Source organism: Trichomonas vaginalis, chromosome III (genome assembly GCF_026262505.1).
Source record: "Trichomonas vaginalis G3 chromosome III, whole genome shotgun sequence".
Classification (NCBI taxonomy): domain Eukaryota; phylum Parabasalia; order Trichomonadida; family Trichomonadidae; genus Trichomonas; species Trichomonas vaginalis.
In genome coordinates this window covers 19815161-20668747 of record NC_067205.1, presented here as the reverse complement: position 1 = coordinate 20668747, position 853587 = coordinate 19815161, and the positions used below count along the sequence as shown (strand labels likewise).

Below are 853587 nucleotides of genomic sequence, written 5' to 3'. Positions count from 1 at the left end.
GAGTCGATGAACTCTTCCTCCACCAGTAGTTCTTCCGTATGGCGTCCTATGGAATGTATGAAACCCTTACGAATAGACCATTTGACCCATTGACTGGTTGGAAGTAACTGGTATCTTACGGAACGAAGAAGAAAGACAGTCAAGTTGGAGACAGACGTGAAGAAAGCAACTAAAAAGAAACCAAGGAAGAGAGTTATAAGCAATGAATTCATGAGGTGGAAAAAAGAGGTGAAAAAAGAGGTGAGATTTCACCACTTCACCTAAATTATAATGGATGTTTTCATACATGTGAGGGTGGTGATATCATTAATTTTTAAGTTTATTTTTAAGTTTAGTTTTATTTTTATTTGGATGTAAATGACAGAACAAAAAGCAACTCATTCGAATTCCACATATAACAAACATACATTTAACATTTTATCTCCTTCCTGAGCATTAACATGTTCTTTCAAATACATCCGAGACCAGTTGACTTTTCATTGACTGTGTATAAAGATAGAAATAGTTATATCATTAAACCATACGATGACGAAGGTAAGTTATGTAAATTGTACGTTAAGAAGTTGAGAAGAAAGTTTATGGGCTTCAAGTATGACTACAATAGGGTTAACACTGATGATGAAGATATTGAGGAAAATTTATGAGAACATTAGTGAAGTCGTTAGTGAGAACGATAGTGAGAACGTATTATTTTTTACATTAGTGAGTCGTTAGTGAAAACGTTAGTGAAGTGAAGTGGTTGGCGGCTTTGGTAAATATTTAATGTTAAGTTGTTGTTGTCGTTTGTGTTGTAAAATATACGTTAACGGTTTTGTAAAGAATGTCAAACCATTATCTTGGGTAAGGTGGAACGCAGTGCACCATAACCAAACATAACCATATAACTAAAGTTTAGAAGAATTTTCTTATTCTTTCTGGCATATTTTTGTCTTTCCCAGTACTCCCGCTCTAATGGTCCCAGATGTGTTGGCTTTGACTCTCTCAAGTTCTTAGATGCGTATACATCTTCAACACCTCCTTCATATCTTACTTTATAAGTGTCATCGTTTATTTTGTAGCCAAGTATTTCAATAACCATCCTCCTTGCTTCGCTTGTCGTCAATGGTTTCAGCAAGTTTGCCATTTACTACTTTCAACTAACTTATGTCGAGGGTAAAATGCAATAGAGTCCGTCAGCAGCTTTTATAAGATATCCATTACCTTGTGAGAGTCTACGATATAATAGTTTCTACTTAACCTTAAACGTTTCTTTGTCAAACGGTTTGTCGTCAAGAACTACACGAACTTTTGTACCAGGAATGAGGGTAAATTGTGTGAATTTCTGATATTTTGTGTTTGGCTTCGTTTCTTTTGTATACTATTTTCTTCTTGTTGTTGTGTCATTGAATTTGGTGTATGTCCTGTTGTAGAATGTGTTGAGGAATGTAAACTTCGATGAAATGTTTCATTGTTTCTTCGGTAAAGTCTCGCTCTTGATTTAAATCTCTGAGAGTCCTTATGAAGCGGTTAATGATACCGAGTATGTTATGGTTATGGTCTTCAGTAGTGTAGTGAGTTATGTTATGCTTAATGAGAAATTCTGTGATTTCGTTGCTGAGGTATGCACCGTCTTGGTCTGATGTTAAAATACTTGGGCTATGTTCTGCTACAAACTTTTGTAAAACTCTTAACACTTCATGAGTTCCTTTATTTCTCATTATATACGCAAAAGCTTTGCGAGTGTTAACATTTATGAAGATGAGGAATGGTTTATGTCCTCCTTTTCTGCTTTGAATGAGAGTGTCAAATGGTATGCGTCAGGAGTGTTGGAGTAAATTGGTAAAAAGTAGTCGTAAGGATTTATTTTTGTTTGATGTACAACATTTTTGTCAAAGAACCTTTTCACTTCAGCTCTTGTTAGTAAATCCCCAACTTTTTGCTGCTTCATTGAACTTCTTAAATGACCTCCATGGATGTTGTTCGAATACTTCTTTCAAGCTCATTTATGTAAAGTTAAGATTTTAACCAACTCGTATCCAAGCGTGCATTGTTATATAAGGAGGCATATAATCTTTTCCATTACCTGCTGGGTCTGTAATACCAGCTACAACATGTGTATGATTTCCTGCAGTTCCACAGAAAATACCTGTGCTAACATCTTTGGGTCATCTGAGATATCATATCTATTCATTCCCTGTCTATTCGAACCCGCTGCAAGATTTATATAACCTCTTTTTGTTATTGAATGTGAATGGTTCCTTCCACAGATGTTCTTCACTGAACCTATGCATATGTGAAGGAAGGTTTTCAATACCTATTTTCTTTGAACCTCCCATCTTCATTGACTGCGTATTAGTGTAGAATGGAAAACTGTCAACTATTTCATACCATCTACCACCAAATAAAGTGTTTGGATTTATTGGATTCATAGACGTATAAACAGCTCCTATAGGATATATTAAATCATATATGCTCATAACTCTATAAACATATTCTAAAGAACTTATGTCATTAAATACCATTTGGAATGTATCTCCCGGATGAAATGTTGCATTTGTTCCACTTTTATAATGTAATGTTAGTTCAATAGAATTATCCAAGAAAAATTCAAAAGTATCTGGTTGAAGACCTCTAACAAATTCAAATGGAGTTGCTGGTTCACCATTTATAATTTCTGTTGTAAATGTCATTGTATCTGGTTCGAAAATTTCTTGATAGTTCTGTATCCACATAAGTTTTTGTCGGCTTTACTGTCTAACATTGCTGGTAGTTCATATGCTTCAAAGTTTCTGGCATGACTTTCAATGTTCCTGCAACTCTTATCTAAACTGTTAAGAGTATCTTTTACGCTTGTACTTGGATTTTCTAATGGTGCACTTGAACCAAGGTCAAAGTTCAATATTATGTCGTCTGCTCTAACAGTAGTGAAGGATTTATGTGTATGGTTCTTGTCAGCTTTACTGTCTAATGTAGCTTGAAGTTCATTTATATCGGAGAGGTGTTGTGTTTATGAGATTTCAAAACTTTGTTCGTTGCTTCGAGTTCAACTTTGTCAGCTTTACTTTTAATAGCATCTTCAAACGTTATTTTTTGCCTTAACTCTTAACATAAATCTTGGTTCAACTAATACACCGTTAACATTGAAAGTAGAGGCATAAATTTCACCGGTATAAACAAATCTTCTGGTGCTTTAGCTACATCATACTGTACAGTACAGCTTATGTCATAACCTTTAGCACGAATGTATTTATATCTTCTTTCATTAACATTTTTTGTCTTCGCTTCATCACTTCGTGTTAAATATCCATGGTAGTCCGTTATAATCTGTTCGTCTGAAGTTATATAATGAACATGTCTTGTCCGCTTTACTATTTAATGTAGCTTGAAGTTCATTTATATCGGAGATGTGTGTTTATGAGATTTCAAAACTTTGTTCATTGCGTCAAGTTCATTTTTGTCCGCTTTACTATTTAATGTAGCTTGAAGTTCATTTATATCGGAGATATTGTGTTTATGTTCTTTATCTGCTTTTTCGGCTAATTTCTCTTCTATCTCATTTATTTCAAGTTCATGCCTACCACCACCTCCCGAAGAAGTATTTTTCTTCAGCTCTTGAAGAACGTCCACTTCGCCATCTTTTGTGTTCAATAATGAGACTTTGAGTTAAAACCTTTCCTGTCTTAATGGATGTTTGTAAAACTTCTTCTTCACCATGTTCGGGGTCATGGTCGTCATCATATCTTGTGAAATCAGAGATGTTGTCATACATTAAGCATATCTGTCTCAAAAGTTCTGCTATTTGAAACTGGAACGAAAGATATACAGAACTTTCATCATCTCCTAAAGTCAAGTCTGCTTTCTTAAGTATTTCTTGAATGTATGCAATGAGAACAGAGTACCTTGGAAAATATTCGAACAATATTTCATTAGCTGTTGGTTTTGGTGGTTTCTTTGGAGTTTCTGTTGTTTCAGTTCCTTTCTGTAGGTTCTGTTGGAGTTTCTGCATCTCTTGACTTCAATGCTCTTGCTCTCAAAGACCTAAATGTTAGAGCACCGGTTTTACAAAGGACTTTATAAATGCTTTAATAGTTCCTGGTAAGTTATTGTTAGCATTAAGTAAGTTCCTTATGCTTCCATCATGTACGTCCATAGCACTATGTAAAAAATCTATACTTTCTTGTAGTCAGCAATAGACTGACTGTGATTTTTTAAAGATTTGTCAATACCTTTAAGCCAATCTTCATGCATGTCTGATACTGAGCCAAGAATATCATTTGCTTCCTTTAGTGTATTTTGTGCTTGTCGTAAAGTATCCAATCCCGTACGTGCATTGTTTGCTCATACGTCTTTACAGTATCTATTTGACTCCTTGTTTCTTGCATCCAACCAGATAAAGTTTTAATAGTATCCGAACCATTTGAAATGAAGTTCAAAGCATTTTTAACGTCATTTAAAACTTCTTCACCAAGTACCGCCCATATCTTTCCGATTTGGTATTGAAGAACTCCATATGAAGCAGCTGTTAAACCAGTATTTATAAGGTCCCATATCCATGATTTAGCAGTTTTTCCATCCTTTCCATCCTTTCCATCCAAACCGTTTTCGCCTTGAGGTCCTTGTATTCCTTGTATTCCTTGTATTCCTTGTTATTCCTTGTGGTCCTTGTGGTCCTTGAGGTCCGGTGTCACCCTTCTCTCCTTTCAGTTCATCTTTATGTTCGTTATAATATTCTAATGTCATAAGGTGTACATCATTACTGCTACCAGCACGCCGAGAATTTGTTTCTCATTCATGACTAAATTCTTTAGGCATTTAATGTTGTCGTCAAATCGAAAGCTCTTTAACAATTCAATGAGAACATTTAATACTTTCACTAATGAGGCATCTACTGTAGAATTTATATATTGCACCGTTCCATCATTTATGATGGGAACCTTGCTTGTTGTAATGAATGGTCATAAGTGTTAAAAGTATCGAAATCAATGACTTTTTTAGTTTTTCCATCGTCAATGACTAAATCATTGCCTTCAATGGTTAAAGTTGAGTTTTCGTTTACTAGTTCATGTGCTCTTCTTGCTTCATTTGTTTCATACGCATATGCAGCAATAGTCATATTTTAATGAGAATAAAATGTTGTTCTATTTGCAAAGTACAGACCCAAACGAATACGGGACAGTAAAGCTACAAACAAACTTAGGTCTTCAGAATGAAGCGCTTGCTTTCAGAGTTGTTGACTTCAATACTATCGCAACTTTTGTCATAACAGATGAAACAGATTTCATGGAGTTTGAAATAGATGACAAAAGAAGTGTTGTAACATTTCCTAACAGAGCCGAGTACAGAATAGATAAAATTGCTGGAGTCATAGGTACTCTCATAAATGAAGAAACTATTGACAACATAGATGTCGAACTCTCTTCTGAGGGAACATTGAAGTTCAGTAGCAAGAAAGAGTTCAAGATACCAAGAATGAGTCATAGAGTACAACTTCTTCTGGGTGCATACCATATGACATTTCCTTTGAAAAGTGTTGACAAAACGATTGAGATGAAATCTGTTCCATACGTATGTTATGGTAATTGTTTATACATTGAGTCTAAAATAGCTAATGTCACAGGCATTTCAGGAGTTAATAGTAAAGGTTCAGTAGAATATAAATCCTTCTGTTATGCAGTCAATTCAATGTTCATTCCAAACGTTCCTGTCATAGCAACTCATTTAGTAAATGGGTTCGCATTAGTCCTCATAATTTGAAAGACATGCAATTCAGACTTGTTGACTTTCAAGGAGAGCCTGTAGAACTGAAGGCACCAGTGCGAATGACTGTTGAAGTTGACTTTTTAGAAAATATTAAATGCAACAGCTTACAAGAGAACTCAGAGCTAAAAATATAAAGTATGAATGTTATGTATTAGGTCATGAACTTTGGTTGTTGCTGTTTGATGAAACAAATGAGTTAGTTATGTCAGTCAAGAGAACAGAAAAAGGCGTCAAAGGCGCCGAGCGCAAAGCGCTATATTGTGTTAGTGAAAACTGCACCAAGTCAATAATTAGGTTTGCATTATGAAGATGAGTTCGATACTGTTGAAGAAGTTTTTGGATAGATATTACAAATTGCTTTAATTTACTAAAACATATTTCAAGCAAAGTTTATATTCTGTTGAAAGTTTTGTATACTCGTTCGAATATTTATACTTAAACTCAACTCCTGTAGTTCCTGGTGTTTCAATGATGCGGATGTTACCTATTTTCATGAATGGTGGCGTTTGACCACAGCATTCGATTTCAGGGTCGAGATAGTCAATGACACATTGTTTCCCTGTTATTCGTGAGATAACATTTTCAAGGTCCTCCTTTGTTAGAATTATTTGGTTCTTGCTTATAAGATTTGTCAAAAGCTTCTTATCGTCTTTGAGTAAAATTGTTTGGTATAACTGAAGAAGGTAATGGTCTACGTTATCTGAAGGATTTGTTTGAACATTTGTGTAAGGGTTGTCGTTGGCTTCTCTTGAAAGAATTTGTGCCAGTGGTGGATACTCTAACTTAACATCTGATGTAGCGTTAGCGTTTGAAGCTGAGTTTAAATTCACGGCGCATGCGCCAAGATGGGCTCTTTGAGCCCTCCCGACTTAAGTTCTGGTTCTTTTTCTTTCAAACACTCTGAACTATAGTTCTTTATGACAATATTGTTTGTCGTTCGTGAGTCAACATTTGATGTTGGTTCAATTGGAACATTAACGGCACCAGCTAAGATGGATTTGCTTCTCATTTCATATAGAATAAAAACCTTTTATATGTATGAATGAACAATATACTCGACAAGGGTTTGAATGTAAAGCTAACGAATGAAAATATTGTTGAATTCACCGAGACAGGTGTTGTGTATAAAGATGTAGAACTACTGAACAAAAGAGCAAAGGGAAGAAGCAGGAATATGAACAAAGGGTGGAAACCTATAAAAATTTATGTCAATGATGGCTCAGGAGGTTCAAACATAAAGTATGCAGAAAGTATTATAGAGTTTATGCTCTCAAAGGTGAAAAGCCTTCATTTAAGAACAGCTATTCTAACGCATATCCTCAAAAGTTAACGGATGGGGAAGTGGATGATATGAATGACAGCAAAAATATTAACAGAAATGGCGACAGAGATGCATGGAATTTGTTTACCATCAGTCATTTGAAGGTTAAGCTTTAAAACAATGTTGGTCGTTCCCATGGAATATTTTTGACTTTAATGGTATTAGTCATGATATGAATCTCAAGGTATGAACGAGGCGAGATGAGAGACTTATATGCTTCCCCAAATTTCTTCAAAAGTAATGTTATACCTGACTGTTTCCAAATGAGTTCAATATCATAACGTGAGAAACCTTGAAAGATAACGAAGTCAGTTATGAGACGTTTTATGTTTAAAGCAAGGAAACGCCATGTTTGCATAATATTGCTACAGTTAAATGGTAATGTCTGACTTTAGTTATGATGTTAGCTAATGGTGAGTCAGGCTTTGACACTAAACCTTTTCCGGCGAAGTCGTCACAAACGAGCAGAGTATTTGAAGGATACTTTTTGAAGGGGTATTTTGAAAGTTTTGATAGAATGTAGTTTGTCAGTCGTTTCATATCGTAAACTCCTGAGTATTGACGTAAGTGGTGTTTGTCAATAATTCTTTCCATCTCTTCTGAAGTCTTTTGCATTCCTGACTGTATGAACTCTACAATAGCATAATATTTTCTCTTACGTCGAATGTAACGTTGAAGAAATTCAATGAGTTCGCTATCTGGAACTTTAACGACAGAGGCTTGAACTTTTGACATAAATGTTTTCGCTGTTGAATCCATAGAGTCTGAAGTTGCTGATATAATGATTTGGTCATAGTAAGAGTCGTTTCCTAAACGCTCTGTTATGAGTATATGACGAATGAGGTTAAATGTCTTACCTGAACCCATCTTTCCACAATAGAAATACACACCATTTGAACAGAACTCATAGTCCTTACTGAAAGGAAGAATGAGAGAACTGTTGAGCTTTTCACTGCTTTCATTCATGTCTTCATCTACGTCATGTATTAAATGCTTCATTTTATCTTCATTAAAAATGCAAGTCAGAAATATTCAGAACATAGCACCGAGTCTAACTGACAAGAGTATAAAGATATACTATGAACACGTTATGATGAAACCTACCAAAATTCAAGAAAGTCAGTATACTTATGAATATCCAAGACACTGGGTAGAGTATGTAGGAGGTGAGAAAGCTATTGAAATAAGACAAGTTAGAAGTATTCCAGCAGGGAAGAACAATATTATTGAAGAACTTTAATGTTTTGAGGTATAATGATGAAACAAAGAAGCAAGATAGTTTTCCTGTTGCTGTGTATGTGAACCTAGACACAGGAGATGACATGAAAGTTTTTAACACAAAGCTTCAAACGGTAGTGAGAGAACAACTGACTGCGGAAGGACATCCATTACCTTCAGAAGTTACCATAGTATATAATTTTGAAACAAATGCAATAGATTTTAAAGTCGTCTCTGCAAAGAAGTCAGGTTTTACATTTAATGAAGCAGATGTATATTCGAATGAAAACTTCAAAGCTATTGCATGGTTAGATAATGACGATTGCTTTAAGAAAATATTTAAATTCAGTGACTCAAAGATGTCAATAGATGACCTTCGTGGAATGTTACCATCGACGTTTACAGTAGAAGGTTCAGCAGGATTGCTTACAAGATTGTCAATTGTGGTATTTGTCTCGTGAGAACATTGTTATAAAATCCAGTATAAGTGAATTTGCTGAAGAATCTATATTATGTCTTTCAAACTACATGTATTCGCCACCGAAGCATTATAGTATAACAAACTTTGTCAGTAAGTTTAACATAAGACTTGTCGAACCTTCTTCAATGAAAGATGTTGTGCTACCTAAAGATGGAAAGGATGGACTCATTATTGAGATGATTTTAATAGCATATTAAATGAGCTTGTTCTTAAAGTCGTTCATGATGAAATAACTGTTGTAGAAGATGTTAGCAATTGTTCAGACATTTTGAAGCGTATAGATGAGATAAGAAAGAAGTTTATGAATGAGAATGTTTATGTTTCATTGACTTTCTCCAGTAACGAGAACTTTTATGAGATAATATTGAAGAGAGATGATTTTAATATGGTGTAAATGGTAGCTTGGACAGCTTTAGGCGCAATGGGAACAAAAGCATTAGCATTTGGAGCAAAAGCACCTGGGGCTTATGACGCAGTAAATAAAATGAGTGGAGGAAGGGTTTCGAAGACATTAGATGCAAATAAAGGGAAGATTGGAGGCTGGGTTGCAAAGAAGTTAAGATTAAATAAAATAGGGCTCATAAATAAAGCATCCAATTTGGTTGCGACTGAGTCAGAAAATGCTTTAGGAAAGGACGATGAGTTTGCAAAACACGCAAAAGACTTTAATGACCAGATGAAAGGTGAAACAATGCATTTAAATAGATTCGATGGAACTAAGAAAATGTTTCTTCTCCACCAGTAGTTCTTCCGTATGGTCCCTATGGAATGTATGGAAATCCTTACGAAAGACCATTTGACCCATTGACTGGTGGAAGTAACTGTATCATTACGGACGAAGAAGAAAGACAGTCAAGTTGGAGACAGACGTGAAGAAAGCAACTAAAAGAAGAAACCAAGGAAGAGAGTTATAAAGCAATGAATTCAACAGGTTAGAAATGAGGTTAGAAAACGTGTTAGATCTAACATTCTAACATAAACATTATTTTTGTGCTATGTTTTCATACGTGTGAGGGTGGTGATATCATTAATTTTAAGTTTATTTTTTATTTTTACTGAAAATTTTTATTTGGATGTAAATGACACAGACAAAAGCAACTCATTCGAATTCCACAGTATAACAACATACATTTAAACATTTATTCTTCCTTCCTGAGCATAACATGTTCTTTCAAATACATCCGAGACCAGTTGACTTTTCATTGACTGTGTATAAAGATGAAATAGTTATATCATTAAACCATACGATGACGAAGGTAAGTTATGTAAATTGTACGTTAAGAAGTTAGAGAAAGTTTATGGCTTCAAGTATGACTACAATAGGGTTAACACTGATGATGAAGATATTAGGAAAAATTTATGAGAACATTAGTGAAGTTGTTAGTGAGAACGATAGTGAGAACGTTTATTTTTTACATTAGTGAGTTCGTTAGTGAAGTGGTTGGCGGCTTTGTAAATATTTAAGGTTAAATTAGTTTTTGCGTTCATGTTGTAAAATATACGTTAACGGTTTTGTAAAGTGTCAAATTCACAAGTATTGGGTAAGGTGGAACGCAGTGCCACAATACCCAAGACTTGTATACTAACTCCTCTCTCACAATATTTTTGTTATCTAATGGTATACGTTCCATCTTACCTATAGGTATCTTTTCTTTTAACTCTTTCAATATATTGTTTGTGTCTGGAATATGTTTGAGACGGTCCATATAGTTGTCGAAGTCATTGCATATAATCTTTGAGTCTGGGAATATTGTATGCACAAATGGGATATATAGAAACTTCCACCGAACAATCTACAAATGTTAGACCATTCGGTAGTTTCTTAAGTTCTCTCAATATAATATCTTTACATCTACTCTTATTTCCAAAGAATGGTAACGGTGGTTTTGTAAAATTCATTTATATATAATAATAAAAATGTTTTTACCCGAAAAGTGACAGAAAAGTGACAAAACATGAAAACATATATAATTTGTGAAAAGCGACACATTATATAATGTTTTCGACCCAGAAGAAGGCTTCTTCCCAGAAGCAATGGAGGAAGAAGAAGAGTCCTCCGAATTCACACCAGAAGACTAACAATTTTCCGAATAAAAACTTCATTTATACTAAACATCTTCGGGGCTAGAGGGCACGAAGTGCCTGGAAGCCCCACTACCTTTTTTTTTTCAGATAACATTCATATTTTAATTAGTACACCTATTGACCACAGATTACATAACATGTCATTTTATTACCTAGAAACAAGTTATCTCAAAAGTAACCGTTTTTTTTTTATTTGTCAAATTTATTTTTCATTTATTATTTTCATTTTCTAGAAGTTCTGCTCATTCGGAAGAGTGATTAAGATATGTATTTATAGCCTCAATTATATAAGCATGAATCGATACTTAGTAATGCATATTCGCACAAAGAAATCAATCAATTTTTTCATAAACTTCAAAAAAGTTTCTCAAATTACTATAATTCAGTCGATTTTGATGAAAGGACTCATAATGAAACTATATCAGAAAATGGTAATTTTTACATTAATCATGCAGTATTTACCTGCCATTATCAAAAGACAGCAGTATACATTCATTCTCATAGCAAAGTATTATTTGATACATGCACATTTTACAACAATAGTTCCACAGAAAATGGTGGATCAATCAATATCAATAATTCCGAATGCGTTTTAGTTCATATTTGTTTTTCCAAATCATCAGTTGATTCAACTGATAAATATGGATGTGCATATTCCATTGTAACGATTGAAGAGAGTGAACAAAAAAGTTATGCATTTGAATGCTCAGTATCAAAATGCAGTGGATATTTAGCTCCTTTTTGTCATAATTACGGCGATGTCCAGATAAGTAATATGAATACTTCTTATCACAAAATTATAAATACAGCCGCATTTGCAACTCAATATCCATCAAGAAAAGGAATTTTGAATTTCACAACAGCATTCAATACTTCATCTACAGATCAGTCCGGAGTTACATACATTGGGTACTATATTAATACAAAATGTAATTTTATAAAAAATGAATGTACTGAGAGTGCTCAATTTGTAATTTATCCATATGGTGTATGTACATTTTTAAACAGTTCATTTATTGAAAATGTTGGAAAATATTTGTTTGCGATCTTACCTACTATTGAAAATTGCTACTTTGGTGAAAATGATGTTGAAGAACCTGTGAGTAATGATCAAACACTCAATACCGATCATAATGAACCATTAGACTCATATATTTCTCATTATTCAACTTTTTATTGCCCAGGTGATACTATACCAGCATCAAATAAAAAATATAAAAGAGCTATCGCTCATATTTGTTATGCAAAAGTATCAGAACTATTAGTTTGTTCAGCATTTTCATTATTGGCTGTCAATCTAAATTTCTTTTAATTTTACATAATATCTCTTTCCTAAAATGGAATAATAATAGTATGATGCTAGCAAAAATATATTCTCTTTCATTATGCATTCCTAAGATTGATATTCTAATAACTTTCATTGCTGTTATTGAGTGTTTATATGAAATATTCGAGCAAATTAATCAAATAATTAATCAGCATCGTGTTTTGAACTGAATTTATAAACTCACCTTGCTATGTGAAGTCTCCTAATCGTGAGTTTGCTGCAATATTGAGTGAAACTCTTTCAAAAATTTGAATAAGAGACTTTACTAAGGAATATGAATTTAATATTTTTTTCTTTTTGAAGTTTTTCGGTGAATGTGATTGAAACTTTTCTAATTTTCGTCGAAAAATTCGATAAGTCGTCATTTTGAATCTCAATTTATTAAATTTTGTTAATTTTTTTACAATTACATAAAAAATCAGTTTTTCAACCACAAATACACACAATTTCCGATTTTATGACTCAACATCAAATTGTTACTAGGAATTGTATACAAATGCATGACCTTTATTAAAAGGCAATAAATTTTGTAAAAAGAAGTCCGAAATTGAGTTGAAATATTAATCTTTATGCAATTCATAATACTTAAATTAAGGGTTTCGTTTTGCTAAAATTGTCACTTTTATAGCATATTTGTTTTTGGATGTTTTGCGAAACCAAAAAGAAACTATGATATACAATGTGTGTGTAAAGAAAATACTTTATTTACTAGTTAAAAAATCATTTGGTATTGATCAAGTTATTTTTTCTGGATAAGATATTATATGGATAATTGGATAGAAAATACAATTATATAATCTTGTACCTGGTTTAATTAAGCTAATTGTCATCAGAAACTTGTAATTTTTATGAATTTTCAGATTTTCTTTTCATTACTGCTTTTCTTAATAGGTCAAGTTCTTATTTACGTTATAAAGTATGATATTTACAAATATCAAGTTATCATGTTTTTTGAGAAATTATGAGAAACAAACAAAAATGAAAAAGATAGGAATAGCAATGAATAGTGATGTGGGTATAGAAAATGTAAGAGATATGAATGCAAAGCAATCAGTATTTAGGATATTGACCATAGATTTCGAAAAAAAATACTGCATATTGAGCGAAAACTATGATTATATTATAAGGCTGTCATTTAAAGCATAATGAAACTATTCCCTTTTCATTTTAATCGAATAAGATAGTAAAGATTTTTGAATTAGCTAGAAACTGATGAGATGTTTTCACAAATCAGATTTTTAATCTCTATAATGCATAATTCACTCAATATCTCAATTTTGATATTGCGAGATATTTTTGCTATCGGTTTCGCAATTTTGACACAATAGCAAGAGGGTTCTATAAGCATTATTATCAACGTAGAATCTGAATATCATATCAGAAAATGTCACAAATCTGACATTTACCCGACCAAATAGCAAAAATAATTGAATACTTTTCGCAAAAACTTTAAAAATCGATAAAAATATGAAATATAGATATTAAAGAGACTTTTTATATAATATTCATAAAGATTTTCCAAAAATATGATACCGCAAAATTAAAAAAGTGACGTCTTGAGTGGAGTCAAAGGTCGAAATTGCTAGCTAAATGTTTTTTAGCGAAATTGCGTATTGTACGTTTTTTTCGCAAAACGAAACCCTTACTTAAATAAAATATTTATTTTTCTGGGAATTTGGATCATTTTTTCCTTGCTACAAGAAATGTGGAAGTTTTTTGAAGTTACCTACTCAATTTTATACAGAAGATTAATAATTTATTGGCGCCATATAATTTACTTAATTACTTCGACCATCGCTCTTGTCTTTTTCTCAAATTTGATTGATCTTATCTTAGCTTTGACGAGCCACAATAATTCAGTTACCGGATATTCACAGTTTCAACTATTGAACACAAAATCCATCAACTTCGGCGTTATTTTTACAAAAGATCCCGAAATTCAAAATTATACAAAAGAGATTTTAGAAAATGTCAAAAATATTATTAAATACGATACAGGGATAACACCAAATTCAGTAAATTTAAGCGATGATGAGTCTTTTTTAAACTATAATGATAAAAATCCCGAACATCCTCTTTTCTTTGCGTTCAATTTCTCTAAAAATGGAGCCGGATATCCGAAAGCTTATATGCATGAAGATTCAGTTTACCAAGAAAAATTTTATCCAAAATCTTCAGCTTCATTGATATTACAGAAGGCTATCTACATGTACGAGACAAACAGTACTTATTGGGACACCCATATTTTCTATCATAAAGTCAGTGCTGAAGATTCCGATTATAATCAAAATAAATTGGTTATTTTAATTGTCTGCTTAATCATTATTGGCATCTTCCCATTATTCTACACAATGGACGACCTTTATACGATGAGAAGAACTTATCTAGAGTTATATCAATTAAATTTACTGGCTTATTGGACCGGAACATACATTGCTGACCTTATTGCAACTACTCCATGTGTAATAATTGCATGGGCGATGTTTATGTTCATGAAATTCGAACTTTTTTGTGATCATCCTTATTTATCATTATTATCTATAATAATAGCCAATTCATTATACGTAGAAGTATCATATTTCTTTGCCTACATGGTTTCTTCCAAGTTTGTGGCCTTTGTTGGCTATGCTGTAGCTGGAGTATCAATTTCTGTAGTTTATAGTATGCTTTTGATGAACGAACAAGGTGTATTGTTTAAGGACTACTTCGATATACCATGTTTATACCCTTTTTCAGCTCCTTCTGCCATATTAACTCATTTATATTATTTCGGATACACAAGGAAGGAACAATACATGTATACATTTGTTTGCTTTGTGCTATGGTTTGTTCTTTTGGCACCTATGGAGCTCATGAACAAGAGAATTAAGAGAATGAGTATTAAATTGTCACAAAGTATCAGTGAAAACATGATACAAGTTAAGGAGAGTCAAAAGATATCAGAAGAAGCAATCGCCATGGAAGAAGAAGTGAGAAATTCACATCCAGGTGATTACAAGATCAGATTAGTTGATGTTTGTAAAGTTTACAAAGATACAAAACGCAAAAACATCAATGCAGTTAACAATGTATCACTTGGCATCAAGGATGGTTGTTTGTTTGGTTTGTTGGGTTCAAATGGTGCAGGAAAAACAACATTGATGAATATCCTTCTGAACCAAATACCTTTGATGAGTGGATCGATTGATATCTCCAGTGATGAAATGATTGGATATTGTCCACAGTTCGTCACACATTTGGCAGAAGAATTGACAATTATTCAAACAATGAAATTCTTCTGTCATTTCTTTTGTATTCGAAACAGTGAACGCGAACGTGTCATTGATCTTTTATTGAACAGTTTGGACATGACAAGACACAAGAACCGTGTTGTTAGTGAGTTATCAGCAGGTTTGAAACAGAAATTATCAGTTGCAATCGCGTTCATGTTAGAATCAAAAATCATTGTTTTGGATGAACCTACATCAGTTCTCGATCCAATCAGTCGTCGAAAAGTTCATCATCTTATCAACATGTACAAAGGATCGAAAACATTTATCTTGTGCACACATATCATTGAAGAAGCAGAGAGTCTTTGTGATGAGATCACAATCATGATTGATGGCTGTATCCACACTATTGGATCACCAACATATTTGTCTAACAAATTCGGTAAAGAGTGGAAGTTTGATTTGATCTTGACAAATGGAGATTCAACAACAATCAATATTGTTGAAGAATACATCAATAATAACATCAAAACAGCTAAACAACTCATTAAACATCACAGCTCTATCATTTACACAGTTCCTTCGAATGATATCAGTATTGCAGATTTATTCACAAAGTTGAATGTTTTGAAGAACGAAGAACACGTTTTGAAGTATTACACATGCACATCTTCAACTATTGAGAATGTTTTCACTAAACTTATTGATGAAGCACACTCAAATAATTCTAACAATGAAACACGCGAATCTGACGAAATGGCTTCATTAAACATCTAAATTTTTTTTGTTATATAATATTAATAGGGTATTATTATTGTCGTCTGGCGGTTTTAGACGACAATGCGAATTTTCAAATAATAGGATTTTTAGCCAGATAAAGAACTACTCCATATATCATGCGTGTTTGCATACTATATACATAGATGGAATTGATGTTCTTCCTCTCGTAAACGAAAAAGAGGATTTGACGCAGTCAAATCCTCTCTCTCAAAAAGTGGACTTTACATGGCAAATTTCAAATGCATGTAAGGTCCACTTTGATCAGTTTCAGGATGGAATTGGAGGCCATGAGGTACTGACATTGCATCAGTATCTCATAGCCTCCAATCCCTTCAAAAAATGGGAAAACTTTGGTCGAATAATTTAACATTCGGCCAAAGTTTCTCCCATAATTAATGAGAATGAAAGGGTAAGAGGCATATAGGGTCACTATATACCTCTTACCCTTTCATTTTCATTTGGAGGTCAACAAACCCGGAGTTAATTGCAAACAATTAACTCCAAATTTGTTTATGTTAAGGAAGGAATTGGAGGGTAAGAGGTACATAGTATGAATATGTACCTCTTACCCTGCAATTCCTTCTAGAAAGTTCCAAAACTTTGGGTTAATAGTTTGCAATTAACCCAAAGTTTTGGAACTTTCAAGTGGAGATGGAAGGCTTTGGGGTATACATTAATATAATATACCTCAAAGCCTTCCATCTCCACTACAAATGGGAGAAACTTTGTCCGAATAGTTTAACATTCGGACAAAGTTTCTCCATCTTTCAATGTAATTGCTACCTGTGAGGTACTGACTTGAAGTCAGTGCTTCACAGGTAGCAATATCCAAAAATTTAAAAACATTTTATCAGTTCGTTAGAGAACTAGAGCTCCTAGGTACTGAACCAGAATCAGTGCCTAGGGGACTCTAGTGATCTATATAAATCTGAGAAACTTTGAGGAAATTGTTCGACATTTCCTCAAAGTTTCTCAGCAATTTAGCGAGGAATGTTCGTTATCGTGTAGATATTTATAATAATACATGATAACAAACATTCCCCGCTAAAAGATGTAAAATCTTATAAGAAATAATTGCAAAAGAATAACAAATTGCAACAAATTTTATATGAAACTGAACCTTATGAGGTAGTGATTCAAGATCACCGCCTCATAAGATTCAGTTTCAATCTCAAGTATCTCAAAAGTAAGGCTCTATTTTTTGCCATGTAAAGTGTCACTTTTTCTGACAAACCGTTTTTATCGTTTTCGTTTACAACACTTCCTTTATTTAGGTACCGAAACATGCTTGAAAAATCTATTTTTTAGACGACAATGATAATTTTGTCACTTTTCCAGACGACAATAATAATTTGTCACCTTTTTAGACGACAATAATAATTTTGTCACTTTTTCCAGACGACAATAAAACATCCTCAATATTAATTAATAAAAAGTTTAGTAATTGTAAAGTGTCAGATTTCATTTTTTTGACATTTTATAAATAAAAAAAGCCCTTTTTGTAATCACAATATAGATTATAAGTTTAGGACTTCACTAAATGATGTTCTATAAACATTGATAGCAATTTTAATTTTAATTTTTATGTTAACTTTCTTTGGTACTTTATCTGAAATATCTTTATTATAAAAATAAAAAGCATGACAATTATCTGTAGAATAATGAGATATAAAAGAATCAAATGACGGAGGCTTTTTAATAGATAATATTTCATCTCTTACAATGTTATCGACTTTGTTTTTACTAATGTAACAATTATCCATAGTTGGTCCTGTTGAAAATAATTGCCTGTATTTTCTATGAATGAACAATTTAAATATATACATGTACTCTGACATTAATTAATGCATTTTCACTTCCTTCATATTCGTTATTTATAAAATTATATTTTGTAATATTAAATTTACCATCATTACTGATTGTAGATTGTTCTGAAGATGATGTATTAAATGATGTTGTGAAATTATGAGAGTGTAGATGGATTTGATTCTTATTTTGTTCGCTTGAATATTCATTTTGAATATTTTTTTCATACTGGATTTTCTTCTATTTCTGTTAATATTTATTAGTTTGTGATTAGGAAATCATTCAGTATAGATTTCGGATCTAAGGGATTTGGCCGGCCAATTAAATACTCAAAATATTTTGAGAATTAAATTCATGCTTAAGGCTTCATGAACATGACAAAAATTATTCAAAATTTTTAAATCATTCAACTTGTAAGTTATTTCTTTTTCATCTTTGATCTTCTGTGCAAGATCATTCTCGAATGTGTATTTTCGACCTTTGAAAAGCGTTTCAAGAATGATTCTGTATGATTTAACATCATTAGCTCTTTGAACCCCTAACATTTTATTAATATATAAACTATAAAATAGAGGATAAATATAGAGCTACACCGAATGATGCTCTATATACATTAATGACAAGTTTATTTCTTATTTTTATTTTCTCTTTTTTAATTTTTTTATCTGATATATCTTTATTGTGATAATATGCACCTGGACATCCTTCAACTGCATAATGATATAAATGAATCAAATGATTCAATTGATTCCGCACGAAATGAATTATATGGGTCAAATTGCACAGTTCGTATGAGCGTGTTTTCATGAAGGAAACAATTTAAAATAGTTGGTCTGTCTGGAAATAAATAGTTTCCTTTATTTCCCATGAATGAACAATTTGAAAATGGACATGAAAAAGGACATGAAATTACTGATGATGATGAATCTACTGATTCATCTCCTGAAAACTCATTGTTTAAATAATTGCAGTTTGTAACATTATTTGTCAAAGACCCGACCATAACAATACAGAATTCTGAAGATGAACAATTTGATACTGTTGTGAAATTTAAAATGCTATTGGATAAACTTTGAAAAGAACATCCAGCACATGTAGTTATTATGTTATAAGATGTATTCATATTACTTATTTGGATATCTCCGAGTGAATGAACAAATGCATATTGTTTCCCGATGCATTTTGAAACCGAGCACTCAAATGCATAGCTTTTTTGGGATTCCTTAGAGAAGAATCCTCTATATAAGATGCACATCCATCTTCAGTGGATGATGAATTAGAAAAACAAATGTGAACTAAAACACAATCAGAATATTGGATATTTATCGATCCACCTTTTTCGGTGGAATTATTGTTGTAAAATGCGCACATTTCAAGTAATACTTTGCTGCTAGAATTAAGGGAAATGGCTGTTTTTTGATAATGGTAAGAAAATACTGCATCATGAATGTAATAATTGCCATTCCCTGATATAGTTTCGTTCTCTGTTTTATTAACATAATCAGTTGTATTGTAATAATCAGAAAAACTTTGTTGAAATTGCAAATGGAATTGAGGATTATTTTGTTCTCTTGAATATATGCTTTTAATAAATGTTTCATCTCGAATTTCCTTTGAATGTTAATTTTGATCACCTTGTTATTATTGAATCAGTCGATTTCGATTTCGGATCTTTGGGATTTGGCTGACATATATAGGGTGTCCAAAGGTGCGTTTAGCACAGCGCTCTATATGAGACTATTAAAGGAGATATATGCTGATTATATAATAATAAAATATGAATATATGTATATGATGAGTATGTTGTATTTTGGCGCCATGCCGGGATATAAAATGAATTTTGAGACAAGAGGCGGTTTCGCGGAAAATTTTGGCGGGATTTTTTTCATTTTTTTAATGAATCATAAAGAAAACATCCTCGCTCTTGCAAAAAAATGCAAAGACTGTAAAAAAATCTACGAGACATTGGTAAAATGCTTCGGTATGGATGCTCCTAGCTATTCCACTGTAATGTATCATGTTAGGATGTATCACTTCATGAACAAAAAGGCCCATCATAAAAATTGACAAAGATCGCCGGATCAAAGAAAAATCAAAGCAATTCTTCAAGCGCTAGATGAAGACCCAAGAGCATCACTCAGAAGGATAGAGGAGATGACAACGATACCACGTACAACAGTCAGTTATTATCTGCACAATTATTTGAACTACAAACTAGCGTATACACGTTGGGTTCCGCACAACCTTAATTCAGTTCAAAAAAATCTAGAGTCCAATCTTCGAAAGAGCTCCTCTCTATATTGGGTGCGTATCAATCCAAGAAGTTTCGCTTTTTAGTAACAGGGGACGAGTCTTGGTTTCAATATGCAACAGAAGCCAAAATCATGTGGATCCCGAAGGATGAAAATCCGCAAACATTCCCGAAGAAAAAAATTGACACACCAATGATGATGTTGTCGGTTTTTTGGGGCGTGAATGGCATCATCGCAATTGATATTCTTCAAAAACCTAATACGATGAATGCTCAGTATCTAATTGACAATGTTCTTACTCAAATTATCAATTCTGATGAGTTTGAGAAATCCAAACAACAAAAACAAAAGTTTGCAATTCATTTTGATAATTCAACAGTTCACAAAAGTCATAAGGTAATGAATTACTTGTTGGAAAACAATGTCAAAGTTGTTCCAAACCCAATTTATTCACCTGATATTGCACCCTCTGACTTTTATTTATTCGGCACGCTAAAAAAGAGAGCTGAAGGACGCGAATTCGCGAGTCCAGATGATCTTGAAAATTTTGTAAGAGAGCAATTTGAGCAATTTTCTCATGATGATTTAAAGCGTGTCTTTCAAGCCTGGATCGATCAGCAGATGTGATGTCATCAATTTATTTCATAAGTACACGTTTTTCGTTTTATTATTATAATCATTGTTGAAGTTGAAAATTTATTAGTTTCCTATTTTCTTCCATAAAACTTGCAGTTTTAAACATTATTTCATCCGTGTTTTCTTCTTTTTCTATTAATATTGGTTGCTTGTTTGGTTTGTTGGGTTCAAATGGTGCAGGAAAAACAACATTGATGAATATCCTTCTCAACCAAATACCTTTGATGAGTGGATCGATTGATATCTCCGGTGATGAAATGATTGGATATTGTCCACAGTTCGTCACACATTTGGCAGAAGAATTGACAATTATTCAAACAATGAAATTCTTCTGTCATTTCTTTTGTATTCGAAACAGTGAACGCGAACGTGTCATTGATCTTTTATTGAACAGTTTGGACATGACAAGACACAAGAACCGTGTTGTTAGTGAGTTATCAGCAGGTTTGAAACAGAAATTATCAGTTGCAATCGCGTTCATGTTAGAATCAAAAATCATTGTTTTGGATGAACCTACATCAGTTCTCGATCCAATCAGTCGTCGAAAAGTTCATCATCTTATCAACATGTACAAAGGATCGAAAACATTTATCTTGTGCACACATATCATTGAAGAAGCAGAGAGTCTTTGTGATGAGATCACAATCATGATTGATGGCTGTATCCACACTATTGGATCACCAACATATTTGTCTAACAAATTCGGTAAAGAGTGGAAGTTTGATTTGATCTTGACAAATGGAGATTCAACAACAATCAATATTGTTGAAGAATACATCAATAATAACATCAAAACAGCTAAACAACTCATTAAACATCACAGCTCTATCATTTACACAGTTCCTTCGAATGATATCAGTATTGCAGATTTATTCACAAAGTTGAATGTTTTGAAGAATGAAGAACACGTTTTGAAGTATTACACATGCACATCTTCAACTATTGAGAATGTTTTCACTAAACTTATTGATGAAGCACACTCAAATAATTCTAACAATGAAACACGCGAATCTGACGAAATGGCTTCATTAAACATCTAAAATTTTTTTTTGTTATATAATCTATATTAATAGGGTATTATTATTGTCGTCTGGCTGTTTTAGACGACAATGCGAATTTTCAAATAATAGGATTTTTAGCCAGATAAAGAGCTACTCCATATATCATGCGTGTTTGCATACTATATACATAGATGGAATTGATGTTCTTCCTTTATTTAGGTACCGAAACATGCTTGAAAAATCTATTTTTTAGACGACAATGATAATTTTGTCACTTTTCCAGACGACAATAATAATTTGTCACCTTTTTAGACGACAATAATAATTTTGTCACTTTTTCCAGACGACAATAAAACATCCTCAATATTAATTAATAAAAAGTTTAGTAATTGTAAAGTGTCAGATTTCATTTTTTTGACATTTTATAAATAAAAAAAGCCCTTTTTGTAATCACAATATAGATTATAAGTTTAGGACTTCACTAAATGATGTTCTATAAACATTGATAGCAATTTTAATTTTTATGTTAACTTTCTTTGGTACTTTATCTGAAATATCTTTATTATAAAAATAAAAAGCATGACAATTATCTGTAGAATAATGAGATATAAAAGAATCAAATGATGGAGGCTTTTTAATAGATAATATTTCATCTCTTACAATGTTATCGACTTTGTTTTTACTAATGTAACAATTATCCATAGTTGGTCCTGTTGAAAATAATTGCCTGTATTTTCTATGAATGAACAATTTAAATATATACATGTACTCTGACATTAATTAATGCATTTTCACTTCCTTCATATTCGTTATTTATAAAATTATATTTTGTAATATTAAATTTACCATCATTACTGATTGTAGATTGTTCTGAAGATGATGTATTAAATGATGTTGTGAAATTATGAGAGTGTAGATGGATTTGATTCTTATTTTGTTCGCTTGAATATTCATTTTGAATAATTTTTTCATACTGGATTTTCTTCTATTTCTGTTAATATTTATTAGTTTGTGATTAGGAAATCATTCAGTATAGATTTCGGATCTAAGGGATTTGGCCGGCCAATTAAATACTCAAAATATTTTGAGAATTAAATTCATGCTTAAGGCTTCATGAACATGACAAAAATTATTCAAAATTTTTAAATCATTCAACTTGTAAGTTATTTCTTTTTCATCTTTGATCTTCTGTGCAAGATCATTCTCGAATGTGTATTTTCGACCTTTGAAAAGCGTTTCAAGAATGATTCTGTATGATTTAACATCATTAGCTCTTTGAACCCCTAACATTTTATTAATATATAAACTATAAAATAGAGGATAAATATAGAGCTACACCGAATGATGCTCTATATACATTAATGACAAGTTTATTTCTTATTTTTATTTTCTCTTTTTTAATTTTTTTATCTGATATATCTTTATTGTGATAATATGCACCTGGACATCCTTCAACTGCATAATGTGATATAAATGAATCAAATGATTCAATTGATTCCGCACGAAATGAATTATATGGGTCAAATTGCACAGTTCGTATGAGCGTGTTTTCATGAAAGAAACAATTTAAAATAGTTGGTCTGTCTGGAAATAAATAGTTTCCTTTATTTCCCATGAATGAACAATTTGAAAATGGACATGAAAAAGGACATGAAATTACTGATGATGATGAATCTACTGATTCATCTCCTGAAAACTCATTGTTTAAATAATTGCAGTTTGTAACATTATTTGTCAAAGACCCGACCATAACAATACAGAATTCTGAAGATGAACAATTTGATACTGTTGTGAAATTTAAAATGCTATTGGATAAACTTTGAAAAGAACATCCAGCACATGTAGTTATTATGTTATAAGATGTATTCATATTACTTATTTGGATATCTCCGAGTGAATGAACAAATGCATATTGTTTCCCGATGCATTTTGAAACCGAGCACTCAAATGCATAGCTTTTTTTGGGATTCCTTAGAGAAGAATCCTCTATATAAGATGCACATCCATCTTCAGTGGATGATGAATTAGAAAAACAAATGTGAACTAAAACACAATCAGAATATTGGATATTTATCGATCCACCTTTTTCGGTGGAATTATTGTTGTAAAATGCGCACATTTCAAGTAATACTTTGCTGCTAGAATTAAGGGAAATGGCTGTTTTTTGATAATGGTAAGAAAATACTGCATCATGAATGTAATAATTGCCATTCCCTGATATAGTTTCGTTCTCTGTTTTATTAACATAATCAGTTGTATTGTAATAATCAGAAAAACTTTGTTGAAATTGCAAATGGAATTGAGGATTATTTTGTTCTCTTGAATATATGCTTTTAATAAATGTTTCATCTCGAATTTCCTTTGAATGTTAATTTTGATCACCTTGTTATTATTGAATCAGTCGATTTCGATTTCGGATCTTTGGGATTTGGCTGACATATATAGGGTGTCCAAAGGTGCGTTTAGCACAGCGCTCTATATGAGACTATTAAAGGAGATATATGCTGATTATAAATATATAATAAAAAATATGAATATATGTATATGATGAGTATGTTGTATTTTGGCGCCATGCCGGGATATAAAATGAATTTTGAGACAAGAGGCGGTTTCGCGGGAAATTTTGGCGGGATTTTTTTCATTTTTTTAATGAATCATAAAGAAAACATCCTTGCTCTTGCAAAAAAATGCAAAGACTGTAAAAAAATCTACGAGACATTGGTAAAATGCTTCGGTATGGATGCTCCTAGCTATTCCACTGTAACGTATCATGTTAGGATGTATCACTTCATGAACAAAAAGGCGCCCATCATAAAAATTGACAAAAGATCGCCGGATCAAAGAAAAATCAAAGCAATTCTTCAAGCGCTAGATGAAGACCCAAGAGCATCACTCAGAAGGATAGAGGAGATGACAACGATACCACGTACAACAGTCAGTTATTATCTGCACAATTATTTGAACTACAAACTAGCGTATACACGTTGGGTTCCGCACAACCTTAATTCAGTTCAAAAAAAATCTAGAGTCCAATCTTCGAAAGAGCTCCTCTCTATATTGGGTGCGTATCAATCCAAGAAGTTTCGCTTTTTAGTAACAGGGGACGAGTCTTGGTTTCAATATGCAACAGAAGCCAAAATCATGTGGATCCCGAAGGATGAAAATCCGCAAACATTCCCGAAGAAAAAAATTGACACACCAATGATGATGTTGTCGGTTTTTTGGGGCGTGAATGGCATCATCGCAATTGATATTCTTCAAAAACCTAATACGATGAATGCTCAGTATCTAATTGACAATGTTCTTACTCAAATTATCAATTCTGATGAGTTTGAGAAATCCAAACAACAAAAACAAAAGTTTGCAATTCATTTTGATAATTCAACAGTTCACAAAAGTCATAAGGTAATGAATTACTTGGTGGAAAACAATGTCAAAGTTGTTCCAAACCCAATTTATTCACCTGATATTGCACCCTCTGACTTTTATTTATTCGGCACGCTAAAAAAGAGAGCTGAAGGACGCGAATTCGCGAGTCCAGATGATCTTGAAAATTTTGTAAGAGAGCAATTTGAGCAATTTTCTCATGATGATTTAAAGCGTGTCTTTCAAGCCTGGATCGATCAGCAGATGTGATGTCATCAATTTATTTCATAAGTACACGTTTTTCGTTTTATTATTATAATCATTGTTGAAGTTGAAAATTTATTAGTTTCCTATTTTCTTCCATAAAACTTGCAGTTTTAAACATTATTTCATCCGTGTTTTCTTCTTTTTCTATTAATATTGGTTGCTTGTTTGGTTTGTTGGGTTCAAATGGTGCAGGAAAAACAACATTGATGAATATCCTTCTCAACCAAATACCTTTGATGAGTGGATCGATTGATATCTCCGGTGATGAAATGATTGGATATTGTCCACAGTTCGTCACACATTTGGCAGAAGAATTGACAATTATTCAAACAATGAAATTCTTCTGTCATTTCTTTTGTATTCGAAACAGTGAACGCGAACGTGTCATTGATCTTTTATTGAACAGTTTGGACATGACAAGACACAAGAACCGTGTTGTTAGTGAGTTATCAGCAGGTTTGAAACAGAAATTATCAGTTGCAATCGCGTTCATGTTAGAATCAAAAATCATTGTTTTGGATGAACCTACATCAGTTCTCGATCCAATCAGTCGTCGAAAAGTTCATCATCTTATCAACATGTACAAAGGATCGAAAACATTTATCTTGTGCACACATATCATTGAAGAAGCAGAGAGTCTTTGTGATGAGATCACAATCATGATTGATGGCTGTATCCACACTATTGGATCACCAACATATTTGTCTAACAAATTCGGTAAAGAGTGGAAGTTTGATTTGATCTTGACAAATGGAGATTCAACAACAATCAATATTGTTGAAGAATACATCAATAATAACATCAAAACAGCTAAACAACTCATTAAACATCACAGCTCTATCATTTACACAGTTCCTTCGAATGATATCAGTATTGCAGATTTATTCACAAAGTTGAATGTTTTGAAGAATGAAGAACACGTTTTGAAGTATTACACATGCACATCTTCAACTATTGAGAATGTTTTCACTAAACTTATTGATGAAGCACACTCAAATAATTCTAACAATGAAACACGCGAATCTGACGAAATGGCTTCATTAAACATCTAAAATTTTTTTTTGTTATATAATCTATATTAATAGGGTATTATTATTGTCGTCTGGCTGTTTTAGACGACAATGCGAATTTTCAAATAATAGGATTTTTAGCCAGATAAAGAGCTACTCCATATATCATGCGTGTTTGCATACTATATACATAGATGGAATTGATGTTCTTCCTTTATTTAGGTACCGAAACATGCTTGAAAAATCTATTTTTTAGACGACAATGATAATTTTGTCACTTTTCCAGACGACAATAATAATTTGTCACCTTTTTAGACGACAATAATAATTTTGTCACTTTTTCCAGACGACAATAAAACATCCTCAATATTAATTAATAAAAAGTTTAGTAATTGTAAAGTGTCAGATTTCATTTTTTTGACATTTTATAAATAAAAAAAGCCCTTTTTGTAATCACAATATAGATTATAAGTTTAGGACTTCACTAAATGATGTTCTATAAACATTGATAGCAATTTTAATTTTTATGTTAACTTTCTTTGGTACTTTATCTGAAATATCTTTATTATAAAAATAAAAAGCATGACAATTATCTGTAGAATAATGAGATATAAAAGAATCAAATGATGGAGGCTTTTTAATAGATAATATTTCATCTCTTACAATGTTATCGACTTTGTTTTTACTAATGTAACAATTATCCATAGTTGGTCCTGTTGAAAATAATTGCCTGTATTTTCTATGAATGAACAATTTAAATATATACATGTACTCTGACATTAATTAATGCATTTTCACTTCCTTCATATTCGTTATTTATAAAATTATATTTTGTAATATTAAATTTACCATCATTACTGATTGTAGATTGTTCTGAAGATGATGTATTAAATGATGTTGTGAAATTATGAGAGTGTAGATGGATTTGATTCTTATTTTGTTCGCTTGAATATTCATTTTGAATAATTTTTTCATACTGGATTTTCTTCTATTTCTGTTAATATTTATTAGTTTGTGATTAGGAAATCATTCAGTATAGATTTCGGATCTAAGGGATTTGGCCGGCCAATTAAATACTCAAAATATTTTGAGAATTAAATTCATGCTTAAGGCTTCATGAACATGACAAAAATTATTCAAAATTTTTAAATCATTCAACTTGTAAGTTATTTCTTTTTCATCTTTGATCTTCTGTGCAAGATCATTCTCGAATGTGTATTTTCGACCTTTGAAAAGCGTTTCAAGAATGATTCTGTATGATTTAACATCATTAGCTCTTTGAACCCCTAACATTTTATTAATATATAAACTATAAAATAGAGGATAAATATAGAGCTACACCGAATGATGCTCTATATACATTAATGACAAGTTTATTTCTTATTTTTATTTTCTCTTTTTTAATTTTTTTATCTGATATATCTTTATTGTGATAATATGCACCTGGACATCCTTCAACTGCATAATGTGATATAAATGAATCAAATGATTCAATTGATTCCGCACGAAATGAATTATATGGGTCAAATTGCACAGTTCGTATGAGCGTGTTTTCATGAAAGAAACAATTTAAAATAGTTGGTCTGTCTGGAAATAAATAGTTTCCTTTATTTCCCATGAATGAACAATTTGAAAATGGACATGAAAAAGGACATGAAATTACTGATGATGATGAATCTACTGATTCATCTCCTGAAAACTCATTGTTTAAATAATTGCAGTTTGTAACATTATTTGTCAAAGACCCGACCATAACAATACAGAATTCTGAAGATGAACAATTTGATACTGTTGTGAAATTTAAAATGCTATTGGATAAACTTTGAAAAGAACATCCAGCACATGTAGTTATTATGTTATAAGATGTATTCATATTACTTATTTGGATATCTCCGAGTGAATGAACAAATGCATATTGTTTCCCAATGCATTTTGAAACCGAGCACTCAAATGCATAGCTTTTTTTGGGATTCCTTAGAGAAGAATCCTCTATATAATATGCACATCCATCTTCATTGGAAGATGAATTAGAAAAACAAATGTGAACTAAAACACAATTAGATTCCTTGATAAATATCGATCCACCTTTTTCGGTGGAATTATTATTGTAAAATGCGCACATTTCAAGTAATACTTTGCTGCTAGAATTAAGGGAAATGGCTGTTTTTTGATAATGGTAAGAAAATACTGCATCATGAATGTAATAATTGCCATTCCCTGATATAGTTTCGTTCTCTGTTTTATTAACATAATCAGTTGTATTGGATCACCAACATATTTGTCTAACAAATTCGGTAAAGAGTGGAAGTTTGATTTGATCTTGACAAATGGAGATTCAACAACAATCAATATTGTTGAAGAATACATCAATAATAACATCAAAACAGCTAAACAACTCATTAAACATCACAGCTCTATCATTTACACAGTTCCTTCGAATGATATCAGTATTGCAGATTTATTCACAAAGTTGAATGTTTTGAAGAACGAAGAACACGTTTTGAAGTATTACACATGCACATCTTCAACTATTGAGAATGTTTTCACTAAACTTATTGATGAAGCACACTCAAATAATTCTAACAATGAAACACGCGAATCTGACGAAATGGCTTCATTAAACATCTAAAATTTTTTTTTTGTTATATAATCTATATTAATAAAAAGTTTAGTTAGTGGATTTCTTAGCATTTTAGAAAGTGTCAAATTTCAATTTTCATCCTCAAAATAAAAGATAAGCTTAGGATATCACTAAATGATGGTATACAAACTTCGATTAAATTTTATTCGAATTCATGATAACTGGCTTGAAATGTCATTGAAAATTAACATTAAAAGTTTGATCTGATTTATCCTTATTACAGAAATTAAAAATATATTCGGAACTTTTTCTGAGCACAGCTCATAAAAATGTTCAGAGTATATTGGAATACCAATCACTTCAAATTGTTTTGGGTATTACAAATTCATGAAAAAATTCGAATTGATGGGTATTAATTTTTCACCTACCAGTGAGGGGCTGATTTTTTCAATTATACATGTATATACGATTTTATAATTCATAACAAATAAAATATGAATTTATAAAGAAATGTAATAGAAATTTTGTTAAATTACGGGCTAATGCGGCTATAATTTGTAAAGATTGCATTACATTTGTAATGCAATAATACTTATTATTTTATTCTATAATATAGTAAATACATATATCTATTTTTCATATTTCTATATCTTCATTTATTATGAATTTTGATATTTTTCCATTTATAATATAAGATGGATATATAAGCAATCTATTTGTATAATTTTACTCCTTATTAGCTACTTATCCTGTCTGTATGTAGCAATAGCATAGGGTTGGATTTGTAATTTGATCTTTTTAATTTTTTTATTTGATTTATTGATTTTGTCCAATTTATCTTGATATGAAAAATTTGAAGCTGGACAATAAAAGGTTGAATAATGAGATATAAATAAATCTAATGGATCATTTGATTCAAATGTAAATGATATATATTCATAATTTGCAGGTTGACTGACATTGTTTTCATTAAAGTAACAATTTTTAATAATTTCTGGTACTTCACGCAATAAATAGTTTCCTTTATTACCTATGAAGGAACATTTTTCAAAAAAATTTCTATTATCATTATAAATTATTGCATTATTTCAAGCCAGTTATTTAAATAGTTGCATTTTGTATGTTCAAATGGGCCATTAACAATATACATTCCACCACTTTCTGAAGAAGTTGTATTTGATGCTGTCGTGAATTTAAATTTTGCAAATTCCAAAGGAGATGATAAATAAAATGCGGCATATGAAATAATTTTTTATGATTAGATGTATTCAGATTACTTACTTGGATATATCCAAATAAGTGAAATAATGCAGCAGATGCTCCACCGCATTGTGATACTGAGCATCCAAAAGCATAACTTTTGCCTCTATCATTCATGATGAAATATGCACATCCCCATTTAATTGACGATGAATCAAAACAACAGATATGTACTAAAACACTACTAGATATTTCGATATGGATTGACCCACCTTCTTGTGTAGAACTATTGTTATGAAATGTGCATGATTCAATTAATACTTGATATCCAGAACCAATGCCGATTGCTGAGCTTTGATAATGGTTAGAAAATACTGTACGATGAATGTATAAATTGCCATCTTCTCGTATAGTTTCATTTTCTGTTTTATTAATATAATCGGTGGAATCGAAATAATCTGAAAAACTATGTTGAAATTGCAAATGGATATGCGTCTCCTTCTCTTTGTTTGAAAATGCATTTTTATTAATTCTTTCATGTTGGGTCTCTTTCTATATTAACCGTTAATTTTAATTTGCTTTTTGACAGGGAATCTGATTTCTATTTTGGATCAAAGGTATATTTGGCTGACCACTTATAACTCTCAAAAATTTTATGATCATTATTTAGGTCAAATATATTACGTTTGTTCAATACACACGATACTGAGAAACATATCAGACATCATGAAGGTGTTTAATCCCAGTATTGCTTTCCTGTTGCATGATAAAGTGTATTCAGATTACTTTGATATATAAATTCAATATCCCTGCAAAGTAGTACTGAACATCTATAGGTGTTATAAACTATAAAATAGAGGATAAATTTAGGACTTCACTGATTGATGTTCTATATACATTAATGGCAATTTTATTTCTCATTTTTATTTTCTCTCTTTTCATTTTTTTATCTGATATATCGTTATTGTGATAATATGCACCTGGACATCCTTCAACTGCATAATGAGATATAAATGAATCTAATGGTTCAATTGATTCAACACCAAATGTATTAAATATATCATCACGTTGAACAGTTCGTATGAGCGTGTTTTCATGAAAGAAACAATTAAGCAAAGTTGGTTTGTCATAAAATAAATAGTTTCCTTTATTTCTTACAAATGAACAATTTGAAAATGTACATGAATTCGAACATAAAATTACTGATGATGATGATGAATCTACTGATTCACCTCCTGAAAACTCGTTGTTTAAATAATTACAATTTGTAACATTCCGTGTCATAGGCCCGACATTAACAACACCAATTTCTGAAGATGAACAATTTGATACTGTTGTGAAATTTAAAATAATTGTATTGGTTATACTTGAAATAGAATATGCAGCATTTGTAGTAATTATGTTATAAGATGTATTCATATTACTTATTTGGATATCTCCTTCCCAATAAACAAACGCACTTTGTTTCCCGCTGCATTTTGATACTGAGCACTCAATTGCATAACTTTTTTGGGATTCCTTAGAGAAGAATCCTCTATATAATATGCACATCCATCTTCATTGGAAGATGAATTAGAAAAACAAATGTGAACTAAAACACAATTAGATTCCTTGATAAATATCGATCCACCTTTTTCGGTGGAATTATTGTTGTAAAATGCGCACATTTCAAGTAATACTTTGCTGCTAGAATTAAGGGAAATGGCTGTTTTTTGATAATGGTAAGAAAATACTGCATCATGAATGTAATAATTGCCATTCCCTGATATAGTTTCGTTCTCTGTTTTATTAACATAATCAGTTGTATTGTAATAATCGAAAAAACTTTGTTGAAATTGCAAATGGAATTGATTATTATTTTTTTCGTTTGAATATATGCTTTTAACAAATGTTTCATCTCAAATTTTCTTCTATGAATGTTAATTTTGATTAGTTTGTGATTAGGAAATCAGTCGATTTCGATTTCGGATCTTTGGGATTTGGCCGACCACATAGTAGTTCTCAAATTTTCAATATATTTTATTTCATATTACAGAGTTATTTCATACATATGAAATGTATTGACGCTATTCTGAAACACATTAAGATCTCTCAAAGGATTCTAAATTTCTGCTTATCAATCTTCTCAATTATTGTGTAAAAGATTGCACTCACCACTTTCTGATATACTTACATAACGTCAACATATCTATATTTAATAACAAAAAGTATAGCAGCCATATGAGGTACTAGATAATGATTTATAATAACTTTTCTATCATAGGTATTAAAAAATATTAATAAATCACTTCAATTCTATAAAAATATAATCAAAGAGATTAAATTAATTAAATTTAATAAAATAACTGATTATTTATTAAAATGGTTTGCTGAGAAGACAAACCAAACTGCGAAGAAGGAGGCCTGTCATGCCGTCAATTTGTTTAAGAAGTGCACGTTTTTCGTTTGGACCAGCAACATCGTGTGGACTTCTTCCCAGGATGTCTTTCGATGAACGATCACAATAATTTCGAAGAACTCGGATTGATTCGATGTTTCCTCTCAAGACTGCTGCATGAAGTGCTGTTGAGCCATCGACTGCTGTTGCGTTTGGATTTGCACCACTTTTGATAAGTCTCTTGATGTCACGGACGTTGTTGTTCATGGCTGCAATGTAAAGAGGAGGACAGACATCGATACCGCTTTCTTTGATTTCTGGAAGAAGAGGAACATCTCCATTGGATGTCAATTTCATGTGTGTCTTGATATCTTCAATAGCAAATCGGTCACCAGAGATAGCACGTTGTCGTCTGCTCTCAAACTGTGAAAGCATGTGGCAGTAGTCATCTGAAATCTGTGAAACTGATAAACGATCGAATACTGTTTTCATAGTCATAGACTTGTTTTTAATGCATTCTTCGAAGAGAGATTTGACTTCTGGTGAACAGTCCTTGTATAACTGTAAGCCTAATTGGCCAAACGAATAAACATCATCGTAATCTGTGACTTTGTGACCAAATGATTCTGAAACACCGACTAATGACAAATGGACGAAGTCTTTAACCTTTGTGATGCAGTCAGGACGAAGTTGACCGTGATGGATTCCGACTGAATGGCAGTAAGAGAGAGCGGCTGCTGTGGCTAATAATGATTCACCAATCAAATTAGATGGGATTTCGCTGCCGTAATCTTCGACAATGAAGAATGGATGGTCTTTGTCGGAAAGAATGATACCACAGACATTTGATAATGCTGGATGTAATAAGTCAAAGCGTTTCTTGAACTGGATGTTGTATGGAACTGTAGAAAGAAGATATTGCTTTCCTTTCTTCTCACAAACATATGATATTCCAAATCCAAGTTTAAGTTCTCTAACGATTTTGAAATCTTTGAAGTTGCAAATCAACTTCTGGAGGTCGTTGTCTGAATGGATTCCAATAACAGATGGATTGACAGGAGGAACAGGAACTGGATCTTTGCCGCATAACAATAAGTATGCATTAGAAATTGCAACAGCTGGTGATGTTCCGATGTTTCGAATTGCAAGAAAAAGGAAGTCACATTTGCTGAAGAACTGTGTTCCATCGGAGATGTTGCGTGCATTGTCGAAATGCGTAAGCTTAGAAATGTAATTGCTGCTGTAATTTTGGTATAATAAATCACAAATTTCGGTGAATGTGTTTACTATGCCATCTTTGATCTTCTGTGCAAGATCATTCTCGAATGTGTAGTTTCCACCTTTGAAAAGTGTTTCAAGAATGATTCCGTACGATTTAACATCATTAGCTCGTTGAAGACCGTACAATTTAGCAAGTCCGACACTGTGGATAAGTGGTGTGAAGTCTTCTGATATGTAGATGTTATCTGTTGTCAAATCGCCATGGAAATATCCTTCCTCATTTGCATACTTCATTCCTGATGCAATTCCAAATGCAATGTTATGCAATTTAGCATCCTTTGCTGGATCAGATGGATCTAGTGTCTTAATGAACTCTGTTAAAGTCAAATTTGTGGCAGCTTCGACAAGAGCGAATTGTGTCGTATCTGTTTGAAGAATTACTCCTTGGTAAGGAAGAAAAGCAAGATGAACCATCCGTCCGAGTTTAAGGACATTCATACTGAAAGGAACGTGGTTAATAATTGAAAGTTGGCCTGTAAGGACGTTTTCTGCAAGAGTTGCTGATCCAAACTTGCAGTTTCTAAGTTCTTTGACGATTTTAAGTTGCGATTGATCGACACGAAACTGGGTAATGTCAATCTTGATATTCATTTCTAAAGTTCAAGAAAAAAAATATTGTGTTTTCATTGTTTTCCCTTTTCAATTCAATAATGTTATATATGGATTTAACATCATATATTTAAAATATCTTCGATAAATTAAAAATTGACCGATAAAAATTTCAAAACAATTGGCAAAGGGTTTGGATTTGCAAACATATAGATCATAAAGCAAAAATGAGAATATCCAATTTTTTTGAGCAATTTGAATTTCACTTTTCTAAAAATCGATCCCATATGTAATTTAATTCACTCTTGATTTCCGAGATATACTTTAATTTCGGTTTGATGGGAAATATCGATTCAATTTTTTATAACGCACAAACAATGGAATAACTCTAATATTTTAGAAGCATGAATAAATGTCTAACAAATAACAGTAGAGACACAGCATTCGCATGATATAGATATTACGTAATTGCATTCTTCTTCTATTTCTCAATGAAAATACCATTATAATCACTGTAAAATTCAATAAATACTTTAAACATATATTTATAAACACTTGTGATAGGTACTTTTTAAACAGGGTTACATAAATGCAGCAAAATTACCATCAATGAATACAAATAGTTTTAAAGCAATCTTTCTTTCAAATTTCCGATCTTGATGAAACAGATTGTAATGTGTTCCCTCCTTTTGAAATTGTTCCTGAGCCGAAAGATGAGATATTTGAAACGTTTGCTAAAATCATTACTAACTATCAAACAGAAATGTCTTTATATTAAATTTTCTTATACAAATGAACTTGTATCAATATACTATCTTTTCTATTTTATTCATTCAGAATATTCTATATATGATCTGTTTACATGATAATTAGCTATGCATTTGTTAGGCATATAAATGACTGGAACTATTGTTTATGTAAACATACTTCAATTGCACATAATTGCATATTGATATCGTAAATTAAACTACCAGATAATAAATAGATTATGAAATTTCAAATTTAAGTGTGAACGATAGTATTAATGATATTAATTATTTAAGATTGGGTAAATTTTATTGGTCGGCATCATGACCTAAATAATTGAAAATTGAATGGCTTACATCATGATACCGACCAATAAAACACGAATTTTCATAGAATTTTTTTTTCGAAAATCTAATCTTTTAATAAATACATTGTACCAATATATTTAAATTCGAAACAATTTTACAATCTCTCAGAAAAACAATTACCTCAAATTTTTGCACCTCATAATTATCGGCTCTTACATCGATATCTGGAATATTTAAGCTCTTATTAATAAATTTTTCAAGTCTAAACTTTTTGCTGTAAGCCACAAAAAAAATTTTTTCAGAATTTTTTTTATAACACGTTTTTTTAGAAAAAAATTTCAAGTGTTTTGTCGAATCAAGGCAGAGTCAATCCTTCACCATCATTCAGGTTGAATGGTTCGGTTTTGCTGCTTCCGAAAATTGATATAAAAGATAAACATTCGGAAGAATTTGAAGCTTTAAATCAGAAAATAGGCGAATTAGATCGACAAACTCAAGATTTGATGAAAAGGTTAACAAAGATGCATAAAAGGCGTACAAAATATGCACAATTAATTACAAACCTTGTCAACAAAACTCGTGAAATTAAACAAAATACAAGTGAAAGTCACATGATGTTAAAACAGAAAGGAAGAATTGACAGACTTACAGTATGTACACAACTATTAGAAAGCAAAGGAAGAATGTCATCCTTAGTCAAATCTCAGCCATTGCCAAATCTTTTACCACCAGTTGTACAAGAGCAAAATTACGATAACGCAAATCAAGATCAGTCCGATTCATTTGCAAATATTATGAGAAACTCACATCCAGAAATGTTACATAATTATTTCAACGAAAATGGTGTTCCACGCTTGTTAAATTACTGTGGAGAGCCATACTTTCGTAATAAGTTCTTTGATATTAACATTGATGGTCTTGTTCAAGCACTTCCAAACATCTTAGCAACAATTCCACCAGCGAATCGTATGGTTTTCATGCAACGCGTCATTGAAATCCATCGAGAATCTTCAATGTTCACACAACTCTTCGAAAACTCAGCATTAATTACAGATCCATTCGAAATTGTTTTTGAAATCGAATATGTCTGTGCACAAATCCTCAAATGCAAACGTGTTAAACTTTTAGTATCATCACCACTATCTGATGAGCTTACTTACGTTCACTCCGATGTCCGACGTACAATCTCTATGTCAACAGGTCTTATTGCTAGTGTCATTCACCGTGGCGACTTCGAGTTTATTAAAGATCCATGCAATTCAGAGGAAATCGACATCGCAGTCGAATCATATATTTTCGAAGGCAGCAAAAACTGTTTCATTACACCACTACTTCATCCAGATTACCCATATCCATTTGTTTTTGTTGCTATTGACAAGTTAAGAGATGATTTTGTTCCATCAGATTTTGTTTCATTATTTTATTTCTTCAGACATATCACATCATTACTTAAACTTGTTGTTCGGGAATTAACAAGTATCACGGAACGTGACATGACTAAATTGGTTGAAGGTTTGAGTGAAATTGCCGATGTCAACAACGCACATGACATGATTTCTAAAATCATTAGTGTTTCAAACAAGTTAACAGAAAGTTCATGCACAAGGTTATTTACCGTTGTTGGTGATGGTTTCTGTGAAGAGACAACAGGTATCAAACTTGGTGGTAAAGTTTTACAAATCGATCGCGGCTTAGTTTGTCGTGCCGCTATTGCTAATGAATTGATGAATTATTTTTTGCCGAGGAGAGCTAAAGAATTTTCAGTTTTAATTGATGACATCACAGAACCACGTATCTGGTCTATGGTTGCATCACCAACTACATATAAAGGCGAAGTGAAAGGTGCATTTGTTTTATATAACCGACAAAATGGCACATTTTTTAGTTCTAAAGAAACATTTTTAGTTTCTAATTTGTCTAAATGCATTTTACCATTATTGCATACATGTTGTGAATCATCGAAACTTCATGAATCATTAGACAGAAACAATGTTAATATCATCCGAGCATATAACTTGACCGTTTTCAGTATATTTAAATCAATCCAAGCAGCAGGGACATCTAATTTGTTTTTCGCTATGACAAATTTTTGTCAAAAATTAAAACCATCAGTTGACTTTCGGTTTTTAATTTATGAAGGTGAGAATTTGTATGAAGCCGAGACAAATAAATCCGTTCCAACAGAACCACAACTTTTAGATGCAATTTGTGACATGAAACCAACCGCTGCAGTTAATGATAATTTTGGCATATTAGTTTTGCCTATTTTAGACAAAGAAAACAAAATTTATTTATTCGAATTCAAAGCACAACTTATGCGTCTTAAGACAGAAGAAGAGTCTAATGGCATTTTACAGTGCACGAGGATCTTATCTAGTTTGGAAGAACAAACACCTAAACTTCGAATTCCAGAGAATGTTTACAAGATCACCAAAAAATCACGGAATTCATCTAATAAAAGTGTTAAATTGTCTAAGAACTCATTATCAAGTTCATTCTACAACTTGGATGTTAATATTAACACAGAGGACCCTAAGATGCCATTCATCCCATTAAGCCTTAAAAACATTCATGACGAAGATGGCATTACTTCTACATCTGTCTTCGATTTGAGTTCCGCCCATTCTAAGAGTGACAAATTTATTATTGTCTCATCATCACGTCCGAACATCAATCCACAATCATTCGAGATGCAACTTGAGAAAGACAAACTTCAGATTTATCCATTTGATCCATTTTTGACATCTATTTTGATGAGTTTTTCCAAACTTTCTACTCGTCAACTTGATTTGCATCACAAGATCGTCAACATGAAAGAAATCAAACCAGTTGTTCGTTCATTGCATTTACTTGGTAATGTTCTTGCATGTCCTATGCCATTCACCGATTTATTGCGGATTTTGATGGTTTCATTCACTAATTTATTTGGCAAATGTGTTAAATTAGAGATTTTCGATCCTCCTCTTCACGATGAACAAGAGACAGATCCAAATGCGTTGAATCTAGAACGAGACCGTAAGATCTATGCTTCTATCAAGATATCAAGTCCAATGACACCCGATAAATCTATGGCTCTTTCATATTTCGCCGATTTAGTTTTAGCTCTTTTGGCATCTCGAGACGAACAGAAACCAGATAGTCCTATGGAAGTCTTATCAATACCAGTATTAAGTCCCGAATTAGGATACAATTTCTTCAACATGAATGTGCATGAAAATGTTAGTATTTGTGCTGAAATCTTCTCACAATTCAAAGTCAATGATGTTTTGAATGTTTCTAAAGAGCGTGTTTCTATTTGGTTGTGGCGTTTAGCTAATAATCCAGAAGAAGACCGATTCTTTTTAACCAGTTTAGATTCATTACAACTTGCATATTCCATCTTCACAACATATGATTTGTTTTCATATTTTACGGACAGCGAATTATGTGCAGCATGTATTTCATTCTTCGTTCGAAGTGGCTTTCCTCATATGCGCCCAGACTTCAAATATTCCAGTTATCTTAAACACTTCTCCAAGCTGTCCAACAAAGTATTAGTTCGTATTACAACAGCTATGATCATTCTTGCTGATCCATATTGTGATTTGCTTGAAATGTCTAGTGAAGAAACAGTTTGTGGTGTTTTGGAATACATGATTCATAGCAGCAGTATTTCAGTTCCTCTTTTGATTTCTAAGATGACATTTGTTGGACGACGAGGGATTGATTTCGAAAACATCAATCACCGTTTGTTGTTTACTATGTTAGTTACAGAGTTGTCACAATCATCATATTTCTTTCGCTCCATTGACGTTTTTAATCAATACTGTTTGTTGTCTATGGAATCACAAAAGATGCTTCTTTACAAAGCACAAAAGATTGTTCATCCATACATTAAAGTTCTTGATTTAATTACACAACAACAATCTATCTTTTACCGTGCATTCTCGGACAAAGTCTCATGGCTGAACCTTAAAGGCAAAACATATTTCCAACAACAACATCAAGAAGAAGAACTTGGCAACATGTCTCTTTTTGATGCTAGATAATTTAATTTGTTTTATTTTTATTTTTTAATTTTATTTGTTTTGTATTTATATATATTATCATAAAGATATTAGTTTCTTAAGAATATAAATTGCACTATGATACTCATTTAAACAGTTCATTACATTCTGGGATAATGAACATTAAATATTTGTTCAATATTGACAATTCATAGCAAATTTTCCACATGACTCAAGTTTTTTATGGTTTATATATGAGTAATGTGTTATTTAAAAATATATATATATATATATCGCTATAATAAGATTGATTCTTAAAATATTATGTAAGTTTGATTTTACAGTTTAGATTTTGAAAAATATAAGGAAATTTCAATTTCAGCATACAACGAATTTGATTCTGGGCATTTCTTTTGTAAATGGCTGGATATTTTAATTTACATGATGAAAAACATTCTATAGCTTTGATTTCTATTTCAATCGATATGTTTCTAGGTGAGTAAGTTGGTAAATTTTTTACTAATTCATTGTTTGCCCATTGATTGCTCTCAGGAATATAGCATTTTGAAACAAAGAAACTTCCACGTTCATATCCCATATCTGTTGGTTGATAATATACGTTGTCACCAATCTTATGAATTATATTGCATTTAGAAATTTTGAGTTCAATAAAACTAATTCTAATGACTGCATTTTTTTGATTATTATTGATAGAATTATTCAAAATATTGCAATAACTCATATTTGAATTTGTATAAATTTCTAGGATAGAGCTATAACCAAAATTTATGTTAAAATGACAATATAAAATATTAGAACTCCTAGCATCTTTGAGAAAAAGGCAAGTTCCTGATCTGGCTTTTGAATTAGATTGATTAACATATTTTATTTCTATTGAATTACATGATTTACTAAATATATCTCCACTTGAACCATATTGATCATATTTTATGCCATCATTACTTGTCGAAAGATAGAGCATTTTTACAGCCGATTCATATATTTTCCCAACAAAATAAACAAATAAACCATATTGTAAATTAGGAATGCTACTATTTGAACATATTGATTTTGAAATTACAAGATTTCCTTGAGAAAAAAGTATAGATCCTCAACTTGAAGATTTTGAACAATTATCAAAGGTAGAGCAATCTATCAAACAGTTACAATCCGAATTATTTATCGAAATTTCTGAATTTTGTTTAAATAAGCATTTTGAAATATAAATATCAGGTGAATTTTCTTTAGAAATTCCATCACTTGGAGCTGTAATAATTGGATTTGGCATTGTAACTGTAGGATAATATTTTTTCCATAGATATTCATTTGTTTTTGAACAACTAAAGTGTAATTTAACTATGCTTGTTAATTAAAATAGAATTACGTTGATTTTATTTAGTGTAATATTTAAATCAAATTTTGATTTTTGTATGTTTGATCCAGATAAAATTCGTATCAAACATTGATTTTAAAAAACGATGTGAATATATGCTTGACACGAAAATCAAAATTAAATGATGGAATAGATAATAAAATTTAATATTCAATTTGTATGTAAAGTCAAAGACAAGGTTTGCATTTGATTCATCAATTGTAATCAGTCCGTTGAATTGAAAGCATGAGATAATGGAATGTTAAAATTTTATTGATTGAAAAGCAAGAGATGACAGTTATTTATCTGAATGTAGCAAAGATCACGTATCTAGATAACATGCAATTCAGCTATCTATTGCATTCTGTCATTCTGCCAGCTGTTTAGGACAATTTTTGTTTGAAATGAACATAAAAAAATAATAATAAAATTACAGTTAAAGATTACTTCAATGTGATTAATTTTTATAAAATTTAATTTAAATTAAATTTTATTGAAATAACTTCTGATAATTTTTATTTTTCATCTCACAAATGTTACACTTCAGTGTTGTGAACTGCAGAGGTCTTCCTGATAAGAACTCCGATGGAAAACTCAACACATATGTTCAAGTAGAGGTTAGGGATGGTGATAATAAACTCAGACTAAACAAAGACACACAAGTTGTTGAAAAATCCTTAAATCCTGAGTATCCGACTGAATATTTCTCAGTATTGAAGAATGAATGTTCTTCTATTAAGTTCAGTGTTATGGAAGAAGATGGGATTGAGCCAGTTTGCTTCTTAAAACTGAAACTTTTTTCATTATTACCAAAAATGGGCAAAATTTTAACAAGAGAAATGTTAGTTAGCAATCCATAATCATTCCCAAAGTGTCAGCCAACAATTACATTCTTATTCACCGATAAAGATCCTTATGAAAATACTAAAGGCTTGGCTAAATCCAAAACTCTTAATACTGAAGTTCCAATCAAAAAGAAAGTCGTTGTTGATACTAAACACATTAATAATACAATGGAATCCATTAAAACTCGTGATCTTCCAAAAGATTTCGAAGAAAGCCTCATCAAAGAAGAAGAACCAAAGCCAACAGAACCAGAGAAACCACAAGAAACGCCTAAAGAAACAAAGGAAGTTGCTACGGAAGTAAAAACACAAGAAGTCAAAGAACAATCGAGCCTTGCTAAAAAACAAAACCAATCAGCAGATTTGGGCAATATTTCACCATTATGCGTGATTATTGCCATTTTGATTTTAATATTGGCAGCTCTCTACATGTTTTAAACTATTTGAAGTATTTATTTAGTAAGTATCGATCTTTTTATTTAATTTTACTACATTAGAGTCTATTTCAAGAAGGTTTTTTATAATTCTGCCTTTTCGATTCAAGAGAATTGATTTTAAAAATCACGAAAATAAAAAATTTGTAAGGGGTGAATGGTATAATGGTTAGTATTGTTGATTGTGGCTCAATAGATCTGTGTTCGATTCACGGTTCACCCACTTTTTTATTTTTTGAACCTAAAAACAATTATTATCTGGCTATAATTAATTTAAAATTGTACTTTCAAATCCATTCTATCTATACTTTTTATAAAATCTTTATATTATAATCATTTTTTTCTCCTTCAATGGAGATTGAATCTGAAATTACTGTCCCTAGAGATAAGCCTGAGGAAAAGTTTGGGCCATTTTCTTTCGAAAATTATCAATTTAACATTGTTTCTACGAGATCTTCCCTTACAGAGAAAAAATTTTATTTGATTGTTGAATTTGTTAGACCTATCCACGCAATGAAGTTAAAATTTACATGCAAGATTCGAACAAGTAAAAAAGTTACCTGTAATACTACGCAAGACGTAAATAATAACATGACTCGAGTAATTTGCAAATTTTCTTCATCATTTTCAGAATTTCAACAGGCTAAAGTCATTACTTCCGATACATTTGGCTTAATTCTTAAAATACAACATCCAGAACAAATAGCTACGAAAACAAATCGTAAAAAACAAGAAAAAGTTCCAAAATCTCAGACAACAATCAACCAATTTACCGACATTAAAGACAGTAATAATATATTGATCACAAATCCTTATTGCGGTCTTCAAAATCAATCATGTACTTGTTATTTAAACACAGCATTACAAATGCTATTTCACATAGCTCAATTACGTAATACTATATTGAAATCTACAATCCAAAACAACGAAATCAATGCTTTACAAAGATTATTTTTTCGAATGAAGTATTTAGACAAAGTTGCAATAACAACCAACTTAACATTATGTTTAGGCTGGTCAGAAGACGATATCTACGAAATGAGAGATGTTGAAGAAACACTTCATATTTTTTTCGATTTATTATCATTAAATATTCCAGAGTCAGTTAAACCAATCGAAGGCAAATGTTACATCAATGGAAATGACACTCCTTTCTTCGATGTACAAATCGGTGTCCAAAATTTAGATAATATTGAAAATTCTCTTGAAGCTTTGAAGATAACTGGATATTATTTCCTGAAACTACCCGATGTCATGATCTTTCATCTAAGAAGAACAGTTTACAACCAAGAACAGAAGAAAAATTGGAAAGTTTTGGATTATTTCGAATATCACAATGAAATCGAAATAAATCACGTGAAATACAGGTTATTCCAAGTAATTGTCCATGCAGGATCAGTAAATAGAGGACACTACTTCGCGTACATCAAGCCGAAACCTGATTCTTCTTTTTATTTGTTCAATGACTCGAAAGTTTCGATTTCTGATGATTTGTCAGTTTTTGACAAAAATTTTGGAGGAAGACATGAAAACGGAAGGATGAAATGGTCATCTGCGTATTTACTTGTTTATGTAAAGGTTGATTCGATACCTATTGTCTTCTCCGAAATTGATGAAAGCGAAATCAACCCAATTTTGTTTGCTGAAGCTGATAGAAAAGAAGAAATTAATCCTTTCGAATTTCAGTTCTTTATTTCAACTGAAGAAGGTTTAATTGAAAATTCTTTGATGTCAAAACCGTCGATTTTGAATACAAATGTCAGAAAATGTTTGTATTTCGAAGGAAATTTGTCAAAAAGAGATTTATATGAAAGAATTTGTTTAGACATGAAAAGTGACATAAGTGAAGTGAGATTATGGACCATTGGATCTGGTGGCAAGATAATGGAATATGTTAAACCAGATGAAAGTTTGATTTCTGAATTACCAAAATCATTGTTTTTGGAAAAAATCAAAGGAAATGAAACAAAAAGTGACATCGAAAATGATGAAATTATTTTGTTTATTCATTTTTATTTCAAAGAAGAGAAATCTCCAATACAATATTTATCATCTGTTGTAACAAAGAAATCAAACAAATTGAGAGATTTGTTTAACACCGTTTCTAAATTATTGAACAATCCAACTGAGAAAAATGAATCAAAGAATTCTTTACTTGATGAAAATGGAAATGATAAAACAAAGAGTTATTTAAGTGATGATTCAGAAAATAATCATGAATCAAAAGAAGAAAACGCAAAGAAAGAAAATCCGATTTTAAATCATCAAGTACTTAATGAAAATGGAAAAGATAATAATTTGAATCTAAAAGCAGAAGAACGTAAGCAATCAAATGAAAATAGATCTGATTTACTTGAAAATGGAAAAGAAAATATTCATTACTTGGATGCAAAAACAGAAGACAATAAAAGAGAAAATGGAACTGATTTACTTGAAAATGGAAATGATAAAGATAAAACAGAATTAGTTAATAAACAATTAAATGAAAATGATAAACATGATTTGAACGGAAAAGCAGAAGAAAATAATCAATCAAAAGGAAACCAAAGTGGAAAAGACAATAATTATTTGAACGGAAAAACACAAGAAAATCAGCAATCAAATGAAAGAGAAAATGGAAATCAAAAATCACTTAATGAACAAGGAAAAGATGATTTGAAACAGAGTTTTTTAAGTGATTCTGATGAAAATGAAAATGATAATAGAAAAGAAGTAAATCAATTCTTGAGTGATGATGATGTTGATGAAGATTATGATGTTTATTCGATTGGATTAACTCAAATTGAAAGATTAAATGTTGATGAAGAAATCGGAAAATTAAATATTTCAAACGGAGAAATTCTTTGTTTTGAAGAGAAAGATTTCATTTCGAAACATTGTTTCCAACCTGTTTCTTCTGATTCTGCATATAGAAGAGTTGGAGGAATCACTGAATTTGATAATGTAATAAATTACATGTCAGATTTCAACAAAAGAATCAAAATTCATATTGATGATTATAAATTTGCTTTTTCAAGTGAATTAAGTTTAGAAGAAATCAAAAACTACTTGCAAAGAGAGATCTATAGGAATGGAAATGATATATATTTGTTTGATTCTAAGGACAATTTAGTCCAAAATGATTTTCTTTTCAAAGAAAATGTAATTTATAATTTTTCTGTTGATTTTTGTCAAAAAAGTGAAAGAATTTCTTTGTTTACGTTTAATCCATCATCTCCTAAATATGGAAAGAAGAAAAGAATAACTATTCCATGCAATGCAACTATATCAGATGTTTTGCAGATGTTTATCAAGGAAAATATAATTAATGATGGTTATATTTACAGATTTTTGGAAATTTCTAATGGAATCATACAGAAAATATGTGATTTCTCTGATGTTTGCGCTAATTATGATATAATTAGATGCGAACAAGTTCCAGAGGTGCAATTTGATTATAATTCAGATGATTTGTTCCCAATTGTTGTCGGAAACGTCATGAAAGATGGAAGTTATTCTGTTAATGGCGAACCATTCCTTGTTCCCTTCAGAAATGGAACTTCAGAGCTACTTTCTCAAAAAATTTCTCAATTTACAGGATATCGATTTCATTTATATAGATATGCAGATAATAAGGCATTGCAGCTCAAAAATAATGATGTTATTAATAGAAATGATCTGATTATCCTGATGAAAATAACAGCTTAACTTATTTTATGCAATATTATTATGTTTGTTTTAATAAACCTATAGAGTATTGAAATCGTCATGTTTATTGTTTCAATTTATATAATTGGATGAAATATCAAAATTTGTCTATGATTATTCAAAATATATGAACAACAATAAGTGAAATAGTTTCACAGCAAGATATTATAAGAAATTTTTACTGTGTTATCTATTTTTAATAAAAGAAAACATGCTTTATAAATTATTTCTCTATGATTTTATGTATTTTTGATAACTTTGTCATCATTAATAATGTTAGAAAAGAACAAGTTTATATGTTGATAGTATGCAGTGCTTGTTAGTTCTCTACCACATTATCATATTCAAACTAGCGTTAAAGTCATCAGTAAATGTTAGTTGTATTTTCATGAATCCTTGGAAGCGTTCTCATTTCTCAGGCAGTAAATCTATGAGAGATGAGAAGTTCTGCTATTTAATCACTGTTTGCTTTTCACAGTCAAATGAAATGGTGTTTTATTGTCATTATTTGAAATATTGCAATATGCAGTATGCTGTACTCCTAGAAAACTATTAGTTTAATATTTGCTCCAAGAGTAACAAGATAAACTAATATATCACAAAATAGAAACAGTAAATATTATAATGGAATAAAAGATAATTTAACGATCTTTATAATTGTTATTAGTAAGTTAGTTTGAGAATAAAATATATTTCATTAAAAATGAGTTTATTAGCTTAAAATACTGGAATGCTATGAACAAGATTTCGAAGTTTGATGACTTCTCGTGGGAAGATCTCTGAGAGAGTAAGTCCGACAATATCATATTCCTTACTGATCTCTTGGAAAATTTTAACAACTGTGTTAACTTTTAGACCATTTGGTTCGGGAGCCATGCAAACACTCAAATCACTAGGATCAAGTGAATCTAAATCAAAATGAATAACAACTTTAGAATTTCCTTTCTTGTGAAGGAAATCCATGATTTCAGTTGTTGATTCATTTGCTTTCTCTGGAGAAATGTAAGGAATGCCCATTGACTTTCTTCTTTCCTCGAGAGATTTCAAGAAGTATCTTAAACCAACAAGCAAAACATTGCTTGGGTCAATGGATCCTGGAAGCATCTTTTTGATTTCTTCTTCGCCAATACCAAGTGTTAATGACATTGGCATTCCGTGGAATCCAATGTTTCCATCGCCTTGAATGAAGAAGTCCATATGAGCATCGATCCAAATTAGAGAGATATCATCTTTATATAATGATGCAAGATATGTAAATGGAGCAATACTTACTGAGCATTCACCTCCAAATGTGACAATTCTCTTTGGCTTCCTGATGTTGAGTATATTAAATGCCGCTTCCAATTGTTTCTTTAAAATTTGGTATGCATAAATCTCTTTTTCTGTTTTTAATATATCTTCATTGAACTCATCAGATACAGGAACGATTTCTGTTGGTGTCTCTGATTTCGATGCAAGGAAGTTTAATAAATAAGATCCAATTGAATATCCTTGAGCTTTGGTTTTGGGATCGAAGTCTTTCACGCATTCATCTATCAACTTTGGCTCACCTCCTTGCCATTGTGGAAAAACAAGTCGAAGGTTTTCACACATTTATGGAAAATGAAATGATATTATCAATTCAATTGAGACAATTACTTTTGAACTTTTTCTGAAGTGAAAAAAAAATTGAAATGAAAAAATCGTAACAATATTTTATAATAAATAATTCAGAATATGTTAACTTTTTCTAATTGATTGTTTAATTTCAAAAATTTCAATATATACAAAATTGAAAATAATAACGATTGTCCGGCTAATCATGAATTTGCCTTCTCCAATAAAACATAACTTAATGTAAAAACACTCATCAATCAGATATAATTGAGATTAAAAAAAATTGAAATTAGTGGATGTTGCAATTATAATTTGATTACATGTTTCATATTGATAACTAAAAAATTCAACCTCTTTTGAGTAATAATCAAACAATTATTACCAAATAGAAATATAGAAATTATTGTAATATAAGTTTATTTATCTTAAGGATACCCTTACATTGCGTAGTTAGAAAGAGAATATGATATTGTCATGATTGCTAAAGTTTTAGGCTCCAGAAATGAATATACATCAAACTGAAACAATTGATAAATTGAATGAACTTTTGAGAGGTTCTCAAATAAAAAAAATTATCTAATTTTTTACAATATTACTATTATTTTATCCACATATGTATATATAGTAATTTGAGAAAACTTTTAGGAAAAAATAAGTTTAATAAAAATCTGAATTTTACTTGTTGTGGGATTGTTATTAATTGACACTCCAGACGTATTACTAATAGTTATGCGTATGCAATTAAAGTATTTCTGATGGACAAAATGTGAGATTTATATCAGATAATTCATTTCTACTATTAAGTTATTCATTTATGAGTTTGCACTTATTCGCACTAAATAAATAACTATTAAAAATTGTTTTAATTAATTGACACCATATAATAGAGTGAATTTTGTTTGATCAAACAACAATAGATGATAGATATAAAGCCAAGAAACTTGCTATTAATATGCTCTACTTGCTATTTCAATGTAAGTATGATATTTTCTAAATGTTTCGTTCAGATAACTTAGATATATTAGTCAAAATTTGAAATTTTAATAGCACATATATTAAAAATAATTATTATTCATAAAAGATTAATGAAATAGTAAAAAAAATCAATCAAATTATAAAAATACAACATTTAGAAGAATTCTTATTATCCTTCAAAAAGTCAGTATTTCTGCTGTAATTTTCTACAACATTGTAGTTATTGCACTTTGTCTATGGATTTGTATATATGTTATATATAAATTATATATCTAAACTGCCCATAAGTGCAATTTTTATATAAATTGTTTATTTCTTTAACAATTTCATATAAAATATGCTTTTTTAAGCGTATCAAAGCTGTGTTCTTAATGTGCATGGATATATCAAGAAAAATGTCGAAAAAAAATGTGAATTCACAAATTCACTGAATTTTCACCGTTTTTTGAATTTTGCTACAGCACTAATATTAAATAATACTAAAATCTTCTGTCTTTGTAAAAGAATAAATTCTGACAAAAAGTGCTCGTTTAAATTTAATGATCATCTGTATGACTAAGTGGTAAAAAGTGTTTATGACCAAAAAAGGGTTACATGCTTAGTCTATTTTTCTGACAGGATACTCTAGATTTACATGATCTCTATTTCATATCTCCGTTTTTAGATTCTTCGACAGATTTTATGATAGAAAACCAAGATTAACAAATTTCCGGCATGTTAATGAAGAAATCTGCAGCTACCCTCAATATTATTTCAATAATCAGTATCGTTTCTCTTACAATTTATTTTTTTCTCAATAATTTAACAAGAAATAACAATACACACTTGGTTTTACGTATAAAAGCTAAGTGTCGAACTTAATCAACTTTACTTACTTAGCAAATGAATATTTTTGTGGTTGCGAGTTCTGAATGCTGAAGTTTTAGATTTCTCTATAAATGATATCATTGCACTTACAATGTTGTTCCAGCCTATCGCATAAATCATAGAAAATCCAAAAAAAAAAATAATATAAAGAAAATTCATGTCATGAAGTTCAAAAAATACCGTGTAACATTAAAATTTGTTATGCATAATACATTTTAGCTATTATTGATTTTTTTTAATTTTCGAGAAATTGAATGGTGAGTCCGATAGAGAAATTTTTAAAAATCCTAGTGCCTCATAGAAGTAATTTCCCTCGTCTCCCATACTTCCAAATGTATGCATATGACATAAACTTTTATGCATTACACAAGTGGCCAATAATATCTATAGAGTAAAAAATTAGAAATTTAATTTTTTTATATGATAGTTATATTTCAGATTTGCGAGCGTAACTTTTTTCTCCATGGCATACTTGTTTTAAGAGCAAATGATCAAAATCGTCCTTCAATTATTGAAGGAGCTGATATCTTTTGAAAATTGAATTGAAAGGGTATTCAATTTTCAAATTTCCTCTCAATTTTGGAAACATATCAACTCTATGAATTAACAATTATGTGCCTTCACAGTTTATCAGTCATATAAGGTGCTTATAAAGAAAAAAGTTACGCTCGCAAAATATGTTTTTATATAGATTTCACATAAAATAATTATGTAATCTCTAAAAAGAATATTTTTGTTCTTGAATATTAAAGTGTATTGTAGTTTAAAAAGTTTTAAATATGTTGCTAAAATTTCAGGTTTATAGCTCATGTCTAGCATGACTTCTTCGTATGCGCAAAAAATCTGACACGTAAGGGTATCCTTAATATGAAAAAGTAAATTAATTTTGATGAAAGTTATAATAAATAAAATTTATCTCCTTCTATTTGATGATACTACTGGAGTAATAGGATGAGTTGGAGGGTAATGGAAAATTTTATGGTATCCTTCACATTGGCCTAGTTCATAGAATTTCAGACCATTCTGAAAAGGATCTGTTGTCATATCATATGTATCAATAACTCCAGAAAAAATACTCTCTGAATATTTATCAATAGAACAATGATATATATAAATTTGTGCAGATGTAGCGGCAAATAGAGCTCCACCAGAATTATTTTCGAAACTACAACTTAAAATTTCAAGATTTTTATTGCTAACTTCAACTATTCCATTGAGTCGTTGTGAATTGTTTATATAATTGCAATTTTCAATTCTTCCGCCACTAGAAGTGAACTGAGTGATAATACCTGAATTTGCTTTTAATCTTTCAAAATTACAAAAAGAAACTTTTGAAGGTGATTTAAAATATTCATATTTAAAAGCAACTCCATAATTTGCAATGCAGTTAGAAATATTTGCATTCGAAAGAGATGAATTACCACTCTGTTGGCAAATCATTCCAGATCTACTGTTAAATCCTCCTGTTGAAATTGAGCCTCGAAGGATAATAGAATTGGGATTTTTAAAGGAACTTCCATAGAAATATGCAAAACTGCCATCTGAGTCAATTCTACTTTCAAATGAACAAAATTTATCAATAACAATATTTCCTGAATTAAATTTTACAAAAATAGTTCCTGGACCATTCGAAAAAACATTCTCTAAAAGTAAAATAGAAACCTCTTTTGAAAGAGAATCAAAATTGATTGCTCTATCTTGTAATCAAATGAATGTGCAGATATATGTGAAACATTTGTTTTCATCTGTTGGAATAGTTTGATTGATTCCTGTAATGACTTCTGGTTGTTCAATGTTTCCAAAATATTTTGACCAAATTCGTGTTAAGTATTCTTTTTTATATGATTTGACTTCCATATATTAAATATTCCATTGTTACTTTGAAAATTAAATTTCTCCTTTGAAAATGAGTTATAATGATCCATTGAATAATCGGAGAGTCCTTTGGTATGTAAAAATAATGTTGACAAAAAGAAAAATTGGAAATCCTGAGCCATTGTTGGAAAGTTAATTATTCCATTATTGCTTCAAAAAAATAATTTATCGTCGTGTAAATATTGAAATATTTGAATGAATTAATGGTCTTGACAAAAAATGATCCATAATAACTATATACTTATATGTAAAATAGAGCAAAATGAAAATAAAAGATAAAATATTCAATATTTTTACAGTTTATTTTTATTGAGAATTATTAATAAACAAATGGTTTACTATCTATTTTAATTATAAAATATTCGAACTTTTTGAATGTTGTTTACAAAATTGAGGGGAATATGTTCCGATATCAATTCAATGAAATTTTATTCGTTTGATAAAAAAAATACAATCAATATTTTTAAGAGTTTTAAATTATAAATAAAAAGAACAAACAAATACAATATATTTTTATTTTATAGAGTCGATAGAAGCAGCTTCAGCAGCACCTGCCAATCTTGACTTTCTTTTTCCTTCCAAAAGCAGCTCAATTGAGTGTTGCCTTTGTTTATTAGTCATTCCGGGTAGAATCTGTGATTTCGATATATTCCGAAATGCGACAGATTCTTCTCTTGTCATTCTTCGAATAATTGTTGCCAAAACAATATATAAATCAAAGAAATGTGAGTTCAAGTTGTTCGCTAGTCCGATAACGAAATAAGCAGCTCCCATTGTCCCCATTTCGGTTAAAAGCTCTTCTGAGAGGTTCGTATGTGGAGGAAGTGAAATTCCCTTCATGAAATAGTTGTTTGCTTTCATCAGAGCTGGTTTGTCAGAAGAATCTTGAATATTTTGTTTTGGATCATCGAATAAATGGAATAACTCCTTCTCTGTTTCGAGTTTCAGGTTATTTCGGAACGTTATGGCCGCTGGTTTGATGTATTGCCCATAAACTTTTGGTGGATTATCAGATGACTCCAAATAAAGCAAAAACTTTGCATATTCTTGAAGGAGAATAATATTTCTTGGAACAAAGTTTTGGATTAATTGGATGGTGGCCCAATAAGTCTGACCAAAAACGTAATTATTAGAAATTGACTTCAAACTCCTCAAAACTGAGATGATTTGGGATGGAATCTGCAGATATAAGTTCCATTTTATCATATCATACGTTGCGGACTCAATTTTAGAGTATCCTTCAACGAAAAGGTTGTTTAAATTTTTATAATTACTTGCGAAGCCTTGCAAGTACTGCTTTGCTGGGAAATATGATATAATACCTCTTACTTCATTTAATTGTGCAGCATTCTTAGCATTCAACAAAGAAGATTCAATTGAATTTAATAATGACTGAGAAAAGGACACAAATGATCTGAAATACCTCAGAACATATAGTACAAGCTTAAAGTCTTCTTCATCATCGTATTCGTACGTCGTGAGCTTGTCTATCACTGAATATTCCTTATCTATTGAATGACCGTATAATTGGTCGAAGAAAATCAGTGACTTCACGTTTTTCGTGGTCGGCTTGAAATTGGCAATGAAAGAATCCAAAGCGCGTTGTGGATTGAAATTAACGACTGCCCTAGCTGTTTTGTTGCGTTTCATGTGTAATAATGGGTTGGAATACTTAACAGCTAAGCTCTTGTAGAAATCTTTGAGGATTTGAGGCTTTTTCGGCAAATTATAATAATAATTTCCGAGATTTATGAGTGTATCGTCGTCCAAACAAGTCAAATCTATTTCACTAAGTATTTCTTTGGGTATTTCACGGTTAAATTTGACAGAATACTCGAATAATAAATTATATAAATTATATTTCACCAAAAGTTGGCAAATAGCATTGTAAATATCATCTTCAACCTTCAAATCTGAGTATAAACAGAATGATTTCAACAAAGAAACATCATCAATAATTTCATTTTGAATTATTGAAGGAGTAATTGAAGATTCCATGGCTAAATCTTCTGTTGATACACCCTTGAATGTCCTTTGGTAGCTAAATTTCTCATCAACCGAAATTTGTTTGAATAATTCGGGAAATTCACCAATAAATCTCAAATGGCAGTCATCTAACTGTTTGTTTATGATTATTGGTGTCTTTGAGTCTATCAATGTCTGTATATTCTGTTGAATATAATTATAAAATTCTTTATCTTCGACTGGCCAGTCCTGGAAGTCAAAGTTCTTCACGTAGTAGATCTTATCAGTGAAATCTGCTCCAGAGAGCTTCGAATCAGAGAGAAATTCAAATAAACAAGTATTTTTCTGGTCTAATTTCGACAAATAGCTAATAATATCCTTATCAACATACAAATAGAAGTTATATAAGTCTCTTGCATCATGTATTTCATAGTTTTGGAGATATTGGTCGATACAATTTTTGGTATTTTCGTCATTTAGCTCAAATTTTTTAGCCGCAGCTGCTGCTTTTGCGGCCAATGATATTGTATTAGCTGTTGTCAGTATATCCTTTATCTTTGCTTTGAGTTCTTCGGTAGTTTTCGGATATTTCATAAAATATTCAAAACAAATTGTCGGAAATAGTCGCGTAAGTATCAAGCAAGGCTGTAGCAATGACGTATCATAGTTGCTTGCACGCGTAACAAGCGTCAATGACTCTCTAAGGCACTCAAAATATAAATTTTCCTCTCCTAATTTATGACTTAAAATGTCAGTATTGAGTAAAGTGTTCAAAGGAGGCAAATCATAGGACAAATTTTCTTGGTCAAGGCCTAGGTCTGTTCCTATATATGATTTGAGGAGTTTCGCAAGTAAATCTTTAGATCTCGAGAAAATTGAAGAATCAAATTTTCCAATTTCTGAGAAAAACTTGAAATAACTTGCAGAAACACTAATGGATGGATTCATAAGAAACGATTCCGTAAAGATTGGCTCTAAACAAACAAATTTTGAAATTCCAAATTTTTCTGAAAGTTTGTTTACAACGTTTAGACAGCAATGGAGCTCATGAGCGTTGATTATATCTGAATGTATGATGAAATCAATCACATCTATAAGATTTTTTGAAGATATCACATTTGACAAAATTTCAACTGCAGATTTTGATAAATTCTTCTGTTTGTTTAATGTCGCTTCCATTAAATAGTAAATTCTCCGTTTCTCAAATCCTTTTATCAACTTTTCGCCAAAATTATTTGGAATTTTACTCAAAAATGAAACAACTTTGTTTTGTTGGACCCAGTTCTTTGTTTTCGTGGTTAGTATGATATCTAAGGCTTTGAAATATCTCAAATTTATGTCTTTGTTGTCAAAAATTTCTGATTTCATTTCAGAATAAAAAGGAATCAATGAATCAACGCAATGTGTGAATGTTTCACTTGATTTGTCAAGATAGTCAATGAAAATGTCAAATCCTTTGATTAAATCTTTGAAATTTTCTGGATTTTTTTGGAGATAAAATGAAATTGCGTCGATTTTTGAGTTTATTGTGGATAATGAGTCATTTTCAATTGGTATCAAGTCATTAAAGTTAGTTGTCAGCTTGAAAGTGAAGATTTTGAGATGTTCTGGAAGAGATTTTTCAAAAATCTTTTCAATTCCAGGAATTTTTATGTTTTTTGATTGGAAAATCGCAATAATGAGACATGATTGCTCAAATTCAATGAATTGGATGTCATCTCTTAATAAAGATAGACTTGAAATTTCAATTAAATAATTTATTTGTTTTTCTGTCAAAATTTTGAATAAAACATCATTTTGGAGGATTTGTGGTGAAATCATAAGCAGTAATTTCGAAAATTCCGGTTTGGAAAATAAATAATAATCTTGTGACAAAATTTCAGGGGAATGTTTGAGTAATTCGTATAAAGACTTGACGAGTTCAGGTGTTGGATCCTTTCCAAAACTCTGAAGTAATGTATTATAGACAGAAAAACAAAATTCATTATTTGGAGTGAGAATAGAGAAAAGAGTCAGGAAATACTTGTGATTTTCAGGTGCATAGAATGAGAAATGTTGAATTATAGGCAGTGATGAATAAAACTCGTTCTCGTGGAGCAAAGAAATGTAAGGAGTCAAGTGGCAATAGCAGGAAATGACTGCAAGTGATGTGTATTGGCTCGGTTGAAGATTTTGGATGGCTTTGAGAAATGAATTGACAATGTATACTGATATAAATGGCCCTAAAAAGAAGATTATTGCGCCCATAGTGTTATATACTGACATTCGAACATTGGAATCTGGATGTTCGACAAGTGTGAATAATATATCCCATACATCTTTCATGATAAGTGAACAATTAAGGTGTGGTTTTAAAAATTGTGAAACATAGCGAAGATTTAATGAGTTTCTGAATGATTGGATTGCTTGGATGAGTTCTCCTGTATCTGTTGATTTATTTATAACATATTTAATCATCTTTGCAAAGTTTGGATCTGTCGAAAAAGAATCATTCATCAGAATAAAAAATAAACATTAATTTATCTTGGTAAATGGTTTTTGAAAAAGAATTTAATGGGAAATATGATTAATTTTGTAGTTTAATATTTTGAATTGAAAATAATCGAGAGATTTTGAAATTTGTGATGCCTGGTAAAAATGGGAAAAAGTGTAATTATCATACTAATGATTATTTTTGATTCTAATGCCGAACAGCATTTGAATCAAAAATAATCGAATATTTGATAATTTTTAAAACTCATTACAACAATATCAAATTAGTAAAATTTGTAAGAAGTATCCATAACGAAGAAGATCTAAAGCATCTACTGTACCAATATTATGGTAGCGTCGGTCCTCCTTCAATTAATCGAATCCAAAACATTCATAACACTTCAAATAACAGTAAACGTATCAAACACATATATAAATTCACAAGTTATTCAAGATAAAACAGTCAAATTTACTAATATTTCGATTTTATTCAATTTTATTTTCCAAAATCTTATTTTCCAAAGCTTTAATCACTCTACATATTAAAAATAATGATGAAAACAATATTTTCAATTGATACTAAAACTCTATTACAAGGAAAATTTACGAAATTAAATTTAAAAGAAAATAGCTTTTTACTCAAGTACATTCTGATCATTCATTTGGCTTGCGTGACTCATATTCAAAGAATATTTTCAATATTAAAGATAGAAACAGAATATTTAAAACATGGCAGATTTATCTAAAGAAAAAGAATACTTAACACGAATTTGGTCAAAATATTTTGGAAACATTGAACAACCAGAAGTCATTACAGGAATCAATCAAACTATTCCAACAGATGAAAACAAATGTTTCACATATATCTGCACATTCATTTGATTACAAGATAGAGCAATCAATTTTGATTCTCTTTCAAAAGAGGTTTCTATTTTACTTTTAGAGAATGTTTTTTCGAATGGTCCAGGAACTATTTTTGTAAAATTTAATTCAGGAAATATTGTTATTGATAAATTTTGTTCATTTGAAAGTAGAATTGACTCAGATGGCAGTTTTGCATATTTCTATGGAAGTTCCTTTAAAAATCCCAATTCTATTATCCTTCGAGGCTCAATTTCAACAGGAGGATTTAACAGTAGATCTGGAATGATTTGCCAACAGAGTGGTAATTCATCTCTTTCGAATGCAAATATTTCTAACTGCATTGCAAATTATGGAGTTGCTTTTACATATTTGGATTTAAAAAAATCAATAACAAAAGTTTCTTTTTGTAATTTTGAAAGATTAAAAGCAAATTCAGGTATTATCACTCAGTTCACTTCTAGTGGCGGAAGAATTGAAAATTGCAATTATATAAACAATTCACAACGACTCAATGGAATAGTTGAAGTTAGCAATAAAAATCTTGAAATTTTAAGTTGTAGTTTCGAAAATAATTCTGGTGGAGCTCTATTTGCCGCTACATCTGCACAAATTTATATATATCATTGTTCTATTGATAAATATTCAGAGAGTATTTTTTCTGGAGTTATTGATACATATGATATGACAACAGATCCTTTTCACAATGGTCTGAAATTCTATGAACTAGGCCAATGTGAAGGGGAATTAACAATCAACCACAATAAACAAACTCCAAAACGAAAATTATCGGACATTCTTCCTTACATTTTTATCCTTGTACGCAAAGGTAGATAAAAAGTTTATTTTATAAAATTATTTTGAAAACCTCTTTTTCAATCCAGATTTTTATAAAATTCATGAATTAGACTCTTGAAAAGTCTAGTCTGTTTTAGAGCGAATAAAGTTCTTGACATTTTCAAGCAATTTATATATGAATTTCCACTAACGCTAAAAGTTAGAAATAAACAATGTTAAAAAATATAAGTCTGATTATTTTATACAAAATCAAGTAATCTAACTGAATTTATAAGTAATTACAAGTATTTCATAAGTTAACTTTGCTAAACAGCAACCAATTGTAATGTCCCACATGGTATTTAGCATCTCAGATTCTGTGCAAACTAGGAAAAAAATTGGCCAAAACTCAATATAAAAAATACATTTTATTCATTTTGCAAACATGCTCTTATATTTGATAAATCGAAATCACAGGCTTGAAGATATTGAAGTATAGTGTACTGTTCAACATTAGGAAATTCATGAATCAGTCGCTTGAAAAGTTCAACTTGTTCTAGATTGAATATATTGTTATTGTTATTGAACTTTTCTATTGCCTGATTAAACACATTTTCCAAGGAAAAGTCTTCTAATCATACTCCTGCATCAAAATTGAGTGATTCTCTTTCAAAAATTTGAATAAGAGGATTTACCAAGGAATATGAGTTTAAATCATTAATGAATTTCTTATAGTATAGAAATTTAGAAATAAACAATGTTTAAAATGCTATTATAATAGTTAAATTTTTAAATACTTATAAAAAAAATTACATTTTATTCATTTTGCAAACATGCCCTTGTATTTGATAAATCGAAATCACAGGCTTGAAGATACTGAAGTATAGTGTACTGTTCAACGTTAGGAAATTCATGAATCAGTTGTTGAAAAAGTTGCATCTGTTCTGGTTGCAAACGTATGACATCTCCCTTGGTGATATTGAGGCCATGTTTATTACAGTAATTAATGAAGTCGTCATAATTGATTTTTGTGAATGTCATTGTTCCATTTGGTAATGTAACAGGACATGTATGGTGTTGAATCACGTATCGTATGAGTTCTGGATTTTGGATGATATGTGCATAAAGTGAGTCGAAATAAGTTCTATATTTCGCTCGATAATCTGCTTCATAATTTTGTAACTTTTCAATTGTATTATATCCTCTAGAAATAACGTCAATTGCTGATTCAACATTGTTATCAAGCAATGTTAAGGCTACACGAGCAACTTCTTTATCATATCCCATTTCTGTCATGGCAGAAATTGCTTTTTCGAGGGAATCTGGCGATTGCTCTTCATACATTTGAACAGTTTCTCTTGAAATTGGTTGCTGAGCCATTGGTTGTTGCTGCATTGGAGTAATCTTCGGTTGCTGAGGCTGAGCAGGAGGAGATTGTACAGGTTTTGGTTGTGGTTTCATTGGTTCTACTGGTGGAGCTGGTTTAGGCTCTTCCCTTACAGGTGCACTCACTGGTTCTGATAGTTTTGTTGGTGATGTGTTGTTCTTTTCTGGTTTGACATATAAAACTATTCTGGATTTTTCGTTTGTTTGAATTGATTTAAGATCAAAGTCGTCGTGGAGAATTTTTGAAGCAAATAATAACTTTATTCCATCAATTGAGCAGTGTTTGTGTTCAGCAATGGCTTGTTTAAGTAGAGGAACGGTGCAATCATCTTGGACATCGATTTCAAAGGAATTATTTCGAACATCACGGATGAAAATGTGCATTTAAAAATGGAAAAAAAAATTTTTCCTCACTTTTCAAAATTGTCAGAATTTTTACATCAATTATTTTTAAATGTGTAATTTAAATATACTGCATGAATAAGATGGATTTAATTTACCAAAAATTTGCCAAAAATTTTTCCAACACAAAATTTCGGAGTGTTCAAGAAGCAAAATCTTGTGGCAACTCATGAGCCTATTAAATTTTGCATTCTCAATTTCCTGAAAATTGAATTCATTCTTATTCATAAAAAAATTCCAACAAAAATGAATGTGGTACGCAGCACACATATTCACCACAAGCAAATGTGATGTTTGTGATACAAATCAAGTATACTAACAGTAAAGATGTGTAATTATTTCTTTATTCATTTAGGAAATACAGCATTTCATAGGCTAGCTTTGGAAATTAACTGCCAATAGTAATGTACCATAATGTGTTTAGATAATAAATAACTATAATCAATTAATTATTCAACAAATTCTGCTTACACACAAATTGTCGAAATCTTAGCTATTCATTTATTTTCATCAATGAAGCTGCAATAAATATCACATAATGAGTTTAATTTTCTCGATTATAAAATCGATTTCGTGACGAAATACGGTTTAGATCAATTTGTAGTGATCATTGTCATACCTAGCAGTTAAAAATCATGTTTAAAAGATTAATATTTTTATTATTTACAAAATAAAGCATATTATTACTTAGAAAACTTTGAAGAAAGGATAGTAATAGCAATTAGTGTGCAATTTGTTTCTCCTACTTGAACTGATTGGATTGCAATACCAAAATTGTTGAATTGGCCGATACTTCCTCTTGTAAATTTATCATCAAAAACTAAATTGATAATATCAGCAAATGATTTGTCGGAAGGAATCAAATATATAAAGCATAACCCTTTGTTGTTTGATTTAAGCGGTTGGACGCTTGTTGGCTTTGAAAGAGTTAATTGAGATTTATCTAAATCATTTATTGTCTCTTCTGAGAAATGATTCAATGTGAATTCTTCTGTAATTGTCAAATTCTTATTTATTCTGATCGTATTGATGTTTGAAAGAATAATATTTGATAATTGTTCAATTGTTGGAGTAAATGAGATATTGCATTCTGGATGATCATCTTTAACCTTTCCTATAATTACTACAGCAGTTGGTTCTCCAATAAAGTCAACATATGAACAAATTATTGTTGTAAATTCTTGGAATTCTTCTTCTTTGAAATTAGAAAGGATTTCCATAGCCATTTCATTGCATTCGTCTTTTGAGTTGAGATCTCTTGCAAATGCTTGATATTTTTCAAAATTATTTGTAATTGGCGTTAAATATTCTAAATCAACACTTGTTTCTTCAATTGCTGCTTTGTAGTGTAAAATTATTAACTGTTTTAGCAAATTTTCGTCAATTTTCAATTCTTTTTCTGTTTTACGCTTCCATTGCGAAATTAACTGATATTGTAGTTCCTCATAGGCAGGACTGACCTCACGATCAAGTATGAAATCTACAACATGAGGAACGAACGAAATTTTTCTTGATGAACTTGGTTTTGGAGGTTCTGAATGTATTGGCTTCTTCGTAACTGGTTGTTCTTTTGGTTTTTGCTCTTTCGTTTCTTTAGCTGGAATTTCTTTGGCTTCTATTGTAATTGGGAATAAATTAATTTGTAATTGGAATCTGGGAGGTAAATTAAGAATGAATAAGCCGGAAATACCCTTTTTGGTAATTTTGAAAGAATATCCAATGGTTTTTGCAGCAGGATTTTGAAGATAAAAATTTTTCCCTGAATGTGAGACAATTTGCTGAAGAACAATCTGTGACACTTTGCCATCAGCATTATTTATGGTTGTGTTTGCAATATGAAACTCGAATTTTTGTTTATCATCAACATAATTTTCCGGAAATGACTTTTTATGTAATTTAACATCAGCAGCATGTGTGAGTTGCTCATCCATTTCAAGAGGATCCATTCCAATTCTATAATTTGCGTTGATCCAGTCTAAAAGATCTTCAACAAAGCTCATTTACCGTTTTTTATTTTTCAAGAGTGAAAGATACCAATGGAATTGCTATTTGAAAATTATTAATCATATATTGATAAGTCAAAAGACTATCCTCATATGTTTCTCAAGAAAAACCACAGAAAAAACATCATTTAAATAAAAATTAGATATAAATTTAAATGAATAATGCAATTCAGAAAATATTTCAAATAAAACATTAAGTTTTATGAAAATACAAGCTTATCTGTCGTTTAGATTTTCAATGATTTTCGTTTTGGGACCTCAAAAAATTCTTGTCTATTAAAAAATCATAAAAAAAAATTATATTTTGACTTAGCTTTGAATTTAAAATTTTAATTATTTTTATAGGGATGCGTTAAACACGCCATTTGACCGGGCGTACATTTTTTTTGTTCGCCCAAAAATTTCGCCATTTGAGAAATTCAAAAATTAAAAATAAAATTTTAATCTTGATTTTTTTATTTTCGTGATTTTTTTGAAACTTACATAAGCGATGAAATACTTTTTTTTAAGTAATCGTTTATTATATATAAATATATCTTAATAAATTTAATTCCTTAAGGTAGAGCGTGTTCAAATTTAAAATCTCATACAATATTTTCTTAATGGCGTATTTTTCTGAGGTCGCCCAAATAAAGGCGAATTCAAAATTGAGAACTCCAAGGCGTATGGCGAGTATTCAAAATGTACGCCACTTACAAAATATTGAATGTGGATTATCAATTTTTTGGCGTGTTCAATTTCAAATTTTGATATTTATGTTTATTTTATTCAGTATAATGCCCAGAATTAAAATATAAAATTCATAGAATTTTTTCTTTGAAAATATTTTACATTTTTATTAGACCACTCCTAGACTAGTCATCAGGTTATCCTCAGATCATCCTCAGACTACTCCTTATCAGATTACTCATCATCCTCAGACTACTCCTTAGACCCCTCCTCATCAGACTACTCCTCAGATCTTCCTCAAACTACTCCTCAGTCTAATCCTCAGACTCCTCCTCAGATTATCCTCAAACTACTCCTCGGTCTAATCCTCAGACTCCTCCTCAGATTATGCTCAGATTATCCTCAAACTCCTCAGATTATCCTCAGACTACTCCTCAAACTCCTCAGTCTAATCCTCAGACTCCTCCTCAGATTATCCTCAAACTCCTCAGATTATCCTCAAACTCCTCAGACTACTCCTCAAACTACTCCTCGGTCTAATCCTCAGACTCCTCCTCAGATTATCCTCAAACTCCTCAGATTATCCTCAAACTCCTCAGATTATCCTCAAACTCCTCAGACTACTCCTCAAACTCCTCAGACTACTCCTCAAACTCCTCAAATTATCCTCAGACAACTCCTGAAACTACTCCTCAGACAACTCCTCAGATTATCCTCAAACACCTCAGACTACTCCTCAAACTACTCCTCAGACTACTCCTCAAACTCCTCAGATTATCATCAAACTCCTCAAACTACTCCTCGGTCTAATCCTCAGACTCCTCCTCAGATTATCCTCAGATTATCACTTTACATATATATATCGATAACTAAATAATTACTTATTATACTTTCTTTCTTTTTTTTTTAATTTTAAAATAATATTAATATATCTTTCTACGTTTAATGATGAAAAGAGAAAGAGGAGTAAAAAGAGGAAAGAGAAAAGAAAGAGAGAGAGAGAGAAAAAAAAAGAGAAAGAAAGAAAGAAAAAAAAAGGACGGCGATAATTTTGTATTGTTTTGTTATTCGGCCGAATGGCGGGTACGAAGTACCCGCCATTCGGCCCCAAAAATGGCGTATTATTCTATTTTTAAACGGTCATGGCGTAAAACCGTCGCATCCCTAATCTTTATTCTTTGAACTGCATATTAGCCTATATTCATGGAGTTACTCAGATCGGTATCGATTATCCATCGAAACTTTTTAGATTCAATTTCGATATTTTTTTTATTGATTATTTTTTAACCTATTGATTATTCTTAAACAACAAGTATGCTCTCAGCTTCTATTTCATTGAAAAAATTTCGGACATTTAACTAAAAAAATAGAAAAAAATAGTTTACTTTTAAACCTGAAGAGGTATTTGTGGTTCTTCATGATCGTGATCATGATCATGGTCGTGGTCATGATCGTGGTCATGACTGTGTTCATGTCCGTGATCATGATGGTCGTGGTCATGATCGTGGTCGTGATCATGATCATGATCATGTTCATGTCCAGGGAGGTTGACGTGTGGGCAGCCGATGGAATGCTGGTAAACAGGAGGTGTCTGGAAAATTCTTTTATCGCTGCCGAAAGAAGTTGCGTAGAAGCAAGATCCGATGTGATCTGTGCCTTGTGGGAAGTCATCGACGAATTCAATTTGAACAGTTGTAGAGAAAACTTTATGGGCAATCATTGTATTATGTGTTTGTTCTTGAACGCGTTTGTTTCTGTCCTTAGAATCAACGACGATATGTAATAATGCAAGGTAACGCTCTTTGCAAAGCTCCCAAACGTGAAGTTCGTGAACTGCAACCATACCTTCGATTTTCATGAGGTCGACTTTGATTTCTTCGACATCTATCTGCTCAGGGCATGTTTCTAAGAGAACACGACCTGTACGACGTAATAATCCTTGAGTACCGTAAACAAGAATTCCGAAAATTAAAATGGAACAAGCAGGATCTAAATAGAATCTTCCACTCCATGTTGTCCATTGGCAAACAGCAGCTGAAATGACGACAACAATTGATCCTAAAAGATCTCCGATGATATGTAAGAAAATACCTTGAATATTTTCTGAATGAGCATGATCGTGGAAGATGAAAATACCAACAACGTTAACAAGGAGACCAAGGACACCGACAATTAAGAAGGCAAGTGGTTCGACAATTTCTTCAACTTTAATGAAACGTTCAATAGCTTCAAAAAGAATTGTCATACATACAGCGAGTAAGAAAACAGCATTTGTAAAGCCACCAATAACTTCAGCACGAGCTAAACCGAAAGTGTAGCGTTTTGTCGGGGGCTTTTTAGCTTTTTCGTGTGCAATAAGACCGATGACGAGTGAAGCTTCATCAGAAAGCATATGCCATGCATCTGATTGTAATGAAAGTGATTTTGTAACAAAGCCTGTAATTAATTCTGCTAAGAAGAAAATGCCTGTTAAAGTTATCATAACAATTAATCGCCAAGTAACACCTTCTGAAGCGTGACTATGATCATGATCATGGTCATGATGGTGATGTCCATGGTCGTGATCATGATCTAAATGTTCCGCGTTTTCTAAGAAATGTTGGCAATCTTCTGGATCAAGAAGTGCAACATTAGTATCATTGCCATGTTCAGAGTGAGAATGATGGTGATGATGATGGCCGCCGTCACTACTGCTCATTTTTTCAATTTAAACTTACGGAATATTTTTTCAGAACATATTGATTATTATTGAATGTATCCGACGGTTAATGCAATTTTGAATTTACAACAATGAAAGTTCAAGATAATAAAAACGATGAAGTTTTCATAGTTTTCTTATTTCTCAGGTATCACAGACATCTGCCAAAATTTCTGTTTGATGAGCGATAATGGTCTTACAGGGATGATAAAAATAGATAATATTTATATGGATTTCCATATTAAAATGAAAAATATTCATTTATCGTGGGAAAATCTTGGATTTTCTGAATTTGGAGGACAAAATCTTTTATATCCATTCTGTGTTACTTAATGATAAAGATAAATATAATCAATATTAACAGAATCTCTAATCAATTTGTTCTAAATGATGAGCTTTTCAAAATTGTATTCTAAACATTTAGGATAATCATTAAACTAGGAGCTAAAAAGAATCCTTTGATTTAAAAGTTAAGCTTTTATTTTGCTTAAAGAAGGAATATACATATATAAAAAAAATCATAAAAACAATTTTGAAATTCTCTGATTGGAAATGAAAATTATAATTCTTCTTTTCTTGTTACTGATCGTGATTGCCTTATAATTTCGTATCTCTTCATTTCATCCGCAATAGTTGTTGTAGCGTAATGTCCAGGATAAACTGTAGCGTTTCCAGGTATGTATGTAAACAAATCATATAATGATTGCATCATATCTGTATAGTTTCCGCCGATAAATGAAGTTGAACCTCTTGCACTCTTAAATAATGTATCTCCGGTAAAAATAAGATTGTGCTTTTGCGAATAAAGGCCTAAACCACCTGGCGTATGTCCAGGTAATGTATGAATGTAAAATAGTTCATCACCGAATTGAATTGTATCATTTTTCTCTACATAGTGTAATTTATCCTTGATGCTTTTAAGAGTGGTAAGTTTTAATACCCAGCAGCCAAGATTCCATCTTGTACTGAATAAATGCTTTTCATCTTTGGAAGAAACATAAACTTCTGTATTAGGATACTGTGAAACAATAGGTTTAACTCCACTTATATGATCAAAGTGTCCATGAGTCAAAAATATGGAGATATTTCCGTGTTGGCAGTTATTTTTAAGCCATTTGTCAACACTTTTGCTTGCTGCACCAGGATCTATAACTAAACATGTGTTATTGAGATTCATTAAGTAGCAATTCGTTCTCATTATTGATAAAACTATTGTTGTAATATTCATTTTTGTCACTTTTATGTCAAAAATTTTCGACCAAAAAATAACAATGACTACAACAACAGAGCCAGAAGATTCTAAAGCAGTAGCAATTCCTCCACCATTAGAGGATTTTGTACCTATTGCACCAACAATTAAGTTCTATAATTACCAAAAATTAAATGCAACGTCAAAAACTATACGTAAACTACAAGAAGATTTAATGAATTTCAAGCAATCAGAACATGTACCTGAAGAAACACCAAAATTTAATAAGAAAGAGACATCAGCTGAAACTCTAACTGAAGAAAGCGAAAATACTCAATCAGAGCAAATCGATACTGTATCATCAGATATATTAGAGACTGTTCCTCCATTTGCTCCATCATTTGAGGAGAAAATAAATACAGATAATGAAGAATTAAAAACTATATTAAGAAATCAAACATTAGATCGATTTAATGCAGCAGAAGAGTTTTCAAAGCAGGAAAGTATGCTGATGTCGAACTATTATGATGCCCAAGTTCGTGAAAATATGCAAAGAAACGAACAAGTTGATAAACGACCAATTTCAGATGCTCTAAGATATGTTTCGAAGCGAATCTCATATCCTTCTGAATATACTGTTCAGCGTTTTTACAAATATAACTTTAGATGTGAAAAGATTACTAAGAAACATAAAAAATCACTTACTAATCTCCATAACGTTCATGATCAGAGGAGCGAATCTCTTTATCAGAGTCAACTTCAAGAAATAATCGCATTTAGCGATTTTAACAAAATTAAATTGCCGGATTACAAAATCCAAAAGCTTCCTTCGAGTTCACCTAATGAATGATATTATGTTTTCCTTTTTATGTTTGTTATTTTATAAATGTTTAAATAATATTTATGAAAATCTTTAATTATGCTAAGTTTTTGCTATAATAAAACTCTTTATCCTGGTGGTTAATTGATAAATAAGAACTGAAATCGAGAAACAAGCTTTTCGAATATGAATTTTACAAATATCTTGTATTTGTGACAAAGACTTAACGTAACGAACTCATATAATTATTCAAGCAGCATGGTGAGTTTAATGCTAAAATGCATATATTAAATAAAAATTATCAAGATATCAATACTATATCAATTAAGGGATTGAAATACTCACCTGCACAAGTTCTTAATATAATTCAAAGAGCACAAATCTATACAAATCATTATTATGGATTATATTCGGTAATAGCTAAACAATTTTTGTTCATTGTGCTTCACAAATGGAGTGTGCACTATTACCTATGTTGTACAAAACTAATTTTCCATCATAAAACGATAAACAATGACATTTTATCAGGTAAAGAATTTTTATGATGGATGAATATGTTATTCGGGCTAAAATCATTCATGGATATTTACTTCCATTCGAAGAAGAGATAATGAAACTCCAAGATATCATGTTTTTTCGAAGGAAAAAAGCTGCTGTTGTTGTTTTAATGGAAATGAATGCATTCTTTCTTTTTCTAAAATTAATCAAAGCAAACGCGTTTGTTCTCATAGAAGTAATTTATCTTGCATACTCAAATCGCAGTCACCTCTTTTATTGGTTTGATAATCATTTTTTTCGGGTTAAATTATATGGAGAGACTTTAGATGCAGGTAAATTTAGATACTCCGTTGCAGAAATATCAGCATTTTTAACAGCTCTTATTTACATGACCAATCAAATTTCAAGATACATTCGCAACATTATTTTCGGAAGAGATTACACTCGGACTTTCTTCACATTTTTTGTTTTAATTGCTATTTCATACATTGTTAATTTACTTGGCGATTTATTAATCTTATGGATATCAGCAAACTTATTTTTCTTCTTTCCACTCATTTTTGCACGAATTAAGCCATTAATATTACCTGCCAAGAAGTACTTATAATTTCAGCAATATTTGTTAAATTTTATTTTACTTTTTCTTTATAATCATGTTCTATCTTTCAATAAAAATGTTTGTTTATAATCATTTTTTATTGCTCCTTCACATTTGACTTTGAAGAACAATATTAAGTTATGAATGCAGATAATAAGCTATTCTGTGGGATTTGCACAAGTATTGTTCTCCACAATGGAATGTAGCTAGCAGCAAAAGAGAATTATGCCATCTTGTCGCTCATAGTACAGGGTTTAAGTTATCTATGCGGAATAGATTGTCACTTTTCAATATATGTCGCACTTTGACGCAGATCATAGACTTCAATTTCCTCCTTCTTTAGCAAACCTTATTGATAATTATGAAAAGCATGATACGCCGTTATTCGAACCGATTTCGTTTCGTCATATTTCAACTCCAACGCATAATTTTGTAAATTCTCCAAGAAAAAAGAATGATTCGCTAAAGAGCAAATCAATTTTACACATTTCAAGCAACAATGCTCCGTTGCCATCACTTCCTTCTGATTCTGAAACAAAGAATTTAAGAGAGTCGATCAGCATGCTTGAGCATCAATTAATCGATTCCGAATCAGAAATTAAAGAGCTAAGGGATGATATTAGTAAATTACAGCAAGAAATCAGTCTTCTTCGCGGTTCTGAAAGAATGTCACGCGATAGTCAACCAAAATTTGTTCATACACCAACATCAAATAGAGCTCGAACAAGGACTCCTCCAGAACTTTCTGGCAACAAATTAGCCGAATATTATAAATCTCAATACGAAGCAATACAAAATAAACTCGATAATCTTCAAAAAGTACTTTCAAACAATAGAAAAACAACCAGTTCTTCAAAATCTAGAAAATAATTTTACAAATCAATATTATCATTGGAATTAGTTGGTATCTATACACTACATGCCATCAACAATTAGATTCATTGAATTTTTCAATGTTTTTGAAAGCAAATTATTTTTTTCTTGATATCATACACAAAAGCTTATAACTTTACCGATCCCAAGCAAACAAATACAATACTACTTCATATTTATATATTTTAGCATGTTTAGTTTTATTTTTTGTTGTTATATTAAACTTATTTTTCGTAATTTCCTAATATTTTATGAATACAAGTCTACGAAGGAACCATATATTTAACTTTGCAGCTATAATGGAAATTGAAAGATTTTCAAATATATCAAATATCAAATTATATCTAATGAATTATGGATGTAAATCTATCAAAAACTGTATGATTGAGTTATACTAACAATTTTTAGGTCTTTGAACGGTGATAAAAAAATTAATATTATAAACAAACAACATCTGAATCGCTAGAGTCATCAGATTGCTGGTAATTATCATTTGGAGCAAAATCGCTACACATTGCTTTAATTCTTTCTAGGCACTGGTGTAAATCGGCAGAAACTTCTCTAACATCTTGTCTATCACCTCTCTGCATCTCGAGGAAATCATTTGCTTCTGTTTGCATCAATTCTTCTGCATAATTTTGATTCACTCCTTTGTTTTGAAATAAATTTACATGTTTCATAATATTTGTCACTTTTTTAGATGTCGCTATTAGGGAAAGAATTTGTTACAGAGTTCGGTGAATTCGTAACATTTACTACAGAAGAACACGGAAATCCAGAATACAAAGAACCATTTCAAGAATTCGTTTCTTTAAGCGAAGTTCCAATCGAACAGACAAGAAACTATCAGCAAATTTCCCAAGCTGTTGAAAATACAAAGACACAACAATAGACATAAACAATGTCAACAATTTCAAAATCAAATTTTACAAAAATAGAAAATATAAATACTACAATTTCTGTTTAATAAACATTTCTCTAATAATATTATCTACTTTTTGAAAATACAATAAAACAACAAAATGATAATATCCAATTATTAATTAGAAATCTATTATATTTTTTGAGCAAATTCGAGAGTTATGCAGTTATATATAATAAATAAAGCGTTTAACATTATAAATATAAAAAAGGAAAAAATATCTTATAAGAAGTATTGAGAAACAGTAATATCTTCAGGAATCTTCCTCTTATCATTCGGGCAAGCATCAAAGAATATCAAACTGAACTCCTTTGGTGCGCTTCTATCGTATTTCAACACTGTTGCCTTATTACCAGCGCGATACATATAATTTGGCGCAGACCAAACAGTAATTAAATGCTCCTCGAAGAACCATTGATATCCATTAGCTGCCAATTGATGAGATCTCGTAATTAAGTCGATTTTATTATTATGGCAAAATTCTTGGACTTGTCTTGCACCAAATATCCATCCAGCACCTCTTTCATTCTCTCTCCAGTTCTCTATATCATTGTCTGGATCACTCCAACATAAATCACAGAGAGCGCCACTTGATAGTAGCTCATCCTGTCTGTCCATTAAATCTATCGTTTCCATTAGAGTAACTTTAGGCGACAATCCTCCGTGGACACTAAAAACTCTATTATCAATTAAGGCAGCCATTGGAAGAAGGTCGAATATTTCATTACATAGTGACCAAATTCCAGAGTGTCCGTAATTCTGTAGTGTTTCGGCATAAAATCCGTATGCTTGGTTAACTTGTCGGCATTCATGATTTCCTCGAAGTAAGAAGAATTGCTTTGGATATTTCAATTTAAGAGCTGCAAGATATGCAAATGTTTCCATTGAGAATCTTCCACGGTCAACGTAGTCTCCCATGAACAAAAATTTTGTTGAGCCAATACCTTTAGGTACTACTGTATCGAATAATTGGAATAAATCGTATAATTGTCCATGAATATCGCCGCAAATGATGATTGGTGAACTTAATTCTAAAACATTATTCTCATTAAAAAGAACTTCTTGAAGTTTCGTCATGATAGATACAACTTCTTGCTCCTGAACTTGGTTTCCTTGTCTGATTGACTGTATAATAGCATCAACATCTAAATCCATTTTTTTCTAAAAAAAATTCACCTTACAAACTTTACAAAGATCCATCACTTTTTTAGAATTTGAAAACGTGCGTCGACACAAATATCCAAGAAAACAATGGCCTATTTATATCTGCCATTTTTATAGCTATTTACTTCCAATTCACAGTGAATTGCAATTATTGATTCCAAACTTCTCAATATTTCATATTTCTATGATATTAGAATATAAAAAAAAAAAAAAAAAAAAAAAAAAAAAAAAAAAAAAGGTAGTGGGGCTTCCAGGCACTTCGTGCCTTCTAGCCCTGAGGATGTTTTAGTATAAATGAAGTTTTTATTCGGAGGGCTTCCAGGCACTTCGTGCCTTCTAGCCCATAAGAAATTTTGCCCAAGACCCAAGAGGAGGACCGGAGCCCCAGCCGACCAGCCGTTGACTTTTTTGTCAAGACTTCTTCATCGTAAATGTTTTGTCAAGACTTCTTCATCGTAAATGTTTTGTCAAGACTTCTTCGTAAAATCAGACAAAAATATATTTTATGTTAGAATGTTAGATCTAACATGTTTTCTAACATGTTTTCTAACATCGTAGAAAACTCATGATTTCATCGTAAATGTTTTGTCAAGACTTCTTCATCGTAAATGTTTTGTCAAGACTTCTTCATCGTAAATGTTTTGTCAAGACTTCTTCATCGTAAAATCAGACAAAAATATATTTTATGTTAGAATGTTAGATCTAACATGTTTTCTAACATGTTTTCTAACATCGTAGAAAACTCATGATTTCATCGTAAATGTTTTGTCAAGACTTCTTCATCGTAAATGTTTTGTCAAGACTTCTTCATCGTAAATGTTTTGTCAAGACTTCTTCATCGTAAATGTTTTGTCAAGACTTCTTCATCGTAAATGTTTTTGTCAAGACTTCTTCATCGTAAATGTTTTGTCAAGACTTCTTCATCGTAAATGTTTTGTCAAGACTTCTTCGTAAAATCAGACAAAAATATATTTTATGTTAGAATGTTAGATCTAACATGTTTTCTAACATGTTTTCTAACATCGTAGAAAACTCATGAACTTTCTTTACAAAGTCTTTACGATGAAGAACTTTACAAAGTCTCAACAAAACATTGACAAGAAAGTTCATGAACTTTCTTTACAAAGTCTTTACGATGAAGAACTTTACAAAGTCTCAACAAAACATTGACAAGAAAGTTCATGAGAAAGACTTTACAAAACATTTACGATGAAGAACTTTACGAAGAAATCTCAACAAAGTCTTTACGAAGAAGTCTTGACAAAACATTTACGATGAAATCATGAGTTTTCTACGATGTTAGAAAACATGTTAGAAAACATGTTAGATCTAACATTCTAACATAAACATTATTTTTGCTGAATTCCGTATGAAATTTCATGAGTTTTGTATGTTTTAGACCATGTTAGAAAACATGTTAGAAAAGAGGTTAGATCTAACATTCTAACATAAACATTATTTTTATTGAATTCCGTATGAAATTTCATGAGTTTTGTATGTTTTAGACCATGTTAGAAAACATGTTAGAAAAGAGGTTAGATCTAACATTCTAACATAAACATTATTTTTGGGTCATTTACACTCATTACGATGAAGAAATCTCAACAAAGTCTTTATGAAGAAGTCTTGACAAAGTCTTTACGAAGAAATCTCAACAAAGTCTTTACGAAGAAGTCTTGACAAAGTCTTTACGAAGAAGTCACAACAAAGTCTTTACGAAGAAGTCACAACAAAACATCTGTCAAATGCCGCTTTTTAACTTCACTTAAAATGCCACGTAAGCTACGTAAGAATATACGTAAGAGGAAGAGAGCATTGAAACATCCAATAGTAAAACTAACACCACAACAACAGTTGCAACAACAAATAATGAATGACCCCACTATGTTGCAACAAATGTCAAGCAATCCTATGCTTTTAAACCGAGTTGTTGGTGCACAGAGTGGAGGTTTAAGAGCGGCACTTTTAGCGAAAATGGCAGGCTATGGTGGAGCTGCAGACGGAACAGCTTATAACCCTCAAAGTCAAATGAATTTGAGTTCACTCAAAAATCAAATAACAGATGTCAAAAAGTCAAACATAGACATACAGAAACAAATAAGTGAAAACGAAAAGAAACTAGAATATGACAGACACACAAAGAAACTCAATGAGTTAAACGTAGAGAAAAAGAAGAAAGAAGAACAACTGAAAGAACTAAGTACAGAGGAATATGCAAAAAAAGTGTCAGAAAAAGCAGCAGAAGTAGCAAAAATGGAACAAGATGTCATAAATTTGAAAAACCATACTACTCAATATAAAATACTGAAAGATGAAGAGATAAAACAAAAAGCCCTGAAGACATATATGGATAGCGATGAGTATAAAAGAAGTTGAAGCAAATGTAAAGGCAGAAAAACTTTTACAGTTGCAAAACCAAACCGTACAGTATGAAAACTTAGCACAAGAAAGTAAAAATAACGACGCGGCTATGCAAAAGGCAATGAAAAGCGCAGAATATATAAAAGCTAACAATGACTGGTTAGATGCCCAAGCCAACGCTAAAGCAGCCCAACTCATAGGGTCAATAAGGACAAAAATACAAGCGGATGAAGACAGTTCAAATGAAGCTTTAACGAATGCTGACTTTAAGAACGCCTTCGAAGCTCTTCATAGTAAGGTGAAACAAGTGAACGACTTCTCATCTGGAAAGAAACTGAAGTCTGAAGGTTTCGACAACGAGTTAAGAGAAGTAGCACAAAATATGACGAAAATAACAGATGCAGCAACGAGACAGGCAGTTCAAAGTGCCTATGACGCCGTTAGAGCAACTGTTGTGGAAAGTCAAGAAAAAGAGTTACAACAGACCAAAACAGACCTAGTAAATGCTTTCTTAAAAACGAAAAGTCAGGTAGGACATTACGCTGCAGATGGAACATATGTGCCAGCTGGTGGAACTTATATACCACCAAACCCTCCAAGAGAAGCACCTGCACCAGGACTACCTAAAACATTTACATCGTCACATGGACACAGACACAGGCATGCACAACAACCAACAGTTCAAAACCCTGCACAACAACCACCTCCACAACCAGCACAACAACCACCTCCACAACCAGAGCAAGGACATAAAAGAAGTAGAGAACAAGGAAACCAAGAATTCTTAAAAATGCTTAAAGAAGAGTGTGGTTTCCCAGATACTGTTGACTTTAGTGACAGATATAAAGAAGCTATTGGAAAGTTCAAGGATGGAAATACTGACCCGAACCTATTTAGCTTTATGGCTCAGCACCAAAACGGATATAATCTCAAACCTGGAAAATACAAGCTCGCTAAGGGATATGATTTAATAGCATATCATCCAAATGACATGGATGAATTTACTCCGAGATATTTGATGTCAGAGCTAAATGACAATTCAACTTTCGTCATGAAACGCGTAAAAAATAGAGACGGAACGAAAGAACAAAAGCTTATGAATGCGGATGACGTAGATAGGGAAATTGTTGAAAACGGTCTCGGAATATATGAAATGCCAGCAGATGAGGTACAAGAAACTCCACAGGAAGAAGTTCAGATACAACCAGACATGGAAGAAATAGTTCAGCAACAACAGCTAGAAGAGCCTGAAGGAAACGAACAAGTCACTCCTTTGGAAACTAACTTCACAGAACTAGATGAAGATTTGGAACAGCCGAAAAATCTTGACCCTCAACAAGAGTATGCGGAGAATATGGAATATTTCCAAGAGTCTAAAAAAAATTCGGCTGACATAGTAGAAGAATATCGAAAAATGTTTGCCGACATACAAAAGACTCCAACACCAGATGAAAATATTCAGCATAGAATGGAAGTACTGAAAGAAAATGTACACAAATACAACAACCCTTTTTACTTACGAGCATTTAACGTTCAATCTTCGGATGAACTCGGTGAAAATAAAAGGTTAAATTTCAAGAAACATATAGAAATGAAACATTGTTTAAAGTTCATTCAGAACCTAACCAAGATGGAAACAAACCTACTTTTGTTTCTGCAGACGATGGAACTACAATGAGATGGGGTCATAAAGCTAATCCGGATAGGTGGTTCATAAACTTACAACCTCAATTCCAAGAAGTTGTAGACGCAATGGAAGCGAATGGTGAACGAGATATAGCTGGTATTTTCAGCGCGGCTTTAATGCCATTGAAAGATATGAAACATGCAGATATTTTGGACCAGTATGAAATGAACATGGCTGATGGAAATATAACACCTGACGTTCTAGAACATTTATCTCAAAGAACTACACAGAACCATAGAGATGGTATATTTGGTGAAGAGTTTAGAAAGAAAGTTAGGGAGAGCGAAGGAAGAGAACCTATTGTACATGACCTTGCAAACGAAAGTTTACAAAATGTCATAAAAACTTACTTTGCAGACAATGAACCGAGAAGGGATGAATATTTAAGAAAACTCAAATGGACAGTACCAAATGAAATGTTAGTATTGAAAAACATGTTCCTTGACAAAATAAAACCAACTACAGAAATAAACGACGCAAGACTGAAAGATTGGGTAGAAGCTTTCCCATTCACAAAAGATATAGTTGGTAACATGGAAAGAAAACCAGAATGGCTACAAAAACATATATTTGGAAACGAGCATATTCCATATGGACAGGCACTGTTTGAAGAGCTTGAACCGGAAACTCAGGAAAGAGTCATGCAAACAATACGCGAAGACTCAAATACAGACTATGACAAACTCTTTCTAGGATATAGGTTACCTGAGATGGGCGACCAGAGCCAAAAGGCAAAAAGGACATGGAAAATTTGCAACATACTAGATGAACATAATGCAAAGATGCAACAACTTCAAGCAGAGGGCAATGAAGGAAAAAGAAGAGTTAAAAACTCAGTCAGGAAGAAAGTAAAGCTTGGTCGGAGTGGGTTCTATTATGACATATAAATCCAACTATTCTATATTTTTACTCATATGAAATGTACGCGCTCAGAATATAACGCCAACAGTTTTGGATGCCATGAATGGAAATGTTTCCGAATGGTATAACGAATGCGACAATGCCATTAGAAGGTCAGAAATAGTTCCTGGAACTTACGAATATACAACTGCTGTTTCTTATGGAAACGTAGGTGAGTTTGGAGAAGGTTCTTCAACAACAGTAGATATTGCTTGCGACAGGTTTCATATAATTTCTATTGACAACTCTTTCTTATACGTGGAACAAGACATTGAAATAAAACCTTCTGCCAAGTTGTCTGACAAGAAAGGTTGCAATGGAATTTTCTATGTCGGATACCAATATGCTCCAGAAGTTTTCATGGGATATAAGATATATTCTAACTCTGACTTAGTTCAAACAGTAACATGGGCAAACTATGAATGGTTCGCTTTGAGAAACTCAGTACAACCACAAGCTAGAGAACAAACAGACCAGTATGCAACTATTGAGAAAATAAGAAGACTTGACCCTAACGTTCCAGGAGTTTATGTTGACCTTTCTGGACAAACTGCAGCAGCAGTAACCAAAGTAAAACTGAAACTTAGAGTTCCTTTGTCATCTTTCCTCATCTTCAGGTTTTTAAGATACTTGCCAAACTGGGCAGGAAAATTTCTATCGAACTTACTCCAAGCAAAAATAACTTAGTCATTGCACCAACACAAGACCCATTCACTCTTACAGACGTAAAGGGAGCAAATCAAACGTCATTCGCCGACTTTTGCAAAGACAAAGTTGACTTAGACTTTGGTTTCTCAACCTCAACACTGAAGTAAACTACTACTTCAATGCTGCTGGAACTGCTTGGGACCCAGTTAAGTTCACATGCGAAAAGTTTGAATGCAAGAGAATAGAAAGCAGACTTGCAGTCTATATGTTGGACCCAGATATTTCAAATGCTTTAGCTGCCAAATATATTGCAGTTCCACTTATGTTCCCTATACACCAAATATCTGTCAAAGACTTTGCAGGTGAAGTTGGAAACCAAAGTGCTGACCCAGGTGCAAGAACAGATATTGCTTTAACAACTGCAATGAAACATGCAGATACTATGTTTGTACTGTTCAGACGAACTATAAATGACTATTCTTGCTTCTACAACCCTGGTATTAAATACCATATAAACATAGATGGCAAATACTATCCAAGAGAAGAATATTCTACAGTTGAGGATATGAGGTCATACAACTTGACATTAGATGCTATGAACTTTAACAACAACTTCACAACAACCATAAACCCTGAAATGCAAAGTTCTATTATGCCATATGTGAAAGTATGGACTCATACAGGAGGTCAAAAAACTCAATATACAAATGGAGACCGTTCAACTTTTGGCTTGGCATTCCATTTGCTGACTCAGAAGACTTTATGGGTGGTATTTCAACTGTTGGTACTGTACAAATACAATATACTGGTGACAGAGACGGTCCAGATGAACTGAGAGCAAAGAAGTTTACAAAACCAATAGCACTTTTCACGGAAGATGCTCTTTTTGAAGATTCGTTCGATGAAACCTGCTGGGGCTCCTCAGATTGGTAAACGACAGCTTCCATCGAGCAGATTTTGGCAGCAGGTCAGTAAGTTGTTCTTGAACTGACTTCTCTCCGTCAAATATTGACAGTACGCCAGTTTTGACATAATATTGTATTATAAACTTACCTTTAGAAATATACGGTCAGTTTTGTTGTTATATTTTGTCAACGTCAAGAACTTTCACCATCTCAGTTATACCAACTCTCCTGCTTTATGAAATATTTTGGTTCAGCAAAGACTGCTATTCTATAACATTTTCCATTGTTTGTGTAAAGAACTACTCTGTCATGTATTTGTACTGTTTGTGTGTATAAACTTTGTTTTGCTTCAATTCGAAGAGATACTCAAATACGTCCATCTTTTTATTCTTAGTAAAATGTCATTTCCGAAAAATAGAAGCGTAGTGTTTCAAAGGTTTAATGGCGGTGGCAGATGTGAAGTTAAATTCACCAACTCAAACAAACAGTCAAAGTGTTGTTGTCAATGTCAAAGAAAGAGATGTTGAAGTGGGAAACCATACGAAGACGAAGATGGTATAACAATAGTTTCCTGTAAAAGAACCAACATACCCTGAAGTTAGCAGAGACTTAAGTTCTGTTGCAGATATTCGAAACGACTACATGCAACTGAAAGACAAACTTCAAACTCAGGAGAAGATTTGTCAAGCTTTAGGTATAATGTTAAACTTGGTCGAACACAACCCTGTAAAAGTGAACTCAATATGTCATTGCACCTCATGAAGTTTTGAAAGAACTATTGAAACTTTTGACAGAGGCAGACGAATAAACATCAAAGAAATAGAACCCGACGTTAGTTGCTGTGGTGTGTTCATATAATGTCATTGACAAGATATACGTTATGAAAGGAGGTGAAACGTTGAACTTAAAATATAGTTTCCCAGACGTTATAAAAAATATTTGACGACCACAACATTTCATTAAAATTTATTTGCTAAGTAAATGGCAGAAGATATAATGGTTTATACTATTACGACTAAAAACCCTGAGTCATATAATTCTATAACAACAAACTTACAAAGTCCTCAAGGACGGTATTGTAAACTAACTTTAAACACAATGACGACTAAAGCCTGTTTTGCTCTTTTGACACCAGAAGACTTTGTTGTTGTGAATGGTAAAAAAATACTTCTTTGAAGATACTTACTCAGATATACCACCAACAGGTTTTTGTTGACTTATTTAATACTTTAAGGACGGATGTAACATGTGCTGCAATAGAGCAGGTTTCATTATGTTTGATGTCCGACTGAGTTTACTATAAACGATATGAGCTATAATACAAAACTTATTTCTGGTTTTTACTACCAACAGTTTCCTATAACAGGAAAAGGTGTCATACAAGGAATGTCTATTCCATTGACATTAAGCACACCAATCTTATATATTGTTTCAAACTTAGGTTCAAAGTGTTATTCGAATGTCGACAGAAACTACTATGACCAAAAAGATACTCATGCGTATAAACAACACTTTCTCTGCTGGTTTGCCATTGTTCATTCGAATGCAGAGTTTTCAGCTTTAGTAAACTCAAACACTTTAGCAAACATAAACTTAACCTTAGTTGACGCAAACTTTGTTCCTGTAAAACTTTTATGTCCTATGTATTGTCAATGACGGCAGAAAGTTTCGAATTGGAAGATGCAACTGGTAAAGTATTGTACTACAAGAACAACTTCAACAACAAATAGCTCAAGAACAACAAATGCAACAAATAGCTCAAGAACAACAAATAGCTCAAGAATAAAAAAATATTTTTTTTATTTTTATAAAAATGTACAGAATAGACGTTTCAGATTTTTATGACTCCAAGCGTTCAGAAATATGTGTCCATTTAGAGACTATAACAAAGCAGTCGAGAATTTGAAACGTTTAGTCATTTATGTTGACTCTGCCCCAGAATGTTATGTCATGAAAGAATGGATGTTGTCTTTAACAAACCAAGAGCAACAATAGTGTCTGAACAAGAATGTAGACAGAAACTTAAGAAAATAAAAGTCGTACAAGTTGGCATGAAGATGTTAGATGCTTGGGATATCTTATTGTCAAAGTTAGAAGATTTTTCAGTTCGAGGTATAAAGTTCTATACACCATCTCCAAACTTCTATTCTATCTTCACTGGATATAAATACGAACAAGTAGAATGGAAAGAAAATATTATAGAAGCTTGGTTAGACCATGTCAAAGAAATTATATGCAATGGAAACGAAAAGGTTTATGAGTATATCTTATGTTGGTTTGCAAACATCTTACAACATCCAAGTGCTAAAAATGAAACTGCTCTCATTATAATTGGAAAACAAGGAACAGGTAAGAACACATTCTTTACAGATATTTTGTGCAAACTGTTAGAAGGTTATTCGAACCCGAATATGACAAACATAGAAAACATCTGTGGCAAGTTTAACTCCTCAATTGAGAATATGAAACTTATAGTTTGCAATGAACTTCAAAGTATAGATACAACAAAGGTTTTAAACTCAGATGCTTTGAAGAGTCTTATAACAGATAAAGTTGGAGTTGTTGAAAGAAAATATAAAGACCAAAGAGTTTGTGAAAATGTTGCAAACTTCATTATGGTTTCAAACAATTCTGTTCCGATGAAGTTAGAAAGTTCTGACAGAAGATATGTAGTTGTCAGAACGTCAGATTCTCATATGCAAGATACAGAATATTTTGACGACTTAGCAGAAACTTTGACATCTGACTTTTACAACCACTTGTTCTCATATTTTATGACATTAGATATTTCTAAGTTCAATCCAAGACAAATTCCATATACCGAAGAAAGACAAACATTGTTAGAAGCAAACAAGAGTGTATATGAACTGTTTATAGAAGAAAGCGACTTTGTGTCATTAGATGAAAGGTCTTTATATGATGAATATAAACAATATTGTCAAGAGTATGGTTATATGGCAGCGTCTAAACGAACATTCTTGGCAAATGTCAAAAGTCTTTTAAATGTTCAGAACGGCGTATATACAAAGAAAAATTTTTCTGAGTAAATTTAAAAAAAACATTTTTTTATCCGATAGAAAAGATGACGAAATATATTTCAGTCAACAAGTACATGACAGGACTTAAAGAAGAACTAGACCCATTCGCTTATTTGAATGTTTACTTCTACCATTTTGAAAAGTCTTCATTCAGCAAAGTTTGGAACATCGAACCAGTTAAGTTTGCTATTGTGACTAAAAATGGTGCGAAATTTGAAGACTTAGACATAGAAGGTTTGTTAGCAGTCAAAGAAAGTTTTGACAGAAGGTTCTCAAACCTTAAAGAAGGCAAAGCATACAAACTTGAACCTTATGAACCAAAGAAAGCAGACGACTATGAATATTAATGAGTCTAAGATAGTTGAAAGTCAAGGTAAATTGGGTAAAAAGATTTTAGAGTCTAAGCCAGTGTTTGCCCCTAAAGAGGAAGAGAACATTGACATTGACCCAGAAATGTTCTAAAAATAAAAATTTTATTTTTACATGTCAAATTTCTTTTTCTCTGGAACTGGTTCAGGTTCTTTCTTCTCTTCTTCTACTTTCTTTTCTTCTTTTCTTTCTTTTCTCTCTTCTTCTTCTTTTCTGGTGGAGTTATGTCAAATTTCTCAGAACCATATTTATGTAAAAGTTCTTTGTCCTTTAATAGCTCTTCTATTCTGTTTTCTATTTCATTTTCAAGAACAGCGCATGTGTCTTCTTTGCATTCTAAGAACTTTTGTTGGACTTCATCTTTCCAATCGGCGTCATCTCTGTCAACAAGTCTGTCATTGACAAACTTAAAGACTTCTCTGCCTAATGTTTTATGGTTCTTGTCATATTCCCAGAAACAGAACTTTAGAACAAATTCACCTTTCTTGTTTACACTATGTAAGATTTTATGGTCGACAGATGTTTTGCTGTCGAAAAGCTTGTCTCGAATATAGATAGCGAAATCGCTAGACAATTTTCAAAAAAGATAAAAATTTAATTTTTCTAAAAATATGTTAGAAAAAAAGTTTGCTGACATTGAAAAAAAAATTTGAGAATGTTTTAAACAAGAACAAGAGGAAGTTAGAAAATGCTCAGATAAAGCCTATACATGACAAGTTCCTATTTGCTCAGAATGGTATAACAGGTCTAATCGCACCACCTGGGTCGGGCAAGACTTTCACTTATCTTAAAATGGCTGCACAACAACAAGAACTAGATGAGAAGAACCCATTCTATGAGTTAGTTGTTATTTGTAGTACTTCTGGTCAATTTGACCAAACCGTCAATTCGTTCAAAGATATTATAAAGAAGTCTAAGTTAGTATGTATAAAGGATACTGAGTTGTTAGATTGGATAAAGAAGTACCAAAGAAGAGTTTTGAAGTACAATGCTATAAATGAGTATATAAATTCGAAGTTTAAAGACCCAAATGAGGAAATGCAGAGAATATTAGAGAAGAAACACTTCAGAAACAAACAGAAAGAGATAGAATACATTTCGAAGAAATTGCAATCTTACGATTGGAAAACGTACCCTCATAGATGTCTTCTTATCTTAGATGACTTTGCTTCTCATCCTTTGTTAAAGAACAGAGAACAAGATATGTGTCGAATTCTTAAGAAGCTCAGACACTTTAACATCTCAGTCGTAATATGTGTACAGACAGCAAAGAGTTTAAGTAAGGATGTAAAGAGAATACTTACTGATATCATACTTTTCCCCGGATTGTCCGAAGACGATTTCATGGAACTTATGAAAGAGTCCATGGCAGGTAAGTTTGACAGACATGAACTATGGGAGAAGTACAAAGTCATACAAGACCCTCATACTTCTTTCAGAATTCATATCTACGCGAACAAAGTTCAAATTGTAAAAAGTCAAGCTTGAAAAATAAAGAGTTTAGTCTTAGTCTGTTGTGGTTCTGCAGCTTTCGGTTCTTCTGGCTTTGGAAGACATTCAGGAAGAGGAATGTCAGTCGTCCGTTTGTGTCCTGTCGGAAGGAAGGACTTTTTCTGTCGGAAGGAAAAACTTTTTCTGTCGGAAGGAAAAATTTTTTCTGTCGTTCGACCAAAAAGTTCTCAATTTTCGAAAATTTGAATGGTTTACGGACGAACAACAGGAAAAATTTTTCCAGTTGTCGGGAAATTTTTTTCCAGTTGTCGGGAAATTTTTTTCCAGTTGTCGGGAAGAACTTGGAATGTCGGAAGGAAGAACTTGGAATGTCAAGCTTGAAAAATAAATGGTTCATCTACTCTGCTTGTTTGAAGTTGTCAAAATACTCTGTTATTTTTTCTTTCAGTAGCGGCAAATCTTCTTTGAATGTAAGTATTGTACAACCTTTCATATCATAGTGTGTTTGAGGTAACGTATCTTGAACTATCTGTTTAACATCTTCATTCGGTGTCATTGAAATCGGTAAGTTTTCGCGATAGAACCAATTTCTGTCAGATTTGTAAATCTTAGCAAGGTCGTAAAAGCTTTTGTTGTTTCTTCTGACTAAATGCAACATAACCATATCTCTGTCTTCTTCATTTTCCATCTCTTCAGTGTAAATCATATACTTATAGTTCTTTTCCTTTCCTTTTGGTACCGAACGTGGTATTCTTTTCTGTATGTTTTTGTCTTTTGCTTCAAGCTTGTTCTCTAGCTCTTCACGTTCTTGTCTATGAATTTCGTCAAGAAGTTTACAAACATACCATGAATAGCGAGCTGAAGCCCATTGTGCCACATTATTTACAAGAAGTCTATGTACATAATATCCTCTCAAACCGTTTGGCAATTTTTCACGATTTTCGAATGGAATCTCTTCCCTCGGTTTTCCGAGGGAAGCAAACATATGAGGAAATTCTTCTAAAAGTTCTTTTGTCTGTTGGTTTTCAAACCAATGATATGCTTGCTTTGTAGAACGAAGAGCATTCAAAATACTTTGCATTTGGTACATATCGTCTTTGACCGAACGAATGAGACGGAGTTGTTTGTTAAACTGTATGTACTCGTATTCTTCATTTATAGCTTCATGGACTATAACTGTTGTTGTGTTCTCTGTTGTTGACATATCTGTCTTTACATACAAAATAAAAAAATATTTTATAAAAAATTAGCGTTATTTTCTGACTTTCACAAAAGACCAAAAATAAACGCTTTACATGTATTTTTCAGCAACTTCGTCAAATAATTTTATAGCTTTATCTATCTCATCTACTTCAAACGTTTCTTTACCTTTCGTGGGAGCACCATACATTTTCTCAAACTTTTCGAGTAGTTCTGTTTCAGCAGCTCTCATATCGTTAACAAACACAACCTTGACTCTATTGACTGTACTGTCATATCTTTGAGTTATATTATATGTTCTTCCTATCTTATATCTCTTTGTATTGAAGTCCTTCGGTTTCTGAACGATGTAAAGTAAGCCTTCACTGCAACGTTCTGAGTCGAACGAACCATATGTTATGAAGTTATATCCAACAACCGGGTCTAACCATAACAAAACTACTGGTATAAGACTTTTGTCTATAAGATATGCTGTAGTTCCATGAAATCTTACCGATATCAAAAGCTCAGGATTTCTTGTCAAAATTTTCTGAGTAGAAGCATTTCTAACCCAGTCCTTTGCTCTCTTTCCGGATGGAGATAAAATGTCTGACAAAGAATATTTGTTGTATTTCTTTGAGTATCTTACGTTTAAATCACCAATTCTAACCACTTTGGTGTCATTGTCTATCTTTTTAACTGTTTCAAACTCAATGTTTAACATTTCCTGTTCTTACATACAAAATAAAAAAAAATATTTTAAAAAAACTAACTTTATTTTTTCTATTTTGTATAAAAGATATGATTTCAGGGATTTTTTTGACGAAGTGTCAAAGTTCACTTCGTAAAAAAATAACAGTTATATAATGAAATTTGGTCATTTTTTCACGATTTTCATGAGTTTTAGGCGACCAGGTTTTTTTCCCTACTCGCAATTTTTTACGATTTTCATGAGTTTTGGGCGAGTAAGATTTTCTATCTTGTATAAAAGATATGATTTCAGGGATTTTTTTGACGAAGTGCAAAAGTTCTCTTCGTAAAAAAATAACAGTTATATAATGATTTTTGGTCATTTTTCAGTAAAAATAATGTTTATGTTAGAATGTTAGATCTAACACGTTTTCTAACACGTTTTCTAACATGGTCTAAAACACACAAAACTCATGAAATTTCATGATTTCATCGTACATGTTTTGTCAAAACTTCTTCGTACATGTTTTGTCAAAACTTCTTCGTACATGTTTTGTCAAAACTTCTTCGTAAATGTTTTGTCAAGACTTCTTCGTAAATGTTTTGTCAAGACTTCTTCGTATATGTTTTGTCAAGACTTCATCGTACATTCTTTGTCATGATTTCATCGAAACTAAACGTATATGTTTTGTCAAGACTTCTTCGTAATGAGCGTAAATCAGACAAAAATAATGTTTAGGTGAAGAGGTGAGATTTCACCTGTTTTTTCACCTCTTTTTTCACCTCATTTCTACCCCAGTTATTTTATAAACGTTTCACATGGTAAACGTTATTTTTTAAATTTTGTGAAAACTCAACGGTTTGACACAAGCCATATGCCATTTTACTCAGAATTTTGTTGCTGAATTCAGCAAAAAATAATGTTTATGTTAGAATGTTAGATCTAACATGTTTTCTAACATGTTTTCTAACATGTTTTCTAACATGTTTTCTAACATGTTTTCTAACATGTTTTCTAACATAACTATTTACAAGCGTTTTACATGGTATATGTTGCGATGGTTCATGACTCTAAACAGTTTCGTAGCTTCTATTTCTTCTGTCAGTACATCGAATGTTTTAACGATACCGAAAGTTTCTTTATACTTCTTCTTGACGTCAGATAATAGGAAATCTTCTGCTGTTGGATAGTTTTTGTTCAGAAATGCTAACATATCCATTTTATTTTCTGCTGGTTTTTCTGCTTCTTTCTTTAAATCTGCATAGTCGTTTCGCATTCTTTCTATCTCTTTGACGGAGTAGTTATATCTCCTCATTGCTGCTTTACATTTAGAACATTGCGGGTTCATTTTTGCGTTATATTCTGAAACCTTACCTGCTAAAACAACCAAGGCGTCAATTGCTCTCTTTAACTCAAAAGTTGCGGGTTTTATCTGTTCATTCCATATCTTACCTCTTCTATCTTTATCTCTTATCTGCCATACACATTTTGCAACTAATGAAACAAAGTTGTCGTAGGTCTTAAACTCCCCGGATTTATATATGTCAGAAACATTCTTATATACCATGTCGCAATCTTTGTCCATAACTTTATGGTTGCAATGAAAACCAAGGAATTCATAATTTACCTTTCGTATGAACTTCTTTATTTCTACTGAGTCAGTTGGTTTCACTTCAATTTCGTCGAATTCAGGAATAGTGAGTTTTTGTTGTTGTATTTCAGGAAGTTTAGGTAAATGGTGTTCATTTGTTTCATCTTTCGCACTACAGTCTAAATTACTTGTTAAAAGTTCTTGCTTTATCTTCTGGATTTCTGTTTCAAAAGTATATGAAGAAGGAATGAAGCTTTTCATTTCTACTAACATTGAAGTTGGGTTCATAACTAAAGAGTTTGGTGCTGTTGTTGCTAACATGTTCTTACAATAAAAATAAAAAATATTTTTTAAATAAAACTAACTTTATTTTTTATTTCGGGAAAATTCATGAGGTGAAAAAACAGGTGAAAAAAGAGGTGAAATCTCACCTCTTCACCTAAACATTATTTTTGGGTCATTTACGCTCATTACGAAGAAGTTTCGACAAAACATTTACGTTCATGTTTGACAAAACATTTACGAAGAAGTTTCGACAAAACATTTACGATGAAATTCATGAAAATTCAAGAGTTTTAGACCATGTTAGAAAACATGTTAGAAAACATGTTAGATCTAACATTCTAACATAAACATTATTTTTTTTGAATTCAATAAAAATAAATGGTTCATTTACTCACAATATTTTTGTACAAAACGACCCCAAACTTTTAACTTCTTTTTCTGCAGCTTCTAATGCTATCTTAGCGAGTTCATATTCTCTAAATTCTCTCTTTAAATCTTCTTGTTCCCATTGGTCTAGTTCGTATGGCGAGTCTCTATAACCAGAACATATCTCACGTTCATGTTCTAATTGTTTTTCGCACATTTTTCCAACTTCTTGTTCAAACAAAGGTTTTGCATTCTCTACTGTATCTTCAAGTTCTTCTTCATCTAATTTCTCATGAACTTTCTTGTCTATGGAGTCCATAATTTTTCCAACTGCTATGCAATATTTTGGAGAAGCCCACATTGCTATATAGTTTACGAGTCTTGGGTCTACATACATTCCTCTAACCTGTTTGATTTCATCCGGAATTCCTGCATGAACTTTGTATAAAAAGCAACCCGCCGTTTTCCGCGGGTTGGTATATTCTTCACAAAATGCCTTAAAATACTCTTCCCAGGACTTATTTTCCAACAACCTTCTAAAGTCTTTCCTAAACTGCTGACACATCTTTGTTGCATTTATATAACCATCCTTGTCTCTACGTAAGACTTCAATACCGTTGTAAGTGCCTTTTGTGAATGTTTCGCCATTAGATTTGTTCGTGAATGTTTTTGCTTCGACTGACATTTCTGTCCTTACATACAAAACTCATGAAATTTGGTCATTTTTTTCAGCAAAAATAATGTTTATGTTAGAATGTTAGATCTAACACGTTTTCTAACACGTTTTCTAACATGGTCTAAAACACACAAAACTCATGAAATTTCATACGGAATTCAGCAAAAATAATGTTTATGTTAGAAAACATGTTAGAAAACATGTTAGATCTAACATTCTAACATAAACATTATATTTTGGTCTGATTTACACTCATTACGATGAAGAAGTCTTGACAAAACATTTACGATGAAGAAGTTTTGACAAAACATATACGATGAAATCTTAACAAAAAATATACGATGAAGAAGTTTCGACAAAACATTTACGATGAAATTCATGAAAATTCATGAAAATTCATGAGTTTTCTACGATGTTAGAAAACATGTTAGAAAACATGTTAGATCTAACATTCTACCCTAAACATTATTTTTCAATACTTTTTCAGCACTTCTCCGTAGTTATATATGAAAGACAATTCGAGATAAAAGTCGTAGTACAATGGAACAATATGTTGCACACCATTTGTTGTGAACCAAACTTGAAAGTCAGAGAAACTGTTACTAGGTGGTTCGTAGAATTTAGAAGCAAAGTCATAAAAGTCCTTACCAATACAAAGAAAACTATTGTTGCTTGAACTGAAACTTGCATGACACATGACATTTTGAGGGTCAAACACGTTTCTATAAACTGTCAAATCTGTTGGTGGGCGTATAAACCAGAACGGACCGTCAGGTGGTAATGGTTCGTTCTGGTTTAGTAACCGAAGAAATTGTGCCCAAGAACGTTTGTCTACTTGCCAAAATAAAAACTGTGTATCTCTTGGAGGGTTATTTTCAATCCTTTGAAATGAAACTGTGGAGTTCATCTTGTCATATTCTAGTTTCAGATAGTATGTTCCATTTAGTAAAGAATCGTATTTTTCTTGAAATTCCCAGTAGTATTTGTTTATTTGAGTTTGAAAGTCATTTAGAGTCTTCTCAAGACTTTCGTCTGAACGAACTGTAAAGATTCTCATTTCATCAAATTGTCTATTAGACCATCAGAACCTCTATACTGACCATGAAAATATACTGCGAACATAAATGCGTTAGTTCTTTTTGAAAACAAAACTCTTCTAAATCCTATTGCCTTTGCATCTGAAGGACTTTGAAGCCAACGAATTGGAAAGTCAAAGCGGTAGGAGCCGGATGAAATTTCTTCATCTGATATAGTCCTACCAGCGTTTGTAAAGATATAGTCTAACGGTTTTGTATCTGCTACTTTTGTTCTTTGTTTTTCAACCTGAAACATTTAATATATGTAAAAATATACTGTTTTAAAAAATGTTTTAAAATGGTATGCCATATAGCTTCTTGAATTTGTTAAGAAGTATTTGAACGTGTTTTCCATCTGTATCTCTAGTGTTTACATAAGCATAGCCTTCCTTAGTAAAACATACTTGTAATTTCCTATAGTTTACGCCGGTATAAAAGTAGAAAGAGTCTTGTTCTTCGCTATAGTAGTAAAACTCAAACGTATGCTTACCATAGTCTGTAATTTCAATTGCTTCATCTTCTAGTTCGTCGACAAATTCGAATACAATATCTCGAAATTTGCCTATGTTCTTATTGTTTTCAGAACGAGTAACCCAACGTAAGTTCTCAAGTCTATTGTCGTTTCTTATACGGTTTATATGGTCTACAAGAGGTAGATTGTTAGGATTCGGTATAAAATGAGTTGCAATGACAACATGTTTAAGATAGTGTTTCCCACCAATCCTCATCCTAGCATATCCGTTATTTTGCTCCCATTCGCTTAAAACTCTCTTTGTCTTTTTGTTTCTGACTTCGAATGACTCACAACAGTGAATTTCATATTTCTCATCTAACAAACAAGTTTTCCAACAGTCTTTTCCAACAAACTCGGCGTACATTTCAAATAAAATAAAAAAATATTTTGTTTTAAAAAAATATTTTGTTTTAAAAAAACATATTTTTTCTTTACTTTACATAACCACCTGCTGCCATAAGTCTTTGACGCCAACCCATACCAGCTAATGAAGGTTGACTTGGTTTAGTTTGGAAACTAAACTTTGGTTTTGGTTTATCTTCAGTTTTTGGTTTCTCTTCTTCTATCGGTTTTTCGTCACTTTTCGGTTCCTCTGACTTTACCTCACCTGCAGGAACAGTTGTGTCGTCAACATCTTCGTAAATATCATATGCCATCTGTTTTTGTTTTCCTTTCAACTTTTTGTGTTTGTTGTAAAGTTTAGAATATTTCGACTCTAAGTCAATGAGATGTTCTATAATGAACTGCTGATCGGTGAAGTAAACTTTTCCATCTGTTGTCTCGAAAGCTCCTTCAGACTTCAATATTTTATTTGTGAGGGTCTGTTTCTTTTTTGAGATACTAGCCGTTCCATTTCTATGAAAAGTGACTTTGTAGTTAGGGTTTGTATTTCCAGACCTGGCACCTTCTATTATTGAATTTTTCTCTTCATCTGTAAGTTCTTTGACAGGTTTTGACAATGGTTCTGAACTTTTTGTTTGTGGTGTCAAATCTACCGTTTCAACTTCTTCGGTCATTTCATCTCAGTAAAAAATTTTAGTTTGGTTTGTTTTCAACTGGTTGTTGTTGTTTTTTAAGTCGGTCTAAAACTTCCTGAGGTATAGGGAGGACTTGACAAACACGTGGTGGTGTAACTGCTGGAAGTCGACAAATCCATCTTGAACCCATTTGTCTCAATGCTGTATTGTTCATTTCATCTCAGTAAAAAACTTTACATTCCCCAAGTTTGAGGCGGTTGAGGTTGGTTATTGTTTACCCATTGTTGTGCATGGTTATATCCTCTGTTAAAGAATCTTTCACCTTGGTCCATATAGTGTCCTGCTTGGTTATAGTAGTCATTTGCTTTGTTATAATAGTTTCCTGCTTGTCTTCCTACATTGTCCATCCATCCTTGAACTTTTCCTCTTGTTTCAGGATTTGGAATAAGATTTGTTGCATCTCGTGCTACATCCCAACCTTTCTGTACAGTTTGTATAATAGGTTGTGCTTTCTCTTTAAGTATACCTAATGTACTCAAAATCTTCCTTCCAACTCCAAATACACCTCTGGCTATTGTTCCCACTGCGGGTAAAAATCTGGATGCAACTCCTGCTAATGCGCCAAATAAACCCATTTCTTATAGGATAAAAATGACGAATCCAAACAAGGACCCCTATGTTTCTAAGGCAACAAAGAAAGCACTCATGGTAAAAATCTTTAGTTCAACACCAAATGCTTGGTTTATGGATATCTTGGAAAACATTCCGAGATATAGAGAAGATGGACCACCATACTGGCTAATATTTGTCGGTCAAAACACAAGATACTGTGAAGCCATACCATTATGGTCCAAAAATATTTTAGATGTGAAAACTGCTTTGACAATATTCGTTGACAAATACCATCCAACAAAACTGACATCTGACTGTGAAAGTTCTTTCAAATCAGACGATATTAAAAACTATCTGCGTTCAAAAAATGTAAACCAATATTTCATTGTCGACCAAAACCATTCTGCTCTTGGTGTCATTGACAGTTGTATAAAAATCTTAAGAGACTTAAACCAACCACAAGGTGGTGAGGTAGATGAAATGTCATATGACGACAAATATAGACACTTCTCCATGGCAAAGATGAGACAAGTTTTAAATATTTACAATACCCGTAAACAAAAAGGTTTGGGAAACCACTCCCCCGAAGAAATGAAAAACAACCCTGACTTAGAGAAAGACTATATATTTAACAATTTAGTCAAAAGAGACAAACAAGAAAGAATGCCGGGCTTCAAACTTAAGAAAGGTGACAAAGTAAAAATAGAAATACCTAAACGCGACCCATATGAAAATACTATTGACTATGACAACAATGGGAACCCGACAGGTACTCACCTTCGTGTTCGTAAAAATAGAAGAAAGTATACAAGAGAATATTATGAAGTTTTAGGCAAACATGGCAAAATGTACAAACTGCAAGCAGAAGATAAAACTACTATTGTCAGACCTCGTTTCAAACTTGTCAAAGTTCAAGGTGGTATACTTTCAAAGACAGTTCCTAACAAATATAAGACAACTCCTGACGAATATGCTAAAGAAGTTGAAAATGACGACTAAGCATTTCTATACCATGCGTAAACTGTCATGTAAGGTGGCATGTAGTCTTTACTTTGTCCCGTTGTTTGCGTATATCCTGAAACGCGATGTGTATGGTTTCCATCTCCCTGAGTGTTACCCCAGAAACAATTTATAGCAAACTGAACGTCGTCTTTAACATCATATCCTTTACCTTTTTTCATTGCTGACCAATCCCAAAATTTATGCTTATGCCAACCTGCTTGAGATGTACTTAAATCTACGTAGTGACTATGCGCAGGTAAGTTTTCACCTGAAATCGTTTTACTTCCACCTGTTTCCTTTGAAGAGTTTGCACAATACAAAAACCTGTCGACTATTTGAGTCCAAGTTCCAAAACCAAGTACTACTTCTGGTCTGGTAGAGTTCATTGACGTGTAAATAGAACCTATAGGATATACTGTTTGAAGTATTTCTGTCTTTAACGTTTGAAGCTCTGTTTTGTCAGCTTTTTTATCATATAAATCTTGAGCAGTGAATTTAACTTTGTTTTCATCCTCCATGACATAGACATTTCTACATCTAATGTATCTCATCGTTGTTATGTCTTCATCCGATGTTAAACCTTGTGGAAAGTTAGGAGGTTTCCAATTTAATACATCCCCACCAGTTTCTTCAACCGTTCCTTCAATATTTTCTATACCAACAGTTGCGAAGAAATCGTGTGTATGTCCAACGTCACTTTTCCTGTTTAAGGTTTCTTGTAAGTTTGTAATATTTGCAATGGTATGTGTATGAGTCTTTTTAGAATATTCTTTGTCAGCTCTTGTCACTTCACTTGACATTTTATTGTCAACATATGTTTTATCCGCTTTGTCATCTAACATTGCTGGTAGTTCATCTACGTCATAGATGTTATGTGTATGATGTTTTTGTGGGTATGTTCTATCTGTCCATGCGAGAATATAGTCTCTTGTTGCATCTACATACTCTTTGTCAGCTTTGTTGTCAATATCTGCCTTCAAAAGAAGTTCATCTATAGGTTTCTCGTTTAAAGTTCTTTTTGTTGGATTTATACAAACAGTATGGTTCTTACTGTCTTGAAACAGAAACTCGTCTGTCAATGGGTTTATCGTCAGTTTTAAGTTTCCTTCTTTCAATGACTCAGATATCTTAGAATAGTTTGAAAAGTTTGTTGTGTTCTTATTTAGAGCTTGTACAATGAGTTGTCGGTTGTGTTGTATTTCTCTCATAGACGCTGTTTCATTCGACATTTTTATTCTAGATAAAATATGCTTTCAATAGAAAAAGAAAATTCAAGAGTTGCTACAACTAAACCATTAGATGAACTTTTTACGAATGTCGGTCAAAAGTTTGAGACAGAGACCGTAAAGCATGAAGGCTATCGTTTTGACTACCCATTGAGATGGCTAAGAGACCCATCCGTCACAAAAGCTGTTGGCTTTCGTAGAATGAAGTTCATTTCAGAAGCCATACATGGTTTCCCATTTACGGTCGCTTTTGAAGTTCGATACTATAACAAAGAAAAACGTACGTATGAGAAATTTGAACAGGGAAAACTTTTACAAGTGAATTTGCTTGTAAACTTAGAAACAACTCTTCAAGCTTTTCAAGAAAAAATAAACGATATCTATCTCGAATATGCAAAGCAGTATAACATTGACGAAGGAGAGTACCATCTCGATATTATATATGACAGGAAAAATGCAACTGTTAAAATCAATAAAATAGAAGACCTTGGAGAAAACGTTTATATTTCTACAAAATATAACAACTTGGCATGGCATAGATTTTTGAGGATGTTAAATCAGCCTGCATGGTATCCAGTACACCCGGACTATTATGAAGTCGAAAACCCTAATGGAACATATGAAAATGTTTTCGACCAAGATGCTATTATAGTTCATGCTTCATTTTCTGGTGCACAAAACTCTTTTTTATGCTTGGCAAATGACTTTTACGAAAAACCTACAAAGCTATATGAACACCAAGTGGAAGTATTTCAGACTTTCAAGTATGGTTTACTACAGATGGAAGAAAGAGAATAATTCCATTATACCACGCGTTTTACTTAGAACTTAGTTTCATATACAACTACTATCGAACGGTAAAAATATAATTTTTAATACGGTTGAGGTGTTGGATTTGGTTGCCAACTAGACTGTGGTGCAGGTTCAGGCTGTTGTATAACAGGAGCTTGCTCTTCTGGTTCAGGGTCTTTAGGTATAATACCAACAAACTGACCTACTCTTTTACCAATATTTTTGACACCGTTCCATACTCCTCTTCCGACAGATTTTATTCCATTCCATATACCTCTTCCAACATTTCGAAAGAAGTTTCCAATACTACTGAAGAAAACCCATTTTACTATATGTAAAAATCTAATGTCCACCTAGTCTCTTACGTTTCCTGTTGAGTTCCATAGCATTCTTTAACTGGAGCTCATACATTCTGTTTCTCCTCTGGTAGAAAACATATTCTGGGTCAACTCCTGTGTTCGCGTCATCTGCATAGAGTTGTTTATATCCCACTTCAGGGTTTGTATAAAACTCTTTCCATCTCATATTTGCATACCATGGTGGCAAACCTAACGCAGCGTCATTTGACATGGCAGTTTGCATTTGTACATCTGTTGGCACCTGACCATAGTTTGCCATTGCAGTTTGTATTCTAACTTCATTTGGAATATTCTCTGGGTTTGGTTGTCCAGGTTGCTGTGCATTCGCTAAGTTCTGTGCGTCCATTTAATATTAGATAAAAATATCTCTTACGAGTACATATACTGGACATTTGCAGGCATTGGTTCATCTTCATATTCTCTATATCTTTCTGCCACGTCAAATAAGTAAATGACACAATGGAAAAAACCTAAAACAAGTAGTCCTATTTCAAACCACATTTACTTACCAATAAAATTTCTTTGTTATGACTTCTTCGTAAAGACTTTGTTGAGATTTCTTCATCGTAATGAGCGTAAATCAGACAAAAATAATGTTTATGTTAGAATGTTAGATCTAACCTCTTTTCTAACATGTTTTCTAACATGGTCTAAAACATACAAAACTCATGAAATTTCATACGGAATTCAATAAAAATAATGTTTATGTTAGAATGTTAGATCTAACATGTTTTCTAACATGTTTTCTAACATGGTCTAAAACATACAAAACTCATGAAATTTCATACGGAATTCAATAAAAATAATGTTTATGTTAGAATGTTAGATCTAACCTCTTTTCTAACATGTTTTCTAACATCGTAGAAAACTCATGATTTCATCGTAAATGTTTTGTCAAGACTTCTTCGTAAAGACTTTGTTGAGATTTCTTCGTAAATTCTTCATCGTAAAGACTTTGTAAAGTCTTTCTCATGAACTTTCTTGTCAATGTTTTGTTGAGACTTTGTAAAGTTCTTCATCGTAAAGACTTTGTAAAGAAAGTTCATGAAAATTCATGAGGTTAGAAAAGAGGTTAGAAAAGAGGTTAGATCTAACATTCTAACATAAACATTATTTTTGTCTGATTTTACGAAGAAGTCTTGACAAAACATTTACGAAGAAGTCTTGACAAAACATTTACGATGAAGAAGTCTTGACAAAACATTTACGATGAAATCATGAGTTTTCTACGATGTTAGAAAACATGTTAGAAAACGTGTTAGATCTAACATTCTAACATAAACATTATTTTTGGGTCATTTACGCTCATTACGAAGAAGTCTTGACAAAACATTTACGATGAAATCATGAGTTTTCTACGATGTTAGAAAACATGTTAGAAAACGTGTTAGATCTAACATTCTAACATAAACATTATTTTTGGGTCATTTACGCTCATTACGAAGAAGTCTTGACAAAACATTTACGATGAAATCATGAGTTTTCTACGATGTTAGAAAACATGTTAGAAAACGTGTTAGATCTAACATTCTAACATAAACATTATTTTTGTCTGATTTTACGAAGAAGTCTTGACAAAACATTTACGATGAAGAAGTCTTGACAAAACATTTACGAAGAAGTCTTGACAAAACATTTACGAAGAAGTCTTGACAAAACATTTACGATGAAGAAGTCTTGACAAAACATTTACGATGAAGAAGTCTTGACAAAACATTTACGAAGAAATCATGAGTTTTCTACGATGTTAGAAAAGAGGTTAGAAAAGAGGTTAGATCTAACATTCTAACATAAACATTATTTTTGTCTGATTTTACGAAGAAGTCTTGACAAAACATTTACGATGAAGAAGTCTTGACAAAACATCCTCAGGGCTAGAAGGCACGAAGTGCCTGGAAGCCCCACTACCTTTTTTTTTTTTTTTTTTTTTTTTTTTTTTAAAAAGCATTGTATATCATCTGACTGGCAGATAATCACAAGTAAACAGCCTAGCTTTAAATATTTTTTTCATCATCTGTATATTCTCTTATCTTTTCCAGATTGAACTTATCTTCTTGGGTACTATTTCATATGGTTCAATATTTATCATGCTTTTCGATTCGTTATAATGTTTCAATAAAGATTAAACTTAAATTCACATTTGGGAATCATATATGGCTTTAAAATTGGAAAATAACATATTCTAACTTTGGTAAATTAAGAAAATCAAATGCTTTTACTCAATAATGAGATATAAAAATTGCTCACATTTGCTCACATTTTGGCACTTTTTTTGTACGTTTGTCAAAAAATTGTGAGGAAGATCTCACAAAAATAGTCAAAATGTGAGCAAATTTTGAGAAGTGCTCACATTTTGACATACGATTATTTTCATACGTTTTTTTGATGAATTCTAATAAAACTTCATTACCACTTTCAGAACGAAGCGTAACTTTTCAGCACGTAACGCTCTATCATGTGTAGTGACATATTATTCAAAAAAACTCAGATTGCTTATCTTATAATAACAATTTCATTAGAAAAAATGCACGATTTCACGCTAAAACTTTGAAGCAATTCTTAAATTCGGATAAAAAATCGATATGTATTACACTTTAAACTTCAAAAAATGGTTCAAAATTTAGACTTAGTTTATCTTAACAATATAGCAGATTTTAAGCCGAACAAGTAGGAGTAATAGAAATAGCTCTTGAAAATAATTACAATTAGTAATATGTAAGTCAAAGTTCGAGTATTCTAATAAATAAACGTTCCGGATTTTCTTTACTACAAGAATCAATACTTAATATATAGAAGCAACAGTAAAAACTTATTAGAGATTCAAAAAGAAAGTTGACTAAAGAGAATCTTTTTATATAAGTAATTTTATTTTTTTGAAATACGAGATCGAATAAACATGTATTTTATTTTATTACTATAATAATACGTTTTTACATAGTAAGAAAGTTTAGAGACTGAAATGAAATTAAAAATTGAGAAAAAAATAAAGCTTTTCTATAAAAATTCATATTAATATATAGTATAATGATATTACAATTTATTGATAGTTGTGTTAGAAAAAAGGTACATTCACTATTTTTGACAAAATTTTAAATTTTCATGGGGTTGTAAATCTTATAATAACTAGATGAATAAGGAATAAATCCCAGTATGATGTGCATCATTATATTAAACACTATATGTAAGGCTGGTGATTCTATTAACACTTATGAAGATCTATAGTATTTGAGCAGATAAATTTGATAATTTCCAAAACTCTTATATTTCAAAATTAAAGTGTGCGAATGCATTTAAATGAGAGCAAAAAGAGATTGATGCTGTTAAAACTATGTGTTAATTTGCAATTATTTCGCATCACAAGAACTACCCAGTAAATTCGGCTATCTTTCTTTGCAATTATTCTCCATTATACATATAATATATATAATGGTTAGGGTTTGAAGAAAAGTTACTAGAGAATTATTGACTTTTGAAATAATGCAGAATTTTACTTGAAGAAATCATTAATTTATGAGTTCCAAATTGCTAAGCATGACGAAGGATCATTAAATTTGCTACAATTAAATACACTTATTGCAGAATTAAGATTTTTGAAATTAAAAGTTTGAAATATTGCCTTTTTGAATAAAAATTTAAATTTTATTATATAATCATGATAATATCTTATAGAAATTAAAAGAAAATATTTTAAACCATTCAAATATTTTGAATGTCTTATCAATTTAAAATATTAAAAGATAGCTTGATTTTATCATCATTAGTTGTTATCAAAGTTTTCTTCTTTTGATGAACAACAGTAAATGATTTGTTAATTACTTGTCTTCCTTTTTCGCAGCAAAATCGAAAGTTATGATGATAATCTTGCTCTCAATTTTGAAACTCTCTGATTTACAAGTAAGCATTCCTTTGGAAAAGCAGTCCTATTCTGTTTTCAAGATATTTTAAAGCCTCAATTTCATACAATGCGCAGATCTATTCGAAATTGCAAGAACTCTCAAGAAAAATGCAGCAGCAAAGAAGATTCCATAGTTTCTAGCATCAAAAATTTACAACCTTAATACAACAGTTAAAGAGAAGCTCGAAAAGAAAATATTTAACCATAAAGCTGGAAACCATTCGATATCTACTATTGGATCTAATAAAAAGTTAATTATAACATATTTAACATGCTATTTGTTGACTTTGTTCCATTATATTACCATATATATCTTTTTGAAATCTAAAATATTTTTACAATTTTAACCATGTGTTGTTGAAACCATATATCAATCTTAGCTAAAGTATAGTTTATGAGTCTGTCACCATCTAACGTATGAATTTTCAAAAATGTCAAATATGTTCATTTTTTCTGTAGATTCAGCCATAATTTCACGTTGTTATACTATTCAACTATTATTTAATATTTTTATCGATTTAAATATATGATGAGATGCTTAGTTCTCCTGGAAATCGATTTTTAATCGCAATTTTAACTTTCCAAAAAAAATTCAAAAATAAAAATCCCTCTCAATTTTCTAAGTTTTATAACTCGCCAAATCTCTAGCCAATTTTTTTGGCCCGTATAAATATTGTTTGGCACTATATAGGGATGCTATTTATCATATTTTCATCCCATTTTACTGTTATCGCCTAGTGAATGTACCTTTGTTAGAAAAAATATACAACTAAAATGTCAGTTTTAAAAAATTTAAAAATTATATTAAAACAATAGTCATTGAGGATGGTTAATTGCAAAAACTCAAGAAACTATCATTATCTCTCTTTGCTTAACACATCTACAACTGGAAACATCATTCCAAATGAAGTTCCTCAGTCTCGTCAAAATTTCTCTCTCATCTACAACAAGCTTAACTCAAAACTCAAGAAACTATCATTATCTCTCTTTGCTTAACACATCTACAACTGGAAACATCATTCCAAATGTTGCATTCAAGAATCCTATTATTATTCTTTCTTTCAATCTTTTATATTTACTCTTTAAATTCTAATATAATATAAATTCTTCATTTCCTTTGTTTAAACTTTTTTCATTTTAATACCATTTTATCAGATAGTAATTTTTGTTTTTCTCTGACCAAAAATCTTCTCAATTTAACTCCACCTTCACAAAAATTCATTGAGTTCTCTCAAAATTCTTGTATTTTTGGTATACTTAAAGTATCATCTTCAAATATTTTTTTGGAGAAAATTGACTTTGCATAATATCGTAATACTTTTTAAGGCAGATAGATTTACCGTAAGTTGAAGAACTTTTAATTTGAACAGAAATTATTCAACAAATATTCTTTTTATTTGATCAATAAATTGTAATATCATTATACTATATATTAATATGAATTTTTATAGAAAAGCTTTATTTTTTTCTCAATTTTTAATTTCATTTCAGTCTCTAAACTTTCTTACTATGTAAAAACGTATTATTATAGTAATAAAATAAAATACATGTTTATTCGATCTCGTATTTCAAAAAAATAAAATTACTTATATAAAAAGATTCTCTTTAGTCAACTTTCTTTTTGAATCTCTAATAAGTTTTTACTGTTGCTTCTATATATTAAGTATTGATTCTTGTAGTAAAGAAAATCCGGAACGTTTATTTATTAGAATACTCGAACTTTGACTTACATATTACTAATTGTAATTATTTTCAAGAGCTATTTCTATTACTCCTACTTGTTCGGCTTAAAATCTGCTATATTGTTAAGATAAACTAAGTCTAAATTTTGAACCATTTTTTGAAGTTTAAAGTGTAATACATATCGATTTTTTATCCGAATTTAAGAATTGCTTCAAAGTTTTAGCGTGAAATCGTGCATTTTTTCTAATGAAATTGTTATTATAAGATAAGCAATCTGAGTTTTTTTGAATAATATGTCACTACACATGATAGAGCGTTACGTGCTGAAAAGTTACGCTTCGTTCTGAAAGTGGTAATGAAGTTTTATTAGAATTCATCAAAAAAACGTATGAAAATAATCGTATGTCAAAATGTGAGCACTTCTCAAAATTTGCTCACATTTTGACTATTTTTGTGAGATCTTCCTCACAATTTTTTGACAAACGTACAAAAAAGTGCCAAAATGTGAGCAAATGTGAGCAATTTTTATATCTCACTTCATCATCATCAGCTCCATCATTATAGACATCATCAACAATTTTGTCATTCTCTGCAAAATCTTTCTGGAAAGGATCATCAATGACTTCTGTATTGGTAGCTGTGAATAGCGGATTATCATGTGTTGTTTCTGTAGTGCTGACTTGTATTGATTGAACTGTTTCGACATTCATATCAACAGCCTCAGGATCTGCTTCTGTTTCTGAGTCAGACTCAGCTTTGTGCTTTGTATATAGAATAAACAAAATAATTGCTGCAGTAATTCCAAGGACAATGACAACAATTAATGGCCAAAGTGCATATTTTCCGAATGGCTTTTCAAAGAATCCTAATTCAACATTTTTAGTTGAATCTTCAACAACAGCAACTTCATACATTATATATGTCGTAGAATAAGTATAATATAATGATCCATTTTCATCATATGTATGTGTGATTGTATATGTTGCTAAAAGCGTCATAGTTGTTGATCCTGTGTAACCTGTTGGGAGTCTTGATGGAATTGGGAAATATGCTGCTGGTGTTCTTGGTGGCGTCCTTTCTTCTTTTCCTCCTGTATTGCCTCCTGGATTTGGTGTTGGCTTAGTTCCATCATCTCCACCATCTCCATCATCTCCTCCATCATCATTGCCATGATCATCATCTTCACAATCGACGTTATAAAGAAATTCATACTCTTTCGAAGTAGAATTTTTCTCGTCATTAACTTGGAAAAAGATCCTATTCAAGCCGCATTGATATCTATCAATCTTAGTTTGAGTCTTAAAATTGAAACAGAAAGGTTTTTCGGTTGATGGACATGTATGAATTATATCATAATTTCTTGTGCCATCAGTTATTTTAGCACTGATATCAATATAGCCATTCCTCATATATTCTGGTTGCAATATACTCATAACTTTCATCAGTGGATTTAAGTTGATAACATTGTATCCATCTCGATAAATAACTGTTTCATCATTTTCAGCAGATGCTTCGACTTCAAATTTTTGATTTCTAACATTCATTGGAATATCAATGAATATTTCAAATGGTTCTGACTTGAAGTTTTCTTGAACGGTATAATTTCCAACTAAATATTTAGACTCTAACAAAGATCTTGAATAACTTGTTGAAGTATATGAGTACTTAACACTGACAACTGTACCCGGAGAATAATCAAGAACATATCCAACAACATGTGCTCTATCACCATATTTGAGATCATAATTCTTAAGTCCTAATGTGATTGCTTTATTTCTCTTTGATGTGAAATAATATTTGTATTCGGATGATGTTCCACCAACTTCATCACGTGCCTGCAAAACTAAGATGTAATTTCCATCTTCATTTGGAACATCAATAAAGAATTTTGCATTCATTGTAGTGGAATCTAAATACTTATATGTCAAATATCTGAATGGTTCTATACGATTGAGTCTGTAATATATAGAAACATTTCTTGCGTATCTTCCATCAATTTCAAATGTACACGGGACTTCAATAACATCTGACCAACGACAAAGTTGACTATCAATAATTCCGTAATATTTGAAACTTGACATTATTGGTGTAGAAATTGTTGCATTCATATAAAATAAGTGAGTATATATATTCGATTTCAAACCATATTCATCTTGTGCAAATATTGAGATATGATAATTTCCTGTTTGATAACCTGAAGGTATTTGAACTTGTCCTCTGTAATCACGAGTAGCACCATTATAAATAGGTTCTTCTTCTACTATCTTCATTCGTTTTGGATTCTCACCACCAAATTGATAATAGACAAATGCAATTGTATCATCCCAAACATTGAAATCGAAGTCAATATGATCATTAAGATAGTATGTATCACGTAATGTTGGTGGATTTGAGTAAACTTCTATCTTCGGCGGATTAGAAACATACAACTTTCCAGCTGCTACTTGGCCGTCAAAGATCCAGATTCCCCATTCAACCATTTTAACTCTATCTGTATTTCTGTATGAAATGTTGAATAGTTCTGATCTATAATTTTCTTGAATTTCAACTCTTGATGCCAAATATTTTGTACCATCAAACATAGCAAATATTTCTATAATAGTTCCAACTGGATAATCTCCAACATATCCCTGCAATTTATATTCTTCTCCTATCGCAATTCCTGTTTCAGGTTCTTTGACGAATTTCAATACAGGTGAGAATTTAACATTAAACTTATAAGTAAATGTTCTGGATTCTGCTCCATTACTATTAATTGCTGCAAGTGTAATTGTATGTAAGCCATTTTCGAATATTGGTTGCATTTTAACATTAAAATAATGAGTTTTAGTATCTGATATGAAAGATGTAGCTTTTCTCCATTCGTTCTCGTTATCAAATTTGTAGCATATATAAACGCGAAGATTATATTGTTTTTCTGTTACTCTTACATCAAAATCCATTTCATCAGAATATCTTAAACTATAAATTTGAACAACTACATTCCATTTATTATAAACACCGAATTCAGGTGCAATTTGATTTGCTACATATGCTAATGAAATAGAATTTATATTCGAAGTCATTCCTAATTCATCTTTTGCATAAACAACAATATTATAAAAATTATCATTATCTTCATTGAGAATAATTGTATTACTAACTTTTTGATAGATACCATAGCTTCGAATATTTGATATGAAAGGAATATCTATAGTTTCATTGATTCTATAAAATACCGTGACATTGCTATTGTCAAATACTCCTAAACTAATTGTAATATATGCAGGTCTATAATAAATAGATTTGACTGGTTGAAGTAAATCAATTTCGGGAGGAATATTGACACGAATATATCTCTGGTAGTAATTGGTTACTCGAGTTCCACCTACATTCTTACCATAAATAAATAAGTTATGATCATAGAAATCATCTGGTAAAATTATTTCAAGTTCAAAAATAGATGAGTTCATATTACTGTTGATATGAACATCAGCTGCAAATGTTTCATTTTCATTATCAAAATTATAATAAACTTTGAGTGTTGTTTCAGGAATATGATCATATGCAATTATATTGAGCTTGATTCTTTCATTTTGACCATATGATTCCTTGATTTTTGTTAATATATCAAAGTTAGGATCTCTCTTCATTTGAAATTCATGTTCAATTGGAGCTGATGTAGCGTTTGTTTGGTCTTTTGCCATTATATATATGTTATGATATCCATTCGTTTGAGGAACACGAATATAGTTGATAAACCTTTGTTCTCCAGAAAGACCTTCAAATGTTCTCAGTGTTTCCCAAACTGTATTATCAAATTTGTAGTACAATGTAACTGTATCACCTTCATCAATATCTTGAATTGTTCCATTTATTTGTAAGTTCTCTGAGAAGTGGTACAATTCTTTTGTCAATTTATCAATATGTAAAATCGGAGCATGTCTATTTAAGATTTCAAATTCTTTCTTCATTTTGACTGATTCAGATCCGAATTGGTCAATTAACTGGATTGCTAGAGAATGTGTTCCAATTTCCAATTCATCAGGAATAAATATATCTGTTTCCAGATGATAAGGTGTTGAATGATTTGTATTCAACCATTCTGTATTCCTGCAGATATTCAATGTATCCTCATCATAACAAAAGTAAATTCGGCTTTTCGTATCATCTGTAACATTTAATTCAAGATGCATATATTCACCATATGAATAGTCATGCTTGAAATTAATCCAATCATTCAATATTATTGGGCGATTAGTAATGATTGTATGCGATCCTCCATAATAAAACAAATATGTTGTTGATGCAGCATACGAAGGTAATGTAATATTATATCGGACATGTTCTGTTCTACATGATTCATTAAAAATCAAAACATTTGTTAGTTGATAGATGTATGATCCCCAGTAATCAAGTTGATATTGTTGCTGAATTTCAGAACCTGGTGGAGATCCAACAAAATATCCTGAGAAATTGACAACAGTTCCAGGGAGATAAGACTTTTGGATTGGTTCATCGAGCACAAACTTGATAATTGCATCAACTCTAAAGCTCATTACAATAACTTTTGCTTCTGCACCCGTACTATCAACTGCTTTTATAGAAACATTTTGATTATATAGAGTACTATTGATAATTAGTGTTGCAATAAAATTATGGTCAACTCCATTAGATTTTTCTTTAAATATTTCTTCATAATCATTATTATTTAACCTTGCGTATACAATTATATCATCATCAACATCAGCATCTTTAACTGTGATATTTATTAGAAGATCATTACCAATAGAGAATTTATTATCTTCATAATAAATTAGTTTAGCGCTAATTTCAGGTGCCCTTCTATTGTCAATTGTAAATGACTGTCTAACTGTTGTAAAAATATTTTTGTAATCCCATCCTTTTTCATACATTCTAATTTCTATGAAATTTTCACCAAATGGCAGGTTGCTTAATGGTAAATCAATTGTAAAAGTAATATTTCCGTCGTCATATGTTCCAAAAAGATATTTATAAACTGTCCAATCCTTATATTTGTATTCAAAGCCAACACGGATACCTGAATGATATGTTATTTTAATGGGAAGGAATGAACCTTGTGAATATATTTGGTCAAGTGGTTCCCATGAAATTATATAAGGCTCTCTGTAAACCCAGATTTTGTCTTCTTTGTATGTAATCGATTGTTTAATATTATGGGGATATACCCTTAGCGTAAATTTGTGAAACTTATCTTCCATTGGAATATCAAGCCCAAATATAAAATGATTGATATAATCATCTTTGGCGACAATTAATTCTGTTGCTTCTACATATGGTTCTTCATTAAATTGATACCAAACGCTCATAATAGTTCCAGGTATTACATCTGTTATATTACCTGAAACATTAACCTTTTCACCTCCATCATATGGCCTAGGCCTTGGTTCTAAAGTAAAGCTTATTTCCGGAGTTCTATCAATATGAAAATAAGTCCACCATGAATTTGATGCTCCAGTATTATCAACAATCTTAATTGTGAGTACTTGAAAACCTAATTCATATTTAGGTGGATTGAAAATAATTACTTTTTCGACCCATTCTCCATCTGAAACGAATTCCCATATAAGTTCTTCTCCGCTTATTTTGATCTAGTAATAATGTGGATCTTTTTTGTCTAACTTCTACATAATCAAAATATTCATTAGATTTTGTACCTTTTGAATCTTGTGCATAAAACTTTAAGTGGTGCATTGCATTTTTCATTGGGAAATAATATTTATATTCAAACGTATGATTCATTCTTTGAGATACATAGCTATTAATCAATATTGGATTTTGATCATCTTCTATAAAATACAAATCAACTGTTTCATTTAAATCATAATCTAATATGTCGAATTTGAACTCCAAAAACTTTTCATAGAATCCACGAGTATAATGTTTGATTTCTTTGAGAGATCTTAATATTGGAGCTTTATTACCTGAATACATGACATCCATTTCTATATGTTGGAAATATGGCCCATTAATCCAGAATCTAATTTTATGATATTGACCAGCAGTATAAAGATAGTTATACTCAAATTCATAAATAAAACTCTTGGTACTGTTATTTGGAACCCATGACTCGCCTATTTGTATGTCATGTCCTGATTCATCAAAAATACCAACTCGATAGTTGATCAGAGAAGGTATAAATTTCATGTGAAAAATTGTGAAATTCACTTTAATTTTTTCAAATAGGGAATATGAATCTTTTAATGGTTTTATTGATACTACCTCTGGTTTGTAATAAATGAATGCAGAATTTGAGAAAGATAACTCGGTAGATCCATCAGAAACCTTGATTGTATATTGATACTCACCTTGCTCAATAAATTCAGTAAAGAAAATCGGAATATTATAATAACTAGACATGTTTTCTGGGAAAGTATATAATAGTTCGTCTGATATCTCAAAATTACTTTGTTTTGCATATTTGTCCTTAAGATTCACTGAAAAATGCAGATTGTTTCCAGGAATGAGACCTTCAACTAGACACGAGAATGAAATTTCGCCTCTATATGTATATTTGTATTTATTTTCCGGGCATTGGAATTTTGGTGATGGTGTTGGCTCAGGTACAGGTGTTGGTTCAGGTACAGGTGTTTCAGTTGGAAATGGTGTTTGAGTTGGCCATGGTGATGGTTCCGGAATCGGAGTTTCTGTTGGCCATGGTGATGGCTCTGGATTTTCTTCATCTTCGCTTACAGTAATTGTAACATATAGAGGAAATACTTCGGAGGAAATACCTTCATTATTGACTGCCCACAAATAAAGTGTGTTATTTCCATCTGACTTTATTGATTCAATTTCTATTAAGTTATAATACATATTGTACTCGGATGCGTCATATTCAAAAAGCATAAATGAATCTCTTTCATTCCATCTTCCATAAACTGTAAAATTGCTATAATCAGGTGACAAAACTTGCAATATTACTGGTAGTTTTCGAGGATATTCTATTGATTCAACTTCATCTAACTCGGCTTCAATTGTAGGAACATTACCTGGATTTGTTATATTGATTGGAAGAACAAACTCATTTGAATTTAAACCTCGCGGTGTTGATAACCTGATAGATAGATTATGAACTCCATATTCAATTCTTGTTAATAAGTATTTATTGGTAAAGATTTCTTTGTTGTTCTCATATTCTTCTTCTGACATCCCAGAAGCTATTAATAATGATTTTGATGTGGTTTTGATAGGGATATATCGATTGTCCGGGGAATCATTTGTTGAACCTAAATCTGAAAGATATTCATATTTTGTATCATCAAATTTATAATATATTTTTGTATATTCACTTGTCTTAACATTCATGTCGATTATAAATAATGTAACATCAGGAATTGGCTCAAGGGTACAATTAATTATTTCTGGTTTACCATGAATCTCTATTTCAGCACATGTGGTGTATATATTTTCCGTTGATTTGAATATTGTTGCCATAAAACAAATATTTTCAATATTCTGAGCTAATTCGGAGTATTCGTAGTTTTCAGTTCTTTCACTTTCTGGTATTGTAATTTCAATTCTTCTAATGGTTATTTTTTCTGCAGTTGTTCTTGGACACCAATAACTTCCTTCCTGATCAATATATTCGTAATTTTCAAGAGAATTTAGATTTCTAACATCATGTAATTTCTTAGATGAATATCGAATCTCATATCTTATCAACTCAAGTGTCAATTTTTCACCAGGTACTCCTTCAACAAAATATGTAACATTAATATAATCACCCTTTAATATTATAAAGGGCATATACTCTGTTATTGATTTTGTTAGAAGTGTTACTGATGGACCCTTAAATTTAATTTCTAATTTTTTTACAATTGAAACTAATTCATGCTGATTCTCACAATAAAAGTTGTATTTTGTAAAATTCCCAACTAATTCAGGATTCATTTCAAAAGATTGTTCAAAAGAATAATTGAGATCACCTCCAATTTCGTTAGTTATTGATCCAAGCAAAATATAATCTTCATTAAGAATAGTTTCATCATCATTATTATAATTACCTACAGAATATTTTTGGTAATAAATTAATATTGTATCACCTATCATTGTATTTTGAATTTTGACATAATTTTGGATTGTCTTAGAAGTTCTCACATCAACATCTGAATAACCTATTGTCAAGTATGGAATTGTTATTTGATCAGTAATATTTACTGACACTGTTATAAAGGCATATAGTGATAAATCGTGAAATGCATAAATTGTCAATTTATTTAGACCCATAGAAAACTTTGATATTGGCTTTTTATAGACATATAAATCTGGACCATAAAAATATGAACTTTCTGATGTATCAAATCCATTGTTATCAATGTATGCATGAACATTTATCTCGAAATTGACATCAAAATTAATATGGACTTTGATTGCCACATCCCTATATGATGAATAGTTGCCTTTGACATCAAATGTAACCAACCCAGAATTTATGGGTTTGTCTGAATAATAAATAAATCCTGGTTCTGAATAATCAGTAATTGATGTACAAACATATATTATAATTCGTGGATTTATAGAATATCTATCTTCTGGCTTGCTTATATTCAAATATACTGTCTCATCATGGTCATTTTGATCATAAAATACACTCAGTAATAATTTCCTGGTTGTATCTTTAGAAAATACATAGTAATTCACATTTTTTGCGGTTGGAGTTATAGTTACAGGAACCATCATACCTTCATAAACTAAAGGATTTTCAATTTTTAATTTTGGCAGAGGACTAAGGTTTGTATCATCCATTATTCTAAACTTTTTAACCATTTTTTCAAACGGTTTTATATACATTGCATACCAGCCAAAAATTTGTTTTCCATAATAAAGTCTTCCACTTACATCATCATCATTTGAAAAAGAATTTTCATTTCCTTCAAGTGAATAAATATTGACAGGATCAGTTTCTGACAATATAAGCATGATGTTTGTTTGACGATCTGGACCAAGGTATTTAAATCCGTTACGATAACCAAGTTGATAAACTCTATCATCATATCTATATATAAATCCTTGGAAATATATGTAAAAATCCATTGTACGAGTTTCTGTGAAGTTATTTTCAATAACGTAAGTAATTTCAAGCTCATTTTCATTATTTGAAGTAATTTTATGAGTAACCGAGATTCCTTTATGAAAGAAATCGCAATTATTTGATTGATTATAGTACATTTTTTCTTTTCCAATTTTAATCATCGTAAAAAATCCATCATTATGTAATATTGAAGCATTATCCATGAATATATTGTATAAACTTAACTGATTTTCTGGTCTTGACCATGTTAAAATATGAGAAAAAGCTAAGTTTAATAAGATAACAAACATTTTATCAATTTGAGAGGAATTTTACGTTTATAGAAATCATTGAACGTATTATCGTAAAACTAATTAAGAATAATACAATGAAGTTGACTTGTTTTTAATTATTGAATTTTAGTAATTTTTCAAAATTCAATTTTTCAAAGCAAAGTTATTTTGAAAGTTTTATTTCTCATATTTAAAGTACTTCAACTTTTCGAATACATTTTCCTATTTATGCAATTCTTTTCCATGGAATTTTATTTTATATGAATTTTTGACGGTTTATTTCAAAAATGTTTTTTATATTGGATAAAAAATTATTATCTGTTACATTTCATCTTATGATTAATAATATTGAGATTCATATTTACCTCAACGTTGTTGTTTGCCTTTATGTGTGGAAATAACACTGCAAGATGCAACATCATTAATGTATTTCGAATGATAATATCTCAATCGAATAAAATTTGAGAGATCATAAGTGGTCGGCCTGGGCCTTAAAATATCTGTGAAAATAAAAATAGCAGTTTGCTATGATTGATCATGTCATATGAGTTATTTCCATCATTATATTAAGTATTGTACAGTTAGATCTAGTAAATTATTGCATTTTTTAGAAATCAAATTAAAAAGACCAAAGATTTGTTGGCTTAAGATAACCAACTCAAAAGAATGAAGTGTGAAAAACCATAACATAGCAAATTTAAATTAATTTATGAAAATTTGTTTTTGAATTATATCTAGTACCTAAACACACCAAAAACAAGTGATGCAGATAAAGACAAGACTTATTCCAAAAATGATTACCAAATTTGAATTTTTAGTTCTGGGAATCTTTCGTTTTCAAAACCATATGTTAAAAAACACCAAACAAAACAAGGTTCTCAGCCGTATTTTAAACTCAAAGGTCTTTTCCAATTGCTCAATTTTAATATTTGGTGCGTGTAAATTATTGAATTAAATTTAATTTTTGATATCAAGACGGAAATATTTTTGTAAATAAATTCCTATAGTCGTTTATTTAAATCATGCCTCGTCCCAATGATAAAATAGATGAGGATGATTCCGATACAACTATTTTGTGTGTTTTTCTACGACGTAAAAAGTCATTTCTTGACTCATTAGAAAAGATTCTAACTTCTACAGGAAATGACAGATTTATCATTCAAATGTTCGAAGATCCGAATTCAGCTATGTATGTTCCAGATAGAGTATGCGAATTAATTGAAAGATATTTAACAAATGAACGTGAATTGCACATTAACGAACTTTACCAAAGAATCAGAACTTACGAAGCTTGCTTTGGACCTAAAAAAGCTAAGAAAATCGAATCTATTGGCACTAAAATTCTCGAACAAATGGAAGTCAAGAACTTAAATCCACCAGTTAACCAAGATGAAATCAAAAGATTGCGTAAAAACTTATACATTTTAAATTCAGATTCGGATACAACTGCTATACCTACCGATAGGCTAAACGAGTTAAAAGAGCAAATTGATTCTTTAAAAATTTTCATTAACGATTCGAAAGCTTCAGTTCATACATTTCATGAAGATATAATACGAAAACTATACCAAACTAAACATTCTTTATCAATTTCGGTTGAATCTTTTCTTCAAGAATCCAATGGAAAAGCTTCAAATGCAATTGCTGGGTATAAATCAATGGAAAAGAAGTTTAAATCAGAAAATTCTAAACTACAAGCAAGGTATCAAAGCGAAATCGATCAACACGTTCAAAATGAAATGAAATACGAAAAAGAAATTTTGAAAATGAGACAGAAGTATGAAATACTTACCCAACAGAGTAACACGCAACAAAAAGAAATAGAAACGTATAAAAATAAGATAATGCAATTACAAAATTCAAATGAAAGCAAAAATCAAATTATTAACGAAAAATCTCAACTCGAGAAAGAAATTTCGCAATTGAAAATTGATATTAAAGCAAAAGATACTCAAATACAAAAGATGCTCGAATCTCAATCGAATAAAAACGAATTAGATAATTCATTACAATCTGCATTGGCAAAATCTCGTTTACTTAATACAAAAAGAGCAGAACAAGTACATAAACTAAAGGAAGCTCTTAAAAGCTTAAGCATGGAATACGAAAACGTTTCTCACGAATTATCTTTAGCAAGAGCAGATTCCGAACTAACAGATGTAAAACTGAACAGAGTTGCTCAATTCGAGAATGAAAAACAGAAGTTTTTAAACAGAATTACAGAATTAGAAACAGAAAAAGATTCATTAGAAAGAAAAGTCAATGAATTTACAAACGAGTCAATTATCTTGAAAGAAGATAACGAAAGGATGAGAAAGATGATGAAGAATTCAAGTTTGGAAAATCTTAAAACAGGAAATTTGATTAATGTAATTGACCAATTGAATTCTAAAATAAATGAGAATGAAGCTAAAATAGCATCCCAACAAAATGATATTGACAACCTTAAGACACAAAATGATACTCTTAAACTTAAATATCAAATTCAAGAACAGAAAAATAAAGAAAGCAATGAAACAATTGATAAACTAAAGAAAGAATTAAATGATGTCAATAATGAAATTACTGAAAACCAAAAATCAATTAGTCAATTAAATTCAAATTCAAGAAAATACGATATTCAAGTCAATGACTTGAAATCTAAGCTTGTTGAAAGCGAGAATAAGTGTAAGGAACTTGATAATGCTCTCAAAGAGAAAGAATTCACAAAAACAGAAACAGATAAAGAATTAGAAAAACTAAAAGACGAGAACGCTCAACTCAAGACGAAGAACAAGATACTCCAAGATGATATTGAAAGTGTTAAAGATGATTTGAACCAAAAGAACTCAGTTTTGAAGGACTTTTTGACAGCAGATGAATCTCAAAAATCCCAAAACTCGAAATTAATGAATGAATATGTTCTTTTACAAAGAACTGCAGGAACAATCAATGCGCAGTTAAGATCTGCACAAAGAGACTTGAAATCCAAGGACCAAGAACTCGAAATTGCCGCAAAAAAGGTTGAAAATCTGAAAGAAAGATTGAAATCAAAGGATGATTTAACGAAACAATTAAAAGTTAATTTGGATGAAACATCAAAACGTTTGAATTCTTTGATTACTCAACAAACTGAGATGCAACAAATGGTTGAAGAAATGAAAGAAGAAAACAATTTATTAAGAGACAAAATAGGCCAAGCAAATACAAATTGTGCAGCTTTACAGGACCAATTAACTCAAGAATCGCTTGAGAAGGACAAAATGAAGAAAAATATCAGAGAAATGAAAGAAAAACAGATGTCAGATTATGCCAAATTTGAGAAGAAAATTGAAAATCTTCAAAACGAAAACACCCAACTTAACAGGAAGAAATCAGAAGATCAGAACACAATAGAGAAACTCCAGTATACAATATCAAAACTAGAAAAAGATAACCAACAGAAAGATGATGAATTACAATTCGAAAAAGAAAAATTCCAACGAGAAATGAAACGAAAAGATGATTTGATAGATTTCGAACGCGAAAAAAGTGACAAATCATTTTCAAGATCACAAGAATTATTAGATATTGAGAAAGCAAGAATGACACAAGAATCATCAAGATTGTTACAAGCTAAAGACAGTCAAATCGCTGCATTGACAAAGCGATTAAGTGATGAAGAGAAACACAATCAAGATTTGGAAGAAGTCATCAGAGATGGAGCAAATATAGTTCAGTTACAACTAACAGAAGTAATTGACAAAAACAATGCTTTGAAGAAAGATAAACAGAAACTATTAAATGAGTTAACAAAAGCAAATACATTGGTTGAAGCCATTGGAGCAATCATGAATACAAAAGAAAAAGAGAAATTACCAATTGTCATTGATGAAGCGAAAAGAAAGTCAAATCAAAATGATGAAGTCAAGAAACTCTTTGGATTCACAGACAATTCAGATCTCGTTGATGATATGAGAGATGTTAAGAAGGCATTAAAAGTTTTGACAGAAAGAAATACAAATCTTTTAAGTCTTTTCCCTAATGCTAATGATACAAATCTTGTTGACGCAGTTAAAATCCATAAAAAAGCTGTTGATGATGTTTCTAAATTGTTCCCAAGTCCTTCTGTTGATGACTTGGCCAATGTTGTTTCTGATGTTGTTTCGAAAGTAAACACTGCAACAAAAATTTTAGGTGTCACAAAAAGTGATGATTTAGGATTAACATTGAAACAATTAATTAAACAAAGCAAGGATTTGCAGAAGACAAATGACAAGCTTCTTGAAGTTGCTGGTTGCAAGAATATTGATGAATATAACACTGCTATAAAGAAATACAAAGCGAATAATGAAGTTTTAAGAAAGTTGTTGCCAGGATCAAAAGATCCAATGGGCGAAATGGCATCAATTAAAGGAAAATATGATAAAATATCTGCTATTCTTGGAGGTGATGAAAATGCAGAAGATAATGCAATGATGTTCAATATAATCAAACCAAGAATTGATGAAATCCAAAAGATATTAGGAGGACCATCAGACAGATTGATCTTCAGAGCTAAAGAACTCGCAGAAGCAGAACCATACAAGAAGAAATTTGTGGACATTGCAAGCAAACTTGGTGGCGAACAGAATGTCAAGAAAGCTGTTGATGAATTGATTGAATTAAAGGAGATGACAGATCAATTAACAGGAGGAAACATCAAGGCAATTGATAAACTCAGAAATTACATTACTGAGCACAGGAAACTTGAAGAACAACATTCACAGATTTTAGATATTGTTTATGATCCATATGGTGATAACATTTCTAAGGCAGTTGAGAATCTCAAAAGCGACTTGAAGAGTGCAGCAGAGTTATTTGAAAAACTTATGGCTGTTTTAAGTGGTTCAGAGAAACCTCTATTCAAGTTCAAATTCCCATTAGATCCTGCTGTTCGAGACAATTTGATTGTTCTTATTGGACAATTCAAAGTTGAAACAGAAGAAACTACGAGAAGAATCAACTCAATCTTAGGTGAAGCTCGAAAAGATGGTTATGTCGGAACAAACATCATCGAAGCAGTCGAATTCATTTCTCATGCAAGAATGGACGAAGCTCGAGATGAAGCAACGAAATCATTCCAAGCCGAAGTATCCTCATTGCGAGAAAACTACGAAGTTATTGTTAAGAAATCCGATGATGAAACCAAACGATATATCAAGAAAATCGAAGATATTTCAGCTACATTAGATGAACAGAAGACAAAAAGTATCGAACATGAAAAAGAAGTCTTATTGAAGGTTGAGAAAGCAAACAAAGCAGCACGCACTGCTACAAGTAACTTGGATAAAGAAAAGAGAATCAAAGAAGAACTTATTCGAATTATCAGTGATAAACCATTCGATATTGAATTCTTGAGAGCTAATTTATCTGCATCTGAATTCAAAATCATTCAAACCACTTCAAAAAGTGGATTCACAAACTAACTTTTATTGATTAATTTCATTTTGTTATAAAATATGTTTGTTTTAAAATTTTATTCTTAAGAAAATTCTGATAAACTCAGGAGAAACAGATCCTTCATCAATTTCGAACCGTTCTAAATTCTGTTTTACATCAGATGTTATAGGTTCTTGTAGAAAATTAAAAAGTGACTAAAAATCGAATAACGTGACGTTTTTATTCCTATAATAACAAAAATCAAGTAAAATTATGTAAAATTAATTTTTTTATAATGATATTTTGAAGATATAGACCATGTCCGTAATGAAAATAGTATTTGGTTAGTAAAGGAAATAGATAGCATTGGTAAGACTATTGACTAAATAGTTAGTTCGGGAAAAATTAGAATTGCAATTTGAGCTAAGTTCGACTTGGAATTAAGGATGCAGAATACACTACATCTCAAAAAATATAAATCCTTCGACAAAAATATTAAATGATTCAATTTCACAAATGAAATTTCTAAAAATCATCAACAATACCACCATTTTATTAGTCTAATATATAAAAACTAAAATGTAGTGGTTTATTTGCTTTTCATTGTTATCAGCGAATTTATACCTTATTATGTAATTTTCCAAATTGACTTCCTTACTCATATTAAAGATATATAGTATACATTATATACCACGGCGTTTTTTTCAGACATTGGTCATCAATGAATTGAAATAAACAGAACAAATAACGGTTTGTTATATTAGCATAAAAGGATCATTGTCATTTAAAAAATAAATTGATTATTTATCATATTATGAGAAAAATTGAATGGTGTGAAACGGCTTTCAAGTTGGCTCATAATATGAAATTCATGAATCAGATTGTGAGCGGAGCAAAATTTATCTCGCAAATTTTGTAAAGAGAAATTGCGATCAAGTTTTTGAATCAACTCATTCAATTAATTATATGAACTAAAATATTAAATTGTTTCGAGCATTAATAATTAATCATATATTCATATTTCAACAGGCATTCCAACATGAATCATTTGGTATAAATATATATTCAACAAAGGAAATCAATAAACAAAGCATTCTGCAATTTCAACAAAGTTTTTCGAAATATTACGATACAGCCGATTATACTGAGAAAACTAAGAACGAAACTATATCAGAAAAAGGAAATTATTACATTCATCATGTATTATTTTCATTCCATCAACAAAATGGTGCAATTAACCTTAGTAATACAAATAATAGTATAATCAACAAAACATTACTTGAAACATGCACATTTTATAACAATAGCTCTACATATTATAGTGGATCACTCTATATCTCTGGATATGAATGTGTTTTAGTACATAATTGTTTTTTAAATTCGTATTCCGCTAAATTAGGATGTGCATATTACATTGGATCTTTTAGTTACAATGCCACCAAAAGTTATGCATTTGAATGTTCAGTTTCACAATGTAGTGGTTCTGCAGCTCCATTTTATCATTCTTATCGAGATATCCAAATAAGTAACATGAATACATCTTATCACAAAAAAATTACAACGCATCCTGCATATGTAATTGAATTATCAAAAGAAACAAAAATTATTAATTTCACAACAGCTTCAAATACATCCTCAGATGCAGGAGTAGTAGTAAACAATGGCGATAACCTTGTAATTACAAGATGTAATTATTTAAATAATGAATATAAAGGATATGATGAAAATTCTGCAATAATTAAAAATCCTAATACAACTACATATTCAAATTGTTCATTCATAAAAAATAATGGAAACTTTTTATTTTCAAATTTATACGATTTACTAATAATCAATATTATATCCTCATAAATAGCAATATATTTTGGTAATCTATGATAATCATATACAATATTTGAAATCAAATTTTCATTAGTTTAGGTTCCTTGTTAATAGTAAACCATTATATTTATTACTAATAATAAAATCTATGTGTCGTATTGAAATTCCATAAAATTACTTATTCGGTCCAAAAAAACAAATTAGATAAAATTTTTCTTTTTTTTATGTAATTTTTGTAGGGATGCGACGGTTTTACGCCATGACCGTTTAAAAATAGAATAATACGCCATTTTTGGGACCGAATGGCGGGTACGAAGTAGCCGCCATTCGGCCGAATAACAAAACAATACAAAATTATTGCCGTCCTTTTTTTTTCTTTCTTTCTTTCTCTTTTTTTCTCTCTCTCTCTCTTTCTTTTCTCTTTCCTCTTTTTACTCCTCTTTCTCTTTTCATCATTAAACGTAGAAAGATATATTAATATTATTTTAAAAAAAGGTGACCAAACTATTTTTTGAAAGTCCGCCATAACTTTAATGGTACTATTTCAGCGTGTACAATGAATACAAAAATTCTAAGAGTGCCACATAAAATAGTACTTTAGACTTGAGTTAATGCTACCAAGCAAATGTTAAAAAGATGACTTTAGTGTTTTGATAATCAAAGATTAAAATCATTATTGTCTAAATCAATAATCATAACGACAGAAGTTAATGTTTTTTCATCAGTGCTTTAAATCCACTTTTAAAAGTATACCTCAAAAATCAAAATATCAAAAAAAATTGGCCGATAGGTTTGGCTTTAATTTTTGTCTGCTTTTATGATTTGATATGGATGTTAGAATTTTAAAAGTTGAGCCAAATTCACCAATAGATTTTTGAGATTTGCAAATACTCAATAATTTTCAACGTGTTATCTTTTATTAAAAGAACTATTTGGTTTCAGTATCATATAAATTGATATTTACTTTCTATTTGAACCTTCATTTAGCTAATGATTTAATAATACAGATTTCATTTAGTCCTTATAAGAGAATTTTGAATTTGTTATAATAAAAAAACAAACAGATATAGCTTACACTTCTATAATAAAGATACCTTTTATAGAAATCAGTATGAAATGTGTTTTGGCTTATTGGAAGCATATCAGACATAATCGCCATAATCAAAAAATCTATATACCCAATAAGTAATAAATTTGTCGATATAGATTTTCTATAAAATTAGTTTTTAGTCTGATCTTAAAATAAATTTAATTTTTTATAAAAAAAATCACATTTAAAAGTACCTTTTTAGTAGCTCGAAATCCTGTTGGTGGATTTCGGGCGTACTTCAAAATTAGCTTTTCTTCTACATATGCAAGCTATATTTTAAATATGGGGCAAATCGGATCGGCGAAAGGAGTTTAGTTACCTTTTTTTAAAATTAAAAAAAAATAAAGAAAGTATAATAAGTAATTATTTAGTTATCGATAAATATATGTAAAATGATAATCTGAGGATAATCTGAGGAGGAGGAGTCTGAGGATTAGACCGAGGAGTAGTTTGAGGAGTTTGATGATAATCTGAGGAGTTTGAGGAGTTTGATGATAATCTGAGGAGTTTGAGGAGTAGTCTGAGGAGTAGTCTGAGGTGTTTGAGGATAATCTGAGGAGTAGTTTCAGGAGTTGTCTGAGGATAATCTGAGGAGTTTGAGGATAATCTGAGGAGTTTGAGGATAATCTGAGGAGTTTGAGGATAATCTGAGGAGTTTGAGGATAATCTGAGGAGGAGTCTGAGGATTAGACCGAGGAGTAGTTTGAGGAGTAGTCTGAGGAGTTTGAGGAGTAGTCTGAGGAGTTTGAGGAGTAGTCTGAGGAGTTTGAGGAGTTGTCTGAGGAGTAGTTTCAGGAGTTTGAGGAGTAGTCTGAGGAGTTTGAGGAGTAGTCTGAGGAGTTTGAGGATAATCTGAGGAGGAGTCTGAGGATTAGACCGAGGAGTAGTCTGAGGAGTTTGAGGATAATCTGAGGAGTTTGAGGATAATCTGAGGAGTTTGAGGAGTAGTCTGAGGAGTTTGAGGATAATCTGAGGAGTTTGAGGAGTAGTTTGAGGAGTAGTCTGAGGAGTTTGAGGATAATCTGAGGAGTTTGAGGATAATCTGAGGAGGAGTCTGAGGATTAGACCGAGGAGTAGTCTGAGGAGTTTGAGGAGTAGTCTGAGGAGTTTGAGGAGTAGTCTGAGGAGTTTGAGGAGTAGTCTGAGGAGTTGTCTGAGGAGTAGTTTCAGGAGTTTGAGGAGTAGTCTGAGGAGTTGTCTGAGGAGTAGTTTCAGGAGTTTGAGGAGTAGTCTGAGGAGTTGTCTGAGGAGTAGTTTCAGGAGTTTGAGGAGTAGTCTGAGGAGTTTGAGGATAATCTGAGGAGGAGTCTGAGGATTAGACCGAGGAGTAGTCTGAGGAGTTTGAGGATAATCTGAGGAGGAGTTTGAGGATTAGACCGAGGAGTTTGAGGATAATCTGAGGAGGAGTCTGAGGATTAGACCGAGGAGTAGTTTGAGGAGTAGTCTGAGGAGTTTGAGGAGTAGTCTGAGGAGTTTGAGGAGTAGTCTGAGGAGTTTGAGGATAATCTGAGGAGGAGTCTGAGGATTAGACCGAGGAGTAGTCTGAGGAGTTTGAGGATAATCTGAGGAGTTTGAGGATAATCTGAGGAGTTTGAGGAGTAGTCTGAGGAGTTTGAGGATAATCTGAGGAGTTTGAGGAGTAGTTTGAGGAGTAGTCTGAGGAGTTTGAGGATAATCTGAGGAGGAGTTTGAGGATTAGACCGAGGAGTTTGAGGATAATCTGAGGAGGAGTCTGAGGATTAGACCGAGGAGTAGTTTGAGGAGTAGTCTGAGGAGTTTGAGGAGTAGTCTGAGGAGTTTGAGGAGTAGTCTGAGGAGTTTGAGGATAATCTGAGGAGGAGTCTGAGGATTAGACCGAGGAGTAGTCTGAGGAGTTTGAGGATAATCTGAGGAGTTTGAGGATAATCTGAGGAGTTTGAGGAGTAGTCTGAGGAGTTTGAGGATAATCTGAGGAGTTGTCTGAGGAGTAGTTTCAGGAGTTTGAGGAGTAGTCTGAGGAGTTTGAGGATAATCTGAGGAGGAGTCTGAGGATTAGACCGAGGAGTAGTCTGAGGAGTTTGAGGATAATCTGAGGAGGAGTTTGAGGATTAGACCGAGGAGTTTGAGGATAATCTGAGGAGGAGTCTGAGGATTAGACCGAGGAGTAGTTTGAGGAGTAGTCTGAGGAGTTTGAGGAGTAGTCTGAGGAGTTTGAGGAGTAGTCTGAGGAGTTTGAGGATAATCTGAGGAGGAGTCTGAGGATTAGACCGAGGAGTAGTCTGAGGAGTTTGAGGATAATCTGAGGAGTTTGAGGATAATCTGAGGAGTTTGAGGAGTAGTCTGAGGAGTTTGAGGATAATCTGAGGAGTTTGAGGAGTAGTTTGAGGAGTAGTCTGAGGAGTTTGAGGATAATCTGAGGAGTTTGAGGATAATCTGAGGAGGAGTCTGAGGATTAGACCGAGGAGTAGTCTGAGGAGTTTGAGGAGTAGTCTGAGGAGTTTGAGGAGTAGTCTGAGGAGTTTGAGGAGTAGTCTGAGGAGTTGTCTGAGGAGTAGTTTCAGGAGTTTGAGGAGTAGTCTGAGGAGTTGTCTGAGGAGTAGTTTCAGGAGTTTGAGGAGTAGTCTGAGGAGTTGTCTGAGGAGTAGTTTCAGGAGTTTGAGGAGTAGTCTGAGGAGTTTGAGGATAATCTGAGGAGGAGTCTGAGGATTAGACCGAGGAGTAGTCTGAGGAGTTTGAGGATAATCTGAGGAGGAGTTTGAGGATTAGACCGAGGAGTTTGAGGATAATCTGAGGAGGAGTTTGAGGATAATCTGAGGAGGAGTTTGAGGAGTAGTTTGAGGAGTAGTTTGAGGATAATCTGAGGAGTAGTTTCAGGAGTAGTCTGAGGAGTTTGAGGATAATCTGAGGAGTTTGAGGATAATCTGAGGAGGAGTCTGAGGATAATCCGAGGAGTTTGAGGAGTAGTTTGAGGATAATCTGAGGAGGAGTCTGAGGATTAGACTGAGGAGTAGTTTGAGGATAATCTGAGGAGGAGTCTGAGGATTAGACTGAGGAGTAGTTTGAGGATAATCTGAGGAGGAATCTGAGGATTAGACTGAGGAGTAGTTTGAGGATAATCTGAGGAGTTTGAGGATAATCTGAGGAGTAGTTTCAGGAGTAGTCTGAGGAGTTTGAGGATAATCTGAGGAGGAGTCTGAGGATAATCTGAGGAGTAGTTTGAGGATAATCTGAGGAGTTTGAGGATAATCTGAGGAGGAGTTTCAGGAGTAGTCTGAGGAGTTTGAGGATAATCTGAGGAGGAGTCTGAGGATTAGACTGAGGAGTAGTTTGAGGATAATCTGAGGAGGAGTCTGAGGTGTTTGAGGATAATCTGAGGAGTAGTTTCAGGAGTTGTCTGAGGATAATCTGAGGAGTTTGAGGATAATCTGAGGAGTTTGAGGATAATCTGAGGAGTTTGAGGATAATCTGAGGAGTTTGAGGATAATCTGAGGAGTTTGAGGATAATCTGAGGAGTTTGAGGATAATCTGAGGAGTTTGAGGAGTAGTTTCAGGAGTTGTCTGAGGATAATCTGAGGAGTTTGAGGAGTAGTCTGAGGAGTTGTCTGAGGAGTTTGAGGATAATCTGAGGAGGAGTCTGAGGATTAGACCGAGGAGTAGTCTGAGGAGTTTGAGGATAAGCTGAGGAGTTTGAGGATAATCTGAGGAGTTTGAGGAGTAGTCTGAGGAGTTTGAGGAGTAGTCTGAGGAGTTTGAGGAGTAGTCTGAGGAGTTTGAGGAGTAGTTTGAGGAGTAGTCTGAGGAGTTTGAGGATAATCTGAGGAGGAGTTTGAGGATTAGACCGAGGAGTTTGAGGATAATCTGAGGAGGAGTTTGAGGATAATCTGAGGAGGAGTTTGAGGAGTAGTTTGAGGATAATCTGAGGAGGAGTCTGAGGATTAGACTGAGGAGTAGTTTGAGGAGTTTGAGGATAATCTGAGGAGGAGTCTGAGGATTAGACTGAGGAGTAGTTTGAGGAGTTTGAGGATAATCTGAGGAGTTTGAGGATAATCTGAGGAGTTTGAGGATAATCTGAGGAGGAGTTTGAGGATAATCTGAGGAGGAGTTTGAGGAGTAGTTTGAGGATAATCTGAGGAGGAGTCTGAGGATTAGACTGAGGAGTAGTTTGAGGAGTTTGAGGATAATCTGAGGAGGAGTCTGAGGATTAGACCGAGGAGTAGTCTGAGGAGTTTGAGGATAATCTGAGGAGTTTGAGGATAATCTGAGGAGTTTGAGGAGTAGTCTGAGGAGTTTGAGGAGTATTCTGAAAAGTTTGAGGATAATCTGAGGAGTTTGAGGATAATCTGAGGAGTTTGAGGAGTAGTCTGAGGAGTTGTCTGAGGAGTAGTTTCAGGAGTTTGAGGAGTAGTCTGAGGAGTTTGAGGATAGTCTGAGGAGTTTGAGGATAATCTGAGGAGTTTGAGGATAATCTGAGGAGGAGTCTGAGGATTAGACCGAGGAGTTGTCTGAGGAGTTTGAGGATAATCTGAGGAGGAGTCTGAGGATTAGACCGAGGAGTAGTTTGAGGAGTAGTCTGAGGAGTTTGAGGATAATCTGAGGAGTTTGAGGATAATCTGAGGAGTTTGAGGAGTAGTCTGAGGAGTTTGAGGAGTAGTCTGAGGAGTTTGAGGAGTAGTCTGAGGAGTTTGAGGAGTAGTTTGAGGAGTAGTCTGAGGAGTTTGAGGAGTAGTCTGAGGAGTTTGAGGATAATCTGAGGAGGAGTCTGAGGATTAGACCGAGGAGTAGTCTGAGGAGTTTGAGGAGTAGTCTGAGGAGTTTGAGGAGTTGTCTGAGGAGTTTGAGGAGTTGTCTGAGGAGTAGTTTCAGGAGTTTGAGGAGTAGTCTGAGGAGTTTGAGGAGTAGTCTGAGGAGTTTGAGGAGTAGTCTGAGGAGTTGTCTGAGGAGTAGTTTCAGGAGTTTGAGGAGTAGTCTGAGGAGTTGTCTGAGGAGTAGTTTCAGGAGTTTGAGGAGTAGTCTGAGGAGTTGTCTGAGGAGTAGTTTCAGGAGTTTGAGGAGTAGTCTGAGGAGTTTGAGGATAATCTGAGGAGGAGTCTGAGGATTAGACCGAGGAGTAGTCTGAGGAGTTTGAGGATAATCTGAGGAGTTTGAGGATAATCTGAGGAGGAGTCTGAGGATAATCCGAGGAGTTTGAGGAGTAGTTTGAGGATAATCTGAGGAGGAGTCTGAGGATTAGACTGAGGAGTAGTTTGAGGATAATCTGAGGAGGAGTCTGAGGATTAGACTGAGGAGTAGTTTGAGGATAATCTGAGGAGGAATCTGAGGATTAGACTGAGGAGTAGTTTGAGGATAATCTGAGGAGTTTGAGGATAATCTGAGGAGTAGTTTCAGGAGTAGTCTGAGGAGTTTGAGGATAATCTGAGGAGGAGTCTGAGGATAATCTGAGGAGTAGTTTCAGGAGTAGTCTGAGGAGTTTGAGGATAATCTGAGGAGGAGTTTCAGGAGTAGTCTGAGGAGTTTGAGGATAATCTGAGGAGGAGTCTGAGGATTAGACTGAGGAGTAGTTTGAGGATAATCTGAGGAGGAATCTGAGGATTAGACTGAGGAGTAGTTTGAGGATAATCTGAGGAGGAGTTTCAGGAGTAGTCTGAGGAGTTTGAGGATAGTCTGAGGAGTTTGAGGATAATCTGAGGAGTTTGAGGATAATCTGAGGAGGAGTCTGAGGATAATCCGAGGAGTTTGAGGAGTAGTTTGAGGATAATCTGAGGAGGAGTCTGAGGATTAGACTGAGGAGTAGTTTGAGGATAATCTGAGGAGGAGTCTGAGGATTAGACTGAGGAGTAGTTTGAGGATAATCTGAGGAGGAATCTGAGGATTAGACTGAGGAGTAGTTTGAGGATAATCTGAGGAGTTTGAGGATAATCTGAGGAGTAGTTTCAGGAGTAGTCTGAGGAGTTTGAGGATAATCTGAGGAGGAGTCTGAGGATAATCTGAGGAGTAGTTTGAGGATAATCTGAGGAGTTTGAGGATAATTTGAGGAGTAGTTTGAGGAGTAGTCTGAGGAGTTTGAAGATAATCTGAGGAGGAGTCTGAGGATTAGACCGAGGAGTAGTCTGAGGAGTTTGAGGATAATCTGAGGAGGAGTTTGAGGATTAGACCGAGGAGTTTGAGGATAATCTGAGGAGGAGTTTGAGGAGTAGTTTGAGGATAATCTGAGGAGGAGTCTGAGGATTAGACTGAGGAGTAGTTTGAGGATAATCTGAGGAGGAGTCTGAGGATTAGACTGAGGAGTAGTTTGAGGATAATCTGAGGAGGAATCTGAGGATTAGACTGAGGAGTAGTTTGAGGATAATCTGAGGAGTTTGAGGATAATCTGAGGAGTAGTTTCAGGAGTAGTCTGAGGAGTTTGAGGATAATCTGAGGAGGAGTCTGAGGATAATCTGAGGAGTAGTTTCAGGAGTAGTCTGAGGAGTTTGAGGATAATCTGAGGAGTAGTTTCAGGAGTAGTCTGAGGAGTTTGAGGATAGTCTGAGGAGTTTGAGGATAATCTGAGGAGTTTGAGGATAATCTGAGGAGGAGTCTGAGGATTAGACTGAGGAGTAGTTTGAGGATAATCTGAGGAGGAGTTTGAGGATAATCTGAGGAGGAGTCTGAGGATAATCTGAGGAGTTTTCAGGAGTAGTCTGAGGACTAGTCTCAGGACTAGTCTGATGAGGAGGACTCTAAGGACTAGTCTGAAGAGTAGTCTCAGGAGGAAGATCTGAGGAGTAGTCTGATGAGGAGGGGTCTAAGGAGTAGTCTGAGGATGATGAGTAATCTGATAAGGAGTAGTCTGAGGATGATCTGAGGATAACCTGATGACTAGTCTAGGAGTGGTCTAATAAAAATGTAAAATATTTTCAAAGAAAAAATTCTATGAATTTTATATTTTAATTCTTAGCATTATACTGAATAAAATAAACATAAATATCAAAATTTGAAATTGAAAACGCCAAAAATTGATAATCCACATTCAATATTTTGTAAGTGGCGTACTTTTTGAATACTCGCCATACGCCTTGGAGTTCTCAATTTTGAATTCGCCTTTATTTGGGCGACCTCAGAAAAATACGCCATTAAGAAAATATTGTATGAGATTTTAAATTTGAACACGCTCTACCTTAAGGAATTAAATTTATTAAGATATATTTATATATAATAAACGAATAATTAAAAAAAGTATTTCATCGCTTATGTAAGTTTCAAAAAAATCACGAAAATAAAAAAATCAAGATTAAAATTTTATTTTTAATTTTTGAATTTCTCAAATGGCGAAATTTTTGGGCGAACAAAAAAATGTACGCCCGGTCAAATGGCGTGTTTAACGCATCCCTAATTTTTGTTTTTCATTTTTCTCAAGATCCTAAGTTATGTTCTAACTTTTGACATCATATCCTATCATGCTAGGCTATATATTATAGCATATCCAAAAGGCAAGGAAATCTATCAGAGAAGCCTTTTTGACCTATCGTTGCCCTACCTCTACAATTGTTACTTTAATGAAAACACTGTAACTCAAAATGTAAAAAGTGACTCAGTCACTTTTGATTCTATTGATCCATTAGATTCATTTATATCTCATTATGCAGTTGAAGGTTGTCCATTGATATATTTTTATAATCAAAAAATATCAAATAATGAAAATATAAATCCATTTACCAATCCAAAATTTAAATATATAAGACGTTTAAACGCAGCATTTTTTTAATTATTATTATCATTTTTTAAGGTTCCTCTCTTGCCAAACAGCTTATTGTCGTTTGAAACACCATAAAATGTTGATTTAGTTAATTTAGTTCCTAAATAACTGAAATCAGATGTATTGACAAAACTACTTTCTGTTGGTGTGATAGGGATATAATTAGTCGGAAGAGATTCACGTGGTGATTCTTCTGCAACATCTGCTTCATCAGGAACAATTCTGTATTGTTGTCTTATGTTTAAATCAAATGGATCTGAATCAAAATATGAATTAAATAAATTGATAGTTCTTCTGAATCTTTCGAAGTCTGGACACTTGTATTTAGTGTATTTCTTAACACCTGCGTTATTTATGTAATTATATTCCTTGAATTCATGTGATGAACTAGAATCACACGTTATATTTTGTAAAGGATATCTGAAATCTTTCGGAAGAGTGAATGTGACAAAAGAATCTGTAAGAACATACTTCAAACATTCACAGATTTTAGATATTGTTTATGATCCATATGGTGATAACATTTCTAAGGCAGTTGAGAATCTCAAAAGCGACTTGAAGAGTGCAGCAGAGTTATTTGAAAAACTTATGGCTGTTTTAAGTGGTTCAGAGAAACCTCTATTCAAGTTCAAATTCCCATTAGATCCTGCTGTTCGAGACAATTTGATTGTTCTTATTGGACAATTCAAAGTTGAAACAGAAGAAACTACGAGAAGAATCAACTCAATCTTAGGTGAAGCTCGAAAAGATGGTTATGTCGGAACAAACATCATCGAAGCAGTCGAATTCATTTCTCATGCAAGAATGGACGAAGCTCGAGATGAAGCAACGAAATCATTCCAAGCCGAAGTATCCTCATTGCGAGAAAACTACGAAGTTGTTGTTAAGAAATCCGATGATGAAACCAAACGATATATCAAGAAAATCGAAGATATTTCAGCTACATTAGATGAACAGAAGACAAAAAGTATCGAACATGAAAAAGAAGTCTTATTGAAGGTTGAGAAAGCAAACAAAGCAGCACGCACTGCTACAAGTAACTTGGATAAAGAAAAGAGAATCAAAGAAGAACTTATTCGAATTATCAGTGATAAACCATTCGATATTGAATTCTTGAGAGCTAATTTATCTGCATCTGAATTCAAAATCATTCAAACCACTTCAAAAAGTGGATTCACAAACTAACTTTTATTGATTAATTTCTTGAAAAATAGATCGTTCATGAAATGTACACATATGTATGATGAGAATAGCTGCCCATTCTGAAATCACACAAGATGCTGGAAACCAAGGAGCATTTTTGACCTAACCAGAATGAATTCCTTTTCTTTGCAATATTATTTATTATGTGTTATCATGGTCCATCCAGAATATCATTTTTTTTATATTAACATTGATTGAATATCTTATTTTCTATAGCTATTTATTAAATATTTCCATGTTTTCATCGCAGAAAGTACAAAATAAAGATCTAATATTGTTCAAATACAATGATACCAATAATTAAAATATCAAAATTTAAATTACTAATAAGTGGATGAATACACTCAATATATCCAAATCAAGGACAAAACAATTCCTTCCTAAAATTGATATCTATCGTTCTTTACTGATGTAGAATTGGAAAATTTTTGTACTATATAAAAATCAGCATACCGCAGCAAATAAAGAGGCGCAAAATTTTTAAATATTGAAAATGGAAATTGTGATCAAGTTTTTGAAATAACTCATACAATTAATTATGTGAGTTAAAGTAATTTTTCAATTGTTGATCACTAACCCTATTTTCATATTTCACAAGATTTCTCAACATGAATCATTTGGTATAAATATATATTCAACAAAAGAAATCAATAAACAAAGCTTTCTGCAATTTCAACAAAGTTTTTCGGATTATTACGATACAGATGTTTATTTTGAGAAAACAGAGAACAAAACCATATCAAAAAAGGAAATTATTACATTCATCATGTAGTATTTTCATTCCATCATCAAAATGGTGCAATTAACCTAAATAAAAATAATAAAAACAAAGTTTTACTTGAAACATGCACATTTTATAACAATAGTTCTACAAATGATGGTGGATCATTCAATATCATTAATTCTGATTGCGTTTTAGTTCATAATTGTTTTTTAAATTCGTATTCCGCTAAATGGGGATGTGCATATTACATTGGAAAATCAGATTTAGGAAGCGATAACTATAAAAGTTATGCATTTGGATGTTCAGTTTCACAATGTAGTGGAAATGCAGCTGCACTTTATCATAATAATGGAAACCTCCAAATAAGTAACATGAATACATCTTATCACAAAAAAATTAAAATTGATGCTGCATATGTAATTGAATTTCCAAAAGAAACAAAAATTATTAATTTCATAACAGCTTCAAATACATCCTCAGAATCACAATTAATAGTAAACAATGGCGATAACCTTGTAATTACAAGATGTAATTATTTAAATAATAAATATAAAGGAAGTGATGAAAATTATGCAATAATTAAAAATTTTAATACAGCTACATATTCGAATTGTTCATTCATAGAAAATAAAGGAAACTTTTTATTTTCAGATAAACCAATTATTGACAATTGTTACTTTAATGAAAACAATGTCACTCAAAATGTAAAAAGTGACTCAGTCACTTTTGATTCTATTGGTCCATTAGATTCATTTATATCCCATTATGCAGTTGAAGGTTGTCCATTGATATATTTTTATAATCATCAAAAAATATCAAATAGGGGAAATATAATTCCAATTAATCATCCAAGATTTAGATATATCATCGCGCACAACATCCAGAAATACTCAACAGTCAATAATTCTCAATAATTATCAGTTATCTTGGAATAAAAATGAAATTATTGCATCATAAAATAAAGATGGAGAAATCCATCAATAAAGACTTATAAAAACATATTCCTTTAGTATATTATTTAACTTCTCAAATTCTATATAAAGTATAAACAACGTAAGAAAAAAAAGTCCAAACTGCGAAAAAAAGTCTATACCATGGAGAACTTTTGAATGTAAGGTGGGAAAGTTTGAGAGCAAGCTTGTTCTATATCTCCCACTATATCATCCCTAAAAGTTTCGCCTTCATCTGTTCATTATATCCTTCAAATTGATATGTTATACCAAAACTCTTTTTCATGGAAATAACGTATTTTTTTCGCATTTAATTAGCAATGGGGTATTATTATTGTCGTCTGGCGGTTTTTTCAAATAATATGATTTTTAGACAGATAAAGAGCTACTCCATATTTCATGCGTGTATGCACACTATATACATAGATGGAATTGATGTTCACTTTTCCAGACTACAAAGGTAAGATGTCACTTTTTAGATGACAATGATAATTTTGTCACTTTCCCAGACGACAATAAAACATCCTCATTAGCAATCTATAAAAATTTTAATAAAATTAATAAACAAAAATGAAAATATATAAAATAAATATAATAAATAAATTATTCTTTCCTTCTTCGTTTTCTGTGTTTCCGCTTATTTTCATCTGATGATTTATTATTGTTATTATTAGTTTTGTTTTCATCAGAAGGAACAGTTTTTACTTCATGATCTGATTTGAAATCATCTGATTTGAGGTCAATTTCTTTTTCATCATTATTCTTGTGGTGTTTCTTTGTTCTCTTCTTTCTCTTCTTCTTGTGTTCACCATCTTCCGATTCTTCTGCATCCATGTCTTCAACTCTTGTCTTGAATGCATTTCTTCCAATGAAACAAAGTAACATACAAACAACAACAACTAAAACAGCTGTGATTGAAACACCATAAAATGTTGATTTTGTTAGTTTAGTTCCTAAATAACTGAAATCAGATGTATTGACAAAACTACTTTCTGTTGGTGTGATAGGGATATAATTAGTCGGAAGAGATTCACGTGGTGATTCTTCTGCAACATCTGCTTCATCAGGAACAATTCTGTATTGTTGTCTTGTGTTTAAATCAAATGGATCTGAATCAAAATATGAATTAAATAAATTGATAGTTCTTCTGAATCTTTCGAAGTCTGGACACTTGTATTTAGTGTATTTCTTAACACCTGCGTTATTTATGTAATTATATTCCTTGAATTCATGTGATGAACTAGAATCACACGTTATATTTTGTAAAGGATATCTGAAATCTTTCGGAAGAGTGAATGTGACAAAAGAATCTGTAAGAACATACTTCAAACACTCTAAATTACCTGGAATTGTCGCATATCCATCAAAACATGTGTGTGGATACTTGATAAGTTGGAAATCAAAGATAGAATCATCTGCAATTTGTGATCTGTTCTTTGGATTATAGAATGATTTGCCAGAACAGTATTCTGATGTAGTTTTACTGCAATCTGGTGATTTCGTTGACATAATGTTATTTCCATAGGATTTGAAATCAAAATTACATACATCGTAGTTAGTTGTTGGATCTACAACGATGTATCCTTCTGGAAATACTTCTTGTGGTGGTAAAATATGGAAATTATCAACTTCAGTTGAACCAGGAGGGAAACCATCTTTGTTACCCCAAACTAATGGTCGCATGTAATGATAGTCGAGATCGTAGTTGCCTGTATCAAGTAAAACTGCTAATGTTGCATCTGTAAAACGATGGAATGGTTCTGTATCTGTTTGGATGAGAACTGCGAGCATGTAATCTGAATAAAACATACGTGCTTCAAGATGTGAGAGCTGCTGTGCTTCTGTTCCTGAATTTTCTAATTCGATTCCGCTTGGACAAACAGTTCCGTCATCGCCTATGATCGTACCAGCATTGTAATGACGTTTAGCATAAGTATGTGCCTTTGGAGTGACCAAATACGTTCGTTTGATGCCATATAAAGTTAAATTACAAAGAGGAGCTGCATATGGAGTATTGGAGTCTCTCGGGTGATAGTACTCGTAAAATGTAGATATAAAACCTAAGCAATGTGTGATTTCGTGCAAACAAGCAAAGAAATAATTACTTGTACGCATTGTTTCGTTTTCTGCTTTAGAAGAAATAAGTGTAGGATTAATGCATATAACAGCCTCTATTGGCCGTTTCGTAGTTTCGAGAGAAGATACAATTGTCGAAATCGAATAATAAGCATCGGCAAAAGGCCTTGAAACAACGTGTATAACTAAGTCTGTGTTTGTATATGTTTTGGATGGCATTGTATAAAAATTTTTGAGATTTGTACTTTCAATATTTTGTTCTAAGCGTTCAACGGATAGAAATTTCTCTAAATATGTTTTAACGTTGTTTAATGTGTTCGTAATTACATCTCTTCCAGCTGCATTTAATATCATTTCCTTTGTACATTGCAAAGAATATTGAGGATCTTCACTCCACGTAATATTCTGACCGACTTCATCACACCTCAATGGATCTGGGTTCGAGGGATTTAGTAAGTCAAAATCGAAGGTTATTCGAATCGGCTGACGATTCGTGGAATGAAGTCTTCTTTTGTTTGAATTGAGTTCCGGAACACTTCGAGGCTTAGTTTTCAATGAAAACTTTTCGGATGCACAGTGATAGTGTTCCAACGTAAAACAAAAGAAGAGTAAGAAAATCATTTAAATTCTTGCTGACGATAAATTTTGAAAGACGTTATGTTTTAGTCAGTTTTTGTTAAATTTGAAAGATATTTCAATTTTCCTGTAAACAACTTATTTGTAGAGTAAAAATAAAGAAGTAAAATATGAAAATTTGAAATTAAATTTACAGTCAATTCTTATAAAAATTAAAATGAAAAATTGCCATATAAAATGGAATAGCAAAATAGAAATTAGTAAAATTAATTTTGTGGCACATAAAAATTTTAAGTTTTGAAGGGTTCGAAAAAAAGTTATCAAAAAAACGAAACTTAACTGATTTAATATTTGCAGATTGAAGCATTAATTTTCGGATTTAAACTATCATCTACGTTATCATCCTCCTTTTGTATCGTTTCGTAATTAAAATTATTCGAAAATTTGAATAGGGTGTGTGGCTCAGTGGTAGAGTGCGACTTTAGCATAGTTGAGGCCGGGGGTTCGATTCCCCCCATCTCCATTTTTTTTGAAAATTTCTTTGCTCAAAACTTAATAACATTCATTTCATTTATATGTAATCAAATCAAGAAGGAATTATCTTATTCTTCAAATTTAGTTTTGATTTGAGAATTGAAAATAGTATCATTTAGGGATCTTGGATTTAACTACCAATGAGATTCGATATATAATATTCCAATGCTTATTTAAATGTTAGGTTCTCTATATTCGTGTTTTTTATAAAAACAACAAGTGTCACTTAAAGATATGAGCTCTCAATTTTCGACCCCCAATATACGTTTATTTTAGTTTCGGCATATTAACATGAAGCACGAGCCAAACCCTTAAAGACGTGTCCTCTAGTTTTGCCAACTCTTTCATATATTGTAACTATTTTCAGGAAAAAACGCAAATTCAAAATTAGAAATTCACATTTAATCGAGTATAGTATTAAATTACTATCTTTCGTACACGGACCAAACAACAACTCAAGGTGCATGCTCATTACAGACAAAATCCCCTCTAGTGCACTTAAATTGGGTGAGTTAGCACCAAACAAGCCATAAGTTAAAGATCTGAACTTGCTCCAGACAATGTATCACTTTAGTTATGAATGCACCAGAAATTCGTCCCAAACTCATACATTTCTACGCTAATCACGATAATAAATATACTATTTTGTACTTTTTACAATAAATCTCTCTTTGTTACACTACAAAATCAATGTGCATTTCGTTGCACCAGTTTTGAATCTTGTTAAATAATGATTTTTGTTACTTTCATGATACAGTCCCATTTAGTAAACAGATTATTTACAAAATAAAAATAAAAAATATATTTTTTATTTACGATTTTTTATATTTGGATTTTTAAGGCATAATTAGGGTTGTACAAACTGGCACGCCTGCTGGCACACCTTTTTTGGCCAGCTGGCACGATTTTTTTAAAAAACACATTAAAAAAGTCACTTTTTGCCCCATCTAATGAGATTTTTTTTACAATTTTTTTCCCCTTATTTTTCAATTTAGATATGATTTTAAGCTCTCCAAATTGAAGTTTACCTGATGTTTCTTAGTTTTTATGATAATAAAATGTTGCAAAGTTGAGTTTGGATTCAATAAATTTAAGAAAATTTTATTTTACAATGAAATTATAAGAAAGGATGTTTTTATCCTATGTCAAAGAGAATACATTTGTAGACCCCGACTTTTGACATGGTTGAAAATTCCAAAAAAAATTAAAAAATATAAATTTCATGTTAAAAAATGATTTTTGAAATTTTTTTGGAAAAATAGAATGTCATATTTTTATGTTTTATTGCTATTTTTTACGAAATCAATAAAATATTTGTTAATTTGGCTGAGATTATAAATAAAATCTTTCTAAATCTTGCAATTAGTTGCTAAAATCTGTTTTATGTATTAATTGGCATTGAGATTCGTTATAAAAGAATGCGAATTATTTTGTATGAGTAAACGTATTTTGTAAAATTTCAAATTCTCTTCTCTCATTACTTACCTTAGATCTCTCGGCTTTTAGCTCTCAGATTTCGCTCATAGAACTCAGGTTTTAGTTATGTACTCATAGATGTATCATTACTGCCCGCAGATCTCTCATTACTACCTTACTAACTAGATCTTAACTCTCATTACTACCTTACTCATCAGATCTTAACTCTCATTACTACCTTACTAACCAGATCTTAACTCTCATTACTACCTTACTAACCAGATCTTAACTCTCATTACTACCTTACTAACCAGATCTTAACTCTTTACTACCTTACTAACCAGATCTTAACTCTCATTACTACCTTACTAACCAGATCTTAACTCTCATTACTACCTTACTAACCAGATCTTAACTCTCATTACTACCTTACTCATCAGATATCTAATTATTTACATATGATTTCTCACATCTCACTCAAGTCTCATTACTTACCCTATCTTTTTAACCTTTTCTGATAATTACTGAAATAACTAAATCCTTTTTTTAGTTTAATTCTGATATTAAATTTTTAAAATCTCTTTAATTTTTTGAACTACGCCTTTAATTTGTAATTGCCGATTTCACAGATTTGAACCATTTAATAAAATAACATTATTCAACTTAATCATATCAAACATGGTAGTTTGATTTTCAGATCTACATTTTAAAAACCTCTTTATTATCTTGAGTTATACTTTTATTATATAATACCTGAGTTCATAACTGAAAACTCTTAATTAGAGTACAATATTCAACTTAATCATAACAAGATTTGTTGAATTTCAAATTTGATTTATATCTTCCATCACTTAAAACTCTCACAGCTTACAATATAAGCTAAAAAGTATATTTTCATAGTAATAAAATTAATTATTAAATTTTTTACTTTTTCCTTTCCAAAACTAGAAAAAAAGGAAGGGAAAAGGGAAAAAGAAGAAAGAAAAGAGAAAAAGAAAAAAAGAAGAGAAAAGTAGAAAAAATAATAATAGTAGTATATGTGGAAGGGTTTAGTGACTTTTTTTGTTACATCTATATATAGACGATGCATTAAAATATATTTATTTATAAATCATTAAAAAAATTAACATTAATTTTAAAATAATTTATTTTTTTATCTTTTATAAAAGAAGCTATATATAGATGATGTCAGATATTCCGCGATTAATTAAACATCATTTAAATCCTGAATGGGTTAAACTTCAATTTAAAAATGAAGATTGTGAATTATTAAATGAATATGAAAGCCAAAATAAGCTAATGAGGTATAAATATAATGATAAAGAATATTTAATTTCATGGAATCAATGGAGTCATAATCAAAGACCTCATAAACGAGAAGAAGAAATTGAAAATAATGAAATGGAAATCATTGATGACATTAAAGAGGATGGAATTCCTAAATTTTGTAGAAAAACCTTTAGAACTAAGTTAGGAGCATATAAACGTAGAGTATTAAATCCTGAATACATAAAACATTTATTTAAAAAGGAAGACTGTGAATTATTAAACGTTAATGAATATGAAAATGCTAAATCAAAACTGAAATATAAATATATTGGAAGTGATGAAAGGTGTAAAGATAAAGATAAAGTTTATTCAGTTTCATATAATAACTGGCACACGTTAGGGATAAGAAAACATTTAGGAGATTATGGTAAAAGTTCTGAATTCTTTAAATCTAGTATGTACGAGAGAGTAAAAGAAATTAGAAATAATTATTTTCATGAATGAAAAATAAACTTTAAAAATTCATGTCTTACATTTTTGAATAATTTATTTTTTTATTTAATGATAAATGAGTGTCACAACTAACAATGTTAAAAAAATGGGATTCACAAATGAGGAAATAAAGGATATATTAGAGGAGGCGGGTTATGAAGTTGATAAATATTATTTAAGAAATTGTAAAAAATTCGCAGAGTTTTTAAATGAGTTTGATTATGATGGAAAAATGAATAAAGATGATGTTATAAATTTCTTATATCCCACATCTGAAGAAGAAAAACCAAAGAACCTGATGTTTTCCCTGAATATTATGAAGAACGGATTAAAGATGATGAATATGATGAAATTGAAAGACTGGAAAAAATAAGAGATGAAATAGATGAAAAAATTAAGGAATTAAGAGAAGTTGAAAAATATAATGAGAATGAAGTAGAGGGTTTAATGAATATCCCAGCTTCAGAATCAGAAGTTCAGAAATCTCATGAAGAAAGATATAAAAATTACTTTTTGGAATCTACTAAAAATTTATTAGATGGTGATATTGACGAAACACTTTCAGAAGAAGGCACAAAATTTATTCATAAACATAAGCTTCAGTTTATTGACGATGAAGAATACCCTGTATATTACTTTCACCTCCTCTTGATTCTGAAAAATTCAAAAAAGCATTGAAAAATGTAACATATGCAACAAATACGATTAAGAAAGAAGACCATGATATTTACACAAATTATTATTTAAATAAATGCACGGGTGTTGATAAAGTTTTTGATTTGTTAGATAAAATATCAAAAGAAACAATTGGTACATATAAAATTTTATGTGATTGTGGTTTCATTATTGAAGATACCAATAATGTTTTATGAAAGAACAGCACCGAAGGAAGACGAAGTGGAAAGGTCTATACCATTCGTTATTAAGAATATAAAAGATATGAAAACTTATAAGCATTATATTTATTCATTTATTTCAGAAAAAATGGAAGCAACCCATAAAACATCATCTCATCATTTTATAGCTATTCATACATTCCTTTTCAAAGTTGTGAAATTAAATAAGACAGGAATTAGATTTAATGTATCAGGGTACGCATTCTTGAGTAAATTAAAATGTATTCGTCACGTCGCAGATGATAAAAATTTATGTGTTCTTAATTCATTTTATGGACTTTAGCCCTGGACTTTAAAAAATAAACTTTATTTTTATTTATTTTTTAATTTTTTATTCTTACATAAATGAACAAAAATGGAACAGCTAAAATGAATGATAATCAAATAGAGCCGAAGGTAGAAGGTTATTTAAACGCTTCTATAACATTCCTGATGGTGTTAATCCTAAAACTCGTAGAAGTTATTTAAACGAAGCAATAGATGCATATGAAGGGTTTGACATTTCATCAGAAAGTGAGAGGTTAGCAAGAATGTTAAACATTAATATTGATTTTTATTATTGTGACCCTCAACCAGAAGACGTAGACATTAACAAGGTAGACTTTCCATTAGTGGATTCAATAATGATAGATCCAGAATTTGAAACAGTAAATATTTTATTAACACAGAGTCCATGTGGAAAACTTCACGCTGACAGAATAACAGACGTTGAAGCACTCACCGGCTATAAGTTTGCCCCTTTTGCAAAGAAGAAGTATATTCTATCCGTGATGATCCAGAAAGGAAAAACCAAAGAAGATTTTTAAAGCATTGTGAGAAATGTAAAGAAAATAATGGAAGATTAATTCAAGACGTTCAATTGCAAAACACACAACAACCATATGCACCACATATCACGAAACAGAAGATATATCAATGGCTATTAGCACATAATTTGCAGGAATATTATAAACCAACAAGATATTATATTACTTTTGACTTCGAAACATTAGAGACTAAAGAAGAACCTCAACTTTCTGAATGTGCAACTTTGAACGCTTACTTAAAACCATTCATGGTATCATCAACGGTTAAATTAAAGCCGCAAAGCGGCGAGGTCGTAGACCGTGATAAAACATATACGAGGAATTTTTGCTTAACTTCAAGTGATTCTTTTATTTCTGATTGGATTGAGTTTTTATTTTCAACCTGTTCATTAGTTGCTAAATCAAATATTGAACAATATGAAGAATTAATGAAGTTGCAAACGGACCAAACGGCGGGGACTTTGTCCCATACATTAAATGAGAAACAAAAGGAAGCATTTAAAGAACTTCTAGATGAGGAATTCAATAAAGTGAATATCATAGGTTTTAATTCGGGAAAGTTTGATTTAAATTTAATTCTTCGTGATTTAAACACTGCAAAATGGAAAATAAAATCAATGCTGGGTTCATCTTCTCAATTTAAGCAAATCATTGTAAAGAAAACAAACGTTCCATATGAATTGAGATTTATTGACATCAGAAATTATATAGCGGGTGGGACATTAGACCAATTCACTCAGATTTCGGAAACAATAAATCACGTGTTAAATCCTTTTTCCCTTATCAATTCATCACATGGGAAAATTACGAAGAAGAATTATATAAAGAGGAACCATTCACGAAAGATTCATTTTATTCAGCATTAACTCAAGAAACTATATCAGATAGTGATTATCAAATATATCTCAATGATGCTAAAAATTTTAAGAATAGATTAGAATATTTTATTCATTATTGCAATAAAGATGTTGAAATTATGATTGACCCAATTGATAAAATTATTGAAGAAACATTTGTTTATAAAATTGACATGCTTCATAATCTTTCTTTATCATCGAATGCATCAATGATTCGTTACGCTTTAGCATATAAAGACTTTAATCCTAACGAAAAATATCCAGAAGAAGAAAATGTGGAATCAAGTTTTGAATTAACGAAAAAGTATTGGAAATATAAAATTGAATCATATAAGAAACAAGATGAAAAAGCAGAAAGAGATACTAAAAATAATGTTTCAATGGATGATTTTCAATACTATCACGATTTAATCCTTTCATCTAAATGCAAAATGTGTGGTAAAGCGTTTACATATGCAAATAAACCAACATTAGATAGAATCGATAATGAAAAACCACATACCAAAGAAAATTGTCAGTTAATGTGTTGTTATTGCAATGTCGTAAAATCAAATAAAGATGAAGATGTTCAACGTTTAAGAATCAATTTAAGAAATTATACATTAAAAAATAATTTACCAATGACTTTAGATTCAGTTGAAGCTTATCACATTCTCCGTAATGGAATTACTGGTGGTCTATCAAATGTTCAACATCGTGTTAATCTTAAAGGAATCACGCACATTAATAAACTTTCATATAATCCAGAAACTAAAACTGTATCAAATGAGGACACCACCAACATCATGACTCATTTTGTTGGAGTTGACTTTAATTCATTATATCCTTCATCATTTTCATCTAATCCTCATGATTTCATTCAATATACTGACCATAAAATGTATATGCCGGGAAGATTGAATGGTGTTATCATTTGTGATACAGCAACAAAGAAAGCAAAAGCATTGGGAATAATTAGAAAGAAAAATACTTTATTCGTGGCTGAAGTAAAGGGTCACATTGATGAAAAATACATTAATGATTACATAAACTTTTTACCGATAATAAGAAACTTAGATATTATCACAGATGAAAAAACAATTGGCAGTTTTATGTATAATTACATGAAATCAAACAATCTACCAGTTGACCAGAAACAGAGAAAATTAACTCAGTTAGCATCAACACACAACCAATATCAACCATTTTCTTCTTATTATCTTTGGTATCTAATAGACAGATTTCATTTTATCATTGATGACATTCAATCAATTTTAACATTTACGAAAAATACTTGTTTTAATGAATTTGCGAACGAATTTATGAACGAAAGACAAAAGGCTGAATTAGAAGGAAATAAAGGAAAAAGTTTATTTTGCAAGATTTCACTTAATGGATCATATGGTTACGATGCAATGAATACACAAAATTACGCAAAGACTAAAATAATGAATGCACAGAAGGCACGCGTTGCATGTATGTCAAATAAGTTTAAAAACATAAGAGAAATAGGTGAAGATACGTATCAAGTGATGCTTAAAGATAGATTTTATAGATGTGATACATGTTTACAAGAGGCATTCTTCACTTTAGATAATGCTAAATACTGGTATTTGGTTTTCATTTATGATTTTATGTATAAATGCATGATGTTAATCGTTTTCATTTCATTGAAGGTGATACTGATTCATCTTATTGGGCTATTGCTGGCGATCCAAGTCTTCCTAACACTCAAGCATTTCAAGCAATTGTAACCGATAAACAATTTTATGATAAAAACATTTACAAATTCGCACCTTTTGATTTCTTCTGTTTTGATGAGAAATTTAAACCTAAATTAAAGAATAAAGCTGAAGAAAAAGCACATGAGAAGAAGTTATTGGGTTTAGCAATTGAGAAACAAGGTGATAACATGGTTGCTTTATGCCCTAAGTGTTATACTTCATTCAACGGTTCAATTGATGGAAGTGATTTTAAAAAGATTGCACAAAAAATGAAAGGTGTTAGTTTACGACAAAATAAACAATTAACACCTAAAAATTATTTGGATATAATAAATGATAAAGTGATATTTGATGGTCAGAATATTAATTTACAACTTAAAAACGGGTCAATGACTCGCTTAACAATTGGTAAGACTGCATTAACAGGAGCACACACTAAGGCTGTATGTTGTGAAAATGGATGTTGTATGCCATTTATTTAATGAAATGCCACAGAAGAGACAAAAGGAACCGTTAATAATGGTTTTGTACTATGATTCAAAGAGGTGGGCACCCTTAAAACATTTATTTTATTTTTATATAAATGGATAACACAGATTTAAAAATTTTAATTGATGATTTAGTATTTAATCAAAATTTTCTTGATTATTATGATTTAAAAGCATATCTCCAAAAATATAATAAAAATATAACGGGTGATGATATGGATTATTATTATTCGTATTATAAAAATGAAATTTTGAAATATCATGATAAAATAATTTCTAAAATTAAAGACAAAATTAAAAATAATGAATATACAAAGGGAAAAACTAAATCACAGCTTAAACAGTTGAAAGATTTCAAAAATAAAGTATTAACAGAAGAAGATATTGATGAATTATATAAATTATATAATCCCGAGCCGCAAAAGCCAAAGGAACAAAAACAAATGGTACAAAACGCCCAGGTCCTTCAGACCATAAATGATGCACAAGCTTTAATTTATGATTCATTAGTTAAACCATATTCAGCCCGACTTTTAAATGAAGATCAACTTTTGGAATTCATCCTTCAACATAAACTCGAAGCGGGAAAGTATATCAAACCTTTATATACAGCATATTTAAAACAAATGAATAGAATACATCCAGAATTAATGAAAGGAGGAATGAAATCCAAAATCAAAGCAGATAAAATTAAACCACTTACAACACCAAAACCTCCAACGACAGTAGTACCTCCTCCTTCAGTTAATCCTTCATCATTCACTTTATTATATCCATTTCAAACATTAAAGAAGCAAAAAGATTTTAAAAAGGATTTCAAGATATTAAATAAACCAATTGACCCAAAAATTCAACCGTTAAAGGAAAAATTTAGTCGCCCTTCATTTGCACTATATCCATATTCATACGAAATCGATCATCTGGAATATTCAAAAGGAAACGTTACTTATTTATTTGCCATTAACATTAACACCAGATATTTATATTGCATTCCGGTGAAAGGGAAAACAGAACAGGAAACAAGAAGAGCTATACAATACTTACTAGATCATGAAAGAGTAGATAATATAAGGGGTGATGGTGATAAAGGATTTCAGGCAGCTATGGCTCATTATTTCCCACAAATTAATTTTTACTTTTCATCCTCTCCATATACGTTTCATAATAAAATAGTTGATGCGGTAATGAGAACTCTTAGAGATGCGTTAGGGGTTAATGGTCAGATATACTGGGATGGAAATCATGACTCCATCATACAGCAGTTAGTATATTATTACAATAATACATGGCATAGAACTATAAACATGAAACCAGTGGAAATGAAAAATGATATTTCAAAAGAATGGGAATATATTAGAAAGCAAATGGAAAGGTTAAATGATGTTAAACGTGAACAAATTAATTCGGGGCTCATGAATTTTAAACAAGGAAATAAAGTTTTAATTCATCTCGATTATGGAAAAACTGATAAATCAATGACAAAAAGAAGACGAAGATTTGACACAATAGCTGAATTTGTTAGATATATTAACGGCAATGCATTAGTTGAAGTTGAACAATAAATTAATAGAAATTCCGATTTATTTTATTACTCCATTATATTTAAATAATATTTAATTTTTTTATTTCGTAAGAAATGAGTGACAACAAAGCAGTCAAGAGTCCAGACAATGAATATAAAAAGAAACTAAACAGAATTAAATCAAAAATATGCTATTACAAAAAGAAGTCGCAATGCAGTGGGGTTGAAAATGATAAAGAAATAATCGAAAAATTAGAAACTTATCGTTCAATCCTTAAACTGAGTGAAGCAAAAATAAAAGAATTTAATAGAATAAATAAATTGATTGGAAGAGATGAATTTAATAAAGATGAATTTTTAAACTCAATCCAAATTTAATTTTTATTCCTCTTCGACAACATCTCTCTTTCCATCATTACTGCATAACCACATTTTCTCAATTTTAGTGGTTTGTTATTTTTAACATGTTCTTGCATCATTTTTATCATTTCCTCCCTTGTTATGATTCGTGGTAAATTTTGAGCTTGTGGGGTATTCATTTATGATAAAAATAAAAATTTGTTATCACTTATTTTATCGTTAATGTTTTTAGGTTATTCAAAAATAATTAATTATTGAATAACCGAAGGTGCTACCATGTTACCATGTGCTACCAGGTCATTTAACTTCTATGAAAAAATGTGACAACATGACATTTTGACAACAACATAGGAGGAAGGCAGTTATGACTTATTTTTGAATAACCGAAGGTGCTACCATGTTACCATGTGCTACCAGGTCATTTAACTTCTCTGAAAAAATGTGACAACATGACATTTTGACAACAACATAGGAAATATGATGCAGTCCAAAAATAAAGTTAGTTTTAAAATTGTTTTTATTTTTTTATTCCTATATAAATGACAGCAACAAACAACAGCAACAACTATATCGTTTCTGATGAAAATATCATTGATTCATTAGCTGAGGAATTAGTTGTGGCAGAAACTAAAACCCTCAACGAAAGAATTGGTGAAAACAAGATTGATTTACATAACTACCTCAAACACGATGGAGGAAGAGGAAGGAAAACTGGTATGGCTTTATTAGTAAATAAAATTTCAAATTTAACGATTATAGATGTTGATATCAATAAATCATACAATGATGAACTTAAAGAAACAGTTAGAAAAGACATTTTATCAAAACTTTCGGATAAAGATGTTATCGTTAAAACCGCTTCAGGAGGTCTTCACATTTATTGCAACACTAATTTCTTCTATTCAACCTCGAACAGAATGATTAAATGTTATTCCTGCAATGATTATGATATTGATATAATGACTTCAATGGATGATTCAAAGCGTTCTTTAGTAGTTATGGCTGATTCAAGAGTTCGCAAGAATGCAACAGAACCAATCAATACATACTCATTCATTCGTGGAAGTTATGATTCAACATTAACCAGAACAGTGAATGATATATTAAATGATTTGAATATTAAGGTAAGAGTTGAACAGAAGAACGAAGAAATAAAGACTATCATGAATGAAAACAAAGATGTAAACATTGACGATAAACTTGCCCAGAGCATAGTTGATGGCATCTGTGATTTTGAAGTACATAATGACGGTGGAAACATGAATTTAGAAAAAGAAGTTACATTATTCACACTGTTTCAAGCTATTAATTCGTTACCTAATCATTTAATTAATGAAGCATACGATAACGTTTATAACTTCTGCAATTTAACTGAAAATGCAAAAAGTAATTTTGAAAAAGCACGTAATAGATATGCACATTTAATGACTTCTCCATTTGTTTTGGTGAAGATTCTAAAACTATATCAAAAGGAATATTATGATGAATATGTTTTACCTTTATTACGTAAGCCAAAAATAACATTTGATATCAAACTTGACGACTCGTTTTTGATAACAGATATTAGACGCAAGGCTGAAAATCATCAGTATAAAAACAGTTCTGAAGTAATTGAGGATTTATCACGTGTAATCCGTTTTGTAGATTGTGGAAATAAATATTTCATTCAGAAAGATTACAACATACACGACAAAATGAATCAAATATCATTTGTTCTTCAATCAAACATGAAAGAGTCACTCAAAATGATTAAATTATTTAAAGAAGAAGGTAAAACAATAACAGCATGGGATGTACTACTAAATCAATTATCCTCATTAACCGTTAAGGGTGTTTGCTTTAAATCTGATTCCCCCGATGTTTTCTCAACGTTTCATGGTTATAAATACAACATTCTTGAAAAGCCTGATTACTCAAAAATTGAGATGTTTATGAATTTCATTAAAGAAGCCATTTGTGATAATAAATGTATTTGAAATTGCCATAATATTTCATTCATGAATTCTAAATCACAATCAAATAGGTCAGTTATTCTAAATTTAATATTTGATAAATCTTTTGAATGAAGAATAAATGAATTCCCGGATAATTGAAACGGATATGATAAAGAAAATATGTTTAAGTTGATGGATAAAATGTTTTGTATTGATGGGTAAGAGTTAGGGTCTAATGTTTGATGTGAAAATCTCATTGGGGTATTAACTTTATCACATTTGATTAAAATGAAATTGGAACCAGTGTCAGAATACAACACATCCCCAACATCTTTTTCAAAATTTAATATCCCCAACAATGAACGAAGATGAGGAGTACAAAATTTAATTTTCAGCGGAAATTTAATAAGGTTATTTATTTATCAAGTTCAAAAAGTTTATCAGGTTTTGATTAAAATTTTCTTCATACCATACGATAAATGATCATTTAAATAACTTAAAATCATGTTAATATCCCATTTCGTTATCACATTATTTATATACATATCATACGTTTTTTCAAGGTCATCTTTAATAAATGATATATAATCTGAAGGGTCTAAAAGAATGGGATTAAATTTACCACTCACAGAAACGAGAGTAACATTATAAATTCCGCTAACTGTTAAATTTAATTCACAGCTATTATTCGAAATAATATTGATAATTGACATTTTTTATTACGATTAAAAATATGGTAAAGCGTTATTTTCCAGTGATAAATAAAACTAGAATAAGATTACCTCAAGAATTCATAAATTCAACGAATAAGAAATTCATTCATGTTATAAATTTTAGTGTTTTCAGAAATATGAGTCAATGTCATATTCATCATCGGGTTATATTTCACTTCATTCAAATTTAGTTCAATCAAACCCATATAATGACCATTTCATAAGATTTTCAGATGGTATTAAAAATGTAATTGATAGATTAAAATATGAACAGATTGACAATATCGAATTTTTGGAATTTTGGTTTAAATATCCTGATGGAAAAAAGATTGAAGTTAAAGATAAAGCTGATACTATAACAAAAACAATTACAATGACCGATCCAGATAGTGGGAAACAAAAAGAAATAAAACAAACGATAGAAACTGGTGAAAGGTCAATTATTATTGATTATGATTCAAAGGATTATTATTCAATAATGTTAATGCTTGAATATTAAATGGCCTTAACAAAGAATTTTTCAAGTGATATTTTATATTCATCAACTATTTTATTATAAATATCATTATAAGTTAAATGAAGTTCAGTTGTTGTTCCGTTCTTTGATATCTTAATTGTGCTAATATCCTTTATAGGATTTATTTTTGCAACAGTTCCGCAGCATGAAACCTCATCATCTATGAAAAATTGAATCTTAACGTCTGAATCCTGAACATCACAAAGAATGGCGATAATGTGAATTAATGATTCATAAGGTAAAATAATTAAACCGGATTGATCAATTAAATTTATTATTGAATCATAATTATTAGTTATTATATCACGGTAAATTTTCATTAATTCTGAATTAATGTCTATTTTATATGGCGCATTGCGACTGTAATCGTAGATTCCTGAGTTCTCGATGTTTGATGAAAGAGGTGGGGGGTATGTTGGATATGTGGGGATTTCAACAGGTTCTTTACCGGGTTCAGATAAAATGATTGGGTCTCCATTCTCATGGTTTTCTTCATTCTCCTCATTCTTTGGTAAGTCACGAGTTAATAAATTTGGTTGAGTTGCTGACCTTGTTAATTCAGGGCTAACATTAACTTTAACATTTTGAATAATTCGTGATTTATCATCATTTACGTTATAACCAACCGTAATCTCTGCTTTTGCGTTTGTGTTCTTTTGACTTGTGAAACGTCTTCTCATTTATATTCGAATAAAAAAATATATTTAAACTTTTATTTTGCTGGAACTTTTGAATCTATTATTCCCTGTATTTGTTCATGAAGTTGATTTTTAGCATTTTCATCGAAATTAATAGACCTAATATATTCATTAATTGCATTCTTATAATCAACTGATTTCTCAAATTTTCTTTTATCTGATTCCTTAACTAAATCATAAGTTAAACCTCGTTGCTGATATAATGGTTTCTTAATTAAATCTTTGAATGCTTGAGATAAAGCACCTGATGCAATTCTTGCTACTATAATTGGTTGGAATTGCTGTTTAAGTTCATCTTTAACATTTGCGAAAACTGGATCGAATAAAGCAACTTTAAAGAATTTCTTAGCTGGAATTTCAGGTCTCAAATTTGTATATTGACCATCAAACTGATTAACATATCGTGGTAATCCATCCGGTCCCTCTTCAATAGCGTTTAATTCTTCATTGAAATAAGAATATGGATTATGACGGTATGAATTAATTGGACCATTTTCGCCTTCTCCAATGTATTGTTTAACAGCTTTTCCATTTTCATCAAATTGCATAGGATAATGTTCATTATATGCTTTACGTTTAGGATAATCAGATACAGTTAATTTGTAACCATTTATGACTTTAATATTACCTTGACCATCAGTAACGAAAACTTCATTTATACCATCAGGTTTTCCATTTGGACCCGTAATGTCTGCTTCGTGTGCTTCCCAATTTGGACCATGACGTTTGGCATATGCTTGAGCTTCTGGTAATGTTAAAACATTTCTCATTTGTTTAACATCTTTTTGAAGACCAGCAACAATGTGAACTAATTCTTTCATTCCGTCTGGAACTTTCATGGTTCTATTATATGCACCCCTTTTGTTTGTTCCTTGTTTTAATGGAACCTGTAGAAGATTTGCTATTTCTGTCATGTTTAATTATAAATAAAAAATAAAAATTAATTATAAAAAGTTAATCAAATTTAACACTTCCTTTATTTAAATCAACTATTATTTTTCCATGTTCACCTAATTGCTGATATTGTGTGTAAAGTTCATTAATGCTCATTGGTAAATTCACTTGATAAAGCATTTCAACTGTTGACGACTAAACCCACTGAAAATGAAAAGTGTTGATAGATTTGATTTAATGTTTGTGCTTAATGCTTTGAAATATTGAACAGCCATAAAGAATGAACATTGAATATGTCGACATTGAGTTAATAACTGATTAAAATATGATTTCTCATTTGTTATTAGTTTTGATTTCACTGCATCATCTAGAAAAATGATGAATGCAAAAATTCTTTATCAAAATTTGAAATAGAAAGTGTTTCAAATAATTCATCCCGTTGTTTATCAATAATTTTATCCTCTAATCCTTGCTTCTTGATTGTATTATATAATTCTTTTTATACATTAAAAAGTTTTTTAAATAATCTTCTGCTTCTTCTTGTGATAAATAAATAATTGGAATTTTGATTAAATGCTTTAAAGATTCAAATGTATTATCTGAAGGTGAACCTGAACGGTTGATATAAATTAACACATGTGAATGGGGTGAAGTGTTAGCAATAATGATAATTTGTTTTAATATTGTTAATGTTTTACCTTTATTTTGTTTACCAATTGCTGCAGTGATTGAATTTAAGTAACATTCAGAATATGGAATTTTCATTAATTTTTCCTTAGATAGAGCATTTCTATTATCACTCAATGCTTCATTAATCATATCATCTACGTATGTATTATATACATCTGTTAATTCTTCATAAGGAGTGGATGAATTTAAATCCATTTAATCAAAAATAAATTTATAATTTTAAACATTTCTATTCATCAATATTTCATCATATGAACTTCTATACTGTGGTGGTGTACCTGTTGGATGATATTTCAAACCTTCATCCGGTGTCCATGTCCAATATGTAGTCCTAGTAAACCAAACCTGAGGAGGATTTGTCACCTTTGAACAGTAAGTGTCATTTTCACCCTGAATGATTGGATAAGCTTTCACTTGTACTGTAACTTGTGAGTTGAAAGTTTCTAATCCATCAAAGAATATACCCGCTCCATCACGTTGAACTGGAATAGTGCATAAGAATGAAGTTTGGTCTTTCCATGTTCTAGCTAATGGCGTGCCATCATCTGCATTCAGTGGTCTAGTTAATGAGTCCTCGTATTCTTCCGTGCATTCATTCACCCATCTAAATCAGAAGCTTGAAGCATACGTGTAAAGAATATGTCACCCACTGTGGTCATCGCTTGATCGGGGAAGTTTCTGGAATCTATAGTGACCTGAAGACCTCGAAGCATTGGATTTTCTAAAACTGTTCTTTGCATTGCATTCTTCGGAAATGTTAACACAACATCTGTAACATTATGAAGAGCGTATGAGAAATCTGAGCTGATACCTTCAGGAGTGATGCAACCTCCATTTAGTGAACGAACGTCAATATGTTGAGCTGGAATCATGAATGGATCTTCCTTACTAAATAAACGTGGTATTGCTTTAACTGATTCTTCAATTAAACCGTATCCTGGTGTAATGCATTTATCCTCTAAAACTTCCATCTTTGTGCATGAAATAATAACGTCTTCAACTGTTGCGTCAGCAGATGTAGCGGCTAAGCTTGTAATTAATTTTGGCAGGAAGTCCGATTTGTTGGAATTTGCGATCATATTTATAAACATGATTCATAATCTTTTCATAATTTTCATCAGTTATCTTTTCATAAACATAATTTTGTAAATCAGCAACTCTTAACGGGTCAACCTGACAAAATACTAAAGTATCCCTGAAAACATAATATTTAAGAATGATTTCACCAAATGATTTAGGATAATCATCGAACGCCTGAAATGCTAACAAATCATTTACCGGAATAATCATATCAAAAGTGATATCAACTTCTTCATTTGCTTTCTTGAAAACTTCTGAAGGGTCAATATATTTACCACATACTGAGTTATCATATTTTTGAACATTATTATATAACGAATGAACAAACTTTTTAACTTTCCTTTCTGATTTTGGTTTATATGTTGCAAATGCGAAAGATTCACGGGCACAATCCATTGAAGATAACCAGCATCACCTCTTTCAGTTTCTACTTCTAATTGTTTAAAGCTTTGATTTGATGATTTGTAACCAACGAATAAACGCATGCATTTAAAAGCGGCATCACATGTGAAAGCTTTATTTGAAACTAGAGTTGCTCTTAACTTTGCGTTTAATATATGTGTCACCTAATTGGTTCACATCATGAGCCGGATTTGTAATTCTTAAATGAGTTTGTTTATCATCAAAATATGGAGCATCAGAGTCATAGCATGAACTTTCAAGTTCTCTATAATATCTTCTTCCATCATTCTTTGCGAATATTTCATTTATCTTTTCGAATGAATGAAACACATTTCCATTAATCGGTTTGGTGTTTGGCACTAAATAGTTAGTCGTCATTTATTATTAAATAAAAAATCAAAATTAAAAGATGAAAATGAATTTTTTAATTTTAATGAAATAATCAACTATGGCTGCAGGATTCTTTAAGAAACTGTGGGATAGAGTAAAAAGAGGAGCGCATAAAGTTTGGGAAACAATGAAGAAAGGAGCAAATTGGATATTTAAGAATAAAGAAGCAATTAGTGACGTTGCTGAATCAATAACACCAAAAGCTGCCCCAATAAGAGAAATTTTAAATAAAGGAGAAAAAGTTTATCAAAGACTTCAACCAATACTAAGATAAAAATAATATTTATTTATTTTTCCACTAACCACCTCCTATTTTATTAAGTATTCCTTCAGCAATTCCACCAACTGCGTTACCTGCTTGTGCTCCCATCGCCGGATTACCTGCTTTAGTACCTAATACGCCACCTATGATAGTTCCTGCCGTTTTCGCTACTGGTGCCAAAAAGTTTGCAACAGGTTTAATAACCTTTTTATAAACCCAACCTGCAGCTTTCTTAATTCCATCCCATAATTTTTAAAGAATCCTGCCGCCATTTCTGATTTAATATTAATTAAAAAATATATTCATCACTTATATTCTAATTTTTATTTAATGATAAATGAAACCGATTTTAAAAATAAATGAAACAAAGGAGGAAGAAATAAATGAAAGTGAAAATGTTCAACAAAAAATAAACGTTGTTAAACCAATTACTGAAATAAAATTTTTTCATCTGTTGAAGAATTTAATGACTATTATGCTAACAATAAAAAATTATTTGAAGAATTGACACATGTAAATTGAATAAAATGTTTAAAGTTGATGGATTCAAAATTTCAAAAATAAAAGGAGTGGTTAGTTTGAAATCTATTCCTCAATCAAGAATCACCTCATTAATGAAAATAGATGATTTAACAAAAAGAATAGAAATTATTGAAGAGCGAATGAATCAAATAATTGATATCATAAATCATGACTCGTTGAGCCCGGGTCCTTAAAGCCCAAGGCACAAAGTGCCCAGGACTTAAAGTCCATCACTGAGTTCAAGGTTATATTCATCAAATATTTCATTATTAAATGCAACTTCTGTTAGTTTATTTATTTTTTCAATACGATCATTTGAAAGTCTATCGTTTAATTTTTTCTGAAGTTTTTCATTTTCTAGTTCTGAAACTTTATTTGGATGATATTTAAACCCGTTAAATTCTTTTTCCTCAGTTTTGATCATTAATTTACAAAGAACTTTTGTGGTTGGAATTCGTTTAAACCATTTATCATTAATATTTGTTATAAATTCAATATTCGGAATTAATTCCCAAATTTTTGCATTTTCAATTAATTTATTATCAAATGCAAAAGCAATAGGTTTAATATTAAACTTACCTTTATAATATATACTTTCTACATAATCATCGAAATAAACATCTACTTGTTTAACATTTTCAAGAATTGGTGAAAGAGCATCCATTAATTGATTGACGGTTACGAATCTTGATCCACTCATTTTCTTACGAATTAAAAAAATAAATTATTCAAAAAATGTAAGACATGAATTTTTAAAGTTTATTTTTCATTCATGAAAATAATTATTTCTAATTTCTTTTACTCTCTCGTACATACTAGATTTAAAGAATTCAGAACTTTTACCATAATCTCCTAAATGTTTTCTTATCCCTAACGTGTGCCAGTTATTATATGAAACTGAATAAACTTTATCTTTATCTTTACACCTTTCATCACTTCCAATATATTATATTCAATTTTGATTTAGCATTTTCATATTCATTAACGTTTAATAATTCACAGTCTTCCTTTTTAAATAAATGTTTTATGTATTCAGGATTTAATACTCTACGTTTATATGCTCCTAACTTAGTTCTAAAGGTTTTTCTACAAAATTTAGGAATTCCATCCTCTTTAATGTCATCAATGATTTCCATTTCATTATTTTCAATTTCTTCTTCTCGTTTATGAGGTCTTTGATTATGACTCCATTGATTCCATGAAATTAAATATTCTTTATCATTATATTTATACCTCATTAGCTTATTTTGGCTTTCATATTCATTTAATAATTCACAATCTTCATTTTTAAATTGAAGTTTAACCCATTCAGGATTTAAATGATGTTTAATTAATCGCGGAATATCTGACATCATCTATATATAGCTTCTTTTATAAAAGATAAAAAAATAAATTATTTTAAAATTAATGTTAATTTTTTTAATGATTTATAAATAAATATATTTTAATGCATCGTCTATATATAGATGTAACAAAAAAAGTCACTAAACCCTTCCACATATACTACTAATAATGAGCATATTATATAATTGTGGTCATAGGCCGAGTGGCGTGGAAAGGATGTCGCCCTTCGGGCTCCACCCTTTCCACGCCACGAGGCCCGATTTTTGGCCACTTTTTTGATTTTGGCCGCGTGCCAGCTCCTGGCAGGCGGCCCGCAAAATTGTGCCAGTTTGTACAACCCTAAGGGTTATTAAAATATTTTAGCTAAATCATTTATTTTTATGCAAGTTATGTCTTTTAATTCAGTATATATTCTAATAAATTTTCTTAATTAATTCCTTTAAACTCATATTCATTTCAATTTCTCATCACATAAGTTATACATTCATTATAGTTAAAACTTTTCAAATCCTTCCAATGGAATTTTTATCAAATAATTTCGCCCAATTCCAAGTTTGAAATCATCGATATTGGAGAATAATACTTGTCCTAATCTTTATTGAGTTTTCCACTAAGCTATTTAAGTCTTATGGCTAATATATCCTCAAAATTATTATTTATTATATGCTTGCATAAATAGACACCATTTCCTAATATAAAATCGTTTAAAATTCATTTCCACTCAAATCTAGTTAAATTTATTATAATATAGTCATCTCAAAATCGCAGTTGAATAGCAATTCAATTTTTTGAGAGAAAAAACGTAGTCTTTTCTCATAATGCTGCATGTCTTTCTCATAAATTTATAACAGTATGCATCATGGATTGCTTGGTTTTATTAAAAATTTGCAATTTGGTTCACATTTTTAATCATGAATATTTAGAAGTCACTCAACTCAGGGTTCCACATGTAGATTTATTCAAGGAGTAATAATGAAAAATTTAGATAATACTAGCTGAGCTTATATCATATGTGTGAGATAATGAGTGATTTATGAGTAAGGAATTATATTGATAATAATATTATAATAAATTTAACTAGATTTGAGTGGAAATGAATTGTAAACGATTTTATACTAGGAAGATATTTAAGGTAGCTTGAAAATACGTGAGTTACAAAATAAATTTCGATTATATACAATGCATAGATGAATTAGACAAACATGATAATATGTCTATTTTTGTCTTGCTATCACCTCCTTTTTTTGTGTAATATTCATAATAAATTTCATAATCTTTTTATTTGCCACAAATGAATATATCGAGATGTTACCATTGATGTTCCTAGTCAAGCACGCATATTAAAGTGGAAAATTGTGAAAGTTTTCAACTTAATAATTTAATTAATTTTGTATTTAACATTTGAGAGAGTTTTAATATTTGGTACAAGTATGTTTAAGGTAGCTTAATTTAAATAAGTATAGCGAACAAAAATGCGAGCGGTGTTAACGAAATCCTACATTTTCAAAATAATTTTGTAAGAAACAATTCTAATTCAAATTTCATATTAGAAAGTATATCAGAAGAAGCCGAAGATCAATTATTTAACGAATCACCAATTAAAAAATCTATTAATAATAAAATTTCTGAAATAATTCCATCACAAGACCAATTACAGCTTGACGACATTACAGAAGAAAAATCCGAAATAAATACATCAATAATTTCCACAAATACAAAAAATTCATATTCATATTTTGAAGAAGAAGAAAAAGAAGATAATTTCGAGTTTTATCCAGAATATGACTATTACAAACCTCGTCAACCTTACGAAAAACCTAAGAAAGGCTCAAAAAGAGTCAAAAGAAAACCAAATGCTGCATTTATTGAAGAACAACAAGAATTAAACACAGGAATTGATATTGATATTGAATATGAATATTCATATGAAGAAGAAAACAACGAAGAAGTTTTGTTTCTTGGAATTCCAAAAGACGGAGTTTATGCTAGTGATGACGATCATCGTGGCTTTCGTGTTAGTAAATATCCTAAACTGAACAGATACGAAACAGATCCAGATAAATATCAGGTCATTTCGACAATGAATTATCGATCTCGACTTTCAGAGTCAGTTTTGTCTAATGAAACATATCTATTTGAGTTCAACCATATATTCGATAGTGACCCAGATAAAATATCCCCTTTAACTCTTAAAAACGGATCAAGATTTATATTCTCTTCATCAAGTGATGATGAATCCGGACTCAAACAAGACAAATTCAATACACCAAAGAAGTATAATTACAATACACCTAAAATTAGCAAATCAACAACAAAAATTTCACAAAAAGAAAATTATCAACAATCAACTCCAAAAACAACAACAAATAAAGAAACCCATTCAAAAACCTCGCCTTTTAAACGAAAATTCCTTGATAATTCTAGTTCAGATGATGATAATTATAAATCTACTCCCAGAATCAAAAGAGACAATGCCAAATCAGCCTATAATATAATAATAAGTTCCTTAAAGGAATTGATTAATTGTTTTATTTGTATTTATAAATTGTTATATTATTCATCTTTTTATATTTTTCTTTGAATACAATGCTTGGATTATCTTTATCTTCTCGAGTTAAAAATAAATCATCATCAACAGGATCTGTTATAAAAGTACCTTACAAATAATTTATTTGTTTCATCATTTATGGAGTTTGGAGTTACCCAGAGAAATGTATTATCATTACATTGAATACAATAATATAATTTGTTATTATCAGCTCGATGAGATGTAACACGTACAATAGATTTCCCAGACATTATAAAAAATGAATAATTCTGAACAGCTATACTTTTGATTTAACCAAACTAACAGATAAATAATAAATATTTGATGAATATTCCAGTGAATTTCATTTTTTTATGAAGGAAGTTCACTTTTGGTGTCACCCCCATCCTTTTTATTACTTTTGCAATGTGTCTAAAAACTCATTGTTTAAGTGCAATTAATTGTACTCGAGAAGTATCCCCATAGCGATGCTAATCAAGATAGCATTTGGAACCTTTACTATGAAGGAATTAGTCCTCCTTCCGAAGTTTTTACCGGTGAAGTTGAAAAAGTCACAGCAACATCTAGCAAATGCTTTGCATACATCTGCAAGTTTATCAATCTTCAAGATAGAGCAGTTAATTTCGAATATACAAAAGATTGCTCGATTTTACTTTGCGAAAACGTTTTTTCAAAAGGTTCAGGTACAGTTTATATTCAAAGTTATAGTAAAAATAACATTATTATTGATAAATTCTGTTCATTTGAAAGTCAAACTCCTACAGAAGGCCAATTTACTTATTTATGTGGCGAAATTAACAGTACAATTCTCCAGGGATCAATTTGTAATGGAGGAAATAGTTCAGTAAATTTTATGATTTTCCAAAATCAAGGTTTTGCATCACTTTCAAAAACAAACATTTCTAACTGTATTTCAGCAAGTTCTACAGGTTTTAGTTATCAAAATTTTGAATATGATTATGAATCAACAGTAAATGTTTCATTTTGTAATTTTGAGAATTTAAAAGTAACTCAATGGATTATTACTTCGTTTTTTCATTGTTCAGGAAGAATTGACCGATGTAATTATATAAATAATTCTCAAGAGCAATATTTTGTATTAGTTTTTGTTTATAAGTGTAATCTTGATATTTTCAATTCATCTTTCCAAAACAATCGACCGAATGGATTTTTATTTAAAGCAAGTGGTAGACAGATTTATATACATCAATGTAGTATTGATTCTTATTCATCTTATGGAGATGTTGATACATCAGAAAAAGGAACAGAATCATTTAAAATTATTTTTTACTACATTGATTTTAGTATATGTGCAAGAGATTTTGAATATGAAGTATTATTTGTACCAAAGAAAGAAAATAAAATTTGTTCTTCTTTTAAACTTATAAATTTTCTTTTTGGTAAATTTTATGTTTCACTTGTTTTATTGATTAAACGATAAAAATTTCAATTACACATGCTTTCCACTTCCTGACATACTCATCACACATACGTGTATAGTAATCCTTGAACTGTTTAATGTTTTGTCCTTTATTTCTATAGGTTGCAGCCTTAATCGCCTGATTTTTTTTTGACAAATATATAATAAGAATCTTCGGACAACTGTCAAAAAAAAAGTTATTTGCCAAGTTTCAGAAGCATTTCCATACATGAGGGTTAAGACAAAACTTAAGAATCCACGATCAACATTAGGTAAATCTATCAAAGAAATTTTAAATCGAGCAGGCAAGCGACAAATTTCACATCCAAAGCAAAACCAAACTTACGAAAACGATGATTCTGCATCTGAGAGTCGGCGAAGTAGTACAAGAATTAACGAAATCTTACATTTTCAAAATAACTTTGTTAAAAACAATTCTAATTCAAATTTAATATTAGAAAGTATATCAGAAGAAGTCGAAGATCAATTATTTAACGAATCACCAATTAAAAAATCTATTAATAATAAAATTTCTGAAATAATTCCATCACAAGACCAATTACAGCTTGACGACATTACAGAAGAAAAATCCGAAATAAATACATCAATAATTTCCACAAATACAAAAAATTCATATTCATATTTTGAAGAAGAAGAAAAAGAAGATAATTTCGAGTTTTATCCAGAATATGACTATTACAAACCTCGTCAACCTTACGAAAAACCTAAGAAAGGCTCAAAAAGAGTCAAAAGAAAACCAAATGCCGCATTTATTGAAGAACAACAAGAATTAAACACAGGAATTGATATTGAATCTTCCCAATTAAAATCAACAATTATTCAAAAAGATTTCAATACTTTGTATTTATATAAAAATATCCTCATTTATTCAGCGAATGCACATACATTGTACTATAATTTAGTTTATTCCACTTATCATTTACTAAGACTGAAGAACAATTTTATTTAAAGTTGATTTATTCTTAAAGGTGGAAAATGTTTATTTAGTTTTATTCTTTTTCATACCAGAAAGCAAGATAAAGAGCGAAAGCAAGTACAATTACTTGAATTACAATAACAAAGATACCAACACCTAGAAGAATCTTCTTCCATGCTTTGATAAGATCATCTACTTGTTGGGTGCAATTTCAATTGTTGTTGCAGTTGTGTTGTGATAACCACAGTTCTTCATATCTTCTTCGCTATATGGTGTCTTGTAACCACAGCATTCTAAGCCTTCTTTGATACTTTTGATTGTATCTTTGCCTTTGTTTTCATCCCACCAAGCTTGAACAGTAGTGTTAATCTTCTTTACAATACCAATTGCTACGGCAATGATAACAATTTCAATAACAACAACTACAATGAACAGGATTGCGTATGTGACTCTGTAGCATTTAATGTTACCAAAGCAAATAATAAGGAAGCCAAGAATGCATACAATTGCAACAAATACGAAAACAACAATCATCATAATTACACCTGTTTTTGCTTTGCCTAAAGTATCAAGGTTATTCTTTTTGATTGCAGCCCAACCAATGAAGACACATAGGCCAAGAATGAGAAGAACAATGAAGTTGACAATTCCAATAACTGTTCTAGCGCAGCAGGAGCAGCAAGTCATACTTGTGTGAAAATGAAGTTCTCTTTCAAACGTCATACTCTTTTCAATTTTTGATAAATCTTTCAATTACTGAATTATCGACATTCAAATGATATTTTAAGCGACTTGCAAAATATATACAATCATTTATTAATACTTTCTAAACCTATAAATTATGATCTTAAATTTTTTTTGGCAAAAAAATTCTGATCTTAAAAATTTATCAAGTTCGCATTAAACTATTATACTATCAGAAATAATTAATATTATCAACTTTATAATTTCAATTGGTTTTCAATTCAATAAAATCTATTCGATAATTCACAGGGCTCCATTCGGCACTTAATCTTCATAAACACTCCTCTCAATTGATTCATTTGTAATTGATATATAAAATAAATGTTTACTAATAAGATCTAATAACTCAAAAGACGAGTTGTGATATGAAAATATATAAGATTATTTGAGTAATTTCATGATCTTGATACAATATCTAGTCAATTTATGCCTTCAACATTTTTGGGACTCTATGATTTGGTAATTTGTGATATGAAAACTTTGTTTATTGTTACGCTGAATTTTGAAATGAGTTCTGTGAATAAGGAGATAATTGAATTAGATTAGGAATATAGGAATAATAAGCATTGGAACTTTGCTGGTAAGGCATGGGTAGAGGTTGACTTTGTTGATTTCCTTGCATGGAAACACGAATTAATGGTTGAAAGAAATTTTGTTGGTTGATTTGTGGGGGTTTTATCTGGATTTTTTCTGGACAATTCTTATATAGATCATTCAATAAAAATGTTCGATTATCACCTTCAAAAGTTCGATAATTAAATATGTTAAAATGCAATGTAAATTTTGCACGTAAATCTTCATCCATGAACCATTCCCGAAGTTTGATATTTTTAAGTAAGTTACAAAGAGATGGAAAGTCAGATTCAAGCGAAGAACCTATTGGAGTATGAACAATCATATGATTCAAATACTGAATTTTCCTTGTGGTAACATCTCCCGTTATCAAATATTGTTCAAGAGTCGTTGGCCAAAGATGTAAAATCCGTAAAAAAATCAATAACCAGAGAAAGGAAAAAATGGCAATCGTTGTGGTTCTAATGATTGGAGTTTCATCGAAATATGAGATAACTAAACTGACAATTGAGGCTATATATGCGGTCAATAGTGGAAGTTCATTGAAAGTATTGAATATGTTGCCAATCAAAATTATAATACATGCGAAAATTCTGCCAATTCCGCAAGTGGGAGTGCATGATATGCAATTAAGAAACCTATGTGGTATGTAACAGCATTCACAGCATTTGGGCGGATGAAAACAACAGCTACAACAAAAATAAGTTTCACAGTCAAAATCTACAGTCAGGTTTCCAAGATATGCTTCCATATCATAATCATCCCATATATAATCACTATTGAATGACTGAGAAACCCCATTAACACCATTTCAATTAAATCATCATCCGATTGATCATTTTGTAAGATAGAACTAATTTTCATCTGAAAAATGAAGTGAATGATTGGTTTGTCAAAAATTTTCACTCCCATATTATTTGTATTTAGGGATAAATCGATATAACATTTTTTAAAGATGTAAAAAATGCGGAAAAAGATGTTGTAAAAGATGTTGTAAAATTATTGAGAACAAAATTGTCACCTAAAAATAAAAGTCAAAAGGTTCAAGAAACACCATTTTTATAAAGAGATACCCCAACAAAAATTGAGGGAGATTGAAAGAAATTGAGATGGAAATAACGCAAACTTTTTAATAAAATGTGCCTTAAAAAGGATGAAAATACTTTATAATTCTGTATATTCTTGAACATTATAAATTCGTCGAATAAAATTTTAAAGATTTTTAAAAATTTAAAAAATGAAATCTAGAATATATTAGGAATACCAGAATATGGTCTTTTATGAAATGTTTCAAATTGAAGTGACTTAAGATAAGATCGATTCTCCAGGTATTTAAATTCTTCCTTTGGATTATCTTGATCATTGTAAGTTTGAAAGATTTGTTGCTTTCGATTTTCTTTGACAATTGAAATCAATTTCTTTACACTGGAAATTGTTTTAAGAACTGATACACCAAAATCGAGTAAATCACAATAGACCTCATCAACACCATTAGAAAACTCATTAAAATCAACTCTTAGTTCACGACAAAATTTTTTTATTATTGGATATATTTCTTTCGATTTGTATGAAAATCTTTGTATGAAATTTAGGTTGAGATAAGTTCGATACTTGATTGCAATAGAATCTAACGATTTAAGTAAACCAGGCCATTCTTTATTAATCCAATATAAGTACTTATTTAGATATTGTATAAAATTTCCAAATTGGAATTCAGTTTGATCTTTCAATTGATAATACATTGAAAGAGACTCTTCTGGTAATTCGTCTACATTAATTGAATAAATTAAGTTTAAAAGTTCCATAACTTTTTCATTAACTTTATAAACAGTTGGAGATAGTTCAAAAAAATCAAACCTCTGTTGACAAGATGTAAGTGGCACTATAAATAATTTTGTAGATGGCGCGAATGCATTGAAGAATCTGCATACTTGAGTGAAAGCTATCAGGTAATCATTGTAATCTGCCATTAAATTTTTTGAAAAATTTATGTCAAGAGTGAAGAAATATAGGCAAGCAGATAGATAGTAAAATAGAAATGAACATTTAAGTTCTTAATTTTTATTAAAGAAATTGTAATTCAGTGACCTTAAAAAACCGATAACCAAAAAGTGACAGTTCTCACTAATTCCTAGTTCGTAAGCATTCATAACTCATTATTTCTCGGTGCATTATAATTATAGACATCTATAATCTTCAAAAAGAGCTAGCTAGAGTTAAATATATATAAAATTACGAAATGTTAAAAAAAACGACCTTTATATATGAAAGACATCTGTTGTCTTAAATTGTTTTTCCTACAATCATATTCGTAATTCATCGACAACAAAGTGTCAGGAGAAAAGAAGGAATAGTAGGGAAAAAAAGCATATTCATGTATTAATGCTTAAACAGAATTCGCATCAATTTAAAGTACTTTCATTTCCAAACTAATTTTATATCGAATAAATCCTAAAGAAAAATTGGAACACCAAAAAATGAATGGTATAACTTAATTGAGATTTGAAGGTTCATGCATATCATACCATTACAATACATTTATTAAATAAAGTCTGGGATTATGAAAAAATTATTAAAGATTTTGTTTAAGATAATGCTTATGAAAAAGAAAGAGGAAAGAAATATATAAGGGTTTCGTTTTGCGAAAAAAACGTACAATACGCAATTTCGCTAAAAAAACATTTAGCTAGCAATTTCGACCTTTGACTCCACTCAAGACGTCACTTTTTTAATTTTGCGGTATCATATTTTTGGAAAATCTTTATGAATATTATATAAGAAGTCTCTTTAATATCTATATTTCATATTTTTATCGATTTTTAAAGTTTTTGCGAAAAGTATTCAATTATTTTTGCTATTTGGTCGGGTAAATGTCAGATTTGCGACATTTTCTGATATGATATTCAGATTCTACGTTGATAATAATGCTTATAGAACCCTCTTGCTATTGTGTCAAAATTGCGAAACCGATAGCAAAAATATCTCGCAATATCAAAATTGAGATATTGAGTGAATTATGCATTATAGAGATTAAAAATCTGATTTGTGAAAACATCTCATCAGTTTCTAGCTAATTCAAAAATCTTTACTATCTTATTTGATTAAAATGAAAAGGGAATAGTTTCATTATGCTTTAAATGACAGCCTTATAATATAATCATAGTTTTCGCTCAATATGCAGCATTTTTTTTTCGAAATCTATGGTCAATGTCCTAAATACTGATTGCTTTGCATTCATATCTCTTACATTTTCTATACCCACATCACTATTCATTGCTATTCCTATCTTTTTCATTTTTGTTTGTTTCTCATAATTTCTCAAAAAACACGATAACTTGATATTTGTAAATATCATACTTTATAACGTAAATAAGAACTTGACCTATTAAGAAAAGCAGTAATGAAAAGAAAATCTGAAATTCATAAAAATTACAAGTTTCTGATGACAATTAGCTTAATTAAACCAGGTACAAGATTATATAATTGTATTTTCTATCCAATTATCCATATAATATCTTATCCAGAAAAAATAACTTGATCAATACCAAATGATTTTTTAACTAGTAAATAAAGTATTTTCTTTACACACACATTGTATATCATAGTTTTTTTTTGGTTTCGCAAAACATCCAAAAACAAATATGCTATAAAAGTGACAATTTTAGCAAAACGAAACCCTTAAAATATATGAATAGCTTATTTAATATTTTTCAAACATTTATTCTTTCCTCTTCTTCTGTTACGAAGTCTTCAATAGCGAAACTGTTTTCTTGCTGATCATAATCAGTTTCAAATGGATTTGATTCATATGAAAATCTAGGGTTGTACAAACTGGCACGCCTGCTGGCACACCTTTTTTGGCCAGCTGGCACGATTTTTTAAAAAAACACATTAAAAAAGTCACTTTTTGCCCCATCTAATGAGATTTTTTTTACAATTTTTTTCCCCTTATTTTTCAATTTAGATATGATTTTAAGCTCTCCAAATTGAAGTTTACCTGATGTTTCTTAGTTTTTATGATAATAAAATGTTGCAAAGTTGAGTTTGGATTCAATAAATTTAAGAAAATTTTATTTTACAATGAAATTATAAGAAAGGATGTTTTTATCCTATGTCAAAGAGAATACATTTGTAGATCCCGACTTTTGACATGGTTGAAAATTCCAAAAAAAAAATTAAAAAATATAAATTTCATGTTAAAAAATGATTTTTGAAATTTTTTTGGAAAAATAGAATGTCATATTTTTATGTTTTATTGCTATTTTTGACGAAATCAATAAAATATTTGTTAATTTGGCTGAGATTATAATTAAAATCTTTCTAAATCTTGCAATTGATTGCTAAAATCTGTTTTATGTATTAATTGGCATTGAGATTCGTTATAAAAGAATGCAAATTATTTTGTATGAGTAAACGTATTTTGTAAAATTTCAAATTCTCTTCTCTCATTACTTACCTTAGATCTCTCGGCTTTTAGCTCTCAGATTTCGCTCATAGAACTCAGGTTTTAGTTATGTACTCATAGATGTATCATTACTGCCCGCAGATCTCTCATTACTACCTTACTAACCAGATCTTAACTCTCATTACTACCTTACTAACCAGATCTTAACTCTCATTACTACCTTACTAACCAGATCTTAACTCTCATTACTACCTTACTAACCAGATCTTAACTCTCATTACTACCTTACTAACCAGATCTTAACTCTCATTACTACCTTACTAACTAGATCTTAACTCTCATTACTACCTTACTAACCAGATCTTAACTCTCATTACTACCTTACTCATCAGATATCTAATTATTTACATATGATTTCTCACATCTCACTCAAGTCTCATTACTTACCCTATCTTTTTAGCCTTTTCTGATAATTACTGAAATAACTAAATCCTTTTTTTAGTTTAATTCTGATATTAAATTTTTAAAATCTCTTTAATTTTTTGAACTACGCCTTTAATTTGTAATTGCCGATTTCACAGATTTGAACCATTTAATAAAATAACATTATTCAACTTAATCATATCAAACATGGTAGTTTGATTTTCAGATCTACATTTTAAAAACCTCTTTATTATCTTGAGTTATACTTTTATTATATAATACCTGAGTTCATAACTGAAAACTCTTAATTAGAGTACAATATTCAACTTAATCATAACAAGATTTGTTGAATTTCAAATTTGATTTATATCTTCCATCACTTAAAACTCTCACAGCTTACAATATAAGCTAAAAAGTATATTTTCATAGTAATAAAATTAATTATTAAATTTTTTACTTTTTCCTTTCCAAAACTAGAAAAAAAGGAAGTGAAAAGGGAAAAAGAAGAAAGAAAAGAGAAAAAGAAAAAAAAAGAAGAGAAAAGAAGAAAAAATAATAATGAGCATATTATATAATTGTGGTCATAGGCCGAGTGGCGTGGAAAGGGTGGAGCCCGAAGGGCGACATCCTTTCCACGCCATGAGGCCCGATTTTTGGCCCTTTTTTGATTTTGGCCGCGTGCCAGCTCCTGGCAGGCGGCCCGCAAAATTGTGCCAGTTTGTACAACCCTAGGCATAATTTAGAAAATATTAATAATTTAATCGATTTGATATTAAGAAAGACATTTAAAATTCATAAAAGATCCAAATAATTTCATATCCAAAGTTATTAATATTTGAAGATTTGAGGAAAGAAAAGGAGAAATATTGCATATGAAATGTTTTCAAAAAATACATCAGAAATTGTAAAAGAATTTTAATAATTAATAAGATTTGGATGGGTTAAAATTTGTGATGAAACCACCCGATGCTAACTCACGCCACACATACACAGAAGCATTCTATCACGAATCCACCCAATTTGACATTAATTTTTATTAATCTTATTTTCATTACTATATGCAACCAACCAATTTGACATTAATTTTTATTAATATATTTTTCATTACTATATGCAACCACCCAATTTGACATTAATATTCATAAATATATTTATCAAACTTATATGCACCCAACGAATTTTCAAATTCCTATCAACCACTTCTTTATTTTTATATTTTACAATTCTTTTATATACAAATTTAATACAAAGTTTTTATTCACTCATCATCTCTACTTCTTTATTATCTTCAATCTCATTCTAGCAGCTCTCGCATCTTTTACTTCCTTCATTAATTCAGGCAAGTATTTTTCCAACCAAATTTCTGGTTTATTTTGTAATGCAGATTCATAATTTTTTGATTGTTTTTCCAGAGAATTGATTAAATCTTTGGCATCTTGGAACGTTTCAAGATTATAAAGCAGTTTTACGACTAAAACTGCTTTATTTTTATCGTCAATATCAATAAATTCTGCGTATTTTGATATTTCGATCGGCGAACTCTTTTCTTTGTGATCCACGAGTTCATCCTGATCACCTACATTTTTATCGATTGGGAATTCTATGATTTCACCTACGTTTTCTCCTATTTTCATAACATGTATGCCTGCAGAGGGAACATGACTCTTATTCATAAAGAAATCCTTGCAATATTTACAAGGATTCTTATCAGTATTAATATCATTATAGGAGAATCCGCAATGTATGCATTTTTCGTTTAACAAGTCATTCTTCTCGCGTTTTTGCTTATTAATGGGATCAATTGATTCATTAATCCTAATGATAGTATCATTCAGAATGAATTTGATGAAAGTAGAAAAGTTTCTTGCTTTTTTTGCAAGTTCGTTAATGTGTCTATGCTTACCCTCTGCACTATTATTAGTGCTTATAGGTGGAATGCGGTGGTATGCTGCTAAATGCTCTTGATCTTTATATATCTGCTTCCATTTTTCCAGCTGCTCATCTGATATATTCTTTGTAGCATACATTTTCTGAACCGATGGATCAAAACATTTGTAATTGTCCTCAAAATCTTGGGCCGATTTTGATAATAATACTATCAGAGCAAAAACATGTAGTAAAGTATTATTGCCCATGGTTCCGAGATAGTGCCTAATACAGATATAATTTTGGAAATGATTCGTATTCAAAAATTTTAAAACTCCAGTACCTAAATCGCTCATCCATTTGATTCTTGAAAAGTGCTCCATAATGTTTAATGATTTAAATTCAATATTCATGGCTGTAAGCCACCGTTGATAAGCAGCGGATGATTCGCTGCGCCCTATGTATATCCCTAGAGGGTAACCTCGCATATAGTAATTACCACGAGGAAAAATAAATATATATTTCGGCCATGAAAAAGTAGCATCTAAGTGAATTAAATTACACTCCAACGCCAAATTTCCTGATTCGCTTGGAATATATATAAGAAATTCTATAGGATTTCCATTGACGAATAAACTATCACTTCTTATCGTTGTGCTATAATTTACATAAAATTTCCCGGGATATGAAGTTAAGATATCACCAATCTCATTATCATGCTTTATTTTTTCCTGTATTTCATCTTGCAGAGGATGTCCTGGGAGATCAACTTTCGTTATTTGAATGTACCATTTTAACCTCCCTGAAAACTCTTTGGGTAATTTTATGTTTTTCATGTTTTTTGGTACAGTAATCATCCACAACGTATCTGATACTTTTGAATATTCAAAGGATACGATTTTGTCATACAATGTGATCTTAAAGTAATAATAATTATCTGTAGAAATTTTTAAAGGGGAATAATCTTCGTTTTGAAGTAGAAAATAATTTAAGTTTACAGATCGATCAGAACTTATATTGGAAAGGCCCAAATGAATAAATGCTGGCATTTGTTCCAAAAACTTCAATGTTTGTTCATAAGTTAACACATTGATATGAATACCAGGGCTTATTAGAATTAATTGCATTGATTTGAGTTTTTCAATATCAGTATTTTTAGAGCATTCAAAACAAATATGGCAACCATCTATTGTAATTGGAGACCGATCAACTGGAATTTTTTCTATGGATTCATGAAATTGTTTGATCGCTGTAAATTTAATACCCATGATTTGTTCAAAATCTGCTTGAATTTTTTTGTCAGCTTTCAAACAAGCTTTTGCTAAAATTTCCAGAAGGTCATTGTTTTTTATTTGATTCAAAACATTAAAGTTCTTGTACATAAAATCATTATTTTGAATTAGGGCCTCATGGAAGATTAAATGAATCTTTAAACGAATAACTTTGCTTTCATTCAAATTCATTACTGATATAATATTATTTGTTGAAACAATCGAAGAGAGTAATGGATTTCTAAATGTAGAAAATAACTCTGAGATATTGTATGCAAAAGATAAAACATACTTGATTTGGTTTGTAAATTGATAAGTCTGCAAATTGAATTTATCATTCATTTTGAAAATTGTTTCGTTTGGGCTTGACATTATCAATGCTTTCATGATTGGTGTAACATTATCTATATTACACGAATTTAAAATATTAATTGATTCAAATTTAACTGCTAGTTCATAGAAAGAATATTTACTATTATCCAATATAGATCTGATACGTATTTGATAATATTCTTCACCATTTTGATTTGTTTGATCTGAAATTAAAACATTAATAAAATCTTCGATTGTTAAATCACACGATTTTCCTGAAAAAGCAAAAATATTCGAATATCTTTTATCGCCATTAATTATTGCTTGTATTAATGGTTTAGAAATTCCTGCTTTTGAGTATAATTCCTGGTCAAATGAAAAATTTTGTAAGAAACCTATAACCTGTGCATAAAATTTGGGGCGGGCAATTATAAATGCTTCTAAAAATTTAAGAATATATTGTTCCCCTAGACGATGGATTTTGATTTTAATTTGACTGAGATCTGTTTGCAAATATTTTTCACTTATAATCATATTTACCATTTCTGTAAAAGCTTCAGCGGATTTCTGAAATTTAGGTGTTGTTTCATATGTTTGAAGATACTTTACTTCATCGCTATTCGAGATAAAACGCTCTTTGAGTTCCTCCAAATAACAAATGATAGATTTATTTTCAAATCCAAATAATTTATGTCCAAAATTATATACATTCTTAATATTTCTGTTTAATTCTTTGATTTTTGAAACGATTTGTCCCCAAGGATATGATGGTGAATCTCCGACATATGCATTTGATAATGAATCCAAAACAGTGAATTTAGGTTTACCATCTTGATAAGTTATTTTATTTGTATACCATTCTTTTTGATAGGGTTTATTGGAAGAATATAAAAATTAAATATCTGGATAAATTGTTGAATCAGAATTTACACTATTACATCTAATAGAACCCAACTGAATTAAAATCAAATCATCCGAAACATTTAATGGTAGATGAAGATGGTTTAGCATTAAAAAAATTGTCACTTTTTAAAATTTCGGATTTTTAAGAGTATGTTGAAAATTAAACATACTCTTAATATATGTTAATAATTATCATTTGATAAAATTATTTAAATAGTAATCAAAATATTGTTATAAATATTAATGGAGTTGAAAAATTATGATCATAAAAGTAAGATGTTAGCATCTAGCCTCAGTAGATACTAAGTCATATCAGAATAGACACATATTCATCCTCAATTGACTCTTACTCATCTTCAATTGATTCTCACAAATAATCAATTGATCACTACTGATCAATTGATTCTCACAAATAATCAATTGATTCGCATTAATTATCAATAGATTCTCACTAAGAATCAATTGATTCTCAGTCACCCTAAATTGATTCTCACTACTTATTAATTGATTCTTACTCATCCTTAATTGATTCTCGCTAAGAATCAAGTGATTCTCACTCTTCCTCAATTTCTTCTTAGTATTATTCAATTGATTCTCACTGATGTTCAGTTGAATCTCACTAATAATCAAATGATTCTCACTCATCCTCAATTGATTGTCACTTATTCACAATTTATTCTTAAACAACCTTAATTAACTCCCAGTATTCTTCAATTGATTCTCACTAATTATAATTTGATTCTCAGTCATCCTCAATTTATTCTAACTCAATAAGAATATGAATATGAAAATGGATTGGAATAGGTGATAATTAAAATATATTGATATGAATTTGTGAGAGTGTCTTTAATAAAGAAAAATTTGTCAAAGAACAATAATGTCAAATTGGGTGGGAGCATATAGTAATGAAATATTTATTGATAAATATTAATGTCATAATAATTGAGAGCATGTAGTAATGAAAAATTAATTGATAAATAATAATATTAAATAGGGTGATTGCATTGATCAATACATATATATGAATGAATTTCGATGTCAAACCGTCAGTCATATTGTTAGTCAAAACGTCAGTTATATTCTCATTCATACACTCACTCAAACCGTCAGTCATATTGTCAGTCAAACTCTCAGTCATATTGTCACTCAAACTGTCAGCCAATTGTCAGCTAAACTCTAAGTCATATTCTAACTAAAGCCGTCACTCATATTGTCAGTCAAAACGTCAGTCATGTTGTCACTCAAACTATCAGTCTTATTCTCACTAAAACCATCAGTCATACACTCTCTTAAACTATGAGTCATATTGTCACCCAAACTCTCAGTCATATTCTAAATAAAACCGTAAGTCATAGAGGCTGTCAAACCGTCAGTCATATTGTCGGTCAAACTGTCAGTCTTACTCTCAATAAAAAGCTAATTCATAGTGTCTGTCAAACCACAGTCATATTGTCACTCAAACTGTCAGTAATATTCTAATTAAAGCCGTCAGTCATATTGTCAGTCAAACTGTAAGTCATACACTCACTCAAATCAACAATCATATTGTCACCCAAACTATCAGTCTTATTCTCACTAAAACTGTCAGTCAAATCGTCAGTCATATTGTCACTCAAACTATCAGTCTTATTCTCACTAAAACCGTCAGTCATATTGTCAGTCAAACTGTCAGTCATACACTCACTCAAATCAACAGTCATATTGTCACCAAAACTGTCAGTCTTATTCTCACTAAAACCATCAGTCATACACTCTCTTAAACTATGAGTCATATTGTCACCCAAACTCTCAGTTATATTCTAAATAAAACCTTAAGTCATAGAGGCTGTCAAACCGTCAGTCATATTCTAACTAAAAAGCTAATTCATAGTGTGTGTCAAACCGTCAGTCATATTGTCACTCAAATTGTCAGTCATACACTCACTCAAATCAACAGTCATATTGTCACCCACACTCTCAGTCATATTCTAAATAAAACCTTAAGTCATAGAGGCTGTCAAACCGTCAGTCATATTGTCACTCAAACTGTCAGTCTTATTCTAACTAAAAAGCTAATTCATAGTGTGTCAAACCGAAGTCATATTGTCAGTCAAACTATCAGTCTTATCTTAACTAAAAAGCTAATTCATAGTGTCTGTCAAACCGAAGTCATATTGTCAGTCAAACTATCAGTCTTATTCTAACTAAAAAGCTAATTCATAGTGTCTGTCAAACCGAAGTCATATTGTCAGTCAAACTATCAGTCTTATTCTAACTAAAAGCTAATTCATAGTGTGTCAAACCGAAGTCATATTGTCAGTCAAACTATCGTCTTATTCTAACTAAAAAGCTAATTCATAGTGTGTGTCAAACCGAAGTCATATTGTCAGTCAAACTATCAGTCTTATTCTAACTAAAAAGCTAATTCATAGTGTCTGTCAAACCGAAGTCATATTGTCAGTCAAACTATCAGTCTTATTCTAACTAAAAAGCTAATTCATAGTGTGTCAAACCGAAGTCATATTGTCAGTCAAACTATCAGTCTTACTCTCAATAAAAAGCTAATTCATAGTGTGTGTCAAACCGAAGTCATATTGTCAGTCAAACTATCAGTCTTATCTTAACTAAAAAGCTAATTCATAGTGTCTGTCAAACCGAAGTCATATTGTCAGTCAAACTATCAGTCTTATCTTAACTAAAAAGCTAATTCATAGTGTGTCAAACCGAAGTCATATTGTCAGTCAAACTATCAGTCTTATCTTAACTAAAAAGCTAATTCATAGTGTGTGTCAAACCGAAGTCATATTGTCAGTCAAACTATCAGTCTTATCTTAACTAAAAAGCTAATTCATAGTGTCTGTCAAACCGAAGTCATATTGTCAGTCAAACTATCAGTCTTATCTTAACTAAAAAGCTAATTCATAGTGTGTCAAACCGAAGTCATATTGTCAGTCAAACTATCAGTCTTATCTTAACTAAAAAGCTAATTCATAGTGTGTCAAACCGAAGTCATATTGTCAGTCAAACTATCAGTCTTATCTTAACTAAAAAGCTAATTCATAGTGTCTGTCAAACCGAAGTCATATTGTCAGTCAAACTATCAGTCTTATTCTAACTAAAAAGCTAATTCATAGTGTGTCAAACCGAAGTCATATTGTCAGTCAAACTATCGTCTTATTCTAACTAAAAAGCTAATTCATAGTGTGTGTCAAACCGAAGTCATATTGTCAGTCAAACTATCAGTCTTACTCTCAATAAAAAGCTAATTCATAGTGTCTGTCAAACCGAAGTCATATTGTCAGTCAAACTATCAGTCTTATTCTAACTAAAAAGCTAATTCATAGTGTGTGTCAAACCGAAGTCATATTGTCAGTCAAACTATCAGTCTTATTCTAACTAAAAAGCTAATTCATAGTGTCTGTCAAACCGAAGTCATATTGTCAGTCAAACTATCAGTCTTATTCTAACTAAAAAGCTAATTCATAGTGTGTGTCAAACCGAAGTCATATTGTCAGTCAAACTATCAGTCTTACTCTCAATAAAAAGCTAATTCATAGTGTCTGTCAAACCGAAGTCATATTGTCAGTCAAACTATCAGTCTTATCTTAACTAAAAAGCTAATTCATAGTGTCTGTCAAACCGAAGTCATATTGTCAGTCAAACTATCAGTCTTATCTTAACTAAAAAGCTAATTCATAGTGTGTGTCAAACCGAAGTCATATTGTCAGTCAAACTATCAGTCTTATTCTAACTAAAAAGCTAATTCATAGTGTGTCAAACCGAAGTCATATTGTCAGTCAAACTATCGTCTTATTCTAACTAAAAAGCTAATTCATAGTGTGTGTCAAACCGAAGTCATATTGTCAGTCAAACTATCAGTCTTACTCTCAATAAAAAGCTAATTCATAGTGTCTGTCAAACCGAAGTCATATTGTCAGTCAAACTATCAGTCTTACTCTCAATAAAAATCTAATTCATAGTGTCTGTCAAACCGAAGTCATATTGTCAGTCAAACTATCAGTCTTATTCTAACTAAAAAGCTAATTCATAGTGTCTGTCAAACCGAAGTCATATTGTCAGTCAAACTATCAGTCTTATTCTAACTAAAAAGCTAATTCATAGTGTGTCAAACCGAAGTCATATTGTCAGTCAAACTATCAGTCTTACTCTCAATAAAAAGCTAATTCATAGTGTCTGTCAAACCGAAGTCATATTGTCAGTCAAACTATCAGTCTTATCTTAACTAAAAAGCTAATTCATAGTGTCTGTCAAACCGAAGTCATATTGTCAGTCAAACTATCAGTCTTACTCTCAATAAAAAGCTAATTCATAGTGTCTGTCAAACCGAAGTCATATTGTCAGTCAAACTATCAGTCTTATTCTAACTAAAAAGCTAATTCATAGTGTCTGTCAAACCGAAGTCATATTGTCAGTCAAACTATCAGTCTTATTCTAACTAAAAAGCTAATTCATAGTGTGTCAAACCGAAGTCATATTGTCAGTCAAACTATCAGTCTTACTCTCAATAAAAAGCTAATTCATAGTGTCTGTCAAACCGAAGTCATATTGTCAGTCAAACTATCAGTCTTATTCTAACTAAAAAGCTAATTCATAGTGTGTGTCAAACCGAAGTCATATTGTCAGTCAAACTATCAGTCTTACTCTCAATAAAAAGCTAATTCATAGTGTCTGTCAAACCGAAGTCATATTGTCAGTCAAACTATCAGTCTTATCTTAACTAAAAAGCTAATTCATAGTGTCTGTCAAACCGAAGTCATATTGTCAGTCAAACTATCAGTCTTACTCTCAATAAAAAGCTAATTCATAGTGTCTGTCAAACCGAAGTCATATTGTCAGTCAAACTATCAGTCTTATTCTAACTAAAAAGCTAATTCATAGTGTCTGTCAAACCGAAGTCATATTGTCAGTCAAACTATCAGTCTCTATTCTAACTAAAAAGCTAATTCATAGTGTGTGTCAAACCGAAGTCATATTGTCAGTCAAACTATCAGTCTTATTCTAACTAAAAAGCTAATTCATAGTGTGTGTCAAACCGAAGTCATATTGTCAGTCAAACTATCAGTCTTATTCTAACTAAAAAGCTAATTCATAGTGTGTCAAACCGAAGTCATATTGTCAGTCAAACTATCAGTCTTACTCTCAATAAAAAGCTAATTCATAGTGTCTGTCAAACCGAAGTCATATTGTCAGTCAAACTATCAGTCTTATCTTAACTAAAAAGCTAATTCATAGTGTGTCAAACCGAAGTCATATTGTCAGTCAAACTATCAGTCTTATCTTAACTAAAAAGCTAATTCATAGTGTGTCAAACCGAAGTCATATTGTCAGTCAAACTATCAGTCTTATCTTAACTAAAAAGCTAATTCATAGTGTCTGTCAAACCGAAGTCATATTGTCAGTCAAACTATCAGTCTTATTCTAACTAAAAAGCTAATTCATAGTGTGTCAAACCGAAGTCATATTGTCAGTCAAACTATCGGTCTTATTCTAACTAAAAAGCTAATTCATAGTGTGTGTCAAACCGAAGTCATATTGTCAGTCAAACTATCAGTCTTACTCTCAATAAAAAGCTAATTCATAGTGTCTGTCAAACCGAAGTCATATTGTCAGTCAAACTATCAGTCTTATTCTAACTAAAAAGCTAATTCATAGTGTGTGTCAAACCGAAGTCATATTGTCAGTCAAACTATCAGTCTTATTCTAACTAAAAAGCTAATTCATAGTGTCTGTCAAACCGAAGTCATATTGTCAGTCAAACTATCAGTCTTATTCTAACTAAAAAGCTAATTCATAGTGTGTGTCAAACCGAAGTCATATTGTCAGTCAAACTATCAGTCTTACTCTCAATAAAAAGCTAATTCATAGTGTCTGTCAAACCGAAGTCATATTGTCAGTCAAACTATCAGTCTTATCTTAACTAAAAAGCTAATTCATAGTGTCTGTCAAACCGAAGTCATATTGTCAGTCAAACTATCAGTCTTATCTTAACTAAAAAGCTAATTCATAGTGTGTGTCAAACCGAAGTCATATTGTCAGTCAAACTATCAGTCTTATTCTAACTAAAAAGCTAATTCATAGTGTGTCAAACCGAAGTCATATTGTCAGTCAAACTATCGGTCTTATTCTAACTAAAAAGCTAATTCATAGTGTGTGTCAAACCGAAGTCATATTGTCAGTCAAACTATCAGTCTTACTCTCAATAAAAAGCTAATTCATAGTGTCTGTCAAACCGAAGTCATATTGTCAGTCAAACTATCAGTCTTACTCTCAATAAAAATCTAATTCATAGTGTCTGTCAAACCGAAGTCATATTGTCAGTCAAACTATCAGTCTTATTCTAACTAAAAAGCTAATTCATAGTGTCTGTCAAACCGAAGTCATATTGTCAGTCAAACTATCAGTCTTATTCTAACTAAAAAGCTAATTCATAGTGTGTGTCAAACCGAAGTCATATTGTCAGTCAAACTATCAGTCTTACTCTCAATAAAAAGCTAATTCATAGTGTCTGTCAAACCGAAGTCATATTGTCAGTCAAACTATCAGTCTTATTCTAACTAAAAAGCTAATTCATAGTGTCTGTCAAACCGAAGTCATATTGTCAGTCAAACTATCAGTCTTATTCTAACTAAAAAGCTAATTCATAGTGTGTGTCAAACCGAAGTCATATTGTCAGTCAAACTATCAGTCTTACTCTCAATAAAAAGCTAATTCATAGTGTCTGTCAAACCGAAGTCATATTGTCAGTCAAACTATCAGTCTTATTCTAACTAAAAAGCTAATTCATAGTGTGTGTCAAACCGAAGTCATATTGTCACTCACACTATCAGTCTTACTCTCAATAAAAGCTAATTCATAGTGTCTGTCAAACCGAAGTCATATTGTCAGTCAAACTATCAGTCTTATCTTAACTAAAAAGCTAATTCATAGTGTCTGTCAAACCGAAGTCATATTGTCAGTCAAACTATCAGTCTTACTCTCAATAAAAGCTAATTCATAGTGTCTGTCAAACCGAAGTCATATTGTCAGTCAAACTATCAGTCTTATTCTAACTAAAAAGCTAATTCATACATGTCAACCGAAGTCATATTGTCAGTACAACTATCGTCATTAATTCTAACTAAAAAGCTAAATTCAATAGTGTGTCAAACCGAAGTCATATTGTCAGCTCAAACTATCAGTCCTTACTCTCAATAAAGCTAATTCAATGTGGTCTGTCAAAAACCGAAGTCATATTGTCAGTCAAACTATCAAGTCTTATTCTAACTAAAAGCTAATTCATAGTGTGTGTCAAACCCGAAGTCATATTGTCAGTCAAACTATCAGTCTTACTCTCATAAAAAAGCTAATTCATAGTGTCTGTCAAACCGAAGTCATATTGTCAGTCAAACTATCAGTCTTATCTTAACTAAAAAGCTAATTCATAGTGTGTCAAACCGAAGTCATATTGTCAGTCAAACTATCAGTCTTATTTTAACTAAAAAAGCTAATTCATAGTGTGTCAAACCGAAGTCATATTGTCAGTCAAACTATCAGTCTTATTTACTAAAAGCTAATTCATAGTGTGTCGTCAAACCGAAGTCATATTGTCAGTCAAACTATCAGTCTTATTCTAACTAAAAAGCTAATTCATAGTGTCGTCAAACCGAAGTCATATTGTCAGTCAAACTATCGGTCTTATTCTAACTAAAAAGCTAATTCATAGTGTGTGTCAAACCGAAGTCATATTGTCAGTCAAACTATCAGTCTTACTCTCAATAAAAGCTAATTCATAGTGTCTGTCAAACCGAAGTCATATTGTCAGTCAACTATCAGTCTTATTCTAACTAAAAAAGCTAATTCATAGTGTGTGTCAAACCGAAGTCATATTGTCAGTCCAAACTATCAGTCTTCTTCTAACTAAAAGCTAATTCATAGTGTCTGTCAAACCGAGTCATATTGTCAGTCAAACTATCAGTCTTATTCTAACTAAAAAGCTAATTCATAGTGTGTGTCAAACCGAAGTCATATTGTCAGTCAACTATCAGTCTTACTCTCATAAAAAGCTAATTCATAGTGTCTGTCAAACGAAGTCATATTGTCAGTCAAACTATCAGTCTTATCTTAACTAAAAAGCTAATTCATAGTGTTGTCAAACCGAAGTCATATTGTCAGTCAAACTATCAGTCTTATCTAACTAAAAAGCTAATTCATAGTGTTGTCAAACCGAAGTCATATTGTCAGTCAAACTATCAGTCTTATTCTAACTAAAAAGCTAATTCATAGTGTCTGTCAACCGAAGTCATATTGTCAGTCAAACTATAGTCTTATCTAAATAAAAAGCTAATTCATAGTGTTGTCAAACCGAAGTCATATTGTCAGTCAAACTATCAGTCTTATTCTAACTAAAAAGCTAATTCATAGTGTGTGTCAAACCGAAGTCATATTGTCAGTCAAACTATCAGTCTTACTCTCAATAAAAAGCTAATTCATAGTGTCTGTCAAACCGAAGTCATATTGTCAGTCAAACTATCAGTCTTATTCTAACTAAAAAGCTAATTCATAGTGTGTGTCAAACCGAAGTCATATTTTCAGTCAAACTATCAGTCTTATTCTACTAAAAAGCTAATTCATAGTGTCTGTCAAACCGAAGTCATATTGTCAGTCAAACTATCGGTCTTATTCTAACTAAAAAGCTAATTCATAGGTGTGTCAAACGAAGTCATATTGTCAGTCAAACTATCAGTCTTACTCTCAATAAAAAGCTAATTCATAGTGTCTGTCAAACCGAAGTCATATTGTCAGTCAAACTATCAGTCTTATTCTAACTAAAAAGCTAATTCATAGTGTCTGTCAAACCGAAGTCATATTGTCAGTCAAACTATCAGTCTTATCTTAACTAAAAAGCTAATTCATAGTGTCTGTCAAACCGAAGTCATATTGTCAGTCAAACTATCAGTCTTATTCTAACTAAAAAGCTAATTCATAGTGTGTCAAACCGAAGTCATATTGTCAGTCAAACTATCAGTCTTATCTTAACTAAAAAGCTAATTCATAGGTCTGTCAAACCGAAGTCATATTGTCAGTCAAACTATCAGTCTTATTCTAACTAAAAAGCTAATTCATAGTGTCTGTCAAACCGAAGTCATATTGTCAGTCAAACTATCAGTCTTATCTTAACTAAAAAGCTAATTCATAGTGTCTGTCAAACCGAAGTCATATTGTCAGTCAAACTATCAGTCTTATTCTAACTAAAAAGCTAATTCATAGTGTGTGTCAAACCGAAGTCATATGTCAGTCAAACTATCAGTCTTTCTCAATAAAAAGCTAATTCATAGTGTCTGTCAAACCGAAGTCATATTGTCAGTCAAACTATCAGTCTTACTCTCAATAAAAAGCTAATTCATAGTGTCTGTCAAACCGAAGTCATATTGTCAGTCAAACTATCAGTCTATTCTAACTAAAAAGCTAATTCATAGTGTCTGTCAAACCGAAGTCATATTGTCAGTCAAACTATCAGTCTTATTCTAACTAAAAAGCTAATTCATAGTGTGTCAAACCGAAGTCATATTGTCAGTCAAACTATCAGTCTTACTCTCAATAAAAAGCTAATTCATAGTGTCTGTCAACCGAAGTCATATTGTCAGTCAAACTATCAGTCTTATCTAACAAAAAAGCTAATCATAGTGTCTGTCAAACCGAAGTCATATTGTCAGTCAAACTATCAGTCTTATTTAACTAAAAAGCTATTCATAGTGTTGTCAAACCGAAGTCATATTGTCAGTCAAACTATCGGTCTTATTCTAACTAAAAAGCTAATTCATAGTGTGTGTCAAACCGAAGTCATATTGTCAGTCAAACTATCAGTCTTATCTTAACTAAAAAGCTAATTCATAGTGTCTGTCAAACCGAAGTCATATTGTCAGTCAAACTATCAGTCTTATTCTAACTAAAAAGCTAATTCATAGTGTGTGTCAAACCGAAGTCATATTGTCAGTCAAACTATCAGTCTTACTCTCAATAAAAAGCTAATTCATAGTGTCTGTCAAACCGAAGTCATATTGTCAGTCAAACTATCAGTCTTATTCTAACTAAAAAGCTAATTCATAGTGTGTGTCAAACCGAAGTCATATTGTCAGTCAAACTATCAGTCTTATCTTAACTAAAAAGCTAATTCATAGTGTCTGTCAAACCGAAGTCATATTGTCAGTCAAACTATCGGTCTTATTCTAACTAAAAGCTAATTCATAGTGTGGTCAAACCGAAGTCATATTGTCAGTCAAACTATCAGTCTTACTCTCATAAAAAAGCTAATTCATAGTGTCTGTCAAACCGAAGTCATATTGTCAGTCAAACTATCAGTCTTATTCTAACTAAAAAGCTAATTCATAGTGTCTGTCAAACCGAAGTCATATTGTCAGTCAAACTATCAGTCTTATCTTAACTAAAAAGCTAATTCATAGTGTCTGTCAACCGAAGTCATATTGTCAGTCAAACTATCAGTCTTATTCTAACTAAAAAGCTAATTCATAGTGTGTCAAACCGAAGTCATATTGTAGTCAAACATCAGTCTTACTTAATAAAAAGCTAATTCATAGTGTCTGTCAACCGAGCTATATTGTCAGTCAACTATCAGTCTTATTCTAACTAAAAAGCTAATTCATAGTGTCTGTCAAACCGAAGTCATATTGTCAGTCAAACTATCAGTCTTATCTTAACTAAAAGCTAATTCATAGTGTCTGTCAAACCGAAGTCATATTGTCAGTCAAACTATCAGTCTTATTCTAACTAAAAAGCTAATTCATAGTGTGTGTCAAAACCGAAGTCATATTGTCAGTCAAACTATCAGTCTTACTCTCAAAAAAAAGCTAATTCATAGTGTCTGTCAAACCGAAGTCATATTGTCAGTCAAACTATCAGTCTTACTCTCAATAAAAAGCTAATTCATAGTGTCTGTCAAACCGAAGTCATATTGTCAGTCAAACTATCAGTCTTATTCTAACTAAAAAGCTAATTCATAGTGTCTGTCAAACCGAGACATATTGTCAGTCAAACTATCAGTCTTATTTCTAACTAAAAAGCTAATTCATAGTGTGTCAAACCGAAGTCATATGTTCAGTCAAACTATCAGTCTTACTCTCAATAAAACTAATTCATAGTGTCTGTCAAACCGAAGTCATATTGTCAGTCAAACTATCAGTCTTATCTAACTAAGCTAATTCATAGTGTCTGTCAAACCGAAGTCATATTGTCAGTCAAACTATCAGTCTTATTCTAATAAAAAGCTAATTCATAGTGTGTCAAACGAAGTCATATTGTCAGTCAAACTATCAGTCTTATTCTAACTAAAAAGCTAATTCATAGTGTCTGTCAAACCGAAGTCATATTGTCAGTCAAACTATCAGTCTTATCTTAACTAAAAAGCTAATTCATAGTGTCTGTCAAACCGAAGTCATATTGTCAGTCAAACTATCAGTCTTATTCTAACTAAAAAGCTAATTCATAGTGTGTGTCAAACCGAAGTCATATTGTCAGTCAAACTATCAGTCTTATCTTAACTAAAAAGCTAATTCATAGTGTCTGTCAAACCGAAGTCATATTGTCAGTCAAACTATCGGTCTTATTCTAACTAAAAAGCTAATTCATAGTGTGTGTCAAACCGAAGTCATATTGTCAGTCAAACTATCAGTCTTATCTTAACTAAAAAGCTAATTCATAGTGTCTGTCAAACGAAGTCATATTGTCAGTCAAACTATCAGTCTTATTCTAACTAAAAAGCTAATTCATAGTGTGTCAACCGAAGTCATATTGTCAGTCAAACTATCAGTCTTATCTCAATAAAAAGCTAATTCATAGTGTCGTCAACCGAAGTCATATTGTCAGTCAAACTATCAGTCTTATTCTAACTAAAAAGCTAATTCATAGTGTGTGTCAAACCGAAGTCATATTGTCAGTCAAACTATCAGTCTTACTCTCAATAAAAAGCTAATTCATAGTGTGTGTCAAACCGAAGTCATATTGTCAGTCAAACTATCAGTCTTATCTTAACTAAAAAGCTAATTCATAGTGTCTGTCAAACCGAAGTCATATTGTCAGTCAAACTATCAGTCTTATTCTAACTAAAAAGCTAATTCATAGTGTGTGTCAAACCGAAGTCATATTGTCAGTCAAACTATCAGTCTTACTCTCAATAAAAAGCTAATTCATAGTGTGTGTCAAACCGAAGTCATATTGTCAGTCAAACTATCAGTCTTATCTTAACTAAAAAGCTAATTCATAGTGTCTGTCAAACCGAAGTCATATTGTCAGTCAAACTATCAGTCTTATTCTAACTAAAAAGCTAATTCATAGTGTGTGTCAAACCGAAGTCATATTGTCAGTCAAACTATCAGTCTTACTCTCAATAAAAAGCTAATTCATAGTGTCTGTCAAACCGAAGTCATATTGTCAGTCAAACTATCAGTCTTCTTCAATAAAAATCTAATTCATAGTGTCTGTCAAACCGAAGTCATATTGTCAGTCAAACTATCAGTCTTATCTTAACTAAAAAGCTAATTCATAGTGTCTGTCAAACCGAAGTCATATTGTCAGTCAAACTATCAGTCTTATTCTAACTAAAAAGCTAATTCATAGTGTGTCAAACAAGTCATATTGTCAGTCAAACTATCAGTCTTACTCTCAATAAAAAGCTAATTCATAGTGTCTGTCAAACCGAAGTCATATTGTCAGTCAAACTATCAGTCTTATCTTAACTAAAAAGCTAATTCATAGTGTCTGTCAAACCGAAGTCATATTGTCAGTCAAAAATCAGTCTTATTCTAACTAAAAAGCTAATTCATAGTGTGTCAAACCGAAGTCATATTGTCAGTCAAACTATCAGTCTTACTCTCAATAAAAAGCTAATTCATAGTGTCTGTCAAACTGAAGTCATATTGTCAGTCAAACTATCAGTCTTACTCTCAATAAAAAGCTAATTCATAGTGTCTGTCAAACCGAAGTCATATTGTCAGTCAAACTATCAGTCTTATCTTAACTAAAAAGCTAATTCATAGTGTCTGTCAAACCGAAGTCATATTGTCAGTCAAACTATCAGTCTTATCTTAACTAAAAAGCTAATTCATAGTGTGTCAAACCGAAGTCATATTGTCACTCAAATTGTCAGTCATACACTCACTCAAATCAACAGTCATATTGTCACCAAAACTGTCAGTCTTATTCTCACTAAAACCATCAGTCATACACTCTCTTAAACTATGAGTCATATTGTCACCCAAACTCTCAATCATACACTCACTCAAATCAACAGTCATATTGTCAGTCAAACCGTCAGTCATATTGTCACCCACACTCTCAGTCATATTCTAACTAAAAACGTAAGTCAAAGTGTCTGTCAAACCGTCAGTCATATTCTCAGTCATACTGTAGTTCATACTATCACCCAAACTGTTGTTCATACTGTCACTCAAACTCTAAGTCATTTTATCAGTCAAACTGTGAGTCATATTCTCTCTCAAACCTTGAGTTATACTGACAACCAAACCCTCATTCAAAATGTCACTCAAACTGTCAGTTATATTCCTAGACACATTCAAACTTTCAGGCATATTGTCAGCCAGATACTCAGTTATAGAGTCACTTTTTTGTCATTAATGAATTCAGTTATAGATTCAAACATACATTCGGTCCAATATTGGATCATGCAGTTAATTCTACATTTTTTTAACTTGTAAGTCATTATTTATGAAAATATTTAAAATAGTGTAATTGCACAATGATGTGCAGTATTATCTTTAATATTAATATTGTAATATGATATTAGATTTTATCATATGAGATATTAATATTGATTTATGGATCACTGCACAATGATATGCAGTATTATCTTTATAATTAATATTGTAATATGCAATGTTATATTCTAATTTGAATGTTCCTTTTTAACCTCATGATTTCTTCTCACTGATCTGCCTTTTTATGCAGCATTTGTATTTAATCTCTCTTATCCTTTAGATTCTCTATGCTTTCCATCTTTCTAAACCAGATTCCATTGTTAATTCTTAAATTAACACAAATCTTAAATTTCATATTAGTCATTGATCTGAAGTTATTGAAACATCTGACGTCTTTAGATTATCTTATCTAATATTAAAATGATTGATCTATTTACATTTTTAAAATAGTCCTAAAAAGTCTCAATATTTATAAAAGCATAATAAAATTCAATTTTATAATATCATTTTGTAAATTATTCGTTTACTTTATGGCATAGTCTTGAAAAAGTATCAAAAAACATTATCTTAATGGTCTCTAAAGAGGTTAAGTAGCATACACACAGATATGCTAATGTGGTAAAAAGAGATTTATTGCAAAAAGTCCAAAATAGTATATTTATTATCAAGATTCGCGTGGAAACGTACAAGTTTGGGACGAATAACTAACATTCTTAAACATTTAGTAATACTCTGATAAGTACAAGTCCTTAGATGCGACATATGGCTTCTTTTGTTCTAACTTACCAAATTCAAGAACTCAAGTTGGCAGTAACTCTGTACTAAACATACTCTAAGAGCTTGTCATTATTCCGTGTATGACAAATCATACTTTAATGTTTTACTTGTTGAATAAAGAATGCTTGATTTTGAAATCGAATGTTTTTGCTTAAATAGTTCCAGATTCTTGAACTAGGGACGGAATTAGAGGACACGTCTTTGCTGGTTAGTCGCGTGCTTGATGACAATATGCTACAATTATAATAAACGTACAAAAGGGACGAAAATTGAGAGCTTGTAACTTTCAACCCAACAAGTGTTTAAGTTCGAATGAGTTTGTTGATCTGCCACTACAACTCTAAATTCTATCAAAATGTATTTTATTGGAATTCTGTGAACTAAATATTTATTGCAACTACATGCACAAGATGATTTTTGTTTGCATCTCAATTTAGGAAATAAGATTCTTGAAATTTTAGTACTTTCTGGCATACCATCAAAATGATGAATACACGAGCGAAGAGGTAGAGAGAGGGTCAAAGTTGCTATTTGTCACTTTTCCACAAGAATATAATGGGGAAAAAGTTATCATATAGTTGATCTCATTCACTGAGGTGAGAGATGCATGTAGTGTAAATGGATAAACAGTGGGATTGCTGTTCTAAGTCCTAGGCTCGAGACACATTGGCTTCATTTTTCTCTTTTTTATTGACGTAAACTATTCAATTTTTGTGTTCTCCATTCAAATTTCAGAATTTTTTTTGCAGATTTCACGCTACATTCGAAGTTACCTTTTGTAACAACCACCACTGCCTACGAAAGACGAAAGTGTGTCACGATTTCACCCGAAAATCCGACGGTTGTTTAAGAGTAAGCACTTTTGGCACCTACTCCGAAGAGGTACAGAAATCTGACATAAAAGGGAAAAGTGACACCTTTTTGGGTGTATTGGTGAGTCTTTTGGTAAATTAATATCAAAAAATGAGCTCGCAAGAAGTATTCACTGTAATGATGATCCAACAAATATTTGGTCTCAATATTATGGAAATGCCAGTCCACCTCCTTTTATCAGTGGTGATAACATTAAAGTCACTGCAAACAATCATAAATGCTTCACATATATCTGTAAGTTCGTTGAATTACAAGATAGGGCAATTAAATTCCAAGAAATTTCAGAATATTCTATTTTACTTTGGGATAACGTTTTTTGTAAAGGTCTGGGCACAATATATATTAATAGTTCAAGTAATAGTTACATTATTATCGATAAATTTTGTTCATCGGAAAATCATTTTCCAGATCTCAGCCATTTTGTATATTTTGAAGGCAGCATCAATAGTTCAATACTCCAAGGGTCTATTGTAAATGGAGGAGATGAATACGTTGAAAAAGGAATGATTTACCAGAAACAAGGTTATTCATCTCTATCAAACACGAATATTTCAAAATGCAAATCAGAACAAGCTCCATCGTTTCATTATTGGGAAGTTCAGTCAACACCCACAGTTTCATTTTGCAATTTTGAAAATTTAGAAGCAAAAAGTTATATGATTTCCTGCTTTTCTTTTAGCAATGGGAAAATAGAAAGATGCAATTATATAAATAACATCCAAACATCTGGGATGCATGGAATCATTTTTGCTGTTTCAGGTAAACTTGAAATTACTGATTCAGTTTTCGATAAAAATACACTTGATCCCTTGTTTTATGCATATTCAGGTGAAATCACAATCATTCATTGTCATATTGACAAGCCTTCAACATATGCAGAATATGCAGCTATTGATACTTCAAGAATGACAACTGAATCTTTTTCTAATAAATTAAAGTTCATTGGATTAAACCCATGCGAAAGAGATATCGAGATTTTATATATACGTATTTCACAAAAGCTTATCTGCTCATTAAATAACTGTCGATATTTCTTTTTTGGAAAGAGCTTTGTATCATTTCTGCTAATAAGTAAAAAGCGAAATTAATCTATTCATGGCAATAAATGAGATTTGATGTCTCTAAAGGATTAACATTCACTAATAGTATCATTATCATTAAATAGCATAACAAATAAAAAGAATGCAAGAGACATGTATAAAAAAGTTTTTCACTGCTAAATGAGAACCTAATATCTGAGATGAAGTTTATGAAATAAGAATTTAGAGAATGATTATCTTGTCTTGGCACAGTTGATAACTTAATTGGTAATAATTTAAAGTACATTTGAATATTCAGTGTTGTAGAAAAGAAAATCTGTCCTATAAATAATTGCAGATATTCTTTTACGTTAATAAGAAAAATGTTAAAACATCTTTTTCCCGGTGTATGAGTTAATTTTTGTGTTCATTATTATCAGCACAAAAGAAAGTCTATTCAATAAATAATAGCTGATGTTTCTTTTCGGAAATGAGCTTGAATCAAAATGACAATAACTCGGAGGAATTTACATAATGCAATAGTTTCATTGTTAAATTTCTTTAAATTTTGGTTTGTCACATTCCCTGAAACTGAAATTATATGAACTGCGATTATTTTTGCTTCTAATGTATATTTACATTTGAATCAAAAATAATCGTGGTTCCCAAAATTTTAAATTTTAGGAATTTGCTCTTGGAATTTTTCGTGATGAAATGAGAAAATTTGTAGAGAAAAGCCAGGAAATGTAGATTTGTGTTCAAATTTATCGGTTGAGAAATTTTTTGTGATGGTATATTAAGAGTAGAGTTGCATTCAAATTTATCGGTTGAAAAATTTTTGTTGTGCTGCAATGAGTCTTTGTACTCATTGCCAACATAATTAATTCCAAATACCATAGAGGTTTTGATAGTGATGAAGATACAACAAGTATTTGGTCCAGTTATTTTGGTGATCCTAGTCCTCCTCTATTCCTCAGTGGCGATAACATACAAGTCACTGCAGATAATAAAAGATGTTTCACATACATCTGTAGATTCATTGAAACTCAAGATAATGCAGTTAATTTCGAAAATATTTCAGAATATTCTATATTACTTTACGAAAGCATTTTTTCAAATGTACAACAGCAGTTTATATTATAGGCCTTGCCAGTAATGATGTAGTTATTGATAAATTTTGCTCACTTGAGATTCATTATCGATTTGTACCTGAAGGTTTATTTGCTTATTTCTCAGGCAATATTAACAGTACAGTTCTCCATGGATCAGTTACAAATGTAAGAGAACATGGTGGTCTAAGGGGAATTACATGTCCACGCCGTGGCTATTTATTTTTTTCAAAAATAAACAATACCGATTCTGTTTTATCATTAGCGACAGCTTTGTATTGTGAAAACACTCGATTTAATGTTTCATTTTGTAATTTTGAAAATTTAGAAGCAAGCGGTTGCATGATTACTGGCTTTAATAGCGGTTTAGGAAAAATTGAGAGATGTAATTATATAAACAATTCCCAACGTAGTTCAGAATATGGAATAGTTACAGCATTTTCTGATGAAGCTGTCATATTGAATTCTGTTTTCCAAAAAATCTACAGAGTCAAAAAAAATATTTATTTGCAGGAAGAATTGATATAATTAATTGCAGTGTTGATGAATATTCTATTTATGAATTTGGAGCATTTATTGATAACTCAAGTATGACAACAGAATCATTTTCTAATGATATAAGGTTTATTGGATTAAGTCCATGTGAAGGAAGTATCGTAATACAATATGTCCGAATAAAAGAAATGAAAGCCTGTTCAACATATTACAATAAAAATATATATTTATCTAAATATTCCATCCCTTTTTTGCTATCAAGTAAAAGATAGAAATTTTATCAGCCTAAATATTTCATTTTCCATGATATGATATTACTTCCATTAATTGTATGGAAAATGTATTAAGAATATCATTTGGAGGACAGTACATTTATATATTTATATCTTATAGGAAATAAGAATGACATAAAACGTGACACCGCTTCTTTTTTTTCGATTCCAGTTCATTCATTGCAATTGATTTGGTTCAAATTTGCCGGTTCCATAATAAAATTAATTCAAATATGTATTGAAATTTGCTTAACAATCCGATTTAAGGAAATGCGACATTCATATATGCTGAAATTTCTCTTTGTGAAATTATCTTCTGGATATTTAAATGCAAAAGTGACGGTTATTCACAGTTGGATAATTTCAAAAGATGCATTGTGAGCACAGATAAATTTATTTTGGACATACCATTTAAAAATATAAACAAGTTTTTTAAGGCAACTAATAATATTTTTCATAATCGCTAAACAAAATGTTTCGGATTATTACAACATAGATAATTATATTAACAAAACAAAGAATAAAACTATATCAGGAAGCGGAAATTGCATTCATCATGCAGTATTTTCTTTCCACGTTCAAACATTAATGGCATAAGCCCAGAACAAATATTCAAGTAATAATTGCATTATGTTTTGATAAATTTGTTCATATTGCAGGCATATTTATTCAGTACAATTCTTCATGTTGTGTTTATTCATTAAATAACGTTATATTTTGCCTTTTTAAAACATTGTTATAATGATCCAGACAATTGTTTTTAAAAGTTCACTTAATAATTGTAATATTGTAGATAAATTTTGACCTCAGTCATTTGTAATACCTCAATACTTTCATCCAAGGTTCTATGTTCATTAAGCTGCTGCAAAAGATGAATTTTGAACAGAGTTAAACTCGTTTTGGACTGGAAAATATTAGATTAAAATATAATTAAGTTTTTAAGCAACTCATACAATTAGTTCTATATGTTTATAAATTGAGAAGGCATTGAAATTCTTTAAAGCGTGTTCCACCAAAATATCCATACGAGATCCTTAGAATGACATTATTCTCGCACTTTTGAAGTGAATTCAAAAAGTGTAAAAATTATAAATTTTTTGGCATTTTATATAATTTATCCGATTTCCATTAAGTTTTTAGGGTCAATTATCAGATGTTATCTAATATATCAACATGACTCAGTTTTCATAGATGAACGTTCAACAAAAGAAATCAATAAACAAAGTTTTCCTCAAATTCATCAAAGTTTTTCGGATTATTACAACACAAATGATTACATAAACAAAACAGAGAATGAAACTATATCAGGAAGCGGAAATTATTACATCCATAATACAGTATTTTCTTTCCATCATCAAAGTCGTGCAATTTACCTTAATACTCCAGGTAAGCAAATATTACTTGAAACATGCACATTTTATAACAATAGCTTCTTATTGAATGGTGGATCCTTCAAAATCGATGAATCTGAATCTGTTTTAGTTCATGTTTGTTGTTTTCATTCTTCAGTAACGTCAGAAAATGGATGGGGATGTGCATATGACATTGAATCAAAACCTAATTCTAACTACAAAAATTATGCATTTGGATGTTCAGTTTCCCAATGCAAAGGATATGGAGCCGCATTTTATCATTCTCGTGGGTTTATCCAAGTAAGTAATATGAATACATCTTATCATAACGAAATTAAAGCTAATGCTGCTTACACAATTAAAAATCCAACGGGAGTTATTAATTTCATAACAGCATCAAATTCATCATCTTCAATAGAATCTGCAATCAATAATGATGGTAAATTTAATATTTCAAGATGTAATTTTTTAAATAACAATTATTCAGGAAGAGATAATGCAATAATTAAATGTTCAAGTACATGTACATATTCAAATTGTTCATTCATAGAAAATAAAGGAAACTATTTATTTGATTTATCACCAACAATTGATAATTGTTACTTTAATAATAAAGATGTCAACGACTTTGCAAGAGTTGGTAACTTTTCTTATAAAAAGCCTTCATCATTTGATTCTTTTATTTCTCATTATTCTACAGATTTTTGTGTCGTCAGGATTTATAATAGACAAGAGATGTTCAAAAGCGACAAAATAAGGCCATTTATGAATTCAAGACTCATATATGCAAGACGTTAAAATTAATAATAAAATAAGTGATTATCACGCTAAAAAAATTCAGGTAACTCATACAATAATTTCTAATAATATAGAATACTCATCCGGATTTTTGCCATTTTTATAATTATTTCTATTTTCATTGAATTCTTAAGCTTGATTATCCGACATAATCTAATTTATCAACATGAATTAGTTTTCATAAATGATAACATAATTCATCAAAGTTTTTCGGATTATTACAGCACAAATGATTACATAAACAAAACAGAGAACGAAACTATATCAGGAAGCGGAAATTATTACATTCATAATACAGTATTTTCTTTTCTTCATCAAAGTCAAGCAATTAATCTTAATTATCCAAGTAAAGTATTACTAGAAGCATGCACATTTTCCAATAATTGCTACTCTTCAAATGGTGGATCCTTCAAAATCGATGAATCTGAATCTGTTTTAGTTCATGTTTGCTGTTTTAATTCATCAATATCTTCAGGAATTGGGTGGGGATGTGCATATTACATTCAAACAATTTCTAATGCTAACTCCAAAAGTTATGCAATTGGATGTTCAGTCTTACAATGCAAGGGATATGGAGCTGCATTTGAACATAAATATGAAGATATCCAAGTAAGTAATATGAATACATCTTATCACACTGAAATTCAAACTGATGCTGCATGCATAATTCAAAGTCCAAAAGAAACAGGAATTATTAATTTCACAACAGCATCAAATACATCATCTAGAGATCAATCTACAATCAATAATGATGGTAAATTTAAAATTTTAAGATGTAATTTTTTAAATAACAAATATACAGGAGGAGATTATGCAATAATTAGATGTAGGAGTACAACTACATATTCAAATTGTTCATTCATAGAAAATAAAGGAAACTATTTATTTAATTTATCACCAAATATTGACAATTGTTACTTGAAAAATAACGTTGTCACTAACAATGTCAGAGAGGGTTCATTTTCTATTAAAAAGCATTCACCATTTGATTCAAATATATCTCATTATACAACAGATAATTGTGTCTTCAAGACTAATAATAGACAAGAGATATCAAACAGTAACAAAATAAGATCATTTAAGAATCCAAGATTTAGATCACGAAGGCGTTAACGCTCCTATGGATGAAGAGAAAGAGTACACCAATAGATTTCTTTTATATCCATCCTATGTGAAATTTAAATCATATCTGTTTTCAGATTGATCCGATTTAAGGCTGCACTTACGCCCATTTGACATTAATTCAAATTTTTGACAACTGGCGTGAAAGCCGTGTCATAGGGGCGTAAGTGTACCCTTAACATGTTAAATAAAAGTTGATAAATGATATTCTAAAAATTGCTAAATTGTATTTTTAAAATTATAGTAAATGAATAAAACGTGTTTAGATACAAATATTTTCTATCATTCTATAAGAATATTGTTTCAACTTTTTATTTAGCAATTCGATTTTAACATAGTAATGATTATCCAAATTCTTAAAAGAATCCATTTTTACAAATTTCGATCAAGACTATATGCAAAGCATTTTCTTTGAAATTACACCATTATAATCCAACAACTTTCCAATTCTTTTGAATGTTTGGTTTTACAATGAAGTTGGCATAGTGTTACATTATATCATAAATATGTACAAAACACAAATAATAAAAGTAATAATTTAATCTAATTTCTAAGAAATCTGATTAATGAGCTTTTAAGATATATTCGTTTACTGGGATATAAACCAAAAACCTACATTTCAAGCATCAAATCATTGTTTTCCTGAATTGCGAAGACGCAGATATAATTCAAAAGAAATTTAGCTGCGAAATCCAGATTCAAACATCTTTATAAAAAATCAGATCACGAAGGAAGATTAAAGAACTGAAATCTTTGAAAAGAATTTTTTTCCCAAAAAAATGAATCAATTGCGAGATCTTTCTGACTCAGATGCAAACAAACTATTATCAGATTTAATATCTCAAAATGGTGATCTGCAGCCTGATCATCTTATTCTCGCTCTTTCTAGAAGATTTTTCAGAATTGCAGCTCAAATTTTATTAAAAGGCGTGAGATCAAACCAAATTGACCAGTGCATTTCCGTCCTTTTACATGCACCAATAGAATTCGATGAGTCATTTAATACATTTCTTGCTGCTTTGGCCTTAGAAAATATTTATTTACCAGAAGTTATCAGTTCCATTCCATCAGTATCAGAAAAGAACAAACAAATGCTCTTACCAATACTTGCATACCATTTAATTTCATTCGAAGATAAACCAAATGTTGAATATTCCGAAAACTGGTTTGTGAATGAAAATATTTTATTAAACGCTTACCAGAACAGAGACACATCATGCTTAGCGTACCAATTAATTGAATATATTCTTAGTTCTAATTTGGATAAATTACGACCGAAACTTCGCTTATTTAATGCAAATGTAGAAAGTATTAACATCCCTATCATACCACGCAGAATTACAGAACTCACAAAAGCAGTTTCTTCCTACACAAAAAAGTTGACCAACAAATGTTTTCTAGAATCGTCAGCGAGCTTCAATTATACATATCTAGGGAAGTTGTTCCTATTGCAAACGATTTATCGTCTACAGCTGCTTCTTTGCGTTTATTTAACAATTTAATACCGAATATTCATCATTCCTTTACATCCATGGTTACTGATATGTCAGGAAACCTTTCAGAGAAAGCCAGAGAGTATCTAAACAGAAGTATTGAAGAGAAATACTCAAATAGATTACAAACTTCACTTCCCCATGTAATTACTTTCTGTTATTTAGCCGCAATATCAAGATTAGATAATTGTGATTCTTTGTTTAACAAATTCAAAGAAATTGCATCAAAAATTCCAGATGTTATTCCGAATTCTCTCAAAAACTACCAGGAAATCATTGTTAACCCTCTCAAGCAATATGATGCAATATTTGATAAAGAAAGCGAGCTCGCGAAAGTGATTAACAACGCTTGTATCGAAATCCGAAATATTGTCGCTGTTGGAGAGTATATGTTGCTTGAAGCTGTTATTCATGATGAAGTTGCACAGATTACAAGCCATACAATGTTCTATCCAACGAAATATTCCCAAATTTCCATGATTTCAACAAAAATTCCGAAATTTACAAGAAAAATGTTGAATCAAGAAGAAAATTGCTCGAGCAATTGAATGATATGGTCACAGAATTCCTTAATTCCGTGAAAACATGTCCTGGAGCTATAATCGGAGTCAACATTGAAGAATTAAAACCTCCACGCGACTGGAAGTGGTCAAACGTTAGTTTTCCATTACCAGAAACACCTATTGAGGTCCATAAGATGCTTTGCGATCGCCAAGATCTCATTATGAAGTCAATAAAAGTGAGATCTTTCAAAAATTCTCCGAAATGTCGACATCAAGGCTGCAACGAAGTGGCGAACATGGTTTGTGCTAAATGTAGGAAGCTTGTATTATGCAAGAATCATTGCCATGATGGCGAAAAATGTCCAATTTGTGGAAATCCAATCAAAGTTATTTAATTCTGAAATTTAGTTATGAATTCTGTTGTTAAAAATTATATTGTTATATAAATAAACATAATTTTGAATCATTTTATTAAACAAAATTTGGATTTTTTAAAAAAATTCTTTTTATGGTCATCGATTTCAATTAGAATACGACCAAAATTGTTAAATAAGACAGAGATGTACTTCCCATGTATGAATTATCAGTAGTCAGATTTATTTTCGAAGTGGATGAATGGCGAAAGAAAACGAGGCCGCCATAAAAAACACCCCCATAATACAGATAGTAGTGATGATGCCAGCCTCGAACTAAAATACTCGAAACAGCTTAAATTACGAGAATTAAGATTTCAAGAAAAGATCAAATCAAAAACAGATAGAAATAATCGGGAAGAAGAATCATCCAAAACAAATGAAAATGCCAATGAGCCACCTCCTAAAGCTCAAGAAGAAAATTTCACACCACAATTTTTTAATCCAATGAACATCCAATTCCCAATTTCTGATATTGATGAAATAATTGCTGAGAAAGATGGTAATTATTTAGTAAAATTGCGAAATGTTTCGTATTTAAACTTACAATGGATATCATCTGAAGAAATCCTTTCTCACATGAATGGAACACAAGTGTTACAGTGTTTTAAAGACATTTTACCTACTAGAGATCCACCATTTTACAATTTAATCTTTAATAAGCCAGAATTAGTTGTAAAAATCATTGATGACATGTGCTTAGTGAAATGGAAGTCACTGGGATTTAAATACTGCACGTGGGAATCGCTTTCTTCATTTACAAATTACGTTATTTCAAATAAAACAGAATTGGACAGTTCAATTACTAAACCAATATGGTTTTTCAACTTAGATAAGAAATACCAACCTGCTGTTCTTTCAATAGCCCAAGAATTTGGAAAAACAAAAAATATAATTTTATCTGGAACAGTTGGCTCAATTATGAGGTTACAACTATATTCTGTAATGTTTTATATATCTCGCTGTCTAAGTAACAATCCATTTTTAATAGCCGTTGAAGATAGAATTTTACAAGTTGTTGAAGCAGAGATAAAATCGAGATTTAATATGAATATACTTGTTTTGTCTAATACTGATGATTTCGATGAGATCCAATCGACAAAAGAAAACGCTTTTGTTGATAATCCTTTTGATATCATTTTAATTTCGATAGAAGCATTGCAAACTTATAAAGAAAGCCTTGATGCAATACAATTTTCTATTGCCGCTATTGATATGACTGAAATTTATGGAAGAATCGTAAATCCTTCAAATCAAATTGAATTTGGTATTGAAATCAACGCAGAAATGAAAATTTGCTTGTCTCCTTTGTTTGCTAGACAGAATGGAAAGATAATTAACTCACAAACGCCGCAAAATATTGAAGAATTTTCTTGGATTATTTCTCCTAATTATGAAATGGTCAAGAGATACACGGAATTACCAACAAATGATTTTTTCGATTGTAAAAATGAAGCGGATTTCGTTAGTTGGGCTTCAAAATTTCATGAAATTACAAATTTTACAAATGTTGAACTTTTTAAGAACTGGGATATGATATTACGTAAGATTTTGGATATAACTAATCGTTCTGGACAGATATCAACGCTTACGCAATTAGTTTCCCAGTCAAATTCAAAATTAGGTTCAATATTAAACGTAATTCCTTTAATTCCTGAAAGATCAGGGGTATTATTAATCACTTCATCAACAGAGATATCTACATTCCTTCAATCTTATTTTTTGGTTAAGAAAATTCCAATTTTATTTATTAATTCTTTAAATGACTTCAACGAGACGATTCATAACTTCCATGAGATCAATGTTGACACAAATTATATAATTATGCCGCCTGGAGACAAAAATTTGGATTTGAAAGAAAATTATTTTGATTATATTTTAATTTTGGATCCGCAATATTGTCCTGACATTTCTATTAAGAGTAATTTGATAACTACTGTTGTTAGAATGGTTATACAATCATCAGAAGAAGTAATTTTGTTTGGAGCTCGTCAATCACTCAAACCACAACAAATTGTATCGTATACATCACAGTTTTTGTGGAAACCAATAAGAGAAAGGCCTTTACAAGATTATTCTGAATATAATTTTTTATTATATGAAAGATTTGGAAAACACGAGCAAATTCCAGCACAAACAGCATCTGTTATTGATAATTATTATGTTCATGGCCAGCCAACAAAAGTTATTTTGAAAATTTTTGAAAATCCTCAAAATATTAACTTTAAAAAGGTTTCAAGAGAGCAGTTAACAGCTGAATTTCTATTGCATATCCTCAGAACTTTGAATATTTATTGTCTTGGCCAATGGTTTAAATTTGGTTTCAACGGATATGATACAAGAACTGTAAAAACAGCTATTTATTTAGTTGTTATTACACTTATGAACTTGTGCGACATGAATTTCCCTTTGTTATCAAATTTCATCAAAAATTCTAACTTTTTGTACTTGGATGAGTATAAGGAGCCGTTAGAAATGTTCATTAGGGATAACTGCAAGCCAAAAGATATCAGATCCCTCTTGATTCGAATAGAAAAATTATTAATAATTTCTAACTTGGTTTCTTGTTCGAAACAAGCTCCAAATCAGATATACATCAAGGAAACTGATTTATATAAACCAGCTCCTTGGTGGTCCCTCTCTGATGATCAAGAATTAATTTATCGCACTTGGTTCTATGGATATGGAAAGATGCCAGTGTCATTATCCGAAAAATGGTCTGTCAAAGGTATTAGAATTGAGTCAGAATTAATCTCACAGCGTCTCAGAACTTTGACATTTGTTATTAGACGGGAAATCGAAAAATTACCGAACAAATTAGGTAATTATCCGATTTTTGTGCCTCCTGTAACCAATCCGCCAAATATCAGACTGAAATTCAATGTTGCAGAACAATTAGTAATTGCAAAGCAACTTTTGAGTTTTGGAAAGATCAATTCGGAAGAATTGCTTGATGATCCTTTGCTTGCGAACAAAAAGAAAGAAGATATCGAGCATTTTGCCGAAATTTTGATAAATGTTGTCAAAAGTGGTAAGTCAAATCCATATGTCAAGCTTGGAATCAAGACACTGACCAATATTGGAAAGATTATGACCTTGTTTTCCATTGCAGAGAGCTTAGATTTCACAAATATGTTTTGTGAAGACCGAATCCTTGTTGAAACAGTAATGTTGTACGGATTAAATGATGCTTACAAGTCCAACTGTCTTCCCGCTCTTCTAAATACCGAGAATCCTTCTAAAGAACTAATTTTGGAAAATTTCGAACGAGTTGTCAAAAACGCCGCATTTCCTTCATCAGAAGACTTTGTCCAGAAGATCTGTGAGACACCAATACCAGCAGGTGTCGACACATTAGTCTTAAGTTTAGGAAAAATTGACACTCGAAGTTCATTTTCCAACCAATCCTACATTTATCCCATTGGATTTTCAATTACAACAACTTTTTGTGGGGAACCGATTGCTTGTGAGATAAAAGAAGAGAAATCATCCCCTATTTTCGTTGTCAGACGCGAAACTAATGAAGAAGAATTCATTGGAACAAATCCTGATGAAGCAGTAAGAGATTTCGTTGCAGCTGTTGCTCCTCAAAGATTTGATTATATCAGAAGAACTCCTGGTCATGAAGTCTTTGGTTTGTGCAGTTGTGATGTACTAAGAAGTATACAATCAATGAGGAATGCTGATAAATGTCAGAAATACAAAATGCGAGTTTTCGCAGATTCATTGCCAACAAATGATTTTCCAAGAATATTCAGTCGATGGAGATTTGGAGAAAAGAGACAAATGGAATCTCCTAAACCTGAAAATACTGGAACATTAGATTTGAACCATGTTGCTCAAGAATCGGATAAACTTAATCATGATGACTGGTTAAGGATTTTGAATTCTGTTTAATTTTGTTTTATATTTTATAATTTTTTTCATGTGTTATTTTATAAAATTTTAGATTATTTTTTGATTATGTCTAGTGTAATTATGACTCTTGTATATTCACTAAAGTTTTTCACAATGAATTCCTCTCATTGAATTATTATCTCGATTAATTGGGTTCTATATATGAAATTGATTTTAACGAATTGAAATTTCAAAGATTTTCTTCTAACGTAGCATAATATTCGGGTGTCACATTTATAAAAAAACTTTTTTTCATTCAAATTTTCAATGAAAAAGTTCCAAATCTTATTTTAAAATGCCCGCTCATTTCATTGCTTTTATTTGGAGCTAGTAAGCTCTCCCTAAATAAAAACCGTAAAATTGACTAACATTTTACTAAAATCTGACAAGTTGTCCAGCATTTCGAAAATCTTTTCATGTCATACTTTTTATAATTGCTTATAATATCTCTTAGGATTAGAAACAAAACCAACCTCTTGGAATCGAATTTTGAACATGATTTGATTTTGAAATTTAATGGATCAATCGGCACTATAATTTAACCCGAATTGATATATGCTATTAGTTTAAAAATGATTAAAAATTGTAACAAGTAGTAGGATAGGAAGGGTTGTGTGACTTTTTTTGTTACGTCTATATATAGATGAAAGTATATTTTCACATCTTCTATATATAGATGATATAAAAATTTTTTCTTACGTTTTTTAAGTCATGAATTCGTAAGAAAGCGCGACATTATTAAATAAATTAGTAATAAATATTATATACTAAACACATTTTAAAAAATTAACATTAATTTTAAAATAATTTATTTTTTATCTTTTATAAAAGAAGCTATATATAGATGATGTCAGATATTCCGCGATTAATTAAACATTGTTTAAATCCTGAATGGAATCAATGGAGTCATAATCAAAGACCTCATAAACGAGAAGAAGAAATTAGAAATAATTATTTTCATGAATGAAAGATTCACTACCATAATGAAATAAAAAATAAAAAAATAAACTTAAAAAATTCATGTCTCACATTTTTGAATAATTTATTTTTATTTTGTATGAAATGAGCGTCAAAACTAACAACGTTAAAAAATTAGGATTCACAAACGAGGAAATAAAGGATATATTAGATGAGATGTGTTATGAAGTTAGTAAATATTATTTAAGAAATTGTCAAAAATTTGCCGAGTTATTAAATGATTTAGATTATGATGGAAAAATGAATAAAGATGATGTTATAAATTTCTTATATCCCACATCTGAAGAAGAAAAACCTAAAGAACCTGATGTTTTCCCTGAATATTATGAAGAACGGATTAAAGATGATGATGAATACGATGAAATTGAAATTGAAAGACTGGAAAAAATAAGAGATGAAATAGATGAAAAAATTAAGGAATTAAGAGAAGTTGAAAAATATAATGAAAATGAAGTATAGGGTTTAATGAATATCCCAGCTTCAGAATCAGAAGTTCAGAAATCTCATGAAGAAAGATATAAAAATTATGTCTTAGAATCAACACAAAATTTATTAGATGGTGAAATAGATGAAACACTTTCAGAAGAAGGTACTAAATTTATTCGTAAACATAAATTACAATTTATTGATAATGAAAAATACCCTTGTATCTTACTTTCACCCCCTCTCGATTCTGAGAAATTCAAAAAAGCTCTTAAAAACGTGACATATGCAACTAATACGATTAAGAAAGAAGATCATGATATTTACACAAATTATTATTTAAATAAATGCACAGGTGTTGATAAAGTTTTTGATTTATTAGATAAAATATCAAAAGAAACCATTGGAACATATAAAATTTTGTGTGATTGTGGTTTCATTATTGAAGATACCAATAATGTTTCATATGAAAGAACAGCACCGAAGGAAGACGAAGTTGAAAGGTCTATACCATTCGTTATTAAGAACATAAAAGATATGAAAACTTATAAACATTATATTTATTCATTTATTTCAGAAAAAATGGAAGCAACTCATAAAACATCTTCTCATCATTTTATAGCTATTCATACATTCCTTTTCAAAGTTGTGAAATTAAATAAGACAGGAATTAGATTTAATGTATCAGGATATGCATTCTTGAGTAAATTAAAATGTATTCGTCACGTCGCAGATGATAAAAATTTATGTATTCTTAATTCATTTTACGGACTTTAAAAATAAAGTTTATTTTTATTTATTTTTTATTCTTACATAAATGAACAAAAACGGAACAGCTAAAATGAATGATAATCAAATTAGAGCAGAAGGTAGAAGGTTATTTAAACGCTTCTATAACATTCCTGATGGTGTTAATCCTAAAACTCGTAGAAGTTATTTAAATGAAGCAATAGATGCCTATGAAGGGTTTAACATTTCATCAGAAAGTGAGAGATTAGCGAGAATGTTAAACGTTAATATTGATTTTTATTATTGTGATCCTCAACCAGAAGACGTGGACATAAATAAGGTAGACTTTCCATTAGTGGATTCAATAATGATAGATCCAGAATTTGAAACAGTAAATATTTTATTAACACAGAGTCCATGTGGAAAACTTCACGCTGACAGAATAACAGACGTTGAAGCACTCACCGGCTATAGAGTTTGTCCATATTGTAAAGAAGAAGTTTATTCTATCCGTGATGATCCAGAAAGGAAAAACCAAAGAAGATTTTTAAAGCATTGTGAGAAATGTAAAGAAAATAATGGAAGATTAATTCAAGACGTTCAGTTGCAAAAGACACAGCAACCATATGCACCACATATTACGAAACAGAAGATATATCAGTGGTTATTAGCTCATAATTTGCAGGAATATTATCAACCGACAAGATATTATATTACTTTTGACTTCGAAACATTAGAGACTAAAGAAGAATTACAACTTTCTGAGCGTGCAACTTTGAACGCTTACTTAAAACCATTCATGGTATCATCAACGGTTAAATTAAATGATAAAACATATACGAGGAATTTTTGCTTAACTTCGAGTGATTCTTTTATTTCTGATTGGATTGAGTTTTTATTTTCAACCTGTTCATTAGTTGCTAAATCAAATATTGAACAATATGAAGAATTAATGAAGTCGCAAACGGACTCTTTGAGTCCTGAAGGTCTTTCAGACCAAACGGCGGGGACTTTGTCTCATACATTAAATGAAAAACAGAAGGAAGCATTTAAAGAACTTCTAGATGAGGAATTCAATAAAGTGAATATCATAGGTTTTAATTCGGGAAAGTTTGATTTAAATTTAATTCTTCGTGATTTAAACACTGCAAAATGGAAAATAAAATCAATGCTGGGTTCATCTTCACAATTTAAGCAAATCATTGTAAAGAAAACAAACGTTCCATATGAATTGAGATTTATTGACATCGGAAATTATATAGCGGGTGGGACATTAGACCAATTCACTCAAGATTTCGGAAACAATAAATCACGTGTTAAATCCTTTTTCCCTTATCAATTCATCACCTGGGAAAATTACGAAGAAGAATTATATAAAGAGGAACCATTCACGAAAGATTCATTTTATTCAGCATTAACTCAAGAAACTATATCAGATAGTGATTATCAAATATATCTCAATGATGCTAAAAACTTTAAGAATAGATTAGAATATTTTATTCATTATTGCAATAAAGATGTTGAAATTATGATTGACCCAATTGATAAAATTATTGAAGAAACATTTGTTTATAAAATTGACATGCTTCATAATCTTTCTTTATCATCGAATGCTTCAATGATTCGTTACGCTTTAGCATATAAAGACTTTAATCCTAATGAAAAATATCCTGAGGAAGAGATAGAATCAAGTTTTGAATTAACGAAAAAGTATTGGAAATATAAAATTGAATCATATAAGAAACAAGATGAAAAAGCAGAAAGGGATACTAAAAATAATGTTTCAATGGATGATTTTCAATACTATCACGATTTAATCCTTTCATCTAAATGCAAAATGTGTGGTAAAGCGTTTACATATGCAAATAAACCAACATTGGATAGAATCGATAATGAAAAACCACATACCAAAGAAAATTGTCAGTTAATGTGTTGTTATTGCAATGTCGTGAAATCAAATAAAGATGAAGATGTTCAATGTTTAAGAATCAATTTAAGAAATTATGCATTAAAAAATAATTTACCAATGACTTTAGATTCAGTTGAAGCTTATCACATTCTCCGTAATGGAATTACTGGTGGTTTATCAAATGTTCAACATAGAGTAAATCTTAAAGGAATAACGCACATTAATAAACTTGCATATAATCCAGAAACTAAAACTGTATCAAATGAGGACACCACCAACATTATGACTCATTTCGTTGGTGTTGATTTTAATTCATTATATCCTTCATCATTTTCATCTAATCCTCATGATTTCATTCAATATACTGACCATAAAATATATATGCCGGGAAGATTGAATGGTGTTATCATTTGTGATACAGCAACAAAGAAAGCAAAAGCACTGGGAATAATTAAGAAGAAAAATACTTTATTCGTTGCTGAAGTAAAGGGTCACATTGATGAAAAATACATTAATGATTACATAAACTTTTTACCGATAATAAGAAACTTAGATATTATCACAGATGAAAAAACAATTGGTAGTTTTATGTATAATTACATGAAATCAAACAATCTACCAGTTGACCAGAAACAGAGGAAATTAACTCAGTTAGCATCAACACACAACCAATATCAACCATTTTCTTCTTATTATCTATGGTATCTAATAGACAGGTTTAATTTTATCATCGATGATATTCAATCAATTTTAACATTTACGAAAAACACTTGTTTTAATGAATTTGCGAACAAATTTATGAACGAAAGACAAAAGGCTGAATTAGAAGGAAATAAAGGAAAAAGTTTATTTTGCAAAATTTCACTTAATGGATCATATGGTTACGATGCAATGAATACACAAAATTACGCAAAGACTAAAATAATGAATGCACAGAGGGCACGCGTTGCATGTATGTCAAATAAGTTTAAAAACATAAGAGAAATAGGTGAAGATACATATCAAGTGATGCTTAAAGATAGATTTTATAGATGTGATACATGTTTACAAGAGGCATTCTTCACTTTAGATAATGCTAAATACTGGTATTTGGTTTTCATTTATGATTTTATGTATAAATGCATGAATGTTAATCGTTTTCATTTCATTGAAGGTGATACTGATTCATCTTATTGGGCTATTGCTGGCGATCCAAGTCTTCCTAACACTCAAGCATTTCAGGCGATTGTTACCGATAAACAATTTTATGATAAAAACATTTTCAAATTCGCACCATTTGATTTCTTCTGTTTTGATGAAAAATTTAAACCTAAATTAAAGAATAAAGCTGAAGAAAAAGCATATGAGAAAAAATTATTGGGTTTAGCAATTGAGAAACAAGGTGATAACATGGTTGCTTTATGTCCTAAGTGTTATACATCATTCAACGGTTCAATCGATGGAAGTGATTTTAAAAAGATTGCACAAAAAATGAAGGGTGTTAGTTTAAGACAAAATAAGCAATTAACACCTAAAAATATTTGGATATAATAAATGATAAAGTGATATTTGATGGTCAAAATATTAATTTACAACTTAAAAACGGGTCAATGACTCGCTTAACAATCGGTAAGACTGCATTAACAGGAGCATACACTAAGGCTGTATGTTGTGAAAATGGATGTTGTATGCCATTTATTTAATACAATTTAAAAACGTAGGGGTTGAGTCATGAATTTAAAATTTTATTTTTAATAAAATGCCACAGAAGAGACAAAAGGAACCGTTAATGATGTGATTCAATATGTAAATAATGGTTTTGATACTATGATTCAAAGAGGTGGGCACCCTTAAAACATTGATTTTATTTTTATATAAATGGATAACATAGATTTAAAAATTTTAATTGATGATTTAGTATTTAATCAAAATTTTCTTGATTATTACGATTTAAAATCATATCTCCAAAAACATAATAACAATATAATGGGTGATGATATGGAATATTATTATCCATATTATAAAAATGAAATTTTGAAATATCATAATAAAATAATTTCTAAAATTAAAGACAAAATTAAAAATAATGAATATACAAAGGGAAAAACTAAATCACAACTTAAACAGTTGAAAGATTTCAAAAATAAAGTATTAACAGAAGAAGATATTGATGAATTATATAATTTATATAATCCTGAGCCACAAAAACCAAAGCCGAGGTCTAAAGTAGCAAATGTTCAACAGCTAAAGGAACAAAACGCCCAGGTCCTTCAGACCATAAATGATGCACAAGCTTTAATTTATGATTCATTAGTTAAACCATATTCAGCCCGACTTTTAAATGAAGATCAACTTTTGGAATTCATCCTTCAACATAAACTCGAAGCGGGAAAGTATATCAAACCTTTATATACAACATATTTAAAACAAATGAATAGAATACATCCAGAATTAATGAAGGGGGAATGAATTCCAAAATCAAAGCGGATAAAATTAAACCACTTGCAACACCAAAACCTCCAACGACAGTACCTCCTCCTTCAGTTAATCCTTCATCATTCACTTTATTATATCCATTTCAAACATTAAAGAAGCAAAAAGATTTTAAAAAGGATTTCAAGATATTAAATAAACCAACTGACCCAAAAATTCAACCGTTAAAGGAAAAATTTAGTCGCCCTTCATTTGCACCATATCCATATTCATACGAAATCGATCATCTGGAATATTCAAAAGGAAACGTTACTTATTTATTTGCCATTAACATTAACACTAGATATTTATATTGCATTCCTGTGAAAGGGAAAACAGAACAGGAAACAAGAAGAGCTATACAATACTTACTAGATCATGAAAGAGTAGATAATATCAGGGGTGATGGTGATAAAGGATTTCAGGCAACTATGACTCATTATTTCCCACAAATTAATTTTTTCTTTTCATCCTCTCCATATACGTTTCATAATAAAATAGTTGATGCGGTAATGAGAACTCTTAGAGATGCGTTAGGGGTTAACGGTCAGATATACTGGGATGGAAATCATGACTCCATCATACAACAGTTAGTATATTATTACAATAATACATGGCATAGAACTATAAACATGAAACCAGTGGAAATGAAAAATGATATTTCAAAAGAATGGGAATATATTAGAAAGCAAATGGAAAGGTTGAATGATGTTAAACGTGAACAAATTAATTCGGGGCTCATGAATTTTAAACAAGGGGATAAAGTTTTGATTCATCTCGATTATGGAAAAACTAATAAATCAATGACAAAAAGAAGACGAAGATTTGACACAATAGCTGAATTTGTTAGATATATTAACGGCAATGCATTAGTTGAAGTTGACAATAAATTAATAGAAATTCCGATTTATTTTATTACTCCATTATATTTAAATAATATTTAATTTTTTTATTTCGTAAGAAATGAGTGACAACAAAGCAGTCAAGAGTCCAGACGATGAATATAAAAAGAAACTAAACAGAATTAAATCAAAAATATGCTATTACAAAAAGAAGCCACAATGTGATGGGGCTGAAAACGATAAAGAGAAGAAGGAAATAATCGAAAAGTTAGAAACTTACCGTTCAATCCTTAAACTGAGTGAAGCAAAAATAAAAGAATTTAATAGAATAAATAAATTGATTGGAAGAGATGAATTTAATAAAGATGAATTTTTAAACTCAATCCAAATTTAATTTTTATTCCTCTTCCCGAACCCTTCTAGGTTCTTCTCGGTTTTCGTGGTAAATTTTGAGCTTGTGGGGTATCCATTTATATAAAAATAAAATTTTGTTATCAGTTATTTTATCGTTAATGGTTTCAGGTTATTCAAAAATAATTAATTATTGAATAACTGAAGGTGTCACTATGTCACCATGTGTCACTCGGTTAATTAACTTCTCTGAAAAAATGAGACAACATGACATTTTGACAACACAGCAGGATTAATGAGGAAGGCACTTATGAATTATTTTTGAATAACTGAAGGTGTCACTATGTCACCATGTCACCAGGTTATTTAACTTCTCTGAAAAAATGAGACAACATGACATTTTGACAACACAGCAGGATTAATGAGGAAGGCACTTATAATGGTATTGAAGTCTTACGTAGAGACAAGGATGGTTACATTAATGCAACAAAGATGGCAAGAGAAGCGGGAAGGTTAAACCATTTAAACAGATTTCTCAATAGTACTAAAATGCAGGAAATTCTTGAGTTTTGGATGAACGAATACGGTCGAGCCACTTTTGGCTTGACCTCAAAACAAGCATTTTATGAGCTTACAAAGGGTGTCATGAATGAATTCAAAGGTATTTACATACATCCTGACCTCGTTCATTTTGTTGCTGAATGGTGCTCTGTAAAGTATGCATTTTATGTCAAAGATATTATGGACTCCATAGACAAGAAAGTTCATGAGAAATTAGATGAAGAAGAACTCGAAGATACAGTAGAGAATGCTAAACCTTTGTTCGAACAAGAAGTTAGAAAAATGTGCGAAAAACAATTAGAACATGAACGTGAGATATGTTATGGTTATAGAGATTCTCCATACGAACTAGACCAATGGGAACAAGAAGATTTAAAGAGAGAATTTAGAGAATATGAACTCACCAAGATAGCATTAGAAACTGCAGAAAAGAAGTTAAAAGTTTGGGGTCATTTTGTACAAAAATATTGTGAGTAAATGAACCATTTATTTTTGTCATAAACGACCAAAAATATATTTTATCGTTAATGGTTTCCGGTTATTCAATAATTAATTATTTTTGAAGAACTGAAGGTGTCACTACGTCACCATGTGTCACTCGGTTAATTAACTTCTCTGAAAAAATGAGACAACATGACATTTTGACAACACGGCTGGATTAATGCAAAAATAAATTCCAATCATACTTTATAAAGCTTCATTTACAGGTATTTCATCGTCAGTAAATGAATCCTCATTATCGTTTGGTTCAACCTGTTTATATAATCCTTTCATTTCTTCTTTCAAAACATAACACCATGTTTGTTTACCATCTATTCTTCTCTGTTTCTTATCACATTTATCCTTAATACTCATTTGGAAATTCTTGTCTTTCATGTCTGATGGTTTGCAGAATAGAGCATTTTTACATGTCATACCTGCACACAATTCATCATAATGTGTATTTATCCATACATCTAAAGGATTTGTTGATAATTCAATTAAATCTTGTTTGGCTTCAGTCATCGGTATGATTCGTACATTAAATGATGAAAGGTCGTAATTGATAAAATATGTTAGTAAATTATCATAAAATTCCTTTGTGCATGAATCCATTAAATTCTTGAAGTAATCAAATTGACCTTGAATTTACCATTAACTTTAAAACTACGTATCTTCTGTCTCCAACTTCAATTTTGACAGGGTAGACGTTGTTAGTTACGAAAATGAAGTTTGCAACGTTCTGAGCTGTTCTTCTGGGTTGATTCTTTTCATTAATTCTAATCTCATTATCCGTTATAATTGATTTCAAAGCGTTGAAGTTTGCGAGTCTATCTTCACCTACATTCTTGAGTTCATTAAGTACAAGAAACATTTTATTCTCAACTACTGAATTGAAATTACCCGTTAGCTCACTTATTTCAGTAATGTTTTTACATGAATAACCAGTGAGAAGTTCAGAAATAATGTCTGTAAATCTGTTTTTACCTGTTCCCTGAAGTCCTTTCAAAATAATTGCTGTTTCATTCTTGATTCCAGGATGTTGAATCATTGATGCAATCCAGCCGAGAAGGTATTTATACACTTCATCGTTATTATCACAAATGGCTTCTTTAATGAAATCCATAAACATCTTAATTTTTGAGTAATCAGGCTTTTCGAGAACGTTGTATTTATAACCTTGAAACGTTGAGAAAACATCTGGAGAATCAGATTTAAAGCAAACACCCTTAACGGTTAATGAAGACAATTGATTTAGTAGTACATCCCATGCTGTTATTGTTTTACCTTCTTCTTTAAATAATTTAATCATTTTGAGTGACTCTTTCATGTTTGATTGAAGAACGAATGATATTTGATTCATTTTGTCGTGGATATTATAGTCCTTTTGAATGAAATATTTATTTCCACAATCTACAAAACGGATTACACGTGATAAATCCTCAATTACTTCAGAACTGTTTTTATACTGATGATTTTCAGCCTTGCGTCTAATATCCGTTATCAAAAACGAGTCATCAAGTTTGATATCAAATGTTATTTTTGGCTTACGTAATAAAGGTAAAACATATTCATCATAATATTCCTTTTGATAAAGTTTTAGAATCTTCACCAAAACAAATGGAGAAGTCATTAAATGTGCATATCTACTACGTGCTTTTTCAAAATTACTTTTTGCATTTTCAGTTAAATTGCAGAAGTTATAAACGTTATCGTATGCTTCATTAATTAAATGATTAGGTAACGAATTAATTGCTTGAAACAGTGTGAATAATGTAACTTCTTTTTCTAAATTCATGTTTCCACCGTCATTATGTACTTCAAAATCACTAATGCCATCAACTATGCTCTGGGTAAGTTTATCGTCAATGTTTACATCTTTGTTTTCATTCATAATAGTCTTTATTTCTTCGTTCTTCTGTTCAACTCTTACCTTAATATTCAAATCATTTAATATATCATTCACTGTTCTAGTTAATGTTGAATCGTAACTTCCACGAATGAATGAGTATGTTTTGATTGGTTCTGTTGCATTCTTGCGAACTCTTGAATCGACCATAACTACTAAAGAACGCTTTGAATCATCCATAGAAGTCATGATGTCAATATCATAATCATTGCAGGAATAACATTTAATCATTCTGTTCGAAACTGCATAGAAGAAATTAGTGTTGCAATAAATGTGAAGACCTCCTGAAGCGGTTTTAACGATAACATCTTTATCCGAAAGTTTTGATAGAATGTCTTTTCTAACTGTTTCTTTAAGTTCATCATTGTACGATTTATTGATATCAACATCTATAATCGTTAAATTTGATATTTTATTTGCTAATAAAGCTGTACCAGTTTTCCTTCCTCTTCCTCCATCGTGTTTGAGGTAGTTATGTAAATCAATCTTGTTTTCACCAATTCTTTCGTTGAGGGTTTTAGTTTCTGCCACAACTAATTCCTCAGCTAATGAATCAATAACTTTTTCATCAGAAACGATATAGTTGCTGTTGTTGTTTGTTGCTGTCATTTATATAGGAATAAAAAAATAAAAAATAATTTTAAAACTAACTTTATTTTTGGACTGCATCAAATTTCCAGGACTGTTGTCAAAATGTCATGTTGTCTCATTTTTTCAGAGAAGTTAAATAACCTGGTGACATGGTGACATAGTGACACCTTCAGTTCTTCAAAAATAATTAATTATTGAATAACCTGAAAACATTAACGTAAACATTAACGTAATCATTTATTTCCAGGACTGTTGTCAAAATGTCATGTTGTCTCATTTTTTCAGAGAAGTTAAATAACCTGGTGACATGGTGACATAGTGACACCTTCAGTTCTTCAAAAATAATTAATTATTGAATAACCTGAAAACATTAACGTAAACATTAACGTAATCATTTATTTCCAGGACTGTTGTCAAAATGTCATGTTGTCTCATTTTTTCAGAGAAGTTAAATAACCTGGTGACATGGTGACATAGTGACACCTTCAGTTCTTCAAAAATAATTAATTATTGAATAACCTGAAAACATTAACGTAAACATTAACGTAATCATTTATTTCCAGGACTGTTGTCAAAATGTCATGTTGTCTCATTTTTTCAGAGAAGTTAAATAACCTGGTGACATGGTGACATAGTGACACCTTCAGTTCTTCAAAAATAATTAATTATTGAATAACCTGAAAACATGAGACTTTGTCTCCGGACTCTTTGAGTCACTTAACGTAAACATTAACGTAAACATTATTTCTGCAGTTCATCCATTACTTCATTACCTAATTAATTACAGACATAAAATATATTTAGTTCATTCGGTAAGCCTTGACCCAAAAGTCTGGGCTCAAGCACATTCAATGAACGCGGTACCATGCGAATACAGTCACAAATGGTGGCATGTAATCTTTACCCGAGCCTGTTGGATTTGTTGTGAAAGTGTGTGAATGATTTCCTGCGGTTCCACAGAAAATACCTGTGCTTGAATCTACTGGGTCAGTTGTGATATCATATCTATTCATTCCCCATCTATCCGAACCCGCTGCAAGATTTGTATAACCTCTTTTTGTTATTGAATGTGAATGATTTCCTGCTGTGTTTGTCGTTCCTGTATGAGTGTGCGGTGGAAGGTTTGCTTCTTTAATTTTCTTCGAACCCCCTGTTTGCTTTGAATATCTAGCACAGTATAAGAATTTATCTACAATCTGCTTCCACGTACCAAAACCTAAAACTGTTGCTGGATTTGTTGAATTCATTGACGTATAAATAGAACCAACAGGATATAATGTTTGAAGAATTTCATTTTTCATGCTTGTAATCACATCATTTACTTCCGACTTCTTTGCATAATTTTCATCAACATAAGTTTTATCTGCTTTAAGGTCTAAACATCCTGAAACCCATTCTGTATCAGCTTTAACTTTAAGGATGGGCACTCATAGGCTCCTGACAGCATAAAAATGTTATTATCTCACAATATAAAAGGAATCATAGGAATCTACAACTATATCTATATTGTTGGAAGACTTCTTAATGTATCATGCATATAAGTTATATCAATAACTCCATTATGTTATATGATTGTAATCATATTTTCGTTTCATGTTCAAAAACATTAAAATCATACTAACTATATGAGTATTATATTTAGGAAGCTGATATATAGATATGATAAAATGCTAGGTTTTGTGATTAAGAATATATACTTATCTTTTAGAAAATAATACTTTTATAAAAAATTATATCTTATATAATCTAAAAATTTTGGACAATTAAAAAACATTAATTAAAAATAGAAGGTGAAAGTGTTTATTCAAAGAAGGTGCAAGATTATGATGTTTTGAGGGTGAAATAAATTTAATAATTATTTATGTGATTTAAGAGTAATACGATCATCGGTAGCTTGAAGATCTCTCTTTATAGCTCTTAATGCCGCAAACTTTTTTTGAACTTGCTTTGAATTTTTGAATGCTTTGATTAAATCTTTTGTTGTATCATACATTCTGAAATATCTGTTCATCATTTCTGGCATTGTTGGTAAATTTAACCTGTATCTTATTGCTACAATCGTTTCAAACATACTTTCATTGAAATGCAATATTGTGACTGCCATCCTAATTGGCCAAGAAGCATGCCAATTAATATTTTTATTAGCAAGCATTGCTTTGATATGGTTTATCGATTCAACTACTTGAGTTGAATGAATCTTTTTTACCATATCAAAGATTTTTACGGTATCTTCGAGGAATTTTTTAAGTGTTTTTATAGCAGTTTTATTTTTTGCATATTTCCATGGTTTAATCATCTTGCATTTTTCAGGATCTGGACAAAATTTATGATTTCCGGCATAATGTTTAGCGGAATTCAACCATAAAAACTTCTTTGTTTTAATTGACATATGTGTGTCATTGAGAAGTTGCCTAAGCCAACGCAATAAATTCTTTGAAATGCTAGATAAGATTCTGAATTCTGGCAGTTTGAGCTTTTTCTGTATATTGTTAAGAAAATGTCCAGGATCTCTGTATTCTCTGATACCTTTGAACGTATTTTTGATTGTAGAAACAATTTTGACATCGCCATCATGCACAAAAAAATTTACACGTTTTTCATTATTCCAACGCTTCAGCATTCTTTTTAAGCCTTCAAATTCCATTTCATTTGATTTTCCGTTGAAATTACCTTTGAAATTTTTAAAAGATTTAGATATCACTTCCCAATCTACAATTTTTTTGAGTTTCTCTTCTACAAATTGTACATAGCAAAACATTGCATTTCTTCTCTGACTCCAAGAACCGTCAAACAAAAGTCCCGAACATTTTCTCATTCGAGATTTCCAATAATTAACAGATTCTCTGGCAACTTCTATGATAACACGACCAACCTTTTCTTGGACTCGATGAAATGTAGCTTCTGACGGAACTTTGATGTTATTCAGCATGAACTGAAATTCTGATTGGCAAAATGTAGCGCCGCTCAATAATACAGATAGCACAAATTCAACAGTGTTGACGACATATGGCTCTACCCTATTTTTCGCGCTTTGAACTAAGTTCTTTATACGCTTTGCAACTGCTTTTGTTCGCCGCGGCATGAAAAATGAAGAATAACTTGACGGTTTCTTGAACAAATGGTCGCACATTCAAATATTGTGATGTACGATCAGGATAAAAGAATGTTGTTGCCGTGAATTTAGAAAATAGCAAAATTTCAATTTACGCAATCGAGATATAACTTGATCGTTTGAGCGATAACCATGGCACACATAGTATTAATGAATGTACTCATACTTACAATTATTTTCTCCCATAGGAATATTGTTCAATATACTTCACCTATAGAGGAAATCTCGAAATAAAATCGAATTTTTTCAAAAATTACAAAAATCAATTTTTTACAAAGGTGTTCGAAAAATAACATTATATACGCATCAAATCAAAGCATTATATGGAGCATTATAATTCTATATATGATTGTCCATCTTGCTGTTGTGCTATTTTTTTTTAAACAATAATTTCATTGTTGAAATTAAATTTGCAATTTCAGTAAAAATTGCGACCCATCATTTTGAATATAATTGAATTAATACATTTATTGTAAGAATATTATATACCAAATATTAGACTTCAACATGAATCCTGGTATGATATTATAAGTATTGCAAAATTAGAAAAAAATATGCTCATGATATACTAAAATTCATGTTTCAAGGTTAACTTATAAATAAAATAAGTTCGAGAAATGCATCACTAAATATTTGAGCTTGTGCACTATAATGCTATATAATAGTCTTCGCTGTTTTTAGTATATTGACTTTGCTAGACTTGATTTTTTTCATCACCCTAATGAGTGCCCATCCTTAAAAGTCTCCAATGTCCATTCATGATACCATTCAACCTTTTCTTTAATTTCATTATCTTTTTCATCAACATAAACCAAATTTGCTTTCTTCATTAACTCATCGTTAACATATTCCTTATCCACCTTCTTCATTATGTCATTTAGGAAACCTTCTATGAATTCCTCATTTAAATTAAATCTTCCAATCTTCAAAACTTTAGGAAATGCATTTAATGCGTAATATCTCTGTTCTTCTGGTGGAATTGATGTTATATCATCCGTTATTCCTTTAATTTTAGAATTCATAAATAAAATTTCTTTTATATTTGATATCACTGCACCTCCTTTGCAAACGAATTCGAAATGGTCATTTTTCAATACTATCTCCAAATCTCCATATTTCAACCTTTGCATTTGTTCTGCCGTCTTTGAATTATATGCATATATGGCGTATGTAATGGTCTGTGGGACCTGGGTGTTTTGTGCCTTAAGTTGCTGTGGTTGCTGTTGTTTAATCATTTATTATGATTTAAAAATAAATATTTAATCTGTTATCTCATCAGCTATTTTCTCTATTTGAAATTGCCATAATATTTCATTCATAAATTCTAAATCACAATCAAATAGGTCAGTTATTCTAAATTTAATATTTGATAAATCTTTTGAATGAAGAATAAATGAATTCCCAGATAATTGAAATGGATATGATAAAGAAAATGTGTTTAAGTTGATGGATAAAATGTTTTGTATTGATGGGTAAGAGTTAGGGTCTAATGTTTGATGTGAAAATCTCATTGGGGTATTAACTTTATCACATTTGATTAAAATGAAATTGGAACCGGTGTCAGAATACAAAACATCCCCAACATCTTTTCAAAATTTAATATCCCCAACAATGAACGAAGATGAGGAGTACAAAATTTAATTTTCAGCGGAAATTTAATAAGGTTATTTATTTCATCAAGTTCAAAAAGTTTATCAGGTTTTGATTTAAAATTTTCTTCATACCATACGATAAATGATTCATTTAAATAACTTAAAATCATGTTAATATCCCATTTCGCTATCACATTATTTATATACATATCATACGTTTTTTCAAGGTCATCTTTAATAAATGATATATAATCTGAAGGGTCTAAAAGAATGGGATTAAATTTACCACTCACAGAAACGAGAGTAACATTATAAATTCCGCTAACTGTTAAATTTAATTCACAGTTATTATTCGAAATAATATTGATAATTGACATTTTTATTACGATTAAAAATATGGTAAAGCGTTATTTTCCAGTGATAAATAAAACTAGAATAAGATTACCTCAAGAATTCATAAATTCAACGAATAAGAAATTCATTCATGTTATAAATTTAGTGTTTTCAGAAAATATGAGTCAATGTCATATCATCAACAGGTTATATTTCACTTCATTCAAATTTAGTTCAATCAAACCCATATAATGACCATTTCATAAGATTTTCAGATGGTATTAAAAATGTAATTGATAGATTAAAATATGAACAGATTGACAATATCGAATTTTTTGGAATTTTGGTTTAAATATCCGATGGAAAAAAGATTGAAGTTAAAGATAAAGCTGATACTATAACAAAAACAATTACAATGACCGATCCGGATAGTGGGGAACAAAAAGAAATAAAACAAACGATAGAAACTGGTGAAAGGTCAATTATTATTGATTATGATTCAAAGGATTATTATTCAATAATGTTAATTGCTTGAATATTAAATAGCCTTAACAAAGAATTTTTCAAGTGATATTTTATATTCATCAACTATTTTATTATAAATATCATTATATGTTAAATGAAGTTCAGTTGTTGTTCCGTTCTTTGATATCTTAATTGTGCTAATATCCTTTATAGGATTTATTTTTGCAACTGTTCCGCAGCATGAAACCTCATCATCTATGAAAAATTGAATCTTAACGTCTGAATCTTGAACATCACAAAGAATGGCGATAATGTGAATTAATGATTCATAAGGTAAAATAATTAAACAGGATTGGTCAATTAAATTTATTATTGAATCATAATTATTAATTATTATATCACGGTAAATTTTCATTAATTCTGAATTAATGTCTATTTTATATGGGTTCTCGATGTTTGATGAAAGAGGTGGGGGTATGTTGGATAAGTGGGAATTTCAACAGGTTCTTTACCAGGTTCAGATAAAATGATTGGGTCTCCATTCTCATGGTTTTCTTCATTCTCCTCATTCTTCGGTAAGTCACGAGTTAATAAATTTGGTTGAGTTGCTGACCTTGTTAATTCAGGGCTAACATTAACTTTAACATTTTGAATAATTCGTGATTTATCATCATTTACGTTATAACCAACCGTAATCTCTGCTTTTGCGTTTGTGTTCTTTTGACTAGTGAAACGTCTTCTCATTTATAATCGAATAAAAAAAAATATATTTAAACTTTTATTTTGCTGGAACTTTTGAATCTATTATTCCCTGTATTTGTTCATGAAGTTGATTTTTAGCTGTTTCATCGTAATTAATAGACCTAATATATTCATTAATTGCATTCTTATAATCATCTGATTTCTCAAATTTTCTTTTATCTGATTCCTTAACTAAATCATAAGTTAAACCACGTTGCTGATATAATGGTTTCTTAATTAAATCTTTGAATGCTTGAGATAAAGCACCTGATGCAATTCTTGCTACTATAATTGGTTGGAATTGCTGTTTAAGTTCATCTTTAACATTTGCGAAAACCGGATCGAATAAAGCAACTTTAAAGAATTTCTTAGCTGAAATTTCAGGTCTAATATTTGCATATTGACCATCAAACTGGTTAGAATATCGTGGTAATCCATCCGGTCCCTCTTCAACAGCATTTAATTCTTCATTGAAATAAGAATATGGATTACGACGGTATGAATTAATTGGACCATTTTCACCTTCTCCAATGTATTGTTTAACAGCTTTTCCATTTTCATCAATATGCATAGGATAACGTTCATTATATGCTTTACGTTTAGGATAATCAGATATAGTTAATTTATAACCATTTATGACTTTAATATTACCTTGACCATCAGTAACGAAAACTTCATTTATACCATCAGGTTTTCCATTTGGACCCGTAATGTCTGCTTCGTGTGCTTCCCAATTTGGACCATGACGTTTGGCATATGCTTGAGCTTCTGGTAATGTTAAAACATTTCTCATTTGTTTAACATCTTTTTGAAGACCAGCAACAATATGAACTAATTCTTTCATTCCATCAGGAACTTTCATAGTTCTATTATATGCACCCCTTTTGTTTGTCCCTTGTTTTAATGGAACCTGTAGAAGATTTACCATTTCTGTCATGTTTAATTATAAATAAAAAATAAAAAATAATTATAAAAAAGTTAATCAGATTTAACACTTCCTTTATTTAAATCAAATATTATTTTTCCATGTTCACCTAATTGCTGATATTGTGTGTAAAGTTCATTAATGCTCATTGGTAAATTCACTTGATAAAGCATAACGTTCAACTGTTGACGACTAAACCCACTGAAAATGAAAAGTGTTGATAGATTTGATTTAATGTTTGTGCTTAATGCTTTGAAATATTGAACAGCCATGAAGAATGAACACTGAATGTGTCGACATTGAGTTAATAACTGATTAAAATATGATTTCTCATTTGTTATTAGTTTTGATTTCACCGCATCATCTAGAAAAATGAGTGAATGCAAAAATTCTCTATCAAAATTTGAAATAGAAAGTGTTTCAAATAATTCATCCCGTTGTTTATCAATAATTTTATCCTCTAATCCTTGCTTCTTGATTGTATTATATAATTCTTTATACATTAAAAAGTTTTTTAAATAATCTTCTGCTTCTTCTTGTGATAAATAAATAATTGGAATTTTGATTAAATGCTTTAAAGATTCAAATGTATCATCTGAAGGTGACCTGAACGGTTGATATAAATTAACACATGTGAATGGGGTGAAGTGTTAGCAATAATGATAATTTGTTTTAATATCGTTAATGTTTTACCTTTATTCTGTTTACCAATTGCTGCAGTGATTGAATTTAAGTAACATTCAGAATATGGAATTTTCATTAATTTTTCCTTAGATAGAGCATTTCTATTATCACTCAATGCTTCATTAATCATATCATCTACGTATGTATTATATACTCCCGCTAATTCTTCATAAGGGGTGGATGAATTAAATCCATTTAATCAAAAATAAATTTATAATTTTAAACATTTCTATTCATCAATATTTCATCATATGAACTTCTATACTGCGGTGGTGTACCTGTTGGATGATATTTCAAACCTTCATCCGGTGTCCATGTCCAATATGTAGTCCTAGAACCAAAACCTGAGGAGGATTTGTCACCTTTGAACAGTAAGTGTCATTTTCACCCTGAATGATTGGATAAGCTTTCACTTGTACTGTAACTTGTGAGTTGAAAGTTTCTAATCCATCAAAGAATATACCCGCTCCATCACGTTGAACTGGAATAGTGCATAAGAATGAAGTTTGGTCTTTCCATGTTCTAGCTAATGGCGTGCCATTATCATCATTCAGTGGTCTAGTTAATGAGTCCTCGTATTCTTCTGTGCATTCATTCACTCCATCTAAATCAGAAGCTTGAAGCATACGTGTAAAGAATATGTCGCCCACTGTGGTCATCGCTTGATCGGGGAAGTTTCTGGAATCTATAGTGACCTGAAGACCTCGAAGCATTGGATTTTCTAAAACCGTTCTTTGCATTGCATTTTCGGAAATGCTAACACAACATCTGTAACATTATGAAGAGCGTATGAGAAATCTGAGCTAATACCTTCAGGAGTGATGCAACCTCCATTTAGTGAACGAACGTCAATATGTTGAGCTGGAATCATGAATGGATCTTCCTTACTGAATAAACGTGGTATTGCTTTAACTGATTCTTCAATTAAACCGTATCCTGGTGTAATGCATTTATCCTCTAAAACTTCCATCTTTGTGCATGAAATAATAAACATCATCAACTGTTGCGTCAGCAGATGTAGCGGCTAAGCTTGTAATTAATTTGGCAGGAAGTCCGATTTGTTGGAATTTGCGATCATATTTATAAACATGATTCATAATCTTTTCATAATTTTCATCAGTTATCTTTTCATAAACGTAATTTTGTAAATCAGCAACTCTTAACGGGTCAACCTGACAAAATACTAAAGTATCCCTGAAAACATAATATTTAAGAATGATATCACCAAATGATTTAGGATAATCATCGAACGCCTGAAATGCTAACAAATCATTTACCGGAATAATCATATCAAAAGTGACATCAACTTCTTCATTTGCATTCTTGAAAACTTCTGAAGGGTTAATATATTTACCACATACTGAGTTATCATATTTTGGAACATTATTATATAACGAATGAACAAACTTTTTAACTTTCCTTTCTGATTTTGGTTTATATGTTGCAAATGCGAAAGATTCACGCAATCCATCTGAAGATAACCGGCATCACCTCTTTCGGTTTCTACTTCTAATTGTTTAAAGCTTTGATTGATGATTTGTAACCAACGAATAAACGCATGCATTTAAAAGCGGCATCACATGTGAAAGCTTTATTTGAAACTAGAGTTGCTTTAACTTTGCGTTTAATATATGTGTCACCTAATTGATTCACATCATGAGCCGGATTTGTAATTCTTAAATGAGTTTGTTTATCATCAAAATATGGAGCATCAGAGTCATAGCATGAACTTTCAAGTTCTCTATAATATCTTCTACCGTCATTCTTTGCGAATATTTCATTTATCTTTTCGAATGAATGAAACACATTTCCATTAATCAGTTTAGTGTTTGGCACCAAATAGTTAGTCGTCATTTATTATTAAATAAAAAATCAAAATTAAAAGATGAAAATGAATTTTTAATTTTAATGAAATAATCAACTATGGCTGCAGGTATATTTAAGAAACTGTGGGATAAAGTAAAAAGAGGAGCGCATAAAGTTTGGGAAACATTGAAGAAGGGAGCAAATTGGATATTTAAGAATAAAGAAGCAATTAGTGACGTTGCTGAATCAATAACACCAAAAGCTGCCCCAATAAGAGAAATATTAAATAAAGGAGAAAAAGTTTATCAAAGACTTCAACCGATACTAAGATAAAAATAATATTTATTTATTTTTCCACTATCAACCTCCTATTTTATTAAGTATTCCTTCAGCTATTCCACCAATTGCGTTACCTGCTTGTGCTCCCATCGCCGGATTACCTGCTTTAGTACCTAATACTCCACCTATGATAGTTCCTGCCGTTTTCGCTACTGGTGCCAAAAAGTTTGCAATGGGTTTAATAATCTTTTTATGAACCCAACCCGCAGCTTTCTTAATTCCATCCCATAATTTTTTAAAGAATCCTGCCGCCATTTCTGATTTAATATTAATTAAAAAAATATATTTCATCACTTATATTCTAATTTTTATTTAATGATAAATGAAACCGATTTTAAAAATAAATGAAACAGAGGAGGAAGAAATAAATGAAAGTGAAAATGTTCAACAAAAAATAAACGTTGTTAAACCAATTACTGAAATAAAAATTTTTTCATCTGTTGAAGAATTTAATGACTATTATGCTAACAATAAAAAATTATTTGAAGAATTGACAACGTGTAAATTGAATAAAATGTTTAAAGTTGATGGATTCAAAATTTCAAAAATAAAGGGTGGTTAGTTTGAAATCTATTCCTCAATCAAGAATCACCTCATTAATGAAAATAGATGATTTAACAAAAAGAATAGAAGAGATTGAAGAAAGAGTAAATCAGATAATTGATTTTTTCAAATAATCATTAGTTTCTTAAAGTTCTATGTTGAACTCATCAAATTCTTTTTAAAGTTTATTTTTTATTTTTTATTTCATTAGGTAGTGAATCTTTCATTCATGAAAATAATTATTTCTAATTTCTTTTTACTCTCTCATACATACTAGATTTAAAGAATTCAGAACTTTTACCATAATCTCCTAAATGTTTTCTTATCCCTAACGTGTGCCAGTTATTATATGAAACTGAATAAACTTTATTCTTTATCTTTACACCTTTCATCACTTCCAATATATTTATATCTCAGTTTTTGATTTAGCATTTTCATATTCATTAGCGTTTAATAATTCACAGTCTTCCTTTTTAAATATATGTTTTATGTATTCAGGATTTAATACTCTACGTTTATATGCTCCTAACTTAGTTCTAAAGGTTTTTCTACAAAATTTAGGAATTCCATCCTCTTTAATGTCATCAATGATTTCCATTTCATTATTTCTAATTTCTTCTTCTCGTTTATGAGGTCTTTGATTATGACTCCATTGATTCCATGAAATTAAATATTCTTTATCATTATATTTATACCTCATTAGCTTATTTTGGCTTTCATATTCATTTAATAATTCACAGGCTTCCTTTTTAAATTGATGTTTAACCCATTCAGGATTTAAACAATGTTTAATTAATCGCGGAATATCTGACATCATCTATATATAGCTTCTTTTATAAAAGATAAAAAATAAATTATTTTAAAATTAATGTTAATTTTTTAAAATGTGTTTAGTATATAATATTTATTACTAATTTATTTAATAATGTCGCGCTTTCTTACGAATTCATGACTTAAAAAACGTAAGAAAAAATTTTTATATCATCTATATATAGAAGATGTGAAAATATACTTTCATCTATATATAGACGTAACAAAAAAAGTCACACAACCCTTCCTATCCTACTACTGTAACAGAAAATGGCAAAAAAAATCAAGTTGTCAAGTATATAATATAGCGCGCCGATATAAGCTGAAAATATGAAAAGCTGTCAAAATTGTCAAGTGACAGAATAATCAAAATGCTCACACTAATTGCTTTAATATGCAAGAGTTCTATATTTGGTTCCGGTCGACAGGCCCTTACAGTTGAGAAAATGACTAGAGCTAATCTTGAAAGAGACTATTCTACAACAAATCTCGAATCAATCGCATGGCAAGTAGCAAACGATTTTCATCTCGAACAACCTAATGTTGTCAATTATTTCCAACGTTCCAAATGGGCTCAGCTTGCCAAAAATCTCTTTTTCAGAGTTGATTTCAACCAAGTCGATGGACATGAAAAAGCTGTCTATCTTGGTGGCATGGTTATCAAGATTACTAAGTCCAACGGTGTTTACACTGTCAATTGTCGCCAAGCAACTGTCCGTGGAACCGTAAGATATGCAGTTTACATTCCTCGTCGTTCTTTTAATGCCCCATTTGGAGAGAAAGCTGTTCCTAATATAAGAAGGACAGTAACGCCTTCTTATCTGCTCTCAGGCGAAGAAATCACACAAATCTATAACACTTTATACAGCCAAATTAAGGGCCAACTCAACGCTTACAAAGCAATTTAAATTTAAAAATTAATCATTAATAAAGTTATTTTTTAATGCCTTGACTAATAAATTATAAGGTAGGTTAAATCATTCGTAACACCTTTGAAACTTAATACCCTGCAAGAAACTTTTAAAAATACATCATGATACTAAATCATACACAACTTATCAAAACATTTAAAAATTTACAATTGAAAATATATTTTCTTACATAATTGTATATGCTAATACTTGTCCTTTATTGCAGCGCATATTATTATACAGAATTCAATGGTAAGTTGTGCTGCATAAAAAATAATAAAAGTTTAATAAAAATTCAAAATAAACGGCACATTAAAAAAAAGGTAGTGGGGCCTCCAGGCGCGTTGCGCCCTCTAGCCCTGAAGATGTTTAGTATAAATGAAGTTTATATTTGGAGGGCTTCCAGGCGCGTTGCGCCCTCTAGCCCTGAAGATGTTTTTCCCAAGACCCAAGAGGAGGACCGAACCCCAGCCGACCAGCCGTTGACTTTTTTGTGTCGCTTTTCACAATTATATATGTTTTCATGTTTTGTCACTTTTCAGGTAAAAACATTTTTATTATTATATATAAATGAATTTTACAAAACCACCGTTACCGTTCTTTGGAAATAAGAGTAGATGTAAAGATATTATATTGAGAGAACTTAAGAAACTACCGAATGGTCTAACATTTGTAGATTTGTTCGGTGGAAGTTTCTATATATCCCATTTATGTCATACAATATTCCCAGACTCAAAGATTATATGCAATGACTTCGACAACTATATGGACCGTCTCAAACATATTCCAGACACAAACAATATATTGAAAGAGTTAAAGAAAAGATACCTATAGGTAAGATGGAACGTATACCATTAAGATAAGAAAAATATTGTGAGAGAGGTTTTGAAAAAAGCAGTCTATATAGACTGGGATAGTATATCTGCTAGACTATTATATAGTGGTTCTATAAGAGTTCATGACATTGAAACACTTATGTCAAAAGTTTTATATCTTAACTATACAAATGTTTTCAAAGAGAACATAGAAAAATATATTGAGGGTATAGAGTTTGTGAGATGTCATTGGACAGAGTTGTATGAAAAATATAAAGACAAGGAAAATGTTTTCTTTATTAGTGGACCCGCCGTTCTATAACACATGGGATTTTCAATACCAAGTAGACTGGACTTTGAGAGACTCTTTAGAAACTTTAGACGTTATACATAACCATCCATGCTTTTACTTTACATCCGATAAAAGTGGTTTGGAAACCGTTATGAGATGGTTAGAGGACATAGACTATGAGTTTTATTATGGACAAGATAAAATATGAGAGAGGTCCTATAAACCGGAGAAAGTGTCACAATAAAGAAATTTTATTAGTAAGTAAATGTTGTGGTTTGAAATAGGACTACTTGTTTTAGGTTTTTTCCATTGTGTCATTTATTTATTTGACGTGGCAGAAAAGTACAGAGAATATGAAGATGAACCAATGCCTGCAAATGTTCAGTATATGTACTCGTAAGAGATATTTTTATCTAATATTAAATGGACGCACAGAACTTAGCGAATGCACAGCAACCTGGACAACCAAACCCAGAGAATATTCCAAATGAAGTTAGAATACAAACTGCAATGGCAAACTATGGTCAAGTGCCAACAGATGTACAAATGCAAAACTGCCATGTCAAATGACGCTGCGTTAGGTTTGCCACCATGGTATGCAAATATGAGATGGAAAGAGTTTTATACAAACCCTGAAGTGGGATATAAACAACTTTATGCAGATGACGCGAACACAGGAGTTGACCCAGAATATGTTTTCTACCAGAGGAGAAACAGAATGTATGAGCTCCAGTTAAAGAATGCTATGGAACTCAACAGGAAACGTAAAAGACTTGGCGGACATTAGATTTTTACATATTAGTAAAATGGGTTTCTTCAGTAGTATTGGAAACTTCTTCAGAAGAGTTGAAGAGGTATATGGAATGGAATAAAATCTGTCGGAAGAGGAATTTGGAACGGAGTCAAAAAAATATTGGTAAAAGAGTAGGTCAGTTTGTTGGTATTATACCTAAAGACCCTGAACCAGAAGAACAAGCTCCTGTTATACAACAGCCTGAACCTGCACCACAGTCTAGTTGGCAACCAAATCCAACACCTCAACCGTTATTAAAAAATTATATTTTTACCGTTCGATAGTGGTTGTATATGAAACTAAGTTCTAAGTAAAACGCATGGTATAATGGAATTATTCTTTTTCTTCCATCTGTAGTAAACCATACTTGAAAGTCTGAAATACTTCCACTTGGTGGTTCGTATAACTTTGTAGGTTTTTCGTAAAAGTCATTTGCCAAGCATAAGAAAGAGTTTTGGGCGCCAGAAAATGAAGCATGAACAATAATAGCATCTTGGTCGAAAATATTTTCATATGTTCCATTAGGGTTTTCGACTTCATAATAGTCCGGGTGTACTGGATATGCTGCAGGCTGATTTAACATCCTCATAAATCTATACCATGCCAAGTTGTTATATTTTGTAGAAATATAAACGTTTTCTCCAAGGTCTTCTATTCTATTGATTTTAACAGTTGCATTTTTCCTGTCATAAATAATATCGAGATGGTATTCTCCTTCGTCAATGTTATACTGGTTTGCATATTCAATATAGATATCGTTTATTTTTTCTTGAAAAGCTTGAAGAGTTGTTTCTAAGTTTATAAGCAAATTAACTTGTAAAAGTTTTCCCTGTTCAAATTTCTCATACATACGTTTTTCTTTGTTATAGTATCGAACTTCAAAAACCGACCGTAAATGGGAAACCATGTATGGCTTCTGAAATGAACTTCATTCTACGAAAGCCAATAGCTTTTGTGACGGATGGGTCTCTTAACCATCTTAATGGGTAGTCAAAACGATAGCCTTCATGCTTTACGGTCTCTGTCTCAAACTTTTGACCGACATTAGTAAAAAGTTCATCTAATGGTTTAGTTGTAGCAACTCTAGAATTTGCTTTTTCTATTGGAAGCATATTTTATCTATAATAAAAATGTCAAATGAAACAGCGTCTATGAGAGAAATACAACACAACCGACAACTCATTATGCAAGCTCTAAATAAGAACACAACAAACTTTTCAAACTATTCTAAGATATCTGAGTCATTGAAAGGGGGTGACTTAAAACTGACATTAAACCCTATAACAGATGAGTTTCTGTTTCAAGACAATAAGAACCATACTGTCTGTATAAATCCAACAAAAGGAACTTTAAACGAGAAACCTATAAATGAACTTCTTTTGAAGGCAGATGTTGACAACAAAGCTGACAAAGAATATGTAGACGATGCAATAGCAAAAGAAGAAGAAAGAGCTAACAATGCTTATGCAACAAAAGAACATACTCATCCTGAACTAGCAGACAAAACATATGTTGACAATAAAATGTCAAGTGAAGTGACAAGAGCTGAAAACGAATATTCTAAAAAGACTCATATACATTATATTAACCAAATACCAAGTCTTAAGGAAACATTAGAGACAAAAGCAGATAAGACTCATACACATTCTATATCTGATATTACAAACTTACAAGAAACCTTAAACAGGAAAAGTGACGTTGGACATACACATACCATTGCAAATATTACAAACTTACAAGAAACCTTAAACAGGAAAAGTGACGTTGGACATACACATACCATTGCAAATATTACAAACTTACAAGAAACCTTAAACAGGAAAAGTGACGTTGGACATACACATTCTATATCTGATATTACAAACTTAAACGTTAGCCTTGAAAAGAAAGCAGATAAAACATATGTCAATGAAATATACCAAAGTTTGATAGGAACAAAAAATATTGAAACTATTGTTGGTGACTTTTCTGTCAATGAAGAAAATAAATATTTTAGATGGCAGTTGGTACAGTCCTTAAAAAATGGTACACGGTGTAAACTCATTCCGAAAAATAACAATGAAATGTATGTAAGCTATAAAAAGAATGATGGTACACAAGTTAAAGTTCCATTAGACAACAACTGCTACTTAAACTTATATGGAGACGAACAAAAGAAATATTTAAGAGTTTATGAAATGGTGGATATGACATTGCCTGACCCAGCTCCAGCACCACATTATTATGACTATGGAGATGACGACAGAACACCACATGTAGATGAACAAAAGCTAACATTATATTTAGATTATTATAGATATAAAAGATATAATGCAATAGAAAAAACGAGAATAGTATATTATTATACAGATGACAGAAATAAATATTATAGTCAAGATTTTACCTACCCTGAAAACATAAGATTATATTATAAAAAATATTCTGACACAAACCAGAAGAAACCTGAAATAGTTGCACTATATTTTAAGTTCAAAAGAGACAATCCTATAATATCTCATATGTTTGATTTAATGAACCCAGTAGGTTCTATTTATACATCTATGGAAGCAAGAGGTCCTCAAGTAATGTTTGGTGTTGGTGCATGGGAACAAATAGTCGACAGGTTTTTGTATTGTGCAAACTCTTCAAAGGAAAACAGGTGGAAGTAAAACGATTTCAGTGTGAAATTTACCTGCACACAGTCACTACATAGATTTAAGTACATCTCAAGCAGGTTGGCATAAGCATAGATATATTGGTTGGTCAGGAATGACAAAAGGTAAAGGATATGATGTTAAAGACGACGTTAAGTTTGCTATAAATTGTTACTGGAGTGACACTCAGGGAGAAGGAAACCATACACATTTCGTTTCAGGATATACGCAAACAACGGGACAAAGTAAAGAATACATGCCACCTTACATGACAGTTTTACGCATGGTATAGAATTGCTTAGTCGTCATTTTCAACTTCTTTAGCATATTCGTCAGGAGTTGTCTTATATTTGTTAGGAACTGTCTTTGAAAGTATACCACCTTGAACTTTGACAAGTTTGAAACGAGGTCTGGCAATAGTAGTTTTATCTTCTGCTTGCAGTGTGTACATTTTGCCATGTTTGCCTAAAACTTCATAATATTCTCTTGTATACTTTCTTCTATTTTTACGAACACGAATGTGAGTACCTGTCGGGTTCCCATTGTTGTCATAGTCAATAGTATTTTCATATGGGTCGCGTTTAGGTATTTCTATTTTTACTTTGTCACCTTTCCGAAGTTTGAAGCCCGGCATTCTTTCTTGTTTGTCTCTTTTGACTAAATTATTAAATATATAGTCTTTCTCTAAGTCAGGGTTGTTTTTCATTTCTTCGGGGGAGTGGTTTCCCAAACCTTTTTGTTTACGGTTATTGTAAATATTTAAGACTTGTCTCATCTTTGCCATGGAGAAGTGTCTATACTTGTCGTCATATGACATTTCATTTGCTTCACCACCTTGTGGTTGGTTTAAGTCTCTTAACATTTTTATACAACCGTCAATGACACCAAGAGCAGAATGGTTTTGGTCGACAATGAAATATTGGTTTACATTTTTTGAACGCAGATAGTTCTTTACATCATCTGATTTGAAAGAACTTTCACAGTCAGATGTCAGTTTTGTTGGATGGTATTTGTCAACGAATATTGTCAAAGCAGTTTTCACATCTAAAATATTTTTGGACCATAATGGTATGGCTTCACAGTATCTTGTGTTTTGACCAACAAATATTAACCAGTATGGAGGTCCATCTGTTCTAACTCTCGGAATGTTTTCCAAGATATCCATAAACCAAGCATTTGGTGTTGAACTAAAGATTTTTATCATGAGTGCTTTCTTTGTCGCTTTAGAAACATAGGGGTCCTTGTTCGGATTCGTCATTTTTTACCCTATAAGAAATGGGTTTATTTGGCGCATTAGCAGGAGTTGCATCCAGATTTTTGCCCGCAGTGGGAACAATAGCCAGAGGTGCATTTGGAATTGGAAAGAAGATTTTGAGTACATTAGGTATACTGAAAGAGAAAGCACAACCTATTATACAAACTGTACAGAAAGGTTGGGATGTAGCCTGAGATGCAACAAATCTTATTCCAAATCCTGAAACAAGAGGAAAAGTTCAAGGATGGATGGACAATGTAGGAAGACAAGCAGGAAACTATTATAACAAAGCAAATGACTACTATAACCAAGCAGGACACTATATGGACCAAGGTGAAAGATTCTTTAACAGAGGATATAACCATGCACAACAGTGGGTAAACAATAACCAACCTCAACCGCCTCAAACGTGGGGAATGTAAATTTTTTACTGAGATGAAATGAACAATACAGCATTGAGACAAATGAGTTCAAGATGGATTTGTCGGCTTCCAGCATTTACACCACGTGTTTGTAAAGTTCTTCCTATACCTCAGGAAGTTTTAGACCGACTTAAAAAAACCTAACAACCAGTTGAAAAAACCAAACTAAAATTTTTACTGAGATGAAATGACCGAAGAAGTTGAAACGGTAGATTTGACACCACAAACAAAAAGTTCAGAATCATTGTCAAAACCTGTCAAAGAACTTACAGATGAAGAGAAAAATTCAATAATAGAAAGTGCCAGGTCTGGAAATACAAACCCTAACTATAAAGTCACTTTTCATAGAAATGGAACGGCTAGTATCTCAAAAAAGAAACAGACTCTCACAAATAAAATATTGAAGTCTGAAGGAGCTTTCGAGACAACAGATGGAAAAGTTTACTTCACTGACCAACAGTTCATTATAGAACATCTCATTGACTTAGAGTCGAAATATTCTAAACTTTACAACAACACAAAAAGTTGAAAGGAAAACAAAAAACAAATGGCATATGATATTTATGAAGATGTTGACGACACATCTGTTCCTGCAAGTGAAGTAAAGTCAGAGGAACCGAAAAGTGACGAAAAACCGATAGAAAGAAGAAGAAACCAAAAAACTGAAGATAAACCAAAACCAAAGTTTAGTTTCCAAACTAAACCAAGTCAACCTTCATTAGCTGGTATGGGTTGCGTCAAAGACTTATGGCAGCAGGCGGTTATGTAAAGTAAAGAAAAAAAACATTTTTTTATTTTTATAAAAATGCCCCCATATAGAATGGATAGAAAGTCTGCTAGAATAAAAGCAGAGTTACAAAAATATGGTTGGAGAGTTTCGAAGAAGTTTAAATATAGGAAGGGAAGACCCATAAAAGTCTATGACAAATTGTCTGGTCTTCGCTACGAAATGGATTTGGAAACAGCACGTGCCAATTATCCAAACAGACTAGAGAGGTTAGAAGAAGAACGTCTTATGGACATGCCTTTCGATGTTAGTGAACCTCAAGTTGAAGGACACGACGGCTTTGCCAGATTCTACTGGAAACATGACGAACAATTGCATCCTTTGAGAAGGAAAAAAGGAAAAGGTGAAGACGCACATGCTCCCATGGAAAGAACAAGATATGCATATGAAAAGTATCGTGAAGTTAGAAGTCAAATTACATCTGGTCGAACCTTTACAGTAACTTTGACGAAGGAAAGAACAAAGAAGGCTTCATGGGAGTACTTGCTGGCAATTCAAGACGGAAATAAGAAAGGACACAATTCAGATTGACCATAACAGATTTGGATGGTCACATTTACTATGCACATGGCAATGAACAAACAACCGCAAAACTTCTTGACGCTTTCAAGACTACAAAGAGAGAACAAATGGTTGACTCCGACTCAGACATTTTGAATGCAATTGAAGGAATTGCAAGTGTCAAGTTCGAATGGTACCAACCTAACCCTCAAGCAGTCAGACAACATGCTGGATACTTCCCCTTCATAAATAAGTCTGACATTGACTTGACAAGGTATGGAATTTACAATTCAATTGAAACAATTGTCAATGAACCTTGTATTCTTACATGTCTCAGGAACTCTGGTCTTGTTACAGATGAGAAGATGAAGTATCTTGAGTCATGTGTGAAGATAAGGTACATTCTCAGAGGTCAATTGGCAAAAATTGCACCGTTGGCAAATGTCAATATCCGAGTCAACATACCTACAGCTAAAGGTTCTTCACATGACGACTATGTTGTTGACAAAGACTTACCATGGTTGAAGATTGTAATTGTCCACAACCACTTCATGTTGAACGAAAGTCTTACAAACCCATTCTTTGGTAAAAGTAAGTGCAACATTGTCAGAGCTGTAAACATTCTTTTCGAGAAAGGTTTGTTGGAATCAATTCCAGATGACAAGCTGACAGAAACTTTTGTACCAAAAGACGAAACAAACTTTTCATTGTTAGCAAGACCAAAAGTTGTTCCAGACAAAGTTCTAGTACAAAAGAAGTACACAGTTCCACAAGGGTTGGTATGTTCGGATACCAACCTGAACCAGAAGAACTTCCAATGAGGTTGCAAGAACTTCAAGATGCTATAAACAAACTTCCATTGAGACATCCAATTGACGTCAAATTGTATTGGAGAGCATCTGAGTTAGGTCAGAAGGTTTTATATGAAACAGGTTGCTTCGACGATGTTTATGAGATAACAGGAGAAGTTTCTCAGAAGATAAGAGACTCACTTGAATTTCCACAAACTGGACCAATTGGTTGCGACAAGTTCGACTCAGATGAAAAGATATACTATGTCGACCTTAACGCTGCATACATGAGGTTTGTCCAATATATTCCGACTGGAATTCCAAACGAAGATGGTGAGTTCCCGGGAAGGAACTATACAGTTGGAAAAGTCATACAACAACTGTATGATATTAGGAAAGCTTCAAACCCCAAACTTGCAATGACACTCAAATTGCTTATGAATTCGACATGGGGATATTCCATTAAGAAACCTCAAGAGATGAAGAGTAAACATTATGAGAAGGTCGACAACTTTGTTGAAAGGTTTTCTCCTTTTGTTTTGAGGTACGAATTCACTCAAGGTCAAAGTGGCTTAGTAACCACATTAAAACCTATTGTCGAACATTGGTCTTACCCTCAGTTCGCAAAGGCAGTCCTTGACAACTACAACAAATTCTTCTCCGAAGTCAAATCCAAAGTGAAGGTTTACTATGAGAACATTGACGCACTCATGACGAACGAAGAAGGATACAACAAACTCATTGAAATGGGAATGGTCGGTGAAAAGATGGGCTGTTTTAAGCTAGATAAGGTATTTTCCGAAGTTCATGTCCTCTCCAAGCGTAAGTACTGGGGTATACTTGAAGACGGCACAGAAATAAAACATTGCATGAAATAAAAAATTTATTTTTTAAAAAGTGACGTTTTTTTTTTAATTTTATTTGAAATGTACGCTGAGTTTGTTGGAGAAGACCGTTGGGAAACTTGTTTGTTAGATGAGAAATATGAAATGGCATACCATTTTAAAACAATATATTTTTACATATATTAAATGCTTCAGGTTGAAAAACAAAGAACAAAAGTAGCAGATACAAAACCGTTAGACTATATCTTTACAAATGCTGGTAGGACTATTTCAGATGAAGAAATTTCATCCCGAGCATACAGGTTTGACTATCCAATTCGTTGGCTTCAAAGTCCTTCAGATGCAAAGGCAATAGGATTTAGAAGAGTTTTGTTTTCAAATAGAACTAACGCATTTATGTTCGCAGTATATTTTCATGGGCAGTATAAAGGTTCTGATGGTCTAATAGACAAATTTGACGAAATGAGAATCTTTACAGTTCGTTCAGACGAAAGTCTTGAGAAAACTCTAGATGACTTTCAAACTCAAATGAACAAATATTATTGGGAATTTCAAAAAAATACGACTCTTTACTAAATGGAACATTCTATCTGAAACTAGAATATGACAAGATGAACTCCACCGTTTCATTTCAAAAGATTGAAATTAACCCTCCAAGAGATACAGAGTTTTTATTTTGGGAAGTAGACAAACGTTCTTGGGCACAATTTCTTCGGTTACTAAACCAGAACGAACCATTACCACCAGATGGTCCATTTAAATTTATACTTCCACCAGCAGATTTGATGGTTTATAGAAACGTGTTTGACCCTCAAAATGTTATGTGTCATGCAAGTTTCAGTTCAAGCAACAATAGTTTTCTATGTATTGGTAAGGACTTTTATGACTTTGCTTCTAAATTCTACGAACCACATAGTAACAGTTTCTCTGACTTTCAAGTTTGGTTCACAACAAATGGTGTGCAACATATTATTCCATTGTACTATGACTTTTATCTCGAATTGTCTTTCATATATAACTACGGAAAAGTGCTGAAAAAGTATTGAATGTGAAGATATTAGAAAATAACATTTTTCTAACATCGTAGAAAACTCATGAAAACAATTTATTTTTGACACTTTCACAAAAAACATAAAAAAAGTGAAGTTAAAATGAGATGTTTACTGAACTGGTTGGATGTCGCCTTCTGAGGTTATGTAGAACGGCTGACCCGAGAAGTGGAACAGTGCTCTGAGAATTTGTATAATTCGTGGAATTGGACTCTCTCTGTTTGGAAGTTGTATCCATGGGCGCTTTGCAAAGAACTTGAGAAGAGCTTCTTTCTTCATCTCCTTTATGTCGTCTACAGGAGTGTTTTCTGGTATTTGAATTGGAATTCCGGTTTCAATTTCGATTTTCAGCGCACCTCTTCCAGACAACCAGAAGCCGAGGGACTTGTTGGCTTTGTCCTTGCCCAAGTACTGCTTAACAACTTCATTTATCTCTATAAGGTAAATTGCCTCATCTAATGGCTCGATGTTGTCCATTGTTCTGTTTCAGAACTAGTCTTGTACTTTTTCAGAACAATACTTGTACTGTTTCAGAACTAGTCTTGTACTTTTTCAGAACAATACTTGTACTGTTTCAGAACTAGTCTTGTACTTTTTCAGAACAATACTTGTACTGTTTCAGAACAATACTTGTACTTTTTCAGAACAAGACTTGAACTTTTTCAGAACAAATTTCCCGTAAAAGCTCTCAATTTGTGAGAAAAATTTTCTATTTCAGAACAATACTTGTACTGTTTCAGAACAATACTTGTACTGTTTCAGAACAATACTTGTACTGTTTCAGAACAATACTTGTACTGTTTCAGAACAATACTTGTACTGCTTCAGAACAATACTTGTACTGCTTCAGAACAATACTTGTACTGTTTCAGAACAATACTTGTACTGCTTCAGAACAATACTTGTACTGTTTCAGAACAATACTTGTACTGTTTCAGAACAATGTCCGACGTACCACCAACCGAGTCCATTCCCAAACCAGAGGAACCTAAAGAACCACAACAACGAGCATTTTCTAACTTCCTCTTGTTCTTGTTTAAAACATTCTCAAATTTCTTGTCAATGTCAGCAAACTTTTTTTCTAACATATTTTTAGAAAAATTAAAATTTTTATCTTTTAGAAAATGTCTAGCGATTTCGCTATCTATATTCGAGACAAACTTTTTGACAGCAAAACATCTGTCGACCATAAAATCTTACATAGTGTAAACAAGAAAGGTGAATTTGTTCTAAAGTTCTGTTTCTGGGAATATGACAAGAACCATAAAACATTACAAAGAGCAGTCTTAAAATTTGTCAATGACAGACTTGTTGACAGAGATGACGCCGATTGGAAAGATGAAGTCCAACAAAAGTTCTTAGAATGCAAAGAAGACACATGCGCTGTTCTTGAAGATGAAATAGAAAACAGAATAGATGAGCTATTAAAGGACAAAGAACTTTTACATAAATATGGTTCTGAGAAATTTGACGTCTCACCACCAGAAAAGAAGAAGAGAGAAAAGAAAGAAAAGAAAGTAGAAGAAGAGAAGAAAGAACCTGAACCAGTTCCAGAGGAAAAGAAATTTGACATGTAAAAATAAAATTTTATTTTTAGAACATTTCTGGGTCAATGCCAATGTTCTCTTCCTCTTTAGGAGTAAACACTGGCTTAGACTCTAATAGCTTTTTACCCAATTTACCTTGAACTTCTACAACTTTAGACTCATAATATTCATAGTCGTCTGTCTTCTTTGGTTCATAAGGTATAACAAATTTGTATGCTTTGCCTTCTTTAAGGTTTGAGAACCTTCTGTCAAAACTTTCTTTGACTGTTAACAAACCTTCTATGTCTAAGTCTTCAAATTTCGCACCATTTTTAGTCACAATAGCAAACTTAACTGGTTCAATGTTCCAAACTTTGCTGAATGAAGACTTTTCAAAATGGTAGAAGTAAACATTCAAATATGTGAATGGGTCTAGTTCTTCTTTAAGTCCTGACATGTACTTGTTTACTGAAATATATTTCGTCATCTTTTCTATCGGATAAAAAAATATTTTTTTTTAAAATTTACTCAGAAAAATTTTTCTTTGTATATACACCATTCTGTACGTCTAAAAGACTTTTGACATTTGCCAAGAATGTTCGTTTAGACGCTGGCATATAACCATACTCTTGACAATATTGTTTATATTCATCATATAAAGACCTTTCATCTAATGACACAAAGTCGCTTTCTTCTATGAACAGTTCATATACACTCTTGTTTGCTTCTAACGATGTTTGTCTCTCTTCGGTATGTGGAATTTGTCTTGGATTGAACTTAGAAATATCTAATGTCATGAAATATGAGAACAAGTGGTTGTAAAAGTCAGATGTCAAAGTTTCTGCTAAGTCGTCAAAATATTCTGTATCTTGCATATGAGAATCTGACGTTCTGACAACTACATATCTTCTGTCAGAACTTTCTAACTTCATCGGAACAGCATTGTTTGAAACCATAATGAAGTTTGCAACATTCTCACAAACTCTTGAGTCTTTATACTTTCTTTCAACAACTCCAACTTTATCTGTTATAGGACTCTTCAAAGCATCTGAGTTTAAAACTTTTGTTGTATCTATACTTTGAAGTTCATTGCAAACTATAAGTTTCATATTCTCTATTGAGGAGTTAAACTTGCCACAGATGTTTTCTAAGTTTGTCATATTAGGGTTCGAATAACCTTCTAACAGTTTGCACAAAATATCTGTAAAGAAAGTATTCTTACCAGTTCCTTGTTTTCCAATTATAATGAGAGCAGTTTCATTTTTAGCACTTGGATGTTGTAAGATGTTTGCAAACCAACATAAGATATACTCATAAACCTTTTCGTTTCCATTGCATATAATTTCTTTGACATGGTCTAACCAAGCTTCTATAACATTTTCGTTCCATTCTACTTGTTCGTATTTATATCCAGTGAAGATAGAATAGAAGTTTGGAGATGGTGTATAGAACTTTATACCTCGAACTGAAAAATCTTCTAACTTTGACAATAAGATATCCCAAGCATCTAACATCTTCATTCCAACTTGTACAACTTTTATTTTCTTAAGTTTCTGTCTACATTCTTGTTCTGAAACTATTGTGGCTCTTGGTTTGTTAAAGACAACATCCCATTCTTTCATGACATAACATTCTGGGGCAGAGTCAACATAAATGACTAAACGTTTCAAATTCTCGACTGCTTTGTTATAGTCTCTAAATGGACACATATTTCTGAATGCTTGGAAGTCATAAAAATCTGAAACATCTATTCTGTACATTTTTATAAAAATAAAAAAATAATATTTTTTTATTCTTGACTTTGTTGTTCCATTTGTTGCATTTGTTGTTCTTGAGCTATTTGTTGTTGAAGTTGTTCTTGTAATACAATACTTTCACCAGTTGCATCTTCCAATTCGAAACTTTCTGCCGTCATTGACAAATACATAGGACATAAAAGTTTTACAGGAACAAAGTTTGCGTCAACTAATGTCAACGTTATACTTGCCAAAGTGTTTGAGTTCACTAAGGTTGAAAATTCTGCATTCGAATGAACAATAGGCAAACCAGCAGCGAAAGTATTGTTTATACGCATAAGTATCTTTTGGTCATAATAGTTTCTGTCGACATTCGAATAACACTTTGAACCTAAGTTTGAAACAATATATAAGATTGGTGTGCTTAATGTCAATGGAATAGACATTCCTTGTATGACACCTTTTCCTGTTATAGGAAACTGTTGGTAGTAAAAACCAGAAATAAGTTTTGTATTATAGCTCATATCGTTTATAGTAAACTCAGTCGGACATCCAAACATAATGAAACCTGCTCTAGTTGCAGCACATGTTACACCCGTACTTAAAGTATTAAATAAGTCAACAAAACCTGTTGGTGGTATATCTGAGTAAGTATCTTCAAAGGAGTATTTTTTACCATTCACAACAATAAAGTCTTCTGGTGTCAAAAGAGCAAAACAGGCTTTAGTCGTCATTGTGTTTAAGGTTAGTTTACAATATCGTCCTTGAGGACTTTGTAAGTTTGTTGTTATAGAATTATATGACTCAGGGTTTTTGGTCGTAATAGTATAAACCATTATGTCTTCTGCCATTTACTTAGCAAATAAATTTTAATGAAATGTTGTGGTCGTCAAATATTTTTATAACGTCTGGGAAACTATATTTTAAGTTCAACGTTTCACCTCCTTGCATAACGTATATCTTGTCAATGGCATTATATGAAACACCACAGCAACTAATGTCGGGTTCTATTTCTTTGATGTTTATATCGTCTGCCTCTGTCAAAAGTTTCAATAGTTCTTTCAAAACTTCATGAGGTGCAATGACATATGAGTTCACTTTTACAGGGTTGTGTTCGACCAAGTTTAACATTATACTTAAAGCTTGACAAATCTTCTCCTGAGTTTGAAGTTTGTCTTTCAGTTGTTGGTAGTCGTTTCGAATATCTGCAACAGAACTTAAGTCTCTGCTAACTTCAGGATATGTTGGTTCTTTTACAGGAACAATTGTTATACCATCTTCGTCTTCGTATGGTTTCCCCACTTCAACATCTCTGTCTTTGACATTGACAACAACACTTTGACTGTTTGTTTGAGTTGGTGAATTTAACTTCACATCTGCCACCGCCATTAAACCTTTTGAAACACTTACGCTTCTATTTTTCGGAAATGACATTTTACTTAGAATAAAAAGATGGACGTATTCGGATATCTTATTGAATTGAAGCAGAACAAAGTTTATACTCACAAACAATACAAATACATTGACAGAATAGTTCTTTACACAAACAATGGAAAATGTTATAGAATAGCAGTCTTTGCTGAACCTAAATATTTTCATAAAACAAAGAAAGTTGGTATAACTGAAATGGTGAAAGTTCTTGAAGCAGACAAAAATATAACTTCAAAACTTACAGATATTACTAAAGGAAAGTTTATAATACAATATTATGTCAAAACTGGCGTACTGTCAATATTTGACGGAGAGAAGTCAGTTCAAGAACAACTTACTGACCTGCTGCCAAAATCTGCTCGATGGAAGCTGTCGTTATGCCAATCTGAGGAGCCCCAGCAGGTTTCATCGAACGAATCTTCAAAAGAGCATCTTCCGTGAAAAGTGCTATTGGTTTTGTAAACTTCTTTGCTCTCAATTCATCTGGACCGTCTCTGTCACCAGTATATTGTATTTGAACTGTACCAACAGTTGAAATACCACCCATAAAGTCTTCTGAGTCAGCAAATGGAATGCCAAGCCAAAAGTTTGAACGGTCTCCATTTGTATATTGAGTTTTTTGACCTCCTGTATGAGTCCATACTTTCACATATGGCATAATAGAACTTTGCATTTCAGGGTTAATGGTTGTTGTGAAGTTGTTGTTAAAGTTCATAGCATCTAATGTCAAGTTGTATGACCTCATATCCTCAACTGTAGAATATTCTTCTCTTGGGTAATATTTGCCATCTATGTTTATATGATATTTAATACCAGGGTTGTAGAAACAAGAATAGTCATTTATAGTTCGTCTGAACAGTACAAACATAGTATCTGCATGTTTCATTGCAGTTGTTAAAGCAATATCTGTTCTTGCACCTGCGGCTCCTGGATTTTGGTTTCCAACTTCACCTGCAAAGTCTTTGACAGATATTTGGTGTATAGGGAACATAAGTGGAACTGCAATATATTTGGCAGCTAAAGCATTTGAAATATCTGGGTCCAACATATAGACTGCAAGTCTGCTTTCTATTCTCTTGCATTCAAACTGTTCGCATGTGAACTTAACTGGGTCCCAAGCAGTTCCAGCAGCATTGAAATAATAGTTTACTTCATTGTTGAAGTTTGAGAAACCAAAGTCTAAGTCAACTTTGTCTTTGCAAAATTCGGCGAATGACGTTTTATTTGTTCCCTTTACGTCTGTAAGAGTGAATTGGTCTTGTGTTGGTGCAATGACTAAGTTATTTTTGCTTGGAGTAAGTTCGATAGAAATTTTTCCTGCCCAGTTTGGCAAGTATCTTAAGAACCTAAAGATGAGGAAAGATGACAAAGGAACTCTAAGTTTCAGTTTTACTTTGGTTACTGCTGCTGCAGTTTGTCCAGAAAGGTTAACATAAACTCCTGGAACGTTAGGGTCAAGTCTTCTTATTTTCTCAATGGTGGCATACTGGTCTGTTTGTTCTCTAGCTTGTGGTTGTACTGAGTTTCTCAAAGCGAACCATTCATAGTTTGCCCATGTTACTGTTTGAACTAAGTCAGAGTTAGAATATATCTTATATCCCATGAAAACTTCTGGAGCATATTGGTATCCGACATAGAAAATTCCATTGCAACCTTTCTTGTCAGACAACTTGGCAGAAGGTTTTATTTCAATGTCTTGTTCCACGTATAAGAATGAGTTGTCAATAGAAATAATATGAAACCTGTCGCAAGCAATATCTACTGTTGTTGAAGAACCTTCTCCAAACTCACCTACGTTTCCATAAGAAACAGCAGTTGTATATTCGTAAGTTCCAGGAACTATTTCTGACCTTCTAATGGCATTGTCGCATTCGTTATACCATTCGGAAACATTTCCGTTCATGGCATCCAAAACTGTTGGCGTTATATTCTGAGCGGCGTACATTTCATATGGGTAAAAATATAGAATAGTTGGATTTATATATCATAATAAACCCACTCGTACCAAGCTTTACTTTCTTCCTGACTGAGTTTTTAACTCTTCTTTTTCCTTCATTGCCACTACTTTCACTAGATGAAGTTACTTCTTCACTATTTTCACTTTGTTCTACTCTTCTTCTTTGGTGTCGCTTTTGGTAACTTGCCCTCTGCTTCAAGTTGTTGCATCTTTGCCTCATGTTCACCTAGTATGTTGTAAATTTCACGTGTCCTTTTTGCCTTTGGGCTCTGGTCGCCCATCTCAGGTAACCTATATCCTAGAAAGATTTTGTCATAGTTTGTATTTGAGTCTTCGCGTATTGTTTGCATGACTCTTTCCTGAGTTTCCGGTTCAAGCTCTTCAAACAGAGCTTGTCCATATGGAATAAGCTCGTTTCCAAATATATGTTTTTGTAGCCATTCTGGTTTTCTTTCCATGTTACCAATAATATCTTTTGTGAATGGGAAAGCTTTTACCCAACGTTTCAGGCTTGCGTCATTTATTTCTGTAGTTTCCAAAGGAGGGACTTGTTCGTTTCCTTCAGGCTCTTCTAGCTGTTGTTGCTGAACTATTTCTTCCATGTCTGGTTGTATCTGAACTTCTTCCTGTTGAGTTTCTTGTACCTCATCTGGTGGTATATAAGTTCCACCAGCTGGCACATATGTTCCATCTGCAGCATAATGTCCTACCTGACTTTTCGTTCTTAAGAAAGCATTTACTAGGTCTGTTTTGGTCTGTTGTAACTCTTTTTCTTGACTTTCCACAACAGTTGCTCTAACGGCGTCATAGGCACTTTGAACTGCCTGTCTTGTTGCTGCATCTGTTATTTTCGTCATATTTTGTGCTACTTCTCTTAACTCTTTGTCGAAACCTTCAGACTTCAGTTTCTTTCCAGATGAGAAGTCGTTCACTAGTTTCACCTTACTATGAAGAGCTTCGAAGGCATTCTTAAAGTCAGCATTCATTAAAGCTTCATTTGAACTGTCTTCATCCGCTTGTATTTTTGTCCTTATTGACCCTATAAGTTGGGCTGCTTTAGCGTTGGCTTGGCATCTAACCAGTCATTATTAGCTTTTATAATATCTGCGCTTTTCATTGCCTTTTGCATGGCTGCGTCGTTATTTTTACTTTCTTGTGCTAAGTTTTCATACTGTACGGTTTGGTTTTGCAACTGTAAAAGTTTTTCTGCCTTTACATTTGCTTCAACTTCTTTTTTATACTCATCGCTATCCATATATGTCTTCAGGGCTTTTTGTTTTATTTCTTCATCTTTCAGTACTTTATATTGAGTAGTATGGTTTTCAAATTTATAACATCTTGTTCCAGTTTTGCTACTTCTGCTGCTTTTTCTGACACTTTTTTCGCATATTCCTCTGTACTTAGTTCTTTCAGTTGTTCTTCTTTCTTCTTTTTCTCTACGTTTAACTCATTGAGTTTCTTTGTGTGTCTGTCATATTCTAGTTTCTTTTCGTTTTCACTTATTTGTTTCTTGTATGTCTATGTTTGACTTTTTGACATCTGCTATTTGATTTTTGAGTGAACTCAAATTCATTTGACTTTGAGGGTTATAAGCTGTTCCGTCTGCAGCTCCACCATAGCCTGCCATTTTCGCTAAAAGTGCCGCTCTTAAACCTCCACTCTGTGCACCAATAACTCGGTTTAAAAGCATAGGGTTGCTTGACATTTGTTGCAACATAGTGGGGTCATTCATCATTTGTTGTTGCAACTGTTGTTGTGGTGTCAGTTTTACTATTGGATGTTTCAATGCTCCCTTCCTCTTACGTATATTCTTACGTAGCTTACGTGGCATTTTAAGTGAAGTTAAAAAACGGTTTTTGACAGATGTTTATATGACACTTTTTGTTCAGCTCAAAAAACTACTCGGTCAAAGTGTTGTCAGTTTTGTAAAATAACCGTCCTATCTCATTCTATAAGGGGGAAAGTCTTCTCAAAGTATACTTCCTTGGAACGCCTGTAACTTTTCCTGTAGCGACAATAGACCCTTACTTGTCCGGACAAAGTTATACTATTTTGAGCGCTCTACAAAAAAGTCAACGGCTGGTCGGCTGGGGTTCGGTCCTCCTCTTGGGTCTTGGGAAAAATTTCTTATGGGCTAGAGGGCGCAACGCGCCTGGAAGCCCTCCAAATATAAACTTCATTTATACTAAACATCTTCAGGGCTAGAGGGCGCAACGCGCCTGGAGGCCCCACTACCTTTTTTTTACATTTTGCATCCATGATATATGATAAAACTATTTTCTTTTATAAATTTCGAAAACCCAGCATTCAAATCTTATTCATTCAAATTTTGAAATCGTTGAAAAACTGTCAAAATTGTCAAATGACAAAATTTACAAAATGCTCACGCTATTGAGTTTATTATGTATTGGGATTTCAATTGATTCCGTTCGACCGGCCCTTACAGTTGAGAAAATGAATACTGCTAATCTTGAAAGGGACGATACAACCACTGACCTCAATTCACTTGCATGGCAAGTAGCAAACGATTTTCATCTCGAGATATCTAATGTTACTAATCATTTCAGACTTGCCAAGTATTCTAGGATTCCATGCAAGGGACTCTTATTCAGAATTGATTTCAACTAAGTCGACGGAAATGAAAAGGCTGTCTATCTTGGTGGCAGTGTTGTCAAAATTACTAATAACAATGGTGTATACACTGTCAATTGCCGCCAAGCAACTGTCCGTGGAAATGTAAGAACTTTTCTTTACCGTCCCAAACGTAGTAGTTCTCAAGGTGGTTATGCGATTAATACAGAATTTCCTCACATATTTGGGGAGAGGGCTGTACCTAATTATAGACCGGTAATAGATCCTTCTTATCGACTTACAGGCCAGGACATCACAGAAATCTATAACACTTTATACCGCCAAATTGAAGGCCAACTCAACGCTTACAAAACAATTTAAATTTATAAATTTTTTTATAAATTTATTATTTGCAATATTGGATTCTCCCTATGAGCTATAATTATATTTATTATTATTCAAAATTATAATCACAGGTATAATTTCTGTAATACCCTATGTATAATATATATTATAGAGAGGTTATCGATTTTGTAATTTAATCGTCGTCGTTATCGATTTTGTAATTTAATTGTTATCGTCTTTTTCTAAACGTGCATTTTTACATTAAAAGCAATGCAACTCCAAAATTAATTGGTATTTAGACTTTAATTAGGTGCAGACAAACGAAATGCAGTCCAAATATTTTGGTGATATATGAATTACATAAATTTAAGGAAATTGAAATTATATCTTTTTAAATTTTTAGGAAAACAGATTTATAGAATTGTTTAAGTCATCAAAATAATGCAGACTTAGGTCAAATTTTCCAAATTTAATCATTTGCAAGACTTTCAAGCGACTTCAAAATGTCGAAATATAAGTCCAAAAATAAAATTACGATTACAGTCTATCCTCAATTATTATCACGCTAATTATTGAGTGACCCATGCGTTCGTATGTATGTAATACCTTTTACAAAGGAGATGAGAGAGATAAACTACATTTACAATTTAAATCTGATGTATTTACTTGTGACATTTACAAATGTAAATGTTTCTCGTAATGTTTACATTTTGTAAGTATAACGAATAAAAATGACGCACTTTTTTTACAAAGTCAAATTATTGTTCGATTTTTGCAGCTTGTAAACGATTAATTGTATAAAGCAATTGATATTAGCACGACATAACTGAATAATTCTAATATTGAAATCAAAAGCCCTTAAAATATCATGATATTTTAATTTCATAACAAATCTAGGAGACTATTTGATGAAAACATATCCGATGTGGTTTTTGTTGTATTATATAACTTGTTATTGACTTCTTAGCTTTCCAAATTTTTTTCGATAATGAGAAAACGAATGAAAAATCAACATTTGGTCCATTTAAAATTTGATTTGTTTACATTTTTTTACTTTTTGAATTTCAATTTATATTTTCCTCAAGAAATACTTTAGATTTTAAGAAACTAAATCATATAATCTACTAAGAAAATATATTAAATCCTATAATACTCAAAGTTTTGTGATAAATCCGATCTTTTTTATTTTACTTTTATTATGTTTTTGCAAACTTAAGGTCCTCACTAGGTAAAACATAATACTCTTTGAAGTTAAGTTATTTATTACAAAATTGAAGAAATATGTGTAAAATATAACACATAATTTAGTTATTTGACTCAATTATTAGTTATGCAATATCAGTTGTGTTTATATCTGCGTTATATCACGAGATGCATTGAATTGTCATAATTAGATCACCGTAAATCTTATCAATTTTTGATACACTTCCGGTGAAAAATTTAGCCTTGACAATAGGATGAAATATATTGTAAAAAATAAATTTTAGATTTTGAAGTTTATCATTTCGAATAATGAAATATAAACAATACAAATTTTCTGTCGTTTCGAGATTCATAAATGATCGGAATCTTCCAGCTCCGACTGAAATAGAACTTTCGGAAGCTAATTTTCAAGACGAATCTTCTTTATTAAGATTTATTTTGGATATCCCTAAGGATTTAAGCTTTTCCATTGACTCATATTCAATGAATCTTTTGATACATTTCATTATCGAGCAATCTACACAAAATGAAACAATATTAAAATTCATAATTCAAAATTTCACTTCTTCGAATATCTTTCAAATAGATTTGATACTACTGGAAAATTTATTCGAATATTTATCGCATTATATTAACCAGATTTTTTTCATTTTTTCATTAAAATTAATTCATTTTAAAGCTTTAGATAACATACAATACCTTTATTTATCAACATTTTCCGATCAATATGATGAGATATTACGTTTCATAAGCAGCAGTGACAATTCTCTCTATATCATCGATACATTTATTGCTTTGATTAAAAACAATATTCTTGACGTTGAATTCTTCCAAAACGCAGTTTTACTCAAGAAAGAAATTTTTTCTAGTATTATTGAGTACGAAAATCAATATTTAACTTATGCAATTGCAAATTTCTTTACAAAATTATTAAAATATTACCAGATATGCAACTGCTCTTCCATGTTCGGATATACTAATATCAAATTATTTCAACTTTTTTAATGACGTGAATTCAATTATAAATAACGAAGATTTTGTTTATCTTCTCAAATTTATAGTTTTATTTTATAAAGCAGTCGATATAACATCTGAGATGGCTTTAGAATTCATAAAAACACTTGAAATTCTGCGAAGTCTTTCTCCTCACTATTCATTTACAGAGTATGTAGTTCAGGGGTATTATTGTGTACTTCCTCTTATACCCATGCAAATTTCATCTACCGATTTTTTAAATTCACATGAATTTTTAATTAATTATGCAATTGAGAATTCAAATCTTCACAAATATTTGAAATTATATTCCAGATGTTTCCGCAGATTTGATAGCGATGAAATATTCAAAAATGTTTTTCATATCTTAAACCTTGTAGAAGTTACAACAGAATATTTATCAGAAAATCAGGATCTTTCTGAGAAACAGATCTTTATTTGCAACGATATCCTAACGAGGGTTAATTTAATTTAATTTTTATTTTTTATTTCAAGTTTGAGTAAACTTTCAAGATAATCTATATAAGCCTTTTGATGTTCTTCATCTAGATTCTTGTTTAATATGTGATGAATTTGATTTTTTTTTGAAAATTCAAGATAAAATTCTTTTTTATCTTGATCAACAACATGAACAATTCGAGTACAGCGTAACATTTCATCAATATTTTCTGTTTTCTTCGTTTCTAGATATTTTTCAAATATTTCTTGCGGAATCTCATTTTGATATACCCATTTATTTTTTTCCGGATGCTGATCTTTGTACTTAACGAAATATTGCTTGACTATTCGCTCAGAAACAACATATTCGATCTCTTTTCTCTTTCTCATTGAATATTTGTGACACTTTTGAATTCAATCAAATCAAAAATATTTGAAATTGCTAGAATTTTTTTCTTTCTCATGAATATTTGAAATGACTCAAAAGGAAAACTCGTTCGATTCAATTCAATTTTGAATCAGAATTTTTTAAGGACCAATAAATCAAATTATGTTAAGAAAATCTTTTTTTAACTCAGAGTATCAAAAGTACGTTAAACCTTCAATTTTATCTCATGTCGGAAAGCGAACCGACAATAGTGGAAGAGAATCAAACTATATCAGTATCCATCCAAGCTATTGTTGATGAAGAAAAAGGAGATGGAGCTGATATGCTGGATTTAATTCAAAATGAATTGAATTCCCGTAAAAAATTGAAATATAGAATGGAAATACCTGAAAATCCCCAATTCCAATTCTCAAGGAAAGATATAGCAAATTAAAATTTACAGATCCTACAGAAGCTGCTATATTTATTGCAAAAGATTCATATAATTCTTTTTATCCATTAAATTTTGAGCAAGGAAAAAAGTTTCGTTGTCCTAACTGCCAATTTTGCATGGAGCTTGTAAAGACTCATGAAAATGGTCAACTTTTCTTCATTCCAGTAATTAAACACGAGCATAGAGCAAAGCAATGCAAGCCGAGTAACAATATACCAAAAATTCTTAAGTTGCAAGCAGGAAAAAAAGTCTATGAATTAGCAAATTCTGATAATGTTCCTCAATGCAAAGAAATTTTTGCAAAAGAATTGAATATTCCCAATGCAACTTATACGATGTTCCATAATATAGTAAATAAACTTAAAGGAACCACAAAAGGGGATAGAATTCAATCTTACAATTATTTCTCAACAATTTTTTCAATCATAAACAAAATCGAACAAGGATTCTGCGAAATGATTTTAGTTAAAGAAGTTAACAATGAAATTGAATTGCATACATTTAAGAAAGGTGATGAATTACCTGAAAATTCAAAAGACTTTCAAATTTATTCATTTATTGTAATTCCTCCAATAACTCATTTTTACATGCAAACACAAGCTTTTTGCGGAATAATTCAAATTGATGGAACGTTTTTATTTTGTATTAAAAAAGGAAACTTACTCATTATTGGTACACCTGCACCAAATAATAGACTTATCCCTATTGCATTTGCATGGTCTGTTAGTGAAAATACGATAACAATTAAGGATATGCTCACTAAATTGAAATCTTTTATTCCACCAAGCAGATTCAAGAATATTTATTCCGATCAAGGTCCGGCAATTATAGCTGCTGTTAGAGAATCAGGCTTTTCTTGCGATCATAAATTTTGCTTACGTCATTTTGCAACAAAAAGAGAATACATCAATGTCTATTCCGAAATTGTTGAAGTCGCTTACGCAGACCATCCTCAAAAACGAATTGACTTGATTAAAAAGTTAGAAACTCGTTTACAAGAGGAATATCCAAACTGCGAAAATAATCAGGATCTCTTTAAGTACTTAGATAGTATTAACCCATTTGAAGGATTCGCTGACTACACCGCTGGCATACTCACAACATCTCTTATTGAATCCCTTAATGCCGAAATTAAAGATAAATGGGATACATATGAGTTAGTATGGGTAAGTCGTGTACTGAGGCACTGCGCGCCTTCGTACACCACTTAGCGGGTTTGACACTTTACAAAACCGTTAACGTATATTTTACAACACAAACGACAACACTAACTTAACCTTAAATATTTACAAAGCCACCACCCACTTCACCTCACTAACGTTTTCACAAACGACTTCACTAATGTAAAAAATAAACGTTCTCATTTACAAAAGTATTGCAACTCTTCCCATTGCTGTGCTTCACACAATAGTTCATATTCTTCAGTATCGCTGCTGTCGCTCCAATCGTCAGAGTCAAAGTCACTGTCAAAATAAATGTTAGTAAGTTTTGACAAAGCTAATGAAACACGTTTACCGTTTGTATCGTATGCTTGTATAAACTTTCCATTCTTCATTCCTTCATAAACGCTCAAACTAACTTTACCCTTTCTCCCTCGTATCTGATAGAATGTATTTTCACGAGGAACGAAGAACAAATTCTTGAACTCATGACCGTTGTAGTTTGTTATCTCAATAGTTTCATCATTTACATCCAAATAAAAATTTTCAGTAAAAATAAAATAAACTTAAAAATTAATGATATCACCACCCTCACACGTATGAAAACATCCATTTAAATTTAGGTGAAGTGGTGAGATCTCACCTCTTTTTTCACCTGTTTTTTCACCCTGTTGAATTCATTGCTTTATAACTCTCTTCCTTGGTTTCTTTTTAGTTGCTTTCTTCACGTCTGTCTCCAACTTGACTGTCTTTCTTCTTCGTCCATAATGATACCAGTTACTTCCACCAGTCAATGGGTCAAATGGTCGTTCATAAGGGTTTCCATACATTCCATAGGGACCATACGGAAGAACTACTAGTGGAGAAGAAACATTTTCTTTAGTTCCATCGACTCTATTTAAATGCATTGTTTCACCTTTCATCTGGTCATTAAAGTCTTTTGCGTGTTTTGCAAACTCATCGTCCTTTCCTAAAGCATTTTCTGACTCAGTCGCAACCAAATTGGATGCTTTATTTATGAGCCCTATTTTTTTAATCTTAACTTCTTTGCAACCCAGCTCCAATCTTTCCTTTATTTGCATCTAATGTCTTTGAAACCCTTCCTCCACTCATTTTATTTACTGCGTCATAAGCTCCAAGTGCTTTTGCTCCAAATGCTAATGCTTTTGTTCCCATTGCGCTAAAGCTGCCCAAGCTACCATTTACACCATATTAAAATCATCTCTCTTCAATATTATCTCATAAAAGTTCTCGTTACTGGAGAAAGTCAATGAAACATAAGCGTTCTCACGGCTTCGCCCTCACCGCTTTGCGGTCTATCTAACTTCTTTCTTATATCATCTATACGCTTCAAAATGTCTGAACAATTGCTAACATCTTCTACAACAGTTATTTCATCATGAATGACCTTCAAGAACAAGCTCATTTAATATGCAATTAAAATCATTTCAATAATGAGTCCATCCTTTCCATCTTTAGTAGCACAACATTTTTCATTAAAGAAGGTTCGACAAGTCTTATGTTAAACTTACTGACAAAGTTTGTTATCTATAATGCTTCGGCGGCGAATACATGTAGTTTGAAAGACATAATATAGATTCTTCAGCAAATTCACTTATACTGGATTTTATAACAATGTTCTCACGAGACCAAATACACACAATTGACAATCTTGTAAGCAATCCTGCTGAACCTTCTACTGTAAATGTCGATGGTAACATTCCACGAAGGTCATCTATTGACATCGTTGAGTCACTGTATTTAAATATTTCTTAAAGCAATCGTCATTATCTAACCACGTAATAGCTTTGAAGTTTTCATTCGAAATATACATCTGCTTCATTAAATGTAAAACCTGACTTCTTTGCAGAGATGACTTTAAAATCTATTGAGTTTGTTTCAAAATTATATGCTATGGTAACTTCTGAAGGTAATGGATGTCCTTCCGCAGTCAGTTGTTCTCTCACTACCGTTTGAAGCTTTGTGTTAAAAACTTTCATGTCATCTCCTGTGTCTAGGTTCACATACACAGCAACAGGGAAACTATCTTGCTTCTTTGTTTCATTATTATATCTCAAAACATTAAAGTTCTTCAATAATATTGTTCTTCCTGCTGGAATACTTCGAACCTGTCTGATTTCAATAGCTTTCTCACCTCCTACATACTCTACCCAGTGTCTTGGATATTCATAAGTATACTGACTTTCTTGAATTTTGGTAGGTTTCATCATAACGTGTTCATAGTATATCTTTATACTCTTGTCAGTTAGACTCGGTGCTATGTTCTGAATATTTCTGACTTGCATTTTTAATGGAGATAAAATGAAGCATTTAATAAATGACGTAGATGAAGACATGAATGAAACTACAGACAAACTTAACTCTTCTCTTATTCTTCCTTTCAGTAAAGATTATGAGTTCTGTTCAAATGGCGTTTATTTCTATTGTGGAAAGATGGGTTCAGGTAAGACATTTAATTTAATTCGTCATATACTCATAACAGAACGTTTAGGAAATGACTCTTACTATGACCAAATCATTATATCAGCAACTTCAGACTCTATGGACTCAACAGCGAAAACATTTATGTCAAAAGTTCAAGCCTCTGTCGTTAAAGTTCCAGACAGTGAACTCATTGAATTTCTTCAACGTTACATTCGACGTAAGAGGAAATATTATGCCATCGTTGAATTTATACAGTCAGGAATGCAAAAGACTTCTGAGGAGATGGAAAGAATTATTGACAAACACCACTTACGTCAGTACTCAGGAGTTTACGATATGAAACGACTTACAAACTACATTCTGTCAAAACTTTCAAAATACCCCTTCAAAAAGTATCCTTCAAACACTCTGCTCGTTTGTGACGACTTCGCTGGTAAAGGTTTAGTGTCAAAACCAGACTCACCATTAGCTAACATCATTACTAAAGTCAGACATTACCACTTAACTGTAGCAATACTTATGCAAACATGGAGGTTTTTAGCTTTAAACATAAAACGTCTCATAACTGACTTCGTTATCTTTCAAGGTTTCTCACGCTATGATATTGAACTCATATGGAAACAGTCAGGTATAACATTACCTTTTGAAGAAATTTGGGAAGCATATAAGTCTCTCATCTCTCCTCGTTCATACCTGAGATTCATATCATGACTAATACCATTAAAGTCAAAAATATTCCATGGGAACGACCAACATTGTTTTAAAGTTTAACCTTCAATTGACTGATGGTAAACAAATTCCATGCATCTCTGTCGCCATTTCTGTTAATATTTTTGCTGTCATTCATATCATCCACTTCCCCATCCGTTAGCTTTGAGGATATGCGTTAGAATAGCTGTTCTTAAATGAAGGCTTTTCACCTTTGAGAGCATAAACTCTATAACTTTCTGCATACTTTTATGTTTTGAACCTCCCGAGCCATCATTGACATAAATTTTTATAGGCTTCCACCATTTGTTCATGTTCCTGCTTCTTCCCTTAGCTCTTTTGTTCAGTAGTTCTACATCTTTATACACAGCACCTGTCTCAGTGAATTCAACAATATTTTCATTCGTTAGCTTTACATTCAAACCCTTGTCGAGTATATTGTTCATTTCATACATATAAAAGGTTTTTATTCTATATGAAATGAGAAGCAAATCCATCTTAGCTGGTGCCGTTAATGTTCCAATTGAACCAACATCAAATGTTGACTCACGAACGACAAACAATATTGTCATAAAGAACTATAGTTTCGGAGTGTTTGAAAGAAAAAGAACCAGATCTTAAGTCGGTGAATTTAAACACAACTTCAAACGCTAACGCTACATCAGATGTTAAGTTAGAGTATCCACCACTGGACCAAGTTCTTTCAAGAGAAGCCAACGACAACCCTTACACAAATGTTCAAACAAATCCTTCAGATAACGTAGACCATTACCTTCTTCAGTTATACCAAACAATTTTACTCAAAGACGATAAGAAGCTTTTGACAAATCTTATAAGCAAGAACCAAATAATTCTAACAAAGGAGGACCTTGAAAATGTTATATCACGAATAACAGGAAAGCAATGTGTCATTGACTATCTCGACCTGAAATCGAATGCTGTGGTCAAAACGCCACTATTCATGAAAATAGGTAACATCCGCATCATTGAAACACCAGGTACTCCAGGAGTTGAGTTTAAGTATAAATATTCAAACGAGTATACAAAACTATCTACTTACTATAAGCTTTGTTTGAAATATGTTTTAGTAAATTAAAGCAACTTATAGTATCTATTCAAAACTTCTTCAACAGTATCGAACTCATCTTCATAATGCAAACCTAATCTTATTGACTTGGTGCAGTTTTCACTAACACAATATTTTTCTGTTCTCTTGACTGACATAACTAACTCATTTGTTTCATCAAACAGCAACAACCAAAGTTCATGACCTAATACATAACATTCATACTTTATATTTTTAGCTCTGAGTTCTCTTGTAAGCTGTTGCATTTAATATTTTCTAAAAAGTCAACTTCAACAGTCATTCGCACTGGTGCCTTCAGTTCTACAGGCTCTCCTTGAAAGTCAACAAGTCTGAATTGCATGTCTTTCAAATTGTGAGGGCTAATGCGAACCCATTTACCTAAATGAGTTACTATGACAGGAACGTTTGGAATGAACATTGAATTTACTTCATAACAGAAAGACTTATATTCTACTGAACCTTTACTATTAACTCCTGAAATACCTGTGACATTAGCTATTTTTGACTCAACGTACAAACAATTACCATAACATACGTATGGAACAGATTTCATCTCAATCGTTTTGTCAACACTTTTCAAAGGAAATGTCATATGGTATGCACCCAAAAGAAGTTGTACTCTATGACTCATTCGTGTTATCTTGAACTCTTTTCTTGCTACTGAACTTCAATGTTCCCTCAGAAGAGAGTTCGACATCTATGTTGTCAATAGTTTCTTCATTTATGAGAGTATCTATGACTCCAGCAATTTTATCTATTCTGTACTCGGCTCTGTTAGGAAATGTTATAACACTTCTTTTGTCATCTATTTCAATCTCTATGAAATCTGTTTCATCTGTTATGACAAAAGTTGCGATAGTATTGAAGTCAACAACTCTGAAAGCAAGCGCTTCATTCTGAAGACCTAAGTTTGTTTGTAGCTTTACTGTCCCGTATTCGTTTGGGTCTGTACTTTGCAAATAGAACAACATTTTATTCTCATTAAAATATGACTATTGCTGCATATGCGTATGAACACAAATGAAGCAAGAAGAGCACATGAACTAGTAAACGAAAACTCAACTTTAACCATTGAAGGCAATGATTTAGTTCATTGACGATGGAAACTAAAAAAAGTCATTGATTTCGATACTTTTAACACTTAACCCATTCATTACAACAAGCAAGGTTCCCATCATAAATGATGGAACGGTGCAATATATAAATTCTACAGTAGATGCCTCATTAGTGAAAGTACTGAATATTCTCATTGAATTGTTAAAGAGCTTTCGATTTGACGACAACATTAAATGCCTAAAGAATTTAGTCATGAATGAGAAACAAATTCTTGGCGTTGCTGGTAGCAGTAATGATGTACACCTTATGACATTAGAATATTATAACGAACATAAAGATGAACTGAAAGGAGAAGAGGTGACCATGGACCTCAAGGACCACAAGGAATACAAGGAATTCAAGGAATTCAAGGAATACAAGGAATACAAGGACCTCAAGGCGAAAACGGTTTGGATGGAAAGGATGGAAAGGATGGAAAAACTGCTAAATCATGGATATGGGACCTTATAAATACTGGTTTAACAGCTGCTTCATATGGAGTTCTTCAATACCAAATCGGAAAGATATGGGCGGTACTTGGTGAAGAAGCTTTAAATGACGTTAAAAATGCTTTGAACTTCATTTCAAATGGTTCTGATACTATTAAAACTTTATCTGGTTGGATGCAAGAAACAAGGAGTCAAATAGATACTGTAAGACGTATAGCAAACAATGCACGTACGGGATTGGATACTTTACGAGAAGCACAAAATACACTAAAGGAAGCAAATGATATTCTTGGCTCAGTATCAGACATGCATGAAGATTGGCTTAAAGGTATTGACAAATCTTTAAAAAATCACAGTCAGTCTATTGCTGACTACAAGAAAAGTATAGATTTTTTACATAGTGCTATGGACGTACATGATGGAAGCATAAGGAACTTACTTAATGCTAACAATAACTTACCAGGAACTATTAAAGCATTTATAAAGTCCTTTGTAAAACCTGGTGCTCTAACATTTAGGTCTTTGAGAGCAAGAGCATTGAAGTCAAGAGATGCAGAAACTCCAACAGAACCTACAGAAGGAACTGAAACAACAGAAACTCCAGAAGAACCACCAAAACCAACAGCTAATGAAATATTGTTCGAATATTTTCCAAGGTACTCTGTTCTCATTGCATACATTCAAGAAATACTTAAGAAAGCAGACTTGACTTTAGGAGATGATGAAAGTTCTGTATATCTTTCGTTCCAGTTTCAAATAGCAGAACTTTTGAGACAGATATGCTTAATGTATGACAACATCTCTGATTTCACAAGATATGATGACGACCATGACCCGAACACGGTGAAGAAGAAGTTTTACAAACATCCATTAAGACAGGAAAGGTTTTAACACAAAGTCTCATTATTGACACCAAAGATGGCGAAGTGGACGTTCTTCAAGAGCTGAAGAAAAATACTTCTTCGGGAGGTGGTGGTAGGCATGAACTTGAAATAAATGAGATAGAAGAGAAATTAGCCGAAAAAGCAGATAAGGAAATAAACACAATATCTCCGATATAAATGAACTTCAAGCTACATTAAATAGTAAAGCGGACAAAAATGAACTTGACGCAATGAACAAAGTTTTGAAATCTCATAAACACAATATCTCCGATATAAATGAACTTCAAGCTACATTAAATAGTAAAGCGGACAAGAACCATGTTCATTATATAAGTTTCAGATGAACAGATTATAACGGACTATCATGGATATTTAACACGAAGTGATGAAGCGAAGACAAAAAATGTTAATGAAAGAAGATATATAAATACATTCGTGCTAAAGATTATGACATAAGCTGTACTGTACAGTATGATGTAGCTAAAGCACCAGAAGCATTTGGTTATACCGGTGAAATTTATGCCTCTACTTTCAATGTTAACGGTGTATTAGTTGAACCAAGATTTACTTTGAGAGTTAAGTCAAAAATAACGTTTGAAGATGCTATTAAAAGTAAAGCTGACAAAGATGAACTCGAAGCAATGAACAAAGTTTTGAAATCTCATAAACACAACATCTCCGATATAAATGAACTTCAAGCTACATTAGACAGTAAAGCCGACAAGAACCATACACATAAATCCTTCACTACTGTTAGAGCAGACGACATAATATTGAACTTTGACCTTGGTTCAAGTGCACCATTAGAAAATCCAAGTACAAGCGTAAAAGATACTCTTAACAATTTAGATAAGAGTTGCAGGAATATCGAAGATCATGCCAGAAACTTTGAAGCATATGAACTACCAGCAATGTTAGATAAGAAAGCTGACAAAACAGAGCTTCAAACATTAAAGACAGAAATACTTCAAACATTATATCCTATAGGTTCTATTTATACGTCAATGAATTCAACAAATCCAGCAAGTGTTTTAGGTTTTGGTACATGGCAGCAGATTGTAGACAAATTCTTATACTGTGCTAACTCTTCAAAGCAAACAGGAGGTTCGAAGAAAATTACTGAAGCAAACTTACCCGCGCACACTCATACAGGAACTACAAACACAACAGGTAGTCATTCACATTCAATAACAAAAAGAGGTTATACAAATCTTGCAGCAGGTTCGGATAGACAGGGAATGTATAGATATGATATTTCAAGTGACCCAGTAGATTCAAGCACAGGTATTTTCTGTGGAACCACAGGAAATCATGCCCACACTTTCACAACAAATCCAACAGGCTCGGGTGCAGATTATATGCCACCATTTATGACTGTATTTGCATGGTACCGCGTTCAATGAACGCGCTTGAGCCTAGAATAAAATCTTTAACTTTACATAAATGAGCTTGAAAGAAGTATTCGAACAACATCCATGGAGGTCATTTAAGAAGTTCAATGAAGCAGCAAAAAGTTGGGGATTTACTAACAGAGCTGAAGTGAAAAGGTTCTTTGACAAAAATGTTGTACATCAAACAAAAATAAACCCTTACGACTACTTTTTACCAATTTACTCCAACACTCCTGACGCATACCAATTTGACACTCTCATTCAAAGCAGAAAAGGAGGACATAAACCATTCCTCATCTTCATTAATGTTAACACTCGCAAAGCATATGCATATCCAATGAAAAATAAAGGAACTCGTGAAGTGTTAAGAGTTTTACAAAAGTTTGTAGCAGAACATAGCCCAAGTACTTTAACATCAGACCAAGACAGTGCATACCTCAGCAATGAAATCACAGATTTTCTCATTAAGCATAACATAACTCACTACACTACTGAAGACCATAACCATAACATACTCGGCATCATAAACCGCTTCATAAAGAACGCTCAGAGATTTAAATCAAGAGCGAGACTTTACCGAAGAAACAATGAAACATTTTCTCGAAGTATATAATTCCTCAACACATTCTACAACAGGACATACACCAAATTCAATGACACAACAACAAGAAGAAAAGTATATACAAAAGAAACGAAGCCAAACACAAAATATCAGAAATTCAACACAATTTACCCCTCATTCCTGGTACAAAAGTTCGTGTAGTTCTTGACGACAAGCCGTTGACAAAGAAACGTTTAAGGTTAAGTAGAAATTATTATATCGTAGACTCTACGCAAGGTAATGGATATCTTATAAAAGCTGCCGACGACTCTATTGCATTTTATCCTCGTCATAAATTAGTCGAAAGTAGTAATGGCAAACTTGCTGAAACCATTGACGAAGCAAAGCGAGGAGTGGTTATTGAAATACTTGGCTATAACATAAACGATGACACTTATAAAGTAAGATATGAAGGAGGTGTTGAAGATGTTATACCATCTAAGAACTTGAGAGAGTCAAAGCCAACACATCTGGGACCATTAGAGCGGGAGTACTGGAAAGACAAAAATAAGCCAGAAAGAATAAGAAAATTCTTCTAAACTTTTTCATTAGATGTAAATCAGACATGAATGAGAACAGTCATGATATCATTAATGGTACCATTTATTTTTGTCATAAATTTACACCAAAAATAATGTTTAGGGTAGATGGTTAGATCTAACCTCATTTCTACCCTCATTTCTACCCTCATGAATTTTCATGAATTCCTTAAGATAGAAAAAATAACGCTAATTTTTTTCTAACAAATTTTTTTATTTTGTATGTAAAGACAATAATGTCAGTCGAAGCAAAAACATTCACGAACAAATCTAATGGTGAAACATTCACAAAAGGCACTTATAACGGTATTGAAGTCTTACGTAGAGACAAGGATGGTTACATTAATGCAACAAATATGTGCCAACAGTTTAGGAAAGACTTTAGAAAGTTGTTGGAAAATAAGTCCTGGGAAGAGTATTATAAGGCATTTTGTGAAGAATATAGCAACAGTCTGAATTCCGGCGGTTGCTTTTTATACAAAATTCATGCAGGAATTCCTGATGAAATCAAACAGGTTAGAGGAACGTATGTAGACCCAAGACTTATAAACTATATAGCAATGTGGGCTTCTCCAAAATATTGCATAGCAGTTGGAAAAATTATGGACTCCATAGACAAGAAAGTTCATGAGAAATTAGATGAAGAAGAACTCGAAGATACAGTGGAGAATGCTAAACCTTTGTTCGAAGAAGAAGTTGGAAAAATGTGTGAAAAACGATTAGAACATGAACGTGAGATATATTATGGTTATAGAGATTCTCCATACGAACTAGACCAATGGGAACAAGAAGATTTAAAGAGAGAATTTAGAGAATATGAACTCGCTAAGATAGCATTTGAAGCTGCAGAAAAGAAGTTAAAAGTTTGGGGTCGTTTTGTAAAAAAATATTGTGAGTAAATGAACCATTTATTTTTATTGAATTCACCAAAAATAATGTTTAGGGTAGAAGGTTAGATCTAACCTGTTTTCTAACCTCATTTCTACCCTCTTGAATTTTCATGAATTTTATATATTAATGTTTTCGTTATGCCACTTTGTGCCGTCAGTCAGTCAGTCAGTCAGTCAGTTTAGGAAATTTACACCAAAAATAATGTTTAGGGTAGATGGTTAGATCTAACCTCTTTTCTACCCTCATTTCTACCCTCTTGAATTTTCATGAATTTTCCCGAAATAAAAAATAAAACTAACTTTATTTTTTATTTATTTTTTTATTTTGTATAAAAGGTATGATTTCAACAATCGGCACAACAGCAATACAAACAACTACAGCACCAAACTCGTTAGTTATGAATCCTACGTCAATGTTGGTAGAGATGAAAAACTTCATTCCTTCTTCATATACTTTCGAAACAAAAATCCAGAAGATAAAGCAAGAACTGTTAACAAGTAATTTAGACTGTAGTGCGAAAGATGAAGAAAATGAACAGTATCTTTATGAAATGCAGGACATTATTGACCATTTACATAAACTACCTGAAATTCAGCAACAAAAACTAACCATTCCCGAATTTGACGAAATTGAAGTCAAACCAACTGACTCAGTAGAAATAAAGAAGTTCATACGAAAGGTAAATTATGAATTCCTTGGTTTTCATTGCAACCATAAGGTTATGGACAAAGATTGCGATATGGTATATAAGAATGTTTCTGACATATATAAATCTGAAGAATTTAAGACCTACGACAACTTTGTTTCGTTAGTTGCAGAATGTGTATGGCAGATAAGAGATAAAGATAGAAGAGGTAAAGTATGGAATAAACAGATAAAACCAGCAGCTTTTGAGTTAAAGAAAACCATTGACGCCTTAGTTGTTTTAGCAGGTAAGGTTTCAGAATATAACGCAAAAATGAACCCGCAATGTTCTAAATGTAAAGCAGCAATTAGGAAATATAACTACTCCGTCAAAGAGATAGAACGTATGAGAAACGACTATGCAGACTTAAAGAAAGAAGCAGAGAAGCCGGTAGAAAATAAAATGGACATGTTAGAATTTCTGAACAAAAACTATCCAACAGCAGAAGATTTCCTATTATCTGACGTCAAGAAGAAGTATAAAGAAACTTTCGGTATCGTTAAAACATTCGATGTACTAAAAGAAGAAATAGAAGCTACGAAACTGTTTAGAGTCTCACGAATTCATAACGTTTACCATGTGAAACGCTTATAAAATAACTGGGGTAGAAAAGAGGTTAGAAAACAGGTTAGATCTAACCTTCTACCCTAAACATTATTTTTGCTGAATTCAGCAACAAAATTCTGAGTAAAATAATTTTTAGGGCATGTGTCAAACCGTTGAGTTTTCACAAAATTTTAATAATAACGTTTACCATGTAAAACGTTTATAAAATAACTGGGGTAGAAAAGAGGTTAGAAAACAGGTTAGATCTAACCTTCTACCCTAAACATTATTTTTGCTGAATTCAGCAACAAAATTCTTGATTTCAGGGATTTTTTTGACGAAGTGAAGATTTACACTTCGTCAAAAAATGGCATAAGATTGCTTCCCTCGGAAAACCGAGAGAAGAACAGCGAGTAAGTAAAAAAACCCAGTCGCCAAAACTCTATGAAATTCATGAATTTCCTTAAGATAGAAAAAATAAAGTTAGTTTTATTTTTATTTATTTTTTTATTTTGTATGTAAAGACATATATGTCAAACATTGAGTTTGAAACAGTTAGAAAGATAGACAATGACACCAAAGTGGTTAGAATAGGTGATTTAAACGTAAGATACTCAAAGAAATACAACAAATATTCTTTGTCAGACATTATATTTCCATCTGGAAAGAAAACAAAGGACTGGGTTAGAATTGCTTCTACTCAGAAAATTTTGACAAGAAATCCTGAGCTTATGATATCGGTAAGATTCTATGGAACTGCAGCATATCTTATAGACAAAAGTCTTATACCAATAGTTTTGTTATGGTTAGACCCAGTTGTTGGATATAACTTCATAACATATGGTTCATTCGATACGGAACGTTGCAGTGAAGGCTTACTTTACATCGTTCAGAAACCGAAGGACTTCAATACAAAGAGATATAAGATAGGAAGGACATATAATATAACTCTAAGATATGACTCTACAGTCAATAGAGTCAAGGTTGTGTTCGTTAATGATATGAGAGCTGCTGAAACAGAACTACTCGAAAAGTTTGAGAAAATGTATGGTGCTCCCACGAAAGGTAAAGAAACGTTTAAAGTAGATGAGATAGATAAAGCTATAAAATTATTTGACGAAGTTGCTGAAAAATACATGTAAAAAAAAGGCTAATTTTTAATAAAATTTGACGAAGTGCAAATCTTCACTTCGTGTCATAATGTAAAAAAAAGGCTAATTTTTAATAAAATTTGACGAAGTGCAAATCTTCACTTCGTGTCATAATGTAAAAAAAGGCTAATTTTTAATAAAATTTGACGAAGTGCAAATCTTCACTTCGTGTCATAATGTAAAAAAAAGGCTAATTTTTATAAAATTTGACGAAGTGCAAATCTTCACTTCGTGTCATAATGTAAAAAAAAGGCTAATTTTTAATAAAATTTGACGAAGTGCAAATCTTCACTTCGTGTCATAATGTAAAAAAAAAGCTAATTTTTAATAAAATTTGACGAAGTGCAAATCTTCACTTCGTGTCATAATGTAAAAAAAAGGCTAATTTTATTTTTATTTATTTTTTTATCTTGTATGTAAAGACGGTAATGTCAACATCAGAGAACACAACAACTGCTATCGTTCATGAAGCCATAAATGAAGAATACGAGTACATACAGTATAACAAACAGTTACGTCTCATTCGTTCAGTCAAAGATGACATGTACCAAATGCAAAGTATTTTGACAGCATGTTATGCTCCAGATACTAAGCTTCCTAAAGACTGGTTTAGGAACCAAAGCACTATTGAACTATTAAATGAAGCACAGCGAGACATACTTTTTTCTGAAAACAGTGAAGAACAGCGAGTAGGTAAAAAACCCCAGTCGCCAAAACTCTATGAAAATCGTGAAAAATTGCCAAACAGTTTGAGAGGATATTATGTTCATAGACTTCTCGTAAATGCTGTAGCAATGTGGGCTTCACCTCGTTATGCTTGGAATATTTACAGACTTCTTGACGAAATTCACAGACAAGAACGTGAAGAGATGGAAAATAAACTTCAAGCAAAAGACAAAAGCATACAGAAAAGAATACCACGTTCAGTACCAAAAGGAAAGGAAAAGAACTATAAGTATATGATATATACTGAAGAGATGGAAAATGAAGAAGACAGAGATATGGTTATGTTGCATTTAGTCAGAAGAAACAACAAAAGCTTTTACGACCTTGCTAAGATTTACAAATCTGACAGAAACTGGTTCTATCGTGAAAACTTACCGATTTCAATGACACCGAATGAGCAAATAAAGGAAATTGTCAAAAATACTCTTCCTCAAACACACTATGACATCAAAGGTTGCACAATACTTACATTCAAAGAAGACTTAACATTACTGAAGGAAAAAATAACAGAATATTTCGATAACTTCAAAGAGGAAGAATAAAAAAATCTAAGCTAATTTTATTTTTTTATAAAATTTTATCTCATATGAAAGAACATGAATTTAGAATATTCGGAACTCATGACAGAAGAAGAGAACGAACAACATGTAAAAGATTATGCAAAATTTCTGAAGACATACAAAGCATTTAAACAATATCTAAATGCTTCTAAAGATTATGCAAAATTTCTGAAGGTATATAAAGCTTATGAAAAAGCGTATGAAAAATTTATACATTGGGGAATTGTTGTAAAATATCGATATGAAGACTAACCAAAAATATATTTTTGCTTAAATGACGTCAGGGTCAATTTCTTCAACCATTTCACTTCCTTCGTCAATGTCAATAGAAGCTTCTTCAACCTTTGGTAAGAATTTTTGTATAACATCTTTGTTCGTTATTGTCTTCAGAGATGAAGGATAATATTTCACATTTGTTTCACCTTTCTTATATTCTTTCTGTTCGGAAAGATTCATAGCAATACTGAAGAAGTCAATATTAGAGTTCTTTATAACAGTATAATGAGTATCTTTGACATTCACGAAGAAACTCTTTTGTTTCAAAACTACTGCTAACTCTTGTGAAGTATAACGTTTGCGGTCAATGACGATAGCTAATGGTCTGACATACTGACCAAACTTAGATTCTTTCACAAACTTCTTGTTAAAGATAACATTAACATTTGAAGCATTATTGAACTCATTCTTGATGGCATTAGCGAGAGCATTGTATGAAAAGAACTTGCAATCTTGCATGTGTTTCATTAAAATAAAAATATTAAATTATTTTGAAAAATAACTTAAAAAAATCTAATCTAATTTTTTCAAAAAATATTTTTTTATTTCCTACTAAAGATTATCGGAAGTTGTCTAAGTTAGAACACTCGGAAATAAAAAACTTCTTACAGAAGCTAATATAGATGTTGCAAAGCATTACGCAAAACAAAAAAGCACTCGCTGACATCCTCATTGACTATAATGGTGCAATAAGTTATGATAGAATTCATGAGTTCATAAAGCCGCAACGCGGCGAGGACGAAGTCCATGCAATAGCATTTCCTTTAAATGACATTGCTATTGACTTATATCATAGACGTTCAGTACCTCATGAAGTAAGAAGAGAAATGTTTGACATAACAAATGCAAACGTTGGTGAAACAAGAAGAAGAGACGACACACTGAAACAACAGAGAAGAGAGATGTTTAAGAGCGCTATAGAACAAGTTCGCAAAGCTAACGATGTCATTCGTTCCATTGACGACAAACCAAAAGAAGGTGAGAGATGGTTAAAGAAAGATGAAGAGAATAGGAAGAGAAATGTGAAGTCAGGCAATAGACTCATTGACTTTAACATCGAAGCTTTAGATGAACCAAACAGAGACTACTTACACAAACATTTCGGTAAGGTTTTCATGAGACTCTTAGAGAAAATTAAAATAAACTCACAACAGAGATGGATGGTATGTTATAAACTTGGTGGAAAGTATGAATGTTCTACGTTAAACCTCAATAATATTGGAACATTACTACATCAGCTCTTGAAGGAGAACTTTATATCAGAGATAGAAGCAAATGCTGCAGGTATTGTTGAAATGCACTATGACTTCTTCTTGACAAACATAAAGAATCTTACCGAAATAAAGATGTATGATTTAACAGAATATGAAGGCTTAACGATGTCAGATGTAAAGAAAGGCAAACCAAAAAAGACCATATAGAGATGAAAGCACACTGACAAATGACCAGAAAGCCATTTTGGAAGCTCTTAAGCAAACAGGAAACCCAGCACTTATAGAAAGCTTTTGGAAAGATAATGGTGAAAAGAAGTTTTATAAGAAGAGAAGCGGTCAGTTCTGGAAGTATCTTTGCACATTACCTATAAATCTTGAACGCTACCAAATCTTCAATGAACTGAACAAAAGAACTGCAACACTTATGACAGAAGACAATTGTTTCGTTTATGCTTGCATTCAGGCTGGAGTAGATGAGAGACTATTGACCACATGAGAGAAGTCATTCGTGTTAGAGACTTTCCTCAAAGTAAAGTACAAGAAATTTCTGACGCAACAGGTATAGCATTTAATGTTACCATTGGTTATTTCAATGACTCAAGACATAATGAAATAAAGAGATATATACCAAAAGAATGTGAAACTGTTAGAACTATTGACTTACTTCTTGTTGAAGACCACTACATGCTAAATGAAAGATTACCAATGACAACATATTTCATCGAAATTACAGAAATTCAAAGCTTGTGGTGGAATGAACATTGAGAAACAAATGAAGATTTATACAAAGAGAGAAGATAAATATGTAGTTCGTTATGATAGAACAACACCGTTATGGGATGTTATGAAAACATTGTGGGAGTGCAAATATTTCGAACCTATTTCTTATGGAGAACTTTTCACATATACGACTGACTTATATAAACAGAACCTTGCACCATTTAAAGATTTGACATATGCTCCAAAGTATTGTGTACAACTGAAGAAGAAAGCCGAGTCAAAAGAAGTAAATAAAATAAGTGCAAGTTCATTCCTGAGCACGTTTTCTTTGCTGACTTTGAGTGCAGTACCGATGGCTTTCATAAAGCTTTTAACATATGTTACGACAGTGAAGATGGTTCAGTGAGTGAAAGCATTTGGGGTCAGAACTGTGCAACAGAATTTTTGGAACGACTTCCTGACAAGAGTTTAATATATTTCCATAACCTCAGTATGATATAAACTTCATCTTAAGACACATGACAGAAGTGAAAGGAACTCCCATCATTAAAGGTTCACGAACAATGCAAATAACTGGCTTATATAAAGGAAGGGCAATTATTATAAAAGACTCTTACAGTGTTATAAATAAGAAGCTTAAACTATTTCCTGCTATGTTTAACTTACAAACAGGACCGAAAGAAGTATTTCCATACAACTACTACAGCAGTGTTTTGTTAGCAAATGACAACAGAACTGGTGTCATTTCTGAAGCATGTAAGTTTATCCGGGATGCAGATACATTCATGAAAAACATAGATTCCATCAAAGGTTGCAGAATAGATGAGAACCACTTCGACTTAGAAAAATATAGCACATTTTATTGCAAACAAGATGTAAGAATTTTAAGAGAAGGTTTTGTTAAGTTCCGCAATGACATATTGAAAGAATTTGATTTAAACGTTTATGACTACGTTAGTATTTGTTCTATTGCTAACAAATTGTTTGAGAACAGAGTGTACTTCCCGAATGGAAATTTATATGACCTCTCAAATAAACCAAGAGAATTTATTTCACGCTGTATTCAAGGTGGAAGATGTATGCTGTCAGATAACATGAAACAAAAGAGCGAAAAGAAACTCATTGCTGATTCGACGCTGTTTCATTATATCCATCAGCTATAGCAAGACTTTATACTTTAGAAGGAATTCCAAAGTATTGAAGATGAGATGTTAAGCACAGAGTATCTCATGAGACATTTATTCGATGACGACCAAAAGGAACCCATTGGTGAAAAGTTTATGTCTGGCTTCTTTGTTCTCATTAAGATAACAGAGATTGGAATACATAGACACTTTCCTTTAATAGTTTGTGACCCTGAACTAAATCCAGAACTTAACGTTCCCAGAAGTTCAAACACTTGCTGTTTAATGTATGTTGACCATATAACATTACAAGACCTCATAAAATATCAAGGTGTCAAATGTGAAGTGTTGCAAGGATACTATTACGATGGAAACAGAGATATTAGAATAAGAGATGAAGTAAAGAAGTTGTTTGAGTTAAGGTTAAAGTATAAGAAAGAAGGAAATCCTTTGCAAGAAAATATAAAGCTCATTCTGAACAGTATTTATGGCAAAACTATTCTATCTCCTATTGAGTCAAAAATAACCATAGTATGACAAAGATGCTATAAGATATGCCATCAGAAACTACAACCATATAGTGAAGTTCGAAGGTTTGGATGGTTCAGATAAAACTATTTTCAAGCTAACGAAAAGCATTTGCAGACACTTTAACTTCTGTCCACTTGGTGTTAACATTCTGTCTATGTCGAAGAGAATAATGTGTGAAGTATTCTGTACTGCTGAGGACTTAGGAATGGACATCTTTTATAGCGATACGACAGTATGCATCTCTACAATGAAGATATCCCTCGTTTAGCTGAAGAGTTTGAGAAACGTTATGGAAGAGTTCTCATTGGTAAAAACCTTGGTCAATTTCATAGCGACTTTGCAGAAATCACAACTGGAAAACAAAGTTTAGCATACAAGTCAATATTTTGTGGAAAGAAGACTTACATAGACTTACTCACGAATGATTTAAATGAAGTTGCATTTCACTGCAGAATGAAAGGCGTGAAGCAAGATGTTATTGCTTTAACCGCTAATGAAATGTTTCCTGACTCTGTTCAGTGTTTCTATGATGAAGATAAAGGTTTAATGGTTCCGCAAGGAAATTGACAAAGACTCTGAGTTCAGTTTAATGAAACTTTACAAAGCACTTTATGACGGTCAAGAGATTGGATTTGACTTATGTAAGTCTTCTAGTCCTTGCTTTGCTGAAAAGTTTAACTTTTCTATTCAGACTAAGACTTCATTCATAAGAAAGCTTAAGTTCTGAGGTCATGAATGAGAAAAATAATGAGGTCATTTATTTTTGTCAGCAGTGAGACCATTCATGATAAAAATAAGCCGCTAGCGGCAAGGGCGAAGCCCATGTGGTCATTTACAATACTGCGATGGTAGAGTTTAAGAGTTGTGCTTCAATGTAGAGACAGTCCTTATGGTCTGGAGGTAAGAACACTGGGCAGTTATGGTCATGAGTGGAGAACATGTCTATCCAAAACTCACGATTGAAGCCAGTTAATTTATAGTATTTAGGGTTAGGAAGTGGTGAATTTCTTGTATGACCAATGAACTCATTTTCAACTCCCTTACTTAAGTTTGAATATAATATAGCTTGCTTTCTATCCCAAATGCCAGGTGTTACAATCTTTGAAAATTCATTTTTCCTCGGAAGCATTGCATAATAATTGAAAACATTTTGAAGTCATCATTGGTTCAGAGATTTGAAATCTTATACGTAATGGATTTTTTTTTCTTTTAGCTACTTCATTGAATGGTGAATATATAACAAACTGACAGTCATGAGTTCCATCTTCATTTTCATTAAATTCATAATGAAAGTCTATAAGTTGTGGCTGACTACCTTCTTCTTTCAGTTGTGCAAGAAACTCACGTAAAGGCTGTAAAGTTTGTACTTCAATGTTGAACTTTTTCTCGAACATCTCATTAAATGAAATCATACATTGCAACAATGTTGTATCGTCTTTAAAGTATTTGTATATGTGAATGTTTTGGGCGCTTAAAGACTGTTCGTCATTTTCTATCTCGACTTGAAGTATAAAGTCAACCTTTCTGAAAGCACGTGTTATATACATAGATGTTATGCCAATGTACTTCTCTTCATTTATGTTCACAATCCAGTCTGTTGGAAACTTAAACGTTACTCTGTTCCCCTTTATTTTGACGTCAGGGTTTTCACTACTGAACGCAACAGTAAAGGTATTTGTCTATACATTTAATTCGGATAAAAATAAACCATTTACTCTTTCTTTGCTTCAGCTTCTTTAGCTTTTGCTTCAGCTTCTTCTCTAGCTTTCTTCGCCAGCAAACGTGGGTTCTTTTGTCTTCCAGCAGCTAATGCAGCAAGTTGTTTTTCACTAAGTTTTCTCTTTGGTCTCTCTGGCTTTTGTTCCTTCAGTTCGGATAAAATTTGCTCACGAATTTCTTTCTTCAATGCTTCAACATCTATGACCCCTTGGGTCTTGTCCGTAGGGCTTGTCTGAGTCATTTGACTGCAGATAAAAAAAAAATTAAAACTTTAACCGATGTAAAATGAGCTTGTCAAAATCAGAGCGAGAGTCTATTATATTAAATGACGCAAGAGGAATACAACATCCTTTCTATTACGTAAGTCAGAGTAAAGATGGTAAAATATACGTAAGAAAAAGAAAGGTTCCATTAGCGAATGCAGAAAGCGACAACATTAAGGTGTATGGCAAGGGTGAAGTCCACGAAGCCCATATAAAACCTTCTGTTCAAACTGAAAAGTCAATAGAACCAGAAGAAAAGAAGCCAGATGTACTTTCAATAACGAACCAAGAGCTTATTGCAAAGTTCGTGAATTTCATTGAAAAACAAACCGAGTCAAAGAACCTGACCCCAGTGAAAGAAGTTGAGACAAAAGAGAATGTACAGTTCATTGAAAATGTCAAGAAACAACTTCCACCACGAATGCCAAGAAGAAGAGTGAGAATAATGAAGTAAATAGATATTTTTATCTGAAGTAAATACATGCAGAACGAACAGTTAAACGAATTTACTCCAGCAGAGCATATTCATCAGATTCGCTCATATTTCGATATCATAGACAATGCAGTTCAAATTGGTGACACTAATAGAAAATATTCTGACGCAAAGATTCCATCACAACCTGGAACTGCTAAAGATAACACATGGGTAACATTCAATCTCTCACCTCCTGGTGAAAATATGTTGGACCTTTACAATACATTCATTACGTATAAAATGGAAGGTCAATTTATTGTAGATAAAGAAATTGGTTCAGGTTCCAATAAAACAAACCCACCAGGATTTTGGATTGGTTTCGATGACGCTTTCTATGCAGTTGCTGGATATCAAATCCTTGCAAATGGTCGTATCGTATATTCTCAAGACAACGCAAGAGAAGAAGCATATATAACTTCAAACTCACAAACTACCGAACAAATAAAGAAAGTAGATGTTTTCTCAAAGACTCGACATGAAGATGTATGGAGTCATTCGGGAACATGCAGAACAGGACAAATTGTTAGTGGTCCAATTACAGCAGGAAAATCATTTGATTTTAAGCTTCGTTTAAGAATTCCTGTTAGAAGATTCCTTCCATTAGAAGCTATTCGATTTATTCCAGCTTTTGCAGGAAACATTCAGCTTAAAGTAAAGTTCAGTAGCGACGCCTTACAATGCACATCTATATCTGTAAATGATATCATTGCTTTCAATCCAACTCTTAAAGTTGCATTTGCTTCAGATTCAAATCCACCGACAAATAAATTTGTTCCATGGAATGAACCATTCACTATGATAACGAAGGCAGTAGAAGCTAGTGGAACAGTTACTATTACAACTGTAACCCAGCAACTATTTCGAACAAAGATGGATTTTAATGAATGTTTCATTCATCCAAAGTCATTCTCTTTAGACCCTAACATTTATACAGAACTTGTAGAACATTATACAAACGAGGCTTTATGTTTTCCTGTTAAAGTTATGGATTGGATTCCTATGGACGGTTCATTCTCAAAGAATACAGATAGTTCAAGTGCAACATTTACAGCAGCTTATACGCCTATTAATGTTAAAAGTATTTGGGCACTATTTAGAAAGAAAGACAACTATTATGTTAATTTTGAGAACCCTAAGTTTAAATATCTTCAGCTTTCCATGGGAGCTTATGGAAATATGCCTGCAGAACCTGAAAAATCATATGGACCTGTATTTTATGAAATGGTTGCGAACGCTTGCAATACAAACAATGATATGATAGGATTTAATGAAGATGTTATGAGGTCATTGGTGGATGATGGTAGTGTGGAACATAAATGGGATAGCTATGACAACACACATTTCTTATGTGGTTTTCCAACAGAAGTGGACTTTTGCTTCCAGCAAGGTCAAACATCTACTGCTCCAATAACATACAAATTGTCTGTTAAAGGACCTATTGAACTAGCAACTGAAAATGTACCAAAGCCACTTATTGGATTTATGAGGGATTGTTGCTTTGCCATTCAGGTGCGTGCTAATGGAATCCCAATAATAAGATTAGATGACTATAACTTAGCTACGGACGACGTGAGGAATAAAGGATGAACGTTTATTTTTAAAGCTTATAAATGAGTTCTTCATCAAGCTCTCGTGAACCTTCACCATCTATGAAACAAACTTTACCAAACGATTATGGAGCACCTATTGAATATTTCTTACGAGCTGCACAATGGCAAAGAGCAGTCTCACCAAGGTTAGGTGTTCCACCAGCTCCTGTCAAAAATAGCATTTGGTCAAGTCCTTATATAAATATGGTCTCCCACTAGGTTTGCTAGCTACAGCAGGAGCAGTTATGATGTTGAAAAGAAAAAAGCAAATGTTGTAAATAATACTGAAGTAGCTGAAGTTAAACAAACTCCAACACCTTCACAAACAACAACCTTCAATGACTCCTGAACCTATGGAAGTACAAACTCCTGTTCAAAAGTCAACTCCTAAACCGACTCCAACATTTAAACCAGAACCTACTCCTCAAATAAATCGTAAAACTCCTGCGTTTCCTTACTGAAAAAATAACGTTATTTTTATTTAATATTAAAATTTTTATTTGATTGAAATGACAAATAAAGTCACTGAAGCAATGAAACAAAAGTTTTTGGTAGAATACATTAAATCAGGAACTATTCCAGAAGGTTTTTACATTCATACTATGAAGGATGGTAGAGTTCAGTTTAGAAAGATAAAGCAACCATTAGATAAAGAAGGAATTTTGAGAAAGATTAAACCTCATGAGGACAACATTGCTGAACTTAAGAAGAAGCTAGAAGAGTTGGAGAAAGGAAGAGAGTTATAAAGCAATGAATTCAACAGGGTGAAAAAACAGGTGAAAAAAGAGGTGAGATTTCACCACTTCACCTAAATTTAAATGGATGTTTTCATACGTGTGAGGGTGGTGATATCATTAATTTTTAAGTTTATTTTTTATTTTATTTTTATTTTATTTTTATATAAATGACGAAAACTATTGAGATAACAAACTACAACGGTCATGAGTTCAAGAATTTGTTCTTCGTTCCTCGTGAAAATACATTCTATCAGATACGAGGGAGAAAGGGTAAAGTTAGTTTGAGCATTTATGAAGGAATGAAGAATGGAAAGTTTATACAAGCATACGATACAAACGGTAAACGTGTTTCATTAGCTTTGTCAAAACTTACTAACATTTATTTTGACAGTGACTTTGACCTATATGAAGAAGAAAGTGAGTCAGAAGATTATGAGCTGTTATGTGAAGCACAGCAATGGGAGGAGTTGCAATACTTTTGTAAGTGAGAACGTTTATTTTTTACATTAGTGAAGTCGTTTGTGAAAACGTTAGTGAGGTGAAGTGGTTGGTGGTTTTGTAAATATTTAAGGTTAAGTTAGTGTTGTCGTTTGTGTTGTAAAATATACGTTAACGGTTTTGTAAAGTGTCAAACCCGCTAAGTGGTGTACGAAGGCGCGCAGTGCCTCAGTACACGACTTACCCATACTAACTATATGAACCCGCCGAACTAATTATCCGTCTCATTGAACATGAATTCAATCTTGTTAAAAATGTTTTAACAGGTGATTTTAAATCAGATAATATTATCAAAAATCTAAATGAAACTTTGAAACATTCAGATATGTTTAGCTCGGTATTATATGATCCAATTCAAGAATTATATTATGCAACTTTTGGTCGCTATACATATTGCGTAAAAATTATGTCAGATTCACAATATTCATGCACATGTAAGCACATCGAATTATACGGATTACCTTGTATTCATGTAATCGCCGTATTGAATCACTTTTCGAACAAAAATCTTCTTAAAAATTTGAATGATGCAGTTCATGCTCGCTTCAAATGTTCAGAGTTTATGACTCCTGTGGAAGATTTAATGAAATTTTATGTTGACCAAGCATCTTTAAAAATTCCCGGAATAAATTTCAACCTGCGAGAGATTGAAAAATTAAGGGGAAAAAGGACTAGGATTAAAGCATTTTACGAAAAGTGATGCTGTGTTGTTAGTTATTTATTTACTTTTTTTAATATTTTTAAAAAAAATAAAAGAAAATTCAAATAATTTTGTATCTCCCATGATATATCGACCCACGAGTACTAATGTGGCTATAATTAGAGTGATTTTGTTCTGTAATTTCTAAATTATCCCAACTTGTAATAAAGTATTTAATCAAGTACTCTGCGGAAAATGAACTTCACTGGATACTGATGATTCACAAAGAAAATCTGTGCATAAAAGATGACAATGTTTCCTTTTTTGAAGTTTATGATGGTTTTCAGCTTGTTCTGGGAAGTTGAAACGTATGAAATATCTGACTTCTTCTAAACAGGGTTTGAAATTCTCATCAATTACGTTCCAAAATCACGTATTTCTTTATTTCAATTATTTTTCATCGTTCGAAAAAAAAATTCTTAACATTTGAATACAAACGCTTTTTAAAAAGCGTTTGTATTCATGTTAAGAATTGAAATTTATGACATTTGAGTTAAAATACTCAAATGTAATAAATTTTAAATTTGAATAAAGACCTAAAAAAATGGGCAATGAACAAGCAATGCCTATTCAAAATTTGCCACCTGGTGTAGTTCAAGGTTCGAAACCTGAACTTAGTCCACGTGGAAACAGTCCGTATAAATTCCAGCCAACACACGAAATTTTAATTGCAGTTCGTGGTCAGAGGTCTTCTGGAAAAACAACTCTTGTCAACAGAATTCTTGCAAAACCATTCAACGAGAGTTATGTTGCGACTCCGTTTCTTCAAGCTTCTGAAGTTCCTTTCTCAGCAGACTTTACAAATGGAGAAGTCATAAACCTGAAAGTTTGGGATGTTGTAGAAAAGGCTCTTATTCCTGTTGATGATACAAGTAAGAGTGATTATCCAGACGCTTCTTCAATAGACACATTAAAACGTGCAGACGGCCTAGTAATTCTAATTGATCCTCGCCACAAAGATACTATAACACTTGCAAACAAGATTATCGGAGAAGCTTCAATCGATCTTCCGATTATGGTTTTTTCAAATTTCCAAGACGAAAATGTTGATCCAGTCATACCAGAACTACTCCAGTCTAAGATCGGCAGATTCGGTTTTATACCAGGATCTCTCAAAACAGGTCAAGGACTGAAAGAATTACATAGCTGGATCTCTGTTCCATATATTTACTCGAATAAGAAGCATCTTGAAGCATTACTCAAACTTACATCCGAAGACTTAATCGAAAAGCTTCAACAAGTTAACGAAAAAGTTGTTGATTTCTTGACAAAAGAAACCGCACTTATTTCGATGCCAAAAGTACCACCACCTCCACCAAAACAAGAAGTACAACAGCAGCCATCGCCAAAACCAAAGCCTGTTGAAGAAGAACCAGAACCATTGGCCGAAATCATTGCTATGGACAAGAACGCGAGGAAACAAGAGGTCAAACAACAAGAACAGAAACCAGAAGAAAAGGAACCACGCAGAAAAGCACGCAGAATCATTCACGTTAAGAGAAGAGATTCATCCGACAAAGATCTTACGAAATCTACAGAAAGTGTTGGAGAAGAAACTAAACCATCATCTCCAAAGACAGTTCCTGAGCATCCAAAGCCAAAACCAAAGCCAATTCCTCAGAAAGATGAAAATGATGATTTCTTTGGCGACGATGATGGAAATGATGATGCTATGAAGCTTCCTAGTGACCATGATGATGAAGATATCAAGCCAAATCCACTCGTTCAAGCAGTTCCTCAAAAGAAAAAGGCTCCTGCTCCAATTCAACCTCCTGTTCAAGTCCAACAGCCAAAGAAAGAAGAGAAACCAAAGGTTGATGATGAAAATGATGATTTCTTCGGTGATGATGATGGAAATAACAATGATGATGACATGAAGTTGCCAAGTGATCATTCTGATGAAGAGGAAGTCAAGCCAAACCTATTGGTTCAAGCTGTTCCACAAAAGAAGACACAGAAACAGGTTATTCCTGAAAAACAAGAAAATGAAAAAATTATTGAAGAGCCAAAGCCAGAAATCAAGGTTGAGAAGCAACCAACACCTGTCAATATCCCTGTCGTCAACCAGAAACCTGCCGATAACGATGATTTCTTTGGAGATGACGATGAAGACGATGATGCCCTGAAATTTGACGAAAATGCTGAAGTTAAGCTGAATAAGCTTCCTCCATTGGAACTCCAGACCGTTTCTTCAGAGGAAAAATTCGAAGAAAAACAAGAACAAAAAGTAGAAGAAAAAATTGAAGAAAAAATCGAAGAAAAAGTTGAAGAACCAAAGCAAGAGACAGCACCACGCAAGGATTTGCCAAAGAGAAAGGCTGTTAAGCTGAGAAGAGGCCATCATTAATGTTCATTTGATGTTTTATTATTAAATTTTAATTTTATTGTAGTTTTTTAAAAATTTGATATATTATTTCATCATATTACTTTCTCTAAGCATATGCACTTAATAATTATCTCATTATAAATAACGTTTTAGGTCAATGAACTATGAATAATTATTATCAAATTTTTTTTTCGCTGACTCTTTCAAAAAAAAAATTTATGAAAAATCTTATTTATCATCCTCTTGAATTCTAATAAAATTTTTTGGTTGGGAGGATAGAAAATTGAAAGGTTTGATTATATTTTATGAGAAAGACACGATTATTTGTACAGACATTTCCCATGTAAATTTAGTAGACACAAACCGACGGTTTTCAAACGTTCGGATTGCTCAAAATTGAATGAAAATTTTTAAGGGGGAAAACCCGCCGTGTTCAGAACCAGATGACTTCTGCTATACCAGGCTTCTTCAAGCTTAGCATAGATGAACGCCAGTCTGCGCTTAAGAATATGTTTGACCTCAGTGATCAAGAGGTAGCCCTTTTGAAGTCTACCGAACATGGTCTTACGTTCAAAACTGCAGATACTATGATAGAAAATTGCATTGCAATGCATAGTACACCAGTAGGAGTAGCGACAAACTTCATTGTTGATGGAAAAGAAATCATGATTCCAATGGCCAATGAAGAACCATCTGTAATTGCTGGAGCTTCATTCGCTGCAAAGCTTTGTAGATCTACAGGAGGCTTCGAAACAGCATCAGGAGCTAACATTTGCTCAGGACAAGTTGTTTTGATAGTCCCACCTGATGAAACTGATCCATTGGCTAAAGTTAATGGATTTCATAATGAAATTATTCAAATTGCAAACGGTACAATGCCTTCAATGCTCGCCAGAAATGGTGGAGTCCATGAGGTAGAGGCAAGGCTCATTCAAACTAAGTCAGCTTTAACAGTTAGTGTTGATATTCATATCAATGTTTGCGATGCAATGGGCGCAAACTGCGTTAACACTGCATGCGAAACAGCTCTTAAACATCTTTCCGAAAAACTCAATTGGGAGCCTCTAATGGCTATAATTACGAACCTACCGACAAAAAGATTAGTCCATGCTCAATGCAAGTGGCCAATCAATATACTAGGACAAGGAGGATTCACAGGCATGCAAGTTGCACAAAGAATTGTAGCCGCAGCTGAATATGCCGCAGTGGATCCATCAAGAGGAGCAACACATAGAAAAGGCATCATGAATGGTGTTACAGCTGTTGTTCTAGCTACAGGAAATGATACTCGTGCTGTCGAAGCAGCCGTTCATTCATATGCAACTCAATCTGACAATCCAGCCCTTACAAAATACAGAATTGACAATGGAACAACATTAGTAGGTGAAATATGGATTCCTATTCCAGTTGGCGTTGTCGGTGGCTCAATCAGAAGAAATCCAGACGTAATGTTAATGAGAAAGATGCTTAAAGTAGAAAATGCAGATGAATTGGCAAGAACAATTGCTGCAGTTGGTCTTGCAAACAATTTTGCTGCAATTAGAGCTCTTGTTACAAATGGAATTTGCGCTGGCCACATGAAACTTCATTCTAGGAATATCGCATGTCAGGCTGGATGCGCAGAGAAACATATTGATACTCTTGCATCAAAACTTATAGAATCTGGAGATATTTCAGTACGAAATGCTATAAGAATTATCCAAACATGTCATTTAGTTTAATTATATTATGTATAGTTTGTTATTAATAAATCCGTTGTATACTAGTGTCTTTTAATCTAAATTTTATTTATATTGGTTTTTTTTTTTAAAAATTGATAGCTTTTTCTTATTAGCTTTTATAGGATTTAGAGTTTATGTTATGCAGGGAACGGTAGACACTTAATTTATATCATTTTCAAAATATTTTTTGTTAATTATAAAAGATGAGCAGCCATAAACCATCAGGATGATTTTTATTTGCTATGGTTTTATCAATTCCCTTAGATTTTAAAATCAAATAGCATATTGAAATTTCGTGACCAATTTCATACCTCAGAATGTCAAGCATAACAAGCTTAAAAGGTCCAAATATAACTTTTAAGCATATCTCATACGAAAATGTCCCGGCAAATACGATTTTCTCTCAATGATTGCAAAAGATTTTGCTGATTTTTTAAGATTATGCCTCTTGATGATAATAGTAGCTATTAATCGCCAAGTCAAGTAAAACGATGAAAACTGAAATCATTCTTAGTTGATAGAATTTACAAATCCATTCAATCTCACTTTTTGGTCGGCCACAGTAATGTCTGCCCAGAACACGTCCATCTTCGTAAACAACATCGCCTTCTCTGCCTCCACACAAAACCTTGGTGATGCCTTCGCTGCTATTGCTCCAGTCAAGAGCGCTCGCATCATCACAATGCGCTACAGAGGCAAGATCATGTCTCGTGGATTCGGTTTCGTCGAATTCACAACAAGAGAAGGTCTCGAGAAGGCTCTCAAGGCTGCCCCAGTCAACATCAACGGCCGTGCAGTCCGTGTTACAGAAGCTCGCCCACAAGTTCGCCGTGCCCGCGATACAGCATTCGCTTCTCTTCTCCCAGCCGGTATCACAGAGGATAACCTTAAGAGCTTCTTCGCCAACTACAAGCCAATCAACTGCAAGATTATCACACCACGTGGTGAAGGCCGTCTTCCATATGCCTTCATCCAGTTCGAGAATGAAGAGTTGCAATCCAAGGCTGTCAAGGAGAATGGCAAGTTCTCTATCAACGGATCTAACAGTGTTCTTAGACTCTCACGCCGCCCATTCAATTTTCCAATCCCAAAGCCAGGAAGAACATTCCGCCGCCTTAATCGTGCTCCAACAGCATAGTAAATTAAAGTTTACTAGTTTGTAGCATCCAAAATTTCAATTTTTTCATAACGATATTTCATTTGAAATTATAAATAATTTATGAGACCTGGTTCTAAATTGTAATTTTTATAGAGAACATCAATGAATTATTGAGTTATTTAATGATTTATCCGATTTCGCATAAAATAATATTCGAAATAGAATAATCTGCTTAATAAATCAATAATTTCTATTGATTTATAGTTATTGTATACTAAAAACACTTTCCCAAAAAGAAATTAAATCAATCAAATAAAAGATTCCAGTTTAATTTTACTTGCTATCCAAATCTTTGATACAGGCCATGATAGCAGTAATAGCAATATCGTAAGCACCTTCTTTAAAGGCTTGTTGGGCTATTTGAGCTAATTTCATACATTTAGGATCATCTGAAGCTGTTGGTTCTGGTTCTGGAGCTGGTTCTGGAGTAGTCTGATAATATTTAGAAGCTCCTGGAGCATCCCATGGATTTGGAGGAACTCCAGCGCCTCCAGGTGTTCCAGAAGGAATATCAATATCACCACCAGCATCTGGATAATCAGCACCTTCCTGGCTTGAAAAATCTGTAAGAATTTGAACACATCTATTTAATCTTGCTTGTGTTGATTGTTTCATTGCGCCATAAGCTGATGTAGCAGAGAAAGCGATATATGCAAGTTTGATGAGATCAATTTTGTTCTGACTTGTTTCTGCTGCAATTAAAATTTTACTTCCGAAGGAATCGAGAGTTTCGGCATCTGCGCATGGCTTGCCGTTAATTTTGCCGCGAATAATATTACGAGCTGCAAGTCCATCTGGATCTTGCACACCAATTGAAATCATATATTCATCAATTAACATGGCACCATAGTTTGCAAAAGCTACAGAAATTGTTGGGCATGTCTTCTCAAGCATTTCTGCAAATTGAAGAACTGATTGCAATCCAGGAACAGTCTGGGCGTAATTTTCGTCAACAGAGAAGTATGTCATTTAATTTTTAAAAGTGACACTTCACCGCGATGGAAAAGTGACATTAATTTTTATAGAGATGAAAAATTTATCACCGTGTACAAGGTTTACTTACAGCTTAAATGAATAAGCTATAGAAAAGTTTTATAAGAAGAAGAATAATAAGCATTAAAAACTACTTGGATATAAAGATAAGATCAGATTTTTATTTTCAAAACAAATCTAGAGAAAACTATATGTCTGGCATACTTGAAGGATATATAGGAGCAATTTATTTTGTAAATTCCTAGTAAAATAATTATTCAAATTTGAAATGAAAAGTTAATCTTAGTTTTTAGCTATTCTGCGTATGCTGCATTATATATTTATTAAAAGAAACTTAACAGTTGGAAACATTTCCAGAAAATTCGTTGTGAATTTGTTCTTCCTTTTTGAGAAATATATTTCTGGTTAGTTTGGCATTCAATTCATGACATTGTAGATAATTCTCTACAATCTCATTCTGTTTGATTTTTGTATAGAGGAAATTTCGATTATCAGTAAATAAGTTTGTATTTTAGACTTCTCATTACACTTTTTGGGAAGCAAATTCGAAGTTATAGTTTTGACTCAATTTCACTGCATTCTGATCTGATTTGAAATTTATCGAGAAAGTCCAATTGGAATTATTCGTTGAATTCTTGGATTTGAAACTTACAGCTTGTATATTTGTAGATGAGATTAAATTTTGAAGATTTTGATCTAATTTAATTTTTTCATTTGCCATTAGCGATGTATTTAAAGATGGTGGTATTGTTAGTCTTATTCTATGATGTACTTTCTTTTCCACTTTCGCTTTCGGTATGTTTTTGACTTTTGCTGAATTTAAATTTTTATTAATTGATAATGGAAGCTTTTTTGGTGGTAAATCATCAATTTTGGTAATTGTATGCTGATTTTCGCTAGGTGTTTCTTTGGTTATAGATGATTCTAATTCTTGCAATATATTTCTGCCTTTTTCTTGTGTTTTGAACAATTGTTGGTAATATTTGTTATCATAGTCTATAATACGTTTATTGTCATCTAGTATTTCTATGTTTTGAGTATCATTATATTTAATTTTCCAATTATTACTTGAACACTCAAGGAGTTTGCCCTTAAATATATCATATCCATTAGTATCAAGAACGAAAATATCGGTTCCCAGCTCCAAATTTTTGATACTGGTTTCCATGCAATCATCGACTAACATCAAATAATGAATTGATTCAAAGTTTAACAAGTCGATGGTAATTCAAAGAATTGAATGAATATAAGTCTGCATTCAAATTGATTTGAATCAAGTATTCATAAAATTATCGAAATTTGGAAAATATTTAAGCATTTCTAGTATGGATTGGTTTACAAATTTCCAAGAATGCTTCATCCATAATGGTTGATCTCCAAATTCATATTCGTTGAGAATTTGAATTTTGAAATTAAAGAATGTTCAAAGATAATTGTATTTTTGTTTTAAATTAGCATGTGTACTATTTAAATTTTTACTCCAATTTGAAGACAATCAACATCGTATCATAAAAAAATTTGAAAACGTTATAATCAATTCAAAACTAAATTCTGATGAAAGCTTATGAGCAAATCAAAGTCCTTGGAGAAGGTGGATTTGCCAAAGCTTTTCTAGTGAAGAGGAAAACTGATAGACTATTGTGTGTTGCAAAATCAGTAAAATTATCAGGTTTATCTGAAAAAGAGAAGAAAGAAGCCATTTCAGAAGTCAATGTTTTGTCAGCACTCAAGCATCCAAACATTGTTCGATATATCGAAAGTTTCAATGAAAGCGGATTTTTGTATATTATCATGGAATACGCCGACGGTGGCGATTTATCACAGAAAATCGAGAAGAATGGACGTAAATCATTTTCAGAAGACGAAGTATTAAGAATATTTACTCAATTAGCACTTGCAATTAAATATATTCACGATAGAAAAATTTTACATCGAGATTTGAAAGGGCAGAATGTATTTCTTATGAAGGACGGCTCTGTTAAACTCGGTGATTTTGGTATTGCTAAAGTATTAGATCATACTATGCAATTTTATAACACACAGATAGGAACTCCTTATTATTTATCACCAGAAATGTGTCAAGGGAAAAACTACAACTCTAAAACAGACATCTGGTCATTCGGATGTATCATGTACGAGATGTGTACTTTGCATCATGCATTTGAAGGTCGAAATATCAACAATTTGTTGTTCAATATAGTTCGAGGTAACATAACACCAATTAGTACCCAATATTCAGCAGACTTACGTAATCTTATCAACTCAATGCTCTCTAAAGATCCAAAATTAAGACCAACAGCTACAGAAATCGTTAAGAAACCAATAATTCGTAACAGACTTACTACATATTTATCAGAGTTCCAAGTTAACAATGAGATGTCACATACAGTTCTTCATGGAATGAATCCATTGAAACAAAATTTAAATTTCGAAGAACCAATGAAAGCAATTCCAGAAACGCCGGTTGATAAACCAGACATAAGACAACAAGAGAAAGAATTGGAACTTCTTAAACAAAAAGAAAAAGAAAGAGAAAGATTAAGAGAAGAAGAAGAAAAGCGAATGAAACAATACAAAGAAATTGAAGAAAAAGAAAGATTAAGGGAAGAACGAAGGAATAAACCAATGACAGAAATAGCTAAAGCCAGACAAGAAGATTCAAGACAAGCAGCTTTAGACAGAGAAGAAAAATATCGACAAAAGATGGCCAAATTCGCAAATAAAAATCAAAATCAGAATCAAAACTATGGAAATCGATATGTCAATGATCCACAACCAAAGTCACCTTACAATGTAAATCCTTCACCTCGATACGATAATCAAACACAAATCAACAAAAACCAACAGAATGTTTATGCAAATAAATATGATAAACCTTCTCCAAGTTATGAAAATCAAAATAACAAAAAAGCATCCCCTGTTTCCGAACAACCTGTAAAATCACCAGCATATAGACAATTTCCTCTTCGATCTCCTGCACAAGAAAAAGTTAATGACAATCAACAACAAAATCGTCATTATTCACCAGAAGCACAAGTTTATAATGCAGTTAATCGACCATTGAATTCAGAAGAACGAAGACGGCTTGAACTTATCAAAGCACAAGAAGAAAACGCTCGAATGGCACAAGAAAAGCGATCACGTGAAGAACAAGAAAAACTTCGAGAACTTGAACTTGAACGCGAAGCAGAAATTCAACGTGAACAGATTTATCAGCGACAACAACGAAAGTATCATCCTGTTGAAAAACCAATTAACAAATACGATCCAATCGAAGAACAAAGAAAGAAACTTGAACAAGAAAAAGCAGAAGAAGAACGAAAAAGGAAAGAAAGAATCGAATACGAAAAAGAAAAAAATCGTATGCGAAAAGATTACGAAAACAAAGAGAGACAGAAACAAATTGAACTTGCGAAAGCACAAGAACAAGCTCGACAAGCATGGATCGAAGCACAAGAAGAAGCTAAACGATTGAAGAAAGAAGCGAACGAAAAGAAGCGTAAAGAAGCAGAAGAATATCAAAAGAAAATTGAACTCGAGAAACAACAAAGGGAAAAAGAGAAATTACTTCGTCAACAATCAGAGAAAGAACAAGAAGCTAAATATTATCAAATGCAACTTCAATACGAAGAAGAGAAAGAAAATAAAGCGCGACAACTTCGTGAACAAAAGCAGAAAGAAATTGCAGAACGACAAGAACAACAAGAACGACTTCGTAAACAACTTGAAGAAAACGAAAGAATTAAACGCGAAGAAGACAACCAAAGATTACTAAGAAAACAAATTGAAGAAAAAGAAAAACTGAAACGAGAAGAAGAAAATCAAAGAATTTTAAGAAAACAAGAAGAAGAAAATGAGCGTATTAAATTATTGCTAAAGAAACAAAAGGAAGAAAATGAGAGATTCGAACGAGAACAAGAAGAAAGAAGACAAATGAAAATCAAACGAAGGAAAGAAGAAATATTAGAAAAAGAAAATCAAATTAATGTCAAATTTTACAATGATAATGAAAATAATAATGAGAATTATAATAAAAATTATAATGAAAGACGTAACAAAATTCAAAGTGATGATAGTGATAGAAAGCGATTATATCAAGATGAACACGAAAGACTAAGGAGGGAAGAAGATGAGAGAATGAAGAGACAAAGGATCGAAGACAGACAACAAGAAGAATCTCATCGAATCATGAATCAAATTCAAAAACTTCAAGATCTGCAAAAGTTACCAATTCAAATGCACAGTGATCCCGACTCCGCTCCAAGCAGATACAGAAAACCACAAATCGCAATTGGTCTTAAACCAAAAGTATCTCAACTATCAGTCGACAAGAATCAACGACATTCTAAGATCAAAGATTCATTTTATGAAGATTTTAATGAACGAAAACCATCATGGGCTAAAGAACGAATTAAAAGCGAAGCAGAGTTGTTGCAGCGACAGATCGAAGAGAAACGAATTCGACAAATTGGCGGCAATGATATCAATATTGAAGATGTTCGACAATTCCAACAACAACGAGCTCAAGAAATTGAACAATCATATTTAGATGGATTGAATGCTGACAAACAAATTGACAATGGTGACTTCAATGATTCAGGTCCATCTAAGTTTTATGATGGTGACCGTGAAGTTGATCTTCCTGTTGCAAATGACAATGATTCTATGCTTCGTAGAGCAGACAGAATCAAACGAATGATTATTAATAAAATCGGTGAAGATAAGTTTGTTAAATTACGAAAAGAGATGCTTGATGAATCACCTCCATCCGTCATTCATCATACCGATATTGTTTCACAAATGCTTATGCAACAACTCATCTGTCTTGAAGACAACATACCACGATAAACTATTTTATAATAAAACTGTTTGTATTTTTATATTAAAAAATCTTTTTGGTGCTTATTTCTTTCCATTTTCTAATTAAGGGTGCCGGAAAGTGAGGTGACGCGAGTATTGCTCATAACTTCATTTGTAGTAAAGATATTAATGATATTGAAACATATATTAGTAGTGTATATACTAATGTTTTTATTTCTATGATATTGAGGTCTTGGATACTTCCAGTATGAAGAAAACTGTTTCGCAATTTTAGAACTTGCGGACCTATATAGTCCCTGGTTATTCCATGGCAGGGGCTGATACTGCAGGAATGATATCTAGGTACAAGATACTAGATATTTTATAGAAAACATTTGGCACTTGTTAAAAAGTGTCGAGATGCAATTAGTGGGTAACTTCAAAACTAAGACCTATTGCACAACCATCTCACTGGATTCTGTATCTTCTCAATTTTTTAAGGGTGCCGGAAAGTGAAGTGAAAGCTATTATAAAAACAACACTTTTCAAACCCATAAAATCATTTTTATTTTGTTTTGTTTATATGTGTATAAACCTTAAGTGATGATGTATCATAGTATCATATTCAAACTAAGTGAAAACGATGTTTATGATTATAAGGTTATCGAAAACATACAAAATCATACAAAATTTTTAAAATCTGGAAGGGAAAAGGTGCATTTATCTCAACATATGAGAATTGAAAATAAAATTTGTTCTGTAAAGCTTTTAGTATAACTATTGAAATTTAGTGTTTAATGTATCTCACTGGCTTAGACACATTATTGGAAGACTAGATACAAATCTAATTAAGCTTTGAATGAGACAATTTCGACTGGAAACCACTACCATTGAGTTTGTTCCCTAAAGGTAATTAGCAGAATAGGATATAAATAATAGTTAAATTCACACAGTCAAGAAAGCAGTAATCTGAAATATTAAAAAAATCTTTTCAGTGTTTTTTTTAACTTAGCATCAATCTATGTGTCTACGTGGTTACATTCAATTTGTTACAGATCAATCTGTGTCGAACCTCTCAATTTTATCATTTTTCATCATATTGAAAGAATATTTAAAAGAAATTCGAGCAAGAAATGATGCCAAATTTGATTTAAATGATTAGAAACAGCATGCAATTGCTCTGTCTAATAGCAATACTTTGTAAACTCATGCAAATTTGGCCCAAATTTATAGTAAACACGGAGACATGCAGGTTGGTCTAGACTGGTCACTTTTTAATAAAATTTAAGGTTCCTATAAAATTTTCAATTCGTAATGAATGTCTGGATTCGTTGGAAATATAAAATGTATTGAAGAGTTAAGAAGATTTCATCGATATGGAGACCCTAATGATATTTGGCTTCATTATTATGCAGGAATTAGTCCTCCTTCTAAAGTTATTCAAGGTGAAAACCAGAACGTTACAGCATCCAATAGAAAATGCTTCACATATATATGTGTGTTCACAAGCATACAAGATATAGCCATCAAATTCCAAGATATTTCAGATTATTCATTTTTACTTTGTGAAAACATTTTCAACAAAGGTCCAGGTACAATACATATAAATAGCTCTAGTAAAAATGACATTATTATTGATAAATTTTGTTCGTTTGAAAGTAAAACTCCAACAGAAGGTCATTTTACTTATTTCGAAGGCAACATCAACAGTACAATCCTCCGATGATCAATTTCTAATGGAGGAGATAGATCTACTTTTGTGGGAATGATTTTTCAATACCAAGGTTTATCAACTCTTTCGAAAACAAACATTTCTAACTGCGTTTCATTCTGGTCAACAGCTTTTCGTTATTCGGAAGCTACATTAACAACAAATGTTTCATTTTGTAATTTTGAGAATTTAGAAGCTGGGAGTATAATCAATTATTTTAGTTTCTGTGATGGAAGAATTGAAAGATGTAATTATGTTAACAACTTCCAAACGCAGTGGAATTATGGATTAATTTTTGCTGATTCAAAAAGACTTGATATTTATGATTCAGTTTTCCAAAATACTCTAACAGTTGAGCGTGTACCAATATTTTATGCTTTTGGCGGACAGATTTATATATATCGATGTAATTTTGATGAATATTTCGCTTCTTCTGAATCTAGTGGATTTGTTGATAATTCAAGTATATCAACAGATCCATTTTCTAATGACTTAGAGTTCAATGAGTTTCATCGTGTGAAGGAGATATATAATATTGTTTGTCCGAATCAAAGAAAATAAAATATGTTCATTATATTCATTCAGAAATTTCTTTTTTGGAAAATATTTTGTACCATTTTTGTATACAAGTTAAAAAGTAAAAAAAAGTACATATAAAAAAATCAACGACATTGGAAGATTAAAGATGCATTTTATTAAAAATGGCAATGATCGAAAACTATCATGGGATAAAGAACGAATTAAAAGCAAATAAATTGCAGGAAATAATATCTATAATAAATATAATATAGTCACTTTTTGAGTAGGGACGACGATTATAAAGTGAATATTTCTAAGCCCGTAAAAAGTGTCAAACTTATTTATGAATATTTTTGATTGTTAAGATTACAAGGCTTAAAGTGATTAGGATTCCATAAATACGAATATAATTTAACTGAATCAAATGCAATCATACTATATTGAAACAGACATACCTTAACGCTATCAATTGATTACATTATTAAATAGGAAAGTTAATTTAGTATATAATTTGCATAAAACCGATTTATAATTAGACTTTGATAAAATATAAGTGAACTATATATAGATAAATGCATGGATATGAATTTGCCTAGATATTTTCCAAAATGAACATATAAACTAAACTGTTAATATAGAGAATGTGCACAATTCTAAATGTATAGTTTTTGACAAACAGAATCTCAGAAACAAAAATATTCAAAACAATTAAAATAATGTAAAAAGAAGTGTAATATAGTATTATTTTTATCATTTACTAAGGTATTTCCAGAAAAGACTGGCAGATGTATTGCATATGGATTTCACTCTTCGAAAATCATATGATTCGTATATTGCGACACATGAAAAAATTATTCTTCGTGGAATTCCTGATTGAGAAAGCATATTAATAAATTTATGCGATATATCCTCAATAATAATAGGACATTGAATGTTTTTACATTCATTAAATGCAAGATATTGAACTGTTTTAATTGACATTGGAAAGTTAATATGTTTGAGATTTTGGCATTTGTTAAATGAAAATGATTCAATCAAAGAAACGCTATTAGAAACAATACTTATGTTTTCAATATTGTTACTATAATTGAATGAATAACTACAGATAACACTACAGTTTATTGAAAGAAATGTATCTTCTGAATTTCTTAAATGAAAGATAAGACTGATATTTGATCCATTTATATAATATATAGTGTTATATGTACAAATATATTTCAATGATAAAAAATCACTAATATTTCTAAGAGAATCACATTCTGAAAATGAATTAATTGATATTTTCTCAAGAGAGTTTGGTGACTCGAATATAATCGAACTGAGATTCTTACAGTTAATGAATGCATATTCTGATATAATTCGAACAGTTGAAGGAATATTGATGATTTCTAATGAATAACAATTCTCAAATGATCGAATTCCAATGAGCTCAGAACCATCTCGGATAGAAACTTTAGTTAAATTCACGCAGTCAAGAAAGCAGCTATCAGAGGTATTATTGATATTACTTATATTAACAAGTTTATTGCAGTTTTCAAACAAATTATCATTCAAATTATCATTCACTTCAAAATTTGTTGTTGCAAAATTGACAAATGCTAATTCACTGCAATTCTTAAATACAGAATATCCTAAATAACTTAATTTGGTAGAAGTAAAGTCAAATGTATTTATCTTTGAACAATTTAGAAATGCATTATCTTCAATCACAGAAAGTTCTGAATCAGCTTCAAAATCAATTTTAGGAATTGTTGAGTTTTCAAATGCATTTTTTCTGATTTTTGTAACTTGTTTAGGAATTGTAACATCATTATAGTTATATCCATAATATTCATAAATTTCTGTTTGAATAGAGTTCATAATCAATGCAATTGGAGTGATTATTAGATTAGGTTCATTCAGATATGAAATCGAAACATTAACATTTCTGGAAATTGCACTCTTATCAAATAGAACTTTGTAATTGAACAAAATATTTGCATTTTTTACATATTCTGATATTAATAGATAAGATTTTGTAATAGTTGCAGAATTATTGAAAATAAAGAGTTCAAGATTATTGCAATTGTCAAATACTCCAATCTCAAAAGAATAAACAGATCCTAAAAATGTAACATTTTTCAAATTGTTACAATTTTTAAAAACATAGTAATCTATTGTTGTTACATTTTCAAGAATTGTAATTGTGACAAGTTTTGATTGATAGAAACTATTCCTTCCTAAAATAGTTACATAATTAGGAATTTCATATGTTTGAAAAGATCTATTGCAAAAAAAGAACAAAGTGCTTTTATCAGCAGAAAAAACAGTATTATTTTCAATAATTAGATAATGATTATCACGATGAATTGTAAGATTTGTTATTGTTAAATCACTAAATAAATCTCCATCGACTTTTTTACAATTTTGTGGAATTTCAAATGATTTAATCGCAGTGAATTTAAAGATTGAATCAAGCTGAGCTAGATTTGAACCTTCTTCAAACGTAACGTTTTCTAATTTTTTACAATTAGTAAATGCTTCATTATCTATCTTATTTACTGAAGCTGGAATTATTATACTGGAAATTTCTTGATCACCAGAAAATGAATTTACTCCTATCTCAAGGAGTCCTTTGGGTAAATACAATTCAACACATTTTGGGCATGAATTAAATGCATGGTTAGATATTTTTGTGAGTTTTGTACACATAGACAAATTAATTTGAATAAGATTTGTGCATGAATAAAATGAATAAGCTTCAATTGTCGCTAAATTAGGATTTTCTTCAAATGTGAATGAAATTAATGAATTTAGTTTGCTAAAGCAATTATCTTTAATAATTTCACATTTTGCAGATATTCTGAGGTACTGCGATGTATCACTAACTTTGTTAAGTGTTCTATAGTCGCTTGAATAGCTACTTTGGTGAATATCGGTGTATTGGATTGTCATTTAGGAAATTACTAAGAATCAAATCTGTTCTCTTAAATTATGTCTGGTATTATTGAGGCAGAAGAGACAAATCAAACATAAAGAATCATCCACTAAGTCAATAAAGCGTTCTGGAAACTTTGAAACTATGGCCAATCCATTTTAGAAAAAAAGACAAAATTATTCATAAATTTTAAGCATGTAATATTTTTTCAGTCAGAAAGTTCGTCAACAATTATTTCCGCTTAAATATGATGATAATAATTTCCAGATAAATTTAACAAAGCAGCCAAGCCTAATCCAAAGATACAAGATCAGTTACTTGTGTACCACATGTGAAATATCAATAACATTCCATCCAAAAAAAATCGTTTATAGGCAACAGTAAAATTTAAGTTAAATCAAAATAAAGCATGTAAAATTGGCCTATCATATTGATCGTAAGATCAAAAATATTATTCAGCAAACGCAATCTCGAGAAATCTAGATATTCTCAAGTGAAGTCTAAAGAAATTGCTATTTTGAATAGAGCATATTTTTAATTCGCCAAATCAAGACAAAATTCTGATTATGTTAGCGATGATTATTTGTTCTTTCCAAAAAATATTTTGAAAAACTGTAAGGATTTTAACAATAAGCTTAAAGCGCATGTTGTTTGTAAGTCTCATTACCAACAATCACACGCGATCGTAGTATTTATCATTTACAACACTCCTTTTGTGAGCAACTTTTGGGAAAATTTTAAAAATTTTCATAATTTTATATGATCGATTATAAAATTATACATCAATTATTATTTGAGAATTTCATTTTTTGAATACTGATTATATCGTCTTATTCTATTAAAATTGTGTCTTGTTCTCCATCGAAATTTTTATTTAAAATTTCAAATAGTGAAGACAATAAATCGACGTTTTATTTTTCTTGGTTTCAAAAATTGAAATAAAAATTTTATTATGTTAATAAAGCCTATTGTTATAACATCCTGTTACGTGGCTTTCCGAATTAATCAGAATGCGAACTATTCTTAAGATAACATTGAGCGTCGATACAGGAAGTTTGGTCAATTCGCAATCCAAAAAGTGTCGGACTTTCTTCAGAAATTTTTCAGGGCCAACGACGAAATCATTTTTATAAGATGGCTTGCAAGTCACCTGAGGGAGCTCCATTTGAGTACAGAATTGCTGATATCAACCTCCACGTCCTTGGCCGCAAGGAACTTACCCTTGCAGAAAAGGAAATGCCAGGTCTCATGGTTCTCCGTGAGCGCTATTCTGCCTCTAAGCCTTTGAAGGGTATCAGGATTTCTGGTTCCCTTCATATGACAGTCCAGACTGCCGTCCTCATCGAGACACTCACAGCTCTCGGTGCTGATGTCAGATGGGCTTCCTGCAATATCTTCTCTACTCAGGATACAGCTGCAGCCGCTATCGTTGTTGGCAAGGAAGGCACACCAGAAAAGCCAGCAGGTATCCCAGTTTTCGCTTGGAAGGGCGAAACCCTCCCAGAATATTGGGAAAATACATACCGCGCCCTCACATGGCCAGATGGCAAGGGCCCACAGCAGATCGTTGATGATGGTGGCGATGCTACACTCCTCATCCAGAAGGGCTTCGAGTTCGAAAACGCCGGAGCAGTTCCAGATCCACAGAAAGGCGACAACTACGAATACACATGCGTCCTCGCTGTCCTCAAGCAGGTCTTCAACCAGGACAAGAACCACTGGCACACAGTCGCTGCCCAGATGAACGGCGTTTCCGAAGAAACAACAACAGGCGTTCATCGTCTTTACCAGCTCGAGAAGGAGGGCAAACTCCTCTTCCCAGCCATCAACGTTAACGATGCTGTTACAAAGTCTAAGTTCGACAACATCTACGGCTGCCGCCATTCTCTTATCGACGGCATCAACCGCGCATCTGACGTCATGATCGGCGGAAAGACAGCTCTCGTCATGGGCTATGGCGATGTCGGCAAGGGCTGCGCTCAATCCCTCCGTGGCCAGGGCGCTCGTGTTATCATCACAGAAGTCGACCCAATCTGCGCTCTCCAGGCTGCCATGGAAGGCTACCAGGTCCGCCGCATCGAGGAAGTCGTCAAGGATGTCGATATCTTCGTTACATGCACAGGAAACTGCGATATCATTACAGTCGATATGATGGCTCAGATGAAGGACAAGGCTATTGTCGGCAACATCGGCCACTTCGATAACGAAATTGATACAGAAGGCCTTAAGAACTGCCCAGGCATCAAGCATATCCCAATCAAGCCAGAATACGACATGTGGGAATTCCCAGATGGCCATGCTATCCTCCTTCTCGCTGAGGGCCGCCTTCTTAACCTTGGCTGCGCTACAGGTCACCCATCTTTCGTTATGTCAATGTCATTCACAAACCAGACACTCGCTCAGCTCGACCTCCTCGAAAAGAAGGGCAAGCTCGAGAAGAAGGTTTACACACTTCCAAAGCATCTCGATGAAGAAGTCGCTCGCCTCCACCTCGGATCTCTCGATGTCCACCTTACAAAGCTTACACAGAAGCAGGCTGACTACATCAACGTTCCAGTTGAGGGTCCATACAAGTCTGATGCCTATCGTTATTAAATTGAATAAAATAAGGTAAAGTTTGAATTAATATTTTTTCTAATATAAGATAACATTAACTCTTATTTGATAATAAGATTGTTTTATCAATCAAGAAGGAATCATGAAAGAATTTGCTAATTTTATATTAATTTGAATCTAGATTTTTAGATGTTAAGTAATGTATTGTGATGAAAACTCTAAGCTGTGATAAAAATACATTGGCAACATGATAGCTCTCAGCTTGCATCCATGATTTGCTAATCGAATTTTGCTGGTCAATCTAATTGAGAAATATCAAAGCATGGAAATAGATTAGATTCTTTCTGTATAAGCATATGTATTATGTTTCTTACATACAAAGGCTAACCTATAAAAGATTTTAATCAAATTTTTGGAGATATATGAATATTTTTGTATGCCTATCCATTAAAGAGCTAAAACATATGATTTATGATATTTTAATTTTTCATAAATAGAGTATTTGAAGTTGAAAACTGCTATTATTTTTGATAATTTTTGAATTTTTTCAAAAATTTGGTTAGAAAAACGCAAAAATTCATGATTTTTAAAACTAGGGCAAACATAATTTAGACAAATTCTTTGTTTTCAATATTATAATGGTCTAAAATTAGACTTATACTGTCATAATTTTTATAATCTTGCTTTAAATTTCTTACAATAGTGAAATATTGAACATTTATATATTTTAACATAATTTGATAGAATACTTACCAAACTAACAATAAGAATAATACTAAATTGAATATTTATTCAAAATATAGCACATTGTCATGAGATCATAATAAGAACACAATCACTCATCCTCATGATATAAACTTTGACGAAGGTAAATAGACTACAATCTTTCTTTAATAATAGATGGTGCTTTCTTGATCGATATAGATCAATAACAGGCGCATGTAAAGAAAGAAGTTACACTAATTTGATTTCACTTGTATATTGGAAGTTTGGCGTTCCAGAATAGTTTAATTCTCGGATACATGAAACCTATTAAAGATGTTTGCAAAAGCAAACGATCACATGGCTTCATAATCCGATATACGCTGCATGAACTAGATATTTAAATGAATTACAGTTAATTATTTTGTATTAATTTTGTATATTTAATGTGGTTGGTTCTTGGTCGAATTTACCTTGATAGATGAAACAACTACATTTCTTTTATGCGTTTTGCTTAAGTGTTTTTCAATATGTTCTTTAATTTCATTGATTGAGTGGACATTTTGAGATAATCTTCTATCTAAATCAGAAACTTCTTCTAGAAATTGTGTATTTAAGCGTTCATCCTCGCTTCTAAGCTTTTCAGTTTCTCTGGCGTATTCTTCTTGTTCTTTTTTGAGCTGAGCCATGTAATCTTTAACTTTTCGTTCCCCTTCAGCTATTACTCGTAATCTTTCTTGCTTAACTTCTTCAATTTGTCGTTTTAAATCTTCAATTCTACTACTATTGTCAGAATTAACTATTTTATATGATTTCGAACCTTTCTTTGAGTATCCTTTGTATGAAGGTACATATTCACCTCTAAGCTTCCTTCTGACATAATCTTCTCTTTGTAATTGTTTTTGCTGCAATTGGAGTAAATATTTTTCGTTAAACAAACCATACTTATCTGTATTAACAGTTCCATATTGTGTTTCACCTACAAAGTCAGGAGTTCTTAATAAAGTATGCGTTTCATGAAACATTTTTTTTTCTTGAGAAAAAATTCAAAACTGACATTGTAAATTATACAACAAAAAATCGTTATCTTCTCAAAATTATTTTTTATTTCCTCTATTTTTTATTTTCGATTTATTCTTAATAACAGAAGGCTATGCATCCACACATATATTGGCAAGTGGAACAGGCTCTTCCTAAAATGCGTGTTAAAACACAATTAAAGCGCGGTAAATCATTATATGGTAAAAATTTGAAAGAAATTATTGTGGCTGCAGGACGTATACCATTATCAAGCGATAAAAAAGAAGAAGAAAGCACTACAGATCAAGAAAGTATTAGTATAAAAGAGAAAGTTCCTAAAATTAATTCGAGTGGAAATATTAGATTAAATTTAAACTTTGATTCGTCGGATTCTGGTCTTTCTTTAAGCTCTTTCCATTCTAGAAGGAGAAATAGGCGAAAAGGGCTCGCAGCTTCTCAACAATTTTTCAATTTAGATCTCAACAATCCAAAAATCACACGTAACAATTCAGATGTATTCAACAATTTAATTCACCAAGATGTTTCTCGAGAGCTTCCTTTACCACCAATTTCAGAAGACCACGAAGAAGAAAGAATTCCATTGAATCACAGCACAATTACAACAGAAGAATTAGATACTAATAGTGGATTGATTCCACTTGGTGCCAGTGGCGATTACAATATAAGTAACACGGAATTAGTATTTCAACTTAACGCAAACGTCTCTGACATATCAGGTGATGAAATGCCTCTAGCAAGCATTATTAAAATTCCATCAGCTGGCATCTTTGCAAGTGATACTTCAGATGATAATACAACATCTCAACAACCTAGTGTTCCTCCATCACCAAAAACACCATCATCATTATCAATGACTTCTGATATGGATGTTTTTATGCGTTTCAAGAGAAATGGAATTGATACAAAACAAAATGAACTTTTAGATCGAGATATGTTTTCAGATGATTCAGATTCCGTCAAAGTAGAGAAGAAACAGAATACTATATCAAGATTTATGCTTGAACCAGAGTTTACTCAAGAAGATACAGAAAGATTGAGATTAAGAAATAAACATCACAAAAGATTTACAGCAATGATGAGCATGTATAAGAAGAAGCATCGCAAACTTAAGAGTTCTGTCGTAAACAATGATGAAGACGAAGAAAACGTAAAAAAGAAAGGAAAAAAGCATCACCATCATGAAGAACCAGAGATTTTCAAGGATGATGAAGATGCTCCACCTAGTCCCAAGCCAAATAAGTTAAGAAGGGATCATAACTACGGCCATCACAAATATTTGAAGAATATATATTAATTTTTTTGTTTGAATTAAATATTATCATTTTAAATATAACAATCTGTGTTTAATTTTTAAGTAATGCTTTTTGAATCATAATTCGGGATCAAAACATAAATTAATAGTTGATTAGCTTATTTACGCGACACTACTCAAATATATTCAAACTTGCAAAGGTATTACATCAGTAAATCTCATATTAAAATCATAAATAAAAAAATTCATTAGGAATATTCAAAATATCGAATAAACAAATTAAGAGATCTCTTAAAATTCTGCAATATAAATGGATCTAAGGGTAAATTTTAGTTATTAATCATGATAATTTTTTTATTTTTTTGATGAAATCAAAAACAAACTTTAACAAACATTAGATATTATTACTTTCGAGATGGACAATCCGATATAATGCAATCATCACATTGAGGCTTCTTTGCTTGACAAATTTGTTGGCCATAGTAATAGAAGGCTTGAGAAGCATCCTTCCAAAGATCTTTATCAATAATTTCACTGAGTTTTTGAGATGTTGCGTTTGGATTATTAGTTTTAACAAAATGAAGTCTATTTGCAAGGCGATGAACGTGAGTATCCACTGTTATTCCTGTGCTTTCATTCCATGCTTCTGACATTATCAAATTAGCGCATTTCTCACCGATTCCAGGTAATTCTAATAACTCTTATTTTGTTTTAGGGATATCACCATCATATTTTTCGAGCATTGTTTTAGATATATCTTTAATATTCTGTGCTTTCCTTTTTCTGAAGCTAACCTTTGTAATACATTCCTCAATAACACTTTTATCTGTTTTCAACATGTTTTCGCATGATAAACCACCTTCTATTTTCAATAGATTGCTTAATGCAGCATCAGCAATAGCATCAGTCGTTCTTGCACTGATCAATGTAGCAACTAATATCTGAAATCTTACTTTTTTCTTATCTTCTGGTGTAATGTTATGGGTCAATTCGGAATAATTACTGTCTTTGATATGTTCTTTTGTCCATTTGATCAACTCTTGAAGTTGTTTTGTTTGATTCGAATCCATTTAGCCAAAATTGAGAAAAAATGTAATTATCTAATGAAGTCTTTTACAAAACAGATTTTAATATTAATTTCAATTTCTGATAGTCTAAAAAATTTCAGAAAAAGAAAAAAATTAATGGAAGCTTTCTATGACGAATATCTCAAGATTTTAGGGGCTATTCGATATACTGCTGGCTCCATCTGGTATAGAGACCTCAAGCGGCAAATAACAGAAGTCGAGCAGTACATTCAGTCAAAACCTCAAAATTTTGATCTGAAAAAAGCCCTTGTTCCAATATGGACGGCCATGGACCAGAACCCAGTATTCCAAAACATTGTTCTTGAAGGTCTAACAACTGTTTGCAAGCTTCAGAAGATTCCAGCTCTCGTTTTCTTAAAAATTATCGATGTTTTAAACAAAATACAGCCAAATCCACAAGACGGATCTATTCCAAAAATGTGCGAACTTGCATTGGCACTGTATAGAAATCACAATGCTCAATACACTCTTCATGGTTTGTATCTTCGTAATTTTTTCGGTGTCTTTTTCAAAATTTTTTCGATAATTGAGCAGCCAGATCTTCTTGCTGGCGTACGCGATGTCATAAAAGAAATAACAAACAATCTTTTCCAATCATATGGTCAACCAGTACCAATTAAGCGATCAGCCAACATGTCAACCTATGCAAAAAATATCGTATACACTCTTTCACAAAATTCCGCTCACATTCGGAAATTCTTACGTCCTGTTATCACTACAGGAGATTATTCAGTTACTATCTACGATTGTGACTTATACGTCTTACTTAGTTTGATTGCCAAATGCATAGAGGCTCGTGTAAACATCAATTCAAGCCGCTATTCCTTAGTTGTTCTGTTATATGCATTTGATGTTCACGGAAACAACGCATTTTTCAAGTCTACCACCTTCAAATATCTTCTACAGAACCAACTTCACGTTGCCTTCCTCTCAATGTTCTTAAAAGGCCAAATTGAGCATCAATTTTCGACAGTTTCGATTCTAAAGACTGTTTGGTCTAAGTTTGCCGATTTCTATCAAGATGGTCTATACGAAATCCTTACTAAAGGATTAGCAACAACAATGAAATCTCCCGACCCAGAAATTGTTGCCCACGCGTTAAAAGTCTACCACGAAATGTCAACATTACCCCAGTTTTTCGTTGATATCTTCGTAAACTACGACTGTGACTGCAATGGAATATATACCAACGCATTTCAAGACTGTTTTGAGAAGATTGTGTCCTTATCGTATCCGGATATGCCTGTTAGACAAGACCAGCTCGACGCTCTTGAGATTGTCGTTGAAATTTTGCAATCAATGTGGACATATTTCTCAAACTTCGAAGTTTCAACCGAAAACGTCGAAGCCCCACAAGACTTTCTTGAAGCCAAGAAGACAAAGGCCAAACTGGACATTGGTCTTGAGATTTTCAAGAAATCATCCAAAAAAGGTGTTGCTTTCTTTATCCAGGAAGGATTTACCAACGACGATCCTGCTTCCATTGCCAAGTTCTTCCACAATACGCACTCCCTTAACCCTACTTCCGTTGGAGAATATCTTGGAACAAAAGATAATATCGAAGTTCTCAAGGAATACGTTGAAATCTTCAACTTCAAGGGCATGTCCTTTGAACAAGCATTTCGAATGTTCCTTCAGAGCTTCACAATTCCAGGAGAAGCCCAAATGATCGACAGATTCATGGAACAGTTCGGTACAAAGTACTACAACGACAATCCCGGCACTTTCTCATGCGCTGACACCTGTTACATGTTGGCTTTTTCAGCTTTGATGTTGAATACAGATTCTCATAACAAAGCCATCAAAAACCACATGACATTTCCACAATTTGTTGCAAATAACAGGAACTTAGACAATGGAAAAGATCTTCATGAAGATTTCCTAAGAGAATTATACAACGGAATCACTTCAAAAGAGATTTGTGTACTTCCAAATTCTGTTCCAAGTTTATCTCTACTAACACTTGAACAGAGATCTGAATTATATAATATGCAATGTGCACAAATGATTGAAGATGCCAAGGATAAATCTAGAATAACAGATCATTCATTCCATCACTCCGAATCACCTCTTTTCATTGGTCCAATGTTCCAATCGATATGGGGAGGAGCTTTGGGAGCATTGACAATGACATTGCAACAAAGTGATGATCCTAGTGTTTATAATCTTTGTTTGAAAGGATTGACATTGGCTGTACACATCGCTTCTCATTGTTTCGTTGAAAATGCATTGGATACATTGGTTGATTCATTCTCTAAATTCACTAATTTGAGAAAGAATTTGTCAGAAGTCCAACCAAAGAATATCCAATGTACGAATGCATTGTTGAGGATAGCTATTGAAGATAAGAATTTCTTACGTGGTGCATGGGAAATTGTTTTAGCAGAGATCTCAGCATTGGACAGAAAGAAAGATGATTTGTCGAGTGCAGATACTACATTGATTGATGAATTGTTTATGGCAACAGATACATTGGACAGAGAATCTATTGCAGACTTCTTGAAATCATTAGTTTCGGTTTCTAAATCAGAATTATCAGAAAAAGAACCACGAAAATTCTCATTACAACAATTAGCAGTTGTTGCACATTTCAACATGAAACGACCACGTTTTATTTGGGTTGCTATTTGGGGCACAATTGGTGAACATTTGTCTAGTGTTGGTACATCAGATAATGAGAACATGGCAGACATCACTATCGACATTTTGCGACAATTGGCTATCAAATTCATGAATGAAGAAGAATTGTCACAATTCCATTTCCAAGAACATTTCATGAAACCATTCCAATACATCTTCGAACGTCAGAAACTTCAAGGCCCAAAGCGATTAGTCATCGACTGCATCACTATGCTTGCAAGAGAGTTAGGTCTTAAACTTAAGTCCGGATGGGCAACAGTTATTTCTATTGTTGCATCTGCTAGTAAAGAGAGCAAAGATGTTAGTGAACCAGCATTGGATTTGCTTAAGTTTATTATCAATGAAAGTTTGAGTTCAGTTGTTGACTACAATGTTTCATTGAACAACGCAATCAATGCATACGAATCAGCATTGACAAAAGAAGTTGCAGATGAATACCGATCTAAAGTCAATTCCGCAGTTCAATCTAAGAAAGAAAAGAATAAGAAATAACTTATTTTTTAAATATTGTATTATTTATAATTTTAGAAAAATAACAAATTGTATGAAATATTACATTTTTATATAAAAAATATTTAATATTAAATCATATTTTTTAGATACTTCTGTACAGAAAAAGAGATATCAAATGTTTATAAACCGATTGAAATCATTCTTATTCTCTATTTGTTTCTGAATGCAATTTTGTTTTAAAACTATAAGTCGAGAGTTTTGGGGCTGGTTTCTGAGTCGAAATTCGAGATTTTGTCTGTTCGAACTGCACAAAATTTCTCAAAATTTGGATCAGTCAAAAGACTTTTTTTCCTCAGAAAAAATATACATAAAAAATTTTCAAGTCGTAATGAATTTCTGGATTTATTGGAAATACAAAATGTATTGTCGAAAGAAGAAAATTACATCGTGAGGAAGGTCATAATAGTGTTTGGAGTCATTATTATGCAGGAATTAGTCCTCCTTCTAAAGTTATTCAAGGTGAAAACCAAAACGTCACAGCAACTGATAACAAATGCTTCACATACATATGTATATTCACAAACATACAAGACAGAGCAATCAAATTCGAATCTATTTCAGATTATTCTTTTTTACTTATCGAAAACGTTTTCAACAAAGGTCCAGGTACAGTTTATATTGATAGTTCTAATAAAAATAACATTATTATTGATAAATTTTGTTCATTTGAAAGTAAATCAAATTATAATGGTATATTTACATATTTCAAAGGCAGCATCAACAGTACAATCCTCCAAGGATCAATTTCTAATGGAGGAGATAGCTCTTCTGGAAGTGGAATGATTTACCAAAATCAAGGTTTTTCATCTCTTTCGAAAACAAACATTTCTAATTGCATTTCAGGGTCTTCAACTGCTTTTTATTATTTCTATGTTAAATCAACAACAAATGTTTCATTTTGTAATTTTGAGAATTTAGAAGCATATCAAACAATCACTGAATTTATGAACAGTGATGGAAGAGTTGAAAGATGTAATTATATAAACAACTTCCAAACAGGTTCATTGAATGGATTAGTTTTTGTTTACGATAATAAAGTTGATATTCTAGATTCAGTTTTCCCAAACAATCGAAAAAATGATAGAGGAAAATTATTTTATTCATTTAATGGACAGATTTATATATATCGATGTAATGTTGATAAATATTCAGCTTATGGTGAATTTGGTGGATTTGTTGATACAGCAAGTATGACAACAGATCCATTTTCTAATGACTTAAAGTTCATTGGATTAAGTCCATGTGAAGGAGAATTATCAATTGTAAAAAAGAAAGATAAAAATGATTCTATTTGCATCGACATTGATATTATTTCATTAACAAATCTATTTAATACATCATCTTCATAAGCATAATCTTTATAATACAATTTTATGAAAAATGGTTTTAAAATTTCTAATCATCCTTTGGCATCACAAGGTAGGGATTGCATCACATTTTTAAGATCTATGGGAGCCACAAATTAAAATTAACGGCACAGATACAACTTTCTGACATTCTCTCACATGCCAACAAATCCCTATTTTATGTACTTTTTGATGATTTATAGTAACTTTTTTTTCAAACCAAATCAAACCAAAAAATCTTTAATTTATTATACAAAATCTGTAGATATGGGTAATGTTGACTCACTGGTTGCATACATCCTCTTTCATCTTCAAGGTATTAATAATCCATATAGTTAAGTCGAAGCATATCTATATATGAAAATTGCTGCTGATAAGAACTCTCAAGTTGCCAATTTCCATTTCGGAAACTTTAATTTATAAGGAATTGGATGCAAATTTATTTCAAAATCGCCGCAGATCTTAGTTATTCCGATGCATCAAATTCATATGCCAATGCCTACAAACAGGTATAAAGATTATTATACAATATTGCTCAATTAGGTCTTAATTTTCTCCAAAGTGATGATCCTAGTGTTTATAATCTTTGTTTGAAAGGATTGACATTGGGCAACAGTTATTTCTATTGTTGCATCTGCTAGTAAAGAGAGCAAAGATGTTAGTGAACCAGCATTGGATTTGCTTAAGTTTATTATCAATGAAAGTTTGAGTTCAGTTGTTGACTACAATGTTTCATTGAACAACGCAATCAATGCATACGAATCAGCATTGACAAAAGAAGTTGCAGATGAATACCGATCTAAAGTCAATTCCGCAGTTCAATCTAAGAAAGAAAAGAATAAGAAATAACTTATTTTTTAAATATTGTATTATTTATAATTTTAGAAAAATAACAAATTGTATGAAATATTACATTTTTATATAAAAAATTTATTTATTTGATAAGTTCATATTTTTTAGATACTTCTTCTGAGATCAGAAGAAGAGATATCAAATCTAGATGAAAACATATAAATCGAGTCAATTTTTTCTAATACACCATTGGTTTATTAAAAAAACGAAACTAAAACTTTTATATACACGGATATCTGACTTTAATTTTTGACAACCGGCCTGAAATATATTGAAAACCAACCTTAAACATTAGAATTGACGGTCTTGACATACGGGCGTAAGTGCACTATTAATTGTGCTTTATCTAACTAATGTTACTAACCAACTAAAAAATTTTCCTTTCAAAACGAATACATTCAATCATCGTAAATATAAAATATATCATCGAATTTAGAAAATTTCATCGTGAAGAAGATCCTAATAGTGTTTGGCTTCATTATTATGCAGGAATTAGTCCTCCTTCTACAGTTATTCAAGGTGAAAACCAAAATGCCACAGCAACAGAAAACAAATGCTTTACATATTTATGCATATTCACCAACTTACAAGATAGAGCCATCAAATTTGAGAATATTTCAGATTTTTCTTTTTTACTTTGCGAAAACTTTTTCAACAAAGGTCCAGGAACAGTACATATATCTAGTTTCAGTAAAAATAGCATTATTATTGATAAATTTTGTTCATTTGATAGTAAATCTCTAACAAGTGGTCATTTTACTTATCTTGTAGGTAAAATCAATGGTTCAATCCTTCAAGGATCAATTACTAATGGAGGAGATAGCTCTGTAGATAGAGGAATGATTTACCAAAAACAAGGTTTTTCATCTCTTTCACAAACAAACATTTCTAATTGCATTTCAAGGTTTTCAACAGCTTTTTATGATGACTATATTGATTCAAAAACAGATGTTTCATTTTGTAATTTTGAGAATTTAGTAGCAAGTGAAATGATCACTCAGTTTGAGAGAAGTGATGGAAGAATTGAAAGATGTAATTATATAAACAACTTCCAAACAAATTCAGGTTGGGGATTAGTTCTTGTTACATCAAAAAGGCTTGATATTTTAGATTCCATTTTCCAAAACAATCTAAAAGATAATAAAGGGAAATTATTTTATTCAAATAATAGAGGGCAGATTTATATCGATATATCGATGTAATGTTGATGAATATTCAGCTACTTATTCTGTTTATACATCAAGTATGCCAACAGATCCATTCTCTAATGACTTAAAGTTCAATGTATTAATTATATGTGAAGAAGTGTTATCAAAAGCTCAAAATAAAGATAAAAATGATTCTATTAACATCAAACTTATATTTCATCGACAATCATTTTTAATACATATGTTTCATAAACATCATCTTTATCATACATTTTTGCAAATTATTATTCACTTTATCGGTTCGAAATTTTGAGGATGCTCCCTTCGGTCACCTTCCCAAAATCTCAAACCGCAAAAAAGCTTATTATCAATTTAGGATAGTATTGTCTACAGAAAAATTTTAAATGTTTGTTAAGAATTTTTTTCTGTCAATACCTTTTCAAAATAAAATAATTTTAAAAGAGAAGTGTTATCAAAAGCTACAATATTGGTTGCTTAGATTATTGGACATGCATATATCTATAAATATTGCTTTTGCTAATAATTAAGAATGTGATCAAAAGGAAGCATTAATGTATATATATGATATAATATATGATAAAATTCAATTAATATAATTTTAAAATTAAGACTTAAGTCTTGTAATCTTAATACATTCATGAAATATATTTTAATATAAAACAAAATCATTCCTATTTCTCAATGACTCAAAGTTTATTGAATTAAGTATATGCGAAGGAAAATTAACATATTTTCAAAATTAAGCTAAAAATGATTCTTTTTGCATCAAAAAGATAAATTGAGATATATTTTTAAGTGGAATTGCTAATAGATCTATTAACGTATACCGTTCAATGACCTTATGAAAAGACATTTTCGAATAGTAAAATTGAATTTCAATGAATATATATATTTTCATTTCTTTAGTTGGCACAAATATATTACAATATATCTTTCACATAGACTTAATCTGAGAAACTCTTAGTAATTATAAAATGATTCTGTAGTCATATTTGTATGATCAACTTTATTATCTCTAAATACTCGGGCCGAATATTATTCAATGGAATATAATATCATCGATATATTGGAAAATGGTCCTTTTATACTATCTATGGATTAACAAAAAAGTCATTAAGTGCTTTCCAAAAATGTAAAATCTGCATTTATCTACTGAACAAATTTTCTTTTCTTTAGCTTGCATAAACAATAACACTTCACACGGATCTAAGCCAATGAACTCTAGGTCATTTGAGAATGTTTCTGTTGCCATACTTGAATTATCAACAATTGCGCCAGTAAATGAACTAGCTGAAAATTGATCAATAATGCATCGTATTATATAGATTCTTCCTAAATAGTTTGCAAAAAATAATGTTCCTTGATTTTTCTGGAAAACTGAATCTAAAACATCAACCTTACTTGAATGTACCATAAACAATCCCAAACCATTTTGAGAGATGTTTAAATAATTACATCTTTCCATTCCTATAATACTTCTAAAAATTTGAATACAACCTGATGAACTTAGTTTCTCAAAATTACAATATGAAATATTTTCTAAATTTGGGCATGACAAAGTACTTTGTGGAGTGAAAGATTATTAAGCATCAGATTTGCAAACGTTATCTGTTAATGGTTGCTTATATATAAAAAGTTCAAGTATTAAAAAATAAATATATTTGAACAGTCTACACGGATTGATTTTTAAACGAACAAATTGAAGCCAAAATAATCATTTTTTAACATATTGGAAAGCTAATGTTAAATGAAAATTCTATATGATATGAGTGCTTGATAGATACATTTTTAACTTTGTTAAGTTAAATTAAAATTAAAAAAAATCTCAATTTAAAATATTTGTTATCTTTTATTATCTTAAATCATTGGTATGCATACGTGAATATTAATAAAAGATTGGTGATCTCATATACAATTAATGTTCTAATCTTTCAAATTTGAAACTTTTCTTGTGTTCATGTCAATTTAGATAGATTCGTCTTAACAATAAATGTAATGGACAAAATCGCCCTGTTGATATGATTGACATAGAAGATCGTTCTTCTCATGTTCAAAATTGTAATTCCGGTAATTCGCAGAAATTGCTATGAATTTTATAAAACTGACACAACGATTGGCCAGCCAATTTTTATAAAAAATATTTTTAAACAAAACAAAACGAATATGAATTGTATTCTTTATGTGATTTTTGAACGAAAGTTCCTTTCTCAAATTCTGTTCTTAAAAAAAATCGAAATCTGACACACACACAAAAAAAAATCTAAAGGTTTGATTCAATTTTGATAGAATATTCATGTGCTTTTGTATAAAATATAGAGAATCTCAATTATTTCAAATTCGAAAGTAAAATATTATTACAAAAATAAAAGATTACTCCCTATTCTGTTTAGATGTGATAAGTATAGTATACACATTTAATATTATTATAACGCTATTATAATAAACTTTAAAATTATGATTTTATAGGAGTTCAAACATGAATAATTTTAAATCTGAAATTAAAATGAAAAATACATTTAAATATGATTTATTATAAAGAGCAATATATTTTTGTACTTTTTGCAATCTTTATTTTCTTTTTAAATTGACACTTTACTATATGTCAAAACTTCTCACAAAAAAATTCAATGTACTATCAAAATTTCGTATTCAGACTCAAATATGTTCTCAATTTATTTGTTACCAGACCATTTGATAAATACAAAGAAGTTTATCTTGTATTATTTAATAATTTAAATATCTTTTACTTTAGAATTAAAAATCAAATTTTGAGAAGAGGAATTGTTGATGGAATTTACAATTTATTTGTCACTTTTACAATTAATTGTGATAAAATTGATCATCGTTATAAATTTCATCATTCCCACATGATATTATCTTATATTATCTAAGACATAGAAAAAAATTTCATAGAGAAATTAGTTTGAATATAATTCATTTTATAGCATTGCATTAACCGAAATATTTTAACATTTGAAAAATAATAATAATATTTTTATCACTGCACAATTTTTTTGTGAATGTATTTTGAAAATCTTTTTGAATAGTTCTAGGAAGTCAGTTCATTTTACTTTAATGAAGTGGCTCTGGACTAACACAACACAAGTTGGATTTGGAGAAAATGCTGTTCTTGAACATCTTAATAAGTTTGTACAGCCGAAATCTAAAGTTGTTGTTATTTTTGGAGGTGGTTCCATTGATAAGAATGGTGCCCGTGCTGATGTCACAAAAGCTTTAAGCGAACTTGAAGTCGAAGCTCGTTGGGAAGGTGGTATCCAACCAAACCCTGATTATTCTCGCTGCATGGAGATCATCAAAGTTGTTTGTGAATTCAAGCCAGATTTACTCCTTGCTGTCGGAGGTGGCTCAACAATCGATGCTACAAAGTTCATTTCAGTTGGTGCCAAACTTGATCCTTCTATTGATCCATGGGAGATACTTTCAAAGAACAACTATCCAAAGACAAACATCCCAGTTGGATCCGTCTTGACACTCCCAGCAACAGGTTCAGAATGGAACTGCAACTTCGTCATCTCGAAGAGAGCAACAGGAGAGAAGCTTGGCAGTGCAAGTCAGATTACTTTTCCTAAGTTTTCTCTCATTGATCCGAAGTACACAATGACGCTTCCACCACGCCAGCTTCGTAATGGCCTCTATGATGCTATGACTCATTGTGTTGATCAGTTGATCACTGGTCAAGTTAACCCAATGATGGATAACTTCTGGATGTCCATCATGCGTGAGCTCGTTGATATATCAGATGATCTCATGAAGCCAAATTCATCTCTCGAGTTGCATGGAAGACTCATCACTGCAGCTACATTCGCTCTCAACTTTATCTTCACACTCGGAAAGGAGACATGCTGGGGCATTCACGTAATCGGCCATCAGCTTACGGCTGAATATGGAATCGATCACGGTGCAACATTGGCAATGGTTGCTCCACGCCTTCTCAGGAAGCTCATCTCAACACGCGGTTACCTGATGGCTCGTTCTGCAGAGCGTGTATTTGATATCCACGAGGGCTCTGACGAAGAGAAAGCAAAGAAGTTCATTGATCTTCTTCAGCAGTGGTCAATCAAGTTAGGCCACGTATTGACTGTCCATGAGTGGGAAGGTGCTTCTGAAGTCAAGCCAGGAGATGTCGATAAAGCTACGAAGATGGTCATGGACACAACAGGTGGCAAGCCATTTGGCTGGAACCATGAAATCACAGAGGCTATCACACGTGATGTCCTTAAGGAAATTATCGTTTGAATTCGTTTATCTTTTGACTAAATCAAACTAATTTTCCCCAAAATAACATTTCTCTATATTTAATATTTTATTCATGTGATTTTATTATCATATTAACTGTATTTATATGCAAATTAACATTTGACAATTCATATAAAATGAAACCATGCTTCAAACTAGTGATATCATGTATCTCTCGAGTAATTGATTTTCGATAACTTAACTTTGATGATGGTTTACAAAAATATGATGGCTGATGGTTTCTCTAACTTTACTTTGCTGTATTTTACATGTGTTGTTGTTTGTTTCTGAACGGGTAACAATTATTAGATTAAATTGATTGAATTAAGCAATAATCTTTAGTATTTTACCTTCATTTTGTTGTTTGAAGTTCTTGAGATATTCCTTTTCTTTATCTAATTTTCGTTGTTTTTGAGCACGTAATCGATACTCTTCTTCTTTTTTTTTACTGAGTATTTTAACTTCTTCAATCTTTCCATGTTCAATACACTCTTCACCTGCCTCTACTAGCTTCTTTATTGCAAGCTTTTTTAGCTGAAAATTTCTAATTCTCTGGATTTGGTCTTTTATCACTCGATTTTGATGCTAAATGCATACAGTTATAAATCCAAATGATGTTACCCATCCGTTAGATAATTTTATTGCATGAGAGATATGTCATATTAACCAGAATAAGTTCTCAAAACATGATCGGCACCATAATTTTATTGCTGGTCATCGTTTATCAAATTTAAAAAAAAAAAAAAAAAAAAAAGGTAGTGGGGCTTCCAGGCACTTCGTGCCTTCTAGCCCTGAAGATGTTTAGTATAAATGAAGTTCTTATATACGGGTCTTCCAGGAGCTTTTCACAAATTATATATGTTTTCATGTTTTGTCAAGACTTCTTCGTAAAATCAGACAAAAATAATGTTTAGGGTAGAAGGTTAGATATAACCTCTTTTCTAACCTCTTTTCTACCCTCTTGAATTTTCAAGACTTCTTCGTACATGTTTTGTCACTTTTCTGTCACTTTTCAGGAAAAAACATTTTTATTGTATATAAAATGAATTTTACAAAACCACCGTTACCCTTCTTTGGAAATAAGAGTAGATGTAAAGATATTCTATTGAGAGAACTTAAGAAACTACCGAATGGTCTAACATTTGTAGATTTGTTCGGTGGAAGTTTCTATATATCCCATTTGTGCCATACAATATTCCCAGACTCAAAGATTATATGCAATGACTTCGACAACTATATGGACCGTCTCAAACATATACCAGACACAAACAAAATATTGAAAGAGTTAAAAGAAAAGATACCTATAGGTAAGATGGAACGTATACCATTAGATAACAAAAATATTGTGAGAGAGGTTTTGAAAAAAGCAGAATATATAGACTGGGATAGTATATCTGCTAGACTATTATATAGTGGTGCTATAAGAGTTCATGACATTGAAACACTTATGTCAAAAGTTTTATATCTTAACTATACAAATGTTTTCAAAGAGGACATAGATAAATATATTGAGGGTATAGAGTTTGTGAGATGTCATTGGACAGATTTGTATGAAAAATATAAAGACAAGGAAAATGTTTTCTTTATAGTGGACCCGCCGTTCTATAACACATGGGATTTTCAATACCAAGTAGACTGGACTTTGAGAGACTCTTTAGAAACTTTAGACGTTTTACATAACCATCCATGCTTTTACTTTACATCCGATAAAAGTGGTTTGGAAACCGTTATGAGATGGTTAGAGGACATACATGACTATGAGTTTATATATATGACAAGATAGAATATGAGAGAGGTCCTATAAACTGGAGAAAGTGTCACAATAAAGAAATTTTATTAGTAAGTAAATGTGGTTTGAAATAGGACTACTTGTTTTAGGTTTTTTCCATTGTGTCATTTATTTATTTGACGTGGCAGAAAGATATAGAGAATATGAAGATGAACCAATGCCTGCAAATGTTCAGCATATGTACTCGTAAGAGATATTTTTATCTAATATTAAATGGACGCACAGAACTTAGCGAATGCACAGCAACCTGGACAACCAAACCCAGAGAATATTCCAAATGAAGTTAGAATACAAACTGCAATGGCAAACTATGGTCAAGTGCCAACAGATGTACAAATGCAAACTGCCATGTCAAATGACGCTGCGTTAGGTTTGCCACCATGGTATGCAAATATGAGATGGAAAGAGTTTTATACAAACCCTGAAGTGGGATATAAACAACTTTATGCAGATGACGCAAACACAGGAGTTGACCCAGAATATGTTTTCTACCAGAGGAGAAACAGAATGTATGAGCTCCAGTTAAAGAATGCTATGGAACTCAACAGGAAACGTAAGAGACTAGGCGGACATTAGATTTTTACATATAGTAAAATGGGTTTCTTCAGTAAGATAGGAAACTTCTTTCGAAATGTTGGAAGAGGTATATGGAATGGAATAAAATCTGTCGGAAAAGGAATTTGGAACGGTGTCAAAAATATTGGTAAAAGAGTAGGTCAGTTTGTTGGTATTATACCTAAAGACCCTGAACCAGAAGAGCAAGCTCCTGTTATACAACAGCCTGAACCTGCACCACAGTCTAGTTGGCAACCAAATCCAACACCTCAACCGTATTAAAAAATTATATTTTTACCGTTCGATAGTAGTTGTATATGAAACTAAGTTCTAAGTAAAACGCATGGTATAATGGAATTATTCTTTTTCTTCCATCTGTAGTAAACCATACTTGAAAGTCTGAAATACTTCCACTTGGTGGTTCGTATAACTTTGTAGGTTTTTCGTAAAAGTCATTTGCCAAGCATAAGAAAGAGTTTTGGGCGCCAGAAAATGAAGCATGAACAATAATAGCAGCTGGGTCGAAAACATCTTTAAATAAATATGGTTCATCTCTTGCATATCGACTGTAAATATTTGCTAAAGGAAGTTCGACTTTCTGATTTAACATTCTTTGCAAATAATACCATGACATTGCAGTGAATTCTGTATATATTTGTTCGTCTTTCTTTGGATTGTCTTCGTAGATTTGAAATGACACTTGTGAATTTTGTTTGTCATATACAATTCTCACATAAAGTGTGCTCTCGGTATTTGCATATTCATCAGCATATTTTGCATAACATGAATTTATTTATCTTCTATATTTTTTAACGCAGTCTGTAGAGAAGATGAAAGGTCAACTTGTATTAGCTCAATTTCTTCCCACATTTTTCGTTTCCCTTCAGATATATAATCTATATGAAACCTTACAATAAATGGAAAACTTTTATCTTCTACAGACACAAACTTCATTCTACGAAAGCCAATAGCTTTTGTGACAGATGGTCTCTTAACCATCTTAATGGGTAGTCAAAACGATAGCCTTCATGCTTTACGGTCTCTGTCTCAAACTTTTGACCGACATTAGTAAAAAGTTCATCTAATGGTTTAGTTGTAGCAACTCTTGAATTTTCTTTTTCTATTGAAAGCATATTTTATCTAGAATAAAAATGTCGAAAGAAACAGCGTCTATGAGAGAAATACAACACAACCGACAACTCATTGTGCAAGCTCTAAATAAGAACACAACAAACTTTTCAAACTATTCTAAGATATCTGAGTCATTGAAAGAAGGAAACTTAAAACTGACGATAAACCCATTGACAGACGAGTTTCTGTTTCAAGACAGTAAGAACCATACTGTTTGTATAAATCCAACAAAAGGAACTTTAAACGAGAAACCTATAAAAGAACTTCTTTTGAAAGCAGATGTTGACAACAAAGCTGACAAAGAGTATGTCATTGAAAAAGTTCAAGAAGAACATGACAGAGCAGATGCAACATATGCAACGAAAGAACATACTCATCCTGAACTAGCAGACAAAACATATGTTGACAATAAAATGTCAAGTGAAGTGACAAGAGCTGAAAACGAATATTCTAAAAAGACTCATACACATACCATTGCAAATATTACAAACTTACAAGAAACCTTAAACAAGAAAAGTGACGTTGGACATACACACGATTTCTTCGCAACTGTTGGTATAGAAAATATTGCAGGAACGGTTGAAGAACCTGATGGAACTGGTGGGGATGTATTAAATTGGAAACCTCCTAACTTTCCACAAGGTTTAACATCGGATGAAGACATAACGACGATGAAATACACTAGATGTAGAAATGTCTATGTCATGGAGGATGAAAACAATGTTAAATTCACTGCTCAAGATTTATATGATAAGAAAGCTGACAAAACATATGTTAACGATGAGTTAGATAAAAAAGCTGACAAAACATATGTTAACGATGAGTTAGATAAAAAAGCTGACAAAAACAGAAACGTTAAAGACAGAAATACTTCAAACACTATATCCTATAGGTTCTATTTACACGTCAATGAACTCTACAGACCAGAAGTAGTACTTGGTCTCGGAACTTGGACTCAAATAGTCGACAGGTTTTTGTATTGTGCAAACTCTTCAAAGGAAACAGGTGGAAGTAAAACAATTTCAGGTGAAAACTTACCTGCGCACAGTCACTACATAGATTTAAGTACATCTCAAGCAGGTTGGCATAAGCATAGATTTTGGGATTGGTCAGCAATGAAAAAAGGTAAAGGATATGATGTTAAAGACAACGTTCAGTTTGCTATAAATTGTTTCTGGGGTAGCACACAGGGAGAAGGAAACCATACACATCGCGTTTCAGGGTATACGCAAACAACGGGACAAAGTAAAGAATACATGCCACCTTACATGACAGTTTACGCATGGTATAGAAATGCTTAGTCGTCATTTTCAACTTCTTTAGCATATTCGTCAGGAGTTGTCTTATATTTGTTAGGAACTGTCTTTGAAAGTATACCACTTGAACCTTAACAAGTTTGAAACGAGGTCTGACAATAGTAGTTTTTATCTTCTGCTTGCAGTGTGTACATTTTGCCATGTTTGCCTAAAACTTCATATATTCTCTTGTATACTTTCTTCTATTTTTACGAACACGAATGTGAGTACCTGTCGAGTTCCCATTGTTGTCATAGTCAATAGTATTTTCATATGGGTCGCGTTTAGGTATTTCTATTTTTACTTTGTCACCTTTCTTAAGTTTGAAGCCCGGCATTCTTTCTTGTTTGTCTCTTTTGACTAAATTATTAAATATATAGTCTTTCTCTAAGTCAGGGTTGTTTTTCATTTCTTCGGGGGAGTGGTTTCCCAAACCTTTTTGTTTACTGTTATTGTAAATATTTAAAACTTGTCTCATCTTTGCCTGGGAGAAGTGTCTATATTCGTCATATACATGCTTTCACCACCTTGTGGTTGGTTTAAGTCTCTTAACATTTTATACAACCGTCAATGACACAAGAGCAGAATGGTTTTGGTCGACAATGAAATATTGGTTTACATTTTTTGAACGCAGATAGTTTTTTACATCATCTGATTTGAAAGAAACTTTCACAGTCAGATGTCAGTTTTGTTGATGGTATTGTGTCAACGAATATTGTCAAAGCAGTTTTCACATCTAAAATATTTTGGACCATAATGGTATGGCTTCACAGTATCTTGTGTTTTGACCGACAAATATTAGCCAGTATGGAGGTCCATCTTCTCTATACCTCGGAATGTTTTCCAAGATATCCATAAACCAAGCATTTGGTGTTGAACTAAAGATTTTTATCATGAGTGCTTTCTTTGTCGCTTTAGAAAACATAGGGGTCCTTGTTTGGATTCGTCATTTTTTAACCCATAAGAAATGGTTTATTTGGCGCATTAGCAGGAGTTTGCATCCAGATTTTTGCCCGCAGTGGGAACAATAGCCAGAGGTGTATTTGGAGTTGGAAGGAAGATTTTGAGTACATTAGGTATACTTAAAGAGAAAGCACAACCTATTATACAAACTGTACAGAAAGGTTGGGATGTAGCACGAGATGCAGCAAATCTTATTCCAAATCCTGAAACAAGAGGAAAGTTCAAGGATGGATGGACAATGTAGGAAGACAAGCAGGAAACTATTTATAACAAAGCAAATGACTACTATAACCAAGCAGGAACACTATATGGACCAAGGTGAAAGATTCTTTAACAGAGGATATAACCATGCACAACAGTGGGTAAACAATAACCAACCTCAACCGCCTAAACGTGGGGAATGTAAAAGTTTTTTACTGAGATGAATAATGAACAATCAGCATTGAGACAAATGGGTTCAAGATGGATTTGTCGGCTTCCAGCAGTTACACCACACACGTGTTTGTCAAGTTCTTCCTATACCTCAGGAAGTTTTAGACCGACTTAAAAAACAACAACAACCAGTTTGAAAACAAACCAAACTAAAATTTTTTACTGAGATGAAATGACCGAAGAAGTTGAAACCGTAGATTTGACACCAAAACAAAAAAGTTCAGAACCATTGTCAAAACCTGTCAAAGACTTACAGATGAAGAGAAAAATTCAATAATAGAAAGTGCCAGGTCTGGAAATACAAACCCTAACTATAAAGTCACTTTTCATAGAAATGGAACGGCTAGTATCTCAAAAAAGAAACAGACTCTCACAAATAAAATATTGAAGTCTGAAGGAGCTTTCGAGACAACAGATGGAAAAGTTTACTTCACTGACCAACAGTTCATTATAGAACATCTCATTGACTTAGAGTCGAAATATTCTAAACTTTACAACAAACACAAAAAGTTGAAAGGAAACAAAAACAAATGGCATATGATATTTATGAAGATGTTGACAACACAACTGTTCCTGCAAGTGAAGTAAAGTCAGAGGAACCGAAAAGTGAAACGAAAAACCGATAGAAGAAGAGAAACCAAAAACGGAAGATAAACCAAAAACCAAAGTTTAGTTTCCAAACTAAACCAAGTCAACCTCATTAGCTGGTATGGGTTGGCGTCAAAGACTTATGGCAGCAGGCGGTTATGTTAAGTAAAGAAAAAAACATTTTTTTATTTTTATAAAAATGCCCCCATATAGAATGGATAGAAAGTCTGCTAGAATAAAAAGCAGAGTTGCAAAAGATATGGTTGGAGAGTTTCGAAGAATTTTAATATAGGAAGGGAAGACCCATAAAAGTCTATGACAAACTGGCTGGTCTGACCTACGAAATGGATTTGGAAACAGCACGTGCAAATTATCCAAACAGACTAGAGAGGTTAGAAGAAGAACGTCTATGAACATGCCTTTCGATGTTAGTGAACCTCAAGTTGAAGGACACGACGGCTTTGCCAGATTTACTGGAAACATGACGAACAATTGCATCCTTTGAGAAGGAAAAAAGGTAGTGCAGAGGATGGTCATGCTCCCATGGAAAGAACAAGATATGCATATGAGAAGTACGTGAAGTTAGAAGTCAAATTACATCTGGTCGAACTTTACAGTAAACTTTGACGAAGGAAAGAACAAAGAGGCTCATGGAGTACTTGCTGCAATTCAAGATGGAAATAAGAAAGGATACAATCTCAGATTGACCATAACAGATTTGGATGGTCACATTTACTATGCAAATGGCAATGAAACAAACAGCTGCAAAACTTCTTGACGCTTTCAAGACTACAAAGAGAGAACAAATGGTTGACTCCGACTCAGACATTTTGAATGCAATTGAAGGAATTGCAAGTGTCAAGTTCGAATGGTACCAACCTAACCCTCAAGCAGTCAGACAACATGTTGTTAGATGAGAAAATGAAGTAAAAAACGTTTTTAAAACAATATATTTTTACATATATTAAATGCTTCAGGTTGAAAAAAACAAAGTCAGCAGATACAAAACGTTAGACTATATCTTTAAATATGCTTGGTAGGACAATATCAGATGAAGAAATTTTCATCCCGAACATACAGGTTTGACTATCCAATTCGTTGGCTTCAAAGTCCTTCAGATGCAAAGGCAATAGGATTTAGAGAGTTTTGTTTCAAATAGAACTAACGCATTTATGTTCGTAGTATATTTTCATGGCAGTATATAAAGGTTGGTGGTCTATAGACAAATTTGACGAAGATGAGAATCTTCAGTTCGTTCAGACGAAAGTCTTGAGAAACTCTAAATGACTTTCAAACTCAAATGAACAATATTATTGGGAATTTCAAGAAAATACGACTCTTTACTAAATGGAACATACTATGTGAACTAGAATTATGACAAGAAACTCCACCGTTTCATTTTCAAGGATTGAAATTAACCCTCCAAGAGGTACAGAGTTTTTATTTTGGGAGTAGACAAACGTTCTTGGGCACATTCTTTCGGTTACTAAACCAGACGAACCATTGCACCTGACGGTCCGTTTAAATTTATACGTCACAGCAATTTGACAGTTTATAGAAACGTGTTCGACCCTCAAAATGTTATGTGTCATGCAAGTTTCAGTTCAAGCAACACAGTTTCTTTGTATCGGTAAGGACTTTTATGACTTTGCTTCTAATTTCTACGAACACCTAGTAACAGTTTCTGACTTTCAATTTGGTTCAAACAAACGGTGTGCAGCATATATACATTGTACTATGACTTTTATCTCGAATTGTCTTTCATATACAATAGCGGAAAGTGCTGAAAAGTATTGAAAAATATATTTTAGGGTAGATGGATTATCTAACCTCTTTTCTAACCTCTTTCTACCCTCTTGAATTTTCATGAATTTCATCGTAAATGTTTTGTCGAAACTTCTTCGTAATGAGCGTAATGACCAAAAATAATGTTAGGGTAGATGGGTATATCTTAACCTCATTTCTAACCTCTTTTCTACCCTCTTTGAATTTTCATGAATTTCATCGTAAATGTTTTGTCGAAACTTCTTCGTTAATGAGCGTAAATGACCCAAAATATATTTTAGGGTAGATGGGTATTCTAACCTTTTTCTAACTCTTTTTCTACCTCTGAATTTGATTTTCAATGATTTTCATGATTTCATCGTAAATGTTTTGTCGAAACTTCTATCGTATATGCTTTGTCGAAACTTCTTCTCGTAAATGTTTGTCAAAATTTCTTCGTAAATGTTTGTCAAGACTTCTTCATCGGAATGAGCGTAAATGACCAAAATAATGTTAGGGTAGATGGGTATATCTAACCTTTTTCTACTCTTTTCTACCTCTTGAATTTTCATGAATTTTCATGATTTCATCGTAAATGTTTTGTCATGAATTTCATCGTAATGTTTTTGTCATGTTTTCATCGTAAATGTTTGTCAAGACTTCTTCGTACATGTTTCTACTCCTCATGAATTTTCCCGAAATAAAATAAAGTTAGTTTTTTTAAAAAAATATTTTTATTTTTATTGTAAGAACATGTTAGCAACAACAGCACCAAACTCGTTAGTCATGAACCCAACTCAATGTTAGTGAAGATGAAAAGCTTCATTCTTTCTTCATATACTTCGAAACAGAAATCCAGAGAATAAAGCAAGAACTTCTCCAAGGAGATTTAGATTGCACTGCAAAAGATGAAAAGATGAAGAATATCTTTATGAAATGCAGGATATTATTGACCATTTACCAAATTGCCTGAAATCAACAACAAAAGCTTACTATTCCAGAATTCGATGAAATAGAAGTCAACAACTGACTCAGTAGAAATAAGAAGTTCATACGAGGTTAACTATGAGTTTCTTGATTTCATTGCAACACAAAGTCATGGACAAAGATTGCGATATGGTATATAAGAACATCTCTGACATTAACAATCTGGGGAGTTTAAGACCTAGACAACTGTGTTCGTTAGTTGCTGAATGTGTATGGCAGATAAGAGATAAAGATAGAAGAGGTAAGATATGGAATGAACAGATAAACCCCGCAACTTTTGAGTTAAAGAGAGCAATTGACGCTTAGTCATACTAGCAGGTAGGTTTCAGAAATACGCAAAAATGAACCACAATGTTCTAAATGTAAAAGCAGCAATGAGGAAATATAACTACTCCGTCAAAGAGATAGAACGTATGCGAAACGACTATGCTGACTTAAAGAGGGAGGCAGAGAAACCAGCAGAGATAAATTGGACATGTTAGAATTTCTGAACAAAACTATCCAACAGCTGACGATTTCCTTCTTCAGAGTCAAGAAGAAATATAAAGAAACCTTCGGCATTGTTAAAACATTCGATGTATGACAGAAGAAATAGAAGCTACGAAATTGTTTAGAATTTCACGAATTCACAATGTTTACCATGTAAAACGCTTATAAAATAACTGGGGTAGAAATGAGGGTAGATATCAGGTTAGATCTACCCATCTACCCTAAACATTATTTTTTGGTCATTTACGCTCATTACGAAGAAGAAGTTTTGACAAAACATATACGAAGAAGTCTTGACAAAACATGTACGAAGAAGTCTTGACAAAACATATACGATGAAATCATGACAAAACATTTACGAAGAAGTTTTGACAAAACATTTACGAAGAAGTCTTGACAAAACATATACGATGAAATCATGACAAAACATATACGATGAAATCATGACAAAACATTTACGATGAAATCATGACAAAACATATACGATGAAATCATGAAAATTCATGAGGGTAGAAATGAGGTTAGATATCGGGTTAGATCTACCCATCTACCCTAAACATTATTTTTTGGTCATTTACGCTCATTACGAAGAAGAAGTCTTGACAAAACATATACGATGAAATCATGACAAAACATATACGATGAAATCATGAAAATTCAAGAGGTGACAAAACATTTACGAAGAAGTCTTGACAAAACATATACGATGAAATCATGAAAATTCAAGAGGTGACAAAACATTTACGAAGAAGTCTTGACAAAACATATACGATGAAATTCGTGAATTTCCTTAAGATAGAAAAAATAAAGTTAGTTTTATTTTTATTTATTTTTTTATTTTGTATGTAAAGACAGATATGTCAACAACAGAGAACACAACAACAGTTATAGTCCATGAAGCTATAAATGAAGAATACGAGTACATACAGTTTAACAAACAACTCCGTCTCATTCGTTCGGTCAAAGACGATATGTACCAAATGCAAAGTATTTTGACAGCATGTTTTGCACCAGATACTAAGAAACCACAAGACTGGTTTGAATTAGATAGCACTCATGAACTCCTCAGTGAGTTTGAACATGTAGAACTTAAAAAGATGTACCAAGACAGACAAAACTTACCATCACATCTAAAAGGTATATATGTTCATAAGTTCCTAGTTAGTTCAATAGCAATGTGGGCTTCACCTCGTTATGCAATCTACATACTTATGCTACTTGACGAACTTTGTACAAAGCAGAGAGAAGATATGATGAAAGAAGACAAAAGCATTCAGAAAAGAATACCACGTTCGGTACCAAAAGGTAAGGAAAAGAACTATAAGTATATGATTTATACTGAAGAGATGGAAAATGAAGAAGATAAAGATATGGTTATGTTGCATTTAGTCAGAAGAAACAACAAAAGCTTTTACGACCTTGCTAAGATTTACAAATCTGACAGAAATTGGTTCTATCGCGAAAACTTACCGATTTCAATGACACGAATGAAGATGTGAAAATAGTTCAAGATACGTTACCTTCAAACACACTATGATAAAAGGTGTACAATACTTACATTCAAAGAAGACTTACCGCTACTGAAGGAAAAAATAACAGAGTATTTTGACACCTTCAAACAAGTAGGGTAGATGAACATTTATTTTTACGCTTGACTTCAGATGGCTCAGGTAGCTCTATAAAGTAAATTGCCTTGTCAAATCTTCTGGCATTCCGAGTCCTTCCATCCGACAAGAAAAGTTCTTCCTTCGACAGAAAAAGTTTTTCCACGACAAGAAAAAATTTTCATCCGACAAGAAAAATTTTCCAGTTTGTCCGTCCGTAAACCATTCAAATTTTCGAAATTAGAACTTTTTGTCGAACTTCAGAAAAAAATTTTCCATCCGACAGAAAAATATTTTCCTTCCGACAGGAAAAGTTTTTCCCGACAACTGGAAAGTCTTCCTTCCGACAGGACACAAACGGATGATGACGTTCCTCTTCTGAATGCCTTCCAAAGCCAGAAAGAACCGACAGCCCCAGCACCACACAGACTTACTAAGACTAAACACTGTAGATTTTTTACGCTTGACTTTTACAATTTGAACTTTGTTTGCGTAGATATGAATTCTGAAGAAGTATGAGGGTCTTGTATGACTTTGTACTTCCTCCATAGTTCATGTCTGTCAAATTACCTGCCATGGACTCTTTCATAAGTTCATGAAATCGTTTCGGACAATCGGGGAAAAGTATAATGTCAGTAAGTATTCTTTTAACATCTTACTTAACTATTTTGCTTGTCTGTACACAAATGACAACTGAGATGTTAAAGTGTCTGAGCTTCTTAAGAATTCGACAATATCTTGTTCTCTATTTCTTTAACAAAGGATGAGAGGCGAAATCATCTAAGATAAGAAGACACCTATGAGGGTATGTCTTCCAATCGTAAGATTGCAATTTCTTCGAAATGTATTCTATCTCTTTCTGTTTGTTTCTGAAGTGTTTCTTCTCTAATATTCTCTGCATTTCCTCATTTGGGTCTTTAAACTTAGAAATTTATATACTCATTTATAGCATTGTATTCAAAACTCTTCTTTGGTACTTCTTTATCCAATCTAACAACTCAGTATCTTTATACATACTATACTTAGACTTCTTTATAATATCTTTGAACGAATTGACGGTTTGGTCAAATTGACCAGAAGTACTACAATAAACAACTAACTCATAGAATGGGTTCTCTCATCTAGTTCTTGTTGTTGTGCAGCCATTTTAAGATAAGTGAAAGTCTTACCCGACCCAGGTGGTGCAATTAGACCTGTTATACCATTCTGAGCAAATAAGACTTGTCATGTATGTTTATCTGAGCATTTTCTAACTTCCTCTTGTTCTTGTTTAAAAATTCTCAAATTTCTTGTCAATGTCAGCAAACTTTTTTTCTAACATATTTTTAGAAAAATTAAAATTTTTATCTTTAGAAAATTGTCTAGCGATTTCGCTATCTATATTCGAGACAAGCTTTTTGACAGCAAAACATCTGTCGACCATAAAATCTTACATAGTGTAAAAAGAAAGGTGAATTTGTTCTAAAGTTCTGTTTCTGGGAATATGACAAGAACCATAAAACATTAGGCAGAGAAGTCTTTAAGTTTGTCAATGACAGACTTGTTGACAGAGATGACGCCTCTTGGAAAGATGAAGTCCAACAAAGTTCTTAGAATGCAAAAACACATGCGCTGTTCTTGAAGATGAAATAGGAAACAGAATAGATGAGCTATTAAGAGGACAAAGAACTTTTACAGAAATATGGTTCGGAGAAATTTGACATAACTACCAAAGAAGAGAAGAGAGAAAAGAAAGAGAAGAAAGTAGAAGAGAAGAAAGAACCTGAACCAGTTCCAGAGAAAAAGAATTTGACATGTAAAAAATAAATTTTATTTTTAGAACATTTCTGGGTCAATGTCAATGTTTCTTCTCCTCTTAGGAGTAAACACTGGCTTAGACTCTAAAATCTTTTTACCAATTTACCTTGAACTTCTACAACTTTAGACTCATAATATTCATAGTCGTCTGCTTTCTTGGTTCATATAGGTATAACAAGTTTGTATGCTTTGCCTTCTTTAAGGTTTGAAAACCTTCTGTCAAAACTTTCTTTGACTGCTAAAAACCTTCTATGTCTAAGTTCTTCAAATTTCGCACCATTTTTAGTCACAGCAAACTTAACTGGTTCGATGTTCCAAAACTTTGGCTGAATGAAGACTTTTCAAAATGGTAGAAGTAAACATTCAAATAAGCGAATGGGTCTAGTTCTTCTTTGACTTCTGTCATGTACTTATTTACTGAGATGAATTTCGTCATCTTTTCTATCGGAATAAAAAATATTTTTTTAAAATTTACTCATAAAAATTTTTCTTTGTATAACTACCATTCTGAACATCTAAAAGACTTTTGACATTGCCAAGAATGTACGTTTAGACGCTGTCATATAACCATATTTCTTGAAATATTGTTTATACGAATCGTACAATGACCTTTCATCTAAACACTCAAAGTTAGTCTCATCTATGAACAGTTCATTACACTTGTTTGCTTCTAACAATGTTTGTTCTCTTCGGTATGTGGAATTTGTCTTGGATTGAACTTTGAAATATCTAATGTCATAAAGTATGAGAACAAGTGGTTGTAAAAGTCAGATGTCAAAGTTTCTGCTAAGTCGTCAAAATATTCTGTATCTTGCATATGAGAATCTGACGTTCTGACAACTACATATCTTCTGTCAGAACTTTCTAACTTCATCGGAACAGCATTGTTTGAAACCATAATGAAGTTTGCAACATTTTCACAAATCTTTGGTCTTTATATTTTCTTTCAACAACTCCAACTTTGTCTGTTATAAGACTCTTCAAAGCATCTGAGTTACAAACTTTTGTTGTATCTATACTTTGAAGTTCGTTACATACTATAAGTTTCATATTCTCCTATTGAGGAGTTAAACTTGCCACAGATGTTTTCTAGTTTGTCATATTGGATTCGAATAACCTTCTAACAGTTTGCACAAGATATCTGTAAAGAATGTGTTCTTACCTGTTCCTTGTTTTCCAATTATAATGAGAGCAGTTTCATCTTAGCATTGGATGTTGTAAGATGTTTGCAAACCAACATAGATATATCAAAACTTTTTCGTTTCCATTGCATATAATTTCTTTGACATGGTCTAACCAGCTTCTATAATATTTTTTCTTTCCATTCTACTTGTTCATATTTATATCCAGTGAAGATAGAATAGAAGTTTGGAGAAGGTGTATATAACTTTATACCACGAACTGAAAAATCTTCTAACTTTGACAATAAGATATCCCAAGCATCTAACATCTTCATGCCAACTTGTACAACTTTTATTTTCTTAAGTTTCTGTCTACATTCTTGTTCTGAAACTATTGTTGCTCTTGGTTTGTTAAAGACAACATCCCATTCTTTCATGACATAACATTCTGGGGCAGAGTCAACATAAATGACTAAACGTTTCAAATTCTCGACTGCTTTGTTATAGTCTCGAAATGGACACATATTTCTGAATGCTTGGAAGTCATAAAAATCTGAAACATCTATTCTGTACATTTTTATAAAAATAAAAAAATTATTTTTTTTATTCTTGACTTTGTTGTTGCATTTGTTGCATTTGTTGCATTTGTTGTTCTTGAGCTATTTGTTGTTGAAGTTGTTCTTGTAATACAATACTTTCACCAGTTGCATCTTCCAATTCGAAACTTTCTGCCGTCATTGACAAATACATAGGACATAAAAGTTTTACAGGAACAAAGTTTGCGTCAACTAATGTCAACGTTATACTTGCCAATGTGTTTGAGTTCACTAAGGTTGAAAATTCTGCATTCGAATGAACAATAGGCAAACCAGCAGAGAAAGTGTTGTTTATACGCATAAGTATCTTTTGGTCATAATAGTTTCTGTCGACATTCGAATAACACTTTGAACCTAAGTTTGAAACAATATATAAGATTGGTGTGCTTAATGTCAATGGAATAGACATTCCTTGTATGACACCTTTTCCTGTTATAGGAAACTGTTGGTAGTAAAAACCAGAAATAAGTTTTGTATTATAGCTCATATTGTTTATAGTAAACTCAGTCGGACATCCAAACATAATGAAACCTGCTCTAGTTGCAGCACATGTTACACTCGTACGTAAAGTATTAAATAAGTCAACAAAACCTGTTGGTGGTATATCTGAGTAAGTATCTTCAAAGGAGTATTTTTTACCATTCACAACAATAAAGTCTTCTGGTGTCAAAAGAGCAAAACAGGCTTTAGTCGTCATTGTGTTTAAAGTTAGTTTACAATATCGTCCTTGAGGACTTTGTAAGTTTGTTGTTATAGAATTATATGACTCAGGGTTTTAGTCGTAATAGTATAAACCACTATGTCTTCTGCCATTTTACTTAGCAAATATTAATGAAATGTTGTGGTCGTCAAATATTTTTATAACGTCTGGGAACTATATTTTAAGTTCAACGTTTCACCTCCTTTCATAACGTATATCTTGTCAATGACATTATATGAAACACCACAGCAAACTAAGTCGGGTTCTATTTCTTTGATGTTTATATCGTCTGCCTCTGTCAAAGTTTCAATAGTTCTTTCAAAACTTCATGAGGTCAATGACAATATGAGTTCACTTTTACAGGGTTGTGTTCGACCAAGTTTAACATTATACTTAAAGCTTGACAAATCTTCTCCTGAGTTTGAAGTTTGTCTTTCAGTTGTTGGTAGTCGTTTCGAATATCTGCAAACAGAACTTAAGTCTCTGCTAACTTCAGGATATGTTGGTTGTTCTTTTACAGGAACAATGTTTTACCATCTTCGTCTTCGTATGGTTTCCCCACTTCAACATCTCTGTCTTTGACATTGACAACAACACTTTGACTGTTTGTTTGAGTTGGTGAATTTAACTTCACATCTGCCACGCCATTAAACCTTTTGAAACACTCACGCTTCTTTTTTTCGGAAATGACATTTTACTTAGAATAAAAAGATGGACGTATTCGAGTATCTCTTCGATTGAAGCAGAACAAAGTTTACACACACAAACTACAATACATTGACAGAATAGTTCTTATACAAACAATGGTAAATGTTATAGAATAGCAATATTTGCTGAACCAAAATATTTCCATAAAGCAAAAGAAAGTTGGTATAACTGAAATGGTGAAAGTTCTTGACTTGACAAAATATAACAACAAAACTTACAGATATTTCTAAAGGTAAGTTTATCTTACAATATTATGTCAAAATCGGCGTACTGTCAATATTTGACGGAGAGAAGTCAGTTCAAGAACAACTTACTGACTGCTGCCAAAATCTGCTCGATGGAAGCTGTCGTTATGCCAATCTATGAGGAGCCAGCAGTTTATCGAACGAATCTTCAAAAGAGCATCTTCCGTGAAAGTGCATTGTTTTGTAAACTTCTTTGCTCTCAGTTTCTTGGACCGTCTCTGTCACCAGTATATTGTATTTGTACAGTACCAACAGTTGAAATACCACCCATAAAGTCTTCTGAGTCAGCAAATGGAATGCCAAGCCAAAAGTTTGAACGGTCTCCATTTGTATATTGAGTTTTTTGACCTCCTGTATGAGTCCATACTTTCACATATGGCATAATAGAACTTTGCATTTCAGGGTTAATGGTGTTTGTGAAGTTGTTGTTAAAGTTCATAGCATCTAATGTCAAGTTGTATGACCTCATATCCTCAACTGTAGAATATTCTTCCTTGGATATATTTGTTGCCATCTATGTTTATATGATATTTATACCAGGGTTGTAGAAACAAGAATAGTCATTTATAGTTCGTCTGAACAGTACAAACATAGTATCTGCATGTTTCATTGCAGTTTGTTAAAGCAATATCCGTTCTTGCACCTGGGTCAGCACTTTGGTTTCCAACTTCACCTGCAAAGTCTTTGACAGATATTTGGTGTATAGGGAACATAAGTGGAACTGCAATATATTTGGCAGCTAAAGCATTTGAATATCTGGGTCCAACATATAGACTGCAAGTCTGCTTTCTATTCTCTTGCATTCAAACTTTTCGCATGTGAACTTAACTGGGTCCAAGATCTCCAGCAGCATTGAAATAATAGTTTACTTCAGTGTTGAGGTTGAGAAACCAAAGTCTAGTCAACTTTGTTTTTGCAAAAGTCGGCGAATGACATTTTATTTGTTCCCACTACTTCTGTAAGAGTGAATGGGTCTTGTGTTGGTGCAATGACTAAGTTATTTTTGCTTGGAGTAAGTTCGATAGAAATTTTTCCTGCCCAGTTGGCAAGTATCTTAAAAACCTGAAGATGAGGAAGATGACAAAGGAACTCTAAGTTTCAATTTTACTTTGGTTACTGCTGCTGCATTTTGTCCAGAAAGGTTAACATAAACTCCTGGAACGTTAGGGTCAATCTTCTTATTTTCTCAATAGTTGCATACTGGTCTGTTTGTTCTCTCGCTTGTGTTTGTACTGAGTTTCTCAAAGCGAACCATTCATAGTTGCCCATGTTACGTTTTGAACTAAGTCAGAGTTAGAATATATCTTATATCCCATGAAAACTTCTGGAGCATATTGGTATCCGACATAGAAAATTCCATTGCAACCTTTCTTGTCAGACAACTTGGCAGAAGGTTTTATTTCAATGTCTTGTTCCACGTATAAGAATGAGTTGTCAATAGAAATTATATGAAACTGTCGCAAGCAATATCTACTGTTGTTGAAGAATCTCCAAACTCACCTACGTTTCCATAAGAAACAGCAGTTGTATATTCGTAAGTTCCAGGAACTATTTCTGACCTTCTAATGGCATTGTCGCATTCGTTATACATTCGGAAACATTTCATTCATGGCATCCAAAACTGTTGGCGTTATATTCTGAGCGGCGTACATTTCATATGGGTAAAAATATAGAATAGTTGGGTTTATGTGTCATAATAGAACCACGTGGACCAAGCTTTACTTTCTTCCTGACTGAGTTTTTACTCTTCTTTTTCCTTCATTGCCACTACTTTCACTAGATGAAGTTACTTCTTCACTACTTTCACTTTGTTCTACTCTTCTTCTTTGGTGTCGCTTTGGTAACTTGCCCTCTGCTTGAAGTGTTGCATCTTTGCCTCATGTCACCTAGTATGTTGTAATTTCCCATGTCTTTTGCCTTTGGGCTCTGGTCGCCCATCTCAGGTAACCAATATCCTAGAAAGAGTTTGTCATAGTTTGTATTTGAGTCTTTGCGTATTGTTTGCATGACTCTTTCCTGATTTTCGGTTCAAGCTCTTCAAACAGTGCCTGTCCATATGGAATAAGCTCGTTTCCAAATATATGTTTTTGTAGCCATTCTGGTTTTCTTTCCATGTTACCAACTATATCTTTTGTGAATGGGAAAGCTTTACCAATCTTTCAGTCTTGCGTCGTTTATTTCTGTAGTTGGTTTTATTTTGTCAAGAAACATGTTTTTCAATACTAACATTTCATTTGGTACTGTCCATTTGAGTTTTCTTAAATATTCATCCCTTCTCAGTTCATTGTCTGCAAAGTAATTTTTATGACATTTTGTAAACTTTCATTTGCAAGGTCATGTACAATAGGTTCTCTTCCTTCTCTCTCCCTAACTTTCTTTCTAAACTCTTCACCAAATATACCATCTTTATGGTTCTGTGTAGTTCTTTGAGATAAATGTTCTAGAACGTAGTGTTATATTTCCATCAGCCATGTTCATTTCATACTGGTCCAAAAAATCTGCATCTTTCATATCTTCAATGGCATTAAAGCCGCGCTGAAAATACCGCTATATTTGGTTCACATTGACTTCCATTGCGTCTACAACTTCTTGGAATTGTGGTTGTAAGTTTATGAACCACCTATCCGGATTAGCTTTATGACCCATCTCATTGTAGTTCCATCGTCTGCAGAAAACAAAGTAGGTTTGTTTCCATCTTGGTTAGGTTCTGAATGAACTTTAAACAATGTTTCATTTCTATATGTTTTCTTGAAATTTAACTTTTATTTTCACCGAGTTCATCGAAGATGAACGTTAAATGCTCGTAAGTAAAAAGGGTTGTTGTATTTGTGTACATTTTTTTTTCAGTTCTTCCATTCTATGCTGGATATTTTCATCTGATGTTGGAGTCTTTTGTATGTCGGCAAACATTTTTCGATATTCTTCTACTTAGTCAGCCGAATTTTTTTTAGACTCTTGGAAATACATATTCTCCGCATACTCTTGTTGAGGGTCAAGATTTTTCGGCTGTTCCAAATCTTCATCTAGTTCTGTGAAGTTAGTTTCCAAAGGAGGGACTTGTTCGTTTCCTTCAGGCTCTTCTAGCTGTTGTTGCTGAACTATTTCTTCCATGTCTGGTTGTATCTGAACTTCTTCCTGTGGAGTTTCTTGTACCTCATCTGGTGGCATTTCATATATTCCGAGACCGTTTTTAACAAGTTCCCTATTTAAGCCATCCGCATTAAACCCTTTCTTCTTTCGTTCCGTCTCTATTTTTTACGCGTTTCATGAAGAAATTGAATTATCATTTATCTCTGACACCAAATATCTTGGAGTAAATTCATCCATGTCATTTGGATGATATGCTATTAAATCATATCCCTTAGCGAGCTTGTATTTTCCAGGTTTGAAATTATATCCCATTTGGTGCTGAACCATAAAGCTAAATAGGTTCGGGTCAGTATTTCCTTCCTTGAACTTTCTAATAGCTTCTTTATATCTGTCACTAAAGTCAACAGTATCTGGGAAACCACACTCTTCTTTAAGCATTTTTAAGAATTCTTGGTTTCCTTGTTCTCTACTTCTTTTATGTCCTTGCTCTGTTTGTGGTTGTTGTGCTGGTTTTGGTTGTGGTGCAGGTGCTGGATTTTGAACTGTTGGTTGCTGTGCAGGGTTTTGAACTGTTGGTTTTGGTTGTTGTTGTGGTGCTGGATTTTGAACTGTTGGTTGTTGTGTTGGTTTTGTTGCATGCCTGTGTCTGTGTCCATGTGACGATGCAAATGTTTTAGGTAGTCCTGGTGCAGGTGCTTCTCTTGGAGGGTTTGGTGGTATATAAGTTCCACCAGCTGGCACATATGTTCCATCTGCAGCATAATGTCCTACCTGACTTTTCGTTCTTAAGAAAGCATTTACTAGGTCTGTTTTGGTCTGTTGTAACTCTTTTTCTTGACTTTCCACAACAGTTGCTCTAACGGCGTCATAGGCACTTTGAACTGCCTGTCTCGTTGCTGCATCTGTTATTTTCGTCATATTTTGTGCTACTTCTCTTAACTCGTTGTCGAAACCTTCAGACTTCAGTTTCTTTCCAGATGAGAAGTCGTTCACTAGTTTCACCTTACTATGAAGAGCTTCGAAGGCGTTCTTAAAGTCAGCATTCATTAAAGCTTCATTTGAACTGTCTTCATCCGCTTGTATTTTTGTCCTTATTGACCTATAAGTTGGGCTGCTTTGGCGTTGGCTTGGGCATCTAACCAGTCATTATTAGCTTTTATATATTCTGCGCTTTTCATTGCCTTTGCATGGCTGCGTCGTTATTTTTACTTTCTTGTGCTAAGTTTTCATACTGTACGGTTTGGTTTTCAACTGTAAAAGTTTTTCTGCCTTTACATTTGCTTCAACTTCTTTTTTATACTCATCGCTATCAATATGTCTTCAGGGCTTTTTGTTTTATCTCTTCATCTTTCAGTACTTTATATTGAGTAGTATGGTTTTTCAAATTATAAACATCTTGTTCCATTTTTGCTACTTCTGCTGCTTTTTCTGACACTTTTTTCGCATATTCCTCTGTACTTAGTTCTTTCAGTTGTTCTTCTTTCTTCTTTTCTCTACGTTTAACTCATTGAGTTTCTTTGTGTGTCTGTCATATTCTAGTTTCTTTTCGTTTTCACTTATTTGTTTCTGTATGTCTATGTTTGACTTTTTGACATCTGTTATGATTTTTGAGTGAACTCAAATTCATTTGACTTTGAGGGTTATAAGCTGTTCCGTCTGCAGCTCCACATAGCCTGCCATTTTCGCTAAAAGTGCCGCTCTTAAACTCCACTCTGTGCACCAATAACTCGGTTTAAAAGCATAGGGTTGCTTGACATTTGTTGCAACATAGTGGGGTCATTCAGCATTTGTTGTTGCAACTGTTGTGTGGTGTTAGTTTTACTATTGGATGTTTCAATGCTCTCTTCCTCTTACGTATATTCTTACGTAGCTTACGTGGCATTTAAGTGAAGTAAAAAACGGTTTTTGACAGATGTTTATATGACACTTTTGTTCAGCACAAAAACTACTCGGTCAAAGTGTTGTATTTTTTGTAAAATAACCGTCCTATCTCCGTGCCTATGACGAAGAAATCTTTGACAAATTCAAGAGGGTAGAAAAGGTTAGAAAGAGGTTATATCTAACCTTCTACCCTAAACATTATTTTTGTCTGATTTTACGAAGAAGTCTTGACAAAACATTTACGAAGAAGTCTTGACAAAACATTTACGAAGAAGTCTTGACAAAACATTTACGAAGAAGTCTTGACAAAACATTTACGAAGAAGTCTTGACAAAACATTTACGAAGAAGTCTTGACAAAACATTTACGAAGAAGTCTTGACAAAACATTTACGAAGAAGTCTTGACAAAACATTTACGATGAAATCTTGACAAAACATGAAAACATATATAATTTGTGAAAAGTGAAACATTATATAATGTTTTCGACCAAGAAGACTAACAATTTTCCGAATAAAAACTTCATTTATACTAAACATCTTCAGGGCGTAACGCGCCTGGAAGCCCTCCGAATAAAAACTTCATTTATACTAAACATCTTCGGGGGCTAGAAGGCACGAAGTGCCTGGAAGCCATCCCCCAAGAAAAAAAAAACTTCATTATACTCATTCATCCTCAGGGCTAGAAGGCACGAAGTGCCTGGAAGCCCCACTACCTTTTTTTTTTTTTTTTTAATTTAGGAAAATAAAATCAGTTACAAAATTAAATGCGCAATATAGACACTGCAATTTATGACTTTTACACTTTTGGTAATTGAAAATTTTGTCATCAAATAATAAAAAGAATTATACATGGCACGATGGGCGCTACTTTTTTGGCGCCAGCGGCGCCGCCCGCGCCTCCGGTGGCTCCCACTGGTGGGGAGGAGACGATAGAAAAAAATATAAATTTTACTAAAAAAATTGAATTTTGGTAGGGTTGTTAAAAATATCAAAAATTAGCGTTTTGAAGACACCATGGTGTCTTATAATTTTCCCTTCCTTATTGGCGTGTAGAAATAAATGCGCCAATAGATTGAAGAAGAAGAATTGTTTTTCTCTTAATGAACTCTAATCCTTTTGATATAAGAATATTAAAAACATTAATATAATTTCGATTTCGGAAATTAAATTTCCAAATTTTTGTCGATTTCTGAAATAACAGGATCCCGCATCCAACACGCAACAACAAAACACAAAACACACTTTTTGGTTCTTTCATCGTTTTAATCGTAATTTATGTAATACATGATTTGGATAAATTTTACAAAAATAGAACCTATATTATATTCTTTTCAAAGATTCTTGCAAATCATCAAAAATAATTGTATTTTAAAAAACGATCAAATTATCCTTTCATTATTTTAAACTTAAATTAGTTTTTATGATTGACTAAAGCAATCATATTTATTCATCATTAAATAAACAAAAAAATAATATTTGAGAGTTATTTCAAAAAAAAACACATTGAATTTATTAATTTGTCTCAATTTCAGTATTATAAATTTTTATAATTTCAATATTTTGAAATACACTTTTTAATATTTCAATATTTATGATATTTCAATGTATTAAGTGGTCTCAAATTGAGCTTTTCAAATATAAGTTGGCCTATTCAAATAATAAAATTAAATAATATTTAAAATAATAAATAAAAGTGATTAAGGTCATAGCAAAACGGCTGTTTCAGTCATTAATTCTTAAAAATAAAAAGGGTAAAAACTAAATAAAATGGGTAAAATTCATTAGTGTCTGTGCTATCGTTCAATTTGAAGGTGTCTTTTGAAACCGCAAGACACATTGAATTTTTGAATAGTGTATTATGGTTTGACAGACACCAATGAAAAAAATAAAATGATATTTATTTTAAATATATAAGATCCTTATTTAAAATATAAATATTTTATCGTTTTATTTTCTTATTTTAGAAATGTTTTTTATTGAAAAATCAATAAAACTAACTCCAAAATAAAATTTTTGATTTAAAGACACTATGATGACACCAGGCAAATCTTCCAAGACACCTATCGTCGGGAATCTAACAACCCTAAATTTTGGAAATTCTTTTGATTTTTTTGAATGATTTACGAAGAGGTTGAACACATTTTGTACTATGAAATATCGTTATTAATAAATTTACTTCTTAAACATCTATTAAAATCGCAATTTTGAATATTTTTATGATTTTTTTTGACCGGATCACTTGCGCCCGCGCCCACTGGGAGGGGCGCTTGTAAAGTATTCAAAAATCAATGTAAACATTTCAATTTTTGCTCACATCTCCCATTGGGAGGGGGGGCATATATCTTGTAGCGTTCAAGTTCAAGTGATGAAAGTGCATAAGAAAGCTCCTTAATCATACCGATAGAAACAGCATTAGGGGCGCCAAATGGCGCTCGGTGATGTTTCCCATAAAAGCTTAATTTCAGGTATCCATAATCATAACCTGTCAGACGCAATAATTCATTAGCACACAATCATCGTTTCTCAATCAAGAAACGAAACGCACGATTGATTATGCTGGCCATTAAATTTTCATATCAAATAATTTACTACTTCAAGAAAAATTAAAGACTATCATCAACCAAAGCTTAAAATTCTCAGTGTTTACAACTCTCATACTTCGAATATGCATATTTCCAAAATAGCATGAAAATTTTTTTCATTTGAGCTCATTTTCTTTTGTTCTATTAACTAATACATGCAATACAAGCTTGTTATACGTATACTTAATAAGTAAGGTCTTAAGGGAAATAATAAAAAAGAATTTTGCTATTAATTATATTAAACAATATTTATTTGTAATTTCGTGATAATTATATTTCTTATTACAAAGTAAAGGTATTTGATATAATGTTTGCCTTACAAAAATGTTTCCTTTGTCTTGCCACCATAGGTATTCTATTTTGTCACTTTTTGCGCCCGCCGTGCCATGTATAAAAAGAATTAATAAGTAGTACAAATTTCCATATGAGTTCAACCAGAGTTCTCAATTTTCTTGCTTTTTCAATTTTCAATTGAAAAGATTCAGTTCCATAAATGCACGATTACGAAGGCGGCCTTTTTGGATGCTTTAAGGACATTGTTGGATGCCTCTTAACATGCATCTGCATTCCATGGGCTAACGCAGAGAACTGGGCCAAGGTTCGTGATGAAGAATGCACACTTTGCCATTACTTCATGATTGTCCACCCTTACTGGGTTCGCAAGTCCGTTCTCAAAAAGAGAGGTGAAGAGGGCTCTAACGTTGCAGACTGCTTAATCACAACATGCTGCATGCATTGCGTCGTCTGCCAAGATCGTCGTGAATTAATTTCAAGCTAAACTAGTAAACAGTTGTTTTAGCACTTATCAATGACATTATACTATCCTTTTTAAGAAATTATTCATCCAATATATTATCTAGTTTTTTATATTGCCAATATTTATTAAGGAAGATACAAAATATATTCTCGTCTATAAAGTTTCATATTCATGATGTCCAATGAGGAAAAATTAGATAATTTTTCAATAATTTTTTTGCTGTTATCATTAAAACTACATAACAATGACTTCTACCTATCAATTATGGAGATTTTGATATGTGGTTACTTAATTTTAAGGATGGAAAATATTGCTATGTTAAATGGCGAATATTAAGCTGGCGAAGGCAAACAAATATGTGAACGCTCATACATTATTCAAAATTTCACTAATTTATGCAAATGCACATTGTTTGCTAGCTTATTGCAACAATATGATCTAATCTATGAGATTAACTCACTATTGATGATATATTATCAAATTAGGTATTTTATAATAAGATGCTCTATAATTATCCGGCTAAATTATATTTCATGAGAGCAGGAATAATCAAAGTCGTAAACCAAAAAAGTTGTCACTTTTGAAAATTTCAATTGCGGTTCAAATCTTAAGAATATATTTTATACTCTAGTTCAAACGAAATGCAAAATTTATGATTTCGAATCTTATCGAAATAAGGTTTTGACAATTACATCAATGTGCTTGTTTTTAAAAGAATTTCGGCATCAAGTGAAGAATCTTCTATCAATCTTTGAGCACGAATATACTCCAGAGACTGATGATGATTCATTTCTGAAATACGCTTCAAATTGGCAACTTCCGCTTTTATCATCTTCTGAAATCAAATCTTTCATTGATAGTTTGCCATCCAAAACGTATATTTCCATCAATGATACACCTTTAAAATCAAAATTCACTTTTTCTGATTCAGAATTACAAATATTTCGAAATTCTTTTGGCACAGAGCAAAAATTTATTGATTTATCATTTCCTGTTATTGTCAAGAACTCATTTGCATACATATTTTCAGACTCTGACCTTGCAAAATTCAATGAAATTTATCAAAGTTTAATTTTATTTGATGAATCTTCGAAAAAATCAGATGCACAGACCTTACTATTATTTGTAATAGAAAATATGATAGATCATTTGAAAGAAACCTCGAATAGAGAAATTATTACGAAAATAGTTGAAAAGCTTTCCAAATTATCAGAAGACAACGACAAATTCTTTTCATGTTTATGCAAGTTATGCCAAAAGTTCTACAATAGCAAGTCAAATTCATACGCAGAGCACATTTTAGAAAAAATTTCAGATATAATTCACATTTACAATCAAAAAAGCTATACATACGATGATACAGTTGTATGTCAGATAGTACAGAACAGATTAAACCTATTTGAAATCTCAATTTACAAATGTTTTTCAGAAATCACATATAGAAAGCAAAATGAGTGCTTATCAGCTCTATTTTTATCATTAGTATCAAGTATACAAGATGTGTCGAACAGTAACCCAGGAAAATTTAAAATTCCTGAATCAACAAATTTAGAATTTTCAGAATTTACTGAGAAACCATCATATTCATCCACAGATTTCCAGCACAATGTAGAATATCAGTCCATATTCGATACAAAAGTCCCTGGAATCAATTCTTGTTTAAATTATTCTTCAATTTTCAATGAAAACTTTTATGAAAAGATCAAACTTGTTCAAATGGTCTTCCAGTCCGCAAAATCCTATTTAACGGACATTTTCTTCTCAAATATGAGCAAATATGGATTTTTGAACGATGATGTACAACCATATCTTTGTTTTCTCCTTCTTTTGCAAGAATCAAAAGGTTTTTCGACCGGTATCTTCGATGCGATCATAAACTATCGAATTTTTGACCCTTCGATTCATATGTTTTGTCCTCCAAAGGATTACGAGTACATTGCGTTCATCAGACAACTTGCATTGCAAACAGTTGTTGCAAAGATGCCTACGATGCTTCCAAAAGTCTTGGAAAAACATGTTAATCATCAATTTCTTTTTTCAGAGCTTTGTTTGAGGATACAATCGATGATAAAGAATGGTGTAGTCTTTGAAGACCGCCATTTCACATTATTCATCGAAGTTGAACACAAATTAAGAAAAATTTACGAAATTTCGGAAGATTACAGAGAAATCGCTATCAAGGCAAGATCTTCCATTTTCGTATTGATATACTCTATAATGAATAGCCCGGCAATAACAGAAGCAAGTTATTCCTCAAAATACTTTTCAACTTGCTTTTTAACAGCATTTTTCGAGCCACACTTTTCGGATCTAGTTTTTGAGAAGCTCCGATCGGTTTTTCAAGTGGCCAGCTCTGAAATTGAACAAACAACAGATTTCGTAGCAAATGCGTTGAAAACGTTAAAGTATAATACAAGTACATCTTATACTTCATCATTGGCTTCAAGATTATTGGCTTCTGTTGGTGATTCTATTCCTTTAAACACATCTTTGGCATTATATTGCGAAAATGTTCTTAAAAACGCAATAGAATACACTGAAGCGTTTCCAAGTCAAAGCTTCTTGACACAAATCATGCAGTTGTCCCTTCAAATGTTCCTTTACCACTTGGATTTCGAATATGATTTAATTACTACAACAAAAGTGTCAAAAATCATACGCCAATTGGAAGGACCTGAGTTATCTGATGCTATTAAACAGAAATTACTCTGTTTTCTTTCAGCATCTCAATCTGTTCATCAAAATTTTTTGTCATTGATCCGAAAACCGTCAGTTTTGACCTTAATGTTCTCTGTCTATTCATGTGGGAAGCATTTTAAGGAGCTTTTCAAGCTCTTAAACGATCTTATTAATTATTCATCGTATAATCTATTGATGATCCACAAAGGAGAGGTAGATTTGATACTTTGTGACATGGTATCGAACTTTCCAAACTCATTCTTCTTCAGAGGATGCGAAATTGACAACTTTTCCGATGAATCAGAGATAATTAACATGATTATGCCTTTGTTCAACAAACTTATTTCGATTAAATCATCTACAATTGTTGCACAAAGGATATTAAATATCATGAACCCGAAAGATGGTAAGTTTAACCCATTAGTTTTTCAATTTTTGAGTCAATTTTTCTTGACAATCAAAACTATCCAAAATTTACCTTCAATTTTGTATCCAATTGCCATGAACAAGACTTTTTGGAGTGTATCCAATCTGAACAAGAAAAATTTCTTCACAGAAAACACTATTTCTTTTTGGATAAAAGTGGATCAAGCGTTGGCAAATCCGTTAAACAAAAAACTGTCAATTTTGAGAGGAAATTATTCAGATGGACGTCACTTTTTCGAAATTTCTATTAGACAAAGTCATGTTTATTTTGAAATTAATTTAGGAGAAAAATCTGCTGAACTACAAATAGCGGAACTTGACAATTCAAATTGGAATTGCATTGCAATTGTTTTTAGAAGAGTTCCTGATAAAAAGAATGTTCGAATTACTGCAAGATTGAATCAGAACAAACCACAGTCATCAACAATAGATAGTTGTTTAGATCAAGATGATTTATTTTCAATAAATTTCGGAAATAATTGTGAAATTAATCAAATTGACACTGAAAAATTAATTTGTTCTTATCAAATATCTGCTGTTAATTGTTATTCCAAAGTTATTTCAAGTGAAGAATCAGATACTGTTGCTTTGAATTCATTGGACTTTGTTTTACCTAATGTTCCTGTTTTGTTTTCTTTCAATATAAAAGAAAAAAATCCAACAGATAAAAAACAAAAAACATCTGTTCAAATCCAAGAATTGTTTGGTTTACAAAATGTACATAAAATCATGCCAAACATTAATGATATTTTCAGTAATTATATACCAATGATTTCTTTTGTCCCTGTATTTGGAAAACTTGAGAATTCACCAAAGGATTATTCTTGTGTTTTGGTTGATTTCATTTTTTATTGTTTTGGAAAACAAATTTTGACAGTAATTGACGAAATTCCATTTTATTTGGCAAAGTCACCGTCAGAAATACTGACTTACCAGTTGTATAGAAGATTTTATAATTTGATTGATTTGTTTACGACTAATGATGAATTGGCGGTTTTTGTAAACAAAATTTTGATGAATGGCGAATTATGGGCAAAAAGTCCACCTTCGACAATACAGAAAGTGCTGAGTCATTGGTCTACTGCATTGATAGAGATAATTAGAGAAAATGACAAAATATTGAATATTGATTTTTATAATAAGATTTTGTCTGTTTACAGGAAATATTTCTTTTTACCTGATGAAAAGAAAACAAAAGTGAAAGAAATAAAAGAAGAAAACAACGATTATGAGAATCCAAATGAAATGTATAATGAAATGAAAGAAATAGAATTTGATAAAAATAATAATCTTCAAAATGAAAAAGTGACAAATGATCAAAAAGTGACAGAAAAACAAAATATTTTAGAAAACAAAAATTCTCAAAATGATAATAATTTAGATCAAAAAGTGACAAATCATCAAAATATTTTAGATGAAAACAAAATAATTCAAAATGAAAAATCTAATTTAGAAGAAAAAGTGATAGAAATTTCCGAAAATCAAGATAATAAAAGTGATCTTGATCAAAAATCTTTAAGTGAAAAAGTAACAGAAAGTGAAAATCTTCAAAATGAAAAGGATTCAAACAACAATGAAAATAATGTACAAAAAGTGACAAATAAAAATGATAATTTCCAGTTGAATGAAAAGACTAAAAGGATTTCACAGTCAAGTGACAAATCGATAGAAATGAAGAAACAAAACATTTCTAAAAATGGATTAGACTTGAACATGATTTTATTCTTCTTTGATAGATTGATTAGTGAATTATCACCAAATTTTTACAATGATGATTTGATCGAATTGTTTATTTCACATGGAATTTTCTGTGAAAACAAAACATTGACAAGTCGAATTCTTGGTTTATTACCAACACTTCTTCATTATCACAGGAAATGTCCAATTGATGTCACACAAATGATGCATTTAGTTAGTCTTCAAAACCAGAAAGAATTTATTTTCATTTTTTTATATTCTATCCAAGTTTTCTATCCATCGGAACTTTACAAACAGAGTATTTTGCTTGGATACCACATTCCTCAAGACATCAAATACGAAGACATCTGTTCATTCGAAGGCGAATTAAATCCATTATCCGCATTTCCAATTATCTTGATTGTTTCATTACGAAGTTCATCAGAAACACAAAAATCTATTTTAGAAAAATATGAACATTTAACAACAAACAAAGATAATTGTAAAGAAATCACATCACATTCACATTGGTACATTTGGTTTATCTTATTTGCATTACAAGTTGATCCAACATTGCATCCACGATCATCAGATGTTTTATCTAACTTGATTTTGTCGGATTTCGATTCCGAAGTTACTGAAAGGATATTTTCACATTTAGATGTCTTGCGAATCACAACAAACTTCCAAGTTATTAAAATCAAAGCATTAATTACTAAGCGTTTGTATGATTGTCTTAAAAGTGATAGCAAATCTATGCCATTTTTGATTTCATTCTGTTTCTCAACATTGTTTATGCGATTGACTCGGTCATTACACAATGATTCATTGATATCTATTGGATTTGATTCTAAGTTTCATGACGATTGGAAGAATTGTAAACTTCCAAACAGATTTCAAAAATTAACAAGTTTCAATCAGATCAAAAATGCATTTTATCTTCCAAATAAATTACATTGCTCATATCGATTACATTTAGCAGATAACACAAACATTCCTAACAGTCAACAATATATATTGAACATTTTGTTAGATTTGTTAGACAAAACACCACTTTTCACACCAATTCTTCATGTTATTCAGTTGATTTCTCGATATCCACGCGGCAACTTTGAGAAGAAATCATTGATTCTTAAGATTGTTTCAGAACGAGAGTTTTTAGTTTTACAAGGCTTTCTTTCAGAACGTTTTGATAAACTGAAAAGTATTTGTTCAATTATTCATTCGTTTTTTGACAACTTTGATTTTGTTTTGAACGAAATTAACAGTCGACTCAATCATTTGACCGATCCATCATTTAAATACTATGATGAAATCAAGGTAATCAATGAACGAATTTCTAATAACATTGTTCAAGATCAAACCGAAATGAAGAAATCATTGAAACATCTTAATAATTTTGATTGTTGTCAAATGAAACGAATCATTTCACATGATCATTTCCATGAAGAATTTCAAGAACCATCTAATTTTGTTCAAGGTCGTCGAATCAAACTTCTTAAAGAATATGAAATTTATGTTTATGTTGAAGACAAGAAACTTATTTTATATTATGATGGAAAGAAAGTTAAAATCGATCCAAGCGATGTTCAAGCTATTCTTTGGCGTTCTCCAATGCATATTCAAACAGGAGTTGAGATTTATCTTAAAACAGGGAAAAGGTATTTTATTGATTTTTCACCACATAAGAACAGTGTTTTCTTCAATTTATTGAAAGATTTTAAGTTTTCTAAGAAATGTATTATCCAAAATGTTCCATACAAAGAATTTGTTAAAGAACAAGATCTTCTTCATCAGTTCCAAAGTAGTCAAATCTCAACATTTGAATTTTTGCTCAAATTAAATTTGTTTTCAGGTCGTACATTTTCAGATTACAAGTTGTATCCTTTCTTCCCTATTCTTGAAATGAATTTCGATGGTCAATATACAAAACGCGATTTCCGACTTCCAATCATTGCACAAACACCAGATAAACAAAAATTCTTCAAGAACCAATTAGAAGACAAAAGTGAAGATCGATTCAATTTAGGAGTTCCTATGTCATCACCCATTTTTGTTGGTAGTTTCTTGTATCGAATCGAACCATTTTTAAGTCTTAACAAAATCTTGCATGAAAACAAAGTTGAAGATGAAGAATTCTTGTTCACAAGTATTTCCAATTATTGTAATCTTATCAAGACAACGAACGAAGACCGAGAAGCAACACCCGAGTTTTTCACACTTCCAGAAGCATTCAAAGGCTTTGAAAACAAATTTAATGATTATATCGAATGGGTCTACAACAATCGAAAAGTCTTGAATTCCAGTGGCATGAAGCTCGAAATCTGCAACTGGGTTGATTCTAATTTTGGCTTTGCACAACGAGGTAAATCCGCAATTGAACGCTACAATGTTTTCTTACCATTTTTGTATGAAGATGCATGGTCTAAAATCAGCGATAACGAGACTAACATGGCAAAAGAACTTATGTCTACATTAGGAATTGTTCCTCCACAGATATTTACCGAAAAGATCAATATTGATCAATTTTCAACACCATTTTCAGATTTAGAAATCTTTCGATCATTATCATTTTCACAATTTTTCTCTCATAATAATAGTAATAATAACAATATTAACAATACTAATAGTAGTAATAATTGTAATTTTGTTACATCAGAGATTTTCTTTGAAAACAACATTCAGAAGATTGTTGTTTTGACAACAGACAACAAACTTTGTATTTTAACATCAGATCTTGTCAACAAACACATTTCAATTGACAAGACTTTTGATGTTGAATCAGCAAAATTTTTAACATCATCATATTTTAGTTTTGTTTACTTAGACAATTCACACACATTGCATTTTCATTACAAACATCAAAACATCGAAATCAAAGAAACAGAAGACATCAAATTTATTGATCACGATTACAAGACTATCACAACAGCCACACTTAACGGCATTGTCAAAGTATACAAATCAGACAAACTCATTCGTCGATTTAATGTTTTCTGCGACGAAATTGTTTTCATCAAGACATCAGACAAATTTGGTATTGTTGTTACAGCTACCGCTGATAGTTTTTTGTCTATTTATTCTATTTTCGACGGCAACATCATCAACACAATCCATGTCGAAGGTTTTGTTAAGTGTATTGATATTACAAGTGAATTTGGATTTATTTTGTGTGCTACATCAACACATTTTTACATCATCACAGTCAACGGCACAGTTGATAAATCTATTCGTATTTTACGTGATATCAGTATGATTTGTTCATGGATTTCACCAATTTCATTTGTTGACTGTGTCTGCACATCAGATTCATCTGGTTCACTTACTATTTTTGAAGCATTCTATCCAGATAAAGTATTACTTACAGCATCATCAGGCTCATGTGTTACATCTATGAAATACGACAACAACCTCATGGGAATTATTACTCTTACTAGTTCTATGAACTTACTTTTCTTTCCTTTTTACTAAAATTTTGTTTTGTATTATTAAATAATATTTTGTCATTCTTTTATGTACATAACATGTGGTTTTATGTTCTACTCAAATTTTCTACAAAAATGAATATCCATGCTATAATTCAAAATTTTCACAAATGATTCTTCTCAAAGTTGCATTATCAACAACAATCACGTGTTACTGTTGTACACACACGTGATTATTGCAAAATAAGATAGTCATACTATGTAAATGACTGTCTTTGATGCAACTTTAAGAAAATCAAAAATGAATCTTCTGAAAGCTGCATTATGAGCAACAATCCCGTGTTATCTGTAATTTAAGAAAAAATTTAATCATAAGTTATCTGAGATAGATAAAATAATGTAGATCTGAGGTATTATGCAGAGTATGAGGTAGTTTGAGGTAGCCTGAGAAGGATAAGTTCGCAAAGATGGGGAAAATTTGAAAAATTATATTATTTAAAAAAAAAAACGAAATAATTAGCATTGTTCAAAGTTTTTATCTATAACAATGAAACACACATTCAATTAAACTACCACGCAATCCATTAATACGTGATTTCTTTTGATATGAATATAGAAATTGTTTCTCAAAATTCCTAAAATTTTGTAAAATTTGGCATTTTTTGACATTTCAAAAATTTCACATTCCATAATCTTAGAAATAAAGAGACCTAAAATGATTAATAATTGCGTCTAATAAATTTTTTCTGAAAACATAGGATACAACAGATATTTAGAATCAATATTAGAACGATATCACTTGAATTTAATTTAATACCTCAATTAACACTAAAATATTCTACATGTAGAAGATGTTTTCATCATGGAGAAGATCCTAATAGTATTTGGAATAATTATTATGAAGGAATTTATCCTCCTTCTCAAGTTTTTACAGGTGAATGCCAGCAAATCACAGCAACTGATAAGAAATGCTTCACATACATATGCACATTTACAAACTTACAAGAAAGAGCCATCAAATTTGAATCTATTTCAGATTTTTCATTTTTACTTTGCGAAAACGTTTTCAACAAAGGTCCAGGTACAGTATATATACTAAGTTCTAGTAAAAGTAACATTATTATTGATAAATTTTGTTCATTTGAAAGTAAATCAACAAGTGGTCAATTTACTTATTTCTATGGCAAAATCAACAGTACAATCCTTCAAGGATCAATTTCTAATGGAGGAAATAGCTCTGTAGATAGAGGAATGATTTACCAATACCAAGGTTTTTCATCACTTTCGAAAACAAACATTTCTAACTGCATTTCAAAAACAGCAACATCTTTTGATTATTGGTATGTTGAATCAACAACAAATGTTTCATTTTGTAATTTTGAGAACTTAGAAGCAAGTCAATATATAATCACTCAGTTTGAGAGAAGTGATGGAAGAATTGAAAGATGTAATTATATGAACAACTCCCAAACAAGTTCAAGTTTTGGATTAGTTTATGTTTATATAAAAAGACTTGATATTTTAGATTCATTTTTCCAAAACAATCTAAAGGATTATAAAGGAAAATTATTTTATTCATATTCAGGACAGATTTATATATATCGATGTAATGTTGATAAATATTCAGCTAATTCTTATTCTGTTTATGCATCAGAAATGATAACAGATCCATTTTCTAATGACTTAAATTTCATTAGATTAAGTTCATGTGAAGGAAAATTATCAATTGTTCATGATAAAGAACTTCATTCAATTCCATTTCGCCCAATGAATATCTTCAATCGACGTAGATAATTTGAAAATCAATTAATGTTGCTCTGATGACAATATAATTTTAATTCAATTTTTTGCAACATGAGTGAAGCATAATTGAAAATTAAGCAATATAATTGAATTATATGAGGACCTTGCAGAACAACTATTTGAAGTATAATATATATTCTGTTATTTTCAATTTTTGAAAAATTTCAAGAGAAAACTAAATTAAAATAAATACTTATTCTATATGTTTGTTTTTCAAGTTGATAAACTCATAAGTCAGAATCTCGGCTTCTAATGATAATTTTTACCTCATAGACTACTATAACATGTAATTCGAACTCTCCCAAATTGGAAACATTAGATTTGTTTGCTTTCAAACATTTGGCGATATTTCTCAAATTTTGAGATAGTTTAGATGCTTGTATCTTGAATGAAAATCAAGTTAAAAATCAAACTTTTTGAAATTGATATTTTTCGGATTCTTTTCGCTTTCTTTATCTAAGTTCGCTAATTTGGGAACAGAAAATATAACACAAATATTAGATAATAATCCAAGTAAGCGAGTAATTTTCCTTTTTTTCCACCCAAATTGTATTCATTGTCAACGAGCCAAACCAAAATGGAATGAATTCACAAATTTAGTTAATGAAAGTGAAGAAATACTTGCTGCAGAAGTGAACTGCCAATCTTTTAGTTCAATTTGCCAAAAATATCGCGTTCAATATTATCCATTCTTTTTATACTATGATATGGGTAACGATGTTCAACAAATATTGAATACACCTCAGTCGGCTGAAGCCTTACAGAAAATAATATCAATTAAAATTAACGCACATTTCAAGAAATTAAACGATTTCAATCAATTTACACACAAATTTTCTAATACATCAAATGAAACAACAAGTTTTATTCTCAGAGCATCAGATTCTAAAGCTTGTAATTATACAAAACTTTATTCGAAATCAATAATCAAACAAGTTTATACAGATTCAAAGTTTTATCTTATGAAAGATGACAAAACAGAATTGTCAGCTTACAGACATGGTTTTAAAACACATAGCATGAATATTTCATGTAATCAAATTAAATTTGATAATTTCATTACAAGACTCTCTTATCCAGTGTTTCCATATTTAAGCAACGAACTAGTAATGATGAATGTCAACCTAAATCGTAAATTAGTTTTAGTTATTTTGAATAATGAAACAGAATTTGAAAAATACAAGAATATTGCAGATGATATTATTGAGAGATGGCAATTATCATACATTTTGTACAACAATAACCAAAACATCATCAAGAATTTAGGAGTTAATCAAAATGATCTCCCTGCGTTTGCAATTCTCGTTGGAAGATCATGGTATCGATATAAAGGAGAACTCAATGATGAATCACTATCTAAATTCGAACCTAGCATGACTGACGAAATTTATCTTATTTTTGGAATTATTTTTGGGTTAGTAATTATATTGTTTATTGTTATTTTTGTTTCTACTATTTATATTTGTTTCTGTGACAAAGAAACACCAAAACAAAATAAGAAGAAATCAAGTTATTCAAGTGATGTTGAACCTCTTATTGCATAACATATTTTTATTAGAAACACATATTATTTTTTTGTTTGTATGAATAAATTTAGATTGATATACAAAATTTCAAAAAAATAATTTCCATATTTTTCAAAAAAGATTAAGATCTACTCATATATTTATTGTTTACATGAAGAAACTGAGATTCTGGTACGAATAAATTTAGATTGCTCAACGAAATTTTAAAAAATTGCAAAATATTCTAAAATAAGAAGGATTATGTGTTTTAATAGAGAGAAAAGTCGCTTGTAAATATAGTAACATGCTCAAGTATGCAAAAAATTATTCTTCATAATTTATTTTTTCATTCAAAAAAGTTTTATATTGGGAAATTTAAAAAATTCACATATGATAATTTCATTTTGATTCATAAAACTTATTAATTAATCCAACATTTTTTATATCAAATTGATAACACATTTTATCAGCTTAACCGATTAACAATTTCATTATCCTTAATATAAAACTTATTATGAAACAGAATTTAATCATTTTAGAATAGAAAAAAACTTAACTTTATAAATTATTTTATGGATCATCGTCTGAAATATCTATTTCATCACTAACTTGAATGACCAACTTCTTACGTCTTCTAAATATAATGACGACGACAACAATTGCTGCAATAACAGCAGCGACTGCAAAAATTGAACCAAAAGCGATTCCAATTGCTTTTCCAGCACCTTTTTCATTCAAATCATCATCCGGTGGTGTTGTGTTTGTTTCATTTGATTTTTCATTTGGCGATATTTGTGTTTGATCATCTGTTTTTGTAGAATCATCAACAATTTCTTTTTCCTCTTCTTCTTCTTCTTCAGTGTCGTCGTCTGGCAAAGATGATGATGAAGGTAATTTTGATCTATCTGGTAATTCTGAAGGAGAATAAACTGGATAATCCTCAGGAATAGGCCTTGGTAATTTAGCGTATTTGTTTGTGCATTTTTCAGAATCAAAATGTGTGATTGATTGGCTTCTAATTTTATTTTTATCTTGTTCTGTATAACCTGTAGTATCAAAATTACAAACTTTGTTTAAATAAAAAGCTCCTTGTCCGAAAAATGGAACTGTCTTTGGTAACTTTAGTCTCTTTAGATTTATGTTGTTAGAAAATGCATAATTGTCTATCTCAGCAACAGAATTTGGAATAGAAATCGATCTTATATCACAATTTTCAAATGAATTTCTTCCAATTGATTTGATTTTTTCTGGAAGAATAACAGTAGTTAGTTGTGGACAGTTATAAGCAATATAATAACTAATGTCAGTCACTCTGTTTGGAAGCTTCAAGTATGTCAATGCAACATTTTCAGCAAATGCAAATTGACCGATAAATTCAACGGTTTCTGGAATTTTCAAAATTCATATGCATGTTCCATATAATGCTCTATCTCCAATCATATAGAGGTTAGAAGGGAACTCTATTCTCTGAAGATAACTGCAATTTTCGAAGCAACTAGATAATAATGAATGATAATTGTCTGGGATTGTCACTTTTGTAATATTTGTGCATCCAAGGAATAAATGTGCAGAGATTTCCCTTAGATTGGTTGGTAAGTTAATTGATTTTATCGATTCGCAAAATGCAAAAGCGCCAATTCCAATAAATTGAAGATTCTGTGGGAAAACGATTGATTCTAATGAAGAACATCTTGAAAATGAATTACTTCCAAGTTGTTGAAGACTTTGAGGTAAAATTAATTCTTTTATATTTTTGCAATTATGAAATGATCTAAATCCGATTTTCTTTAATTGAACTGCGTTTGCGAAGTCGATTGAAGTTATGTCTGAATCAGCAAAGGCTTCAGGTCCGATTTCTGTGCAATCAGATCTGATAACTAGAGATGAGCACTGATTTGCTCCAACTAAAACAGTACCTTCGAATATCTGCTCGCATTGATTCATGGAAATATGCTTATTGAGGATGGAAAAGAAGATATGGTGTCGTATCATTATCAAAAATAAAATCTTTTACAAAATTGGCAAACTGAAAATTTAAATTCAATTTATTTGATTAAAAATAATTTAGTAACTATAGTTGAAATGTAATGTAGATACCCTATATAAAATTAAGTATTGACGGTTCGACTTTGCGTTATTTTTGATAAATTTGTGCAAATATTGTTTATCTTAGTGATTAGTTCTTATTGATATTAATCCTTTTTAATTTTTGAATGCACATTGAATTTGAGTTTATCGTCCTTTTTTAATTCAAATTTGTGTTCAAAAAAATTGAACTCTAAAAAATGTATTCGTTTGTGTTTTTTGTTCATTATTTTCAAATTTTTACATTGAAGTTCTAGGCATTATTCACATGATTGCCTTTTGATATTTTTAATATGTAAAAAATTAAGAAATATTCAATTTCATCTATTTATTTTGATGTTCTTTAGCTTATTTGAACACACTTTACAATCTAGTTTGCCATCATATTGGAGAGAAGGGAGTGGAGTGAAATGTGGGACGAAAATGGTTCCTTCATATGTAATGAACATTGATGATTTTCATAGAGCACTTTTTGCAATAGCAAATGAAGGAACAAAAGCAAGGATTGCACTTCCCAATCATGCTAATATAATAACCGAATATGAAATCGAACAGACACCTTTATTTTCAATGAAAACATTGAAAAAATATAAAAACGAGTTATATTCATTCAAAGGTGTATCCTTAAGTAATTCAGATGACAGAATTGGTATTATTTGGTGCTTCAATATTCTAAAAGTATATTTCATAGATCATTATCAAACTCTTGAACCTGTTACTCGTTTCGGTGAATACTTTATCTTTTATAAAGAAAAATATGTAATAACGAGAAGACTTAAAGAAGAAAAGCAATCAGACATTATAGAAGACTTGCATATCGATTCAATTATAAATGCAGAGTCAATTCCAAAAGATATCTTTACTCCAATTAATAATCCAAAGATATCACATATTGCGGAATATATGTCTAGTGTCAAAATTATCCGATTCCTACCTTTTCCAACATGCACTACTATACAAAAGATGCTTGTAGGAAGAGCTGTTCCAACAGGTGGATTTAGCGACGAAGAAAAGAAGAAGATCATATTTGTTGAAATGGCTGCATCTGTCCATTATATCAACCTAATCTTTCTTCCAGAAGTTTCTATTCGTTTTGAAATGGTATTCGATTTGAACATTGTATTGCTAGAGAATACTATCGAAAACATCAAAAAATACGCTTACAATCCGAACAAAATTGGACAATTTTCCAAGGATGCCTCATTTGTCAATCAATATATTGATGATAAAGATATTGATATTGCTCATCTAGTTCATTCAGGAGTTAATGAAGGATCAACAAATTTGAAGATGTTAAAACCATTTCATCGAGATAAATACACTGGAATTACAACTGACGATTTTATGATTTTTGGTTACTTTGAGCACATTTTTTGTCATGAAATTTCCCATCAGCTTGGAGCACCTCACACTTGGACTTATACAAATCAACAAGAACATCAACAGGAAGGATCAGGATTCAAGGGGATGAAAATATTTTTATTGCGGTTAACACTGCAGATATTACGATCAATTAAATAAAGAATTCATATTATAATTCTCCTAATTATACTAATGACCATCTATTAAAATTAATGAATTCATTGCGAACTTTACACTAATTTTGTTATGTGAAAAATGACTCTTCTAAAAGGGAAATATATTTTTGCAATTTTGTTTTCAAAATGATTTCTATTGAGATTCTCTATCAACATTTTAGAATGTGTTTGTTATGGAGATTTAAGCTAAGAATATAAAATTAGAAATTATTCAGTATTTCGAGATTTTAGGAAAATTGAAATGTGGATTGTGCTATTACATTTTGGTTTGTAGTATGTAAGAAAAGTAAAATTTAAATGGCTTTTAAAATTTTAAATGTAATTTCAAATTTAAGGTCGGCAATCCAAAAGTGGGGAAGTAATCTGAATTTCTGGTATTAAATTTGCTAATACATTGATTGTTGGCTTTATAATACCATAAAAAAGCAGTAAAATTGCATTCTTTACTTTCACATAAAATGAAAAAAGTGACATTTTATAAAACAATGTTCTTGATATCTTAAATTTTTGTGTCAATATTATCTGAATTTCTCTTAAGATCTGACCTTCCTGATGATAATATTGATTGGGAAGAATTTAAACTTGAATTTGATTATTCACAATTGGAATTTGATAACTCAGGTTATACTTGCCAGTCTCCATTTGAAACTAAAAATTGGAATGGCACTGATTATACATGCCCAGGCACATATACTTACACAGAAAACAAAGGAAGAAATCTTAAGATAACATTGGGTGAAATTTCTAAATTCATGAAAACTTTCATTTAGGCGCCCAAGGCTCCTGATTCAATTGATATTCCTAATGTGCCAAGTATTGCTCCAAATATCCAAAAGACAATTACGTCTGGAGCTCATTTAATTATTACTGTTATTATTCGACCTTTTAGGATTCGTAATGAAAACAATGTTAATAGGATGTTTAGTAAAATCACATCTCAAGACCAGGTAACACATCGCCCATTAACAGGCATTCTTGTCCTTGATCAAGAATATTTTGATGATTTCCAGAATGGATTTTCCACACCCACATTTAATAATTATTATTATCAAAAATTTTTAGCTCTTACATTCCGTATTATGGGGATAGATAATACTGTATTTGATCAATATCATCCTTATAATTCCAATGAACCATACGATTCAAATGGAAATACGTGTACAGTTACGAACCAATACAATAAAACATTTAAATACCTTAAAACGCCATTTTCTCAGATTTTCTTCGCAAACCACTACCGGAGTGAACGAGCAAACCATGATCATAGCGACTGTTATGGTATAGAATTAGATGACTTTTCAGAACGTGATGATTTTCTCGATGCAACTCAAAGCTTTTCTTCGCCTGCTTCAAGAGTCTACTATTCAGATATCAATGCATATGCAAACTTCTACATAATAGCATCTGATAGAATTAGAGCGAGTTTAAATAAGCGTATTACAGATGTTACCACTGCAATGCTTAGAGATTCTGGTTTCTATAAAATTAACATCTCAAAAGCATATCCACTTATTTGGGGAAACCCTGAAACAGGAGTTGCATTCGATGATTTCTCGACAGGGTCGCCGAGAAGCTGGCCTCCTGATTTATACTACATCACTAGCAATTCGCAATCACCTTTAGTGCCAAGTTTTGATTTTAAGATGAGACTATTAAGTATAAATCTCCCTTCATCAATCCCAACATGTCCTCGCAACGAGTCAACTTCCTTCTGCTATGCACAGCAATGGTATCAAGGACCATTGAAAGATGGGATGAACATTGATTTATATAATTTGGCTTTCGATTATATAGGGTGTCCAAAGGTGTGTTTAGCACAAACCTGAATACTGCGAATAGAAATAAACAAGTTACATATATATAAAGTTTATTTAAATATAATCACCATTGGATTCAATCACGCGTTCGCAGCGATCGATCCAGGCTTGAAAGACACGCTTTAAATCATCATGAGAAAATTGCTCAAATTGCTCTCTTACAAAATTTTCAAGATCATCTGGACTCGCGAATTCGCGTCCTTCAGCTCTCTTTTTTAGCGTGCCGAATAAATAAAAGTCAGAGGGTGCAATATCAGGTGAATAAATTGGGTTTGGAACAACTTTGACATTGTTTTCCACCAAGTAATTCATTACCTTATGACTTTTGTGAACTCTTGAATTATCAAAATGAATTGCAAACTTTTGTTTTTGTTGTTTGGATTTCTCAAACTCATCAGAATTGATAATTTGAGTAAGAACATTGTCAATTAGATACTGAGCATTCATCGTATTAGGTTTTTGAAGAATATCAATTGCGATGATGCCATTCACGCCCCAAAAAACCGACAACATCATCATTGGTGTGTCAATTTTTTTCTTCGGGAATGTTTGCGGATTTTCATCCTTCGGGATCCACATGATTTTGGCTTCTGTTGCATATTGAAACCAAGACTCGTCCCCTGTTACTAAAAAGCGAAACTTCTTGGATTGATACGCACCCAATATAGAGAGGAGCTCTTTCGAAGATTGGACTCTAGATTTTTTTTGAACTGAATTAAGGTTGTGCGGAACCCAACGTGTATACGCTAGTTTGTAGTTCAAATAATTGTGCAGATAATAACTGACTGTTGTACGTGGTATCTTTGTCATCTCCTCTATCCTTCTGAGTGATGCTCTTGGGTCTTCATCTAGCGCTTGAAGAATTGCTTTGATTTTTCTTTGATCCGGCGATTTTTTGTCAATTTTTATGATGGGCGCCTTTTTGTTCATGAAGTGATACATCCTAACATGATACGTTACAGTGGAATAGCTAGGAGCATCCATACCGAAGCATTTTACCAATGTCTCGTAGATTTTTTTACAGTCTTTGCATTTTTTTGCAAGAGCGAGGATGTTTTCTTTATGATTCATTAAAAAAATGAAAAAAATCCCGCCAAAATTTCCCGCGAAACCGCCTCTTGTCTCAAAATTCATTTTATATCCCGGCATGGCGCCAAAATACAACATACTCATCATATACATATATTCATATTTTTTATTATATATTTATAATCAGCATATATCTCCTTTAATAGTCTCATATAGAGCGCTGTGCTAAACGCACCTTTGGACACCCTATATTTACCAACCAAGATATTATCAAGAAAGTATACCACTTTTAGATAATCAGGCCTTTATTACCATAAATAATGGCTTTATTGATTCAAAACCTTTTAACTTCACTTGCAATGAAAATAATTCGATTACATTTATGCCAACAGGTGCCAAAGCATATACAGAATTCATATGCGAAAATGCTGGCCAAAATTTTGCATACCAATCTGGTCCTATAGATACAACTGTTTCCTGCCCAGATCCCAAGATTTTCTGTAAAACTATGAATCTTGTATTGAATGCCTTCACAGAAGAAACTAGTCCTTTCAAGAAAATAGAAATAATAATTAACAGTTCTTCGCATCCAATTGTTCGTACTTCAGCTTTTCATCCAGCTCAAATGAAACTTGGTTTCTGTCGGTATTCAATGCCATTTATCTACCAAGGAATTAAAAAATAATAACAAATTTTATTAAATTTTTTAATACCTTAAGGTATTAACAGTTCTTTACATCCAAATTGAGAACTTCGAAAATTAATCATGTCAGTTAAAATTAATATGTTTATCCATAATCATGTTGAAGACTTCGTTCTAAATCAAATCTTTTTTCAATAACACTTTGTTTCTTTCTGTAATAGTAAATGGCAAATCCAACTATGGCAACAATTAAAACAAATAATACAACCGAAACAGAATAATATATCAGTAGCTTCCGATCTTTATGATGACTGTCATCATCTGGAATTTTGCATTCTGGTAAAACATAAGATTTCACATTTATTAATTCAGTACCAGAACAATTAATAACTGTAATATTTAGTAGTTCATAGAAATCTTTGAACCAATCTAAAAGGGTGGAATTAATAAATATGCAATTCATTATTATTACATTTAAATCATAATCTTCAACATCCTGCTGTTTTAAAAAGTCGGTATTATCATAACTTATTGTATTGATATAATTGCAATATTCGATGGAAGATTTGTACAATGATATAAAGAATCCTGTTAAAACACTTTCTTCCTGGCAATATCTGATTGATGTATTTTTGGCCATATATACACAATACATCGAAAATATTTTTGTTGTATTTATACCAGTCACATATGATTGCGCTGCAACTCTTACAAAATCATCATCCATTGGTGAATTAATACTATAAACAGCAAGCGACATTCCATTGGCATTTTTGAGTTCTGACCATATTGTACTAGAGTTAAAAGATAAATAATTATAATATCCAGAGTTTTTGATACCGCAAACATGATTAATTTCTATGCGGGCATTCTTGTAATTTATATCAATGCGACCTGTTTTCACCTCTGATTGACAACGGTAGAATAAAATATTTTCAATTTTTATAAATGGACTGGAAAAATCGTTTATATATGATGGTTGTTGGATAGAAATGGCAGAACCTTCATCCCCCATCATACTAACATTTATCAATTTACAGTTTGTTATCTCCATTTTTTCCTTGATGAGAGTATAACGAATTGAAGAAATTTGAACATGATTTGAGTAATTTGTGCCTGTATCAATTTCTGGACACATTATAGGGTCTATTTGAGGATATGGAATAAATGCAGTATATGAAAAATTAGTAAATGAATTATTTGTATCTTCAATGTTATTTTCATTGAATGCTATTTGAATATCATTTATTGTAGTATTTTTAAAATAACAATTTATTAAATGAAATGCATACATCTTCTCAATATTACAATTCATAAAGTATGTATTAGATATATTAACATTGTTACTATTATATCCATCTTTATAGTCTAAAATTGAATTGGCAAAATAATTGAAATTAAAATGAACACCAGATAGAGATGAAAGTATACGAGAATGTGATATATTGGAGTAAGTTAATAATACATTGGAATATCCATTAATAAAATTATTTTCATTTTTGCCAAGTTCAAAGCATAAGTTCGTAAAATTATGAGTTTCTGTCCAAAAGTAAATAACATTTGCAAGTGGAGCATGACAATTGCAAAAGCAAGACCTGTCAACTTTAAAATTTTTTCTCAAAAATGCAAAAATTGCCCCACCGTAATTATTTCCCTTGTATTATTCACTTTTTATAATGCATGAATCGAAGATTGATTCTGATATATTGAGAAATTCTTGTTCTTTTGAAGAAATTGAAATGGCACCACCGCCTGAATATGAAGTAATTGAAACGAAAACGCATTGAAATACAGAGATAGAATTTTCTGTAGGTCTCAACCTACTAAAAAACGTTTGTCTTTGATACTTTTCCATCAAACAAAATTTGAAATAACCTTTGATTGAATATCTGTCATTTTATTGTAAAAAATTCCACTTCGAGATAAATGTATTCATTTCAATAATAAGACACTAATTTGAATTAAAGTCAAATTTGTCATAAAAATTGAATAGTATTTCAAATATTGAATAAATCTCATAAGACATTTTACTACTGTTTTGTGGAATAGCCATTTGACCACATGAAGGCATATAGAGACTTAATAGAAAGAATGGCATAGTCTTATCCATTATGTAAAAAAAATCTTATTGAATAATTTTTTATATTTTTTATTAATGCCTGCTTTTGATAATTTTTCGAATAAATTTATTTAATTTGGTTCACATACATTAATCTCCTTTAATCATTTAAAATTGATAATTATTTTGCTGTATGTTGAATAAATGAATCCACACACCAACCTTTTATCCCAAACATGCAAATAACTGTACCATTTTATAGAATGCATTACGTTGAATCAAATTTGATAGAATTGAAATTCGAGATTCCATTAATGCTTCATCACGAACAATAGAGTATGAAAAATTTGACACAATATAATTGTTCTGACTCTTTTAAACTAATACTATAGGTTGCAATTATTACAATGAAAAAATCTTCTCAAAATAGGGTGAAAAATGATGTAGTAATCAAAATAGCATGAAAATTTATAATATATTTTTACAACAACTAAGCCATTGATTCTAATATAGAAATAGTATGAGAATTTTCTACCTGTTTAGCATATTTTAGAGGAATATCACCTCCGTTATTCTTTATATTCGGATTTGCATTATATTTAATAAGTAAATCAAAGATTTCATTGCAATCTTCTCCAAATTTTTCAACAAAATGCAAGGAAGTCATTCCATTCTTGTTTTTAGCGTTAACATTTGCATTATATTCAAGCAAAGTTCTTGCAGCTTCAAGATGTTTGTTCTTAACACTGATTATTAAAGGAGTATTTTGGAATTGATCTGTTAACTCAATATTTGCGCCATTATCTAATAGAAGTTTAATAATCTTACTATTTTCGCGTTCTGTAGCAATGCAAATTGGCGTTGAATGATCTTCTGACATGTAATTTACATCTGCCTTATTTTCTATAAGTATTTTAACAATATTTCCTCGTTCTGATATGCAAGCGATTAATAAAGGTGTTCTCCCGAACATATCCTTTGCATCTACTTGTGCTCCACGTTTAATTAATAAATCAGCGCATAATTCGCAATTATTAAACACAGAAATAGTCAAAGGAGTATTTCCCATATTATCTTCAAGATTAATGTCACCACCATTATCAATCAAGTACTCAACAATGCTAGAAAAATCAAAAAATGTTGCTGCTTGAAGAGCGTTTAGTTTTGTTGAATCCAGTGTATTTGGATTTGATCCCATGTTAAAATACTTCTTGAAAAAGAAATAAATGTTTCCTGTTGATAAACTGGAACGATAAGAATAATCTAACTGGTATTTATCGATAAAATAGTCTGCAACATCATCAGAATGTGTTAGTATAGCAAGCTCAAGACATTCGTTTGTAATTCCTGTAATGTTTTGTTCAACTGTGTTGATTATAAAGAAATTTCCACCAATTATTGCTGCTTTTAGAGTATGAATAGATGTTTTAGCATTATTGGCAAATAGGTATTTAAAGCATTCTTCTGAACCGAAGAAAGCGGCTGTATCTATCAAAGTCATTTTTTCATAATGAAAATAATTGTAAATTGCATATATTTGATCATTGTAGTTGAAATTATCATCCATGGACGATATTTTGATCAGCTCTTGGACGTTGTCTGTTGCAAGGATTGTTTGAAGAGAATTTTGTTCGTATTCTGGTATATTTGAATGTAGACCTTCTATTATTTCCTTCTCAATTAGGAAATTCTCAAGTGTTTTTGTGAAAATAAAAGCTTTCATCTTGTGAATTTTTAATTTTTCGGCAATTTCTAGAAGAAAGTCGCATATTATTTTAAAATCTTTAGTTTTATATATTGTCATTCTACCTAACAATTCAAAAACCATTTTTACTGAATAAATTTTTGATGAAATTGAATCTAATACCTTTATCACTGTATCATGATAACTATCTTGATTTATGTTAACTAATAAGTCGATCGATGCTTTGAGGTTTTGCGCAAACTGTGGAAGGGCTGGCTCATCACACATTCAATTTGGATAAATGAATTTTATAGGTTGAATAATGACCGTATTCAAAATTATATTTGTTCGTAGTCTTGATTTAATATTAAAAATGAGAGGTAGATATTTTTTTTGGAATCCAACATTTCAAATCATTGTTTGTTAGATCATGTTGCTTAGTCAGTGTTATTTGGGCATATTGTGATATTCCCTTATATGAATAGCTTATAGAAGTTAATTTGCAAGATTAAATTTTTATATCATTCTGAATTTTCAAGAAATAGCTAAAAATTTGTTTCATTCAATTGTTATCCATCCAATTATAATGTTCGTCTTTGAACAATGTCAATATAAAATACACTAAGAGGTACAAAAAAAATTAACTTTTTAATAATATTATCTTGATTTTCAATTATTGAAAAAGTTTTTAATGATTTTTAAATGATGGTTCAGTTCTAATTTTGATTGCTTAGCATATTTACATTTCAGATCCGAAATTTATTGAAATTTCAATATTGAATTTGATCGGAATATCAAATAAAACCATCTTTTATAAGCCCTTTCGTCGCTGATATATCAAACAAGAATTCCTAAGTTTTGGATGGTTTAGAATAATCGGATCAATAAATAAAAAAAATTTTTTTTATAAATGGATAAAATTCAGCAAATTCTAAAAACAAGCACACCATCTGGCAAATTTTTGATATCATTTGGCGAGCATGAGCCAGTAGAGATGGAAATAATATCACGGTTTGTTTTTCTAGAATTTGGATCTGTAATTCAAAAAGGAGTTGCATTTTTATATGACTATGCAGCTGCAGTTAATATCGGAATAGATTCAGATCACTCAATTTACTTCAATTCAAATAATTCTTCCAATCCTTCATTTAAAATTTATTCATCAAATAAACAAAATATAGAAATCATCTCACACCTAGCTTCAATGGCACAAATTTCATATAAGGAATTCCTAAAACTTACACGTACCGTTAAATTTGACGTAAAAGAGCACATGATTTGCCAATTTCCAGATTCCCCCTTTCCACGACCAATTCAACTTCATCTTAAAGATCTGAAAGCGATAGTATACGAAGGTAATGACGTTAAATGTGAATATTTAATAACACAACGAACAAATTTTTTATTTCCTCCTTTCAAAACTCAACCTATGTTCGGACTTACAAACAAACCAGATGACCTGTTATGGTTCATAGTTCCTACTTACGAAAAAGTCGAAGAATGGTTTTTAATCGTTTCTTCGATCCAAGAAGGACTATCATTCCAAAAAGAGAGCCTTCTACGCAATATGTCTGTAGAGAAAATAGTAGTTACGCCTATTAAATCCGAAAAAGATCAACCAACAAAAATTTCTGAAGATCAAACTACAACTCCAAGTACTCCACCTCAAGAAGGTCTAGAAACAAGAACTGTTACTAATAGTAATAAGAAGAAACATAAAAGAATGAGTATTGACGCACCAACACAAGATCCAGTAGTTAGCTCTTTAAATATAGCTTCACAGCGTAGAAAACAACGAATCAACGAGTTAATGGATGAATCAGACAAAATTACAGAAAAATTAAAATTAAAAATTTCAAGATACACGCCAAAAAAGTATGTTAACGAGATTACAGCTCCAACAATTGATTATCCTAGCCAATCTGTTAAAGACAAAATCGATAGCAATTCATTTTTAGCTGAAAATCAAAAACAAGTAAATAATGAACAGCAAATCAGGCAAGAAATATCGAGATTGATATCATCTCCGTCAGTTAATATCAGTAGATACTTCGGTTCTTCATGTAATTATTCTCCTCTTTCTGTAAAATTTGATTACGATCCTTTTGCACCGGAATCATTTGTTGCTTCCTTCATATCAGCAACTCCATCCGATTCTTATATCCTTTTAATGGCTCTTGTTAAAAATGGAGCAACAACAAGCGCATTATCTCCAATTTACAACTGTACAAGCGATGCAAGCGAAGGACCTATAGCCGAACTTGCTTCTATTGTTGATGCCCACATCAAAGATTTATTTGATTTCATTCTTGATGAATTAAATAATTTACATTCGTATTATTCCCCAGCAGCTCTAACAAGAGACTTCGATTTAATTAAATATCTAAGGGAACTTCATAAACCACTTGAAAGGCCTGCCAATTTCCCAGATTCTCTGCCTTTTTCATTTGAACATCGACCAGTTGAAGGAATAAGGCATTGGATATTTAATATTTTATATGAGACACGTATGAAGAATCCAGATACCCGTAAATTCATATTCCAATTATGCCGTTGTCTCTCGAAATTCTTTTCTCACTACCTTATCTCTGGAACTGTCGAACAATTCTTACGCCAACTTGCATCAGAAAGCAACCAAAGCTATCTATGGTCCGCTCTCAAGAAAAATCAGGAATGGAGCCTTTCATGGTATCTTTTCTTGCTGAAATTATACAAAGAAGACACATTAATTCAATGGTTCTCAGAAATATTCAATAACCATAAGGCTACACTACAGAAATCATATGCTCCATGTTCATCAGTTCTTGATTCAACCGCAATTAATACTGCGCTATGGTGCTTATCACTATTTGTTGATCTCAAGTTACCAGCTGACTTTGAAGAAGAAAAATCTTCTATTTCTTTCATTTCATTCTTTTCAAATCTTATTTAGATTTTCTTTTTCTATTATCTTTATTTTGTTTTGTTTATTTTTATGGAGGTTCAATTTGTGTGCCTCAGTTTTATAAATTATGTTAGTTTTGCAATTCAATATTTTTTTTATTTAGTGTTTGATTTTCAATGTATTCTCATTTCTTTTTTGTTAGTTTATACGATATTTATACCTATTTATTATATACCCATTCATGCTTTGCAAGATAAAGTGTAATTTTTTTTTTTGAGTTAGCACGGGCTAAAAGCAATGCATACCATCATTGTACTAGTGAATGTCATAATATTTCATTGTAGAGCTTTCAGATGGCTTTTCGGATTTCAAATTGCCATTCGCTTTTCAGAGATATTCGGTCCTTATTGATAACATCATTAAGCTTAAACCGAATCTATTTATTCACTTGTTAGTCAATATATATTAGTGACCACTTATAAAATGCTGTTTTGATGTGAAATATTACAATAATGATAGACAATGATCTAGATGTCTCGATATATTTTGTTTTGCTATTCAAAATTGATTATAGTATTTTTTTGATAAGAATATATGATTGCATTTTCAATTGAGAACTCTCATTCATTATTTTGAATATATTCAGAATATGATTTTTTTTCCATATTGCATTAGGAAACAACTTTTGATAATTTTTTTCTCATATCGTTAAAAATTATTTTGTATTGAAACCATGACCGATCGAACATTGAATTAATAAATCTCTGGAGAACACATTTATATAACGCAAAATCAAATGTAAGCATCTCACTGAATTTATTATTTTTAAAATTTCGTTGATTTGTAAACTATAAATTTTCGAATCATGATTGGACAATTCTCGGGCATATTAAAGAGAAAAGGAGCCTTTTTCGGAATGTGGACAGCATGCTTTTGTGAGGTTAAGGACAGCGAGTTTATAATCTACAAAAGCAAGGAAAATCCAATCATAGAACGCAAGATCGAAATTTGTTCTCAAACTGTGGCCGTTCCGATCCAAAATCATCCTAAAAAGTTCAAAATAGAATCGCCTGATGAGCAAGCATTGCTTTTGCAAGCAGAATCAGAGGACAATGTTATGGAATGGATTCTTGCAATCAAATCTCAGTCAATCAAGGATCACACAACCACCATGGATGACTTCATAATCTATTCCGTATTAGGAAGAGGCTTCTATGGTAAGGTTATGCTTTGCCAAAAGAAGGGAGGCAAAGAACTATACGCAATTAAGTCGATCCATAAGGCTAGACTTGTTAAGGCCCATAAAGTACATACGGCTTTCAGAGAGAGGAACGTTTTACTTAAGATCAAACACCCATTCATTGTTTCATTATCTTTTGCGTTTCAGTCGTTAACAAAGTTCTATCTCGGATTGGAATATGTACCAGGTGGTGAGTTATTCAGATATCTCCAAAAGCGCGGTCCTCTCACAATTAAGGAAGCAAGATTTTACGCAGGCGAGATCGGACTTGCATTATCACATTTGCATTCCCAAGGAGTTATATATCGCGATTTGAAACCCGAAAACGTCCTACTTGATGAGGAAGGTCACATAAAATTAACAGATTTTGGTCTTGCAAAAGACACGGTCAATGATTCGACTACAAACACATTTTGTGGAACAGCCGAATACCTTGCCCCAGAAATCATCCGTAAGGAAGATTATTCCTTCGCAATCGACTGGTGGTCTTACGGTTGTCTTGTTTACGAAATGTGCTTCGGCCAAACACCATTCTATGATAACAACAAGAGCCGTATCTTTACAAGAATCGAAGTTGAAAGTCCATATTTCCCTCCGAACGCTGATCCAGTCATTATTGACTTTGTTTCACAGTTCTTGATCAAAGATCCAGCCGAAAGAAAGACTTTCGATCAGATAAAGGACCACAGATTCTGGAATCACTTAGATTTCAACGCTTTACTCAACAAACAGATCAAACCAGAGTTTGTTCCAATTGTTGATGATAAGAGAATTCCAGACAACTTTGATACACAGTTTACAATTGAAACTCCTTGCGATTCTCTTGCAACTCCACCAAACTCAATCAAGAGCAATCAATTCTACGGTTTCTCATTCGCTGGAGATCTTGCAAGTATGAATGATACACATCAACCACCAATTTCTCCACTTTTAACTTAATTTTTATATTTTATTTATTTAATTTTTTTCACGGTAAATATATGTTATTAATTTCACTAATACAACAATATACAATCACATTCTCATTACTTTCCAAATTTTATTCTAATTACAAAATATTTTTGAATTTTCACGACAATTTTCAATATTAGATTGAATGCAATTCATTCAAACTGCTTTAGAAAACAATGAATTTCATTTCTTTTACAAATGAAGCTTATTTAGCTTTCAATTTTGTATATCAACGCTTATTAGCATTAAGTATATGACCATTAATGAGCCAACCTAAAATTAACTGAAGTTTAAGCTCGAATTTTGCGCTTAGATGAACTTGAAAAGATATATTAAATTTCTTGTTCAGGAAAACAATGAAATTTCAGCTTTATATCATTTATAACAATAGTTTTATTAATAAACATTTTATAAAATATAATAAAGTTATTCTTCTTCTTCAAGATTCTCCTTCTGCTTCAAATAATTCTCAACAATCGATTTAAGCATATCTAATTGCTTTGGATCTTGAAAATCAGCAAAGCTACCAGAAGGATTGCATTTAATAAGTTCATTCAAGTAATTGAACGTTTGATCTCTTGTTTCAGGAGAAACATTTGATAGTTGTGTAACAAGTGTTGCCTTACATATCTCTTTAATTGCAATTTCTTTGCCTTCTTCGTTATTTGTGCAATTTAATAAGTAATTTATGATAGAATCAATATCTTCACAAGAATATATGAACTGATACTCTAACACTAACTTCAAAACGGTCAAATCATCATTAACATTGCCATTTAGAACAAGTTGGGCAAATGATGATAAGAAATTAGTCAAATTAAGGTAATTATCCTTTGCTTTTGACTTTTCTATACCAATATTGATAATTTCCATTATATTTTCCGGAATGTTTTCGCCTTTCTTGATGCAAGCTGAAATAAAAATTCCAGCTCCTCTAAATGGAGCATTTGGTTGATTCAATAGCTCATATATTGTCTGGAACGCTTGATTTATGACTTCTTGTGGCAACTGGACATAAAAAGAAAGAAAACTTAATAAAAACAAAGCCATATCTCCAACAGCGATGACTTTATAGGATAATAATGATGCCCAGTACTCAATTGCTTGGTTGATGATCTCGGAATTCTGTTCTGTTTCAAACCATTTAATGAAAAAATTCTGAATAATTTGGAAAATATTAAAATCATCAAGATGCTTTTCTCTAAGTAATGTATCAAACGCAATCATTGCCATTTGAAGTGCTTTTTCTGCATCTTCATCGGTAATTCCGGCAATTTCTCGGTTTTGCAGGATTTCTCCCAAAATAAGGAACAAAGAATAACTTATCGGACAAACCTTTGAAAAAGTATCCATAATTAACTTGAAAATATACGGAAAATGTGATTGAAAATCAGCAAATCTGCTAAAAAACTGATGGAAAAGGTCTAGAATAGAACTAGGAGGATTAACGCATTCACAAGAACATAAAATTAAGAAATTATTGAATGCTGTCTGGATATCAAAGTTAATTAAACATTTTGCAATTATTATTTCTGATTCTGACTGACTTTCTGTTACCGATCCTTCAATTTGGAACTTAGGACCTATTGATTGGGCAGTTTCTTGGATAATTTGTAGGAAATTCTCTACTTCTTTTTGATTTTCAATATTTGACAAGGTTATTTGCATATTATATAGAGCAACAATGATATTGACCTTAAGTTCTGGCTCATCTATGTCAATCTTCATCTGTTGTATAATTTTGTCAAAATATTCAAAGAAAATTTGTTGATTTGCGTCAAAACAACGAGAAAAGAAGGAATAAGCATTTTTCTTAAGAGATATATTATCTCCATCAAACCATTGCAAGATAATTGAAGTAATTACTTCAGAATATTGAGAAAATATTTCTGGTGAAAAACCAAGACAAATATTTGTAATAAGTGTGGATACAGCATCCAAAGAAGCCATAAAATCCAATTTGGCGAAAGCATCGTATAAAGTTAGAAAACTTTCAAAATTTTGTAATTTTATCGGGGAATTTGGACCATCTGGTTTAATATTCTTGATAAGTATAGATAGTCTGTTGTCTAGTGCTTCCGATGGCTCATAATTCTCAAGAATTTCTCCAATTGTGGAAATTGCGTCAGAAACAAGTTTAGAGTAATTATCTGGACTTGAATACACCATAAATTTCTTTGTTAGTAATATATTCAGTGCTTCTATCCTGTAAATTCCTTCTGGAGATGATAAATCTAATTTTGAAATTTCGTTGATGATTTCGTAATAATCATCCATGTTTTGCAGTGTTTCAGCAATGGCTTCTAATATAAATATGATTAATTCTATGTTATTCGTTGTCAAAATTTCCTGAACAAAATTCATTTTGTTTTCTAAACTAATGAGCATCAAAACCTTTGAAAACTCATTCTTATCGAAATATTCGATCGCCCCGCTATCTTCATTCATCAAATTCACTCCGAAAAATAAAAATTCAATTATTGTTGATTCTTCGAGCCAATAAGAAACAGGGATGATCGCAAGCATCTCTGATATAAACTTGGACTTCAATTGTGTCGTTGGCAGTAAATTTATGAAATTATTTTCATTTAGTTCTTGAAGACTTGGAATCCATGAAACGAAGTTCGGTAAACTGAGTATATCAAGAAATTGAGGATCAGATATTGAACCTGCAATCTGAAGAAGCTTTTCTAAAATTATATCGTGATAACTTGTAAAATAGTTAGGATCTTGAAACACCATGCATGTAAGATTTATCATTGCACATATTGTTCTAAGAATAATGTCTGGAATCGTTGATGAAAGTCCAATTTCGATAAATTGAATGAAATTAAATATATTGTATAAATCTTTTGCGTAGTTTGGATTGGAATAGATGGAAACACAGTCAAAAAGGTATATTCTGGTTTTAAATGGGATTGATTCATTCATAATTGCATTTTCTAACTCCAACCATGGATTTTCTAATTTATGTAAAACTAAATTGATCAGTTTTTGCGCAGAGTATTGAAATGAAGGAGTCTTATTAGTCAAATAAAATTTTAGTCCTGTATTTCCGAGATTATAGAGGAGTTCAGGATTTATTTCATTTGATGAATTAATGCATTTAGAAAGGATGTTAAGGGAAAGGCCCCTTACCGAATCATTTTTCGTGTTCAAAAATAAATCTAGTAATGCTTGAATATTTTCATTTGTTTTAGGAAGGTTTTCGATTACTGAGACGCAATTTTGCTGGGTTTCAAGATCATTTGAGAAGTATCCCTCAAATGTCTCTTGAAGTTCATTCATAAACTTTATTCAAACGAAACTTTTGACAGATGTCAAATTAATGGTTTTATTCAATAGTTTATGTCAACAGTTTTATTTTTTCTGAATGGTTATCCATATCATCAAAATAAACAACAAATTTATATTTGACTATGATTAACAAATCATTCTTTTCGGTAAATTTTGAATGAAAGCCTTTATTAATTTTTATTCTATTTCTGACTCTTGAATTTAGGGTAAACAATAGTTGCAATCATGAGAAAAACAAGTATATTAAATATTTATGAAACTGAAAATGCTTAATTTTCATACTAAATCTGAAATATCAGATACTTTTAGTAAAATTTGATCTCATCAGGCCGAGCGGTATCACAAATGCATTATGTTGATTCACCACATTATATACTCTATATCATATTTCGCGGATACAAACCGAAATTACTTTGATCGCGATATTGAAATGCTAAAAGAACAACATACACAGTAAAGCCGGGCTCTTCTAGTAAATATTTGTTTTCAACTTAGTATTAGCTTGAACTTATGGTTGGTCCGAAAAATTCATCAAAAACAGTCTTCAGATTTTTAATGGCTCATGTATTTTGAATGTTTTGACTTGTTTGTCCCAGAGTAAAGAGATATCTCAAACATTAACTGTGGTTAGATAATTGAAAGAGAAATGAATTTACATGTCAAATTGCCATTTAATTTTTTTTTCATTTCGTATAAAATGTCACAAGATCATATTATATCAATATTTCACCAGGTAAAAGTGAATATGCAGACATCAGGAGCCTTTATAATCTGCATTAAAAACGGCGAATTGACTTTTATTTGGAAGCCATATCATAAATCTGATAAAGAAACAGAAAGCCAAAAGGAATTAAATCTCCCGTTATCATCAATTATCAGCTTTATGGTAAATTATCAAGAACACGATAAATATTTATTAATTACATCAAAATCTTCAATAATGCACCAATTAACTTTCGAATTGTCATCACAATTTATTCAATTTATGCAAATACTTACGCTTCATCAGCATTCTAGATCGCAAAAGCAAGCACCAATCGAAGATTTACTTTCATATTCGATTGATTCTTATGTCGAAAACGATAAGAAGTACGGTCTATACGTATTTGAAGTTGAGATTCCAAACATTGTCATTACACCTGATTTCTTTATCCCTGGATTCGAAGAAATTTTGATTCCAAACGTTAAACCAGATATTCTCATTATTTCGCAATTCAACATCAAATCAAATGATTACACAGATAACCCCGTATTATTCAAAGAGTTACAATCCTTCTCTCGTTCCCAATTTAAAGAATCAATTTGCCAACGCGGTATCGGAATAGACGATAGACATCTTGTTTGGCCAGTACTCTTTGGAATATTACCAAGCGATCCAGAAGGTTTCAAAACAGTTCTGAAAGCCAGAACAGATGAATACATTTTAATACGAAATCAATGGCAGAACATGCCAAGATGGCATTTCAAATACTGCAGTCTCATTAAAGATGCTTTTAATACCATTAAAGTTGATGTAAAAAGAACTCATCCGATGGATGAAATTTCTAATCTCAAAGATTGGGATTCAATACTTTCTTCCATCCTCAAAACATTTTCTATTTGGAATTTAGATGTCAGATATACTCAGGGACTTAATGATTTGGCTTTGACATTTTTATCTGTTTTTCTTCCTTATTCTGGAACAGAATATACAGCGGATGAATGCGAAGCATTAATTTTCTGGTGTTTCTCCGCATTTGTTGAGTTCATTTCCAGTGGATTAATTGCAGAAAATATGCTTGACAACCAAAGCATCGAACTCAAGGAGATTATGTCGATTATTATGCAATTCCATCCTGCTTGCGCGGAGTGGCTTAACGCAAAAGGCCTTGGAGACCTTTCTTTCTTAATTGCTTCTTTTATTCTTGCTTACGGTCGATCTTTTGAACCATCATCAGTTGCAAGGATATGGGAAGCGTTAGTTAGTGTGGAAGCTCCATGGTTGTTCCTTAGATATTTCTCTGCTTCGTTAATTATTTTATCTTATCAGAGTTTTGCAAAGATTCCTAACTGCTCAAGCGGGAAATTGGTTTCTGTTATGGACCAGATATTCTACCATCAGGATGTTGGCGCAGTTATTGGCGTTTCTTTATCAATGATGAAGAAATCAAAGAATGAAATGCAGACTCAAATGAAATTAAGGAATACAATCAAAAAACAAAGTGAAACGACGGATTATTTCTGTCCGATTTCGCAGTTTTCCGATATATATTCAAAATATCCTTCAATGTTTATGTAGCTTATTTTTATTTTCAAATTATTATTTGATATGATAAAATATAATAGTGATAAAGAATTACGCATTACTTTTTTTCACCTTTTCATTTTCCAGAATGTAAAATACCCAGATTTTCCTTACTTTTACCACTCCCCATGTAATTTCTGGGGAAAACGATAATTCATTTTTTTTATGGATGAATAGATCGTTTTCCTAGAAAGGACCTCATATCTCTGGCTAAAAAGAGTGTCAGATCCTAAATAGATTATTGATCTAGTGTACAAATCCAATAAAAAGCCTATTTTTTGGCTTTTTTGGTGCTCATTTTTTCGAAGATCTACATGAATATGGGGAAACCATCGGATTTTTTTGGTTAACCCACATCTTCATGTAGTCTGGACTATCTTTCCTCGAAGGACCTCTTTACGGGTGTAAAAACTCATAAAGTTCTCAAAAGATTCATTCTCGATCTCCATGCTGAAAGAATTTACAATAAAAAAGAGATCTACGCATCAAACTACAGCCATAAATGAACTGAACCCCTAAAGCTCAGCTCTTAGTTTATCAAAAACGTCGAAATCCTTCTCATTGCAATCAAATTTTCTCAATAACTCATAAGAAAAATCGAATTTTGATTAAGCCGATGTTATAGGTATCACAAATACTACAAACTTGAGCAATATCGAAATTGCCAGCAAAAGTTTGAAATTGCATTGCTCATATTTGTTTTGTAAACTAAAAATCTGCTTATATTATTCATTAATTTTTTATATATTATTCATATACTTTAATAAAAACAATACTATTTCACCTTAAAAATGAATTTCATAAGTCAATATTATTTTTTTGAAAATGTATCAATTTTCGATTAAAACAACATGAGAATAAAATTTACGCAAAATTATTTTAAAAAATGGTTTTAAAAATTTACAATTGATTAAGAATAAGATTGCAAGAAGTTTTGAAGTTTAATTTTAAGAAAAAAAATTCGGATATTATTCATGGATCTAAGTAATCTGATATTTGAGTATCGGCACTATGCATAAAACATATAATTATAGTTTTTTTGGATTTTTATGATTTTAAATATATTCAAATTTGGCAATCCAATAGATTTTTAAAAAATAGGTAAATAAAAATAGATTACATATGCAGCAGATTTAGAACATGAAACAAATCTTATAGTGACCCAAAAAAAATTCATGATCCAAAAAAGAAAAAAATTGGCTAAATGGGAATCAAACCTCGGCATAATGAATCATTATGTCGGATGTTTCCACTACACCGGCAGTTCGAAAAATACCCTTGGTGGTTCTATTTAATAGCTACTCCCAACGATAGGCGGTGTCCCCAGCTTTAGAGAGGTGGTAAAAGTAAGGAAAATCTGGGTATAATTTTCTTGATCGATTGTTCGGATATTTTCAGTTGCTCTTGCTGTCTTGGCTTTCCATAAGTTTTTATGCAGTTTTTCTTTTTCCAAAATTCGAACCCTTGATCGATATACGAAACCAAAAAATTCAACATACCCGCTGAAAATTTAATATGTATTCAATTCGGTTATGTTATTTTTATCAATTCTTTTTATCTGTTTCATCATTACCAACCAACATTACCTCCTAACCCGTGAATTAAATTCAGAAGATTACAATTATTTTAATCCTCCTGGGCAGATTTTTTAAATAAAGATAATCCATAATGACATTTATTTCGTCGGCTATTTCTTAATGAATTCTTGTAAACTCAATATAAATTCAAAATGTTGAACTAAAAAGAAAAAAACCTAAAGCATGCATAGCCATGCTAATAACTACGGTAATTTTAAATCAAGAAATAATGATATAGATGATGATTCCAGCGATGATAATGGAAATGATCAGTGGACACCAGATACTGACGCAGATGGGAAAGATGACTTCGTTAAAGATTACTCATCCGATCCAGACGAAATAAGAATAAAGAAAAAACGCATTAGAAAGAAAGGAAGAAAAGCCAAATTCCTTGTAGAGCAACTTATCTACGATCAACAAATTATGGCTAATCAACAAAGATTAATGCAATATCAGCAGCAGCAACAAATTCAATTACCAATAGCACCACAACCTTCAATTCATTACCCACAACAGACATTTACTTCAAACATCCCTCATTCTTTACCTACTTTAGAATCGGTCGGCGCAAATCATATACCCGGATCATTTGATTTAGTTCCTCGTGGATGATTTTCAATTATTTTAAATTCTTTGTTATATTTTCTTTTATAAAATGTTATTTATAATAATAATAACAATATATTTGCATATTATTTGATAAAGTGATTTTAATTAACGAGTGTACTATACATTCATAAAGGCCATTGTGATTGGAAAAATAATTAAAAAAAAATTGGAATAATGTTAATCAATCGTTAATTCAGCTTTAACAATAGCATTGAAATTAGCAGTTGTTTCATATTAAATATTTCGAATCGAAGAATACTGATTTTTCACTTTATTTACATTTTATTTTGCAAGATCAACCACAATACAATCAAAATTTATTAATGAATATACTAGGCGATACTAATTACACAGTTTTTATGAATATTCTAGAAAAACAATGAAACATGAACTCAACAAAATATAATCAAATTTAATTATTTGAGTAGTTCGGAAGCTATCATTATATAAAATCAAGGTAATTTCGAAAATAAACTCATAAAAGACCGTTAGAAAAAGTGACATATATAAATGACATTTGATTGGATTAATTTTTCAAATAATATAAACATACACATTCATGAGTAAAGATAGGATTGTTTGACGGTTTTTCATTCAAAATATCACTTTTTCAAAGACTTCTATTCTTTACTATCGACAATTATGTTCCCATACTTGTATTATTGATTTCCGACAATGGTCTTGATTATAACAAAATTTTGTACCCTTTTCCTTTACCAACGGCTCTTTTCAATTTTGAATTTACTTTTAACTTAAAGTTGTTTAAGAAGGCAATAGGCTTATTTGATTTTTCTAAGATAAAACTTTCGGTTAGTTCCAATTCAAATTTGAATTTTTGACCATTTTTTTTAAAGATGCTTTTAAACTTCTTGCTCTTTGAAGCTCTTAAATTTGGTAATAATGAATATACTATTACCGAAACTACAACATTCACATTTAATATGTCAATAACAATACTCCCAAGTAATAAACAAGACTTTGTTTTCAAAACATCCAAAGATAGACTCTTAAATCAATTTCCGCAAAATATTTCAGCATCAGATAACCTAGTTATTACTCCAGTTGATCCCTCTAAAGAGACTAAACTTGTAATTTCTGTAGCACCTGCATTTACCGATTGTAGTGAAACAATATATATTACTGAAGGATATATCTTATCACCTTTCGATTCATTTGCATTAAATGAAAAACGCTGCATTGTATTTTTCTCTCCAAATCAACTCTCACTTTTCAAATTCGATGATGATTATCAATCTAATTCATTTGAATACAACTACATGTCTGATTCTCGTCTCACAGAAGGCCCTTTATATGGCTATGGTTTAACATCTTGTCAAACAATTACAATTTCAATTAAAAGAAAAGGAAATGAAAATGTACCTCGATTTTATATGATTGATGTAAATAGGAATTTCTATGGTGATTTTGAAACAACTTTTACTAATGAAATTAAGATTAACATACCAGGAAGTTCCATTTTTGTTGCAAAGAATATTGATGGTTTTAATTTTGATTCTGCCCTAATGAAATTTTTTACAATGATGGTGGATTCAGCGCACTAACTGTAAACACAACTGGTACAAGGACATTATTATATAGTATCAGCTTTATCGATCCATTTAAACTAGTAGATAATTATTTTGTTGAAGTTGTTCGAAATAACACTCCTATCAAATATTCATATGATGGGTCATATTATCGCAGTTCTAAATTTGCATATAAAATAATTTCCATCCTATACTTAGTAGATAATAATGATCTGTTTAATCTAAAGCGCTGTCAAACTAAAGATATTATAGTTGTCGCTCCAAATCATCCAGTTTATATTCAAGCTTCTCATGATTTTGATGATGATTATGACAAAAGAAATCTAACAATGCCTGATAAAGGATATTTTGATTCCACATTTGTATCATTTACATCATCACCACAAACAGTAAAGCTTGGTGGAATATCAAAAATTGGTATGGAAGTAATAACAAAGGAAACTTATCCATATTATAAACAATATAATACAATGTTCGCAGCATATCTTACGGTCTCAACTAGATATGATTTTTCAACAATAAATTCCTCAGAACCTGAAACTGAAGAAATTTATGGTCTTTTTGCCGGAGCTCTTTCATATGTTAATTATTCAGAAGCAGTTTTTGATGAAAAAGATATTCATCAAGTTTACCAATACGGAACAAAATACATCCCACCAGATAATAGTTATTATTGTAAAGCAGGACTTGGCGGAGGAGCAATTGCTGGCATTGTTATTGCAGTAATTGTTGTTATTGCAGTAGTTGTTGCAGTAATTGTATTCTTCCTATTTTTCAAAGGCAAGAAATCAGAGAAATCATCTTCATCTTCATCTTCAGAAAAGAAAGTATAATTAATTAATTTTTAAAATAATTTCAATAAACATAATTTTTAATACAATTTTTAATATTAATTAAGTAATTTGATAAGAAAAACATGATAAAGATGCTGATTAATTCAAAAATAGAGTGATCGAATTTCTAATTTTTAAAATTAATCTTTTATTTTTAGAAAATTTGTTTCTAATATTATATTAGATATCAAATTTAATAACATTTCATGATTTAATTTTGAATGAAAAAAGACCGTTGGACAATCAAACGATCGGAAACGAACTCATTTCTGGTGCATTGTAATAAGCATTGGTCTAAAATAATGTGCTCTACGAATAAGAAGATCTTATCACAAACATAAGAATAATTCTTTTGGATTGTCAACAAATCGGACAAAATTTTAAAAAGGAAAACCGACTCACGAGGTCTGACTTTTATCACAAGCAAATATTTATTCAAATTTGCTAATATCACCATCAATACGAAAAAATCTGTCGCAATTAGAGCATTATTAGTCTATTATGGAACATATTTGCCACAGTGATTTATGTGGAAGTATTATGTGCAAAAATACTCTCAACAAAATGAATTATTTCAACAATTTTACAACTTCAATAAATAATTTCTTCTTGATTAGTAAGCTTTTGCTATAACAGACATGAGTTCTGAAGATGGTAAAGAATAAAGAGCTTCTAAAGAAGGTTCGCAAACCTTAGTGTAAACTTTTCAAAAAAATTATGGGTAGATTTATCAAATTTATATAATAAAACTTACCAGAAAATTTATCTCTTGAACATATTCGATAACTTTACGAGAATTTTTGATCCACTTTTTCAAGCATCCGATCATTTCAAATTCAAAATAACAATTGATATTTTATTTCAAATTGCAAAACAACTTATTGTAAACAAATTTTAAAAATTAAGAAAAAAAAATTCGCCGTTGGGAAAAATTTCATTAATGCTTCTTCACTTCCTTCCATTTATATATTTACGACTTGACAAGTTCTCCTATACCATTGACGAAGCAACAACGTTTAATGTGACTTCAAATGTAGCAGTTTTACCCTATCAAACTGAAGGATTTACATTTCAAGATTCGAATAATCAAGAAATAACAGATTTTCCGCATATATTCTATCAAGGTAGTACGTTTATTGTTACCCCAACGCCAGAAAAAGCAGGCACAAATTTGACAATTACAGCTAACTATCTATTCGAAGACTGTCCAACAGTAGAATATGTTCTAAATGGTTTTTTAATGACAAATGAAACAGCCGGATATTATTCTGATCGAATTTGCTACTTATTTTTCCCACGTGAAGATTCTCTTCTTAAGTTGAACATGAATGTTTCATCTGTTGGTTCTAATACTGTCAGATATTATTATTACCGGAGTGTCACTTCATCAACCCTTTATCAATCTACTCAAATACCAGAATCTCCGACTGCTCTGGTAATTATTGAATCAGACAGAACAAATGAAGTTGTTCGTTTAATGATATTGGATCAGAACATGTACGATTTCGGAGATAACAGAAAAACGATAAGAGATTTGGCATATATTCCAGTACCACCCAGTTCAGTCTTTATTGCCAAGAATACCGAAGGATTTACATTTGAATCAGATATTGCACAAATTGGTGAAGGAATTTTCTTCAATAATTTAACTAATTTTAATGTCAAAGTTACCGGCCCAGGACCAGCCGATCTTTATTACTCCATAGTCTTTGTCAACCCATATATGAACTATACAGACCTTAATGTTGAAATTTTTGGTAAATCTACTCATGTTCTTTTCTCAACTTCAGATTATGACTTCGATGTTCGTCGACCAACAGTTTATTGTCATATATTAACATCACCAAACATAATCAGATACAAATTCTGTCATTCTTCAGCCTATGCCGAAAATTTTGTCATTCATTATCCAAATAACGTATTTTATTCAAATTTGGAGTGTTATTATGGATTTCCTTATATTGGCCAAACAGTTGTTTTATATGCCAGTGCTGCTGCTATATCAGGAGATGTATTTGGTCTCCAAACATCTGATCTTTTAGTTGAAACAAATCCAAAACTCACTTTTAGAAATGAAAGTTTTCATATAATTGGAGACAATCTAAAGAATGAAAATCCTGCGAATGATCATTATGATATTAAATCCACTACTGCTAATATAAACTTTGCAAATGGATTTTATCAAATATATATACCTGCTGAAGGCAGAACTCTTGATTTCCAAGTTAAAACATTAGTTGTTTTTCATAATGGAAAATCATTTTCAGGAACAATCTCTTCAGATAGAATTTTAGAATCAACAGGAAATTATGTCATTAATTTCACTACAAAATGTGATACAATGGAAATCAAACCACTTGATAACAAGCCATTAATTGCAAATATATCAGTTCTTAATTATTATTATCGTTCTTTTGATTCAACAACATTAGATGTTATTGTTGTTTCTCCTAACAAACCACAATATTTCTCTATCTATAATAAGAAGACATATCAAGGTGTTGCAGTCAATTTATCAACAAATAAACATCAAAAAAGTAATTTCTATATTTTCGCATCAGGTCCATTAGAATATGAAGTATTTGGCGAACCTTCAACAGGTGTAACATTATACGATGGATACTCAATGTTGCCATATCCAAACAAAACAATGGCAGCACAACAATATAAAGTAACATTTTCTGATGATGACGCAATGTGGAAATACAAAACATATAGTTATGCTCCGGCAACAGAAGAAATAAGTGGTTTGTTTATTGGTGCTCTTTCTTATACTAATTTGTCTAAATCTAATTACAAACCAGAGAATCCACAATATGTTTATACATATGGTGATAAATATTCTCCAAGTATAATTATTGCAATTGTTCTTGGTTGTGCAGTAGGTTTAGTTTTAATATTAACCATTGTTTCTAAAGTTCTTCATTGTTGGTGTTATAATAAGTATAAGAAGAATTCTTCTTCGTCATCTTCATCATCAAAGAAGAAGAAGAGAAATCATATTAGTGAAGAACAATTAGGTCAACAATACAATCAATACCCACCACAAAATCAACAATATAACCAATATCCTCCACAATACGCTCCACCACAAAATGGGCAGTATCCTCCACCTCCAAATGGACAATATCCACCACCTCCAAATGGACAATATCCTCCACAAAATCCATATTATCAAACTCCTAATTAATATTTAAATATACGTATTCACTTAATTTTTTTTATTTCATAAATTATTTTTTATTTGAAGAGGATTTTAGTTTTTAGTGCATTATGATAGTTTCCGGAGAAAGTTGCCATTCATCAAAGTGAACAACACTTTTCTCAAATGATTCAAGCCATTTTTTCTCATGGACTGGATCTGGAATTTTTCCCATGCCAGCATGATAACAACCTAGTTGTATGTTTACTGTAAATTTGCTGTAATGGAAAGAATTGCATTACGAAAGGATTTGTTGTTCCAGAGATCCGATTTCTGATCTTTAAGAATCATATTGATCATAGTCTTCATTTGTGATGACGAATGATACTTTCTTTCCCTCCGTTGATATCAAACAATACGCGTTCTAAGTATTGAGGCAAACTGGAATGTGTAGAACCACATTAAACCTATAACAAGGATGTTTGTTGCCAACTGGCCTAATTCTTGTTGTCTTATGATTGGATTAATCACTTTACCTTGAACATGATCAACATGGTAGTTGACTTTGATATGATAATCATTTAATGCTTTGTCAAATACCTCTTCACTTAAATAGCTGATTCGATATTCAAAACATTTGCTATTCTATAAGCAGTAGCAACATGTATTTTATCAGCATGAGCAACACGAATGAGAACTCTCATTAATAAAAATTAAGTAAAATATCAATTGATAGTTGCGATTTTAATACTAATCAAATATTTCAAATATCATTCCATTGCGATTTTAATTCTGAGAATGTCAGCATGAATATACAACATTCTATATATGCCAAAACATTTTTTTTAAATCAGTTAATTTTCTATTTTGAATTTTATATATCAGCTTTTAAATGTGTTGAAACTAATGCCTTGTATACTTATTATTCAGGATATCCCAAACAAATGTCACAACAACCTTATGCTCCTACTCAACTTGGACACTATTCTCAACCAAACGGTCAATACATTCCTCCTCAATTTCCACCCCAACAAAATGTTTATCATATACTACAGAATTAGTTATTATTTTTAATTGTTATAAAGAAAATTGAGAGAATTTTGAACATCTTTTTTACTTTTTTTCCTCTCTAGAATGATCCGATATTTGTATTACACGTATTATTTCAGAATGGTTTTTAAGATTTCATTGGTTTAGTTTATAACTATCCAATTTTTAAAACTTGAAAATACTTTTTTTTCCATGATAGAATTGATATTTTTATGAATAAAAATATAAAGCGTGCATTGAGCATACTCTATCTTTTTCGCAATTTCAAAATCTTTAAAAGATATCGGGAAGGCTTAAGGAGTAAATAACGCACATTTTTGAAAAGTATGCAGATCAAGTTTTTTTTATTATTATTTGTCACTTTTTCATTCTATTGTTTCATGTAAAGCAGATCAAGGTTTTTTTATTATTTTTTGCAATCTTATATGGTCGAAAAGGCAATAAATATCCGAAGCTAAATTATATACCTTACAACTAATATATTAAATTTAAAATATTGAAGCTCAATTTGAAAATTCAAAGCATTTCAATCAAATATAAGTGAATGATAACATTTCTATATTATTTTTCACCTGTCACTAATACTGATGGCAAGTTTACTGTAGGGGTTTAGGCTTCAATATCAGGAATTATACAAAATTGGAAAATTTATAGTAATTACCCAAGAGACTTACAATCAATTCCTCTTTCATTTTCAATAAATGATACTATTTCAATTTCAGCTAATGTATCCGATTCAAATAATAATACTTACACTAACTTGAAATATATATGTACTGAGGACGAATGGTTTCGTCCATCTACAGGAGCTAGAGTAATACCATATCGGGATGAAAAAATTGTAACCTTTCATTCATATTATCCATGGGAAGATTTAAATGATATGATTGATTCTCGAATAATGGTTAATTTATCAAATCAATCCAATTTCACAGATGTTTTAAAAAGTGATTCAACAGGAAGTGTATATTTTACTTTCGAACACATTCTATCAAAACTGAGGTTAAGTTTTTCATCGGTTGTTCATTGTGTTATTATTACAAATCAGCCATCAGTTTATTTTAATCCGAACATAACTATCGATGATGAAAACGCTATAGTAAAAGCCAATGAAGGCAATATTACAATGAAAAACGAAAATGGAAATTTTACAGCTTATTTGGCTCCATTTAAAAATGAAAAAAATTCTTTGTTATTAATTAATTCAGCGAAAAAAAAATTTAGTATTGCTTTTCAAGATATAATTCCGGAATTAAAAAGAGGATGTTTTTATGATTATTACATTGATCTTCAAAAATATATCTCAAATCCGAATCCTAAACAACTTCATAATATTGCCTTAAAACTATTAAGAGTCATGTTATTACTTTTAAAATCAAAATAAATCATTCTCTTTAATGAAATGAATTTTGAACATTTACAACCATATTATTTAAATACTGTAGTAAATAGTCATTGATGAACATGCCATCGGAACTAAAACATTATTAAGATTCCACATGCTCTACAATTTTGAGAGAGCATTCAATAATTATGAAAATTTTATTTTCTCATGCTTTCTATTCTAAGAGCTTACAAGGAAACTATCAATAGCAATATGCTCCCACATTGATTTGTGTGCATGAAAAATATATTTTCATTGAATGAAAGCATTGCTGTATCCTTTTTTTTATCTCATCTCATACAATTTCGTGTATTCATGCAGATATTTAGAAAATATAACAAAAGTATAAACAAAAATTTTACATAGGTAAGCTAAACACACCTCCTGATATAGCGGCAGCACTGACATATAAAACAATTATTTGCCAACATATGGAAAACCAACTATATTGATTTAAGGATGCAGACTTGGCAATTCGGATGAACACATTATATTTGTTTTACCAAATTCAATTTTTTATCGACTAATTTTAATAAGAGTTGAAAAGGTTTCAAATAATTCTGAAGTTTATTATTTCGGAACAAAAAAATGTCACGTTTTAATTGTTGTTTGACAGTTATTACTTCAAAATATAATACAAGCTTTTTCTGAGCTTTGCTCAGTATAATGCTTGAAGCATATTGAAATAATAATCACTTCAACTTGTTTCTGGCTTTACAAATTCATTAAAAAAAGGACAAAAAAATTCGAATTGATGGGTATTTTAATATTACTTAAAAATGAATTCATTCGTTTTTGATATCATTGCAATTAACGAATTTGATCAGTTGTTAATAATTTATAAAATATAGTCTAATATATATATTCTACAAATATATAGTGACACTTCTATATCATTAGAATGATAAATGTATTTTCTTCTTTAAATGTTTTGCTTTATAAATTGGGAATTTATAATTTTGAATGAATCAAAATATTGGAACTCCCCAAGATGCGCATATAACGGGAATAATACAAGATTGGAAAATTGATAGTAATTACCGGAATGATTCACAGTCAATTCCTGTTTTTTTCTCCACAAATTTTAATATATCAATTTCTGTTACTTCAGGAGCTGTGGATTATAATAACAAAAAATATACATGCCCTAGCGGAGATGGAAATTTTAGTCCAATTTCGGATTCTGATAGAATATACTATCAAGATGATGAAACCGTTACATTTTATTTGTATTATCCATGGGAAGATTTAGGTGGTATGATGCTTTCTGGTATCAAAGTTAATTTGTCAAATCAGTCCAATTGTACTGATGTTTTAAGAAGTATTCAAACTGGAAGTAAAGCTGCGCCTAATGTAGTATTTACTTTCGAACACATTCTATCGAAACTGAGGTTAAGCTTTTCATCGGTTGTTCATAGTGCTATTATTACAAATCAGCCATCAGTTTATTTTAATCCTAGTTTAAGTGTAGATGACGAAAACGCTTTAACAAAAACGGATAAAGGCAATATTACAATGAAAAACGAAAACCGAAATTTTACAGTTTATTTGGCTCCATTTAAAATAGAAAATAATTCATCATTATTAATTAATGCCGAAAACAAAAACTTTAATATATCTTTTCATGATGTAATACCAGAATTGAAAAGAGGATATTTTTATGATTATTATATTGACCTTAGCAAATACATCTCAAAACCAAATCCAAAACAACGTCGTAATATTGCTTTCAAACTAATAAGAACTCTTCTATTCTTACGATCAAAATAAATAATAACTTACATTGTGAATTAACCGTTAAAGATCGATTAAATTAAGGGTGAACTTACCACTTACTGATATAAATTTTTTGACATCCAATTTTCTAAGGAATCATAAATCTATATATAATGAATAATATGATTGTTATACTTTTTTTGCTATTCTAAGAAATATATATTGAATTTGTAAGAGCATGTCACAAAGTGGTAAGTGCACCCTTAAAAACTTTCAAAACCAATAAATTTTGATTCTATTGACATATGAAATATATAGGTTTTCCTAGAAATGCAAAAAACGCACAAAAACGACTATTTTACATTCAAACTGCGCATTATTTGTGCGTTTAAAAATTTATCCATGAAAAGTAGTCAAAAGGTGAATATATTTTTTTCATTTATATTTTTTGCATATCATAGTTGCTATATTTTCCCTCCTTAAATATATTGCTAGAAGAAATTTGAAAGTTGTAGATGCATCCTAAAAAAAGATTACAATTCATTAATAAATTTTAATATAAGATAAATAATAATATTATTTTGGTCCCCAAAATGATTTCAATGATAAATCTAAACGATTTAGTTGAGGAGTTTTTCTCAAATCCAAAAGATGTTTGTTTGATACTGCGTCACGAATCAAATTCACTAAATACGTTTGAGCACATTCTCTTGTAACTTTGGTACCGGAGAATTTTTCCGGTTCATTGAGTTGATGAGGAATTCCAAATAATTTTCCATCATCCAAATGTTGAAGAAATTGAGCGAAATGGTTGTTTTCGATTAATTCGATTTCAGGATCAATTTTATCCAAAAGAGTCAATGCGAAGTATTTGTATCCATTAAGGTACTCTCGAATTGCGCATTCCATTGGACTCTTAGTAACTCTGTGGACCAAATCACAAACAGGAAGAAGCAAATCAAAACATTCATATGAACGAAATTGAATTGCAGCGTTGATAAGTGTGAAATCATCAGAAGCATAAACTTCATTTGTATTTAATCCATTATCAATGAAAAGTTTCAAGATATCACTCTTGTATTGTCTGATTGCTTCCAAACTAGGACTAAAAAGATTCACATATCCTTCAACTTCATTGATTTTTGCACCTTTTTCGATCATCTTTTTAACAGTTTCGAAACCAGATTTTTTAACTGCGATAAACAACAAATCAGTCAAATCTTCATCTGCTTCAATCATTTCTGGTTTATCATGCAATATAGCGTAGACATTTCTGAATTTAACAGAAGCCTTTGGCAAGAATTTCTCAATTAATTCTTGCATTGTTTTTTGATCGTTCACTTTATTTGCAGGTTTATTAAAACCATTAATATGTAAACAATTAGTGAAATTGATGAAAAACAAAAGAGCATTTTCGGTCTTTTCATTAATATCCAATACAGAAATATCAGATACTTGTTGGTCTGACAAAGTATTTCTACTTTCCAAAAGAGCAACTTTTGTCAAAATGTCACATTTTCCGTTATTTTTCCAATTTCCTATTTTCATAGAAGGATAAATTTTGTTTGAGTTATCATCATACAAATGTTTTGCACAAAATGAAAGAGTATTCATTCTATATGTTTTGTCTAAGTTCAATGTCATCATGTACTCGAAAATCTGCTTTCCTTGTTTTCCACGCATTAATGCTGCCTTTTGAAGTGCAGTATAACCTTCAACAATTGCTTCACAAATTGCACCTTTTTCAATAAGTTTTTTAACAATAGATATTTCTTTACAATGAATTGCAGTATGGAGAGCTTTCGTGAGACCACTCTTATGGCAATTAAATTCCATGAAAACTAACAAAAAGTCTTCTTTGTATTGATTATCTCTGATACAACTTGTCAAGAAATAATCAGAAACATATGTATTTTTGTCTACAATAAATTGTCCTGTTCTTGCAGAATAAAAAGCAAGGATATCTTTATTGAATTTCTCTTTGTTTGCAATAATAAAATCATTGACTTGCATGTCAGTAAAGTTCATATGTGTTGCAATTTTGAACTTTTGTTTATTTGTCAAATCACGTGACAAAATTTCATCCAATAATTCAAGTATAATTGTATGCGGCCAGAATTTTGTGAAATTAAATACTAATTCTTCTAGTTTCATTAGTTTCAAAATAGGATCTTTTCTCAACAAATTTGCACTCAATTTCAAATTCCTACGATAAATTTTGACTGCAATTTCATCATTAATTTCGATGTAATTCAGAGCTTTTCCGATTTGATCACGATCGAAACAGAAAAGCTCATCAATTGGTAAATAAACTGCATTTCTTGGATTAAAAATGAGGCGTTTGTCTAAGTAATTAATGTTTCTTATCATATCAAACTGTTCTTTCGTGAAATCCATGCGTTTGACAATATCTCTGAAACTTGGAAATTGTATCATATGATCTAAATTGATGTAATCTTTGTTGTAATCATTGAAGATGAAATCAGTTATGAATTTGGAACCAGTATGAGTATTTGTGCTGTAATCAATGCATAAATCACAAATTTGGTCAAAGAATGATTTAGGTAATTTGCAATCCATACAAAATGTAAGTAAAACTGGAGATGAAGGGATGATTTGAAGAAGTCTTTCTTTGTTTTCTGGTTTAGAAACGAACTCATGAAATTGAGGAGAATTTAAGATGAAAAACAATTCTTTTGATTCGATTCTGTTCAATGTTCTTAACCATCCTGGTCTGTCTGGGCATTTGACTTCAAATGGTGTTCCATCTTTGTATTTGTAATTTCCAATGGCTTGATTTATATTTGTATTTGTAGGTGGAGGTGGTTTCACTTGATTTGGATTCAAATTCGGTTTTTGTAACATAGATTTTGATTCATCGGAATATCCCCAAGGAACAGCAGAACTGTTCATTATTTTCTCTTTTTTCTTATTGGCTTGGATTCGATCTAACTCAATTTCAATCGGTGATTTCGATCTGTTCTGCCATTGTGAAAAATTATACTGTACTTCACTAAATGAACTTGGAAAACTAGTACGAGCAAATGGCTTAAAACTATTATTTTGAAAACCTTGATTTTGAACGGGTTTGTTTGGAAAATTCTGAGAATTCTCATTTTGAACAGGTTTGGTTGGAAAATTCTGAGAATTCTCATTTTGAACAGGTTTGTTTGGAAAATTCTGAGAATTCTCATTTTGAACAGGTTTGTTTGGATTATTTTGAGAAGTTTGATTTTGAACAGGTTTGTTTGATGAATTTGGGGATTTAGTGGGGATTGTTGGGAAACCATATTTGTAGTTAAATAATGCATGATTTTGAGTGTAAAATGGATTAGTTGGTAGAGGACGGACAGCAGAACTGATTCTCCATCTGCTAGTATTATCTGGAGAATCTCTCCAATATCCATACAATTTTGATTCTGTTTCATTAATATCTTTCGCTGCTTCGCTGTTATCATTTGTATTTTGTTTGTTCTTTTGATGCATTATTTCTGCAATTGTCAATTCTCTTTCTTTTGACGGAATCAAATTTCTTTCTTCTAAATATCGAGTAAATCCATTTTCAATTTTAAGATTTTTGCTCTGACAAAGAGAAATACAGTCAATCACATCCAAATCAGGAATATTTCCTTTCATGAAATAATCATAGAATTCAGTGCATGAATGAGTATCCATATGATTGTAAAAATGTCTCAACAAAAATAATTTTTCATCTCCATTTTTGTCGAGCCTTATAAACTGTCTGTACAAATAAGGAAATACACAACAAGACTTATCAAACAACTTCTTGAGTTGTTCCATTGTCAAAGCAATTGCGAAAACCTGAGCAATTCTATTAAAACTGACAAAATCATGGACATCAATTGTATAATCCAATAATTCGTAAATGAAATTTGTTGGAATATCATATCCATTCAAATACTTCTGATAAATCACTTTGATATCTGTGATCTTATTAAGTTTGTCTGTGATCATATCTAATATTTCTGGTGCATATGTTTTGAGTTGTTCTTTGATGTCAGAAATTTTAATTGTGTCAAATTTTTCATGATGAATCATTATTTCTGCAAATTCTTTATATCCTTTCGTGACACTAAACATAAACAATTTTTGGAAGTTATCTTGATTCATATGATTCATGAAATTAAATACAATTTCTTTGTCACTAAAAGATATGACATTATTAAGTGAAGTGATGCCAAATTTCGTAATATGACGCAAAATCTCGTAATTTCCGTCTTCATAAAGAGAATTGATCAGATCATTTAATGGGAAACAATCATTTCTTTGCGAAATTGCATAGATCGCTTGAATGTCCATTAACTGTGTCAAAGAAAACACAATTGATATGTTTTCACTTTTATCAGAAACAAAATTCGAATGGAACCAATCATAGAGATCATTTCTTCTGTAATAAAGAGAGATGTAGAAGTTTTCAGGGTCAATTTGCTTCCTTTGTGTAATTAACCTGAAAATTTGAAGGTTCCCGCCGGCAATTGCAAATCTTTCTGTATTATTAATGGATGATCTATTGAGTAACATGTATTTGAAGCATTCAACAGATCCAAATAATGCAAAGAGATCTAAAAGAGTGATGTAATGGGATCTGTAAGCGTATACTAAATCAAAATTGAAATTTTGTATGGCACTGATGATTTTAATGAGTTCGGCGAGGTTGTCATCAATTGCAATCTCAATGTATTTGAATTGTAGTTCAGTTGAATTCGCATTTTGGCTGGGAAAAATTAAATCCGAAATATCTGAAGCAGTTGTAGACGAATCTTGTTTGATTTGCTTGCTATCGTAATTGGAAAGTAATTTTGATGTATACAGATATTGAGAAAATTCTGGTGTAAATGAAATTTTCGAATTGATCAATAAACGATAATGTAGAGGTAATTTTGCATAGAGATTTTTATAATGGCGAACTTTTCTTGGATTGATATATAAATTGATTTCAAGTTCTCGCAATCCCATGGAAGGATTTGCTAAAATCCAGTTTATTAATTCTTCTGTCTGCTTCTCGTCCTCTGAATCATAATCCCTAAACAGTTTCTGTACTCTGTGAAGTTTTGATAAGGGTTCTGGCAATTCAATATTGCATAAGTCAATCGGAGGTAAAAGTAATAAACAAAAGTATGGTGTTGGAGGTGAAAATTCATTAACTGTTTCAATAATCTTATAAGTTTCTAGTAGAGTTGAAATTGAACACCTAACTTGTAAATTAGTAATTTGATCTTCAGCTTGACGTGATAATGCTAGATCATCATTATTTACAGGTTGTGGAACATTAATACCCAGCATATTTCGAGATCTCTCTGGAATTCTTGAATTGTGCCTGATTGCCCGAAACATTTGTTGCTAAAAAAATTTATTTTCTAATTATGGCCATTAATGATACATTGTAAATCGGGTCAATAAAACGATAAAGTCCATGCAATAGTGGATCAAAACATTAGAACAGAGGTTTCATTGTAATAATTAACTTATTCATTATAAAAAAGTTATGTTCTCTTTTACCACGTATAGCTTGATCATAAAAATGCATCTGTGAAAAACTCAAAGAGCTCTAAAAGGAAATAGACAGCGTGAAAACAAGGAAATCAGAATTTTTATTATAAATTGCAGTATTAGAAAGAACATTCTCTGAGATCATCTGAATTTCCAATCGTCTGCCATATTTCGTAGATCAATTTAAAAAATAAAATGAGATATTATATCAAACTAAAAGAAAACAGTTTAATAACGGCTAAAGATTAATTCACAATCGAGCAGTTGTTGGTACTGATACTATCTTTGATAGATTATAATAAATATATTAGAAAATTTTATCAAAATGAATCAAAGACATTCTGTTCTTAGAATCAATTTACAATATATGAGCAACTATTTTTACTGATTTTTGGACTTTTAAATCAAATAAAAAATGATTTCATATTTTATTATTCTATTTTAATTCAATAAAACATCAGCTATAAAGAATATATTTCACTCACTATCTCAATATAATTATCATAAAAATACAAAATCTGAATACAACATTCTACAATATATGCAAAAACTTAGTCAATGCTACATTTATATTTAATAGAAACTCAATCAGTAATATTCTAAATTCGTTTTTAATATAGAAACTCGAAGATTCTTTGATTCTAATAAGGATGTAAAACGAAAAAAAATTTAAGCCCTGGGCGGCCCAAAAGTGACATTTTTAGCCCAAGTTTTTTTTTCATTGCTTGGGAGAGGTATATTAATTTTAACACATAGTATATCTATTTATATCTTTTAGCTATTATTGCCATTTGAAGATAAACGATAACGATTATTAGGGATAATCCCAGCCCATATTCAAATTTTGAAAGGAATTGAGAGGTGGGCTGGGATCAATCCCAATCCCCAATAATCGTCGAATGAAATATTGATGAATATTATAAATATATTTCAATAGTAGTATATTTTAATTAAGGATGTCAATTTGGAAGAAAAGTGAGAAAATTCCTAAAATGCTAAAAATGAATTTTCCAAACGGACTTTTTTATCTCATTTTTTTGATTTTGAAAAAAATTTGGAGAGAAGAACTCTTCGTTTTTGAATTTTGTCACGATGGTTTTAAAGTATATTAGACACATGTATTGATATTACTATTTTTGTATATTTTGAGAGAAAATCCCTAAAAAGTGAGAAAATCTAAGACGGTTTGAGAAAATATATAAACTATTGAAAATTTGAATTAAACTTCTAATTTGGAAAAAAGAAATTTGGAAAGAAGAAAATTCAAAAATCGAGATTTAGACTCAGTATCAAATGGAGAACAAAATGTTTCTTCATATGAAGGAAAAAAATTTTCTTGAGAAGAAATAGAGTTTTTAAAATTTTATTGTATGTAATGAAATAAACAAATATTAAAATTATTTTTTGATAACAAGAAAATTCCCAACAGAAAATATTTGAGAGAAAGAAAAAAAAGAAAATTGAAAAATATTACTCTCCTTTACATTTCATGAGATTTTCAATTTATTTTCATAAAATTGACAATTTTATACGTTTAGATGAAAATAAGTGATTTTGCTTGAAATAAAAATTATTGTTTGTTTACAGCTATCAAATAGATTTTTGCTATTTTGATTAAAATTTGTTAATCAAATTAATAAATTTTTTCTAAATATCTTAAATATCTGGATCACTCACTGATACGATGAATTAAACGATAAAAATAATACAAACTCAACTAAGTTTCCTGTCTTTCAACCAAAAAATATTATGCAAATTAAATTAAATTGTTTATTCAAATATAAAACAAAGATGAAGTAATTACAGTTATCATAAACTTTATGAATAACTCTGTAATTGGTTCAGATTTTCGTAAAAATATTCTTATTAATATCGATAAGAATACGTTTACCTACTATCACAACATATCGATAAACAAGAGTAGAGTGATTTTTATCATCGAAACTTTTTAAAAGCTGTAAGCTGGAAGTAAAAATCTTGTTTTTTCTGAGTTAGTTGTAGAACTATTGATGTACGAGTTATCATTGTGATGTAGAAGGATGTCAATGTACTGACTGAAGGATATGAAGTGAATTGAATTTCATTGAATTTCAATTTGATCAAAATTTGTTGAAATGATATGAATGTGTCAACATCTGTATCACTCTCTTTCACTCCTTCCCTATTCTTTCGAGAACGAAGCTAGCTCAGCTTTCGCTGAGCGAATTGACACTTTTCATGCCCTAAACGTACATACTCTCAAATTTATCGAAAAAATTAATACCACCTAAACTAGTATATTCTTATTTTAAATATGATATTATCCTTATATTCCACACTAAAATTCATTTAAATCAACTTTTAAAAAAGTTCGAATCCTGCGCGTCTCACTTTTTAAATTTTCCAAATGGAAAATTATATTCTCCTAAAGTGAAAACAATTTTCCAAATTGACTTCCTTATTTTAATCCAATTGAGAGGCTATTTGGAAACAAAATAAAAGAAATGAAAAAAAAAGTAGCAAGAAATTGCAGATTTTAAGATAGAAGTTGATTTGCTCTGATTAAGATCAATAGATAACATATGATTTGTTTCATGGTTTATGCTCATTTCAAACAAATTTTAAAAATTTTATAATAATACTATTCTAAATATATATCTAATAGTGTCATATATATTATACATGAATGATGAAGAAAAAAAGTCTTGTTATTATAATATATGAATTTGAATAAATTAGAAATTTGAAATTTTGCCTAAAAAAGTTAAATTCTATACTTGCAGTATGAATGTGTTGTAATGGTAGTAAGAATGGGCTAGCTCAAAGCAACTGCTCAAAACTTTCCCGCCAAAGACGCAAAAGTGTCATTTCTGCATGGAAGACCATAGCTGGAGTCACGCTCAACCATCCCCTTGCTGGTATGATGTGCAGCCTTTGTTCTGACCAATCATAGTGCTGCTTTATCCATACCAGCAAGTGGTTTCAGCATCAGACCTCCGCTTGGTCTTCCATAAGAGCCCTGCAAATCAGAAGCACAGTAATTATGCAGCCTAGTTGCTAGGGTATAGTAGCTAGGCCGCATAATTATTGTGCTTCTAGCGATATTAGTTATACGTTATTGCACGCATTCACTTATACTACCACTCTCTCGCTCCTAAAAAGTCAGATACTTCGTAATTACTAGAATAGGACCAAGTTCTTCCGAGGCCTCTCATTGCATGAGAGACTTCGGAAGAGCTTGGCCCTAAAGCATCTCACTACGGCTCCCTGGTCTACAAAAGGCTAAAGAAACTACAATTTTGAGTAGAGTCCTTCCGAAGTCTCCCATTCAATGAGAGGCCTCGGAGGAATTCTACTCCAAGGTAATGCGCTTGTAGTTTCTGACTCTCTATTGAACGAAAAATGTAAATTTACTCGAAAAGAGCAAAAGTTCTTCCGAGGCCTCTCATTGAATGAGAGACTTCGGAAGAACTTTGTTCTAGTGTAATGCGTGTATATTCTTGGGTCCAGGGAGAGCGAGAGAACTGGTTTGTAATTCGTTTTTGCTGAAGTTCTCCGGATTTCTCTCAATTGAGGAAGGAAATCCGGAAAACTTCAGCATGAGTTAATTGTGATGTAACTCTCTGGGTATTTACCGGCCAGAGAGCGAGTAAAATATTAGAGAGCGCATAGTCTCAGCATAGGTATGCGCACTATAAATATACGTTATTTTTTACTTTCGTATGAAGAAATAGCTTCTCATTTTTATGCTTCTATATACTTTGTTACTAAGTAAATCGCCTATTTTCTTATTAAAGCCTAATTTTTCCACGTGATTAAGAATCTCTGCATCCAAAAAATTCGTTTTCTGCTTTCAGAACGCGAAAACATGCAGTATATCTCAAGATAAAGAGGATATCATCATTATTTTGTTAAACAATTTTTGAATTTCTACTAAAAATCAAAAAAGAGATCATCATCAGATAGACATCATAAAATAACATCTATCTACCGTGTTTTGTTTTGCTGAAAATCTCCAAAAAAATCTTGATTTTGCAAATTTGATAAGAAAAACACCAAATTTGATGACAAAAATTCGAAAAACTCAATTTTTTTTGGAAAATATAAGAGAAAGATTTCCCATTATCTTGAGATATACTGCATGTTTTCGCGTTCTGAAAGCAGAAAACGAATTTTTTGGATGCAGAGATTCTTAATCACGTGGAAAAATTAGGCTTTAATAAGAAAATAGGCGATTTACTTAGTAACAAAGTATATAGAAGCATAAAAATGAGAAGCTATTTCTTCATACGAAAGTAAAAAATAACGTATATTTATAGTGCGCATACCTATGCTGAGACTATGCGCTCTCTAATATTTTACTCGCTCTCTGGCCGGTAAATACCCAGAGAGTTACATCACAATTAACTCATGCTGAAGTTTTCCGGATTTCCTTCCTCAATTGAGAGAAATCCGGAGAACTTCAGCAAAAACGAATTACAAACCAGTTCTCTCGCTCTCCCTGGACCCAAGAATATACACGCATTACACTAGAACAAAGTTCTTCCGAAGTCTCTCATTCAATGAGAGGCCTCGGAAGAACTTTTGCTCTTTTCGAGTAAATTTACATTTTTCGTTCAATAGAGAGTCAGAAACTACAAGCGCATTACCTTGGAGTAGAATTCCTCCGAGGCCTCTCATTGAATGGGAGACTTCGGAAGGACTCTACTCAAAATTGTAGTTTCTTTAGCCTTTTGTAGACCAGGGAGCCGTAGTGAGATGCTTTAGGGCCAAGCTCTTCCGAAGTCTCTCATTCAATGAGAGGCCTCGGAAGAACTTTTGCTCTTTTCGAGTAAATTTACATTTTTCGTTCAATAGAGAGTCAGAAACTACAAGCGCATTACCTTGGAGTAGAATTCCTCCGAGGCCTCTCATTGAATGGGAGACTTCGGAAGGACTCTACTCAAAATTGTAGTTTCTTTAGCCTTTTGTAGACCAGGGAGCCGTAGTGAGATGCTTTAGGGCCAAGCTCTTCCGAAGTCTCTCATGCAATGAGAGGCCTCGGAAGAACTTGGTCCTATTCTAGTAATTACGAAGTATCTGACTTTTTAGGAGCGAGAGAGTGGTAGTATAAGTGAATGCGTGCAATAACGTATAACTAATATCGCTAGAAGCACAATAATTATGCGGCCTAGCTACTATACCCTAGCAACTAGGCTGCATAATTACTGTGCTTCTGATTTGCAGGGCTCTTATGGAAGACCAAGCGGAGGTCTGATGCTGAAACCACTTGCTGGTATGGATAAAGCAGCACTATGATTGGTCAGAACAAAGGCTGCACATCATACCAGCAAGGGGATGGTTGAGCGTGACTCCAGCTATGGTCTTCCATGCAGAAATGACACTTTTGCGTCTTTGGCGGGAAAGTTTTGAGCAGTTGCTTTGAGCTAGCCCATTCTTACTACCATTACAACACATTCATACTGCAAGTATAGAATTTAACTTTTTTAGGCAAAATTTCAAATTTCTAATTTATTCAAATTCATATATTTTTAATATAAGCGATATTTTATCTAAAATTACTTTATTTGCACATAATATTATACTTTTATAGATAACCCTTTTTAAATTCTTTTTGCCTTCACCCATTTTTTTTATTTTTTTCTTGAAACTCATTGAAAAATTTCAATTTGGGACAGTGCGAATCCCAAACAGCAAGCAGCCCTAGTGGATTGGGGAAATCCATACATCCTTAATTCTAATTTTCTGAGAAGATCTTCTGTTAAGATTGAATTTTGTGTTTTCTGACTTATATTTATAAACATACATAAGAACAAGATATTGCATTTCATTCTATATTAACAAGACAAAATAAAAAATATGCAAAATGGAAATAGATGCAACGACATGTAAATGTTTGATCAGAATTGATGAAGTCTGTTTTTAGATATGGAATATTTACAAAAGTATAGTCTAACTTAGTTGAGTCGATAATAACATTCTTTGTGGTTAAATATCTCATATCATGATTGATATTTTCCGTAATAAATATGCAATCTTCTATAGTAATTGTTTCACTATTCGTTTTTCTAAATAATCCAACCAAATATCTATATCCCTTAATTCTGAAAAAGCATTTACTCATTTTAGCTGTTATCCCAAATCCTATAACAATAAAGCAATCTCCTGTTGATTCAATATCTATATAATTTGAATAGCTTGCGTCACTGTTATTTGCATAAAATTCGATTGATGCACCTCCTGAATCATTCATGCAATTATAGTAATTGATATACTTTTGAACATACATTTGGCCGAAAAAGGTTCCAGTGCAGCTTTGATGAATACTCTTTGTATTAGAATAATTTGACATCAGTGATTTGCATTCACCAGAAGATTGCATAAAGAATTCTGTATACTGAGTGGTATTTGAAGCACAACAATATTCAATAATTGTTTTCTTTTTTGAACGAAAAATTGAATTTAGATACAAATTGTTAGAAATAAAAGTACAGCCTTGGATAATGCCGTTTTGGAATAGCATGAGACCGTCTTTTTGATTGATACAAAATGCAAATGAACTAACTTGAATTTGGATTTGACTTTCGATATCATGATATATTGGTGTTAAGTTTTGATTGGAATGAATATTAGAAAAAACAGATCCGATCACTCGAGAAGAAGTTGATTTATTTTCAAAAACTAAAGGTTCGATTAGAAATCTTGTTTTCATTTTATAATATTAATTAATATTGGACTTTAAATCAATGGAATTATATTAGCATATAAATAACTTTTGAGATTATTATTCTAATTTAACTTAAATTGAGTTTCTTAAATTAAATTTAATTAAATTCAAAATACACGTTATTATTATTTAAAGAACTATAATACTAAAACTTATTGTTCACACTGTAAACAATTCTCACTCAGGATCTTACCTGAGTCAATAATAACTTTGACATATTAAAGAAAAATAAAAAGTGACACATAAATAAAAAAGTTAAGATGTTTAAAACTTTGGAGCTTTATTATGCAGTAGAATTGAGGAAGTTTGTTTTGAGATCTGAACTATTCAAAATCTTGTTTTATAATCATAATCAATATTTTAATTTTAAAAAATCCAACCGAAAATGATTTTCCTGGTCTATTAAATCAAAGAAAAATGATAAGAGATATTTATAGAAGAGCGTTTACTATATGTTAACCAACTCTATATAATGAGTGCTGTTGATACAAGTTGATATGTCTTGTTGCCTTGTAAACGCTTATCATTTTGAACAATGATAAATCAACAAGCCAAATTTGCAATTTTTGATCTGTGACAATATAATATTTTTTATCTGTGCTTACACCCAAAACAATTGTGTAGTGGGCACAGATATCTTGTCCTCCCATAATAATTAATGAGTAGTTTTTATAATTAGTGCCATCAATGTAATCCCAATTATATTCAACCTGCTCAGCTACTGTTTCATGTCCCCTCCAACCACAGTATTCGAAGTTAGGCTTAATATTTAATTCATAAAAATTTTCCCAACTCCATCCACAGCCTATTGGATTATGTTCATAATCTGATGAATATAATTGTTTTGAGTATCCATGTATTTTTAAACAAATGTTAATTGCATTATTGCCACAACCCCATTTTGTATGAACAATCATATAATCTTTTGCTCTTCTTAAGCAATTTTGTGGGATGATATTTTCAAATCTGTGTCCATCAAGTGTAATACTGCCATCAGAATCATAATTGGCTAAGAATTGTTCCAATGAGCAAGCATAATCCGAAGCTACATTCATGTTAAACCATTTTCTGAAACAACAAGGAGATCCAACTAAATTCCCAGTTCCATAACACCATTTTCCACAATTTGGGCAACGATACTTTGATCTAAGGTCACACATAATATCAAGACGTGTGGTAATACCTGGACTTATATTATCTAAAGTTTTTAATAAACCATGGGCAAAGGTTCCACTACAGTTCTCGCAAATATTTCCTTGATAGACACCATAAGCCCAAACTTCTCTACCACATTTTGGGCATCTATAATATCTTTTATTATCTGTAACAACATCTGTAATTGTTTGTACAATGCCCATTTTCTATTATGAAAAATGAACTGAAGTGCAATTTTTTTATTTAATTTTTTTTCTCAATATTCAATTTATGAGTGGGAACTTTTACAAAAATTTGACCTTTTAACGTTTAATACTTAGTCGCATAATAATTATATAATAAAAAAAAGATGGCAAAATTAAGGAACCACTTCAAAAATTGAGAGACTCAGAAAAATTGAGAGGCGAAATGAGATTTATCGTTTTCGCCTCAATTATAAATACTTATTTTGCTACTCATCAGATTGATATTTTTGAATTCTCATCAATATACACACCTTTTGGTATGATACTTTAGCATCATGTCATTTCGAATTAAAGGAAAATCTTGAAATGGGCGAGTTTTGAGATGATTTGCATTTTTCGATTTTTTTTCTATTTTCGAAGCGTGTTTTAAAAATTCACGATTTTCTGATTTTAAAAGTGGATCGATCAAAAATTTTTATTGGCCAATATTTTTATATTAATTAAAATCTAATATCTGCGAATTTTATTGCAAATTAAATTGAGAGAAAAGTCATTATTATATACAATTTTTTTCAGAAAAGTCTTGTTAGAAGTATTACATGATAACTATGTCAATTCCATATGCAAATCATTAAGTTTTTAGTTGAATTTAATTTCAAATATTTTTTATTTTTAAATATTAGGTCTGATTGAATATGAATAGATATCTGTTCAAATTATATCGATGTAAATCATTATTCATAGAATATGATTCCAAATAGAATTTATCAAAATAATCCCTTTGAATACTTATCATTTTTACGTGTATCAATATTCAAACTTTGTTAATTCATGCTACAGTTCGTTTTTACTCCTATATGTTCTACAATCATAACAAAAATCTCCTACAAAATAAATGAATAACAGAAATTTTGAAGTTCTTTGTGAATCAAATGGTCGTATATGATGAATATAGGCAGTTAACAGCTATTATGAATGATAAATTTCCAATTTTATCGTTAATAATTTTAATATTTAATATGAAAAGAGAATTTGAATGCTGATAATAAGGGAATTTGACAAGCATCTTGTAGGGATTCAAATGACCGTAACTTAATTTTCGTTGAAGATTTTTAAAAGACGATAGGTCTTGTTTGGCCGTGCAGTGGTCCCTTAAGGCTTCACTAACATGATAAAAATTATTCAAAAAAAATGAAAAATATGCTCCACAATACATATAATACCAGTCTATCATTTTCGGAGAAAGCACGTTATAAATCATGTTAGTGAAAGGCATTTTTTATGTGGGTCAATAAAAATTAAAAATAATGTAAATATAGCATTGACCTACATCATAGAATATATATCTCAAAGGACTTTAATTTTTGTCATGTTAGTGTTGCCATAATGCTTCACTAAAATGGAAAAATTCATTTTAAATTGACTAGATAAAAAATATAATATGATGAATATTGGGAAAAGATACAATAGAAAATATCTGTTTCATCAAATTTGATGAAATCTGTTTTTAGATATGGAATATTTACAAAAGAATAGTCTAACTTAGTTGAGTCGATAATAACATTCTTTGTGGTTAAATATCTCATATCATGATTGATATTTTCCGTAATAAATATGCAATCTTCTATAGTAATTGTTTCACTATTCGTTTCTTTAAATAATCCAATCAAATATCTATATCCCTTAATTCTGAAAAAGCATTTACTCATTTTAGCTTTTACACTAGATCCTAAAATTATAAAACTTTCACCTGTTGATTCAACATCAATATAATTTGAATAACTAATGTCCATTATCCCAATATAATATTCAATTGATGCTCCTCCCCAATCTTTTCCACATTTGTAATAATTAATATATCTTTGAATAAATGACTGACTTCCAATAGTTCCTGTGCAACTTTGATGTTCACTTTTTGTTTCAGAAAAATTTGACATCAATAACTTGCTTTCATTTTTTAATTGTAAAAAGAACTCTTTAACTTGAGATGTATTGCTTGCACAACAATACTCAAAAATAGTTTTTTCTTTGGAATAGAATATCGAATCTCTATTCATATTGTTAGAAATAAAAGTACAGCCTTGGATAATGCCGTTTTGGAATAGCATGAGACCGTCTTTTTGATTGATACAAAATGCAAATGAACTAACTTGAATTTGGATTTGACTTTCGATATCATGATATATTGGTGTTAAGTTTTGATTGGAATGAATATTAGAAAAAACAGATCCGATCACTCGAGAAGAAGTTGATTTATTTTCAAAAACTAAAGGTTCGATTAGAAATCTTGTTTTCATTTTATAATATTAATTAATATTGGACTTTAAATCAATGGAATTATATTAGCATATAAATAACTTTTGAGATTATTATTCTAATTTAACTTAAATTGAGTTTCTTAAATTAAATTTAATTAAATTCAAAATACACGTTATTATTATTTAAAGAACTATAATACTAAAACTTATTGTTCACACTGTAAACAATTCTCACTCAGGATCTTACCTGAGTCAATAATAACTTTGACATATGAAAGCAAATAAAAAGTGACATTTGACATAAAATAATAATTTTTATCTGATACAACAAATTTGAATATAAATCAATTTTCATTGAGTTTATATATTAATTTACTAATTATTTGCTGGTAATAAACAGTATATATACAGTAAAGGAAGTGAATTTGAAAAGATAACATCCATTCATGGCAGTTTCATAAAAATAGTTTAAATTTGTTTGAATCAGAGGAATATTAACAAATGTGTAGTCGAATTCATCGGATTTGATAATAACATTATTTGTTGTTAAATTTGCCATGGTATAGTTAATATTTTGAGTAATAATTGTACTATCTTCGATAAAAATAGCCCAACTAAATTCTGATATCCTTTAATTAATTCTAAAAAAGCATTTTCGCATTGTTGCATTTACACCGGTTCCAATAATTATAAAATTAGAATAACTCGTTGATTCAATATCAATATAATTTGAATAACTTATTTCAATTTTTCCTTTGTAAAGCTCAATAGATGCTCCTGCTGAATCATTTCCACATTTGTAGTAATTAATATACTTTTGAATGAATGTTTGACAACCAATAGTTCCTGTACAACTTTGAAATCGGCTTTTTGTTTCTGAAAAATTTGACATCAAAGATTTGCATTCATTTGAATTAGGGTAAATAAATTCTGAATATTGAGATGTATTGCAAGCGCAGCAATATTCGATATTTGCATTCTTTTTTGACTGAAAAATTGATTGTCGATATAATTTATTAGATGCAAAAGAACAACCTTGAATAATACCGTTTTGAAATAAAATCAATCCGCTTTTTTGGTTAATGCAATAAACAAATGTACTAATTTTGATTTGAATCAAATTTTCATTATTAAAATATATTTGGTTAGAATCATTATTTGAATTGATATTTGAGAAAGTTGTTGCTAATACAAGAAAATCATAAGATTCATTTGAAAAAATTAAAGATTCAGTTAAAAATTTTGTTCTCATTTTATCATTTTGATCAGTCTTTATTTTAAAATCCGTACGTCATTAATGTGTTAATAACAAAAAAGAGTTAATATAGATATTTGAAAGAATATGAATTTTGATTAAGTTTTTGGTATATGTTCTTGGTCATCATAGAAAAGTTTATCGGCACAAAATAGGATTTTAACAACTTTTCCTATCTTAACTCAGGTGCTGGCCTGAGTTATAATTCCCATTGATAGCAAACATTTGGAATAAAAAGTGACTACTACAAACTTGATTCTTAAGAACTTCAAAATACTTCTATAACTAGTTTTACATTTGGTAGAAAACAAAATTAATATGAAGAAAATACTTTTAATTCTGATTAATATTAAAAACATCAGAGATTTGAATGTGATTAGCTAGCAAATAATAACAACTAGTTCAATAATTTATAAAATACAAGAAAAATAAACAAAACAAAGTTATAATAATATGCAACCCTTAGATTTTGGAGGTTGCTGTGCTGGAGGTTGTCCAACAACAGGTTGAGTAGTATTAGTATTTTGCTGCGTTGTTTTTGGAGCTGGTGGTGGTTTTGAATTCTGTTGTGGATGCGTTAAAGGTGGTTCAGCTTCTGTATCTTGATATCTACTAGAATCTATCGAATCTGAATCGCTATCATCGGGTCTTGACCCATTTACGATCATTGTTGTGGAATTTTTATCTCCTTTATTACTTCTTGGTGTCGAATTAATATCAATTGTGTCGGAGTATTTTCTATTTTTCGGAGATTTTGGTTTAGGACCATCTGAAGTTCCATCATTCTTTGGTTTTTTCCTATCATTTAGTTCATCACTAAGTGAATCATCTTCTGTCTCGCGGCGTTGCATTGTGGGTTCTAGTACTTTATCATCATTATCAGAATCTCCACTTAAATGAACTGATTTATCATCATCTGAACTCATATAAAAATTTAACAGATTTTGGCACTTTTCGATAGCATTCAATTTTTCAAACATCTTTGAACTTATTTTTAGATGCATATTCATATACCTTTTCTAAATATTCTTTATTTAAGAATTGAAATCAAATATTGAATGAAAAAAGCGATCATCAACTTCTCCATAAAATTTTGTCACCCTTTTCGGGTAAGCAAATTTCAGAATGCTTCGAAGTTTCGCTAAGATTCCAACAGGCAGAGAAATTGCCAAGGTAAACGTTAAATTAATAAAGGATAATAACTGGTTTGGCCAAAATGCTGCTGGAAGAGGCCTTGTTTTAACAACAGGTTCGGGACATGGCAGTGCAGGTCCAACACCCCCAGATCATATCATGTTAGCTTACGGATCATGCTTTGGTGGATCTGTCAAGCATATTCTCGAAGATAATGGTATCAAAGTTAAGGATCTTACAGTTGAAATGGAAGCTGAATGGGAGCTTGTTCCTCACAGAAGAATCAAAGAGTTCCGTTCAAATTGTATAATCGAAGCAGATGGACTTACGCAAGAAATGGCTGATGCTGCTCTTAAGCAAGCATCCGATGAAGTTTGTATGGTTGCCAATACACTCAAGAGGTCTCCAAAGATCACTGTAAAGTGAATGCTTACAATTTACTCTGAAACAATCATACATTTATAATTTTCTCTTGATTATTATCTCATCAAGACAAAAAAACTAAAGAAAGTTCTATTATTACCAAAAACATCTTCCATGCTTTTACAATAGATCTTATATACTGTTATTTTTTATAATTTAAAATATGATAAGATTAATATTTTTTCATATAGACTCAAATAAGGATAACTTTCCGCTATGATGAGTTAAATATAAATAAACGTTTATATTTATCCACGAAAATATAAATACCAATTCAAGATCAATCATCCTGAAAAGATTTGTTAAATTTATTATTTATCCAAATCTTAACCAATATTCGACACAGTTCGAACGTAGAAAATCTTGAATTTCGACGTAGAACTTAACATAAAAAGTACTTGAAAAATTAATGAATGAAATCTATATCTTAAATACTGAATCTTATATCAAAGAAGTTTCATTGTGCCAATGGCTAAGGATTTTCATAGTTATAATTGAGAAATGAGTATTTTATAACATTTGAAGTTATATCTCATGATGTATTGTCCAAGAAAATAAAAAAAGAAGAGTGTAAATTTAGATGTTTTATTGATTACTTATTTCCAAAAAAGAAACAAAGCATTAACCAAAAAGAAAATATCTATATTTGTTAAATAATTTGCTTCCCTTTTCATGCACTAAAATTATTTCTCCCTCGCATGGACTTAATCGAATGAATTTTAGGTTATTAGCAAATGATTGTGTTTTCATATTGGAATTATCAATTATCCCACCGACAGAATTGGTTGTATATCTATCATTATTACATTTAATTATATAAATCTGTCCAGAAACAGTGGAAAATAATTTTCCTTTATTATTATGGTTATTTCCTTGAAAAACCGAATCTAATATTTGGACTTTATTTGACCAATCAATAACTATACCATAACTATCTGTTCTTTGAAGATTGTTAATATAATTACATCTTTCAACTTTACCATCACATGTATCAAAATTAGTAATCCCATTTGAACTCGCTTCCAATTTTTCAAAATTGCAAAATAAAGCATTGGTTGTGGACCCAACATAATTATAATAAAAAGCTGTCTCGAAATCCGAAACGCAATTAGTAATGTTTGTTTTTGAAAGAGATGTATAGCCTTGATATTGGTAAATCATTCCTTTAAATGCAGAGCTATTTCCTCCATTTGAAATTGATCCTTGGAGTATTGTACTATTGATATTGCCGTTTAAATAGGAAAATTGACCTTCGGATGGATAACTATTTTCAAACGAACAAAATTGATCAATAATAATATCATTTTTATCATCACCATTAATATAAATTGTTCCAGGACCTTTGTTGAAAACGTTTTCGCAAAGTAAAAAATAATAATCTGTAATGCCTTCGAATTTAATTGCTTTTTCTTGAATTTCAATGAATGAACATATATATGTAAAGCATCTTTTGTTATTAATGGTTACATCAACATTTTTTCCGCTAAGTGCAGGAGGTGGAAGAATATCTCCATAATACTTGGACCATATACGTGAAGGCGATTCATCCCTATGAAAGCCTGTTGTGCAGCTATATGATTTACATTGTAATAATGAGTCCGAAGACTCAAATATACAACTTAAAACTATAAAATCTATCGATCATTTTCAATTCAAAAAAATTGAATACTCTATTGTTTCTTTGAAATTTTTCAAAATAACAATAAATTCATTTTGAAATTTCGTTGTATATATATACAATAGTTGTCGATGCGAAAATATAGATGGAAAATCTTCCGTTCACTATTCATCAATGAAGTTCTGATAAAATGTTAGCAAGATATATACAAAGATTAAATTTCAATGTTGTTTCATGCCAGAAATTCAAATTTAACAAAACAGGTCATGTAATGCTTTGACTTATAAGCGCATCCATGGTAAATATAAAAAAAATAGACAAACAATTTACTCTAAACTTTGATAGAACAAACAGTTAAGTTCTCTGATTGAGAGTAAGAATAAGCAATATTTCTAAGATCGAATGAAAGATCAGATGGATTTTGAGCATTTGAAGCAATTAATTCAATAACTTCCATTGGAATGTATTTGATAATTGACATTGAACAGAAAATGATCCATTTATCATTTTCTTCAATATTTGTTTCCAAATGAGTGACTTTGTTTTTGTTTCCAAATAAAAATTTATTAGAGATTTCAACAGGGATAGATTTTGGACCAAACTGGGCACTATCTGGTCCTTTCATTATTATTCTAATCTTTCCATCTTTGTTGACAACAAAACTACAAATTTCTCCAAAAAGATCGACAAACAAAATTTTTTTCATGAGAAAAGCAAATCCAATACTTCTTATTTCATAAAACCTGATGTCATCCAATGCTTTAGCAATTTTATTGGATATAGCAGTTAAATGACTTTTGTCTGATATTTGTGAAACATCTTCAAATGTTTTTATTGCTGTTCTCGCGGCAATTGATGCTCCTCTTCCTGAATAAAGTCCAGAAACAATTGTAAGCAGTGTAAAGCCTGGTTTAAGGTCGTGTACAATAGAAGCGTAGTCTTGTGATACGTATTGATCTCCTTTTATCAATGAAATGGATCCGAAATCTTTTGTTGGATTACTTCTCAAAAATTTTTCATTCGAAATTTCACTTGAAACATGAAAACAATGTGGAAGAGGTAATAGATTGATTTTCGTATATACAATGTCAATACTTTTTAGTAATGGTGTCTTGGACTCATCAATTGTTGTATTTAATGATTCATTATAAGATAAATCTAAAAATTCTAATTTTTCTGTTAAAATATCTAAATTTGTGATATAATTGTATGATAAATCTAAGAATTCAAGGTGTTTTGAATGAATTCTTTGTAAATTTTGAAGAATATTATGTGATAAATCTAAATACTTCAGTTTTTCATTAAATTCTGGAATGAATTTAAATAAATTACGTGAAAGAATTACTTTTTCAAACCATGGTAAGAATTTGATCGTTTCTAAACAATTTCCTGGTGCATAAACTTCAATTAGCTCTTCATTGCTTTCATCATAGAAGTTATCGATGGTTTTGAGGTTGCAGTGTGCTAATATTAGTCTTTCAAGTGTTGTTGGCAACTTTGGCAAAATTTCAATATTATTTTGACTCAAATTCAGAGAAACAAGTTTGGAATCAGTTACTGAGTCTGGAAGAGTCTTCAATAAATTCCTTGATGCTGAAAAATAAATCAAACATGGTAATTTGAACAAATCTTCAGGAAGAGTCGACAATCTGTTGTCGGATAAGTCAATTGACCTAACAAAATCAAGATGGTCGAGGTTAACAAGTGAAGTAAGAAGATTTGAAGAGAAATTTAATTCAAATAATCTATTTTCTTTAAATTTCGGAAGTTTTTTGAGTTTGTTTCCTCTAATTAGAAGATAAGAAAGCTTAGAAGTATGCGCTTTCTTAAAATGAGAGACATTATTATCATTTATGATCAAAGATTGGAGATTTTGAGGTAATTTTGGTATAATTTCTATTTGATTGTATGCAAAATTAGCTGTTTTGAGTTTTGGTAAAGAATTAAAGTTAACTGGAAAGTCTGTGAGAAAATTAAAACTTAAATCAATTGATTCTATGAGAGGAGGCATTGATCCGACTTTTGTAATCTTATTATGAGATGCTTCAATAGTTCTAAGAAATGGAAACTGTGAAATCAGATTAGGAAGCTCTGTAATTTGGTTATATGAAATATCTAATGCTTTTAAAGTTCCGAAAAGTACATTTGGATCAAGTAATGAAATATGATTGTTCTTTAATGATAGTCTATGCATGTTGTCGTTTGTTTCGTTGAAAGTTGAGATATTATTAAAATCTAAAGAAAGAGATTTCAAGGAGTGAGGTAGTTTTGGAAAATGTGTGAGCATATTGCACCCTAAATCGGCTACTAGTAAATGTGATTTAGATAAATCTATTTCAGTATAGTTATTATGATAAAGAGATAGTTGTTTAATTGATTTATTTCCTAGTATTACCTTGTCTACATTCTTTAACTTGTTAAAGCCTAAGTCTAATGTTTCTAATTCCGAACAATTTTCTATTAATTTTAAAATACATGAAGGAACATCTGTTAAATTTGCTGAATTATAACATAGTGATGTTAGTGACGGTAGTTCAATCATCTTTTTCAGGTGAGCTTTTTGAATAACAATGCATCTAACTTTTGTTGGATCGGGAATGTTATATGGCATTGAAGTCACGGACTCATCATTGATAATTATCACTGATTCTTCCGTTGGATATGGCGGCAAAGATTCTTCTTGCCCCATTTTTTTTCGATCCGAAAAAAATATTGAAAAAAATTCAATGTCACATTGAAATTTTTGTTAGAAAAAAATTTAAATAAAATATAAAAATAAATTAATGTTTAGAATTTTGATAAAACTAGTACATGGAAAAAATTCTTAAGTCTTGAAAGAGTTGAGTGCGCTCTTAGCAGCCTCAAGCTTTCTTCTTGCCTCAACGACTCTTGCTTCTGCATTGAGTCTGTCGAGTAAGTTGTTTCTTCTTGGTTCTGGTGCAACAAATGAAATCTGAGGAGCAGCTTGTTTAGGTGGTTCCTGGACATCGATCTTCTCCTTGAGCTTCTTAGCAGTTGCAGACATACCTCTTGAAAGGTTCTCCATGGCCTGTGCAATTTCTGGGGTGCCACCAGAATTGCGGACAGCGTTTGCGAGGTTTGTCATGAGCTCTGCGAGTTTGACGGAGACGTTTGTAGCGTTCTTAACAGCATCAATGTCATCGATCGAAGCCATAGTGCGTGTTGACTTGATGAGTGACTGTGATAATGCTGGAATTGGCTTGCACAAGTCATCCAAAACATCGCTCTTGATGTAAGAAACTTGAGAACGAGCGAATTCAACGATTGTCTTGGATGTTGTAGCGATTGGCATGAATGAAAGAACGAGCTGCTTGGCTTCTTCTGATCTCTTCTCTGCCTGTTGTGAAAGAGAATCAAGGGAGTTAGTGGCATCATTGAGTGTGATTGATGCCATTTCTGCGAGTTCTCCTTCGGACATTGCCTTGAATGACAAAGAGTTGAGTGCTTCCTCTGTTGCCTGCTTGAGCTTCTCGAGGTCATCCTGTGCGGATGATGAGCTGTTGAGCTTGGAACGAGCAGCAATGATGGCAATATCACCTGCCTGGATTGATGCAGAGAGATTTGTACGTGTTGTGATGTAATCAAGTGAGTGGTGGAAGTTGTTGAGGTTGGCAACAACTTCTTCTGGATTTCCTTTCTCGATTGAAACAACTAAGTCGTTGAGTGACTCGTGGATAACGTCGCTACACTGTTCTTGTGTTCCTCGTGGGAATTCTGAGATCTTTGGTGTGAATCTGATTGGAATCTTGGCTTCGATCTCTGGTGGAATTCCACTGACAGTGACTGATCTGACCTTGACATAGATGGCACGGATCTTGATGATGTTTGTCATTGTTTCTTGTGCCTTCAGTTCTGTGAACTGTTCTGGAGATTCGACATCGTGGAATGCCTGCTCCAATTCGTTGATCATCTTGCCAAGATCGCTCTGTTCATCCTTGTTGATGGATGCAACGCATGACTTGAGGCCTCTGACGTTTGTGAAGATGCTGTTTTTGATTCTTGTGAATGTTCTCGTTGCGAGTGGCTTTCTCGACTTGGAAATTGCATCTTCATTGGCAGAAGCTGCTGTGTAAGAGCTTGGTGGTAATGCTGCATTGATTCTAACAAGTCTTGCGATATCTCCCATGATGGAAATAGCTGCTTGTGAGAACTGGTCTGGTTGTCCTGATTCCTTCTCTTCTTCTTCCATGAATTCATTGATTTCATCGTACTTGTTGGCAATCTTGTTGACAACGAGTGTGAACTCTCTGTTTGCCTTCTGTACGCCTTTCTGATCGAGTTTCTCGGCTTGTTCGTCGAGCTCCTTGAAGCAAGAGAACAAGTTGTTGAGTTCGTCGTCGACTGTGAATTTGTCTGATGCCTTTGTAGAAGCCATGATTGTGTTGATGGCAACATCGAGAGCGTTTGTCTTCATTCTGTTGATTACGAACTTGCTCTCGTCCTTCTTCTTGGCTCTTGTTGATGCAACAAGTTCTGTTGTGTTGGCTTGGACAGAGTTGGACAAGTTCATGATGTTGTCTGCGATGGCGTTGAAGTCTCCTGTATCGAATGTCAATGGGCCGCAAATCTCGGAGTGGATGATGTCTTCGATTCCTGTGATCAACTGTGACAAATCGTCGCCATCATCTTGTGTGAGCATTGAGCGGGCCTTGACCTTCTCAGCAAGAGAAACCAACTTGACAGTGAATGGCTGTGTGGCTGGTAACTCCTTCATGATCTCGGCAAGTTGTGTATTGGCAGCAAGTAATGGTGCATGCTCTGAAAGCTTCTCGATGTTCTTCTCTTCGATTGAAGCACGAACTTCATCAACTTGGTTGAGTGTTGCGAGGGATGGATCGATTTGATCAAGATTGGCTGCAGCCTGGAGCAAGATAAGTGAATCCTTATCTGTTCCTGCTCTTGCAACAGCCTTGGCGAGAACAACATTGATCTTCTCGAGTCTCTCTTCTGGTAAGTTGAAGGCCAGCATGTTCTTGGAAGCCTTGACAGTGAGAACTGGAAGAGCAGCCTTGACTTCTTCCTTGGAAGCAGAAAGCATGTTCTTGTTGATGTCAACCTTGGCAGCTTCAGCTGTTTCTGGATGAGCAACAGCGATCTTAACATTGTCGAGTGCGTTCATGAGGCTGTTGACTTCCTGTGTGAGTAACTCCTTCTGCTTGAGCTCATCTTTTGTGAGTTCAGCCTTGCCCTTTGCGAGGAGAGGCTTGAGTGCGGCTGCCTTCTCCTGGACTTCTGAGATGAGTTGCTCGACAAATCCAGCTGGAACTGTATCGGAATTGATGACATTCTTGAACTCGTCGATGATGTTTTCTGCTGGGATTCTTGCTGCAACAAAGATTTCATCGTCATCGGATGAAGCTGATTCCTTGCCTGGAGCAGCTTCCTTCTCTGACTCTGAAGTGATGTTCCTTGCCTTTACCTTGACCTTCTTGACTCTCTTTATCTTCTTCTTCTTGCCGCCCTTCTTCTTCTCTGGCTTCTGCTGTTGAGCAAGCTGTGCCTGAGCACTGATCTGGCCTGGAGCGAATCCGTATGGCATGCCGTATGGATTGAACTGTCCTGGCTGGAATGCGCCCGCGGCAAGAGCTGCCATTGCTGACTGGTAGCCTTGTTCGAATCCGCTGCGGTAGTTCATTGGCTTGCGCTGCTTGAGCTGTGATGTCTTTGGTAATTCCTTAGACGTGTTCATGCCGTAGATCTCGCGGCGTTTCTCGTAAGCAATCTTGGCATCATCGAGGTCCAAGTCAGCGAGAGCGGCGTTTTCAACTTGTAACTTAGCGACTTCATCAGCTAATTCGTTGATCAAGTCTTCTAAGCTGCCGTACTTCTCTGGTGGGATGAGGAATTCCAAGACATCGTTTGTTCCACTCTTGAGAGCTCTTGCAGCAACAACTGTGGCAACTTGTCTGGCCTTGAACTCGATTGGTTCGAGTCCCTTGATCTTGCTGAGAACGAACTCTTCTTGTGGTTTGGTCTTGATGATCTTCTTGGCGTCGTCAGAATGAGCATCGTGTCTGGCGATGAGCTTTCTGACAGCGTTGAAGTCGAGTGGCTGGAATCCTTGCTTGGCGAGTTCTTCGTTCTTGATGCCAACGAGGTAAGCGTTGATATCGTTCTGAGCATCCAACAACTGGAGAACTGGTAAGATGAGCTTAGCCTGCTCTCTGTTGAAGATGCCTTCCTTGAGAGCTTCATCGATAACCTTCTGGTTCTCGATGTCTCTCTCCTTGAGGTCTGGCTTGGTACGGTGTGTAGCGATTGCCTCAACAAGGAAGTCATGCTGGTCGTCGTTCAATCCAAGTCCGAATGTTGTTACGTGGCTGACTTCGATTGGAGTGATAGCGACGATGGCAGCAGAGTACTGGTCAGCGATAAGATCGCCAGCTGTGTCGATGAGAGCACGTGTGAATGCATCTGCCTGGCCCTTCTCGAGTTTGTCCTTGGCCTTTCCGTAGACGTTTGTATCCTGAAGGATATCCAAGGCAGCGCCAGAAACAGCGTGCTTGAATTCTGGTGTATGTGCTTCGATGACACGAGCTTCGACGAACTTGTTCTGCTCTGGTGTGAGTCCTTCGCATGCCATGTATGGGATAACCATTGTTGGAAGAGATCTTTCGCCGATTTCGCATGCGACAGCGATGAGTTGTCCATCGAGTGATGCTGGGATTGTCTTTGGATTGATCTCTGTTTCTCTGGTTGCTCTGATCTGAGCCTTTCCGTTTGGCTGTCTCATTGCTAAGACAATCTTGTCCTTTTCTGTAACAGAAAGTGCTTCATCTCCAACTTCATGTGGCATTCCTGGTAATCCATATGTGGATGTTTCGAATGGTCTTGGCTGTGGTCCGCCAATTGGCTGGAGATTTGCGAACAATGGCTGCTGTGCTGGAGCTCCAATTGGAGTTGGCATTGAGCCGATTGGTGCTGGAGCGTTGAGTCCGTACTTAGGATGAGCTGGAACAGCAGAAACTGGTCTTGGGATGGAAGCAAACTGGCCAGGCTGAAGTGGCTGGAATCCAGCACGTCCGCCTGCACGTGGTGCCTTTGGTAATTCTCTGAACTTGCGAGAACGTGTCTTTCTGGAGTTCGGTGGGATGAAAAGCTGTGTGCCTGTTTCGCTTTCTGGTCCAGCAGGTGAAACGAATGATCCACGACGAGATGGGCGTTGAGATGATGGTCTTCTGTGGGAGTTCGTCTTGTGGAGTTTGCGACGCTTGTCCTTTGGAATCTGCTTGTCGTCCATTTCGACATCTGCACCAGCTGCAACTCTGATTTGTTCCTTGGCTGCTTCTTCGGCAACTGGAACAAGTAATTCGTAGTAGTCTGGAAGAGCCTCCTTTGGAATTGATCTTTCGACAACTCCTGCTGTATCGTTCTTGAGGATTCTCTCGACGATTGGGATGAGTGCCTTGACAGCTGGTTCTTCTTGCTTCTTGGCTTCTTCGGACTTGGCCTGGACGAATTCTTGTTGCTCCTTCTTCTTGAGAAGGACCTTGGCCTTGTCTGATTCTGTGTCGTGTTCGGCAATTAACTTTCTGATGTCCTTGATCTCTTCTGGCTTGAATCCGACAGCTTCGAACTCAGCTGCTGGGATGCTCTCGACGAACTTGACAACGTCAGCTTGTGCATCGATAGCTTCTAACAAGTTCTTGAGGATCTTGGCTTGTTCTGGTTCGATCTTGTGTGCATCGACAGCTTCCTTAACTTCTGTTTCGATGTTGTCAGCACGTGGAGTCTTCTCTGGATTGGTCTGGTGCTTGGCGAGGATGTCAACAACATGGTTGTGCTGCTCATCGTTGAATCCAAGGTTGTATGTGAGCTTGCGGGAGTTCTCGATTGGGTTGGTTCCTGTTGGAGCTGCGGAGTGGACTTCAGCGAAGATATCTGCGAGTCCATCAGCAATAGCGCGGAGAAGTTCGTTGACTTTATCTGGTTCGAACTTGTCTGCAGCCTTTGGACGAACTTGTGACTTGCCGAGTACTGTGTAGATTGAGCCAGCAACTTCATCACCGAAGTCTGGAGAGTTAGCCTTCTTGACGCGTTCTTCGACGAAGGTGTTCTGTTCTGGTGTGAGTTCGTCTGATGGTGAGAAGCTCTGGGCAACTGTTGGAAGAGCACGAGTGCCAACTTCGATGGCAATAGAAATGTCTTGTCCACCGAGTTCTGATGGGATGTTGTGAGCATCGATTCTGTCCTTGCGGAGCTGGTTGAGAGCGCTCTTTCCTCCCTTGGCCTTTGCCTTCTTGACCTTCTCCTTCTCTTCGGATGTCATTGTGTCCTTCATCTGTTCGTCTGTCTTGTTCTTGTCGAAGATTTCGCGACGCTTTGGATCTGGAATTTCGACTGTATCGTATTCGAATTCGGCAGCGACGGCGATCTTAGCTTGTTCCTTAGCGACTTCCTTCGCAACTTCTTCAACGATTGGTTCGAATTCTTCTGCCCAATCTGGTGTCAAGCATCTTTCAACAACTGGTTGAGCATTGCGAGAAATTGCCTTCTGGTCGATTGGAACAATGGCCTTGACCATTTCGTCCTGGAGTTTGGCTTGTTCATCCATCTTTCCTTTGACGAAGAGCTTCTGCTGGTGTGTCTTTACAACAGCCTTGGCTTCTGGTGTATCGAATTCACCGGAAACAATGACCTTGCGGACAACCTTGAACTCTGCTGGCTGGAATCCTTGCTTAGCAAGTTCGTCATCCTTAATAGCCTTAGCGTGAGCAGATGCATCACGTAATCCATTGAGGAATTCTAAGATTGACTTGATGAACTTGCCTTGTTCTGGAGTAATCTTGTGATCCTTGATTGCCTGGTCAGCAATTCTGTCGATATCAGCCTGGCGAGATGGCTTGTCAGCCTTAGTTTCATGAGCCTTGACTGTGGCGATGACGAAGTCATGTTGCTCTGACTTGAGGCCGATTGCCTTTGTGATGTGGTGAGAGTTCTCGAATGGTGTGATACCTGTGACAGCGGCAGAATGTTGTTCGTTCATGAGGTCACCGATGATGGCTGCGATGGACTGGCAGAGTGGTGTAGCAGCTTCTGGTCCGAACTTGCGGTTGGAGTTCTCTCTGACCTTGGAATTCTCAAGAGCATCGAGAGTTGATCCGGAAACCTTGTCCTTGTATTCTTGTTTGTGGGAGTCAACAACGTTTCCTTCAGCGAACTTGTTCTGTGGCTCGGAAAGTCCTGAAACTGGTGTGTACTCTTCCTTGACACGTGGGCAAGCCTTCTTTCCTGCTTCGAGAGCAAGAGCGATGTTCTGTCCACTGAGAGATGCTGGGATGTTCTCTGGATCGATCTTGTCTTCGCGGAGAGCCTCGAATGTGTGGCGTCCCTTCTTCGACTTGGCTTTCTTGACCTTCTCTCTTTCTTCTGGTGTAAGAGCTGTCTCTGGGACTTCGCGAGATGCAACTGGGTAGAACATTTCGCTTCCAGATGTGGAGCCAGATGAGCGGCGGCCGCCAGAAACGTGGCTGAGGAGTTGTGGTAATCCTGTGTCTGTGACATCTTCTGTGATCTGTCTGCGCTTGTCCTTCTTGATTCTGAATTCAGCGAAGTCAATATCAGCGCATGTAGCAATTGCCATCTGTTCCTTGGCTGTTTCTTCAGCGACTAACTCGATGATGTTGTCTACTAAGTCAATCTTCTCTTCTGGGATGAGGTAATCGTAGACGTTTGCAGTCTGTTGTGAGATGATTTCTTCGTCGAGAGCTGTGAGTGATTCAACACCATCAGCTTCAAGTTCCTTGAGCTGTAAGAAGGCGTTCTTGAAGAATCTCTTCTGTTCGGATGTCTTAAGGACTTCCTTAGCGAGATCTGATGTGATGTCCTTGTTTGCAATGATTCTTCTGACCTTCCACTGTTCTTCCTTGACCCAGCCAGCCTTTGTCATGTCATCTTCCTTGAGATTTGTGATGTATTCGGAGACATCGTGCTGAGAGTCAACTGTTCTCAAGATGAACTTGAGCATGTCAACTTGCTCTTCTGCAAGAATTCTCTCGCAGTTGGCCTTGTTGATGACAGTGTTGATCTCTGTCTCTCTGTCTTGAGAGTTGGAATGTACTGGATGAGTCTGGAGAAGATCAACAACATAAGCGTGCTGTTGCTCGTTGAAGCCGAGGATTCCCATAAGCTTTGGAGAGTATTCGAAGACAGAAACACCAGTGATAGCTGCATTGCGCTGTGCTTCGATGATTTCACCGGCAGCTTCTGATGATGCCTTGCAGAGGTAATCGGCAACAACCTTGTCAAGATGTCCGTAAGCGTGGTGTCTGAGAGAAGAGTCTTCGAGGACATTGAGGGTTGAACCAGCAATGTCATCCTTGAGTTCTGGTGTTGAAGCGTAGGCAATTCTCTTCTCGACGAAGTCGTTCTGTGTCTCTGTAAGGTCTTCTTGTGGGATGTATGGTTCTGTTACGATGACCTGGGCGTTCTCAGCAACATCGACGGCTGCAGAGATGTTCTGGCCACCAACTGATGCTGGGATGTTGTGTGGATTGATGTTCTCTCTCTTGAGCTCTTCGATTGTGTTTCTGCCACCTCTTGCCTTGGCCTTCTTGACCTTCTCCTTCTCCTCTTGTGTGATTGCATCTTCAGCAACATCTGCACGAAGTGTTGGGAGTTGGATGTGTGATGGGATGGCAACTGGCTGCTTATTCTTTCTGGAAAGATCCTTGTTCTTGTCGTAAACTTCGTCGCGTTTGGACTTCTCGATTTCCTTGTTGTCGTAAGCAACATTTGCGGATGTGTTGAGCTTGACTTGTTCCTTGGCAATTTCCTTAGCGACATCTTCCAGGATCTTCTCGACATCGTCTAACTTCTCTGATGGAACACTGCGCTCGACAATCTTTCCGGATTCCTTCTTCATGATCTTTGTGTCGAGTGGAACCATCTTTTCGGCAGCCTTCTCTTCGAGCTTCTTGAGATCGTCGATCTTCTTTTGGATGTACTCCTTCTGCTTGTCGTTCTTGATGTGTTTCTTGGCCTCTTCGGACTCTGTGTCATGATCAGCAATGAGTTGTCTAACTGCATCGCATTCGTCTGGCTTGAATCCTTGTTTAACGATGTCTTCATCTGGAATTGAAGAGACGAAGTTGGAGCAATCGTTCATTGCATCGACAGCATCGAGGATCTGCTTGAATGTCTTGACTTCCTCTGGTGAGAAGTTCTTGTCTGCAGCAGCCTTCTTCGCTGTCTTTGTGTTCTCTTCTTCTCTCTCCTTTGGATTTTCGACTGTATCGTGGTCGCGAAGAGCAGCAACGATGTATTCGTGCTGATCCTGATCGTAGCCAAGTCCCTTGTTCATTCTGCGGCTGTTCTCGAATGGTGAAATGCCAGTGATTGCAGCGGACTTCTGTTCGTTGAGGAGGTTACCTGCTGTCATTGCTGCAGCGTTGCAGATTGTGTCTGCCTGATACTTCTCGAATTCTCTGTCTGCCTTTTCGCGTGTCTTTGCATCTGTCAAGGCATCGAGAGTCTTTCCGGCAACATCCTTCTTGTATTCCTGGTTGTTAGCCTGCTTGAATCTGTCTGCGATGAATTCGTTCTGCTCCTTTGTGAGATCTTCGTGTGGTGTGTAGACTTCAGCAACAGATGGAACTGCGCGTTCACCGACTTGTTGAGCACTGGCCATTTCGAGACCACCAAGAGAAGCTGGGATGGATGATGGAGAAATTCCTTCCTTGCAGAGGTCTTCGAGTGTGTGCTTTCCGCGCTTGCTCTTTGCCTTTCTGACCTTGGCCTTGTCTTCTTGTGTGAGTGCATCATCTGCGACAACGACGAAGACTGGCTTGTAGCCTGGATGGTTGCTGGCTGGTCCGGATTTGTCCTTGACGTTGCGCTTGTACTTGCGTCTGTCAACATTGTCATCGAAGACTTCACGACGCTTCTTGTTGTCAATCTTCTGGTCGTTGAAGTCGATATCAGCGTTGGCAGCGAGTCTGATTTGTTCCTTGGCAACTTCCTTGGCTAAGTCATCGATGATTTCATCGACTTCTGGAATCTTGTTTGCTGGAACACTTCTCTTGACAGAGTCGGAAGAAATTGTCTTGATGGCTTCGCTGTTGAGTGGAGCAAGTGCTTCTGCGGCCTTCTCTTCGATTGGTTCGAGCTGCTTGGACTTGTCTTCGACGAATTTCTTCTTCTTTGGATCGTTGAGGATTGTCTTGGCCTTCTCGCTTTCTGTGTTGTGGTCGGCGATGAGTTTGCGGACTTCCTTGTTCTCCTCTGGCTTGAATCCTTGCTTGGCAAGTTCAGCATCGGAAACGTTGTGATGTAAGAAGTCTGAGATGTCTCTCTGTGCATCGGCGGCCTTGAGCATGTTCTTAAGATGCTTGGCTTGTTCTGGAGAAACATAGCCTTGTTCGAGAGCTTGCTTGGCCTTGGCGTTGATCTCTGCTTCGCGTGTCTTTGGTTCTGCCTTTGTCTGGTGGTTGCGAAGTGTTTCGACGACGAAATCGTGTTGGTCATCATCGAATCCAAGAGCAGATGTGAGAGCTGTGGAGTTCTCAGCTGGTGAGATACCAGTGATGTTTGCGGAGTGTTGCTCACCGAGTAAGTCACCGGCAGCTTCTCCTGTAGCGCGGAGAACTGTGATTGCTGGTTCCTTATCGAACTTCTCGTTGGCATTTGCGCGGACATCGGCCTTCTCGATAGCTGTGAGTGTAGATCCGGCAACTTCATCAGCGAATGTTTCGGAGTAAGCATTGTTAACTCTGTCGGCGACAAAGTTGTTTTGCTTCTCATCGAGTCCTTCGTTGGCTGTGAAGAAGTCGGCAACAGTTGGTGTTGCACGTTCACCGGCATCTGCAGCAATGAGGAGTTCTTGGCCACCAAGAGATGCTGGGATTGTGTCTGGTTCGATGTTTGCATTCTTGAGGTCTTCGAATGTCTGCTTTCCTCCTCTGTTCTTGGCCTTTCTGACCTTCTCCTTGTCGACAGATGACATGTAGTCGTCTGGGATTTCTCTGACCTTTGGTTGTCCGAAGATGTTCATCTGTGGGCTGGTGTAAGCGACATCGGCGTACTTAGGCTGTTCGGAGGCCTTGTCCATATCCTGGTTCTCATCGAAGATCTTTGTTCTGTCATCCTTAGTGATGCCCTTGGCAGCGATGTCGATTTCAGCGTTGGCTTCGACACGTGTCTGTTCCTTGGCGATCTCTTCTGCGAGATTGTCGAGGATTTCTTCGACCTTGTCCTTCTTGTCTGCTGGAACCTCGTTCTTGATTGCTGGTTGAGCACGTTTCTTGATGACCTTCTTTGCGATTGGCTTCTTTGTCTTGACAGCCTTTTCTTCGGCCTTTGCGAGTTCCTTGATCTTGTCTTCGACGAATTTCTTCTTCTTTGGATCCTTAAGGAGTTCCTTAGCTTCATCAGATTCTGTGTCGTGGTCAGCAATGAGTTTGCGAACTTCATTGTATTCATCTGGCTTGAAGCCTTGTTGGGCAAGTTCTGCATCGGAAACATTCTTTGTAACGAAGTCAGAAACATCGTTCTGAGCATCGATGGCTTCGAGGATTTCCTTGAGAGCTGGTGTTTGTTCCTTAGCAATCTTTCCTTCGTTGAGAGCTGTCTTGACGACATCGTCGATCTCCTTTTCTCTCTTGGACTGATCTGGATTTGTCTCGTGATCAGCGATGGCTTCACTGATGTATTGATGTTGTTCTTCATCGAATCCAAGAGCTGCTGTGATTTCTCTGGAGTTCTCGTATGGTGTAACACCAGTGACAGCAGCAGAGTGTTGTTCGTTCATGATGTCGCCAGCAGCTTCAGCAGCAAGGACAAAGATGTTATGAGCAGCTTCCTTGTCAAGAACTTCGTTGAGATCATCGTGGACCTTGGAGTTCTCAACAACATTGAGTGTTGAACCGGAAACAGAATCGTTGAATTCTGGTGTGAATGCCTCTTCGACGCGCTCCTGGACGTATTCGTTCTGATCCTTGCCGAGTTCTTCGACTGGAACGTAATCTTCTGTGACAGATGGAGAAGCATGAGCTCCTGCATCGTAAGCAATAGCAAGGACTTCTCCGCCGAGAGATGTTGGAATTGTGTGTGGATCGATCTCGTTCTTGCGGAGTTCTTCCATTGCCTTCTTTCCACCTTTGTTCTTTGCCTTTCTGACCTTCTTCTTTGTGTTTCCATCCATTGCCTCGTCTGGAACTTCCCAAAGAAGCATCTTTGGCTCTTCTTCCATTGGGAGATCGCGAGAAACAACAATTGATTCGGCCTTGTTGTCGTTGTGTAATTCATGGCGGATGTCCTTAGGAATATCCTGGGATTCGTAGTCGACATCTGCAGCTGCAGCAACCTTGACTTGTTCCTTAGCAACTTCTTCAGCAAGGTCTTCGAGGATCTTCTCAACTTCTCCTTGCTTGTCGACTGGAATTTCGCGGACTTTCTCTGCTGTCTTGTTCTTGATGATTTCCTTGTTGACTTCCTTAAGAGCATCGACAGCCTTCTTCTCAAGTTTCTCGAGTTCCTTAACCTTGTCTTCAGCGAATTTCTTCTTCTTTGGATCGTTAAGGACTTGCTTGGCTTCATCAGATTCTGTATCATGAGTAGCGATGAGTTTGCGGACCTCATCGAATTCTTCTGGCTTGAATCCTTGTTTAGCCAATTCTTCATTTGTAACTTCATTGTTGACGAAGTTATTGACATCGTTTTGAGCATCTTGAGAAGCAAAAATTGCCTTGACGAGATCTGCTTGTTCCTTGTCAATCTTGCCTTCGTTAAGTGCTCTTTCGACTTCCTTCTCGATCTGTGCTTCGCGAGCCTTTGGATCTCTCTTCAACTGGTGCTCCTCGATGATTTCAATGAGGTATTGATGCTGGTCTGGAGCGAATCCTAAGTCTTTTGGAAGCTTCTCGCTGTTCTCGTATGGTGTGATAGCTGTGACAGCTGCAGAATGTTCTTCTGCAAGGATGTCACCTGCAGCTTGAGCTGCGATCTGGAAGATTTCGTTGGCATCTTCTGGTTCGAGTGTCTTTCCAAGCTTGCCATGGACATCGGAGTTCTGTAAGGCATCGAGTGTTGAACCAGCAACATCGTTCTGGAACTCTTCTGTGTTGGCCATCTTGATGCGATCGGCAACGAATTCGTTCTGTTCTGGTGTGAGTTCACCGTTAGAAGCGTATGTCTTAGAAACAGCAGGAGCAGAACGTTCACCAACTTGTGCAGCTGCGGAGATTTCTTCACCTCCGAGTGTTGATGGGACGTTCTGTGGATCGATTCTTGACTTCTTGAGTTTCTTAAGGACATCCTTTCCTTTCTTCTGTTTCTCGGCTTCCTTGATCTTCTCCTTTTCAGCATCTGTTGCGGCGTGATCTGGGATTTCACGTGTGATAACTGGAGCTGTAGACTGCTGTAATGGCTTGTCTGCGCCAGCGTTCTTGGCCTTCTTGGAGTGCTTCTTCTTGTCCTTGTTCTTGTCGTGAGCCTTTCTTGCCTTGTCCTTTGGAACCTTCTTGTCATTGAAGTCAATTGCTGCTTCTGCAGCAACTCTGCACTGTTCCTTAGCAAGTTCTTTAGCAACATCCTCAATGATGTCTTCAACTTGGCCATGCTTGTCTGGAGAAACATTGCGGTCGATTGCCTGTTGTGCGTTGTTAGCAATGATCTGCTTGTTGATTGGAACAAGAGCTTCAACTACATTTTCTTCGAGCTTCTCGAGTTCCTTAGATTTGTCTTCGACGAACTTCTTCTGCTTGTCGTTCTTGATGTGCTTCTTGGCTTCCTCGGAATCAGTATCGTGCTCAGCGATGAGTTTGCGAACTTCAGCGTATTCTTCTGGAGCGAATCCTGCAGCCTTAAGTTCAGCATCTGTAACTTCGTTGTTGAGGAATTCGTCAACATCGTTCTGGGCATCTGCAGCGTTGAGAAGATCCTTGAGAACCTTTCCTTGTTCCTTGGAAATCTTTCCTTCCTTGATGGCTTTCTCGACTTCCTTGTCGTTCTTCTTCTTGCGGTTCTTTGTATCCTTGTCTGTCTTGTGGTTGGCAAGAATTTCAACAACATCGTTGTACTGGTCTTCATCGAATCCGAGAGCGGATGGGATGAATTCACTGTTTTCAACTGGAGAAACACCTGTGACGGCTGCAGAATGTTGCTCTGCCATGATATCAGCAACAGCATCGGCAATTGCGTGGTTGATTGTGTCGGCTTCTTGTGGTTCAAACTTGCCGTTTGTCTTTTCACGGATCTTGGAGTTATCTAAGACATCAAGTGTAGAACCAGCGACTTCATTCTGGAACTCTGGAGAGTTGGCCTCTTTGATACGTTCCTCAATGAAGGCGTTCTGCTTCTGGTCGAGCTCTGGAGCTGGTGTGTATGTCTTGGAAACAGCTGGAGCCTTCTTCTCAGCAACAGCCGTAGCTTCTGAGATGTTCTGGCCACCAAGAGAAGCTGGGATTCTGTGTGGATCGATCTTTTCGTTCTTGATCTCTTCGATTGCCTTCTTTCCATGCTTCTTGTCCTTGATGTCCTTGACCTTCTCCTTGTCCTTTGTAGAGATGGCTGTGTCTGGGATTTCGCGTGTGAAGATTGGAGCGTGTTCTTCATCAGAGCTGGATGATGATGAAGATGAAGAAGACTTCTTTCCGTGTTTCTTCTTCTTGTCATGGTGCTTGCGGTGCTTCTTGGACTTGTCATCTTCAGCGTTATCCTTGGCAACTTCGGCACGCTTTTCTTTCTCGATTCCTTGTGCTCCGAATTCGGCATTAGCCTTTGTCTGGATCTTGGCCTGTTCCTTAGCAACTTCATGAGCGAGATCGTCGATAATCTTCTCAACTTCATCGATCTTTTCTGCTGCTGGTTCTTCGTTGCGAGCGTTGTGTGTCTTGTTCATGATGATTGCCTTGTTGACAGGAGCAAGAGCTTCTGCAATCTTCTCTTCGAGATCGTTGAGCTTCTTGATCTTGTCCTGAACAAGCTTCTTCTGCTTGTCGTTCTTGATGTGCTTCTTGGCTTCTGGAGAATCGACATCTTCCTCAGCGATGAGTCTTCTGACTTCGTTGAATTCGCTTGGAGCAAATCCAGCTTCGGCAAGTTCCTGATCTGTTGTTCCATTTTCAAGGAATTCATCAGCATCTTGTTGAGCATCAGCAGCATCAAGAAGAGCCTTGAGATGTTTGCCTTGCTTCTTTGTTATCTTTCCATCCTTGACGGCTTGATCGACAACCTTCTGGTTTTCGGCATCGCGCTTGGATTGATCTGGATTTGAAACATGGTTCTGAAGGATCTCCATGACAACTTCATGTTGATCCTCATCGAATCCGAGTGCAGATGTGATCTCGCGGCCATTCTCGATTGGTGTTGTGCCTGTAACTGCTGCAGAATGCTGTTCAGCAAGGATTTCACCGGCAGCTTCACCAGCAGCAAGAACAAGAGAATCGGCTTGTTCCTTAGGAAGAACTTTATCGGCTTTCTCACGGATCTTGGAATCATCAAGGACATCGAGTGTTGAACCAGCAACATCATCCTTGAATTCTGGAGAGTTGGCGTATTTGACGCGATCAGCGATGAAGTCGTTCTGCTTGTCATTGAGCTCTTCGTGTGGTGTGTATGTCATGGCAACAGCTGGAGCAGCTTGTTCACCAACTTGTGCAGCGATTGCGATTTCTTGGCCACCAAGAGAATCTGGAATCTGCTTTGTATCGATGTTGTCCTTGCGGAGTTCAGCGATAGCATCCTTTCCGCCCATGTTCTTAGCCTTCTTGACCTTCATCTTGTCGGCTGTGGACATGGCATTGTCTGGGACTTGTTTAGTCTTAACAGGGTTAACATCGACCTTCTTGTGGTGCTTTCTGTGTTTCTTCTTATCCTTGTTCTCATCGAAAACTTCTTCTCTGTCTTCTGGTTTGATGCCGTTCTCCTTGAAGTCGATTTCTGCCTTGGCAGCAATCTTGACTTGTTCCTTGGCGAGTTCCTTAGCAACATCTTCGATGATGTCTTCGACCTGGCCATGCTTGTCAGCTGGGATTGATTGTTCGATGGCGTTGTCTGTCTTGTTCTCGATGATTGACTTGTTGATTGGGATGTGAGCGTTGACAGCTTCTTCCTCAAGTTTCTCGAGTTCCTTGGACTTGTCTTCGACGAGTTTCTTCTTCTTTGGATCGTTGAGAAGCTTCCTGGCATCTTCTGATTCTGTGTCGTGATCGACAATCAACTTGCGAGCAGCGTTGTATTCCTCTGGCTTGAATCCAGCAGCCTTGAGCTCAGCATCTGTAACTCCTTCTGTAGCGAAATCGTTGCAGTCTTGTTGAGCATCTGCTGCCTTGAGGAGGTCCTTGACAATCTCGGCTTGCTTCTTTGTGATCTTTCCATCCTTGACTGCCTTCTCGACTTCTGCGTCGATCTCCTTCTCGCGCTTGGACTTGTCCTTGTTTGTCTTGTGGTTCTTGAGGATATCGATAACATCATCGTGTTGTTCATCATCGAATCCAAGAGCGGATGTGATTTCGTGAGAATTCTCAACTGGTGAAACTCCTGTGACAGCAGCAGAGTGTTGTTCAGCAAGGACATCACCTGCAGCTGCGGCAACGGCGTGAATAAGAACATCTGCTTCATCCTTCTCGAAGTTCTCGTTGGCTGTTTCTCTGACCTTGGAGTTGTCAAGAACATCAAGTGTAGATCCGGCAACTTCATTAGCAAATTCTGGAGAGTTGGCCTTCTTAACACGCTCTTCAACGAAATCGTTCTGAGCCTGTGTGAGCTTCTTGGATGGATGGTATTCCTCTTGGACAACTGGTTCTGTTGTCTTTGCGGCCTTGTGAGCTTCGGCGATGTTCTGACCACCCATTGATGCTGGGATTTCTGTTGGTTCAACACCATTCTTAGCGAGTTCATCATAGAATTGCTTGCCATTGGCTGCGGCATCGAGAGCCTCCTTGACCTTCTTCTTCTCTGCAACTGAAAGTGCAGAATCTGGGATTTCAGCTGCAACATGAGCGTTTTCTTCATCAGATGATGAGGATGAAGAAGAAGAGGATGGATGTTTGCGGTGATGGCCATGATGATGCTTATGTTTGCGAACTCTATGGCGCTTCTGTTGCTCTTTGTCAGCATCCTTGTTGGCTTCGGCAACTTCAAGACGAGCATCAGTTGGAATCTGTTCGCCATGGAATTCAACATCAGCCTTAGTAGCAATGCGAACTTGTTCTTGGCTGACTTCCTTGGCAAGGTCTTCAATGATGGCATCAACTTCGCCTTCCTTGTCTTGTGGAACATCTTCGTTGAGAGCGTTGTGAGCTTTGTTCTTAATGATAGCCTTGTTGATTGGTGTCAAAGCCATAACAACCTTCTGTTCGAGGTTCTCGAGTTCCTTGATCTTGTCTTCGGCCAATTTCTTCTTCTTTGGATCGTTAAGGAGCTTCTTGGCTTCTTCAGATTCTGTGTCATGGTCAGCGATGAGTTTGCGAACTTCGTTGTATTCTTCTGGTTTGAATCCAGCCTTAGCAAGTTCTTCATCAGAGATGTGGTTAACGAAGTCGTTGCAGTCTTGTTGGGCATCAGCAGCATCAAGAAGAGCCTTGATGAGTTTGCCTTGTTTCTTGGTAACCTTTCCACTCTTAACTGCTTCATCAGCAACTCTCTGGTTCTCCTCCTCACGAGCTTCCTTATCTGGATTTGTGACATGGTGTTGGAGGATGTCCATGACAACTTCATGTTGATCATCATCAAAGCCAAGAGCAGCGGTGATCTCGCGTGAGTTTTCGATTGGTGAGGTGCCTGTAACAGCAGCAGAGTGTTGTTCAGCAAGAATTTCACCGGCAGCTTCGCCAGCATCGAGGCAGAGTGAATCTGCTTGCTCCTTTGGAAGTGCCTTTTCTGCCTTCTCGCGGAGTTTGGATTCTTCGAGAACATCGAGTGTAGAACCAGCGACATCATCCTTGAATTCTGGAGAGTTGGCGTAGTTGATTCTGTCGGCCATGAAGTCGTTCTGAGCATCATTGAGTTTGTTGTTCTCTGTGTATGTCTTTGCGACATTTGGTGCAGCACGTTCAGCGACTTGAGCAGCAACAGAAATTTCTTGGCCATTGAGAGAATCTGGAACCTTGTGTGGATCGATCTTCTCCTTTCTCATGACTTCGAATGCCTCCTTGCCACCATTCTTCTTAGCCTTCTTGACCTTCATCTTGTCAGAGATTGGAAGAGCATCTTCTGGGACTTCTCTCTTCTTGATTGGCATGAGTTCGACAGACTTAGAACGCTTCTTTGTCTTCTTTTCGTTCTTGTTGTTATCGAAGATTCTCTTTCTGTCTTCCTTGGAGATTTCTTCGCCATGGAAGTCGATTTCAGCATCAGCGGCGATCTTGCTTTGTTCTCTTGCGAGTTCCTTAGCAACATCTTCGATAATTTCTTCAACTTGTGGCTTCTTATCTTTAGGAACTGTTGCATCAACAACCTTTCTTGTCTTGTTTTCGATAATTGCCTTGTTGACAGGAGCAAGAGCTTCAACGACCTTTTCTTCAAGGCCCTTGTGCTCCTTGATCTTCTCTTCGACGTACTTTTTCTGCTCATCGTTCTTCAGGCACTTCTTAGCAAGATCTGAGTCTGTGTTATGAGAAGCGATGATCTTTCTGATGTCTTCGTATTCCTCTGGTGGGAATCCGAGTTTGGCAAGTTCCTTGTCGGAAATTTCCTCTGTTACGAAGTTGTTGACATCATTCTGAGCATCAGCAGCGTCGAGGATAGCCTTAAGCAATTCGCCTTGCTTCTTTGTGATCTTTCCTTCCTTGACAGCGTCTTCGACTGCCTTCTCGTTGTTCTTCTTTCTCTGAGCTGGATCCTTTGGTGTTTCGTGCTTGTTGAGTAAGTCAACAATGAAGTCGTGTTGTTCTTCATCGAATCCGAGAGCAGATGTGATATCCTGAGAGTTCTCGACTGGAGAAATGCCTGTGACAGCAGCGGAATGCTGTTCAGCAAGAATATCACCTGCAGCTGCAGCAACAGCATGTGTAAGAGCATCTGCTTCTTCCTTCTCGAGAACTTCTGCTGCCTTTTCACGGACACCAGAGTTATCAAGAACATCGAGTGTTGAACCTGCGACTGTGTCAGCGAATTCTTCTGTGTTTGCACGAAGAACTCTGTCAGCAACGAATCTGTTCTGGTGCTTGTCGAGAGATGCAGATGGAGTGTACTTGGCATTGACTGTTGGTTCAGCTTCTTGGCCAGCCTGGAAGGCTTCTTGGATGTCTTGGCCTCCAAGAGCTGCTGGGATTGTAGCTGGATCGATGTTCTCCTTGCGAAGTTCCTGCATGGCTTCCTTGCCACCTTGCTCCTTAGCCTTCTTGACCTTCTCGCGGTCCTCCAATGAGAGGGCGCTGAGTGGAACCTCAGCAGCAATGTGGATTTCTTCGGAATCGGAGGATGAAGAAGAAGAGGATGGATGTTTGCGGTGATGGCCATGATGATGCTTATGTTTGCGAACTCTATGGCGCTTCTGTTGCTCTTTGTCAGCATCCTTGTTGGCTTCGGCAACTTCAAGACGAGCATCAGTTGGAATCTGTTCGCCATGGAATTCAACATCAGCCTTAGTAGCAATGCGAACTTGTTCTTGGCTGACTTCCTTGGCAAGGTCTTCAATGATGGCATCAACTTCGCCTTCCTTGTCTTGTGGAACATCTTCGTTGAGAGCGTTGTGAGCTTTGTTCTTAATGATAGCCTTGTTGATTGGTGTCAAAGCCATAACAACCTTCTGTTCGAGGTTCTCGAGTTCCTTGATCTTGTCTTCGGCCAATTTCTTCTTCTTTGGATCGTTAAGGAGCTTCTTGGCTTCTTCAGATTCTGTGTCATGGTCAGCGATGAGTTTGCGAACTTCGTTGTATTCTTCTGGTTTGAATCCAGCCTTAGCAAGTTCTTCATCAGAGATGTGGTTAACGAAGTCGTTGCAGTCTTGTTGGGCATCAGCAGCATCAAGAAGAGCCTTGATGAGTTTGCCTTGTTTCTTGGTAACCTTTCCACTCTTAACTGCTTCATCAGCAACTCTCTGGTTCTCCTCCTCACGAGCTTCCTTATCTGGATTTGTGACATGGTGTTGGAGGATGTCCATGACAACTTCATGTTGATCATCATCAAAGCCAAGAGCAGCGGTGATCTCGCGTGAGTTTTCGATTGGTGAGGTGCCTGTAACAGCAGCAGAGTGTTGTTCAGCAAGAATTTCACCGGCAGCTTCGCCAGCATCGAGGCAGAGTGAATCTGCTTGCTCCTTTGGAAGTGCCTTTTCTGCCTTCTCGCGGAGTTTGGATTCTTCGAGAACATCGAGTGTAGAACCAGCGACATCATCCTTGAATTCTGGAGAGTTGGCGTATTTGACGCGATCGGCGATGAAGTCGTTCTGCTTGTCATTGAGTTCCTGATGTGGTGTGTATGACAAAGCAACATTTGGTGCGGACTTCTCAGCGACTTGGTGAGCAACTGAGATTTCCTGGCCACCAAGAGAATCTGGGATGCGATGTGGATCGATGCATTCCTTGCGGAGATGTTCGATTGCATCCTTTCCTCCCATCTTGACAGCTTCAGCAACGATTGCCTTGTCTTCTTCCGGCATTGCGTCATTTGGGATTTCGCGTGTCTTGACTGGTTCAAGTTCGATTTGTTTGGCTTTCTTCTTGTGCTTCTTTTCATCCTTGTTGTCGCCGTGGATCTTCTTTCTGTCCTTTGGCTGAATCTTCTTCTCATTGAAGTCGATTTCAGCGTTGGCAGCAACACGGCCTTGTTCCTTAGCCATTTCCTTAGCAACTTCTTCGATGATTTCTTCAACATCATCATTGTTTTCTTCTGAGATGTTGTTATCGATTGCTTCGCGTGTCTTGTTCATCAAGATTGCCTTGTTGATTGGAGCAAGAGCTTCGACAAGAGCAGCCTCAAGTTCATTGACGTGTTCGATCTTGTCCTTGAGATACTCCTCTTGTTCTGGGTTCTTGATGTGGCTGCGAGCATCATCGGAATAGACATCCTTGTCTGCGATCAACTTGCGGACTTCATTATATTCTTCTGGTCTGAATCCGTTTCTTTGGAGTTCTTGATCTGGAATGGAGTTGATGTAGATATTGATGTCCATCTGTGCATCAGTCGCGTTGAGGAGAGTAGCAACAATTTCTGCCTGTGTGTTTGTAATCTTGCCATCCTTGACACCTTCAGCTGCTGTCTTATCGTTCTCGGCTTCTCTCTTAGCCTTGTCTGGGTTGTACTGATGGTTGTTGAGCAAAGCAACGATGTAGTCATGTTGTTCATCATCGAATCCGAGAGCTGATGTAACTTCGTGGGAGTTCTCGATTGGAGAAACACCTGTAACAGCTGCAGAATGTTGTTCATTCATGATGTCACTGACAGCTTCACCAACGACTTGAGCAACAAGATCAGCATCTTCCTTCTCAAGTGATTCGTTGGCGCGATCATGGAGATCAGCGTTTTCGAGAACATCGAGTGTTGATCCAGCGACATCATCCTTGAATTCTGGTGTGAATGAGCGCTTGATACGATCCTCGACAAATGTGTTCTGGTTGTTGTTGAGAGCACGATTTGGTGTGTATGACTCTTTGACAACTGGTTCTGATTTCTCAGCAGCATGTGTTGCAATTGCGACTTCTTGTCCGCCAAGAGATTCTGGGATATCACGTGTAGAAATCTTTTCTTTGCGGAGAGCTTGGATTGCATCCTTTCCTCCCTTCTTCATTGCGTTCTTGACTGCATCCTTCTCCTTCTCTGTGAGATGGTCATCAGGAACTGATTGAAGAACGAAGATTTCATCGGAATCGGATGAAGAATCAGAGCTTGTTGAAGATGATGACTTCTTGTGCTTCTTATGCTTCTTGTCCTTAGCGTTGGCATCTGTAATTTCGAGACGAGACTGCTTTGGAATCTTTTGATGTGCGAAGTCAATTTCTGCATTGGCTGCAACACGGCATTGTTCCTTGGAAACTTCTTTAGCGACATCTTCGATGATCTTTTCGAGTTCTTCTCTCTTGTTCTGAGGAAGTCTTTCGAGTTCTGCTTCGGCATTGTGCTCAATGATAGCCTTGTTGATTGGAAGAAGGGCTTCGACGACCTTCTCCTCAAGCTTCTTGAGCTGATCGATTTTGTCTTCAACGAACATCTTCTTTCTTGGATCGTTGTTGAGGATCTTCTGTGCTTCTTCAGACTCTGTATCGTGGTTGATGATCATTCTGCGAACAGCATCGAACTCTTCTGGCTTGAAGCCACGCTTTGCGAGTTCTTCGTTTGTGATGTCTTGGACGAACTCGTTGCAATCATGTTGAGCATCTTCTGCTTCAAGTAATGCTCTAAGGACTTTGCCTTGTTTCTCTGTGATTCTTCCTTCATTGATTGCATTGTTGACTGTGTCATCAATGCACTTCTTTCTGAGCTTGAGATCTCTCTTTGTACGATGGTTTGCAAGTGTTTCTTGGACGAATTGATGTTGATCATCATCAAATCCAAGAGCAGCTGTGATTTCACGAGAATTCTCTGCTGGAGAAACACCTGTAACAGCACCGGAATGTTGTTCAGCAATGATATCTCCTGCAGCTTCAGCAACAGCTCTGATGAACTGTTCAGCTTGAGACTTAGGAAGTTCTGCTGATGCCTTCTCACGAAGCTTAGAATCTTCGAGAACATTGAGTGTTGAATCAGCAACTTTGTCCTTGAATTCTGGTGAATTTGCGTATTTGACACGATCTGCGACGAACTTGTTCTGTTCGCGGTTGAGTTCGTCCAAAGGAGTGTATGTAGCAGCAACAGATGGTGAAGAACGTTCACCAACTTGAGCAGACAATGAGATGTCTTGTCCACCCATTGATGCTGGAACATTGTATGGATCGACGTTGTTGTTCTTCATTTCTTCGATCTTTCCTTTCCTCTTTCTCTGCAAAACCTGTTGGATTTGAGCCTTCTCTTGAGCAGATAAAGCGGAATCTGGAATTGCTGGAGCAGCGATTGGCTTTTCTTCACCCTTTGAATGCTTGTGGTGCTTGTGATGCTTCTTATGCTTCTTCTTGTCCTTGTTTTCATCGAAGACTTCCTTACGTTGTTCTGGAGTGATCTTTTGAGAGCTGAAATCGATGTTTGCTTCAGAAGCAATCCTGCATTGCTCCTTGGCAACGTCCTTAGCAACATCTTCGACGATTTCAACAATACTGTCGTATTTCTCTTCTGGAATGTTCTCTTCGACAACATCTTGGATCTTGTTGCCAATAATGAGTTCGTTGATTGGAGCAAGAACTTCGATAAGAGCTTCTTCAAGCTTCTTATGTTCAGCGATCTTTTCTTCAACGAACTTCTTCTGCTTCTCGTTCTTGATGTGCTTCTTGGCTTCATCGGAATCGGCATCGTGTTCTGCGATGAGTTTTCTAACGGCATCGAATTCTGATGGTAAGAAGACTTGTTTGGCAAGTTCTTCATCAGAAACTTCTTTGCTCAAGAAGTCATTGATGTCATTCTGTGCATCAGCAGCGTTGAGTAAGGAAAGTAATGTCTTTCCTTGTCTCTTTGTGATCTTTCCAGACTTGACAGCGTCTTTAACTGTCTGTTCGTTCTCAGCTTTGCGTTTTGATTTGTCTGGATTTGTCTTGTGATTGTTGAGTAATTCGACAACGAAATCATGTTGATCGTCATCGAATCCGATTGCTGCTGTGATTTCATGAGAGTTATCAACAGCAGAAACACCAGTAACAGCTGCAGAATGTTCTTCATTGAGGATATCACCAGCAGCTTGAGCAATTGCGTGTGTAACGATATCTGATTCTTCCTTGCCAAGATTTTCTGCTGCTTGTTCACGGAGATTTGACTTCTCAATGACATCAAGTGTTGAACCTGCAACTTCGTGCTGGAAGTCATTTGTATTGGCCTTCTTAACACGATCAGCAACGAAATCGTTTTGTTTGTCGTTGAGGGATTCAACTGATGTGTAAGAGTTGTTGACTGTTGGAGCTGATCTTTCACCAATTTGAGCAGCTTCGGAGATATCTTGACCGCCAAGTGTTGCTGGGATGTAATGTGGATTGACGTGAGCTTTCTCGATTTCTTCGATCTTATGCTTGCCGTGTTTCTTCTTCTTTGCTTGCTTGACTTTCTCCTTGTCTGCGTTAGACATTGATTCGTCAGGTAAAGCAAGAGGAATGTTCTTTGTCTGCTCATAATCCTCATCAATGTAATCAGCGTTGTTAACAACTTCTTCTTCGTCTTGTTGTTGCTGAACTTGTTGCTGTGGAGCGTTGTTGATTTCTTGGACACCGGCAGCTTCCTTGAAGGCTGATGTTTGTTGTTGCTGCTGTTGCTGTTGAGCAACTGTTTGTTGAGCAGAGATGATTCCTTGTTGGAGAGATCTGACATCCTTTGCGATATCGACTGGTGTCTCCTTTTCTTCGGACGTTGTTGTGAGTGTTGCACCTTTCTTTGGCTTCTTTGTTGCACCTGCTTCTGCGATTTCGACACGAGTTTCCTTGCGAAGATCGTGAGCTGCGAAATCTTTGTCTGCATGTGTTGCAATTCTTGCTTGTTCCTTAGCAACTTCCTTAGCGACTTCTTCGATGATTTCATTGACATTCTCTTCTTTTTCTTCTGTAACACCACGCTCTGCAAGCTTGGATGATTTTCTCTTGATGATCTGCTTGTTGAGTGGTGTGAGAGCTTCGATGATTGCTTGTTCGCGCTGTTCGAGTTCATCCATCTTCTTCTGGACATATTCTCTCTGTTTGTCATTCTTGATGTGCTTCTTCGCTTCTGGAGAATCGATGTCGAGATCGATGATGATGTCACGAATTGCGTCGTATTCATCTGGTGTGAATCCTTGTTGAGCAAGTTCCTCATCTGTGATGCTGTTGACGAAGTTGGATGCTTCATTCTGAGCATCAGCAGCTCTCAAGATGTTCTGGAGGACAGCAACTTGTTCTGGTTCGATCTTTCCTTCAGCAAGAGCTTGTGCACAAACGCGATCGATCTCAGCTTGTCTTTCTTCTGGTGTATCCTTTGTGACATGGTTTCTGACAAGATCTGAGATGTAATCGTATTGTTCTTCCTTGAAACCGAGTTGTTGTGCCATCTTCTTGCTGTTTTCGATTGGCGAAATACCTGTAACAGCAGCTGAATGTTGTTCTGCAAGGATTTCACCTGCAGCATCAGCAGCTGTTCTTGTGAGGTATTCTGCTTGTCCCTTTGTGAGATTTTCGCTTGCTTTCTCACGGAGTTTGGAGCCTTCGAGAACTTCAAGTGTTGAACCAGCGACTTCATCCTTGAAATCTTCTGTCTTTGCCTTTCTGACTCTTTCCTGGATGAAGTTGTTCTGCTCTTGAGAAAGATCCTTTCTCTGCTGGTAAATGGAGACTGATGGTTCAGCCTTTTCACCAACTTGTGCAGCTGTTGCGATATCCTGGCCCTTAAGGGTTGCAGGAATCTTTGTTGGTTCGATTGAGTTCTTTCTGATATGAGCCATTGTCTCTTTACCACCCTTTTCGATGGCTTGCTGAACAACTTGGCGTTCAGCCTTTGTCATTGCGTTCTCTGGAACTTCTCTTGTCATCGTGACATTTGGTGTCTCGACTTCGATTTGTTCTGTAGCAGCGTTTGCCTGGTTTGCATTACCATTTGATGCGAGAATTGCCTGGTCAAGGGAATCGCAGATTGGAATGACTTCTTGGTAGATTTCATCGATGTTCTTAACACAGTATGTGAGTTCATCATTTGCTGTGTTATCACCAAGAGAAATCTTTGCAGCGCAGTTCTCAAGGATGTCTGCGTTTGCACGGATTGATTCTGCGATGTTCTTGAGAGCAGGGAATCCTTCAAGTAACTCAGCGATGAAGAACAATCTGATGATGATGAAATACAAGAGAATGTAGTACTTGGAAGGATCTTGTAATATCTGCTGGAGATACTGAACAATGATATTGAAGATGTGTCTGATGATTACAGAGATAAGTGCTGTAACTTCGAACTTGACTTGTGCGTAAACAAATGTGATGTATTGGGAAAGACGTAAAATGCCTTTGATTGATGCTGTCAAACGGGCAATTTCGTTCTTGACGTTTGCAATATCATTTGCACTGTCAAGAAGTTTCTGTGCAGCACGGAAAAGTGGAACAACTTGTTTGTAGCCGGCTTGTACAGCTTGGAACAAGTTGATTAAGTACAATCGATCGTAAACACCGGCTGGTGGTGGTGTATCAATGAAATTCTGGAGGATTTGCATGGCTTCGTTTGTGTTTGCACGGAGTTCTTCGAATTCGCCTCCTCCTGCTGCGAAATAGGCATCGAATGGCTTCATTGTTCTGACAAAGATTGCGGCTTCTTGGATGAAGTGGATTTGTGAAGCAATTCTGTAGCTTAGAGAGAACTGTGAGAAGATGAATGCATATGTCTCGAGCAATTTGATGATTGCCTGTGTCTGATCGTTCTTTGGAACAACAGCTGCGATTGCATTAAGGGCAATACTGATATTGTAGTTCTGTTCGAGACATGGGATGACTGTCTTTGGTAATTCGTGGTTGACATTGGTTGGGATCTTGGATTCGCAGTCAATAATAATCTTCATACAGATTTGGACAACGAAAACAGCGAAAACCTCTGTTTGAGGAATAAGCTGTGTAACGAGAGTAAGGAGTTGAACGATCATAGCCTTTTCTTCTTGGTAAAGAATGCCATTCTTGATGGCAAGACCTTGGCGGAGGGTTTCAAGGGCTTCAATGATGAAAGGATCATTATCCAAAGAGCAAAGAGCAAGTAGAAGACTGGCACTTGTGATTGCAAGGTTTGCTCTGAGGCATGAATTATCTTTCATGGTTTGAAGGGTCTGGTAAGCCTCTGTAAAGGTTGTGTATGCGTAGTAGATGTTCGAACGTTGTTTGGCGTAGCGGATTTGAGAGTCGTCGTCCTTAGAATTGTTGATTGTCTCTGTAATTTCGTTCATGAATTGATTGCAATGATCAGAAACCTTTGGGATATCTCCAAGAATATCATCAATTGGTTTCTGAATGTTAAGCAAGTTCCAAACGAGTGAAATTGTATCCTTGATGAATGGAATTGCTTTTTGTGTTAATTCTGCCTCCAATTTGTTTGTGAAAGCACCCAAAAGTGGGAATCTTCTGTCGCGTTGGATGGCTTCTGCTGCGTGGTTGAGATTTGTATCGAATGCTGTCAATAACTGTGCAAGTTGGCCGAAGTATTCTGTCAATCTCATTCCTGAGATGTAGTTGTATGGCTGCGGAATCTGCTGGATGGAAGAGACAAGAGAAGCTTGAAGTGGGTTGAGAATTAAATTAATTTCTTGGGAAGTTCTCTTGCATTCATCGATATCCTCGTTGAACTTTCCTCTGAAGCGCATTAAGCTTGTCATCTTGGCTGTAATTGTGTTGAAACGGATGAGAAGCTCATCTAAAACTTTCTGAACTGTTGAGAAAGATTCTGGTGTATATTCAGTTGTAAGGATGGAAACAAATAAGATTCCTGAGAGAACTGTGAGGACATTCTTCATGTATTCAGCGAATTCAGCAAATTCTGGCTCTTCGAAAAGAGATAAAAACTGAGCCTTAACGGCTTCGGCAAGGTCGCGATATAACTGAGCGAACTTTGGAATGTTCTCTGATGTACGTGTGAAATCTTTTTCGTATTCCAATTGTAAATCTTTGACTCTTTGAGGATCGTTCTTAAATGTGGAGCAAACCGTGCTGCAAAGTTGGCACAAGTTCTGAATTGAGTCGAGAACCTCTGTAAATTTATCGGAAGTCTTTTCAATTGATAATTCTGCTGGTAAGAGAGAAATTTCGAGATCCGCGAACTGATTAATATGAAAAACATGTTCCGTAAAATCAATTACTTTTTGAATTCCCTTTAAAACATCGTCATCGTTGATTTTATGAGTGAAATAATCTGTTAAAAGGCGGTTCATATCACCAATAAAGTAATTAAGATCATCTAACGATGTTGATAAAATGTGATAGTATAGAACAATAGCCGAGCATGAGCTAACGATTTGAAGTGATTGCTCTGTATCACTGCTGTTGATGGGTAGACCAAAAACTGCTGCATAGCTGGCAAAAAGTTCTGCAAATATACCTGAATTAAGTTCTAAAACTTCTTTATTCCAGTTTTGATTTTCGACAAGTTTTTCAATAAGCTTGTTACCGAAAAATAGAGAAGTTAATTGCACAGATGCTTCTTCAACTTTACCACCGCACTCTGTGGTAGACTTGAGAATCTGTGTAGCTAACTCTTCGATTGGAATCGGCATAATTTTAAAAATATAATTTTTTTCAATTGTATAAACTTTACATAAAATTATCTTTTGAAGGTTGTCCACTTGACAAAACTGAGAAGTTGAGCTGTTGATAGAGCTATTCGGAATTTAAATATTTTATTTTATTCAAAAAATATGAACCGGAGATTCTTTTTGGTTCGATTTTTTCCATTGGGCAACTATTTTTTTCTTTTCATTGTTTCAGCATTTTTTTATGTCCATATCCTTGAAATCGCAATAAAAAAAATTTTGAGAATTTTTAAATTAATAGCTCACAACTCTAAAATACATAGTTCTAATAGTGCATATATGGTGTTTTTAAAAATAATTTGTTTCATTTTTAAAATAGTCTCTCGCATTGCTGGACATAGTTTTGATATTAATTGTCGAGCGTAAATGAATATCACTCAAACGACGCAAGTCAAATAACTCAAGTCAAACCTAATACGATCTTTTTATATTCGCATTTAAAAAAATCTTAGTTTGACATTCTTATTACATAATCCTATTTACCATTGGATGGCTATTGGATTATTGTTGAAAAATTGAATCTTGTTGTTAAATAATTTTAACTTTAGTTCAATCTACAATATATTCGAACAATTTTTAAAGATAATCGCTAGTTACCGATTGTACGAAAGCATGTCGTGTTTAAAATGCAATCAAATGCGATGTAAAGAACAATCAAATCTTTTATTGCGAAAATTAGGAAATCTAAAATGATTAACCGGTTTTATTTGTAGGAAACTGGAAATGTATTAACAGTAACTACGCAAAGCTAGCAATACCTCGATACTTTCGAATAATTTATTCAAAGTTATTGAATTTTTACTGTTCAAACAAGTTCTACCATACGATGCAATTTTTACATATAGGACATGTGTTGTTTAAGTTAAAACAAGTAAAAAAAAATTATGATTTAGCATCAAATTTTGGGAATGGATTTCTCCATATAATCCAAGAAATGATTTAACTAAAGAATAGAATCAATACGCTTGCATACAATACGTAAACCATTAACGCGAAGCCAAAATAAAGTAAAAAATTACCAAAAAGGTAATCTGTTGAAGCTCCCTATCGCTGTTAATACAAACAAACTTATCTAAAATCTCGTTTTACTCTATCAAAATTAATTACTAATTAGTAATCAATTAGATTTTGTTCTTAAGGGATCACCGCTTTAGTTTACAACTATTCAATTTTCGACACTTCGAAGTCTATTTTCTCTTGATAGAATAGATATCATTCTGCATAAGCATGACCATAACATGTCCATACCATTATCTACCTATTTGTCGTTTCAGATATCAAAAAGAAGAGATTTGATCAAAACCTTAAACATTGGAGTTTTCACTGAGGGCCCGCTGATCAAGATTTCTCAAAATTGGTCCATCCGATGTTCATTTTTTATTGAAATAATATGTTTAAATATGATTAAGAGTCTATATCTTCATTATTGAAAAAAGTCAACAACCCAAATCTAGAGGACTTTCTGCGCTTCACCACATTAGATATTTGAATACTTTTTTCGAAAATTTGCACATAAGATAGTATTGTATCATTGATTATATATTTCATAATATTGGTCGCTAATTCTTTGTTGTTATACCATTTTTAAAGCAAATGTTAAAAATTGAATAGTTGTAAACTAAGGCAGTGATCCCTTAAATTTAGACTAAATACATCATTTATACACTATTTATTATAATATTTTACATTTTTGACCGCACATGTTCATAATCAGCTTCAATTTTATTCGAAATACCTTCTATTTAAGTCTATATTTGTTATTGAAAATAAATTCTGAAAATTCTTATCATATTCATCATCTCTTAATAGGGCTGTACAAGATTTAAAAAAACATTGCCGGGTTACCGTAGAGGCCTAAAAAAATCGCGCCTCGGCGGCAAGCCGCCTCGGCATTAAGAATGCGCATCTAAATTTTTATATGTCCTTCTTTCTTTTATTTTTCCCTTCCCTTTCTTTTCTTTTTCTTTTTTTTCCCTCCTCTTGCTCTCATTTACCTTTTTTTTCCTTTTCTCATCATTTTTCAAAATTTAAAATTTTTATCAAAAATCTTGCCTATAAAAGCAGACTATGGAACCTTTTAATGCCTCTTAATCAATATTATACAGCATAAAGCATATTAAATGAAAGTAATTACGTATAAATTTATTTTATTATCTTATTTATTAATTCTTTAGCATGTATTGTTTAATATTAACTTTTCTGTACATTAAATATGATATCTCCAAAGTATGAATGCCTTGTAACGAAACGAAAACTTAATTTTATGTTGAATATTTGTCACAAACATTAGATTATTAAAATATATGTTGGATATCCCTTAGTATGAGACTTCATGACTCTTGTAGTCTAACGTGAGCTTTGGATTGCAAGCTCTGTGGTTAACGAACATAAATTAATTGTAAAGTTTTCAAAATTTTTCATCGTTTCTATCAGCATCTATTTTTCCTTTAAAATAATATATTTGTATGAATACAATATTTAGTAATTTTTTTATTTCCTATAATTTCATTCAAAATTTCAGAAAAAATTAATTTCTATTCAATATTATTTCAGCTTCAAAACACTTCATTCTTATAGATGTTGATTCACTAAAGTGTGATACTCAATGTCTTATTTCAATGAAAATTGTTCTGCAAATTTATTTCACTTTTGACCTCACTTTTTCCGTAATTCAATTTTTTACTTTTAATATTTTAGATCTTCATAATATCATTTGAAAAATTAACCATATAAAAAAATCAAGTTAACAATTCACTTTTTCCGTAATTCAAAAATCAAAAATATAAATAATATATCTTTTTATCAAATATTATTATTATATTCTATGAAAAATGAGGTCCGGAAATTTTGCGGATTCCCGTAACTCAATTTTACGGAAAAAGTGCAGTAAACTATTCAAAATACGGAAAAATTGGTGTAAACTAATGATTTTACGGTAAAATCACGGAAAGTCCCGGAAGAATATATGTGCCTATATGAAATTATACAAAAATGAATCAAACGCATTTTAAAAGATTGTTCTTGTATTATAAATGCTATTCGCAGATTTATTAGTTGAAGAAAATTACCAAATTTTTGCCGATTTACAAAAAATGATTTACAAAGCATATTTTTATAAGGCTTTAAAAATCTTTAAAATGTGACCGGTGACGGAAATCCATGGTAACCAACCGCGGTTCCCGTTTGGAATGCCATATCTCTTAAGGTATGTAAGACTTTTATATTGGCACTGCTCCGCTGCTACACACTTCTTAATTCCAAAAAAAATCCGAAAAAACAAAGATGAAATTAAAAAATACATTTTTCAGCTAGAAAAAATGATTTTGCAAATAATTTAGAAAAATGATATGTAATAAAATTGAAACAAAATCATGTTTACATCGTTTAATGTGTAAAAAGTCAATAAAAGTCGAAGAATGATATGATAATATCAAATTTTAAAAGCTAGAATGTATTAAATATCAGTACTTCTTATAAAAATATTGGTTTCATACCAATTTTCAAAATAGTTTATAATTAAGATTTTATGATGATATTTAAACGATAACAAGTAAATAGATACAAAAAAAACTACACTTATGTATACTCTGTGATGATATTATCAATTTGGATTTTAAAATTAAGATTACAATTTTATTTGAATGTATTTGGAACTATAGAAATATTTGAACCATTATTGCAATTACCTTGAGGGGTATATTAATTTCTGGTACCTAATATTATTTAAAAGCAATTCTTTCCCTTCGATTTGCAATAACTTTGCCAGATTTTAGCATTTTTCTCCAGTTAACAATGTATACGAAAATACATTAAAAAATGAATAAAAATAAAGAGTGGTAAAAAATTCTATGTTGGCTATTTCGAGATGTGTTATTTCGATTTTTATTATGCCTTTTTGACATCGGTGGTCTTATTATTATTCATACTTGGTAACACTGTAGCAATTTGATTTAAATTAAAGCGATTAACAAAGGTAGTCTCACGAGAAAACTGACGGTAAAAATTCGATGAAACCAGGTGCATTGTATAGTACATATATGTGGTAAATAAATGTCGATTAGCTTTGTAAAAAATATCCCCCAGTTTTTGAGATCTTGAAAACGGCCATTCAAAAAGTCGAAAATTTTCGCGAGATGTTAATGGGCAAGACAGTTTTTCGACAAATAAATCGTAAACATGGGAATTAAAATAAGGCGTTATATTACATATATGGTAAAGAATATGGATGTGAAGAGCGTTAGTAGAATGGAAAGACTTTGAAATTTTAAAAAATTTATCTGGACTAAAAAATTATTTGATTATAAAAAACATATTATATATCAATTGCTATATAGAACTATCATAACAGATTTTGGAAAAGCCGCAAATCCCCAAGTTGGAGAATTCATTAAATACTAATTATTCAGCTTTTTATCAGAAAGGAAGGTAGTGTAGTGGTTGTGAACACTATGCTCTTTTTGAATCTAAAAGGCAACTGTTCAAATCATAACATCTTTGTTTTTTTTTCTTATTCTGCCATTATTGTTTTTCCTTGTTATGATTCAAATTAAAAATATTTTAGTAAAGGTATTTTGGACATCATTTTTTCACATTGTCTCAATGCAAATGTTTGAAAATTTTGTAGGCAATATGACAACTCTTTCAACATTTGTTCTCTTTTATTAACTCAAACAGATTTAGGATCTAATTTCATGCCTTCGAAGACATTTAAACCATCTTCAACATAATTTATTGACAAATTGATAACAATTACTCATGAATGTCGTAGATTTAATATCCTGTCACTCAGCAACAAATTCGGGTTCAATAACAAAGCTCAGTAAAAACTTTCAGAAATTCTCCAATTTATTTTAGTGTCTTTTTGCGTCATTACGGCTGCATTTTCTTCTGCATCTGAACGCTGTGTTTGGAAGAAGACGAAATACAGAAACTTTCAACACAAGTAATCAGATTTTCTTGTCTTTCATGTTAAAATGCTTCATCTCGCTAGGTATACGTCATTTATTGGATGGATTGTTAGCTTTGTGTCCAAATAGCAAAAAAAAGTATTAATTTAAATTTCGCATTTTGCATAAGTATACGCTTTAATTTATATCAAAACAGATTTAGATAGCTTAAAACAATATAGTTTACTCATAAATACATCTTGATAATTCACTTCTTCAATTTTCATAATCTTATATCCTGACCTATATCCTCTTATAAACCATATTTCTACTGAGATCTTCTTAAAGCATCTTTTTATCCCTATCTACGCCTCGAAACCCTATTTTTCCGGCGGAATATGAATCTTCGGGTCTCGCTGATTCGATTTCTGCAGTCAGATCGTAAAAATACCCACTACATAGCCTGATAATCTCAATTTAAGTTCCTTAATTTTTTTGAAAAAAAAATTAAAACTCCCTTATCAAACATCATGCTCATTTTTACGAATTTCATTTTTCCTTTAAGTTTAAAATATACGCTTTTTAGCATGTTTATAATACATTTTCAATTTACATTTACATTTTTATTTTTGAATTGTTTATTTATATTTCCGTTTGAACAATAATATTTATTGAAAATTGTGAGAGAAACGGATATAATAAAAAACACCATACAACAAAATTCACTTTTTTTCATACTTACGCGGATCACTCCTTTTCGGCCCAATATGCCGGAAATGATAAAACTCTCAGATCTAGTTGCTAAGATCCAAACTCTCGACTCTCAAATCTATTTCCTCAGATATTGTTGCTAAGATCTACTTCCTCAGATCTTGTTGCTAAGATCTCTCGACTCTCAAATCTACTTCCTCAGATCTTGTTGCTAAGATCTACTTCCTCAGATCTTGTTGCTAAGATCTAAACTCTCGACTCTCAAATCTACTTCCTCAGATCGATCTATTATACTCAATTTTACTTAAGCAATATAGATCACCTTTATTATGATTCTCTTTATCTGTACTTGTTTAAAATTAAATTACATCATAAAGATCTAATTACAAATTATTTAGAATTTTGAAATAAAACCAGTATTTTATCAAATGCTTTGAGATTAATGCATTCAAACTTAAAAAAAAAGATATATTCAGATCAATTTCAATATTATTGATTTTTTAATGTAAAAACTATGTCTACATAGATCTCAAACAATTTTATTAGATACTCTTTTTCCCAATTTTTTTCAAAATCTCTTTTTACATATCAAAAATTGTATTTTTCAATTTCATTTTTATTTTTTCCATATTTTTTTTGGAATTTGGATATGCGTCCAAAGTAGTTATGTCATTAGAAAAATATTAGATATCTGAAGAGAAAATGATAACTTAGAGAGTTTTAAAGATTTTATTTTCGAATACAAATATAGACCTCAGAGGAATACATTCTAAATAAATTTGTATCTGAGGGTGAATAAATAAGAACAAAATTTAAAGGGTTAGCATAAATAATGTAGAAATTAAGATTGGAATTTAAATTTAATACAAAATTAAAGGGAATGAATTTGCGATTAGTAGGGTATGGCAAATGGATTGGGAAACATTGGTTACACATGAAAATTATCAGATGTAAGAATTTGGTGCAGATATTTTAAAAATGAGATCTGAGTGCTTAAACAATATCTCAAAATTCAAATTTTCCAAATGAAAATTTGGAAAATTCCCAAAATGCAGAATCAACTGATGATTTTCAATCATTAATAACGCCAATACAAGAAGATCATTTTCCTTCTGCCAACGAACTAAAACAATGGTTTGATATTGCCCATGATGTTTTAATTAGTCCGCCACCTGAGAATCAACATCCAGAAATTGATGAAGAAGAGACACAAAAAGCAATTTATCTATTACAAAACTTAGACTTTCCTAAGAAATAAAATTATTTAATTTATTCTTGTTTGTTTTTTAATTAAACATGTATATTTATTAACATTTCCTTTTTTAATACCTTTCCAACTTCTATTAGTAACAAACATAACTAATTTGAAGATTTAGCGTTATGAAGAAGTATCCAAGTAATAACGTCAATAATGCATTTGCGATAGGATATAATTGCACCAAAGGTTAAAACTTGTATAAAGAATGAAAAATGAAATTTAATACAATTTTTTTTCGAAAAAAATCCATGCTTGGCTAGATTTTCATAGTTATTGAATATGCATTACTGACATCTTGTAAAAGATGCCGATCAAGGCTTTCAAGATTGCTAAATTTCTCGATTAAAATTTACATTTTTTTTTTATTTGTGTTTAATTACATTTTACAGTTTGCAGACTTACATAAAATCCGCAACATAGTGGTTATTTAATATTTGCCCCACAGTATTGTAGTTTGAAATTTACGATAAGATTATAATTGATAAAGTAAGGTTTTGTCATTAATGCATCTTATAAACTTTCATTGATAAATATGGATAGATAAGTTCTGTGTTCAAAAGTAAGCATTTTTTAAAACGCGCAATTATATCAAGAACGACTATCATAAATTCATGAGTATCGATGATTTTCGTTTAGGATGGACTTAATCGGCTTGATTGATATACATATTTTAAAATGGCATAGCTTTGTGCATGTTATGTCAAGCATTGTGCCAAACCAATTTAAAATGAAACAAATTATTTTAAAGAAACTATATATGAACTATTCGAACACTTTATATTAATGTAGGGAGCTATAAATTTAAATATTCTAAAAATTTATTTATTTGTTAAGAGTTCGGAACAAATTTATTATTGAATATATAGGAAATCAAATAATTATGCATAATCGCATAAAAAAATGCTGAAACAATGAAAAGAAAAAAATAGTTGCCCAATAGAAAAAGTCGAACCCATACCCCTACCCATTGAGTTATCCTCACTTTCAAGTTTCGATCGAAAAAAAGGTATTTAATCGCGTAACTCGCACCGTTTAGTCGTATTTCGAAGTTCTATATAGTATTAAAGATTAAGTTACATTATGTACAAAATAACTTTTTATTGTTATTTGATTTTGATAGCATTATTAGCTGAATATGAAAATCTCGTAGAAATAATCATTTCATTCAGACATAAGTATTGGATTGTTTCCCAACAAGCATAATAACACACGTTTCATATTATAATTTATTTCATTTCTGTACAAAATTTAGATAACGATATCAAATAAAAAAAACTGTGGCATTTTTTTACTTCAAACTATCATGAAGTGTAACCAAATTGGGTGAGTATTCTTGCTATCAGTATGACATGAAAAAGTGAACGACAAAAATTGAAGATATTGTAGTTAACTCGGATTTTTTTAATTGCAAACACATCTATAATTTGTTTAAATATCATTTATTATATCAAAATCGAAAAATTCGTTTTTGGAAATCTTTGAATTTATGAGAAGTTCTACAAAGACACTTACAAATATAGCGTTTGCAATAAAAAGGCTCTTTAATCTTCTTCATCCTTGCTCAGAAACTTCTACTGGTTACCTTACGGGTAACCTGCAAAGCTGCTTCCAAGGCATCGGGAAAATAACGTATTTTCGTGAGACTACCTTTCGATTAACTTGAATTTAAAAAATATGGAAGAATAATTAAGAACGAAAGTAATAACATGATGGACAATAATAATAAAAAATAAGAAAGAAAAAAGCCCTTTTGGAATTGATTGTCTCTGACTATAAATTGATGTGCATTTTGGCCGAGGGCGATTTATCGCCCGAGGCCTGAAAATTTTTGAAAGAATCTCCGGTTCTGGCGAGAAATCACAGGTCCGACAAGCTTAGTCACTTCCTTACAATCTGAATTTTGGCCTGAAACTTGGCTTGAGACTATACAAAGCGTAAATTATTTATAGAAATCATTTATATATCGACATGAGATGATTCAGTACAAGAAGTAGATCAGTTTTGATAAAATAAATAATTTATTAAAATAGTGCAGTAGAATTGATATTGTTTACAATATTGGTATGATATTAAGGCTTACGGCATTATGAGCTTTATAGGAAACAGATCAAGGATCTCATATGTTAACCACAATCTTAGAATTACGATATTAATCATCTAAATTGAAGATATATTAGACTAAAAATTTGATTGATGCTCTTATTGATGCACAACGATATGCAAAATTATGGCGAGCTGCTCAGCGAGAACTTTTTGACGCTCGTGCTTGCGCTCGCAACGACACAAAGATAAAGTAAAGATAATAATTTTTGTCTGAAAATTTACAAAATTCGAATGTTTTTGAAAGAAATAATTAAGATCATATTAGAAATTCTTTTCTTCAATGCTTGAATTGATTCTTGAAAAAATAAATTCTTTGAGGGGCCTATTGAATGTTTTGAGAACAACTCATAGAATTGTCAGCTTATATCGGCGCGCGGCGAAGCCGCGCGCCGATAGATGCGATATATATAGTGCTCCCAAAATCTCAGTAGTGAGGGCCCCTCAATATAAAATGTAAACCTCTGTGTATTGAATTGGGATTTGTAAACCTCACTACTCTAATTTTGATTGAGAGGGCAAGGCTCTGGACGCTTAATTTGAGGGCTTTTTTTTCTATGAGATTAAGAAAAGTTTTAAGACGAAGATTTTTACTATCTATATACAAGACAAAGAATAATAATAAATAGTTTTTTTGGAAAAAAAGACGATAGGAATTATCAATGAAATCCAATTGATTTTGGGTCGAAATTAAGGAATACATACTAGCTTCCATGTAGTATCCTCTTTTCGAAATGAAATTTTGTAATTTGGCAAAAAATCCAAAATAAAATTTTGATTTGGAAGAATTTTGAGCTTTGTTACTAGAAATTCAGATTTGTTGTTCTAAAACAATGTGACCATACAAATAATGGAAACATCCAGCAGGAAATGATTTGAATTTGATGGCGAATTAAGAAATTCTACTTGATCTTTTAACGCAAATGGAAAAGCATCCATTTTCTGCTAGTTTGGGATTGCTTTTCGGCTTGTTAATTCATTTATCCATCATACCACGAAAATAATAAACGAGCATTTTTTGTTCAGAAAATTGAAATTGCATTGTTTCATCAGTATTGATGCAGAAACTAACTGTTATATATCAAAAATCATTAAAATGTCTTGATTTTGAGTTTCAAAATATTAATGATTAAAAATGTGACCCAAATTGCAAATTTTTAATAAAACCAAGTAATCCATGATGCATACTGTTATAAATTTATGAGAAAGACAGGACTAACAAAATTAGATGTTTACATTTATTCAATATTCAAAATCTTTATTTTGAATTATCAATATAATTAAATCATATTGCATTTCATGCACTTTTTTTCCATCCATGTAAACCTCGATGTCACTTTTGCGGCCTCGCTCCGCTCGGCCGCAAAAGTGACATCGAGGTTTACATGGATGGGTTCTATATATATACAGCTTGACCGGTAGAAAAGCGGATCGATTTTTATCAATAATTGGACATTCTATTTTTAATAAAATAAACATATATTTATATGGGAAATTAGGGAGATCTGAAACTCAAAAATTATTTTTGAATTTTAATATGATGAATGTAATTATGATAATATGTACATTACAAATAAAATATTAATTCGGAACAACGATGAGATGTGATAAATTTGATTCTCTCAAAAATCGATTTTGGGGTTTTAATATTAATTTGTATCTTATATGCATATAGGATATATAATAATTTTAAAACAGCAAAAAGTGACGATTTGCGGTTAGAAAAAGTCATCAAAACACTTTTTAATGATTTGATTTAACATATGCATAGACCATCTCTTTGATATTTAACTTCAATTTCCCGAAATGAAAAGGATTTGAACAAAAACGATTATTTTACGATCATTTTTTGTAAATTTTTTTAAATTGAGACTGACATCTCTAAAATCATCTAAAAAATTCAAATATCAAATAAAATAATATCATTAAAATTCCTCTCAATTTAAAAAATTTTTATAAATTGAGACTTCAATCTCTAAAATCTTCTAAAAAATCCATATATCACGAAAAATCACGATATTATTTTTATTCTCAATTTCAAAATTTTTTTTTTGTACTGACTTTCTTTGTCCATAACAGCATGGCAGAAATTTGAAACGAAGTTTCAAATTTCTCAAGCTTGCATTCTGGGCACGTAAGTGCCCAGAATGCTAAAAGGCGCGTAGCGCCGTCTCTGAATATCAAATTTATTATAATTATTAATTTATGAAATTTCAAATAAAATCGATCTGTTATAACACACTGGTGCATGACAGCCTTGTCTCTCAAAAAATTGAATTGCTATTCAACTGCGATTTTGAGATGACTATATATGAGACTAAAAATATTTTTTTGTCATCTTTAATTAAATCAAATTAGCTATCTAAATTTCATATTTTCGTGACTTACTTTTGACCATTTTCGGTTGCAATTTTTAATCGTTTTTAAACTAATAGCATATATTAATTTGTGTTATATTATACTGTGGATTGATCCAGTTAAATATCCGAAAATTACATGATCAATTAATTTCAAAATTAAATCAGGTTCAAAATCCGATTCCAAGTGGTTATTTTTGTTCCCAATCATATGAGATATCACAAGCAATTATAAAAAGAAAGACACAAAAAGTGACAAAAGACACTCACAAAAAATATTGAGAGGAGTTTTGCTATTTACTTCACATTCTCCAAATTTGTGAATCAGACTTAGAATTCAAGCATGATATAACATCATTGGTTTAATTTTGATATAGGTCAGATTCTCATCTATAAATATTCATTAAATACCTTTTTATTTGGAAATAAATTTCAAATATTCTTCCCATTCTCAATATATTTCACTTACATCTTTCTATTATTAGGTGCATAAATTGATTACATAAGGAAATTCTTCTAAGTCATACTCTTGCAAAATTGAAATTCAAAATTCATTGAAATTGTTCAAAATCGTTAATAATTAGATATTAATACATCTCAACCTATATATTATCTACTAATTTATCTATTTTAATTTTCTGCCAAAAATTGAGACCACATTAGCCGTTTTTTGCCAAAATTGAGACTTCAATCTTTAAAATCATCTAAAAAATCCAAATCAATAATAAAATTGTGCCTATAAATTTCCTCTCAATTAAAAAAATTGAGACTTCTATCCCTATATTTATATATATTAATAAAAATTTAAATGAATATTTTTATTGTAAATTGTAAATATTAATACATTATTGATATCTGCTTATAATAACATACTTATACATCAATTAAATATATAAAAATCTCATAACTAACTTCGAAATGCTGGACTGCTTGTCTCAAATTATAAAAATCTGAAATAATTGATTATTTATAATAAGCATAATGTGCATTCCATAGATTTACAACTTTATGTATGATTTTGTGTGGTTTAGAATAAAAATTAAAAAAGAATACACAACTTTATGTAATTAGTGATTAAAATTAAAGTTTTATTAACAATTAAACTTAGAAAATATGAATGTACATGATAAAATCCCAATTGAGGAACTGGTGCCAAATATGACTAAATAATCGAATGGAGCCTTGGAGTAGAACTCGAGGAGAGGCATCTTAGGTGTAACTTGGTAAATAGTGAGTATTAATGGACCGTCAAATTTGCTTTATAAACTGCGAGTTAAAAGGCGTACCTACGTTCAACTTTTTGAGAGAAGTCATACAATTAATTATATGAGTTTATCTCAAAAAGTCGATTTCTGCCAGGTACGCCTTTTGGACCGCAGTTTATATGAGGGAACAGCTTTCAATTATTTTGAATAGTTTCGAATTTTTGTGTTTTTTTATAAAAATATGAAAATGGATTACATTATAAATGATATAAATTTTTGGCACAAAAAATTGTGAATGTGAAAAAACGTTCGTTCAAATGAAGTGTACGGCTACTCAAAATCAAAGAAAAATATCAACTTTATGTATGAAATTGAGACGAAGTCTCAATTTCGTGCATAAAGTTTGTAAATATTTTGCACTTTTTCAATTCGTCTTTCAAATTTTGAGATGTTTTCAAAATTAAAATCCAAAAAAATATTGAAAAAGTTCATAAAGATTTGCGACCTTTTTTGCGCTTTTTGAATTTTAATTCAAAATGTGCAAAAAGGTGCAAAATATTAATCTTCATTTACAACTATTTAATTTTTCAAATTACACTCAAAGATAACAAATCTTATAGTCACTTAATATTGTTGTCACTATTACAAATTCATTAAAAATTTCCTTTTGTGATCGCATTGAAATTCGGTCATCTGTTATTCACAAAAATACACTTTTTTTTCTAATATAACGATGATAATTTTTTAAATATATATATATATATAAAAACATTTTGAATTATACATAGCGGTCATTCAATTTTGAACTACCTCTAAAACTTCCTCAAAAATTTAATGCCATCATTTTTGTTATTGAAGTGATCTTTATAATATTTTTATTTGCAAAAATTTGAAAACATTTCAATTTCCGAAATTATTTATAATTGTTTTGTTATACTTTTATGGATTCATCAACCACTACAAGTTCTCCTGAATCCATTTATGACTTTCTTCAAAAGATTTTCGGGCAGGATGCAGAATTGGCCGTATTATTTGAACCACTTAACCCTGCAAAACCAAAAAATCCAAATGATCCAAGAGATCCTATAGATATCACTTTGGATCTAGTTCGAAATTATATTGAAGCCATGCCATTACCAATTCCAAGCCGCTTAGATCAATTTTCCAAGAAAATCACCCCAATCATGGACGATAACAAAATAGAAAATATTTAAAATTCATTAGAACTTTGAACGACATCGAACTTGATCCAACTCCGACTAAACCAGGGAAATATTTTCTTATTGGTGACATTAATAGAAATATTTTGAGATCACCAAAATTGTTCCAATTTGTAATTTCGGACAAAGTCATAGAGAAATTTTATCAGCACAAAGCTTTTGGTGAGATCAAAATTTTTCCAAAAAAAGGATCTTTTTTCGGAGCAGTATTCCAATGCGAATCTCAAGCTTATTATACGAAAACTAATTGCCAATATCCTTATTCAAGAAACCCAGATTTCTTCTCTCCTGGAAAAATTTCAAAAACAACTCATTCATGTCCAAAAGAAATTCTTTGTCTTCCTCATCTTAATGAACTATTCGTGTATATGGTGCTCGATATTCTCGGCTATGGTCCGGAAGTTGACTTTGTTGTAAATCCTTACATTACCCGAGGACTTTATATCATATCTAAGGACTTGAATTTGCCAACAGGTCAAAACTCAATTAAATTTTCGATTAAGGTCAGGTGAGTGGGGCTTCCAGGGGCTGCGCCCCTTCTAGCCCCTAAGAAATGGACACAAGAACGTAGAGGAGGACCGAACCCCAGCCGACCAGCCGGTGACACTTTTTATGTCGCTTTTCACAAATTATATATGTTTTTCATGTTTCGTCACTTTTTCTGTCACTTTTCAGGAAAAAACATTTTTATTATATATATAAAATGAATTTTACAAAACCACCGTTACCCTTCTTTGGAAATAAGAGTAGATGTAAAGATATTCTATTGAGAGAACTTAAGAAACTACCGAATGGTCTAACATTTGTAGATTTGTTCGGTGGAAGTTTCTATATATCCCATTTGTGCCATACTGTATTTCCTGACTCAAAGATTATATGCAATGACTTCGACAACTATATGAACCGTCTCAAACATATACCAGACACAAACAAAATATTGAGTGAGTTGAAAGAAAAGATACCTATAGGTAAGATGGAACGTATACCATTAGATAAGAAAAATATTGTCAGAGAGGTTTTGGAAAAAGCAGAGTATATAGACTGGGATAGTATATCTTCTAGACTATTATATAGTGGTTCTATAAGAGTTCATGACATTGAAACACTTATGTCAAACGTTTTATATCTTAACTATACAAAGGTTTTCAAAGAGAACATAGAAAAATATACTGAGGGTATAGAGTTTGTGAGATGTCATTGGACAGAGTTGTATGAAAAATATAAAAACAAGGAAAATGTTTTCTTTATAGTAGACCCGCCGTTCTATAACACATACGATTTTCAATACCAAGTAGACTGGACTTTGAGAGACTCTTTAGAAACTTTAGACGTTTTACATAACCATCCATGCTTTTACTTTACATCCGATAAAAGTGTGGTTGGAAACCGTTATGAGATGGTTAGAGGACATACATGACTATGAGTTTAGATATGACAGGATAGAATATGAGAGAGGTCCTATAAACCGGAAAAAGTGTCACAACAAAGAAATTTTATTGGTAACTAAATGTGGTTTGAAATAGGACTACTTGTTTTAGGTTTTTTCCATTGTGTCATTTACTTATTTGACGTGGCAGAAAGGTACAGAGAATATGAAGATGAACCAATGTCTGCAAATGTTCAGCATATGTACTCGTAAGAGATATTTTTATCTAATATTAAATGGACGCACAGAACTTAGCGAATGCACAGCAACCCGGACAACCAAACCCAGAGAATATTCCAAATGAAGTTCGAGTACAAACTGCAATGGCAAACTATGGTCAAGTGCCAACAGATGTACAAATGCAAACTGCCATGTCAAATGACGCTGCGTTAGGCTTACCACCATGGTATGCAAATATGAGATGGAAAGAGTTTTATACAAACCCTGAAGTGGGATATAAACAACTCTATGCAGATGACGCGAACACAGGAGTTGACCCAGAGTATGTTTTCTACCAGAGGAGAAATAGAATGTATGAGCTCCAGTTAAAGAATGCAATGGAACTCAGAAGGAAACGTAAGAGACTAGGCGGACATTAGATTTTTACATATAGTAAAATGGGTTTCTTCAGTAGTATTGGAAACTTCTTTCGAAATGTTGGAAGAGGTATATGGAATGGAATAAAATCTGTCGGAAGAGGAGTATGGAACGGTGTCAAAAATATTGGTAAAAGAGTAGGTCAGTTCGTTGGTATTATACCTAAAGACCCTGAACCAGAAGAACAAGCTCCTGTTATACAACAGCCTGAACCTGCACCACAGTCTAGTTGGCAACCAAATCCAACACCTCAACCATATTAAAAATTATATTTTTACCGTTCGATAGTAGTTGTATATGAAACTAAGTTCTAAGTAAAATGCATGGTATAATGGAACTATTCTCTTTCTTCCATCTGTTGTAAACCATACTTGAAAGTCTGAAATACTTCCACTCGGTGGTTCATATAGCTTTGTAGGTTTTTCGTAAAAGTCATTTGCCAAGCATAAAAAAGAGTTTTGTGCACCAGAAAATGAAGCATGAACTATAATAGCATCTGAGTCGAAAACATTTTCATATGTTCCATTAGGGTTTGAGACTTCATAATAGTCCGGGTGTACTGGATACCATGCAGGCTGATTTAACATCCTCAAAAATCTATGCCATGCCAAGTTGTTATATTTTGTAGAAATATAAACGTTTTCTCCAAGGTCTTCTATTTTATTGATTTTAACAGTTGCATTTTTCCTGTCATATATAATATCGAGATGGTACTCTCCTTCGTCAATGTTAAACTGGTTTGCATATTCGAGATAGATATCGTTTATTTTTTCTTGAAAAGCTTGAAGAGTTGTTTTCTAAGTTTACAAGCAAATTCACTTGTAAAAGTTTTCCCTGTTCAAATTTCTCATACATACGTTTTTCTTTGTTATAGTATCGAACTTCAAAACCGACCGTAAATGGGAAACCATGTATGGCTTCTGAAATGAACTTCATTCTACGAAAGCCAATAGCTTTTGTGACGGATGGGTCTCTTAGCCATCTTAACGGGTAGTCAAAACGATAGCCTTCATGCTTTACGGTCTCTGTCTCAAACTTTTGACCGACATTAGTAAAAAGTTCATCTAATGGTTTAGTTGTAGCAACTCTAGAAGTTTCCTTTTCTATTGAAAGCATATTTTATCTAGAATAAAAATGTCAAATGAAACAGCGTCTATGAGAGAAATAAAACACAACCGACAACTCATTATACAAGCTCTAAATAAGAACACAACAAACTTTTCAAACTATTCTAAGATATCTGAGTCATTGAAAGAAGGAAGCTTAAAACTGACATTAAACCCAATGACAGATGAGTTTCTGTTTCAAGACAACAAGAACCATACTGTTTGTATAAATCCAACAAAAGGAACCTTAAACGAGAAACCTATAAAAGAACTTCTTTTGAAAGCAGATGTTGACAACAAAGCTGACAAAGAGTATGTAGACGATGCAATAGCAAAAGAAGAAGAAAGAGCTAACAAAGCTTATGCAACAAAAGAACATACTCATCCTGAACTAGCAGACAAAACATATGTTGACAATAAAATGTCAAGTGAAGTGACAAGAGCTGAAAACGAATATTCTAAAAAGACTCATACACATACCATTGCAAATATTACAAACTTACAAGAAACCTTAAACAAGAAAAGTGACGTTGGACATACACATACTATATCTGAAATAACAAACTTACAAGAAACCTTAAACAGGAAAAGTGACGTTGGACATACACATACCATTGCAAATATTGCAAACTTACAAGAAACCTTAAACAGGAAAAGTGACGTTGGACATACACATACATCTTCTGAAATAACAGACTTAAACGTTAGCCTTGAAAAGAAAGCAGATAAAAACATATGTCAATGAAATATACCAAAGTTAGTTGGAACAACAAAAAAATATTGAAACTATGGTTGGTGACTTTTCTGTCAATGAAGAAAACAAATATTTTAGATGGGAGTTTGTACATTCCTTAAGAAATGGTATACGTATAAACTCATTCCGAAAAATAACAATGAAAGTATGTAAGCTATATAAAGAACGATGGTACACAAGTTAAAGTTCCATTAGACAACAACTGCTACTTAAACTTATATGAGACGAAACAAAAGAAATATTAAGAGTTTATGAAATGGCAGATATGACATTGCCTGACCATCTCCAGCACCATATTATTATAAGTATGGAGATGACGACAAAACACCGCATGTAGACCCAAAAAAGCAAACATTATATTTAGAATATTATAGATATAAAAGATATAATGCAATAGAAAAACGAGAATAGTTAACTATTATGAAGATGACAGAAATAAATATTATAGTCAAGACTTTACCTACCCTGAAAACATAAGATTATATTATAAAAAATATTCTGACACAAACCAGAAGAAACCTGAAATAGTTGCACTATATTTTAAGTTCAAAAGAGACAATCCTATAATATCTCATATGTGTTGATTTAATGAACCCAGTAGTTCTATTTATACATCTATGGATGAAGAGGTCTCAAGCAATGTTTGGTGTTGGTGCATGGGAACAAATACTCGAAAGGTTTTGTATTGTGCAAACTCTTCAAAGGAAACAGGTGGAAGTAAAACGATTTCAGGTGAAAACTTACCTGCGCATAGTCACTACGTAGATTTAAGTACATCTCAAGCAGGTTGGCATAAGCATAGATATTGGGATTGGTCAGCAATGACAAAAGGTAAAGGATATGATGTTAAAGACAACGTTAAGTTTGCTATAGATTGTTTCTGGAGTAACACTGAGGGAGGAGGAAACCATACACATCGCGTTTCAGGGTATACGCAAACAACGGGACGAGGTAAAAAATACATGCCACCTTACATGACAGTTTGTGCATGGTATAGAATTGCTTAGTCGTCATTTTCAACTTCTTTAGCATATTCGTCTGGAGTTGTCTTATATTTGTTAGGAACTGTCTTTGAAAGTATACCACCTTGAACCTTAACAAGTTTGAAACGAGGTCTGACAATAGTCGTTTTATCTTCTGCTTGCAGTCTGTACATTTTGCCATGTTTGCCTAAAACTTCATAATATTCTCTTGTATACTTTCTTCTATTTTTACGAACACGAATGTGAGTACCTGTCGGGTTCCCATTGTTGTCATAGTCAATAGTATTTTCATATGGGTCGCGTTTAGGTATTTCTATTTTTACTTTGTCTCCTTTCTGAAGTTTGAAGCCCGGCATTCTTTCTTGTTTGTCTCTTTTGACTAAATTGTTAAATATATAGTCTTTCTCTAAGTCAGGGTTGTTTTTCATTTCTTCGGGGGAGTGGTTTCCCAAACCTTTTTGTTTACGGCTATTGTAAATATTTAAAACTTGTCTCATCTTTGCCATGGAGAAATGTCTGTACTTGTCGTCATATGACATTTCATCTACCTCACCACCTTGTGGTTGGTTTAAGTCTCTTAACATTTTTATACAACCGTCAATGACACCAAGAGCAGAATGGTTTTGGTCGACAATGAAATATTGGTTTACATTTTTTGAACGCAGATAGTTTTTTACATCATCTGATTTGAAAGAACTTTCACAGTCAGATGTCAGTTTTGTTGGATGGTATTTGTCAACGAATATTGTCAAAGCAGTTTTCACATCTAAAATATTTTGGACCATAATGGTATGGCTTCACAGTATCTTGTGTTTTGACCGACAAATATTAGCCAGTATGGTGGTCCATCTGTTCTAACTCTCGGAATGTTTTCCAAGATATCCATAAACCAAGCATTTGGTGTTGAACTAAAGATTTTTACCATGAGTGCTTTCTTTGTCGCTTTAGAAACATAGGGGTCCTTGTTTGGATTCGTCATTTTTTAACCCATAAGAAATGGTTTATTTGGCGCATTAGCAGGAGTCGCATCTAGATTTTTACCCGCAGTGGGAACAATAGCCAGAGGTGTATTTGGAGTTGGAAGGAAGATTTTGAGTACATTAGGTATACTTAAAGAGAAAGCACAACCTATTATACAAACTGTACAGAAAGGTTGGGATGTAGCACGAGATGCAGCAAATCTTATTCCAAATCCTGAAACAAGAGGAAAAGTTCAAGGATGGATGGACAATGTAGGAAGACAAGCAGGAAACTACTATAACAAAGCAAATGACTACTATAACCAAGCAGGACACTATATGGACCAAGGTGAAAGATTCTTTAACAGAGGATATAACATGCACAACAGTGGGTAAACAACAACCAACCTCAACCGCCTCAAACGTGGGGAATGTAAAGTTTTTTACTGAGATGAATGAACAATACAGCATTGAGACAAATGGGTTCAAGATGGATTTGTCGGCTTCCAGCAGTTACACCACCACGTGTTTGTCAAGTTCTTCCTATACCTCAGAAGTTTTAGACCGACTTAAAAAACAACAACAACCAGTTGAAAACAAACCAAACTAAAATTTTTTACTGAGATGAAATGACCGAAGAAGTTGAAACGGTAGATTTGACACCACAAACAAAAAGTTCAGAACCATTGTCAAAACCTGTCAAAGAACTTACAGATGAAGAGAAAAATTCAATAATAGAAAGTGTGAGGTCTGGAAATACAAACTCTAACTACAAAGTCACTTTTCATAGAAATGGAACGGCTAGTATCTCAAAAAAGAAACAGACTCTCACAAATAAAATATTGAAGTCTGAAGGAGCTTTCGAGACAACAGATGGAAAAGTTTACTTCACTGACCAACAGTTCATTATAGAACATCTCATTGACTTAGAGTCGAAATATTCTAAACTTTACAACAAACACAAAAAGTTGAAAGGAAAACAAAAACAAATGGCATATGATATTTATGAAGATGTTGACGACACAACTGTTCCTGCAAGTGAAGTAAAGTCAGAGGAACCGAAAAGTGACGAAAAACCGATAGAAGAAGAAAAACCAAAAACTGAAGATAAACCAAAACCAAAGTTTAGTTTCCAAACTAAACCAAGTCAACCTTCATTAGCTGGTATGGGCTGGCGTCAAAGACTTATGGCAGCAGGTGGTTATGTAAAGTAAAGAAAAAAATATTTTTTTTATTTTTATAAAAATGCCCCCACATAGAATGGACAGAAGGTCTGCTAGAATAAAAGCAGAGTTGCAAAGATATGGTTGGAGAGTTTCGAAGAATTTTAAATATAGGAAGGGAAGACCCATAAAAGTCTATGACAAATTGTCTGGTCTTCGCTATGAAATGGACTTAGAAACAGCACGCGCCAATTATCCAAACAGACTGGAGAGGTTAGAAGAAGAGCGTCTTATGGACATGCCTTTCGATGTTAGTGAACCTCAAGTTGAAGGACACGACGGCTTTGCCAGATTCTACTGGAAACATGACGAACAATTCCATCCTTTGAGAAGAAAAAAGGGAAGAGGTGAAGACGCACATGCTCCCATGGAAAGAACAAGATATGCATATGAAAAGTATCGTGAAGTTCGTAGTAAAATTACATCTGGTCGAACCTTTACAGTAAACTTTGACGAAGGAAAGAACAAAGAAGGCTTCATGGGTGTACTTGCTGCAATTCAAGACGGAAATAAGAAAGGATACAATCTCAGACTAACCGTAACAGATTTAGATGGTCATATATACTATGCACATGGCAATGTCACAACAGCCGCACAACTTCTTGACGCTTTCAAGACTACAAAGAGAGAACAAATGGTTGACTCCGACTCAGATATTTTGAATGCGATTGAAGGAATTGCAAGCGTGAAGTTTGAATGGTACCAACCTAACCCTCAAGCAGTCAGACAACATGCTGGATACTTCCCGTTCATAAACAAGTCTGACATTGACTTGACAAGGTATGGAATTTACAATTCAATTGAAAAAATTGTCAACGAACCTTGCATTCTTACATGTCTCAGAAACTCTAGTCTTGTTTCAGATGAGAAGATGAAGTATCTTGAGTCATGTGTGAAGACAAGGTACATGCTCAGAAGTCAATTGACAAAAATTGCACCGTTGGCAAATGTCAATATCCGAGTCAACATACCTACAGCTAAAGGTTCTTCACATGACGACTATGTTGTTGACAAAGACTTACCATGGTTGAAGATTGCAATTGTCCATAACCACTTCATGTTGAACGAAAGTCTTACACACCCATTGTTCGGAAATGGTAAGTGCAACATTGTCAGAGCTGTTAACATTCTTTTCGAGAAAGGTTTGTTGGAACCAATTCCAGATGACAAGCTGACAGAAACTTTTGTACCAAAAGACGAAACAAACTTTTCACTGTTGGTAAGACCAAAAGTTGTTCCAGACAAAGTTCTAGCACAAAAGAAGTACACAGTTCCAAAAGGAGTTGGATTGTTCGGATACCAACCTGAACCAGAAGAACTTCCAATGAGGTTGCAAGAACTTCAAGATGCTATAAACAAACTTCCATTGAGACATCCAATCGACGTCAAATTGTATTGGAGAGCATCTGAGTTGGGTCAGAAGGTTTTATATGAAACAGGTTGCTTTGACGATGTTTATGAGATAACAGGAGAAGTTTCTCAGAAGATAAGAGACTCGCTTGAATTTCCAAAAACTGGACCAATTGGATGCGACAAGTTTGACTCATACGAAAAAATATACTATGTCGACCTTAACGCTGCGTACATGAGGTTTGTCCAATATATTCCGACTGGAATTCCAAACGAAGATGGTGAGTTCCCGGGAAGGAACTATACAGTTGGAAAGGTCATACAACAACTATATGATATTAGGAAAGCTTCAAACCCAAAACTTGCAATGACACTCAAACTGCTTATGAATTCGACATGGGGATATTCCATTAAAAAACCTCAAAAGATGAAGAGTAAACATTATGAGAAGGTCGACAACTTTGTTGAAAGGTTTTCTCCTTTTGTTTTGAAGTACGAGTTCACCGAAGGTCAAAGTGGCTTAGTAACCACATTAAAACCTATTGTCGAACATTGGTCTTACCCTCAGTTCGCAAAGGCAGTCCTTGACAACTACAACAAGTTCTTCTCGGAAATCAAATCCAAAGTTGTGGTATACTACGAGAACATCGATGCACTCATGACGAACGAAGAAGGGTATAACAAACTCATTGAAATGGGAATGGTCGGTGAAAAGATGGGCCTTTTTAAGCTAGACAAGGTATTTTCCGAAGTTCATGTCCTCTCCAAACGTAAGTACTGGGGTATACTTGAAGACGGCACAGAAATAAAACATTGCATGAAATAAAAACTTTTTTAAACCATATATTTTTACATATATGAAATGCTTCAGGTTGAAAAACAAAGAACAAAAGTAGCAGATACAAAACCGTTAGACTATATCTTCACAAATGCCGGTAGGACTATTTCAGATGAAGAAATTTCATCCGGGGCTTACAGGTTTGACTATCCAATTCGTTGGCTTCAAAGTCCTTCAGATGCAAAGGCAATAGGATTTAGAAGAGTTTTGTTTTCAAATAGAACGAACGCCTTCATGTTCGCGGTATATTTTCATGGTCAGTACAAAGGTTCTGATGGTCTAATAGAAAAATTTGACGAAATGAAAATCTTTTACAATTCGTTCAGACGAAAGTCTTGAGAGAAACTCTAAATGATTTCAAACTCAAATAAAACAATACTACTGGGAATTTCAAGAAAAAATACCACTCTTTACTAAATGAACATACTATCTGAAACTAGAATATAACAAGATGAACTCCACAGTTTCATTTCAAAAGATTGAAATTAACCCTCCAAGAGATACAGAGTTTTTATATTGGGGAGTAGACAAGCGTTCTTGGGCACAATTTCTTCGGTTACTAAACCAGAACGAACCATTACCACCAGATGGTCCATTTAATTTTATACTTCCACCAGCAGATTTGACAGTTTATAGAAACGTGTTTGACCCTCAAAATGTCATGTGTCATGCAAGTTTCAGTTCAAGCAACAACAGTTTTCTATGTATCGGTAAGGACTTTTATGACTTTGCTTCTAAATTCTACGAACCACCTAGTAACAGTTTCTCTGACTTTCAAGTTTGGTTCACAACAAACGGTGTGCAGCATATTATTCCATTGTACTATGACTTTTATCTCGAATTGTCTTTCATATACAACTACGGAAAAGTGCTGAAAAAGTATTGAAAAATAAAGTTTAGGTGAAGTGGTGAGATCTCACCTCTTTTTTCACCTGTTTTTTCACCCGTTGAATTTTCATGAATTTCCTTAAGATAGAAAAAAAGTGAGTTAAAATGAGATGTTTACTGAAGGGGTCACCATGTCACCGGGTAACCATGTGTCACCAGGTCACCAGGTCACCAGGTCACCAGGTCACCAGGTCAAATGAACTTCTCTGAAAAAGCGAGACAACAAGACATTTTGACAACATCGTAGAAAACACACAAAACTCATGACTTCTTCTTCGTAAATGTTTTGAAGAAGTGAAGTGTGCCTATGTGCCCATGTGTGCCTAGGTCAAATGAACTTCTCTGAAAAAGCGTGACAACACGACATTTTGACAACATCGTAGAAAACAAACTTCTTCATCGTACATGTTTTGTCATGACTTCTTCTTCGTAAATGTTTTGTCATGACTTCTTCTTCGTAAATGTTTTGAAGAAGTGAAGTGTGCCTATGTGCCCATGTGCCTAGGTCAAATGAACTTCTCTGAAAAAGTGTGACAACAAGACATTTTGACAACATCGTAGAAAACACACAAAACTCTTGAATTTGTTGCTGAACTCGGCAAAAATATATTTTAGGGTAGATGTTTTTTTAGGTGTGCCCATGTGCCCATGTGCCTAGGTCAAATGAACTTCTCTGAAAAAGTGTGACAACAAGACATTTTGACAACATCGTAGAAAACACACAAAACTCTTGAATTTGTTGCTGAACTCGGCAAAAATATATTTTAGGTGAAGTGGTGAGATCTCACCCGTTTTTTCACCTCTTTTCTCACCCGTTGAATTTTCATGAATTTTCCCGAAATAAAAAATAAAGTTAGTTTTTAAAAAAAAATATTTTTTATTTTTATTGTAAGAACATGTTAGCAACAACAGCACCAAACTCGTTAGTCATGAACCCAACATCTATGTTAGTAGAGATGAAAAGCTTCATTCCTTCTTCATATACTTTCGAAACAACAATCCAGAAGATAAAGCAAGAACTTCTCCAAGGAGATTTAGATTGCACTGCAAAAGATGAAACAAATGAAGAATATCTTTATGACATGCAAGACCTCATCGACCATCTACCTAAACTTCCTGAAATCCAACAACAAAAGCTCACTATTCCAGAATTCGATGAAATAGAAGTGAAACCAACTGACTCAGTTGAAACCAAGAAGTTCATACGTAAGGTAAACTATGAGTTTCTTGGATTTCATTGCAACCACAAAGTCATGGACAAAGACTGCGACATGTTATATAAGAACATCTCTGACATATACAAATCTGGGGAGTTTAAGACCTACGACAACTTTGTTTCGTTAGTTGCTGAATGTGTATGGCAGATAAGAGATGAAGATAGAAGAGGTAAAGTATGGAACCAACAGATAAAACCAGCAGCCTTTGAGTTAAAGAAAACCATTGACGCCTTAGTCATACTTGCAGGTAAGGTTTCAGAATATAACGCTAAAATGAACCCACAATGTTCTAAATGTAAAGCAGCAATGAGGAAATATAACTACTCCGTCAAAGAGATAGAAAGAATGAGAAACGACTATGCTGACTTAAAGAAAGAAGCAGAGAAACCAGCAGAAGATAAAATGGACATGTTAGCATTTCTGAACAAAAACTATCCAACAGCTGACGATTTCCTTCTTTCAGATGTCAAGAAGAAATATAAAGAAACCTTCGGCATTGTTAAAACATTCGATGTACTGACAGAGGAAATCGAAGCCACAAAACTGTTTAGGATTTCAAATATACATCGTACAATTCATGTAAGACGCTTGTGAAAAAGAGGTGAAAAAAGAGGTGAGAAAACAGGTGAGATCTCACCTCTTCACCTAAAATATATTTTTATTGAATTCTGAGTAAAATGACATATGGAAAACATACTTTTTCAGTAAGGACATATGGGGTGAAAAAAGAGGTGAGAAAACAGGTGAGATCTCACCTCTTCACCTAAAATATATTTTTGCCTGATTTACACTCATTGACGAAGAAATCTTGACAAAACATTGACGATGAAATACAACAACAAAACATATACGATGAAATCTATTTCCTGTGTTGTTGTCAAAATGTCTTGTTGTCACTATTTTCAAAAAGATGTTAGTTGACCTGGTGACCTGGTGACCTGGTTCCACCTAAAATATATTTTTGCTGAAAAAAATGACCAAATTTCATGATATAACTGTATTTTTTTTACGAAGTGAACTTTTACACTTCGTCAAAAAAATGACGTTTACCATATACTACGCTTATGAAAATCGTGAAAAATTGCGAGTACGTTAAAAACCCTGGTCGCCAAAACTCTATGAAAACAGTGAAAAAACACATGAAAATCGTGAAATTTCTCTAGCCCGATTTTTTTCGGCCTTGCCTAAAACTCATGAAAATCGTCAAAAAAATCCCTGAAATCATGAATTTCCTCAAGATAGAAAAAATAAAAAAATAACGCTAGTTTTTTTAAAATATTTTTTTTTATTTTGTATGTAAGAACAGGAAATGACAAACACTGAGTTTGAAACAGTTAAAAAGATAGACAATGAGACCAAAGTGGTTAGAATTGGTGATTTAAACGTAAGATACTCAAAGAAATACAAGAAATATTCTTTGTCAGACATTTTATCTCCATCTGGAAAGAGAGCAAAGGACTGGGTTAGAAATGCTTCTAGTCAGAAAATTTTGACAAGAAATCCTGAGCTTTTGATATCGGTAAGATTTCATGGAACTACAGCATATCTTATAGACAAAAGTCTTATACCACTAGTTTTGTTCTGGATTGACCCAGTTGTTGGATATAATTTCATAACATATGGTTCATTCGATACTGAACGTTGCAGTGAAGGCTTACTTTATATCGTTCAGAAACCGAAGGACTTCAATACAAAGAGATATAAGATAGGAAGAACATTTAATATAACTAAAAGATATGACAGTACAGTCAATAGAGTTAAGGTTGTGTTTGTAAATGATATGAGAGCTGCAGAAACAGAACTACTTGAAAAGTTTGAGAAAAGGTATGGTGCTCCCACGAAAGGTAAAGAAACGTTTGAAGTAGATGAGATAGATAGTGCTATAAAATTATTTGACGAAGTTGCTGAAAAATACATGTAAAGCGTTTATTTTTCAAGCTTGACACCAAAGATGGCTCAGGTAGCTCTATAAGGTAAATTGTCTTGTCCGAGTCCTTCTGGCATTCCGAGTCCTTCCTTCCGACAGAAAAAGTTTTTCCTTCCAACAGGAAAAGTTTTTCTTTCCAACAGAAAAAGTTTTTCCTTCCAACAGGAAAAGTTTTTCTTTCCAACAGGAAAAGTCCTTCCTTCCAACAGGAAGAACTCTTCCTTCCAACAGGAAAAATTTTTCTTTCCAACAGGAAAAGTCCTTCCTTCCAACAGGAAAAATTTTTTCTGTTGTCCGTCCGTAAACCATTCAAATTTTCGAAAATTGAGAACTTTTTGGCCGACCTTCAGGAAAAATTTTTCTTTCCAACAGGAAAAATTTTTCTTTCCGACAGGAAAAGTCCTTCCTTCCAACAGGAAAAATTTTTCTTTCCAACAGGAAAAGTCCTTCCTTCCAACAGGAAAAGTCCTTCCTTCCGACAGGAAAAGTCCTTCCTTCCAACAGGAAAAATTTTTCTTTCCAACAGGAAAAGTCCTTCCTTCCAACAGGAAAAGTCCTTCCTTCCGACAGGAAAAAAATTTCTTGACAACAGGAAGAACTCTTCCTTCCGACAGGACACAAACGAATGTCCGACGTACCACCAACCGAGTCCATTCCAAAGCCAGAAGAACCGACAGCCCCAGCACCACAACAGACTAAGACTCAAACACTTACATTTTTTACGCTTGACTTTTTACAATTTGAACTTTGTTCGCGTAGATATGAATTCTGAAAGAAGTATGAGGGTCTTGTATGACTTTGTACTTCTCCCATAGTTCATGTCTGTCAAACTTACCTGCCATGGACTCTTTCATAAGTTCCATGAAATCGTCTTCGGACAATCCGGGGAAAAGTACAATGTCAGTAAGTATTCTCTTTACATCCTTACTTAAACTCTTTGCTGTCTGTACACAAATGACAACAGAGATGTTAAAGTGTCTGAGCTTCTTAAGAATTCGACACATGTCTTGTTCTCTGTTCTTTAACAAAGGATGAGAGGCGAAATCATCTAAGATAAGAAGACATCTGTGAGGGTAAGTCTTCCAATCGTAAGATTGCAATTTCTTCGAAATGTATTCTATCTCTTTCTGTTTGTTTCTGAAGTGTTTCTTCTCTAATATTCTCTGCATTTCCTCATTTGGGTCTTTAAACTTCGAATTGACATACTCATTTATAGCATTATACTTCAAAACTCTTCTTTGGTACTTCTTTATCCAATCTAACAACTCAGTATCCTTTATACATACTAACTTAGACTTTTTTATAATATCTTTGAACGAATTGACGGTTTGGTCAAATTGACCCGAAGTACTACAAATAACAACTAACTCATAGAATGGGTTCTTCTCATCTAGTTCTTGTTGTTGTGCAGCCATTTTAAGATAAGTGAAAGTCTTACCCGACCCAGGTGGTGCAATTAGACCTGTTATACCATTCTGAGCAAATAAGAACTTGTCATGTATGGGTTTTATCTGAGCATTTTCCAACTTCCTCTTGTTCTTGTTTAAAACATTCTCAAATTTCTTGTCAATGTCAGCAAACTTTTTTTCTAACATATTTTTAGAAAAATTAAAACTTTTATCTTTTACAAAATGTCTAGCGATTTCGCCATCTATATTCGAGACAAGCTTTTCGACAGCAAAACATCTGTAGACCATAAAATCTTACATAGTGTAAACAAGAAAGGTGAATTTGTTCTAAAGTTCTGTTTCTGGGAATATGACAAGAACCATAAAACATTAAGCAGAGCAGTCTTAAAATTTGTCAATGACAGACTTGTTGACAGAGATGACGCCTCTTGGAGAGATGAAGTCCAACAAAACTTCTTAGAATGCAAAGAAGACACATGCGCTGTTCTTGAAGATGAAATAGAAAACAGAATAGAAGAGCTATTAAAGGACAAAGAACTTTTACAAAAATATGGTTCTGAGAAGTTTGACATAACTCCACCAGAAAAGAAGAAGAAAGAAAAGAAAGAAAAGAAAGTAGAAGAAGAGAAGAAAGAACCAGAGCCAGAGAAGAAGAAATTTGACATGTAAAAATAAAATTTTATTTTTAGAACATTTCTGGGTCAATGTCAATGTTATCTTCCTCTTTAGGAGTAAACACTGGCTTAGACTCTAAAATCTTTTTACCCAATTTACCTTGAACTTCTACAACTTTAGACTCATAATATTCATAGTCGTCTGCTTTCTTTGGTTCATAAGGTATAACAAGTTTGTATGCTTTGCCTTCTTTAAGGTTTGAAAACCTTCTGTCAAAACTTTCTTTGACTGTTAACAAACCTTCTATGTCTAAGTCTTCAAATTTCGCACCATTTTTAGTCACAATAGCAAACTTAACTGGTTCGATGTTCCAAACTTTGTCATATGTAGACTTTTCAAAATGGTAGAAGTAAACATTCAAATATGTGAATGGGTCTAGTTCTTCTTTAAGTCCTGACATGTACTTGTTTACTGAGATGAATTTCGCCATCTTTTCTATCGGATAAAAAAAAATATTTTTTTAAAATTTACTCAGAAAAATTTTTCTTTGTATATACACCATTCTGTACATCCAAAAGACTTTTGACATTTGCCAAGAATGTTCGTTTAGACGCTGTCATATAACCATACTCTTGACAATATTGTTTATACGAATCGTACAATGACCTTTCATCTAAACACTCAAAGTCAGTTTCATCTATGAACAGTTCATATACACTCTTGTTTGCTTCTAACAATGTTTGTCTCTCTTCGGTATGTGGAATTTGTCTTGGATTGAACTTAGAAATATCTAATGTCATGAAATATGAGAACAAGTGGTTGTAAAAGTCAGATGTTAAAGTTTCTGCTAAGTCGTCAAAATATTCTGTATCTTGCATATGAGAATCTGACGTTCTGACAACTACATATCTTCTGTCAGAACTTTCTAACTTCATCGGAACAGCGTTGTTTGAAACCATGACGAAGTTTGCAACATTTTCACAAACTCTTTGGTCTTTATATTTTCTTTCAACAACTCCAACTTTGTCTGTTATAAGACTCTTCAAAGCATCTGAGTTCAAAACTTTTGTTGTATCTATACTTTGAAGTTCGTTACATACTATAAGTTTCATATTCTCTATTGAAGAGTTAAATTTACCGCAGATGTTTTCTAAGTTTGTCATATTAGGGTTCGAATAGCCCTCTAACAGTTTGCATAAGATATCTGTAAAGAATGTGTTCTTACCTGTTCCTTGTTTTCCAATTATAATGAGAGCAGTTTCATTTTTAGCACTTGGATGTTGTAAGATGTTTGCAAACCAACATAAGATATACTCATAGACTCTTTCGTTTCCATTGCATATAATTTCTTTGACATGGTCTAACCAAGCTTCTATAACATTTTCTTTCCATTCTACTTGTTCGTATTTATATCCAGTGAAGATAGAATAGAAGTTTGGAGAAGGTGTATAGAACTTTATACCACGAACTGAAAAATCTTCTAACTTTGACAATAAGATATCCCAAGCATCTAACATCTTCATGCCAACTTGTACGACTTTTATTTTCTTAAGTTTCTGTTTACATTCTTGTTCTGAAACTATTGTCGCTCTTGGTTTGTTAAAGACAACATCCCATTCTTTCATGACATAACATTCTGGGGCAGAGTCGACATAAATGACTAAACGTTTCAAATTCTCGACTGCTTTGTTATAGTCTCTAAATGGACACATATTTCTGAAGGCTTGGAAGTCATAAAAATCTGAAACATCTATTCTGTACATTTTTATAAAAATAAAAAAAAATATTTTTTTTATTCTTGAGCTATTTGTTGCATTTGTTGTTCTTGAGCTATTTGTTGTTGAAGTTGTTCTTGTAGTACAATACTTTCACCAGTTGCATCTTCCAATTCGAAACTTTCTGCCGTCATTGACAAATACATAGGACATAAAAGTTTTACAGGAACAAAGTTTGCGTCAACTAAGGTTAAGTTTATGTTTGCTAAAGTGTTTGAGTTCACTAAAGCTGAAAACTCTGCATTCGAATGAACAATAGGCAAACCAGCAGAGAATGTGTTGTTTATACGCATGAGTATCTTTTGGTCATAGTAGTTTCTGTCGACATTCGAATAGCACTTTGAACCTAAGTTTGAAACAATATATAAAATAGGTGTGCTTAAAGTCAATGGAACAGACATTCCTTGTATGACACCTTTTCCTGTTATAGGAAACTGTTGGTAGTAAAAACCAGATATAAGTTTTGTATTATAGCTCATATTGTTTATAGTAAACTCAGTCGGACATCCAAACATAATGAAACCTGCTCTAGTTGCAGCACATGTTACATCCGTCCTTAAAGTATTAAATAAGTCAACAAAACCTGTTGGTGGTATATCTGAGTAAGTATCTTCAAAGAAGTATTTTTTACCATTCACAACAACAAAGTCTTCTGGTGTCAAAAGAGCAAAACAGGCTTTAGTCGTCATTGTGTTTAAGGTTAGTTTACAATATCGTCCTTGAGGACTTTGTAAGTTTGTTGTTATAGAATTATATGACTCAGGGTTTTTAGTCGTAATAGTATAAACCACTATGTCTTCTGCCATTTACTTAGCAACTAAATTTTAATGAAATGTTGTGGTCGTCAAATATTTTTATAACGTCTGGGAAACTATATTTTAAGTTCAACGTTTCACCTCCTTTCATAACGTATATCTTGTCAATGACATTATATGAAACACCACAGCAACTAACGTCGGGTTCTATTTCTTTGATGTTATATCGTCTGCCTCTGTCAAAAGTTTCAATAGTTCTTTCAAAACTTCATGAGGTGCAATGACATATGAGTTCACTTTTACAGGGTTGTGTTCGACCAAGTTTAACATTATACCTAAAGCTTGACAAATCTTCTCCTGAGTTTGAAGTTTGTCTTTCAGTTGTTGGTAGTCGTTTCGAATATCTGCAACAGAACTTAAGTCTCTGCTAACTTCAGGGTATGTTGGTTGTTCTTTTACAGGAACTATTGTTATACCATCTTCGTCTTCGTATGGTTTCCCCACTTCAACATCTCTTTCTTTGACATTGACAACAACACTTTGACTGTTTGTTTGAGTTGGTGAATTTAACTTCACATCTGCCACTGCCATTAAACCTTTTGAAACACTTACGCTTCTATTTTTCGGAAATGACATTTTACTTAGAATAAAAAGATGGACGTATTTGAGTATCTCTTCGAATTGAAGCAGAACAAAGTTTACACACACAAACAATACAAATACATTGACAGAATAGTTCTTTACACAAACAATGGAAAATGTTATAGAATAGCAATATTTGCTGAACCAAAATATTTTCATAAAGCAAAGAAAGTTGGTATAACTGAAATGGTGAAAGTTCTTGAAGCAGACAAAAATATAACTTCAAAACTTACAGATATTTCTAAAGGTAAGTTTTATAATACAATATTATGTCAAAACTGGCGTACTGTCAATATTTGACGGAGAGAAGTCAGTTCAAGAACAACTTACTGACCTGCTGCCAAAATCTGCTCGATGGAAGCTGTCGTTATGCCAATCTGAGGAGCCCCAGCAGGTTTCATCGAACGAATCTTCAAAAGAGCATCTTCCGTGAAAAGTGCTGGTTTTGTAAACTTCTTTGCTTTCAATTCATCTGGACCGTCTCTGTCACCAGTATATTGTATTTGAACTGTACCAACAGTTGAAATACCACCCATAAAGTCTTCTGAGTCAGCAAATGGAATGCCAAGCCAAAAGTTTGAACGGTCTCCATTTGTATATTGAGTTTTTTGACCTCCTGTATGAGTCCATACTTTCACATATGCATAATAGAACTTTGCATTTCAGGGTTAATGGTTGTTGTGAAGTTGTTGTTAAAGTTCATAGCATCTAATGTCAAGTTGTATGACCTCATATCCTCAACTGTAGAATATTCTTCTCTTGGATAATATTTGCCATCTATGTTTATATGATATTTAATACCGGGGTTGTAGAAACAAGAATAGTCATTTATAGTTCGTCTGAAAAGAACAAACATAGTATCTGCATGTTTCATTGCAGTTGTTAAGGCAATATCTGTTCTTGCACCTGGGTCAGCACTTTGGTTTCCAACTTCACCTGCAAAGTCTTTGACAGATATTTGGTGTATAGGAACATAAGTGGAACTGCAATATATTTGGCAGCTAAAGCATTTGAAATATCTGGGTCCAACATATAGACTGCAAGTCTGCTTTCTATTCTCTTGCATTCAAATTTTTCGCATGTGAACTTAACTGGGTCCCAAGCAGTTCCAGCAGCATTGAAATAATAGTTTACTTCAGTGTTGAGGTTTGAGAAACCAAAGTCTAAGTCAACTTTGTCTTTGCAAAAGTCGGCGAATGACGTTTTATTTGTTCCCTCTACGTCTGTAATAGTGAATGGTCTTGTGTTGGTGCAATGACTAAGTTATTTTTGCTTGGAGTAAGTTCGATAGAAATTTTTCCTGCCCAGTTTGGCAAGTATCTTAAAAACCTGAAGATGAGGAAAGATGACAAAGGAACTCTAAGTTTCAGTTTTACTTTGGTTACTGCTGCTGCAGTTTGTCCAGAAAGGTTAACATAAACTCCTGGAACGTTAGGGTCAAGTCTTCTTATTTTCTCAATAGTTGCATACTGGTCTGTTTGTTCTCTAGCTTGTGGTTGTACTGAGTTTCTCAAGCGAACCATTCATAGTTTGCCCATGTTACTGTTTGAACTAAGTCAGAGTTAGAATATATCTTATATCCCATGAAAACTTCTGGAGCATATTGGTATCCGACATAGAAAATTCCATTGCAACCTTTCTTGTCAGACAACTTGGCAGAAGGTTTTATTTCAATGTCTGTTCCACGTATAAGAATGAGTTGTCAATAGAAATAATGTGAAACCTGTCGCATGCAATATCTACTGTTGTTGAAGAGAACCTTCTCCAAACTCACCTACGTTTCCGTAAGAAACAGCAGTTGTATATTCGTAAGTTCCAGGAACTATTTCTGACCTTCTAATGGCATTGTCGCATTCGTTATACCATTCGGAAACATTTCCGTTCATGGCATCCAAAACTGTTGGCGTTATATTCTGAGCGGCGTACATTTCATATGGGTAAAAATATAGAATAGTTGGATTTATGTGTCATAATAGAACCCACTCGTACCAAGCTTTACTTTCTTCCTGACTGAGTTTTTAACTCTTCTTTTTCCTTCATTGCCACTACTTTCACTAGATGAAGTTACTTCTTCACTATTTTCACTTTGTTCTACTCTTCTCTTCTTTTTGGTAACTTGCCCTCTGCTTCAAGTTTTGCATTTTGCCTCATTTCACCTAGTATGTTGTAAATTTCCCATGTCCTTTTTGCCTTTGGGCTCTGGTCGCCATCTCAGGTAACCCTATATCCTAGAAAGAGTTTGTCATAGTTTGTATTTGAGTCTTCGCTTATTGTTTTGCATGACTCTTTCCTGAGTTTCCGGTTCAAGCTCTTCAAACAGAGCTTGTCCATATGGAATAAGCTCGTTTCCAAATATATGTTTTTGTAGCCATTCTGGTTTTCTTTCCATGTTACCAACAATATCTTTTGTGAATGGGAAAGCTTTTACCCAATGTTTCAGTCTTGTGTCATTTATTTCTGTAGTTGGTTTTATTTTGTCAAGGAACATGTTTTTCAATACTAACATTTCATTTGGTACTGTCCATTTGAGTTTTCTTAAATATTCATCCCTTCTCGGTTCATTGTCTGCAAAGTAAGTTTTTATGACATTTTGTAAACTTTCGTTTGCAAGGTCATGTACAATAGGTTCTCTTCCTTCTGTCTCCCTAACTTTCTTTCTAAACTCTTCACCAAATATACCATCTCTATGGTTCTGTGTAGTTCTTTGAGATAAATGTTCTAGAACGTCAGGTGTTATATTTCCATCAGCCATGTTCATTTCATACTGGTCCAAAATATCTGCATCTTTCATATCTTTCAATGGCATTAAAGCCGCGCTGAAAATACCAGCTAAATCTGGTTCACCATTCACTTCCATTGCGTCTACAACTTCTTGGAATTGTGGTTGTAAGTTTATGAACCACCTATCCGGATTTGCTTTATGACCCCATCTCATTGTAGTTCCATAGTCTGCAGAAACAAAAGTAGGTTTGTTTCCATATTGGTTAGGTTCTGAATGAACTTTAAACAATGTTTCATTTCTATATGTTTTGTTGAAATTTAACCTTTTATTTTCACCGAGTTCAGCAAAAGATTGAACGTTATATGGTCGTAAGTAAAAAGGGTTATTGTATTTGCGTACATTTTCTTTCAGTACTTCCATTCTATGCTGAATATTTTCATCTGGTGTTGGAGTCTTTTGTATGTCGGCAAACATTTTTTCGATATTCTTCTACCATGTCAGCCGAATTTTTCTTAGACTCTTGGAAAGATTCCATATTCACCTCATACTCTTGTTGAGGGTCAAGATTTTTCGGCTGTTCCAAATCTTCATCTAGTTCTGTGAAGTTAGTTTCCAAAGGAGGGACTTGTTCGTTTCCTTCAGGCTCTTCTAGCTGTTGTTGCTGAACTATTTCTTCCATGTCTGGTTGTATCTGAACTTCTTCCTGTGGAGTTTCTTGTACCTCATCTGCTGGCATTTCATATATTCCGAGACCGTTTTTAACAAGTTCCCTATTTAAGTCATCCGCATTCATAACCCTTTCTTCTTTCGTTCCGTCTCTATTTTTTACGCGTTTCATGAAGATAGTTGAATTATCATTTATCTCTGACACCAAATATCTCGGAGTAAATTCAGTCATGTCATTTGGATGATATGCTATTAAATCATATCCCTTAGCGAGCTTGTATTTTCCAGGTTTGAAATTATATCCCATTTGGTGCTGAACCATAAAGCTAAATAGGTTCGGGTCAGTATTTCCTTCCTTGAACTTTCTAATAGCTTCTTTATATCTGTCACTAAAGTCAAGAGTATCTGGGTAACCATAATTTTCCTTAAGCATTTTTAAGAATTCTTGGTTTCCTTGTTCTCTACTTCTTTTATGTCCTTGCTCTGTTTGTGGTTGTTGTTGTGCAGGGTTTTGAACTGTTGGTTGTTGCTCTGTTTGTGGTTGCTGTGCAGGGTTTTGAACTGTTGGTTGTTGTGTAGTGTTTTGAACTGTTGGTTGTGGTGCTGGATTTTGAACTGTTGGTTGTTGTGCTGGTTTTGGTGCATGCCTGTGTCTGTGTCCATGTGACGATGTAAATGTTTTAGGTAGTCCTGGTGCAGGTGCTTCTCTTGGAGGGTTTGGTGGTATATAAGTTCCACCAGCTGGCACATATGTTCCATCTGCAGCATAATGTCCTACCTGACTTTTCGTTTTTAAGAAAGCATTTACTAGGTCTGTTTTGGTCTGTTGTAACTCTTTTTCTTGACTTTCCACAACAGTTGCTCTAACGGCGTCATAGGCACTTTGAACTGCCTGTCTCGTTGCTGCATCTGTTATTTTCATCATATTTTGTGCTACTTCTCTTAACTCTTTGTCGAAACCTTCAGACTTCAGTTTCTTTCCAGATGAGAAGTCGTTCACTAGTTTCACCTTACTATGAAGAGCTTCGAAGGCGTTCTTAAAGTCAGCATTCATTAAAGCTTCATTTGAACTGTCTTCGTCCGCTTGTATTTTTGTCCTTATTGACCCTATAAGTTGGGCTGCTTTAGCGTTGGCTTGGGCATCTAACCAGTCATTGTTAGCTTTTATATATTCTGCGCTTTTCATTGCCTTTTGCATGGCTGCGTCGTTATTTTTACTTTCTTGTGCTAAGTTTTCATACTGTACGGTTTGGTTTTGCAACTGTAAAAGTTTTTCTGCCTTTACATTTGCTTCAACTTCTTTTTTATACTCATCGCTATCCATATATGTCTTCAGGGCTTTTTGTTTTATCTCTTCATCTTTCAGTACTTTATATTGAGTAGTATGGTTTTTCAAATTTATAACATCTTGTTCCATTTTTGCTACTTCTGCTGCTTTTTCTGACACTTTTTTCGCATATTCCTCTGTACTTAGTTCTTTCAGTTGTTTTCTTCTCTTCTTTTTCTCTACGTTTAACTCATTGAGTTTCTTTGTGTGTCTGTCATATTCTAGTTTCTTTTCGTTTTCACTTATTTGTTTCTGTATGTCTATGTTGACTTTTGACATCTGATATTTGATTTTTTGAGTGAACTCAAATTCATTTGACTTTGAGGGTTATAAGCTGTTCCGTTGCAGCTCCACCATAGCCTGCCATTTTCGCTAAAAGTGCCGCTCTTAAACCTCCACTCTGTGCACCAATAACTCGGTTTAAAAGCATAGGATTGCTTGACATTTGTTGCAACATAGTGGGGTCATTCATTATTTGTTGTTGCAACTGTTGTTGTGGTGTCAGTTTTACTATTGGATGTTCAATGCTCTCTTCCTCTTACGTATATTCTTACGTAGCTTACGTGGCATTTTAAGTGAAGTTAAAAAGCGGTTTTTGACAGATGTTTATATGACACTTTTTGTTCAGCTCAAAAAACTACTCGGTCAAAGTGTTGTCAGTTTTGTAAAATAACCGTCCTATCTCATTCTATAAGGGGGAAAAGGCTTCTCAAAGTATACTTCCTTGGAACGCCTGTAACTTTTCCTGTAGCGACGATAGACCCTTACTTGTCCGGACAAAGTTATACTATTTTGAGCGCTATACAAAAAAGTCAACGGCGACGACTCTCAAAAATTTTTTATGGGCTAGAGGGCGCAACGCGCCTGGAAGCCCTCTGAATATAAACTTCATTTATACTAAACATCTTCAGGGCTAGAAGGGGCGCAGCCCCTGGAAGCCCCACTACCTTTTTTTTTTTTTTTTTTTTTTTTGATTATAAAGGATGTACAAGATAGCGATTTATTCGCGGTGAATAATAGGGAAAACCGCAACCACTTTTTTTAATCACGATTTAAATATATAAATCGCGATTTTTTAGAAAAATCGCGAGTAGGTGACAAAAGTGCATACTCTTAAACAACCGTCGGATTTCCGGGTGAAATCGTGACACACTTTCGTCTTTCGTAGGCAGTGGTGGTTGTTACAAAAGGTAACTTCGAATGTAGCGTGAAATCTGCAAAAAAAATTCTGAAATTTGAATGGAGAACACAAAAATTGAATAGTTTACGTCAATAAAAAAGAGAAAAAAGAAGCCAATGTGTCTCGAACCTAGGACTTAGAGCAGCAATCCCACTGTTTATCCCATTACACTACATGCATCTCTCACCTCAGTGAATGAGATCAACTATATGATAACTTTTTCCCCATTATATTCTTGTGGAAAAGTGACAAATAGCAACTTTGACCCTCTCTCCGGTGAATAATAGGGAAAACCGCAACCACTTTTTTTAATCACGATTTAAATATATAAATCGCGATTTTTTAGAAAAATCGCGACTTTTTTAAAATTGCGTTTTTTAATGAATTGCGATTTTATTGTGGTCGCGATTTTTCAAAAAAATCGCGATTTTTATGGAAAATTGTGATCAAAATTAAACGCGATTTTCTTTATCAATCGCGAACATAGAACAAATCGGAACCATGATTTTGAACCTCATTAAGCGAAAAGGTCGCAATTAAATTCAATTAAGTAATATTTTTTTTTAGGTCGCAATTAAATTCGAAAAATTGAGCTATTGAATATTTTATAAAATTTCTGGTCCAAAAATTGTGCTTTCACAATATTTTGATGATATCTATAATAATTAGACTACAAATATAAATTGTATAATAAAAAATCAAAATTTGCTTTTGATATCTCAAATCTCGATATGAGATATTCAATGTCAAATCAAAGTATTCATAATTAACAGATTTGTATCGTGAATGCTTTCGTTTTGCTTAATACACAATTATGCATGACAAGTGTGTGTGGCTACACAATTCTTTCCGTCCGAAGCGGAGAATTGTGAAGTTTACACCGCATTTCACGGATAATATAATGGAAAAACGATTTTCATGGAATACTATTTTTATTAATAGCTTAATAAATGAGCGAGTCTGATAGATATATGTTACGCAAGATATATCCATAGAGAAGTGTTTAAGTATAAAACAATGCGTTATACGTTATATGTAGGATATAGATGGTTTTTCTCCATTGAGAATTTTGTCATGTGAAAAATCTCTTTTTTAGCTATGATAAAAATACTTTTTATATACTATTATATCTCAGTTGATATTGATTCAACATTCTTATTTCACATGATAATATAATAGTATATGTAGCGAGGTATTATATTCTCTTGTGATTTCGATCTATTAATGCTCACACAAAAAATTCGCTACATCAAAATTTCCTCGGAAAATTTCACTTTTGCTGCTTTGATTCAACTTTGATGTCCAATGAATACTCAATAAAACTCGAAACTCTGATCATGGAGATCTATCATCACATATATAATTATATTGCTTAAATATGTGTATAAATTGTATTTTGGATTTTTCGGATTAAAAAAGGTTAAAAGTGTCATATTGATATAATTCACATTTTTGATTTCGTTACTTAGAAATGAGAATTGGTCAATAATTTATTATCCATTTGTAATTATAAAGTGTTTTAATGTATTGTGAGTTCATTTAATTAGGTTTAACTATAATATAAAAATAAATAATCACAATAATAAGTATTTAATTAAAAATGAGTATATTCAGAGATAATGCAGGTTCTTTTAGTTATTATTTAGGAGGTTTTATTTAGTTAACAACAAATTAAAATAAATATATTAAGGAATGCGTATCAACAATTTTAACATTAATGGAGGTAGATCAACAATATTAATAATGGGAGTGGGTCAATAATTCAAATACTGGAAATGGCTTAACAATGTTTATTATGGATATGGTTCAACAATGTTTATTATGGAGCTGGATCAACAATGCAATTAATGGAGGTAAATTAACAACGTCAATAATAGTAGTGGATAAGCAACTCAAATACTGGAAATGAATCAACAATGTTAGTGATGGAAGTGGATCAACAATGTAATTATTGGAAGTGTATCAATGTTAGTAATGATTGTCAAAATTCGTTTAAAATGTATTAACAAATAAGATGTCAAACCGCAAACCGTTGTCACATTTCAAACAAATTTTGACAATCATTACTAATATTGCTTTTATTACAATTATTTCAATAATATCCAATAATATCTTTCAGGTGAACAAAAATAAAATATCCAATCAACTCATATCATGTCAAACCGCAAACCACCGTCACTTTTCAATCATTTTTGACATTAGCAAATATTAAAAAAATATTTTTATTATTTAATATTTTTTTATGTTGAATAAAAATTATATTAATATAAAAGATATTTTTTTACTCAATATAAGTTGGCGCTATCACTCTCTGAAGCTGAATCTGTGTAATTATATGCATCTGTTGTTTCATCCATGCTGTCTAAGTCAAGGAAATCCCATTTTTCTGCGCCTTTACGAAGTGGCCTCCTGTACAAGAGTTTGTTTGTCAAGCCAGCGCACATGCCAAATGTTTTGTGATAAAAAGTGAGATCATTATCAACATGTAAGGGCCACTTTCCTCCAATTACTCTCCAATATTGTTTGAGTCTGGAGAAGTAATTTTCCACAATTATTCTGCTGCTTGACAATTTTTTATTGAATGTCTTCTGCTCAGCAGTTAATTCGCTATTTTTTCTGCGCTTGTATGGAATTAATGCCCATGGAATAATTTGATGAATTCCTTGATAGCCAGAGTCTGCCAAAAGGACTGGTATTTGATCGATTTCTGCTTTCATCTTATCTGCTTCTGCTTTTAATTTGCTTATCAATGTGTTGGATTTCCTAAACAAATGAAAATCATGTCTCTTTCCTCTGATTGGTTTGGAATAATGTAAAAGAAATCCTTTTGGGCTTACAAAGCACTGAGTTTTGATGCAGCATATTTTATGTTTGCCTGAATAATATTTTTCTTGATTGGCACTTCTGGGTATCTCTTGAACTGTGGCATCAAGTGCTCCCAACATATAAGGATATTCTTTTGATTTTTCGCGATCATCCCATTTAATAAATGATCGCCATTTCACATATTCTCGGCCGATTTTAGAACCAATTGCATCGATCACATCAATGATAATTTGCCTTGTGTGTGTCTTTTTGATACCGAATTTATCGGCCAATTCTTCGAATCCAGGAGCGTGTTTAAGCCATGTTAATGTAATTAATAAACGTGCTTCCATTGAAACCCTAGTATTCTTATAATGATGTAATTCAATTGAAGGGATGAAAAGTCTTATAAGATCTCGAAAATCTTTGCACGTAAGATTTGTTAATTTAATTAATGTATTATTATCGTCATTGTGTAAAATTTCTTCTATTCTTATTTTAAGTGGTTCTTTTTGTTTTTTTGGAGGATCTGGAATTATTGGAGCGTCAGCAAAAGTGGCGATGTAATCGATTTCCCTTTGAGCAAAAAATGCTATTGGATCATCTGTATCTTGAAGTGGTTCAGGATTTGGTACGGGCGTGGTATTTTGATGTGGTGGATCAATTTGTACGGGCGTGGTATTTTGATGTGGTGAAATACTCTGTGCAGGCGCAGTATTCTGATGTGATGAATGACTTTGTACAGGCGTAGTACTTGGAGCTTGGGTCCTCTGTGATGCTGATTGAGCAGCTCTTTGGCTTGAGGACGAATGACCTTTTTTCTTATTCATAAATGAAGTCAAATGCTCTTTCTTGAAAATTTGAATTATTTTACAATTTTTCTAAAGATATATAAAATTTCAATAGGCATACAATATTTCAATAGACATATATGATTTCAATAGACCTATAAGAATTCAATTAACATATATTATTTCAGTAAGGTGGAGATTTGTTCAACTCATGTTCAATATTATAAAATATATATCATTGTGAATATAACACCTATAAAATATAAAATTATCAGATGATTTTAAATTAAATTGTAAGCAAATAGTTCGATATTCTAGAATGAAATGGCTGCCGATGACTTCTTGATAATGATTTCGCCTGTGATAAATCGATAAAACGCCATCGAAGCCATCGATATGCACTAGTTCTGGATGTAAAGTGGAAAATTATAGTATAACTTATATTGCTGATGACTCGTAAATGGACAAAATATATTTTATTCGAATGGATGTTAGTTTTTATGATATTTCTATTATACTATATATGTCAAATCATTGTATAATATATATATAAGATAAATAGCCCGAATTTTTTTATAAAAAAAAGTGTTTTTTCAAATTTAATAATAAATATTTTATTCTGCTTATAAATCATATTGTCTTGTAATATTTGATAAAATTATCACTGAATTCTTAATTAGTTTTTTTTAAAATATCAATTTTGATTTATTGGACTTGAAAATATTTTATTTATATTATAAATCATATTATCATTTAGTGTTAAAAAAAAAAAAAAAAAAAAAAAAAAAAAAAAAGGGAGTGGGGCCTCCAGGCACTTCGTGCCCTCTAGCCCCAAAGATGTTTAGTATGCAATGAGGTATAAAATGAGGTTTTTTTGGGTGTTGTCGGGCTTCCCAGGCACTTCGTGACTTCTAGCCCTTAAAATTTTTGAAAGTCGTTGCTGTTGACTTTTCGGTAGAGGACTCAAAATAGTATAACTATGTCCGGACAAGTAAGGGTCTATCGTCGCTACAGTAAAGTTACGGGCGTTCAAAGAAGTATACTTTGAGAAGCCTTTTCTGTCACTTTTTCAGGTAAAAACATTTTTATTATATATATAAAATGAATTTTACAAAACCACCGTTACCCTTCTTTGGAAATAAGAGTAGATGTAAAGATATTCTATTGAGAGAACTTAAGAAACTACCGAATGGTCTAACATTTGTAGATTTGTTCGGTGGAAGTTTCTATATATCCCATCTGTGCCATACCGTATTCCCAGACTCAAAGATTATATGCAATGACTTCGACAACTATATGAACCGTCTCAAACATATACCAGACACAAACAAAATATTGAGTGAGTTGAAAGAAAAGATACCTATAGGTAAGATGGAACGTATACCATTAGATAAGAAAAATATTGTCAGAGAGGTTTTGAAAAAAGTAGAATATATAGACTGGGATAGTATATCTGCTAGACTATTATATAGTGGTTCTATAAGAGTTCATGACATTGAAACACTTATGTCAAACGTTTTATATCTTAACTATACAAAGGTTTTCAAAGAGGACATAGAAAAATATATTGAGGGTATAGAGTTTGTGAGATGTCATTGGACAGAGTTGTATGAAAAATTTAAAGACAAGGAAAATGTTTTCTTTATAGTAGACCCGCCGTTCTATAACATACGATTTTCAATACCAAGTAGACTGGACTTTGAGAGACTCTTTAGAAACTTTAGACGTTTTACATAACCATCCATGCTTTTACTTTACATCCGATAAAAGTGGTTTGGAAACCGTTATGAGATGGTTAGAGGACATACATGACTATGTGTTTAAATATGACAAGATAGAATATGAGAGAGGTCCTATAAACCGGAGAAAGTGTCATAACAAAGAAATTTTATTGGTAAGTAAATGTGGTTTGAAATAGGACTACTTGTTTTAGGTTTTTTCCATTGTGTCATCTATTTCTTTGACGTGGCAGAAAAGTACAGAGAATATGAAGATGAACCGATGCCTGCAAATGTTCAGTATATGTACTCGTAAGAGATATTTTTATCTAATATTAAATGGACGCACAGAACTTAGCGAATGCACAGCAACCTGGACAACCAAACCCAGAGAATATTCCAAATGAAGTTAGAATACAAACTGCAATGGCAAACTATGGTCAAGTGCCAACAGATGTACAAATGCAAACTGCCATGTCAAATGACGCTGCGTTAAGTTTGCCACCATGGTATGCAAATATGAGATGGAAAGAGTTTTATACAAACCCTGAAGTGGGATATAAACAACTCTATGCAGATGACGCGAACACAGGAGTTGACCCAGAGTATGTTTTCTACCAGAGGAGAAACAGAATGTATGAGCTCCAGTTAAAGAATGCTATGGAACTCAACAGGAAACGTAAGAGACTAGGCGGACATTAGATTTTTACATATAGTAAAATGGGTTTCTTCAGTAGTATTGGAAACTTCTTTCGAAATGTTGGAAGAGGTATATGGAATGGAATAAAATCTGTCGGAAGAGGAATTTGGAACGGTGTCAAAAATATTGGTAAAAGAGTAGGTCAGTTCGTTGGTATTATACCTAAAGACCCTGAACCAGAAGAACAAGCTCCTGTTATACAACAGCCTGAACCTGCACCACAGTCAAGTTGGCAACCAAATCCAACACCTCAACCGTATTAAAAAATTATATTTTTACCGTTCGATAGTAGTTGTATATGAAACTAAGTTCTAAGTAAAACGCATGGTATAATGGAACTATTCTCTTTCTTCCATCTGTAGTAACCATACTTGAAAGTCTGAAATACTTCCACTCGGTGGTTCATATAGCTTTGTAGGTTTTTCGTAAAAGTCATTTGCCAAGCATAAAAAAGAGTTTTGTGCACCAGAAAATGAAGCATGAACTATAATAGCATCTGAGTCGAAAACATTTTCATATGTTCCATTAGGGTTTTCGACTTCATAAAAGTCCGGGTGTACTGGATATGCTGCAGGCTGATTTAACATCCTCAAAAATCTATACCATGCCAAGTTGTTATATTTTGTAGAAATATAAACGTTTTCTCCAAGGTCTTCTATTCTATTGATTTTAACAGTTGCATTTTTCCTGTCATATATAATATCGAGATGGTACTCTCCCTCGTCAATGTTATACTGCTTTGCATATTCGAGATAGATATCGTTTATTTTTTCTTGAAAAGCTTGAAGAGTTGTTTCTAAGTTTACAAGCAAACTAACTTGTAAAAGTTTTCCCTGTTCAAATTTCTCATACGTACGTTTTTCTTTGTTATAGTATCGAACTTCAAAACCGACCGTAAATGGGAAACCATGTATGGCTTCTGAAATGAACTTCATTCTACGAAAGCCAATAGCTTTTGTGACGGATGGGTCTCTTAGCCATCTTAACGGGTAGTCAAAACGATAGCCTTCATGCTTTACGGTCTCTGTCTCAAACTTTTGACCGACATTCGTAAAAAGTTCATCTAATGGTTTAGTTGTAGCAACTCTAGAAGTTTCCTTTTCTATTGGAAGCATATTTTATCTAGAATAAAAATGTCAAATGAAACAGCGTCTATGAGAGAAATACAACACAACCGACAACTCATTATACAAGCTCTAAATAAGAACACAACAAACTTTTCAAACTATTCTAAGATATCTGAGTCATTGAAAGAAGGAAGCTTAAAACTGACATTAAACCCAATGACAGATGAGTTTCTGTTTCAAGACAACAAGAACCATACTGTTTGTATAAATCCAACAAAAGGAACCTTAAACGAGAAACCTATAGATGAACTTCTTTTGAAAGCAGATGTTGACAACAAAGCTGAACAAAGAATATGTAGACGATGCAATAGCAAAAGAAGAAGAAAGAGCTAACAAAGCTTATGCAACAAAAGAACATACTCATCCTGAACTAGCAGACAAAACATATGTTGACAATAAAATGTCAAGTGAAGTGACAAGAGCTGAAAACGAATATTCTAAAAAGACTCATATACATTCTATATCTGATATTACAAACTTACAAGAAACCTTAAACATGAAAAGTGACGTTGGACATACACATACCATTGCAAATATTACAAACTTACAAGAAACCTTAAACAGGAAAAGTGCCGTTGGACATACACATACCATTGCAAATATTACAAACTTACAAGAAACCTTAAACACTAAAGCAAATAAAACATATGTCAATGAAATATACCAAAGTTTAGTTGGAACAACAAAAAATATTGAAACTATGGTTGGTGACTTTTCTGTCAATGAAGAAAATAAATATTTTAGATGGGAGTTTGTACATTCCTTAAAAAATGGTATACGGTATAAACTCATTCCGAAAAATAACAATGAAATGTATGTAAGCTATAAAAAGAACGATGGTACACAAGTTAAAGTTCCATTAGACAACAAACTGCTACTTAAACTTATATGGAGACGAACAAAGAAATATTTCGGAGTTTATGAAATGACAGATATGACATTGCCTGACCCAGCTCCAGCACCATATTATTATGACTATGGAGATGACGTCAGAACACCACATGTAGATGAACAAAAGCTAACATTATATTTAGATTTTTATAGATATAAAAGATATAATGCAATAGAAAAAACGAGAATAGTATACTATTATGAAGATGACAGAAATAAATATTATAGTCAAGACTTTACCTACCCTGAAAACATAAGATTATATTATAAAAAATATTCTGACACAAACCAGAAGAAACCTGAAATAGTTGCACTAAATTTTAAGTTCAAAAGAGACAATCCTATAATGTCTCATATGTTTGATTTAATGAACCCAGTAGGTTCTATTTATACATCTATGGAAGCAAGAGGTCCTCAAGTAATGTTTGGTGTTGGTGCATGGGAACAAATAGTCGACAGGTTTTTGTATTGTGCAAACTCTTCAAAGGAAACAGGTGGAAGTAAAACGATTTCAGGTGAAAATTTACCTGCACATAGTCCTACATAGATTTAAGTACATCTCAAGCAGGTTGGCATAAGCATAGATATTGGGATTGGTCAGGAATGACAAAAGGTAAAGGATATGATGTTAAAGACAACGTTAAGTTTGCTATAGATTGTTACTGGAGTAACACTGAGGGAGGAGGAAACCATACACATTTCGTTTCAGGATATACACAAACAACGGGACAAAGTAAAGACTACATGCCACCTTACATGACAGTTTACGCATGGTATAGAATTGCTTAGTCGTCATTTTCAACTTCTTTAGCATATTCGTCAGGAGTTGTCTTATATTTGTTAGGAACTGTCTTTGAAAGTATACCACCTTGAACTTTGACAAGTTTGAAACGAGGTCTGGCATAGTAGTTTTATCTTCTGCTTGCAGTCTGTACATTTTGCCATGTTTGCCTAAAACTTCATAATATTCTCTTGTATACTTTCTTCTATTTTTTACGAACACGAATGTGAGTACCTGTCGGTTCCCATTGTTGTCATAGTCAATAGTATTTTCATATGGGTCGCGTTTAGGTATTTCTATTTTTACTTTGTCACCTTTCTGAAGTTTGAAGCCCGGCATTCTTTTTTGTTTGTCTCTTTTGACTAAATTGTTAAATATAGTCTTTCTCTAAGTCAGGGTTGTTTTTCATTTCTTCGGGGAATGGTTTCCCAAACCTTTTTGTTTACGGCTATTGTAAATATTTAAAACTTGTCTCATCTTTGCCATGGAGAAATGTCTGTACTTGTCGTCATATGACATTTCATTTGCTTCACCACCTGTGGTTGGTTTAAGTCTCTTAACATTTTTATACAACCGTCAATGACACCAAGAGCAGAATGGTTTTGGTCGACAATGAAATATTGGTTTACATTTTTTGAACGCAGATAGTTTTTAATATCGTCTGATTTGAAGAAACTTTCACAGTCAGATGTTAGTTTGTTGATGGTATTGTCAACGAATATTGTCAAAGCAGTTTTCACATCTAAAATATTTTTGGACTGTAATGGTATGGCTTCACAGTATCTTGTGTTTTGACCGACAAATATTAGCCAGTATGGAGTCCATCTGTTCTAACTCTCGGAATGTTTTCCAATAATCCATAAACCAAGCATTTGGTGTTGAAACTAAAGATTTTTACCATGAGTGCTTTCTTTGTCGCTTTATAGAAACATACGGGTCCTTGTTTGGATTCGTTTTTTTAACCCATAAGAAATGGGTTTATTTGGCGCATTAGCAGGAGTCGCATCTAGATTTTTACCGCAGTGGGAACAATAGCCAGAGGTGTATTTGGAGTTGGAAGGAAGATTTTGAGTACATTAGGTATACTGAAAGAGAAAGCACAACCTATTTATACAAACTGTACAGAAAGGTTGGGATGTAGCACGAGATGCAGCAAATCTTATTCCAAATCCTGAAACAAGAGGAAAAGTTCAAGGATGGATGGACAATGTAGGAAGACAAGCAGGAAACTACTATAACAAAGCAAATGACTACTATAACCAAGCAGGACACTATATGGACCAAGGTGAAAGATTCTTTAACAGAGGATATAACCATGCACACAATGGGTAAACAATAACCAACCTCAACCGCCTCAAACGTGGGAATGTAAAATTTTTTACTGAGATGAAATGAACAATACAGCATTGAGACAAATGGGTTCAAGATGGATTTGTCGGCTTCCAGCAGTTACACACCACAGTGTTTGTCAAGTTCTTCCTATACCTCAGGAAGTTTTAGACCGACTTAAAAAACAACAACACCAGTTGAAAAACAAACCAAACTAAAATTTTTTACTGAGATGAAATGACCGAAGAAGTTGAAACGGTAGATTTGACACCACAAACAAAAAGTTCAGAACCATTGTCAAAACCTGTCAAAGAATACAGATGAAGAGAAAAATTCAATAATAGAAAGTGCCAGGTCTGGAAATACAACCCCAACACAAAGTCACTTTTCATAGAAATGGAACGGCTAGTATCTCAAAAAAGAAACAGACTCTCACAAATAAAATATTGAAGTCTGAAGGAGTTTATGAGACAACAGATGGAAAGTTTACTTCACTGACCAACAGTTCATTATTAGAACATCTCATTGACTTAGAGTCGAAATATTCTAAACTTTACAACAAACAAAAGTTGAAAGGGAAACAAAAACAAATGGCATAATGATATTTATGAAGATGTTGACGACACAACTGTTCCTGCAAGTGAAGTAAAGTCAGAGGAACCGAAAAGTGACGAAAAACCGATAGAAGAAGAAAAACAAAAACTGAAGAAACCAAAACCAAAGTTTAGTTTGGAAACTAAACCAAGTCAACCTTCATTAGCTGGTATGGGTTGGCGTCAAAGACTTATGGTAGCAGGCGGTTATGTAAAGTAAAGAAAAAATATATTTTTTTATTTTTATAAAAATGCCCCCATATAGAATGGACAGAAAGTCTGCTAGAATAAAAGCAGAGTTGCAAAGATATGGTTGGAGAGTTTCGAAGAATTTTAAATATAGGAAGGGAAGACCCATAAAAGTCTATGACAAATTGTCTGGTCTTCGCTACGAAATGGACTTAGAAACAGCACGCGCAAATTATCCAAACAGACTAGAGAGGTTAGAAGAAGAACGTCTTATGGACATGCCTTTCGATGTTACTGAACCTCAAGTTGAAGGACACGACGGCTTTGCCAGATTCTACTGGAAACATGACGAACAATTGCATCCTTTGAGAAGGAAAAAAGGAAAAGGTGAAGACGCACATGCTCCCATGGAAAGAACAAGATATGCATATGAAAAGTATCGTGAAGTTAGAAGTAAAATTGCATCTGGTCGAACCTTTACAGTAAACTTTGACGAAGGAAAGAACAAAGAAGGCTTCATGGGTGTACTTGCTGCCATACAAGACGGAAATAAGAAAGGACACAATCTCAGATTGACCATAACAGATTTGGATGGTCACATTTACTATGCATATGGCAATGTCACAACAGCTGCAATGCTTCTTGACGCTTTCAAGACTACAAAGAGAGAACAAATGGTTGACTCCGACTCAGACATTTTGAATGCAATTGAAGGAATTGCAAGTGTCAAGTTCGAATGGTACCAACCTAACCCTCAAGCAGTCAGACAACATGCTGGATACTTCCCGTTCATAAATAAGTCTGACATTGACTTGACAAGGTATGGAATTTACAATTCAATTGAAGGAATTGTCAATGAACCTTGCATTCTTACATGTCTCAGGAACTCTGGTCTTGTTACAGATGAGAAGATGAAGTATCTTGAGTCATGTGTGAAGACAAGGTACCTTCTCAGAGGTCAATTGGCAAAAATTGCACCGTTGGCAAATGTCAATATCCGAGTCAACATTCCGACTGAGAAAGGTTCTTCACATGACGACTATGTTGTTGACTTCAAATTGCCATGGTTGAAGATTGTAATTGTCCACAACCACTTCATGTTGAACGAAAGTCTTACAAACCCATTGTTCGGAAAAGGTAAGTGCAACATTGTCAGAGCTGTTAACATTCTTTTCGAGAAAGGTTTGTTGGAACCAATTCCAGATGACAAGCTGACAGAAACTTTTGTACCAAAAGACGAAACAAACTTTTCATTGTTGGTAAGACCAAAAGTTGTTCCAGACAAAGTTCTAGCACAAAAGAAGTACACAGTTCCAAAAGGAGTTGGATTGTTCGGATACCAACCTGAACCAGAAGAACTTCCAATGAGGTTGCAAGAACTTCAAGATGCTATAAACAAACTTCCATTGAGACATCCAATCGACGTCAAATTGTATTGGAGAGCATCAGAGTTAGGTCAGAAGGTTTTATATGAAACAGGTTGCTTTGACGATGTTTATGAGATAACAGGAGAAGTTTCTCAGAAGATAAGAGACTCGCTTGAATTTCCAAAAACTGGACCGATTGGATGCGACAAGTTCGACTCATATGAAAAGATATACTATGTCGACCTTAACGCTGCGTACATGAGGTTTGTCCAATATATTCCGACTGGAATTCCAAACGAAGATGGTGAGTTCCCAGGAAGGAACTATACAGTTGGAAAGGTCATACAACAACTATATGATATTAGGAAAGCTTCAAACCCCAAACTTGCAATGACACTCAAATTGCTTATGAATTCGACATGGGGATATTCCATTAAGAAACCTCAAAAGATGAAGAGTAAACATTATGAGAAGGTCGACAACTTTGTTGAAAGGTTTTCTCCTTTTGTTTTGAAGTACGAATTCACCGAAGGTCAAAGTGGCTTAGTAACCACATTAAAACCTATTGTCGAACATTGGTGTTACCCTCAGTTCGCAAAGGCAGTCCTTGACAACTACAACAAATTCTTCTCCGAAGTCAAATCCAAAATTGTGGTTTACTATGAGAACATTGACGCGCCCATGACGAACGAAGAAGGATACAACAAACTCATTGAAATGGGAATGGTCGGTGAAAAGATGGGCTGTTTTAAGCTAGATAAGGTATTTTCCGAAGTTCATGTACTCTCCAAGCGTAAGTACTGGGGTATACTTGAAGACGGCACAGAAATAAAACATTGCATGAAATAAAACATTGCATGAAGTAAAACATTGCATGAAATAAAAACATTTTTTCAAAAAAATATTTTTTTATTTTATTTGAAATGTACGCTGAGTTTGTTGGAGAAGACCGTTGGGAAACTTGTTTGTTAGATGAGAAATATGAAATTCACTGTTGTGAGTCATTTGAAGTCAGAAACAAAGAGACAAAAAGAGTTTTAAGCGAATGGGAGCGAAATGACGGATATGCTCTTATGAGGATGGGTGGAAAAAACTATTTTAAACATATTGTCATTGCAACTCATTTTATACTGAACCCTAACAATTTACCTTTTGTAGACCATATAAACCGTATAAGAAACGACAATAGACTTGAAAACTTGCGTTGGGTCACTCGTTCTGAAAACAATAAGAACAAAGGCAAATTTGGAGATATTGTATTCGAATTTGTCGACGAACTAGAAGATGAAACAATTGAAATTACAGACTATGGTAAGCATATGTTTGAGTTTTACTACTATAGCGAAGAACAAGACTCTTTCTACTTTTATACCGGCGTAAACTATAGGAAATTACAAGTATATTTTACTAAGGCAGGCTATGCTTATGTAAACACTAGAGATACAGATGGAAAACGCGTTAAAATACTTCTTAACAAATTCAAGAAGCTATATGGCATACCATTTTAAAACCATATATTTTTACATATATGAAATGCTTCAGGTTGAAAAACAAAGAACAAAAGTAGCAGATACAAAACCGTTAGACTATATCTTCACAAATGCCGGTAGGACTATATCAGATGAAGAAATTTCATCCGGGGCTTACAGGTTTGACTATCCAGTTCGTTGGCTTCAAAGTCCTTCAGATGCAAAGGCAATAGGATTTAGAAGAGTTTTGTTTTCAAATAGAACTAACGCGTTTATGTTCGCAGTATATTTTCATGGTCAGTATAAAGGTTCTGATGGTCTAATAGAAAAATTTGATGAAATGAAAATCTTTACAATTCGTTCAGACGAAAGTCTTGAGAAAACTCTAAATGACTTCCAAACTCAAATAAACAAATACTACTGGGAATTTCAAGAAAAATACCACTCTTTACTAAATGGAACATACTATCTGAAACTAGAATATGACAAGATGAACTCCACCGTTTCATTTCAAAAGATTGAAATTAACCCTCCAAGAGATACAGAGTTTTTATATTGGGGAGTAGACAAACGTTCTTGGGCACAATTTCTTCGGTTACTAAACCAGAACGAACCATTACCACCAGATGGTCCATTTAAATTTATACTTCCACCAGCAGATTTGACAGTTTATAGAAACGTGTTTGACCCTCAAAATGTCATGTGTCATGCAAGTTTCAGTTCAAGCAACAACAGTTTTCTTTGTATCGGTAAGGACTTTTATGACTTTGCTTCTAAATTCTACGAACCACCTAGTAACAGTTTCTCTGACTTTCAAGTTTGGTTCACAACAAACGGTGTGCAGCATATTATTCCATTGTACTATGACTTTTATCTCGAATTGTCTTTCATATACAACTACGGAAAAGTGCTGAAAAAGTATTGAAAAATGAGTTTTGGTTAGATGGTGAGATCTCAAAACAAGCATTTTGTGAAGAATATACCAACCCGCGGAATTCCGCGGGTTGCTTTTTATATAAAATTCACCCGTTGAATTTTCATGAATTTCCTTAAGACAGAAAAAATATATTTTAGGGTAGATGTTTTTTTAGGTGGAACCAGGTCACCAGGTCACCAGGTCACCAGGTCACCAGGTCAAATGAACTTCTCTGAAAAAGCGAGACAACATGACATTTAGACAACATCGTAGAAAACACACAAAACTCATGAATTTTGTGCTGAATTCGGCAAAAATATATTTTAGGTGGAACCAGGTCACCAGGTCACCAGGTAATTTTAACTTCTCTGAAAAAATGAGACAACATGACATTTAGACAACAACACAGGAAATAAACTTCATCGTCAATGTTTTGTTGAGACTTCATCGTCAATGTTTTGTCATGACTTCTTCATCGTATTCTTTCACCCGTTGAATTTTGTATAAAAAAGCAACCGCCGGAATTCCGGCGGTTGGTATATTCTTCACAAAATGCTTGTTTTGAGGTCGAGCCACAAACGGATGTCCGACGGTTAAGCCACAAACGGATGTCCGACGGTTAAGCCACCCAAAAATATTTTTTATTTTTATTGTACGTACTGAAATGACAGTCGAAGCAAAAACGTTCACGAACAAATCTAATGGCGAAACATTCACAAAAGGCACTTACAACGGTATTGAAGTCTTACGTAGAGACAAGGATGGTTATATAAATGTAACAAATATGTGTCAGCAGTTTAGGAAAGACTTTAGAAAGTTGTTGGAAAATAAGTCCTGGGAAGAGTATTATACGGCATTTTGTGAAGAATATACCAACCGCCGGAATTCCGGCGGTTGCTTTTTATACAAAGTTCATGCAGGAATTCCTGATGAAATCAAACAGGTTAGAGGAACGTATGTAGACCCAAGACTCGTAAACTATATAGCAATGTGGGCTTCTCCAAAATATTGTATAGCAGTTGGAAAAATTCTGGACTCCATAGACAAGAAAGTTCATGAGAAATTAGATGAAGAAGAACTTGAAGATACAGTAGAGAATGCAAAACCTTTGTTTGAAGAAGAAGTTAGAAAAAATGTGCTTAAACAAATAGAACATGAACGTGAGATATGTTCTGGTTATAGAGATTCTCCATACGAACTAGACCAATGGGAACAAGAAGATTTAAAGAGAGAATTTAGAGAATATGAACTCGCTAAAATTTCATTAGAAGCTGCAGAAGAGAGGTTAAAAGTTTGGGGTCGTTTTGTACAAAAATATTGTGAGTAAATGAACCATTTTTTTATTGAATTCGGCAAAAATATATTTTAGGTGAGGGTGTCACTCGGTCACCAGGTCCCTCGGTCAACTAACATCTTTTTGAAAATGGTGACAACATGACATTTTGACAACATCGTAGAAAACACGCAAAACTCTTGAATTTTGTATAAAAAAAGCAACCGCCGGAATTCCGCGGGTTGGTATATTCTTCACAAAATGCTTGTTTTGAGGTCGAGCCATTTTTGGCTCCACCTGTTTTTTCAACCAAAACTCATTTTTGTCTGATTTACGCTCATTGACGATGAAGTCTCAACAAAACATTTACGATGAAATCTATTTCCTGTGTTGTTGTCAAAATGTCATGTTGTCACACTTTTTCAGAGAAGTTCATTTGACCTGGTGACCTGGTGACCTGGTGACCTGGTTCCACCTAAAATATATTTTTGCTGAAAAAAATGACCAAATTTCATGAATTTCCTCATATGTTTGCTACCCTCGAAAAACCGAGGATAGAGATTCCATACGAAAATCGTGAAAAATTGCGACCCCGACTTTTCCAGGGGTCGCCTAAAACTCATGAAATAACTGTTTTTTTACGAAGTGAACTTTGACACTTCGTCAAAAAAATGACGTTTACCATGTAAAACGCTTATGAAAATCGTAAAAAATTGCGAGTAGGTGAAAAACCCTGGTCGCCTAAAACACATGAAAATCATGAAAAAATGACCAAATTTCATGATATAACTGTATCTTTTATACAAAATAAAATAACGCTAGTTTTTTTAAAATATTTTTTTTATTTTGTATGTAAGAACAGGAAATGACAAACATTGAGTTTGAAACAGTTAAAAAGATAGACAATGAGACCAAAGTGGTTAGAATTGGTGATTTAAACGTAAGATACTCAAAGAAATACAACAAATATTCTTTGTCAGACATTTTAACACTATCTGAAAAGAAAACATCCCACGACTGGGTTAGAAATGCTTCTACTCAGAAAATTTTGACAAAAAATCCTGAGCTTATGATATCGGTAAGATTCTATGGAACAAGAACATATCTCATCGACAAAAGTCTTATACCAATAGTTTTGTTCTGGATTGACCCAGTTGTTGGATATAATTTCATAACATATGGTTCATTCGATACGGAACGTTGCAGTGAAGGCTTACTTTACATCGTTCAGAAACCGAAGGACTTCAATACAAAGAGATATAAGATAGGAAGAACATTTAATATAACTCAAAGATATGACTCTACAGTCAATAGAGTTAAGGTTGCGTTTGTTAACGATATGAGAGCTGCAGAAACAGAACTACTTGAAAAGTTTGAGAAAATGTATGGTGCTCCCATGAAAGGTAAAGAAACGTTTGAAGTAGATGAGATAGCTAAAGCTATAAAATTATTTGACGAAGTTGCTGAAAAATACATGTAAAGCGTTTATTTTTGGTCTTTTATACAAGATAGAAAATAACGCTAATTTTATTTTTTTTATTTTTTTATTTTGTATGTAAAGACAGTAATGTCAACAACAGAGAACACAACAACTGCTATCGTTCATGAAGCCATAAGTGAAGAATACGAGTGGGTTCAGTATAACAAACAACTCCGTCTCATTCGTTCGGTCAAAGATGACATGTACCAAATGCAAAGTATTTTGACAGCATGTTTTGCACCAGATACTAAGCTTCCTAAAGACTGGTTTAGGAACCAAAGCACTATTGAACTATTAAATGAAGCACAGCGAGACAGACTTTTTTCTGAAAACAGTGAAGAACAGCGAGTGGGAGAAAAACCCCAGTCGCCAAAACTCTATGAAAATCGTGAAAAATTGCCAAATGGTTTGAGAGGCTGGTATGTACATAGACTTCTTGTAAATGCTGTTGCAATGTGGGCTTCGCCTCGTTATGCTTGGTATATTTACAGACTTCTTGACGAAATTCATAGACAAGAACGTGAAGAGCTAGAGAACAAGCTTGAAGCAAAAGACAAAAACATACAGAAAAGAATACCACGTTCGGTACCAAAAGGTAAGGAAAAGAACTATAAGTATATGATTTATACTGAAGAGATGGAAAATGAAGAAGACAGAGATATGGTTATGTTGCATTTAGTCAGAAGAAACAACAAAAGCTTTTACGACCTTGCTAAGATTTACAAATCTAACAGAAATTGGTTCTATCGCGAAAACTTACCGATTTCAATGACACCGAATGAAGATGTTAAACAGATAGTTCAAGATACGTTACCTCAAACACACTATGATATGAAAGGTTGTACAATACTTACATTCAAAGAAGATTTACCGCTACTGAAAGAAAAAATAACAGAGTATTTTGACAACTTCAAACAAGCAGAGTAGATGAACCATTTATTTTTCAAGCTTGACACCAAAGATGGCTCAGGTAGCTCTATAAGGTAAATTGTCTTGTCCGAGTCCTTCTGGCATTCCGAGTCCTTCCTTCCGACAGGAAAAAATTTTCCTTCCGACAGGAAAAAATTTTCCTTCTGGCATTCCAAGTTCTTCCTTCCGACAGGAAAAACTCTTCCTTCCGACAGGAAAAAATTTTCCTTCCAACAGGAAAAACTCTTCCTTCCGACAGGAAAAAATTTTCCTTCCAACAGGAAAAAATTTTCCTTCCAACAGGAAAAATTTTTCCAGTTGTCCGTCCGTAAACCATTCAAATTTTCGAAAATTGAGAACTTTTTGGCCGACCTTCAGGAAAAATTTTTCCTTCCGACAGGAAAAAATTTTCCTTCCGACAGGAAAAAATTTTCCTTCCAACAGGAAGAACTCTTCCTTCCGACAGGAAAAAATTTTCCTTCCAACTGGAAGAACTCTTCCTTCCGACAGGAAAAAATTTTCCTTCCAACAGGAAGAACTCTTCCTTCCGACAGGACACAAACGAATGTCCGACGTACCACCAACCGAGTCCATTCCAAAGCCAGAAGAACCGAAAGCTGCAGAACCACAACAGACTAAGACTCAACACTTACATTTTTTACGCTTGACTTTTTACAATTTGAACTTTGTTCGCGTAGATATGAATTCTGAAAGAAGTATGAGGGTCTTGTATGACTTTGTACTTCTCCCATAGTTCATGTCTGTCAAACTTACCTGCCATGGACTCTTTCATAAGTTCCATGAAATCGTCTTCGGACAATCCGGGGAAAAGTATAATATCAGTAAGTATTCTCTTTACATCCTTACTTAAACTCTTGGCTGTCTGTACACAAATGACAACAGAGATGTTAAAGTGTCTGAGCTTCTTAAGAATTCGACACATGTCTTGTTCTCTATTCTTTAACAAAGGATGAGAAGCAAAGTCATCTAAGATAAGAAGACATCTATGAGGGTACGTTTTCCAATCGTAAGATTGCAATTTCTTCGAAATGTATTCTATCTCTTTCTGTTTGTTTCTGAAGTGTTTCTTCTCTAATATTCTCTGCATTTCCTCATTTGGGTCTTTAAACTTAGAATTTATATACTCATTTATAGCATTGTACTTCAAAACTCTTCTTTGGTACTTCTTTATCCAATCTAACAACTCAGAGTCTTTTATACATACTAACTTAGACTTTTTTAATATCTTTGAACGAATTGACGGTTTGGTCAAATTGACCCGAAGTACTACAAATGACTACTAACTCATAGAATGGGTTCTTCTCATCTAGTTCTTGTTGTTGTGCAGCCATTTTAAGATAAGTGAAAGTCTTACCCGACCCAGGTGGTGCAATTAGACCTGTTATACCATTCTGAGCAAATAAGAACTTGTCATGTATGGGTTTTATCTGAGCATTTTCCAACTTCCTCTTGTTCTTATTTAAAACATTCTCAAATTTTTTGTCAATGTCAGCAAACTTTTTTTCTAACATATTTTTAGAAAAATTAAAACTTTTATCTTTTAGAAAATGTCTAGCGATTTCGCTATCTATATTCGAGACAAGCTTTTCGACAGCAAAACATCTGTCGACCATAAAATCTTACATAGTGTAAACAAGAAAGGTGAATTTGTTCTAAAGTTCTGTTTCTGGGAATATGACAAGAACCATAAAACATTAAGCAGAGCAGTCTTAAAATTTGTCAATGACAGACTTGTTGACAGAGATGACGCCTCTTGGAGAGATGAAGTCCAACAAAACTTCTTAGAATGCAAAGAAGACACATGCGCTGTTCTTGAAGATGAAATAGAAAACAGAATAGAAGAGCTATTAAAGGACAAAGAACTTTTACAAAAATATGGTTCTGAGAAGTTTGACATAACTCCACCAGAAAAGAAGAAGAGAGAAAAGAAAGAAAAGAAAGTAGAAGAAGAGAAGAAAGAACCAGAGCCAGAGAAAAAGAAATTTGACATGTAAAAATAAAATTTTATTTTTAGAACATTTCTGGGTCAATGTCAATGTTCTCTTCCTCTTTAGGAGCAAACACCGGCTTAGACTCTAAAATCTTTTTACCAATTTACCTTGAACTTCAACTATCTTAGACTCATAATATTCATAGTCGTCTGCTTTCTTTGGTTCATAAGGTATAACAAGTTTGTATGCTTTGCCTTCTTTAAGGTTTGAGAACCTTCTGTCAAAACTTTCTTTGACTGTTAACAAACCTTCTATGTCTAAGTCTTCAAATTTCGCACCATTTTTAGTCACAATAGCAAACTTAACCGGTTCGATGTTCCAAACTTTGTCAAATGTAGACTTTTCAAAATGGTAGAAGTAAACATTCAAATATGTGAATGGGTCTAGTTCTTCTTTAAGTCCTGACATGTACTTGTTTACTGAGATGAATTTCGTCATCTTTTCTATCGGATAAAAAAATATTTTTTTTTAAAATTTACTCAGAAAAATTTTTCTTTGTATATACACCATTCTGTACGTCTAAAAGACTTTTGACATTTGCCAAGAATGTTCGTTTAGACGCTGTCATATAACCATACTCTTGACAATACTGTTTATACGAATCGTACAATGACCTTTCATCTAAACACTCAAAGTCAGTTTCATCTATGAACAGTTCATATACACTCTTGTTTGCTTCTAACAATGTTTGTCTCTCTTCGGTATGTGGAATTTGTCTTGGATTGAACTTAGAAATATCTAATGTCATGAAATATGAGAACAAGTGGTTGTAAAAGTCAGATGTCAAAGTTTCTGCTAAGTCGTCAAAATATTCTGTATCTTGCATATGAGAATCTGACGTTCTGACAACTACATATCTTCTGTCAGAACTTTCTAACTTCATCGGAACAGCGTTGTTTGAAACCATGACGAAGTTTGCAACATTTTCACAAACTCTTTGGTCTTTATATTTTCTTTCAACAACTCCAACTTTGTCTGTTATAAGACTCTTCAAAGCATCTGAGTTCAAAACTTTTGTTGTATCTATACTTTGAAGTTCGTTACATACTATAAGTTTCATATTCTCTATTGAGGAGTTAAACTTGCCACAGATGTTTTCTAAGTTTGTCATATTCGGATTCGAATAGCCTTCTAACAGTTTGCATAAGATATCTGTAAAGAAAGTGTTCTTACCAGTTCCTTGTTTTCCAATTATAATGAGAGCAGTTTCATTTTTAGCACTTGGATGTTGTAAGATGTTTGCAAACCAACATAAGATATACTCATAGACTCTTTCGTTTCCATTGCATATAATTTCTTTGACATGGTCTAACCAAGCTTCTATAACATTTTCTTTCCATTCTACTTGTTCATATTTATATCCAGTGAAGATAGAATAGAAGTTTGGAGAAGGTGTATAAAACTTTATACCACGAACTGAAAAATCTTCTAACTTTGACAATAAGATATCCCAAGCATCTAACATCTTCATGCCAACTTGTACGACTTTTATTTTCTTAAGTTTCTGTCTACATTCTTGTTCTGAAACTATTGTTGCTCTTGGTTTGTTAAAGACAACATCCCATTCTTTCATGACATAACATTCTGGGCAGAGTCGACATAAATGACTAAACGTTTCAAATTCTCGACTGCTTTGTTATAGTCTCTAAATGGACACATATTTCTGAAGGCTTGGAAGTCATAAAAATCTGAAACATCTATTCTGTACATTTTTATAAAAATAAAAAAAAATATTTTTTTTATTCTTGACTTTGTTGTTGCATTTGTTGTTCTTGAGCTATTTGTTGTTGAAGTTGTTCTTGTAATACAATACTTTCACCAGTTGCATCTTCCAATTCGAAACTTTCTGCCGTCATTGACAAATACATAGGACATAAAAGTTTTACAGGAACAAAGTTTGCGTCGACTAAGGTTAAGTTTATGTTTGCTAAAGTGTTTGAGTTTACTAAAGCTGAAAACTCTGCATTCGAATGAACAATAGGCAAACCAGCAGAGAATGTGTTGTTTATACGCATGAGTATCTTTTGGTCATAGTAGTTTCTGTCGACATTCGAATAACACTTTGAACCTAAGTTTGAAACAATATATAAAATAGGTGTACTTAAAGTCAATGGAACAGATAGACCTTGTATGACACCTTTTCCTGTTATAGGAAACTGTTGGTAGTAAAAACCAGATATAAGTTTTGTATTATAGCTCATATCGTTTATAGTAAACTCAGTCGGACATCCAAACATAATGAAACCTGCTCTAGTTGCAGCACATGTTACATCCGTCCTTAAAGTATTAAATAAGTCAACAAAACCTGTTGGTGGTATATCTGAGTAAGTATCTTCAAAGAAGTATTTTTTACCATTCACAACAACAAAGTCTTCTGGTGTCAAAAGAGCAAAACAGGCTTTAGTCGTCATTGTGTTTAAGGTTAGTTTACAATATCGTCCTTGAGGACTTTGTAAGTTTGTTGTTATAGAATTATATGACTCAGGGTTTTTAGTCGTAATAGTATAAACCACTATGTCTTCTGCCATTTACATATATTTAAAAGTTTTTCTGAAAGTGGAGAAGAACTTCATCTAAACTTTCACATGGCGTTTCTTGAAGTTCTCTGTCTAAGAAGTTCAAATATTTTGTAAAGACATAGAACTTTCCTTTGTCTACACGAACAAACAAAACAGGGTCTTTCATATCGTTCAAAAGTGTGTAAAGTCCTTTACATGAAATAAAGTCTATATTATTTTTCTTCAAACATCTTTCAAGAAGTTTTGACATTTTTACTTAGCAAATAAACTTTAATGAAATGTTGTGGTCGTCAAATATTTTTATAACGTCTGGGAAACTATATTTTAAGTTCAACGTTTCACCTCCTTTCATAACGTATATCTTGTCAATGACATTATATGAAACACCACAGCAACTAACGTCGGGTTCTATTTCTTTGATGTTTATATCGTCTGCCTCTGTCAAAAGTTTCAATAGTTCTTTCAAAACTTCATGAGGTGCAATGACATATGAGTTCACTTTTACAGGGTTGTGTTCGACCAAGTTTAACATTATACCTAAAGCTTGACAAATCTTCTCCTGAGTTTTAAGTTTGTCTTTAAGTTGTTGGTAGTCATTTCGAATATCTGCAACAGAACTTAAGTCTCTGCTAACTTCAGGGTATGTTGGTTGTTCTTTTACAGGAACTATTGTTATACCATCTTCGTCTTCGTATGGTTTCCCCACTTCAACATCTCTGTCTTTGACATTGACAACAACACTTTGACTGTTTGTTTGAGTTGGTGAATTTAACTTCACATCTGCCACCGCCATTAAACCTTTTGAAACACTTACGCTTCTATTTTTCGGAAATGACATTTTACTTAGAATAAAAAGATGGACGTATTTGAGTATCTCTTCGAATTGAAGCAAAACAAAGTTTACACACACAAACAGTACAAATACATTGACAGAATAGTTCTTTACACAAACAATGGAAAATGTTATAGAATAGCAATATTTGCTGAACCAAAATATTTTCATAAAGCAAAGAAAGTTGGTATAACTGAAATGGTGAAAGTTCTTGAAGCAGACAAAAATATAACTTCAAAACTTACAGATATTTCTAAAGGTAAGTTTATAATACAATATTATGTCAAAACTGGCGTACTGTCAATATTTGACGGAGAGAAGTCAGTTCAAGAACAACTTACTGACCTGCTGCCAAAATCTGCTCGATGGAAGCTGTCGTTATGCCAATCTGAGGAGCCCCAGCAGGTTTCATCGAACGAATCTTCAAAAGAGCATCTTCCGTGAAAAGTGCTATTGGTTTTGTAAACTTCTTTGCTTTCAATTCATCTGGACCGTCTCTGTCACCAGTATATTGTATTTGTACAGTACCAACAGTTGAAATACCACCCATAAAGTCTTCTGAGTCAGCAAATGGAATGCCAAGCCAAAAGTTTGAACGGTCTCTATTTGTATATTGAGTTTTTTGACCTCCTGTATGAGTCCATACTTTCACATATGGCATAATAGAACTTTGCATTTCAGGGTTAATGGTTGTTGTGAAGTTGTTGTTAAAGTTCATAGCATCTAATGTCAAGTTGTATGACCTCATATCCTCAACTGTAGAATATTCTTCTCTTGGATAATATTTGCCATCTATGTTTATATGATATTTAATACCGGGGTTGTAGAAACAAGAATAGTCATTTATAGTTCGTCTGAACAGTACAAACATAGTATCTGCATGTTTCATTGCAGTTGTTAAAGCAATATCTGTTCTTGCACCTGGGTCAGCACTTTGGTTTCCAACTTCACCTGCAAAGTCTTTGACAGATATTTGGTGTATAGGGAACATAAGTGGAACTGCAATATATTTGGCAGCTAAAGCATTTGAAATATCTGGGTCCAACATATAGACTGCAAGTCTGCTTTCTATTCTCTTGCATTCAAACTTTTCGCATGTAAACTTAACTGGGTCCCAAGCATCTCCAGCAGCATTGAAATAATAGTTTACTTCAGTGTTGAGGTTTGAGAAACCAAAGTCTAAGTCAACTTTGTCTTTGCAAAAGTCGGCGAATGACGTTTTATTTGTTCCCACTACTTCTGTAAGAGTGAATGGGTCTTGTGTTGGTGCAATGACTAAGTTATTTTTGCTTGGAGTAAGTTCAATAGAAATTTTTCCTGCCCAGTTTGGCAAGTATCTTAAAAACCTGAAGATGAGGAAAGATGACAAAGGAACTCTAAGTTTCAGTTTTACTTTGGTTACTGCTGCTGCAGTTTGTCCAGAAAGGTTAACATAAACTCCTGGAACGTTAGGGTCAAGTCTTCTTATTTTCTCAATGGTTGCATACTGGTCTGTTTGTTCTCTAGCTTGTGGTTGTACTGAGTTTCTCAAAGCGAACCATTCATAGTTTGCCCATGTTACTGTTTGAACTAAGTCAGAGTTAGAATATATCTTATATCCCATGAAAACTTCTGGAGCATATTGGTATCCGACATAGAAAATTCCATTGCAACCTTTCTTGTCAGACAACTTGGAAGAAGGTTTTATTTCAATGTCTTGTTCCACGTATAAGAATGAGTTGTCAATAGAAATAATATGAAACCTGTCGCAAGCAATATCTACTGTTGTTGAAGAACCTTCTCCAAACTCACCTACGTTTCCATAAGAAACAGCAGTTGTATATTCGTAAGTTCCAGGAACTATTTCTGACCTTCTAATGGCATTGTCGCATTCGTTATACCATTCGGAAACATTTCCGTTCATGGCATCCAAAACTGTTGGCGTTATATTCTGAGCGGCGTACATTTCATATGGGTAAAAATATAGAATAGTTGGATTTATATGTCATAATAGAACCCACTCGGACCAAGCTTTACTTTCTTCCTGACTGAGTTTTTAACTGAATCTTTAACTCTTCTTTTTCCTTCATTGCCACTACTTTCACTAGATGAAGTTACTTCTTCACTATTTTCACTTTGTTCTACTCTTCTCTTCTTCTTTGGTGTCGCGTTTGGTAACTTGCCCTCTGCTTCAAGTTGTTGCATCTTTGCCTCATGTTCACCTAGTATGTTGTAAATTTCCCATGTCCTTTTTGCCTTTGGGCTCTGGTCGCCCATCTCAGGTAACCTATATCCTAGAAAGAGTTTGTCATAGTTTGTATTTGAGTCTTCGCGTATTGTTTGCATGACTCTTTCCTGAGTTTCCGGTTCAAGCTCTTCAAACAGAGCTTGTCCATATGGAATAAGCTCGTTTCCAAATATATGTTTTTGTAGCCATTCTGGTTTTCTTTCCATGTTACCAACAATATCTTTTGTGAATGGGAAAGCTTTTACCCAATGTTTCAGTCTTGCGTCATTTATTTCTGTAGTTGGTTTTATTTTGTCAAGGAACATGTTTTTCAATACTAACATTTCATTTGGTACTGTCCATTTGAGTTTTCTTAAATATTCATCCCTTCTCAGTTCATTGTCTGCAAAGTAAGTTTTTATGACATTTTGTAAACTTTCGTTTGCAAGGTCATGTACAATAGGTTCTCTTCCTTCTCTCTCCCTAACTTTCTTTCTAAACTCTTCACCAAATATACCATCTCTATGGTTCTGTGTAGTTCTTTGAGATAAATGTTTTAGAACGTCAGGTGTTATATTTCCATCAGCCATGTTCATTTCATACTGGTCCAAAATATCTGCATGTTTCATATCTTTCAATGGCATTAAAGCCGCGCTGAAAATACCAGCTATATCTGGTTCACCATTGACTTCCATTGCGTCTACAACTTCTTGGAATTGTGGTTGTAAGTTTATGAACCACCTATCCGGGTTAGCTTTATGACCCCATCTCATTGTAGTTCCATAGTCTGCAGAAACAAAAGTAGGTTTGTTTCCATATTGGTTAGGTTCTGAATGAACTTTAAACAATGTTTCATTTCTATATGTTTTGTTGAAATTTAACCTTTTATTTTCACCGAGTTCATCCAAAGATTGAACGTTGTATGGTCGTAAGTAAAAAGGGTTGTTGTATTTGCGTACATTTTCTTTCAGTACTTCCATTCTATGCTGAATATTTTCATCTGGTGTTGGAGTCTTTTGTATGTCGGTGAAAATTTTTCGATATTCTTCTACTATGTCAGCCGAATTTTTTTTAGACTCTTGGAAAGATTCCATATTCACCTCATACTCTTGTTGAGGGTCAAGATTTTTCGGCTGTTCCAAATCTTCATCTAGTTCTGTGAAGTTAGTTTCCAAAGGAGGGACTTGTTCGTTTCCTTCAGGCTCTTCTAGCTGTTGTTGCTGAACTATTTCTTCCATGTCTGGTTGTATCTGAACTTCTTCCTGTTGAGTTTCTTGTACCTCATCTGCTGGCATTTCATATATTCCGAGACCGTTTTTAACAAGTTCCCTATCTAAGTCATCCGGACTCATAAACCTTTCTTCTTTCGTTCCGTCTCTATTTTTTACGCGTTTCATGAAGAGAGTTGAATTGTCATTTAGCTCTGACACCAAATATCTCGGAGTAAATTCATTCATGTCATTTGGATGATATGCTATTAAATCATATCCCTTAGCGAGCTTGTATTTTCCAGGTTTGAAATTATATCCCATTTGGTGCTGAGCCATAAAGCTAAATAGGTTCGGGTCAGTATTTCCTTCCTTGAACTTTCTAATAGCTTCTTTATATCTGTCACTAAAGTCAAGAGTATCTGGGTAACCATAATCTTCCTTTAGCATTTTTAAGAATTCTTGGTTTCCTTGTTCTCTACTTCTTTTATGTCCTTGCTCTGTTTGTGGTTGTTGTTGTGCAGGATTTTGAACTGTTGGTTGCTGTGCTGGTTGTGGAGGTGGTTGTTGTGCAGTGTTTTGAACTGTTGGTTGTTGTGCAGGGTTTTGAACTGTTGGTTGCTGTGCTGGTTGTGGAGGTGGTTGTTGTGCTGGTTTTGGTGCATGCCTGTGTCTGTGTCCATGTGACGATGTAAATGTTTTAGGTAGTCCTGGTGCAGGTGCTTCTCTTGGAGGGTTTGGTGGTATATAGGTTCCACTAGCTAGTATATAAGTTCCACCAGCTGGTATATAAGTTCCACCAGCTGGCACATATGTTCCATCTGCAGCATAGTGTCCTACCTGACTTTTCGTTTTTAAGAAAGCATTTACTAGGTCTGTTTTGGTCTGTTGTAACTCTTTTTCTTGACTTTCCACAACAGTTGCTCTAACGGCGTCATAGGCACTTTGAACTGCCTGTCTCGTTGCTGCATCTGTTATTTTCGTCATATTTTGTGCTACTTCTCTTAACTCGTTGTCGAAACCTTCAGACTTCAGTTTCTTTCCAGATGAGAAGTCGTTCACTAGTTTCACCTTACTATGAAGAGCTTCGAAGGCGTTCTTAAAGTCAGCATTCATTAAAGCTTCATTTGAACTGTCTTCATCCGCTTGTATTTTTGTCCTTATTGACCCTATAAGCTGGGCTGCTTTAGCGTTGGCTTGGGCATCTAACCAGTCATTGTTAGCTTTTATATATTCTGCGCTTTTCATTGCCTTTTGCATAGCCGCGTCGTCATTTTTACTTTCTTGTGCTAAGTTTTCATACTGTACGGTTTGGTTTTGCAACTGTAAAAGTTTTTCTGCCTTTACATTTGCTTCAACTTCTTTTTTATACTCATCGCTATCCATATATGTCTTCAGGGCTTTTTGTTTTATCTCTTCATCTTTCAGTACTTTATATCGAGTAGTATGGTTTTTCAAATTTATGACATCTTGTTCCATTTTTGCTACTTCTGCTGCTTTTTCTGACACTTTTTTTGCATATTGCTCTGTACTTAGTTCTTTCAGTTGTTCTTCTTTCTTCTTTTTCTCTACGTTTAACTCATTGAGTTTCTTTGTGTGTCTGTCGTATTCTAGTTTCTTTTCGTTTTCACCTATTTGTCTCTGTATGTCTATGTTTGACTTTTTGACATCTGATATTTGATTTTTGAGTGAACTCAAATTCATTTGACTTTGAGGGTTATAAGCTGTTCCGTCTGCAGCTCCACCATAGCCTGCCATTTTCGCTAAAAGTGCCGCTCTTAAACCTCCACTCTGTGCACCAAAAACTCGGTTTAAGAGCATAGGGTTGCTTGACATTTGTTGCAACATAGTGGGGTCATTCAGCATTTGTTGTTGCAACTGTTGTTGTGGTGTTAGTCTTACTATTGGATTTTTCAATGCTCTCTTCCTCTTACGTATATTCTTACGTATCTTACGTGGCATTTTAAGTGAAGTTAAAAAGCGGCTTTTGACAGATGTTTATATGACACTTTCTCCGGTTTATAGGACCTCTCTCATATTCTATCTTGTCATATCTAAACTCATAGTCATGTATGTCCTCTAACCATCTCATAACAGTTTCCAAACCACTTTTATCGGATGTAAAGTAAAAACATGGATGGTTATGTAAAACGTCTAAAGTTTCTAAAGAGTCTCTCAAAGTATACTTCCTTGGAACGCCCGTAACTTTTCTGTAGCGACGATAGACCCTTACTTGTCCGGACATAGTTATACTATTTTGAGTCCTCTACCGAAAAGTCAACGACAACGACTTTCAAAAATTTTTAGGGCTAGAAGGCACGAAGTGCCTGGGAAGCCCCCTTCACCAAAAAAAACCTCATTTTATACTTCATTGTATACTAAACATCCTTGGGGCTAGAGGGCACGAAGTGCCTGGAGGCCCCACTACCTTTTTTTTTTTTTTTTTTTTTTTTGTGTTTATCAAAATTATGGTTCTTCGTTTTGTAGCTATATTTTGAATGACAATAGAAAAAAAAAATACTAGAAACTAAATATGTATTTAATTTTATAAGTAAAAATTCACATAATGATAATATATTTGTGAAGATTATTTGAAGAAACAATTTTTATTAATTCAATTTTCATTATAGCATTATTTAGGTGAAGTGCTCTCAAATTGTGAGCCAGACAAATGTTTAATGGCTGCAATAAAGGAACATAGCTCAGGTGCGTTTGCATTGAATATTTATCGTTTTGATTTCACAAAACATCGTTGCGTTTAATCAAAAATTTGATTAACTTAATAAATTTAAAGATTAAGCGATCTCATTTTAACACAATCGGTAAATTCAATACGTCTATGAAACAAAGCCATAATTTCTCGTAGTATAAAATATTTGATAAAATTTTATCGCTTACAGAGGTGGAATTAAAGGGTGAGAGATATATAGATAGACTATATATCTCTCACCCTTTAATTCCCTATACAAAGTTCGAAAACTTGGGTGCAATCAGATCTGATTGCACCCAAGTTTTCGAACTTCATGTAAAGAATTGCTTGCTATGATGTACTGATCATGAATCAGTACATCATAGCAAGCAATTCTTCATCTTAAATATATTTTTCTTAATCAATACATAACTTGTTCGCAATTTGGTTTTAGACGCTATATTTTAATCTAATTTCGATTTTTTATAAAATCGCGTACTTCTAATAAAACGCGATTTCAAAAACAATCGCGATTTTTTTCTGTTCGCAATTTTTCAGAAGTTCGCGATTTTATAAAAAATCGAAATTTTTCTTTGCGATCGAGATTTAAAAATTCGGTTGCGATTTTGCCTAATAACAAAGCAATTCACAAAGATTTTTTGAATCTAGAATGGCTGTTTATCCATTTTAGACTGCTCACAATATGGTTTTTCTGCATACTTGCCGAAATCAGAGATCTAAAATCAAACAATCTCGATAACAAATACCTCAATCCCACTTTACTGGTCAAAATTCTTGAAGTCTTACTTTACTGCACTAATTAATCATAATTTACCTTTAACTAAAAAAATATTACATAAATCTAACAAAAAAACCTTTAGCAATAAAAATACATTTGCTCAAGCCTATCGGCAACTCAAATCTAAAAAACTTTTTATAACATTCTTATTACAATTTTTATTTTATTCTTATATTTATATTTTTTAGTTCACTTTTTAAATAATGATCTTTAGATTGAACCAATAACGCGATTTTCCATATAAATCGCGATTTTTTTGAAAAATCGCGACCACAATAAAATCGCAATTCATTAAAAAACGCGATTTTAAAAAAGTCGCGATTTTTCTAAAAATCGCGATTTATATATTTAAATCGTGATTAAAAAAAGTGGTTGCGGTTTTCCCTAATGTCCTTTCTATGGCTCGAGATAAATTGATTGAAAATGAACCTGATTTAGAATTTATCAAAATGCATCTCCAAAGGCGTGCTCTTACAGATTTTACAATTATCGATATTATCTTCAGAATTTTTCACTTATCTGATTCTTATATGGAAAATCTTGGAATTATTATTGATAATCAAGCCATACCAAAACAAGATGTTGAGTTATGGTTGCGAAAAGAACATGATTTCAAGATTTTTGACTTTTTACCACCAGATTCTAATGGTTTTCATACTATCGAAGATATAGGATATAGTTTCATCATGGGAAATGTCATTGTACAATATACAGCTGGTACGCTTTTTTATCACGCTCTTCAACGTATGGATACTAAAGGTAAACATCCTCCTACAATATCCACACTAATTGAGAAATCTTATTTTGGATTTCGTGCGATAAATAAACTTCAGAAAATTCTCAAGGCACGCAATAATGCCTCGGTTTTTAAGGAAAAATTCCCTTATGATACAATTGACGCCAATCCACCGCCTCCTTCTTCAAAAAAGGCCAAACAGTCACCAATCCCAACTCCTGTGAAAAATCGGTTCACTCATAATACAGGTCCTTCCAAAACGCCACCTCTCGGGACATCATCACACGACCAATCTCTCCCACCACTAATGCGAAAGCGCCAGGATAAACCAAATCCTGCGAAAAATATGTTGACTCATGAACCAGCTCCTGCTAAACCAGCGCCTATCAAGCCAACTTTCACAAAACACCATAAAAATTCAATTTTTGCGAATCATGAACCAGCTCCTGCCAAACCAGCGCCTATCGAGATGTCATCGCATGCCCAACCTCTCCCATCACAAATGCCAAAACTCCAGGATAAGCCCATGCCAAAAAATGAGGAGACACTTCATGAACTTTTAAGCAAGATTGAAGAGAGTGATATAGAAGTCACCGAACCTCCACCAATTTATCCTGATTGGGACGATGATGGGCTTTTTGATATAATGAAGAATTGCTTCCATTTTATCCATCGATTTATGCTAAAAAATAGGGATGATAAGCAATTTCTTCAGAATAGGACAAATGCCTCGCTTCTTGGTTTTAAGAATTTGCCCCCTATTGATGGTATCACTAGGGAAATCCAATATAGCATGTACATCGAAGATGCATTTCATCAATTATACTGTTACATTATTGATGTATTGATGAATTATCGAAATTTGAAGACATTTATTAATTCTGAATATAGGGTGTCCAAAGGTGTGTTTAGCACAAACCTGAATACTGCGAATAGAAATAAACAAGTTACATATATATAAAGTTTATTTAAATATAATCACCATTGGATTCAATCACGCGTTCGCAGCGATCGATCCAGGCTTGAAAGACACGCTTTAAATCATCATGAGAAAATTGCTCAAATTGCTCTCTTACAAAATTTTCAAGATCATCTGGACTCGCGAATTCGCGTCCTTCAGCTCTCTTTTTTAGCGTGCCGAATAAATAAAAGTCAGAGGGTGCAATATCAGGTGAATTAATTGGGTTTGGAACAACTTTGACATTGTTTCCACCAAGTAATTCATTACCTTATGACTTTTGTGAACTCTTGAATTATCAAAATGAATTGCAAACTTTTGTTTTTGTTGTTTGGATTTCTCAAACTCATCAGAATTGATAATTTGAGTAAGAACATTGTCAATTAGATACTGAGCATTCATCGTATTAGGTTGTTGAAGAATATCAATTGCGATGATGCCATTCACGCCCCAAAAAACCGACAACATCATCATTGGTGTGTCAATTTTTTTCTTCGGGAATGTTTGCGGATTTTCATCCTTCGGGATCCACATGGTTTTGGCTTCTGTTGCATATTGAAACCAAGACTCGTCCCCTGTTACTAAAAAGCGAAACTTCTTGGATTGATACGCACCCAATATAGAGAGGAGCTCTTTCGAAGATTGGACTCTAGATTTTTTTTGAACTGAATTAAAGTTGTGCGGAACCCAACGTGTATACGCTAGTTTGTAGTTCAAATAATTGTGCAGATAATAACTGACTGTTGTACGTGGTATCTTTGTCATCTCCTCTATCCTTCTGAGTGATGCTCTTGGGTCTTCATCTAGCGCTTGAAGAATTGCTTTGATTTTTCTTTGATCCGGCGATTTTTTGTCAATTTTTATGATGGGCGCCTTTTTGTTCATGAAGTGATACATCCTAACATGATACGTTACAGTGGAATAGTTAGGAGCATCCATACCGAAGCATTTTACCAATGTCTCGTAGATTTTTTACAGTCTTTGCATTTTTTTGCAAGAGCGAGGATGTTTTCTTTATGATTCATTAAAAAAATGAAAAAAATCCCTCCAAAATTTCCCGCGAAACCGCCTCTTGTCTCAAAATTCATTTTATATCCCGGCATGGCGCCAAAATACAACATACTCATCATATACATATATTCATATTTTTTATTATATATTTATAATCAGCATATATCTCCTTTAATAGTCTCATATAGAGCGCTGTGCTAAACGCACCTTTGGACACCCTATACTATAGGCGCTTTAACATCTTTGGTGAATTTCATGAGAACTTATGCCCCTATGGCATGGAAAATTTTTGAATGATGCTTCACGCCAGTTGTCAAAAATTTAAATTAAAGTCAGATGGGCGTAAGTGCAGCCTTAATGAAAAATAAAATTTATATTTATTTATTTATTTATTTTTTTAGTAGGAGGTGTATCTCCACTACATAAGCTTTGAGTGAATGGAGCTCGATTCTGCAGCTCCATTATTATGTTTAAATGTTTTTTGCAGTCAGTCGACATGTATCAAGCTTAAATTAGCTTAATAAATTTTTATTCGTTCTCTGGCTGACACATATCCAGAGGACTTTTTTCTGCATTAACTTGTTTTGAAGTTTTCTGAATTTCATCCCTCATTTGAGAGATATCTAGATAACTTCAACATAAACGAATTACAGACATGTTCTCTCACTCGTTGTAGGCCAATCACAACAGCTACATTACACTAGAGTATAGTTCTTCCAATACCTCTCAACAGATGAGAAACTACAGAAGATCTTTGTCATATTCGAAAGAGTAGTAAGAGTACTTTAAGGCGACGTTCATTATGAAGCCTCTCATCCTATGATAGACATCGTAATGAAAATTACCAAATTCGAGTAAATTTACACACCTGACCCTTAATGGTTCAGGGAGTAGTACTATATTCCCACAATGACAATAATTACGCTATCCTAGCAGCTAGGCTGCATAATTATTGTGCTTCTGGCTTTCAGGATCATCATGGAAGATCAAGTGGAAATATGATACCGGAGCCACTTGCTAATATCGATGGGCAGCACTATAATTGGACAGATCAAGGTCAGGCTTATTTTGATAATTATCTGTTAATGTATTCGGTTTACAAATATCAGAATTTCTAATTAAAAGATGATAGATAATATCAGATTTTGTGAATGCTTATCAAATGGGTAAATCCGATTGTGATCGCTATAAAGAAAGACTTTCAATGCCTATGTTGGTTAGACCTTTATGATAAATATATATAAATCCTTCATAGATAAATTCCAAAACCATGTGCTGTATATTTTATTCTTGCATTTTTCTAAACTGATGATAATTCATATAATTAAGATATCTGATGTAAAATTGGAAAATTCCGGAGGTAATTAGTAATAACTATGATAGACCTTATAGCTGTTACTGTCATTAAGAGGAAGATGTTACTCCATTAATTTTTGAGAAAATTATGAGTACTTTTTATCTAAGGGTCGAAATTGATTATAATATATCTTGTACAGTATAATTCCAAATCATTTTAACCAAAATAACAAAATGAGCAATTCTCATACTTCAATGTCATGGATAAAATCCGAAATTAAGCTATATTTATTAATTTCATAAGATATTAGTCAATATTTGCCAATCAGTAATTAGATATTGAGAATTGGGATATAATCTCAAATTCCTTTCAATAACCACTGGTTTGCACGATAGCCATGCATCGGTCAGGTTTTTTTTATAAAAATGGGAAATAATATTTTAACATTTTGATATTTACTTGAATCTCAATTTTCATAGAAAATATTGATAGAAGATTTTCTTCTTGAAACATAATTTTTGTCAATTGGTGAATATAATTAGTTAATATTTCAGAAGTCATGGAAGTTTTTTATTTTTTGAGAATCTTTTGAATTTCGTTTTAACTTGTATTTCATATAGGACAAATAAATATCATGAATTATTTGCTTGTATTTTTAAGACAAATTCAATTTTTCAAAACGTTTAAAAATAAATCTTAAGAAATTCAAATTGAACTAGATTTCCGTTTTTACATCATTTCTAATAATGAACATTGATCAAAGTATTACGCAGGATGAAAATCACCTGTTAATTATGATTTCCGTTGATGTAGCAGCACATTTTCTAATATGCTCCAAAGATCCATGCGCAATAGCAAAGCAATTCTATGATAAATATCTTATTTCAAAGGATGAATATAGATATTGCATCAGAGAAGCTCTTGTAAATAAGTATAAACAGTTGCTTTATGACAAGACCCCTTACACAAAGAAATCAGAACTTATTAAGCCATTCAAACAGGCATTAGTCTTGATCATTTGCAAGCATTTGAAGGTGCTCACTTATCAAAGTGACAAACACGTTTACATAGTCGATGATTTTGATTCGAAGTTGGCATGGTCCTGGTGTTATATTTTAGAAATTATTTCGGCAGATTATTGCTTTTTCAATGATAAAGAGCAAGAGAAGAAAATTGGGCGTGTGCTCTGCAAAGTATATGAATATGCCAGATTGAAAGTTCAAAAAATTCAGTCCCAAAAGTTAGAAGAAATAAATCTTGATGAATTCACAAAATTCCTTGGATCTGATTTATTGATGCTATTAAATTGAGATTGCATTGATTAATTATTCATACTATGAATAATAGCATATAAACAAAAAAAAGGTAGTGGGGCTTCCAGGCGCGTTGCGCCCTCTAGCCCCGAAGATGTTTAGTATAAATGAAGTTTTTATTCGGAGGGCTTCCAGGCGCGTTGCGCCCTCTAGCCCCGAAGATGTTTAGTATAAATGAAGTTTTTATTCGGAGGGCTTCCAGGCGCGTTGCGCCCTCTAGCCCATAAAAAATTTCTGAGGACGAGCCAGCCGGTGACTTTTTTGTAGAGCACTCAAAATAGTATAACTTTGTCCGGACAAGTAAGGGTCTATCGTCGCTACAGGAAAAGTTACAGGCGTTCCAAGGAAGTATACTTTGAGAAGCCTTTTTCCCATTATAGAATGAGATAAGACGGTTATTTTACAAAACTGACAACACTTTGACCGAGTAGTTTTTTGTGCTGAACAAATAGTGTCATATAAACATCTGTCAAAAACCGTTTTTTACTTCACTTAAAATGCCACGTAAGCTACGTAAGAATATACGTAAGAGGAAGGGAGCATTGAAACATCCAATAGTAAAACTGACACCACAACAACAGTTGCAACAACAAATGATGAATGACCCCACTATGTTGCAACAAATGTCAAGCAACCCTATGCTTTTAAACCGAGTTATTGGTGCACAGAGTGGAGGTTTAAGAGCGGCACTTTTAGCGAAAATGGCAGGCTATGGTGGAGCTGCAGACGGAACAGCTTATAACCCTCAAAGTCAAATGAATTTGAGTTCACTCAAAAATCAAATAACAGATGTCAAAAAGTCAAACATAGACATACAGAAACAAATAAGTGAAAACGAAAAGAAACTAGAATATGACAGACACACAAAGAAACTCAATGAGTTAAACGTAGAGAAAAAGAAGAAAGAGAACAACTGAAAGAACTAAGTACAGAGGAATATGCGAAAAAAGTGTCAGAAAAAGCAGCAGAAGTAGCAAAAATGGAACAAGATGTTATAAATTTGAAAAACCATACTACTCAATATAAAGTACTGAAAGATGAAGAGATAAAACAAAAAGCCCTGAAGACATATATGGATAGCGATGAGTATAAAAAAGAAGTTGAAGCAAATGTAAAGGCAGAAAAACTTTTACAGTTGCAAAACCAAACCGTACAGTATGAAAACTTAGCACAAGAAAGTAAAAATAACGACGCAGCCATGCAAAAGGCAATGAAAAGCGCAGAATATATAAAAGCTAATAATGACTGGTTAGATGTCCAAGCCAACGCTAAAGCAGCCCAACTTATAGGGTCAATAAGGACAAAAATACAAGCGGATGAAGACAGTTCAAATGAAGCTTTAATGAATGCTGACTTTAAGAATGCCTTCGAAGCTCTTCATAGTAAGGTGAAACTAGTGAACGACTTCTCATCTGGAAAGAAACTGAAGTCTGAAGGTTTCGACAAAGAGTTAAGAGAAGTAGCACAAAATATGACGAAAATAACAGATGCAGCAACGAGACAGGCAGTTCAAAGTGCCTATGACGCCGTTAGAGCAACTGTTGTGGAAAGTCAAGAAAAAGAGTTACAACAGACCAAAACAGACCTAGTAAATGCTTTCTTAAAAACGAAAAGTCAGGTAGGACATTATGCTGCAGATGGAACATATGTGCCAGCTGGTGGAACTTATATACCACCAAACCCTCCAAGAGAAGCACCTGCACCAGGACTACCTAACACATTTACATCGTCACATGGACACAGACACAGGCATGCACCAAAACCAACACAACAACCAACAGTTCAAAATCCAGCACCACAACAACAACCAAAACCAACAGTTCAAAATCCAGCACAGCAACCAACAGTTCAAAATCCAGCACAACAACCAACAGTTCAAAATCCAGCACAACAACCAAAACCAGCACAACAACCACCTCCACAACCAGCACAGCAACCAACAGTTCAAAACCCTGCACAACAACAACCACAAACAGAGCAAGGACATAAAAGAAGTAGAGAAAAAGGAAACCAAGAATTCTTAAAAATGCTAAAGGAAGATTATGGTTACCCAGATACTCTTGACTTTAGTGACAGATATAAAGAAGCTATTAGAAAGTTCAAGGAAGGAAATACTGACCCGAACCTATTTAGCTTTATGGCTCAGCACCAAATGGGATATAATTTCAAACCTGGAAAATACAAGCTCGCTAAGGGATATGATTTAATAGCATATCATCCAAATGACATGAATGAATTTACTCCGAGATATTTGGTGTCAGAGCTAAATGATAATTCAACTCTCTTCATGAAACGCGTAAAAAATAGAGACGGAACGAAAGAAGAAAGGTTTATGAGTCCGGATGACTTAGATAGGGAACTTGTTAAAAACGGTCTCGGAATATATGAAATGCCAGCAGATGAGGTACAAGAAACTCAACAGGAAGAAGTTCAGATACAACCAGACATGGAAGAAATAGTTCAGCAACAACAGCTAGAAGAGCCTGAAGGAAACGAACAAGTCCCTCCTTTGGAAACTAACTTCACAGAACTAGATGAAGATTTGGAACAGCCGAAAAATCTTGACCTCAACAAGTGTATGCGGAGAATATGGAATCTTTCCAAGATCTAAGAAAAATTCGGCTGACATAGTAGAAGAATATCGAAAAATGTTCACCGACATACAAAAGACTCCAACATCAGATGAAAATATTCAGCATAGAATGGAAGTACTGAAAGATAATGTACGCAAATACAATAATCCTTTTTACTTACGACCATATAACGTTCAATCTTTGGCTGAACTCGGTGAAAATAAAAGGTTAAATTTCAACAAAACATATAGAAATGAAACATTGTTTAAAGTTCATTCAGAACCTAACCAATATGGAAACAAACCTACTTTTGTTTCTGCAGACTATGGAACTACAATGAGATGGGGTCATAAAGCTAATCCGGATAGGTGGTTCATAAACTTACAACCTCACTTCCAAGAAGTTGTAGACGCAATGGAAGTGAATGGTAAACCAGATATAGCTGGTATTTTCAGCGCGGCTTTAATGCCATTGAAAGATATGAAACATGCAGATATTTTGGACCAGTATGAAATGAACATGGCTGATGGAAATATAACACCTGACGTTCTAGAACATTTATCTCAAAGAACTACACAGAACCATAGAGATGGTATATTTGGTGAAGAGTTTAGAAAGAAAGTTAGGAGAGAGAAGGAAGAGAACCTATTGTACATGACCTTGCAAACGAAAGTTTGCAAAATGTCATAAAAACTTACTTTGCAGACAATGAACCGAGAATGGATGAATATTTAAGAAAACTCAAATGGACAGTACCAAATGAAATGTTAGTATTGAAAAACATGTTCCTTGACAAAATAAAACCAACTACAGAAATAAATGACGCAAGACTGAAACATGGTAAAAGCTTTCCCATTCACAAAAGATATTATTGGTACATGGAAAGAAAACCAGAATGGCTACAAAAACATATATTTGGAAACGAGCTTATTCCATATGGACAGCTCTGTTTGAAGAGCTTGAACCGGAAACTCAGGAAAGAGTCATGCAAACAATAAGCGAAGACTCAAATACAAACTATGACAAAATCTTTCTAGGATATAGGTTACCTGAGATGGGCGACCAGAGCCCAAAGGCAAAAAGGACATGGGAATTTACAACATACTAGGTGAACATGAGGCAAAGATGCAACAACTTGAAGCAGAGGGCAAGTTACCAAAAGCGACACCAAGAGAAGAGAAGAGTAGAACAAAGTGAAAGTAGTGAAGAGTAACTTCATCTAGTGAAAGTAGTGGCAATGAAGGAAAAAGAAGAGTTAAAGATTCAGTTAAAAAACTCAGTCAGGAAGAAAGTAAAGCTTGGTCCGAGTGGGTTCTATTATGACATATAAATCCAACTATTCTATATTTTTACCCATATGAAATGTACGCCGCTCAGAATATAACGCCAACAGTTTTGGATGCCATGAACGGAAATGTTTCCGAATGGTATAACGAATGCGACAATGCCATTAGAAGGTCAGAAATAGTTCCTGGAACTTACGAATATACAACTGCTGTTTCTTATGGAAACGTAGGTGAGTTTGGAGAAGGTTCTTCAACAACAGTAGATATTGCTTGCGACAGGTTTCACATTATTTCTATTGACAACTCATTCTTATACGTGGAACAAGACATTGAAATAAAACCTTCTTCCAAGTTGTCTGACAAGAAAGGTTGCAATGGAATTTTCTATGTCGGATACCAATATGCTCCAGAAGTTTTCATGGGATATAAGATATATTCTAACTCTGACTTAGTTCAAACAGTAACATGGGCAAACTATGAATGGTTCGCTTTGAGAAACTCAGTACAACCACAAGCTAGAGAACAAACAGACCAGTATGCAACTATTGAGAAAATAAGAAGACTTGACCCTAACGTTCCAGGAGTTTATGTTGACCTTTCTGGACAAACTGCAGCAGCAGTAACCAAAGTAAAACTGAAACTTAGAGTTCCTTTGTCATCTTTCCTCATCTTCAGGTTTTTAAGATACTTGCCAAACCGGGCAGGAAAAATTTCTATCGAACTTACTCCAAGCAAAAATAACTTAGTCATTGCACCAACACAAGACCCATTCACTCTTACAGACGTAAAGGGAACAAATAAAACGTCATTCGCCGAATTTTGCAAAGACAAAGTTGACTTAAACTTTGGTTTCTCAAACCTCAACACTGAAGTAAACTATTATTTCAATGCTGCTGGAGATGCTTGGGACCCAGTTAAGTTCACATGCGAAAAATTTGAATGCAAGAGAATAGAAAGCAGACTTGCAGTCTATATGTTGGACCCAGATATTTCAAATGCTTTAGCTGCCAAATATATTGCAGTTCCACTTATGTTCCCTATACACCAAATATCTGTCAAAGACTTTGCAGGTGAAGTTGGAAACCAAAATCCAGGAGCCGAAGGTGCAAGAACAGATATTGCTTTAAACTGCAATAAACATGCAGATACTATGTTTGTACTGTTCAGACGAACTATAAATGACTATTCTTGTTTCTACAACCCCGGTATTAAATATCATATAAACATAGATGGCAAATATTATCCAAGAGAAGAATATTCTACAGTTGAGGATATGAGGTCATACAACTTGACATTAGATGCTATGAACTTTAACAACAACTTCACAACAACCATTAACCCTGAAATGCAAAGTTCTATTATGCCATATGTGAAAGTATGGACTCATACAGGAGGTCAAAAAACTCAATATACAAGGAGACCGTTCAAACTTTTGGCTTGGCATTCCATTTGCTGACTCAGAAGACTTTATGGGTGGTATTTCAAACTGTTGGTACAGTTCAATACAATATACTGGTGACAGAGACGGTCCAGATGAATTGAAAGCAAAGAAGTTTACAAAACCAATAGCACTTTTCACGGAAGATGCTCTTTTGAAGATTCGTTCGATGAAACCTGCTGGGGCTCCTCAGATTGGCATAACGACAGCTTCCATCGAGCAGATTTTGGCAGCAGGTCAGTAAGTTGTTCTTGAACTGACTTCTCTCCGTCAAATATTGACAGTACGCCAGTTTTGACATAATATTGTATTATAAACTTTCCTTTAGTAATATCGGTCAGTTTTGAAGTTATATTTTTGTCTGCTTCAGAACTTTCACCATTTCAGTTATACCAACTTTCTTTGCTTTATGAAAATATTTTGGTTCAGCAAATATTGCTATTCTATAACATTTTCCATTGTTTGTGTAAAGAACTATTCTGTCAATGTATTTGTATTGTTTGTGAGTATAAACTTGTTCTGCTTCAATTCAATAAGATATCCGAATACGTCCATCTTTTTATTCTAAGTAAAATGTCATTTCCGAAAAATAGAAGCGTAAGTGTTTCAAAAGGTTTAATGGCGGTGGCAGATGTGAAGTTAAATTCACCAACTCAAACAAACAGTCAAAGTGTTATTGTCAATGTCAAAGACAGAGATGTTTGAAGTGGGGAAACCATACGAAGACGAAGATGGTATAACAATTGTTCCTGTAAAAGAACCAACATATCCTGAAGTTAACAGAGACTTAAGTTCTGTTGCAGATATTCGAAACGACTACCACAACTGAAAGACAAACTTCAAACTCAGGAGAAGATTTGTCAAGCTTTAGGTATAATGTTAAACTTGGTCGAACACAACCCTGTAAAAGTGAACTCATATGTCATTGCACCTCATGAAGTTTTGAAAGAACTATTGAAACTTTTGACAGAGGCAGACGATATAAACATCAAAGAAATAGAACCCGACATTGGTTGCTGTGGGTGTTTCATATAATGTCATTGACAAGATATACGTTATGAAAGGAGGTGAAACGTTGAACTTAAAATATAGTTTCCCAGACGTTATAAAAATATTTGACGACCACAACATTTCATTAAAATTTATTTGCTAAGTAAATGGCAGAAGACATAATGGTTTATACTATTACGACTAAAACCTGAGTCATATAATTCTATAACAACAAACTTACAAAGTCCTCAAGGACGATATTGTAAACTAACCTTAACACAATGACGACTAAAGCCTGTTTTGCTCTTTTACACCAGAAGACTTTATTGTTGTGAATGGTAAAAAATACTCCTTTGAAGATACGTACTCAGATATGCCACCAACAGGTTTTGTTGACTTATTTAATACTTTAAGTACGGGTGTACATGTGCTGCAACTAGAGCAGGTTTCATTATGTTTGGATGTCCGACTGAGTTTACTATAAACGATATGAGCTATAATACAAAACTTATTTCTGGTTTTTTACTACCAACAGTTTCCTATAACAGGAAAGGTATCATACAAGGAATGTCTATTCCATTGACATTAAGCACACCATCTTATATATTGTTTCAAACTTAGGTTCAAAGTGTTATTCGAATGTCGACAGAAACTATTATGACCAAAAGATACTTATGCGTATAAACAATACTTTCTCTGCTGGTTTGCCTATTGTTCATTCGAATGCAGAATTTTCAACCTTAGTGAACTCAAACACTTTGGCAAGTATAACGTTGACATTAGTTGACGCAAACTTTGTTCCTGTAAAACTTTTATGTCCTATGTATTTGTCAATGACGGCAGAAAGTTTCGAATTGGAGATGCAACTGGTGAAAGTATTGTATTACAAGAACAACTTCAACAACAAATAGCTCAAGAACAACAAATGCAACAAATGGAACCAAAGTCAAGAATAAAAAAATAATATTTTTTATTCTTATAAAAATGTACAGAATAGATGTTTCAGATTTTTATGACTTCCAAGCATTCAGAAATATGTGTCCATTTAGACTATAACAAAGCAGTCGAGAATTTGAAACGTTTAGTCATTTATGTTGACTCTGCCCAGAATGTTATGTCATGAAAGAATGGATGTTGTCTTTAAACAAACCAAGAGCAACAATAGTGTCTGAACAAGAATGTAGACAGAAACTTAAGAAAATAAAAGTTGTACAAGTTGGAATGAAGATGTTAGATGCTTGGGATATCTTATTGTCAAAGTTAGAAGATTTTTCAGTTCGTGGTATAAAGTTCTATACACCTTCTCCAAACTTCTATTCTATCTTCACTGGATATAAATACGAACAAGTAGAATGGAAAGAAAATATTATAGAAGCTTGGTTAGACCATGTCAAAGAAATTATATGCAATGGAAACGAAAAGGTTTATGAGTATATCTTATGTTGGTTTGCAAACATCTTACAACATCCAAGTGCTAAAAATGAAACTGCTCTCATTATAATTGGAAAACAAGGAACTGGTAAGAATACTTTCTTTACAGATATCTTATGCAAACTGTTAGAAGGTTATTCGAACCCTAATATGACAAACTTAGAAAACATCTGTGGCAAGTTTAACTCCTCAATAGAGAATATGAAACTTATAGTTTGCAATGAACTTCAAAGTATAGATACAACAAAAGTTTTGAACTCAGATGCTTTGAAGAGTCTTATAACAGACAAAGTTGGAGTTGTTGAAAGAAAGTATAAAGACCAAAGAGTTTGTGAAAATGTTGCAAACTTCATTATGGTTTCAAACTGCTGTTCCGATGAAGTTAGAAAGTTCTGACAGAAGATATGTAGTTGTCAGAACGTCAGATTCTCATATGCAAGATACAGAATATTTTGACGACTTAGCAGAAACTTTGACATCTGACTTTTACAACCACTTGTTCTCATATTTCATGACATTAGATATTTCTAAGTTCAATCCAAAAATTCCACATACCGAAGAGAGACAAACATTGTTAGAAGCAAACAAGAGTGTATATGAACTGTTCATAGAAGAAAGCGACTTTGTGTCATTAGATGAAAGGTCTTTATATGATGAATATAAACAATATTGTCAAGAATATGGTTATATAGCAGCTTCTAAACGTACATTCTTGGCAAATGTCAAAAGTCTTTTAGATGTTCAGAATGGTGTATATACAAAGAAAAATTTTCTGAGTAAATTTAAAAAAAATATTTTTTTATCCGATAGAAAAGATGGCAAAATTCATCTCAGTAACAAGTACATGTCAGGACTTAAGAAGAACTAGACCCCATTCACATATTTGAATGTTTACTTCTACCATTTTGAAAAGTCTTCATTCAGCAAAGTTTGGAACATCGAACCAGTTAAGTTTGCTATTGTGACTAAAATGGTGCGAAATTTGAAGACTTAGACATAGAAGGTTTGTTAACAGTCAAAGAAAGTTTTGACAGAAGGTCTCAAACCTTAAGAAGGCAAAGCATACAAACTTGTTATACCTTATGAACCAAAGAGACAGACGACTATGAATATTATGAGTCTAAAGTTGTAGAAGTTCAAGGTAAATTGGGTAAAAAAGATTTTAGAGTCTAAGCCAGTGTTTACTCCTAAAGAGGAAGAGAACATTGACATTGACCCAGAAATGTTCTAAAAATAAAATTTTATTTTTACATGTCAAATTTTTTTTCTCTGGAACTGGTTCAGGTTCTTTTCTTCTCTTCTTCTACTTTCTTTTCTTTCTTTTCTCTCTTCTTCTTTTCTGGTGGAGTTATGTCAAATTTGGCGCAACTATATTTATGTAAAAGTTCTTTGTCCTTTAATAGCTCATCTATTCTGTTTTCTATTTCATCTTCAAGAACAGCGCATGTGTCTTCTTTGCATTCTAAGAACTTTTGTTGGACTTCATCTTTCCAATCGGTGTCATCTCTGTCAACAAGTCTGTCATTGACAAATTTAAGACTTCTCTGCTTAATGTTTATGGTTCTTGTCATATTCCCAGAAACAGAACTTTAGAACAAATTCCCCTTTCTTGTTTACACTATGTAAGATTTTATGGTCGACAGATGTTTTGCTGTCAAAAAGTTTGTCTCGAATATAGATAGCGAAATCGCTAGACATTTTCTAAAGATAAAAATTTTAATTTTTCTAAAAATATGTTAAAAAAAAGTTTGCTGACATTGACAAGAAATTTGAGAATGTTTTAAATAAGAACAAGGTGAAGTTAGAAAATGCTAGATAAAGCCTATACATGACAAGTTCTTATTTGCTCAGAATGGTATAACAGGTCTAATTGCACCACCTGGGTCGGGTAAGACTTTCACTTATCTTAAAATGGCTGCACAACAACAAGAACTAGATGAGAAGAACCCATTCTATGAGTTAGTTGTTATTTGTAGTACTTCGGGTCAATTTGACCAAACCGTCAATTCGTTCAAAGATATTATAAAGAAGTCTAAGTTAGTATGTATAAAGGATACTGAGTTGTTAGATTGGATAAAGAAGTACCAAAGAAGAGTTTTGAAGTATAATGCTATAAATGAGTATATAAATTCTAAGTTTAAAGACCCAAATGAGGAAATGCAGAGAATATTAGAGAAGAAACACTTCAGAAACAAACAGAAAGAGATAGAATACATTTCGAAGAAATTGCAATCTTACGATTGGAAGACATACCCTCATAGGTGTCTTCTTATCTTAGATGATTTCGCCTCTCATCCTTTGTTAAAGAACAGAGAACAAGATATGTGTCGAATTCTTAAGAAACTTAGGCACTTTAACATTTCAGTCGTAATATGTGTACAGACAGCAAAGAGTTTAAGTAAGGATGTAAAGAGAATACTTACTGACATAATACTTTTCCCCAGATTGTCCGAAGACGATTGCATGGAACTTATGAAAGAGTCCATGGCAGGTAAGTTTGACAGACATGAACTATGGGAGAAGTACAAAGTCATACAAGACCCTCATACTTCTTTCAGAATTCATATCTACGCAAACAAAGTTCAAATTGTAAAAAGTCAAGCTTGAAAAATAAATGGTTCATCTACCCTACTTGTTTGAAGTTGTCAAAATACTCTGTTATTTTTTCTTTCAGTAGCGGTAAGTCTTCTTTGAAGGTAAAAATTGTACAACCTTTCATATCATAGTGTGTTTGAGGTAACGTATCTTGAACTATTTGTTTCACATCTTCATTTGGGGTCATTGAAATCGGTAAGTTTTCACGATAGAACCAATTTCTGTCAGATTTGTAAATCTTAGCAAGGTCGTAAAAGCTTTTGTTGTTTCTTCTGACTAAATGCAACATAACCATATCTTTATCTTCTTCATTTTCCATCTCTTCAGTATAAATCATATACTTATAGTTCTTTTCCTTACCTTTTGGTACCGAACGTGGTATTCTTTTCTGAATGCTTTTGTCTTTTGCTTCAATGACTTCATCTTTTGCATGAAGTTTCTTTTCCATCTCTTCACGTTCTTGTCTATGAATTTCGTCAAGAAGTCTGTAAATATACCAAGCATAACGAGGCGAAGCCCACATTGCAACAGCATTTACAAGAAGTCTATGTACATAATATCCTCTCAAACCGTTTGGCAATTTTTCACGATTTTCATAGAGTTTTGGCGACTGGGGTTTTTTACCTACTCGCTGTTCTTCACTGTTTTCAGAAAAAAGTATGTCTCGCTGTGCTTCGCTCAAAAGTTCTTGTGTGCTTTGGTTCCTAAACCAGTCTTTAGGAAGCTTAGTATCTGGAGCAAAACATGCTGTCAAAATACTTTGCATTTGGTACATATCGTCTTTGACCGAACGAATGAGACGGAGTTGTTTGTTAAACTGAACCCACTCGTATTCTTCATTTATAGCTTCATGGACTATAACTGTTGTTGTGTTCTCTGTTGTTGACATATCTGTCTTTACATACAAAATAAAAAAATAAATAAAAATAAAACTAACTTTATTTTTTCTATAGGGTGTCCAAAGGTGCGTTTAGCACAGCGCTCTATATGAGACTATTAAAGGAGATATATGCTGATTATAAATATATAATAAAAAATATGAATATATGTATATGATGAGTATGTTGTATTTTGGCGCCATGCCGGGATATAAAATGAATTTTGAGACAAGAGGCGGTTTCGCGGAAAATTTTGGAGGGATTTTTTTCATTTTTTTAATGAATCATAAAGAAAACATCCTCGCTCTTGCAAAAAAATGCAAAGACTGTAAAAAAATCTACTTAGTGCTGAATTCAATAAAAATATATTTTAGGTGAAGCCCACATTGCAACAGCATTTACAAGAAGTCTATGTACATAATATCCTTTCAAACCAGGAGCCAAATTCTTGCGATTTTCGTACGGAATCTCTTCCCTCGGTTTTCCGAGGGAAGCAATCATATGAGGAAATTCATGATTTTTGTGCTGAATTCAATAAAAATATATTTTAGGTGAAGAGGTGAGATTTCACCTCATTTCTACCCCAGTTATTTTATAAACGTTTTACATGGTAAACGTTATTTTTTAAATTTTGTGAAAACTCAACGGTTTGACACAAGCCATATGCCATTTTACTCAGAATTTTGTTGCTGAATTCAATAAAAATATATTTTAGGTGAAGAGGTGAGATTTCACCTCTTTTTTCACCTAATTTTCACCCCAGTTATTTTATAAGCGTTTTACATGAATTGTACGATGTATATTTGAAATCCTAAACAGTTTTGTAGCTTCTATTTCTTCTTTTAGTACATCGAATGTTTTAACAATGCCGAAAGTTTCTTTATACTTCTTCTTGACGTCAGATAGAAGGAAATCGTCAGCAGTTGGATAGTTTTTGTTCAGAAATTCTAACATGTTCATTTTATCTTCTACCGGCTTCTCTGCTTCTTTCTTTAAATCTGCATAGTCGTTTCTCATTCTTTCTATCTCTTTGACGGAGTAGTTATATTTCCTCATTGCTGCTTTACATTTTGAACATTGCGGGTTCATTTTTGCGTTATATTCTGAAACCTTACCTGCTAAAACAACTAAGGCGTCAATGGTTTTCTTTAAATCTGAAGCAGTTGGTTTTATCTGTTCATTCCATACCTTACCTCTTCTATCTTTATCTCTTATCTGCCATACACATTTTGCAGCTAATGAAACAAAGTTGTCGTATGTCTTAAACTCCCCAGATTTATATATGTCAGAGATGTTCTTATATACCATGTCGCAATCTTTGTCCATAACTTTATGGTTGCAATGAAAACCAAGGAATTCATAATTTACCTTTCGTATGAACTTCTTTATTTCTACTGAGTCAGTTGCTTTGACTTCAATTTCGTCGAATTCAGGAATAGTGAGCTTTTGTTGTTGGATTTCAGGCAATTTGGGTAAATGGTCAATAATGTCCTGCATTTCATAAAGATACTGTTCATTTGTTTCATCTTTCGCACTACAGTCTAAATTACTTGTTAAAAGTTCCTGCTTTATTCTTTGTATTTCTGTTTCGAAAGTATATGAAGATGGAATGAAGCTTTTCATTTCTACTAACATAGATGTTGGATTCATGACTAACGAGTTTGGTGCTGTTGTTTGAATTGTTGTTGTGCCGATTGTTGACATTTCTGTTCTTACATACAAAATAAAAAAATAAATAAAAATAAAACTAACTTTATTTTTTCTATCTTAAGGAAATTCATGAAAATTCAAGAGGGTGAAAAAACAGGTGAAAAAAGAGGTGAAATCTCACCTCTTCACCTAAATTATATTTTTGCTGAATTCAGCAACAAAATGAACGAGGTCAGGATGTATGTAAATACATTTGAATTCATTCATAACACCCTTAGTAAGCTCATAAAATGCTTGTTTTGAGGTCGAGCCACTTTTGGCTCCACCGTATTCTTTCAACCAAAACCCAAGAATTTCCTGCATGAATTTTGTATAAAAAGCAACCGTCTGAATTCCGGCGGTTGCTATATTCTTCACAAAATGCCTTATAATACTCTTCCCAGGACTTATTTTCCAACAACTTTCTAAAGTCTTTCCTAAACTGACTGACTGACTGACTGACGGCACAAAGTGGCTTAACGAAAACATTAATATATAAAATTCATGAAAATTCAAGAGGGTGAAAAAACAGGTGAAAAAAGAGGTGAAATCTCACCTCTTCACCTAAATTATATTTTTTGGTCCGGGAACAACTTTCTCTCAATTGGAGCTGTAGCATACTCTTTGCGTAAGCGGTTCAGACCTTCTTCGAAGTCTTGGTCTCTCTTGGACTGAGATTGGAATTGGAATTGTTGGTGTGGAGCTTGCTGGAACAACCAAGGGTTGGGGAAGTAAGGCATAGGCTGAGGAGGGTAGTTCGGGAAGCCTTGTGGTGGGTAGTAACCTTGAGGTGGAAATTGGTAGTAATTCGGAGGTACTTGCTGGAACTGAGGTTGCTGAGGAGACTGTTGTGGTTCTTTAGGTTCCTCTGGTTTGGGAATGTACTCGGTTGGTGGGACGTCGGACATTCGTTTGTGGCTTAACCGTCGGACCACAACGATAAAAATCTCTGCTACTAGCAGTACTTTTACTGACAGTAGCAGTACTTTTACTGACAGTAGCAGTACTTTTTCTGCTCCTAGCAGTACTTTTACTGACAGTAGCAGTACTTTTACTGACAGTAGCAGTACTTTTTCTGACAGTAGCAGTACTTTATCGTCGAAAACCCTCTCAAATTTTCCTTTTTACTGACAGTAGCAGTAGTTTTTCTGCTCCTAGCAGTACTTTTACTGACAGTAGCAGTACTTTTACTGACAGTAGCAGTACTTTTACTGACAGTAGCAGTACTTTTTCTGACAGTAGCAATGGTCGAGGTCGAACCTACCGACGAGGCAATTTACCTAATTGAAATTAACGAGCTTGTTAAAGACTTCCTCAGGCAGAATGTAAAAGGCAAGCTTGTTAACGGTTGGATAACGGGAGGGGCTGCCTTGAATCTCGAGACTTCGACTGGAATTCCAATTCAAATACCAGACGGGACAGCCTACGACGACATAAAGCAAGCAAAGAAGGAAGCCATTATAAAGTTCTTTGCCAAGCGTCCTTGGATACTACTTCCAAACAGAGAGAACCCTTCCCAAGAATGAACCAAATTCTCAGGGTCTCCTTCACTTCTCTGGTCAACCATTCTACATAACCTGTGAAGGCGACATTCAGCCAGTTCAGTAAACATCTCATTTTAACTCACTTTTTTTATGTTTTTTGTGAAAGTGTCAAAAATAAATTGTTTTCATGAGTTTCTACGATGTTAGAAAAAATGTTATTTTTCTAATATCTTCACATTCAATACTTTTTCAGCACTTTTCTGTAGTTATATATGAAAGACAATTCGAGATAAAAGTCATAGTACAATGGAATAATATGTTGCACACCATTTGTTGTGAACCAAACTTGAAAGTCAGAGAAACTGTTACTAGGTGGTTCGTAGAATTTAGAAGCAAAGTCATAAAGGTCCTTACCAATACATAGAAAACTATTGTTGCTTGAACTGAAACTTGCATGACACATAACATTTTGAGGGTCAAACACGTTTCTATAAACCATCAAATCTGCTGGTGGAAGTATAAATTTAAATGGACCATCTGTGGTAATGGTTCGTTCTGGTTTAGTAACCGAAAATTGTGCCCAAGAACGTTTGTCTACTTCCCAAAATAAAAACTCTGTATCTCTTGGAGGGTTAATTTCAATCTTTTGAAATGAAACGGTGGAGTTCATCTTGTCATATTCTAGTTCAGATAGTATGTTCCATTTAGTAAAGAGTCGTATTTTTTTTTTGAAATTCCCAATAAAATTTGTTCATTTGAGTTTGAAAGTCATCTTAGAGTTTTCTCAAGACTTTCGTCTGAACGAACTGTAAAGATTCTCATTTCGTCAAATTTGTCTATTAGACCATCAGAACCTTCATACTGCCCATGAAAATATACTGCGAACATAAATGCGTTAGTTCTATTTGAAAACAAAACTCTTCTAAATCCTATTGCCTTTGCATCTGAAGGACTTTGAAGCCAACGAATTGGATAGTCAAACCTGTATGCTCGGGATGAAATTTCTTCATCTGAAATAGTCCTACCAGCATTTGTAAAGATATAGTCTAACGGTTTTGTATCTGTTACTTTTGTTCTTTGTTTTTCAACCTGAAGCATTTAATATATGTAAAAATATATTGTTTTAAAATGGTATGCCATTTCATATTTCTCATCTAACAAACAAGTTTCCCAACGGTCTTCTCCAACAAACTCAGCGTACATTTCAAATAAAATAAAAAAAATGTCACTTTTTTAAAAATAAATTTTTTATTTCATGCAATGTTTTATTTCTGTGCCGTCTTCAAGTATGCCCCCATATTTCCTTTTCGATATTACATGAACTTCGGAAAATACCTTATCTAGCTTAAAACAGCCCATCTTTTCACCGACCATTCCCATTTCAATGAGTTTGTTGTATCCTTCTTCGTTCGTCATGAGTGCGTCAATGTTCTCATAGTAAACCTTCACTTTGGATTTGACATCGGAGAAGAATTTGTTGTAGTTGTCAAGGACTGCCTTTGCGAACTGAGGGTAAGACCAATGTTCGACAATAGGTTTTAATGTGGTTACTAAGCCACTTTGACCTTGAGTGAATTCGTACTTCAAAACAAAAGGAGAAAACCTTTCAACAAAGTTGTCGACCTTCTCATAATGTTTACTCTTCATCTCTTGAGGTTTCTTAATGGAATATCCCCATGTCGAATTCATAAGCAATTTGAGTGTCATTGCAAGTTTGGGTTTGAAGCTTTCCTAATATCTACAGTTGTTGTATGACTTTTCCAACTGTATAGTTCCTTCCGGGAACTCACCATCTTCGTTTGGAATTCCAGTCGGAATATATTGGACAAACCTCATGTATGCAGCGTTAAGGTCGACATAGTATATCTTTTCATCTGAGTCGAACTTGTCGCAACCAATTGGTCCAGTTTGTGGAAATTCAAGTGAGTCTCTTATCTTCTGAGAAACTTCTCCTGTTATCTCATAAACATCGTCGAAGCAACCTGTTTCATATAAAACCTTCTGACCTAACTCAGATGCTCTCCAATACAATTTGACGTCAATTGGATGTCTCAATGGAAGTTTGTTTATAGCATCTTGAAGTTCTTGCAACCTCATTGGAAGTTCTTCTGGTTCAGGTTGGTATCCGAACATACCAACCCCCTGTGGAACTGTGTACTTCTTTTGTACTAGAACTTTGTCTGGAACAACTTTTGGTCTTGCTAACAATGAAAAGTTTGTTTCGTCTTTTGGTACAAAAGTTTCTGTCAGCTTGTCATCTGGAATTGGTTCCAACAAACCTTTCTCGAAAAGAATGTTTACAGCTCTGACAATGTTGCACTTACTTTTACCAAAGAATGGGTTTGTAAGACTTTCGTTCAACATGAAGTGGTTGTGGACAATTACAATCTTCAACCATGGTAAGTCTTTGTCAACAACATAGTCGTCATGTGAAGAACCTTTAGCTGTAGGTATGTTGACTCGGATATTAACATTTGCCAACGGTGCAATTTTTGCCAATTGACCTCTGAGAATGTACCTTGTCTTCACACATGACTCAAGATACTTCATCTTCTCATCTGTAACAAGACCAGAGTTCCTGAGACATGTAAGAATGCAAGGTTCATTGACAATTGTTTCAATTGAATTGTAAATTCCATACCTTGTCAAGTCAATGTCAGACTTATTTATGAACGGGAAGTATCCAGCATGTTGTCTGACTGCTTGAGGGTTAGGTTGGTACCATTCGAACTTGACACTTGCAATTCCTTCAATTGCATTCAAAATGTCTGAGTCGGAGTCAACCATTTGTTCTCTCTTTGTAGTCTTGAAAGCGTCAAGAAGTTTTGCGGCTGTTTGTTCATTGCCATGTGCATAGTAAATGTGACCATCCAAATCTGTTATGGTCAATCTGAGATTGTGTCCTTTCTTATTTCCGTCTTGAATTGCAGCAAGTACTCCCATGAAGCCTTCTTTGTTCTTTCCTTCGTCAAAGTTTACTGTAAAGGTTCGACCAGATGTAATTTGACTTCTAACTTCACGATACTTTTCATATGCATATCTTGTTCTTTCCATGGGAGCATGTGTGTCTTCACCTTTTCCTTTTTTCCTTCTCAAAGGATGCAATTGTTCGTCATGTTTCCAGTAGAATCTGGCAAAGCCGTCGTGTCCTTCAACTTGAGGTTCACTAACATCGAAAGGCATGTCCATAAGACGTTCTTCTTCTAACCTCTCTAGTCTATTTGGATAATTGGCACGTGCTATTTCCAAATCCATTTCGTAGCGAAGACCAGACAATTTGTCATAGACTTTTATGGGTCTTCCCTTCCTATATTTAAAATTCTTCGAAACTCTCCAACCATATCTTTGTAACTCTGCTTTTATTCTAGCAGACTTTCTGTCCATTCTATATGGGGGCATTTTTATAAAAATAAAAAAATATTTTTTCTTTACTTTACATAACCGCCTGCTGCCATAAGTCTTTGACGCCAACCCATACCAGCTAATGAAGGTTGACTTGGTTTAGTTTGGAAACTAAACTTTGGTTTTGGTTTATCTTCAGTTTTTGGTTTTCTTCTTCTATCTTTTTCGTCACTTTTCGGTTCCTCTGACTTTACTTCACTTGCAGGAACAGTTGTGTCGTCAACATCTTCATAAATATCATATGCCATTTGTTTTTGTTTTCCTTTCAACTTTTTGTGTTTGTTGTAAAGTTTAGAATATTTCGACTCTAAGTCAATGAGATGTTCTATAATGAACTGTTGGTCAGTGAAGTAAACTTTTCCATCTGTTGTCTCGAAAGCTCCTTCAGACTTCAATATTTTATTTGTGAGAGTCTGTTTCTTTTTTGAGATACTAGCCGTTCCATTTCTATGAAAAGTGACTTTATAGTTAGGGTTTGTATTTCCAGACCTGGCACTTTCTATTATGAATTTTTCTCTTCATCTGTAAGTTCTTTGACAGGTTTTGACAATGGTTCTGAACTTTTTGTTTGTGGTGTCAAATCTACCGTTTCAACTTCTTCGGTCATTTCATCTCAGTAAAAAATCTTAGTTTGGTTTGTTTTCAACTGGTTGTTTAGGTTTTTTAAGTCGGTCTAAAACTTCCTGAGGTATAGGAAGAACTTTACAAACACGTGGTGTAAAAGGTGGTCTTCCATGACTTATTCTGTTTAAAGCTGCATTGTTCATTTTCATCTCAGTAAAAAAATTTAGTTTGGTTTGTTTTCAACTGTTGTTTAGGTTTTTTAAGTCGTCTAAAACTTCCTGAGGTATAGGAAGAACTTTACAAACACGTGGTGTAAATGCTGGAAGCCGACAAATCCATCTTGAACTTATTTGTCTCAATGCTGCATTGTTCATTTCATCTCAATAAAAAACTTTACATTCCCCACGTTTGAGGCGGTTGAGGTTGGTTATTGTTTACCACTGTTGTGCATGTTATATCCTCTGTTAAAGAATCTTTCACCTTGGTCCATATAGTGTCCTGCTTGGTTATAGTAGTCATTTGCTTTGTTATAATAGTTTCCTGCTTGTCTTCCTACATTGTCCATCCATCCTTGAACTTTTCCTCTTGTTTCAGGATTTGGAATAAGATTTGTTGCATCTCGTGCTACATCCCAACCTTTCTGTACAGTTTGTATAATAGGTTGTGCTTTCTCTTTAAGTATACCTAATGTACTCAAAATCTTCCTTCCAATTCCAAATGCACCTCTGGCTATTGTTCCCACTGCGGGTAAAAATCTAGATGCGACTCCTGCTAATGCGCCAAATAAACCCATTTCTTATAGGGTAAAAAATGACGAATCCGAACAAGGACCCCTATGTTTCTAAAGCGACAAAGAAAACACTCATGATAAAAATCTTTAGTTCAACACCAAATGCTTGGTTTATGGATATCTTGGAAAACATTCCGAGAGTTAGAACAGATGGACCTCCATACTGGTTAATATTTGTTGGTCAAAACACAAGATACTGTGAAGCCATACCATTATGGTCCAAAAATATTTTAGATGTGAAAACTGCTTTGACAATATTCGTTGACAAATACCGAGATATAAAAATTGCTCACATTTGCTCACATTTTGGCACTTTTTTGTACGTTTGTCAAAAATTGTGAGGAAGATCTCACAAAAATAGTCAAAATGTGAGCAAATTTTGAGAAGTGCTCACATTTTGACATACGATTATTTTCATACGTTTTTTTGATGAATTCTAATAAAACTTCATTACCACTTTCAGAACGAAGCGTAACTTTTCAGCACGTAACGCTCTATCATGTGTAGTGACATATTATTCAAAAAAACTCAGATTGCTTATCTTATAATAACAATTTCATTAGAAAAAATGCACGATTTCACGCTAAAACTTTGAAGCAATTCTTAAATTCGGATAAAAAATCGATATGTATTACACTTTAAACTTTCAAAAAATGGTTCAAAATTTAGACTTAGTTTATCTTAACAATATAGCAGATTTTAAGCCGAACAAGTAGGAGTAATAGAAATAGCTCTTGAAAATAATTACAATTAGTAATATGTAAGTCAAAGTTCGAGTATTCTAATAAATAAACGTTCCGGATTTTCTTTACTACAAGAATCAATACTTAATATATAGAAGCAACAGTAAAAACTTATTAGAGATTCAAAAAGAAAGTTGACTAAAGAGAATCTTTTTATATAAGTAATTTTATTTTTTTGAAATACGAGATCGAATAAACATGTATTTTATTTTATTACTATAATAATACGTTTTTACATAGTAAGAAAGTTTAGAGACTGAAATGAAATTAAAAATTGAGAAAAAAATAAAGCTTTTCTATAAAAATTCATATTAATATTTATTTGATTGAGTTAAAGTTATCCAATTTATTTGGTTCAGTTTAAAATTATTTGTATTTAAAATATTTTAGAAATATTTACAATAATATTCATATAATTATCGATTAAATCGTTGCAGAAAGTAAAATGATATAATTTGCTATATTTAGAATTTAAGAAATTTTAAATGGTGAAAAAAAATAGAAAAAATATGAAAAAATAGACAAAATATTGGAGACTTCTAATTAAGAATGAAAGACTTGTCATTATTCTGGAATTCATAGCATGAAGATATTGTAAGGTACATTATGTATATATATATACATCTTTCCATCAAATAATCTTCAATCTACTTATAAAAAATATTAAAAAAATCATAAAAATGTTTATTATAATAACGATAAAGTTGAATAGAAATCAATGTTACATATTATTGAAATAAATCATCTTCGGCAATTTCAATGTTTTCTATCTTTTCATTTTTTGTTTCTTCTAAATTTATTTGAATGTCATCAAGTATTTGATCACTTGACATATACCTTTCAATTTCAATATCTCTGAAATCAATTCCAGAATGTTTGGACAAATCCTTATATTTTTTCATTATATCCTCAGGAATTAATGATATTTCCAGACCAAAATGCTCTTCAAATAACTGAATCTCTTCATTTATTTTTTTCAATTTAATGAAATACGACTGTTTATGATCACTTGTGTTTTTATCTGCCCGTGCATATCGATGCAAAATCGCTAAATCCACTTTCATTAAAGTGTGTACCGTCTTTAAAATTGTGGGATGTGAATATACAATATTTGTATTTAACACTTTGTTGTACGATTCTACGCCATTATTAGAATAAATATTGTCGAATACTTTGAGCTTGCTGATTGAATTATAGCTTGTGCTCCATGTTTTAATAAAGTATTTTGCAAATTCATTTGTATCTTGAATGCATTTAATTTTATTACAAACCAAATCAAAAACTTCTTCTGGCATGAATGGAGAAGCGCATAATAACTTTAAAAGAATTTTATTGTTAAGATCTTCTGGATCACATTTTTTCTTGAAATTCTTAACTAATGCTGCAATAAAGTGATATATGCATCCAGTCAATATGGTTTGCTCTCCTTTTCTTTTATAAATTGAGCCTTGAAGTGCTTTTTCGAAATCAGTTGTTATAACATCAAATGTTGATAAAGGAATTTTAATATCAGTATCATACTCCATAATACTAAATACTCTTTGATAATCAGTTTCTGTTCTTCCCGTCATGATTATATGTAAAAACGGTAGATACAGTTGAGTTGCTTGGTCAAAAATTAACAAATTTAATAATTGGCCATTCATTATTGATACAGGAACGACTTTGAAGGTTCCATCAATAAAACAATGTGATGAATACCGTGCAACTCGAATGAAACGTTCCAATCCAAAAAAATAATAGGCATTATCATTTTTTGTGCTTTGGGTAATAAAATATGATCTTTGATTAAAAAATTCTAACATTTCATTAATAAGATCAATCTCTGATTTTGATTTGACAGGATGAACTTCATAATACAGCTGTTGGACTTTCTTCTCTGATATCTGAATGAAATTAGTAGACTGGGCTTGATTACAGTCATATATCAGTTGATTTGCATACTTTCTTGTTTCTGATATCGTTGCGGTTGGATTTTTGACAACATAATCTTGAACTTGAGATTCAATATCATAGTTCATTGGATTTGTTCCTTTAATTATTTGAGATTGTTTTGCAGGTCGGCAGTTATGAAGTTTACTGTCTGGTTTTTCTTCAGGAGAAATATTTAATTTCTCATCAAAGACTTTTACATGCATACAAAAGTTGCATCTAGGTTTATATCCGCAATAATAAATAATTTCTAAATAATTATTATGAGCATTGTAACGTTGAAATCTCAAAGGATGACCATTTGTATATATGGTTAATGAATATTTAATACGTGCGGATTGGGAAATTGAAAATGTATGATAAGTCCTCAGAATATTTTTGATTCTTTTTCGGTGAATCTCTTTATTTTTATCATCAAAAGATTGATAATTAGGAATAAGTTCAATGCAAGCTTTATTAACGAAAATAGATTGTTTATGCGTTGAAAAATTATTTTGGTAATCATAAGCAAAATTTGGCACTAGATGTGTATTTTGTAAATCTGTTAATGGAGGATTATCGGTTAAATGATTAGAAATTTGGGAAGAATAAGAAGCAGTTTCATTAGGTAGTGAGGATTGATGCTGAGGGATTTGACGCTGAATATCCGAATTTATTGTTACATTTTGTCTTTGATTTGTGTTTGAAGGAGTGACTCCACTTATTGTTGCAGTTTGTCTTTGATTTGTGTTTGGAAATGAAACTGCATTTATTGTTGCATTTTGTCTTTGATTTGTGTTTGGAAGAAACTCATTATTGTTGCATTTTGTCTTTGATTTGTGTTCGGAGGAGTAACTCCACTTATTGTTGCAGTTTGTCTTTGATTTGTGTTTGGAAATGAAACTGCATTTATTGTTGCATTTTGTCTTTGATTTGTGTTTGGAAATGAAACTGCATTTATTGTTGCATTTTGTCTTTGATTTGTGTTCGGAGGAGTAACTCCACTTATTGTTGCAGTTTGTCTTTGATTTGTGTTTGGAAATGAAACTGCATTATTGTTGCATTTTGTCTTTGATTTGTGTTTGGAAATGAAACTGCATTTATTGTTGCATTTTGTCTTTGATTTGTGTTTGGAAATGAAACTGCATTTATTGTTGCAGTTTGTCTTTGATTTGTGTTTGGAAATGAAACTGCATTTATTGATGCATTTTGTCTTTGATTTGTGTTCGGAGGAGTAACTCCACTTATTGTTTCATTTTGTCTTATATTTGAATTTTGAGCAGTTACTCCACTTATTGTTGCATTTTGTCTTTGATTTGTGTTTGGAAATGAAACTGCATTTATTGTTGCATTTTGTCTTTGATTTGTGTTTGGAGGAGTAACTCCACTTATTGTTGCAGTTTGTCTTTGATTTGTGTTTGGAAATGAAACTGCATTTATTGTTGCAGTTTGTCTTTGATTTGTGTTTGGAAATGAAACTGCATTTATTGTTGCATTTTGTCTTTGATTTGTGTTTGGAAATGAAACTGCATTTATTGTTGCAGTTTGTCTTTGATTTGTGTTTGGAAATGAAACTGCATTTATTGATGCATTTTGTCTTTGATTTGTGTTCGGAGGAGTAACTCCACTTATTGTTTCATTTTGTCTTATTTGTTTTGAGAGATACTCCACTTATTGTTGCAGTTTGTCTTTGATTTGTGTTTGGAAATGAAACTGCATTTATTGTTGCATTTTGTCTTTGATTTGTGTTTGGAGGAGTAACTGCACTTATTGTTGCAGTTTGTCTTTGATTTGTGTTTGGAAATGAAACTGCATTTATTGTTGCATTTTGTCTTTGATTTGTGTTTGGAAATGAAACTGCATTTATTGTTGCATTTTGTCTTTGATTTGTGTTTGGAAATGAAACTGCATTTATTGTTGCATTTTGTCTTTGATTTGTGTTTGGAGGAGTAACTCCACTTATTGTTGCATTTTGTCTTTGATTTGTTTTGGAAAGACTGCATTTATTGTTGCATTTGTCTTTGATTTGTGTTTGGAAATGAAACTGCATTTATTGTTGCATTTTGTCTTTGATTTGTGTTTGGAAATGAAACTGCATTTATTGTTGCATTTTGTCTTTGATTTGTGTTTGGAAATGAAACTGCATTTATTGTTGCATTTTGTCTTTGATTTGTGTTCGGAGGAGTAACTCCACTTATTGTTGCAGTTTGTCTTTGATTTGTGTTTGGAAATGAAACTGCATTTATTGTTGCATTTTGTCTTTGATTTGTGTTTGGAGGAGTAACTCCACTTATTGTTGCAGTTTGTCTTTGATTTGTGTTTGGAAATGAAACTGCATTTATTGTTGCATTTTGTCTTTGATTTGTGTTTGGAAATGAAACTGCATTTATTGTTGCATTTTGTCTTTGATTTGTGTTCGGAGGAGTAACTCCACTTATTGTTGCAGTTTGTCTTTGATTTGTGTTTGGAAATGAAACTGCATTTATTGTTGCATTTTGTCTTTGATTTGTGTTTGGAAATGAAACTGCATTTATTGTTGCATTTTGTCTTTGATTTGTGTTCGGAGGAGTAACTCCACTTATTGTTGCAGTTTGTCTTTGATTTGTGTTCGGAGGAGTAACTCCACTTATTGTTGCAGTTTGTCTTTGATTTGTGTTTGGAAATGAAACTGCATTTATTGTTGCAGTTTGTCTTTGATTTGTGTTTGGAAATGAAACTGCATTTATTGTTGCAGTTTGTCTTTGATTTGTGTTTGGAAATGAAACTGCATTTATTGATGCATTTTGTCTTTGATTTGTGTTCGGAAGAGTAACTCAACTTATTGTTGCAGTTTGTCTTTGATTTGTGTTTGGAAATGAAACTGCATTTATTGTTGCATTTTGTCTTTGATTTGTGTTTGGAAATGAAACTGCATTTATTGTTGCATTTTGTCTTTGATTTGTGTTTGGAAATGAAACTGCATTTATTGATGCATTTTGTCTTTGATTTGTGTTCGGAGGAGTAACTCCACTTATTGTTTCATTTTGTCTTATATTTGAATTTTGAGCAGTTACTCCACTTATTGTTGCAGTTTGTCTTTGATTTGTGTTTGGAAATGAAACTGCATTTATTGTTGCATTTTGTCTTTGATTTGTGTTTGGAGGAGTAACTCCACTTATTGTTGCAGTTTGTCTTTGATTTGTGTTTGGAAATGAAACTGCATTTATTGTTGCATTTTGTCTTTGATTTGTGTTCGGAGGAGTAACTCCACTTATTGTTGCAGTTTGTCTTTGATTTGTGTTTGGAAATGAAACTGCATTTATTGTTGCATTTTGTCTTTGATTTGTGTTTGGAAATGAAACTGCATTTATTGTTGCATTTTGTCTTTGATTTGTGTTTGGAAATGAAACTGCATTTATTGTTGCAGTTTGTCTTTGATTTGTGTTTGGAAATGAAACTGCATTTATAGTTAGTATACCTAAGTCGTGTACTGTGGCACTGCGCGCCTCCGTACACAACTTAGCTGTTTTGACACTTTACGAAACCGTTAACGTATATTTTACAACACAAACGACAACACTAACTCAACCTTAAATATTTATAAAGCCGCCAACCACTTCACCTCACTAATGAAAAAATAAACGTTTTCACAAACGACTTCACTAATGTAAAAAATAAACGTTCTCACTTACAAAAGTATTGCAACTCCTCCCATTGCTGTGCTTCACATAACAGCTCATAATCTTCTGACTCACTTTCTTCTTCATATAGGTCAAAATCACTGTCAAAATAAATGTTAGTAAGTTTTGACAAAGCTAATGAAACACGTTTACCGTTTGTATCGTATGCTTGTATAAACTTTCCATTCTTCATTCCTTCATAAACGCTCAAACTAACTTTACCCTTTCTCCCTCGTATCTGATAGAATGTATTTTCACGAGGAACGAAGAACAAATTCTTGAACTCATGACCGTTGTAGTTTGTTATCTCAATAGTTTTCGTCATTTATATAAAAATAAAATAAAAAATTATTTAAAAATAAACTTAAAAATTAATGATATCACCACCCTCACACGTATGAAAACATAGCACAAAAATAAATTTAGGTGAAGTGGTGAGATCTCACCTCTTTTTTCACCTGTTTTTTCACCCTGTTGAATTCATTGCTTTATAACTCTCTTCCTTGGTTTCTTTTTAGTTGCTTTCTTCACGTCTGTCTCCAACTTGACTGTCTTTCTTCTTCGGCCGTAATGATACCAGTTACTTCCACCAGTCAATGGGTCAAATGGTCTTTCGTAAGGGTTTCCATACATTCCATAGGGACCATACGGAAGAACTACTGGTGGAGAAGAAACATTTTCTTTAGTTCCATCGAATCTATTTAAATGCATTGTTTCACCTTTCATCTGGTCATTAAAGTCTTTTGCATGTTTTGCAAACTCATCATCCTTTCCTAAAGCATTTTCTGACTCAGTCGCAACCAAATTGGATGCTTTATTTATGAGCCCTATTTTATTTAATCTTAACTTCTTTGCAACCCAACCTCCAATCTTTCCTTTATTTGCATCTAATGTCTTCGAAACTCTTCCTCCACTCATTTTATTTACTGCGTCATAAGCTCCAAGTGCTTTTGCTCCAAATGCTAATGCTTTTGTTCCCATTGCGCCTAAGCTGCCCAAGCTACCATTTACCCATATTAAAATCATCTCTCTTCAATATTATCTCATAAAAGTTCTCGTTACTGGAAAAAGTCAATGAAACATAAGCGTTCTCACGGGCTTCGCCCTCACCGCTTTGCGGTCTATCTAACTTATTTCTTATATCATCTATACGCTTCAAAATGTCTGAACAATTGCTAACATCTTCTACAACAGTTATTTCATCATGAATGACCTTCAAGAACAAGCTCATTTAATATGCTATTAAAATCATCTCAATAATGAGTCCATCCTTTCCATCTTTAGGTAGCACAACATCTTTCATTGAAGAAGGTTCGACAAGTCTTATGTTAAACTTACTGACAAAGTTTGTTATACTATAATGCTTTGGCGGCGAATACATATAGTTTGAAAGACATAATATAGATTCTTCAGCAAATTCACTTATACTGGATTTTATAACAATGTTCTCACGAGACCAAATACCACCAATTGACAATCTTGTAAGCAATCCTGCTGAACCTTCTACTGTAAACGTCGATGGTAACATTCCACGAAGGTCATCTATTGACATCTTTGAGTCACTGAATTTAAAGATTTTCTTAAAGCAATCGTCATTATCTAACCATGCAATAGCTTTGAAGTTTTCATTCGAATATACATCTGCTTCATTCAATGTAAATCTGACTTCTTTGCAGAGATGACTTTAAAATCTATTGAGTTTGTTTCAAAATTATATGCTATGGTAACTTCTGAAGGTAATGGATGCCCTTCCGCAGTCAGTTGTTCTCTCACTACCGTTTGAAGCTTTGTATTAAAAACTTTCATGTCATCTCCTGTATCTAAGTTCACATACACAGCAACAGGGAAACTATCTTGCTTCTTTGTTTCATCATTATATCTCAAAACATTAAAGTTCTTCAATAATATTGTTCTTCCTGCTGGAATACTTCGAACCTGTCTGATTTCAATAGCTTTCTCACCTCCTACATACTCTACCCAGTGTCTTGGATATTCATAAGTATACTGACTTTCTTGAATTTTGGTTGGTTTCATCATAACATGTTCATAGTATATCTTTATACTCTTGTCAGTTAGACTCGGTGCTATGTTCTGAATATTTCTGACTTGCATTTTTAATGGAGATAAAATGAAGCATTTAATACATGACGTAGATGAAGACATGAATGAAACTACAGACAAACTTAACTCTTCTCTCATTCTTCCTTTCAGCAAAGATTATGAATTCTGTTCAAATGGTGTTTATTTCTATTGTGGAAAGATGGGGTCAGGAAAGACATTCAACCTCATTCGTCATATACTCATAACAGAGCGTTTAGGAAACGACTCTTACTATGACCAAATCATTATATCAGCAACTTCAGACTCTATGGACTCAACAGCGAAAACATTTATGTCAAAAGTTCAAGCCTCTATCGTTAAAGTTCCAGACAGTGAACTCATTGAATTTCTTCAACGTTACATTCGACGTAAGAGAAAATATTATGCCATCGTAGAGTTCATACAGTCAGGAATGCAAAAGACTTCTGAGGAGATGGAAAGAATTATTGACAAACACCACTTACGACAATACTCAGGAGTTTACGATATGAAACGACTTACAAACTACATTCTGTCAAAACTTTCAAAATACCCCTTCAAAAAGTATCCTTCAAAACTCTGCTCGTTTGTGACGACTTCGCCGGAAAAGGTTTAGTGTCAAAGCCTGACTCACCATTAGCTAACATCATAACTAAAGTCAGACATTACCATTTAACTGTAGCAATACTTATGCAAACATGGCGTTTCCTTGCTTTAAACATAAAACGTCTCATAACTGACTTCGTTATCTTTCAAGGTTTCTCACGCTATGATATTGAACTCATTTGGAAACAGTCAGGTATAACATTACCTTTTGAAGAAATTTGGGAAGCATATAAGTCTCTCATCTCTCCTCGTTCATACCTTGAGATTCATATCATGACTAATACCATTAAAGTCAAAAATATTCCATGGGAACGACAACATTGTTTTAAAGTTTAACCTTCAATTGACTGATGGTAAACAAATTCCATGCATCTCTGTCGCCATTTCTGTTAATATTTTTGCTGTCATTCATATCATCCACTTCCCCATCCGTTAGCTTTTGAGGATATGCGTTAGAATAGCTGTTCTTAAATGAAGGCTTTTCACCTTTGAGAGCATAAACTCTATAACTTTCTGCATACTTTATGTTTGAACCTCCTGAGCCATCATTGACATAAATTTTTATAGGCTTCCACCCTTTGTTCATGTTCCTGCTTCTTCCCTTAGCTCTTTTGTTCAGTAGTTCTACATCTTTATACACAACACCTGTCTCGGTGAATTCAACAATATTTTCATTCGTTAGCTTTACATTCAAACCTTGTCGAGTATATTGTTCATTTCATACATATAAAAGGTTTTTATTCTATATGAAATGAGAAGCAAATCCATCTTAGCTGGTGTCGTTAATGTTCCAATTGAACCAACATCAAATGTTGACTCACGAACGACAAACAATATTGTCATAAAGAACTATAGTTCGGAGTGTTTGAAAGAAAAAGAACCAGAACTGAAATCCGTGAATTTAAACTCAGCTTCAAGTGCAAACGCTACATCAGATGTTAAGTTAGAGTATCCACCACTGGACCAAATTCTTTCAAGAGAAGCCAACGACAACCCTTACATAAATGTTCAAAAAATCCTTCAGATAACGTAGACCATTACCTTCTTCAGTTATACCAAACAATTTTACTCAAAGACGATAAGAAGCTTTTGACAAATCTTATAAGTAAGAACCAAATAATTCTAACAAAGGAGGACCTTGAAAATGTTATCTCACGAATAACAGGGAAACAATGTGTCATTGACTATCTCGACCTGAAATCGAATGCTGTGGTCAAACTCCATTATTCATGAAAATAGGTAACATCCGCATCATTGAAACACCAGAAACTACAGGAGTTGAGTTTAAGTATAAATATTCGAACGAGTATACAAAACTATCTACTGACTATAAGCTTTGTTTGAAATATGTTTTAGTAAATTAAAGCAGTCAGGAGGCTCTTTGAGCCCATCTTGGCGCTTTGCACCGTCAGTCAAAAAATTTCAAGTTAGCAATTTGTAATATCTATCCAAAACTTCTTCAACAGTATCGAACTCATCTTCATAATGCAAACCTAATCTTATTGACTTGGTGCAGTTTTCACTAACACAATATTTTTCTGTTCTCTTGACTGACATAACTAATTCATTTGTTTCATCAAACAGCAACAACCAAAGTTCATGACCTAATACATAACATTCATACTTTATATTTTTAGCTCTGAGTTCTCTTGTAAGCTGTTGCATTTAATATTTTCTAAAAAGTCAACTTCAACAGTCATTCGCACTGGTGCCTTCAGTTCTACAGGCTCGCCCTGAAAGTCAACTAGTCTGAATTGCATGTCTTTCAAATTATGAGGACTAATGCGAACCCATTTACCTAAATGAGTTGCTATGACAGGAACGTTTGGAATGAACATTGAATTGACTGCATAACAGAAGGATTTATATTCTACTGAACCTTTACTATTAACTCCTGAAATGCCTGTGACATTAGCTATTTTAGACTCAATGTACAAACAATTACCATAACATACGTATGGAACAGATTTCATCTCAATCGTTTTGTCAACACTTTTCAAGGAAATGTCATATGGTATGCTCCTAAAAGAAGTTGAACTCTATGACTCATTCGTGTTATCTTGAACTCTTTCTTGCTACTGAACTTCAATGTTCCCTCAGAAGAGAGTTCGACATCTATGTTGTCAATAGTTTCTTCATTTATGAGAGTATCTATGACTCCAGCAATTTTATCTATTCTATACTCTGCTCTGTTAGGAAATGTTATAAAACTTCTTTTGTCATCTATTTCAATCTCTATGAAATCTGTTTCATCTGTTATGACAAAAGTTGCGATAGTATTGAAGTCAACAACTCTGAAAGCAAGTGCTTCATTCTGAAGACCTAAGTTTGTTTGAAGCTTTACTGTTCCATATTCGTTTGGGTCTGTACTTTGCAAATAGAACAACATTTTATTCTCATTAAAATATGACTATTGCTGCATATGCGTATGAAACAAATGAAGCAAGAAGAGCACATGAACTAGTAAATGAAAACTCAACTTTAACCATTGAAGGCAATGATTTAGTCATTGACGATGGAAAAACTAAAAAAGTCATTGATTTCGATACTTTTAACACTTATGACCCATTCATTACAATAAGTAAAGTTCCTATCATAAATGATGGAACGGTGCAATATATAAATTCTACAGTAGATGCCTCATTAGTGAAAGTACTGAATGTTCTCATTGAATTGTTAAAGAGCTTTCGATTTGACGACAACATTAAATGCCTAAAGAATTTAGTCATGAATGAGAAACAAATTCTTGGCGTTGCTGGTAGCAGTAATGATGTACACCTTATGACATTAGAATATTATAACGAACATAAAGATGAACTGAAAGGAGAGAAGGGTGACACGGACCAAAGGACCACAAGGAATACAAGGAATACAGGAATACAAGGACCTCAAGGCGAAAACGGTTTGGATGGAAAGGATGGAAAGGATGGAAAAACTGCTAAATCATGGATATGGGACCTTATAAATACTGGTTTAACAGCTGCTTCATATGGAGTTCTTCAATACCAAATCGGAAAGATATGGGCAGTACTTGGTGAAGAAGTTTTAGATGACGTTAAAAATGCTTTGAACTTCATTTCAAATGGTTCGGATACTATTAAAACTTTATCTGGTTGGATGCAAGAAACAAGGAGTCAAATAGATACTGTAAGACGTATAGCAAACAATGCACGTACGGGATTGGATACTTTACGAGAAGCACAAAATACACTAAAGGAAGCAAATGATATTCTTGGCTCAGTATCAGACATGCATGAAGATTGGCTTCAAGGTATTGACAAATCTTTAAAAAATCACAGTCAGTCTATTGCTGACTACAAGAAAAGTATAGATTTTTTACATAGTGCTATGGACGTACATGATGGAAGCATAAGGAACTTACTTAATGCTAACAATAACTTACCAGGAACTATTAAAGCATTTATAAAGTCCTTTGTAAAACCCGGTGTTCTAACATTTAGGTCTTTGAGAGCAAGAGCATTGAAGTCAAGAGATGCAGAAACTCCAACAGAACCTACAGAAGAACCACCAAAACCAACAGCTAATGAAATATTGTTCGAATATTTTCCAAGGTACTCTGTTCTCATTGCATACATTCAAGAAATACTTAAGAAAGCAGACTTGACTTTAGGAGATGATGAAAGTTCTGTATATCTTTCGTTCCAGTTTCAAATAGCAGAACTTTTGAGACAGATATGCTTAATGTATGACAACATCTCTGATTTCACAAGATATGATGACGACCATGACCCGAACACGGTGAAGAAGAAGTTTTACAAACATCCATTAAGACAGGAAAGGTTTTAACACAAAGTCTCATTATTGACACCAAAGATGGCGAAGTGGACGTTCTTCAAGAGCTGAAGAAAAATACTTCTTCGGGAGGTGGTGGTAGGCATGAACTTGAAATAAATGAGATAGAAGAGAAATTAGCCGAAAAAGCAGATAAAGAACATAAACACAATATCTCCGATATAAATGAACTTCAAGCTACATTAAATAGTAAAGCGGACAAAAATGAACTTGACGCAATGAACAAAGTTTTGAAATCTCATAAACACAATATCTCCGATATAAATGAACTTCAAGCTACATTAAATAGAAAAGCGGACAAGAACCACGTTCATTATATAACTTCAGACGAACAGATTATAACGGACTACCATGGATATTTAACAGAAGTGATGAAGCGAAGACAAAAAATGTTAATGAAAGAAGATATAAATACATTCGTGCTAAAGGTTATGACATAAGCTGTACTGTACAGTATGATGTAGCTAAAGCACCAGAAGCATTTGGTTATACCGGTGAAATTTATGCCTCTACTTTCAATGTTAACGGTGTATTAGTTGAACCAAGATTTCTTTGAGAGTTAAGTCAAAAATAACGTTTGAAGATGCTATTAAAAGTAAAGCTGACAAAGTTGAACTTGAAGCAATGAACAAAGTTTTGAAATCTCATAAACACATCTCCGATATAAATGAACTTCAAGCTACATTAGATAAGAAAGCCGACAAGAAATACACATAAATCCTTCACTACTGTTAGAGCAGACGACATAATATTGAACTTTGACCTTGGTTCAAGTGCACCATTAGAAAATCCAAGTACAAGCGTAAAAGATACTCTTAACAATTTAGATAAGAGTTGCAGGAATATCGAAGATCATGCCAGAAACTTTGAAGCATATGAACTACCAACAATGTTAGATAAGAAAGCAGACAAAAAAAGAGCTTCAAACATTAAAGACAGAAATACTTCAAACATTATATCCTATAGGCTCTATTTATACGTCAATGAATTCAACAAATCCAGAAACAGTTTTAGGTTTGGTATGTGGGAGAATTGTAGATTAAATTCTTATACTGTGCGAACTCTTCAAGCAAACAGGTGGTTCGAAGAAATTAAAGAAGCAAACCTTCCACCGCAACTCATACAGGAACTACAAACACAACAGGTAGTCATTCACATTCAATAAAAAAAGAGGTTATACAAATCTTGCAGCAGGTTCGGATAGACAGGGAATGCATAGATATGATATTTCAAGTGACCCAGTAGATTCAAGCACAGGTATTTTCTGTGGAACCACAGGAAATCATTCACACACTTTCACAACAAATCAACAGGCTCGGGTGAAGATTATATGCCACCATTTGTGACTATATTCGCATGGTACCGCGTTCAATGAACGCGCTTGAGCCTAGAATAAAATCTTTAACTTTACATCTGAGCTTGAAAGAAGTATTCGAACAACATCCATGGAGGTCATTTAAGAAGTTCAATGAAGCTGCAAAGAGTTGGGGATTACTACAGAGCTGAAGTGAAAAGGTTCTTTGACAAAAATGTTTGTACATCAAACAAAATAAACCCTTACGACTACTTTTTACCAATTTATCCAAACTCCTGACGCATACCAAATTTGACACTCTCATTCAAAGCAGAAAAGGAGGACATAAACCATTCCTCATCTTCATTAATGTTAACACTCGTAAAGCATATGCATATCCAATGAAAATAAAGGAACTCGTGAAGTGTTAAGAGTTTTACAAAAGTTTGTAGCAGAACATAGCCCAAGTACTTTAACATCAGACCAAGACAGTGCATACCTCAGCAATGAAATCACAGATTTTCTCATTAAGCATAACATAACTCACTACTGAAAGACCATAACCATAACATACTCGGCATCATAAACCGCTTCATAAGGACTCTCAGAGATTTAAATCAAGAGCGAGACTTTACCGAAGAAACAATGAAACACTTTCTCGAAGTATATAATTCCTCAACACATTCTACAACAGGACATACACCAAATTCAATGACACAACAACAAGAAGAAAAGTATATACAAAAGAAACGAAGTCAAACGCAAAATATCAGAAATTCAACACAATTTACCCTCATTCCTGGTACAAAAGTTCGTGTAGTTCTTGACGACAAACCGTTTGACAAAGAAACGTTTAAGGTTAAGTAGAAACTATTATATCGTAGACTATACGCAAGGTAATGGATATCTTATAAAAGCTGCTGACGACTCCATAGCATTTTACCCTCGTCATAAATTAGTCGAAAGTAGTAATGGCAAACTTGCTGAAACCATTGACGAAGCAAAGCGAGGAGTGGTTATTGAAATACTTGGCTATAACACAAACGATGACACTTATAAAGTAAGATATGAAGGAGGCGTTGAAGATGTTATACCATCTAAGAACTTGAAGAATCTAAACCAATCTGGGACCATTAGAGCGGGAGTACTGGAAAGACAAAAATATGCCAGAAAGAATAAGAAAATTCTTCTAAACTTTTTCATTAGATGTAAATCAGACATGAACGAGAACAGTCATGAAATTATTAATGGTAATTTTTTTACACCAAAAATAAAGTTTATGTTAGAATGTTAGATCTAACACGTTTTCTAACCACTTTTCTAACATGGTCTAAAACTCTCGAAAATCATAAATTTTTGACATTTCCTTATGAAAGAAAAATAAAGTTAGTTTTATTTTTATTTATTTTTTTTTTATTTTGTATGTAAAGACAGTAATGTCAGTCGAAGCAAAAAACATTCACGAACAAATCTAATGGCGAAACATTCACAAAAGGCACTTATAATGGTATTGAAGTCTTACGTAGAGACAAGGATGGTTACATTAATGCAACAAAGATGTGTCAGCAGTTTAGGAAAGACTTTAGAAAGTTGTTGGAAAATAAGTCCTGGAAGAGTATTATAAGGCATTTTGTGAAGAATATAGCAACCGCCGGAATTCAGACGGTTGGTTTTTATACAAAATTCATGCAGGAATTCCTGATGAAATCAAACAGGTTAGAGGAACGTATGTAGACCCAAGACTTATAAACTATATAGCAATGTGGGCTTCTCCAAAATATTGCATAGCAGTTGGAAAAATTATGGACTCCATAGACAAGAAAGTTCATGAGAAGTTAGATGAAGAAGAACTCGAAGATACAGTGGAGAATGCTAAACCTTTGTTTGAAGAAGTTAGAAAAATGTGTGAAAAACAATTAGAACATGAACGTGAGATATGTTATGGTTATAGAGATTCTCAATACGAACTAGACCAATGGGAACAAGAAGATTTAAAGAGAGAATTTAGAGAATATGAACTCGCTAAGATAGCATTAGAAACTGCAGAAAAGAAGTTAAAAGTTTGGGGTCTACATACGTTCCTCTAACCTGTTTGATTTCATCAGGAATTCCTGCATGAATTTTGTATAAAAACCAACCGTCTGAATTCCGGCGGTTGCTATATTCTTCACAAAATGCCTTATAATACTCTTCCCAGGACTTATTTTCCAACAACTTTCTAAAGTCTTTCCTAAACTGCTGACACATCTTTGTTGCATTAATGTAACCATCCTTGTCTCTACGTAAGACTTCAATACCATTATAAGTGCCTTTTGTGAATGTTTCGCCATTAGATTTGTTCGTGAATGTTTTTGCTTCGACTGACATTACTGTCTTTACATACAAAATAAAAAAATAAATAAAAATAAAACTAACTTTATTTTTCTTTCATAAGGAAATGTCAAAAATTTATGATTTTCGAGAGTTTTAGACCATGTTAGAAAAGTGGTTAGAAAACGTGTTAGATCTAACATTCTAACATAAACTTTATTTTTGGTGTAAATAAATGGTACCATTAATAATTTCATGACTGTTCTCGTTCATGTCTGATTTACATCTAATGAAAAAGTTTAGAAGAATTTTCTTATTCTTTCTGGCATATTTTTGTCTTTCCAGTACTCCCGCTCTAATGGTCCCAGATGTGTTGGTTTAGATTCTCTCAAGTTCTTAGATGGTATAACATCTTCAACGCCTCCTTCATATCTTACTTTATAAGTGTCATCGTTTGTGTTATAGCCAAGTATTTCAATAACCACTCCTCGCTTTGCTTCGTCAATGGTTTCAGCAAGTTTGCCATTACTACTTTCGACTAATTTATGACGAGGGTAAAATGCTATGGAGTCGTCAGCAGCTTTTATAAGATATCCATTACCTTGCGTAGAGTCTACGATATAATAGTTTCTACTTAACCTTAAACGTTTCTTTGTCAACGGTTTGTCGTCAAGAACTACACGAACTTTTGTACCAGGAATGAGGGTAAATTGTGTTGAATTTCTGATATTTTGCGTTTGACTTCGTTTCTTTTGTATATACTTTTCTTCTTGTTGTTGTGTCATTGAATTTGGTGTATGTCCTGTTGTAGAATGTGTTGAGGAATTATATACTTCGAGAAAGTGTTTCATTGTTTCTTCGGTAAAGTCTCGCTCTTGATTTAAATCTCTGAGAGTCCTTATGAAGCGGTTTATGATGCCGAGTATGTTATGGTTATGGTCTTCAGTAGTGTAGTGAGTTATGTTATGCTTAATGAGAAAATCTGTGATTTCATTGCTGAGGTATGCACTGTCTTGGTCTGATGTTAAAGTACTTGGGCTATGTTCTGCTACAAACTTTTGTAAAACTCTTAACACTTCACGAGTTCCTTTATTTTTCATTGGATATGCATATGCTTTACGAGTGTTAACATTAATGAAGATGAGGAATGGTTTATGTCCTCCTTTTCTGCTTTGAATGAGAGTGTCAAATTGGTATGCGTCAGGAGTGTTGGAGTAAATTGGTAAAAAGTAGTCGTAAGGGTTTATTTTTGTTTGATGTACAACATTTTTGTCAAAGAACCTTTTCACTTCAGCTCTGTTAGTAAATCCCCAACTCTTTGCAGCTTCATTGAACTTCTTAAATGACCTCCATGGATGTTGTTCGAATACTTCTTTCAAGCTCATTTATGTAAAGTTAAAGATTTTATTCTAGGCTCAAGCGCGTTCATTGAACGCGGTACCATGCGAATATAGTCACAAATGGTGGCATATAATCTTCACCCGAGCCTGTTGGATTTGTTGTGAAAGTGTGTGAATGATTTCCTGTGGTTCCACAGAAAATACCTGTGCTTGAATCTACTGGGTCACTTGAAATATCATATCTATGCATTCCCTGTCTATCCGAACCTGCTGCAAGATTTGTATAACCTCTTTTTGTTATTGAATGTGAATGACTACCTGTTGTGTTTGTAGTTCCTGTATGAGTGTGCGGTGGAAGGTTTGCTTCTTTAATTTTCTTCGAACCACCTGTTTGCTTTGAAGAGTTCGCACAGTATAAGAATTTATCTACAATCTGCTCCCACATACCAAAACCTAAAACTGTTTCTGGATTTGTTGAATTCATTGACGTATAAATAGAGCCTATAGGATATAATGTTTGAAGTATTTCTGTCTTTAATGTTTGAAGCTCTGTTTTGTCTGCTTTCTTATCTAACATTGTTGGTAGTTCATATGCTTCAAAGTTTCTGGCATGATCTTCGATATTCCTGCAACTCTTATCTAAATTGTTAAGAGTATCTTTTTACGCTTGTACTTGGATTTTCTAATGGTGCACTTGAACCAAGGTCAAAGTTCAATATTATGTCGTCTGCTCTAACAGTAGTGAAGGATTTATGTGTATGGTTCTTGTCGGCTTTCTTATCTAACATTGTTGGTAGTTCATATGCTTCAAAGTTTCTGGCATGATCTTCGATATTCCTGCAACTCTTATCTAAATTGTTAAGAGTATCTTTTACGCTTGTACTTGGATTTTCTAATGGTGCACTTGAACCAAGGTCAAAGTTCAATATTATGTCGTCTGCTCTAACAGTAGTGAAGGATTTATGTGTATGGTTCTTGTCGGCTTTCTTATCTAATGTAGCTTGAAGTTCATTTATATCGGAGATGTTGTGTTTATGAGATTTCAAAACTTTGTTCATTGCTTCAAGTTCAACTTTGTCAGCTTTACTTTTAATAGCATCTTCAAACGTTATTTTTGACTTAACTCTCAAAGTAAATCTTGGTTCAACTAATACACCGTTAACATTGAAAGTAGAGGCATAAATTTCACCGGTATAACCAAATGCTTCTGGTGCTTTAGCTACATCATACTGTACAGTACAGCTTATGTCATAACCTTTAGCACGAATGTATTTATATCTTCTTTCATTAACATTTTTTGTCTTCGCTTCATCACTTCGTGTTAAATATCCATGGTAGTCCGTTATAATCTGTTCGTCTGAAGTTATATAATGAACGTGGTTCTTGTCCGCTTTTCTATTTAATGTAGCTTGAAGTTCATTTATATCGGAGATATTGTGTTTATGAGATTTCAAAACTTTGTTCATTGCGTCAAGTTCATTTTTGTCCGCTTTACTATTTAATGTAGCTTGAAGTTCATTTATATCGGAGATATTGTGTTTATGTTCTTTATCTGCTTTTTCGGCTAATTTCTCTTCTATCTCATTTATTTCAAGTTCATGCCTACCACCACCTCCCGAAGAAGTATTTTTCTTCAGCTCTTGAAGAACGTCCACTTCGCCATCTTTGGTGTCAATAATGAGACTTTGTGTTAAAACCTTTCCTGTCTTAATGGATGTTTGTAAAACTTCTTCTTCACCGTGTTCGGGGTCATGGTCGTCATCATATCTTGTGAAATCAGAGATGTTGTCATACATTAAGCATATCTGTCTCAAAAGTTCTGCTATTTGAAACTGGAACGAAAGATATACAGAACTTTCATCATCTCCTAAAGTCAAGTCTGCTTTCTTAAGTATTTCTTGAATGTATGCAATGAGAACAGAGTACCTTGGAAAATATTCGAACAATATTTCATTAGCTGTTGGTTTTGGTGGTTCTTCTGTAGGTTCTGTTGGAGTTTCTGCATCTCTTGACTTCAATGCTCTTGCTCTCAAAGACCTAAATGTTAGAGCACCGGGTTTTACAAAGGACTTTATAAATGCTTTAATAGTTCCTGGTAAGTTATTGTTAGCATTAAGTAAGTTCCTTATGCTTCCATCATGTACGTCCATAGCACTATGTAAAAAATCTATACTTTTCTTGTAGTCAGCAATAGACTGACTGTGATTTTTTAAAGATTTGTCAATACCTTGAAGCCAATCTTCATGCATGTCTGATACTGAGCCAAGAATATCATTTGCTTCCTTTAGTGTATTTTGTGCTTCTCGTAAAGTATCCAATCCCGTACGTGCATTGTTTGCTATACGTCTTACAGTATCTATTTGACTCCTTGTTTCTTGCATCCAACCAGATAAAGTTTTAATAGTATCCGAACCATTTGAAATGAAGTTCAAAGCATTTTTAACGTCATCTAAAACTTCTTCACCAAGTACTGCCCATATCTTTCCGATTTGGTATTGAAGAACTCCATATGAAGCAGCTGTTAAACCAGTATTTATAAGGTCCCATATCCATGATTTAGCAGTTTTTCCATCCTTTCCATCCTTTCCATCCAAACCGTTTTCGCCTTGAGGTCCTTGTATTCCTTGTATTCCTTGTATTCCTTGTGGTCCTTGTGGTCCGGTGTCACCCTTCTCTCCTTTCAGTTCATCTTTATGTTCGTTATAATATTCTAATGTCATAAGGTGTACATCATTACTGCTACCAGCAACGCCAAGAATTTGTTTCTCATTCATGACTAAATTCTTTAGGCATTTAATGTTGTCGTCAAATCGAAAGCTCTTTAACAATTCAATGAGAACATTCAGTACTTTCACTAATGAGGCATCTACTGTAGAATTTATATATTGCACCGTTCCATCATTTATGATAGGAACTTTACTTATTGTAATGAATGGGTCATAAGTGTTAAAAGTATCGAAATCAATGACTTTTTTAGTTTTTCCATCGTCAATGACTAAATCATTGCCTTCAATGGTTAAAGTTGAGTTTTCATTTACTAGTTCATGTGCTCTTCTTGCTTCATTTGTTTCATACGCATATGCAGCAATAGTCATATTTTAATGAGAATAAAATGTTGTTCTATTTGCAAAGTACAGACCCAAACGAATATGGAACAGTAAAGCTTCAAACAAACTTAGGTCTTCAGAATGAAGCACTTGCTTTCAGAGTTGTTGACTTCAATACTATCGCAACTTTTGTCATAACAGATGAAACAGATTTCATAGAGATTGAAATAGATGACAAAAGAAGTTTTATAACATTTCCTAACAGAGCAGAGTATAGAATAGATAAAATTGCTGGAGTCATAGATACTCTCATAAATGAAGAAACTATTGACAACATAGATGTCGAACTCTCTTCTGAGGGAACATTGAAGTTCAGTAGCAAGAAAGAGTTCAAGATAACACGAATGAGTCATAGAGTTCAACTTCTTTTAGGAGCATACCATATGACATTTCCTTTGAAAAGTGTTGACAAAACGATTGAGATGAAATCTGTTCCATACGTATGTTATGGTAATTGTTTGTACATTGAGTCTAAAATAGCTAATGTCACAGGCATTTCAGGAGTTAATAGTAAAGGTTCAGTAGAATATAAATCCTTCTGTTATGCAGTCAATTCAATGTTCATTCCAAACGTTCCTGTCATAGCAACTCATTTAGGTAAATGGGTTCGCATTAGTCCTCATAATTTGAAAGACATGCAATTCAGACTAGTTGACTTTCAGGGCGAGCCTGTAGAACTGAAGGCACCAGTGCGAATGACTGTTGAAGTTGACTTTTTAGAAAATATTAAATGCAACAGCTTACAAGAGAACTCAGAGCTAAAAATATAAAGTATGAATGTTATGTATTAGGTCATGAACTTTGGTTGTTGCTGTTTGATGAAACAAATGAATTAGTTATGTCAGTCAAGAGAACAGAAAAATATTGTGTTAGTGAAAACTGCACCAAGTCAATAAGATTAGGTTTGCATTATGAAGATGAGTTCGATACTGTTGAAGAAGTTTTGGATAGATATTACAAATTGCTAACTTGAAATTTTTTGACTGACGGTGCAAAGCGCCAAGATGGGCTCAAAGAGCCCTCCTGACTGCTTTAATTTACTAAAACATATTTCAAACAAAGCTTATAGTCAGTAGATAGTTTTGTATACTCGTTCGAATATTTATACTTAAACTCAACTCCTGTAGTTTCTGGTGTTTCAATGATGCGGATGTTACCTATTTTCATGAATAATGGAGTTTGACCACAGCATTCGATTTCAGGGTCGAGATAGTCAATGACACATTGTTTCCCTGTTATTCGTGAGATAACATTTTCAAGGTCCTCCTTTGTTAGAATTATTTGGTTCTTACTTATAAGATTTGTCAAAAGCTTCTTATCGTCTTTGAGTAAAATTGTTTGGTATAACTGAAGAAGGTAATGGTCTACGTTATCTGAAGGATTTGTTTGAACATTTATGTAAGGGTTGTCGTTGGCTTCTCTTGAAAGAATTTGGTCCAGTGGTGGATACTCTAACTTAACATCTGATGTAGCGTTTGCACTTGAAGCTGAGTTTAAATTCACGGATTTCAGTTCTGGTTCTTTTTCTTTCAAACACTCCGAACTATAGTTCTTTATGACAATATTGTTTGTCGTTCGTGAGTCAACATTTGATGTTGGTTCAATTGGAACATTAACGACACCAGCTAAGATGGATTTGCTTCTCATTTCATATAGAATAAAAACCTTTTATATGTATGAAATGAACAATATACTCGACAAGGGTTTGAATGTAAAGCTAACGAATGAAAATATTGTTGAATTCACCGAGACAGGTGTTGTGTATAAAGATGTAGAACTACTGAACAAAAGAGCTAAGGGAAGAAGCAGGAACATGAACAAAGGGTGGAAGCCTATAAAAATTTATGTCAATGATGGCTCAGGAGGTTCAAACATAAAGTATGCAGAAAGTTATAGAGTTTATGCTCTCAAAGGTGAAAAGCCTTCATTTAAGAACAGCTATTCTAACGCATATCCTCAAAAGCTAACGGATGGGGAAGTGGATGATATGAATGACAGCAAAAATATTAACAAAATGGCGACAGAGATGCATGGAATTTGTTTACCATCAGTCAATTGAAGGTTAAACTTTAAAACAATGTTGGTCGTTCCCATGGAATATTTTTGACTTTAATGGTATTAGTCATGATATGAATCTCAAGGTATGAACGAGGAGAGATGAGAGACTTATATGCTTCCCAAATTTCTTCAAAAGGTAATGTTATACCTGACTGTTTCCAAATGAGTTCAATATCATAGCGTGAGAAACCTTGAAAGATAACGAAGTCAGTTATGAGACGTTTTATGTTTAAAGCAAAAACGCCCATGTTTGCATAAGTATTGCTACAGTTAAATGGTAATGTCTGACTTTAGTTATGATGTTAGCTAATGGTGAGTCAGGCTTTGACACTAAACCTTTTCCGGCGAAGTCGTCACAAACGAGCAGAGTGTTTGAAGGATACTTTTTGAAGGGGTATTTTGAAAGTTTTGACAGAATGTAGTTTGTAAGTCGTTTCATATCGTAAACTCCTGAGTATTGACGTAAGTGGTGTTTGTCAATAATTCTTTCCATCTCCTCAGAAGTCTTTTGCATTCCTGACTGTATGAACTCTACGATGGCATAATATTTTCTCTTACGTCGAATGTAACGTTGAAGAAATTCAATGAGTTCACTGTCTGGAACTTTAACGACAGAGGCTTGAACTTTTGACATAAATGTTTTCGCTGTTGAGTCCATAGAGTCTGAAGTTGCTGATATAATGATTTGGTCATAGTAAGAGTCGTTTCCTAAACGCTCTGTTATGAGTATATGACGAATGAGGTTAAATGTCTTTCCTGACCCATCTTTCCACAATAGAAATAAACACCATTTGAACAGAATTCATAATCTTTGCTGAAAGGAAGAATGAAGAGAAGAGTTAAGTTTGTCTGTAGTTTCATTCATGTCTTCATCTACGTCATGTATTAAATGCTTCATTTTATCTCCATTAAAAATGCAAGTCAGAAATATTCAGAACATAGCACCGAGTCTAACTGACAAGAGTATAAAGATATACTATGAACATGTTATGATGAAACCAACCAAAATTCAAGAAAGTCAGTATACTTATGAATATCCAAGACACTGGGTAGAGTATGTAGGAGGTGAGAAAGCTATTGAAATCAGACAGGTTCGAAGTATTCCAGCAGGAAGAACAATATTATTGAAGAACTTTAATGTTTTGAGATATAATGATGAAACAAAGAAGCAAGATAGTTTCCCTGTTGCTGTGTATGTGAACTTAGATACAGGAGATGACATGAAAGTTTTTAATACAAAGCTTCAAACGGTAGTGAGAGAACAACTGACTGCGGAAGGGCATCCATTACCTTCAGAAGTTACCATAGCATATAATTTTGAAACAAACTCAATAGATTTTAAAGTCATCTCTGCAAAGAAGTCAGGTTTTACATTTAATGAAGCAGATGTATATTCGAATGAAAACTTCAAAGCTATTGCATGGTTAGATAATGACGATTGCTTTAAGAAAATTTTAAATTCAGTGACTCAACGATGTCAATAGATGACCTTCGTGGAATGTTACCATCGACGTTTACAGTAGAAGGTTCAGCAGGATTGCTTACAAGATTGTCAATTGGTGGTATTTGGTCTCGTGAGAACATTGTTATAAAATCCAGTATAAGTGAATTTGCTGAAGAATCTATATTATGTCTTTCAAACTATATGTATTCGCCGCCGAAGCATTATAGTATAACAAACTTTGTCAGTAAGTTTAACATAAGACTTGTCGAACCTTCTTCAATGAAAGATGTTGTGCTACCTAAAGATGGAAAGGATGGACTCATTATTGAGATGATTTTAATAGCATATTAAATGAGCTTGTTCTTGAAGGTCATTCATGATGAAATAACTGTTGTAGAAGATGTTAGCAATTGTTCAGACATTTTGAAGCGTATAGATGATATAAGAAATAAGTTAGATAGACCGCAAAGCGGTGAGGGCGAAGCCCGTGAGAACGCTTATGTTTCATTGACTTTCTCCAGTAACGAGAACTTTTATGAGATAATATTGAAGAGAGATGATTTTAATATGGGTAAATGGTAGCTTGGGCAGCTTTAGGCGCAATGGGAACAAAAGCATTAGCATTTGGAGCAAAAGCACTTGGAGCTTATGACGCAGTAAATAAAATGAGTGGAGGAAGGGTTTCGAAGACATTAGATGCAAATAAAGGAAAGATTGGAGGCTGGGTTGCAAAGAAGTTAAGATTAAATAAAATAGGGCTCATAAATAAAGCATCCAATTTGGTTGCGACTGAGTCAGAAAATGCTTTAGGAAAGGACGATGAGTTTGCAAAACGCAAAAGACTTTAATGACCAGATGAAAGGTGAAACAATGCATTTAAATAGAGTCGATGGAACTAAAGAAAATGTTTCTTCTCCACCAGTAGTTCTTCCGTATGGTCCCTATGGAATGTATGGAAACCCTTACGAAAGACCATTTGACCCATTGACTGGTGGAAGTAACTGGTATCATTACGGCCGAAGAAGAAAGACAGTCAAGTTGGAGACAGACGTGAAGAAAGCAACTAAAAAGAAACCAAGGAAGAGAGTTATAAAGCAATGAATTCAACAGGGTGAAAAAACAGGTGAAAAAAGAGGTGAGATCTCACCACTTCACCTAAATTTATTTTTGTGCTATGTTTTCATACGTGTGAGGGTGGTGATATCATTAATTTTTAAGTTTATTTTTAAATATTTTTTTATTTTATTTTTATATAAATGACGAAAACTATTGAGATAACAAACTACAACGGTCATGAGTTCAAGAATTTGTTCTTCGTTCCTCGTGAAAATACATTCTATCAGATACGAGGGAGAAAGGGTAAAGTTAGTTTGAGCGTTTATGAAGGAATGAAGAATGGAAAGTTTATACAAGCATACGATACAAACGGTAAACGTGTTTCATTAGCTTTGTCAAAACTTACTAACATTTATTTTGACAGTGATTTTGACCTATATGAAGAAGAAAGTGAGTCAGAAGATTATGAGCTGTTATGTGAAGCACAGCAATGGGAGGAGTTGCAATACTTTTGTAAGTGAGAACGTTTATTTTTTACATTAGTGAAGTCGTTTGTGAAAACGTTTATTTTTTCATTAGTGAGGTGAAGTGGTTGGCGGCTTTATAAATATTTAAGGTTGAGTTAGTGTTGTCGTTTGTGTTGTAAAATATACGTTAACGGTTTCGTAAAGTGTCAAAACAGCTAAGTTGTGTACGGAGGCGCGCAGTGCCACAGTACACGACTTAGGTATACTAACTTTTATTGTTGCAGTTTGTCTTTGATTTGTGTTTGGAAATGAAACTGCATTTATTGTTGCATTTTGTCTTTGATTTGTGTTTGGAGGAGAAACTGCATTTATTGTTGCAGTTTGTCTTTGATTTGTGTTTGGAAATGAAACTGCATTTATTGTTGCATTTTGTCTTTGATTTGTGTTTGGAAATGAAACTGCATTTATTGTTGCAGTTTGTCTTTGATTTGTGTTTGGAGGAGAAACTCCACTTATTGTTTCATTTTGTCTTATATTTGAATTTTGAGCAGTTACTCCACTTATTGTTGCAGTTTGTTCATCTAATAAAATTTGTTCATTCTCCTCCTCTTTGAATTCATTGAATTCTTCGGAACTTAAATATCTGTTTAATAGAGAATCCGAGTTTTCGTTGTCTTCATCTTGAAATGGCCAATTCTTTCTTATATTGTTATCTTTATCATGAGTTTCTATAGAAAAATCATTTTTATCCTTTTGTTTACTTTCTTCATCATAATCGATATCACTATCATTCTCACTATAAGAATCTTCAGCTTCTTCATTTGGTAAAATTGTCTCATATAATTTATTTTTATTTCCATCTGAAATTGTTACTTTATACTCTCCTTCTAACATTTTTTTAATTTCATCAACAGGATTGAATACTTCCTGAAGACAATTGAAATTCATGATTTTAATTGCTTCTTCTATTATGTTATTGCTCATATACAACGCAAACTTGGCTGCCCACAATAAATTTTCGTCATTTTGTGATATTTGATTAATCTTTTTGTCTTGATCTTCAGAAGTTTTTATACTGTTTACAATCGGAATTGAAAATAAGTTAAAAGGCTTCTTTTTTCTTTTAATATTGATAGTAATTTTGTTATTACAGCGCAAATTATCCAGAACACCTAAATTTTTGTTATTTGTTGTTAATTCGAATGTGTTTAGAGGTAAACTTAGCTTGTGAGATATATATAAATAAAGTGTTAATGCTTTAACCGCTCTTGGTGGAATGACATATAATTTTGTATCCTTATAAATAAATTTAATGTAGTTTTCCATTTTTGTCACTTTTTAAGATCTTACAAAATATAGTTGATTTTTATCACTATTGAAATAAGATAAATAATGTAAGGACTCTAATTTTGTTATAAATATGAATGAAAACAGTAAAATGGATAACTTAAATATATAAAAATAAATATTGGAACAAAGCTATAACAAATTTTCATTCTTATTGATAAATTGATAAACCAAAGTAATACATTTTGTTGTAAACAGAAATTCATCAAAAGTGACACTTCAGAAAAGCTAAAATATTGAATTTTTGGAACTTTTGATAGAGCACGTTTTTAAATATTAATTAAAGTAAATGTATATTTTGTAAAGATTCTTTTTAATAAAAAAATAAAATTTTGAAGAAGAACACAAAATCTTCTGAAAAATAATATCACATAAACTCATATTATTTTCTAATATATAACTATTTTATATAAAAATCAAATTCAATGATCTTAAAAGTGAAGGATAAACTTCAAAATTTACGAATATAATGAGTGGGAATATAATGCTTATCTATCATAAAACCATATGAAATATCAATTTTTGCTTTACGCCTAATTTTTGACGACAATTAGCAAAAAATGTTAAATGTTAACACTCAGTCCATTTGAATATGAAAAATAAAATTGATATTTCATATGGTTTTATGATAGATAAGCATTATATTCCCACTCATTATATTCGTAAATTTTGAGGTTTATCCTTCGCTTTTAAGATCATTGAATTTGATTTTTATATAAAATAGTTATATATTAGAAAATAATATGAGTTTATGTGATATTATTTTTCAGAAGATTTCATTCTATATGCCTATGAAAAGTACTCTCAAAACTAACTTTTTCCTAATTATAATTAAATCTAGAATATTGTATTATGCTTAGTATTATTTCATTTTTCTCATTCAATTTAGAATTTACAAATGTCAAAAAATTGAGAGCTGTCACTTTTGATGAATTTCTGTTTATTACATACATTTTATTACATTTCGTGTAACATATACTAATATATAGATATTTTTTGAGATAATGTATTTATCTGTAAAAATTGTATGTGATCAAATTTGATTGATAAATTTATTCAGTAATAATAAATTGCATGTACAATATATTATTGTCTTGCCATTTTTTTGCTCATAATAAAAAATCTTTAAAAATGATAACAATAAAAGAGTATTAAGTAAAAATTTATACATCCAAAATATATTTCAGTAACAGCATAATACGCCTATGCTAATTTTTAGTTCTTAAATTAAATAGATGTCCCTAATCCCATAGATATTCACCAAACTTGGCAAATTCTGAACGTGATCTACATATCCCTAGCAAGTAGATCATATTGGTATACGTATCTTGATCAAATAAAAAGAATATTTGTTGAATAATTTCTGTTCAAATTAAAAGTTCTTCAACTTACGGTAAATCTATCTGCCTTAAAAAGTATTACGATATTATGCAAAGTCAATTTTCTCCAAAAAAATATTTGAAGATGATACTTTAAGTATACCAAAAATACAAGAATTTTGAGAGAACTCAATGAATTTTTGTGAAGGTGGAGTTAAATTGAGAAGATTTTTGGTCAGAGAAAAACAAAAATTACTATCTGATAAAATGGTATTAAAATGAAAAAAGTTTAAACAAAGGAAATGAAGAATTTATATTATATTAGAATTTAAAGAGTAAATATAAAAGATTGAAAGAAAGAATAATAATAGGATTCTTGAATGCAACATTTGGAATGATGTTTCCAGTTGTAGATGTGTTAAGCAAAGAGAGATAATGATAGTTTCTTGAGTTTTGAGTTAAGCTTGTTGTAGATGAGAGAGAAATTTTGACGAGACTGAGGAACTTCATTTGGAATGATGTTTCCAGTTGTAGATGTGTTAAGCAAAGAGAGATAATGATAGTTTCTTGAGTTTTTGCAATTAACCATCCTCAATGACTATTGTTTTAATATAATTTTTAAATTTTTTAAAACTGACATTTTAGTTGTATATTTTTTCTAACAAAGGTACATTCACTAGGCGATAACAGTAAAATGGGATGAAAATATGATAAATAGCATCCCTATATAGTGCCAAACAATATTTATACGGGCCAAAAAAATTTGGCTAGAGATTTGGCGAGTTATAAAACTTAGAAAATTGAGAGGGATTTTTATTTTTGAATTTTTTTTGGAAAGTTAAAATTGCGATTAAAAATCGATTTCCAGGAGAACTAAGCATCTCATCATATATTTAAATCGATAAAAATATTAAATAATAGTTGAATAGTATAACAACGTGAAATTATGGCTGAATCTACAGAAAAAATGAACATATTTGACATTTTTGAAAATTCATACGTTAGATGGTGACAGACTCATAAACTATACTTTAGCTAAGATTGATATATGGTTTCAACAACACATGGTTAAAATTGTAAAAATATTTTAGATTTCAAAAAATATATATGGTAATATAATGGAACAAAGTCAACAAATAGCATGTTAAATATGTTATAATTAACTTTTTATTAGATCCAATAGTAGATATCGAATGGTTTCCAGCTTTATGGTTAAATATTTTCTTTTCGAGCTTCTCTTTAACTGTTGTATTAAGGTTGTAAATTTTTGATGCTAGAAACTATGGAATCTTCTTTGCTGCTGCATTTTTCTTGAGAGTTCTTGCAATTTCGAATAGATCTGCGCATTGTATGAAATTGAGGCTTTAAAATATCTTGAAAACAGAATAGGACTGCTTTTCCAAAGGAATGCTTACTTGTAAATCAGAGAGTTTCAAAATTGAGAGCAAGATTATCATCATAACTTTCGATTTTGCTGCGAAAAAGGAAGACAAGTAATTAACAAATCATTTACTGTTGTTCATCAAAAGAAGAAAACTTTGATAACAACTAATGATGATAAAATCAAGCTATCTTTTAATATTTTAAATTGATAAGACATTCAAAATATTTGAATGGTTTAAAATATTTTCTTTTAATTTCTATAAGATATTATCATGATTATATAATAAAATTTAAATTTTTATTCAAAAAGGCAATATTTCAAACTTTTAATTTCAAAAATCTTAATTCTGCAATAAGTGTATTTAATTGTAGCAAATTTAATGATCCTTCGTCATGCTTAGCAATTTGGAACTCATAAATTAATGATTTCTTCAAGTAAAATTCTGCATTATTTCAAAAGTCAATAATTCTCTAGTAACTTTTCTTCAAACCCTAACCATTATATTATATGTATAATGGAGAATAATTGCAAAGAAAGATAGCCGAATTTACTGGGTAGTTCTTGTGATGCGAAATAATTGCAAATTAACACATAGTTTTAACAGCATCAATCTCTTTTTGCTCTCATTTAAATGCATTCGCACACTTTAATTTTGAAATATAAGAGTTTTGGAAATTATCAAATTTATCTGCTCAAATACTATAGATCTTCATAAGTGTTAATAGAATCACCAGCCTTACATATAGTGTTTAATATAATGATGCACATCATACTGGGATTTATTCCTTATTCATCTAGTTATTATAAGATTTACAACCCCATGAAAATTTAAAATTTTGTCAAAAATAGTGAATGTACCTTTTTTCTAACACAACTATCAATAAATTGTAATATCATTATACTATATATTAATATGAATTTTTATAGAAAAGCTTTATTTTTTTCTCAATTTTTAATTTCATTTCAGTCTCTAAACTTTCTTACTATGTAAAAACGTATTATTATAGTAATAAAATAAAATACATGTTTATTCGATCTCGTATTTCAAAAAAATAAAATTACTTATATAAAAAGATTCTCTTTAGTCAACTTTCTTTTTGAATCTCTAATAAGTTTTTACTGTTGCTTCTATATATTAAGTATTGATTCTTGTAGTAAAGAAAATCCGGAACGTTTATTTATTAGAATACTCGAACTTTGACTTACATATTACTAATTGTAATTATTTTCAAGAGCTATTTCTATTACTCCTACTTGTTCGGCTTAAAATCTGCTATATTGTTAAGATAAACTAAGTCTAAATTTTGAACCATTTTTTGAAGTTTAAAGTGTAATACATATCGATTTTTTATCCGAATTTAAGAATTGCTTCAAAGTTTTAGCGTGAAATCGTGCATTTTTTCTAATGAAATTGTTATTATAAGATAAGCAATCTGAGTTTTTTTGAATAATATGTCACTACACATGATAGAGCGTTACGTGCTGAAAAGTTACGCTTCGTTCTGAAAGTGGTAATGAAGTTTTATTAGAATTCATCAAAAAAACGTATGAAAATAATCGTATGTCAAAATGTGAGCACTTCTCAAAATTTGCTCACATTTTGACTATTTTTGTGAGATCTTCCTCACAATTTTTGACAAACGTACAAAAAAGTGCCAAAATGTGAGCAAATGTGAGCAATTTTTATATCTCCAAATACTATCCAACAAAACTGACATCTGACTGTGAAAGTTCTTTTAAATCAGATGATGTAAAAAACTATCTGCGTTCAAAAAATGTAAACCAATATTTCATTGTCGACCAAAACCATTCTGCTCTTGGTGTCATTGACGGATGTATAAAAATGTTAAGAGACTTAAACCAACCATAAGGTGGTGAAGCAAATGAAATGTCATATGACGACAAATATAGACACTTCTCCATGGCAAAGATGAGACAAGTTTTAAATATTTACAATAACCGTAAACAAAAAGGTTTGGGAAACCACTCCCCCGAAGAAATGAAAAACAACCCTGACTTAGAGAAAGACTATATATTTAATAATTTAGTCAAAAGAGACAAACAAGAAAGAATGCCGGGCTTCAAACTTCAGAAAGGTGACAAAGTAAAAATAGAAATACCTAAACGCGACCCATATGAAAATACTATTGACTATGACAACAATGGGAACCCGACAGGTACTCACATTCGTGTTCGTAAAAATAGAAGAAAGTATACAAGAGAATATTATGAAGTTTTAGGCAAACATGGCAAAATGTACACACTGCAAGCAGAAGATAAAACTACTATTGCCAGACCTCGTTTCAAACTTGTCAAAGTTCAAGGTGGTATACTTTCAAAGACAGTTCCTAACAAATATAAGACAACTCCTGACGAATATGCTAAAGAAGTTGAAAATGACGACTAAGCAATTCTATACCATGCGTAAACTGTCATGTAAGGTGGCATGTATTCTTTACTTTGTCCCGTTGTTTGTGTATATCCTGAAACGAAATGTGTATGGTTTCCTTCTCCCTGAGTGTCACTCCAGTAACAATTTATAGCAAACTTAACGTCGTCTTTAACATCATATCCTTTACCTTTTGTCATTCCTGACCAATCCCAATATCTATGCTTATGCCAACCTGCTTGAGATGTACTTAAATCTATGTAGTGACTGTGTGCAGGTAAATTTTCACCTGAAATCGTTTTACTTCCACCTGTTTCCTTTGAAGAGTTTGCACAATACAAAAACCTGTCGACTATTTGTTCCCATGCACCAACACCAAACATTACTTGAGGACCTCTTGCTTCCATAGATGTATAAATAGAACCTACTGGGTTCATTAAATCAAACATATGAGATATTATAGGATTGTCTCTTTTGAACTTAAAATATAGTGCAACTATTTCAGGTTTCTTCTGGTTTGTGTCAGAATATTTTTTATAATATAATCTTATGTTTTCAGGGTAGGTAAAATCTTGACTATAATATTTATTTCTGTCATCTGTATAATAATATACTATTCTCGTTTTTTCTATTGCATTATATCTTTTATATCTATAATAATCTAAATATAATGTTAGCTTTTGTTCATCTACATGTGGTGTTCTGTCGTCATCTCCATAGTCATAATAATATGGTGCTGGAGCTGGGTCAGGCAATGTCATATCCGCCATTTCATAAACTCTTAAATATTTCTTTTGTTCGTCTCCATATAAGTTTAAGTAGCAGTTGTTGTCTAATGGAACTTTAACTTGTGTACCATCATTCTTTTTATAGCTTACATACATTTCATTGTTATTTTTCGGAATGAGTTTACACCGTGTACCATTTTTTAAGGACTGTACAAACTGCCATCTAAAATATTTATTTTCTTCATTGACAGAAAAGTCACCAACAATAGTTTCAATATTTGTTGTTGTTCCTATCAAACTTTGGTATATTTCATTGACATATGTTTTATCTGCTTTCTTTTCAAGGCTAACGTTTAAGTTTGTAATATCAGATATAGAATGTGTATGTCCAACGTCACTTTTCCTGTTTAAGGTTTCTTGTAAGTTTGTAATATTTGCAATGGTATGTGTATGTCCAACGTCACTTTTCCTGTTTAAGGTTTCTTGTAAGTTTGTAATATTTGCAATGGTATGTGTATGTCCAACGTCACTTTTCCTGTTTAAGGTTTCTTGTAAGTTTGTAATATCAGATATAGAATGTGTATGAGTCTTATCTGCTTTTGTCTCTAATGTTTCCTTAAGACTTGGTATTTGGTTAATATAATGTATATGAGTCTTTTTAGAATATTCGTTTTCAGCTCTTGTCACTTCACTTGACATTTTATTGTCAACATATGTTTTGTCTGCTAGTTCAGGATGAGTATGTTCTTTTGTTGCATAAGCATTGTTAGCTCTTTCTTCTTCTTTTGCTATTGCATCGTCTACATATTCTTTGTCAGCTTTGTTGTCAACATCTGCTTTCAAAAGAAGTTCATTTATAGGTTTCTCGTTTAAAGTTCCTTTTGTTGGATTTATACAGACAGTATGGTTCTTATTGTCTTGAAACAGAAACTCATCTGTCATTGGGTTTATTGTCAGTTTTAAGTTTCCTTCTTTCAATGACTCAGATATCTTAGAATAGTTTGAAAAGTTTGTTGTGTTCTTATTTAGAGCTTGCATAATGAGTTGTCGGTTGTGTTGTATTTCTCTCATAGACGCTGTTTCATTTGACATTTTTATTATAGATAAAATATGCTTCCAATAGAAAAAGAAAATTCTAGAGTTGCTACAACTAAACCATTAGATGAACTTTTTACTAATGTCGGTCAAAAGTTTGAGACAGATACCGTAAAGCATGAAGGCTATCGTTTTGACTACCCATTAAGATGGTTAAGAGACCCATCTGTCACAAAAGCTATTGGCTTTCGAAGAATAAAGTTTGTGTCTGTAGAAGATAAAAGTTTTCCATTTATTGTAAGGTTTCATATAGATTATACATCTGAAGGGCAACGAAAAATGTGGGAAGAAATTGAGCTAATACAAGTTGACCTCTCATCTTCTCTACAGACTGCATTAAAAAATATAGAAGATAAAATAAATTCATGTTATGCAAAATATGCTGATGAATATGCGAATACCAATAGCACACTTTATGTGAGAATTGTATATGACAAACAAAATTCACAAGTGTCATTTCAAATCTACGAAGACAATCCAAATAAAGACGAACAAATATATACAGAATTCACTGCAATGTCATGGTATTATTTGCAAAGAATGTTAAATCAGAAAGTTGAACCTCCTTTAGCAAATATCTACAGTCGATAAGCAAGAGATGAACCATATTTATTTAAGGATGGGCACTCATTAGGGTGATGAAAAAAATCAAGTCTAGCAAAGTCAATATATTAAAAACAGTGAAGACTATTATATAGCATTATAGTGCACAAGCTCAAATATTTAGTGATGCATTTCTCGAACTTATTTTATTTATAAGTTAACCTTGAAACATGAATTTTAGTATATCATGAGCATATTTTTTTCTAATTTTGCAATACTTATAATATCATACCAGGATTCATGTGGAAGTCTAATATTTGGTATATAATATTCTTACAATAAATGTATTAATTCAATTATATTCAAAATGATGGGTCGCAATTTTTACTGAAATTGCAAATTTAATTTCAACAATGAAATTATTGTTTAAAAAAAATAGCACAACAGCAAGATGGACAATCATATATAGAATTATAATGCTCCATATAATGCTTTGATTTGATGCGTATATAATGTTATTTTTCGAACATCTTTGTAAAAAATTGATTTTTGTAATTTTTGAAAAAATTCGATTTTATTTCGAGATTTCCTCTATAGGTGAAGTATATTGAACAATATTCCTATGGGAGAAAATAATTGTAAGTATGAGTACTTTCATTAATACTATGGGTGCCATGGTTATCGCTCAAACGATCAAGTTATATCTCGATTGCGTAAATTGAAATTTTGCTATTTTCTAAATTCACGGCAACAACATTCTTTTATCCTGATCGTACATCACAATATTTGAATGTGCGACCATTTGTTCAAGAAACCGTCAAGTTATTCTTCATTTTTCATGCCGCGGCGAACAAAAGCAGTTGCAAAGCGTATAAAGAACTTAGTTCAAAGCGCGAAAAATAGGGTAGAGCCATATGTCGTCAACACTGTTGAATTTGTGCTATCTGTATTATTGAGCGGCGCTACATTTTGCCAATCAGAATTTCAATTCATGCTGAATAACATCAAAGTTCCGTCAGAAGCTACATTTCATCGAGTCCAAGAAAAGGTTGGTCGTGTTATCATAGAAGTTGCCAGAGAATCTGTTAATTATTGGAAATCTCGAATGAGAAAATGTTCGGGACTTTTGTTTGACGGTTCTTGGAGTCAGAGAAGAAATGCAATGTTTTGCTATGTACAATTTGTAGAAGAGAAACTCAAAAAAATTGTAGATTGGGAAGTGATATCTAAATCTTTTAAAAATTTCAAAGGTAATTTCAACGGAAAATCAAATGAAATGGAATTTGAAGGCTTAAAAAGAATGCTGAAGCGTTGGAATAATGAAAAACGTGTAAATTTTTTTGTGCATGATGGCGATGTCAAAATTGTTTCTACAATCAAAAATACGTTCAAAGGTATCAGAGAATACAGAGATCCTGGACATTTTCTTAACAATATACAGAAAAAGCTCAAACTGCCAGAATTCAGAATCTTATCTAGCATTTCAAAGAATTTATTGCGTTGGCTTAGGCAACTTCTCAATGACACACATATGTCAATTAAAACAAAGAAGTTTTTATGGTTGAATTCCGCTAAACATTATGCCGGAAATCATAAATTTTGTCCAGATCCTGAAAAATGCAAGATGATTAAACCATGGAAATATGCAAAAAATAAAACTGCTATAAAAACACTTAAAAAATTCCTCGAAGATACCGTAAAAATCTTTGATATGGTAAAAAAGATTCATTCAACTCAAGTAGTTGAATCGATAAACCATATCAAAGCAATGCTTGCTAATAAAAATATTAATTGGCATGCTTCTTGGCCAATTAGGATGGCAGTCACAATATTGCATTTCAATGAAAGTATGTTTGAAACGATTGTAGCAATAAGATACAGGTTAAATTTACCAACAATGCCAGAAATGATGAACAGATATTTCAGAATGTATGATACAACAAAAGATTTAATCAAAGCATTCAAAAATTCAAAGCAAGTTCAAAAAAAGTTTGCGGCATTAAGAGCTATAAAGAGAGGTCTTCAAGCTACCGATGATCGTATTACTCTTAAATCACATAAATAATTATTAGATTTATTTCACCCTCAAAACATCATAATCTTGCACCTTCTTTGAATAAACACTTTCACCTTCTATTTTTAATTAATGTTTTTTAATTGTCCAAAATTTTTAGATTATATAAGATATAATTTTTTATAAAAGTATTATTTTCTAAAAGATAAGTATATATTCTTAATCACAAAACCTAGCATTTTATCATATCTATATATCAGCTTCCTAAATATAATACTCATATAGTTAGTATGATTTTAATGTTTTTGAACATGAAACGAAAATATGATTACAATCATATAACATAATGGAGTTATTGATATAACTTATATGCATGATACATTAAGAAGTCTTCCAACAATATAGATATAGTTGTAGATTCCTATGATTCCTTTTATATTGTGAGATAATAACATTTTTATGCTGTCAGGAGCCTATGAGTGCAGTTAGTACACCAGTCTTGGGTATGGTGGCACTGCGTTCCACCTTACCCAATACTTGTGAATTTGACACTTTACAAAACCGTTAACGTACATTTTACAACATGAACGCAAAAACTAACTTAACCTTAAATATTTACAAAGCCGCCAACCATTTCACCTCACTAACGAACTCACTAATGAAAAAATAAACGTTCTCATAAATTTTCTTCTATATCTTCATCGTCAATGTTAACTCTATTGTAGTCATACTTGAAGTCATAAAGTTTCTCAAGTTTTGAAATGCATAGTCTTGTTAACTTACCTTCATCATCATAAGTTTTTATAAAACTACCATGACAATCTTTATACACAGTCAATGAAAAGTCAACTGGTCTAGGATGAAGTGTAAAGAACATGTTATGCTCAGGAAGGAAGAATAAATGTTTAAATGTATGTTTGTTATATTTTTCGATTTGTATGAGTTGCTTTTGTTCTGTCATTTACATCCAAATAAAAATTTTCAGTAAACTTAAAAATTAATGATATCACCACCCTCACACGTATGAAAACATAGCACAAAAATAAATTTAGGTGAAGAGGTGAGATATCACCTCTTTTTTCACCTCTTTTTTCACCTCATGAATTCATTGCTTTATAACTCTCTTCCTTGGTTTCTTTTTAGTTGCTTTCTTCACGTCTGTCTCCAACTTGACTGTCTTTCTTCTTCGTCCGTAATGATACCAGTTACTTCCACCAGTCAATGGGTCAAATGGTCTTTCATAAGGGTTTCCATACATTCCATAGGGACCATACGGAAGAACTACTGGTGGAGAAGAAACATTTTCTTTAGTTCCATCGACTCTATTTAAATGCATTGTTTCACCTTTCATCTGGTCATTAAAGTCTTTTGCATGTTTTGCAAACTCATCGTCCTTTCCTAAAGCATTTTCTGACTCAGTCGCAACCAAATTGGATGCTTTATTTATGAGCCCTATTTTATTTAATCTTAACTTCTTTGCAACCCAGCCTCCAATCTTTCCTTTATTTGCATCTAATGTCTTCGAAACTCTTCCTCCACTCATTTTATTTACTGCGTCATAAGCTCCAAGTGCTTTTGCTCCAAATGCTAATGCTTTTGTTCCCATTGCGCCTAAAGCTGCCCAAGCTACCATTTACACCATATTAAAATCATCTCTCTTCAATATTATCTCATAAAAGTTCTCTTTACTGGAGAAAGTCAATGAAACATAAACATTCTCACGTGCTTCGCCCTCACCGCTTCGGTCTGAAAGACCTTCAGGACTCAAAGAGTCCGTTTGCGGTCTATTTAACTTCTTTCTTATATCATCTATTCTCAATAAAATGTCTGAACAATTGCTAACATCTTCTACAACAGTTATTTCATCATGAACGACCTTTAAGAACAAGCTCATTTAATATGCTATTAAAATCATCTCAATAATGAGTCCATCCTTTCCATCTTTAGGTAGCACAACATCTTTCATTGAAGAAGGTTCGACAAGTCTTATGTTAAACTTACTGACAAAGTTTGTTATACTATAATGCTTCGGCGGCGAATACATATAGTTTGAAAGACATAATATAGATTCTTCAGCAAATTCACTTATACTGGATTTTATAACAATGTTCTCACGAGACCAAATACCACCAATTGACAATCTTGTAAGCAATCCTGCTGAACCTTCAACTGTAAACGTCGATGGTAACATTCCACGAAGGTCATCTATTGACATCGTTGAGTCACTGAATTTAAATATTTTCTTAAAGCAATCGTCATTATCTAACCATGCAATAGCTTTGAAGTTTTCATTCGAATATACATCTGCTTCATTAAATGTAAAACCTGACTTCTTTGCAGAGATGACTTTAAAATCTATTGCATTTGTTTCAAAATTATACGCTATGGTAACTTCTGAAGGTAATGGGTGTCCTTCCGCAGTCAGTTGTTCTCTCACTACCGTTTGAAGCTTTGTGTTAAAAACTTTCATGTCATCTCCTGTGTCTAGGTTCACATACACAGCAATAGGAAAACTATCTTGCTTCTTTGTCTCATCATTATATCTCAAAACATTAAAGTTCTTCAATAATATTGTCCTTCCTGCTGGAATACTTCGAACCTGTCTTATTTCAATAGCTTTCTCACCTCCTACATACTCTACCCAGTGCCTTGGATATTCATAAGTATACTGACTTTCTTGAATTTTGGTTGGTTTCATCATAACGTGTTCATAGTATATCTTTATACTCTTGTCAGTTAGACTCGGTGCTATGTTCTGAATATTTCTGACTTGCATTTTTAATGGAGATAAAATGAAGCATTTAATACATGACGTAGATGAAGACATGAATGAAACTACAGACAAACTTAACTCTTCTCTCATTCTTCTTTCAGTAAGGACTATGAGTTCTGTTCAAATGGTGTTTATTTCTATTGTGGAAAGATGGGGTCAGGTAAGACATTTAACCTCATTCGTCATATACTCATAACAGAGCGTTTAGGTCAAGATTCATATTATGACCAAATCATTATATCAGCAACTTCAGACTCTATGGATTCAACAGCGAAAACATTTATGTCAAAAGTTCAAGCCTCTGTCGTTAAAGTTCCAGATAGCGAACTCATTGAATTTCTTCAACGTTACATTCGACGTAAGAGGAAATATTATGCCATCGTTGAATTTATACAGTCAGGAATGCAAAAGACTTCAGAAGAGATGGAAAGAATTATTGACAAACACCACTTACGTCAATACTCAGGAGTTTACGATATGAAACGACTGACAAACTACATTCTATCAAAACTTTCAAAATACCCCTTCAAAAAGTATCCTTCAAATACTCTGCTCGTTTGCGACGACTTCGCCGGAAAAGGTTTAGTGTCAAAGCCTGACTCACCATTAGCTAACATCATTACTAAAGTCAGACATTACCACTTAACTGTAGCAATACTTATGCAAACATGGCGTTTCCTTGCTTTAAACATAAAACGTCTCATAACTGACTTCGTTATCTTTCAAGGTTTCTCACGCTATGATATTGAACTCATTTGGAAACAGTCAGGTATAACATTACCTTTTGAAGAAATTTGGGAAGCATATAAGTCTCTCATCTCTCCTCGTTCATACCTTGAGATTCATATCATGACTAATACCATTAAAGTCAAAAATATTCCATGGAACGACCAACATTGTTTTAAAGTTTAACCTTCAATTGACTGATGGTAAACAAATTCCATGCATCTCTGTCGCCATTTCTGTTAATATTTTTGCTGTCATTCATATCATCCACTTCCCCTCCGTTAACTTTTAGGATATGCGTTAGAATAGCTGTTCTTAAATGAAGGCTTTTCACCTTTTAGCGCATAAACTCTATAACTTTCTGCATACTTTATGTTTGAACCTCCTGAGCCATCATTGACATAAATTTTTATAGGCTTCCACCCTTTGTTCATGTTCCTGCTTCTTCCCTTAGCTCTTTTGTTCAGTAGTTCTACATCTTTATACACAGCACCTGTCTCAGTGAATTCAACAATATTTTCATTCGTTAGCTTTACATTCAAACCCTTGTCGAGTATATTGTTCATTTCATACATATAAAAGGTTTTTATTCTATATGAAATGAGAAGCAAATCCATCTTAGCTGGTGCCGTTAATGTTCCAATTGAACCAACATCAAATGTTGACTCACGAACGACAAACAATATTGTCATAAAGAACTATAGTTCAGAGTGTTTGAAAGAAAAAGAACCAGAGCTGAAATCCGTGAATTTAAACTCAGCTTCAAACGCTAACGCTACATCAGATGTTAAGTTAGAGTATCCACCACTGGACCAAATTCTTTCAAGAGAAGCCAACGACAACCCTTACACAAATGTTCAAACAAATCCTTCAGATAACGTAGACCATTACCTTCTTCAGTTATACAAACAATTTTACTCAAAGACGATAAGAAGCTTTTGACAAATCTTATAAGCAAGAACCAAATAATTCTAACAAAGGAGGACCTTGAAAATGTTATATCACGAATAACAGGGAAACAATGTGTCATTGACTATCTCGACCCTGAAATCGAATGCTGTGGTCAAACGCCACCATTCATGAAAATAGGTAACATCCGCATCATTGAAATACCAGGAACTCAGGAGTTGAGTTTAAGTATAAATATTCGAACGAGTATACAAAACTTTCAACAGAATATAAATTTGTTTGAAATATGTTTTAGTAAATTAAAGCAATTTGTAATATCTATCCAAAACTTCTTCAACAGTATCGAACTCATCTTCATAATGCAAACCTAATCTTATTGACTTGGTGCAGTTTCACTAACACAATATAGCGCTTTGCGCTCGGCGCCTTTGACGCCTTTTTCTGTTCTCTTGACTGACATAACTAACTCATTTGTTTCATCAAACAGCAACAACCAAAGTTCATGACCTAATACATAACATTCATACTTTATATTTTTAGCTCTGAGTTCTCTTGTAAGCTGTTGCATTTAATATTTTCTAAAAAGTCTACTTCAACAGTCATTCGCACTGGTGCCTTCAGTTCTACAGGCTCTCCTTGAAAGTCAACAGTCTGAATTGCATGTCTTTCAAATTATGAGGACTAATGCGAACCCATTTACCTAAATGAGTTGCTATGACAGGAACGTTTGGAATGAACATTGAATTGACTGCATAACAGAAAGACTTATATTCTACTGAACCTTTACTATTAACTCCTGAAATACCTGTGACATTAGCTATTTTAGACTCAATGTATAAACAATTGCCATAACATACGTATGGAACAGATTTCATCTCAATCGTTTTGTCAATACTTTTCAAAGGAAATGTCATATGGTATGCTCCCAGAAGCAATTGAACTCTATGACTCATTCGTGTTATCTTAAACTCCTTCGCATAACTGAACTTCAAAACTCCTGCAATAAGTTTAACATTCATTAAGTTTTCTTCGTTATCCTTGTTTATTGTAGTATTTATGAGCGCATTTAACACTCCAGCTAATGTTTCCATCTTATATTCTACATTATTGTGAAATCTTATTTCGTGCTTCTTTCCATCTATTTCAAGCTCCATGAAATCTGTTTCATCTGTTATAACGAATGAAGCGATAGTATTGAAGTCAACCATTCTGAATGCAAGTGGCTCATTCTGTAGACCTAAGTTTGTTTGTAGCTTTACTGTCCCGTATTCGTTTGGGTCTGTACTTTGCAAATAGAACAACATTTTATTCTCATTAAAATATGACAATTGCTGCATATGCGTATGAAGCTGACAGAGCTAAACGTTTATATTTTGGTCAATACTCTCTCACACTTACTGACAAATATATTGTTATCAGTGATGGAAATACCGAGAAATACATAACATGGAAGGACTATGAAAAGTTTGACCCTATTTTAACTCCATGTACAATGCCATTCATTGTAAATGGTGAAGTTGTCATGAAGAACGACACAACAGTATATAAGTCTGTATATGAAGCATTAGAATATATGTTGAATTATAATCCCGAAAGATTTGACCCAAGCACTACACCATGTGCAATGCCTTTTATTAAGGACGGTGAAATCGTAAGAGTTCCGGATTCAACGGTTTATACTGCTGTTCAAAACAGTTTACAAAACATTTTAGCGAATATCTTTAATTCAGAAACTACAGAAATAAAATTACCATATATAACAGATGCTAAAGAAATTAAATCAAAAACGACAACATTATTTACGTCACTTAATGATTTAATGACTTATATCATTAATATTCCTGCACCAACTACAGCATTTGATCCAAACTCGACGGTTTGCAGTGTACCTTTCATAAAGGACAGTTCATTAATTACTTTAAGGGATTCGACAGTAAATGAATCATTAAAGGCGTCATTAATGAAAATCATTGATTTTAATTCATTCACGAATACATATAATTCATTCATTAATGTTTCATATGCTTCTAAAGAAGGTGAGCCAAAAACTATCGATAAAGCGGTGTATGAAATAAAAGCATCAACGACGAAATTGAATTCGTTAACTTTTGACGGTGATAGTTTCGTTAATGACATAACATCAGGGAAAACAATTTTAACGAAAGAATATTTAAAATCTCATGTTAGTGAGTTCGTTGAAATTGAAAAAGAAGGTGGAATTAAGTTCGATCCACTGAGTTTCATTTTCAGCTTAGCGAATGCGGGTGTTAGTTTCGCTGAATGGACAACAATACAGAGTGAAATAAATGCAATATGGACGTTTTTGGGGTCAAAAGCGGGAATGGGTGAGCTTGTAAATGCTGCAAGAACATTAGGTGAAACAGGAAATTTTGTAGATGGTTTTAAAAGACTTGTTTCAAATGTTTTAACAAACACAAAGAAATTATTTAGATATACCATACATAACGGACGGATTTTCGAACAGGTAGCAACAAACCCTCCGGTTATGGCTGCGTTGATGATGGTTAGAGATATAAAACCACGTAACGACGGGAACGAAGAACATGAACAACAGAGCCCAACGGGCTCAGAGCCACATAGTGGCGAGGATACTGGTCGGGTTATTCGAGACATTAAAAACGTGTATCCTGAAGTTATTGATTTATTTAGAGGAGTTAATGATTCAATTTCAAAACATTCTATAACCCTCGATGAAGAGAATAAATTAACAGATTATATATTCGTCATTATTGCAGAATTAATGAAGAGAATAAATGAAAAAGGAATTGGTGATATCATTAATGTCAGCGATGTAATGATGAAAAGAAATTTTGACTCATTATTTACAAAACCGAAAACAGAATATAGTCTTTATGACGTAATTACCGAATTAATGAAAAAGATTAATGATAATAAGAGTTCTGGCGGAAGAGTTGAATTAGAAGTGAATGATGTTAATGAGAAATTAGCCGAAAAAGCAGATAAAAACCACGTTCATTATATAAGTTCAGACGAACAGATTATAACGGACTACCATGGATATTTAACACGAAGTGATGAAGTGAAGACGGAAGACCCCAATGAAAGAAGATATAAATACATTCGTGCTAAAGGTTATGACATAAGCTGTACTGTACAGTATGATGTAGCTAAAGCACCAGAAGCATTTGGTTATACCGGTGAAATTTATGCCTCTACTTTCAATGTTAATGGTGTATTAGTTGAACCAAGATTTACTTTGAGAGTTAAGTCAAAAATAACGTTTGAAGATGCTATTAAAAGTAAAGCTGACAAAGTTGAACTCGAAGCAATGAACAAAGTTTTGAAATCTCATAAACACAACATCTCCGATATAAATGAACTTCAAGCTACATTAGACAGTAAAGCCGACAAGAACCATACACATAAATCCTTCACTACTGTTAGAGCAGACGACATAATATTGAACTATACCCTTGGTTCAAGTGCACCTTTAGAGAATCCAAGTACAAGCGTAAAAGATACACTAAACTCCTTAAATAGTAAATGTATGAACATTGAAGGTCATGTCAGAAACTTTGAAACACATGAACTACCAGCAATGTTAGATAAAAAAGCAGACAAGAACCATACACATACAAGTTTTACAACTGTTGGTATAGAAAGTATTGAAGGAACGGTTGAAGAAACTGGTGGGGATGCATTATATTGTAAACCTCCTAACTTTCCACAAGGTTTAACATCGGATGACGACATAACGACGATGAAAAACATTAGATGTAAAGATGTTTATGTCATGGATGATGAACATAATATTAAATTCACTGCTCAAGATTTATATGACAAGAAAGCAGACAAAACAGAGCTTCAAACATTAAAGACAGAAATGCTTCAAACATTATATCCTATAGGCTCTATTTATACGTCAATGAACTCAACAAATCCAGCAACAGTTTTAGGTTTTGGTACATGGCAGCAGATTGTAGACAAATTCTTATACTGTGCTAACTCTTCAAAGCAAACAGGAGGTTCGAAGAAAATTACTGAAGCAAACCTTCCACCGCACACTCATACAGGAACTACAAACACAACAGGTAGTCATTCACATTCAATAACAAAAAGAGGTTATACAAATCTTGCAGCAGGTTCGGATAGACAGGGAATGCATAGATATGATATTTCAAGTGACCCAGTAGATTCAAGCGCAGGTATTTTCTGTGGAACCGCAGGAAATCATGCCCATACTTTCACAACAAATCCAACAGGCTCGGGTGCAGATTATATGCCACCATTTGTGACTGTATTCGCATGGTATAGAGTTCAATGAACGCGCTTGAGCCTAGAATAAAATCTTTAACTTTACATAAATGAGCTTGAAAGAAGTATTCGAACAACATCCATGGAGGTCTTTTAAGAAGTTCAATGAAGCTGCAAAGAGTTGGGGATTTACTAACAGAGCTGAAGTTAAAAGGTTCTTTGACAAAAATGTTGTACATCAAACAAAAATAAACCCTTACGACTACTTTTTACCAATTTACTCCAATACTCCTGACGCATACCAATTTGACACTCTCATTCAAAGCAGAAAAGGAGGACATAAACCATTCCTCATCTTCATAAATGTTAATACTCGCAAAGCATATGCATATCCAATGAGGAATAAAGGAACTCATGAAGTTTTAAGAGTTTTACAAAAGTTTGTAGCAGAACATAGCCCAAGTACTTTAACATCAGACCAAGACAGTGCATACCTCAGCAATGAAATCACAGATTTTCTCATTAAGCATAACATAACTCACTACACTACTGAAGACCATAACCATAACATACTCGGTATCATAAACCGCTTCATAAGGACATTAAGAGATTTAAACCAAGAGCGAGACTTTACTGAAGAAACAATGAAACATTTTCTCGAAGTATATAATTCATCAACACATTCTACAACAGGACATACACCAAATTCAATGACACAACAACAAGAAGAAAAGTATATACAAAAGAAACGAAGTCAAACACAAAATATCAGAAATTCAACACAATTTACTCTCATTCCTGGTACAAAAGTTCGTGTAGTTCTTGACGACAAACCGTTGACAAAGAAACGTTTAAGGTTAAGTCGAAATTATTATATAGTAGACTCTACGCAAGGTAATGGATATCTTATAAAAGCTGCTGACGACTCCATAGCATTTTACCCTCGTCATAAATTAGTCGAAAGTAGTAATGGCAAACTTGCTGAAACCATTGACGAAGCAAAGCGAGGAGTGGTTATTGAAATACTTGACTACAACATAAACGATGACACTTATAAAGTAAGATATGAAGGAGGCGTTGAAGATGTTATACCATCTAAGAACTTGAGAGAGTCAAAGCCAACTCATCTGGGACCATTAGAGCGGGAGTACTGGAAAGATAAAAACATGCCAGAAAGAATAAGAAAATTCTTCTAAACTTTTTCATTAGATGTAAATCAGACATGAATGAGAACAATCATGGAATTATTAATGTTTTCATAAATTTACACCAAAAATAAATTTAGGTGAAGAGGTGACATCTCACCTCTTTTTTCACCTCTTTTCTCACCTCATGAATTTTCATGAATTTTATATATTAATGTTTTGTCATGATTTCATCGTAAATGTTTTGTCGAAACTTCTTCTTCGTAATGAGCGTAAATGACCCAAAAATAAATTTAGGTGAAGAGGTGACATCTCACCTCTTTTTTCACCTCTTTTCTCACCTCATGAATTTTCCCGAAATAAAAAATAACGCTAATTTTATTTTTATTTATTTTTTTATTTTGTATAAAAGATATGATTTCAACAATCGGCACAACAACAATTCAAGCCGCGAACGGCGGGACTCTGTCCACAACAACAGCACCAAACTCGTTAGTCATGAATCCTACGTCAATGTTAGTAGAGATGAAAAACTTCATTCCTTCTTCATATACTTTCGAAACAAAAATCCAGAAGATAAAGCAAGAACTTTTAACAAGTAATTTAGACTGTAGTGCGAAAGATGAAGAAAATGAAGAATATCTTTATGAAATGCAGGACATTATTGACCATTTACCCAAATTGCCTGAAATCCAACAACAAAAACTCACTATTCCTGAATTCGACGAAATTGAAGTCAAAGCAACTGACTCAGTAGAAATAAAGAAGTTCATACGAAAGGTAAATTATGAATTCCTTGGTTTTCATTGCAACCATAAGGTTATGGACAAAGATTGCGACATGGTATATAAAAACATTTCTGACATATATAAATCTGAAGAATTTAAGACCTACGATAACTTTGTTTCGTTAGTTGCAAAATGTGTTTGGGAAATAAGAGATAAAGATAGAAGAGGTAAGGTATGGAATGAACAGATAAGACCCGCTATGTTTGAGTTAAAGAAAACCATTGACGCCTTAGTTGTTTTAGCAGGTAAGGTTTCAGAATATAACGCAAAAATGAACCCGCAATGTTCTAAATGTAAAGCAGCAATGAGGAAATATAACTACTCAGTCAAAGAGATAGAAAGAATGAGAAACGACTATGCAGACTTAAAGAAAGAAGCAGAAAAGCCAGCAGAAGATAAAATGAACATGTTAGAATTTCTGAACAAAAACTATCCAACAGCAGAAGATTTCCTTCTATCTGACGTCAAGAAGAAGTATAAAGAAACCTTCGGTATTGTTAAAACTTTTGACATACTGACAGAAGAAATAGAAGCTACGAAATTGTTTAGGATTTCAAATATACATCGTACAATTCATGTGAAACGTTTATAAAATAACTAGGGTGAAAAAAGAGGTGAAAAAAGAGGTGAGATCGCACCACTTCACCTAAACATTATTTTTATTGAATTCAGCAACAAAATTCTGAGTAAAATAATTTTTAGGGCTTGTGTCAAACCGTTGAGTTTTCACAAAATTTAAAAAAAATAACGTTTACCATGTGAAACGTTTATAAAATAACTAGGGTGAGAAAACAGGTGAAAAAACGGGTGACATCTCACCTCTTCACCTAAATTATATTTTTGGTCAAAGCTTCCACGAGAGAAAAGATTCCTCATTCGCTAAGGATTCCAAAAATGAAAAAATCATTGATTTCGGCTGAGAAAAAACAGTAAAACCCTTCTTCCACGGGAACAAAGAAATAAAGAAGAAATAAAGAAGAAATAAAGTAAATTTTTTATTTATTCCCGTGGAAGATAGAGCACTTTTATGACACTTTTTATTCACGACAAACAAGACAAATAAAGAAAATAAGAAAATACGGCGCTGTCGCGGTTCGAACCACAGACCTTGACCCCTCCATAACACCACCTTAGACCACTGTGCTACGTAGCCTGTCGACATAAGATTTTATAAATTGCATATTTGACGTAAATTTATTTCCATTTGACTTCCCACTGCATAAGATATTCATACGTGTTTGTAAGACATTCATTAAACTTCTTTTCTATTGCATCTAATCTTGCGTTATTTTTTTCAATAACTTGTCTGTATTCTTCATCATCTCCAGCAGTGTTTGGGTCTTCACGTTTAAAATATTCATTGTTAACCAATTTTTTATCTACAAATTTTATTAGTGTTTGATTCACTTCGTTATGATAACGGTCATATTCTTTCAATACGTAAGTGAAGACAAAATGCGTCGTACCTTCAATCTTAAAGCTTAAAGAACTTTCAACACAGTTTTGAGGGTCTGTCAGTGCGTCAATGAGATAGTATTCGAAGTCAGTCAATAATCTTTTTAAAGTCATTTCATACAGGATAAAATTTAATGTTGTGAAGAAATAGTGTTTATCTCAGAAAAAATAAAGTTAGTTTTTTTTTATTTATTTTTTTATCCTGTATGTAAGAACAGTAATGTCAACATTAGAGAACACAACAATTGCTATCGTTCATGAAGCCATAAATGAAGAATACGAATACATACAGTATAACAAACAATTGAGACTCATTCGTTCTGTCAAAGACGACATGTACCAAATGCAAAGTATTTTGACGGCTTGTTTTGCTCCAGATACTAAGCTTCCTAAAGACTGGTTTAGGAACCAAAGCACCATAGAACTATTAAGTGAAGCACAGCGAGACGTACTTTTTTCTGAAAACAGTGAAGAACAGCGAGTAGGTAAAAAACCCCAGTCGCCAAAACTCTATGAAAATCGTGAAAAATTGCCAAACGGTTTGAGAGGATATTATGTTCATAGACTTTTAGTAAATGCAGTTGCAATGTGGGCTTCACCACGTTATGCTTGGAATATTTACAAACTTCTTGACGAACTTCACAGACAAGAACGTGGAGAGATGGAAAAGAAACTTCAAGCAAAAGATGAAGTCATTGAATCCAAAGACAAAAGCATACAGAAAAGAATACCACGTTCAGTACCAAAAGGAAAGGAAAAGAGTTATAAGTATATGATTTACGCTGAAGAGTTGGAGAATGAAGAAGATAAAGATATGGTTATGTTGCATTTAGTCAGAAGAAACAACAAAAGCTTTTACGACCTTGCTAAAATATATAAATCTGACAGAAACTGGTTCTATCGTGAAAACTTACCGATTTCAATGACACCGAATGAGCAAATAAAGGAAATTGTCAAAAATACTCTTCCTCAAACACACTATGACATCAAAGGTTGCACAATACTTACATTCAAAGAAGACTTACCATTGTTAAAGGAAAAAATAACAGAGTATTTCGATAACTTCAAAGAGGAAGAATGAAGTCACGACAACATTTACGAAGAAGTTATGACAAAGCATTAACGAAGAGAGAATGAGGTGAAAAAACAGGTGACATCTCACCTCTTCACCAAAAATATATTTTTGCTTAAATAGCTTCAGGGTCAATTTCTTCAACCATTTCACTTCCTTCGTCAATGTCAATAGAAGCTTCTTCAACCTTTGGTAAGAACTTTTGTATGACATCTTTGTTCGTTATTGTCTTCAGAGATGAAGGATAATATTTCACATTTATTTCACCCTTCTTATATTCTTTCTGTTCGGAAAGATTTAAAGCAATACTGAAGAAGTCAACGTTAGAGTTCTTTATAATAGTATAATGAGTATCTTTGACATTCACGAAGAAACCCTTTTGTTTCAAAACTACTGCTAACTCTTGTGAAGTATAACGTTTGCGGTCAATGACAATAGCTAATGGTCTGACATACTGACCAAACTTAGATTCTTTCACAAACTTCTTGTTAAAGATAACATTAACGTTTGAAGCATTATTGAACTCATTCTTGATGGCAGTAGCGAGAGCATTGTATGAAAAGAACTTGCAATCTTGCATGTGTTTCATTAAAATAAAAATATTAAATTATTTTGAAAAATAACTTTAAAAAATCTAATCTAATTTTTTCAAAAAATATTTTTTTATTTCCTACTAAAGATGTATCGGAAGTTGTCTAAGTTAGAACACTCGGAAATAAAACAACTTCTTACAGAAGCTAATATAGATGTTGCAAAACATTACGCGACAAACAAAAAGCACTCGCTGACTTCATTAAAGACTACAATGGTGCAATAAGTTATGATAGAATTCATGAGTTCATAAAGCCGCAACGCGGCGAGGACGAAGTCCATGCAAGAGCATTTCCTTTAAATGACATTGCTATTGACTTATATCATAGACGTTCAGTACCTCATGAAGTAAGAAGAGAAATGTTTGACATAACAAATGCAAACGTTGGTGAAACAAGAAAGAGAGACGACACACTGAAACAACAGAGAAGAGAGATGTTTAAAAGTGCTATAGAACAAGTTCGCAAAGCTAACGATGTCATTCGTTCCATTGACGACAAACCAAAAGAAGGTGAGAGATGGTTAAAGAAAGATGAAGAGAATAGGAAGAGAAATGTGAAGTCAGGCAATAGACTCATTGACTTTAACATCGAAGCTTTAGATGAACCAAACAGAGACTACTTACACAAACATTTCGGTAAGGTTTTCATGAGACTCTTAGAGAAAATTAAAATAAACTCCCAACAGAGATGGATGGTATGTTATAAACTTGGTGGAAAGTATGAATGTTCTACGTTAAACCTCAATAATATTGGAACATTACTACATCAGCTCTTGAAGGAGAACTTTATATCAGAGATAGAAGCAAATGCTGCAGGTATTGTTGAAATGCACTATGACTTCTTCTTGACAAACATAAAGAATCTTACTGAAATAAAGATGTATGATTTAACAGAATATGAAGGCTTAACGATGTCAGATGTAAAGAAAGGCAAACCAAAAAAGAGACCATATAGAGATGAAAGCACACTGACAAATGACCAGAAAGCCATTTTGGAAGCTCTTAAGCAAACAGGAAACCCAGCACTTATAGAAAGCTTTTGGAAAGATAATGGTGAAAAGAAGTTTTATAAGAAGAGAAGCGGTCAGTTCTGGAAGTATCTTTGCACATTACCTATAAATCTTGAACGCTACCAAATCTTCAATGAACTGAACAAAAGAACTGCAACACTTATGACAGAGGACAATTGTTTCGTTTATGCTTGCATTCAGGCTGGAGTAAATGAAGAAACTATTGACCACATGAGAGAAGTCATTCGTGTTAGAGACTTTCCTCAAAGTAAAGTACAAGAAATTTCTGACGCAACAGGTATAGCATTTAATGTTACCATTGGTTATTTCAATGACTCAAGACATAATGAAATAAAGAGATACATACCAAAAGAATGTGAAACTGTTCGAACTCTTGACTTACTTCTTGTTGAAGACCACTACATGCTAAATGAAAGATTACCAATGACAACATATTTCGTCAGAAATATAAAGAAATTCTCAAAGCTTGTGGTGGAATGAACATTGAGAAACAAATGAAGATTTATACAAAGAGAGAAGATAAATATGTAGTTCGTTATGATAGAACAACACCGTTATGGGATGTTATGAAAACATTGTGGGAGTGCAAATATTTCGAACCTATTTCTTATGGAGAACTTTTCACATATACGACTGACTTATATAAACAGAACCTTGCACCATTTAAAGATTTGACATATGCTCCAAAGTATTGTGTACAACTGAAGAAGAAAGCAGAGTCAAAAGAAGTAAATAAAGCTAAATGTAAATTCATTCCTGAGCACGTTTTCTTTGCTGACTTTGAGTGTAGTACGGATGGCTTTCATAAAGCTTTTAACATCTGTTATGACAGTGAAGATGGTTCAGTTAGTGAAAGCATTTGGGGTCAAAACTGTGCAACAGAATTTTTGGAAAGACTTCCTGACAAGAGTTTAATATATTTTCACAACCTCAGTTATGACATAAACTTCATCTTAAGACACATGACAGAAGTGAAAGGAACTCCCATCATTAAAGGTTCACGAACAATGCAAATAACTGGTTTATATAAAGGACGGGCAATTATTATAAAAGACTCTTACAGTGTTATAAATAAGAAGCTTAAACTATTTCCTGCTATGTTTAACTTACAAACAGGACCGAAAGAAGTATTTCCATATAACTACTACAGCAGTGTTTTGTTAGCAAATGACAACAGAACTGGTGTCATTTCTGAAGCATGTAAGTTTATCCATGATGCAGATACATTTATGAAGAACATAGATTCCATCAAAGGTTGCAGAATAGATGAAAACCACTTCGACTTAGAAAAATATAGCACGTTTTACTGCAAACAAGATGTAAGAATTTTAAGAGAAGGTTTTGTAAAGTTCCGCAATGACTTATTGAAAGAGTTTGATTTAAACGTTTATGACTACGTTAGTATTTGTTCTATTGCTAACAAATTGTTTGAGAACAGAGTATACTTCCCGAATGGAAATCTTTATGACCTCTCAAATAAACCAAGAGAATTTATTTCGAGATGCATTCAAGGTGGAAGATGTATGTTGTCAGATAACATGAAACAAAAGAGCAAAAAGAAACTCATTGCTGACTTCGACACTGTTTCATTATATCCTTCAGCTATAGCAAGACTTTATACTTTAGAAGGTATTCCAAAAGTATTGAAGGAAGAAATGTTAAGCACAGAGTATCTCATGAGACATTTATTCGATGATGACCAAAAGGAACCCATTGGTGAAAAGTTTATGTCTGGCTTCTTTGTTCTCATTAAGATAACAGAGATTGGTATACCCAGACACTTTCATTTAATAGTTTGCGACCCTGAACTAAATCCAGAACTTAACGTTCCAAGAAGTTCAAACACTTGCTGTCTCATGTATGTTGACCATATAACATTACAAGACCTCATAAAATATCAAGGTGTCAAATGTGAAGTGTTGCAAGGATACTATTACGATGGAAACAGAGATATGAGAATAAGAGATGAAGTAAAGAAGTTGTTTGAGTTAAGGTTAAAGTATAAGAAAGAAGAAACCCCTTACAAGAAATTATAAAACTCATTCTGAACAGCATTTATGGCAAAACTATTCTATCTCCTATTGAGTCAAAAATAACCATAGTAAATGACAAAGATGCTATAAGATATGCTATAAGAAATTACAACCATATAGTGAAGTTCGAAGGTTTGGATGGTTCAGATAAAACTATTTTCAAGCTAACGAAAAGCATTTGCAGACACTTTAACTTCTGTCCACTTGGTGTTAATATTCTGTCTATGTCAAAACGTATTATGAATGAAGTATTCTGTACTGCAGAGGACATGGGACTTCAAATCTTTTACCAGGATACCGACAGTATGCACTTATATAATGAAGACATCCCAAAGCTTGCAGCAGAGTTTAAGAAGAGATATGGTCGCGAACTTATAGGAAAGAACCTTGGTCAATTTCATAGCGACTTTGCAGAAATAACACCTGGAAAACAAAGTTTAGCTTATAAAAGTATTTTCTGTGGAAAGAAGACCTACATAGACTTACTCACGAATGATTTAAATGAAGTTGCATTTCACTGCAGAATGAAAGGCGTGAAGCAAGATGTTATTGCTTTAACCGCTAATGAAATGTTTCCTGAAGCTATACAATGCTATTACAATGAAGATAAGAACATTCACATACCTGTTGGAACATATGACAAAGACTCTGAGTTCAGTTTAATGAAACTTTACAAAGCACTTTATGATGGTCAAGAGATTGCATTCGACTTATGTAAGTCATGTCAACCTTGCTTTGCTGAAAAGTTCAACTTTTCAATAACGACTAAAACAAGCTTTATTCGTAAGTTGAAGTTCTGAGGTCATTTTTGCCGCTAGCGGCTTATTTTTGTCAGCAATGAGGTCATTCGTGATAAAAATAAAGCTAGCGTAGATTTTACAATACTGCGATGGTAGAGTTTAAGAGTTGTGCTTCAATGTAGAGACAGTCCTTATGGTCTGGAGGTAAGAACACTGGGCATTTATGGTCATGAGTGGAGAACATGTCTATCCAAAACTCACGATTGAAGCCAGTTAATTTATAATATTTAGGGTTAGGAAGTGGTGAAGTTCTTGTATGACCAATGAACTCATTTTCAACGCCTTTGGCTATATTAGAGTAAAGTATTGCTTGCTTTCTATCCCAAATGCCAGGTGTTACAATCTTTGAAAATTCATTTTTCCTCGGAAGCATTGCATCATAATTGAAAACATTCTTAAAATCATCACTTGGTTCGGAGATTTGAAATCTTATACGTAATGGATTTTCTTTCTTTTTAGCGACTTCATTGAATGGTGAGAATACAATGAATTGACAGTCATGAGTTCCATCTTCATTTTCATTAAATTCATAATGAAAGTCTATAAGTTGTGGCTGACTACCTTCTTCTTTCAGTTGTGCAAGAAACTCACGTAAAGGCTGTAAAGTTTGTACTTCAATGTTGAACTTTTTCTCGAACATCTCATTAAATGAAATCATACATTGCAACAATGTTGTATCGTCTTTAAAGTATTTGTATATGTGAATGTTTTGGGCGCTTAAAGACTGTTCGTCATTTTCTATCTCGACTTGAAGTATAAAGTCAACCTTTCTGAAAGCACGTGTTATATACATAGATGTTATGCCAATGTACTTCTCTTCATTTATGTTCACAATCCAGTCTGTTGGAAACTTAAACGTTACTCTGTTCCCCTTTATTTTGACGTCAGGGTTTTCACTACTGAACGCAACAGATAAAGGTATTTGTCTATACATTTAGTTCGGATAAAAATAAACCATTTACTCTTTCTTTGCTTCAGCTTCTTTGCTTTTGTTCAGCTTCTTTGCTTTCTTGCTTCTTCTCTAGCTTTTTTCGCCAGCAAACGTGGGTTCTTCTGTCTTCCAGCAGCTAATGCAGCTAGTTGTTTTTCACTAAGTTTTCTCTTTGGTCTCTCTGGCTTTTGTTCTTGTTTTTGTTCCTTCAGTTCGGATAAAATTTGCTCACGAATTTCTTTCTTCAATGCTTCAACATCTATGACCCCTTGGGTCTTGTCCGTAGGGCTTGTCTGAGTCATTTGACTGCAGATAAAAAACTAAAATTAAAACTTTAACCGATGTAAAATGAGCTTGTCAAAATCAGAGCGAGAGTCTATTATATTAAATGACGCAGAGGAATACAACATCCTTTCTATTATGTAAGTCAGAGTAAAGATGGTAAAATATACGTAAGAAAAAGAAAGGTTCCATTAGCGAATGCAGAGAGCGACAACATTAAGGTGCATGGCAAGGGTGAAGTCCACGAAGCCCATATAAAACCTTCTGTTCAAACTGAAAAGTCAATAGAACAAGAAGAAAAGAAGCCAGATGTACTTTCAATAACGAACCAAGAGCTTATTGCAAAGTTCGTGAATTTCATTGAAAAACAAACCGAGTCAAAGAACCCTGACCCCCAGTGAAAGAAGTTGAGACAAAAGAGAATGTACAGTTCATTGAAAATGTCAAGAAACAACTTCCACCACGAATGCCAAGAAGAAGAGTGAGAATAATGAAGTAAATAGATATTTTTATCTGAAGTAAATACATGCAGAACGAACAGTTAAACGAATTTACTCCAGCAGAGCATATTCATCAGATTCGCTCATATTTCGATATCATAGACAATGCAGTTCAAATTGGTGACACTAATAGAAAATATTCTGACGCAAAGATTCCATCACAACCTGGAACTGCTAAAGATAACACATGGGTAACATTCAATCTCTCACCTCCTGGTGAAAATATGTTGGACCTTTACAATACATTCATTACGTATAAAATGGAAGGTCAATTTATTGTAGATAAAGAAATTGGTTCAGGTTCCAATAAAACAAACCCACCAGGATTTTGGATTGGTTTCGATGACGCTTTCTATGCAGTTGCTGGATATCAAATCCTTGCAAATGGTCGTATCGTATATTCTCAAGACAACGCAAGAGAAGAAGCATATATAACTTCAAACTCACAAACTACCGAACAAATAAAGAAAGTAGATGTTTTTCAAAGACTCGACATGAAGATGTATGGAGTCATTCGGGAACATGCAGAACAGGACAAATTGTTAGTGGTCCAATTACAGCAGGAAAATCATTTGATTTTAAGCTTCGTTTAAGAATTCCTGTTAGAAGATTCCTTCCATTAGAAGCTATTCGATTTATTCCAGCTTTTGCAGGAAACATTCAGCTTAAAGTAAAGTTCAGTAGCGACGCCTTACAATGCACATCTATATCTGTAAATGATATCATTGCTTTCAATCCAACTCTTAAAGTTGCATTTGCTTCAGATTCAAATCCACCGACAAATAAATTTGTTCCATGGAATGAACCATTCACTATGATAACGAAGGCAGTAGAAGCTAGTGGAACAGTTACTATTACAACTGTAACCCAGCAACTATTTCGAACAAAGATGGATTTTAATGAATGTTTCATTCATCCAAAGTCATTCTCTTTAGACCCTAACATTTATACAGAACTTGTAGAACATTATACAAACGAGGCTTTATGTTTTCCTGTTAAAGTTATGGATTGGATTCCTATGGACGGTTCATTCTCAAAGAATACAGATAGTTCAAGTGCAACATTTACAGCAGCTTATACGCCTATTAATGTTAAAAGTATTTGGGCACTATTTAGAAAGAAAGACAACTATTATGTTAATTTTGAGAACCCTAAGTTTAAATATCTTCAGCTTTCCATGGGAGCTTATGGAAATATGCCTGCAGAACCTGAAAAATCATATGGACCTGTATTTTATGAAATGGTTGCGAACGCCTGCAATACAAACAATGATATGATAGGATTTAATGAAGATGTTATGAGGTCATTGGTGGATGATGGTAGTGTGGAACATAAATGGGATAGCTATGACAACACACATTTCTTATGTGGTTTTCCAACAGAAGTGGACTTTTGCTTCCAACAAGGTCAAACATCTACTGCTCCAATAACATACAAATTGTCTGTTAAAGGACCTATTGAACTAGCAACTGAAAACGTACCAAAGCCACTTATTGGATTTATGAGGGATTGTTGCTTTGCAATACAAGTAAGACAGTCAGGCATCCCAATAATAAGATTAGATGACTATAACTTAGCCACAGACGACAGTGAGGAATAAAGGATGAACGTTTATTTTTAAAGCTTATAAATGAGTTCTTCTTTAAGCTTTCGTGAACCTTCACCATCTGTGAAACAAACTTTACCAAACGATTATGGAGCACCTATTGAATATTTCTTACGAGCTGCACAATGGCAAAGAGCAGTCTCACCAAGGTTAGGTGTTCCACCAGCTCCTGTCAAAAATAGCATTTGGTCAAGTCCTTATATAAAATATGGTCTCCCACTAGGTTTGCTAGCTACAGCAGGAGCAGTTATGATGTTGAAAAGAAATAAAGCAAATGTTGTAAATAATACTGAAGTAGCTGAAGTTAAACAAACTCCGACACCATCGCCAAAACCAACGCCTTCACAAGCAAAACCTTCAATGACTCCTGAACCTATGGAAGTACAAACTCCTGTTCAAAAGTCAACTCCTAAACCGACTCCAACATTTAAACCAGAACCTACTCCTCAAATAAATCGTAAAACTCCTGCGTTTCCTTACTGAAAAAATAACGTTATTTTTATTTAATATTAAAATTTTTATTTGATTGAAATGACGACTAAAGTCACTGAAGCAATGAAACAAAAGTTTTTGGTAGAATACATTAAATCAGGAGCGGTTCCAGAAGGTTTTTACGTTCATACTATGAAGGATGGTAGAGTTCAGTTTAGAAAGATAAAGCAACCATTAGATAGAGAAGGAATTAGAAAGATTAAACTTCATGAGGACAACATTGCTGAACTTAAGAAGAAGTTAGAAGAGTTGGAGAAAGGAAGAGAGTTATAAAGTAATGAATTCAACGGGTGAAAAAACAGGTGAGAAAACAGGTGATATCTCACCTCTTCACCTAAATTTATTTTTGTGCTATGTTTTCATACGTGTGAGGGTGGTGATATCATTAATTTTTAAGTTTACTGAAAATTTTTATTTGGATGTAAATGACAGAACAAAAGCAACTCATACAAATCGAAAAATATAACAAACATACATTTAAACATTTATTCTTCCTTCCTGAGCATAACATGTTCTTTACACTTCATCCTAGACCAGTTGACTTTTCATTGACTGTGTATAAAGATTGTCATGGTAGTTTTATAAAAACTTATGATGATGAAGGTAAGTTAACAAGACTATGCATTTCAAAACTTGAGAAACTTTATGACTTCAAGTATGACTACAATAGAGTTAACATTGACGATGAAGATATAGAAGAAAATTTATGAGAACGTTTATTTTTTCATTAGTGAGTTCGTTAGTGAGGTGAAATGGTTGGCGGCTTTGTAAATATTTAAGGTTAAGTTAGTTTTTGCGTTCATGTTGTAAAATGTACGTTAACGGTTTTGTAAAGTGTCAAATTCACAAGTATTGGGTAAGGTGGAACGCAGTGCCACCATACCCAAGACTGGTGTACTAACTAGTGCCCATCCTTAAAGATGTTTTCGACCAAGATGCTGTGATAGTTCATGCTTCATTTTCTGGCGCCCAAAACTCTTTCTTATGCTTGGCAAATGACTTTTACGAAAAACCTACAAAGTTATACGAACCACCAAGTGGAAGTATTTCAGACTTTCAAGTATGGTTTACTACAGATGGAAGAAAAAGAATAATTCCATTATACCATGCGTTTTACTTAGAACTTAGTTTCATATACAACTACTATCGAACAGTAAAAATATAATTTTTTAATACGGTTGAGGTGTTGGATTTGGTTGCCAACTTGACTGTGGTGTAGGTTCAGGCTGTTGTATAACAGGAGCTTGTTCTTCTGGTTCGGGGTCTTTAGGTATAATACCAACAAACTGACCTACTCTTTTACCAATATTTTTGACTCCGTTCCAAATTCCTTTTCCGACAGATTTTATTCCATTCCATATACCTCTTCCAACTCTTCTGAAGAAGTTTCCAATACTACTGAAGAAACCCATTTTACTAGTAGTAAAAATCTAATGTCCGCCTAGTCTCTTACGTTTCCCGTTGAGTTCCATAGCATTCTTTAACTGGAGCTCATACATTCTGTTTCTCCTCTGGTAGAAAACATATTCTGGGTCAACTCCTGTGTTCGCGTCATCTGCATAAAGTTGTTTATATCCCACTTCAGGGTTTGTATAAAACTCTTTCCATCTCATATTTGCATACCATGGTGGCAAACCTAACGCAGCGTCATTTGACATGGCAGTTTGCATTTGTACATCTGTTGGCACTTGACCATAGTTTGCCATTGCAGTTTGTATTCTAACTTCATTTGGAATATTCTCTGGGTTTGGTTGTCCAGGTTGCTGTGCATTCGCTAAGTTCTGTGCGTCCATTTAATATTAGATAAAAATATCTCTTACGAGTACATATACTGAACATTTGCAGGCATTGGTTCATCTTCATATTCTCTGTACTTTTCTGCCACGTCAAATAAATAAATGACACAATGGAAAAAACCTAAAACTGTTGCATGCTAAGTTCAGTCAACGATAGGAATTGAGGGGAAATTAATCGTCGAGGAAGTACGATTATGTAAAGTAAAAAATGTTGTGGGATTTTTAATATTGTATATAATTTTATAATAAAATTTTTGTGAGACATTTTAAGAAGCACATATAATTTTTTGAATTTAAAAATTAAAGTAGTGTTGAATGAATTTATTGATTAATTTAATACGGATATTTCTCAAAATTAATCAAAAATAGGTTTTCAGAGAACTTTTGAGATATCTTTTCAAAATGTCTTTTTGAAAATATATAAGTATTATATCAAATTGAAAAAAGGTATTTATCAAAATTCTAAATTCTTAATAAAAAATAACTTTTCAGAGGATTGTGATTTTGAAAGCATGAGTAATAAGTAAAAAATATCTACGATTTTAATGAGGGAATTGTTCCTTATGAGGTATACATTATAACTATATACCTCATAAGGAACAATTCCCTCTTGATAGCTGGGAAAACTTTCTCTGAATAATTATCATTTGGAGAAAGTTTCCCAGCTATCTATTAGAAACTAAAGGCTGTGAGGCACTAATATATAATCAGTGCCTCATAGCCTTTAGTTTCTTATTAAAAACGAGAAAACTTGTTCGAAATGATAAACAATTTCGAACAAGTTTTCTCGTTTTAAGGAGGGAATTGTTCCTTATGAGGTATACAGTATGAATATATACCTCATAAGGAACAATCCCCTCTTGATAGCTGGGAAACTTTCTCTGAATAACTTATCATTTGGACAGAAAAAGTGACACTTTACATGGCAAAAATAGAGCCTTACTTTTGAGATACTTGAGATTGAAACTGAATCTTATGAGGCGGTGATCTTGAATCACTACCTCATAAGGTTCAGTTTCATATAAAAAATTTGTTGCAATTTGTTATTCTTTTGCAATTATTTCTTATAAGATTTTACATCTTTTAGCGGGGAATGTTTGTTATTATGTATATATTATAAATATCTACACGATAACGAACATTCCTCGCTAAATTGCTGAGAAACTTTGAGGAAATGTCGAACAATTTCTTCAAAGTTTCTCAGATTATATAGATCACTAGAGTCCCCTAGGCACTGATTCTGGTTTCAGTACCTTGGAGGCTCTAGTTCTCTAACGAAACTGATAAAATGTTTTTAAATTTTTGGATATTGCTACCTGTGAAGCACTGACTTCAAGTCAGTACCTCACAGGTAGCAATTACATTGAAAGATGGGAGAAACTTTGTCCGAATGTTAAACTATTCGGACAAAGTTTCTCCCATTTGTAGTGGAGATGGAAGGCTTTGAGGTATATTGTATTAATATATACCCCAAAGCCTTCCATCTCCACTTGAAAGTGTCCAAACTTTGGGTTAATACTTTGCAATTAACCCAAAGTTTGGACACTTTCGAGAAGGAATTGGAGGGTAAGAGATATACATTCATATGGTATATCTCTTACCCTCCAATTCCTTCTTAAAATGGGAGAAACTTTGTCCGAATGTTAAACTATTCGGACAAAGTTTCTCCCATTTTTTGAAGGAATTGGAGGCTATGAGATACTGATGCAATGTCAGTAACTCATGGCTTCCAATTCCTTCCTAAAACTCATAAAAGTGGACATTACATGCATATAAAATTTGACATGTAAAGTCCACTTTTTGTGAGCGGGGATTTGACTCCGTCAAATCCCTTTTTCGTTTACGAGAAAGCCAAATTCTCTCAAAAAGTTAAGTAGGACCAATTTTTTATAAAAAAAATCCAATTTCATTATGAATGTTAATTAATTTATATAATTATTGAATAAAAAATTTTCTTTGAGATTATGAAAAGTTCTTTGAAAAGTTATTTTTTCTCATTTTTAAATATTGTATTAGCCTATTTATTTATAATCCAAATTAAATAACTTTAAATTCAATATTTAAAGAATAATTTTGAAGGAATTGAGTTACTTCCCCCGACGATAAAATTGAGAGGTTTACATTTTGACCGAACTTAGCATGCAACAAAACAAGTAGTCCTATTTCAAACCACATTTACTTACTAATAAAATTTCTTTATTGTGACACTTTCTCCAGTTTATAGGACCTCTCTCATATTCTATCTTGTCATATATAAACTCATAGTCATGTATGTCCTCTAACCATCTCATAACGGTTTCCAAACCACTTTTATCGGATGTAAAGTAAAAGCATGGATGGTTATGTATAACGTCTAAAGTTTCTAAAGAGTCTCTCAAAGTCCAGTCTACTTGGTATTGAAAATCCCATGTGTTATAGAACGGCGGGTCCACTATAAAGAAAACATTTTCCTTGTCTTTATATTTTTCATACAACTCTGTCCAATGACATCTCACAAATTCTATACCCTCAATATATTTTTCTATGTCCTCTTTGAAAACATTTGTATAGTTAAGATATAAAACTTTTGACATAAGTGTTTCAATGTCATGAACTCTTATAGAACCACTATATAATAGTCTAGCAGATATACTATCCCAGTCTATATATTCTGCTTTTTTCAAAACCTCTCTCACAATATTTTTCTTATCTAATGGTATACGTTCCATCTTACCTATAGGTATCTTTTCTTTTAACTCTTTCAATATATTGTTTGTGTCTGGAATATGTTTGAGACGGTCCATATAGTTGTCGAAGTCATTGCATATAATCTTTGAGTCAGGAAATACGGTATGACATAAATGGGATATATAGAAACTTCCACCGAACAAATCTACAAATGTTAGACCATTCGGTAGTTTCTTAAGTTCTCTCAATATAATATCTTTACATCTACTCTTATTTCCAAAGAACGGTAACGGCGGTTTTGTAAAATTCATTTATATATAATAATAAAAATGTTTTTACCCGAAAAGTGACAGAAAAGTGACAAAATATGAAAATATATATAATTTGTGAAAAGTGACAGATTATATAATGTTTTCGACCCAGAAGCAATGGAGGAGGAAGAAGAGGAGGAGGAAATACAAGACTCTATCCAAGAAGAGTCCTCCGAATTCACACCAGAAGACTAACAATTTTCCGAATAAAAACTTCATTTATACTAAACATCTTCGGGGCTAGAGGGCGCAACGCGCCTGGAAGCCCCACTCACCTGACCTAAACATTATAATTTAATTCACAATGATTGAGATAATTTTATACTAACTACCCCGCATACAGGCCAAATGGCCCCGAATTTAGAAAATAGCTTCTATGCATGCTTGTGAACAATGTTTATATGGACGCTCAAGAAAAATTATCTGCCAATTTGTTTATAAAAGATGTTATAATTTGAATACATTTTAAATTTTGGAAAAAAATAATTTCTCTTATTAAATTTTGATTTTTTCAATATATAGTTATATTATCAGTAATTTAAATCAATAGAAATCTTTTATTTTATATATAAATATGGAATATTTAAGTGATATATAGAAATTTTAGTTCTTCACAATATTCATTTTTTGATCAGCGGAAAATATGCATGATTTCATGCATTTAAACTTCACATGAAGTTAATATAAGAATTATTTGCATATGGAATATTTTAATGATAGTATTTCGCAGAATTAAATCATAATCTATTTGGATAGTTTAAATAAGGTATTTTATTCGAAAATGTATAAATTATCTACACTATCTAAGTGTTAAAGATTCATATCTTATATAATACTCATATATTAAAAATAAATTTTTAATTATCTCGACAAGTTTATTAAATATACAACAATCATACGTATATTAACAATACAAAACAGAAACGCACACTCTTTTTGTGGTTCTGCATAAGTCAGTAAAAAGATATACGAGTAATTTTTTTTTTGGCTGATAGGTTTTGTATAAATCTGTATTAACAATAATATACAAGTTGAATCTGTATATATTATGTCTGTGAATTGAAAATTCACCTGTTTAAAAAAAAGTTATTATTTTCGAAATTTAACATATATATATTTGAGTAAAGAAAGATGTGTTTCTACTAATACTAGAGTGATGCTGTAAAGAAGAAGAAATGATAACATATGCGATGTTAATTTCGTTATATCTTTTGTAAAAAAGTGATTGCTAGAAGTAGGTTGTGCTTGAATACATCCAATATGAAGTGCTTTTTCATATGGGTATAGCTGATTGTGAAATTATAAAGCACTTGGTTCTGGAGGTAGCCATTAAAAATGACGTTAAGCAAAAAAAAAATACTCGAGTATTTTTAAATTATGAGTTTTGCACTGAATAAAATTCATCAAAAATTCTAACTCGTCCTGTAGGTGCATCACATGTGCTTGTGCAGGATATGGATTCTGATTGAAGATATAATTTTGGAGAATGTGTCTAAACTATTTGACTTGTACATAGAATGATTGGGAATATCATGATGATATCTTTTGCAAAGAGTGCTGTTGGTCATTAATATTTCTCAAGAATCACATAACTACCAACATATAAATAACATTATTTAATTATGCATGTGATGTATAATAAGATTATGCTGTGATTTATCTATGTTATCCTATATGAGTCATGAAATATGAAAAACATCACAAGAATTTATGTTTGTAACATTAAATGCATATGGAGATTGTCCCATTTCCATAATATTATGTTTGAGGAACAGGATTAAGATTATTTTTAATGTCCATTATCTGAGATACTTGTACAGATATCGTACCTCAGGTGAGGAACAATGACTTAAAAGATTGTAACAAACAATCTTTCAAGTCTTTTGTTGACAATCAACATCTGAATGAAGTCTTTGTTCACCCACGGGGAAAATCACCCACGTTAATATTCTATTAATCATTGAACGGAATTAAGATAAAAATGGTTCAATTAGGAATGATCTTGATTTATTTTCATTAGCTAACCTTTCATATAGATCTGTTTCAGAAATATATCATTTAAAAAACTGCGCTGATAAGATCTGATGAAAAGGTATATTGTCCATTTATTTCATCATAGTTGAGTAGGCATTAATATTGAATCCGACAAGATTTTTCTGAAAAGATTTTTTAAAATATATTTAAGTTGCAGATATTACGTATTTTGTTGGAAATAATGATTATATCAGATGATTAGAATAAAACTCTCGATTCAAATAAATAAATTTTTAAAAATACAAACAAAAAAAAAACAATAGAACATACAAATTCAGTCACTTCGATAGAAATGGCTGGATTATAAACAAGTTAAAACATGGAAAATTGCAAGTTAACCATGTTTTTTGGAAAATTAAATTTTTGAGTTGTAATTAAACAATAGATCATCATCCTGACTCATGAAATCGTTGATATTGATGCCGGAGATGAAATCAAACTTAGGATGGAAGTCGTTAACATTAGCGTTTAAGTGTGGCTGTGAATCTGTCTCTTCAATTGAAAATGTTGAGACGGTTTTCTTACTCTTCGTTGTTGATGTTTTCTCATTCCAGTAGTAGAGGCGATCCATTGCGAACGAATACCACTGAGAAGAAGAAATGTATTTATTAAGCTCCTGAGAAATAGAGAAACAATGACCACGGATGAGGATGTTGTCATTATTATCATTGTTGCAGACTTTCTGGATCTCATTTTCGAAATTTTGGATAATTGACTTCTTCAGCTCGCTGATATCAAGTGATGACTTAATAAACTTGACGACTGCGCAGTGGAGCATGGAATTAGTCTTCTCATTGAAGAAATGGTTCTTCAAGTTCTTAATAATTTTTGTACAATTTATTGTTGGAAAAGTTGTGAGATACAAAAGCGCCAAAACCTTTTCTTGTGTAAAGGGAGTGTCTTCGCAGCAGATATTAATACAGAACTTTGTGATCTTATCATTTCTTGCGATTTTCGTGGAAAGTTTAAGAACATTGATTGGATAATTATCAATCAAAACCTCGAATACACTTGAGAGATCAGCGGAAACGTAGTTTGGATGTAAAAAGTTGAGACAGATCGGTATGAGAGAAGAATTCCTTTCATCAATGGAAGATTTCTTAATGATAAGATCCATATGTTCATCTGTAATTGCTTTACCGCATGTGGCCCTTAAAATGGATGAGAAAAGTTTTGTTGTCAAATTTGGGTTAACTTCGAGGAGGCGATAAAAGAAATCCTGGACAAAGTCTTTCTGGAGGTGATGTAACAATGTTGGTAAGATTATATCTGAGTTATTCAAAAGCTGGTAAACATCATCTGCGAATGAAGCCAAAAAGTGTCCAAGAACATTTGAAAGAGCCCACATGCGATAAGGTGTTGATTGTGAGAAAGAAGAGAAGTACGTCTCAAAGAGGGAAGATTCTTTCAATAAAAATTTGGAGACTGGACTTTGAAACACGTTCAAAGCATCTATACATCTCTTGGATAAGGGAGATGCTTCATTGCTAAATGCATTATCGCATAAAAAGCTAAGTAAGTTGATGTCATTGAGATCAAGGCCATATATCTGATCTTCGCCGAGTCTAAGCTTGTGTATGAAATCTTCTTTATTAACAAGTTCGGGATAAGTGAGTTCTTTATTATCCATAGAATAGAACAATGATTGTTGAAAAAATCTGGTCTCAAATAATTTTTGCATAGAATTTTTTGAATTGGGAAAATTTTAAATTGAAAAAAAGATTCTAGGTTAGATTTACTACATTAAAATTTGTAAAAACAATAAAAAATTTTCGTACTATTCAAATGGTTTTAGTGGGGAATCGCTCAGAAATATCAATATATTGAACATTCAGATTTGATTTTCTAACTAAGATTCAAATTATTGAAAAGCAAGATCACCGCTGGTGGTCAATTTTGAAAGGTGACAACCATGGAAAAATTTCCTTGAAAATGATATTTCTCTATATGTATAATTTTGTTTTATTCACATCAACTTCGAATTCGGATAGAATTATTGAAAGGTTCAGAAAGAATTTCTTAAAAATATTTTGGTCTGGTCAAATTATAACGCTAATGTATTAATAAATCGATTGATTATTTCGGTTTGAACCGACATAAGAATTTTTTTTAACTATTAACTTTCAAATTATATCTCTTATAGTATAATATATAATACAATCACTTTTGAATACCATATAATTTTGACACACCTTATCAAAATTATGAAGTTTTGAATATGAATGGGAAATGGAAAATTGATAATTTTATTGGATCTTCATACCTACTAGCTTTTTATATTGCGGTTAGAAAAATGTAAACGTTTTAAAATCACAATAAATTAATTCAATAATATCATTGAAATCAAACTATCCAATAATTCCATTTTCTAATTCAATTGTATTCAAATTTAATTTAATTCATTTTCTATTTTGCAGAATATATTATCTTTTTGATCAACACACATAAAAAGCGATAACATTTTTTATATCTCTTCTCAAAGTTTTATTCTTTACTCTGCACAAGATAAATAATATATGATTGCAATTATCATATCCTAACCTGCTTGAAATACAAGTTTATTTTGAAATTAAATTCGAAAAAAAAACAATTGATGGAATTTTATACAAATGGCATAAATATATTCTTGCACTTACAGTTAGCTTAAGGATGTCAATTCGGAAAATTGTTTTCATTTTAGGAGAATATAATTTTCCTTTTGGAAAATTTAAAAAGTGAGATGCGCAGGATTCGAATTTTTTTTAAAAGTTGATTTAAATATATTCTAGTGTGGATTCTAAGGATAATATCATATTTAAAATAAGAATATACTAGTTTGGGTGGTATAATTTTTTTCGATAAATTTGAGAGCATGTACGTTTAGGGCATCAAAAGTGTCAATTCGCTCAGCGAAAGCTGAGCTAGCTTCGTTCTCGAAAGAATAGGGAAGGAGTGAAAGAGAGTGATACAGATGTTGACACATTCATATCATTTCAACAAATTTTGATCAAATTGAAATGCAATGAAATTCAATTCACTTCATATCCTTCAGTCAGTACATTGACATCCTTCTACATCACAATGATAACTCGTGCATCAATAGTTCTACAGCTAACTCAGAAAAAACAAGATTTTTCCTTCCAGCTTACAGCTTTTAAAAAGTTTCGATGATAAAAATCACTCTACTCTTGTTTATCGATATGTTGTGATAGTAGGTAAACGTATTCTTATCGATATTAATAAAAATATTTTTACGAAAATCTGAACCAATTACAGAGTTATTCATAAAGTTTATGATAACTGTAATTACTTCATCTTTGTTTTATATTTGAATAAACAATTTAATTTAATTTGCATAATTTTTTTTAGTTGAAAGACAGGAAACTTAGTTGAGTTTGTATTATTTTTATCGTTCAATTCATTGTATATGTGAGTGATCCAGATATTTAAGATATTTAGAAAAAATTTATTAATTTGATTAACAAATTTTAATCAAAATAGCAAAAATCTATTTGATAGCTGTAAGCAAATAATAATTTCTATTTCAACCAAAATCACTTATTTTCATCTAAACGTATAAAATTGTCAATTTTATGAGAATAAATTTAAAATCTCATGAAATATAAAGGAGAGTAATATTTTTCAATTTTCTTTTTTTCTTTCTCTCAAATATTTTCTATTGGGAATTTTCTTGTTATCAAAAAATAATTTTAATATTTGTTTATTTCATTACATACAATAAAATTTTAAAAACTCTATTTCTTCACAAGAAAATTTTTTTCCTTCATATGAAGAAACATTTTGTTTTCCATTTGATGCTGAGTCTAAATCTCGATTTTTGAATTTTCTTCTTTCCAAATTTCTTTTTTCCAAATTCGAAGTTTAATTCAAATTTTCAATAGTTTATATATTTTCTCAAACCGTCTTAGATTTTCTCACTTTTTAGGGATTTTCTCTCAAAATATACAAAAATAGTAATACCAATACATGTGTCTAATATACTTTAAAACCATCGTGATAAAATTCAAAAACGAAGAGTTCTTCTCTCCAAATTTTTTTCAAAATCAAAAAAATGAGATAAAAAAATACGTTTGGAAAATTCAAAGGTAGTCTCACCAGAAAACTGACGGTAAAAATTCGATGAAACCAGGTGCATTGTATAGTACATATATGTGGTAAATAAATGTCGATTAGCTTTGTAAAAAATATCCCACAGTTTTTGAGATCTTGAAAACGGCCATTCAAAAAGTCGAAAATTTTCGCGAGATGTTAATGGGCAAGACAGTTTTTCGACAAATAAATCGTAAACATGGGAATTAAAATAAGGCGTTATATTACATATATGGTAAAGAATATGGATGTGAAGAGCGTTAGTAGAATGGAAAGACTTTGAAATTTTAAAAAATTTATCTGGACTAAAAAATTATTTGATTATAAAAAACATATTATATATCAATTGCTATATAGAACTATCATAACAGATTTTGGAAAAGCCGCAAATCCCCAAGTTGGAGAATTCATTAAATACTAATTATTCAGCTTTTTATCAAAAAGGAAGGTAGTGTAGTGGTTGTGAACACTATGCTCTTTTTGAATCTAAAAGGCAACTGTTCAAATCATAACATCTTTGTTTTTTTTTCTTATTCTGCCATTATTGTTTTTCCTTGTTATGATTCAAATTAAAAATATTTTAGTAAAGGTATTTTGGACATCATTTTTTCACATTGTCTCAATGCAAATGTTTGAAAATTTTGTAGGCAATATGACAACTCTTTCAACATTTGTTCTCTTTTATTAACTCAAACAGATTTAGGATCTAATTTCATGCCTTCGAAGACATTTAAACCATCTTCAACATAATTTATTGACAAATTGATAACAATTACTCATGAATGTCGTAGATTTAATATCCTGTCACTCAGCAACAAATTCGGGTTCAATAACAAAGCTCAGTAAAAACTTTACAGAAATTCTCCAATTTATTTTAGTGTCTTTTTGCGTCATTACGGCTGCATTTTCTTCTGCATCTGAACGCTGTGTTTGGAAGAAGACGAAATACAGAAACTTTCAACACAAGTAATCAGATTTTCTTGTCTTTCATGTTAAAATGCTTCATCTCGCTAGGTATACGTCATTTATTGGATGGATTGTTAGCTTTGTGTCCAAATAGCAAAAAAAAGTATTAATTTAAATTTCGCATTTTGCATAAGTATACGCTTTAATTTATATCAAAACAGATTTAGATAGCTTAAAACAATATAGTTTACTCATAAATACATCTTGATAATTCACTTCTTCAATTTTCATAATCTTATATCCTGACCTATATCCTCTTATAAACCATATTTCTACTGAGATCTTCTTAAAGCATCTTTTTATCCCTATCTACGCCTCGAAACCCTATTTTTCCGGCGGAATATGAATCTTCGGGTCTCGCTGATTCGATTTCTGCAGTCAGATCGTAAAAATACCCACTACATAGCCTGATAATCTCAATTTAAGTTCCTTAATTTTTTTGAAAAAAAAATTAAAACTCCCTTATCAAACATCATGCTCATTTTTACGAATTTCATTTTTCCTTTAAGTTTAAAATATACGCTTTTTAGAATGTTTATAATACATTTTCAATTTACATTTACATTTTTATTTTTGAATTGTTTATTTATATTTCCGTTTGAACAATAATATTTATTGAAAATTGTGAGAGAAACGGATATAATAAAAAACACCATACATTGGCCCAATATGCCGGAAATGATAAAACTCTCAGATCTAGTTGCTAAGATCCAAACTCTCGACTCTCAAATCTACTTCCTCAGATCTTGTTGCTAAGATCTACTTCCTCAGATCTTGTTGCTAAGATCCAAACTCTCGACTCTCAAATCTACTTCCTCAGATCTTGTTGCTAAGATCTACTTCCTCAGATATTGTTGCTAAGATCTAAACTCTCGACTCTCAAATCTACTTCCTCAGATCTTGTTGCTAAGATCGATCTATTATACTCAATTTTACTTAAGCAATATAGATCACCTTTATTATGATTCTCTTTATCTGTACTTGTTTAAAATTAAATTACATCATAAAGATCTAATTACAAATTATTTAGAATTTTAAAATAAAACCAGTATTTTATCAAATGCTTTGAGATTAATGCATTCAAACTTAAAAAAAAAGATATATTCAGATCAATTTCAATATTATTGATTTTTTAATGTAAAAACTATGTCTACATAGATCTCAAACAATTTTATTAGATACTCTTTTTCCCAATTTTTTTCAAGATCTCTTTTTACATATCAAAAATTGTATTTTTCAATTTCATTTTTATTTTTTCCATATTTTTTTTGGAATTTGGATATGCGTCCAAAGTAGTTATGTCATTAGAAAAATATTAGATATCTGAAGAGAAAATGATAACTTAGAGAGTTTTAAAGATTTTATTTTCGAATACAAATATAGACCTCAGAGGAATACATTCTAAATAAATTTGTATCTGAGGGTGAATAAATAAGAACAAAATTTAAAGGGTTAGCATAAATAATGTAGAAATTAAGATTGGAATTTAAATTTAATACAAAATTAAAGGGAATGAATTTGCGATTAGTAGGGTATGGCAAATGGATTGGGAAACATTGGTTACACATGAAAATTATCAGATGTAAGAATTTGGTGCAGATATTTTAAAAATGAGATCTGAGTGCTTAAACAATATCTCAAAATTCAAATTTTCCAAATGAAAATTTGGAAAATTCCCAAAATGCAGAATTCTTATATACGAAAAAAAGAGATCTGACATTGTGTCAGATCTCAGTAAAAGTGACATTTACATGTCAAAAAAATAGAATGAGTTTAAGTAATTAAAATTGAGGGTGAGAGTAGTATTGTATGAAATAATATCTCTCACCCTCCAATTCATCCTATGGCGCCGAAAAAATTTTGGTGAAATGCGACCACATTTCACCAAAATTTCTCGGCGCCATATAGAGAACTAGAGCCTGTGAGGTACTGATACTATCCATGTACCTCGCAGGCTCTAGTTCCAAGCCAAAATGGCTAAAAATTGCCCGCAATTGTTCACATTGCGGGCAATTTTTAGCCATTTTGGCTGGGAATTGGAGGGTGAGAGTAGTATTGTATGAAATAATATCTCTCACCCTCCAATTCATCCTATGGCGCCGAAAAAATTTTGGTGAAATGCGACCACATTTCACCAAAATTTCTCGGCGCCATATAGAGAACTAGAGCCTGTGAGGTACTGATACTATCCATGTACCTCGCAGGCTCTAGTTCCAAGCCAAAATGGCTAAAAATTGCCCGCAATTGTTCACATTGCGGGCAATTTTTAGCCATTTTGGCTGGGAATTGGAGGGTGAGAGTAGTATTGTATGAAATAATATCTCTCACCCTCCAATTCATCCTATGGCGCCGAAAAAATTTTGGTGAAATGCGACCACATTTCACCAAAATTTCTCGGCGCCATATAGAGAACTAGAGCCTGTGAGGTACTGATACTATCTATGTACCTCGCAGGCTCTAGTTCCAAGCCAAAATGGCTAAAAATTGCCCGCAATTGTTCACATTCCCATCTTTTGTTGGTAAGACGAAGAATATGAAATAAATTATGAAGAAGATAATGATGAATAAAATATCACTTTTTATATTTTTGACACATAAAGTTGTCACTTTTCTGTCAAACTGTTTTTATCGTTTTCGTATATAACAGAATCAACTGATGATTTTCAATCATTAATAACGCCAATACAAGAAGATCATTTTCCTTCTGCCAACGAACTAAAACAATGGTTTGATATTGCCCATGATGTTTTAATTAGTCCGCCACCTGAGAATCAACATCCAGAAATTGATGAAGAAGAGACACAAAAAGCAATTTATCTATTACAAAACTTAGACTTTCCTAAGAAATAAAATTATTTAATTTATTCTTGTTTGTTTTTTAATTAAACATGTATATTTATTAACATTTCCTTTTTTAATACCTTTCCAACTTCTATTAGTAACAAATACATAACTAATTTGAAGATTTAGCGTTATGAAGAAGTATCCAAGTAATAACGTCAATAATGCATTTGCGATAGGATATAATTGCACCAAAGGTTAAAACTTGTATAAAGAATGAAAAATGAAATTTAATACAATTTTTTTTCGAAAAAAATCCATGCTTGGCTAGATTTTCATAGTTATTGAATATGCATTACTGACATCTTGTAAAAGATGCCGATCAAGGCTTTCAAGATTGCTAAATTTCTCGATTAAAATTTACATTTTTTTTTTATTTGTGTTTAATTACATTTTACAGTTTGCAGACTTACATAAAATCCGCAACATAGTGGTTATTTAATATTTGCCCCACAGTATTGTAGTTTGAAATTTACGATAAGATTATAATTGATAAAGTAAGGTTTTGTCATTAATGCATCTTATAAACTTTCATTGATAAATATGGATAGATAAGTTCTGTGTTCAAAAGTAAGCATTTTTTAAAACGCGCAATTATATCAAGAACGACTATCATAAATTCATGAGTATCGATGATTTTCGTTTAGGATGGACTTAATCGGCTTGATTGATATACATATTTTAAAATGGCATAGCTTTGTGCATGTTATGTCAAGCATTGTGCCAAACCAATTTAAAATGAAACAAATTATTTTAAAGAAACTATATATGAACTATTCGAACACTTTATATTAATGTAGGGAGCTATAAATTTAAATATTCTAAAAATTTATTTATTTGTTAAGAGTTCGGAACAAATTTATTATTGAATATATAGGAAATCAAATAATTATGCATAATCGCATAAAAAAATGCTGAAACAATGAAAAGAAAAAAATAGTTGCCCAATAGAAAAAGTCGAACCCATACCCCTACCCATTGAGTTATCCTCACTTTCAAGTTTCGATCGAAAAAAAGGTATTTAATCGCGTAACTCGCACCGTTTAGTCGTATTTCGAAGTTCTATATAGTATTAAAGATTAAGTTACATTATGTACAAAATAACTTTTTATTGTTATTTGATTTTGATAGCATTATTAGCTGAATATGAAAAATCTCGTAGAAATAATCATTTCATTCAGACATAAGTATTGGATTGTTTCCCAACAAGCATAATAACACACGTTTCATATTATAATTTATTTCATTTCTGTACAAAATTTAGATAACGATATCAAATAAAAAAAACTGTGGCATTTTTTTACTTCAAACTATCATGAAGTGTAACCAAATTGGGTGAGTATTCTTGCTATCAGTATGACATGAAAAAGTGAACGACAAAAATTGAAGATATTGTAGTTAACTCGGATTTTTTTAATTGCAAACACATCTATAATTTGTTTAAATATCATTTATTATATCAAAATCGAAAAATTCGTTTTTGGAAATCTTTGAATTTATGAGAAGTTCTACAAAGACACTTACAAATATAGCGTTTGCAATAAAAAGGCTCTTTAATCTTCTTCATCCTTGCTCAGAAACTTCTACTGGTTACCTTACGGGTAACCTGCAAAGCTGCTTCCAAGGCATCGGGAAAATAACGTATTTTCGTGAGACTACCTTTGAAAATTCATTTTTAGCATTTTAGGAATTTTCTCACTTTTCTTCCAAATTGACATCCTTAGTTAGCTTCTTTTGAAATAAATGTTTCTTTCATCAAAAGTAGAAAATTGCGATAAATCATCTTTACGAATGAATTATCCAGACACCTTAATTGATCATTATAAAATAGAGACTGGCTCTCGTAAAAACAAACTATGTTAAGCTGGATTATGAGGAATTAGAAGTTCATTTATGTTAGAAAGGTTGGAAAAAATTTATATCATCTTTTGTTGGAATTTAATATTCTTAGGTCATAATCTGGTGAAGTAGTAAAATTCTGCGATAATGGTGACTAACTTAACGTTTCAGTACGTAATGAGCAACGAAAAAAATAATCAGATTTCGCTTGAAAATCAGCTGAATTAAATTTCTATAAGTAGTATAACAAATTAAGATTAATGTTGTTTGCATATCTCGAAATTAATTATAAGGATCATGGAAAATATCCTCATAGTAAGCATCACTAAAAACAGAATCTACCGCAGATCTAGCAGCTTCATGATTGCCAGTTGATAAGGTAACTGCTTGAATTGCTTTATAATATGTACACCATCTTCTAAACCAAGATCCTGCACACTCACACTCTCTCATAGCATGAACTTCTGATCTTGCAAGACCTTCTTTTGTGCCAATATTAATTTTGTTGATCAAGTGGTCATAACAATGAATACATTCATGAAGCAGCATTTCTTTTAGCTGTCCTGGATATATTCCTGTATTGTTAACCCAAATTTGTTTCTTTTTGATATGATAAAGGGCTCTAATATTTGGATCAAAATCTTTGATTAAGATTGGTGTTTTTGTTTGCGTTAAAATATGATTGATTTCTTTGTCATTTTTCACCAAGTAATCTATTTCTTGTTGAATTTCTTTTTGTGTCAATGGTGGCTGCTCAAAAGTATAATCGAACATTTTTTTTTATTTTATAAACGAAGAGCTCTAGAGCATTTTTCAAGCACTCTACCTAGCAAATCAAGCGGAAAATACGATCACCTGTCATTAGCTATCTGTTCCGTTAGAAGCAATATCTATTTCTTAGATATTAAAACAAAAAAAATTTCAAGAAAATAATTCGCTTTGAATTGTTCACACCCTAACAATTACTGAACATTAGATAATACAAAAAGAAGAAATTTGCAAGCAATTCTGTCTCAGATAAAAATAACTTTCTTCATTCCTACAAAATCACCTTAACTAGAATCTGTTATATCTTTGATAAAGAATTTTTATCCCCGAACCAAGGAAAACTAGATTCTTCAAGGTAATATAGATATGAGCATCAAACCAACGATTTTCTCCTTCTTTAATATTGCAAATATCATTCTTGATGAAAACATTCAATTACTACCATCATGATTTGATAGTTATGTAAAATCCATATTAATTTATGTCCTATTGTTACTAAATCTCTAATTTTTTACTTGTAATATAATAGTATTTTAATTGAAATGTATCCTCTTGATTGTACAATTGTATTGCTTGTTTGTTAGCAGCAATATTTTTCGATTCTAATTTTTATCAAGATCACTGTTATATTAATGTTGTCCAAAGTCTACCAAATGGTGTCTGCATGCATTGTTATTGTCGTTATGGATTGATTATATGAATTGAAATTATGGATAAAAAATTCTATAAATAGAGTACCTCTTTCCCAGCATATTAAATAATTTATATAATTTAAAGCTGATTCTAGTATTTTAAAATTCCCAAAAAATGTCTTATTTTATGATAATGCAATAATATTTTATAAATTTAAAATCAAAATCGAAAAAATCAAAAAATTTTGGAAAAATACACGAAATAGTTCATTGTTAAATAGCTTTTATTTTTCCTATCTAAGTGATTTATTACAAAAATTTTAATAAAAACCTCATTTGTATCTCCGTGCAATTTAATTATAAGAACTCAATGATTCTCTATATTAAATATAGTATGATTATCAAATGCATGTAGAATAATTAGGAATTTATTATTATATCATTAAGATTCACAACATTTATACTGTCAATTATGCAGAAAGATCATCACAAGCATGAGAAAAATCTTAATTTATTCGATCAAATAAGATCTGCACTCATATGAGCAGAATACAGATCATTAATCGTAGCTTTTGGAGATGGAAAGAATCGAATCTCGGCTCAAAAGTTCTACAGCTGAGTCACGTCACATTTTCAATATTTTCATATCTTTTTTTTGAAAATAAAACAAAATGCGAATAGGATTCATTATAACGAAATCATGATATAGTGCATCCATTAAAATCAGCAAAGGGTTGCTCTTTAATATCTTCACACTTCGAGGGAATTCGATATTGTTTAATTAGTAGTAGGATATGACGGGTTTAGTGACTTTTTTTGTTACATCTATATATAGACGATGCATTAAAATATATTTATTTATAAACCATTAAAAAAATTAACATTAATTTTAAAATAATTTATTTTTTTATCTTTTATAAAAGAAGCTATATATAGATGATGTCAGATATTCCGCGATTAATTAAACATTGTTTAAATCCTGAATGGGTTAAACTTCAATTTAAAAATGAAGATTGTGAATTATTAAATGAATATGAAAGCCAAAATAAGCTAATGAGGTATAAATATAATGATAAAGAATATTTAATTTCATGGAATCAATGGAGTCATAATCAAAGACCTCATAAACGAGAAGAAGAAATTGAAAATAATGAAATGGAAATCATTGATGACATTAAAGAGGATGGAATTCCTAAATTTTGTAGAAAAACCTTTAGAACTAAGTTAGGAGCATATAAACGTAGAGTATTAAATCCTGAATATCTTAAACATCAATTTAAAAAGGAAGACTGCGAATTATTAAACGCTAATGAATATGAAAATGCTAAATCAAAATTGAAATATAAATATATTGGAAGTGATGAAAGGTGTAAAGATAAAGATAAAGTTTATTCAGTTTCATATAATAATTGGCACACGTTAGGGATAAGAAAACATTTAGGAGATTATGGGAAATGTTCTGAATTCTTTAAATCTAGTATGTATGAGAGAGTAAAAGAAATTAGAAATAATTATTTTCATGAATAAAAAATAAACTTTAAAAATTCATGTCTTACATTTTTGAATAATTTATTTTTTTAATTCGTAAGAAATGAGTGAATCAAAGTTCGTGACTGTGAATCAATTAATGGATAAACTTTCACCAATTCTCACCCAGGTTAAACAAGTAGACGTTTATTTTGATGATTGCATACAAAGTTTATTTTATAAAGGTAAGTTTAATATTAAACCTATTGCTTTTGCATTTGATGGTAAATTAATCGAAAATTCAAAAATTTGGGAATTAATTCCGGATATTGAATTTATAACAAATATTAAGGATAAATGGTTTAAACAACAAAACCACCTCACTAAAGTTCTTTGTAGATTAATGATTAAAACTGAGGAAAAAGAATTTAACGGGTTTAAATATCATCCGTGTAAAATTTTAGAACTTGGTAACGAAAAACTTCAGAAAAAATTAAACGAAAGACTATCAAAAGATAAAGTTGAAAGAGTAAATAAACTCGCTAAAGGTAATGGTAATGATGAAGAAGAATTTGATGAGTTCAACATAGAACTTTAAGAAACTAATGATTATTTGAATTTATGAAATCAATTATTTGATTCATTCTTTCTTCAATCTCTTCTATTCTTTTTGTTAAATCATCAATTTTCATTAATGAGGTGATTCTTGATTGAGGAATAGATTTCAAACTAACCACTCCTTTTATTTTTGAAATTTTGAATCCATCAACTTTAAACATTTTATTCAATTTACACGTTGTCAATTCTTCAAATAATTTTTTATTATTAGCATAATAGTCATTAAATTCTTCAACAGATGAAAAAATTTTTATTTCAGTAATTGGTTTAACAACGTTTATTTTTTGTTGAACATTTTCACTTTCATTTATTTCTTCCTCCTCTGTTTCATTTATTTTTAAAATCGGTTTCATTTATCATTAAATAAAAATTAGAATATAAGTGATGAAATATATTTTTTAATTAATATTAAATCAGAAATGGCGGCAGGATTCTTTAAAAAATTATGGGATGGAATTAAGAAAGCTGCGGGTTGGGTTTATAAAAAGATTATTAAACCCGTTGCAAACTTTTTGGCACCAGTAGCGAAAACGGCAGGAACTATCATAGGTGGCGTATTAGGTACTAAAGCAGGTAATCCGGCGATGGGAGCACAAGCAGGTAACGCAGTTGGTGGAATTGCTGAAGGAATACTTAATAAAATAGGAGGTAAATAGTGGAAAAATAAATATGAGATCCTATGGATCATCTCGCTGCTTAGCGGCTTAAAATTATTTTTATCTTAGTATCGGTTGTAGTCTTTGATAAACTTTTTCTCCTTTATTTAAAACTTCTCTTATTGGGGCAGCTTTTGGTGTTATTGATTCAGCAACGTCACTAATTGCTTCTTTATTCTTAAATATCCAATTTGCCCCCTTCTTCAATGTTTCCCAAACTTTACTCGCTCCTCTTTTTACTCTATTCCACAGTTTCTTAAATATACCTGCAGCCATAGTTGATTATTTCATTAAAATTAAAAATTCATTTTCATCTTTTAATTTTGATTTTTTATTTATTAATAAATGACGACTAACTATTTGGTGCCAAACACTAAACCGATTAATGGAAATGTATTTCATTCATTCGAAAAGATAAATGAAATATTCGCAAAGAATGACGGTAGAAGATATTATAGAGAACTTGAAAGTTCATGCTATGACTCTGATGCTCCATATTTTGATGATAAACAAACTCATTTAAGAATTACAAATCCGGCTCATGATGTGAACCAATTAGGTGACACATATATTAAACACAAAGTTAAAGCAACTCTAGTTTCAAATAAAGCTTTCACATGTGATGCCGCTTTTAAATGCATGCGTTTATTCGTTGGTTACAAATCATCAAATCAAAGCTTTAAACAATTAGAAGTAGAAACCGAAAGAGGTGATGCCGGTTATCTTCAGATGGATTGCGCCCGTGAATCTTTCGCATTTGCAACATATAAACCAAAATCAGAAAGGAAAGTTAAAAAGTTTGTTCATTCGTTATATAATAATGTTCAAAAATATGATAACTCAGTATGTGGTAAATATATTGACCCTTCAGAAGTTTTCAAGAAAGCAAATGAAGAAGTTGATGTCACTTTTGATATGATTATTCCGGTAAATGATTTGTTAGCATTTCAGGCGTTCGATGATTATCCTAAATCATTTGGTGATATCATTCTTAAATATTATGTTTTCAGGGATACTTTAGTATTTTGTCAGGTTGACCCGTTAAGAGTTGCTGATTTACAAAATTACGTTTATGAAAAGATAACTGATGAAAATTATGAAAAGATTATGAATCATGTTTATAAATGATCGCAAATTCCAACAAATCGGACTTCCTACCAAATTAATTACAAGCTTAGCCGCTACATCTGCTGACGCAACAGTTGATGACGTTATTATTTCATGCACAAAGATGGAAGTTTTAGAGGATAAATGCATTACACCAGGATACGGTTTAATTGAAGAATCAGTTAAAGCAATACCACGTTTATTCAGTAAGGAAGATCCATTCATGATTCCAGCTCAACATATTGACGTTCGTTCACTAAATGGAGGTTGCATCACTCCTGAAGGTATTAGCTCAGATTTCTCATACGCTCTTCATAATGTTACAGATGTTGTGTTAGCATTTCCGAAGAATGCAATGCAAAGAACAGTTTTAGAAAATCCAATGCTTCGAGGTCTTCAGGTCACTATAGATTCCAGAAACTTCCCCGATCAAGCGATGACCACAGTGGGCGACATATTCTTTACACGTATGCTTCAAGCTTCTGATTTAGATGGAGTGAATGAATGCACAGAAGAATACGAGGACTCATTAACTAGACCACTGAATGCAGATGATGGCACGCCATTAGCTAGAACATGGAAAGACCAAACTTCATTCTTATGCACTATTCCAGTTCAACGTGATGGAGCGGGTATATTCTTTGATGGATTAGAAACTTTCAACTCACAAGTTACAGTACAAGTGAAAGTTTATCCAATCATTCAGGGTGAAAATGACACTTACTGTTCAAAGGTGACAAATCCTCCTCAGGTTTGGTTTACTAGGACTACATATTGGACATGGACACCGGATGAAGGTTTGAAATATCATCCAACAGGTACACCACCACAGTATAGAAGTTCATATGATGAAATATTGATGAATAGAAATGTTTAAAATTATAAATTTATTTTTGATTAAATGGATTTAAATTCATACACTCCTTATGAAGAATTAGCAGGAGTATATAACACATACATAGATGATATGATTAATGAAGCATTGAGTGATAATAGAAATGCTCTATCTAAGGAAAAATTAATGAAAATTCCATATTCTGAATGTTACTTAAATTCAATCACTGCAGCAATTGGTAAACAAAATAAAGGTAAAACATTAACGATATTAAAACAAATTATCATTATTGCTAACACTTCCCCCTATTCACACGTGTTAATTTATATCAACCGTTCAGGTTCACCTTCAGATGATACATTTGAATCTTTAAAGCATTTAATCAAAATTCCAATTATTTATTTATCACAAGAAGAAGCAGAAGATTATTTAAAAAACTTTTTAATGTATAAAGAATTATATAATACAATCAAGAAGCAAGGATTAGAGGATAAAATTATTGATAAACAACGGGATGAATTATTTGAAACACTTTCTATTTCAAATTTTGATAGAGAATTTTTGCATTCACTCATTTTTCTAGATGATGCAGTGAAATCAAAACTAATAACAAATGAGAAATCATATTTTAATCAGTTATTAACTCAATGTCGACACATTCAGTGTTCATTCTTTATGGCTGTTCAATATTTCAAAGCATTAAGCACAAACATTAAATCAAATCTATCAACCCTTTTCATTTTCAGTGGGTTTAGTCGTCAACAGTTGAACGTTATGCTTTATCAAGTGAATTTACCAATGAGCATTAATGAACTTTACACACAATATCAGCAATTAGGTGAACATGGAAAAATAATAGTTGATTTAAATAAAGGAGGTGTTAAATTTGATTAACTTTTTATAATTAATTTTTATTTTTTATTTATAATTAAACATGACAGAAATAGCAAATCTTCTACAGGTTCCATTAAAACAAGGAACAAACAAAAAGGGTGCATATAATAGAACTATGAAAGTTCCTGATGGAATGAAAGAATTAGTTCATATTGTTGCTGGTCTTCAAAAAGATGTTAAACAAATGAGAAACGTTTTAACATTACCAGAAGCTCAAGCATATGCCAAACGTCAAGGTCCAAATTGGGAAGCACACGAAGCAGACATTACGGGTCCAAATGGAAAACCTGATGGTATAAATGAAGTTTTCGTTACTGATGGTCAAGGAAATATTAAAGTCATAAATGGTTACAAATTAACTATAACTGATTATCCTAAACGTAAAGCATATAATGAACGTTATCCTATGCAATTTGATGAAAATGGAAAAGCTGTTAAACAATACATTGGAGAAGGTGAAAATGGTCCAATTAATTCATACCGTTATAATCCATATTCTTATTTCAATGAAGAATTAAATGCTATTGAAGAGGGACCGGATGGATTACCACGATATTCTAACCAGTTTGATGGTCAATATGCAAATATTAGACCTGAAATTTCAGCTAAGAAATTCTTTAAAGTTGCTTTATTCGATCCAGTTTTCGCAAATGTTAAAGATGAACTTAAACAGCAATTCCAACCAATTATAGTAGCAAGAATTGCATCAGGTGCTTTATCTCAAGCATTCAAAGATTTAATTAAGAAACCATTATATCAGCAACGAGGTTTAACTTATGATTTAGTTAAGGAATCAGATAAAAGAAAATTTGAGAAATCAGATGATTATAAGAATGCAATTAATGAATATATTAGGTCTATTAATTACAATGAAACAGCTAAAAATCAACTTCATGAACAAATACAGGGAATAATAGATTCAAAACTTCCGGCAAAATAAAAGTTTAAATATATTTTTTATTCGAATATAAATGAGAAGACGTTTCACTAGTCAAAAGAACACTAACGCAAAAGCAGAGATTACGGTTGGTTATAACGTAAATGATGATAAATCACGAATTATTCAAAATGTTAAAGTTAATGTTAGCCCTGAATTAACAAGGTCAGCAACTCAACCAAATTTATTAACTCGTGACTTACCGAAGAATGAGGAGAATGAAGAAAACCATGAGAATGGAGACCCAATCATTTTATCTGAACCCGGTAAAGAACCTGTTGAAATTCCCACTTATCCAACATACCCCCACCTCTTTCATCAAACATCGAGAACCCATATAAAATAGACATTAATTCTGAATTAATGAAAATTTACCGTGATATAATAATTAATAATTATGATTCAATAATAAATTTAATTGATCAATCCGGTTTAATTATTTTACCTTATGAATCATTAATTCACATTATCGCCATTCTTTGTGATGTTCAAGATTCAGACGTTAAGATTCAATTTTTCATAGATGATGAGGTTTCATGCTGCGGAACAGTTGCAAAAATAAATCCATAAAGGATATTAGCACAATTAAGATATCAAAGAACGGAACAACAACTGAACTTCATTTAACATATAATGATATTTATAATAAAATAGTTGATGAATATAAAATATCACTTGAAAAATTCTTTGTTAAGGCTATTTAATATTCAAGCATTAACATTATCGAATAATAATCCTTTGAATCATAATCAATAATAATTGACCCTTCACCAGTTTCTATCGTTTGTTTTATTTCTTTTTGTTCCCCACTATCTGGATCGGTCATTGTAATTGTTTTTGTTATAGTATCAGCTTTATCTTTAACTTCAATCTTTTTTCCATCGGGATATTTAAACCAAAATTCCAAAAATTCGATATTGTCAATCTGTTCATATTTTAATCTATCAATTACATTTTTAATACCATCTGAAAATCTTATGAAATGGTCATTATATGGGTTTGATTGAACTAAATTTGAATGAAGTGAAATATAACCTGTTGATGAATATGACACTGACTCATATTTTCTGAAAACACTAAAATTTATAACATGAATGAATTTCTTATTCGTTGAATTTATGAATTCTTGAGGTAATCTTATTCTAGTTTTATTTATCACTGGAAAATAACGCTTTACCATATTTTTAATCGTAATAAAAAATGTCAATTATCAATATTATTTCGAATAATAACTGTGAATTAAATTTAACAGTTAGCGGAATTTATAATGTTACTCTCGTTTCTGTGAGTGGTAAATTTAATCCCATTCTTTTAGACCCTTCAGATTATATATCATTTATTAAAGATGACCATGAAAAAACGTATGATATGTATATAAATAATGTGATAGCGAAATGGGATATTAACATGATTTTAAGTTATTTAAATGAATCATTTATCGTATGGTATGAAGAAAATTTTAAATCAAAACCTGATAAACTTTTTGAACTTGATGAAATAAATAACCTTATTAAATTTCCGCTGAAAATTAAATTTTGTACTCCTCATCTTCGTTCATTGTTGGGGATATTAAATTTTGAAAAAGATGTTGGGGATGTTTTGTATTCTGGCACTGGTTCCAATTTCATTTTAATCAAATGTGATAAAGTTAATACCCCAATGAGATTTTCACACCAAACATTAGACCCTAACTCTTACCCATCAATACAAAACATTTTATCCATCAACTTGAACACATTTTCTTTATCATATCCGTTTCAATTATCCGGGAATTCATTTATTCTTCATTCAAAAGATTTATCAAATATTAAATTTAGAATAACTGACCTATTTGATTGTGATTTAGAATTTATGAATGAAATATTATGGCAATTTCAAATAGAGAAAATAGCTGATGAGATAACGGATTAAATATTTATTTTTAAATCGTAATAAATGATTAAACAACAGCAACTTAAGGCGCAAAGCGCCCAGGTCCTTCAGACCATTACATACGCCACATATGCATATAATTCAAAGACGGCAGAACAAACGCAAAGGTTGAAATATGGAGATTTGGAGATAGTATTGAAAAATGGCCATTTCGAATTCGTTTGCAAAGGTGGTGCAATGATATCAAATATAAAAGAAATTTTATTTATGAATTCAAAAATTAAAGGAATAACGGATGATATAACATCAATTCCACCAGAAGAACAGAGATATTGCGCATTAAATGCATTTCCTAAAGTTTTGAAGATTGGAAGATTTAATTTAAATGAGGAATTCATAGAAGGTTTCCTAAATGACATAATGAAGAAGGTAGATAAGGAATATGTGGATAGTGAGTTAATGAAGAAAGCAAATTTGGTTTATGTTGATGGAAAAGATAATGAAATTAAAGAAAAGGTTGAATGGTATCATGAATGGACATTGGAGACTTTTAAAGTTAAAGCTGATACAGAATGGGTTTCAGGATGTTTAGACCTTAAAGCAGATAAAACTTATGTTAACGATGAGTTAGAGAAGAAAGCAGATAAAACTTATGTTAACAATGAGTTAGAGAAGAAAGCAGATAAGGAAAAAGTTATTTCATTCATTAATACTGAGTTAGCAAAGAAAGCTGATATATCATTTGTTAATGAAGAAATAAAACAATCAGAGGTCTATTTTACTCCACCATTTTTAAATTTTATGAAATCATCGGATAAAACCTTTGATATAGATTCTTTTGAATGGATATGTTATGATGGAGTGACCACGTATTTATTTTATACAGCTGGAGTGTTTTATTATTTTAAAACAAATGATTTTAAAAACTATGAATCATTTACTCCATCTGTTTTGAATCCTGATACACGAAAGCCAAGAATTTTATATGTTGAATATAATAACGGTAAATTTATGGGAATGATAACGGTTGGAGATGATTTTTGCCCTTGTTATTCATTCGATTGTATCCAGTGGTTCAAATGTAATTTAAATCAAGATGCTAAATTTAAATATCCAAATAATCCTATTAGATGTGTTAATAATAAATGGGTACTAATTTATGAAGTCAATCAAATTTTCATTAGTGAGGATGGGATAAATTATTATATGTTTAGTATGATGTCATCAGATTTGGAAATTGATTATACAAGTAAGTGGTATTACATTAACAACATGTATTTTATCCTACAAAATGATAAAATTTATAGATCATCTTCAATACCACAAGGTCAATTTGAACAAATTTTTCAAGCTGATGGAGACATTGAAGCTTTATGTTATGGATCAAATGTTTGTGTTCTCGTTTCAGGTGGAATGGTCTATTCATATCCTGTAAGTTATAACAGACATATTTATTTATCACAGGATTTTTCAGAGGATCCAGAGAAAACACCAAGTTGGGAATTGGTTTATTCATTCACTCCAAAACTTACTCGAAATTATAGATTTACAAATTTATTTTATATTGATGGTCATTTTATTGCTTTAGGATGTGGTGATTTGGTAAATATCAGTAGTGATGGAAGAAATTGGTCTGAAATCACAAAATTTCAAGATGTACGAAAAGCTATTTTCAAAAATAATACGTTAATATTGATAACAAGACCAGTTTTAAATACTCACCCAGTTTCAATATTATATAATAAATTCAATATTCATAATGGATTAAATACAATTCTTGAGATGATTTACCCCATTGGTTCAATATATACATCAATGAATTCAACAAATCCAGCTGATGTATTCGGTTTCGGTACATGGCAGCAGATTGTAGATAAATTCTTATACTGTGCTAACTCTTCAAAGCAAACAGGTGGTTCAAAGAAAATTTTAGAAGCAAACCTTCCACCGCATAAGCATACAGGAACTACAAACTTTTCTGGCGACCATACACACTCATTAAGAGACCACCCATTATACAACTCAGACTATGAAACCGGTCATGATGTTTTATCTCCAGCTTATAACAATTCAACAAAAAAGACTTTTCGACCAACTGAACCAGGAGGAAATCATTCACACACTTTTACAACAAATCCAACAGGCTCGGGTGAAGATTATATGCCACCATTTATGACTGTATTTGCATGGTACCGTCTTGAATAAAATCTTTATTTTTACATAAATGAGTTTAAAAGAAGTATTCGAATCATCACCGTGGAGGTCATTTAAAAAATTCTATGAAGCTGCAAAGAATGCGGGATTTAATGATAGAACAGAAATTAAGAGATTTTATGATGAAAATATAGTTCATCAGGTTAAAGATGAATACACTGTCATTTATGAAGGAGGTGTGGATGATAAAATTCCTTCTAGAAATTTGAGAGAATCGAACCCTACACATTTATCGGAACTCGAAAAGGATTACTGGAAGGATAAAAATAAGCCAAAATTAATCAAAAAAATTTTATGAACTAAATATATTTTATGTCTGTAATTAATTAGGTAATGAAGTAATGGATGAACTGCAGAAATATATTTTATCGTTAATGGTTTTTAGGTTATTCAATAATTAATTATTTTTGAATAACTGAAGGTGTCACCACGTCACCATGTGTCACCGGGTTAATTAACTTCTCTTAAAATTACTGACAACATGACATTTTGACAACATTCCCGGAAATTTGATGCAGTCCAAAAATAAAGTTAGTTTTAAAATTATTTTTATTTTTTTATTCCTATATAAATGACAGCAACAAACAACAACAGCAACTATATCGTTTCTGATGAAAAAGTTATTGATTCATTAGCTGAGGAATTAGTTGTGGCAGAAACTAAAACCCTCAACGAAAGAATTGGTGAAAACAAGATTGATTTACATAACTACCTCAAACACGATGGAGGAAGAGGAAGGAAAACTGGTATGGCTTTATTAGTAAATAAAATTTCAAATTTAACGATTATAGATGTTGATATCAATAAATCATACAATGATGAACTTAAAGAAACGGTTAGAAAAGACATTTTATCAAAACTTTCGGATAAAGATGTTATCGTTAAAACTGCTTCAGGAGGTCTTCACATTTATTGCAACACTAATTTCTTCTATTCAGTTTCGAACAGAATGATTAAATGCTATTCTTGCAATGATTATGATATTGACATAATGACTTCTATGGATGATTCAAAGCGTTCTTTAGTAGTTATGGCTGATTCAAGAGTTCGCAAGAATGCAACAGAACCAATCAATACATACTCATTCATTCGTGGAAGTTATGATTCAACATTAACTAGAACCGTAAACGATATATTAAATGATTTGAATATTAAGGTAAGAGTTGAACAGAAGAACGAAGAAATAAAGACTATCATGAATGAAAACAAAGATGTAAACATTGACGATAAACTTGCCCAGAGCATAGTTGATGGCATCAGTGATTTTGAAGTACATAATGACGGTGGAAACATGAATTTAGAAAAAGAAGTTACATTATTCACACTGTTTCAAGCAATTAATTCGTTACCTAATCATTTAATTAATGAAGCATACGGTAACGTTTATAACTTCTGCAATTTAACTGAAAATGCAAAAAGTAATTTTGAAAAAGCACGTAGTAGATATGCACATTTAATGACTTCTCCATTTGTTTTGGTGAAGATTCTAAAACTATACCAAAAAGAATATTATGATGAATACGTTTTACCTTTATTACGTAAGCCAAAAATAACATTTGATATAAAACTTGATGACTCGTTTTGATAACAGATATTAGACGCAAGGCTGAAAATCATCAGTATAAAAACAGTTCTGAAGTAATTGAGGATTTATCACGTGTAATCCGTTTTGTAGATTGTGGAAATAAATATTTCATTCAAAAGGACTATAATATCCACGACAAAATGAATCAAATATCATTCGTTCTTCAATCAAACATGAAAGAGTCACTTAAAATGATTAAATTATTTAAAGAAGAAGGTAAAACAATAACAGCATGGGCAGTACTATTAAATCAATTGTCTTCATTAACCGTTAAGGGTGTTTGCTTTAAATCTGATTCTCCAGATGTTTTCTCAACGTTTCAAGGTTATAAATACAACGTTCTCGAAAAGCCTGATTACTCAAAAATTGAAATGTTTATAAATTTCATTAAAGAAGCCATTTGTGATAATAACGATGAAGTGTATAAATACCTTCTCGGCTGGATTGCATCAATGATTCAACATCCTGGAATCAAGAATGAAACAGCAATTATTTTGAAAGGACTTCAGGGAACAGGTAAAAACAGATTTACAGACATTATTTCTGAACTTCTCGCCGGTTATTCATGTAAAAACATTACCGAAATAAGTGAGCTAACGGGTAATTTCAATTCAGTAGTTGAGAATAAAATGTTTCTTGTACTTAATGAACTCAAGAATGTAGGTGGAGACAGACTCGCAAACTTCAACGCTTTGAAATCAATTATTACGGATAATGAGATTAGAATTAATGAAAAGAATCAACCCAGAAGAACTGCTCAGAATGTTGCAAACTTCATTTTGGTAACTAATAACGTTTACCCTGTCAAAATTGAAGTTGGAGACAGAAGATACGTAGTTTTAAGAGTTAATGGTAAATTCAAGGGTCAATTTGATTACTTCAAGAATTTAATGGATTCATGCACAAAGGAATTTTATGATAATTTACTGACGTATTTTATGCAATACGACCTTTCATCATTTAATATACGAATCATACCGATGACTGAAGCCAAACAAGATTTAATAGAATTATCAACAAATCCTTTAGATGAATGGATAAATACACATTATGATGAATTGTGTGCAGGTATGACGTGTAAAAATGCTCTATGCTGCAAACCATCAGACATGAAAGACAAGAATTTCCAAATGAGCATTAAGGATAAATGTGATAGGAAACAGAGAAGAATAGATGGTAAACAAACATGGTGTTATGTTTTGAAAGAAGAAATGAAAGGATTATATAAACAGGTTGAACCAAACGATAATGAGGATTCATTTACTGACGATGAAATACCTGTAAATGAAGCTTTATAAAGTATGATTGGAATTTATTTTTGCATTAATCCTGCTGTGATGTCAAAATGTCATGCTGTCAGTAATTTTAAGAGAAGTTAATTAACCTGGTGACACATGGTGACGTAGTGACACCATCAGTTCTTCAAAAATAATTCATAAATGCCTTCATCCTTTCGTACCTGTTGTCTAAATGTCATGCTGTCAGTAATTTTAAGAGAAGTTAATTAACCTGGTGACACATGGTGACGTGGTGACACCTTCGTCTCGAAGAGACGTTGTCGAAGAGGAATAAAAATTAAATTTGGATAGAGTTTTAAAATTCATCTTTATTAAATTCATCTCTTCCAATCAATTTATTTATTCTATTAAATTCTTTTATTTTTGCTTCACTCAGTTTAAGGATTGAACGGTAAGTTTCTAATTTTTCGATTATTTCTTTCCTCTCTTTATCGTTTTCAATTACTTTAGTTTTATGGGCATCAGCCCCGCCGCATTGCAGCTTCTTTTTGTAATAGCATATTTTTGATTTAATTCTGTTTAGTTTCTTTTTATATTCATCGTCTGGACTCTGAATCTTAATTGAATCAGGACTCTTGGCTGCTTTGTTGTCACTCATTTCTTACGAAATAAAAAAATTAAATATTATTTAAATATAATGGAGTAATAAAATAAATCGGAATTTCTATTAATTTATTGTCAACTTCAACTAATGCATTGCCGTTAATATATCTAACAAATTCAGCTATTGTGTCAAATCTTGCTCTCTTTTTGTCATTGATTTATCAGTTTTTCCATAATCGAGATGAATCAAAACTTTATCCCCTTGTTTAAAATTCATGAGCCCCGAATTAATTTGTTCACGTTTAACATCATTTAACCTTTCCATTTGCTTTCTAATATATTCCCATTCTTTTGAAATATCATTTTTCATTTCCACTGGTTTCATGTTTATAGTTCTATGCCATGTATTATTGTAATAATATACTAACTGCTGTATGATGGAGTCATGATTTCCATCCCAGTATATCCGACCGTTAACCCCTAACGCATCTCTAAGAGTTCTCATTACCGCATCAACTATTTTATTATGAAACGTATATGGAGAGGATGAGAAGTAAAAATTAATTTGTGGGAAATAATGAATCATAGCTGCCTGAAATCCTTTATCACCATCACCCCTGATATTATCTACTCTTTCATGATCTAGTAAGTATTGAATAGCTCTTCTTGTTTCCTGTTCTGTTTTCCCTTTCACTGGAATGCAATATAAATATCTAGTGTTAATGTTAATGGCGAATAAATAAGTAACGTTTCCTTTTGAATATTCTAAATGATCGATTTCGTATGAATATGGATATGGTGCAAATGAAGGGCGACTAAATTTTTCCTTTAACGGTTGAATTTTCGGGTCAATTGGTTTATTTAATATCTTGAAATCCTTTTTAAAATCTTTTTGTTTCTTTGGTGATTGAAATGGATATAATAAAGTGAATGATGAAGAATTAACTGAAGGAGGAGGTACTACTGTTGGAGGTTTTGGTGTTGCAAGTGGTTTAATTTTATCTGCTTTGATTTTGGATGATGAAGTTTTGGATTTCATTCCTCCCCTCATTAATTCTGGATGTATTCTATTCATTTGTTTTAAATATGCTGTATATAAAGGTTTGATATACTTTCCCGCTTCGAGTTTATGTTGAAGGATGAATTCCAAAAGTTGATCTTCATTTAAAAGTCGGGCTGAATATGGTTTAACTAATGAATCATAAATTAAAGCTTGTGCTTCATTTATGGTCTGAAGGACCTGGGCGTTTTGCACCTTTAGCTGTTGAACATTTGCTACTTTCTCTTTTGGTGTTGTTTTCGGCTTTTTCTTCTTTGGCTTTTGTTCCTTTGGCTTTTGCGGCTCAGGATTATATAATTTATATAATTTATATAATTCATCAATATCTTCTTCTGTTAATACTTTATTTTTGAAATCTTTCAACTGTTTAAGTTGTGATTTAGTTTTTCCCTTTGTATATTCATTATTTTTAATTTTGTCTTTAATTTCAGAAATTATTTTATCATGATATTTCAAAATTTCATTTTTATAATACGAATAATAATAATCCATATCATCACCCGTTATATTTTTATTATGTTTTTGGAGATATGATTTTAATTCATAATAATTAAGAAAATTTTGATTAAGTACTAAATCATCAATTAAATTTTCTAAATCTGCGTTATCCATTTATATAAAAATAAAATAAATGTTTTAAGGGTGCCCACCTCTTTGAATCATAGTATCAAAACCATTATTTACATATTGAATCGCATCATTAACGGTTCCTCCTTCTAAAACGGTATCAAATGGTGGAGTCCAGATTTCCTGATGATGATCATAAAATCCAGCAAAATTAATCGTATTATTAGGTAAAATATGAATCTCAGCGGTATAACTTCTATCTAAATTTGGATGCCTTATATGTATACCATTACTGCCCGGATAAAATCTCAAACCTTGATTTTGTTGACGCATCAAATTATTGAAATTTCTTTCTTCAGGGGTGAATGTTCTTCTCCGTTGATGCTGTGGTGGTGGTTGTTGATTATTTGGAATCTGAAAGTTAAAACCATTTGGTATAAATCTATTCGGTTCCTTTTGTCTCTTCTGTGGCATTTTATTAAAAATAAAATTTTAAATTCATGACTCAACCCCTACGTTTTTAAATTGTATTAAATAAATGGCATACAACATCCATTTTCACAACATACAGCCTTAGTGTGTGCTCCTGTTAATGCAGTCTTACCGATTGTTAAGCGAGTCATTGACCCGTTTTTAAGTTGTAAATTAATATTCTGACCATCGAAAATAACTTTATCATTTATTATATCCAAATAATTTTTAGGTGTTAATTGCTTATTTTGTCGTAAACTAACATCTTTCATTTTTTGTGCAATCTTTTTAAAATCACTTCCATCAATTGAACCGTTGAATGATGTATAACACTTAGGGCATAAAGCAACCATGTTATCACCTTGTTTCTCAATTGCTAAACCCAATAACTTCTTCTCATGTGCTTTTTCTTCAGCTTTATTCTTTAATTTAGGTTTAAATTTCTCATCAAAACAGAAGAAATCAAATGGTGCGAATTTGAAAATGTTTTTATCATAAAATTGTTTATCGGTAACAATTGCTTGAAATGCTTGAGTGTTAGGAAGATTTGGGTCGCCAGCGATTGCCCAATAAGATGAATCAGTATCACCTTCAATGAAATGAAAACGATTAACATCCATGCATTTATACATAAAATCATAAATGAAAACTAAATACCAGTATTTTGCGTTATCTAAAGTGAAGAATGCCTCTTGTAAACATGTATCACATCTATAAAATCTATCTTTAAGCATCACTTGATACGTATCCTCTCCTATTTCTCTTATGTTTTTAAACTTATTTGACATACATGCAACGCGTGCCTTCTGTGCATTCATTATTTTAGTCTTTGCGTAATTTTGTGTATTCATTGCATCGTAACCATATGATCCATTAAGCGAAATCTTGCAAAATAAACTTTTTCCTTTATTTCCTTCTAATTCAGCCTTTTGTCTTTCGTTCATAAATTCGTTCGCAAATTCATTAAAACAAGTGTTTTTAGTAAATGTTAAAATTGATTGAATATCATCGATGATAAAATGAAACCTGTCGATTAGATACCATAGATAATAAGAAGAAAATGGTTGATATTGGTTGTATGTTGATGCTAACTGAGTTAATTTCCTCTGTTTCTGGTCAACTGGTAAATTGTTTGATTTCATGTAATTATACATAAAACTGCCAATTGTTTTTTCATCTGTGATAATATCTAAGTTTCTTATTATCGGTAAAAAGTTTATGTAATCATTAATGTATTTTTCATCAATGTGACCCTTTACTTCAGCCACGAATAAAGTATTTTTCTTCTTAATTATTCCCAGTGCTTTTGCTTTCTTTGTTGCTGTATCACAAATGATAACACCATTCAATCTTCCCGGCATATACATTTTATGGTCAGTATATTGAATGAAATCATGAGGATTAGATGAAAATGATGAAGGATATAATGAATTAAAGTCAACACCAACGAAATGAGTCATAATGTTGGAAGTGTCCTCATTTGATACAGTTTTAGTTTCTGGACTATATGAAAGTTTATTAATGTGCGTGATTCCTTTAATATTTACTCTATGTTGAACATTTGATAAACCACCAGTAATTCCATTACGGAGAATGTGATAAGCTTCAATTGAATCTAAAGTCATTGGTAAATTATTTTTTAATGCATAATTTCTTAAATTGATTCTTAAACGTTGAACATCTTCATCTTTATTTGATTTCACGACATTGCAATAACAACACATTAACTGACAATTTTCTTTAGTATGTGGTTTTTCATTATCGATTCTATCCAATGTTGGTTTATTTACATATGTAAACGCTTTACCACACATTTTGCATTTAGATGAAAGGATTAAATCGTGATAGTATTGAAAATCATCCATTGAAACATTACTTTTGGTATCTCTTTTTGCTTTTTCATCTTGTTTCTTATATGATTCAATTTTATATTTCCAATACTTTTTCGTTAATTCAAAACTTGATTCTATCTCTTCCTCAGGATATTTTTCATTAGGATTAAAGTCTTTATATGCTAAAGCGTAACGAATCATTGAAGCATTCGATGATAAAGAAAGATTATGAAGCATATCAATTTTATAAACAAATGTTTCTTCAATAATTTTATCGATTGGGTCAATCATAATTTCAACATCTTTATTGCAATAATGAATAAAATATTCTAATCTATTCTTAAAATTTTTAGCATCATTGAGATATATTTGATAATCACTATCTGATATAGTTTCTTGAGTTAATGCTGAATAAAATGAATCTTTCGTGAATGGTTCCTCTTTATATAATTCTTCTTCGTAATTTTCCCACGTGATGAATTGATAAGGGAAAAAGGATTTAACACGTGATTTATTGTTTCCGAAATCTTGAGTGAATTGGTCTAATGTCCCACCCGCTATATAATTTCTGATGTCAATAAATCTCAATTCATATGGAGCGTTTGTTTTCTTTACAATGACTTGCTTAAATTGAGAAGAAGAACCCAGCATTGATTTTATTTTCCATTTTGCAGTGTTTAAATCACGAAGAATTAAATTTAAATCAAACTTTCCCGAATTAAAACCTATGATATTCACTTTATTGAATTCCTCATCTAGAAGTTCTTTAAATGCTTCCTTCTGTTTTTCATTTAATGTATGGGACAAAGTCCCCGCCGTTTGCGACTTCAATAATTCATCGTATTGACTCATATTTGATTTAGCAACTAATGAACAGGTTGAAAATAAAAACTCAATCCAATCAGAAATAAAAGAATCACTCGAAGTTAAGCAAAAATTCCTCGTATACGTTTTATCGTTTAATTTAACCGTTGATGATACCATGAATGGTTTTAAGTAAGCGTTCAAAGTTGCACACTCAGAAAGTTGTAATTCTTCTTTAGTCTCTAATGTTTCAAAGTCAAAAGTAATATAATATCTTGTCGGTTTATAATATTTCTGCAAATTGTGAGCTAATAACCACTGATATATCTTCTGTTTCGTAATATGTGGTGCATATGGTTGCTGTGTCTTTTGCAACTGAACGTCTTGAATTAATCTCCCATTATTTTCTTTACATTTCTCACAATGCTTTAAAAATCTTCTTTGGTTTTTCCTTTCTGGATCATCACGGATAGAATAAACTTCTTCTTTACAATATGGACAAACTTTATAGCCGGTGAGTGCTTCAACGTCTGTTATTCTGTCAGCGTGAAGTTTTCCACATGGACTCTGTGTTAATAAAATATTTACTGTTTCAAATTCTGGATCTATCATTATTGATTCCACTAATGGAAAGTCTACCTTATTTATGTCCACGTCTTCTGGTTGAGGATCACAATAATAGAAATCAATATTAACATTTAACATTCTCGCTAATCTCTCACTTTCTGATGAAATGTTAAACCCTTCATATGCATCTATTGCTTCATTTAAATAGCTTCTACGAGTTTTAGGATTAACACCATCAGGAATGTTATAGAAGCGTTTAAATAACCTTCTACCTTCTGCTCTAATTTGATTATCATTCATTTTAGCTGTTCCGTTTTTGTTCATTTATGTAAGAATAAAAAATTAAAAAATAAATAAAAATAAAGTTTATTTTTAAAGCCCATAAAATGAATTAAGAACACATAAATTTTTATCATCTGCGACGTGACGAATACATTTTAATTTACTCAAGAATGCGTACCCTGATACATTAAATCTAATTCCTGTCTTATTTAATTTCACAACTTTGAAAAGGAATGTATGAATAGCTATAAAATGATGAGAAGATGTTTTATGGGTTGCTTCCATTTTTTCTGAAATAAATGAATAAATATAATGTTTATAAGTTTTCATATCTTTTATGTTCTTAATAACGAATGGTATAGACCTTTCAACTTCGTCTTCCTTCGGTGCTGTTCTTTCATATGAAACATTATTGGTATCTTCAACAATGAAACCACAATCACACAAAATTTTATAGGTTCCAATGGTTTCTTTTGATATTTTATCTAATAAATCAAAAACTTTATCAACACCTATGCATTTATTTAAATAATAATTTGTGTAAATATCATGATCTTCTTTCTTAATCGTATTAGTTGCATATGTCACGTTTTTAAGAGCTTTTTTGAATTTCTCAGAATCGAGAGGGGGTGAAAGTAAGATACAAGGGTATTCCTCATTATCAATAAATTGTAACTTATGTTTACGAATAAATTTAGTACCTTCTTCTGAAAGTGTTTCGTCTATTTCACCATCTAATAAATTTTGTGTTGATTCTGAGACATAATTTTTATATCTTTCTTCATGAGATTTCTGAACTTCTGATTCTGAAGCTGGGATATTCATTAAACCCTCTACTTCATTTTCATTATATTTTTCAACTTCTCTTAATTCCTTAATTTTTTCATCTATTTCATCTCTTATTTTTTTCAGTCTTTCAATTTCATTGTATTCATCATCTTTAATCCGTTCTTCATAATATTCAGGGAAAACATCAGGTTCTTTAGGTTTTTCTTCTTCAGATGTAGGATATAAGAAATTTATAACATCATCTTTATTCATTTTTCCATCATAATCTAAATCATTTAATAACTCGGCAAATTTTTGACAATTTCTTAAATAATATTTATTAACTTCATAACCCACCTCCTCTTGTTGCATGCTAAGATCAGTCATAATGTAAACCTCTCAATTTTGTTGTCGTGGGAAGTATCTCAATTCCTTCAAAAAAATTGAAAAACTATTTAATTTTAAAAATATAATACTTTTAATTAGTTAATTAATTGGAGATATTTTTTAAAAAATCACTTTTGATAATACTTTTGAGAACTTTAATTAAAAAAATATATTCAAAAATATCCAGGATATCAAGAGGGAATTGTTCCTTATGAGGTATATAGTTATGATGTATACCTCATAAGGAACAATTCCCTCCTTAAAATGAGAAAACTTGTTCGAAATTGTTTATCATTTCGAACAAGTTTTCTCGTTTTTAATAGGAAACTAAAGGCTATGAGGCACTGATTATATATTAGTGCCTCATAGCCTTTAGTTCCTAATAGATAGCTGGGGAACTTTCTCCAAATGATAAGTTATTCAGAGAAAGTTTCCCAGCTATCAAGAGGGAATTGTTCCTTATGAGGTATATAGTTATGATGTATTCCTCATAAGGAACAATTCCCTCCTTAAAATCGTAGACATTTTTATACTTATTAATCAACCATTCAAAATCATATTCCTCTGAAAAGTTATTTTATTAAAAAAATTTAGAATTTTAATAAATATAGAGTTTGAATTTCATACAATACCTATATATTTTCAATAATGGAATTTGAAAACCATTCTCAAAAGTTCTCAGAAAACCTTTTTTTCATTAATTTTAAGAAATCTGAGTATTAAATTAAGTGATAAATTCGTTTGACACTACTTTAATTTTTAAATTCAAAAAATTATATGTGCTTCTTAAAATGACTCAAAAAATTTTTATTATAAAATAATATATAATATTAAAAATCCCACAACATTTTTTTACTTTACATAATCACACTTCCTCGACGATTAATTTCCACTCAATTTCTATCGTTGACCGAACTTAGCATGCAACACTCTAATATATCCTTTATTTCCTCGTTTGTGAATCCTAATTTTTTAACGTTGTTAGTTTTGACGCTCATTTCATACAAAATAAAAAAATAAAATAATAAACATAACTAAGTTTTAATTTTTCGTAAGAAGTTTATTTTATTTTTATATATAAATCATTCTTAAGGTCAAACAGACTTCTTATTTTTATATGAATTCCATCCTCTTTAATGTCATCAATGATTTCCATTTCATTATTTTCAATTTCTTCTTCTCGTTTATGAGGTCTTTGATTATGACTCCATTGATTCCATGAAATTAAATATTCTTTATCATTATATTTATACCTCATTAGCTTATTTTGGCTTTCATATTCATTTAATAATTCACAATCTTCATTTTTAAATTGAAGTTTAACCCATTCAGGATTTAAACAATGTTTAATTAATCGCGGAATATCTGACATCATCTATATATAGCTTCTTTTATAAAAGATAAAAAAATAAATTATTTTAAAATTAATGTTAATTTTTTTAATGATTTATAAATAAATATATTTTAATGCATCGTCTATATATAGATGTAACAAAAAAAGTCACTAAACCCGTCATATCCTACTACTTTAATTTATGTCAATAATTGATGTTTGCAAACAAAATATCATTATCTCTACCTATTCTATCTAATCTACTCTAAATTGTCCATAGATTATCTTCCGATCGATTAAAATTGATCGCAAGAAATAATTTGAGGCGTAAATTTGACACTTCAATTCATTTTTCCTCTTATTAAATTTATGGATATCGACCCAGAATTGATTGAAATTGAAGATTCATACATCGAGGATGACTTCGGGACTAAGCAAGAAGAGGAACAATCCTACGATGACTCTGAAGGAATGCCAAATTCAGTCAATACAAACTTTGCTGGTGTGATTCCAGGAAATCCCGTAGGATTTCAACAAAGAAAACAAACATCTTTCGATTTACCATCTGATGATCCATTAGGATTTCAAAAAACAACTCCAGATCATGAAGATATTAAATGGCTTCTCCAAACAATTACCGATTTATGTCATAAAGCTAATGAGGACGATCTTATACCTAAAATAACAGATGAATTACAAAACAGAAATTTTTTAGATTTACCTTTTGTTCCACCACGAGTTGAATCTCCATTCAATCAAGCTTACCAGCACATAAGTGACATAGGCTCGGGAGGCTATGGCAAAATAAGTAAAGTGCTGAATCTCATTGATGAACAATACTACGCTCTGAAAGTTGTTAGAATCTCAAAAGACGAAATTTCGAGTGCTGTTAGAGAAGTACAGTGCTTGGCTGCATTGAATTCGCCAAGAATTGTTAGATATTTTAGTTCTTGGCTAGAATCGAAAGATAATGAAAAGGAAGCACTGTTATACATTCAAATGCAGTATGTCCCTGGTGTTACACTTAGCGATTACCTGTTTCAAAAGAAAGATATGGATGATACAGAACGAAAGCTTATTTTATACCAAATAACATACGCTCTTTCTGAAATTCACGCGCAAAACATTATTCATCGTGATTTTTCACCGAATAATATCATTGTTCGCGATTACGGAAAAATCACCGTAATAGATTTCGGAATTGCATCAATAAAAGGCAAAAAAGACTACAGCAAGCAAAACGAACATGCAATTGCAAGCCAACCACGCGTTGGTTCCCTCACTTTACGTCCAATTGATAAATTAATCATAAAAGAGGCCGGAAAAGCGAATAGAACAGTCAAAGAGGTAGGTACTCCACTCTATTCATCACCGAGACAATTAAGCGGCCATCATAGTGGTCCTTCTGATGATGTTTACAGCTTGGGAATAATCGCATTCGAAATTTACTCAAGATTCACAACATGGATGGAGAAAACCTTATCCATTCGGAATCTTAGATCATCACGTAAGATTCCACCCGAGTTTTCTGCGAAATACCCTGAAATTTCTTCTTTAGTTGAAAGTTGCATCTTCACGGAGTCAAAGCAGAGGCCAACAGTTCTGGATATACTCAACCTTCCGTTATTCCATGGCATGAAAGATGAAGAGTAGCTTTTTTGCTATAATTTTTGTAAAAATTTGTTTGATAGAGTTTTTATTCATCGAAGATTTTTGGATTAATGATAAAATTTGTAATAACTACTAGCAAACAGGTAGATTGATACAGTTATGGCTGATATCAAAACTAAAAATATTCGAACGAACAAAAATTATTCAAGATTTTGATAGAGATTTTACACGAACGCTTTATATTTGAGTTGTATATTAACATTCTATTTACCGTACCAATTCATATCAATACTTGGCAATTTTATATAGAATTATCGAAGTAAAAAATGCTACAAATGAAAAATCGACTTGATTAAACTATTCAATATGCTACAAGTAATCACTTAATTCAGGAGAGATGCGCTGATTGTAATTTAAGATGGATCGTAAATAAATGAAAAAAATATATAGAGCGATCAATTCAAATCCGATAGAAATTTTGATAAAAACACAATAAGTAGTATTATCCAAAACATGTAAAAATATGTAAATCTTTTTATCAAAATTTTACACTTTTCAAAAAATTGAAAGAAATGATGGGCAGTGCAAAAATTTAAATCTAGATAGTATTTATAATAATACACAAACATTGTTCAAAGATTTTAGGGAAGGACGTTTTTCCACTTTTTCTGAACATTGGTAGGACTTATAATGAAGTGGATCAACTCCCGTTATCTTCTCAACGTCAATCAGGAACTCTCTGCAGCATGCAGCAGTGGATCGCATATATATGGAAAAGTAGAATGTTTCCAGTTTCCCTCAACAATCTCAAATGCAGGTATCTCAGATGATAATCTAGCTCGAAGTAGTCGGAATCGAAGTCGAGGCGAAAGCCCGCTTCGAATACGTGCCACACCTCATAAGGATCAATTTACAGCTATGAAGGAGGCCTTCGAGAATTCATTCCCAGATTATGAATTCTCAACTTTGCTTCCTGAGCATTTTCAGAGAATTGCGACGCCGGAACAGGCCAGATCAACTATCTCCTGGAACGTCTCGTCGTACTTGCCTGATAACGAAGCGTTATCGGCCCACCTGTGGAACGCCATCGAAAATGACGTCTCACCGGCTTTCTGCGATATATATGCTTACGAGCCAACATGCTCCGATGTTTTTACTGAGAACGGAGCGTTGTGGAGTAAGGTTTTTTTGTTTGTAAACGATAAGGCACGCAAGGTTCTCCTCTTCCACATCCGCGAGGGCGCCCAGGGATTCGAAAGTGAGGACGAAGACGAGTCTTGCTCTTACGCTGAATGCCTTATCGATAATTATTATCAGTATGGTGTTTTTTAAATATTCTTTCTTTTCTTATCTCGTCGCGTTTTTTGCTTTTTTACTGTTATTTTCTTGGCCTGACAAAAGATAATTTTTTTGGAGATATGGCTATCGTGAACTGTAAGAAATCTCTATTTGTATGTGTATTAAAATGCTGTAAGAATCAATGATTCATGGTCTAAACTTTTTCATTCCTTGAAAATTAATTTTGATATGAAATTTTAAACGTGTGAATTAATGATTGCAAGTAATTTGCTATATATATTGATTCGTTGTGTTGAGTTGTCTCTTTCCTGTTAGTAGTGGTCGTATGTACTAATCCTCACTGGCTGGGAAATAGTGATTTCACTTGGCCAAGTGAAAATAATTTTTCTGGCCGGATCTATCGTCCTCGGAATTGAATAAATGGTCGAATTCAAAAAGTGCCGACATGATGGCAGGCTTTTTATATTGCTTCTAAATTTGATTCAATATACTATTCTCATCATTTTCTTTTTTACACGTGAAATTTGAAAACTCGTATCAATTTTCGCAATGAGCCTAAAAATACTCATATAGATATAGTAAAGTCGAATATTTACGAATTAAATTCAGATTCGATAAATTCAAAAAAATTACGAATGATGAGACTACTTTCAAGACACAAATCTCATATCATCATACTTATTATCTGAAAACAATATAATCGCACATGAGGATTTATCTGAAAACAATGAATTCATTCTGAATTGCATTTGATCTCACTGTGTTTCATACAATCTTCTTCCCAACAATGCTTTAAATAAAATCAAATAACAATTGAGTTTTAATAGCATTGGCCACATGAATATAAACATGAGCCACGAAACAATTAATTTTTCATTTTCAGAGCAAAATTGTTTTGGTGAACTTTCGGATATAAAAGTAATGGACTTATTTGAATAGAAAGACACTTTAGCATGCATTCATGATAAATCATTTAGATAAAAAAACTATAAAATATTTGACTTCATGTGATTGAATTAATATATAAATACTTTTATTAAGTAACAGATGTGATATCACGAGTGAACGTCAAAATGGATTGTTTCATGAGAACAAGTCGAAATTATTTGAATTTCTATCTGGTTTCTTTGTTTTCGGAACCATTGGGCTTATGAACGGATCGAATGCATTTGATGACTTATTTGGCGATGGATTCATATTGCCTTGGCCCGCAGAAAAGTCAGCAAATGGATCAAAAGTATTTGAAGAAGATTTTTGCATCGAATTTGGCTGAGCATCAAATGAAATGAAGGTAGGTTTATTATCTTCTCTACCTAGAGTCATTGATACTTGCGGCTGATTTCTTGGCTGAACAGGAGAACTCGAAATTCCAAAGAAATCTTTTCCTGGAGTTTGCGCTTTTTGACTCGAGAAAGGATCTTTCACGAATGTATTAGCAAATGGATTGTTATTTGGTGTTGCTGTTTGCTGGCTAGCAAATGGACTCCTATTTGCTGGTGGAGTTTGGCCAAATAAGTCATTAATAGGAGTGGATTGTTGCTGTGGCTGGAAAATATCTTTTACAGGCGTTGTTTGGCCGAATAAATCGTTAGAAGGAGCAGGAGCGAATAAATCAGCCGAATTTCTTGCTGGACCAGGTGCAAACAGGTCGGTAACCTCATTTACTGGTGCCTGTTGAGTAGTTTGTTGATTTGCGAATGGTCCGAAACCAACTGCCTTTGTCTCTTCTTTAGATGGAGTAGATGCAGGAGTGGACATGTCAAAAAATGGGTTGAATGACATACTGCTACTACGCTGAGGAGCTTCTGCTGTTGTCTGGCCATTGTCTGATTGGCCATCCGAAATTCCAAGTAAATCTGGTTGTTGTTTGACCAATTCTGGTTTACTTGGACTTATACTCATGGCATTTTGTTTGCAAGATGATGACGGTGATTTGTACAATTTAACTTGAGGAGCAGAGCCATTGAAGATTTCGGCGAAAAAGTCATTAAATCTTGACTTGATTTGTGGTGGAAGAGCATCCAATTGGGCCAAATCATGGATAACTTGGCTTTCTGCTAATGCTTCTGGGAATTTCGACGTTGCAGCGACAAAATCATTTACATTTCTTACGCGGCCCGTAAAAATCATCAAATACTCACTGATAAATAATCTGATGATTTTCTGGATATGTTTGTGAGGGAAAGATTTCAGTTTTGCCCAATGTTTTAATTCATCTGTGACTTGGTTTTGGAAACCAAGCTGTAATGTAAGTACATCTAATGCTTTTGGTGAATCAACGTTGAAAGGAGGGTTTTCGACAACGCAAAACGTATCTAAATTGACTAAAATGTGATTATCAATTCTTCCTTCAAGTAAAATTGTCGGATCTGAGATACCAATCATTGTCGGAACAGGAATATTTGTTGCATCTTTTAAGGCAATTGGAAGGACTGGAATTTGATTCATATTCCAACGGAAAGGCTCAATAAGAAGAGGTAAAGCAGCAACGGCACGGCTAAGTTTCGAGAGATTTAGTGAAATAGGGAAGATGTGACGAGCTTCGAGCATATTAATAATAATTTTTGAAATTTCGAAAGGAGAAAATGTCTTGAATATGATCTTAAGTAACTTTTGTTTCTCAGATGCGCCACTGAGCTGGTAGTCCTTTCCGTCTACGTTGATTTCTGTTTGATTTGGCTCAACAACTAAAACTTTTGCGATATCCTGCAAATCATTTTTATGTGACACAAGTAGTTTCTTGAATAGTGTCGGATAGTAATATTTAGAAATGATACAGCGACCAGTTGTATTATTATCATATTTAATAAAACCGTGATTGAAATCAACAGCTGTATCGCCGATAATAAAATTGAAAAATGAGTTCGATTCTATAGCATTTGCATCAGGATATACGAAAACCTTGAAAGTATTAACGAATTTTGGATCTGCAGGTTCTTTTGGATAAACTTGTTCGAAAGCTACATCGAATTTCGTGTCAGCCTTTGATACAATGATGTTAAAAACGTAATCAATTAAAGGTCCTCCTTCTGTACAGAAGCGAAGCATCTCAAAAAATTGACATTTTTTATCATTCCCGGATTTTTTCGCATCGATTCATTAGTTTCCAAATGAAGAATTAAATAGGAGTTCGGATATTTCACCGTGTGAAATATATATATTCATAAAATAACAAATCAGGAACAATCCAATAGCTCAATAATTAAAATCAACAAGTATTTATATGAAAGATTTTGAACTGTAAGATATGAGGATCCATAATCATTGATATAACAAACTTATATCAAATCGAGTCGATTTATTAATAATCCGTGTAAATATATCAAACAAGTTAAATTTTGAATTGATTACGGAATTATTAATAATTATACTATAAAATCCCGATCGGATGTATGGAAGAGACTATACTCCTCCATCAAGCCGCCGATCACTGGCGCGTATGGGGAGAGCATCAAGCCAGATAATACAGAAAGAAGAAATGTATGCGCTTGTCGTATTGCGCTCAGCAAGACAATTAAATAAATATAGCTACAAACATCTCTCATTATCAGTTAAAATTCACGATGAACTCGAAGAATTGAAGTCTAATATTGTATATTGTACAACAAATCAAGTGGATTTTCAAATGGCATACATGATTGACTTATCAGATTCCAAAATCATACCTAACCTATCACATTTCTATTTGGATATCGCATTATATACTAATGATCAAAGAGAAAAACAAGTAGCTAGCGCTTTCGCACAGTCATCTAAGCAGAAATCTCCAGGTTCTGTGAATTATATAGCAAATCATGAAGATATTCGCTTTATACGTTTAGGAAACAGTGCTCCTTGCGGAACTATCATGTCCACACTTTGTATTGGAAGTCTAAATAGTTTGCAAGTACTTGAACCATCAATTACTCCAATAACTATCAAAGCGACAGATATTATGATTAAAAAATCAATAATTCAAGAAGAAGTACATACTCCTATGGTTCTAACAACAGAACAAATACGAGAAATCTGGCAAAAAATTGCAATTAAAAATGGTTGGAAGCCGCCGAAAAAACTAAACTTAGATATTGATACTTTCGATATATTTGATAAAGAACCTTGTCAAAAACCACGAAATACAGAACATCATTCACATTTCTTAGATATGATGTATCCATATCAAAATAATTTTCATTTCGAAACTGTTTTTGATAGGATACCAAGTAATGAAATGGAAGAGAATGAGTTGGACGCATCTCTTTCATTCATTGGTCAATTCGATGATGTTTCATCGGATTCTGACCAAGAAGAACCAAAAATCGTATTGACAAGGAAACTAGACCAGTTAATACAAGAATCTCAAAACTTTTTCGCTAATTTATTATCATCAAGCAGTGATGGAGAATAAAAATTTGTTTGTATTTTTCCTGTATCTTAAATTAACAATATTTTTAATCATATTAATATGAACTATTTAAACTATAGTTAGATACAGATATTTAAAGCATATTTGAACTTATCTTCAGTGGATAACATGGTTCTTACAGTTTTCAGAGCAGGTATAGTATATCCATCTAGGAGGCAAAAGGTTTCAATTGGTTTGAATGCGGAATATTGTAAATATAATTTCCATATGAAACAATATGAGTTGGAAGGTATTCCCATAACATGTAATATCTTTATGTATAGACCATACTGCATTTGTTTTCGCTAGAAATGAATAATATCCTTTCCAAACTTCGATGATATAAAAAAATTCGGCACTTTTCATAGATTTACATCTATTGAATCAAGAAATTTAATGTATTAAAAGAACACTAATTTAGTGACAACCATTTCTTATTGTAAAGATTTGTATACAATTGTTCGTTATTTAAATTCTGAGGAAAAAATAATTCAAGAATGCGGCGCGGACACTATGGTATTGATCCAAGAAAATATGGTGTCGTACCACAAGCCGGTAATTCCTCTTCACGTTTGGCAAGCACAAATCCAAGAAAATACAATCCATATGCTTTAAATATAATTCCTGTTGTTAAAGGTCAACCAAAACAAGCTGGCACAACATCATCGCTACAAACACATAAAACAGAAATTAAAACATCGCCTGGAAAAACAATGGATAAGCTTTTTGAATTTTCTCAAAAATATTCATTGGCCGGATCAATTGAGTTAGCTTTAGCGAACTATATCCCATGCCAACACGTTTTTGCATGGTTTGACAGAGAAAAATCACAGCGTTTATACTCTCCAACTTTAACAAAAAGTACAAATTATCAGAATTCCGTTTTAAGCTTTTGCTACAAAACAAAAGAAATTATTGCTTGTCCTAATCCAGCAATTCACGATTTTTACGATCCTATGATTGATGAATCTAATTGTTCGTTATTATATCTTCCTTTAACCGATCGTCGTAACAAAGTTCTCGTAATTGTTCAAATTACACGCAGAGCAGATTCTCCGATGTTCTCATCTGAAGAAATCGAGCATTTGATGAAATTTGCAGCGAAATTCCGGACTTATTCAACTTTATTGTTCCAACCGGAAGTTGATCCATTATTCCCAATCTCTCTTACTCAAATCAAGAAAGGTTCGAATCCATTTACAGTTGTTGTTGACAAATTAAGACATTTCTTTGTTTGTCAGAAAGTAGACATCTACGCGTACACAGCAGCCGATCAGAGCTACTCAGTATACAATCGCGAGAAGCAGGAATTCGAAAAATTGCAAGGAACAGCTGGTATCGCAACAATTGCTTTAAAGAACCAGATTCAGTTAAACTTAGAAAGGATTCTTTCTGCAGAAGGCTACGATGAGCACATCGATGGTAACAAGGATGTTCCAATTTTAGTTCAACCGATTATTGCTGATGATTGCATTTACGCCATTGTTCTTCGTGCACCAGAGAAGGGCGCTTTCAATACATCAGATAGCGCCAAACTCAATGGCTTTTCTTCAATCATTGGCCGCGCATTTACTTCCGATGGAGATCCGGCCGAAGCCGGAGATTTACTTGCCGAGCGTCTTCGAGCTCTTCTTGAAGTCGCCGAAGCCCTATCAGGAGTTCTCGATATTGATACCCTTGTTCCGATGATTATGACGAGAGCTTGCCAACTCCTTCATACAGAGCGTTGTTCTCTCTTCCTTGTTGATAATGAGAAGAAAGAGCTCATCACTAGATTCCAAGGAGGCCTCAACAAGTCAATCAGAATTCCTATGTCCAGAGGTATCGTTGGTTACACAGTAACTACCGGCAATATCGTCAATATTCCTGATGCTTATGCCGATCCACGTTTCGATCAGTCCGTAGATAAGAAGACAGGATATCATACTCGAAATCTTGTGACTGTTCCCATTTTTAACAACAGGAATGACATTGTTGGTGTCACAGAAATGATCAACAAGATCGATGGCGACTGTTTCGATGATGAAGACCTTAAAATGGTTGTTGCATTCAACGTTTTCTGTGGTATTTCACTGGATAACGCCAGATTGTACCAGGCATCATTAGATCTCACGAGACAACTTCGTTCTTTCGTTGATTTGTCCGCATCTTTGAACAAGACAAAGTCAATTAACGAAGTTATCAACGAAATTCTTTCCCAAGCCAAAGTTGTTGTTCACGCTGCCAGAGCAACCATTTTCTTATCAGAACAAGATGGTTCATTAACACCTTTCGAGTCAATTGGCGATCCTATTAATCACGGAACGTTATTTGCTTCTCAAATGAAGCAATATATGAAAACAACGATTTTCAATGAGACAGAAGTCCAAGAAATCGTTGCCTGCGAACAATCCAATGATCCCTTGGCCGCTACAACATCACAGAAAGGCGGAACATCTCTTAAAATGTCAAAGAGATCGAGTAGTTCCAGCAGCAGAGTTTCTGTTTTATTCGATGGAAATTCAAGTTCATCGATGACAAGTACAAACTCTGTTTCTTCTGCGATGAAAAATGGAGAATCTATTGTTATTTTCTCATTATTAACTACGAGTGGAAAGTTCATTGGCGTCATGGAGATCTCCAGTAATTCAAAGATCCTCATGGAAGATGCAAAACTCATTGATTGTTTCGCAGTTTTCGCAGCAATTTCTCTCGAAAGATCTGAATTAAGAGAAATTGCAACTTTGGGAACAATCGAAAAAGGCATCAAAGATTGGATCAAACCAGAAGAAAGAGCTGATTACAATGTACCTGAGAAGCTTAAGATGGACGAGAAGGTCTTCATCTGTAGAGAGTTTGATGCACAAGCTTACGACAATAACCCAATTGGTTGGTTCCAAGTTGTTTTCGGAATATTTAATCATTTCGATTTATTGAGAGAATTTGACATTTCCAATGAAAAATTCTTCAGATTTTTGTCGGCAATTTCTGCTACATACAAGAAAGTTCCTTACCACAACTGGCGCCATGCAGTAGATGTTACACAATATGTAACATTCGAATTAGAAACATCAGGAATTGTCTCAAAACTGACAAAATTTGACATTTTTGCACTTTTAGTTGCTGCAATTTGTCATGATGCAAATCACGATGGTTTCACAAATGTTTATAATGTTAAAGCAGAGACGCCATTAGGTATTTTGTTTAAGAACCAATCAGTCATGGAAACACATCATTGCGCCATGGCAATTTCAGTTATTTCCAAAGAAGAAACGAATATTTTTGCAAAATTAAATGCAGAACAATACAAGAAGATTTGGACGACAATCATCAATTTGATTCTCGCTACAGATATGGCGAAGCATTTCACATTCCTTAAAGAAATAAATGGTATCATGGATGAAGGAAAACTAAGTATTGATAACCCTGATGACGTTTCTTATTATTTGGAATTGATTTTGAAATGCGCTGATATTTCTAATGTATCAAGACCATTCGAACTCGCTGATAAATGGTGCGATGTTCTTTGCGAAGAGTTCTTTAGACAAGGTGACTTGGAAATGGCTCAAGGAATGCAATATACATCAGATCTTAATGATAGAAGTCATTTGAACAAACCAAAGTCTCAAATTGGCTTTTACACCTTCGTTTGCTTGCCTTTGTTTGAAGCAGCTGCTAGAGCTATGCCTCCTCTTCAATGTAACGTTGATCAGATTAGAAGTAACTTGGAAGTTTGGAAGGAAAGAACTGCTGCTCAAGAAAAACAACAAACTCCAGCATAATTTTTGATTTTTTTTTCTTTGGAAGTAATAATAAATATTGATTTACTTTTTGTTTTCTGATAATAAAATTGTTGCATGCTAAGTAGTGTCAACGATAGAAATTGAGATCCTATTAATCGTCGAGGAAGTTCGATTATTTTTTGGGGCGAAAAAGTATCTTAAAATATGATTATTAATATGTTTTTAAAATAAAAAATTTGAAAGTTAATTTGAGATTCTCATATAATTTTTTGAATGAAAAAAAATAAATATAGTCTATATGAGTTTTTGAATAATCACACTTGAGATATATCTAAAAAATAATTAAAAATAGAGTTTGAGAAGACTTTTCAAGGTGTAATGAAAAGTGTGATATAGAAAATAATTATAGATATTTTAATTTTATATATTGTGCTAAGCATTATATTAAATTTTTAGGAAAAACACTTTTCATAAGTATTCAATATTTGAAAATACGCTCCAAAAAAGAATAGATTCTTTTATATTCGCTTATATAAAAGGAGACTCTCTATCAGATGCGAATGCCTGAATTCAGCACCTCTGATAGAGAGTTTCCTCTTATATAAGCGGATCTTTTTCATGAGTTATTGTTAATATAAAAACATCAAAATCTATCAATATGAGAAATTAAACCCTGCGAGGCACCAGTCTAGAACTGGCACTTCGCAGGGTTGAATTTCTCTTGACAAAATACAATAATCAAATGCTCCAAAGTTTTCAAATTTTTATTAGGAATAGGAGCCTACAAAGCACTGATTATATATCAGTGCCTGGTAGGCTCCTATTCCTTCTCTAAATGGGAGAAACTTTGTTTGAATAAGATAACATGCGAACAAAGTTTCTCCCATTTAGAGTGGGATTTGGAGGGTGGGAGGTACATAGATAGACTATGTATCTCTCACCCTCCAATTCCCTCGGGAAAGTTCGAAAACTTTGGTGCAATCAGCAACGATTGCACCAAAGTTTTTGCGTTTAATTGAAGGAATTGCTCTTTATGATATATACAGTTACAATGCATATATCATAAGGAGCAATTCCTTCCAGATATCTGGCAAACTTGCTCGCAATGGTTCACAATTGCGAACAAGTTTTGTCATTTGTCAAGAGAAATTAAACCCTGCGAAGTGCCAGTTCTAGACTGGTGCCTCGCAGGGTTTAATTTCTCATATTGGTAGATTTTGTTTTTATATTAACAATAACTCATGAAAAAGATCCGCTTATATAAGAGGAAACTCTCTATCAGAGGTGCTGAATTCAGGCATTCGCATCTGATAGAGAGTCTCCTTTTATATAAGCGAATATAAAAGAATCTATTCTTTTTTGGAGCGTATTCAAATATTGAATACTTATGAAAAGTGTTTTTTTCTAAAAATCTCAGAATATATTTACAATAGTAAAATAAATAAGATATTTAAATTTATTTTTAAATGCTTTTTTTTATATGAGATTCTCAAAAGTTATATCAAAAGTCTGTTTTTTCTAAAATCTAATATCATAATCTATTTCTCATTTTAAGTACATCTTAATTCATTTTATTTTCTATATTTTTTCAATATTTTTGAGGGAATTATGTTGCTTCCCCGACGATAAAATTGAGAGGTTTACACATTGACACTACTTAGCATGCAACAAAATAACATCTTTTGGACTACTTCTAGTTTTTCAAATTTTTGAAATTTTGAAAATTCGTTATTTTTACCTTTTTTAAAAAGCTTTCTTAAATTATATTCTTATCCTAATATAAAACTCAATACGTAAATCCTTATTGCTTTTTTTATTAAATAATATTATTTTAAAAATTTGAGTTTATAATCTACAAATGGATAATCACATACATAAAATGTAATTACTGTGGTGGTGGAGCATATCCTTGTGGAGGAGGTGGTGGTGAAGGAGGAGCGGAATAATTTTGTGGAGGAGGACCTGCGTAGCCTTGTGGTGGTGGTGGTGGAACACCTCCTTGTGGTGGGTAACCTTGTGGTGGATAACCTTGCTGTGGGTATGATTGTTGTGGATATGGTTGCTGTGGGTATCCTTGCTGAGGATAGCCACCCTGAGGATAGCTTGAATAAACGATTGGACCATTCTTCTTTTTCTTTGAAGAAGATGACGATGAACTCGAACTCTTTTTCCGATTCCAAACAGGTGTGCATGGTCCTTGAATAATTCCCATACGGCATAGAGCCATAATTATTGCCAATATAATAAAAACTACCATAAAAACACCAACAACGTAAAAACCAACAAAGGCCATGGAGAAAAATGCATGCGTTTTTTCAAAGCAACGGCAATCTTTCAAAATTGAATAATTCGTTATTTGAGAATTTATTAAAAAACAAAGAAAAGATACTAAGCCAAAACAGTAAAAATGGAATAAATTTTGTAGGCATAGAATTTTCAAGACCCGGCAAAGAAAATTCCAGCACGTTGCTTGCATTTTTATCGACCAATATTTATGAAAACAGCAATAGTATTGTTTAATATCCTATAAAATATTATGCCTGCTCTATGATTAGCTTTTTCGGATTCCATTTTATTTGCCCGAAATTTGGCTTTATATTATTTCTATCATTCGCTGCACGAATATAATAAATAAGGGTTTCGTTTTGCTAAAATTGTCACTTTTATAGCATATTTGTTTTTGGATGTTTTGCGAAACCAAAAAAAAAAACTATGATATACAATGTGTGTGTAAAGAAAATACTTTATTTACTAGTTAAAAAATCATTTGGTATTGATCAAGTTATTTTTTCTGGATAAGATATTATATGGATAATTGGATAGAAAATACAATTATATAATCTTGTACCTGGTTTAATTAAGCTAATTGTCATCAGAAACTTGTAATTTTTATGAATTTCAGATTTTCTTTTCATTACTGCTTTTCTTAATAGGTCAAGTTCTTATTTACGTTATAAAGTATGATATTTACAAATATCAAGTTATCGTGTTTTTTGAGAAATTATGAGAAACAAACAAAAATGAAAAAGATAGGAATAGCAATGAATAGTGATGTGGGTATAGAAAATGTAAGAGATATGAATGCAAAGCAATCAGTATTTAGGACATTGACCATAGATTTCGAAAAAAAATGCTGCATATTGAGCGAAAACTATGATTATATTATAAGGCTGTCATTTAAAGCATAATGAAACTATTCCCTTTTCATTTTAATCGAATAAGATAGTAAAGATTTTTGAATTAGCTAGAAACTGATGAGATGTTTTCACAAATCAGATTTTTAATCTCTATAATGCATAATTCACTCAATATCTCAATTTTGATATTGCGAGATATTTTTGCTATCGGTTTCGCAATTTTGACACAATAGCAAGAGGGTTCTATAAGCATTATTATTGTTGTAAACAGAAATTCATCAAAAGTGACACCTCAGAAAAGCTAAACTATTGAATTTTTGGAACTTTTGATAGAGCACGTTTTTAAATATTAATTAAAGTAAATGTATATTTTGTAAAGATTCTTTTTAATAAAAAAAATAAAATTTTGAAGAAGAACACAAAATCTTCTGAAAAATAATATCACATAAACTCATATTATTTTCTAATATATAACTATTTTATATAAAAATCAAATTCAATGATCTTAAAAGCGAAGGATAAACCTCAAAATTTACGAATATAATGAGTGGGAATATAATGCTTATCTATCATAAAACCATATTAAATATCAATTTTTGCTTTACGCCTAATTTTTGACGACAATTAGCAAAAATTGTTAAATGTTAACACTCAGTCCATTTGAATATGAAAAATAAAATTGACTTTGATTAAATGTTTTTATTTATCATGCAATTCTTCTTGCGACCAAAGATTTGAATAAAAGTTCAAAAAATAAGATAGCTTAAAAAATAATATACGGTAGTGTTTACTAATAGATGAATAGTATATAAATTCTATTAAAATGGATTTGATCCAAAAAAATATAAAACCAAAAATAATTGTTATAATTTAAGGGTGCCCTATAACGATAATGTAAACATCACAAAATTAACCTTATTAGAACTCGAATGAATGGATTATCCAGATTCTAGTTCTCAATATAATAGCCTTAAAAGTGCTTTTCTGAGGGTGGTCTATCGTCTATAGGGCACCCTTAAATGAAGAAGTAATTTAAAACGATTTTATTTATGATCAAATTTTATATATTTTTTTGGATCAAATCCATTTTAATAGAATTTATATACTATTCATCTATTAGTAAACACTACCGTATATTATTTTTTAAGCTATCTTATTTTTTGAACTTTTATTCAAATCTTTGGTCGCAAGAAGAATTGCATGATAAATAAAAACATTTAATCAAAGTCAATTTTATTTTTCATATTCAAATGGACTGAGTGTTAACATTTAACAATTTTTGCTAATTGTCGTCAAAAATTAGGCGTAAAGCAAAAATTGATATTTAATATGGTTTTATGATAGATAAGCATTATATTCCCACTCATTATATTCGTAAATTTTGAGGTTTATCCTTCGCTTTTAAGATCATTGAATTTGATTTTTATATAAAATAGTTATATATTAGAAAATAATATGAGTTTATGTGATATTATTTTTCAGAAGATTTCATTCTATATGCCTATGAAAAGTACTCTCAAAACTAACTTTTTCCTAATTATAATTAAATCTAGAATATTGTATTATGCTTAGTATTATTTCATTTTTCTCATTCAATTTAGAATTTACAAATGTCAAAAAATTGAGAGCTGTCACTTTTGATGAATTTCTGTTTATTACATTATCAACGTAGAATCTGAATATCATATCAGAAAATGTCGCAAATCTGACATTTACCCGACCAAATAGCAAAAATAATTGAATACTTTTCGCAAAAACTTTAAAAATCGATAAAAATATGAAATATAGATATTAAAGAGACTTTTTATATAATATTCATAAAGATTTTCCAAAAATATGATACCGCAAAATTAAAAAAGTGACGTCTTGAGTGGAGTCAAAGGTCGAAATTGCTAGCTAAATGTTTTTTTAGCGAAATTGCGTATTGTACGTTTTTTTCGCAAAACGAAACCCTTATAATAAACGATAATGCCTTTAAAGCCAATAGATATTGTCATTTTGGGGATTTTATTGTTTTAGGATTTATAAATATATGCCATATTCCAGTAAAATACAACTTAAATCAACAAAAAGAATGTTGTAAAAAAAAAATAAAATGCATAAATAACATTATTTTATAAAATTCAATTTGGAGCACCATTATTCTGTGGAGCATAGGGAGATGGAGGAACTTGATTGTTAGGATCACTAGGATATCCTGGTGGCGGGTAGTTTTGAGCTGGCGGTGGATAATACCCTTGTTGAGGAGGATATCCTGGTTGTTGCTGGTAGTTCCCTTGAGGCGGGTAAGGGTCTTGAGGATATCCTGGAGGAGATGGATAGTTTTGAGGAGGATAACCTTGCTGCTGAGGATATCCAGGTTGTTGTGGGTATCCTTGCTGAGGATAGTTTTGTTGAGATGTAACAGTAATGTTTTTGTTTTTCTTTTTCTTCGACTTTGAAGATGAACTTGAAGATTCTCGAAGATGCTTAGGAGTGCATGGTCCTTTGATAATTCCCTTTTTGCAAAGTAATATAACTACAAAGATTCCAAAAAAGATTATGAAAAACCCAAAGGCTATACCAACAAAAGCACCAAAACCCATAGATTCTTTCTTTTGATTGCAACGGTCATTGAAAAATTCACTCAAAAACGTTATAAAAAATTTATTATGCAACAATTTGTAAACACATAGAAAAGATCCCAAGGTGTCATTCTTTTTAAAAATTTCTCTTGAACTCCATTAGATATCGTATAAAAAGGATATAAAATTATTTACGGTTTGGTCGGAGGACTTCCTTATTTCATTAGATTAGTTCTGCGCACAATTTAACACATTTAACAAAGTTTGAACGCGAATTAGTCTAAAACATGATATCTTAGATCTTTAACACGGCGTCTGCTTTATTTATAAATGATTTTGACTTCAGTTATCGACATTTTTATCCATTCAAATAGATTACTGTTTTAGTCATATTCTGGAATGCTAATATTTGGAATGTTAATTTTATATGAATTTTTAATGAATCTTATGATTTCAAATTTTGAATGAATCTTATGATTTCCAAATTCTTTCTTCTTTTTAAATTTGATTTTCTGAACTTAGAGTGAATAATAAACATCTTAATTTTTGGGTTAACTTTGTCGGGTTCAATCTCAATTTGCTAATTGTCTCTCAATTTGGATATTGAAAAATAAATACTCAAGTAATTATATGATATTCCGAAATCAATGAAAAAATTACATCAAAAGTATGATGCAAAATGCCATCATTTTTCAATCGTTTTCAATGCTTTTCTTGATTAGTACATTCATAACTAATAAGTGTTCATATAAAAGCAATGGAGCTACTGGAGTACTCAAGTATCTTTGGCAATACTACGACTTTGATGATGAAGTCGAAGACAGAGGAAACTTCACAAAATATGAACTTTCCGACATACACATCAACCAAATTTGCTGGGTATCCGGATCATTTTGTCCAAAACAAACTGGTGAATATAAATTTGAAGCTTGGGGAAAACCGACTCTTTATATAAATTTCGACTTTTTAGGAGATGAAGAAAAGACATATGGTTACTGCGAAGGCAGAAATCAATACTATACTAAACAAAATATAAAACTTTATGCAAACAGATGTTATCCTCTTCAAATAGGGCAATTTCGAAGCTGTATACCTAGTGGCATCAATGCTAAACTTAATGATGTCATTATTGACAGTAGCGTTGCTACATTAATGGATTGCCAAACTCAAGATTGTTTGCCAGGATATTACTCAGACACTTGCGAATTCCAAACAGATGCATACTGCAATGAACATGGAACACCAGAATATGGAAGAACATCAGATGGATTTGGTTGCACTTGCACAAGTTTCGATTCTAACATCTTTTGTGAAGATACTTCTAAATTTGTTTTTCCGGAAGGTCGTAGAGGAGTTTCATTTAAGTCATATTATAACACATCAAGAATAGATGCATCAGCAACATATCCTGACTTCTCAATGCATGAATTTTATGAATCATATTCAACAATTGAACTTAATTCTATTCTTTACGTTCCACAAAACACATATTTACAGTTTAAGTTGTCATCATCACTTGGTGCACAATTATACATTAACAATGAACTTGTTGGGGGTTCTTTAAGTGATAAATATGAATGTCGAGAAGATGACATCGAAGTTCTCACAACAGAGAAGAAGATGTACAACAAAGGTAACTACGACATTCGCATTGTTATGAATTCAGGTTGTGCTATCCGAGACCAGTTTGTTGGTCTTGAATGGAAGTTCTATCGTTGGTACAAGAACAATCCACCCGGCTTTGAAGACATTCCATCACGCTACCTTGGTACTCCATCTAACTAGATTTTTTGTTTAATTTTTTGTTTGAAAATAAAATCTTCTTTTTATCGTTTTAATACATCTACATACCAAAAAAAAAAAAAAAGGTATTGGGGCTTCCAGGGCTGCGCCCTTCTAGCCCCTAAAATTTTTTGAAAGTCGTTGCTGTTGACTTTTTTGTAGAGGACTCAAAATAGTAGAACTATGTCCGGACAAGTAAGGGTCTATCGTCGCTACGTCACCAGGTCCCTCGGTCCCTCGGTCCCTCGGTCATTTTAACTTCTCTGAAAAAGTGTGACAACATGACATTTTGACAACACTCCAGGAAGTCTTGACAATATAGAATATGAGAGAGGTCCTATAAACCGGAGAAAGTCTCATATAAACATCTGTCAAAAGCCTCTTTTTAACTTCACTTAAAATGCCACGTAAGCTACGTAAGAATATACGTAAGAGGAAGAGAGCATTGAAACATCCAATAGTAAGACTAACACCACAACAACAGTTGCAACAACAAATGCTGAATGACCCCACTATGTTGCAACAAATGTCAAGCAATCCTATGCTTTTAAACCGAGTTGTTGGTGCACAGAGTGGAGGTTTAAGAGCGGCACTTTTAGCGAAAATGGCAGGCTATGGTGGAGCTGCAGACGGAACAGCATATAACCCTCAAAGTCAAATGAATTTGAGTTCACTCAAAAATCAAATAACAGATGTCAAAAAGTCAAACATAGACATACAGAAGCAAATAAGTGAAAACGAAAAGAAACTAGAATATGACAGACACACAAAGAAACTCAATGAGTTAAACGTAGAGAAAAAGAAGAAAGAAGAACAACTGAAAGAACTAAGTACAGAGGAATATGCGAAAAAAGTGTCAGAAAAAGCAGCAGAAGTAGCAAAAATGGAACAAGATGTTGTAAATTTGAAAAACCATACTACTCGATATAAAGTACTGAAAGATGAAGAGATAAAACAAAAAGCCCTGAAGACATATATGGATAGCGATGAGTATAAAAAGGAAGTTGAAGCAAATGTAAAGGCAGAAAAACTTTTACAGTTGCAAAACCAAACCGTACAGTATGAAAACTTAGCACAAGAAAGTAAAAATAACGACGCAGCCATGCAAAAGGCAATGAAAAGCGCAGAATATATAAAAGCTAACAATGACTGGTTAGATGCCCAAGCCAACGCTAAAGCAGCCCAGCTTATAGGGTCAATAAGGACAAAAATACAAGCGGATGAAGACAGTTCAAATGAAACTTTAACAAATGCTGACTTTAAGAACGCCTTCGAAGCTCTTCATAGTAAGGTGAAACAAGTGAACGACTCCTCATCTGGAAAGAAACTGAAGTCTGAAGGTTTCGACAAAGAGTTAAAAGAAGTAGCACAAAATATGACGAAAATAACAGATGCAGCAACGAGACAGGCAGTTCAAAGTGCCTATGACGCCGTTAGAGCAACTGTTGTGAAAAGTCAAGAAAAAGAGTTACAACAGACCAAAACAGACCTAGTAAATGCTTTCTTAAAAACGAAAAGTCAGGTAGGACATTACGCTGCAGATGGAATATATGTGCCAGCTGGTGGAACTTATATACCAGCTGTTGGAATTTATATACCACCAAACCCTCCAAGAGAAGCACCTGCACCAGGACTACCTAAAACATTTACATCGTCACATGGACACAGACACAGGCATGCACCAAAACCAACACAACAACCAACACAACAACCAGCACAACAACCAGCACAGCAACCAACAGTTCAAAACCCTGCACAACAACCAACAGTTCAAAACCCTGCACAACAACCAACAGTTCAAAACCCTGCACAACAACCACCTCCACAACCAGAGCAAGGACATAAAAGAAGTAGAGAACAAGGAAACCAAGAATTCTTAAAAAGGCTTAAGGAAGACTATGGTTACCCAGATAGTATTGACTTTAGTGACAGATATAAAGAAGCTATTAGAAAGTTCAAGGAAGGAAATGCTGACCCGAACCTATTTAGCTTTATGGTTCAGCACCAAATGGGATATAATTTCAAACCTGGAAAATACAAGCTCGCTAAGGGATATGATTTAATAGCATATCATCCAAATGACATGGATGAATTTACTCCGAGATATTTGATGTCAGAGCTAAATGACAATTCAACTCCCGTCATGAAACGCGTAAAAAATAGAGACGGAACGAAAGAAGAAAGGTTTATGAGTCCGGATGACTTAGAAAGGGAAGTTGTTAAAAACGGTCTCGGAATATATGAAATGCCAGCAGATGAGGTACAAGAAACTCCACAGGAAGAACTAGTTCAGATACAACCAGACATGGAAGAAATAGTTCAGCAACAACAGCTAGAAGAGCCTGAAGGAAACGAACAAGTCACTCCTTTGGAAACTAACTTCACAGAACTAGATGAAGATTTGGAACAGCCGAAAAATCTTGACCTCAACAAGAGTATGCGGAGAATATGGAATATTTCCAAGAGTCTAAAAAAAATTCGGCTGACATAGTAGAAGAATATCGAAAAATGTTTGCCGACATACAAAAGACTCCAACACCAGATGAAAATATTCAGCATAGAATGGAAGCACTGAAAGAAAATGTACACAAATACAACAACCCTTTTTACTTACGAGCATTTAACGTTCAATCTTCGGATGAACTCGGTGAAAATAAAAGGTTAAATTTCAAGAAAACATATAGAAATGAAACATTGTTTAAAGTTCATTCAGAACCTAACCAAGATGGAAACAAACCTACTTTTGTTTCTGCAGACGATGGAACTACAATGAGATGGGGTCATAAAGCTAACCCGGATAGGTTTCATAAACTTACAACCACAATTCCAAGAAGTTGTAGACGCAATGGAAGTCAATGGTGAACCAGATATAGCTGGTATTTTCAGCGCGGCTTTAATGCCATTGAAAGATATGAAACATGCAGATATTTTGGACCAGTATGAAATGAACATGGCTGATGGAAATATAACACCTGACGTTCTAGAACATTTATCTCAAAGAACTACACAGAACCATAGAGATGGTATATTTGGTGAAGAGTTTAGAAAGACAGTTAGGAGAGAAAGAAGAGAACCTATTGTACATGACCTTGCAAACGAAAGTTTACAAAATGTCATAAAAACTTACTTTGCAGACAATGAACCGAGAAGGATGAATATTTAAGAAAACTCAAATGGACAGTACCAAATAAATGTTAGTATGAAAAACATGTTCCTTGACAAAAAAAACCAACTACAAATAAACGACGCAAGACTGAAAGATTGGGTAAAAGCTTTCCCATTCACAAAAAGATATAGTTGGTAACATGGAAAGAAACCAGAATGGCTACAAAAACATATATTTGGAAACGAGCTTATTCCATATGGACAGGCACTGTTTGAAGAGCTTGAACGGAAACTCAGGAAAGAGTCATGCAAACAATACGCGACGACTCAAATACAAACTATGACAAACTCTTTCTAGGATATAGGTTACCTGAGATGGGCGACCAGAGCCCAAAGGCAAAAAGGACATGGGAAATTTACAACATACTAGGTGAACATGAGGCAAAGATGCAACAACTTGAAGCAGAGGGCAAGTTACCAAAGCGACACCAAAGAAGAAGAGTAGAACAAAGTGAAAGTAGTGAAGAAGTAACTTCATCTAGTGAAAGTAGTGGCAATGAAGGAAAAAGAAGATTAAAACTCAGTCAGGAAGAAAGTAAAGCTTGGTCCACGTGGGTTCTATTATGACACATAAACCCAACTATTCTATATTTTTACCCATATGAAATGTACGCCGCTCAGAATATAACGCCAACAGTTTTGGATGCCATGAATGGAAATGTTTCCGAATGGTATAACGAATGCGACAATGCATTAGAAGGTCAGAAATAGTTCCTGAACTTACGAATATACAACTGCTGTTTTTATGGAAACGTAGTGAGTTTGGAGAAGGTTCTTCAACAACAGTAGATATTGCTTGCGACAGGTTTCATATAATTTCTATTGACAACTCTTTCTTATACGTGGAACAAGACATTGAAATAAAACCTTCTGAAGTTGTCTGACAAGAAAGGTTGCATGGAATTTTCTATGTCGGATACCAATATGCTCCAGAAGTTTTCATGGGATATAAGATATATTCTAACTCTGACTTAGTTCAAACAGTAACATGGGCAAACTATGAATGGTTCGCTTTGAGAAACTCAGTACAACCACAAAGCTAGAGAACAAAAGACCAGTATGCCACCATTGAGAAAATAAGAAGACTTGACCCACGTTCCAGGAGTTTATGTTAACCTTTCTGGTTCAGATGGAATGCTGCCACTAAAGTAAAACTGAAACTAGAGTTCCTTTGTCATCTTTCCTCATTTCAGGTTTTTAAGATACTTGCCAAACTGGCAGGAAAAATTTCTATCGAACTTACTCCAAGCAAAAATAACTTAGTCATTGCACCAACACAAGACCCATTCACTATTACAGACGTAAAGGGAACAAATCAAACGTCATTCGCCGAATTTTGCAAAGACAAAGTTGACTTAGACTTTGGTTTCTCAAACTTCAACAATGAAGTAAACTATTATTTCAATGCTGCTGGAACTGCTTGGGACCCAGTTAAGTTCACATGCGAAAAATTTGAATGTAAGAGAATAGAAAGCAGACTTGCAGTCTATATGTTGGACCCAGATATTTCAAATGCTTTAGCTGCCAAATATATTGCAGTTCCACTTATGTTCCCTATACACCAAATATCTGTCAAAGACTTTGCAGGTGAAGTTGGAAACCAAAGTGCTGACCCAGGTGCAAGAACAGATATTGCTTTAACAACTGCAATGAAACATGCAGATACTATGTTTGTACTGTTCAGACGAACTATAAATGACTATTCTTGTTTCTACAACCCCGGTATTAAATATCATATAAACATAGATGGCAAATATTATCCAAGAGAAGAATATTCTACAGTTGAGGATATGAGGTCATACAACTTGACATTAGATGCTATGAACTTTAACAACAACTTCACAACAACTATTAACCCTGAAATGCAAAGTTCTATTATGCCATATGTGAAAGTATGGACTCATACAGGAGGTCAAAAAACTCAATATACAAATGGAGACCGTTCAAACTTTTGGCTTGGCATTCCATTTGCTGACTCAGAAGACTTTATGGGTGGTATTTCAACTGTTGGTACTGTACAAATACAATATACTGGTGACAGAGACGGTCCAGATGAATTGAGAGCAAAGAAGTTTACAAAACCAATAGCACTTTTCACGGAAGATGCTCTTTTGAAGATTCGTTCGATGAAACCTGCTGGGGCTCCTCAGATTGGCATAACGACAGCTTCCATCGAGCAGATTTTTGGCAGCAGGTCAGTAAGTTGTTCTTGAACTGACTTCTCTCCGTCAAATATTGACAGTACGCCAGTTTTGACATAATATTGTAAGATAAACTTACCTTTAGAAATATCTGTAAGTTTTGTTGTTATATTTTTGTCAACGTCAAGAACTTTCACCATTTCAGTTATACCAACTTTCTTTGCTTTATGAAAATATTTAGGTTCAGCAAAGACTGCTATTCTATAACATTTACCATTGTTTGTATAAAGAACTATTCTGTCAATGTATTTGTATTGTTTGTGTGTGTAAACTTTGTTCTGCTTCAATTCAAAGAGATATCCGAATACGTCCATCTTTTTATTCTAAGTAAAATGTCATTTCCGAAAAATAGAAGCGTGAGTGTTTCAAAAGGTTTAATGGCGGTGGCAGATGTGAAGTTAAATTCACCAACTCAAACAAACAGTCAAAGTGTTGTTGTCAATGTCAAAGACAGAGATGTTGAAGTGGGGAAACCATACGAAGACGAAGATGGTATAACAATAGTTCCTGTAAAAGAACAACCAACATATCCTGAAGTTAGCAGAGACTTAAGTTCTGTTGCAGATATTCGAAACGACTACCAACAACTTAAAGACAAACTTAAAACTCAGGAGAAGATTTGTCAAGCTTTAGGTATAATGTTAAACTTGGTCGAACACAACCCTGTAAAAGTGAACTCATATGTCATTGCACCTCATGAAGTTTTGAAAGAACTATTGAAACTTTTGACAGAGGCAGACGATATAAACATCAAAGAAATAGAACCCGACATTGCTTGCTGTGGTGTTTCATATAATGTCATTGACAAGATATACGTTATGAAAGGAGGTGAAACGGTGAACTTAAAATATAGTTTCCCAGACGTCATAAAAATATTTGACGACCATAACATTTCTTTGAAGTTTGTTTGCTAAGTAAAAATGGCAGAAGACATAGTGGTTTATACTATTACGACTAAAAACCCTGAGTCATATAATTCTATAACAACAAACTTACAAAGTCCTCAAGGACGATATTGTAAACTAACCTTAAACACAATGACGACTAAAGCCTGTTTTGCTCTTTTGACACCAGAAGACTTTGTTGTTGTGAATGGTAAAAAATACTCCTTTGAAGATACTTACTCAGATATACCACCAACAGGTTTTGTTGACTTATTTAATACTTTAAGTACGGGTGTAACATGTGCTGCAACTAGAGCAGGTTTCATTATGTTTGGATGTCCGACTGAGTTTACTATAAACAATATGAGCTATAATACAAAACTTATATCTGGTTTTTACTACCAACAGTTTCCTATAACAGGAAAAGGTGTCATACAAGGAATGTCTATTCCATGACTTTAAGCACACCTTTTTTATATATTGTTTCAAACTTAGGTTCAAAGTGTTATTCGAATGTCGACAGAAACTACTATGACCAAAAAGATACTTATGCGTATAAACAATACTTTCTCTGCTGGTTTGCCTATTGTTCATTCGAATGCAGAGTTTTCAGCTTTAGTAAACTCAAACACTTTAGCAAACATAAACTTAACCTTAGTTGACGCAAACTTTGTTCCTGTAAAACTTTTTATGTCCTATGTATTTGTCAATGACGGCAGAAAGTTTCGAATTGGAAGATGCAACTGGTGAAAGTATTGTATTACAAGAACAACTTCAACAACAAATAGCTCAAGAACAACAAATGCAACAAATAGCTCAAGAATAAAAAAAAATATTTTTTTATTTTTATTAAAAATGTACAGATAGATGTTTCAGATTTTTATGACTTCCAAACATTCAGAAATATGTGTCCATTTAGAGACTATAACAAAGCAGTCGAGAATTTGAAACGTTTAGTCATTTATGTTGACTCTGCCCCAGAATGTTATGTTATGAAAGAATGGGATGTAGTCTTTAACAAACCAAGAGCAACAATAGTTTCAGAACAAGAATGTAGACAGAAACTTAAGAAAATAAAAGTCGTACAAGTTGGAATGAAGATGTTAGATGCTTGGGATATCTTATTGTCAAAGTTAGAAGATTTTTCAGTTCGAGGTATAAAGTTCTATACACCTTCTCCAAACTTCTATTCTATCTTCACTGGATATAAATACGAACAAGTAGAATGGAAAGAAAATATTATAGAAGCTTGTTAGACCATGTCAAAGAAATTATATGCAATGGAAACGAAAAGGTTTATGAGTATATCTTATGTTGGTTTGCAAACATCTTACAACATCCAAGTGCTAAAAATGAAACTGCTCTCATTATAATTGGAAAACAAGGAACAGGTAAGAACACATTCTTTACAGATATCTTATGCAAACTGTTAGAGGGCTATTCGAACCCGAATATGACAAATTAGAAAACATCTGTGGCAAGTTTAACTCTTCAATAGAGAATTGAAACTTATAGTATGTAACGAACTTCAAAGTATAGATACAACAAAAGTTTTGAACTCAGATGCTTTGAAGAGTCTTATAACAGACAAAGTTGGAGTTGTTGAAAGAAAATATAAAGACCAAAGAGTTTGTGAAAATGTTGCAAATTTCATTATGGTTTCAAACAATGCTGTTCCGATGAAGTTAGAAAGTTCTGACAGAAGATATGTAGTTGTCAGAACGTCAGAAGCTCATATGCAAGATACAGAATATTTTGACGACTTAGCAGAAACTTTGACATCTGACTTTTACAACCACTTGTTCTCATATTTCATGACATTAGATATTTCAAAGTTCAATCCAAGACAAATTCCACATACCGAAGAGAGACAAACATTGTTAGAAGCAAACAAGAGTGTATATGAACTGTTCATAGATGAAACTGACTTTGAGTGTTTAGATGAAAGGTCATTGTACGATTCGTATAAACAATATTGTCAAGAGTATGGTTATATGACAGCATCTAAACGAACATTCTTGGCAAATGTCAAAAGTCTTTTAGACGTACAGAATGGTGTATATACAAAGAAAAATTTTTCTGAGTAAATTTAAAAAAAATATTTTTTTTATCCGATAGAAAAGATGACAAAATTCATCTCAGTAAACAAGTACATGTCAGGACTTAAAGAAGAACTAGACCCATTCACATATTTGAATGTTTACTTCTACCATTTTGAAAAGTCTTCATTCAGCAAAGTTTGGAACATCGAACCAGTTAAGTTTGCTATTGTGACTAAAAATGGTGCGAAATTTGAAGACTTAGACATAGAAGGTTTGTTAACAGTCAAAGAAAGTTTTGACAGAAGGTTCTCAAACCTTAAAGAAGGCAAAGCATACAAACTTGTTATACCTTATGAACCAAAGAAAGCAGACGACTATGAATATTATGAGTCTAAAGTTGTAGAAGTTCAAGGTAAATTGGGTAAAAAGATTTTAGAGTCTAAGCCAGTGTTTACTCCTAAAGAGGAAGAGAACATTGACATTGACCCAGAAATGTTCTAAAAATAAAATTTTATTTTTACATGTCATATCTCCCCTTCTCTGGAATTGGCTCTGGTTCTTTCTTCTCTTCTTCTACTTTCTTTTCTCTCTTCTTCTTTTCTGGTGGTGAGACGTCAAATTTCTCAGAACCATATTTTTGTAAAAGTTCTTTGTCCTTTAATAGCTCTTCTATTCTGCTTTCTATTTCATCTTCAAGAACAGTGCATGTGTCTTCTTTGCATTCTAAGAAGTTTTGTTGGACTTCATCTCTCCAAGAGGCGTCATCTCTGTCAACAAGTCTGTCATTGACAAATTTTAAGACTTCTCTGCTTAATGTTTTATGGTTCTTGTCATATTCCCAGAAACAGAACTTTAGAACAAATTCACCTTTCTTGTTTACACTATGTAAGATTTTATGGTCGACAGATGTTTTGCTGTCGAAAAGCTTGTCTCGAATATAGATAGCGAAATCGCTAGACATTTCCTAAAAGATAAAAATTTTAATTTTTCTAAAAATATGTTAGAAAAAAAGTTTGCTGACATTGACAAAAAATTTGAGAATGTTTTAAACAAGAACAAGGTGAAATTAGAAAATGCTCAGATAAAACCCATACATGACAAGTTCTTATTTGCTCAGAATGGTATAACAGGTCTAATTGCACCGCCTGGGTCGGGTAAGACTTTCACTTATCTTAAAATGGCTGCTGCACAACAACAAGAACTAGATGAGAAGAACCCATTCTATGAGTTAGTTGTTATTTGTAGTACTTCTGGTCAATTTGACCAAACCGTCAATTCGTTCAAAGATATTATAAAGAAGTCTAAGTTAGTATGTATAAAAGACTCTGAGTTGTTAGATTGGATAAAGAAGTACCAAAGAAGAGTTTTGAAGTATAATGCTATAAATGAGTATATAAATTCTAAGTTTAAAGACCCAAATGAGGAAATGCAGAGAATATTAGAGAAGAAACACTTCAGAAACAAACAGAAAGAGATAGAATACATTTCGAAGAAATTGCAATCTTACGATTGGAAGACTTACCCTCACAGATGTCTTCTTATCTTAGATGATTTCGCCTCTCATCCTTTGTTAAAGAACAGAGAACAAGACATGTGTCGAATTCTTAAGAAGCTCAGACACTTTAACATCTCAGTTGTCATTTGTGTACAGACAGCAAAGAGTTTAAGTAAGGATGTAAAGAGAATACTTACTGACATTGTACTTTTCCCCGGATTGTCCGAAGACGATTTCATGGAACTTATGAAAGAGTCCATGGCAGGTAAGTTTGACAGACATGAACTATGGGAGAAGTACAAAGTCATACAAGACCCTCATACTTCTTTCAGAATTCATATCTACGCGAACAAAGTTCAAATTGTAAAAAGTCAAGCGTAAAAAATAAATGGTTCATTTACTCTTCCTCTTTGAAGTTGTCAAAATACTCTGTTATTTTTTCCTTTAACAATGGCAAATCTTCTTTGAATGTAAGTATTGTACAACCTTTAATATCATAGTGTGTTTGAGGTAACGTATCTTGAACTATTTGTTTCACATCTTCATTTGGGGTCATTGAAATCGGTAAGTTTTCGCGATAGAACCAATTTCTGTCAGATTTGTAAATCTTAGCAAGGTCGTAAAAGCTTTTGTTGTTTCTTCTGACTAAATGCAACATAACCATATCTTTATCTTCTTCATTTTCCATCTCTTCAGTATAAATCATATACTTATAGTTCTTTTCCTTTCCTTTTGGTACCGAACGTGGTATTCTTTTCTGTATGTTTTTGTCTTCTTTCATCATATCTTCTCTCTGCTTTGTACAAAGTTCGTCAAGTAGCATAAGTATGTAGATTGCATAACGAGGTGAAGCCCACATTGCTATTGAACTAACTAGGAACTTATGAACATATATACCTTTTAGATGTGATGGTAAGTTTTGTCTGTCTTGGTACATCTTTTTAAGTTCTACATGTTCGAACTCACTGAGGAGTTCATGAGTGCTATTTAATTCAAACCAGTCGTCTGCGTGTTTAGTGTCTGGTGCAAAACATGCAGTGAAAATACTTTGCATTTGGTACATGTCATCTTTGACCGAACGAATGAGACGGAGTTGTTTGTTTAACTGAACCCACTCGTATTCTTCACTTATGGCTTCATGAACGATAGCAGTTGTTGTGTTCTCTGTTGTTGTCATATCTGTCTTTACATACAAAATAAAAAAAATATTTTATAAAAAACTAGCGTTATTTTTTTTAAGTTTGGTCATCCTTCACTGTATGACAAATATACTATATTTTACTTAAAAATATGCAAGCGGCTCATAGCTCAGTGGTATGGGCTACCTCGCTACAGGCGTCGAAGACCTCGGTTCAAATCCCGATTCGCGCAGGTTTTTTCCTTTTATGCAGTGAAATTTCATGTACATAGGTTACTTTGGTGTTAGACCCAAGTGAAGAAAATAGAACGATATAAGTTTACATTTGTAAGGTTACTTTGGTGTTAGACCCTAGTGAAGAAAATAGAACGATAGGAGTTTACATTTGTAAGGTTACTTTGGTGTTAGACCCTAGTGAAGAAAATAGAACGATATAAGTTTACATTTGTAAAGTTGGACGATAAAAATCTCTGCTACTGACAGTAGCAGTACTGCTACTGTCAGTAAAAGTACTGCTACTGTCAGTAAAAGTACTGCTACTGTCAGTAAAAGTACTGCTACTGTCAGTAAAAGTACTGCTAATGTCAGTAAAAAGGAAAATTTGAGAGGGTTTTCGACGATAAAGTACTGCTACTGTCAGTAAAAGTACTGCTACTGTCAGTAAAAGTACTGCTACTGTCAGAAAAAGTACTGCTACTGTCAGTAAAAGTACTGCTACTGTCAGTAGCAGTACTGCTAGTAGCAGAGATTTTTATCGTTGTGGTCCGACGGTTAAGCCACAAACGAATGTCCGACGTACCACCAAAAAATAAAATTTAGGTGAAGAGGTGAGATCTCACCTGTTTTTTCACCTGTTTTTTCACCCTCATGAATTTTCATGAATTTCCTTAAGATAGAAAAAATAAAACTAGCGTTATTTTCTGACTTTCACAAAAGACCAAAAATAAACGCTTTACATGTATTTTTCAGCAACTTCGTCAAATAATTTTATAGCACTATCTATCTCATCTACTTCAAACGTTTCTTTACCTTTCGTGGGAGCACCATACATTTTCTCAAACTTTTCAAGTAGTTCTGTTTCTGCAGCTCTCATATCGTTAACAAACACAACCTTGACTCTATTGACTATACTGTCATATCTTTGAGTTATATTATATGTTCTTCCTATCTTATATCTCTTTGTATTGAAGTCCTTCGGTTTCTGAACGATGTAAAGTAAGCCTTCACTGCAACGTTCCGTATCGAATGAACCATATGTTATGAAGTTATATCCAACAACTGGGTCTAACCATAACAAAACTATTGGTATAAGACTTTTGTCGATGAGATATGCTCTTGTTCCATGAAATGCTACTGATATCATAAGCTCAGGATTTCTTGTCAAAATTTTCTGAGCTGAAGCAATTCTAACCCAGTCCTGCGGTCTCTTTCCAGATGGAGATATAATGTCTGACAAAGAATATTTCTTGTATTTCTTTGAGTATCTTACGTTTAAATCACCTATTCTAACTATTTTGGTGTCATTGTCTATCTTTCTAACTGTTTCAAACTCAGTGTTTGTCATTTTCTGTCTTTACATACAAAATAAAAAATATTTTTTTAAAAAAACTAACTTTATTTTTTCTATCTTGTATAAAAGATATGATTTCAGGGATTTTTTTGACGAAGTGTCAAAGTTCTCTTCGTCAAAATATAACAGTTATATAATGAAATTTGGTCATTTTTTTACGATTTTCATGAGTTTTTTTACGAAGTGTCAAAGTTCTCTTCGTAAAAAAAATACAGTTATATCATGATTTTTGGTCATTTTTTCACGATTTCAGGGATTTTTTTGACGAAGTGTCAAAGTTCTCTTCGTAAAAATATAACAGTTATATAATGAAATTTGGTCATTTTTTTACGATTTTCATGTGTTTTATGCAAGGCCGGTAAAAATCGGTCTAGAGAAATTTCACGATTTTCATGAGTTTTAGGCGAGTAAGATTTTCTATCTTGTATAAAAGATATGATTTCAGGGATTTTTTTGACGAAGTGTCAAAGTTCTCTTCGTAAAAATATAACAGTTATATAATGAAATTTGGTCATTTTTTTACGATTTTCATGTGTTTTATGCAAGGCCGGTAAAAATCGGTCTAGAGAAATTTCACGATTTTCATGAGTTTTAGGCGAGTAAGATTTTCTATCTTGTATAAAAGATATGATTTCAGGGATTTTTTTGACGAAGTGTCAAAGTTCTCTTCGTAAAAATATAACAGTTATATAATGAAATTTGGTCATTTTTTTACGATTTTCATGTGTTTTAGGCGACTGGTTTTTTTTACTACTCGCAATTTTTCACGATTTTCGAATGGAATCTCTATCCTCTTTTTTTTCATGAGGGTCACCAGGTCCCTCGGTCCCTCGGTCCCTCGGTCAACTAACATCTTTTTGAAAATGGTGACAACATGACATTTTGACAACAACACAGGAAATAAACTTCTTCGTAAATGTTTTGTCAAAGTTCTCTTCGTAATGAGCGTAAATCAGACAAAAATATATTTTAGGTGAAGAACTGTAGGTGCTACCATGCTACCATGTGCTACCAGGTCAACTAACATCTTTTTGAAAATGGTGACAACATGACATTTTGACAACAACACAGGAAATAGACTTCTTCGTATATGTTTTGTCAAAACTTCATCGTCAATGAGCGTAAATCAGACAAAAATATATTTTAGATCTCACCAGGTCACCAGGTCCCTCGGTCCCTCGGTCAACTAACATCTTTTTGAAAATGGTGACAACATGACATTTTGACAACAACACAGGAAATAAACTTCTTCGTAAATGTTTTGTCAAAACTTCTTCGTCAATGAGCGTAAATCAGACAAAAATATATTTTAGGTGGAACCAGGTCCCTCGGTCCCTCGGTCCCTCGGTCAACTAACATCTTTTTGAAAATAGTGACAACATGACATTTTGACAACAACACAGGAAATAAACTTCTTCGTATATGTTTTGTCATGATTTCATCGTCAATGAGCGTAAATCAGACAAAAATATATTTCTACCATAAAGTTTTATAAGCGTTTTACATGGTATATGTTGTGATGGTTCATGACTTTAAACAGTTTTGTAGCTTCTATTTCTTCTGTCAGTACATCGAATGTTTTAACAATGCCGAAAGTTTCTTTATATTTCTTCTTGACGTCAGATAGAAGGAAATCGTCAGCAGTTGGATAGTTTTTGTTCAGAAATGTCAACATGTCCATTTTATCTTCTGCTGGTTTCTCTGCTTCTTTCTTTAAGTCAGCATAGTCGTTTCTCATACGTTCTATCTCTTTGACGGAGTAGTTATATTTCCTCATTGCTGCTTTACATTTTGAACATTGTGGGTTCATTTTAGCATTGTACATTGAAACCTTACCTGCAAGTACGACTAAGGCGTAAATGGTTTTCTTTAACTCAAAAGTTGCGGGTTTTATTTGTCCGTTCCATACTTTACCTCTTCTATCTTTATCTCTTATCTGCCATACACATTTTGCAACTAACGAAACAAAGTTGTCGTAGGTCTTAAACTCCCCAGATTTATATATGTCAATGAAATATACCATATCGCAGTCTTTGTGGTTGCAATGAAATCCAAGAAACTCATAGTTACTCTTACGTATGAACTTCTTTATTTCAACTGAGTCGGTTGGTCTGACTTCTATTTCATCGAATTCTGGAATTGTAAGCTTTTGTTGTTGTATTTCAGGAAGTTTAGGTAGATGGTCAATAATATCCTGCATTTCATAAAGATACTGTTCATTTGTTTCATCTTTTGCAGTGCAATCTAAATCTCCTTGGAGAAGTTCCTGCTTTATCTTCTGGATTTCTGTTTCGAAAGTATATGAAGAAGGAATGAAGCTTTTCATCTCTACTAACATTGAAGTTGGGTTCATGACTAACGAGTTTGGTGCTGTTGTTGCTAACATGTTCTTACAATAAAAATAAAAAATATTTTTTTAAAAAACTAACTTTATTTTTTATTTCGGGAAAATTCATGAGTTTTGGTTGAAAAATACGGTGAACCAAAAGTGGCTCGACCTCAAAACAAGCATTTTGTGAAGAATATACCAACCGCCGGAATTCCGGCGGTTGCTTTTTATACAAAATTCAACGGGTGACAAAACATGTACGATGAAGAAGTTTTGACAAAACAAGCATTTTGTGAAGAATATACCAACCGCCGGAATGTCGACGGTTGCTTTTTATACAAAATTCAACGGGTGACAAAACATTTACGAAGAAGTCATAACTGCCTTCATCCTGTGTTGTTGTCAAAATGTCATGTTGTCACACTTTTTCACAGAAGTTAAAATGACCGAGGGACCGAGGGACCGAGGGACCTGGTGACACCTAAAAACCATCTACTCTAAAATATATTTTTCAATACTTTTTCAGCACTTTTCCGTAGTTGTATATGAAAGACAATTCGAGATAAAAGTCATAGTACAATGGAATAATATGTTGCACACCATTTGTTGTGAACCAAACTTGAAAGTCAGAGAAACTGTTACTAGGTGGTTCGTAGAATTTAGAAGCAAAGTCATAAAAGTCCTTACCAATACATAGAAAACTATTGTTGCTTGAACTGAAACTTGCATGACACATAACATTTTGAGGGTCAAACACGTTTCTATAAACTGTCAAATCTGCTGGTGGAAGTATAAATTGAAATGGACCATCTGGTGGTAATGGTTCGTTCTGGTTTAGTAACCGAAGAAATTGTGCCCAAGAACGTTTGTCTACTCCCCAAAATAAAAACTCCGTATCTCTTGGAGGGTTAATTTCAATCTTTTGAAATGAAACGGTGGAGTTCATCTTGTCATATTCTAGTTTCAGATAGTATGTTCCATTTAGTAAAGAGTCGTATTTTTCTTGAAATTCCCAATAATATTTGTTTATTTGAGTTTGAAAGTCATTTAGAGTTTTCTCAAGACTTTCGTCTGAACGAACTGTAAAGATTCTCATTTCATCAAATTTGTCTAGTAGACCATCAGAACCTTTATACTGCCCATGAAAATATACTGCGAACATAAATGCGTTAGTTCTATTTGAAAACAAAACTCTTCTAAATCCTATTGCCTTTGCATCTGAAGGACTTTGAAGCCAACGAACTGGATAGTCAAACCTGTATACTCGGGATGAAATTTCTTCATCTGAAATATTTCTACCAGCATTTGTAAAGATATAGTCTAACGGTTTTGTATCTGCTACTTTTGTTCTTTGTTTTTCAACCTGAAGCATTTAATATATGTAAAAATATATGGTTTTAAAAACGTTTTTACTTCATGCAATGTTTTACTTCATGCAATGTTTTATTTCTGTGCCGTCTTCAAGTATGCCCCAGTACTTACGCTTGGAGAGGACATGAACTTCTGAAAATACCTTATCTAGCTTAAAACAGCCCATCTTTTCACCGACCATTCCCATTTCAATGAGTTTGTTATAGCCTTCTTCGTTCGTCATGAGTGCGTCAATGTTCTCATAGTAAACCACAACTTTGGATTTGACTTCGGAGAAGAATTTGTTGTAGTTGTCAAGGACTGCCTTTGCGAACTGAGGGTAAGACCAATGTTCGACAATAGGTTTTAATGTGGTTACTAAGCCATTTTGACCTTGAGTGAACTCGTACTTCAAAACAAAAGGAGAAAACCTTTCAACAAAGTTGTCGACCTTCTCATAGTGTTTACTCTTCATCTTTTGAGGTTTCTTAATGGAATACCCCCATGTCGAATTCATAAGCAATTTGAGTGTCATTGCAAGTTTGGGGTTTGAAGCTTTCCTAATATCATACAGTTGTTGTATGACTTTTCCAACTGTATAGTTCCTTCCCGGGAACTCACCATCTTCGTTTGGAATTCCAGTCGGAATATATTGGACAAACCTCATGTATGCAGCGTTAAGGTCGACATAGTATATTTTTTCATCTGAGTCGAACTTGTCGCAACCAATGGGTCCAGTTTGTGGAAATTCAAGTGAGTCTCTTATCTTCTGAGAAACTTCTCCTGTTATCTCATAAACATCGTCGAAGCAACCTGTTTCATATAAAACCTTCTGACCTAACTCAGAAGCTCTCCAATACAATTTGACGTCAATTGGATGTCTCAATGGAAGTTTGTTTATAGCATCTTGAAGCTCTTGCAACCTCATTGGAAGTTCTTCTGGTTCAGGTTGGTATCCGAACAATCCAACTCCTTTTGGAACTGTGTACTTCTTTTGTGCTATAACTTTGTCTGGAACAACTTTTGGTCTTACCAACAATGAAAAGTTTGTTTCGTCTTTTGGTACAAAAGTTTCTGTCAGCTTGTCATCTGGAATTGGTTCCAACAAGCCTTTCTCGAAAAGAATGTTAACAGCTCTGACAATGTTGCACTTACCTTTTTCGAACAATGGGTTTGTAAGACTTTCGTTCAACATGAAGTGGTTGTGGACAAGTACAATCTTCAACCATGGCAATTTGAAGTCAACAACATAGTCGTCATGTGAAGAACCTTTCTCAGTCGGTATGTTAACGCGGATATTGACATTTGCCAACGGTGCAATTTTTGTCAATTGACTTCTGAGAATGTACCTTGTTTTCACACATGACTCAAGATACTTCATCTTCTCATCTGTAACAAGACCAGAGTTCCTGAGACATGTAAGAATACAAGGTTCATTGACAATTGTTTCAATTGAATTGTAAATTCCATACCTTGTCAGGTCACTGTCAGACTTGTTTATGAACGGGAAATACCCAGCATGTTGTCTGACTGCTTGAGGGTTGGGTTGGTACCATTCGAACTTCACGCTTGCAATTCCTTCAATTGCATTCAAAATGTCTGAGTCGGAGTCAAACATTTGTTCTCTCTTTGTAGTCTTGAAAGCGTCAAGAAGTTGTGCAGCTGTTGTGACATTGCCATGTGCATAGTAGATATGACCATCTAAATCTGTTACGGTTAATCTGAGATTGTATCCTTTCTTATTTCCGTCTTGAATTGCAGCAAGTACTCCCATGAAGCCTTCTTTGTTCTTTCCATCGTCAAAGTTTACTGTAAAGGTTCGGCCAGAAGTAATTTTACTTCTAACTTCACGATACTTTTCATATGCATATCTTGTTCTTTCCATGGGAGCATGTGTGTCTTCACCCTTCCCTTTTTTCCTTCTCAAGGGATGCAATTGTTCGTCATGTTTCCAGTAGAATCTGGCAAAGCCGTCGTGTCCTTCAACCTGTGGCTCAGTAACATCGAAAGGCATGTCCATAAGACGTTCTTCTTCTAACCTCTCTAATCTGTTTGGATAATTTGCGCGTGCTGTTTCCAGGTCCATTTCGTAGCGAAGACCAGACAATTTGTCATAGACTTTTATGGGTCTTCCCTTCCTATATTTAAACTTCTTTGAAACTCTCCAACCATATCTTTCTAACTCTGCTTTTACTCTAGCAGATTTTCTATCCATTCTATATGGGGGCATTTTTATAAAAATAAAAAAATGTTTTTTCCTTTACTTTACATAACCACCGGCTGCCATAAGCCTTTGACGCCAACCCATACTAGCTAATGAAGGTTGACTTGGTTTAGTTTCAATACTAAACTTTGGTTTTGGTTTTTCTTCAGTTTTTGGCTTCCCTTCTTCTATTGGTTTTTCGTCACTTTTCGGTTCTGCTGACTTTACCTCACTTGCTTGAACAGTTGTGTCGTCAACATCTTCATAAATGTCATATGCCATCTGTTTTTGTTTTCCTTTCAACTTTTTGTGTTTGTTGTAAAGTTTAGAATATTTCGACTCTAAGTCAATGAGATGTTCTATAATGAACTGTTGGTCAGTGAAGTAAACTTTTCCATCTGTTGTCTCGAAAGCTCCTTCAGACTTCAATATTTTATTTGTGAGAGTCTGTTTCTTTTTTGAGATACTTGCCGTTCCATTTTTATGAAAAGTGACTTTGTAGTTAGAGTTTGTATTTCCAGACCTGGCACTTTCTATTATTGAATTTTTCTCTTCATCTGTAAGTTCTTTGACAGGTTTTGACAATGGTTCTGAACTTTTTGTTTGTGGTGTCAAATCTACCGTTTCAACTTCTTCGGTCATTTCATCTCAGTAAAAAATTTTAGTTTGGTTTGTTTTCAACTGGTTGTTGTTGTTTTTTAAGTCGGTCTAAAACTTCCTGAGGTATAGGAAGAACTTGACAAACACGTGGTGGTGTAACTGCTGGAAGCCGACAAATCCATCTTGAGCCCATTTGTCTCAATGCTGTATTGTTCATTTCATCTCAGTAAAAAAATTTACATTCCCCACGTTTGAGGCGGTTGCGGTTGGTTGTTGTTTACCCACTGTTGTGCATGGTTATATCCTCTGTTAAAGAATCTTTCACCTTGGTCCATGTAGTGCCCTGCTTGGTTATAGTAGTCATTTGCTTTGTTATAGTAGTTTCCTGCTTGTCTTCCTACATTGTCCATCCATCCTTGAACTTTTCCTCTTGTTTCAGGATTTGGAATAAGATTTGCTGCATCTCGTGCTACCTCCCAACCTTTCTGTACAGTTTGTATAATAGGTTGTGCTTTCTCTTTCAGTATACCTAATGTACTCAAAATCTTCCTTCCAATTCCAAATGCACCTCTGGCTAGTGTTCCCACTGCGGGTAAAAATCTAGATGCGACTCCTGCTAATGCGCCAAATAAACCCATTTCTTATAGGATAAAAATGACGAATCCAAACAAGGACCCTATGTTTCTAAAGCGACAAAGAAAGCACTCATGGTAAAAATCTTTAGTTCAACACCAATGCTTGGTTTATGGATATCTTGGAAAACATTCCGAGATATAGAGAAGATGGACCACCATATACTGGCTAATATTTGTCGGTCAAAACACAAGATACTGTGAAGCCCATACCATTATGGTCCAAAAATATTTTAGATGTGAAAACTGCTTTGACAATATTCGTTGACAAATAACCATCCAACAAAACTGACATCTGACTGTGAAAGTTCTTTCAAATCAGACGATATTAAAAACTATCTGCGTTCAAAAAAATGTAAACCAATATTTCATTGTCGACCAAAACCATTCTGCTCTTGGTGTCATTGACAGTTGTATAAAAATCTTAAGAGACTTAAAACCAACCACAAGGTGGTGAAGCAAATGAAATGTCATATGACGACAAGTATAGACACTTCTCCATGGCAAAGATGAGACAAGTTTTAAATATTTACAATAGCCGTAAACAAAAAGGTTTGGGAAACCACTCCCCGAAGAAATGAAAAACAACCCCGACTTAGAGAAAGACTATATATTTATAGTTTAGTCAAAGAGACAAACAAGAAAGAATGCCAGGCTTCAAACTTAAGAAAGGTGACAAAGTAAAAATAGAAATACCTAAAGCGCGACCCATATGAAAATACTATTGACTATGACAACAATGGGAACTCGACAGGTACTCAACGTTCGTGTTCGTAAAAATAGAAGAAAGTATACAAGAGAATATTATGAAGTTTTAGGCAAAATGGCCAAAATGTACAGACTGCAAGCAGAAGATAAAACTAACTATTGTCAGACCTCGTTTCAAACTTGTTAAGGTTCAAGGTGGTATACTTTCAAAGACAGTTCCTAACAAAATATAAGACAACTCCTGACGAATATGCTAAAGAAGTTTGAAAATGACGACTAAGCAATTCTATACCATGCGTAAACTGTCATGTAAGGTGGCATGTAGTCCTTTACTTTGTCCTGTTGTTTGTGTATACCCTGAAACGCGATGTGTATGGTTTCCTTCTCCCTGTGTGCTACCCCAGAAACAATTTTATAGCAAACTGAACGTCGTCTTTAACATCATATCCTTTACCTTTTTTCATTGCTGACCAATCCCAAAAATCTATGCTTATGCCAACCCTGCTTGAGATGTACTTAAATCTATGTAGTGACTGTGTGCAGGTAAGTTTTCACCTGAAATCGTTTTACTTCCACCTGTTTCCTTTGAAGAGTTTGCACAATACAAAAACCTGTCGACTATTTGAGTCCAAGTTCCAAAACCAAGTACTACTTCTGGTCTGGTAGAGTTCATTGACGTGTAAATAGAACCTATAGGATATAGTGTTTGAAGTATTTCTGTCTTTAACGTTTGAAGCTCTGTTTTGTCAGCTTTTTTATCATATAAATCTTGAGCAGTGAATTTAACTTTGTTTTCATCCTCCATGACATAGACATTTCTACATCTAATGTCTTTATCCGATGTTAAACCTTCTGGAAAGTTAGGAGGTTTAAAATATAATCCACCCCACCAGTTTCTTCAATCGTTCCTAAAATACTTTCTATACCAACATTTGAGAAGAAGGTATGTGTATGTCCAACGTCACTTTTCCTGTTTAAGGTTTCTTGTAAGTTTGTAATATTTGCAATGGTATGTGTATGTCCAACGTCACTTTTCCTGTTTAAGGTTTCTTGTAAGTTTGTAATATTTGCAATGGTATGTGTATGGTTCTTATCCGCTTTAAGGTCTAAACATCCTGAAACCCACCCTGTATTGGCTTTACCTTCTAAAATCTTCGATGTCCGTTCATGGTACCATTCAACCATTTCTTTAATTTTTTCATCTTTTTCATCCACATATTCCTTATCTGCCTTCTTCACTAACCCACTAGCCAGATATGCTAACTCATCGTCAACATACTCTTTGTCAGCTTTGTTGTCAATATCTGCTTTCAAAAGAAGTTCATCTATAGGTTTCTCGTTTAAAGTTCTTTTTGTTGGATTTATACAAACAGTATGGTTCTTACTGTCTTGAAACAGAAACTCGTCTGTCAATGGGTTTATCGTCAGTTTTAAGTTTCCTTCTTTCAATGACTCAGATATCTTAGAATAGTTTGAAAAGTTTGTTGTGTTCTTATTTAGAGCTTGCATAATGAGTTGTCGGTTGTGTTGTATTTCTCTCATAGACGCTGTTTCTTTCGACATTTTTATTCTAGATAAAATATGCTTTCAATAGAAACAGAAAATTCAAGAGTTGCTACAACTAAACCATTAGATGAACTTTTTACTAACGTCGGTCAAAAGTTTGAGACAGAGACCGTAAAGCATGAAGGCTATCGTTTTGACTACCCGTTAAGATGGTTAAGAGACCCATCCGTCACAAAAGCTATTGGCTTTCGTAGAATGAAATTCATTTCAGAAGCCATACATGGTTTCCCATTTACGGTCGCTTTTGAAATTCGATACTATAACAAAGAAAAACGTACGTATGAGAAATTTGAACAGGGAAAACTTTTACAAGTTAGTTTGCTTGTAAACTTAGAAACAACTCTTCAAGCTTTTCAAGAAAAAATAAACGATATCTATCTCGAATATGCAAAACAGTACAACATTGACGAAGAGAGTACCATCTCGATATTTTATATGACAGGAAAAATGCAACTGTTAAAATCAATAGAATAGAAGACCTTGGAGAAGACGTTTATATTTCTACAAAAATATAACACTTGGCATGGTATAGATTTTGAGGATGTTAAATCAGCCTGCAGAATATCCAGTACACCCGAACTTTTATGAAGTCGAAAACCCTAATGGAACATATGAAAATGTTTTCGACTCAGATGCTATTATCGTTCATGCTTCATTTTCTGGTGCACAAAACTCTTTTTTATGCTTGGCAAATGACTTTTACGAAAAACCTACAAAGCTATATGAACCACCGAGTGGAAGTATTTCAGACTTTCAAGTATGGTTTACAACAGATGGAAGAAAGAGAATAGTTCCATTATACCATGCGTTTTACTTAGAACTTAGTTTCATATACAACTACTATCGAACGGTAAAAATATAATTTTAATACGGTTGAGGTGTTGGATTTGGTTGCCAACTAGACTGTGGTGCAGGTTCAGGCTGTTGTATAACAGGAGCTTGTTCTTCTGGTTCAGGGTCTTTAGGTATAATACCAACGAACTGACCTACTCTTTTACCAATATTTTTGACTCCGTTCCATACTCCTCTTCCGACAGATTTTATTCCATTCCATATACCTCTTCCAACATTTCGAAAGAAGTTTCCAATACTACTGAAGAAACCCATTTTACTATATGTAAAAATCTAATGTCCGCCTAGTCTCTTACGTTTCCTGTTGAGTTCCATAGCATTCTTTAACTGGAGCTCATACATTCTATTTCTCCTCTGGTAGAAAACATACTCTGGGTCAACTCCTGTGTTCGCGTCATCTGCATAGAGTTGTTTATATCCCACTTCGGGGTTTGTATAAAACTCTTTCCATCTCATATTTGCATACCATGGTGGCAAACCTAACGCAGCGTCATTTGACATGGCAGTTTGCATTTGTACATCTGTTGGCACTTGACCATAGTTTGCCATTGCAGTTTGTATTCTAACTTCATTTGGAATATTTTCTGGGTTTGGTTGTCCAGGTTGCTGTGCATTTGCTAAGTTCTGTGCGTCCATTTAATATTAGATAAAAATATCTCTTACGAGTACATATACTGGACATTTGCAGGCATTGGTTCATCTTCATATTCTCTGTACCTTTCTGCCACGTCAAATAAGTAAATGACACAATGGAAAAAACCTAAAACAAGTAGTCCTATTTCAAACCACATTTAGTTACTAGTAAAATTTCTTTGTTGTGACACTTTTTCCGGTTTATAGGACCTCTCTCATATTCTATCTTATCGTATCTAAACTCATAGTCATGTATGTCCTCTAACCATCTCATAACGGTTTCCAAACCACTTTTATCGGATGTAAAGTAAAAGCATGGATGGTTATGTAAAACGTCTAAAGTTTCTAAAGAGTCTCTCAAAGTCCAGTCTACTTGGTATTGAAAATCATATGTGTTATAGAACGGCGGGTCCACTATAAAGAAAACATTTTCCTTGTTTTTATATTTTTCATACAACTCTGTCCAACGACATCTCACAAACTCTATACCCTCAATATATTTTTCTATGTCCTCTTTGAAAACATTTGTATAGTTAAGATATAAAACGTTTGACATAAGTGTTTCAATGTCATGAACTCTTATAGAACCACTATACAATAGTCTAGAAGATATACTATCCCAGTCAATATACTCTGCTTTTTTCAAAACCTCTCTGACAGTATTTTTCTTATCTAATGGTATACGTTCCATCTTACCTATAGGTATCTTTTCTTTCAACTCACTCAATATTTTGTTTGTGTCTGGTATATGTTTGAGACGGTTCATATAGTTGTCGAAGTCATTGCATATAATCTTTGAGTCAGGAAATACAGTATGGCACAAATGAGATATATAGAAACTTCCACCGAACAAATCTACAAATGTTAGACCATTCGGTAGTTTCTTAAGTTCTCTCAATAGAATATCTTTACATCTACTCTTATTTCCAAAGAAGGGTAACGGTGGTTTTGTAAAATTCATTTTATATACAATAAAAATGTTTTTTCCCTGAAAAGTGACAGAAAAGTGACAAAACATGAAAACTACTCGGTTAAGGTCTTGTCGGTTTTGTAAAATAACCATCCTATCTTGTTAAGACTTCCTGGACTGTTGTCAAAATGTCATGTTGTCTCATTTTTTCAGAGAAGTTCGTTTAACCGAGGGACCGAGGGACCTGGTGTTATACTAAACATCTTCAGGGGGCTAGAGGGGCGCAGCCCTGGAAGCCCCAATCCCTTTTTTTTTTTTTTTTTTTTATACCTGATAATATACAAAAGATTTGATACCATATCTGGTTTCAAAATAATTAGAAAGCTCATTTTCAACAATTCATATATTTTTTAATCTTAATTGATGAAATGAAATATAGAAAAAGCATCACTCAAAGTGTGGCTTGTAGATAACCAAGAACTGTGGTAAGAATTCAAAGATCTGAAAAGATGTTTGGATAGTCGGAGTCCAAAATAAGGCTAATACCCGACAAGAAACAGCAAAACAAATCTTATTTGAGGAGTAAATAAGAATCACAAACCCAATAAAGATTTGATAAAAGAAATGTAAGAAACGTTTTCAAAAGTATGACGCTAAATCGCATCATATTTGCTAATTTTTTCTGATGCTTTTTTTCATTAGCGAGTATCTAACCAATAAATGCTCTTATAAGAGCAATGGAGTGATCGGACAGCTCAAATATCTTTGGCAAGAAAAATACTTTGAGGACCAAGTAATTCAAAAAGGTAATTTGACTAAATATGAATATTCAGCATATAGTACTTATGACTTACATTGGGTATCAGGATCTTTTTGTCCAAAGACATCAGGCAAATATAAGATTGAGAGCAGAGGCAAACCATGCTTATACGCAAGATTCAACGACGAACAAGAATTTAAGCAAGAAGGTGATTTTTGTCTTGTAGGAGATCAATATTATACAATTACAGATCGATACCTATATGCAAACAGATGCTACCCTCTCCTAATTGGAACTTATCGTAAATGTGTTGCTGAAGGACTCTATTCAAATCTTAACGACCAACGTCTTGATAATAATGTTGCCACACTAATAGACTGTGAGACACAAGACTGTTTGCCAGGATATTACACAGATACATGTGAATTACAAAATGATGCCGATTGTAATGGTAATGGCGAACCAGATTACGGAAGGACATCAGATGGAATTGGTTGCACTTGCAAACGCTTTGATTCTAACATCTTTTGTGAAGATACTTCGAAATTTCATTTCCCAGAAGGCCACAGAGGCGTCCAATTCACATCATATTATAACACTTCAAGAGTTGACGCATTACATATTTATCCAAACTTTGAGGATCTTCACTTTTCAGAATCATATTCAACAATTGAACTTAATACAATTCTTTACGTTCCACAAAACACATATTTAGAGTTCAGACTGTCATCATCACTTGGTGCACAATTATACATCAACAATGAACTTGTTGGTGGAGAATTGAGCGATAAATATGAATGTCGAGAAGATGACATCGAAGTTCTCACAACAGAGAAGAAGATGTATAATAAAGGTAACTACAACATTCGTATTGTTATGAATTCAGGTTGTGCTATCCGAGACCAGTTTGTTGGTCTTGAATGGAAGTTCTATCGTTGGTACAAGAACAATCCACCCGGCTTTGAAGACATTCCATCACGCTACCTTGGTACTCCATCTAACTAGATTTTTTGTTTAATTTTTTGTTTGAAAATAAAATCATATTTTTTATAGTTTTTGTTTTTTTAAATGGATAAACTTATATAACTGTTAGCTTCCAGTGAAATGCAATCCATAGCGATTGATAGTATATCAGATTACTCAAAGAAATTTCATTGAAATATTTTTATTTAGGGAAAATGTCAATTTTATATAAAAAACAAACTCAACAATGCTATATATGGAATTTGTGACTGTGAAATTTTGGTCACTTTTTTAATTTTAAAATAAACCATCGAAGAAATCGCAGCATCAGTCTTCTTCTTTTTTGCCTACTAGTTCGCTTGTTCCCAAGTTTCGTCAGTCATGATAAGATTCAACTTGTTTTAAATTATATAGACATTTTTGCATTTAAATCCGAAATCAGTAGTCCATTTACTATCATTCGGGATCATCGAGATATATTTATTAATATAACAATTAATGGATCCTACAATCATATTATAAATACTCCTTTTTATAATATGTGGAATGATCTTAATGAAACCAAGAAAGTTAATGTTGATTTAATGAGTCCTATGAATAATTTGATTCAAATATATAACTGTTATGTAAATCATGTCGGCACAGTCGTAACTAGAGATAATTCTTATTTTTGGCGCAAAATAGATAGTGAAGATCGACTTGATCTAGGTAATTTTAGTGTCATTGGACACTATCCACACATTTTTGCTATTGGATATGGAGAAGTTAATACTAATTTTGGTCATTGCTTAGAAGATTTAGCGACACCTTTATTATATTTTATTAGTTATGTTCCAAAAGAACTTACAAAAAACGCTTATTTTATTTATAATGGATTTCCTCCAGTTTTTGATATTATATTAGAATTATTTAATATTCCCCAGAATAGAGTGATAAGATTTGAAAACAAATCATTTGTATCATGCGATATTTGCAGTACTATTACAAATCCAGTACCTTTCATAAACTTTTTCGGTATCCATGGAAAAAGATTGCATGAATATTTCCTTGATAAATTCGAACTCAGGAAAATAAAACCAAAGCGATATATATTCACAAACAGGCCAGAAGATAAACCGAGATGTATTCATAATTTAGAAGAAATCATGGATTTGACTAAACTAATGATTCCAAAAATAAAATGGGAATATCAAGAAGATATCTACAATTTAGCTGAAGCTTCAAAAGTTTGGGCATCTGTAAAGTTTTGGTTTTGCCCAGTAGGATCTAATGTATTTAAATGCTATTTAATGCATCCTTTGACAGTAATTGTTGTTGCTTCTTGTTATTGCGCAGATGCTCCTACATCAGCTGCTATAATTTCTGGAGATATTTTTTGTTTAATGTATAATGGAATTGGCGGATATTAATATCAACAATTTAGATCTAAAATTAGCTGTTAATCATATTAAACGATGTCTCAAATGCTTAGAAGAGAAGAAAATACCAAGATAATTTTAATTATTCTTATTATGTATAAAAATAGTGTTTTTGTTGTTGTATTTCTATTTATGTGTAAAATTTTCAATGCCACTTGAGATCATATATCAGAAATTCTAATTAAGCAATTAGTATTCAATTACCAATTCTGATGTATTCTTACAAAATCAAAAAATGTTTATATTTTATTACCAGTTTAGTGACTATATAATGCAGGATATAATGATTTATAATAACTTTTCCCCATCAAATAGGTAACGTCTTACCTTAGAAAAATATAGAATAATTCGAGTGCGATATTTTCGCTGAATTCAAACCACAACCATACATTGTACATGCTAGAACTTCCATAAAGTTTCTCAGATTCACAAACATTTAAAATCATATGAAAAATTAAATTATAGAATTGGAAATCGTCTTTATTCTTTTACCTGAAGAAGCTATAACTTCATGTTAAATTCAATCGAAAAAGTCATCATAATCAGTGAATTTTTCTTTTATCCTCTTTACGTAAAAAATAGCAGATTTCCCTTTCTTATCTTTTATGTTGACGTTAGCATAGTGAGATATGATAAAGTCAGTCATTCCTTTCTTATTCTTTCGTGCAGCGAGATGAAGCGCAGTTCGACAACTATTTTCTTTTGCATTGATATTGGCACCGTGAGAAATAAGAATCTCAGTTGTTTTTATACTGTTGTTAATAGCTGCATAATGAAGTGCTGTATCTCCGTATTTATTTTCTTTTGCATTGATATCAGCACCGTGTATACGATTTCAGAATGATTTTTCGATGATGCAAAATGGAGAGCTGTTTGCCCATCTTGATCTCTTGCGTTTATCATTGCTTGATTTGAGACAAGAATTTCAACAATATCAATATAATTTGTAATACATGCAAAATGTAGAGGAGTTCTATTTTTACTTTCTTTTGCATTTATATTTGTACCATGCACTATAAGAATTTCTGCATTGACAGTTTCAGCATATAAACGCGTTTTGAAGTAGGGGTATAAATAGGATAACTCTTTCTTATAAATATAGTTTATGTAGTAACATCATCACAAAAAAAAATTTCAAGTCGTAATGAATCTATGGGTCCATTGGAAATATTAAATGTATTGTCGAAAGAACAAAATTTCATCGTGAAGAAGATCCTAATAGTGTTTGGCTTCATTATTATGCAGGAATTAGCCCTCCTTCTAAAGTTATTCAAGGTGAAAACCAGAACGTCACAGCAACCGAAAACAAATGCTTCACATACATATGTACATTCACAAATATACAAGATCGAGTCATCAAATTCGAATCTATTTCAGATTTTTCATTTTTACTTATCGAAAACGTTTTCAACAAAGGTCCTGGAACCATATATCTTAACAATTCTATATTTGTTTTCGGTGTTACAAATCTTAAACACTTGAATAAATTCGTCCTTTAACATTTCCAGGACCAATTATATATATCTGAACCGAAATTTTCTTAAGGGTGCACTTACGCCCATATGACGGGCATTCAATTCAAGTGTTTAAGGCTAATTTTCAATATCGCTTCACACCGGTTGTCAAAAATTTGAATTAATGTCAGATGGGCGTAATTGCAGCCTTAAAAAAGAACGAATTTAGGATCGAAATTTACAATAATCTCACCATTCAAATTTGATCGTAATTCAAACCAAGGTTAGAGAAATTGATTAATAAAATATAAAGGATACCCTTACGTGTCAGATTTTTTGCGCATACGAAGAAGTCATGCTAGACATGAGCTATAAACCTGAAATTTTAGCAACATATTTAAAACTTTTTAAACTACAATACACTTTAATATTCAAGAACAAAAATATTCTTTTTAGAAATTACATAATTATTTTATGTGAAATCTATATAAAAACATATTTTGCGAGCGTAACTTTTTTCTTTATAAGCACCTTATATGACTGATAAACTGTGAAGGCACATAATTGTTAATTCATAGAGTTGATATGTTTCCAAAATTGAGAGGAAATTTGAAAATTGAATACCCTTTCAATTCAATTTTCAAAAGATATCAGCTCCTTCAATAATTGAAGGACGATTTTGATCATTTGCTCTTAAAACAAGTATGCCATGGAGAAAAAAGTTACGCTCGCAAATCTGAAATATAACTATCATATAAAAAAATTAAATTTCTAATTTTTTACTCTATAGATATTATTGGCCATTTGTGTAATGCATAAAAGTTTATGTCATATGCATACATTTGGAAGTATGGGAGACGAGGGAAATTACTTCTATGAGGCACTAGGATTTTTAAAAATTTCTCTATCGGACTCACTATTCAATTTCTCGAAAATTAAAAAAAATCAATAATAGCTAAAATGTATTATGCATAACAAATTTTAATGTTACACGGTATTTTTTGAACTTCATGACATGAATTTTCTTTATATTATTTTTTTTTTTGGATTTTCTATGATTTATGCGATAGACTGGAACAACATTGTAAGTGCAATGATATCATTTATAGAGAAATCTAAAACTTCAGCATTCAGAACTCGCAACCACAAAAATATTCATTTGCTAAGTAAGTAAAGTTGATTAAGTTCGACACTTAGCTTTTATACGTAAAACCAAGTGTGTATTGTTATTTCTTGTTAAATTATTGAGAAAAAAATAAATTGTAAGAGAAACGATACTGATTATTGAAATAATATTGAGGGTAGCTGCAGATTTCTTCATTAACATGCCAGAAATTTGTTAATCTTGGTTTTCTATCATAAAATCTGTCGAAGAATCTAAAAACGGAGATATGAAATAGAGATCATGTAAATCTAGAGTATCCTGTCAGAAAAATAGACTAAGCATGTAACCCTTTTTTGGTCATAAACACTTTTTACCACTTAGTCATACAGATGATCATTAAATTTAAACGAGCACTTTTTGTCAGAATTTATTCTTTTACAAAGACAGAAGATTTTAGTATTATTTAATATTAGTGCTGTAGCAAAATTCAAAAAACGGTGAAAATTCAGTGAATTTGTGAATTCACATTTTTTTTTCGACATTTTTCTTGATATATCCATGCACATTAAGAACACAGCTTTGATACGCTTAAAAAAGCATATTTCATATGAAATTGTTAAAGAAATAAACAATTTATATAAAAATTGCACTTATGGGCAGTTTAGATATATAATTTATATATAACATATATACAAATCCATAGACAAAGTGCAATAACTACAATGTTGTAGAAAATTACAGCAGAAATACTGACTTTTTGAAGGATAATAAGAATTCTTCTAAATGTTGTATTTTTATAATTTGATTGATTTTTTACTATTTCATTAATCTTTTATGAATAATAATTATTTTTAATATATGTGCTATTAAAATTTCAAATTTTGACTAATATATCTAAGTTATCTGAACGAAACATTTAGAAAATATCATACTTACATTGAAATAGCAAGTAGAGCATATTAATAGCAAGTTTCTTGGCTTTATATCTATCATCTATTGTTGTTTGATCAAACAAAATTCACTCTATTATATGGTGTCAATTAATTAAAACAATTTTTAATAGTTATTTATTTAGTGCGAATAAGTGCAAACTCATAAATGAATAACTTAATAGTAGAAATGAATTATCTGATATAAATCTCACATTTTGTCCATCAGAAATACTTTAATTGCATACGCATAACTATTAGTAATACGTCTGGAGTGTCAATTAATAACAATCCCACAACAAGTAAAATTCAGATTTTTATTAAACTTATTTTTTCCTAAAAGTTTTCTCAAATTACTATATATACATATGTGGATAAAATAATAGTAATATTGTAAAAAATTAGATAATTTTTTTTATTTGAGAACCTCTCAAAAGTTCATTCAATTTATCAATTGTTTCAGTTTGATGTATATTCATTTCTGGAGCCTAAAACTTTAACAATCATGACAATATCATATTCTCTTTCTAACTACGCAATGTAAGGGTATCCTAAAATCAATAAATTCGAAGTTTTCTCGTTTACGGTAAATTCTGTTGTTGAAAAATTTTATTGATATTCAATGAGTAATCCTCTTGCGCAAGACGGGGATGGCGCAAGAGTGATACATTCACCGAATCCCAATCCACAACCATACGAAAATATCATCATTACGAGTCGTTATACATGGTGGAACTTCATATTTTTAAATTTGTGGGAACAGTTTCACAGATTTGCAAATATATACTTTCTTTTTTGTGCTATCATCCAAGCAGTTCCACAAATATCACAACTAGATCCCGTAACTGGCTTTTTATCTATACTTTTAATGTTATCAATTACAGCAATCAAAAACGGATTTGAAGATTATAAAAAGCACAAAGCAGATGAAACTATTAACACGCGTATAGCGAAAGTTGTTAATCGCGACGGAAGTGTTGTTGATGAAGAGTGGCAACACTTAAACGTTGGTCAATTGGTATATATTGAAAATGATTGCACATTTCCTGCAGATGTCGTGATGTTATATTCGCAATCAACAGACGGAAGATGCAGAATTGAAACTTCTGCTCTCGATGGAGAGACAAATTTAAAGTTTAAAGCATCCGTACCTGGCGAACTCCACAAGTGCGCTATGGAAATACATGTTTCAAAGCCTACACCTGATTTAACAGACTTCAACGGCAAAATTATCGCGAAAAACCAAACTACGCCAATAGACTTAAATTACTTTGTACCTCGTGGCTGTATATTACGAAAGACTGCATTTGCAGTTGGTGTTATCATTTATACAGGCAAAGATACGAAATCAATTTTAAATGCAGCAAAACCACACTTCAAATTTACAGAACTTGACACTTTTCTTGACAGAATGGTCATTATTCTCTCAATTTCGCTAGCTATTATTTGTATTGGCTTAACAGTTGGAAATTACGTCTGGACAAGGCAGCATATTAATTCTGGGTACTTAGATCTCCACGAATTACCATTTATTAATTATTTCTACCAGATATTTTCATGGCTTTTGATTTTGAACATTGTCATTCCATCATCAATTTATTCGACACTAGATCTTGTCAGATTCTTCCTCTCTCAGAGTATAACACATGATAAAACGATGATGGATGGCGAAAAGAACTCATTTTGTCGAAATTCTGACTTAGTTTGCTCAATAGGAAGAGTAACTCACATTTTTTCAGATAAAACAGGTACAATCACCAAAAATCAGATGACTTTCAAAGCAGTTGCATTCCAAAGTGCTGTATTTGGCTTAGAACAGAACAAAAAGCCGCCATCAAAATTAATATTAGACGATATCAATTCATGGGAGCAAGTTACATCGGAAAGACTTGTTTCAGTATCACCGGAGTGTATAAGATGGATGACAGAGCACAACGAAACTGATGAAAATGTCAGAGATTTCTTATTGACAATAGTTTTGTGTCATGGCATACAAACTTTGTCGAACAGTACGTACTACAAGCTATCAGAAATCCGAAGGGTCTTCCCTGACTTCGAATTTCCCTTGGATTTACCTTCCGCAGAAGTTGTATCGAAATTTCCTTATTTAATTTCGTACCAAAGTGCTTCCCCCGATGAGATCGCACTTATCCACTTCGCGCGCGAGTGCGGATACATACTTTACAACACAACTTCAACAACTGTAAGTGTAATCATCAATGGAAAACTGACAGTTTACAAAAGACCCGTAATTTTTGAGTTCAACTCAAAAAGAAAGCGAATGTCAGTACTTGTACAAAAGCAAGATGACGAAGATAGTACTATTATGATGTACATGAAAGGCGCAGATAGTACAGTTCTTCCAAGATCTGAATGTCATCCAGATTTCGTCAAAACACTTGACCAAATCAGTGACAAAGGCTTAAGAACACTGACATTCGCACGTTGCCCTCTCAATGCCACAGACAAAGACTTATTCGACAGGTACAAAGAAGCAATGGAATCTGTAGAAAACAGACAGCAACAATTAAAAGAACTAGCTGATGATGCAGAGCAAGGATTAGAAGTTTTCGGGTTCTCAGGCGTTGACGATGAACTACAAGACGATGTCCGCATCACATTACACAGATTGCGCCATGCGAACATCAAAATATGGATGTTAACAGGCGACAAACTCGATACAGCATTAAATATCGCGCAAACAAGTGGTCTTTGCGACAAAAGCCAAAAGATTGTTGTTATTACTATGGATGATGTCGAAAACCATTACAGTAGACTAGCAGATCTTGATTTAAACAAGACATTAGTTGCTATCGATGGTTGTAATTTAAACAAGATTTTGGCATCAGATGAAAATGTCATCAAAGAATTTTATTCATATGCAGAAGAATGCGTATCAGTTGTTTGTGCTCGCTGTGAACCCCAACAGAAAGGAAACATCGTCAGAGCGTTCATGACAATGCATCCTTCCAAAGGAGCATTAGCAATTGGCGACGGATCAAATGATGTTGACATGCTACGTGCTGCAAATGTTGGTGTAGGAGTTGAAGGAAGAGAAGGATCTGAAGCTGTTATGTCAAGTGATTTTTCAATTCCTTCTTTCAAACATCTTGCAAAGCTATTGCTTGTTCACGGTAGATGGTGTGCTAATAGATGCGCGCTTTTGACTTTGTTGACATTCTATAAGAACACGATGATGGCCTTGCAACAAATTTATTACGGTTTCTTTAACGGTTTTAGTGCTACATCCGCTTTAGATTCTCTTTATATTTCCATGTACAATACTATATTAACTGTTCCTCAATTACTGTTTATCTGTATCTTCGAAGAAGACGTGACAGCAAGGTATGTATTGGCTGTTCCTCAAGTTTACATGGAGACACAAGAAAAAGGCGGTTTAAGTATTATTTCTGTTGTCATGTGGTAAAACCGTTTCTCCCAAAATACCTTGGTCATTTTGGCAGCTTTACCGAAGATTTTCCGGAAGTAAAAGAAGTGATTCGTCACTCTATCATCATTGGAATGGCGCAATGTTGAAGAAATACGGAAATTTCATCAAGTTAGGTAAAATCGACGAATGTATACAATGGGCAGAGTCATCAATTGACCTTTGCCAGTACAAACCAGAAGCAGAAGAATACACTCAACCACACGAAAGCCGCCAATTAATTCATACACGCTCACAACAAGTCCTTCCAGCAAACATGGCATTCCCTGTCTGTTATGAGGAGAAATATCCAGCAAACCGTCAACTTGTTCACTTCCAGTCTATGGGCGATGCTGAGCAATATTTCGGCTTGCATCAACGCCTATAACTTAATTGAGTTTTGTATTGTCTTACTTACTTATCATGCAATTAAAAATTATCAAAAAAAGCTGTTTTCTTTTTTTACGAAAGAATCACGGGGAAAATTTTCCCGGTTGCCCCATAAATTTATTTTAATACAAATAGTTTATTGATCCATTGAACACTATGGTAATGATTTGGTGTTCGATAAATCTGCATTCAAAAATAAAATTTGGCGCGATTTTTATACTCGTGCTGTAATGGCATTTGGATTAGATAAAATAGCATTACATATAGCAGTTGTTATTGAACATAGAATTGTGTATCATAATTCTCATAATTTCATTAAATGTCAGTTAAATTACAACAGTATTGTTCATCATGGTTTAATATCATATTAAAGTATACTCTATTAGTCAATTCCATTGAGTTAAATCTCTTCAATAGCAAGAGTAGAATTTATTCTGATCTGTATCTCTTTGAAAAATAGTGTAATCCAAAAAATACTTTGAAAATAGATTTATAAAGGATTTACTCTTCCATCTGCCTGATTTTAATTTTTACCAAATTTGAAATAAAACAAAATGACAGTCAAAATCAAATATAATCTTCCTTATTTTTGAGAATTTGGGGTTTTTTTTTGCAAATAAAAACATATTAAACCAGCGAAGTGAGCATCAGTTACATGCAAAGACTTCTAATACTTGAATAATTTCATATTATCTTTTGTAATTGTAAAGAAATTTTTGAATTTTTTTATAAAAATCATGATCCTTGCAGTATTTTCAATACACATAAAAAGAACATACCATTTAAAATAAAGATAATTTATTAAAACATAATTTTTCCTGATGATTTACTCTTCTCCTTCAGCTGCTTCTTCCTCTTCACCAGCATCCTCTTCTTCTTCCTCCTCCTCATCTTCCTCATGTTGTTCCTCTTCCTCATCCTTTTCATCTTCTTCTTCAGCTTCAACAATTTCTTCTTTTTCTGGTTCTGGCTGCGGTTGAGGCTCAGGAACTTTCTCTTTCTTAGAAGCAGTAGAAGACTTCTTCGATTTCTTACCTTCTGGCTCTTCTGGCATCAATGGTTTCTCAGATGCAACAGAAATGTGAGCAGATGCGACGGATTTACGAGAAGCGCATGATTTCTCGGAGAAGTTAGCTTTCTGTATCTGGGAAGGCTTAAGACGTGGATCTTTTTGGGCTTCTTTGATTGCATTTTTGTCAAAGAAATTATTTCCTTTTACAGCTTTCATTCCTTCAACAGCAGGTGCTGAATACTTACTGAGTTTAACTTCCTTGCCATCATCGTCATCACTCGATTCGTCACTGTCTTTTGCAGTTCTTTGGAGAAAATCTAAAGAACCTTCTTCAGCTCTTTGAAGTCCAGGCTCATATACCTTAAGAGAAGGTTCTTTTGGAGGTAAAACCGAGGATTTCGATGAAGAAATGTTTGATGATTTGACAGATAACGGAGATGAAGCAGAATAAGGGTTTTTACTATAGCTCTGACTATAATATGAGCCAGTTCCAGATCCGTATGTATAAGAATATCCGGAATAGTAAGATCCAGTTCCATATGTCTCTGAAATCGGAGGAGTTGGTAATTTTAATTGTACTCCTGATTGTTTGGATGGGGTAGACTCTGATTCCGTATAAACGTATGTATAAGAGTATTCTGATCCAATATTTGTTGAAGAATGCTTGGATGATTTACGAACTCTGCTTTTAGTTCTCTTTGATGATCCATTCTTAGAAGATTCTACATTCTTAGGTTGTGGTTGCTTAGATTTGACCATCTTCTTTTGCTGTTCCTTTGGCAATCCATAAGCAGGATCATGTAAAGGAAGAACAAAGACTTCACTCTCTTCTGTGAATGTGTCACCTGTATCAACATTCTCTAATGCACGCTTTTTTGATTTCCTTTTATGATGCTTTGAACTTTGATTTGATTTGATATTTTCTTGTTGCATTTCGATAGCCTCAGCTACAATACTTTGCTCTGTAAGTTCAGAATCAGATGATTGAACTAATTCTCTTTCAATTTTCAGGATACTTCTTGATTTTGTTTGTTTTGGTTCTTTTGGTGGATTTTTAGCTTTGATTAGTTGTACTACAGGGGATGTTTCTGTACTTAATTTCAATCTTTTATTGACAAAAGCTTTTTGTGTAATAAGTTTTACTGAATTATTTGATTCTTTACTGGCAACATCCAGTGCTAAATTGAATTTATGGCTTGATAAGTATTGAGAAATAAATTTCAGTGCTAAGTTATATGATTCTGTATCTATTGGTTTGCGATATGCTTTTGGATCAATGATAAGTTTGGAATTTTGTGCTAATTGCTTGGCAGTTGCAACAAAATATATATTGTCTATTAGTTTCGATCCTTGAAAAGTCGATTCTGCTTCACTGGGCTCATGAATCGACATGTTTTTCTCTCTCGAAATTTTTATAACGCAAAAATAACGGCAATGAAAATGAATATTGCTAATTTAAGCAAATGATCAAACTTAGAATCTACTCAATGATGCAAAAATCTCTTTCAGAATCACAAAATCTTTTGTGATTTTCAACTCATCATTTAGATTTGCTATGTTGCATTCCTAAAGTCAACCAAGCCATTTGCCAAAGGAAAACTATGAAGATTTCAAACGCATCACTTCTATCCATTCAAATAAAGTTGATATGATCAAATTTGACGTCCCCATTCATATCTTCGGTTATAAAATCTAACAATTTTCATCAAATAAATATATATATCGCTTACGAAAATTTAACAAAAGTTACAAATTAATTTTAAATTTTTTTCAGAAATAATCAATACAAAAAAGTATGTTTCGCTAATAAAACTTAGCGTCTATCAGACTTACAGTATAATTCGTAATATTTAAGCACTTACAAAATTTGAATCACGTGGATTCTAAAAAAACAGATAAAAATAATAACCAAGTAGTATCTAATATGAGAGTCAGAGTCAGTTCTTCTTTTGCAGAGCCTGACTTCTTATCATTGACTCTTTCTCTTGAATTGCATGTGGAGAAGTGTCGAATAATCTGGGTCCAAGCATTTCGAATAGCTTTTCTTGCGTGGGGACTGTACATTGATCGTATGTGTGACCTTCGTATCCGCAATTTGGACATTGAACTTTTCTATTTTTTACTGTTTGTTAGAAATTAAATCATACCATCTACATATATTTTAGGATATCCCATAACTGATTGGAAGTCCTCGTGTGAGTACTCCTGCTTATTCAAGTCGGGACGCTGATTTTTCTTCGTCATATATTTGATAGCGATTATTTTCCTCTCAAAAGTTATATGATTCCAAAACTCCTATGGTACAACTTACTTATACATAACTTATCATCTAAGCATAAGATTATTGAAATTAAGGGTCATATTCGTCAATATCTAGATGATTTCAGTCAAGAACTAATTAGAATTGAATTGGAGGCAATTTCATGGGTCATCGAAACAAAAAGTCACAAATAGTTGTGGTTTTTCTAATTAATTTTTAAATAAATTTTGATATAATCAAAAAATTATATGTTTTTATTAGAAATAATAATTCAAACAGAGAATAAATACGAATACTTAAATAGTAAAGGCCAAAAATAGTATTTGATATATTTGAAAAGATTAATCGTTGAAAAAATAGAGAAAACATCCTATATATCTTTTTGGATGCAACAATACATTAATAAGTAGTATCAAAACTACATTTTTTCGATCAATAACTTGTTATTTTCGTATTGCAAGTGTTAGAAGAAAAGTTGCAAGCTCCCTTGGGAATATATTCTTAGCTCTTGTAAGAGTGCATGACATCATAGTTGTTTCACCAAGATAATGATAATAACACATGTATTCTGACTTTTCATCAAGTTTTGTAACAGAATTTACAACAATGTAGTTCGTTGCATGATGTTCTTGCTCTTCAAATTCAGGGAAGTCATTAAAAATGTCAACTAATTCTGGTTTATCTTTGTCTTCTCGATTTAAAAATAAATCATCATCAACGGGATCTGTCTGAGTTACTATATCTTTGAGTTCATGATCGTCATTATAAAAGTATCTTACAAATAATTTATTTGTTTCATCATTTATGGAGTTTGGAGTAACCCAGAGAAATGTATTATCATTACATTGAATACGATAATATAATTTGTTATTATCAGCTCGATGAGATGTAACACGTACAATAGATTTCCCAGACATTATAAAAAATGAATAATTCTGAACTTCTAAACTTTTGATTTAACAAAACTAAAACATAAATAATAAATATTTGATGAATGTTTCAGTGAATTTCACTTATGGTGTAACCCCCGACTTTTTATTACTTTTGCAATGAATCTAAAAACTCATTGTTTAAGTCAAATTAATTGCCTTTAAAAGGTATTCCCATAGAGATGCCAATCAAGATAGCATTTGGAACCTTTATTATGATGGAATTAGTCCTCCTTCCGAAGTTTTTACCGGTGAAGTTGAAAAAGTCACTGCTCCAGCAAAAAAATGCTTTGCATACATCTGCAAGTTTATCAATCTTCAAGATAGAGCAGTTAAATTCGAATATACAAATGTTTACTCGATTTTACTTTGCGAAAACGTTTTTTCAGAAGGTCCAGGTACAGTTTATATTAAAGGTTATAGTAAAAATAACATTATTATTGATAAATTCTGTTCATTTGAAAGTCAAACTCCTACAGATGGCCAATTTACTTATTTCGAAGGTAAAATCAACAGTACAATTCTCCAGGGATCAATTTGTAATGGAGGAAATAGTTCAGTAAATTATATGAATTACCAATCTCAAGGTTTTGGATCACTTTCAAAAACAAACATTTCTAACTGTATTTCATCAATAGATCCAGGTTTTACTTATCAAAATGTTGAATCAACAGTAAATGTTTCATTTTGTAATTTTGAGAATTTAAAAGTAACTGGATGTATTATTACTGGGTTTCCTCATTGTCAAGGAAGAATTGACCGATGTAATTATATAAATAATTCTCAAGAGCAATATTCTGTATTAGTTTATATTTATATGAATAGACTTGATATTTTCAATTCATCTTTCCAAAACAATCGACCGAATAACAAAGGAGTTTTATTTAATGCAGATTATGGCGGAAAAATTTATATACATCGATGTAGTATTGATGATTTATCAACTGATAGAACAGTTGATACAACAGAGAGAGGAACAGAATCATTTAAGAATAATTTAACATTCATTGATTTAAGTCCATGTGAAGGAAATCTTGAAATAGTATTATTATTTGTTCCAAAGAAAGAAAATAAAATTTGTTCTTCTTTTAAACTTATAAATTTTCTTTTTGGTAAATTTGATATTTCACTTGTTTTATTGATTAAATGATAAAAATTTCAATTACACAAGTATGCACTTTTCACATCCTGACATACGAACAATATTATTTTACATGTTTTTTAGAAGTACTCCAACTCTCAAAATTTTATGGTTTTTGAGCGACCAAAATTGTAATAAATAAAATATTTATTTAGTAATATTAGGAATAAACCTATGTTAAAAATCGTAAACCATTCAAAAAAATCTGACATCGCCAAAAAATATTACTCAGTATATATTGCTTATAAACGTGAACATGAAATTTTTGAAAAATATTTCTGAAAGAAAATACGTTATTTGACACTTTAGAAAAAAATTAAATTTCGAAAATTTTATTAAAATTTAAATATCTCGAAACTTTGGAATGCTTTGTAATTTTTGGGATCGAGGGTTATTAAAATATTTTAGCTAAATCATTTATTTTTATGCAAGTTATGTCTTTTAATTCAGTATATATTCTAATAAATTTTCTTAATTAATTCCTTTAAACTCATATTCATTTCAATTTCTTATCACATAAGTTATACATTCATTATAGTTAAAACTTTTCAAATCCTTCCAATGGAATTTTTATCAAATAATTTCGCCCAATTCCAAGTTTGAAATCATCGATATTGGAGAATAATACTTGTCCTAATCTTTATTGAGTTTTCCACTAAGCTATTTAAGTCTTATGGCTAATATATCCTCAAAATTATTATTTATTATATGCCTTGGCATAAATAGACACCATTTCCTAATATAAAATCGTTTAGAATTCATTTCCACTCAAATCTAGTTAAATTTATTATAATATAGTCATCTCAAAATCGCAGTTGAATAGCAATTCAATTTTTTGAGAGAAAAAACGTAGTCTTTTCTCATAATGCTGCATGTCTTTCTCATAAATTTATAACAGTATGCATCATAGATTGCTTGGTTTTATTAAAAATTTGCAATTTGGTTCACATTTTGAGTAGGTGACAAAAGTGCATACTCTTAAATTAACCTTAAATGTTGATTTTTCGAGTAGGTGCCAAAAGTGCTTACTCTTAAACAACCGTCGGATTTCCGGGTGAAATCGTGACACACTTTCGTCTTTCGTAGGCAGTGGTGGTTGTTACAAAAGGTAACTTCGAATGTAGCGTGAAATCTGCAAAAAAAATTCTGAAATTTGAATGGAGAACACAAAAATTGAATAGTTTACGTCAATAAAAAAGAGAAAAATGAAGCCAATGTGTCTCGAACCTAGGACTTAGAGCAGCAATCCCACTGTTTATAACATTACACTACATGCATCTCTCACCTCAGTGAATGAGATCAACTATATGATAACTTTTTCCCCATTATATTCTTGTGGAAAAGTGACAAATAGCAACTTTGACCCTCTCTCATGTCTTTCTCATAAATTTATAACAGTATGCATCATAGATTGCTTGGTTTTATTAAAAATTTGCAATTTGGTTCACATTTTTAATCATGAATATTTAGAAGTCACTCAACTCAGGGTTCCACATGTAGATTTATTCAAGGAGTAATAATGAAAAATTTAGATAATACTAGCTGAGCTTATATCATATGTGTGAGATAATGAGTGATTTATGAGTAAGGAATTATATTGATAATAATATTATAATAAATTTAACTAGATTTGAGTGGAAATGAATTGTAAACGATTTTATACTAGGAAGATATTTAAGGTAGCTTGAAAATACGTGAGTTACAAAATAAATTTCGATTATATACAATGCATAGATGAATTAGACAAACATGATAATATGTCTATTTTTGTCTTACTATCACCTCCTTTTTTTTGTGTAATATTCATAATAAATTTCATAATCTTTTTATTTGCCACAAATGAATATATCGAGATGTTACCATTGATGTTCCTAGTCAAGCACGCATATTAAAGTGGAAAATTGTGAAAGTTTTCAACTTAATAATTTAATTAATTTTGTATTTAACATTTGAGAGAGTTTTAATATTTGGTACAAGTATGTTTAAGGTAGCTTAATTTAAATAAGTATAGCGAACAAAAATGCGAGCGGTGTTAACGAAATCCTACATTTTCAAAATAACTTTGTAAGAAACAATTCTAATTCAAATTTAATATTAGAAAGTATATCAGAAGAAGCCGAAGATCAATTATTTAATGAATCACCAATTAAAAAATCTATTAATAATAAAATTTCTGAATTAATTCCATCACAAGACCAATTACAGCTTGACGACATTACAGAAGAAAAATCCGAAATAAATACATCAATAATTTCCACAAATACAAAAAATTCATATTCATATCTTGAAGAAGAAGAAAAAGAAGATAATTTCGAGTTTTATCCAGAATATGACTATTACAAACCTCGTCAACCTTACGAAAAACCTAAGAAAGGCTCAAAAAGAGTCAAAAGAAAACCAAATGCTGCATTTATTGAAGAACAACAAGAATTAAACACAGGAATTGATATTGATATTGAATACGAATATTCATATGAAGAAGAAAACAACGAAGAAGTTTTGTTTCTTGGAATTCCAAAAGACGGAGTTTATGCTAGTGATGACGATCATCGTGGCTTTCGTGTTAGTAAATATCCTAAACTGAACAGATACGAAACAGATCCAGATAAATATCAGGTCATTTCGACAATGAATTATCGATCTCGACTTTCAGAGTCAGTTTTGTCTAATGAAACATATCTATTTGAGTTCAACCATATATTCGATAGTGACCCAGATAAAATATCCCCTTTAACTCTTAAAAACGGATCAAGATTTATATTCTCTTCATCAAGTGATGATGAATCCGGACTCAAACAAGACAAATTCAATACACCAAAGAAGTATAATTACAATACACCTAAAATTAGCAAATCAACAACAAAAATTTCACAAAAAGAAAATTATCAACAATCAACTCCAAAAACAACAACAAATAAAGAAACCCATTCAAAAACCTCGCCTTTTAAACGAAAATTCCTTGATAATTCTAGTTCAGATGATGATAATTATAAATCTACTCCCAGAATCAAAAGAGATAATGCCAAATCAGCCTATAATTATAATAATAAGTTCCTCAAAGGAATTGATTAATTGTTTTATTTGTTTATATTTATAAATTGTTATATTATTCATCTTTATATTTTTCTTTGAATACAATGCTTGGATTATCTTTATCTTCTCGAGTTAAAAATAAATCATCATCAACAGGATCTGTCGTTATAAAAGTACCTTACAAATAATTTATTTGTTTCATCATTTATGGAGTTTGGAGTTACCCAGAGAAATGTATTATCATTACATTGAATACGATAATATAATTTGTTATTATCAGCTCGATGAGAAGTAACACGTATACAATAGATTTCCCAGACTTATAAAAAATGAATAATTCTGAACAGCTATACTTTTGATTTAACCAAACTAACAGATAAATAATAAATATTTGATGAATATTCCAGTGAATTTCATTTTTTTATGAAGGAAGTTCACTTTTGGTGTCACCCCCATCCTTTTTATTACTTTTGCAATGTGTCTAAAAACTCATTGTTTAAGTGCAATTAATTGCTCGAGAAGTATTCCCATAGCGATGCTGATCAAGATAGTTTTGGAACCTTTATTATGAAGGAATTAGTCCTCCTTCCAAAGTTTTTACCGGTGAAGTTGAAAAAGTCACAGCAGCATCTAGCAAATGCTTTGCATACATCTGCAAGTTTATCAATCTTCAAGATAGAGCAGTTGAATTCGAATATACTGGTTGCTCGATTTTACTTTGCGAAAACGTTTTTTCAGAAGGTCCAGGTACAGTATATATTCAAAGTTATAATAAAAATAACATTATTATTGATAAATTCTGTTCATTTGAAAGCAAAACTCCTTCACAAGGCCAATTTGCTTTTTTCCAAGGCAAAGTCAACAGTACACTCCTCCAGGGATCAATTTGTAATGGAGGAAATAGTTCAGTTCCTTATATGATTTACCAATATCAAGGTTTTACATCACTTTCAAAAACAAACATTTCTAACTGTATTTCAGTACGATGTACAGGTTTTGGTTATCATGATGTTAAATCAACAGTAAATGTTTCATTTTGTAATTTTGAGAATTTAAAAGCAACTGAATGGGTTATTACTGGGTTTTCTTGTCAAGGAAGAATTGACCGATGTAATTATATAAATAATTCTCAAAATTATGAAGATTGGGGAATTGTTTCTGTAGAATCTAATAAACTTGATATTTTCAATTCATCTTTCCAAAACAATCGACAGAATAATGGAGTTTTATTTAAAGGAAGTCATGGTGGACAGATTTATATACATCAATACTACATTGATGATTTATCAACTGATGGAACAGTTGATACAACAGAGAGAGGAACAGAATCATTTAAGAATAATTTAAAATTCATTGATTTAAGTCCATGTGAAGGAAATCTTGAAATAGTATTATTATTTGTACCAAAGAAAGAAAATAAAATTTGTTCTTCTTTTTAAATCCATAAATTTTCTTTTTGGTAAATTTGATATTTCACTTGTTTTATTGATTAAATGATAAAAATTTCAATTACACAAGTATGCACTTTTCACATCCTGACATACGAACAATATTATTTTACATGTTTTTTAGAAGTACTCCAACTCTCAAAATTTTATGTTTTTTGAGCGACCAAAATTGTAATAAATAAAATATTTATTTAGTAATATTAGGAATAAACCTATGTTAAAAATCGTAAACCATTCAAAAAAATCTGACATCGCCAAAAAATATTACTCAGTATTAGCTTATAAACGTGAACATGAAATTTTTGAAAAATATTTCTGAAAGAAAATACGTTATTTGACACTTTAGAAAAAAATTAAATTTCGAAAATTTTATTAAAATTTAAATATCTCGAAACTTTTGAATGCTTTGTAATTTTTGGGATCGAGGGTTATTAAAATATTTTAGCTAAATCATTTATTTTTATGCAAGTTATGTCTTTTAATTCAGTATATATTCTAATAAATTTTCTTAATTAATTCCTTTAAACCTTTACTATGAAATCTTGAAATAGTATTATTACCCAGATTTTCCTTACTTTTACCACTCCCCATGTAATTTCTGGGGAAAACGATAATTCATTTTTTTATGGATGAATAGATCGTTTTCCTAGAAAGGACCTCATATCTCTGGCTAAAAAGAGTGTCAGATCCTAAATAGATTATTGATCTAGTGTACAAATCCAATAAAAAGCCTATTTTTTGGCTTTTTTGGTGCTCATTTTTTGAAGATCTACATGAATATGGGGAAACCATCGGATTTTTTTGGTTAACCCACATCTTCATGTAGTCTGGACTATCTTTCCTCGAAGGACCTCTTTACGGGTGTAAAAACTCATAAAGTTCTCAAAAGATTCATTCTCGATCTCCATGCTGAAAGAATTTACAATAAAAAGAGATCTACGCATCAAACTACAGCCATAAATGAACTTAACCCCTAAAGCTCAGCTCTTAGTTTATCAAAAACGTCGAAATCCTTCTCATTGCAATCAAATTTTTCAATAACTCATAAGAAAAATCGAATTTTGATTAAGCCGATGTTATAGGTATCACAAATACTACAAACTTGAGCAATATCGAAATTGCCAGCAAAAGTTTGAAATTGCATTGCTCATATTTGTTTTGTAAACTAAAAATCTGCTTATATTATTCATTATTTTATATATTATTCATATACTTTAATAAAAACAATACTATTTCACCTTAAAAATGAATTTCATAAGTCAATATTATTTTTTTGAAAATGTATCAATTTTCGATTAAAACAACATGAGAATGAAATTTACGCAAAATTATTTTAAAAAATGGTTTTAAAAATTTACAATTGATGAAGAATAAGATTGCAAGAAGTTTTGAAGTTTAATTTTAAGAAAAAAAATTCGGATATTATTCATGGATCTAAGTAATCTGATATTTGAGTATCGGCACTATGCATAAAACTATATTTATAGTTTTTTTGGAGTTTTTATGATTTTAAATATATTCAAATTGGCAATCCAATAGATTTTTAAAAAATAGGTAAATAAAAATAGATTACATATGCAGCAGATTTAGAACATGAAACAAATCTTATAGTGACCAAAAGAAAATTCATGATCCAAAAAAGAAAAAATTTGGCTAAATGGGAATCAAACCTTGGCATAATGAATCATTATGTCGATGTTTCCACTACACCGGCAGGTCGAAAAATACCTTGGTGGTTCTATTTAATAGCTACTCCCAACGATAGGCGGTGTCCCCAGCTTTAGAGAGGTGGTAAAAGTAAGGAAAATCTGGGTATTTGCTCCAAAGAAAGAAAATAAAATTTGTTCTTCTTTTAAACTTATAAATTTTCTTTTTGGTAAATTTCATTTTTCTATTTTGTTTATTGATTAAATGATAAAAATTTCAATTACACATGCTTTCCACTTCCTGACATACTCATCACACATACGTGTATAGTAATCCTTGAACTGTTTAATGTTTTGTCCTTTATTTCTATAGGTTGCAGCCTTAATTGCCTGATTTTTTTTTGACAAATATATAATAAGAATCTTGGGACAACTGTCAAAAAAAAAGTTATTTGCCAAGTTTCAGAAGCATTTCCATACATGAGGGTTAAGACAAGACTTAAGAATCCACGATCAACATTAGGTAAATCTATCAAAGAAATTTTAAATCGAGCAGGCAAGCGACAAATTTCACATCCAAAGCAAAACCAAACTTACGAAAACGATGATTCTGCATCAGAAAGTCGGCGAAGTAGTACAAGAATTAACGAAATCCTACATTTTCAAAATAACTTTGTAAGAAACAATTCTAATTCAAATTTAATATTAGAAAGTATATCAGAAGAAGCCGAAGATCAATTATTTAATGAATCACCAATTAAAAAATCTATTAATAATAAAATTTCTGAATTAATTCCATCACAAGACCAAATACAGCTTGACGACATTACAGAAGAAAAATCTGAAATAAATACATCAATAATTTCCACAAATACAAAAAATTCATATTCATATTTTGAAGAAGAAGAAAAAGAAGATAATTTCGAGTTTTATCCAGAATATGACTATTACAAACCTCGTCAACCTTACGAAAAACCTAAGAAAGGCTCAAAAAGAGTCAAAAGAAAACCAAATGCTGCATTTATTGAAGAACAACAAGAATTAAACACAGGAATTGATATTGATATTGAATACGAATATTCATATGAAGAAGAAAACAACGAAGAAGTTTTGTTTCTTGGAATTCCAAAAGACGGAGTTTATGCTAGTGATGACGATCATCGTGGCTTTCGTGTTAGTAAATATCCTAAACTGAACAGATACGAAACAGATCCAGATAAATATCAGGTCATTTCTACAATGAATTATCGATCTCGACTTTCAGAGTCAGTTTTGTCTAATGAAACATATCTATTTGAGTTCAACCATATATTCGATAGTGACCCAGATAAAATATCCCCTTTAACTCTTAAAAACGGATCAAGATTTATATTCTCTTCATCAAGTGATGATGAATCCGGACTCAAACAAGACAAATTCAATACACCAAAGAAGTATAATTACAATACACCTAAAATTAGCAAATCAACAACAAAAATTTCACAAAAGAAAATTATCAACAATCAACTCCAAAAACAACAACAAATAAAGAAACCCATTCAAAAACCTCGCCTTTTAAACGAAAATTCCTCGATAATTCTAGTTCAGATGATGATAATTATAAATCTACTCCAGAATCAAAAGAGATAATGCCAAATCAGCCTATAATTATAATAATAAGTTCCTCAAAGGAATTGATTAATTGTTTTATTTGTTTATATTTATAAATTGTTATATTATTCATCTTTTTATATTTTTCTTTGAATACAATGCTTGGATTATCTTTGTCTTCTCGAGTTAAAAATAAATCATCATCAACAGGATCGGTCATTATAAAAGTACCTTACAAATAATTTATTTGTTTCATCATTTATGGAGTTTGGAGTTACCCAGAGAAATGTATTATCATTACATTGAATACAATAATATAATTTGTTATTATCAGCTCGATGAGATGTAACACGTAGTAGTAGAGTATGAAGGGTTTAGTGACTTTTTTTGTTACATCTATATATAGACGATGCATTAAAATATATTTTTATATAAATCATTAAAAAAAAACATTAATTTTAAAATAATTTATTTTTTTATCTTTTATAAAAGAAGCTATATATAGATGATGTCAGATATTCCGCGATTAATTAAACATTGTTTAAATCCTGAATGGGTTAAACTTCAATTTAAAAATGAAGATTGTGAATTATTAAATGAATATGAAAGCCAAAATAAGCTAATGAGGTATAAATATAATGATAAAGAATATTTAATTTCATGGAATCAATGGAGTCATAATCAAAGACCCCATAAACGAGAAGAAGAAATTGAAAATAATGAAATGGAAATCATTGATGACATTAAAGAGGATGGAATTCCTAAATTTTGTAGAAAAACCTTTAGAACTAAGTTAGGAGCATATAAACGTAGAGTATTAAATCCTGAATATCTTAAACATCAATTTAAAAAGGAAGACTGTGAATTATTAAACGTTAATGAATATGAAAATGCTAAATCAAAATGAGATATAAATATATTGGAAGTGATGAAAGGTGTAAAGATAAAGATAAAGTTTATTCAGTTTCATATAATAACTGGCACACGTTAGGGATAAGAAAACATTTAGGAGATTATGGGAAATGTTCTGAATTCTTTAAATCTAGTATATACGAGAGAGTAAAAGAAATTAGAAATAATTATTTTCATGAATAAAAAAATAAACTTTAAAAATTCATGTCTTACATTTTTGAATAATTTATTTTTTTAATTCGTAAGAAATGAGTGAATCAAAATTCGTAACTGTGAATCAATTAATGGATAAACTTTCACCAATTCTCACCCAGGTTAAACAAGTAGACGTTTATTTTGATGATTGCATACAAAGTTTATTTTATAAAGGTAAGTTTAATATTAAACCTATTGCTTTTGCATTTGATGGTAAATTAATCGAAAATTCAAAAATTTGGGAATTAATTCCGGATATTGAATTTATAACAAATATTAAGGATAAATGGTTTAAACAACAAAACCACCTCACTAAAGTTCTTTGTAGATTAATGATTAAAACTGAGGAAAAAGAATTTAACGGGTTTAAATATCATCATGTAAAATTTTAGAACTTGGTAACGAAAAACTTCAGAAAAAATTAAACGATAGACTATCAAAAGATAAAGTTGAAAGAGTAAATAAACTCGCTAAAGGTAATGGTAATGATGAAGAAGAATTTGATGAGTTCAACATAGAACTTTAAGAAACTAATGATTATTTGAATTTATGAAATCAGTTATTTGATTCATTCTTTCTTCAATCTCTTCTATTCTTTTTGTTAAATCATCTATTTTCATTAATGAGGTGATTCTTGATTGAGGAATAGATTTCAAACTAACCACTCCTTTTATTTTTGAAATTTTGAATCCATCAACTTTAAACATTTTATTCAATTTACATGTTGTCAATTCTTCAAATAATTTGCATAACAGTCATTAAATTCTTCAACAGATGAAAAAAATTTTATTTCAGTAATTGGTTTAACAACGTTTATTTTTTTGTTGAACATTTTCACTTTCATTTATTTCTTCCTCCTCTGTTTCATTTATTTTTATTTTCATTTATCATTTATCATAATAAAAATTAGAATATAAGTGATGAAATATATTTTTTAATTAATATTAAATCAGAAATGGCGGCAGGATTCTTTAAAAAATTATGGGATGGAATTAAGAAAGCTGCGGGTTGGGTTTATAAAAAGATTATTAAACCCGTTGCAAACTTTTTGGCACCAGTAGCGAAAACGGCAGGAACTATCATAGGTGGTGTATTAGGTACTAAAGCAGGTAATCCGGCGATGGGAGCACAAGCAGGTAACGCAGTTGGTGGAATTGCTGAAAGAATACTTAATAAAATAGGAGGTAGATAGTGGAAAAATAAATATGAGATCCTATGGATCATCTCGCTGCTTAGCGGCTTAAAATTATTTTTATCTTAGTATCGGTTGTAGTCTTTGATAAACTTTTTCTCCTTTATTTAAAACTTCTCTTATTGGGGCAGCTTTTGGTGTTATTGATTCAGCAACGTCACTAATTGCTTCTTTATTCTTAAATATCCAATTTGCCCTCTTCTTCAATGTTTCCCAAACTTTACTCGCTCCTCTTTTTACTCTATTCCACAGTTTCTTAAATATACCTGCAGCCATAGTTGATTATTTCATTAAAATTAAAAATTCATTTTCATCTTTTAATTTTGATTTTTTATTTATTAATAAATGACGACTAACTATTTGGTGCCAAACACTAAACCGATTAATGGAAATGTGTTTCATTCATTCGAAAAGATAAATGAAATATTCGCAAAGAATGACGTAGAAGATATTATAGAGAACTTGAAAGTTCATGCTATGACTCTGATACTCCATATTTTGATGATAAACAAACTCATTTAAGAATTACAAATCCGGCTCATGATGTGAACCAATTAGGTGACACATATATTAAACGCAAAGTTAAAGCAACTCTAGTTTCAAATAAAGCTTTCACATGTGATGCCGCTTTTAAATGCATGCGTTTATTCGTTGGTTACAAATCATCAAATCAAAGCTTTAAACAATTAGAAGTAGAAACCGAAAGAGGTGATGCAGGTTATCTTCAGATGGATTGCGCCCGTGAATCTTTCGCATTTGCAACATATAAACCAAAATCAGAAAGGAAAGTTAAAAAGTTTGTTCATTCGTTATATAATAATGTTCAAAAATATGATAACTCAGTATGTGGTAAATATATTGACCCTTCAGAAGTTTTCAAGAAAGCAAATGAAGAAGTTGATGTCACTTTTGATATGATTATTCCGGTAAATGATTTGTTAGCATTTCAGGCGTTCGATGATTATCCTAAATCATTTGGTGAAATCATTCTTAAATATTATGTTTTCAGGGATACTTTAGTATTTTGTCAGGTTGACCCGTTAAGAGTTGCTGATTTACAAAATTACGTTTATGAAAAGATAACTGATGAAAATTATGAAAAGATTATGAATCATGTTTATAAATATGATCGCAAATTCCAACAAATCGGACTTCCTGCCAAATTAATTACAAGCTTAGCCGCTACATCTGCTGACGCAACAGTTGATGACGTTATTATTTCATGCACAAAGATGGAAGTTTTAGAGGATAAATGCATTACACCAGGATACGGTTTAATTGAAGAATCAGTTAAAGCAATACCACGTTTATTCAGTAAGGAAGATCCATTCATGATTCCAGCTCAACATATTGACGTTCGTTCACTAAATGGAGGTTGCATCACTCCTGAAGGTATTAGCTCTGATTTCTCATACGCTCTTCATAATGTTACAGATGTTGTGTTAGCATTTCCGAAGAATGCAATGCAAAGAACAGTTTTAGAAAATCCAATGCTTCGAGGTCTTCAGGTCACTATAGATTCCAGAAACTTCCCCGATCAAGCGATGACCACAGTGGGTGACATATTCTTTACACGTATGCTTCAAGCTTCTGATTTAGATGGAGTGAATGAATGCACAGAAGAATACGAGGACTCATTAACTAGACCACTGAATGCAGATGATGGCACGCCATTAGCTAGAACATGGAAAGACCAAACTTCATTCTTATGCACTATTCCAGTTCAACGTGATGGAGCGGGTATATTCTTTGATGGATTAGAAACTTTCAACTCGCAAGTTACAGTACAAGTGAAAGCTTATCCAATCATTCAGGGTGAAAATGACACTTACTGTTCAAAGGTGACAAATCCTCCTCAAGTTTGGTTTACTAGGACTACAGATTGGACATGGACACCGGATGAAGGTTTGAAATATCATCCAACAGGTACACCACCACAGTATAGAAGTTCATATGATGAAATATTGATGAATAGAAATGTTTAAAATTATGAGATAAAAAATTTGCTCACATTTGCTCACATTTTGGCACTTTTTGTACGTTTGTCAAAAATTGTGAGGAAGATCTCACAAAAATAGTCAAAATGTGAGCAAATTTTGAGAAGTGCTCACATTTTGACATACGATTATTTTCATACGTTTTTTTGATGAATTCTAATAAAACTTCATTACCACTTTCAGAACGAAGCGTAACTTTTCAGCACGTAACGCTCTATCATGTGTAGTGACATATTATTCAAAAAAACTCAGATTGCTTATCTTATAATAACAATTTCATTAGAAAAAATGCACGATTTCACGCTAAAACTTTGAAGCAATTCTTAAATTCGGATAAAAAATCGATATGTATTACACTTTAAACTTCAAAAAATGGTTCAAAATTTAGACTTAGTTTATCTTAACAATATAGCAGATTTTAAGCCGAACAAGTAGGAGTAATAGAAATAGCTCTTGAAAATAATTACAATTAGTAATATGTAAGTCAAAGTTCGAGTATTCTAATAAATAAACGTTCCGGATTTTCTTTACTACAAGAATCAATACTTAATATATAGAAGCAACAGTAAAAACTTATTAGAGATTCAAAAAGAAAGTTGACTAAAGAGAATCTTTTTATATAAGTAATTTTATTTTTTTGAAATACGAGATCGAATAAACATGTATTTTATTTTATTACTATAATAATACGTTTTTACATAGTAAGAAAGTTTAGAGACTGAAATGAAATTAAAAATTGAGAAAAAAAAAAGCTTTTCTATAAAAATTCATATTAATATATAGTATAATGATATTACAATTTATTGATAGTTGTGTTAGAAAAAAGGTACATTCACTATTTTTGACAAAATTTTAAATTTTCATGGGGTTGTAAATCTTATAATAACTAGATGAATAAGGAATAAATCCCAGTATGATGTGCATCATTATATTAAACACTATATGTAAGGCTGGTGATTCTATTAACACTTATGAAGATCTATAGTATTTGAGCAGATAAATTTGATAATTTCCAAAACTCTTATATTTCAAAATTAAAGTGTGCGAATGCATTTAAATGAGAGCAAAAAGAGATTGATGCTGTTAAAACTATGTGTTAATTTGCAATTATTTCGCATCACAAGAACTACCCAGTAAATTCGGCTATCTTTCTTTGCAATTATTCTCCATTATACATATAATATAATGGTTAGGGTTTGAAGAAAAGTTACTAGAGAATTATTGACTTTTGAAATAATGCAGAATTTTACTTGAAGAAATCATTAATTTATGAGTTCCAAATTGCTAAGCATGACGAAGGATCATTAAATTTGCTACAATTAAATACACTTATTGCAGAATTAAGATTTTTGAAATTAAAAGTTTGAAATATTGCCTTTTTGAATAAAAATTTAAATTTTATTATATAATCATGATAATATCTTATAGAAATTAAAAGAAAATATTTTAAACCATTCAAATATTTTGAATGTCTTATCAATTTAAAATATTAAAAGATAGCTTGATTTTATCATCATTAGTTGTTATCAAAGTTTTCTTCTTTTGATGAACAACAGTAAATGATTTGTTAATTACTTGTCTTCCTTTTTCGCAGCAAAATCGAAAGTTATGATGATAATCTTGCTCTCAATTTTGAAACTCTCTGATTTACAAGTAAGCATTCCTTTGGAAAAGCAGTCCTATTCTGTTTTCAAGATATTTTAAAGCCTCAATTTCATACAATGCGCAGATCTATTCGAAATTGCAAGAACTCTCAAGAAAAATGCAGCAGCAAAGAAGATTCCATAGTTTCTAGCATCAAAAATTTACAACCTTAATACAACAGTTAAAGAGAAGCTCGAAAAGAAAATATTTAACCATAAAGCTGGAAACCATTCGATATCTACTATTGGATCTAATAAAAAGTTAATTATAACATATTTAACATGCTATTTGTTGACTTTGTTCCATTATATTACCATATATATTTTTTGAAATCTAAAATATTTTTACAATTTTAACCATGTGTTGTTGAAACCATATATCAATCTTAGCTAAAGTATAGTTTATGAGTCTGTCACCATCTAACGTATGAATTTTCAAAAATGTCAAATATGTTCATTTTTTCTGTAGATTCAGCCATAATTTCACGTTGTTATACTATTCAACTATTATTTAATATTTTTATCGATTTAAATATATGATGAGATGCTTAGTTCTCCTGGAAATCGATTTTTAATCGCAATTTTAACTTTCCAAAAAAATTCAAAAATAAAAATCCCTCTCAATTTTCTAAGTTTTATAACTCGCCAAATCTCTAGCCAAATTTTTTTGGCCCGTATAAATATTGTTTGGCACTATATAGGGATGCTATTTATCATATTTTCATCCCATTTTACTGTTATCGCCTAGTGAATGTACCTTTGTTAGAAAAAATATACAACTAAAATGTCAGTTTTAAAAAATTTAAAAATTATATTAAAACAATAGTCATTGAGGATGGTTAATTGCAAAAACTCAAGAAACTATCATTATCTCTCTTTGCTTAACACATCTACAACTGGAAACATCATTCCAAATGAAGTTCCTCAGTCTCGTCAAAATTTCTCTCTCATCTACAACAAGCTTAACTCAAAACTCAAGAAACTATCATTATCTCTCTTTGCTTAACACATCTACAACTGGAAACATCATTCCAAATGTTGCATTCAAGAATCCTATTATTATTCTTTCTTTCAATCTTTTATATTTACTCTTTAAATTCTAATATAATATAAATTCTTCATTTCCTTTGTTTAAACTTTTTTCATTTTAATACCATTTTATCAGATAGTAATTTTTGTTTTTCTCTGACCAAAAATCTTCTCAATTTAACTCCACCTTCACAAAAATTCATTGAGTTCTCTCAAAATTCTTGTATTTTTGGTATACTTAAAGTATCATCTTCAAATATTTTTTGGAGAAAATTGACTTTGCATAATATCGTAATACTTTTTAAGGCAGATAGATTTACCGTAAGTTGAAGAACTTTTAATTTGAACAGAAATTATTCAACAAATATTCTTTTTATTTGATCAAGATACGTATACCAATATGATCTACTTGCTAGGGATATGTAGATCACGTTCAGAATTTGCCAAGTTTGGTGAATATCTATGGGATTAGGGACATCTATTTAATTTAAGAACTAAAAATTAGCATAGGCGTATTATGCTGTTACTGAAATATATTTTGGATGTATAAATTTTTACTTAATACTCTTTTATTGTTATCATTTTTAAAGATTTTTTATTATGAGCAAAAAAATGGCAAGACAATAATATATTGTACATGCAATTTATTATTACTGAATAAATTTATCAATCAAATTTGATCACATACAATTTTTACAGATAAATACATTATCTCAAAAAATATCTATATATTAGTATATGTTACACGAAATGTAATAAAATGTATTACTTTGGTTTATCAATTTATAAATAAGAATGAAAATTTGTTATAGCTTTGTTCCAATATTTATTTTTATATATTTAAGTTATCCATTTTACTGTTTTCATTCATATTTATAACAAAATTAGAGTCCTTACATTATTTATCTTATTTCAATAGTGATAAAAATCAACTATATTTTGTAAGATCTTAAAAAGTGACAAAAATGGAAAACTACATTAAATTTATTTATAAGGATACAAAATTATATGTCATTCCACCAAGAGCGGTTAAAGCATTAACACTTTATTTATATATATCTCACAAGCTAAGTTTACCTCTAAACACATTCGAATTAACAACAAATAACAAAAATTTAGGTGTTCTGGATAATTTGCGCTGTAATAACAAAATTACTATCAATATTAAAAGAAAAAAGAAGCCTTTTAACTTATTTTCAATTCCGATTGTAAACAGTATAAAAACTTCTGAAGATCAAGACAAAAAGATTAATCAAATATCACAAAATGACGAAAATTTATTGTGGGCAGCCAAGTTTGCGTTGTATATGAGCAATAACATAATAGAAGAAGCAATTAAAATCATGAATTTCAATTGTCTTCAGGAAGTATTCAATCCTGTTGATGAAATTAAAAAAATGTTAGAAGGAGAGTATAAAGTAACAATTTCAGATGGAAATAAAAATAAATTATATGAGACAATTTTACCAAATGAAGAAGCTGAAGATTCTTATAGTGAGAATGATAGTGATATCGATTATGATGAAGAAAGTAAACAAAAGGATAAAAATGATTTTTCTATAGAAACTCATGATAAAGATAACAATATAAGAAAGAATTGGCCATTTCAAGATGAAGACAACGAAAACTCGGATTCTCTATTAAACAGATATTTAAGTTCCGAAGAATTCAATGAATTCAAAGAGGAGGAGAATGAACAAATTTTATTAGATGAACAAACTGCAACAATAAGTGGAGTAACTGCTCAAAATTCAAATATAAGACAAAATGAACAATAAGTGGAGTTTCTCCTCCAAACACAAATCAAAGACAAACTGCAACAATAAATGCAGTTTCATTTCCAAACACAAATCAAAGACAAAATGCAACAATAAATGCAGTTTCATTTCCAAACACAAATCAAAGACAAAATGCAACAATAAGTGGAGTCTCCTTCAAACACAAATCAAAGACAAAATGCAACAATAAATTCGGATATTCAGCGTCAAATCCCTCAGCATCAATCCTCACTACCTAATGAAACTGCTTCTTATTCTTCCCAAATTTCTAATCATTTAACCGATAATCCTCCATTAACAGATTTACAAAATACACATCTAGTGCCAAATTTTGCTTATGATTACCAAAATAATTTTTCAACGCATAAACAATCTATTATCGTTAATAAAGCTTGCATTGAACTTATTCCTAATTATCAATCTTTTGATGATAAAAATAAAGAGATTCACCGAAAAAGAATCAAAAATATTCTGAGGACTTATCATACATTTTCAATTTCCCAATCCGCACGTATTAAATATTCATTAACCATATATACAAATGGTCATCCTTTGAGATTTCAACGTTACAATGCTCATAATAATTATTTAGAAATTATTTATTATTGCGGATATAAACCTAGATGCAACTTTTGTATGCATGTAAAAGTCTTTGATGAGAAATTAAATATTTCTCCTGAAGAAAAACCAGACAGTAAACTTCATAACTGCCGACCTGCAAAACAATCTCAAATAATTAAAGGAACAAATCCAATGAACTATGATATTGAATCTCAAGTTCAAGATTATGTTGTCAAAAATCCAACCGCAACGATATCAGAAACAAGAAAGTATGCAAATCAACTGATATATGACTGTAATCAAGCCCAGTCTACTAATTTCATTCAGATATCAGAGAAGAAAGTCCAACAGCTGTATTATGAAGTTCATCCTGTCAAATCAAAATCAGAGATTGATCTTATTAATGAAATGTTAGAATTTTTTAATCAAAGATCATATTTTATTACCCAAAGCACAAAAAATGATAATGCCTATTATTTTTTTGGATTGGAACGTTTCATTCGAGTTGCACGGTATTCATCACATTGTTTTATTGATGGAACCTTCAAAGTCGTTCCTGTATCAATAATGAATGGCCAATTATTAAATTTGTTAATTTTTGACCAAGCAACTCAACTGTATCTACCGTTTTTACATATAATCATGACGGGAAGAACAGAAACTGATTATCAAAGAGTATTTAGTATTATGGAGTATGATACTGATATTAAAATTCCTTTATCAACATTTGATGTTATAACAACTGATTTCGAAAAAGCACTTCAAGGCTCAATTTATAAAAGAAAAGGAGAGCAAACCATATTGACTGGATGCATATATCACTTTATTGCAGCATTAGTTAAGAATTTCAAGAAAAAATGTGATCCAGAAGATCTTAACAATAAAATTCTTTTAAAGTTATTATGCGCTTCTCCATTCATGCCAGAAGAAGTTTTTGATTTGGTTTGTAATAAAATTAAATGCATTCAAGATACAAATGAATTTGCAAAATACTTTATTAAAACATGGAGCACAAGCTATAATTCAATCAGCAAGCTCAAAGTATTCGACAATATTTATTCTAATAATGGCGTAGAATCGTACAACAAAGTGTTAAATACAAATATTGTATATTCACATCCCACAATTTTAAAGACGGTACACACTTTAATGAAAGTGGATTTAGCGATTTTGCATCGATATGCACGGGCAGATAAAAACACAAGTGATCATAAACAGTCGTATTTCATTAAATTGAAAAAAATAAATGAAGAGATTCAGTTATTTGAAGAGCATTTTGGTCTGGAAATATCATTAATTCCTGAGGATATAATGAAAAAATATAAGGATTTGTCCAAACATTCTGGAATTGATTTCAGAGATATTGAAATTGAAAGGTATATGTCAAGTGATCAAATACTTGATGACATTCAAATAAATTTAGAAGAAACAAAAAATGAAAAGATAGAAAACATTGAAATTGCCGAAGATGATTTATTTCAATAATATGTAACATTGATTTCTATTCAACTTTATCGTTATTATAATAAACATTTTTATGATTTTTTTAATATTTTTTATAAGTAGATTGAAGATTATTTGATGGAAAGATGTATATATATATACATAATGTACCTTACAATATCTTCATGCTATGAATTCCAGAATAATGACAAGTCTTTCATTCTTAATTAGAAGTCTCCAATATTTTGTCTATTTTTTCATATTTTTTCTATTTTTTTCACCATTTAAAATTTCTTAAATTCTAAATATAGCAAATTATATCATTTTACTTTCTGCAACGATTTAATCGATAATTATATGAATATTATTGTAAATATTTCTAAAATATTTTAAATACAAATAATTTTAAACTGAACCAAATAAATTGGATAACTTTAACTCAATCAAATAAATATTAATATGAATTTTTATAGAAAAGCTTTATTTTTTTCTCAATTTTTAATTTCATTTCAGTCTCTAAACTTTCTTACTATGTAAAAACGTATTATTATAGTAATAAAATAAAATACATGTTTATTCGATCTCGTATTTCAAAAAAATAAAATTACTTATATAAAAAGATTCTCTTTAGTCAACTTTCTTTTTGAATCTCTAATAAGTTTTTACTGTTGCTTCTATATATTAAGTATTGATTCTTGTAGTAAAGAAAATCCGGAACGTTTATTTATTAGAATACTCGAACTTTGACTTACATATTACTAATTGTAATTATTTTCAAGAGCTATTTCTATTACTCCTACTTGTTCGGCTTAAAATCTGCTATATTGTTAAGATAAACTAAGTCTAAATTTTGAACCATTTTTTGAAGTTTAAAGTGTAATACATATCGATTTTTTATCCGAATTTAAGAATTGCTTCAAAGTTTTAGCGTGAAATCGTGCATTTTTTCTAATGAAATTGTTATTATAAGATAAGCAATCTGAGTTTTTTTGAATAATATGTCACTACACATGATAGAGCGTTACGTGCTGAAAAGTTACGCTTCGTTCTGAAAGTGGTAATGAAGTTTTATTAGAATTCATCAAAAAAACGTATGAAAATAATCGTATGTCAAAATGTGAGCACTTCTCAAAATTTGCTCACATTTTGACTATTTTTGTGAGATCTTCCTCACAATTTTTTGACAAACGTACAAAAAGTGCCAAAATGTGAGCAAATGTGAGCAATTTTTATATCTCAAAATTATAAATTTATTTTTGATTAAATGGATTTAAATTCATCCACTCCTTATGAAGAATTAGCACGAGTATATAATACATACATAGATGATATGATTAATGAAGCATTGAGTGATAATAGAAATGCTCTATCTAAGGAAAAATTAATGAAAATTCCATATTCTGAATGTTACTTAAATTCAATCACTGCAGCAATTGGTAAACAAAATAAAGGTAAAACATTAACGATATTAAAACAAATTATCATTATTGCTAACACTTCCCCTATTCACATGTGTTAATTTATATCAACCGTTCAGGTTCACCTTCAGATGATACATTTGAATCTTTAAAGCATTTAATCAAAATTCCAATTATTTCTTTATCACAAGAAGAAGCAGAAGATTATTTAAAAAACTTTTTAATGTATAAAGAATTATATAATACAATCAAGAAGCAAGGATTAGAGGATAAAATTATTGATAAACAACGGGATGAATTATTTGAAACACTTTCTATTTCAAATTTTGATAGAGAATTTTTGCATTCACTCATTTTTCTAGATGATGCAGTGAAATCAAAACTAATAACAAATGAGAAATCATATTTTAATCAGTTATTAACTCAATGTCGACACATTCAGTGTTCATTCTTCATGGCTGTTCAATACTTCAAAGCATTAAGCACAAACATTAAATCAAATCTATCAACCCTTTTCATTTTCAGTGGTTTAGTCGTCAACAGTTGAACGTTATGCTTTATCAAGTGAATTTACCAATGAGCATTAATGAACTTTACACACAATATCAGCAATTAGGTGAACATGGGAAAATAATAGTTGATTTAAATAAAGGAGGTGTTAAATTTGATTAACTTTTTATAATTAATTTTTATTTTTTATTTATAATTAAACATGACAGAAATAGCAAATCTTCTACAGGTTCCATTAAAACAAGGAACAAACAAAAAGAGTGCATATAATAGAACTATGAAAGTTCCTGATGGAATGAAAGAATTAGTTCATATTGTTGCTGGTCTTCAAAAAGATGTTAAACAAATGAGAAACGTTTTAACATTACCAGAAGCTCAAGCATATGCCAAACGTCAAGGTCCAAATTGGGAAGCACACGAAGCAGACATTACGGGTCCAAATGGAAAACCTGATGGTATAAATGAAGTTTTCATTACTGATGGTCAAGGAAATATTAAAGTCATAAATGGTTACAAATTAACTATGACTGATTATCCTAAACGTAAAGCATATAATGAGCGTTATCCTATGCAATTTGATGAAAATGGAAAAGCTGTTAAACAATACATTGGAGAAGGTGAAAATGGTCCAATTAATTCATACCGTCATAATCCATATTCTTATTTCAATGAAGAATTAAATGCTATTGAAGAGGGACCGGATGGATTACCACGATATTCTAACCAGTTTGATGGTCAATATGCAAATATTAGACCCGAAATTTCAGCTAAGAAATTCTTTAAAGTTGCTTTATTCGATCCAGTTTTCGCAAATGTTAAAGATGAACTTAAACATCAATTCCAACCAATTATAGTAGCAAGAATTGCATCAGGTGCTTTATCTCAAGCATTCAAAGATTTAATTAAGAAACCATTATATCAGCAACGAGGTTTAACTTATGATTTAGTTAAGGAATCAGATAAAAGAAAATTTGAGAAATCAGATGATTATAAGAATGCAATTAATGAATATATTAGGTCTATTAATTACAATGAACCAGCTAAAAATCAACTTCATGAACAAATACAGGGAATAATAGATTCAAAACTTCCAGCAAAATAAAAGTTTAAATATATTTTTTTATTCGATTATAAATGAGAAGACGTTTCACTAGTCAAAAGAACACTAACGCAAAAGCAGAGATTACGGTTGGTTATAACGTAAATGATGATAAATCACGAATTATTCAAAATGTTAAAGTTAATGTTAGCCCTGAATTAACAAGGTCAGCAACTCAACCAAATTTATTAACTCGTGACTTACCGAAAAAGGAGGAGGAGCAAAATAAAGAAGATGGAGACCCAATCATTTTATCTGAACCCGGTAAAGAACCTGTTGAAATTCCCACTTATCCAACATACCCCCACCTCTTTCATCAAACATCGAGAACCCATATAAAATAGACATTAATTCTGAATTAATGAAAATTTACCGTGATATAATAATTAATAATTATGATTCAATAATAAATTTAATTGATCAATCCGGTTTAATTATTTTACCTTATGAATCATTAATTCACATTATCGCCATTCTTTGTGATGTTCAAGATTCAGACGTTAAGATTCAATTTTTCAAAGAACGGAGTTTATGCTAGTGAGACGATCATCCGTGCTTTCGTGTTACGTATTCCTAAACTGAACAGATACGGAAACAGATCAGATAAATATCAGGTCAATTTCTACAATGAATTTAATCGATCTCGCCTTTCAGAGTCAGTTTTGTCTAATGAACACTATCTATTGAGTTCACCAATAATATTCGATTAGTGACCCAGATAAAATTATCCTTTAACTCTTAAAAACGGTTTATCAAGATTTATTCTCTTCATCAAGTGATGATGAATCGCGGACTCAAACAAAGACAAATCAATACACACCAAGAAGTATAATTACAATAACCTAAAATAGCAAATCACACAAATTTCACAAAAAGAAAATTATCAACAATCAATTCAAAAACAACAACAAATAAAGAAACCCATTCAAAAACCTCGCCTTTTAAACGAAAATTCCTCGATATTCTAGTTCAAGATGATGATAATTATAATTCTATTCTACTCCCCAGAATCAAAAGAGATAATCCAAATCAAGCCTATAATTATAAATAATAAGTTCCTCATAGGAATTGATAATTTGTTTTATTTGTTTATATTTAATAATTGTTATATTATTCAATACTTTTTATATTTTTCTTTTTGAATACAATGCTTGGAATTATCTTTGTTCTTCTGAGTAAAAAAATCATCATCAACAGGATTCGTCATTATAAAGTACCTTACAATAAATTTATTTTGTTCATCATTTATGGAGTTTGGATTTACCGCAGAGAAATGTGGTATCATTACATGAATACGATAATTATTGTTATTAATCAGTCGATGAGAAGTAAACGTAACAATAGATTCCCAGACTTATTAAAAAATGAATTATTCTGAACAGCTATACTTTTGATTCAACACAAACTAACAGATAAATAATAAAATATTTGAATGAATTTCCAGTGAATTTCATTTTTTTAAATGAAGGAAAGTTCACTTTTTGGTGTCCACCCCCATCCTTTTAAATACTTTGCAATGTGTCCTAAAAACTCATTGTTTTAAGTGCAATAATTGTACTCGAGAAGTATCCCCATCAGCCGATGCTAATCAAGATAGCATTGGAACCTTTACTATGAAGGAATTAGTCCTCCTTCCAAGTTTTTACCGGTGAAGTGAAAAATAGTCACAGCAGCATCTAGCAAAATGCTTTGCATACATCTGCAAGTTTATCAATTCTTCAATAGAAGAGTTGAATTCGAAATATAACTGGTTGCTCGATTTTAACTTTGCGAAAACGTTTTTTCAGAAGGTCCATGGGGGGTACAGTATATTTCAAGTTATAATAAAAATAAAATATTAATTGATAAATTCTGTTCATTTGAAAGCAAAACTCCTTAATAAGCCAATTTGCTTTTTTCCAAGGCAAAAGTCAAACAGTACACTCCTCCAGGGATCAATTGTAATTGGAGGAATAGTTCAGTTCCTTAAATATGATTTACCAATTGCAAGGTTTTACATCACTTAAAAACAAACATTTCTAACTGTAATTTCAAGTACGATGTACAGGTTTTGGTTATCAATGATGTTAATCAACAGTAGAATGGTTTCATTTTGTATTTTTGAGGAATTTAAAAGCAACTGAAATGGGTTATTACTGGGTGTTTCTTGTCAAAGGAAGAATTGACCGATGTAATTATATCAATAATTCCTCAAAATTATGAAGATTGGGGAATGTGTTTCTGTAAGAATCTAATAAACTTGATATTTTCAATTCTCTTTCCAAAAACAATCGACAGATAATGGAGGTTTTATTTAAAGGAAGTCATGGTGGACAAGATTTATAATAACATCAATTACTAACATTGATGATTTAATCAACTGATGAAAGTTTGATACAACTAGAGAGGGAAGCAGAATCATTTAAGAATAATTTAAAATTCATTGATTTAAGTTCCATGTGAGGAAATCTTGAAATAGTTTATTATTGTAACCAAAGAAAGAAAATAAAAATTTTTGTTCTTCTTTTAAACTTAATAATTTTCCTTTTTGGTAAATTTGATATTTTCACTTGTTTTATTGATTTTTAAAATGAATAAAAATTTCAATTTACTACAAGTATGCAACTTTTTCACATCCTGACATACGAAACAATATTATTTTACATGTTTTTTTAGAAGTATTCCAACTCTCAAAATTTTAATGTTTTTTGAGCACAAAATTGTAATAAATAAAATATTTATTTAGTAATATTAGGAATAAACCTATGTTTAAAAATCGTAAAAACCATTCAAAAAAATCTGACATGCCAAAAAATATTCTCAGTAGTATTGCTATAAACGTGAACATGAACCATTTTTGAAAAATATTTCTGAAAGAAAATACGTTATATTTGACACTTTAAGAAAAAATTAAATTTCGAAATTTTATTAAAATTTAATATCTCGAAACTTTTGAAATGCTTTGTATTTTTGGATCGAGGGTTATTAAAATATTAGCTGAAATCATTATTTTTATGCAAGTTATGTCTTTTTAATTCAGTATATATTCTAAATAAATTTTCTGTAATTAATTCCTTTAAACTTACTATGAAATCTGAAATAGTATTATTTAACCCAGATTTTCCTTAACTTTTACCACCCCATGTAATTTTCTGGGAAAACGAGTAATTCATTTTTTTATGGATGATAGATCGTTTTCCTAGAAAGGACCTCATATCTTCTGGCTAAAGAGGGTCAGATCCTAAAAGATTATTGATCCTAGTGTACAAATCCAATAAAAAAGCCTTATTTTTTTGGCTTTTTTTTGGTGCTCATTTTTTCGAAAGATCTACATGAATATGGGGAACCAATCGGATTTTTGGTTAAACCCACATCTTCATGTAGTCTGGACTATCTTTCCTCGAAGGACCTCTTTAACGGGTGTAAAAACTCATAAAGTTCTCAAAAAGATTCATTCTCGATCTCCAATGGCTGAAAGAATTACAATAAAAAAGAGATCTACGCAATCAAACTTACAGCATAATGAACTACCCCTAAAGCCAAGCCTCTAGTTTATCAAAAACGTCGAAATCCTTCTCATTGCAATCAAATTTTCTCAAATAACTCATAAGAAAAATCGATTTTGAATTAAGCCGAGTTTATAGGTATCACATAATACTACCAAAACTTGAGGCAATTCGAAAATTGCCAGCAAAAGTTTGAAATTTGCTTGCTCAATATTTGTTTTGTAAAACTAAAATCTGCTTATATTTTCATTGATTTTTTATATATTATTCCATTATACTTTTAATAAAAACAATACTATTCACCTTAAAAAAGATTTCAATAAGTCAATATTAAATTTTTTTGAAAATGTAATCAATTTCGATTTAAAACAAATGAGAATGAAATTTAACGGCAAAATTATTTTAAAAAATGGTTTTAAAAATTTACAATTGATGAAAGAATAAGATTGTTCAAGAAGTTTGAAGTTTATTTTAAGAAAAAAATTCGGATATATTAGGATCTAAGTAATCTGATATTTGAGTATCGGCAACTATCATAAAACATAATATTTAAATAGTTTTTTGGAAGTTTTTTTATGATTTAAAAATATATTCAAATTTGGCAATCCAATAGTTTTATAAAAATAGGTTAATAAAAAATAGATTACATATGCAGGCAGATTTAGAACATGAAACAAATCTTATAGTGACCCAAAGAAAATTCATGATCAAAAAAGAAAAATTTGGTAAAATGGGAATCAAACCTTGGCATAATGAAATCATTAATGTCGGATGTTTCCACTACACCGGCAGGGTCCGAAAAATACCCTTGGTGGTTCTATTAAATAGCTACTTCCACGATAGGCGGTGTCCCAAGCTTTTAGAGAGGTGTAAAAGTAAGGAAAATTGGGTATTTGCTCCAAAGAAAGAAAATAAAATTTGTTCTTCTTTTAAACTTATAATTTTCCTTTTTGGTAAATTATTTTCTATTTTGTTTAATTGATTAATGATAAAAATTTCAATTACACATGCTTTCCACTTCCTGACATACCTCATCCACACATGACTGTATAGTAATCCTTGAACTGTTAATTGTTTTGTCCTTTATTTCCCTATAGGTTGCAGCCCTTAATTGCCTGATTTTTTTTTTTGACAATAATAATAAGAATCTTCGGGACAAACTGTCCCAAAAAAAAAGTTATTTGCCAAAGTTTCAGAAGCATTTTCCATACATGAGGGTTAGACAAACTTAGAGAATCCACGAATCAACATTAGGTAATTCTAATCAACAGAAATTTTTAAAATCGAGCAGGCAAGCGACAAATTCACATCCAAAGCAAACCAAACTTACGAAAAACGATGATTCTGGCCATCAGAAAGTCGGCGAAGTGTAACAAGAATTAACGAAATCCCTAAACATTTTCAAAATTAACTTTGTAGAAACAATTCTAATTCATAATTTAATATTAGAAAAAGTATATCAAGAAGAAGCCGAAGATCATTATTTAATGAATACCAAATTAAAAAATCTATTAATAATAAAATTTCTGATTAATTCATCACAAACCAATACAGCTTTGGACGACATACAGAAGAAAAATCCTGAAATAAATACATCAATAATTTCCACAAAATACAAAAAAATCATAATTCATATTTTGAAGAAGAAGATAAAGAAGATAATTTTCGAAGTTTTATCCAGAATATGACTATTACAACCTTCGGTCCAAACCTTAGAAAAACGCTAAGAAAGGCCTCAAAAAGAGTCAAAAGAAAACAATGCTGCATTTATTGAAGAACACAAGAATTAAACACAGGAATTGATATTGAAATATGAATGACGAATATCATATGAAGAAGAAAACAACGAAGAAGTTTTGTTTCTTGGAATTCCAAAAAGACGGGAGTTTATGCTAGTGATGACGAATCATCGTGGCTTTCGTGTTAGTAAAATATCTAAACTGAACAATACGAAACAGATTCCAGAATAAATATTCAGGTCATTTCCTACAATGAATTTCGATCTCGACTTCAGAGTCAGTTTTGTCTATGAAACATATCTATTTGAGTTCACCATATATCCGATATGACCCCATGATAAAATTCCCCTTTAAACTCTTAAAAACGGATCAAGAACTTTATATCTCTTCATCAAGTGATGATGAATCCGGACTCAAACAACAAATCAAATACACCAAAAGAAGTTATAATTACAATACAGCCTAAAATTAGCAAATCAACAACAAAAAATTTCACAAAAAGAAAATTATCAAACAATCAACTCCAAAAACAACAACAAATAAAAACCCATTCAAAAACCTCGCCTTTAAACGAAAAATTCCTCGAAATTCTAGTTCAGATGATGAATATTATAAATCTACTCCCAGAATCAAAAGAGATAATGCCAAAATCGCCTATAATTATAATAATAAGTTCCTCAAGGAATGATTAATTGGTTTTATTGTTTATATTTATAAATTGTTATATTAAATTCAATCTTTTTATTATTTTTCTTTGAAACAATGCTTGGATTTATCTTTGTCTTCTCGAGTTATAAATAAAATCATCATCAACAAGGATCGGTCATATAAAAGTACTTCAATAATTTATTTGTTTCATATTATGGATTTGGAGTACCCAGAGAAATGTTTATCATTACATTGATATACAATAATATAATTTGTTATTATCAGCTCGATGAGCTAATTGTAAAATACACGTAGTAGTAGAGTATGGAAGGGTTTTTAGTCGACTTTTTTTGTTAACATCTATAATATAGACCGATGCATTAAAATATAAATTTTATTTATAATCATTAAAAAAATTAACATTAATTTAAAAATAATTTTATTTTTTTAATCTTTTATAAAAGAAGTCTATATAATGATGTGTCAGTATTATTCCGACGATTAATTAAACAATTGTCTTAAATCCTGAATGGGTTATAACTTCAATTAAAAAATGAAGATTTGTGATTATTTAAAAAAATGAAATAAATGAAAAAAAAAAGCCCAAAAAAAATTTAGGCCCTTAAAAAAAAATGGGAAAAAAAAAAAGGGGGGTTTTTTTAAATAAATAGTAATGATAAAGAATATTTAATTTCAATGGAATCAAAATGGAGTCATAATCAACAGACCTCCATTAAAACGAGAAGAGAAATTGAAAATAATGAAATGGAACATCATTGATGACATTAAAAGAGGATGGGTAATTCCTAAATTTTGTTAGATAAAACCTTAGAACTTAAGTTAGGAGGCATTATAAACGTAGAGTATTTAAATCGTGAATATCTTAAACATCCATTTAAAAGGAAGACTGTGAATTATTAAGTTAAATGAATATGAAAAAGCTAAATCAAAAAGAGATATATATATTGTGAAAGTGATGAAAGGTGTAAGAATAAAGATAAAGTTTATTCAGTTTCATATAATAAACTGGCACATGTTAGGATAAGAAAACATTTAGGAGATTATTGGAATATGTTCTGAATTATCCTTTAAATCTAAGTATATACGAGAGAGTAAAAGAAATTAGAAATAATTAATTTTCATGAATAAAAAAATAAACTATTTTAAAAAATTCATGTCTACATTTTTGAATAATTATTTTTTTTAAATTCGTAAGAATGAGTGAAATCAAAATTTTCGTGAACTGGAATCAAATTAAATGGATAAACTTTCACCAATTTCTCACCCAGGTTAAACAAGTAGATCGTTTATTTTGAGTTGATTGCATTAACAAAGTTTATTTTATAATAGGTAATTTAATATTACACGCTATTGCTTTTGCATTTGAATGGAAATTTAATCGAAAATTCAAAAATTTGGGAATTAATCCGGGATATTGAATTTTATAAACAATATAAGATAAATTGGTTAAAACAACAAAACCACCTCAACTAAAGTTCTTGTAGATTAATTGATTTAAAACTAGGAAAAAGAATTTAACGGTTTTAAATATCTCATGTAAAAATTTAGAACTTGGTTAACGACAAAACTTCAAGAAAAATTAAACGATAGACTATCAAAAGATAAAGGTTGAAAAGAAGTAAATAAACTGCTAAAGGTAATGGTAATGATGAAGAAGAATTTGATGAGTTCAAATAGAACTTTAAAAACTAATGAATTTATTTGAATTTATGAAATCAGTTATTTGATCATTCTTTCTTCAATCTCTTCTAATTCATTTTGTTAAATTCATTCTATTTTTTCATTAATGAGGTGATTCTTGATTGAGGAATAGATTTCAAAACTAACCACCTCCTTTTATTTTTGAAATTTTTGAATCCATCAACTTTAAAACATTTTATTTCAAATTTACATTTGTAATTCTTCAAATTAATTTTTTTTAAATTAATTAGCATAACAGTCATTAAATTCTTCACAGATGAAAAAAAATTTTATTTCAGTAATTGGTTTAACACGTTTTATTTTTTGTTGATCATTTTCCACTTTCTATTTAATTTTCTTCCTCCTCTGTTTCATTTATTTTAAAATCGGTTTCATTTATCATTAAATAAATTAGAATATAAGTGATGAAATAATATTTTTTTAATTAATATTAAAATCAAGTAAAATGGCGGCAGGATCTTTAAAAAATTATGGGAGGAATTAAGAAAGCTGCGGGTTGGGTTTATAAAAAAGATTATTAAACCCGTTTGCAAAACTTTTTTTGCACCAGTAAGCGAAAACGGCAGGAACTATCATATAAGGTGGGTTGTAATTTAGTTACTAAAGCGGTAATCCGGCGATTGGGAGCACAACAGGTACGCAGTTGGTGGAATTGCTGAAAGAATACTTAAATAAAAATAGGAGTAGATAGTGGAAAAATTAAATATGAGAATGCCTATGGATTCATCTCGCTGCTTAGCGGCTTAAAATTATTTTTACTAGTATCGGTTGTAGTCTTTTGAATAAAACTTTTTCCTCCTTATTTAAAACTTCTCTAATGGGGCAGCTTTTGGTGTTTATTGGATTCGCAACGTCAAACTAATTGCTTCTTATTCTTAAATATCCAATTTGCCTCTTCTTCAATGTTTTTCCCAAACTTACTCGCTCTCTTTTTACTCTTATTCCACAAGTTTCTTAAATATATCCTGCAGCCATAGTTTGATTATTTATTAAAATTAAAAATTCATTTTCATCTTTTAATTTTGAATTTTTTATTTAATTAATAAATGACGACTAACTATTTGGTGCCAAAACACTAAACCGATTAATGGAAATGTGTTTCATTCATTCGAAAAGATAATGATAATTCGCAAAAGAATGACGGGTAGAAGATATATAGAGAACTGAAAGTTTTTTCATGCTATGACCTCTGATACTTTCCATATTTTGATGATAAACAAACTATTTAAGAATTACAAATCCGGCTCATATGTGAAACCAAATTAGGTGACAATAATATTAAACGCAAAGTTAAAGCAACTCCTAGTTTTCAAATAAACTTTTCACATGTGAATGCCGCTTTTAATGCATGCGTTTATTCGTTGGTTACAAATCATCAAAAATCAAAGCTTTAAAAACAATTAGAAGTAGAAAACGAAAGAGGTGAATGCAGGTTATCTTCAAATGGATTGCGCCCGTGAATCTTATCGCATTTGAAACATATAAACCCCAAATCAGAAAGGAAAGTTAAAAGTTTGTTCATTCGTTATATAATAAATGTTTCAATAAATCATGATTAACTCAGTATGTGTAATATATTGAACCCTCAGAAGTTTTCAAGAAAGCAAATGAAGAAGTGAAATTGTCACTTTTGATTTAATGATTATTCCCGTGTTAAATGATTTGTTAGCATTTCAGGCGTTCCCGTGATTATGCCTAAATCCAATTTGGTGAAATCCATCCTTAAATATTGTTTTCAGGGAAACTTTAGTATTTTGTCAGGTTGACCGTTAAGAGTTTGCTTGATTTTACAAAATTACGTTTACCCGAAAAGATAACTGATGAAAAATTATGAAAAGAAATTTGAATCATGTTTATAAATATGATCGCAAATTCCAAATAAATCGGACTTCCTGCCAAAATTAATTACAAGCTTAGCCGCTACATCTGCTACGCAACAGTTGATGACGTTATTATTTCATGCACAAAAGAGATGGAAGTTTTTAGAGGATTAAATGCATTACACCAGGAATAAACGGGTTTAATTGGAAGAATCAGTTAAAGCATACCACGTATTCAGTAAGAGATCCATTCATGATTTCCAGCTCAAACATATTGACGTTCGTTCACTAAAGGAGGTTGCATCACTCCTGAAGTATTAGCTCTGATTTTGCTCAACGCTCTTTCATAATGTTACAGAATGTTGTTGTTATGCAATTTCCCGAAGAATGCAATGCAAAGAACAGTTTTAGAAAATCCAAATGCTTCGAGGTCTTCAGTCACTATAGATTCCGAAACTTCCCGGCTCCGATAAGCGATGAACACAGTGGGTGACATATTCTTTACACGTATGCTTCAAGCTTCTGATTTAGATGGAGTTGAATGAATGCACAGAAAAATCGAAGGACTCATTAAGCTAGACCACTGAAATGCAGAGTGCCACGCCATTAGCTAGAACAATGGAAAGACCTAAACTTCAATTCTTTATCACTATTCCAGTTCAACGTGATGGAGGCGGGTATATTCCTTTGATGGATTAGAAACTTTCAACTCGCAAGTTACAGTACAAGTGAAAAGCTTATCAATCATTTCAGGGGTGAAAATGAACTTACTGTCAAAGGTGACAAAATCCTCCTCAAGTTTGTTTACTAGGACACAGATTGGACATGGACTCCGGATGAAAGGTTTGAAATATCATCCAATCATTAGGTACAACCACCACAGTATCAGAAGTTCATAATGATGAAATATTGATGAATAGAAATGTTTAATGAATTATGAAGATATAAAAATTGCTCACATTGCCTCAACATTTTGCACTTTTTGTAACGTTTGTCAAAAAAATTGTGAGGAAGATCTCACAAAAATAGTCAAAATGTGAGCAAATTTTGAGAAGTGCTCAATTTGACAATAACGATATTTTCATTACGTTTTTTGGATGAAATTCTAAAATAAAACTCATTACCACTTTCAGAACGAAGCGTAACTTTTCAGCACGTAACGCTCTTATCATGTGTAGTACATATTATTAAAAAAACTCAGATGCTTATCTTATAATAAAACAATTTCATTTAGAAAAAATTGCACGATTCCACGCTAAAACTTTGAAGCAATTCTTAAATTCGGATAAAAAATCGTATGTATTACAATTTAAACTTCAAAAAAAAATGGTTCAAAATTTAGACTTAGTTATATCTAACAATAACAGCAGGATTTTAAGCCGAACAAGTAGGAGTAATAGAAATGAGCTCTTGAAAATAAATTAACAATTAGTAATATGTATTAGCTCAAGTTCGAGTATTCTAATAAATAAACGTTCCGTGATTTTCTTTACTAACAAGAATCAATACTTTAATATATAAGAAGCAACAGTAAAACTTATTAGAGATTCAAAAAGAAAGTGACCTAAAAGAAGAATCTTTTTAATATAGTAAATTTTATTTTCTTGAAAACGAGAATCGAATAAACATGTATTTATTTTATTACTATATATAATACGTTTTTACAATAGTAAGAAAGTTTAGAGACTGAAATGAAATTAAAAATTGAGAAAAAAAATAAAGCTTTTCTATAAAAATTCATATTAATATATATAGAATGATATTAAATTTTATTGGATAGTTGTGTGTAGAAAAAAGGGTACATTCACTATTTTTGACAAAATTTTAAATTTTCATGGGTTGTAAATCTTATAATATCTAGATGAATAAGGATAATCCCAGTAGAATGTTGCATCATTTATATTAAACCACTAATAGTCAAGGCCTGGTGATTCTTTACACTTATGAAAGATCTATAGTATTATGAGCAGATAAATTTGATATTTCTCAAAACCTTATTTCAAAATTAAAAGTGTGCGAATGCATTTAAATGAGAGCAAAAAATGAGATTGTATGCTGTTAAAACTATGTGTTAATTTGCAATTTATTTCGCAATCACAAGAAACTACCCATAATTCGGCTATCTTTCTTTGCAATTATTCTCCATTATACATATTATATGGTAGGGTTTGAGAAAGTTACTAGAAGAATTAGGAACTTTGAAATATCAGGATTTTAACTTGAAGAAATCATTAATTTTATGAGTTCCAAAATTGCTAAGCATCGACGAAGATCATTAAATTTGCTAAATTAAATACACTTATGCATGAATTAAAGATTTTTGAAATTAAAAGTTTGAAATATTGCCTTCTTTTGAAATAAAATTTAAATTTTTATATATATCAATGATAATATCTTATAGAAATTAAAAAAATATTTTAGAACCATCAAATATTTTGAATGTCTATCAATTTAAAAATATTAAAGATAGCTTGATTTATCATATTAGTTGTTAATCAAGTTTTCTTTTTGATGAACAACAGTAAATGAATTGTTAATCTACTTGTCTTCCTTTTTCGCAGCAAAATCGAAAGTTATGAATGATAATCTTGCTCTCAATTTTGAAACTCTCTAATTTACAAAGTAAGCATTCCTTTGGAAAAGCAGTTCCTATTCTGTTTTTCAAGATATTTTTAAAGCCTCAATTTCATACAATGCGGCTGATCTAATTCGAAATTGCAAGAACTCTCGAAAATGCCAGCAGCAAAAGAAGATTCCATAGTTTCAAGCACAAAAACTTTACAACCTTAATACAACAGTCTAAGAGAAGTCGAAAAGAAAATATTAACATAAAGCGGAAACATTCGATCTCTACTATTGGAATCATAATAAAAGTTAACTTATAACAAATATTTAACATGCTATTTTGTTGACTTTTGTTTCATTATATTACCTATATATTCTTTTTTGAATCTAAAATATTTTTTAACGATTTATAACATGTGTTTGTTGAAAACCATATATCATCTTAGCTAAGTAATAGTTTAATGAGTCGTCACCATCAACGTATGAAATTTCAAAAATGTCAAATATATGTTCATATTTTTTCTGTAGATCAGCATAATTTCACGTTGTTTACTAACTTTCAACTATTATTTAATATTTTATCGATTTAAATAATATGATGAGATGGCTTTAGTTCTCCTGGAAATCGATTTTTTAATCGCAATTTAAAACTTTCCAAAAAAAAAAATTCAAAAATAAAAATCCTCTCATTTTCTAAGTTTATAACTTCGCCAAGATCTGCTAGCAATTTTTGGGCCGTATAAATATTGTTTGGCACTATATAGGGATGCATTTTATTCATAATTTTCATCCCATTTTTCTGTTATCGCTAGTGATGTACTTTGTTTAGAAAAAATATACCAACTAAAAATGGTTCAGTTTTAAAAATTTAAAAATTAAATTAAACAATAGTCATTGAGGATGGTTAATTGCAAAACTCAAAGAACACTTCAATTAATCTCTCTTTGCTTAAACACTGATCTCAACTGGAAACATCTTCCAAATGAAGTTCCTCAGTCTCGTCAAAATTTCTTCTCATCTACAACAAGCTTAACTCAAAACTCAAGAAACTATCATTATCTCTCTTTGCTTAACACATCTACAATGTTGAAACATCATTCCAACAATGTGCATCAAGAATCCTATTAATTATATCTTCTTTTCAATCTTTTTATATTTTACTCTTTTATAATTCTAAATATAATATAAATTCCTTCAATTTCTTTGTTTAAAAATTTTTTCATTTTAATAACCATTATCAGATTTTATATTTTTTGTTTTTCTCCTTTAAATTTCCTATAATAAACTCACCTTCACAAAATTCATTGAGTTCCTCTCAAAATTCTTGTATTTTTTTGAATTATATAAGTATCATCTCAAATATTTTTTTGGAGAAATTGACTTTGCATAATAATCGTAATACTTTTAAGGCAGCATAGATTTACCGTAAAGTATGAAAGAAACTTTTAATTAATGAACAGAAATTATTCAACAATATTCTTTTTATTTATCAAGATACCGTCATCCAATATGATCTACTTGTATGGGATATGTAGAATACAACGTCAGAATTTGCCAAGTTTGTGAATATCTATGGGGATTAGGAGACATCCTATTTAATTTAAGACTAAATTAGCATAGGCGTATTATGCTGTTACTGAAATATATTTTTGGATGTATAAAATTTTTAACTTAATACTCTTTATTGTTATCATTTTAGTTTTTTTATAAGCAAAAAAAGGCAGACAATAATATATTGTGTACATTGCAATTATATTATTACTGATAAATTATATCAAATACAAATTTGATCACATACAATTTTACAAGATAAATAATTATCTTCAAAAGATAATCTATATATTTAGTATATGTTACACGAAATGTAATAAAATTATTACTTTGGTTATATCAATTTATAAAAAAGATGAAATTTGTTATAGCTTTGTCCAATAATTATTTTTTATATATTTAAGTTATCCATTTTACTGTTTTTCATTCATATTTATACAAAAATTAGAAGTCCTTACATTATTTTATCTATTTCAATAGTGATAAAAATTCACTATGATTTGTAAAGATCTTAAAAAGTGACAAAAATGGAATACAATTAAATTTATTTATAAAGGATATCAAAATTTATGTCATTCCACCAAGAGCGGTTTAAAGGCATTAAACACTTTATTTATATATAATTCATCACAAGCCATAAGTTTACCTCTAAACACATTCGAATTAACAAACAAAATAACAAAAATTTTTAAGGTGTTCTGGATAATTTGCGCTGTAATAAAAATTACTATCAATATTAAAAGAAAAAAGAAGCCCTTTTAACTTATTTTCAAATTCTCGATTGTAAACAGTATATAAAACTTCTGGAAGAATCAAGACAAAAGATTAATCAAATATCACAAAATAGACGAAATTTATTGTGGGCAGCCAAGTTTGCGTTATATTGAAGCAATAACATAATAGAAGAAGCAATTAAAATCATGAATTCAATGTCTTCAAGGAGTATTCAATCCTGTTGATGAATTAAAAAAATGTTAGAAGGAGAAGTAATAAAAGTAACAATTTCAGAATGGAATAAAAATAAATTAATTATGAGACAATTTTCCAATAGAAGAAGCTGAAGATTTTATAGTGAGAATGATAGTGAAGATTATGATGAAGAAAAGTAAACAAAAGGATAAAAATGATTTTTCTATAGAAACTCATGATAAGATAACAAATAATAAGAAAGAATTGGGCCCCATTTCCAAGATGAAGACAACGAAAACTCGATTCTCTATTAAACAGATATTTAAGTTCCCGAAGATTCAATGAATTTACAAAAGAGGAGGAGAATAAAATTTTATTAGATGAAAAAACTGCAACAATAAGTGGGAAAGTATACTGCCTCAAAATTCAAAATATAAGACAAAAATGAAAACCAATAAGTGGAGTTTCTCCTCCAAACACAAATCAAAGACAAACTTGCAACAATAAATCAGTTTCATTTCAACACAATCAAAGACAAAATGCACAATAAATGCAGTTTCATTCCAAAACAAATCAAGACAAAATGGAAACAATAGTGGAGTCAACTCCATTCAAAAACACAAATCAAAGAACAAAAATGCAACAATAAATCGGAATAATTCAGCGTCAAAATCCTCAGCATCAATCCTCACTACCTAATGAAACTGCTTCTTATTCTTGCCCAAATTTCTAATCATTTTAACCGATAATCCTCACATTAAACAGATTACAAAATATCACATCTAGTGCCAAATTTTGCTTATAGATTACCAAAATAATTTTCAACGCATAAACATCCCTATTATCGTTAATAAAAGCTGCATTGAACTTATTCCTAATTTATCATCTTTTTGATGATAAAAAATAAAAGATTCAGCGAAAAAGAATCAAAAAATATTCTGAGGATCTTATCATACATTTTCAATTTCCCAATCCACGGCACAGTATAAATTTCATTAACCATATATACAAAATGGTCATCCTTTGAGATTTCAACGTTACAATGCTCATATAATTATTTAGAAATTAATTTATTATTGCGGAATTAAACCTAGATGCAACTTTGTATGCAATGTAAAAAGTCTTTGATGAGATAATTAATATTTCTCCTGAAAGAAAGAACCAGACAGTAAAACTTCATAACTGCCGACCTGCAAAACAATCTCAAATATATTAAGGAACCAAATTCCAATGAACTATGATATTGAATCTCAAGTTCAAGATTATGTTGTCAAAATCCAACCGCAACGATAAATAGAAACAAGAAAGTATGCAAATCAACTGATATATGACTGTAATCAAGCCCAGTCTACTAAATTTTCATTCAGATATCAGAGAAGAAAGTCCAACAGCTTATTATGAAAGTTCAATCCTGTCAAATCAAAATCAAGATGATCTTATTAATGAAATGTTAGAATTTTTTTAATCAAAAGATCATATTTTAATTAACCCAAGAGCACAAAAAATGATAATGCTATTATTTTTTTGGAATTTGGAAACGTTTTCATTCGAGTTGGTATACGGTATTCATCACATGTTTTATTGATGGAACTCAAGTCGTTCCGTTTCATAATAGAATGGCCAATTATTAAATTTGTTAATTTTTTGACCACAAGCAACTCAACTGTATCTACCGTTTTACATATACATCATGAAACGGGAAGAAACAGAAACTGATTACAAAGAGTATTTAGTATTATGGAGTATATACTGATATTAAAATTCTTTATCAAACAATTTGATGTTATATACAACTGATTTCGAAAAAGCACTTCAAAGGCTCATTTATAAAAGAAAAGAGAGCAAACCATATGACTGGGATGCAATATCACTTATTGCAGCATTAGTAATAAAATTTCAAAGAAAAATGTGATCCAGAAGAATCTAACAAAAATTTCTTTTAAGTTATTATGCGCTTTCCCATTCATGCCAGAAGAAGTTTTGATTTGGTTTGTAATAAAAATTAATGCATTCAAGATAAAATGAATTTGCAAAAATACTTTATAAAAACATGGAGCACAAAGCCTATAATTAAATCAGCAAGCTTCAAAGTATTCGACAATATTTATTCTAATAATGGCGTAAGAATCGTACAACAAAGTGTTAAATACAAATAATTGTATACTTCACATCCCACAATTTTTAAAGACGCGTACACTTTAATGAAAGTGGATTTAGCCGATTTTGCAGTCGATATGCACGGGCAATAAAAACAAAGTGATATAACAGTCGTATTTCATTAAATTGAAAAATAAATGAGAGATTCAGTTATTTGAAAGAGCATTTGGGTCTGGAAATATCATTAATTCCTGAGCATAATAAATGAAAAAATATACAGGATTTTGTCCAACATTCCTGGAATTGAATTCAGAGATATTGGGAAATTGGAAAGGTAATATGTCAAGTGATCAAATTACTTGATACATTCAATAAATTAGACGAAACAAAAAAATGAAAAGATAGAACACATTGAAAATTGCCGAAGATGATTTATTTCAATAATATGTAACATTGAATTTCTATTCAACTTTTATCGTTATATAATAAACATTTTATTGATTTTTTAATATTTTTTATAAGTAGATTGAAGATTATTTGATGGAAAGGTGTATATATATATACATAATGTACATACAATATCTTCATGCTATGAATTCCAGAATAAATGACAAGTCTTTCATTCTTAAATTAGAAAGTCCCTCCAATATTTGTCTATTTTTTTCATATTTTTTCTATTTTTTTCACCCAATTTAAAAATTCTTAAATTCCTAAATATAAGCAAATTATAATCAATTTTTACTTTCTGCAAAACGATTTAATCGATAATTATATGAATATTATTGATAAATATTTCTAAATATTTTAAATACAATAATTTTAACTGAACCAATAAATTGGATAACTTTAACTCAATCAATAAATATTAATATGATTTTTATAAAAAGCTTTATTTTTTTTCTCAATTTTTAATTCCATTTCAAGTCTCTAACTTTCTTACTATGTAAAACGTATTATTATAGTATAAAATAAAATTACATGTTTTATTCGATCTCGTATTTCAGAAAAAAATAAAATTACTTATATAAAAGATTCTCTTAGTCAACTTTCTTTGAAATCTCTAATAAGTTTTTACTGTTGCTTTTCTATATATTAGTATTGATTTCTTGTATTAAAGAAAATCCGGAACGTTTATTTATAGAATCTCGAAACTTTGACTTTAACATATTACTAATTGTAAATTATTCTTTCAAGAGCTCATTTCTATTATCCTACTGTTCGGCTTAAAATCTGCTATAATTGTTAAGATAAACTAAGTTTCTAAATTTTGAACCATTTTTTTGAAGTTTTAAAGTGTAATACATATCGATTTTTTATCCCGAATTTTAAGAATTGCTTCAAAGTTTTAGCCGTGAAATCGTGCATTTTTTCTATATGAAATTGTTATTATAAGATAAGCAATTCTAGAGTTTTTTTTGAATAAATATGTCACTACACATGATAGAGCTTAACGGTGCTGAAAAAGTTCGCTTCGTTCTGAAAGTGGTAATGAAAATTGATTAAATGATAAAATTTCAATTACACAGTATGCACTTTTCACATCCTGACATAACGAACAATATTATTTTACATGTTTTTTAGAAGTCTCCAACTCTCAAATTTTATGTTTTTTGAGGCGACCAAAATTGTAATAAATAAATATTTATTTAGTAATATTAGGAATAACCTATGTTAAAAAATCGTAAACCATTCAAAAAAATCTGACATCGCCAAAAATATTACTCAGTATGTATTGCTTATAAACGTGAACATGAAATTTTTGAAAAATATTTCTGAAAGAAAATACGTTATTTGACACTTTAGAAAAAAATTAAATTTCGAAAATTTTATTAAAATTTAAATATCTCGAAACTTTTGAATGCTTTGTAATTTTTGGGATCGAGGGTTATTAAAATATTTTTAGCTAAATCATTTATTTTTAGCAAGTTATGTCTTTTAATCAGTATATATTCTAATAAATTTTCTTAATTAATTCCTTTAAACTCATATTCATTTCAATTTCTCATCACATAAGTTATACATTCATTAGTTAAAACTTTTCAAATCCTTCCAATGGAATTTTTATCAAATAATTTCGCCCAATTCCAAGTTTGAAATCATCGATATTGGAGAATAATACTTGTCCTAATCTTTATTCGAGTTTTCCACTAAGCTATTTAAGTCTTATGGAATAATTATCCTCAAAATTATTATTTATTATAGCCTTGGCATAAATAGAACCCATTTCCTAATATAAAATCGTTTAGAATTCATTTCCACTCAATCTAGTTAAATTTATTATAATATAGTCTCTCAAATCGCAGTTGAATAGCAATCAATTTTTTGAGAGAAAAAACGTAGTCTTTTTCTATATGCTGCATGTCTTTCTCATAAATTTATAACAGTATGCATCAATAGATTGCTTGGTTTATTAAAAATTTGCAATTTGGTTCACATTTTGAGTAGGTGACAAAAGTGCATACTCTTAAATTAACCTTAAATGTTGATTTTCGAGTAGGTGCCAAAAGTGCTTACTCTTAAACAACCGTCGGATTTCCGGGTGAAATCGTGACAACTTTCGTCTTTCGTAGGCAGTGGTGGTTGTTACAAAAGGTAACTTCGAATGTAGCGTGAAATCTGCAAAAAAAATTCTGAAATTTGAATGGAGAACACAAAATTGAATAGTTTACGTCAATAAAAAGAGAAAATGAAGCCAATGTGTCTCGAACCTAGACTTAGAGCAGCAATCCCACTGTTTATAAATTACACTACATGCATCTCTACCTCAGTGAATGAGATCAACTATATGATAACTTTTTCCCCATTATATTCTTGTGGAAAAGTGACAAATAGCAACTTTGACCCTCTCTCATGTTTCTCATAAATTTATAACAGTATGCATCATGGATTGCTTGGTTTTATTAAAAATTTGCAATTTGGTTCACATTTTTAATCATGAATATTTAGAAGTCACTCAACTCAGGGTTCCACATGTAGATTTATTCAAGGAGTAATAATGAAAAATTTAGATAATACTAGCTGAGCTTATATCATATGTGTGAGATAATGAGTGATTTATGAGTAAGGAATTATATTGATAATAATATTATAATAAATTTAACTAGATTTGAGTGGAAATGAATTGTAAACGATTTTATACTAGGAAGATATTTAAGGTAGCTTGAAAATACGTGAGTTACAAAATAAATTTCGATTATATACAATGCATAGATGAATTAGACAAACATGATAATATGTCTATTTTTGTCTTGCTATCACCTCCTTTTTTTGTGTAATATTCATAATAAATTTCATAATCTTTTTATTTGCCACAAATGAATATATCGAGATGTTACCATTGATGTTCCTAGTCAAGCACGCATATTAAAGTGGAAAATTGTGAAAGTTTTCAACTTAATAATTTTTAATTTTGTATTTAACATTTGAGAGAGTTTTAATATTTGGTACAAGTATGTTTAAGGTAGCTTAATTTAAATAAGTATAGCGAACAAAAATGCGAGCGGTGTTAACGAAATCCTACATTTTCAAAATAATTTTGTAAGAAACAATTCTAATTCAAATTTCATATATTAGAAAGTATATCAGAAGAAGCCGAAGATCAATTATTTAATGAATCACCAATTAAAAAATCTATTAATAATAAAATTTCTGAATAATTCCATCACAAGACCAATTACAGCTTGACGACATTACAGAAGAAAAATCCGAAATAAATACATCAATAATTTCCACAAATACAAAAAATTCATATTCATATCTTTGAAGAAGAAGAAAAAGAAGATAATTTCGAGTTTTATCCAGAATATGACTATTACAAACCTCGTCAACCTTACGAAAAACCTAAGAAAGGCTCAAAAAGAGTCAAAAGAAAACCAAATGCTGCATTTATTGAAGAACAACAAGAATTAAACACAGGAATTGATATTGATATTGAATATGAATATTCATATGAAGAAGAAAACAACGAAGAAGTTTTGTTTCTTGGAATTCCAAAAGACGGAGTTTATGCTAGTGATGACGATCATCGTGGCTTTCGTGTTAGTAAATATCCTAAACTGAACAGATACGAAACAGATCCAGATAAATATCAGGTCATTTCGACAATGAATTATCGATCTCGACTTTCAGAGTCAGTTTTGTCTAATGAAACATATCTATTTGAGTTCAACCATATATTCGATAGTGACCCAGATAAAATATCCCCTTTAACTCTTAAAAACGGATCAAGATTTATATTCTCTTCATCAAGTGATGATGAATCCGGACTCAAACAAGACAAATTCAATACACCAAAGAAGTATAATTACAATACACCTAAAATTAGCAAATCAACAACAAAAATTTCACAAAAAGAAAATTATCAACAATCAACTCCAAAAACAACAACAAATAAAGAAACCCATTCAAAAACCTCGCCTTTTAAACGAAAATTCCTCGATAATTCTAGTTCAGATGATGATAATTATAAATCTACTCCCAGAATCAAAAGAGATAATGCCAAATCAGCCTATAATTATAATAATAAGTTCCTCAAAGGAATTGATTAATTGTTTTATTTGTTTATATTTATAAATTGTTATATTATTCATCTTTTTATATTTTTCTTTGAATACAATGCTTGGATTATCTTTGTCTTCTCGAGTTAAAAATAAATCATCATCAACAGGATCTGTCGTTATAAAAGTACCTTACAAATAATTTATTTGTTTCATCATTTATGGAGTTTGGAGTTACCCAGAGAAATGTATTATCATTACATTGAATACAATATATAATTTGTTATTATCAGCTCGATGAGAAGTAACACGTACAATAGATTTCCCAGACTTATAAAAAATGAATAATTCTGAACAGCTATACTTTGATTTAACAAACTAAAACAGATAAATAATAAATATTTGATGAATATTCCAGTGAATTTCATTTTTTTATGAAGGAAGTTCACTTTTGGTGTCACCCCCATCCTTTTTATTACTTTTGCAATGAGTCAAAAACTCATTGTTTAAGTGCAATTAATTGTACTTCGAGAAGTATCCCATAGCGATGCTGAATCAAGATAGCATTTGGAACCTTTACTATGAAGGAATTAGTCCTCCTTCCAAAGTTTTTACCGGTGAAGTTGAAAAAGTCACAGCAGCATCTAGCAAATGCTTTGCATACATCTGCAAGTTTATCAATCTTCAAGATAGAGCAGTTAAATTCGAATATACATATGATTGCTCGATTTTACTTTGCGAAAACGTTTTTTCAAAGGTTCAGGTACAGTATATATTCAAAGTTATAGTAAAAATAACATTATTATTGATAAATTCTGTTCATTTGAAAGTCAAACTCCTCAGAAGGCCAATTTACTTATTTATATGGCAAAATTAACAGTACACTCCTCCAAGGATCAATTTGTAATGGAGAAATAGTTCAGTTTTATATGATTTACCAATATCAAGGTTTTACATCACTTTCAAAAACAAACATTTCTAACTGTATTTCAGTACGATGTACAGGTTTTGTTATGATGATGTTGAATCAACAGTAAATGTTTCATTTTGTAATTTTGAGAATTTAAAAGCAGCTGAATTTATTACTGGGTTTTCTTGTCAAGGAAGAATTGACCGATGTAATTATATAAATAATTCTCAAAATATGAAGGATTGGATGTTTCTTTTTAATAGAACTTGATATTTTCAATTCATCTTTCCAAAACAATCACAGAATAATGGAGTTTTATTTAAGCAATTATGGACAAATTTATATACATCAATGTAGTATTGATGATTTATCAACTGATGGAACAGTTGATACAACAGAGAGAGGAACAGAATCATTTAAGAATAATTTAACATTCATTGGATTACGTCCATGTGAAGGAAATCTTGAAATAGTATTATTATTTGTTCCAAAGAAAGAAAATAAAATTTGTTCTTCTTTTTAAATCCATAAATTCTTTTTGGTAAATTTGATATTTCACTTGTTTTATTGATTAAATGATAAAAATTTCAATTACACAAGTATGCACTTTTCACATCCTGACATACGAACAATATTATTTTACATGTTTTTTTAGAAGTACTCCAACTCTCAAAATTTTATGTTTTTGAGCGACCAAAATTGTAATAAATAAAATATTTATTTAGTAATATTAGGAATAAACCTATGTTAAAAATCGTAAACCATTCAAAAAAATGACATCGCCAAAAAATATTACTCAGTATTAGCTTATAAACGTGAACATGAAATTTTTGAAAAATATTTCTGAAAGAAATACGTTATTTGACACTTTAGAAAAAAATTAAATTTCGAAAATTTTATTAAAATTTAAATATCTCGAAACTTTTGAATGCTTTGTAATTTTTGGGATCGAGGGTTATTAAAATATTTTAGCTAAATCATTTATTTTTATGCAAGTTATGTCTTTTAATTCAGTATATATTCTAATAAATTTTCTTAATTAATTCCTTTAAACCTTTACTATGAAATCTTGAAATAGTATTATTACCCAGATTTTCCTTACTTTTACCACTCCCCATGTAATTTCTGGGGAAAACGATAATTCATTTTTTTATGGATGAATAGATCGTTTTCCTAGAAAGGACCTCATATCTCTGGCTAAAAAGAGTGTCAGATCCTAAATAGATTATTGATCTAGTGTACAAATCCAATAAAAAGCCTATTTTTTGGCTTTTTTGGTGCTCATTTTTTGAAGATCTACATGAATATGGGGAAACCATCGGATTTTTTTGGTTAACCCACATCTTCATGTAGTCTGGACTATCTTTCCTCGAAGGACCTCTTTACGGGTGTAAAAACTCATAAAGTTCTCAAAAGATTCATTCTCGATCTCCATGCTGAAAGAATTTACAATAAAAAGAGATCTACGCATCAAACTACAGCCATAAATGAACTTAACCCCTAAAGCTCAGCTCTTAGTTTATCAAAAACGTCGAAATCCTTCTCATTGCAATCAAATTTTTCAATAACTCATAAGAAAAATCGAATTTTGATTAAGCCGATGTTATAGGTATCACAAATACTACAAACTTGAGCAATATCGAAATTGCCAGCAAAAGTTTGAAATTGCATTGCTCATATTTGTTTTGTAAACTAAAAATCTGCTTATATTATTCATTATTTTATATATTATTCATATACTTTAATAAAAACAATACTATTTCACCTTAAAAATGAATTTCATAAGTCAATATTATTTTTTTGAAAATGTATCAATTTTCGATTAAAACAACATGAGAATGAAATTTACGCAAAATTATTTTAAAAAATGGTTTTAAAAATTTACAATTGATGAAGAATAAGATTGCAAGAAGTTTTGAAGTTTAATTTTAAGAAAAAAAATTCGGATATTATTCATGGATCTAAGTAATCTGATATTTGAGTATCGGCACTATGCATAAAACTATATTTATAGTTTTTTTGGAGTTTTTATGATTTTAAATATATTCAAATTGGCAATCCAATAGATTTTTAAAAAATAGGTAAATAAAAATAGATTACATATGCAGCAGATTTAGAACATGAAACAAATCTTATAGTGACCAAAAGAAAATTCATGATCCAAAAAAGAAAAAATTTGGCTAAATGGGAATCAAACCTTGGCATAATGAATCATTATGTCGATGTTTCCACTACACCGGCAGGTCGAAAAATACCTTGGTGGTTCTATTTAATAGCTACTCCCAACGATAGGCGGTGTCCCCAGCTTTAGAGAGGTGGTAAAAGTAAGGAAAATCTGGGTATTTGCTCCAAAGAAAGAAAATAAAATTTGTTCTTCTTTTAAACTTATAAATTTTCTTTTTGGTAAATTTCATTTTTCTATTTTGTTTATTGATTAAATGATAAAAATTTCAATTACACATGCTTTCCACTTCCTGACATACTCATCACACATACGTGTATAGTAATCCTTGAACTGTTTAATGTTTTGTCCTTTATTTCTATAGGTTGCAGCCTTAATTGCCTGATTTTTTTTTGACAAATATATAATAAGAATCTTGGGACAACTGTCAAAAAAAAAGTTATTTGCCAAGTTTCAGAAGCATTTCCATACATGAGGGTTAAGACAAGACTTAAGAATCCACGATCAACATTAGGTAAATCTATCAAAGAAATTTTAAATCGAGCAGGCAAGCGACAAATTTCACATCCAAAGCAAAACCAAACTTACGAAAACGATGATTCTGCATCAGAAAGTCGGCGAAGTAGTACAAGAATTAACGAAATCCTACATTTTCAAAATAACTTTGTAAGAAACAATTCTAATTCAAATTTAATATTAGAAAGTATATCAGAAGAAGCCGAAGATCAATTATTTAATGAATCACCAATTAAAAAATCTATTAATAATAAAATTTCTGAATTAATTCCATCACAAGACCAAATACAGCTTGACGACATTACAGAAGAAAAATCTGAAATAAATACATCAATAATTTCCACAAATACAAAAAATTCATATTCATATTTTGAAGAAGAAGAAAAAGAAGATAATTTCGAGTTTTATCCAGAATATGACTATTACAAACCTCGTCAACCTTACGAAAAACCTAAGAAAGGCTCAAAAAGAGTCAAAAGAAAACCAAATGCTGCATTTATTGAAGAACAACAAGAATTAAACACAGGAATTGATATTGATATTGAATACGAATATTCATATGAAGAAGAAAACAACGAAGAAGTTTTGTTTCTTGGAATTCCAAAAGACGGAGTTTATGCTAGTGATGACGATCATCGTGGCTTTCGTGTTAGTAAATATCCTAAACTGAACAGATACGAAACAGATCCAGATAAATATCAGGTCATTTCTACAATGAATTATCGATCTCGACTTTCAGAGTCAGTTTTGTCTAATGAAACATATCTATTTGAGTTCAACCATATATTCGATAGTGACCCAGATAAAATATCCCCTTTAACTCTTAAAAACGGATCAAGATTTATATTCTCTTCATCAAGTGATGATGAATCCGGACTCAAACAAGACAAATTCAATACACCAAAGAAGTATAATTACAATACACCTAAAATTAGCAAATCAACAACAAAAATTTCACAAAAAGAAAATTATCAACAATCAACTCCAAAAACAACAACAAATAAAGAAACCCATTCAAAAACCTCGCCTTTTAAACGAAAATTCCTCGATAATTCTAGTTCAGATGATGATAATTATAAATCTACTCCCAGAATCAAAAGAGATAATGCCAAATCAGCCTATAATTATAATAATAAGTTCCTCAAAGGAATTGATTAATTGTTTTATTTGTTTATATTTATAAATTGTTATATTATTCATCTTTTTATATTTTTCTTTGAATACAATGCTTGGATTATCTTTGTCTTCTCGAGTTAAAAATAAATCATCATCAACAGGATCGGTCATTATAAAAGTACCTTACAAATAATTTATTTGTTTCATCATTTATGGAGTTTGGAGTTACCCAGAGAAATGTATTATCATTACATTGAATACAATAATATAATTTGTTATTATCAGCTCGATGAGATGTAACACGTAGTAGTAGAGTATGAAGGGTTTAGTGACTTTTTTTGTTACATCTATATATAGACGATGCATTAAAATATATTTTTATATAAATCATTAAAAAAAAACATTAATTTTAAAATAATTTATTTTTTTATCTTTTATAAAAGAAGCTATATATAGATGATGTCAGATATTCCGCGATTAATTAAACATTGTTTAAATCCTGAATGGGTTAAACTTCAATTTAAAAATGAAGATTGTGAATTATTAAATGAATATGAAAGCCAAAATAAGCTAATGAGGTATAAATATAATGATAAAGAATATTTAATTTCATGGAATCAATGGAGTCATAATCAAAGACCCCATAAACGAGAAGAAGAAATTGAAAATAATGAAATGGAAATCATTGATGACATTAAAGAGGATGGAATTCCTAAATTTTGTAGAAAAACCTTTAGAACTAAGTTAGGAGCATATAAACGTAGAGTATTAAATCCTGAATATCTTAAACATCAATTTAAAAAGGAAGACTGTGAATTATTAAACGTTAATGAATATGAAAATGCTAAATCAAAATGAGATATAAATATATTGGAAGTGATGAAAGGTGTAAAGATAAAGATAAAGTTTATTCAGTTTCATATAATAACTGGCACACGTTAGGGATAAGAAAACATTTAGGAGATTATGGGAAATGTTCTGAATTCTTTAAATCTAGTATATACGAGAGAGTAAAAGAAATTAGAAATAATTATTTTCATGAATAAAAAAATAAACTTTAAAAATTCATGTCTTACATTTTTGAATAATTTATTTTTTTAATTCGTAAGAAATGAGTGAATCAAAATTCGTAACTGTGAATCAATTAATGGATAAACTTTCACCAATTTCTCACCCAGGTTAAACAAGTAGACGTTTATTTTGATGATTGCATTAACAAAGTTTATTTTATAAAGGTAATTTAATATTAAACCTATTGCTTTTGCATTTGATGGTAAATTAATCGAAAATTCAAAAATTTGGGAATTAATTCCGGATATTGAATTTTATAACAAATAATTAAGGATAAATGGTTTAAACAACAAAACCACCTCACTAAAGTTCTTTGTAGATTAATGATTAAAACTGAGGAAAAAGAATTTAACGGGTTTAAATATCATCATGTAAAATTTTAGAACTTGGTAACGAAAAACTTCAGAAAAAATTAAACGATAGACTATCAAAAGATAAAGTTGAAAGAGTAAATAAACTCGCTAAAGGTAATGGTAATGATGAAGAAGAATTTGATGAGTTCAAATAGAACTTTAAGAAACTAATGATTATTTGAATTTATGAAATCAGTTATTTGATTCATTCTTTCTTCAATCTCTTCTATTCTTTTGTTAAATCATCTATTTTCATTAATGAGGTGATTCTTGATTGAGGAATAGATTTCAAACTAACCACTCCTTTTATTTTTGAAATTTTGAATCCATCAACTTTAAACATTTTATTCAATTTACATGTTGTCAATTCTTCAAATTAATTTTTTAATTATTAGCATAACAGTCATTAAATTCTTCAACAGATGAAAAAAATTTTATTTCAGTAATTGGTTTAACAACGTTTATTTTTTGTTGACATTTTCCTTTCATTTATTTCTTCCTCCTCTGTTTCATTTATTTTTAAAATCGGTTTCATTTATCATTAATAAAAATTAGAATATAAGTGATGAAATATATTTTTTAATTAATATTAAATCAGAAATGGCGGCAGGATCTTTAAAAAATTATGGGATGGAATTAAGAAAGCTGCGGGTTGGGTTTATAAAAAGATTATTAAACCCGTTGCAAACTTTTTGGCACCAGTAGCGAAAACGGCAGGAACTATCATAGGTGGTGTATTAGGTACTAAAGCAGGTAATCCGGCGATGGGAGCACAAGCAGGTAACGCAGTTGTGGAATTGCTGAAAGAATACTTAATAAAATAGGAGGTAGATAGTGGAAAAATAAATATGAGATCCTATGGATCATCTCGCTGCTTAGCGGCTTAAAAATTATTTTTATCTTAGTATCGGTTGTAGTCTTTGATAAACTTTTTCTCCTTTATTTAAAACTTCTCTTATTGGGGCAGCTTTTGGTGTTATTGATTCAGCAACGTCACTAATTGCTTCTTTATTCTTAAATATCCAATTTGCCCTCTTCTTCAATGTTTCCCAAACTTTACTCGCTCCTCTTTTTACTCTATTCCACAGTTTCTTAAATATACCTGCAGCCATAGTTGATTATTTCATTAAAATTAAAAATTCATTTTCATCTTTTAATTTTGATTTTTTATTTATTAATAAATGACGACTAACTATTTGGTGCCAAACACTAAACCGATTAATGGAAATGTGTTTCATTCATTCGAAAAGATAAATGAAATATTCGCAAAGAATGACGGTAGAAGATATTATAGAGAACTTGAAAGTTCATGCTATGACTCTGATACTCCATATTTTGATGATAAACAAACTCATTTAAGAATTACAAATCCGGCTCATGATGTGAACCAATTAGGTGACACATATATTAAACGCAAAGTTAAAGCAACTCTAGTTTCAAATAAAGCTTTCACATGTGATGCCGCTTTTAAATGCATGCGTTTATTCGTTGGTTACAAATCATCAAATCAAAGCTTTAAACAATTAGAAGTAGAAACCGAAAGAGGTGATGCAGGTTATCTTCAGATGGATTGCGCCCGTGAATCTTTCGCATTTGCAACATATAAACCAAAATCAGAAAGGAAAGTTAAAAAGTTTGTTCATTCGTTATATAATAATGTTCAAAAATATGATAACTCAGTATGTGGTAAATATATTGACCCTTCAGAAGTTTTAAGAAAGCAAATGAAGAAGTTGATGTCACTTTTGATATGATTATTCGGTAAATGATTTGTTAGCATTTCAGGCGTTCGATGATTATCCTAAATCATTTGGTGAAATCATTCTTAAATATTATGTTTTCAGGGATACTTTAGTATTTTGTCAGGTTGACCCGTTAAGAGTTGCTGATTTACAAAATTACGTTTATGAAAAGATAACTGATGAAAATTATGAAAAGATTATGAATCATGTTTATAAATATGATCGCAAATTCCAACAAATCGGACTTCCTGCCAAATTAATTACAAGCTTAGCCGCTACATCTGCTGACGCAACAGTTGATGACGTTATTATTTCATGCACAAAGATGGAAGTTTTAGAGGATAAATGCATTACACCAGGATACGGTTTAATTGAAGAATCAGTTAAAGCAATACCACGTTTATTCAGTAAGGAAGATCCATTCATGATTCCAGCTCAACATATTGACGTTCGTTCACTAAATGGAGGTTGCATCACTCCTGAAGGTATTAGCTCTGATTTCTCATACGCTCTCATAATGTTACAGATGTTGTGTTAGCATTTCCGAAGAATGCAATGCAAAGAACAGTTTTAGAAAATCCAATGCTTCGAGGTCTTCAGGTCACTATAGATTCCAGAAACTTCCCCGATCAAGCGATGACCACAGTGGGTGACATATTCTTTACACGTATGCTTCAAGCTTCTGATTTAGATGGAGTGAATGAATGCACAGAAGAATACGAGGACTCATTAACTAGACCACTGAATGCAGATGATGGCACGCCATTAGCTAGAACATGGAAAGACCAAACTTCATTCTTATGCACTATTCCAGTTCAACGTGATGGAGCGGGTATATTCTTTGATGGATTAGAAACTTTCAACTCGCAAGTTACAGTACAAGTGAAAGCTTATCCAATCATTCAGGGTGAAAATGACACTTACTGTTCAAAGGTGACAAATCCTCCTCAAGTTTGGTTTACTAGGACTACAGATTGGACATGGACACCGGATGAAGGTTTGAAATATCATCCAACAGGTACACCACCACAGTATAGAAGTTCATATGATGAAATATTGATGAATAGAAATGTTTAAAATTATGAGATATAAAAATTGCTCACATTTGCTCACATTTTGGCACTTTTTGTACGTTTGTCAAAAAATTGTGAGGAAGATCTCACAAAAATAGTCAAAATGTGAGCAAATTTTGAGAAGTGCTCACATTTTGACATACGATTATTTTCATACGTTTTTTTGATGAATTCTAATAAAACTTCATTACCACTTTCAGAACGAAGCGTAACTTTTCAGCACGTAACGCTCTATCATGTGTAGTGACATATTATTCAAAAAAACTCAGATTGCTTATCTTATAATAACAATTTCATTAGAAAAAATGCACGATTTCACGCTAAAACTTTGAAGCAATTCTTAAATTCGGATAAAAAATCGATATGTATTACACTTTAAACTTCAAAAAATGGTTCAAAATTTAGACTTAGTTTATCTTAACAATATAGCAGATTTTAAGCCGAACAAGTAGGAGTAATAGAAATAGCTCTTGAAAATAATTACAATTAGTAATATGTAAGTCAAAGTTCGAGTATTCTAATAAATAAACGTTCCGGATTTTCTTTACTACAAGAATCAATACTTAATATATAGAAGCAACAGTAAAAACTTATTAGAGATTCAAAAAGAAAGTTGACTAAAGAGAATCTTTTTATATAAGTAATTTTATTTTTCTGAAATACGAGATCGAATAAACATGTATTTTATTTTATTACTATAATAATACGTTTTTACATAGTAAGAAAGTTTAGAGACTGAAATGAAATTAAAAATTGAGAAAAAAATAAAGCTTTTCTATAAAAATTCATATTAATATATAGTATAATGATATTACAATTTATTGATAGTTGTGTTAGAAAAAAGGTACATTCACTATTTTTGACAAAATTTTAAATTTTCATGGGGTTGTAAATCTTATAATAACTAGATGAATAAGGAATAAATCCCAGTATGATGTGCATCATTATATTAAACACTATATGTAAGGCTGGTGATTCTATTAACACTTATGAAGATCTATAGTATTTGAGCAGATAAATTTGATAATTTCCAAAACTCTTATATTTCAAAATTAAAGTGTGCGAATGCATTTAAATGAGAGCAAAAAGAGATTGATGCTGTTAAAACTATGTGTTAATTTGCAATTATTTCGCATCACAAGAACTACCCAGTAAATTCGGCTATCTTTCTTTGCAATTATTCTCCATTATACATATAATATAATGGTTAGGGTTTGAAGAAAAGTTACTAGAGAATTATTGACTTTTGAAATAATGCAGAATTTTACTTGAAGAAATCATTAATTTATGAGTTCCAAATTGCTAAGCATGACGAAGGATCATTAAATTTGCTACAATTAAATACACTTATTGCAGAATTAAGATTTTTGAAATTAAAAGTTTGAAATATTGCCTTTTTGAATAAAAATTTAAATTTTATTATATAATCATGATAATATCTTATAGAAATTAAAAGAAAATATTTTAAACCATTCAAATATTTTGAATGTCTTATCAATTTAAAATATTAAAAGATAGCTTGATTTTATCATCATTAGTTGTTATCAAAGTTTTCTTCTTTTGATGAACAACAGTAAATGATTTGTTAATTACTTGTCTTCCTTTTTCGCAGCAAAATCGAAAGTTATGATGATAATCTTGCTCTCAATTTTGAAACTCTCTGATTTACAAGTAAGCATTCCTTTGGAAAAGCAGTCCTATTCTGTTTTCAAGATATTTTAAAGCCTCAATTTCATACAATGCGCAGATCTATTCGAAATTGCAAGAACTCTCAAGAAAAATGCAGCAGCAAAGAAGATTCCATAGTTTCTAGCATCAAAAATTTACAACCTTAATACAACAGTTAAAGAGAAGCTCGAAAAGAAAATATTTAACCATAAAGCTGGAAACCATTCGATATCTACTATTGGATCTAATAAAAAGTTAATTATAACATATTTAACATGCTATTTGTTGACTTTGTTCCATTATATTACCATATATATCTTTTTGAAATCTAAAATATTTTTACAATTTTAACCATGTGTTGTTGAAACCATATATCAATCTTAGCTAAAGTATAGTTTATGAGTCTGTCACCATCTAACGTATGAATTTTCAAAAATGTCAAATATGTTCATTTTTTCTGTAGATTCAGCCATAATTTCACGTTGTTATACTATTCAACTATTATTTAATATTTTTATCGATTTAAATATATGATGAGATGCTTAGTTCTCCTGGAAATCGATTTTTAATCGCAATTTTAACTTTCCAAAAAAAATTCAAAAATAAAAATCCCTCTCAATTTTCTAAGTTTTATAACTCGCCAAATCTCTAGCCAAATTTTTTGGCCCGTATAAATATTGTTTGGCACTATATAGGGATGCTATTTATCATATTTTCATCCCATTTTACTGTTATCGCCTAGTGAATGTACCTTTGTTAGAAAAAATATACAACTAAAATGTCAGTTTTAAAAAATTTAAAAATTATATTAAAACAATAGTCATTGAGGATGGTTAATTGCAAAAACTCAAGAAACTATCATTATCTCTCTTTGCTTAACACATCTACAACTGGAAACATCATTCCAAATGAAGTTCCTCAGTCTCGTCAAAATTTCTCTCTCATCTACAACAAGCTTAACTCAAAACTCAAGAAACTATCATTATCTCTCTTTGCTTAACACATCTACAACTGGAAACATCATTCCAAATGTTGCATTCAAGAATCCTATTATTATTCTTTCTTTCAATCTTTTATATTTACTCTTTAAATTCTAATATAATATAAATTCTTCATTTCCTTTGTTTAAACTTTTTTCATTTTAATACCATTTTATCAGATAGTAATTTTTGTTTTTCTCTGACCAAAAATCTTCTCAATTTAACTCCACCTTCACAAAAATTCATTGAGTTCTCTCAAAATTCTTGTATTTTTGGTATACTTAAAGTATCATCTTCAAATATTTTTTGGAGAAAATTGACTTTGCATAATATCGTAATACTTTTTAAGGCAGATAGATTTACCGTAAGTTGAAGAACTTTTAATTTGAACAGAAATTATTCAACAAATATTCTTTTTATTTGATCAAGATACGTATACCAATATGATCTACTTGCTAGGGATATGTAGATCACGTTCAGAATTTGCCAAGTTTGGTGAATATCTATGGGATTAGGGACATCTATTTAATTTAAGAACTAAAAATTAGCATAGGCGTATTATGCTGTTACTGAAATATATTTTGGATGTATAAATTTTTACTTAATACTCTTTTATTGTTATCATTTTTAAAGATTTTTTATTATGAGCAAAAAAATGGCAAGACAATAATATATTGTACATGCAATTTATTATTACTGAATAAATTTATCAATCAAATTTGATCACATACAATTTTTACAGATAAATACATTATCTCAAAAAATATCTATATATTAGTATATGTTACACGAAATGTAATAAAATGTATTACTTTGGTTTATCAATTTATAAATAAGAATGAAAATTTGTTATAGCTTTGTTCCAATATTTATTTTTATATATTTAAGTTATCCATTTTACTGTTTTCATTCATATTTATAACAAAATTAGAGTCCTTACATTATTTATCTTATTTCAATAGTGATAAAAATCAACTATATTTTGTAAGATCTTAAAAAGTGACAAAAATGGAAAACTACATTAAATTTATTTATAAGGATACAAAATTATATGTCATTCCACCAAGAGCGGTTAAAGCATTAACACTTTATTTATATATATCTCACAAGCTAAGTTTACCTCTAAACACATTCGAATTAACAACAAATAACAAAAATTTAGGTGTTCTGGATAATTTGCGCTGTAATAACAAAATTACTATCAATATTAAAAGAAAAAAGAAGCCTTTTAACTTATTTTCAATTCCGATTGTAAACAGTATAAAAACTTCTGAAGATCAAGACAAAAAGATTAATCAAATATCACAAAATGACGAAAATTTATTGTGGGCAGCCAAGTTTGCGTTGTATATGAGCAATAACATAATAGAAGAAGCAATTAAAATCATGAATTTCAATTGTCTTCAGGAAGTATTCAATCCTGTTGATGAAATTAAAAAAATGTTAGAAGGAGAGTATAAAGTAACAATTTCAGATGGAAATAAAAATAAATTATATGAGACAATTTTACCAAATGAAGAAGCTGAAGATTCTTATAGTGAGAATGATAGTGATATCGATTATGATGAAGAAAGTAAACAAAAGGATAAAAATGATTTTTCTATAGAAACTCATGATAAAGATAACAATATAAGAAAGAATTGGCCATTTCAAGATGAAGACAACGAAAACTCGGATTCTCTATTAAACAGATATTTAAGTTCCGAAGAATTCAATGAATTCAAAGAGGAGGAGAATGAACAAATTTTATTAGATGAACAAACTGCAACAATAAGTGGAGTAACTGCTCAAAATTCAAATATAAGACAAAATGAAACAATAAGTGGAGTTTCTCCAAACACAAATCAAAGACAAAATGCAACAATAAATGCAGTTTCATTTCCAAACACAAATCAAAGACAAAATGCAACAATAAATGCAGTTTCATTTCCAAACACAAATCAAAGACAAACTGCAACAATAAGTGGAGTCATTTCAAACACAAATCAAAGACAAAATGCAACAATAAATTCGGATATTCAGCGTCAAATCCCTCAGCATCAATCCTCACTACCTAATGAAACTGCTTCTTATTCTTCCCAAATTTCTAATCATTTAACCGATAATCCTCCATTAACAGATTTACAAAATACACATCTAGTGCCAAATTTTGCTTATGATTACCAAAATAATTTTTCAACGCATAAACAATCTATTATCGTTAATAAAGCTTGCATTGAACTTATTCCTAATTATCAATCTTTTGATGATAAAAATAAAGAGATTCACCGAAAAAGAATCAAAAATATTCTGAGGACTTATCATACATTTTCAATTTCCCAATCCGCACGTATTAAATATTCATTAACCATATATACAAATGGTCATCCTTTGAGATTTCAACGTTACAATGCTCATAATAATTATTTAGAAATTATTTATTATTGCGGATATAAACCTAGATGCAACTTTTGTATGCATGTAAAAGTCTTTGATGAGAAATTAAATATTTCTCCTGAAGAAAAACCAGACAGTAAACTTCATAACTGCCGACCTGCAAAACAATCTCAAATAATTAAAGGAACAAATCCAATGAACTATGATATTGAATCTCAAGTTCAAGATTATGTTGTCAAAAATCCAACCGCAACGATATCAGAAACAAGAAAGTATGCAAATCAACTGATATATGACTGTAATCAAGCCCAGTCTACTAATTTCATTCAGATATCAGAGAAGAAAGTCCAACAGCTGTATTATGAAGTTCATCCTGTCAAATCAAAATCAGAGATTGATCTTATTAATGAAATGTTAGAATTTTTTAATCAAAGATCATATTTTATTACCCAAAGCACAAAAAATGATAATGCCTATTATTTTTTTGGATTGGAACGTTTCATTCGAGTTGCACGGTATTCATCACATTGTTTTATTGATGGAACCTTCAAAGTCGTTCCTGTATCAATAATGAATGGCCAATTATTAAATTTGTTAATTTTTGACCAAGCAACTCAACTGTATCTACCGTTTTTACATATAATCATGACGGGAAGAACAGAAACTGATTATCAAAGAGTATTTAGTATTATGGAGTATGATACTGATATTAAAATTCCTTTATCAACATTTGATGTTATAACAACTGATTTCGAAAAAGCACTTCAAGGCTCAATTTATAAAAGAAAAGGAGAGCAAACCATATTGACTGGATGCATATATCACTTTATTGCAGCATTAGTTAAGAATTTCAAGAAAAAATGTGATCCAGAAGATCTTAACAATAAAATTCTTTTAAAGTTATTATGCGCTTCTCCATTCATGCCAGAAGAAGTTTTTGATTTGGTTTGTAATAAAATTAAATGCATTCAAGATACAAATGAATTTGCAAAATACTTTATTAAAACATGGAGCACAAGCTATAATTCAATCAGCAAGCTCAAAGTATTCGACAATATTTATTCTAATAATGGCGTAGAATCGTACAACAAAGTGTTAAATACAAATATTGTATATTCACATCCCACAATTTTAAAGACGGTACACACTTTAATGAAAGTGGATTTAGCGATTTTGCATCGATATGCACGGGCAGATAAAAACACAAGTGATCATAAACAGTCGTATTTCATTAAATTGAAAAAAATAAATGAAGAGATTCAGTTATTTGAAGAGCATTTTGGTCTGGAAATATCATTAATTCCTGAGGATATAATGAAAAAATATAAGGATTTGTCCAAACATTCTGGAATTGATTTCAGAGATATTGAAATTGAAAGGTATATGTCAAGTGATCAAATACTTGATGACATTCAAATAAATTTAGAAGAAACAAAAAATGAAAAGATAGAAAACATTGAAATTGCCGAAGATGATTTATTTCAATAATATGTAACATTGATTTCTATTCAACTTTATCGTTATTATAATAAACATTTTTATGATTTTTTTAATATTTTTTATAAGTAGATTGAAGATTATTTGATGGAAAGATGTATATATATATACATAATGTACCTTACAATATCTTCATGCTATGAATTCCAGAATAATGACAAGTCTTTCATTCTTAATTAGAAGTCTCCAATATTTTGTCTATTTTTTCATATTTTTTCTATTTTTTTCACCATTTAAAATTTCTTAAATTCTAAATATAGCAAATTATATCATTTTACTTTCTGCAACGATTTAATCGATAATTATATGAATATTATTGTAAATATTTCTAAAATATTTTAAATACAAATAATTTTAAACTGAACCAAATAAATTGGATAACTTTAACTCAATCAAATAAATATTAATATGAATTTTTATAGAAAAGCTTTATTTTTTTCTCAATTTTTAATTTCATTTCAGTCTCTAAACTTTCTTACTATGTAAAAACGTATTATTATAGTAATAAAATAAAATACATGTTTATTCGATCTCGTATTTCAAAAAAATAAAATTACTTATATAAAAAGATTCTCTTTAGTCAACTTTCTTTTTGAATCTCTAATAAGTTTTTACTGTTGCTTCTATATATTAAGTATTGATTCTTGTAGTAAAGAAAATCCGGAACGTTTATTTATTAGAATACTCGAACTTTGACTTACATATTACTAATTGTAATTATTTTCAAGAGCTATTTCTATTACTCCTACTTGTTCGGCTTAAAATCTGCTATATTGTTAAGATAAACTAAGTCTAAATTTTGAACCATTTTTTGAAGTTTAAAGTGTAATACATATCGATTTTTTATCCGAATTTAAGAATTGCTTCAAAGTTTTAGCGTGAAATCGTGCATTTTTTCTAATGAAATTGTTATTATAAGATAAGCAATCTGAGTTTTTTTGAATAATATGTCACTACACATGATAGAGCGTTACGTGCTGAAAAGTTACGCTTCGTTCTGAAAGTGGTAATGAAGTTTTATTAGAATTCATCAAAAAAACGTATGAAAATAATCGTATGTCAAAATGTGAGCACTTCTCAAAATTTGCTCACATTTTGACTATTTTTGTGAGATCTTCCTCACAATTTTTTGACAAACGTACAAAAAGTGCCAAAATGTGAGCAAATGTGAGCAATTTTTATATCTCAAAATTATAAATTTATTTTTGATTAAATGGATTTAAATTCATCCACTCCTTATGAAGAATTAGCACGAGTATATAATACATACATAGATGATATGATTAATGAAGCATTGAGTGATAATAGAAATGCTCTATCTAAGGAAAAATTAATGAAAATTCCATATTCTGAATGTTACTTAAATTCAATCACTGCAGCAATTGGTAAACAAAATAAAGGTAAAACATTAACGATATTAAAACAAATTATCATTATTGCTAACACTTCCCCCTATTCACATGTGTTAATTTATATCAACCGTTCAGGTTCACCTTCAGATGATACATTTGAATCTTTAAAGCATTTAATCAAAATTCCAATTATTTCTTTATCACAAGAAGAAGCAGAAGATTATTTAAAAAACTTTTTAATGTATAAAGAATTATATAATACAATCAAGAAGCAAGGATTAGAGGATAAAATTATTGATAAACAACGGGATGAATTATTTGAAACACTTTCTATTTCAAATTTTGATAGAGAATTTTTGCATTCACTCATTTTTCTAGATGATGCAGTGAAATCAAAACTAATAACAAATGAGAAATCATATTTTAATCAGTTATTAACTCAATGTCGACACATTCAGTGTTCATTCTTCATGGCTGTTCAATACTTCAAAGCATTAAGCACAAACATTAAATCAAATCTATCAACCCTTTTCATTTTCAGTGGGTTTAGTCGTCAACAGTTGAACGTTATGCTTTATCAAGTGAATTTACCAATGAGCATTAATGAACTTTACACACAATATCAGCAATTAGGTGAACATGGGAAAATAATAGTTGATTTAAATAAAGGAGGTGTTAAATTTGATTAACTTTTTATAATTAATTTTTATTTTTTATTTATAATTAAACATGACAGAAATAGCAAATCTTCTACAGGTTCCATTAAAACAAGGAACAAACAAAAAGAGTGCATATAATAGAACTATGAAAGTTCCTGATGGAATGAAAGAATTAGTTCATATTGTTGCTGGTCTTCAAAAAGATGTTAAACAAATGAGAAACGTTTTAACATTACCAGAAGCTCAAGCATATGCCAAACGTCAAGGTCCAAATTGGGAAGCACACGAAGCAGACATTACGGGTCCAAATGGAAAACCTGATGGTATAAATGAAGTTTTCATTACTGATGGTCAAGGAAATATTAAAGTCATAAATGGTTACAAATTAACTATGACTGATTATCCTAAACGTAAAGCATATAATGAGCGTTATCCTATGCAATTTGATGAAAATGGAAAAGCTGTTAAACAATACATTGGAGAAGGTGAAAATGGTCCAATTAATTCATACCGTCATAATCCATATTCTTATTTCAATGAAGAATTAAATGCTATTGAAGAGGGACCGGATGGATTACCACGATATTCTAACCAGTTTGATGGTCAATATGCAAATATTAGACCCGAAATTTCAGCTAAGAAATTCTTTAAAGTTGCTTTATTCGATCCAGTTTTCGCAAATGTTAAAGATGAACTTAAACATCAATTCCAACCAATTATAGTAGCAAGAATTGCATCAGGTGCTTTATCTCAAGCATTCAAAGATTTAATTAAGAAACCATTATATCAGCAACGAGGTTTAACTTATGATTTAGTTAAGGAATCAGATAAAAGAAAATTTGAGAAATCAGATGATTATAAGAATGCAATTAATGAATATATTAGGTCTATTAATTACAATGAACCAGCTAAAAATCAACTTCATGAACAAATACAGGGAATAATAGATTCAAAACTTCCAGCAAAATAAAAGTTTAAATATATTTTTTTATTCGATTATAAATGAGAAGACGTTTCACTAGTCAAAAGAACACTAACGCAAAAGCAGAGATTACGGTTGGTTATAACGTAAATGATGATAAATCACGAATTATTCAAAATGTTAAAGTTAATGTTAGCCCTGAATTAACAAGGTCAGCAACTCAACCAAATTTATTAACTCGTGACTTACCGAAAAAGGAGGAGGAGCAAAATAAAGAAGATGGAGACCCAATCATTTTATCTGAACCCGGTAAAGAACCTGTTGAAATTCCCACTTATCCAACATACCCCCACCTCTTTCATCAAACATCGAGAACCCATATAAAATAGACATTAATTCTGAATTAATGAAAATTTACCGTGATATAATAATTAATAATTATGATTCAATAATAAATTTAATTGATCAATCCGGTTTAATTATTTTACCTTATGAATCATTAATTCACATTATCGCCATTCTTTGTGATGTTCAAGATTCAGACGTTAAGATTCAATTTTTCATAGATGATGAGGTTTCATGCTGCAGAACAGTTGCAAAAATAAATCCTATAAAGGATATTAGCACAATTAAGATATCAAAGAACGGAACAACAACTGAACTTCATTTAACATATAATGATATTTATAATAAAATAGTTGATGAATATAAAATATCACTTGAAAAATTCTTTGTTAAGGCTATTTAATATTCAAGCATTAACATTATCGAATAATAATCCTTTGAATCATAATCAATAATAATTGACCTTTCACCAGTTTCTATCGTTTGTTTTATTTCTTTTTGTTCCCCACTATCCAGATCGGTCATTGTAATTGTTTTTGTTATAGTATCAGCTTTATCTTTAACTTCAATCTTTTTTCCATCGGGATATTTAAACCAAAATTCCAAAAATTCGATATTGTCAATCTGTTCATATTTTAATCTATCAATTACATTTTTAATACCATCTGAAAATCTTATGAAATGGTCATTATATGGGTTTGATTGAACTAAATTTGAATGAAGTGAAATATAACCTGTTGATGAATATGACACTGACTCATATTTTCTGAAAACACTAAAATTTATAACATGAATGAATTTCTTATTCGTTGAATTTATGAATTCTTGAGGTAATCTTATTCTAGTTTTATTTATCACTGGAAAATAACGCTTTACCATATTTTTAATCGTAATAAAAAATGTCAATTATCAATATTATTTCGAATAACAACTGTGAATTAAATTTAACAGTTAGCGGAATTTATAATGTTACTCTCGTTTCTGTGAGTGGTAAATTTAATCCCATTCTTTTAGACCCTTCAGATTATTATCATTTATTAAAGATGACCATAAAAAACGTATGATATGTATATAAATAATGTGATAGCGAAATGGGATATTAACATGATTTTAAGTTATTTAAATGAATCATTTATCGTATGGTATGAAGAAAATTTTAAATCAAAACCTGATAAACTTTTTGAACTTAATGAAATAAATAACCTTATTAAATTCCCGCTGAAAATTAAATTTTGTACTCCTCATCTTCGTTCATTGTTGGGGATATTAAATTTTGAAAAAGATGTTGGGGATGTTTTGTATTCTGACACTGGTTCAATTTCATTTTAATCAAATGTGATAAAGTTAATACCCCAATGAGATTTTCACATCAAACATTAGACCTAACTCTTACCCATCAATACAAAACATTTTATCCATCAACTTAAACACATTTTCTTTATCATATCCGTTTCAATTATCCGGGAATTCATTTATTCTTCATTCAAAAGATTTATCAAATATTAAATTTAGAATAACTGACCTATTTGATTGTGATTTAGAATTTATGAATGAAATATTATGGCAATTTCAAATAGAGAAAATAGCTGATGAGATAACGGATTAAATATTTATTTTTAAATCGTAATAAATGATTAAACAACAGCAACTTAAGGCGCAAAGCGCCCAGGTCCTTTAGACCATTACATACACCACATATGCATATAATTCAAAGACGGCAGAACAAACGCAAAGGTTGAAATATGGAGATTTGGAGATAGTATTGAAAAATGAACATTTCGAATTCGTTTGCAAAGGTGGTGCAGTGATATCAAATATAAAAGAAATTTTATTTATGAATTCTAAAATTAAAGGTATAACGGATGATATAACATCAATTCCACCAGAAGAACAGAGATATTACGCATTAAATGCATTTCCTAAAGTTTTGAAGATTGGAAGATTTAATTTAAATGAGGAATTCATAGAAGGTTTCCTAAATGACATAATGAAGAAGGTGGATAAGGAATACGTTAATACTGAGTTAAATAAGAAGGCAAATTTGGTTTATGTAGATGAAAAAGATAATGAAATTAAAGAAAAGGTTGAATGGTATCATGAATGGACATTGGAGACTTTTAAAGTTAAAGCTGATACAGGATGGGTTTCAGGATGTTTAGACCTTAAAGCAGATAAAACTTATGTAGATGAAAAAGATAATGAAATTAAAGAAAAGGTTGAATGGTATCATGAATGGACATTGGAGACTTTTAAAGTTAAAGCTGATACAGGATGGGTTTCAGGATGTTTAGACCTTAAAGCAGATAAAACTTATGTAGATGAAAATTATGCAAAGAAGTCGGAAGTAAATGATGCGGTTAATGGTAAAATTAATGAAAGATTTTCGAATATAGATTCATTAACAGTTAATGACATTCAATTACATCATCAATTACCTGGTCAAAAGAATGTGGAATATAATAATCTTACTCATGTTCTCGATGGTTTCGATGAATTTAGAACAGATGCAACAAATGCGATTACAAGCATGAAAAATGAAATACTTCAAACATTATATCCTATAGGCTCTATTTATACATCAATGAACTCAACAAATCCAGCTGATGTATTCGGTTTCGGTACATGTCAACAAATAACCGATCGTTTCCTCTATTGTGCTAATAGTTCAAAACAAACCGGTGGTTCAAAGAAAATTAAAGAAGCAAACCTTCCGCCGCATAAGCATACAGGAACTACAAACTTTTCTGGCGACCATATACACTCATTAAGAGACCACCCATTATACAACTCAGACTATGAAGCCGGTCATGATGTTTTATCTCCAGCTTATAATGATTCAACAAAAAAGACTTTTCGACAAACTGAACCAGGAAGAAATCATTCACACACTTTCACAACAAATCCAACAGGCTCGGGTGAAGATTACATGCCACCATTTATGACTGTATTTGCATGGTACCGAATGAACTAAATATATTTTATGTCTGTAATTAATTAGGTAATGAAGTAATGGATGAACTGCAGAAATATATTTTATCGTTAATGGTTTTTAGGTTATTCAATAATTAATTATTTTTGAAGAACTGATGGTGTCACCACGTCACCATGTGTTACCAGGTTAATTAACTTCTCTTAAAAATGATGACAACATGACATTTTGACAACAGTCCCGGAAATTTGATGCAGCCCAAAAATAAAGTTAGTTTTAAAATTATTTTTATTTTTTTATTCCTATATAAATGACAGCAACAAACAACAACAGCAACTATATCGTTTCTGATGAAAAAGTTATTGATTCATTAGCTGAGGAATTAGTTGTGGCAGAAACTAAAACCCTCAACGAAAGAATTGGTGAAAACAAGATTGATTTACATAACTACCTCAAACACGATGGAGGAAGAGGAAGGAAAACTGGTGTGGCTTTATTAGTAAATAAAATTTCAAATTTAACGATTATAGATGTTGATATCAATAAATCATACAATGATGAACTTAAAGAAACAGTTAGAAAAGATATTTTATCAAAACTTTCGGATAAAGATGTTATCGTTAAAACCGCTTCAGGAAGTCTTCACATTTATTGCAACACCAATTTCTTCTATTCAGTTTCGAACAGAATGATTAAATGCTATTCCTGCAATGATTATGATATCGATATCATGACTTCTATTGATGATTCAAAGCGTTCTTTAGTAGTTATGGCTGATTCAAGAGTTCGCAAGAATGCAACAGAACCAATCAATACATACTCATTCATTCGTGGAAGTTACGATTCAACATTAACCAGAACAGTGAATGATATATTAAATGATTTGAATATTAAGGTAAGAGTTTGAACAGAAGAACGAAGAATAAAGACTATCATGAATGAAAACAAAGATGTAACATTGACGATAAACTTGCCCCAGAGCATAGTTGATGGCATCAGTGATTTTGAAGTACATAATGACGGTGGAAACATGAATTTAGAAAAGAAGTTACATTATTCACACTGTTTCAAGCAATTAATTTCGTTACCTAATCATTTAATTAATGAAGCATACGATAACGTTTATAACTTCTGCAATTTAACTGAAAATGCAAAAGTAATTTTGAAAGCACGTAGTAGATATGCACATTTAATGACTTCTCCATTTGTTTTAGTGAAGATTCTAAAACTATATCAAAAGGAATATTATGATGAATACGTTTTACCTTTATTACGTAAGCCAAAAATAACATTTGATATAAAACTTGATGACTCGTTTTTGAAGATATTAGACGCAAGGCTGAAAATCATCAGTATAAAAACAGTTTCTGAAGTAATTGAGGATTTATCACGTGTAATCCGTTTTGTAGATTGTGGAAATAAATATTTCATTCAAAGGACTATAATATCCACGACAAAATGAATCAAATATCATTCGTTCTTCAATCAAACATGAAAGAGTCACTTAAAATGATTAAATTATTTAAAGAAGAAGGTAAAACAATAACAGCATGGGATGTACTACTAAATCAATTACCCTCATTAACCGTTAAGGGTGTTTGCTTTAAATCTGATTCTCCAGATGTTTTCTCAACGTTTCAAGGTTATAAATACAACGTTCTCGAAAAGCCTGATTACTCAAAAATTGAGATGTTTATGAATTTCATTAAAGAAGCCATTTGTGATAATAATGATGAAGTGTATAAATACCTTCTCGGCTGGATTGCATCAATGATTCAACATCCTGGAATCAAGAATGAAACAGCAATTATTTTGAAAGGACTTCAGGGAACGGGTAAAAACAGATTTACAGACATTATTTCTGAACTTCTCGCTGGTTATTCATGTAAAAACATTACTGAAATAAGTGAGCTAACGGGTAATTTCAACTCAGTAGTTGAGAATAAAATGTTTCTTGTACTTAATGAACTCAAGAATGTTGGTGAAGACAGACTCGCAAACTTCAACGCTTTGAAATCAATTATAACGGATAATGAGATAAGAATTAATGAAAAGAATCAACCCAGAAGAACTGCTCAGAATGTTGCCAATTTCATTTTCGTAACTAATAACGTCTACCCTGTCAAAATTGAAGTTGGAGACAGAAGATACGTAGTTTTAAGAGTTCATGGTAAATTCAAGGGTCAATTTGATTACTTCAAGAATTTAATGAATTCATGCACAAAGGAATTTTATGATAATTTACTGACGTATTTTATGCAATATGACCTTTTATCATTTAATGTACGAATCATACCGATGACTGAAGCCAAACAAGATTTAATAGAATTATCAACAAATCCTTTAGATGTATGGATAAATACACATTATGATGAATTGTGTGCAGGTATGACGTGTAAAAATGCTCTATGCTGCAAACCATCAGACATGAAAGACAAAAACTTTCAAATGAGCATTAAGGATAAATGTGATAGGAAACAGAGAAGAATAGATGGTAAACAAACATGGTGTTATGTTTTGAAAGAAGAAATGAAAGGATTATATAAACAGGTTGAACCAAACGATAATGAGGATTCATTTACTGACGATGAAATACCTGTAAATGAAGCTTTATAAAGTACGATTTGAATTTTGCATTAATCCTGCTGTGATGTCTAAATGTCATGTTGTCAGTAATTTTAAGAGAAGTTAATTAACCTGGTGACATGGTGACGTAGTGACCATCAGTTCTTCAAAAATAATTCATAAATGCCTTCCTCCTTTCGTACCCGTTGTCTAAATGTCATGTTGTCAGTAATTTTAAGAGAAGTTAATTAACCTGGTGACATGGTGACGTAGTGACACCTTCAGTTCTTCAAAAATAATTAATTATTGAATAACCTAAAAACCATTAACGATAAAATAACTGATAACAAAATTTTATTTTTATATAAATGGATACCCCACAAGCTCAAAATTTACCACGAATCATAACAAGGGAGGAAATGATAAAAATGATGCAAGAACGAATTAAAAACAACAAACCACGAAAACCGAGAAGATGTGGTTATGCAGTAATGATGGAAAGAAGAACCCAGAAGGGTTCGGCGTCTCGAAGAGACGTTGTCGAAGAGGAATAAAAATTAAATTTGGATTGAGTTTAAAAATTCATCTTTATTAAATTCATCTATTCCAATCAATTTATTTATTCTATTAAATTCTTTTATTTTTGCTTCACTCAGTTTAAGGATTGAACGGTAAGTTTCTAATTTTTCGATTATTTCTTTCCTCTCTTTAGCGTTTTCAATTACTTTAGTTTTTCTGGGCATCAGCCCCGCCGCATTGCAGCTTCTTTTTGTAATAGCATATTTTTGATTTAATTCTGTTTAGTTTCTTTTTATATTCATCGTCTGGACTCTGAATCTTAATTGAATCAGGACTCTTGGATGCTTCGTTGTCACTCATTTCTTACGAATTAAAAAAATTAAATATTATTTAAATATAATGGAGTAATAAAATAAATCGGAATTTCTATTAATTTATTGTTAACCTCAACTAATGCATTGCCGTTAATATATCTAATAAATTCAGCTATTGTGTCAAATCTTCGTCTTCTTTTTGTCATTGATTTATCAGTTTTTCCATAATCGAGATGAATCAAAACTTTATCCTCTTGTTTAAAATTCATGAGCCTCGAATTAATTTGTTCACGTTTAACATCATTTAACCTTTCCATTTGCTTTCTAATATATTCCCATTCTTTTGAAATATCATTTTTCATTTCCACTGGTTTCATGTTTATAGTTCTATGCCATGTATTATTGTAATAATATACTAACTGCTGTATGATGGAGTCATGATTTCCATCCCAGTATATCCGACCGTTAACCCCTAACGCATCTCTAAGAGTTCTCATTACCGCATCAACTATTTTATTATGAAACGTATATGGAGAGGATGAGAAGTAAAAAATTAATTTGTGGGAAATAATGAATCATAGCTGCCATGAAATCCTTTATCGCCATCACCCCTGATATTATCTACTCTTTCATGATCTAGTAAGTATTGAATAGCTCTTCTTGTTTCCTGTTCTGTTTTCCCTTTCACTGGAATGCAATATAAATATCTAGTGTTAATGTTAATGGCGAATAAATAAGTAACGTTTCCTTTTGAATATTCTAAATGATCGATTTCGTATGAATATGGATATGGAGCAAATGAAGGGCGACTAAATTTTTTCCTTTAACGGTTGAATTTTCGGGTCAATTGGTTTATTTAATATCTTGAAATCCTTTTTAAAATCTTTTTGCTTCTTTAATGTTTGAAAATGGATATAATAAAGTGAATGATGAAGGATTAACTGAAGGAGGAGGAGGTACTACCGTTGGAGGTTTTAGTGTTCCAAGTGGTTTAATTTTATCTGCTTTGATTTTGGATGATGAAGTTTTGGATTTCATTTCCCCCTTTCATTAATTCTGGATGTATTCTATTCATTTGTTTTAAATATGCTGTATATAAAGGTTTGATATACTTTCCCGCTTCGAGTTTATGTTGAAGGATGAATTCCAAAAGTTGATCTTCATTTAAAAGTCGGGCTGAATATGATTTAACTAATGAATCATAAATTAAAGCTTGTGCATCATTTATGGCCTGAAGGACCTGGGTGTTTTGCACCTTTTGTTTTTGTTCCTTTGGCTTTTGCGGCTCAGGATTATATAATTTATATAATTCATCAATATCTTCTTCTGTTAATACTTTATTTTTGAAATCTTTCAACTGTTTAAGTTGTGATTTAGTTTTTCCCTTTGTATATTCATTATTTTTAATTTTGTCTTTAATTTTAGAAATTATTTTATCATGATATTTCAAAATTTCATTTTTATAATATGGATAATAATAATCCATATCATCACCCGTTATATTGTTATTATGTTTTTGGAGATATGATTTTAATTCATAATAATTAAGAAATTTTTGATTAAGTACTAAATCATAAATTAAATTTTTTAAATCTGTGTTATCCATTTATATAAAAATAAAATAAATGTTTTAAGGGTGCCCACCTCTTTGAATCATAGTATCAAAACCATTATTTACATATTGAATCGCATCATTAACGGTTCCTTTTTTCTCTTCTGTGGTATTTTATTAAAAATAAAATTTTAAATTGTATTAAATAAATGGCATACAACATCCATTTTCACAACATACAGCCTTAGTGTGTGCTCCTGTTAATGCAGTCTTACCGATTGTTAAGCGAGTCATTGACCCGTTTTTAAGTTGTAAATTAATATTCTGACCATCGAAAATAACTTTATCATTTATTATATCCAAATAATTTTTAGGTGTTAATTGTTTATTTTGTCGTAAACTAACTCCTTTCATTTTTTGTGCAATCTTTTTAAAATCACTTCCATCAATTGAACCGTTGAATGAAGTATAACACTTAGGGCATAAAGCAACCATATTATCACCTTGTTTCTCAATTGCTAAACCCAATAACTTCTTCTCATGTGCTTTTTCTTCAGCTTTATTCTTTAATTTGGGTTTAAATTTCTCATCAAAACAGAAGAAATCAAATGGTGCGAATTTGAAAATGTTTTTATCATAAAATTGTTTATCGGTTACAATTGCTTGAAATGCTTGAGTGTTAGGAAGATTTGGGTCGCCAGCGATTGCCCAATAAGATGAATCAGTATCACCTTCAATGAAATGAAAACGATTAACATTCATGCATTTATACATAAAATCATACATGAAAACCAAATACCAGTATTTAGCATTATCTAAAGTGAAGAATGCCTCTTGTAAACATGTATCACATCTATAAAATCTATCTTTAAGCATCACTTGATATGTATCTTCACCTATTTCTCTTATGTTTTTAAACTTATTTGACATACATGCAACGCGTGCCTTCTGTGCATTCATTATTTTAGTCTTTGCGTAATTTTGTGTATTCATTGCATCGTAACCATATGATCCATTAAGTGAAATCCTGCAAAATAAACTTTTTCCTTTATTTCCTTCTAATTCAGCCTTTTGTCTTTCGTTCATAAATTCGTTCGCAAATTCATTAAAACAAGTGTTTTTAGTAAATGTTAAAATTGATTGAATGTCATCAATGATAAAATTAAACCTGTCGATTAGATACCATAGATAATAAGAAGAAAATGGTTGATATTGGTTGTGTGTTGATGCTAACTGAGTTAATTTCCTCTGTTTCTGGTCAACTGGTAAATTGTTTGATTTCATGTAATTATACATAAAACTGCCAATTGTTTTTTCATCTGTGATAATATCTAAGTTTCTTATTATCGGTAAAAAGTTTATGTAATCATTAATGTATTTTTCATCAATGTGACCCTTTACTTCAGCCACGAATAAAGTATTTTTCTTCTTAATTATTCCCAGTGCTTTTGCTTTCTTTGCTGCTGTATCACAAATGATAACACCATTCAATCTTCCCGGCATATACATTTTATGGTCAGTATATTGAATGAAATCATGAGGATTAGATGAAAATGATGAAGGATATAATGAATTAAAATCAACACCAACGAAATGAGTCATAATGTTGGTGGTGTCCTCATTTGATACAGTTTTAGTTTCTGGATTATATGAAAGTTTATTAATGTGCGTGATTCCTTTAAGATTTACTCTATGTTGAACATTTGATAGACCACCAGTAATTCCATTACGGAGAATGTGATAGGCTTCAACTGAATCTAAAGTCATTGGTAAATTATTTTTTAATGCATAATTTCTTAAATTGATTCTTAAACGTTGAACATCTTCATCTTTATTTGATTTTACGACATTGCAATAACAACACATTAACTGACAATTTTCTTTAGTATGTGGTTTTTCATTATCTATTCTATCTAATGTTGGTTTATTTGCATATGTAAACGCTTTACCACATATTTTGCATTTAGATGAAAGGATTAAATCGTGATAGTATTGAAAATCATCCATTGAAACATTATTTTTAGTATCCCTTTCTGCTTTTTCATCTTGTTTCTTATATGATTCAATTTTATATTTCCAATACTTTTTCGTTAATTCAAAACTTGATTCTATCTCTTCCTCAGGATATTTTTCATTAGGATTAAAGTCTTTATATGCTAAAGCGTAACGAATCATTGAAGCATTCGATGATAAAGAAAGATTATGAAGCATATCAATTTTATAAACAAATGTTTCTTCAATAATTTTATCGATTGGGTCAATCATAATTTCAACATCTTTATTGCAATAATGAATAAAATATTCTAATCTATTCTTAAAATTTTTAGCATCATTGAGATATATTTGATAATCACTATCTGATATAGTTTCTTGAGTTAATGCTGAATAAAATGAATCTTTCGTGAATGGTTCCTCTTTATATAATTCTTCTTCGTAATTCTCCCATGTGATGAATTGATAAGGGAAAAAAGATTTAACACGTGATTTATTGTTTCCGAAATCTTGAGTGAATTAGTCTAATGTCCCACCCGCTATATAATTTCTGATGTCAATAAATCTAAATTCATATGGAACGTTTGTTTTCTTTACAATGATTTGCTTAAATTGTGAAGATGAACCCAGCATTGATTTTATTTTCCATTTTGCAGTGTTTAAATCACGCAGAATTAAATTTAAATCAAACTTTCCCGAATTAAAACCTATGATATTCACTTTATTGAATTCCTCATCTAGAAGTTCTTTAAATGCTTCCTTCTGTTTTTCATTTAATGTATGGGACAAAGTCCCCGCCGTTTGCGACTTCAATAATTCTTCATATTGACTCATATTTGATTTAGCAACTAATGAACAGGTTGAAAATAAAAACTCAATCCAATCAGAAATAAAAGAATCACTTGAAGTTAAGCAAAAATTCCTCGTATATGTTTTATCGTTTAATTTAACCGTTGATGATACCATGAATGGTTTTAAGTAAGCGTTTAAAGTTGCACACTCGGAAAGTTGTAATTCTTCTTTAGTCTCTAATGTTTCGAAGTCAAAAGTAATATAATATCTTGTCGGTTTATAATATTCCTGCAAATTATGAGCTAATAACCACTGATATATCTTCTGTTTCGTAATATGTGGTGCATATGGTTGCTGTGTCTTTTGCAACTGAACGTCTTGAATTAATCTCCCATTATTTTCTTTACATTTCTCACAATGCTTTAAAAATCTTCTTTGGTTTTTCCTTTCTGGATCATCACGGATAGAATAAACTTCTTCTTTACAATATGGACAAACTTTATAGCCGGTGAGTGCTTCAACGTCTGTTATTCTGTCAGCGTGAAGTTTTCCGCATGGACTCTGTGTTAATAAAATATTTACTGTTTCAAATTCTGGATCTATCATTATTGATTCCACTAATGGAAAGTCTACCTTATTTATGTCCACGTCTTCTGGTTGAGGATCACAATAATAGAAATCAATATTAACATTTAACATTCTCGCTAATCTCTCACTTTCTGATGAAATGTCAAACCCTTCATATGCATCTATTGCTTCATTTAAATAGCTTCTACGAGTTTTAAGATTAACACCATCAGGAATGTTATAGAAGCGTTTAAATAACCTTCTACCTTCTGCTCTAATTTGATTATCATTCATTTTAGCTGTTCCGTTTTTGTTCATTTATGTAAGAATAAAAAATTAAAAAATAAATAAAAATAAAGTTTATTTTTTAAAGCCCATAAAATGAATTAAGAACACATAAATTTTTATCATCTGCAACGTGACGAATACATTTTAATTTACTCAAGAATGCGTACCCTGATACATTAAATCTAATTCCTGTCTTATTTAATTTCACAACTTTGAAAAGGAAAGTATGAATAGCTATAAAATGATGAGAAGGTGTTTTATGGGTTGCTTCCATTTTTTCTGAAATAAATGAATAAATATAATGCTTATACGTTTTCATATCTTTTATGTTCTTAATAACGAATGGTATAGACCTTTCAACTTCATCTTCCTTCGGTGCTGTTCTTTCATATGAAACATTATTAGTATCTTCAATAATGAAACCGCAATCACATAAAATTTTATAGGTTCCAATGGTTTCTTTTGATATTTTATCTAATAAATCAAAAACTTTATCAACACCAGTGCATTTATTTAAATAATAATTTGTGTAAATATCATGATCTTCTTTCTTAATCGTATTAGTTGCATATGTCACGTTTTTAAGAGCTTTTTTGAATTTCTCAGAATCGAGAGGGGGTGAAAGTAGGATACAGGGGTATTCTTCATTATCAATAAATTGTAACTTATGTTTACGAATAAATTTAGTACCTTCTTCTGAAAGTGTTTCGTCTATTTCACCATCTAATAAATTTTGTGTTGATTCTGAGACATAATTTTTATATCTTTCTTCATGAGATTTCTGTACTTCTGATTCTGAAGCTGGGATATTCATTAAACCCTCTACTTCATTTTCATTATATTTTTCAACTTCTCTTAATTCCTTAATTTTTTCATCTATTTCATCTCTTATTTTTTTCAGTCTTTCAATTTCATCGTATTCATCATCTTTAATCCGTTCTTCATAATATTCAGGAAAAACATCAGGTTCTTTAGGTTTTTCTTCTTCAGATGTAGGATATAAGAAATTTATAACATCATCTTTATTCATTTTTCCATCATAATCTAAATCATTTAATAACTCCGCGAATTTTTTACAATTTCTTAAATAATATTTATTAACTTCATAACCTACCTCCTCTAATATATCCTTTATTTCCTCGTTTGTGAATCCTAATTTTTTAACGTTGTTAGTTTTGACGCTCATTTCATACAAAATAAAAAAATAAAATAATAAACATAACTAAGTTTTAATTTTTCGTAAGAAGTTTATTTTTATATATAAATCATTCTTAAGGTCAAACAGACTTCTTATTTTTATATGAACACCATCCTCTAAAATTCGATAATCTATTTTATCTGGTTTTACTTGTTGGGTCATTTATAAAAGATAAAAAAATAAATTATTTTAAAATTAATGTTAATTTTTTTTAATGATTTATAAATAAATATATTTTAATGCATCGTCTATATATAGATGTAACAAAAAAAGTCACTAAACCCTTCATACCCTACTACTACACGTACAATAGATTTCCCAGACATTATAAAAAATGAATAATTCTGAACAACTAAACTTGTGAATTAACAAAATTAAAACATAAATATTAAATATTTGATGAATGTATCATTGAATTTCACTGAAAGTTTTACCCCCTTCCTTTTTATTACTTTTGCAATGAGTCAAAAAACTCATTGTCTAAGTCAAATTAATTGCATTCGAGAAGTATTCCCATAGCGATGCTGATCAAGATAGTGTTTGGAACCTTTATTATGAAGGAATTAGTCCTCCTTCCAAAGTTTTTACCGGTGAAGTTGAAAAAGTCACAGCAGCATCTAACAAATGCTTTGCATACATCTGCAAGTTTACCAATCTTCAAGATAGAGCAGTTAAATTCGAATATACTGGTTGCTCGATTTTACTTTGCGAAAACGTTTTTTCAAAAGGTTCAGGTACAGTATATATTAAAGGTTATAGTAAAAATAACATTATTATTGATAAATTCTGTTCATTTGAAAGTCAAACTCCTACAGATGGCCAATTTACTTATTTCGAAGGTAAAATCAACAGTACACTCCTCCAAGGATCAATTTGTAATAGAGGAAATAGTTCAGTTCCTTATATGATTTACCAATCTCAAGGTTTTGCATCACTTTCAAAAACAAACATTTCTAACTGTATTTCATCAGTAGATCCAAGTTTTACTTATCAAAATGTTGAATCAACAGTAAATGTTTCATTTTGTAATTTTGAGAATTTAAAAGCAACTGGATCTGTTATTACTTCGTTTTCTTATTGTTCAGGAAGAATTGACCGATGTAATTATATAAATAATTCTCAAGAGCAAAATTTTGTATTAGTTTATGTTTATATGAATAGACTTGATATTTTCAATTCATCTTTCCAAAACAATCGACAGAATAACAAAGGAGTTTTATTTGATGGAAATTATGGTGGACAGATTTATATACATCAATGTAGTATTGATGATTTATCAACTGATGGAACAGTTGATGTATCAGATCAAGGAACAGAATCATTTAAAATTAGTTTTTACTACATTGATTTTAGTATATGTGCAAGAGATTTTGAATATGAAGTATTATTTGTACCAAAGAAAGAAAATAAAATTTGTTCTTCTTTTAAATCCATAAATTTTCTTTTTGGTAAATTTCATTTTTCTATTTTGTTATTGATTAAACGATAAAAATTTCACTTACACATATAGTTCTCTCAAGTGTGCACTTTCCACTTCCTGACATGCTAACAATATGCAAAATACAAGTTTGATGAGACACAGAAATTATAATCTTTGTTCATATGAGGAAAGCACCTAAATTTCTTTAAATTTCCTCATATATTATGGCTTAAATGTGACTTCTCATAGATACATGAATAGTAATCCTTGAACTGTTTAATTTTTTGACCTTTATATCTATAGGTTGCATATTTAAACGCCTACTTTTTTTTGACAAATGTAAAGAATCTTTTGACCATTGTCAAAAAATTTTTTTATGAATGTAAGTCCAAGAATTATTCACCAAGTTTCAGAAGCATTTCCATACATGAGGGTTAAGACAAAACTTAAGAATCCACGATCAACATTAGGTAAATCTATCAAAGAAATTTTAAATCGAGCAGGCAAGCGACAAATTTCACATCCAAAGCAAAACCAAACTTACGAAAACGATGATTCTGCATCAGAAAGTCGGCGAAGTAGTACAAGAATTAACGAAATCTTACATTTTCAAAATAACTTTGTAAGAAACAATTCTAATTCAAATTTAATATTGGAAAGTATATCAGAAGAAGCCGAAGATCAATTATTTAACGAATCACCAATTAAAAAATCTATTAATAATAAAATTTCTGAATTAATTCCATCACAAGACCAAATACAGCTCGAAGACATTACAGAAGAAAAATCTGAAATAAATACATCAATAATTTCCACAAATACAAAAAATTCATATTCATATTTGAAGAAGAAGAAAAAGAAGATAATTTCGAGTTTTATCCAGAATATGACTATTACAAACCTCGTCAACCTTACGAAAAACCTAAGAAAGGCTCAAAAAGAGTCAAAAGAAAACCAAATGCTGCATTTATTGAAGAACAACAAGAATTAAACACAGGAATTGATATTGATATTGAATATGAATATTCATATGAAGAAGAAAACAACGAAGAAGTTTTGTTTCTTGGAATTCCAAAAGACGGAGTTTATGCTAGTGATGACGATCATCGTGGCTTTCGTGTTAGTAAATATCCTAAACTGAACAGATACGAAACAGATCCAGATAAATATCAGGTCATTTCGACAATGAATTATCGATCTCGACTTTCAGAGTCAGTTTTGTCTAATGAAACATATCTATTTGAGTTCAACCATATATTCGATAGTGACCCAGATAAAATATCCCCTTTAACTCTTAAAAACGGATCAAGATTTATATTCTCTTCATCAAGTGATGATGAATCCGGACTCAAACAAGACAAATTCAATACACCAAAGAAGTATAATTACAATACACCTAAAATTAGCAAATCAACAACAAAAATTTCACAAAAAGAAAATTATCAACAATCAACTCCAAAAACAACAACAAATAAAGAAACCCATTCAAAAACCTCGCCTTTTAAACGAAAATTCCTTGATAATTCTAGTTCAGATGATGATAATTATAAATCTACTCCCAGAATCAAAAGAGATAATGCCAAATCAGCCTATAATTATAATAATAAGTTCCTTAAAGGAATTGATTAATTGTTTTATTTGTTTATATTTATAAATTGTTATATTATTCATCTAGTTATATTTTTCTTTGAATACAATGCTTGGATTATCTTTATCTTCTCGAGTTAAAAATAAATCATCATCAACAGGATCTGTCGTTATAAAAGTACCTTACAAATAATTTATTTGTTTCATCATTTATGGAGTTTGGAGTTACCCAGAGAAATGTATTATCATTACATTGAATAATAATATAATTTGTTATTATCAGCTCGATGAGAAGTAACACGTACAATAGATTTCCCAGACTTATAAAAAATGAATAATTCTGAACAGCTAACTTTGATTTAACCAAACTAACAGATAAATAATAAATATTTGATGAATATTCAGTGAATTTCATTTTTTATGAAGGAAGTTCACTTTTGGTGTCACCCCCATCCTTTTTATTACTTTTGCAATGAGTCAAAAAACTCATTGTTTAAGTGCAATTAATTGTACTCGAGAAGTATCCCCATAGCGATGCTAATCAAGATAGCATTTGGAACCTTTACTATGAAGGAATTAGTCCTCCTTCCAAAGTTTTTACCGGTGAAGTTGAAAAAGTCACAACAACATCTAGCAAATGCTTTGCATACATCTGCAAGTTTACCAATCTTCAAGATAGAGCAGTTGAATTCGAATATACTGGTTGCTCGATTTTACTTTGCGAAAACGTTTTTTCAAAAGGTTCAGGTACAGTATATATTAAAGGTTATAGTAAAAATAACATTATTATTGATAAATTCTGTTCATTTGAAAGCAAAACTCCTTCACAAGGCCAATTTGCTTTTTTCGACGGCAAAAACAGTACAATCCTCCAAGGATCAATTTGTAATGGAGGAAATAGTTCAGTAGATTATATGAATTACCAATCTCAAGGTTTTACATCACTTTCAAAAACAAACGTTTCTAACTGTATTTCAGTACGATGTACAGGTTTTAGTTATGATGATGTTGAATCAACAGTAAATGTTTCATTTTGTAATTTTGAGAATTTAAAAGCAGCTTTCTGGATTATTACTGGGTTTTCTCATTGTCAAGGAAGAATTGACCGATGTAATTATATAAATAATTCTCAAGAGAAAAATTCTGTATTAGTTTATATTTCTATAGATAGACTTGATATTTTCGATTCATCTTTCCAAAACAATCGACAGAATAACAAAGGAGTTTTATTTCAATCAGATTATGGCGGAAAGATTTATATACATCAATGTAGTATTGATGATTTATCAACTGATGGAACAGTTGATGTATCAGATCAAGGAACAGAATCATTTAAGAATAATTTAAAATTCATTGATTTAAGTCCATGTGAAGGAAATCTTGAAATAGTATTATTATTTGCTCCAAAGAAAGAAAATAAAATTTGTTCTTCTTTTAAACTTATAAATTTTCTTTTTGGTAAATTTGATATTTCACTTTTGTTTATTGATTAAATGATAAAAATTTCAATTACACATGCTTTCCACTTCCTGACATACTCATCACACATACGTGTATAGTAATCCTTGAACTGTTTAATGTTTTGTCCTTTATTTCTATAGGTTGCAGCCTTAATCGCCTGATTTTTTTTGACAAATATATAATAAGAATCTTCGGACAACTGTCAAAAAAAAAGTTATTTGCCAAGTTTCAGAAGCATTTCCATGCATGAGGGTTAAGACAAAACTTAAGAATCCACGATCAACATTAGGTAAATCTATCAAAGAAATATTAAATCGAGCAGGCAAGCGACAAATTTCACATCCAAAGCAAAACCAAACTTACGAAAACGATGATTCTGCATCTGAGAGTCGGCGAAGTAGTACAAGAATTAACGAAATCTTACATTTTCAAAATAATTTTGTAAGAAACAATTCTAATTCAAATTTCATATTAGAAAGTATATCAGAAGAAGTCGAAGATCAATTATTTAACGAATCACCAATTAAAAAATCTATTAATAATAAAATTTCTGAATTAATTCCATCACAAGACCAATTACAGCTTGACGACATTACAGAAGAAAAATCCGAAATAAATACATCAATAATTTCCACAAATACAAAAAATTCATATTCATATTTTGAAGAAGAAGAAAACGAAGATAATTTCGAGTTTTATCCAGAATATGACTATTACAAACCTCGTCAACCTTACGAAAAACCTAAGAAAGGCTCAAAAAGAGTCAAAAGAAAACCAAATGCTGCATTTATTGAAGAACAACAAGAATTAAACACATGAATTGATATTGAATCTTCCCAATTAAAATCAACAATTATTCAAAAAGATTTCAATACTTTGTATTTATATAAAAATATCCTCATTTATTCAGCGAATGCACATACATTGTACTATAATTTAGTTTATTCCACTTATCATTTACTAAGACTGAAGAACAATTTTATTTAAAGTTGATTTATTCTTAAAGGTGGAAAATGTTTATTTAGTTTTATTCTTTTTCATACCAGAAAGCAAGATAAAGAGCGAAAGCAAGTACAATTACTTGAATTACAATAACAAAGATACCAACACCTAGAAGAATCTTCTTCCATGCTTTGATAAGATCATCTACTTGTTGGGTGCAAGTTTCAATTGTTGTTGCAGTTGTGTTGTGATAACCACAGTTCTTCATATCTTCTTCGCTATATGGTGTCTTGTAACCACAGCATTCTAAGCCTTCTTTGATACTTTTGATTGTATCTTTGCCTTTGTTTTCATCCCACCAAGCTTGAACAGTAGTGTTAATCTTCTTTACAATACCAATTGCTACGGCAATGATAACAATTTCAATAACAACAACTACAATGAACAGGATTGCGTATGTGACTCTGTAGCATTTAATGTTACCAAAGCAAATAATAAGGAAGCCAAGAATGCATACAATTGCAACAAATACGAAAACAACAATCATCATAATTACACCTGTTTTTGCTTTGCCTAAAGTATCAAGGTTATTCTTTTTGATTGCAGCCCAACCAATGAAGACACATAGGCCAAGAATGAGAAGAACAATGAAGTTGACAATTCCAATAACTGTTCTAGCGCAGCAGGAGCAGCAAGTCATACTTGTGTGAAAATGAAGTTCTCTTTCAAACGTCATACTCTTTTCAATTTTTGATAAATCTTTCAATTACTGAATTATCGACATTCAAATGATATTTTAAGCGACTTGCAAAATATTACAATCATTTATTAATACTTTCTAAACCTATAAATTATGATCTTAAATTTTTTTTGGCAAAAAAATTCTGATCTTAAAAATTTATCAAGTTCGCATTAAACTATTATACTATCAGAAATAATTAATATTATCAACTTTATAATTTCAATTGGTTTTCAATTCAATAAAATCTATTCGATAATTCACAGGGCTCCATTCGGCACTTAATCTTCATAAACACTCCTCTCAATTGATTCATTTGTAATTGATATATAAAATAAATGTTTACTAATAAGATCTAATAACTCAAAAGACGAGTTGTGATATGAAAATATATAAGATTATTTGAGTAATTTCATGATCTTGATACAATATCTAGTCAATTTATGCCTTCAACATTTTTGGGACTCTATGATTTGGTAATTTGTGATATGAAAACTTTGTTTATTGTTACGCTGAATTTTGAAATGAGTTCTGTGAATAAGGAGATAATTGAATTAGATTAGGAATATAGGAATAATAAGCATTGGAACTTTGCTGGTAAGGCATGGGTAGAGGTTGACTTTGTTGATTTCCTTGCATGGAAACACGAATTAATGGTTGAAAGAAATTTTGTTGGTTGATTTGTGGGGTTTTATCTGGATTTTTTCTGGACAATTCTTATATAGATCATTCAATAAAAATGTTCGATTATCACCTTCAAAAGTTCGATAATTAAATATGTTAAAATGCAATGTAAATTTTGCACGTAAATCTTCATCCATGAACCATTCCCGAAGTTTGATATTTTTAAGTAAGTTACAAAGAGATGGAAAGTCAGATTCAAGCGAAGAACCTATTGGAGTATGAACAATCATATGATTCAAATACTGAATTTTCCTTGTGGTAACATCTCCCGTTATCAAATATTGTTCAAGAGTCGTTGGCCAAAGATGTAAAATCCGTAAAAAAATCAATAACCAGAGAAAGGAAAAAATGGCAATCGTTGTGGTTCTAATGATTGGAGTTTCATCGAAATATGAGATAACTAAACTGACAATTGAGGCTATATATGCGGTCAATAGTGGAAGTTCATTGAAAGTATTGAATATGTTGCCAATCAAAATTATAATACATGCGAAAATTCTGCCAATTCCGCAAGTGGGAGTGCATGATATGCAATTAAGAAACCTATGTGGTATGTAACAGCATTCACAGCATTTGGGCGGATGAAAACAACAGCTACAACAAAAATAAGTTTCACAGTCAAAATCTACAGTCAGGTTTCCAAGATATGCTTCCATATCATAATCATCCCATATATAATCACTATTGAATGACTGAGAAACCCCATTAACACCATCTTCAATTAAATCATCATCCGATTGATCATTTTGTAAGATAGAACTAATTTTCATCTGAAAAATGAAGTGAATGATTGGTTTGTCAAAAATTTTCACTCCCATATTATTTGTATTTAGGGATAAATCGATATAACATTTTTTAAAGATGTAAAAAATGCGGAAAAAGATGTTGTAAAAGATGTTGTAAAATTATTGAGAACAAAATTGTCACCTAAAAATAAAAGTCAAAAGGTTCAAGAAACACCATTTTTATAAAGAGATACCCAACAAAAATTGAGGGAGATTGAAAGAAATTGAGATGGAAATAACGCAAACTTTTTAATAAAATGTGCCTTAAAAAGGATGAAAATACTTTATAATTCTGTATATTCTTGAACATTATAAATTCGTCGAATAAAATTTTAAAGATTTTTAAAAATTTAAAAAATGAAATCTAGAATATATTAGGAATACCAGAATATGGTCTTTTATGAAATGTTTCAAATTGAAGTGACTTAAGATAAGATCGATTCTCCAGGTATTTAAATTCTTCCTTTGGATTATCTTGATCATTGTAAGTTTGAAAGATTTGTTGCTTTCGATTTTCTTTGACAATTGAAATCAATTTCTTTACACTGGAAATTGTTTTAAGAACTGATACACCAAAAATCGAGTAAATCACAATAGACCTCATCAACACCATTAGAAAACTCATTAAAATCAACTCTTAGTTCACGACAAAATTTTTTTATTATTGGATATATTTCTTTCGATTTGTATGAAAATCTTTGTATGAAATTTAGGTTGAGATAAGTTCGATACTTGATTGCAATAGAATCTAACGATTTAAGTAAACCAGGCCATTCTTTATTAATCCAATATAAGTACTTATTTAGATATTGTATAAAATTTCCAAATTGGAATTCAGTTTGATCTTTCAATTGATAATACATTGAAAGAGACTCTTCTGGTAATTCGTCTACATTAATTGAATAAATTAAGTTTAAAAGTTCCATAACTTTTTCATTAACTTTATAAACAGTTGGAGATAGTTCAAAAAATCAAACCTCTGTTGATAAGATGTAAGTGGCACTATAAATAATTTTGTAGATGGCGCGAATGCATTGAAGAATCTGCATACTTGAGTGAAAGCTATCAGGTAATCATTGTAATCTGCCATTAAAATTTTTGAAAAATTTATGTCAAGAGTGAAGAAATATAGGCAAGCAGATAGATAGTAAAATAGAAATGAAAAAAAAAGGTAGTGGGGCTTCCAGGCGCGTTGCGCCTCTAGCCCATAAGAAATTTTTCCCAAGACCCAAGAGGAGGACCGAACCCCAGCCGACCAGCCGGTGACACTTTTTGTGTCGCTTTTCACAAATTATATATGTTTTCATGTTTTGTCACTTTTCTGTCACTTTTCAGGTAAAAACATTTTTATTATTATATATAAATGAATTTTACAAAACCACCGTTACCGTTCTTTGGAAATAAGAGTGGATGTAAAGATATTATATTGAGAGAACTTAAGAAACTACCGAATGGTCTAACATTTGTAGATTTGTTCGGTGGAAGTTTCTATATATCCCATTTGTGCCATACAATATTCCCAGACTCAAAGATTATATGCAATGACTTCGACAACTATATGGACCGTCTCAAACATATACCAGACACAACAATATATTGAAAGAGTTAAAAGAAAAGATACCTATAGGTAAGATGGAACGTATACCATTAGATAAGAAAAATATTGTGAGAGAGGTTTTGAAAAAGCAGAATATATAGACTGGGATAGTATATCTGCTAGACTATTATATAGTGGTTCTATAAGAGTTCATGACATTGAAACACTTATGTCAAAAGTTTTATATCTTAACTATACAAATGTTTTCAAAGAGGACATAGAAAAATATATTGAGGGTATAGAGTTTGTGAGATGTCGTTGGACAGAGTTGTATGAAAAATATAAAGACAAGGAAAATGTTTTCTTTATAGTGGACCTGCCGTTCTATAACACATGGGATTTTCAATACCAAGTAGACTGGACTTTGAGAGACTCTTTAGAAACTTTAGACGTTATACATAACCATCCATGCTTTTACTTTACATCCGATAAAAGTGGTTTGGAAACCGTTATGAGATGGTTAGAGGACATACATGACTATGAGTTTATATATGACAAGATAGAATATGAGAGAGGTCCTATAAACCGGAGAAAGTGTCACAATAAAGAAATTTTATTAGTAAGTAAATGTGGTTTGAAATCGGATTGTTAGTTTTAGGTTTTTTCCATTGTGTCATTTATTTATTTGACGTGGCAGAAAAGTACAGAGAATATGAAGATGAACCAATGCCTGCAAATGTTCAGTATATGTACTCGTAAGAGATATTTTTATCTAATATTAAATGGACGCACAGAACTTAGCGAATGCACAGCAACCTGGACAACCAAACCCAGAGAATATTCCAAATGAAGTTAGAATACAAACTGCAATGGCAAACTATGGTCAAGTGCCAACAGATGTACAAATGCAAACTGCCATGTCAAATGACGCTGCGTTAGGTTTGCCACCATGGTATGCAAATATGAGATGGAAAGAGTTTTATACAAACCCTGAAGTGGGATATAAACAACTTTATGCAGATGACGCGAACACAGGAGTTGACCCAGAATATGTTTTCTACCAGAGGAGAAACAGAATGTATGAGCTCCAGTTAAAGAATGCTATGGAACTCAACAGGAAACGTAAGAGACTAGGCGGACATTAGATTTTTACATATAGTAAAATGGGTTTCTTCAGTAGTATTGGAAACTTCTTCAGAAGAGTTGGAAGAGGTATATGGAATGGAATAAAATCTGTCGGAAGAGGAGTATGGAACGGTGTCAAAAATATTGGTAAAAGAGTAGGTCAGTTTGTTGGTATTATACCTAAAGACCCTGAACCAGAAGAACAAGCTCCTGTTATACAACAGCCTGAACCTGCACCACAGTCAAGTTGGCAACCAAATCCAACACCTCAACCGTATTAAAAAATTATATTTTTACCGTTCGATAGTAGTTGTATATGAAACTAAGTTCTAAGTAAAACGCATGGTATAATGGAATTATTCTTTTTCTTCCATCTGTAGTAAACCATACTTGAAAGTCTGAAATACTTCCACTTGGTGGTTCGTATAACTTTGTAGGTTTTTCGTAAAAGTCATTTGCCAAGCATAAAAAAGAGTTTTGGGCGCCAGAAAATGAAGCATGAACAATAATAGCATCTTGGTCGAAAATATTTTCATATGTTCCATTAGGGTTTTCGACTTCATAATAGTCCGGGTGTACTGGATATGCTGCAGGCTGATTTAACATCCTCATAAATCTATACCATGCCAAGTTGTTATATTTTGTAGAAATATAAACGTTTTCTCCAAGGTCTTCTATTCTATTGATTTTAACAGTTGCATTTTTCCTGTCATAAATAATATCGAGATGGTATTCTCCTTCGTCAATGTTATACTGGTTTGCATATTCGATATAGATATCGTTTATTTTTTCTTGAAAAGCTTGAAGAGTTGTTTCTAAATTTACAAGCAAACTAACTTGTAAAAGTTTTCCCTGTTCAAATTTCTCATACATACGTTTTTCTTTGTTATAGTATCGAACTTCAAAACCGACCGTAAATGGGAAACCATGTATGGCTTCTGAAATGAACTTCATTCTACGAAAGCCAATAGCTTTTGTGACGGATGGGTCTCTTAGCCATCTTAATGGGTAGTCAAAACGATAGCCTTCATGCTTTACGGTATCTGTCTCAAACTTTTGACCGACATTAGTAAAAAGTTCATCTAATGGTTTAGTTGTAGCAACTCTAGAATTTTCTTTTTCTATTGGAAGCATATTTTATCTATAATAAAAATGTCAAATGAAACAGCGTCTATGAGAGAAATACAACACAACCGACAACTCATTATGCAAGCTCTAAATAAGAACACAACAAACTTTTCAAACTATTCTAAGATATCTGAGTCATTGAAAGAAGGAAACTTAAAACTGACATTAAACCCAATGACAGATGAGTTTCTTTCAAGACAATAAAACCATACTGTCTGTATAAATCCAACAAAAGGAACTTTAAACGAGAAACCTATAAATGAACTTCTTTTGAAAGCAGATGTTGACAACAAAGCTGACAAAGAATATGTAGACGATGCAATAGCAAAAGAAGAAGAAAGAGCTAACAATGCTTATGCAACAAAAGAACATACTCATCCTGAACTAGCAGACAAAACATATGTTGACAATAAAATGTCAAGTGAAGTGACAAGAGCTGAAAACGAATATTCTAAAAAGACTCATATACATTATATTAACCAAATACCAAGTCTTAAGGAAACATTAGAGACAAAAGCAGATAAGACTCATACACATTCTATATCTGATATTACAAACTTACAAGAAACCTTAAACAGGAAAAGTGACGTTGGACATACACATACCATTGCAAATATTACAAACTTACAAGAAACCTTAAACAGGAAAAGTGACGTTGGACATACACATACCATTGCAAATATTACAAACTTACAAGAAACCTTAAACAGGAAAAGTGACGTTGGACATACACATACCATTGCAAATATTACAAACTTACAAGAAACCTTAAACAGGAAAAGTGACGTTGGACATACACATACCATTGCAAATATTACAAACTTACAAGAAACCTTAAACAGGAAAAGTGACGTTGGACATACACATACCATTGCAAATATTACAAACTTACAAGAAACCTTAAACAGGAAAAATGACGTTGGACATACACATACCATTGCAAATATTACAAACTTACAAGAAACCTTAAACAGGAAAAGTGACGTTGGACATACACATACCATTGCAAATATTACAAACTTACAAGAAACCTTAAACAGGAAAAGTGACGTTGGACATACACATTCTATATCTGAAATAACAGACTTAAACGTTAGCCTTGAAAATAAAGCAGATAAAACATATGTCAATGAAATATACCAAAGTTTGATAGGAACAAAAAATATTGAAACTATTGTTGGTGACTTTTCTGTCAATGAAGAAAATAAATATTTTAGATGGCAGTTGGTACAGTCCTTAAAAAATGGTACACGGTGTAAACTCATTCCGAAAAATAACAATGAAATGTATGTAAGCTATAAAAAGAATGATGGTACACAAGTTAAAGTTCCATTAGACAACAACTGCTACTTAAACTTATATGGAGACGAACAAAAGAAATATTTAAGAGTTTATGAAATGGCAGATATGACATTGCCTGACCCAGCTCCAGCACCATATTATTATGACTATGGAGATGACGACAGAACACCACATGTAGATGAACAAAAGCTAACATTATATTTAGATTATTATAGATATAAAAGATATAATGCAATAGAAAAAACGAGAATAGTATATTATTATACAGATGACAGAAATAAATATTATAGTCAAGACTTTACCTACCCTGAAAACATAAGATTATATTATAAAAAATATTCTGACACAAACCAGAAGAAACCTGAAATAGTTGCACTATATTTTAAGTTCAAAAGAGACAATCCTATAATATCTCATATGTTTGATTTAATGAACCCAATAGGTTCTATTTATACATCTATGGAAGCAAGAGGTCCTCAAGTAATGTTTGGTGTTGGTGCATGGGAACAAATAGTCGACAGGTTTTTGTATTGTGCAAACTCTTCAAAGGAAACAGGTGGAAGTAAAACGATTTCAGGTGAAAATTTACCTGCACACAGTCACTACATAGATTTAAGTACATCTCAAGCAGGTTAGCATAAGCATAGATATTGGGATTGGTCAGGAATGACAAAAGGTAAAGGATATGATGTTAAAGACGACGTTAAGTTTGCTATAAATTGTTACTGGAGTGACACTCAGGGAGAAGGAAACCATACACATTTCGTTTCAGGATATACACAAACAACGGGACAAAGTAAAGAATACATGCCACCTTACATGACAGTTTACGCATGGTATAGAATTGCTTAGTCGTCATTTTCAACTTCTTTAGCATATTCGTCAGGAGTTGTCATTTCCGAAAAATAGAAGCGTCGATGGAAGCTGTCGTTATGCCAATCTGAGGAGCCCCAGCAAGTTTCATCGAACGAATCTTCAAAAGAGCATCTTCCGTGAAAAGTGCTATTGGTTTTGTAAACTTCTTTGCTCTCAATTCATCTGGACCGTCTCTGTCACCAGTATATTGTATTTGTACAATACCAACAGTTGAAATACCACCCATAAAGTCTTCTGAGTCAGCAAATGGAATGCCAAGCCAAAAGTTTGAACGGTCTCCATTTGTATATTGAGTTTTTTGACCTCCTGTATGAGTCCATACTTTCACATATGGCATAATAGAACTTTGCATTTCAGGGTTAATGGTTGTTGTGAAGTTGTTGTTAAAGTTCATAGCATCTAATGTCAAGTTGTATGACCTCATATCCTCAACTGTAGAATATTCTTCTCTTGGATAATATTTGCCATCTATGTTTATATGATATTTAATACCAGGGTTGTAGAAACAAGAATAGTCATTTATAGTTCGTCTGAACAGTACAAACATAGTATCTGCATGTTTCATTGCAGTTGTTAAAGCAATATCTGTTCTTGCACCTGCGGCTCCTGGATTTTGGTTTCCAACTTCACCTGCAAAGTCTTTGACAGATATTTGGTGTATAGGGAACATAAGTGGAACTGCAATATATTTGGCAGCTAAAGCATTTGAAATATCTGGGTCCAACATATAGACTGCAAGTCTGCTTTCTATTCTCTTGCATTCAAACTGTTCGCATGTGAACTTAACTGGGTCCCAAGCAGTTCCAGCAGCATTGAAATAATAGTTTACTTCATTGTTGAAGTTTGAGAAACCAAAGTCTAAGTCAACTTTGTCTTTGCAAAATTCGGCGAATGACGTTTGATTTGTTCCCTTTACGTCTGTAATAGTGAATGGATCTTGTGTTGGTGCAATGACTAAGTTATTTTTGCTTGGAGTAAGTTCGATAGAAATTTTTCCTGCCCAGTTTGGCAAGTATCTTAAAAACCTGAAGATGAGGAAAGATGACAAAAGAACTCTAAGTTTCATTTTTACTTTAGTGGCAGCAATTCCATCTGAACCAGAAAGGTTAACATAAACTCCTGGAACGTTAGGGTCAAGTCTTCTTATTTTCTCAATAGTTGCATACTGGTCTGTTTGTTCTCTAGCTTGTGGTTGTACTGAGTTTCTCAAAGCGAACCATTCATAGTTTGCCCATGTTACTGTTTGAACTAAGTCAGAGTTAGAATATATCTTATATCCCATGAAAACTTCTGGAGCATATTGGTATCCGACATAGAAAATTCCATTGCAACCTTTCTTGTCAGACAACTTGGCAGAAGGTTTTATTTCAATGTCTTGTTCCACGTATAAGAATGAGTTGTCAATAGAAATAATATGAAACCTGTCGCAAGCAATATCTACTGTTGTTGAAGAACCTTCTCCAAACTCACCTACGTTTCCATAAGAAACAGCAGTTGTATATTCGTAAGTTCCAGGAACTATTTCTGACCTTCTAATGGCATTGTCGCATTCGTTATACCATTCGGAAACATTTCCGTTCATGGCATCCAAAACTGTTGGCGTTATATTCTGAGCGGCGTACATTTCATATGGGTAAAAATATAGAATAGTTGGATTTATGTGTCATAATAGAACCCACTCGGACCAAGCTTTACTTTCTTCCTGACTGAGTTTTTAACTCTTCTTTTTCCTTCATTGCCACTACTTTCACTAGATGAAGTTACTTCTTCACTACTTTCACTTTGTTCTACTCTTCTCTTCTTCTTTGGTGTCGCTTTTGGTAACTTGCCCTCTGCTTCAAGTTGTTGCATCTTTGCCTCATGTTCACCTAGTATGTTGTAAATTTCCCATGTCCTTTTTGCCTTTGGGCTCTGGTCGCCCATCTCAGGTAACCTATATCCTAGAAAGATTTTGTCATAGTTTGTATTTGAGTCTTCGCTTATTGTTTGCATGACTCTTTCCTGAGTTTCCGGTTCAAGCTCTTCAAACAGAGCTTGTCCATATGGAATAAGCTTGTTTCCAAATATATGTTTTTGTAGCCATTCTGGTTTTCTTTCCATGTAACCAATAATATCTTTTGTGAATTGGAAAGCTTTTACCCAATGTTTCAGTCTTGCGTCATTTATTTCTGTAGTTGGTTTTATTTTGTCAAGGAACATGTTTTTCAATACTATCATTTCATTTGGTACTGTCCATTTGAGTTTTCTTAAATATTCATCCCTTCTCAGTTCATTGTCTGCAAAGTAAGTTTTTATGACATTTTGCAAACTTTCGTTTGCAAGGTCATGTACAATAGGTTCTCTTCCTTCTCTCTCCCTAACTTTCTTTCTAAACTCTTCACCAAATATACCATCTCTATGGTTCTGTGTAGTTCTTTGAGATAAATGTTCTAGAACGTCAGGTGTTATATTTCCCCAGCCATGTTCATTTCATACTGGTCCAAAATATCTGCATCTTTCATATCTTTCAATGGCATTAAAGCCGCACTGAAAATACCAGTTATATCTGGTTCACCATTCAATTCCATTGCGTCTACAACTTCTTGGAATTGAGGTTGTAAGTTTATGAACCACCTATCCGGATTAGCTTTATGACCCCATCTCATTGTAGTTCCATAGTCTGCAGAAACAAAAGTAGGTTTGTTTCCATATTGGTTAGGTTCTGAATGAACTTTAAACAATGTTTCATTTCTATATGTTTTGTTGAAATTTAACCTTTTATTTTCACCGAGTTCAGCCAAAGATTGAACGTTATATGGTCGTAAGTAAAAAGGATTATTGTATTTGCGTACATTTTCTTTCAGTACTTCCATTCTATGCTGAATATTTTCATCTGATGTTGGAGTCTTTTGTATGTCGGTGAACATTTTTCGATATTCTTCTACTATGTCAGCCGAATTTTTCTTAGACTCTTGGAAAGATTCCATATTCTCCGCATACACTTGTTGAGGGTCAAGATTTTTCGGCTGTTCCAAATCTTCATCTAGTTCTGTGAAGTTAGTTTCCAAAGGAGGGACTTGTTCGTTTCCTTCAGGCTCTTCTAGCTGTTGTTGCTGAACTATTTCTTCCATGTCTGGTTGTATCTGAACTTCTTCCTGTTGAGTTTCTTGTACCTCATCTGCTGGCATTTCATATATTCCGAGACCGTTTTTAACAAGTTCCCTATCTAAGTCATCCGGACTCGTAAACCTTTCTTCTTTCGTTCCGTCTCTATTTTTTACGCGTTTCATGAAGAGAGTTGAATTATCATTTAGCTCTGACATCAAATATCTCGGAGTAAATTCATTCATGTCATTTGGATGATATGCTATTAAATCATATCCCTTAGCGAGCTTGTATTTTCCAGGTTTGAGATTATATCCGATTTGATGCTGAGCCATAAAGCTAAATAGGTTCGGGTCAGTATTTCCTTCCTTGAACTTTCTAATAGCTTCTTTATATCTGTCACTAAAGTCAAGAGTATCTGGGTAACCATAATCTTCCTTAAGCATTTTTAAGAATTCTTGGTTTCCTTTTTCTCTACTTCTTTTATGTCCTTGCTCTGTTTGTGGTTGTTGTTGTGCAGGGTTTTGAACTGTTGGTTGTTGTGCAGGGTTTTGAACTGTTGGTTGCTGTGCTGGGTTTTGAACTGTTGGTTTTGGTTGTTGTTGTGGTGCTGGATTTTGAACTGTTGGTTGTTGTTGTGGTGTATGCCTGTGTCTGTGTCCATGTGACGATGTAAATGTTTTAGGTAGTCCTGGTGCAGGTGCTTCTCTTGGAGGGTTTGGTGGTATATAAGTTCCACCAGCTGGCACATATGTTCCATCTGCAGCATAATGTCCTACCTGACTTTTCGTTCTTAAGAAAGCATTTACTAGGTCTGTTTTGGTCTGTTGTAACTCTTTTTCTTGACTTTCCACAACAGTTGCTCTAACGGCGTCATATGCACTTTGAACTGCCTGTCTCGTTGCTGCATCTGTTATTTTCGTCATATTTTGTGCTACTTCTCTTAACTCTTTGTCGAAACCTTCAGACTTCAGTTTCTTTCCAGATGAGAAGTCGTTCACTAGTTTCACCTTACTATGAAGAGCTTCGAAGGCATTCTTAAAGTCAGCATTCATTAAAGCTTCATTTGAACTATCTTCATCCGCTTGTATTTTTGTCCTTATTGACCCTATAAGTTGGGCTGCTTTAGCGTTGGCTTGGGCATCTAACCAGTCATTATTAGCTTTTATAATATCTGCGCTTTTCATTGCCTTTTGCATGGCTGCGTCGTTATTTTTACTTTCTTGTGCTAAGTTTTCATACTGTACGGTTTGGTTTTGCAACTGTAAAAGTTTTTCTGCCTTTACATTTGCTTCAACTTCTTTTTTATACTCATCGCTATCCATATATGTCTTCATGGCTTTTTGTATTATTTCTTCATCTTTCAGTACTTTATATTGAGTAGTATGGTTTTTCAAATTTATAACATCTTGTTCCATTTTTGCTACTTCTGCTGCTTTTTCTGACACTTTTTTCGCATATTCCTCTGTACTTAGTTCTTTCAGTTGTTCTTCTTTCTTCTTTTTCTCTACGTTTAACTCATTGAGTTTCTTTGTGTGTCTGTCATATTCTAGTTTCTTTTCGTTTTCACTTATTTGTTTCTGTATGTCTATGTTTGACTTTTTGACATCTGTTATTTGATTTTTGAGTGAACTCAAATTCATTTGACTTTGAGGGTTATAAGCTGTTCCATCTGCAGCTCCACCATAGCCTGCCATTTTCGCTAAAAGTGCCGCTCTTAAACCTCCACTCTGTGCACCAATAACTCGGTTTAAAAGCATAGGGTTGCTTGACATTTGTTGCAACATAGTGGGGTCATTCATCATTTGTTGTTGCAACTGTTGTTGTGGTGTCAGTTTTACTATTGGATGTTTCAATGCTCCCTTCCTCTTACGTATATTCTTACGTAGCTTACGTGGCATTTTAAGTGAAGTAAAAAACGGTTTTTGACAGATGTTTATATGACACTTTTTGTTCAGCACAAAAAACTACTCGGTCAAAGTGTTGTCAGTTTTGTAAAATAACCGTCCTACCTCATTCTATAAGGGGGAAAAGGCTTCTCAAAGTATACTTCCTTGGAACGCCTGTAACTTTTCCTGTAGCGACGATAGACCCTTACTTGTCCGGACAAAGTTATATAATTTTGAGTGCTCTACAAAAAAGTCACCGGCTGGCTCGTCCTCAGAAATTTTTGATGGGCTAGAGGGCGCAACGCGCCTGGAAGCCCTCCGAATAAAAACTTCATTTATACTAAACATCTTCGGGGCTAGATGGCGCAACGCGCCTGGAAGCCCTCCGAATAAAAACTTCATTTATACTAAACATCTTCGGGCTAGATGGCGCAACGCGCCTGGAAGCCCTCCGAATAAAAACTTCATTTATACTAAACATCTTCGGGGCTAGAGGGCGCAACGCGCCTGGAAGCCCTCCGAATAAAAACTTCATTTATACTAAACATCTTCGGGGCTAGAGGGCGCAACGCGCCTGGAAGCCCTCCGAATAAAAACTTCATTTATACTAAACATCTTCGGGCTAGATGGCGCAACGCGCCTGGAAGCCCTCCGAATAAAAACTTCATTTATACTAAACATCTTCGGGGCTAGAGGGCGCAACGCGCCTGGAAGCCCTCCGAATAAAACTTCATTTATACTAAACATCTTCGGGCTAGAGGGCGCAACGCGCCTGGAAGCCCTCCGAATAAAAACTTCATTTATACTAAACATCTTCGGGCTAGATGGCGCAACGCGCCTGGAAGCCCTCCGAATAAAAACTTCATTTATACTAAACATCTTCGGGCTAGAGGGCGCAACGCGCCTGGAAGCCCTCCGAATAAAAACTTCATTTATACTAAACATCTTCGGGCTAGATGGCGCAACGCGCCTGGAAGCCCTCCGAATAAAAACTTCATTTATACTAAACATCTTCGGGGCTAGATGGCGCAACGCGCCTGGAAGCCCTCCGAATAAAAACTTCATTTATACTAAACATCTTCGGGGCTAGAGGGCGCAACGCGCCTGGAAGCCCTCCGAATAAAAACTTCATTTATACTAAACATCTTCGGGGCTAGAGGCGCAACGCGCCTGGAAGCCCTCCGAATAAAAACTTCATTTATACTAAACATCTTCGGGCTAGATGGCGCAACGCGCCTGGAAGCCCTCCGAATAAAAACTTCATTTATACTAAACATCTTCGGGGCTAGATGGCGCAACGCGCCTGGAAGCCCTCCGAATAAAAACTTCATTTATACTAAACATCTTCGGGGCTAGAGGGCGCAACGCGCCTGGAAGCCCTCCGAATAAAAACTTCATTTATACTAAACATCTTCGGGGCTAGAGGGCGCAACGCGCCTGGAAGCCCTCCGAATAAAAACTTCATTTATACTAAACATCTTCGGGCTAGATGGCGCAACGCGCCTGGAAGCCCTCCGAATAAAAACTTCATTTATACTAAACATCTTCGGGGCTAGATGGCGCAACGCGCCTGGAAGCCCTCCGAATAAAAACTTCATTTATACTAAACATCTTCGGGCTAGAGGGCGCAACGCGCCTGGAAGCCCTCCGAATAAAAACTTCATTTATACTAAACATCTTCGGGCTAGATGGCGCAACGCGCCTGGAAGCCCCACTACCTTTTTTTAAATCTAGAATATTGTATTATGCTTAGTATTATTTCATTTTTCTCATTCAATTTAGAATTTACAAATGTCAAAAAATTGAGAGCTGTCACTTTTGATGAATTTCTGTTTATTACAAAGGGAGCTTGAAAATACGTGAGTTACAAAATAAATTTCGATTATATACAATGCATAGATGAATTAGACAAACATGATAATATGTCTATTTTTGTCTTGCTATCACCTCCTTTTTTTGTGTAATACCCAGATTTGCCTTACTTTTACCACCCCTCTAAAGCTGGGGACACCGCCTATCGTTGGGAGTAGCTATTAAATAGAACCACCAAGGGTATTTTTCGACCTGCCGGTGTAGTGGAAACATCCGACATAATGATTCATTATGCCAAGGTTTGATTCCCATTTAGCCAAATTTTTTCTTTTTTGGATCATGAATTTTCTTTTGGGTCACTATAAGATTTGTTTCATGTTCTAAATCTGCTGCATATGTAATCTATTTTTATTTACCTATTTTTTAAAAATCTATTGGATTGCCAAATTTGAATATATTTAAAATCATAAAAATCCAAAAAAACTATAAATATATGTTTTATGCATAGTGCCGATACTCAAATATCAGATTACTTAGATCCATGAATAATATCCGAATTTTTTTTCTTAAAATTAAACTTCAAACTTCTTGCAATCTTATTCTTAATCAATTGTAAATTTTTAAAACCATTTTTTAAAATAATTTTGCGTAAATTTTATTCTCATGTTGTTTTAATCGAAAATTGATACATTTTCAAAAAAAATAATATTGACTTATGAAATTCATTTTTAAGGTGAAATAGTATTGTTTTTATTAAAGTATATGAATAATATATAAAAAATTAATGAATAATATAAGCAGATTTTTAGTTTACAAAACAAATATGAGCAATGCAATTTCAAACTTTTGCTGGCAATTTCGATATTGCTCAAGTTTGTAGTATTTGTGATACCTATAACATCGGCTTAATCAAAATTCGATTTTTCTTATGAGTTATTGAGAAAATTTGATTGCAATGAGAAGGATTTCGACGTTTTTGATAAACTAAGAGCTGAGCTTTAGGGTTCAGTTCATTTATGGCTGTAGTTTGATGCGTAGATCTCTTTTTTATTGTAAATTCTTTCAGCATGGAGATCGAGAATGAATCTTTTGAGAACTTTATGAGTTTTTACACCCGTAAAGAGGTCCTTCGAGGAAAGATAGTCCAGACTACATGAAGATGTGGGTTAACCAAAAAAAGCCGATGGTTTCCCCATATTCATGTAGATCTTCGAAAAAATGAGCACCAAAAAAGCCAAAAAAATAGGCTTTTTATTGGATTTGTACACTAGATTAATAATCTATTTAGGATCTGACACTCTTTTTAGCCAGAGATATGAGGTCCTTTCTAGGAAAACGATCTATTCATCCATAAAAAAAATGAATTATCGTTTTCCCAGAAATTACATGGGGAGTGGTAAAAGTAAGGAAAATCTGGGTATTCATAATAAATTTCATAATTTTTATTTGCCACAAATGAATATATCGAGATGTTACTGTTGTAAACAGAAATTCATCAAAAGTGACACCTCAGAAAAGCTAAAATATTGAATTTTTGGAACTTTTGATAGAGCACGTTTTTAAATATTAATTAAAGTAAATGTATATTTTGTAAAGATTCTTTTTAATAAAAAATAAAATTTTGAAGAAGAACACAAAATCTTCTGAAAATAATATCACATAAACTCATATTATTTTCTAATATATAACTATTTTATATAAAAATCAAATTCAATGATCTTAAAAGCGAAGGATAAACCTCAAAATTTACGAATATAATGAGTGGGAATATAATGCTTATCTATCATAAAACCATATGAAATATCAATTTTTGCTTTACGCCTAATTTTTGACGACAATTAGCAAAAAATGTTAAATGTTAACACTCAGTCCATTTGAATATGAAAAATAAAATTGACTTTGATTAAATGTTTTTATTTATCATGCAATTCTTCTTGCGACCAAAGATTTGAATAAAAGTTCAAAAAATAAGATAGCTTAAAAAATAATATACGGTAGTGTTTACTAATAGATGAATAGTATATAAATTCTATTAAAATGGATTTGATCCAAAAAAATATAAAACCAAAAATAATTGTTATAATTTAAATGAAGAAGTAATTTAAAACGATTTTATTTATGATCAAATTTTATATATTTTTTTGGATCAAATCCATTTTAATAGAATTTATATACTATTCATCTATTAGTAAACACTACCGTATATTATTTTTAAGCTATCTTATTTTTTGAACTTTTATTCAAATCTTTGGTCGCAAGAAGAATTGCATGATAAATAAAAACATTTAATCAAAGTCAATTTTATTTTTCATATTCAAATGGACTGAGTGTTAACATTTAACATTTTTTGCTAATTGTCGTCAAAAATTAGGCGTAAAGCAAAAATTGATATTTCATATGGTTTTATGATAGATAAGCATTATATTCCCACTCATTATATTCGTAAATTTTGAGGTTTATCCTTCGCTTTTAAGATCATTGAATTTGATTTTTATATAAAATAGTTATATATTAGAAAATAATATGAGTTTATGTGATATTATTTTTCAGAAGATTTCATTCTATATGCCTATGAAAAGTACTCTCAAAACTAACTTTTTCCTAATTATAATTAAATCTAGAATATTGTATTATGCTTAGTATTATTTCATTTTTCTCATTCAATTTAGAATTTACAAATGTCAAAAAATTGAGAGCTGTCACTTTTGATGAATTTCTGTTTATTACATTACCATTGATGTTCCTAGTCAAGCACGCATATTAAAGTGGAAAATTGTGATAGTTTTCAACTTAAGGGTATAGTAAACTCAAAATTCTAGAGTTTTGAGAGTGCCAATAAACTCTATAGGCCTATATATATCTATATTTTAAAGGAGAGGTTACGCCATAATATTTGATATTATAAATTATTAATTCAAAATAAAAGTAGAAAATGAAACTAATTTTATTCTAACCTATATAAATATATCAATAATCTAAAATGATTATAGTCTGAACTATATTTTACCAGATTATCAAATATAAGAGAAATGAAATAAGGCATAAAAATATCATAGCATAATTATTGGATAAATGCATTAATAAATTATTTATATCATAATGAGAAAAAATCAAAATAAGAAAATGAGCATAATAATAATTTAATTAAAAACAAAAACAATAAATAAAATGTAATTTTCGTTAATCAAAGTCATCAATGTCTTCGTCTTCTGATTCCCATTCGGACTTGAAAACTTGATAATCTCCTCCTGGTACACTCTGAATGGAGTTTTTGTATTTGTTCTGTTTTTTAGAACCTTTTGTAACAGTTTTTTGTTTCAATATCATTTTGGAGTAACAATTCTCTTCAAATGATTTGACACAATCTTCTGGAAGTGGGGGAAGATGTAATGCTTTTTGTATATCTCCGAGAAAATGCTCTGGATCATTCCATTCTAAGATTGCAACGTTAACTCTAATGTTAATGTTCTTCCAGGCTCTTGATTTGTCCAAATAGCATGCAATTTTGGAGTTAAACGCTTCATTCATGCAGGTAGATCCAATGGAAGAAACTTTGGAAACTATGGGTGTCCATTTGTGAACCCAGTCATAGAGCATGAATTGAAGTTGGATCGAATTGACACCTTTTTGCCATTCAAAGCATTTGTAATTGTGCGGTTCGCAAAAAGAATGATTGCCTACGTAATGGTAGACACAATTCTCCCACATTTTCGTACGTTTGTCAATATTTTCTTCGGCAAAACATGACCAAAGCCACATACTTAGGCTTGCATTCAGACCCCAGAAAGGTCTCTCTATTTTTTCAATCTTCTGAGTCTTGTCGTTGAAAACTTCAACTGTCTTATGAGAAGCTGAGAACTTTGTAAAATCTTTTGAGATATTTTTTGATACATGACCTGGATCGAATCTTTCAAGATGAGAGACGCCAAATTCTTTAAAGACAGAGACACTTTTGTTATCTCGGTCTTTAATAATCTCTTTAACATCTTTCAAGATATTGTATTTCTTTAATTGCTTCAAGATGATTCGAGTTCCAGCACTTTCCATATTGTTGGAAGCTCCGGAATACTGAGCATGCTGTCTGTTTCCACCAATATGGTTGATGTTCACGCATGCAAGAACTCTTTTTGTGACAGCATCGAGCGCAGTTACTGTACAACTTGGCGAGTTTCGCCTGTGCGTCCATCTTGCATCAATGGATAAGTAACCACTGAAGGACTTTCTCGACAGCATTAGGGAAATACTTTTAAGTCTTCTAATCTTATCGTCACAAAATCTCTGTTGTCTCATGACACCACTCTTCACAGGGGGCTTAGTTCCACAAAGAGAAAGAAAGCGAGCACCTTTTGTATATGGCATTCCGGTCATTATGCAAGCACCAAGCATCTGTCGCGCTGAGAGTCGACGACGTTCGTGGAGTAAAATGTTATGCATTGCCTTTGTTTTCCGTTTTGGGTGAACAATATGGCCCATACAACAAAAAAAATGAAATCCCGCCAAAAGTGAAAATTGAATAAAAAGTAATAATTAATAAATATATACTATATCATTAGATGAATATTTTGGAATAACATTTTAAAATCGAGGTTTTTCAATGGATAACGGTTCAATCAAAAATTTGACCCCATTTTAGAATCTACATTAAAAATGGAACATTTCTGTCGTTTCAAAATTCCAAAATAACGTTTCTATTCCTCTCAAAAGTAAAAATAAACTTTATTGGGGAAAAAATATTTTTATTTTCCAAAAAAAATGAAAACCTTAAATGCAAATCTAATTTTGATGCTTTTGTTTGTGATTTTTTGGATTTCGAAAAAAATTTGAAAATTCAGACAAGTTACCATTAACACTAATACGTTTCAGCGAGTCGGTCCCATCAGAGAAATTTTCATAAATCGGCGATATAATTTATTATTTCAGCAAAATATTCTCAGATCCAACTAGAATAAGGTCAAATTATACAAATTTAGCAAAGGCTAGTTATCCTACCTATTCAATTAACTTTAATTTTAAATAATTCAAGACAATTCTCAAAATTACCTTAATAATCGCGTTCTCTTCGCAAAATGACGATTCATCATTCACTACCAGCATAACTGAGGGCTTGTGCTCACAGAATAATACAGATAATTTACTTATTAATGCAAAATTTAGTACCAAAAGGTAATCATAGAAGATACAAAAAAAGTTTCTTTATTTTGATTGCTGATTTTATTTCTTCTAAAATTTACCAAATCTAAAAAATCCAAAATTGAATGCTATTGAATTTCATGTTTATGTAACATATACTATTTATTATATAAGGAATAAAAATTTTATAGTTTTAATCAAAAATAAAGGTGTACTAAATGCATACAAAACAAGGTATTTTTTACTCATCCAAAATATGTTAACAGTGCTATTTATATAATCAATATCCGAATTTCGAAATCATTTTGATGAAATCTTTATTTTAAAATTGAGTTGACTGTTAAAATCACCCGAGAAGAGGGATTATCTCAATGAAAAGTACATAAAATAGCAAACGCACAAGATGGCACTATGCAGCTTTATATTGTTATACAGGATGAACATATAAAATGTTTGGAAAACACTTACTTCGTTCTACAAATGTGTATCTCTTTATATCAAAGATTCTTCTCAAATTATTGAGAGACTTCTCTCAAAAAAAGGAAAATTTGATAACTAAAAAAAATTATGGCATAACCTCTCGTTTTGCATAGATATATATTTACATGGTCACAGAGCTTATTTTCATTGTCAAAACTTAAAAATTTTTAGTGGACTATACCCTTAATAATTTAATTAATTTTGTATTTAACATTTGAGAGAGTTTTAATATTTGGTACAAGTATGTTTAAGGTAGCTTAATTTAAATAAGTATAGCGAACAAAAATGCGAGCGGTGTTAACGAAATCCTACATTTTCAAAATAATTTTGTAAGAAACAATTCTAATTCAAATTTCATATTAGAAAGTATATCAGAAGAAGCCGAAGATCAATTATTTAATGAATCACCAATTAAAAAATCTATTAATAATAAAATTTCTGAAATAATTCCATCACAAGACCAATTACAGCTTGACGACATTACAGAAGAAAAATCCGAAATAAATACATCAATAATTTCCACAAATACAAAAAATTCATATTCATATCTTGAAGAAGAAGAAAAAGAAGATAATTTCGAGTTTTATCCAGAATATGACTATTACAAACCTCGTCAACCTTACGAAAAACCTAAGAAAGGCTCAAAAAGAGTCAAAAGAAAACCAAATGCTGCATTTATTGAAGAACAACAAGAATTAAACACAGGAATTGATATTGATATTGAATATGAATATTCATATGAAGAAGAAAACAACGAAGAAGTTTTGTTTCTTGGAATTCCAAAAGACGGAGTTTATGCTAGTGATGACGATCATCGTGGCTTTCGTGTTAGTAAATATCCTAAACTGAACAGATACGAAACAGATCCAGATAAATATCAGGTCATTTCGACAATGAATTATCGATCTCGACTTTCAGAGTCAGTTTTGTCTAATGAAACATATCTATTTGAGTTCAACCATATATTCGATAGTGACCCAGATAAAATATCCCCTTTAACTCTTAAAAACGGATCAAGATTTATATTCTCTTCATCAAGTGATGATGAATCCGGACTCAAACAAGACAAATTCAATACACCAAAGAAGTATAATTACAATACACCTAAAATTAGCAAATCAACAACAAAAATTTCACAAAAAGAAAATTATCAACAATCAACTCCAAAAACAACAACAAATAAAGAAACCCATTCAAAAACCTCGCCTTTTAAACGAAAATTCCTTGATAATTCTAGTTCAGATGATGATAATTATAAATCTACTCCCAGAATCAAAAGAGATAATGCCAAATCAGCCTATAATTATAATAATAAGTTCCTTAAAGGAATTGATTAATTGTTTTATTTGTTTATATTTATAAATTGTTATATTATTCATCTAGTTATATTTTTCTTTGAATACAATGCTTGGATTATCTTTATCTTCTCGAGTTAAAAATAAATCATCATCAACAGGATCTGTCGTTATAAAAGTACCTTACAAATAATTTATTTGTTTCATCATTTATGGAGTTTGGAGTTACCCAGAGAAATGTTATCATTACATTGAATACAATAATATAATTTGTTATTATCAGCTCGATGAGAAGTAACACGTACAATAGATTTCCCAGACATTATAAAAAATGAATAATTCTGAACAACTAAACTTGTGAATTAACAAAATTAACATAAATATTAAATATTTGATGAATGTATCATTGAATTTCACTGAAAGTTTTACCCCCATCCTTTTTATTACTTTTGCAATGAGTCAAAAAACTCATTGTTTAAGTGCAATTAATTGCATTCGAGAAGTATTCCCATAGCGATGCTGATCAAGATAGTGTTTGGAACCTTTATTATGAAGGAATTAGTCCTCCTTCCGAAGTTTTTACCGGTGAAGTTGAAAAAGTCACAGCAGCATCTAACAAATGCTTTGCATACATCTGCAAGTTTACCAATCTTCAAGATAGAGCAGTTAAATTCGAATATACAAAAGATTACTCGATTTTACTTTGCGAAAACGTTTTTTCAAAAGGTTCAGGTACAGTATATATTCAAAGTTATAGTAAAAATAACATTATTATTGATAAATTCTGTTCATTTGAAAGTCAAACTCCATCAGTTGGCCAATTTACTTATTTATATGGCGAAATTAACAGTACACTCCTCCAAGGATCAATTTGTAATGGAGGAAATAGTTCAGTAGATTTAATGATTTACCAATCTCAAGGTTTTACATCACTTTCAAAAACAAACGTTTCTAACTGTATTTCAGTACGATGTACAGGTTTTAGTTATGATGATGTTGAATCAACAGTAAATGTTTCATTTTGTAATTTTGAGAATTTAAAAGCAGCTTTCTGTATTATTACTGGGTTTTCTTGTCAAGGAAGAATTGACCGATGTAATTATATAAATAATTCTCAAGAAGGATATGAAGGATTAGTTGATGTTTCTTTTAGTAGACTTGATATTTTCAATTCATCTTTCCAAAACAATCAACAGAATAACAAAGGAGTTTTATTTGAAGCATATTATGGACAAATTTATATACATCAATGTAGTATTGATGATTTATCAACTGATAGAACAGTTGATACAGAGAGAGGAACAGAATCATTTAAGAATAATTTAACATTCATTGGATTACGTCCATGTGAAGGAAATCTTGAAATAGTATTATTATTTGTTCCAAAGAAAGAAAATAAAATTTGTTCTTCTTTTAAATCCATAAATTTTCTTTTTGGTAAATTTGATATTTCACTTGTTTTATTGATTAAACGATAAAAATTTCAATTACACAAGTATGCACTTTTCACATCCTGACATACGAACAATATTATTTTACATGTTTTTTTAGAAGTACTCCAACTCTCAAAATTTTATGGTTTTTGAGCGACCAAAATTGTAATAAATAAAATATTTATTTAGTAATATTAGGAATAAACCTATGTTAAAAATCGTAAACCATTCAAAAAAATCTGACATCGCCAAAAAATATTACTCAGTATATATTGCTTATAAACGTGAACATGAAATTTTTGAAAAATATTTCTGAAAGAAAATACGTTATTTGACACTTTAGAAAAAAATTAAATTTCGAAAATTTTATTAAAATTTAAATATCTCGAAACTTTGGAATGCTTTGTAATTTTTGGGATCGAGGGTTATTAAAATATTTTAGCTAAATCATTTATTTTTATGCAAGTTATGTCTTTTAATTCAGTATATATTCTAATAAATTTTCTTAATTAATTCCTTTAAACTCATATTCATTTCAATTTCTTATCACATAAGTTATACATTCATTATAGTTAAAACTTTTCAAATCCTTCCAATGGAATTTTTATCAAATAATTTCGCCCAATTCCAAGTTTGAAATCATCGATATTGGAGAATAATACTTGTCCTAATCTTTATTGAGTTTTCCACTAAGCTATTTAAGTCTTATGGCTAATATATCCTCAAAATTATTATTTATTATATGCCTTGGCATAAATAGACACCATTTCCTAATATAAAATCGTTTAAAATTCATTTCCACTCAAATCTAGTTAAATTTATTATAATATAGTCATCTCAAAATCGCAGTTGAATAGCAATTCAATTTTTTGAGAGAAAAAACGTAGTCTTTTCTCATAATGCTGCATGTCTTTCTCATAAATTTATAACAGTATGCATCATGGATTGCTTGGTTTTATTAAAAATTTGCAATTTGGTTCACATTTTTAATCATGAATATTTAGAAGTCACTCAACTCAGGGTTCCACATGTAGATTTATTCAAGGAGTAATAATGAAAAATTTAGATAATACTAGCTGAGCTTATATCATATGTGTGAGATAATGAGTGATTTATGAGTAAGGAATTATATTGATAATAATATTATAATAAATTTAACTAGATTTGAGTGGAAATGAATTGTAAACGATTTTATACTAGGAAGATATTTAAGGTAGCTTGAAAATACGTGAGTTACAAAATAAATTTCGATTATATACAATGCATAGATGAATTAGACAAACATGATAATATGTCTATTTTTGTCTTGCTATCACCTCCTTTTTTTGTGTAATATTCATAATAAATTTCATAATCTTTTTATTTGCCACAAATGAATATATCGAGATGTTACCATTGATGTTCCTAGTCAAGCACGCATATTAAAGTGGAAAATTGTGAAAGTTTTCAACTTAATAATTTAATTAATTTTGTATTTAACATTTGAGAGAGTTTTAATATTTGGTACAAGTATGTTTAAGGTAGCTTAATTTAAATAAGTATAGCGAACAAAAATGCGAGCGGTGTTAACGAAATCCTACATTTTCAAAATAATTTTGTAAGAAACAATTCTAATTCAAATTTCATATTAGAAAGTATATCAGAAGAAGCCGAAGATCAATTATTTAATGAATCACCAATTAAAAAATCTATTAATAATAAAATTTCTGAAATAATTCCATCACAAGACCAATTACAGCTTGACGACATTACAGAAGAAAAATCCGAAATAAATACATCAATAATTTCCACAAATACAAAAAATTCATATTCATATCTTGAAGAAGAAGAAAAAGAAGATAATTTCGAGTTTTATCCAGAATATGACTATTACAAACCTCGTCAACCTTACGAAAAACCTAAGAAAGGCTCAAAAAGAGTCAAAAGAAAACCAAATGCTGCATTTATTGAAGAACAACAAGAATTAAACACAGGAATTGATATTGATATTGAATATGAATATTCATATGAAGAAGAAAACAACGAAGAAGTTTTGTTTCTTGGAATTCCAAAAGACGGAGTTTATGCTAGTGATGACGATCATCGTGGCTTTCGTGTTAGTAAATATCCTAAACTGAACAGATACGAAACAGATCCAGATAAATATCAGGTCATTTCGACAATGAATTATCGATCTCGACTTTCAGAGTCAGTTTTGTCTAATGAAACATATCTATTTGAGTTCAACCATATATTCGATAGTGACCCAGATAAAATATCCCCTTTAACTCTTAAAAACGGATCAAGATTTATATTCTCTTCATCAAGTGATGATGAATCCGGACTCAAACAAGACAAATTCAATACACCAAAGAAGTATAATTACAATACACCTAAAATTAGCAAATCAACAACAAAAATTTCACAAAAAGAAAATTATCAACAATCAACTCCAAAAACAACAACAAATAAAGAAACCCATTCAAAAACCTCGCCTTTTAAACGAAAATTCCTTGATAATTCTAGTTCAGATGATGATAATTATAAATCTACTCCCAGAATCAAAAGAGATAATGCCAAATCAGCCTATAATTATAATAATAAGTTCCTTAAAGGAATTGATTAATTGTTTTATTTTTATATTTATAAATTGTTATATTATTCATCTAGTTATATTTTTCTTTGAATACAATGCTTGGATTATCTTTATCTTCTCGAGTTAAAAATAAATCATCATCAACAGGATCTGTCGTTATAAAAGTACCTTACAAATAATTTATTTGTTTCATCATTTATGGAGTTTGGAGTTACCCAGAGAAATGTATTATCATTACATTGAATACAATAATATAATTTGTTATTATCAGCTCGATGAGAAGTAACACGTACAATAGATTTCCCAGACTTATAAAAAATGAATAATTCTGAACAACTAAACTTGTGAATTAACAAAATTAAAACATAAATATAAATATTTGATGAATATTCAGTGAATTTCATTTTTACTGAAAGTTTTACCCCCATCCTTTTTATTACTTTTGCAATGAGTCAAAAAACTCATTGTTTAAGTGCAATTAATTGCATTCGAGAAGTATTCCCATAGCGATGCTGATCAAGATAGTGTTTGGAACCTTTATTATGAAGGAATTAGTCCTCCTTCCGAAGTTTTTACCGGTGAAGTTGAAAAAGTCACAGCAGCATCTAACAAATGCTTTGCATACATCTGCAAGTTTACCAATCTTCAAGATAGAGCAGTTAAATTCGAATATACAAAAGATTACTCGATTTTACTTTGCGAAAACGTTTTTTCAAAAGGTTCAGGTACAGTATATATTCAAAGTTATAGTAAAAATAACATTATTATTGATAAATTCTGTTCATTTGAAAGTCAAACTCCATCAGTTGGCCAATTTACTTATTTATATGGCGAAATTAACAGTACACTCCTCCAAGGATCAATTTGTAATGGAGGAAATAGTTCAGTATTTAATGATTTACCAATCTCAAAGGTTTTACATCACTTTCAAAAACAAACATTTCTAACTGTATTTCAGCAGCTTCTACAGGTTTTATTATATGAGTTGAATCAACAGTAAATGTTTCATTTTGTAATTTTGAGAATTTAAAAGCAGCTTTGTGTATTACTTCGTTTTTCTTGTCAAGGAAGAATTGACCGATGTAATTATATAAATAATTCTCAAGAGAAAAATTCTGATTAGTTTTTCTATAGATAGACTTGATATTTTCAATTCATCTTTCCAAAACAATCGACAGAATAAGGATTTTTATTTAAGCAGATTGGTGGACAGATTTATATACATCAATGTAGTATTGATGATTTATCAACTAATGGAACAGTTGATGTATCCGATCAAGGAACAGAATCATTTAAAATATTTACTACATTGATTTTAGTATGTGCAAGAATTTTGAATATGAATTATTATTTGTACCAAAGAAAGAAAATAAAATTTGTTCTTCTTTTAAATCCATAAATTTTCTTTTTGGTAAATTTGATATTTCACTTGTGTTTATTGATTAAACGATAAAAATTTCAATTACACATGCTTTCCACTTCCTGACATACTCATCACACATACGTGTATAGTAATCCTTGAACTGTTTAATGTTTTGTCCTTTATTTCTATAGGTTGCAGCCTTAATCGCCTGATTTTTTTTTGACAAATATATAATAAGAATCTTCGGACAACTGTCAAAAAAAAAGTTATTTGCCAAGTTTCAGAAGCATTTCCATACATGAGGGTTAAGACAAGACTTAAGAATCCACGATCAACATTAGGTAAATCTATCAAAGAAATTTTAAATCGAGCAGGCAAGCGACAAATTTCACATCCAAAGCAAAACCAAACTTACGAAAACGATGATTCTGCATCAGAAAGTCGGCGAAGTAGTACAAGAATTAACGAAATCCTACATTTTCAAAATAATTTTGTAAGAAACAATTCTAATTCAAATTTCATATTAGAAAGTATATCAGAAGAAGCCGAAGATCAATTATTTAATGAATCACCAATTAAAAAATCTATTAATAATAAAATTTCTGAAATAATTCCATCACAAGACCAATTACAGCTTGACGACATTACAGAAGAAAAATCCGAAATAAATACATCAATAATTTCCACAAATACAAAAAATTCATATTCATATCTTGAAGAAGAAGAAAAAGAAGATAATTTCGAGTTTTATCCAGAATATGACTATTACAAACCTCGTCAACCTTACGAAAAACCTAAGAAAGGCTCAAAAAGAGTCAAAAGAAAACAAATGCTGCATTTATTGAAGAACAACAAGAATTAAACACAGGAATTGATATTATATTGAATATGAATATTCATATGAAGAAGAAGACAACGAAGAAGTTTTGTTTCTTGGAATTCCAAAAGACGGAGTTTATGCTAGTGATGACGATCATCGTGGCTTTCGTGTTAGTAAATATCCTAAACTGAACAGATACGAAACAGATCCAGATAAATATCAGGTCATTTCGACAATGAATTATCGATCTCGACTTTCAGAGTCAGTTTTGTCTAATGAAACATATCTATTTGAGTTCAACCATATATTCGATAGTGACCCAGATAAAATATCCCCTTTAACTCTTAAAAACGGATCAAGATTTATATTCTCTTCATCAAGTGATGATGAATCCGGACTCAAACAAGACAAATTCAATACACCAAAGAAGTATAATTACAATACACCTAAAATTAGCAAATCAACAACAAAAATTTCACAAAAAGAAAATTATCAACAATCAACTCCAAAAACGACAACAAATAAAGAAACCCATTCAAAAACCTCGCCATTTAAACGAAAATTCCTCGATAATTCTAGTTCAGATGAAGATAATTATAAATCTACTCCCAGAATCAAAAGAGACAATGCCAAATCTGCCTATAATCATAATAATAAGTTCCTTAAAGGAATTGATTAATTGTTTTATTTGTTTGTATTTATAAATTGTTATATTATTCATCTTTTTATATTTTTCTTTGAATACAATGCCTGGATTATCTTTATCTTCTCGAGTTAAAAATAAATCATCATCAACAGGATCGGTCATTATAAAAATATCTGACAAATAATTTATTTGTTTCATCATTTATGGAGTTTGGAGTTACCCAGAGAAATGTGTTATCATTACATTGAATACGATAATATAATTTGTTATTATCAGCTCGATGAGAAGTAACACGTATACAATAGATTTCCCAGACTTATAAAAAATGAATAATTCTGAACAGCTATACTTTTGATTTAACCAAACTAACAGATAAATAATAAATATTTGATGAATATTCCAGTGAATTTCATTTTTTTATGAAGGAAGTTCACTTTTGGTGTCACCCCCATCCTTTTTATTACTTTTGCAATGTGTCTAAAAACTCATTGTTTAAGTGCAATTAATTGTACTCGAGAAGTATCCCCATAGCGATGCTAATCAAGATAGCATTTGGAACCTTTACTATGAAGGAATTAGTCCTCCTTCCAAAGTTTTTACCGGTGAAGTTGAAAAAGTCACAGCAACATCTAGCAAATGCTTTGCATACATCTGCAAGTTTATCAATCTTCAAGATAGAGCAGTTAAATTCGAATATACAAATGTTACTCGATTTTACTTTGCGAAAACGTTTTTTCAGAAGGTTCAGGTACAGTATATATTTATAGTTATAGTAAAAATAACATTATTATTGATAAATTCTGTTCATTTGAAAGTCAAACTCCTACAGATGGCCAATTTACTTATTTATATGGCAAAATTAACAGTACACTCCTCCAAGGATCAATTTGTAATGGAGGAAATAGTTCAGTATATTGGATGATTTACCAGCAATATGGTTTTGCATCACTTTCAAAAACAAACATTTCTAACTGTATATCAGCAGGTTCTACAGGTTTTGCTTATGTTGAAAGTAAATCAACAGTAAATGTTTCATTTTGTAATTTTGAGAATTTAAAAGCAACTGGTTGTGGTATTACTTCGTTTTCTCATTGTCAAGGAAGAATTGACCGATGTAATTATATAAATAATTCTCAAGAGAAAAATTCTGGATTAGTTTATATTTCTATAGATAGACTTGATATTTTCAATTCATCTTTCCAAAACAATCGACAGAATAATGGATTTTTATTTAATGCAGATTGGGGTGGACAGATTTATATACATCAATGTAGTATTGATGATTTATCAACTAATGGAACAGTTGATGTATCCGATCAAGGAACAGAATCATTTAAAATTATTTTTTACTACATTGATTTTAGTATATGTGCAAGAGATTTTGAATATGAAATATTATTTGTACCAAAGAAAGAAAATAAAATTTTTCTTCTTTTAAATCCATAAATTTTCTTTTTGGTAAATTTGATATTTCACTTTTGTTTATTGATTAAACGATAAAAATTTCAATTACACATGCTTTCCACTTCCTGACATACTCATCACACATACGTGTATAGTAATCCTTGAACTGTTTAATGTTTTGTCCTTTATTTCTATAGGTTGCAGCCTTAATCGCCTGATTTTTTTTTGACAAATATATAATAAGAATCTTCGGACAACTGTCAAAAAAAAAGTTATTTGCCAAGTTTCAGAAGCATTTCCATACATGAGGGTTAAGACAAGACTTAAGAATCCACGATCAACATTAGGTAAATCTATCAAAGAAATTTTAAATCGAGCAGGCAAGCGACAAATTTCACATCCAAAGCAAAACCAAACTTACGAAAACGATGATTCTGCATCAGAAAGTCGGCGAAGTAGTACAAGAATTAACGAAATCCTACATTTTCAAAATAATTTTGTAAGAAACAATTCTAATTCAAATTTCATATTAGAAAGTATATCAGAAGAAGCCGAAGATCAATTATTTAATGAATCACCAATTAAAAAATCTATTAATAATAAAATTTCTGAAATAATTCCATCACAAGACCAATTACAGCTTGACGACATTACAGAAGAAAAATCCGAAATAAATACATCAATAATTTCCACAAATACAAAAAATTCATATTCATATCTTGAAGAAGAAGAAAAAGAAGATAATTTCGAGTTTTATCCAGAATATGACTATTACAAACCTCGTCAACCTTACGAAAAACCTAAGAAAGGCTCAAAAAGAGTCAAAAGAAAACCAAATGCTGCATTTATTGAAGAACAACAAGAATTAAACACAGGAATTGATATTGATATTGAATATGAATATTCATATGAAGAAAAACAACGAAGAAGTTTTGTTTCTTGGAATTCCAAAAGACGGAGTTTATGCTAGTGATGACGATCATCGTGGCTTTCGTGTTAGTAAATATCCTAAACTGAACAGATACGAAACAGATCCAGATAAATATCAGGTCATTTCGACAATGAATTATCGATCTCGACTTTCAGAGTCAGTTTTGTCTAATGAAACATATCTATTTGAGTTCAACCATATATTCGATAGTGACCCAGATAAAATATCCCCTTTAACTCTTAAAAACGGATCAAGATTTATATTCTCTTCATCAAGTGATGATGAATCCGGACTCAAACAAGACAAATTCAATACACCAAAGAAGTATAATTACAATACACCTAAAATTAGCAAATCAACAACAAAATTTCACAAAAGAAAATTATCAACAATCAACTCCAAAAACAACAACAAATAAAGAAACCCATTCAAAAACCTCGCCATTTAAACGAAAATTCCTTGATAATTCTAGTTCAGATGATGATAATTATAAATCTACTCCCAGAATCAAAAGAGATAATGCCAAATCAGCCTATAATTATAATAATAAGTTCCTTAAAGGAATTGATTAATTGTTTTATTTGTTTATATTTATAAATTGTTATATTATTCATCTAGTTATATTTTTCTTTGAATACAATGCTTGGATTATCTTTATCTTCTCGAGTTAAAAATAAATCATCATCAACAGGATCTGTCGTTATAAAAGTACCTTACAAATAATTTATTTGTTTCATCATTTATGGAGTTTGGAGTTACCCAGAGAAATGTATTATCATTACATTGAATACAATAATATAATTTGTTATTATCAGCTCGATGAGAAGTAACACGTACGATAGATTTCCCAGACATTATAAAAATGAATAATTCTGAACAACTAAACTTGTGAATTAACAAAATTAAAACATAAATATTAAATATTTGATGAATGTATCATTGAATTTCACTGAAAGTTTTACCCCCATCCTTTTTATTACTTTTGCAATGAGTCAAAAAACTCATTGTTTAAGTGCAATTAATTGCATTCGAGAAGTATTCCCATAGCGATGCTGATCAAGATAGTGTTTGGAACCTTTATTATGAAGGAATTAGTCCTCCTTCCGAAGTTTTTACCGGTGAAGTTGAAAAAGTCACAGCAGCATCTAACAAATGCTTTGCATACATCTGCAAGTTTACCAATCTTCAAGATAGAGCAGTTAAATTCGAATATACAAAAGATTACTCGATTTTACTTTGCGAAAACGTTTTTTCAAAAGGTTCAGGTACAGTATATATTCAAAGTTATAGTAAAAATAACATTATTATTGATAAATTCTGTTCATTTGAAAGTCAAACTCCTACAGATGGCCAATTTACTTATTTATATGGCGAAATTAACAGTACACTCCTCCAAGGATCAATTTGTAATGGAGGAAATAGTTCAGTATATTGGATGATTTACCAGCAATATGGTTTTGCATCACTTTCAAAAACAAACATTTCTAACTGTATTTCAGCAGCTTCTACAGGTTTTGATTATATTGAAAGTGAATCAACAGTAAATGTTTCATTTGTAATTTTGAGAATTTAAAAGCAACTGGTTGTGGTATTACTTCGTTTTCTCATTGTCAAGGAAGAATTGACCGATGTAATTATATAAATAATTCTCAAGAGAAAAATTCTGGATTAGTTTATATTTCTATAGATAGACTTGATATTTTCAATTCATCTTTCCAAAACAATCGACAGAATAATGGATTTTTATTTAATGCAGATTGGGGTGGACAGATTTATATACATCAATGTAGTATTGATGATTTATCAACTAATGGAACAGTTGATGTATCCGATCAAGGAACAGAATCATTTAAAATTATTTTTTACTACATTGATTTTAGTATATGTGCAAGAGATTTTGAATATGAAATATTATTTGTACCAAAGAAAGAAAATAAAATTTGTTCTTCTTTTAAATCCATAAATTTTCTTTTTGGTAAATTTGATATTTCACTTTTGTTTATTGATTAAACGATAAAAATTTCAATTACACATGCTTTCCACTTCCTGACATACTCATCACACATACGTGTATAGTAATCCTTGAACTGTTTAATGTTTTGTCCTTTATTTCTATAGGTTGCAGCCTTAATCGCCTGATTTTTTTTTTGACAAATATATAATAAGAATCTTCGGACAACTGTCAAAAAAAAAGTTATTTGCCAAGTTTCAGAAGCATTTCCATACATGAGGGTTAAGACAAGACTTAAGAATCCACGATCAACATTAGGTAAATCTATCAAAGAAATTTTAAATCGAGCAGGCAAGCGACAAATTTCACATCCAAAGCAAAACCAAACTTACGAAAACGATGATTCTGCATCAGAAAGTCGGCGAAGTAGTACAAGAATTAACGAAATCCTACATTTTCAAAATAATTTTGTAAGAAACAATTCTAATTCAAATTTCATATTAGAAAGTATATCAGAAGAAGCCGAAGATCAATTATTTAATGAATCACCAATTAAAAAATCTATTAATAATAAAATTTCTGAAATAATTCCATCACAAGACCAATTACAGCTTGACGACATTACAGAAGAAAAATCCGAAATAAATACATCAATAATTTCCACAAATACAAAAAATTCATATTCATATCTTGAAGAAGAAGAAAAAGAAGATAATTTCGAGTTTTATCCAGAATATGACTATTACAAACCTCGTCAACCTTACGAAAAACCTAAGAAAGGCTCAAAAAGAGTCAAAAGAAAACCAAATGCTGCATTTATTGAAGAACAACAAGAATTAAACACAGGAATTGATATTGATATTGAATATGAATATTCATATGAAGAAGAAAACAACGAAGAAGTTTTGTTTCTTGGAATTCCAAAAGACGGAGTTTATGCTAGTGATGACGATCATCGTGGCTTTCGTGTTAGTAAATATCCTAAACTGAACAGATACGAAACAGATCCAGATAAATATCAGGTCATTTCGACAATGAATTATCGATCTCGACTTTCAGAGTCAGTTTTGTCTAATGAAACATATCTATTTGAGTTCAACCATATATTCGATAGTGACCCAGATAAAATATCCCCTTTAACTCTTAAAAACGGATCAAGATTTATATTCTCTTCATCAAGTGATGATGAATCCGGACTCAAACAAGACAAATTCAATACACCAAAGAAGTATAATTACAATACACCTAAAATTAGCAAATCAACAACAAAAATTTCACAAAAAGAAAATTATCAACAATCAACTCCAAAAACAACAACAAATAAAGAAACCCATTCAAAAACCTCGCCTTTTAAACGAAAATTCCTTGATAATTCTAGTTCAGATGATGATAATTATAAATCTACTCCCAGAATCAAAAGAGATAATGCCAAATCAGCCTATAATTATAATAATAAGTTCCTTAAAGGAATTGATTAATTGTTTTATGTTTATATTTATAAATTGTTATATTATTCATCTAGTTATATTTTTCTTTGAATACAATGCTTGGATTATCTTTATCTTCTCGAGTTAAAAATAAATCATCATCAACAGGATCTGTCGTTATAAAAGTACCTTACAAATAATTTATTTGTTTCATCATTTATGGAGTTTGGAGTTACCCAGAGAAATGTATTATCATTACATTGAATACAATAATATAATTTGTTATTATCAGCTCGATGAGAAGTAACACGTACAATAGATTTCCCAGACATTATAAAAAATGAATAATCTGAACAACTAAACTTGTGAATTAACAAAATTAAAACATAAATATTAAATATTTGATGAATGTATCATTGAATTTCACTGAAAGTTTTACCCCCATCCTTTTTATTACTTTTGCAATGAGTCAAAAAACTCATTGTTTAAGTGCAATTAATTGCATTCGAGAAGTATTCCCATAGCGATGCTGATCAAGATAGTGTTTGGAACCTTTATTATGAAGGAATTAGTCCTCCTTCCGAAGTTTTTACCGGTGAAGTTGAAAAAGTCACAGCAGCATCTAACAAATGCTTTGCATACATCTGCAAGTTTACCAATCTTCAAGATAGAGCAGTTAAATTCGAATATACAAAAGATTACTCGATTTTACTTTGCGAAAACGTTTTTTCAAAAGGTTCAGGTACAGTATATATTCAAAGTTATAGTAAAAATAACATTATTATTGATAAATTCTGTTCATTTGAAAGTCAAACTCCATCAGTTGGCCAATTTACTTATTTATATGGCGAAATTAACAGTACACTCCTCCAAGGATCAATTTGTAATGGAGGAAATAGTTCAGTAGATTTAATGATTTACCAATCTCAAGGTTTTACATCACTTTCAAAAACAAACGTTTCTAACTGTATTTCAGTACGATGTACAGGTTTTAGTTATGATGATGTTGAATCAACAGTAAATGTTTCATTTTGTAATTTTGAGAATTTAAAAGCAGCTTTCTGTATTATTACTGGGTTTTCTTGTCAAGGAAGAATTGACCGATGTAATTATATAAATAATTCTCAAGAAGGATATGAAGGATTAGTTGATGTTTCTTTTAGTAGACTTGATATTTTCAATTCATCTTTCCAAAACAATCAACAGAATAACAAAGGAGTTTTATTTGAAGCATATTATGGACAAATTTATATACATCAATGTAGTATTGATGATTTATCAACTGATAGAACAGTTGATACAACAGAGAGAGGAACAGAATCATTTAAGAATAATTTAACATTCATTGGATTACGTCCATGTGAAGGAAATCTTGAAATAGTATTATTATTTGTTCCAAAGAAAGAAAATAAAATTTGTTCTTCTTTTAAATCCATAAATTTTCTTTTTGGTAAATTTGATATTTCACTTGTTTTATTGATTAAATGATAAAAATTTCAATTACACAAGTATGCACTTTTCACATCCTGACATACGAACAATATTATTTTACATGTTTTTTAGAAGTACTCCAACTCTCAAAATTTTATGGTTTTTGAGCGACCAAAATTGTAATAATAAAATATTTATTTAGTAATATTAGGAATAAACCTATGTTAAAAATCGTAAACCATTCAAAAAAATCTGACATCGCCAAAAAATTACTCAGTATATATTGCTTATAAACGTGAACATGAAATTTTTGAAAAATATTTCTGAAAGAAAATACGTTATTTGACACTTTAGAAAAAAATTAAATTTCGAAAATTTTATTAAAATTTAAATATCTCGAAACTTTGGAATGCTTTGTAATTTTTGGGATCGAGGGTTATTAAAATATTTTAGCTAAATCATTTATTTTTATGCAAGTTATGTCTTTTAATTCAGTATATATTCTAATAAATTTTCTTAATTAATTCCTTTAAACTCATATTCATTTCAATTTCTTATCACATAAGTTATACATTCATTATAGTTAAAACTTTTCAAATCCTTCCAATGGAATTTTTATCAAATAATTTCGCCCAATTCCAAGTTTGAAATCATCGATATTGGAGAATAATACTTGTCCTAATCTTTATTGAGTTTTCCACTAAGCTATTTAAGTCTTATGGCTAATATATCCTCAAAATTATTATTTATTATATGCCTTGGCATAAATAGACACCATTTCCTAATATAAAATCGTTTAAAATTCATTTCCACTCAAATCTAGTTAAATTTATTATAATATAGTCATCTCAAAATCGCAGTTGAATAGCAATTCAATTTTTTGAGAGAAAAAACGTAGTCTTTTCTCATAATGCTGCATGTCTTTCTCATAAATTTATAACAGTATGCATCATGGATTGCTTGGTTTTATTAAAAATTTGCAATTTGGTTCACATTTTTAATCATGAATATTTAGAAGTCACTCAACTCAGGGTTCCACATGTAGATTTATTCAAGGAGTAATAATGAAAAATTTAGATAATACTAGCTGAGCTTATATCATATGTGTGAGATAATGAGTGATTTATGAGTAAGGAATTATATTGATAATAATATTATAATAAATTTAACTAGATTTGAGTGGAAATGAATTGTAAACGATTTTATACTAGGAAGATATTTAAGGTAGCTTGAAAATACGTGAGTTACAAAATAAATTTCGATTATATACAATGCATAGATGAATTAGACAAACATGATAATATGTCTATTTTTGTCTTGCTATCACCTCCTTTTTTTGTGTAATATTCATAATAAATTTCATAATCTTTTTATTTGCCACAAATGAATATATCGAGATGTTACCATTGATGTTCCTAGTCAAGCACGCATATTAAAGTGGAAAATTGTGAAAGTTTTCAACTTAATAATTTAATTAATTTTGTATTTAACATTTGAGAGAGTTTTAATATTTGGTACAAGTATGTTTAAGGTAGCTTAATTTAAATAAGTATAGCGAACAAAAATGCGAGCGGTGTTAACGAAATCCTACATTTTCAAAATAATTTTGTAAGAAACAATTCTAATTCAAATTTCATATTAGAAAGTATATCAGAAGAAGCCGAAGATCAATTATTTAATGAATCACCAATTAAAAAATCTATTAATAATAATTTCTGAAATAATTCCATCACAAGACCAATTACAGCTTGACGACATTACAGAAGAAAAATCCGAAATAAATACATCAATAATTTCCACAAATACAAAAAATTCATATTCATATCTTGAAGAAGAAGAAAAAGAAGATAATTTCGAGTTTTATCCAGAATATGACTATTACAAACCTCGTCAACCTTACGAAAAACCTAAGAAAGGCTCAAAAAGAGTCAAAAGAAAACCAAATGCTGCATTTATTGAAGAACAACAAGAATTAAACACAGGAATTGATATTGATATTGAATATGAATATTCATATGAAGAAGAAAACAACGAAGAAGTTTTGTTTCTTGGAATTCCAAAAGACGGAGTTTATGCTAGTGATGACGATCATCGTGGCTTTCGTGTTAGTAAATATCCTAAACTGAACAGATACGAAACAGATCCAGATAAATATCAGGTCATTTCGACAATGAATTATCGATCTCGACTTTCAGAGTCAGTTTTGTCTAATGAAACATATCTATTTGAGTTCAACCATATATTCGATAGTGACCCAGATAAAATATCCCCTTTAACTCTTAAAAACGGATCAAGATTTATATTCTCTTCATCAAGTGATGATGAATCCGGACTCAAACAAGACAAATTCAATACACCAAAGAAGTATAATTACAATACACCTAAAATTAGCAAATCAACAACAAAATTTCACAAAAAGAAAATTATCAACAATCAACTCCAAAAACAACAACAAATAAAGAAACCCATTCAAAACCTCGCCATTTAAACGAAAATTCCTTGATAATTCTAGTTCAGATGATGATAATTATAAATCTACTCCCAGAATCAAAAGAGATAATGCCAAATCAGCCTATAATTATAATAATAAGTTCCTTAAAGGAATTGATTAATTGTTTTATTTGTTTATATTTATAAATTGTTATATTATTCATCTAGTTATATTTTTCTTTGAATACAATGCTTGGATTATCTTTATCTTCTCGAGTTAAAAAATAATCATCAACAGGATCTGTCGTTATAAATACCTTACAAATAATTTATTTGTTTCATCATTTATGGAGTTTGGAGTTACCCAGAGAAATGTATTATCATTACATTGAATACAATAATATAATTTGTTATTATCAGCTCGATGAGAAGTAACACGTACAATAGATTTCCCAGACATTATAAAAATGAATAATTCTGAACAACTAAACTTGTGAATTAACAAAATTAAAACATAAATATTAAATATTTGATGAATGTATTCATTGAATTTCACTGAAAGTTTTACCCCCATCCTTTTTATTACTTTTGCAATGAGTCAAAAACTCATTGTTTAAGTGCAATTAATTGCATTCGAGAAGTATTCCCATAGCGATGCTGATCAAGATAGTGTTTGGAACCTTTATTATGAAGGAATTAGTCCTCCTTCCGAAGTTTTTACCGGTGAAGTTGAAAAAGTCACAGCAGCATCTAACAAATGCTTTGCATACATCTGCAAGTTTACCAATCTTCAAGATAGAGCAGTTAAATTCGAATATACAAAAGATTACTCGATTTTACTTTGCGAAAACGTTTTTTCAAAGGTTCAGGTACAGTATATATTCAAAGTTATAGTAAAAATAACATTATTATTGATAAATTCTGTTCATTTGAAAGTCAAACTCCATCAGTTGGCCAATTTACTTATTTATATGGCGAAATTAACAGTACACTCCTCCAAGGATCAATTTGTAATGGAGGAAATAGTTCAGTAGATTTAATGATTTACCAATCTCAAGGTTTTACATCACTTTCAAAAACAAACATTTCTAACTGTATTTCAGCAGCTTCTACAGGTTTTGATTATATTGAAAGTGAATCAACAGTAAATGTTTCATTTTGTAATTTTGAGAATTTAAAAGCAACTGGTTGTGGTATTACTTCGTTTTCTCATTGTCAAGGAAGAATTGACCGATGTAATTATATAAATAATTCTCAAGAGAAAAATTCTGGATTAGTTTATATTTCTATAGATAGACTTGATATTTTCAATTCATCTTTCCAAAACAATCGACAGAATAATGGATTTTTATTTAATGCAGATTGGGGTGGACAGATTTATATACATCAATGTAGTATTGATGATTTATCAACTAATGGAACAGTTGATGTATCCGATCAAGGAACAGAATCATTTAAAATTATTTTTTACTACATTGATTTTAGTATATGTGCAAGAGATTTTGAATATGAAATATTATTTGTACCAAAGAAAGAAAATAAAATTTGTTCTTCTTTTAAATCCATAAATTTTCTTTTTGGTAAATTTGATATTTCACTTTTGTTTATTGATTAAACGATAAAAATTTCAATTACACATGCTTTCCACTTCCTGACATACTCATCACACATACGTGTATAGTAATCCTTGAACTGTTTAATGTTTTGTCCTTTATTTCTATAGGTTGCAGCCTTAATCGCCTGATTTTTTTTTGACAAATATATAATAAGAATCTTCGGACAACTGTCAAAAAAAAAGTTATTTGCCAAGTTTCAGAAGCATTTCCATACATGAGGGTTAAGACAAGACTTAAGAATCCACGATCAACATTAGGTAAATCTATCAAAGAAATTTTAAATCGAGCAGGCAAGCGACAAATTTCACATCCAAAGCAAAACCAAACTTACGAAAACGATGATTCTGCATCAGAAAGTCGGCGAAGTAGTACAAGAATTAACGAAATCCTACATTTTCAAAATAATTTTGTAAGAAACAATTCTAATTCAAATTTCATATTAGAAAGTATATCAGAAGAAGCCGAAGATCAATTATTTAATGAATCACCAATTAAAAAATCTATTAATAATAAAATTTCTGAAATAATTCCATCACAAGACCAATTACAGCTTGACGACATTACAGAAGAAAAATCCGAAATAAATACATCAATAATTTCCACAAATACAAAAAATTCATATTCATATCTTGAAGAAGAAGAAAAAGAAGATAATTTCGAGTTTTATCCAGAATATGACTATTACAAACCTCGTCAACCTTACGAAAAACCTAAGAAAGGCTCAAAAAGAGTCAAAAGAAAACCAAATGCTGCATTTATTGAAGAACAACAAGAATTAAACACAGGAATTGATATTGATATTGAATATGAATATTCATATGAAGAAGAAAACAACGAAGAAGTTTTGTTTCTTGGAATTCCAAAAGACGGAGTTTATGCTAGTGATGACGATCATCGTGGCTTTCGTGTTAGTAAATATCCTAAACTGAACAGATACGAAACAGATCCAGATAAATATCAGGTCATTTCGACAATGAATTATCGATCTCGACTTTCAGAGTCAGTTTTGTCTAATGAAACATATCTATTTGAGTTCAACCATATATTCGATAGTGACCCAGATAAAATATCCCCTTTAACTCTTAAAAACGGATCAAGATTTATATTCTCTTCATCAAGTGATGATGAATCCGGACTCAAACAAGACAAATTCAATACACCAAAGAAGTATAATTACAATACACCTAAAATTAGCAAATCAACAACAAAAATTTCACAAAAAGAAAATTATCAACAATCAACTCCAAAAACAACAACAAATAAAGAAACCCATTCAAAAACCTCGCCTTTTAAACGAAAATTCCTTGATAATTCTAGTTCAGATGATGATAATTATAAATCTACTCCCAGAATCAAAAGAGATAATGCCAAATCAGCCTATATATATAATAATAAGTTCCTTAAAGGAATTGATTAATTGTTTTATTTGTTTATATTTATAAATTGTTATATATTCATCTAGTTATATTTTTCTTTGAATACAATGCTTGGATTATCTTTATCTTCTCGAGTTAAAAATAAATCATCATCAACAGATCTGTCGTTATAAAAGTACCTTACAAATAATTTATTTGTTCATCATTTATGGAGTTTGGAGTTACCCAGAGAAATGTATTATCATTACATTGAATACAAATATAATTTGTTATTATCAGCTCGATGAGAAGTAACACGTACAATAGATTTCCCAGACATTATAAAAATGAATAATTCTGAACAACTAAACTTGTGAATTAACAAAATTAAAACATAAATATTAAATATTGATGAATGTATCATTGAATTTCACTGAAAGTTTACCCCCATCCTTTTATTACTTTGCAATGAGTCAAAAAAACTCATTGTTTAAGTGCAATTAATTGCATTCGAGAAGTATTCCCATAGCGATGCTGATCAAGATAGTGTTTGGAACCTTTATTATGAAGGAATTAGTCCTCCTTTCCGAAGTTTTTACCGGTGAAGTTGAAAAAGTCACAGCAGCATCTAACAAATGCTTTGCATACATCTGCAAGTTTACCAATCTTCAAGATAGAGCAGTTAAATTCGAATATACAAAAGATTACTCGATTTTACTTTGCGAAAACGTTTTTCAAAAGGTTCAGGTACAGTATATATTCAAAGTTATAGTAAAAATAACATTATTATTGATAAATTCTGTTCATTTGAAAGTCAAACTCCATCAGTTGGCCAATTTACTTATTTATATGGCGAAATTAACAGTACACTCCTCCAAGGATCAATTTGTAATGGAGGAAATAGTTCAGTAGATTTAATGATTTACCAATCTCAAGGTTTTACATCACTTTCAAAAACAAACGTTTCTAACTGTATTTCAGTACGATGTACAGTTTTAGTTATGATGATGTTGAATCAACAGTAAATGTTTCATTTTGTAATTTTGAGAATTTAAAAGCAGCTTTCTGTATTATTACTGGGTTTTCTTGTCAAGGAAGAATTGACCGATGTAATTATATAAATAATTCTCAAGAAGGATATGAAGGATTAGTTGATGTTTTTTAGTAGACTTGATATTTTCAATTCATCTTTCCAAAACAATCAACAGAATAACAAAGGAGTTTTATTTGAAGCTATTATGGACAAATTTATATACATCAATGTAGTATTGATGATTTATCAACTGATAGAACAGTTGATACAACAGAGAGAGGAACAGAATCATTTAAGAATAATTTAACATTCATTGGATTACGTCCATGTGAAGGAAATCTTGAAATAGTATTATTATTTGTTCCAAAGAAAGAAAATAAAATTTGTTCTTCTTTTAAATCCATAAATTTTCTTTTGGTAAATTTGATATTTCACTTGTTTTATGATTAAACGATAAAAATTTCAATTACACAAGTATGCACTTTTCACATCCTGACATACGAACATATTATTTACATGTTTTTTAGAAGTACTCCAACTCTCAAAATTTTATGGTTTTTGAGCGACCAAATTGTAATAAATAAAATATTTATTTAGTAATATTAGGAATAAACCTATGTTAAAAATCGTAAACCATTCAAAAAAATCTGACATCGCCAAAAAATATTACTCAGTATATATTGCTTATAAACGTGAACATGAAATTTTTGAAAAATATTTCTGAAAGAAAATACGTTATTTGACACTTTAGAAAAAAATTAAATTTCGAAAATTTTATTAAAATTTAAATATCTCGAAACTTTGGAATGCTTTGTAATTTTTGGGATCGAGGGTTATTAAAATATTTTAGCTAAATCATTTATTTTTATGCAAGTTATGTCTTTTAATTCAGTATATATTCTAATAAATTTTCTTAATTAATTCCTTTAACTCATATTCATTTCAATTTCTCTATCACATAAGTTATACATTCATTATAGTTAAAACTTTTCAAATCCTTCCAATGGAATTTTTATCAAATAATTTCGCCCAATTCCAAGTTTGAAATCATCGATATTGGAGAATAATACTTGTCCTAATCTTTATTGAGTTTTCCACTAAGCTATTTAAGTCTTATGGCTAATATATCCTCAAAATTATTATTTATTATATGCCTTGGCATAAATAGACACCATTTCCTAATATAAAATCGTTTAAAATTCATTTCCACTCAAATCTAGTTAAATTTATTATAATATAGTCATCTCAAAATCGCAGTTGAATAGCAATTCAATTTTTTGAGAGAAAAACGTAGTCTTTTCTCATAATGCTGCATGTCTTTCTCATAAATTTATAACAGTATGCATCATGGATTGCTTGGTTTTATTAAAAATTTGCAATTTGGTTCACATTTTTAATCATGAATATTTAGAAGTCACTCAACTCAGGGTTCCACATGTAGATTTATTCAAGGAGTAATAATGAAAAATTTAGATAATACTAGCTGAGCTTATATCATATGTGTGAGATAATGAGTGATTATGAGTAAGGAATTATATTGATAATAATATATAATAAATTTAACTAGATTTGAGTGGAAATGAATTGTAAACGATTTTATACTAGGAAGATATTTAAGGTAGCTTGAAAATACGTGAGTTACAAAATAAATTTCGATTATATACAATGCATAGATGAATTAGACAAACATGATAATATGTCTATTTTGTCTTGCTATCACCTCCTTTTTTTGTGTAATATTCATAATAATTTCATAATCTTTTTATTTGCCACAAATGAATATATCGAGATGTTACCATTGATGTTCCTAGTCAAGCACGCATATTAAAGTGGAAAATTGTGAAAGTTTTCAACTTAATAATTTAATTAATTTTGTATTTAACATTTGAGAGAGTTTTAATATTTGGTACAAGTATGTTTAAGGTAGCTTAATTTAAATAAGTATAGCGAACAAAAATGCGAGCGGTGTTAACGAAATCCTACATTTTCAAAATAATTTTGTAAGAAACAATTCTAATTCAAATTTCATATTAGAAAGTATATCAGAAGAAGCCGAAGATCAATTATTTAATGAATCACCAATTAAAAAATCTATTAATAATAAAATTTCTGAAATAATTCCATCACAAGACCAATTACAGCTTGACGACATTACAGAAGAAAAATCCGAAATAAATACATCAATAATTTCCACAAATACAAAAAATTCATATTCATATCTTGAAGAAGAAGAAAAAGAAGATAATTTCGAGTTTTATCCAGAATATGACTATTACAAACCTCGTCAACCTTACGAAAAACCTAAGAAAGGCTCAAAAAGAGTCAAAAGAAAACCAAATGCTGCATTTATTGAAGAACAACAAGAATTAAACACAGGAATTGATATTGATATTGAATATGAATATTCATATAGAAGAAGAAAACAACGAAGAAGTTTTGTTTCTTGGAATTCCAAAAGACGGAGTTTATGCTAGTGATGACGATCATCGTGGCTTTCGTGTTAGTAAATATCCTAAACTGAACAGATACGAAACAGATCCAGATAAATATCAGGTCATTTCGACAATGAATTATCGATCTCGACTTCAGAGTCAGTTTTGTCTAATGAAACATATCTATTTGAGTTCAACCATATATTCGATAGTGACCCAGATAAAATATCCCCTTTAACTCTTAAAAACGGATCAAGATTTATATTCTCTTCATCAAGTGATGATGAATCCGGACTCAAACAAGACAAATTCAATACACCAAAGAAGTATAATTACAATACACCTAAAATTAGCAAATCACAACAAAAAATTTCACAAAAAGAAAATTATCAACAATCAACTCCAAAAACAACAACAAATAAAGAAACCCATTCAAAACCTCGCCTTTTAAACGAAAATTCCTTGATAATTCTAGTTCAGATGATGATAATTATAAATCTACTCCCAGAATCAAAAGAGATAATGCCAAATCAGCCTATAATTATAATAATAAGTTCCTTAAAGGAATTGATTAATTGTTTTATTTGTTTATATTTATAAATTGTTATATTATTCATCTAGTTATATTTTTCTTTGAATACAATGCTTGATTATCTTTATCTTCTCGAGTTAAAATAAATCATCATCAACAGGATCTGTCGTTATAAAAGTACCTTACAAATAATTTATTTGTTTCATCATTTATGGAGTTTGGAGTTACCCAGAGAAATGTATTATCATTACATTGAATACAATAATATAATTTGTTATTATCAGCTCGATGAGAAGTAACACGTACAATAGATTTCCCAGACATTATAAAAAATGAATAATTCTGAACAACTAAACTTGTGAATTAACAAAATTAAAACATAAATATTAAATATTTGATGAATGTATCATTGAATTTCACTGAAAGTTTTACCCCCATCCTTTTTATTACTTTTGCAATGAGTCAAAAAACTCATTGTTTAAGTGCAATTAATTGCATTCGAGAAGTATTCCCATAGCGATGCTGATCAAGATAGTGTTTGGAACCTTTATTATGAAGGAATTAGTCCTCCTTCCGAAGTTTTTACCGGTGAAGTTGAAAAAGTCACAGCAGCATCTAACAAATGCTTTGCATACATCTGCAAGTTTACCAATCTTCAAGATAGAGCAGTTAAATTCGAATATACAAAAGATTACTCGATTTTACTTTGCGAAAACGTTTTTTCAAAAGGTTCAGGTACAGTATATATTCAAAGTTATAGTAAAAATAACATTATTATTGATAAATTCTGTTCATTTGAAAGTCAAACTCCATCAGTTGGCCAATTTACTTATTTATATGGCGAAATTAACAGTACACTCCTCCAAGGATCAATTTGTAATGGAGGAAATAGTTCAGTAGATTTAATGATTTACCAATCTCAAGGTTTTACATCACTTTCAAAAACAAACGTTTCTAACTGTATTTCAGTACGATGTACAGGTTTTAGTTATGATGATGTTGAATCAACAGTAAATGTTTCATTTTGTAATTTTGAGAATTTAAAAGCAGCTTTCTGTATTATTACTGGGTTTTCTTGTCAAGGAAGAATTGACCGATGTAATTATATAAATAATTCTCAAGAAGGATATGAAGGATTAGTTGATGTTTCTTTTAGTAGACTTGATATTTTCAATTCATCTTTCCAAAACAATCAACAGAATAACAAAGGAGTTTTATTTGAAGCATATTATGGACAAATTTATATACATCAATGTAGTATTGATGATTTATCAACTGATAGAACAGTTGATACAACAGAGAGAGGAACAGAATCATTTAAGAATAATTTAACATTCATTGGATTACGTCCATGTGAAGGAAATCTTGAAATAGTATTATTATTTGTTCCAAAGAAAGAAAATAAAATTTGTTCTTCTTTTAAATCCATAAATTTTCTTTTTGGTAAATTTGATATTTCACTTGTTTTATTGATTAAACGATAAAAATTTCAATTACACAAGTATGCACTTTTCACATCCTGACATACGAACAATATTATTTTACATGTTTTTTTAGAAGTACTCCAACTCTCAAAATTTTATGGTTTTTGAGCGACCAAAATTGTAATAAATAAAATATTTATTTAGTAATATTAGGAATAAACCTATGTTAAAAATCGTAAACCATTCAAAAAAATCTGACATCGCCAAAAAATATTACTCAGTATATATTGCTTATAAACGTGAACATGAAATTTTTGAAAAATATTTCTGAAAGAAAATACGTTATTTGACACTTTAGAAAAAAATTAAATTTCGAAAATTTTATTAAAATTTAAATATCTCGAAACTTTGGAATGCTTTGTAATTTTTGGGATCGAGGGTTATTAAAATATTTTAGCTAAATCATTTATTTTTATGCAAGTTATGTCTTTTAATTCAGTATATATTCTAATAAATTTTCTTAATTAATTCCTTTAAACTCATATTCATTTCAATTTCTTATCACATAAGTTATACATTCATTATAGTTAAAACTTTTCAAATCCTTCCAATGGAATTTTTATCAAATAATTTCGCCCAATTCCAAGTTTGAAATCATCGATATTGGAGAATAATACTTGTCCTAATCTTTATTGAGTTTTCCACTAAGCTATTTAAGTCTTATGGCTAATATATCCTCAAAATTATTATTTATTATATGCCTTGGCATAAATAGACACCATTTCCTAATATAAATCGTTTAAAATTCATTTCCACTCAAATCTAGTTAAATTTATTATAATATAGTCATCTCAAAATCGCAGTTGAATAGCAATTCAATTTTTTGAGAGAAAAACGTAGTCTTTTCTCATAATGCTGCATGTCTTTCTCATAAATTTATAACAGTATGCATCATGGATTGCTTGGTTTTATTAAAAATTTGCAATTTGGTTCACATTTTTAATCATGAATATTTAGAAGTCACTCAACTCAGGGTTCCACATGTAGATTTATTCAAGGAGTAATAATGAAAAATTTAGATAATACTAGCTGAGCTTATATCATATGTGTGAGATAATGAGTGATTTATGAGTAAGGAATTATATTGATAATAATATATAATAAATTTAACTAGATTTGAGTGGAAATGAATTGTAAACGATTTTATACTAGGAAGATATTTAAGGTAGCTTGAAAATACGTGAGTTACAAAATAAATTTCGATTATATACAATGCATAGATGAATTAGACAAACATGATAATATGTCTATTTTTGTCTTGCTATCACCTCCTTTTTTTGTGTAATATTCATAATAAATTTCATAATCTTTTTATTTGCCACAAATGAATATATCGAGATGTTACCATTGATGTTCCTAGTCAAGCACGCATATTAAAGTGGAAAATTGTGAAAGTTTTCAACTTAATAATTTAATTAATTTTGTATTTAACATTTGAGAGAGTTTTAATATTTGGTACAAGTATGTTTAAGGTAGCTTAATTTAAATAAGTATAGCGAACAAAAATGCGAGCGGTGTTAACGAAATCCTACATTTTCAAAATAATTTTGTAAGAAACAATTCTAATTCAAATTTCATATTAGAAAGTATATCAGAAGAAGCCGAAGATCAATTATTTAATGAATCACCAATTAAAAAATCTATTAATAATAAAATTTCTGAAATAATTCCATCACAAGACCAATTACAGCTTGACGACATTACAGAAGAAAAATCCGAAATAAATACATCAATAATTTCCACAAATACAAAAAATTCATATTCATATCTTGAAGAAGAAGAAAAAGAAGATAATTTCGAGTTTTATCCAGAATATGACTATTACAAACCTCGTCAACCTTACGAAAAACCTAAGAAAGGCTCAAAAAGAGTCAAAAGAAAACCAAATGCTGCATTTATTGAAGAACAACAAGAATTAAACACAGGAATTGATATTGATATTGAATATGAATATTCATATGAAGAAGAAAACAACGAAGAAGTTTTGTTTCTTGGAATTCCAAAAGACGGAGTTTATGCTAGTGATGACGATCATCGTGGCTTTCGTGTTAGTAAATATCCTAAACTGAACAGATACGAAACAGATCCAGATAAATATCAGGTCATTTCGACAATGAATTATCGATCTCGACTTTCAGAGTCAGTTTTGTCTAATGAAACATATCTATTTGAGTTCAACCATATATTCGATAGTGACCCAGATAAAATATCCCCTTTAACTCTTAAAAACGGATCAAGATTTATATTCTCTTCATCAAGTGATGATGAATCCGGACTCAAACAAGACAAATTCAATACACCAAAGAAGTATAATTACAATACACCTAAAATTAGCAAATCAACAACAAAAATTTCACAAAAAGAAAATTATCAACAATCAACTCCAAAAACAACAACAAATAAAGAAACCCATTCAAAAACCTCGCCTTTTAAACGAAAATTCCTTGATAATTCTAGTTCAGATGATGATAATTATAAATCTACTCCCAGAATCAAAAGAGATAATGCCAAATCAGCCTATAATTATAATAATAAGTTCCTTAAAGGAATTGATTAATTGTTTTATTTGTTTATATTTATAAATTGTTATATTATTCATCTAGTTATATTTTTCTTTGAATACAATGCTTGGATTATCTTTATCTTCTCGAGTTAAAAATAAATCATCATCAACAGGATCTGTCGTTATAAAAGTACCTTACAAATAATTTATTTGTTTCATCATTTATGGAGTTTGGAGTTACCCAGAGAAATGTATTATCATTACATTGAATACAATAATATAATTTGTTATTATCAGCTCGATGAGAAGTAACACGTACAATAGATTTCCCAGACATTATAAAAAATGAATAATTCTGAACAACTAAACTTGTGAATTAACAAAATTAAAACATAAATATTAAATATTTGATGAATGTATCATTGAATTTCACTGAAAGTTTTACCCCCATCCTTTTTATTACTTTTGCAATGAGTCAAAAAACTCATTGTTTAAGTGCAATTAATTGCATTCGAGAAGTATTCCATAGCGATGCTGATCAAGATAGTGTTTGGAACCTTTATTATGAAGGAATTAGTCCTCCTTCCGAAGTTTTTACCGGTGAAGTTGAAAAAGTCACAGCAGCATCTAACAAATGCTTTGCATACATCTGCAAGTTTACCAATCTTCAAGATAGAGCAGTTAAATTCGAATATACAAAAGATTACTCGATTTTACTTTGCGAAAACGTTTTTTCAAAAGGTTCAGGTACAGTATATATTCAAAGTTATAGTAAAAATAACATTATTATTGATAAATTCTGTTCATTTGAAAGTCAAACTCCATCAGTTGGCCAATTTACTTATTTATATGGCGAAATTAACAGTACACTCCTCCAAGGATCAATTTGTAATGGAGGAAATAGTTCAGTAGATTTAATGATTTACCAATCTCAAGGTTTTACATCACTTTCAAAAACAAACGTTTCTAACTGTATTTCAGTACGATGTACAGGTTTTAGTTATGATGATGTTGAATCAACAGTAAATGTTTCATTTTGTAATTTTGAGAATTTAAAAGCAGCTTTCTGTATTATTACTGGGTTTTCTTGTCAAGGAAGAATTGACCGATGTAATTATATAAATAATTCTCAAGAAGGATATGAAGGATTAGTTGATGTTTCTTTTAGTAGACTTGATATTTTCAATTCATCTTTCCAAAACAATCAACAGAATAACAAAGGAGTTTTATTTGAAGCATATTATGGACAAATTTATATACATCAATGTAGTATTGATGATTTATCAACTGATAGAACAGTTGATACAACAGAGAGGAACAGAATCATTTAAGAATAATTTAACATTCATTGGATTACGTCCATGTGAAGGAAATCTTGAAATAGTATTATTATTTGTTCCAAAGAAAGAAAATAAAATTTGTTCTTCTTTTAAATCCATAAATTTTCTTTTTGGTAAATTTGATATTTCACTTGTTTTATTGATTAAACGATAAAAATTTCAATTACACAAGTATGCACTTTTCACATCCTGACATACGAACAATATTATTTTACATGTTTTTTTAGAAGTACTCCAACTCTCAAAATTTTATGGTTTTTGAGCGACCAAAATTGTAATAAATAAAATATTTATTTAGTAATATTAGGAATAAACCTATGTTAAAAATCGTAAACCATTCAAAAAAATCTGACATCGCCAAAAAATATTACTCAGTATATATTGCTTATAAACGTGAACATGAAATTTTTGAAAAATATTTCTGAAAAAAATACGTTATTTGACACTTTAGAAAAAAATTAAATTTCGAAAATTTTATTAAAATTTAAATATCTCGAAACTTTGGAATGCTTTGTAATTTTTGGGATCGAGGGTTATTAAAATATTTTAGCTAAATCATTTATTTTTATGCAAGTTATGTCTTTTAATTCAGTATATATTCTAATAAATTTTCTTAATTAATTCCTTTAAACTCATATTCATTTCAATTTCTTATCACATAAGTTATACATTCATTATAGTTAAAACTTTTCAAATCCTTCCAATGGAATTTTTATCAAATAATTTCGCCCAATTCCAAGTTTGAAATCATCGATATTGGAGAATAATACTTGTCCTAATCTTTATTGAGTTTTCCACTAAGCTATTTAAGTCTTATGGCTAATATATCCTCAAAATTATTATTTATTATATGCCTTGGCATAAATAGACACCATTTCCTAATATAAAATCGTTTAAAATTCATTTCCACTCAAATCTAGTTAAATTTATTATAATATAGTCATCTCAAAATCGCAGTTGAATAGCAATTCAATTTTTTGAGAGAAAAAACGTAGTCTTTTCTCATAATGCTGCATGTCTTTCTCATAAATTTATAACAGTATGCATCATGGATTGCTTGGTTTTATTAAAAATTTGCAATTTGGTTCACATTTTTAATCATGAATATTTAGAAGTCACTCAACTCAGGGTTCCACATGTAGATTTATTCAAGGAGTAATAATGAAAAATTTAGATAATACTAGCTGAGCTTATATCATATGTGTGAGATAATGAGTGATTTATGAGTAAGGAATTATATTGATAATAATATTATAATAAATTTAACTAGATTTGAGTGGAAATGAATTGTAAACGATTTTATACTAGGAAGATATTTAAGGTAGCTTGAAAATACGTGAGTTACAAAATAAATTTCGATTATATACAATGCATAGATGAATTAGACAAACATGATAATATGTCTATTTTTGTCTTGCTATCACCTCCTTTTTTTGTGTAATATTCATAATAAATTTCATAATCTTTTTATTTGCCACAAATGAATATATCGAGATGTTACCATTGATGTTCCTAGTCAAGCACGCATATTAAAGTGGAAAATTGTGAAAGTTTTCAACTTAATAATTTAATTAATTTTGTATTTAACATTTGAGAGAGTTTTAATATTTGGTACAAGTATGTTTAAGGTAGCTTAATTTAAATAAGTATAGCGAACAAAAATGCGAGCGGTGTTAACGAAATCCTACATTTTCAAAATAATTTTGTAAGAAACAATTCTAATTCAAATTTCATATTAGAAAGTATATCAGAAGAAGCCGAAGATCAATTATTTAATGAATCACCAATTAAAAAATCTATTAATAATAAAATTTCTGAAATAATTCCATCACAAGACCAATTACAGCTTGACGACATTACAGAAGAAAAATCCGAAATAAATACATCAATAATTTCCACAAATACAAAAAATTCATATTCATATCTTGAAGAAGAAGAAAAAGAAGATAATTTCGAGTTTTATCCAGAATATGACTATTACAAACCTCGTCAACCTTACGAAAAACCTAAGAAAGGCTCAAAAAGAGTCAAAAGAAAACCAAATGCTGCATTTATTGAAGAACAACAAGAATTAAACACAGGAATTGATATTGATATTGAATATGAATATTCATATGAAGAAGAAAACAACGAAGAAGTTTTGTTTCTTGGAATTCCAAAAGACGGAGTTTATGCTAGTGATGACGATCATCGTGGCTTTCGTGTTAGTAAATATCCTAAACTGAACAGATACGAAACAGATCCAGATAAATATCAGGTCATTTCGACAATGAATTATCGATCTCGACTTTCAGAGTCAGTTTTGTCTAATGAAACATATCTATTTGAGTTCAACCATATATTCGATAGTGACCCAGATAAAATATCCCCTTTAACTCTTAAAAACGGATCAAGATTTATATTCTCTTCATCAAGTGATGATGAATCCGGACTCAAACAAGACAAATTCAATACACCAAAGAAGTATAATTACAATACACCTAAAATTAGCAAATCAACAACAAAAATTTCACAAAAAGAAAATTATCAACAATCAACTCCAAAAACAACAACAAATAAAGAAACCCATTCAAAAACCTCGCCTTTTAAACGAAAATTCCTTGATAATTCTAGTTCAGATGATGATAATTATAAATCTACTCCCAGAATCAAAAGAGATAATGCCAAATCAGCCTATAATTATAATAATAAGTTCCTTAAAGGAATTGATTAATTGTTTTATTTGTTTATATTTATAAATTGTTATATTATTCATCTAGTTATATTTTTCTTTGAATACAATGCTTGGATTATCTTTATCTTCTCGAGTTAAAAATAAATCATCATCAACAGGATCTGTCGTTATAAAAGTACCTTACAAATAATTTATTTGTTTCATCATTTATGGAGTTTGGAGTTACCCAGAGAAATGTATTATCATTACATTGAATACAATAATATAATTTGTTATTATCAGCTCGATGAGAAGTAACACGTACAATAGATTTCCCAGACATTATAAAAAATGAATAATTCTGAACAACTAAACTTGTGAATTAACAAAATTAAAACATAAATATTAAATATTTGATGAATGTATCATTGAATTTCACTGAAAGTTTTACCCCCATCCTTTTTATTACTTTTGCAATGAGTCAAAAAACTCATTGTTTAAGTGCAATTAATTGCATTCGAGAAGTATTCCCATAGCGATGCTGATCAAGATAGTGTTTGGAACCTTTATTATGAAGGAATTAGTCCTCCTTCCGAAGTTTTTACCGGTGAAGTTGAAAAAGTCACAGCAGCATCTAACAAATGCTTTGCATACATCTGCAAGTTTACCAATCTTCAAGATAGAGCAGTTAAATTCGAATATACAAAAGATTACTCGATTTTACTTTGCGAAAACGTTTTTTCAAAAGGTTCAGGTACAGTATATATTCAAAGTTATAGTAAAAATAACATTATTATTGATAAATTCTGTTCATTTGAAAGTCAAACTCCATCAGTTGGCCAATTTACTTATTTATATGGCGAAATTAACAGTACACTCCTCCAAGGATCAATTTGTAATGGAGGAAATAGTTCAGTAGATTTAATGATTTACCAATCTCAAGGTTTTACATCACTTTCAAAAACAAACGTTTCTAACTGTATTTCAGTACGATGTACAGGTTTTAGTTATGATGATGTTGAATCAACAGTAAATGTTTCATTTTGTAATTTTGAGAATTTAAAAGCAGCTTTCTGTATTATTACTGGGTTTTCTTGTCAAGGAAGAATTGACCGATGTAATTATATAAATAATTCTCAAGAAGGATATGAAGGATTAGTTGATGTTTCTTTTAGTAGACTTGATATTTTCAATTCATCTTTCCAAAACAATCAACAGAATAACAAAGGAGTTTTATTTGAAGCATATTATGGACAAATTTATATACATCAATGTAGTATTGATGATTTATCAACTGATAGAACAGTTGATACAACAGAGAGAGGAACAGAATCATTTAAGAATAATTTAACATTCATTGGATTACGTCCATGTGAAGGAAATCTTGAAATAGTATTATTATTTGTTCCAAAGAAAGAAAATAAAATTTGTTCTTCTTTTAAATCCATAAATTTTCTTTTTGGTAAATTTGATATTTCACTTGTTTTATTGATTAAACGATAAAAATTTCAATTACACAAGTATGCACTTTTCACATCCTGACATACGAACAATATTATTTTACATGTTTTTTTAGAAGTACTCCAACTCTCAAAATTTTATGGTTTTTGAGCGACCAAAATTGTAATAAATAAAATATTTATTTAGTAATATTAGGAATAAACCTATGTTAAAAATCGTAAACCATTCAAAAAAATCTGACATCGCCAAAAAATATTACTCAGTATATATTGCTTATAAACGTGAACATGAAATTTTTGAAAAATATTTCTGAAAGAAAATACGTTATTTGACACTTTAGAAAAAAATTAAATTTCGAAAATTTTATTAAAATTTAAATATCTCGAAACTTTGGAATGCTTTGTAATTTTTGGGATCGAGGGTTATTAAAATATTTTAGCTAAATCATTTATTTTTATGCAAGTTATGTCTTTTAATTCAGTATATATTCTAATAAATTTTCTTAATTAATTCCTTTAAACTCATATTCATTTCAATTTCTTATCACATAAGTTATACATTCATTATAGTTAAAACTTTTCAAATCCTTCCAATGGAATTTTTATCAAATAATTTCGCCCAATTCCAAGTTTGAAATCATCGATATTGGAGAATAATACTTGTCCTAATCTTTATTGAGTTTTCCACTAAGCTATTTAAGTCTTATGGCTAATATATCCTCAAAATTATTATTTATTATATGCCTTGGCATAAATAGACACCATTTCCTAATATAAAATCGTTTAAAATTCATTTCCACTCAAATCTAGTTAAATTTATTATAATATAGTCATCTCAAAATCGCAGTTGAATAGCAATTCAATTTTTTGAGAGAAAAAACGTAGTCTTTTCTCATAATGCTGCATGTCTTTCTCATAAATTTATAACAGTATGCATCATGGATTGCTTGGTTTTATTAAAAATTTGCAATTTGGTTCACATTTTTAATCATGAATATTTAGAAGTCACTCAACTCAGGGTTCCACATGTAGATTTATTCAAGGAGTAATAATGAAAAATTTAGATAATACTAGCTGAGCTTATATCATATGTGTGAGATAATGAGTGATTTATGAGTAAGGAATTATATTGATAATAATATTATAATAAATTTAACTAGATTTGAGTGGAAATGAATTGTAAACGATTTTATACTAGGAAGATATTTAAGGTAGCTTGAAAATACGTGAGTTACAAAATAAATTTCGATTATATACAATGCATAGATGAATTAGACAAACATGATAATATGTCTATTTTTGTCTTGCTATCACCTCCTTTTTTTGTGTAATATTCATAATAAATTTCATAATCTTTTTATTTGCCACAAATGAATATATCGAGATGTTACCATTGATGTTCCTAGTCAAGCACGCATATTAAAGTGGAAAATTGTGAAAGTTTTCAACTTAATAATTTAATTAATTTTGTATTTAACATTTGAGAGAGTTTTAATATTTGGTACAAGTATGTTTAAGGTAGCTTAATTTAAATAAGTATAGCGAACAAAAATGCGAGCGGTGTTAACGAAATCCTACATTTTCAAAATAATTTTGTAAGAAACAATTCTAATTCAAATTTCATATTAGAAAGTATATCAGAAGAAGCCGAAGATCAATTATTTAATGAATCACCAATTAAAAAATCTATTAATAATAAAATTTCTGAAATAATTCCATCACAAGACCAATTACAGCTTGACGACATTACAGAAGAAAAATCCGAAATAAATACATCAATAATTTCCACAAATACAAAAAATTCATATTCATATCTTGAAGAAGAAGAAAAAGAAGATAATTTCGAGTTTTATCCAGAATATGACTATTACAAACCTCGTCAACCTTACGAAAAACCTAAGAAAGGCTCAAAAAGAGTCAAAAGAAAACCAAATGCTGCATTTATTGAAGAACAACAAGAATTAAACACAGGAATTGATATTGATATTGAATATGAATATTCATATGAAGAAGAAAACAACGAAGAAGTTTTGTTTCTTGGAATTCCAAAAGACGGAGTTTATGCTAGTGATGACGATCATCGTGGCTTTCGTGTTAGTAAATATCCTAAACTGAACAGATACGAAACAGATCCAGATAAATATCAGGTCATTTCGACAATGAATTATCGATCTCGACTTTCAGAGTCAGTTTTGTCTAATGAAACATATCTATTTGAGTTCAACCATATATTCGATAGTGACCCAGATAAAATATCCCCTTTAACTCTTAAAAACGGATCAAGATTTATATTCTCTTCATCAAGTGATGATGAATCCGGACTCAAACAAGACAAATTCAATACACCAAAGAAGTATAATTACAATACACCTAAAATTAGCAAATCAACAACAAAAATTTCACAAAAAGAAAATTATCAACAATCAACTCCAAAAACAACAACAAATAAAGAAACCCATTCAAAAACCTCGCCTTTTAAACGAAAATTCCTTGATAATTCTAGTTCAGATGATGATAATTATAAATCTACTCCCAGAATCAAAAGAGATAATGCCAAATCAGCCTATAATTATAATAATAAGTTCCTTAAAGGAATTGATTAATTGTTTTATTTGTTTATATTTATAAATTGTTATATTATTCATCTAGTTATATTTTTCTTTGAATACAATGCTTGGATTATCTTTATCTTCTCGAGTTAAAAATAAATCATCATCAACAGGATCTGTCGTTATAAAAGTACCTTACAAATAATTTATTTGTTTCATCATTTATGGAGTTTGGAGTTACCCAGAGAAATGTATTATCATTACATTGAATACAATAATATAATTTGTTATTATCAGCTCGATGAGAAGTAACACGTACAATAGATTTCCCAGACATTATAAAAAATGAATAATTCTGAACAACTAAACTTGTGAATTAACAAAATTAAAACATAAATATTAAATATTTGATGAATGTATCATTGAATTTCACTGAAAGTTTTACCCCCATCCTTTTTATTACTTTTGCAATGAGTCAAAAAACTCATTGTTTAAGTGCAATTAATTGCATTCGAGAAGTATTCCCATAGCGATGCTGATCAAGATAGTGTTTGGAACCTTTATTATGAAGGAATTAGTCCTCCTTCCGAAGTTTTTACCGGTGAAGTTGAAAAAGTCACAGCAGCATCTAACAAATGCTTTGCATACATCTGCAAGTTTACCAATCTTCAAGATAGAGCAGTTAAATTCGAATATACAAAAGATTACTCGATTTTACTTTGCGAAAACGTTTTTTCAAAAGGTTCAGGTACAGTATATATTCAAAGTTATAGTAAAAATAACATTATTATTGATAAATTCTGTTCATTTGAAAGTCAAACTCCATCAGTTGGCCAATTTACTTATTTATATGGCGAAATTAACAGTACACTCCTCCAAGGATCAATTTGTAATGGAGGAAATAGTTCAGTAGATTTAATGATTTACCAATCTCAAGGTTTTACATCACTTTCAAAAACAAACGTTTCTAACTGTATTTCAGTACGATGTACAGGTTTTAGTTATGATGATGTTGAATCAACAGTAAATGTTTCATTTTGTAATTTTGAGAATTTAAAAGCAGCTTTCTGTATTATTACTGGGTTTTCTTGTCAAGGAAGAATTGACCGATGTAATTATATAAATAATTCTCAAGAAGGATATGAAGGATTAGTTGATGTTTCTTTTAGTAGACTTGATATTTTCAATTCATCTTTCCAAAACAATCAACAGAATAACAAAGGAGTTTTATTTGAAGCATATTATGGACAAATTTATATACATCAATGTAGTATTGATGATTTATCAACTGATAGAACAGTTGATACAACAGAGAGAGGAACAGAATCATTTAAGAATAATTTAACATTCATTGGATTACGTCCATGTGAAGGAAATCTTGAAATAGTATTATTATTTGTTCCAAAGAAAGAAAATAAAATTTGTTCTTCTTTTAAATCCATAAATTTTCTTTTTGGTAAATTTGATATTTCACTTGTTTTATTGATTAAACGATAAAAATTTCAATTACACAAGTATGCACTTTTCACATCCTGACATACGAACAATATTATTTTACATGTTTTTTTAGAAGTACTCCAACTCTCAAAATTTTATGGTTTTTGAGCGACCAAAATTGTAATAAATAAAATATTTATTTAGTAATATTAGGAATAAACCTATGTTAAAAATCGTAAACCATTCAAAAAAATCTGACATCGCCAAAAAATATTACTCAGTATATATTGCTTATAAACGTGAACATGAAATTTTTGAAAAATATTTCTGAAAGAAAATACGTTATTTGACACTTTAGAAAAAAATTAAATTTCGAAAATTTTATTAAAATTTAAATATCTCGAAACTTTGGAATGCTTTGTAATTTTTGGGATCGAGGGTTATTAAAATATTTTAGCTAAATCATTTATTTTTATGCAAGTTATGTCTTTTAATTCAGTATATATTCTAATAAATTTTCTTAATTAATTCCTTTAAACTCATATTCATTTCAATTTCTTATCACATAAGTTATACATTCATTATAGTTAAAACTTTTCAAATCCTTCCAATGGAATTTTTATCAAATAATTTCGCCCAATTCCAAGTTTGAAATCATCGATATTGGAGAATAATACTTGTCCTAATCTTTATTGAGTTTTCCACTAAGCTATTTAAGTCTTATGGCTAATATATCCTCAAAATTATTATTTATTATATGCCTTGGCATAAATAGACACCATTTCCTAATATAAAATCGTTTAAAATTCATTTCCACTCAAATCTAGTTAAATTTATTATAATATAGTCATCTCAAAATCGCAGTTGAATAGCAATTCAATTTTTTGAGAGAAAAAACGTAGTCTTTTCTCATAATGCTGCATGTCTTTCTCATAAATTTATAACAGTATGCATCATGGATTGCTTGGTTTTATTAAAAATTTGCAATTTGGTTCACATTTTTAATCATGAATATTTAGAAGTCACTCAACTCAGGGTTCCACATGTAGATTTATTCAAGGAGTAATAATGAAAAATTTAGATAATACTAGCTGAGCTTATATCATATGTGTGAGATAATGAGTGATTTATGAGTAAGGAATTATATTGATAATAATATTATAATAAATTTAACTAGATTTGAGTGGAAATGAATTGTAAACGATTTTATACTAGGAAGATATTTAAGGTAGCTTGAAAATACGTGAGTTACAAAATAAATTTCGATTATATACAATGCATAGATGAATTAGACAAACATGATAATATGTCTATTTTTGTCTTGCTATCACCTCCTTTTTTTGTGTAATATTCATAATAAATTTCATAATCTTTTTATTTGCCACAAATGAATATATCGAGATGTTACCATTGATGTTCCTAGTCAAGCACGCATATTAAAGTGGAAAATTGTGAAAGTTTTCAACTTAATAATTTAATTAATTTTGTATTTAACATTTGAGAGAGTTTTAATATTTGGTACAAGTATGTTTAAGGTAGCTTAATTTAAATAAGTATAGCGAACAAAAATGCGAGCGGTGTTAACGAAATCCTACATTTTCAAAATAATTTTGTAAGAAACAATTCTAATTCAAATTTCATATTAGAAAGTATATCAGAAGAAGCCGAAGATCAATTATTTAATGAATCACCAATTAAAAAATCTATTAATAATAAAATTTCTGAAATAATTCCATCACAAGACCAATTACAGCTTGACGACATTACAGAAGAAAAATCCGAAATAAATACATCAATAATTTCCACAAATACAAAAAATTCATATTCATATCTTGAAGAAGAAGAAAAAGAAGATAATTTCGAGTTTTATCCAGAATATGACTATTACAAACCTCGTCAACCTTACGAAAAACCTAAGAAAGGCTCAAAAAGAGTCAAAAGAAAACCAAATGCTGCATTTATTGAAGAACAACAAGAATTAAACACAGGAATTGATATTGATATTGAATATGAATATTCATATGAAGAGAAAACAACGAAGAAGTTTTGTTTCTTGGAATTCCAAAAGACGGAGTTTATGCTAGTGATGACGATCATCGTGGCTTTCGTGTTAGTAAATATCCTAAACTGAACAGATACGAAACAGATCCAGATAAATATCAGGTCATTTCGACAATGAATTATCGATCTCGACTTTCAGAGTCAGTTTTGTCTAATGAAACATATCTATTTGAGTTCAACCATATATTCGATAGTGACCCAGATAAAATATCCCCTTTAACTCTTAAAAACGGATCAAGATTTATATTCTCTTCATCAAGTGATGATGAATCCGGACTCAAACAAGACAAATTCAATACACCAAAGAAGTATAATTACAATACACCTAAAATTAGCAAATCAACAACAAAAATTTCACAAAAAGAAAATTATCAACAATCAACTCCAAAAACAACAACAAATAAAGAAACCCATTCAAAAACCTCGCCTTTTAAACGAAAATTCCTTGATAATTCTAGTTCAGATGATGATAATTATAAATCTACTCCCAGAATCAAAAGAGATAATGCCAAATCAGCCTATAATTATAATAATAAGTTCCTTAAAGGAATTGATTAATTGTTTTATTTGTTTATATTTATAAATTGTTATATTATTCATCTAGTTATATTTTTCTTTGAATACAATGCTTGGATTATCTTTATCTTCTCGAGTTAAAAATAAATCATCATCAACAGGATCTGTCGTTATAAAAGTACCTTACAAATAATTTATTTGTTTCATCATTTATGGAGTTTGGAGTTACCCAGAGAAATGTATTATCATTACATTGAATACAATAATATAATTTGTTATTATCAGCTCGATGAGAAGTAACACGTACAATAGATTTCCCAGACATTATAAAAAATGAATAATTCTGAACAACTAAACTTGTGAATTAACAAAATTAAAACATAAATATTAAATATTTGATGAATGTATCATTGAATTTCACTGAAAGTTTTACCCCCATCCTTTTTATTACTTTTGCAATGAGTCAAAAAACTCATTGTTTAAGTGCAATTAATTGCATTCGAGAAGTATTCCCATAGCGATGCTGATCAAGATAGTGTTTGGAACCTTTATTATGAAGGAATTAGTCCTCCTTCCGAAGTTTTTACCGGTGAAGTTGAAAAAGTCACAGCAGCATCTAACAAATGCTTTGCATACATCTGCAAGTTTACCAATCTTCAAGATAGAGCAGTTAAATTCGAATATACAAAAGATTACTCGATTTTACTTTGCGAAAACGTTTTTTCAAAAGGTTCAGGTACAGTATATATTCAAAGTTATAGTAAAAATAACATTATTATTGATAAATTCTGTTCATTTGAAAGTCAAACTCCATCAGTTGGCCAATTTACTTATTTATATGGCGAAATTAACAGTACACTCCTCCAAGGATCAATTTGTAATGGAGGAAATAGTTCAGTAGATTTAATGATTTACCAATCTCAAGGTTTTACATCACTTTCAAAAACAAACGTTTCTAACTGTATTTCAGTACGATGTACAGGTTTTAGTTATGATGATGTTGAATCAACAGTAAATGTTTCATTTTGTAATTTTGAGAATTTAAAAGCAGCTTTCTGTATTATTACTGGGTTTTCTTGTCAAGGAAGAATTGACCGATGTAATTATATAAATAATTCTCAAGAAGGATATGAAGGATTAGTTGATGTTTCTTTTAGTAGACTTGATATTTTCAATTCATCTTTCCAAAACAATCAACAGAATAACAAAGGAGTTTTATTTGAAGCATATTATGGACAAATTTATATACATCAATGTAGTATTGATGATTTATCAACTGATAGAACAGTTGATACAACAGAGAGAGGAACAGAATCATTTAAGAATAATTTAACATTCATTGGATTACGTCCATGTGAAGGAAATCTTGAAATAGTATTATTATTTGTTCCAAAGAAAGAAAATAAAATTTGTTCTTCTTTTAAATCCATAAATTTTCTTTTTGGTAAATTTGATATTTCACTTGTTTTATTGATTAAACGATAAAAATTTCAATTACACAAGTATGCACTTTTCACATCCTGACATACGAACAATATTATTTTACATGTTTTTTTAGAAGTACTCCAACTCTCAAAATTTTATGGTTTTTGAGCGACCAAAATTGTAATAAATAAAATATTTATTTAGTAATATTAGGAATAAACCTATGTTAAAAATCGTAAACCATTCAAAAAAATCTGACATCGCCAAAAAATATTACTCAGTATATATTGCTTATAAACGTGAACATGAAATTTTTGAAAAATATTTCTGAAAGAAAATACGTTATTTGACACTTTAGAAAAAAATTAAATTTCGAAAATTTTATTAAAATTTAAATATCTCGAAACTTTGGAATGCTTTGTAATTTTTGGGATCGAGGGTTATTAAAATATTTTAGCTAAATCATTTATTTTTATGCAAGTTATGTCTTTTAATTCAGTATATATTCTAATAAATTTTCTTAATTAATTCCTTTAAACTCATATTCATTTCAATTTCTTATCACATAAGTTATACATTCATTATAGTTAAAACTTTTCAAATCCTTCCAATGGAATTTTTATCAAATAATTTCGCCCAATTCCAAGTTTGAAATCATCGATATTGGAGAATAATACTTGTCCTAATCTTTATTGAGTTTTCCACTAAGCTATTTAAGTCTTATGGCTAATATATCCTCAAAATTATTATTTATTATATGCCTTGGCATAAATAGACACCATTTCCTAATATAAAATCGTTTAAAATTCATTTCCACTCAAATCTAGTTAAATTTATTATAATATAGTCATCTCAAAATCGCAGTTGAATAGCAATTCAATTTTTTGAGAGAAAAAACGTAGTCTTTTCTCATAATGCTGCATGTCTTTCTCATAAATTTATAACAGTATGCATCATGGATTGCTTGGTTTTATTAAAAATTTGCAATTTGGTTCACATTTTTAATCATGAATATTTAGAAGTCACTCAACTCAGGGTTCCACATGTAGATTTATTCAAGGAGTAATAATGAAAAATTTAGATAATACTAGCTGAGCTTATATCATATGTGTGAGATAATGAGTGATTTATGAGTAAGGAATTATATTGATAATAATATTATAATAAATTTAACTAGATTTGAGTGGAAATGAATTGTAAACGATTTTATACTAGGAAGATATTTAAGGTAGCTTGAAAATACGTGAGTTACAAAATAAATTTCGATTATATACAATGCATAGATGAATTAGACAAACATGATAATATGTCTATTTTTGTCTTGCTATCACCTCCTTTTTTTGTGTAATATTCATAATAAATTTCATAATCTTTTTATTTGCCACAAATGAATATATCGAGATGTTACCATTGATGTTCCTAGTCAAGCACGCATATTAAAGTGGAAAATTGTGAAAGTTTTCAACTTAATAATTTAATTAATTTTGTATTTAACATTTGAGAGAGTTTTAATATTTGGTACAAGTATGTTTAAGGTAGCTTAATTTAAATAAGTATAGCGAACAAAAATGCGAGCGGTGTTAACGAAATCCTACATTTTCAAAATAATTTTGTAAGAAACAATTCTAATTCAAATTTCATATTAGAAAGTATATCAGAAGAAGCCGAAGATCAATTATTTAATGAATCACCAATTAAAAAATCTATTAATAATAAAATTTCTGAAATAATTCCATCACAAGACCAATTACAGCTTGACGACATTACAGAAGAAAAATCCGAAATAAATACATCAATAATTTCCACAAATACAAAAAATTCATATTCATATCTTGAAGAAGAAGAAAAAGAAGATAATTTCGAGTTTTATCCAGAATATGACTATTACAAACCTCGTCAACCTTACGAAAAACCTAAGAAAGGCTCAAAAAGAGTCAAAAGAAAACCAAATGCTGCATTTATTGAAGAACAACAAGAATTAAACACAGGAATTGATATTGATATTGAATATGAATATTCATATGAAGAAGAAAACAACGAAGAAGTTTTGTTTCTTGGAATTCCAAAAGACGGAGTTTATGCTAGTGATGACGATCATCGTGGCTTTCGTGTTAGTAAATATCCTAAACTGAACAGATACGAAACAGATCCAGATAAATATCAGGTCATTTCGACAATGAATTATCGATCTCGACTTTCAGAGTCAGTTTTGTCTAATGAAACATATCTATTTGAGTTCAACCATATATTCGATAGTGACCCAGATAAAATATCCCCTTTAACTCTTAAAAACGGATCAAGATTTATATTCTCTTCATCAAGTGATGATGAATCCGGACTCAAACAAGACAAATTCAATACACCAAAGAAGTATAATTACAATACACCTAAAATTAGCAAATCAACAACAAAAATTTCACAAAAAGAAAATTATCAACAATCAACTCCAAAAACAACAACAAATAAAGAAACCCATTCAAAAACCTCGCCTTTTAAACGAAAATTCCTTGATAATTCTAGTTCAGATGATGATAATTATAAATCTACTCCCAGAATCAAAAGAGATAATGCCAAATCAGCCTATAATTATAATAATAAGTTCCTTAAAGGAATTGATTAATTGTTTTATTTGTTTATATTTATAAATTGTTATATTATTCATCTAGTTATATTTTTCTTTGAATACAATGCTTGGATTATCTTTATCTTCTCGAGTTAAAAATAAATCATCATCAACAGGATCTGTCGTTATAAAAGTACCTTACAAATAATTTATTTGTTTCATCATTTATGGAGTTTGGAGTTACCCAGAGAAATGTATTATCATTACATTGAATACAATAATATAATTTGTTATTATCAGCTCGATGAGAAGTAACACGTACAATAGATTTCCCAGACATTATAAAAAATGAATAATTCTGAACAACTAAACTTGTGAATTAACAAAATTAAAACATAAATATTAAATATTTGATGAATATCAGTGAATTTCAACTGAAAGTTTTACCCCCATCCTTTTTATTACTTTTGCAATGAGTCAAAAAACTCATTGTTTAAGTGCAATTAATTGCATTCGAGAAGTATTCCCATAGCGATGCTGATCAAGATAGTGTTTGGAACCTTTATTATGAAGGAATTAGTCCTCCTTCCGAAGTTTTTACCGGTGAAGTTGAAAAAGTCACAGCAGCATCTAACAAATGCTTTGCATACATCTGCAAGTTTACCAATCTTCAAGATAGAGCAGTTAAATTCGAATATACAAAAGATTACTCGATTTTACTTTGCGAAAACGTTTTTTCAAAAGGTTCAGGTACAGTATATATTCAAAGTTATAGTAAAAATAACATTATTATTGATAAATTCTGTTCATTTGAAAGTCAAACTCCATCAGTTGGCCAATTTACTTATTTATATGGCGAAATTAACAGTACACTCCTCCAAGGATCAATTTGTAATGGAGGAAATAGTTCAGTAGATTTAATGATTTACCAATCTCAAGGTTTTACATCACTTTCAAAAACAAACATTTCTAACTGTATTTCAGCAGTCTACAGGTTTTATTATGATAATGTTGAATCAACAGTAAATGTTTCATTTTGTAATTTTGAGAATTTAAAAGCAGCTTTCTGTATTATTACTGGGTTTTTCTTGTCAAGGAAGAATTGACCGATGTAATTATATAAATAATTCTCAAGAGAAATTCTGATTAGTTTATGTTTCTTATAGACTTGATATTTTCAATTCATCTTTCCAAAACAATCGACAGAATAATGGAGTTTTATTTAAGGAAGTATGGTGGACAGATTTATATACATCAATGTAGTATTGATGATTTATCAACTCATGGAACAGTTGATGTATCAGATCAAGGAACAGAATCATTTAAGAATAATTTTTACTACATTGATTTTAGTATATGTGCAAGAGATTTTGAATATGAAGTATTATTTGTACCAAAGAAAGAAAATAAAATTTGTTCTTCTTTTAAATCCATAAATTTTCTTTTTGGTAAATTTCATTTTTCTATTTTGTTATTGATTAAACGATAAAAATTTCACTTACACATATAGTTCTCTCAAGTGTGCACTTTCCACTTCCTGACATGCTAACAATATGCAAAATACAAGTTTGATGAGACACAGAAATTATAATCTTTGTTCATATGAGGAAAGCACCTAAATTTCTTTAAATTTCCTCATATATTATGGCTTAAATGTGACTTCTCATAGATACATGAATAGTAATCCTTGAACTGTTTAATTTTTTGACCTTTATATCTATATGTTGCATATTTAAACGCCTACTTTTTTTTGACAAATGTAAAGAATCTTTTGACCATTGTCAAAAAATTTTTTTATGAATGTAAGTCCAAGAATTATTCACCAAGTTTCAGAAGCATTTCCATACATGAGGGTTAAGACAAGACTTAAGAATCCACGATCAACATTAGGTAAATCTATCAAAGAAATATTAAATCGAGCAGGCAAGCGACAAATTTCACATCCAAAGCAAAACCAAACTTACGAAAACGATGATTCTGCATCAGAAAGTCGGCGAAGTAGTACAAGAATTAACGAAATCTTACATTTTCAAAATAACTTTGTAAGAAACAATTCTAATTCAAATTTAATATTAGAAAGTATATCAGAAGAAGCCGAAGATCAATTATTTAATGAATCACCAATTAAAAAATCTATTAATAATAAAATTTCTGAAATAATTCCATCACAAGACCAATTACAGCTTGACGACATTACAGAAGAAAAATCCGAAATAAATACATCAATAATTTCCACAAATACAAAAAATTCATATTCATATTTTGAAGAAGAAGAAAAAGAAGATAATTTCGAGTTTTATCCAGAATATGACTATTACAAACCTCGTCAACCTTACGAAAAACCTAAGAAAGGCTCAAAAAGAGTCAAAAAAAACCAAATGCTGCATTTATTGAAGAACAACAAGAATTAAACACAGGAATTGATATTGATATTGAATATGAATATTCATATGAAGAAGAAAACAACGAAGAAGTTTTGTTTCTTGGAATTCCAAAAGACGGAGTTTATGCTAGTGATGACGATCATCGTGGCTTTCGTGTTAGTAAATATCCTAAACTGAACAGATACGAAACAGATCCAGATAAATATCAGGTCATTTCGACAATGAATTATCGATCTCGACTTTCAGAGTCAGTTTTGTCTAATGAAACATATCTATTTGAGTTCAACCATATATTCGATAGTGACCCAGATAAAATATCCCCTTTAACTCTTAAAAACGGATCAAGATTTATATTCTCTTCATCAAGTGATGATGAATCCGGACTCAAACAAGACAAATTCAATACACCAAAGAAGTATAATTACAATACACCTAAAATTAGCAAATCAACAACAAAAATTTCACAAAAAGAAAATTATCAACAATCAACTCCAAAAACAACAACAAATAAAGAAACCCATTCAAAAACCTCGCCTTTTAAACGAAAATTCCTTGATAATTCTAGTTCAGATGATGATAATTATAAATCTACTCCCAGAATCAAAAGAGACAATGCCAAATCAGCCTATAATTATAATAATAAGTTCCTCAAAGGAATTGATTAATTGTTTTATTTGTTTGTATTTATAAATTGTTATATTATTCATCTTTTTATATTTTTCTTTGAATACAATGCTTGGATTATCTTTATCTTCTCGAGTTAAAAATAAATCGTCATCAACAGGATCTGTCGTTATAAAATCTGACAAATAATTTATTTGTTTCATCATTTATGGAGTTTGGAGTTACCCAGAGAAATGTATTATCATTACATTGAATACGATAATATAATTTGCTATTATCAGCTCGATGAGAAGTAACACGTATACAAAGTAGTAGGATATGATGGGTTTTGTGACTTTTTTTGTAAACGTAAGAATTCATACAATATCGAGCGATTTTGTATCATTTTTTTAACATATGAAGTAAAAAATGTATGATTCTTACAGTTTTTATTCTTACGTTTTTGAATAAATCAAGATTTAAAAAATTTTCAAAATTGTAAGACATTTACACTCAGCCCATACATAATGAAATAAAAAAAAATTTTTTTTAAAAAATAAACCATTAAAAATTCATGTCTTACGAAAAATTAAAACTTAGTTATGTTTATTATTTTTATTTTTTATTTGTATGAAATGAGCGTCAAAACTAACAAACGTTAAAAAATTAGGATTCACAAACGGGAACTAAAGGATATATTAGAGGAGGTGGGTTATGAAGTTGATAAATATTATTAAGAAATTGTCAAAAATTTGCCGAGTTATTAAATGATTTAGATTATGATGGAAAAATGAATAAAGATATGTTATAAATTTCTTATATCCCACATCTGAAGAAGAAAAAACCTAAAGAACCTGATGTTTTCCCGAATATTATGAAGAACGGATTAAAGATGATGAATACAATGAAATTGAAAGACTGGAAAAAATAAGAGATGAAATAGATAAAAAATAAGGAATTAAGAGAAGTTGAAAAATATAATGAAAATGAAGTAGAGGGTTTAATGAATATCCCAGCTTCAGAATCAGAAGTACAGAAATCTCATGAAAAGATATAAAAATTATGTCTCAGAATCAACACAAAATTTATAGATGGTGAAATAGACGAAACACTTTCAGAAGAAGGTACTAAATTATATTCGTAAACATAAGTTACAATTTATTGATAATGAAGATACCCCTGTATCCTACTTTCACCACCTTTAATTCCAAAAAATTCAAAAAAGCTCTTAAAAACGTGACATATGCAACTAATACAATTAGAAAGAAATCATGATATTTACACCAAATTATTATTTAAATAAATGCACGGGTGTTGATAAAGTTTTTGATTTATTAGATAAAATATCAAAAGAAACCATTGAACCATATAAAATTTTGTGTGATTGTGGTTTCATTATTGAAGATACTAATAAGTTTCATATGAAAGAACAGCACCGAAGGAAAGACGAAGTTGAAAGGTCTATACCATTCGTTATTAAGAACATAAAAGATATGAAAACGTATAAGCATTATATTTATTCATTTATTTCAGAAAAAATGGAAGCAACCCATAAAACATCTCTCATCATTTTATAGCTATTCATACATCCTTTCAAAGTTGTGAAATTAAATAAACAGGAATTAGATTTAATGTATCAGGTACGCATTCTTGAGTAAATTAAAATGTATTCGTCACGTCGCAGATGATAAAAATTTATGTGTTCTTAATTCATTTTATGGCTTTAAAAAATAAACTTTATTTTTATTTATTTTAATTTTTTATTCTTACATAAATGAACAAAAACGGAACAGCTAAAATGAATGATAATCAAATTAGAGCAGAAGTAGAAGGTTATTTAAAACGCTTCTATAACATTCCTGATGGTGTTAATCCTAAAACTCGTAGAAGCTATTTAAATGAAGCAATAGATGCATATGAAGGGTTTGACATTTCATCAGAAAGTGAGAGATTAGCGAGAATGTTAAATGTTAATATTGATTTCTATTATTGTGATCCTCAACCAGAAGACGTGGACATAAATAAGGTAGACTTTCCATTAGTGGAATCAATAATGATAGATCCAGAATTTGAAACAGTAAATATTTTATTAACACAGAGTCCATGTGGAAAACTTCACGCTGACAGAATAACAGACGTTGAAGCACTCACCGGCTATAAAGTTTGTCCATATTGTAAAGAAGAAGTTTATTCTATCCGCGATGATCCAGAAAGGAAAAACCAAAGAAGATTTTTAAAGCATTGTGAGAAATGTAAAGAAAATAATGGGAGATTAATTCAAGACGTTCAGTTGCAAAAGACACAGCAACCATATGCACCACATATTACGAAACAGAAGATATATCAGTGGTTATTAGCTCACAATTTGCAGGAATATTATAAACCGACAAGATATTATATTACTTTTGACTTCGAAACATTAGAGACTAAAGAAGAATTACAATAGTCATGTGATTTTATCCCAAGCATATGGGGATTCTAAATTTTTGTCCCTATCGTTATCCCAATTGAATTTTTTTTTGGAATTTAAAAATTTTTTTCTCCATGTAAACTTAAATTTTAATTTTTACCACTAAAATGCAATATTTCAACAAATTAATGAGTAATAATATTTTAATTTATAATAAATATTATAAATCTCCTCAATTTAATGTAATTATTGTATTAATTTTTGTTGAAAATATAAAATCTTCAAGTAAATGATGTGAATTTAATATTTTTAGAATGTTGTTTAATTGTACTATATTATGCATGTAAAATTTTGTTACAATACATTTTATATGGGATCCCCATTGCCCAATTGAGAGAAAATTGAGAGGTGGGATTGGGCTAGCCCAATTCAAAATATCCCAGGTGGAAATAAAAAAATTAACAATTCAACATAAAAAAGCATCTTAAATAATAATGATAAAAAGAAATTTTGTATGAATTTCAATCAAATTTGTTTTTATTCAACTTAAGAAATCACTTCATTAATGAAAGAAGTCGGGTTCACAACATATCCCGATCTTGAAACGAAACAACATGTTTTTTTGATGCCCTAAACGGGGGGGTCGCCAGCAAAAAAAAAAGATGTCAAAATTTATCCCAAAAATTTAAAAAAAATCGAAGAAAGTGCATCCCAGGGATTATAAAATTTAAGTTTTCACATCTCTAAATTACAACTTTCTGAGTGTGCAACTTTGAATGCTTACTTAAAACCATTCATGGTATCATCAACGGTTAAATTAAACGATAAAATATATACGAGGAATTTTTGCTTAACTTCGAGTGATTCTTTTATTTCTGATTGGATTGAGTTTTTATTTTCAACCTGTTCATTAGTTGCTAAATCAAATATTGAACAATATGAAGAATTATTGAAGCCGCAAACGGTGGGGACTTTATCTCATACATTAAATGAAAAACAGAAGGAAGCATTTAAAGAACTTCTAGATGAGGAATTCAATAAAGTGAATATCATAGGTTTTAATTTGGGAAAGTTTGATTTAAATTTAATTCTGCGTGATTTAAACACTGCAAAATGGAAAATAAAATCAATGCTGGGTTCATCTTCACAATTTAAGCAAATCATTGTAAAGAAAACAAACGTTCCATATGAATTGAGATTTATTGACATCAGAAATTATATAGCGGGTGGGACATTAGACCAATTCACTCAAGATTTCGGAAACAATAAATCACGTGTTAAATCCTTTTTCCCTTATCAATTCATCACGTGGGAGAATTACGAAGAAGAATTATATAAAGTGGAACCATTCACTCAAGATTCATTTTTCAGCATTAACTCAAGAAACTATATCAGATAGTGATTATCAAATATATCTCAATGATGCTAAAAACTTTAAGAATAGATTAGAATATTTTATTCATTATTGCAATAAAGATGTTGAAATTATGATTGACCCAATCGATAAAATTATTGAAGAAACATTTGTTTATAAAATTGATATGCTTCATAATCTTTCTTTATCATCGAATGCTTCAATGATTCGTTACGCTTTAGCATATAAAGACTTTAATCCTAATGAAAAATATCCTGAGGAAGAGATAGAATCAAGTTTTGAATTAACGAAAAAGTATTGGAAATATAAAATTGAATCATATAAGAAACAAGATGAAAAAGCAGAAAGAGATACTAAAAATAATGTTTCAATGGATGATTTTCAATACTATCACGATTTAATCCTTTCATCTAAATGCAAAATGTGTGGTAAAGCGTTTACATATGCAAATAAACCAACATTGGATAGAATCGATAATGAAAAACCACATACCAAAGAAAATTGTCAGTTAATGTGTTGTTATTGCAATTCGTAAAATCAAATAAAGATGAAGATGTTCAACGTTTAAGAATCAATTTAAGAAATTATGCATTAAAAAATAATTTACCAATGACTTTAGATTCAGTTGAAGCTTATCACATTCTCCGTAATGGAATTACTGGTGGTTTATCAAATGTTCAACATAGAGTAAATCTTAAAGGAATCACACACATTAATAAACTTTCATATAATCCAGAAACTAAAACTGTATCAAATGAGGACACTTCCAACATTATGACTCATTTCGTTGGTGTTGATTTTAATTCATTATATCCTTCATCATTTTCATCTAATCCTCATGATTTCATTCAATATACTGACCATAAAATGTATATGCCGGGAAGATTGAATGGTGTTATCATTTGTGATACAGCAACAAAGAAAGCAAAAGCACTGGGAATAATTAAGAAGAAAAATACTTTATTCGTGGCTGAAGTAAAGGGTCACATTGATGAAAAATACATTAATGATTACATAAACTTTTTACCGATAATAAGAAACTTAGATATTATCACAGATGAAAAAACAATTGGTAGTTTTATGTATAATTACATGAAATCAAACAATCTACCAGTTGACCAGAAACAGAGGAAATTAACTCAGTTAGCATCAACACACAACCAATATCAACCATTTTCTTCTTATTATCTTTGGTATCTAATAGATAGATTTCATTTTATCATCGATGATATTCAATCAATTTTAACATTTACTAAAAACACTTGTTTTAATGAATTTGCGAACGAATTTATGAACGAAAGACAAAAGGCTGAATTAGAAGGAAATAAAGGAAAAAGTTTATTTTGCAAGATTTCGCTTAATGGATCATATGGTTACGATGCAATGAATACACAAAATTACACAAAGACTAAAATAATGAATGCACAGAAGGCACGCGTTGCATGTATGTCAAATAAGTTTAAAAACATAAGAGAAATAGGAGAGGATACGTATCAAGTGATGCTCAAAGATAAATTTTATAGATGTGATACATGTTTACAAGAGGCATTCTTCACTTTAGATAATGCTAAATACTGGTATTTGGTTTTCATTTATGATTTTATGTATAAATGCATGAATGTTAATCGTTTTCATTTCATTGAAGGTGATACTGATTCATCTTATTGGGCTATTGCTGGCGACCCAAATCTTCCTAACACTCAAGCATTTCAAGCGATTGTAACCGATAAACAATTTTATGATAAAAACATTTTCAAATTCGCACCTTTTGATTTCTTCTGTTTTGATGAGAAATTTAAACCTAAATTAAAGAATAAAGCTGAAGAAAAAGCACATGAGAAGAAGTTATTGGGTTTAGCAATTGAGAAACAAGGTGATAACATGGTTGCTTTATGCCCTAAGTGTTATACATCATTCAACGGTTCAATTGATGGAAGTGATTTTAAAAAGATTGCACAAAAAATGAAAGGTGTTAGTTTACGACAAAATAAACAATTAACACCTAAAAATTATTTGGATATAATAAATGATAAAGTGATATTTGATGGTCAGAATATTAATTTACAACTTAAAAACGGGTCAATGACTCGCTTAACAATCGGTAAGACTGCATTAACAGGAGCACACACTAAGGCTGTATGTTGTGAAAATGGATGTTGTATGCCATTTATTTAATACAATTTAAAAACGTAGGGGTTGAGTCATGAATTTAAAATTTTATTTTTAATAAAATGCCACAGAAGAGACAAAAGGAACCGTTAATGATGTGATTCAATATGTAAATAATGGTTTTGATACTATGATTCAAAGAGGTGGGCACCCTTAAAACATTTATTTTATTTTTATATAAATGGATAATGTAGATTTAGAAATTTTAATTGATGATTTAGTATTTAATCAAAATTTTCTTGATTATTACGATTTAAAAGCATATCTCCAAAAACATAATAACAATATAACGGGTGATGATATGGATTATTATTATCAGTATTATAAAAATGAAATTTTGAAATATCATGATAAAATAATTTCTAAAATTAAAGACAAAATTAAAAATAATGAATATACAAAGGGAAAAACTAAATCACAACTTAAACAATTGAAAGATTTCAAAAATAAAGTATTAACAGAAGAAGATATTGATGAATTATATAATTTATATAATCCTGAGCCGCAAAAGCCAAAGGAACAAAAGCCAAAGAAGAAAAAGCCGAAAACAACACCAAAAGAGAAAGTAGCAAATGTTCAACAGCTAAAGGTGCAAAATGCCCAGGTCCTTCAGACCATAAATGATGCACAAGCTTTAATTTATGATTCATTAGTTAAACCATATTCAGCCCGACTTTTAAATGAAGATCAACTTTTGGAATTCATCCTTCAACATAAACTCGAAGCGGGAAAGTATATCAAACCTTTATATACAGCATATTTAAAACAAATGAATAGAATACATCCAGAATTAATGAAAGGAAAATCAACAACTAAAACTTCATCATCCAAAATCAAAGCAGATAAAATTAAACCACTTGCAACACCAAAACCTCCAACGGTAGTACCTCCTCCTTCAGTTAATCCTTCATCATTCACTTTATTGTATCCATTTCAAACATTAAAGAAGCAAAAAGATTTTAAAAAGGATTTCAAGATATTAAATAAACCAACTGACCCGAAAATTCAACCGTTAAAGGAAAAATTTAGTCGCCCTTCATTTGCACCATATCCATATTCATACGAAATCGATCATTTAGAATATTCAAAAGGAAACGTTACTTATTTATTTGCCATTAACATTAACACCAGATATTTATATTGCATTCCGGTGAAAGGGAAAACAGAACAGGAAACAAGAAGAGCTATACAATACTTACTAGATCATGAAAGAGTAGATAATATAAGGGGTGATGGTGATAAAGGATTTCAGGCAGCTATGGCTCATTATTTCCCACAAATTAATTTTTTCTTTTCATCCTCTCCATATACGTTTCATAATAAAATAGTTGATGCGGTAATGAGAACTCTTAGAGATGCGTTAGGGGTTAACGGTCAGATATACTGGGATGGAAATCATGACTCCATCATACAGCAGTTAGTATATTATTACAATAATACATGGCATAGAACTATAAACATGAAACCATTGGAAATGAAAAATGATATTTCAAAAGAATGGGAATATATTAGAAAGCAAATGGAAAGGTTAAATGATGTTAAACGTGAACAAATTAATTCGGGGCTCATGAATTTTAAACAAGGGGATAAAGTTTTGATTCATCTCGATTATGGAAAAACTGATAAATCAATGACAAAAAGAAGACGAAGATTTGACACAATAGCTGAATTTGTTAGATATATTAACGGTAATGTATTAGTTGAGGTTAACAATAAATTAATAGAAATTCCGATTTATTTTATTACTCCATTATATTTAAATAATATTTAATTTTTTTATTTCGTAAGAAATGAGTGACAACGAAGCATCCAAGAGTCCTGATTCAATTAAGATTCAGAGTCCAGACGATGAATATAAAAAGAAACTAAACAGAATTAAATCAAAAATATGCTATTACAAAAAGAAGCCGCAATGCGGTGGGGTTGAAAACGATAAAGAGAGGAAAGAAATAATCGAAAAATTAGAAACTTACCGTTCAATCCTTAAACTGAGTGAAGCAAAAATAAAAGAATTTAATAGAATAAATAAATTAATTGGAAGAGATGAATTTAATAAAGATGAATTTTTAAACTCAATCCAAATTTAATTTTTTCAGTGTCACCATGTTACCATGTGCTACCATGTTAATTAACTTCTTTTAAAAATGATGACAACATGACATTTTGACAACAACACAGGAAATAAATGTTATCGTTTATTTTATCGTTAATGGTTTTTAGGTTATTCAATAATTAATTATTTTTGAATAACTGGGAAATAAATTTACGTCAAATATGTAATTTATAAAATCTTATGTCGACAGGCTACGTAGCACAGTGGTCTAAGGTGGTGTTATGGAGGGGTCAGGGTCTGTGGTTCGAACCGCGACAGCGCCGTATTTTCTGATTTTCTTTGTTTGTCTTGTTTGTCGTGAATAAAAAGTATCATAAAAGTGCTCTATCTTCCACGGGAATAAATAAAAAATATACTTTATTTCTTCTTTATTTCTTTGTTCCCGTGGAAGAAGGGTTTTGCTGTTTTTTCTCAGCCGAAATCAATGATTTTTTCATTTTTGGAATCCTTAGCGAATGAGGAATCTTTTCTCTCGTGGAAGCTTTGACCAAAAATATATTTTAGGTGAAGAGGTGAGATCTCACCTGTTTTTTCACCTGTTTTTATGGGAGCACTGAAATAAAATTTTGTTATCAGTTATTTTATCATCATTTTATTAAGTTCATCTTTAGTTAATAATTTGAATGGATTCGCTAATGTTCCACCTTGAGTCACAACACTTGCCCCGGCTAATTGTGAAGAACCTGGGATAAGTACTCCATGAAATGATTTCATTGGTATCATTAATTTAGAAATAGTTGGCTTAATTAATTTTGTCATTTATGATAAAAATAAAATTGCATAATTTAAATTTTTTTCTTTCTCATTTTCTCATTTTTCATCCTGTTCATTATTCATTTCAATTTCTTATCACATAAGTTATACTTCATTATAGTTAAAACTTTTCAAATCCTTCCAATGGAATTTTTATCAAATAATTTCGCCCAATTCCAAGTTTGAAATCATCGATATTGGAGAATAATACTTGTCCTAATCTTTATTGAGTTTTCCACTAAGCTAATTTAAGTCTTATGGTAATATATCCTCAAATTATTATTTATTATATGCCTTCATAAATAGACACCATTTCCTAATATAAAATCGTTTAAAATTCATTTCCACTCAAATCTAGTTAAATTTATTATAATTATAGTCATTTCTCAAAATCGCAGTTGAATAGCAATTCAATTTTTTGAGGAGAAAAAACGTAGTCTATTTCTCATAATCCTGCATGTCTTTCTCATAAATTTATAACAGTATGCATCATGGATTGCTTGGTTTTATTAAAAATTGCAATTTGGTCACATTTTTAATCATGAATATTTAGAAGTCACTCAACTCAGGGTTCCACATGTAGATTTATTCAAGGAGTAATAATGAAAAAATTTAGATAATACGTAGCTGAGCTTATATCATATGTGTGAGATAATGAGTGATTTATGAGTAAGCGAATTATATTGATAATAATATTATAATAAATTTAACTAGATTTGAGTGGAAATGAATTGTAAACGATTTTATACTAGGAAGATATTTAAGGTAGCTTGAAAATACTGAGTTACTAAAATTTCGATTATATACAATGCATAGATGAATTAGACAAACATGATAATATGTCTATTTTTGTCTTGCTATCACCTCCTTTTTTTGTGTAATATTCATAAAAATTTCATAATCTTTTTATTTGCCACAAATGAATATATCGAGATGTTACCATTTATGTTCCTAGTCAAGCACGCATATTAAAGTGGAAAATTGTGAAAGTTTTCAACTTAATAATTTAATTAATTTTGTATTAACATTTGAAGAAGTTTTAATATTTGGTACAAGTATGTTTAAGGTAGCTTAATTTAAATAAGTATAGCGAACAAAAATGCGAGCGTGTTAACGAAATCCTAACATTTACAAAATAATTTTGTAAGAAACAATTCTAATTCAAATTTCATATTAGAAAGTATATCAGGAAGAGCCGAAGATCAATTATTTAATTGAATCACCAATTAAAAAATCTATTAATAATAAAAATTCTGAAATAATTCCATCACAAGACCAATTACAGCTTGACGACATTACAGAAGAAAAATCCGAAATAAAACACATAATAATTTCCACAAATACAAAAAATTCATATTCATATCTTGAAGAAGAAGAAAAGAAGAAATTTTCGAGTTTTATCCAGAATATGACTATTACAAACCTCGTCAACCTTACGAAAAACCTAAGAAAGGCTCAAAAAGAGTCAAAAGAAAACCAAATGCTGCATTTATTGAAGAACAACAAGAATTTAAAACACAGGAATTGATATTGATATTGAATACGAATATTCATATGAAGAAGAAAACAACGAAGAAGTTTTGTTCTTGGAATTCCAAAAGACGGAGTTTTATGCTAGTGATGACGCATCATCGTGGCTTTCGTGTTAGTAAATATCCTAAACTGAACAGATACGAAACAGATCCAGATAAATATCAGGTCATTTCGACAATGAATTATCCGATCTCGACTTTCAGAGTCAGTTTTGTCTAATGAAACACATCTATTTGAGTTCAACCATATATTCGATAGTGACCCAGATAAAATATCCCCTTTAACTCTTAAAAAACGGATCAAGATTTATATCTCTTCATCAAGTGATGATGAATCCGGACTCAAACAAGACAAATTCAATACACCAAAGAAGTATAATTACAATACACCTAAAATTAGCAAATCAACAACAAAAATTTCACAAAAAGAAAATTATCAACAATCAACTCCAAAAACAACAACAAATAAAGAAACCCATTCAAAAACCTCGCCTTTTAAACGAAAATTCCTTGATAATTCTAGTTCAGATGATGATAATTATAAATCTACTCCCAGAATCAAAAGAGATAATGCCAAATCAGCCTATAATTATAATATAAGTTCCTTAAAGGAATTGATTAATTGTTTTATTTGTTTATATTTATAAATTGTTATATTATTCATCTAGTTATATTTTTCTTTGAATACAATGCTTGGATTATCTTTATCTTCTCGAGTTAAAAATAAATCATCATCAACAGGATCTGTCGTTATAAAAGTACCTTACAAATAATTTATTTGTTTCATCATTTATGGAGTTTGGAGTTACCCAGAGAAATGTATTATCATTACATTGAATACAATAATATAATTTGTTATTATCAGCTCGATGAGAAGTAACACGTACAATAGATTTCCCAGACTTATAAAAAATGAATAATTCTGAACAACTAAACTTGTGAATTAACAAAATTAAAACATAAATATTAAATATTTGATGAATATTCCAGTGAATTTCATTTTTTTATGAAGGAAGTTCACTTTTGGTGTCACCCCCATCCTTTTTATTACTTTTGCAATGAGTCAAAAAACTCATTGTTTAAGTGCAATTAATTGTACTCGAGAAGTATTCCCATAGCGATGCTGATCAAGATAGCATTTGGAACCTTTACTATGAAGGAATTAGTCCTCCTTCCGAAGTTTTTACCGGTGAAGTTGAAAAAGTCACAGCAACATCTAGCAAATGCTTTGCATACATCTGCAAGTTTATCAATCTTCAAGATAGAGCAGTTACTTTCACAAATACAGTTGGCTACTCGATTTTACTTTGCGAAAACGTTTTTTCAGAAGGTCCAGGTACAGTATATATTCAAAGTTCTAGTAAAAATAACATTATTATTGATAAATTCTGTTCATTTGAATGTAAAACTCCTACAGATGGCCAATTTACTTATTTATATGGCAAAATCAACAGTACACTCCTCCAAGGATCAATTTGTAATGGAGGAAGTAGTTCAGTAAATTATATGAATTACCAATCTCAAGGTTTTGCATCACTTTCAAAAACAAACATTTCTAACTGTATATCAGCAGCTTCTACAGGTTTTGATTATTATCAAGTTGAATCAACAGTAAATGTTTCATTTTGTAATTTTGAGAATTTAAAAGCAGCTTTCTGGATTATTACTGGGTTTTCTCATTGTCAAGGAAGAATTGACCGATGTAATTATATAAATAATTCTCAAGAGCAAGATTCTGTATTAGTTTATGTTTCTTGGAATAGACTTGATATTTTCAATTCATCTTTCCAAAACAATCGACAGAATAATGGAGTTTTATTTAAAGGAAGTCATGGTGGACAGATTTATATACATCAATGTAGTATTGATGATTTATCAACTGCTGGAACAGTTGATGTATCAGATCAAGGAACAAAATCATTTAAGAATAATTTTTACTACATTGATTTTAGTATATGTGCAAGAGATTTTGAATATGAAGTATTATTTGTACCAAAGAAAGAAAATAAAATTTGTTCTTCTTTTAAATCCATAAATTTTCTTTTTGGTAAATTTCATTTTTCTATTTTGTTATTGATTAAACGATAAAAATTTCACTTACACATATAGTTCTCTCAAGTGTGCACTTTCCACTTCCTGACATGCTAACAATATGCAAAATACAAGTTTGATGAGACACAGAAATTATAATCTTTGTTCATATGAGGAAAGCACCTAAATTTCTTTAAATTTCCTCATATATTATGGCTTAAATGTGACTTCTCATAGATACATGAATAGTAATCCTTGAACTGTTTAATTTTTTGACCTTTATATCTATATGTTGCATATTTAAACGCCTACTTTTTTTTGACAAATGTAAAGAATCTTTTGACCATTGTCAAAAAAATTTTTTTATGAATGTAAGTCCAAGAATTATTCACCAAGTTTCAGAAGCATTTCCATACATGAGGGTTAAGACAAGACTTAAGAATCCACGATCAACATTAGGTAAATCTATCAAAGAAATATTAAATCGAGCAGGCAAGCGACAAATTTCACATCCAAAGCAAAACCAAACTTACGAAAACGATGATTCTGCATCAGAAAGTCGGCGAAGTAGTACAAGAATTAACGGAAATCTTACATTTTCAAAATAACTTTGTAAGAAACAATTCTAATTCAATTATATTAGAAAGTATATCAGAAGAAGCCGAAGATCAATTATTTAATGAATCACCAATTAAAAAATCTATTAATAAAAAATTTCTGAAATAATTCCATCACAAGACCAATTACAGCTTGACGACATTACAGAAGAAAAATCCGAAATAAATACATCAATAATTTCCACAAATACAAAAAATTCATATTCATATTTTGAAGAAGAAGAAAAAGAAGATAATTTTCGAGTTTTATCCAGAATATGACTATTACAAACCTCGTCAACCTTACGAAAAACCTAAGAAAGGCTCAAAAAGAGTCAAAAGAAAAACAATGCCGCATTTATTTGAAGAACAACAAGAATTAAACACAGGAATTGATATTGCTATTGAATATGAATATTCATATGAAGAAGAAAACAACGAAGAAGTTTTGTTTCTTGGAATTCAAAAGACGGAGTTTATGCTAGTGATGACGATCATCGTGGCTTTCGTGTTAGTAAATATCCTAAACTGAACAGATACGAAACAGATCCAGATAAATATCAGGTCATTTCGACAATGAATTATCGATCTCGACTTTCAGAGTCAGTTTTGTCTAATGAAACATATCTATTTGAGTTCAACCATATATTCGATAGTGACCAGATAAAAATTCCCCTTTAACTCTTAAAAACGGATCAAGATTTATATTCTCTTCATCAAGTGATGATGAATCCGGACTCAAACAAGACAAATTCAATACACCAAAGAAGTATAATTACAATACACCTAAAATTAGCAAATCAACAACAAAAATTTCACAAAAAGAAAATTATCAACAATCAACTCCAAAAAACAACAACAAATAAAGAAACCCATTCAAAAACCTCGCCTTTAAACGAAAATTCCTTGATAATTCTAGTTCAGATGATGATAATTATAAATCTACTCCCAGAATCAAAAGAGACAATGCCAAATCAGCCTATAATTATAATAATAAGTTCCTCAAAGGAATTGATTAATTGTTTTATTTGTTTGTATTTATAAATTGTTATATTATTCATCTTTTTATATTTTTCTTTGAATACAATGCTTGGATTATCTTTGTCTTCTCGAGTTAAAAATAAATCGTCATCAACAGGATCTGTCGTTATAAAAATATCTGACAAATAATTTATTTGTTTCATCATTTATGGAGTTTGGAGTTACCCAGAGAAATGTATTATCATTACATTGAATACGATAATATAATTTGCTATTATCAGCTCGATGAGAAGTAACACGTATACAAAGTAGTAGGATATGATGGGTTTTGTGACTTTTTTTGTAAACGTAAGAATTCATACAATATCGAGCGATTTTGTATCATTTTTTTAACATATGAAGTAAAAAATGTATGATTCTTACAGTTTTTATTCTTACGTTTTTGAATAAATCAAGATTTAAAAAATTTTCAAAATTGTAAGACATTTACACTCAGCCCATACATAATGAAATAAAAAATAATTTTTTTAAAAAATAAACCATTAAAAATTCATGTCTTACGAAAAATTAAAACTTAGTTATGTTTATTATTTTATTTTTTTATTTTGTATGAAATGAGCGTCAAAACTAACAACGTTAAAAAATTAGGATTCACAAACGGGGAACTAAAGGATATATTAGAGGAGGTGGGTTATGAAGTTGATAAATATTATTTAAGAAATTGTCAAAAATTTGCCGAGTTATTAAATGATTTAGATTATGATGGAAAAATGAATAAAGATGATGTTATAAATTTCTTATATCCCACATCTGAAGAAGAAAAACCTAAAGAACCTGATGTTTTCCCGAATATTATGAAGAACGGATTAAAGATGATGAATACAATGAAATTGAAAGACTGGAAAAAATAAGAGATGAAATAGATGAAAAAATTAAGGAATTAAGAGAAGTTGAAAAATATAATGAAAATGAAGTAGAGGGTTTATGAATATCCCAGCTTCAGAATCAGAAGTACAGAAATCTCATGAAGAAAGATATATAAAATTATGTCTCAGAATCAACACAAAATTTATTAGATGGTGAAATAGACGAAACACTTTCAGAAGAAGGTACTAAATTTATTCGTAAACATAAGTTACAATTTATTGATAATGAAGAATACCCTGTATCCTACTTTCACCACCTTTAGATTCCAAAAAATTAAAAAAGCTCTTAAAAACGTGACATATGCAACTAATACAATTAAGAAAGAAGATCATGATATTTACACAAATTATTATTTAAATAAATGCACGGGTGTTGATAAAGTTTTTGATTTATTAGATAAAATATCAAAAGAAAACCATTGGAACCTATAAAATTTTGTGTGATTGTGGTTTCATTATTGAAGATACTAATAATGTTTCATATGAAAGAACAGCACCGAAGGAAGACGAAGTTGAAAGGTCTATACCATTCGTTATTAAGAACATAAAAGATATGAAAACGTATAAGCATTATATTTATTCATTTATTTCAGAAAAAATGGAAGCAACCATAAAACATCTTCTCATCATTTTATAGCTATTCATACATTCCTTTTCAAAGTTGTGAAATTAAATAAGACAGGAATTAGATTTAATGTATCAGGGTACGCATTCTTGAGTAAATTAAAATGTATTCGTCACGTCGCAGATGATAAAAATTTATGTGTTCTTAATTCATTTTATGGGCTTTAAAAAATAAACTTTATTTTTATTTATTTTTTAATTTTTTATTCTTACATAAATGAACAAAAACGGAACAGCTAAAATGAATGATAATCAAATTAGAGCAGAGGTAGAAGGTTATTTAAACGCTTCTATAACATTCCTGATGGTGTTAATCCTAAAACTCGTAGAAGCTATTTAAATGAAGCAATAGATGCATATGAAGGGTTTGACATTTCATCAGAAAGTGAGAGATTAGCGAGAATGTTAAATTTAATATTGATTTCTATTATTGTGATCCTCAACCAGAAGACGTGGACATAAATAAGTAGACTTTCCATTAGTGGAATCAATAATGATAGATCCAGAATTTGAAACAGTAAATATTTTATTAACACAGAGTCCATGTGGAAAACTTCACGCTGACAGAATAACAGACGTTGAAGCACTCACCGGCTATAAAGTTTGTCCATATTGTAAAGAAGAAGTTTATTCTATCCGCGATGATCCAGAAAGGAAAAACCAAAGAAGATTTTTTAAGCATTGTGAGAAATGTAAAGAAAATAATGGGAGATTATATTCAAGACGTTCAGTTGCAAAAGACACAGCAACCATATGCACCACATATTACGAAACAGAAAGATATATCAGTGGTTATTTAGCTCACAATTTGCAGGAATATTATAAACCGACAAGATATTATATTACTTTTGACTTCGAAACATTAGAGACTAAAGAAGAATTACAATAGTCATGTGATTTTATCCAAGCATATGGGATTCTAAATTTTTGTCCCTATCGTTATCCCAATTGAATTTTTTTTTGGAATTTAAAAATTTTTTCTCCATGTAAACTTAAATTTTAATTTTTACCACTAAAATGCAATATTTCAACAAATTAATGAGTAATAATATTTTAATTTATAATAAATATTATAAATCTCCTCAATTTAATTAATTATTGTATTAATTTTTGTTGAAATATAAAATCTTCAAGTAAATGATGTGAATTTAATATTTTTAGAATGTTGTTTAATTGTACTATATTATGCATGTAAAATTTTGTTACAATACATTTTATATGGGATCCCCATTGCCCAATTGAGAGAAAATTGAGAGGTGGGATTGGGCTAGCCCAATTCAAAATATCCCAGGTGGAAATAAAAAAATTAACAATTCAACATAAAAAAGCATCTTAAATAATAATGATAAAAAGAAATTTTGTATGAATTTCAATCAAATTTGTTTTTATTCAACTTAAGAAATCACTTCATTAATGAAAGAAGTCGGGTTCACAAACATATCCCGATCTTGAAACGAAACAACATGTTTTTTTTGATGCCCTAAACGGGGGGGTCGCCAGCAAAAAAAAAGATGTCAAAATTTATCCCAAAAATTTAAAAAAAATCGAAGAAAGTGCATCCCAGGGATTATAAAATTTAAGTTTTCACATCTCTAAATTACAACTTTCTGAGTGTGCAACTTTGAATGCTTACTTAAAACCATTCATGGTATCATCAACGGTTAAATTAAACGATAAAATATATACGAGGAATTTTTGCTTAACTTCGAGTGATTCTTTTATTCTTGATTGGATTGAGTTTTTATTTTCAACCTGTTCATTAGTTGCTAAATCAAATATTGAACAATATGAAGAATTATTTGAAGCCGCAAACGGTGGGGACTTTATCTCATACATTAAATGAAAAACAGAAGGAAGCATTTAAAGAACTCTTAGATGAGGAATTCAATAAAGTGAATATCATAGGTTTTAATTTGGGAAAGTTTGATTTAAATTTAATTCTGCGTGATTTAAACACTGCAAAATGGAAAATAAAATCATGCTGGGTTCATCTTCACAATTTAAGCAAATCATTGTAAAGAAAACAAACGTTCCATATGAATTGAGATTTATTGACATCAGAATTATATAGCGGTGGGACATTAGACCAATTCACTCAGATTTCGGAAACAATAAATCACGTGTTAAATCCTTTTTCCCTTATCAATTCATCACGTGGGAGAATTACGAAGAAGAATTATATAAAGTGGAACCATTCACTCAAGATTCATTTTATTCAGCATTAACTCAAGAAACTATATCAGATAGTGATTATCAAATATATCTCAATGATGCTAAAAACTTTAAGAATAGATTAGAATATTTATTCATTATTGCAATAAAGATGTTGAAATTATGATTGACCCAATCGATAAAATTATTGAAGAAACATTGTTTATAAAATTGATATGCTTCATAATCTTTCTTTATCATCGAATGCTTCAATGATTCGTTACGCTTTAGCATATAAAGACTTTAATCCTAATGAAAAATATCCTGAGGAAGAGATAGAATCAAGTTTTGAATTAACGAAAAAAGTATTGAGAATATAAAATTGAATCATATAAGAAACAAGATGAAAAAGCAGAAAGAGATACTAAAAATAATGTTTCAATGGATGATTTCAATACTATCACGATTTAATCCTTTCATCTAAATGCAAAATGTGTGGTAAAGCGTTTACATATGCAAAAAACCAACATTGGATAGAATCGATAATGAAAACCACATACCAAAGAAAATTGTCAGTTAATGTGTTGTTATTGCAATGTCGTAAAATCAAATAAAGATGAAGATGTTCAACGTTTAAGAATCAATTTAAGAAATTATGCATTAAAAAATAATTTACCAATGACTTTAGATTCAGTTGAAGCTTATCACATTCTCCGTAATGGAATTACTGGTGGTTTATCAAATGTTCAACATAGAGTAAATCTTAAAGGAATCACACACATTAATAAACTTTCATATAATCCAAAACTAAAATTATCAAATGAGACACTTCCAACATTATGACTCATTTCGTTGGTGTTGATTTTAATTCATTATATCCTTCATCATTTTCATCTAATCCTCTATGATTTCATTCAATATACTGACCATAAAATGTATATGCCGGGAAGATTGAATGGTGTTATCATTTGTGATACAGCAACAAAGAAAGCAAAAGCACTGGAATAATTAAGAGAAAAATACTTTATTCGTGGCTGAAGTAAAGGGTCACATTGATGAAAAATACATTAATGATTACATAAACTTTTTACCGATAATAAGAAACTTAGATATTATCACAGATGAAAAAACAATTGGTAGTTTTATGTATAATTACATGAAATCAAACAATCTACCAGTTGACCAGAAACAGAGGAAATTAACTCAGTTAGCATCAACACACAACCAATATCAACCATTTTCTTCTTATTATCTTTGGTATCTAATAGATAGATTTCATTTTATCATCGATGATATTCAATCAATTTTAACATTTACTAAAAACACTTGTTTTAATGAATTTGCGAACGAATTATGAACGAAAGACAAAGGCTGAATTAGAAGGAAATAAAGGAAAAAGTTTATTTTGCAAGATTTCGCTTAATGGGATCATATGGTTACGATGCAATGAATACACAAAATTACACAAAGACTAAAATAATGAATGCACAGAAGGCACGCGTTGCATGTATGTCAAATAAGTTTAAAACATAAGAGAAATAGGAGAGGATACGTATCAAGTGATGCTCAAAGATAAATTTTATAGATGTGATACATGTTTACAAGAGGCATTCTTCACTTTAGATAATGCTAAATACTGGTATTTGGTTTTCATTTATGATTTTATGTATAAATGCATGAATGTTAATCGTTTTCATTTCATTGAAGGTATACTGATTCATCTTATTGGGCTATTGCTGGCGACCCAAATCTTCCTAACACTCAAGCATTTCAAGCGATTTAACCGATAAACAATTTTATGATAAAAACATTTTCAAATTCGCACCTTTTGATTTCTTCTGTTTTGATGAGAAATTTAAACCTAAATTAAAGAATAAAGCTGAAGAAAAAGCACATGAGAAGAAGTTATTGGTTTAGCAATTGAGAACAAGGTGATAACATGGTTGCTTTTATGCCCTAAGTGTTATACATCATTCAACGGTTCAATTGATGGAAGTGATTTTAAAAAGATTGCACAAAAAATGAAAGGTGTTAGTTTACGACAAAATAAACAATTAACACCTAAAAATTATTTGGATATAATAAATGATAAAGTGATATTTGATGGTCAGAATATTAATTTACAACTTAAAAACGGGTCAATGACTCGCTTAACAATCGGTAAGACTGCCATTAACAGGAGCACACACTAAGGCTGTATGTTGTGAAAATGGATGTTGTATGCCATTTATTTAATACAATTTAAAAACGTAGGGGTTGAGTCATGAATTTAAAATTTTATTTTTAATAAAATGCCACAGAAGAGACAAAAGGAACCGTTAATGATTGTATTCAATATGTAAATAATGGTTTTGATACTATGATTCAAAGAGGTGGGCACCCTTAAAACATTTATTTTATTTTTTATATAATGGATAATGTAGATTTAGAAATTTTAATTGATGATTTAGTTATTAATCAAAATTTTCTTGATTATTACGATTTAAAAGCATATTCTCCAAAACATAATAACAATATAACGGGTGATGATATGGATTATTATTATCAGTATTATAAAAATGAAATTTTGAAAATATCATGATAAAATAATTTCTAAAATTAAAGACAAAATTAAAAATAATGAATATACAAAGGGAAAAACTAAATCACAACTTAAACAATTGAAAGATTTCAAAAAAAATAAGAGAGGAACAGAATCATTTAAGAATAATTTAACATTCATTGGATTACGTCCATGTGAAGGAAATCTTGAAATAGTATTATTATTTGTTCCAAAGAAAGAAAATAAAATTTGTTCTTCTTTTTAAATCCATAAATTCTTTTTGGTAAATTTGATATTTCACTTGTTTTATTGATTAAATGATAAAAATTTCAATTACACAAGTATGCACTTTTCACATCCTGACATACGAACAATATTATTTTACATGTTTTTTTAGAAGTACTCCAACTCTCAAAATTTTATGTTTTTGAGCGACCAAAATTGTAATAAATAAAATATTTATTTAGTAATATTAGGAATAAACCTATGTTAAAAATCGTAAACCATTCAAAAAAATGACATCGCCAAAAAATATTACTCAGTATTAGCTTATAAACGTGAACATGAAATTTTTGAAAAATATTTCTGAAAGAAATACGTTATTTGACACTTTAGAAAAAAATTAAATTTCGAAAATTTTATTAAAATTTAAATATCTCGAAACTTTTGAATGCTTTGTAATTTTTGGGATCGAGGGTTATTAAAATATTTTAGCTAAATCATTTATTTTTATGCAAGTTATGTCTTTTAATTCAGTATATATTCTAATAAATTTTCTTAATTAATTCCTTTAAACCTTTACTATGAAACTTGAAATAGTATTATTACCCAGATTTTCCTTACTTTTACCACTCCCCATGTAATTTCTGGGGAAAACGATAATTCATTTTTTATGGATGAATAGATCGTTTTCCTAGAAAGGACCTCATATCTCTGGCTAAAAAGAGTGTCAGATCCTAAATAGATTATTGATCTAGTGTACAAATCCAATAAAAAGCCTATTTTTTGGCTTTTTTGGTGCTCATTTTTTGAAGATCTACATGAATATGGGGAAACCATCGGATTTTTTTGGTTAACCCACATCTTCATGTAGTCTGGACTATCTTTCCTCGAAGGACCTCTTTACGGGTGTAAAAACTCATAAAGTTCTCAAAAGATTCATTCTCGATCTCCATGCTGAAAGAATTTACAATAAAAAGAGATCTACGCATCAAACTACAGCCATAAATGAACTTAACCCCTAAAGCTCAGCTCTTAGTTTATCAAAAACGTCGAAATCCTTCTCATTGCAATCAAATTTTTCAATAACTCATAAGAAAAATCGAATTTTGATTAAGCCGATGTTATAGGTATCACAAATACTACAAACTTGAGCAATATCGAAATTGCCAGCAAAAGTTTGAAATTGCATTGCTCATATTTGTTTTGTAAACTAAAAATCTGCTTATATTATTCATTATTTTATATATTATTCATATACTTTAATAAAAACAATACTATTTCACCTTAAAAATGAATTTCATAAGTCAATATTATTTTTTTGAAAATGTATCAATTTTCGATTAAAACAACATGAGAATGAAATTTACGCAAAATTATTTTAAAAAATGGTTTTAAAAATTTACAATTGATGAAGAATAAGATTGCAAGAAGTTTTGAAGTTTAATTTTAAGAAAAAAAATTCGGATATTATTCATGGATCTAAGTAATCTGATATTTGAGTATCGGCACTATGCATAAAACTATATTTATAGTTTTTTTGGAGTTTTTATGATTTTAAATATATTCAAATTGGCAATCCAATAGATTTTTAAAAAATAGGTAAATAAAAATAGATTACATATGCAGCAGATTTAGAACATGAAACAAATCTTATAGTGACCAAAAGAAAATTCATGATCCAAAAAAGAAAAAATTTGGCTAAATGGGAATCAAACCTTGGCATAATGAATCATTATGTCGATGTTTCCACTACACCGGCAGGTCGAAAAATACCTTGGTGGTTCTATTTAATAGCTACTCCCAACGATAGGCGGTGTCCCCAGCTTTAGAGAGGTGGTAAAAGTAAGGAAAATCTGGGTATTTGCTCCAAAGAAAGAAAATAAAATTTGTTCTTCTTTTAAACTTATAAATTTTCTTTTTGGTAAATTTCATTTTTCTATTTTGTTTATTGATTAAATGATAAAAATTTCAATTACACATGCTTTCCACTTCCTGACATACTCATCACACATACGTGTATAGTAATCCTTGAACTGTTTAATGTTTTGTCCTTTATTTCTATAGGTTGCAGCCTTAATTGCCTGATTTTTTTTTGACAAATATATAATAAGAATCTTGGGACAACTGTCAAAAAAAAAGTTATTTGCCAAGTTTCAGAAGCATTTCCATACATGAGGGTTAAGACAAGACTTAAGAATCCACGATCAACATTAGGTAAATCTATCAAAGAAATTTTAAATCGAGCAGGCAAGCGACAAATTTCACATCCAAAGCAAAACCAAACTTACGAAAACGATGATTCTGCATCAGAAAGTCGGCGAAGTAGTACAAGAATTAACGAAATCCTACATTTTCAAAATAACTTTGTAAGAAACAATTCTAATTCAAATTTAATATTAGAAAGTATATCAGAAGAAGCCGAAGATCAATTATTTAATGAATCACCAATTAAAAAATCTATTAATAATAAAATTTCTGAATTAATTCCATCACAAGACCAAATACAGCTTGACGACATTACAGAAGAAAAATCTGAAATAAATACATCAATAATTTCCACAAATACAAAAAATTCATATTCATATTTTGAAGAAGAAGAAAAAGAAGATAATTTCGAGTTTTATCCAGAATATGACTATTACAAACCTCGTCAACCTTACGAAAAACCTAAGAAAGGCTCAAAAAGAGTCAAAAGAAAACCAAATGCTGCATTTATTGAAGAACAACAAGAATTAAACACAGGAATTGATATTGATATTGAATACGAATATTCATATGAAGAAGAAAACAACGAAGAAGTTTTGTTTCTTGGAATTCCAAAAGACGGAGTTTATGCTAGTGATGACGATCATCGTGGCTTTCGTGTTAGTAAATATCCTAAACTGAACAGATACGAAACAGATCCAGATAAATATCAGGTCATTTCTACAATGAATTATCGATCTCGACTTTCAGAGTCAGTTTTGTCTAATGAAACATATCTATTTGAGTTCAACCATATATTCGATAGTGACCCAGATAAAATATCCCCTTTAACTCTTAAAAACGGATCAAGATTTATATTCTCTTCATCAAGTGATGATGAATCCGGACTCAAACAAGACAAATTCAATACACCAAAGAAGTATAATTACAATACACCTAAAATTAGCAAATCAACAACAAAAATTTCACAAAAGAAAATTATCAACAATCAACTCCAAAAACAACAACAAATAAAGAAACCCATTCAAAAACCTCGCCTTTTAAACGAAAATTCCTCGATAATTCTAGTTCAGATGATGATAATTATAAATCTACTCCAGAATCAAAAGAGATAATGCCAAATCAGCCTATAATTATAATAATAAGTTCCTTAAAGGAATTGATTAATTGTTTTATTTGTTTATATTTATAAATTGTTATATTATTCATCTTTATATTTTTCTTTGAATACAATGCTTGGATTATCTTTGTCTTCTCGAGTTAAAAATAAATCATCATCAACAGGATCGGTCATTATAAAAGTACCTTACAAATAATTTATTTGTTTCATCATTTATGGAGTTTGGAGTTACCCAGAGAAATGTATTATCATTACATTGAATACAATAATATAATTTGTTATTATCAGCTCGATGAGATGTAACACGTAGTAGTAGAGTATGAAGGGTTTAGTGACTTTTTTTGTTACATCTATATATAGACGATGCATTAAAATATATTTTTATATAAATCATTAAAAAAAAACATTAATTTTAAAATAATTTATTTTTTTATCTTTTATAAAAGAAGCTATATATAGATGATGTCAGATATTCCGCGATTAATTAAACATTGTTTAAATCCTGAATGGGTTAAACTTCAATTTAAAAATGAAGATTGTGAATTATTAAATGAATATGAAAGCCAAAATAAGCTAATGAGGTATAAATATAATGATAAAGAATATTTAATTTCATGGAATCAATGGAGTCATAATCAAAGACCCCATAAACGAGAAGAAGAAATTGAAAATAATGAAATGGAAATCATTGATGACATTAAAGAGGATGGAATTCCTAAATTTTGTAGAAAAACCTTTAGAACTAAGTTAGGAGCATATAAACGTAGAGTATTAAATCCTGAATATCTTAAACATCAATTTAAAAAGGAAGACTGTGAATTATTAAACGTTAATGAATATGAAAATGCTAAATCAAAATGAGATATAAATATATTGGAAGTGATGAAAGGTGTAAAGATAAAGATAAAGTTTATTCAGTTTCATATAATAACTGGCACACGTTAGGGATAAGAAAACATTTAGGAGATTATGGGAAATGTTCTGAATTCTTTAAATCTAGTATATACGAGAGAGTAAAAGAAATTAGAAATAATTATTTTCATGAATAAAAAAATAAACTTTAAAAATTCATGTCTTACATTTTTGAATAATTTATTTTTTTAATTCGTAAGAAATGAGTGAATCAAAATTCGTAACTGTGAATCAATTAATGGATAAACTTTCACCAATTCTCACCCAGGTTAAACAAGTAGACGTTTATTTTGATGATTGCATACAAAGTTTATTTTATAAAGGTAAGTTTAATATTAAACCTATTGCTTTTGCATTTGATGGTAAATTAATCGAAAATTCAAAAATTTGGGAATTAATTCCGGATATTGAATTTATAACAAATATTAAGGATAAATGGTTTAAACAACAAAACCACCTCACTAAAGTTCTTTGTAGATTAATGATTAAAACTGAGGAAAAAGAATTTAACGGGTTTAAATATCATCATGTAAAATTTTAGAACTTGGTAACGAAAAACTTCAGAAAAAATTAAACGATAGACTATCAAAAGATAAAGTTGAAAGAGTAAATAAACTCGCTAAAGGTAATGGTAATGATGAAGAAGAATTTGATGAGTTCAACATAGAACTTTAAGAAACTAATGATTATTTGAATTTATGAAATCAGTTATTTGATTCATTCTTTCTTCAATCTCTTCTATTCTTTTTGTTAAATCATCTATTTTCATTAATGAGGTGATTCTTGATTGAGGAATAGATTTCAAACTAACCACTCCTTTTATTTTTGAAATTTTGAATCCATCAACTTTAAACATTTTATTCAATTTACATGTTGTCAATTCTTCAAATAATTTGCATAACAGTCATTAAATTCTTCAACAGATGAAAAAAATTTTATTTCAGTAATTGGTTTAACAACGTTTATTTTTTTGTTGAACATTTTCACTTTCATTTATTTCTTCCTCCTCTGTTTCATTTATTTTTATTTTCATTTATCATTTATCATAATAAAAATTAGAATATAAGTGATGAAATATATTTTTTAATTAATATTAAATCAGAAATGGCGGCAGGATTCTTTAAAAAATTATGGGATGGAATTAAGAAAGCTGCGGGTTGGGTTTATAAAAAGATTATTAAACCCGTTGCAAACTTTTTGGCACCAGTAGCGAAAACGGCAGGAACTATCATAGGTGGTGTATTAGGTACTAAAGCAGGTAATCCGGCGATGGGAGCACAAGCAGGTAACGCAGTTGGTGGAATTGCTGAAAGAATACTTAATAAAATAGGAGGTAGATAGTGGAAAAATAAATATGAGATCCTATGGATCATCTCGCTGCTTAGCGGCTTAAAATTATTTTTATCTTAGTATCGGTTGTAGTCTTTGATAAACTTTTTCTCCTTTATTTAAAACTTCTCTTATTGGGGCAGCTTTTGGTGTTATTGATTCAGCAACGTCACTAATTGCTTCTTTATTCTTAAATATCCAATTTGCCCTCTTCTTCAATGTTTCCCAAACTTTACTCGCTCCTCTTTTTACTCTATTCCACAGTTTCTTAAATATACCTGCAGCCATAGTTGATTATTTCATTAAAATTAAAAATTCATTTTCATCTTTTAATTTTGATTTTTTATTTATTAATAAATGACGACTAACTATTTGGTGCCAAACACTAAACCGATTAATGGAAATGTGTTTCATTCATTCGAAAAGATAAATGAAATATTCGCAAAGAATGACGTAGAAGATATTATAGAGAACTTGAAAGTTCATGCTATGACTCTGATACTCCATATTTTGATGATAAACAAACTCATTTAAGAATTACAAATCCGGCTCATGATGTGAACCAATTAGGTGACACATATATTAAACGCAAAGTTAAAGCAACTCTAGTTTCAAATAAAGCTTTCACATGTGATGCCGCTTTTAAATGCATGCGTTTATTCGTTGGTTACAAATCATCAAATCAAAGCTTTAAACAATTAGAAGTAGAAACCGAAAGAGGTGATGCAGGTTATCTTCAGATGGATTGCGCCCGTGAATCTTTCGCATTTGCAACATATAAACCAAAATCAGAAAGGAAAGTTAAAAAGTTTGTTCATTCGTTATATAATAATGTTCAAAAATATGATAACTCAGTATGTGGTAAATATATTGACCCTTCAGAAGTTTTCAAGAAAGCAAATGAAGAAGTTGATGTCACTTTTGATATGATTATTCCGGTAAATGATTTGTTAGCATTTCAGGCGTTCGATGATTATCCTAAATCATTTGGTGAAATCATTCTTAAATATTATGTTTTCAGGGATACTTTAGTATTTTGTCAGGTTGACCCGTTAAGAGTTGCTGATTTACAAAATTACGTTTATGAAAAGATAACTGATGAAAATTATGAAAAGATTATGAATCATGTTTATAAATATGATCGCAAATTCCAACAAATCGGACTTCCTGCCAAATTAATTACAAGCTTAGCCGCTACATCTGCTGACGCAACAGTTGATGACGTTATTATTTCATGCACAAAGATGGAAGTTTTAGAGGATAAATGCATTACACCAGGATACGGTTTAATTGAAGAATCAGTTAAAGCAATACCACGTTTATTCAGTAAGGAAGATCCATTCATGATTCCAGCTCAACATATTGACGTTCGTTCACTAAATGGAGGTTGCATCACTCCTGAAGGTATTAGCTCTGATTTCTCATACGCTCTTCATAATGTTACAGATGTTGTGTTAGCATTTCCGAAGAATGCAATGCAAAGAACAGTTTTAGAAAATCCAATGCTTCGAGGTCTTCAGGTCACTATAGATTCCAGAAACTTCCCCGATCAAGCGATGACCACAGTGGGTGACATATTCTTTACACGTATGCTTCAAGCTTCTGATTTAGATGGAGTGAATGAATGCACAGAAGAATACGAGGACTCATTAACTAGACCACTGAATGCAGATGATGGCACGCCATTAGCTAGAACATGGAAAGACCAAACTTCATTCTTATGCACTATTCCAGTTCAACGTGATGGAGCGGGTATATTCTTTGATGGATTAGAAACTTTCAACTCGCAAGTTACAGTACAAGTGAAAGCTTATCCAATCATTCAGGGTGAAAATGACACTTACTGTTCAAAGGTGACAAATCCTCCTCAAGTTTGGTTTACTAGGACTACAGATTGGACATGGACACCGGATGAAGGTTTGAAATATCATCCAACAGGTACACCACCACAGTATAGAAGTTCATATGATGAAATATTGATGAATAGAAATGTTTAAAATTATGAGATAAAAAATTTGCTCACATTTGCTCACATTTTGGCACTTTTTGTACGTTTGTCAAAAATTGTGAGGAAGATCTCACAAAAATAGTCAAAATGTGAGCAAATTTTGAGAAGTGCTCACATTTTGACATACGATTATTTTCATACGTTTTTTTGATGAATTCTAATAAAACTTCATTACCACTTTCAGAACGAAGCGTAACTTTTCAGCACGTAACGCTCTATCATGTGTAGTGACATATTATTCAAAAAAACTCAGATTGCTTATCTTATAATAACAATTTCATTAGAAAAAATGCACGATTTCACGCTAAAACTTTGAAGCAATTCTTAAATTCGGATAAAAAATCGATATGTATTACACTTTAAACTTCAAAAAATGGTTCAAAATTTAGACTTAGTTTATCTTAACAATATAGCAGATTTTAAGCCGAACAAGTAGGAGTAATAGAAATAGCTCTTGAAAATAATTACAATTAGTAATATGTAAGTCAAAGTTCGAGTATTCTAATAAATAAACGTTCCGGATTTTCTTTACTACAAGAATCAATACTTAATATATAGAAGCAACAGTAAAAACTTATTAGAGATTCAAAAAGAAAGTTGACTAAAGAGAATCTTTTTATATAAGTAATTTTATTTTTTTGAAATACGAGATCGAATAAACATGTATTTTATTTTATTACTATAATAATACGTTTTTACATAGTAAGAAAGTTTAGAGACTGAAATGAAATTAAAAATTGAGAAAAAAAAAAGCTTTTCTATAAAAATTCATATTAATATATAGTATAATGATATTACAATTTATTGATAGTTGTGTTAGAAAAAAGGTACATTCACTATTTTTGACAAAATTTTAAATTTTCATGGGGTTGTAAATCTTATAATAACTAGATGAATAAGGAATAAATCCCAGTATGATGTGCATCATTATATTAAACACTATATGTAAGGCTGGTGATTCTATTAACACTTATGAAGATCTATAGTATTTGAGCAGATAAATTTGATAATTTCCAAAACTCTTATATTTCAAAATTAAAGTGTGCGAATGCATTTAAATGAGAGCAAAAAGAGATTGATGCTGTTAAAACTATGTGTTAATTTGCAATTATTTCGCATCACAAGAACTACCCAGTAAATTCGGCTATCTTTCTTTGCAATTATTCTCCATTATACATATAATATAATGGTTAGGGTTTGAAGAAAAGTTACTAGAGAATTATTGACTTTTGAAATAATGCAGAATTTTACTTGAAGAAATCATTAATTTATGAGTTCCAAATTGCTAAGCATGACGAAGGATCATTAAATTTGCTACAATTAAATACACTTATTGCAGAATTAAGATTTTTGAAATTAAAAGTTTGAAATATTGCCTTTTTGAATAAAAATTTAAATTTTATTATATAATCATGATAATATCTTATAGAAATTAAAAGAAAATATTTTAAACCATTCAAATATTTTGAATGTCTTATCAATTTAAAATATTAAAAGATAGCTTGATTTTATCATCATTAGTTGTTATCAAAGTTTTCTTCTTTTGATGAACAACAGTAAATGATTTGTTAATTACTTGTCTTCCTTTTTCGCAGCAAAATCGAAAGTTATGATGATAATCTTGCTCTCAATTTTGAAACTCTCTGATTTACAAGTAAGCATTCCTTTGGAAAAGCAGTCCTATTCTGTTTTCAAGATATTTTAAAGCCTCAATTTCATACAATGCGCAGATCTATTCGAAATTGCAAGAACTCTCAAGAAAAATGCAGCAGCAAAGAAGATTCCATAGTTTCTAGCATCAAAAATTTACAACCTTAATACAACAGTTAAAGAGAAGCTCGAAAAGAAAATATTTAACCATAAAGCTGGAAACCATTCGATATCTACTATTGGATCTAATAAAAAGTTAATTATAACATATTTAACATGCTATTTGTTGACTTTGTTCCATTATATTACCATATATATTTTTTGAAATCTAAAATATTTTTACAATTTTAACCATGTGTTGTTGAAACCATATATCAATCTTAGCTAAAGTATAGTTTATGAGTCTGTCACCATCTAACGTATGAATTTTCAAAAATGTCAAATATGTTCATTTTTTCTGTAGATTCAGCCATAATTTCACGTTGTTATACTATTCAACTATTATTTAATATTTTTATCGATTTAAATATATGATGAGATGCTTAGTTCTCCTGGAAATCGATTTTTAATCGCAATTTTAACTTTCCAAAAAAATTCAAAAATAAAAATCCCTCTCAATTTTCTAAGTTTTATAACTCGCCAAATCTCTAGCCAAATTTTTTTGGCCCGTATAAATATTGTTTGGCACTATATAGGGATGCTATTTATCATATTTTCATCCCATTTTACTGTTATCGCCTAGTGAATGTACCTTTGTTAGAAAAAATATACAACTAAAATGTCAGTTTTAAAAAATTTAAAAATTATATTAAAACAATAGTCATTGAGGATGGTTAATTGCAAAAACTCAAGAAACTATCATTATCTCTCTTTGCTTAACACATCTACAACTGGAAACATCATTCCAAATGAAGTTCCTCAGTCTCGTCAAAATTTCTCTCTCATCTACAACAAGCTTAACTCAAAACTCAAGAAACTATCATTATCTCTCTTTGCTTAACACATCTACAACTGGAAACATCATTCCAAATGTTGCATTCAAGAATCCTATTATTATTCTTTCTTTCAATCTTTTATATTTACTCTTTAAATTCTAATATAATATAAATTCTTCATTTCCTTTGTTTAAACTTTTTTCATTTTAATACCATTTTATCAGATAGTAATTTTTGTTTTTCTCTGACCAAAAATCTTCTCAATTTAACTCCACCTTCACAAAAATTCATTGAGTTCTCTCAAAATTCTTGTATTTTTGGTATACTTAAAGTATCATCTTCAAATATTTTTTGGAGAAAATTGACTTTGCATAATATCGTAATACTTTTTAAGGCAGATAGATTTACCGTAAGTTGAAGAACTTTTAATTTGAACAGAAATTATTCAACAAATATTCTTTTTATTTGATCAAGATACGTATACCAATATGATCTACTTGCTAGGGATATGTAGATCACGTTCAGAATTTGCCAAGTTTGGTGAATATCTATGGGATTAGGGACATCTATTTAATTTAAGAACTAAAAATTAGCATAGGCGTATTATGCTGTTACTGAAATATATTTTGGATGTATAAATTTTTACTTAATACTCTTTTATTGTTATCATTTTTAAAGATTTTTTATTATGAGCAAAAAAATGGCAAGACAATAATATATTGTACATGCAATTTATTATTACTGAATAAATTTATCAATCAAATTTGATCACATACAATTTTTACAGATAAATACATTATCTCAAAAAATATCTATATATTAGTATATGTTACACGAAATGTAATAAAATGTATTACTTTGGTTTATCAATTTATAAATAAGAATGAAAATTTGTTATAGCTTTGTTCCAATATTTATTTTTATATATTTAAGTTATCCATTTTACTGTTTTCATTCATATTTATAACAAAATTAGAGTCCTTACATTATTTATCTTATTTCAATAGTGATAAAAATCAACTATATTTTGTAAGATCTTAAAAAGTGACAAAAATGGAAAACTACATTAAATTTATTTATAAGGATACAAAATTATATGTCATTCCACCAAGAGCGGTTAAAGCATTAACACTTTATTTATATATATCTCACAAGCTAAGTTTACCTCTAAACACATTCGAATTAACAACAAATAACAAAAATTTAGGTGTTCTGGATAATTTGCGCTGTAATAACAAAATTACTATCAATATTAAAAGAAAAAAGAAGCCTTTTAACTTATTTTCAATTCCGATTGTAAACAGTATAAAAACTTCTGAAGATCAAGACAAAAAGATTAATCAAATATCACAAAATGACGAAAATTTATTGTGGGCAGCCAAGTTTGCGTTGTATATGAGCAATAACATAATAGAAGAAGCAATTAAAATCATGAATTTCAATTGTCTTCAGGAAGTATTCAATCCTGTTGATGAAATTAAAAAAATGTTAGAAGGAGAGTATAAAGTAACAATTTCAGATGGAAATAAAAATAAATTATATGAGACAATTTTACCAAATGAAGAAGCTGAAGATTCTTATAGTGAGAATGATAGTGATATCGATTATGATGAAGAAAGTAAACAAAAGGATAAAAATGATTTTTCTATAGAAACTCATGATAAAGATAACAATATAAGAAAGAATTGGCCATTTCAAGATGAAGACAACGAAAACTCGGATTCTCTATTAAACAGATATTTAAGTTCCGAAGAATTCAATGAATTCAAAGAGGAGGAGAATGAACAAATTTTATTAGATGAACAAACTGCAACAATAAGTGGAGTAACTGCTCAAAATTCAAATATAAGACAAAATGAACAATAAGTGGAGTTTCTCCTCCAAACACAAATCAAAGACAAACTGCAACAATAAATGCAGTTTCATTTCCAAACACAAATCAAAGACAAAATGCAACAATAAATGCAGTTTCATTTCCAAACACAAATCAAAGACAAAATGCAACAATAAGTGGAGTCTCCTTCAAACACAAATCAAAGACAAAATGCAACAATAAATTCGGATATTCAGCGTCAAATCCCTCAGCATCAATCCTCACTACCTAATGAAACTGCTTCTTATTCTTCCCAAATTTCTAATCATTTAACCGATAATCCTCCATTAACAGATTTACAAAATACACATCTAGTGCCAAATTTTGCTTATGATTACCAAAATAATTTTTCAACGCATAAACAATCTATTATCGTTAATAAAGCTTGCATTGAACTTATTCCTAATTATCAATCTTTTGATGATAAAAATAAAGAGATTCACCGAAAAAGAATCAAAAATATTCTGAGGACTTATCATACATTTTCAATTTCCCAATCCGCACGTATTAAATATTCATTAACCATATATACAAATGGTCATCCTTTGAGATTTCAACGTTACAATGCTCATAATAATTATTTAGAAATTATTTATTATTGCGGATATAAACCTAGATGCAACTTTTGTATGCATGTAAAAGTCTTTGATGAGAAATTAAATATTTCTCCTGAAGAAAAACCAGACAGTAAACTTCATAACTGCCGACCTGCAAAACAATCTCAAATAATTAAAGGAACAAATCCAATGAACTATGATATTGAATCTCAAGTTCAAGATTATGTTGTCAAAAATCCAACCGCAACGATATCAGAAACAAGAAAGTATGCAAATCAACTGATATATGACTGTAATCAAGCCCAGTCTACTAATTTCATTCAGATATCAGAGAAGAAAGTCCAACAGCTGTATTATGAAGTTCATCCTGTCAAATCAAAATCAGAGATTGATCTTATTAATGAAATGTTAGAATTTTTTAATCAAAGATCATATTTTATTACCCAAAGCACAAAAAATGATAATGCCTATTATTTTTTTGGATTGGAACGTTTCATTCGAGTTGCACGGTATTCATCACATTGTTTTATTGATGGAACCTTCAAAGTCGTTCCTGTATCAATAATGAATGGCCAATTATTAAATTTGTTAATTTTTGACCAAGCAACTCAACTGTATCTACCGTTTTTACATATAATCATGACGGGAAGAACAGAAACTGATTATCAAAGAGTATTTAGTATTATGGAGTATGATACTGATATTAAAATTCCTTTATCAACATTTGATGTTATAACAACTGATTTCGAAAAAGCACTTCAAGGCTCAATTTATAAAAGAAAAGGAGAGCAAACCATATTGACTGGATGCATATATCACTTTATTGCAGCATTAGTTAAGAATTTCAAGAAAAAATGTGATCCAGAAGATCTTAACAATAAAATTCTTTTAAAGTTATTATGCGCTTCTCCATTCATGCCAGAAGAAGTTTTTGATTTGGTTTGTAATAAAATTAAATGCATTCAAGATACAAATGAATTTGCAAAATACTTTATTAAAACATGGAGCACAAGCTATAATTCAATCAGCAAGCTCAAAGTATTCGACAATATTTATTCTAATAATGGCGTAGAATCGTACAACAAAGTGTTAAATACAAATATTGTATATTCACATCCCACAATTTTAAAGACGGTACACACTTTAATGAAAGTGGATTTAGCGATTTTGCATCGATATGCACGGGCAGATAAAAACACAAGTGATCATAAACAGTCGTATTTCATTAAATTGAAAAAAATAAATGAAGAGATTCAGTTATTTGAAGAGCATTTTGGTCTGGAAATATCATTAATTCCTGAGGATATAATGAAAAAATATAAGGATTTGTCCAAACATTCTGGAATTGATTTCAGAGATATTGAAATTGAAAGGTATATGTCAAGTGATCAAATACTTGATGACATTCAAATAAATTTAGAAGAAACAAAAAATGAAAAGATAGAAAACATTGAAATTGCCGAAGATGATTTATTTCAATAATATGTAACATTGATTTCTATTCAACTTTATCGTTATTATAATAAACATTTTTATGATTTTTTTAATATTTTTTATAAGTAGATTGAAGATTATTTGATGGAAAGATGTATATATATATACATAATGTACCTTACAATATCTTCATGCTATGAATTCCAGAATAATGACAAGTCTTTCATTCTTAATTAGAAGTCTCCAATATTTTGTCTATTTTTTCATATTTTTTCTATTTTTTTCACCATTTAAAATTTCTTAAATTCTAAATATAGCAAATTATATCATTTTACTTTCTGCAACGATTTAATCGATAATTATATGAATATTATTGTAAATATTTCTAAAATATTTTAAATACAAATAATTTTAAACTGAACCAAATAAATTGGATAACTTTAACTCAATCAAATAAATATTAATATGAATTTTTATAGAAAAGCTTTATTTTTTTCTCAATTTTTAATTTCATTTCAGTCTCTAAACTTTCTTACTATGTAAAAACGTATTATTATAGTAATAAAATAAAATACATGTTTATTCGATCTCGTATTTCAAAAAAATAAAATTACTTATATAAAAAGATTCTCTTTAGTCAACTTTCTTTTTGAATCTCTAATAAGTTTTTACTGTTGCTTCTATATATTAAGTATTGATTCTTGTAGTAAAGAAAATCCGGAACGTTTATTTATTAGAATACTCGAACTTTGACTTACATATTACTAATTGTAATTATTTTCAAGAGCTATTTCTATTACTCCTACTTGTTCGGCTTAAAATCTGCTATATTGTTAAGATAAACTAAGTCTAAATTTTGAACCATTTTTTGAAGTTTAAAGTGTAATACATATCGATTTTTTATCCGAATTTAAGAATTGCTTCAAAGTTTTAGCGTGAAATCGTGCATTTTTTCTAATGAAATTGTTATTATAAGATAAGCAATCTGAGTTTTTTTGAATAATATGTCACTACACATGATAGAGCGTTACGTGCTGAAAAGTTACGCTTCGTTCTGAAAGTGGTAATGAAGTTTTATTAGAATTCATCAAAAAAACGTATGAAAATAATCGTATGTCAAAATGTGAGCACTTCTCAAAATTTGCTCACATTTTGACTATTTTTGTGAGATCTTCCTCACAATTTTTTGACAAACGTACAAAAAAGTGCCAAAATGTGAGCAAATGTGAGCAATTTTTATATCTCAAAATTATAAATTTATTTTTGATTAAATGGATTTAAATTCATCCACTCCTTATGAAGAATTAGCACGAGTATATAATACATACATAGATGATATGATTAATGAAGCATTGAGTGATAATAGAAATGCTCTATCTAAGGAAAAATTAATGAAAATTCCATATTCTGAATGTTACTTAAATTCAATCACTGCAGCAATTGGTAAACAAAATAAAGGTAAAACATTAACGATATTAAAACAAATTATCATTATTGCTAACACTTCCCCTATTCACATGTGTTAATTTATATCAACCGTTCAGGTTCACCTTCAGATGATACATTTGAATCTTTAAAGCATTTAATCAAAATTCCAATTATTTCTTTATCACAAGAAGAAGCAGAAGATTATTTAAAAAACTTTTTAATGTATAAAGAATTATATAATACAATCAAGAAGCAAGGATTAGAGGATAAAATTATTGATAAACAACGGGATGAATTATTTGAAACACTTTCTATTTCAAATTTTGATAGAGAATTTTTGCATTCACTCATTTTTCTAGATGATGCAGTGAAATCAAAACTAATAACAAATGAGAAATCATATTTTAATCAGTTATTAACTCAATGTCGACACATTCAGTGTTCATTCTTCATGGCTGTTCAATACTTCAAAGCATTAAGCACAAACATTAAATCAAATCTATCAACCCTTTTCATTTTCAGTGGTTTAGTCGTCAACAGTTGAACGTTATGCTTTATCAAGTGAATTTACCAATGAGCATTAATGAACTTTACACACAATATCAGCAATTAGGTGAACATGGGAAAATAATAGTTGATTTAAATAAAGGAGGTGTTAAATTTGATTAACTTTTTATAATTAATTTTTATTTTTTATTTATAATTAAACATGACAGAAATAGCAAATCTTCTACAGGTTCCATTAAAACAAGGAACAAACAAAAAGAGTGCATATAATAGAACTATGAAAGTTCCTGATGGAATGAAAGAATTAGTTCATATTGTTGCTGGTCTTCAAAAAGATGTTAAACAAATGAGAAACGTTTTAACATTACCAGAAGCTCAAGCATATGCCAAACGTCAAGGTCCAAATTGGGAAGCACACGAAGCAGACATTACGGGTCCAAATGGAAAACCTGATGGTATAAATGAAGTTTTCATTACTGATGGTCAAGGAAATATTAAAGTCATAAATGGTTACAAATTAACTATGACTGATTATCCTAAACGTAAAGCATATAATGAGCGTTATCCTATGCAATTTGATGAAAATGGAAAAGCTGTTAAACAATACATTGGAGAAGGTGAAAATGGTCCAATTAATTCATACCGTCATAATCCATATTCTTATTTCAATGAAGAATTAAATGCTATTGAAGAGGGACCGGATGGATTACCACGATATTCTAACCAGTTTGATGGTCAATATGCAAATATTAGACCCGAAATTTCAGCTAAGAAATTCTTTAAAGTTGCTTTATTCGATCCAGTTTTCGCAAATGTTAAAGATGAACTTAAACATCAATTCCAACCAATTATAGTAGCAAGAATTGCATCAGGTGCTTTATCTCAAGCATTCAAAGATTTAATTAAGAAACCATTATATCAGCAACGAGGTTTAACTTATGATTTAGTTAAGGAATCAGATAAAAGAAAATTTGAGAAATCAGATGATTATAAGAATGCAATTAATGAATATATTAGGTCTATTAATTACAATGAACCAGCTAAAAATCAACTTCATGAACAAATACAGGGAATAATAGATTCAAAACTTCCAGCAAAATAAAAGTTTAAATATATTTTTTTATTCGATTATAAATGAGAAGACGTTTCACTAGTCAAAAGAACACTAACGCAAAAGCAGAGATTACGGTTGGTTATAACGTAAATGATGATAAATCACGAATTATTCAAAATGTTAAAGTTAATGTTAGCCCTGAATTAACAAGGTCAGCAACTCAACCAAATTTATTAACTCGTGACTTACCGAAAAAGGAGGAGGAGCAAAATAAAGAAGATGGAGACCCAATCATTTTATCTGAACCCGGTAAAGAACCTGTTGAAATTCCCACTTATCCAACATACCCCCACCTCTTTCATCAAACATCGAGAACCCATATAAAATAGACATTAATTCTGAATTAATGAAAATTTACCGTGATATAATAATTAATAATTATGATTCAATAATAAATTTAATTGATCAATCCGGTTTAATTATTTTACCTTATGAATCATTAATTCACATTATCGCCATTCTTTGTGATGTTCAAGATTCAGACGTTAAGATTCAATTTTTCATAGAT

General features: G+C 31.7%; 236 protein-coding genes, 2 non-coding genes and 50 pseudogenes across 288 annotated transcripts, besides 80 other annotated features; 159 read left to right on the top strand and 129 right to left on the bottom strand.

Moving 5' to 3' along the window:
* Positions 1–859: part of a mobile genetic element that runs on past the window's edge.
* A 565-nt stretch (positions 860–1424) lies between these two features.
* Positions 1425–9953: a mobile genetic element.
* On the bottom strand, positions 7173–8059 carry TVAGG3_0736090 (annotated as a pseudogene). Its single transcript has one exon. A coding segment is annotated over exon 1 (887 nt).
* A 1666-nt stretch (positions 9954–11619) lies between the features above and the next one.
* TVAGG3_0736070 (uncharacterized protein) lies at positions 11620–12156 on the top strand (the record flags this gene model as incomplete). The annotated part of the gene is made up of 1 exon (XM_001295919.1): positions 11620–12156. The coding sequence occupies one exon, from the start codon at positions 11620–11622 to the stop codon at positions 12154–12156; it is 537 nt and encodes a 178-aa protein (XP_001295920.1).
* Positions 12157–13738: 1582 nt separating this feature from the next.
* On the top strand, positions 13739–16263 carry TVAGG3_0736060 (ATPase activity, coupled to transmembrane movement of substances; the record flags this gene model as incomplete). The annotated part of the gene is made up of 1 exon (XM_001295162.2): positions 13875–16157. The coding sequence occupies one exon, from the start codon at positions 13875–13877 to the stop codon at positions 16155–16157; it is 2283 nt and encodes a 760-aa protein (XP_001295163.1).
* Positions 16264–16321: 58 nt separating this feature from the next.
* Positions 16322–17420: a mobile genetic element.
* A 2240-nt stretch (positions 17421–19660) lies between these two features.
* Positions 19661–19688: a terminal%2Cinverted (terminal inverted repeat of Mariner transposon ID:TVAGG3_0736030).
* Positions 19661–20834: a mobile genetic element.
* On the top strand, positions 19752–20834 carry TVAGG3_0736040 (annotated as a pseudogene). Its single transcript has one exon. A coding segment is annotated over exon 1 (1083 nt).
* A 275-nt stretch (positions 20835–21109) lies between these two features.
* TVAGG3_0736020 (ATPase activity, coupled to transmembrane movement of substances) lies at positions 21110–21894 on the top strand (the record flags this gene model as incomplete). Its single annotated transcript, XM_001306447.1, has 1 exon — positions 21175–21894. The coding sequence occupies one exon, from the start codon at positions 21175–21177 to the stop codon at positions 21892–21894; it is 720 nt and encodes a 239-aa protein (XP_001306448.1).
* Positions 21895–24297: 2403 nt separating this feature from the next.
* Positions 24298–24325: a terminal%2Cinverted (terminal inverted repeat of Mariner transposon ID:TVAGG3_0736000).
* Positions 24298–25480: a mobile genetic element.
* TVAGG3_0736010 lies at positions 24394–25480 on the top strand (annotated as a pseudogene). The gene has a single exon. A coding segment is annotated over exon 1 (1087 nt).
* A 244-nt stretch (positions 25481–25724) lies between these two features.
* Positions 25725–26535, top strand: TVAGG3_0735990 (ATPase activity, coupled to transmembrane movement of substances; the record flags this gene model as incomplete). Its single annotated transcript, XM_001292266.1, has 1 exon — positions 25725–26358. A coding segment is annotated over one exon (634 nt), but the record flags the coding sequence as incomplete, so codon positions are not given.
* A 6076-nt stretch (positions 26536–32611) lies between these two features.
* Positions 32612–34539, bottom strand: TVAGG3_0735980 (protein kinase-like (PK-like) family; the record flags this gene model as incomplete). Its single annotated transcript, XM_001306446.1, has 1 exon — positions 32636–34528. The coding sequence occupies one exon, from the start codon at positions 34526–34528 to the stop codon at positions 32636–32638; it is 1893 nt and encodes a 630-aa protein (XP_001306447.1).
* A 1505-nt stretch (positions 34540–36044) lies between these two features.
* On the top strand, positions 36045–39655 carry TVAGG3_0735970 (HD-domain/PDEase-like family; the record flags this gene model as incomplete). Its single annotated transcript, XM_001306445.2, has 1 exon — positions 36045–39569. One exon carries the CDS (start codon positions 36045–36047, stop codon positions 39567–39569), a length of 3525 nt encoding a protein of 1174 aa, XP_001306446.1.
* Positions 39656–41432: 1777 nt separating this feature from the next.
* On the top strand, positions 41433–41759 carry TVAGG3_0735960 (C2 domain-containing protein; the record flags this gene model as incomplete). The annotated part of the gene is made up of 1 exon (XM_001306444.1): positions 41433–41759. The coding sequence occupies one exon, from the start codon at positions 41433–41435 to the stop codon at positions 41757–41759; it is 327 nt and encodes a 108-aa protein (XP_001306445.1).
* A 153-nt stretch (positions 41760–41912) lies between these two features.
* On the top strand, positions 41913–42182 carry TVAGG3_0735950 (uncharacterized protein; the record flags this gene model as incomplete). Its single annotated transcript, XM_001306443.1, has 1 exon — positions 41913–42182. One exon carries the CDS (start codon positions 41913–41915, stop codon positions 42180–42182), a length of 270 nt encoding a protein of 89 aa, XP_001306444.1.
* Positions 42183–42329: 147 nt separating this feature from the next.
* On the top strand, positions 42330–42401 carry TVAGG3_0735940. The gene has a single exon. It is a non-coding gene; the product is annotated as a tRNA-His (tRNA).
* A 36-nt stretch (positions 42402–42437) lies between these two features.
* Positions 42438–46070, top strand: TVAGG3_0735930 (ubiquitinyl hydrolase protein; the record flags this gene model as incomplete). Its single annotated transcript, XM_001306442.1, has 1 exon — positions 43139–45865. One exon carries the CDS (start codon positions 43139–43141, stop codon positions 45863–45865), a length of 2727 nt encoding a protein of 908 aa, XP_001306443.1.
* Positions 46071–46582: 512 nt separating this feature from the next.
* On the bottom strand, positions 46583–47458 carry TVAGG3_0735920 (arginase protein; the record flags this gene model as incomplete). The annotated part of the gene is made up of 1 exon (XM_001306441.1): positions 46583–47458. The coding sequence occupies one exon, from the start codon at positions 47456–47458 to the stop codon at positions 46583–46585; it is 876 nt and encodes a 291-aa protein (XP_001306442.1).
* Positions 47459–50090: 2632 nt separating this feature from the next.
* On the bottom strand, positions 50091–51430 carry TVAGG3_0735910 (pectin lyase-like family; the record flags this gene model as incomplete). The annotated part of the gene is made up of 1 exon (XM_001306440.1): positions 50216–50743. The coding sequence occupies one exon, from the start codon at positions 50741–50743 to the stop codon at positions 50216–50218; it is 528 nt and encodes a 175-aa protein (XP_001306441.1).
* Positions 51431–51660: 230 nt separating this feature from the next.
* On the bottom strand, positions 51661–55639 carry TVAGG3_0735900 (armadillo (ARM) repeat-containing protein family; the record flags this gene model as incomplete). The annotated part of the gene is made up of 1 exon (XM_001306439.1): positions 51692–55639. The coding sequence occupies one exon, from the start codon at positions 55637–55639 to the stop codon at positions 51692–51694; it is 3948 nt and encodes a 1315-aa protein (XP_001306440.1).
* A 234-nt stretch (positions 55640–55873) lies between these two features.
* Positions 55874–57459, top strand: TVAGG3_0735890 (pectin lyase-like family; the record flags this gene model as incomplete). Its single annotated transcript, XM_001306438.1, has 1 exon — positions 56762–57313. One exon carries the CDS (start codon positions 56762–56764, stop codon positions 57311–57313), a length of 552 nt encoding a protein of 183 aa, XP_001306439.1.
* A 197-nt stretch (positions 57460–57656) lies between these two features.
* Positions 57657–59023, bottom strand: TVAGG3_0735880 (UV excision repair protein RAD23 family; the record flags this gene model as incomplete). The annotated part of the gene is made up of 1 exon (XM_001306437.1): positions 58070–59023. One exon carries the CDS (start codon positions 59021–59023, stop codon positions 58070–58072), a length of 954 nt encoding a protein of 317 aa, XP_001306438.1.
* Positions 59024–59221: 198 nt separating this feature from the next.
* TVAGG3_0735870 (uncharacterized protein) lies at positions 59222–61311 on the bottom strand (the record flags this gene model as incomplete). Its single annotated transcript, XM_001306436.1, has 1 exon — positions 59725–61041. The coding sequence occupies one exon, from the start codon at positions 61039–61041 to the stop codon at positions 59725–59727; it is 1317 nt and encodes a 438-aa protein (XP_001306437.1).
* A 577-nt stretch (positions 61312–61888) lies between these two features.
* TVAGG3_0735860 (uncharacterized protein) lies at positions 61889–62579 on the top strand (the record flags this gene model as incomplete). Its single annotated transcript, XM_001306435.1, has 1 exon — positions 62101–62253. The coding sequence occupies one exon, from the start codon at positions 62101–62103 to the stop codon at positions 62251–62253; it is 153 nt and encodes a 50-aa protein (XP_001306436.1).
* A 521-nt stretch (positions 62580–63100) lies between these two features.
* TVAGG3_0735850 (regulation of zinc ion transport) lies at positions 63101–64423 on the bottom strand (the record flags this gene model as incomplete). The annotated part of the gene is made up of 1 exon (XM_001306434.1): positions 63101–64411. One exon carries the CDS (start codon positions 64409–64411, stop codon positions 63101–63103), a length of 1311 nt encoding a protein of 436 aa, XP_001306435.1.
* A 471-nt stretch (positions 64424–64894) lies between these two features.
* On the bottom strand, positions 64895–65632 carry TVAGG3_0735840 (sulfur dioxygenase protein; the record flags this gene model as incomplete). The annotated part of the gene is made up of 1 exon (XM_001306433.1): positions 64971–65609. One exon carries the CDS (start codon positions 65607–65609, stop codon positions 64971–64973), a length of 639 nt encoding a protein of 212 aa, XP_001306434.1.
* A 39-nt stretch (positions 65633–65671) lies between these two features.
* On the top strand, positions 65672–66492 carry TVAGG3_0735830 (uncharacterized protein; the record flags this gene model as incomplete). Its single annotated transcript, XM_001306432.1, has 1 exon — positions 65683–66450. One exon carries the CDS (start codon positions 65683–65685, stop codon positions 66448–66450), a length of 768 nt encoding a protein of 255 aa, XP_001306433.1.
* Positions 66493–66650: 158 nt separating this feature from the next.
* On the top strand, positions 66651–68613 carry TVAGG3_0735820 (uncharacterized protein; the record flags this gene model as incomplete). The annotated part of the gene is made up of 1 exon (XM_001306431.1): positions 67811–68386. The coding sequence occupies one exon, from the start codon at positions 67811–67813 to the stop codon at positions 68384–68386; it is 576 nt and encodes a 191-aa protein (XP_001306432.1).
* A 165-nt stretch (positions 68614–68778) lies between these two features.
* Positions 68779–69046, bottom strand: TVAGG3_0735810 (uncharacterized protein; the record flags this gene model as incomplete). The annotated part of the gene is made up of 1 exon (XM_001306430.2): positions 68827–69009. The coding sequence occupies one exon, from the start codon at positions 69007–69009 to the stop codon at positions 68827–68829; it is 183 nt and encodes a 60-aa protein (XP_001306431.1).
* Positions 69047–69089: 43 nt separating this feature from the next.
* Positions 69090–69281, top strand: TVAGG3_0735800 (uncharacterized protein; the record flags this gene model as incomplete). The annotated part of the gene is made up of 1 exon (XM_001306429.1): positions 69090–69281. One exon carries the CDS (start codon positions 69090–69092, stop codon positions 69279–69281), a length of 192 nt encoding a protein of 63 aa, XP_001306430.1.
* Positions 69282–69486: 205 nt separating this feature from the next.
* TVAGG3_0735790 (serine threonine-protein phosphatase family) lies at positions 69487–70482 on the bottom strand (the record flags this gene model as incomplete). The annotated part of the gene is made up of 1 exon (XM_001306428.1): positions 69534–70466. The coding sequence occupies one exon, from the start codon at positions 70464–70466 to the stop codon at positions 69534–69536; it is 933 nt and encodes a 310-aa protein (XP_001306429.1).
* A 2463-nt stretch (positions 70483–72945) lies between these two features.
* TVAGG3_0735780 (protein of unknown function, DUF4106 family) lies at positions 72946–74154 on the top strand (the record flags this gene model as incomplete). The annotated part of the gene is made up of 1 exon (XM_051244705.1): positions 72946–74154. A coding segment is annotated over one exon (1209 nt), but the record flags the coding sequence as incomplete, so codon positions are not given.
* A 434-nt stretch (positions 74155–74588) lies between these two features.
* Positions 74589–75410, top strand: TVAGG3_0735770 (protein of unknown function, DUF4106 family; the record flags this gene model as incomplete). Its single annotated transcript, XM_051244704.1, has 1 exon — positions 74589–75410. One exon carries the CDS (start codon positions 74589–74591, stop codon positions 75408–75410), a length of 822 nt encoding a protein of 273 aa, XP_051091291.1.
* An 85-nt stretch (positions 75411–75495) lies between these two features.
* Positions 75496–91913: a mobile genetic element.
* On the bottom strand, positions 80494–80924 carry TVAGG3_0735760 (annotated as a pseudogene). The gene has a single exon. A coding segment is annotated over exon 1 (431 nt).
* TVAGG3_0735750 (protein of unknown function, DUF4106 family) lies at positions 81422–81871 on the top strand (the record flags this gene model as incomplete). Its single annotated transcript, XM_051244703.1, has 1 exon — positions 81422–81871. The coding sequence occupies one exon, from the start codon at positions 81422–81424 to the stop codon at positions 81869–81871; it is 450 nt and encodes a 149-aa protein (XP_051091290.1).
* On the bottom strand, positions 82233–83039 carry TVAGG3_0735740 (KilA, N-terminal/APSES-type HTH, DNA-binding family; the record flags this gene model as incomplete). Its single annotated transcript, XM_051244702.1, has 1 exon — positions 82233–83039. One exon carries the CDS (start codon positions 83037–83039, stop codon positions 82233–82235), a length of 807 nt encoding a protein of 268 aa, XP_051091289.1.
* Positions 84807–85617, bottom strand: TVAGG3_0735730 (organellar and viral DNA polymerase type B; the record flags this gene model as incomplete). The annotated part of the gene is made up of 1 exon (XM_051244701.1): positions 84807–85617. A coding segment is annotated over one exon (811 nt), but the record flags the coding sequence as incomplete, so codon positions are not given.
* TVAGG3_0735720 lies at positions 85969–86632 on the bottom strand (annotated as a pseudogene). The gene has a single exon. A coding segment is annotated over exon 1 (664 nt).
* TVAGG3_0735710 (phage tail repeat-like family) lies at positions 88645–89229 on the bottom strand (the record flags this gene model as incomplete). Its single annotated transcript, XM_051244700.1, has 1 exon — positions 88645–89229. The coding sequence occupies one exon, from the start codon at positions 89227–89229 to the stop codon at positions 88645–88647; it is 585 nt and encodes a 194-aa protein (XP_051091287.1).
* On the bottom strand, positions 89249–89404 carry TVAGG3_0735700 (uncharacterized protein; the record flags this gene model as incomplete). Its single annotated transcript, XM_051244699.1, has 1 exon — positions 89249–89404. The coding sequence occupies one exon, from the start codon at positions 89402–89404 to the stop codon at positions 89249–89251; it is 156 nt and encodes a 51-aa protein (XP_051091286.1).
* On the bottom strand, positions 89424–89825 carry TVAGG3_0735690 (uncharacterized protein; the record flags this gene model as incomplete). Its single annotated transcript, XM_051244698.1, has 1 exon — positions 89424–89825. One exon carries the CDS (start codon positions 89823–89825, stop codon positions 89424–89426), a length of 402 nt encoding a protein of 133 aa, XP_051091285.1.
* Positions 90394–90801, top strand: TVAGG3_0735680 (uncharacterized protein; the record flags this gene model as incomplete). Its single annotated transcript, XM_051244697.1, has 1 exon — positions 90394–90801. The coding sequence occupies one exon, from the start codon at positions 90394–90396 to the stop codon at positions 90799–90801; it is 408 nt and encodes a 135-aa protein (XP_051091284.1).
* A 138-nt stretch (positions 91914–92051) lies between the features above and the next one.
* TVAGG3_0735660 (uncharacterized protein) lies at positions 92052–92569 on the top strand (the record flags this gene model as incomplete). Its single annotated transcript, XM_051244696.1, has 1 exon — positions 92052–92569. A coding segment is annotated over one exon (518 nt), but the record flags the coding sequence as incomplete, so codon positions are not given.
* Positions 92570–95408: 2839 nt separating this feature from the next.
* Positions 95409–99293: a mobile genetic element.
* Positions 99294–104285: 4992 nt separating this feature from the next.
* TVAGG3_0735630 (uncharacterized protein) lies at positions 104286–108017 on the bottom strand (the record flags this gene model as incomplete). Its single annotated transcript, XM_001305473.1, has 1 exon — positions 104286–108017. One exon carries the CDS (start codon positions 108015–108017, stop codon positions 104286–104288), a length of 3732 nt encoding a protein of 1243 aa, XP_001305474.1.
* A 1078-nt stretch (positions 108018–109095) lies between these two features.
* Positions 109096–113701, top strand: TVAGG3_0735620 (ankyrin repeat and LEM domain-containing protein 1 family; the record flags this gene model as incomplete). The annotated part of the gene is made up of 1 exon (XM_001305472.1): positions 109109–113512. The coding sequence occupies one exon, from the start codon at positions 109109–109111 to the stop codon at positions 113510–113512; it is 4404 nt and encodes a 1467-aa protein (XP_001305473.1).
* A 2076-nt stretch (positions 113702–115777) lies between these two features.
* Positions 115778–116699: a mobile genetic element.
* A 9154-nt stretch (positions 116700–125853) lies between these two features.
* TVAGG3_0735600 (regulation of choline O-acetyltransferase protein) lies at positions 125854–129671 on the bottom strand (the record flags this gene model as incomplete). The annotated part of the gene is made up of 1 exon (XM_001305471.1): positions 127568–129661. The coding sequence occupies one exon, from the start codon at positions 129659–129661 to the stop codon at positions 127568–127570; it is 2094 nt and encodes a 697-aa protein (XP_001305472.1).
* A 396-nt stretch (positions 129672–130067) lies between these two features.
* Positions 130068–130139, top strand: TVAGG3_0735590. The gene has a single exon. It is a non-coding gene; the product is annotated as a tRNA-Ala (tRNA).
* Positions 130140–133433: 3294 nt separating this feature from the next.
* Positions 133434–133751: a mobile genetic element.
* Positions 133446–145474: a mobile genetic element.
* On the top strand, positions 136006–136879 carry TVAGG3_0735570 (DNA/RNA polymerase superfamily; the record flags this gene model as incomplete). Its single annotated transcript, XM_051244695.1, has 1 exon — positions 136006–136879. A coding segment is annotated over one exon (874 nt), but the record flags the coding sequence as incomplete, so codon positions are not given.
* TVAGG3_0735560 (integrase core domain containing protein family) lies at positions 138293–139466 on the top strand (the record flags this gene model as incomplete). Its single annotated transcript, XM_051244694.1, has 1 exon — positions 138293–139466. A coding segment is annotated over one exon (1174 nt), but the record flags the coding sequence as incomplete, so codon positions are not given.
* Positions 140499–141031, top strand: TVAGG3_0735550 (Prim-pol domain family; the record flags this gene model as incomplete). The annotated part of the gene is made up of 1 exon (XM_051244693.1): positions 140499–141031. A coding segment is annotated over one exon (533 nt), but the record flags the coding sequence as incomplete, so codon positions are not given.
* On the top strand, positions 141384–141935 carry TVAGG3_0735540 (uncharacterized protein; the record flags this gene model as incomplete). Its single annotated transcript, XM_051244692.1, has 1 exon — positions 141384–141935. One exon carries the CDS (start codon positions 141384–141386, stop codon positions 141933–141935), a length of 552 nt encoding a protein of 183 aa, XP_051091279.1.
* Positions 145475–145624: 150 nt separating the features above from the next.
* On the bottom strand, positions 145625–146503 carry TVAGG3_0735520 (annotated as a pseudogene). The gene has a single exon. A coding segment is annotated over exon 1 (879 nt).
* Positions 146504–149116: 2613 nt separating this feature from the next.
* Positions 149117–149299, bottom strand: TVAGG3_0735510 (uncharacterized protein; the record flags this gene model as incomplete). Its single annotated transcript, XM_051244691.1, has 1 exon — positions 149117–149299. A coding segment is annotated over one exon (183 nt), but the record flags the coding sequence as incomplete, so codon positions are not given.
* Positions 149300–153602: 4303 nt separating this feature from the next.
* Positions 153603–154343, top strand: TVAGG3_0735500 (uncharacterized protein; the record flags this gene model as incomplete). The annotated part of the gene is made up of 1 exon (XM_051244690.1): positions 153603–154343. The coding sequence occupies one exon, from the start codon at positions 153603–153605 to the stop codon at positions 154341–154343; it is 741 nt and encodes a 246-aa protein (XP_051091277.1).
* A 159-nt stretch (positions 154344–154502) lies between these two features.
* On the bottom strand, positions 154503–154997 carry TVAGG3_0735490 (tetraspanin family; the record flags this gene model as incomplete). The annotated part of the gene is made up of 1 exon (XM_051244689.1): positions 154503–154997. The coding sequence occupies one exon, from the start codon at positions 154995–154997 to the stop codon at positions 154503–154505; it is 495 nt and encodes a 164-aa protein (XP_051091276.1).
* A 1874-nt stretch (positions 154998–156871) lies between these two features.
* Positions 156872–157597, bottom strand: TVAGG3_0735480 (uncharacterized protein; the record flags this gene model as incomplete). Its single annotated transcript, XM_051244688.1, has 1 exon — positions 156872–157597. One exon carries the CDS (start codon positions 157595–157597, stop codon positions 156872–156874), a length of 726 nt encoding a protein of 241 aa, XP_051091275.1.
* A 4129-nt stretch (positions 157598–161726) lies between these two features.
* TVAGG3_0735470 (uncharacterized protein) lies at positions 161727–162128 on the bottom strand (the record flags this gene model as incomplete). Its single annotated transcript, XM_051244687.1, has 1 exon — positions 161727–162128. The coding sequence occupies one exon, from the start codon at positions 162126–162128 to the stop codon at positions 161727–161729; it is 402 nt and encodes a 133-aa protein (XP_051091274.1).
* A 24981-nt stretch (positions 162129–187109) lies between these two features.
* Positions 187110–187832, top strand: TVAGG3_0735450 (uncharacterized protein; the record flags this gene model as incomplete). Its single annotated transcript, XM_001301225.1, has 1 exon — positions 187110–187832. One exon carries the CDS (start codon positions 187110–187112, stop codon positions 187830–187832), a length of 723 nt encoding a protein of 240 aa, XP_001301226.1.
* A 544-nt stretch (positions 187833–188376) lies between these two features.
* On the top strand, positions 188377–188721 carry TVAGG3_0735460 (uncharacterized protein; the record flags this gene model as incomplete). The annotated part of the gene is made up of 1 exon (XM_001301227.1): positions 188377–188721. The coding sequence occupies one exon, from the start codon at positions 188377–188379 to the stop codon at positions 188719–188721; it is 345 nt and encodes a 114-aa protein (XP_001301228.1).
* A 216-nt stretch (positions 188722–188937) lies between these two features.
* Positions 188938–192636, top strand: TVAGG3_0735440 (transforming growth factor beta regulated gene 1 family protein; the record flags this gene model as incomplete). The annotated part of the gene is made up of 1 exon (XM_001301228.1): positions 188938–192636. One exon carries the CDS (start codon positions 188938–188940, stop codon positions 192634–192636), a length of 3699 nt encoding a protein of 1232 aa, XP_001301229.1.
* Positions 192637–193559: 923 nt separating this feature from the next.
* Positions 193560–194134: a mobile genetic element.
* On the top strand, positions 193699–194073 carry TVAGG3_0735430 (uncharacterized protein; the record flags this gene model as incomplete). The annotated part of the gene is made up of 1 exon (XM_051244686.1): positions 193699–194073. One exon carries the CDS (start codon positions 193699–193701, stop codon positions 194071–194073), a length of 375 nt encoding a protein of 124 aa, XP_051091273.1.
* A 1532-nt stretch (positions 194135–195666) lies between the features above and the next one.
* Positions 195667–195853: a mobile genetic element.
* A 2679-nt stretch (positions 195854–198532) lies between these two features.
* TVAGG3_0735400 (uncharacterized protein) lies at positions 198533–199123 on the top strand (the record flags this gene model as incomplete). The annotated part of the gene is made up of 1 exon (XM_051244685.1): positions 198533–199123. One exon carries the CDS (start codon positions 198533–198535, stop codon positions 199121–199123), a length of 591 nt encoding a protein of 196 aa, XP_051091272.1.
* A 209-nt stretch (positions 199124–199332) lies between these two features.
* Positions 199333–212437: a mobile genetic element.
* On the top strand, positions 200090–200362 carry TVAGG3_0735390 (uncharacterized protein; the record flags this gene model as incomplete). The annotated part of the gene is made up of 1 exon (XM_001326186.2): positions 200090–200362. One exon carries the CDS (start codon positions 200090–200092, stop codon positions 200360–200362), a length of 273 nt encoding a protein of 90 aa, XP_001326221.2.
* Positions 200869–201357, top strand: TVAGG3_0735380 (uncharacterized protein; the record flags this gene model as incomplete). Its single annotated transcript, XM_051244684.1, has 1 exon — positions 200869–201357. The coding sequence occupies one exon, from the start codon at positions 200869–200871 to the stop codon at positions 201355–201357; it is 489 nt and encodes a 162-aa protein (XP_051091271.1).
* TVAGG3_0735370 lies at positions 201568–202723 on the bottom strand (annotated as a pseudogene). Its single transcript has one exon. A coding segment is annotated over exon 1 (1156 nt).
* Positions 205278–207707: a mobile genetic element.
* On the bottom strand, positions 205716–206249 carry TVAGG3_0735360 (uncharacterized protein; the record flags this gene model as incomplete). Its single annotated transcript, XM_001286638.2, has 1 exon — positions 205716–206249. The coding sequence occupies one exon, from the start codon at positions 206247–206249 to the stop codon at positions 205716–205718; it is 534 nt and encodes a 177-aa protein (XP_001286639.2).
* TVAGG3_0735340 (uncharacterized protein) lies at positions 210347–210965 on the bottom strand (the record flags this gene model as incomplete). The annotated part of the gene is made up of 1 exon (XM_051244683.1): positions 210347–210965. A coding segment is annotated over one exon (619 nt), but the record flags the coding sequence as incomplete, so codon positions are not given.
* Positions 211082–211842, bottom strand: TVAGG3_0735330 (annotated as a pseudogene). Its single transcript has one exon. A coding segment is annotated over exon 1 (761 nt).
* A 1198-nt stretch (positions 212438–213635) lies between the features above and the next one.
* On the top strand, positions 213636–213851 carry TVAGG3_0735310 (uncharacterized protein; the record flags this gene model as incomplete). Its single annotated transcript, XM_001324611.1, has 1 exon — positions 213636–213851. The coding sequence occupies one exon, from the start codon at positions 213636–213638 to the stop codon at positions 213849–213851; it is 216 nt and encodes a 71-aa protein (XP_001324646.1).
* A 1730-nt stretch (positions 213852–215581) lies between these two features.
* TVAGG3_0735300 (uncharacterized protein) lies at positions 215582–216118 on the top strand (the record flags this gene model as incomplete). The annotated part of the gene is made up of 1 exon (XM_001295061.1): positions 215582–216118. The coding sequence occupies one exon, from the start codon at positions 215582–215584 to the stop codon at positions 216116–216118; it is 537 nt and encodes a 178-aa protein (XP_001295062.1).
* Positions 216119–218502: 2384 nt separating this feature from the next.
* Positions 218503–219133, bottom strand: TVAGG3_0735290 (annotated as a pseudogene). The gene has a single exon. A coding segment is annotated over exon 1 (631 nt).
* Positions 219134–219652: 519 nt separating this feature from the next.
* Positions 219653–232888: a mobile genetic element.
* On the bottom strand, positions 220953–221516 carry TVAGG3_0735280 (uncharacterized protein; the record flags this gene model as incomplete). The annotated part of the gene is made up of 1 exon (XM_051244682.1): positions 220953–221516. The coding sequence occupies one exon, from the start codon at positions 221514–221516 to the stop codon at positions 220953–220955; it is 564 nt and encodes a 187-aa protein (XP_051091269.1).
* TVAGG3_0735270 (uncharacterized protein) lies at positions 225442–225831 on the top strand (the record flags this gene model as incomplete). The annotated part of the gene is made up of 1 exon (XM_051244681.1): positions 225442–225831. One exon carries the CDS (start codon positions 225442–225444, stop codon positions 225829–225831), a length of 390 nt encoding a protein of 129 aa, XP_051091268.1.
* Positions 226416–226781, bottom strand: TVAGG3_0735260 (uncharacterized protein; the record flags this gene model as incomplete). The annotated part of the gene is made up of 1 exon (XM_051244680.1): positions 226416–226781. One exon carries the CDS (start codon positions 226779–226781, stop codon positions 226416–226418), a length of 366 nt encoding a protein of 121 aa, XP_051091267.1.
* TVAGG3_0735250 (uncharacterized protein) lies at positions 227429–227821 on the top strand (the record flags this gene model as incomplete). The annotated part of the gene is made up of 1 exon (XM_001292900.1): positions 227429–227821. A coding segment is annotated over one exon (393 nt), but the record flags the coding sequence as incomplete, so codon positions are not given.
* Positions 227898–228317, bottom strand: TVAGG3_0735240 (protein of unknown function, DUF4108 family; the record flags this gene model as incomplete). Its single annotated transcript, XM_051244679.1, has 1 exon — positions 227898–228317. The coding sequence occupies one exon, from the start codon at positions 228315–228317 to the stop codon at positions 227898–227900; it is 420 nt and encodes a 139-aa protein (XP_051091266.1).
* On the bottom strand, positions 228355–229452 carry TVAGG3_0735230 (uncharacterized protein; the record flags this gene model as incomplete). Its single annotated transcript, XM_051244678.1, has 1 exon — positions 228355–229452. The coding sequence occupies one exon, from the start codon at positions 229450–229452 to the stop codon at positions 228355–228357; it is 1098 nt and encodes a 365-aa protein (XP_051091265.1).
* On the bottom strand, positions 230422–230955 carry TVAGG3_0735220 (protein of unknown function, DUF4106 family; the record flags this gene model as incomplete). Its single annotated transcript, XM_051244677.1, has 1 exon — positions 230422–230955. The coding sequence occupies one exon, from the start codon at positions 230953–230955 to the stop codon at positions 230422–230424; it is 534 nt and encodes a 177-aa protein (XP_051091264.1).
* Positions 231523–232600, bottom strand: TVAGG3_0735210 (protein of unknown function, DUF4106 family; the record flags this gene model as incomplete). The annotated part of the gene is made up of 1 exon (XM_051244676.1): positions 231523–232600. A coding segment is annotated over one exon (1078 nt), but the record flags the coding sequence as incomplete, so codon positions are not given.
* Positions 232889–233094: 206 nt separating the features above from the next.
* TVAGG3_0735190 (protein of unknown function, DUF4106 family) lies at positions 233095–233556 on the bottom strand (the record flags this gene model as incomplete). The annotated part of the gene is made up of 1 exon (XM_051244675.1): positions 233095–233556. The coding sequence occupies one exon, from the start codon at positions 233554–233556 to the stop codon at positions 233095–233097; it is 462 nt and encodes a 153-aa protein (XP_051091262.1).
* Positions 233557–234282: 726 nt separating this feature from the next.
* Positions 234283–234785, bottom strand: TVAGG3_0735180 (annotated as a pseudogene). Its single transcript has one exon. A coding segment is annotated over exon 1 (503 nt).
* A 1261-nt stretch (positions 234786–236046) lies between these two features.
* Positions 236047–236253: a mobile genetic element.
* A 2675-nt stretch (positions 236254–238928) lies between these two features.
* Positions 238929–240481: a mobile genetic element.
* On the top strand, positions 239442–240315 carry TVAGG3_0735160 (MULE transposase domain-containing protein; the record flags this gene model as incomplete). Its single annotated transcript, XM_051244674.1, has 1 exon — positions 239442–240315. A coding segment is annotated over one exon (874 nt), but the record flags the coding sequence as incomplete, so codon positions are not given.
* Positions 240481–263564: a mobile genetic element.
* Positions 241163–241661, bottom strand: TVAGG3_0735140 (annotated as a pseudogene). The gene has a single exon. A coding segment is annotated over exon 1 (499 nt).
* On the bottom strand, positions 241971–242791 carry TVAGG3_0735130 (annotated as a pseudogene). The gene has a single exon. A coding segment is annotated over exon 1 (821 nt).
* TVAGG3_0735120 lies at positions 242841–243694 on the top strand (annotated as a pseudogene). Its single transcript has one exon. A coding segment is annotated over exon 1 (854 nt).
* On the top strand, positions 244119–244734 carry TVAGG3_0735110 (annotated as a pseudogene). The gene has a single exon. A coding segment is annotated over exon 1 (616 nt).
* On the top strand, positions 246034–246889 carry TVAGG3_0735100 (annotated as a pseudogene). The gene has a single exon. A coding segment is annotated over exon 1 (856 nt).
* Positions 249091–249684, top strand: TVAGG3_0735090 (annotated as a pseudogene). The gene has a single exon. A coding segment is annotated over exon 1 (594 nt).
* On the top strand, positions 249921–250583 carry TVAGG3_0735080 (uncharacterized protein; the record flags this gene model as incomplete). The annotated part of the gene is made up of 1 exon (XM_051244673.1): positions 249921–250583. The coding sequence occupies one exon, from the start codon at positions 249921–249923 to the stop codon at positions 250581–250583; it is 663 nt and encodes a 220-aa protein (XP_051091260.1).
* On the top strand, positions 250973–251854 carry TVAGG3_0735070 (organellar and viral DNA polymerase type B; the record flags this gene model as incomplete). The annotated part of the gene is made up of 1 exon (XM_051244672.1): positions 250973–251854. The coding sequence occupies one exon, from the start codon at positions 250973–250975 to the stop codon at positions 251852–251854; it is 882 nt and encodes a 293-aa protein (XP_051091259.1).
* TVAGG3_0735060 (organellar and viral DNA polymerase type B) lies at positions 252337–252948 on the top strand (the record flags this gene model as incomplete). Its single annotated transcript, XM_051244671.1, has 1 exon — positions 252337–252948. One exon carries the CDS (start codon positions 252337–252339, stop codon positions 252946–252948), a length of 612 nt encoding a protein of 203 aa, XP_051091258.1.
* Positions 253386–254225, top strand: TVAGG3_0735050 (uncharacterized protein; the record flags this gene model as incomplete). The annotated part of the gene is made up of 1 exon (XM_051244670.1): positions 253386–254225. One exon carries the CDS (start codon positions 253386–253388, stop codon positions 254223–254225), a length of 840 nt encoding a protein of 279 aa, XP_051091257.1.
* Positions 254514–254987, bottom strand: TVAGG3_0735040 (uncharacterized protein; the record flags this gene model as incomplete). Its single annotated transcript, XM_051244669.1, has 1 exon — positions 254514–254987. One exon carries the CDS (start codon positions 254985–254987, stop codon positions 254514–254516), a length of 474 nt encoding a protein of 157 aa, XP_051091256.1.
* On the top strand, positions 255143–256229 carry TVAGG3_0735030 (annotated as a pseudogene). The gene has a single exon. A coding segment is annotated over exon 1 (1087 nt).
* Positions 256972–258675, top strand: TVAGG3_0735020 (annotated as a pseudogene). The gene has a single exon. A coding segment is annotated over exon 1 (1704 nt).
* Positions 258941–259237, bottom strand: TVAGG3_0735010 (uncharacterized protein; the record flags this gene model as incomplete). The annotated part of the gene is made up of 1 exon (XM_051244668.1): positions 258941–259237. One exon carries the CDS (start codon positions 259235–259237, stop codon positions 258941–258943), a length of 297 nt encoding a protein of 98 aa, XP_051091255.1.
* TVAGG3_0735000 (uncharacterized protein) lies at positions 259820–260068 on the bottom strand (the record flags this gene model as incomplete). Its single annotated transcript, XM_051244667.1, has 1 exon — positions 259820–260068. One exon carries the CDS (start codon positions 260066–260068, stop codon positions 259820–259822), a length of 249 nt encoding a protein of 82 aa, XP_051091254.1.
* TVAGG3_0734990 lies at positions 260113–262152 on the top strand (annotated as a pseudogene). Its single transcript has one exon. A coding segment is annotated over exon 1 (2040 nt).
* A 20-nt stretch (positions 263565–263584) lies between the features above and the next one.
* Positions 263585–264163: a mobile genetic element.
* A 338-nt stretch (positions 264164–264501) lies between these two features.
* TVAGG3_0734960 (Ras GTPase-related family) lies at positions 264502–266532 on the top strand (the record flags this gene model as incomplete). Its single annotated transcript, XM_001327698.2, has 1 exon — positions 264634–266436. One exon carries the CDS (start codon positions 264634–264636, stop codon positions 266434–266436), a length of 1803 nt encoding a protein of 600 aa, XP_001327733.1.
* A 92-nt stretch (positions 266533–266624) lies between these two features.
* On the top strand, positions 266625–268329 carry TVAGG3_0734950 (HMG-CoA reductase classII domain-containing protein; the record flags this gene model as incomplete). The annotated part of the gene is made up of 1 exon (XM_001327697.1): positions 266859–268136. One exon carries the CDS (start codon positions 266859–266861, stop codon positions 268134–268136), a length of 1278 nt encoding a protein of 425 aa, XP_001327732.1.
* Positions 268330–268695: 366 nt separating this feature from the next.
* On the top strand, positions 268696–269308 carry TVAGG3_0734940 (poly(U) RNA binding; the record flags this gene model as incomplete). The annotated part of the gene is made up of 1 exon (XM_001327696.2): positions 268702–269274. One exon carries the CDS (start codon positions 268702–268704, stop codon positions 269272–269274), a length of 573 nt encoding a protein of 190 aa, XP_001327731.1.
* Positions 269309–269555: 247 nt separating this feature from the next.
* TVAGG3_0734930 (uncharacterized protein) lies at positions 269556–270301 on the bottom strand (the record flags this gene model as incomplete). Its single annotated transcript, XM_001327695.1, has 1 exon — positions 269569–270264. The coding sequence occupies one exon, from the start codon at positions 270262–270264 to the stop codon at positions 269569–269571; it is 696 nt and encodes a 231-aa protein (XP_001327730.1).
* A 151-nt stretch (positions 270302–270452) lies between these two features.
* TVAGG3_0734920 (uncharacterized protein) lies at positions 270453–271580 on the bottom strand (the record flags this gene model as incomplete). The annotated part of the gene is made up of 1 exon (XM_001327694.1): positions 270812–271474. One exon carries the CDS (start codon positions 271472–271474, stop codon positions 270812–270814), a length of 663 nt encoding a protein of 220 aa, XP_001327729.1.
* A 262-nt stretch (positions 271581–271842) lies between these two features.
* On the top strand, positions 271843–275136 carry TVAGG3_0734910 (protein serine/threonine kinase protein; the record flags this gene model as incomplete). Its single annotated transcript, XM_001327693.2, has 1 exon — positions 271843–275136. The coding sequence occupies one exon, from the start codon at positions 271843–271845 to the stop codon at positions 275134–275136; it is 3294 nt and encodes a 1097-aa protein (XP_001327728.2).
* Positions 275137–275588: 452 nt separating this feature from the next.
* Positions 275589–275609: a mobile genetic element.
* A 777-nt stretch (positions 275610–276386) lies between these two features.
* TVAGG3_0734890 (uncharacterized protein) lies at positions 276387–277491 on the top strand (the record flags this gene model as incomplete). Its single annotated transcript, XM_001327692.2, has 1 exon — positions 276854–277360. The coding sequence occupies one exon, from the start codon at positions 276854–276856 to the stop codon at positions 277358–277360; it is 507 nt and encodes a 168-aa protein (XP_001327727.1).
* Positions 277492–278054: 563 nt separating this feature from the next.
* On the bottom strand, positions 278055–280381 carry TVAGG3_0734880 (surface antigen family; the record flags this gene model as incomplete). Its single annotated transcript, XM_001327691.1, has 1 exon — positions 278069–280252. One exon carries the CDS (start codon positions 280250–280252, stop codon positions 278069–278071), a length of 2184 nt encoding a protein of 727 aa, XP_001327726.1.
* Positions 280382–281349: 968 nt separating this feature from the next.
* Positions 281350–282857, top strand: TVAGG3_0734870 (adenosylhomocysteinase; the record flags this gene model as incomplete). The annotated part of the gene is made up of 1 exon (XM_001327690.2): positions 281370–282830. The coding sequence occupies one exon, from the start codon at positions 281370–281372 to the stop codon at positions 282828–282830; it is 1461 nt and encodes a 486-aa protein (XP_001327725.1).
* Positions 282858–283403: 546 nt separating this feature from the next.
* On the bottom strand, positions 283404–284530 carry TVAGG3_0734860 (uncharacterized protein; the record flags this gene model as incomplete). The annotated part of the gene is made up of 1 exon (XM_001327689.1): positions 283937–284518. One exon carries the CDS (start codon positions 284516–284518, stop codon positions 283937–283939), a length of 582 nt encoding a protein of 193 aa, XP_001327724.1.
* Positions 284531–284611: 81 nt separating this feature from the next.
* TVAGG3_0734850 (uncharacterized protein) lies at positions 284612–285828 on the top strand (the record flags this gene model as incomplete). The annotated part of the gene is made up of 1 exon (XM_001327688.1): positions 284692–285828. The coding sequence occupies one exon, from the start codon at positions 284692–284694 to the stop codon at positions 285826–285828; it is 1137 nt and encodes a 378-aa protein (XP_001327723.1).
* Positions 285829–286190: 362 nt separating this feature from the next.
* On the bottom strand, positions 286191–286439 carry TVAGG3_0734840 (oxidized pyrimidine nucleobase lesion DNA N-glycosylase protein; the record flags this gene model as incomplete). The annotated part of the gene is made up of 1 exon (XM_001327687.1): positions 286191–286439. One exon carries the CDS (start codon positions 286437–286439, stop codon positions 286191–286193), a length of 249 nt encoding a protein of 82 aa, XP_001327722.1.
* Positions 286440–286487: 48 nt separating this feature from the next.
* On the bottom strand, positions 286488–286856 carry TVAGG3_0734830 (oxidized pyrimidine nucleobase lesion DNA N-glycosylase protein; the record flags this gene model as incomplete). The annotated part of the gene is made up of 1 exon (XM_001327686.1): positions 286488–286856. One exon carries the CDS (start codon positions 286854–286856, stop codon positions 286488–286490), a length of 369 nt encoding a protein of 122 aa, XP_001327721.1.
* A 114-nt stretch (positions 286857–286970) lies between these two features.
* TVAGG3_0734820 (guanyl-nucleotide exchange factor family) lies at positions 286971–290100 on the top strand (the record flags this gene model as incomplete). Its single annotated transcript, XM_001327685.2, has 1 exon — positions 286971–290006. The coding sequence occupies one exon, from the start codon at positions 286971–286973 to the stop codon at positions 290004–290006; it is 3036 nt and encodes a 1011-aa protein (XP_001327720.1).
* A 170-nt stretch (positions 290101–290270) lies between these two features.
* TVAGG3_0734810 (uncharacterized protein) lies at positions 290271–292311 on the top strand (the record flags this gene model as incomplete). Its single annotated transcript, XM_001327684.1, has 1 exon — positions 290972–291376. One exon carries the CDS (start codon positions 290972–290974, stop codon positions 291374–291376), a length of 405 nt encoding a protein of 134 aa, XP_001327719.1.
* Positions 292312–296469: 4158 nt separating this feature from the next.
* TVAGG3_0734800 (alcohol dehydrogenase YQHD family) lies at positions 296470–297651 on the top strand (the record flags this gene model as incomplete). Its single annotated transcript, XM_001327683.1, has 1 exon — positions 296470–297651. The coding sequence occupies one exon, from the start codon at positions 296470–296472 to the stop codon at positions 297649–297651; it is 1182 nt and encodes a 393-aa protein (XP_001327718.1).
* A 2002-nt stretch (positions 297652–299653) lies between these two features.
* Positions 299654–300016, top strand: TVAGG3_0734790 (uncharacterized protein; the record flags this gene model as incomplete). The annotated part of the gene is made up of 1 exon (XM_051244666.1): positions 299654–300016. The coding sequence occupies one exon, from the start codon at positions 299654–299656 to the stop codon at positions 300014–300016; it is 363 nt and encodes a 120-aa protein (XP_051091253.1).
* A 265-nt stretch (positions 300017–300281) lies between these two features.
* On the bottom strand, positions 300282–300605 carry TVAGG3_0734780 (uncharacterized protein; the record flags this gene model as incomplete). Its single annotated transcript, XM_051244665.1, has 1 exon — positions 300282–300605. The coding sequence occupies one exon, from the start codon at positions 300603–300605 to the stop codon at positions 300282–300284; it is 324 nt and encodes a 107-aa protein (XP_051091252.1).
* Positions 300606–301266: 661 nt separating this feature from the next.
* Positions 301267–317123: a mobile genetic element.
* On the top strand, positions 308502–309275 carry TVAGG3_0734770 (annotated as a pseudogene). Its single transcript has one exon. A coding segment is annotated over exon 1 (774 nt).
* On the bottom strand, positions 312770–313171 carry TVAGG3_0734760 (uncharacterized protein; the record flags this gene model as incomplete). Its single annotated transcript, XM_051244664.1, has 1 exon — positions 312770–313171. The coding sequence occupies one exon, from the start codon at positions 313169–313171 to the stop codon at positions 312770–312772; it is 402 nt and encodes a 133-aa protein (XP_051091251.1).
* Positions 317124–317945: 822 nt separating the features above from the next.
* On the bottom strand, positions 317946–318257 carry TVAGG3_0734740 (protein of unknown function, DUF4106 family; the record flags this gene model as incomplete). The annotated part of the gene is made up of 1 exon (XM_051244663.1): positions 317946–318257. The coding sequence occupies one exon, from the start codon at positions 318255–318257 to the stop codon at positions 317946–317948; it is 312 nt and encodes a 103-aa protein (XP_051091250.1).
* Positions 318258–321365: 3108 nt separating this feature from the next.
* Positions 321366–322915, top strand: TVAGG3_0734730 (uncharacterized protein; the record flags this gene model as incomplete). Its single annotated transcript, XM_001327679.2, has 1 exon — positions 322463–322747. The coding sequence occupies one exon, from the start codon at positions 322463–322465 to the stop codon at positions 322745–322747; it is 285 nt and encodes a 94-aa protein (XP_001327714.1).
* A 948-nt stretch (positions 322916–323863) lies between these two features.
* TVAGG3_0734720 (platelet formation protein family) lies at positions 323864–330979 on the top strand (the record flags this gene model as incomplete). Its single annotated transcript, XM_001327678.1, has 1 exon — positions 323864–330979. The coding sequence occupies one exon, from the start codon at positions 323864–323866 to the stop codon at positions 330977–330979; it is 7116 nt and encodes a 2371-aa protein (XP_001327713.1).
* Positions 330980–331457: 478 nt separating this feature from the next.
* TVAGG3_0734710 (glutaredoxin domain-containing protein) lies at positions 331458–334298 on the top strand (the record flags this gene model as incomplete). The annotated part of the gene is made up of 1 exon (XM_001327677.1): positions 333444–334280. One exon carries the CDS (start codon positions 333444–333446, stop codon positions 334278–334280), a length of 837 nt encoding a protein of 278 aa, XP_001327712.1.
* Positions 334299–334786: 488 nt separating this feature from the next.
* On the bottom strand, positions 334787–336334 carry TVAGG3_0734700 (ribonuclease inhibitor domain-containing protein; the record flags this gene model as incomplete). The annotated part of the gene is made up of 1 exon (XM_001327676.1): positions 335643–336185. One exon carries the CDS (start codon positions 336183–336185, stop codon positions 335643–335645), a length of 543 nt encoding a protein of 180 aa, XP_001327711.1.
* Positions 336335–336767: 433 nt separating this feature from the next.
* On the top strand, positions 336768–337847 carry TVAGG3_0734690 (Metallo-peptidase family M12B Reprolysin-like family; the record flags this gene model as incomplete). Its single annotated transcript, XM_001327675.1, has 1 exon — positions 336768–337847. The coding sequence occupies one exon, from the start codon at positions 336768–336770 to the stop codon at positions 337845–337847; it is 1080 nt and encodes a 359-aa protein (XP_001327710.1).
* Positions 337848–339655: 1808 nt separating this feature from the next.
* Positions 339656–340959: a mobile genetic element.
* On the bottom strand, positions 339736–340863 carry TVAGG3_0734680 (Mariner transposase; the record flags this gene model as incomplete). Its single annotated transcript, XM_051244662.1, has 1 exon — positions 339736–340863. One exon carries the CDS (start codon positions 340861–340863, stop codon positions 339736–339738), a length of 1128 nt encoding a protein of 375 aa, XP_051091249.1.
* Positions 340960–343813: 2854 nt separating the features above from the next.
* On the bottom strand, positions 343814–345375 carry TVAGG3_0734660 (ankyrin repeat-containing protein DDB G0279043 family; the record flags this gene model as incomplete). Its single annotated transcript, XM_001327673.2, has 1 exon — positions 343903–344913. The coding sequence occupies one exon, from the start codon at positions 344911–344913 to the stop codon at positions 343903–343905; it is 1011 nt and encodes a 336-aa protein (XP_001327708.2).
* Positions 345376–346006: 631 nt separating this feature from the next.
* Positions 346007–348122, top strand: TVAGG3_0734650 (uncharacterized protein; the record flags this gene model as incomplete). Its single annotated transcript, XM_001327672.1, has 1 exon — positions 346007–348028. One exon carries the CDS (start codon positions 346007–346009, stop codon positions 348026–348028), a length of 2022 nt encoding a protein of 673 aa, XP_001327707.1.
* A 715-nt stretch (positions 348123–348837) lies between these two features.
* TVAGG3_0734640 (STKc AGC domain-containing protein) lies at positions 348838–350225 on the top strand (the record flags this gene model as incomplete). The annotated part of the gene is made up of 1 exon (XM_001327671.2): positions 348846–350159. The coding sequence occupies one exon, from the start codon at positions 348846–348848 to the stop codon at positions 350157–350159; it is 1314 nt and encodes a 437-aa protein (XP_001327706.1).
* Positions 350226–350597: 372 nt separating this feature from the next.
* TVAGG3_0734630 (armadillo (ARM) repeat-containing protein family) lies at positions 350598–353459 on the bottom strand (the record flags this gene model as incomplete). The annotated part of the gene is made up of 1 exon (XM_001327670.1): positions 350598–353459. One exon carries the CDS (start codon positions 353457–353459, stop codon positions 350598–350600), a length of 2862 nt encoding a protein of 953 aa, XP_001327705.1.
* A 591-nt stretch (positions 353460–354050) lies between these two features.
* TVAGG3_0734620 (regulation of vesicle fusion) lies at positions 354051–356472 on the top strand (the record flags this gene model as incomplete). The annotated part of the gene is made up of 1 exon (XM_001327669.1): positions 354214–355746. One exon carries the CDS (start codon positions 354214–354216, stop codon positions 355744–355746), a length of 1533 nt encoding a protein of 510 aa, XP_001327704.1.
* Positions 356473–357399: 927 nt separating this feature from the next.
* On the top strand, positions 357400–358239 carry TVAGG3_0734610 (uncharacterized protein; the record flags this gene model as incomplete). Its single annotated transcript, XM_001327668.1, has 1 exon — positions 357513–357944. The coding sequence occupies one exon, from the start codon at positions 357513–357515 to the stop codon at positions 357942–357944; it is 432 nt and encodes a 143-aa protein (XP_001327703.1).
* Positions 358240–358795: 556 nt separating this feature from the next.
* Positions 358796–359503, top strand: TVAGG3_0734600 (uncharacterized protein; the record flags this gene model as incomplete). Its single annotated transcript, XM_001327667.1, has 1 exon — positions 358796–359503. The coding sequence occupies one exon, from the start codon at positions 358796–358798 to the stop codon at positions 359501–359503; it is 708 nt and encodes a 235-aa protein (XP_001327702.1).
* A 314-nt stretch (positions 359504–359817) lies between these two features.
* TVAGG3_0734590 (glycoprotein 38 family) lies at positions 359818–360321 on the top strand (the record flags this gene model as incomplete). The annotated part of the gene is made up of 1 exon (XM_001327666.1): positions 359818–360321. The coding sequence occupies one exon, from the start codon at positions 359818–359820 to the stop codon at positions 360319–360321; it is 504 nt and encodes a 167-aa protein (XP_001327701.1).
* A 940-nt stretch (positions 360322–361261) lies between these two features.
* Positions 361262–363511, top strand: TVAGG3_0734580 (amelogenin-related protein family; the record flags this gene model as incomplete). The annotated part of the gene is made up of 1 exon (XM_001327665.1): positions 361262–363511. One exon carries the CDS (start codon positions 361262–361264, stop codon positions 363509–363511), a length of 2250 nt encoding a protein of 749 aa, XP_001327700.1.
* Positions 363512–367847: 4336 nt separating this feature from the next.
* Positions 367848–367880: a mobile genetic element.
* A 309-nt stretch (positions 367881–368189) lies between these two features.
* TVAGG3_0734560 (ankyrin repeat and EF-Hand domain-containing protein 1 family) lies at positions 368190–372992 on the bottom strand (the record flags this gene model as incomplete). Its single annotated transcript, XM_001327664.1, has 1 exon — positions 368190–372968. The coding sequence occupies one exon, from the start codon at positions 372966–372968 to the stop codon at positions 368190–368192; it is 4779 nt and encodes a 1592-aa protein (XP_001327699.1).
* Positions 372993–376289: 3297 nt separating this feature from the next.
* Positions 376290–376350: a mobile genetic element.
* A 154-nt stretch (positions 376351–376504) lies between these two features.
* Positions 376505–377713: a mobile genetic element.
* Positions 377714–377866: 153 nt separating this feature from the next.
* Positions 377867–377947: a mobile genetic element.
* Positions 377948–378101: 154 nt separating this feature from the next.
* Positions 378102–378162: a mobile genetic element.
* Positions 378163–380107: 1945 nt separating this feature from the next.
* On the bottom strand, positions 380108–381299 carry TVAGG3_0734510 (uncharacterized protein; the record flags this gene model as incomplete). The annotated part of the gene is made up of 1 exon (XM_001327663.2): positions 380286–381188. One exon carries the CDS (start codon positions 381186–381188, stop codon positions 380286–380288), a length of 903 nt encoding a protein of 300 aa, XP_001327698.2.
* Positions 381300–382327: 1028 nt separating this feature from the next.
* Positions 382328–382548: a mobile genetic element.
* Positions 382549–385048: 2500 nt separating this feature from the next.
* Positions 385049–385668, bottom strand: TVAGG3_0734490 (uncharacterized protein; the record flags this gene model as incomplete). Its single annotated transcript, XM_001327662.2, has 1 exon — positions 385127–385609. The coding sequence occupies one exon, from the start codon at positions 385607–385609 to the stop codon at positions 385127–385129; it is 483 nt and encodes a 160-aa protein (XP_001327697.1).
* A 128-nt stretch (positions 385669–385796) lies between these two features.
* Positions 385797–386354, top strand: TVAGG3_0734480 (YhfA family; the record flags this gene model as incomplete). Its single annotated transcript, XM_001327661.1, has 1 exon — positions 385809–386243. One exon carries the CDS (start codon positions 385809–385811, stop codon positions 386241–386243), a length of 435 nt encoding a protein of 144 aa, XP_001327696.1.
* Positions 386355–388164: 1810 nt separating this feature from the next.
* On the bottom strand, positions 388165–390553 carry TVAGG3_0734470 (uncharacterized protein; the record flags this gene model as incomplete). Its single annotated transcript, XM_001327660.1, has 1 exon — positions 388190–390547. The coding sequence occupies one exon, from the start codon at positions 390545–390547 to the stop codon at positions 388190–388192; it is 2358 nt and encodes a 785-aa protein (XP_001327695.1).
* Positions 390554–390629: 76 nt separating this feature from the next.
* TVAGG3_0734460 (MIP02973P family) lies at positions 390630–418093 on the bottom strand (the record flags this gene model as incomplete). Its single annotated transcript, XM_001327659.2, has 1 exon — positions 390683–418093. The coding sequence occupies one exon, from the start codon at positions 418091–418093 to the stop codon at positions 390683–390685; it is 27411 nt and encodes a 9136-aa protein (XP_001327694.1).
* A 1842-nt stretch (positions 418094–419935) lies between these two features.
* Positions 419936–420128: a mobile genetic element.
* Positions 420129–431587: 11459 nt separating this feature from the next.
* Positions 431588–431860, top strand: TVAGG3_0734440 (uncharacterized protein; the record flags this gene model as incomplete). Its single annotated transcript, XM_001327658.1, has 1 exon — positions 431588–431860. One exon carries the CDS (start codon positions 431588–431590, stop codon positions 431858–431860), a length of 273 nt encoding a protein of 90 aa, XP_001327693.1.
* A 1668-nt stretch (positions 431861–433528) lies between these two features.
* Positions 433529–433891, top strand: TVAGG3_0734430 (uncharacterized protein; the record flags this gene model as incomplete). The annotated part of the gene is made up of 1 exon (XM_001327657.1): positions 433529–433891. One exon carries the CDS (start codon positions 433529–433531, stop codon positions 433889–433891), a length of 363 nt encoding a protein of 120 aa, XP_001327692.1.
* Positions 433892–433909: 18 nt separating this feature from the next.
* Positions 433910–434152, top strand: TVAGG3_0734420 (serine threonine-protein phosphatase family; the record flags this gene model as incomplete). Its single annotated transcript, XM_001327656.1, has 1 exon — positions 433910–434152. The coding sequence occupies one exon, from the start codon at positions 433910–433912 to the stop codon at positions 434150–434152; it is 243 nt and encodes an 80-aa protein (XP_001327691.1).
* A 3-nt stretch (positions 434153–434155) lies between these two features.
* On the bottom strand, positions 434156–435005 carry TVAGG3_0734410 (annotated as a pseudogene). Its single transcript has one exon. A coding segment is annotated over exon 1 (850 nt).
* A 453-nt stretch (positions 435006–435458) lies between these two features.
* Positions 435459–453322: a mobile genetic element.
* TVAGG3_0734400 (uncharacterized protein) lies at positions 436753–437316 on the bottom strand (the record flags this gene model as incomplete). Its single annotated transcript, XM_051244661.1, has 1 exon — positions 436753–437316. The coding sequence occupies one exon, from the start codon at positions 437314–437316 to the stop codon at positions 436753–436755; it is 564 nt and encodes a 187-aa protein (XP_051091248.1).
* On the top strand, positions 437729–438128 carry TVAGG3_0734390 (annotated as a pseudogene). Its single transcript has one exon. A coding segment is annotated over exon 1 (400 nt).
* TVAGG3_0734380 lies at positions 438147–438301 on the top strand (annotated as a pseudogene). The gene has a single exon. A coding segment is annotated over exon 1 (155 nt).
* TVAGG3_0734370 (phage tail repeat-like family) lies at positions 438321–438905 on the top strand (the record flags this gene model as incomplete). The annotated part of the gene is made up of 1 exon (XM_051244660.1): positions 438321–438905. The coding sequence occupies one exon, from the start codon at positions 438321–438323 to the stop codon at positions 438903–438905; it is 585 nt and encodes a 194-aa protein (XP_051091247.1).
* Positions 438952–441090, top strand: TVAGG3_0734360 (DNA/RNA polymerases family; the record flags this gene model as incomplete). The annotated part of the gene is made up of 1 exon (XM_051244659.1): positions 438952–441090. One exon carries the CDS (start codon positions 438952–438954, stop codon positions 441088–441090), a length of 2139 nt encoding a protein of 712 aa, XP_051091246.1.
* Positions 442887–443752, top strand: TVAGG3_0734350 (organellar and viral DNA polymerase type B; the record flags this gene model as incomplete). The annotated part of the gene is made up of 1 exon (XM_001327652.1): positions 442887–443752. A coding segment is annotated over one exon (866 nt), but the record flags the coding sequence as incomplete, so codon positions are not given.
* TVAGG3_0734340 (uncharacterized protein) lies at positions 445326–445949 on the top strand (the record flags this gene model as incomplete). The annotated part of the gene is made up of 1 exon (XM_051244658.1): positions 445326–445949. A coding segment is annotated over one exon (624 nt), but the record flags the coding sequence as incomplete, so codon positions are not given.
* On the top strand, positions 447072–447212 carry TVAGG3_0734330 (uncharacterized protein; the record flags this gene model as incomplete). Its single annotated transcript, XM_051244657.1, has 1 exon — positions 447072–447212. A coding segment is annotated over one exon (141 nt), but the record flags the coding sequence as incomplete, so codon positions are not given.
* On the bottom strand, positions 448951–449739 carry TVAGG3_0734320 (uncharacterized protein; the record flags this gene model as incomplete). Its single annotated transcript, XM_051244656.1, has 1 exon — positions 448951–449739. The coding sequence occupies one exon, from the start codon at positions 449737–449739 to the stop codon at positions 448951–448953; it is 789 nt and encodes a 262-aa protein (XP_051091243.1).
* A 166-nt stretch (positions 453323–453488) lies between the features above and the next one.
* TVAGG3_0734300 (protein of unknown function, DUF4106 family) lies at positions 453489–453788 on the bottom strand (the record flags this gene model as incomplete). Its single annotated transcript, XM_051244655.1, has 1 exon — positions 453489–453788. One exon carries the CDS (start codon positions 453786–453788, stop codon positions 453489–453491), a length of 300 nt encoding a protein of 99 aa, XP_051091242.1.
* Positions 453789–453848: 60 nt separating this feature from the next.
* On the bottom strand, positions 453849–454916 carry TVAGG3_0734290 (protein of unknown function, DUF4106 family; the record flags this gene model as incomplete). Its single annotated transcript, XM_051244654.1, has 1 exon — positions 453849–454916. A coding segment is annotated over one exon (1068 nt), but the record flags the coding sequence as incomplete, so codon positions are not given.
* A 1217-nt stretch (positions 454917–456133) lies between these two features.
* Positions 456134–456163: a mobile genetic element.
* Positions 456164–458510: 2347 nt separating this feature from the next.
* Positions 458511–459860, bottom strand: TVAGG3_0734270 (DDE endonuclease family; the record flags this gene model as incomplete). The annotated part of the gene is made up of 1 exon (XM_001309551.1): positions 458511–459860. One exon carries the CDS (start codon positions 459858–459860, stop codon positions 458511–458513), a length of 1350 nt encoding a protein of 449 aa, XP_001309552.1.
* Positions 459861–460585: 725 nt separating this feature from the next.
* Positions 460586–485799: a mobile genetic element.
* Positions 462341–462502, top strand: TVAGG3_0734260 (serine threonine-protein phosphatase family; the record flags this gene model as incomplete). The annotated part of the gene is made up of 1 exon (XM_051244653.1): positions 462341–462502. A coding segment is annotated over one exon (162 nt), but the record flags the coding sequence as incomplete, so codon positions are not given.
* TVAGG3_0734250 lies at positions 462507–463093 on the bottom strand (annotated as a pseudogene). The gene has a single exon. A coding segment is annotated over exon 1 (587 nt).
* On the top strand, positions 464178–465037 carry TVAGG3_0734240 (annotated as a pseudogene). The gene has a single exon. A coding segment is annotated over exon 1 (860 nt).
* On the top strand, positions 467227–469365 carry TVAGG3_0734230 (DNA/RNA polymerases family; the record flags this gene model as incomplete). The annotated part of the gene is made up of 1 exon (XM_051244652.1): positions 467227–469365. One exon carries the CDS (start codon positions 467227–467229, stop codon positions 469363–469365), a length of 2139 nt encoding a protein of 712 aa, XP_051091239.1.
* On the top strand, positions 470326–470910 carry TVAGG3_0734220 (uncharacterized protein; the record flags this gene model as incomplete). Its single annotated transcript, XM_051244651.1, has 1 exon — positions 470326–470910. One exon carries the CDS (start codon positions 470326–470328, stop codon positions 470908–470910), a length of 585 nt encoding a protein of 194 aa, XP_051091238.1.
* Positions 471566–472228, top strand: TVAGG3_0734210 (uncharacterized protein; the record flags this gene model as incomplete). Its single annotated transcript, XM_051244650.1, has 1 exon — positions 471566–472228. One exon carries the CDS (start codon positions 471566–471568, stop codon positions 472226–472228), a length of 663 nt encoding a protein of 220 aa, XP_051091237.1.
* Positions 473244–473654, top strand: TVAGG3_0734200 (organellar and viral DNA polymerase type B; the record flags this gene model as incomplete). Its single annotated transcript, XM_051244649.1, has 1 exon — positions 473244–473654. The coding sequence occupies one exon, from the start codon at positions 473244–473246 to the stop codon at positions 473652–473654; it is 411 nt and encodes a 136-aa protein (XP_051091236.1).
* Positions 473742–474487, top strand: TVAGG3_0734190 (KilA, N-terminal/APSES-type HTH, DNA-binding family; the record flags this gene model as incomplete). The annotated part of the gene is made up of 1 exon (XM_051244648.1): positions 473742–474487. A coding segment is annotated over one exon (746 nt), but the record flags the coding sequence as incomplete, so codon positions are not given.
* TVAGG3_0734180 (uncharacterized protein) lies at positions 476354–476578 on the top strand (the record flags this gene model as incomplete). The annotated part of the gene is made up of 1 exon (XM_051244647.1): positions 476354–476578. A coding segment is annotated over one exon (225 nt), but the record flags the coding sequence as incomplete, so codon positions are not given.
* TVAGG3_0734170 (protein of unknown function, DUF4108 family) lies at positions 476683–477013 on the bottom strand (the record flags this gene model as incomplete). Its single annotated transcript, XM_051244646.1, has 1 exon — positions 476683–477013. A coding segment is annotated over one exon (331 nt), but the record flags the coding sequence as incomplete, so codon positions are not given.
* On the bottom strand, positions 477337–478285 carry TVAGG3_0734160 (annotated as a pseudogene). The gene has a single exon. A coding segment is annotated over exon 1 (949 nt).
* Positions 478315–479103, bottom strand: TVAGG3_0734150 (uncharacterized protein; the record flags this gene model as incomplete). Its single annotated transcript, XM_051244645.1, has 1 exon — positions 478315–479103. The coding sequence occupies one exon, from the start codon at positions 479101–479103 to the stop codon at positions 478315–478317; it is 789 nt and encodes a 262-aa protein (XP_051091232.1).
* Positions 479351–479887, bottom strand: TVAGG3_0734140 (protein of unknown function, DUF4106 family; the record flags this gene model as incomplete). Its single annotated transcript, XM_051244644.1, has 1 exon — positions 479351–479887. The coding sequence occupies one exon, from the start codon at positions 479885–479887 to the stop codon at positions 479351–479353; it is 537 nt and encodes a 178-aa protein (XP_051091231.1).
* Positions 482193–482827, bottom strand: TVAGG3_0734130 (protein of unknown function, DUF4106 family; the record flags this gene model as incomplete). The annotated part of the gene is made up of 1 exon (XM_051244643.1): positions 482193–482827. A coding segment is annotated over one exon (635 nt), but the record flags the coding sequence as incomplete, so codon positions are not given.
* TVAGG3_0734120 (protein of unknown function, DUF4106 family) lies at positions 483481–484726 on the bottom strand (the record flags this gene model as incomplete). The annotated part of the gene is made up of 1 exon (XM_051244642.1): positions 483481–484726. A coding segment is annotated over one exon (1246 nt), but the record flags the coding sequence as incomplete, so codon positions are not given.
* On the bottom strand, positions 485009–485302 carry TVAGG3_0734110 (protein of unknown function, DUF4106 family; the record flags this gene model as incomplete). Its single annotated transcript, XM_051244641.1, has 1 exon — positions 485009–485302. A coding segment is annotated over one exon (294 nt), but the record flags the coding sequence as incomplete, so codon positions are not given.
* A 423-nt stretch (positions 485800–486222) lies between the features above and the next one.
* Positions 486223–486435: a mobile genetic element.
* A 2017-nt stretch (positions 486436–488452) lies between these two features.
* Positions 488453–489754: a mobile genetic element.
* Positions 488533–489658, bottom strand: TVAGG3_0734080 (annotated as a pseudogene). The gene has a single exon. A coding segment is annotated over exon 1 (1126 nt).
* Positions 489755–489864: 110 nt separating the features above from the next.
* Positions 489865–489887: a mobile genetic element.
* Positions 489888–490106: 219 nt separating this feature from the next.
* Positions 490107–490276: a mobile genetic element.
* Positions 490277–491576: 1300 nt separating this feature from the next.
* TVAGG3_0734040 (uncharacterized protein) lies at positions 491577–492140 on the top strand (the record flags this gene model as incomplete). The annotated part of the gene is made up of 1 exon (XM_001298923.1): positions 491577–492140. One exon carries the CDS (start codon positions 491577–491579, stop codon positions 492138–492140), a length of 564 nt encoding a protein of 187 aa, XP_001298924.1.
* Positions 492141–492640: 500 nt separating this feature from the next.
* TVAGG3_0734030 lies at positions 492641–494774 on the top strand (annotated as a pseudogene). The gene has a single exon. A coding segment is annotated over exon 1 (2134 nt).
* Positions 494775–494995: 221 nt separating this feature from the next.
* Positions 494996–505038: a mobile genetic element.
* TVAGG3_0734020 (protein of unknown function, DUF4106 family) lies at positions 496079–497154 on the top strand (the record flags this gene model as incomplete). Its single annotated transcript, XM_051244640.1, has 1 exon — positions 496079–497154. A coding segment is annotated over one exon (1076 nt), but the record flags the coding sequence as incomplete, so codon positions are not given.
* Positions 500012–500641, top strand: TVAGG3_0734010 (annotated as a pseudogene). The gene has a single exon. A coding segment is annotated over exon 1 (630 nt).
* TVAGG3_0734000 lies at positions 501024–501559 on the bottom strand (annotated as a pseudogene). The gene has a single exon. A coding segment is annotated over exon 1 (536 nt).
* On the top strand, positions 502019–502468 carry TVAGG3_0733990 (protein of unknown function, DUF4106 family; the record flags this gene model as incomplete). Its single annotated transcript, XM_051244639.1, has 1 exon — positions 502019–502468. The coding sequence occupies one exon, from the start codon at positions 502019–502021 to the stop codon at positions 502466–502468; it is 450 nt and encodes a 149-aa protein (XP_051091226.1).
* Positions 503407–503676: a mobile genetic element.
* Positions 503503–503530: a terminal%2Cinverted (terminal inverted repeat of Mariner transposon ID:TVAGG3_0733970).
* TVAGG3_0733980 lies at positions 503503–503676 on the top strand (annotated as a pseudogene). The gene has a single exon. A coding segment is annotated over exon 1 (174 nt).
* TVAGG3_0733960 lies at positions 504103–504599 on the bottom strand (annotated as a pseudogene). Its single transcript has one exon. A coding segment is annotated over exon 1 (497 nt).
* A 554-nt stretch (positions 505039–505592) lies between the features above and the next one.
* On the bottom strand, positions 505593–505931 carry TVAGG3_0733940 (uncharacterized protein; the record flags this gene model as incomplete). Its single annotated transcript, XM_051244638.1, has 1 exon — positions 505593–505931. The coding sequence occupies one exon, from the start codon at positions 505929–505931 to the stop codon at positions 505593–505595; it is 339 nt and encodes a 112-aa protein (XP_051091225.1).
* Positions 505932–508742: 2811 nt separating this feature from the next.
* Positions 508743–509696, bottom strand: TVAGG3_0733930 (uncharacterized protein; the record flags this gene model as incomplete). Its single annotated transcript, XM_051244637.1, has 1 exon — positions 508743–509696. A coding segment is annotated over one exon (954 nt), but the record flags the coding sequence as incomplete, so codon positions are not given.
* Positions 509697–511536: 1840 nt separating this feature from the next.
* Positions 511537–517367: a mobile genetic element.
* Positions 517364–537421: a mobile genetic element.
* On the bottom strand, positions 517581–517901 carry TVAGG3_0733900 (uncharacterized protein; the record flags this gene model as incomplete). Its single annotated transcript, XM_001288341.1, has 1 exon — positions 517581–517901. One exon carries the CDS (start codon positions 517899–517901, stop codon positions 517581–517583), a length of 321 nt encoding a protein of 106 aa, XP_001288342.1.
* On the bottom strand, positions 518057–518494 carry TVAGG3_0733890 (protein of unknown function, DUF4107 family; the record flags this gene model as incomplete). Its single annotated transcript, XM_051244636.1, has 1 exon — positions 518057–518494. One exon carries the CDS (start codon positions 518492–518494, stop codon positions 518057–518059), a length of 438 nt encoding a protein of 145 aa, XP_051091223.1.
* Positions 518808–519739, bottom strand: TVAGG3_0733880 (annotated as a pseudogene). The gene has a single exon. A coding segment is annotated over exon 1 (932 nt).
* TVAGG3_0733870 lies at positions 521887–522650 on the bottom strand (annotated as a pseudogene). The gene has a single exon. A coding segment is annotated over exon 1 (764 nt).
* Positions 523379–524382, top strand: TVAGG3_0733860 (annotated as a pseudogene). Its single transcript has one exon. A coding segment is annotated over exon 1 (1004 nt).
* On the top strand, positions 527171–527455 carry TVAGG3_0733850 (uncharacterized protein; the record flags this gene model as incomplete). Its single annotated transcript, XM_051244635.1, has 1 exon — positions 527171–527455. One exon carries the CDS (start codon positions 527171–527173, stop codon positions 527453–527455), a length of 285 nt encoding a protein of 94 aa, XP_051091222.1.
* TVAGG3_0733840 (integrase core domain containing protein family) lies at positions 527978–528778 on the bottom strand (the record flags this gene model as incomplete). Its single annotated transcript, XM_051244634.1, has 1 exon — positions 527978–528778. The coding sequence occupies one exon, from the start codon at positions 528776–528778 to the stop codon at positions 527978–527980; it is 801 nt and encodes a 266-aa protein (XP_051091221.1).
* TVAGG3_0733830 (organellar and viral DNA polymerase type B) lies at positions 529966–531168 on the bottom strand (the record flags this gene model as incomplete). Its single annotated transcript, XM_051244633.1, has 1 exon — positions 529966–531168. A coding segment is annotated over one exon (1203 nt), but the record flags the coding sequence as incomplete, so codon positions are not given.
* TVAGG3_0733820 (organellar and viral DNA polymerase type B) lies at positions 531326–532113 on the bottom strand (the record flags this gene model as incomplete). The annotated part of the gene is made up of 1 exon (XM_051244632.1): positions 531326–532113. A coding segment is annotated over one exon (788 nt), but the record flags the coding sequence as incomplete, so codon positions are not given.
* Positions 532131–532895, top strand: TVAGG3_0733810 (uncharacterized protein; the record flags this gene model as incomplete). The annotated part of the gene is made up of 1 exon (XM_051244631.1): positions 532131–532895. The coding sequence occupies one exon, from the start codon at positions 532131–532133 to the stop codon at positions 532893–532895; it is 765 nt and encodes a 254-aa protein (XP_051091218.1).
* Positions 533158–533772, bottom strand: TVAGG3_0733800 (uncharacterized protein; the record flags this gene model as incomplete). The annotated part of the gene is made up of 1 exon (XM_051244630.1): positions 533158–533772. The coding sequence occupies one exon, from the start codon at positions 533770–533772 to the stop codon at positions 533158–533160; it is 615 nt and encodes a 204-aa protein (XP_051091217.1).
* On the bottom strand, positions 534195–535048 carry TVAGG3_0733790 (annotated as a pseudogene). The gene has a single exon. A coding segment is annotated over exon 1 (854 nt).
* TVAGG3_0733780 lies at positions 535098–535671 on the top strand (annotated as a pseudogene). The gene has a single exon. A coding segment is annotated over exon 1 (574 nt).
* TVAGG3_0733770 lies at positions 535690–535975 on the top strand (annotated as a pseudogene). Its single transcript has one exon. A coding segment is annotated over exon 1 (286 nt).
* Positions 537422–538687: a mobile genetic element.
* Positions 538684–538721: a mobile genetic element.
* A 685-nt stretch (positions 538722–539406) lies between these two features.
* Positions 539407–539443: a mobile genetic element.
* Position 539444: 1 nt separating this feature from the next.
* Positions 539445–542892: a mobile genetic element.
* Positions 542893–544974: a mobile genetic element.
* Positions 543200–543607, top strand: TVAGG3_0733710 (uncharacterized protein; the record flags this gene model as incomplete). Its single annotated transcript, XM_051244629.1, has 1 exon — positions 543200–543607. The coding sequence occupies one exon, from the start codon at positions 543200–543202 to the stop codon at positions 543605–543607; it is 408 nt and encodes a 135-aa protein (XP_051091216.1).
* Positions 544975–545427: 453 nt separating the features above from the next.
* On the top strand, positions 545428–546003 carry TVAGG3_0733690 (uncharacterized protein; the record flags this gene model as incomplete). The annotated part of the gene is made up of 1 exon (XM_001295145.1): positions 545428–546003. The coding sequence occupies one exon, from the start codon at positions 545428–545430 to the stop codon at positions 546001–546003; it is 576 nt and encodes a 191-aa protein (XP_001295146.1).
* Positions 546004–546029: 26 nt separating this feature from the next.
* Positions 546030–548452: a mobile genetic element.
* TVAGG3_0733680 (zebrafish ch211-108c17.2-related family) lies at positions 546794–547777 on the top strand (the record flags this gene model as incomplete). Its single annotated transcript, XM_001295146.2, has 1 exon — positions 546794–547777. A coding segment is annotated over one exon (984 nt), but the record flags the coding sequence as incomplete, so codon positions are not given.
* Positions 548453–570243: a mobile genetic element.
* TVAGG3_0733660 (protein of unknown function, DUF4107 family) lies at positions 549291–549602 on the bottom strand (the record flags this gene model as incomplete). Its single annotated transcript, XM_001317943.2, has 1 exon — positions 549291–549602. A coding segment is annotated over one exon (312 nt), but the record flags the coding sequence as incomplete, so codon positions are not given.
* TVAGG3_0733650 (uncharacterized protein) lies at positions 549864–550184 on the bottom strand (the record flags this gene model as incomplete). The annotated part of the gene is made up of 1 exon (XM_001317944.1): positions 549864–550184. One exon carries the CDS (start codon positions 550182–550184, stop codon positions 549864–549866), a length of 321 nt encoding a protein of 106 aa, XP_001317979.1.
* Positions 550261–550745, bottom strand: TVAGG3_0733640 (uncharacterized protein; the record flags this gene model as incomplete). Its single annotated transcript, XM_051244628.1, has 1 exon — positions 550261–550745. A coding segment is annotated over one exon (485 nt), but the record flags the coding sequence as incomplete, so codon positions are not given.
* Positions 550795–551341, top strand: TVAGG3_0733630 (annotated as a pseudogene). Its single transcript has one exon. A coding segment is annotated over exon 1 (547 nt).
* On the top strand, positions 553699–554240 carry TVAGG3_0733620 (organellar and viral DNA polymerase type B; the record flags this gene model as incomplete). The annotated part of the gene is made up of 1 exon (XM_051244627.1): positions 553699–554240. A coding segment is annotated over one exon (542 nt), but the record flags the coding sequence as incomplete, so codon positions are not given.
* TVAGG3_0733610 (phage tail repeat-like family) lies at positions 554719–556683 on the top strand (the record flags this gene model as incomplete). Its single annotated transcript, XM_051244626.1, has 1 exon — positions 554719–556683. The coding sequence occupies one exon, from the start codon at positions 554719–554721 to the stop codon at positions 556681–556683; it is 1965 nt and encodes a 654-aa protein (XP_051091213.1).
* TVAGG3_0733600 (integrase core domain containing protein family) lies at positions 556724–557809 on the top strand (the record flags this gene model as incomplete). Its single annotated transcript, XM_051244625.1, has 1 exon — positions 556724–557809. The coding sequence occupies one exon, from the start codon at positions 556724–556726 to the stop codon at positions 557807–557809; it is 1086 nt and encodes a 361-aa protein (XP_051091212.1).
* Positions 558173–558899, top strand: TVAGG3_0733590 (organellar and viral DNA polymerase type B; the record flags this gene model as incomplete). The annotated part of the gene is made up of 1 exon (XM_001294870.2): positions 558173–558899. A coding segment is annotated over one exon (727 nt), but the record flags the coding sequence as incomplete, so codon positions are not given.
* TVAGG3_0733580 (uncharacterized protein) lies at positions 559741–560115 on the bottom strand (the record flags this gene model as incomplete). Its single annotated transcript, XM_001281345.2, has 1 exon — positions 559741–560115. The coding sequence occupies one exon, from the start codon at positions 560113–560115 to the stop codon at positions 559741–559743; it is 375 nt and encodes a 124-aa protein (XP_001281346.2).
* TVAGG3_0733570 (uncharacterized protein) lies at positions 560774–561082 on the top strand (the record flags this gene model as incomplete). Its single annotated transcript, XM_051244624.1, has 1 exon — positions 560774–561082. The coding sequence occupies one exon, from the start codon at positions 560774–560776 to the stop codon at positions 561080–561082; it is 309 nt and encodes a 102-aa protein (XP_051091211.1).
* Positions 561189–561662, bottom strand: TVAGG3_0733560 (uncharacterized protein; the record flags this gene model as incomplete). The annotated part of the gene is made up of 1 exon (XM_051244623.1): positions 561189–561662. One exon carries the CDS (start codon positions 561660–561662, stop codon positions 561189–561191), a length of 474 nt encoding a protein of 157 aa, XP_051091210.1.
* TVAGG3_0733550 lies at positions 562313–564153 on the top strand (annotated as a pseudogene). The gene has a single exon. A coding segment is annotated over exon 1 (1841 nt).
* On the top strand, positions 565056–565529 carry TVAGG3_0733540 (organellar and viral DNA polymerase type B; the record flags this gene model as incomplete). Its single annotated transcript, XM_051244622.1, has 1 exon — positions 565056–565529. A coding segment is annotated over one exon (474 nt), but the record flags the coding sequence as incomplete, so codon positions are not given.
* Positions 565606–566463, bottom strand: TVAGG3_0733530 (uncharacterized protein; the record flags this gene model as incomplete). The annotated part of the gene is made up of 1 exon (XM_001312098.2): positions 565606–566463. The coding sequence occupies one exon, from the start codon at positions 566461–566463 to the stop codon at positions 565606–565608; it is 858 nt and encodes a 285-aa protein (XP_001312099.2).
* On the top strand, positions 568057–568842 carry TVAGG3_0733520 (uncharacterized protein; the record flags this gene model as incomplete). The annotated part of the gene is made up of 1 exon (XM_051244621.1): positions 568057–568842. The coding sequence occupies one exon, from the start codon at positions 568057–568059 to the stop codon at positions 568840–568842; it is 786 nt and encodes a 261-aa protein (XP_051091208.1).
* On the top strand, positions 568873–569331 carry TVAGG3_0733510 (uncharacterized protein; the record flags this gene model as incomplete). Its single annotated transcript, XM_001312101.2, has 1 exon — positions 568873–569331. One exon carries the CDS (start codon positions 568873–568875, stop codon positions 569329–569331), a length of 459 nt encoding a protein of 152 aa, XP_001312102.2.
* A 266-nt stretch (positions 570244–570509) lies between the features above and the next one.
* On the bottom strand, positions 570510–570752 carry TVAGG3_0733490 (serine threonine-protein phosphatase family; the record flags this gene model as incomplete). Its single annotated transcript, XM_001317948.1, has 1 exon — positions 570510–570752. The coding sequence occupies one exon, from the start codon at positions 570750–570752 to the stop codon at positions 570510–570512; it is 243 nt and encodes an 80-aa protein (XP_001317983.1).
* An 18-nt stretch (positions 570753–570770) lies between these two features.
* Positions 570771–571133, bottom strand: TVAGG3_0733480 (uncharacterized protein; the record flags this gene model as incomplete). The annotated part of the gene is made up of 1 exon (XM_051244620.1): positions 570771–571133. The coding sequence occupies one exon, from the start codon at positions 571131–571133 to the stop codon at positions 570771–570773; it is 363 nt and encodes a 120-aa protein (XP_051091207.1).
* Positions 571134–571682: 549 nt separating this feature from the next.
* Positions 571683–572023: a mobile genetic element.
* Positions 572024–572043: 20 nt separating this feature from the next.
* Positions 572044–572984: a mobile genetic element.
* A 3243-nt stretch (positions 572985–576227) lies between these two features.
* TVAGG3_0733450 (uncharacterized protein) lies at positions 576228–577847 on the bottom strand (the record flags this gene model as incomplete). Its single annotated transcript, XM_001317949.2, has 1 exon — positions 576504–577778. The coding sequence occupies one exon, from the start codon at positions 577776–577778 to the stop codon at positions 576504–576506; it is 1275 nt and encodes a 424-aa protein (XP_001317984.1).
* A 5211-nt stretch (positions 577848–583058) lies between these two features.
* Positions 583059–583167: a mobile genetic element.
* A 141-nt stretch (positions 583168–583308) lies between these two features.
* Positions 583309–583417: a mobile genetic element.
* A 141-nt stretch (positions 583418–583558) lies between these two features.
* Positions 583559–583667: a mobile genetic element.
* A 120-nt stretch (positions 583668–583787) lies between these two features.
* Positions 583788–583849: a mobile genetic element.
* A 1728-nt stretch (positions 583850–585577) lies between these two features.
* TVAGG3_0733400 (peptidase M76 family) lies at positions 585578–587134 on the bottom strand (the record flags this gene model as incomplete). The annotated part of the gene is made up of 1 exon (XM_001317950.2): positions 586166–586657. One exon carries the CDS (start codon positions 586655–586657, stop codon positions 586166–586168), a length of 492 nt encoding a protein of 163 aa, XP_001317985.1.
* A 3619-nt stretch (positions 587135–590753) lies between these two features.
* On the top strand, positions 590754–591807 carry TVAGG3_0733390 (annotated as a pseudogene). The gene has a single exon. A coding segment is annotated over exon 1 (1054 nt).
* Positions 591808–592158: 351 nt separating this feature from the next.
* Positions 592159–602120: a mobile genetic element.
* TVAGG3_0733380 (uncharacterized protein) lies at positions 592901–593800 on the top strand (the record flags this gene model as incomplete). Its single annotated transcript, XM_051244619.1, has 1 exon — positions 592901–593800. One exon carries the CDS (start codon positions 592901–592903, stop codon positions 593798–593800), a length of 900 nt encoding a protein of 299 aa, XP_051091206.1.
* Positions 593832–594196, top strand: TVAGG3_0733370 (annotated as a pseudogene). The gene has a single exon. A coding segment is annotated over exon 1 (365 nt).
* TVAGG3_0733360 lies at positions 595234–595708 on the top strand (annotated as a pseudogene). The gene has a single exon. A coding segment is annotated over exon 1 (475 nt).
* Positions 595733–597874, top strand: TVAGG3_0733350 (keratin-associated protein family; the record flags this gene model as incomplete). Its single annotated transcript, XM_001317951.1, has 1 exon — positions 595733–597874. The coding sequence occupies one exon, from the start codon at positions 595733–595735 to the stop codon at positions 597872–597874; it is 2142 nt and encodes a 713-aa protein (XP_001317986.1).
* Positions 597894–598181, top strand: TVAGG3_0733340 (uncharacterized protein; the record flags this gene model as incomplete). The annotated part of the gene is made up of 1 exon (XM_001317952.1): positions 597894–598181. The coding sequence occupies one exon, from the start codon at positions 597894–597896 to the stop codon at positions 598179–598181; it is 288 nt and encodes a 95-aa protein (XP_001317987.1).
* TVAGG3_0733330 (Prim-pol domain family) lies at positions 598455–599458 on the top strand (the record flags this gene model as incomplete). The annotated part of the gene is made up of 1 exon (XM_051244618.1): positions 598455–599458. A coding segment is annotated over one exon (1004 nt), but the record flags the coding sequence as incomplete, so codon positions are not given.
* Positions 599840–600766, top strand: TVAGG3_0733320 (uncharacterized protein; the record flags this gene model as incomplete). The annotated part of the gene is made up of 1 exon (XM_051244617.1): positions 599840–600766. One exon carries the CDS (start codon positions 599840–599842, stop codon positions 600764–600766), a length of 927 nt encoding a protein of 308 aa, XP_051091204.1.
* On the bottom strand, positions 601062–601364 carry TVAGG3_0733310 (uncharacterized protein; the record flags this gene model as incomplete). Its single annotated transcript, XM_051244616.1, has 1 exon — positions 601062–601364. One exon carries the CDS (start codon positions 601362–601364, stop codon positions 601062–601064), a length of 303 nt encoding a protein of 100 aa, XP_051091203.1.
* Positions 602121–603005: 885 nt separating the features above from the next.
* On the bottom strand, positions 603006–603410 carry TVAGG3_0733290 (uncharacterized protein; the record flags this gene model as incomplete). The annotated part of the gene is made up of 1 exon (XM_001317953.1): positions 603006–603410. The coding sequence occupies one exon, from the start codon at positions 603408–603410 to the stop codon at positions 603006–603008; it is 405 nt and encodes a 134-aa protein (XP_001317988.1).
* Positions 603411–603466: 56 nt separating this feature from the next.
* TVAGG3_0733280 (DNA/RNA polymerases family) lies at positions 603467–606934 on the bottom strand (the record flags this gene model as incomplete). Its single annotated transcript, XM_051244615.1, has 1 exon — positions 603467–606934. The coding sequence occupies one exon, from the start codon at positions 606932–606934 to the stop codon at positions 603467–603469; it is 3468 nt and encodes a 1155-aa protein (XP_051091202.1).
* A 48-nt stretch (positions 606935–606982) lies between these two features.
* TVAGG3_0733270 (uncharacterized protein) lies at positions 606983–608047 on the bottom strand (the record flags this gene model as incomplete). The annotated part of the gene is made up of 1 exon (XM_051244614.1): positions 606983–608047. One exon carries the CDS (start codon positions 608045–608047, stop codon positions 606983–606985), a length of 1065 nt encoding a protein of 354 aa, XP_051091201.1.
* Positions 608048–609736: 1689 nt separating this feature from the next.
* TVAGG3_0733260 (eukaryotic translation initiation factor 2alpha kinase protein) lies at positions 609737–611066 on the top strand (the record flags this gene model as incomplete). Its single annotated transcript, XM_001317954.1, has 1 exon — positions 609750–611033. One exon carries the CDS (start codon positions 609750–609752, stop codon positions 611031–611033), a length of 1284 nt encoding a protein of 427 aa, XP_001317989.1.
* Positions 611067–611671: 605 nt separating this feature from the next.
* On the top strand, positions 611672–612341 carry TVAGG3_0733250 (RNA polymerase III core binding; the record flags this gene model as incomplete). Its single annotated transcript, XM_001317955.2, has 1 exon — positions 611682–612323. The coding sequence occupies one exon, from the start codon at positions 611682–611684 to the stop codon at positions 612321–612323; it is 642 nt and encodes a 213-aa protein (XP_001317990.1).
* Positions 612342–613057: 716 nt separating this feature from the next.
* Positions 613058–615602, bottom strand: TVAGG3_0733240 (Rab guanyl-nucleotide exchange factor protein; the record flags this gene model as incomplete). Its single annotated transcript, XM_001317956.2, has 1 exon — positions 613374–615338. One exon carries the CDS (start codon positions 615336–615338, stop codon positions 613374–613376), a length of 1965 nt encoding a protein of 654 aa, XP_001317991.1.
* Positions 615603–615678: 76 nt separating this feature from the next.
* On the top strand, positions 615679–616687 carry TVAGG3_0733230 (uncharacterized protein; the record flags this gene model as incomplete). Its single annotated transcript, XM_001317957.1, has 1 exon — positions 615679–616677. The coding sequence occupies one exon, from the start codon at positions 615679–615681 to the stop codon at positions 616675–616677; it is 999 nt and encodes a 332-aa protein (XP_001317992.1).
* A 471-nt stretch (positions 616688–617158) lies between these two features.
* Positions 617159–620512, top strand: TVAGG3_0733220 (cyclic nucleotide phosphodiesterase family; the record flags this gene model as incomplete). The annotated part of the gene is made up of 1 exon (XM_001317958.1): positions 617172–620435. One exon carries the CDS (start codon positions 617172–617174, stop codon positions 620433–620435), a length of 3264 nt encoding a protein of 1087 aa, XP_001317993.1.
* A 627-nt stretch (positions 620513–621139) lies between these two features.
* Positions 621140–621526: a mobile genetic element.
* A 755-nt stretch (positions 621527–622281) lies between these two features.
* TVAGG3_0733200 (uncharacterized protein) lies at positions 622282–622689 on the bottom strand (the record flags this gene model as incomplete). Its single annotated transcript, XM_001317959.2, has 1 exon — positions 622282–622689. The coding sequence occupies one exon, from the start codon at positions 622687–622689 to the stop codon at positions 622282–622284; it is 408 nt and encodes a 135-aa protein (XP_001317994.2).
* A 1103-nt stretch (positions 622690–623792) lies between these two features.
* Positions 623793–623830: a mobile genetic element.
* Positions 623831–624408: 578 nt separating this feature from the next.
* Positions 624409–624548: a mobile genetic element.
* A 606-nt stretch (positions 624549–625154) lies between these two features.
* Positions 625155–625191: a mobile genetic element.
* Positions 625192–625656: 465 nt separating this feature from the next.
* Positions 625657–626118, bottom strand: TVAGG3_0733160 (amelogenin-related protein family; the record flags this gene model as incomplete). Its single annotated transcript, XM_001317960.1, has 1 exon — positions 625657–626118. The coding sequence occupies one exon, from the start codon at positions 626116–626118 to the stop codon at positions 625657–625659; it is 462 nt and encodes a 153-aa protein (XP_001317995.1).
* Positions 626119–626802: 684 nt separating this feature from the next.
* On the top strand, positions 626803–627882 carry TVAGG3_0733150 (uncharacterized protein; the record flags this gene model as incomplete). The annotated part of the gene is made up of 1 exon (XM_001317961.1): positions 626803–627882. The coding sequence occupies one exon, from the start codon at positions 626803–626805 to the stop codon at positions 627880–627882; it is 1080 nt and encodes a 359-aa protein (XP_001317996.1).
* Positions 627883–628279: 397 nt separating this feature from the next.
* On the top strand, positions 628280–628920 carry TVAGG3_0733140 (protein of unknown function, DUF4106 family; the record flags this gene model as incomplete). The annotated part of the gene is made up of 1 exon (XM_051244613.1): positions 628280–628920. A coding segment is annotated over one exon (641 nt), but the record flags the coding sequence as incomplete, so codon positions are not given.
* A 104-nt stretch (positions 628921–629024) lies between these two features.
* TVAGG3_0733130 lies at positions 629025–630107 on the top strand (annotated as a pseudogene). The gene has a single exon. A coding segment is annotated over exon 1 (1083 nt).
* A 484-nt stretch (positions 630108–630591) lies between these two features.
* Positions 630592–649507: a mobile genetic element.
* TVAGG3_0733120 (protein of unknown function, DUF4106 family) lies at positions 633623–634159 on the top strand (the record flags this gene model as incomplete). Its single annotated transcript, XM_051244612.1, has 1 exon — positions 633623–634159. The coding sequence occupies one exon, from the start codon at positions 633623–633625 to the stop codon at positions 634157–634159; it is 537 nt and encodes a 178-aa protein (XP_051091199.1).
* On the top strand, positions 635099–636216 carry TVAGG3_0733110 (annotated as a pseudogene). Its single transcript has one exon. A coding segment is annotated over exon 1 (1118 nt).
* TVAGG3_0733100 (protein of unknown function, DUF4108 family) lies at positions 636253–636672 on the top strand (the record flags this gene model as incomplete). The annotated part of the gene is made up of 1 exon (XM_051244611.1): positions 636253–636672. One exon carries the CDS (start codon positions 636253–636255, stop codon positions 636670–636672), a length of 420 nt encoding a protein of 139 aa, XP_051091198.1.
* Positions 636689–637132, bottom strand: TVAGG3_0733090 (uncharacterized protein; the record flags this gene model as incomplete). Its single annotated transcript, XM_051244610.1, has 1 exon — positions 636689–637132. The coding sequence occupies one exon, from the start codon at positions 637130–637132 to the stop codon at positions 636689–636691; it is 444 nt and encodes a 147-aa protein (XP_051091197.1).
* On the top strand, positions 637598–638047 carry TVAGG3_0733080 (protein of unknown function, DUF4106 family; the record flags this gene model as incomplete). Its single annotated transcript, XM_051244609.1, has 1 exon — positions 637598–638047. One exon carries the CDS (start codon positions 637598–637600, stop codon positions 638045–638047), a length of 450 nt encoding a protein of 149 aa, XP_051091196.1.
* On the bottom strand, positions 638064–638720 carry TVAGG3_0733070 (KilA, N-terminal/APSES-type HTH, DNA-binding family; the record flags this gene model as incomplete). Its single annotated transcript, XM_001319854.2, has 1 exon — positions 638064–638720. One exon carries the CDS (start codon positions 638718–638720, stop codon positions 638064–638066), a length of 657 nt encoding a protein of 218 aa, XP_001319889.2.
* On the bottom strand, positions 639757–640368 carry TVAGG3_0733060 (organellar and viral DNA polymerase type B; the record flags this gene model as incomplete). Its single annotated transcript, XM_001317966.1, has 1 exon — positions 639757–640368. One exon carries the CDS (start codon positions 640366–640368, stop codon positions 639757–639759), a length of 612 nt encoding a protein of 203 aa, XP_001318001.1.
* Positions 641864–642760, bottom strand: TVAGG3_0733050 (organellar and viral DNA polymerase type B; the record flags this gene model as incomplete). Its single annotated transcript, XM_001317967.1, has 1 exon — positions 641864–642760. One exon carries the CDS (start codon positions 642758–642760, stop codon positions 641864–641866), a length of 897 nt encoding a protein of 298 aa, XP_001318002.1.
* On the bottom strand, positions 643215–644075 carry TVAGG3_0733040 (uncharacterized protein; the record flags this gene model as incomplete). The annotated part of the gene is made up of 1 exon (XM_051244608.1): positions 643215–644075. The coding sequence occupies one exon, from the start codon at positions 644073–644075 to the stop codon at positions 643215–643217; it is 861 nt and encodes a 286-aa protein (XP_051091195.1).
* On the bottom strand, positions 644130–644297 carry TVAGG3_0733030 (uncharacterized protein; the record flags this gene model as incomplete). Its single annotated transcript, XM_051244607.1, has 1 exon — positions 644130–644297. The coding sequence occupies one exon, from the start codon at positions 644295–644297 to the stop codon at positions 644130–644132; it is 168 nt and encodes a 55-aa protein (XP_051091194.1).
* TVAGG3_0733020 (uncharacterized protein) lies at positions 644634–645827 on the bottom strand (the record flags this gene model as incomplete). The annotated part of the gene is made up of 1 exon (XM_051244606.1): positions 644634–645827. A coding segment is annotated over one exon (1194 nt), but the record flags the coding sequence as incomplete, so codon positions are not given.
* TVAGG3_0733010 (phage tail repeat-like family) lies at positions 646314–646898 on the bottom strand (the record flags this gene model as incomplete). Its single annotated transcript, XM_051244605.1, has 1 exon — positions 646314–646898. One exon carries the CDS (start codon positions 646896–646898, stop codon positions 646314–646316), a length of 585 nt encoding a protein of 194 aa, XP_051091192.1.
* TVAGG3_0733000 (uncharacterized protein) lies at positions 646918–647073 on the bottom strand (the record flags this gene model as incomplete). The annotated part of the gene is made up of 1 exon (XM_001317968.2): positions 646918–647073. One exon carries the CDS (start codon positions 647071–647073, stop codon positions 646918–646920), a length of 156 nt encoding a protein of 51 aa, XP_001318003.1.
* TVAGG3_0732990 (uncharacterized protein) lies at positions 647093–647494 on the bottom strand (the record flags this gene model as incomplete). Its single annotated transcript, XM_051244604.1, has 1 exon — positions 647093–647494. One exon carries the CDS (start codon positions 647492–647494, stop codon positions 647093–647095), a length of 402 nt encoding a protein of 133 aa, XP_051091191.1.
* A 270-nt stretch (positions 649508–649777) lies between the features above and the next one.
* Positions 649778–650624, top strand: TVAGG3_0732970 (annotated as a pseudogene). Its single transcript has one exon. A coding segment is annotated over exon 1 (847 nt).
* Positions 650625–650626: 2 nt separating this feature from the next.
* Positions 650627–650869, bottom strand: TVAGG3_0732960 (serine threonine-protein phosphatase family; the record flags this gene model as incomplete). The annotated part of the gene is made up of 1 exon (XM_001317971.1): positions 650627–650869. One exon carries the CDS (start codon positions 650867–650869, stop codon positions 650627–650629), a length of 243 nt encoding a protein of 80 aa, XP_001318006.1.
* An 18-nt stretch (positions 650870–650887) lies between these two features.
* Positions 650888–651250, bottom strand: TVAGG3_0732950 (uncharacterized protein; the record flags this gene model as incomplete). The annotated part of the gene is made up of 1 exon (XM_001317972.1): positions 650888–651250. The coding sequence occupies one exon, from the start codon at positions 651248–651250 to the stop codon at positions 650888–650890; it is 363 nt and encodes a 120-aa protein (XP_001318007.1).
* Positions 651251–652842: 1592 nt separating this feature from the next.
* TVAGG3_0732940 (uncharacterized protein) lies at positions 652843–653922 on the top strand (the record flags this gene model as incomplete). The annotated part of the gene is made up of 1 exon (XM_001317973.1): positions 652843–653922. One exon carries the CDS (start codon positions 652843–652845, stop codon positions 653920–653922), a length of 1080 nt encoding a protein of 359 aa, XP_001318008.1.
* A 275-nt stretch (positions 653923–654197) lies between these two features.
* On the top strand, positions 654198–655490 carry TVAGG3_0732930 (glycosyltransferase family; the record flags this gene model as incomplete). The annotated part of the gene is made up of 1 exon (XM_001317974.2): positions 654420–655289. The coding sequence occupies one exon, from the start codon at positions 654420–654422 to the stop codon at positions 655287–655289; it is 870 nt and encodes a 289-aa protein (XP_001318009.1).
* Positions 655491–656839: 1349 nt separating this feature from the next.
* Positions 656840–656965: a mobile genetic element.
* A 2443-nt stretch (positions 656966–659408) lies between these two features.
* TVAGG3_0732900 (putative phospholipid-transporting ATPase family) lies at positions 659409–662213 on the top strand (the record flags this gene model as incomplete). Its single annotated transcript, XM_001317975.1, has 1 exon — positions 659409–662213. The coding sequence occupies one exon, from the start codon at positions 659409–659411 to the stop codon at positions 662211–662213; it is 2805 nt and encodes a 934-aa protein (XP_001318010.1).
* A 103-nt stretch (positions 662214–662316) lies between these two features.
* Positions 662317–662601, top strand: TVAGG3_0732910 (uncharacterized protein; the record flags this gene model as incomplete). Its single annotated transcript, XM_001317976.1, has 1 exon — positions 662317–662601. One exon carries the CDS (start codon positions 662317–662319, stop codon positions 662599–662601), a length of 285 nt encoding a protein of 94 aa, XP_001318011.1.
* Positions 662602–663151: 550 nt separating this feature from the next.
* Positions 663152–665014, bottom strand: TVAGG3_0732890 (uncharacterized protein; the record flags this gene model as incomplete). The annotated part of the gene is made up of 1 exon (XM_001317977.2): positions 663430–665007. The coding sequence occupies one exon, from the start codon at positions 665005–665007 to the stop codon at positions 663430–663432; it is 1578 nt and encodes a 525-aa protein (XP_001318012.1).
* Positions 665015–666006: 992 nt separating this feature from the next.
* TVAGG3_0732880 (uncharacterized protein) lies at positions 666007–666792 on the bottom strand (the record flags this gene model as incomplete). The annotated part of the gene is made up of 1 exon (XM_001317978.1): positions 666319–666792. The coding sequence occupies one exon, from the start codon at positions 666790–666792 to the stop codon at positions 666319–666321; it is 474 nt and encodes a 157-aa protein (XP_001318013.1).
* A 2106-nt stretch (positions 666793–668898) lies between these two features.
* Positions 668899–668953: a mobile genetic element.
* Positions 668954–679952: 10999 nt separating this feature from the next.
* Positions 679953–687650: a mobile genetic element.
* A 152-nt stretch (positions 687651–687802) lies between these two features.
* Positions 687803–689961: a mobile genetic element.
* Positions 689962–699793: 9832 nt separating this feature from the next.
* Positions 699794–707477: a mobile genetic element.
* Positions 707478–708414: 937 nt separating this feature from the next.
* Positions 708415–708465: a mobile genetic element.
* Positions 708466–710078: 1613 nt separating this feature from the next.
* Positions 710079–710522, top strand: TVAGG3_0732810 (uncharacterized protein; the record flags this gene model as incomplete). The annotated part of the gene is made up of 1 exon (XM_051244603.1): positions 710079–710522. One exon carries the CDS (start codon positions 710079–710081, stop codon positions 710520–710522), a length of 444 nt encoding a protein of 147 aa, XP_051091190.1.
* A 3209-nt stretch (positions 710523–713731) lies between these two features.
* On the top strand, positions 713732–715237 carry TVAGG3_0732800 (uncharacterized protein; the record flags this gene model as incomplete). The annotated part of the gene is made up of 1 exon (XM_001317980.1): positions 714035–715237. One exon carries the CDS (start codon positions 714035–714037, stop codon positions 715235–715237), a length of 1203 nt encoding a protein of 400 aa, XP_001318015.1.
* Positions 715238–719444: 4207 nt separating this feature from the next.
* Positions 719445–727142: a mobile genetic element.
* A 152-nt stretch (positions 727143–727294) lies between these two features.
* Positions 727295–742027: a mobile genetic element.
* TVAGG3_0732770 (keratin-associated protein family) lies at positions 731068–731896 on the top strand (the record flags this gene model as incomplete). The annotated part of the gene is made up of 1 exon (XM_051244602.1): positions 731068–731896. A coding segment is annotated over one exon (829 nt), but the record flags the coding sequence as incomplete, so codon positions are not given.
* On the top strand, positions 732473–732925 carry TVAGG3_0732760 (Prim-pol domain family; the record flags this gene model as incomplete). Its single annotated transcript, XM_051244601.1, has 1 exon — positions 732473–732925. A coding segment is annotated over one exon (453 nt), but the record flags the coding sequence as incomplete, so codon positions are not given.
* TVAGG3_0732750 (uncharacterized protein) lies at positions 734110–734778 on the top strand (the record flags this gene model as incomplete). The annotated part of the gene is made up of 1 exon (XM_051244600.1): positions 734110–734778. The coding sequence occupies one exon, from the start codon at positions 734110–734112 to the stop codon at positions 734776–734778; it is 669 nt and encodes a 222-aa protein (XP_051091187.1).
* TVAGG3_0732740 lies at positions 736086–737166 on the bottom strand (annotated as a pseudogene). Its single transcript has one exon. A coding segment is annotated over exon 1 (1081 nt).
* On the bottom strand, positions 737709–739119 carry TVAGG3_0732730 (DNA/RNA polymerases family; the record flags this gene model as incomplete). Its single annotated transcript, XM_051244599.1, has 1 exon — positions 737709–739119. A coding segment is annotated over one exon (1411 nt), but the record flags the coding sequence as incomplete, so codon positions are not given.
* On the bottom strand, positions 740831–741781 carry TVAGG3_0732720 (uncharacterized protein; the record flags this gene model as incomplete). The annotated part of the gene is made up of 1 exon (XM_051244598.1): positions 740831–741781. One exon carries the CDS (start codon positions 741779–741781, stop codon positions 740831–740833), a length of 951 nt encoding a protein of 316 aa, XP_051091185.1.
* A 1714-nt stretch (positions 742028–743741) lies between the features above and the next one.
* On the top strand, positions 743742–744998 carry TVAGG3_0732700 (annotated as a pseudogene). Its single transcript has one exon — positions 743746–744998. A coding segment is annotated over exon 1 (1253 nt).
* Positions 744999–746663: 1665 nt separating this feature from the next.
* Positions 746664–747179, top strand: TVAGG3_0732690 (uncharacterized protein; the record flags this gene model as incomplete). Its single annotated transcript, XM_001292046.1, has 1 exon — positions 746664–747179. A coding segment is annotated over one exon (516 nt), but the record flags the coding sequence as incomplete, so codon positions are not given.
* Positions 747180–747444: 265 nt separating this feature from the next.
* TVAGG3_0732680 (tetraspanin family) lies at positions 747445–748059 on the bottom strand (the record flags this gene model as incomplete). Its single annotated transcript, XM_051244597.1, has 1 exon — positions 747445–748059. One exon carries the CDS (start codon positions 748057–748059, stop codon positions 747445–747447), a length of 615 nt encoding a protein of 204 aa, XP_051091184.1.
* A 3827-nt stretch (positions 748060–751886) lies between these two features.
* TVAGG3_0732670 (uncharacterized protein) lies at positions 751887–752249 on the top strand (the record flags this gene model as incomplete). The annotated part of the gene is made up of 1 exon (XM_051244596.1): positions 751887–752249. One exon carries the CDS (start codon positions 751887–751889, stop codon positions 752247–752249), a length of 363 nt encoding a protein of 120 aa, XP_051091183.1.
* An 18-nt stretch (positions 752250–752267) lies between these two features.
* Positions 752268–752510, top strand: TVAGG3_0732660 (serine threonine-protein phosphatase family; the record flags this gene model as incomplete). Its single annotated transcript, XM_051244595.1, has 1 exon — positions 752268–752510. The coding sequence occupies one exon, from the start codon at positions 752268–752270 to the stop codon at positions 752508–752510; it is 243 nt and encodes an 80-aa protein (XP_051091182.1).
* A 4-nt stretch (positions 752511–752514) lies between these two features.
* Positions 752515–753102, bottom strand: TVAGG3_0732650 (uncharacterized protein; the record flags this gene model as incomplete). Its single annotated transcript, XM_051244594.1, has 1 exon — positions 752515–753102. The coding sequence occupies one exon, from the start codon at positions 753100–753102 to the stop codon at positions 752515–752517; it is 588 nt and encodes a 195-aa protein (XP_051091181.1).
* Positions 753103–753813: 711 nt separating this feature from the next.
* Positions 753814–758237: a mobile genetic element.
* TVAGG3_0732640 lies at positions 754642–755366 on the top strand (annotated as a pseudogene). The gene has a single exon. A coding segment is annotated over exon 1 (725 nt).
* On the bottom strand, positions 755552–756262 carry TVAGG3_0732630 (protein of unknown function, DUF4106 family; the record flags this gene model as incomplete). Its single annotated transcript, XM_051244593.1, has 1 exon — positions 755552–756262. The coding sequence occupies one exon, from the start codon at positions 756260–756262 to the stop codon at positions 755552–755554; it is 711 nt and encodes a 236-aa protein (XP_051091180.1).
* Positions 757192–757635, bottom strand: TVAGG3_0732620 (protein of unknown function, DUF4106 family; the record flags this gene model as incomplete). Its single annotated transcript, XM_051244592.1, has 1 exon — positions 757192–757635. The coding sequence occupies one exon, from the start codon at positions 757633–757635 to the stop codon at positions 757192–757194; it is 444 nt and encodes a 147-aa protein (XP_051091179.1).
* Positions 758238–762310: 4073 nt separating the features above from the next.
* Positions 762311–762347: a mobile genetic element.
* Positions 762348–763796: 1449 nt separating this feature from the next.
* Positions 763797–763834: a mobile genetic element.
* Positions 763835–765009: 1175 nt separating this feature from the next.
* Positions 765010–765046: a mobile genetic element.
* Positions 765047–765114: 68 nt separating this feature from the next.
* Positions 765115–768113: a mobile genetic element.
* On the bottom strand, positions 765501–766178 carry TVAGG3_0732570 (uncharacterized protein; the record flags this gene model as incomplete). Its single annotated transcript, XM_001284980.2, has 1 exon — positions 765501–766178. A coding segment is annotated over one exon (678 nt), but the record flags the coding sequence as incomplete, so codon positions are not given.
* On the bottom strand, positions 766261–766553 carry TVAGG3_0732560 (zebrafish ch211-108c17.2-related family; the record flags this gene model as incomplete). Its single annotated transcript, XM_051244591.1, has 1 exon — positions 766261–766553. A coding segment is annotated over one exon (293 nt), but the record flags the coding sequence as incomplete, so codon positions are not given.
* Positions 768114–777770: 9657 nt separating the features above from the next.
* Positions 777771–778436, top strand: TVAGG3_0732540 (uncharacterized protein; the record flags this gene model as incomplete). Its single annotated transcript, XM_051244590.1, has 1 exon — positions 777771–778436. One exon carries the CDS (start codon positions 777771–777773, stop codon positions 778434–778436), a length of 666 nt encoding a protein of 221 aa, XP_051091177.1.
* Positions 778437–817380: 38944 nt separating this feature from the next.
* TVAGG3_0732530 (uncharacterized protein) lies at positions 817381–818028 on the top strand (the record flags this gene model as incomplete). Its single annotated transcript, XM_051244589.1, has 1 exon — positions 817381–818028. One exon carries the CDS (start codon positions 817381–817383, stop codon positions 818026–818028), a length of 648 nt encoding a protein of 215 aa, XP_051091176.1.
* Positions 817381–818028: a mobile genetic element.
* A 2431-nt stretch (positions 818029–820459) lies between these two features.
* On the top strand, positions 820460–821336 carry TVAGG3_0732510 (DNA/RNA polymerases family; the record flags this gene model as incomplete). Its single annotated transcript, XM_051244588.1, has 1 exon — positions 820460–821336. A coding segment is annotated over one exon (877 nt), but the record flags the coding sequence as incomplete, so codon positions are not given.
* Positions 821337–821717: 381 nt separating this feature from the next.
* Positions 821718–823307, top strand: TVAGG3_0732490 (integrase core domain containing protein family; the record flags this gene model as incomplete). Its single annotated transcript, XM_051244587.1, has 1 exon — positions 821718–823307. One exon carries the CDS (start codon positions 821718–821720, stop codon positions 823305–823307), a length of 1590 nt encoding a protein of 529 aa, XP_051091174.1.
* Positions 822570–823307: a mobile genetic element.
* A 19-nt stretch (positions 823308–823326) lies between these two features.
* On the top strand, positions 823327–823623 carry TVAGG3_0732470 (uncharacterized protein; the record flags this gene model as incomplete). Its single annotated transcript, XM_001315232.2, has 1 exon — positions 823327–823623. One exon carries the CDS (start codon positions 823327–823329, stop codon positions 823621–823623), a length of 297 nt encoding a protein of 98 aa, XP_001315267.2.
* Positions 823624–826597: 2974 nt separating this feature from the next.
* TVAGG3_0732460 (uncharacterized protein) lies at positions 826598–828573 on the top strand (the record flags this gene model as incomplete). The annotated part of the gene is made up of 1 exon (XM_051244586.1): positions 828331–828573. One exon carries the CDS (start codon positions 828331–828333, stop codon positions 828571–828573), a length of 243 nt encoding a protein of 80 aa, XP_051091173.1.
* Positions 828574–830083: 1510 nt separating this feature from the next.
* Positions 830084–830581: a mobile genetic element.
* A 12335-nt stretch (positions 830582–842916) lies between these two features.
* TVAGG3_0732440 (uncharacterized protein) lies at positions 842917–843570 on the top strand (the record flags this gene model as incomplete). Its single annotated transcript, XM_051244585.1, has 1 exon — positions 842917–843570. One exon carries the CDS (start codon positions 842917–842919, stop codon positions 843568–843570), a length of 654 nt encoding a protein of 217 aa, XP_051091172.1.
* A 6-nt stretch (positions 843571–843576) lies between these two features.
* Positions 843577–851275: a mobile genetic element.
* Positions 847598–848478, top strand: TVAGG3_0732420 (annotated as a pseudogene). The gene has a single exon. A coding segment is annotated over exon 1 (881 nt).
* Positions 851276–851427: 152 nt separating the features above from the next.
* Positions 851428–853587: a mobile genetic element.